Source organism: Silurus aristotelis, assembly GCF_946808225.1.
Source record: "Silurus aristotelis genome assembly, chromosome: 17".
Classification (NCBI taxonomy): domain Eukaryota; kingdom Metazoa; phylum Chordata; class Actinopteri; order Siluriformes; family Siluridae; genus Silurus; species Silurus aristotelis.
In genome coordinates this window covers 17,350,779-18,238,278 of record NC_139590.1, presented here as the reverse complement: position 1 = coordinate 18,238,278, position 887,500 = coordinate 17,350,779, and the positions used below count along the sequence as shown (strand labels likewise).

The 887,500-nt window shown below is 38.6% G+C and overlaps 10 protein-coding genes, 4 long non-coding RNA genes and 1 pseudogene across 26 annotated transcripts in view; 9 read left to right on the top strand and 6 right to left on the bottom strand.

Moving 5' to 3' along the window:
• Positions 1-2,842, top strand: part of trap1 (TNF receptor-associated protein 1) — a 123,984-nt gene extending 121,142 nt beyond the window's left edge. For all 3 annotated transcript variants that reach the window (XM_083565837.1, XM_083565835.1, XM_083565836.1), the window contains 2 exons: positions 2,363-2,435; positions 2,559-2,842. In XM_083565837.1, coding sequence (XP_083421963.1) covers positions 2,363-2,435; positions 2,559-2,660 — 175 coding nt within the window. In that variant the 3' untranslated portion in view covers positions 2,661-2,842. The remainder of the gene's footprint in view (positions 1-2,362; positions 2,436-2,558) is intronic.
• Positions 2,843-61,627: 58,785 nt separating this feature from the next.
• LOC310739944 lies at positions 61,628-64,264 on the top strand (annotated as a pseudogene). The gene is made up of 3 exons: positions 61,628-61,720; positions 62,353-62,389; positions 62,954-64,264. The product of its transcript is annotated as an uncharacterized misc_RNA (transcript).
• A 12,382-nt stretch (positions 64,265-76,646) lies between these two features.
• LOC310739943 (uncharacterized protein) lies at positions 76,647-81,164 on the top strand (the record flags this gene model as incomplete). The annotated part of the gene is made up of 7 exons (XM_083566240.1): positions 76,647-76,718; positions 76,841-77,019; positions 77,191-77,284; positions 77,767-77,881; positions 79,835-80,107; positions 80,219-80,395; positions 80,878-81,164. 7 exons carry the CDS (start codon positions 76,647-76,649, stop codon positions 81,087-81,089), a joined length of 1,122 nt encoding a protein of 373 aa, XP_083422366.1. The 3' UTR covers positions 81,090-81,164.
• A 26,912-nt stretch (positions 81,165-108,076) lies between these two features.
• On the bottom strand, positions 108,077-110,426 carry LOC310740462. Its single transcript, XR_014537661.1, has 2 exons — positions 110,354-110,426; positions 108,077-108,541 (listed from the first exon to the last, which is right to left on the bottom strand). It is a non-coding gene; the product is annotated as an uncharacterized lncRNA (long non-coding RNA).
• A 27,816-nt stretch (positions 110,427-138,242) lies between these two features.
• Positions 138,243-615,646, top strand: LOC310739798. Its single transcript, XR_014537496.1, has 3 exons — positions 138,243-138,331; positions 613,674-613,717; positions 615,592-615,646. It is a non-coding gene; the product is annotated as an uncharacterized lncRNA (long non-coding RNA).
• On the top strand, positions 147,560-148,453 carry LOC310739801. The gene is made up of 3 exons (XR_014537499.1): positions 147,560-147,593; positions 147,705-147,881; positions 148,208-148,453. It is a non-coding gene; the product is annotated as an uncharacterized lncRNA (long non-coding RNA).
• A 3,286-nt stretch (positions 615,647-618,932) lies between the features above and the next one.
• Positions 618,933-620,411, bottom strand: LOC310740438 (uncharacterized protein). Its single transcript, XM_083567141.1, has 4 exons — positions 620,301-620,411; positions 619,840-620,112; positions 619,552-619,728; positions 618,933-619,217 (listed from the first exon to the last, which is right to left on the bottom strand). Exons 1-4 carry the CDS (start codon positions 620,371-620,373, stop codon positions 619,060-619,062), a joined length of 681 nt encoding a protein of 226 aa, XP_083423267.1. The 5' UTR covers positions 620,374-620,411; the 3' UTR covers positions 618,933-619,059.
• A 23,719-nt stretch (positions 620,412-644,130) lies between these two features.
• Positions 644,131-645,276, top strand: LOC310739771. The gene is made up of 2 exons (XR_014537472.1): positions 644,131-644,786; positions 645,166-645,276. It is a non-coding gene; the product is annotated as an uncharacterized lncRNA (long non-coding RNA).
• On the top strand, positions 644,883-645,690 carry LOC310739762 (uncharacterized protein; the record flags this gene model as incomplete). 2 transcript variants are annotated; one of them, XM_083566004.1, is made up of 3 exons in its annotated part: positions 644,883-645,013; positions 645,145-645,416; positions 645,553-645,690. In XM_083566004.1, the coding sequence occupies 3 exons, from the start codon at positions 644,883-644,885 to the stop codon at positions 645,588-645,590; spliced, it is 441 nt and encodes a 146-aa protein (XP_083422130.1). In that variant the 3' UTR covers positions 645,591-645,690. The 2 variants fall into 2 exon arrangements, with proteins under 2 accessions (XP_083422130.1, XP_083422129.1); XM_083566003.1 differs by having other exon boundaries at positions 645,136-645,416.
• Positions 645,691-648,707: 3,017 nt separating this feature from the next.
• On the bottom strand, positions 648,708-670,110 carry srl (sarcalumenin). 4 transcript variants are annotated; one of them, XM_083565883.1, is made up of 7 exons: positions 669,957-670,110; positions 662,390-662,488; positions 661,985-662,080; positions 661,123-661,158; positions 654,345-654,461; positions 653,581-653,814; positions 648,708-650,394 (listed from the first exon to the last, which is right to left on the bottom strand). In XM_083565883.1, the coding sequence occupies exons 1-7, from the start codon at positions 670,012-670,014 to the stop codon at positions 649,583-649,585; spliced, it is 1,452 nt and encodes a 483-aa protein (XP_083422009.1). In that variant the 5' UTR covers positions 670,015-670,110; the 3' UTR covers positions 648,708-649,582. The 4 variants fall into 4 exon arrangements, with proteins under 4 accessions (XP_083422009.1, XP_083422010.1, XP_083422012.1 ...); XM_083565884.1 differs by having other exon boundaries at positions 662,390-662,485; positions 669,957-670,107; XM_083565886.1 differs by lacking the exon at positions 669,957-670,110 and adding an exon at positions 664,852-664,875 and having other exon boundaries at positions 662,390-662,485.
• A 7,523-nt stretch (positions 670,111-677,633) lies between these two features.
• Positions 677,634-702,032, bottom strand: tfap4 (transcription factor AP-4 (activating enhancer binding protein 4)). 2 transcript variants are annotated; one of them, XM_083565948.1, is made up of 7 exons: positions 700,938-702,032; positions 698,098-698,263; positions 686,694-686,792; positions 683,462-683,632; positions 680,348-680,497; positions 679,806-679,973; positions 677,634-678,996 (listed from the first exon to the last, which is right to left on the bottom strand). In XM_083565948.1, exons 1-7 carry the CDS (start codon positions 701,024-701,026, stop codon positions 678,847-678,849), a joined length of 993 nt encoding a protein of 330 aa, XP_083422074.1. In that variant the 5' UTR covers positions 701,027-702,032; the 3' UTR covers positions 677,634-678,846. The 2 variants fall into 2 exon arrangements, with proteins under 2 accessions (XP_083422074.1, XP_083422075.1); XM_083565949.1 differs by lacking the exon at positions 700,938-702,032 and adding an exon at positions 700,509-700,645.
• A 7,798-nt stretch (positions 702,033-709,830) lies between these two features.
• glis2b (GLIS family zinc finger 2b) lies at positions 709,831-752,402 on the top strand. 3 transcript variants are annotated; one of them, XM_083565889.1, is made up of 8 exons: positions 709,831-710,687; positions 742,498-742,703; positions 744,972-745,111; positions 750,344-750,523; positions 750,718-750,851; positions 750,925-751,043; positions 751,127-751,684; positions 752,329-752,402. In XM_083565889.1, exons 2-8 carry the CDS (start codon positions 742,514-742,516, stop codon positions 752,349-752,351), a joined length of 1,344 nt encoding a protein of 447 aa, XP_083422015.1. In that variant the 5' UTR covers positions 709,831-710,687; positions 742,498-742,513; the 3' UTR covers positions 752,352-752,402. The 3 variants fall into 3 exon arrangements, with proteins under 3 accessions (XP_083422015.1, XP_083422013.1, XP_083422014.1); XM_083565887.1 differs by having other exon boundaries at positions 709,832-710,687; positions 751,127-752,402; XM_083565888.1 differs by lacking the exon at positions 709,831-710,687 and adding an exon at positions 721,922-722,123 and having other exon boundaries at positions 751,127-752,402.
• A 3,626-nt stretch (positions 752,403-756,028) lies between these two features.
• On the bottom strand, positions 756,029-757,926 carry pam16 (presequence translocase associated motor 16). 2 transcript variants are annotated; one of them, XM_083566008.1, is made up of 5 exons: positions 757,770-757,926; positions 757,426-757,514; positions 756,553-756,685; positions 756,387-756,452; positions 756,029-756,196 (listed from the first exon to the last, which is right to left on the bottom strand). In XM_083566008.1, exons 1-5 carry the CDS (start codon positions 757,770-757,772, stop codon positions 756,110-756,112), a joined length of 378 nt encoding a protein of 125 aa, XP_083422134.1. In that variant the 5' UTR covers positions 757,773-757,926; the 3' UTR covers positions 756,029-756,109. The 2 variants fall into 2 exon arrangements, with proteins under 2 accessions (XP_083422134.1, XP_083422133.1); XM_083566007.1 differs by having other exon boundaries at positions 757,426-757,612; positions 757,770-757,923.
• Positions 757,927-764,186: 6,260 nt separating this feature from the next.
• coro7 (coronin 7) overlaps positions 764,187-887,500 on the bottom strand; it is a 131,747-nt gene continuing 8,433 nt past the window's right edge. Inside the window, exons 2-28 of the mRNA XM_083565813.1 lie at positions 887,435-887,500; positions 886,068-886,148; positions 885,491-885,561; positions 884,113-884,296; positions 882,845-882,921; positions 868,390-868,440; positions 835,543-835,626; positions 833,037-833,119; positions 773,385-773,439; positions 772,994-773,051; positions 772,717-772,862; positions 771,530-771,625; positions 771,303-771,404; positions 770,880-771,021; positions 770,625-770,800; positions 770,339-770,447; positions 769,323-769,409; positions 769,104-769,246; positions 768,891-768,995; positions 768,724-768,809; positions 768,465-768,606; positions 768,189-768,278; positions 767,997-768,113; positions 767,748-767,883; positions 765,562-765,653; positions 765,385-765,471; positions 764,187-765,247 (exon numbers count right to left, since the gene is read on the bottom strand). The exon at positions 887,435-887,500 is cut by the window's right edge and continues 31 nt beyond it. Coding sequence (XP_083421939.1) covers positions 765,239-765,247; positions 765,385-765,471; positions 765,562-765,653; positions 767,748-767,883; positions 767,997-768,113; positions 768,189-768,278; positions 768,465-768,606; positions 768,724-768,809; positions 768,891-768,995; positions 769,104-769,246; positions 769,323-769,409; positions 770,339-770,447; positions 770,625-770,800; positions 770,880-771,021; positions 771,303-771,404; positions 771,530-771,625; positions 772,717-772,862; positions 772,994-773,051; positions 773,385-773,439; positions 833,037-833,119; positions 835,543-835,626; positions 868,390-868,440; positions 882,845-882,921; positions 884,113-884,296; positions 885,491-885,561; positions 886,068-886,148; positions 887,435-887,500 — 2,675 coding nt within the window. The 3' untranslated portion in view covers positions 764,187-765,238. The remainder of the gene's footprint in view (positions 765,248-765,384; positions 765,472-765,561; positions 765,654-767,747; positions 767,884-767,996; positions 768,114-768,188; positions 768,279-768,464; positions 768,607-768,723; positions 768,810-768,890; positions 768,996-769,103; positions 769,247-769,322; positions 769,410-770,338; positions 770,448-770,624; positions 770,801-770,879; positions 771,022-771,302; positions 771,405-771,529; positions 771,626-772,716; positions 772,863-772,993; positions 773,052-773,384; positions 773,440-833,036; positions 833,120-835,542; positions 835,627-868,389; positions 868,441-882,844; positions 882,922-884,112; positions 884,297-885,490; positions 885,562-886,067; positions 886,149-887,434) is intronic.
• On the top strand, positions 790,068-807,638 carry vasnb (vasorin b). 2 transcript variants are annotated; one of them, XM_083565846.1, is made up of 3 exons: positions 790,070-790,913; positions 796,075-796,171; positions 803,686-807,638. In XM_083565846.1, the coding sequence occupies exon 3, from the start codon at positions 803,706-803,708 to the stop codon at positions 805,719-805,721; it is 2,016 nt and encodes a 671-aa protein (XP_083421972.1). In that variant the 5' UTR covers positions 790,070-790,913; positions 796,075-796,171; positions 803,686-803,705; the 3' UTR covers positions 805,722-807,638. The 2 variants fall into 2 exon arrangements, with proteins under 2 accessions (XP_083421973.1, XP_083421972.1); XM_083565847.1 differs by lacking the exon at positions 796,075-796,171 and having other exon boundaries at positions 790,068-790,913.

Genomic DNA, 887,500 nt, shown 5'->3' with positions numbered 1-887,500 from the left:
CGGTATGGTGTGGTATAAACTGCACTGTGCTGTCAAGTCCAGAGATTAAAGTGTCATAGTGCAAAATGAAAATTGTGCAGAAAAAGTGTGAAGATGGAGAGAGAGGACCAGTTCCAGATCCTGGGTGTTTCCTGGTTTAAACTCTAAAAGGCATGCGGGAAGAAGCTCCTCCTCATTCTCTCTATGCTCGTTTTCAAGGAGCGGAAGCGTTTCCCTGAACGCAACAAAGAAAAGAGTCCATTGTTGGGATGGCTGAGGTCCTTCACAGTCTTTCTGGCCCTGGTCCGGCACCGTGTGCTGTAGATGTCCTGCTCCGTGTGAATAGTACGTTCAGCTGAATGCACCTCTGGAGGGTTCGCCTGTCCTGCATGATGCTGTTCCCGAACCAGGAAGTGATGCTACCCGTCAGAACGCTCTCAATGGTGCAGGTGTAGAAAGTCTTTAGAACCTGAGAGCGAAGTTTAAAGTCCCTTAAGCATCTCAGATAGTACAGACGCTGCTGGGCCTTCTTCACCAGGGTGTTGATGTGACAGGACCAAGACAGGTCCTGTGTGATGTGAACACCTAGGTACCGGAAACTGTCCACTCTCTCCAGTGGGGTCCCGTTGATGTTTAGCGGTTGGTATGACCGCTCCTGCTTCATGCTGAAGTCCACTATCAACTTCTTAGTCTTTCTGACGTTCAGAGGAAGGTTGTTCACCTGGCACCATCTCTCCAGGTTTTTAACCTCCTGTAGGTAGGCCGTCTCGTCGCTGTTGGAGATCAGGCCCACTACAACAGTGTCGTCTGCAAACTTGATGATGGTGGTGGAGTTGAAAGTGGCCACACAGTCACATGTGTACAGTGAGTACAGCAGGAGGCTCAGAACACAACCCTGGGGAGCTCCAGTGCTGAGGGTGAGGGTGGATGAGGTACGTTTGCCCACCCGTACGGCTTGTGGTCTGTCTGTCAGGAAGTTAGAGATCCATTGACACAGCGGCAGGCTGAGTCCCAGGACCTCCAACTTGGAGGTGAGCATAGAGGGAATTATGGTGTTAAACGCTGAACTGTAGTCCACAAATAGCATCTTTGCATAATTCCCTTTTCTGTAGTCCAGGTGTCTCATTGTTGTGGGCAGAAGATTTGCGATAGCGTCCTTAGTAGAATGGTACGCGAACTGTAGAGGGTCTGGTAGTGTCGTAGTGATGAAACACTCCCTCTGGAACTTGACCCTTGCCCTGAGGTCGTCGAGCTTGTTTTCCAGTGACTGGACATTGGCCAACAGGATACTAGGTAAGGTCCAGGTACTATTGGGTCCGGGTTTAAAAACAGCGAAAGGTGAGTGGATTGTACACCAATAGATATGAGTGGCTCTGTCATATCTAATGTTGTCCATCTTGTGTAAATAGAACGGTAACTAAGTAAACAAGTATATAAAATAAACACAAAAAAGAGAACGCATAACCGGAGCAGTCGTGGCGGCAGCTGACCTCACCAGCACCATCTTGAGAAATGTTTTTCTTGCATAATATGGATTTGTTCTTTTGGCATAATATGGATTTGTATGGCAGTACAGTAAAACTCCGTTGTACGAGCATAATTCGTTCTTGAAAATTGCTCGTAGGTCCATTTGCTCGTACGTTCAAACTGATTTTCCCCATAAGAATGAATGTAAAAGCGATTTAATCCGTTCCGAGATCTCATTCAATCGCTTATTTCTGCGTTTAAAAAGTATTTGTAGCCTATTTTAATAAACAAATACAATAATGTAAACATAATTTAACACTTATTCATGTGGTAGTGGTTTATTGCGAGTTTGAGATGCGCACCATGCTCATAACCTCCTCGGTTTCCATGGTAATTCTATTTACTTTCGTTTTCACAGCACCATCACTGATTTTCTTGGGAGACATTTTTCAAGATTTTTAGTGAAATAAAAATATAAAACTAAAGTTACGTTTTTGCTGTACTGAACAACGAGAGTGACCGAGTGATACGTCGTCAACTAAGCGACTGATGCTTCCCTCCGCCGTAAATGGGGAACCGGCAGCGTGGGTTTGCTCATGCCTTCGAAATTTGCTCGTGAAATAGGGTAAAATTTTGCGAGCAAGGTCGCTCGTACTATAGGTTGCTCGTACAACAGGGTTTTACTGTAATCATATTAGTAGCACTAATGGGGCTAATGACTCCGTACCCACCCTTTCTCTGCACAAGACAATAGATCATCTAAAGCACATTAAGAAAGCAAGAAACGTCACAAATTAACTCTTGACAAGGCACAATATAAACTAAATACGTTCTGCCATGGAATCATTTTTAATAAAGTATTTATCACTGTTGAATAGAACAGTGTTAAAGGTGAAACAATTTACCTGTTTTGCAGGCATGACCTCATCAAAAAGCTTAATGTGCTGAAAGACTCTAATCCTGATCTTGCACAGTTGCTTCTTGAACAGGTTTGTCAATCTTTTAGTTTCATAATTTGTAACTGTATTAACCTATTAGCCAACATTCTAACACCCTGTTGCATAATTGACATATGCCTATGTATAATCAGTTATCATTGTTTGATGTTTCAGATTTTTGACAATGCTATGATCACAGCTGGTCTAAATGATGACCCTCGGCCAATGATCTCTCGTTTAAATGATCTACTGACCAAAGCCCTTGAGAAACACTGAGACCCAGACTGGAGATTGGATGCAATTAACTGTCCTAACTGTCATTAATTTTGCATAATCACAGCCATTTATAGATGTAGGCATTTTCTCTTTTAGAATATCTGTACAGGATCTGTTCTCTGCTATCCAGTATTCCTATACAAGATATCCAGGCTAATTCCTAATAAATTTCATTTTAATTTGATTTCAAAGTTTATTCTTTTAGTGGGTCATGTTGTTTACCGAAGAATGTTTGAAGTGCACTATTGATTAGAATAAAACAAAACTTCAATTTAGCAAACTTGCAAGTTCTGTTCCAGAAGCATTGTTTTCTTTTGGGTATTTCTATTACTTGTTTTGTCGTTTTTTTTTCTTTTAGTTTTTGCTCCTCCACTCATAAATTTCCAGTGAATGTGCAACATTTGAAGCTGCAACTTCTGTTCAGTTTCTGTTTAACTCTTTTCTTTATTATTGATACTGACCAGATTTTAGGTTTCCTAAACCAGATAATCAAATCTCATGGTTTCCTTACTTAAGATTCTAGAAAAAATAGCATTGTAAAATGTCCATATAGCTTGCATAATAATTTATTTTATTGAGTTAACCTTTTTTATGTGATAAATGTGTTGTGGGTTAATGCTTGGTTGTAGGATGTGCATCTCTATCATGCAATTTGATGCATAGTCAACAATATGATACAGTAAAGATGCATATGAAGCCGCTACTAATATGTTTCATAGAAATTAACTGTCTAATTAATGTGAAAGGCAATAAGGGATACCCGTTAAGTGAAGCAGTGTGCCAGTACTTGGCCAGACAGGTGGTTGTATAGCGAATTGCTAATATACAGTTGAAACCAGATATTCACATACACTTCAGAAAAAAACACAAAAACTATTATTTCTTTACTGTCATACATTAAATCAGAGTAAACTTTTTCTGTTTTAAATCAATAAATATTAACATATTTTTTGCATCTGTTAAATGTCAGAATCGAGCAAGGGAGAATTTTTATGTATTTTTATTATCACTTTCATCAAAGTCAGAAGTATACGTACACTAAGTTTATCGTGCCTTTAAACAAAAAAAAAAAAACTCCAGATGATTCCATTCTGAGCTTAAGAAGCCTCTGATAGGTTAATTGATTCCATTCGAGTTAATTGGTGGCACACCTGTGGATGCATATAAAGGCACACCTCAAACACAGAGCCTCTTTCTTTGACATCATGGGAAAATTAAGAGAAATCCACCAAGACATCAGAAAAAGAATTGTTGACCTCCACAAGTATAGCTCATCCTTAGGTGCAATTTCCAGATGCCTGAAGGTCCCACGTTCATCCATTCAGACAATAACACGCAAGTATAAAAAACATGGGAATGTACAACCGTCATACCGCTCAGGAAGGAGAGAGGAAAGTTTTTTTGTTGCGAAATGTGCAAATCAACCCCAGAACAACAGCAAAAGATCTTGTGAAGATGCTGGCTGAAACTGGTAAGACAGTGTCATTGTCCACAGTAAAACGAATACTGTACCGCCATGAGCTGAAAGGTTACTCTGGGAAGAGAAAGCCATTACTTCAAAACCACCATAAAAAAGCCAGACTACAGTTTGCAACTGCACATGAGGGAAAAAATCTTTTTTTGGGGACATGTCCTGTGGTCTGACGAAACAAAAATTGAACTGTTCGGCCATAATGATAAACGGTATATTTGTAGGAAAAAGGGCGAAGCTTTGAAGCCTCAGAACACCACCCAACTGTCAAGTATGGAGGTGGTAGTATAATGTTGTGGGGCTGCTTTGCTGCAGAAGGGACTGGTGCACTTTACAAAATAGATGGCATCATGAGAAAAGAAAATTATGTGGATATATTAAAGCAACATCTGAAGACATCAGCCAGGAAGTTTAAGCTTGGTCTTCCAAATGGACAATGACGCCAAGCATACCTCCAAATTAGTTACAAAGTGGCTTAAGGACAACAAATTCAAGGTACTGGAGTGGCCATCACAAAGCCCTGATATCAATCCCATAGAAAATTTGTGGGCGGCGCTGAAAAGGCGAGTGCGAGCAAGAAGGCCTACAAACCTGACCCAGTTACACCAGTTCTGTCAAGAGGAGTGGGCCAAAATTCCAGCAAACAATTGTAGAAAGCTTGTGGAAACCCAAAACGTTTGGCCCAAGTGGAACAATTTCGGTGCAATTCCACCAAATACTAAGGAAGTGTATGTATAAGTCTGACTTTGATGAAAGTGATAATAAAAATTCTCCCTCGCTCGATTCTGACATTTAACAATGCAAAAAATATGTTAATATTTATTGATTTAAAACAGAAAAATTTTACTCTGATTTAATGTATGATATATGTATGTATGTATAATGTAAGTTTTTTTCTACAGTGTATGTAAATATCTGGTTTCAACTGTATTGTGGTAATATAACAGTTTATTCATTATACTTCTACTTTAACTCTCATTCCACACTTGTAAAGGGAACAGTACAGTTGTGAGTTTGTGAGTAACACTTTTTTTTTTTATAATAATTACAACTGTGGTTATAATTTTATACATTTTGACACCAAGTACATTTAAAAATGCAACCAAAGTTTATATAAATACTGAAGATAATTAAAAAGAAAATTTCCACCACATGCAAAAAATCTTGGATATAAATAAAGTATTTGTGGTTTATTGTCCAGGGAATTGCTACTTTTTGCACTTCTGGTAGATGTCAAACTGCATTTCGTTGCTGTGTACCTTTACAATGCAATGACAAAGATCAATCGAGCAACGAAATGCAGTTTGGCATCTACCAGAAGTGTAAAAAGTAGCAATAGTGTAGATAAATATGTTTCATATTTACAGCATGTGATATATATGTAAGCATATGTACAGTGATTAAATATAAAGGCTATAGCAGTGCAGAGATAAGTGAAATAAATAACAAGGGAAAGTGCACCACTTCAAGTCGAGTCAAGAAGCTTTTATATAATTATAGACATTTTACAGATTTGAATGATGAATTGTTCTAATCTGTACAATCAATAAAGACAATTTAAGTTTCTGTCGCCATTATGAGGGAAAAACCCACAAAACGCCACCTAGAGGGTTAATTGTGTAAAACATGGCGGATTTGGTGTTTGATTTGAGACTTGGCACAGAAATAAAACAAAAGTTTACTGATTAAAAATATTTTTATCTGGAGTTTATTTATTTTATATCTAAGTAAAGAAAAAACGTTGTGGATAAATGTATTTTTTATGTATTTACATAGATATTTATTTATGTATTAAAATTTTTATAAAAATGGTAAAAACAAAAATGCGCGCTGAATTGATAGCGTGTTAATAAAATGTAGTGCCGTTTACAATCATTTCAATTGAATTACAAATTAATTTTAGCGACATAACATTAGACCAATAAATTTCCGAACGGAAACGAAAAAACGCACCTCACCTGTGTTCTGAGCTTCACGGCTTCGGGAGAAAAACTTCCACCGGTGGCCACGACGATGCCAAAAGATAAATTCCCCAGAGAAATACAGTGGTACCTTGACCTACGAGTTTAATTCGTTCCATGGACGAGCTCGTATCTCCATTTGCTCGCACATCAAAACAGTTTTCCATATTGAAAATACTTAAAATGGCATTGATCCGTTCCAACCCTCAAAATGACACCCCGTATTTATGTTTTATGTTATTGTAACAGACTTTATTGAATTTTATTATGCTGTACTAATTCTGGATCGACTGGTGCTCATTGTGTTTGTAATTCATTATTTTCCCCTCAGGGCTTGCCATAGATAGGTAAGGGACATGTGCACTTGGGGTGTCGGTGACTTCTGGCTGAAGGTTATGCAGTTTAATAAAGTTGTGAAGAGTTTGGATAATCTCGTTTATTGTTTTTACTTAATATAAAGTGTTTAGGCGAACCCTACATGAACGCTCGGTTACATTGGTGGCAGCGTTTTTTTTTTGTTTTTGTCATTTACCTGGTTCAGTGTTACCGCGGGTGTTTAATTAGTTAGTTTATAGTTACAAAGTGCTTAGCTGAGTTAGCACGTGCGGGTTCAGCGTGGGCACGGCCATCATGTGGTGTAAAGACGAGGATGATTTCTACCCAAAACGGGACCGCGACAGGATCAACAGACACGTGAGAATTGAGTTACCACCGCCGTTCTCCGGTGACGAAAAGCAGAGCTTTCTATGCTGGGCGCGGCAGTTTGAGGTCGCGGTCCAAGCGCTAACTGAGGGAGATGGCGCTGCGTCCTCTAATTATGAACTGTTGAGAATTCTGCCGACACGCTTGAGCAACGCGGTATTTCTCCTGTGGGACAGTCTTACTGCGGCCGTTCAAGCGGATTATACAGCGGTGAAAGAGAGACCAAGGAGGCTTTCGGGCACCAACAGTTCATGGATTGTTTCAGAGCCAGCCTATCAGCTCACTCTCGTGCTCCGCGGGAAAGTTTGGAGGTGTATGCGGCGGAGATCAGCAGGTTAGTGGACGAGGCTTTTCCAGAATATGGGGACAAGGCGCAGAAAGAGGAAAAGTTTTGCCGTTTCGTGGCTGGTCTGGATCCTGTGCTCAGAGCTAAATGCCACGAACAAGGAGCAACAGACTTGGAGGAAGCTGTGATAATTGCCGGCCGGTGTGAAATGGCTAGGGACACGATCAAGACTGATTGCATGCCTGTTAATAATGCCTATGGCAATATGGATGGAGTTTCTGCTGTTCACTCTGTGACTGATAATGGAGGACTTTATAGAGCAGTGGATCAGCTAACAGGAGAAATAAGAGATATAAGGATGGAGCTAAGGCGTTTAGGTGAGGAAAACCAAAGACTGAAATCCGGTGCAATTTCGAGAGCGACAAATGAGTGGAGTGGAGACCGCTCTCGGTCTAATGGTATGTGCCAGGGTGTCTGCAGGGGCCGTGGATGCCAGTCACGTGTTTTTGACAGCGCACGGAGGGGCCGTTCACCTGAGACTGAGAATAAAATGTTCCAATGCAGTGATGAACATACATCATGTATGAATGTTCGCGATTATAACAACTCATACGCTGCTCGCTCCCCTGCTAGATGCAGCCCCAGCTCCGCTCGTAGATGGACCAGTCATGAGGATGATTCAAGGAAAAGAGGCGTGCGATTCATGTCTCCTGGCAGAGCAGAACGTCGCAGTGTGCCGGGAAACGGACAGTAGATGATGTTGCGGCCCAAACACCAGCTATACTACCTGAGGGCTCTCAGAAGGACCGTGTTAACGATGGCTACTCAGTCCCTGAAGACGTGAATGTTATTTTGGTATTTTCAACAGTGGTCAGGAGCTGCTAGTGTCATATGTGAGAGGAGTTATTGAAGGTGTTGAAGTGCAAATGTTAGTGGATTCTGGTTCCAATGTTTCTCTCATGAGCTCTGACTTTCGTATGTCAATTCCAACACTTCGTAATCAGCCGCTGAAAAGGGACTATGTGTCGGCTCGTGCGGTGAATGGAAAAATGCTAGATACATTAAGTACTATCACAATAACGTTTCAGCTGGGCACTGAATTATGGCAGCATGTGTTTCATGTGCTGAGAGAGACCACACAAACTCTATTGCTAGGCTGGGACTTTCTATTGAGGAATCATGCTTTATTGGACCTCAGCTGTGCTAAGCTACAACTGCGGGACATCTCAGTTCCTCTCCTTACCAGCAAAGACTTTGTTCCCAGGTGCTGCAATGTTTCGCTGGCCACTGCTATGACCTTACCTCCACTCAGTGAGTCTGTGGTGCCTGTTAAAGTATGCTTGCCTAATACAGCTCGCTTAACGAGTGACTTTGTTGGATATCTGGACCCAAATGTGGCAGATTCTTCCAACCTAGTTGTTGCTCACATGGTGGGCACAGTTCACAATGGATTTACTAAAGCTTGGATCTTAAACCCTACCGGGCAGGAAATTTTCTTGAAGGAAGACATGCACCTGGGTGAATTTTACCCAGTTGATGACTCCGATGTTCAGCCATTCCATACTCCAGTGGATATAGCGACAGTGTCCTTTCCCAGTGATATCCCTCCTGTGTCGCTGGATGAGTCACCTATTTCTGAGTCCAAGAAAGCTTCACTTTCGTCATTACTGTTGGAGTACAACGATATTTTCAGCTTGTCCAGACGGGATGGCAGTAAATGTAAACTTGTAAAACATCACATCAGAACGGGTGAGCAAGCACCTATTAAGCAGCTTGCATACCGTGCAGCTCCAGGAAAACGGGTTGAGATAGAGAAACAAGTGGCTGACCTGTTAGCAGATGGCGTTATTGAGGAAAGCTGTAGCCCATGGGCATCACCAGTTGTTTTAGTTAGGAAGATGTGTGGCACCTGGCGTTTTTGTGTGGACTATAGATGCTTAAACAGTGTGACTATTAAAGACTCACATCCCCTGCCTCGTGTGGATGACACCTTAGATGCGTTAGCAGGCGCGATGTGGTTTAGCATGCTGGATTTTTCTAACGGTTACTGGCAGGTGGAAGTCGCAGAGGAGGATCGAGAGACGACGGCCTTTACTACGGGACAAGGGCTCTATTAGTGGCGGTCCATGCCAATGGGTCTTTGCAATGCTTCTGCCACATTTCAACGTTTGATGGAGCTAGTTCTTAGAGGGCTCCCGTGGCACATCTGCATGGTATATCTCGATGACATTTTGATCTATAACAAAACATTTGCAGAACATCTGTTGAGCCTCAAGGACATGTTTTCAAGATTCCAGTCTGCTGGGTTGAGACTGAATCCAGGCAAATGCCACCTTGCCAGAGATCATGTGGTTTTTCTGGGCCATGTAGTCTCTCGAAAGGGTTTCCAACCTGACCCTAAGAACACTGAAAAATTCTTGATTTGGCCAGTTCCCCATTCTCCTTCTGAGGTGAGAGGCTTTGTGGGACTTTGTTCCTATTACAGACGCTTTGTTACGGGTTTTTCTAAACTTGCTGCCCCGCTGAACCAACTTGTTGGGAAGAATGTCCCCTTTGTGTGGACTCCTAAATGTGACACGTCATTTAACCATTTAAAAAGTGTGTTGTCATCTGACCCTGTAGTGATATTGCCTGACTTAAGTGTACCTTTTAAAATTTACACAGATGCGTCCAACTTAGCAGTCGGTGCAGTTCTTGCCCAGGACAGAGATGGACTGGAACGTGTTGTCGCATATGCCAGCCGGACACTGACTTCCACGCAGAGGCGTTGGTCCACCTTTGATCGTGAGTTGTGGGCTGTTGTGTGGGCAGTACAGGAGTTTAAGCATAACATCGGACTTACTGCATTTACCATTATCACAGACCACCGTCCGCTCTTAGCACTTCGGCATATGTCCATTGATGACGATCCAACAGGCAGAAGGGGTAGATGGATCCTGGAGCTTGACCCTTTGAATTGGGTCATTGTACACAAAGATGTACATTGTCATGGGAACGCGGATGCGCTTTCTCGCCGCCCTGAGTCGTCCATTCTCTATGCCGTTCAGTTTTCTGCCCACACACGGGTAAACCGGTGGTTCAAATGGTTGTTCCCTCTGCTCTGGGATCTGACATTCTTTTACAGCTGCATGGTGCACCAGCTTCTGCCCATTTCTCTTCTGAGCGGGTGTGGAAACGGGCGAGACAATTTTGTTACTGGCCTTCCATGTACAAGGATTTTAAAGCATAGTGTGAGCAGTGCAAGGCGTGTTAAACGCGGCGTGGTCCTGTTCCAGCCCACCGTGCGCCGATGGGTGGTTCTCAGTCAGTGCGACCATTTGAAAGAGTGGCTATGGACATCTTGGAGCTACCTGCCACATTCGAAAGGTAACCGGTATGTGCTGGTCGTCGAGGACTATTTCACCAAATTTGTCAATTTGTATGCTTTACAGACAGTCTGCACAGACGGTGGCACAATGTCTGTTTGAGGACTATGTTCTGCTTCATGGTGTACCAGAGACTTTGCACTCAGATCAAGGTCGTCAGTTTGAGGCGGAAGTGGTTCAGACACTCTGCCGTCTTTTGAACATTAAAAAGACTCGCACCACACCTTACCACCCGAAATCAGATGGCATGGTTGAGAGCTTTAATCGGACTCTGATTGATCAACTGGCTAAGACACTTTTGACTTATGGAGGGGAGTGGGACGATTATGTGAAACATGCGGCTTTTGCTTACAATACCACGGCTCACTCCAGCACTCATTTCACTCCTTTCTTTTTGACCCACGGTCGGGAAGCATGAGTTCCCGTCAATGTACTGTTAACCACCCATGCTCTTGACACACAGATAGCAGTGACACATTAATATGACTTTAAGTGGATGTTGTCATATGGTTCTGTGCTTTGTTTTATGTTCATCATACATTGCTGTTTATGGTCTGTAATTTTTTTATTTTTTTTACGTATTCTCCCTGATGTTTTTGTTGCATATAAACGGGGGCGTTTATTTTGTGAGGGGGGGACGTATGTAACAGACTTTATTGAATTTTATTATGCTGTACTAATTCTGGATCGACTGGTGCTCATTGTGTGTGTAATCCATTTTTTCCCCTCGGGGCTTGCCATAGATAGGTCAGGGACATGCACATTCGGGGGTGCTAAAGTGTCGGTGACTTCTGGCTGAAGGTTATGCTGTTTAATAAAGTTGTGAAGAGTTTGGATAATCTCGTTTATTGTTTTTACTTAATATAAAGGGTTTAGGCGAACCCTACACGAACGCTCGGTTACATTATTAAATTGGAAAATACATTTCTAAATAACAAATCTTGTATAAAAACATAATAGAAAGAGTATGTAAAGATATAATAAGGTTTTATTCAGTGTATTTTCCTTAACGAAAACGCCGGTGGGGTGTGTGTCTGTGTGTGTGTGTGTGTGTGTGTAGGGGGGGTAGAGGCGATAAGCGGAGGCGGAGGGAAAACTTGTTTTTTACTATCACTTCTGTACACTACGTATCCCTAAACTTTAACATCTTTTCTTTTTCTTCTTTGCTTATCTTAATTTTCTTCACAATCTTCGCTTTCTGGCTTCGCTTGGCTATCTAGCAGCGGCGTCTCGAGCTCGTACCTCAATTTTTTGCCCGCGTAACAAAGCAAAAAAATCGACAGAGTGACCGCTCGTACCTCGGAAAACTCGTACATTAATGCACTCATAGGTCAAGGTACCACTGTAGTTGTGAAAAGAAGGAGGAAGACAGTGAACAATGACTTACTTGGTCGGCTACTGTTTAGATACAAGCCGTTGTAGCGCGTTGAGTCTAGACGAAGGGAGAGCTCACTAAAACTCCAGTTGCAACACAAATCATATAAGCACAGACAGGCTTTTTAATTTTTCTTGGCAACAGCGTTATGGGTTAGTCAAAGAAACTTAGAAATGAGCATCAGAAAATAATGAGCACATAATCCTCAGTCTCACATGCACACACACGAAACTTAGAAATGAGCATCAGAAAATGTTTATGGATCATAACATCAGAAAATAATGAGCAAATAATCCTCAGTCTCACACGCACACACACGCAGTAATACCGGAAGAATGCAGTGACGTGCTATTCCCAAAATGCCGCTCTGCTCTTAAAGGAGCCACAACATATTTCACCCGTTACACCGTGTAAGAGACACTCTTTCGGTAAAGCCTGTGTAAAGTTTATTAGTTTCAGTGTAGACATAAAATAGATGACTTATACACTGGTGCGTTTTATTTATGTTAAAAATTTAAATATTTGTAAAATTCAGTGGTTGCGGCTTATACAAGGGTGCGCTTTATAGTCCGGAAATTACGGTGTATATATATACAGTAAGGAAAATAAGTATTTGAACACCCTGCTATTTTGCAAGTTCTCCCACTTAGAAATCATGGAAGGGTCTGAAATTGTCATCGTAGGTGCATGTCCACTGTGAGAGACATAAGCTAAAAAAAAAAAAATCCAGAAATCACAATATATGATTTTTTAACTATTTATTTGTATGATACAGCTGCAAATAAGTATTTGAACACCTGAGAAAGTCAATGTTAATATTTGGTACAGTAGCCTTTGTTTGCAATTGCAGAGGTCAAACGTTTCCTGTAGTTTTTCACCAGGTTTGCACACACTGCAGGAGGGATTTTGGCCCACTCCTCCACACAGATCTTCTCTAGATCAGTCAGGTTTCTGGCCTGTTGCTAAGAAACACGGAGTTTGAGCTCTCTCCAAAGATTCTCTATTAGGTTTAGGTCTGGAGACTGGCTAGGCCACCCCAGAACCTTGATATGCTTCTTACAGAGCCACTCCTTGGTTATCCTGGCTGTGTGCTTCGGGTCATTGTCATGTTGGAAGACCCAGCCTCGACCCATCTTCAATGCTCTAACTAAAGGAAGGAGGTTGTTCCCCAAAATCTCGCAATACATGGCCCCGGTCATCCTCTCCTTAATACAGTGCAGTCGCCCTGTCCCATGTGCAGAAAAACACCCCCAAAGCATGATGCTACCACCCCCATGCTTCACAGTAGGGATGGTGTTCTTGGGATGGTACTCATCATTGTTCTTCCTCCAAACACATTTAGTGAAATTATGACCCAAAAGTTCTATTTTGGTCTCATCTGACCACATGACTTTCTCCCATGACTCCTCTGGATCATCCAAATGGTCATTGGCAAACTTAACGTGCCTGGACATGTGCTGGTTTAAGCAGGGGAACCCTCGGTGCCATGCATGATTTCAAACCATGACGTCTTAGTGTATTACCAACAGTAAGCTTGGAAACGGTGGTCCCAGCTCTTTTCAGGTCATTGACCAGCTCCTCCCGTGTAGTTCTGGGCTGATTTCTCACCTTCCTTAGGATCATTGAGACCCCACGAGGTGAGATCTTGCATGGAGCCCCAGTCCGAGGGAGCTTGACAATCGTGTTTAGCTTCTTCCATTTTCTAATGATTGCTCCAACAGTGGACCTTTTTTCACCAAGCTGCTTGGCAATTTCCCCATAGCCCTTTCCAGCCTTGTGGAGGTGTACAATTTTGTCTCTAGTGTCTTTGGACAGCTCTATGGTCTTGGCCATGTTAGTAGTTGGATTCTTACTGATTGTATGGGGTGGATAGGTGTCTTTATGCAGCTAACGACCTCAAACAGGTGCATCTAATTTAGGATAATAAATGTAGTGGAGGTGGACATTTTAAAGGCAGACTAACAGGTATTTGAGGGTCAGAATTCTAGCTGATAGACAGGTGTTCAAATACTTACATACAAATAAATAGTTTAAAAATCATATATTGTGATTTCTGGATTTTTTTTTTTTTTAGATTATGTCTCTCACAGTGGACATGCACCTACGATGACAATTTCAGACCCCTCCATGATTTCTAAGTGGGAGAACTTGCAAAATAGTGTTCAAATACTTATTTTCCTCACTGTATATATATATATATATATATATATATATATATATATATATATATATATATATATATATATATATATAAATACAAAACAAATAAAAAATGTTGTTACCGAATAAATGTGTCCAGGCGGAACATCCACATATAGAACACAAGCAGAGAAAAGATGATGATGATCAGGAATGTGTCTGTTCTCAGTCATGTTTACATCACTGACTCCCTCTGTCTCATCCACGTTAACCCCAAACTTCTTACTGCCTTCTGCCCTGCTCATTCTTAGCTTTGTAAACTAGTCTACATCTGTGGTGAGTGAGAGACAGGACATTATACACCAATGGATTGAAAAAGACGCACAATGACAGGAAATCGGTTGTTCGGCTGAAATCGTCGCGCAGTGAAAATAAAAAATATATATTTCACCAAATCAATGGATTATAACTAAAGTAATGAGCCGGTTTTGAAAATGTAAGAAGTTAAAAGTACAGATATTTGTGTAAAAATGTAATGAGTAGAAGTAAAAAGTCTGAAAAATAAATAGTGGAGTAAAGTACTTATACCAAAAAGATCTGCTTAAGTACAGTAAATGCACTTCCCACCTCTGGTTAGGAGTGAAACGGGACAAGCTGGCAGGTGTGACAACAGACGGTTGTCCAAATCTGATGGGGAAAAAATGTTGGACTTTTAAAGAGAATGCAGGATAAAGTGACAGTAATGAACCCTGTGCCGAAATGTACATTTTTGCATTGTATTATACATCAGGAAGTGTTATGTAAGACAGTGTTAAAATTGAACCATGTTGTTGATGCTGTAACTAAAACAGTTAACTTCATCTGAGCGAGAGCATTAAGTCACAGACAATTTGTTGCATTTTTCGAGGAAAATTAGATTGAATATGGTGACATAAGATAGGATAAGATAAGATAAGATAAACCTTTATTCGTCCCACCGTGGGGAAATTTCTTTGTTACAGCAGTATGAAGGAAAAAAAAAATGCAAATATATAAAAGAATAGACAAATAAGACATACTATAATATTACAAGTATATACACAACACGATATATAAATACAGATGAGGGAAAGTACGTATTGCAGGTTGTATTGCACACAGGTGGTATTGCACATATTGCAGGTAATATTGCACGTATTTCAGGTGATATTGCACATATTGCAGGTAATATTGCACGTATTGCAGGTAATATTGCACACAGTAGTATTATTAAATAGTAAAACAGTAAAAACAGTAACTATTACACCATTGAACAGTAATAGCAGTGAGTATTTTGGTTAATGGTTCACTGGGAGCAGCTTTTATTGTACAGTCTAATAGCAGCAGGGAGAAAAGACCTTCTGTATCGCTCCTTCAGACACTTAGGATGTAACAGTCTGTCACTGAAGGAGCTGCTCAACGAGGTAACAGTTTCATACAGGGGGTGGGAGGCGTTCTGCAGTTAGGATGATAGTTTTGCTACCATCCTCCTTTCTCCCACCTCCTGTACAGTGTCCAGGGGAATCCCCAGGACTGAGCTGGCCTTCCTGATTAGCTTGTCTAGTCTCTTCCTGTCTGCAGTAGAGATGCTGCTGCCCCAGCAGACCACTCCATAGAATATGGCTGAGGCCACAACAGAGTCAAAAAAGGTCTTCAGTAGCTCTCTCTGCACTCCAAAAGACCTTAGTCTCCTCAGCAGAAAGAGTCTGCTCTGCCCTTTCTTGTAGAGTCTGCTCTGCCCTTTCTTGTAGATTGCCTCAGTGTTGTCTGTCCAGTCCAGTTTGTTGTTTAGGTGAACACCCAGGTATTTGTAAGAGTCCACTCTCACAATGTCCTTTCCCTGAATGTTTACCAATGGAAGTGATGAAGTGTGTTTGTGCCTACGGAAATCCACCACCAGTTCTTTGGTTTTCCTCGCATTTATCTGGAGGCAGCTCCATTGGCACCAGTCCACAAAGTTCTGTATAAGTCCTCTGTACTCTCTGTCATCATAATTCGTGATCAGACCGACAATGGCAGAGTCATCAGAGAACTTCTGTAGGTGACAGGTTGCTGAGCTAAACATGAGGTCTGCAGTGTAGATGGTGAAGAGAAACGGGGCAAGAACCGTTCCCTGCGGGGCTCCAGTGTTGCAGACAATCATGTCAGACTCACAGTCACAAGTCCTCACATACTGTGGTCGGTCTGTAAGGTAGTCCAGTATCCAGGCTGACAGATGATGGTCCACTCCCATGTACACCATCTTATCCCTCAGGAGCACAGGTTGGATGGTGTTAAAAGCACTAGAGAAGTCAAAAAACATGACTCTCACAGTGCTCCCAGCCTTTTCCAGGTGTGAAGTAGTCCGATTTAGGAGGAAGATGACTGCGTCTTCCACTCCAATGCCAGGTTGGTAGGCAAACTGAAGTGGATCCATTGATGGGATCACCAGAGGTCGGAGATGAGTGAGCACCAACCTCTCCAATGTCTTCATCAGATGGGAGGTCAGTGCTACTGGTCGGTAGTCCCCAAAGTCTTTTGGGCGCGACGTCTTTGGAACAGGCACCATGCAGGATGTTTTCCATAGCTGTGGCACCTTCCCTAGCTTCAGGCTCAGGTCAAACATGTACAGCAATATGCCGCACAGCTGGTCTGCACAGGTCTTTAGTAGGCTGGAACTGATGCCGTCTGGGCCCATAGCCTTCCTCGCTTTGATCTTCCTGAGCTCCATTCTCACCTGGGCTTCTGTAAGGGGCAGTGTGTATTGGATGGAGTGTTGGCTGGAGGGAATCGGCAGGGGGGGGGAGTTAGGTATGTTGTGAGATGACTGTGAGCTGATAGCTGTGCAGAGAGAGGTGGGGCTGGAGCTGCTTGCTGTGGAAGCAGAGAAGGGGGATTGCAGCAGGGGGAACTGGATGGGGGCAGGGGAGGGTAGCTGATCAAATCTGTTAAAGTATAGATTAAGATCATTCACCCACTGCTGGTCACCCTCAGCCTGAAAGCTGGACTCCTTATGACCAGTGATGGTTTTGAGCCCCTTCCACACACCGCTGACATTGTTCTGCTGCAGCTGATCCTCCATCTTCCTCCTGTAGCATGCTTTTCCTTCCCTTATCTTCTTTCTAAGTTCTCTCTGGACAGTTTTCAGCTCTTCCTTGTTTCCCGATTTAAAAACCCTCTTCTTCTCTTTAAGGAGAGTCTTTATATCAGGGTTAATCCACGGTTTGTTGTTGGGAAAACACCGTACAGTTCTGGTGGGTACAGTATTCTCCACACAGAAATTAATGTAGTCCGTAATACAGTCTGTTAAACTGTCAATATCCTCCCCATGTGGACTGCACAATTCCTCCCACATAGTTGTTTCAGACCAGTCTTTCAGAGCCTCATCGGTCTCATCAGACCATGTCGTCACTGTGCGGGAGGTAGCTGGTTGCCTGCATACAAGGTGTTTGTACACAGGTAGGAGATGAACCAGGTTGTGATCCGATCTTCCCAAGGGGGGGAGGGCTGCTGATGTATAAGCCTCCTTTGAGTTTGCATAAAATAAGCTATCACTGCACAGCAAGTCAGGTGGCTCAGCCTTGGCAAAGTACTGAAAAGTGTCTGGGACCTGAGAGACCAGATTCACGATTTCTGTGTTCAGAAAGGACATGACATCCCAGAGCTTTCAGATAAAGACTGGGTGGCAGACCTCGGATTCGCTGTGGATGTGACTGCACTAATGAACGAACTAAATGTCAAACTGCAGTGCAAGGGCCTTTTTGTGCTTGAGATGTACAGTGCAGTGAAGGCTTTCATAAGAAAGTTGCAGCTTATCTCAAGCCAAGTAAAGGACAACATTCTGACCCACTTGCCAACACTAAAGGAAGCCAAAAAAATCAGCCAATCACCTCCACAAGTACTCAACCATATTAAAAGCACTGCATGAGTTTTCGAGGCGATTTCAAGATTTTAAAACTCTTCAGAGTGAAATGCACATGTTTTTTTATTCCTTCAACTGCAGTGTGGATAATGCACCAGGTGATGTTCAGATGGAACTCATTGACCTGCAGTCTGACACACTTCTGGCAGAGCACTTCAGGTCAGTCTCACTGCTGGACTTTTACTCCTCTCTCAAAAAGGAGAACTTTTCACACCTGAGGAGGCATGCTCAGAGGATTTTAAGTCCTCTTTGGATCTACCTATGTATGTGAACAGACATTCTCAGTAAAGAAGTTCAACAAATTCAAACACAGACCCTCTATCACTGATGAACACCTCTCAGCTGTCCTTCGCATTGCCACCTCAGACATTCAGCCAGATTTTAATGCCCTTGTTCAAGCCCAGAACAGACTGGATTATTCTCACAGAAGAGGTCAAATGAGGTGGAAAACATTACAAGTTTTTGTTTTTTTGTATTGCTGTATTTCTATAAACTTGCTAAGTTGTTTGTTGTTTTTCATTGTTTGTGGAGATTAACAAGTTAAAAATTAATTGGACTGATTCAATAATTGTTTTTGTTTTCTTATTTGACCTATACACCACAATTTCACATTGCCTAATATAACTATTGACAGAATAGTTTTATTCTTCTGATTATCAGTACCAGCTTTTCAAAATATATCATTTAGTGCATTTTACAATGGTAAAAAGTTGAGCAGAATTAAGTTCAAGTTATCGTTGGTGCGGTCCTCTGACACAATTCAGGTTTCTCATGTGTCCCCTTGTAAAAATGTATTGCCCACCCCTGGACTAGTAGCTATTACTACTACCTGTTTTAGTGTCACGCTGGAAAACTGGACCTCACATCATATTAATACATGAATACAAATTAATATAAAATTTTGTTACCAAATGAATGTATCCAGGTTGAACAACCACACATAGAAGACAAGCAGTAGAAAAAAATGATCAGTTGATAAGGAATGTTTCTGTTTTCAGTCATGTTTACATTGCTGACTACCTCTGTCTCATCCACGTTAACCCCATACTTCTTTTTGAATTCTGCCTTGATTGTTGTTAGCTTCGTATGATAGCCTTTGTCTGTTGTGCATTATGGGCAGGAAATGATACACCAGTCATAGTTTGAAAAAGCAGTGCAATGACAAGAAATATGTTAATAGGCTGAAACCAGTGTGCATTGAGAAGAGAAAATATTTATCATGTCATCAAATAGATTCAAATAATTAGTCTGGTTTGAAAATGTAAGAAGTAAAATGTGAATTTGTGTAAAAAATTTAATGAGGGAAAGTAAAAGTACTGTTTATTTCGTACAGAAGCAAATTATTGATACAAAAAAAGAAATTTACTTAAGTACAGTAACAAAGTATTTGTACATTATTACTTCCCACCTCTGATGGTGGGATAAGATGGACCAGTCGAAAAAGGCTCAGGATAAACTGCTTTAGATTATGTTTAGGAAGGTATTGTAATAGGAAGCATAAATATTAATTAATGGAAATGGTTAAAAGTTAAACAGTTCAGTTATCTGTATTTTGGGTTCATCTCATATTTGCTTTGTAAAAAAAGTAAAAAAAGAAGTGTAGGAGAGTGGAGGTTCGGGTTGGTACTTTAAATGTTGGTACTATGACAGGTAAAGGGAGAGAGGTAGCTGATATGATGGAGAGGAGAAAGGTAGATATGTTGTGTGTTCAGGAGATTAAGTGGAAAGGGAGTAAGGCCAGGAACATTGGATGTGGGTTCAAACTGTTCTATCATGGTGTGGATGGAAAGAGAAATGGTGTAGGGGTGATTCTGAAGGAAGAGTACAGTAAAAGTGTAGTGGAGGTGAAGAGAGTTTCTGATAGGGTGATGATCACGGAGCTGGAAGTTGAAGGGATGATGATAAATGTCATTAGTGCCTATGCTCCACAAGTGGGTTGTGAGATGGAGAAGAGGAAAGATTCTGAAGTAAATTAGATAAAGTGGTAGATGGTGTACCTAGGAATGAACGATTGGTGATTGGGGCAGACTAATGGGCATGTAGGTGAAGGGAACAGAGGTTATGAGGAGGTGATGGGTATGTATGGTTTTAAGGAGAGGAATGTGGAAGGGCAGATGGTGGTAGATTTTGCTAAAAGGATAAAAATAGCAGTGGTGAACACCTATTTTAAGAAGAAGGAGGATCATAGGTTGACGTATAAGAGTGAAGGAAGGTGCACACAGGTGGACTATGTTCTATGTAGGAGATGCAACCTGAAGGATATTGCGGACTGTAAGGTGTTGGTGGGGGACAGTGTAGCTAGACAGCATCGGATGGAGGTCTGTACGGTGGTTTTGGAGGTGAAGAAGAAGAGGAGGAGGAGAGTGAGGACTGAGAGAAGAATAAGATGGTCGAAACTGAAGGAGGAAGACTGTAATGTGAAGTTCAAGGAAGAGGTCAGACGGGGGCTCGGCAGTGGTGAAGAGGTGCTGGATGATTGGGTAACTACTGCAGGAGTTATGAGAGAGGCAGCTAGAAAAGTACTTGGTGTGACATCTGGAAATAGAAAGGTAGACAAAGAGACGTGGTGGTGGAATGAGAAAGTTCAGGAGAGCATAAGGGAAAAGAGGTTGGCAAAACAGAAGTGGGATAGACAGAGTAATGAGAAAAGTAGGCAGGAGTACAAGGAGATGCAGCAGCAGGTAAAGAGGGATGTGGCGAAAGCCAAGGAAAATGCATATGAGGAGCTGAATGAGAGGTTGGACACTAAGGAAGGAGAAAAGGATTTGTACCGATTAGCCAGACAGAGAGACCGAGCTGGGAAGGATGGAGATAGAAAGGTGTTGAGTAGTGAGGAGAGTGTGTTGAGAAGGTGGAGGGAGTATTTTCAGTAGCTGATGAATGTGGAAAACGAGAGAGAGAGAGAGAAGGTTGGGTGGTGTGGAGTTGGTGAAGAAGAAAGTGGATAGGATTAGTAAGAAGGAAGTGAGAGCAGCGATTAAGAGGATGACGAGTGGAAAGTCGGTTGGACCAGATGACATACCGGTAGAAGCATGGAGATGTTTAGGAGAGATGGCAGTGGAGTTTTTAACCAGATTGTTTAACAAGTTTCTGGAAGGTGAGAGGATGCCTGAGGAATAAAGAAGGAGTGTGCTGGTACCGATCTTTAAGAATAAGGGAGATGTGCAGACCTGCAGTAACTACAGGGGAATTAAGTTGATCAGTCACACCCTGAAGTTATGGGAAAGAGTAGTGGAAGCCAGGCTGAGAGAAGAGGTGACCATCTGTGAGCAGCAGTATGGTTTCATGCCGAGGAAGAGCACCACAGATGCCTTATTTGCTTTAAGAATGTTGATGGAGAAGTATAGAGAAGGACAAAAGGAATTGCATTGCGTATTTGTGGATTTAGAGAAAGCGTACGACAGAGTGCCAAGGGAGGAGTTGTGGTATTGTATGAGGAAGTCAGGTGTGTCAGAGAAGTATGTGAGGGTGGTGCAGGACATGTATGAGGACAGTGTGACAGCAGTGAAGTGTGCAGTAGGAACGACAGACTGGTTCAAGGTAAAGGTCGGACTGCATCAAGGATCGACCCTGAGCCCTTTCCTGTTTGCAGTGGTGATGGACAGGTTGACGGACGAGGTCAGACAGGAGTCTCCCTGGACTATGATGTTTGCGGATGATATTGTGATTTGTGGTGAGAGTAGTGAGCTGGTTGAGAAGAGCTTGGAGAGGTGGAGGTATGCGCTGGAGAGAAGGGGAATGGAAGTCAGTAGGAGTAAGACAAGAGTACATGTGTGTGAATGAGAGGAAGGGCAGTGGAGTGGTGCGGTTGCAGGGAGAAGAGGTGGAGAAGGTGGAGGAGTTTAGGTACCTGGTGTCAACAGTGCAAAGTAATGGAGAGTGTGTTAGGGAAGTGAAGAAGAGTGCAGGCAGGGTGGAGTGAGTGGAGAAGAGTGACAGGAGCGATTTGTGATAGTAGGGTATCTGCAAGAATGAAAGGGAAAGTTTATAGGACTGTGGTGAGACCTGCAATGTTGTATGGATTAGAGACAGTGGCATTGAGTAAAAGACAGGAAGCGGAGCTGGAGGTAGCAGAGCTGAAGATGTTAAGGTTTTCGTTAACAGTGACAAAGTTTTTGTCAGTCCTACATTGCGTCAGAGCATTTTTTCTTTTCAGGAACAGCTCTCTCTTTCATATACCATCCAATCATCTGTTTGAGCTACTGTATGACTTTTAATTGGGAAGTACAGTCAAGCATAGCATCCAGCTGGTATGCCAGGTCATCAAACATGTCCCCGATGTCATCCAGAATATTTCCTGAAGATGTGTTGCATCCTCGGTTTTTGTTAACATACAACAAAGGCATGCTTAGTAAACACAAAGTTTTTTTTGACAGATACATGCATGCATAATTTAACCTCTTGCACTGACTTAAGTCATGCTGTATAATGTACACTAAACTTAAGAAATATTTAAACAATGACAAATTCATTGTAACATGTACGCCTTCGACAGTCAGAGGTTACTAAGAGTAATATTATAGAGGTGTGTAAATTAGCGAAGGCAATGTCCGATGCAGTAACATGCTCTGGCCCCATCCCATTGCGATGTGGCGATGTAGCCAACAGCAGGTTATGGTCGCTGAACTGCTGGATGTCCGAGTGGTGCTCCAAATATAATGTGGGCTTCATTAATAATTGGAGCATTTTTGAGGGCAAGGCTGGCCTGTTAGGGCGGGACGGTATCCATCCCACCCGGGAAGGTGCTACTCTCATTTCTTGTAGTATAGGTAATAGTCTCAGAACAGCACTAGTTAACAAGTGACTGTCTAGAGCCAAGGCCAGGGAGCAGACAGACAGGCTAAACCGACCGTCTGCTAGCTGCACAGAGTCGTCACTCAGGATCCACCATATTGAGACTGTGTCTGTCCCCCGAGCAAAACCAAAATATAGCAATTATGAGAAAGTCTGTTTTAGTAACCTGATTAACATTAAATTAAATAGGACTGAATGCATAGCCAGCACCTCTGATCTAAAAATTGGATTGTTGAATATTAGATCTCTCACGTCAAAAGCGCTTACTATAAACGAAATTATTACCGACCAGGAGTTTAATATAATGTGTTTGACAGAAACATGGATTAAATCGAATGAATATGTAGCATTAAATGAGGCGAGTCCTCCTGGGTATAGTTACATACACCAACCCTGTCTAAATGGCAGAGGAGGCGGAGTCGCAGCTATTTATAATAATAATCTAAACGTCACACAAAAGACTAAACAAAAATGTAAAACATTTGAAGTTCTTTACACCAACATAAAATATTCAGTGTCCGAAAGCAGGTCCAGTCAGTTAATTTCACTAATTATTATTTATAGACCCCCAGGGCCCTACTCTGATTTTCTGATAGAATTTGCAGATTTCATTACAAATTTAGCTACTTCTTTAGACAAAGCATTAATTGTTGGTGACTTCAATATTCATTTTGATAATCAGGAAGACTCCTTAAAAGCAGCAGTTGTGTCCATTCTAGAGTCAGTTGGAATTAATCAGAATGTTATAGGACCCACTCATAGTGGTGGACACACTCTCGATTTGTTGTTTACATTTGGATTAAAAATTAAAAACTTAGTCATAATTCCACAGTCTGAAGCTATTTCAGACCATTATCTAATCTCGTTTAAAATTTGCCTCAGTCATTACATTTCTACCTCACCACGTTACCGTGTTAAGCGTACTTTCACGTCAGCTACAGCAGCGCGTTTTATTAATAATCTTCCCGAAATTATGATATTAGATAGATCTCCGTCAGACCCCGCAGAGCTTGACTGGGCCACTAAACATCTAGAAACAACGTTACGTTACACTCTAGATGATGTAGCTCCCCTTAAGACCAAAATGATCAGGGAGAAAAAATTTGCACAGTAGTATAATGATCATACGCGCACCTTAAAACAGACCACTCGAAAATTAGAACGTAAATGGCATCAAACAAAATTAACAGTATTTCAAATGGCATGGAAGGAGAGCCTCTTAAATTATAGAAAATCTCTTAGTGCTGCTAGATCAGCATATTTCTCCACCCTCATAGAAAATAACAAGCATAATCCTAGATTTTTATTCAGCATGGTAGCAAAATTAACAGGGAATAAAAGCACTGCACTAACAAGCACACCATCATTAGGTATTAATGATTTCATGAACTTTTTTAATAATAAAATTGAAAACATCAGGCAAGAAATCCAGACGGTTAATATAAATCCAAATTATTTTACAAGTAACCCTGTAGACAGCAGTGTAATTATAGCAGACAATCAACTACAAAGCTTCACTCCTATTCATGAGAATGACTTAATTTCATTAATTTTCTCATCAAAATCATCAACCTGCATTCTCGATCCCTTGCCTACAAGTTTCTTTAAACAGATAAATCCAGAGGTAATTGAACCTGTTTTAAAAATAATAAACTCTTCCATTGGCACTGGTTATGTACCTAAATCCGTCAAACTGGCAGTTATCCACCCCCTTATTAAGAAACCTGACCTTGACCCATGTCAGTTGTCCAACTACAGACCAATATCAAATCTCCCCTTTATATCCAAAATTTTAGAAAAGGTTGTAGCACAGCAGTTATGCTCACACCTACTTATGAATAAAAATGTTTAAATGTATCAGTCAGGATTTCGGCCTCATCATAGCACTGAGACGGCGCTAGTTAAGGTGGTAAATGACCTGTTATTGGCCTCTGATCAGGGTTTTGTCTCCTTACTTGCTTTGATCGGGCCACAGATTTTCACACACTGCTGGGGCCACAGATTTTCACACACTGCTTCCTGTGACGTAGCTTCCTGTGACGTAGCTTCCTGTGTTTGACTTGTTTGCCGCGAGTTACGTGTTTGTATCTCTCGGCGTCTTTCAAACAAACTTTGCTATCTATCTATCCGTTTTTCCTCTTTTAATAATCCTTAATTGTTTTTGTCTTCCTGACTTGTGCCTGTAGTTAGTTAACTCGACTATAACTAGTGTTGTTTATATTTATTTTCTCTCACTCACATCTCTGTATAATAAATCTGTTCGTGACGATAAGCACTATGCCGGTTGTTTGTCTGCATTCGAGCACAGGTGAGGACTCGTTCGAGTTGCAAACGGTGGCGTTGGAGATGGAGGCATTGGAGAAACAGATTCGCGAGCTGCATGTAAAGCATGACCGGCTGCGAGAGCGGAAAGCGGCGCTGGAAACATCCCGGGCGGACGCGCACTCATCCCAGGTAAACTCCCAGGTTGAACCTAACGCTCCCAGCACATCAACTCCGCGTGCTTCTATGCCCAGGCCCAGCGCACCTACAACTCCGGCACCGGTGCAACATGGACCCTGGATGCGACCGCGGCGGAAGAGACAAGCCAAGCCCCGATCGAGGACGTCTCCACCTCCACCACCGGCCTTCGAGATCTCGACCGAGAACCGCTTCGTCCCCCTCCGCGAGACGGAACGCGACACTGTTATTCTCGGAGATTCCATCGTCCGGCATGTCCGCGCTACCCGAGCTAAAGGTAAGGTGCACACTCGCTGTTTTCCTGGTGCTCGTGTTCTGGATGTCGCTGCGCAGGTACCCGCGATCCTGAACGAGAACTTCGGAGCGGTTGTTCTCCATGCCGGATCAAACGACACCAGGCTGCGGCAAACGGAGATCTTAAAGAGGGACTTCAGGATCCTGGTGGAGACGGTACGCAGCACATCACCCACAACGAGGATCATTGTGTCAGGACCTCTTCCCACTTACCAGCGAGGGGCTGAGAAGTTTAGTAGACTTTTAGCTCTAAATGAATGGTTACAGTCATGGTGTCGAGAACATAAACTTCTCTTTGTTAATAACTGGAACTGTTTCTGGGAGCGTCCTAGGTTCTTCCGCCCTGATGGCCTGCACCCCAGCAGAGTTGGAGCAGCAGTGCTATCAGATAACATCTCTAGGATACTACACACCATCTGACTGGTAAGACATCAAGAAATCTTCAACTATAAGAACACGCATACTACAGACCAAATAGTTACAAGTTCACACACAGCCCAGTTTATAGAAACCATATCTATTCCTCGGGTAGTAAAACCAAGAATTACATACACAAGATCCAGAAATAATCTTATTGCAGTTAAAACTGAAAAATGCCAGATAAACAAACACAACAAAGTTCTAAAGTTCGGTCTTTTAAACATTAGATCACTTGCACCCAAAGCACTGATTGTAAATGAGATGATCATAGAGAATAATCTCGATGCACTCTGTCTCACTGAGACCTGGATTAAACCAGGTGATTATATGGGTCTAAACGAGTCTACACCGTCAGGATATGTTTATAAGCATGAGCCCCGTCAGACTGGTCGTGGGGGGGGTGTAGGAACCATTTATAGTGCTTCTCTTAATGTTAGTCAGAGATTAGGATTCAGCTTTAAATCATTTGAAGTGCTCGTTCTTAAAATTGCACTTTCAGAGATGCATAGAAAACTCGCTCTGGTCACCGTGTACAGACCCCCAGGACCCTACGCTGATTTTCTTCATGAGTTTGCTTGTTTTCTCTCAGACCTCCTGATCAGCTTTGATAAAGTGCTGCTTGTAGGAGATTTTAATATTCATGTAGATGATGAAAACGATGCCCTAGGATTATCATTTGTCGATTTACTAAACTCTTTTGGAGTTAAACAAAACGTCACCAGACCAACCCACCGTTTTAACCACACACTAGACTTAATAATATCCCACGGAGCAGACGTCACTGATATAAATATTTTACCTCAGAATGATGACATCACAGACCATTATCTCCTACTGTACACACTACCGGTAGAGCAGATTAACCGTGTTTCACCACGGTATCGACTTGGTAGGACTATTATTCCAACCACTAAGGACAGATTCATAAATAACCTGCCTGATTTATCTCAGTTTCACATTAAACCCATAAATGCTGATCATCTTGATGAGATGGCGAACAACATAGACCTTATCCTCACTAGCACTTTAGACACTGTTGCCCCCATCCGGTTAAAAAAGGTTCGAGAACAAGCAACTGCACCTTGGTATAATAGTCATACGCATGCCCTAAAGAGAACAACACGTAATCTGGAGAGAAAATGGAGGAAAACTAAATTGGAGGTATTTAGAATTGCGTATAAAGACAGTATGCTTAGCTACAGACAGGCGCTAAAAGCTGCTAGAGCTAAACACCTGAGCAAACTCATAGAAAATAACAAAAACAATCCCAGGTTCCTTTTCAGTACAGTCGCTAAATTAACAACAAATCAGGGATCTGAAAAATGTGTTCCATCACAGTTTAGTAGTGAAGACTTTATGAATTTCTTCACTGAAAAAATAGATAACATTCGAAAAACAATTGTGGCAGTTCAACCTCTGACAGCATCTCCTGACACAATCGTACTTACAACCCCACAACTACACTGTTTTACATGTATAGGACAGGAAGAGCTGTATGATGCTATTATGAAAGCTAAATCAACAACATGTCAGTTAGATCCAATTCCCACTAAACTACTGAAGGAAGTGTTATATACAGCTGGTGAGCCTCTTTTAAATATTATTAACTCCTCACTATCGTTAGGTCATGTCCCTAAATCCCTCAAGTTAGCAGTTATTAAGCCCCTCAAAAAAAAACCTAATCTGGATCCAAACACGCTATCGAATTACAGACCAATTTCAAATCTCCCATTTATGTCTAAGATTTTAGAAAAGATTGTCGCTGCCCAGTTATGTAACCACTTGCAGGAGAACAATATCTTTGAAGAGTTTCAGTCAGGTTTTAGGCCCCATCATAGCACAGAAACTGCTCTAGTTAAAATCACTAACGACCTGTTTTTAGCTTCAGACCAAGGCTACATCTCCCTATTAGTTTTACTAGATCTTAGTGCTGCGTTCGACACTATAGATCATGATCTTCTCCTCGATCGCTTACAGAATTACATCGGTATTCAGGGACAGGCATTAAGCTGGTTTAAATCCTACCTGTCCAATCGTTACCATTTCGTAGATTTAAATGGAGAGCTATCCAGGATAATGCTAGTAAATTATGGCGTGCCACAAGGGTCAGTTCTGGGACCCCTGCTTTTTACAATATACATGCTTCCATTAGGAAATATTATTAGAAGGCATGGAATTAGCTTCCATTGTTATGCTGATGATACCCAGCTATATATTTCATCCAAACCAGGCGATACAGCTCAATTAGCTCGCATAACTGAGTGTGTTGAAGAAATAAGAGATTGGATGACCCATAACTTTCTGCTATTAAATCCTGATAAAACGGAGATTTTGCTCATCGGCCCAAAAAATAGTACACAGAAGCTCCAGCATCTCAGCCTGCATTTAGACGGTTGTTCTGTAACTACTAGTTCAACGGTAAAAGACCTGGGAGTTATTTTAGACAGCAACTTATCTTTTAAAAATCACATCAATCAAGTTACAAAAACAGCCTTCTTTCACCTTAGAAATATTTCTAAGCTAAGAAATATGTTATCTATATCTGATGCAGAGAAGCTCGTCCATGCGTTTATGACCTCTAGAATAGACTACTGTAATGCATTACTAGGTGGATGTCCTGCATCATTAATAAACAAGCTTCAGTTAGTTCAGAATGCCGCAGCAAGAGTTCTTACTAGGTCAAGAAAATACGATCATATAACCCCAATCTTATCGTCCCTACATTGGCTTCCTATTAAGTTTCGAATAGACTACAAACTACTGCTACTCACTTATAAAGCACTAAATGGTTTGGCTCCCATGTATCTATCCAGTCTCTTAACACGCTACAATCCGTCACGCTCCCTGAGATCTCAAAACTCTGGGCTTCTAGTAGTTCCTAGAATAGCAAAGTCCACTAAAGGCGGTAGAGCATTTTCACATTTAGCTCCTAAACTCTGGAATAGTCTTCCTGACAGTGTTCGGGGTTCAGATACACTCTCCCAGTTTAAGTGTAGATTAAAAACATATCTTTTTAGCAAAGCCTACACATAACACACATCACGCACATCACATCACAACCTTGTGCTCCAGAACATCTGATCACATGCACATTATCAACTTGTGCTGTTAATATCATGAACAGCAGCTACGCTAATTCCTCTCCACTGCTTCTCTTTCTCTCCCCATCCCGAGGCTTCCTGAGGTTTGGCCAGCTCCAGTCACGTCCCACCTCGTGAAGATTATGGACCTATGGATGATCATGGAGAAGTAGATGCCGAGTGTTTAAAGGCCCTGGCATGGAGAAGCTGATGCTGGATCTATGATGATCACAAATTGTTCTGTATTGTTGAAAGATTTATGACCAAACTTTTGATGTCACCCATATGAGGATGGGTTCCCCTTTGAGTCTGGTTCCTCTCAAGGTTTCTTCCTCATATCATCTAAGGGAGTTTTTCCTTGCCACTGTCGCCACGGCTGCTCATCAGGGACAAACGCACACCATTCACCTTCACTGTTGTTTTCTGTAAAGCTGCTTTGAGACAATGTCTGTTGTGAAAAGCGCTATACAAATAAACTTGACTTGACTTGACTTGACCTTAGTGCAGCTTTTGACACCATTGATCACACTACACTGCTTGCTAGACTTGAGAACGTTGTTGGAAAAAAGGGAACAGCTCTCTCTTGGCTCAGGTCTTATTTGACTGATCGCTATCAGTTTGTTGATGTAAATGGTGAGTTCTCCACACTCTATGAGGTAAAGTTTGGTGTTCCTCAAAGATTTGTCTTAGGCCCACTGCTTTTCTCTTTATTTATGCTGCCTCTTGGTGAAATCATTCATAAACATGGGATTCGCTTCCATTGCTATGCTGATGACACACAGCTGTATATTTCAGCAAAGCCAGATGAGCGAGATCAGCTTAACAATGTTGAGAAGTGTGTAGAGGACATTAGACAGTGGATGCTTAATAACTTTCTTCTGCTCAACTCAGATAAGACGGAAGTACTTTTACTAGGACCACATGCAGCTAGAAGTAAACTTTCCGATTACGTAGCATCTCTGGATGGTGTAACATCCGAAGGATTCGACCATTTCTGTCCATACAGGCTGCCCAGGTGCTTATTCAGTCTCTTGTCATTTCAAGACTTGACTACTGCAACTCTCTGCTGGCAGGTCTCCCCTAAACGCTATTCGTCCACTGCAAATGATCCAAAACGCAGCGGCACGACTTGTGTTCAATCAGCCCAAGTTTTCCCACCCCACCCCACTGCTTCGCTCCCTTCACTGGCTTCCAGTAGCTGCACGTATCAGATTCAAAACACTGATGCTTGCCTACAAGGCCAAAAATGGACCAGCACCATCTTACCTCAGTGACCTCATCACATCTCACACTGCACCACGCTGTCTGAGAACCTCCAGCACTGCTCGACTGGTACCACCTTCTCTCAGAATGAGAGGTAAGTACACTTCAAGGCTCTTCTCTGTTCTGGCACCGAGGTGGTGGAATGAACTTCCCCTAGATGCCCGTACAGCAGAGTCCCTGATTATCGACGACTGAAGACCTACCTCTTCCTGAAATACCTAAATTAGCACTTTCCAAGTTTGTTGAATTCGAGTTATATTCATATTAAATTTGTAATCTTGCGTACCAGTGTAGATTTTTTCATGACTAGAGATTTAAAGCACTTTTGTACATCGCTCTGGATAAGGGCATCTGCTAAATGCCGCAAATGTAAATGTAAATGTGTTTCTGTTTCAGCATGTACGGCTGTCAAAGACCTTGGTGTGATTATTGACCCGAGTCTTTCCTTTGAGTCTCACGTGAATAATATCACCAGGATCGCCTTATTTCACCTTAGAAATATTGCTAAAATTAGAAATATGATGTCGTTACAGGATGCAGAAAAACTAGTTCATGCTTTTGTTACTTCTAGATTAGACTACTGTAATGCTTTACTGTCTGGGTGTGCCAGTAAGTGCATAAATAAGCTTTAGTTAGTTCATAATGCAGCAGCAAGAGTCCTCACTAGATCTAGGAAATATGACCACATCACCCCTGTTATAATCAGTCTACACTGGCTCCCAATTAAATCTCGCATTGATTATAAAATACTACTACTGACGTATAAAGCACTTAACGGTCTCGCACCGCAGTATCTGAGTGAACTTCTGTACCAGTATGATCCTCCACGCCTACTTAGATCAAAAGGTGCTGGCTATCTGTTGGTTCCTCAAATAATGAAGACTACAGCAGGGGGCAGATCGTTCTCTTTTACAGCCCCACAGTTATGGAACAGCCTTCCAAACAGTGTTCGGGACTCAGACACAGTCTTAGTGTTCAAGTCGAGGTTGAAAACTTATTTATTTAGTCAAGCCTTTTATGAGTAGATTTTTCTTAGGTAAAGGCTCAGATCTGGAGGGAGCATGGATATGGAGTGTTTGGTGAACTGGTATATTTGTATGCTGTCGTCCCCTCACATTCACACGTTCACTCGGGTTTGTTGACGGTGGTGTGGTGGGTCGTCTCTTATCCCAGAGATCCCTTATGTCTGTGTTACCTTCTGGTTCTCCCTTTTAGTTATGCTGCCATAGCGAGTCTTGCCGGAGTCCAAACTGCACAGTGACATTAACTTTCATACACTAATAGGGACACTTCATAATCCATATCCTTCTCTTCCCGTCACCCTCTTCTCTCTCTCTCTCTCTCTCTCTCTCTCTCTCTCTCTCTCTCTCTCTCTCTCTCTCTCTCTCTCTCTCTCTCTCTCTCTCTCTCTCGGTCGAGTTAAACATGCTCCTGAGGCTCCAGTGACCACTGTTCCTGCCCCTCTCCCCTCCGTGGATCTTCACACTTCTGTGCAGCTTGGGATGGTCTCTCATCAACACCTTGGGTGGTTCCATGTAATTCCGGAGTAGAACGGGTGCTTTGAGGATGGATTGGACTGTAGTTGGTGTCGACTCGGGAGTGCGGTTTGCTTCTGATCGTCATCACTGTACCCCGCAACATTGTATATCTGCTATAAATGGACATTCGGTGTAACCCAGATGAGGATGGGTTCCCTCTTGAGTCTGGTTCCTCTCAAGGTTTCTTCCTTATGCCATCTCGGGGAGTTTTTCCTTGCCACAGTTGCTCATCAGGGACAAACATACTTACAAAGAACATATTTACGTTTAATCACCACATTATCTGTGTAAAGCTGCTTCGAGACAATGTTCATTGTTAAAAGCGCTATACAAATAAAAAAATTAAATTGAATTGAATGTATTCAGGGCCAGTTCTAGACATTTGTAGGCCCCTTGGCCTCGTTCCTTTCACAGGGGTCACCACAGCGGATCATCCGCATGTTTGATTTGGCACATGTTTTTACGCTGGATGCCCTTCGTAACGCAACCCTCCCCATTTATCCGGGCTTGGCTGACCGGGGATCGAACCCGGGCCGCAGCGGTTATGTGTACTATGAACTACAAATGTTTTAAACCTTGTGATTTTGACAGCAGACAATTCTATAGGAATGATACTTGGATATATTCTAGAGTAGTCAATGTGCGGCTTGTACAGAGATTTACAGTATAGATTTACTGTCCTCTGAAAATAACTCAACATACATCCATTGTCAAAATAGCTGGCAACAGAAGTGAGTACACCCTAAGTGAATATGTCAAGACTGTGTCCAAAGTGTTTATATTTTATGTGAGCATCATTGTTATCTAGCACTGCCCTAATCTTCCTGAGCATGGAATTCACCAGAGCTACAAAGATTGTTGCTGGGATCCTCTTCCACTCAAAAAAAAAAAAAAAAGGTTAATTACTTCAGTTTTAATCTATTTGGTGAAATGTCAATTTCTTCTCATTGTGTACCGTTTTATTTTTAAGCTAATAATGAGCACTCAAAAGGCAACAAGAAGTATGGGGTTAACGTGGATGAGACAGAGGAAGTCTGCAATGTTAAGATGACTGAGAACAGAGACATTCCTGATCATCTGATCATAATCTTTTCTCTACTTGTGTTCTATATGGAGGATGTTCAGACTAGATACATTTATTATGTAACAAAATATTTAATTTGTTTTGTATTAATTAAGGCTGTCAAAATGCAAATTCATTTTAACAGCACTGGTTTTGTTAACACGCTATAAATGCAGTGGGCATTTCTGTTTGACCATTTATAATGAAAATATAAATAAACAAACAAATAAAAAAGAGGCAAAATTACAACCTTTAGCGCAGCACACATTTATAAACGATGTCTTTTCTTTGCTTAGATATAAAAATAAATAAATAAACACTGAAAAAATTTTTTTAATCAGTAAACATTTGTTTTACTGATATGCCAAGTCTCAAATCAGCACCAAAAATCCCAAGATGCACACAATTATCCCTCTGAGGGTCGATAAATGCACCGTTTTGTGGCATTTCCTCATAACGAACATAAGTTACTGTCTTTTTTGATCATACTGTGAAAAGCAACACATCATTCAAATATGTAAAGGATTTATTTTTATTTGTATACACTCATAATAAAAAAAGAAAACTGTCTGTTTACTTTTGTAAAGTAAACAGACATAGTGCACTTTCTGTCTCTGTCTCCTATCTTCACAGACACACAAATAAATAAAATACATCCTGAATCTCAGTGAATATTTGAAAAAAGAAAATATAAATATTCTTTGATTATGTAATCCGTATAAAAGTTATAAGCGGTGCAATTTCTCCGGTATCACCTAATTGAATGTCCTTGTGGAAACATAGCAACGGTTCCGTTTGGTTTCCTGATAATTCCGTCATTTAAAAAAATATAATTACTTTAAACGTTTACAAAAATGTTTTGCCCTCATGCTCTATTTTGAGTTTGATTTCACAAATAATAACATGCATTTGTATAAAGCATCAATATGTCCATGTCCATGATGATTAGAGTATTTAAAAAATTGGAAAGTATTCATTTAAGGTACATTTAGAACAGCATGATTAAATATTTTAATCGATTGACAGCCCTAATATTAATATAATGTGAGGTCCAGTTACCAGCATGACACTAAAACAGGTAGTATTAATGGATTTTTTTATTAAAGTACATGTCAGAGCCCAAACATCTTTACTTTACTTGAGTAAAAAAGTATAGTCAGTACTTGTACATGAGTAGTTTTAAACATGAGTATCTGTACTTCTACTTAAGTAAAGGATGTGTATACTTTTGCCACCTCTGCTGAGTACTGACGAGCCTCTTCTGCAACCTCTAAAGCAATGCTGGCAGCACTCATGCATTTGTTTTATGAAATGAAAAACTTTTTTTGTATTGACCCATACAAGGCCTGTTTCGAGTTAAAATAGTCTTAGAAAAACTCTAAAGGACCCTGCTCCCACTGAACTACAGAGCGGTTGTTCTCCATGCTGGAACGAACGACACCCGGCTGAGGCAAACAGAGATCTTAAAGAGGGATTTCAGCATCCTGGTGGAGATGGTACGCAGCACATCACCCACAACGAGGATCATGATGTCAGGACCCCTTTCCACTTACCAGCGAGGGGCTGAGAAGTTTAGTAGACTGTTTGCACTAAATGAATGGTTACAGTCATGGTGTCGAGAGCACAAATTTCTCTTTGTTAATAACTGGAACTGCACCCCAGCAGAGTTGGAGCAGCAGTCCTATCAGATAACATCTCTAGGATACTTCACACTATCTGACTGGTAAGACATCAAGCAATTTATGACTATGAGAACATTTATACAACAAACCAAATAAGAAGCTCCAGTTTAGAGGGAGGTTGCGCACTGGACTGACCAATCTGTGGCCACTCTGCAGGAAGCTTTGGATGACGCAGACTGGGACATGTTCAGGCACAGCTTGATAACGTCAACATGTTTATTCAAGCGGTTGTGGGATTCATCGGGAAACTAGCAGATGATACGGTGCAAAAAACCACCATCAGAATGTTTTCCAACCAGAAGCCGTGGGTGGATATCCCGCTCCGCTGCCCACAACACGGGGTTTGCCACCGGGGACATGAATGAATACAAGGCTGCGTCTTACAGTGTTCGCAGAGCGGTGAAGGATGCAAAGCAGCGCTACGGGAGGAAACTAGAGTCACAGTTCCAACATGGTGGCTCTAGGAGCCTGTGGCAGGGACTAAGAACAATCACGGACTATAGAACACCATCTTCTAGAAAGGTGAATGCGGACGCTTCTCTGGCAGAGGAGCTAAACACCTTTTACGCTCGTTTCGAGGCTGCAGCTAACCACACTAGTGGCGCTAGCGGCACAAACAGCATGCACGCTGAGAGAGCCAGATAGGTAAACACGTTCACCATCTCGGAGCATGACGTGAGGAGAGCATTCAAGAGAGTGAATACCAGGAAGGCAGCAGGACCAGATGGCATCACAGGTCGGGTTCTAATAGCCTGCGCTGACCAGCTAGTACTGGTGTTCACTGAGATATTCAACCTCTCACTGGAACAGTCTGTTGTCCCCTCATGTTTCAAACAGTCCACCATTGTTCCTGTCCCGAAGAAACCCCAGCCCGCCTGCCTTAACGACTACCGCCCTGTAGCCTTGACCTCAGTAGTGATGAAGTGCTTTGAGAGACTGGTCAGAGACTTCATCACTGCATCACTACCAGACACACTGGACCCACTACAGTTCGCGTACCGTCAGAACCGTTCTACTGAGGACACCATTGCTCATCTCCTTCACACTACGATGAGCCACCTGGACCAAAGAAATGGGAATTATACAAAAATGCTGTTTGTGGACTACAGTTCAGCATTTAACACCATAATTCCCTCCACACTCACCTCTAAGTTGGAGGTCCTTGGACTCAGCCTGCCGCTGTGCCAATGGATCTCTAACTTCCTGACAGACAGACCACAAGCCATCAGGATATAAAAACTGGCCCACTCTCTCCATCATCACACTTTTCTCTGCACAAATCTCACTTTTTTTTGTTTACTGTTTTACTGCTTACTGCCATAAGCATATTTTGCATATACAGTGGGTACGGAAAGTATTCAGACCCCCTTAAATTTTTCACTCTTTGTTATATTGCAGCCATTTGCTAAAATCATTTAAGGTCATTCTTCTTCCTCATGAATGTACACACAGCTCCCCATATTGACAGAAAAACACAGAATTGTTGACATTGTTGCAGATTTATTAAAAAAGAAAAACTGAAATATCACATGGTCTTAAGTATTCAGACCCTTTGCTGTGACACTCATATATTTAACTCAGGTGCTTTCCATTTCTTCTGATCATCCTTGAGATGGTTCTACACCTTCATTTGAGTCCAGCTGTGTTTGATTATACTGATTGGACTTGATTAGGAAAGCCACACACCTGTCTATATAAGACCTTCCAGATCACAATGCATGTCAGAGCAAATGAGAATCATGAGGTCAAAGGAACTGCCTGAAGAGCTCAGAGACAGAATTGTGGCAAGGCACAGATCTGGCCAAGGTTACAAAAAGATTTCTGCTGCACTTAAGGTTCCTAAGAGCACAGTGGCCTCCATAATCCTCAAATGGAAGACGTTTGGGACGACCAGAACCCTTCCTAGAGCTGGCCGTCCGGCCAAACTGAGCTATCGGGGGAGAAGAGCCTTGGTGAGAGAGGTAAAGAAGAACCCAAAGATCACTGTGGCTGAGCTCCAGAGATGCAGTCAGGAGACGGGAGAAAGTTGTAGAAAGTCAACCATCACTGCACCCATTCACCAGTCGGGGCTTTATGGCAGAGTGGCCCGACGGAAGCCTCTCCTCAGTGTAAGACACATGAAAGCCCGCATGGAGTTTGCTAAAAAACACCTGAAGGACTCCAAGATGGTGAGAAATAAGATTCTCTGGTCTGATGAGACCAAAATAGAACTTTTTGGCCTTAATTCTAAGCGGTATGTGTGGAGAAAACCAGGCACTGCTCATCACCTGTCCAATACAGTCCCAACAGTGAAGCATGGTGGTGGCAGCATCATGCTGTGGGGGTGTTTTTCAGCTGCAGGAACAGGACGACTGGTTGCAATCGAGGGAAAGATGAATGCGGCCAAGTACAGGGTTATCCTGGACAAAAACCTTCTCCAGAGTGCTCTGGACCTCAGACTGGGCCGAAGGTTTACCTTCCAACAAGACAATGACCCTAAGCACACAGCTAAAATAACAAAGGAGTGGCTTCACAACAACTCCGTGACTGTTTTTGAATGGCCCAGCCAGAGCCCTGACTTAAACCCAATTGAGCATCTCTGGAGAGACCTAAAAATGGCTGTCCACCAACGTTTACCATCCAACCTGACAGAACTGGAGAGGACCTGCAAGGAGGAATGGCAGAGGATCCCCAAATCCAGGTGTGAAAGACTTGTTGCATCTTTCCCAAAAAGACTCCTCGCTGTATTAGATCAAAAGGGGGCTTCTACTAAATACTGAGCAAAGGGTCTGAATACTTAGGACCATGTGATATTTCAGTTTTTCTTTTTTAATAAATCTGCAACAATGTCAACAATTCTGTGTTTTTCTGTCAGTATGGGGTGCTATGTGTACATTCATGAGGAAGAAGAATGAACCTAAATGATTTTAGCAAATGGCTGCAATATAACAAAGAGTGAAAAATTTAAGGGGGTCTGAATACTTTCCGTACCCACTGTACATCTTTTTCTCTCATATACATCTTTATATATTCTTATATTTGATATAGTTTTTATAGTTTATTTATCTGCCTTCTTTTTCTTTGCTTTATTTTTTTCCCCCTATTCTATTCCCTCATACCCTGTATGTATGTGTATGTGACAAATAAGATTTGATTTGATTTGATTTGATTTGATACAAGTGAGCACACAGCCCAGTTTATAGAACCCATATCTATTCCTCATGTAGTAAAACCAAGAATTAAATACACAAGATCCAGAAATAATCTTATTGCAGTTAAAACTGAAAAATGCCAGATAAGCAGATAGATCACTTGAACCCATGCACTGATTGTAAATGAGATGATCACAGAGAATAATCTTGATGCACTCTGTCTCACTGAGACCTCGATTAAAACAGATGATTATATCGGTGTAAACGAGCCTACACTGTCAGGATATGTTTATAAGCATGAGCCCCATCAGACTGGTCATGGTGGGGGTGTAGCAACCATTTATAGTGCCTCTCTTAATGTTAGTCAGAGATTAGGATTCAGCTTTAAATCATTTGAAGTGATCGTTCTTAATTGTACTCTCAGACATGCATAGAAAACCCCTATCTCTCGCTTTGGTCACCATGTACAGACTCTCAGGGCCCTACGTTGATTTTCTTCAAGAGTTTGCTTGTTTTCTTTCAGACCTCTTGATAAATTTTGATAAAGTGCTGCTTGTAGGAGATTTTAATATTCATGTAGATGATGTAAACGATGCTCTAGGATTATCATTTGTGGACTTATTAAACTGTTTTGGGGTTAAACAAAACGTCACCAGACCAACTCAACGTTTTAACCACACATTAGACTTAATAATATCCCACGGAGCAGACGTCACTGATATACGTAGATATTTTACCTCAGAGTGATGACATCACAGACCATTATCTCATATTGTACACACTACCGGTAGAGAATATTAGCCATGTTTCACCACGTTATCGACTTGGTCAAGTCAAGAAGCTTTTATTGTCATTTCAACCATATATAGCTGATACAGTACATAGTGAAATGAAACAACGTCCAGAACCCAGTTGCTACATACAACAACATAAAACAACAGAAACAGAAAGAAAGAAACCCAGGGCCAAGAACTAGTAAAAAGATCCTCGCCACATAAAGTGCATGTGTGCAACTGGTGCAAACAGTGCAAAAAGACAGCACAAGACAGTGCAGGACAACACAGGACAGTGCAGGACAATACACAATACACAAAACACAAAATAGCTCCGCCAGTAAACCTGTCCTAACAAAATAAAATAAGGTGCACAGTAGTAGAAAAATGTAAACAATATTGTGCAATTAAACATATAGCAGCAACAAAGATAAAGTGAACAGTGGCAAAAATATGTGGACAGAATATTGTGCGAAAGAACAATTAGCAGTAATCCTGGAAGATGTGCAAAAACGGCATGTAAACATTTTTGTGGTAATGATTAATGTGAGTGGTACTGAATGATGGGTGTGCGCAGTGTATGTGTGTTGAGCCAGGTTTGTGCAGATCAGTCACACGGAGTGAGGAAGAGTGTGTGTTGAGTCCGGTTTGTGCAGATCAGTCACACAGTGTGTGTGTGAGTGTGTGTGAGAGTTCAGTTCAGTTCTTTGTTGAGGAGCCTGATGGCTTGAGGTAAGAAACTATTGCATAGTCTGGATGTGGCGGCCCGAATGCTTCGGAACCGCTTCCCTGATGGTAGGAGAGTGAAGAGTGTGTGTGAGGGGTGTGTGGGTTCGTCCACAATGCTGTTTGCTTTGCGGATGCAGCGTGTGGTGTAAATGTCCATGATAGAAGGGAGAGAGACTCTGATGATCTTCTCACCTGTCCTTACTATCCTCTGTAGGGTCTTGCGATCCGAGACGTTGCAATTCCCAAACCAGGCAGTGATGCAGCTGCTCAGGATGCTCTAAACGGTCCCTCTGTAGAACATGGTCAGAATGGGGGGAGGGAGATGGGCTTTCCTCAGCCTTCCCAGAAAGTAAAGACGCTGCTGGGCTTTTTTGGTGATGTAGCTGGTGTTGAGTGACCAGGTGAGATTATCCGCCAAGTGAACACCAAGGAATTTGGTGCCCTTGATGATCTCCACTGAGGATTCATCGATGATCAGTGGAGAATGGTCGCTCTGTGTTCTCCTGAAGTCAACAACCATCTCTTTAGTTTTGTCGACGTTCAGAGACAGGTTATTGGCTACACACCAGGCTGTTAACCGTTGCACCTCCTCTCTGTATGCTGACTCGTCGTTCTTGCTGATGAGACCCACCACGGTTGTGTCATCGGCGAACTTGATGATATGATTCGAGCTGTGCATTGCTACACAGTCGTGAGTCAGCAGAGTGAACAGCAGTGGACTGAGCACACAGCCCTGAGGGGCTCCAGTGTTCAGTGTGGTGGTGCTGAAGATGCTGTTTCTGATCCGGACTGACTGAGGTCTCCCAGTCAGGAAGTCTAGGATACAGTTACAGAGGGAGGTGTTCAGGCCCAGTAGGCTCAACTTCTCGTTTAGGTGCTGAGGGACAGTCATGTTAAATGCTGAACTGAAGTCTATGAACAGCATCCTTACATAAGAGTCCTTGTTGTCTAGGTGGTTGAGGGCCAGATGAAGGGTTGTGGAGAAAGCATCGTCCGTGGAGCGGTTTGGACGATATGCGAACTGCATGGGGTCCAGTGCGCGTGGAAGCTGCGTCTTGATGTGCCTCATAACGAGCCTCTCGAAGCACTGCATCAAGATAGGTGTGAGTTCAATGGGACGATAGTCATTGAGGCAGGAGACAGTAGACTTCTTCGGTACGGGAATGATGGTCGTTGCCTTGAAGCACGTAGGAACAATGGCGCTGCTCAGGGAGATATTGAAGATGTCAGTGAAGACATCTGCTAGCTGTTGTGCACATTCCCTGAGCACTCTGCCAGGAATGTTGTCTGGTCCAGCAGACTTCTGTGGGTAAACTCTGCATAGAGTTTTTCTCACTTCAGCTGTGGTTAGACAGAGCACCTGGTCACTGGGAGTAGGGATGATCTTCCTCGCCACCATGTTGTTCTGCACCTCGAACCGGGCGTAGAGGTCATTCAGCGCATCTGGGAGAGAGGGTCACGGTCACAAGCAGGAGACGTTATCTTGTAATTCGTGATCGCCTGGATGCCCTGCCGCATGCGCCGGGTGTCTCCGCTGTCCTGGAAGAGGCCGTGGATTCTCTTGGCGTGTGCGTGCTTCGCCTCTCTGATGACACGGGACAGTTTGGCTCTTGCTGTTTTCAAGGCCACCTTGTCCCCTGCTCTGAAGGCAGAGTCTCTTGTTTTTAGCAGCGCACGCACCTTGGCGGTCATCCACGGCTTCTGGTTGGAGCGTGTAGTGATGGTCTTGGTGATGGTCACGTCATCAATGCACTTGCTGATGTAGCTGGTCACTGTTGACGTGTACTCCTCCAAGTTGATGAAATCGCCATTGGTTGCAGCTTCCCTGAACATGTCCCAGTCAGTGCATTCAAAACAGTCCTGGAGAGCAGACATGGATCCTGCTGGCAAGGTTCTCACTTGCTTCCGAGCTGGTCTTGAACGCCTGCTGAGTGGTCTGTATGCTGGGATCAGCATAACAGAGATGTGGTCTGAGTACCCGAGGTGGGGGCGGGGCTTCACCCGGTATGCGCCCTGGATGTTTGTGTAAACAACATCCAGCGTGTTTTCTCCTCTGGTTGCAAAGTCCACATTTTGATAAAATTTGGAAAGCACAGTCCTGAGATTTGCGTGAATAAAATCTTCGGCGACTATAAACAATGTGTGTTTTGAAGTTTGTTAATGGTCCCGTAGAGTACACTGAGCGCGTCCTTAGCATTAGCGCTAGGTGGTATGTACACTCCGAGCACAATAGCGGTGGTGAATTCCCGTGGTAAATAAAAAGGTCTACATCTCACAACAATAAACTCCAGCAGCGATGAGAAGTAGGTAGAAACAAGGGCAAAGTTCTTACACCATTCCGTATTGATGTAAACACACAGACCGCCGCCACGAGTCTTACCGCAACTAGCCCGTCCAGCTGAATGGCGCCGTCTGGAACTCTGTCACTCAGCCACGTCTCAGTGAACACAAAAACGCAGCAGTGTCTGTACTTAGGAAATATTATTAGAAGGCATGGAATTAGCTTCCATTGTTATGCTGATGATACCCAGCTATATATCTCATCAAAACCAGGCGATACAGCTCAATTGGCTCTGATAAATGAGTATGTTAAAGAAATAAGAGATTGGATGAGCCATAATTTTCTACTATTAAATTCTGATAGGACGGAGATTTTACTCATCGGCCCAAAAACCAGTACACAAAAGCTCCAGCATCTCAACCTGCATTTAGATGGATGTTCTGTAACTACTAATTCAACGGTAAAAGACCTCGGAGTTATTTTAGACAGCAACTTGTCTTTCAAAAATCATATCAACCAAGTTACAAAAGCAGCCGTCTTTCACCTTATAAATATTTCTAAGCTAAGAAACATGTTATCTATATCTGATGCAGAGAAGCTCGTCCATGCATTCATGACCTCCAGAATAGACTACTGTAATGCATTACTAGGTGGATGTCCTGCATCATTAATAAACAAGCTTCAGTTAGTTCAGAATGCGTCAGCCAGAGTTCTTACAAGGTCAAGAAAATATAATACCTGTCAAGTTTCGAAACGACTACAAACTACTGCTTCTGACTTATAAAGCCCTAAATGGTTTGGCCCCATTTATCTATCCAGTCTTTTAACACGCTACAATCAGTCATGCTCCCTGAGATCTCAAAACTCTGGACTTCTAGTAGTTCCTAGAATAGCAAAGTTCACTAAACTATCATAACCTTGTGCTCCAGAACATCTGATCACATGCACATTATCAACTTGTGCTGTTAATATCATGAACAGCAGCTACGGTAATTTCTCTCCACTGCTTCTTTTTCTCTCCCCATCCCGAGGCATCCTGAGGTTTGGCCAGCTCCAGTCACTTCCCACCTCATGAAGATTATGGAACTTTGAAGAAGTAGATGCCGAACTCGCAAACATCCCAAACCATCTAGAGACGTACCAGTGCCAATTAAATCCCACTACATTTGTGGAGTTTTGACATTGGACCTCCTGGAGTGTTTAAAGGCTCTGACATGAAGAAGCTGGTGCTGGATCTGTGATGATCACAAATGTCTAGCTATTTTATGAGTTGCTCAGTAGCTCCTAGTTTTATAACTATTAAGACTGTATAAGACTGTAGAAAGAACATTCCTTTTAATCTTATACTCCAGTGCTCATGTTAGTTCTCTCTCTCCCGTGTTCTGTATTGTTGATAGATTTATAATCAGACTCTTGATGTCACCCAAATGAGGATTGGTTCCCCTTTTGAGTCTGGTTCTTTTCAAGGTTTCTTCCTCATAACATCTAAGGGAGTTTTTCCTTGCCACAGTCATGAACTCCACGGCTTGCTCATCAGGGATAAATGCACACCATTCACCTTGACTGTTGATTTCTGTAAAGCTGCTTTGAGACGATGTCTGTTGTGAAAAGCGCTATAGAAATAAACTTGACTTGACTTGACTTGACTTTAGAGAATTCTTTGCCATGAGGTGCCATGTTTAACATCCAGTGGTCAGTATGAAAAAAGTGCACTTAAAGCACCAAATTTTAACTGCTCTAATACAGGTTACACAAATGTATATGATAAATAAAACATGGCATTGCTTGGTTACATGATGTGCAGCTATTATCAGTTAGGGTGTACTCACTTTTGTTGGCAGCTATTTTGAAATAATGGTTGTATGTTGAGTTATTTTTTAGAGGACAGTAAATACAGTGTTTAAATCATCATGGAAAGGTGCAAAAACTCATGTGCTTGTCTCACGCTACTGCTCATTGCTAGTGGAGTTCGTGACTATAAGATGCAGACCATTTTATTTACCATGGAATTGACCACTGCTTTTATTGTCATTCCCCCAGCACTAATGCTAAGGAGGCACTGGGTGAACTCTATGGAGCTATTAGTATCCTGCACAATGCACACCCGGATGGATTGTTTATTATCGCCAGAGATTTCAACCATGTGAATCTCAGGACTGTGCTCCTTAAACTCCATCAGCATGTGGACTTTGCAACGTGAGGAGTGAACTTTTTGGATCTTGTTTACACAAACATCCCCGGCACCTATCGTGCGGAGACCCGCCCCACCCCTCTCGGCTACTCAGACCACATCAGTGTTATGTTAATTCCAGCGTCAGATGCTTTAAACCGGTTCTGAAACAGGTGAAAACCTGGCCAGCATGAGCCACCTCTGCTCTTCAGGACTGTTTTAAGTACACTGACTGGGACATGTTTAGGGCATCTGCAACCAACGGCATATCCATCAACTTGGAGGAGTACATATCATCATTGACCAGCGACATCAGCAAGTGTGTTGATGATGTGACCATCATCAACACCAGCATCCACATCAACACCATCATCCACAACAACAGTAATAAAACCATTATTACTGCTGTTCCACCATTATTACTGCTGCTTCTATTCCCCCTGATGCTGATGCTAAGCTCGCGATGAAAGAACTTTATGCGGCCATCAGTAAACAACAGACTGTTCACCCGGAAGCTGCGTTTATTGTTGCGGGAGATTTTAATCACTCAAACTTGAAGGCAGTTCTTCCAAAATTTCATCAGCATGTTTCATGTCACACCAGAGGGAACAAAACTTTAGACCATGTATATACAAACATGCATGGAGCTTACGTTGCGACCCCCCTCCCACACCTGTGTCAGATCACCTTTCTTTGTTTCTCACCCCCAAATATGCACCCCTCATCAGTGAGAACCATCAAGGTGTGGCCCGCAGACGCAGATTTCACACTTCAGGAAAGATTTTTACACACAGACTGGAGTACATTTGCTTCTCAGGCAACCAGTGACTCTCACACAGACATTGACTGCTATACCTCCTCTGTTCTGGATTACCACTAGAATTACTGACTTTTTTTTTTCTGGTGCACGTCCTGAGTTGTTGGTCACCCCTGCTGAGATTTTCACAGTTCTCCAGCTCAAATCTTCTCCTGCTTTTGTTGTGCAAACCACCCAACACCTGTGAGGCCTGGCACATTTGCATTTGTTTACTGAGACTAAGAGAGCCTAGTGAGTTCAGGAGACCCATGAGAGCTTGAATTTAGAGCTTGAACTAGCAGAGTTGTCTTCAGCTTTACTGTTAAATCTTGCGTATCCTTGTAAAGGACCCTAAGTTGTCGGAGTTCCTCTAGAATAGCCGCCTTATCTTCACGGAGTTGGCAAATCTCCTGTGTGTCCTAGGCAGCTTGTCATTGCTTGGTAAACTATGTGTCTGCCTCTAGTTTAGCCTGAAGATACAGCCAGTTTTGATCTGTTTTCTGGAAAAATACCTAAATCACTAAAACAACTCGGCCGAAACACAATTGTAATGACACAATAAAAAAGCGCAGCATGCACACGGTTATCTGGATAAGAGCCAACATGTCTGCGGTGTGGACTTATTTATCTCGGAGAAAGACCCACGGATAGCGATTTGCAAATCATGCAATGCTGAAATTTCAAGAAAGGATGTATCTGCAAAGAGTTTCTCCACGTTAGGTTTAATTTATCACCTGAAATCCAAACATCCCGATTGCCATACTTAATATAAGAAGAATGCGGCACAGAAAAGAAGTCAATCCGAGCATGCGCACTCCGTCTGCAGCGGACGTTTTTGAAAAGGCAAGAACGTTTTCCAGTGATGTGCCAAGGAAAAAGGCATAACAAAAAAAAAATGGAATTCATTGCCCTAGATCACGTGGTCATCTTTGAAACATTCCCCTTAGATAATAATTATGATAATTTAATAATATGTTCCTTTCACTTGAATGGGCTTCCAAACGTTCGGCAGGCAATTATTTCGCATAACAGACCGTTGCTAATAATAATTGACCGCTGTCTGTCTGTCAATACTATGAATGGTAACAAATAAATAATAATAATTTATAATAATACATAAAAAACTTTTGTAATTGTATTTATTCTTCGAATTGCAATTCATTGATTTTAGTGAGTTTAGGTTAACAATAATTTTTTTTTTCTTATTTGACCTATACACCACAATTTTACAAATATTTACAGAATAGTTTTATTCTTCCGATGATCAGTACCAGCTATTCAAAATATATAATTTAGTGCATTTTACAATGAAAGAAAGTTGAGCAGAATAAAGTTGAAGTTATTGTTGGTGTGGCCCTCTGACACAATTCAGGTTTCTCATGTGGCCCCTTGTAAAAATCAATTGCCCACCCCTGAAATAGATGAACAGCTGTTCCCTACCAAGGTTCGTTGTCCATTCACACAGTATATCACAACCAAGCCAGACAAATTTGGGATCAAGTTCTGGATGGCCACGGATTTGGAGACCAAATATGTCTGCAATGCATCTCCTTACTTGGGAAAGGACCCCAGTCGTCAGAAGGGAGAGAGGCTGGCAGAGAACGTGGTCATGAATCTGATGGAGCCATTTTTGGATGATGGGAGAAATGTCACAACAGACAATTTCTTTACTTCACTGTCACTGACGCACAGACTGCTGCAGCGCAAAACAACGCTACTGGGCACGGTGAATAATGTCCATGCACCAAGACGTGACGATCGGTGACGGCAGAAAGAGGAAACCCAACACGATAACAGAATATAACCACATGAAGGTATGTGAATGTGTGTATAATTTTACACCAGTGCTACAATGTTTTCTGATGTGTACTATACAGGCCTATAGAAAAAAAGCACATATACTCATGACTCTCTCTCTCTCTCTCTCTCTCTCTCTCTCTCTCTCTCTCTCTTTCTGCTTTTACAGTGTGGTGTAGACATGTTGGACCAAATGGCACGGATGTATTCCGTAAGAGCAGCAACACGCAGGTGGCCAGTAGTTTTTTTTTTTACAATATGCTGGACCTGGCGGCGGTGAATGCCTACATTTAGCACAAGGCATGCACAGGGTGGACAGGAAAAAAAAGATTGTTTCTGAGTTTTCTTCTGGCCTCTGAGCTACTCTGAGTAAACAAATGCAAATGTGGCAGGCCTCACAGGTAATGGGTGTGTTTGCACAACAAAAGCAGGAGAACAATGGAGCTGCAGGTCTGTAAAAATCTCAGCAGGGGTGCTTATGGGGGTGTGAGGGCCAGGGAATTTACGCAAATTTGCCCAGGTTTAGAAAACCTAGTGTTAAATCAGTTCCACCACAGACAGTGTTACTACCCAGAAACAGATCATTACATACCGAAATCAGAAGCCATTAATGAACAAGGAGGTGCGCCCCCTGCTGAAGGCACGCACTACTGCCTTCAGGTCAGGTGATGCTCAGGCCTACAGCACATCCAGAGCTAACCTGAAGAGGGGCATCAAAGAGGCCAAGCACTGCTACAAGCTAAAGATAGAGGATCATTTTTCCAACTCTGACCCTCGACACATGTGGCAAGGCATCCAGGCCATCAGTGATTACAAAACCTGCTGGCACACCTGAAGGACTCTCTGCCAACGACATTAGACTCCACCAGTTTGCCTACTGAAGCAATAGAAGCACAGAAGATGCAGTTTCCATGGCACTACACTCTGTGCTCACACACTTGGACAATAAGAACACCTATGCACGTATGCTGTTTGTTGACTTCAGCTCAGCATTCAATACCATTCTTCCATCCAAGTTAATAGCCAAACTTCTAGATCTGGGCATTAACACCTCCACCTGCAACTGGGTCATGGACTTTCTGACCAAAAGACCCCAGCAGGTTCGATCTGGCTTCATCTGCTCCAACACCATCACACTCAACACTGGTGTACCACAGGGCTGTGTGCTGAGCCCCTTCCTCTACTCCCTCTTCACCTCCGACTGCAGGCCTGTGAATGGATCTAACTCCATCATCAAGTTTGCAGATGACACTACCGTGATTGGTCTCATCACCAACAATGATGAGACTGCCTACAGGGAGGAGATCCAGCACCTAGCCACATGGTGCAACAACAACAACCTGCTCCTTAACACCTCCAAGACAAAGGAGCTTATTGTAGACTTCAGGAAGGAGGCAAGAGGCACACATGACACCACCCACATCAACGGGATGGCTGTTGAGCGTGTCTCCAGTTTCAAGTTCCTGGGGATCCACATCTCGGCGGACCTGTCCTGGAACATCAACACCTCCAGCCTGGTAAAGAAGGCTCACCAGTGCCTCTTTTTCCTGAGGACACTTAAAAAAAATCAGCTCTCCTCGGATATCCTGGTGAACTTCTACCGCTGCGCAGTAGAAAGCATCCTGACCAGCTGTGTCACAGTCTGGTATGGGAGCTGCTCTGTTGCAGAGCGTAAGGCACTGCAGCGGGTGGTAAAAACTGGCCAGCGCATCACAGGGACTCCACTCCCAGCCATGGAGGACATCCAAAAGAAACGCTGTCTACGTCGAGCTTGCAGCATTCTTAAGGACTCCTCTCATCCCCGCCCATAGACTGTTTACTCTTCTGCCCTCCGGCAGGCGTTACAGGTGCCTTCGGACCAGGACCAGCAGACTAAAGAACAGCTTTTTTCTTTAAAGAGCTGTCTCTTTAGTGAACTCTGACACTCACTGATACACGACCACATCTCCCCCCACACCTTACACTCCGTCACTTTGCTAATTGACTGTCTGAACAAAAACTTATGCTCACCAAGACACTGATCATTTCTCACCTCACACTTTGTTATTGCATGGACTGTTTACACAAACCTTTGCTCATTTGCACACTGCTCTTTTTTGTATTGCTGCTCACCATAAACTTATCACCATTGTATATATACCCGTTCTCTGTTTATAGATATAGCAATATTAATATGTTCACCGCTTACATCCTTCTGTAAATCTCTGTGTATAGTAATAGACATCTGTATATCATGTTTACAATACATATATATACTCATCAGTATATAATTGTTCATAGTACATATATATTCATATTCATCTGTAATTATATTCATAGTACATTTATATATTCATCTATAATTATATTTATAGTACATATATATATATATATATTAATCTGTATATTATGTTTTCAGTACATATATATATATATATTTATCTGTATACTACATTTATAGTACATATACATCTTTAAATTACTGTTTATAATCTATATTTCATTTTATTTAACTATGTAAATTCATGTAAAAACTATATATCCTGCACTTGCTGTTATTGCACTCTGGTTAGACCCAAACTGCATTTCGTTGCCTTGTACTTGTACATGTGTAATGACAATAAAGTTGAATCTAATCTAATCTAATCTCCAAGACCTTCACTACACGCTCCAACCAAAAGCCATTGATGACCGCAAAAGTGTGTGCGCTGCTGAAACAAAGAGACTCTGCCTTTAGAGCAGGGGACAAGACGGCCTTAAGAACAGCAAGGGCGAAACTGTCCCATGCTATCAAAAAGGCGAAGCACACAGACGCCAAGAAAATCCACGACCACTTCCAGGACAGCGGAAGTGTGGCAGGGCATCCAGGCGATCACGAACTACAAGACAACATCACCTGCTTGTGACTGTGATGCCTCCCTCCCAGATGCGCTGAATGACTTTTACGCCCGGTTTGAGGTACAAAACAACGTGAAGGCAAAGAAGACTACTCCCAGTGACCAGGTGCTCTGTCTAACCACAGCTGAAGCAGGTAAACTCTATGCAGAGTTAACCCACGGCAATCTGCTGGACCAGATAACATTCCTGGCACTATTTACACTCCTGCCATCAGGATCGGTTTCCGAAGCTTTCGGGCCGTCACATCCAGACTGTGTAACATCTTTTTCCCGCAAGCCTTAAGGCTCCTCAATACAGAAAACTAAACTGGAACTCACACACACACTCACCTGTGTGTTACTGAAACTGTACAAGCTGAACTTAACACACTCATTACTCATCTCAATCCACTCAACCACCATTTATTTATTATTTATTGTTAAACATATTACACAGATTACATGCTGTTTTTTGCACCTCTTAACTGCTGCTACTGCTGTTTTTGCACTGCATTGTGTTTGTTTACATATACTCTTTGCTATAGTCTTTATAGTTCTCTTTGCACAGTACTGTATATTCAGAGTATACAGTAGGTTTACTGGTCGGTGCTATCTTGTGTTATGTGTATTGTCCCACACTGTTTTGTGTTGTCTTGTGTTGTCTGTTTGTCTGTACTGTTGTCTGTCTGTCTGTACTGTATCGGATTCAGAGATGCACGTTTCAGATTTAAAACACTGATGCTTGTTTACAAGGCCAAAAATGGACCAGCACCATCTTACCTCAGAGACCTCATCACATCTCGCACTGCACCACGCTGTCTGAGATCCTCCAGCACTGCTCGACTGGTACCACCTTCTCTCAGAATGAGAGATAAGTATACTTCAAGGCTCTTCTCTGTTATGGCACCGGTGTGGTAAAATGAACTTCCCCAAGATGTCCGTACAGCGGAGTCCCTGACTATCTTCAAGCGATGATTGAAGACTTACCTCTTCCTGAAACTTAAATTAGCATTTTCCAAGTTTGCTTTGTAGAATTCAAGAGTTATATTTAGTTTGAGGTTTGTAATCTTGCGTACCAATGTAGATTTATTCATTAGAGACTCAAAGCACTTTTGTACGCCGCTCTGGATAAGGGCGTCTGCTAAATGCTGCAAATGTTAATGGAAATGTACTGTTTTTCGTCTGCACTAGGCTGCACTCGATGCACTTTATGTAGCTTTGTTACGTAGCTTTGTTATGTGTTGTATATCTATGTTGTTTAGTGTAGCATCAGGGTTCTAGAGGAACATTATGTTTTTACTGTGTAACACTGTGTATAGTAGAGATGACAATAAAAGCTTCTTGACTGTTTTCTATTCTGTAAAATTACAGAATACATGTTTTTGCTGGAAGAATGTCTCTAGGTTATGTATGTAACCCTATTTCCCTGAGGAAATGAGATGCTGCGTTATAACACTTTGGGAATGCTTCCGCGTTGTCCACGCTCTGAATGACATATGTAATCTGTCCAATGGAAGGCGCGGCATCACCGAGTGACGTCACGACCAGGAAGCTATAAAAAGCACATGGAGTGAAGCCAGCAGCAGTGTGGCAAGGGGATACAGTGTCGCAAACTCTTTAGGAATGAGAGTGCAATTACACCAGGCTTACCAGTCCCTGACTAGTGTGTATGAACACAGCTATGTTAAAGGACAGATGAGCCAGGAGTGGCACAGTGGTCAAGGTTATAGAACCTGACAAAGGTCAGCGGGGTAGACCAGCCTGCAGCGTCGCAGAGGACTTGGAGAGACGCTTCAGAGGATCAAGCTTTAGAGGCTGCCAAACTCTGGGTAGAGTGCACTCTGACCCCAGGGAGAATAGAGGACTCGAAAGAAGGACATGATAGCTTTGATAATTGAACTGGTGAATGTTTGCTTATTAGCAGGTAGGCCTCTTCCCGGAGGGCCATAGCAGATGAACTGCTTTTCAGACTTCCTCCAGGGACTTAGTTTAGTGCTTGCACTGGACACAGCTGGTTCAGCTTCTCCTGGTCTGGGGCCTGAAACGAAGGAGGCTATAATGCCTGGAGCCTAACAGGCCATGGGACGCCGAAGAGCAGCTTGGGGACATAACCTGCTCTAGGGTGCAGGAAGACACTGGCCATGCCTGGAGTAAACTCCAGAAAAGAGGGGGCCACAGAGAGGTAAATCACCTACTACAGAGTAGGTAAATCACCTACTGTCCTCAAAGAGCAGATAGCCAGCAGAAGCACAGCCTTGACTGTGAGATGCCTCCATGAAGCCTCGGACAGGAGCTTGGAGGGGGGCTCAAATAGAGCCTCCAGCACAATGGCCAGGCACTCTATGTTCCACTGGTGCCTCAGCCTCCAGGTGGCGTGGAGAAAATGCATTCGCATTCGGCTTTGTTAGACCGGCACGGGATATATGCTGCTCTTCAGGAGAGGCCCACAGGAGGATCTGGCATGCCAGCCTGTACAGGAAGCATGGATGCATACCCCCCCTTGTGGTTGATGTACAAGACCACCAAGGTGTTGTCCAGCCAGATCAGCATGTGGTGACCTCTGAGGTCTATGAGGAAATGCTTCAGAGCCAGGAGGACAGCCAGCATCTCTAGGCAATGGATGTGCCATAGTAGATGGGGCCCTTCCAATAGACCTTGGGAGGAGCCGCCACTCATGACCTCTCCCCACCCTGTAAGGGACGCATCAGTCATTACGTGACAACCGGGGACTCCCAGCATGTGGCCTAGAGATAAGAACCTGGGATCTCTCCAATCATCTAAGGCATGTAGGCATCGCCGCATGACCTTGATAGTACGGTGGGGATTCACCCTCCGTTAGAACCCTTTTCTCTGTAATGGAGAAAGCACACTCTTCTTGGTGTTTAGCCAAGGAAACTGGTTTACAGCTCCTTCATGTGAGAAAGAACGACATCTCGATGCCGGACCGCTAACTGCTCTGATCAAGCTAATATTAACCAATCGTCTGTATAATTGATGATGATGATGCCCTGAGGTCTCAGGAGAGCCAGAGCTCTCCTGAAGAACCCAAACTCTCTGTCTGATAAAGGAACCACCTCGATAGCCTCCTTCCCCAGGAGAGTGCTTACTTCTTGTTTCATGCCCAGAGCCTGCTTGGTTCCCACCAGGGTGGGACAAACCCAGTTGAAATAGAGCAGACGAGACCCGAACTGAATGGTATAGCCTCACGCTACAGTGTGCTAGACCCATCGAGACACGTCTGGCAGAACTTCCCAGGCTGCCAAGCTCATAGGGGTATCAGTCTCTTGAGACCTATGCCTAGAGCTGGGGCTACACCCTGGTGCAGCTCTAGTGGCCTCGAAAAGACTAGAGGATGCCGGGTGGAAACCGAGGAGGGAGCTTGCTAAAGCTGGCCATGCCCTAAAAACACATTCCGTGGCACGAACCAACCAGGTCCCTGAGGGGGCCAAAACCTTAGTGGTCTCTTTAGTGGCTCAAAGAGCCAGGTCGACGCGTATGGTAGAGCTCTGGCACCTGGCCGCCCATGATGTCTCCCACATCCAACTCTCGCAGCAGCTCGCTAAATGCTGCCCCCCCCCCCCCCCCATGGAGGAAGAGAGGCGGAGCTGCATGCTCTCGTCGCAGGGGGAAGAAACCGCTGAAAGGCTGCGAATGGGAGCTGGAGCAGGCAGGTGAGGTTTGAGAAAGGGACAAATCCATTTTAAAACCCTTTGCGAACCCCAGAAACTGGAGAGCTGCTTGCCTCAGCGAGAGCTGGACCAGAACCACAAGGAGTGAGGGCACCCTCCTTGAAGAGTGCCCACCGGGAGAGGAGCAATCGCAAAGACATGCGAGCACAGTGTTCGCAGTCGGCTCCCTTGAGAACCGACTAAGCATGCTGGCCTCCCAGGCAAGCCACACAAAGACTGTGAGTATCCCCCTCATGATATAGCTAGTAAAAGGAGGAACACAAAACCGAAAAGTGTGATTAACCTTTTTTCAAAGCCTTAATTTTTTTTTTTTGGACAAACAATTCGACATTTAAATACACAGAGCACTACATGAACAAACAGAAGATGGTTCCTGGCTTCACTCCATGTGCTTTTTATAGCTTCCTGGTTGTGACATCGCCCTGCTGTTGATGCTGACGTTGACCTGCCTTCCATTGAACAGATTACACACGTGATTTAGAGCATGGACAATGCGGAAGCATTCTCAAAGCGTTCCGATGCAGCTCAAGTTTCTGAAAGGTAAATAGACATATTCTAGCATGACAAATCCACTGTTCACAAAGCAAAGCCCACGAAGGCATGGTTTGACAATTTTGGTTTTGAAAAATTTTAGTCGTCTGCACAAAGCCCTGACTTTTGGGTATGAACTGAAATGCTGACTATGCCCCAGGCCTCCTCACCTGACATCATTGCCAGACCTCACCAATGCTTTTGTGGCTGAAAGGGCAAATCACAACCACCATATTCCAAAATCTAAATTGAAGGTTTCAGAGGCTGAACATGTAGTGATTTCACATATGTTGGGTTAATTGCCATCTCACTGCTGTGCTGTTTATCTGTACTTAGACACTGCTGCTTACTCTCTCCTCTGACAGTAGGCATGGAAAATGGCTGGTCCATCTCCTTCAGCTTAGGGCCTCTCTTTACTGTGCCTGATTCCTGCAATTTAAACTCTGGCAGCTCTGCCACCTTAGCTGACTTTGCCTTCTCAGGAATCTCAGTGGTGCTGTCAACTTTTTTCAGTTTTGGGATGCTGTTTGATGGTAAGGTTACCCTCCTCAGCAAAGGGGATAAACTCTACAGAGCTGTTTTGAGATGAAGAAGGATTCAATTCGTAATATTCAGACCTCTATTTTTTAACAACAAACTTTGGTTCATTTATAAACACTGCATGTAAATTATTATTCCTGTTATCTGATAAATCTAACTTATACTCTGCCAGTCCAAGTGGCATCATGTAGTGTGAACAGATGAAATATTGACATTTAAATGCCTCCTGCTAAGCACAATTCCATGCCTCCAGAGTTTCCACTTATGAGGAAAAAGAGGTCAGCCGCAAGGTCATTTTCAATCTAGACCACCATCTATTGCATTGCACGTCACAAACTTAAAAGGGCTATCCAGATTTGTGTCTTAGCACTTTTTCGAGGCTGCCCTCTCCTACAAACCCGACGACACATCACGTAGATTCAAAAGATTAAACAATTTCCAACTGCCCCGTGACACATATCAGATATATTTGCAAATATAAATTAATATGAAAATTCATAATTTCGTAATAACTAGAATTTCTTTCATGAAAAACTTAATATTTTGTCAAAACATGATTTGTCATGTCACCTTTTAGTTTTCGTTCACTAATTTTTAACAGTTATTCATTCAATTATTCAAATTAATATAAAAATTAATATATTTATAATAACTATCATTTATCGTATAAAATTATAAAAAGAAGATACTTTTTTTATAAAATTATGAAAATGAATATGAAAATATTTTCAAAACATCATTTTTTTAAGAGAAATCTCTTTTCGATAATATAATATTTTTTTAATGTTATGAAAATTCATATATTTATAATATATTCTTATGAAAGACATTTTTTTCTTGAGTATGAAAATTCATATTTTCATAATAGCTATGATACTTTTTGTAAAACAAAGTCATTTTTGTCAAAAAAAGGTTACTTATGTCAATTTTTTGTTTTATTTTTTCATTCACTTATTGCCTTTTTTAATGGTTATTTTATAAATTATGACATTTGATATAAAAATTCATATTTTCATAATGACTCTTTTTTGTTTGAATAAAATCATAATTTCAAACCATGATTTATTTTAATAACTTTATTTTTAATTTCATTTTTTACCCCACTTTTAAATGTTTTTTAACAGGGGCGTAGATTACACGGGGGATGCAGGAGATATGTCCCACGCACTTTTTATAAAAAGTTAATTCGTCCCTCTCACTTTTTGGAGAGTTGTGTTCACGACATGTTGAGGTTTTAATGGAGCAATGTATATAAATGCAGAGTGATTTAAAATTCAAAGAGACATGATAGTCTATACATGACGTTCACGTATCCATGGCAATCAGTCACTCACTTGTCACGTCATCATCACATCCGCATCCGCAATCCCGCGCGCGATCCAACATTCGGTTGCGATGAGCTCAAAGCGGCAAAAAACACTTCACTCCTTTTTTACAAAAAAGTCAAGCAGTGTTGGCATATGGTATCCGAATTGTGTTGCACAATGTTTAGTAACTCTGCCTGTTGCTCTTGTTGAATAATTAGCAAGTTTTAAAGGATTTAAAGGATTATAAGGAAAAATAGCTGCTTGGACAAACGTTCACTTTTTTCTTTGTATTTTCCTTAAACTCTTTTATAACGTCTTTTGTTTTAACAAGTGTGTTATAAAAACCCTTGTATTTTTTCTTACTTTCTGTTTTATAATCATATATAATCATAAAGCATATAAAGCAAAAAAAAAAATATGATTAAAAATAAAACCTGTCAATTACACAAGCGTGAACTGAAAAAAAAAAAAAAAAAAACAGGTAACATTAAACATTTCGTCCCCCCACTTTTGAAATGATGGCTACGCCCCTGGTTTTTGATAAAACTATGCTTATGGAAATAAACATTCATATATATATATATATATATATATATATATATATATATATATATATATATATATATATATATATATATATATATAAAAGACGTATATATTTGTTCTGAAATAAATCATATTTTCACTATAATTCCATCATACCTTTTATGAAAAACGTAAAACCATCATCGTTCATTATTTGCCCTTTTTAACTATATATATATATATATATATATATATATATATATATATATATATATATATATATATATATATATATATATATGCCCATTCATATAAATATTTATATTTATATATCAGTATAAATATTTATATTTTCCGAATAATTAAGCTACTTTTTCTGAAGAAAAAGACATCTATTTTTTAAAACATGATTTCTCATATCAATTTTTAGATGTTTTCGTTCACATATTTTCTTTATTCATGTAATTATGCTAATTAATATACAAATTCATATTTTCATAATTACTTTCATTTATGTATAACAAAAGTCGTCATGTTTTTTTCACTTTTTTTTCACTTTTTAAGTTTTTAATGAAGTTATGCTTATATATGCTTATGCTTATAATATGAAAATTTATAAATCCCCAGCCAAAAAAAACAAGTCATATTTCTGTCAAAACATGATTTGGCATGTAACATTTTTAAGGTGTAACGGTTTTTCATGAAATTATGCTTATGGAAATAAATACTCATTTTTAATAACATATTTGTCAGGAATCCACCTGCCACGCCCCCTTCGGCGGCTGTCATTGCCTCCGAGTTCCATGAAGTTCCCGGCTTCTCGTTTATTCGCTCATCACCAGCCTCTACATAAACCCCACATTCTCCCACACGCATTTGTCCGTTATTGTTGGTATATGTTGGTTCATGGCGGTCTGTGGTAGCGCGCCTGCGTATCCCGACACGTACCTTTCTTCTCGGACTCCGCACTCTCTCAATGGCTGCGCTTTACTTCCCAAAGCGCACCCCGGATTTACCCCGCTCCTGCCGTTGTTGTCTTATGTTTACGCTGTGTGGACTACGTTCCTCCGTTCCTGCCCATTGCTGCGCTTCCCCAAGCGCATCAGTGGAATATATATATATATATACACGGACTGCATTTCGCCTGTTCGGTACTTTGTGGGCCGCGCTCTTGGAGCGCACCACCGGATTATCCCTGACAGCAGGTATTTGTGTTGGCTCTGCCTTTCTTGTAAATAAAACTCTGTTTGCTGTTACTTTGGCTTCCGCCTCCGTTTTCCCACTTTTTCCCGTTTTTTCCCGCGTAACAATATTTATATGAAAAAACTTTGGCAAAACCTTTTGTCCTGTCATCTTTTTCCCGTTCCCTTATTCCACTTTTGGGTTTATTTGTACATATTTTTTGCTTGTGTATGAAAATTCAAACTATCATAGTTTTTATGAAAAAAGTCATAGTTTTGTTTTGACATGAGCATGGCATGATTTGTCGTCAATTTTTGTAAAAAACATTTTTGTTCACTTTTTGCTGTTTTAAACTGTTTATGAAATAATGCTAAGTAATAAAAAAATATTTTCAATATATTATGAGAACATTTGGTAAAACATTATGAATATGAACATTAATATTTTCATAACAACTACAACAGGTCCTTTTTTATTTTTTTTGTAAAATCTTCATTTGTCGTGTCACCCTTTTTTTTGTTCCATTATTCCACTTTTCAACGGGTTTTAAAGAAATTATTCAAATTATAAAAATGTCAATATTTGTCAAAACATGGTCATAAGTTTTTTTTTGTTTGTTTGTTTGTTTTTTGTTCCTGTATTGCACTTTTTTTTCAAGGGTTTAAATGAAATTTCACAAATGAATATCTTCACAATTTTTTTTTTTTTTAAATGAAAAAATATTATATTTTTGTCAAAACATGATTTGTCACCTTTTCGATTTTCCGTTGCTTATTAAACCTGTTAGTGGCTTTTCATGAAATTATGATTATGAATAATACGTTCATAACTTTTTTTTTATTTGTATTTTTTTAAACTTGGTCATGTCACCTTTTTTTTTTAATATTTCACTTTAACGGATTTGAATTAAATTATGCTAATTAATAACCATTTATTATTTATTATTCATTTACTAATTTGTTCACTTTTTAGTTTTTCATCAAATTATGAAAATTCATATTTTCATAATACCTAATTTTTTCGAAAAAAGTGCTATTTTTTTTGTCCTATATCATATTCATGTAAAAACGTTGTGGTCAAGTGCATGCGATATATGCAAATATAACATGGTTTGAAAAACCGTTTTTCTTTTGTCCTGCGATGCTAAAACTTGCAGAATCACGGCTTGGCCAAACATGTGGTATTGATAGGTTTTTGATGAATTGACTTTCTACAACTGATTTGTTCATTTTCTACAGTTTTTCATCAAATTAAGAATATGATAATTCATATTCATAATACCTAATTTTTTCGAAAAAAGTGCTATTTTTGTCAAAACATGATTTATGTCCTATAACATCATAAACATGTAAGGATGGCCAGATCTGTTCATGGTCTCAGACCCCGAGAACTGCCATGCAACTTCATGAGGCCAGACCCCGAGAACTACCATGCAACAAAACAATAAACTTTTTAATCTGAGGAGAGGATCTCTTTGATCTGAGGAAAGAGAGCCATTTGTTCAGCTGCCCAGTCACCCATCCTTGAGCCCCCTCTTTCCCTCCTGGGGAGATGGCCGGGTCTTGGAAAGGTGACCGAGAAGGTCCCGGAATTCAAGCTACTTTACTTGCATTATGTAGTAATTACAGTTTAGGAATGTATACATTTTACCTTCACATGTTTAGTATCATTTTAAAAGTCTCAGTGTGATTGGAAATATGATCTCAGTCCCATATCAGTAGAACAGACCTCAGGTTTGGGGAGATTCTGTCTTACTGACATTGCCCCGGAGAAGATCCTTACCAGGTGGTCTAGGTGACATTTGGTTTTTAGGTCACATCCTGTTCCAAGAAAGGGTTTGCAAAGCTTTTATCACTTTGAATTTACAAGTGTTTATGATGGTTTGGGTTTTTAAGGACATTTGGCGAAACACTCAGGGAAGCATTCTGTAATCAGAACTTCCCACACAGTCTGTGTGTCTATTGCCAGGTACAATAACTCCAACATTTCTTTAGTAAACTGCATTGCTAAATTATTTGGTTTTATGCTGATCATGTTATGTAACTTTATTCTATTGTTTGTTTTAAACGTGACATTTGTTTATTGATTATTGCCTGGCAAATCAATGTCAAATTCTTGATTAACTCTGAAATTTCCTAAAATCATTTATCTAGTTAATTATGTAGTCTGGTGTTACCGCAAATCTATGACCAGGATGGTACAAACTGAAGGCTCATGAACGGATGGAGCATAGGGCACAACGTCTGAGACCTTCTGATTTCTAACTATCTCTGACTTTCACAAGTTAACTAAATGACTACATACAGTATTCTTTATGCATGAGCAAGCATTGGGCGGCCTACTTAAAGAACATAAGTTTACCGTTATATGAGCTGACTAAGGGACAGTCTGGAGAGTTTGTGTCTGTGAGCATGTGTAGCGGCTATCACTGACTTAGCAAGTTATGACCAAGTAACTAAATTAGTAGTACTTTATGAATGAGCAAGCATTGAGCGGCCTACTTAAAGAATATTAGTTTACCGTTATATCCTCTGACCAAGATTCGGACTGGCCAATGTGCCTCCGTGAGCAGGTATCATTAGCCGAGCACAAGGCTCTAAGCGACTCCAGGAACATAATGAATGATTAATTGAAAAAAATTGAATGCTTGTGTAGAGCCCTGTTAAATTAGGGTCTAATAATTATTTGGTTTTTATTTTCTTTTACACTACAGAGTTAAAACTTGTTCATTTAAAAAAAAAAAATGATATAACTAGGGAAAAAACTGTTATAAAAAAATTGTTGTTTAAAGAATAAGGTGTTTTCTGACTGACCTCAGAGGTGAGAGGGGAGGGAGGAAGTGAAGTGTGAGAGAGAAGGACGACACGAGGAGTCCGGGGGAAAAAAAGGTGCGCTAATCGTGCGGTGCAGGTGTAAAGTCTGACTACTGGGTTGTGGACTATATACAGGAACACTGAACAGAGAAAAGACTGTTTAGAAAAATAATTGTGGATGAACTCTATGTAGAGAGTGTAAGTTTAAGAGTGACGGGACTCACGCGTTAATGTGAAGGACAAATATGACGCAGTTATCTTAATCACAGGACTACGTTAGCTTCACGTGAGTCGTACATTTTGCAAAGTCATAAAGTTTGACTGTACAAACGTTGTGGAACGATTTGCAACGCGAATGGTCATGCAGTGAGTGAACAACGGAGACAGTGAAGGCCGCGCGATTTTTCCGGAGAGACCGAGGACACGTGGTGGTTTATGCTGCATCTCTGCCTCGTTCACATCATCGGATGTATGATTCTCACAATGCGTGTTCATGGATAAACACCAGGGAAAACTGAATCGATTAAACGGATAATCCAAGTATGTGCTTCGTGTACAAGTTTCACTGTTCCATTGGATTTCGTGGGTACTAGCAACTGCACACACTTTCACATGAGCTCCAAAGTAGCGCGCCAACCAGAGACTTAAATCCCAGCTGGGTACTATTTCTTTTGTGGGGTTTTCTTTTCTTTTGTCTTCTTTAAATTTTTTTCTGTTAATAAATGTATGTCCATATAATATATTCTCAAGTTATTTCTGAATGATATGTCTGTTATTTCTGAATGAAGAGAATGTCTAAAAGAAACACTGAAGTCTGAAGCCCAAGGTTAATGACAGTATTTTGGGGTTACTTTGGTAGCAAACAAATTACACCAAGTAAATTTAGATGTGCCTCTAACGTGTAAAATTACCCTAGACATAGTTTGAGCCAGTGAATCAGTGAGAGGGCTACACTTGGAATAATCAATTAAAATTAAAAAAGAAGTATAACCAATAAGGTGATCAGCTTGAATTAGAGATATTCAAGTTAAATCTTTATTATTAATTGGAGTCAGATTTGAGGTTCAAAATTGGATTAATGTAACAAAGTGCAATCCATTTAAATAATCCTTTACAGCCGTGCAAGAAGGACTAACACGCAGCATACTTTCACCCACACCAGTGGATCATTGGGCCAATAGGTCCCTACAAATCGGTGACCCCGACGTGATCGCCTAGTCTCAGGCGAGTGATGTCTTTCGCCGCAACATTTCAGATTCAACAGAACATGAGGTTTGAGTTTGAGTGGAGATAAGAGAGTAATGACTGTTGCCTTTCTGATTAAAAATGTGCTTACTCATTTATATGATAAAGGATTCGAACTAATAATAAATTATAAAATGATTAAATGATAAAGTATGATAAAATGATAAAATAAATATACAATTTAAGCGTGGTACTCCACAGTGGGGTGAGGTCCCCTGGTGGTCTAGCGGTTAAGATGCAGCGCTCCCACCGCTGCGACCCGGGTTCGATTCCCGGTCAGGGAACCATCCCCAGCCACTCTTAGTGCCGGTCCCGAACCCGGATAAATTGGGGAGGGTTGCGTTAGGAAGGGCATCCAGCGTAAAACATGTGCCAAATCAAACGTGCGGAGGATCCGCTGTGGCGACCCCTAACAGGAGAAGCCGAAAAGAAAGTTCTCCACAGTGGGTTGAAAACTACAGTCAAAAATCCATTATAGTTAGATTTCGAATGCAATTTTTAATTTGCTCCATAAAAAAAAATAAAAAATCAATATATATATATATATATATATATATATATATATATATATATATATATATATATATATATATATATATATATATAAAATATATATATATATATATATATATATATATATATATATATATATATATATATATATATATATATAAAATAAATAAATAACAATTCCGGAAGAGAATGCATTATTGCAAGCAATAATAGCTTGAAAATAGTGCAATCAGATGCATTAAAGTAATTTCAAGTGCAGATTAAAGCATCTGATTAACATGTACAAAAACAATAACTTTGTTGACCAACTGGCTAAAGTAGCTGCATTAAAAGGCAACAGTTGGCAGGGCAAAGTGCCATGCACTCCCACCGTGAGTGCAATTCAGGTTTCTCTTATAGATCTGAAACAGTACCAAAAAGACTTGTGGGTCTCTGATGGAGATCTCATACCGCATTTAAAGCATGATCAAATGACTAATGTTATTGAAGGTATTGTACTGAGAGACGGAAAAATTTCCGTTCCTGGAGCCCTACAAAAACCAGTAATCAAGATGCAAGGAATGACCACAGATATTGAGAGATGGTGCAACATCTGTTTGGTGTGTGCTACCGTTAATCATGGCACGCAAGGCCGAACAAACCAAATCGGGCCTAAACCACCTAAAAGGCCCTTGGAAAACCTACCATTGGATTTTATTGGTCCGCTACCCAGTGCCAAAGGGGGTTACCGCTATTGTCTTGTGATAATTAATACATTTTCAAAATGGGTTGAAGCAATTCCCACTCGCTATAACACAGCGAACACAGTGGCACATGTGATAGCAAACCAAATCATCCCTTTCTGGGAGGCACAGATTCAAATAAAATTTGCAGAAGGAGACATTGAGATGGGATGGTGATGGTAGATGAGATGGTATCATATATCTCAATGCAAATTGTTTTATTTAACATTTATTTAACATAAGGTTTATTAAATTAGTTGTGATATTTGTGTTATATCTAGTCTCAGGACAGTAACAGCAATCCCATGGATGCCAGATGTCCGAACAGTGTCAGGTCCCACCTGCATTGAATTGGGACAACGGGTTACCCTCACAGACACCCCAAAATGTGGGAGATGGGTATGGAAATATACTAAGGGGCCATCCAACTCGTACACTGCAATTACATATAAAGATATAGTTACATGGCCTCCTGGTGTAGCACTGGATCCAAATTGTGCAACACAAATTTGCTGTAACACAGGTTCCACTCATCTTCCAGTCAGAAACATAACAGGATATACAGGTGCATCATTATCCTTACATAACATTACCGCCTGGTATAAACTTAAAAGGTATCCAGGATTAAACATTGGTGGTTTGTACACTTTATATGAAAATGACAACCAGGGTCAAGATCCTAAAAAGTGTTACTCCACCAAGGATTTAGAACCAGCTTTTTACAGATGCACACATAGCATAACTCACAAAGCTACACATCTAAAGTTCACAGAACTTCTGTTCAATCTGTCACACCCAACTACTGATAACAGATTAAAATCTTTTGTCTGGACAAGCCGAAAGGAGGAAAAAATTTTTATTGTGTGGGAAAATGTGAGATAGACATTAACAATTTTACAAATCCGAAAAATTGTTCATGGGTTATATTCCTCATTGTTTTATATTTTTATATTCATCAACTACCTGTGGATATAATCGATGATTTAGTCTCTGATTATAAAAACAGACTTGCAGTTCAAATTCCACCTGTCCGCACTAGACGAGACCTGTTTGGAAATATAGCAGGCCTTTTTGGTTCAATTAATTCTATAGCCAACACACATAAAATAACAGGACAATCGCAATTTTTTAATGTGGTTGGCAAACCAGGTGGCCACTGGTTTTCAGCACATCACCAATAGTAATGAAAACATCATCAAATCGGTTAGATCTGAAGCGCAAGCGCTTCTTGCAATCAGCCATACAAATGTTAATCAGACGCGTACCATCGAGCATGACTTATGCACAAGATCTTTTTACTGTAGCACGACAGGAAATTTTAGATCTACGTCTCCATAAGACACCTAGGCATGTCTTAAATTATCTTATTGAAATTTTAGATTTGCATAGATGGCTTACATAAAAAAAAAAATAAAAAATTAAAGACAAATTATTCTGAACTTTTGTCAACATTAATGGTGTATACTGGCAATAAGTGTTCTGGCTGCATTGGGTATTTTGCTACTTTCCCTTTAATTCACCCAGATCAGGTATATTTAAATTCCACCACCATACGATCTATTCGTCGTAGTAAAATATCAAATCATTAAATGGGACCATCTTACCAGGTATATGACTTTAAAGGGCACTTAGATCTTATTTACAACTCGCACCTGTTGTCATGAAACATCTAGCTATATTATTTGTACTTGTAACACTTTACAACCATTTGCTTCTAATAATTCTAAAATTATTGATGTACAATCATTGCATGGTCATTCTGATGTTGTTCAGGTTTCTCATACACAGTGGTGTGTCATCAGTGAAATGAACTCATTCATGTATGGAGGTCTGACCTGCCCTGCAAATCATACCTTCTGCTTGGAGGTGACAGAGGATTTCTCTATCGGTCAGATAAATATCTTGGGGAGAGTGCCAATGGACATTGATGTCTCCCCGTGGTGGGATGACACCTTCTATGAGCAAGGAACACAAACCTTGGTTGACACAATGGACTTGGTGCTGAATATGATTTTGCAGACTGAATATCATCTTAACCAAGCACAGGTAGAGACAAACCTGGCTAAGAAGACTGCAAACATCCTATCCAGCTCATCCACCCGCTCGGCACAGTATGTCTACACCTGGTGGGATTGGGTAATTTGTGGGTGTGCCATTAGCAGTTCCCTCATGTTTGTATTCACTCTGTTTTAGTGCTGCTACTTCTTGCACGGTATTCATCATCTTATATCATCTTATATCATCATAAACATGTAAAAACATTGTGGTCAATTGCTTGCGATATGTGCAAATATATATATATATTTTTAATTATGCTTATGAATTTAAGAAATCATATTTTCCCAATAGTAGAAAAAAGATGAAAAAAAAAGTCATAATTCTTTCAAAATATGATTTGGCATGTAACATTTTAGTTTTTTGTTTACGTATTGTACTTTGTAACGGTTTATCATGAATTTTTTTTTTTTTTTTTTATGAAAATAGAAATTCATATATTTATAATATATTTTTAATAAAAAACATATTTTTGTCAAAACTTTGTCATGTTGACTTTGTCATGCTTCTGAATACGAAAATGTTAACTTTTTATAATATCAGATTTTTATGAAAAAAGTTAATTTTGTCAAAATGTGATATTTCATGTCAGTATTTTTGTTCACTTACTGCACCCTTTCTTGTTTTGTCATGAAATTATGCTAATTAATATAAAAATTCATATTTTCACAATAACTATAATTTTTGTATGAAAATTTCATAATGTCAAAACATGATTTATGAAAAGTCATGTTTTTGACAAAACTTGATTTTTTATGTAATTTTTTCCCCTTATTCCACCTTTTAACGGTTTCTAATGAAATTATGTTTATGAATATGAAAATTTATATTTTCCCGAAAGATAATATAAGCTTTGTACTTTGTAATTTTATTCATGAAACTTTGCTTATGAAAATGAAAATTCATATATTTATAATTGTTTTTTATTAACAGACATATTGTTGTCAAAACTTTATTTGCCATGTCACGTGTTTAATTGAAGTTTTGCACTTTTAAATGTTTTTTCTGAAATGTACCTTCAGGATACAAAAATTCATATATTCATAACAATAATCTATTTCGATAAAAGGTGATATGATGCTTTTGAGTTTGAAAATTTATATTTTCATATTAACTGTCTTACTCTTTCTGAGAATAAAGCCATCTATATTTCAAAACATGATTTCTAATGTCAATTTTTCTTTTTTTTGTTCAATTGCTGACTTTTTCCAAATTTTTTTCATATCTTATTTTTCTTATCTAATAGATGAAAAAGTAGAAAAAATATGGAAAAAGTCTTATTTCTGTCAAAACACGATTTGGCATGTAACATATTTAGTTTTTTTTGTGTACGTAATGTACTTCGTAACATTTTTTTCATGAAATTTTGCTAATGGAAATAAGAATTCATATATTTAAAATATTTTTATGAAAAAAAAAAATTTTTTGTCAAAACCTTATTTGTCATGTAATGTTGACTTTTTTGCACTTTTTAAAAAAAATTTCAGAAATGTTGCTTCTAAATATGACAATGTAAACATTTTATAATATCAGATTTAATCAAAAACGTTATTTTTGTCAAAATGTGATGTTTCATAACAGTATTTCTGTACCAGTATGATCCTCCATGCCTACTTAGATCAAAAGGTGCAGGCTACCTGTTTGTTCCTCAAATAATGAACACTACAGCAGGGGGCAGATCTTTCTACTTATCAGTAGATTTTTTCTTAGGTAAAGGCGCAGATCCGGAGGGAGCATGGATGTAGAGTGTTTGGTGAACTGGGATATTTGTATGCTGTCATCCCCTCACTCTCACACTTTTACTTAGGTTTGTTGATGGTGGTGTGGTGGGTCGTCTTTTATCCCAGAGATCCCTCATGTTGGTGTTACCTTCTGGTTCCCCCTTTTAGTTATGCTGCCAAAGCGAGTCTTGCCGGAGTCCAAACTGCACAGTGACATTAACTCTCATACAACAATAAAGACACACAATAATTCAATTCAATTCATTTTTATTTGTATAGCGCTTTTAACAATGAACATTGTCTCAAAGCAGCTTTACACAGATAATGTGGTAAATATGTTCTTTGTAAGTACGCTTGTCCCTGATGAGCAACTGTGGCGAGGGTAAACTCCCCGAGATGGCATAAGGAAGAAACCTTGAGAGGAACCAGACTCAAGAGGGAACCCATCCTCATCTGGGTTGCACCGAATGACCACTTGAAGCAGATATACAATGTTGCGGTGTACAGTGATGATGATCAGAAGCGAACTGTATCCTAAGTCAGTGTAGCAGACTGTTGACATTAACTACAGTCCAATCCATCCTCAAAGCGCCAGTTCTTACTCCGGAATTTCATGGAACCACCCAAGGCGTTGATAAGAAACTGTCCCAAGCTGCACGGAGTGGCCTCCAGTCGAAGAGAACACTATCCAGAGGCAGGCCTGGACGAAGTGGGAAGATCTACGGAGGGGAGAGGGGCAGGAACAGTGGTCACTGGAGCCTCAGGAGCATGTTTAACTCGACCGAGAGAGAGAGAGAGAGAGAGAGAGAGAGAGAAGAGGGTGACGGGAAGAGAAGGGTATGGATTATTAGGTGTCCTTATTGTTGTATGAAAGTTAATGTCACTGTGCAGTTTGGACTCTGGCAAGACTCGCTATTGCAGCATAACTAAAAGGGAGAACCAGAAGGTAACACAGACATGAGGGATCTCTGGGATAAGAGACGACCGTCAACAAACCTGAGTGAATGTGAGGGGACGACAGCATACAGATATACCAGTTAACCAAACACTCTATATCCATGTTCCCTCCAGATCTGAGCCTTTACCTAAGAAAAAATCTACTGATCAAAGGCTTGACTAAATAAATACGTTTTCAACCTCCTGAACCTTCCATTCCTGAGTAAGAACGGGCGCTTTGAGGATGGATTGGATTGTAGTTAATGTCAACAGTCTGCTACATTGACTCAGGACAACTTTTCACTTCTGATCATCATCATTGTACCCCGAAACATTGTATATCTGCTATAAATTGACATTCGGTGCAACCCAGATGATGGGTTCCCTCTTGAGTCTGGTTCCTCTCATGGTTTCTTTCTTATGCCATCTCGGGGAGTTTTTCCTTGCCACAGTCACCACCGGCTTGCTTATCAGGGACAAACTTACTTATAAAAAACATATTAACTTTTAATTACCACATTATATGTGTAAAGCTGCTTTGAGACAATGTTCATTGTTAAAAGCGCTATACAAATTAAAATGAATTAAATTGAATTGAATTGAATTGAATTATTGCACTTTGTAACTTTTTTTTATGAATGTTTGCTTATGGAATTCCTATATTTGATATATTTTTATGATAAAACTCATTTTTGTCAAAACTTTATTTGTCATGTAATGTTGACTTTTTATATTTGTTTTCTTGAAATCTTGCTTCTTAATATGAAAACTTATATTTTTATCGTATATTGTATTTTCATAACAATAGACATTTTTGTCAAATTGATATTTCATGTCAGTATTTCTGTCAATTTTTTGTACCATTGTAGGTTTATTTTTTCATGAAATTAGGCCTTTGAACATAAACATTAATATTTTCACAGTAACTCTAACCTTTAAAAAAATTTGTTTTTCTCAAAACAAATCTGTTGTAATCATCATTATTTACTTTTTGCTATTTTAACAGTTCCTCAATGAAATTATGCTTAAAAATCCATAATTTCATCAGTCAACACATTATTTTTTTAAAGTCATGTTTTTGACAGAACGATTTTTTTGTCATTTCATTATTATTATTATTATTATTATTATTATTATTATTATATAATAATAATAATAATAATAATAATAATATTATTATTATTATAAAAATAATAATAATAATAATAATAATAATTATTATTATTATTTCCCCCTTATTCCACTTTTTAATGGTTTCTAATTGAATTATGCTTATGATTATAAAAATTCCTATTTTCCAAACATAAAAAAAGATGAAAAAATGATGAAAAACCTCATAATTCTGTCAAAACATGAGATGTTGTCAGGCTGCAGACGCGGAAGCCGATATAATCCGATCATTGTCCTTTTATTTCCAAAAACCGTACAACACAAAAACACTCATAAGCCGTTGAAAACAACAAACAAAGACATCCGCTCGATACGCGTTGTCCGCTATGAGTTCGAATGTCCCAAGCATAATCCATAAAGCCTTCGGCAATGAGTAATCCAAGTCAGAAGTGGAATTCGCATATACAGCCGGCGGTCGAGCAGCCACGCGATTGTCCAGCTTGACAATATAACGACCGACAGCCTGTGACTCAAGAACGTGAGTTTATGTAGTCTGATCTTTCATGAGCCACAGCTGTCGGTAATCTTGGGAAGGAGCGTGACTGCTATCGAGGGGGGCGTGGCAGGGTGGATCTCTGACAGCTACAGACGGGGGCGTGGCAGGGTGAATCCCTGACCGCTACAGAGGGGGGCGTGGCAGGGTGAATCCCTGACAGTACCCCCCCATCCAGGGGCGACACCTGACGCCCCAAAACCCACCCATGCCAGGCGGGCCAGGGCACTCCGAGGAAGGCCTCCTTAGACGCCTGGGAGCAACGGAGGCCTGGTGAGCATCCTCTGCGGAGAGCCGGCATGGAACAACACCTTGCAGGAGGATCCGGAACGGAGCCACGCCCTCGGTGCTGACGGGAGGCTGAGTAAAGCCCCTGGCGGGGATTGGAGCCAGAGCGATCTCCATGGCGGGGAACCGGAACTGGACGCCAACCATGACAATGACCGGGGAGTGGAGGACGTCCCGGGCGGAGACCAGGAACGTCGTACCACCCTCTGAGGGACCTGGAGGACCGACGTCGCCGTCAGAGGGACCTGGAGGACCGACGTCGCCGTCAGAGGGACCTGGAGGACCGACGTCGCCATGCGGGGATCCTGTGGGCGATCCGTCGTCCTGAAGAGGACCTGGGGGCAAGACGTCGCCCTCTGTGGAGCTTGGATGCGATCCTTCGCCCTGCGTGGAGCTTGGATGCGATCCTTCGCCCTGCGTGGAGCTTGGATGCGATCCTTCGCCCTGCGTGGAGCTTGGATGCGATCCTTCGCCCTGCGTGGAGCCTGGATGCGATCCTTCGCCCTGAAGAGGACCCGGGGGCGAGACGTCGCCTTCTGCGGAGCCAGGGGGCGAAACGTCGCCTTCTGCGGAGCCCGGGGGCGAAACGTCGCCTTCTGCGGAGCCCGGGGGCGAAACGTCGCCTTCTGCGGAGCCCGGGGGCGAAACGTCGCCTTCTGCGGAGCCCGGAGACGAGCCGTCGCCTTCTGCGGAGCCCGGAGACGAGCCGTCGCCTTCTGCGGGCGCTGGAGACGAGCCGTCGCCTTCTGCGGGCGCTGGAGACGAGCCGTCGCCTTCTGCGGGCACTGGAGACGAGCCGTCGCCTTCTGCGGGACTGTGGGGGGAGCCGTCGCCTTCTGCGGGACTGTGGGGGGAGCCGTCACCGTCGGTGGAACCCGGGGGCAGCGGTTCAACTTCCCTTTCGCAGTCCTGGAGCCGGGGTGAGTGCACAGGAAAAACCCCTGGGCGTAGGGGCGCTCCTGGGGACCCTTAGGAGCAGATCGGAGCCTACTGAGCAGCCTGGAAATGAGGTGAAGCCTGCCTGGAGATCCACGAGCGGAGAAGGGCTCGCCTGGAGGTCCACGACATCAGTGGAGCTCTCTTTGGGACACTGAAGCGGAGACGAGCTCGTGGGGTCGCTCGGAGGCGGAGACGAGCTCTCGGGAGAAGCCTGGAGCGAAGACGAGCTCTCGGGAGGAGCCTGGAGCTGGGCGGAGCCCTCTGGAGGGACCTGGAGCTGGGCGGAGCTCTCTGGAGGGACCTGGAGCTGGGCGGAGCTCTCTGGAGGGACCTGGAGCTGGGCGGAGCTCTCTGGAGGGACCTGGAGCTGGGCGGAGCTCTCTGGAGGGACCTGGAGCTGGGCGGAGCTCTCTTGGAGGTCCTGGGGCGGAGCCGAGCTTTCCGTGGGCGAGATGTCGCCTTGGAAGGGGCTCTGGGATGTGGCGTCGTCTGGAGAGGGACTCGGAGGAGTCACTTCGCCTTCTGTGACCGGAGGTGTCGGCGCGGCGCTCTCGTGACGACTCTGTGGCGGGAAAGCATGCTCCTGGAGACTCTGTGGCGGCGCGGCGCTCTCGTGACGACTCTGTGGCGGGAAAGCATGCTCCTGGAGACTCTGTGGCGGCGCGGCGCTCTCGTGACGACTCTGTGGCGGGAAAGCATGCTCCTGGAGACTCTGTGGCGGCGCGGCGCTCTCGTGACGACTCTGTGGCGGGAAAGCATGCTCCTGGAGACTCTGTGGCGGCGCGGCGCTCTCGTGACGACTCTGTGGCGGGAAAGCATGCTCCTGGAGACTCTGTGGCGGCGCGGCGCTCTCGTGACGACTCTGTGGCGGGAAAGCATGCTCCTGGAGACTCTGTGGCGGCGCGGCGCTCTCGTGAAGACTCTGTGGCGGGAAAGCATGCTCCTGGAGACTCTGTGGCGGCGCGGCGCTCTCGTGAAGACTCTGTGGCGGCGCGGCGCTCTCGTGAAGACTCTGTGGCGGCGCGGCGCTCTCGTGAAGACTCTGTGGCGGCGCGGCGCTCTCGTGAAGACTCTGTGGCGGCGCGGCGCTCTCGTGAAGACTCTGTGGCGGCGCGGCGCTCTCGTGAAGACTCTGTGGCGGGAAAGCATGCTCCTGGAGACTCTGAAAGCATGCTCGTGAAGACTCTGTGGCGGCGCGGCGCTCTCGTGAAGACTCTGTGGCGGCGCGGCGCTCTCGTGAAGACTCTGTGGCGGCGCGGCGCTCTCGTGAAGACTCTGTGGCGGCGCGGCGCTCTCGTGAAGACTCTGTGGCGGCGCGGCGCTCTCGTGAAGACTCTGTGGCGGCGCGGCGCTCTCGTGAAGACTCTGTGGCGGCGCGGCGCTCTCGTGAAGACTCTGTGGCGGCGCGGCGCTCTCGTGAAGACTCTGTGGCGGCGCGGCGCTCTCGTGAAGACTCTGTGGCGGCGCGGCGCTCTCGTGAAGACTCTGTGGCGGCGCGGCGCTCTCGTGAAGACTCTGTGGCGCCGCGGCGCTCTCGTGAAGACTCTGTGGCGGCGCGGCGCTCTCGTGAAGACTCTGTGGCGGCGCGGCGCTCTCGTGAAGACTCTGTGGCGGCGCGGCGCTCTCGTGAAGACTCTGTGGCGGCGTGGCGCTCTCGTGAAGACTCTGTGGCGGCGCGGCGCTCTCGTGAAGACTCTGTGGCGGCGTGGCACGCCCACGGGAACCTCGGAACAGAGCGGCACGCCTGTAGAAGCTCTGTGAAGGCATGGTGTGCTCGCCGATGCTCGGAGATGGTGTGGTGCGTCCACGAGAACCCCGGAACACAGCAGCACGCTGGTAGAGACCCTGAGATGAAGCAGCCCTCTCATCAAAACATTGGGGCTGAGCTGCAGGCTCATGGGAGATCCGGCACGGAGCCCCGTGCTCTTGAGAACCTTGGAATGGAGCACCTTCCTCCTCAAGGGGACTGTAGTGGAGATCCACCACCTCTATCCCCAACTTCCCCAGAAGCAGCCCGCTGAATTCGGCGAGTGAGCCGAATTTGCCCCCTTTGGCGCTCCATAGTGAGCTGGCTTTGGCAAGAACTTCTCCAGACAGGAGGGAAATACAGAGGGCAATCTTGGCTCGTTCGGAAGGAAACCGGGAAATGTTAACAGCCACATACTCGCCGATGCCTTGCAGAAATCCGCCCAATTCGTCTTTTTTCCCCGAGTAACGAGCCGGTAATCCCCTCGCGCTCTCTGAGGGGCGTGGCGCAGCCGCGCTCTCATGATCCGGCTTCTGTGGATCTGAACCGCGAGAAGCGGCACTGAGCTTCCGGAGGAAATCCGAAGCCGGGTTCAGCTGCCGATCCGTTGCGGTCGGAATCGCGGAATGGCGAATCCGCGTTCGGTATAGGTCGGTCGTTCTGTCAGGCTGCAGACGCGGAAGCCGATATAATCCGATCATTGTCCTTTTATTTCAAAAAACCGTACAACACAAAAACACTCATAAGCCGTTGAAAACAACAAACAAAGACATCCGCTCGATACGCGTTGTCCGCTATGAGTTCGAATGTCCCAAGCATAATCCATAAAGCCTTCGGCAATGAGTAATCCAAGTCGGAAGTGGAATTCGCATATACAGCCGGCGGTCGAGCAGCCACGCGATTGTCCAGCTTGACAATATAACGACCGACAGCCTGTGACTCAAGAACGTGAGTTTATGTAGTCTGATCTTTCATGAGCCACAGCTGTCGGTAATCTTGGGAAGCAGCGTGACTGCTATCGAGGGGGGCGTGGCAGGGTGGATCTCTGACAGCTACAGACGGGGGCGTGGCAGGGTAAATCCCTGACCGCTACAGAGGGGGGCGTGGCAGGGTGAATCCCTGACAGATGTCATGTAACATTTTCAGTTTTTTTTGATTACGCATTGTACTTTGTAACAAATTTTCATGAATTTTTCTTATGAAAATGCAAATTCATATATTTATAATAACATTTAAAAAACCCTCATATTTTTGTTCAAACTTTTTTTGTCATGTGTTTCACTGACTTCTTGCATTTTTTAAATCTTTTCCTGAAATGTACCTTCGGAATACAAAAATTCATATTTTTATAACAATAATCATTTTTGTCAAAAGGTGATATATGTCAGTATTTTTGTTCACTTACTTACACTCATTTTACGTTTTTTTATGACATTATAATTTTGAATATGAAAACTTATATTTTCACTATAACAATCATACCTTTTATGAAAAAAATTTTTTCAAAACAATTTGTCATGTCATGCTCATCGTTAACTTTTTTTTTTTTTTACCATATTTTGCTTAAAAATTCATATTAACTATTATATTTTTCTTTATGAAAAGAGTAAAATTCTTGTAAAAACTTGATTTGTCCTTACCATTTTCATTCTCTTATTCCTTTTTCAATGGTTTTTATAAACCATTAAAATTTGTACATTCATAATAACTATCCTACCTTTTCTGAGACAAAATACATCTATTTCTTAAAACATGATTTGTCATGTCAATTTTTTGTTTTTCATTCAATTTGTAACGGTTATTATCAATATAAAAATTATTATTTTCATAATTATAATTTTTGTACGTAACAGTATTTGTAATGTATGTTTTTTGTATTTTTTTCATGTTTTTCATCTTTTTCCACATTTAAACTTAAAATGTATTTTTCAATTAAATTATGCTTATAACTATGAAAATTCATATTTTCCCAATAGATGATTGGGGAAAAAGATGAAAAAAAAGTAATATTTCAGTCAAAACATGATTTCCCATGTCAATTTTTTTTTGTTCTTTCGTTTATTTATTGCATTTTGTAACGGCTACATTTTCATATGAAAATGCAAAATTCCAACACTCTCACTCCCAACTCGTCACATATGGACGCTTGGTCAGGATCCCCTGGAGTCACATTTTGACGCACTGGGTATCCTTTTAATCGTCGTTTTTCAACGTGCAGGGATTCCCATAGGCTTCTGTAGATCTCTGAACCGGAACCTGCGGCGTTGAATTTTGACGTGTTGGGGAATCAGACTGTAGTTTTGTGTTATGAACGGGATCGGGACTACAATAAATAAGAATAAAAAAGAATAGCTTGCTATAAATTAATTATGGCAGGGCTACTCAATCCAGGTCGTTTTTTTTTTCTCCACATTTTCTATCTCTAAAACTGCCTCTTTCTCACCAACTACCTGCGTGTCTTCCCTCACCACGTTTATTTATTTATTAATAAATTCATCAGTGGCGCTGACGTCATTGTATGGAGATCCCATGCTCCATTGCGATGTTCCACTCGGTAAGTAGAACAGTTCATTAATGTAATTGGGAACAATCCCTACAATTTAGTGAACAAAAACTGTTCAGTCAGGTCAAGAAGTTGTGTTTAGAAGCTGTAGAAGTGAAAGGAAGCAGTTTTGTGATGCAGTAAATTACAGCAGACATAAAAATATAACTTGCTGCACCAAATGTGTAGTAGGCAGGCTAAGATAGATAATTACATTCAAGTTTGTTTATTTGTTTTTCCACATTTAATCATGCAAGGAAATAGAGGAGATTGTATGATATTTGGAAATTGTGTGTTTTAAGTTACCAAAATGACAGTAGCACTTTAATACTTTAGCCATTTATAAATGTTCAGATGAGGAACAGTGTTGCCAGATTGGTGTGTTTTCAAGTAATTGTTCAAAATCCACACAAAAAACTCTAGTAAATGCACAAATCTTAGCAATAAAAATTACAAATTAATTTTGACAATTATTTAATAAAAAAAACCCAACAATACTGTGGAGCATCACATATTTACAATATAATAAAGCAAATTGAGCGTTCTTGTCTAAAGAAGGTTAGGTTGTAACTACGTTGTAAACTATTTTCTATGTCTGTCGTTTGGCACATCAGAAATATCAAAATCCCACCTGTCTAATCCCATTTCATCCCACATAGTACAATTTAAAACCATCACAAACTGCCCAATCTGCCAACACTGATAAAGAAAAAATTGGTAAAAATGTAAGGTGTTCAATTCTGAATTCTAAATCTTTCTTTTTTCTATCATCAGGTCCTTCAGATTTTCCAACATTCCTCTTTTATTTTAATTCCCCCCCCCCCACACAAAATAACAAAAGGCACTTTTGAGAGCCACGTCTGTCTTGTTAACCTGCTTTCCTCTCTCTTTCTCTCACTCTCTCTCTCTCTCTCTCTCTCTCTCTCTCTCTCTCTCTCTCTCTCTCTCTCTCTCTCACACTCTCCCCCTCTCTCTTTCACTGTTTACATCTGTTTACATCTGTTGTTGTTGTTGTTGTATCTGTCCATCTTTCTGTTTGTTTTTGTTCCTGCCCCTCACCTTGAGTGATTCAGAACTACAATAACAGTTTATACTGCTGGATAACCTGGTTGAGCATCAAGAAATCAATGATGAGCTCCAAAGTCTTGATGACTTACTTCAAGAGCTGCAGGGAGAGGAGGAAGCAGCACCAGTAAAAACACCTGAACCAAGGATACATTGGAGAAAAAGAGACAGTGATGGAAACATTGTCTATGCAAGACCAAGATGAAACAGGAATCAGTCAAACGAGGGTCAGACAAGCAATTGAACTGGACCATTGGACCATTTTACACTGGTAATAAAGGAGATCAAATTGTGGGACAAGTTGTAAATGTCCTGAATGTTGTTCTTTATTGTTTTTATGTGGTACAGTTGATCACATTCGGAAAACTGATCCTCACATCAATGCTCCTGACAATAACTGTGAGGTGACCATTTCTCCAGAGACTGTTGGTGTGTACTTCATTCTGTAAATTACATAATATATATATATATAATGTGTGTATGTGTGTGTTTAATATTCCATACTATTTTAACAGAGTGTTTCATGCAAGATCTCCAGCACTCACTGAGCGATTCTATAGATGATGATGCATCAGCTCTTTCAACCTCAAGAGATCGTCTCCTAGTTTCCTCAAACTGGAGCACAAGACAAAGTCTCATTTCAGAGAAGTGGAGGGCAGAGAGACCTCGCCCGGTGAACACGGCTGTGGCACGAGAAAATGTGGTAACACACATTTGCCAACTGTGTGGAAGCAATCCAGCTGCTGTCTGGTGTTGTGACTGTCGACCACGCCCCTTCTTTTGTGCTGAATGTGATGTCATCATGCACACAAGACATGTTCTCCAAAACCGAGATGCCATGACTCCTGGATTCTACCAGCCATTTCCTCCAACAACTTGTAGATACGTCTCTTTCCCATTGTGGTAAGTTCTTGTTTGTGTCTGGACAACATAAATATCATTCTAGGAATTGTTAGTCCTCATAAGCTTTACTATTTAAATATGCCTTTTTGTCTCTTGTTGTTTGATATAAAATTTATGTGGATACTTCGTGTCAGTTAGCTTTTTGAGCATCTCTGTATACTTTTTCAGCAATGTAAATCAATACCATAGAATCGTTCCAATGTTATATTACTCAGTCAATCATAATGATCTTAATTCACGTTTGATCTTGTTCAGTGCGCCATGTGCCTGTGGAGGTTCCTGACAAAATTTGCGGTTGTTCACTCAGTCATTGAGGGTCAGCCCAGGGAAGACTGTTGCTGTGATCACAATGAATGGTAAGTGTGTAAAGATAAAAATCTATACATGCTCTACCTCCATAAGTTTGGCACAGGTCTGTATGTAGGATCTACACATGACTTTTAAGTAATGTTTAACAAGTATACAAAGTCATGTAAAAAAAAGGTTGAAATAATCCAAAACCTGATTAATCACTTAAGGTTTACATTAAAGTGGAAATGTTTTCGAATTTTTCAGGACAATTTGATCTAAGCATGCCTGAGTTGAGTTGTGAGGCATGCCAAGCCACTTGGGCTGCTGGAATGGTCGAGCTAAATCGAAGTGACTACTGGCCTGCGACCCTTAACTTTGCCACAATTTATGCCACAGATGTCTTTTTTTCATTTAAAGAAATGAAGATGGCAGCCCCAGGACTGTCCTGCCAAGCTTTTTCAAGAATGCTGGATCAGCGAACTGTCCACTTTGGTCGTGTAAGTATTACATTTATTTATCCTACAGTATTGGTAATCTTTCTGTATTCTGGGTTGAAAGGTGTTTGATGCTAATGCATTTGTTTTTCATTATTAGCTGTTGGTTTCCTTACATTTAATAGACTGGCAAGATCTCCACAGACAGTTTTCAGAAAAGCTTTTTTGAGTGGGAGGCTGACCGTTTTGAGGTGGACAAACTCTGCAAGGAAGAGCCTTTCATCTGTCCTGCATTCACCCTAGATATTCTGCCAGTTTCAGTAGATGGAAACCGCAAGATTTACCGTTTCAAGAATGCAGCTAGGTATACCAGAATTGTGCATAATGTCACAGTGTTGAAACAATATTAATAGGAAGAAATATCCATTTAATGTGCATAGTAAAGTTAAATTAGATTAGAATGTATCATTCAATTTTGTGTACCTGTTCTGTACGGTTTTTTTTTGTTTGTTTGTTTGTCTTTTCTTTTTTATAGATTTGAAGAACAGGCCATCTTTGAAGACGTCTTTATAGCTAAGGATAAAGATGTGACAAGATTTGTGGACTACATTCACAAGGCATCCAAACATGTACTGTAAAATCCCAGATGAGTGCTCAGCAGCCAGAGAGACCTCCCAAAGATCTGCAAGCAGGGTAGACAAGGAGGGACTGGAGCTTGCGGAGTGTCGGCACAGAGTGCTACTCTGTGCGTTAAATATGTACAGGGGGAATAATTTTTGCTTATCCCCTGTACCTGCAAAAATAGTAGAATTAGTTCTAGATGCTCAGTAATGAATATAATTCATTTATGAATCTGTACAGGGTTATTCAAAACGAATGAACCGATATCATGACTCATTGCTTCAGTTCTCAAGCATCGTCATGGAATGAGTCAGTGACCGTGAATTTTCTCAGTTGATTGTGAATTTAATACTTGTGACTTGGCTGGAGTTTTCTTTTTTTTTCTGTAACAAAATATTGCGTAATGAAATCGGTTAATTCTTTTTTAATTAACCCTGTATATTGAAGATTTGTTTGTTTTTATACTATCTGTGATTTCTTGTTATTTCAGACCACGAAAGCTCTGCAAAGCCAGTTGCAAAACCTAGAGTCCATGAAAGTCGAGCTGACAGTGACGGAGAGCCAATTGGAAGACTGGGTCAATGATGTAAAGGAGTGTGCAGACGGTGAGGAAATGACTAGTGTGTGTGTATACTGTGTGTGTGTGTGTATATATACAGTGAGGAAAATAAGTATTTGAACACCCTGCTATTTTGCAAGTTCTCCCACTTAGAAATCATGGAGGGGTCTGAAATTGTCATCGTAGGTGCATGTCCACTGTGAGAGACATAATTAAAAAAAAAAAAAAAAACAGAAATCACAATGTATGATTTTTTAACTATTTATTTGTATGATACAGCTGCAAATAAGTCAAGTTTATTTCAGAGGTTGAACTGCCACAATTGTTTCTAATGTTATCTATTTTTCAGTGAAGAAAAATTCACGTTTGATCTTGTTCAGTGCGCCATGTGCCTGTGGAGGTTCCTGACAAAATTTGCGTATTAATACAAATAAGTATTTGAACACCTGAGAAAGTCAATGTTAATATTTGGTACAGTAGCCTTTGTTTGCAATTACAGAGGTCAAACGTTTCCTGTAGTTTTTCACCAGGTTTGCACCTACTGCAGGAGGGATTTTGGCCCACTCCTCCACACAGATCTTCTCTAGATCAGTCAGGTTTCTGGCCTGTCGCTGAGAAACACGGAGTTTGAGCTCCTTCCAAAGATTTTCTATTGGGTTTAGGTCTGGAGACTGGCTAGGCCACGCCAGAACCTTGATATGCTTCTTACAGAGCCACTCCTTGGTTATCCTGGCTGTGTGCTTCGGGTCATTGTCATGTTGGAAGACCCAGCCTCGACCCATCTTTAATGCTCTAACTGAGGGAAGAAGGTTGTTCCCCAAAATCTCGCAATACATGGCCCCGGTCATCCTCTCCTTAATACAGTGCAGTCGCCCTGTCCCATGTGCAGAAAAACACCCCAAAGCATGATGCTACCACCCCCATGCTTCACAGTAGGGATGGTGTTCTTGGGATGGTACTCATCATTCTTCTTCCTCCAAACACGTTTAGTGGAATTATGACCCAAAAGTTCTATTTTGGTCTCATCTGACCACATGACTTTCTCCCATGACTCCTCTGGATCATCCAAATGGTCATTGGCAAACTTAAGACGTGCCTGGACATGTGCTGGTTTAAGCAGGGAAACCTTCCGTGCCATGCATGATTTCAAACCATTACGTCTTAGTGTATTACCAACAGTAACTTTAGAAACGGTGGTCCCAGCTCTTTTCAGGTCATTGACGTGTGCTCCTCCCGTGTAGTTCTGGGCTGATTTCTCACCTTCCTTAGGATCATTGAGACCCCACGAGGTGAGATCTTGCATGGATCCCCAGTCCGAGGGAGATTGACAGTCATGTTTAGCTTCTTCTATTTTCTAATGATTGCTCCAACAGTGGACCTTTTTTTACCAAGCTGCTTGGCAATTTCCCCGTAGCCCTTTCCAGCCTTGTGGAGGTGTACAATTTTGTCTCTAGTGTCTTTGGATAGCTCTTTGGTCTTGGCCATGTTAGTAGTTGGATTCTTACTGATTGTATGGGGTGGACAGGTGTCTTTATGCAGCTAACGACCTCAAACAGATGCATCTAATTTAGGATAATAAATGTAGTGGAGGTGGACATTTTAAAGGCAGACTAACAGGTCGTTGAGGGTCAGAATTCTAGCTGATAGACAGGTGTTCAAATACTTATTTGCAGCTGTATCATACAAATAAATAGTTTAAAAATCATATATTGTGATTTCTGGTTTTTTTTTTTTTAGATTATGTCTCTCACAGTGGACATGCACCTACGATGACAATTTCAGACCCCTCCATGATTTCTAAGTGAGAGAACTTGCAAAATAGCAGGGTGTTCAAATACTTATTTTCCTCACTGTATATATATATATATATATATATATATATATATATATATATATATATATATATATATATATATATATATATATATACATATGTTACTAGTAATACATTTAGTTGTAATTAATTGTAATTGTTACTCTTGTTGTAATTTCTTCTCAGCAACAACAACAACCGCCACAAATGATGTTAATGCACTGGCCAGCAGAATTGAGGTGCTGGTGGCGAGTATCAAGAGGCGTTCCCAGCGTCTCTATAAAGATACAGATGGCAACAAAGGTCGTGCCAGGATCCGCTGCAAGATCAGGGAAGAGAAGGGGATCCTGACATCAGTTGTGGAGAAATACAACATAATGGTTCCAAAAACAAAAACTCTGTGCTTGGAAACCATTTTGTCTGGTGAGACAGCTTGGCCATGGCAGCTACCACACAGTGGTATGTACACTAGTCTTCTGACAATTCTTTTATATAATGACACATCAGCCACAATGCCACAAATGTCAATCTGCAACCCCATATGACGTAAGTTTTTCTCATGCATTCCAGACACTGTTGATTTAAGGACAAAAAGAAAGGCATTCGACATCATCATGACACTAAGACGACTTCAGGAGGAGCAGAAAATTGTTGTTGCAGAGATGAATCAACATTGGAAATATCTTTCAACTCGTGCTGAGACCCTCCGAGAACTGTCCTGCTTGTTTGCCAGCGAGAGTCTGAAAAGTAAGAATTTGTAATATATGGCACAAACATAAGCATTAGGGCTGCCCCATTTTTTTTCTGGAAAATGAACTCAAAACACAGTTCCAGTTTCATAGCTGAGAAAGAATCTTTTAAGTTAAGTTATTTCAGCCATCACAACTGTCTGATTATCTTTATTTTACTATTAGTAAGAGTCTGCTTTTTTTGACTAGTGCATATTCCTATAACTCCCGTGGGCTCACCATCTGCAGGAGGGACCGCAAGGGACGGTGCTGTGAGGACTGGGCAGCAGTCGAAGGCGGGGGCCTGCTTAGACTGCTGCCCCCGCGACCCGAATTACGGATGAGCGGGAGAAAATGAATGAATGAATGAATATTCCTATAACTACATAGGACATGTCCTGTCTAATCATTAAAGTAAAAAGCCCTAATAAACATACACAACAATGATTGTTTATAAGGTTTCTAATGGAGGCTTAATGTTATTTTGTTCTTCTTTTAAAGATCCGCAATGTGGCCTAAGCGAAGAAGGTTTGAAAGGTCTGCAGAGCATCATCCACAGAAAGCAATGTAGAATCAGAGATATGAGGGTGCAAGCAAGAGACTGTTACCTGCATGTTTTGTCTGGAGCAGAGAACATCAACTTTTTCAACAAATCATCAGCTGATGACTATGACAGTGAAAGTGACTTTGAAAATTCTGATGATGAACTGTAATGTAAAAACCTTTTTTTTCTTGACAGTGAACCAGTGACCTTAACCCTTAATCTAAAGTGTGTAATAAAATCTGCTTTTTGTCATTTTATAAATATAAACAAAGTGTAGTCTCTTTTTTCACATAAATAGAAATACAACCAGTCAGTAATGGAAATAAAGTGTGTTATTGTAAGACTAAGTACTGTACTGTACTAAAGTATAGATTTCAGGTACTTGTACTCTAGATGATTTGTTACTTCTCATGGCTCTTTGTAGTTGTAAAGTATTAGGCTGCAAAATACTTTTTACTGAGCTTATAAAATACGACATTTTGGTATGAATAAAACTACTCAGTAGTTTACATATATAGAATAAATACAGCCATCCAAAATAATTAGTTAATATGCAAAGAAAAAAACTATTTGCCAACAAAGATTTATAACTCGTTAGATTTGTAACTTTTTGTAAAAAATAATAGATACAGTTGTCTATACAAAATAGTTGAAAATGACCTCCACCAACTACAACACTAAATAATCATGTTTAATGAGTAATAATAATCAAAGGAAATTAGATTCATATTGGAAATATGAAGAGTTCAGGTGCAAAAGTCCCTAATCCATTTGGAATTTTTTTTTATAAAATGAGCATTTTTTCTTAGGGGCCAATGTTTATGTTCAGTTTATTCACTTGAATGGCAATAAAAATAACCTATTTAATGCCATTAAAGTAAAATTAATAGACAGAACAAAGGAGCCTGAGAAAATGTCCATTTCAGAAGAAAATTCTAAACACCACTTACGTAAGTGGTGTTTAGAATTTTGCATCTAAAGAATTTTAGGTCTTCATCCCTGGGCTAAGGAAAAACAACTGGCCACATGCCTGTGTTCTAGATTAGGGTCCTGTAAAACAGTTGAAACCTGTTTATAGACATGGAATAAGCAGATTATAATAAGGACATAGACAAGCAAGACAAAGAAATCTATTATGATAAGGAGGAATCCTTATTTCCCAACACTAAATGCAAGTTCATTTATTGCTGTTTTGCTATTCAGGTGTTCCAATTATGCAGACTGCTTTTACGAACATTTGTGAAAGAATGGGTTGCTCTCAGGAGCTCAGTGAATTCCAGCATGGTACCGTGACAGGATGCCACCTGTGCAATAAGTTCAGTCATGAAATTTCCTCACTACTAAATATTCCACAGTAAACTGTTAAAGGTGTTATAACAAAGTGAAAGCGATTGGGAACGACAGCAACTCAGCCACGAAGTGATAGAACATGTAAAACCACAGAGCGGGTCAGAGGATGCTAAAACACATAGTGCACAGAAGTCATCAACTTTCTGCAGGGTCAGTAGCTACAGTCTTTCAAACTTCATGTGCCCTTCAGATTAGCTCAAGAACAGTGCACAGAGAGGTTCATGGTCGAGCAACTGCATCCAAGCCTTACATCAGCAAGTGCAATGCAAAGCATGGGATGCAGTGGTGTAAAGCATGCCACCACTGGACTCTAGAGCAGTGAAGACTTGTTTTCTGGAGTGACTAATTACGCTTCACTGTCTGGCAATCCCAAAGACAAACCAGGTTTGGGGGTAACCAAGGGAACAGTTCTTGTCTGACTGCATTGTGCCAAGTGTAAAGTTTGGTGTAGGGGGATTATTATGTGGGGTTGTTTTTAAGTAGTTGGGCTCGGCCCCTTAGCTCCAGTGAAAGGAACACTTAATGCTTCAGGACATTTTGGACAGTTTCATGCTACCTACTTTGTCAGAACAGATTGGGGACGGCCCATTCCTGTTCCAACATGACTGAGCACAAGTGCAGAAAGCAAGATCCATAAAGACATGGATGAGTGAGTTTAGTGTGGAAGAACTCAGAGTCTGTAATCCAGGCCTTTTTGTCCAACATCAGTGTCTGACCTCACAAATGCCCTTCTGGAGAAATGGTCAAAAATTCTCACGAACACACTCTTAAACCTTGTGAAAAGCCTTCCCAGAAGAGTTGAAGCTGTTGTAGCTGCAAAGTTTGGGCCAACATCATATTAAATCCTATAGATTAAGAATCGGATGTTAATCTAGTTCATTTGCATGTGAAGGCAGCAGGTGAATGCTTTTGAATATAGCGTATATAAAAACATAAAAAGTGTTTTAAAAAGTGTTCTAAGTAAAATGCCACATTTTAACCTGGCTCTCAAATATATCAAAGGTTTGCACAATGAACATATTTAGATATTCATTTGTTCATTGAACTTAGTGTTTACTTCATTTAATTACTAGATTTTACAACTACACTACCCATAAGCCTTTGTCATTCTATCAATGGGACGAGAAAACATGGTGCTGTAATTTGTAGTTCATTGAAGTGTATACTTGTGCTGTAGTGTTACGGTTAGGATCTCGGTAAATCCCGAACTTCTTGTACCATAGCACCGGTAGATCCTGTAATTACTATATTTGGACGTTTATTTTGACGGGATGTTGCTAGATTAACTTTTAGGCAAAAATAGAAGGTGCTTCATGTTGCAAACTGTTTTACTGTCAATATGATTTCACTAATACTGTCACTGAACAATGAGGTATGGGTTATAACAGGTCAGTTATATATTTATTTCTTCTCATTAAAAATACAATTTAACTGTTATAGATTTCTATCTGAAGCTAACCTTATGTAGATTAGATTATTGATTAGTGAATCGTTTTTTTCTAAAACAATGGCCTATTGATTTTCATGGTATGAACAGCTGTATACGGTGACAGCTGTATACAGTATGAGGAATATATATATATATATATATATATATATATATATATATATATATATATATATATATATATATATATATATATATATATTTATTTATTTATTTATTTATTTATTTATTTATTTACATACACACACAGACATATCGTATACAGCTGTCACCCTCTGGTTCATACCATTCACTAATCAATAATCTAATATATATATATATATATATATATAATATATATATATATATATATATATATATATATATATATATATATACTTTATTAATAATACAATATATATATTTATAAAAATTTTTATTACAACAAATGTCTTAACGTATCCTCTCTCAACTAGATACTTAAATACATTCATAATAAAATTGTATGCAAATAAGGAAAGAAATATGTAAATGGGAAATATGTAACACTAAATATATTTTTATATTTATATTTTGGTATTTATTCATGCATGGCATAAGAGACAGTTCATGTAAACCTACCCATAATAAAACTGCTCTGCAAAAATCACTGCATATCATCAGTGCACATGTTATTGAAACCCAGAACAAAAATCAAGATTATCAAGATCGAGTTAAATTATATTTTTTTATATTTGTTAAAGTAACACTCTTGGATTAGCTGAACAAGGGCTATGACTTGCAGAATACTGAATAAATGCAGAAATGTAGATTTCAGCATGTTTTCATGTTGCATTTCATGCAGATCTATAAGTTGTACAGACACAGTGATATAGTATAGTGACTGCATCTTGCTCCCACTATTCATCATTGTTCTCCTGTTCTTCATATTTAATAGTTCTCTTCTCCTTCTCACTGCTCTAATCTTCCTCATCCATTTTAGCACCACTACCGTCATGTTCTGGTCTTCATTGCAAGACACTACTGAAAGCAATTATTGGTCCAAACCTAAATAATAAGATGCAAGTTTATTAATTTGAGTCTTGATGTATGTTTTATTACTTCATCTAGTACAGTTTAGAACACAGGTCTCGTTTGACTGCAATCGGTCCTTTCTAAACATGTAGAACTGCATTCTCCATCCTACAAATATTGCTAAATTATGACAAGTTTAGTGTTTCAAATGCTGAAAAATAATTTTATACATGCATGACTCACTACTACTACTGCTACTGTAATGCACTACTGGGTAAATGTTCAAGGTCAATGTCCTGCTCAATAAATACGCTTCAGCTAATTGTGTATAATCCATTGTGTCCACTTCAATCACAAAATTGCTAATAACTACATATATTAATCCACACCAGGTGGTAGATCATTCTCCCATTTGTATCCAAAATAATTTAATAATATTTTAAGAATTTTCAGTCTCAGTCTTCGAGTTTTAGTACAGACATCGCCCATGTCCTAGCAAAAACTTGCATCAGTTTTCTGTCTACCTCAGAGGATGATTAGAAGTCAAGTCAAGTCAAGAAGCTTTTATTGAAGCTTTTATTTCTGCCATGATCAACTACATGGCCAGGGAGCTGATTTATTAATAGTGTGGATTAAAGTACACCACTGTCAAAAAACTTACCTTTTCTTCCCTTCTTCACATATGGCCCCTCCTGACTCAAGGACTGGGAGGTGGAAGATGGAGCAGTTGGAGAACAAGACTGTGGAACGGAGAGATCTGTGGTGATAAAAGATGTAGGAGAGACAGTGGTGGCAGAAGGTGGCAGTGAACCGATTAAGGTTTTTGTCCTTTTCCTCCTCTGTTGCAAAGACCTAGAACATGGCAGTGAAGGTGGAGGAGAAGAACAGTGTGAAGTTAGAACAGCTTAGGAAGTAGTAGAGGAGCTAGGAGAGAGTGAATTTGGAGAACTTGGGGAAGAGAGAGAAACAAGGTCGAGTGTATATAGAGTCTCGGACTTCTTTGTAAGGCTTTCCGGCTGCTCCACGGTGAGGCTCTCCGGCGGCTCCATGGTGAGGCTCTCCGAATGCTCCATGGTGAGGCTCTCTGACTGCTCCACATTGAGGCTCACCGGCTGCTCCACCGTGAGGCTCTCCGACTGCTCCACCGTGAGGCTCTCCGACTGCTCCATCGTGATGCTCTCCGACTGCTCCAACGTGAGGGTCTCCGACTCCAAAATGGAACTTTTGCACTGCTCCTGACTGGGGCTTTTGTGCTGCTTTGTTATGGGAATGTCATTGTCCAGCTGCTGTGCTGTGGAGGTTGCTTTAATACAAGTTTACATTACAAGTTTACCTGATTTCATATCTGTACATATTAACAAACAAAAAAACATGCATTTTATATACTAATTATTATTTCTGAACAAAAATCTTGCTCCTACCCTTAGTCAAGATAAATTCATACGCTGTCCTTATCTTATTTAAAAAATTTCTTGTGACAGGAGTGGGGGGCAGATGGGTGATGATGTCTGCAACCCACCTATTTGAATTCTTTTTATCTTGTTTGCCAATAAATAAAATAAGCTTGTACCCAACTGCCTCAAGTTTCCGCACCTGAAATCAACAAAAGCAGTTAAGCATTAGACATACACATTAGTTAAACCCACTGCATTATCAATTGCATTCATCCTGTATAAAGCAATTTTATTTTAAGGTCATTCAATGGAGTGAAATGCAATAAAATGAGACTTAATCAGTTTCATAAAGTTTATTATTTCAGAAAAGAGAACATTTGACTTGAGAAAATTTTTTAACATTGCCAACATGACTGATTCATTATTTAACAGAGAACACAACTTATTGTTTCTCTTTAACACAACTTAAACATAAAGATAAGTTTTATTTCATACAAAGAAGACAAAGTTAAATGGGTAGGGCCTGGATTTTGGGCTAGTCATAATTTGACAAGAAATATACAGAAATATACACAGAAATATACAGAAAGATAGACAGATATGACATCTACAGATGTAAACAGTGAGAGAGAGAGAGAGACAGAGAGAGAGAGAGAGAGAGAGAGAGAGAGAGAGAGAGAGAGAGAGAGAGAGAGAGAGAGAGAGAGAGAGAGAGAGCAGGTTAACAAGACAGACGTGGCTCTAAAAAGTGCCTTTTTCTATTGTGTGTGTGTGTGTGTGTGTGTGTGTGTGTGTGTGTGTGTGTGTGTGTGTGTGTGTGTGTGTGTGTGTGTGTGTGTGCTGGCAAATCTGAAGGACCTGATGAGAAAAAAAAAGATTTAGAATTTAGAATTGAACACCTTACATTTTTACCAATTTTTTCTTCATCAGTGTTGGCAGATGACCTACACCCTAACCCTAGATGACCTACACCAGGGGTCACCAACCTTTTTGAAACTGAGAGCTGCTTCTTGGGTACCGAAAAATTGTGAAGGGCAACCAGTTTGATACACACAGTTTTCAGTTTGATCTGAAATAACAAATTTGCTCAATTCACCTTTTATTATATGTTATTATTAATAATTAATGATATTCATCTATGTGAAGACACTGATCATGTTAATGATTTCTCACAATAATTATCAACAATGATTAAACAAAGTAGGAAACAGTTATTTTTAGAAAAGCGGGCTACTCATGTGGTCCTTGCGGACTACCTGGTGCCCGCGGGCACCATGTTGGTGACCCCTGAACACCCTAGCCCTAACCCTAGATGACTAACCCTAACCTAACCTTCTTTAGACAAGAACACTTAATTTGCTTTATTATATTGTAAATATGTGATGCTCCACAGTATTGTTTTTTTCTTTTTAATTAATTAATTGTCATTGTCAAAATTAATTTGTATTGCTAAGATTTGTGTATTTACTAGAGTTTTTTGTGTGGATTTGTGAACAATTACTGGAAAACACACCAATCGGGCAAAACTGTTCCTACTGTCATTTTGGTAACTTAAAACACACAATTTCGAAATATCATACAATCTCGTCTATTTCCTTGCATGATTAAATGTGGAAAAACAAATAAACAAACTTGAATGTAATTATCTATCTTAGCCTGCCTACTACACATTTGGTGCAGCAAGTTATAATTTTATAATGTCTGCTGTGATTTACTGCATCACAAAACTGCTTCATTTCACTTCTACAGCTTCTAAACACAACTTCTTGACCTGACTGAACAGTTTTTGTTCAGTAAATTGTAGGAATTGTTCCCAATGACATTAATGAACTGTTCTACTTACCGAGTGGAACATCGCAATGGAGCATTGGATCTCCATACAATGACGTCAGCACCACTGATTAATTTATTAATAAATACATAAATAAAGTCCTTATAAATAAATAAATAAACGTGGTGAGGGAAGACACGCAGGTAGTTGGTGAGAAAGAGGCAGTTTTAGAGATAGTAAATGTGGAGAAAAAAAAAACATGACCTGGATTGAGTAGCCCTGCCATAATTAATTTATAGCAAGCTATTCTTTTTTATTCTTATTTATTGTAGTCCCGATCCCGTTCATAACACAAAACGGACTACAGTCTGATTCCCCAACACGTCAAAATTCAACGCTGCAGGTTTCGGTTCAGAGATCTACAGAAGTCTATGGGAATCCCTGCACGTTGAAAAACGACGCTAAAGGGATACCCAGTGCGTCAAAATGTGACTCCAGGGGATCCTGACCAAGCGTCCATATGTGACGAGTTGGGAGTGAGAACGTGTTGAATTGACATCATGTTTTGACAAAAAGTTGACATTTACCAGAAATTGTATGATAGTACGAATTTTCATGCTTATAAGTAAAAATTTATTAGTAAAAGTGAAATAAGTGAACAAAAAAAATTACATGACAAAAGTTTTTTTTTAATGACTTTTTTCATAAAAATAAAATATTTAAAATGAAAATATGGATTTTTAAGCATAATTTCATTAAAGAACTGTTAAAATTGCAAAAGTGAATGATGATGGTGACAGATTTGTTTTGAGAATTTTTTTTTTTTAAACATTCAGTTAAAGATAAAAGTTTATTAATTTCATGAAAAAAAAAGTACAATGGTACTGTTATGCAATAAAACTGGAGGCGAAAGCCGAAGTGAAAGCAAAACAGAGTTTATTTGCGACACAGGCAAAGCCAAACACAACACTCGCCTTGAAGGTGAATATTCTGGTGGTGCACAGCGGGAGCGTGATCCACTGAGAATGAACTAAAACAAAAGGTAGTCTGTGTAGAATCCAAGGTGCGCTAGGAAGAAGCACGGCACTGAACAGCACCCTAGATAATAACTGACAGTGTGAATGTGAACGTGAGGGGTTTATATATGGTATGGTGATGAGTGCCAAACAAGTCTCAGGTGTGTGTGAACAGTACGCTGGCGAGAAGCTCCTTGCCGGCGGGGCACGCACAGGAGAAGCATCAGGGAACTCCCTGACACCACCCCCTAGCCAGGGGTGGCACCAGATGCCCATACCCTGCGACGAGGACGACCCTTAGTCACCCCTAGCCAGGCGGCGCGGGTGAGCAGCATGGAACTCCGCCAGCAGCGCCGGGTCCAGCACGTCCTGCCGGGCCACCCAATACCGCTCCTCCAAAACGTAACCCTTCCAGTCCACCGGTACTCGAGGCGACCCCCGTGCCGTCTGGAATCCAGGACCTCCCGCAACGCGTAGACGTTGGGCTGAGCTACAACCTCCGGCTGGATGGACGCCGCAGGGTCACCTGGAGGGCGACAGGAAGGCGAGACACACGGTTTTAGCAGGGACACGTGAAAGGTAGGGTGAATGCGGTACCTTGGCGGCACCTCCAGCCGGTAGGACACGTCGCCGGTCTGTCTGGAAATCCGGAAGGGCCCAATGAACCGGGGGCTTAGCTTGCGGCACGGCAGCTTCATCCTCAGGTCCATTGTCGACAGCCACACCAAGTCCCCGGGGCGGAAACAAGGGGCCGCCAGACGCCTAGCGTCAGCGTGCCTGCGAGTGCTGCGGATGGGGTGGCTTCCAAACCCGAGATGTGAACTGGGGCCCACGGTCCGAGACCAAAGTTCCTGAAGACGTGGTGAAACAGGGCCTCGGCTGTCTCGAGGGCGGTTTGCAGGCCCTTGAAGGGAACGAAACGGCAGGCTTTAGAGAAGCGGTCCACCGCTACCAGGACGCATGGGTCAGTTATGAAGCACCAGCTTGCAAACGGGCAGGTGGCTTGATACCTTCGACCTGGCGCAGGTAGGACACTCTTGGACAAAACGGGTAACCTCCTCAGCCGTCCTTGGCCACCAGTATTGTGCCTGAACGAGCTGGACAGTCCTCTTCTCGCTTGGGTGGTCCGTGCCCGGTCCCTCGTGGACCAACTGGATGAGCCCACATCGGCAGGAGGTGGGAACAAAGACACGTCCCTCGGGACACCCCTCGGGGGCCGGTTCCTGGAGAGGAGCCGAGCGGATTTCACTGTCCACGTCCCAAACGATGGGCCCCACGACGAGTGCAGGAGGAAGGGTGGGGTAGGATCGCTGGATTCTTCTGGCCCGAACATCCGGGAGAGGCCTTTCCATTGAATGCTCAGGAGGTGACGTGAAACTGGAACCGGATGAAGAAGCGGGCCCAACGAGCCTGCCTAGGGTTGAGTCTCCAGGCTGTACTGGAGGTATGTACTGGAGGTTCTTGTGGTCGGTGATCACGGTTAACCGGTGGCCAGGCGGCTGTTCCTCTCTTTCCGGGACAAAATCTGTGAGCCCAGCTGCATCGGTTCGGTGTCGGAGACGGTAGTAAATCCAGGTTGGGCCCCTGAGTGTTGTGGTGTAGGTTGGCACACCACCAGCTGCTGTGAAAGGCTGATGGAGTTTTTTATAAAGTTCTCCAGTCCCACCGTGTCATCATAGATCGCCATAGCCTGTTTAATATCCGGTGAAAGACCTAGCCGATATCGTTCCAGCCACTAGATGCCGCCAAGGTGCGGAAACGCAGGCTGTAAGCCGTGATGTCGTCACTTCCCTGATGCAAGCTGAGCAGCTGGTCGGCCGTGGTTAGGACCTAGGAAGCGGCGCTGAAGACCTCTAGAAAGTGCAGGGTGAACTAGGCGTAGGCGTTTATTACTGGGCTAGCCGCATCCCACAGCGATTGAGCCTAAACTAGCACGCTTCCGGAGAGGAGTGAGATGAGGAACGCTACCTTGGACCGCTCGAATGGAAAACGCTGTGGCTGCATCTCTATATAGAGGTTTACCTGGAGCAGGAAGCCGCGGCACTCTCCCGAAAAAGCTCCCGGGAGCGCCATGGGACTGCCGGTGATCCCGAGGGGGTTTGGATGGAAAGGAGACTCAAAGTGCGGTGACGAGATCCCGAACTGGATCAGAGGAGGTATCCATCGCCAGTTAAAAGCTTAAGAATCACTCTTTTCTGCTTTACGGTCAGTTATTCTGTTATGCGATGAAACTGGAGGCGAAAGCCGAAGTGAAAGCAAAACAGAGTTTATTTGCGACACAGGGCAAAGCCAAACACAACACTCGCCTTGAAGGTGAATATTCCGCTGTTGCTAAAACAAAAGGTAGTCTGTGTAGAATCCAAGGTGCGCTAGTAAGAAGCGCGGCACTGAACGGCACACGGGAAATACTTGGGACTGGCAGCAAAATCATAGATAATAACTGACAGTGTGAATGTGGACGTGAGGGGTTTATATATGGTATGGTGATGAGTGCCAAACGAGTCTCAGGTGTGTGTGATCAGTACGCTGGCGAGGAGCTCCTTGCGGGCAGGGTACGCACAGGAGAAGGATCAGGGAGCTCCCTGACAGGTACAATAAATTGACAAAAATACTGACATGAAATATAAATTTTTGACAAAAATGTCTATTGTTATTAAAATACGATATACGATGAAAATATACATTTTTATATTTAAAAGCAACATTTCAGGAAAATATTTTTTTAAGTCAACAAAGAAAATGTTAAAATGTATAATAATTAACATAATAGCATTACATTAGCATAGAATAGCATAAAATTAATAGTTTTGACTGAAATATGACTTTTTTTTATCTTTTTCCCTTATCATCTATTGGGAAAATATGAATTTTTATATTTATGATCATAATTTAATTTAAATATACATTTTAAGTTTAAAAGTTAATTTTTTGCAAGTAATAAATAAACACGCCCCACTAAAGAGATTCAGAGTTAAGGGGCGGGACAATCCCTGGTTTTCCTCTGAGCTTGGAGATATTCTTCATGACCGCAATTTAGCTTGGGCCAAAGCAAGAAAAACGGGCTCTTCGTCTGATTGGCTTGTTTTTAGGCAGTTAAGAAATAAATGTTCTTCTTTTATTAAAAAAGCAAAATCTGACTTTTATCTGTCAGCCACTACTAATACCTTAAATGATCCCAGAAAATTTTGGAAGGCTATAAAATTACTTTCTTTAAACAAAGATAGTATTAATGTTCCTTATTTTATTATGAAAGAATCTGTAGTAGTTCATGACAAGCTGGAGATATTGAACCATTTTAATGAGCATTTTATTGAGTCTGGTTCTTTGTTTGACACTGCTTGTCCTTACACTGTGACATCTTGTAGAGATGTACCAGTCTCTACAAGTGTCTTCAATCTCACTCCATTCTTAGTGGCTGACGTTCAAAAAGCCCTAAAAGGGCTGGCTCCTGACAAACCTCCAGGACCTGATCTTATAGAGCCCTACTTCTTAAAAATAGCTGCTGATTGTGTAGCACAGCCTCTAACGTACCTTTTTAATCTTACTTTAGAGAGCAATACTATTCCCAAAATATGGAAATCTACATTTGTTTGTCCATTATTGAAAGGGGGTGACCCGTCAAATTTAAATAATTACAGGCCAATTTCTAATTTGTCTGTTTTGGCCAAAACGCTTGAATCCCTGGTGAGTGATCAGATGAAAGATTTCTTGCATGTACAGGACATTTTATCCCCAGTTCAGTCAGGTTTTAGAAAAAAACATAGTACTATCACAGCTGCAATGAAGGTGATAAATGACATCTCTGTTGCTCGTGACAAGAAGCAGCACTGTGCATCACTTTTTATTGATTTGTCAAAAGCTTTTGACACGGTTGATCATGATGTTTTAAAGATTAGGCTTCTTAATTCGGGGTTTTCAGAGAATACTGTCTCTTGGTTCTCAAACTATCTTAGTGACAGAACCCAGTGCATTAAGTATGATGGTGTTCAATCTGGTATCTTACCAATCCTTAAAGGGATTCCACAAGGCTCTGTGTTAGGCCCTCTTTTATTTACTATTTATATAAATAACGTTAGTCAGCATGTGTCTGATGCAAACTTTCATTTTTATGCAGATGACACAGTTATTTACTGTTGTGCACCCTCTCTTAAACAAGCCATTGCACATTTACAGAATGCCTTCACTGTGGTCCAAAACACGTTGCTACAGCTGAAACTTGTGCTCAATGCAGAAAAAACCAAATGTATGATCTTCACGGGCCCTCGGAATAGACCACTGAATGTTCCCTCAGTGATTACTCTTGACGGACGTGAAATACAGACTGTTACAACTTATAAGTATCTTGGTATTGTTATTGATGATTGCCTATCATTTAAGCCTCATGTTCACTGTCTAGTGAGAAAGCTGAGGCTAAAATTGGGTTTTTACTTTCGAAATAAGCTGTGTTTTTCTTTTAATGTCAAAAAACGGTTAGTGGCATCCACTTTTTTATCTGTGCTGGACTATGGTGATATATTATATATGCATTCATCTGCTCAATGCCTTCAAATGATTGACGCAGCCTATCATGCATCGCTGAGATTTATCACTAATTGTAAAGCTCGCAGCCACCACTGTGAGCTGTACTCTCGTGTAGGGTGGTCTGCTCTGGCCACACGGAGGCTTTGTCATTGGTACACATTTATATATAAGGCTATTCTTGGTGTGCTTTCATCCTATTTATGTTCACTTCTTATGAAAAAAAGTGCTGGTGTAACACAGGTCAGAATTGAGCTGATGAGAAGAAAAATAATTATATTTTCACCTAAAACACTAACAAAAGTAATATAATGTTTTGAATAAGTTAAAATAAATAGTTAAAAATAAATAAATAAATAAATAAATAAAAACCGCTATTATTATGACGGGCGCTATCCATGACGTCACAGAGGTGAGACGAAGCAATCGCACGGAGAGCATGCGCTTCGCAGATCGCGAGTGTTTTCAAAGAGGATTAAAAGGCAAATAAAACAATAATCCTTGTTTAATATGCATAAATAATGATGCATAATTTTATAACTCTTGCATAAAACTTATTTGGGTTATTTTAGTGCGATGATTGATGATATTGACGTGGATGATAGCTGATTGTGGATCCAGTAGCACCCGGTGTGATTGATTAATTGTGTTGAAACCCCCCGGATTTGGTGAGTTTCAAAATAATGTTTAGTTCTCTGAAATGTAGTGATTAAGTTTATTCATGTTTAAAAGTGTTTTGTAAGTTTATATCCATTTATGGTTGGTATACAACAATTTGTCTGTTTGGAATGTGTGATGTAGTGTGGCTGTGTGCATTGCATTTCTAAAGAGCTTAAATGCCTTTCAATGGATTATCATTTGTATAAATGATTGTTCATATGTGTTGAGTTAAAATGGTGTTTTTCACCTAGTTTAGTTGATGTATTTGTGACATGTTGAGTTTGAAAGACATTAATTGTCTACGATGTTCATGGCGCTGTTCGTATGAACAGGTCAGGTTTTTTTGAGAGCTAGAAAAGCTGTGTTCCTGAGATGGCGAGCCTTCCAGTTTGAGAACCCTAAAAAGAGAGACGAAAGAGAAGAGAAGTCTTGATTCATCAAGTGATCCGTGCCTTATCTGCTCTCACAAGTGGAATTCATCCAGCTGTGTCGGTATTTTCCACTAATTACTTCATTGCACAGAACTGAATGTTGCACTATTGAACACTTGCACCTCAAGCAATTGCACCCATCGTTCCAAGACTTTTACAATTATTTTGATTCAAAGGACTATTTTCCCTAAACACACATACATTTGTTCCATAGGCTGAGACCTATTCACTTGTTATCTTCTGACCAGTTTAGAATTTTTTTTCATGTATATATTTATTTTCCTTGATGTAATGTTTTTGAGTATCTGAAATTGTACATTTCTTTGTGGGTTAAGGAATCATATAACTTTATAGAAAACAAAGCTCCTAAATAAGAACTTATAAAGCAAGTTGAATTAAATTAAATACAAATTGATAATAAATATAAATTAAGTATAATACAAATAGAAACAAAACATAATATAATTAGATAAAACAACTACAAAGGAGCTCAACGAATTTAAAGTTTCTCTAAAAGAAAGAAGGGGAAAACTATTTATTTGCATTATATTGTTTTATTGTCATTACCATTTTATTTCATTGTTTTATGTTTCGCATGTATGTCCATTTAAACCGTTTCCCTTATAAGTAAACAAGACCATCTTGGTAAAAGTCATTTTCCTGGTCTGTCTGGTTATTGAGGTGCATTCACTATTCCTTGCCCTCCCTAGCGATCTGGTCCATAACCGTGTATCCTACATATTGATACAGTTACCGGTTACACTGGTAATTACTCTCTCCGTTCTCAGGCTGTTGTCTTGCTTTCTGTCCCACATGTCAGTACTGAGCTGGGTAAAAAGGCCTTTGTTTATTCTGCTCCCTTTACATGGAATTTGCTGCAGAACAACTTAAAACTTAGTAAATTGATTCCTTTGAGTGTTTTTAAGTTAAGAATGAGATCTTTTGAGTTGGACTCCCTCACATGTCAATGTTTTTAATTGAGATTTCATTGTAAGTGCATAATTGGCTTTCAAACTGTTTCTATTAATTTATTTTGTTTTTATTTTCATGTTTTTTTTTTGTGTGTCTTTGTACGTATGTAATGATGTGATGTAATTCAGCTGCCTATCTTGGCCAGGTCTCCCTTGCAAAAGAGATTTTTAATCTCAATGGGCTTCTCCTGGTTAAATAAAGGATAAATAAAAAAAAATTAAAAAAATAAAAATAAAAAGGGGAAAAACATGAAAAAAATAAGTTTTGTCAAAAACGCCATTGTTCATACAAAAATTATAATTATGAAAATATTAAAAAAAAAATTATTAATAATAACCATTACAAATTAAATGAATAACAAAAAATTGACATGACAAATCATGTTTTAAGAAATAGATGTATTTTGTCTCAGAAAAGGTAGGATAGTATATACATTTTCATACTCATGAGCAAAACTTTTATAAAAACATTAAAAAAGGAATAAGAGAATGAAAATGGTAAGTACAAATCAAGTTTTGGCAAGAATTTTACTCTTCATAAAAAATATAATAGTTAATATGAAATTTTAATCAATATTTCGTAAAAAATAAATAAATAAAAAAAGGTAAAAATGGCAGAAGGTGAACGACATGACAAATTTATTTTGAAAGAATATAAATTTTTCATAAAAGGTATGATTGTTATAGTGAAAATATGTTTTCATATTCAGAATCATATTTTCATGACAAAACAAAAGACTGCAGTCAGTGAACGAAAATACTGACATGAAATATCACGTTTTGGCAAAAATAACCTTAGTCATGAATTTTACTATTTTTATACAAATATTATAGCTAATATGAATTTTTCAGCTTAATTAAATAAAAAAAAAAACAGTTAATAATGGCAGAAAGTTAACGATGATGGTAACATTACAAATTTGTTTTGAAAAAATTACTTTTTTTTTTATAAAGGGTATGATAGTTATGGTGAAAAGTTTTTATATTTAAAATCATAATGTCATGGAAAAAAAAAGTAAATGGGTGCAGTAAGTGAACAAAAATACTGACATATATCACCTTTTGACAAATTATTATTGTTATGAAAATATGAATTTTTGTATTCCGAAGATACATTTCAGGAAAAGGTTTTAAAAATGCAAGAAGTCAGTAAAACACATGACAAAGTTTTAACAAAAATATGAGTTTTTTAAAAAATATTATAAATATATGAATTTGCATTTTCATAAGAAAAATTTATAAAAATCTGCTACAAAGTACAATGCGTAAACAAAAAAACTGAAAATGTTACATGCTATCTTATGTTTTGACAGAAATATGAGGTTTTTCATCATTTTGTTCATCTTTGTTTATGTTTGAAAAATATGAAATTTCATATTCATAAGCATAATTCAATTAGAAACCATTAAAAAGTGGAATGAGGGGGAAATAAGTTTTGTCAAAAACATAACTTTTTAAAAATAATGTTTTGACTGATTTTTCTCGTATAAAAATGTTATGAAAATGTTTAATATTTTAACTCTCATGCAACAATAGGTACACTTAATAATCCATATCCTTCTCTTCCTGTCACCCTCTTCTCTCTCTCTCTCTCTCTCTCTCTCTCTCTCTCTCTCTCTCTCTCTCTCTCTCGAGTTAAACATGCTCCTGAGGCTCCAGTGACCACTGTTCCTGCCCTTCTCCCCCCCGTGGATCTTCCCACTTCATCCAGGCCTGCCTGGATTGGACTGTAGTTGATGTCAACAGTCTCCTACACTGACTCAGAAATACACTTCGCTTTTGATCATCATCACTGCACCCCGCAACATTGTATACCCGCCACAAATGGACATTCGGTGTAACCCAGATGAGGATGGGTTCCCTCGAGTCTGGTTCCTCTCAAGGTTTCTTCCTTATGCCATCTCGGGGAGTTTTTCCTTGCCCCAGTCGCCACCGGCTTGCTCATCAGGGACAAACTTACTCATAAAGAACATATTCATTTTTAATCACCGCATTATCTGTGTAAAGCTGCTTTGAGACAATGTTCATTGTTAAAAGCGCTATACAAATAAAAATGAATTGAATTGAATTAATATATATATATATATATATATATATATATATAATATATATATATATATATATATATATATATATATATATATATATATATATATATATATAGTGAGGAAAATAAGTATTTGAACACCCTGCTATTTTGCAAGTTCTCCCACTTAGAAATCATGGAGGGGTCTGAAATTGTAATCGTAGCTGCATGTCCACTGTGAGAGACATAATCTAAAAAAAAAAAAATCCAAAAAACCCAATGTATAATTTTTAAACTTTTTTTTTGTATGATACAGCTGAAAAAAAGTATTTGAACACCTGAGAAAGTCAATGTTAATATTTGGTACAGTAGCTTTTTTTTTTGCAATTACAGAGGCCAAACGTTTCCTGTAGTTTTTCACCAGGTTTGCACACACTGCAGGAGGGATTTTGGCCCACTCCTCCACACAGATCTTCTCTAGATCAGTCAGGTTTCTGGCCTGTCACTGAGAAACACAGAGTTTGAGCTCTCTCCAAAGATTTTCTATTGGGTTTAGGTCTGGAGACTGGCTAGGCCATGCCATAACCTTGATATGCTTCTTACAGAGCAACTCCTTGGTTATCCTGGCTTTGTGCTTCGGGTCATTGTCATGTTGGAAGTCCCAACCTCGACCCATCTTCAATGCTCTAACTGAGGGAAGGAGGTTGTTCCCCAAATTCTCGCAATACATGGCCCTGGTCATCCTCTCCTTAATACAATGCAGTTGCCCTGTCCCATGTGCAGAAAAACACCCCCAAAGCATGATGCTACCACCCCCATGCTTCACAGTAGGGATGGTGTTCTTGGGATGGTACTCATCATTCTTCTTCCTCCAAACACTTTTAGTGGAATTATGATGCAAAAGTTCTATTTTGGTCTCATCTGACCACATGACTTTCTCCCATGACTCCTCTGGATCATCCAAATGGTCATTGGCAAACTTAAGACGTGCCTGGACATGTGCTGGTTTAAGCAGGGGAACCTTCCGTGCCATGCATGATATCAAACCATGACGTCTTAGTGTATTACCAACAGTAACCTTGGAAACGGTGGTCCCAGCTCTTTTCAGGTCATTGACTAGCTCCTCCCGTGTAGTTCTAGGCTGATTTCTCACCTTCCTTAGGTTCATTGAGACCCCACGAGTTGAGATCTTGCATGAAGCCCCAGTCCAAGGGAGATTGACAGTCATGTTTAGCTTCTTCCATTTTCTAATGATTGCTCCAACAGTGGACCTTTTCTCACCAAGCTGCTTGGCAATTTCCCCGTAGCCCTTTCCAGCCTTGTGGAGGTGTACAATTTTGTCTCTAGTGTCTTTGGACAGCTCTTTGGCCATGTTAGTAGTTGGATTCTTACTGATTGTATGGGGTGGACAGGTGTCTATATGCAGCTAACGACCTCAAACAGGTGCATCTAATTTAGGATAATAAATGTAGTGGAGGTGGACATTTTAAAGGCAGACTAACAGGTCTTTAAGGGTCAGAATTGTAGCTGATAGACAGGTGTTCAAATACGTATTTCCGGCTGTATCATACAAATAAATAGTTTAAAAATCATATATTGTGATTTCTGGATTTTTTTTTTTAGATTATGTCTCTCACAGTGGACATGCACCTACGATGACAATTTCAGACCTCTCCATGATTCTGAGTGGGAGAACTTGCAAAATAGCAGGGTGTTCATATACTTATTTATTTATATATATCTTCTTCTTCTTTCGGCTGCTCCCGTTAGGGGTCGCCACAGCGGATCATCCGTCTCCATACCACCCTGTCCTCTATATATGCCTCTTTTACACCAACTACCTGCATGTCTTCCCTCACCACATCCATGAACCTCCTCCTTGGCCTTCCTCTTTTCCTCCTACCTGGTGGCTCCATCTTCAGCATTTTTCTACCAATATAATTCATGTCCCTTCTCTGCACATGTCCAAGCCATCTCAATCTCGCCTCCCTCACCTTGTCACCAAAACATCCTACATGTGCTGTCCCTCTAATAAACTCATTTCTAATCTTGTCCATCCTCGTCACTCCCAACGAAAACCTCAACATCTTCAGCTCTGCTACCTCCATCTCCACCTCCTGTTTTTTACTCAATGCCACTGTCTCTAATCCATACAACATTGCAGGTCTCACCACAGTCCTATAAACTTTCCCTTTCATTCTTGCAGATACTCTTCTATCACAAATCACTCCTGTCACTCTTCTCCACCCACTCCACCCTGCCTGCACTCTTTTCTTTACTTCCCTAACACACTCTCCATTACTTTGCACTGTTGACCCCAGGTACCTGAACTCCTCCACCTTCTCCACCTCTTCTCCCTGCAACCGCATCACTCCACTGCCCTCCCTCTCATTCACACACATGTACTCTGTCTTACTCCTACTGACTTTCATTCCCCTTCTCTCCAGCGCATATCTCCACCTCTCCAGTCTCTTCTCAACCTGCTCTCTACTCTCACCACAAATCACAATATCATCTGCAAACATCATAGTCCAGGGAGACTCCTGTCTGACCTCGTCCGTCAACCTGTCTATCACCACTGCAAACAGGAAAGGGCTCAGGGCCGATCCTTGATGCAGTCCAACCTTCACCCTGAACCAGTCTGTCGTACCTACTGCACACTTTACTGCCGTCACACTGTCCTCATACATGTCCTGCACCACCCTCACATACTTCTCTGACACACCTGACTTCCTCATACAATACCACAACTCCTCTATCGGCACCCTGTCGTACGCTTTCTCTAAATCCACAAATACACAATGCAGCTCCTTCTGTCCTTCTCTATACTTCTCCATCAACATCCTCAAAGCAAATAAGGCATCTGTGGTGCTCTTCCTCGGCATGAAACCATACTGTTGCTCACAGATGGTCACCTCTTCTCTCAGCCTGGCTTCCACTACTCTTTCCCATAACTTCATGATGTGACTGATCAACTTAATTCCCCTGTAGTTACTGCAGGTCTGCACATCTCCCTTATGCTTAAAGATCGGTACCAGCACACTCCTTCTCCATACCTCAGGCATCCTCTCCCCTTCCAGAATCCTGTTAAACAATCTGGTTAAAAACTCCACTGCCATCTCTCCTAAACATCTCCACGCTTCTACCGGTATGTCATCTGGTCCAACCGACTTTCCATTCTTCATCCTCTTAATCGCTGCTCTCACTTCCTCCATACTAATCCTATCTACATCCTGCTTCACCAACTCCACATCTTCCAACCTTCTCTCTCTCTGATTTTCCTCATTCATCAGCTGCTCAAAATACTCCCTCCATCTTCTCAACACACTCTCCTCACTAGTCAACACATTTCCCTCTCCATCCTTTATTGCTCTAACTTGCAGTACATCCTTCCCAGCTCGGTCCCTCTGCTTGGCCAATCGGTATAAATCCTTTTCTCCTTCCTTAGTGTCCAACCTCTTATACAGTTCCTCATATGCCTTTTCCTTGTCTTTCGCCACATCCTTTTTAACCTGCTGCCGCATCTTCTTGTACTCCTGCCTACTCTTCTCATCACTCTGTCGATCCCACTTCTGTTTTGCCAATCTCTTTCCCCTAATGCTCTCCTGCACTTCCTCATTCCACCACTACGTCTCGTTGTCTTGCTTTCTATTTCCAGATGTCACACCAAGTACTTTTCTAGCTGCCTCCCTCATCACTCCTGCAGTAGTTGCCCAATCATCCGGCACCTCTTCACCACCACCAAGCCCCTGTCTGACCTCTTCCCTGAACCTCACACTACACTCTTCCTCCTTCAGTTTCCACCATCTTATTCTTCTTTCAAACCTTACTTTCCTCCTCTTCTTCTTCGCCTCCAAAACCATCCTACAGACCACCATCCGATGCTGTCTAGCTACACTGTCCCCCGCCAACACCTTACAGTCTCCAATCTCCTTCAGGTTGCATCTCCTACACAGATAATCCACCTGTGTGCACCTTCCTCCACTCTTATACATCACCCTATGATCCTCCTTCTTCTTAAAATACGTGTTCACCACTGCCATTTCCATCCTTTTAGCAAAATCTACCACCATCTGCCCTTCCACATTCCTCTCCTTAAAACCATACCTACCCATCACCTCCTCATCACTTCTGTTCCCTTCACCTACATGCCCATTAAAGTCTGCCCCAATCACCAATCGTTCTTTCCTAGGTACACCATCTACCACTTCATCTAATTCACTCCAGAATCTTTCTTTCTCCTCCATCTCACAGCCAACTTGTGGAGCATAGGCACTGATGACATTTATCATCATCCCTTCAACTTCCACCTTCACGATCATCACCCTACCAGAAACTCTATTCACCTCCACTACACTCTTACTGTACGCTTACTTCAGAATCACCCCTACACCATTTCTCTTCCCATCCACACCATGATAAAACAGTTTAAACCCACCTCCAATGTTCCTGGCCTTACTCCCTTTCCACTTGGTCTCCTGAACACACAACACATCTACCTTTCTCCTCTCCATCATATCAGCTATCTCTCTCCCTTTACCCGTCATAGTACTAACATTTAAAGTACCAACCCGAACCTCTACTCTCCTACACTGCTCCTTTTCCTGCCGTCTCTGTAGACGTCTTCCTCCTCTCCTTCTCCTCCTTCGGCCAACAGTAGCCCAATTTCCACCGGTACCCTGTCGGCTAACGATACCTGTGGCGGTCGTTGTTAACCCGGGCCTCGACCGATCCGGTATGAAATTCTCATTTGTGATCCGCATATATGATTTGGCACGTTTTACGCTGGATGCCCTTCCTAACGCAACCCTCCCCATTTACCCGGGCTTGGGACCGGCACTAAGAGTGCACTGGCTTGTGCCCCCCTAATGGCTGGGTTATATATATATATATATATATATATATATATATATATATATATATATATATATATATATATATATATATATATATATATATATATATATATATATATATATTTATTTATTTATTTATTTATTTATTTATTTATTTATTTATTTAGCATAATTGTATTATAAAAGGTTTGTGAACAAAACAAAACCACAAATTGACCAACTCGTCACATATGGACGCTTGGTCAGGATCCCCTGGAGTCACATTTTGACGCACTGGGTATCCCTTTAGCGTTGTTTTTCAACGTGCAGGGATTCCCATAGACTTCTGTGGATCTCTGAACCGGAACCTGCGGCGTTGAATTTTGACGTGTTGGGGAATCAGACTGTAGTCCGTTTTGTGTTATGAACGGGAGCGGGACTACGACAAATAAGAATAAAAAAGAATAGCTTGCTATAAATTAATTATGGCAGGGCTACTCAATCCAGGTCATTTTTTTGTTTTTTCTCCACATTTTGTATCTCTAAAACTGCCTCTTTCTCACCAACTTCCATCACCACGATTATTTATTTATATATTTATTTATTTCTAAGGACTTTATTAATGTATTTATTGATTGATTGATTGATTTATTTATTTATTTATAAATTCATCAGTGGCGCTGACGTCATTGTATGGAGATCCCATGCTCCATTGCGATTTTCCACTCGGTAAGTAGAACAGTTCATTAATGTAATTGGAAACAATCCCTACAATTTACGGAACAAAAACTGTTCAATCAGGTCAAGAAGTTGTGTTTAGAAGCTGTAGAAGTGAAAGGAAGCAGTTTTGTGATGCAGTAAATCACAGCAGACATTATAAAAATATAACTTGCTGAACCAAATGTGTAGTAGGCAGGCTAAGATAGATAATTACATTCAAGTTTGTTTATTTGTTTTTCCACATTTAATCATGCAAGGAAATAGAGGAGATTGTATGATATTTGGAAATTGTGTGTTTTAAGTTACCAAAATGACAGTAGCACTTTAATACTTTAGCCATTTATAAATGTTCAGATGAGAAACAGTGTTGCCAGATTGGTGTGTTTTCAAGTAATTGTTCAAAATCTACACAAAAAACTCTAGTAAATACACAAATCTTAGCAATAACAATACAAATTAATTTTGAAAATTATTTAATTAAAAAGCAAATTAAGCGTTCTTATCTAAAGAAGGTTAGGTTGTAACTACGTTGTAAACTATTTTCTATGTCTGTCATTTGGCACATCAGAAATATCAAAATCCCACCTGTCTAATCCCATTTTATCCCACATAGTACAATTTAAAACCATCACAAACTGCCCAATCTGCCAACACTGATAAAGAAAAAATTGGTAAAAATGTAAGGTGTTCAATTCTGAATTCTAAATCTTTCTTTTTTCTCTCATCAGGTCCTTCAGATTTTCCAACATTCCTCTTTTATCTTTTGTCTTTTTTGAAGACGTCTTTATAGCTAAGGATGAAAATGTGACAAGATTTGTGGACTACATTCACAAGGCATTCAAACATGTACTGTAAAATCGCAAATGATTAGACTTTATACAGGAGTACAATTGCCTCCAACTACGAATTTTGTTTACGAGAGTCTTATTTTCATCAACTATTTTCTATATTATAGGGCAGTGGAAGAGGTGTTTGTGGAGGGGAGTGGTCAGCAGCCAGAGAGAACTCCCAAAGATCTGCAAGCAAGGTAGACGAGGAGGTACCGGAGCTTGCGGTGTGTCGGCATGGAGTGCTACTCTGTGCGTTAAATATGTACACGGGGGAAATTTTTGCTTATCCCCTGTATGTGCAAAAATGGCTGACTAGTAGGCAAATCACTTTTTTTGTATAAATGTGACCTGCAAATATTGGCCTTACCTCCAAAGAATTGCAAAAAGCTGCCCAGAGCTCCAGCACCTTCTTAACATGAAGCCCTTTCTTTCAGTATTCCATGCCAAAGCCCATGATTTTAAGTGCAAAGTAGGTGAACTTTGCAATGAGATTAATAAAATCTGATTGAATATCAAAACTTTCAGCATTATATTATTATTTTTCATTCCTAATCAGGTAAAATGGAGTGGAGCATATCAGGATGGGGCTGGTTTGACACTAGGAGAGGAGGTGAAACAGTGCAATGCTTTCCTCTCCAGGATTGCACTGACCACAAAACATATGTCTAAAGCAGGTGAAATGACCTTCTACTGCACTTGTTACATCATTACAGGGGGAATATGGTAATATGATATTTTCTGTGTTTGCAGGGCGCACAGACATGCTGACTCTCATGGCCATGCGCTGGAATCAACAAAAGTTCAACAATTTGGCCCCTGCACTGAGCCGCCGATATCAGAAGGTAGGATAGAATCAGTAGAATTAGTTCTAGATGCTCATTAATGAATATCATTCATTTTTGAAGCTGTACAGGGTTATTCAAAATGAATGAACCGATATCATGACTCATTGCTTCAGTTCTCAAGCATCGTCATGGAATGAGTCAGTGACCTTCCATGTGCAGCCAGTGAGCATTCAAGATGGCGCCGTGAGGTCGGCTGCCGTCACGACTGCTCCGGCTACGCTTTCTCTTTTTTTGTTTATTTTATACTTTTATTTAAGTAGTTACACTTCCATCTACACAAGATGGACATTAATAGATATGACAGAGACACTCTTATATCTATTGGTGTACAATGCACTCACCTTTCGCCATTTTTAAACCCGGACCCATGCTGGCCGAGTGAGATCCTGAGGGAGAACAAAGGACGTGACTCGTACCGGCGTCCGCGAAGGAAACAAGCCGGCGTCAGGAACAAGCTGAGGGCACGCGCACACCGCGCTCCCTTACCCAGTATCCTGTTAGCCAACGTCCAGTCACTGGAGAACAAGCTCGACGACCTCAGGGCAAGGGTCAAGTTCCAGAGAGACATTCGGGACTGCAACCTTTTCTGCTTCACCAAGACATGCCTGAACCCAGCGGTACCGGACCACGCCATCCAGTTTTTCTCGGTTTACCGCATGGACAGAACACTGGATTCGGTGGAGTGTGTCTGATGGTGAACAACCACTGGTGCGACAGCGCGAGCATTGTTCCTCTTTCACGCTCCTGCACACCAAACCTGGAACTACTGACCATCAAATGTCGGCCCTTTTATCTACCTTGGGAATTCAGTTCGGTCATAGTCAGTGCCGTTTATATTCCACCTCAAGCGACATGGACACTGCAGTATGGGACTTACATGAGTCACTAACACAACACCAAATACAGCATCGGGACGCTGCGCTCATTGTGGTCGGAGATTTCAACAGTGCCAACCTCAAGCGCGCACTCCCGAACTTTCATCAGCACATCACCTGTCCCACCAGGGGCGAAAGAACACTGGACCACTGCTATACAACATTCAAGAATGGCTACAAGGCACAATCACGTCCACCGTTTGGGAAATCGGACCATGCTGCCATCTTCCTCATGCCTGTTTACAAACAAAGGCTGAAACAGGAAGCTCCGGTTCAGAGGGAGGTCGCGCGCTGGACTGACCAATCGGTGGCCGCTCTGCAGGACGCTTTGGATGACGCAGACTGGGACATGTTCCGGCGCAGCTCTGATGACGTCAACATGTTTACGGAAGCGGTTGTGGGATTCATCGGGAAACTTGTGGATGATATGGTGCAGAAAACCACCATCAGAACGTTTCCCAACCAGAAGCCGTGGGTGGATAAAACCATCCGCGACGCTCTGAGATCCCGCTCCGCTTCCTACAACACTGGGCTCGCCACCGGGGACATGGAAGAGTACAAGGCTGCGTCTTACAGTGTTCGCAGAGCAGTGAAGGATGCAAAGCGGCGCTACGGGAGGAAACTACAGTCACAGTTTCAACATGGTGTCTCTAGGAGCCTGTGGCAGGGACTAAGGACAATAACGGACTCTAAAATGGTGAATGCAGACGCTTCTCTGGCAGACGTGCTAAACACCTTTTACGCTCATTTCGAGGCTGCAGCTAACCACCGTACAACCAGCGTGCACGCCGAGAGAGCCGGAGAGGTAAACACGTTCACCATCTCAGAGCATGACATGAGTAGGGCATTCAAGAGAGTGAATACCAGGAAGGCAGCAGGACCAGATGGCATCACAGGTCGGGTTCTGAAAGCCTGCGCTGACCAGCTAGCACCGGTGTTCACCGAGATATTCAACCTCTCCCTGGAACAGTCTGTTGTCCCCTCATGTTTTAAACAGTCCACCATTGTTCCTGTCCCAAAGAAACCCCAGCCCACCTGCCTCAATGACTACCGCCCTGTAGCTTTGACCTCAGTAGTGATGAAGTGCTTCGAGAGACTGGTCAGAGACTTCATCACTGCATCACTACCAGACACACTGGACCCATTACAGTTTGCGTACCGTCAGAACCGCTCTACTGAGGACGCTATTGCTCATCTCCTCCACACCACGATGAGCCTGGACTACAGAAAAGGGAATTATGCAAAGATGTTGTTCGTGGACTACAGTTCAGCGTTTAACACCATAATTCCCTCCACACTCACCTCTAAGTTGGAGGTCCTGGAACTCAGCCAGCCGCTGTGTCAATGGATCTCTAACTTTCTGACAGACAGACCACAAGCCGTACGGGTGGGAAAACACACCTCATCCACCCTCACCCTCAGCACTGGAGCTCCCCAGGGTTGTGTTCTGAGCCCCCTGCTGTACTCTCTGTACACATATGACTTTGTGGCCACATCCAACTCCACCACCATCAAGTTTTCTGACGACACTGTTGTGGTAGGCTTGATCAACAACAACGACGACTTTAAACTACCCGCTCAGGTGCTTAAGACTTTCTACACTTGCACCATTGAGAGCGTTCTGACGGGTAGCATCACTTCCTGGTTTGGGAACAGCACCATGCAGGACAGACGAGCCCTCCAGAGGGTGGTGCATTCAGCTGAACGTACCATCGTCACCGAGCTCCCTGACCTGCAGGATATCTACAGCACGCGGTGCAGGACCAGAGCCAGAAAGATTGTGAAGGACCTCAGCCATCCCAACAATGGACTCTTCTCTTTGTTGCGTTCAGGGAAACGCTTCCGCTCCCTTAAAGCGAACACAGAGAGAATGAGGAGGAGCTTCTTCCCGCAGGCCATTCGGTGTTTAAACCAGGAAACACCCAGGATCTAAAAGCTGGTCCACTCTCTTAATCATCACACTTCTTCTCTGTACAGATCTCACCTTTCGCACCACGACACTTTAAACTCTGGACTTGCACAGAAAAGTGCACTTTATATTTATTTATTTTATACCACACCATACCGCACACGGACACTTTATGGACACTCTATACCACACACGGACACTTACGGACCCTTACACCACACCATACCGCACACGGACACTTACGGACCCATACACCACACCATACTGCACACGGACACTTTATGGACAACCCACCACTAAAAGTGTCTATTGTTTACACTTTGGTACACATTGTTTACTGTTTCACTGTCTACTGCCATAAGGATTTTCTTTGTATATAAATTTTTCTTTTTTCCCTTTTGTTTACATACATATCTTTATATATCCTTTATACCTTATATTTTATTTTATTTTATATAGTTTTTATACTTTATTTATCTGCTTTTTTTTCTTTCTCCCCACCCTATTGTTCTTCAAGAGTTTGCTTGTTTTCTATCCGATCTCTTGATCAATTTTGATAAAGTGCTGCTTGTAGGAGATTTTAATATTCATGTAGATGATGTAAACGATGCTCTAGGATTATCATTTGTCGATTTATTAAACTCTTTTGGGGTTAAACAAAACGTCACCAGACCAACTCACCGTTTTAACCACACACTAGACTTAATAATATCCCACGGAGCAGACGTCTCCGATATCGATATTTTACCTCAGAGTGATGACATCACAGACCATTACCTTATACTGTACACACTACCGGTAGAGCAGATTAGCCATGTTGCACCACGTTATCGACCTGGTAGGACTATTGTTCCAACCACTAAGGACAGATTCATAAATAACCTGCCTGATTTATCTCAATTTCTCACTAAACCCATAACTGATAATAATCTTGATAAAATAACTAACAACATAAACCTTATCCTCACTAGCACATTAGACACCGTTGCCCCCATCCGGTTAAAAAAGGTTAGAGAACAAACACCTGCACCTTGGTATAATAGTCAAAGCATGCCCTCAAGAGAACAACACGTAATCTGGAGAGAAAATGGAGGAAAACTAAATTGGAGGTATTTAGAATTGCGTATAAAGACAGTATGCTCAGCTACAGACAGGCGTTAAAAAGCTGCTAGACTAATGACCTGTTTTTAGCTTCAGACCAAGGCTTCATCTTGCTGTTGGTTCTACTAGATCTTAGTGCTGCATTTGACACTATAGACCATGATCTCCTCCTAGATCGCCTACAGAATTACATCGGCATTCAGGGACAGGCATTAAGCTGGTTTAAATCTTACCTGTCCGATCGTTACCATTTCGTAGATTTAAATGGAGAGCTATCCAGGCTAATGCAAGTAAATTATGGCGTGCCGCAAGGTTCAGTTCTAGGACCCCTGCTCTTCACAATATACATGCTTCGGTTAGGAAATATTATTAGAAGGCATGGAATTAGCTTCCATTGTTATGCTGATAATACTCAGCTATATATCTCATCTAAACCAGGCGATAATTAACTCGGATAACTGAGTGTGTTAAGGAAATAAGAGATTGGATTACCCATAACTTTCTACTTTTAAATTCCGATAAGACTGAGATTTTGCTCATCGGCCCAAAAACTAGTATACAGAAGCTCCAGCATCTCAACCTGCATTTAGACGGATGTTCTGTAACCACTAGTTCAACGGTAAAAGACCTGGGAGTTATTTTAGACAGCAACTTGTCTTTCAATTATCATATCAACCAAGTTACAAAAACAGCCTTCTTTCACCTTAGAAATATTTCTAAGTTAAAAATCATGTTGTCTATATCTGATGCAGAGAAGCACGTCCATGCATTTATGACCTCCAGAATAGACTACTGTAATGCGTTACTAGGTGGATGTCCTGCATCATTAATAAACAAGCTTCAGTTAGTCCAGAATGCAGCAGCCAGAGTTCTCACAAGGTCAAGAAAATATGATCACATAACCCCAATCCTATCGTCCCTACATTGGCTTCCGGTTAAGTTTCGAATAGACTACAAACTATTACTTCTTACTTATAAAAAACTAAATGGTTTGGCTCCTATGTATCTATCCACTCTTTTAACACGCTACAATCCGCCACACTCCCTGAGATCTCAAAACTCTGGGCTTCTAGTAGTTCCTAGAATAGCAAAGTCCACTAAAGGTGGTAGAGCATTTTCACTTTTAGCTCCTAAACTCTGGAATAGTCTTCCTGACAGTGTTCGGGGCTCAGACACACTCACCCAGTTTAAGTGTAGATTAAAAACATATCTTTTTAGCAAAGCCTACACATAACACACATCACATATCATAACTTTGTGCTCCAGAACATCTGATCACATGCACATTATCAACTTGTGCTGTTAATATCATGAACAGCAGCTACGCTAATTCCTCTCCACTGCTTCTCTTTCTCTTCCCATCCCGAGGTTTCCTGAGCTTTGGCCAGCTCCAGTCACCTCCCACTTTGTGATGATTACGGACCTTTGAAGAAGTAGTGCCGAACTCGCAAACATCCCGAACCATCTAGAGACGTACCAGTGCCATTTGGATCCCGCTACATGTGTGGAGTTTGACATTGGACCTCCTGGAGTGTTTAAAGGCTCTGGCATGGAGAAGCTGATGCAAGATCTGTGATGATCACAAATGCTGAGCTTATAAAACTAGGAGCTACTAACCATATAGACTATAAGACTGCAGAAAGAACATTACTTATAATCTTATGCTCCAGTAATCATGTTAGTTCTCACTCTCCAGTGTTCTGTATTGTTGAAAGATTTATGATCAAACTCTTGATGTCACCCAAATGAGGATGGGTTCCCCTTTTGAGTCTGGTTCCTCTCAAGGTTTCTTCCTCATAACATCTAAGGGAGTTTTTCCTTGCCACAGTCTGGACCAATAATTGCTTCCAGTAGTGTCTTGCAATGAAGACCAGAACATTGACGGTAGTGGTGCTAAAATGGATGAGGAAGATTAGAGCAGTGAGAAGGAGAAGAGAACTATTAAATATGAAGAACAGAAAAACAATGATGAATAGAAGTGGGAGCAAGATGCAGTCACTATTCTTATCCCTGTCTCTGTACAACTTATAGATCTGCATGGAATGCAACATGAAAACATGCTGAAATCTACATTTCTGCATTTATTCAGTATTCTGCAAGTCATAGCCCTTTTTCAGCTAATCCAAGAGTGTTACTTTAACAAATATAAAAAAATATAATTGAACTCGATCTTGATAATCTTGATTTTTGTTCTGTGTTCCAATAACATGTGCACTTATGATACTTTGCAGTGGCAAAACTTGGGATGACACCTGGGAGCCTGCCAGCGAGTTCCAGCATTTTTTGCCCGAGTCTCCATATACCAACCAGCTTTCAGAATGTCAATTTTGAGGGTTTTGTCGTTGTTGTTGTTGTTCTTGTTGTTTTTTGTTATTGCTGTAATTCATTAAAGTTTTTGTACAGTGCATACACTCTTTTAGTACTTTTATTTGTTGTCATTTTAAACACCTTTTGCATGTTTTATGAACTGTGTAACAGCCAGGTGGTGTAACATGGAGAGGACATGCTACAAACATGCTGTTATAATGTTTTTTCCAAAGACATGTTTTTAATGATTTTTGCAGAGCAGTTTTATTATGGGTAAGTTTCCATGAACTGTCTCCTATGCCATGCATGAATAAATACCAAAAAATAAATATAAAAATATATTTAGTGTTACATTTTTCCCATTTATATATTTCTTTTCATTTAGCCTAAAATAGAATGTTTATTAATAAGAATAGTTATTAAAATGTACATATTTTACTAAAACTGATTGCCTTATTTGCATAAAATTTTATTATGAATGTATTTAAGTATCTAGTTGAGAGAGGATACTTTAAGACATTTGTTGTAATAAAACTTTTTATATATATGTATATATTATAGTATTAATATAATATATATTCATATATATATATATATATATATATATATATATATATATATATATATATATATATATATATATATATATATATATATATATATATATATATATATATAAGATTATTGATTAGTGAATGGTATGAACCAGAGGGTGACAGCTGTATACGGTGTGTGTGTGTGTGTGTGTGTGTGTGTGTGTGTGTGTGTGTATATATATATATATATATATATATATATAAAACCTGTTGCAGGAAGAGATTCGGGGCAGGCTTGCAACACTGAGGAGAGCTGAAAACCTCCTAAGGAAGCGCAGAAGGAAGGAGCAAACAAGATCTCGCTTCTACAAAGATCCATTTACAAAGGAGAAGAGCGGAAGTCTCTCAGTGTCAAAAGCCGACCTGGAAGAACATCTGAAAAACTCCTGCACAGATGACAGACATCAGGAAGAAGTTACACTCCCACATGACATGCCACCAGTCAACCCACCAGAGCATGAGCTGGATATCAGTCCACCCAGGTGGACTGAGGTAGAACAAACCGTGCGTAGAGCAAGGGCCGCATCGTCTCCAGGCCCCAATGGAGTTCCATACAAGCTCTACAAAAATGCTCCAGCTGTCCTGCGATTCCTCTGGAAACTGATGAGAGTTGTGTGGCAGAAGAAGGAGATACCAACATCCTGGCGAAGAGCCGGAGGGATCCTTATCCCAAAGGAAAAGGACTCGGTAGAGATCGGGCAGTTTCGGCAGATCAGTCTTCTAAATGTGGAGCGGAAAATCTTCTTCAGCGTTGTCGCTCACAGGCTGGCAGGATACCTGCAAAGAAACAACTTGATCGAAACGTCAATTCAGAAATCAGGCATCTCAGTCTTCTCCGGTTGTGTAGAACATGCTAGTGTCATCTGGCATCAGATCCAGGTCGCCAAAAAGGAGGGAACAGATCTTCACGTGGTGTTCCTGGATCTTTCAAATGCATTTGGTTCAGTCCCTCACAGCCTCCTCTGGACAGCCTTTGACTACTTAAGAGTTCCAGCAGCTCTTACAACCCTTGTCAAGGCCTACTTTAAGGACGTCCAACTCTCTGTGACAACAGCAGAGTACACAACAGTTTGGCAACACCTGGAAGTGGGAATTATGGCCCCACTGGCCTTCACCCTGGCAATGGAGGTCATCATTCGGGCCTCTAGATGGACAGTTGGCGGACAGCAAATAAGACCTGGGCTGAAGCTGCCGCCAGTCAGAGCTTACATGGATGACCTCACAACTCTCACCACAACCAAGTAGCACTGTACGGCTACTAAGTAAGCTCCAGGGCAACATCGAGCGGGCTCGCATGAAGATCAAGCCGAGCAAGTCCAGAAGCATTTCCATCATCAAGGGAAAGCTGTCAGACCACTGGTTCCACATCGGCAAGGAACCCATCCCAACTGTCTCAGAGAAGCCAGTGAAGAGTCTAGGTCGGGGGTATGATGTCTCCCTTAAAGACAAAAAGCAAGTACAGCAGCTTAGGAAGGAGGTAGCCAGTGGCCTGAAGAACATTGACAGAACCCTGCTTCCTGGCAAGCTAAAGCTCTGGTGCATGCAGTATGGACTACTTCCACGTCTCCTATGGCCACTAACCCTCTACGAAGTCCCACTCTCAAAGGTGGAAAAGCTGGAGAGACTGGTCGGCTCATACGTAAGGAAGTGGCTTGGCATTCCCAGGTGCCTCAGCAGTATTGGACTTTATGGCAAAGGGATACTGCACCTGCCCATTTCCAGTCTGGTAGAGGAGTACAAGTGTGCCAAAGTCAGACTGGAGATGATGCTACTGGATTCGAGTGATCCATTTGTAGCCCAAGCGGCCCCCATCTTGGCCACCGGAAGGAAGTGGACCCCGATGGCTGCAACTGAGCAGGCAAAGGCAGCACTCAGACACAAAGACATCGTGGGCCAAGTGCAGGAGGGGGGGAGTGGTCTTGGACTTGGGCCCAGTACACCAGTGTGGAGCAAGGCCTCTCCATCTCAGAGACGCAAGACGCAAGTCCAGGAGGTACGGCGGGAGGAGGAAGTAAGAAGGTGCGCCCAGGCAGTGGCACAGGCAAAGCAAGGGCAGTAGATGGCATGGGAAGGAGTGGAGAAGAGGAAGATATACTGGATAGAGCTGTGGGAAATGGAGACATTCAGGGCAAGCTTTACCATCCGGGCTGCCTATGATGTCCTGCCTTCTCCTGCAAACCTAAGCCAATGGTATGCTGAGGACCCCATGTGCCCTCTATGCCCAAGGCTAGCAACACTGAAGCACATCTTAGTTGGATGCAAGAGCCCAAGGGCGTTACACCTGGCGGCACAACCAGGTGCTGAAGTTTCTTGCTGCAGTGTTGGAAAATCGACGGACAAATGTGAATGCCCTTCCTCCCCCATCATCCCAGTGGCAGCCAACACCATTTGTTCGGGAGGGTGAGGGTCAAGCCAACCTCACCACCATAAGATCAGACTATGGTCAGCTGGGTAGAGCACGGGACTGGAAGCTGCTGGCAGTCTTGAATAAGAAACTATGCTTCCCAGCTGAAATTGCAGCCACCAACCTGCGACCAGACCTTGTTCTGTGGTCAGCCTCGCTCAAAGTTGTCTACATCATCAAGCTCACCGTTCACTGGGAGGGTGCAGTGGAGGAGGCCCATGAACGGAAATGGCTGAGGTACGCTGAACTTGCAGCCGATGCATAACAACAAGGCTACAAGGAAAGGTCGACCAGCAGGCGGTCACAGACCTCTCTGCAGCTGCGGAAAAGGGAAAAAAACAGTGGCTGTGGGTAAAGAGAAAAGACTTCGCCTGGGTCTTTAAGCAAGTTGATGGCATCTAGGGAGTGAACCTGGGACGCTGGGATTCACTGCTGAACCCTCTGGAGGTGTCGTGGGCCTATCAGCGAAACACCCAGGAAGGAGGGCGCCCACTTGACAACCCAAAGGGTGCCATCACTCAGTGGACCCCAGAGTCTTAGTGGTGCCTCAGTATACTAAGTTGAGAAGGAGCCACCTCAGGAGAAGGAAGGACTGAGGAGTACTGTGGCAGAGGGTGCCACCACTGAATAGACCATCCCACAGAGTCTCATCGGTGCCTCAAGTATGTTTCAAGGGATATCAACATCAAGTCTTACACAACAGATCTATACACACACACACACACACACACACACACACACACACACACACCGTATACAGCTGTATGTATATATATATATATATATATATATATATATATATATATATATATATATTCCTTATACTGTATACAGCTGTCACTGTATACAGCTGTTCATACCATGAAAATCAATAGGTTTTAGAAAAAAAAAGATTCACTAATCAATAATCTAATCTACATAAGGTTAGCTCCAAATAGAAATCTATAACTGTAAATTGTATTTTTAATGAGAAGAAATAAATATATAACTGACCTGTTATAACCCACCTGAAGCCGGTAGATCCTGTAATTACTATATTTGGACAAATAATTAAATGAAGTAAACACTAAGTTCAATGAACAAATGAATATCTAAATATGTTCATTGTGCAAACCTTTGATATATTTGAGAGCCAGGTTAAAATGTGGCATTTTACTTAGAACACTTTTTAAAACACCTTTTATTTTTACAAACTGTATATATACGCTATATTTAAAAGCATTCACTCGTCTGCCTTTTCACAAGGTTTAAGAGTGTGTTCGTAAGAATTTTTGACCATTTCTCCAAAAGCGCATTTGTGAGGTCACTGATGTTGGACAAAAAGGCCTGGATTACAGTCTCTGATCTAATTCATCCCAAATGTGTTCTATCGGGTTGAAGTCAGGACTCTTGTGCAGGACAGTCGAGTTCTTCCACACTAAACTCACTCATCCATGTCTTTATGGATCTTGCTTTCTGCACTTGTGCTCAGTCATGTTGGAACAGGAACAGGCCGTCCCCAATCTGTTCCGACAAAGTAGGTACTGAACTGTCCAAAATTTCCTGAAGCATTAAGTGTTCCTTTCACTGGAGCTAAGGGGCCGAGCCCAACTACTTAAAAACAAACCCACATAATAATCCCCCTCCACCAACCTTTACACTTGGCACAATGCAGTCAGACAAGTACCGTTCCCTTGGTAGTGAAGCGTAAATAGTCACTCCAGAGAACAAGTCTTCACTGCTCTAGAGTCCAGTGGTGGCATGCTTTACACCATTGCATCCCAGGCTTTGCATTGCACTTGCTGATGTAAGGCTTGGATGTAGCTGCTCGACCATGAACTTTTCTGTGCACTGTTCTTAAACTAATCTGAAGGGCACATGAAGTTTGGAGGACTGTAGCTACTGACCCTGCAGAAAGTTGATGACTTCTGTGCACTATGTGTTTTAGCATCCTCTGACCCGCTCTGTGGTTTTACATGTTCTATCACTTCGTGGCAGAGTTTCTGTCGTTCCCAATCGTTTCCAATTTGTTATAACACCATTAACAGTTTACTGTGGAATATTTAGTAGTGAGGAAATTTCATGACTGAACTTATTGCACCGGTGGCATCCTGTCACGGTACCATGCTGGAATTCACTGAGCTCCTGAGAGCAGCCCATTCTTTCACAAATGTTCGTAAAAGCAGTCCACATAATTGGAACACCTGAATAGCAAAACAGCAATAAATGAACTTGCATTTAGTGTTGGGAAATAAGGATTCCTCTTTTTCATAATAGATTTCTTTGTCTTGCTTGTCTATGTCCTTATTATAATCTGCTTATTCCATGTCTATAAACAGGTTTCAACTGTTATACAGTACCCTAATCTAGAACACAGGCATGTGGCCAGTTGTTTTTCCTCAGCCCAGGGATGAAGACCTAAAATTTCATTTGAAGTGTTTAGATGCAAAAGCCTGTAAGTGGTGTTTACAATTTTCTTCTGAAATGGACATTTTCTCAGGCTCCTTTGTTCTGTCCATTAATTCCACATTAATGGCATTAAATAAGTTATTTTTATTGCCATTCAAGTGAATAAACTGAACATAAACATTGGCACCTAAGAAAAATGCTCATTTTATTAAAAAAAAACGAAAAACAAATGGATTAGAGACTTTTGCACCTGAACTCTTCATATTTCCAATATGAATCAAATTTCCTTTGATTTTTATTACTCATTAAACTCATGATTATTTAGTGTTGTAGTTGGTGGAGGTCATTTTCAACTATTTTGTATAGACAACTGTATCTAATTATTCTTTTTTTACAAAAACTTACAAATCTAACGAGTTATAAATCTTTGTTGGCAAATATTTTTTTTCTTTGCATATTAACTAATTATTTTGGCTGGCTGTATTTATTCTATATGTGTAAACTACTGAGTAGTTTTATTCATACCAAAATGTCGTATTTTATAAGCTCAGTAAAAAGTATTTTGCAGCCTAATACTTTACAACTACAAAGAGCCATGAGAAGTAACAAATCATCTAGAGTACAAGTACCTGAAATCTATACTTTAGTACAGTACAGTACTTAGCCTTACAATAACACACTTCATTTCCATCACTGACTGGTTGTATTTCTATTTATTTGAAAAAAGAGACTACACTTTGATTATACTTATAAAATGACACAAAGCAGATTTTATTACACACTTTAGATTAAGGGTTAAGGTCACTGGTTCACTGTCAAGAAAAGAAAGTCACTTTCACTGTCATAGTCATCAGCTGACGATTTGTTTAAAATGTTGATGTTCTCTGCTCCAGACAAAACATGCAGGTAACAGTCTCTTGCTTGCACCCTCATACATTTTACATTGCTTTCTGTGGATGATGCTCTGCAGACCTTTCAAACCTTCTTCGCTTAGGCCACATTGTGGATCTTAAAAAGAAGAACAAAATAACATTAAGCCTCCATTAGAAACCTTATAAACAATGATCATTGTTGTGTATGTTTATTAGGGCTTTTTACTTTAATGATTAGACAGGACATGTCCTATTGAGTTATAGGAATATGCACTAGTCAAAAAAAGCAGACTCTTACTAATAGTAAAATAAAGATAATCAGACAGTTGTGATGGCTGAAATAACTTAACTTATAACATTCTTTTTCAGCTATGGAACTGGAACTGTGTTGAGTTCATTTTCCAGAAAAAAAATGCGGCAGCCCTAATGCTTATGTTTGTGCTATATATTACAAATTCTTACTTTTCAGACTCTCGCTGGCAAACAAGCAGGACAGTTCTCGGAGGGTCTCAGCATGAGTTGAAAGATATTTCCAATGTTGATTAATCTCTGCAACAAAAATTTTCTGCTCCTCCTGAAGTCGCCTTCGTGACATGATGATGTCGAATGCCTTTCTTTTTGTCCTTAAATCAACAGTGTCTGGAATGCATGAGAAAAACTTACATCATATGGGGTTGCAGATTGACATTTGTGGCATTGTGGCTGATGTGTCATTATATAAAAGAATTGTCAGAAGACTAGTGTACATACCACTGTGTGGTAGCTGCCATGGCCAAGCTGTCTCACCAGACAAAATGGTTTCCAAGCACATAGTTTTTGTTTTTGGAACCATTATGTTGTATTTCTCCACAACTGATGTCAGGATCCCCTTCTCTTCCCTGATCTTGCGGCGGATCCTGGCACGACCTTTGTTGCCATCTGTATCTTTATAGAGACGCTGGGAACGCCTCTTGATACTCACCACCAGCACCTCAATTCTGCTGGCCAAAGCATCAACATCATTTGTGGTGGTGGTTGTTGTTGTTGCTGAGAAGAAATTACAACAAGAGTAACAATTACAATTATTTACAACTAAATGTATTACTAGTAACATTATATATATAAAATATATATATATATATATATATATATATATATATACACAGTGTATACACACACACACACACACACACACACACACACACTAGTTATTTCCTCACCATCTGCCCACTCTTTAACATCATTGACCCAATCTTCCAATTGGCTCTCCGTCACTGTCAGTTCGACTTTCATGGACTCTAGGTTTTGCAGCTGGCTTTGCAGAGAGCTTTCGTGGTCTGAAATGACAAGAAATCACAGATAGTATAAAAACAAACAAATCCTCAATATACAGGGTTAATTAAAAAAGAATTAACCGATTTCATTACGCAATATTTTATTAAAGAAAAGAAAACTCCAGCCAAGTCACAAGTATTAAATTCACAATCAACTTATATAATTCACGGTCACTGACTCATGCCATGACGATGCTTGGGAACTGAAGCAATGAGTCATGATATCGGTTCATTCGTTTTGAATAACCCTGTACAGCTTCAAAAATGAATGATATTCATTACTGAGCATCTAGAACTAATTCTACTGATTCTATCTTACCTTCTGATATCGGCGGCTCAGTGCGGTGGCCAAATTGTTGAACTTTTATTGATTCCAGCGCATGGCCAATCAGAGTGAGCATGTCTGTGCGCCCTGCAAACACAGAAAATATCATATTCCCATATTCCCCCTGTAATGATGTAACAAGTGCAGTAGAAGGTCATTTTACCTGCTTTAGACATGTGTTTTGTGGTCACTGCAATCCTGGAGAGGAAAGCATTGCACTGTTCCACCTCCTCTCCTAGTGTCAAACCAGCCCCATCCTGATATGCTCCACTCCATTTTACCTGATTAGGAATGAAAAATAATAATATAATGCTGAGAAAGTTTTGATATTCATTTGCAGATTTTATTAATCTCATTGCAAAGTTAACCTACTTTGCACTTAAAATCATGGGCTTTGGCATGGAATACTGAAAGAAAGGGCTTCATGTTAAGAAGGTGCTGGAGCTCTGGGCAGCTTTTTGCAATTCTTTGGAGGTAAGGCCAATATTTGCAAGTCACATCCATACAAAAAAAGTTATTTGCCTACTAGCCAGCCATTTTTGCAGGTACAGGGGATAAGCAAAAATTTCCCCCCTGCACATATTTAACGCACAGAGTAGCACTCCATGCCGACACACCGCAAGCTCCAGTCCTTCCTCGTCTACCTTGCTTGCAGATCTTTGGGAGGTCTCTCTGGCTGCTGACCACTCCCGTCCACAAACACCTCTTCCACTGACCTATAATATAGAAAATAGTTGATGAAAATAAGACTCTCGTAAACAAAATCTGTAGATGGAGGCAATTGTACTGTATAAAGTCTAATCATCTGCGATTTTACAGTACATGTTTGGATGCCTTGTGAATGTAGTCCACAAATCTTGTCACATCTTCATCCTTAGCTATAAAGACGTCTTCAAAGATGGCCTGTTCTTCAGATCTATAAAAAAGAAAAAAAACAAACAAACAAACAAAAAAAAAAAAACAACATACAGAACAGGTACACAAAATTGAATGATACATTCCAATCTAATTTAACTTTACTAGGCACATTAAATGGATATTTCTTCCTATTAATATTGTTTCAACAGTGTGACATTATGCACAATTCTGGTATACCTAGCTGCATTCTTGAAGCGGTAAATCTTGTGGTTTCCATCTACTGAAACTGCCAGAATATCTAGGGTGCATGCAGGACAGATGAAAGGCTGTCCACCTCAATACGGACAGCCTCCCACTCAAAAAAGCTTTTCTGAAAACTGTCTCTGGAGATCTTGCCAGTCTATTAAAAGCAAGGAAACCAACAGCTAATAATGTAAAATAAATGCATTAGCATCCAACACCTTTCTACCCAGAATACAGAAAGATTACCAATACTGTAGGATAAATAAATGTAATACTCACACGACCAAATCGGACAGTTCGCTGATCCAGCATTCTTGAAAAAGCTTGGCAGGACAGTCCTGGTGCTGCCATCTTAATTTCTTCAAATAAAAAAAAAAAGACATCTGTGGCATAAATTGTGGCAAAGTTAAGGGTCGAAGGCCAGTAGTCACTTCGATTTAGCTCGACCACTCCAGCAGCCCAAGTGGCTTGGCATGCCTCACAACTCAACTCAGGCAAGCTTAGATCAAATCATCCTGAAAAAATCTAAAACATTTCCACTTTAATGTAAACCTTAAGTGATTAATCAGGTTTTGGATTATTTTAACCTTTTTTTACATGACTTTTGTATACTCAAAAGTCATGTGTAGATCTTACATACAGACCTGTGCCAAACTTATGGAGGTAGAGCATGTATGGATTTTTATCTTCACACACTTACCATTCATTGTGATCACAGCAACAGTCTTTCCTGGGCTGACCCTCAATGACTCTGGTGAACAACCGCAAATTTTGTCAGGAACCTCCACAGGCACACTGAACAAGATCAAACGTGAATTAAGATCATTTGGATTGACGGAGTAATATAACATTGGAACGATTCTATGGTATTGAAGTACATTGCTGTAAAAATATACAGAGATGCTCAAAAAGCTAACTGACACGAAGTATCCACATAAATTTAAATAGTAAAGTTTATGAGGACTAACAATTCATAGAATAATATTTATGTTGTCCAGACACAAACAAGAACTTACCACAATGGGAAAGAGACGTATCTAAAACAAAAGTTGTTGGAGGCAATGGCTGGTAGAATCCAGGAGTCATGGCATCTCGGTTATGGAGAACATGTCTGGTGTGCATGATGACATCACATTCAGCACAAAAGAAGAGGCGTGGTCGACAGTCACAACACCGGACAGCAGCTGGATTGCTTCCACACAGTTGGCAGATGTGTGTTACCACATTTCCTCGTGCCACAGCCGTGTTTAACTTTTCTGAAATGAGACTTTGTCTTGTGCTCCAGTTTGAGGAAACTAGGAGAGGATCTATTGAGGTTCCAAGAGCTAATGCATCATCATCTATAGAATCGCTCAGTGAGTGCTGGAGATCTTGCATGAAACTCTCTGTTAAAAAAGTATGGAATATTAAACACACACATACACACATTATATATATATTATGTAATTTACAGAATGAAGTACACACCAACAGTCTCTGGAGAAATGGTCACCTCACAGTTAGTGTCAGGAGCATTGATGTGAGGATCAGTTTTCCGAACGTGATCAACTGTACCACATAAAAACAATAAAGAACAACATTCAGAACATTTACAACTTGTCCCACAATTTGATCTCCTTTATAACCAGTGTAAAATGGTCCAAGCTCACTGTTTAACATTTAGTTCGAGAGGACTAGCAGACGTTTTATTTCCCAAACCCAAATGTAGACAGTTCAATTGCTTGCAGTTAGCTGTCTATAAGGTGTCAAATCGATGAGGAAAGCAAATAAACTTGCTTGCTGTAGAAGCAGGTCATAAAAACAAGCTGGTTGGCCACTTACAACACACTCAGAACAAACTGCTTCAAACAAATCTTACCAAGACCAATCATTTAGTGAAGCTTTTACTTCTTTACAATAAATACTGTATTTTATTCAATTTATTTTCATGTTAAAAATCAGTGCTTCTGGTTTAATTGTTTACATCATATTTCTTGTTTCATACATTCATAAGTGCCTAAACAATCCAGATATTCAATATATCTTGAATGAAAAATTATACTGACCCTCGTTTGACTGATTCCCAGACAGAGAAAGAGAGAGAGAGAGAGAGAGAGAGAGAGAGAGAGAGAGAGAGAGAGAGAGAGAGAGAGAGAGAGAGAGGGTTGAGGAGATTAAAATAAAAGAGGAATGTTGGAAAATCTGAAGGACCTGATGAGAGAAAAAAGAAAGATTTAGAATTCAGAATTGAACACCTTACATTTTTACCAATTTTTTCTTTATCAGTGTTGGCAGATTGTGATGGTTTTAAATTGTACTATGTGGGATGAAATGGGATTAGACAGGTGGGATTTTGATATTTCTGATGTGCCAAATGACAGACATAGAAAATAGTTTACAACATAGTTACAACCTAACCTTCTTTAGACAAGAACGCTTAATTTGCTTTATTATATTGTAAATATGTGATGTTTCACAGTATTATTGGGTTTTTTTAATTAAATAATTGTCAAAATCAATTTGTATTGTTATTGCTGAGATTTGTGTATTTACTAGAGTTTTTTGTGTAGATTTTAAACAATTACTTGAAAACACACCAATCTGGCAACACTGTTCCTCATCTGAACATTTATAAATGGCTAAAGTATTAAAGTGCTACTGTCATTTTGGTAACTTAAAACACACAATTTCCAAATATCATACAATCTCCTCTATTTCCTTGCATGATTAAATGTGGAAAAACAAATAAACAAACTTGAATGTAATTATCTATCTTAGCCTGCCTACTACACATTTGGTGCAGCAAGTTATATTTTTATAATGTCTGCTGTGATTTACTGCATCACAAAACTGCTTCCTTTCACTTCTACAGCTTCTAAACACAACTTCTTGACCTGATTGAACAGTTTTTGTTCCGTAAATTGTAGGGATTGTTCCCAATTATATTAATGAACTGTTCTACTTACCGAGTGGAAAATCGCAATGGAGCAGGGGTTCTCCATACGACGGCCAATGACGTCAGCGCCACTGATGAACCTATTAATAAATAAATAAATAAATAAATAAATAAATAAATAAATAAATAAATAAAAATAAATAAATAAATAAATAAATAAATAAATAAATAAATAAATAAAGTCCTTATAAATAAATAAATAAATAAATAAATAAATAAATAAATAAACGTGGTGAGGGAAGACGCAGGTAGTTGGTGAGAAAGAGGCAGTTTTAGAGATAGAAAATGTGGAGAAAAAAAAACATGACCTGGATTGAGTAGCCCTGCCATAATACATTTATAGCAAGCTATTCTTTTTTATTCTTATTTATCGTAGTCCCGATCCCGTTCATAAGACAAAACGGACTACAGTCTGGTTCCGGTTCAGAGATCTACAGAAGTCTATGGGAATCCCTGCACGTTGAAAAACGACGCTAAAGGGATACCCAGTGCGTCAAAATGTGACTCCAGGGGATCCTGACCAAGCGTCCATATTTGACGAGTTGGGAGTGAGAATTTGTTCATTTTGTGGTTTGGTTTTTGTTCACAAAGCCTTTTTTAAGGGTTATTCATAATTCATATATATATATATATATATATATATATATATATATATATATATATATATATATATATATATATATATATATATATTCATATATATAATGTTCATAACATTTTTACACGAGAAAAATCAGTCAAAACGTTATTTTTAAAAAGTCATGTTTTTGACAAAACTTATTTCCCCCTTATTCCACTTTTTAATGGTTTCTAATTGAATTATGCTTATGAATATAAAAATTCATATTTTCCAAACATAAACAAAGATGAAATAAAGGATGAAAAAACTCGTATTTCTGTCAAAACATAGGATAGCATGTAACATTTTCAGTTTTTTTGTTTACGCATTGTACTTTGTAGCAGATTTTCATGAATTTTTCTTATGAAAATGCAAATTCATATATTTATAATATTTTTTGAAAAAACTCATATTTTAAACACATGACTACCTTTGTCATGTGTTTCACTGACTTCTTGCATTTTTAAAATCTTTTCCTGAAATGTACCTTCGGAATACAAAAAATTCTATTTTCATAACAATCATTTTTGTCAAATACATATGTCAGTATTTTTGTTCATTTACTGCATCCATTTATGTTTTTTTTTTTCATGACATTATGCTTTTGAATATGAAAACATATTTTCACCATAAATATCATACCTTTAAAATTATTTTTTTTTCAAAACAAATTTTTTCAATGTTAACTTTCTGCCATTATTAACTGTTTTTTTTTATTATTATTAAATTAAGTTGAAAAATTCATATTAACTATAATATTTGTATAAAAATAGTAAAATTCATGAAAAAAGTTATTTTTGTCAAAACGTGATATTTCATGTCAGTATTTTCGTTCACTGACTGCACCCTTTCATGTTTTGTCATGAAAATATGATTCTGAATATGAAAACGTTTTCACTATAACAATCATACCTTTTATGAAAAACTTAATTTTTTTCAAAACAAATGTGTCATGTCACGCTCATTGTTCACTTTCTTTCATTTTGACCTTTTTTTCTTTCTTTTTTTTTTTTTACGAAATTTTGCTTAAAAATTCATATTAACTATTATATTTTTTATCAAAAGAGTAAACTTCTTGTCAAAACTTGATTTGTCCTTACCATTTTCATTCTCTTATTCCTTTTTCAATTGTTTTTAAAAAAGTTTTGCTCATGAGTATGAAAATCGAAAAAGCGTTTTTCTTTCGTCCTGCGAGGAACATGGAACTTTTTGAATATAAAAATTCATATTTTCATAATAACTCATATTTGTATATTTGTAGCTAAGATTCGTTCAATTTTTACAGTTACAACTGTAAACATATTTTAGTTTTTCAACTTTTTTTATTTCATGTTTTTTCCCGTTTTTCCACTTTGAAAAAGTTTTTAAATGAAATTATGTTCACAAATGTGAAAATTAATTTTTTTGCAATAGATGGTTGGGAAAACAAATGTCAAAATATGATTTCTCATTTACATTTTTTTAGTTTTTTGTTCAATTATTCCTTTTTGTAACGTCTATTAATGAAATTATGCTGTTTAATATAAATATTAATATTTTCATAATTACTTTCATTTTTGTATGAAAAAAGTCATTTTTTAACAAAACTTGATTTTTAATGTAATTTTTTTCCCCTTATTCCATTTTTTTTACAGTTTTTAATAAAATTATGCTTACGAATATGAAAATTCGTATTTTCCCAATAGATGAAAACATTATGAAAAAAAGTAATATTTCTGTCAAAACATGATTTGCATGTAACATTTTTTAGTTTTTCGTGTCATTGGCTTCTTGCATTTTAAATATATTTTCCAGAAATGTACCTTCGAAATAAGAAAATTCGTATTTTCACAACAATAATTTTTGTCAAAAGGTTATCATGTCTGTATTTTCGTTAACTTATTGCACCATTTTACTTTTTTTTCATGAAATTATGCTTATGACTGTAAAAATTCATATATATTCACAACAACTCTATCTTGTTTAAATACAACGTAATTTATCTCAAAACAAATGTCACCATCATCATTCACATTTTGCAATTTTATCTGCTTTTTAATGAAATTATGTTTAAAAATTCACATTTCATATGAACTATAGTCTTATGAACATTTTCAAATTTTTTCAAAATTTGATTTGTCATGTCACTGTTTTTGTTCACTTGTTCCACTTTTAATGGTTTGTAATCAATTTTTGCTTATGAGCATGAAAATTCATACTATCCTACTTTTTCTGGAAAAAAGTTTTTTTGTCAATTTGTAGTTTTTTTTGTTCACTTATTGACTATTGTAATGGTTATTCCTGAAATCATGCTAATTGATATAAAAATTCATATTTTCACAATAACTATAATTTTTGTATGAAAATTACATAATGCCAAGACAGGATTTATGAAACGTTATTAATGTTTAATGTAATTTTTCCCCCTTATTCCACCTTTTAACAGTTTCTTTTGAAATTATGCTTATGAATATGAAAATAAATTTTTTTCCAATAGATGAAAAAGATGAAAATTTATGAAAAAGGTCTTATTTTGGTAAAAACGTGATTTAGCATGTAACATTTTTATTTTTTTCGTTTAAGCCTCGTACTTTGTATTTTTTTTCATAAAACTTTGCTTATGAAAATGAAAATTCATATACTTATAATATATTTTTATGAACAAACGTTGTCAAAACTTTATTTGCCATGTCACGTGTTTCATTGAAGTTTTGCACTTTAATGTTTATTCTTTATTCTTAAAATGTACCTTCGGAATACAAAAATTCATATTCAACAATAATCTATTTTGTCAAAAAATGAAATGTGATTCTTATGAGTTTGAAAATTTATATTTTCATATTAACTGTCCTACTTTTTCTGAGAATAAAAACATCTATTTTTTATAATATGATTTCTCGTAAATTTTTCGTTCAATTGTTGACTTTTTCCACATTTTCTTTATATCTTTTTTCATATCCAATACATGAAAAAGATATGAAAAAGATATGGAAAAAGTCTTATTTCTGTCAAAACACGATTTGTCATGTAACATATTTAGTTTGTTTTGTGTACTTTGTAACGTTTTTTCATGAAATTTGCTAATGTAAATAAAAATTAAAATATTTAAAATATTTTTATGAAAAAAACAGTTTTTGAACTTTTTTTAAAAAAATTCTGAAATGTTGCTTTTGAATGTGAAAATGTAAACATTTTATTATATCAGATTTTCATGAAAACAGTTCTTTTTGTCATATCGTGATTTTTCATTCACTTTTTGCATCCTTTTACCCTTTTCATCAAATTATGATTCCGAAAACCATATTTTCACTATATAATACCTTTTATGAAAATTTTTATTTTTCAAAACAAATATCGTCACCGTCATCGTTCACTTGGCTTTTTTTTATGCCATTATATTTTTATAAAGAGTAAAATTTTTGTTTTTGTTGACATTCACTTTGTAATGGTTATTATTAATATAAAAACTATTATTTTCATAATTATAATTATTTTTTTGAAACAATGTCATGTTTTTGACAAAACTATTTTTTCATGTTTTTTCCTGCTATTCCACTTTTAAACTTTTTTTTTATGCTTATAAAAATGTTAATTCATATTTTTTAAATAGATGATTGGGAAAAACATGAAAAAATGATATTATATTTCTGTCAAAACATGTCTAATGTCAATTTTTTTTGTAATTTCGTTTATTCAGCTGTTTTGTAACAGCTACTAATGAAATTAGGCTAATTAATACGAAAATTCATATTTTCATAATTACATTAATTTTTGTATGAAAAAAGTCTTTTTTTAACAAAACTTGAATTTTAATGTCATGTTTTTCCCCCTTATTCCATTTTTTACGTTTTTTTCGTTTAAGCTTTGTACTTTGTGATTTTTTTTCATGAAACTTTGTTTATGAAAATAAAAATTCATATATAATTTATATTTAGTTTTGTCATGAAATTATGATTATGATTATGAAAACATATATTTTTACTATTTTTGAAATTATGCTTAAAATTTCATAACTGTTATATTTTTATGAAAAGAGTAAAATTCTCAATTTTTTTTTATCGTTTCTTAATGAAATTTTGCTTATTAGTATGAACATGTATATTTTCATAATAACTGTCCTACTTTTTCTGAAACAAAATACATCCATTTCTTAAACCATGATGTCTCGTTTAAAAAAAAATGTTTTATTCACAATGTAACGGTTATTATTAATATCAAAATAATTTTCATAATTAAAATTTTTTTATGAAACAGTATCTATACAATATGTATCTTGAGTATAAAAATGTGTATAGTCAAAAACGTATATATTTGTCAAAATTTTGTCATCATGACCTTTTGCACTTTTTAAAATTTTTTTCAAAAATGTTGCTAATAAAAAAATTTAATTGTCGTCACCGTCATCGTTTGCTATTTGCCATTTTTCTTCAATAACTTGGTTATGTCACCTTTTTAATTCTTTACTTCACTTTTTAACGGATTTTAATTAAATTATGCTAATTAATATAACCATTTATTATTTATTATTAATTTACTGATTTAGTCACGTCTTGTTCACTGTTTACAGTTTTTCATCAAATTATGATTATGAATATAATCATTCATATTTTAATAACTCATATTTTTACGAAAAAAGTGCTATTTTGTTTATGTCCTAAATTATCATAAACATGTAAAAACATTGTGGTCAAGAGCATGCGATATGTGAAAAAATTACGGTTCGGAAATGCGTTTTCCTTTCGTCCTGCGAGGCTGAGACTTGCGGAATCCCTTTTTTTTAGCTCTTAGGAAGCTCTTTCATTACAGCACATACACTGCTAGACCAATCATGTGGAACTTATTTGTTTTTGATACATTTTGACTTTCTACACCCGATATGTTAACTTTTTACAGTTTTTCATTAAATTATGATTATGAATATGAAAATTCACATTTTCATATTAACTCATATTTTGTCTAACAAAAAGTGCTTTTTTGACAAAACATAAATTATTATGTCCTATATTATCATAAACATGTAAAAACATTGTTGTCAAGTGCATGCGATATGTGAAAAATGACATGGTTCAAAAATGCGTTTTCCTTTCGTCCTGCGAGGCTGAGACTTGCGGAATCGCTTTTTCAGCTCTTAGGAAGCTCTTTCTTTACAGCACATACACGGCTTGGCCAAACATGTGGAACTTTTTGTTTTTTGATGAATTATGACTTTGCACACCCTATATGTTCACTTTTTACACTTTTTCATAAAATGTAAATTATGAATATGAAAATTCATATTTTCATAAAAACTAATATTTTGTATAAAAAAAGTTATATTTTTGACAAAATATGATTTATTAAGTCCTATGTCATCATCAACAGGCAAGAACATTGTGGTCAAGAGCATGCGATATGTGCAAAAATGGCATGGTTCGAAAATGCGTTTTCCTTTCGTCCTGCAAGGCTGAGACTTGCGGAATCGCTTTTTTAGCTCTTCGGAAGCTCTTTCATTACAGCACATACACGGCTTACCAAGCATGTGGAACTTTTTGTTTTTTGATGAATTATGACTTTCTACACCCTATATGTTCACTTTATACAGTTTTTCATTAAATTATGATTATGAATATAAAAATTCATATATTTATAATAACTCATATTGTGTCTAACAAAAAGTGCTTTTTTTGACAAAACAAATTATTATGTACTATATTATCATAGGATAAGCTCTTTCATTACAGCACATACACGGCTTGGCTTTCTACAACCTATTTGTTTACTTTTTACAGTTACAACTGTAAACATATTTTAGTTTTTCGAGTTTTTTTCATTTAATCTTTTTCCACTTTAAAATTATGATTACAAATATGAAAATACATTTTTGTTAACTAGATGATTGGGAAAACAGATGTAAATATTATGAAAAAAAGTAAAATTTTTGTCAAAATATGATTTCGCATTTAAATTTGTTTAGTTTTTTTGTTTACTTACTCTCTTTTGTAACGTTTATTAATGAAATTAGGCTAATTAATATCAATATTCATATTTTCATAATTAAATTTTGTATGAAAAAAGTAGTTTTTAAAAAAACTTGATTTTTAATGTCGTTTTTCCCCCTTATTCAATTTTTTTAATGAAATTATGCTAATGAATATGAAAATTCGTATTTTCCCAATAGATGAAAAGAAGTAATATTTCTGTCAAAACATGATTTGGGATGTAACATTTTTAAGTTTTTCATGTCACGTTTCATTGACTTCTTGCATTTTAAAATTATTTTCCTGAAATGTACCTTCGAAATAAGAAAATTCGTATTTTTACAACAATAATTTTTGTCCAAAGGATTTTATATCGTGTTGTATTTTCATTACCGTTTTTCATGAAATTATCCTTATGAATATAAAAATTCCTATATTCACAACTCTATCTTGAATAAATAATACGTAATTTATCTCAAAACAAATGTCACCATCATCATTCAAATTTTGCATGTTTAACTGCTTTTTAATGAAATTATATGTTTAAAAATTCACATTTCATATGCACTATATTTTTATGAAAATGTTCACTGTGGGAGAGCGAGTAGGAGGGAGGAAAAAAGGACAGCCACAACAGGTCGGTTCACCGGCGTCACCGCCGTTCTTTATTCAAGTTTTATGTTTTGTTTTACCAATACTGGTGTCTGGTCGCTCCGTGCTCGCACAGCACTATTGGCATACACACACACGCCTCCGCTCCCTCGGCTTTTATGCGCCTTATGCACAGACATCAGGTTTTATTAGTTGCAGGTGAGGCAAATCACCGCTTACCTGCGTCTTGCCCCGCCCCCCATTCACAAACCGACGCTCGGCCACGCCCCGCTGCCTCATTCACATTTTTTACAAAAATTGATTTGTCACGTCACTGTTTTTGTTCACTTGTTCCACTTTCAATGGTTTTTAATACATTTTTGCTTATGAGCATGAAAATTCAACTATTCAACTTTTTCTGGAAAATGTAAAAATCCATATTTTCCAAACATAAAAAAATGAAAAAATGATGAAAAACATATTTCTCATATAACATTTTCAGTTTTTTTGTTTACGCATTGTACTTTGTAACAGATTTTTATAAATATTTCTTATGAAAATGCAAATTCATATATTTATATTTATTTTTGAAAAAACTAATATTTTTGTTAAAACTTTATTTGTGTCATGTGTTTCACTGACTTTTATTTTTAAAACTTTTTCCTGAAATGTACCTTCGGAATACAAAAATTCATATTTTCATAACAATAATAATTTTTGTCAAAAGGTGATATATGTCAGTATTTTTGTTCACTTACTGCACCCATTTACATTTTTTTTATGACATTATGATTTTAAATATGAAAACTTATATTTTCACCATAACTATCATACCCTTTATAAAAAAATTCATTTTTTTCAAAACAAATTTGTAATGTTACCATCATCGTTAACTTTCTGTCATTATTAACTGTTTTTTTATTAAATTAAGCTGAAAAATTCATATTAGCTATAATATTTGTATTAAAATAGTAAAATTCATGACTAAGGTTATTTTTGTCAAAACGTGATATTTCATGGCAGTATTTTCGTTCACTGACTGCAGCCTTTTATGCTTTGTCATGAAAATATGATTCTGAATATGAAAACATATTTTCACTATAACAATCATACCTTTTATGAAAAACGTAATTTCTTTCCAAACAAATTTGTCATGTCACGCTCATCGTTCCCTTTCTGCCATTTTCACTTTTTAAATTTTTTTTACAAAATATTGATTAAAATTTCATATTAACTATTATATTTTTTATGAAAAGAGTAAAATTCTTGTCATAACTTGATTTGTCCTTACTATTTTCATTCTCTTATTCCTTTTTTAATGGTTTTTATAAAAGTTTTGTTCATGAGTATGAAAATTTATATGCTATCCTACCTTTTCTGAGACAAAATACATCTATTTCTTAAAACATGATTTGTCATGTCAATTTTTAGTTTTTCATTCAATTTGTAACGGTTATTATTAATAAAAAAAATGAACAATCTCGTTTTTGAAAAAACTTTTTTTTAATGTTTTTCCCCTTTTTCCACTTTTAAACTTAAAATTATATATTTAAATTAAATTATGATCATAAATATAAAAATTCATATTTTCCCAATAGATGATTAGGGAAAAAGATGAAAAAAAAAGTAATATTTTAGTCAAAACTATTACTGTTATGCTGTTCTATGCTAATTTAATGACATTTTGGATGTGAGGGCGATCTGGCTGCGACATCTGTCACCCCACTGATCGCTAGGTTTGATTCGGCTGATCTGGCTGCCTAGGCAGGTGTCCCCTTCCTCCCTCACCACTCCATGTGCGTCCCTCCCGAAGCTCCGCGCTCGGTGGAAGAGGACAGGTTTCCTAGACGGACGAGCATCGTTGGTATAGAAGTATTATACATTTTTATATTTTCTTTGTTGACTTTTAAAAAATTTTTTCCTCAAATGTTGCTTTTAAATATAAAAATGTATATTTTCATCGCATATTGTATTTTAATAACAATAGACATTTTTGTCAAAAATTTATATTTCATGTCAGTATTTTTGTCAATTTATTGTACCTGTCAGGAAGCTCCCTGATCCTTCTCCTGTGCGTACCCTGCCCGCAAGGAGCTCCTCGCCAGCGTACTGATCACACACACCTGAGACTCGTTTGGCACTCATCACCATACCATATATAAATCCCTCACTTAAACATTCACACTGTCAGTTATTATCTATGGTTTTGCTGCTCATCCCAAGTATTTCCCGTGTGCGGTTCAGTGCTGCGCTTCTTCCTAGCGCACCTTGGTTCCTACACAGACTACCTTTTGTTTTAGCACCACCGGAATATTCACCTTCAAGGCGAGTGTTGTGTTTGGTCTTGCCCTGTGTCGCAAATAAACTCTGTTTTGCTTTCACTTCGGCTTTCGCCTCCAGTTTCATCACATAACAGAATAACTGACCGTAAAGCAGAAAGGAGTGATTCTTCAGCTTTTAACTGGCGATGGATACCTCCTCTGATCCGGTTCGGGATCTCGTCGCCGCACTTTGAGTCTCCTTTCCATCCACCGCGGCTCGTCCAAACCCCCTCGGGATCACCGGCAGTCCCATGGCGCTCCCGGGAGCTTTTTCGGGAGAAGCTTAAGAGTGCCGCGGCTTCCTGCTCCAGGTAAACCTCTATATAGAGATGCAGCCACAGCGTTTTCCATCCGAGCGGTCCAAGGTAGCGTTTCTTATCTCACTCCTCTCCGGAAGCGTGCTAGCTTAGGCTCAATCGCTGTGGGATGCGGCTAGCCTGGTAATAAACGCCTACGCCCAGTTCACCGCACACTTTCTAGAGGTCTTCAGCGCCGCTTCCGGGGTCCTAACCACGGCCGACCAGCTGCTCAGCTTGCGTCTGGGAAGTGACAACATCACGGCTTACAGCCTGCGTTTCCGCACCTTGGCGGCATCTAGTGGCTGGAACGAGTCGGCGCTACTGGGTGTATATCGGCTGGGTCTTTCACCGGATATTAAACAGGCTATGGCAATCTATGATGACATGGTGGGACTGGAGGACTTCATAAAAAAATCCATCAGCCTTTCACAGCAGCTGGCCGCGTGCCAACCCACGCCACAACCTTCAGGGGCCCAACCTGGATTTACTACCATCTCCGGCACCGAACCGATGCAGCTGGGCTCACAGAGGTTGTCCCGGAAAGAGAGGAACAGCCGCCTGGCCACCGGTTAATTCCTGTACTGTGGGAACCCAGGCCACTCCATCGCCAGATGCCCCACATGTCCTGCTCGCACGGCGGTGAGTACTGTTGAGTTTCCCACAGACATACAGTATCTCCTTTGTCTAAGCTCACAATGACGCTTCTAACTCCCAATCTCTCTATCTCCGTACGTGCTCTGGTTGACTCGGCAGGGAACTTCATCTCTCAAGCCTGCCTCGACCGCCTGCGGCTCCCCCGAGAAAGCGGCTCCCAGGACCTAGCCGTTCAGGCCATCCAGGGACGCCCACTGGGACGGGGCTGGGGGAAGTACTGTGCACTGGTTGTCACTTTCCAGTTGGGGCTATTTCATTGTGAGGACATCCGGTTCGTGGTGCTCGAGTGCACACTGCAGGGAACACTGCCTCTCCCAGCTCCCCACACGGGTCCCCAAAGTCGTGGTAGGCGCCACCAGGGTGGAGGAAGCCACAACATAGGCCCAGGCGGAGATTCCCAAGAAATACCAAGCGTTCAGGGATGGGTTTTGTGCCAAAGCAGCCACTCGTCTCCTCACTCACTGGCCCTGGGACTGCTGCATTGACCTGCTTCCTGGAGCTAAGCTGCCCAAGGGCCGTGTTTATCCCCTGTCTGCTCCTGAACACTGGGCGATGGAGGAATACGTCCAACAGGCCCTCCGGCATGGGTTAATCGCCCAATCCTCCTCTTTCCGGCGGCCTCAAGCTTTTTCTTTGTGGGGAAGAAGGACGGGGGTCTTCATCCCTGCATTAACTACCGCCAGCTGAACGCCCAGATTGCTCCTCTCCCTTACCCCCTCCCGCTTGTTCCATCAGCTCTGGAGGAACTAAGGGACGCTAGGGTTTTCTTTAAACTCGATCTCCGGAGCGCATACAACCTGGTGCGCATTAGAAAGGGAGACGAGTGGAAGAACGCCTTCATTACACCCTCAGGGTCATGCAGTATGGCCTCTCCATCGCTCCGGCCATCTTCCAGGGGTTCATGAACGAAGTGCTCCGACCCTACCTCCAGAAGTAGGTCATGGTCTACCTCGACGACATGTTCTGTGACACGGGGTTTGAAAGCCACCCCATCCGCAGCACTTGCATGCACGCTGACGCTAGGCATCTGGCGGCCCCTTGTTCCGCCCCAGGGACTTGGTGTGGCTGTTGACAATGGACCTGAGGATGAAGCTGCCGTGCAGCAAGCTAAGCCCCCGGTTCATTGGGCCCTTCCAGATTTCCAGGCATTCACCCTACCTTTCACGTGTCCCTGCTGAAACCGTGTGTCTCGCCTTCCTGTCGCCCTCCAGGTGACCCTGCGGCGTCCATCCAGCCGGTCGTAGCTCAGCCCAACGTCTACACGTTGCGGGAGGTCCTGGATTCCAGACGGCACGGGGGTCACTTTAAGTACCGGTGGACTGGGAGGGTTACGGTTTGGAGGAGCGGTCTTGGGTGGCCCGGCAGGATGTGCTAGACCCGGCGCTGCTGGCGGAGTTCCATGCTGCTCACCCGTGCCGCCCGGCTAGGGGTGACTAAGGTAACAGTAACAGTACCGTTGTACTTTTTTTTTCATGAAATTATGCCTCTGAACATAAACATTCATCTTTAACTCTAAACTTTAAAAAAAAAAAAATTCTCAAAACAAATCTGTTGTCACCATCATCATTCACTTTTTGCAATTTTAACAGTTCTTTAATGAAATTATGCTTAAAAATCCATAATTTGATTTTAACTATTTTATTTTTATGAAAAAGTCATTTAAAAAAAACTTTTGTCATGTAAATTTTTTTGTTCACTTTTTTCACTTTTACTAATACATTTTTGCTTATGAGCATGAAAATTCGTTCTATCATACTTTTTCTGGTAAATGTCAACTTTTTGTCAAAACATGATGTCAATTCAACACGTTCTCACTCCCAACTCGTCACATATGGACGCTTGGTCAGGACCCCATGGTCACATTTTGACGCACTGTACCCTGTACTCCCTTTCCCTTCAGCGTCGTTTTTCAACGTGTTGGGATTCCCATAGACTTCTGTAGATCTCTGAACCGGAACCTGCGGCGTTGAATTTTGACGTGTTGGGGAATCAGACTGTAGTCCGTTTTGTGTTATGAACGGGATCGGGACTACAATAAATAAGAATAAAAAAGAATAGCTTGCTATAATTTTATTATGGCAGGGCTACTCAATCCAGGTCATGTTTTTTTTTTTCTCCACATTTTCTATCTCTAAAACTGTCTCTTTCTCACCAACTACCTGCGTGTCTTCCCTCACCACGTTTATTTATTTATTTATAAGGACTTTATTTATTTATTTATTTATTTATTTATTTATTTATTTATAAATTCATCAGTGGCGCTGACGTCATTGTATGGAGATCCCATGCTCCATTGCGATTTTCCACTCGGTAAGTAGAACAGTTCATTAATATAATTGGGAACAAACCCTACAATTTACGGAACAAAAACTGTTCAATCAGGTCAAGAAGTTGTGTTTAGAAGCTGTAGAAGTGAAAGGAAGCAGTTTTGTGATGCAGTAAATCACAGCAGACATTATAAAAATATAACTTGCTGCACCAAATGTGTAGTAGGCAGGCTAAGATAGATAATTACATTCAAGTTTGTTTATTTGTTTTTCCACATTTAATCATGCAGAGAAATAGAGGAGATTGTATGATATTTGAAAATTGTATGTTTTAAGTTACCAAAATGACAGTAGAAACAGTTTTGCTCGATTGGTGTGTTTTCCAGTAATTGTTAAAAAATCCACACAAAAAACTCTAGTAAATACACAAATCCTAGCAATAACAAATACAAATTAATTTTGACAATTAATTAATAATAATAATAAAAAAAAACAATACTGTGCAGCATCACATATTTACAATATAATAAAGCAAATTAAGCGTTCTTGTCTAAAGAAGGTTAGGTTAGGGTTAGTCATCTTAGGTTAGGGCTAGGGTGTTCAGGGGTCACCAACATGGTGCCCAGGTAGTCCGCAAGGACCACATGAGTAGCCCGCTTTTCTAAAAATAACTGTTTCCTACTTTGTTTAATCATTGTTGATAATTATTGTGAGAAATCATTAACATGATCAGTGTCTTCACATAGATGAATATCATTAATTATTAATAATAACATATAATAAAAGGTAAATTGAGCAAATTTGTTATTTCAGATCAAACTGAAAACTGTGTGTATCAAACTGGTAGCCCTTCACATTATTCGGTACCCAAGAAGCAGCTCTCAGTTTCAAAAAGGTTGGTGACCCCTGGTGTAGGTCATCTAGGGTTAGGGTGTAGGTCATCTGCCATCACTGATGAAGAAAAAATTGGTAAAAATGTAAGGTGTTCAATTCTGAATTCTAAATCTTTATTTTTCTCATCAGGTCCTTCAGATTTGCCAGCTTCCAAAATTCCTCTTTTATTTTAATCCCATCACCACACACACACACACACACACACACACACACACACACACACACACACACACACACACACACACACACACACACACACAATAGCAAAAGGCACTTTTAAGAGCCACGTCTGTCTTGTTAACCTGCTCTCTCTCTCTCTCTCTCTCTCTCTCTCTCTCTCTCTCACTGCTTACATCTGTAGATGTCATATCTGTCTATCTTTCTGTATATTTCTGTGTATATTTCTGTATATTTCTTTTCAAATTATGACTAGGCCAAAATTCAGGCCCTGCCCATCTTGCCAGACTCCCAATCAGGCAAGCAGGAAAACTTGTCATGTCTGCTTTGAAAGTCTGTCCACTATAGGCAGTGTGGACAGTCTGTCATGATAAGCAGAAATGCTGGGCGTATAATTGATTCTGCCCATATTGCGGTAAGTAAAAATGCTAGTTTTTCACTTGTTATTTAAAGTGCCTATGTTTGTCATATAGTGAATATTATAGTCTAGTACCAGTATGATGTGGCCTACATAAACCCATTTAACTTTGTATGAAATAAAACTTATCTTTATGTTTAAGTTGTGTTAAAGAGAAACAATAAGTTGTGTTCTCTGTTAAATAATGAATCAGTCATGTTGGCAATGGTAAAAACTTTTCTCAAGTCAAATGTTCTCTTTTCCCAAATAATAAACTTTATGAAACTGATTAAGGCTCATTTTCTTGCATTGCACTCCATTGAATGACCTTAAAATAAAATTGCTTTATACAGAATGAATGCAATTGATAATGCAGTGGGTTTAACTAATGTGTATGTGTAATGCTTAACTGCGGATTTCAGGTGCGGAAACTTGAGGCAGTGGGTTACCAGCCTATTTTATTTATTGGCAAACAAGATAAAAAGAATTCAAATAGGTGGGTTGCAGACATCATCACCCATCTGCCCCCCACTCCTGTCACAAGAAATTTTTTAAATAAGATGAGGACAGCGTATGAATTTATCTTGACTAAGGTTAGGAGCAAGATTTTTGTTCAGAAATAATAATTAGTATTTAAAATGCATGGTTTTTTTTTTTTGTTAATATGTACAGATATGAAATTAATGTAAACTTGTATTAAAGCAACCTCCACAGCACAGCAGCTGGACAATGACATTCCCATAACAAAGCAGCACAAAAGCCCCAGTCAGGAGCAGTGCAACAGTTCCATTTTGGAGTCGGAGAGCCTCACGTTGGAGCAGTCGGAGAGCATCACGGTGGAGCAGTCGGAGAGCCTCACAGTGGAGCAGTCGGAGAGCCTCACGGTGGAGCAGCCGGTGAGCCTCAACATGGAGCTGTCGGAGAGCCTCACCGTGGAGCAGTTGGAGAGCCTCACCGTGGAGCCGCCGGAGAGTCTCACCGTGAAGCAGCCGGAAAGCCTTACAAAGAAGTCTGAGACTCTATATACACTCGACCTTGTTTCTCTCTTTTCCCCAAGTTCTCCAAATTCACTCTCTCCTAGCTCCTCTACTACTTCCTCAGCTGTTCTAACTTCACACTGTTCTTCTCCTCCATGTTCTAGGTCTTTGCAACAGAGGAGAAAAAGGACAAAAACCTTAATTGGTTCACTGCCACCTTCTGTCTCTCCTCCATCTTTTATCACCACAGATCTCTCGGTTCCACAGTCTTGTTCTCCAACTGCTCCATCTTCCACCTCCCAGTCCTTGAGTCAGGAGGGGCCATATGTGAAGAAGGGAAGAAAAGGTAAGTTTTTTGGCAGTGGTGCACTTTGATCCACACTATTAATAAATTTGCTCTCAGACAAAGCTGACTTCATGCAAATTAGATTTATTCAGGTCATCAGGTTATTGGTAGCCAATAAACAGTATTTTGTTCTTTTTAGTTATTCAGCTGTATTTACGTGTCCAATGTGAAAGGGGTGTGGTTATTGTCAATCACTGATTTAAGCTAAGAGGGCTTTGGAAAACCCAGCACAGTACGTTTTGCTCGATTGACAAAAAGCAGGAGCATAGTCATTTGGACACAAATGGACAGGACCACAGATCACCTCAAAAGTGAAATGATAACTATTAACTTGAATTCAACTACAAACTTGACATGTATTGCTTAATAAACGTTCCTTGTGTTTTGATCATTAAGGTTGCCGAAAATGTAGTAGGCAGAAGAACTTCCTATTTGATAAAATAACCAGGAAAAGAACAAATGAGCTATCAATAAAATGTCTTTTATTAGGCTGCTTGTTTGTCTTAGTGACTGATTCTGGCTTTTAAACAATATGTTATATGTCCAATATGTCCAGTGCCCTATCCAGTGACTGCTTAAACAGCTTCAATAATTATTACTTTGTGTGTGTGTGTGTGTGTGTGTGTGTGTGTGTGTGTGTGTGTGTGTGTGTGTGTGTGTGTGTGTGTGTGTGTGTGTGTGTAGGGAAAAGCAGAATTGAAAGTCCCCTGGTTACCTTGCACTGTGTGGTAAGTCGTGTTTCATTAAAAATGTAACTCCATTGCAATGCTAAGTAGTCTATTTCATGACCAATATGATGTTGGCAAAGTTAAAATGGTGTCTTACAAGCAGCATGGAAGTTTCTTTTATTTATGTCTGTGGCAAGAGAAAGCTCCCTGGTCGTGTAGTTGATCATGGCAGAAATAAAAGCTTCAATGAAAGCTTCTTGACTTGACTTGACTTCTAATGATCCTCTGAGGTAGACAGAAAACTGATGCAAGTTTTTGCTAGGACATGGGCGATGGTCAGTAGTCTGTACTAAAACTCGAAGACTGAGACTGAAAATTATTAAAATATTTTTCAATTATTTTGGATACAAATGGGAGCATGATCTACCTCCTGGTGTGGATTAATATATGTAGTTATTAGCAAGAGCCCAAAATTTTGTGATGAAGTGGACACAATGGATTATACACAATTAGCTGAAGCATATTTATTGAGCAGGACATTGACCTTCAACATTTACCCAATGATGCATTAAAGTAGTAGTAGTAGTGAGTCATGCATGTATAAAATTATTTTTCAGCATTTGAAACACTAAACTTGTCATAATTTAGCAATATTTGTAGGATGGAAAATAGAGTTCTACATGATTTAGAAAGGACCGATTGCAGTCAAACGAGACCTGTGTTCTAAACTGTACTAGATGATGTAATAAAACATACATCAAGACTCAAATTATTAAACTTGCATCTTATTATTTAGGTTTGGACCAATAATTGCTTCCAGTAGTGTCTTGCAATGAAGACCAGAACATTGACGGTAGTGGTGCTAAAATGGATGAGGAAGATTAGAGCAGTGAGAAGGAGAATAGACCTATTAAATATGAAGAACAGAAAAACAATGATGAATAGAAGTGGGAGCAAGATGCAGTCACTATTCTTATCCCTGTCTCTGTACAACTTATAGATCTGCGTGGAATGCAACATGAAAACATGCTGAAATCTACATTTCTGCATTTATTCAGTATTCTGCAAGTCATAGCCCTTTTTCAGCTAATCCAAGAGTGTTACTATAACAAATATAAAAAAATATAATTGAACTCAATCTTGATAATCTTGATTTTTGTTCTGTGTTCCAATAAAATGTGCACTTATGATACTTTGCAGTGGCAAAACCTGGGATGACACCTGGGAGCCTGCCAGCGAGTTCCAGCATTTTTTTGCCCGCGTCTCCATATACCAACCAGCTTTCAGATTGTCAATTTTGAGGGTTTTGTCGTTGTTGTTGTTCTTGTTGTTTTTTGTTATTGCTGTAATTCATTAAAGTTTTTGTACAGTGCATACACTCTTTTAGTACTTTTATTTGTTGTAATTTTAAACACCTTTTGCATGTTTTCTGAACTGTGTAACAGCCAGGTGGTGTAACATGGAGAGGACATGCTACAAACATGCTGTTATAATGGTTTTCCCAAAGACATGTTTTTAAAGATTTTTGCAGAGCAGTTTTATTATGGGTAAGTTTACATGAACTGTCTCCTATGCCATGCATGAATAAATACCAAAAAATAAATATAAAAATATATTTAGTGTTACATATTTCCCATTTAAATATTCCTTTTCATTTAGCCTAAAATAGAATATGTTTCTTAATAAGAATGGTTATTAAAATTTACATATTTTACTAAAACTGATTGCCTTATTTGCATAAAATTTTATTATGAATGTATTTAAGTATCTAGTTGAGAGAGGATACTTTAAGACCTTTGTTGTAATAAAAAAATTTATATATATGTATATATTATAGTATTAATATAATATATGTATATATATATATAAGATTATTGATTAGTGAATGGTATGAACCAGAGGGTGACAGCTGTATACGGTGTGTGTGTGTGTGTGTGTGTGTGTGTGTGTGTGTGTGTATATATAAAACCTGTTGCAGGAAGAGATTCGGGGCAGGCTTGCAACACTGAGGAGAGATGAAAACCTCCTAAGGAAGCGCAGAAGGAAGGAGCAAACAAGATCTCGCTTCTACAAAGATCCATTCAAATTTGTGAAGACCCTCTTCACAAAGGAGAAGAGCGGAAGTCTCTCAGTGTCAAAAGCCGACCTGGAAGAACATCTGAAAAACTCCTGCACAGATGACAGACATCAGGAAGATGTTACACTCTCACATGACATGCCACCAGTCAACCCACCAGAGCATGAGCTGGATATCAGTCCACCCAGGTGGAGTGAGGTAAAACAAACCGTGCGTAGAGCAAGGGCCGCATCGTCTCCAGGCCCCAATGGAGTTCCACACAAGCTCTACAAAAATGCTCCAGCTGTCCTGCGATTCCTCTGGAAACTGATGAGAGTTGTGTGGCAGAAGCAGGAGATACCAACATCCTGGCGAAGAGCCGGAGGGATTCTTATCCCAAAGGAAAAGGACTCGGTAGAGATCGGGCAGTTTCGGCAGATCAGTCTTCTAAATGTGGAGCGGAAAATCTTCTTCAGCGTTGTCGCTCACAGGCTGGCAGGATACCTGCAAAGAAACAACTTGATCGAAACGTCAATTCAGAAATCAGGCATCTCAGTCTTCTCCGGTTGTGTAGAACATGCTAGTGTCATCTGGCATCAGATCCAGGTCGCCAAAAAGGAGGGAACAGATCTTCACGTGGTGTTCCTGGATCTTGCAAATGCCTTTGGTTCAGTCCCTCACAGCCTCCTCTGGACAGCCTTTGACTACTTTAGAGTTCCAGCAGCTCTTACAACCCTTGTCAAGGCCTACTTTAAGGACGTCCAACTCTGTGTGACAACAGCAGAGTACACAACAGTTTGGCAGCACCTGGAAGTGGGAATTATCTCCCCACTGGCCTTCACCCTGGCAATGGAGGTCATCATTCGGGCCTCTAGATGGACAGTTGGCGGACAGCAAATAAGACCTGGGCTGAAGTTGCCGCCAGTCAGAGCTTACGTGGATGACCTCACAACTCTCACCACAACCAAGTAGCACTGTACGGCTACTAAGTAAGCTCCAGGGCAACATCGAGCGGGCTCGCATGAAGATCAAGCCGAGCAAGTCCAGAAGCATTTCCATCATCAAGGGAAAGCTGTCAGACCACCGGTTCCACATCGGCAAGGAACCCATCCCAACTGTCTCAGAGAAGCCAGTGAAGAGTCTAGGTTGGTGGTATGATGCCTCCCTTAAAGACAAAGAGCAAGTACAGCAGCTTAGGAGGGAGGTAGCCAGTGGCCTCAAGAACATCGACAGAACTACTTTCATGTCTCCTATGGCCACTAACCCTCTACGAAGTCCCACTCTCAAAGGTGGAAAAGCTGGAGAGACTGGTCGGCTCATATGTTAGGAAGTGGCTTGGCATTCTCAGGTGCCTCAGCAGTTTCGGACTTTATGGCAAAGGGATACTACACCTGCCCATTTCCAGTCTGGTAGAGGAGTACAAGTGTGCCAAATTCAGACTGGAGATGATGCTACTGGATTCGAGTGATCCATTTGTAGCCCAAGCGGCCCCCATCTTGGCCACCGGAAGGAAGTGGACTGCAACTGAGCAGGCAAAGCAAGCACTCAGACACAAAGACATCGTGGGCTGAGTGCAGGAGGGGGGGAGTGGTCTTGGACTTGCGCCATCATTTTTTGATGAATTATGACTTTGCACACGCTATATGTTCACTATATATATATATATATATATATATATATATATATATATATATATATATATATATATATATATATATATATATATATATATATATATATATATATATCCTCTCCTTGAACTGCCACCTTAACGTGGTGGAGGGGTTTGAGTACCCGATTGACCCTAGGAGCTATGTTGTCCGGGGCTATATGCCCCTGGTAGGGTCTCCCAAGGCAAACAGGTCCTGGGCGACGGGTCAGACTAAGAGCGGTTCAAAACCCCTTATGAGAGATACTACATCAGGGACCGTGACGTCGCCCGGTATGGCGCAGCCGGGGCCCCACCCTGGAGCCAGGCCCGGGGTTGGGGCTCGTATGTGAGCGCCTGGTGGCCGGGCCTTCCCCCACACGGTCCGGCCGGGCTCAGCCCGAAGGAGCGACGTGGGGCCGCCTTCCAGTGGGCTCACCACCTGCAGGAGGGACCGTAAGGGGCCGGTGCTAAGAGGATCGGGCAGCAGTCAAAGGCGGAGGCCTCGACAACCCGATCCCTGGACACGGAAGCTAGCTCTAGGGATGTGTAATGTCACCTCGCTGGCGGGGAAGGAGCCTGAGATTGTGCGTGAGGTTGAGAGGTTCCGACTAGAGATAGTCGGGATCACCTCTACGCACGGCCTGGGCTCTGGAACCACACTCCTCGAGAGAGGATGGACTCTTTACAACTCTGGAGCTGCACATGGTGAAAGGCGTCGGGCTGGTGTGGGTTTGCTTATAGCCCCCCAGCTCAGCCGCCATGTGTTGGAGTTTACCCCGGTGAACGAGAGGGTCGTTTCCCTGCGACTACGGGTCGGGGATAGGTCTCTCACTGTTGTGTGTGCCTACGGGCCAAACGGCAGTATAGAGTACCCGGCCTTCTTCAATTCAATTCAATTCAATTCATTTTTATTTGTATAGCGCTTTTAACAATGAACATTGTCTCAAAGCAGCTTTACACAGATAATGCGGTGATTAAAAATTAATATGTTCTTTATGAGTAAGTTTGTCCCTGATGAGCAAGCCGGTGGCGACTGGCGACTGTGGCAAGGAAAAACTCCCCGAGATGGCATAAGGAAGAAACCTTGAGAGGAACCAGACTCAAGAGGGAACCCATCCTCATCTGGGTTACACCGAATGTCCATTTGTGGCGGGTATACAATGTTGCGGGGTGCAGTGATGATGATCAAAAGCGAAGTGTATTTCTGAGTCAGTGTAGGAGACTGTTGACATCAGTGTAGGAGACTGTTGACATCCAATCCAGGCAGGCCTGGATGAAGTGGGAAGATCCACGGGGGGGAGAGGGGCAGGAACAGTGGTCACTGGAGCCTCAGGAGCATGTTTAACTCGACCGAGAGAGAGAGAGAGAGAGAGAGAGAGAGAGAGAGAGAGAGAAGAGGGTGACAGGAAGAGAAGGATATGGATTATTAAGTGTACCTATTGTTGCATGAGAGTTAAAGTCACTGTGCAGTTTGGACTCCGGCAAGACTCGCTATGGCAGCATAACTAAAAGGGAGAACCAGAAGGCAACACAGACATGAGGGATCTCTGGGATAAGAGACGGCCCACCACACCACCATCAACAAACCTGAGTGAACACGTGAATGTGAGGGGACGACAGCGTACAAATATCCCAGTTCACCAAACACTCTATATCAATGTTCCCTCCAGATCTGAGCCTTTACCTGAGAAAAAATCTACTGATTAAAGGCTTGACTGAATAAATATGTTTTCAACCTCGACTTGAACACTGAGACTGTGTCTGAGTCCCGAACACTGATAGGAAGGCTGTTCCATAACTGCGGGGCTTTATAAGAGAAAGATCTGCCCCCTGCTGTAATCTTCATTATTGGAGGAACCAACAGATAGCCTGCACCTTTTGATCTAAGTAGGCGTGGAGGATCATACTGGTACAGAAGTTCACTCAGATACGGTGGTGCGAGACCATTAAGTGCTTTATATGTCAGTAGTAAAATTTTATAATCAATGCGAGATTTGATTGGGAGCCAGTGTAGACTGATTAATACAGGGGTGATGTGGTCATATTTCCTAGATCTAGTGAGGACTCTTGCTGCTGCATTCTGAACTAACTGAAGCTTATTTATGCACCTACTCGCACACCCAGACAGTAAAGCGTTACAGTAGTCTAATCTGGAAGTAACAAAAGCATGAACTAGTTTTTCTGCATCCTGTAACGACATCATATTTCTAATTTTAGCAATATTTCTAAGGTGAAAGAAGGCGATCCTGGTAATATTACTCACGTGAGCCTCAAAGGAAAGACTCGAGTCAATAATCACACCAAGGTCTTTGACAGCCGTACACGCTGAAACAGAAACACCATCCAGAGATGTTAGGTAATCGGAAAGTTTGCTTCTAGCTGCATGTGGTCCTAGTAAAAGTACTTCCGTCTTATCTGAGTTTAGCAGAAGAAAGTTCTTGGGGTCTCTGGGAGGGGTGCTGGACAGTGCTCCGACTGGGGACTCCGTCGTTCTACTGGGAGACTTCAATGCACACGTGGGCAGCGACAGTGACACCTGGAGGGGCGTGATTGGGAGGAACGGCCCCCCTGATCTGAACCCGAGCGGTGTTCAGTTATTGGACTTCTGTGCTAGTTACAGTTTGTCCATAACGAACACCATGTTCAAGCATAAGGGTGTCCATCAGTACACGTGGCACCAGGACACCCTAGGCCGTAGGTCGATGATCGACTTTGTGGTCGTTTCATCTGACCTGTGGCCGTATGTCTTGGACACTCGGGTAAAGAGAGGGGCGGAGCTGTCAACTGATAACCACCTGGTGGTGAGTTGGATCCGATGGCGGGGGAGGAAGCTGGACAGACTCGGCAGACCCAAGCGTACTGTCGTTGGACGGTGGAAGGAATACTTCGAGGATCTCTTCAATCCCGCCGTCACGTCTTCCATTGAGGAAGCAGAGGCTGAGGGCTCAGAGGCAGACTCGTCCATCACCCAAGCTGAAGTCACCGAGGTAGTAAAGAAACTCCTCGGTGGCAAGGCACCGGCGGTGGATGAGATCCGCCCTGAGTACCTCAAGTCTCTGGATGTTGTGGGGCTGTCTTGGCTGACACGCCTCTGCAGCATCGCGTGGCGGTCGGGGACAGTGCCTCTGGAATGGCAGACCGGGGTGGTGGTCCCTCTTTTTAAGAAGGGGGACCGGAGGGTGTGTTCCAACTATAGGGGGATCACACTTCTCAGCCTACCTGGGAAAGTCTATGCCAGGGTACTGGAGAGGAGAATACGGCCGATAGTAGAACCTTGGATTCAGGAGGAACAATGTGGTTTTCGTCCAGGCCGTGGAACACTGGATTAGCTCTATACCCTCTACAGGGTGCTGGAGGGTTCATGGGAGTTTGCCCAACCAGTCCACATGTGCTTTGTGGATTTGGAAAAGGCATTTGACTGTGTCCCTCGCGGCGGCCTGTGGAGGGTGCTCCGGGAGTATGGGATCGGGGGCCCTTTACTAAGGGCTGTCCGGTCTCTGTATGACCGAAGCAGGAGCTTGGTTCGCATTGCCGGCAGTAAGTCAGACTTGTTCCCGGTGCATGTTGGACTCCGGCAGGGCTGCCCTTTGTCACCGGTTCTGTTCATAATTTTTATGGACAGAATTTCTAGGCACAGCCAGGGGTCGGAGGGTGTCCGGTTTGGTGACGACACGATTTCGTCTTTGCTCTTTGCAGATGATGTTGTCGTGTTGGCTTCATCAGACCAGGGCCTTCAGCATGCACTGGGACAGTTTGAAGCCGAGTGTGAAGCGGCTGGGATGAGAATCAGCACCTCCAAATCCGAGGCCATGGTCCTCAGTCGGAAAAGGGTGGCTTGCCCACTTCAGGTTGGTGGGGAGTTCTTGGGGTTTTGTTCACGAGTGAGGGAAGGGTGGAACGGTAGATTGACAGACGGATCGGTGCAGCTTCTGCAGTAATGCGGTCGATGTACCGGTCTGTCGTGGTGAAGAAGGAGCTGAGCCGCAAGGCGAAACTCTCGATTTACCGGTCAATCTACGTTCCTACTCTCACCTATGGTCATGAGCTCTGGGTCATGACCGAAAGGACAAGATCCCGGATACAGGCGGCCGAAATGTGCTTTCTCCGCAGGGTGGCTGGGCGATCCCTTAGAGATAGGGTGAGAAGCTCAGTCACTCGGGAGGAGCTCAGAGTATATCCGCTGCTCCTCCACATCGAGAGGGGTCAGCTGAGGTGGCTCGGGCATCTGTTCCGGATGCCTCCTGGACGCCTTCCTGGGAAGGTGTTCCGGGCGCGTCCCACTGGGAGGAGACCCCGGGGAAGACCTAGGACACGCTGGAGAGACTATGTCTCCCGGCTGGCCTGGGAACGCCTTGGTGTCCCCCCGGAAGAGCTGGAAGAAGTGTCTAGGGAGAGGGAAGTCTGGGCATCTTTGCTTAGACTGCTGCCCCCGCGACCCGGCATCGGATAAGCGGGAGAAGATGGATGGATGGATGGAGATATATATATATATATATATATATATATATATATATATATATATATATATATATATATATATATATATATATATATATATATATATGTTACTAGTAATACATTTAGTTGTAAATAATTGTAATTGTTACTCTTGTTGTAATTTCTTCTCAGCAACAAAAACAACCACCACAAATGATGTTGATGCTTTGGCCAGCAGAATTGAAGTGCTGGTGGTGAGTATCAAGAGGCGTTCCCAGAGTCTCTATAAAGATACAGATGGCAACAAAGGTCGTGCCAGGATCCGCCGCAAGATCAGGGAAGAGAAGGGGATCCTGACATCAGTTGTGGAGAAATACAACATAATGGTTCCAAAAACAAAAACCATTTTGTCTGGTGAGACAGCTTGGCCATGGCAGCTACCACACAGTGGTATGTACACTAGTCTTCTGACAATTCTTTTATATAATGACACATCAGCCACAATGCCACAAATGTCAATCTGCAACCCCATATGATGTAAGTTTTTCTCATGCATTCCAGACACTGTTGATTTAAGGACAAAAAGAAAGGCATTCGACATCATCATGTCACTAAGGCGACTTCAGGAGGAGCAGAAAATTGTTGTTGCAGAGATGACTCAACATTGGAAATATCTTTTAACTTGTGCTGAGACCCTCCGAGAACTGTCCTGCTTGTTTGCCAGCGAGAGTCTGAAAAGTAAGAATTTGTAATATATGGCACAAACATAAGCATTAGGGCTGCCGCATTTTTTTTCTGGAAAATGAACTCAACACAGTTCCAGTTCCATAGCTGAAAAAGAATGTTATAAGTTAAGTTATTTCAGCCATCACAACTGTCTGATGATCTTTATTTTACTATTAGTAAGAGTCTGCTTTTTTTTACTAGTGCATATTCCTATAACTAAATAGGACATGTCCTGTCTAATCATTAAAGTAAAAAGCCCTAATAAACATACACAACAATGATGATTGTTTATAAGGTTTCTAATGGAGGCTTAATGTTATTTTGTTCTTCTTTTTAAGATCCACAATGTGGCCTAAGCGAAGAAGGTTTGAAAGGTCTGCAGAGCATTATCCACAGAAAGCAATGTAAAATGTATGAGGGTGCAAGCAAGAGACTGTTACCTGCATGTTTTGTCTGGAGCAGAGAACATCAACTTTTTAAACAAATCGTCAGCTGATGACTATGACAGTGAAAGTGACTTTGAAAATTCTGATGATGAACTGTAATGTAAAAACCTTTTTTTTCTTGACAGTGAACCAGTGACCTTAACCCCCTAATGTAAAGTGTGTAATAAAATCTGCTTTGTGTCATTTTATAAATATAATCAAAGTGTAGTCTCTTTTTTCACATAAATAGAAATACAACCAGTCAGTGATGGAAATGAAGTGTGTTATTGTAAGACTAAGTACTGTACTGTACTAAAGTATAGATTTCAGGTACTTGTACTCTAGATGATTTGTTACTTCTCATGGCTCTTTGTAGTTGTAAAGTATTAGGCTGCAAAATACTTTTTACTGAGCTTATAAAATACGACATTTTGGTATGAATAAAACTACTCAGTAGTTTACACATATAGAATAAATACAGCCAGCCAAAAGAATATGCAAAGAAAAAAATATTTGCCAACAAAGATTTATAACTCGTTAGATTTGTAAATTTTTGTAAAAAAAAGAATAATTAGATACAGTTATTAGTTATTATACAATAATTAGATACAAAATAGTTGAAAATGACCTCCACCAACTACAACACTGAATAATCATGAGTTTAATGAGTAATAAAAATCTAATTCATATTGGAAATATGAAGAGTTCAGGTGCAAAAGTCTCTAATCCATTTGGTTTTTGTTTTTGTTTTTTTTATAAAATTAGCATTTTTCTTAAGTGCCAATGTTTATGTTCAGTTTATTCACTTGAATGGCAATAAAAATAACCTATTTAATGCCATTAATGTGAAATTAATGGACAGAACAAAGGAGCCTGAGAAAATGTCCATTTCAGAAGAAAATTCTAAACACCACTTACAGGCATTTGCATCTAAACACTTCAAATGAAATTTTAGGTCTTCATCCCTGGGCTGAGGAAAAACAACTGGCCACATGCCTGTGTTCTAGATTAGGGTACTGTATAACAGTTGAAACCTGTTTATAGACATGAAATAAGCAGATTATAATAAGGACATAGACAAGCAAGACAAAGAAATCTATTATGATAAAGAGGAATCCTTATTTCCCAACACTAAATGCAAGTTCATTTATTGCTGTTTTGCTATTCAGGTGTTCCAATTATGCAGACTGCTTTTACGAACATTTGTGAAAGAATGGGTTGCTCTCAGGAGCTCAGTGAATTCCAGCATGGTACCGTGACAGGATGCCACCGGTGCAATAAGTTCAGTCATGAAATTTCTTTACTACTAAATATTCCACAGTAAACTGTTAATGGTGTTATAACAAAGTGGAAGCAATTGGGAACGACAGCAACTCTGCCACGAAGTGATAGAACATGTAAAACCACAGAGCGGGTCAGAGGATGCTAAAACACATAGTGCACAGAAGTCATCAACTTTCTGCAGGGTCAGTAGCTACAGTCCTCCAAACTTCATGTGCCCTTCAGATTAGTTTAAGAACAGTGCACAGAAAGGTTCATGGTCGAGCAGCTGCATCCAAGCCTTACATCAGCAAGTGCAATGCAAAGCATGGGATGCAGTGGTCTAACGCATGCCACCACTGGACTCTAAAGCAGTGAAGACTTGTTCTCTGGAGTGACTATTTACGCGTCACTGTCTGGCAATCCTAAAGACAAGCCTGGTGTGGGGGTTACCAAGGGAACGGTACTTGTCTGACTGCATTGTGCCAAGTGTAAAGGTTGGTGGAGGGGGATTATTATGTGGGTTTGTTTTTAAGTAGTTGGGCTCGGCCCCTTAGCTCAAGTGAAAGGAACACTTAATGCTTCAGGACATTTTGGACAGTTCAGTACCTACTTTGTCGGAACAGATTGGGGACGGCCTGTTCCTGTTCCAACATGACTGAGCACAAGTGCAGAAAGCAAGATCCATAAAGACATGGATGAGTGAGTTTAGTGTGGAAGATCTCGACTGTCCTGCACAAGAGACCTGACTTCAACCCGATAGAACACATTTGGGATGAATTAGATCAGAGACTGTAATCCAGGCCTTTTTGTCCAACATCAGTGTCTGACCTCACAAATGCGCTTCTGGAGAAATAGTCAAAAATTCTTACGAACACACTCTTAAACCTTGTGAAAAGGCAGACGAGTGAATGTTCTTAAATATAGGGTATATATACAGTTTTAAAAAAAAATAAAAGGTGTTTTCAAAAAGTTTTCTAAGTAAAATGCCACATTTTAACCTGGCTCTCAAATATATCAAAGGTTTGCACAATGAACATTTTTAGATATTCATTTGTTCATTGAACTTAGTGTTTACTTCATTTAATTACTAGATTTTACAACTACATTACTCATAAGCCTTTGTCACTCTATCAATGGGACGGGAAAACATGGTGCTGTAATTTGTAGTTCATTGAAGTGTATACTTGTGCTGTAGTGTTTCGGTTAGGAACATGATCTCTGTAAATCGTGAATTTCTTGTACCATAGCAATACATCATTGTTCAGTGACAGTATTAGTGAAGTCATATTGACAGTTAAACAGTTTGCAACATGAAGCACCTTCAATTTTTGCCTAAAAGTTAATCCAGCCACACCCCGTCAAAATAAACGTCCCACTTATTTGTCCAAATATAGTAATTACAGGCTCTACCGGCTTCAGGTGGGTTATAACAGGTCAGTTATATATTTATTTCTTCTCATTAAAAATACAATTTACAGTTATAGATTTCTATCTGGAGCTAACCTTATGTAGATTAGATTATTGATTAGTGAATCTTTTTTTTTCTAAAACCTATTGATTTTCTTGGTATGAACAGCTGTATACAGTGACAGCTGTATACAGTATAAGTCTATATACAGTGGGTACGGAAAGTATTCAGACCCCCTTAAATTTTTCACTCTTTGTTATATTGCAGCCATTTGCTAAAATCATTTAGGTTCATTCTTCTTACTCATGAATGTACACATAGCACCCCATAACCTTGTGGGGTGGACAGAAATGGCTGTCCACCAACGTTTACCATCCAACCTGACAGAACTGGAGAGGATCTGCAAGGAGGAATGGCAGAGGATCCCCAAATCCAGGTGTGAAAGACTTGTTGCAGCTTTCCCAAAAAGACTCCTGGCTGTATTAGATCAAAAGGGGGCTTCTACTAAATACTGAGCAAAGGGTCTGAATACTTAGGACCATGTGATATTTCAGTTTTTCTTTTTTAATAAATCTGCAACAATGTCAACAATTCTGTGTTTTTCTGTCAATATGGGGAGCTGTGTGTACATACATACAACCCCGATGGCTGCAACTGAGCAGGCAAAGGCAGCACTCAGACACAAAGACATCGTGGGGCGAGTGCAGGAGGGGGGGAGTGGTCTTGGACTTGGGCCAGTACACCAGTGTGGAGCAAGGCCTCTCCATCTCAGAGACGCAAGACGCAAGTCCAGGAGGTACGGCGGGAGGAGGAAGCAAGAAGGTGCGCCCAGGCAGTGGCACAGGCAAAGCAAGGGCAGTAGATGGCATGGGAAAGAGTGGAGAAGAGGAAGATATCCTGGATAGAGCTGTGGGAAATGGAGACATTCAGGGCAAGCTTTACCATCTGGGCTGCCTATGATGTCCTGCCTTCTCCTGCAAACCTAAGCCAATGGTATGCTGAGGACCCCACATGCCCTCTATGCCCAAGGCTAGAACACTGAAGCACATCTTAGTTGGATGCAAGACTAGACTCACCCAAGGGCGTTACACCTGGCGGCACAACCAGGTGCTGAAGTGTATTGCTGCAGTGTTGGAAAATCGACGGACAAATGTGAATGCCCTTCCTCCCCCATCATCCCAGTGGCAGCCAACACCATTTGTTCGGGAGGGTGAGGGTCAAGCCAACCTCACCACCATAAGATCAGACTATGGTCAGCATGGGACTGGAAGCTGCTGGCAGTGTTGAATAAGAAACTATGCTTCCCAGCTGAAATTGCAGCCACCAACCTGCGACCTGACCTTGTTCTGTGGTCAGCCTCGCTCAAACTTGTCTACATCATCAAGCTCACCGTTCACTGGGAGGGTGCAGTGGAGGAGGCCTATGAACGGAAATGGCTGAGGTACGCTGAACTTGCAGCCGATGCATAACATCTAGGATGATGGGGGAGGAAGGGCATTCACATTTGTCCGTCGATTTTCCAACACTGCAGCAATACACTTCAGCACCTGGTTGAGCCGCCAGGTGTAACGCCCTTGGGTGAGTCTAGTCTTGCATCCAACTAAGATGTGCTTCAGTGTTCTAGCCTTGGGCATAGAGGGCACGTGGGGTCCTCAGCATACCATTGGCACACAGCTCCCCATATTGACAGAAAAACACAGAATTGTTGACATTGTTGCAGATTTATTTGAAGTCCGCTAATGGTCCCGTAAAGCACACTGAGCGCTTCTTTAGCATTAGCGCAAGGTGGTATGTATAATTCCATGAAATATCACAAGGTCCTAAGTATTCAGACCCTTTGCTCAGTATTTAGTAGAAGCCCCCTTTTGATCTAATACAGCCAGGAGTCTTTTTGGGAAAGATGCAACAAGTCTTTCACACCTGGATTTGGGGATCCTCTGCCATTCCTCCTTGCAGATCCTCTCCAGTTCTGTCAGGTTGGATGGTAAACGTTGGTGGACAGCCATTTCTTCCATTCCATGGCCAAGCTGTCTCACCAGACAAAATGGTTTTTGTTTTTGGAACCATTATGTTGTATTTCTCCACAACTGATGTCAGGATCCCCTTCTCTTCCCTGATCTTGCGGCGGATCCTCACCATCTGCCCACTCTTAACATCATTGACCCAATCTTCCAATTGGCTCTCCGTCACTGTCAGTTCGACTTTCATGAACTCTAGGTTTTGCAACTGGCTTTGCAGAGAGCTTTCGTGGTCTGAAATGACAAGAAATCACAGATAGTATAAAAACAAACAAATCTTCAATATACAGGGTTAATTAAAAAAGAATTAACCGATTTCATTACGCAATATTTTATTAAAGAAAAGAAAACTCCAGCCAAGTCACAAGTATTAAATTCACAATCAACTTATATAATTCACGGTCACTGACTCATGCCATGACGATGCTTGGGAATTGAAGCAATGAGTCAATTGAGAATTGTTGTGTATTTCGTCGTCTTGATGGAGTGTAGCTGTCGGTTGGAAGGAATCTCCGTAGACGCAGTTATTTTGTGTAAATAATGATTTTTATTCAGCACAGAAATATAGCATCTTTACAGGCCTTCCGGTCAAGCCTGGAGTCAGCACGCTCTGATTCAAAGTCTGACTCCCGATCCATGGCTGCACACTCATTATATATTCTGATCATTCTCTGGGTCCGCCTCTTAATGAGTAACAGATGTATATGAGCCTACTGTGCAATAATGTTTATCTTAAAGAGAAACCTGTCTTTGTCCAGATTTAATATATCTCAAATGTACCAGCGCTAACTTTCCCAGACCATTCATCTTAACATACAGTGAGAACGGGTCAGAGGTCTTTTCCCAAGAGGACATGCATCCTGGATCATATTCTATACTTCGGCTTATACTGATTTAAGGACGACCATCCGTCTCATTTTCCCAGTCACGGCTCATAAGATAAGCACTAGGGGCCTTTCATACATTTGGCTTAAAGGAAAACATCTGGCCAGATGGTTCAGTAATTAACTTTTGGCCTTTCCAGGACTGTCACCATTTGTAGAATTGTATGAGTTAAGGCTTTTAGATATTACACATTTAAGATACTATACGTTTAAGACACTACAGAATAACCCTGTACAGCTTCAAAAATGAATGATATTCATTACTGAGCATCTAGAACTAATTCTACTGATTCTATCTTACCTTCTGATATCGGCGGCTCAGTGCGGTGGCCAAATTGTTGAACTTTTGTTGATTCCAGCGCATGGCCAATCAGAGTCAGCATGTCTGTGCGCCCTGCAAACACAGAAAATATCATATTCCCATATTCCCCCTGTAATGATGTAACAAGTGCAGTAGAAGGTCATTTTACCTGCTTTAGACATATGTTTTGTGGTCACTGCAATCCTGGAGAGGAAAGCATTGCACTGTTCCACCTCCTCTCCTAGTGTCAAACCAGCCCCATCCTGATATGCTCCACTCCATTTTTACCTGATTAGGAATGAAAAATATTAATATATTGCTGAGAAAGTTTTGATATTCATTTGCAGATTTTATTAATCTCATTGCAAAGTTCACCTACTTTGCACTTAAAATCATGGGCTTTGGCATGGAATACTGAAAGAAAGGGCTTCATGTTAAGAAGGTGCTGGAGCTCTGGGCAGCTTTTTGCAATTCTTTGCAGATAAGGCCAATATTTGCAGGTCACATCCATACAAAAAAAGTGATTTGCCTACTAGCCAGCCATTTTTGCAGGTACAGGGGATAAGCAAAAATTTCCCCCCTGCACATATTTAACGCACAGAGTAGCACTCCATGCCGACACACCGCAAGCTCCAGTCCCTCCTCGTCTACCTTGCTTGCAGATCTTTGGGAGGTCTCTCTGGCTGCTGACCACTCCCGTCCACAAACACCATATTCATTAGCATAATTTCAAAAAAAAAATTGAATAAGGGGAAAAACGTCATTAAAAATCAAGTTTTTTAAAAAAAATTAATTAGCCTAATTTCATTAATAAACGTTACAAAAGGGAGTAAATGAACAAAAAGCCTAAACAAATTTAAATGCGAAATCATATTTTGACAGAAATTTGACTTTTTTTTCATAATATTTACATCTGTTTTTCCAATCATCTAGTTGAAAAAAATTAATTTTCATATTGGTAATCATAATTTTAAAGTGGATAAAGATGAAATAAAAAAAAATCGAAAAACTAAAATGTTTACAGTTGTAACATTAAAAAGTGAACAAATCGGTTGTAGAAATAGCCGTATATGTGATGTAATGAAAGAGCTTCCTAAGAGCTGAAAAAGCGATTCCGCATTGTGCTGTAAAGATGATGACATAGGACTTAATAAATCATATTTTGTCAAAAATATAACTTTTTTTATACAAAATATTAGTTTTTATATTCATATATATTCATAATTTTAATTTGATAAAAACCTGTAAAAAGTGAACATATCGGGTGTGCAAAGTCATAATTCATCAAAAAACTAAAAGTTCCACATGTTTGGCCAAGCCGTGTATGTGCTGTAATGAAAGAGCTTCCTAAGAGCTGAAAAAGCGATTCCGCAAGTCTCAGCCTCGCAGGACGAAAGGAAAACGCATTTTCGAACCATGCCATTTTTGCACATATCGCATACTCTTGACCACAATGTTCTTGCCTGTTGATGATGACATAGGACTTAATAAATCATATTTTGTCAAAAATATAACTTTTTTTATACAAAATATTAGTTTTTCTGAAAATATATATTTTCATATTCATAATTTTATTTTCATGAAAAACTGTAAAAAGTGAACATATTGGGTGTGGAATGTCATAATTCATCGAAAAACTAAAAGTTCCACATGTTTGGCCAAGCCGTGTATGTGCTGTAATGAAAGAGCTTCCTAAGAGCTGAAAAAGCGATTCCGCAAGTCTCAGCCTCGCAGGACGAAGGAAAACGTTTTTTCGAATCATGTCATTTTTGCACATATCGCATGCACTTGACCACAATGTTTTTACATGTTTATGATAATATAGGACATAATAAATTATGTTTTGTCAAAAATAGCACTTTTTGTTAGACAAAATATGAGTTATTATAAAAATATTAATTTTCATATTCATAATTTTATGAAAACCTGTAAAAAGTGAACATATAGGGTGTAGAAAGTCATAATTCATCAAAAAACAAAAAGTTTCACATGTTTGGCCAAGCCGTGTATGTGCTGTAAAGAAAGAGCTTCCTAAGAGCTGAAAAAGCGATTCCGCAAGTCTCAGCCTTGCAGGACGAAAGAAAAACGCATTTTCGAATCATGTCATTTTTGCACATATCGCATGCACTTGACAACAATGTTTTTACATGTTTATAATAATATAGAACATAATAAATTATGTTTTGTCAAAAATAGCACTTTTTGTTAGACAATATATGAGTTATTATAAAAATATAAATTTTCATATTCATAATTTTTATTTTATGAAAAACTTTAAAAAGTGAACATATCGGGTGTAGAAAGTCATAATTCATCAAAAAACTAAAAGTTCCACATGTTTGGCCAAGCCGTGTATGTGCTGTAAAGAAAGAGCTTCTTAAGAGCTAAAAAAGCGATTCCGCAAGTCTCAGCCTCGCAGGACGAAAGGAAAACGCATTTTCGAACCATTCCATTTTTGCACATATCGCATGCTCTTGACCACAATGTTCTTGCCTGTTGATGATGACATAGGACTTAATAAATAATATTTTGTCAAAAATATAACTTTTTTTATACAAAATATTAGTTTTTATGAAAATATATATTTTCATATTCATAATTTTAATTTGATAAAAAACTGTAAAAAGTGAACATATAGGGTGTAGAAAGTCATAATTCATCAAAAAAACAAAAGTTCGACATGTTTGGCCAAGCCGTGTATGTGCTGTAAAGAAAGAGCTTCCTAAGCGCTGAAAAAGCGATTCCGCAAGTCTCAGCCTCGCAGGACGAAAGGAAAACGGTTTTTCGAATCATGTCATTTTTGCACATATCGCATGCACTTGACAACAATGTTTTTACATGTTTATGATAATATAGGACATAATAAATTATGTTTTGTCAAAAATAGCACTTTTTGTTAGACAAAATATGAGTTATTATAAAAATATTAATTTTCATATTCATAATTTTATGAAAGTGTTTATGATAATTTACGACATAAACAAAATAGCACTTTTTTTCGTAAAAATATGAGTTATTAAAATATGAATGAATATATTCATAATCATAATTTAATGAAAAACTGTAAACAGTGAACAAGACGTGACTAAATCAGTAAATTAATAATAAATAATAAATGGTTATATTAATTAGCATAATTTAATTAAAAACCGTTAAAAAGTGAAGTAAAGAATTAAAAAGGTGACAACCAAGTTATTGAAGAAAAATGGCAAATAGTGAACGATGACGGTGACGATAATTAATCTTTTTATTAGAAACATTTTAGAAAAAAATGTTAAAAAGTGCAAAAGGTCATGATGACAAAATTTTGACAAATATATACGTTTTTGACTATATACATTTTTATACTCAAGATACATATTGTATAGATACTGTTTCATAAAAAAATTAACGTAATTATGAAAATATGAATTTTCGTATTAATTAGCCTAATTTCATTAGTAGCTGTTACAAAACAGCTGAATAAACGAAATAACAAAAAAATTGACGAGACATGTTTTGACAGAAATATTATATACTTTTTTCATGTTTTTCCCAATTATCTATTTCAAATTATGAATTAACATTTTTATAAGCATTAAAAAATAGTTTAAAAGTGAAATAACAGGAAAAAATAGTTTTGTCAAAAACATGACTGTTTCATAAAAAAAATTATAATTATGAAAATAATAGTTTTTATATTAATAATAACCATTACAAAGTGAATGTCAACAAAAATACTGACAAAAATTGTACTCTTCATAAAAATATAAGGCATAAAAAAAAGCCAAGTGAACGATGACGGTGACATGATATTTGTTTTGAAAAATAAAAATTTTCATAAAAGGTATGATATAGTGAAAATATGGTTTTCGGAATCATAATTTCATGAAAAGCGTAAAAGGATGCAAAAAGTGAATGAAAAATCACGTTATGACAAAAAGAACTGTTTTCATGAAAATCTTGATATAATAAAATGTTTACATTTTCACATTCAAAAGCAACATTTCAGAATTTTTTTTAAAAGTGCAAAAAGTGTTTTTTTCATAAAAATATTTTGAATATTTAAATTTTTATTTCCATTAGCAAATTTCATGAAAAAACCTTACAAAGTACACAAAAAAACCCCAAATATGTTACATAAATCGTGTTTTGACAGAAATAAGACTTTTCCATATCTTTTTCATATCTTTTTCATGTATGAAAAAATATATGAAGAAAATGTGGAAAAAGTCAACAACTGAACGAAAAATGTACATGAGAAATCATTATAAAAAATAGATGTTTTTATTCTCAGAAAAAGTAGGACAGTTAATATAAAAATATAAATTTTCAAACTCATAAGAATCACATTTCATTTTTTGACAAAATAGATTATTGTTATGAAAATATGAATTTTTGTATTCCGAAGGTACATTTTAGGAATAAACATTAAAACGTGCAAAACTTCAATGAAACACGTGACATGGCAAATAAAGTTTTGACAACGTTTGTTCATAAAAATATATTTTAAGTATATGAATTTTCATTTTCATAAGCAAAGTTTTATGAAAAAATTACAAAGTACGAGGCTTAAACGAAAAAACTAAAAAATGTTACATGCTAAATCATGTTTTGACCAAAATATGACCTTTTTCATACATTTTCATCTTTTTCATCTATTGGAAAAAAAATAATATTCATAAGCATAATTTCAAAAGAAACTGTTAAAAGGTGGAATAAGGGGAAAAAATTACATTAAACATTAATAACGTTTCATAAATCCTGTCTTGGCATTATGTAATTTTCATACAAAAATTATAGTTATTGTGAAAATATAAATTTTTATATCAATTAGCATGATTTCAGAAATGACCATTACAATAGTCAATAAATGAACAAAAAAACCTACAAATTGACAAAAAAACTTTTTTCCAGAAAAAGTAGGATAGTATGAATTTTCATGCTCATAAGCAAAAATTGATTACAAACCATTAAAATGGAACAAGTGAACAAAAACAGTGACATGACAAATCAAATTTTGGAAAAATTTGAAAATGTTCATAAGACTATAGTTCATATGAAATGTGAATTTTTAAACATAATTTCATTAAAAAGCAGTTAAAATTGCAAAATGTGAATGATGATGGTGACATTTGTTTTGAGATAAATTACGTTGTATTTAAACAAGATAGAGTTGTTGTGAATATATATGAATTTTTACAGTCATAAGCATAATTTCATGAAAAAAAGTAAAATGGTGCAATAAGTTAACGAAAATACAGACATGATAACCTTTTGACAAAAATTATTCTTGTGAAAATACGAATTTTCTTATTTTCGAAGGTACATTTCAGGAAAATATATTTAAAATGCAAGAAGCCAATGACACAAAAAACTAAAAAAATGTTACATGTAAATCATGTTTTGACAGAAATATCACTTTTTTCATAATGTTTTCATCTATTGGGAAAATACGAATTTTCATATTCGTAAGCATAATTTCATTGAAAACTGTAAAAAAAATGGAATAAGGGGAAACAATTACATTAAAAATCAAGTTTTGTTAAAAACAACTTTTTTCATACAAAAATGAAAGTAATTATGAAAATATTAATATTTATATTAAACAGCATAATTTCATTAATAGACGTTACAAAAAGGAATAAGTGAACAAAAAACTAAAAAAAATTAAATTAGAAATCATATTTTGACATTTGTTTTCCCAACCATCTATTGGAAAAAAAAAAAAATTTCATATTTGTGAACATAATTTCATTTAAAAACTTCTTCAAAGTGGAAAAACGGGGAAAAAACATGAAATAAAAAAAATTGAAAAACTAAAATGTTTACAGTTCTAACTGTAAAAATTGAACAAATATACAAATAAGAGTTATTATGAACATATGAATTTTTATATTCAAAAAGTTCCATGTTCCTCGCAGGACGAAAGAAAAACGCTTTTTCGATTTTCATACTCATGAGCAAAACTTTTATAAAAACCATTGAAAAAGGAATAAGAGAATGAAAATGGTAAGGACAAATCAAGTTTTGACAAGAAGTTTACTCTTTTGATAAAAAATATAATAGTTAATATGAATTTTTAAGCAAAATTTCGAAAAAAAAAAAAAAAAAGAAAAAAAGGTAAAAATGGCAGAAAGTGAACGATGAGCGTGACATGACACATTTGTTTTGAAAAAAATTAAGTTTTACATAAAAGGTATGATTGTTATAGTGAAAACGTTTTCATATTCAGAATCATATTTTCATGACAAAACATAAAAGGGTGCAGTCAGTGAACGAAAATACTGACATGAAATATCACGTTTTGACAAAAATAACATTTTTCATGAATTTTACTATTTTTATACAAATATTATAGTTAATATGAATTTTTCAGCTTAATTTAATAATAATAAAAAAAAACAGTTAATAATGGCATAAAGTTAACATTGATGGTGACATTAGAAATTTGTTTAAAAAAAAAAAATTTTTTAAAGGTATGATATTTATGGTGAAAATATGTTTTCATATTCAAAAGCATAATGTCATGAAAAAAAAAACGTAAATGGGTGCAGTAAATGAACAAAAATACTGACATATAAATACCCTTTTGACAAAAATGATTGTTATGAAAATAGAATATTTAGAAGTCAGTGAAACACATGACAAGGTAGTCATGTGTTTAAATATAGGTAGTCGTGTCTAAAATAGTTTAGAGTTAGTAGAAGAGTTTTTTCAAAAATATTATAAATATATGAATTTGCATTTTCATAAGAAAAATTCATGAAAATCTGCTACAAAGTACAATGCGTAAACAAAAAAACTGAAAATGTTACATGCTATCTTATGTTTTGACAGAAATATGAGGTTTTTCATCCTTTTTTTCATCATTGTTTATGTTTGGAAAATATGAATTTTCATATTCATAAGCATAATTCAATTAGAAACCATTAAAAAGTGGAATAAGGGGGAAATAAGTATTGTCAAAAACATGACTTTTTAAAAATAACGTTTTGACTGATTTTTCTCGTGTAAAAATGTTATGAAAATTTTAATATATATATATATATATATATATATATATATATATATATATAGATATATAGATATATATATATATATATGAATTAGCATAATTTTATGAATAACCATTAAAAAGGCTTTGTGAACAAAAACCAAACCACAAAATGACCAAATTCTCACTCCCAACTCGTCAAATATGGACGCTTGGTCAGGATCCCCTGGAGTCACATTTTGACGCACTGGGTATCCCTTTAGCGTCGTTTTTCAACGTGCAGGGATTCCCATAGACTTCTGTAGATCTCTGAACCGGAACCAGACTGTAGTCCGTTTTGTCTTATGAACGGGATCGGGACTACGATAAAAAAGAATAGCTTGCTATAAATGTATTATGGCAGGGCTACTCAGTCCAGGTCATGTTTTTTTTTCTCCACATTTTCTATCTTTAAAACTGCCTCTTTCTCACCAACTACCTGCGTCTTCCCTCACCACGTTTATTTATTTATTTATTTATTTATTTATTTATTTATTTATTTATTTATTTATTTATTTATTCATTTATTTATTTATGTATTTATAAGGACTTTATTTATTTATTTATTTATTTATTTATTTATTTATTTATTTATTTATTTATTAATAAATTCATCAGTGGCGCTGACGTCATTGGCCGTCGTATGGAGAACCCCTGCTCCATTGCAATTTTCCACTCGGTAAGTAGAACAGTTCATTAATATAATTGGGAACAATCCCTACAATTTACGGAACAAAAACTGTTCAATCAGGCATTATAAAAATATAACTTGCTGCACCAAATGTGTAGTAGGCAGGCTAAGATAGATAATTACATTCAAGTTTGTTTATTTGTTTTTTCACATTTAATCATGCAAGGAAATAGAGGAGATTGTATGATATTTGGAAATTGTGTGTTTTAAGTTACCAAAATGGCAGTAGTACTTTAATACTTTAGCCGTTTATAAATGTTCAGATGAGTAACAGTGTTGCCAGATTGGTGTGTTTTCAAGTAATTGTTCAAAATCCACACAAAAAACTCTAGTAAATACACAAATCTCAGCAATAACAATACAAATTGATTTTGACAATTATTTAAATAAAAAAAAAAACAACAATACTGTGGAGCATCACATATTTACAATATAATAAAGCAAATTAAGCGTTCTTGTCTAAAGAAGGTTAGGTTGTAACTACGTTGTAAACTATTTTCTATGTCTGTCATTTGGCACATCAGAAATATCAAAATCCCACCTGTCTAATCCCATTTCATCCCACATAGTACAATTTAAAACCATCACAAACTGCCCAAACTGATAAAGAAAAAATTGGTAAAAATGTAAGGTGTTCAATTCTGAATTCTAAATCTTTCTTTTTTCTCTCATCAGGTCCTTCAGATTTTCCAACATTCCTCTTTTATTTTAATCTCCTCAACCTCTCTCTCTCTCTCTCTCTCTCTCTCTCTCTCTCTCTCTCTCTCTCTCTCTCTCTCTCTTTCTCTCTCTCTCTCACTCTCCCTCTCTCTCTCTTTCACTGTTTACATCTGTTTTTGTTGTTGTTGTTGTTGTTGTTGTGTTGTATCTGTCCGTCTTTCTGTTTGTTTCTGTTCCTGCCCCTCACCATGAGTGATTCAGAACTACAATAACAGTTTATGCTGCTGGATAACCTGGTTGAGCATCAAGAAATCAATGATGAGCTCCAAAGTCTTGATGACTTAATTCAAGAGCTGCAGGGAGAGGAGGAAGCAGCACCAGTAAAAACACCTGAACCAAGGGTACATGGGAGAAAAAGAGACAGTGATGGAAACATTGTCTAAGCAAGACCAAGATGAAATAGAAATCAGTCAAATGAGGGTCAGTATAATTTTTCATTCAAGATATATTGAATATCTGGATTGTTTAGGCACTTATGAATGTATGAAACAAGGAATATGATGTAAACAATCAAACCAGAAGCACTGATTTTTAACATGAAAATAAATTGAATAAAATACAGTATTTATTGTAAAGAAGTAAAAGCTTCACTAAATGATTGGTCTTGGTAAGATTTGTTTGAAGCAGTTTGTTCTGAGTGTGTTGTAAGTGGCCAACCAGCTTGTTTTTATACTCCGCTTCTACAGCAAGCAAGTTTATTTGCTTTCCTCATCTATTTGACACCTTATAGACAGCTAACTGCAAGCAATTGAACTGTCTACATTTGGGTTTGGGAAATAAAAAGTCTGCTAGTCCTCTCAACTAAATGTTAAACAGTGAGCTTGGACCATTTTACACTGGTTATAAAGGAGATCAAAATGTGGGACAAGTTGTAAATGTTCTGAATGTTGTTCTTTATTGTTTTTATGTGGTACAGTTGATCACTGGAAAACTGATCCTCACATCAATGCTCCTGACACTAACTGTGAGGTGACCATTTCTCCAGAGACTGTTGGTGTGTACTTCATTCTGTAAATTACATAATATATATATATAATGTGTGTATGTGTGTGTTTAATATTCCATACTATTTTAACAGAGAGTTTCATGCAAGATCTCCAGCACTCACTGAGCGATTCTATAGATGATGATGCATCAGCTCTTGGAACCTCTTGGAACCATTCTTCTTCATCACATTCATGATGAAGAAGAATGAACTTAAATGATTTTAGCAGATGGCTGCAATATAACAAAGAGTGAAAAATTTAAGGGGGTCTGAATACTTTCCGTACCCACTGTATATATATACAGCTGTATACGGTGTGTGTGTGTGTGTGTGTGTGTGTGTGTGTGTGTGTGTGTGTGTGTGTGTGTATAGATCTGTTGTGTAGGACTTGATGTTGATATCCCTTTATACATACTTGAGGCACCGATGAGACTCTGTGGGATGGTCTATTCAGTGGTGGCACCCTCTGCCACAGTACTCCTCAGTCCTTCCTTCTCCTGAGGTGGCTCCTTCTCAACTCAGTATACTGAGGCACCACTAAGACTCTGTGGAAAGGTCCACTGAGTGATGGCACCCTTTGGGTTGTCAAGTGGGCGCCCTCCTTCCTGGGTGTTTCGCTGATAGGCCCACGACACCTCCAGAGGGTTCAGCAGTGAATACCAGCGTCCCAGGTTCACTCCCTAGATGCCATCAACTCGCTTAAAGACCCAGGCGAAGTCTTTTCTCTTTACCCACAGCCACTGGCTTCCCTTTTCCGCAGCTGCAGAGAGGTCTTTGACGCTGGTCGACCTTTCCTTGTAGCCTGGATGTTGTGGTGGCTACGAACCCTCTGCAACCTACTTCCACTGGGCGTACCTTTACATTCCAGCCTTGTTGTTATGCATCGGCTGCAAGTTCAGCGTACCTCAGCCATTTCCGTTCATAGGCCTTCTCCACTGCACCCTCCCAGTGAACGGTGAGCTTGATGATGTAGACAAGTTTGAGCGAGGCTGACCACAGAACAAGGTCTGGTCGCAGGTTGGTGGCTGCAATTTCAGCTGGGAAGCATAGTTTTTTATTCAAGACTGCCAGCAGCTTTCAGTCCCGTGCTTTACCCAGCTGACCATAGTCTGATCTTATGGTGGTGAGGTTGGCTTGACCCTCACCCTCCCGAACAAATGGTGTTGGCTGCCACTGGGATGATGGGGGAGGAAGGGCATTCACATTTGTCCGTCGATTTTCCAACACTGCAGCAAGACACTTAAGCACCTGGTTGTGCCGCCAGGTGTAACGCCCTTGGGTGAGTCTAGTCTTGCATCCAACTAAGATGTGCTTCAGTGTTCTAGCCTTGGGCATAGAGGGCACGTGGGGTCCTCAGCATACCATTGGCTTAGGTTTGCAGGAGAAGGCAGGACATCATAGGCAGCCCGGATGGTAAAGCTTGCCCTGAATGTCTCCATTTCCCACAGCTCTATCCAGGATATCTTCCTCTTCTCCACTCCTTTCCATGCCATCTACTGCCCTTGCTTTGCCTGTGCCACTGCCTGGGCGCACCTTCTTGCTTCCTCCTCCCGCCGTATCTCCTGGACTTGCGTCTTGCGTCTCTGAGATGGAGAGGCCTTGCTCCACACTGGTGTACTGGCCCAAGTCCAAGACCACTCCCCCCCTCCTGCACTCGGCCCACAATGTCTTTGTGTCTGAGTGCTGTCTTTGCCTGCTCAGTTGCAGCCATCGGGGTCCACTTCCTTCCGGTGGCCAAGATGGGGGCCGCTTGGGATACAAATGGATCACTCGAATCCAGTAGCATCATCTCCAGTCTGACTTTGGCACACTTGTACTCCTCTACCAGACTGGAAATGGGCAGGTGTAGTATCCCTTTGCCATAAAGTCCAATACTGCTGAGGCACCTGGAAATGCCAAGCCACTTCCTTACGTATGAGCCGACCAGTCTCTCCAGCTTTTCCACCTTTGAGAGTGGGACTTCGTAGAGGGTTAGTGGCCATAGGAGACGTGGAAGTAGTCCATACTGCATGCACCAGAGCATAAGCTAGCCAGGAAGCAGGGTTCTGTCGATGTTCTTCAGGCCACTGGCTACCATCATACCACCGACCTAGACTCTTCACTGGCTTCTCTGAGACAGTTGGGATGGGTTCCTTGCCGATGTGGAACCGGTGGTCTGACAGCTTTCCCTTGATGATGGAAATGCTTCTGGACTTGCTCGGCTTGATCTTCATGCGAGCCCGCTCGATGTTGCCCTGAAGCTTACTTAGTAGCCGTACAGTGCTACTTGGTTGTGGTGAGAGTTGTGAGGTCATCCATGTAAGCTCTGACTGGCGGCAGCTTCAGCCCAGGTCTTATTTGCTGTCCGCCAACTGTCCATCTAGCGGCCCGAATGATGACCTCCATTGCCAGGGTGAAGGCCAGTGGGGAGATAGGCCTTGACAAGGGTTGTAAGAGCTGCTGGAACTCTAAAGTAGTCAAAGGCTGTCCAGAGGAGGCTGTGAGGGAAGCAATTATTGGTCCAAACCTAAATAATAAGATGCAAGTTTATTAATTTGAGTCTTTATGTATGTTTTATTACATCATCTAGTACAGTTTAGAACACAGGTCTCGTTTGACTACAATCGGTCCTTTCTAAATCATGTAGAACTGCATCCTCCATCCTACAAATATTGCTAAATTATGACAAGTTTAGTGTTTCAAATGCTGAAAAATAATTTTATACATGCATGACTCACTACTACTACTACTTTAATGCATTATTGGGTAAATGTTGAAGGTCAATGTCCTGCTCAATAAATATGCTTCAGCTAATTGTGTATAATCCATTATGTCCACTTCAATCACAAAATTTTGGGCTCTTGCTAATAACTACATATATTAATCCACACCAGGAGGTAGATCATGCTCCCATTTGTATCCAAAATAATTGAATAATATTTTAAGAATTTTCAGTCTCAGTCTTCGAGTTTTAGTACAGACTACTGACCATCGCCCATGTCCTTGCAAAAACTTGCATCAGTTTTCTGTCTACCTCAGAGGATCATTAGAAGTCAAGTCAAGTCAAGAAGCTTTTATTGAAGCTTTTATTTCTGCCATGATCAACTACACGACCAGGGAGCTTTCTCTTGCCACAGACATAAATAAAAGAAACTTCCATGCTGCTTGTAAGACACCATTTTAACTTTGCCAACATGATATTGGTCATAAAATAGACTACTTAGCATTGCAATGGAGTTACATTTTTAATGAAACACGACTTACCACACAGTGCAAGGTAACCAGTGGACTTTCAATTCTGCTTTTCCCTACACACACACACACACACACACACACACACACACACACACACACACACACACACACACACACACACACACACACACACACAAAGTAATAATTATTGAAGCTGTTTAACAGTCACTGGATAGGGCACTGGACATATTGGACATATAACATATTGTTTAAAAGCCAGAATCAGTCACTAAGACAAACAAGCAGCCTAATAAAAGACATTTTATTGATAACTCATTTGTTCTTTTCCTGGTTCTTTTATCAAATAGGAAGTTCTTCTGCCTACTACATTTTCGGCAACCTTAATGAGCAAAACACAAGGAACGTTTATTAAGCAATACATGTCAAGTTTGCAGTTGAATTCAAGTTAATAGTTATCATTTCACTTTTGAGGTGATCTGTGGTCCTGTCCATTTGTGTCCAAATGACTATGCTCCTGCTTTTTGTCAATCGAGCAAAATGTACTGTGCTGGGTTTTCCAAAGCCCTCTTAGCTCAAATCAGTGATTGACAATAACCACACCCCTTTCACATTGGACACGTAAATACAGCTGAATAACTAAAAAAAAACAAAATACTGTTTATTGGCTACCAATAACCTGATGACCTGAATAAATCTAATTTGCATGAAGTCAGCTTTGTCTGAGAGCAAATTTATTAATAGTGTGGATTAAAGTGCACCACTGCCAAAAAACTTACCTTTTCTTCCCTTCTTCACATATGGCCCCTCCTGACTCAAGGACTGGGAGGTGGAAGATGGAGCAGTTGGAGAACAAGACTGTGGAACGGAGAGATCTGTGGTGATAAAAGATGGAGGAGAGACAGTTGTGGCAGAAGGTGGCAGTGAACCGATTAAGGTTTTTGTCCTTTTTCTCCTCTGTTGCAAAGACCTAGAACATGGCAGTGAAGGTGGAGGAAAAGAACAGTGTGAAGTTAGAACAGCTGAGGAAGTAGTAGAGGAGCTAGGAGAGAGTGAATTTGGAGAACTTGGGGAAGAGAGAGAAACAAGGTCGAGTGTATATAGATTCTCAGACTTCTTTGTAAGGCTTTCCGGCTGCTCCACGGTGAGGCTCTCCGGCGGCTCCACGGTGAGGCTCTCCAACTGCTCCACGGTGAGGCTCTCCGACTGCTCTGCGTTGAGGCTCACCGGCTGCTCCACCGTGAGGCTCTCCGACTGCTCCACCGTGAGGCTCTCCGACTGCTCCACCGTGAGGCTCTCCGACTGCTCCAACGTGAGGCTCTCCGACTCCAAAATTGAACTGTTGCACTGCTCCTGACTGGGGCTTTTGTGCTACTTTGTTATGGGAATGTCATTGTCCAGCTGCTGTGCTGTGGAGCTTGCTTTAATACAAGTTTACATTAATTTCATATCTGTACATATTAACAAACAAAAAAAACATGCATTTTAAATACTAATTATTATTTCTGAACAAAAATCTTGCTCCTACCCTTAGTCATGATAAATTCATACGCTGTCCTCATCTTATTTAAAAAATTAAAGGGCAGTAGATGGCATGGGAAGGAGTGGAGAAAAGGAAGATATCCTGGATAGAGCTGTGGGAAATGGAGACATTCAGGGCAAGCTTTACCATCCGGGCTGCCTATGATTTCCTGCCTTCTCCTGCAAACCTAAAGCCAATGGTATGCTAAGGACCCCACGTGCCCTCTATGCCCAAGGCTAGAACACTGAAGCACATCTTAGTTGGATGCAAGACTAGACTCACCCAAGGGCGTTACACCTGGCGGCACAACCAGGTGCTGAAGTGTCTTGCTGCAGTGTTGGAAAATCGACGGACAAATGTGAATGCCCTTCCTCCCCCATCATCCCAGTGCCATCCAACACCATTTGTTCGGGAGGGTAAGGGGTCAAGCCAACCTCACCACCATAAGATCAGACTATGGTCAGCTGGGTAGAGCACGGGACTGGAAGCTGCTGGCAGTCTTGAATAAGAAACTATGCTTCCCAGCTGAAATTGCAGCCACCAACCTGCGACCAGACCTTGTTCTGTGGTCAGCCTCGCTCAAACTTGTCTACATCATCAAGCTCACCGTTCACTGGGAGGGTGCAGTGGAGGAGGCCTATGAACGGAAATGGCTGAGGTACGCTGAACTTGCAGCCGATGCATAACAACAAGGCTGGAATGTAAAGGTACGCCCAGTGGAAGTAGGTTGCAGAGGGTTCGTAGCCACCACAACATCCAGGCTACAAGGAAAGGTCGACCAGCGGGCGGTCAAAGACCTCTCTGCAGCTGCGGAAAAGGGAAGCCAGTGGCTGTGGGTAAAGAGAAAAGACTTTGCCTGGGTCTTTAAGCAAATTGATGGCATCTAGGGAGTGAATGATGGACATCAGAGCAACCAGTGTCATCAGAGCAACCGGTGTCCCTGTGTACAACCGAAAAACCCTGAATGAACTCAGCAACAACCCAAACAACACCATTAATGATGACCTGCGGCAGAAGCTACGCGACCTCGGCGTGCTCCGAGAACCAGGCCTTCAGTCCTCGGCATCGCCTGCGGCGGACGGGCGGAGGAGGGGGAATCGGAAGCGCTGCGCAAAAAAAACAGAAGCGCGGAAAGCGAACGGGTGCTAATGCTAGGCTAAAAGCTAACCCTAGCCGGCCCGCTCTACCATCACTACTGCTGGCAAATGTCTGCTCCCTGGACAATAAACTAGGCTACATCAGACTCCAACAAGCTACTCGGCGTGAGTTCAGACACTGCTGCGTTTTTGTGTTTACGGAGACGTAGCTGAACGACAGAGTTCCGGACGCCGCCATCCAGCTGGACGGGCTAGCCGCGTTTCGTTCCGACAGAAATGCAGCTCTGTGCGGTAAGACTCGCGGCGGCGGTCTGTGTGTTTACATCAACACGGAATGGTGTAAGAACTCTGTGCTTGTTTCTACCTACTGCTCATCTCTGCTGGAGTTTATTGTTGTGAGATGTAGACCTTTTTATTTACCCCGGGAATTCACCACCGCTATTGTGCTCGGAGTGTACATACCACTAGTTACATAACATAGCATGGAATACTGAAAGAAAGGGCTTCATGTTAAGAAGGTGCTGGAGCTCTGGGCAGCTTTTTGCAATTCTTTGGAGATAAGGCCAATATTTGCAGGTCACATCCATACAAAAAAAGTGATTTGCCTACTAGCCAGCCATTTTTATGTTTATGTTGTATGTAGGCATCCAAACATGTACTGTAAAATCGCAGATGATTAGACTTTATACAGTACAATTGCCTCCATCTACAGATTTTGTTTACGAGAGTCATTATTTTCATCAACTATTTTCTATATTATCGGTCAGTGGAAGAGGTGTTTGTGGACGGGAGTGGTCAGCAGCCAGAGAGACCTCCCAAAGATCTGCAAGCAAGGTAGACGAGGAGGGACTGGAGCTTGCGGTGTGTCGGCATGGAGTGCTACTCTGTGCGTTAAATATGTGCAGGGGGGAAATTTTTGCTTATCCCCTGTACCTGCAAAAATGGCTGGTTATGTAAAACTTAATTTTTTTCAAAACAAATGTGTCATGTCACGCTCATCGTTCACTTTCTGCCATTTTTACCTTTTTTTCTTTTTTTTTTTTCGAAATTTTGCTTAAAAATTCATATTAACTATTATATTTTTTATCAAAAGAGTAAACTTCTTGTCAAAACTTGATTTGTCCTTACCATTTTCATTCTCTTATTCCTTTTTCAATGGTTTTTATAAAAGTTTTGCTCATGAGTATGAAAATCGAAAAAGCGTTTTTCTTTCGTCCTGCGAGGAACATGGAACTTTTTGAATATAAAAATTCATATGTTCATAATAACTCTTATTTGTATATTTGTTCAATTTTTACAGTTAGAACTGTAAACATTTTAGTTTTTCAATTTTTTTATTTCATGTTTTTTCCCCGTTTTTCCACTTTGAAGAAGTTTTTAAATGAAATTATGTTCACAAATATGAAAATTATTTTTTTTTTTCCAATAGATGGTTGGGAAAACAAATGTCAAAATATGATTTCTAATTTAATTTTTTTTAGTTTTTTGTTCACTTATTCCTTTTTGTAACGTCTATTAATGAAATTATGCTGTTTAATATAAATATTAATATTTTCATAATTACTTTCATTTTTGTATGAAAAAAGTTGTTTTTAACAAAACTTGATTTTTAATGTAATTGTTTCCCCTTATTCCATTTTTTTTACAGTTTTCAATGAAATTATGCTTACGAATATGAAAATTCGTATTTTCCCAATAGATGAAAACATTATGAAAAAAGTGATATTTCTGTCAAAACATGATTTACATGTAACATTTTTTTAGTTTTTTGTGTCATTGGCTTCTTGCATTTTAAATATATTTTCCTGAAATGTACCTTCGAAAATAAGAAAATTCGTATTTTCACAAGAATAATTTTTGTCAAAAGGTTATCATGTCTGTATTTTCGTTAACTTATTGCACCATTTTACTTTTTTTCATGAAATTATGCTTATGACTGTAAAAATTCATATATATTCACAACAACTCTATCTTGTTTAAATACAACGTAATTTATCTCAAAACAAATGTCACCATCATCATTCACATTTTGCAATTTTAACTGCTTTTTAATGAAATTATGTTTAAAAATTCACATTTCATATGAACTATAGTCTTATGAACATTTTCAAATTTTTCCAAAATTTGATTTGTCATGTCACTGTTTTTGTTCACTTGTTCCATTTTAATGGTTTGTAATCAATTTTTGCTTATGAGCATGAAAATTCATACTATCCTACTTTTTCTGGAAAAAAGTTTTTTTGTCAATTTGTAGGTTTTTTTGTTCATTTATTGACTATTGTAATGGTCATTTCTGAAATCATGCTAATTGATATAAAAATTTATATTTTCACAATAACTATAATTTTTGTATGAAAATTACATAATGCCAAGACAGGATTTATGAAACGTTATTAATGTTTAATGTAATTTTTTCCCCTTATTCCACCTTTTAACAGTTTCTTTTGAAATTATGCTTATGAATATTATTTTTTTTCCAATAGATGAAAAAGATGAAAATGTATGAAAAAGGTCATATTTTGGTCAAAACATGATTTAGCATGTAACATTTTTAGTTTTTTCGTTTAAGCCTCGTACTTTGTAATTTTTTCATAAAACTTTGCTTATGAAAATGAAAATTCATATACTTAAAATATATTTTTATGAACAAACGTTGTCAAAACTTTATTTGCCATGTCACGTGTTTCATTGAAGTTTTGCACGTTTTAATGTTTATTCCTAAAATGTACCTTCGGAATACAAAAATTCATATTTTCATAACAATAATCTATTTTGTCAAAAAATGAAATGTGATTCTTATGAGTTTGAAAATTTATATTTTTATATTAACTGTCCTACTTTTTCTGAGAATAAAAACATCTATTTTTTATAATGATTTCTCATGTACATTTTTCGTTCAGTTGTTGACTTTTTCCACATTTTCTTCATATATTTTTTCATACATGAAAAAGATATGAAAAAGATATGGAAAAGTCTTATTTCTGTCAAAACACGATTTATGTAACATATTTGGGGTTTTTTTGTGTACTTTGTAAGGTTTTTTCATGAAATTTGCTAATGTAAATAAAAATTTAAATATTCAAAATATTTTTATGAAAAAAACACTTTTTGCACTTTTAAAAAAAATTCTGAAATGTTGCTTTTGAATGTGAAAATGTAAACATTTTTTTATATCAAGATTTTCATGAAAACAGTTCTTTTTGTCATAACGTGATTTTTCATTCACTTTTTGCATCCTTTTACGCTTTTCATGAAATTATGATTCCGAAAACCATATTTTCACTATATCATACCTTTTATGAAAATTTTTATTTTTCAAAACAAATATCATGTCACCGTCATCGTTCACTTGGCTTTTTTTTATGCCTTATATTTTTATGAAGAGTACAATTTTTGTCAGTATTTTTGTTGACATTCACTTTGTAATGGTTATTATTAATATAAAAACTATTATTTTCATAATTATAATTTTTTTTATGAAACAGTCATGTTTTTGACAAAACTATTTTTTCCTGTTATTTCACTTTTAAACTATTTTTTAATGCTTATAAAAATGTTAATTCATATTTTTGAAATAGATAATTGGGAAAAACATGAAAAAAGTATATAATATTTCTGTCAAAACATGTCTCGTCAATTTTTTTGTTATTTCGTTTATTCAGCTGTTTTGTAACAGCTACTAATGAAATTAGGCTAATTAATACGAAAATTCATATTTTCATAATTACGTTAATTTTTTTATGAAACAGTATCTATACAATATGTATCTTGAGTATAAAAATGTATATAGTCAAAAACGTATATATTTGTCAAAATTTTGTCATCATGACCTTTTGCACTTTTTAACATTTTTTTCTAAAATGTTGCTAATAAAAAGATTAATTATCGTCACCGTCATCGTTCACTATTTGCCATTTTTCTTCAATAACTTGGTTGTCACCTTTTTAATTCTTTACTTCACTTTTTAACGGTTTTTAATTAAATTATGCTAATTAATATAACCATTTATTATTTATTATTAATTTACTGATTTAGTCACGTCTTGTTCACTGTTTACAGTTTTTCATTAAATTATGATTATGAATATAATCATTCATATTTTAATAACTCATATTTTTACGAAAAAAAGTGCTATTTTGTTTATGTCGTAAATTATCATAAACACTTTAATAAAATTATGAATATGAAAATTAATATTTTTATAATAACTCATATTTTGTCTAACAAAAAGTGCTATTTTTGACAAAACATAATTTATTATGTCCTATATTATCATAAACATGTAAAAACATTGTTGTCAAGTGCATGCGATATGTGCAAAAATGACATGATTCGAAAAACCGTTTTCCTTTCGTCCTGCGAGGCTGAGACTTGCGGAATCGCTTTTTCAGCGCTTAGGAAGCTCTTTCTTTACAGCACATACACGGCTTGGCCAAACATGTCGAACTTTTGTTTTTTTTATGAATTATGACTTTCTACACCCTATATGTTCACTTTTTACAGTTTTTTTATCAAATTAAAATTATGAATATGAAAATATATATTTTCATAAAAACTAATATTTTGTATAAAAAAAGTTATATTTTTGACAAAATATTATTTATTAAGTCCTATGTCATCATCAACAGGCAAGAACATTGTGGTCAAGAGCATGCGATATGTGCAAAAATGGAATGGTTCGAAAATGCGTTTTCCTTTCGTCCTGCGAGGCTGAGACTTGCGGAATCGCTTTTTTAGCTCTTAAGAAGCTCTTTCTTTACAGCACATACACGGCTTGGCCAAACATGTGGAACTTTTAGTTTTTTGATGAATTATGACTTTCTACACCCGATATGTTCACTTTTTAAAGTTTTTCATAAAATAAAAATTATGAATATGAAAATTTATATTTTTATAATAACTCATATATTGTCTAACAAAAAGTGCTATTTTTGACAAAACATAATTTATTATGTTCTATATTATTATAAACATGTAAAAACATTGTTGTCAAGTGCATGCGATATGTGCAAAAATGACATGATTCGAAAATGCGTTTTTCTTTCGTCCTGCAAGGCTGAGACTTGCGGAATCGCTTTTTCAGCTCTTAGGAAGCTCTTTCTTTACAGCACATACACGGCTTGGCCAAACATGTGAAACTTTTTGTTTTTTGATGAATTATGACTTTCTACACCCTATATGTTCACTTTTTACAGGTTTTCATAAAATTATGAATATGAAAATTAATATTTTTATAATAACTTATATTTTGTCTAACAAAAAGTGCTATTTTTGACAAAACATAATTTATTATGTCCTATATTATCATAAACATGTAAAAACATTGTGGTCAAGTGCATGCGATATGTGCAAAAATGACATGATTCGAAAAAACGTTTTCCTTCGTCCTGCGAGGCTGAGACTTGCGGAATCGCTTTTTCAGCTCTTAGGAAGCTCTTTCATTACAGCACATACACGGCTTGGCCAAACATGTGGAACTTTTAGTTTTTCGATGAATTATGACATTCCACACCCAATATGTTCACTTTTTACAGTTTTTCATGAAAATAAAATTATGAATATGAAAATATATATTTTCAGAAAAACTAATATTTTGTATAAAAAAAGTTATATTTTTGACAAAATATGATTTATTAAGTCCTATGTCATCATCAACAGGCAAGAACATTGTGGTCAAGAGTATGCGATATGTGCAAAAATGGCATGGTTCGAAAATGCGTTTTCCTTTCGTCCTGCGAGGCTGAGACTTGCGGAATCGCTTTTTCAGCTCTTAGGAAGCTCTTTCATTACAGCACATACACGGCTTGGCCAAACATGTGGAACTTTTAGTTTTTTGATGAATTATGACTTTGCACACCCGATATGTTCACTTTTTACAGGTTTTTATCAAATTAAAATTATGAATATATATGAATATAAAAACCAATATTTTGTATAAAAAAAGTTATATTTTTGACAAAATATGATTTATTAAGTCCTATGTCATCATCTTTACAGCACAATGCGGAATCGCTTTTTCAGCTCTTAGGAAGCTCTTTCATTACATCACATATACGGCTATTTCTACAACCGATTTGTTCACTTTTTAATGTTACAACTGTAAACATTTTAGTTTTTCGATTTTTTTTTATGTCATCTTTATCCACTTTAAAATTATGATTACCAATATGAAAATTAATTTTTTTCAACTAGATGATTGGAAAAACAGATGTAAATATTATGAAAAAAAAGTCAAATTTCTGTCAAAATATGATTTCGCATTTAAATTTGTTTAGGCTTTTTGTTCATTTACTCCCTTTTGTAACGTTTATTAATGAAATTAGGCTAATTAATTTTTTTTTAAAAACTTGATTTTTAATGACGTTTTTCCCCTTATTCAATTTTTTTTTTGAAATTATGCTAATGAATATGGTGTTTGTGGACGGGAGTGGTCAGCAGCCAGAGAGACCTCCCAAAGATCTGCAAGCAAGGTAGACGAGGAGGGACTGGAGCTTGCGGTGTGTCGGCATGGAGTGCTACTCTGTGCGTTAAATATGTGCAGGGGGGAAATTTTTGCTTATCCCCTGTACCTGCAAAAATGGCTGGCTAGTAGGCAAATCACTTTTTTTGTATGGATGTGACCTGCAAATATTGGCCTTATCTCCAAAGAATTGCAAAAAGCTGCCCAGAGCTCCAGCACCTTCTTAACATGAAGCCCTTTCTTTCAGTATTCCATGCCAAAGCCCATGATTTTAAGTGCAAAGTAGGTGAACTTTGCAATGAGATTAATAAAATCTGCAAATGAATATCAAAACTTTCTCAGCAATATATTAATATTTTTCATTCCTAATCAGGTAAAAATGGAGTGGAGCATATCAGGATGGGGCTGGTTTGACACTAGGAGAGGAGGTGGAACAGTGCAATGCTTTCCTCTCCAGGATTGCAGTGACCACAAAACATATGTCTAAAGCAGGTAAAATGACCTTCTACTGCACTTGTTACATCATTACAGGGGGAATATGGGAATATGATATTTTCTGTGTTTGCAGGGCGCACAGACATGCTGACTCTGATTGGCCATGCGCTGGAATCAACAAAAGTTCAACAATTTGGCCACCGCACTGAGCCGCCGATATCAGAAGGTAAGATAGAATCAGTAGAATTAGTTGTAGATGCTCAGTAATGAATATCATTCATTTTTGAAGCTGTACAGGGTTATTCAAAACGAATGAACCGATATCATGACTCATTGCTTCAATTCCCAAGCATCGTCATGGCATGAGTCAGTGACCGTGAATTATATAAGTTGATTGTGAATTTAATACTTGTGACTTGGCTGGAGTTTTCTTTTCTTTAATAAAATATTGCGTAATGAAATCGGTTAATTCTTTTTTAATTAACCCTGTATATTGAAGATTTGTTTGTTTTTATACTATCTGTGATTTCTTGTCATTTCAGACCATGAAAGCTCTCTGCAAAGCCAGTTGCAAAACCTAGAGTCCATGAAAGTCGAACTGACAGTGACGGAGAGCCAATTGGAAGATTGGGTCAATGATGTTAAGGAGTGGGCAGATGGTGAGGAAATGACTAGTGTGTGTGTGTTTGTGTGTGTATACTGTATATATATATATATATATATATATATATATATATATATATATATATATATATATATATATATATATATATATATATACATATTTTTACTTTTTTTATATATGTTACTAGTAATACATTTAGGTGTAAATAATTGTAATTGTTACTCTTGTTGTAATTTCTTCTCAGCAACAACAACAACCACCACAAATGATGTTGATGCTTTGGCCAGCAGAATTGAAGTGCTGGTGGTGAGTATCAAGAGGCGTTCCCAGTGTCTCTATAAAGATACAGATGGCAACAAAGGTCGTGCCAGGATCCGCCGCAAGATCAGGGAAGAGAAGGGGATCCTGACATCAGTTGTGGAGAAATACAACATAATGGTTCCAAAAACAAAAAACATTTTGTCTGGTGAGACAGCTTGGCCATGGCAGCTACCACACAGTGGTATGTACACTAGTCTTCTGACAATTCTTTCATATAATGACACATAAGCCACAATGCCACAAATGTCAATCTGCAACCCCATATGATGTAAGTTTTTCTCATGCATTCCAGACACTGTTTATTTAAGGACAAAAAGAAAGGCATTCGACATCATCATGTCACTAAGGCGACTTCAGGAGGAGCAGAAAATTGTTGTTGCAGAGATGAATCAACATTGGAAATATCTTTCAACTCGTGCTGAGACCCTCCGAGAACTGTCCTGCTTGTTTGCCAGCGAGAGTCTGAAAAGTAAGAATTTGTAATATATGGCACAATATTATATATATTACAAATTCTTACTTTTCAGACTCTCGCTGGCAAACAAACAAATATATGGCACAAACACCTCTCCTTGAACTGCCACCTTAACGTGGTGGAGGGGTTTGAGTACTCGAATGACCCTAGGAGCTATGTTGTCCGGGGCTATATGCCCCTGGTAGGGTCTCCCAAGGCAAACAGGTCCTGGGCGACGGGTCAGACTAAGAGCGGTTCAAAACCCCTTATGAGAGATACTACATCAGGGACCGTGACGTCGCCCGGTATGGCGCAGCCGGGGCCCCACCCTGGAGCCAGGCCCGGGGTTGGGGCTCGTATGCGAGCGCCTGGTGGCCGGGCCTTCCCCCACAGGGTCCGGCCGGGCTCAGCCCGAAGGAGCGACGTGGGGCCGCCTTCCAGTGGGCTCACCACCTGCAGGAGGGACCGTAAGGGGCCGGTGCTAAGAGGATCGGGCAGCAGTCGAAGGTGGAGGCCTCGACAACCCGATCCCTGGACACGGAAGCTAGCTCTAGGGACGTGGAATGTCACCTCGCTGGCGGGGAAGGAGCCTGAGATTGTGCGTGAGGTTGAGAGGTTCCGACTAGAGATAGTCGGGATCACCTCTACGCACGGCCTGGGCTCTGGAACCACACTCCTCGAGAGAGGATGGACTCTTTACAACTCTGGAGCTGCCCATGGTGAAAGGCGTCGGGCTGGTGTGGGTTTGCTTATAGCCCCCCAGCTCAGCCGCCATGTGTTGGAGTTTACCCCGGTGAACGAGAGGGTCGTTTCCCTGCGCCTACGGGTCGGGGATAGGTCTCTCACTGTCGTGTGTGCCTACGGGCCAAACGGCAGTATAGAGTACCCGGCCTTCTTGGGGTCTCTGGGAGGGGTGCTGGACAGTGCTCCGACTGGGGACTCCGTCGTTCTACTAGGAGACTTCAATGCACACGTGGGCAGCGACAGTGACACCTGGAGGGGCGTGATTGGGAGGAACGGCCCCCCTGATCTGAACCCGAGCGGTGTTCAGTTATTGGACTTCTGTGCTAGTTACAGTTTGTCCATAACGAACACCATGTTCAAGCATAAGGGTGTCCATCAGTACACGTGGCACCAGGACACCCTAGGCCGCAGGTCGATGATCGACTTTGTGGTCGTTTCATCTGACCTGCGGCCGTATGTCTTGGACACTCGGGTAAAGAGAGGGGCGGAGCTGTCAACTGATCACCACCTGGTGGTGAGTTGGATCCGATGGCGGGGGAGGAAGCTGGACAGACTCGGCAGACCCAAGCGTACTGTGAGGGTCTGCTGGGAACGTTTGGCCGAGCCTCCTGTCAGCGAGATCTTCAACTCCCACCTCCGGCGGAGCTTTGACCAGATCCCGAGGGAGGCCGGAGATATTGAGTCCGAGTGGACCATGTTCTCCACCTCCATTGTCGAAGCGGCCGCTCGGAGCTGTGGCAGTAAGGTCTCCGGTGCCTGTCGAGGCGGCAATCCCCGAACCCGGTGGTGGAAACCGGAAGTAAGGGATGCCGTCAAGCTGAAGAAGGAGTCCTACCTGGCCTGGTTGGCTTGTGGGACTCCTGAGGCAGCTGACGGGTACCGGCAGGCCAAGCGAACTGCAGCCCGGGTGGTTATCGAGGCAAAAACTCGGGCCTGGGAGGAGCTCGGTGAGGCCATGGAGAAGGACTATCGGCTGGCCTCGAAGAGATTCTGGCAAACCGTCCGGCGCCTCAGGAGGGGAAAGCAGTGCCCCACCAATGCTGTTTACAGTAGAGGTGGGGAGCTGTTGACCTCAACTGGGGATGTCGTTGGACGGTGGAAGGAATACTTCGAGGATCTCCTCAATCCCGCCGTCACATCTTCCATTGAGGAAGCAGAGGCTGAGGGCTCAGAGGCGGACTCGTCCATCACCCAAGCTGAAGTCACCGAGGTAGTAAAGAAACTCCTCGGTGGCAGGGCACCGGGGGTGGATGAGATCCGCCCTGAGTACCTCAAGTCTCTGGATGTTGTGGGGCTGTCTTGGCTGACACGCCTCTGCAGCATCGCGTGGCGGTCGGGGACAGTGCCTCTGGAATGGCAGACCGGGGTGGTGGTCCCTCTTTTTAAGAAGGGGGACCGGAGGGTGTGTTCCAACTATAGGGGGATCACACTTCTCAGCCTACCTGGGAAAGTCTATGCCAGGGTACTGGAGAGGAGAATACGGCCGATAGTAGAACCTCGGATTCAGGAGGAACAATGTGGTTTTCGTCCAGGCCGTGGAACACTGGACCAGCTCTATACCCTCTACAGGGTGCTGGAGGGTTCATGGGAGTTTGCCCAACCAGTCCACATGTGCTTTGTGGATTTGGAAAAGGCATTCGACTGTGTCCCTCGCGGCGGCCTGTGGAGGGTGCTCCGGGAGTATGGGGTCGGGGGCCCTTTACTAAGGGCTGTCCGGTCCCTGTATGACCGAAGCAGGAGCTTGGTTCGCATTGCCGGCAGTAAGTCAGACTTGTTCCCGGTGCATGTTGGACTCCGGCAGGGCTGCCCTTTGTCACCGGTTCTGTTCATAATTTTTATGGACAGAATTTCTAGGCGCAGCCAGGGGTCGGAGGGTGTCCGGTTTGGTGACGACACGATTTCGTCTTTGCTCTTTGCAGATGATGTTGTCGTGTTGGCTTCATCAGACCAGGACCTTCAGCATGCACTGGGACGGTTTGCAGCCGAGTGTGAAGCGGCTGGGATGAGAATTAGCACCTCCAAATCCGAGGCCATGGTCCTCAGTCGGAAAAGGGTGGCTTGCCCACTTCAGGTTGGTGGGGAGTTCCTGCCGCAAGTGGAGGAGTTTAGGTATCTTGGGGTTTTGTTCACGAGTGAGGGAAGGGTGGAACGGGAGATTGACAGACGGATCGGTGCAGCTTCTGCAGTAATGCGGTCGATGTACCGGTCTGTCGTGGTGAAGAAGGAGCTGAGCCGCAAGGCGAAACTTTCGATTTACCGGTCAATCTACGTTCCTACTCTCACCTATGGTCATGAGCTCTGGGTCATGACCGAAAGGACAAGATCCCGGATACAGGCGGCCGAAATGTGCTTCCTCCGCAGGGTGGCTGGGCGATCCCTTAGAGATAGGGTGAGAAGCTTAGTCACTCGGGAGGAGCTCGGAGTAGATCCGCTGCTCCTCCACATCGAGAGGGGTCAGCTGAGGTGGCTCGGGCATCTGTTCCGGATGCCTCCTGGACGCCTTCCTGGGAAGGTGTTCCGGGCGCGTCCCACTGGGAGGAGACCCCGGGGAAGACCTAGGACACGCTGGAGAGACTATGTCTCCCGGCTGGCCTGGGAACGCCTTGGTGTCCCCCCGGAAGAGCTGGAAGAAGTGTCTAGGGAGAGGGAAGTCTGGGCATCTTTGCTTAGACTGCTGCCCCCGCGACCCGGCATCGGATAAGCGGGAGAAGATGGATGGATGGATGGATGGCACAAACATAAGCATTAGGGCTGCCGCATTTTTTTTCTGGAAAATGAACTCAACACAGTTCCAGTTCCATAGCTGAAAAATAATGTTATAAGTTAAGTTATTTCAGCCATCACAACTGTCTGATTATCTTTATTTTACTATTAGTAAGAGTCTGCTTTTTTTGACTAGTGCATATTCAGTGATAAAAAAGTGACTTTGAAAATTCTGATGATGAACTGTAATATAAAAACCTTTTTTTTCTTGACAGTGAACCAGTGACCTTAACCCTTAATCTAAAGTGTGTAATAAAATCTGCTTTGTGTCATTTTATAAATATAATCAAAGTGTAGTCTCTTTTTTCACATAAATAGAAATACAACCAGTCAGTGATGGAAATGAAGTGTGTTATTGTAAGGCTAAGTACTGTACTGTACTAAAGTATAGATTTCAGGTACTTGTACTCTAGATGATTTGTTACTTCTCATGGCTCTTTGTAGTTGTAAAGTATTAGGCTGCAAAATACTTTTTACTGAGCTTATAAAATACGACATTTTGGTATGAATAAAACTACTCAGTAGTTTACACATATAGAATAAATACAGCCAACCAAAAGAATATGCAAAGAAAAAAATATTTGCCAACAAAGATTTATAACTCGTTAGATTTGTAAATTTTTGTAAAAAAAAAAGAATAATTAGATACAGTTATTAGTTATTCTACAATAATTAGATACAAAATAGTTGAAAATGACCTCCACCAACTACAACACTAAATAATCATGAGTTTAATGAGTAATAAAAATCAAAGGAAATTTGATTCATATTGGAAATATGAAGAGTTCAGGTGCAAAAGTCTCTAATCCATTTGGTTTTTGTTTTTGTTTTTTTATAAAATTAGAATTTTTCTTAGGTGCCAATGTTTATGTTCAGTTTATTCACTTGAATGGCAATAAAAATAACCTATTTAATGCCATTAATGTGGAATTAATGGACAGAACAAAGGAGCCTGAGAAAATGTCCATTTCAGAAGGAAATTCTAAACACCACTTACAGGCATTTGCATCTAAACACTTCAAATGAAATTTTAGGTCTTCATCCCTGGGCTGAGGAAAAACAACTGGCCACATGCCTGTGTTCTAGATTAGGGTACTGTATAACAGTTGAAACCTGCTTATAGACATGGAATAAGCAGATTATAATAAGGACATAGACAAGCAAGACAAAGAAATCTATTATGATAAAGAGGAATCCTTATTTCCCAACACTAAATGCAAGTTCATTTATTGCTGCTTTGCTATTCAGGTGTTCCAATTATGCAGACTGCTTTTACGAACATTTGTGAAAGAATGGGTTGCTCTCAGGAGCTCAGTGAATTCCAGCATGGTACCGTGACAGGATGCCACCGGTGCAATAAGTTCAGTCATGAAATTTCTTCACTACTAAATATTCCACAGTAAACTGTTAATGGTGTTTTAACAAAGTGGAAGCAATTGGGAACGACAGCAACCCTGCCACGAAATGATAGAACATGTAAAACCACAGAGCGGGTCAGAGGATGCTAAAACACATAGTGCACAGAAGTCATCAACTTTCTGCAGCGTCAGTAGCTACAGTCCTCCAAACTTCATGTGCCCTTCAGATTAGTTTAAGAACAGTGCACAGAAAGGTTCATGGTCGAGCAGCTGCATCCAAGCCTTACATCAGCAAGTGCAATGCAAAGCATGGGATGCAGTGGTGTAACGCATGCCACCACTGGACTCTAGAGCAGTGAAGACTTGTTCTCTGGAGTGACTATTTACGCTTCACTGTCTGGCAATCCTAAAGACAAGCCTGGTTTGGGGGTTACCAAGGGAACGGTACTTGTCTGACTGCATTGTGCCAAGTGTAAAGGTTGGTGGAGGGGGATTATTATGTGGGTTTGTTTTTAAGTAGTTGGGCTCGGCCCCTTAGCTCAAGTGAAAGGAACACTTAATGCTTCAGGACATTTTGGACAGTTCAGTACCTACTTTGTCGGAACAGATTGGGGACGGCCTGTTCCTGTTCCAACATGACTGAGCACAAGTGCAGAAAGCAAGATCCATAAAGACATGGATGAGTGAGTTTAGTGTGGAAGATCTCGACTGTCCTGCACAAGAGTCCTGACTTCAACCCGATAGAACACATTTGGGATGAATTAGATCAGAGACTGTAATCCAGGCCTTTTTGTCCAACATCAGTGTCTGACCTCACAAATGCGCTTCTGGAGAAATGGTCAAAAATTCTTACGAACACACTCTTAAACCTTGTGAAAAGGCAGACGAGTGAATGTTCTTAAATATAGCGTATATATACAGTTTGCAAAAAAAATAAAAGGTGTTCTAAGTAAAATGCCACATTTTAACCTGGCTCTCAAATATATCAAAGGTTTGCACAATGAACATATTTAGATATTCATTTGTTCATTGAACTTAGTGTTTACTTCATTTAATTACTAGATTTTACAACTACATTACCCATAAGCCCTGTGTCACTCTATCAATGGGACGGGAAAACATGGTGCTGTAATTTGTAGTTCATTGAAGTGTATACTTGTGCTGTAGTGTTTCGGTTAGGAACATGATCTCTGTAAATCGTGAATTTCTTGTACCATAGCAATACCTCATTGTTTAGTGACAGTATTAGTGAAGTCATATTGACAGTTAAACAGTTTGCAACATGAAGCACCTTCAATTTTTGCCTAAAAGTTAATCCAGCCACACCCCGTCAAAATAAACGTCCCACTTATTTGTCCAAATATAGTAATTACAGGCTCTACCGGCTTCAGGTGGGTTATAACAGGTCAGTTATATATTTATTTCTTCTCATTAAAAATACAATTTACAGTTATAGATTTCTATCTGGAGCTAACCTTATGTAGATTAGATTATTGATTAGTGAATCTTTTTTTTTCTAAAACATTGATTTTCATGGTATGAACAGCTGTATACAGTGACAGCTGTATACAGTATAAGGAATATATATATATATATATATATATATATATATATATACAGTGGGTACGGAAAGTATTCAGACCCCCTTAAATTTTTCACTCTTTGTTATATTGCAGCCATTTGCTAAAATCATTTAGGTTCATTCTTCTTCCTCATGAATGTACACATAGACTAACCACTAAGATTCTGTGGAAAGGTCCACTGAGTGATGGCACCCTTTGGGTTGTCAAGTGGGCGCCCTCCTTCCTGGGTGTTTCGCTGATAGGCCCACGACACCTCCAGAGGGTTCAGCAGTGAATACCAGCGTCCCAGGTTCACTCCCTAGATGCCATCAACTCGCTTAAAGACCCAGGCGAAGTCTTTTCTCTTTACCCACAGCCACTGGCTTCCCTTTTCCGCAGCTGCAGAGAGGTCTTTGACGCTGGTCGACCTTTCCTTGTAGCCTGGATGTTGTGGTGGCTACGAACCCTCTGCAACCTACTTCCACTGGGCGTACCTTTACATTCCAGCCTTGTTGTTATGCATCGGCTGCAAGTTCAGCGTACCTCAGCCATTTCCGTTCATAGGCCTTCTCCACTGCACCCTCCCAGTGAACGGTGAGCTTGATGATGTAGACAAGTTTGAGCGAGGCTGACCACAGAACAAGGTCTGGTCGCAGGTTGGTGGCTGCAATTTCAGCTGGGAAGCATAGTTTTTTATTCAAGACTGCCAGCAGCTTTCAGTCCCGTGCTTTACCCAGCTGACCATAGTCTGATCTTATGGTGGTGAGGTTGGCTTGACCCTCACCCTCCCGAACAAATGGTGTTGGCTGCCACTGGGATGATGGGGGAGGAAGGGCATTCACATTTGTCCGTCGATTTTCCAACACTGCAGCAAGACACTTAAGCACCTGGTTGTGCCGCCAGGTGTAATGCCCTTGGGTGAGTCTAGTCTTGCATCTAACTAAGATCTGCTTCAGTGTTCTAGCCTTGGGCATAGAGGGCACGTGGGGTCCTCAGCATACCATTGGCTTAGGTTTGCAGGAGAAGGCAGGACATCATAGGCAGCCCGGATGGTAAAGCTTGCCCTGAATGTCTCCATTTCCCACAGCTCTATCCAGGATATCTTCCTCTTCTCCACTCCTTTCCATGCCATCTACTGCCCTTGCTTTGCCTGTGCCACTGCCTGGGCGCACCTTCTTGCTTCCTCCTCCCGCCGTACCTCCTGGACTTGCGTCTTGCGTCTCTGAGATGGAGAGGCCTTGCTCCACACTGGTGTACTGGCCCAAGTCCAAGACCACTCCCCCCCTCCTGCACTCGGCCCACAATGTCTTTGTGTCTGAGTGCTGTCTTTGCCTGCTCAGTTGCAGCCATCGGGGTCCACTTCCTTCCGGTGGCCAAGATGGGGGCCGCTTGGGATACAAATGGATCACTCGAATCCAGTAGCATCATCTCCAGTCTGACTTTGGCACACTTGTACTCCTCTACCAGACTGGAAATGGGCAGGTGTAGTATCCCTTTGCCATAAAGTCTTATACTGCTGAGGCACCTGGAAATGCCAAGCCACTTCCTTACGTATGAGCCGACCAGTCTCTCCAGCTTTTCCACCTTTGAGAGTGGGACTTCGTAGAGGGTTAGTGGCCATAGGAGACGTGGAAGTAGTCCATACTGCATGCACCAGAGCTTAAGCTAGCCAGGAAGCAGGGTTCTGTCGATGTTCTTCAGGCCACTGGCTACCATCATACCACCGACCTAGACTCTTCACTGGCTTCTCTGAGACAGTTGGGATGGGTTCCTTGCCGATGTGGAACCGGTGGTCTGACAGCTTTCCCTTGATGATGGAAATGCTTCTGGACTTGCTCGGCTTGATCTTCATGCGAGCCCGCTCGATGTTGCCCTGAAGCTTACTTAGTAGCCGTACAGTGCTACTTGGTTGTGGTGAGAGTTGTGAGGTCAGCCCAGGTCTTATTTGCTGTCCGCCAACTGTCCATCTAGCGGCCCGAATGATGACCTCCATTGCCAGGGTGAAGGCCAGTGGGGAGATAGGCCTTGACAAGGGTTGTAAGAGCTGCTGGAACTCTAAAGTAGTCAAAGGCTGTCCAGAGGAGGCTGTGAGGGAAGCAATTATTGGTCCAAACCTAAATAATAAGATGCAAGTTTATTAATTTGAGTCTTTATGTATGTTTTATTACATCATCTAGTACAGTTTAGAACACAGGTCTCGTTTGACTACAATCCAAAGTCTTGGGTTTTCCAAAGCCCTCTTAGCTCAAATCAGTGATTGACAATAACCACACCCCTTTCACATTGGACACGTAAATACAGCTGAATAACTAAAAAAAAACAAAATACTGTTTATTGGCTACCAATAACCTGATGACCTGAATAAATCTAATTTGCATGAAGTCAGCTTTGTCTGAGAGCAAATTTATTAATAGTGTGGATTAAAGTGCACCACTGCCAAAAAACTTACCTTTTCTTCCCTTCTTCACATATGGCCCCTCCTGACTCAAGGACTGGGAGGTGGAAGATGGAGCAGTTGGAGAACAAGACTGTGGAACGGAGAGATCTGTGGTGATAAAAGATGGAGGAGAGACAGTTGTGGCAGAAGGTGGCAGTGAACCGATTAAGGTTTTTGTCCTTTTTCTCCTCTGTTGCAAAGACCTAGAACATGGCAGTGAAGGTGGAGGAAAAGAACAGTGTGAAGTTAGAACAGCTGAGGAAGTAGTAGAGGAGCTAGGAGAGAGTGAATTTGGAGAACTTGGGGAAGAGAGAGAAACAAGGTCGAGTGTATATAGAGTCTCAGACTTCTTTGTAAGGCTTTCCGGCTGCTCCACGGTGAGGCTCTCCGGCGGCTCCACGGTGAGGCTCTCCAACTGCTCCACGGTGAGGCTCTCCGACTGCTCTGCGTTGAGGCTCACCGGCTGCTCCACCGTGAGGCTCTCCGACTGCTCCACCGTGAGGCTCTCCGACTGCTCCACCGTGAGGCTCTCCGACTGCTCCAACGTGAGGCTCTCCGACTCCAAAATTGAACTGTTGCACTGCTCCTGACTGGGGCTTTTGTGCTGCTTTGTTATGGGAATGTCATTGTCCAGCTGCTGTGCTGTGGAGCTTGCTTTAATACAAGTTTACATTAATTTCATATCTGTACATATTAACAAACAAAAAAAACATGCATTTTAAATACTAATTATTATTTCTGAACAAAAATCTTGCTCCTACCCTTAGTCATGATAAATTCATACGCTGTCCTCATCTTATTTAAAAAATTAAAGGGCAGTAGATGGCATGGGAAGGAGTGGAGAAAAGGAAGATATCCTGGATAGAGCTGTGGGAAATGGAGACATTCAGGGCAAGCTTTACCATCCGGGCTGCCTATGATTTCCTGCCTTCTCCTGCAAACCTAAAGCCAATGGTATGCTAAGGACCCCACGTGCCCTCTATGCCCAAGGCTAGAACACTGAAGCACATCTTAGTTGGATGCAAGACTAGACTCACCCAAGGGCGTTACACCTGGCGGCACAACCAGGTGCTGAAGTGTCTTGCTGCAGTGTTGGAAAATCGACGGACAAATGTGAATGCCCTTCCTCCCCCATCATCCCAGTGCCATCCAACACCATTTGTTCGGGAGGGTAAGGGGTCAAGCCAACCTCACCACCATAAGATCAGACTATGGTCAGCTGGGTAGAGCACGGGACTGGAAGCTGCTGGCAGTCTTGAATAAGAAACTATGCTTCCCAGCTGAAATTGCAGCCACCAACCTGCGACCAGACCTTGTTCTGTGGTCAGCCTCGCTCAAACTTGTCTACATCATCAAGCTCACCGTTCACTGGGAGGGTGCAGTGGAGGAGGCCTATGAACGGAAATGGCTGAGGTACGCTGAACTTGCAGCCGATGCATAACAACAAGGCTGGAATGTAAAGGTACGCCCAGTGGAAGTAGGTTGCAGAGGGTTCGTAGCCACCACAACATCCAGGCTACAAGGAAAGGTCGACCAGCGGGCGGTCAAAGACCTCTCTGCAGCTGCGGAAAAGGGAAGCCAGTGGCTGTGGGTAAAGAGAAAAGACTTTGCCTGGGTCTTTAAGCAAATTGATGGCATCTAGGGAGTGAATGATGGACATCAGAGCAACCGGTGTCATCAGAGCAACCGGTGTCCCTGTGTACAACCGAAAAACCCTGAATGAACTCAGCAACAACCCAAACAACACCATTAATGATGACCTGCGGCAGAAGCTACGCGACCTCGGCGTGCTCCGAGAACCAGGCCTTCAGTCCTCGGCATCGCCTGCGGCGGACGGGCGGAGGAGGGGGAATCGGAAGCGCTGCGCAAAAAAAACAGAAGCGCGGAAAGCGAACGGGTGCTAATGCTAGGCTAAAAGCTAACCCTAGCCGGCCCGCTCTACCATCACTACTGCTGGCAAATGTCTGCTCCCTGGACAATAAACTAGGCTACATCAGACTCCAACAAGCTACTCGGCGTGAGTTCAGACACTGCTGCGTTTTTGTGTTTACGGAGACGTAGCTGAGCGACAGAGTTCCGGACGCCGCCATCCAGCTGGACGGGCTAGCCGCGTTTCGTTCCGACAGAAATGCAGCTCTGTGCGGTAAGACTCGCGGCGGCGGTCTGTGTGTTTACATCAACACGGAATGGTGTAAGAACTCTGTGCTTGTTTCTACCTACTGCTCATCTCTGCTGGAGTTTATTGTTGTGAGATGTAGACCTTTTTATTTACCCCGGGAATTCACCACCGCTATTGTGCTCGGAGTGTACATACCACCTTGCGCTAATGCTAAAGAAGCGCTCAGTGTGCTTTACGGGACCATTAGCGGACTTCAAAACTCACACCCTGACAGATTGTTTATAGTCGCCGGAGATTTTAATCACGCAAATCTCAGGACTGTGCTCCCTAAATTTTATCAGAATGTGGACTTTGCAACCAGAGGAGAAAACACGCTGGATGTTGTTTAGACAAACATCCGGGGCGCATACCGGGCGAAGCCCCGCCCCCACCTCGGGTACTCAGACCACATCTCTGTTATGTTGATCCCAACATACAGACCACTCAGCAGGCGTTCAAGACCAGTTCAGAAGCAAGTGAGAACCTGGCCAGCAGGATCCATGTCTGCCCTCCAGGACTGTTTTGAATGCACTGACTGGGACATGTTCAGGGAAGCTGCAACCAACGGCGATTTCATCAACTTGGAGGAATACACGTCAACAGTGACCAGCTACATCGGCAAGTGCATTGATGACGTGACTATCTCCAAGACAGTCACTACACGCTCCAACCAGAAGCCGTGGATGACCGCCAAGGTGCGTGCGCTGCTAAAAACAAGAGACTCTGCCTTCAGAGCAGGGGACAAGGCGGCCTTGAAAACAGCAAGGGCCAAACTGTCCCGTGCCATCAGAGAGGCAAAGCGCGCACACGCCAAGAGAATCCACGGCCACTTCCAGGACAGTGGAGACACCCGGCGCATGTGGCAGGGCATCCAAGCGATCACGAATTACAAGACCACATCACCTGCTTGTGACCGTGACGCCTCCCTCCCAGATGCGCTGAACGACTTCTACGCCCGGTTCGAGGTGCAGAACAACATGGTGGCAAAGAAGACCATCCCTCCTCCCAGTGACCAGGTGCTCTGTCTAACCACAGCTGAACTGAGGAAAACTCTATGCAGAGTTAACCCACGGAAGTCTGCTGGACCAGACAACATTCCTGGCAGAGTGCTCAGGGAATGTGCACAACAGCTAGCAGATGTCCTCACTGACATCTTTAACATCTCCCTGAGCAGCGCTACTGTTCCTATGTGCCTCAAGACGACGACCATCATTCCTGTGCCGAAAAAGTCTTCTGTCTCCTGCCTCAATGACTATCGTCCCGTTGCACTCACACCCATCATGATGAAGTGCTTCGAGAGGCTCGTCATGAGGCACATAAAGACCCAGCTTCCACCCGCACTGGACCCCATGCAGTTCGCATATCGTCCAAACCGCTCCACGGACGATGCTTTTTCCACAACCCTTCATCTGGCCCTCACCCATCTGGATAACAAGGACTCTTATGTAAGGATGCTGTTCATAGACTTCAGTTCAGCATTCAACACAATCATTCCTCAGCACCTGATCGAGAAGCTGAGCCTACTGGGCCTGAACACCTCCCTCTGCAACTGGATCCTGGACATCCTGACTGGAAGACCTTAGTCAGTCCGGATCGGAAACAGCATCTCCAGCACCACCACACTGAGCACTGGGGCCCCCCAGGGCTGTGTGCTCAGTCCACTGCTGTTCACTCTGCTGACTCACGACTGTGCACCAATGCACAGCTGAATCACATCATCAAGTTTGCCGATGACACGACCGTGGTGGGTCTAATCAGCAAGAACGACGAGTCAGCATACAGAGAGGAGGTGCAACGGTTAACAGCCTGGTGTGGAGCCAACAACCTGTCTCTAAACGTTGACAAAACTAAAGAGATGGTTGTTGACTTCAGGAGAACACAGAGTGACCATTTTCCACTGATCATCGCTGGATCCTCAGTGGAGATCGTCAAGAGCACCAAATTCCTTGGTGTTCATCTGGCGGACAAGCTCACCTGGTCACTTAACACCAGCTCCATCACCAAGAAAGCCCAGCAGCGTCTCTACTTCCTGAGAAGGCTGAGGAAAGCTCATCTCCCTCCCCCCATCCTGTCCATGTTCTACAGAGGGACCATTGAGAGCATCCTGAGCAGCTGCATCACTGCCTGGTTTGGGAACTGCACCGTCTCGGAACGCAAGACCCTACAGAGGATAGTGAGGACAGCTGAGAAGATCATCGGAATCTCTCTCCCCTCTATCATGGACATCTACACTACACGCTGCATCCGCAAAGCACACAGCATTGTGGATGATCACACACACCCGTCACACACACTTTTCACACTCCTACCATCAGGGAAACGGTTCCGAGGCATTCGGGCCACCACATCCAGACTGTGCAACAGTTTTTTGCCGCAAGCCATCAGGCTCCTCAACAAAGAACTGAACTGAACTCTCTCTCACACACACACACACACACACACACACACACACACACACACACACACACACACACTTACACACAACTGTGTGACTGATCCGCACAAACCGGACTCAACTCCCATCATACACTTCGTTCACCCAGGTTTTCAATACCAATCACATTTTTCACGATCGCAAAATGTTTACATGCCGTCTGTTGCTGATTCCGGGACTTGTTATTTTGCACAATATTCTGTTCAATCCTTTGGTTACTGTTAACTCTATTTTTGATTGCTGCTACTGCTGAATTGCACAAATTCTGTTTACATTTTTCTGTTTACACTGCACCTTATTCTGTTACGACAGGTTTTACTGGCGGAGCTATTTCTATTTTTAATTTTATATTTTGTGTATTGTGTATTGTCCTGCACTGTCCTGTGTTGTCTTGCACTGTCTTGTGTTGTCTTTTGCACTGTTTGCACCAGCTGCACACATGCACTTTATGTGGCGAGGATCTTCTCGGCCCTGTGTTCGTCTGTTCTGTACTGTTTGTTTTATGTTGTTCTATGTAGCACCTGGGTTCAGGAGGAACGTTGTTTCATTTCACTGTGTACTGCATCAGCTATATATGGTTGAAATGACAATAAAAGCTTCTTGACTTGACTTGACTTGACTTGACCCTGGGACGCTGGGATTCACTGCTGAACCCTCTGGAGGTGTCGTGGGCCTATCAGCGAAACACCCAGGAAGGAGGGCGCCCACTTGACAACCCAACAGGTGCCATCACTCAGTGGACCTTTCCACAGAGTCTTAGTGGTGCCTCAGTATACTGAGTTTAGAAGGAGCCACCTCAGGAGAAGGAAGGACTGAGGAGTACTGTGGCAGAGGGTGCCACCACTGAATAGACCATCCCACAGAGTCTCATCGGTGCCTCAAGTATGTATAAAGGGATATCAACATCAAGTCCTACACAACAGATCTATACACACACACACACACACACACACACACACACCGTATACAGCTGTATATATATATACAGTGGGTACGGAAAGTATTCAGACCCCCTTAAATTTTTCACTCTTTGTTATATTGCAGGCATTTGCTAAAATCATTTAAGTTCATTCTTCTTCCTCATGAATGTACACACAGCTCCCCATATTGACAGAAAAACACAGAATTGTTGACATTGTTGCAGATTTATTAAAAAAGAAAAACTGAAATATCACATGGTCCTAAGTATTCAGACCCTTTGCTCAGTATTTAGTAGAAGCCCCCTTTTGATCTAATACAGCCAGGAGTCTTTTTGGGAAAGATGCAACAAGTCTTTCACACCTGGATTTGGGGATCCTCTGCCATTCCTCCTTGCAGATCCTCTCCAGTTCTGTCAGGTTGGATGGTAAACGTTGGTGGACAGCCATTTCTTCCATTCCATGGCCAAGCTGTCTCACCAGACAAAATGGTTTTTGTTTTTGGAACCATTATGTTGTATTTCTCCACAACTGATGTCAGGATCCCCTTCTCTTCCCTGATCTTGCGGCGGATCCTCACCATCTGCCCACTCCTTAACATCATTGACCCAATCTTCCAATTGGCTCTCCGTCACTGTCAGTTCGACTTTCATGAACTCTAGGTTTTGCAACTGGCTTTGCAGAGAGCTTTCGTGGTCTGAAATGACAAGAAATCACAGATAGTATAAAAACAAACAAATCTTCAATATACAGGGTTAATTAAAAAAGAATTAACTTCATTAACTTAATTTCATTACACAATATTTTATTAAAGAAAAGAAAACTCCAGCCAAGTCACAAGTATTAAATTCACAATCAACTTATATAATTCACGGTCACTGACTCATGCCATGACGATGCTTGGGAATTGAAGCAATGAGTCATGATATCGGTTCATTCGTTTTGAATAACCCTGTACAGCTTCAAAAATGAATGATATTCATTACTGAGCATCTAGAACTAATTCTACTGATTCTATCTTACCTTCTGATATCGGCGGCTCAGTGCGGTGGCCAAATTGTTGAACTTTTGTTGATTCCAGCGCATGGCCAATCAGAGTCAGCATGTCTGTGCGCCCTGCAAACACAGAAAATATCATATTCCCATATTCCCCCTGTAATGATGTAACAAGTGCAGTAGAAGGTCATTTTACCTGCTTTAGACATATGTTTTGTGGTCACTGCAATCCTGGAGAGGAAAGCATTGCACTGTTCCACCTCCTCTCCTAGTGTCAAACCAGCCCCATCCTGATATGCTCCACTCCATTTTTACCTGATTAGGAATGAAAAATATTAATATATTGCTGAGAAAGTTTTGATATTCATTTGCAGATTTTATTAATCTCATTGCAAAGTTCACCTACTTTGCACTTAAAATCATGGGCTTTGGCATGGAATACTGAAAGAAAGGGCTTCATGTTAAGAAGGTGCTGGAGCTCTGGGCAGCTTTTTGCAATTCTTTGGAGATAAGGCCAATATTTGCAGGTCACATCCATACAAAAAAAGTGATTTGCCTACTAGCCAGCCATTTTTGCAGGTACAGGGGATAAGCAAAAATTTCCCCCCTGCACATATTTAACGCACAGAGTAGCACTCCATGCCGACACACCGCAAGCTCCAGTCCCTCCTCGTCTACCTTGCTTGCAGATCTTTGGGAGGTCTCTCTGGCTGCTGACCACTCCCGTCCACAAACACCTCTTCCACTGACCTATAATATAGAAAATAGTTGATGAAAATAATGACTCTCGTAAACAAAATCTGTAGATGGAGGCAATTGTACTGTATAAAGTCTAATCATCTGCGATTTTACAGTACATGTTTGGATGCCTTGTGAATGTAGTCCACAAATCTTGTCACATCTTCATCCTTAGCTATAAAGACGTCTTCAAAGATGGCCTGTTCTTCAGATCTATAAAAAAGAAAAACAAACAAACAAACAAACAAACAAACAAAAAAAACAACATACAGAACAGGTACACAAAATTGAATGATACATTCTAATCTAATTTAACTTTACTAGGCACATTAAATGGATATTTCTTCCTATTAATATTGTTTCAACAGTGTGACATTATGCACAATTCTGGTATACCTAGCTGCATTCTTGAAATGGTAAATCTTGTGGTTTCCATCTACTGAAACTGCCAGAATATCTAGGGTGCATGCAGGACAGATGAAAGGCTCTTCCTTGCAGATTTTGTCCACCTCAATACGGACAGCCTCCCACTCAAAAAAGCTTTTCTGAAAACTGTCTCTGGAGATCTTGCCAGTCTATTAAAAGTAAGGAAACCAACAGCTAATAATGTAAAATAAATGCATTAGCATCAAACACCTTTCTACCCAGAATACAGAAAGATTACCAATACTGTAGGATAAATAAATGTAATACTCACACGACCAAATCGGACAGTTCGCTGATCCAGCATTCTTGAAAAAGCTTGGCAGGACAGTCCTGGTGCTGCCATCTTCATTTCTTCAAATAAAAAAAAAAAGACATCTGTGGCATAAATTGTGGCAAAGTTAAGGGTCGCAGGCCAGTAGTCACTTCGATTTAGCTCGACCACTCCAGCAGCCCAAGTGGCTTGGCATGCCTCACAACTCAACTCAGGCATGCTTAGATCAAATCATCCTGAAAAAATCTAAAACATTTCCACTTTAATGTAAACCTTAAGTGATTAATCAGGTTTTGGATTATTTCAACCTTTTTTTTTTACATGACTTTTGTATACTCAAAAGTCATGTGTAGATCTTACATACAAACCTGTGCCAAACTTATGGAGGTAGAGCATGTATAGATTTTTATCTTCACACACTTACCATTCATTGTGATCACAGCAACAGTCTTTCCTGGGCTGACCCTCAATGACTCTGGTGAACAACCGCAAATTTTCAGGAACCTCCACAGGCACATGGCGCACTGAACAAGATCCAACGTGAATTAAGATCATTTGGATTGACGGAGTAATATAACATTGGAACAATTCTATGGTATTGAAGTACATTGCTGTAAAAATATACAGAGATGCTCAAAAAGCTAACTGACACGAAGTATCCACATAAATTTAATATCAAACAACAAGAGACAAAAAGGCATATTTAAATAGAAAAACTTATGAGGACTAACAATTCCTAGAATGATATTTATGTTGTCCAGACACAAACAAGAACTTACCACAATGGGAAAGAGATGTATCTACAACAAAAGTTGTTGGAGGCAATGGCTGGTAGAATCCAGGAGTCATGGCATCTCGGTTATAGAGAGCATGTCTGGTGTGCATGATGACATCACATTTAGCACAAAAGAAGGGGCGTGGTCGACAGTCACAACACCGGACAGCAGCTGGATTGCTTCCACACAGTTGGCAGATGTGTGTTACCACATTTCCTCGTGCCACAGCCGTGTTCAACTTCTCTGAAATGAGACTTTGTCTTGTGCTCCAGTTTGAGGAAACTAGGAGAGGATCTCTTGAGGTTCCAAGAGCTGATGCATCATCATCTATAGAATCGCTCAGTGAGTGCTGGAGATCTTGCATGAAACTCTCTGTTAAAATAGTATGGAATATTAAACACACACATACACACATTATATATATATTATGTAATTTACAGAATGAAGTACACACCAACAGTCTCTGGAGAAATGGTCACCTCACAGTTAGTGTCAGGAGCATTGATGTGAGGATCAGTTTTCCAGTGATCAACTGTACCACATAAAAACAATAAAGAACAACATTCAGAACATTTACAACTTGTTCCACATTTTGATCTCCTTTATAACCAGTGTAAAATGGTCCAAGCTCACTGTTTAACATTTAGTTGAGAGGACTAGCAGACTTTTTATTTCCCAAACCCAAATGTAGACAGTTCAATTGCTTGCAGTTAGCTGTCTATAAGGTGTCAAATAGATGAGGAAAGCAAATAAACTTGCTTGCTGTAGAAGCGGAGTATAAAAACAAGCTGGTTGGCCACTTACAACACACTCAGAACAAACTGCTTCAAACAAATCTTACCAAGACCAATCATTTAGTGAAGCTTTTACTTCTTTACAATAAATACTGTATTTTATTCAATTTATTTTCATGTTAAAAATCAGTGCTTCTGGTTTGATTGTTTACATCATATTCCTTGTTTCATACATTCATAAGTGCCTAAACAATCCAGATATTCAATATATCTTGAATGAAAAATTATACTGACCCTCATTTGACTGATTTCTATTTCATCTTGGTCTTGCTTAGACAATGTTTCCATCACTGTCTCTTTTTCTCCCATGTACCCTTGGTTCAGGTGTTTTTACTGGTGCTGCTTCCTCCTCTCCCTGCAGCTCTTGAATTAAGTCATCAAGACTTTGGAGCTCATCATTGATTTCTTGATGCTCAACCAGGTTATCCAGCAGCATAAACTGTTATTGTAGTTCTGAATCACTCATGGTGAGGGGCAGGAACAGAAACAAACAGAAAGACGGACAGATACAACACAACAACAACAACAACAACAAAAACAGATGTAAACAGTGAAAGAGAGAGAGAGGGAGAGTGAGAGAGAGAGAGAAAGAGAGAGAGAGAGAGAGAGAGAGAGAGAGAGAGAGAGAGAGAGAGAGAGAGAGAGAGAGAGAGAGAGAGGGTTGAGGAGATTAAAATAAAAGAGGAATGTTGGAAAATCTGAAGGACCTGATGAGAGAAAAAAGAAAGATTTAGAATTCAGAATTGAACACCTTACATTTTTACCAATTTTTTCTTTATCAGTTTGGGCAGTTTGTGATGGTTTTAAATTGTACTATGTGGGATGAAATGGGATTAGACAGGTGGGATTTTGATATTTCTGATGTGCCAAATGACAGACATAGAAAATAGTTTACAACGTAGTTACAACCTAACCTTCTTTAGACAAGAACGCTTAATTTGCTTTATTATATTGTAAATATGTGATGCTCCACAGTATTGTTGTTTTTTTTTTATTTAAATAATTGTCAAAATCAATTTGTATTGTTATTGCTGAGATTTGTGTATTTACTAGAGTTTTTTGTGTGGATTTTGAACAATTACTTGAAAACACACCAATCTGGCAACACTGTTCCTCATCTGAACATTTATAAACGGCTAAAGTATTAAAGTACTACTGCCATTTTGGTAACTTAAAACACACAATTTCCAAATATCATACAATCTCCTCTATTTCCTTGCATGATTAAATGTGAAAAAACAAATAAACAAACTTGAATGTAATTATCTATCTTAGCCTGCCTACTACACATTTGGTGCAGCAAGTTATATTTTTATAATGTCTGCTGTGATTTACTGCATCACAAAACTGCTTCATTTCACTTCTACAGCTTCTAAACACAACTTCTTGACCTGATTGAACAGTTTTTGTTCCGTAAATTGTAGGGATTGTTCCCAATTATATTAATGAACTGTTCTACTTACCGAGTGGAAAATTGCAATGGAGCAGGGGTTCTCCATACGACGGCCAATGACGTCAGCGCCACTGATGAATTTATTAATAAATAAATAAATAAATTAATTAATAAATAAATAAATAAATAAATAAATAAATAAATAAATAAATAAATAAATAAATAAAGTCCTTATAAATACATAAATAAATAAATGAATAAATAAATGAATAAATAAATAAATAAATAAATAAATAAATAAATAAATAAATAAATAAATAAACGTGGTGAGGGAAGACGCAGGTAGTTGGTGAGAAAGAGGCAGTTTTAAAGATAGAAAATGTGGAGAAAAAAAAACATGACCTGGACTGAGTAGCCCTGCCATAATACATTTATAGCAAGCTATTCTTTTTTATCGTAGTCCCGATCCCGTTCATAAGACAAAACGGACTACAGTCTGGTTCCGGTTCAGAGATCTACAGAAGTCTATGGGAATCCCTGCACGTTGAAAAACGACTCTAAAGGGATACCCAGTGCGTCAAAATGTGACTCCAGGGGATCCTGACCAAGCGTCCATATTTGACGAGTTGGGAGTGAGAATTTGGTCATTTTGTGGTTTGGTTTTTGTTCACAAAGCCTTTTTAATGGTTATTCATAAAATTATGCTAATTCATATATATATATATATATATATATATATATATATATATATATATATATATATATATATATATATATATATACATATATATATATATATATTAAAATTTTCATAACATTTTTACACGAGAAAAATCAGTCAAAACGTTATTTTTAAAAAGTCATGTTTTTGACAATACTTATTTCCCCCTTATTCCACTTTTTAATGGTTTCTAATTGAATTATGCTTATTATTATGAAAATTCATATTTTCCAAACATAAACAATGATGAAAAAAAGGATGAAAAACCTCATATTTCTGTCAAAACATAAGATAGCATGTAACATTTTCAGTTTTTTTGTTTACGCATTGTACTTTGTAGCAGATTTTCATGAATTTTTCTTATGAAAATGCAAATTCATATATTTATAATATTTTTGAAAAAACTCTTCTACTAACTCTAAACTATTTTAGACACGACTACCTATATTTAAACACATGACTACCTTGTCATTTGTTTCACTGACTTCTAAATATTCTATTTTCATAACAATCATTTTTGTCAAAAGGGTATTTATGTCAGTATTTTTGTTCATTTACTGCACCCATTTACGTTTTTTTTTTCATGACATTATGCTTTTGAATATGAAAACATATTTTCACCATAAATATCATACCTTTAAAAAAAATTTTTTTTTTAAACAAATTTCTAATGTCACCATCAATGTTAACTTTATGCCATTATTAACTGTTTTTTTTTATTATTATTAAATTAAGCTGAAAAATTCATATTAACTATAATATTTGTATAAAAATAGTAAAATTCATGAAAAATGTTATTTTTGTCAAAACGTGATATTTCATGTCAGTATTTTCGTTCACTGACTGCACCCTTTTATGTTTTGTCATGAAAATATGATTCTGAATATGAAAACGTTTTCACTATAACAATCATACCTTTTATGTAAAACTTAATTTTTTTCAAAACAAATGTGTCATGTCACGCTCATCGTTCACTTTCTGCCATTTTTACCTTTTTTTCTTTTTTTTTTTTTTTTTCGAAATTTTGCTTAAAAATTCATATTAACTATTATATTTTTTATCAAAAGAGTAAACTTCTTGTCAAAACTTGATTTGTCCTTACCATTTTCATTCTCTTATTCCTTTTTCAATGGTTTTTATAAAAGTTTTGCTCATGAGTATGAAAATCGAAAAAGCGTTTTTCTTTCGTCCTGCGAGGAACATGGAACTTTTTGAATATAAAAATTCATATGTTCATAATAACTCTTATTTGTATATTTGTTCAATTTTTACAGTTAGAACTGTAAACATTTTAGTTTTTCAATTTTTTTTATTTCATGTTTTTTCCCCGTTTTTCCACTTTGAAGAAGTTTTTAAATGAAATTATGTTCACAAATATGAAAATTTTTTTTTTTTCCAATAGATGGTTGGGAAAACAAATGTCAAAATATGATTTCTAATTTAATTTTTTTTAGTTTTTTGTTCACTTATTCCTTTTTGTAACGTCTATTAATGAAATTATGCTGTTTAATATAAATATTAATATTTTCATAATTACTTTCATTTTTGTATGAAAAAAGTTGTTTTTAACAAAACTTGATTTTTAATGTAATTGTTTCCCCTTATTCCATTTTTTTTACAGTTTTCAATGAAATTATGCTTACGAATATGAAAATTCGTATTTTCCCAATAGATGAAAACATTATGAAAAAAGTGATATTTCTGTCAAAACATGATTTACATGTAACATTTTTTTAGTTTTTTGTGTCATTGGCTTCTTGCATTTTAAATATATTTTCCTGAAATGTACCTTCGAAAATAAGAAAATTCGTATTTTCACAAGAATAATTTTTGTCAAAAGGTTATCATGTCTGTATTTTCGTTAACTTATTGCACCATTTTACTTTTTTTCATGAAATTATGCTTATGACTGTAAAAATTCATATATATTCACAACAACTCTATCTTGTTTAAATACAACGTAATTTATCTCAAAACAAATGTCACCATCATCATTCACATTTTGCAATTTTAACTGCTTTTTAATGAAATTATGTTTAAAAATTCACATTTCATATGAACTATAGTCTTATGAACATTTTCAAATTTTTCCAAAATTTGATTTGTCATGTCACTGTTTTTGTTCACTTGTTCCATTTTAATGGTTTGTAATCAATTTTTGCTTATGAGCATGAAAATTCATACTATCCTACTTTTTCTGGAAAAAAGTTTTTTTGTCAATTTGTAGGTTTTTTTGTTCATTTATTGACTATTGTAATGGTCATTTCTGAAATCATGCTAATTGATATAAAAATTCATATTTTCACAATAACTATAATTTTTGTATGAAAATTACATAATGCCAAGACAGGATTTATGAAACGTTATTAATGTTTAATGTAATTTTTTCCCCTTATTCCACCTTTTAACAGTTTCTTTTGAAATTATGCTTATGAATATTATTTTTTTTCCAATAGATGAAAAAGATGAAAATGTATGAAAAAGGTCATATTTTGGTCAAAACATGATTTAGCATGTAACATTTTTAGTTTTTTCGTTTAAGCCTCGTACTTTGTAATTTTTTCATAAAACTTTGCTTATGAAAATGAAAATTCATATACTTAAAATATATTTTTATGAACAAACGTTGTCAAAACTTTATTTGCCATGTCACGTGTTTCATTGAAGTTTTGCACGTTTTAATGTTTATTCCTAAAATGTACCTTCGGAATACAAAAATTCATATTTTCATAACAATAATCTATTTTGTCAAAAAATGAAATGTGATTCTTATGAGTTTGAAAATTTATATTTTTATATTAACTGTCCTACTTTTTCTGAGAATAAAAACATCTATTTTTTATAATGATTTCTCATGTACATTTTTCGTTCAGTTGTTGACTTTTTCCACATTTTCTTCATATATTTTTTCATACATGAAAAAGATATGAAAAAGATATGGAAAAGTCTTATTTCTGTCAAAACACGATTTATGTAACATATTTGGGGTTTTTTTGTGTACTTTGTAAGGTTTTTTCATGAAATTTACTAATGTAAATAAAAATTTAAAAAATTCAAAATATTTTTATGAAAAAAACACTTTTTGCACTTTTAAAAAAAATTCTGAAATGTTGCTTTTGAATGTGAAAATGTAAACATTTTATTATATCAAGATTTTCATGAAAACAGTTCTTTTTGTCATAACGTGATTTTTCATTCACTTTTTGCATCCTTTTACGCTTTTCATGAAATTATGATTCCGAAAACCATATTTTCACTATATCATACCTTTTATGAAAATTTTTATTTTTCAAAACAAATATCATGTCACCGTCATCGTTCACTTGGCTTTTTTTTATGCCTTATATTTTTATGAAGAGTACAATTTTTGTCAGTATTTTTGTTGACATTCACTTTGTAATGGTTATTATTAATATAAAAACTATTATTTTCATAATTATAATTTTTTTTATGAAACAGTCATGTTTTTGACAAAACTATTTTTTCCTGTTATTTCACTTTTAAACTATTTTTTAATGCTTATAAAAATGTTAATTCATATTTTTGAAATAGATAATTGGGAAAAACATGAAAAAAGTATATAATATTTCTGTCAAAACATGTCTCGTCAATTTTTTTGTTATTTCGTTTATTCAGCTGTTTTGTAACAGCTACTAATGAAATTAGGCTAATTAATACGAAAATTCATATTTTCATAATTACGTTAATTTTTTTATGAAACAGTATCTATACAATATGTATCTTGAGTATAAAAATGTATATAGTCAAAAACGTATATATTTGTCAAAATTTTGTCATCATGACCTTTTGCACTTTTTAACATTTTTTTCTAAAATGTTGCTAATAAAAAGATTAATTATCGTCACCGTCATCGTTCACTATTTGCCATTTTTCTTCAATAACTTGGTTGTCACCTTTTTAATTCTTTACTTCACTTTTTAACGGTTTTTAATTAAATTATGCTAATTAATATAACCATTTATTATTTATTATTAATTTACTAATTTAGTCACGTCTTGTTCACTGTTTACAGTTTTTCATTAAATTATGATTATGAATATAATCATTCATATTTTAATAACTCATATTTTTACGAAAAAAAGTGCTATTTTGTTTATGTCGTAAATTATCATAAACACTTTCATAAAATTATGAATATGAAAATTAATATTTTTATAATAACTCATATTTTGTCTAACAAAAAGTGCTATTTTTGACAAAACATAATTTATTATGTCCTATATTATCATAAACATGTAAAAACATTGTTGTCAAGTGCATGCGATATGTGCAAAAATGACATGATTCGAAAAACCGTTTTCCTTTCGTCCTGCGAGGCTGAGACTTGCGGAATCGCTTTTTCAGCGCTTAGGAAGCTCTTTCTTTACAGCACATACACGGCTTGGCCAAACATGTCGAACTTTTGTTTTTTTGATGAATTATGACTTTCTACACCCTATATGTTCACTTTTTACAGTTTTTTTATCAAATTAAAATTATGAATATGAAAATATATATTTTCATAAAAACTAATATTTTGTATAAAAAAAGTTATATTTTTGACAAAATATTATTTATTAAGTCCTATGTCATCATCAACAGGCAAGAACATTGTGGTCAAGAGCATGCGATATGTGCAAAAATGGAATGGTTCGAAAATGCGTTTTCCTTTCGTCCTGCGAGGCTGAGACTTGCGGAATCGCTTTTTTAGCTCTTAAGAAGCTCTTTCTTTACAGCACATACACGGCTTGGCCAAACATGTGGAACTTTTAGTTTTTTGATGAATTATGACTTTCTACACCCGATATGTTCACTTTTTAAAGTTTTTCATAAAATAAAAATTATGAATATGAAAATTTATATTTTTATAATAACTCATATATTGTCTAACAAAAAGTGCTATTTTTGACAAAACATAATTTATTATGTTCTATATTATTATAAACATGTAAAAACATTGTTGTCAAGTGCATGCGATATGTGCAAAAATGACATGATTCGAAAATGCGTTTTTCTTTCGTCCTGCAAGGCTGAGACTTGCGGAATCGCTTTTTCAGCTCTTAGGAAGCTCTTTCTTTACAGCACATACACGGCTTGGCCAAACATGTGAAACTTTTTGTTTTTTGATGAATTATGACTTTCTACACCCTATATGTTCACTTTTTACAGGTTTTCATAAAATTATGAATATGAAAATTAATATTTTTATAATAACTTATATTTTGTCTAACAAAAAGTGCTATTTTTGACAAAACATAATTTATTATGTCCTATATTATCATAAACATGTAAAAACATTGTGGTCAAGTGCATGCGATATGTGCAAAAATGACATGATTCGAAAAAACGTTTTCCTTCGTCCTGCGAGGCTGAGACTTGCGGAATCGCTTTTTCAGCTCTTAGGAAGCTCTTTCATTACAGCACATACACGGCTTGGCCAAACATGTGGAACTTTTAGTTTTTCGATGAATTATGACATTCCACACCCAATATGTTCACTTTTTACAGTTTTTCATGAAAATAAAATTATGAATATGAAAATATATATTTTCAGAAAAACTAATATTTTGTATAAAAAAAGTTATATTTTTGACAAAATATGATTTATTAAGTCCTATGTCATCATCAACAGGCAAGAACATTGTGGTCAAGAGTATGCGATATGTGCAAAAATGGCATGGTTCGAAAATGCGTTTTCCTTTCGTCCTGCGAGGCTGAGACTTGCGGAATCGCTTTTTCAGCTCTTAGGAAGCTCTTTCATTACAGCACATACACGGCTTGGCCAAACATGTGGAACTTTTAGTTTTTTGATGAATTATGACTTTGCACACCCGATATGTTCACTTTTTACAGGTTTTTATCAAATTAAAATTATGAATATATATGAATATAAAAACCAATATTTTGTATAAAAAAAGTTATATTTTTGACAAAATATGATTTATTAAGTCCTATGTCATCATCTTTACAGCACAATGCGGAATCGCTTTTTCAGCTCTTAGGAAGCTCTTTCATTACATCACATATACGGCTATTTCTACAACCGATTTGTTCACTTTTTAATGTTACAACTGTAAACATTTTAGTTTTTCGATTTTTTTTTATGTCATCTTTATCCACTTTAAAATTATGATTACCAATATGAAAATTAATTTTTTTCAACTAGATGATTGGAAAAACAGATGTAAATATTATGAAAAAAAAGTCAAATTTCTGTCAAAATATGATTTCGCATTTAAATTTGTTTAGGCTTTTTGTTCATTTACTCCCTTTTGTAACGTTTATTAATGAAATTAGGCTAATTAATTTTTTTTTAAAAACTTGATTTTTAATGACGTTTTTCCCCTTATTCAATTTTTTTTTTGAAATTATGCTAATGAATATGGTGTTTGTGGACGGGAGTGGTCAGCAGCCAGAGAGACCTCCCAAAGATCTGCAAGCAAGGTAGACGAGGAGGGACTGGAGCTTGCGGTGTGTCGGCATGGAGTGCTACTCTGTGCGTTAAATATGTGCAGGGGGGAAATTTTTGCTTATCCCCTGTACCTGCAAAAATGGCTGGCTAGTAGGCAAATCACTTTTTTTGTATGGATGTGACCTGCAAATATTGGCCTTATCTCCAAAGAATTGCAAAAAGCTGCCCAGAGCTCCAGCACCTTCTTAACATGAAGCCCTTTCTTTCAGTATTCCATGCCAAAGCCCATGATTTTAAGTGCAAAGTAGGTGAACTTTGCAATGAGATTAATAAAATCTGCAAATGAATATCAAAACTTTCTCAGCAATATATTAATATTTTTCATTCCTAATCAGGTAAAAATGGAGTGGAGCATATCAGGATGGGGCTGGTTTGACACTAGGAGAGGAGGTGGAACAGTGCAATGCTTTCCTCTCCAGGATTGCAGTGACCACAAAACATATGTCTAAAGCAGGTAAAATGACCTTCTACTGCACTTGTTACATCATTACAGGGGGAATATGGGAATATGATATTTTCTGTGTTTGCAGGGCGCACAGACATGCTGACTCTGATTGGCCATGCGCTGGAATCAACAAAAGTTCAACAATTTGGCCACCGCACTGAGCCGCCGATATCAGAAGGTAAGATAGAATCAGTAGAATTAGTTGTAGATGCTCAGTAATGAATATCATTCATTTTTGAAGCTGTACAGGGTTATTCAAAACGAATGAACCGATATCATGACTCATTGCTTCAATTCCCAAGCATCGTCATGGCATGAGTCAGTGACCGTGAATTATATAAGTTGATTGTGAATTTAATACTTGTGACTTGGCTGGAGTTTTCTTTTCTTTAATAAAATATTGCGTAATGAAATCGGTTAATTCTTTTTTAATTAACCCTGTATATTGAAGATTTGTTTGTTTTTATACTATCTGTGATTTCTTGTCATTTCAGACCATGAAAGCTCTCTGCAAAGCCAGTTGCAAAACCTAGAGTCCATGAAAGTCGAACTGACAGTGACGGAGAGCCAATTGGAAGATTGGGTCAATGATGTTAAGGAGTGGGCAGATGGTGAGGAAATGACTAGTGTGTGTGTGTTTGTGTGTGTATACTGTATATATATATATATATATATATATATATATATATATATATATATATATATATATATATATATATATATATATATATATATATATATATATATATATATATACATATTTTTACTTTTTTTATATATGTTACTAGTAATACATTTAGGTGTAAATAATTGTAATTGTTACTCTTGTTGTAATTTCTTCTCAGCAACAACAACAACCACCACAAATGATGTTGATGCTTTGGCCAGCAGAATTGAAGTGCTGGTGGTGAGTATCAAGAGGCGTTCCCAGTGTCTCTATAAAGATACAGATGGCAACAAAGGTCGTGCCAGGATCCGCCGCAAGATCAGGGAAGAGAAGGGGATCCTGACATCAGTTGTGGAGAAATACAACATAATGGTTCCAAAAACAAAAAACATTTTGTCTGGTGAGACAGCTTGGCCATGGCAGCTACCACACAGTGGTATGTACACTAGTCTTCTGACAATTCTTTCATATAATGACACATAAGCCACAATGCCACAAATGTCAATCTGCAACCCCATATGATGTAAGTTTTTCTCATGCATTCCAGACACTGTTTATTTAAGGACAAAAAGAAAGGCATTCGACATCATCATGTCACTAAGGCGACTTCAGGAGGAGCAGAAAATTGTTGTTGCAGAGATGAATCAACATTGGAAATATCTTTCAACTCGTGCTGAGACCCTCCGAGAACTGTCCTGCTTGTTTGCCAGCGAGAGTCTGAAAAGTAAGAATTTGTAATATATGGCACAATATTATATATATTACAAATTCTTACTTTTCAGACTCTCGCTGGCAAACAAACAAATATATGGCACAAACACCTCTCCTTGAACTGCCACCTTAACGTGGTGGAGGGGTTTGAGTACTCGAATGACCCTAGGAGCTATGTTGTCCGGGGCTATATGCCCCTGGTAGGGTCTCCCAAGGCAAACAGGTCCTGGGCGACGGGTCAGACTAAGAGCGGTTCAAAACCCCTTATGAGAGATACTACATCAGGGACCGTGACGTCGCCCGGTATGGCGCAGCCGGGGCCCCACCCTGGAGCCAGGCCCGGGGTTGGGGCTCGTATGCGAGCGCCTGGTGGCCGGGCCTTCCCCCACAGGGTCCGGCCGGGCTCAGCCCGAAGGAGCGACGTGGGGCCGCCTTCCAGTGGGCTCACCACCTGCAGGAGGGACCGTAAGGGGCCGGTGCTAAGAGGATCGGGCAGCAGTCGAAGGTGGAGGCCTCGACAACCCGATCCCTGGACACGGAAGCTAGCTCTAGGGACGTGGAATGTCACCTCGCTGGCGGGGAAGGAGCCTGAGATTGTGCGTGAGGTTGAGAGGTTCCGACTAGAGATAGTCGGGATCACCTCTACGCACGGCCTGGGCTCTGGAACCACACTCCTCGAGAGAGGATGGACTCTTTACAACTCTGGAGCTGCCCATGGTGAAAGGCGTCGGGCTGGTGTGGGTTTGCTTATAGCCCCCCAGCTCAGCCGCCATGTGTTGGAGTTTACCCCGGTGAACGAGAGGGTCGTTTCCCTGCGCCTACGGGTCGGGGATAGGTCTCTCACTGTCGTGTGTGCCTACGGGCCAAACGGCAGTATAGAGTACCCGGCCTTCTTGGGGTCTCTGGGAGGGGTGCTGGACAGTGCTCCGACTGGGGACTCCGTCGTTCTACTAGGAGACTTCAATGCACACGTGGGCAGCGACAGTGACACCTGGAGGGGCGTGATTGGGAGGAACGGCCCCCCTGATCTGAACCCGAGCGGTGTTCAGTTATTGGACTTCTGTGCTAGTTACAGTTTGTCCATAACGAACACCATGTTCAAGCATAAGGGTGTCCATCAGTACACGTGGCACCAGGACACCCTAGGCCGCAGGTCGATGATCGACTTTGTGGTCGTTTCATCTGACCTGCGGCCGTATGTCTTGGACACTCGGGTAAAGAGAGGGGCGGAGCTGTCAACTGATCACCACCTGGTGGTGAGTTGGATCCGATGGCGGGGGAGGAAGCTGGACAGACTCGGCAGACCCAAGCGTACTGTGAGGGTCTGCTGGGAACGTTTGGCCGAGCCTCCTGTCAGCGAGATCTTCAACTCCCACCTCCGGCGGAGCTTTGACCAGATCCCGAGGGAGGCCGGAGATATTGAGTCCGAGTGGACCATGTTCTCCACCTCCATTGTCGAAGCGGCCGCTCGGAGCTGTGGCAGTAAGGTCTCCGGTGCCTGTCGAGGCGGCAATCCCCGAACCCGGTGGTGGAAACCGGAAGTAAGGGATGCCGTCAAGCTGAAGAAGGAGTCCTACCTGGCCTGGTTGGCTTGTGGGACTCCTGAGGCAGCTGACGGGTACCGGCAGGCCAAGCGAACTGCAGCCCGGGTGGTTATCGAGGCAAAAACTCGGGCCTGGGAGGAGCTCGGTGAGGCCATGGAGAAGGACTATCGGCTGGCCTCGAAGAGATTCTGGCAAACCGTCCGGCGCCTCAGGAGGGGAAAGCAGTGCCCCACCAATGCTGTTTACAGTAGAGGTGGGGAGCTGTTGACCTCAACTGGGGATGTCGTTGGACGGTGGAAGGAATACTTCGAGGATCTCCTCAATCCCGCCGTCACATCTTCCATTGAGGAAGCAGAGGCTGAGGGCTCAGAGGCGGACTCGTCCATCACCCAAGCTGAAGTCACCGAGGTAGTAAAGAAACTCCTCGGTGGCAGGGCACCGGGGGTGGATGAGATCCGCCCTGAGTACCTCAAGTCTCTGGATGTTGTGGGGCTGTCTTGGCTGACACGCCTCTGCAGCATCGCGTGGCGGTCGGGGACAGTGCCTCTGGAATGGCAGACCGGGGTGGTGGTCCCTCTTTTTAAGAAGGGGGACCGGAGGGTGTGTTCCAACTATAGGGGGATCACACTTCTCAGCCTACCTGGGAAAGTCTATGCCAGGGTACTGGAGAGGAGAATACGGCCGATAGTAGAACCTCGGATTCAGGAGGAACAATGTGGTTTTCGTCCAGGCCGTGGAACACTGGACCAGCTCTATACCCTCTACAGGGTGCTGGAGGGTTCATGGGAGTTTGCCCAACCAGTCCACATGTGCTTTGTGGATTTGGAAAAGGCATTCGACTGTGTCCCTCGCGGCGGCCTGTGGAGGGTGCTCCGGGAGTATGGGGTCGGGGGCCCTTTACTAAGGGCTGTCCGGTCCCTGTATGACCGAAGCAGGAGCTTGGTTCGCATTGCCGGCAGTAAGTCAGACTTGTTCCCGGTGCATGTTGGACTCCGGCAGGGCTGCCCTTTGTCACCGGTTCTGTTCATAATTTTTATGGACAGAATTTCTAGGCGCAGCCAGGGGTCGGAGGGTGTCCGGTTTGGTGACGACACGATTTCGTCTTTGCTCTTTGCAGATGATGTTGTCGTGTTGGCTTCATCAGACCAGGACCTTCAGCATGCACTGGGACGGTTTGCAGCCGAGTGTGAAGCGGCTGGGATGAGAATTAGCACCTCCAAATCCGAGGCCATGGTCCTCAGTCGGAAAAGGGTGGCTTGCCCACTTCAGGTTGGTGGGGAGTTCCTGCCGCAAGTGGAGGAGTTTAGGTATCTTGGGGTTTTGTTCACGAGTGAGGGAAGGGTGGAACGGGAGATTGACAGACGGATCGGTGCAGCTTCTGCAGTAATGCGGTCGATGTACCGGTCTGTCGTGGTGAAGAAGGAGCTGAGCCGCAAGGCGAAACTTTCGATTTACCGGTCAATCTACGTTCCTACTCTCACCTATGGTCATGAGCTCTGGGTCATGACCGAAAGGACAAGATCCCGGATACAGGCGGCCGAAATGTGCTTCCTCCGCAGGGTGGCTGGGCGATCCCTTAGAGATAGGGTGAGAAGCTTAGTCACTCGGGAGGAGCTCGGAGTAGATCCGCTGCTCCTCCACATCGAGAGGGGTCAGCTGAGGTGGCTCGGGCATCTGTTCCGGATGCCTCCTGGACGCCTTCCTGGGAAGGTGTTCCGGGCGCGTCCCACTGGGAGGAGACCCCGGGGAAGACCTAGGACACGCTGGAGAGACTATGTCTCCCGGCTGGCCTGGGAACGCCTTGGTGTCCCCCCGGAAGAGCTGGAAGAAGTGTCTAGAGAGAGGGAAGTCTGGGCATCTTTGCTTAGACTGCTGCCCCCGCGACCCGGCATCGGATAAGCGGGAGAAGATGGATGGATGGATGGCACAAACATAAGCATTAGGGCTGCCGCATTTTTTTTCTGGAAAATGAACTCAACACAGTTCCAGTTCCATAGCTGAAAAATAATGTTATAAGTTAAGTTATTTCAGCCATCACAACTGTCTGATTATCTTTATTTTACTATTAGTAAGAGTCTGCTTTTTTTGACTAGTGCATATTCAGTGATAAAAAAGTGACTTTGAAAATTCTGATGATGAACTGTAATGTAAAAACCTTTTTTTTCTTGACAGTGAACCAGTGACCTTAACCCTTAATCTAAAGTGTGTAATAAAATCTGCTTTGTGTCATTTTATAAATATAATCAAAGTGTAGTCTCTTTTTTCACATAAATAGAAATACAACCAGTCAGTGATGGAAATGAAGTGTGTTATTGTAAGGCTAAGTACTGTACTGTACTAAAGTATAGATTTCAGGTACTTGTACTCTAGATGATTTGTTACTTCTCATGGCTCTTTGTAGTTGTAAAGTATTAGGCTGCAAAATACTTTTTACTGAGCTTATAAAATACGACATTTTGGTATGAATAAAACTACTCAGTAGTTTACACATATAGAATAAATACAGCCAACCAAAAGAATATGCAAAGAAAAAAATATTTGCCAACAAAGATTTATAACTCGTTAGATTTGTAAATTTTTGTAAAAAAAAAAGAATAATTAGATACAGTTATTAGTTATTCTACAATAATTAGATACAAAATAGTTGAAAATGACCTCCACCAACTACAACACTAAATAATCATGAGTTTAATGAGTAATAAAAATCAAAGGAAATTTGATTCATATTGGAAATATGAAGAGTTCAGGTGCAAAAGTCTCTAATCCATTTGGTTTTTGTTTTTGTTTTTTTATAAAATTAGAATTTTTCTTAGGTGCCAATGTTTATGTTCAGTTTATTCACTTGAATGGCAATAAAAATAACCTATTTAATGCCATTAATGTGGAATTAATGGACAGAACAAAGGAGCCTGAGAAAATGTCCATTTCAGAAGGAAATTCTAAACACCACTTACAGGCATTTGCATCTAAACACTTCAAATGAAATTTTAGGTCTTCATCCCTGGGCTGAGGAAAAACAACTGGCCACATGCCTGTGTTCTAGATTAGGGTACTGTATAACAGTTGAAACCTGCTTATAGACATGGAATAAGCAGATTATAATAAGGACATAGACAAGCAAGACAAAGAAATCTATTATGATAAAGAGGAATCCTTATTTCCCAACACTAAATGCAAGTTCATTTATTGCTGCTTTGCTATTCAGGTGTTCCAATTATGCAGACTGCTTTTACGAACATTTGTGAAAGAATGGGTTGCTCTCAGGAGCTCAGTGAATTCCAGCATGGTACCGTGACAGGATGCCACCGGTGCAATAAGTTCAGTCATGAAATTTCTTCACTACTAAATATTCCACAGTAAACTGTTAATGGTGTTTTAACAAAGTGGAAGCAATTGGGAACGACAGCAACCCTGCCACGAAATGATAGAACATGTAAAACCACAGAGCGGGTCAGAGGATGCTAAAACACATAGTGCACAGAAGTCATCAACTTTCTGCAGCGTCAGTAGCTACAGTCCTCCAAACTTCATGTGCCCTTCAGATTAGTTTAAGAACAGTGCACAGAAAGGTTCATGGTCGAGCAGCTGCATCCAAGCCTTACATCAGCAAGTGCAATGCAAAGCATGGGATGCAGTGGTGTAACGCATGCCACCACTGGACTCTAGAGCAGTGAAGACTTGTTCTCTGGAGTGACTATTTACGCTTCACTGTCTGGCAATCCTAAAGACAAGCCTGGTTTGGGGGTTACCAAGGGAACGGTACTTGTCTGACTGCATTGTGCCAAGTGTAAAGGTTGGTGGAGGGGGATTATTATGTGGGTTTGTTTTTAAGTAGTTGTGCTCGGCCCCTTAGCTCAAGTGAAAGGAACACTTAATGCTTCAGGACATTTTGGACAGTTCAGTACCTACTTTGTCGGAACAGATTGGGGACGGCCTGTTCCTGTTCCAACATGACTGAGCACAAGTGCAGAAAGCAAGATCCATAAAGACATGGATGAGTGAGTTTAGTGTGGAAGATCTCGACTGTCCTGCACAAGAGTCCTGACTTCAACCCGATAGAACACATTTGGGATGAATTAGATCAGAGACTGTAATCCAGGCCTTTTTGTCCAACATCAGTGTCTGACCTCACAAATGCGCTTCTGGAGAAATGGTCAAAAATTCTTACGAACACACTCTTAAACCTTGTGAAAAGGCAGACGAGTGAATGTTCTTAAATATAGCGTATATATACAGTTTGCAAAAAAAATAAAAGGTGTTCTAAGTAAAATGCCACATTTTAACCTGGCTCTCAAATATATCAAAGGTTTGCACAATGAACATATTTAGATATTCATTTGTTCATTGAACTTAGTGTTTACTTCATTTAATTACTAGATTTTACAACTACATTACCCATAAGCCCTGTGTCACTCTATCAATGGGACGGGAAAACATGGTGCTGTAATTTGTAGTTCATTGAAGTGTATACTTGTGCTGTAGTGTTTCGGTTAGGAACATGATCTCTGTAAATCGTGAATTTCTTGTACCATAGCAATACCTCATTGTTTAGTGACAGTATTAGTGAAGTCATATTGACAGTTAAACAGTTTGCAACATGAAGCACCTTCAATTTTTGCCTAAAAGTTAATCCAGCCACACCCCGTCAAAATAAACGTCCCACTTATTTGTCCAAATATAGTAATTACAGGCTCTACCGGCTTCAGGTGGGTTATAACAGGTCAGTTATATATTTATTTCTTCTCATTAAAAATACAATTTACAGTTATAGATTTCTATCTGGAGCTAACCTTATGTAGATTAGATTATTGATTAGTGAATCTTTTTTTTTCTAAAACATTGATTTTCATGGTATGAACAGCTGTATACAGTGACAGCTGTATACAGTATAAGGAATATATATATATATATATATATATATACAGTGGGTACGGAAAGTATTCAGACCCCCTTAAATTTTTCACTCTTTGTTATATTGCAGCCATTTGCTAAAATCATTTAGGTTCATTCTTCTTCCTCATGAATGTACACATAGACTAACCACTAAGATTCTGTGGAAAGGTCCACTGAGTGATGGCACCCTTTGGGTTGTCAAGTGGGCGCCCTCCTTCCTGGGTGTTTCGCTGATAGGCCCACGACACCTCCAGAGGGTTCAGCAGTGAATACCAGCGTCCCAGGTTCACTCCCTAGATGCCATCAACTCGCTTAAAGACCCAGGCGAAGTCTTTTCTCTTTACCCACAGCCACTGGCTTCCCTTTTCCGCAGCTGCAGAGAGGTCTTTGACGCTGGTCGACCTTTCCTTGTAGCCTGGATGTTGTGGTGGCTACGAACCCTCTGCAACCTACTTCCACTGGGCGTACCTTTACATTCCAGCCTTGTTGTTATGCATCGGCTGCAAGTTCAGCGTACCTCAGCCATTTCCGTTCATAGGCCTTCTCCACTGCACCCTCCCAGTGAACGGTGAGCTTGATGATGTAGACAAGTTTGAGCGAGGCTGACCACAGAACAAGGTCTGGTCGCAGGTTGGTGGCTGCAATTTCAGCTGGGAAGCATAGTTTTTTATTCAAGACTGCCAGCAGCTTTCAGTCCCGTGCTTTACCCAGCTGACCATAGTCTGATCTTATGGTGGTGAGGTTGGCTTGACCCTCACCCTCCCGAACAAATGGTGTTGGCTGCCACTGGGATGATGGGGGAGGAAGGGCATTCACATTTGTCCGTCGATTTTCCAACACTGCAGCAAGACACTTAAGCACCTGGTTGTGCCGCCAGGTGTAATGCCCTTGGGTGAGTCTAGTCTTGCATCTAACTAAGATCTGCTTCAGTGTTCTAGCCTTGGGCATAGAGGGCACGTGGGGTCCTCAGCATACCATTGGCTTAGGTTTGCAGGAGAAGGCAGGACATCATAGGCAGCCCGGATGGTAAAGCTTGCCCTGAATGTCTCCATTTCCCACAGCTCTATCCAGGATATCTTCCTCTTCTCCACTCCTTTCCATGCCATCTACTGCCCTTGCTTTGCCTGTGCCACTGCCTGGGCGCACCTTCTTGCTTCCTCCTCCCGCCGTACCTCCTGGACTTGCGTCTTGCGTCTCTGAGATGGAGAGGCCTTGCTCCACACTGGTGTACTGGCCCAAGTCCAAGACCACTCCCCCCCTCCTGAACTCGGCCCACAATGTCTTTGTGTCTGAGTGCTGTCTTTGCCTGCTCAGTTGCAGCCATCGGGGTCCACTTCCTTCCGGTGGCCAAGATGGGGGCCGCTTGGGATACAAATGGATCACTCGAATCCAGTAGCATCATCTCCAGTCTGACTTTGGCACACTTGTACTCCTCTACCAGACTGGAAATGGGCAGGTGTAGTATCCCTTTGCCATAAAGTCCAATACTGCTGAGGCACCTGGAAATGCCAAGCCACTTCCTTACGTATGAGCCGACCAGTCTCTCCAGCTTTTCCACCTTTGAGAGTGGGACTTCGTAGAGGGTTAGTGGCCATAGGAGACGTGGAAGTAGTCCATACTGCATGCACCAGAGCTTAAGCTAGCCAGGAAGCAGGGTTCTGTCGATGTTCTTCAGGCCACTGGCTACCATCATACCACCGACCTAGACTCTTCACTGGCTTCTCTGAGACAGTTGGGATGGGTTCCTTGCCGATGTGGAACCGGTGGTCTGACAGCTTTCCCTTGATGATGGAAATGCTTCTGGACTTGCTCGGCTTGATCTTCATGCGAGCCCGCTCGATGTTGCCCTGAAGCTTACTTAGTAGCCGTACAGTGCTACTTGGTTGTGGTGAGAGTTGTGAGGTCAGCCCAGGTCTTATTTGCTGTCCGCCAACTGTCCATCTAGCGGCCCGAATGATGACCTCCATTGCCAGGGTGAAGGCCAGTGGGGAGATAGGCCTTGACAAGGGTTGTAAGAGCTGCTGGAACTCTAAAGTAGTCAAAGGCTGTCCAGAGGAGGCTGTGAGGGAAGCAATTATTGGTCCAAACCTAAATAATAAGATGCAAGTTTATTAATTTGAGTCTTTATGTATGTTTTATTACATCATCTAGTACAGTTTAGAACACAGGTCTCGTTTGACTACAATCCAAAGTCTTGGGTTTTCCAAAGCCCTCTTAGCTCAAATCAGTGATTGACAATAACCACACCCCTTTCACATTGGACACGTAAATACAGCTGAATAACTAAAAAAAAACAAAATACTGTTTATTGGCTACCAATAACCTGATGACCTGAATAAATCTAATTTGCATGAAGTCAGCTTTGTCTGAGAGCAAATTTATTAATAGTGTGGATTAAAGTGCACCACTGCCAAAAAACTTACCTTTTCTTCCCTTCTTCACATATGGCCCCTCCTGACTCAAGGACTGGGAGGTGGAAGATGGAGCAGTTGGAGAACAAGACTGTGGAACGGAGAGATCTGTGGTGATAAAAGATGGAGGAGAGACAGTTGTGGCAGAAGGTGGCAGTGAACCGATTAAGGTTTTTGTCCTTTTTCTCCTCTGTTGCAAAGACCTAGAACATGGCAGTGAAGGTGGAGGAAAAGAACAGTGTGAAGTTAGAACAGCTGAGGAAGTAGTAGAGGAGCTAGGAGAGAGTGAATTTGGAGAACTTGGGGAAGAGAGAGAAACAAGGTCGAGTGTATATAGAGTCTCAGACTTCTTTGTAAGGCTTTCCGGCTGCTCCACGGTGAGGCTCTCCGGCGGCTCCACGGTGAGGCTCTCCAACTGCTCCACGGTGAGGCTCTCCGACTGCTCTGCGTTGAGGCTCACCGGCTGCTCCACCGTGAGGCTCTCCGACTGCTCCACCGTGAGGCTCTCCGACTGCTCCACCGTGAGGCTCTCCGACTGCTCCAACGTGAGGCTCTCCGACTCCAAAATTGAACTGTTGCACTGCTCCTGACTGGGGCTTTTGTGCTGCTTTGTTATGGGAATGTCATTGTCCAGCTGCTGTGCTGTGGAGCTTGCTTTAATACAAGTTTACATTAATTTCATATCTGTACATATTAACAAACAAAAAAAACATGCATTTTAAATACTAATTATTATTTCTGAACAAAAATCTTGCTCCTACCCTTAGTCATGATAAATTCATACGCTGTCCTCATCTTATTTAAAAAATTAAAGGGCAGTAGATGGCATGGGAAGGAGTGGAGAAAAGGAAGATATCCTGGATAGAGCTGTGGGAAATGGAGACATTCAGGGCAAGCTTTACCATCCGGGCTGCATATGATTTCCTGCCTTCTCCTGCAAACCTAAAGCCAATGGTATGCTAAGGACCCCACGTGCCCTCTATGCCCAAGGCTAGAACACTGAAGCACATCTTAGTTGGATGCAAGACTAGACTCACCCAAGGGCGTTACACCTGGCGGCACAACCAGGTGCTTAAGTGTCTTGCTGCAGTGTTGGAAAATCGACGGACAAATGTGAATGCCCTTCCTCCCCCATCATCCCAGTGCCATCCAACACCATTTGTTCGGGAGGGTAAGGGGTCAAGCCAACCTCACCACCATAAGATCAGACTATGGTCAGCTGGGTAGAGCACGGGACTGGAAGCTGCTGGCAGTCTTGAATAAGAAACTATGCTTCCCAGCTGAAATTGCAGCCACCAACCTGCGACCAGACCTTGTTCTGTGGTCAGCCTCGCTCAAACTTGTCTACATCATCAAGCTCACCGTTCACTGGGAGGGTGCAGTGGAGGAGGCCTATGAACGGAAATGGCTGAGGTACGCTGAACTTGCAGCCGATGCATAACAACAAGGCTGGAATGTAAAGGTACGCCCAGTGGAAGTAGGTTGCAGAGGGTTCGTAGCCACCACAACATCCAGGCTACAAGGAAAGGTCGACCAGCGGGCGGTCAAAGACCTCTCTGCAGCTGCGGAAAAGGGAAGCCAGTGGCTGTGGGTAAAGAGAAAAGACTTTGCCTGGGTCTTTAAGCAAATTGATGGCATCTAGGGAGTGAATGATGGACATCAGAGCAACCGGTGTCATCAGAGCAACCGGTGTCCCTGTGTACAACCGAAAAACCCTGAATGAACTCAGCAACAACCCAAACAACACCATTAATGATGACCTGCGGCAGAAGCTACGCGACCTCGGCGTGCTCCGAGAACCAGGCCTTCAGTCCTCGGCATCGCCTGCGGCGGACGGGCGGAGGAGGGGGAATCGGAAGCGCTGCGCAAAAAAAACAGAAGCGCGGAAAGCGAACGGGTGCTAATGCTAGGCTAAAAGCTAACCCTAGCCGGCCCGCTCTACCATCACTACTGCTGGCAAATGTCTGCTCCCTGGACAATAAACTAGGCTACATCAGACTCCAACAAGCTACTCGGCGTGAGTTCAGACACTGCTGCGTTTTTGTGTTTACGGAGACGTAGCTGAGCGACAGAGTTCCGGACGCCGCCATCCAGCTGGACGGGCTAGCCGCGTTTCGTTCCGACAGAAATGCAGCTCTGTGCGGTAAGACTCGCGGCGGCGGTCTGTGTGTTTACATCAACACAGAATGGTGTAAGAACTCTGTGCTTGTTTCTACCTACTGCTCATCTCTGCTGGAGTTTATTGTTGTGAGATGTAGACCTTTTTATTTACCCCGGGAATTCACCACCGCTATTGTGCTCGGAGTGTACATACCACCTTGCGCTAATGCTAAAGAAGCGCTCAGTGTGCTTTACGGGACCATTAGCGGACTTCAAAACTCACACCCTGACAGATTGTTTATAGTCGCCGGAGATTTTAATCACGCAAATCTCAGGACTGTGCTCCCTAAATTTTATCAGAATGTGGACTTTGCAACCAGAGGAGAAAACACGCTGGATGTTGTTTAGACAAACATCCGGGGCGCATACCGGGCGAAGCCCCGCCCCCACCTCGGGTACTCAGACCACATCTCTGTTATGTTGATCCCAACATACAGACCACTCAGCAGGCGTTCAAGACCAGTTCAGAAGCAAGTGAGAACCTGGCCAGCAGGATCCATGTCTGCCCTCCAGGACTGTTTTGAATGCACTGACTGGGACATGTTCAGGGAAGCTGCAACCAACGGCGATTTCATCAACTTGGAGGAATACACGTCAACAGTGACCAGCTACATCGGCAAGTGCATTGATGACGTGACTATCTCCAAGACAGTCACTACACGCTCCAACCAGAAGCCGTGGATGACCGCCAAGGTGCGTGCGCTGCTAAAAACAAGAGACTCTGCCTTCAGAGCAGGGGACAAGGCGGCCTTGAAAACAGCAAGGGCCAAACTGTCCCGTGCCATCAGAGAGGCAAAGCGCGCACACGCCAAGAGAATCCACGGCCACTTCCAGGACAGTGGAGACACCCGGCGCATGTGGCAGGGCATCCAAGCGATCACGAATTACAAGACCACATCACCTGCTTGTGACCGTGACGCCTCCCTCCCAGATGCGCTGAACGACTTCTACGCCCGGTTCGAGGTGCAGAACAACATGGTGGCAAAGAAGACCATCCCTCCTCCCAGTGACCAGGTGCTCTGTCTAACCACAGCTGAACTGAGGAAAACTCTATGCAGAGTTAACCCACGGAAGTCTGCTGGACCAGACAACATTCCTGGCAGAGTGCTCAGGGAATGTGCACAACAGCTAGCAGATGTCCTCACTGACATCTTTAACATCTCCCTGAGCAGCGCTACTGTTCCTATGTGCCTCAAGACGACGACCATCATTCCTGTGCCGAAAAAGTCTTCTGTCTCCTGCCTCAATGACTATCGTCCCGTTGCACTCACACCCATCATGATGAAGTGCTTCGAGAGGCTCGTCATGAGGCACATAAAGACCCAGCTTCCACCCGCACTGGACCCCATGCAGTTCGCATATCGTCCAAACCGCTCCACGGACGATGCTATTTCCACAACCCTTCATCTGGCCCTCACCCATCTGGATAACAAGGACTCTTATGTAAGGATGCTGTTCATAGACTTCAGTTCAGCATTCAACACAATCATTCCTCAGCACCTGATCGAGAAGCTGAGCCTACTGGGCCTGAACACCTCCCTCTGCAACTGGATCCTGGACATCCTGACTGGAAGACCTTAGTCAGTCCGGATCGGAAATAGCATCTCCAGCACCACCACACTGAGCACTGGGGCCCCCCAGGGCTGTGTGCTCAGTCCACTGCTGTTCACTCTGCTGACTCACGACTGTGCACCAATGCACAGCTGAATCACATCATCAAGTTTGCCGATGACACGACCGTGGTGGGTCTAATCAGCAAGAACGACGAGTCAGCATACAGAGAGGAGGTGCAACGGTTAACAGCCTGGTGTGGAGCCAACAACCTGTCTCTAAACGTTGACAAAACTAAAGAGATGGTTGTTGACTTCAGGAGAACACAGAGTGACCATTTTCCACTGATCATCGCTGGATCCTCAGTGGAGATCGTCAAGAGCACCAAATTCCTTGGTGTTCATCTGGCGGACAAGCTCACCTGGTCACTTAACACCAGCTCCATCACCAAGAAAGCCCAGCAGCGTCTCTACTTCCTGAGAAGGCTGAGGAAAGCTCATCTCCCTCCCCCCATCCTGTCCATGTTCTACAGAGGGACCATTGAGAGCATCCTGAGCAGCTGCATCACTGCCTGGTTTGGGAACTGCACCGTCTCGGAACGCAAGACCCTACAGAGGATAGTGAGGACAGCTGAGAAGATCATCGGAATCTCTCTCCCCTCTATCATGGACATCTACACTACACGCTGCATCCGCAAAGCACACAGCATTGTGGATGATCACACACACCCGTCACACACACTTTTCACACTCCTACCATCAGGGAAACGGTTCCGAGGCATTCGGGCCACCACATCCAGACTGTGCAACAGTTTTTTGCCGCAAGCCATCAGGCTCCTCAACAAAGAACTGAACTGAACTCTCTCTCACACACACACACACACACACACACACACACACACACACACACACACACACACACACACACTTACACACAACTGTGTGACTGATCCGCACAAACCGGACTCAACTCCCATCATACACTTCGTTCACCCAGGTTTTCAATACCAATCACATTTTTCACGATCGCAAAATGTTTACATGCCGTCTGTTGCTGATTCCGGGACTTGTTATTTTGCACAATATTCTGTCCAATCCTTTGGTTACTGTTAACTCTATTTTTGATTGCTGCTACTGCTGAATTGCACAAATTCTGTTTACATTTTTCTGTTTACACTGCACCTTATTCTGTTACGACAGGTTTTACTGGCGGAGCTATTTCTATTTTTAATTTTATATTTTGTGTATTGTGTATTGTCCTGCACTGTCCTGTGTTGTCTTGCACTGTCTTGTGTTGTCTTTTGCACTGTTTGCACCAGCTGCACACATGCACTTTATGTGGCGAGGATCTTCTCGGCCCTGTGTTCGTCTGTTCTGTACTGTTTGTTTTATGTTGTTCTATGTAGCACCTGGGTTCAGGAGGAACGTTGTTTCATTTCACTGTGTACTGCATCAGCTATATATGGTTGAAATGACAATAAAAGCTTCTTGACTTGACTTGACTTGACTTGACCCTGGGACGCTGGGATTCACTGCTGAACCCTCTGGAGGTGTCGTGGGCCTATCAGCGAAACACCCAGGAAGGAGGGCGCCCACTTGACAACCCAACAGGTGCCATCACTCAGTGGACCTTTCCACAGAGTCTTAGTGGTGCCTCAGTATACTGAGTTTAGAAGGAGCCACCTCAGGAGAAGGAAGGACTGAGGAGTACTGTGGCAGAGGGTGCCACCACTGAATAGACCATCCCACAGAGTCTCATCGGTGCCTCAAGTATGTATAAAGGGATATCAACATCAAGTCCTACACAACAGATCTATACACACACACACACACACACACACACACACACCGTATACAGCTGTATATATATATACAGTGGGTACGGAAAGTATTCAGACCCCCTTAAATTTTTCACTCTTTGTTATATTGCAGGCATTTGCTAAAATCATTTAAGTTCATTCTTCTTCCTCATGAATGTACACACAGCTCCCCATATTGACAGAAAAACACAGAATTGTTGACATTGTTGCAGATTTATTAAAAAAGAAAAACTGAAATATCACATGGTCCTAAGTATTCAGACCCTTTGCTCAGTATTTAGTAGAAGCCCCCTTTTGATCTAATACAGCCAGGAGTCTTTTTGGGAAAGATGCAACAAGTCTTTCACACCTGGATTTGGGGATCCTCTGCCATTCCTCCTTGCAGATCCTCTCCAGTTCTGTCAGGTTGGATGGTAAACGTTGGTGGACAGCCATTTCTTCCATTCCATGGCCAAGCTGTCTCACCAGACAAAATGGTTTTTGTTTTTGGAACCATTATGTTGTATTTCTCCACAACTGATGTCAGGATCCCCTTCTCTTCCCTGATCTTGCGGCGGATCCTCACCATCTGCCCACTCCTTAACATCATTGACCCAATCTTCCAATTGGCTCTCCGTCACTGTCAGTTCGACTTTCATGAACTCTAGGTTTTGCAACTGGCTTTGCAGAGAGCTTTCGTGGTCTGAAATGACAAGAAATCACAGATAGTATAAAAACAAACAAATCTTCAATATACAGGGTTAATTAAAAAAGAATTAACTTCATTAACTTAATTTCATTACACAATATTTTATTAAAGAAAAGAAAACTCCAGCCAAGTCACAAGTATTAAATTCACAATCAACTTATATAATTCACGGTCACTGACTCATGCCATGACGATGCTTGGGAATTGAAGCAATGAGTCATGATATCGGTTCATTCGTTTTGAATAACCCTGTACAGCTTCAAAAATGAATGATATTCATTACTGAGCATCTAGAACTAATTCTACTGATTCTATCTTACCTTCTGATATCGGCGGCTCAGTGCGGTGGCCAAATTGTTGAACTTTTGTTGATTCCAGCGCATGGCCAATCAGAGTCAGCATGTCTGTGCGCCCTGCAAACACAGAAAATATCATATTCCCATATTCCCCCTGTAATGATGTAACAAGTGCAGTAGAAGGTCATTTTACCTGCTTTAGACATATGTTTTGTGGTCACTGCAATCCTGGAGAGGAAAGCATTGCACTGTTCCACCTCCTCTCCTAGTGTCAAACCAGCCCCATCCTGATATGCTCCACTCCATTTTTACCTGATTAGGAATGAAAAATATTAATATATTGCTGAGTAAGTTTTGATATTCATTTGCAGATTTTATTAATCTCATTGCAAAGTTCACCTACTTTGCACTTAAAATCATGGGCTTTGGCATGGAATACTGAAAGAAAGGGCTTCATGTTAAGAAGGTGCTGGAGCTCTGGGCAGCTTTTTGCAATTCTTTGGAGATAAGGCCAATATTTGCAGGTCACATCCATACAAAAAAAGTGATTTGCCTACTAGCCAGCCATTTTTGCAGGTACAGGGGATAAGCAAAAATTTCCCCCCTGCACATATTTAACGCACAGAGTAGCACTCCATGCCGACACACCGCAAGCTCCAGTCCCTCCTCGTCTACCTTGCTTGCAGATCTTTGGGAGGTCTCTCTGGCTGCTGACCACTCCCGTCCACAAACACCTCTTCCACTGACCTATAATATAGAAAATAGTTGATGAAAATAATGACTCTCGTAAACAAAATCTGTAGATGGAGGCAATTGTACTGTATAAAGTCTAATCATCTGCGATTTTACAGTACATGTTTGGATGCCTTGTGAATGTAGTCCACAAATCTTGTCACATCTTCATCCTTAGCTATAAAGACGTCTTCAAAGATGGCCTGTTCTTCAGATCTATAAAAAAGAAAAACAAACAAACAAACAAATAAACAAACAAAAAAAACAACATACAGAACAGGTACACAAAATTGAATGATACATTCTAATCTAATTTAACTTTACTAGGCACATTAAATGGATATTTCTTCCTATTAATATTGTTTCAACAGTGTGACATTATGCACAATTCTGGTATACCTAGCTGCATTCTTGAAATGGTAAATCTTGTGGTTTCCATCTACTGAAACTGCCAGAATATCTAGGGTGCATGCAGGACAGATGAAAGGCTCTTCCTTGCAGATTTTGTCCACCTCAATACGGACAGCCTCCCTCTCAAAAAAGCTTTTCTGAAAACTGTCTCTGGAGATCTTGCCAGTCTATTAAAAGTAAGGAAACCAACAGCTAATAATGTAAAATAAATGCATTAGCATCAAACACCTTTCTACCCAGAATACAGAAAGATTACCAATACTGTAGGATAAATAAATGTAATACTCACACGACCAAATCGGACAGTTCGCTGATCCAGCATTCTTGAAAAAGCTTGGCAGGACAGTCCTGGTGCTGCCATCTTCATTTCTTCAAATAAAAAAAAAAAAGACATCTGTGGCATAAATTGTGGCAAAGTTAAGGGTCGCAGGCCAGTAGTCACTTCGATTTAGCTCGACCACTCCAGCAGCCCAAGTGGCTTGGCATGCCTCACAACTCAACTCAGGCATGCTTAGATCAAATCATCCTGAAAAAATCTAAAACATTTCCACTTTAATGTAAACCTTAAGTGATTAATCAGGTTTTGGATTATTTCAACCTTTTTTTTTTACATGACTTTTGTATACTCAAAAGTCATGTGTAGATCTTACATACAAACCTGTGCCAAACTTATGGAGGTAGAGCATGTATAGATTTTTATCTTCACACACTTACCATTCATTGTGATCACAGCAACAGTCTTTCCTGGGCTGACCCTCAATGACTCTGGTGAACAACCGCAAATTTTCAGGAACCTCCACAGGCACATGGCGCACTGAACAAGATCCAACGTGAATTAAGATCATTTGGATTGACGGAGTAATATAACATTGGAACAATTCTATGGTATTGAAGTACATTGCTGTAAAAATATACAGAGATGCTCAAAAAGCTAACTGACACGAAGTATCCACATAAATTTAATATCAAACAACAAGAGACAAAAAGGCATATTTAAATAGAAAAACTTATGAGGACTAACAATTCCTAGAATGATATTTATGTTGTCCAGACACAAACAAGAACTTACCACAATGGGAAAGAGATGTATCTACAACAAAAGTTGTTGGAGGCAATGGCTGGTAGAATCCAGGAGTCATGGCATCTCGGTTATAGAGAGCATGTCTGGTGTGCATGATGACATCACATTTAGCACAAAAGAAGGGGCGTGGTCGACAGTCACAACACCGGACAGCAGCTGGATTGCTTCCACACAGTTGGCAGATGTGTGTTACCACATTTCCTCGTGCCACAGCCGTGTTCAACTTCTCTGAAATGAGACTTTGTCTTGTGCTCCAGTTTGAGGAAACTAGGAGAGGATCTCTTGAGGTTCCAAGAGCTGATGCATCATCATCTATAGAATCGCTCAGTGAGTGCTGGAGATCTTGCATGAAACTCTCTGTTAAAATAGTATGGAATATTAAACACACACATACACACATTATATATATATTATGTAATTTACAGAATGAAGTACACACCAACAGTCTCTGGAGAAATGGTCACCTCACAGTTAGTGTCAGGAGCATTGATGTGAGGATCAGTTTTCCAGTGATCAACTGTACCACATAAAAACAATAAAGAACAACATTCAGAACATTTACAACTTGTTCCACATTTTGATCTCCTTTATAACCAGTGTAAAATGGTCCAAGCTCACTGTTTAACATTTAGTTGAGAGGACTAGCAGACTTTTTATTTCCCAAACCCAAATGTAGACAGTTCAATTGCTTGCAGTTAGCTGTCTATAAGGTGTCAAATAGATGAGGAAAGCAAATAAACTTGCTTGCTGTAGAAGCGGAGTATAAAAACAAGCTGGTTGGCCACTTACAACACACTCAGAACAAACTGCTTCAAACAAATCTTACCAAGACCAATCATTTAGTGAAGCTTTTACTTCTTTACAATAAATACTGTATTTTATTCAATTTATTTTCATGTTAAAAATCAGTGCTTCTGGTTTGATTGTTTACATCATATTCCTTGTTTCATACATTCATAAGTGCCTAAACAATCCAGATATTCAATATATCTTGAATGAAAAATTATACTGACCCTCATTTGACTGATTTCTATTTCATCTTGGTCTTGCTTAGACAATGTTTCCATCACTGTCTCTTTTTCTCCCATGTACCCTTGGTTCAGGTGTTTTTACTGGTGCTGCTTCCTCCTCTCCCTGCAGCTCTTGAATTAAGTCATCAAGACTTTGGAGCTCATCATTGATTTCTTGATGCTCAACCAGGTTATCCAGCAGCATAAACTGTTATTGTAGTTCTGAATCACTCATGGTGAGGGGCAGGAACAGAAACAAACAGAAAGACGGACAGATACAACACAACAACAACAACAACAACAAAAACAGATGTAAACAGTGAAAGAGAGAGAGAGGGAGAGTGAGAGAGAGAGAGAAAGAGAGAGAGAGAGAGAGAGAGAGAGAGAGAGAGAGAGAGAGAGAGAGAGAGAGAGAGGGTTGAGGAGATTAAAATAAAAGAGGAATGTTGGAAAATCTGAAGGACCTGATGAGAGAAAAAAGAAAGATTTAGAATTCAGAATTGAACACCTTACATTTTTACCAATTTTTTCTTTATCAGTTTGGGCAGTTTGTGATGGTTTTAAATTGTACTATGTGGGATGAAATGGGATTAGACAGGTGGGATTTTGATATTTCTGATGTGCCAAATGACAGACATAGAAAATACTTTACAACGTAGTTACAACCTAACCTTCTTTAGACAAGAACGCTTAATTTGCTTTATTATATTGTAAATATGTGATGCTCCACAGTATTGTTGTTTTTTTTTTTATTTAAATAATTGTCAAAATCAATTTGTATTGTTATTGCTGAGATTTGTGTATTTACTAGAGTTTTTTGTGTGGATTTTGAACAATTACTTGAAAACACACCAATCTGGCAACACTGTTCCTCATCTGAACATTTATAAACGGCTAAAGTATTAAAGTACTACTGCCATTTTGGTAACTTAAAACACACAATTTCCAAATATCATACAATCTCCTCTATTTCCTTGCATGATTAAATGTGAAAAAACAAATAAACAAACTTGAATGTAATTATCTATCTTAGCCTGCCTACTACACATTTGGTGCAGCAAGTTATATTTTTATAATGTCTGCTGTGATTTACTGCATCACAAAACTGCTTCATTTCACTTCTACAGCTTCTAAACACAACTTCTTGACCTGATTGAACAGTTTTTGTTCCGTAAATTGTAGGGATTGTTCCCAATTATATTAATGAACTGTTCTACTTACCGAGTGGAAAATTGCAATGGAGCAGGGGTTCTCCATACGACGGCCAATGACGTCAGCGCCACTGATGAATTTATTAATAAATAAATAAATTAATTAATTAATTAATAAATAAATAAATAAATAAATAAATAAATAAATAAATAAAGTCCTTATAAATACATAAATAAATAAATGAATAAATAAATGAATAAATAAATAAATAAATAAATAAATAAATAAATAAATAAATAAATAAATAAATAAATAAATAAACGTGGTGAGGGAAGACGCAGGTAGTTGGTGAGAAAGAGGCAGTTTTAAAGATAGAAAATGTGGAGAAAAAAAAACATGACCTGGACTGAGTAGCCCTGCCATAATACATTTATAGCAAGCTATTCTTTTTTATCGTAGTCCCGATCCCGTTCATAAGACAAAACGGACTACAGTCTGGTTCCGGTTCAGAGATCTACAGAAGTCTATGGGAATCCCTGCACGTTGAAAAACGACTCTAAAGGGATACCCAGTGCGTCAAAATGTGACTCCAGGGGATCCTGACCAAGCGTCCATATTTGACGAGTTGGGAGTGAGAATTTGGTCATTTTGTGGTTTGGTTTTTGTTCACAAAGCCTTTTTAATGGTTATTCATAAAATTATGCTAATTCATATATATATATATATATATATATATATATATATATATATATATATATATATATATATATATATATATACATATATATATATATATATTAAAATTTTCATAACATTTTTACACGAGAAAAATCAGTCAAAACGTTATTTTTAAAAAGTCATGTTTTTGACAATACTTATTTCCCCCTTATTCCACTTTTTAATGGTTTCTAATTGAATTATGCTTATGAATATGAAAATTCATATTTTCCAAACATAAACAATGATGAAAAAAAGGATGAAAAACCTCATATTTCTGTCAAAACATAAGATAGCATGTAACATTTTCAGTTTTTTTGTTTACGCATTGTACTTTGTAGCAGATTTTCATGAATTTTTCTTATGAAAATGCAAATTCATATATTTATAATATTTTTGAAAAAACTCTTCTACTAACTCTAAACTATTTTAGACACGACTACCTATATTTAAACACATGACTACCTTGTCATGTGTTTCACTGACTTCTAAATATTCTATTTTCATAACAATCATTTTTGTCAAAAGGGTATTTATATGTCAGTATTTTTGTTCATTTACTGCACCCATTTACGTTTTTTTTTTCATGACATTATGCTTTTGAATATGAAAACATATTTTCACCATAAATATCATACCTTTAAAAAAAATTTTTTTTTTAAACAAATTTCTAATGTCACCATCAATGTTAACTTTATGCCATTATTAACTGTTTTTTTTTATTATTATTAAATTAAGCTGAAAAATTCATATTAACTATAATATTTGTATAAAAATAGTAAAATTCATGAAAAATGTTATTTTTGTCAAAACGTGATATTTCATGTCAGTATTTTCGTTCACTGACTGCACCCTTTTATGTTTTGTCATGAAAATATGATTCTGAATATGAAAACGTTTTCACTATAACAATCATACCTTTTATGTAAAACTTAATTTTTTTCAAAACAAATGTGTCATGTCACGCTCATCGTTCACTTTCTGCCATTTTTACCTTTTTTTCTTTTTTTTTTTTTTTTTCGAAATTTTGCTTAAAAATTCATATTAACTATTATATTTTTTATCAAAAGAGTAAACTTCTTGTCAAAACTTGATTTGTCCTTACCATTTTCATTCTCTTATTCCTTTTTCAATGGTTTTTATAAAAGTTTTGCTCATGAGTATGAAAATCGAAAAAGCGTTTTTCTTTCGTCCTGCGAGGAACATGGAACTTTTTGAATATAAAAATTCATATGTTCATAATAACTCTTATTTGTATATTTGTTCAATTTTTACAGTTAGAACTGTAAACATTTTAGTTTTTCAATTTTTTTTATTTCATGTTTTTTCCCCGTTTTTCCACTTTGAAGAAGTTTTTAAATGAAATTATGTTCACAAATATGAAAATTATTTTTTTTTCCAATAGATGGTTGGGAAAACAAATGTCAAAATATGATTTCTAATTTAATTTTTTTTAGTTTTTTGTTCACTTATTCCTTTTTGTAACGTCTATTAATGAAATTATGCTGTTTAATATAAATATTAATATTTTCATAATTACTTTCATTTTTGTATGAAAAAAGTTGTTTTTAACAAAACTTGATTTTTAATGTAATTGTTTCCCCTTATTCCATTTTTTTTACAGTTTTCAATGAAATTATGCTTACGAATATGAAAATTCGTATTTTCCCAATAGATGAAAACATTATGAAAAAAGTGATATTTCTGTCAAAACATGATTTACATGTAACATTTTTTTAGTTTTTTGTGTCATTGGCTTCTTGCATTTTAAATATATTTTCCTGAAATGTACCTTCGAAAATAAGAAAATTCGTATTTTCACAAGAATAATTTTTGTCAAAAGGTTATCATGTCTGTATTTTCGTTAACTTATTGCACCATTTTACTTTTTTTCATGAAATTATGCTTATGACTGTAAAAATTCATATATATTCACAACAACTCTATCTTGTTTAAATACAACATAATTTATCTCAAAACAAATGTCACCATCATCATTCACATTTTGCAATTTTAACTGCTTTTTAATGAAATTATGTTTAAAAATTCACATTTCATATGAACTATAGTCTTATGAACATTTTCAAATTTTTCCAAAATTTGATTTGTCATGTCACTGTTTTTGTTCACTTGTTCCATTTTAATGGTTTGTAATCAATTTTTGCTTATGAGCATGAAAATTCATACTATCCTACTTTTTCTGGAAAAAAGTTTTTTTGTCAATTTGTAGGTTTTTTTGTTCACTTATTGACTATTGTAATGGTCATTTCTGAAATCATGCTAATTGATATAAAAATTCATATTTTCACAATAACTATAATTTTTGTATGAAAATTACATAATGCCAAGACAGGATTTATGAAACGTTATTAATGTTTAATGTAATTTTTTCCCCTTATTCCACCTTTTAACAGTTTCTTTTGAAATTATGCTTATGAATATTATTTTTTTTCCAATAGATGAAAAAGATGAAAATGTATGAAAAAGGTCATATTTTGGTCAAAACATGTTTTAGCATGTAACATTTTTAGTTTTTTCTTTAAGCCTCGTACTTTGTAATTTTTTCATAAAACTTTGCTTATGAAAATGAAAATTCATATACTTAAAATATATTTTTATGAACAAACGTTGTCAAAACTTTATTTGCCATGTCACGTGTTTCATTGAAGTTTTGCACGTTTTAATGTTTATTCCTAAAATGTACCTTCGGAATACAAAAATTCATATTTTCATTACAATAATCTATTTTGTCAAAAAATGAAATGTGATTCTTATGAGTTTAAAAATTTATATTTTTATATTAACTGTCCTACTTTTTCTGAGAATAAAAACCTATTTTTTATAATGATTTCTCATGTACATTTTTCGTTCAGTTGTTGACTTTTTCCACATTTTCTTCATATCTTTTTTCATACATGAAAAAGATATAAAAAAGATATGGAAAAGTCTTATTTCTGTCAAAACACGATTTATGTAACATATTTGGGTTTTTTTTGTGTACTTTGTAACGTTTTTTCATGAAATTTGCTAATGAAAATAAAAATTTAAATATTTAAAATATTTTTATGAAAAAAAACACTTTTTGCACTTTTAAAAAAAATTCTGAAATGTTGCTTTTGAATGTGAAAATGTAAACATTTTATTATATCAAGATTTTCATGAAAACAGTTCTTTTTGTCATAACGTGATTTTTCATTCACTTTTTGCATCCTTTTACGCTTTTCATGAAATTATGATTCCGAAAACCATATTTTCACTATATCATACCTTTTATGAAAATTTTTCTTTTTCAAAACAAATATCATGTCACCGTCATCGTTCACTTGGCTTTTTTTTTATGCCTTATATTTTTTTTAAGAGTACAATTTTTGTCAGTATTTTTGTTGACATTCACTTTGTAATGGTTATTATTAATATAAAAACTATTATTTTCATAATTATAATTTTTTCTATGAAACAGTCATGTTTTTGACAAAACTATTTTTTCCTGTTATTTCACTTTTAAACTATTTTTTAATGCTTATAAAAATGTTAATTCATATTTTTGAAATAGATAATTGGAAAAAACATGAAAAAAGTATATTATATTTCTGTCAAAACATGTCTCGTCAATTTTTTTGTTATTTCGTTTATTCAGCTGTTTTGTAACAGCTACTAATGAAATTAGGCTAATTAATACGAAAATTCATATTTTCATAATTACGTTAATTTTTTTATGAAACAGTATCTATACAATATGTATCTTGAGTATAAAAATGTATATAGTCAAAAACGTATATATTTGTCAAAATTTTGTCATCATGACCTTTTGCACTTTTTAACATTTTTTTCTAAAATGTTGCTAATAAAAAGATTAATTATCGTCACCGTCATCGTTCACTATTTGCCATTTTTCTTCAATAACTTGGTTGTCACCTTTTTAATTCTTTACTTCACTTTTTAACGGTTTTTAATTAAATTATGCTAATTAATATAACCATTTATTATTTATTATTAATTTACTGATTTAGTCACGTCTTGTTCACTGTTTACAGTTTTTCATTAAATTATGATTATGAATATAATCATTCATATTTTAATAACTCATATTTTAACGAAAAAAACGTGCTATTTTGTTTATGTCGTAAATTATCATAAACATGTAAAAACAATGTGGTCAAGAGCATGCGATATGTCAAAAATGACATGGTTCGAAAATGCGTTTTCCTTTCGTCCTGCGAGGCTGAGACTTGCGGAATCGCTTTTTCAGCTCTTAAGAAGCTCTTTCTTTACAGCACATACACGGCTTGGCCAAACATGTCGAACTTTTGGTTTTTTGATGAATTATGACTTTCTACACCCTATATGTTCACTTTTTACAGTTTTTCATAAAATTACAATTATGAATTTGAAAATTAATATTTTTATAATAACTCATATTTTGTCTAACAAAAAGTGCTATTTTTGACAAAACATAATTTATTATGTCCTATATTATCATAAACATGTAAAAACATTGTTGTCAAGTGCATGCGATATGTGCAAAAATGACATGATTCGAAAATGCGTTTTCCTTTCGTCCTGCAAGGCTGAGACTTGCGGAATCGCTTTTTCAGCTCTTAAGAAGCTCTTTCTTTACAGCACATACACGGCTTGGACAAACATGTGGAACTTTTAGTTTTTTGATGAATTATGACATTCCACACCCAATATGTTCACTTTTTACAGTTTTTCATGAAAATAAAATTATGAATATGAACATTTATATCTTCATAAAATTCATATTTTGTAGAATAAAAGTTATATTTTTGAGAAAACATGATTTATTAAGTCCTATTTCATCATCAACAGACAAGAACATTGTGGTCAAGAGCATGCGATATGTGCAAAAATGACATGATTCGAAAAACCGTTTTTCTTTCGTCCTGCGAGGCTGAGACTTGCGGAATCGCTTTTTCAGCCCTTAGGAAGCTCTTTCATTACAGCACATACACGGCTTGGCCAAACATGTCGAACTTTTAGTTTGTTGATGAATTATGACTTTCCACACCCGATATGTTCACTTTGAACAGTTTTTTATCAAATTAAAATTATAAATATGAAAATATATATTTTCATAAAAACTATTATTTTGTATAAAAAAAGTTATATTTTTGACAAAATATTATTTATTAAGTCCTATGTCATCATCAACAGGCAAGAACATTGTGGTCAAGAGCATGCGATATGTGCAAAAATGGAATGGTTCGAAAATGCGTTTTCCTTTCGTCCTGCAAGGCTGAGACTTGCGGAATCGCTTTTTTAGCTCTTAGGAAGCTCTTTCTTTACAGCACATACACGGCTTGGCCAAACATGTGGAACTTTTAGTTTTTTGATGAATTATGACATTCTACACCCGATATGTTCACTTTTTCAAGTTTTTCATAAAATTAAAATTATGAATATGAAAATTTATATTTTTATAATAACTCATATATTGTCTAACAAAAAGTGCTATTTTTGACAAAACATAATTTATTATGTCCTATATTATCATAAACATGTAAAAACATTGTTGTCAAGTGCATGCGATATGTGCAAAAATGACATGATTCGAAAAACCGTTTTCTTTTCGTCCTGCGAGGCTGAGACTTGCGGAATCGTTTTTTCAGCTTTTAGGAAGCTCTTTCATTACAGCACATACACGGCTTGGACAAACATGTGGAACTTTTTGTTTTTTGATGAATTATGACTTTCCACACCCTATATGTTCACTTTTTACAGTTTTTCATAAAATTAAAATTATGAATATGAAAATATATATTTTCATAAAAACTAATATTTTGTATAAAAAAAGTTATATTTTTGACAAAATATGATTTATTAAGTCCTATGTCATCATCAACAGGCAAGAACATTGTGGTCAAGAGCATGCGATATGTGCAAAAATGGCATGGTTCGAAAATGCGTTTTCCTTTCGTCCTGCAAGGCTGAGACTTGCGGAATCGCTTTTTCAGCTCTTAGGAAGCTCTTTCATTACAGCACATACACGGCTTGGCCAAACATGTGAAACTTTTAGTTTTTTGATGAATTATGACTTTCTACACCCTATATGTTCACTTTTTTACAGGTTTTCATAAAATTATGAATATGAAAATTAATATTTTTATAATAACTCATATTTTGTCTAACAAAAAGTGCTATTTTTGACAAAACATAATTTATTATGTCCTATATTATCATAAACATGTAAAAACATTGTTGTCAAGTGCATGCGATATGTGCAAAAATGACATGATTCGAAAAAACGTTTTCCTTCGTCCTGCGAGGCTGAGACTTGCGGAATCGCTTTTTCAGCTCTTAGGAAGCTCTTTCTTTACAGCACATACACGGCTTGGCCAAACATGTGGAACTTTTAGTTTTTTGATGAATTATGACTTTGCACACCCGATATGTTCACTTTTTACAGGTTTTTATCAAATTAAAATTATGAATATATATGAATATAAAAACTAATATTTTGTATAAAAAAAGTTATATTTTTGACAAAATATGATTTATTAAGTCCTATGTCATCATCTTTACAGCACAATGCGGAATCGCTTTTTCAGATCTTAGGAAGCTCTTTCATTACATCACATATACGGCTATTTCTACAACCGATTTGTTCACTTTTTAATGTTACAACTGTAAACATTTTAGTTTTTCGATTTTTTTTTTATTTCATCTTTATCCACTTTAAAATTATGATTACCAATATGAAAATTAATTTTTTTCAACTAGATGATTGGAAAAACAGATGTAAATATTATGAAAAAAAAAGTCAAATTTCTGTCAAAATATGATTTCGCATTTAAATTTGTTTAGGCTTTTTGTTCACTTACTCCCTTTTGTAACGTTTATTAATGAAATTAGGCTAATTAATTTTTTTTTAAAAACCTGATTTTTAATGACGTCATGTCATGTCATGTCATTTTCTCCCGCTTATCCGTAATTCGGGTCGCGGGGGCAGCAGTCTAAGCAGACGCCCGCCTTCGACTGCTGCCCAATCCTCACAGCACCGTCCCTTACGGTCCCTCCTGCAGGTGGTGAGCCCACGGGAAGTTTTAATGACGTTTTTCCCCTTATTCAATTTTTTTTTTTTAATTATGCTAATGAATATGGTGTTTGTGGACGGGAGTGGTCAGCAGCCAGATAGACCTCCCAAAGATCTGCAAGCAACGTAGACGAGGAGGGACTGGAGCTTGCGGTGTGTCGGCATGGAGTGCTACTCTGTGCGTTAAATATGTGCAGGGGGGAAATTTTTGCTTATCCCCTGTACCTGCAAAAATGGCTGGCTAGTAGGCAAATCACTTTTTTGTATGGATGTGACCTGCAAATATTGGCCTTATCTCCAAAGAATTGCAAAAAGCTGCCCAGAGCTCCAGCACCTTCTTAACATGAAGCCCTTTCTTTCAGTATTCCATGCCAAAGCCCATGATTTTAAGTGCAAAGTAGGTGAACTTTGCAATGAGATTAATAAAATCTGCAAATGAATATCAAAACTTTCTCAGCAACATATTAATATTTTTCATTCCTAATCAGGTAAAAATGAAGTGGAGCATATCAGGATGGGGCTGGTTTGACACTAGGAGAGGAGGTGGAACAGTGCAATGCTTTCCTCTCCAGGATTGCAGTGACCACAAAACATATGTCTAAAGCAGGTAAAATGACCTTCTACTGCACTTGTTACATCATTACAGGGGGAATATGGGAATATGATATTTTCTGTGTTTGCAGGGCGCACAGACATGCTAACTCTGATTGGCCATGCGCTGGAATCAACAAAAGTTCAACAATTTGGCCACCGCACTGAGCCGCCGATATCAGAAGGAAAGATAGAATCAGTAGAATTAGTTCTAGATGCTCAGTAATGAATATCATTCATTTTTGAAGCTGTACAGGGTTATTCAAAACGAATGAACCGATATCATGACTCATTGCTTCAATTCCCAAGCATCGTCATGGCATGAGTCAGTGACCGTGAATTATATAAGTTGATTGTGAATTTAATACTTGTGACTTGGCTGGAGTTTTCTTTTCTTTAATAAAATATTGCGTAATGAAATCGGTTAATTCTTTTTTAATTAACCCTGTATATTGAAGATTTGTTTGTTTTTATACTATCTGTGATTTCTTGTCATTTCAGACCACGAAAGCTCTCTGCAAAGCCAGTTGCAAAACCTAGAGTCCATGAAAGTCGAACTGACAGTGACGGAGAGCCAATTGGAAGATTGGGTCAATGATGTTAAGGAGTGGGCAGATGGTGAGGAAATGACTAGTGTGTGTGTGTTTGTGTGTGTATACTGTGTATATATATATATATATATATATATATATATATATATATATATATATATATATATATATATATATATATACATTTTTTTATTTTTTTTTATATATGTTACTAGTAATACATTTAGTTGTAAATAATTGTAATTGTTACTCTTGTTGTAATTTCTTCTCAGCAACAACAACAACCACCACAAATGATGTTGATGCTTTGGCCAGCAGAATTGAAGTGCTGGTGGTGAGTATCAAGAGGCGTTCCCAGCATCTCTATAAAGATACAGATGGCAACAAAGGTCGTGCCAGGATCCGCCGCAAGATCAGGGAAGAGAAGGGAAACCTGACATCAGTTGTGGAGAAATACAACATAATGGTTCCAAAAACAAAAACCATTTTGTCTGGTGAGACAGCTTGGCCATGGCAGCTACCACACAGTGGTATGTACACTAGTCTTCTGACAATTCTTTCATATAATGACACATCAGCCACAATGCCACAAATGTCAATCTGCAACCCCATATGATGTAAGTTTTTCTCATGCATTCCAGACACTGTTTATTTAAGGACAAAAAGAAAGGCATTCGACATCATCATGTCACTAAGGCGACTTCAGGAGGAGCAGAAAATTGTTGTTGCAGAGATGAATCAACATTGGAAATATCTTTCAACTCGTGCTGAGACCCTCCGAGAACTGTCCTGCTTGTTTGCCAGCGAGAGTCTGAAAAGTACGAATTTGTAATATATGGCACAAACATAAGCATTAGGGCTGCCGCATTTTTTTTCTGGAAAATGAACTCAACACAGTTCCAGTTCCATAGCTGAAAAAGAATGTTATAAGTTAAGTTATTTCAGCCATCACAACTGTCTGATTATCTTTATTTTACTATTAGTAAGAGTCTGCTTTTTTTGACTAGTGCATATTCAGTGAAAGTGACTTTGAAAATTCTGATGATGAACTGTAATGTAAAAACCTTTTTTTTCTTGACAGTGAACCAGTGACCTTAACCCTTAATCTAAAGTGTGTAATAAAATCTGCTTTGTGTCATTTTATAAATATAATCAAAGTGTAGTCTCTTTTTTCACATAAATAGAAATACAACCAGTCAGTGATGGAAATGAAGTGTGTTATTGTAAGGCTAAGTACTGTACTGTACTAAAGTATAGATTTCAGGTACTTGTACTCTAGATGATTTGTTACTTCTCATGGCTCTTTGTAGTTGTAAAGTATTAGGCTGCAAAATACTTTTTACTGAGCTTATAAAATACGACATTTTGGTATGAATAAAACTACTCAGTAGTTTACAATTAATAAATACAGCCAGCCAAAAGAATATGCAAAGAAAAAAATATTTGCCAACAAAGATTTATAACTCGTTAGATTTGTAAATTTTTGTAAAAAAAAGAATAATTAGATACAGTTATTAGTTATTTTACAATAATTAGATACAAAATAGTTGAAAATGACCTCCACCAACTACAACACTAAATAATCATGAGTTTAATGAGTAATAAAAAACAAAGGAAATTTGATTCATATTGGAAATATGAAGAGTTCAGGTGCAAAAGTCTCTAATCCATTTGGTTTTTGTTTTTGTTTTTTATAAAATTAGCATTTTTCTTAGGTGCCAATGTTTATGTTCAGTTTATTCACTTGAATGGCAATAAAAATAACCTATTTAATGCCATTAATGTGGAATTACTGGACAGAACAAAGGAGCCTGAGAAAATGTCCATTTCAGAAGGAAATTCTAAACACCACTTACAGGCATTTGCATCTAAACACTTCAAATGAAATTTTAGGTCTTCATCCCTGGGCTGAGGAAAAACAACTGGCCACATGCCTGTGTTCTAGATTAGGGTACTGTATAACAGTTGAAACCTGTTTATAGACATGGAATAAGCAGATTATAATAAGGACATAGACAAGCAAGACAAAGAAATCTATTATGATAAAGAGGAATCCTTATTTCCCAACACTAAATGCAAGTTCATTTATTGCTGTTTTGCTATTCAGGTGTTCCAATTATGCAGACTGCTTTTACGAACATTTGTGAAAGAATGGGTTGCTCTCAGGAGCTCAGTGAATTCCAGCATGGTACCGTGACAGGATGCCACCGGTGCAATAAGTTCAGTCATGAAATTTCTTCACTACTTAATATTCCACAGTAAACTGTTAATGGTGTTATAACAAAGTGGAAGCAATTGGGAACGACAGCAACTCTGCCATGAAATGATAGAACATGTAAAACCACAGAGCGGGTCAGAGGATGCTAAAACACATAGTGCACAGAAGTCATCAACTTTCTGCAGGGTCAGTAGCTACAGTCCTCCAAACTTCATGTGCCCTTCAGATTAGTTTAAGAACAGTGCACAGAAAGGTTCATGGTCGAGCAGCTGCATCCAAGCCTTACATCAGCAAATGCAATGCAAAGCATGGGATGCAGTGGTGTAACGCATGCCACCACTGGACTCTAGAGCAGTGAAGACTTGTTCTCTGGAGTGACTATTTACGCTTCACTGTCTGGCAATCCTAAAGACAAGCCTGGTTTGGGGGTTACCAAGGGAACGGTACTTGTCTGACTGCATTGTGCCAAGTGTAAAGGTTGGTGGAGGGGGATTATTATGTGGGTTTGTTTTTAAGTAGTTGGGCTCGGCCCCTTAGCCCAAGTGAAAGGAACACTTAATGCTTCAGGACATTTTGGACAGTTCAGTACCTACTTTGTCGGAACAGATTGGGGACGGCCTGTTCCTGTTCCAACATGACTGAGCACAAGTGCAGAAAGCAAGATCCATAAAGACATGGATGAGTGAGTTTAGTGTGGAAGATCTCGACTGTCCTGCACAAGAGTCCTGACTTCAACCCGATAGAACACATTTGGGATGAATTAGATCAGAGACTGTAATCCAGGCCTTTTTGTCCAACATCAGTGTCTGACCTCACAAATGCGCTTCTGGAGAAATGGTCAAAAATTCTTACGAACACACTCTTAAACCTTGTGAAAAGGCAGACGAGTGAATGTTTTTAAATATAGCGTATATATACAGTTTGCAAAAAAAATAAAAGGTGTTTTAAGTAAAATGCCACATTTTAACCTGGCTCTCAAATATATCAAAGGTTTGCACAATGAACATATTTAGATATTCATTTGTTCATTGAACTTAGTGTTTACTTCATTTAATTACTAGATTTTACAACTACATTACCCATAAGCCCTGTGTCACTCTATCAATGGGACGGGAAAACATGGTGCTGTAATTTGTAGTTCATTGAAGTGTATACTTGTGCTGTAGTGTTTCGGTTAGGAACATGATCTCTGTAAATCGTGAATTTCTTGTACCATAGCAATACCTCATTGTTTAGTGACAGTATTAGTGAAGTCATATTGACAGTTAAACAGTTTGCAACATGAAGCACCTTCAATTTTTGCCTAAAAGTTAATCCAGCCACACCCCGTCAAAATAAACGTCCCACTTATTTGTCCAAATATAGTAATTACAGGCTCTACCGGCTTCAGGTGGGTTATAACAGGTCAGTTATATATTTATTTCTTCTCATTAAAAATACAATTTACAGTTATAGATTTCTATCTGGAGCTAACCTTATGTAGATTAGATTATTGATTAGTGAATCTTTTTTTCTAAAACCTATTGATTTTCATGGTATGAACAGCTGTATACAGTGACAGCTGTATACAGTATAAGGAATATATATATATATATATATATATATATATATATATATATATATATATATATATATATATATATATATATATATATATATATATATATATATATATATATACAGTGGGTACGGAAAGTATTCAGACCCCCTTAAATTTTTCACTCTTTGTTATATTGCAGCCATTTGCTAAAATCATTTAGGTTCATTCTTCTTCCTCATGAATGTACACATAGCACCCCATAACCTTGTGGGGTGGACAGAAATGGCTGTCCACCAACGTTTACCATCCAACCTGACAGAACTGGAGAGGATCTGCAAGGAGGAATGGCAGAGGATCCCCAAATCCAGGTGTGAAAGACTTGTTGCTTCTTTCCCAAAAAGACTCCTGGCTGTATTAGATCAAAAGGGGGCTTCTACTAAATACTGAGCAAAGGGTCTGAATACTTAGGACCTTGTGATATTTCAGTTTTTCTTTTTTAATAAATCTGCAACAATGTCAACAATTCTGTGTTTTTCTGTCAATATGGGGAGCTGTGTGTACATTCATGACGAAGAAGAATGAACTTAAATGATTTTAGCAGATGGCTGCAATATAACAAAGAGTGAAAAATTTAAGGGGGTCTGAATACTTTCCGTACCCACTGTATATATATATATACAGCTGTATACGGTGTGTGTGTGTGTGTGTGTGTGTGTGTGTGTGTGTGTGTATAGATCTGTTGTGTAGGACTTGATGTTGATATCCCTTTATACATACTTGAGGCACCGATGAGACTCTGTGGGATGGTCTATTCAGTGGTGGCACCCTCTGCCAAAGTACTCCTCAGTCCTTCCTTCTCCTGAGGTGGCTCCTTCTCAACTCAGTATACTGAGGCACCACTAAGACTCTGTGGAAAGGTCCACTGAGTGATGGCACCCTTTGGGTTGTCAAGTGGGCGCCCTCCTTCCTGGGTGTTTCGCTGATAGGCCCACGACACCTCCAGAGGGTTCAGCAGTGAATACCAGCGTCCCAGGTTCACTTCCTAGATGCCATCAACTCGCTTAAAGACCCAGGCGAAGTCTTTTCTCTTTACCCACAGCCACTGGCTTCCCTTTTCCGCAGCTGCAGAGAGGTCTTTGACGCTGGTCGACCTTTCCTTGTAGCCTGGATGTTGTGGTGGCTACGAACCCTCTGCAACCTACTTCCACTGGGCGTACCTTTACATTCCAGCCTTGTTGTTATGCATCGGCTGCAAGTTCAGCGTACCTCGGCCATTTCCGTTCATAGGCCTTCTCCACTGCACCCTCCCAGTGAACGGTGAGCTTGATGATGTAGACAAGTTTGAGCGAGGCTGACCACAGAACAAGGTCTGGTCGCAGGTTGGTGGCTGCAATTTCAGCTGGGAAGCATAGTTTTTTATTCAAGACTGCCAGCAGCTTCCAGTCCCATGCTCTACCCAGCTGACCATAGTCTGATCTTATGGTGGTGAGGTTGGCTTGACCCTCACCCTCCCGAACAAATGGTGTTGGCTGCCACTGGGATGATGGGGGAGGAAGGGCATTCACATTTGTCCGTCGATTTTCCAACACTGCAGCAAGACACTTCAGCACCTGGTTGTGCCGCCAGGTGTAACGCCCTTGGGTGAGTCTAGTCTTGCATCCAACTAAGATGTGCTTCAGTGTTCTAGCCTTGGGCATAGAGGGCACGTGGGGTCCTCAGCATACCATTGGCTTAGGTTTGCAGGAGAAGGCAGGACATCATAGGCAGCCCGGATGGTAAAGCTTGCCCCGAATGTCTCCATTTCCCACAGCTCTATCCAGGATATCTTCCTCTTCTCCACTCCTTCCCATGCCATTTACTGCCCTTGCTTTGCCTGTGCCACTGCCTGGGCGCACCTTCTTGCTTCCTCCTCCCGCCGTACCTCCTGGACTTGCGTCTTGCAACTCTGAGATGGAGAGGCCTTGCTCCACACTGGTGTACTGGCCCAAGTCCAAGACCACTCCCCCCCTCCTGCACTCGGCCCACGATGTCTTTGTGTCTGAGTGCTGTCTTTGCCTGCTCAGTTGCAGCCATCGGGGTCCACTTCCTTCCGGTGGCCAAGATGGGGGCCGCTTGGGATACAAATGGATCACTCGAATCCAGTAGCATCATCTCCAGTCTGACTTTGGCACACTTGTACTCCTCTACCAGACTGGAAATGGGCAGGTGTAGTATCCCTTTGCCATAAAGTCCAATACTGCTGAGGCACCTGGAAATGCCAAGCCACTTCCTTACGTATGAGCCGACCAGTCTCTCCAGCTTTTCCACCTTTGAGAGTGGGACTTCGTAGAGGGTTAGTGGCCATAGGAGACGTGGAAGTAGTCCATACTGCATGCACCAGAGCTTAAGCTAGCCAGGAAGCAGGGTTCTGTCGATGTTCTTCAGGCCACTGGCTACCATCATACCACCGACCTAGACTCTTCACTGGCTTCTCTGAGACAGTTGGGATGGGTTCCTTGCCGATGTGGAACCGGTGGTCTGACAGCTTTCCCTTGATGATGGAAATGCTTCTGGACTTGCTCGGCTTGATCTTCATGCGAGCCCGCTTGATGTTGCCCTGGAGCTTACTTAGTAGCCGTACAGTGCTACTTGGTTGTGGTGAGAGTTGTGAGGTCATCCATGTAAGCTCTGACTGGCGGCAGCTTCAGCCCAGGTCTTATTTGCTGTCCGCCAACTGTCCATCTAGAGGCCCGAATGATGACCTCCATTGCCAGGGTGAAGGCCAGTGGGGAGATAGGCCTTGACAAGGGTTGTAAGAGCTGCTGGAACTCTAAAGTAGTCAAAGGCTGTCCAGAGGAGGCTGTGAGGGAAGCAATTATTGGTCCAAACCTAAATAATAAGATGCAAGTTTATTAATTTGAGTCTTTATGTATGTTTTATTACATCATCTAGTACAGTTTAGAACACACTTCTCCTGCAAACCTAAGCCAATGGTATGCTAAGGACCCCACGTGCCCTCTATGCCCAAAAACACTGAAGCACATCTTAGTTGGATGCAAGACTAGACTCACCCAAGGGCGTTACACCTGGCGGCACAACCAGGTGCTGAAGTGTCTTGCTGCAGTGTTGGAAAATCGACGGACAAATGTGAATGCCCTTCCTCCCCCATCATCCCAGTGGCAGCCAACACCATTTGTTCGGGAGGGTAAGGGGTCAAGCCAACCTCACCACCATAAGATCAGACTATGGTCAGCTGGGTAGAGCACGGGACTGGAAGCTGCTGGCAGTCTTGAATAAGAAACTATGCTTCTCAGCTGAAATTGCAGCCACCAACCTGCGACCAGACCTTGTTCTGTGGTCAGCCTCGCTCAAACTTGTCTACATCATCAAGCTCACCATTCACTGGGAAGGTGCAGTGGAGGAGGCCTATGAACGGAAATGGCTGAGGTACGCTGAACTTGCAGCCGATGCATAACAACAAGGCTGGAATGTAAAGGTACGCCCAGTGGAAGTAGGTTGCAGAGGGTTCGTAGCCACCACAACATCCAGGCTACAAGGAAAGGTCGACCAGCGGGCGGTCAAAGACCTCTCTGCAGCTGCGGAAAAGGGAAGCCAGTGGCTGTGGGTAAAGAGAAAAGACTTTGCCTGGGTCTTTAAGCGAGTTGATGGCATCTAGGGAGTGAATGATGGACATCAGAGCAACCGGTGTCATCAGAGCAACCGGTGTCCCTGTGTACAACCGAAAAACCCTGAATGAACTCAGCAACAACCCAAACAACACCATTAATGATGACCTGCGGCAGAAGCTACGCGACCTCGGCGTGCTCCGAGAACCAGGCCTCCAGTCCTCGGCATCGCCTTCGGCGGACGGGTGGAGGAGGCGGAATCGGAAGCGCTGCGCAAAAAAAACAGAAGCGCGGAAAGCGAGCGGGTGCTAATGCTAGGCTAAAAGCTAACCATAGCCGGCCCGCTCTACCATCACTACTGCTGGCAAATGTCTGCTCCCTGGACAATAAACTAGGCTACATCAGACTCCAACAAGCTACTCGGCGTGAGTTCAGACACTGCTGCGTTTTTGTGTTTACGGAGACGTAGCTGAGCGACAGAGTTCCGGACGCCGCCATCCAGCTGGACGGGCTAGCCGCGTTTCGTTCCGACAGAAATGCAGCTCTGTGCGGTAAGACTCGCGGCGGCGGTCTGTGTGTTTACATCAACACGGAATGGTGTAAGAACTCTGTGCTTGTTTCTACCTACTGCTCATCTCTGCTGGAGTTTATTGTTGTGAGATGTAGACCTTTTTATTTACCCCGGGAATTCACCACCGCTATTGTGCTCGGAGTGTACATACCACCTTGCGCTAATGCTAAAGAAGCGCTCAGTGTGCTTTACGGGACCATTAGCGGACTTCAAAACTCACACCCTGACAGATTGTTTATAGTCGCCGGAGATTTTAATCACGCAAATCTCAGGACTGTGCTCCCTAAATTTTATCAGAATGTGGACTTTGCAACCAGAGGAGAAAACACGCTGGATGTTGTTTAGACAAACATCCGGGGCGCATACCGGGCGAAGCCCCGCCCCCACCTCGGGTACTCAGACCACATCTCTGTTATGTTGATCCCAACATACAGACCACTCAGCAGGCGTTCAAGACCAGTTCAGAAGCAAGTGAGAACCTGGCCAGCAGGATCCATGTCTGCTCTCCAGGACTGTTTTGAATGCACTGACTGGGACATGTTCAGGGAAGCTGCAACCAACGGCGATTTCATCAACTTGGAGGAATACACGTCAACAGTGACCAGCTACATCGGCAAGTGCATTGATGACGTGACTATCTCCAAGACAGTCACTACACGCTCCAACCAGAAGCCGTGGATGACCGCCAAGGTGCGTGCGCTGCTAAAAACAAGAGACTCTGCCTTCAGAGCAGGGGACAAGGCGGCCTTGAAAACAGCAAGGGCCAAACTGTCCCGTGCCATCAGAGAGGCGAAGCGCGCACACGCCAAGAGAATCCACGGCCACTTCCAGGACAGTGGAGACACCCGGCGCATGTGGCAGGGCATCCAAGCGATCACGAATTACAAGACCACATCACCTGCTTGTGACCGTGACGCCTCCCTCCCAGATGCGCTGAACGACTTCTACGCCCGGTTCGAGGTGCAGAACAACATGGTGGCAAAGAAGACCATCCCTCCTCCCAGTGACCAGGTGCTCTGTCTAACCACAGCTGAAGTGAGGAAAACTCTATGCAGAGTTAACCCACGGAAGTCTGCTGGACCAGACAACATTCCTGGCAGAGTGCTCAGGGAATGTGCACAACAGCTAGCAGATGTCCTCACTGACATCTTTAACATCTCCCTGAGCAGCGCTACTGTTCCTATGTGCCTCAAGACGACGACCATCATTCCTGTGCCGAAAAAGTCTTCTGTCTCCTGCCTCAATGACTATCGTCCCGTTGCACTCACACCCATCATGATGAAGTGCTTCGAGAGGCTCGTCATGAGGCACATAAAGACCCAGCTTCCACCCGCACTGGACCCCATGCAGTTCGCATATCGTCCAAACCGCTCCACGGACGATGCTATTTCCACAACCCTTCATCTGGCCCTCACCCATCTGGATAACAAGGACTCTTATGTAAGGATGCTGTTCATAGACTTCAGTTCAGCATTCAACACAATCATTCCTCAGCACCTGATCGAGAAGCTGAGCCTACTGGGCCTGAACACCTCCCTCTGCAACTGGATCCTGGACATCCTGACTGGAAGACCTTAGTCAGTCCGGATCGGAAACAGCATCTCCAGCACCACCACACTGAGCACTGGGGCCCCCCAGGGCTGTGTGCTCAGTCCACTGCTGTTCACTCTGCTGACTCACGACTGTGCACCAATGCACAGCTGAATCACATCATCAAGTTTGCCGATGACACGACCGTGGTGGGTCTAATCAGCAAGAACGACGAGTCAGCATACAGAGAGGAGGTGCAACGGTTAACAGCCTGGTGTGGAGCCAACAACCTGTCTCTAAACGTTGACAAAACTAAAGAGATGGTTGTTGACTTCAGGAGAACACAGAGTGACCATTTTCCACTGATCATCGCTGGATCCTCAGTGGAGATCGTCAAGAGCACCAAATTCCTTGGTGTTCATCTGGCGGACAAGCTCACCTGGTCACTTAACACCAGCTCCATCACCAAGAAAGCCCAGCAGCGTCTCTACTTCCTGAGAAGGCTGAGGAAAGCTCATCTCCCTCCCCCCATCCTGTCCATGTTCTACAGAGGGACCATTGAGAGCATCCTGAGCAGCTGCATCACTGCCTGGTTTGGGAACTGCACCGTCTCGGAACGCAAGACCCTACAGAGGATAGTGAGGACAGCTGAGAAGATCATCGGAATCTCTCTCCCCTCTATCATGGACATCTACACTACACGCTGCATCCGCAAAGCACACAGCATTGTGGATGATCACACACACCCGTCACACACACTTTTCACACTCCTACCATCAGGGAAACGGTTCCGAGGCATTCGGGCCACCACATCCAGACTGTGCAACAGTTTTTTGCCGCAAGCCATCAGGCTCCTCAACAAAGAACTGAACTGAACTCTCTCTCACACACACACACACACACACACACACACACACACACACACACACACACACACACACTTACACACAACTGTGTGACTGATCCGCACAAACCGGACTCAACTCCCATCATACACTTCGTTCACCCAGGTTTTCAATACCAATCACATTTTTCACGATCGCAAAATGTTTACATGCCGTCTGTTGCTGATTCCGGGACTTGTTATTTTGCACAATATTCTGTCCAATCCTTTGGTTACTGTTAACTCTATTTTTGATTGCTGCTACTGCTGAATTGCACAAATTCTGTTTACATTTTTCTGTTTACACTGCACCTTATTCTGTTACGACAGGTTTTACTGGCGGAGCTATTTCTATTTTTAATTTTATATTTTGTGTATTGTGTATTGTCCTGCACTGTCCTGTGTTGTCTTGCACTGTCTTGTGTTGTCTTTTGCACTGTTTGCACCAGCTGCACACATGCACTTTATGTGGCGAGGATCTTCTCGGCCCTGTGTTCGTCTGTTCTGTACTGTTTGTTTTATGTTGTTCTATGTAGCACCTGGGTTCAGGAGGAACGTTGTTTCATTTCACTGTGTACTGCATCAGCTATATATGGTTGAAATGACAATAAAAGCTTCTTGACTTGACTTGACTTGACTTGACCCTGGGACGCTGGGATTCACTGCTGAACCCTCTGGAGGTGTCGTGGGCCTATCAGCGAAACACCCAGGAAGGAGGGCGCCCACTTGACAACCCAACAGGTGCCATCACTCAGTGGACCTTTCCACAGAGTCTTAGTGGTGCCTCAGTATACTGAGTTTAGAAGGAGCCACCTCAGGAGAAGGAAGGACTGAGGAGTACTGTGGCAGAGGGTGCCACCACTGAATAGACCATCCCACAGAGTCTCATCGGTGCCTCAAGTATGTATAAAGGGATATCAACATCAAGTCCTACACAACAGATCTATACACACACACACACACACACACACACACACACACCGTATACAGCTGTATATATATATACAGTGGGTACGGAAAGTATTCAGACCCCCTTAAATTTTTCACTCTTTGTTATATTGCAGGCATTTGCTAAAATCATTTAAGTTCATTCTTCTTCCTCATGAATGTACACACAGCTCCCCATATTGACAGAAAAACACAGAATTGTTGACATTGTTGCAGATTTATTAAAAAAGAAAAACTGAAATATCACATGGTCCTAAGTATTCAGACCCTTTGCTCAGTATTTAGTAGAAGCCCCCTTTTGATCTAATACAGCCAGGAGTCTTTTTGGGAAAGATGCAACAAGTCTTTCACACCTGGATTTGGGGATCCTCTGCCATTCCTCCTTGCAGATCCTCTCCAGTTCTGTCAGGTTGGATGGTAAACGTTGGTGGACAGCCATTTCTTCCATTCCATGGCCAAGCTGTCTCACCAGACAAAATGGTTTTTGTTTTTGGAACCATTATGTTGAATTTCTCCACAACTGATGTCAGGATCCCCTTCTCTTCCCTGATCTTGCGGCGGATCCTCACCATCTGCCCACTCCTTAACATCATTGACCCAATCTTCCAATTGGCTCTCCGTCACTGTCAGTTCGACTTTCATGAACTCTAGGTTTTGCAACTGGCTTTGCAGAGAGCTTTCGTGGTCTGAAATGACAAGAAATCACAGATAGTATAAAAACAAACAAATCTTCAATATACAGGGTTAATTAAAAAAGAATTAACTTCATTAACTTAATTTCATTACACAATATTTTATTAAAGAAAAGAAAACTCCAGCCAAGTCACAAGTATTAAATTCACAATCAACTTATATAATTCACGGTCACTGACTCATGCCATGACGATGCTTGGGAATTGAAGCAATGAGTCATGATATCGGTTCATTCGTTTTGAATAACCCTGTACAGCTTCAAAAATGAATGATATTCATTACTGAGCATCTAGAACTAATTCTACTGATTCTATCTTACCTTCTGATATCGGCGGCTCAGTGCGGTGGCCAAATTGTTGAACTTTTGTTGATTCCAGCGCATGGCCAATCAGAGTCAGCATGTCTGTGCGCCCTGCAAACACAGAAAATATCATATTCCCATATTCCCCCTGTAATGATGTAACAAGTGCAGTAGAAGGTCATTTTACCTGCTTTAGACATATGTTTTGTGGTCACTGCAATCCTGGAGAGGAAAGCATTACACTGTTCCACCTCCTCTCCTAGTGTCAAACCAGTCCCATCCTGATATGCTCCACTCCATTTTTACCTGATTAGGAATGAAAAATATTAATATATTGCTGAGAAAGTTTTGATATTCATTTGCAGATTTTATTAATCTCATTGCAAAGTTCACCTACTTTGCACTTAAAATCATGGGCTTTGGCATGGAATACTGAAAGAAAGGGCTTCATGTTAAGAAGGTGCTGGAGCTCTGGGCAGCTTTTTGCAATTCTTTGGAGATAAGGCCAATATTTGCAGGTCACATCCATACAAAAAAAGTGATTTGCCTACTAGCCAGCCATTTTTGCAGGTACAGGGGATAAGCAAAAATTTCCCCCCTGCACATATTTAACGCACAGAGTAGCACTCCATGCCGACACACCGCAAGCTCCAGTCCCTCCTCGTCTACCTTGCTTGCAGATCTTTGGGAGGTCTCTCTGGCTGCTGACCACTCCCGTCCACAAACACCTCTTCCACTGACCTATAATATAGAAAATAGTTGATGAAAATAATGACTCTCGTAAACAAAATCTGTAGATGGAGGCAATTGTACTGTATAAAGTCTAATCATCTGCGATTTTACAGTACATGTTTGGATGCCTTGTGAATGTAGTCCACAAATCTTGTCACATCTTCATCCTTAGCTATAAAGACGTCTTCAAAGATGGCCTGTTCTTCAGATCTATAAAAAAGAAAAACAAACAAACAAACAAACAAACAAAAAAAACAACATACAGAACAGGTACACAAAATTGAATGATACATTCTAATCTAATTTAACTTTACTAGGCACATTAAATGGATATTTCTTCCTATTAATATTGTTTCAACAGTGTGACATTATGCACAATTCTGGTATACCTAGCTGCATTCTTGAAATGGTAAATCTTGTGGTTTCCATCTACTGAAACTGCCAGAATATCTAGGGTGCATGCAGGACAGATGAAAGGCTCTTCCTTGCAGATTTTGTCCACCTCAATACGGACAGCCTCCCACTCAAAAAAGCTTTTCTGAAAACTGTCTCTGGAGATCTTGCCAGTCTATTAAAAGTAAGGAAACCAACAGCTAATAATGTAAAATAAATGCATTAGCATCAAACACCTTTCTACCCAGAATACAGAAAGATTACCAATACTGTAGGATAAATAAATGTAATACTCACACGACCAAATCGGACAGTTCGCTGATCCAGCATTCTTGAAAAAGCTTGGCAGGACAGTCCTGGTGCTGCCATCTTCATTTCTTCAAATAAAAAAAAAAAGACATCTGTGGCATAAATTGTGGCAAAGTTAAGGGTCGCAGGCCAGTAGTCACTTCGATTTAGCTCGACCACTCCAGCAGCCCAAGTGGCTTGGCATGCCTCACAACTCAACTCAGGCATGCTTAGATCAAATCATCCTGAAAAAATCTAAAACATTTCCACTTTAATGTAAACCTTAAGTGATTAATCAGGTTTTGGATTATTTCAACCTTTTTTTTTTACATGACTTTTGTATACTCAAAAGTCATGTGTAGATCTTACATACAAACCTGTGCCAAACTTATGGAGGTAGAGCATGTATAGATTTTTATCTTCACACACTTACCATTCATTGTGATCACAGCAACAGTCTTTCCTGGGCTGACCCTCAATGACTCTGGTGAACAACCGCAAATTTTCAGGAACCTCCACAGGCACATGGCGCACTGAACAAGATCCAACGTGAATTAAGATCATTTGGATTGACGGAGTAATATAACATTGGAACAATTCTATGGTATTGAAGTACATTGCTGTAAAAATATACAGAGATGCTCAAAAAGCTAACTGACACGAAGTATCCACATAAATTTAATATCAAACAACAAGAGACAAAAAGGCATATTTAAATAGAAAAACTTATGAGGACTAACAATTCCAAGAATTATATTTATGTTGTCCAGACACAAACAAGAACTTACCACAATGGGAAAGAGATGTATCTACAACAAAAGTTGTTGGAGGCAATGGCTGGTAGAATCCAGGAGTCATGGCATCTCGGTTATAGAGAGCATGTCTGGTGTGCATGATGACATCACATTTAGCACAAAAGAAGGGGCGTGGTCGACAGTCACAACACCGGACAGCAGCTGGATTGCTTCCACACAGTTGGCAGATGTGTGTTACCACATTTCCTCGTGCCACAGCCGTGTTCAACTTCTCTGAAATGAGACTTTGTCTTGTGCTCCAGTTTGAGGAAACTAGGAGAGGATCTCTTGAGGTTCCAAGAGCTGATGCATCATCATCTATAGAATCGCTCAGTGAGTGCTGGAGATCTTGCATGAAACTCTCTTAAAATAGTATGGAATATTAAACACACACATACACACATTATATATATATTATGTAATTTACAGAATGAAGTACACACCAACAGTCTCTGGAGAAATGGTCACCTCACAGTTAGTGTCAGGAGCATTGATGTGAGGATCAGGTTTCCAGTGATCAACTGTACCACATAAAAACAATAAAGAACAACATTCAGAACATTTACAACTTGTCCCACATTTTGATCTCCTTTATAACCAGTGTAAAATGGTCCGAGCTCACTGTTTAACATTTAGTTGAGAGGACTAGCAGACTTTTTATTTCCCAAACCCAAATGTAGACAGTTCAATTGCTTGCAGTTAGCTGTCTATAAGGTGTCAAATAGATGAGGAAAGCAAATAAACTTGCTTGCTGTAGAAGCGGAGTATAAAAACAAGCTGGTTGGCCACTTACAACACACTCAGAACAAACTGCTTCAAACAAATCTTACCAAGACCAATCATTTAGTGAAGCTTTTACTTCTTTACAATAAATACTGTATTTTATTCAATTTATTTTCATGTTAAAAATCAGTGCTTCTGGTTTGATTGTTTACATCATATTCCTTGTTTCATACATTCATAAGTGCCCAAACAATCCAGATATTCAATATATCTTGAATGAAAAATTATACTGACCCTCATTTGACTGATTTCTATTTCATCTTGGTCTTGCTTAGACAATGTTTCCATCACTGTCTCTTTTTCTCCCATGTACCCTTGGTTCAGGTGTTTTTACTGGTGCTGCTTTCTCCTCTCCCTGCAGCTCTTGAATTAAGTCATCAAGACTTTGGAGCTCATCATTGATTTCTTGATGCTCAACCAGGTTATCCAGCAGCATAAACTGTTATTGTAGTTCTGAATCACTCATGGTGAGGGGCAGGAACAGAAACAAACAGAAAGACGGACAGATACAACACAACAACAACAACAACAACAAAAACAGATGTAAACAGTGAAAGAGAGAGAGAGGGAGAGTGAGAGAGAGAGAGAGAGAGAGAGAGAGAGAGAGAGAGAGAGAGAGAGAGAGAGAGAGAGAGAGAGAGAGAGAGAGAGAGAGGGTTGAGGAGATTAAAATAAAAGAGGAATGTTGGAAAATCTGAAGGACCTGATGAGAGAAAAAAGAAAGATTTAGAATTCAGAATTGAACACCTTACAATTTTACCAATTTTTTCTTTATCAGTTTGGGCAGTTTGTGATGGTTTTAAATTGTACTATGTGGGATGAAATGGGATTAGACAGGTGGGATTTTGATATTTCTGATGTGCCAAATGACAGACATAGAAAATACTTTACAACGTAGTTACAACCTAACCTTCTTTAGACAAGAACGCTTAATTTGCTTTATTATATTGTAAATATGTGATGCTCCACAGTATTGTTGTTTTTTTTTTTATTTAAATAATTGTCAAAATCAATTTGTATTGTTATTGCTGAGATTTGTGTATTTACTAGAGTTTTTTGTGTGGATTTTGAACAATTACTTGAAAACACACCAATCTGGCAACACTGTTCCTCATCTGAACATTTATAAACGGCTAAAGTATTAAAGTACTACTGTCATTTTGGTAACTTAAAACACACAATTTCCAAATATCATACAATCTCCTCTATTTCCTTGCATGATTAAATGTGAAAAAACAAATAAACAAACTTGAATGTAATTATCTATCCTAGCCTGCCTACTTGTCAGGCTGCAGACGCGGAAGCCGATATAGTCCGATCACTGTCCTTTTATTTCAACAACCGTACAACACAAAAACACTCATAAGCCGTTGAAAACAACAAACAAAGACATCCGCTCGATACGCGTTGTCCGCTATGAGTTCGAATGTCCCAAGCATAATCCATAAAGCCTTCGGCAATGAGTAATCCAAGTCGGAAGTAGAATTCGCATATACAGCCGGCGGTCGAGCAGCCACGCGATTGTCCAGCTTGACAATATAATGACCGACAGCCTGTGACTCAAGAACGTGAGTTTATGTAGTCTGATCTTTCATGAGCCACAGCTGTCGGTAATCTTGGGAAGCAGCGTGACTGCTATCGAGGGGGGCGTGGCAGGGTGGATCTCTGACAGCTACAGACGGGGGCGTGGCAGGGTGAATCCCTGACAGCTACAGAGGGGGGCATGGCCGGGTGAATCCCTGACAGTACCCCCCCCTCCAGGGGCGACACCTGACGCCCCAAAACCCACCTATGCCAGGCGGGCCAGGGCACTCCGAGGAAGGCCTCCTTAGACGCCTGGGAGCAACGGAGGCCTGGTGAGCATCCTCTGCGGAGAGCCGGCATGGAACAACACCTTGCAGGAGGATCCGGAACGGAGCCACGCCCTCGGTGCTGACGGGAGGCTGAGTAAAGCCCCTGGCGGGGATTAAAGCCGGAGCGATCTCCATGGCGGGGAACCGGAACTGGACGCCAACCATGACAATGGTAGAGTAGGGAGTGGAGGACGTCCCGGGCGGAGAACAGGAACGTCGTACCACCCTCTGAGGGACCTGGAGGATCGACGTCGCCGTCAGAGGGACCTGGAGGCCCGACGTCGCCGTCAGAGGGACCTGGAGGACCGACGTCGCCATGCGGTGATCCTGTGGGCGATCCGTCGTCCTGAAGAGGACCTGGGGGCGAGACGTCGCCCTCTGTGGAGCTTGGATGCGATCCTTCGCCCTGCGTGGAGCTTGGATGCGATCCTTCCCCCTGCGTGGAGCTTGGATGCGATCCTTCGCCCTGCGTGGAGCCTGGATGCGATTATTCGCCCTGCGTGGAGCCTGGATGCGATCCTTCGCCCTGCGTGGAGCCTGGATGCGATCCTTCGCCCTGAAGAGGACCCGGGGGCGAGACGTCGCCTTCCGAAGCCGGGTTCAGCTGCCGATCCGTTGCGGTCGGAATCGCGGAATGGCGAATCCGCGTTCGGTATAGGTCGGTCGTTCTGTGAGCCACAGCTGTCGGTAATCTTGGGAAGCAGCGTGACTGCTATCGAGGGGGGCGTGGCAGGGTGGATCTCTGACAGCTACAGACGGGGGCGTGGCAGGGTGAATCCCTGACAGCTACAGAGGGGGGCATGGCAGGGTGAATCCCTGACACTACTACACATTTGGTGCAGCAAGTTATATTTTTATAATGTCTGCTGTGATTTACTGCATCACAAAACTGCTTCATTTCACTTCTACAGCTTCTAAACACAACTTCTTGACCTGATTGAACAGTTTTTGTTCCGTAAATTGTAGGGATTGTTCCCAATTATATTAATGAACTGTTCTACTTACCGAGTGGAAAATTGCAATGGAGCAGGGGTTCTCCATACGACGGCCAATGACGTCAGCGCCACTGATGAATTTATTAATAAATAAATAAATTAATTAATTAATAAATAAATAAATAAATAAATAAAGTCCTTATAAATACATAAATAAATAAATGAATAAATAAATGAATAAATAAATAAATAAATAAATAAATAAATAAATAAATAAATAAATAAATAAATAAATAAATAAATAAATAAATAAATAAATAAATAAACGTGGTGAGGGAAGACGCAGGTAGTTGGTGAGAAAGAGGCAGTTTTAAAGATAGAAAATGTGGAGAAAAAAAAACATGACCTGGACTGAGTAGCCCTGCCATAATACATTTATAGCAAGCTATTCTTTTTTATCGTAGTCCCGATCCCGTTCATAAGACAAAACGGACTACAGTCTGGTTTCAGAGATCTACAGAAGTCTATGGGAATCCCTGCACGTTGAAAAACGACGCTAAAGGGATACCCAGTGCGTCAAAATGTGACTCCAGGGGATCCTGACCAAGCGTCCATATTTGACGAGTTGGGAGTGAGAATTTGGTCATTTTGTGGTTTGGTTTTTGTTCACAAAGCCTTTTTAATGGTTATTCATAAAATTATGCTAATTCATATATATATATATATATATATATATATATATATATATATATATATATATATATATATATATATATATATATATATTAAAATTTTCATAACATTTTTACACGAGAAAAATCAGTCAAAACGTTATTTTTAAAAAGTCATGTTTTTGACAATACTTATTTCCCCCTTATTCCACTTTTTAATGGTTTCTAATTGAATTATGCTTATGAATATGAAAATTCATATTTTCCAAACATAAACAATGATGAAAAAAAGGATGAAAAACCTCATATTTCTGTCAAAACATAAGATAGCATGTAACATTTTCAGTTTTTTTGTTTACGCATTGTACTTTGTAGCAGATTTTCATGAATTTTTCTTATGAAAATGCAAATTCATATATTTATAATATTTTTGAAAAAACTCTTCTACTAACTCTAAACTATTTTAGACACGACTACCTATATTTAAACACATGACTACCTTGTCATGTGTTTCACTGACTTCTAAATATTCTATTTTCATAACAATCATTTTTGTCAAAAGGGTATATATGTCAGTATTTTTGTTCATTTACTGCACCCATTTACGTTTTTTTTTTCATGGCATTATGCTTTTGAATATGAAAACATATTTTCACCATAAATATCATACCTTTAAAAAAAATTTTTTTTTAAACAAATTTCTAATGTCACCATCAATGTTAACTTTCTGCCATTATTAACTGTTTTTTTTTTATTATTATTAAATTAAGCTGAAAAATTCATATTAACTATAATATTTGTAAAAAAATTGTAAAATTCATGAAAAATGTTATTTTTGTCAAAACGTGATATTTCATGTCAGTATTTTCGTTCACTGACTGCACCCTTTTATGTTTTGTCATGAAAATATGATTCTGAATATGAAAACGTTTTCACTATAACAATCATACCTTTTATGTAAAACTTAATTTTTTTCAAAACAAATGTGTCATGTCACGCTCATCGTTCACTTTCTGCCATTTTTACCTTTTTTTCTTTTTTTTTTTTTTTTTTGAAATTTTGCTTAAAAATTCATATTAACTATTATATTTTTTATCAAAAGAGTAAACTTCTTGTCAAAACTTGATTTGTCTTTACCATTTTCATTCTCTTATTCCTTTTTCAATGGTTTTTATAAAAGTTTTGCTCATGAGTATGAAAATCGAAAAAGCGTTTTTCTTTCGTCCTGCGAGGAACATGGAACTTTTTTAATATAAAAATTCATATGTTCATAATTAACTCTTATTTGTATATTTGTTCAATTTTTACAGTTAGAACTGTAAACATTTTAGTTTTTCAATTTTTTTTATTTCATGTTTTTTCCCCGTTTTTCCACTTTGAAGAAGTTTTTAAATGAAATTATGTTCACAAATATGAAAATAATTTTTTTTTCCAATAGATGGTTGGGAAAACAAATGTCAAAATATGATTTCTAATTTAATTTTTTTTTGTTTTTTGTTCACTTATTCCTTTTTGTAACGTCTATTAATGAAATTATGCTGTTTAATATAAATATTAATATTTTCATAATTACTTTCATTTTTGTATGAAAAAAGTCGTTTTTAACAAAACTTGATTTTTAATGTAATTGTTTCCCCTTATTCCATTTTTTTTTTACACTTTTCAATGAAATTATGCTTACGAATATGAAAATTCGTATTTTCCCAATAGATGAAAACATTATGAAAAAAGTAATATTTCTGTCAAAACATGATTTACATGTAACATTTTTTTAGTTTTTTGTGTCATTGGGTTCTTGCATTTTAAATATATTTTCCTGAAATGTACCTTCGAAAATAAGAAAATTCGTATTTTCACAAGAATAATTTTTGTCAAAAGGTTATCATGTCTGTATTTTCGTTAACTTATTGCACCATTTTACTTTTTTTCATGAAATTATGCTTATGACTGTAAAAATTCATATATATTCACAACAACTCTATCTTGTTTAAATACAACGTAATTTATCTCAAAACAAATGTCACCATCATCATTCACATTTTGCAATTTTAACTGCTTTTTAATGAAATTATGTTTAAAAATCCACATTTCATATGAACTATAGTCTTATGAACATTTTCAAATTTTTCCAAAATTTAATTTGTCATGTCACTGTTTTTGTTCACTTGTTCCATTTTAATGGTTTGTAATCAATTTTTGCTTATGAGCATGAAAATTCATACTATCCTACTTTTTCTGGAAAAAAGTTTTTTTGTCAATTTGTAGGTTTTTTTGTTCACTTATTGACTATTGTAATGGTCATTTCTGAAATCATGCTAATTGATATAAAAATTCATATTTTCACAATAACTATAATTTTTGTATGAAAATTACATAATGCCAAGACAGGATTTATGAAACGTTATTAATGTTTAATGTAATTTTTTCCCCTTATTCCACCTTTTAACAGTTTCTTTTGAAATTATGCTTATGAATATTATTTTTTTTCCAATAGATGAAAAAGATGAAAATGTATGAAAAAGGTCATATTTTGGTCAAAACATGATTTAGCATGTAACATTTTTAGTTTTTCCGTTTAAGCCTCGTACTTTGTAATTTTTTCATAAAACTTTGCTTATGAAAATGAAAATTCATATACTTAAAATATATTTTTATGAACAAACGTTGTCAAAACTTTATTTGCCATGTCACGTGTTTCATTGAAGTTTTGCACGTTTTAATGTTTATTCCTAAAATGTACCTTCGGAATACAAAAATTCATATTTTCATAACAATAATCTATTTTGTCAAAAAATGAAATGTGATTCTTATGAGTTTGAAAATTTATATTTTTATATTAACTGTCCTACTTTTTCTGAGAATAAAAACATCTATTTTTTATAATGATTTCTCATGTACATTTTTCGTTCAGTTGTTGACTTTTTCCACATTTTCTTCATATCTTTTTTATACATGAAAAAGATATGGAAAAGTCTTATTTCTGTCAAAACACGATTTATGTAACATATTTGGGGTTTTTTTGTGTACTTTGTAACGTTTTTTCATGAAATTTGCTAATGTAAATAAAAATTTAAATATTTAAAATATTTTTATGAAAAAAACACTTTTTGCACTTTTAAAAAAAATTCTGAAATGTTGCTTTTGAATGTGAAAATGTAAACATTTTATTATATCAAGATTTTCATGAAAACAGTTCTTTTTGTCATAACGTGATTTTTCATTCACTTTTTGCATCCTTTTACGCTTTTCATGAAATTATGATTCCGAAAACCATATTTTCACTATATCATACCTTTTATGAAAATTTTTATTTTTCAAAACAAATATCATGTCACCGTCATCGTTCACTTGGCTTTTTTTTTATGCCTTATATTTTTATGAAGAGTACAATTTTTGTCAGTATTTTTGTTGACATTCACTTTGTAATGGTTATTATTAATATAAAAACTATTATTTTCATAATTATAATTTTTTTTATGAAACAGTCATGTTTTTGACAAAACTATTTTTTCCTGTTATTTCTCTTTTAAACTATTTTTTAATGCTTATAAAAATGTTAATTCATATTTTTGAAATAGATAATTGGGAAAAACATGAAAAAAGTATATTATATTTCTGTCAAAACATGTCTCGTCAATTTTTTTGTTATTTCGTTTATTGAGCTGTTTTGTAACAGCTACTAATGAAATTAGGCTAATTAATACGAAAATTCATATTTTCATAATTACGTTAATTTTTTTATGAAACAGTATCTATACAATATGTATCTTGAGTATAAAAATGTATATAGTCAAAAACGTATATATTTGTCAAAATTTTGTCATCATGACCTTTTGCACTTTTTAACATTTTTTTCTAAAATGTTGCTAATAAAAAGATTGATTATCGTCATCGTTCACTATTTGCCATTTTTCTTCAATAACTTGGTTGTCACCTTTTTAATTCTTTACTTCACTTTTTAACGGTTTTAAATTAAATTATGCTAATTAATATAACCATTTATTATTTATTATTAATTTACTGATTTAGTCACGTCTTGTTCACTGTTTACAGTTTTTCATTAAATTATGATTATAAATATAATCATTCATATTTTAATAACTCATATTTTTACGAAAAAAAGTGCTATTTTGTTTATGTCGTAAATTATCATTAACATGTAAAAACATTGTGGTCAAGAGCATGCGATATGTGAAAAATGACATGGTTCGAAAATGCGATTTCCTTTCGTCCCGCGAGGCTGAGACTTGCGGAATCGCTTTTTCAGCTCTTAAGGAAGCTCTTTCTTTACAGCACATACACGGCTTGGCCAAACATGTGAAACTTTTAGTTTTTTGATGAATTATGACTTTCTACACCCTATATGTTCACTTTTTACAGGTTTTCATAAAATTATGAATATGAAAATTAATATTTTTATAATAACTCATATTTTGTCTAACAAAAAGTGCTATTTTTGACAAAACATAATTTATTATGTCCTATATTATCATAAACATGTAAAAACATTGTTGTCAAGTGCATGCGATATGTGCAAAAATGACATGATAAGAAAAAACGTTTTCCTTTCGTCCTGCGAGGCTGAGACTTGCGGAATCGCTTTTTTAGCTCTTAAGAAGCTCTTTCTTTACAGTACATACACGGCTTGGCCAAACATGTGGAACTTTTAGTTTTTTGATGAATTATGACTTTGTACACCCTATATGTTCACTTTTTAAAGTTTTTCATAAAATTAAAATTATGAATATGAAAATTTATATTTTTATAATAACTCATATATTGTCTAACAAAAAGTGCTATTTTTGACAAAACATAATTTAATATGTCCTATATTATCATAAACATGTAAAAACATTGTGGTCAAGAGCATGCGATATGTGCAAAAATGACATGGTTCGAAAATGCGTTTTCCTTTCGTCCTGCGAGGCTGAGACTTGCGGAATCGCTTTTTCAGCGCTTAGGAAGCTCTTTCTTTACAGCACATACACGGCTTGGCCAAACATGTCGAACTTTTTGTTTTTTGATGAATTATGACTTTCCACACCCGATATGTTCACTTTGAACAGTTTTTTATCAAATTAAAATTATGAATATGAAAATATATATTTTCATAAAAACTATTATTTTGTATAAAAAAAGTTATATTTTTGACAAAATATGATTTATTAAGTCCTATGTCATCATCAACAGGCAAGAACATTGTGGTCAAGAGCATGCGATATGTGCAAAAATGACATGATTCGAAAAACCGTTTTTCTTTCGTCCTGCGAGGCTGAGACTTGCGGAATCGCTTTTTCAGCTCTTAGCAAGCTCTTTCATTACAGCACATACACGGCTTGACCCAAACATGTGGAACTTTTAGTTTTTTGATGAATTATGACTTTGCACACCCTATATGTTCACTTTTTACAGTTTTTCATAAAATTAAAATTATGAATATGAAAATATATATTTTCATAAAAACTAATATTTTGTATAAAAAAAGTTATATTTTTGACAAAATATGATTTATTAAGTCCTATGTCATCATCAACAGGCAAGAACATTGTGGTCAAGAGCATGCGATATGTGCAAAAATGACATGGTTCGAAAATGCGTTTTCCTTTCGTCCTGCGAGGCTGAGACTTGCGGAATCGCTTTTTCAGCTCTTAGGAAGCTCTTTCTTTACAGCACATACACGGCTTGGCCAAACGTGGAACTTTTAGTTTTTTGATGAATTATGACTTTTTACACCCTATTTGTTCACTTTTTAGAGTTTTTCATAAAATTAAAATTATGAATATAAAAATTTATCTTTTTATAATAACTCATGTTTTGTCTAACAAAAAGTGCTATTTTTGACAAAACATAATTTATTATGTCCTATATTATCATAAACATGTAAACACATTGTTGTCAAGTGCATGCTATATGTGCAAAAATGACGATTCGAATAAACGTTTTCCTTTCGTCCTGCGAGGCTGAGACTTGCGGAATCGCTTTTTCAGCTCTTAAGAAGCTCTTTCTTTAAGCACATACACGGCTTGGCCAAACATGTCGAATTTTTTGTTTTTTGATGAATTATGACTTTCTACACCCTATATGTTCACTTTTTAGAGTTTTTCATAAAATTAAAATTATGAATATAAAAATTTATCTTTTTATAATAACTCATATTTTGTCTAACAAAAAGTGCTATTTTTGACAAAACATAATTTATTATGTCCTATATTATCATAAACATGTAAAAACATTGTTGTCAAGTGCATGCGATATGTGCAAAAATTACATGATTCGAAAAACCGTTTTCCTTTCGTCCTGCGAGGCTGAGACTTGCGGAATCGCTTTTTCAGCTCTTAGGAAGCTCTTTCATTACAGCACATACACGGCTTGGACAAACATGTGGAACTTTTTGTTTTTTGATGAATTTTGACTTTCCACACCCTATATGTTCACTTTTTACAGTTTTTTATCAAATTAAAATTATGAAAATGAAAATATATATTTTCATAAAAACTAATATTTTGTATAAAAGAAGTTATATTTTTTGACAAAACGGGATTTATTAAGTCCTATTTCATCATCAACAGACAAGAACATTGTGGTCAAGAGCATGCGATATGTGCAAAAATGACGATTCGAAAAACCGTTTTTCTTTCGTCCTGCGAGGCTGAGACTTGCGGAATCGCTTTTTCAGCTCTTAGGAAGCTCTTTCTTTACAGCACATACACGGCTTGGCCAAACATGTGGAACTTTTAGTTTTTTGATGAATTATGACTTTTTACACCCTATTTGTTCACTTTTTAAAGATTTTCATAAAATTTAAATTATGAATATAAAAATTTATCTTTTTATAATAACTCATATTTTGTCTAACAAAAAGTGCTATTTTTGACAAAACATAATTTATTAAGTCCTATTTCATCATCAACAGACAAGAACATTGTGGTCAAGAGCATGCGATATGTGCAAAAATGACATGATTCGAAAAACCGTTTTTCTTTCGTCCTGCGAGGCTGAGACTTGCGGAATCGCTTTTTCAGCTCTTAAAAAGCTCTTTCATTACAGCACATACACGGCTTGGCCAAACATGTGGAACTTTTTTTTTTTTTGATGAATTATGACTTTCCACACCCGATATGTTCACTTTAAACAGTTTTTTATCAAATTAAAATTATGAATATGAAAATATATATTTTCATAAAAACTAATATTTTGTATGAAAAAAGTTATATTTTTTGACAAAATATGATATTTTAAGTACTATGTCATTATCAACAGGCAAGAACATTATGGTCAAGAGCATGCGATATGTGCAAAAATGACATGGTTCGAAAATGCGTTTTCCTTTCGTCCTGCAAGGCTGAGACTTGCGGAATCGCTTTTTCAGCTCTTAGGAAGCTCTTTCTTTACAGCACATACACGGCTTGGCCAAACGTGGAACTTTTAGTTTTTTGATGAATTATTACTTTCTACACCCTATATGTTCACTTTTTACAGTTTTTCATAAAATTAAAATTATGAATAATAAAATTTTTATAATAACTCATATTTTGTCTAACAAAAAGTGCTATTTTTGACAAAACATAATTTATTATGTCCTATATTATCATAAACATGTAAAAACATTGTTGTCAAGTGCATGCGATATGTGCAAAAATGACATGATTCGAAAAAACGTTTTCCTTTCGTCCTGCGAGGCTGAGACTTGCGGAATCGCTTTTTCAGCTCTTAGGAAGCTCTTTCTTTACAGCACATACACGGCTTGGCCAAACATGTGAAACTTTTAGTTTTTTAATGAATTCTGACTTTCTACACCCTATATGTTCACTTTTTACAGTTTTTCATAAAATTAAAATTATGAATATGAAAATATATATTTTCATAAAAACTAATATTCTGTATAAAAAAAGTTATAATTTTGACAAAATATGATTTATTAAGTCCTATGTCATCATCAACAGGCAAGAACATTGTGGTCAAGAGCATGCGATATGTGCAAAAATGGCATGGTTCTAAAATGCGTTTTCCTTTCGTCCTGCAAGGCTGAGACTTGCGGAATCGCTTTTTCAGCTCTTAGGAAGCTCTTTCTTTACAGCACATACACGGCTTGGCCAAACGTGGAACTTTTAGTTTTTTGATGAATTATTACTTTCTACACCCTATATGTTCACTTTTTACAGTTTTTCATAAAATTAAAATTATGAATAATAAAATTTTTATAATAACTCATTTTTTGTCTAACAAAAAGTGCTATTTTTGACAAAACATAATTTATTATGTCCTATATTATCATAAACATGTAAAAACATTGTTGTCAAGTGCATGCGATATGTGCAAAAATGACATGATTCGAAAAAACGTTTTCCTTTCGTCCTGCGAGGCTGAGACTTGCGGAATCGCTTTTTCAGCTCTTAGGAAGCTCTTTCTTTACAGCACATACACGGCTTGGCCAAACATGTGAAACTTTTAGTTTTTTAATGAATTCTGACTTTCTACACCCTATATGTTCACTTTTTACAGTTTTTCATAAAATTAAAATTATGAATATGAAAATATATATTTTCATAAAAACTAATATTCTGTATAAAAAAAGTTATAATTTTGACAAAATATGATTTATTAAGTCCTATGTCATCATCAACAGGCAAGAACATTGTGGTCAAGAGCATGCGATATGTGCAAAAATGGCATGGTTCTAAAATGCGTTTTCCTATCGTCCTGCAAGGCTGAGACTTGCGGAATCGCTTTTCAGCTCTTAGGAAGCTCGTTCTTTACAGCACATACACGGCTTGGCCAAACATGTGAAACTTTTAGTTTTTTGATGAATTCTGACTTTCTACACCCTATATGTTCACTTTTTACAGGTTTTCATAAAATTATGAATATGAAAATTAATATTTTTATAATAACTCATATTTTGTCTAACAAAAAGTGCTATTTTTGACACAACATAATTTATTATGTCCTATATTATCATAAACATGTAAAAACATTGTTGTCAAGTGCATGCGATAAGTGCAAACATGACATGATTCGAAAAACCGTTTTCCTTTCGTCCTGCGAGGCTGAGACTTGCGGAATCGCTTTTTCAGTTCTTAGGAAGCTCTTTCATTACAGCACATACACGGCTTGGCCAAACATGTGGAACTTTTAGTTTTTTGATGAATTATGACTTTGTACACCCTATATGTTCACTTTTTAAAGTTTTTCATAAAATTAAAATTATGAATATGAAAATTTATATTTTTATAATAACTCATATATTGTCTAACAAAAAGTGCTATTTTTGACAAAACATAATTTAATATGTCCTATATTATCATAAACATGTAAAAACATTGTGGTCAAGAGCATGCGATATGTGCAAAAATGACATGGTTCGAAAATGCGTTTTCCTTTCGTCCTGCGAGGCTGAGACTTGCGGAATCGCTTTTTCAGCGCTTAGGAAGCTCTTTCTTTACAGCACATACACGGCTTGGCCAACCATGTCGAACTTTTTGTTTTTTGATGAATTATGACTTTCCACACCCGATATGTTCACTTTGAACAGTTTTTTATCAAATTAAAATTATGAATATGAAAATATATATTTTCATAAAAACTATTATTTTGTATAAAAAAAGTTATATTTTTGACAAAATATGATTTATTAAGTCCTATGTCATCATCAACAGGCAAGAACATTGTGGTCAAGAGCATGCGATATGTGCAAAAATGACATGATTCGAAAAACCGTTTTTCTTTCGTCCTGCGAGGCTGAGACTTGCGGAATCGCTTTTTCAGCTCTTAGCAAGCTCTTTCATTACAGCACATACACGGCTTGACCCAAACATGTGGAACTTTTAGTTTTTTGATGAATTATGACTTTGCACACCCTATATGTTCACTTTTTACAGTTTTTCATAAAATTAAAATTATGAATATGAAAATATATATTTTCATAAAAACTAATATTTTGTATAAAAAAAGTTATATTTTTGACAAAATATGATTTATTAAGTCCTATGTCATCATCAACAGGCAAGAACATTGTGGTCAAGAGCATGCGATATGTGCAAAAATGACATGGTTCGAAAATGCGTTTTCCTTTCGTCCTGCGAGGCTGAGACTTGCGGAATCGCTTTTTCAGCTCTTAGGAAGCTCTTTCTTTACAGCACATACACGGCTTGGCCAAACGTGGAACTTTTAGTTTTTTGATGAATTATGACTTTTTACACCCTATTTGTTCACTTTTTAGAGTTTTTCATAAAATTAAAATTATGAATATAAAAATTTATCTTTTTATAATAACTCATGTTTTGTCTAACAAAAAGTGCTATTTTTGACAAAACATAATTTATTATGTCCTATATTATCATAAACATGTAAACACATTGTTGTCAAGTGCATGCTATATGTGCAAAAATGACGATTCGAATAAACGTTTTCCTTTCGTCCTGCGAGGCTGAGACTTGCGGAATCGCTTTTTCAGCTCTTAAGAAGCTCTTTCTTTAAGCACATACACGGCTTGGCCAAACATGTCGAATTTTTTGTTTTTTGATGAATTATGACTTTCTACACCCTATATGTTCACTTTTTAGAGTTTTTCATAAAATTAAAATTATGAATATAAAAATTTATCTTTTTATAATAACTCATATTTTGTCTAACAAAAAGTGCTATTTTTGACAAAACATAATTTATTATGTCCTATATTATCATAAACATGTAAAAACATTGTTGTCAAGTGCATGCGATATGTGCCAAAATTACATGATTCCAAAAACCGTTTTCCTTTCGTCCTGCGAGGCTGAGACTTGCGGAATCGCTTTTTCAGCTCTTAGGAAGCTCTTTCATTACAGCACATACACGGCTTGGACAAACATGTGGAACTTTTTGTTTTTTGATGAATTTTGACTTTCCACACCCTATATGTTCACTTTTTACAGTTTTTTATCAAATTAAAATTATGAAAATGAAAATATATATTTTCATAAAAACTAATATTTTGTATAAAAGAAGTTATATTTTTTGACAAAACGGGATTTATTAAGTCCTATTTCATCATCAACAGACAAGAACATTGTGGTCAAGAGCATGCGATATGTGCAAAAATGACGATTCGAAAAACCGTTTTTCTTTCGTCCTGCGAGGCTGAGACTTGCGGAATCGCTTTTTCAGCTCTTAGGAAGCTCTTTCTTTACAGCACATACACGGCTTGGCCAAACATGTGGAACTTTTAGTTTTTTGATGAATTATGACTTTTTACACCCTATTTGTTCACTTTTTAAAGATTTTCATAAAATTTAAATTATGAATATAAAAATTTATCTTTTTATAATAACTCATATTTTGTCTAACAAAAAGTGCTATTTTTGACAAAACATAATTTATTAAGTCCTATTTCATCATCAACAGACAAGAACATTGTGGTCAAGAGCATGCGATATGTGCAAAAATGACATGATTCGAAAAACCGTTTTTCTTTCGTCCTGCGAGGCTGAGACTTGCGGAATCGCTTTTTCAGCTCTTAAAAAGCTCTTTCATTACAGCACATACACGGCTTGGCCAAACATGTGGAACTTTTTTTTTTTTTGATGAATTATGACTTTCCACACCCGATATGTTCACTTTAAACAGTTTTTTATCAAATTAAAATTATGAATATGAAAATATATATTTTCATAAAAACTAATATTTTGTATGAAAAAAGTTATATTTTTTGACAAAATATGATATTTTAAGTACTATGTCATTATCAACAGGCAAGAACATTATGGTCAAGAGCATGCGATATGTGCAAAAATGACATGGTTCGAAAATGCGTTTTCCTTTCGTCCTGCAAGGCTGAGACTTGCGGAATCGCTTTTTCAGCTCTTAGGAAGCTCTTTCTTTACAGCACATACACGGCTTGGCCAAACGTGGAACTTTTAGTTTTTTGATGAATTATTACTTTCTACACCCTATATGTTCACTTTTTACAGTTTTTCATAAAATTAAAATTATGAATAATAAAATTTTTATAATAACTCATATTTTGTCTAACAAAAAGTGCTATTTTTGACAAAACATAATTTATTATGTCCTATATTATCATAAACATGTAAAAACATTGTTGTCAAGTGCATGCGATATGTGCAAAAATGACATGATTCGAAAAAACGTTTTCCTTTCGTCCTGCGAGGCTGAGACTTGCGGAATCGCTTTTTCAGCTCTTAGGAAGCTCTTTCTTTACAGCACATACACGGCTTGGCCAAACATGTGAAACTTTTAGTTTTTTAATGAATTCTGACTTTCTACACCCTATATGTTCACTTTTTACAGTTTTTCATAAAATTAAAATTATGAATATGAAAATATATATTTTCATAAAAACTAATATTCTGTATAAAAAAAGTTATAATTTTGACAAAATATGATTTATTAAGTCCTATGTCATCATCAACAGGCAAGAACATTGTGGTCAAGAGCATGCGATATGTGCAAAAATGGCATGGTTCTAAAATGCGTTTTCCTTTCGTCCTGCAAGGCTGAGACTTGCGGAATCGCTTTTTCAGCTCTTAGGAAGCTCTTTCTTTACAGCACATACACGGCTTGGCCAAACGTGGAACTTTTAGTTTTTTGATGAATTATTACTTTCTACACCCTATATGTTCACTTTTTACAGTTTTTCATAAAATTAAAATTATGAATAATAAAATTTTTATAATAACTCATTTTTTGTCTAACAAAAAGTGCTATTTTTGACAAAACATAATTTATTATGTCCTATATTATCATAAACATGTAAAAACATTGTTGTCAAGTGCATGCGATATGTGCAAAAATGACATGATTCGAAAAAACGTTTTCCTTTCGTCCTGCGAGGCTGAGACTTGCGGAATCGCTTTTTCAGCTCTTAGGAAGCTCTTTCTTTACAGCACATACACGGCTTGGCCAAACATGTGAAACTTTTAGTTTTTTAATGAATTCTGACTTTCTACACCCTATATGTTCACTTTTTACAGTTTTTCATAAAATTAAAATTATGAATATGAAAATATATATTTTCATAAAAACTAATATTCTGTATAAAAAAAGTTATAATTTTGACAAAATATGATTTATTAAGTCCTATGTCATCATCAACAGGCAAGAACATTGTGGTCAAGAGCATGCGATATGTGCAAAAATGGCATGGTTCTAAAATGCGTTTTCCTATCGTCCTGCAAGGCTGAGACTTGCGGAATCGCTTTTCAGCTCTTAGGAAGCTCGTTCTTTACAGCACATACACGGCTTGGCCAAACATGTGAAACTTTTAGTTTTTTGATGAATTCTGACTTTCTACACCCTATATGTTCACTTTTTACAGGTTTTCATAAAATTATGAATATGAAAATTAATATTTTTATAATAACTCATATTTTGTCTAACAAAAAGTGCTATTTTTGACACAACATAATTTATTATGTCCTATATTATCATAAACATGTAAAAACATTGTTGTCAAGTGCATGCGATAAGTGCAAACATGACATGATTCGAAAAACCGTTTTCCTTTCGTCCTGCGAGGCTGAGACTTGCGGAATCGCTTTTTCAGTTCTTAGGAAGCTCTTTCATTACAGCACATACACGGCTTGGCCAAACATGTGGAACTTTTAGTTTTTTGATGAATTATGACTTTGTACACCCTATATGTTCACTTTTTAAAGTTTTTCATAAAATTAAAATTATGAATATGAAAATTTATATTTTTATAATAACTCATATATTGTCTAACAAAAAGTGCTATTTTTGACAAAACATAATTTAATATGTCCTATATTATCATAAACATGTAAAAACATTGTGGTCAAGAGCATGCGATATGTGCAAAAATGACATGGTTCGAAAATGCGTTTTCCTTTCGTCCTGCGAGGCTGAGACTTGCGGAATCGCTTTTTCAGCGCTTAGGAAGCTCTTTCTTTACAGCACATACACGGCTTGGCCAACCATGTCGAACTTTTTGTTTTTTGATGAATTATGACTTTCCACACCCGATATGTTCACTTTGAACAGTTTTTTATCAAATTAAAATTATGAATATGAAAATATATATTTTCATAAAAACTATTATTTTGTATAAAAAAAGTTATATTTTTGACAAAATATGATTTATTAAGTCCTATGTCATCATCAACAGGCAAGAACATTGTGGTCAAGAGCATGCGATATGTGCAAAAATGACATGATTCGAAAAACCGTTTTTCTTTCGTCCTGCGAGGCTGAGACTTGCGGAATCGCTTTTTCAGCTCTTAGCAAGCTCTTTCATTACAGCACATACACGGCTTGACCCAAACATGTGGAACTTTTAGTTTTTTGATGAATTATGACTTTGCACACCCTATATGTTCACTTTTTACAGTTTTTCATAAAATTAAAATTATGAATATGAAAATATATATTTTCATAAAAACTAATATTTTGTATAAAAAAAGTTATATTTTTGACAAAATATGATTTATTAAGTCCTATGTCATCATCAACAGGCAAGAACATTGTGGTCAAGAGCATGCGATATGTGCAAAAATGACATGGTTCGAAAATGCGTTTTCCTTTCGTCCTGCGAGGCTGAGACTTGCGGAATCGCTTTTTCAGCTCTTAGGAAGCTCTTTCTTTACAGCACATACACGGCTTGGCCAAACGTGGAACTTTTAGTTTTTTGATGAATTATGACTTTTTACACCCTATTTGTTCACTTTTTAGAGTTTTTCATAAAATTAAAATTATGAATATAAAAATTTATCTTTTTATAATAACTCATGTTTTGTCTAACAAAAAGTGCTATTTTTGACAAAACATAATTTATTATGTCCTATATTATCATAAACATGTAAACACATTGTTGTCAAGTGCATGCTATATGTGCAAAAATGACGATTCGAATAAACGTTTTCCTTTCGTCCTGCGAGGCTGAGACTTGCGGAATCGCTTTTTCAGCTCTTAAGAAGCTCTTTCTTTAAGCACATACACGGCTTGGCCAAACATGTCGAATTTTTTGTTTTTTGATGAATTATGACTTTCTACACCCTATATGTTCACTTTTTAGAGTTTTTCATAAAATTAAAATTATGAATATAAAAATTTATCTTTTTATAATAACTCATATTTGGTCTAACAAAAAGTGCTATTTTTGACAAAACATAATTTATTATGTCCTATATTATCATAAACATGTAAAAACATTGTTGTCAAGTGCATGCGATATGTGCAAAAATTACATGATTCGAAAAACCGTTTTCCTTTCGTCCTGCGAGGCTGAGACTTGCGGAATCGCTTTTTCAGCTCTTAGGAAGCTCTTTCATTACAGCACATACACGGCTTGGACAAACATGTGGAACTTTTTGTTTTTTGATGAATTTTGACTTTCCACACCCTATATGTTCACTTTTTACAGTTTTTTATCAAATTAAAATTATGAAAATGAAAATATATATTTTCATAAAAACTAATATTTTGTATAAAAGAAGTTATATTTTTTGACAAAACGGGATTTATTAAGTCCTATTTCATCATCAACAGACAAGAACATTGTGGTCAAGAGCATGCGATATGTGCAAAAATGACGATTCGAAAAACCGTTTTTCTTTCGTCCTGCGAGGCTGAGACTTGCGGAATCGCTTTTTCAGCTCTTAGGAAGCTCTTTCTTTACAGCACATACACGGCTTGGCCAAACGTGGAACTTTTAGTTTTTTGATGAATTATGACTTTTTACACCCTATTTGTTCACTTTTTAAAGATTTTCATAAAATTTAAATTATGAATATAAAAATTTATCTTTTTATAATAACTCATATTTTGTCTAACAAAAAGTGCTATTTTTGACAAAACATAATTTATTAAGTCCTATTTCATCATCAACAGACAAGAACATTGTGGTCAAGAGCATTCGATATGTGCAAAAATGACATGATTCGTAAAACCGTTTTTCTTTCGTCCTGCGAGGCTGAGACTTGCGGAATCGCTTTTTCAGCTCTTAAAAAGCTCTTTCATTACAGCACATACACGGCTTGGCCAAACATGTGGAACTTTTTTTTTTTTGATGAATTATGACTTTCCACACCCGATATGTTCACTTTAAACAGTTTTTTATCAAATTAAAATTATGAATATGAAAATATATATTTTCATAAAAACTAATATTTTGTATGAAAAAAGTTATATTTTTTGACAAAATATGATATTTTAAGTACTATGTCATTATCAACAGGCAAGAACATTATGGTCAAGAGCATGCGATATGTGCAAAAATGACATGGTTCGAAAATGCGTTTTCCTTTCGTCCTGCAAGGCTGAGACTTGCGGAATCGCTTTTTCAGCTCTTAGGAAGCTCTTTCTTTACAGCACATACACGGCTTGGCCAAACGTGGAACTTTTAGTTTTTTGATGAATTATTACTTTCTACACCCTATATGTTCACTTTTTACAGTTTTTCATAAAATTAAAATTATGAATAATAAAATTTTAATAATAACTCATATTTTGTCTAACAAAAAGTGCTATTTTTGACAAAACATAATTTATTATGTCCTATATTATCATAAACATGTAAAAACATTGTTGTCAAGTGCATGCGATATGTGCAAAAATGACATGATTCGAAAAAACGTTTTCCTTTCGTCCTGCGAGGCTGAGACTTGCGGAATCGCTTTTTCAGCTCTTAGGAAGCTCTTTCTTTACAGCACATACACGGCTTGGCCAAACATGTGAAACTTTTAGTTTTTTAATGAATTCTGACTTTCTACACCCTATATGTTCACTTTTTACAGTTTTTCATAAAATTAAAATTATGAATATGAAAATATATATTTTCATAAAAACTAATATTCTGTATAAAAAGTTATAATTTTGACAAAATATGATTTATTAAGTCCTATGTCATCATCAACAGGCAAGAACATTGTGGTCAAGAGCATGCGATATGTGCAAAAATGGCATGGTTCTAAAATGCGTTTTCCTTTCGTCCTGCAAGGCTGAGACTTGCGGAATCGCTTTTTCAGCTCTTAGGAAGCTCTTTCTTTACAGCACATACACGGCTTGGCCAAACGTGGAACTTTTAGTTTTTTGATGAATTATTACTTTCTACACCCTATATGTTCACTTTTTACAGTTTTTCATAAAATTAAAATTATGAATAATAAAATTTTTATAATAACTCATATTTTGTCTAACAAAAAGTGCTATTTTTGACAAAACATAATTTATTATGTCCTATATTATCATAAACATGTAAAAACATTGTTGTCAAGTGCATGCGATATGTGCAAAAATGACATGATTCGAAAAAACGTTTTCCTTTCGTCCTGCGAGGCTGAGACTTGCGGAATCGCTTTTTCAGCTCTTAGGAAGCTCTTTCTTTACAGCACATACACGGCTTGGCCAAACGTGAAACTTTTAGTTTTTTAATGAATTCTGACTTTCTACACCCTATATGTTCACTTTTTACAGTTTTTCATAAAATTAAAATTATGAATATGAAAATATATATTTTCATAAAAACTAATATTCTGTATAAAAAAAGTTATAATTTTGACAAAATATGATTTATTAAGTCCTATGTCATCATCAACAGGCAAGAACATTGTGGTCAAGAGCATGCGATATGTGCAAAAATGGCATGGTTCTAAAATGCGTTTTCCTATCGTCCTGCAAGGCTGAGACTTGCGGAATCGCTTTTCAGCTCTTAGGAAGCTCGTTCTTTACAGCACATACACGGCTTGGCCAAACATGTGAAACTTTTAGTTTTTTGATGAATTATGACTTTCTACACCCTATATGTTCACTTTTTACAGGTTTTCATAAAATTATGAATATGAAAATTAATATTTTTATAATAACTCATATTTTGTCTAACAAAAAGTGCTATTTTTGACACAACATAATTTATTATGTCCTATATTATCATAAACATGTAAAAACATTGTTGTCAAGTGCATGCGATAAGTGCAAACATGACATGATTCGAAAAACCGTTTTCCTTTCGTCCTGCGAGGCTGAGACTTGCGGAATCGCTTTTTCAGTTCTTAGGAAGCTCTTTCATTACAGCACATACACGGCTTGGCCAAACATGTGGAACTTTTAGTTTTTTGATGAATTCTGACTTTCTACACCCTATACGTTCACTTTTTACAGGTTTTCATAAAATTAAAATTATGAATATGAACATTTATATCTTCATAAAACTCATATTTTGTAGAATAAAAGTTATATTTTTGAGAAAACATGATTTATTAAGTCCTATTTCATTATCAACAGACAAGAACATTGTGGTCAAGAGCATGCGATATGTGCAAAAATGGCATGGTTCGAAAATGCGTTTTCCTTTCGTCCTGCGAGGCTGAGACTTGCGGAATCGCTTTTTCAGCTCTTAGGAAGCTCTTTCTTTACAGCACATACACGGCTTGGCCAAACATGTGGAACTTTTAGTTTTTTGATGAATACTGACTTTCTACACCCTATACGTTCACTTTTTACAGTTATTCATAAAATTAAAATTATGAATATGAAAATATATATTTTCATAAAAACTAATATTTTGTATAAAAAAAGTTATATTTTGGACAAAATATGATTTATTAAGTCCTATGTCATCATCAACAGGCAAGAACATTGTGGTCAAGAGCATGCGATATGTGCAAAAATGACATCGTTCGAAAATGCGTTTTCCTTTCGTCCTGCGAGGCTGAGACTTGCGGAATCGCTTTTTCAGCTCTTAAGAAGCTCTTTCTTTACAGCACATACACGGCTTGGCCAAACATGTCGAACTTTTGGTTTTTTGATAATTATGACTTTCCACACCCGATATGTTCACTTTGAACAGTTTTTTATCAAATTTAAATTATGAATATGAAAATATATATTTTTATAAAAACTAATATTTTGTATAAAAAAAGTTATATTTTTGACAAAATATGATTTATTAAGTCCTATGTCTTCATAAACATGTAAAAACATTGTTGTCAAGTGCATGCGATATGTGCAAAAATGGCATGGTTCGAAAATGCGTTTTCCTTTCGTCCTGTAAGGCTGATACTTGCGGAATCGCTTTTTCAGCTCTTAGGAAGCTCTTTCATTACAGCACATACACGGCTTGGCCAAAGATGTGGAACTTTTAGTTTTTTGATGAATTATGACATTCTACACCCTATACGTTCACTTTTTACAGGTTTTTATAAAATTAAAATTATGAATATGAAAATTAATAGTTTTATAATTCATATTTTGTCTAACAAAAAGTGCTATTTTTGACAAAACAATTTATTATGTCCTATATTATCATGAACATGCAAAAATATTGTTGTCAAGTGCATGCGATAAGTGCAAACATGACATGATTCGAAAAACCGTTTTCCTTTCGTCCTGCGAGGCTGAGACTTGCGGAATCGCTTTTTCAGCTCTTAGGAAGCTCTTTCTTTACAGCACATACACGGCTTGGCCAAACATGTCGAACTTTTAGTTTTTTGATGAATTATGACTTTGCACACCCGATATGTTCACTTTTTACAGTTTTTTTTATCAAATTGAAATTATGAAAATGAAAATATATATTTTCATAAAAACTAATATTTTGTATAAAAAAAGTTATATTTTTGACAAAATATGATTTATTAAGTCCTATGTCATCATCAACAGGCAAGAACATTGTGGTCAAGAGCATGCGCTATGTGCAAAAATGGCATGGTTCGAAAATGCGTTTTCCTTTCGTCCTGCAAGGCTGAGACTTGCGGAATCGCTTTTTCAGCTCTTAGGAAGCTCTTTCTTTACAGCACATACACGGCTTGGCCAAACGTGAAACTTTTAGTTTTTTGATGAATTATGACTTTCTACACCCTATATGTTCACTTTATACAGTTTTTCACAAAATTAAAATTATGAATATTAAATTTTTTATAATAACTCATATTTTGTCTAACAGAAAGTGCTATTTTTGACAAAACATAATTTATTATGTCCTATATTATCATAAACATGTAAAAACATTGTTGTCAAGTGCATGCGATATGTGCAAAAATGACATGATTCGAAAAAACGTTTTCCTTTCGTCCTGCGAGGCTGAGACTTGCGGAATCGCTTTTTCAGCTCTTAAGAAGCTCTTTCTTTACAGCACATACACGGCTTGGCCAAACATGTGAAACTTTTAGTTTTTTAATGAATTCTGACTTTCTACACCCTATATGTTCACTTTTTACAGTTTTTCATAAAATTAAAATTATGAATATGAAAATATATATTTTCATAAAAACTAATATTCTGTATAAAAAAAGTTATATTTTTGACAAAATATGATTTATTAAGTCCTATGTCATCATCAACAGGCAAGAACATTGTGGTCAAGAGCATGCGATATGTGCAAAAATGGCATGGTTCGAAAATGCGTTTTCCTTTCGTCCTGCGAGGCTGAGACTTACGGAATCGCTTTTTCAGCTCTTAGGAAGCTCGTTCTTTACAGCACATACACGGGTTGGCCAAACATGTGAAACTTTTAGTTTTTTGATGAATTATGACTTTCTACACCCTATATGTTCACTTTTTACAGGTTTTCATAAAATTATGAATATGAAAATTAATTTTTTATAATAACTCATATTTTGTCTAACAAAAAGTGCTATTTTTGACAAAACATAATTTATTATGTCCTATATTATCATAAACATGTAAAAACATTGTTGTCAAGTGCATGCGATAAGTGCAAAAATGACATGATTCGAAAAACCGTTTTCCTTTCGTCCTGCGAGGCTGAGACTTGCGGAATCGCTTTTTCAGTTCTTAGGAAGCTCTTTCATTACAGCACATACACGGCTTGGCCAAACATGTGGAACTTTTAGTTTTTTGATGAATTATGACATTCCACACTTAATATGTTCACTTTTTACAGTTTTTCATGAAAATAAAATTATGAATATGAACATTTATATCTTCATAAAACTCATATTTTGTAGAATAAAAGTTATATTTTTGAGAAAACATGATTTATTAAGTCCTATTTCATTATCAACAGACAAGAACATTGTGGTCAAGAGCATGCGATATGTGCAAAAATGGCATGGTTCGAAAATGCGTTTTCCTTTCGTCCTGCAAGGCTGAGACTTGCGGAATCGCTTTTTCAGCTCTTAGGAAGCTCTTTCTTTACAGCACATACACGGCTTAACCAAACATGTCGAACTTTTTGTTTTTTGATGAATTATGACTTTGCACACCCGATAGGTTAACTTTTTACAGTTTTTTTTATCAAATTAAAATTATGAAAATGAAAATATATATTTTCATAAAAACTAATATTTTGTATAAAAAAAGTTATATTTTTAACAAAATATGACTTATTAAATCCTATGTCATCATCAACAGGCAAGAACATTATGGTCAAGAGCATGCGATATGTGCAAAAATGACATGGTTCGAAAATGCGTTTTCCTTTCGTCCTGCAAGGCTGAGACTTGCGGAATCGCTTTTTCAGTTCTTAGGAAGCTCTTTCATTACAGCACATACACGGCTTGGCCAAACATGTGGAACTTTTAGTTTTTTGATGAATTCTGACTTGCTACACCCTATACGTTCACTTTTTACAGGTTTTCATAAAATTAAAATTATGAATATGAAAATTAATAGTTTTATAATAACTCATATTTTGTCTAACAAAAAGTGCTATTTTTGACAAAACAATTTATTATGTCCTATATTATCATAAACATGCAAAAATATTGTTGTCAAGTGCATGCGATAAGTGCAAACATGACATGATTCGAAAAACCGTTTTCCTTTCGTCCTGCGAGGCTGAGACTTGCGGAATCGCTTTTTCAGCTCTTAGGAAGCTCTTTCATTACAGCACATACACGGCTTGGCCAAACATGTCGAACTTTTAGTTTTTTGATGAATTATGACTTTGCACACCCGATATGTTCACTTTTTACAGTTTTTTTTTATCAAATTGAAATTATGAAAATGAAAATATATATTTTCATAAAAACTAATATTTTGTATAAAAAAAGTTATATTTTTGACAAAATATGATTTATTAAGTCCTATGTCATCATCAACAGGCAAGAACATTGTGGTCAAGAGCATGCGATATGTGCAAAAATGGCATGGTTCGAAAATGCGTTTTCCTTTCGTCCTGCGAGGCTGAGACTTACGGAATCGCTTTTTCAGCTCTTAGGAAGCTCGTTCTTTACAGCACATACACGGCTTGGCCAAACATGTGAAACTTTTAGTTTTTTGATGAATTATGACTTTGTTCACTTTTTACAGTTTTTTATCAAATTAAAATTATGAATATGAGAATTAAAATTTTTATAATAACTCATATTTTGTCTAACAAAAAGTGCTATTTTAGACAAAACATTATTTATCATGTCCTATATTATCAAAAAAATGTAAAAACATTGTTGTCAAGTGCATGCGATATGTGCAAAAATGACATGATTCGAAAAACCGTTTTCCTTTCGTCCTGCGAGGCTGAGACTTGCGGAATCGCTTTTTCAGCTCTTAAGAAGCTCTTTCATTACAGCACATACACGACTTGGCCAAACATGTGGAACTTTTTGTTTTTTGATGAATTATGACTTTCCACACCCGATATGTTCACTTTGAACAGTTTTTTATCAAATTAAAATTATGAATATGAAAATATATATTTTCATAAAAACTAATATTTTGTAGAAAAAAAGTTATATTTTTGACAAAACGTGATTTATTAAGTCCTATTTCATCATCAACAGACAAGAACATTGTGGTCAAGAGCATGCGATATGTGCAAAAATGACATGATTCGAAAAACCGTTTTCCTTTCGTCCTGCGAGGCTGAGACTTGCGGAATCGCTTTTTCAGCTCTTAAGAAACTCTTTCTTTACAGCACATACACGGCTTGGCCAAACATGTGGAAATTATTTGTTTTTGATGAATTATGACTTTGCACACCCGATAGGTTCACTTTTTACAGTTTTTATCAAATTAAAATTATGAAAAAGAAAATATATATTTTCATAAAAACTAATATTTTGTATAAAAAAAGTTATATTTTTTGACAAAATATGATATATTAAGTACTATGTCATCATCAACAGGCAAGAACATTATGGTCAAGAGCATGCGCGATATGTGCAAAAATGACATGGTTCGAAAATGCGTTTTCCTTTCGTCCTGCAAGGCTGAGACTTGCGGAATCGCTTTTTCAGCTCTTAGGAAGCTCTTTCTTTACAGCACATACACGGCTTGGCCAAACGTGGAACTTTTAGTTTTTTGATGAATTATTGCTTTCTACACCCTATATGTTCACTTTTTACAGTTTTTCATAAAATTAAAATTATGAATATTAACACTTTTATAATAACTCATATTTTGTCTAACAAAAAGTGCTATTTTTGACAAAACAGAATTTATTATGTCCTATATTATCATAAACATGTAAAAACATTGTTGTCAAGTGCATGCGATATGTGCAAAAATGACATGATTCGAAAAACCGTTTTCCTTTCGTCCTGCGAGGCTGAGACTTGCGGAATCGCTTTTTCAGCTCTTAGGAAGCTCTTTCTTTACAGCACATACACGGCTTGGCCAAACATGTGAAACTTTTAGTTTTTTGATGAATTATGACTTTCTACACCCTATATGTTCACTTTTTACAGTTTTTCATAAAATTAAAATTATGAATATGAAAATATATATTTTCATAAAAACTAATATTTTGTATAAAAAAAGTTATAATTTTGACAAAATATGATTTATTAAGTCCTATGTCATCATCAACAGGCAAGAACATTGTGGTCAAGAGCATGCGATATTTGCAAAAATGGCATGGTTCGAAAATGCGTATTCCTATCGTCCTGCAAGGCTGAGACTTACGGAATCGCTTTTTCAGCTCTTAGGAAGCTCGTTCTTTACAGCACATACACGGGTTGGCCAAACATGTGAAACTTTTAGTTTTTTGATGAATTATGACTTTCTACACCCTATATGTTCACTTTTTACAGGTTTTCATAAAATTATGAATATGAAAATTAATTTTTTATAATAACTCATATTTTGTCTAACAAAAAGTGCTATTTTTGACAAAACATAATTTATTATGTCCTATATTATCATAAACATGTAAAAACATTGTTGTCAAGTGCATGCGATAAGTGCAAACATGACATGATTCGAAAAACCGTTTTCCTTTCGTCCTGCGAGGCTGAGACTTGCGGAATCGCTTTTTCAGTTCTTAGGAAGCTCTTTCATTACAGCACATACACGGCTTGGCCAAACATGTGGAACTTTTAGTTTTTTGATGAATTATGACATTCCACACTTAATATGTTCACTTTTTACAGTTTTTCATGAAAATAAAATTATGAATATGAACATTTATATCTTCATAAAACTCATATTTTGTAGAATAAAAGTTATATTTTTGAGAAAACATGATTTATTAAGTCCTATTTCATTATCAACAGACAAGAACATTGTGGTCAAGAGCATGCGATATGTGCAAAAATGGCATGGTTCGAAAATGCGTTTTCCTTTCGTCCTGCAAGGCTGAGACTTGCGGAATCGCTTTTTCAGCTCTTCGGAAGCTCTTTCTTTACAGCACATACACGGCTTAACCAAACATGTCGAACTTTTTGTTTTTTGATGAATTATGACTTTGCACAACCGATAGGTTAACTTTTTACAGTTTTTTTTATCAAATTAAAATTATGAAAATGAAAATATATATTTTCATAAAAACTAATATTTTGTATAAAAAAAGTTATATTTTTAACAAAATATGACATTAAATCCTATGTCATCATCAACAGGCAAGAACATTATGGTCAAGAGCATGCGATATGTGCAAAAATGACATGGTTCGAAAATGCGTTTTCCTTTCGTCCTGCAAGGCTGAGACTTGCGGAATCGCTTTTTCAGTTCTTAGGAAGCTCTTTCATTACAGCACATACACGGCTTGGCCAAACATGTGGAACTTTTAGTTTTTTGATGAATTCTGACTTGCTACACCCTATACGTTCACTTTTTACAGGTTTTCATAAAATTAAAATTATGAATATGAAAATTAATAGTTTTATAATAACTCATATTTTGTCTAACAAAAAGTGCAATTTTTGACAAAACAATTTATTATGTCCTATATTATCATAAACATGCAAAAATATTGTTGTCAAGTGCATGCGATAAGTGCAAACATGACATGATTCGAAAAACCGTTTTCCTTTCGTCCTGCGAGGCTGAGACTTGCGGAATCGCTTTTTCAGCTCTTAGGAAGCTCTTTCATTACAGCACATACACGGCTTGGCCAAACATGTCGAACTTTTAGTTTTTTGATGAATTATGACTTTGCACACCCGATATGTTCACTTTTTACAGTTTTTTTTTATCAAATTGAAATTATGAAAATGAAAATATATATTTTCATAAAAACTAATATTTTGTATAAAAAAAGTTATATTTTTGACAAAATATGATTTATTAAGTCCTATGTCATCATCAACAGGCAAGAACATTGTGGTCAAGAGCATGCGCTATGTGCAAAAATGGTATGGTTCGAAAATGCGTTTTCCTTTCGTCCTGCAAGGCTGAGACTTGCGGAATCGCTTTTTCAGCTCTTAGGAAGCTCTTTCTTTACAGCACATACACGGCTTGGACAAACATGTGGAACTTTTAGTTTTTTGATGAATTATGACTTTCTACACCCTATATGTTCACTTTTTACAGGTTTTCATAAAATTATGAATATGAACATTTATATCTTCATAAAACTCATATTTTGTAGAATAAAAGTTATATTTTTGAGAAAACATGATTTATTAAGTCCTTATTTCATTATCAACAGACAAGAACATTGTGGTCAAGAGCATGCGATATGTGCAAAATGACATGGTTCGAAAATGCGTTTTCCTTTCGTCCTGCTAGGCTGAGACTTGCGGAATCGCTTTTTCAGCTCTTCGGAAGCTCTTTCTTTACAGCACATACACGGCTTGGCCAAACATGTGGAACGTTTAGTTTTTTGATGAATTCTGACTTTCTACACCCGATATGTTCACTTTTTACAGGTTTTCATAAAATTAAAATTATGAATATGAAAATTAATATTTTTATAATAACTCATATTTTGTCTAACAAAAAGTGCTATTTTTGACAAAACATAATATATTATGTCCTATATTATCATAAACATGTAAAAACATTGTTGTCAAGTGCATGCGATATGTGCAAAAATGACATGATTCGAAAATGCGTTTTCCTTTCGTCCTGCAAGGCTGAGACTTGCGGAATCGCTTTTTCAGCTCTTAGTAAGCTCTTTCTTTACAGCACATACACGGATTGGACAAACATGTGGAACTTTTAGTTTTTTGATGAATTATGACATTCCACACCCAATATGTTCCCTTTTTACAGTTTTTCATGAAAATAAAATTATGAATATGAACATTTATATTTTCATAAAACTCATATTTTGTAGAATAAAAGTTATATTTTTGAGAAAACATGATTTATTAAGTCCTATTTCATCATCAACAGGCAAGAACATTGTGGTCAAGAGCATGCGATATGTGCAAAAATGACATGATTCGAAAAACCGTTTTTCTTTCGTCCTGCAAGGCTGAGACTTACGGAATCGCTTTTTCAGCTCTTAAGAAGCTCTTTCATTACAGCACATACACGGCTTGGACAAACATGTCGAACTTTTTGTTTTTTGATGAATTATGACTTTCCACACCCGATATGTTCACTTTGAACAGTTTTTTATCAAATTAAAATTATGAATATGAAAATATATATTTTCATAAAAACTAATATTTTGTATAAAAAAAGTTTTATTTTTGACAAAATATGATTTATTAAGTCCTATGTCATCATCAACAGGCAAGAACATTATGGTCAAGACCATGCTAAATGTGCAAAAATGACATGGTTCGAAAATGCGTTTTCCTTTCGTCCTGCGAGGCTGAGACTTGCGGAATCGCTTTTTTAGCTCTTAAGAAGCTCTTTCTTTACAGCACATACACGGCTTGGCCAAACATGTGAAACTTTTAGTTTTTTAATGAATTATGACTTTCTACAACCTATATGTTCACTTTTTAAAGTTTTTCATAAAATTTAAATTATGAATATGAAAATTTATATTTTTATAATAACTCATATATTGTCTAACAAAAAGTGCTATTTTTGACAAAACATAATTTATTATGTCCTATATTATCATAAACATGTAAAAACATTGTTGTCAAGTGCATGCGATATGTGCAAAAATGACATGATTCGAAAAACCGTTTTCCTTTCGTCCTGCGAGGCTGAGACTTGCGGAATCGCTTTTTCAGCTTTTAGGAAGCTCTTTCATTACAGCACATACACGGCTTGGACAAACATGTGGAACTTTTTGTTTTTTGATGAATTATGACTTTCCACACCCTATATGTTCACTTTTTACAGTTTTTTATCAAATTAAAATTATGAATATGAAAATATATATTTTCATAAAAACTAATATTTTGTATAAAAAAAGTTATATTTTTGACAAAATATGATTTATTAAGTCCTATGTCATCATCAACAGGCAAGAACATTGTGGTCAAGAGCATGCGCTATGTGCAAAAATGGTATGGTTCGAAACATGTGAAACTTTTAGTTTTTTGATGAATTATGACTTTGTTCACTTTTTACAGTTTTTTATCAAATTAAAATTATGAATATGAGAATTAAAATTTTTATAATAACTCATATTTTGTCTAACAAAAAGTGCTATTTTAGACAAAACATTATTTATCATGTCCTATATTATCAAAAAAATGTAAAAACATTGTTGTCAAGTGCATGCGATATGTGCAAAAATGACATGATTCGAAAAACCGTTTTCCTTTCGTCCTGCGAGGCTGAGACTTGCGGAATCGCTTTTTCAGCTCTTAAGAAGCTCTTTCATTACAGCACATACACGGCTTGGCCAAACATGTGGAACTTTTTGTTTTTTGATGAATTATGACTTTCCACACCCGATATGTTCACTTTGAACAGTTTTTTATCAAATTAAAATTATGAATATGAAAATATATATTTTCATAAAAACTAATATTTTGTAGAAAAAAAGTTATATTTTTGACAAAACGTGATTTATTAAGTCCTATTTCATCATCAACAGACAAGAACATTGTGGTCAAGAGCATGCGATATGTGCAAAAATGACATGATTCGAAAAACCGTTTTCCTTTCGTCCTGCGAGGCTGAGACTTGCGGAATCGCTTTTTCAGCTCTTAAGAAACTCTTTCTTTACAGCACATACACGGCTTGGCCAAACATGTGGAAATTATTTGTTTTTGATGAATTATGACTTTGCACACCCGATAGGTTCACTTTTTACAGTTTTTATCAAATTAAAATTATGAAAAAGAAAATATATATTTTCATAAAAACTAATATTTTGTATAAAAAAAGTTATATTTTTTGACAAAATATGATATATTAAGTACTATGTCATCATCAACAGGCAAGAACATTATGGTCAAGAGCATGCGCGATATGTGCAAAAATGACATGGTTCGAAAATGCGTTTTCCTTTCGTCCTGCAAGGCTGAGACTTGCGGAATCGCTTTTTCAGCTCTTAGGAAGCTCTTTCTTTACAGCACATACACGGCTTGGCCAAACGTGGAACTTTTAGTTTTTTGATGAATTATTGCTTTCTACACCCTATATGTTCACTTTTTACAGTTTTTCATAAAATTAAAATTATGAATATTAACACTTTTATAATAACTCATATTTTGTCTAACAAAAAGTGCTATTTTTGACAAAACAGAATTTATTATGTCCTATATTATCATAAACATGTAAAAACATTGTTGTCAAGTGCATGCGATATGTGCAAAAATGACATGATTCGAAAAACCGTTTTCCTTTCGTCCTGCGAGGCTGAGACTTGCGGAATCGCTTTTTCAGCTCTTAGGAAGCTCTTTCTTTACAGCACATACACGGCTTGGCCAAACATGTGAAACTTTTAGTTTTTTGATGAATTATGACTTTCTACACCCTATATGTTCACTTTTTACAGTTTTTCATAAAATTAAAATTATGAATATGAAAATATATATTTTCATAAAAACTAATATTTTGTATAAAAAAAGTTATAATTTTGACAAAATATGATTTATTAAGTCCTATGTCATCATCAACAGGCAAGAACATTGTGGTCAAGAGCATGCGATATTTGCAAAAATGGCATGGTTCGAAAATGCGTATTCCTATCGTCCTGCAAGGCTGAGACTTACGGAATCGCTTTTTCAGCTCTTAGGAAGCTCGTTCTTTACAGCACATACACGGGTTGGCCAAACATGTGAAACTTTTAGTTTTTTGATGAATTATGACTTTCTACACCCTATATGTTCACTTTTTACAGGTTTTCATAAAATTATGAATATGAAAATTAATTTTTTATAATAACTCATATTTTGTCTAACAAAAAGTGCTATTTTTGACAAAACATAATTTATTATGTCCTATATTATCATAAACATGTAAAAACATTGTTGTCAAGTGCATGCGATAAGTGCAAACATGACATGATTCGAAAAACCGTTTTCCTTTCGTCCTGCGAGGCTGAGACTTGCGGAATCGCTTTTTCAGTTCTTAGGAAGCTCTTTCATTACAGCACATACACGGCTTGGCCAAACATGTGGAACTTTTAGTTTTTTGATGAATTATGACATTCCACACTTAATATGTTCACTTTTTACAGTTTTTCATGAAAATAAAATTATGAATATGAACATTTATATCTTCATAAAACTCATATTTTGTAGAATAAAAGTTATATTTTTGAGAAAACATGATTTATTAAGTCCTATTTCATTATCAACAGACAAGAACATTGTGGTCAAGAGCATGCGATATGTGCAAAAATGGCATGGTTCGAAAATGCGTTTTCCTTTCGTCCTGCAAGGCTGAGACTTGCGGAATCGCTTTTTCAGCTCTTCGGAAGCTCTTTCTTTACAGCACATACACGGCTTAACCAAACATGTCGAACTTTTTGTTTTTTGATGAATTATGACTTTGCACACCCGATAGGTTAACTTTTTACAGTTTTTTTTATCAAATTAAAATTATGAAAATGAAAATATATATTTTCATAAAAACTAATATTTTGTATAAAAAAAGTTATATTTTTAACAAAATATGACATTAAATCCTATGTCATCATCAACAGGCAAGAACATTATGGTCAAGAGCATGCGATATGTGCAAAAATGACATGGTTCGAAAATGCGTTTTCCTTTCGTCCTGCAAGGCTGAGACTTGCGGAATCGCTTTTTCAGTTCTTAGGAAGCTCTTTCATTACAGCACATACACGGCTTGGCCAAACATGTGGAACTTTTAGTTTTTTGATGAATTCTGACTTGCTACACCCTATACGTTCACTTTTTACAGGTTTTCATAAAATTAAAATTATGAATATGAAAATTAATAGTTTTATAATAACTCATATTTTGTCTAACAAAAAGTGCTATTTTTGACAAAACAATTTATTATGTCCTATATTATCATAAACATGCAAAAATATTGTTGTCAAGTGCATGCGATAAGTGCAAACATGACATGATTCGAAAAACCGTTTTCCTTTCGTCCTGCGAGGCTGAGACTTGCGGAATCGCTTTTTCAGCTCTTAGGAAGCTCTTTCATTACAGCACATACACGGCTTGGCCAAACATGTCGAACTTTTAGTTTTTTGATGAATTATGACTTTGCACACCCGATATGTTCACTTTTTACAGTTTTTTTTTATCAAATTGAAATTATGAAAATGAAAATATATATTTTCATAAAAACTAATATTTTGTATAAAAAAAGTTATATTTTTGACAAAATATGATTTATTAAGTCCTATGTCATCATCAACAGGCAAGAACATTGTGGTCAAGAGCATGCGCTATGTGCAAAAATGGTATGGTTCGAAAATGCGTTTTCCTTTCGTCCTGCAAGGCTGAGACTTGCGGAATCGCTTTTTCAGCTCTTAGGAAGCTCTTTCTTTACAGCACATACACGGCTTGGACAAACATGTGGAACTTTTAGTTTTTTGATGAATTATGACTTTCTACACCCTATATGTTCACTTTTTACAGGTTTTCATAAAATTATGAATATGAACATTTATATCTTCATAAAACTCATATTTTGTAGAATAAAAGTTATATTTTTGAGAAAACATGATTTATTAAGTCCTTATTTCATTATCAACAGACAAGAACATTGTGGTCAAGAGCATGCGATATGTGCAAAAATGACATGGTTCGAAAATGCGTTTTCCTTTCGTCCTGCTAGGCTGAGACTTGCGGAATCGCTTTTTCAGCTCTTCGGAAGCTCTTTCTTTACAGCACATACACGGCTTGGCCAAACATGTGGAACGTTTAGTTTTTTGATGAATTCTGACTTTCTACACCCTATACGTTCACTTTTTACAGGTTTTCATAAAATTAAAATTATGAATATGAAAATTAATATTTTTATAATAACTCATATTTTGTCTAACAAAAAGTGCTATTTTTGACAAAACATAATATATTATGTCCTATATTATCATAAACATGTAAAAACATTGTTGTCAAGTGCATGCGATATGTGCAAAAATGACATGATTCGAAAATGCGTTTTCCTTTCGTCCTGCAAGGCTGAGACTTGCGGAATCGCTTTTTCAGCTCTTAGTAAGCTCTTTCTTTACAGCACATACACGGATTGGACAAACATGTGGAACTTTTAGTTTTTTGATGAATTATGACATTCCACACCCAATATGTTCCCTTTTTACAGTTTTTCATGAAAATAAAATTATGAATATGAACATTTATATTTTCATAAAACTCATATTTTGTAGAATAAAAGTTATATTTTTGAGAAAACATGATTTATTAAGTCCTATTTCATCATCAACAGGCAAGAACATTGTGGTCAAGAGCATGCGATATGTGCAAAAATGACATGATTCGAAAAACCGTTTTTCTTTCGTCCTGCAAGGCTGAGACTTACGGAATCGCTTTTTCAGCTCTTAAGAAGCTCTTTCATTACAGCACATACACGGCTTGGACAAACATGTCGAACTTTTTGTTTTTTGATGAATTATGACTTTCCACACCCGATATGTTCACTTTGAACAGTTTTTTATCAAATTAAAATTATGAATATGAAAATATATATTTTCATAAAAACTAATATTTTGTATAAAAAAAGTTTTATTTTTGACAAAATATGATTTATTAAGTCCTATGTCATCATCAACAGGCAAGAACATTATGGTCAAGAGCATGCTAAATGTGCAAAAATGACATGGTTCGAAAATGCGTTTTCCTTTCGTCCTGCGAGGCTGAGACTTGCGGAATCGCTTTTTTAGCTCTTAAGAAGCTCTTTCTTTACAGCACATACACGGCTTGGCCAAACATGTGAAACTTTTAGTTTTTTGATGAATTATGACTTTCTACACCCTATATGTTCACTTTTTAAAGTTTTTCATAAAATTTAAATTATGAATATGAAAATTTATATTTTTATAATAACTCATATATTGTCTAACAAAAAGTGCTATTTTTGACAAAACATAATTTATTATGTCCTATATTATCATAAACATGTAAAAACATTGTTGTCAAGTGCATGCGATATGTGCAAAAATGACATGATTCGAAAAACCGTTTTCCTTTCGTCCTGCGAGGCTGAGACTTGCGGAATCGCTTTTTCAGCTTTTAGGAAGCTCTTTCATTACAGCACATACACGGCTTGGACAAACATGTGGAACTTTTTGTTTTTTGATGAATTATGACTTTCCACACCCTATATGTTCACTTTTTACAGTTTTTTTATCAAATTAAAATTATGAATATGAAAATATATATTTTCATAAAAACTAATATTTTGTATAAAAAAAGTTATATTTTTGACAAAATATGATTTATTAAGTCCTATGTCATCATCAACAGGCAAGAACATTGTGGTCAAGAGCATGCGCTATGTGCAAAAATGGTATGGTTCGAAACATGTGAAACTTTTAGTTTTTTGATGAATTATGACTTTGTTCACTTTTTACAGTTTTTTATCAAATTAAAATTATGAATATGAGAATTAAAATTTTTATAATAACTCATATTTTGTCTAACAAAAAGTGCTATTTTAGACAAAACATTATTTATCATGTCCTATATTATCAAAAAAATGTAAAAACATTGTTGTCAAGTGCATGCGATATGTGCAAAAATGACATGATTCGAAAAACCGTTTTCCTTTCGTCCTGCGAGGCTGAGACTTGCGGAATCGCTTTTTCAGCTCTTAAGAAGCTCTTTCATTACAGCACATACACGGCTTGGCCAAACATGTGGAACTTTTTGTTTTTTGATGAATTATGACTTTCCACACCCGATATGTTCACTTTGAACAGTTTTTTATCAAATTAAAATTATGAATATGAAAATATATATTTTCATAAAAACTAATATTTTGTAGAAAAAAAGTTATATTTTTGACAAAACGTGATTTATTAAGTCCTATTTCATCATCAACAGACAAGAACATTGTGGTCAAGAGCATGCGATATGTGCAAAAATGACATGATTCGAAAAACCGTTTTCCTTTCGTCCTGCGAGGCTGAGACTTGCGGAATCGCTTTTTCAGCTCTTAAGAAACTCTTTCTTTACAGCACATACACGGCTTGGCCAAACATGTGGAAATTATTTGTTTTTGATGAATTATGACTTTGCACACCCGATAGGTTCACTTTTTACAGTTTTTATCAAATTAAAATTATGAAAAAGAAAATATATATTTTCATAAAAACTAATATTTTGTATAAAAAAAGTTATATTTTTTGACAAAATATGATATATTAAGTACTATGTCATCATCAACAGGCAAGAACATTATGGTCAAGAGCATGCGCGATATGTGCAAAAATGACATGGTTCGAAAATGCGTTTTCCTTTCGTCCTGCAAGGCTGAGACTTGCGGAATCGCTTTTTCAGCTCTTAGGAAGCTCTTTCTTTACAGCACATACACGGCTTGGCCAAACGTGGAACTTTTAGTTTTTTGATGAATTATTGCTTTCTACACCCTATATGTTCACTTTTTACAGTTTTTCATAAAATTAAAATTATGAATATTAACACTTTTTTAATAACTCATATTTTGTCTAACAAAAAGTGCTATTTTTGACAAAACAGAATTTATTATGTCCTATATTGTCATAAACATGTAAAAACATTGTTGTCAAGTGCATGCGATATGTGCAAAAATGACATGATTCGAAAAACCGTTTTCCTTTCGTCCTGCGAGGCTGAGACTTGCGGAATCGCTTTTTCAGCTCTTAGGAAGCTCTTTCTTTACAGCAAATACACGGCTTGGCCAAACATGTGAAACTTTTAGTTTTTTGATGAATTATGACTTTCTACACCCTATATGTTCACTTTTTACAGTTTTTCATAAAATTAAAATTATGAATATGAAAATATATATTTTCATAAAAACTAATATTTTGTATAAAAAAAGTTATAATTTTGACAAAATATGATTTATTAAGTCCTATGTCATCATCAACAGGCAAGAACATTGTGGTCAAGAGCATGCGATATTTGCAAAAATGGCATGGTTCGAAAATGCGTATTCCTATCGTCCTGCAAGGCTGAGACTTACGGAATCGCTTTTTCAGCTCTTAGGAAGCTCGTTCTTTACAGCACATACACGGGTTGGCCAAACATGTGAAACTTTTAGTTTTTTGATGAATTATGACTTTCTACACCCTATATGTTCACTTTTTACAGGTTTTCATAAAATTATGAATATGAAAATTAATTTTTTATAATAACTCATATTTTGTCTAACAAAAAGTGCTATTTTTGACAAAACATAATTTATTATGTCCTATATTATCATAAACATGTAAAAACATTGTTGTCAAGTGCATGCGATAAGTGCAAACATGACATGATTCGAAAAACCGTTTTCCTTTCGTCCTGCGAGGCTGAGACTTGCGGAATCGCTTTTTCAGTTCTTAGGAAGCTCTTTCATTACAGCACATACACGGCTTGGCCAAACATGTGGAACTTTTAGTTTTTTGATGAATTATGACATTCCACACTTAATATGTTCACTTTTTACAGTTTTTCATGAAAATTAAATTATGAATATGAACATTTATATCTTCATAAAACTCATATTTTGTAGAATAAAAGTTATATTTTTGAGAAAACATGATTTATTAAGTCCTATTTCATTATCAACAGACAAGAACATTGTGGTCAAGAGCATGCGATATGTGCAAAAATGGCATGGTTCGAAAATGCGTTTTCCTTTCGTCCTGCAAGGCTGAGACTTGCGGAATCGCTTTTTCAGCTCTTCGGAAGCTCTTTCTTTACAGCACATACACGGCTTAACCAAACATGTCGAACTTTTTGTTTTTTGATGAATTATGACTTTGCACACCCGATAGGTTAACTTTTTACAGTTTTTTTTATCAAATTAAAATTATGAAAATGAAAATATATATTTTCATAAAAACTAATATTTTGTATAAAAAAAGTTATATTTTTAACAAAATATGACATTAAATCCTATGTCATCATCAACAGGCAAGAACATTATGGTCAAGAGCATGCGATATGTGCAAAAATGACATGGTTCGAAAATGCGTTTTCCTTTCGTCCTGCAAGGCTGAGACTTGCGGAATCGCTTTTTCAGTTCTTAGGAAGCTCTTTCATTACAGCACATACACGGCTTGGCCAAACATGTGGAACTTTTAGTTTTTTGATGAATTCTGACTTGCTACACCCTATACGTTCACTTTTTACAGGTTTTCATAAAATTAAAATTATGAATATGAAAATTAATAGTTTTATAATAACTCATATTTTGTCTAACAAAAAGTGCAATTTTTGACAAAACAATTTATTATGTCCTATATTATCATAAACATGCAAAAATATTGTTGTCAAGTGCATGCGATAAGTGCAAACATGACATGATTCGAAAAACCGTTTTCCTTTCGTCCTGCGAGGCTGAGACTTGCGGAATCGCTTTTTCAGCTCTTAGGAAGCTCTTTCATTACAGCACATACACGGCTTGGCCAAACATGTCGAACTTTTAGTTTTTTGATGAATTATGACTTTGCACACCCGATATGTTCACTTTTTACAGTTTTTTTTTATCAAATTGAAATTATGAAAATGAAAATATATATTTTCATAAAAACTAATATTTTGTATAAAAAAAGTTATATTTTTGACAAAATATGATTTATTAAGTCCTATGTCATCATCAACAGGCAAAAACATTGTGGTCAAGAGCATGCGCTATGTGCAAAAATGGTATGGTTCGAAAATGCGTTTTCCTTTCGTCCTGCAAGGCTGAGACTTGCGGAATCGCTTTTTCAGCTCTTAGGAAGCTCTTTCTTTACAGCACATACACGGCTTGGACAAACATGTGGAACTTTTAGTTTTTTGATGAATTATGACTTTCTACACCCTATATGTTCACTTTTTACAGGTTTTCATAAAATTATGAATATGAACATTTATATCTTCATAAAACTCATATTTTGTAGAATAAAAGTTATATTTTTGAGAAAACATGATTTATTAAGTCCTTATTTCATTATCAACAGACAAGAACATTGTGGTCAAGAGCATGCGATATGTGCAAAAATGGCATGGTTCGAAAATGCGTTTTCCTTTCGTCCTGCTAGGCTGAGACTTGCGGAATCGCTTTTTCAGCTCTTCGGAAGCTCTTTCTTTACAGCACATACACGGCTTGGCCAAACATGTGGAACGTTTAGTTTTTTGATGAATTCTGACTTTCTACACCCTATACGTTCACTTTTTACAGGTTTTCATAAAATTAAAATTATGAATATGAAAATTAATATTTTTATAATAACTCATATTTTGTCTAACAAAAAGTGCTATTTTTGACAAAACATAATATATTATGTCCTATATTATCATAAACATGTAAAAACATTGTTGTCAAGTGCATGCGATATGTGCAAAAATGACATGATTCGAAAATGCGTTTTCCTTTCGTCCTGCAAGGCTGAGACTTGCGGAATCGCTTTTTCAGCTCTTAGTAAGCTCTTTCTTTACAGCACATACACGGATTGGACAAACATGTGGAACTTTTAGTTTTTTGATGAATTATGACATTCCACACCAATATGTTCCCTTTTTACAGTTTTTCATGAAAATAAAATTATGAATATGAACATTTATATTTTCATAAAACTCATATTTTGTAGAATAAAAGTTATATTTTTGAGAAAACATGATTTATTAAGTCCTATTTCATCATCAACAGGCAAGAACATTGTGGTCAAGAGCATGCGATATGTGCAAAAATGACGATTCGAAAAACCGTTTTTCTTTCGTCCTGCAAGGCTGAGACTTACGGAATCGCTTTTTCAGCTCTTAAGAAGCTCTTTCATTACAGCACATACACGGCTTGGACAAACATGTCGAACTTTTTGTTTTTTGATGAATTATGACTTTCCACACCCGATATGTTCACTTTGAACAGTTTTTTATCAAATTAAAATTATGAATATGAAAATATATATTTTCATAAAAACTAATATTTTGTATAAAAAAAGTTTTATTTTTGACAAAATATGATTTATTAAGTCCTATGTCATCATCAACAGGCAAGAACATTATGGTCAAGAGCATGCTAAATGTGCAAAAATGACATGGTTCGAAAATGCGTTTTCCTTTCGTCCTGCGAGGCTGAGACTTGCGGAATCGCTTTTTTAGCTCTTAAGAAGCTCTTTCTTTACAGCACATACACGGCTTGGCCAAACATGTGAAACTTTTAGTTTTTTGATGAATTATGACTTTCTACACCCTATATGTTCACTTTTTAAAGTTTTTCATAAAATTTAAATTATGAATATGAAAATTTATATTTTTATAATAACTCATATATTGTCTAACAAAAAGTGCTATTTTTGACAAAACATAATTTATTATGTCCTATATTATCATAAACATGTAAAAACATTGTTGTCAAGTGCATGCGATATGTGCAAAAATGACATGATTCGAAAAACCGTTTTCCTTTCGTCCTGCGAGGCTGAGACTTGCGGAATCGCTTTTTCAGCTTTTAGGAAGCTCTTTCATTACAGCACATACACGGCTTGGACAAACATGTGGAACTTTTTGTTTTTTGATGAATTATGACTTTCCACACCCTATATGTTCACTTTTTACAGTTTTTTATCAAATTAAAATTATGAATATGAAAATATATATTTTCATAAAAACTAATATTTTGTATAAAAAAAGTTATATTTTTGACAAAATATGATTTATTAAGTCCTATGTCATCATCAACAGGCAAGAACATTGTGGTCAAGAGCATGCGCTATGTGCAAAAATGGTATGGTTCGAAACATGTGAAACTTTTAGTTTTTTGATGAATTATGACTTTGTTCACTTTTTACAGTTTTTTATCAAATTAAAATTATGAATATGAGAATTAAAATTTTTATAATAACTCATATTTTGTCTAACAAAAAGTGCTATTTTAGACAAAACATTATTTATCATGTCCTATATTATCAAAAAAATGTAAAAACATTGTTGTCAAGTGCATGCGATATGTGCAAAAATGACATGATTCGAAAAACCGTTTTCCTTTCGTCCTGCGAGGCTGAGACTTGCGGAATCGCTTTTTCAGCTCTTAAGAAGCTCTTTCATTACAGCACATACACGGCTTGGCCAAACATGTGGAACTTTTTGTTTTTTGATGAATTATGACTTTCCACACCCGATATGTTCACTTTGAACAGTTTTTTATCAAATTAAAATTATGAATATGAAAATATATATTTTCATAAAAACTAATATTTTGTAGAAAAAAAGTTATATTTTTGACAAAACGTGATTTATTAAGTCCTATTTCATCATCAACAGACAAGAACATTGTGGTCAAGAGCATGCGATATGTGCAAAAATGACATGATTCGAAAAACCGTTTTCCTTTCGTCCTGCGAGGCTGAGACTTGCGGAATCGCTTTTTCAGCTCTTAAGAAGCTCTTTCATTACAGCACATACACGGCTTGGCCAAACATGTGGAACTTTTTGTTTTTTGATGAATTATGACTTTCCACACCCGATATGTTCACTTTGAACAGTTTTTTATCAAATTAAAATTATGAATATGAAAATATATATTTTCATAAAAACTAATATTTTGTAGAAAAAAAGTTATATTTTTGACAAAACGTGATTTATTAAGTCCTATTTCATCATCAACAGACAAGAACATTGTGGTCAAGAGCATGCGATATGTGCAAAAATGACATGATTCGAAAAACCGTTTTCCTTTCGTCCTGCGAGGCTGAGACTTGCGGAATCGCTTTTTCAGCTCTTAAGAAACTCTTTCTTTACAGCACATACACGGCTTGGCCAAACATGTGGAAATTATTTGTTTTTGATGAATTATGACTTTGCACACCCGATAGGTTCACTTTTTACAGTTTTTATCAAATTAAAATTATGAAAAAGAAAATATATATTTTCATAAAAACTAATATTTTGTATAAAAAAAGTTATATTTTTTGACAAAATATGATATATTAAGTACTATGTCATCATCAACAGGCAAGAACATTATGGTCAAGAGCATGCGCGATATGTGCAAAAATGACATGGTTCGAAAATGCGTTTTCCTTTCGTCCTGCAAGGCTGAGACTTGCGGAATCGCTTTTTCAGCTCTTAGGAAGCTCTTTCTTTACAGCACATACACGGCTTGGCCAAACGTGGAACTTTTAGTTTTTTGATGAATTATTGCTTTCTACACCCTATATGTTCACTTTTTACAGTTTTTCATAAAATTAAAATTATGAATATTAACACTTTTATAATAACTCATATTTTGTCTAACAAAAAGTGCTATTTTTGACAAAACAGAATTTATTATGTCCTATATTATCATAAACATGTAAAAACATTGTTGTCAAGTGCATGCGATATGTGCAAAAATGACATGATTCGAAAAACCGTTTTCCTTTCGTCCTGCGAGGCTGAGACTTGCGGAATCGCTTTTTCAGCTCTTAGGAAGCTCTTTCTTTACAGCACATACACGGCTTGGCCAAACATGTGAAACTTTTAGTTTTTTGATGAATTATGACTTTCTACACCCTATATGTTCACTTTTTACAGTTTTTCATAAAATTAAAATTATGAATATGAAAATATATATTTTCATAAAAACTAATATTTTGTATAAAAAAAGTTATAATTTTGACAAAATATGATTTATTAAGTCCTATGTCATCATCAACAGGCAAGAACATTGTGGTCAAGAGCATGCGATATTTGCAAAAATGGCATGGTTCGAAAATGCGTATTCCTATCGTCCTGCAAGGCTGAGACTTACGGAATCGCTTTTTCAGCTCTTAGGAAGCTCGTTCTTTACAGCACATACACGGGTTGGCCAAACATGTGAAACTTTTAGTTTTTTGATGAATTATGACTTTCTACACCCTATATGTTCACTTTTTACAGGTTTTCATAAAATTATGAATATGAAAATTAATTTTTTATAATAACTCATATTTTGTCTAACAAAAAGTGCTATTTTTGACAAAACATAATTTATTATGTCCTATATTATCATAAACATGTAAAAACATTGTTGTCAAGTGCATGCGATAAGTGCAAACATGACATGATTCGAAAAACCGTTTTCCTTTCGTCCTGCGAGGCTGAGACTTGCGGAATCGCTTTTTCAGTTCTTAGGAAGCTCTTTCATTACAGCACATACACGGCTTGGCCAAACATGTGGAACTTTTAGTTTTTTGATGAATTATGACATTCCACACTTAATATGTTCACTTTTTACAGTTTTTCATGAAAATAAAATTATGAATATGAACATTTATATCTTCATAAAACTCATATTTTGTAGAATAAAAGTTATATTTTTGAGAAAACATGATTTATTAAGTCCTATTTCATTATCAACAGACAAGAACATTGTGGTCAAGAGCATGCGATATGTGCAAAAATGGCATGGTTCGAAAATGCGTTTTCCTTTCGTCCTGCAAGGCTGAGACTTGCGGAATCGCTTTTTCAGCTCTTCGGAAGCTCTTTCTTTACAGCACATACACGGCTTAACCAAACATGTCGAACTTTTTGTTTTTTGATGAATTATGACTTTGCACACCCGATAGGTTAACTTTTTACAGTTTTTTTTATCAAATTAAAATTATGAAAATGAAAATATATATTTTCATAAAAACTAATATTTTGTATAAAAAAAGTTATATTTTTAACAAAATATGACATTAAATCCTATGTCATCATCAACAGGCAAGAACATTATGGTCAAGAGCATGCGATATGTGCAAAAATGACATGGTTCGAAAATGCGTTTTCCTTTCGTCCTGCAAGGCTGAGACTTGCGGAATCGCTTTTTCAGTTCTTAGGAAGCTCTTTCATTACAGCACATACACGGCTTGGCCAAACATGTGGAACTTTTAGTTTTTTGATGAATTCTGACTTGCTACACCCTATACGTTCACTTTTTACAGGTTTTCATAAAATTAAAATTATGAATATGAAAATTAATAGTTTTATAATAACTCATATTTTGTCTAACAAAAAGTGCTATTTTTGACAAAACAATTTATTATGTCCTATTTTATCATAAACATGCAAAAATATTGTTGTCAAGTGCATGCGATAAGTGCAAACATGACATGATTCGAAAAACCGTTTTCCTTTCGTCCTGCGAGGCTGAGACTTGCGGAATCGCTTTTTCAGCTCTTAGGAAGCTCTTTCATTACAGCACATACACGGCTTGGCCAAACATGTCGAACTTTTAGTTTTTTGATGAATTATGACTTTGCACACCCGATATGTTCACTTTTTACAGTTTTTTTTTATCAAATTGAAATTATGAAAATGAAAATATATATTTTCATAAAAACTAATATTTTGTATAAAAAAAGTTATATTTTTGACAAAATATGATTTATTAAGTCCTATGTCATCATCAACAGGCAAGAACATTGTGGTCAAGAGCATGCGCTATGTGCAAAAATGGTATGGTTCGAAAATGCGTTTTCCTTTCGTCCTGCAAGGCTGAGACTTGCGGAATCGCTTTTTCAGCTCTTAGGAAGCTCTTTCTTTACAGCACATACACGGCTTGGACAAACATGTGGAACTTTTAGTTTTTTGATGAATTATGACTTTCTACACCCTATATGTTCACTTTTTACAGGTTTTCATAAAATTATGAATATGAACATTTATATCTTCATAAAACTCATATTTTGTAGAATAAAAGTTATATTTTTGAGAAAACATGATTTATTAAGTCCTTATTTCATTATCAACAGACAAGAACATTGTGGTCAAGAGCATGCGATATGTGCAAAAATGACATGGTTCGAAAATGCGTTTTCCTTTCGTCCTGCTAGGCTGAGACTTGCGGAATCGCTTTTTCAGCTCTTCGGAAGCTCTTTCTTTACAGCACATACACGGCTTGGCCAAACATGTGGAACGTTTAGTTTTTTGATGAATTCTGACTTTCTACACCCTATACGTTCACTTTTTACAGGTTTTCATAAAATTAAAATTATGAATATGAAAATTAATATTTTTATAATAACTCATATTTTGTCTAACAAAAAGTGCTATTTTTGACAAAACATAATATATTATGTCCTATATTATCATAAACATGTAAAAACATTGTTGTCAAGTGCATGCGATATGTGCAAAAATGACATGATTCGAAAATGCGTTTTCCTTTCGTCCTGCAAGGCTGAGACTTGCGGAATCGCTTTTTCAGCTCTTAGTAAGCTCTTTCTTTACAGCACATACACGGATTGGACAAACATGTGGAACTTTTAGTTTTTTGATGAATTATGACATTCCACACCCAATATGTTCCCTTTTTACAGTTTTTCATGAAAATAAAATTATGAATATGAACATTTATATTTTCATAAAACTCATATTTTGTAGAATAAAAGTTATATTTTTGAGAAAACATGATTTATTAAGTCCTATTTCATCATCAACAGGCAAGAACATTGTGGTCAAGAGCATGCGATATGTGCAAAAATGACATGATTCGAAAAACCGTTTTTCTTTCGTCCTGCAAGGCTGAGACTTACGGAATCGCTTTTTCAGCTCTTAAGAAGCTCTTTCATTACAGCACATACACGGCTTGGACAAACATGTCGAACTTTTTGTTTTTTGATGAATTATGACTTTCCACACCCGATATGTTCACTTTGAACAGTTTTTTATCAAATTAAAATTATGAATATGAAAATATATATTTTCATAAAAACTAATATTTTGTATAAAAAAAGTTTTATTTTTGACAAAATATGATTTATTAAGTCCTATGTCATCATCAACAGGCAAGAACATTATGGTCAAGAGCATGCTAAATGTGCAAAAATGACATGGTTCGAAAATGCGTTTTCCTTTCGTCCTGCGAGGCTGAGACTTGCGGAATCGCTTTTTTAGCTCTTAAGAAGCTCTTTCTTTACAGCACATACACGGCTTGGCCAAACATGTGAAACTTTTAGTTTTTTGATGAATTATGACTTTCTACACCCTATATGTTCACTTTTTAAAGTTTTTCATAAAATTTAAATTATGAATATGAAAATTTATATTTTTATAATAACTCATATATTGTCTAACAAAAAGTGCTATTTTTGACAAAACATAATTTATTATGTCCTATATTATCATAAACATGTAAAAACATTGTTGTCAAGTGCATGCGATATGTGCAAAAATGACATGATTCGAAAAACCGTTTTCCTTTCGTCCTGCGAGGCTGAGACTTGCGGAATCGCTTTTTCAGCTTTTAGGAAGCTCTTTCATTACAGCACATACACGGCTTGGACAAACATGTGGAACTTTTTGTTTTTTGATGAATTATGACTTTCCACACCCTATATGTTCACTTTTTACAGTTTTTTTATCAAATTAAAATTATGAATATGAAAATATATATTTTCATAAAAACTAATATTTTGTATAAAAAAAGTTATATTTTTGACAAAATATGATTTATTAAGTCCTATGTCATCATCAACAGGCAAGAACATTGTGGTCAAGAGCATGCGCTATGTGCAAAAATGGTATGGTTCGAAACATGTGAAACTTTTAGTTTTTTGATGAATTATGACTTTGTTCACTTTTTACAGTTTTTTATCAAATTAAAATTATGAATATGAGAATTAAAATTTTTATAATAACTCATATTTTGTCTAACAAAAAGTGCTATTTTAGACAAAACATTATTTATCATGTCCTATATTATCAAAAAAATGTAAAAACATTGTTGTCAAGTGCATGCGATATGTGCAAAAATGACATGATTCGAAAAACCGTTTTCCTTTCGTCCTGCGAGGCTGAGACTTGCGGAATCGCTTTTTCAGCTCTTAAGAAGCTCTTTCATTACAGCACATACACGGCTTGGCCAAACATGTGGAACTTTTTGTTTTTTGATGAATTATGACTTTCCACACCCGATATGTTCACTTTGAACAGTTTTTTATCAAATTAAAATTATGAATATGAAAATATATATTTTCATAAAAACTAATATTTTGTAGAAAAAAAGTTATATTTTTGACAAAACGTGATTTATTAAGTCCTATTTCATCATCAACAGACAAGAACATTGTGGTCAAGAGCATGCGATATGTGCAAAAATGACATGATTCGAAAAACCGTTTTCCTTTCGTCCTGCGAGGCTGAGACTTGCGGAATCGCTTTTTCAGCTCTTAAGAAACTCTTTCTTTACAGCACATACACGGCTTGGCCAAACATGTGGAAATTATTTGTTTTTGATGAATTATGACTTTGCACACCCGATAGGTTCACTTTTTACAGTTTTTATCAAATTAAAATTATGAAAAAGAAAATATATATTTTCATAAAAACTAATATTTTGTATAAAAAAAGTTATATTTTTTGACAAAATATGATATATTAAGTACTATGTCATCATCAACAGGCAAGAACATTATGGTCAAGAGCATGCGCGATATGTGCAAAAATGACATGGTTCGAAAATGCGTTTTCCTTTCGTCCTGCAAGGCTGAGACTTGCGGAATCGCTTTTTCAGCTCTTAGGAAGCTCTTTCTTTACAGCACATACACGGCTTGGCCAAACGTGGAACTTTTAGTTTTTTGATGAATTATTGCTTTCTACACCCTATATGTTCACTTTTTACAGTTTTTCATAAAATTAAAATTATGAATATTAACACTTTTTTAATAACTCATATTTTGTCTAACAAAAAGTGCTATTTTTGACAAAACAGAATTTATTATGTCCTATATTGTCATAAACATGTAAAAACATTGTTGTCAAGTGCATGCGATATGTGCAAAAATGACATGATTCGAAAAACCGTTTTCCTTTCGTCCTGCGAGGCTGAGACTTGCGGAATCGCTTTTTCAGCTCTTAGGAAGCTCTTTCTTTACAGCAAATACACGGCTTGGCCAAACATGTGAAACTTTTAGTTTTTTGATGAATTATGACTTTCTACACCCTATATGTTCACTTTTTACAGTTTTTCATAAAATTAAAATTATGAATATGAAAATATATATTTTCATAAAAACTAATATTTTGTATAAAAAAAGTTATAATTTTGACAAAATATGATTTATTAAGTCCTATGTCATCATCAACAGGCAAGAACATTGTGGTCAAGAGCATGCGATATTTGCAAAAATGGCATGGTTCGAAAATGCGTATTCCTATCGTCCTGCAAGGCTGAGACTTACGGAATCGCTTTTTCAGCTCTTAGGAAGCTCGTTCTTTACAGCACATACACGGGTTGGCCAAACATGTGAAACTTTTAGTTTTTTGATGAATTATGACTTTCTACACCCTATATGTTCACTTTTTACAGGTTTTCATAAAATTATGAATATGAAAATTAATTTTTTATAATAACTCATATTTTGTCTAACAAAAAGTGCTATTTTTGACAAAACATAATTTATTATGTCCTATATTATCATAAACATGTAAAAACATTGTTGTCAAGTGCATGCGATAAGTGCAAACATGACATGATTCGAAAAACCGTTTTCCTTTCGTCCTGCGAGGCTGAGACTTGCGGAATCGCTTTTTCAGTTCTTAGGAAGCTCTTTCATTACAGCACATACACGGCTTGGCCAAACATGTGGAACTTTTAGTTTTTTGATGAATTATGACATTCCACACTTAATATGTTCACTTTTTACAGTTTTTCATGAAAATTAAATTATGAATATGAACATTTATATCTTCATAAAACTCATATTTTGTAGAATAAAAGTTATATTTTTGAGAAAACATGATTTATTAAGTCCTATTTCATTATCAACAGACAAGAACATTGTGGTCAAGAGCATGCGATATGTGCAAAAATGGCATGGTTCGAAAATGCGTTTTCCTTTCGTCCTGCAAGGCTGAGACTTGCGGAATCGCTTTTTCAGCTCTTCGGAAGCTCTTTCTTTACAGCACATACACGGCTTAACCAAACATGTCGAACTTTTTGTTTTTTGATGAATTATGACTTTGCACACCCGATAGGTTAACTTTTTACAGTTTTTTTTATCAAATTAAAATTATGAAAATGAAAATATATATTTTCATAAAAACTAATATTTTGTATAAAAAAAGTTATATTTTTAACAAAATATGACATTAAATCCTATGTCATCATCAACAGGCAAGAACATTATGGTCAAGAGCATGCGATATGTGCAAAAATGACATGGTTCGAAAATGCGTTTTCCTTTCGTCCTGCAAGGCTGAGACTTGCGGAATCGCTTTTTCAGTTCTTAGGAAGCTCTTTCATTACAGCACATACACGGCTTGGCCAAACATGTGGAACTTTTAGTTTTTTGATGAATTCTGACTTGCTACACCCTATACGTTCACTTTTTACAGGTTTTCATAAAATTAAAATTATGAATATGAAAATTAATAGTTTTATAATAACTCATATTTTGTCTAACAAAAAGTGCTATTTTTGACAAAACAATTTATTATGTCCTATATTATCATAAACATGCAAAAATATTGTTGTCAAGTGCATGCGATAAGTGCAAACATGACATGATTCGAAAAACCGTTTTCCTTTCGTCCTGCGAGGCTGAGACTTGCGGAATCGCTTTTTCAGCTCTTAGGAAGCTCTTTCATTACAGCACATACACGGCTTGGCCAAACATGTCGAACTTTTAGTTTTTTGATGAATTATGACTTTGCACACCCGATATGTTCACTTTTTACAGTTTTTTTTTATCAAATTGAAATTATGAAAATGAAAATATATATTTTCATAAAAACTAATATTTTGTATAAAAAAAGTTATATTTTTGACAAAATATGATTTATTAAGTCCTATGTCATCATCAACAGGCAAAAACATTGTGGTCAAGAGCATGCGCTATGTGCAAAAATGGTATGGTTCGAAAATGCGTTTTCCTTTCGTCCTGCAAGGCTGAGACTTGCGGAATCGCTTTTTCAGCTCTTAGGAAGCTCTTTCTTTACAGCACATACACGGCTTGGACAAACATGTGGAACTTTTAGTTTTTTGATGAATTATGACTTTCTACACCCTATATGTTCACTTTTTACAGGTTTTCATAAAATTATGAATATGAACATTTATATCTTCATAAAACTCATATTTTGTAGAATAAAAGTTATATTTTTGAGAAAACATGATTTATTAAGTCCTTATTTCATTATCAACAGACAAGAACATTGTGGTCAAGAGCATGCGATATGTGCAAAAATGGCATGGTTCGAAAATGCGTTTTCCTTTCGTCCTGCTAGGCTGAGACTTGCGGAATCGCTTTTTCAGCTCTTCGGAAGCTCTTTCTTTACAGCACATACACGGCTTGGCCAAACATGTGGAACGTTTAGTTTTTTGATGAATTCTGACTTTCTACACCCTATACGTTCACTTTTTACAGGTTTTCATAAAATTAAAATTATGAATATGAAAATTAATATTTTTATAATAACTCATATTTTGTCTAACAAAAAGTGCTATTTTTGACAAAACATAATATATTATGTCCTATATTATCATAAACATGTAAAAACATTGTTGTCAAGTGCATGCGATATGTGCAAAAATGACATGATTCGAAAATGCGTTTTCCTTTCGTCCTGCAAGGCTGAGACTTGCGGAATCGCTTTTTCAGCTCTTAGTAAGCTCTTTCTTTACAGCACATACACGGATTGGACAAACATGTGGAACTTTTAGTTTTTTGATGAATTATGACATTCCACACCAATATGTTCCCTTTTTACAGTTTTTCATGAAAATAAAATTATGAATATGAACATTTATATTTTCATAAAACTCATATTTTGTAGAATAAAAGTTATATTTTTGAGAAAACATGATTTATTAAGTCCTATTTCATCATCAACAGGCAAGAACATTGTGGTCAAGAGCATGCGATATGTGCAAAAATGACGATTCGAAAAACCGTTTTTCTTTCGTCCTGCAAGGCTGAGACTTACGGAATCGCTTTTTCAGCTCTTAAGAAGCTCTTTCATTACAGCACATACACGGCTTGGACAAACATGTCGAACTTTTTGTTTTTTGATGAATTATGACTTTCCACACCCGATATGTTCACTTTGAACAGTTTTTTATCAAATTAAAATTATGAATATGAAAATATATATTTTCATAAAAACTAATATTTTGTATAAAAAAAGTTTTATTTTTGACAAAATATGATTTATTAAGTCCTATGTCATCATCAACAGGCAAGAACATTATGGTCAAGAGCATGCTAAATGTGCAAAAATGACATGGTTCGAAAATGCGTTTTCCTTTCGTCCTGCGAGGCTGAGACTTGCGGAATCGCTTTTTTAGCTCTTAAGAAGCTCTTTCTTTACAGCACATACACGGCTTGGCCAAACATGTGAAACTTTTAGTTTTTTGATGAATTATGACTTTCTACACCCTATATGTTCACTTTTTAAAGTTTTTCATAAAATTTAAATTATGAATATGAAAATTTATATTTTTATAATAACTCATATATTGTCTAACAAAAAGTGCTATTTTTGACAAAACATAATTTATTATGTCCTATATTATCATAAACATGTAAAAACATTGTTGTCAAGTGCATGCGATATGTGCAAAAATGACATGATTCGAAAAACCGTTTTCCTTTCGTCCTGCGAGGCTGAGACTTGCGGAATCGCTTTTTCAGCTTTTAGGAAGCTCTTTCATTACAGCACATACACGGCTTGGACAAACATGTGGAACTTTTTGTTTTTTGATGAATTATGACTTTCCACACCCTATATGTTCACTTTTTACAGTTTTTTATCAAATTAAAATTATGAATATGAAAATATATATTTTCAAAAAACGATTATTTTGTAGAAAAAAAGTTATATTTTTGACAAAATATGATTTATTAAGTCCTATGTCATCATCAACAGGCAAGAACATTGTGGTCAAGAGCATGCGATATGTGCAAAAATGACATGGTTCGAAAATGCGTTTTCCTTTCGTCCTGCGAGGCTGAGACTTGCGGAATCGCTTTTTCAGCTCTTAAGAAGCTCTTTCTTTACAGCACATACATGGCTTGGCCAAACATGTCGAACTTTTTGTTTTTTGATGAATTATGACTTTCCACACCCGATATGTTCACTTTGAACAGTTTTTTATCAAATTAAAATTATGAATATGAAAATATATATTTTCATAAAAACTAATATTTTGTATAAAAAAAGTTATATTTTTGACAAAATATGATTTATTAAGTCCTATGTCATCATCAACAGGCAAGAACATTATGGTCAAGAGCATGCTATATGTGCAAAAATGACATGGTTCGAAAATGCGTTTTTCTTTCGTCCTGCGAGGCTGAGACTTGCGGAATCGCTTTTTTAGCTCTTAAGAAGCTCTTTCTTTACAGCACATACACGGCTTGGCCAAACATGTGAAACTTTTAGTTTTTTGATGAATTATGACTTTCTATGTTCACTTTTTAAAGTTTTTCATAAAATTAAAATTATGAATATGAAAATTTATATTTTTATAATAACTCATATATTGTCTAACAAAAAGTGCTATTTTTGACAAAACATAATTTATTATGTCCTATATTATCATAAACATGTAAAAACATTGTTGTCAAGTGCATGCGATATGTGCAAAAATGACATGATTCGAAAAAACGTTTTCCTTCGTCCTGCGAGGCTGAGACTTGCGGAATCGCTTTTTCAGCTCTTAGGAAGCTCTTTCATTACAGCACATACACGGCTTGGCCAAACATGTCGAACTTTTAGTTTTTTGATGAATTATGACTTTGCACACCCGATATGTTCACTTTTTACAGGTTTTTATCAAATTTAAATTATGAATATATATGAATATAAAAACTAATATTTTGTATAAAAAGAGTTTTATTTTTGACAAAATATGATTTATTAAGTCCTATGTCATCATCTTTACAGCACAATGCGGAATCGCTTTTTTAGCTCTTAGGAAGCTCTTTCATTACATCACATATACGGCTATTTCTACATCCGATTTGTTCACTTTTTAATGTTACAACTGTAAACATTTTAGTTTTTCGATTTTTTTTTTATTTCATCTTTATCCACTTTAAAATTATGATTACCAATATGAAAATTAATTTTTTTCAACTAGATGATTGGAAAAACAGATGTAAATATTATGAAAGAAAAGTCAAATTTCTGTCAAAATATGATTTCGCATTTAAATTTGTTTAGGCTTTTTGTTCACTTACTCCCTTTTGTAACGTTTATTAATGAAATTAGGCTAATTAATTTTTTTTTTTAAACTTGATTTTTAATGACGTTTTTCCCCTTATTCAATTTTTTTTTTGAAATTATGCTAATGAATATGGTGTTTGTGGACGGGAGTGGTCAGCAGCCAGAGAGACCTCCCAAAGATCTGCAAGCAACGTAGACGAGGAGGGACTGGAGCTTGGGTGTGTCGGCATGGAGTGCTACTCTGTGCGTTAAATATGTGCAGGGGGGAAATTTTTGCTTATCCCCTGTACCTGCAAAAATGGCTGGCTAGTAGGCAAATCACTTTTTTTGTATGGATGTGACCTGCAAATATTGGCCTTATCTCCAAAGAATTGCAAAAAGCTGCCCAGAGCTCCAGCACCTTCTTAACATGAAGCCCTTTCTTTCAGTATTCCATGCCAAAGCCCATGATTTTAAGTGCAAAGTAGGTGAACTTTGCAATGAGATTAATAAAATCTGCAAATGAATATTAAAACTTTCTCAGCAATATATTAATATTTTTCATTCCTAATCAGGTAAAAATGGAGTGGAGCATATCAGGATGGGGCTGGTTTGACACTAGGAGAGGAGGTGGAACAGTGCAATGCTTTCCTCTCCAGGATTGCAGTGACCACAAAACATATGTCTAAAGCAGGTAAAATGACCTTCTACTGCACTTGTTACATCATTACAGGGGGAATATGATATTTTCTGTGTTTGCAGGGCGCACAGACATGCTGACTCTGATTGGCCATGCGCTGGAATCAACAAAAGTTCAACAATTTGGCCCATTGCACTGAGCCGCCGATATCAGAAGGTAAGATAGAATTAGTAGAATTAGTTCTAGATGCTCAGTAATGAATATCATTCATTTTTGAAGCTGTACAGGGTTATTCAAAACGAATGAACCGATATCATGACTCATTGCTTCAATTCCCAAGCATCGTCATGGCATGAGTCAGTGACCGTGAATTATATAAGTTGATTGTGAATTTAATACTTGTGACTTGGCTGGAGTTTTCTTTTCTTTAATAAAATATTGCGTAATGAAATCGGTTAATTCTTTTTTAATTAACCCTGTATATTGAAGATTTGTTTGTTTTTATACTATCTGTGATTTCTTGTCATTTCAGACCACGAAAGCTCTCTGCAAAGCCAGTTGCAAAACCTAGAGTCCATGAAAGTCGAACTGACAGTGACGGAGAGCCAATTGGAAGATTGGGTCAATGATGTTAAGGAGTGGGCAGATGGTGAGGAAATGACTAGTGTGTGTGTGTTTGTGTGTGTATACTGTATATATATATATATATATATATATATATATATATATATATATATATATATATATATATATATATATATATATATATATATATACATATTTTTATTTTTTTTATATATGTTACTAGTAATACATTTAGTTGTAAATAATTGTAATTGTTACTCTTGTTGTAATTTCTTCTCAGCAACAACAACCACCACAAATGATGTTGATGCTTTGGCCAGCAGAATTGAAGTGCTGGTGGTGAGTATCAAAAGGCGTTCCCAGCGTCTCTATAAAGATTCAGATGGCAACAAAGGTCGTGCCAGGATCCGCCGCAAGATCAGGGAAGAGAAGGGGATCCTGACATCAGTTGTGGAGAAATACAACATAATGGTTCCAAAAACAAAAACCATTTTGTCTGGTGAGACAGCTTGGCCATGGCAGCTACCACACAGTGGTATGTACACTAGTCTTCTGACAATTCTTTCATATAATGACACATCAGCCACAATGCCACAAATGTCAATCTGCAACCCCATATGATGTAAGTTTTTCTCATGCATTCCAGACACTGTTTATTTAAGGACAAAAAGAAAGGCATTCGACATCATCATGTCACTAAGGCGACTTCAGGAGGAGCAGAAAATTGTTGTTGCAGAGATGAATCAACATTGGAAATATCTTTCAACTCGTGCTGAGACCCTCCGAGAACTGTCCTGCTTGTTTGCCAGCGAGAGTCTGAAAAGTAAGAATTTGTAATATATGGCACAAACATAAGCATTAGGGCTGCCGCATTTTTTTTCTGGAAAATGAACTCAACACAGTTCCATAGCTGAAAAAGAATGTTATAAGTTAAGTTATTTCAGCCATCACAACTGTCTGATTATCTTTATTTTACTATTAGTAAGAGTCTGCTTTTTTTGACTAGTGCATATTCAGTGAAAGTGACTTTGAAAATTCTGATGATGAACTGTAATGTAAAAACCTTTTTTTTTTTGACAGTGAACCAGTGACCTTAACCATTAATCTAAAGTGTGTAATAAAATCTGCTTTGTGTCATTTTATAAATATAATCAAAGTGTAGTCTCTTTTTTCACATAAATAGAAATACAACCAGTCAGTGATGGAAATGAAGTGTGTTATTGTAAGGCTAAGTACTGTACTGTACTAAAGTATAGATTTCAGGTACTTGTACTCTAGATGATTTGTTACTTAGGCTCTTTGTAGTTGTAAAGTATTAGGCTGCAAAATACTTTTTACTGAGCTTATAAAATACGACATTTTGGTATGAATAAAACTACTCAGTAGTTTACACATATAGAATAAATACAGCCAGCCAAAAGAATATGCAAAGAAAAAAATATTTGCCAACAAAGATTTATAACTCGTTAGATTTGTACATTTTTGTAAAAAAAAGAATAATTAGATACAGTTATTAGTTATTCTACAATAATTAGATACAAAATAGTTGAAAATGACCTCCACCAACTACAACACTAAATAATCATGAGTTTAATGAGTAATAAAAATCAAAGGAAATTTGATTCATATTGGAAATATGAAGAGTTCAGGTGCAAAGGTCTCTAATCCATTTGGTTTTTGTTTTTGTTTTTTATAAAATGAGCATTTTTCTTAGGTGCCAATGTTTATGTTCAGTTTATTCACTTGAATGGCAATAAAAATAACCTATTTAATGTCATTAATGTGGAATTAATGGACAGAACAAAGGAGCCTGAGAAAATGTCCATTTCAGAAGGAAATTTTAAACACCACTTACAGGCATTTGCATCTAAACACTTCAAATGAAATTTTAGGTCTTCATCCCTGGGCTGAGGAAAAACAACTGGCCACATGCCTGTTTTCTAGATTAGGGTACTGTATAACAGTTGAAACCTGTTTATAGACATGGAATAAGCAGATTATAATAAGGACATAGACAAGCAAGACAAAGAAATCTATTATGATAAAGAGGAATCCTTATTTCCCAACACTAAATGCAAGTTCATTTATTGCTGTTTTGCTATTCAGGTGTTCCAATTATGCAGACTGCTTTTACGAACATTTGTGAAAGAATGGGTTGCTCTCAGGAGCTCAGTGAATTCCAGCATGGTACCGTGACAGGATGCCACCGGTGCAATAAGTTCAGTCATGAAATTTCTTCACTACTAAATGTTCCACAGTAAACTGTTAATGGTGTTATAACAAAGTGGAAGCAATTGGGAATGACAGCAACTCTGCCACGAAGTGATAGAACATGTAAAACCACAGAGCGAGTCAGAGGATGCTAAAACACATAGTGCACAGAAGTCATCAACTTTCTGCAGCGTCAGTAGCTACAGTCCTCCAAACTTCATGTGCCCTTCAGATTAGTTTAAGAACAGTGCACAGAAAGGTTCATGGTCGAGCAGCTGCATCCAAGCCTTACATCAGCAAGTGCAATGCAAAGCATGGGATGCAGTGGTGTAACGCATGCCACCACTGGACTCTAGAGCAGTGAAGACTTGTTCTCTGGAGTGACTATTTACGCTTCACTGTCTGACAATCCTAAAGACAAGCCTGGTTTGGGGGTTACCAAGGGAACGGTACTTGTCTGACTGCATTGTGCCAAGTGTAAAGGTTGGTGGAGGGGGATTATTATGTGGGTTTGTTTTTAAGTAGTTGGGCTCGGCCCCTTAGCTCAAGTGAAAGGAACACTTAATGCTTCAGGACATTTTGGACAGTTCAGTACCTACTTTGTCGGAACAGATTGGGGACGGCCTGTTCCTGTTCCAACATGACTGAGCACAAGTGCAGAAAGCAAGATCCATAAAGACATGGATGAGTGAGTTTAGTGTGGAAGATCTCGACTGTCCTGCACAAGAGTCCTGACTTCAACCCGATAGAACACATTTGGGATGAATTAGATCAGAGACTGTAATCCAGGCCTTTTTGTCCAACATCAGTGTCTGACCTCACAAATGCGCTTCTGGAGAAATGGTCAAAAATTCTTACGAACACACTCTTAAACCTTGTGAAAAGGCAGACGAGTGAATGTTCTTAAATATAGCGTATATATACAGTTTGCAAAAAAAATAAAAGGTGTTCTAAGTAAAATGCCACATTTTAACCTGGCTCTCAAATATATCAAAGGTTTGCACAATGAACATATTTAGATATTCATTTGTTCATTGAACTTAGTGTTTACTTCATTTAATTACTAGATTTTACAACTACATTACCCATAAGCCATGTGTCACTCTATCAATGGGACGGGAAAACATGGTGCTGTAATTTGTAGTTCATTGAAGTGTATACTTGTGCTGTAGTGTTTCGGTTAGGAACATGATCTCTGTAAATCGTGAATTTCTTGTACCATAGCAATACCTCATTGTTTAGTGACAGTATTAGTGAAGTCATATTGACAGTTAAACAGTTTGCAACATGAAGCACCTTCAATTTTTGCCTAAAAGTTAATCCAGCCACACCCCGTCAAAATAAACGTCCCACTTATTTGTCCAAATATAGTAATTACAGGCTCTACCGGCTTCAGGTGGGTTATAACAGGTCAGTTATATATTTATTTCTTCTATATATATATATACAGTGGGTACAGAAAGTATTCAGACCCCCTTAAATTTTTCACTCTTTGTTATATTGCAGCCATTTGCTAAAATCATTTAGGTTCATTCTTCTTCCTCATGAATGTACACATAGCACCCCATAACCTTGTGGGGTGGACAGAAATCGCTGTCCACCAACGTTTACCATCCAACCTGACAGAACTGGAGAGGATCTGCAAGGAGGAATGGCAGAGGATCCCCAAATCCAGGTGTGAAAGACTTGTTGCATCTTTCCCAAAAAGACTCCTGGCTGTATTAGATCAAAAGGGGGCTTCTACTAAATACTGAGCAAAGGGTCTGAATACTTAGGACCTTGTGATATTTCAGTTTTTCTTTTTTAATAAATCTGCAACAATGTCAACAATTCTGTGTTTTTCTGTCAATATGGGGAGCTGTGTGTACATTCATGACGAAGAAGAATGAACTTAAATGATTTTAGCAGATGGCTGCAATATAACAAAGAGTAAAAAATTTAAGGGGGTCTGAATACTTTCCGTACCCACTGTATATATATACAGCTGTATACGGTGTGTGTGTGTGTGTGTGTGTGTGTGTATAGATCTGTTGTGTAGGACTTGATGTTGATATCCCTTTATACATACTTGAGGCACCGATGAGACTCTGTGGGATGGTCTATTCAGTGGTGGCACCCTCTGCCACAGTACTCCTCAGTCCTTCCTTCTCCTGAGGTGGCTCCTTCTCAACTCAGTATACTGAGGCACCACTAAGACTCTGTGGAAAGGTCCACTGAGTGATGGCACCCTTTGGGTTGTCAAGTGGGCACCCTCCTTCCTGGGTGTTTCGCTGATAGGCCCATGACACCTCCAGAGGGTTCAGCAGTGAATACCAGCGTCCCAGGTTCACTCCCTAGATGCCATCAACTCGCTTAAAGACCCAGGCGAAGTCTTTTCTCTTTACCCACAGCCACTGGCTTCCCTTTTCCGCAGCTGCAGAGAGGTCTTTGACGCTGGTCGACCTTTCCTTGTAGCCTGGATGTTGTGGTGGCTACGAACCCTCTGCAACCTACTTCCACTGGGCGTACCTTTACATTCCAGCCTTGTTGTTATGCATCGGCTGCAAGTTCAGCGTACCTCAGCCATTTCCGTTCATAGGCCTTCTCCACTGCACCCTCCCAGTGAACGGTGAGCTTGATGATGTAGACAAGTTTGAGCGAGGCTGACCACAGAACAAGGTCTGGTCGCAGGTTGGTGGCTGCAATTTCAGCTGGGAAGCATAGTTTTTTATTCAAGACTTCCAGCAGCTTCCAGTCCCGTGCTCTACCCAGCTGACCATAGTCTGATCTTATGGTGGTGAGGTTGGCTTGACCCTCACCCTCCCGAACAAATGGTGTTGGCTGCCACTGGGATGATGGGGGAGGAAGGGCATTCACATTTGTCCGTCGATTTTCCAACACTGCGGCAAGACACTTCAGCACCTGGTTGTGCCGCCAGGTGTAACGCCCTTGGGTGAGTCTAGTCTTGCATCCAACTAAGATGTGCTTCAGTGTTCTAGCCTTGGGCATAGAGGGCACGTGGGGTCCTCAGCATACCATTGGCTTAGGTTTGCAGGAGAAGGCAGGACATCATAGGCAGCCCGGATGGTAAAGCTTGCCCTGAATGTCTCCATTTCCCACAGCTCTATCCAGGATATCTTCCTCTTCTCCACTCCTTCCCATGCCATCTACTGCCCTTGCTTTGCCTGTGCCACTGCCTGGGCGCACCTTCTTGCTTCCTCCTCCCGCGTCTCTGAGATGGAGAGGCCTTGCTCCACACTGGTGTACTGGCCCAAGTCCAAGACCACTCCCCCCCTCCTGCACTCGGCCCACGATGTCTTTGTGTCTGAGTGCTGTATTTGCCTGCTCAGTTGCAGCCATCGGGGTCCACTTCCTTCCTGGCCAAGATGGGGGCCGCTTGGGATACAAATGGATCACTCGAATCCAGTAGCATCATCTCCAGTCTGACTTTGGCACACTTGTACTCCTCTACCAGACTGGAAATGGGCAGGTGTAGTATCCCTTTGCCATAAAGTCCAATACTGCTGAGGCACCTGGAAATGCCAAGCCACTTCCTTACGTATGAGCCGACCAGTCTCTCCAGCTTTTCCACCTTTGAGAGTGGGACTTCGTAGAGGGTTAGTGGCCATAGGAGACGTGGAAGTAGTCCATACTGCATGCACCAGAGCTTAAGCTAGCCAGGAAGCAGGGTTCTGTCGATGTTCTTCAGGCCACTGGCTACCATCATACCACCAACCTAGACTCTTCACTGGCTTCTCTGAGACAGTTGGGATGGGTTCCTTGCCGATGTGGAACCGGTGGTCTGACAGCTTTCCCTTGATGATGGAAATGCTTCTGGACTTGCTCGGCTTGATCTTCATGCGAGCCCGCTCGATGTTGCCCTGGAGCTTACTTAGTAGCCGTACAGTGCTACTTGGTTGTGGTGAGAGTTGTGAGGTCATCCATGTAAGCTCTGACTGGCGGCAGCTTCAGCCCAGGTCTTATTTGCTGTCCGCCAACTGTCCATCTAGAGGCCCGAATGATGACCTCCATTGCCAGGGTGAAGGCCAGTGGGGAGATAGGCCTTGACAAGGGTTGTAAGAGCTGCTGGAACTCTAAAGTAGTCAAAGGCTGTCCAGAGGAGGCTGTGAGGGAAGCAATTATTGGTCCAAACCCAAATAATAAGATGCAAGTTTATTAATTTGAGTCTTGATGTATGTTTTATTACATCATCTAGTACAGTTTAGAACACAGGTCTCGTTTGACTACAATCGGTCCTTTCTAAATCATGTAGAACTGCATTCTCCATCCTACAAATATTGCTAAATTATGACAAGTTTAGTGTTTCAAATGCTGAAAAATAATTTTATACATGCATGACTCACTACTACTACTACTTTAATGCATTATTGGGTAAATGTTGAAGGTCAATGTCCTGCTCAATAAATATGCTTCAGCTAATTGTGTATAATCCATTATGTCCACTTCAATCACAAAATTTTGGGCTCTTGCTAATAACTACATATATTAATCCACACCAGGAGGTAGATCATGCTCCCATTTGTATCCAAAATAATTGAATAATATTTTAAGAATTTTCAGTCTCAGTCTTCGAGTTTTAGTACAGACTACTGACCATCGCCCATGTCCTAGCAAAAACTTGCATCAGTTTTCTGTCTACCTCAGAGGATCATTAGAAGTCAAGTCAAGTCAAGAAGCTTTTATTGAAGCTTTTATTTCTGCCATGATCAACTACACGACCAGGGAGCTTTCTCTTGCCACAGACATAAATAAAAGAAACTTCCATGCTGCTTGTAAGACACCATTTTAACTTTGCCAACATGATATTGGTCATGAAATAGACTACTTAGCATTGCAATGGAGTTACATTTTTAATGAAACACGACTTACCACACAGTGCAAGGTAACCAGTGGACTTTCAATTCTGCTTTTCCCTACACACACACACACACACACACACACACACAGTTCAAGTAATAATTATTGAAGCTGTTTAACAGTCACTGGATAGGGCACTGGACATATTGGACATATAACATATTGTTTAAAAGCCAGAATCAGTCACTAAGACAAACAAGCAGCCTAATAAAAGACATTTTATTGAAAACTCATTTGTTCTTTTCCTGGTTATTTTATCAAATAGGAAGTTCTACTGCCTACTACATTTTCGGCAACCTTAATGAGCAAAACACAAGGAACGTTTATTAAGCAATACATGTCAAGTTTGCAGTTGAATTCAAGTTAATAGTTATCATTTCACTTTTGAGGTGATCTGTGGTCCTGTCCATTTGTGTCCAAATGACTATGCTCCTGCTTTTTGTCAATCGAGCAAAATGTACTGTGCTGGGTTTTCCAAAGCCCTCTTAGCTTAAATCAGTGATTGACAATAACCACACCCCTTTCACATTGGACACGTAAATACAGCTGAATAACTAAAAAGAACAAAATACTGTTTATTGGCTACCAATAACCTGATGACCTGAATAAATCTAATTTGCATGAAGTCAGCTTTGTCTGAGAGCAAATTTATTAATAGTGTGGATTAAAGTGCACCACTGCCAAAAAACTTACCTTTTCTTCCCTTCTTCACATATGGCCCCTCCTGACTCAAGGACTGGGAGGTGGAAGATGGAGCAGTTGGAGAACAAGACTGTGGAACGGAGAGATCTGTGGTGATAAAAGATGGAGGAGAGACAGTTGTGGCAGAAGGTGGCAGTGAACCGATTAAGGTTTTTGTCCTTTTTCTCCTCTGTTGCAAAGACCTAGAACATGGCAGTGAAGGTGGAGGAAAAGAACAGTGTGAAGTTAGAACAGCTGAGGAAGTAGTAGAGGAGCTAGGAGAGAGTGAATTTGGAGAACTTGGGGAAGAGAGAGAAACAAGGTCGAGTGTATATAGAGTCTCAGACTTCTTTGTAAGGCTTTCCGGCTGCTCCACGGTGAGGCTCTCCGGCGGCTCCACGGTAAGCTCTCCAACTGCTCCACGGTGAGGCTCTTCGACTGCTCCGCGTTGAGGCTCACCGGCTGCTCCACCGTGAGGCTCTCCGACTGCTCCACCGTGAGGCTCTCCGACTGCTCCACCGTGAGGCTCTCCGACTGCTCCAACGTGAGGCTCTCCGACTCCAAAATGGAACTGTTGCACTGCTCCTGACTGGGGCTTTTGTGCTGCTTTGTTATGGGAATGTCATTGTCCAGCTGCTGTGCTGTGGAGCTTGCTTTAATACAAGTTTACATTAATTTCATATCTGTACATATTAACAAACAAAAAAAACATGCATTTTAAATACTAATTATTATTTCTGAACAAAAATCTTGCTCCTACCCTTAGTCATGATAAATTCATACGCTGTCCTCATCTTATTTAAAAAATTAAAGGGCAGTAGATGGCATGGGAAGGAGTGGAAAAGAGGAAGATATCCTGGATAGAGCTGTGGGAAATGGAGACATTCAGGGCAAGCTTTACCATCCGGGCTGCCTATGATTTCCTGCCTTCTCCTGCAAACCTAAGCCAATGGTATGCTAAGGACCCCACGTGCCCTCTATGCCCAAGGCTAGAACACTGAAGCACATCTTAGTTGGATGCAAGACTAGACTCACCCAAGGGCGTTACACCTGGCGGCACAACCAGGTGCTGAAGTGTCTTGCTGCAGTGTTGGAAAATCGACGGACAAATGTGAATGCCCTTCCTCCCCCATCATCCCAGTGGCAGCCAACACCATTTGTTTGGGAGGGTGAGGGTCAAGCCAACCTCACCACCATAAGATCAGACTATGGTCAGCTGGGTAGAGCACGGGACTGGAAGCTGCTGGCAGTCTTGAATAAGAAACTATGCTTCCCAGCTGAAATTGCAGCCACCAACCTGCGACCAGACCTTGTTCTGTGGTCAGCCTCGCTCAAACTTGTCTACATCATCAAGCTCACAGTTCACTGGGCGGGTGCAGTGGAGGAGGCCTATGAACGGAAATGGCTGAGGTACGCTGAACTTGCAGCCGATACATAACAACAAGGCTGGAATGTAAAGGTACGCCCAGTGGAAGTAGGTTGCAGAGGGTTCGTAGCCACCACAACATCCAGGCTACAAGGAAAGGTCGACCAGCGGGCGGTCAAAGACCTCTCTGCAGCTGCGGAAAAGGGAAGCCAGTGGCTGTGGGTAAAGAGAAAAGACTTTGCCTGGGTCTTTAAGCGAGTTGATGGCATCTAGGGAGTGAATGATGGACATCAGAGCAACCGGTGTCATCAGAGCAACCGGTGTCCCTGTGTACAACCGAAAAACCCTGAATGAACTCAGCAACAACCCAAACAACACCATTAATGATGACCTGCGGCAGAAGCTACGCGACCTCGGCGTGCTCCGAGAACCAGGCCTCCAGTCCTCGGCATCGCCTGCGGCGGACGGGCGGAGGAGGGGGAATCGGAAGCGCTGCGCAAAAAAAACAGAAGCGCGGAAAGCGAGCGGGTGCTAATGCTAGGCTAAAAGCTAACCCTAGCCGGCCCGCTCTACCATCACTACTGCTGGCAAATGTCTGCTCCCTGGACAATAAACTAGGCTACATCAGACTCCAACAAGCTACTCGGCGTGAGTTCAGACACTGCTGCGTTTTTGTGTTTACGGAGACGTAGCTGAGCGACAGAGTTCTGGGCGCCGCCATCCAGCTGGACGGGCTAGCCGCGTTTCGTTCCGACAGAAATGCAGCTCTGTGCGGTAAGACTCGCGGCGGCGGTCTGTGTGTTTACATCAACACGGAATGGTGTAAGAACTCTGTGCTTGTTTCTACCTACTGCTCATCTCTGCTGGAGTTTATTGTTGTGAGATGTAGACCTTTTTATTTACCCCGGGAATTCACCACCGCTATTGTGCTCGGAGTGTACATACCACCTTGCGCTAATGCTAAAGAAGCGCTCAGTGTGCTTTACGGGACCATTAGCGGACTTCAAAACTCACACCCTGACAGATTGTTTATAGTCGCCGGAGATTTTAATCACGCAAATCTCAGGACTGTGCTCCCTAAATTTTATCAGAATGTGGACTTTGCAACCAGAGGAGAAAACACGCTGGATGTTGTTTACACAAACATCCGGGGCGCATACCGGGCGAAGCCCCGCCCCCACCTCGGGTACTCAGACCACATCTCTGTTATGTTGATCCCAACATACAGACCACTCAGCAGGCGTTCAAGACCAGTTCAGAAGCAAGTGAGAACCTGGCCAGCAGGATCCATGTCTGCCCTCCAGGACTGTTTTGAATGCACTGACTGGGACATGTTCAGGGAAGCTGCAACCAACGGCGATTTCATCAACTTGGAGGAATACACGTCAACAGTGACCAGCTACATCGGCAAGTGCATTGATGGCGTGACTATCTCCAAGACAGTCACTACACGCTCCAACCAGAAGCCGTGGATGACCGCCAAGGTGCGTGCGCTGCTAAAAACAAGAGACTCTGCCTTCAGAGCAGGGGACAGGGCGGCCTTGAAAACAGCAAGGGCCAAACTGTCCCGTGCCATCAGAGAGGCGAAGCGCGCACACGCCAAGAGAATCCACGGCCACTTCCAGGACAGTGGAGACACCCGGCGCATGTGGCAGGGCATCCAAGCGATCACGAATTACAAGACCACATCACCTGCTTGTGACCGTGACGCCTCCCTCCCAGATGCGCTGAACGACTTCTACGCCCGGTTCGAGGTGCAGAACAACATGGTGGCAAAGAAGACCATCCCTCCTCCCAGTGACCAGGTGCTCTGTCTAACCACAGCTGAAGTGAGGAAAACTCTATGCAGAGTTAACCCACGGAAGTCTGCTGGACCAGACAACATTCCTGGCAGAGTGCTCAGGGAATGTGCACAACAGCTAGCAGATGTCCTCACTGACATCTTTAACATCTCCCTGAGCAGCGCTACTGTTCCTATGTGCCTCAAGACGACGACCATCATTCCTGTGCCGAAAAAGTCTTCTGTCTCCTGCCTCAATGACTATCGTCCCGTTGCACTCACACCCATCATGATGAAGTGCTTCGAGAGGCTCGTCATGAGGCACATAAAGACCCAGCTTCCACCCGCACTGGACCCCATGCAGTTCGCATAGCGTCCAAACCGCTCCACGGACGATGCTATTTCCACAACCCTTCATCTGGCCCTCACCCATCTGGATAACAAGGACTCTTATGTAAGGATGCTGTTCATAGACTTCAGTTCAGCATTCAACACAATCATTCCTCAGCACCTGATCGAGAAGCTGAGCCTACTGGGCCTGAACACCTCCCTCTGCAACTGGATCCTGGACATCCTGACTGGAAGACCTCAGTCAGTCCGGATCGGAAACAGCATCTCCAGCACCACCACACTGAGCACTGGGGCCCCCCAGGGCTGTGTGCTCAGTCCACTGCTGTTCACTCTGCTGACTCACGACTGTGCACCAATGCACAGCTCGAATCACATCATCAAGTTTGCCGATGACACGACCGTGGTGGGTCTAATCAGCAAGAACGACGAGTCAGCATACAGAGAGGAGGTGCAACGGTTAACAGCCTGGTGTGGAGCCAACAACCTGTCTCTAAACGTTGACAAAACTAAAGAGATGGTTGTTGACTTCAGGAGAACACAGAGTGACCATTCTCCACTGATCATCGCTGGATCCTCAGTGGAGATCGTCAAGAGCACCAAATTCCTTGGTGTTCATCTGGCGGACAAGCTCACCTGGTCACTTAACACCAGCTCCATCACCAAGAAAGCCCAGCAGCGTCTCTACTTCCTGAGAAGGCTGAGGAAAGCTCATCTCCCTCCCCCCATCCTGTCCATGTTCTACAGAGGGACCATTGAGAGCATCCTGAGCAGCTGCATCACTGCCTGGTTTGGGAACTGCACCGTCTCGGAACACAAGACCCTAAAGAGGATAGTGAGGACAGCTGAGAAGATCATCGGAATCTCTCTCCCCTCTATCATGGACATCTACACTACACGCTGCATCCGCAAAGCACACAGCATTGTGGATGATCACACACACCCGTCACACACACTTTTCACACTCCTACCATCAGGGAAACGGTTCCGAAGCATTCGGGCCACCACATCCAGACTGTGCAACAGTTTTTTGCCGCAAGCCATCAGGCTCCTCAACAAAGAACTGAACTGAACTCTCTCTCACACACACACACACACACACACACACACACACACACACACACACACTTACACACAACTGTGTGACTGATCCGCACAAACCGGACTCAACTCCCATCATACACTTCGTTTACCCAGGTTTTCAATACCAATCACATTTTTCACGAACGCAAAATGTTTACATGCCGTCTGTTGCTGATTCTGGGACTTGTTATTTTGCACAATATTCTGTTCAATCCTTTGGTTACTGTTAACTCTATTTTTGATTGCTGCTACTGCTGAATTGCACAAATTCTGTTTACATTTTTCTGTTTACACTGCACCTTATTCTGTTACGACAGGTTTTACTGGCGGAGCTATTTCTATTTTTAATTTTATATTTTGTGTATTGTGTATTGTCCTGCACTGTCCTGTGTTGTCTTGCACTGTCTTGTGTTGTCTTTTGCACTGTTTGCACCAGCTGCACACATGCACTTTATGTGGCGAGGATCTTCTCGGCCCTGTGTTCGTCTGTTCTGTACTGTTTGTTTTATGTTGTTCTATGTAGCACCTGGGTTCAGGAGGAACGTTGTTTCATTTCACTGTGTACTGCATCAGCTATATATGGTTGAAATGACAATAAAAGCTTCTTGACTTGACTTGACTTGACTTGACTTGACCCTGGGACGCTGGGATTCACTGCTGAACCCTCTGGAGGTGTCATGGGCCTATCAGCAAAACACCCAGGAAGGAGGGCGCCCACTTGACAACCCAACAGGTGCCATCACTCAGTGGACCTTTCCACAGAGTCTTAGTGGTGCCTCAGTATACTGAGTTTAGAAGGAGCCACCTCAGGAGAAGGAAGGACTGAGGAGTACTGTGGCAGAGGGTGCCACCACTGAATAGACCATCCCACAGAGTCTCATCGGTGCCTCAAGTATGTATAAAGGGATATCAACATCAAGTCCTACACAACAGATCTATACACACACACACACACACACACACACACACACACACACACACACACACACACACACCGTATACAGCTGTATATATATATACAGTGGGTACGGAAAGTATTCAGACCCCCTTAAATTTTTCACTCTTTGTTATATTGCAGGCATTCGCTAAAATCATTTAAGTTCATTCTTCTTCCTTATGAATGTACACACAGCTCCCCATATTGACAGAAAAACACAGAATTGTTGACATTGTTGCAGATTTATTAAAAAAGAAAAACTGAAATATCACATGGTCCTAAGTATTCAGACCCTTTGCTCAGTATTTAGTAGAAGCCCCCTTTTGATCTAATACAGCCAGGAGTCTTTTTGGGAAAGATGCAACAAGTCTTTCACACCTGGATTTGGGGATCCTCCGCCATTCCTCCTTGCAGATCCTCTCCAGTTCTGTCAGGTTGGATGGTAAACGTTGGTGGACAGCCATTTCTTCCATTCCATGGCCAAGCTGTCTCACCAGACAAAATGGTTTTTGTTTTTGGAACCATTATGTTGTATTTCTCCACAACTGATGTCAGGATCCCCTTCTCTTCCCTGATCTTGCGGCGGATCCTCACCATCTGCCCACTCCTTAACATCATTGACCCAATCTTCCAATTGGCTCTCCGTCACTGTCAGTTCGACTTTCATGGACTCTAGGTTTTGCAACTGGCTTTGCAGAGAGCTTTCGTGGTCTGAAATGACAAGAAATCACAGATAGTATAAAAACAAACAAATCTTCAATATACAGGGTTAATTAAAAAAGAATTAACCGATTTCATTACGCAATATTTTATTAAAGAAAAGAAAACTCCAGCCAAGTCACAAGTATTAAATTCACAATCAACTTATATAATTCACGGTCACTGACTCATGCCATGACGATGCTTGGGAATTGATATCGGTTCATTCGTTTTGAATAACCCTGTACAGCTTCAAAAATGAATGATATTCATTACTGAGCATCTAGAACTAATTCTACTGATTCTATCTTACCTTCTGATATCGGCGGCTCAGTGCGGTGGCCAAATTGTTGAACTTTTGTTGATTCCAGCGCATGGCCAATCAGAGTCAGCATGTCTGTGCGCCCTGCAAACACAGAAAATATCATATTCCCATATTCCCCCTGTAATGATGTAACAAGTGCAGTAGAAGGTCATTTTACCTGCTTTAGACATATGTTTTGTGGTCACTGCAATCCTGGAGAGGAAAGCATTGCACTGTTCCACCTCCTCTCCTAGTGTCAAACCAGCCCCATCTTGATATGCTCCACTCCATTTTTACCTGATTAGGAATGGAAAATATTAATATATTGCTTAGAAAGTTTTGATATTCATTTGCAGATTTTATTAATCTCATTGCAAAGTTCACCTACTTTGCACTTAAAATCATGGGCTTTGGCATGGAATACTGAAAGAAAGGGCTTCATGTTAAGAAGGTGCTGGAGCTCTGGGCAGCTTTTTGCAATTCTTTGGAGATAAGGCCAATATTTGCAGGTCACATCCATACAAAAAAAGTGATTTGCCTACTAGCCAGCCATTTTTGCAGGTACAGGTGATAAGCAAAAATTTCCCCCCTGCGCATATTTAACGCACAGAGTAGCACCCCATGCCGACACACCGCAAGCTCCAGTCCCTCCTCGTCTACCTTGCTTGCAGATCTTTGGGAGGTCTCTCTGGCTGCTGACCACTCCCGTCCACAAACACCTCTTCCACTGACCGATAATATAGAAAATAGTTGATGAAAATAATGACTCTCGTAAACAAAATCTGTAGATGGAGGCAATTGTACTGTATAAAGTCTAATCATCTGCGATTTTACAGTACATGTTTGGATGCCTTGTGAATGTAGTCCACAAATCTTGTCACATCTTCATCCTTAGCTATAAAGACGTCTTCAAAGATGGCCTGTTCTTCAGATCTATAAAAAAGAAAAACAAACAAACAAACAAACAAACAAAAAAAACAACATACAGAACAGGTACACAAAATTGAATGATACATTCTAATCTAATTTAACTTTACTAGGCACATTAAATGGATATTTCTTCCTATTAATATTGTTTCAACAGTGTGACATTATGCACAATTCTGGTATACCTAGCTGCATTCTTGAAATGGTAAATCTTGTGGTTTCCATCTACTGAAACTGCCAGAATATCTAGGGTGCATGCAGGACAGATGAAAGGCTCTTCCTTGCAGATTTTGTCCACCTCAATACGGACAGCCTCCCACTCAAAAAAGCTTTTCTGAAAACTGTCTCTGGAGATCTTGCCAGTCTATTAAAAGTAAGGAAACCAACAGCTAATAATGTAAAATAAATGCATTAGCATCAAACACCTTTCTTCCCAGAATACAGAAAGATTACCAATACTGTAGGATAAATAAATGTAATACTCACACGACCAAATCGGACAGTTCGCTGATCCAGCATTCTTGAAAAAGCTTGGCAGGACAGTCCTGGTGCTGCCATCTTCATTTCTTCAAATAAAAAAAAAAGACATCTGTGGCATAAATTGTGGCAAAGTTAAGGGTCGCAGGCCAGTAGTCACTTCGATTTAGCTCGACCACTCCAGCAGCCCAAGTGGCTTGGCATGCCTCACAACTCAACTCAGGCATGCTTAGATCAAATCATCCTGAAAAAATCTAAAACATTTCCACTTTAATGTAAACCTTAAGTGATTAATCAGGTTTTGGATTATTTCAACCTTTTTTTTTTTACATGACTTTTGTATACTCAAAAGTCATGTGTAGATCTTACATACAAACCTGTGCCAAACTTATGGAGGTAGAGCATGTATAGATTTTTATCTTCACACACTTACCATTCATTGTGATCACAGCAACAGTCTTTCCTGGGCTGACCCTCAATGACTCTGGTGAACAACCGCAAATTTTCAGGAACCTCCACAGGCACATGGCGCACTGAACAAGATCCAACATGAATTAAGATCATTTGGATTGACGGAGTAATATAACATTGGAACAATTCTATGGTATTGAAGTACATTGCTGTAAAAATATACAGAGATGCTCAAAAAGCTAACTGACACGAAGTATCCACATAAATTTAATATCAAACAACAAGAGACAAAAAGGCATATTGAAATAGAAAAACTTATGAGGACTAACAATTCCTAGAATTATATTTATGTTGTCCAGACACAAACAAGAACTTACCACAATGGAAAGAGATGTATCTACAACAAAAGTTGTTGGAGGCAATGGCTGGTAGAATCCAGGAGTCATGGCATCTCGGTTATAGAGAGCATGTCTGGTGTGCATGATGACATCACATTTAGCACAAAAGAAGGGGCGTGGTCGACAGTCACAACACCGGACAGCAGCTGGATTGCTTCCACACAGTTGGCAGATGTGTGTTACCACATTTCCTCGTGCCACAGCCGTGTTCAACTTCTCTGAAATGAGACTTTGTCTTGTGCTCCAGTTTGAGGAAACTAGGAGAGGATCTCTTGAGGTTCCAAGAGCTGATGCATCATCATCTATAGAATCGCTCAGTGAGTGCTGGAGATCTTGCATGAAACTCTCTGTTAAAATAGTATGGAATATTAAACACACACATACACACATTATATATATATATTATGTAATTTACAGAATGAAGTACACACCAACAGTCTCTGGAGAAATGGTCACCTCACAGTTAGTGTCAGGAGCATTGATGTGAGGATCAGTTTTCCAGTGATCAACTGTACCACATAAAAACAATAAAGAACAACATTCAGAACATTTACAACTTGTCCCACATTTTGATCTCCTTTATAACCAGTGTAAAATGGTCCAAGCTCACTGTTTAACATTTAGTTGAGAGGACTAGCAGACTTTTTATTTCCCAAACCCAAATGTAGACAGTTCAATTGCTTGCAGTTAGCTGTCTATAAGGTGTCAAATAGATGAGGAAAGCAAATAAACTTGCTTGCTGTAGAAGCGGAGTATAAAAACAAGCTGGTTGGCCACTTACAACACACTCAGAACAAACTGCTTCAAACAAATCTTACCAAGACCAATCATTTAGTGAAGCTTTTACTTCTTTACAATAAATACTGTATTTTATTCAATTTATTTTCATGTTAAAAATCAGTGCTTCTGGTTTGATTGTTTACATCATATTCCTTGTTTCATACATTCATAAGTGCCTAAACAATCCAGATATTCAATATATCTTGAATGAAAAATTATACTGACCCTCATTTGACTGATTTCTATTTCATCTTGGTCTTGCTTAGACAATGTTTCCATCACTGTCTCTTTTTCTCCCATGTACCCTTGGTTCAGGTGTTTTTACTGGTGCTGCTTCCTCCTCTCCCTGCAGCTCTTGAATTAAGTCATCAAGACTTTGGAGCTCATCATTGATTTCTTGATGCTCAACCAGGTTATCCAGCAGCATAAACTGTTATTGTAGTTCTGAATCACTCATGGTGAGGGGCAGGAACAGAAACAAACAGAAAGACGGACAGATACAACACAACAACAACAACAACAAAAACAGATGTAAACAGTGAAAGAGAGAGAGAGGGAGAGTGAGAGAGAGAGAGAAAGAGAGAAGAGAGAGAGAGAGAGAGAGAGAGAGAGAGAGAGAGAGAGAGAGAGAGAGAGAGAGAGAGAGAGAGAGAGGGTTGAGGAGATTAAAATAAAAGAGGAATGTTGGAGAATCTGAAGGACCTGATGAGAGAAAAAAGAAAGATTTAGAATTCAGAATTGAACACCTTACATTTTTACCAATTTTTTCTTTATCAGTTTGGGCAGTTTGTGATGGTTTTAAATTGTACTATGTGGGATGAAATGGGATTAGACAGGTGGGATTTTGATATTTCTGATGTGCCAAATGACAGACATAGAAAATAGTTTACAACGTAGTTACAACCTAACCTTCTTTAGACAAGAACGCTTAATTTGCTTTATTATATTGTAAATATGTGATGCTCCACAGTATTGTTGTTTTTTTTTTTTATTTAAATAATTGTCAAAATCAATTTGTATTGTTATTGCTGAGATTTGTGTATTTACTAGAGTTTTTTGTGTAGATTTTGAACAATTACTTGAAAACACACCAATCTGGCAACACTGTTCCTCATCTGAACATTTATAAACGGCTAAAGTATTAAAGTACTACTGTCATTTTGGTAACTTAAAACACACAATTTCCAAATATCATACAATCTCCTCTATTTCCTTGCATGATTAAATGTGAAAAAACAAATAAACAAACTTGAATGTAATTATCTATCTTAGCCAGCCTACTACACATTTGGTGCAGCAAGTTATATTTTTATAATGTCTGCTGTGATTTACTGCATCACAAAACTGCTTCATTTCACTTCTATAGCTTCTAAACACAACTTCTTGACCTGATTGAACAGTTTTTGTTCCGTAAATTGTAGGGATTGTTCCCAATTATATTAATGAACTGTTCTACTTACCGAGTGGAAAATTGCAATGGAGCAGGGGTTCTCCATACGACGGCCAATGACGTCAGCGCCACTGATGAATTTATTAATAAATAAATAAATAAATAAATAAATAAATAAATAAATAAATAAATAAATAAAGTCCTTATAAATACATAAATAAATAAATGAATAAATAAATAAATAAATAAATAAATAAATAAATAAATAAATAAATAAATAAATAAATAAATAAATAAACGTGGTGAGGGAAGACGCAGGTAGTTGGTGAGAAAGAGGCAGTTTTAAAGATAGAAAATGTGGAGAAAAAAAAACATGACCTGGACTGAGTAGCCCTGCCATAATACATTTATAGCAAGCTATTCTCAAAATGTGACTCCAGGGGATCCTGACCAAGCGTCCATATTTGACGAGTTGGGAGTGAGAATTTGGTCATTTTGTGGTTTGGTTTTTGTTCACAAAGCCTTTTTAATGGTTATTCATAAAATTATGCTAATTCATATATATATATATATATATATATTAAAATTTTCATAACATTTTTACAAGAGAAAAATCAGTCAAAACGTTATTTTTAAAAAGTCATGTTTTTGACAATACTTATTTCCCCCTTATTCCACTTTTTAATGGTTTCTAATTGAATTATGCTTATGAATATGAAAATTCATATTTTCCAAACATAAACAATGATGAAAAAAAGGATGAAAAACCTCATATTTCTGTCAAAACATAAGATAGCATGTAACATTTTCAGTTTTTTTGTTTACGCATTGTACTTTGTAGCAGATTTTCATGAATTTTTCTTATGAAAATGCAAATTCATATATTTATAATATTTTTGAAAAAACTCTTCTACTAACTCTAAACTATTTTAGACACGACTACCTATATTTAAACACATGACTACCTTGTCATGTGTTTCACTGACTTCTAAATATTCTATTTTCATAACAATCATTTTTGTCAAAAGGGTATATATGTCAGTATTTTTGTTCATTTACTGCACCCATTTACGTTTTTTTTTTCATGACATTATGCTTTTGAATATGAAAACATATTTTCACCATAAATATCATACCTTTAAAAAAATTTTTTTTTTAAACAAATTTCTAATGTCACCATCAATGTTAACTTTCTGCCATTATTTTTTTTATTATTATTATTAAATTAAGCTGAAAAATTCATATTAACTATAATATTTGTAAAAAAATAGTAAAATTCATGAAAAATGTTATTTTTGTCAAAACGTGATATTTCATGTCAGTATTTTCGTTCACTGACTGCACCCTTTTATGTTTTGTCATGAAAATATGATTCTGAATATGAAAACGTTTTCACTATAACAATCATACCTTTTATGTAAAACTTAATTTTTTTCAAAACAAATGTGTCATGTCATGCTCATCGTTCACTTTCTGCCATTTTTACCTTTTTTTCTTTTTTTTTTTTTTTTTTCGAAATTTTGCTTAAAAATTCATATTAACTATTATATTTTTTATCAAAAGAGTAAACTTCTTGTCAAAACTTGATTTGTCTTTACCATTTTCATTCTCTTATTCCTTTTTCAATGGTTTTTATAAAAGTTTTGCTCATGAGTATGAAAATCGAAAAAGCGTTTTTCTTTCGTCCTGCGAGGAACATGGAACTTTTTGAATATAAAAATTCATATGTTCATAATAACTCTTATTTGTATATTTGTTCAATTTTTACAGTTAGAACTGTAAACATTTTAGTTTTTCAATTTTTTTTATTTCATGTTTTTTCCCCGTTTTTCCACTTTGAAGAAGTTTTTAAATGAAATTATGTTCACAAATATGAAAATTATTTTTTTTTCCAATAGATGGTTGGGAAAACAAATGTCAAAATATGATTTCTAATTAAATTTTTTTTAGTTTTTTGTTCACTTATTCCTTTTTGTAACGTCTATTAATGAAATTATGCTGTTTAATATAAATATTAATATTTTCATAATTACTTTCATTTTTGTATGAAAAAAGTCGTTTTTAACAAAACTTGATTTTTAATGTAATTGTTTCCCCTTATTCCATTTTTTTTTTACAGTTTTCAATGAAATTATGCTTACGAATATGAAAATTAGTATTTTCCCAATAGATGAAAACATTATGAAAAAAGTAATATTTCTGTCAAAACATGATTTACATGTAACATTTTTTTAGTTTTTTGTGTCATTGGCTTCTTGCATTTTAAATATATTTTCCTGAAATGTACCTTCGAAAATAAGAAAATTCGTATTTTCACAAGAATAATTTTTGTCAAAAGGTTATCATGTCTGTATTTTCGTTAACTTATTGCACCATTTTACTTTTTTTCATGAAATTATGCTTATGACTGTAAAAATTCATATATATTCACAACCACTCTATCTTGTTTAAATACAACGTAATTTATCTCAAAACAAATGTCACCATCATCATTCACATTTTGCAATTTTAACTGCTTTTTAATGAAATTATGTTTAAAAATCCACATTTCATATGAACTATAGTCTTATGAACATTTTCAAATTTTTCCAAAATTTGATTTGTCATGTCACTGTTTTTGTTCACTTGTTCCATTTTAATGGTTTGTAATAAATTTTTGCTTATGAGCATGAAAATTCATACTATCCTACTTTTTCTGGAAAAAAGTTTTTTTGTCAATTTGTAGGTTTTTTTGTTCACTTATTGACTATTGTAATGGTCATTTCTGAAATCATGCTAATTGATATAAAAATTCATATTTTCACAATAACTATAATTTTTGTATGAAAATTACATAATGCCAAGACAGGATTTATGAAACGTTATTAATGTTTAATGTAATTTTTTCCCCTTATTCCACCTTTTAACGGTTTCTTTTGAAATTATGCTTATGAATATTATTTTTTTTCCAATAGATGAAAAAGATGAAAATGTATGAAAAAGGTCATATTTTGGTCAAAACATGATTTAGCATGTAACATTTTTAGTTTTTCCGTTTAAGCCTCGTACTTTGTAATTTTTTCATAAAACTTTGCTTATGAAAATGAAAATTCATATACTTAAAATATATTTTTATGAACAAACGTTGTCAAAACTTTATTTGCCATGTCACGTGTTTCATTGAAGTTTTGCACGTTTTAATGTTTATTCCTAAAATGTACCTTCGGAATACAAAAATTCATATTTTCATAACAATAATCTATTTTGTCAAAAAATGAAATGTGATTCTTATGAGTTTGAAAATTTATATTTTTATATTAACTGTCCTACTTTTTCTGAGAATAAAAACATCTATTTTTTATAATGATTTCTTATGTACATTTTTCGTTCAGTTGTTGACTTTTTCCACATTTTCTTCATATCTTTTTTCATACATGAAAAAGATATGAAAAAGATATGAAAAAGTCTTATTTCTGTCAAAACACGATTTATGTAACATATTTGGGTTTTTTTTGTGTACTTTGTAACGTTTTTTCATGAAATTTGCTAATGTAAATAAAAATTTAAATATTTAAAATATTTTTATGAAAAAAACACTTTTTGCACTTTTAAAAAAAATTCTGAAATGTTGCTTTTGAATGTGAAAATGTAAACATTTTATTATATCAAGATTTTCATGAAAACAGTTATTTTTGTCATAACGTGATTTTTCATTCACTTTTTGCATCCTTTTACGCTTTTCATGAAATTATGATTCCGAAAACCATATTTTCACTATATCATACCTTTTATGAAAATTTTTATTTTTTAAAACAAATATCATGTCACCGTCATCGTTCACTTGGCTTTTTTTTTATGCCTTATATTTTTATGAAGAGTACAATTTTTGTCAGTATTTTTGTTGACATTCACTTTGTAATGGTTATTATTAATATAAAAACTATTATTTTCATAATTATAATTTTTTTTATGAAACAGTCATGTTTTTGACAAAACTATTTTTTCCTGTTATTTCACTTTTAAACTATTTTTTAATGCTTATAAAAATGTTAATTCATATTTTTGAAATAGATAATTGGGAAAAACATGAAAAAAGTATATTATATTTCTGTCAAAACATGTCTCGTCAATTTTTTTGTTATTTCGTTTATTCAGCTGTTTTGTAACAGCTACTAATGAAATTAGGCTAATTAATACGAAAATTCATATTTTCATAATTACGTTAATTTTTTTATGAAACAGTATCTATACAATATGTATCTTGAGTATAAAAATGTATATAGTCAAAAACGTATATATTTGTCAAAATTTTGTCATCATGACCTTTTGCATTTTTTAACATTTTTTTCTAAAATGTTGCTAATAAAAAGATTAATTATCGTCACCGTCATCGTTCACTATTTGCCATTTTTCTTCAATAACTTGGTTGTCACCTTTTTAATTCTTTACTTCACTTTTTAACGGTTTTTAATTAAATTATGCTAATTAATATAACCATTTATTATTTAATATTAATTTACTGATTTAGTCATGTCTTGTTCACTGTTTACAGTTTTTCATTAAATTATGATTATGAATATAATCATTCATATTTTAATAACTCATATTTTTACGAAAAAAAGTGCTATTTTGTTTATGTCGTAAATTATCATTAACATGTAAAAACATAGTGGTCAAGAGCATGCGATATGTGAAAAATGACATGATTCGAAAAACCGTTTTTCTTTCGTCCTGCAAGGCTGAGACTTGCGGAATCGCTTTTCAGCTCTTTCTTTACAGCACATACACGGCTTGGCCAAACGTGGAACTTTTAGTTTTTTGATGAATTATGACTTTCTACACCCTATATGTTCACTTTTTACAGTTTTTCATAAAATTAAAATTATGAATATTAAAATTTTTATAATAACTGATATTTTGTCTAACAAAAAGTGCTATTTTTGACAAAACAATTTATTATGTCCTATATTATCATAAAAATATAAAAACATTGTTATCAAGTGCATGCGATATGTGCAAAAATGACATGATTCGAAAAACCGTTTTACTTTCGTCCTGCGAGGCTGAGACTTGCGGAATCGCTTTTTCAGCTCTTAGGAAGCTCTTTATTTACAGCACATACACGGCTTGGCCAAACATGTGGAACTTTTTGTTTTTTGATGAATTATGACTTTGTACACCCTATACGTTCACTTTTTACAGTTTTTTATCAAATTAAAATTATGAAAATGAAAATATATATTTTTATAAAAACTAATATTTTGTATAAAAAAAGTTATATTTTTTGACAAAATATGATTTATAAAGTCCTATGTCATCATCAACAGGCAAGAACTTTATGGTCAAGAGCATGCGATATATGCAAAAATGACATGGTTCGAAAATGCGTTTTCCTTTCGTCCTGCAAGGCTGAGACTTGCGGAATCGCTTTTTCAGCTCTTAGGAAGCTCTTTCATTACAGCACATACACGGCTTGGCCAAACATGTGGAACTTTTAGTTTTTTGATGAATTATGACATTCCACACTTAATATGTTCACTTTTTACAGTTTTTCATGAAAATAAAATTATGAATATGAACATTTATATCTTCAAAAAACTCATATTTTGTAGAATAAAAGTTATATTTTTGAGAAAACATGATTTATTAAGTCCTATTTCATCATCAACAGACAAGAACATTGTGGTCTAGAGCATGCGATATGTGCAAAAATGACATGATTCGAAAAACCGTTTTTCTTTCGTCCTGCGAGGCTGAGACTTGCGGAATCGCTTTTTCAGCTCTTAAGAAGCTCTTTCATTACAGCACATACACGGCTTGGCCAAACATGTCGAACTTTTTGTTTTTTGATGAATTATGACTTTCCACACCCGATATGTTCACTTTGAACAGTTTTTTATCAAATTAAAATTATGAATATGAAAATATATATTTTCATAAAAACTAATATTTTGTATAAAAAAAGTTATATTTTTGACAAAATATGATTTATTAAGTCCTATGTCATCATCAACAGGCAAGAACATTATGGTCAAGAGCATGCTATATGTGCAAAAATGACATGGTTCGAAAATGCGTTTTCCTTTCGTCCTGCGAGGCTGAGACTTGCGGAATCGCTTTTTTAGCTCTTAAGAAGCTCTTTCTTTACAGCACATACACGGCTTGGCCAAACATGTGAAACTTTTAGTTTTTTGATGAATTATGACTTTCTACACCCTATATGTTCACTTTTTACAGTTTTTCATAAAATTAAAATTATGAATATGAAAATTTATATTTTTATAATAACTCATATATTGTCTAACAAAAAGTGCTATTTTTGACAAAACATAATTTATTATGTCCTATATTATCATAAACATGTAAAAACATTGTTGTCAAGTGCATGCGATATGTGCAAAAATGACATGATTCGAAAAACCGTTTTCCTTTCGTCCTGCGAGGCTGAGACTTGCGGAATCGCTTTTTCAGCTTTTAGGAAGCTCTTTCATTACAGCACATACACGGCTTGGACAAACATGTGGAACTTTTTGTTTTTTGATGAATTATGACTTTCCACACCCTATATGTTCACTTTTTACAGTTTTTTATCAAATTAAAATTATGAATATGAAAATATATATTTTCAAAAAACGATTATTTTGTATAAAAAAAGTTATATTTTTGACAAAATATGATTTATTAAGTCCTATGTCATCATCAACAGGCAAGAATATTGTGGTCAAGAGCATGCGATATGTGCAAAAATGACATGGTTCGAAAATGCGTTTTCCTTTCGTCCTGCGAGGCTGAGACTTGCGGAATCGCTTTTTCAGCTCTTAAGAAGCTCTTTCTTTACAGCACATACATGGCTTGGCCAAACATGTCGAACTTTTTGTTTTTTGATGAATTATGACTTTCCACACCCGATATGTTCACTTTGAACAGTTTTTTATCAAATTAAAATTATGAATATGAAAATATATATTTTCATAAAAACTAATATTTTGTATAAAAAAAGTTATATTTTTGACAAAATATGATTTATTAAGTCCTATGTCATCATAAACATGTAAAAACATTGTTGTCAAGTGCATGCGATATGTGCAAAAATGGCATGGTTCGAAAATGCGTTTTCCTTTCGTCCTGCGAGGCTGAGACTTGCGGAATCGCTTTTTCAGCTCTTAAGAAGCTCTTTCTTTACAGCACATACACGGCTTGGCCAAACATGTGGAACTTTTAGTTTTTTGATGAATTATGACTTTGCACACCCGATATGTTCACTTTTTACAGGTTTTTATCAAATTAAAATTATGAATATATATGAATATAAAAACTAATATTTTGTATAAAAAAAGTTATATTTTTGACAAAATATGATTTATTAAGTCCTATGTCATCATCTTTACAGCACATGCGGAATCGCTTTTTCAGCTCTTAGGAAGCTCTTTCATTACATCACATATACGGCTATTTCTACATCCGATTTGTTCACTTTTTAATGTTACAACTGTAAACATTTTAGTTTTTCGATTTTTTTTTATTTCATCTTTATCCACTTTAAAATTATGATTACCAATATGAAAATTAATTTTTTTCAACTAGATGATTGGAAAAACAGATGTAAATATTATGAAAAAAAAGTCAAATTTCTGTCAAAATATGATTTCGCATTTAAATTTGTTTAGGCTTTTTGTTCACTTACTCCCTTTTGTAACGTTTATTAATGAAATTAGGCTAATTAATTTTTTTTTTAAAACTTGATTTTTAATGACGTTTTTCCCCTTATTCAATTTTTTTTTTGAAATTATGCTAATGAATATGGTGTTTGTGGACGGGAGTGGTCAGCAGCCAGAGAGACCTCACAAAGATCTGCAAGCAACGTAGACGAGGAGGACTGGAGCTTGGGTGTGTCGGCATGGAGTGCTACTCTGTGCGTTAAATATGTCCAGGGGGGAAATTTTTGCTTATCCCCTGTACCTGCAAAAATGGCTGGCTAGTAGGCAAATCACTTTTTTTGTATGGATGTGACCTGCAAATATTGGCCTTATCTCCAAAGAATTGCAAAAAGCTGCCCAGAGCTCCAGCACCTTCTTAACATGAAGCCCTTTCTTTCAGTATTCCATGCCAAAGCCCATGATTTTAAGTGCAAAGTAGGTGAACTTTGCAATGAGATTAATAAAATCTGCAAATGAATATTAAAACTTTCTCAGCAAATTATTAATATTTTTCATTCCTAATCAGGTAAAAATGGAGTGGAGCATATCAGGATGGGGCTGGTTTGACACTAGGAGAGGAGGTGGAACAGTGCAATGCTTTCCTCTCCAGGATTGCAGTGACCACAAAACATATGTCTAAAGCAGGTAAAATGACCTTCTACTGCACTTGTTACATCATTACAGGGGGAATATGGGAATATGATATTTTCTGTGTTTGCAGGGCGCACAGACATGCTGACTCTGATTGGCCATGCGCTGGAATCAACAAAAGTTCAACAATTTGGCCACCGCACTGAGCCGCCGATATCAGAAGGTAAGATAGAATCAGTAGAATTAGTTCTAGATGCTCAGTGACTAGTGTGTGTGTGTGTTTGTGTGTGTATACTGTATATATATATATATATATATATATATATATATATATATATATATATATATATATATATATATATATATATATATATATATATACATATTTTTATTTTTTTTTATATATGTTACTAGTAATACATTTAGTTGTAAATAATTGTAATTGTTACTCTTGTTGTAATTTCTTCTCAGCAACAACAACAACCACCACAAATGATGTTGATGCTTTGGCCAGCAGAATTGAAGTGCTGGTGGTGAGTATCAAAAGGCGTTCCCAGCGTCTCTATAAAGATACAGATGGCAACAAAGGTCGTGCCAGGATCCGCCGCAAGATCAGGGAAGAGAAGGGGATCCTGACATCAGTTGTGGAGAAATACAACATAATGGTTCCAAAAACAAAAACCATTTTGTCTGGTGAGACAGCTTGGCCATGGCAGCTACCACACAGTGGTATGTACACTAGTCTTCTGACAATTCTTTCATATAATGACACATCAGCCACAATGCCACAAATGTCAATCTGCAACCCCATATGATGTAAGTTTTTCTCATGCATTCCAGACACTGTTTATTTAAGGACAAAAAGAAAGGCATTCGACATCATCATGTCACTAAGGCGACTTCAGGAGGAGCAGAAAATTGTTGTTGCAGAGATGAATCAACATTGGAAATATCTTTCAACTCGTGCTGAGACCCTCCGAGAACTGTCCTGCTTGTTTGCCAGCGAGAGTCTGAAAAGTAAGAATTTGTAATATATGGCACAAAAGCATTAGGGCTGCCGCATTTTTTTTCTGGAAAATGAACTCAACACAGTTCCAGTTCCATAGCTGAAAAAGAATATTATAAGTTAAGTTATTTCAGCCATCACAACTGTCTGATTATCTTTATTTTACTATTAGTAAGAGTCTGCTTTTTTTGACTAGTGCATATTCAGTGAAAGTGACTTTGAAAATTCTGATGATGAACTGTAATGTAAAAACCTTTTTTTTTTGACAGTGAACCAGTGACCTTAACCCTTAATCTAAAGTGTGTAATAAAATCTGCTTTGTGTCATTTTATAAATATAATCAAAGTGTAGTCTCTTTTTTCACATAAATAGAAATACAACCAGTCAGTGATGGAAATGAAGTGTGTTATTGTAAGGCTAAGTACTGTACTGTACTAAAGTATAGATTTCAGGTACTTGTACTCTAGATGATTTGTTACTTCTCATGGCTCTTTGTAGTTGTAAAGTATTAGGCTGCAAAATACTTTTTACTGAGCTTATAAAATACGACATTTTGGTATGAATAAAACTACTCAGTAGTTTACACATATAGAATAAATACAGCCAGCCAAAAGAATATGCAAAGAAAAAAATATTTGCCAACAAAGATTTATAACTCGTTAGATTTGTACATTTTTGTAAAAAAAAGAATAAGTAGATACAGTTATTAGTTATTCTACAATAATTAGATACAAAATAGTTGAAAATGACCTCCACCAACTACAACACTAAATAATCACGAGTTTAATGAGTAATAAAAATCAAAGGAAATTTGATTCATATTGGAAATATGAAGAGTTCAGGTGCAAAGGTCTCTAATCCATTTGGTTTTTGTTTTTGTTTTTTATAAAATTAGCATTTTTCTTAGGTGCCAATGTTTATGTTCAGTTTATTCACTTGAATGGCAATAAAAATAACCTATTTAATGCCATTAATGTGGAATTAATGGACAGAACAAAGGAGCCTGAGAAAATGTCCATTTCAGAAGGAAATTTTAAACACCACTTACAGGCATTTGCATCTAAACACTTCAAATGAAATTTTAGGTCTTCATCCCTGGGCTGAGGAAAAACAACTGGCCACATGCCTGTTTTCTAGATTAGGGTACTGTATAACAGTTGAAACCTGTTTATAGACATGGAATAAGCAGATTATAATAAGGACATAGACAAGCAAGACAAAGAAATCTATTATTATAAAGAGGAATCCTTATTTCCCAACACTAAATGCAAGTTCATTTATTGCTGTTTTGCTATTCAGGTGTTCCAATTATGCAGACTGCTTTTACGAACATTTGTGAAAGAATGGGTTGCTCTCAGGAGCTCAGTGAATTCCAGCATGGTACCGTGACAGGATGCCACCGGTGCAATAAGTTCAGTCATGAAATTTCTTCACTACTAAATATTCCACAGTAAACTGTTAATGGTGTTATAACAAAGTGGAAGCAATTGGGAACGACAGCAACTCTGCCACGAAGTGATAGAACATGTAAAACCACAGAGCGAGTCAGAGGATGCTAAAACACATAGTGCACAGAAGTCATCAACTTTCTGCAGCGTCAGTAGCTACAGTCCTCCAAACTTCATGTGCCCTTCAGATTAGTTTAAGAACAGTGCACAGAAAGGTTCATGGTCGAGCAGCTGCATCCAAGCCTTACATCAGCAAGTGCAATGCAAAGCCTGGGATGCAGTGGTGTAACGCATGCCACCACTGGACTCTAGAGCAGTGAAGACTTGTTCTCTGGAGTGACTATTTACGCTTCACTGTCTGACAATCCTAAAGACAAGCCTGGTTTGGGGGTTACCAAGGGAACGGTACTTGTCTGACTGCATTGTGCCAAGTGTAAAGGTTGGTGGAGGGGGATTATTATGTGGGTTTGTTTTTAAGTAGTTGGGCTCGGCCCCTTAGCTCAAGTGAAAGGAACACTTAATGCTTCAGGACATTTTGGACAGTTCAGTACCTACTTTGTCGGAACAGATTGGGGATGGCCTGTTCCTGTTCCAACATGACTGAGCACAAGTGCAGAAAGCAAGATCCATAAAGACATGGATGAGTGAGTTTAGTGTGGAAGATCTCGACTGTCCTGCACAAGAGTCCTGACTTCAACCCGATAGAACACATTTGGGATGAATTAGATCAGAGACTGTAATCCAGGCCTTTTTGTCCAACATCAGTGTCTGACCTCACAAATGCGCTTCTGGAGAAATGGTCAAAAATTCTTACATACACACTCTTAAACCTTGTGAAAAGGCAGACGAGTGAATGTTCTTAAATATAGCGTATATATACAGTTTGCAAAAAAAATAAAAGGTGTTCTAAGTAAAATGCCACATTTTAACCTGGCTCTCAAATATATCAAAGGTTTGCACAATGAACATATTTAGATATTCATTTGTTCATTGAACTTAGTGTTTACTTCATTTAATTACTAGATTTTACAACTACATTACCCATAAGCCATGTGTCACTCTATCAATGGGACGGGAAAACATGGTGCTGTAATTTGTAGTTCATTGAAGTGTATACTTGTGCTGTAGTGTTTCGGTTAGGAACATGATCTCTGTAAATCGTGAATTTCTTGTACCATAGCAATACCTCATTGTTTAGTGACAGTATTAGTGAAGTCATATTGACAGTTAAACAGTTTGCAACATGAAGCACCTTCAATTTTTGCCTAAAAGTTAATCCAGCCACACCCCGTCAAAATAAACGTCCCACTTATTTGTCCAAATATAGTAATTACAGGCTCTACCGGCTTGAGGTGGGTTATAACAGGTCAGTTATATATTTATTTCTTCTATATATATATATATACAGTGGGTACAGAAAGTATTCAGACCCCCTTAAATTTTTCACTCTTTGTTATATTGCAGCCATTTGCTAAAATCATTTAGGTTCATTCTTCTTCCTCATGAATGTACACATAGCACCCCATAACCTTGTGGGGTGGACAGAAATCGCTGTCCACCAACGTTTACCATCCAACCTGACAGAACTGGAGAGGATCTGCAAGGAGGAATGGCAGAGGATCCCCAAATCCAGGTGTGAAAGACTTGTTGCATCTTTCCCAAAAAGACTCCTGGCTGTATTAGATCAAAAGGGGGCTTCTACTAAATACTGAGCAAAGGGTCTGAATACTTAGGACCTTGTGATATTTCAGTTTTTCTTTTTTAATAAATCTGCAACAATGTCAACAATTCTGTGTTTTTCTGTCAATATGGGGAGCTGTGTGTACATTCATGACGAAGAAGAATGAACTTAAATGATTTTAGCAGATGGCTGCAATATAACAAAGAGTGAAAAATTTAAGGGGGTCTGAATACTTTCCGTACCCACTGTATATATATACAGCTGTATACGGTGTGTGTGTGTGTGTGTGTGTGTATAGATCTGTTGTGTAGGACTTGATGTTGATATCCCTTTATACATACTTGAGGCACCGATGAGACTCTGTGGGATGGTCTATTCAGTGGTGGCACCCTCTGCCACAGTACTCCTCAGTCCTTCCTTCTCCTGAGGTGGCTCCTTCTAAACTCAGTATACTGAGGCACCACTAAGACTCTGTGGAAAGGTCCACTGAGTGATGGCACCCTTTGGGTTGTCAAGTGGGCGCCCTCCTTCCTGGGTGTTTCGCTGATAGGCCCATGACACCTCCAGAGGGTTCAGCAGTGAATACCAGCGTCCCAGGTTCACTCCCTAGATGCCATCAACTCGCTTAAAGACCCAGGCGAAGTCTTTTCTCTTTACCCACAGCCACTGGCTTCCCTTTTCCGCAGCTGCAGAGAGGTCTTTGACCGCCCGCTGGTCGACCTTTCCTTGTAGCCTGGATGTTGTGGTGGCTACGAACCCTCTGCAACCTACTTCCACTGGGCGTACCTTTACATTCCAGCCTTGTTGTTATGCATCGGCTGCAAGTTCAGCGTACCTCAGCCATTTCCGTTCATAGGCCTTCTCCACTGCATCCTCCCAGTGAACGGTGAGCTTGATGATGAGCGAGGCTGACCACAGAACAAGGTCTGGTCGCAGGTTGGTGGCTGCAATTTCAGCTGGGAAGCATAGTTTTTTATTCAAGACTTCCAGCAGCTTCCAGTCCCGTGCTCTACCCAGCTGACCATAGTCTGATCTTATGGTGGTGAGGTTGGCTTGACCCTCACCCTCCCGAACAAATGGTGTTGGCTGCCACTGGGATGATGGGGGAGGAAGGGCATTCACATTTGTCCGTCGATTTTCCAACACTGCGGCAAGACACTTCAGCACCTGGTTGTGCCGCCAGGTGTAACGCCCTTGGGTGAGTCTAGTCTTGCATCCAACTAAGATGTGCTTCAGTGTTCTAGCCTTGGGCATAGAGGGCACGTGGGGTCCTCAGCATACCATTGGCTTAGGTTTGCAGGAGAAGGCAGGACATCATAGGCAGCCCGGATGGTAAAGCTTGCCCTGAATGTCTCCATTTCCCACAGCTCTATCCAGGATATCTTCCTCTTCTCCACTCCTTCCCATGCCATCTACTGCCCTTGCTTTGCCTGTGCCACTGCCTGGGCGCACCTTCTTGCTTCCTCCTCCCGCCGTACCTCCTGGACTTGCGTCTTGCGTCTCTGAGATGGAGAGGCCTTGCTCCACACTGGTGTACTGGCCCAAGTCCAAGACCACTCCCCCCCTCCTGCACTCGGCCCACGATGTCTTTGTGTCTGAGTGCTGTATTTGCCTGCTCAGTTGCAGCCATCGGGGTCCACTTCCTTCCGGTGGCCAAGATGGGGGCCGCTTGGGATACAAATGGATCACTCGAATCCAGTAGCATCATCTCCAGTCTGACTTTGGCACACTTGTACTCCTCTACCAGACTGGAAATGGGCAGGTGTAGTATCCCTTTGCCATAAAGTCCAATACTGCTGAGGCACCTGGAAATGCCAAGCCACTTCCTTACGTATGAGCCGACCAGTCTCTCCAGCTTTTCCACCTTTGAGAGTGGGACTTCGTAGAGGGTTAGTGGCCATAGGAGACGTGGAAGTAGTCCATACTGCATGCACCAGAGCTTAAGCTAGCCAGGAAGCAGGGTTCTGTCGATGTTCTTCAGGCCACTGGCTACCATCATACCACCGACCTAGACTCTTCACTGGCTTCTCTGAGACAGTTGGGATGGGTTCCTTGCCGATGTGGAACCGGTGGTCTGACTGCTTTCCCTTGATGATGGAAATGCTTCTGGACTTGCTCGGCTTGATCTTCATGCGAGCCCGCTCGATGTTGCCCTGGAGCTTACTTAGTAGCCGTACAGTGCTACTTGGTTGTGGTGAGAGTTGTGAGGTCATCCATGTAAGCTCTGACTGGCGGCAGCTTCAGCCCAGGTCTTATTTGCTGTCCGCCAACTGTCCATCTAGAGGCCCGAATGATGACCTCCATTGCCAGGGTGAAGGCCAGTGGGGAGATAGGCCTTGACAAGGGTTGTAAGAGCTGCTGGAACTCTAAAGTAGTCAAAGGCTGTCCAGAGGAGGCTGTGAGGGAAGCAATTATTGGTCCAAACCCAAATAATAAGATGCAAGTTTATTAATTTGAGTCTTGATGTATGTTTTATTACATCATCTAGTACAGTTTAGAACACAGGTCTCGTTTGACTACAATCGGTCCTTTCTAAATCATGTAGAACTGCATTCTCCATCCTACAAATATTGCTAAATTATGACAAGTTTAGTGTTTCAAATGCTGAAAAATAATTTTATACATGCATGACTCACTACTACTACTACTTTAATGCATTATTGGGTAAATGTTGAAGGTCAATGTCCTGCTCAATAAATATGCTTCAGCTAATTGTGTATAATCCATTATGTCCACTTCAATCACAAAATTTTGGGCTCTTGCTAATAACTACATATATTAATCCACACCAGGAGGTAGATCATGCTCCCATTTGTATCCAAAATAATTGAATAATATTTTAAGAATTTTCAGTCTCAGTCTTCGAGTTTTAGTACAGACTACTGACCATCGCCCATGTCCTAGCAAAAACTTGCATCAGTTTTCTGTCTACCTCAGAGGATCATTAGAAGTCAAGTCAAGTCAAGAAGCTTTTATTGAAGCTTTTATTTCTGCCATGATCAACTACACGACCAGGGAGCTTTCTCTTGCCACAGACATAAATAAAAGAAACTTCCATGCTGCTTGTAAGACACCATTTTAACTTTGCCAACATGATATTGGTCATGAAATAGACTACTTAGCATTGCAATGGAGTTACATTTTTAATGAAACACGACTTACCACACAGTGCAAGGTAACCAGTGGACTTTCAATTCTGCTTTTCCCTACACACACACACACACACACACACACACACACACACACACACACACACACAGTTCAAGTAATAATTATTGAAGCTGTTTAACAGTCACTGGATAGGGCACTGGACATATTTGACATATAACATATTGTTTAAAAGCCAGAATCAGTCACTAAGACAAACAAGCAGCCTAATAAAAGACATTTTATTGATAACTCATTTGTTCTTTTCCTGGTTATTTTATCAAATAGGAAGTTCTTCTGCCTACTACATTTTCGGCAACCTTAATGAGCAAAACACAAGGAACGTTTATTAAGCAATACATGTCAAGTTTGCAGTTGAATTCAAGTTAATAGTTATCATTTCACTTTTGAGGTGATCTGTGGTCCTGTCCATTTGTGTCCAAATGACTATGCTCCTGCTTTTTGTCAATCGAGCAAAATGTACTGTGCTGGGTTTTCCAAAGCCCTCTTAGCTTAAATCAGTGATTGACAATAACCACACCCCTTTCACATTGGACACGTAAATACAGCTGAATAACTAAAAAGAACAAAATACTGTTTATTGGCTACCAATAACCTGATGACCTGAAAGAATCTAATTTGCATGAAGTCAGCTTTGTCTGAGAGCAAATTTATTAATAGTGTGGATTAAAGTGCACCACTGCCAAAAAACTTACCTTTTCTTCCCTTCTTCACATATGGCCCCTCCTGACTCAAGGACTGGGAGGTGGAAGATGGAGCAGTTGGAGAACAAGACTGTGGAACGGAGAGATCTGTGGTGATAAAAGATGGAGGAGAGACAGTTGTGGCAGAAGGTGGCAGTGAACCGATTAAGGTTTTTGTCCTTTTTCTCCTCTGTTGCAAAGACCTAGAACATGGCAGTGAAGGTGGAGGAAAAGAACAGTGTGAAGTTAGAACAGCTGAGGAAGTAGTAGAGGAGCTAGGAGAGAGTGAATTTGGAGAACTTGGGGAAGAGAGAGAAACAAGGTCGAGTGTATATAGAGTCTCAGACTTCTTTGTAAGGCTTTCCGGCTGCTCCACGGTGAGGCTCTCCGGCGGCTCCACGGTGAGGCTCTCCAACTGCTCCACGGTGAGGCTCTCCGACTGCTCCGCGTTGAGGCTCACCGGCTGCTCCACCGTGAGGCTCTCCGACTGCTCCACCATGAGGCTCTCCGACTGCTCCACCGTGAGGCTCTCCGACTGCTCCAACGTGAGGCTCTCCGACTCCAAAATGGAACTGTTGCACTGCTCCTGACTGGGGCTTTTGTGCTGCTTTGTTATGGGAATGTCATTGTCCAGCTGCTGTGCTGTGGAGCTTGCTTTAATACAAGTTTACATTAATTTCATATCTGTACATATTAACAAACAAAAAAAACATGCATTTTAAATACTAATTATTATTTCTGAACAAAAATCTTGCTCCTACCCTTAGTCATGATAAATTCATACGCTGTCCTCATCTTATTTAAAAAATTAAAGGGCAGTAGATGGCATGGGAAGGAGTGGAAAAGAGGAAGATATCCTGGATAGAGCTGTGGGAAATGGAGACATTCAGGGCAAGCTTTACCATCCGGGCTGCCTATGATTTCCTGCCTTCTCCTGCAAACCTAAGCCAATGGTATGCTAAGGACCCCACGTGCCCTCTATGCCCAAGGCTAGAACACTGAAGCACATCTTAGTTGGATGCAAGACTAGACTCACCCAAGGGCGTTACACCTGGCGGCACAACCAGGTGCTGAAGTGTCTTGCTGCAGTGTTGGAAAATCGACGGACAAATGTGAATGCCCTTCCTCCCCCATCATCCCAGTGGCAGCCAACACCATTTGTTTGGGAGGGTGAGGGTCAAGCCAACCTCACCACCATAAGATCAGACTATGGTCAGCTGGGTAGAGCACGGGACTGGAAGCTGCTGGCAGTCTTGAATAAGAAACTATGCTTCCCAGCTGAAATTGCAGCCACCAACCTGCGACCAGACCTTGTTCTGTGGTCAGCCTCGCTCAAACTTGTCTACATCATCAAGCTCACAGTTCACTGGGCGGGTGCAGTGGAGGAGGCCTATGAACGGAAATGGCTGAGGTACGCTGAACTTGCAGCCGATACATAACAACAAGGCTGGAATGTAAAGGTACGCCCAGTGGAAGTAGGTTGCAGAGGGTTCGTAGCCACCACAACATCCAGGCTACAAGGAAAGGTCGACCAGCGGGCGGTCAAAGACCTCTCTGCAGCTGCGGAAAAGGGAAGCCAGTGGCTGTGGGTAAAGAGAAAAGACTTTGCCTGGGTCTTTAAGCGAGTTGATGGCATCTAGGGAGTGAATGATGGACATCAGAGCAACCGGTGTCATCAGAGCAACCGGTGTCCCTGTGTACAACCGAAAAACCCTGAATGAACTCAGCAACAACCCAAACAACACCATTAATGATGACCTGCGGCAGAAGCTACGCGACCTCGGCGTGCTCCGAGAACCAGGCCTCCAGTCCTCGGCATCGCCTGCGGCGGACGGGCGGAGGAGGGGGAATCGGAAGCGCTGCGCAAAAAAAACAGAAGCGCGGAAAGCGAGCGGGTGCTAATGCTAGGCTAAAAGCTAACCCTAGCCGGCCCGCTCTACCATCACTACTGCTGGCAAATGTCTGCTCCCTGGACAATAAACTAGGCTACATCAGACTCCAACAAGCTACTCGGCGTGAGTTCAGACACTGCTGCGTTTTTGTGTTTACGGAGACGTAGCTGAGCGACAGAGTTCTGGGCGCCGCCATCCAGCTGGACGGGCTAGCCGCGTTTCGTTCCGACAGAAATGCAGCTCTGTGCGGTAAGACTCGCGGCGGCGGTCTGTGTGTTTACATCAACACGGAATGGTGTAAGAACTCTGTGCTTGTTTCTACCTACTGCTCATCTCTGCTGGAGTTTATTGTTGTGAGATGTAGACCTTTTTATTTACCCCGGGAATTCACCACCGCTATTGTGCTCGGAGTGTACATACCACCTTGCGCTAATGCTAAAGAAGCGCTCAGTGTGCTTTACGGGACCATTAGCGGACTTCAAAACTCACACCCTGACAGATTGTTTATAGTCGCCGGAGATTTTAATCACGCAAATCTCAGGACTGTGCTCCCTAAATTTTATCAGAATGTGGACTTTGCAACCAGAGGAGAAAACACGCTGGATGTTGTTTACACAAACATCCGGGGCGCATACCGGGCGAAGCCCCGCCCCCACCTCGGGTACTCAGACCACATCTCTGTTATGTTGATCCCAACATACAGACCACTCAGCAGGCGTTCAAGACCAGTTCAGAAGCAAGTGAGAACCTGGCCAGCAGGATCCATGTCTGCCCTCCAGGACTGTTTTGAATGCACTGACTGGGACATGTTCAGGGAAGCTGCAACCAACGGCGATTTCATCAACTTGGAGGAATACACGTCAACAGTGACCAGCTACATCGGCAAGTGCATTGATGACGTGACTATCTCCAAGACAGTCACTACACGCTCCAACCAGAAGCCGTGGATGACCGCCAAGGTGCGTGCGCTGCTAAAAACAAGAGACTCTGCCTTCAGAGCAGGGGACAGGGCGGCCTTGAAAACAGCAAGGGCCAAACTGTCCCGTGCCATCAGAGAGGCGAAGCGCGCACACGCCAAGAGAATCCACGGCCACTTCCAGGACAGTGGAGACACCCGGCGCATGTGGCAGGGCATCCAAGCGATCACGAATTACAAGACCACATCACCTGCTTGTGACCGTGACGCCTCCCTCCCAGATGCGCTGAACGACTTCTACGCCCGGTTCGAGGTGCAGAACAACATGGTGGCAAAGAAGACCATCCCTCCTCCCAGTGACCAGGTGCTCTGTCTAACCACAGCTGAAGTGAGGAAAACTCTATGCAGAGTTAACCCACGGAAGTCTGCTGGACCAGACAACATTCCTGGCAGAGTGCTCAGGGAATGTGCACAACAGCTAGCAGATGTCCTCACTGACATCTTTAACATCTCCCTGAGCAGCGCTACTGTTCCTATGTGCCTCAAGACGACGACCATCATTCCTGTGCCGAAAAAGTCTTCTGTCTCCTGCCTCAATGACTATCGTCCCGTTGCACTCACACCCATCATGATGAAGTGCTTCGAGAGGCTCGTCATGAGGCACATAAAGACCCAGCTTCCACCCGCACTGGACCCCATGCAGTTCGCATAGCGTCCAAACCGCTCCACGGACGATGCTATTTCCACAACCCTTCATCTGGCCCTCACCCATCTGGATAACAAGGACTCTTATGTAAGGATGCTGTTCATAGACTTCAGTTCAGCATTCAACACAATCATTCCTCAGCACCTGATCGAGAAGCTGAGCCTACTGGGCCTGAACACCTCCCTCTGCAACTGGATCCTGGACATCCTGACTGGAAGACCTCAGTCAGTCCGGATCGGAAACAGCATCTCCAGCACCACCACACTGAGCACTGGGGCCCCCCAGGGCTGTGTGCTCAGTCCACTGCTGTTCACTCTGCTGACTCACGACTGTGCACCAATGCACAGCTCGAATCACATCATCAAGTTTGCCGATGACACGACCGTGGTGGGTCTAATCAGCAAGAACGACGAGTCAGCATACAGAGAGGAGGTGCAACGGTTAACAGCCTGGTGTGGAGCCAACAACCTGTCTCTAAACGTTGACAAAACTAAAGAGATGGTTGTTGACTTCAGGAGAACACAGAGTGACCATTCTCCACTGATCATCGCTGGATCCTCAGTGGAGATCGTCAAGAGCACCAAATTCCTTGGTGTTCATCTGGCGGACAAGCTCACCTGGTCACTTAACACCAGCTCCATCACCAAGAAAGCCCAGCAGCGTCTCTACTTCCTGAGAAGGCTGAGGAAAGCTCATCTCCCTCCCCCCATCCTGTCCATGTTCTACAGAGGGACCATTGAGAGCATCCTGAGCAGCTGCATCACTGCCTGGTTTGGGAACTGCACCGTCTCGGAACACAAGACCCTAAAGAGGATAGTGAGGACAGCTGAGAAGATCATCGGAATCTCTCTCCCCTCTATCATGGACATCTACACTACACGCTGCATCCGCAAAGCACACAGCATTGTGGATGATCACACACACCCGTCACACACACTTTTCACACTCCTACCATCAGGGAAACGGTTCCGAAGCATTCGGGCCACCACATCCAGACTGTGCAACAGTTTTTTGCCGCAAGCCATCAGGCTCCTCAACAAAGAACTGAACTGAACTCTCTCTCACACACACACACACACACACACACATACACACACACACACACACACACACTTACACACAACTGTGTGACTGATCCGCACAAACCGGACTCAACTCCCATCATACACTTCGTTTACCCAGGTTTTCAATACCAATCACATTTTTCACGAACGCAAAATGTTTACATGCCGTCTGTTGCTGATTCTGGGACTTGTTATTTTGCACAATATTCTGTTCAATCCTTTGGTTACTGTTAACTCTATTTTTGATTGCTGCTACTGCTGAATTGCACAAATTCTGTTTACATTTTTCTGTTTACACTGCACCTTATTCTGTTACGACAGGTTTTACTGGCGGAGCTATTTCTATTTTTAATTTTATATTTTGTGTATTGTGTATTGTCCTGCACTGTCCTGTGTTGTCTTGCACTGTCTTGTGTTGTCTTTTGCACTGTTTGCACCAGCTGCAAACATGCACTTTATGTGGCGAGGATCTTCTCGGCCCTGTGTTCGTCTGTTCTGTACTGTTTGTTTTATGTTGTTCTATGTAGCACCTGGGTTCAGGAGGAACGTTGTTTCATTTCACTGTGTACTGCATCAGCTATATATGGTTGAAATGACAATAAAAGCTTCTTGACTTGACTTGACTTGACTTGACTTGACCCTGGGACGCTGGGATTCACTGCTGAACCCTCTGGAGGTGTCATGGGCCTATCAGCAAAACACCCAGGAAGGAGGGCGCCCACTTGACAACCCAACAGGTGCCATCACTCAGTGGACCTTTCCACAGAGTCTTAGTGGTGCCTCAGTATACTGAGTTTAGAAGGAGCCACCTCAGGAGAAGGAAGGACTGAGGAGTACTGTGGCAGAGGGTGCCACCACTGAATAGACCATCCCACAGAGTCTCATCGGTGCCTCAAGTATGTATAAAGGGATATCAACATCAAGTCCTACACAACAGATCTATACACACACACACACACACACACACACACACACACACACACACACACACACACCGTATACAGCTGTATATATATATACAGTGGGTACGGAAAGTATTCAGACCCCCTTAAATTTTTCACTCTTTGTTATATTGCAGGCATTCGCTAAAATCATTTAAGTTCATTCTTCTTCCTCATGAATGTACACACAGCTCCCCATATTGACAGAAAAACACAGAATTGTTGACATTGTTGCAGATTTATTAAAAAAGAAAAACTGAAATATCACATGGTCCTAAGTATTCAGACCCTTTGCTCAGTATTTAGTAGAAGCCCCCTTTTGATCTAATACAGCCAGGAGTCTTTTTGGGAAAGATGCAACAAGTCTTTCACACCTGGATTTGGGGATCCTCCGCCATTCCTCCTTGCAGATCCTCTCCAGTTCTGTCAGGTTGGATGGTAAACGTTGGTGGACAGCCATTTCTTCCATTCCATGGCCAAGCTGTCTCACCAGACAAAATGGTTTTTGTTTTTGGAACCATTATGTTGTATTTCTCCACAACTGATGTCAGGATCCCCTTCTCTTCCCTGATCTTGCGGCGGATCCTCACCATCTGCCCACTCCTTAACATCATTGACCCAATCTTCCAATTGGCTCTCCGTCACTGTCAGTTCGACTTTCATGAACTCTAGGTTTTGCAACTGGCTTTGCAGAGAGCTTTCGTGGTCTGAAATGACAAGAAATCACAGATAGTATAAAAACAAACAAATCTTCAATATACAGGGTTAATTAAAAAAGAATTAACCGATTTCATTACGCAATATTTTATTAAAGAAAAGAAAACTCCAGCCAAGTCACAAGTATTAAATTCACAATCAACTTATATAATTCACGGTCACTGACTCATGCCATGACGATGCTTGGGAATTGAAGCAATGAGTCATGATATCGGTTCATTCGTTTTGAATAACCCTGTACAGCTTCAAAAATGAATGATATTCATTACTGAGCATCTAGAACTAATTCTACTGATTCTATCTTACCTTCTGATATCGGCGGCTCAGTGCGGTGGCCAAATTGTTGAACTTTTGTTGATTCCAGCGCATGGCCAATCAGAGTCAGCATGTCTGTGCGCCCTGCAAACACAGAAAATATCATATTCCCATATTCCCCCTGTAATGATGTAACAAGTGCAGTAGAAGGTCATTTTACCTGCTTTAGACATATGTTTTGTGGTCACTGCAATCCTGGAGAGGAAAGCATTGCACTGTTCCACCTCCTCTCCTAGTGTCAAACCAGCCCCATCTTGATAAGCTCCACTCCATTTTTACCTGATTAGGAATGAAAAATATTAATATATTGCTGAGAAAGTTTTGATATTCATTTGCAGATTTTATTAATCTCATTGCAAAGTTCACCTACTTTGCACTTAAAATCATGGGCTTTGGCATGGAATACTGAAAGAAAGGGCTTCATGTTAAGAAGGTGCTGGAGCTCTGGGCAGCTTTTTGCAATTCTTTGGAGATAAGGCCAATATTTGCAGGTCACATCCATACAAAAAAAGTGATTTGCCTACTAGCCAGCCATTTTTGCAGGTACAGGTGATAAGCAAAAATTTCCCCCCTGCACATATTTAACGCACAGAGTAGCACCCCATGCCGACACACCGCAAGCTCCAGTCCCTCCTCGTCTACCTTGCTTGCAGATCTTTGGGAGGTCTCTCTGGCTGCTGACCACTCCCGTCCACAAACACCTCTTCCACTGACCGATAATATAGAAAATAGTTGATGAAAATAATGACTCTTGTAAACAAAATCTGTAGATGGAGGCAATTGTACTGTATAAAGTCTAATCATCTGCGATTTTACAGTACATGTTTGGATGCCTTGTGAATGTAGTCCACAAATCTTGTCACATCTTCATCCTTAGCTATAAAGACGTCTTCAAAGATGGCCTGTTCTTCAGATCTATAAAAAAGAAAAACAAACAAACAAACAAACAAACAAAAAAAACAACATACAGAACAGGTACACAAAATTGAATGATACATTCTAATCTAATTTAACTTTACTAGGCACATTAAATGGATATTTCTTCCTATTAATATTGTTTCAACAGTGTGACATTATGCACAATTCTGGTATACCTAGCTGCATTCTTGAAATGGTAAATCTTGTGGTTTCCATCTACTGAAACTGCCAGAATATCTAGGGTGCATGCAGGACAGATGAAAGGCTCTTCCTTGCAGATTTTGTCCACCTCAATACGGACAGCCTCCCACTCAAAAAAGCTTTTCTGAAAACTGTCTCTGGAGATCTTGCCAGTCTATTAAAAGTAAGGAAACCAACAGCTAATAATGTAAAATAAATGCATTAGCATCAAACACCTTTCTTCCCAGAATACAGAAAGATTACCAATACTGTAGGATAAATAAATGTAATACTCACACGACCAAATCGGACAGTTCGCTGATCCAGCATTCTTGAAAAAGCTTGGCAGGACAGTCCTGGTGCTGCCATCTTCATTTCTTCAAATAAAAAAAAAAGACATCTGTGGCATAAATTGTGGCAAAGTTAAGGGTCGCAGGCCAGTAGGCACTTCGATTTAGCTCGACCACTCCAGCAGCCCAAGTGGCTTGGCATGCCTCACAACTCAACTCAGGCATGCTTAGATCAAATCATCCTGAAAAAATCTAAAACATTTCCACTTTAATGTAAACCTTAAGTGATTAATCAGGTTTTGGATTATTTCAACCTTTTTTTTTTTACATGACTTTTGTATACTCAAAAGTCATGTGTAGATCTTACATACAAACCTGTGCCAAACTTATGGAGGTAGAGCATGTATAGATTTTTATCTTCACACACTTACCATTCATTGTGATCACAGCAACAGTCTTTCCTGGGCTGACCCTCAATGACTCTGGTGAACAACCGCAAATTTTCAGGAACCTCCACAGGCACATGGCGCACTGAACAAGATCCAACATGAATTAAGATCATTTGGATTGACGGAGTAATATAACATTGGAACAATTCTATGGTATTGAAGTACATTGCTGTAAAAATATACAGAGATGCTCAAAAAGCTAACTGACACGAAGTATCCACATAAATTTAATATCAAACAACAAGAGACAAAAAGGCATATTTAAATAGAAAAACTTATGAGGACTAACAATTCCTAGAATGATATTTATGTTGTCCAGACACAAACAAGAACTTACCACAATGGAAAGAGATGTATCTACAACAAAAGTTGTTGGAGGCAATGGCTGGTAGAATCCAGGAGTCATGGCATCTCGGTTATAGAGAGCATGTCTGGTGTGCATGATGACATCACATTTAGCACAAAAGAAGGGGCGTGGTCGACAGTCACAACACCGGACAGCAGCTGGATTGCTTCCACACAGTTGGCAGATGTGTGTTACCACATTTCCTCGTGCCACAGCCGTGTTCAACTTCTCTGAAATGAGACTTTGTCTTGTGCTCCAGTTTGAGGAAACTAGGAGAGGATCTCTTGAGGTTCCAAGAGCTGATGCATCATCATCTATAGAATCGCTCAGTGAGTGCTGGAGATCTTGCATGAAACTCTCTGTTAAAATAGTATGGAATATTAAACACACACATACACACATTATATATATATATTATGTAATTTACAGAATGAAGTACACACCAACAGTCTCTGGAGAAATGGTCACCTCACAGTTAGTGTCAGGAGCATTGATGTGAGGATCAGTTTTCCAGTGATCAACTGTACCACATAAAAACAATAAAGAACAACATTCAGAACATTTACAACTTGTCCCACATTTTGATCTCCTTTATAACCAGTGTAAAATGGTCCAAGCTCACTGTTTAACATTTAGTTGAGAGGACTAGCAGACTTTTTATTTCCCAAACCCAAATGTAGACAGTTCAATTGCTTGCAGTTAGCTGTCTATAAGGTGTCAAATAGATGAGGAAAGCAAATAAACTTGCTTGCTGTAGAAGCGGAGTATAAAAACAAGCTGGTTGGCCACTTACAACACACTCAGAACAAACTGCTTCAAACAAATCTTACCAAGACCAATCATTTAGTGAAGCTTTTACTTCTTTACAATAAATACTGTATTTTATTCAATTTATTTTCATGTTAAAAATCAGTGCTTCTGGTTTGATTGTTTACATCATATTCCTTGTTTCATACATTCATAAGTGCCTAAACAATCCAGATATTCAATATATCTTGAATGAAAAATTATACTGACCCTCATTTGACTGATTTCTATTTCATCTTGGTCTTGCTTAGACAATGTTTCCATCACTGTCTCTTTTTCTCCCATGTACCCTTGGTTCAGGTGTTTTTACTGGTGCTGCTTCCTCCTCTCCCTGCAGCTCTTGAATTAAGTCATCAAGACTTTGGAGCTCATCATTGATTTCTTGATGCTCAACCAGGTTATCCAGCAGCATAAACTGTTATTGTAGTTCTGAATCACTCATGGTGAGGGGCAGGAACAGAAACAAACAGAAAGACGGACAGATACAACACAACAACAACAACAACAAAAACAGATGTAAACAGTGAAAGAGAGAGAGAGGGAGAGTGAGAGAGAGAGAGAAAGAGAGAAAGAGAGAGAGAGAGAGAGAGAGAGAGAGAGAGAGAGAGAGAGAGAGAGAGAGAGAGAGAGAGAGAGAGAGAGGGTTGAGGAGATTAAAATAAAAGAGGAATGTTGGAGAATCTGAAGGACCTGATGAGAGAAAAAAGAAAGATTTAGAATTCAGAATTGAACACCTTACATTTTTACCAATTTTTTCTTTATCAGTTTGGGCAGTTTGTGATGGTTTTAAATTGTACTATGTGGGATGAAATGGGATTAGACAGGTGGGATTTTGATATTTCTGATGTGCCAAATGACAGACATAGAAAATAGTTTACAATGTAGTTACAACCTAACCTTCTTTAGACAAGAACGCTTAATTTGCTTTATTATATTGTAAATATGTGATGCTCCACAGTATTGTTGTTTTTTTTTTTTATTTAAATAATTGTCAAAATCAATTTGTATTGTTATTGCTGAGATTTGTGTATTTACTAGAGTTTTTTGTGTAGATTTTGAACAATTACTTGAAAACACACCAATCTGGCAACACTGTTCCTCATCTGAACATTTATAAACGGCTAAAGTATTAAAGTACTACTGTCATTTTGGTAACTTAAAACACACAATTTCCAAATATCATACAATCTCCTCTATTTCCTTGCATGATTCTTCTTCTTCTTCTTCTTTCGGCTGCTCCCATTAGGGGTCGCCACAGCGGATCATCCGTCTCCATACCACCCTGTCCTCTATATCTGCCTCTTTTACACCAACTACCTGCATGTCTTCCCTCACCACATCCATGAACCTCCTCCTTGGCCTTCCTCTTTTCCTCCTACCTGGTGGCTCCATCTTCAGCATTTTTCTACCAATATAATTCATGTCCCTTCTCTGCACATGTCCAAACCATCTCAATCTCGCCTCCCTCACCTTGTCACCAAAACATCCTACATGTGCTGTCCCTCTAATAAACTCATTTCTAATCTTGTCCATCCTCGTCACTCCCAACGAAAACCTCAACATCTTCAGCTCTGCTACCTCCAGCTCCACCTCCTGTCTTTTACTCAATGCCACTGTCTCTAATCCATACAACATCGCAGGTCTCACCACAGTCCTATAAACTTTCCCTTTCATTCTTGCAGATACTCTTCTATCACAAATCACTCCTGTCACTCTTCTCCACCCACTCCACCCTGCCTGCACTCTTTTCTTTACTTCCCTAACACACTCTCCATTACTTTGCACTGTTGACCCCAGGTACCTGAACTCCTCCACCTTCTCCACCTCTTCTCCCTGCAACCGCATCACTCCACTGCCCTCCCTCTTATTTACACACATGTACTCTGTTTTACTCCTACTGACTTTCATTCCCCTTCTCTCCAGCGCATATCTCCACCTCTCCAGGCTCTTCTCAACCTGCTCTCTACTCTCACCACAAATCACAATATCATCTGCAAACATCATAGTCCAGGGAGACTCCTGTCTGACCTCGTCCGTCAACCTGTCCATCACCACTGCAAACAGGAAAGGGCTCAGGGCCGATCCTTGATGCAGTCCAACCTTCACCCTGAACCAGTCTGTCGTACCTACTGCACACTTTACTGCCGTCACACTGTCCTCATACATGTCCTGCACCACCCTCACATACTTCTCTGACACACCAGACTTCCTCATACAATACCACAACTCCTCTCTCGGCACCCTGTCGTACGCTTTCTCTAAATCCACAAATACACAATGCAGCTCCTTCTGTCCTTCTCTATACTTCTCCATCAACATCCTTAAAGCAAATAAGGCATCTGTGGTGCTCTTCCTCGGCATGAAACCATACTGTTGCTCACAGATGGTCACCTCTTCTCTCAGCCTGGCTTCCACTACTCTTTCCCATAACTTCATGGTGTGACTGATCAACTTAATTCCCCTGTAGTTACTGCAGGTCTGCACATCTCCCTTATGCTTAAAGATCGGTACCAGCACACTCCTTCTCCATTCCTCAGGCATCCTCTCCCCTTCCAGAATCCTGTTAAACAATCTGGTTAAAAACTCCACTGCCATCTCTCCTAAACATCTCCACGCTTCTACCGGTATGTCATCTGGTCCAACCGACTTTCCATTCTTCATCCTCTTAATCGCTGCTCTCACTTCCTCCTTACTAATCCTATCTACATCCTGCTTCACTAACTCCACATCCTCCAACCTTCTCTCTCTCTGATTTTCCTCATTCATCAGCTGCTCAAAATACTCCCTCCATCTTCTCAACACACTCTCCTCACTAGTCAACACATTTCCCTCTCCATCCTTTATTGCTCTAACTTGCAGTACATCCTTCCCAGCTCGGTCCCTCTGCTTGGCCAATCGGTATAAATCCTTTTCTCCTTCCTTAGTGTCCAACCTCTTATACAGTTCCTCATATGCCTTTTCCTTGGCTTTCGCCACATCCCTTTTAACCTGCTGCCGCATCTCCTTGTACTCCTGCCTACTTTTCTCATCACTCTGTCGATCCCACTTCTGTTTTGCCAACCTCTTCCCCCTAATGCTCTCCTGCACTTCCTCATTCCACCACCACGTCTCCTTGTCTTGCTTTCTATTTCCAGATGTCACACCAAGTACTTTTCTAGCTGCCTCCCTCATCACTCCTGCAGTAGTTGCCCAATCATCCGGCACCTCTTCACCACCACCGAGCCCCTGTCTGACCTCTTCCCTGAACCTCACACTACACTCTTCCTCCTTCAGTTTCCACCATCTTATTCTTCTTTCAAACCTTACTTTCCTCCTCTTCTTCTTTGCCTCCAAAACCATCCTACAGACCACCATCCGATGCTGTCTAGCTACACTGTCCCCCGCCAACACCTTACAGTCTCCAATCTCCTTCAGGTTGCATCTCCTACACAGAAGATAATCCACCTGTGTGCACCTTCCTCCACTCTTATACGTCACCCTATGATCCTCCTTCTTCTTAAAATACGTGTTCACCACTGCCATTTCCATCCTTTTAGCAAAATCTACCACCATCTGCCCTTCCACATTCCTCTCCTTAAAACCATACCTACCCATCACCTCCTCATCACCTCTGTTCCCTTCACCTACATGCCCATTAAAGTCTGCCCCAATCACCAATCGTTCTTTCCTAGGTACACCATCTACCACTTCATCTAATTCACTCCAGAATCTTTCTTTCTCCTCCATCTCACAGCCAACTTGTGGAGCATAGGCACTGATGACATTTATCATCATCCCTTCAACTTCCACCTTCACGATCATCACCCTATCAGAAACTCTCTTCACCTCCACTACACTCTTACTGTACGCTTCCTTCAGAATCACCCCTACACCATTTCTCTTCCCATCCACACCATGATAAAACAGTTTAAACCCACCTCCAATGTTCCTGGCCTTACTCCCTTTCCACTTGGTCTCCTGAACACACAACACATCTACCTTTCTCCTCTCCATCATATCAGCTATCTCTCTCCCTTTACCCGTCATAGTACCAACATTTAAAGTACCAACCCGAACCTCTACTCTCCTACACTGCTCCTTTTCCTGCCGTCTCTGTAGACGCCTTCCTCCTCTCCTTCTCCTCCTTCGGCCAACAGTAGCCCAATTTCCACCGGTACCCTGTCGGCTAACGATACCTGTGGCGGTCGTTGTTAACCCGGGCCTCGACCGATCCGGTATGAAATTCTCATTTGTGATCCGCATATTTGATTTGGCACATGTTTTACGCTGGATGCCCTTCCTAACGCAACCCTCCCCATTTACCCGGGCTTGGGACCGGCACTAAGAGTACACTGGCTTGTGCCCCCCTAATGGCTGGGTTATTTCCTTGCATGATTAAATGTGAAAAAACAAATAAACAAACTTGAATGTAATTATCTATCTTAGCCAGCCTACTACACATTTGGTGCAGCAAGTTATATTTTTATAATGTCTGCTGTGATTTACTGCATCACAAAACTGCTTCATTTCACTTCTATAGCTTCTAAACACAACTTCTTGACCTGATTGAACAGTTTTTGTTCCGTAAATTGTAGGGATTGTTCCCAATTATATTAATGAACTGTTCTACTTACCGAGTGGAAAATTGCAATGGAGCAGGGGTTCTCCATACGACGGCCAATGACGTCAGCGCCACTGATGAATTTATTAATAAATAAATAAATAAATAAATAAATAAATAAATAAATAAATAAAGTCCTTATAAATACATAAATAAATAAATGAATAAATAAATGAATAAATAAATAAATAAATAAATAAATAAATAAATAAATAAATAAATAAATAAATAAATAAATAAATAAACGTGGTGAGGGAAGACGCAGGTAGTTGGTGAGAAAGAGGCAGTTTTAAAGATAGAAAATGTGGAGAAAAAAAAACATGACCTGGACTGAGTAGCCCTGCCATAATACATTTATAGCAAGCTATTCTCAAAATGTGACTCCTGACCAAGCGTCCATATTTGACGAGTTGGGAGTGAGAATTTGGTCATTTTGTGGTTTGGTTTTTGTTCACAAAGCCTTTTTAATGGTTATTCATAAAATTATGCTAATTCATATATATATATATATATATATATATATATATATATATATATATATATATATATATATATATATATATATATATATATATATATATATATTAAAATTTTCATAACATTTTTACAAGAGAAAAATCAGTCAAAACGTTATTTTTAAAAAGTCATGTTTTTGACAATACTTATTTCCCCCTTATTCCACTTTTTAATGGTTTCTAATTGAATTATGCTTATGAATATGAAAATTCATATTTTCCAAACATAAACAATGATGAAAAAAAGGATGAAAAACCTCATATTTCTGTCAAAACATAAGATAGCATGTAACATTTTCAGTTTTTTTGTTTACGCATTGTACTTTGTAGCAGATTTTCATGAATTTTTCTTATGAAAATGCAAATTCATATATTTATAATATTTTTGAAAAAACTCTTCTACTAACTCTAAACTATTTTAGACACGACTACCTATATTTAAACACATGACTACCTTGTCATGTGTTTCACTGACTTCTAAATATTCTATTTTCATAACAATCATTTTTGTCAAAAGGGTATATATGTCAGTATTTTTGTTCATTTACTGCACCCATTTACGTTTTTTTTTTCATGACATTATGCTTTTGAATATGAAAACATATTTTCACCATAAATATCATACCTTTAAAAAAATTTTTTTTTTAAACAAATTTCTAATGTCACCATCAATGTTAACTTTCTGCCATTATTTTTTTTATTATTATTATTATTAAATTAAGCTGAAAAATTCATATTAACTATAATATTTGTAAAAAAATAGTAAAATTCATGAAAAATGTTATTTTTGTCAAAACGTGATATTTCATGTCAGTATTTTCGTTCACTGACTGCACCCTTTTATGTTTTGTCATGAAAATATGATTCTGAATATGAAAACGTTTTCACTATAACAATCATACCTTTTATGTAAAACTTAATTTTTTTCAAAACAAATGTGTCATGTCATGCTCATCGTTCACTTTCTGCCATTTTTACCTTTTTTTCTTTTTTTTTTTTTTTTTTCGAAATTTTGCTTAAAAATTCATATTAACTATTATATTTTTTATCAAAAGAGTAAACTTCTTGTCAAAACTTGATTTGTCTTTACCATTTTCATTCTCTTATTCCTTTTTCAATGGTTTTTATAAAAGTTTTGCTCATGAGTATGAAAATCGAAAAAGCGTTTTTCTTTCGTCCTGCGAGGAACATGGAACTTTTTGAATATAAAAATTCATATGTTCATAATAACTCTTATTTGTATATTTGTTCAATTTTTACAGTTAGAACTGTAAACATTTTAGTTTTTCAATTTTTTTTATTTCATGTTTTTTCCCCGTTTTTCCACTTTGAAGAAGTTTTTAAATGAAATTATGTTCACAAATATGAAAATTATTTTTTTTTCCAATAGATGGTTGGGAAAACAAATGTCAAAATATGATTTCTAATTTAATTTTTTTTAGTTTTTTGTTCACTTATTCCTTTTTGTAACGTCTATTAATGAAATTATGCTGTTTAATATAAATATTAATATTTTCATAATTACTTTCATTTTTGTATGAAAAAAGTCGTTTTTAACAAAACTTGATTTTTAATGTAATTGTTTCCCCTTATTCCATTTTTTTTTTACAGTTTTCAATGAAATTATGCTTACGAATATGAAAATTAGTATTTTCCCAATAGATGAAAACATTATGAAAAAAGTAATATTTCTGTCAAAACATGATTTACATGTAACATTTTTTTAGTTTTTTGTGTCATTGGCTTCTTGCATTTTAAATATATTTTCCTGAAATGTACCTTCGAAAATAAGAAAATTCGTATTTTCACAAGAATAATTTTTGTCAAAAGGTTATCATGTCTGTATTTTCGTTAACTTATTGCACCATTTTACTTTTTTTCATGAAATTATGCTTATGACTGTAAAAATTCATATATATTCACAACCACTCTATCTTGTTTAAATACAACGTAATTTATCTCAAAACAAATGTCACCATCATCATTCACATTTTGCAATTTTAACTGCTTTTTAATGAAATTATGTTTAAAAATCCACATTTCATATGAACTATAGTCTTATGAACATTTTCAAATTTTTCCAAAATTTGATTTGTCATGTCACTGTTTTTGTTCACTTGTTCCATTTTAATGGTTTGTAATAAATTTTTGCTTATGAGCATGAAAATTCATACTATCCTACTTTTTCTGGAAAAAAGTTTTTTTGTCAATTTGTAGGTTTTTTTGTTCACTTATTGACTATTGTAATGGTCATTTCTGAAATCATGCTAATTGATATAAAAATTCATATTTTCACAATAACTATAATTTTTGTATGAAAATTACATAATGCCAAGACAGGATTTATGAAACGTTATTAATGTTTAATGTAATTTTTTCCCCTTATTCCACCTTTTAACGGTTTCTTTTGAAATTATGCTTATGAATATTATTTTTTTTCCAATAGATGAAAAAGATGAAAATGTATGAAAAAGGTCATATTTTGGTCAAAACATGATTTAGCATGTAACATTTTTAGTTTTTCCGTTTAAGCCTCGTACTTTGTAATTTTTTCATAAAACTTTGCTTATGAAAATGAAAATTCATATACTTAAAATATATTTTTATGAACAAACGTTGTCAAAACTTTATTTGCCATGTCACGTGTTTCATTGAAGTTTTGCACGTTTTAATGTTTATTCCTAAAATGTACCTTCGGAATACAAAAATTCATATTTTCATTACAATAATCTATTTTGTCAAAAAATGAAATGTGATTCTTATGAGTTTGAAAATTTATATTTTTATATTAACTGTCCTACTTTTTCTGAGAATAAAAACATCTATTTTTTATAATGATTTCTTATGTACATTTTTCGTTCAGTTGTTGACTTTTTCCACATTTTCTTCATATCTTTTTTCATACATGAAAAAGATATGAAAAAGATATGAAAAAGTCTTATTTCTGTCAAAACACGATTTATGTAACATATTTGGGGTTTTTTTGTGTACTTTGTAACGTTTTTTCATGAAATTTGCTAATGTAAATAAAAATTTAAATATTTAAAATATTTTTATGAAAAAAACACTTTTTGCACTTTTAAAAAAAATTCTGAAATGTTGCTTTTGAATGTGAAAATGTAAACATTTTATTATATCAAGATTTTCATGAAAACAGTTATTTTTGTCATAACGTGATTTTTCATTCACTTTTTGCATCCTTTTACGCTTTTCATGAAATTATGATTCCGAAAACCATATTTTCACTATATCATACCTTTTATGAAAATTTTTATTTTTCAAAACAAATATCATGTCACCGTCATCGTTCACTTGGCTTTTTTTTTATGCCTTATATTTTTATGAAGAGTACAATTTTTGTCAGTATTTTTGTTGACATTCACTTTGTAATGGTTATTATTAATATAAAAACTATTATTTTCATAATTATAATTTTTTTTATGAAACAGTCATGTTTTTGACAAAACTATTTTTTCCTGTTATTTCACTTTTAAACTATTTTTTAATGCTTATAAAAATGTTAATTCATATTTTTGAAATAGATAATTGGGAAAAACATGAAAAAAGTATATTATATTTCTGTCAAAACATGTCTCGTCAATTTTTTTGTTATTTCGTTTATTCAGCTGTTTTGTAACAGCTACTAATGAAATTAGGCTAATTAATACGAAAATTCATATTTTCATAATTACGTTAATTTTTTTATGAAACAGTATCTATACAATATGTATCTTGAGTATAAAAATGTATATAGTCAAAAACGTATATATTTGTCAAAATTTTGTCATCATGACCTTTTGCATTTTTTAACATTTTTTTCTAAAATGTTGCTAATAAAAAGATTAATTATCGTCACCGTCATCGTTCACTATTTGCCATTTTTCTTCAATAACTTGGTTGTCACCTTTTTAATTCTTTACTTCACTTTTTAACGGTTTTTAATTAAATTATGCTAATTAATATAACCATTTATTATTTAATATTAATTTACTGATTTAGTCATGTCTTGTTCACTGTTTACAGTTTTTCATTAAATTATGATTATGAATATAATCATTCATATTTTAATAACTCATATTTTTACGAAAAAAAGTGCTATTTTGTTTATGTCGTAAATTATCATTAACATGTAAAAACATAGTGGTCAAGAGCATGCGATATGTGAAAAATGACATGGTTCGAAAATGCGTTTTCCTTTCGTCCTGCGAGGCTGAGACTTGCGGAATCGCTTTTTCAGCTCTTAAGGAAGCTCTTTCTTTACAGCACATACACGGCTTGGCCAAACATGTGAAACTTTTAGTTTTTTGATGAATTATGACTTTCTACACCCTATATGTTCACTTTTTACAGGTTTTCATAAAATTATGAATATGAAAATTAATATTTTTATAATAACTCATATTTTGTCTAACAAAAAGTGCTATTTTTGACAAAACATAATTTATTATGTCCTATATCATAAACATGTAAAAACATTGTTGTCAAGTGCATGCGATATGTGCAAAAATGACATGATTCGAAAAAACGTTTTCCTTTCGTCCTGTGAGGCTGAGACTTGCGGAATCGCTTTTTTAGCTCTTAAGAAGCTCTTTCTTTACAGCACATACACGGCTTGGCCAAACATGTGGAACTTTTAGTTTTTTGATGAATTATGACTTTGTACACCCTATATGTTCACTTTTTAAAGTTTTTAATAAAATTAAAATTATGAATATGAAAATTTATATTTTTATAATAACTCATATATTGTCTAACAAAAAGTGCTATTTTTGACAAAACATAATTTAATATGTCCTATATTATCATAAACATGTAAAAACATTGTGGTCAAGAGCATGCGATATGTGCAAAAATGACATGATTCGAAAATGCGTTTTCCTTTCGTCCTGCAAGGCTGAGACTTGCGGAATCGCTTTTTCAGCGCTTAGGAAGCTCTTTCATTACAGCACATACACGGCTTGGCCAAACATGACGAACTTTTTGTCTTTTGATGAATTATGACTTTCCACACCCGATATGTTCACTTTGAACAGTTTTTTATCAAATTAAAATTATGAATATGAAAATATATATTTTCATAAAAACTATTTTGTATAAAAAAAAGTTATATTTTTGAGAAAATATTAATTATTAAGTCCTATGTCATCATCAACAGGCAAGAACATTGTGGTCAAGAGCATGCGATATGTGCAAAAATGACATGATTCGAAAAACCGTTTTACTTTCGTCCTGCGAGGCTGAGACTTGCGGAATCGCTTTTTCAGCTCTTAGGAAGCTCTTTATTTACAGCACATACACGGCTTGGCCAAACATGTGGAACTTTTTGTTTTTTGATGAATTATGACTTTGTACACCCTATACGTTCACTTTTTACAGTTTTTTATCAAATTAAAATTATGAAAATGAAAATATATATTTTTATAAAAACTAATATTTTGTATAAAAAAAGTTATATTTTTTGACAAAATATGATTTATAAAGTCCTATGTCATCATCAACAGGCAAGAACTTTATGGTCAAGAGCATGCGATATATGCAAAAATGACATGGTTCGAAAATGCGTTTTCCTTTCGTCCTGCAAGGCTGAGACTTGCGGAATCGCTTTTTCAGCTCTTAGGAAGCTCTTTCATTACAGCACATACACGGCTTGGCCAAACATGTGGAACTTTTAGTTTTTTGATGAATTATGACATTCCACACTTAATATGTTCACTTTTTACAGTTTTTCATGAAAATAAAATTATGAATATGAACATTTATATCTTCAAAAAACTCATATTTTGTAGAATAAAAGTTATATTTTTGAGAAAACATGATTTATTAAGTCCTATTTCATCATCAACAGACAAGAACATTGTGGTCTAGAGCATGCGATATGTGCAAAAATGACATGATTCGAAAAACCGTTTTTCTTTCGTCCTGCGAGGCTGAGACTTGCGGAATCGCTTTTTCAGCTCTTAAGAAGCTCTTTCATTACAGCACATACACGGCTTGGCCAAACATGTCGAACTTTTTGTTTTTTGATGAATTATGACTTTCCACACCCGATATGTTCACTTTGAACAGTTTTTTATCAAATTAAAATTATGAATATGAAAATATATATTTTCATAAAAACTAATATTTTGTATAAAAAAAGTTATATTTTTGACAAAATATGATTTATTAAGTCCTATGTCATCATCAACAGGCAAGAACATTATGGTCAAGAGCATGCTATATGTGCAAAAATGACATGGTTCGAAAATGCGTTTTCCTTTCGTCCTGCGAGGCTGAGACTTGCGGAATCGCTTTTTTAGCTCTTAAGAAGCTCTTTCTTTACAGCACATACACGGCTTGGCCAAACATGTGAAACTTTTAGTTTTTTGATGAATTATGACTTTCTACACCCTATATGTTCACTTTTTAAAGTTTTTCATAAAATTAAAATTATGAATATGAAAATTTATATTTTTATAATAACTCATATATTGTCTAACAAAAAGTGCTATTTTTGACAAAACATAATTTATTATGTCCTATATTATCATAAACATGTAAAAACATTGTTGTCAAGTGCATGCGATATGTGCAAAAATGACATGATTCGAAAAACCGTTTTCCTTTCGTCCTGCGAGGCTGAGACTTGCGGAATCGCTTTTTCAGCTTTTAGGAAGCTCTTTCATTACAGCACATACACGGCTTGGACAAACATGTGGAACTTTTTGTTTTTTGATGAATTATGACTTTCCACACCCTATATGTTCACTTTTTACAGTTTTTTATCAAATTAAAATTATGAATATGAAAATATATATTTTCAAAAAACGATTATTTTGTATAAAAAAAGTTATATTTTTGACAAAATATGATTTATTAAGTCCTATGTCATCATCAACAGGCAAGAATATTGTGGTCAAGAGCATGCGATATGTGCAAAAATGACATGGTTCGAAAATGCGTTTTCCTTTCGTCCTGCGAGGCTGAGACTTGCGGAATCGCTTTTTCAGCTCTTAAGAAGCTCTTTCTTTACAGCACATACATGGCTTGGCCAAACATGTCGAACTTTTTGTTTTTTGATGAATTATGACTTTCCACACCCGATATGTTCACTTTGAACAGTTTTTTATCAAATTAAAATTATGAATATGAAAATATATATTTTCATAAAAACTAATATTTTGTATAAAAAAAGTTATATTTTTGACAAAATATGATTTATTAAGTCCTATGTCATCATAAACATGTAAAAACATTGTTGTCAAGTGCATGCGATATGTGCAAAAATGGCATGGTTCGAAAATGCGTTTTCCTTTCGTCCTGCAAGGCTGAGACTTGCGGAATCGCTTTTTCAGCTCTTAAGAAGCTCTTTCTTTACAGCACATACACGGCTTGGCCAAACATGTGGAACTTTTAGTTTTTTGATGAATTATGACTTTGCACACCCGATATGTTCACTTTTTACAGGTTTTTATCAAATTAAAATTATGAATATATATGAATATAAAAACTAATATTTTGTATAAAAAAAGTTATATTTTTGACAAAATATGATTTATTAAGTCCTATGTCATCATCTTTACAGCACATGCGGAATCGCTTTTTCAGCTCTTAGGAAGCTCTTTCATTACATCACATATACGGCTATTTCTACATCCGATTTGTTCACTTTTTAATGTTACAACTGTAAACATTTTAGTTTTTCGATTTTTTTTTATTTCATCTTTATCCACTTTAAAATTATGATTACCAATATGAAAATTAATTTTTTTCAACTAGATGATTGGAAAAACAGATGTAAATATTATGAAAAAAAAGTCAAAATTCTGTCAAAATATGATTTCGCATTTAAATTTGTTTAGGCTTTTTGTTCACTTACTCCCTTTTGTAACGTTTATTAATGAAATTAGGCTAATTAATTTTTTTTTTAAAACTTGATTTTTAATGACGTTTTTCCCCTTATTCAATTTTTTTTTTGAAATTATGCTAATGAATATGGTGTTTGTGGACGGGAGTGGTCAGCAGCCAGAGAGACCTCACAAAGATCTGCAAGCAACGTAGACGAGGAGGACTGGAGCTTGGGTGTGTCGGCATGGAGTGCTACTCTGTGCGTTAAATATGTCCAGGGGGGAAATTTTTGCTTATCCCCTGTACCTGCAAAAATGGCTGGCTAGTAGGCAAATCACTTTTTTTGTATGGATGTGACCTGCAAATATTGGCCTTATCTCCAAAGAATTGCAAAAAGCTGCCCAGAGCTCCAGCACCTTCTTAACATGAAGCCCTTTCTTTCAGTATTCCATGCCAAAGCCCATGATTTTAAGTGCAAAGTAGGTGAACTTTGCAATGAGATTAATAAAATCTGCAAATGAATATTAAAACTTTCTCAGCAAATTATTAATATTTTTCATTCCTAATCAGGTAAAAATGGAGTGGAGCATATCAGGATGGGGCTGGTTTGACACTAGGAGAGGAGGTGGAACAGTGCAATGCTTTCCTCTCCAGGATTGCAGTGACCACAAAACATATGTCTAAAGCAGGTAAAATGACCTTCTACTGCACTTGTTACATCATTACAGGGGGAATATGGGAATATGATATTTTCTGTGTTTGCAGGGCGCACAGACATGCTGACTCTGATTGGCCATGCGCTGGAATCAACAAAAGTTCAACAATTTGGCCACCGCACTGAGCCGCCGATATCAGAAGGTAAGATAGAATCAGTAGAATTAGTTCTAGATGCTCAGTGACTAGTGTGTGTGTGTGTTTGTGTGTGTATACTGTATATATATATATATATATATATATATATATATATATATATATATATATATATATATATATATATATATATATATATATACATATTTTTATTTTTTTTTATATATGTTACTAGTAATACATTTAGTTGTAAATAATTGTAATTGTTACTCTTGTTGTAATTTCTTCTCAGCAACAACAACAACCACCACAAATGATGTTGATGCTTTGGCCAGCAGAATTGAAGTGCTGGTGGTGAGTATCAAAAGGCGTTCCCAGCGTCTCTATAAAGATACAGATGGCAACAAAGGTCGTGCCAGGATCCGCCGCAAGATCAGGGAAGAGAAGGGGATCCTGACATCAGTTGTGGAGAAATACAACATAATGGTTCCAAAAACAAAAACCATTTTGTCTGGTGAGACAGCTTGGCCATGGCAGCTACCACACAGTGGTATGTACACTAGTCTTCTGACAATTCTTTCATATAATGACACATCAGCCACAATGCCACAAATGTCAATCTGCAACCCCATATGATGTAAGTTTTTCTCATGCATTCCAGACACTGTTTATTTAAGGACAAAAAGAAAGGCATTCGACATCATCATGTCACTAAGGCGACTTCAGGAGGAGCAGAAAATTGTTGTTGCAGAGATGAATCAACATTGGAAATATCTTTCAACTCGTGCTGAGACCCTCCGAGAACTGTCCTGCTTGTTTGCCAGCGAGAGTCTGAAAAGTAAGAATTTGTAATATATGGCACAAAAGCATTAGGGCTGCCGCATTTTTTTTCTGGAAAATGAACTCAACACAGTTCCAGTTCCATAGCTGAAAAAGAATATTATAAGTTAAGTTATTTCAGCCATCACAACTGTCTGATTATCTTTATTTTACTATTAGTAAGAGTCTGCTTTTTTTGACTAGTGCATATTCAGTGAAAGTGACTTTGAAAATTCTGATGATGAACTGTAATGTAAAAACCTTTTTTTTTTGACAGTGAACCAGTGACCTTAACCCTTAATCTAAAGTGTGTAATAAAATCTGCTTTGTGTCATTTTATAAATATAATCAAAGTGTAGTCTCTTTTTTCACATAAATAGAAATACAACCAGTCAGTGATGGAAATGAAGTGTGTTATTGTAAGGCTAAGTACTGTACTGTACTAAAGTATAGATTTCAGGTACTTGTACTCTAGATGATTTGTTACTTCTCATGGCTCTTTGTAGTTGTAAAGTATTAGGCTGCAAAATACTTTTTACTGAGCTTATAAAATACGACATTTTGGTATGAATAAAACTACTCAGTAGTTTACACATATAGAATAAATACAGCCAGCCAAAAGAATATGCAAAGAAAAAAATATTTGCCAACAAAGATTTATAAAAAAGATTTGTACATTTTTGTAAAAAAAAGAATAAGTAGATACAGTTATTAGTTATTCTACAATAATTAGATACAAAATAGTTGAAAATGACCTCCACCAACTACAACACTAAATAATCACGAGTTTAATGAGTAATAAAAATCAAAGGAAATTTGATTCATATTGGAAATATGAAGAGTTCAGGTGCAAAGGTCTCTAATCCATTTGGTTTTTGTTTTTGTTTTTTATAAAATTAGCATTTTTCTTAGGTGCCAATGTTTATGTTCAGTTTATTCACTTGAATGGCAATAAAAATAACCTATTTAATGCCATTAATGTGGAATTAATGGACAGAACAAAGGAGCCTGAGAAAATGTCCATTTCAGAAGGAAATTTTAAACACCACTTACAGGCATTTGCATCTAAACACTTCAAATGAAATTTTAGGTCTTCATCCCTGGGCTGAGGAAAAACAACTGGCCACATGCCTGTTTTCTAGATTAGGGTACTGTATAACAGTTGAAACCTGTTTATAGACATGGAATAAGCAGATTATAATAAGGACATAGACAAGCAAGACAAAGAAATCTATTATGATAAAGAGGAATCCTTATTTCCCAACACTAAATGCAAGTTCATTTATTGCTGTTTTGCTATTCAGGTGTTCCAATTATGCAGACTGCTTTTACGAACATTTGTGAAAGAATGGGTTGCTCTCAGGAGCTCAGTGAATTCCAGCATGGTACCGTGACAGGATGCCACCGGTGCAATAAGTTCAGTCATGAAATTTCTTCACTACTAAATATTCCACAGTAAACTGTTAATGGTGTTATAACAAAGTGGAAGCAATTGGGAACGACAGCAACTCTGCCACGAAGTGATAGAACATGTAAAACCACAGAGCGAGTCAGAGGATGCTAAAACACATAGTGCACAGAAGTCATCAACTTTCTGCAGCGTCAGTAGCTACAGTCCTCCAAACTTCATGTGCCCTTCAGATTAGTTTAAGAACAGTGCACAGAAAGGTTCATGGTCGAGCAGCTGCATCCAAGCCTTACATCAGCAAGTGCAATGCAAAGCATGGGATGCAGTGGTGTAACGCATGCCACCACTGGACTCTAGAGCAGTGAAGACTTGTTCTCTGGAGTGACTATTTACGCTTCACTGTCTGACAATCCTAAAGACAAGCCTGGTTTGGGGGTTACCAAGGGAACGGTACTTGTCTGACTGCATTGTGCCAAGTGTAAAGGTTGGTGGAGGGGGATTATTATGTGGGTTTGTTTTTAAGTAGTTGGGCTCGGCCCCTTAGCTCAAGTGAAAGGAACACTTAATGCTTCAGGACATTTTGGACAGTTCAGTACCTACTTTGTCGGAACAGATTGGGGACGGCCTGTTCCTGTTCCAACATGACTGAGCACAAGTGCAGAAAGCAAGATCCATAAAGACATGGATGAGTGAGTTTAGTGTGGAAGATCTCGACTGTCCTGCACAAGAGTCCTGACTTCAACCCGATAGAACACATTTGGGATGAATTAGATCAGAGACTGTAATCCAGGCCTTTTTGTCCAACATCAGTGTCTGACCTCACAAATGCGCTTCTGGAGAAATGGTCAAAAATTCTTACGAACACACTCTTAAACCTTGTGAAAAGGCAGACGAGTGAATGTTCTTAAATATAGCGTATATATACAGTTTGCAAAAAAAATAAAAGGTGTTCTAAGTAAAATGCCACATTTTAACCTGGCTCTCAAATATATCAAAGGTTTGCACAATGAACATATTTAGATATTCATTTGTTCATTGAACTTAGTGTTTACTTCATTTAATTACTAGATTTTACAACTACATTACCCATAAGCCATGTGTCACTCTATCAATGGGACGGGAAAACATGGTGCTGTAATTTGTAGTTCATTGAAGTGTATACTTGTGCTGTAGTGTTTCGGTTAGGAACATGATCTCTGTAAATCGTGAATTTCTTGTACCATAGCAATACCTCATTGTTTAGTGACAGTATTAGTGAAGTCATATTGACAGTTAAACAGTTTGCAACATGAAGCACCTTCAATTTTTGCCTAAAAGTTAATCCAGCCACACCCGTCAAAATAAACGTCCCACTTATTTGTCCAAATATAGTAATTACAGGCTCTACCGGCTTGAGGTGGGTTATAACAGGTCAGTTATATATTTATTTCTTCTATATATATATATACAGTGGGTACAGAAAGTATTCAGACCCCCTTAAATTTTTCACTCTTTGTTATATTGCAGCCATTTGCTAAAATCATTTAGGTTCATTCTTCTTCCTCATGAATGTACACATAGCACCCCATAACCTTGTGGGGTGGACAGAAATCGCTGTCCACCAACGTTTACCATCCAACCTGACAGAACTGGAGAGGATCTGCAAGGAGGAATGGCAGAGGATCCCCAAATCCAGGTGTGAAAGACTTGTTGCATCTTTCCCAAAAAGACTCCTGGCTGTATTAGATCAAAAGGGGGCTTCTACTAAATACTGAGCAAAGGGTCTGAATACTTAGGACCTTGTGATATTTCAGTTTTTCTTTTTTAATAAATCTGCAACAATGTCAACAATTCTGTGTTTTTCTGTCAATATGGGGAGCTGTGTGTACATTCATGACGAAGAAGAATGAACTTAAATGATTTTAGCAGATGGCTGCAATATAACAAAGAGTGAAAAATTTAAGGGGGTCTGAATACTTTCCGTACCCACTGTATATATATATACAGCTGTATACGGTGTGTGTGTTTGTGTGTGTGTGTGTGTGTATAGATCTGTTGTGTAGGACTTGATGTTGATATCCCTTTATACATACTTGAGGCACCGATGAGACTCTGTGGGATGGTCTATTCAGTGGTGGCACCCTCTGCCACAGTACTCCTCAGTCCTTCCTTCTCCTGAGGTGGCTCCTTCTCAACTCAGTATACTGAGGCACCACTAAGACTCTGTGGAAAGGTCCACTGAGTGATGGCACCCTTTGGGTTGTCAAGTGGGCGCCCTCCTTCCTGGGTGTTTCGCTGATAGGCCCATGACACCTCCAGAGGGTTCAGCAGTGAATACCAGCATCCCAGGTTCACTCCCTAGATGCCATCAACTCGCTTAAAGACCCAGGCGAAGTCTTTTCTCTTTACCCACAGCCACTGGCTTCCCTTTTCCGCAGCTGCAGAGAGGTCTTTGACCGCCCGCTGGTCGACCTTTCCTTGTAGCCTGGATGTTGTGGTGGCTACGAACCCTCTGCAACCTACTTCCACTGGGCGTACCTTTACATTCCAGCCTTGTTGTTATGCATCGGCTGCAAGTTCAGCGTACCTCAGCCATTTCCGTTCATAGGCCTTCTCCACTGCACCCTCCCAGTGAACGGTGAGCTTGATGATGTAGACAAGTTTGAGCGAGGCTGACCACAGAACAAGGTCTGGTCGCAGGTTGGTGGCTGCAATTTCAGCTGGGAAGCATAGTTTTTTATTCAAGACTTCCAGCAGCTTCCAGTCCCGTGCTCTACCCAGCTGACCATAGTCTGATCTTATGGTGGTGAGGTTGGCTTGACCCTCACCCTCCCGAACAAATGGTGTTGGCTGCCACTGGGATGATGGGGGAGGAAGGGCATTCACATTTGTCCGTCGATTTTCCAACACTGCGGCAAGACACTTCAGCACCTGGTTGTGCCGCCAGGTGTAACGCCCTTGGGTGAGTCTAGTCTTGCATCCAACTAAGATGTGCTTCAGTGTTCTAGCCTTGGGCATAGAGGGCACGTGGGGTCCTCAGCATACCATTGGCTTAGGTTTGCAGGAGAAGGCAGGACATCATAGGCAGCCCGGATGGTAAAGCTTGCCCTGAATGTCTCCATTTCCCACAGCTCTATCCAGGATATCTTCCTCTTCTCCACTCCTTCCCATGCCATCTACTGCCCTTGCTTTGCCTGTGCCACTGCCTGGGCGCACCTTCTTGCTTCCTCCTCCCGCCGTACCTCCTGGACTTGCGTCTTGCGTCTCTGAGATGGAGAGGCCTTGCTCCACACTGGTGTACTGGCCCAAGTCCAAGACCACTCCCCCCCTCCTGCACTCGGCCCACGATGTCTTTGTGTCTGAGTGCTGTATTTGCCTGCTCAGTTGCAGCCATCGGGGTCCACTTCCTTCCGGTGGCCAAGATGGGGGCCGCTTGGGATACAAATGGATCACTCGAATCCAGTAGCATCATCTCCAGTCTGACTTTGGCACACTTGTACTCCTCTACCAGACTGGAAATGGGCAGGTGTAGTATCCCTTTGCCATAAAGTCCAATACTGCTGAGGCACCTGGAAATGCCAAGCCACTTCCTTACGTATGAGCCGACCAGTCTCTCCAGCTTTTCCACCTTTGAGAGTGGGACTTCGTAGAGGGTTAGTGGCCATAGGAGACGTGGAAGTAGTCCATACTGCATGCACCAGAGCTTAAGCTAGCCAGGAAGCAGGGTTCTGTCGATGTTCTTCAGGCCACTGGCTACCATCATACCACCGACCTAGACTCTTCACTGGCTTCTCTGAGACAGTTGGGATGGGTTCCTTGCCGATGTGGAACCGGTGGTCTGACTGCTTTCCCTTGATGATGGAAATGCTTCTGGACTTGCTCGGCTTGATCTTCATGCGAGCCCGCTCGATGTTGCCCTGGAGCTTACTTAGTAGCCGTACAGTGCTACTTGGTTGTGGTGAGAGTTGTGAGGTCATCCATGTAAGCTCTGACTGGCGGCAGCTTCAGCCCAGGTCTTATTTGCTGTCCGCCAACTGTCCATCTAGAGGCCCGAATGATGACCTCCATTGCCAGGGTGAAGGCCAGTGGGGAGATAGGCCTTGACAAGGGTTGTAAGAGCTGCTGGAACTCTAAAGTAGTCAAAGGCTGTCCAGAGGAGGCTGTGAGGGAAGCAATTATTGGTCCAAACCCAAATAATAAGATGCAAGTTTATTAATTTGAGTCTTGATGTATGTTTTATTACATCATCTAGTACAGTTTAGAACACAGGTCTCGTTTGACTACAATCGGTCCTTTCTAAATCATGTAGAACTGCATTCTCCATCCTACAAATATTGCTAAATTATGACAAGTTTAGTGTTTCAAATGCTGAAAAATAATTTTATACATGCATGACTCACTACTACTACTACTTTAATGCATTATTGGGTAAATGTTGAAGGTCAATGTCCTGCTCAATAAATATGCTTCAGCTAATTGTGTATAATCCATTATGTCCACTTCAATCACAAAATTTTGGGCTCTTGCTAATAACTACATATATTAATCCACACCAGGAGGTAGATCATGCTCCCATTTGTATCCAAAATAATTGAATAATATTTTAAGAATTTTCAGTCTCAGTCTTCGAGTTTTAGTACAGACTACTGACCATCGCCCATGTCCTAGCAAAAACTTGCATCAGTTTTCTGTCTACCTCAGAGGATCATTAGAAGTCAAGTCAAGTCAAGAAGCTTTTATTGAAGCTTTTATTTCTGCCATGATCAACTACACGACCAGGGAGCTTTCTCTTGCCACAGACATAAATAAAAGAAACTTCCATGCTGCTTGTAAGACACCATTTTAACTTTGCCAACATGATATTGGTCATGAAATAGACTACTTAGCATTGCAATGGAGTTACATTTTTAATGAAACACGACTTACCACACAGTGCAAGGTAACCAGTGGACTTTCAATTCTGCTTTTCCCTACACACACACACACACACACACACACACACAGTTCAAGTAATAATTATTGAAGCTGTTTAACAGTCACTGGATAGGGCACTGGACATATTGGACATATAACATATTGTTTAAAAGCCAGAATCAGTCACTAAGACAAACAAGCAGCCTAATAAAAGACATTTTATTGATAACTCATTTGTTCTTTTCCTGGTTATTTTATCAAATAGGAAGTTCTACTGCCTACTACATTTTCGGCAACCTTAATGAGCAAAACACAAGGAACGTTTATTAAGCAATACATGTCAAGTTTGCAGTTGAATTCAAGTTAATAGTTATCATTTCACTTTTGAGGTGATCTGTGGTCCTGTCCATTTGTGTCCAAATGACTATGCGCCTGCTTTTTGTCAATCGAGCAAAATGTACTGTGCTGGGTTTTCCAAAGCCCTCTTAGCTTAAATCAGTGATTGACAATAACCACACCCCTTTCACATTGGACACGTAAATACAGCTGAATAACTAAAAAGAACAAAATACTGTTTATTGGCTACCAATAACCTGATGACCTGAATAAATCTAATTTGCATGAAGTCAGCTTTGTCTGAGAGCAAATTTATTAATAGTGTGGATTAAAGTGCACCACTGCCAAAAAACTTACCTTTTCTTCCCTTCTTCACATATGGCCCCTCCTGACTCAAGGACTGGGAGGTGGAAGATGGAGCAGTTGGAGAACAAGACTGTGGAACGGAGAGATCTGTGGTGATAAAAGATGGAGGAGAGACAGTTGTGGCAGAAGGTGGCAGTGAACCGATTAAGGTTTTTGTCCTTTTTCTCCTCTGTTGCAAAGACCTAGAACATGGCAGTGAAGGTGGAGGAAAAGAACAGTGTGAAGTTAGAACAGCTGAGGAAGTAGTAGAGGAGCTAGGAGAGAGTGAATTTGGAGAACTTGGGGAAGAGAGAGAAACAAGGTCGAGTGTATATAGAGTCTCAGACTTCTTTGTAAGGCTTTCCGGCTGCTCCACGGTGAGGCTCTCCGGCGGCTCCACGGTGAGGCTCTCCAACTGCTCCACGGTGAGGCTCTCCGACTGCTCCGCGTTGAGGCTCACCGGCTGCTCCACCGTGAGGCTCTCCGACTGCTCCACCGTGAGGCTCTCCGACTGCTCCACCGTGAGGCTCTCCGACTGCTCCAACGTGAGGCTCTCCGACTCCAAAATGGAACTGTTGCACTGCTCCTGACTGGGGCTTTTGTGCTGCTTTGTTATGGGAATGTCATTGTCCAGCTGCTGTGCTGTGGAGCTTGCTTTAATACAAGTTTACATTAATTTCATATCTGTACATATTAACAAACAAAAAAAACATGCATTTTAAATACTAATTATTATTTCTGAACAAAAATCTTGCTCCTACCCTTAGTCATGATAAATTCATACGCTGTCCTCATCTTATTTAAAAAATTAAAGGGCAGTAGATGGCATGGGAAGGAGTGGAAAAGAGGAAGATATCCTGGATAGAGCTGTGGGAAATGGAGACATTCAGGGCAAGCTTTACCATCCGGGCTGCCTATGATTTCCTGCCTTCTCCTGCAAACCTAAGCCAATGGTATGCTAAGGACCCCACGTGCCCTCTATGCCCAAGGCTAGAACACTGAAGCACATCTTAGTTGGATGCAAGACTAGACTCACCCAAGGGCGTTACACCTGGCGGCACAACCAGGTGCTGAAGTGTCTTGCTGCAGTGTTGGAAAATCGACGGACAAATGTGAATGCCCTTCCTCCCCCATCATCCCAGTGGCAGCCAACACCATTTGTTTGGGAGGGTGAGGGTCAAGCCAACCTCACCACCATAAGATCAGACTATGGTCAGCTGGGTAGAGCACGGGACTGGAAGCTGCTGGCAGTCTTGAATAAGAAACTATGCTTCCCAGCTGAAATTGCAGCCACCAACCTGCGACCAGACCTTGTTCTGTGGTCAGCCTCGCTCAAACTTGTCTACATCATCAAGCTCACAGTTCACTGGGCGGGTGCAGTGGAGGAGGCCTATGAACGGAAATGGCTGAGGTACGCTGAACTTGCAGCCGATGCATAACAACAAGGCTGGAATGTAAAGGTACGCCCAGTGGAAGTAGGTTGCAGAGGGTTCGTAGCCACCACAACATCCAGGCTACAAGGAAAGGTCGACCAGCGGGCGGTCAAAGACCTCTCTGCAGCTGCGGAAAAGGGAAGCCAGTGGCTGTGGGTAAAGAGAAAAGACTTTGCCTGGGTCTTTAAGCGAGTTGATGGCATCTAGGGAGTGAATGATGGACATCAGAGCAACCGGTGTCATCAGAGCAACCGGTGTCCCTGTGTACAACCGAAAAACCCTGAATGAACTCAGCAACAACCCAAACAACACCATTAATGATGACCTGCGGCAGAAGCTACGCGACCTCGGCGTGCTCCGAGAACCAGGCCTCCAGTCCTCGGCATCGCCTGCGGCGGACGGGCGGAGGAGGGGGAATCGGAAGCGCTGCGCAAAAAAAACAGAAGCGCGGAAAGCGAGCGGGTGCTAATGCTAGGCTAAAAGCTAACCCTAGCCGGCCCGCTCTACCATCACTACTGCTGGCAAATGTCTGCTCCCTGGACAATAAACTAGGCTACATCAGACTCCAACAAGCTACTCGGCGTGAGTTCAGACACTGCTGCGTTTTTGTGTTTACGGAGACGTAGCTGAGCGACAGAGTTCTGGGCGCCGCCATCCAGCTGGACGGGCTAGCCGCGTTTCGTTCCGACAGAAATGCAGCTCTGTGCGGTAAGACTCGCGGCGGCGGTCTGTGTGTTTACATCAACACGGAATGGTGTAAGAACTCTGTGCTTGTTTCTACCTACTGCTCATCTCTGCTGGAGTTTATTGTTGTGAGATGTAGACCTTTTTATTTACCCCGGGAATTCACCACCGCTATTGTGCTCGGAGTGTACATACCACCTTGCGCTAATGCTAAAGAAGCGCTCAGTGTGCTTTACGGGACCATTAGCGGACTTCAAAACTCACACCCTGACAGATTGTTTATAGTCGCCGGAGATTTTAATCACGCAAATCTCAGGACTGTGCTCCCTAAATTTTATCAGAATGTGGACTTTGCAACCAGAGGAGAAAACACGCTGGATGTTGTTTACACAAACATCCGGGGCGCATACCGGGCGAAGCCCCGCCCCCACCTCGGGTACTCAGACCACATCTCTGTTATGTTGATCCCAACATACAGACCACTCAGCAGGCGTTCAAGACCAGTTCAGAAGCAAGTGAGAACCTGGCCAGCAGGATCCATGTCTGCCCTCCAGGACTGTTTTGAATGCACTGACTGGGACATGTTCAGGGAAGCTGCAACCAACGGCGATTTCATCAACTTGGAGGAATACACGTCAACAGTGACCAGCTACATCGGCAAGTGCATTGATGACGTGACTATCTCCAAGACAGTCACTACACGCTCCAACCAGAAGCCGTGGATGACCGCCAAGGTGCGTGCGCTGCTAAAAACAAGAGACTCTGCCTTCAGAGCAGGGGACAGGGCGGCCTTGAAAACAGCAAGGGCCAAACTGTCCCGTGCCATCAGAGAGGCGAAGCGCGCACACGCCAAGAGAATCCACGGCCACTTCCAGGACAGTGGAGACACCCGGCGCATGTGGCAGGGCATCCAAGCGATCACGAATTACAAGACCACATCACCTGCTTGTGACCGTGACGCCCCCCCTTCCAGATGCGCTGAACGACTTCTACGCCCGGTTCGAGGTGCAGAACAACATGGTGGCAAAGAAGACCATCCCTCCTCCCAGTGACCAGGTGCTCTGTCTAACCACAGCTGAAGTGAGGAAAACTCTATGCAGAGTTAACCCACGGAAGTCTGCTGGACCAGACAACATTCCTGGCAGAGTGCTCAGGGAATGTGCACAACAGCTAGCAGATGTCCTCACTGACATCTTTAACATCTCCCTGAGCAGCGCTACTGTTCCTATGTGCCTCAAGACGACGACCATCATTCCTGTGCCGAAAAAGTCTTCTGTCTCCTGCCTCAATGACTATCGTCCCGTTGCACTCACACCCATCATGATGAAGTGCTTCGAGAGGCTCGTCATGAGGCACATAAAGACCCAGCTTCCACCCGCACTGGACCCCATGCAGTTCGCATAGCGTCCAAACCGCTCCACGGACGATGCTATTTCCACAACCCTTCATCTGGCCCTCACCCATCTGGATAACAAGGACTCTTATGTAAGGATGCTGTTCATAGACTTCAGTTCAGCATTCAACACAATCATTCCTCAGCACCTGATCGAGAAGCTGAGCCTACTGGGCCTGAACACCTCCCTCTGCAACTGGATCCTGGACATCCTGACTGGAAGACCTCAGTCAGTCCGGATCGGAAACAGCATCTCCAGCACCACCACACTGAGCACTGGGGCCCCCCAGGGCTGTGTGCTCAGTCCACTGCTGTTCACTCTGCTGACACACGACTGTGCACCAATGCACAGCTCGAATCACATCATCAAGTTTGCCGATGACACGACCGTGGTGGGTCTAATCAGCAAGAACGACGAGTCAGCATACAGAGAGGAGGTGCAACGGTTAACAGCCTGGTGTGGAGCCAACAACCTGTCTCTAAACGTTGACAAAACTAAAGAGATGGTTGTTGACTTCAGGAGAACACAGAGTGACCATTCTCCACTGATCATCGCTGGATCCTCAGTGGAGATCGTCAAGAGCACCAAATTCCTTGGTGTTCATCTGGCGGACAAGCTCACCTGGTCACTTAACACCAGCTCCATCACCAAGAAAGCCCAGCAGCGTCTCTACTTCCTGAGAAGGCTGAGGAAAGCTCATCTCCCTCCCCCCATCCTGTCCATGTTCTACAGAGGGACCATTGAGAGCATCCTGAGCAGCTGCATCACTGCCTGGTTTGGGAACTGCACCGTCTCGGAACACAAGACCCTAAAGAGGATAGTGAGGACAGCTGAGAAGATCATCGGAATCTCTCTCCCCTCTATCATGGACATCTACACTACACGCTGCATCCGCAAAGCACACAGCATTGTGGATGATCACACACACCCGTCACACACACTTTTCACACTCCTACCATCAGGGAAACGGTTCCGAAGCATTCGGGCCACCACATCCAGACTGTGCAACAGTTTTTTGCCGCAAGCCATCAGGCTCCTCAACAAAGAACTGAACTGAACTCTCTCTCACACACACACACACACACACACACACACACACACACACACACACACACACACTTACACACAACTGTGTGACTGATCCGCACAAACCGGACTCAACTCCCATCATACACTTCGTTTACCCAGGTTTTCAATACCAATCACATTTTTCACGAACGCAAAATGTTTACATGCCGTCTGTTGCTGATTCTGGGACTTGTTATTTTGCACAATATTCTGTTCAATCCTTTGGTTACTGTTAACTCTATTTTTGATTGCTGCTACTGCTGAATTGCACAAATTCTGTTTACATTTTTCTGTTTACACTGCACCTTATTCTGTTACGACAGGTTTTACTGGCGGAGCTATTTCTATTTTTAATTTTATATTTTGTGTATTGTGTATTGTCCTGCACTGTCCTGTGTTGTCTTGCACTGTCTTGTGTTGTCTTTTGCACTGTTTGCACCAGCTGCACACATGCACTTTATGTGGCGAGGATCTTCTCGGCCCTGTGTTCGTCTGTTCTGTACTGTTTGTTTTATGTTGTTCTATGTAGCACCTGGGTTCAGGAGGAACGTTGTTTCATTTCACTGTGTACTGCATCAGCTATATATGGTTGAAATGACAATAAAAGCTTCTTGACTTGACTTGACTTGACTTGACTTGACCCTGGGACGCTGGGATTCACTGCTGAACCCTCTGGAGGTGTCATGGGCCTATCAGCAAAACACCCAGGAAGGAGGGCGCCCACTTGACAACCCAACAGGTGCCATCACTCAGTGGACCTTTCCACAGAGTCTTAGTGGTGCCTCAGTATACTGAGTTTAGAAGGAGCCACCTCAGGAGAAGGAAGGACTGAGGAGTACTGTGGCAGAGGGTGCCACCACTGAATAGACCATCCCACAGAGTCTCATCGGTGCCTCAAGTATGTATAAAGGGATATCAACATCAAGTCCTACACAACAGATCTATACACACACACACACACACACACACACACACACACACACACACACACACACACACACACCGTATACAGCTGTATATATATATACAGTGGGTACGGAAAGTATTCAGACCCCCTTAAATTTTTCACTCTTTGTTATATTGCAGGCATTCGCTAAAATCATTTAAGTTCATTCTTCTTCCTCATGAATGTACACACAGCTCCCCATATTGACAGAAAAACACAGAATTGTTGACATTGTTGCAGATTTATTAAAAAAGAAAAACTGAAATATCACATGGTCCTAAGTATTCAGACCCTTTGCTCAGTATTTAGTAGAAGCCCCCTTTTGATCTAATACAGCCAGGAGTCTTTTTGGGAAAGATGCAACAAGTCTTTCACACCTGGATTTGGGGATCCTCCGCCATTCCTCCTTGCAGATCCTCTCCAGTTCTGTCAGGTTGGATGGTAAACGTTGGTGGACAGCCATTTCTTCCATTCCATGGCCAAGCTGTCTCACCAGACAAAATGGTTTTTGTTTTTGGAACCATTATGTTGTATTTCTCCACAACTGATGTCAGGATCCCCTTCTCTTCCCTGATCTTGCGGCGGATCCTCACCATCTGCCCACTCCTTAACATCATTGACCCAATCTTCCAATTGGCTCTCCGTCACTGTCAGTTCGACTTTCATGGACTCTAGGTTTTGCAACTGGCTTTGCAGAGAGCTTTCGTGGTCTGAAATGACAAGAAATCACAGATAGTATAAAAACAAACAAATCTTCAATATACAGGGTTAATTAAAAAAGAATTAACCGATTTCATTACGCAATATTTTATTAAAGAAAAGAAAACTCCAGCCAAGTCACAAGTATTAAATTCACAATCAACTTATATAATTCACGGTCACTGACTCATGCCATGACGATGCTTGGGAATTGAAGCAATGAGTCATGATATCGGTTCATTCGTTTTGAATAACCCTGTACAGCTTCAAAAATGAATGATATTCATTACTGAGCATCTAGAACTAATTCTACTGATTCTATCTTACCTTCTGATATCGGCGGCTCAGTGCGGTGGCCAAATTGTTGAACTTTTGTTGATTCCAGCGCATGGCCAATCAGAGTCAGCATGTCTGTGCGCCCTGCAAACACAGAAAATATCATATTCCCATATTCCCCCTGTAATGATGTAACAAGTGCAGTAGAAGGTCATTTTACCTGCTTTAGACATATGTTTTGTGGTCACTGCAATCCTGGAGAGGAAAGCATTGCACTGTTCCACCTCCTCTCCTAGTGTCAAACCAGCCCCATCTTGATATGCTCCACTCCATTTTTACCTGATTAGGAATGGAAAATATTAATATATTGCTTAGAAAGTTTTGATATTCATTTGCAGATTTTATTAATCTCATTGCAAAGTTCACCTACTTTGCACTTAAAATCATGGGCTTTGGCATGGAATACTGAAAGAAAGGGCTTCATGTTAAGAAGGTGCTGGAGCTCTGGGCAGCTTTTTGCAATTCTTTGGAGATAAGGCCAATATTTGCAGGTCACATCCATACAAAAAAAGTGATTTGCCTACTAGCCAGCCATTTTTGCAGGTACAGGTGATAAGCAAAAATTTCCCCCCTGCGCATATTTAACGCACAGAGTAGCACCCCATGCCGACACACCGCAAGCTCCAGTCCCTCCTCGTCTACCTTGCTTGCAGATCTTTGGGAGGTCTCTCTGGCTGCTGACCACTCCCGTCCACAAACACCTCTTCCACTGACCGATAATATAGAAAATAGTTGATGAAAATAATGACTCTCGTAAACAAAATCTGTAGATGGAGGCAATTGTACTGTATAAAGTCTAATCATCTGCGATTTTACAGTACATGTTTGGATGCCTTGTGAATGTAGTCCACAAATCTTGTCACATCTTCATCCTTAGCTATAAAGACGTCTTCAAAGATGGCCTGTTCTTCAGATCTATAAAAAAGAAAAACAAACAAACAAACAAACAAACAAAAAAAACAACATACAGAACAGGTACACAAAATTGAATGATACATTCTAATCTAATTTAACTTTACTAGGCACATTAAATGGATATTTCTTCCTATTAATATTGTTTCAACAGTGTGACATTATGCACAATTCTGGTATACCTAGCTGCATTCTTGAAATGGTAAATCTTGTGGTTTCCATCTACTGAAACTGCCAGAATATCTAGGGTGCATGCAGGACAGATGAAAGGCTCTTCCTTGCAGATTTTGTCCACCTCAATACGGACAGCCTCCCACTCAAAAAAGCTTTTCTGAAAACTGTCTGTGGAGATCTTGCCAGTCTATTAAAAGTAAGGAAACCAACAGCTAATAATGTAAAATAAATGCATTAGCATCAAACACCTTTCTTCCCAGAATACAGAAAGATTACCAATACTGTAGGATAAATAAATGTAATACTCACACGACCAAATCGGACAGTTCGCTGATCCAGCATTCTTGAAAAAGCTTGGCAGGACAGTCCTGGTGCTGCCATCTTCATTTCTTCAAATAAAAAAAAAAGACATCTGTGGCATAAATTGTGGCAAAGTTAAGGGTCGCAGGCCAGTAGTCACTTCGATTTAGCTCGACCACTCCAGCAGCCCAAGTGGCTTGGCATGCCTCACAACTCAACTCAGGCATGCTTAGATCAAATCATCCTGAAAAAATCTAAAACATTTCCACTTTAATGTAAACCTTAAGTGATTAATCAGGTTTTGGATTATTTCAACCTTTTTTTTTTTACATGACTTTTGTATACTCAAAAGTCATGTGTAGATCTTACATACAAACCTGTGCCAAACTTATGGAGGTAGAGCATGTATAGATTTTTATCTTCACACACTTACCATTCATTGTGATCACAGCAACAGTCTTTCCTGGGCTGACCCTCAATGACTCTGGTGAACAACCGCAAATTTTCAGGAACCTCCACAGGCACATGGCGCACTGAACAAGATCCAACATGAATTAAGATCATTTGGATTGACGGAGTAATATAACATTGGAACAATTCTATGGTATTGAAGTACATTGCTGTAAAAATATACAGAGATGCTCAAAAAGCTAACTGACACGAAGTATCCACATAAATTTAATATCAAACAACAAGAGACAAAAAGGCATATTTAAATAGAAAAACTTATGAGGACTAACAATTCCTAGAATGATATTTATGTTGTCCAGACACAAACAAGAACTTACCACAATGGAAAGAGATGTATCTACAACAAAAGTTGTTGGAGGCAATGGCTGGTAGAATCCAGGAGTCATGGCATCTCGGTTATAGAGAGCATGTCTGGTGTGCATGATGACATCACATTTAGCACAAAAGAAGGGGCGTGGTCGACAGTCACAACACCGGACAGCAGCTGGATTGCTTCCACACAGTTGGCAGATGTGTGTTACCACATTTCCTCGTGCCACAGCCGTGTTCAACTTCTCTGAAATGAGACTTTGTCTTGTGCTCCAGTTTGAGGAAACTAGGAGAGGATCTCTTGAGGTTCCAAGAGCTGATGCATCATCATCTATAGAATCGCTCAGTGAGTGCTGGAGATCTTGCATGAAACTCTCTGGTAAAATAGTATGGAATATTAAACACACACATACACACATTATATATATATATTATGTAATTTACAGAATGAAGTACACACCAACAGTCTCTGGAGAAATGGTCACCTCACAGTTAGTGTCAGGAGCATTGATGTGAGGATCAGTTTTCCAGTGATCAACTGTACCACATAAAAACAATAAAGAACAACATTCAGAACATTTACAACTTGTCCCACATTTTGATCTCCTTTATAACCAGTGTAAAATGGTCCAAGCTCACTGTTTAACATTTAGTTGAGAGGACTAGCAGACTTTTTATTTCCCAAACCCAAATGTAGACAGTTCAATTGCTTGCAGTTAGCTGTCTATAAGGTGTCAAATAGATGAGGAAAGCAAATAAACTTGCTTGCTGTAGAAGCGGAGTATAAAAACAAGCTGGTTGGCCACTTACAACACACTCAGAACAAACTGCTTCAAACAAATCTTACCAAGACCAATCATTTAGTGAAGCTTTTACTTCTTTACAATAAATACTGTATTTTATTCAATTTATTTTCATGTTAAAAATCAGTGCTTCTGGTTTGATTGTTTACATCATATTCCTTGTTTCATACATTCATAAGTGCCTAAACAATCCAGATATTCAATATATCTTGAATGAAAAATTATACTGACCCTCATTTGACTGATTTCTATTTCATCTTGGTCTTGCTTAGACAATGTTTCCATCACTGTCTCTTTTTCTCCCATGTACCCTTGGTTCAGGTGTTTTTACTGGTGCTGCTTCCTCCTCTCCCTGCAGCTCTTGAATTAAGTCATCAAGACTTTGGAGCTCATCATTGATTTCTTGATGCTCAACCAGGTTATCCAGCAGCATAAACTGTTATTGTAGTTCTGAATCACTCATGGTGAGGGGCAGGAACAGAAACAAACAGAAAGACGGACAGATACAACACAACAACAACAACAACAAAAACAGATGTAAACAGTGAAAGAGAGAGAGAGGGAGAGTGAGAGAGAGAGAGAAAGAGAGAAAGAGAGAGAGAGAGAGAGAGAGAGAGAGAGAGAGAGAGAGAGAGAGAGAGAGAGAGAGAGAGAGAGAGAGAGGTTGAGGAGATTAAAATAAAAGAGGAATGTTGGAGAATCTGAAGGACCTGATGAGAGAAAAAAGAAAGATTTAGAATTCAGAATTGAACACCTTACATTTTTACCAATTTTTTCTTTATCAGTTTGGGCAGTTTGTGATGGTTTTAAATTGTACTATGTGGGATGAAATGGGATTAGACAGGTGGGATTTTGATATTTCTGATGTGCCAAATGACAGACATAGAAAATAGTTTACAACGTAGTTACAACCTAACCTTCTTTAGACAAGAACGCTTAATTTGCTTTATTATATTGTAAATATGTGATGCTCCACAGTATTGTTGTTTTTTTTTTTATTTAAATAATTGTCAAAATCAATTTGTATTGTTATTGCTGAGATTTGTGTATTTACTAGAGTTTTTTGTGTAGATTTTGAACAATTACTTGAAAACACACCAATCTGGCAACACTGTTCCTCATCTGAACATTTATAAACGGCTAAAGTATTAAAGTACTACTGTCATTTTGGTAACTTAAAACACACAATTTCCAAATATCATACAATCTCCTCTATTTCCTTGCATGATTAAATGTGAAAAAACAAATAAACAAACTTGAATGTAATTATCTATCTTAGCCAGCCTACTACACATTTGGTGCAGCAAGTTATATTTTTATAATGTCTGCTGTGATTTACTGCATCACAAAACTGCTTCATTTCACTTCTATAGCTTCTAAACACAACTTCTTGACCTGATTGAACAGTTTTTGTTCCGTAAATTGTAGGGATTGTTCCCAATTATATTAATGAACTGTTCTACTTACCGAGTGGAAAATTGCAATGGAGCAGGGGTTCTCCATACGACGGCCAATGACGTCAGCGCCACTGATGAATTTATTAATAAATAAATAAATAAATAAATAAATAAATAAATAAATAAATAAATAAATAAATAAATAAAGTCCTTATAAATACATAAATAAATAAATGAATAAATAAATGAATAAATAAATAAATAAATAAATAAATAAATAAATAAATAAATAAATAAATAAATAAATAAATAAACGTGGTGAGGGAAGACGCAGGTAGTTGGTGAGAAAGAGGCAGTTTTAAAGATAGAAAATGTGGAGAAAAAAAAACATGACCTGGACTGAGTAGCCCTGCCATAATACATTTATAGCAAGCTATTCTCAAAATGTGACTCCAGGGGATCCTGACCAAGCGTCCATATTTGACGAGTTGGGAGTGAGAATTTGGTCATTTTGTGGTTTGGTTTTTGTTCACAAAGCCTTTTTAATGGTTATTCATAAAATTATGCTAATTCATATATATATATATATATATATATATATATATATATATATATATATATATATATATATATATATATATATATATATATATTAAAATTTTCATAACATTTTTACAAGAGAAAAATCAGTCAAAACGTTATTTTTAAAAAGTCATGTTTTTGACAATACTTATTTCCCCCTTATTCCACTTTTTAATGGTTTCTAATTGAATTATGCTTATGAATATGAAAATTCATATTTTCCAAACATAAACAATGATGAAAAAAAGGATGAAAAACCTCATATTTCTGTCAAAACATAAGATAGCATGTAACATTTTCAGTTTTTTTGTTTACGCATTGTACTTTGTAGCAGATTTTCATGAATTTTTCTTATGAAAATGCAAATTCATATATTTATAATATTTTTGAAAAAACTCTTCTACTAACTCTAAACTATTTTAGACACGACTACCTATATTTAAACACATGACTACCTTGTCATGTGTTTCACTGACTTCTAAATATTCTATTTTCATAACAATCATTTTTGTCAAAAGGGTATATATGTCAGTATTTTTGTTCATTTACTGCACCCATTTACGTTTTTTTTTTCATGACATTATGCTTTTGAATATGAAAACATATTTTCACCATAAATATCATACCTTTAAAAAAATTTTTTTTTTAAACAAATTTCTAATGTCACCATCAATGTTAACTTTCTGCCATTATTTTTTTTATTATTATTATTATTAAATTAAGCTGAAAAATTCATATTAACTATAATATTTGTAAAAAAATAGTAAAATTCATGAAAAATGTTATTTTTGTCAAAACGTGATATTTCATGTCAGTATTTTCGTTCACTGACTGCACCCTTTTATGTTTTGTCATGAAAATATGATTCTGAATATGAAAACGTTTTCACTATAACAATCATACCTTTTATGTAAAACTTAATTTTTTTCAAAACAAATGTGTCATGTCATGCTCATCGTTCACTTTCTGCCATTTTTACCTTTTTTTCTTTTTTTTTTTTTTTTTTCGAAATTTTGCTTAAAAATTCATATTAACTATTATATTTTTTATCAAAAGAGTAAACTTCTTGTCAAAACTTGATTTGTCTTTACCATTTTCATTCTCTTATTCCTTTTTCAATGGTTTTTATAAAAGTTTTGCTCATGAGTATGAAAATCGAAAAAGCGTTTTTCTTTCGTCCTGCGAGGAACATGGAACTTTTTGAATATAAAAATTCATATGTTCATAATAACTCTTATTTGTATATTTGTTCAATTTTTACAGTTAGAACTGTAAACATTTTAGTTTTTCAATTTTTTTTATTTCATGTTTTTTCCCCGTTTTTCCACTTTGAAGAAGTTTTTAAATGAAATTATGTTCACAAATATGAAAATTATTTTTTTTTCCAATAGATGGTTGGGAAAACAAATGTCAAAATATGATTTCTAATTTAATTTTTTTTAGTTTTTTGTTCACTTATTCCTTTTTGTAACGTCTATTAATGAAATTATGCTGTTTAATATAAATATTAATATTTTCATAATTACTTTCATTTTTGTATGAAAAAAGTCGTTTTTAACAAAACTTGATTTTTAATGTAATTGTTTCCCCTTATTCCATTTTTTTTTTACAGTTTTCAATGAAATTATGCTTACGAATATGAAAATTAGTATTTTCCCAATAGATGAAAACATTATGAAAAAAGTAATATTTCTGTCAAAACATGATTTACATGTAACATTTTTTTAGTTTTTTGTGTCATTGGCTTCTTGCATTTTAAATATATTTTCCTGAAATGTACCTTCGAAAATAAGAAAATTCGTATTTTCACAAGAATAATTTTTGTCAAAAGGTTATCATGTCTGTATTTTCGTTAACTTATTGCACCATTTTACTTTTTTTCATGAAATTATGCTTATGACTGTAAAAATTCATATATATTCACAACCACTCTATCTTGTTTAAATACAACGTAATTTATCTCAAAACAAATGTCACCATCATCATTCACATTTTGCAATTTTAACTGCTTTTTAATGAAATTATGTTTAAAAATCCACATTTCATATGAACTATAGTCTTATGAACATTTTCAAATTTTTCCAAAATTTGATTTGTCATGTCACTGTTTTTGTTCACTTGTTCCATTTTAATGGTTTGTAATAAATTTTTGCTTATGAGCATGAAAATTCATACTATCCTACTTTTTCTGGAAAAAAGTTTTTTTGTCAATTTGTAGGTTTTTTTGTTCACTTATTGACTATTGTAATGGTCATTTCTGAAATCATGCTAATTGATATAAAAATTCATATTTTCACAATAACTATAATTTTTGTATGAAAATTACATAATGCCAAGACAGGATTTATGAAACGTTATTAATGTTTAATGTAATTTTTTCCCCTTATTCCACCTTTTAACGGTTTCTTTTGAAATTATGCTTATGAATATTATTTTTTTTCCAATAGATGAAAAAGATGAAAATGTATGAAAAAGGTCATATTTTGGTCAAAACATGATTTAGCATGTAACATTTTTAGTTTTTCCGTTTAAGCCTCGTACTTTGTAATTTTTTCATAAAACTTTGCTTATGAAAATGAAAATTCATATACTTAAAATATATTTTTATGAACAAACGTTGTCAAAACTTTATTTGCCATGTCACGTGTTTCATTGAAGTTTTGCACGTTTTAATGTTTATTCCTAAAATGTACCTTCGGAATACAAAAATTCATATTTTCATAACAATAATCTATTTTGTCAAAAAATGAAATGTGATTCTTATGAGTTTGAAAATTTATATTTTTATATTAACTGTCCTACTTTTTCTGAGAATAAAAACATCTATTTTTTATAATGATTTCTTATGTACATTTTTCGTTCAGTTGTTGACTTTTTCCACATTTTCTTCATATCTTTTTTCATACATGAAAAAGATATGAAAAAGATATGAAAAAGTCTTATTTCTGTCAAAACACGATTTATGTAACATATTTGGGGTTTTTTTGTGTACTTTGTAACGTTTTTTCATGAAATTTGCTAATGTAAATAAAAATTTAAATATTTAAAATATTTTTATGAAAAAAACACTTTTTGCACTTTTAAAAAAAATTCTGAAATGTTGCTTTTGAATGTGAAAATGTAAACATTTTATTATATCAAGATTTTCATGAAAACAGTTATTTTTGTCATAACGTGATTTTTCATTCACTTTTTGCATCCTTTTACGCTTTTCATGAAATTATGATTCCGAAAACCATATTTTCACTATATCATACCTTTTATGAAAATTTTTATTTTTCAAAACAAATATCATGTCACCGTCATCGTTCACTTGGCTTTTTTTTTATGCCTTATATTTTTATGAAGAGTACAATTTTTGTCAGTATTTTTGTTGACATTCACTTTGTAATGGTTATTATTAATATAAAAACTATTATTTTCATAATTATAATTTTTTTTATGAAACAGTCATGTTTTTGACAAAACTATTTTTTCCTGTTATTTCACTTTTAAACTATTTTTTAATGCTTATAAAAATGTTAATTCATATTTTTGAAATAGATAATTGGGAAAAACATGAAAAAAGTATATTATATTTCTGTCAAAACATGTCTCGTCAATTTTTTTGTTATTTCGTTTATTCAGCTGTTTTGTAACAGCTACTAATGAAATTAGGCTAATTAATACGAAAATTCATATTTTCATAATTACGTTAATTTTTTTATGAAACAGTATCTATACAATATGTATCTTGAGTATAAAAATGTATATAGTCAAAAACGTATATATTTGTCAAAATTTTGTCATCATGACCTTTTGCATTTTTTAACATTTTTTTCTAAAATGTTGCTAATAAAAAGATTAATTATCGTCACCGTCATCGTTCACTATTTGCCATTTTTCTTCAATAACTTGGTTGTCACCTTTTTAATTCTTTACTTCACTTTTTAACGGTTTTTAATTAAATTATGCTAATTAATATAACCATTTATTATTTAATATTAATTTACTGATTTAGTCATGTCTTGTTCACTGTTTACAGTTTTTCATTAAATTATGATTATGAATATAATCATTCATATTTTAATAACTCATATTTTTACGAAAAAAAGTGCTATTTTGTTTATGTCGTAAATTATCATTAACATGTAAAAACATAGTGGTCAAGAGCATGCGATATGTGAAAAATGACATGGTTCGAAAATGCGTTTTCCTTTCGTCCTGCGAGGCTGAGACTTGCGGAATCGCTTTTTCAGCTCTTAAGGAAGCTCTTTCTTTACAGCACATACACGGCTTGGCCAAACATGTGAAACTTTTAGTTTTTTGATGAATTATGACTTTCTACACCCTATATGTTCACTTTTTACAGGTTTTCATAAAATTATGAATATGAAAATTAATATTTTTATAATAACTCATATTTTGTCTAACAAAAAGTGCTATTTTTGACAAAACATAATTTATTATGTCCTATATCATAAACATGTAAAAACATTGTTGTCAAGTGCATGCGATATGTGCAAAAATGACATGATTCGAAAAAACGTTTTCCTTTCGTCCTGTGAGGCTGAGACTTGCGGAATCGCTTTTTTAGCTCTTAAGAAGCTCTTTCTTTACAGCACATACACGGCTTGGCCAAACATGTGGAACTTTTAGTTTTTTGATGAATTATGACTTTGTACACCCTATATGTTCACTTTTTAAAGTTTTTAATAAAATTAAAATTTTGAATATGAAAATTTATATTTTTATAATAACTCATATATTGTCTAACAAAAAGTGCTATTTTTGACAAAACATAATTTAATATGTCCTATATTATCATAAACATGTAAAAACATTGTGGTCAAGAGCATGCGATATGTGCAAAAATGACATGATTCGAAAATGCGTTTTCCTTTCGTCCTGCAAGGCTGAGACTTGCGGAATCGCTTTTTCAGCGCTTAGGAAGCTCTTTCATTACAGCACATACACGGCTTGGCCAAACATGACGAACTTTTTGTCTTTTGATGAATTATGACTTTCCACACCCGATATGTTCACTTTGAACAGTTTTTTATCAAATTAAAATTATGAATATGAAAATATATATTTTCATAAAAACTATTTTGTATAAAAAAAAGTTATATTTTTGAGAAAATATTAATTATTAAGTCCTATGTCATCATCAACAGGCAAGAACATTGTGGTCAAGAGCATGCGATATGTGCAAAAATGACATGATTCGAAAAACCGTTTTACTTTCGTCCTGCGAGGCTGAGACTTGCGGAATCGCTTTTTCAGCTCTTAGGAAGCTCTTTATTTACAGCACATACACGGCTTGGCCAAACATGTGGAACTTTTTGTTTTTTGATGAATTATGACTTTGTACACCCTATACGTTCACTTTTTACAGTTTTTTATCAAATTAAAATTATGAAAATGAAAATATATATTTTTATAAAAACTAATATTTTGTATAAAAAAAGTTATATTTTTTGACAAAATATGATTTATAAAGTCCTATGTCATCATCAACAGGCAAGAACTTTATGGTCAAGAGCATGCGATATATGCAAAAATGACATGGTTCGAAAATGCGTTTTCCTTTCGTCCTGCAAGGCTGAGACTTGCGGAATCGCTTTTTCAGCTCTTAGGAAGCTCTTTCATTACAGCACATACACGGCTTGGCCAAACATGTGGAACTTTTAGTTTTTTGATGAATTATGACATTCCACACTTAATATGTTCACTTTTTACAGTTTTTCATGAAAATAAAATTATGAATATGAACATTTATATCTTCAAAAAACTCATATTTTGTAGAATAAAAGTTATATTTTTGAGAAAACATGATTTATTAAGTCCTATTTCATCATCAACAGACAAGAACATTGTGGTCTAGAGCATGCGATATGTGCAAAAATGACATGATTCGAAAAACCGTTTTTCTTTCGTCCTGCGAGGCTGAGACTTGCGGAATCGCTTTTTCAGCTCTTAAGAAGCTCTTTCATTACAGCACATACACGGCTTGGCCAAACATGTCGAACTTTTTGTTTTTTGATGAATTATGACTTTCCACACCCGATATGTTCACTTTGAACAGTTTTTTATCAAATTAAAATTATGAATATGAAAATATATATTTTCATAAAAACTAATATTTTGTATAAAAAAAGTTATATTTTTGACAAAATATGATTTATTAAGTCCTATGTCATCATCAACAGGCAAGAACATTATGGTCAAGAGCATGCTATATGTGCAAAAATGACATGGTTCGAAAATGCGTTTTCCTTTCGTCCTGCGAGGCTGAGACTTGCGGAATCGCTTTTTTAGCTCTTAAGAAGCTCTTTCTTTACAGCACATACACGGCTTGGCCAAACGTGAAACTTTTAGTTTTTTGATGAATTATGACTTTCTACACCCTATATGTTCACTTTTTAAAGTTTTTCATAAAATTAAAATTATGAATATGAAAATTTATATTTTTATAATAACTCATATATTGTCTAACAAAAAGTGCTATTTTTGACAAAACATAATTTATTATGTCCTATATTATCATAAACATGTAAAAACATTGTTGTCAAGTGCATGCGATATGTGCAAAAATGACATGATTCGAAAAACCGTTTTCCTTTCGTCCTGCGAGGCTGAGACTTGCGGAATCGCTTTTTCAGCTTTTAGGAAGCTCTTTCATTACAGCACATACACGGCTTGGACAAACATGTGGAACTTTTTGTTTTTTGATGAATTATGACTTTCCACACCCTATATGTTCACTTTTTACAGTTTTTTATCAAATTAAAATTATGAATATGAAAATATATATTTTCAAAAAACGATTATTTTGTATAAAAAAAGTTATATTTTTGACAAAATATGATTTATTAAGTCCTATGTCATCATCAACAGGCAAGAATATTGTGGTCAAGAGCATGCGATATGTGCAAAAATGACATGGTTCGAAAATGCGTTTTCCTTTCGTCCTGCGAGGCTGAGACTTGCGGAATCGCTTTTTCAGCTCTTAAGAAGCTCTTTCTTTACAGCACATATATGGCTTGGCCAAACATGTCGAACTTTTTGTTTTTTGATGAATTATGACTTTCCACACCCGATATGTTCACTTTGAACAGTTTTTTATCAAATTAAAATTATGAATATGAAAATATATATTTTCATAAAAACTAATATTTTGTATAAAAAAAGTTATATTTTTGACAAAATATGATTTATTAAGTCCTATGTCATCATAAACATGTAAAAACATTGTTGTCAAGTGCATGCGATATGTGCAAAAATGGCATGGTTCGAAAAACCGTTTTACTTTCGTCCTGCGAGGCTGAGACTTGCGGAATCGCTTTTTCAGCTCTTAGGAAGCTCTTTATTTACAGCACATACACGGCTTGGCCAAACATGTGGAACTTTTTGTTTTTTGATGAATTATGACTTTGTACACCCTATACGTTCACTTTTTACAGTTTTTTATCAAATTAAAATTATGAAAATGAAAATATATATTTTTATAAAAACTAATATTTTGTATAAAAAAAGTTATATTTTTTGACAAAATATGATTTATAAAGTCCTATGTCATCATCAACAGGCAAGAACTTTATGGTCAAGAGCATGCGATATATGCAAAAATGACATGGTTCGAAAATGCGTTTTCCTTTCGTCCTGCAAGGCTGAGACTTGCGGAATCGCTTTTTCAGCTCTTAGGAAGCTCTTTCATTACAGCACATACACGGCTTGGCCAAACATGTGGAACTTTTAGTTTTTTGATGAATTATGACATTCCACACTTAATATGTTCACTTTTTACAGTTTTTCATGAAAATAAAATTATGAATATGAACATTTATATCTTCAAAAAACTCATATTTTGTAGAATAAAAGTTATATTTTTGAGAAAACATGATTTATTAAGTCCTATTTCATCATCAACAGACAAGAACATTGTGGTCTAGAGCATGCGATATGTGCAAAAATGACATGATTCGAAAAACCGTTTTTCTTTCGTCCTGCGAGGCTGAGACTTGCGGAATCGCTTTTTCAGCTCTTAAGAAGCTCTTTCATTACAGCACATACACGGCTTGGCCAAACATGTCGAACTTTTTGTTTTTTGATGAATTATGACTTTCCACACCCGATATGTTCACTTTGAACAGTTTTTTATCAAATTAAAATTATGAATATGAAAATATATATTTTCATAAAAACTAATATTTTGTATAAAAAAAGTTATATTTTTGACAAAATATGATTTATTAAGTCCTATGTCATCATCAACAGGCAAGAACATTATGGTCAAGAGCATGCTATATGTGCAAAAATGACATGGTTCGAAAATGCGTTTTCCTTTCGTCCTGCGAGGCTGAGACTTGCGGAATCGCTTTTTTAGCTCTTAAGAAGCTCTTTCTTTACAGCACATACACGGCTTGGCCAAACATGTGAAACTTTTAGTTTTTTGATGAATTATGACTTTCTACACCCTATATGTTCACTTTTTAAAGTTTTTCATAAAATTAAAATTATGAATATGAAAATTTATATTTTTATAATAACTCATATATTGTCTAACAAAAAGTGCTATTTTTGACAAAACATAATTTATTATGTCCTATATTATCATAAACATGTAAAAACATTGTTGTCAAGTGCATGCGATATGTGCAAAAATGACATGATTCGAAAAACCGTTTTCCTTTCGTCCTGCGAGGCTGAGACTTGCGGAATCGCTTTTTCAGCTTTTAGGAAGCTCTTTCATTACAGCACATACACGGCTTGGACAAACATGTGGAACTTTTTGTTTTTTGATGAATTATGACTTTCCACACCCTATATGTTCACTTTTTACAGTTTTTTATCAAATTAAAATTATGAATATGAAAATATATATTTTCAAAAAACGATTATTTTGTATAAAAAAAGTTATATTTTTGACAAAATATGATTTATTAAGTCCTATGTCATCATCAACAGGCAAGAATATTGTGGTCAAGAGCATGCGATATGTGCAAAAATGACATGGTTCGAAAATGCGTTTTCCTTTCGTCCTGCGAGGCTGAGACTTGCGGAATCGCTTTTTCAGCTCTTAAGAAGCTCTTTCTTTACAGCACATATATGGCTTGGCCAAACATGTCGAACTTTTTGTTTTTTGATGAATTATGACTTTCCACACCCGATATGTTCACTTTGAACAGTTTTTTATCAAATTAAAATTATGAATATGAAAATATATATTTTCATAAAAACTAATATTTTGTATAAAAAAAGTTATATTTTTGACAAAATATGATTTATTAAGTCCTATGTCATCATAAACATGTAAAAACATTGTTGTCAAGTGCATGCGATATGTGCAAAAATGGCATGGTTCGAAAATGCGTTTTCCTTTCGTCCTGCGAGGCTGAGACTTGCGGAATCGCTTTTTCAGCTCTTAAGAAGCTCTTTCTTTACAGCACATACACGGCTTGGCCAAACATGTGGAACTTTTAGTTTTTTGATGAATTATGACTTTGCACACCCGATATGTTCACTTTTTACAGGTTTTTATCAAATTAAAATTATGAATATATATGAATATAAAAACTAATATTTTGTATAAAAAAAGTTATATTTTTGACAAAATATGATTTATTAAGTCCTATGTCATCATCTTTACAGCACATGCGGAATCGCTTTTTCAGCTCTTAGGAAGCTCTTTCATTACATCACATATACGGCTATTTCTACATCCGATTTGTTCACTTTTTAATGTTACAACTGTAAACATTTTAGTTTTTCGATTTTTTTTTATTTCATCTTTATCCACTTTAAAATTATGATTACCAATATGAAAATTAATTTTTTTCAACTAGATGATTGGAAAAACAGATGTAAATATTATGAAAAAAAAGTCAAATTTCTGTCAAAATATGATTTCGCATTTAAATTTGTTTAGGCTTTTTGTTCACTTACTCCCTTTTGTAACGTTTATTAATGAAATTAGGCTAATTAATTTTTTTTTTAAAACTTGATTTTTAATGACGTTTTTCCCCTTATTCAATTTTTTTTTTGAAATTATGCTAATGAATATGGTGTTTGTGGACGGGAGTGGTCAGCAGCCAGAGAGACCTCACAAAGATCTGCAAGCAACGTAGACGAGGAGGACTGGAGCTTGGGTGTGTCGGCATGGAGTGCTACTCTGTGCGTTAAATATGTCCAGGGGGGAAATTTTTGCTTATCCCCTGTACCTGCAAAAATGGCTGGCTAGTAGGCAAATCACTTTTTTTGTATGGATGTGACCTGCAAATATTGGCCTTATCTCCAAAGAATTGCAAAAAGCTGCCCAGAGCTCCAGCACCTTCTTAACATGAAGCCCTTTCTTTCAGTATTCCATGCCAAAGCCCATGATTTTAAGTGCAAAGTAGGTGAACTTTGCAATGAGATTAATAAAATCTGCAAATGAATATTAAAACTTTCTCAGCAAATTATTAATATTTTTCATTCCTAATCAGGTAAAAATGGAGTGGAGCATATCAGGATGGGGCTGGTTTGACACTAGGAGAGGAGGTGGAACAGTGCAATGCTTTCCTCTCCAGGATTGCAGTGACCACAAAACATATGTCTAAAGCAGGTAAAATGACCTTCTACTGCACTTGTTACATCATTACAGGGGGAATATGGGAATATGATATTTTCTGTGTTTGCAGGGCGCACAGACATGCTGACTCTGATTGGCCATGCGCTGGAATCAACAAAAGTTCAACAATTTGGCCACCGCACTGAGCCGCCGATATCAGAAGGTAAGATAGAATCAGTTCTAGATGCTCAGTGACTAGTGTGTGTGTGTGTTTGTGTGTGTATACTGTATATATATATATATATATATATATATATATATATATATATATATATATATATATATATATATATATATATATATATATATATATATATATATATATATATATATATATATATACATATTTTTATTTTTTTTTATATATGTTACTAGTAATACATTTAGTTGTAAATAATTGTAATTGTTACTCTTGTTGTAATTTCTTCTCAGCAACAACAACAACCACCACAAATGATGTTGATGCTTTGGCCAGCAGAATTGAAGTGCTGGTGGTGAGTATCAAAAGGCGTTCCCAGCGTCTCTATAAAGATACAGATGGCAACAAAGGTCGTGCCAGGATCCGCCGCAAGATCAGGGAAGAGAAGGGGATCCTGACATCAGTTGTGGAGAAATACAACATAATGGTTCCAAAAACAAAAACCATTTTTTCTGGTGAGACAGCTTGGCCATGGCAGCTACCACACAGTGGTATGTACACTAGTCTTCTGACAATTCTTTCATATAATGACACATCAGCCACAATGCCACAAATGTCAATCTGCAACCCCATATGATGTAAGTTTTTCTCATGCATTCCAGACACTGTTTATTTAAGGACAAAAAGAAAGGCATTCGACATCATCATGTCACTAAGGCGACTTCAGGAGGAGCAGAAAATTGTTGTTGCAGAGATGAATCAACATTGGAAATATCTTTCAACTCGTGCTGAGACCCTCCGAGAACTGTCCTGCTTGTTTGCCAGCGAGAGTCTGAAAAGTAAGAATTTGTAATATATGGCACAAAAGCATTAGGGCTGCCGCATTTTTTTTCTGGAAAATGAACTCAACACAGTTCCAGTTCCATAGCTGAAAAAGAATATTATAAGTTAAGTTATTTCAGCCATCACAACTGTCTGATTATCTTTATTTTACTATTAGTAAGAGTCTGCTTTTTTTGACTAGTGCATATTCAGTGAAAGTGACTTTGAAAATTCTGATGATGAACTGTAATGTAAAAACCTTTTTTTTTTGACAGTGAACCAGTGACCTTAACCCTTAATCTAAAGTGTGTAATAAAATCTGCTTTGTGTCATTTTATAAATATAATCAATGTCTTTTTTCACATAAATAGAAATACAACCAGTCAGTGATGGAAATGAAGTGTGTTATTGTAAGGCTAAGTACTGTACTGTACTAAAGTATAGATTTCAGGTACTTGTACTCTAGATGATTTGTTACTTCTCATGGCTCTTTGTAGTTGTAAAGTATTAGGCTGCAAAATACTTTTTACTGAGCTTATAAAATACGACATTTTGGTATGAATAAAACTACTCAGTAGTTTACACATATAGAATAAATACAGCCAGCCAAAAGAATATGCAAAGAAAAAAATATTTGCCAACAAAGATTTATAACTCGTTAGATTTGTACATTTTTGTAAAAAAAAGAATAAGTAGATACAGTTATTAGTTATTCTACAATAATTAGATACAAAATAGTTGAAAATGACCTCCACCAACTACAACACTAAATAATCACGAGTTTAATGAGTAATAAAAATCAAAGGAAATTTGATTCATATTGGAAATATGAAGAGTTCAGGTGCAAAGGTCTCTAATCCATTTGGTTTTTGTTTTTGTTTTTTATAAAATTAGCATTTTTCTTAGGTGCCAATGTTTATGTTCAGTTTATTCACTTGAATGGCAATAAAAATAACCTATTTAATGCCATTAATGTGGAATTAATGGACAGAACAAAGGAGCCTGAGAAAATGTCCATTTCAGAAGGAAATTTTAAACACCACTTACAGGCATTTGCATCTAAACACTTCAAATGAAATTTTAGGTCTTCATCCCTGGGCTGAGGAAAAACAACTGGCCACATGCCTGTTTTCTAGATTAGGGTACTGTATAACAGTTGAAACCTGTTTATAGACATGGAATAAGCAGATTATAATAAGGACATAGACAAGCAAGACAAAGAAATCTATTATGATAAAGAGGAATCCTTATTTCCCAACACTAAATGCAAGTTCATTTATTGCTGTTTTGCTATTCAGGTGTTCCAATTATGCAGACTGCTTTTACGAACATTTGTGAAAGAATGGGTTGCTCTCAGGAGCTCAGTGAATTCCAGCATGGTACCGTGACAGGATGCCACCGGTGCAATAAGTTCAGTCATGAAATTTCTTCACTACTAAATATTCCACAGTAAACTGTTAATGGTGTTATAACAAAGTGGAAGCAATTGGGAACGACAGCAACTCTGCCACGAAGTGATAGAACATGTAAAACCACAGAGCGAGTCAGAGGATGCTAAAACACATAGTGCACAGAAGTCATCAACTTTCTGCAGCGTCAGTAGCTACAGTCCTCCAAACTTCATGTGCCCTTCAGATTAGTTTAAGAACAGTGCACAGAAAGGTTCATGGTCGAGCAGCTGCATCCAAGCCTTACATCAGCAAGTGCAATGCAAAGCCTGGGATGCAGTGGTGTAACGCATGCCACCACTGGACTCTAGAGCAGTGAAGACTTGTTCTCTGGAGTGACTATTTACGCTTCACTGTCTGACAATCCTAAAGACAAGCCTGGTTTGGGGGTTACCAAGGGAACGGTACTTGTCTGACTGCATTGTGCCAAGTGTAAAGGTTGGTGGAGGGGGATTATTATGTGGGTTTGTTTTTAAGTAGTTGGGCTCGGCCCCTTAGCTCAAGTGAAAGGAACACTTAATGCTTCAGGACATTTTGGACAGTTCAGTACCTACTTTGTCGGAACAGATTGGGGATGGCCTGTTCCTGTTCCAACATGACTGAGCACAAGTGCAGAAAGCAAGATCCATAAAGACATGGATGAGTGAGTTTAGTGTGGAAGATCTCGACTGTCCTGCACAAGAGTCCTGACTTCAACCCGATAGAACACATTTGGGATGAATTAGATCAGAGACTGTAATCCAGGCCTTTTTGTCCAACATCAGTGTCTGACCTCACAAATGCGCTTCTGGAGAAATGGTCAAAAATTCTTACATACACACTCTTAAACCTTGTGAAAAGGCAGACGAGTGAATGTTCTTAAATATAGCGTATATATACAGTTTGCAAAAAAAATAAAAGGTGTTCTAAGTAAAATGCCACATTTTAACCTGGCTCTCAAATATATCAAAGGTTTGCACAATGAACATATTTAGATATTCATTTGTTCATTGAACTTAGTGTTTACTTCATTTAATTACTAGATTTTACAACTACATTACCCATAAGCCATGTGTCACTCTATCAATGGGACGGGAAAACATGGTGCTGTAATTTGTAGTTCATTGAAGTGTATACTTGTGCTGTAGTGTTTCGGTTAGGAACATGATCTCTGTAAATCGTGAATTTCTTGTACCATAGCAATACCTCATTGTTTAGTGACAGTATTAGTGAAGTCATATTGACAGTTAAACAGTTTGCAACATGAAGCACCTTCAATTTTTGCCTAAAAGTTAATCCAGCCACACCCCGTCAAAATAAACGTCCCACTTATTTGTCCAAATATAGTAATTACAGGCTCTACCGGCTTGAGGTGGGTTATAACAGGTCAGTTATATATTTATTTCTTCTATATATATATATACAGTGGGTACAGAAAGTATTCAGACCCCCTTAAATTTTTCACTCTTTGTTATATTGCAGCCATTTGCTAAAATCATTTAGGTTCATTCTTCTTCCTCATGAATGTACACATAGCACCCCATAACCTTGTGGGGTGGACAGAAATCGCTGTCCACCAACGTTTACCATCCAACCTGACAGAACTGGAGAGGATCTGCAAGGAGGAATGGCAGAGGATCCCCAAATCCAGGTGTGAAAGACTTGTTGCATCTTTCCCAAAAAGACTCCTGGCTGTATTAGATCAAAAGGGGGCTTCTACTAAATACTGAGCAAAGGGTCTGAATACTTAGGACCTTGTGATATTTCAGTTTTTCTTTTTTAATAAATCTGCAACAATGTCAACAATTCTGTGTTTTTCTGTCAATATGGGGAGCTGTGTGTACATTCATGACGAAGAAGAATGAACTTAAATGATTTTAGCAGATGGCTGCAATATAACAAAGAGTGAAAAATTTAAGGGGGTCTGAATACTTTCCGTACCCACTGTATATATATACAGCTGTATACGGTGTGTGTGTGTGTATAGATCTGTTGTGTAGGACTTGATGTTGATATCCCTTTATACATACTTGAGGCACCGATGAGACTCTGTGGGATGGTCTATTCAGTGGTGGCACCCTCTGCCACAGTACTCCTCAGTCCTTCCTTCTCCTGAGGTGGCTCCTTCTAAACTCAGTATACTGAGGCACCACTAAGACTCTGTGGAAAGGTCCACTGAGTGATGGCACCCTTTGGGTTGTCAAGTGGGCGCCCTCCTTCCTGGGTGTTTCGCTGATAGGCCCATGACACCTCCAGAGGGTTCAGCAGTGAATACCAGCGTCCCAGGTTCACTCCCTAGATGCCATCAACTCGCTTAAAGACCCAGGCGAAGTCTTTTCTCTTTACCCACAGCCACTGGCTTCCCTTTTCCGCAGCTGCAGAGAGGTCTTTGACCGCCCGCTGGTCGACCTTTCCTTGTAGCCTGGATGTTGTGGTGGCTACGAACCCTCTGCAACCTACTTCCACTGGGCGTACCTTTACATTCCAGCCTTGTTGTTATGCATCGGCTGCAAGTTCAGCGTACCTCAGCCATTTCCGTTCATAGGCCTTCTCCACTGCACCCTCCCAGTGAACGGTGAGCTTGATGATGAGCGAGGCTGACCACAGAACAAGGTCTGGTCGCAGGTTGGTGGCTGCAATTTCAGCTGGGAAGCATAGTTTTTTATTCAAGACTTCCAGCAGCTTCCAGTCCCGTGCTCTACCCAGCTGACCATAGTCTGATCTTATGGTGGTGAGGTTGGCTTGACCCTCACCCTCCCGAACAAATGGTGTTGGCTGCCACTGGGATGATGGGGGAGGAAGGGCATTCACATTTGTCCGTCGATTTTCCAACACTGCGGCAAGACACTTCAGCACCTGGTTGTGCCGCCAGGTGTAACGCCCTTGGGTGAGTCTAGTCTTGCATCCAACTAAGATGTGCTTCAGTGTTCTAGCCTTGGGCATAGAGGGCACGTGGGGTCCTCAGCATACCATTGGCTTAGGTTTGCAGGAGAAGGCAGGACATCATAGGCAGCCCGGATGGTAAAGCTTGCCCTGAATGTCTCCATTTCCCACAGCTCTATCCAGGATATCTTCCTCTTCTCCACTCCTTCCCATGCCATCTACTGCCCTTGCTTTGCCTGTGCCACTGCCTGGGCGCACCTTCTTGCTTCCTCCTCCCGCCGTACCTCCTGGACTTGCGTCTTGCGTCTCTGAGATGGAGAGGCCTTGCTCCACACTGGTGTACTGGCCCAAGTCCAAGACCACTCCCCCCCTCCTGCACTCGGCCCACGATGTCTTTGTGTCTGAGTGCTGTATTTGCCTGCTCAGTTGCAGCCATCGGGGTCCACTTCCTTCCGGTGGCCAAGATGGGGGCCGCTTGGGATACAAATGGATCACTCGAATCCAGTAGCATCATCTCCAGTCTGACTTTGGCACACTTGTACTCCTCTACCAGACTGGAAATGGGCAGGTGTAGTATCCCTTTGCCATAAAGTCCAATACTGCTGAGGCACCTGGAAATGCCAAGCCACTTCCTTACGTATGAGCCGACCAGTCTCTCCAGCTTTTCCACCTTTGAGAGTGGGACTTCGTAGAGGGTTAGTGGCCATAGGAGACGTGGAAGTAGTCCATACTGCATGCACCAGAGCTTAAGCTAGCCAGGAAGCAGGGTTCTGTCGATGTTCTTCAGGCCACTGGCTACCATCATACCACCGACCTAGACTCTTCACTGGCTTCTCTGAGACAGTTGGGATGGGTTCCTTGCCGATGTGGAACCGGTGGTCTGACTGCTTTCCCTTGATGATGGAAATGCTTCTGGACTTGCTCGGCTTGATCTTCATGCGAGCCCGCTCGATGTTGCCCTGGAGCTTACTTAATAGCCGTACAGTGCTACTTGGTTGTGGTGAGAGTTGTGAGGTCATCCATGTAAGCTCTGACTGGCGGCAGCTTCAGCCCAGGTCTTATTTGCTGTCCGCCAACTGTCCATCTAGAGGCCCGAATGATGACCTCCATTGCCAGGGTGAAGGCCAGTGGGGAGATAGGCCTTGACAAGGGTTGTAAGAGCTGCTGGAACTCTAAAGTAGTCAAAGGCTGTCCAGAGGAGGCTGTGAGGGAAGCAATTATTGGTCCAAACCCAAATAATAAGATGCAAGTTTATTAATTTGAGTCTTGATGTATGTTTTATTACATCATCTAGTACAGTTTAGAACACAGGTCTCGTTTGACTACAATCGGTCCTTTCTAAATCATGTAGAACTGCATTCTCCATCCTACAAATATTGCTAAATTATGACAAGTTTAGTGTTTCAAATGCTGAAAAATAATTTTATACATGCATGACTCACTACTACTACTACTTTAATGCATTATTGGGTAAATGTTGAAGGTCAATGTCCTGCTCAATAAATATGCTTCAGCTAATTGTGTATAATCCATTATGTCCACTTCAATCACAAAATTTTGGGCTCTTGCTAATAACTACATATATTAATCCACACCAGGAGGTAGATCATGCTCCCATTTGTATCCAAAATAATTGAATAATATTTTAAGAATTTTCAGTCTCAGTCTTCGAGTTTTAGTACAGACTACTGACCATCGCCCATGTCCTAGCAAAAACTTGCATCAGTTTTCTGTCTACCTCAGAGGATCATTAGAAGTCAAGTCAAGTCAAGAAGCTTTTATTGAAGCTTTTATTTCTGCCATGATCAACTACACGACCAGGGAGCTTTCTCTTGCCACAGACATAAATAAAAGAAACTTCCATGCTGCTTGTAAGACACCATTTTAACTTTGCCAACATGATATTGGTCATGAAATAGACTACTTAGCATTGCAATGGAGTTACATTTTTAATGAAACACGACTTACCACACAGTGCAAGGTAACCAGTGGACTTTCAATTCTGCTTTTCCCTACACACACACACACACACACACACACACACAGTTCAAGTAATAATTATTGAAGCTGTTTAACAGTCACTGGATAGGGCACTGGACATATTTGACATATAACATATTGTTTAAAAGCCAGAATCAGTCACTAAGACAAACAAGCAGCCTAATAAAAGACATTTTATTGATAACTCATTTGTTCTTTTCCTGGTTATTTTATCAAATAGGAAGTTCTTCTGCCTACTACATTTTCGGCAACCTTAATGAGCAAAACACAAGGAACGTTTATTAAGCAATACATGTCAAGTTTGCAGTTGAATTCAAGTTAATAGTTATCATTTCACTTTTGAGGTGATCTGTGGTCCTGTCCATTTGTGTCCAAATGACTATGCTCCTGCTTTTTGTCAATCGAGCAAAATGTACTGTGCTGGGTTTTCCAAAGCCCTCTTAGCTTAAATCAGTGATTGACAATAACCACACCCCTTTCACATTGGACACGTAAATACAGCTGAATAACTAAAAAGAACAAAATACTGTTTATTGGCTACCAATAACCTGATGACCTGAATAAATCTAATTTGCATGAAGTCAGCTTTGTCTGAGAGCAAATTTATTAATAGTGTGGATTAAAGTGCACCACTGCCAAAAAACTTACCTTTTCTTCCCTTCTTCACATATGGCCCCTCCTGACTCAAGGACTGGGAGGTGGAAGATGGAGCAGTTGGAGAACAAGACTGTGGAACGGAGAGATCTGTGGTGATAAAAGATGGAGGAGAGACAGTTGTGGCAGAAGGTGGCAGTGAACCGATTAAGGTTTTTGTCCTTTTTCTCCTCTGTTGCAAAGACCTAGAACATGGCAGTGAAGGTGGAGGAAAAGAACAGTGTGAAGTTAGAACAGCTGAGGAAGTAGTAGAGGAGCTAGGAGAGAGTGAATTTGGAGAACTTGGGGAAGAGAGAGAAACAAGGTCGAGTGTATATAGAGTCTCAGACTTCTTTGTAAGGCTTTCCGGCTGCTCCACGGTGAGGCTCTCCGGCGGCTCCACGGTGAGGCTCTCCAACTGCTCCACGGTGAGGCTCTCCGACTGCTCCGCGTTGAGGCTCACCGGCTGCTCCACCGTGAGGCTCTCCGACTGCTCCACCGTGAGGCTCTCCGACTGCTCCACCGTGAGGCTCTCCGACTGCTCCAACGTGAGGCTCTCCGACTCCAAAATGGAACTGTTGCACTGCTCCTGACTGGGGCTTTTGTGCTGCTTTGTTATGGGAATGTCATTGTCCAGCTGCTGTGCTGTGGAGCTTGCTTTAATACAAGTTTACATTAATTTCATATCTGTACATATTAACAAACAAAAAAAACATGCATTTTAAATACTAATTATTATTTCTGAACAAAAATCTTGCTCCTACCCTTAGTCATGATAAATTCATACGCTGTCCTCATCTTATTTAAAAAATTAAAGGGCAGTAGATGGCATGGGAAGGAGTGGAAAAGAGGAAGATATCCTGGATAGAGCTGTGGGAAATGGAGACATTCAGGGCAAGCTTTACCATCCGGGCTGCCTATGATTTCCTGCCTTCTCCTGCAAACCTAAGCCAATGGTATGCTAAGGACCCCACGTGCCCTCTATGCCCAAGGCTAGAACACTGAAGCACATCTTAGTTGGATGCAAGACTAGACTCACCCAAGGGCGTTACACCTGGCGGCACAACCAGGTGCTGAAGTGTCTTGCTGCAGTGTTGGAAAATCGACGGACAAATGTGAATGCCCTTCCTCCCCCATCATCCCAGTGGCAGCCAACACCATTTGTTTGGGAGGGTGAGGGTCAAGCCAACCTCACCACCATAAGATCAGACTATGGTCAGCTGGGTAGAGCACGGGACTGGAAGCTGCTGGCAGTCTTGAATAAGAAACTATGCTTCCCAGCTGAAATTGCAGCCACCAACCTGCGACCAGACCTTGTTCTGTGGTCAGCCTCGCTCAAACTTGTCTACATCATCAAGCTCACAGTTCACTGGGCGGGTGCAGTGGAGGAGGCCTATGAACAGAAATGGCTGAGGTACGCTGAACTTGCAGCCGATGCATAACAACAAGGCTGGAATGTAAAGGTACGCCCAGTGGAAGTAGGTTGCAGAGGGTTCGTAGCCACCACAACATCCAGGCTACAAGGAAAGGTCGACCAGCGGGCGGTCAAAGACCTCTCTGCAGCTGCGGAAAAGGGAAGCCAGTGGCTGTGGGTAAAGAGAAAAGACTTTGCCTGGGTCTTTAAGCGAGTTGATGGCATCTAGGGAGTGAATGATGGACATCAGAGCAACCGGTGTCATCAGAGCAACCGGTGTCCCTGTGTACAACCGAAAAACCCTGAATGAACTCAGCAACAACCCAAACAACACCATTAATGATGACCTGCGGCAGAAGCTACGCGACCTCGGCGTGCTCCGAGAACCAGGCCTCCAGTCCTCGGCATCGCCTGCGGCGGACGGGCGGAGGAGGGGGAATCGGAAGCGCTGCGCAAAAAAAAACAGAAGCGCGGAAAGCGAGCGGGTGCTAATGCTAGGCTAAAAGCTAACCCTAGCCGGCCCGCTCTACCATCACTACTGCTGGCAAATGTCTGCTCCCTGGACAATAAACTAGGCTACATCAGACTCCAACAAGCTACTCGGCGTGAGTTCAGACACTGCTGCGTTTTTGTGTTTACGGAGACGTAGCTGAGCGACAGAGTTCTGGGCGCCGCCATCCAGCTGGACGGGCTAGCCGCGTTTCGTTCCGACAGAAATGCAGCTCTGTGCGGTAAGACTCGCGGCGGCGGTCTGTGTGTTTACATCAACACGGAATGGTGTAAGAACTCTGTGCTTGGTTCTACCTACTGCTCATCTCTGCTGGAGTTTATTGTTGTGAGATGTAGACCTTTTTATTTACCCCGGGAATTCACCACCGCTATTGTGCTCGGAGTGTACATACCACCTTGCGCTAATGCTAAAGAAGCGCTCAGTGTGCTTTACGGGACCATTAGCGGACTTCAAAACTCACACCCTGACAGATTGTTTATAGTCGCCGGAGATTTTAATCACGCAAATCTCAGGACTGTGCTCCCTAAATTTTATCAGAATGTGGACTTTGCAACCAGAGGAGAAAACACGCTGGATGTTGTTTACACAAATACAGACCACTCAGCAGGCGTTCAAGACCAGTTCAGAAGCAAGTGAGAACCTGGCCAGCAGGATCCATGTCTGCCCTCCAGGACTGTTTTGAATGCACTGACTGGGACATGTTCAGGGAAGCTGCAACCAACGGCGATTTCATCAACTTGGAGGAATACACGTCAACAGTGACCAGCTACATCGGCAAGTGCATTGATGACGTGACTATCTCCAAGACAGTCACTACACGCTCCAACCAGAAGCCGTGGATGACCGCCAAGGTGCGTGCGCTGCTAAAAACAAGAGACTCTGCCTTCAGAGCAGGGGACAGGGCGGCGTTGAAAACAGCAAGGGCCAAACTGTCCCGTGCCATCAGAGAGGCGAAGCGCGCACACGCCAAGAGAATCCACGGCCACTTCCAGGACAGTGGAGACACCCGGCGCATGTGGCAGGGCATCCAAGCGATCACGAATTACAAGACCACATCACCTGCTTGTGACCGTGACGCCTCCCTCCCAGATGCGCTGAACGACTTCTACGCCCGGTTCGAGGTGCAGAACAACATGGTGGCAAAGAAGACCATCCCTCCTCCCAGTGACCAGGTGCTCTGTCTAACCACAGCTGAAGTGAGGAAAACTCTATGCAGAGTTAACCCACGGAAGTCTGCTGGACCAGACAACATTCCTGGCAGAGTGCTCAGGGAATGTGCACAACAGCTAGCAGATGTCCTCACTGACATCTTTAACATCTCCCTGAGCAGCGCTACTGTTCCTATGTGCCTCAAGACGACGACCATCATTCCTGTGCCGAAAAAGTCTTCTGTCTCCTGCCTCAATGACTATCGTCCCGTTGCACTCACACCCATCATGATGAAGTGCTTCGAGAGGCTCGTCATGAGGCACATAAAGACCCAGCTTCCACCCGCACTGGACCCCATGCAGTTTGCATAGCGTCCAAACCGCTCCACGGACGATGCTATTTCCACAACCCTTCATCTGGCCCTCACCCATCTGGATAACAAGGACTCTTATGTAAGGATGCTGTTCATAGACTTCAGTTCAGCATTCAACACAATCATTCCTCAGCACCTGATCGAGAAGCTGAGCCTACTGGGCCTGAACACCTCCCTCTGCAACTGGATCCTGGACATCCTGACTGGAAGACCTCAGTCAGTCCGGATCGGAAACAGCATCTCCAGCACCACCACACTGAGCACTGGGGCCCCCCAGGGCTGTGTGCTCAGTCCACTGCTGTTCACTCTGCTGACTCACGACTGTGCACCAATGCACAGCTCGAATCACATCATCAAGTTTGCCGATGACACGACCGTGGTGGGTCTAATCAGCAAGAACGACGAGTCAGCATACAGAGAGGAGGTGCAACGGTTAACAGCCTGGTGTGGAGCCAACAACCTGTCTCTAAACGTTGACAAAACTAAAGAGATGGTTGTTGACTTCAGGAGAACACAGAGTGACCATTCTCCACTGATCATCGCTGGATCCTCAGTGGAGATCGTCAAGAGCACCAAATTCCTTGGTGTTCATCTGGCGGACAAGCTCACCTGGTCACTTAACACCAGCTCCATCACCAAGAAAGCCCAGCAGCGTCTCTACTTCCTGAGAAGGCTGAGGAAAGCTCATCTCCCTCCCCCCATCCTGTCCATGTTCTACAGAGGGACCATTGAGAGCATCCTGAGCAGCTGCATCACTGCCTGGTTTGGGAACTGCACCGTCTCGGAACACAAGACCCTAAAGAGGATAGTGAGGACAGCTGAGAAGATCATCGGAATCTCTCTCCCCTCTATCATGGACATCTACACTACACGCTGCATCCGCAAAGCACACAGCATTGTGGATGATCACACACACCCGTCACACACACTTTTCACACTCCTACCATCAGGGAAACGGTTCCGAAGCATTCGGGCCACCACATCCAGACTGTGCAACAGTTTTTTGCCGCAAGCCATCAGGCTCCTCAACAAAGAACTGAACTGAACTCTCTCTCACACACACACACACACACACACACACACACACACACACACACTTACACACAACTGTGTGACTGATCCGCACAAACCGGACTCAACTCCCATCATACACTTCGTTTACCCAGGTTTTCAATACCAATCACATTTTTCACGAACGCAAAATGTTTACATGCCGTCTGTTGCTGATTCTGGGACTTGTTATTTTGCACAATATTCTGTTCAATCCTTTGGTTACTGTTAACTCTATTTTTGATTGCTGCTACTGCTGAATTGCACAAATTCTGTTTACATTTTTCTGTTTACACTGCACCTTATTCTGTTACGACAGGTTTTACTGGCGGAGCTATTTCTATTTTTAATTTTATATTTTGTGTATTGTGTATTGTCCTGCACTGTCCTGTGTTGTCTTGCACTGTCTTGTGTTGTCTTTTGCACTGTTTGCACCAGCTGCACACATGCACTTTATGTGGCGAGGATCTTCTCGGCCCTGTGTTCGTCTGTTCTGTACTGTTTGTTTTATGTTGTTCTATGTAGCACCTGGGTTCAGGAGGAACGTTGTTTCATTTCACTGTGTACTGCATCAGCTATATATGGTTGAAATGACAATAAAAGCTTCTTGACTTGACTTGACTTGACTTGACTTGACTTGACCCTGGGACGCTGGGATTCACTGCTGAACCCTCTGGAGGTGTCATGGGCCTATCAGCAAAACACCCAGGAAGGAGGGCGCCCACTTGACAACCCAACAGGTGCCATCACTCAGTGGACCTTTCCACAGAGTCTTAGTGGTGCCTCAGTATACTGAGTTTAGAAGGAGCCACCTCAGGAGAAGGAAGGACTGAGGAGTACTGTGGCAGAGGGTGCCACCACTGAATAGACCATCCCACAGAGTCTCATCGGTGCCTCAAGTATGTATAAAGGGATATCAACATCAAGTCCTACACAACAGATCTATACACACACACACACACACACACACACACACACACACACACACACACACACACACACCGTATACAGCTGTATATATATATACAGTGGGTACGGAAAGTATTCAGACCCCCTTAAATTTTTCACTCTTTGTTATATTGCAGGCATTCGCTAAAATCATTTAAGTTCATTCTTCTTCCTCATGAATGTACACACAGCTCCCCATATTGACAGAAAAACACAGAATTGTTGACATTGTTGCAGATTTATTAAAAAAGAAAAACTGAAATATCACATGGTCCTAAGTATTCAGACCCTTTGCTCAGTATTTAGTAGAAGCCCCCTTTTGATCTAATACAGCCAGGAGTCTTTTTGGGAAAGATGCAACAAGTCTTTCACACCTGGATTTGGGGATCCTCCGCCATTCCTCCTTGCAGTTCTCCAGTTCTGTCAGGTTGGATGGTAAACGTTGGTGGACAGCCATTTCTTCCATTCCATGGCCAAGCTGTCTCACCAGACAAAATGGTTTTTGTTTTTGGAACCATTATGTTGTATTTCTCCACAACTGATGTCAGGATCCCGTTCTCTTCCCTGATCTTGCGGCGGATCCTCACCATCTGCCCACTCCTTAACATCATTGACCCAATCTTCCAATTGGCTCTCCGTCACTGTCAGTTCGACTTTCATGAACTCTAGGTTTTGCAACTGGCTTTGCAGAGAGCTTTCGTGGTCTGAAATGACAAGAAATCACAGATAGTATAAAAACAAACAAATCTTCAATATACAGGGTTAATTAAAAAAGAATTAACCGATTTCATTACGCAATATTTTATTAAAGAAAAGAAAACTCCAGCCAAGTCACAAGTATTAAATTCACAATCAACTTATATAATTCACGGTCACTGACTCATGCCATGACGATGCTTGGGAATTGAAGCAATGAGTCATGATATCGGTTCATTCGTTTTGAATAACCCTGTACAGCTTCAAAAATGAATGATATTCATTACTGAGCATCTAGAACTAATTCTACTGATTCTATCTTACCTTCTGATATCGGCGGCTCAGTGCGGTGGCCAAATTGTTGAACTTTTGTTGATTCCAGCGCATGGCCAATCAGAGTCAGCATGTCTGTGCGCCCTGCAAACACAGAAAATATCATATTCCCATATTCCCCCTGTAATGATGTAACAAGTGCAGTAGAAGGTCATTTTACCTGCTTTAGACATATGTTTTGTGGTCACTGCAATCCTGGAGAGGAAAGCATTGCACTGTTCCACCTCCTCTCCTAGTGTCAAACCAGCCCCATCTTGATAAGCTCCACTCCATTTTTACCTGATTAGGAATGAAAAATATTAATATATTGCTGAGAAAGTTTTGATATTCATTTGCAGATTTTATTAATCTCATTGCAAAGTTCACCTACTTTGCACTTAAAATCATGGGCTTTGGCATGGAATACTGAAAGAAAGGGCTTCATGTTAAGAAGGTGCTGGAGCTCTGGGCAGCTTTTTGCAATTCTTTGGAGATAAGGCCAATATTTGCAGGTCACATCCATACAAAAAAAGTGATTTGCCTACTAGCCAGCCATTTTTGCAGGTACAGGTGATAAGCAAAAATTTCCCCCCTGCACATATTTAACGCACAGAGTAGCACCCCATGCCGACACACCGCAAGCTCCAGTCCCTCCTCGTCTACCTTGCTTGCAGATCTTTGGGAGGTCTCTCTGGCTGCTGACCACTCCCGTCCACAAACACCTCTTCCACTGACCGATAATATAGAAAATAGTTGATGAAAATAATGACTCTTGTAAACAAAATCTGTAGATGGAGGCAATTGTACTGTATAAAGTCTAATCATCTGCGATTTTACAGTACATGTTTGGATGCCTTGTGAATGTAGTCCACAAATCTTGTCACATCTTCATCCTTAGCTATAAAGACGTCTTCAAAGATGGCCTGTTCTTCAGATCTATAAAAAAGAAAAACAAACAAACAAACAAACAAACAAAAAAAACAACATACAGAACAGGTACACAAAATTGAATGATACATTCTAATCTAATTTAACTTTACTAGGCACATTAAATGGATATTTCTTCCTATTAATATTGTTTCAACAGTGTGACATTATGCACAATTCTGGTATACCTAGCTGCATTCTTGAAATGGTAAATCTTGTGGTTTCCATCTACTGAAACTGCCAGAATATCTAGGGTGCATGCAGGACAGATGAAAGGCTCTTCCTTGCAGATTTTGTCCACCTCAATACGGACAGCCTCCCACTCAAAAAAGCTTTTCTGAAAACTGTCTCTGGAGATCTTGCCAGTCTATTAAAAGTAAGGAAACCAACAGCTAATAATGTAAAATAAATGCATTAGCATCAAACACCTTTCTTCCCAGAATACAGAAAGATTACCAATACTGTAGGATAAATAAATGTAATACTCACACGACCAAATCGGACAGTTCGCTGATCCAGCATTCTTGAAAAAGCTTGGCAGGACAGTCCTGGTGCTGCCATCTTCATTTCTTCAAATAAAAAAAAAAGACATCTGTGGCATAAATTGTGGCAAAGTTAAGGGTCGCAGGCCAGTAGGCACTTCGATTTAGCTCGACCACTCCAGCAGCCCAAGTGGCTTGGCATGCCTCACAACTCAACTCAGGCATGCTTAGATCAAATCATCCTGAAAAAATCTAAAACATTTCCACTTTAATGTAAACCTTAAGTGATTAATCAGGTTTTGGATTATTTCAACCTTTTTTTTTTTACATGACTTTTGTATACTCAAAAGTCATGTGTAGATCTTACATACAAACCTGTGCCAAACTTATGGAGGTAGAGCATGTATAGATTTTTATCTTCACACACTTACCATTCATTGTGATCACAGCAACAGTCTTTCCTGGGCTGACCCTCAATGACTCTGGTGAACAACCGCAAATTTTCAGGAACCTCCACAGGCACATGGCGCACTGAACAAGATCCAACATGAATTAAGATCATTTGGATTGACGGAGTAATATAACATTGGAACAATTCTATGGTATTGAAGTACATTGCTGTAAAAATATACAGAGATGCTCAAAAAGCTAACTGACACGAAGTATCCACATAAATTTAATATCAAACAACAAGAGACAAAAAGGCATATTTAAATAGAAAAACTTATGAGGACTAACAATTCCTAGAATGATATTTATGTTGTCCAGACACAAACAAGAACTTACCACAATGGAAAGAGATGTATCTACAACAAAAGTTGTTGGAGGCAATGGCTGGTAGAATCCAGGAGTCATGGCATCTCGGTTATAGAGAGCATGTCTGGTGTGCATGATGACATCACATTTAGCACAAAAGAAGGGGCGTGGTCGACAGTCACAACACCGGACAGCAGCTGGATTGCTTCCACACAGTTGGCAGATGTGTGTTACCACATTTCCTCGTGCCACAGCCGTGTTCAACTTCTCTGAAATGAGACTTTGTCTTGTGCTCCAGTTTGAGGAAACTAGGAGAGGATCTCTTGAGGTTCCAAGAGCTGATGCATCATCATCTATAGAATCGCTCAGTGAGTGCTGGAGATCTTGCATGAAACTCTCTGTTAAAATAGTATGGAATATTAAACACACACATACACACATTATATATATATATTATGTAATTTACAGAATGAAGTACACACCAACAGTCTCTGGAGAAATGGTCACCTCACAGTTAGTGTCAGGAGCATTGATGTGAGGATCAGTTTTCCAGTGATCAACTGTACCACATAAAAACAATAAAGAACAACATTCAGAACATTTACAACTTGTCCCACATTTTGATCTCCTTTATAACCAGTGTAAAATGGTCCAAGCTCACTGTTTAACATTTAGTTGAGAGGACTAGCAGACTTTTTATTTCCCAAACCCAAATGTAGACAGTTCAATTGCTTGCAGTTAGCTGTCTATAAGGTGTCAAATAGATGAGGAAAGCAAATAAACTTGCTTGCTGTAGAAGCGGAGTATAAAAACAAGCTGGTTGGCCACTTACAACACACTCAGAACAAACTGCTTCAAACAAATCTTACCAAGACCAATCATTTAGTGAAGCTTTTACTTCTTTACAATAAATACTGTATTTTATTCAATTTATTTTCATGTTAAAAATCAGTGCTTCTGGTTTGATTGTTTACATCATATTCCTTGTTTCATACATTCATAAGTGCCTAAACAATCCAGATATTCAATATATCTTGAATGAAAAATTATACTGACCCTCATTTGACTGATTTCTATTTCATCTTGGTCTTGCTTAGACAATGTTTCCATCACTGTCTCTTTTTCTCCCATGTACCCTTGGTTCAGGTGTTTTTACTGGTGCTGCTTCCTCCTCTCCCTGCAGCTCTTGAATTAAGTCATCAAGACTTTGGAGCTCATCATTGATTTCTTGATGCTCAACCAGGTTATCCAGCAGCATAAACTGTTATTGTAGTTCTGAATCACTCATGGTGAGGGGCAGGAACAGAAACAAACAGAAAGACGGACAGATACAACACAACAACAACAACAACAAAAACAGATGTAAACAGTGAAAGAGAGAGAGAGGGAGAGTGAGAGAGAGAGAGAAAGAGAGAAAGAGAGAGAGAGAGAGAGAGAGAGAGAGAGAGAGAGAGAGAGAGAGAGAGAGAGAGAGAGAGAGAGTTGAGGAGATTAAAATAAAAGAGGAATGTTGGAGAATCTGAAGGACCTGATGAGAGAAAAAAGAAAGATTTAGAATTCAGAATTGAACACCTTACATTTTTACCAATTTTTTCTTTATCAGTTTGGGCAGTTTGTGATGGTTTTAAATTGTACTATGTGGGATGAAATGGGATTAGACAGGTGGGATTTTGATATTTCTGATGTGCCAAATGACAGACATAGAAAATAGTTTACAACGTAGTTACAACCTAACCTTCTTTAGACAAGAACGCTTAATTTGCTTTATTATATTGTAAATATGTGATGCTCCACAGTATTGTTGTTTTTTTTTTTTATTTAAATAATTGTCAAAATCAATTTGTATTGTTATTGCTGAGATTTGTGTATTTACTAGAGTTTTTTGTGTAGATTTTGAACAATTACTTGAAAACACACCAATCTGGCAACACTGTTCCTCATCTGAACATTTATAAACGGCTAAAGTATTAAAGTACTACTGTCATTTTGGTAACTTAAAACACACAATTTCCAAATATCATACAATCTCCTCTATTTCCTTGCATGATTCTTCTTCTTCTTCTTCTTTCGGCTGCTCCCATTAGGGGTCGCCACAGCGGATCATCCGTCTCCATACCACCCTGTCCTCTATATCTGCCTCTTTTACACCAACTACCTGCATGTCTTCCCTCACCACATCCATGAACCTCCTCCTTGGCCTTCCTCTTTTCCTCCTACCTGGTGGCTCCATCTTCAGCATTTTTCTACCAATATAATTCATGTCCCTTCTCTGCACATGTCCAAACCATCTCAATCTCGCCTCCCTCACCTTGTCACCAAAACATCCTACATGTGCTGTCCCTCTAATAAACTCATTTCTAATCTTGTCCATCCTCGTCACTCCCAACGAAAACCTCAACATCTTCAGCTCTGCTACCTCCAGCTCCACCTCCTGTCTTTTACTCAATGCCACTGTCTCTAATCCATACAACATCGCAGGTCTCACCACAGTCCTATAAACTTTCCCTTTCATTCTTGCAGATACTCTTCTATCACAAATCACTCCTGTCACTCTTCTCCACCCACTCCACCCTGCCTGCACTCTTTTCTTTACTTCCCTAACACACTCTCCATTACTTTGCACTGTTGACCCCAGGTACCTGAACTCCTCCACCTTCTCCACCTCTTCTCCCTGCAACCGCATCACTCCACTGCCCTCCCTCTTATTTACACACATGTACTCTGTTTTACTCCTACTGACTTTCATTCCCCTTCTCTCCAGCGCATATCTCCACCTCTCCAGGCTCTTCTCAACCTGCTCTCTACTCTCACCACAAATCACAATATCATCTGCAAACATCATAGTCCAGGGAGACTCCTGTCTGACCTCGTCCGTCAACCTGTCCATCACCACTGCAAACAGGAAAGGGCTCAGGGCCGATCCTTGATGCAGTCCAACCTTCACCCTGAACCAGTCTGTCGTACCTACTGCACACTTTACTGCCGTCACACTGTCCTCATACATGTCCTGCACCACCCTCACATACTTCTCTGACACACCAGACTTCCTCATACAATACCACAACTCCTCTCTCGGCACCCTGTCGTACGCTTTCTCTAAATCCACAAATACACAATGCAGCTCCTTCTGTCCTTCTCTATACTTCTCCATCAACATCCTTAAAGCAAATAAGGCATCTGTGGTGCTCTTCCTCGGCATGAAACCATACTGTTGCTCACAGATGGTCACCTCTTCTCTCAGCCTGGCTTCCACTACTCTTTCCCATAACTTCATGGTGTGACTGATCAACTTAATTCCCCTGTAGTTACTGCAGGTCTGCACATCTCCCTTATGCTTAAAGATCGGTACCAGCACACTCCTTCTCCATTCCTCAGGCATCCTCTCCCCTTCCAGAATCCTGTTAAACAATCTGGTTAAAAACTCCACTGCCATCTCTCCTAAACATCTCCACGCTTCTACCGGTATGTCATCTGGTCCAACCGACTTTCCATTCTTCATCCTCTTAATCGCTGCTCTCACTTCCTCCTTACTAATCCTATCTACATCCTGCTTCACTAACTCCACATCCTCCAACCTTCTCTCTCTCTGATTTTCCTCATTCATCAGCTGCTCAAAATACTCCCTCCATCTTCTCAACACACTCTCCTCACTAGTCAACACATTTCCCTCTCCATCCTTTATTGCTCTAACTTGCAGTACATCCTTCCCAGCTCGGTCCCTCTGCTTGGCCAATCGGTATAAATCCTTTTCTCCTTCCTTAGTGTCCAACCTCTTATACAGTTCCTCATATGCCTTTTCCTTGGCTTTCGCCACATCCCTTTTAACCTGCTGCCGCATCTCCTTGTACTCCTGCCTACTTTTCTCATCACTCTGTCGATCCCACTTCTGTTTTGCCAACCTCTTCCCCCTAATGCTCTCCTGCACTTCCTCATTCCACCACCACGTCTCCTTGTCTTGCTTTCTATTTCCAGATGTCACACCAAGTACTTTTCTAGCTGCCTCCCTCATCACTCCTGCAGTAGTTGCCCAATCATCCGGCACCTCTTCACCACCACCGAGCCCCTGTCTGACCTCTTCCCTGAACCTCACACTACACTCTTCCTCCTTCAGTTTCCACCATCTTATTCTTCTTTCAAACCTTACTTTCCTCCTCTTCTTCTTTGCCTCCAAAACCATCCTACAGACCACCATCCGATGCTGTCTAGCTACACTGTCCCCCGCCAACACCTTACAGTCTCCAATCTCCTTCAGGTTGCATCTCCTACACAGAAGATAATCCACCTGTGTGCACCTTCCTCCACTCTTATACGTCACCCTATGATCCTCCTTCTTCTTAAAATACGTGTTCACCACTGCCATTTCCATCCTTTTAGCAAAATCTACCACCATCTGCCCTTCCACATTCCTCTCCTTAAAACCATACCTACCCATCACCTCCTCATCACCTCTGTTCCCTTCACCTACATGCCCATTAAAGTCTGCCCCAATCACCAATCGTTCTTTCCTAGGTACACCATCTACCACTTCATCTAATTCACTCCAGAATCTTTCTTTCTCCTCCATCTCACAGCCAACTTGTGGAGCATAGGCACTGATGACATTTATCATCATCCCTTCAACTTCCACCTTCACGATCATCACCCTATCAGAAACTCTCTTCACCTCCACTACACTCTTACTGTACGCTTCCTTCAGAATCACCCCTACACCATTTCTCTTCCCATCCACACCATGATAAAACAGTTTAAACCCACCTCCAATGTTCCTGGCCTTACTCCCTTTCCACTTGGTCTCCTGAACACACAACACATCTACCTTTCTCCTCTCCATCATATCAGCTATCTCTCTCCCTTTACCCGTCATAGTACCAACATTTAAAGTACCAACCCGAACCTCTACTCTCCTACACTGCTCCTTTTCCTGCCGTCTCTGTAGACGCCTTCCTCCTCTCCTTCTCCTCCTTCGGCCAACAGTAGCCCAATTTCCACCGGTACCCTGTCGGCTAACGATACCTGTGGCGGTCGTTGTTAACCCGGGCCTCGACCGATCCGGTATGAAATTCTCATTTGTGATCCGCATATTTGATTTGGCACATGTTTTACGCTGGATGCCCTTCCTAACGCAACCCTCCCCATTTACCCGGGCTTGGGACCGGCACTAAGAGTACACTGGCTTGTGCCCCCCTAATGGCTGGGTTATTTCCTTGCATGATTAAATGTGAAAAAACAAATAAACAAACTTGAATGTAATTATCTATCTTAGCCAGCCTACTACACATTTGGTGCAGCAAGTTATATTTTTATAATGTCTGCTGTGATTTACTGCATCACAAAACTGCTTCATTTCACTTCTATAGCTTCTAAACACAACTTCTTGACCTGATTGAACAGTTTTTGTTCCGTAAATTGTAGGGATTGTTCCCAATTATATTAATGAACTGTTCTACTTACCGAGTGGAAAATTGCAATGGAGCAGGGGTTCTCCATACGACGGCCAATGACGTCAGCGCCACTGATGAATTTATTAATTAATAAATAAATAAATAAATAAATAAATAAATAAATAAATAAAGTCCTTATAAATAAATGAATAAATAAATGAATAAATAAATAAATAAATAAATAAATAAATAAATAAATAAATAAATAAATAAATAAACGTGGTGAGGGAAGACGCAGGTAGTTGGTGAGAAAGAGGCAGTTTTAAAGATAGAAAATGTGGAGAAAAAAAAACATGACCTGGACTGAGTAGCCCTGCCATAATACATTTATAGCAAGCTATTCTCAAAATGTGACTCCTGACCAAGCGTCCATATTTGACGAGTTGGGAGTGAGAATTTGGTCATTTTGTGGTTTGGTTTTTGTTCACAAAGCCTTTTTAATGGTTATTCATAAAATTATGCTAATTCATATATATATATATATATATATATATATATATATATATATATATATATATATATATATATATATATATATATATATATATATATATTAAAATTTTCATAACATTTTTACAAGAGAAAAATCAGTCAAAACGTTATTTTTAAAAAGTCATGTTTTTGACAATACTTATTTCCCCCTTATTCCACTTTTTAATGGTTTCTAATTGAATTATGCTTATGAATATGAAAATTCATATTTTCCAAACATAAACAATGATGAAAAAAAGGATGAAAAACCTCATATTTCTGTCAAAACATAAGATAGCATGTAACATTTTCAGTTTTTTTGTTTACGCATTGTACTTTGTAGCAGATTTTCATGAATTTTTCTTATGAAAATGCAAATTCATATATTTATAATATTTTTGAAAAAACTCTTCTACTAACTCTAAACTATTTTAGACACGACTACCTATATTTAAACACATGACTACCTTGTCATGTGTTTCACTGACTTCTAAATATTCTATTTTCATAACAATCATTTTTGTCAAAAGGGTATATATGTCAGTATTTTTGTTCATTTACTGCACCCATTTACGTTTTTTTTTTCATGACATTATGCTTTTGAATATGAAAACATATTTTCACCATAAATATCATACCTTTAAAAAAATTTTTTTTTTAAACAAATTTCTAATGTCACCATCAATGTTAACTTTCTGCCATTATATTTTTTATTATTATTATTATTAAATTAAGCTGAAAAATTCATATTAACTATAATATTTGTAAAAAAATAGTAAAATTCATGAAAAATGTTATTTTTGTCAAAACGTGATATTTCATGTCAGTATTTTCGTTCACTGACTGCACCCTTTTATGTTTTGTCATGAAAATATGATTCTGAATATGAAAACGTTTTCACTATAACAATCATACCTTTTATGTAAAACTTAATTTTTTTCAAAACAAATGTGTCATGTCATGCTCATCGTTCACTTTCTGCCATTTTTACCTTTTTTCTTTTTTTTTTTTTTTTTTCGAAATTTTGCTTAAAAATTCATATTAACTATTATATTTTTTATCAAAAGAGTAAACTTCTTGTCAAAACTTGATTTGTCTTTACCATTTTCATTCTCTTATTCCTTTTTCAATGGTTTTTATAAAAGTTTTGCTCATGAGTATGAAAATCGAAAAAGCGTTTTTCTTTCGTCCTGCGAGGAACATGGAACTTTTTGAATATAAAAATTCACATGTTCATAATAACTCTTATTTGTATATTTGTTCAATTTTTACAGTTAGAACTGTAAACATTTTAGTTTTTCAATTTTTTTTATTTCATGTTTTTTCCCCGTTTTTCCACTTTGAAGAAGTTTTTAAATGAAATTATGTTCACAAATATGAAAATTATTTTTTTTTCCAATAGATGGTTGGGAAAACAAATGTCAAAATATGATTTCTAATTTAATTTTTTTTAGTTTTTTGTTCACTTATTCCTTTTTGTAACGTCTATTAATGAAATTATGCTGTTTAATATAAATATTAATATTTTCATAATTACTTTCATTTTTGTATGAAAAAAGTCGTTTTTAACAAAACTTGATTTTTAATGTAATTGTTTCCCCTTATTCCATTTTTTTTTTACAGTTTTCAATGAAATTATGCTTACGAATATGAAAATTAGTATTTTCCCAATAGATGAAAACATTATGAAAAAAGTAATATTTCTGTCAAAACATGATTTACATGTAACATTTTTTTAGTTTTTTGTGTCATTGGCTTCTTGCATTTTAAATATATTTTCCTGAAATGTACCTTCGAAAATAAGAAAATTCGTATTTTCACAAGAATAATTTTTGTCAAAAGGTTATCATGTCTGTATTTTCGTTAACTTATTGCACCATTTTACTTTTTTTCATGAAATTATGCTTATGACTGTAAAAATTCATATATATTCACAACCACTCTATCTTGTTTAAATACAACGTAATTTATCTCAAAACAAATGTCACCATCATCATTCACATTTTGCAATTTTAACTGCTTTTTAATGAAATTATGTTTAAAAATCCACATTTCATATGAACTATAGTCTTATGAACATTTTCAAATTTTTCCAAAATTTGATTTGTCATGTCACTGTTTTTGTTCACTTGTTCCATTTTAATGGTTTGTAATAAATTTTTGCTTATGAGCATGAAAATTCATACTATCCTACTTTTTCTGGAAAAAAGTTTTTTTGTCAATTTGTAGGTTTTTTTGTTCACTTATTGACTATTGTAATGGTCATTTCTGAAATCATGCTAATTGATATAAAAATTCATATTTTCACAATAACTATAATTTTTGTATGAAAATTACATAATGCCAAGACAGGATTTATGAAACGTTATTAATGTTTAATGTAATTTTTTCCCCTTATTCCACCTTTTAACGGTTTCTTTTGAAATTATGCTTATGAATATTATTTTTTTTCCAATAGATGAAAAAGATGAAAATGTATGAAAAAGGTCATATTTTGGTCAAAACATGATTTAGCATGTAACATTTTTAGTTTTTCCGTTTAAGCCTCGTACTTTGTAATTTTTTCATAAAACTTTGCTTATGAAAATGAAAATTCATATACTTAAAATATATTTTTATGAACAAACGTTGTCAAAACTTTATTTGCCATGTCACGTGTTTCATTGAAGTTTTGCACGTTTTAATGTTTATTCCTAAAATGTACCTTCGGAATACAAAAATTCATATTTTCATAACAATAATCTATTTTGTCAAAAAATGAAATGTGATTCTTATGAGTTTGAAAATTTATATTTTTATATTAACTGTCCTACTTTTTCTGAGAATAAAAACATCTATTTTTTATAATGATTTCTTATGTACATTTTTCGTTCAGTTGTTGACTTTTTCCACATTTTCTTCATATCTTTTTTCATACATGAAAAAGATATGAAAAAGATATGAAAAAGTCTTATTTCTGTCAAAACACGATTTATGTAACATATTTGGGTTTTTTTTGTGTACTTTGTAACGTTTTTTCATGAAATTTGCTAATGTAAATAAAAATTTAAATATTTAAAATATTTTTATGAAAAAAACACTTTTTGCACTTTTAAAAAAAATTCTGAAATGTTGCTTTTGAATGTGAAAATGTAAACATTTTATTATATCAAGATTTTCATGAAAACAGTTATTTTTGTCATAACGTGATTTTTCATTCACTTTTTGCATCCTTTTACGCTTTTCATGAAATTATGATTCCGAAAACCATATTTTCACTATATCATACCTTTTATGAAAATTTTTATTTTTTAAAACAAATATCATGTCACCGTCATCGTTCACTTGGCTTTTTTTTTATGCCTTATATTTTTATGAAGAGTACAATTTTTGTCAGTATTTTTGTTGACATTCACTTTGTAATGGTTATTATTAATATAAAAACTATTATTTTCATAATTATAATTTTTTTTATGAAACAGTCATGTTTTTGACAAAACTATTTTTTCCTGTTATTTCACTTTTAAACTATTTTTTAATGCTTATAAAAATGTTAATTCATATTTTTGAAATAGATAATTGGGAAAAACATGAAAAAAGTACATTATATTTCTGTCAAAACATGTCTCGTCAATTTTTTTGTTATTTCGTTTATTCAGCTGTTTTGTAACAGCTACTAATGAAATTAGGCTAATTAATACGAAAATTCATATTTTCATAATTACGTTAATTTTTTTATGAAACAGTATCTATACAATATGTATCTTGAGTATAAAAATGTATATAGTCAAAAACGTATATATTTGTCAAAATTTTGTCATCATGACCTTTTGCATTTTTTAACATTTTTTTCTAAAATGTTGCTAATAAAAAGATTAATTATCGTCACCGTCATCGTTCACTATTTGCCATTTTTCTTCAATAACTTGGTTGTCACCTTTTTAATTCTTTACTTCACTTTTTAACGGTTTTTAATTAAATTATGCTAATTAATATAACCATTTATTATTTAATATTAATTTACTGATTTAGTCATGTCTTGTTCACTGTTTACAGTTTTTCATTAAATTATGATTATGAATATAATCATTCATATTTTAATAACTCATATTTTTACGAAAAAAAGTGCTATTTTGTTTATGTCGTAAATTATCATTAACATGTAAAAACATAGTGGTCAAGAGCATGCGATATGTGAAAAATGACATGGTTCGAAAATGCGTTTTCCTTTCGTCCTGCGAGGCTGAGACTTGCGGAATCGCTTTTTCAGCTCTTAAGGAAGCTCTTTCTTTACAGCACATACACGGCTTGGCCAAACATGTGAAACTTTTAGTTTTTTGATGAATTATGACTTTCTACACCCTATATGTTCACTTTTTACAGGTTTTCATAAAATTATGAATATGAAAATTAATATTTTTATAATAACTCATATTTTGTCTAACAAAAAGTGCTATTTTTGACAAAACATAATTTATTATGTCCTATATCATAAACATGTAAAAACATTGTTGTCAAGTGCATGCGATATGTGCAAAAATGACATGATTCGAAAAAACGTTTTCCTTTCGTCCTGTGAGGCTGAGACTTGCGGAATCGCTTTTTTAGCTCTTAAGAAGCTCTTTCTTTACAGCACATACACGGCTTGGCCAAACATGTGGAACTTTTAGTTTTTTGATGAATTATGACTTTGTACACCCTATATGTTCACTTTTTAAAGTTTTTAATAAAATTAAAATTATGAATATGAAAATTTATATTTTTATAATAACTCATATATTGTCTAACAAAAAGTGCTATTTTTGACAAAACATAATTTAATATGTCCTATATTATCATAAACATGTAAAAACATTGTGGTCAAGAGCATGCGATATGTGCAAAAATGACATGATTCGAAAATGCGTTTTCCTTTCGTCCTGCAAGGCTGAGACTTGCGGAATCGCTTTTTCAGCGCTTAGGAAGCTCTTTCATTACAGCACATACACGGCTTGGCCAAACATGACGAACTTTTTGTCTTTTGATGAATTATGACTTTCCACACCCGATATGTTCACTTTGAACAGTTTTTTATCAAATTAAAATTATGAATATGAAAATATATATTTTCATAAAAACTATTTTGTATAAAAAAAGTTATATTTTTGAGAAAATATTAATTATTAAGTCCTATGTCATCATCAACAGGCAAGAACATTGTGGTCAAGAGCATGCGATATGTGCAAAAATGACATGATTCGAAAAACCGTTTTACTTTCGTCCTGCGAGGCTGAGACTTGCGGAATCGCTTTTTCAGCTCTTAGGAAGCTCTTTATTTACAGCACATACACGGCTTGGCCAAACATGTGGAACTTTTTGTTTTTTGATGAATTATGACTTTGTACACCCTATACGTTCACTTTTTACAGTTTTTTATCAAATTAAAATTATGAAAATGAAAATATATATTTTTATAAAAACTAATATTTTGTATAAAAAAAGTTATATTTTTTGACAAAATATGATTTATTAAGTCCTATGTCTTCATAAACATGTAAAAACATTGTTGTCAAGTGCATGCGATATGTGCAAAAATGACATGATTCGAAAATGCGTTTTGCTTTCGTCCTGCAAGGCTGAGACTTGCGGAATCGCTTTTTCAGCTCTTAGGAAGCTCTTTCTTTACAGCACATACACGGATTGGACAAACATGTGGAACTTTTAGTTTTTTGATGAATTATGACATTCCACACCCAATATGTTCCCTTTTTACAGTTTTTCATGAAAATAAAATTATGAATATGAACATTTATATCTTCAAAAAACTCATATTTTGTAGAATAAAAGTTATATTTTTGAGAAAACATGATTTATTAAGTCCTATTTCATCATCAACAGACAAGAACATTGTGGTCTAGAGCATGCGATATGTGCAAAAATGACATGATTCGAAAAACCGTTTTTCTTTCGTCCTGCGAGGCTGAGACTTGCGGAATCGCTTTTTCAGCTCTTAAGAAGCTCTTTCATTACAGCACATACACGGCTTGGCCAAACATGTCGAACTTTTTGTTTTTTGATGAATTATGACTTTCCACACCCGATATGTTCACTTTGAACAGTTTTTTATCAAATTAAAATTATGAATATGAAAATATATATTTTCATAAAAACTAATATTTTGTATAAAAAAAGTTATATTTTTGACAAAATATGATTTATTAAGTCCTATGTCATCATCAACAGGCAAGAACATTATGGTCAAGAGCATGCTATATGTGCAAAAATGACATGGTTCGAAAATGCGTTTTCCTTTCGTCCTGCGAGGCTGAGACTTGCGGAATCGCTTTTTTAGCTCTTAAGAAGCTCTTTCTTTACAGCACATACACGGCTTGGCCAAACATGTGAAACTTTTAGTTTTTTGATGAATTATGACTTTCTACACCCTATATGTTCACTTTTTAAAGTTTTTCATAAAATTAAAATTATGAATATGAAAATTTATATTTTTATAATAACTCATATATTGTCTAACAAAAAGTGCTATTTTTGACAAAACATAATTTATTATGTCCTATATTATCATAAACATGTAAAAACATTGTTGTCAAGTGCATGCGATATGTGCAAAAATGACATGATTCGAAAAACCGTTTTCCTTTCGTCCTGCGAGGCTGAGACTTGCGGAATCGCTTTTTCAGCTTTTAGGAAGCTCTTTCATTACAGCACATACACGGCTTGGACAAACATGTGGAACTTTTTGTTTTTTGATGAATTATGACTTTCCACACCCTATATGTTCACTTTTTACAGTTTTTTATCAAATTAAAATTATGAATATGAAAATATATATTTTCAAAAAACGATTATTTTGTATAAAAAAAGTTATATTTTTGACAAAATATGATTTATTAAGTCCTATGTCATCATCAACAGGCAAGAATATTGTGGTCAAGAGCATGCGATATGTGCAAAAATGACATGGTTCGAAAATGCGTTTTCCTTTCGTCCTGCGAGGCTGAGACTTGCGGAATCGCTTTTTCAGCTCTTAAGAAGCTCTTTCTTTACAGCACATACATGGCTTGGCCAAACATGTCGAACTTTTTGTTTTTTGATGAATTATGACTTTCCACACCCGATATGTTCACTTTGAACAGTTTTTTATCAAATTAAAATTATGAATATGAAAATATATATTTTCATAAAAACTAATATTTTGTATAAAAAAAGTTATATTTTTGACAAAATATGATTTATTAAGTCCTATGTCATCATAAACATGTAAAAACATTGTTGTCAAGTGCATGCGATATGTGCAAAAATGGCATGGTTCGAAAATGCGTTTTCCTTTCGTCCTGCGAGGCTGAGACTTGCGGAATCGCTTTTTCAGCTCTTAAGAAGCTCTTTCTTTACAGCACATACACGGCTTGGCCAAACATGTGGAACTTTTAGTTTTTTGATGAATTATGACTTTGCACACCCGATATGTTCAATTTTTACAGGTTTTTATCAAATTAAAATTATGAATATATATGAATATAAAAACTAATATTTTGTATAAAAAAAGTTATATTTTTGACAAAATATGATTTATTAAGTCCTATGTCATCATCTTTACAGCACATGCGGAATCGCTTTTTCAGCTCTTAGGAAGCTCTTTCATTACATCACATATACGGCTATTTCTACATCCGATTTGTTCACTTTTTAATGTTACAACTGTAAACATTTTAGTTTTTCGATTTTTTTTTATTTCATCTTTATCCACTTTAAAATTATGATTACCAATATGAAAATTAATTTTTTTCAACTAGATGATTGGAAAAACAGATGTAAATATTATGAAAAAAAAGTCAAATTTCTGTCAAAATATGATTTCGCATTTAAATTTGTTTAGGCTTTTTGTTCACTTACTCCCTTTTGTAACGTTTATTAATGAAATTAGGCTAATTAATTTTTTTTTTTAAACTTGATTTTTAATGACGTTTTTCCCCTTATTCAATTTTTTTTTTGAAATTATGCTAATGAATATGGTGTTTGTGGACGGGAGTGGTCAGCAGCCAGAGAGACCTCACAAAGATCTGCAAGCAACGTAGACGAGGAGGACTGGAGCTTGGGTGTGTCGGCATGGAGTGCTACTCTGTGCGTTAAATATGTCCAGGGGGGAAATTTTTGCTTATCCCCTGTACCTGCAAAAATGGCTGGCTAGTAGGCAAATCACTTTTTTTGTATGGATGTGACCTGCAAATATTGGCCTTATCTCCAAAGAATTGCAAAAAGCTGCCCAGAGCTCCAGCACCTTCTTAACATGAAGCCCTTTCTTTCAGTATTCCATGCCAAAGCCCATGATTTTAAGTGCAAAGTAGGTGAACTTTGCAATGAGATTAATAAAATCTGCAAATGAATATTAAAACTTTCTCAGCAAATTATTAATATTTTTCATTCCTAATCAGGTAAAAATGGAGTGGAGCATATCAGGATGGGGCTGGTTTGACACTAGGAGAGGAGGTGGAACAGTGCAATGCTTTCCTCTCCAGGATTGCAGTGACCACAAAACATATGTCTAAAGCAGGTAAAATGACCTTCTACTGCACTTGTTACATCATTACAGGGGGAATATGGGAATATGATATTTTCTGTGTTTGCAGGGCGCACAGACATGCTGACTCTGATTGGCCATGCGCTGGAATCAACAAAAGTTCAACAATTTGGCCACCGCACTGAGCCGCCGATATCAGAAGGTAAGATAGAATCAGTAGAATTAGTTCTAGATGCTCAGTGACTAGTGTGTGTGTGTGTTTGTGTGTGTATACTGTATATATATATATATATATATATATATATATATATATATATATATATATATATATATATATATATATATATATACATATTTTTATTTTTTTTTATATATGTTACTAGTAATACATTTAGTTGTAAATAATTGTAATTGTTACTCTTGTTGTAATTTCTTCTCAGCAACAACAACAACCACCACAAATGATGTTGATGCTTTGGCCAGCAGAATTGAAGTGCTGGTGGTGAGTATCAAAAGGCGTTCCCAGCGTCTCTATAAAGATACAGATGGCAACAAAGGTCGTGCCAGGATCCGCCGCAAGATCAGGGAAGAGAAGGGGATCCTGACATCAGTTGTGGAGAAATACAACATAATGGTTCCAAAAACAAAAACCATTTTGTCTGGTGAGACAGCTTGGCCATGGCAGCTACCACACAGTGGTATGTACACTAGTCTTCTGACAATTCTTTCATATAATGACACATCAGCCACAATGCCACAAATGTCAATCTGCAACCCCATATGATGTAAGTTTTTCTCATGCATTCCAGACACTGTTTATTTAAGGACAAAAAGAAAGGCATTCGACATCATCATGTCACTAAGGCGACTTCAGGAGGAGCAGAAAATTGTTGTTGCAGAGATGAATCAACATTGGAAATATCTTTCAACTCGTGCTGAGACCCTCCGAGAACTGTCCTGCTTGTTTGCCAGCGAGAGTCTGAAAAGTAAGAATTTGTAATATATGGCACAAAAGCATTAGGGCTGCCGCATTTTTTTTCTGGAAAATGAACTCAACACAGTTCCAGTTCCATAGCTGAAAAAGAATATTATAAGTTAAGTTATTTCAGCCATCACAACTGTCTGATTATCTTTATTTTACTATTAGTAAGAGTCTGCTTTTTTTGACTAGTGCATATTCAGTGAAAGTGACTTTGAAAATTCTGATGATGAACTGTAATGTAAAAACCTTTTTTTTTTGACAGTGAACCAGTGACCTTAACCCTTAATCTAAAGTGTGTAATAAAATCTGCTTTGTGTCATTTTATAAATATAATCAAAGTGTAGTCTCTTTTTTCACATAAATAGAAATACAACCAGTCAGTGATGGAAATGAAGTGTGTTATTGTAAGGCTAAGTACTGTACTGTACTAAAGTATAGATTTCAGGTACTTGTACTCTAGATGATTTGTTACTTCTCATGGCTCTTTGTAGTTGTAAAGTATTAGGCTGCAAAATACTTTTTACTGAGCTTATAAAATACGACATTTTGGTATGAATAAAACTACTCAGTAGTTTACACATATAGAATAAATACAGCCAGCCAAAAGAATATGCAAAGAAAAAAATATTTGCCAACAAAGATTTATAACTCGTTAGATTTGTACATTTTTGTAAAAAAAAGAATAAGTAGATACAGTTATTAGTTATTCTACAATAATTAGATACAAAATAGTTGAAAATGACCTCCACCAACTACAACACTAAATAATCACGAGTTTAATGAGTAATAAAAATCAAAGGAAATTTGATTCATATTGGAAATATGAAGAGTTCAGGTGCAAAGGTCTCTAATCCATTTGGTTTTTGTTTTTGTTTTTTTATAAAATTAGCATTTTTCTTAGGTGCCAATGTTTATGTTCAGTTTATTCACTTGAATGGCAATAAAAATAACCTATTTAATGCCATTAATGTGGAATTAATGGACAGAACAAAGGAGCCTGAGAAAATGTCCATTTCAGAAGGAAATTTTAAACACCACTTACAGGCATTTGCATCTAAACACTTCAAATGAAATTTTAGGTCTTCATCCCTGGGCTGAGGAAAAACAACTGGCCACATGCCTGTTTTCTAGATTAGGGTACTGTATAACAGTTGAAACCTGTTTATAGACATGGAATAAGCAGATTATAATAAGGACATAGACAAGCAAGACAAAGAAATCTATTATGATAAAGAGGAATCCTTATTTCCCAACACTAAATGCAAGTTCATTTATTGCTGTTTTGCTATTCAGGTGTTCCAATTATGCAGACTGCTTTTACGAACATTTGTGAAAGAATGGGTTGCTCTCAGGAGCTCAGTGAATTCCAGCATGGTACCGTGACAGGATGCCACCGGTGCAATAAGTTCAGTCATGAAATTTCTTCACTACTAAATATTCCACAGTAAACTGTTAATGGTGTTATAACAAAGTGGAAGCAATTGGGAACGACAGCAACTCTGCCACGAAGTGATAGAACATGTAAAACCACAGAGCGAGTCAGAGGATGCTAAAACACATAGTGCACAGAAGTCATCAACTTTCTGCAGCGTCAGTAGCTACAGTCCTCCAAACTTCATGTGCCCTTCAGATTAGTTTAAGAACAGTGCACAGAAAGGTTCATGGTCGAGCAGCTGCATCCAAGCCTTACATCAGCAAGTGCAATGCAAAGCATGGGATGCAGTGGTGTAACGCATGCCACCACTGGACTCTAGAGCAGTGAAGACTTGTTCTCTGGAGTGACTATTTACGCTTCACTGTCTGACAATCCTAAAGACAAGCCTGGTTTGGGGGTTACCAAGGGAACGGTACTTGTCTGACTGCATTGTGCCAAGTGTAAAGGTTGGTGGAGGGGGATTATTATGTGGGTTTGTTTTTAAGTAGTTGGGCTCGGCCCCTTAGCTCAAGTGAAAGGAACACTTAATGCTTCAGGACATTTTGGACAGTTCAGTACCTACTTTGTCGGAACAGATTGGGGACGGCCTGTTCCTGTTCCAACATGACTGAGCACAAGTGCAGAAAGCAAGATCCATAAAGACATGGATGAGTGAGTTTAGTGTGGAAGATCTCGACTGTCCTGCACAAGAGTCCTGACTTCAACCCGATAGAACACATTTGGGATGAATTAGATCAGAGACTGTAATCCAGGCCTTTTTGTCCAACATCAGTGTCTGACCTCACAAATGCGCTTCTGGAGAAATGGTCAAAAATTCTTACGAACACACTCTTAAACCTTGTGAAAAGGCAGACGAGTGAATGTTCTTAAATATAGCGTATATATACAGTTTGCAAAAAAAATAAAAGGTGTTCTAAGTAAAATGCCACATTTTAACCTGGCTCTCAAATATATCAAAGGTTTGCACAATGAACATATTTAGATATTCATTTGTTCATTGAACTTAGTGTTTACTTCATTTAATTACTAGATTTTACAACTACATTACCCATAAGCCATGTGTCACTCTATCAATGGGACGGGAAAACATGGTGCTGTAATTTGTAGTTCATTGAAGTGTATACTTGTGCTGTAGTGTTTCGGTTAGGAACATGATCTCTGTAAATCGTGAATTTCTTGTACCATAGCAATACCTCATTGTTTAGTGACAGTATTAGTGAAGTCATATTGACAGTTAAACAGTTTGCAACATGAAGCACCTTCAATTTTTGCCTAAAAGTTAATCCAGCCACACCCCGTCAAAATAAACGTCCCACTTATTTGTCCAAATATAGTAATTACAGGCTCTACCGGCTTGAGGTGGGTTATAACAGGTCAGTTATATATTTATTTCTTCTATATATATATATACAGTGGGTACAGAAAGTATTCAGACCCCCTTAAATTTTTCACTCTTTGTTATATTGCAGCCATTTGCTAAAATCATTTAGGTTCATTCTTCTTCCTCATGAATGTACACATAGCACCCCATAACCTTGTGGGGTGGACAGAAATCGCTGTCCACCAACGTTTACCATCCAACCTGACAGAACTGGAGAGGATCTGCAAGGAGGAATGGCAGAGGATCCCCAAATCCAGGTGTGAAAGACTTGTTGCATCTTTCCCAAAAAGACTCCTGGCTGTATTAGATCAAAAGGGGGCTTCTACTAAATACTGAGCAAAGGGTCTGAATACTTAGGACCTTGTGATATTTCAGTTTTTCTTTTTTAATAAATCTGCAACAATGTCAACAATTCTGTGTTTTTCTGTCAATATGGGGAGCTGTGTGTACATTCATGACGAAGAAGAATGAACTTAAATGATTTTAGCAGATGGCTGCAATATAACAAAGAGTGAAAAATTTAAGGGGGTCTAAATACTTTCCGTACCCACTGTATATATATACAGCTGTATACGGTGTGTGTGTGTGTATAGATCTGTTGTGTAGGACTTGATGTTGATATCCCTTTATACATACTTGAGGCACCGATGAGACTCTGTGGGATGGTCTATTCAGTGGTGGCACCCTCTGCCACAGTACTCCTCAGTCCTTCCTTCTCCTGAGGTGGCTCCTTCTAAACTCAGTATACTGAGGCACCACTAAGACTCTGTGGAAAGGTCCACTGAGTGATGGCACCCTTTGGGTTGTCAAGTGGGCGCCCTCCTTCCTGGGTGTTTCGCTGATAGGCCCATGACACCTCCAGAGGGTTCAGCAGTGAATACCAGCGTCCCAGGTTCACTCCCTAGATGCCATCAACTCGCTTAAAGACCCAGGCGAAGTCTTTTCTCTTTACCCACAGCCACTGGCTTCCCTTTTCCGCAGCTGCAGAGAGGTCTTTGACCGCCCGCTGGTCGACCTTTCCTTGTAGCCTGGATGTTGTGGTGGCTACGAACCCTCTGCAACCTACTTCCACTGGGCGTACCTTTACATTCCAGCCTTGTTGTTATGCATCGGCTGCAAGTTCAGCGTACCTCAGCCATTTCCGTTCATAGGCCTTCTCCACTGCACCCTCCCAGTGAACGGTGAGCTTGATGATGAGCGAGGCTGACCACAGAACAAGGTCTGGTCGCAGGTTGGTGGCTGCAATTTCAGCTGGGAAGCATAGTTTTTTATTCAAGACTTCCAGCAGCTTCCAGTCCCGTGCTCTACCCAGCTGACCATAGTCTGATCTTATGGTGGTGAGGTTGGCTTGACCCTCACCCTCCCGAACAAATGGTGTTGGCTGCCACTGGGATGATGGGGGAGGAAGGGCATTCACATTTGTCCGTCGATTTTCCAACACTGCGGCAAGACACTTCAGCACCTGGTTGTGCCGCCAGGTGTAACGCCCTTGGGTGAGTCTAGTCTTGCATCCAACTAAGATGTGCTTCAGTGTTCTAGCCTTGGGCATAGAGGGCACGTGGGGTCCTCAGCATACCATTGGCTTAGGTTTGCAGGAGAAGGCAGGACATCATAGGCAGCCCGGATGGTAAAGCTTGCCCTGAATGTCTCCATTTCCCACAGCTCTATCCAGGATATCTTCCTCTTCTCCACTCCTTCCCATGCCATCTACTGCCCTTGCTTTGCCTGTGCCACTGCCTGGGCGCACCTTCTTGCTTCCTCCTCCCGCCGTACCTCCTGGACTTGCGTCTTGCGTCTCTGAGATGGAGAGGCCTTGCTCCACACTGGTGTACTGGCCCAAGTCCAAGACCACTCCCCCCCTCCTGCACTCGGCCCACGATGTCTTTGTGTCTGAGTGCTGTATTTGCCTGCTCAGTTGCAGCCATCGGGGTCCACTTCCTTCCGGTGGCCAAGATGGGGGCCGCTTGGGATACAAATGGATCACTCGAATCCAGTAGCATCATCTCCAGTCTGACTTTGGCACACTTGTACTCCTCTACCAGACTGGAAATGGGCAGGTGTAGTATCCCTTTGCCATAAAGTCCAATACTGCTGAGGCACCTGGAAATGCCAAGCCACTTCCTTACGTATGAGCCGACCAGTCTCTCCAGCTTTTCCACCTTTGAGAGTGGGACTTCGTAGAGGGTTAGTGGCCATAGGAGACGTGGAAGTAGTCCATACTGCATGCACCAGAGCTTAAGCTAGCCAGGAAGCAGGGTTCTGTCGATGTTCTTCAGGCCACTGGCTACCATCATACCACCGACCTAGACTCTTCACTGGCTTCTCTGAGACAGTTGGGATGGGTTCCTTGCCGATGTGGAACCGGTGGTCTGACTGCTTTCCCTTGATGATGGAAATGCTTCTGGACTTGCTCGGCTTGATCTTCATGCGAGCCCGCTCGATGTTGCCCTGGAGCTTACTTAATAGCCGTACAGTGCTACTTGGTTGTGGTGAGAGTTGTGAGGTCATCCATGTAAGCTCTGACTGGCGGCAGCTTCAGCCCAGGTCTTATTTGCTGTCCGCCAACTGTCCATCTAGAGGCCCGAATGATGACCTCCATTGCCAGGGTGAAGGCCAGTGGGGAGATAGGCCTTGACAAGGGTTGTAAGAGCTGCTGGAACTCTAAAGTAGTCAAAGGCTGTCCAGAGGAGGCTGTGAGGGAAGCAATTATTGGTCCAAACCCAAATAATAAGATGCAAGTTTATTAATTTGAGTCTTGATGTATGTTTTATTACATCATCTAGTACAGTTTAGAACACAGGTCTCGTTTGACTACAATCGGTCCTTTCTAAATCATGTAGAACTGCATTCTCCATCCTACAAATATTGCTAAATTATGACAAGTTTAGTGTTTCAAATGCTGAAAAATAATTTTATACATGCATGACTCACTACTACTACTACTTTAATGCATTATTGGGTAAATGTTGAAGGTCAATGTCCTGCTCAATAAATATGCTTCAGCTAATTGTGTATAATCCATTATGTCCACTTCAATCACAAAATTTTGGGCTCTTGCTAATAACTACATATATTAATCCACACCAGGAGGTAGATCATGCTCCCATTTGTATCCAAAATAATTGAATAATATTTTAAGAATTTTCAGTCTCAGTCTTCGAGTTTTAGTACAGACTACTGACCATCGCCCATGTCCTAGCAAAAACTTGCATCAGTTTTCTGTCTACCTCAGAGGATCATTAGAAGTCAAGTCAAGTCAAGAAGCTTTTATTGAAGCTTTTATTTCTGCCATGATCAACTACACGACCAGGGAGCTTTCTCTTGCCACAGACATAAATAAAAGAAACTTCCATGCTGCTTGTAAGACACCATTTTAACTTTGCCAACATGATATTGGTCATGAAATAGACTACTTAGCATTGCAATGGAGTTACATTTTTAATGAAACACGACTTACCACACAGTGCAAGGTAACCAGTGGACTTTCAATTCTGCTTTTCCCTACACACACACACACACACACACACACACACACACACACACACACAGTTCAAGTAATAATTATTGAAGCTGTTTAACAGTCACTGGATAGGGCACTGGACATATTTGACATATAACATATTGTTTAAAAGCCAGAATCAGTCACTAAGACAAACAAGCAGCCTAATAAAAGACATTTTATTGATAACTCATTTGTTCTTTTCCTGGTTATTTTATCAAATAGGAAGTTCTTCTGCCTACTACATTTTCGGCAACCTTAATGAGCAAAACACAAGGAACGTTTATTAAGCAATACATGTCAAGTTTGCAGTTGAATTCAAGTTAATAGTTATCATTTCACTTTTGAGGTGATCTGTGGTCCTGTCCATTTGTGTCCAAATGACTATGCTCCTGCTTTTTGTCAATCGAGCAAAATGTACTGTGCTGGGTTTTCCAAAGCCCTCTTAGCTTAAATCAGTGATTGACAATAACCACACCCCTTTCACATTGGACACGTAAATACAGCTGAATAACTAAAAAGAACAAAATACTGTTTATTGGCTACCAATAACCTGATGACCTGAATAAATCTAATTTGCATGAAGTCAGCTTTGTCTGAGAGCAAATTTATTAATAGTGTGGATTAAAGTGCACCACTGCCAAAAAACTTACCTTTTCTTCCCTTCTTCACATATGGCCCCTCCTGACTCAAGGACTGGGAGGTGGAAGATGGAGCAGTTGGAGAACAAGACTGTGGAACGGAGAGATCTGTGGTGATAAAAGATGGAGGAGAGACAGTTGTGGCAGAAGGTGGCAGTGAACCGATTAAGGTTTTTGTCCTTTTTCTCCTCTGTTGCAAAGACCTAGAACATGGCAGTGAAGGTGGAGGAAAAGAACAGTGTGAAGTTAGAACAGCTGAGGAAGTAGTAGAGGAGCTAGGAGAGAGTGAATTTGGAGAACTTGGGGAAGAGAGAGAAACAAGGTCGAGTGTATATAGAGTCTCAGACTTCTTTGTAAGGCTTTCCGGCTGCTCCACGGTGAGGCTCTCCGGCGGCTCCACGGTGAGGCTCTCCAACTGCTCCACGGTGAGGCTCTCCGACTGCTCCGCGTTGAGGCTCACCGGCTGCTCCACCGTGAGGCTCTCCGACTGCTCCACCGTGAGGCTCTCCGACTGCTCCACCGTGAGGCTCTCCGACTGCTCCAACGTGAGGCTCTCCGACTCCAAAATGGAACTGTTGCACTGCTCCTGACTGGGGCTTTTGTGCTGCTTTGTTATGGGAATGTCATTGTCCAGCTGCTGTGCTGTGGAGCTTGCTTTAATACAAGTTTACATTAATTTCATATCTGTACATATTAACAAACAAAAAAAACATGCATTTTAAATACTAATTATTATTTCTGAACAAAAATCTTGCTCCTACCCTTAGTCATGATAAATTCATACGCTGTCCTCATCTTATTTAAAAAATTAAAGGGCAGTAGATGGCATGGGAAGGAGTGGAAAAGAGGAAGATATCCTGGATAGAGCTGTGGGAAATGGAGACATTCAGGGCAAGCTTTACCATCCGGGCTGCCTATGATTTCCTGCCTTCTCCTGCAAACCTAAGCCAATGGTATGCTAAGGACCCCACGTGCCCTCTATGCCCAAGGCTAGAACACTGAAGCACATCTTAGTTGGATGCAAGACTAGACTCACCCAAGGGCGTTACACCTGGCGGCACAACCAGGTGCTGAAGTGTCTTGCTGCAGTGTTGGAAAATCGACGGACAAATGTGAATGCCCTTCCTCCCCCATCATCCCAGTGGCAGCCAACACCATTTGTTTGGGAGGGTGAGGGTCAAGCCAACCTCACCACCATAAGATCAGACTATGGTCAGCTGGGTAGAGCACGGGACTGGAAGCTGCTGGCAGTCTTGAATAAGAAACTATGCTTCCCAGCTGAAATTGCAGCCACCAACCTGCGACCAGACCTTGTTCTGTGGTCAGCCTCGCTCAAACTTGTCTACATCATCAAGCTCACAGTTCACTGGGCGGGTGCAGTGGAGGAGGCCTATGAACAGAAATGGCTGAGGTACGCTGAACTTGCAGCCGATGCATAACAACAAGGCTGGAATGTAAAGGTACGCCCAGTGGAAGTAGGTTGCAGAGGGTTCGTAGCCACCACAACATCCAGGCTACAAGGAAAGGTCGACCAGCGGGCGGTCAAAGACCTCTCTGCAGCTGCGGAAAAGGGAAGCCAGTGGCTGTGGGTAAAGAGAAAAGACTTTGCCTGGGTCTTTAAGCGAGTTGATGGCATCTAGGGAGTGAATGATGGACATCAGAGCAACCGGTGTCATCAGAGCAACCGGTGTCCCTGTGTACAACCGAAAAACCCTGAATGAACTCAGCAACAACCCAAACAACACCATTAATGATGACCTGCGGCAGAAGCTACGCGACCTCGGCGTGCTCCGAGAACCAGGCCTCCAGTCCTCGGCATCGCCTGCGGCGGACGGGCGGAGGAGGGGGAATCGGAAGCGCTGCGCAAAAAAAAACAGAAGCGCGGAAAGCGAGCGGGTGCTAATGCTAGGCTAAAAGCTAACCCTAGCCGGCCCGCTCTACCATCACTACTGCTGGCAAATGTCTGCTCCCTGGACAATAAACTAGGCTACATCAGACTCCAACAAGCTACTCGGCGTGAGTTCAGACACTGCTGCGTTTTTGTGTTTACGGAGACGTAGCTGAGCGACAGAGTTCTGGGCGCCGCCATCCAGCTGGACGGGCTAGCCGCGTTTCGTTCCGACAGAAATGCAGCTCTGTGCGGTAAGACTCGCGGCGGCGGTCTGTGTGTTTACATCAACACGGAATGGTGTAAGAACTCTGTGCTTGGTTCTACCTACTGCTCATCTCTGCTGGAGTTTATTGTTGTGAGATGTAGACCTTTTTATTTACCCCGGGAATTCACCACCGCTATTGTGCTCGGAGTGTACATACCACCTTGCGCTAATGCTAAAGAAGCGCTCAGTGTGCTTTACGGGACCATTAGCGGACTTCAAAACTCACACCCTGACAGATTGTTTATAGTCGCCGGAGATTTTAATCACGCAAATCTCAGGACTGTGCTCCCTAAATTTTATCAGAATGTGGACTTTGCAACCAGAGGAGAAAACACGCTGGATGTTGTTTACACAAATACAGACCACTCAGCAGGCGTTCAAGACCAGTTCAGAAGCAAGTGAGAACCTGGCCAGCAGGATCCATGTCTGCCCTCCAGGACTGTTTTGAATGCACTGACTGGGACATGTTCAGGGAAGCTGCAACCAACGGCGATTTCATCAACTTGGAGGAATACACGTCAACAGTGACCAGCTACATCGGCAAGTGCATTGATGACGTGACTATCTCCAAGACAGTCACTACACGCTCCAACCAGAAGCCGTGGATGACCGCCAAGGTGCGTGCGCTGCTAAAAACAAGAGACTCTGCCTTCAGAGCAGGGGACAGGGCGGCGTTGAAAACAGCAAGGGCCAAACTGTCCCGTGCCATCAGAGAGGCGAAGCGCGCACACGCCAAGAGAATCCACGGCCACTTCCAGGACAGTGGAGACACCCGGCGCATGTGGCAGGGCATCCAAGCGATCACGAATTACAAGACCACATCACCTGCTTGTGACCGTGACGCCTCCCTCCCAGATGCGCTGAACGACTTCTACGCCCGGTTCGAGGTGCAGAACAACATGGTGGCAAAGAAGACCATCCCTCCTCCCAGTGACCAGGTGCTCTGTCTAACCACAGCTGAAGTGAGGAAAACTCTATGCAGAGTTAACCCACGGAAGTCTGCTGGACCAGACAACATTCCTGGCAGAGTGCTCAGGGAATGTGCACAACAGCTAGCAGATGTCCTCACTGACATCTTTAACATCTCCCTGAGCAGCGCTACTGTTCCTATGTGCCTCAAGACGACGACCATCATTCCTGTGCCGAAAAAGTCTTCTGTCTCCTGCCTCAATGACTATCGTCCCGTTGCACTCACACCCATCATGATGAAGTGCTTCGAGAGGCTCGTCATGAGGCACATAAAGACCCAGCTTCCACCCGCACTGGACCCCATGCAGTTTGCATAGCGTCCAAACCGCTCCACGGACGATGCTATTTCCACAACCCTTCATCTGGCCCTCACCCATCTGGATAACAAGGACTCTTATGTAAGGATGCTGTTCATAGACTTCAGTTCAGCATTCAACACAATCATTCCTCAGCACCTGATCGAGAAGCTGAGCCTACTGGGCCTGAACACCTCCCTCTGCAACTGGATCCTGGACATCCTGACTGGAAGACCTCAGTCAGTCCGGATCGGAAACAGCATCTCCAGCACCACCACACTGAGCACTGGGGCCCCCCAGGGCTGTGTGCTCAGTCCACTGCTGTTCACTCTGCTGACTCACGACTGTGCACCAATGCACAGCTCGAATCACATCATCAAGTTTGCCGATGACACGACCGTGGTGGGTCTAATCAGCAAGAACGACGAGTCAGCATACAGAGAGGAGGTGCAACGGTTAACAGCCTGGTGTGGAGCCAACAACCTGTCTCTAAACGTTGACAAAACTAAAGAGATGGTTGTTGACTTCAGGAGAACACAGAGTGACCATTCTCCACTGATCATCGCTGGATCCTCAGTGGAGATCGTCAAGAGCACCAAATTCCTTGGTGTTCATCTGGCGGACAAGCTCACCTGGTCACTTAACACCAGCTCCATCACCAAGAAAGCCCAGCAGCGTCTCTACTTCCTGAGAAGGCTGAGGAAAGCTCATCTCCCTCCCCCCATCCTGTCCATGTTCTACAGAGGGACCATTGAGAGCATCCTGAGCAGCTGCATCACTGCCTGGTTTGGGAACTGCACCGTCTCGGAACACAAGACCCTAAAGAGGATAGTGAGGACAGCTGAGAAGATCATCGGAATCTCTCTCCCCTCTATCATGGACATCTACACTACACGCTGCATCCGCAAAGCACACAGCATTGTGGATGATCACACACACCCGTCACACACACTTTTCACACTCCTACCATCAGGGAAACGGTTCCGAAGCATTCGGGCCACCACATCCAGACTGTGCAACAGTTTTTTGCCGCAAGCCATCAGGCTCCTCAACAAAGAACTGAACTGAACTCTCTCTCACACACACACACACACACACACACACACACACACACACACACACACTTACACACAACTGTGTGACTGATCCGCACAAACCGGACTCAACTCCCATCATACACTTCGTTTACCCAGGTTTTCAATACCAATCACATTTTTCACGAACGCAAAATGTTTACATGCCGTCTGTTGCTGATTCTGGGACTTGTTATTTTGCACAATATTCTGTTCAATCCTTTGGTTACTGTTAACTCTATTTTTGATTGCTGCTACTGCTGAATTGCACAAATTCTGTTTACATTTTTCTGTTTACACTGCACCTTATTCTGTTACGACAGGTTTTACTGGCGGAGCTATTTCTATTTTTAATTTTATATTTTGTGTATTGTGTATTGTCCTGCACTGTCCTGTGTTGTCTTGCACTGTCTTGTGTTGTCTTTTGCACTGTTTGCACCAGCTGCACACATGCACTTTATGTGGCGAGGATCTTCTCGGCCCTGTGTTCGTCTGTTCTGTACTGTTTGTTTTATGTTGTTCTATGTAGCACCTGGGTTCAGGAGGAACGTTGTTTCATTTCACTGTGTACTGCATCAGCTATATATGGTTGAAATGACAATAAAAGCTTCTTGACTTGACTTGACTTGACTTGACTTGACCCTGGGACGCTGGGATTCACTGCTGAACCCTCTGGAGGTGTCATGGGCCTATCAGCAAAACACCCAGGAAGGAGGGCGCCCACTTGACAACCCAACAGGTGCCATCACTCAGTGGACCTTTCCACAGAGTCTTAGTGGTGCCTCAGTATACTGAGTTTAGAAGGAGCCACCTCAGGAGAAGGAAGGACTGAGGAGTACTGTGGCAGAGGGTGCCACCACTGAATAGACCATCCCACAGAGTCTCATCGGTGCCTCAAGTATGTATAAAGGGATATCAACATCAAGTCCTACACAACAGATCTATACACACACACACACACACACACACACACACACACACACACACACACACACACACACACCGTATACAGCTGTATATATATATACAGTGGGTACGGAAAGTATTCAGACCCCCTTAAATTTTTCACTCTTTGTTATATTGCAGGCATTCGCTAAAATCATTTAAGTTCATTCTTCTTCCTCATGAATGTACACACAGCTCCCCATATTGACAGAAAAACACAGAATTGTTGACATTGTTGCAGATTTATTAAAAAAGAAAAACTGAAATATCACATGGTCCTAAGTATTCAGACCCTTTGCTCAGTATTTAGTAGAAGCCCCCTTTTGATCTAATACAGCCAGGAGTCTTTTTGGGAAAGATGCAACAAGTCTTTCACACCTGGATTTGGGGATCCTCCGCCATTCCTCCTTGCAGTTCTCCAGTTCTGTCAGGTTGGATGGTAAACGTTGGTGGACAGCCATTTCTTCCATTCCATGGCCAAGCTGTCTCACCAGACAAAATGGTTTTTGTTTTTGGAACCATTATGTTGTATTTCTCCACAACTGATGTCAGGATCCCGTTCTCTTCCCTGATCTTGCGGCGGATCCTCACCATCTGCCCACTCCTTAACATCATTGACCCAATCTTCCAATTGGCTCTCCGTCACTGTCAGTTCGACTTTCATGAACTCTAGGTTTTGCAACTGGCTTTGCAGAGAGCTTTCGTGGTCTGAAATGACAAGAAATCACAGATAGTATAAAAACAAACAAATCTTCAATATACAGGGTTAATTAAAAAAGAATTAACCGATTTCATTACGCAATATTTTATTAAAGAAAAGAAAACTCCAGCCAAGTCACAAGTATTAAATTCACAATCAACTTATATAATTCACGGTCACTGACTCATGCCATGACGATGCTTGGGAATTGAAGCAATGAGTCATGATATCGGTTCATTCGTTTTGAATAACCCTGTACAGCTTCAAAAATGAATGATATTCATTACTGAGCATCTAGAACTAATTCTACTGATTCTATCTTACCTTCTGATATCGGCGGCTCAGTGCGGTGGCCAAATTGTTGAACTTTTGTTGATTCCAGCGCATGGCCAATCAGAGTCAGCATGTCTGTGCGCCCTGCAAACACAGAAAATATCATATTCCCATATTCCCCCTGTAATGATGTAACAAGTGCAGTAGAAGGTCATTTTACCTGCTTTAGACATATGTTTTGTGGTCACTGCAATCCTGGAGAGGAAAGCATTGCACTGTTCCACCTCCTCTCCTAGTGTCAAACCAGCCCCATCTTGATAAGCTCCACTCCATTTTTACCTGATTAGGAATGAAAAATATTAATATATTGCTGAGAAAGTTTTGATATTCATTTGCAGATTTTATTAATCTCATTGCAAAGTTCACCTACTTTGCACTTAAAATCATGGGCTTTGGCATGGAATACTGAAAGAAAGGGCTTCATGTTAAGAAGGTGCTGGAGCTCTGGGCAGCTTTTTGCAATTCTTTGGAGATAAGGCCAATATTTGCAGGTCACATCCATACAAAAAAAGTGATTTGCCTACTAGCCAGCCATTTTTGCAGGTACAGGTGACAAGCAAAAATTTCCCCCCTGCACATATTTAACGCACAGAGTAGCACCCCATGCCGACACACCGCAAGCTCCAGTCCCTCCTCGTCTACCTTGCTTGCAGATCTTTGGGAGGTCTCTCTGGCTGCTGACCACTCCCGTCCACAAACACCTCTTCCACTGACCGATAATATAGAAAATAGTTGATGAAAATAATGACTCTTGTAAACAAAATCTGTAGATGGAGGCAATTGTACTGTATAAAGTCTAATCATCTGCGATTTTACAGTACATGTTTGGATGCCTTGTGAATGTAGTCCACAAATCTTGTCACATCTTCATCCTTAGCTATAAAGACGTCTTCAAAGATGGCCTGTTCTTCAGATCTATAAAAAAGAAAAACAAACAAACAAACAAACAAACAAAAAAAACAACATACAGAACAGGTACACAAAATTGAATGATACATTCTAATCTAATTTAACTTTACTAGGCACATTAAATGGATATTTCTTCCTATTAATATTGTTTCAACAGTGTGACATTATGCACAATTCTGGTATACCTAGCTGCATTCTTGAAATGGTAAATCTTGTGGTTTCCATCTACTGAAACTGCCAGAATATCTAGGGTGCATGCAGGACAGATGAAAGGCTCTTCCTTGCAGATTTTGTCCACCTCAATACGGACAGCCTCCCACTCAAAAAAGCTTTTCTGAAAACTGTCTCTGGAGATCTTGCCAGTCTATTAAAAGTAAGGAAACCAACAGCTAATAATGTAAAATAAATGCATTAGCATCAAACACCTTTCTTCCCAGAATACAGAAAGATTACCAATACTGTAGGATAAATAAATGTAATACTCACACGACCAAATCGGACAGTTCGCTGATCCAGCATTCTTGAAAAAGCTTGGCAGGACAGTCCTGGTGCTGCCATCTTCATTTCTTCAAATAAAAAAAAAAGACATCTGTGGCATAAATTGTGGCAAAGTTAAGGGTCGCAGGCCAGTAGGCACTTCGATTTAGCTCGACCACTCCAGCAGCCCAAGTGGCTTGGCATGCCTCACAACTCAACTCAGGCATGCTTAGATCAAATCATCCTGAAAAAATCTAAAACATTTCCACTTTAATGTAAACCTTAAGTGATTAATCAGGTTTTGGATTATTTCAACCTTTTTTTTTTTACATGACTTTTGTATACTCAAAAGTCATGTGTAGATCTTACATACAAACCTGTGCCAAACTTATGGAGGTAGAGCATGTATAGATTTTTATCTTCACACACTTACCATTCATTGTGATCACAGCAACAGTCTTTCCTGGGCTGACCCTCAATGACTCTGGTGAACAACCGCAAATTTTCAGGAACCTCCACAGGCACATGGCGCACTGAACAAGATCCAACATGAATTAAGATCATTTGGATTGACGGAGTAATATAACATTGGAACAATTCTATGGTATTGAAGTACATTGCTGTAAAAATATACAGAGATGCTCAAAAAGCTAACTGACACGAAGTATCCACATAAATTTAATATCAAACAACAAGAGACAAAAAGGCATATTTAAATAGAAAAACTTATGAGGACTAACAATTCCTAGAATGATATTTATGTTGTCCAGACACAAACAAGAACTTACCACAATGGAAAGAGATGTATCTACAACAAAAGTTGTTGGAGGCAATGGCTGGTAGAATCCAGGAGTCATGGCATCTCGGTTATAGAGAGCATGTCTGGTGTGCATGATGACATCACATTTAGCACAAAAGAAGGGGCGTGGTCGACAGTCACAACACCGGACAGCAGCTGGATTGCTTCCACACAGTTGGCAGATGTGTGTTACCACATTTCCTCGTGCCACAGCCGTGTTCAACTTCTCTGAAATGAGACTTTGTCTTGTGCTCCAGTTTGAGGAAACTAGGAGAGGATCTCTTGAGGTTCCAAGAGCTGATGCATCATCATCTATAGAATCGCTCAGTGAGTGCTGGAGATCTTGCATGAAACTCTCTGTTAAAATAGTATGGAATATTAAACACACACATACACACATTATATATATATATTATGTAATTTACAGAATGAAGTACACACCAACAGTCTCTGGAGAAATGGTCACCTCACAGTTAGTGTCAGGAGCATTGATGTGAGGATCAGTTTTCCAGTGATCAACTGTACCACATAAAAACAATAAAGAACAACATTCAGAACATTTACAACTTGTCCCACATTTTGATCTCCTTTATAACCAGTGTAAAATGGTCCAAGCTCACTGTTTAACATTTAGTTGAGAGGACTAGCAGACTTTTTATTTCCCAAACCCAAATGTAGACAGTTCAATTGCTTGCAGTTAGCTGTCTATAAGGTGTCAAATAGATGAGGAAAGCAAATAAACTTGCTTGCTGTAGAAGCGGAGTATAAAAACAAGCTGGTTGGCCACTTACAACACACTCAGAACAAACTGCTTCAAACAAATCTTACCAAGACCAATCATTTAGTGAAGCTTTTACTTCTTTACAATAAATACTGTATTTTATTCAATTTATTTTCATGTTAAAAATCAGTGCTTCTGGTTTGATTGTTTACATCATATTCCTTGTTTCATACATTCATAAGTGCCTAAACAATCCAGATATTCAATATATCTTGAATGAAAAATTATACTGACCCTCATTTGACTGATTTCTATTTCATCTTGGTCTTGCTTAGACAATGTTTCCATCACTGTCTCTTTTTCTCCCATGTACCCTTGGTTCAGGTGTTTTTACTGGTGCTGCTTCCTCCTCTCCCTGCAGCTCTTGAATTAAGTCATCAAGACTTTGGAGCTCATCATTGATTTCTTGATGCTCAACCAGGTTATCCAGCAGCATAAACTGTTATTGTAGTTCTGAATCACTCATGGTGAGGGGCAGGAACAGAAACAAACAGAAAGACGGACAGATACAACACAACAACAACAACAACAAAAACAGATGTAAACAGTGAAAGAGAGAGAGAGGGAGAGTGAGAGAGAGAGAGAAAGAGAGAAAGAGAGAGAGAGAGAGAGAGAGAGAGAGAGAGAGAGAGAGAGAGAGAGAGAGAGAGAGAGAGAGAGGGTTGAGGAGATTAAAATAAAAGAGGAATGTTGGAGAATCTGAAGGACCTGATGAGAGAAAAAAGAAAGATTTAGAATTCAGAATTGAACACCTTACATTTTTACCAATTTTTTCTTTATCAGTTTGGGCAGTTTGTGATGGTTTTAAATTGTACTATGTGGGATGAAATGGGATTAGACAGGTGGGATTTTGATATTTCTGATGTGCCAAATGACAGACATAGAAAATAGTTTACAACGTAGTTACAACCTAACCTTCTTTAGACAAGAACGCTTAATTTGCTTTATTATATTGTAAATATGTGATGCTCCACAGTATTGTTGTTTTTTTTTTTTATTTAAATAATTGTCAAAATCAATTTGTATTGTTATTGCTGAGATTTGTGTATTTACTAGAGTTTTTTGTGTAGATTTTGAACAATTACTTGAAAACACACCAATCTGGCAACACTGTTCCTCATCTGAACATTTATAAACGGCTAAAGTATTAAAGTACTACTGTCATTTTGGTAACTTAAAACACACAATTTCCAAATATCATACAATCTCCTCTATTTCCTTGCATGATTCTTCTTCTTCTTCTTCTTTCGGCTGCTCCCATTAGGGGTCGCCACAGCGGATCATCCGTCTCCATACCACCCTGTCCTCTATATCTGCCTCTTTTACACCAACTACCTGCATGTCTTCCCTCACCACATCCATGAACCTCCTCCTTGGCCTTCCTCTTTTCCTCCTACCTGGTGGCTCCATCTTCAGCATTTTTCTACCAATATAATTCATGTCCCTTCTCTGCACATGTCCAAACCATCTCAATCTCGCCTCCCTCACCTTGTCACCAAAACATCCTACATGTGCTGTCCCTCTAATAAACTCATTTCTAATCTTGTCCATCCTCGTCACTCCCAACGAAAACCTCAACATCTTCAGCTCTGCTACCTCCAGCTCCACCTCCTGTCTTTTACTCAATGCCACTGTCTCTAATCCATACAACATCGCAGGTCTCACCACAGTCCTATAAACTTTCCCTTTCATTCTTGCAGATACTCTTCTATCACAAATCACTCCTGTCACTCTTCTCCACCCACTCCACCCTGCCTGCACTCTTTTCTTTACTTCCCTAACACACTCTCCATTACTTTGCACTGTTGACCCCAGGTACCTGAACTCCTCCACCTTCTCCACCTCTTCTCCCTGCAACCGCATCACTCCACTGCCCTCCCTCTTATTTACACACATGTACTCTGTTTTACTCCTACTGACTTTCATTCCCCTTCTCTCCAGCGCATATCTCCACCTCTCCAGGCTCTTCTCAACCTGCTCTCTACTCTCACCACAAATCACAATATCATCTGCAAACATCATAGTCCAGGGAGACTCCTGTCTGACCTCGTCCGTCAACCTGTCCATCACCACTGCAAACAGGAAAGGGCTCAGGGCCGATCCTTGATGCAGTCCAACCTTCACCCTGAACCAGTCTGTCGTACCTACTGCACACTTTACTGCCGTCACACTGTCCTCATACATGTCCTGCACCACCCTCACATACTTCTCTGACACACCAGACTTCCTCATACAATACCACAACTCCTCTCTCGGCACCCTGTCGTACGCTTTCTCTAAATCCACAAATACACAATGCAGCTCCTTCTGTCCTTCTCTATACTTCTCCATCAACATCCTTAAAGCAAATAAGGCATCTGTGGTGCTCTTCCTCGGCATGAAACCATACTGTTGCTCACAGATGGTCACCTCTTCTCTCAGCCTGGCTTCCACTACTCTTTCCCATAACTTCATGGTGTGACTGATCAACTTAATTCCCCTGTAGTTACTGCAGGTCTGCACATCTCCCTTATGCTTAAAGATCGGTACCAGCACACTCCTTCTCCATTCCTCAGGCATCCTCTCCCCTTCCAGAATCCTGTTAAACAATCTGGTTAAAAACTCCACTGCCATCTCTCCTAAACATCTCCACGCTTCTACCGGTATGTCATCTGGTCCAACCGACTTTCCATTCTTCATCCTCTTAATCGCTGCTCTCACTTCCTCCTTACTAATCCTATCTACATCCTGCTTCACTAACTCCACATCCTCCAACCTTCTCTCTCTCTGATTTTCCTCATTCATCAGCTGCTCAAAATACTCCCTCCATCTTCTCAACACACTCTCCTCACTAGTCAACACATTTCCCTCTCCATCCTTTATTGCTCTAACTTGCAGTACATCCTTCCCAGCTCGGTCCCTCTGCTTGGCCAATCGGTATAAATCCTTTTCTCCTTCCTTAGTGTCCAACCTCTTATACAGTTCCTCATATGCCTTTTCCTTGGCTTTCGCCACATCCCTTTTAACCTGCTGCCGCATCTCCTTGTACTCCTGCCTACTTTTCTCATCACTCTGTCGATCCCACTTCTGTTTTGCCAACCTCTTCCCCCTAATGCTCTCCTGCACTTCCTCATTCCACCACCACGTCTCCTTGTCTTGCTTTCTATTTCCAGATGTCACACCAAGTACTTTTCTAGCTGCCTCCCTCATCACTCCTGCAGTAGTTGCCCAATCATCCGGCACCTCTTCACCACCACCGAGCCCCTGTCTGACCTCTTCCCTGAACCTCACACTACACTCTTCCTCCTTCAGTTTCCACCATCTTATTCTTCTTTCAAACCTTACTTTCCTCCTCTTCTTCTTTGCCTCCAAAACCATCCTACAGACCACCATCCGATGCTGTCTAGCTACACTGTCCCCCGCCAACACCTTACAGTCTCCAATCTCCTTCAGGTTGCATCTCCTACACAGAAGATAATCCACCTGTGTGCACCTTCCTCCACTCTTATACGTCACCCTATGATCCTCCTTCTTCTTAAAATACGTGTTCACCACTGCCATTTCCATCCTTTTAGCAAAATCTACCACCATCTGCCCTTCCACATTCCTCTCCTTAAAACCATACCTACCCATCACCTCCTCATCACCTCTGTTCCCTTCACCTACATGCCCATTAAAGTCTGCCCCAATCACCAATCGTTCTTTCCTAGGTACACCATCTACCACTTCATCTAATTCACTCCAGAATCTTTCTTTCTCCTCCATCTCACAGCCAACTTGTGGAGCATAGGCACTGATGACATTTATCATCATCCCTTCAACTTCCACCTTCACGATCATCACCCTATCAGAAACTCTCTTCACCTCCACTACACTCTTACTGTACGCTTCCTTCAGAATCACCCCTACACCATTTCTCTTCCCATCCACACCATGATAAAACAGTTTAAACCCACCTCCAATGTTCCTGGCCTTACTCCCTTTCCACTTGGTCTCCTGAACACACAACACATCTACCTTTCTCCTCTCCATCATATCAGCTATCTCTCTCCCTTTACCCGTCATAGTACCAACATTTAAAGTACCAACCCGAACCTCTACTCTCCTACACTGCTCCTTTTCCTGCCGTCTCTGTAGATGCCTTCCTCCTCTCCTTCTCCTCCTTCGGCCAACAGTAGCCCAATTTCCACCGGTACCCTGTCGGCTAACGATACCTGTGGCGGTCGTTGTTAACCCGGGCCTCGACCGATCCGGTATGAAATTCTCATTTGTGATCCGCATATTTGATTTGGCACATGTTTTACGCTGGATGCCCTTCCTAACGCAACCCTCCCCATTTACCCGGGCTTGGGACCGGCACTAAGAGTACACTGGCTTGTGCCCCCCTAATGGCTGGGTTATTTCCTTGCATGATTAAATGTGAAAAAACAAATAAACAAACTTGAATGTAATTATCTATCTTAGCCAGCCTACTACACATTTGGTGCAGCAAGTTATATTTTTATAATGTCTGCTGTGATTTACTGCATCACAAAACTGCTTCATTTCACTTCTATAGCTTCTAAACACAACTTCTTGACCTGATTGAACAGTTTTTGTTCCGTAAATTGTAGGGATTGTTCCCAATTATATTAATGAACTGTTCTACTTACCGAGTGGAAAATTGCAATGGAGCAGGGGTTCTCCATACGACGGCCAATGACGTCAGCGCCACTGATGAATTTATTAATTAATAAATAAATAAATAAATAAATAAATAAATAAATAAATAAATAAATAAATAAATAAAGTCCTTATAAATAAATGAATAAATAAATGAATAAATAAATAAATAAATAAATAAATAAATAAATAAATAAATAAATAAATAAATAAACGTGGTGAGGGAAGACGCAGGTAGTTGGTGAGAAAGAGGCAGTTTTAAAGATAGAAAATGTGGAGAAAAAAAAACATGACCTGGACTGAGTAGCCCTGCCATAATACATTTATAGCAAGCTATTCTCAAAATGTGACTCCTGACCAAGCGTCCATATTTGACGAGTTGGGAGTGAGAATTTGGTCATTTTGTGGTTTGGTTTTTGTTCACAAAGCCTTTTTAATGGTTATTCATAAAATTATGCTAATTCATATATATATATATATATATATATATATATATATATATATATATATATATATATATATATATATATATATATATATATATATTAAAATTTTCATAACATTTTTACAAGAGAAAAATCAGTCAAAACGTTATTTTTAAAAAGTCATGTTTTTGACAATACTTATTTCCCCCTTATTCCACTTTTTAATGGTTTCTAATTGAATTATGCTTATGAATATGAAAATTCATATTTTCCAAACATAAACAATGATGAAAAAAAGGATGAAAAACCTCATATTTCTGTCAAAACATAAGATAGCATGTAACATTTTCAGTTTTTTTGTTTACGCATTGTACTTTGTAGCAGATTTTCATGAATTTTTCTTATGAAAATGCAAATTCATATATTTATAATATTTTTGAAAAAACTCTTCTACTAACTCTAAACTATTTTAGACACGACTACCTATATTTAAACACATGACTACCTTGTCATGTGTTTCACTGACTTCTAAATATTCTATTTTCATAACAATCATTTTTGTCAAAAGGGTATATATGTCAGTATTTTTGTTCATTTACTGCACCCATTTACGTTTTTTTTTTCATGACATTATGCTTTTGAATATGAAAACATATTTTCACCATAAATATCATACCTTTAAAAAAATTTTTTTTTTAAACAAATTTCTAATGTCACCATCAATGTTAACTTTCTGCCATTATTTTTTTTATTATTATTATTATTAAATTAAGCTGAAAAATTCATATTAACTATAATATTTGTAAAAAAATAGTAAAATTCATGAAAAATGTTATTTTTGTCAAAACGTGATATTTCATGTCAGTATTTTCGTTCACTGACTGCACCCTTTTATGTTTTGTCATGAAAATATGATTCTGAATATGAAAACGTTTTCACTATAACAATCATACCTTTTATGTAAAACTTAATTTTTTTCAAAACAAATGTGTCATGTCATGCTCATCGTTCACTTTCTGCCATTTTTACCTTTTTTCTTTTTTTTTTTTTTTTTTTCGAAATTTTGCTTAAAAATTCATATTAACTATTATATTTTTTATCAAAAGAGTAAACTTCTTGTCAAAACTTGATTTGTCTTTACCATTTTCATTCTCTTATTCCTTTTTCAATGGTTTTTATAAAAGTTTTGCTCATGAGTATGAAAATCGAAAAAGCGTTTTTCTTTCGTCCTGCGAGGAACATGGAACTTTTTGAATATAAAAATTCACATGTTCATAATAACTCTTATTTGTATATTTGTTCAATTTTTACAGTTAGAACTGTAAACATTTTAGTTTTTCAATTTTTTTTATTTCATGTTTTTTCCCCGTTTTTCCACTTTGAAGAAGTTTTTAAATGAAATTATGTTCACAAATATGAAAATTATTTTTTTTTCCAATAGATGGTTGGGAAAACAAATGTCAAAATATGATTTCTAATTTAATTTTTTTTAGTTTTTTGTTCACTTATTCCTTTTTGTAACGTCTATTAATGAAATTATGCTGTTTAATATAAATATTAATATTTTCATAATTACTTTCATTTTTGTATGAAAAAAGTCGTTTTTAACAAAACTTGATTTTTAATGTAATTGTTTCCCCTTATTCCATTTTTTTTTTACAGTTTTCAATGAAATTATGCTTACGAATATGAAAATTAGTATTTTCCCAATAGATGAAAACATTATGAAAAAAGTAATATTTCTGTCAAAACATGATTTACATGTAACATTTTTTTAGTTTTTTGTGTCATTGGCTTCTTGCATTTTAAATATATTTTCCTGAAATGTACCTTCGAAAATAAGAAAATTCGTATTTTCACAAGAATAATTTTTGTCAAAAGGTTATCATGTCTGTATTTTCGTTAACTTATTGCACCATTTTACTTTTTTTCATGAAATTATGCTTATGACTGTAAAAATTCATATATATTCACAACCACTCTATCTTGTTTAAATACAACGTAATTTATCTCAAAACAAATGTCACCATCATCATTCACATTTTGCAATTTTAACTGCTTTTTAATGAAATTATGTTTAAAAATCCACATTTCATATGAACTATAGTCTTATGAACATTTTCAAATTTTTCCAAAATTTGATTTGTCATGTCACTGTTTTTGTTCACTTGTTCCATTTTAATGGTTTGTAATAAATTTTTGCTTATGAGCATGAAAATTCATACTATCCTACTTTTTCTGGAAAAAAGTTTTTTTGTCAATTTGTAGGTTTTTTTGTTCACTTATTGACTATTGTAATGGTCATTTCTGAAATCATGCTAATTGATATAAAAATTCATATTTTCACAATAACTATAATTTTTGTATGAAAATTACATAATGCCAAGACAGGATTTATGAAACGTTATTAATGTTTAATGTAATTTTTTCCCCTTATTCCACCTTTTAACGGTTTCTTTTGAAATTATGCTTATGAATATTATTTTTTTTCCAATAGATGAAAAAGATGAAAATGTATGAAAAAGGTCATATTTTGGTCAAAACATGATTTAGCATGTAACATTTTTAGTTTTTCCGTTTAAGCCTCGTACTTTGTAATTTTTTCATAAAACTTTGCTTATGAAAATGAAAATTCATATACTTAAAATATATTTTTATGAACAAACGTTGTCAAAACTTTATTTGCCATGTCACGTGTTTCATTGAAGTTTTGCACGTTTTAATGTTTATTCCTAAAATGTACCTTCGGAATACAAAAATTCATATTTTCATAACAATAATCTATTTTGTCAAAAAATGAAATGTGATTCTTATGAGTTTGAAAATTTATATTTTTATATTAACTGTCCTACTTTTTCTGAGAATAAAAACATCTATTTTTTATAATGATTTCTTATGTACATTTTTCGTTCAGTTGTTGACTTTTTCCACATTTTCTTCATATCTTTTTTCATACATGAAAAAGATATGAAAAAGATATGAAAAAGTCTTATTTCTGTCAAAACACGATTTATGTAACATATTTGGGTTTTTTTTGTGTACTTTGTAACGTTTTTTCATGAAATTTGCTAATGTAAATAAAAATTTAAATATTTAAAATATTTTTATGAAAAAAACACTTTTTGCACTTTTAAAAAAAATTCTGAAATGTTGCTTTTGAATGTGAAAATGTAAACATTTTATTATATCAAGATTTTCATGAAAACAGTTATTTTTGTCATAACGTGATTTTTCATTCACTTTTTGCATCCTTTTACGCTTTTCATGAAATTATGATTCCGAAAACCATATTTTCACTATATCATACCTTTTATGAAAATTTTTATTTTTTAAAACAAATATCATGTCACCGTCATCGTTCACTTGGCTTTTTTTTTATGCCTTATATTTTTATGAAGAGTACAATTTTTGTCAGTATTTTTGTTGACATTCACTTTGTAATGGTTATTATTAATATAAAAACTATTATTTTCATAATTATAATTTTTTTTATGAAACAGTCATGTTTTTGACAAAACTATTTTTTCCTGTTATTTCACTTTTAAACTATTTTTTAATGCTTATAAAAATGTTAATTCATATTTTTGAAATAGATAATTGGGAAAAACATGAAAAAAGTACATTATATTTCTGTCAAAACATGTCTCGTCAATTTTTTTGTTATTTCGTTTATTCAGCTGTTTTGTAACAGCTACTAATGAAATTAGGCTAATTAATACGAAAATTCATATTTTCATAATTACGTTAATTTTTTTATGAAACAGTATCTATACAATATGTATCTTGAGTATAAAAATGTATATAGTCAAAAACGTATATATTTGTCAAAATTTTGTCATCATGACCTTTTGCATTTTTTAACATTTTTTTCTAAAATGTTGCTAATAAAAAGATTAATTATCGTCACCGTCATCGTTCACTATTTGCCATTTTTCTTCAATAACTTGGTTGTCACCTTTTTAATTCTTTACTTCACTTTTTAACGGTTTTTAATTAAATTATGCTAATTAATATAACCATTTATTATTTAATATTAATTTACTGATTTAGTCATGTCTTGTTCACTGTTTACAGTTTTTCATTAAATTATGATTATGAATATAATCATTCATATTTTAATAACTCATATTTTTACGAAAAAAAGTGCTATTTTGTTTATGTCGTAAATTATCATTAACATGTAAAAACATAGTGGTCAAGAGCATGCGATATGTGAAAAATGACATGGTTCGAAAATGCGTTTTCCTTTCGTCCTGCGAGGCTGAGACTTGCGGAATCGCTTTTTCAGCTCTTAAGGAAGCTCTTTCTTTACAGCACATACACGGCTTGGCCAAACATGTGAAACTTTTAGTTTTTTGATGAATTATGACTTTCTACACCCTATATGTTCACTTTTTACAGGTTTTCATAAAATTATGAATATGAAAATTAATATTTTTATAATAACTCATATTTTGTCTAACAAAAAGTGCTATTTTTGACAAAACATAATTTATTATGTCCTATATCATAAACATGTAAAAACATTGTTGTCAAGTGCATGCGATATGTGCAAAAATGACATGATTCGAAAAAACGTTTTCCTTTCGTCCTGTGAGGCTGAGACTTGCGGAATCGCTTTTTTAGCTCTTAAGAAGCTCTTTCTTTACAGCACATACACGGCTTGGCCAAACATGTGGAACTTTTAGTTTTTTGATGAATTATGACTTTGTACACCCTATATGTTCACTTTTTAAAGTTTTTAATAAAATTAAAATTATGAATATGAAAATTTATATTTTTATAATAACTCATATATTGTCTAACAAAAAGTGCTATTTTTGACAAAACATAATTTAATATGTCCTATATTATCATAAACATGTAAAAACATTGTGGTCAAGAGCATGCGATATGTGCAAAAATGACATGATTCGAAAATGCGTTTTCCTTTCGTCCTGCAAGGCTGAGACTTGCGGAATCGCTTTTTCAGCGCTTAGGAAGCTCTTTCATTACAGCACATACACGGCTTGGCCAAACATGACGAACTTTTTGTCTTTTGATGAATTATGACTTTCCACACCCGATATGTTCACTTTGAACAGTTTTTTATCAAATTAAAATTATGAATATGAAAATATATATTTTCATAAAAACTATTTTGTATAAAAAAAGTTATATTTTTGAGAAAATATTAATTATTAAGTCCTATGTCATCATCAACAGGCAAGAACATTGTGGTCAAGAGCATGCGATATGTGCAAAAATGACATGATTCGAAAAACCGTTTTACTTTCGTCCTGCGAGGCTGAGACTTGCGGAATCGCTTTTTCAGCTCTTAGGAAGCTCTTTATTTACAGCACATACACGGCTTGGCCAAACATGTGGAACTTTTTGTTTTTTGATGAATTATGACTTTGTACACCCTATACGTTCACTTTTTACAGTTTTTTATCAAATTAAAATTATGAAAATGAAAATATATATTTTTATAAAAACTAATATTTTGTATAAAAAAAGTTATATTTTTTGACAAAATATGATTTATTAAGTCCTATGTCTTCATAAACATGTAAAAACATTGTTGTCAAGTGCATGCGATATGTGCAAAAATGACATGATTCGAAAATGCGTTTTGCTTTCGTCCTGCAAGGCTGAGACTTGCGGAATCGCTTTTTCAGCTCTTAGGAAGCTCTTTCTTTACAGCACATACACGGATTGGACAAACATGTGGAACTTTTAGTTTTTTGATGAATTATGACATTCCACACCCAATATGTTCCCTTTTTACAGTTTTTCATGAAAATAAAATTATGAATATGAACATTTATATCTTCAAAAAACTCATATTTTGTAGAATAAAAGTTATATTTTTGAGAAAACATGATTTATTAAGTCCTATTTCATCATCAACAGACAAGAACATTGTGGTCTAGAGCATGCGATATGTGCAAAAATGACATGATTCGAAAAACCGTTTTTCTTTCGTCCTGCGAGGCTGAGACTTGCGGAATCGCTTTTTCAGCTCTTAAGAAGCTCTTTCATTACAGCACATACACGGCTTGGCCAAACATGTCGAACTTTTTGTTTTTTGATGAATTATGACTTTCCACACCCGATATGTTCACTTTGAACAGTTTTTTATCAAATTAAAATTATGAATATGAAAATATATATTTTCATAAAAACTAATATTTTGTATAAAAAAAGTTATATTTTTGACAAAATATGATTTATTAAGTCCTATGTCATCATCAACAGGCAAGAACATTATGGTCAAGAGCATGCTATATGTGCAAAAATGACATGGTTCGAAAATGCGTTTTCCTTTCGTCCTGCGAGGCTGAGACTTGCGGAATCGCTTTTTTAGCTCTTAAGAAGCTCTTTCTTTACAGCACATACACGGCTTGGCCAAACATGTGAAACTTTTAGTTTTTTGATGAATTATGACTTTCTACACCCTATATGTTCACTTTTTAAAGTTTTTCATAAAATTAAAATTATGAATATGAAAATTTATATTTTTATAATAACTCATATATTGTCTAACAAAAAGTGCTATTTTTGACAAAACATAATTTATTATGTCCTATATTATCATAAACATGTAAAAACATTGTTGTCAAGTGCATGCGATATGTGCAAAAATGACATGATTCGAAAAACCGTTTTCCTTTCGTCCTGCGAGGCTGAGACTTGCGGAATCGCTTTTTCAGCTTTTAGGAAGCTCTTTCATTACAGCACATACACGGCTTGGACAAACATGTGGAACTTTTTGTTTTTTGATGAATTATGACTTTCCACACCCTATATGTTCACTTTTTACAGTTTTTTATCAAATTAAAATTATGAATATGAAAATATATATTTTCAAAAAACGATTATTTTGTATAAAAAAAGTTATATTTTTGACAAAATATGATTTATTAAGTCCTATGTCATCATCAACAGGCAAGAATATTGTGGTCAAGAGCATGCGATATGTGCAAAAATGACATGGTTCGAAAATGCGTTTTCCTTTCGTCCTGCGAGGCTGAGACTTGCGGAATCGCTTTTTCAGCTCTTAAGAAGCTCTTTCTTTACAGCACATACATGGCTTGGCCAAACATGTCGAACTTTTTGTTTTTTGATGAATTATGACTTTCCACACCCGATATGTTCACTTTGAACAGTTTTTTATCAAATTAAAATTATGAATATGAAAATATATATTTTCATAAAAACTAATATTTTGTATAAAAAAAGTTATATTTTTGACAAAATATGATTTATTAAGTCCTATGTCATCATAAACATGTAAAAACATTGTTGTCAAGTGCATGCGATATGTGCAAAAATGGCATGGTTCGAAAATGCGTTTTCCTTTCGTCCTGCGAGGCTGAGACTTGCGGAATCGCTTTTTCAGCTCTTAAGAAGCTCTTTCTTTACAGCACATACACGGCTTGGCCAAACATGTGGAACTTTTAGTTTTTTGATGAATTATGACTTTGCACACCCGATATGTTCACTTTTTACAGGTTTTTATCAAATTAAAATTATGAATATATATGAATATAAAAACTAATATTTTGTATAAAAAAAGTTATATTTTTGACAAAATATGATTTATTAAGTCCTATGTCATCATCTTTACAGCACATGCGGAATCGCTTTTTCAGCTCTTAGGAAGCTCTTTCATTACATCACATATACGGCTATTTCTACATCCGATTTGTTCACTTTTTAATGTTACAACTGTAAACATTTTAGTTTTTCGATTTTTTTTTATTTCATCTTTATCCACTTTAAAATTATGATTACCAATATGAAAATTAATTTTTTTCAACTAGATGATTGGAAAAACAGATGTAAATATTATGAAAAAAAAGTCAAATTTCTGTCAAAATATGATTTCGCATTTAAATTTGTTTAGGCTTTTTGTTCACTTACTCCCTTTTGTAACGTTTATTAATGAAATTAGGCTAATTAATTTTTTTTTTTAAACTTGATTTTTAATGACGTTTTTCCCCTTATTCAATTTTTTTTTTGAAATTATGCTAATGAATATGGTGTTTGTGGACGGGAGTGGTCAGCAGCCAGAGAGACCTCACAAAGATCTGCAAGCAACGTAGACGAGGAGGACTGGAGCTTGGGTGTGTCGGCATGGAGTGCTACTCTGTGCGTTAAATATGTCCAGGGGGGAAATTTTTGCTTATCCCCTGTACCTGCAAAAATGGCTGGCTAGTAGGCAAATCACTTTTTTTGTATGGATGTGACCTGCAAATATTGGCCTTATCTCCAAAGAATTGCAAAAAGCTGCCCAGAGCTCCAGCACCTTCTTAACATGAAGCCCTTTCTTTCAGTATTCCATGCCAAAGCCCATGATTTTAAGTGCAAAGTAGGTGAACTTTGCAATGAGATTAATAAAATCTGCAAATGAATATTAAAACTTTCTCAGCAAATTATTAATATTTTTCATTCCTAATCAGGTAAAAATGGAGTGGAGCATATCAGGATGGGGCTGGTTTGACACTAGGAGAGGAGGTGGAACAGTGCAATGCTTTCCTCTCCAGGATTGCAGTGACCACAAAACATATGTCTAAAGCAGGTAAAATGACCTTCTACTGCACTTGTTACATCATTACAGGGGGAATATGGGAATATGATATTTTCTGTGTTTGCAGACATGCTGACTCTGATTGGCCATGCGCTGGAATCAACAAAAGTTCAACAATTTGGCCACCGCACTGAGCCGCCGATATCAGAAGGTAAGATAGAATCAGTAGAATTAGTTCTAGATGCTCAGTGACTAGTGTGTGTGTGTGTTTGTGTGTGTATACTGTATGTATATATATATATATATATATATATATATATATATATATATATATATATATATATATATATATATATATATATATATATATATATATATATATATACATATTTTTATTTTTTTTTATATATGTTACTAGTAATACATTTAGTTGTAAATAATTGTAATTGTTACTCTTGTTGTAATTTCTTCTCAGCAACAACAACAACCACCACAAATGATGTTGATGCTTTGGCCAGCAGAATTGAAGTGCTGGTGGTGAGTATCAAAAGGCGTTCCCAGCGTCTCTATAAAGATACAGATGGCAACAAAGGTCGTGCCAGGATCCGCCGCAAGATCAGGGAAGAGAAGGGGATCCTGACATCAGTTGTGGAGAAATACAACATAATGGTTCCAAAAACAAAAACCATTTTGTCTGGTGAGACAGCTTGGCCATGGCAGCTACCACACAGTGGTATGTACACTAGTCTTCTGACAATTCTTTCATATAATGACACATCAGCCACAATGCCACAAATGTCAATCTGCAACCCCATATGATGTAAGTTTTTCTCATGCATTCCAGACACTGTTTATTTAAGGACAAAAAGAAAGGCATTCGACATCATCATGTCACTAAGGCGACTTCAGGAGGAGCAGAAAATTGTTGTTGCAGAGATGAATCAACATTGGAAATATCTTTCAACTCGTGCTGAGACCCTCCGAGAACTGTCCTGCTTGTTTGCCAGCGAGAGTCTGAAAAGTAAGAATTTGTAATATATGGCACAAAAGCATTAGGGCTGCCGCATTTTTTTTCTGGAAAATGAACTCAACACAGTTCCAGTTCCATAGCTGAAAAAGAATATTATAAGTTAAGTTATTTCAGCCATCACAACTGTCTGATTATCTTTATTTTACTATTAGTAAGAGTCTGCTTTTTTTGACTAGTGCATATTCAGTGAAAGTGACTTTGAAAATTCTGATGATGAACTGTAATGTAAAAACCTTTTTTTTTTGACAGTGAACCAGTGACCTTAACCCTTAATCTAAAGTGTGTAATAAAATCTGCTTTGTGTCATTTTATAAATATAATCAAAGTGTAGTCTCTTTTTTCACATAAATAGAAATACAACCAGTCAGTGATGGAAATGAAGTGTGTTATTGTAAGGCTAAGTACTGTACTGTACTAAAGTATAGATTTCAGGTACTTGTACTCTAGATGATTTGTTACTTCTCATGGCTCTTTGTAGTTGTAAAGTATTAGGCTGCAAAATACTTTTTACTGAGCTTATAAAATACGACATTTTGGTATGAATAAAACTACTCAGTAGTTTACACATATAGAATAAATACAGCCAGCCAAAAGAATATGCAAAGAAAAAAATATTTGCCAACAAAGATTTATAACTCGTTAGATTTGTACATTTTTGTAAAAAAAAGAATAAGTAGATACAGTTATTAGTTATTCTACAATAATTAGATACAAAATAGTTGAAAATGACCTCCACCAACTACAACACTAAATAATCACGAGTTTAATGAGTAATAAAAATCAAAGGAAATTTGATTCATATTGGAAATATGAAGAGTTCAGGTGCAAAGGTCTCTAATCCATTTGGTTTTTGTTTTTGTTTTTTATAAAATTAGCATTTTTCTTAGGTGCCAATGTTTATGTTCAGTTTATTCACTTGAATGGCAATAAAAATAACCTATTTAATGCCATTAATGTGGAATTAATGGACAGAACAAAGGAGCCTGAGAAAATGTCCATTTCAGAAGGAAATTTTAAACACCACTTACAGGCATTTGCATCTAAACACTTCAAATGAAATTTTAGGTCTTCATCCCTGGGCTGAGGAAAAACAACTGGCCACATGCCTGTTTTCTAGATTAGGGTACTGTATAACAGTTGAAACCTGTTTATAGACATGGAATAAGCAGATTATAATAAGGACATAGACAAGCAAGACAAAGAAATCTATTATGATAAAGAGGAATCATTATTTCCCAACACTAAATGCAAGTTCATTTATTGCTGTTTTGCTATTCAGGTGTTCCAATTATGCAGACTGCTTTTACGAACATTTGTGAAAGAATGGGTTGCTCTCAGGAGCTCAGTGAATTCCAGCATGGTACCGTGACAGGATGCCACCGGTGCAATAAGTTCAGTCATGAAATTTCTTCACTACTAAATATTCCACAGTAAACTGTTAATGGTGTTATAACAAAGTGGAAGCAATTGGGAACGACAGCAACTCTGCCACGAAGTGATAGAACATGTAAAACCACAGAGCGAGTCAGAGGATGCTAAAACACATAGTGCACAGAAGTCATCAACTTTCTGCAGCGTCAGTAGCTACAGTCCTCCAAACTTCATGTGCCCTTCAGATTAGTTTAAGAACAGTGCACAGAAAGGTTCATGGTCGAGCAGCTGCATCCAAGCCTTACATCAGCAAGTGCAATGCAAAGCATGGGATGCAGTGGTGTAACGCATGCCACCACTGGACTCTAGAGCAGTGAAGACTTGTTCTCTGGAGTGACTATTTACGCTTCACTGTCTGACAATCCTAAAGACAAGCCTGGTTTGGGGGTTACCAAGGGAACGGTACTTGTCTGACTGCATTGTGCCAAGTGTAAAGGTTGGTGGAGGGGGATTATTATGTGGGTTTGTTTTTAAGTAGTTGGGCTCGGCCCCTTAGCTCAAGTGAAAGGAACACTTAATGCTTCAGGACATTTTGGACAGTTCAGTACCTACTTTGTCGGAACAGATTGGGGACGGCCTGTTCCTGTTCCAACATGACTGAGCACAAGTGCAGAAAGCAAGATCCATAAAGACATGGATGAGTGAGTTTAGTGTGGAAGATCTCGACTGTCCTGCACAAGAGTCCTGACTTCAACCCGATAGAACACATTTGGGATGAATTAGATCAGAGACTGTAATCCAGGCCTTTTTGTCCAACATCAGTGTCTGACCTCACAAATGCGCTTCTGGAGAAATGGTCAAAAATTCTTACGAACACACTCTTAAACCTTGTGAAAAGGCAGACGAGTGAATGTTCTTAAATATAGCGTATATATACAGTTTGCAAAAAAAATAAAAGGTGTTCTAAGTAAAATGCCACATTTTAACCTGGCTCTCAAATATATCAAAGGTTTGCACAATGAACATATTTAGATATTCATTTGTTCATTGAACTTAGTGTTTACTTCATTTAATTACTAGATTTTACAACTACATTACCCATAAGCCATGTGTCACTCTATCAATGGGACGGGAAAACATGGTGCTGTAATTTGTAGTTCATTGAAGTGTATACTTGTGCTGTAGTGTTTCGGTTAGGAACATGATCTCTGTAAATCGTGAATTTCTTGTACCATAGCAATACCTCATTGTTTAGTGACAGTATTAGTGAAGTCATATTGACAGTTAAACAGTTTGCAACATGAAGCACCTTCAATTTTTGCCTAAAAGTTAATCCAGCCACACCCGTCAAAATAAACGTCCCACTTATTTGTCCAAATATAGTAATTACAGGCTCTACCGGCTTGAGGTGGGTTATAACAGGTCAGTTATATATTTATTTCTTCTATATATATATATACAGTGGGTACAGAAAGTATTCAGACCCCCTTAAATTTTTCACTCTTTGTTATATTGCAGCCATTTGCTAAAATCATTTAGGTTCATTCTTCTTCCTCATGAATGTACACATAGCACCCCATAACCTTGTGGGGTGGACAGAAATCGCTGTCCACCAACGTTTACCATCCAACCTGACAGAACTGGAGAGGATCTGCAAGGAGGAATGGCAGAGGATCCCCAAATCCAGGTGTGAAAGACTTGTTGCATCTTTCCCAAAAAGACTCCTGGCTGTATTAGATCAAAAGGGGGCTTCTACTAAATACTGAGCAAAGGGTCTGAATACTTAGGACCTTGTGATATTTCAGTTTTTCTTTTTTAATAAATCTGCAACAATGTCAACAATTCTGTGTTTTTCTGTCAATATGGGGAGCTGTGTGTACATTCATGACGAAGAAGAATGAACTTAAATGATTTTAGCAGATGGCTGCAATATAACAAAGAGTGAAAAATTTAAGGGGGTCTGAATACTTTCCGTACCCACTGTATATATATATACAGCTGTATACGGTGTGTGTGTGTGTGTGTGTGTGTGTGTGTGTATAGATCTGTTGTGTAGGACTTGATGTTGATATCCCTTTATACATACTTGAGGCACCGATGAGACTCTGTGGGATGGTCTATTCAGTGGTGGCACCCTCTGCCACAGTACTCCTCAGTCCTTCCTTCTCCTGAGGTGGCTCCTTCTCAACTCAGTATACTGAGGCACCACTAAGACTCTGTGGAAAGGTCCACTGAGTGATGGCACCCTTTGGGTTGTCAAGTGGGCGCCCTCCTTCCTGGGTGTTTCGCTGATAGGCCCATGACACCTCCAGAGGGTTCAGCAGTGAATACCAGCATCCCAGGTTCACTCCCTAGATGCCATCAACTCGCTTAAAGACCCAGGCGAAGTCTTTTCTCTTTACCCACAGCCACTGGCTTCCCTTTTCCGCAGCTGCAGAGAGGTCTTTGACCGCCCGCTGGTCGACCTTTCCTTGTAGCCTGGATGTTGTGGTGGCTACGAACCCTCTGCAACCTACTTCCACTGGGCGTACCTTTACATTCCAGCCTTGTTGTTATGCATCGGCTGCAAGTTCAGCGTACCTCAGCCATTTCCGTTCATAGGCCTTCTCCACTGCACCCTCCCAGTGAACGGTGAGCTTGATGATGTAGACAAGTTTGAGCGAGGCTGACCACAGAACAAGGTCTGGTCGCAGGTTGGTGGCTGCAATTTCAGCTGGGAAGCATAGTTTTTTATTCAAGACTTCCAGCAGCTTCCAGTCCCGTGCTCTACCCAGCTGACCATAGTCTGATCTTATGGTGGTGAGGTTGGCTTGACCCTCACCCTCCCGAACAAATGGTGTTGGCTGCCACTGGGATGATGGGGGAGGAAGGGCATTCACATTTGTCCGTCGATTTTCCAACACTGCGGCAAGACACTTCAGCACCTGGTTGTGCCGCCAGGTGTAACGCCCTTGGGTGAGTCTAGTCTTGCATCCAACTAAGATGTGCTTCAGTGTTCTAGCCTTGGGCATAGAGGGCACGTGGGGTCCTCAGCATACCATTGGCTTAGGTTTGCAGGAGAAGGCAGGACATCATAGGCAGCCCGGATGGTAAAGCTTGCCCTGAATGTCTCCATTTCCCACAGCTCTATCCAGGATATCTTCCTCTTCTCCACTCCTTCCCATGCCATCTACTGCCCTTGCTTTGCCTGTGCCACTGCCTGGGCGCACCTTCTTGCTTCCTCCTCCCGCCGTACCTCCTGGACTTGCGTCTTGCGTCTCTGAGATGGAGAGGCCTTGCTCCACACTGGTGTACTGGCCCAAGTCCAAGACCACTCCCCCCCTCCTGCACTCGGCCCACGATGTCTTTGTGTCTGAGTGCTGTATTTGCCTGCTCAGTTGCAGCCATCGGGGTCCACTTCCTTCCGATGGCCAAGATGGGGGCCGCTTGGGATACAAATGGATCACTCGAATCCAGTAGCATCATCTCCAGTCTGACTTTGGCACACTTGTACTCCTCTACCAGACTGGAAATGGGCAGGTGTAGTATCCCTTTGCCATAAAGTCCAATACTGCTGAGGCACCTGGAAATGCCAAGCCACTTCCTTACGTATGAGCCGACCAGTCTCTCCAGCTTTTCCACCTTTGAGAGTGGGACTTCGTAGAGGGTTAGTGGCCATAGGAGACGTGGAAGTAGTCCATACTGCATGCACCAGAGCTTAAGCTAGCCAGGAAGCAGGGTTCTGTCGATGTTCTTCAGGCCACTGGCTACCATCATACCACCGACCTAGACTCTTCACTGGCTTCTCTGAGACAGTTGGGATGGGTTCCTTGCCGATGTGGAACCGGTGGTCTGACAGCTTTCCCTTGATGATGGAAATGCTTCTGGACTTGCTCGGCTTGATCTTCATGCGAGCCCGCTCGATGTTGCCCTGGAGCTTACTTAGTAGCCGTACAGTGCTACTTGGTTGTGGTGAGAGTTGTGAGGTCATCCATGTAAGCTCTGACTGGCGGCAGCTTCAGCCCAGGTCTTATTTGCTGTCCGCCAACTGTCCATCTAGAGGCCCGAATGATGACCTCCATTGCCAGGGTGAAGGCCAGTGGGGAGATAGGCCTTGACAAGGGTTGTAAGAGCTGCTGGAACTCTAAAGTAGTCAAAGGCTGTCCAGAGGAGGCTGTGAGGGAAGCAATTATTGGTCCAAACCCAAATAATAAGATGCAAGTTTATTAATTTGAGTCTTGATGTATGTTTTATTACATCATCTAGTACAGTTTAGAACACAGGTCTCGTTTGACTACAATCGGTCCTTTCTAAATCATGTAGAACTGCATTCTCCATCCTACAAATATTGCTAAATTATGACAAGTTTAGTGTTTCAAATGCTGAAAAATAATTTTATACATGCATGACTCACTACTACTACTACTTTAATGCATTATTGGGTAAATGTTGAAGGTCAATGTCCTGCTCAATAAATATGCTTCAGCTAATTGTGTATAATCCATTATGTCCACTTCAATCACAAAATTTTGGGCTCTTGCTAATAACTACATATATTAATCCACACTAGGAGGTAGATCATGCTCCCATTTGTATCCAAAATAATTGAATAATATTTTAAGAATTTTCAGTCTCAGTCTTCGAGTTTTAGTACAGACTACTGACCATCGCCCATGTCCTAGCAAAAACTTGCATCAGTTTTCTGTCTACCTCAGAGGATCATTAGAAGTCAAGTCAAGTCAAGAAGCTTTTATTGAAGCTTTTATTTCTGCCATGATCAACTACACGACCAGGGAGCTTTCTCTTGCCACAGACATAAATAAAAGAAACTTCCATGCTGCTTGTAAGACACCATTTTAACTTTGCCAACATGATATTGGTCATGAAATAGACTACTTAGCATTGCAATGGAGTTACATTTTTAATGAAACACGACTTACCACACAGTGCAAGGTAACCAGTGGACTTTCAATTCTGCTTTTCCCTACACACACACACACACACACACACACACACACACACACACACACACACACAGTTCAAGTAATAATTATTGAAGCTGTTTAACAGTCACTGGATAGGGCACTGGACATATTTGACATATAACATATTGTTTAAAAGCCAGAATCAGTCACTAAGACAAACAAGCAGCCTAATAAAAGACATTTTATTGATAACTCATTTGTTCTTTTCCTGGTTATTTTATCAAATAGGAAGTTCTTCTGCCTACTACATTTTCGGCAACCTTAATGAGCAAAACACAAGGAACGTTTATTAAGCAATACATGTCAAGTTTGCAGTTGAATTCAAGTTAATAGTTATCATTTCACTTTTGAGGTGATCTGTGGTCCTGTCCATTTGTGTCCAAATGACTATGCTCCTGCTTTTTGTCAATCGAGCAAAATGTACTGTGCTGGGTTTTCCAAAGCCCTCTTAGCTTAAATCAGTGATTGACAATAACCACACCCCTTTCACATTGGACACGTAAATACAGCTGAATAACTAAAAAGAACAAAATACTGTTTATTGGCTACCAATAACCTGATGACCTGAATAAATCTAATTTGCATGAAGTCAGCTTTGTCTGAGAGCAAATTTATTAATAGTGTGGATTAAAGTGCACCACTGCCAAAAAACTTACCTTTTCTTCCCTTCTTCACATATGGCCCCTCCTGACTCAAGGACTGGGAGGTGGAAGATGGAGCAGTTGGAGAACAAGACTGTGGAACGGAGAGATCTGTGGTGATAAAAGATGGAGGAGAGACAGTTGTGGCAGAAGGTGGCAGTGAACCGATTAAGGTTTTTGTCCTTTTTCTCCTCTGTTGCAAAGACCTAGAACATGGCAGTGAAGGTGGAGGAAAAGAACAGTGTGAAGTTAGAACAGCTGAGGAAGTAGTAGAGGAGCTAGGAGAGAGTGAATTTGGAGAACTTGGGGAAGAGAGAGAAACAAGGTCGAGTGTATATAGAGTCTCAGACTTCTTTGTAAGGCTTTCCGGCTGCTCCACGGTGAGGCTCTCCGGCGGCTCCACGGTGAGGCTCTCCAACTGCTCCACGGTGAGGCTCTCCGACTGCTCCGCGTTGAGGCTCACCGGCTGCTCCACCGTGAGGCTCTCCGACTGCTCCACCGTGAGGCTCTCCGACTGCTCCACCGTGAGGCTCTCCGACTGCTCCAACGTGAGGCTCTCCGACTCCAAAATGGAACTGTTGCACTGCTCCTGACTGGGGCTTTTGTGCTGCTTTGTTATGGGAATGTCATTGTCCAGCTGCTGTGCTGTGGAGCTTGCTTTAATACAAGTTTACATTAATTTCATATCTGTACATATTAACAAACAAAAAAAACATGCATTTTAAATACTAATTATTATTTCTGAACAAAAATCTTGCTCCTACCCTTAGTCATGATAAATTCATACGCTGTCCTCATCTTATTTAAAAAATTAAAGGGCAGTAGATGGCATGGGAAGGAGTGGAAAAGAGGAAGATATCCTGGATAGAGCTGTGGGAAATGGAGACATTCAGGGCAAGCTTTACCATCCGGGCTGCCTATGATTTCCTGCCTTCTCCTGCAAACCTAAGCCAATGGTATGCTAAGGACCCCACGTGCCCTCTATGCCCAAGGCTAGAACACTGAAGCACATCTTAGTTGGATGCAAGACTAGACTCACCCAAGGGCGTTACACCTGGCGGCACAACCAGGTGCTGAAGTGTCTTGCTGCAGTGTTGGAAAATCGACGGACAAATGTGAATGCCCTTCCTCCCCCATCATCCCAGTGGCAGCCAACACCATTTGTTTGGGAGGGTGAGGGTCAAGCCAACCTCACCACCATAAGATCAGACTATGGTCAGCTGGGTAGAGCACGGGACTGGAAGCTGCTGGCAGTCTTGAATAAGAAACTATGCTTCCCAGCTGAAATTGCAGCCACCAACCTGCGACCAGACCTTGTTCTGTGGTCAGCCTCGCTCAAACTTGTCTACATCATCAAGCTCACAGTTCACTGGGCGGGTGCAGTGGAGGAGGCCTATGAACGGAAATGGCTGAGGTACGCTGAACTTGCAGCCGATACATAACAACAAGGCTGGAATGTAAAGGTACGCCCAGTGGAAGTAGGTTGCAGAGGGTTCGTAGCCACCACAACATCCAGGCTACAAGGAAAGGTCGACCAGCGGGCGGTCAAAGACCTCTCTGCAGCTGCGGAAAAGGGAAGCCAGTGGCTGTGGGTAAAGAGAAAAGACTTTGCCTGGGTCTTTAAGCGAGTTGATGGCATCTAGGGAGTGAATGATGGACATCAGAGCAACCGGTGTCATCAGAGCAACCGGTGTCCCTGTGTACAACCGAAAAACCCTGAATGAACTCAGCAACAACCTAAACAACACCATTAATGATGACCTGCGGCAGAAGCTACGCGACCTCGGCGTGCTCCGAGAACCAGGCCTCCAGTCCTCGGCATCGCCTGCGGCGGACGGGCGGAGGAGGGGGAATCGGAAGCGCTGCGCAAAAAAAACAGAAGCGCGGAAAGCGAGCGGGTGCTAATGCTAGGCTAAAAGCTAACCCTAGCCGGCCCGCTCTACCATCACTACTGCTGGCAAATGTCTGCTCCCTGGACAATAAACTAGGCTACATCAGACTCCAACAAGCTACTCGGCGTGAGTTCAGACACTGCTGCGTTTTTGTGTTTACGGAGACGTAGCTGAGCGACAGAGTTCTGGGCGCCGCCATCCAGCTGGACGGGCTAGCCGCGTTTCGTTCCGACAGAAATGCAGCTCTGTGCGGTAAGACTCGCGGCGGCGGTCTGTGTGTTTACATCAACACGGAATGGTGTAAGAACTCTGTGCTTGTTTCTACCTACTGCTCATCTCTGCTGGAGTTTATTGTTGTGAGATGTAGACCTTTTTATTTACCCCGGGAATTCACCACCGCTATTGTGCTCGGAGTGTACATACCACCTTGCGCTAATGCTAAAGAAGCGCTCAGTGTGCTTTACGGGACCATTAGCGGACTTCAAAACTCACACCCTGACAGATTGTTTATAGTCGCCGGAGATTTTAATCACGCAAATCTCAGGACTGTGCTCCCTAAATTTTATCAGAATGTGGACTTTGCAACCAGAGGAGAAAACACGCTGGATGTTGTTTACACAAACATCCGGGGCGCATACCGGGCGAAGCCCCGCCCCCACCTCGGGTACTCAGACCACATCTCTGTTATGTTGATCCCAACATACAGACCACTCAGCAGGCGTTCAAGACCAGTTCAGAAGCAAGTGAGAACCTGGCCAGCAGGATCCATGTCTGCCCTCCAGGACTGTTTTGAATGCACTGACTGGGACATGTTCAGGGAAGCTGCAACCAACGGCGATTTCATCAACTTGGAGGAATACACGTCAACAGTGACCAGCTACATCGGCAAGTGCATTGATGACGTGACTATCTCCAAGACAGTCACTACACGCTCCAACCAGAAGCCGTGGATGACCGCCAAGGTGCGTGCGCTGCTAAAAACAAGAGACTCTGCCTTCAGAGCAGGGGACAGGGCGGCCTTGAAAACAGCAAGGGCCAAACTGTCCCGTGCCATCAGAGAGGCGAAGCGCGCACACGCCAAGAGAATCCACGGCCACTTCCAGGACAGTGGAGACACCCGGCGCATGTGGCAGGGCATCCAAGCGATCACGAATTACAAGACCACATCACCTGCTTGTGACCGTGACGCCTCCCTCCCAGATGCGCTGAACGACTTCTACGCCCGGTTCGAGGTGCAGAACAACATGGTGGCAAAGAAGACCATCCCTCCTCCCAGTGACCAGGTGCTCTGTCTAACCACAGCTGAAGTGAGGAAAACTCTATGCAGAGTTAACCCACGGAAGTCTGCTGGACCAGACAACATTCCTGGCAGAGTGCTCAGGGAATGTGCACAACAGCTAGCAGATGTCCTCACTGACATCTTTAACATCTCCCTGAGCAGCGCTACTGTTCCTATGTGCCTCAAGACGACGACCATCATTCCTGTGCCGAAAAAGTCTTCTGTCTCCTGCCTCAATGACTATCGTCCCGTTGCACTCACACCCATCATGATGAAGTGCTTCGAGAGGCTCGTCATGAGGCACATAAAGACCCAGCTTCCACCCGCACTGGACCCCATGCAGTTCGCATAGCGTCCAAACCGCTCCACGGACGATGCTATTTCCACAACCCTTCATCTGGCCCTCACCCATCTGGATAACAAGGACTCTTATGTAAGGATGCTGTTCATAGACTTCAGTTCAGCATTCAACACAATCATTCCTCAGCACCTGATCGAGAAGCTGAGCCTACTGGGCCTGAACACCTCCCTCTGCAACTGGATCCTGGACATCCTGACTGGAAGACCTCAGTCAGTCCGGATCGGAAACAGCATCTCCAGCACCACCACACTGAGCACTGGGGCCCCCCAGGGCTGTGTGCTCAGTCCACTGCTGTTCACTCTGCTGACTCACGACTGTGCACCAATGCACAGCTCGAATCACATCATCAAGTTTGCCGATGACACGACCGTGGTGGGTCTAATCAGCAAGAACGACGAGTCAGCATACAGAGAGGAGGTGCAACGGTTAACAGCCTGGTGTGGAGCCAACAACCTGTCTCTAAACGTTGACAAAACTAAAGAGATGGTTGTTGACTTCAGGAGAACACAGAGTGACCATTTTCCACTGATCATCGCTGGATCCTCAGTGGAGATCGTCAAGAGCACCAAATTCCTTGGTGTTCATCTGGCGGACAAGCTCACCTGGTCACTTAACACCAGCTCCATCACCAAGAAAGCCCAGCAGCGTCTCTACTTCCTGAGAAGGCTGAGGAAAGCTCATCTCCCTCCCCCCATCCTGTCCATGTTCTACAGAGGGACCATTGAGAGCATCCTGAGCAGCTGCATCACTGCCTGGTTTGGGAACTGCACCGTCTCGGAACGCAAGACCCTACAGAGGATAGTGAGGACAGCTGAGAAGATCATCGGAATCTCTCTCCCCTCTATCATGGACATCTACACTACACGCTGCATCCGCAAAGCACACAGCATTGTGGATGATCACACACACCCGTCACACACACTTTTCACACTCCTACCATCAGGGAAACGGTTCCGAAGCATTCGGGCCACCACATCCAGACTGTGCAACAGTTTTTTGCCGCAAGCCATCAGGCTCCTCAACAAAGAACTGAACTGAACTCTCTCTCACACACACACACACACACACACACACACACACACACACACACACACACTTACACACAACTGTGTGACTGATCCGCACAAACCGGACTCAACTCCCATCATACACTTCGTTCACCCAGGTTTTCAATACCAATCACATTTTTCACGATCGCAAAATGTTTACATGCCGTCTGTTGCTGATTCCGGGACTTGTTATTTTGCACAATATTCTGTCCAATCCTTTGGTTACTGTTAACTCTATTTTTGATTGCTGCTACTGCTGAATTGCACAAATTCTGTTTACATTTTTCTGTTTACACTGCACCTTATTCTGTTACGACAGGTTTTACTGGCGGAGCTATTTCTATTTTTAATTTTATATTTTGTGTATTGTGTATTGTCCTGCACTGTCCTGTGTTGTCTTGCACTGTCTTGTGTTGTCTTTTGCACTGTTTGCACCAGCTGCACACATGCACTTTATGTGGCGAGGATCTTCTCGGCCCTGTGTTCGTCTGTTCTGTACTGTTTGTTTTATGTTGTTCTATGTAGCACCTGGGTTCAGGAGGAACGTTGTTTCATTTCACTGTGTACTGCATCAGCTATATATGGTTGAAATGACAATAAAAGCTTCTTGACTTGACTTGACTTGACTTGACTTGACCCTGGGACGCTGGGATTCACTGCTGAACCCTCTGGAGGTGTCGTGGGCCTATCAGCGAAACACCCAGGAAGGAGGGCGCCCACTTGACAACCCAACAGGTGCCATCACATAGTGGACCTTTCCACAGAGTCTTAGTGGTGCCTCAGTATACTGAGTTTAGAAGGAGCCACCTCAGGAGAAGGAAGGACTGAGGAGTACTGTGGCAGAGGGTGCCACCACTGAATAGACCATCCCACAGAGTCTCATCGGTGCCTCAAGTATGTATAAAGGGATATCAACATCAAGTCCTACACAACAGATCTACACACACACACACACACACACACACACACACACACACACACACACACACACACACCGTATACAGCTGTATATATATATACAGTGGGTACGGAAAGTATTCAGACCCCCTTAAATTTTTCACTCTTTGTTATATTGCAGGCATTTGCTAAAATCATTTAAGTTCATTCTTCTTCCTCATGAATGTACACACAGCTCCCCATATTGACAGAAAAACACAGAATTGTTGACATTGTTGCAGATTTATTAAAAAAGAAAAACTGAAATATCACATGGTCCTAAGTATTCAGACCCTTTGCTCAGTATTTAGTAGAAGCCCCCTTTTGATCTAATACAGCCAGGAGTCTTTTTGGGAAAGATGCAACAAGTCTTTCACACCTGGATTTGGGGATCCTCTGCCATTCCTCCTTGCAGATCCTCTCCAGTTCTGTCAGGTTGGATGGTAAACGTTGGTGGACAGCCATTTCTTCCATTCCATGGCCAAGCTGTCTCACCAGACAAAATGGTTTTTGTTTTTGGAACCATTATGTTGTATTTCTCCACAACTGATGTCAGGATCCCCTTCTCTTCCCTGATCTTGCGGCGGATCCTCACCATCTGCCCACTCCTTAACATCATTGACCCAATCTTCCAATTGGCTCTCCGTCACTGTCAGTTCGACTTTCATGAACTCTAGGTTTTGCAACTGGCTTTGCAGAGAGCTTTCGTGGTCTGAAATGACAAGAAATCACAGATAGTATAAAAACAAACAAATCTTCAATATACAGGGTTAATTAAAAAAGAATTAACCGATTTCATTACGCAATATTTTATTAAAGAAAAGAAAACTCCAGCCAAGTCACAAGTATTAAATTCACAATCAACTTATATAATTCACGGTCACTGACTCATGCCATGACGATGCTTGGGAATTGAAGCAATGAGTCATGATATCGGTTCATTCGTTTTGAATAACCCTGTACAGCTTCAAAAATGAATGATATTCATTACTGAGCATCTAGAACTAATTCTACTGATTCTATCTTACCTTCTGATATCGGCGGCTCAGTGCGGTGGCCAAATTGTTGAACTTTTGTTGATTCCAGCGCATGGCCAATCAGAGTCAGCATGTCTGTGCGCCCTGCAAACACAGAAAATATCATATTCCCATATTCCCCCTGTAATGATGTAACAAGTGCAGTAGAAGGTCATTTTACCTGCTTTAGACATATGTTTTGTGGTCACTGCAATCCTGGAGAGGAAAGCATTGCACTGTTCCACCTCCTCTCCTAGTGTCAAACCAGCCCCATCCTGATATGCTCCACTCCATTTTTACCTGATTAGGAATGAAAAATATCAATATAATGCTGAGAAAGTTTTGATATTCATTTGCAGATTTTATTAATCTCATTGCAAAGTTCACCTACTTTGCACTTAAAATCATGGGCTTTGGCATGGAATACTGAAAGAAAGGGCTTCATGTTAAGAAGGTGCTGGAGCTCTGGGCAGCTTTTTGCAATTCTTTGGAGATAAGGCCAATATTTGCAGGTCACATCCATACAAAAAAAGTGATTTGCCTACTAGCCAGCCATTTTTGCAGGTACAGGGGATAAGCAAAAATTTCCCCCCTGCACATATTTAACGCACAGAGTAGCACTCCATGCCGACACACCGCAAGCTCCAGTCCCTCCTCGTCTACCTTGCTTGCAGATCTTTGGGAGGTCTCTCTGGCTGCTGACCACTCCCGTCCACTATCACCTCTTCCACTGACCTATAATATAGAAAATAGTTGATGAAAATAATGACTCTCGTAAACAAAATCTGTAGATGGAGGCAATTGTACTGTATGAAGTCTAATCATCTGCGATTTTACAGTACATGTTTGGATGCCTTGTGAATGTAGTCCACAAATCTTGTCACATCTTCATCCTTAGCTATAAAGATGTCTTCAAAGATGGCCTGTTCTTCAGATCTATAAAAAAGAAAAACAAACAAACAAACAAACAAACAAAAAAAACAACATACAGAACAGGTACACAAAATTGAATGATACATTCTAATCTAATTTAACTTTACTAGGCACATTAAATGGATATTTCTTCCTATTAATATTGTTTCAACAGTGTGACATTATGCACAATTCTGGTATACCTAGCTGCATTCTTGAAATGGTAAATCTTGTGGTTTCCATCTACTGAAACTGCCAGAATATCTAGGGTGCATGCAGGACAGATGAAAGGCTCTTCCTTGCAGATTTTGTCCACCTCAATACGGACAGCCTCCCACTCAAAAAAGCTTTTCTGAAAACTGTCTCTGGAGATCTTGCCAGTCTATTAAAAGTAAGGAAACCAACAGCTAATAATGTAAAATAAATGCATTAGCATCAAACACCTTTCTACCCAGAATACAGAAAGATTACCAATACTGTAGGATAAATAAATGTAATACTCACACGACCAAATCGGACAGTTCGCTGATCCAGCATTCTTGAAAAAGCTTGGCAGGACAGTCCTGGTGCTGCCATCTTCATTTCTTCAAATAAAAAAAAAGACATCTGTGGCATAAATTGTGGCAAAGTAAAGGGTCGCAGGCCAGTAGTCACTTCGATTTAGCTCGACCACTCCAACAGCCCAAGTGGCTTGGCATGCCTCACAACTCAACTCAGGCATGCTTAGATCAAATCATCCTGAAAAAATCTAAAACATTTCCACTTTAATGTAAACCTTAAGTGATTAATCAGGTTTTGGATTATTTCAACCTTTTTTTTTTTTACATGACTTTTGTATACTCAAAAGTCATGTGTAGATCTTACATACAAACCTGTGCCAAACTTATGGAGGTAGAGCATGTATAGATTTTTATCTTCACACACTTACCATTCATTGTGATCACAGCAACAGTCTTTCCTGGGCTGACCCTCAATGACTCTGGTGAACAACCGCAAATTTTCAGGAACCTCCACAGGCACATGGCGCACTGAACAAGATCCAACGTGAATTAAGATCATTTGGATTGACGGAGTAATATAACATTGGAACAATTCTATGGTATTGAAGTACATTGCTGTAAAAATATACAGAGATGCTCAAAAAGCTAACTGACACGAAGTATCCACATAAATTTAATATCAAACAACAAGAGACAAAAAGGCATATTTAAATAGAAAAACTTACAGTCACAACACCGGACAGCAGCTGGATTGCTTCCACACAGTTGGCAGATGTGTGTTACCACATTTCCTCGTGCCACAGCCGTGTTCAACTTCTCTGAAATGAGACTTTGTCTTGTGCTCCAGTTTGAGGAAACTAGGAGAGGATCTCTTGAGGTTCCAAGAGCTGATGCATCATCATCTATAGAATCGCTTAGTGAGTGCTGGAGATCTTGCATGAAACTCTCTGTTAAAATAGTATGGAATATTAAACACACACATACACACATTATATATATATTATGTAATTTACAGAATGAAGTACACACCAACAGTCTCTGGAGAAATGGTCACCTCACAGTTAGTGTCAGGAGCATTGATGTGAGGATCAGTTTTCCAGTGATCAACTGTACCACATAAAAACAATAAAGAACAACATTCAGAAAATTTACAACTTGTCCCACATTTTGATCTCCTTTATAACCAGTGTAAAATGGTCCAAGCTCACTGTTTAACATTTAGTTGAGAGGACTAGCAGACTTTTTATTTTCCAAACCCAAATGTAGACAGTTCAATTGCTTGCAGTTAGCTGTCTATAAGGTGTCAAATAGATGAGGAAAGCAAATAAACTTGCTTGCTGTAGAAGCGGAGTATAAAAACAAGCTGGTTGGCCACTTACAACACACTCAGAACAAACTGCTTCAAACAAATCTTACCAAGACCAATCATTTAGTGAAGCTTTTACTTCTTTACAATAAATACTGTATTTTATTCAATTTATTTTCATGTTGAAAATCAGTGCTTCTGGTTTGATTGTTTACATCATATTCCTTGTTTCATACATTCATAAGTGCCTAAACAATCCAGATATTCAATATATCTTGAATGAAAAATTATACTGACCCTCATTTGACTGATTTCTATTTCATCTTGGTCTTGCTTAGACAATGTTTCCATCACTGTCTCTTTTTCTCCCATGTACCCTTGGTTCAGGTGTTTTTACTGGTGCTGCTTCCTCCTCTCCCTGCAGCTCTTGAATTAAGTCATCAAGACTTTGGAGCTCATCATTGATTTCTTGATGCTCAACCAGGTTATCCAGCAGCATAAACTGTTATTGTAGTTCTGAATCACTCATGGTGAGGGGCAGGAACAGAAACAAACAGAAAGACGGACAGATACAACACAACAACAACAACAACAAAAACAGATGTAAACAGTGAAAGAGAGAGAGAGGGAGAGTGAGAGAGAGAGAGAGAGAGAGAGAGAGAGAGAGAGAGAGAGAGAGAGAGAGAGAGAGAGGGTTGAGGAGATTAAAATAAAAGAGGAATGTTGGAAAATCTGAAGGACCTGATGAGAGAAAAAAGAAAGATTTAGAATTCAGAATTGAACACCTTACATTTTTACCAATTTTTTCTTTATCAGTTTGGGCAGTTTGTGATGGTTTTAAATTGTACTATGTGGGATGAAATGGGATTAGACAGGTGGGATTTTGATATTTCTGATGTGCCAAATGACAGACATAGAAAATAGTTTACAACGTAGTTACAACCTAACCTTCTTTAGACAAGAACGCTTAATTTGCTTTATTATATTGTAAATATGTGATGCTCCACAGTATTGTTTTTTTTTTTTTTTTATTTAAATAATTGTCAAAATCAATTTGTATTGTTATTGCTGAGATTTGTGTATTTACTAGAGTTTTTTGTGTAGATTTTGAACAATTACTTAAAAACACACCAATCTGGCAACACTGTTCCTCATCTGAACATTTATAAACGGCTAAAGTATTAAAGTACTACTGTCATTTTGGTAACTTAAAACACACAATTTCCAAATATCATACAATCTCCTCTATTTCCTTGCATGATTAAATGTGAAAAAACAAATAAACAAACTTGAATGTAATTATCTATCTTAGCCAGCCTACTACACATTTGGTGCAGCAAGTTATATTTTTATAATGTCTGCTGTGATTTACTGCATCACAAAACTGCTTCATTTCACTTCTACAGCTTCTAAACACAACTTCTTGACCTGATTGAACAGTTTTTGTTCCGTAAATTGTAGGGATTGTTCCCAATTATATTAATGAACTGTTCTACTTACCGAGTGGAAAATTGCAATGGAGCAGGGGTTCTCCATACGACGGCCAATTACGTCAGCGCCACTGATGAATTTATTAATAAATAAATAAATAAATAAATAAATAAATAAATAAATAAATAAATAAAGTCCTTATAAATACATAAATAAATAAATGAATAAATAAATAAATAAATAAATAAATAAATAAATAAATAAATAAATAAATAAATAAATAAATAAATAAACGTGGTGAGGGAAGACGCAGGTAGTTGGTGAGAAAGAGGCAGTTTTAGAGATAGAAAATGTGGAGAAAAAAAAACATGACCTGGACTGAGTAGCCCTGCCATAATACATTTATAGCAAGCTATTCTTTTTTTATCGTAGTCCCGATCCCGTTCATAAGACAAAACGGACTACAGTCTGGTTCCGGTTCAGAGATCTACAGAAATCTATGGGAATCCCTGCACGTTGAAAAACGACGCTAAAGGGATACCCAGTGCGTCAAAATGTGACTCCAGCGGATCCTGACCAAGGGTCCATATTTGACGAGTTGGGAGTGAGAATTTGGTCATTTTGTGGTTTGGTTTTTGTTCACGAAGCCTTTTTAATGGTTATTCATAAAATTATGCTAATTCATATATATATATATATATATATATATATATATATATATATATATATATATATATATATATATATATATATATATATATATATATATATGAATATATATATATATTAAAATTTTCATAACATTTTTACACGAGAAAAATCAGTCAAAACGTTATTTTTAAAAAGTCATGTTTTTGACAATACTTATTTCCCCCTTTATTCCACTTTTTAATGGTTTCTAATTGAATTATGCTTATGAATATGAAAATTCATATTTTCCAAACATAAACAATGATGAAAAAAAGGATGAAAAACCTCATATTTCTGTCAAAACATAAGATAGCATGTAACATTTTCAGTTTTTTTGTTTACGCATTGTACTTTGTAGTAGATTTTCATGAATTTTTCTTATGAAAATGCAAATTCATATATTTATAATATTTTTGAAAAAACTCTTCTACTAACTCTAAACTATTTTAGACACGACTACCTATATTTAAACACATGACTACCTTGTCATGTGTTTCACTGACTTCTAAATATTCTATTTTCATAACAATCATTTTTGTCAAAAGGGTATATATGTCAGTATTTTTGTTCATTTACTGCACCCATTTACGTTTTTTTTTTCATGACATTATGCTTTTGAATATGAAAACATATTTTCACCATAAATATCATACCTTTAAAAAAATTTTTTTTTAAAACAAATTTCTAATGTCACCATCAATGTTAACTTTCTGCCATTATTAACTGTTTTTTTTTTATTATTATTAAATTAAGCTGAAAAATTCATATTAACTATAATATTTGTAAAAAAAATAGTAAAATTCATGAAAAATGTTATTTTTGTCAAAACGTGATATTTCATGTCAGTATTTTCGTTCACTGACTGCACCCTTTTATGTTTTGTCATGAAAATATGATTCTGAATATGAAAACGTTTTCACTATAACAATCATACCTTTTATGTAAAACTTAATTTTTTTCAAAACAAATGTGTCATGTCACGCTCATCGTTTACTTTCTGCCATTTTTACCTTTTTTTCTTTTTTTTTTTTTTTCGAAATTTTGCTTAAAAATTCATATTAACTATTATATTTTTTATCAAAAGAGTAAACTTCTTGTCAAAACTTGATGTGTCCTTACCATTTTCATTCTCTTATTCCTTTTTCAATGGTTTTTATAAAAGTTTTGCTCATGAGTATGAAAATCGAAAAAGCGTTTTTCTTTCGTCCTGCGAGGAACATGGAACTTTTTGAATATAAAAATTCATATGTTCATAATAACTCTTATTTGTATATTTGTTCAATTTTTACAGTTAGAACTGTAAACATTTTAGTTTTTCCATTTTTTTTATTTCATGTTTTTTCCCCGTTTTTCCACTTTGAAAAGTTTTTAAATGAAATTATGTTCACAAATATGAAAATTATTTGTTTTTCCAATAGATGGTTGGGAAAACAAATGTCAAAATATGATTTCTAATTTAATTTTTTTTTAGTTTTTTGTTCACTTATTCCTTTTTGTAACGTCTATTAATGAAATTATGCTGTTTAATATAAATATTAATATTTTCATAATTACTTTCATTTTTGTATGAAAAAAGTCGTTTTTAACAAAACTTGATTTTTAATGTAATTGTTTCCCCTTATTCCATTTTTTTTTTACAGTTTTCAATGAAATTATGCTTACGAATATGAAAATTCGTATTTTCCCAATAGATGAAAACATTATGAAAAAAGTAATATTTCTGTCAAAACATGATTTACATGTAACATTTTTTTAGTTTTTTGTGTCATTGGCTTCTTGCATTTTAAATATATTTTCCTGAAATGTACCTTCGAAAATAAGAAAATTCGTATTTTCACAAGAATAATTTTTGTCAAAAGGTTATCATGTCTGTATTTTCGTTAACTTATTGCACCATTTTACTTTTTTTCATGAAATTATGCTTATGACTGTAAAAATTCATATATATTCACAACAACTCTATCTTGTTTAAATACAACGTAATTTATCTCAAAACAAATGTCACCATCATCATTCACATTTTGCAATTTTAACTGCTTTTTAATGAAATTATGTTTAAAAATCCACATTTCATATGAACTATAGTCTTATGAACATTTTCAAATTTTTCCAAAATTTGATTTGTCATGTCTGTTTTTGTTCACTTGTTCCATTTTAATGGTTTGTAATAAATTTTTGCTTATGAGCATGAAAATTCATACTATCCTACTTTTCTGGAAAAAAGTTTTTTTGTCAATTTGTAGGTTTTTTTGTTCACTTATTGACTATGGTAATGGTCATTTCTGAAATCATGCTAATTGATATAAAAATTCATATTTTCACAATAACTATAATTTTTGTATGAAAATTACATAATGCCAAGACAGGATTTATGAAACGTTATTAATGTTTAATGTAATTTTTTCCCCTTATTCCACCTTTTAATGGTTTCTTTTGAAATTATGCTTATGAATATTATTTTTTTTCCAATAGATGAAAAAGATGAAAATGTATGAAAAAGGTCATATTTTGGTCAAAACATGATTTAGCATGTAACATTTTTAGTTTTTTCGTTTAAGCTTCGTACTTTGTAATTTTTTCATAAAACTTTGCTTATGAAAATGAAAATTCATATACTTAAAAAATATTTTTATGAACAAACGTTGTCAAAACTTTATTTGCCATGTCACGTGTTTCATTGAAGTTTTGCACGTTTTAATGTTTATTCCTAAAATGTACCTTCGGAATACAAAAATTCATATTTTCATTACAATAATCTATTTTGTCAAAAAATGAAATGTGATTCTTATGAGTTTGAAAATTTATATTTTTATATTAACTGTCCTACTTTTTCTGAGAATAAAAACATCTATTTTTTATAATGATTTCTCATGTACATTTTTCGTTCAGTTGTTGACTTTTTCCACATTTTCTTCATATCTTTTTTCATACATGAAAAAGATATGAAAAAGATATGGAAAAGTCTTATTTCTGTCAAAACACGATTTATGTAACATATTTGGGGTTTTTTTGTGTACTTTGTAACGTTTTTTCATGAAATTTGCTAATGTAAATAAAAATTTAAATATTTAAAATATTTTTATGAAAAAAACACTTTTTGCACTTTTAAAAAAAATTCTGAAATGTTGCTTTTGAATGTGAAAATGTAAACATTTTATTATATCAAGATTTTCATGAAAACAGTTCTTTTTGTCATAACGTGATTTTCCATTCACTTTTTGCATCCTTTTACGCTTTTCATGAAATTATGATTCCGAAAACCATATTTTCACTATATCATACCTTTTATGAAAATTTTTATTTTTCAAAACAAATATCATGTCACCGTCATCGTTCACTTGGCTTTTTTTTTATGCCTTATATTTTTATGAAGAGTACAATTTTTGTCAGTATTTTTGTTGACATTTACTTTGTAATGGTTATTATTAATATAAAAACTATTATTTTCATAATTATAATTTTTTTTATGAAACAGTCATGTTTTTGACAAAACTATTTTTTCCTGTTATTTCACTTTTAAACTATTTTTTAATGCTTATAAAAATGTTAATTCATATTTTTGAAATAGATAATTGGGAAAAACATGAAAAAAGTATATTATATTTCTGTCAAAACATGTCTCGTCAATTTTTTTGTTATTTCGTTTATTCAGCTGTTTTGTAACAGCTACTAATGAAATTAGGCTAATTAATACGAAAATTCATATTTTCATAATTACGTTAATTTTTTTATGAAACAGTATCTATACAATATGTATCTTGAGTATAAAAATGTATATAGTCAAAAACGTATATATTTGTCAAAATTTTGTCATCATGACCTTTTCACTTTTTAACATTTTTTTCACCGTCATCGTTCACTATTTGCCATTTTTCTTCAATAACTTGGTTGTCACCTTTTTAATTCTTTACTTCACTTTTTAACGGTTTTTAATTAAATTATGCTAATTAATATAACCATTTATTATTTATTATTAATTTACTGATTTAGTCACGTCTTGTTCACTGTTTACAGTTTTTCATTAAATTATGAATATGAATATAATCATTCATATTTTAATAACTCATATTTTTACGAAAAAAAGTGCTATTTTGTTTATGTCGTAAATTATCATAAACATGTAAAAACATTGTGGTCAAGAGCATGCGATATGTGAAAAATGACATGAAAATTAATATTTTTATTATAACTCATATTTTGCTATTTTTGACAAAACATAATTTATTATGTCCTATATTATCATAAACATGTAAAAACATTGTTGTCAAGAGCATGCGATATGTGCAAAAATGGAATGGTTCGAAAATGCGTTTTCCTTTCGTCCTGCGAGGACGACTTGCGGAATCGCTTTTTCAGCTCTTAGGAAGCTCTTTCTTTACAGCACATACACGGCTTGGCCAAACATGTCGAACTTTTAGTTTTTTGATGAATTCTGACTTTCTACACCCGATATGTTCACTTTTTACAGTTTTTCATAAAATTAAAATAATGAATATGAAAATATATATTTTCATAAAAACTAATATTCTGTATAAAAAGTTATATTTTTAACAAAATTTGACTCATTAAGTCCTATGTCATCATCAACAGGCAAGAACATTGTGGTCAAGAGCATGCGATATGTGCAAAAATGACATGGTTCGAAAATGCGTTTTCCTTTCGTCCTGCAAGGCTGAGACTTGCGGAATCGCTTTTTCAGCTCTTAGGAAGCTGTTTCTTTTCAGCACATACACGGCTTGGCCAAACATGTGAAACTTTTAGTTTTTTGATGAATTCTGACTTTCTACACCCTATACGTTCACTTTTTACAGTTTTTCATAAAATTAAAATAATGAATATGAAAATATATATTTTCATAAAAACTTATATTCTGTATAAAAAAAGTTATATTTTTGACAAAATATGATTTATTAAGTCCTATGTCATCATCAACAGGCAAGAACATTGTGGTAAAGAGCATGCGATATGTGCAAAAATGGCATGGTTCGAAAATGCGTTTTCCTTTCGTCCTGCAAGGCTGAGACTTGAGGAATCGCTTTTTCAGCTCTTAGGAAGCTCTTTCTTTACAGCACATACACGGCTTGGCCAAACATGTGAAACTTTTAGTTTTTTGATGAATTATGACTTTCTACACCCTATATGTTCACTTTTTACAGGTTTTCATAAAATTATGAATATGAAAATTAATATTTTTATAATAACTCATATTTTGTCTAACAAAAAGTGCTATTTTTGACAAAACATAATTTATTAAGTCCTATTTCATTATCAACAGACAAGAACATTGTGGTCAAGAGCATGCGATATGTGCAAAAATGGCATGGTTCGAAAATGCGTTTTCCTTTTGTCCTGCGAGGCTGAGACTTGCGGAATCGCTTTTTCAGCTCTTAAGAAGCTCTTTCTTTACAGCACATACACGGCTTGGCCATACATGTGGAACTTTTAGTTTTTTGATGAATTCTGACTTTCTACACCCTATACGCTCACTTTTTACAGTTTTTCATAAAATTAAAATTATGAATATGAAAATTAATATTTTTATAATAACTCATATTTTGTCTAACAAAAAGTGCTATTTTTGACAAAACATAATATATTATGTCCTATATTATCATAAACATGCAAAAACATTGTTGTCAAGTGCAACCATGACATGATTCGAAAAACCGTTTTCCTTTCGTCCTGCGAGGCTGAGACTTGCGGAATCGCTTTTTCAGCTTTAAGGAAGCTCTTTCTTTACAGCACATACACGGCTTGGCCAAACATGTGGAACTTTTAGTTTTTTGATGAATTATGACATTCCACACCCAATATGTTCACTTTTAACAGTTTTTCATGAAAATAAATTATGAATATGAACATTTATATCTTCATAAAACTCATATTTTGTAGAATAAAAGTTATATTTTTGAGAAAACATGATTTATTAAGTCCTATTTCATTATCAACAGACAAGAACATTGTGGTCAAGAGCATGCAAAAATGGCATAGTTCGAAAATGCGTTTTCCTTTTGTCCTGCGAGGCTGAGACTTGCGGAATCGCTTTTTCAGCTCTTAGGAAGCTCTTTCTTTACAGCACATACACGGCTTGGCCAAACATGTGGAACTTTTTGTTTTTTGATGAATTATGACTTTGCACACCCGATAGGTTCACTTTTTACAGTTTTTTTTATCAAATTAAAATTATGAAAATGAAAATATATATTTTCATAAAAACTAATATTTTGTATAAAAAAAGTTATATTTTTAACAAAATATGACTTATTAAGTCCTATGTCATCATCAACAGGCAAGAACATTATGGTCAAGAGCATGCGATATGTGCAAAAATGACATGATTCGAAAAACCGTTTTCCTTTCGTCCTGCGAGGCTGAGACTTGCGGAATCGCTTTTTCAGCTCTTAGGAAGCTCTTTCTTTACAGCACATACACGGCTTGGCCAAACATGTGGAACTTTTAGTTTTTTGATGAATTCTGACTTTCTACACCCTATATGTTCACTTTTTACAGGTTTTCATAAAATTATGAATATGAAAATTAATATTTTTATAATAACTCATATTTTGTCTAACAAAAAGTGCTATTTTTGACAAAACATAATTTATTAAGTCCTATTTCATTATCAACAGACAAGAACATTGTGGTCAAGAGCATGCGATATGTGCAAAAATGGCATGGTTCGAAAATGCGTTTTCCTTTCGTCCTGCGAGGCTGAGACTTGCGGAATCGCTTTTTCAGCTCTTAAGAAGCTCTTTCTTTACAGCACATACACGGCTTGGCCATACATGTGGAACTTTTAGTTTTTTGATGAATTCTGACTTTCTACACCCTATACGTTCACTTTTTACAGTTTTTCATAAAATTAAAATTATGAATATGAAAATTAATATTTTTATAATAACTCATATTTTGTCTAACAAAAAGTGCTATTTTTGACAAAACATAATATATTATGTCCTATATTATCATAAACATGCAAAAACATTGTTGTCAAGTGCAAACATGACATGATTCGAAAAACCGTTTTCCTTTCGTCCTGCGAGGCTGAGACTTGCGGAATCGCTTTTTCAGCTTTAAGGAAGCTCTTTCTTTACAGCACATACACGGCTTGGCCAAACATGTGGAACTTTTAGTTTTTTGATGAATTATGACATTCCACACCCAATATGTTCACTTTTAACAGTTTTTCATGAAAATAAATTATGAATATGAACATATATATTTTCATAAAAACTAATATTTTGTATAAAAAAAAGTTTTATTTTTAACAAAATTTGACTTATTAAGTCCTATGTCATCATCAACAGACAAGAACATTGTGGTCAAGAGCATGCGATATGTGCAAAAATGGCATGGTTCGAAAATGCGTTTTCCTTTTGTCCTGCGAGGCTGAGACTTGCGGAATCGCTTTTTCAGCTCTTAGGAAGCTTTTTCTTTACAGCACATACACGGCTTGGCCAAACATGTGGAACTTTTAGTTTTTTGATGAATTCTGACTTTCTACACCCTATACGTTCACTTTTTACAGTTTTTCATAAAATTAAAATAATGAATATGAAAATATATATTTTCATAAAAACTAATATTTTGTATAAGAAAAGTTATATTTTTAACAAAATTTGACTTATTAAGTCCTATGTCATCATCAACAGACAAGAACATTGTGGTCAAGAGCATGCAATATGTGCAAAAATGGCATGGTTCGAAAATGCTTTTTCCCTACGTCCTGCTAGGCTGAGACTTGCGGAATCGCTTTTTCAGCTCTTCGGAAGCTCCTTCTTTACAGCACATACACGGCTTGGCCAAACATGTCGAACTTTTTGTTTTTTGATGAATTATGACTTTGCACACCCGATAGGTTCACTTTTTACAGTTTTTTTTATCAAATTAAAATTATGAAAATGAAAATATATATTTTCATAAAAACTAATATTTTGTATAAAAAAAGTTATATTTTTAACAAAATATGACTTGTTAAGTCCTATGTCATCATCAACAGGCAAGAACATTATTTGTCAAGAGCATGCGATATGTGCAAAAATGACATAGTTCGAAAATGCGTTTTCCTTTCGTCCTGCGAGGCTGAGACTTGCGGAATCGCTTTTTCAGCTCTTAAGGAAGCTCTTTCTTTACAGCACATACACGCTTGGCCAAACATGTGAAACTTTTAGTTTTTTGATGAATTATGACTTTCTACACCCTATATGTTCACTTTTTACAGGTTTTCATAAAATTATGACTATGAAAATTAATATTTTTATAATAACTCATATTTTGTCTAACAAAAAGTGCTATTTTTGACAAAACATAATTTATTATGTCCTATATTATTATAAACATGTAAAAACATTGTTGTCAAGTGCATGCGATATGTGCAAAATGACATGGTTCGAAAATGCGTTTTCCTTTTGTCCTGCGAGGCTGAGACTTACGGAATCGCTTTTTCAGCTCTTAAGAAGCTCTTTCTTTACAGCACATACACGGCTTGGCCAAACATGTGGAACTTTTAGTTTTTTGATGAATTCTGACTTTCTACACCCTATACGTTCACTTTTTACAGTTTTTCATAAAATTAAAATAATAAATATGAAAATATATATTTTCATAAAAACTAATATTTTGTATAAAAAAAAGTTATATTTTTAACAAAATTTGACTTATTAAGTCCTATGTCATCATCAACAGACAAGAACATTGTGGTCAAGAGCATGCGAAATGTGCAAAAATGGCATGGTTCGAAAATGCGTTTTCCTTTCGTCCTGCGAGGCTGAGACTTGCGGAATCGCTTTTTCAGCTCTTAGGAAGCTCTTTCTTTACAGCACATACACGGCTTGGCCAAACATGTGGAACTTTTTGTTTTTTGATGAATTATGACTTTGCACACCCGATAGGTTCACTTTTTACAGTTTTTTTTATCAAATTAAAATTATGAAAATGAAAATATATATTTTCATAAAAACTAATATTTTGTATAAAAAAAGTTATATTTTTAACAAAATATGACTTATTAAGTCCTATGTCATCATCAACAGGCAAGAACATTATGGTCAAGAGCATGCGATATGTGCAAAAATGACATGATTCGAAAAACCGTTTTCCTTTCGTCCTGCGAGGCTGAGACTTGCGGAATCGCTTTTTCAGCTCTTAGGAAGCTCTTTCTTTACAGCACATACACGGCTTGGCCAAACATGTGGAACTTTTAGTTTTTTGATGAATTCTGACTTTCTACACCCTATATGTTCACTTTTTACAGGTTTTCATAAAATTATGAATATGAAAATTAATATTTTTATAATAACTCATATTTTGTCTAACAAAAAGTGCTATTTTTGACAAAACATAATTTATTAAGTCCTATTTCATTATCAACAGACAAGAACATTGTGGTCAAGAGCATGCGATATGTGCAAAAATGGCATGGTTCGAAAATGCGTTTTCCTTTCGTCCTGCTAGGCTGAGACTTGCGGAATCGCTTTTTCAGCTCTTAAGAAGCTCTTTCTTTACAGCACATACACGGCTTGGCCATACATGTGGAACTTTTAGTTTTTTGATGAATTCTGACTTTCTACACCCTATACGTTCACTTTTTACAGTTTTTCATAAAATTAAAATTATGAATATGAAAATTAATATTTTTATAATAACTCATATTTTGTCTAACAAAAAGTGCTATTTTTGACAAAACATAAAATATTATGTCCTATATTATCATAAACATGCAAAAACATTGTTGTCAAGTGCAAACATGACATGATTCGAAAAACCGTTTTCCTTTCGTCCTGCGAGGCTGAGACTTGCGGAATCGCTTTTTCAGCTTTAAGGAAGCTCTTTCTTTACAGCACATACACGGCTTGGCCAAACATGTGGAACTTTTAGTTTTTTGATGAATTATGACATTCCACACCCAATATGTTCACTTTTAACAGTTTTTCATGAAAATAAATTATGAATATGAACATTTATATCTTCATAAAACTCATATTTTGTAGAATAAAAGTTATATTTTTGAGAAAACATGATTTATTAAGTCCTATTTCATTATCAACAGACAAGAACATTGTGGTCAAGAGCATGCAAAAATGGCATAGTTCGAAAATGCGTTTTCCTTTTGTCCTGCGAGGCTGAGACTTGCGGAATCGCTTTTTCAGCTCTTAGGAAGCTCTTTCTTTACAGCACATACACGGCTTGGCCAAACATGTGGAACTTTTTGTTTTTTGATGAATTATGACTTTGCACACCCGATAGGTTCACTTTTTACAGTTTTTTTTATCAAATTAAAATTATGAAAATGAAAATATATATTTTCATAAAAACTAATATTTTGTATAAAAAAAGTTATATTTTTAACAAAATATGACTTATTAAGTCCTATGTCATCATCAACAGGCAAGAACATTATGGTCAAGAGCATGCGATATGTGCAAAAATGACATGATTCGAAAAACCGTTTTCCTTTCGTCCTGCGAGGCTGAGACTTGCGGAATCGCTTTTTCAGCTCTTAGGAAGCTCTTTCTTTACAGCACATACACGGCTTGGCCAAACATGTGGAACTTTTAGTTTTTTGATGAATTCTGACTTTCTACACCCTATATGTTCACTTTTTACAGGTTTTCATAAATTTATGAATATGAAAATTAATATTTTTATAATAACTCATATTTTGTCTAACAAAAAGTGCTATTTTTGATAAAACATAATTTATTAAGTCCTATTTCATTATCAACAGACAAGAACATTGTGGTCAAGAGCATGCGATATGTGCAAAAATGGCATGGTTCGAAAATGCGTTTTCCTTTCGTCCTGCGAGGCTGAGACTTGCGGAATCGCTTTTTCAGCTCTTAAGAAGCTCTTTCTTTACAGCACATACACGGCTTGGCCATACATGTGGAACTTTTAGTTTTTTGATGAATTCTGACTTTCTACACCCTATACGTTCACTTTTTACAGTTTTTCATAAAATTAAAATTATGAATATGAAAATTAATATTTTTATAATAACTCATATTTTGTCTAACAAAAAGTGCTATTTTTGACAAAACATAATATATTATGTCCTATATTATCATAAACATGCAAAAACATTGTTGTCAAGTGCAAACATGACATGATTCGAAAAACCGTTTTCCTTTCGTCCTGCGAGGCTGAGACTTGCGGAATCGCTTTTTCAGCTTTAAGGAAGCTCTTTCTTTACAGCACATACACGGCTTGGCCAAACATGTGGAACTTTTAGTTTTTTGATGAATTATGACATTCCACACCCAATATGTTCACTTTTAACAGTTTTTCATGAAAATAAATTATGAATATGAACATATATATTTTCATAAAAACTAATATTTTGTATAAAAAAAAGTTTTATTTTTAACAAAATTTGACTTATTAAGTCCTATGTCATCATCAACAGACAAGAACATTGTGGTCAAGAGCATGCGATATGTGCAAAAATGGCATGGTTCGAAAATGCGTTTTCCTTTTGTCCTGCGAGGCTGAGACTTGCGGAATCGCTTTTTCAGCTCTTAGGAAGCTTTTTCTTTACAGCACATACACGGCTTGGCCAAACATGTGGAACTTTTAGTTTTTTGATGAATTCTGACTTTCTACACCCTATACGTTCACTTTTTACAGTTTTTCATAAAATTAAAATAATGAATATGAAAATATATATTTTCATAAAAACTAATATTTTGTATAAGAAAAGTTATATTTTTAACAAAATTTGACTTATTAAGTCCTATGTCATCATCAACAGACAAGAACATTGTGGTCAAGAGCATGCAATATGTGCAAAAATGGCATGGTTCGAAAATGCGTTTTCCCTACGTCCTGCTAGGCTGAGACTTGCGGAATCGCTTTTTCAGCTCTTCGGAAGCTCCTTCTTTACAGCACATACACGGCTTGGCCAAACATGTCGAACTTTTTGTTTTTTGATGAATTATGACTTTGCACACCCGATAGGTTCACTTTTTACAGTTTTTTTTATCAAATTAAAATTATGAAAATGAAAATATATATTTTCATAAAAACTAATATTTTGTATAAAAAAAGTTATATTTTTAACAAAATATGACTTGTTAAGTCCTATGTCATCATCAACAGGCAAGAACATTATTTGTCAAGAGCATGCGATATGTGCAAAAATGACATAGTTCGAAAATGCGTTTTCCTTTCGTCCTGCGAGGCTGAGACTTGCGGAATCGCTTTTTCAGCTCTTAAGGAAGCTCTTTCTTTACAGCACATACACGCTTGGCCAAACATGTGAAACTTTTAGTTTTTTGATGAATTATGACTTTCTACACCCTATATGTTCACTTTTTACAGGTTTTCATAAAATTATGACTATGAAAATTAATATTTTTATAATAACTCATATTTTGTCTAACAAAAAGTGCTATTTTTGACAAAACATAATTTATTATGTCCTATATTATTATAAACATGTAAAAACATTGTTGTCAAGTGCATGCGATATGTGCAAAATGACATGGTTCGAAAATGCGTTTTCCTTTTGTCCTGCGAGGCTGAGACTTACGGAATCGCTTTTTCAGCTCTTAAGAAGCTCTTTCTTTACAGCACATACACGGCTTGGCCAAACATGTGGAACTTTTAGTTTTTTGATGAATTCTGACTTTCTACACCCTATACGTTCACTTTTTACAGTTTTTCATAAAATTAAAATAATAAATATGAAAATATATATTTTCATAAAAACTAATATTTTGTATAAAAAAAAGTTATATTTTTAACAAAATTTGACTTATTAAGTCCTATGTCATCATCAACAGACAAGAACATTGTGGTCAAGAGCATGCGAAATGTGCAAAAATGGCATGGTTCGAAAATGCGTTTTCCTTTCGTCCTGCGAGGCTGAGACTTGCGGAATCGCTTTTTCAGCTCTTAGGAAGCTCTTTCTTTACAGCACATACACGGCTTGGCCAAACATGTGGAACTTTTTGTTTTTTGATGAATTATGACTTTGCACACCCGATAGGTTCACTTTTTACAGTTTTTTTTATCAAATTAAAATTATGAAAATGAAAATATATATTTTCATAAAAACTAATATTTTGTATAAAAAAAGTTATATTTTTAACAAAATATGACTTATTAAGTCCTATGTCATCATCAACAGGCAAGAACATTATGGTCAAGAGCATGCGATATGTGCAAAAATGACATGATTCGAAAAACCGTTTTCCTTTCGTCCTGCGAGGCTGAGACTTGCGGAATCGCTTTTTCAGCTCTTAGGAAGCTCTTTCTTTACAGCACATACACGGCTTGGCCAAACATGTGGAACTTTTAGTTTTTTGATGAATTCTGACTTTCTACACCCTATATGTTCACTTTTTACAGGTTTTCATAAAATTATGAATATGAAAATTAATATTTTTATAATAACTCATATTTTGTCTAACAAAAAGTGCTATTTTTGACAAAACATAATTTATTAAGTCCTATTTCATTATCAACAGACAAGAACATTGTGGTCAAGAGCATGCGATATGTGCAAAAATGGCATGGTTCGAAAATGCGTTTTCCTTTCGTCCTGCGAGGCTGAGACTTGCGGAATCGCTTTTTCAGCTCTTAGGAAGCTCTTTCTTTACAGCACATACACGGCTTGGCCAAACATGTGGAACTTTTAGTTTTTTGATGAATTCTGACTTTCTACACCCTATACGTTCACTTTTTACAGGTTTTCATAAAATTAAAATTATGAATATGAAAATTAATATTTTTATAATAACTCATATTTTGTCTAACAAAAAGTGCTATTTTTGACAAAACATAAAATATTATGTCCTATATTATCATAAACATGCAAAAACATTGTTGTCAAGTGCAAACATGACATGATTCGAAAAACCGTTTTCCTTTCGTCCTGCGAGGCTGAGACTTGCGGAATCGCTTTTTCAGCTTTAAGGAAGCTCTTTCTTTACAGCACATACACGGCTTGGCCAAACATGTGGAACTTTTAGTTTTTTTATGAATTATGACTTTCTACACCCTATATGTTCACTTTTTACAGGTTTTCATAAATTTATGAATATGAAAATTAATATTTTTATAATAACTCATATTTTGTCTAACAAAAAGTGCTATTTTTGATAAAACATAATTTATTAAGTCCTATTTCATTATCAACAGACAAGAACATTGTGGTCAAGAGCATGCGATATGTGCAAAAATGGCATGGTTCGAAAATGCGTTTTCCTTTCGTCCTGCGAGGCTGAGACTTGCGGAATCGCTTTTTCAGCTCTTAAGAAGCTCTTTCTTTACAGCACATACACGGCTTGGCCATACATGTGGAACTTTTAGTTTTTTGATGAATTCTGACTTTCTACACCCTATACGTTCACTTTTTACAGTTTTTCATAAAATTAAAATTATGAATATGAAAATTAATATTTTTATAATAACTCATATTTTGTCTAACAAAAAGTGCTATTTTTGACAAAACATAATATATTATGTCCTATATTATCATAAACATGCAAAAACATTGTTGTCAAGTGCAAACATGACATGATTCGAAAAACCGTTTTCCTTTCGTCCTGCGAGGCTGAGACTTGCGGAATCGCTTTTTCAGCTTTAAGGAAGCTCTTTCTTTACAGCACATACACGGCTTGGCCAAACATGTGGAACTTTTAGTTTTTTGATGAATTATGACATTCCACACCCAATATGTTCACTTTTAACAGTTTTTCATGAAAATAAATTATGAATATGAACATATATATTTTCATAAAAACTAATATTTTGTATAAAAAAAAGTTTTATTTTTAACAAAATTTGACTTATTAAGTCCTATGTCATCATCAACAGACAAGAACATTGTGGTCAAGAGCATGCGATATGTGCAAAAATGGCATGGTTCGAAAATGCGTTTTCCTTTTGTCCTGCGAGGCTGAGACTTGCGGAATCGCTTTTTCAGCTCTTAGGAAGCTTTTTCTTTACAGCACATACACGGCTTGGCCAAACATGTGGAACTTTTAGTTTTTTGATGAATTCTGACTTTCTACACCCTATACGTTCACTTTTTACAGTTTTTCATAAAATTAAAATAATGAATATGAAAATATATATTTTCATAAAAACTAATATTTTGTATAAGAAAAGTTATATTTTTAACAAAATTTGACTTATTAAGTCCTATGTCATCATCAACATACAAGAACATTGTGGTCAAGAGCATGCAATATGTGCAAAAATGGCATGGTTCGAAAATGCGTTTTCCCTACGTCCTGCTAGGCTGAGACTTGCGGAATCGCTTTTTCAGCTCTTCGGAAGCTCCTTCTTTACAGCACATACACGGCTTGGCCAAACATGTCGAACTTTTTGTTTTTTGATGAATTATGACTTTGCACACCCGATAGGTTCACTTTTTACAGTTTTTTTTATCAAATTAAAATTATGAAAATGAAAATATATATTTTCATAAAAACTAATATTTTGTATAAAAAAAGTTATATTTTTAACAAAATATGACTTGTTAAGTCCTATGTCATCATCAACAGGCAAGAACATTATTTGTCAAGAGCATGCGATATGTGCAAAAATGACATAGTTCGAAAATGCGTTTTCCTTTCGTCCTGCGAGGCTGAGACTTGCGGAATCGCTTTTTCAGCTCTTAAGGAAGCTCTTTCTTTACAGCACATACACGCTTGGCCAAACATGTGAAACTTTTAGTTTTTTGATGAATTATGACTTTCTACACCCTATATGTTCACTTTTTACAGGTTTTCATAAAATTATGACTATGAAAATTAATATTTTTATAATAACTCATATTTTGTCTAACAAAAAGTGCTATTTTTGACAAAACATAATTTATTATGTCCTATATTATTATAAACATGTAAAAACATTGTTGTCAAGTGCATGCGATATGTGCAAAATGACATGGTTCGAAAATGCGTTTTCCTTTTGTCCTGCGAGGCTGAGACTTACGGAATCGCTTTTTCAGCTCTTAAGAAGCTCTTTCTTTACAGCACATACACGGCTTGGCCAAACATGTGGAACTTTTAGTTTTTTGATGAATTCTGACTTTCTACACCCTATACGTTCACTTTTTACAGTTTTTCATAAAATTAAAATAATAAATATGAAAATATATATTTTCATAAAAACTAATATTTTGTATAAAAAAAAGTTATATTTTTAACAAAATTTGACTTATTAAGTCCTATGTCATCATCAACAGACAAGAACATTGTGGTCAAGAGCATGCGAAATGTGCAAAAATGGCATGGTTCGAAAATGCGTTTTCCTTTCGTCCTGCGAGGCTGAGACTTGCGGAATCGCTTTTTCAGCTCTTAGGAAGCTCTTTCTTTACAGCACATACACGGCTTGGCCAAACATGTGGAACTTTTTGTTTTTTGATGAATTATGACTTTCTACACCCTATATGTTCACTTTTTACAGTTTTTCATGAAAATAAAATTATGAATATGAACATTTATATCTTCATAAAACTCATATTTTGTAGAATAAAAGTTATATTTTTGAGAAAACATGATTTATTAAGTCCTATTTCATCATCAACAGGCAAGAACATTGTGGTCAAGAGCATGCGATATGTGCAAAAATGGCATGGTTCGAAAATGCGTTTTCCTTTCGTCCTGCTAGGCTGAGACTTGCGGAATCGCTTTTTCAGCCTTTCGGAAGCTCTTTCTTTACAGCACATACACGGCTTGGCCAAACATGTCGAACTTTTTGTTTTTTGATGAATTATGACTTTGCACACCCGATAGGTTCACTTTTTACAGTTTTTTTTTTTTTTTATCAAATTAAAATTATGAAAATGAAAATATATATTTTCATAAAAACTAATATTTTGTATAAAAAAAGTTATATTTTTAACAAAATATGACTTAGTAAGTCCTATGTCATCATCAACAGGCAATAACATTATGGTCAAGAGCATGGGATATGTGCAAAAATGGCATGGTTCGAAAATGCGTTTTCCTTTTGTCCTGCGAGGCTGAGACTTACGGAATCGCTTTTTCAGCTCTTAAGAAGCTCTTTCTTTACAGCACATACACGGCTTGGCCAAACATGTGGAACTTTTAGTTTTTTGATGAATTCTGACTTTCTACACCCTATACGTTCACTTTTTACAGTTTTTCATAAAATTAAAATAATAAATATGAAAATATATATTTTCATAAAAACTAATATTTTGTATAAAAAAAAGTTATATTTTTAACAAAATTTGACTTATTAAGTCCTATGTCATCATCAACAGACAAGAACATTGTGGTCAAGAGCATGCGAAATGTGCAAAAATGGCATGGTTCGAAAATGCGTTTTCCTTTCGTCCTGCTAGGCTGAGACTTGCGGAATCGCTTTTTCAGCTCTTAGGAAGCTCTTTCTTTACAGCACATACACGGCTTGGCCAAACATGTGAAACTTTTAGTTTTTTGATGAATTATGACTTTCTACACCCTATATGTTCACTTTTTACAGTTTTTCATGAAAATAAAATTATGAATATGAACATTTATATCTTCATAAAACTCATATTTTGTAGAATAAAAGTTATATTTTTGAGAAAACATGATTTATTAAGTCCTATTTCATCATCAACAGGCAAGAACATTGTGGTCAAGAGCATGCGATATGTGCAAAAATGGCATGGTTCGAAAATGCGTTTTCCTTTCGTCCTGCTAGGCTGAGACTTGCGGAATCGCTTTTTCAGCCTTTCGGAAGCTCTTTCTTTACAGCACATACACGGCTTGGCCAAACATGTCGAACTTTTTGTTTTTTGATGAATTATGACTTTGCACACCCGATAGGTTCACTTTTTACAGTTTTTTTTTTTTTTTATCAAATTAAAATTATGAAAATGAAAATATATATTTTCATAAAAACTAATATTTTGTATAAAAAAAGTTATATTTTTAACAAAATATGACTTAGTAAGTCCTATGTCATCATCAACAGGCAATAACATTATGGTCAAGAGCATGGGATATGTGCAAAAATGGCATGGTTCGAAAATGCGTTTTCCTTTCGTCCTGCGAGGCTGAGACTTGCGGAATCGCTTTTTCAGCTCTTAGGAAGCTCTTTCTTTACAGCACATACACGGCTTGGCCAAACATGTGAAACTTTTAGTTTTTTGATGAATTATGACTTTCTACACCCTATATGTTCACTTTTTACAGGTTTTCATAAAATTATGACTATGAAAATTAATATTTTTATAATAACTCATATTTTGTCTAACAAAAAGTGCTATTTTTGATGAATTCTGACTTTCTACACCCTATACGTTCACTTTTTACAGGTTTTCATAAAATTAAAATTATGAATATGAAAATTAATAGTTTTATAATCACTCATATTTTGTCTAACAAAAAGTGCTATTTTTGACAAAACATAATTTATTATGTCCTATATTATCATAAACATGTAAAAACATTGTTGTCAAGTGCATGCGATATGTGCAAAAATGACATGATTCGAAAAAACGTTTTCCTTTCGTCCTGCGAGGCTGAGACTTGCGGAATCGCCTTTTCAGCTCTTAGGAAGCTCTTTCTTTACAGCACATACACGGCTTGGCCAAACGTGAAACTTTTAGTTTTTTGATGAATTATGACATTCCACACCCTATATGTTCACTTTTTACAGGTTTTCATAAAATTATGAATATGAAAATATATATTTTCATAAAAACGAATATTCTGTATAAAAAAGTTATATTTTTGACAAAATATGATTTATTAAGTCCTATGTCATCATCAACAGGCAAGAACATTGTGGTCAAGAGCATGCGATATGTGCAAAAATGGCATGGTTCGAAAATGCGTTTCACTTTCGTCCTGCGAGGCTGAGACTTGCGGAATCGCTTTTTTAGCTCTTAGGAAGCTCTTTCTTTACAGCACATACACGGCTTGGCCCAAACATGTAAAACTTTTAGTTTTTTGATGAATTATGACTTTCTACACCCTATATGTTCACTTTTTACAGTTTTTCATGAAAATAAAATTATGAATATGAACATTTATATCTTCATAAAACTCATATTTTGTAGAATAAAAGTTATATTTTTGAGAAAATATGATTTATTAAGTCCTATTTCATCATCAACAGGCAAGAACATTGTGGTCAAGAGCATGCGATATGTGCAAAAATGGCATGGTTCGAAAATGCGTTTTCCTTTCGTCCTGCGAGGCTGAGACTTGCGGAATCGCTTTTTCAGCCTTTCGGAAGCTCTTTCTTTACAGCACATACACGGCTTGGCCAAACATGTCGAACTTTTTGTTTTTTGATGAATTATGACTTTGCACACCCGATAGGTTCACTTTTTACAGTTTTTTTTTTATCAAATTAAAATTATGAAAATGAAAATATATATTTTCATAAAAACTAATATTTTGTATAAAAAAAGTTATATTTTTAACAAAATATGACTTATTAAGTCCTATGTCATCATCAACAGGCAAGAACATTGTGGTCAAGAGCATGCGATATGTGCAAAAATGGCATGGTTCGAAAATGCGTTTTCCTTTTGTCCTGCGAGGCTGAGACTTGCGGAATCGCTTTTTCAGCTCTTAGGAAGCTCTTTCTTTACAACACATACACGGCTTGGCCAAACATGTGGAACTTTTAGTTTTTTGATGAATTCTGACTTTCTACACCCTATACGTTCACTTTTAACAGGTTTTCATAAAATTAAAATTATGAATATGAAAATTAATATTTTTATAATAACTCATATTTTGTCTAACAAAAAGTGCTATTTTTGACAAAACATAATATATTATGTCCTATATTATCATAAACATGCAAAAACATTGTTGTCAAGTGCATGCGATAAGTGCAAACATGACATGATTCGAAAAACCGTTTTCCTTTCGTCCTGCGAGGCTGAGACTTGCGGAATCGCTTTTTCAGCTCTTAGGAAGCTCTTTCTTTACAGCACATACACGGCTTGGCCAAACATGTGAAACTTTTAGTTTTTTGATGAATTATGACTTTCTACACCCTATATGTTCACTTTTTACAGGTTTTCATAAAATTATGAATATGAAAATATATATTTTCATAAAAACTAATATTCTGTATAAAAAAGTTATATTTTTGACAAAATATGATTTATTAAGTCCTATGTCATCATCAACAGGCAAGAACATTGTGGTCAAGAGCATGCGATATGTGCAAAAATGGCATGGTTCGAAAATGCGTTTTCCTTTCGTCCTGCGAGGCTGAGACTTGCGGAATCGCTTTTTTAGCTCTTAGGAAGCTCTTTCTTTACAGCACATACACGGCTTGGCCAAACATGTGAAACTTTTAGTTTTTTGATGAATTATGACTTTCTACACCCTATATGTTCACTTTTTACAGGTTTTCATAAAATTATGAATATGAAAATTAATATTTTTATAATAACTCATATTTTGTCTAACAAAAAGTGCTATTTTTGACAAAACATAATTTATTATGTCCTATATTATCATAAACATGTAAAAACATTATGGTCAAGTGCATGCGATATGTGCAAAAATGACATGATTCGAAAAACCGTTTTCCTTTCGTCCTGCGAGGCTGAGACTTTCGGAATCGCTTTTTCAGCTCTTAAGAAGCTCTTTCATTACAGCACATACACTGGTTGGCCAAACTTGTCGAACTTTTTGTTTTTTGATGAATTATGACTTTCCACACCCGATATGTTCACTTTGAACAGTTTTTTATCAAATTAAAATTATGAATATGAAAATATATATTTTCATAAAAACTAATATTTTGTATAAAAAAAGTTATATTTTTGACAAAATATGATTTATTAAGTCCTATGTCATCATCAACAGGCAAGAACATTGTGGTCAAGAGCATGCGATATGTGCAAAAATGGCATGGTTCGAAAATGCGTTTCACTTTCGTCCTGCGAGGCTGAGACTTGCGGAATCGCTTTTTTAGCTCTTAGGAAGCTCTTTCTTTACAGCACATACACGGCTTGGCCAAACATGTGGAACTTCTAGTTTTTTGATGAATTATGACTTTCTACACCCGATATGTTCACTTTTTCAAGTTTTTAATAAAATTAAAATTATGAATATGAAAATTTAGATTTTTATAATAACTCATATATTGTCTAACAAAAAGTGCTATTTTTGACAAAACATAATTTATTATGTCCTATATTATCATAAACATGTAAAAACATTGTGGTCAAGTGCATGCGATATGTGCAAAAATGACATGATTCGAAAAACCGTTTGCCTTTCGTCCTGCGAGGCTGAGACTTGCGGAATCGCTTTTTCAGCTCTTAGGAAGCTCTTTCTTTACAGCACATACACGGCTTGGCCAAACATGTGAAACTTTTAGTTTTTTGATGAATTATGACTTTGTACACCCTATATGTTCACTTTTTACAGTTTTTAATGAAAATAAAATTATGAATATGAAAATATATATTTTCAGAAAAACTAATATTTAGTATAAAAAAAGTTATATTTTTGACAAAATATGATTTATTAAGTCCTATGTCATCATCAACAGGCAAGAACATTGTGGTCAAGAGTATGCGATATGTGCAAAAATGGCATGGTTCGAAAATGCGTTTTCCTTTCGTCCTGCGAGGCTGAGACTTGCGGAATCGCTTTTTCAGCTCTTAGGAAGCTCTTTCATTACAGCACATACACGGCTTGGCCAAACATGTGGAACTTTTAGTTTTTTGATGAATTATGACTTTGCACACCCGATATGTTCACTTTTTACAGGTTTTTATCAAATTAAAATTATGAATATATATGAATATAAAAACTAATATTTTGTATAAAAAAAGTAATATTTTTGACAAAATATGATTTATTAAGTCCTATGTCATCATATTTACAGCACAATGCGGAATCGCTTTTTCAGCTCTTAGGAAGCTCTTTCATTACATCACATATACGGCTTTTTCTACAACCGATTTGTTCACTTTTTAATGTTACAACTGTAAACATTTTAGTTTTTCGATTTTTTTTTTATTTCATCTTTATCCACTTTAAAATTATGATTACCAATATGAAAATAAATTTTTTTCAAATAGATGATTGGAAAAACAGATGTAAATATTATGAAAAAAAAGTCAAATTTCTGTCAAAATATGATTTCGCATTTAAATTTGTTTAGGCTTTTTGTTCACTTACTCCCTTTTGTAACGTTTATTAATGAAATTAGGCTAATTAATTTTTTTTTTTTAAATTGATTTTTAATGACGTTTTTCCCCTTATTAAATTTTTTTTTTTTATTATGCTAATGAATATGGTGTTTGTGGACGGGAGTGGTCAGCAGCCAGAGAGACCTCCCAAAGATCTGCAAGCAACGTAGACAAGGAGGGACTGGAGCTTGCGGTGTGTCGGCATGGAGTGCTACTCTGTGCGTTAAATATGTGCAGGGGGGAAATTTTTGCTTATCCCCTGTATCTGCAAAAATGGCTGGCTAGTAGGCAAATCACTTTTTTGTATGGATGTGACCTGCAAATATTGGCCTTATCTCCAAAGAATTGCAAAAAGCTGCCCAGAGCTCCAGCACCTTCTTAACATGAAGCCCTTTCTTTCAGTATTCCATGCCAAAGCCCATGATTTTAAGTGCAAAGTAGGTGAACTTTGCAATGAGATTAATAAAATCTGCAAATGAAAATCAAAACTTTCTCAGCAATATATTAATATTTTTCATTCCTAATCAGGTAAAAATGGAGTGGAGCATATCAGGATGGGGCTGGTTTGACACTAGGAGAGGAGGTGGAACAGTGCACTGCTTTCCTCTCCAGGATTGCAGTGACCACAAAACATATGTCTAAAGCAGGTAAAATGACCTTCTACTGCACTTGTTACATCATTACAGGGGGAATATGGGAATATGATATTTTCTGTGTTTGCAGGGCGCACAGACATGCTGACTCTGATTGGCCATGCGCTGGAATCAACAAAAGTTCAACAATTTGGCCCATTGCACTGAGCCGCCGATATCAGAAGGTAAGATAGAATCAGTAGAATTAGTTCTAGATGCTCAGTAATGAATATCATTCATTTTTGAAGCTGTACAGGGTTATTCAAAACAAATGAACCGATATCATGACTCATTGCTTCAATTCCCAAGCATCGTCATGGCATGAGTCAGTGACCGTGAATTATATAAGTTGATTGTGAATTTAATACTTGTGACTTGGCTGGAGTTTTCTTTTCTTTAATAAAATATTGCGTAATGAAATCGGTTAATTCTTTTTTAATTAACCCTGTATATTGATGATTTGTTTGTTTTTATACTATCTGTGATTTCTAGTCATTTCAGACCACGAAAGCTCTCTGCAAAGCCAGTTGCAAAACCTAGAGTCCATGAAAGTCGAACTGACAGTGACGGAGAGCCAATTGGAAGATTGGGTCAATGATGTTAAGGAGTGGGCAGATGGTGAGGAAATGACTAGTGTGTGTGTGTTTGTGTGTGTATACTGTATATATATATATATATATACATTTTTTTTTTTTATATATATGTTACTAGTAATACATTTAGTTGTAAATAATTGTAATTGTTACTCTTGTTGTAATTTCTTCTCAGCAACAACAACAACCACCACAAATGATGTTGATGCTTTGGCCAGCAGAATTGAAGTGCTGGTGGTGAGTATCAAAAGGCGTTCCCAGCGTCTCTATAAAGATACAGATGGCAACAAAGGTCGTGCCAGGATCCGCCGCAAGATCAGGGAAGAGAAGGGGATCCTGACATCAGTTGTGGAGAAATACAACATAATGGTTCCAAAAACAAAAACCATTTTGTCTGGTGAGACAGCTTGGCCATGGCAGCTACCACACTGTGGAATGTACACTAGTCTTCTGACAATTCTTTCATATAATGACACATCAGCCACAATGCCACAAATGTCAATCTGCAACCCCATATGATGTAAGTTTTTCTCATGCATTCCAGACACTGTTTATTTAAGGACAAAAAGAAAGGCATTCGACATCATCATGTCACTAAGGCGACTTCAGGAGGAGCAGAAAATTGTTGTTGCAGAGATGAATCAACATTGGAAATATCTTTCAACTCGTGCTGAGACCCTCCGAGAACTGTCCTGCTTGTTTGCCAGCGAGAGTCTGAAAAGTAAGAATTTGTAATATATGGCACAAACATAAGCATTAGGGCTGCCGCATTTTTTTTCTGGAAAATGAACTCAACACAGTTCCAGTTCCATAGCTGAAAAAGAATGTTATAAGTTAAGTTATTTCAGCCATCACAACTGTCTGATTATCTTTATTTTACTATTAGTAAGAGTCTGCTTTTTTTGACTAGTGCTTATTCAGTGAAAGTGACTTTGAAAATTCTGATGATGAACTGTAATGTAAAAACCTTTTTTTTCTTGACAGTGAACCAGTGACCTTAACCCTTAATCTAAAGTGTGTAATAAAATCTGCTTTGTGTCATTTTATAAATATAATCAAAGTGTAGTCTCTTTTTTCACATAAATAGAAATACAACCAGTCAGTGATGGAAATGAAGTGTGTTATTGTAAGGCTAAGTACTGTACTGTACTAAAGTATAGATTTCAGGTACTTGTACTCTAGATGATTTGTTACTTCTCATGGCTCTTTGTAGTTGTAAAGTATTAGGCTGCAAAATACTTTTTACTGAGCTTATAAAATACGACATTTTGGTATGAATAAAACTACTCAGTAGTTTACACATATAGAATAAATACAGCCAGCCAAAAGAATATGCAAAGAAAAAAATATTTGCCAACAAAGATTTATAACTCGTTAGATTTGTAAATGTTTGTAAAAAAAAGAATAATTAGATACAGTTATTAGTTATTCTACAATAATTAGATACAAAATAGTTGAAAATGACCTCCACCAACTACAACACTAAATAATCATGAGTTTAATGAGTAATAAAAATCAAAGGAAATTTGATTCATATTGGAAATATGAAGAGTTCAGGTGCAAAGGTCTCTAATCCATTTGGTTTTTGTTTTTGTTTTTTATAAAATTAGCATTTTTCTTAGGTGCCAATGTTTATGTTCAGTTTATTCACTTGAATGGCAATAAAAATAACCTATTTAATGCCATTAATGTGGAATTAATGGACAGAACAAAGGAGCCTGAGAAAATGTCCATTTCAGAAGGAAATTCTAAACACCACTTACAGGCATTTGCATCTAAACACTTCAAATGAAATTTTAGCTCTTCATCCCTGGGCTGAGGAAAAACAACTGGCCACATGCCTGTGTTCTAGATTAGGGTACTGTATAACAGTTGAAACCTGTTTATAGACATGGAATAAGCAGATTATAATAAGGACATAGACAAGCAAGACAAAGAAATCTATTATGATAAAGAGGAATCCTTATTTCCCAACACTAAATGCAAGTTCATTTATTGCTGTTTTGCTATTCAGGTGTTCCAATTATGCAGACTGCTTTTACGAACATTTGTGAAAGAATGGGTTGCTCTCAGGAGCTCAGTGAATTCCAGCATGGTACCGTGACAGGATGCCACCGGTGCAATAAGTTCAGTCATGAAATTTCTTTACTACTAAATATTCCACAGTAAACTGTTAATGGTGTTATAACAAAGTGGAAGCAATTGGGAACGACAGCAACTCTGCCACGAAATGATAGAACATGTAAAACCACAGAGCGGGTCAGAGGATGCTAAAACACATAGTGCACAGAAGTCATCAACTTTCTGCAGCGTCAGTAGCTACAGTCCTCCAAACTTCATGTGCCCTTCAGATTAGTTTAAGAACAGTGCACAGAAAGGTTCATGGTCGAGCAGCTGCATCCAAGCCTTACATCAGCAAGTGCAATGCAAAGCATGGGATGCAGTGTTGTAACGCATGCCACCACTGGACTCTAGAGCAGTGAAGACTTGTTCTCTGGAGTGACTATTTACGCTTCACTGTCTGGCAATCCTAAAGACAACCCTGGTTTGGGGGTTACCAAGGGAACGGTACTTGTCTGATTGCATTGTGCCAAGTGTAAAGGTTGGTGGAGGGGGATTATTATGTGGGTTTGTTTTTAAGTAGTTGGGCTCGGCCCCTTAGCTCAAGTGAAAGGAACACTTAATGCTTCAGGACATTTTGGACAGTTCAGTACCTACTTTGTCGGAACAGATTGGGGACGGCCTGTTCCTGTTCCAACATGACTGAGCACAAGTGCAGAAAGCAAGATCCATAAAGACATGGATGAGTGAGTTTAGTGTGGAAGATCTCGACTGTCCTGCACAAGAGTCCTGACTTCAACCCGATAGAACACATTTGGGATGAATTAGATCAGAGACTGTAATCCAGGCCTTTTTGTCCAACATCAGTGTCTGACCTCACAAATGCGCTTCTGGAGAAATGGTCAAAAATTCTTACGAACACACTCTTAAACCTTGTGAAAAGACAGACGAGTGAATGTTCTTAAATATAGCGTATATATACAGTTTGCAAAAAAAATAAAAGGTGTTCTAAGTAAAATGCCACATTTTAACCTGGCTCTCAAATATATCAAAGGTTTGCACAATGAACATATTTAGATATTCATTTGTTCATTGAACTTAGTGTTTACTTCATTTAATTACTAGATTTTACAACTACATTACCCATAAGCCCTGTGTCACTCTATCAATGGGACGGGAAAACATGGTGCTGTAATTTGTAGTTCATTGAAGTGTATACTTGTGCTGTAGTGTTTCGGTTAGGAACATGATCTCTGTAAATCGTGAATTTCTTGTACCATAGCAATACCTCATTGTTTAGTGACAGTATTAGTGAAGTCATATTGACAGTTAAACAGTTTGCAACATGAAGCACCTTCAATTTTTGCCTAAAAGTTAATCCAGCCACACCCCGTCAAAATAAACGTCCCACTTATTTGTCCAAATATAGTAATTACAGGCTCTACCGGCTTCAGGTGGGTTATAACAGGTCAGTTATATATTTATTTCTTCTCATTAAAAATACAAGCACGTGGGGTCCTCAGCATACCATTGGCTTAGGTTTGCAGGAGAAGGCAGGACATCATAGGCAGCCCGAATGGTAAAGCTTGCCCTGAATGTCTCCATTTCCCACAGCTCTATCCAGGATATCTTCCTCTTCTCCACTCCTTCCCATGCCATCTACTGCCCTTGCTTTGCCTGTGCCACTGCCTGGGCGCACCTTCTTGCTTCCTCCTCCCGCCGTACCTCCTGGACTTGCGTCTTGCGTCTCTGAGATGGAGAGGCCTTGCTCCACACTGGTGTACTGGCCCAAGTCCAAGACCACTCCCCCCCTCCTGCACTCGGCCCACAATGTCTTTGTGTCTGAGTGCTGTCTTTGCCTGCTCAGTTGCAGCCATCGGGGTCCACTTCCTTCCGGTGGCCAAGATGGGGGCCGCTTGGGATACAAATGGATCACTCGAATCCAGTAGCATCATCTCCAGTCTGACTTTGGCACTCTTGTACTCCTCTACCAGACTGAAAATGGGCAGGTGTAGTATCCCTTTGCCATAAAGTCCAATACTGCTGAGGCACCTGGAAATGCCAAGCCACTTCCTTACGTATGAGCCGACCAGTCTCTCCAGCTTTTCCACCTTTGAGAGTGGGACTTCGTAGAGGGTTAGTGGCCATAGGAGACGTGGAAGTAGTCCATACTGCATGCACCAGAGCTTAAACTAGCCAGGAAGCAGGGTTCTGTCGATGTTCTTCAGGCCACTGGCTACCATCATACCACAGACCTAGACTCTTCACTGGCTTCTCTGACAGTTGGGATGGGTTCCTTGCCGATGTGGAACCGGTGGTCTGACAGCTTTCCCTTGATGATGGAAATGCTTCTGGACTTGCTCGGCTTGATCTTCATGCGAGCCCGCTCGATGTTGCCCTGGAGCTTTCTTAGTAGCCGTACAGTGCTACTTGGTTGTGGTGAGAGTTGTGAGGTCATCCATGTAAGCTCTGACTGGCGGCAGCTTCAGCCCAGGTCTTATTTGCTGTCCGCCAACTGTCCATCTAGCGGCCCGAATGATGACCTCCATTGCCAGGGTGAAGGCCAGTGGGGAGATAGGCCTTGACAAGGGTTGTAAGAGCTGCTGGAACTCTAAAGTAGTCAAAGGCTGTCCAGAGGAGGCTGTGAGGGAAGCAATTATTGGTCCAAACCTAAATAATAAGATGCAAGTTTATTAATTTGAGTCTTGATGTATGTTTTATTACATCATCTAGTACAGTTTAGAACACAGGTCTCGTTTGACTACAATCGGTCCTTTCTAAATCATGTAGAACTGCATTCTCCATCCTACAAATATTGCTAAATTATGACAAGTTTAGTGTTTCAAATGCTGAAAAATAAGTTTATACATGCATGACTCACTACTACTACTACTTTAATGCATTATTGGGTAAATGTTGAAGGTTAATGTCCTGCTCAATAAATATGCTTCAGCTAATTGTGTATAATCCATTATGTCCACTTCAATCACAAAATTTTGGGCTCTTGCTAATAACTACATATATTAATCCACACCAGGAGGTAGATCATGCTCCCATTTGTATCCAAAATAATTGAATAATATTTCAAGAATTTTCAGTCTCAGTCTTCGAGTTTTAGTACAGACTACTGACCATCGCCCATGTCCTAGCAAAAACTTGCATCAGTTTTCTGTCTACCTCAGAGGATCATTAGAAGTCAAGTCAAGTCAAGAAGCTTTTATTGAAGCTTTTATTTCTGCCATGATCAACTACACGACCAGGGAGCTTTCTCTTGCTACAGACATAAATAAAAGAAACTTCCATGCTGCTTGTAAGACACCATTTTAACTTTGCCAACATGATATTGGTCATGAAATAGACTACTTAGCATTGCAATGGAGTTACATTTTTAATGAAACACGACTTACCACACAGTGCAAGGTAACCAGTGGACTTTCAATTCTGCTTTTCCCGACACACACACACACACACACACACACACACACACACACACACACACACACACACACACACACACACACACACACACACACAAAGTAATAATTATTGAAGCTGTTTAACAGTCACTGGATAGGGCACTGGACATATTGGACATATAACATATTGTTTAAAAGCCAGAATCAGTCACTAAGACAAACAAGCAGCCTAATAAAAGACATTTTATTGATAACTCATTTGTTCTTTTCCTGGTTATTTTATCAAATATGAAGTTCTTCTGCCTACTACATTTCCGGCAACCTTAATGAGCAAAACACAAGGAACGTTTATTATGCAATACATGTCAAGTTTGCAGTTGAATTCAAGTTAATAGTTATCATTTCACTTTTGAGGTGATCTGTGGTCCTGTCCATTTGTGTCCAAATGACTATGCTCCTGCTTTTTGTCAATCGAGCAAAATGTACTGTGCTGGGTTTTCCAAAGCCCTCTTAGCTCAAATCAGTGATTGACAATAACCACACCCCTTTCACATTGGACACGTAAATACAGCTGAATAACTAAAAAGAACAAAATACTGTTTATTGGCTACCAATAACCTGATGACCTGAATAAATCTAATTTGCATGAAGTCAGCTTTGTCTGAGAGCAAATTTATTAATAGTGTGGATTAAAGTGCACCACTGCCAAAAAACTTACCTTTTCTTCCCTTCTTCACATATGGCCCCTCCTGACTCAAGGACTGGGAGGTGGAAGATGGAGCAGTTGGAGAACAAGACTGTGGAACGGAGAGATCTGTGGTGATAAAAGATGGAGGAGAGACAGTTGTGGCAGAAGGTGGCAGTGAACCGATTAAGGTTTTTGTCCTTTTTCTCCTCTGTTGCAAAGACCTAGAACATGGCAGTGAAGGTGGAGGAAAAGAACAGTGTGAAGTTAGAACAGCTGAGGAAGTAGTAGAGGAGCTAGGAGAGAGTGAATTTGGAGAACTTGGGGAAGAGAGAGAAACAAGGTCGAGTGTATATAGAGTCTCAGACTTCTTTGTAAGGCTTTCTGGCTGCTCCACAGTGAGGCTCTCCGGCGGCTCCACGGTGAGGCTCTCCAACTGCTCCACGGTGAGGCTCTCCGACTGCTCCGCGTTGAGGCTCACCGGCTGCTCCACCGTGAGGCTCTCCGACTGCTCCACCATGAGGCTCTCCGACTGCTCCACCGTGAGGCTCTCCGACTGCTCCAACGTGAGGCTCTCCGACTCCAAAATGGAACTGTTGCACTGCTCCTGACTGGGGCTTTTGTGCTGCTTTGTTATGGGAATGTCATTGTCCAGCTGCTGTGCTGTGGAGCTTGCTTTAATACAAGTTTACATTAATTTCATATCTGTACATATTAACAAACAAAAAAAACATGCATTTTAAATACTAATTATTATTTCTGAACAAAAATCTTGCTCCTACCCTTAGTCATGATAAATTCATACGCTGTCCTCATCTTATTTAAAAAATTAAAGGGCAGTAGATGGCATGGGAAGGAGTGGAGAAGAGGAAGATATCCTGGATAGAGCTGTGGGAAATGGAGACATTCAGGGCAAGCTTTACCATCCGGGCTGCCTATGATTTCCTGCCTTCTCCTGCAAACCTAAGCCAATGGTATGCTAAGGACCCCACGTGCCCTCTATGCCCAAGGCTAGAACACTGAAGCACATCTTAGTTGGATGCAAGACTAGGCTCACCCAAGGGCGTTACACCTGGCGGCACAACCAGGTGCTGAAGTGTCTTGCTGCAGTGTTGGAAAATCGACGGACAAATGTAAATGCCCTTCCTCCCCCATCATCCCAGTGGCAGCCAACACCATTTGTTCGGGAGGGTAAGGGGTCAAGCCAACCTCACCACCATAAGATCAGACTATGGTCAGCTGGGTAGAGCACGGGACTGGAAGCTGCTGGCAGTCTTGAATAAGAAACTATGCTTCCCAGCTGAAATTGCAGCCACCAACCTGCGACCAGACCTTGTTCTGTGGTCAGCCTCGCTCAAACTTGTCTACATCATCAAGCTCACCGTTCACTGGGAGGGTGCAGTGGAGGAGGCCTATGAACGGAAATGGCTGAGGTACGCTGAACTTGCAACCGATGCATAACAACAAGGCTGGAATGTAAAGGTACGCCCAGTGGAAATAGGTTGCAGAGGGTTCGTAGCCACCACAACATCCAGGCTACAAGGAAAGGTCGACCAGCGGGCGGTCAAAGACCTCTCTGCAGCTGCGGAAAAGGGAAGCCAGTGGCTGTGGGTAAAGAGAAAAGACTTTGCCTGGGTCTTTAAGCGAGTTGATGGCATCTAGGGAGTGAATGATGGACATCAGAGCAACCGGTGTCATCAGAGCAACCGGTGTCCCTGTGTACAACCGAAAAACCCTGAATGAACTCAGCAACAACCCAAACAACACCATTAATGATGACCTGCGGCAGAAGCTACGCGACCTCGGCATGCTCCGAGAACCAGGCCTCCAGTCCTCGGCATCGCCTTCGGCGGACGGGCGGAGGAGGCGGAATCGGAAGCGCTGCGCAAAAAAAACAGAAGCGCGGAAAGCGAGCGGGTGCTAATGCTAGGCTAAAAGCTAACCCTAGCCGGCCCGCTCTACCATCACTACTGCTGGCAAATGTCTGCTCCCTGGACAATAAACTAGGCTACATCAGACTCCAACAAGCTACTCGGCGTGAGTTCAGACACTGCTGCGTTTTTGTGTTTACGGAGACGTAGCTGAGCGACAGAGTTCCGGACGCCGCCATCCAGCTGGACGGGCTAGCCGCGTTTCGTTCCGACAGAAATGCAGCTCTGTGCGGTAAGACTCGCGGCGGCGGTCTGTGTGTTTACATCAACACGGAATGGTGTAAGAACTCTGTGCTTCTTTCTACCTACTGCTCATCTCTGCTGGAGTTTATTGTTGTGAGATGTAGACCTTTTTATTTACCCCGGGAATTCACCACCGCTATTGTGCTCGGAGTGTACATACCACCTTGCGCTAATGCTAAAGAAGCGCTCACTGTGCTTTACGGTACCATTAGGGGACTTCAAAACTCACACCCTGACAGATTGTTTATAGTCGCCGGAGATTTTAATCACGCAAATCTCAGGACTGTGCTCCCTAAATTTTATCAGAATGTGGACTTTGCAACCAGAGGAGAAAACACGCTGGATGTTGTTTACACAAACATCCGGGGCGCATACCGGGCGAAGCCCCGCCCCCACCTCGGGTACTCAGACCACATCTCTGTTATGTTGATCCCAACATACAGACCACTCAGCAGGCGTTCAAGACCAGTTCAGAAGCAAGTGAGAACCTGGCCAGCAGGATCCATGTCTGCCCTCCAGGACTGTTTTGAATGCACTGACTGGGACATGTTCAGGGAAGCTGCAACCAACGGCGATTTCATCAACTTGGAGGAATACACGTCAACAGTGACCAGCTACATCGGCAAGTGCATTGATGACGTGACTATCTCCAAGACAGTCACTACACGCTCCAACCAGAAGCCGTGGATGACCGCCAAGGTGTGTGCGCTGCTAAAAACAAGAGACTCTGCCTTCAGAGCAGGGGACAGGGCGGCCTTGAAAACAGCAAGGGCCAAACTGTCCCGTGCCATCAGAGAGGCGAAGCGAGCACACGCCAAGAGAATCCACGGCCACTTCCAGGACAGTGGAGACACCCGGCGCATGTGGCTCCCTCCCAGATGCGCTGAACGACTTCTACGCCCAGTTCGAGGTGCAGAACAACATGGTGGCAAAGAAGACCATCCCTCCTCCCAGTGACCAGGTGCTCTGTCTAACCACAGCTGAAGTGAGGAAAACTCTATGCAGAGTTAACCCACGGAAGTCTGCTGGACCAGACAACATTCCTGGCAAAGTGCTCAGGGAATGTGCACAACAGCTAGCAGATGTCCTCACTGACATCTTTAACATCTCCCTGAGCAGCGCTACTGTTCCTATGTGCCTCAAGACGACGACCATCATTCCTGTGCCGAAAAAGTCTTCTGTCTCCTGCCTCAATGACTATCGTCCCGTTGCACTCACACCCATTATGATGAAGTGCTTCGAGAGGCTCGTCATGAGGCACATAAAGACCCAGCTTCCACCCGCACTGGACCCCATGCAGTTCGCATATCGTCCAAACCGCTCCACGGACGATGCTATTTCCACAACCCTTCATCTGGCCCTCACCCATCTGGATAACAAGGACTCTTATGTAAGGATGCTGTTCAGAGACTTCAGTTCAGCATTCAACACAATCATTCCTCAGCACCTGATCGAGAAGCTGAGCCTACTGGGCCTGAACACCTCCCTCTGCAACTGGATCCTGGACATCCTGACTGGAAGACCTCAGTCAGTCCGGATCGGAAACAGCATCTCCAGCACCACCACACTGAGCACTGGGGCCCCCCAGGGCTGTGTGCTCAGTCCACTGCTGTTCACTCTGCTGACTCACGACTGTGCACCAATGCACAGCTGAATCACATCATCAAGTTTGCCGATGACACGACCATGGTGGGTCTAATCAGCAAGAACGACGAGTCAGCATACAGAGAGGAGGTGCAACGGTTAACAGCCTGGTGTGGAGCCAACAACCTGTCTCTAAACGTTGACAAAACTAAAGAGATGGTTGTTGACTTCAGGAGAACACAGAGTGACCATTTTCCACTGATCATCGCTGGATCCTCAGTGGAGATCGTCAAGAGCACCAAATTCCTTGGTGTTCATCTGGCGGACAAGCTCACCTGGTCACTTAACACCAGCTCCATCACCAAGAAAGCCCAGCAGCGTCTCTACTTCCTGAGAAGGCTGAGGAAAGCTCATCTCCCTCCCCCCATCCTGTCCATGTTCTACAGAGGGACCATTGAGAGCATCCTGAGCAGCTGCATCACTGCCTGGTTTGGGAACTGCACCGTCTCGGAACGCAAGACCCTACAGAGGATAGTGAGGACAGCTGAGAAGATCATCGGAATCTCTCTCCCCTCTATCATGGACATCTACACTACACGCTGCATCCGCAAAGCACACAGCATTGTGGATGATCACACACACCCGTCACACACACTTTTCACACTCCTACCATCAGGGAAACGGTTCCGAAGCATTCGGGCCACCACATCCAGACTGTGCAACAGTTTTTTGCTGCAAGCCATCAGGCTCCTCAACAAAGAACTGAACTGAACTCTCTCACACACACACACACACACACACACACACACACACACACACACACACACACACACACACACTTACACACAACTGTGTGACTGATCCGCACAAACCGGACTCAACTCCCATCATACACTTCGTTCACCCAGGTTTTCAATACCAATCACATTTTTCACGATCGCAAAATGTTTACATGCCGTCTGTTGCTGATTCCGGGACTTGTTATTTTGCACAATATTCTGTCCAATTCTTTGGTTACTGTTAACTCTATTTTTGATTGCTGCTACTGCTGAATTGCACAAATTCTGTTTACATTTTTCTGTTTACACTGCACCTTATTCTGTTACGACAGGTTTTACTGGCGGAGCTATTTCTATTTTTAATTTTATATTTTGTGTATTGTGTATTGTCCTGCACTGTCCTGTGTTGTCTTGCACTGTCTTGTGTTGTCTTTTGCACTGTTTGCACCAGCTGCACACATGCACTTTATGTGGCGAGGATCTTCTCGGCCCTGTGTTCGTCTGTTCTGTACTGTTTGTTTTATGTTGTTCTATGTAGCACCTGGGTTCAGGAGGAACGTTGTTTCATTTCACTGTGTACTGCATCAGCTATATATGGTTGAAATGACAATAAAAGCTTCTTGACTTGACTTGACTTGACTTGACCCTGGGACGCTGGGATTCACTGCTGAACCCTCTGGAGGTGTCGTGGGCCTATCAGCGAAACACCCAGGAAGGAGGGCGCCCACTTGACAACCCAACAGGTGCCATCACTCAGTGGACCTTTCCACAGAGTCTTAGTGGTGCCTCAGTATACTGAGTTTAGAAGGAGCCACCTCAGGAGAAGGAAGGACTGAGGAGTACTGTGGCAGAGGGTGCCACCACTGAATAGACCATCCCACAGAGTCTTATCGGTGCCTCAAGTATGTATAAAGGGATATCAACATCAAGTCCTACACAACAGATCTACACACACACACACACACACACACACACACACACACACACACACACACACACACACACACACACACACACACACACACACACACACACACCGTATACAGCTGTATATATATATATACAGTGGGTACGGAAAGTATTCAGACCCCCTTAAATTTTTCACTCTTTGTTATATTGCAGGCATTTGCTAAAATCATTTAAGTTCATTCTTCTTCCTCATGAATGTACACACAGCTCCCCATATTGACAGAAAAACACAGAATTGTTGACATTGTTGCAGATTTATTAAAAAAGAAAAACTGAAATATCACATGGTCCTAAGTATTCAGACCCTTTGCTCAGTATTTAGTAGAAGCCCCCTTTTGATCTAATACAGCCAGGAGTCTTTTTGGGAAAGATGCAACAAGTCTTTCACACCTGGATTTGGGGATCCTCTGCCATTCCTCCTTGCAGATCCTCTCCAGTTCTGTCAGGTTGGATGGTAAACGTTGGTGGACAGCCATTTCTTCCATTCCATGGCCAAGCTGTCTCACCAGACAAAATGGTTTTTGTTTTTGGAACCATTATGTTGTATTTCTCCACAACTGATGTCAGGATCCCCTTCTCTTCCCTGATCTTGCGGCGGATCCTCACCATCTGCCCACTCCTTAACATCATTGACCCAATCTTCCAATTGGCTCTCCGTCACTGTCAGTTCGACTTTCATGAACTCTAGGTTTTGCAACTGGCTTTGCAGAGAGCTTTCGTGGTCTGAAATGACAAGAAATCACAGATAGTATAAAAACAAACAAATCTTCAATATACAGGGTTAATTAAAAAAGAATTAACCGATTTCATTACGCAATATTTTATTAAAGAAAAGAAAACTCCAGCCAAGTCACAAGTATTAAATTCACAATCAACTTATATAATTCACGGTCACTGACTCATGCCATGACGATGCTTGGGAATTGAAGCAATGAGTCATGATATCGGTTCATTCGTTTTGAATAACCCTGTACAGCTTCAAAAATGAATGATATTCATTACTGAGCATCTAGAACTAATTCTACTGATTCTATCTTACCTTCTGATATCGGCGGCTCAGTGCGGTGGCCAAATTGTTGAACTTTTGTTGATTCCAGCGCATGGCCAATCAGAGTCAGCATGTCTGTGCGCCCTGCAAACACAGAAAATATCATATTCCCATATTCCCCCTGTAATGATGTAACAAGTGCAGTAGAAGGTCATTTTACCTGCTTTAGACATATGTTTTGTGGTCACTGCAATCCTGGAGAGGAAAGCATTGCACTGTTCCACCTCCTCTCCTAGTGTCAAACCAGCCCCATCCTGATATGCTCCACTCCATTTTTACCTGATTAGGAATGAAAAATATTAATATAATGCTGAGAAAGTTTTGATATTCATTTGCAGATTTTATTAATCTCATTGCAAAGTTCACCTACTTTGCACTTAAAATCATGGGCTTTGGCATGGAATACTGAAAGAAAGGGCTTCATGTTAAGAAGGTGCTGGAGCTCTGGGCAGCTTTTTGCAATTCTTTGGAGATAAGGCCAATATTTGCAGGTCACATCCATACAAAAAAAGTGATTTGCCTACTAGCCAGCCATTTTTGCAGGTACAGGGGATAAGCAAAAATTTCCCCCCTGCACATATTTAACGCACAGAGTAGCACTCCATGCCGACACACCGCAAGCTCCAGTCCCTCCTTGTCTAGCTTGCTTGCAGATCTTTGGGAGGTCTCTCTGGCTGCTGACCACTCCCGTCCACAAACACCTCTTCCACTGACCTATAATATAGAAAATAGTTGATGAAAATAATGACTCTCGTAAACAAAATCTGTAGATGGAGGCAATTGTACTGTATGAAGTCTAATCATCTGCGATTTTACAGTACATGTTTGGATGCCTTGTGAATGTAGTCCACAAATCTTGTCACATCTTCATCCTTAGCTATAAAGATGTCTTCAAAGATGGCCTGTTCTTCAGATCTATAAAAAAGAAAAACAAACAAACAAACAAACAAACAAAAAAAACAACATACAGAACAGGTACACAAAATTGAATGATACATTCTAATCTAATTTAACTTTACTAGGCACATTAAATGGATATTTCTTCCTATTAATATTGTTTCAACAGTGTGACATTATGCACAATTCTGGTATACCTAGCTGCATTCTTGAAATGGTAAATCTTGTGGTTTCCATCTACTGAAACTGCCAGAATATCTAGGGTGCATGCAGGACAGATGAAAGGCTCTTCCTTGCAGATTTTGTCCACCTCAATACGGACAGCCTCCCACTCAAAAAAGCTTTTCTGAAAACTGTCTCTGGAGATCTTGCCAGTCTATTAAAAGTAAGGAAACCAACAGCTAATAATGTAAAATAAATGCATTAGCATCAAACACCTTTCTACCCAGAATACAGAAAGATTACCAATACTGTAGGATAAATAAATGTAATACTCACACGACCAAATCGGACAGTTCGCTGATCCAGCATTCTTGAAAAAGCTTGGCAGGACAGTCCTGGTGCTGCCATCTTCATTTCTTCAAATAAAAAAAAAGACATCTGTGGCATAAATTGTGGCAAAGTAAAGGGTCGCAGGCCAGTAGTCACTTCGATTTAGCTCGACCACTCCAACAGCCCAAGTGGCTTGGCATGCCTCACAACTCAACTCAGGCATGCTTAGATCAAATCATCCTGAAAAAATCTAAAACATTTCCACTTTAATGTAAACCTTAAGTGATTAATCAGGTTTTGGATTATTTCAACCTTTTTTTTTTTTACATGACTTTTGTATACTCAAAAGTCATGTGTAGATCTTACATACAAACCTGTGCCAAACTTATGGAGGTAGAGCATGTATAGATTTTTATCTTCACACACTTACCATTCATTGTGATCACAGCAACAGTCTTTCCTGGGCTGACCCTCAATGACTCTGGTGAACAACCGCAAATTTTCAGGAACCTCCACAGGCACATGGCGCACTGAACAAGATCCAACGTGAATTAAGATCATTTGGATTGACGGAGTAATATAACATTGGAACAATTCTATGGTATTGAAGTACATTGCTGTAAAAATATACAGAGATGCTCAAAAAGCTAACTGACACGAAGTATCCACATAAATTTAATATCAAACAACAAGAGACAAAAAGGCATATTTAAATAGAAAAACTTACAGTCACAACACCGGACAGCAGCTGGATTGCTTCCACACAGTTGGCAGATGTGTGTTACCACATTTCCTCGTGCCACAGCCGTGTTCAACTTCTCTGAAATGAGACTTTGTCTTGTGCTCCAGTTTGAGGAAACTAGGAGAGGATCTCTTGAGGTTCCAAGAGCTGATGCATCATCATCTATAGAATCGCTTAGTGAGTGCTGGAGATCTTGCATGAAACTCTCTGTTAAAATAGTATGGAATATTAAACACACACATACACACATTATATATATATTATGTAATTTACAGAATGAAGTACACACCAACAGTCTCTGGAGAAATGGTCACCTCACAGTTAGTGTCAGGAGCATTGATGTGAGGATCAGTTTTCCAGTGATCAACTGTACCACATAAAAACAATAAAGAACAACATTCAGAAAATTTACAACTTGTCCCACATTTTGATCTCCTTTATAACCAGTGTAAAATGGTCCAAGCTCACTGTTTAACATTTAGTTGAGAGGACTAGCAGACTTTTTATTTTCCAAACCCAAATGTAGACAGTTCAATTGCTTGCAGTTAGCTGTCTATAAGGTGTCAAATAGATGAGGAAAGCAAATAAACTTGCTTGCTGTAGAAGCGGAGTATAAAAACAAGCTGGTTGGCCACTTACAACACACTCAGAACAAACTGCTTCAAACAAATCTTACCAAGACCAATCATTTAGTGAAGCTTTTACTTCTTTACAATAAATACTGTATTTTATTCAATTTATTTTCATGTTAAAAATCAGTGCTTCTGGTTTGATTGTTTACATCATATTCCTTGTTTCATACATTCATAAGTGCCTAAACAATCCAGATATTCAATATATCTTGAATGAAAAATTATACTGACCCTCATTTGACTGATTTCTATTTCATCTTGGTCTTGCTTAGACAATGTTTCCATCACTGTCTCTTTTTCTCCCATGTACCCTTGGTTCAGGTGTTTTTACTGGTGCTGCTTCCTCCTCTCCCTGCAGCTCTTGAATTAAGTCATCAAGACTTTGGGACTCATCATTGATTTCTTGATGCTCAACCAGGTTATCCAGCAGCATAAACTGTTATTGTAGTTTTGAATCACTCATGGTGAGGGGCAGGAACAGAAACAAACAGAAAGACGGACAGATACAACACAACAACAACAACAACAAAAACAGATGTAAACAGTGAAAGAGAGAGAGAGGGAGAGTGAGAGAGAGAGAGAGAGAGAGAGAGAGGGAGAGTGAGAGAGAGAGAGAGAGAGAGAGAGAGAGAGAGAGAGAGAGAGAGAGAGAGAGAGGGTTGAGGAGATTAAAATAAAAGAGGAATGTTGGAAAATCTGAAGGACCTGATGAGAGAAAAAAGAAAGATTTAGAATTCAGAATTGAACACCTTACATTTTTACCAATTTTTTCTTTATCAGTTTGGGCAGTTTGTGATGGTTTTAAATTGTACTATGTGGGATGAAATGGGATTAGACAGGTGGGATTTTGATATTTCTGATGTGCCAAATGACAGACATAGAAAATAGTTTACAACGTAGTTACAACCTAACCTTCTTTAGACAAGAACGCTTAATTTGCTTTATTATATTGTAAATATGTGATGCTCCACAGTATTGTTGTTTTTTTTTATTTAAATAATTGTCAAAATCAATTTGTATTGTTATTGCTGAGATTTGTGTATTTACTAGAGTTTTTTGTGTAGATTTTGAACAATTACTTGAAAACACACCAATCTGGCAACACTGTTCCTTATCTGAACATTTATAAACGGCTAAAGTATTAAAGTACTACTGTCATTTTGGTAACTTAAAACACACAATTTCCAAATATCATACAATCTCCTCTATTTCCTTGCATGATTAAATGTGAAAGAACAAATAAACAAACTTGAATGTAATTATCTATCCTAGCCTGCCTACTACACATTTGGTGCAGCAAGTTATATTTTTATAATGTCTGCTGTGATTTACTGCATCACAAAACTGCTTAATTTCACTTCTACAGCTTCTAAACACAACTTCTTGACCTGATTGAACAGTTTTTGTTCCGTAAATTGTAGGGATTGTTCCCAATTATATTAATGAACTGTTCTACTTACCGAGTGGAAAATTGCAATGGAGCAGGGGTTCTCCATACGACGGCCAATGACGTCAGCGCCACTGATGAATTTATTAATAAATAAATAAATAAATAAATAAATAAATAAATAAATAAATAAATAAACGTGGTGAGGGAAGACGCAGTTAGTTGGTGAGAAAGAGGCAGTATTAGAGATAGAAAATGTGGAGAAAAAAAAACATGACCTGGACTGAGTAGCCCTGCCATAATACATTTATAGCAAGCTATTCTTTTTTATCGTAGTCCCGATCCCGTTCATAAGACAAAACGGACTACAGTCTGGTTCCGGTTCAGAGATCTACAGAAGTCTATGGGAATCCCTGCACGTTGAAAAACGACGCTAAAGGGATACCCAGTGCGTCAAAATGTGACTCCAGGGGATCCTGACCAAGCGTCCATATTTGACGAGTTGGGAGTGAGAATTTGGTCATTTTGTGGTTTGGTTTTTGTTCACAAAGCCTTTTTAATGGTTATTCATAAAATTATGCTAATTCATATATATATATATATATATATATATATATATATATATATATATATATATATATATATATATATATATATAATATATATAAAAATTTTCATAACATTTTTACACGAGAAAAATCAGTCAAAACGTTATTTTTAAAAAGTCATGTTTTTGACAATACTTATTTCCCCCTTTATTCCACTTTTTAATGGTTTCTAATTGAATTATGCTTATGAATATGAAAATTCATATTTTCCAAACATAAACAATGATGAAAAAAATGATGAAAAACCTCATATTTCTGTCAAAACCTAAAATAGCATGTAACATTTTCAGTTTTTTTGTTTACGCATTGTACTTTGTAGCAGATTTTCATGAATTTTTCTTATGAAAATGCAAATTCATATATTTATAATATTTTTGAAAAAAACTCTTCTACTAACTCTAAACTATTTTAGACACGACTACCTATATTTAAACACATGACTACCTTGTCATGTGTTTCACTGACTTCTAAATATTCTATTTTCATAACAATCATTTTTGTCAAAAGGGTTTATATGTCAGTATTTTTGTTCATTTACTGCACCCATTTACGTTTTTTTTTTCATGACATTATGCATGACATTAAACAAATTTCTAATGTCACCATCAATGTTAACTTTCTGCCATTATTAACTGTTTTTTTTTATTATTATTAAATTAAGCTGAAAAATTCATATTAACTATAATATTTGTAAAAAAAATAGTAAAATTCATGAAAAATGTTATTTTTGTCAAAACGTGATATTTCATGTCAGTATTTTCGTTCACTGACTGCACCCTTTTATGTTTTGTCATGAAAATATGATTCTGAATATGAAAACGTTTTCACTATAACAATCATACCTTTTATGTAAAACTTAATTTTTTTCAAAACAAATGTGTCATGTCACGCTCATCGTTCACTTTCTGCCATTTTTACCTTTTTTTCTTTTTTTTTTTTTTTTTTGAAATTTTGCTTAAAAATTCATATTAACTATTATATTTTTTATCAAAAGAGTAAACTTCTTGTCAAAACTTGATTTGTCCTTACCATTTTCATTCTCTTATTCCTTTTTCAATGGTTTTTATAAAAGTTTTGCTCATGAGTATGAAAATCGAAAAAGCGTTTTTCTTTCGTCCTGCGAGGAACATGGAACTTTTTGAATATAAAAATTCATATGTTCATAATAACTCTTATTTGTATATTTGTTCAATTTTTACAGTTAGAACTGTAAACATTTTAGTTTTTCAATTTTTTTTATTTCATGTTTTTTCCCCGTTTTTCCACTTTGAAGAAGTTTTTAAATGAAATTATGTTCACAAATATGAAAATTATTTTTTTTTTCCAATAGATGGTTGGGAAAACAAATGTCAAAATATGATTTCTAATTTAATTTTTTTTTAGTTTTTTGTTCACTTATTCCTTTTTGTAACGTCTATTAATGAAATTATGCTGTTTAATATAAATATTAATATTTTCATAATTACTTTCATTTTTGTATGAAAAAAGTCGTTTTTAACAAAACTTGATTTTTAATGTAATTGTTTCCCCTTATTCCATTTTTTTTTTACAGTTTTCAATGAAATTATGCTTACGAATATGAAAATTCGTATTTTCCCAATAGATGAAAACATTATGAAAAAAGTAATATTTCTGTCAAAACATGATTTACATGTAACATTTTTTTAGTTTTTTGTGTCATTGGCTTCTTGCATTTTAAATATATTTTCCTGAAATGTACCTTCGAAAATAAGAAAATTCGTATTTTCACAAGAATAATTTTTGTCAAAAGGTTATCATGTCTGTATTTTCGTTAACTTATTGCACCATTTTACTTTTTTTCATGAAATTATGCTTATGACTGTAAAAATTCATATATATTCACAACAACTCTATCTTGTTTAAATACAACGTAATTTATCTCAAAACAAATGTCACCATCATCATTCACATTTTGCAATTTTAACTGCTTTTTAATGAAATTATGTTTAAAAATTCACATTTCATATGAACTATAGTCTTATGAACATTTTCAAATTTTTCCAAAATTTGATTTGTCATGTCACTGTTTTTGTTCACTTGTTCCATTTTAATGGTTTGTAATAAATTTTGGCTTATGAGCATGAAAATTCATACTATCTTTTTCTGGAAAAAAGTTTTTTTGTCAATTTGTAGGTTTTTTTGTTCACTTATTGACTATTGTAATGGTCATTTCTGAAATCATGCTAATTGATATAAAAATTCATATTTTCACAATAACTATAATTTTTGTATGAAAATTACATAATGCCAAGACAGGATTTATGAAACGTTATTAATGTTTAATGTAATTTTTTCCCCTTATTCCACCTTTTAACGGTTTCTTTTGAAATTATGCTTATGAATATTATTTTTTTTCCAATAGATGAAAAAGATGAAAATGTATGAAAAAGGTCATATTTTGGTCAAAACATGATTTAGCATGTAACATTTTTAGTTTTTTCGTTTAAGCCTCGTACTTTGTAATTTTTTCATAAAACTTTGCTTATGAAAATGAAAATTCATATACTTAAAATATATTTTTATGAACAAACGTTGTCAAAACTTTATTTGCCATGTCACGTGTTTCATTGAAGTTTTGCACGTTTTAATGTTTATTCCTAAAATGTACCTTCGGAATACAAAAATTCATATTTTCATTACAATAATCTATTTTGTCAAAAAATGAAATGTGATTCTTATGAGTTTGAAAATTTATATTTTTATATTAACTGTCCTACTTTTTCTGAGAATAAAAACATCTATTTTTTATAATGATTTCTCATGTACATTTTTCGTTCAGTTGTTGACTTTTTCCACATTTTCTTCATATCTTTTTTCATACATGAAAAAGATATGAAAAAGATATGGAAAAGTCTTATTTCTGTCAAAACACGATTTATGTAACATATTTGGTTTTTTTTTGTGTACTTTGTAACGTTTTTTCATGAAATTTGCTAATGTAAATAAAAATTTAAATATTTAAAATATTTTTATGAAAAAAACACTTTTTGCACTTTTAAAAAAAATTCTGAAATGTTGCTTTTGAATGTGAAAATGTAAACATTTTATTATATCAAGATTTTCATGAAAACAGTTCTTTTTGTCATAACGTGATTTTTCATTCACTTTTTGCATCCTTTTACGCTTTTCATGAAATTATGATTCCGAAAACCATATTTTCACTATATCATACCTTTTATGAAAATTTTTATTTTTCAAAACAAATATCATGTCACCGTCATCGTTCACTTGGCTTTTTTTTTATGCCTTATATTTTTATGAAGAGTACAATTTTTGTCAGTATTTTTGTTGACATTTACTTTGTAATGGTTATTATTAATATAAAAACTATTATTTTCATAATTATAATTTTTTTTATGAAACAGTCATGTTTTTGACAAAACTATTTTTTCCTGTTATTTCACTTTTAAACTATTTTTTAATGCTTATAAAAATGTTAATTCATATTTTTGAAATAGATAATTGGGAAAAACATGAAAAAAGTATATAATATTTCTGTCAAAACATGTCTCGTCAATTTTTTTGTTATTTCGTTTATTCAGCTGTTTTGTAACAGCTACTAATGAAATTAGGCTAATTAATACGAAAATTCATATTTTCATAATTACGTAAATTTTTTTATGAAACAGTATCTATACAATATGTATCTTGAGTATAAAAATGTATATAGTCAAAAACGTATATATTTGTCAAAATTTTGTCATCATGACCTTTGCACTTTTTAAAATTTTTTTCTAAAATGTTGCTAATAAAAAGATTAATTATCGTCACCGTCATCGTTCACTATTTGCCATTTTTCTTCAATAACTTGGTTGTCACCTTTTTAATTCTTTACTTCACTTTTTAACGGTTTTTAATTAAATTATGCTAATTAATAAAACCATTTATTATTTATTATTAATTTACTGATTTAGTCACGTCTTGTTCACTGTTTACAGTTTTTCATTAAATTATGATTATGAATATAATCATTCATATTTTAATAACTCATATTTTTACGAAAAAAAGTGCTATTTTGTTTATGTCGTAAATTATCATTAACATGTAAAAACATTGTGGTCAAGAGCATGCGATATGTGAAAAATGACATGGTTCGAAAATGCGTTTTCCTTTCGTCCTGCGAGGCTGAGACTTGCGGAATCGCTTTTTCAGCTCTTAGGAAGCTCTTTCTTTACAGCACATACACGGCTTGGCCAAACATGTGAAACTTTTAGTTTTTTGATGAATTATGACTTTCTACACCCGATATGTTCACTTTTTAAAGTTTTTCATAAAATTAAAATTATGAATATAAATATTTATATTTTTATAATAACTCATATATTGTCTAACAAAAAGTGCTATTTTTGACAAAACATAATTTATTATGTCCTATATTATCATAAACATGTAAAAACATTGTTGTCAAGTGCATGCGATATGTGCAAAATGACATGATTCGAAAAACCGTTTTCCTTTCGTCCTGCGAGGCTGAGACTTGCGGAATCGCTTTTTTAGCTCTTAAGAAGCTCTTTCTTTACAGCACATACACGGCTTGGCCAAACATGTGGAACTTTTTAGTTTTTTGATGAATTATGACTTTCCACACCCTATATGTTCACTTTTTACAGTTTTTTATCAAATTAAAATTATGAATATGAAAATATATATTTTCAAAAAACTATTATTTTGTATAAAAAAAGTTATATTTTTGACAAAATATGATTTATTAAGTCCTATGTCATCATCAACAGGCAAGAACATTGTGGTCAAGAGCATGCGATATGTGCAAAAATGACATAGTTCGAAAATGCGTTTTCCTTTCGTCCTGCAAGGCTGAGACTTGCGGAATCGCTTTTTCAGCTCTTAGGAAGCTCTTTCATTACAGCACATACACGGCTTGGCCAAACATGTCGAACTTTTAGTTTTTTGATGAATTATGACTTTCCACACCCGATATGTTCACTTTGAACAGTTTTTTATCAAATTAAAATTATGAATATGAAAATATATATTTTCAGAAAAACTAATATTTTGTATAAAAAAGTTATATTTTTGACAAAATATGATTTATTAAGTCCTATGTCATCATCAACAGGCAAGAACATTGTGGTCAAGAGCATGCGATATTTGCAAAAATGGCATGGTTCGAAAATGCGTTTTCCTTTCGTCCTGCAAGGCTGAGACTTGCGGAATCGCTTTTTCAGCTCTTAGGAAGCTCTTTCATTACAGCACATACACGGCTTGGCCAAACATGTGAAACTTTTAGTTTTTTGATGAATTATGACTTTCTACACCCTATATGTTCACTTTTTACAGGTTTTCATAAAATTATGAATATGAAAATTAATATTTTTATAATAACTCATATTTTGTCTAACAAAAAGTGCTATTTTTGACAAAACATAATTTATTATGTCCTATATTATCATAAACATGTAAAAACATTGTTGTCAAGTGCATGCGATATGTGCAAAAATGACATGATTCGAAAAAACGTTTTCCTTCGTCCTGCGAGGCTGAGACTTGCGGAATCGCTTTTTCAGCTCTTAGGAAGCTCTTTCATTACAGCACATACACGGCTTGGACAAACATGTGGAACTTTTTGTTTTTTGATGAATTATGACTTTCCACACCCATTATGTTCACTTTTTACAGTTTTTTATCAAATTAAAATTATGAATATGAAAATATATTTTCAGAAAAACTAATATTTTGTATAAAAAAGTTATATTTTTGACAAAATATGATTTATTAAGTCCTATGTCATCATCAACAGGCAAGAACATTGTGGTCAAGAGTATGCGATATGTGCAAAAATGGCATGGTTCGAAAATGCGTTTTCCTTCGTCCTGCGAGGCTGAAACTTGCGGAATCGCTTTTTCAGCTGTCTCTTTCATTACAGCACATATACGGCTTGGCCAAACATGTCGAACTTTTAGTTTTTTGATGAATTATGACTTTGCACACCCGATATGTTCACTTTTTACAGGTTTTTATCAAATTAAAATTATGAATATGAAAATATATATTTTCAGAAAAACTAATATTTTGTATAAAAAAGTTATATTTTTGACAAAATATGATTTATTAAGTCCTATGTCATCATCTTTACAGCACAATGCGGAATCGTTTTTTCAGCTCTTAGGAAGCTCTTTCATTACATCACATATACGGCTATTTCTACATCCGATTTGTTCACTTTTTAATGTTACAACTGTAAACATTTTAGTTTTTCGAATTTTTTTTTTATTTCATCTTTATCCACTTTAAAATTATGATTACCAATATGAAAATTAATTTTTTTTAACTAGATGATTGGAAAAACAGATGTAAATATTATGAAAAAAAGTCAAATTTCTGTCAAAATATGATTTCGCATTTAAATTTGTTTAGGCTTTTTGTTCACTTACTCCCTTTTGTAACGTTTATTAATGAAATTAGGCTAATTAATTTTTTTTTAAAAACTTGATTTTTAATGACGTTTTTCCCCTTATTCAGTTTTTTTTTGAAATTATGCTAATGAATATGGTGTTTGTGGACGGGAGTGGTCAGCAGCCAGAGAGACCTCCCAAAGATCTGCAAGCAACGTAGACGAGGAGGGACTGGAGCTTGCGGTGTGTCGGCATGGAGTGCTACTCTGTGCGTTAAATATGTGCAGGGGGGAAATTTTTGCTTATCCCCTGTACCTGCAAAAATGGCTGGCTAGTTTTTGTATGGATGTGACCTGCAAATATTGGCCTTATCTCCAAAGAATTGCAAAAAGCTGCCCAGAGCTCCAGCACCTTCTTAACATGAAGCCCTTTCTTTCAGTATTCCATGCCAAAGCCCATGATTTTAAGTGCAAAGTAGGTGAACTTTGCAATGAGATTAATAAAATCTGCAAATGAATATTAAAACTTTCTCAGCAATATATTAATATTTTTCATTCCTAATCAGGTAAAAATGGAGTGGAGCATATCAGGATGGGGCTGGTTTGACACTAGGAGAGGAGGTGGAACAGTGCAATGCTTTCCTCTCCAGGATTGCAGTGACCACAAAACATATGTCTAAAGCAGGTAAAATGACCTTCTACTGCACTTGTTACATCATTACAGGGGGAATATGGGAATATGATATTTTCTGTGTTTGCAGGGCGCACAGACATGCTGACTCTGATTGGCCATGCGCTGGAATCAACAAAAGTTCAACAATTTGGCCACCGCACTGAGCCGCCGATATCAGAAGGTAAGATAGAATCAGTAGAATTAGTTCTAGATGCTCAGTAATGAATATCATTCATTTTTGAAGCTGTACAGGGTTATTCAAAACGAATGAACCGATATCATGACTCATTGCTTCAATTCCCAAGCATCGTCATGGCATGAGTCAGTGACCGTGAATTATATAAGTTGATTGTGAATTTAATACTTGTGACTTGGCTGGAGTTTTCTTTTCTTTAATAAAATATTGCGTAATGAAATCGGTTAATTCTTTTTTAATTAACCCTGTATATTGAAGATTTGTTTGTTTTTATACTATCTGTGATTTCTTGTCATTTCAGACCACGAAAGCTCTCTGCAAAGCCAGTTGCAAAACCTAGAGTCCATGAAAGTCGAACTGACAGTGACGGAGAGCCAATTGGAAGATTGGGTCAATGATGTTAAGGAGTGGGCAGATGGTGAGGAAATGACTAGTGTGTGTCAGGCTGCAGACGCGGAAGCAGATAAAGTCCAATCATGTTCTTTATTGAGGTGCAAAAAACAAAACACTCATACACCAATGAAAACAAAAGCAAACCCAGACATCCGCTCGTAACGAAGTATCCACTATGAGCGCGAATGTCAAACGCCTAATCCCAATGCAAGTAAAGCTTTCGGCAATGAGTACTTCAATAAGGAAATGGAGTTCGGAGAAATAGCCAGCGGTGAATCCCGGCGTTTGAGCAGCCACGCGATTTACCTGCATGACAATACAACGACCGACAGCCTGTGACTCAAGAACGTGAGTTTATGTAGTCTGATCTTTCATGAGCCACAGCTGTCGGTAATCTTGGGAAGCAGCGTGACTGCTATCGAGGGGGGCGTGGCAGGGTGAATCTCTGACAGCTACAGACGGGGGCGTGGCAGGGTGAATCCCTGACAGCTACAGAGGGGGGCGTGGCAGGGTGAATCCCTGACAGTACCCCCCCCTCCAGGGGCGACACCTGACGCCCCAAAACCCACCTATGCCAGGCGGGCCAGGGCACTCCGAGGAAGGCCTCCTTAGACGCCTGGGAGCAACGGAGGCCTGGTAAGCATCCTCTGCGGAGAGCCGGCATGGAACAACACCTTGCAGGAGGATCCGGAACGGAGCCACGCCCTCGGTGCTAACGGGAGGCTGAGTAAAGCCGCTGGCGGGGATTGAAGCCGGAGCGATCTCCATGGCGGGGAACCGGAACTGGACGCCAACCATGACAATGACCGGGGAGTGGAGGACGTCCCGGGCGGAGACCAGGAACGTCGTACCACCCTCTGAGGGACCTGGAGGACCGACGTCGCCGTCAGAGGGACCTGGAGGACCGACGTCGCCATGCGGGGATCCTGTGGGCGATCCTTCGTCCTGAAGAGGACCTGGGGGCGAGACGTCGCCCTCTGTGGAGCTTGGATGCGATCCTTCGCCCTGCGTGGAGCTTGGATGCGATCCTTCGCCCTGAAGAGGACCCGGGGCGAGACGTCGCCTTCTGCGGAGCCCGGGGGCGAGACGTCGCCTTCTGCGGAGCCCGGGTGCGAGACGTCGCCTTCTGCGGAGCCCGGGGGCGAGACGTCGCCTTCTGCGGAGCCCGGGGGCGAGACGTGGCCTTCTGCGGAGCCCGGGGGCGAGACGTCGCCTTCTGCGGAGCCCGGGGGCGAGACGTCGCCTTCTGCGGGGCCCGGGGGCGAAACGTCGCCTTCTGCGGAGCCCGGGGGCGAAACGTCGCCTTCTGCGGAGCCCGGGGGCGAAACGTCGCCTTCTGCGGAGCCCGGGGGCGAGCCGTCGCCTTCTGCGGGCGCTGGAGACGAGCCGTCGCCTTCTGCGGGCGCTGGAGACGAGCCGTCGCCTTCTGCGGGACTGTGGGGTGAGCCGTCGCCGTCGGTGGAACCCGGGGGCAGCGGTTCAACTTCCCTTTCGCAGTCCTGGAGCCGGGGTGAGTGCACAGGGAAACCCCTGGGCGTAGGGGCGCTCCTTGGGACCCTTAGGAGCAGATCGAAGTCTACTGGGCAGCCTGGAAATGAGGTGAAGCCTGCCTGGAGATCCACGAGCAGAGAAGGGCTCGCCTGGAGGTCCACGACATCAGTGGAGCTCTCTTTGGGACACTGAAGCGGAGACGAGCTCGTGGGGTCGCTCGGAGGTGGAGACGAGCTCTCGGGAGGAGCCTGGAGCGGAGTCCTGCCCTCTGGAGGAGCCAGGAGCTGGGCGGAGCTCTCTGGAGGAGCCAGGAGCTGGGCGGAGCTCTCTGGAGGGACCTGGAGCTGGGCGGAGCTCTCTGGAGGGACCTGGAGCTGGGCGGAGCTCTCTGGAGGGACCTGGAGCTGGGCGGAGCTCTCTGGAGGGACCTGGAGCTGGGCGGAGCTCTCTTGGAGATCCTGAGGCGGAGCCGAGCTTTTCGTGGGCATGTCGCCTTGGAAGGGGCTCTGGGATGTGGCGTCGTCTGGAGAGGGACTCGGAGGAGTCACTTCGCCTTCTGTGACCGGAGGTGGCGGCGCGGCGCTCTCGTGAAGACTCTGTGGCGGCGCGGCGCTCTCGTGAAGACTCTGTGGCGGCGCGGCGCTCTCGTGAAGACTCTGTGGCGGCGCGGCGCTCTCGTGAAGACTCTGTGGCGGCGCGGCGCTCTCGTGAAGACTCTGTGGCGGCGCGGCGCTCTCGTGAAGACTCTGTGGCGGGAAAGCACGCTCCTGGAGACACTGTGGCGGCGTGGCACGCCCACGGGAACCTCGGAACAGAGCGGCACGCCTGTAGAAGCTCTGTGACGGCATGGTGTGCTCGCCGACGCTCGGAGATGGTGTGGTGCGTCCACGAGAACCCTGGAACACAGCGGCACGCCTGTAGAAGCTCTGTGACGGCATGGTGTGCTCGCCGACGCTCGGAGATGGTGTGCTGCGTCCACGAGAACCCCGGAACACAGCAGCACGCTGGTAGAGACCCTGCGATGAAGCAGCCCTTTCATTAAAACATTGGGGCTGAGCTGCAGGCTCATGGGAAATCCGGCACGGAGCCACGTGCTCTTGAGAACCTTGGAATGGAGCACCTTCCTCCTCAAGGGAACTGTAGTGGAGATCCACCACCTCTATCCCCAACTTCCCCAGAAGCAGCCCGCTGAATTCGGCGAGTGAGCCGAATTTGCCCCCTTTGGCGCTCCATAGTGAGCTGGCTTTGGCAAGAACTTCACCAGACAGGAGGGAAATACAGAGGGCGATCTTGGCTCGTTCGGAAGGAAACCGGGAAATGTTAACAGCCACATACTCGCCGATGCCTTGCAGAAATCCGCCTAATTCGTCTTTTTTCCCCGAGTAACGAGCTGGTAATCCCCTCGCGCTCTCTGAGGGGCGTGGCGCAGCCGCGCTCTCATGATCCGGCTTCTGTGGATCTGATCCACGAGGAGCGGCACTGAGCTTCCGGAGGAAATCCGAAGCCGGGTTCAGCTGCCGATCCGTCGCGGTCGGAATCGCGGAATGGCGAATCCGCGTTCGGTATAGGTCGGTCGTTCTGTCAGGCTGCAGACGCGGAAGCAGATAAAGTCCAATCATGTTCTTTATTGAGGTGCAAAAAACAAAACACTCATACACCAATGAAAACAAAAGCAAACCCAGACATCCGCTCGTAACGAAGTATCCACTATGAGCGCGAATGTCAAACGCCTAATCCCAATGCAAGTAAAGCTTTCGGCAATGAGTACTTCAATAAGGAAATGGAGTTCGGAGAAATAGCCAGCGGTGAATCCCGGCGTTTGAGCAGCCACGCGATTTACCTGCATGACAATACAACGACCGACAGCCTGTGACTCAAGAACGTGAGTTTATGTAGTCTGATCTTTCATGAGCCACAGCTGTCGGTAATCTTGGGAAGCAGCGTGACTGCTATCGAGGGGGGGGTGGCAGGGTGAATCTCTGACAGCTACAGACGGGGGCGTGGCAGGGTGAATCCCTGACAGCTACAGAGGGGGGTGTGGCAGGGTGAATCCCTGACAGTGTGTGTGTGTGTTTGTGTGTGTATACTGTATATATATATACATATTTTTTTTTTTTTTTATATATGTTACTAGTAATACATTTAGTTGTAAATAATTGTAATTGTTACTCTTGTTGTAATTTCTTCTCAGCAACAACAACAACAACCACCACAAATGATGTTGATGCTTTGGCCAGCAGAATTGAAGTGCTGGTGGTGAGTATCAAAAGGCGTTCCCAGCGTCTCCATAAAGATACAGATGGCAACAAAGGTCGTGCCAGGATCCGCCGCAAGATCAGGGAAGAGAAGGGGATCCTGACATCAGTTGTGGAGAAATACAACATAATGGTTCCAAAAACAAAAACCATTTTGTCTGGTGAGACAGCTTGGCCATGGCAGCTACCACACAGTGGAATGTACACTAGTCTTCTGACAATTCTTTCATATAATGACACATCAGCCACAATGCCACAAATGTCAATCTGCAACCCCATATGATGTAAGTTTTTCTCATGCATTCCAGACACTGTTTATTTAAGGACAAAAAGAAAGGCATTCGACATCATCATGTCACTAAGGCGACTTCAGGAGGAGCAGAAAATTGTTGTTGCAGAGATGAATCAACATTGGAAATATCTTTCAACTCGTGCTGAGACCCTCCGAGAACTGTCCTGCTTGTTTGCCAGCGAGAGTCTGAAAAGTAAGAATTTGTAATATATGGCACAAACATAAGCATTAGGGCTGCCGCATTTTTTTTCTGGAAAATGAACTCAACACAGTTCCAGTTCCATAGCTGAAAAAGAATGTTATAAGTTAAGTTATTTCAGCCATCACAACTGTCTGATTATCTTTATTTTACTATTAGTAAGAGTCTGCTTTTTTTGACTAGTGCATATTCAGTGAAAGTTTCTTTGAAAATTCTGATGATGAACTGTAATGTAAAAACCTTTTTTTTCTTGACAGTGAACCAGTGACCTTAACCCTTAATCTAAAGTGTGTAATAAAATCTGCTTTGTGTCATTTTATAAATATAATCAAAGTGTAGTCTCTTTTTTCACATAAATAGAAATACAACCAGTCAGTGATGGAAATGAAGTGTGTTATTGTAAGGCTAAGTACTGTACTGTACTAAAGTATAGATTTCAGGTGCTTGTACTCTAGATGATTTGTTACTTCTCATGGCTCTTTGTAGTTGTAAAGTATTAGGCTGCAAAATACTTTTTACTGAGCTTATAAAATACGACATTTTGGTATGAATAAAACTACTCAGTAGTTTACACATATAGAATAAATACAGCCAGCCAAAAGAATATGCAAAGAAAAAAATATTTGCCAACAAAGATTTATAACTCGTTAGATTTGTAAATTTTTGTAAAAAAAAGGATAATTAGATACAGTTATTAGTTATTCTACAATAATTAGATACAAAATAGTTGAAAATGACCTCCACCAACTACAACACTAAATAATCATGAGTTTAATGAGTAATAAAAATCAAAGGAAATTTGATTCATATTGGAAATATGAAGAGTTCAGGTGCAAAAGTCTCTAATCCATTTGGTTTTTGTTTTTGTTTTTTATAAAATTAGCATTTTTCTTAGGTGCCAATGTTTATGTTCAGTTTATTCACTTGAATGGCAATAAAAATAACCTATTTAATGCCATTAATGTGGAATTAATGGACAGAACAAAGGAGCCTGAGAAAATGTCCATTTCAGAAGGAAATTCTAAACACCACTTACAGGCATTTGCATCTAAACACTTCAAATGAAATTTTAGGTCTTCATCCCTGGGCTGAGGAAAAACAACTGGCCACATGCCTGTGTTCTAGATTAGGGTACTGTATAACAGTTGAAACCTGTTTATAGACATGGAATAAGCAGATTATAATAAGGACATAGACAAGCAAGACAAAGAAATCTATTATGATAAAGAGGAATCCTTATTTCCCAACACTAAATGCAAGTTCATTTATTGCTGTTTTGCTATTCAGGTGTTCCAATTATGCAGACTGCTTTTACGAACATTTGTGAAAGAATGGGTTGCTCTCAGGAGCTCAGTGAATTCCAGCATGGTACCGTGACAGGATGCCACCGGTGCAATAAGTTCAGTCCTGAAATTTCTTCACTACTAAATATTCCACAGTAAACTGTTAATGGTGTTATAACAAAGTGGAAGCAATTGGGAACGACAGCAACTCTGCCACGAAGTGATAGAACATGTAAAACCACAGAGCGGGTCAGAGGATGCTAAAACACATAGTGCACAGAAGTCATCAACTTTCTGCAGCGTCAGTAGCTACAGTCCTCCAAACTTCATGTGCCCTTCAGATTAGTTTAAGAACAGTGCACAGAAAGGTTCATGGTCGAGCAGCTGCATCCAAGCCTTACATCAGCAAGTGCAATGCAAAGCATGGGATGCAGTGTTGTAACGCATGCCACCACTGGACTCTAGAGCAGTGAAGACTTGTTCTCTGGAGTGACTATTTACGCTTCACTGTCTGGCAATCCTAAAGACAACCCTGGTTTGGGGGTTACCAAGGGAACGGTACTTGTCTGACTGCATTGTGCCAAGTGTAAAGGTTGGTGGAGGGGGATTATTATGTGGGTTTGTTTTTAAGTAGTTGGGCTCGGCCCCTTAGCTCAAGTGAAAGGAACACTTAATGCTTCAGGACATTTTGGACAGTTCAGTACCTACTTTGTCGGAACAGATTGGGGACGGCCTGTTCCTGTTCCAACATGACTGAGCACAAGTGCAGAAAGCAAGATCCATAAAGACATGGATGAGTGAGTTTAGTGTGGAAGATCTCGACTGTCCTGCACAAGAGTCCTGACTTCAACCCGATAGAACACATTTGGGATGAATTAGATCAGAGACTGTAATCCAGGCCTTTTTGTCCAACATCAGTGTCTGACCTCACAAATGCGCTTCTGGAGAAATGGTCAAAAATTCTTACGAACACACTCTTAAACCTTGTGAAAAGGCAGACGAGTGAATGTTCTTAAATATAGCGTATATATACAGTTTGCAAAAAAAATAAAAGGTGTTCTAAGTAAAATGCCACATTTTAACCTGGCTCTCAAATATATCAAAGGTTTGCACAATGAACATATTTAGATATTCATTTGTTCATTGAACTTACTGTTTACTTCATTTAATTACTAGATTTTACAACTACATTACCCATAAGCCCTGTGTCACTCTATCAATGGGACGGGAAAACATGGTGCTGTAATTTGTAGTTCATTGAAGTGTATACTTGTGCTGTAGTGTTTCGGTTAGGAACATGATCTCTGTAAATCGTGAATTTCTTGTACCATAGCAATACCTCATTGTTTAGTGACAGTATTAGTGAAGTAATATTGACAGTTAAACAGTTTGCAACATGAAGCACCTTCAATTTTTGCCTAAAAGTTAATCCAGCCACACCCCGTCAAAATAAACGTCCCACTTATTTGTCCAAATATAGTAATTACAGGCTCTACCGGCTTCAGGTGGGTTATAACAGGTCAGTTATATATTTATTTCTTCTCATTAAAAATACAATTTACAGTTATAGATTTCTATCTGGAGCTAACCTTATGAAGATTAGATTATTGATTAGTGAATCTTTTTTTTTCTAAAACCTATTGATTTTCATGGTATGAACAGCTGTATACAGTATAAGGAATATATATATATATATATATATATATATATATATATATATATATATATATATATATATATATATATATATATATATATATATATATATATATACAGTGGGTACGGAAAGTATTCAGACCCCCTTAAATTTTTCACTCTTTGTTATATTGCAGCCATTTGCTAAAATCATTTAGGTTCATTCTTCTTCCTCATGAATGTACACATAGCACCCCATAACCTTGTGGGGTGGACAGAAATCGCTGTCCACCAACGTTTACCATCCAACCTGACAGAACTGGAGAGGATCTGCAAGGAGGAATGGCAGAGGCTCCCCAAATCCAGGTGTGAAAGACTTGTTGCATCTTTCCCAAAAAGACTCCTGGCTGTATTAGATCAAAAGGGGGCTTCTACTAAATACTGAGCAAAGGGTCTGAATACTTAGGACCTTGTGATATTTCAGTTTTTCTTTTTTAATAAATCTGCAACAATGTCAACAATTCTGTGTTTTTCTGTCAATATGGGGAGCTGTGTGTACATTCATGACGAAGAAGAATGAACTTAAATGATTTTAGCAGATGGCTGCAATATAACAAAGAGTGAAAAATTTAAGGGGGTCTGAATACTTTCCGTACCCACTGTATATATATATACAGCTGTATACGGTGTGTGTGTGTGTGTGTGTGTGTGTGTGTGTGTGTGTGTGTGTGTGTGTGTGTGTGTGTGTGTATAGATCTGTTGTGTAGGACTTGATGTTGATATCCCTTTATACATACTTGAGGCACCGATGAGACTCTGTGGGATGGTCTATTCAGTGGTGGCACCCTCTGCCACAGTACTCCTCAGTCCTTCCTTCTCCTGAGGTGGCTCCTTCTCAACTCAGTATACTGAGGCACCACTAAGACTCTGTGGAAAGGTCGACTGAGTGATGGCACCCTTTGGGTTGTCAAGTGGGCGCCCTCCTTCCTGGGTGTTTCGCTGATAGGCCCATGACACCTCCAGAGGGTTCAGCAGTGAATCCCAGCGTCCCAGGTTCACTCCCTAGATGCCATCAACTCGCTTAAAGACCCAGGCGAAGTCTTTTCTCTTTACCCACAGCCACTGGCTTCCCTTTTCCGCAGCTGCAGAGAGGTCTTTGACCTGGGTCGACCTTTCCTTGTAGCCTGGATGTTGTGGTGGCTACGAACCCTCTGCAACCTACTTCCACTGGGCGTACCTTTACATTCCAGCCTTGTTGTTATGCATCGGCTGCAAGTTCAGCGTACCTCAGCCATTTCCGTTCATAGGCCTTCTCCACTGCACCCTCCCAGTGAACGGTGAGCTTGATGATGTAGACAAGTTTGAGCGAGGCTGACCACAGAACAAGGTCTGGTCGCAGGTTGGTGGCTGCAATTTCAGCTGGGAAGCATAGTTTTTTATTCAAGACTGCCAGCAGCTTCCAGTCCCGTGCTCTACCCAGCTGACCATAGTCTGATCTTATGGTGGTGAGGTTGGCTTGACCCTCACCCTCCCGAACAAATGGTGTTGGCTGCCACTGGGATGATGGGGGAGGAAGGGCATTCACATTTGTCCGTCGATTTTCCAACACTGCAGCAAGACACTTCAGCACCTGGTTGTGCCGCCAGGTGTAACGCCCTTGGGTGAGTCTAGTCTTGCATCCAACTAAGATGTGCTTTAGTGTTCTAGCCTTGGGCATAGAGGGCACGTGGGGTCCTCAGCATACCATTGGCTTAGGTTTGCAGGAGAAGGCAGGACATCATAGGCAGCCCGAATGGTAAAGCTTGCCCTGAATGTCTCCATTTCCCACAGCTCTATCCAGGATATCTTCCTCTTCTCCACTCCTTCCCATGCCATCTACTGCTTTTGCTTTGCCTGTGCCACTGCCTGGGCGCACCTTCTTGCTTCCTCCTCCCGCCGTACCTCCTGGACTTGCGTCTTGCGTCTCTGAGATGGAGAGGCCTTGCTCCACACTGGTGTACTGGCCCAAGTCCAAGACCACTCCCCCCCTCCTGCACTCGGCCCACGATGTCTTTGTGTCTGAGTGCTGTCTTTGCCTGCTCAGTTGCAGCCATCGGGGTCCACTTCCTTCCGGTGGCCAAGATGGGGGCCGCTTGGGATACAAATGGATCACTCGAATCCAGTAGCATCATCTCCAGTCTGACTTTGGCACACTTGTACTCCTCTACCAGACTGGAAATGGGCAGGTGTAGTATCCCTTTGCCATAAAGTCCAATACTGCTGAGGCACCTGGAAATGCCAAGCCACTTCCTTACGTATGAGCCGACCAGTCTCTCCAGCTTTTCCACCTTTGAGAGTGGGACTTCGTAGAGGGTTAGTGGCCATAGGAGACGTGGAAGTAGTCCATACTGCATGCACCAGAGCTTAAGCTAGCCAGGAAGCAGGGTTCTGTCGATGTTCTTCAGGCCACTGGCTACCATCATACCACCGACCTAGACTCTTCACTGGCTTCTCTGAGACAGTTGGGATGGGTTCCTTGCCGATGTGGAACCGGTGGTCTGACAGCTTTCCCTTGATGATGGAAATGCTTCTGGACTTGCTCGGCTTGATCTTCATGCGAGCCCGCTCGATGTTGCCCTGGAGCTTACTTAGTAGCCGTACAGTGCTACTTGGTTGTGGTGAGAGTTGTGAGGTCATCCATGTAAGCTCTGACTGGCGGCAGCTTCAGCCCAGGTCTTATTTGCTGTCCGCCAACTGTCCATCTAGAGGCCCGAATGATGACCTCCATTGCCAGGGTGAAGGCCAGTGGGGAGATAGGCCTTGACAAGGGTTGTAAGAGCTGCTGGAACTCTAAAGTAGTCAAAGGCTGTCCAGAGGAGGCTGTGAGGGAAGCAATTATTGGTCCAAACCTAAATAATAAGATGCAAGTTTATTAATTTGAGTCTTGATGTATGTTTTATTACATCATCTAGTACAGTTTAGAACACAGGTCTCGTTTGACTACAATCGGTCCTTTCTAAATCATGTAGAACTGCATTCTCCATCCTACAAATATTGCTAAATTATGACAAGTTTAGTGTTTCAAATGCTGAAAAATAATTTTATACATGCATGACTCACTACTACTACTACTTTAATGCATTATTGGGTAAATGTTGAAGGTCAATGTCCTGCTCAATAAATATGCTTCAGCTAATTGTGTATAATCCATTATGTCCACTTCAATCACAAAATTTTGGGCTCTTGCTAATAACTACATATATTAATCCACACCAGGAGGTAGATCATGCTCCCATTTGTATCCAAAATAATTGAATAATATTTTAAGAATTTTCAGTCTCAGTCTTTGAGTTTTAGTACAGACTACTGACCATCGCCCATGTCCTAGCAAAAACTTGCATCAGTTTTCTGTCTACCTCAGAGGATCATTAGAAGTCAAGTCAAGTCAAGAAGCTTTTATTGAAGCTTTTATTTCTGCCATGATCAACTACACGACCAGGGAGCTTTCTCTTGCCACAGACATAAATAAAAGAAACTTCCATGCTGCTTGTAAGACACCATTTTAACTTTGCCAACATGATATTGGTCATGAAATAGACTACTTAGCATTGCAATGGAGTTACATTTTTAATGAAACACGACTTACCACACAGTGCAAGGTAACCAGTGGACTTTCAATTCTGCTTTTCCCTACACACACGCACACACACACACACACACAGTTCAAGTAATAATTATTGAAGCTGTTTAACAGTCACTGGATAGGGCACTGTACATATTGGACATATAACATATTGTTTAAAAGCCAGAATCAGTCACTAAGACAAACAAGCAGCCTAATAAAAGACATTTTATTGATAACTCATTTGTTCTTTTCCTGGTTATTTTATCAAATAGGAAGTTCTTCTGCCTACTACATTTTCGGCAACCTTAATGAGCAAAACACAAGGAACGTTTATTAAGCAATACATGTCAAGTTTGCAGTTGAATTCAAGTTAATAGTTATCATTTCACTTTTGAGGTGATCTGTGGTCCTGTCCATTTGTGTCCAAATGACTATGCTCCTGCTTTTTGTCAATCGAGCAAAATGTACTGTGCTGGGTTTTCCAAAGCCCTCTTAGCTTAAATCAGTGATTGACAATAACCACACCCCTTTCACATTGGACACGTAAATACAGCTGAATAACTAAAAAGAACAAAATACTGTTTATTGGCTACCAATAACCTGATAACCTGAATAAATCTAATTTGCATGAAGTCAGCTTTGTCTGAGAGCAAATTTATTAATAGTGTGGATTAAAGTGCACCACTGCCAAAAAACTTACCTTTTCTTCCCTTCTTCACATATGGCCCCTCCTGACTCAAGGACTGGGAGGTGGAAGATGGAGCAGTTGGAGAACAAGACTGTGGAACGGAGAGATCTGTGGTGATAAAAGATGGAGGAGAGACAGTTGTGGCAGAAGGTGGCAGTGAACCGATTAAGGTTTTTGTCCTTTTTCTCCTCTGTTGCAAAGACCTAGAACATGGCAGTGAAGGTGGAGGAAAAGAACAGTGTGAAGTTAGAACAGCTGAGGAAGTAGTAGAGGAGCTAGGAGAGAGTGAATTTGGAGAACTTGGGGAAGAGAGAGAAACAAGGTCGAGTGTATATAGAGTCTCAGACTTCTTTGTAAGGCTTTCCGGCTGCTCCACGGTAAGGCTCTCCGGCGGCTCCACGGTGAGGCTCTCCAACTGCTCCACGGTGAGGCTCTCCGACTGCTCCGCGTTGAGGCTCACCGGCTGCTCCACCGTGAGGCTCTCCGACTGCTCCACCGTGAGGCTCTCCGACTGCTCCACCGTGAGGCTCTCCGACTGCTCCAACGTGAGGCTCTCCGACTCCAAAATGGAACTGTTGCAGTGCTCCTGACTGGGGCTTTTGTGCTGCTTTGTTATGGGAATGTCATTGTCCAGCTGCTGTGCTGTGGAGCTTGCTTTAATACAAGTTTACATTAATTTCATATCTGTACATATTAACAAACAAAAAAAACATGCATTTTAAATACTAATTATTATTTCTGAACAAAAATCTTGCTCCTACCCTTAGTCATGATAAATTCATACGCTGTCCTCATCTTATTTAAAAAATTAAAGGGCAGTAGATGGCATGGGAAGGAGTGGAGAAGAGGAAGATATCCTGGATAGAGCTGTGGGAAATGGAGACATTCAGGGCAAGCTTTACCATCCGGGCTGCCTATGATTTCCTGCCTTCTCCTGCAAACCTAAGCCAATGGTATGCTAAGGACCCCACGTGCCCTCTATGCCCAAGGCTAGAACATTGAAGCACATCTTAGTTGGATGCAAGACTAGACTCACCCAAGGGCGTTACACCTGGCGGCACAACCAGGTGCTGAAGTGTCTTGCTGCAGTGTTGGAAAATCGACGGACAAATGTGAATGCCCTTCCTCCCCCATCATCCCAGTGGCAGCCAACACCATTTGTTCGGGAGGGTGAGGGCAAGCCAACCTCACCACCATAAGATCAGACTATGGTCAGCTGGGTAGAGCACGGGACTGGAAGCTGCTGGCAGTCTTGAATAAGAAACTATGCTTCCCAGCTGAAATTGCAGCCACCAACCTGCGACCAGACCTTGTTCTGTGGTCAGCCTCGCTCAAACTTGTCTACATCATCAAGCTCACCGTTTACTGGGCGGGTGCAGTGGAGGAGGCCTATGAACGGAAATGGCTGAGGTACGCTGAACTTGCAGCCGATGCATAACAACAAGGCTGGAATGTAAAGGTACGCCCAGTGGAAGTAGGTTGCAGAGGGTTCGTAGCCACCACAACATCCAGGCTACAAGGAAAGGTCGAACAGCGGGCGGTCAAAGACCTCTCTGCAGCTGCGGAAAAGGGAAGCCAGTGGCTGTGGGTAAAGAGAAAAGACTTTGCCTGGGTCTTTAAGCGAGTTGATGGTATCTAGGGAGTGAATGATGGACATCAGAGCAACCGGTGTCATCAGAGCAACCGGTGTCCCTGTGTACAACCGAAAAACCCTGAATGAACTCAGCAACAACCCAAACAACACCATTAATGATGACCTGCGGCAGAAGCTACGCGACCTCGGCGTGCTCCGAGAACACCAGGCCTCCAGTCCTCGGCATCGCCTGCGGCAGACGGGCGGAGGAGGGGGAATCGGAAGCGCTGCGCAAAAAAAACAGAAGCGCGGAAAGCGAGCGGGTGCTAATGCTAGGCTAAAAGCTAACCCTAGCCGGCCCGCTCTACCATCACTACTGCTGGCAAATGTCTGCTCCCTGGACAATAAACTAGGCTACATCAGACTCCAACAAGCTACTCGGCGTGAGTTCAGACACTGCTGCGTTTTTGTGTTTACGGAGACGTAGCTGAACGACAGAGTTCCGGGCGCCGCCATCCAGCTGGACGGGCTAGCCGCGTTTCGTTCCGACAGAAATGCAGCTCTGTGCGGTAAGACTCGCGGCGGCGGTCTGTGTGTTTACATCAACACGGAATGGTGTAAGAACTCTGTGCTTGTTTCTACCTACTGCTCATCTCTGCTGGAGTTTATTGTTGTGAGATGTAGACCTTTTTATTTACCCCGGGAATTCACCACCGCTATTGTGCTCGGAGTGTACATACCACCTTGCGCTAATGCTAAAGAAGCGCTCAGTGTGCTTTACGGGACCATTAGCGGACTTCAAAACTCACACCCTGACAGATTGTTTATAGTCGCCGGAGATTTTAATCACGCAAATCTCAGGACTGTGCTCCCTAAATTTTATCAGAATGTGGACTTTGCAACCAGAGGAGAAAACACGCTGGATGTTGTTTACACAAACATCCGGGGCGCATACCGGGCGAAGCCCCGCCCCCACCTCGGGTACTCAGACCACATCTCTGTTATGTTGATCCCAACATACAGACCACTCAGCAGGCGTTCAAGACCAGTTCAGAAGCAAGTGAGAACCTGGCCAGCAGGATCCATGTCTGCCCTCCAGGACTGTTTTGAATGCACTGACTGGGACATGTTCAGGGAAGCTGCAACCATCGGCGATTTCATCAACTTGAAGGAATACACGTCAACAGTGACCAGCTACATCGGCAAGTGCATTGATGACGTGACTATCTCCAAGACAGTCACTACACGCTCCAACCAGAAGCCGTGGATGACCGCCAAGGTGCGTGCGCTGCTAAAAACAAGAGACTCTGCCTTCAGAGCAGGGGACAGGGCGGCCTTGAAAACAGCAAGGGCCAAACTGTCCCGTGCCATCAGAGAGGCGAAGCGCGCACACGCCAAGAGAATCCACGGCCACTTCCAGGACAGTGGAGACACCCGGCGCATGTGGCAGGGCATCCAAGCGATCACGAATTACAAGACCACATCACCTGCTTGTGACCGTGACGCCTCCCTCCCAGATGCGCTGAACGACTTCTACGCCCGGTTCGAGGTGCAGAACAACATGGTGGCAAAGAAGACCATCCCTCCTCCCAGTGACCAGGTGCTCTGTCTAACCACAGCTGAAGTGAGGAAAACTCTATGCAGAGTTAACCCACGGAAGTCTGCTGGACCAGACAACATTCCTGGCAGAGTGCTCAGGGAATGTGCACAACAGCTAGCAGATGTCCTCACTGACATCTTTAACATCTCCCTGAGCAGCGCTACTGTTCCTATGTGCCTCAAGACGACGACCATCATTCCTGTGCCGAAAAAGTCTTCTGTCTCCTGCCTCAATGACTATCGTCCCGTTGCACTCACACCCATTATGATGAAGTGCTTCGAGAGGCTCGTCATGAGGCACATAAAGACCCAGCTTCCACCCGCACTGGACCCCATGCAGTTCGCATATCGTCCAAACCGCTCCACGGACGATGCTATTTCCACAACCCTTCATCTGGCCCTCACCCATCTGGATAACAAGGACTCTTATGTAAGGATGCTGTTCAGAGACTTCAGTTCAGCATTCAACACAATCATTCCTCAGCACCTGATCGAGAAGCTGAGCCTACTGGGCCTGAACACCTCCCTCTGCAACTGGATCCTGGACATCCTGACTGGAAGACCTCAGTCAGTCCGGATCGGAAACAGCATCTCCAGCACCACCACACTGAGCACTGGGGCCCCCCAGGGCTGTGTGCTCAGTCCACTGCTGTTCACTCTGCTGACTCACGACTGTGCACCAATGCACAGCTCGAATCACATCATCAAGTTTGCCGATGACACGACCGTGGTGGGTCTAATCAGCAAGAACGACGAGTCAGCATACAGAGAGGAGGTGCAACGGTTAACAGCCTGGTGTGGAGCCAACAACCTGTCTCTAAACGTTGACAAAACTAAAGAGATGGTTGTTGACTTCAGGAGAACACAGAGTGACCATTTTCCACTGATCATCGCTGGATCCTCAGTGGAGATCGTCAAGAGCACCAAATTCCTTGGTGTTCATCTGGCGGACAAGCTCACCTGGTCACTTAACACCAGCTCCATCACCAAGAAAGCCCAGCAGCGTCTCTACTTCCTGAGAAGGCTGAGGAAAGCTCATCTCCCTCCCCCCATCCTGTCCATGTTCTACAGAGGGACCATTGAGAGCATCCTGAGCAGCTGCATCACTGCCTGGTTTGGGAACTGCACCGTCTCGGAACGCAAGACCCTACAGAGGATAGTGAGGACAGCTGAGAAGATCATCGGAATCTCTCTCCCCTCTATCATGGACATCTACACTACACGCTGCATCCGCAAAGCACACAGCATTGTGGATGATCACACACACCCGTCACACACACTTTTCACACTCCTACCATCAGGGAAACGGTTCCGAAGCATTCGGGCCACCACATCCAGACTGTGCAACAGTTTTTTGCTGCAAGCCATCAGGCTCCTCAACAAAGAACTGAACTGAACTCTCTCACACACACACACACACACACACACACACACACACACACACACACACACACACACACACACTTACACACAACTGTGTGACTGATCCGCACAAACCGGACTCAACTCCCATCATACACTTCGTTCACCCAGGTTTTCAATACCAATCACATTTTTCACGATCGCAAAATGTTTACATGCCGTCTGTTGCTGATTCCGGGACTTGTTATTTTGCACAATATTCTGTCCAATTCTTTGGTTACTGTTAACTCTATTTTTGATTGCTGCTACTGCTGAATTGCACAAATTCTGTTTACATTTTTCTGTTTACACTGCACCTTATTCTGTTACGACAGGTTTTACTGGCGGAGCTATTTCTATTTTTAATTTTATATTTTGTGTATTGTGTATTGTCCTGCACTGTCCTGTGTTGTCTTGCACTGTCTTGTGTTGTCTTTTGCACTGTTTGCACCAGCTGCACACATGCACTTTATGTGGCGAGGATCTTCTCGGCCCTGTGTTCGTCTGTTCTGTACTGTTTGTTTTATGTTGTTCTATGTAGCACCTGGGTTCAGGAGGAACGTTGTTTCATTTCACTGTGTACTGCATCAGCTATATATGGTTGAAATGACAATAAAAGCTTCTTGACTTGACTTGACTTGACTTGACCCTGGGACGCTGGGATTCACTGCTGAACCCTCTGGAGGTGTCGTGGGCCTATCAGCGAAACACCCAGGAAGGAGGGCGCCCACTTGACAACCCAACAGGTGCCATCACTCAGTGGACCTTTCCACAGAGTCTTAGTGGTGCCTCAGTATACTGAGTTTAGAAGGAGCCACCTCAGGAGAAGGAAGGACTGAGGAGTACTGTGGCAGAGGGTGCCACCACTGAATAGACCATCCCACAGAGTCTTATCGGTGCCTCAAGTATGTATAAAGGGATATCAACATCAAGTCCTACACAACAGATCTACACACACACACACACACACACACACACACACACACACACACACACACACACACACACACACACACACACACACACACACACACACACCGTATACAGCTGTATATATATATATACAGTGGGTACGGAAAGTATTCAGACCCCCTTAAATTTTTCACTCTTTGTTATATTGCAGGCATTTGCTAAAATCATTTAAGTTCATTCTTCTTCCTCATGAATGTACACACAGCTCCCCATATTGACAGAAAAACACAGAATTGTTGACATTGTTGCAGATTTATTAAAAAAGAAAAACTGAAATATCACATGGTCCTAAGTATTCAGACCCTTTGCTCAGTATTTAGTAGAAGCCCCCTTTTGATCTAATACAGCCAGGAGTCTTTTTGGGAAAGATGCAACAAGTCTTTCACACCTGGATTTGGGGATCCTCTGCCATTCCTCCTTGCAGATCCTCTCCAGTTCTGTCAGGTTGGATGGTAAACGTTGGTGGACAGCCATTTCTTCCATTCCATGGCCAAGCTGTCTCACCAGACAAAATGGTTTTTGTTTTTGGAACCATTATGTTGTATTTCTCCACAACTGATGTCAGGATCCCCTTCTCTTCCCTGATCTTGCGGCGGATCCTCACCATCTGCCCACTCCTTAACATCATTGACCCAATCTTCCAATTGGCTCTCCGTCACTGTCAGTTCGACTTTCATGAACTCTAGGTTTTGCAACTGGCTTTGCAGAGAGCTTTCGTGGTCTGAAATGACAAGAAATCACAGATAGTATAAAAACAAACAAATCTTCAATATACAGGGTTAATTAAAAAAGAATTAACCGATTTCATTACGCAATATTTTATTAAAGAAAAGAAAACTCCAGCCAAGTCACAAGTATTAAATTCACAATCAACTTATATAATTCACGGTCACTGACTCATGCCATGACGATGCTTGGGAATTGAAGCAATGAGTCATGATATCGGTTCATTCGTTTTGAATAACCCTGTACAGCTTCAAAAATGAATGATATTCATTACTGAGCATCTAGAACTAATTCTACTGATTCTATCTTACCTTCTGATATCGGCGGCTCAGTGCGGTGGCCAAATTGTTGAACTTTTGTTGATTCCAGCGCATGGCCAATCAGAGTCAGCATGTCTGTGCGCCCTGCAAACACAGAAAATATCATATTCCCATATTCCCCCTGTAATGATGTAACAAGTGCAGTAGAAGGTCATTTTACCTGCTTTAGACATATGTTTTGTGGTCACTGCAATCCTGGAGAGGAAAGCATTGCACTGTTCCACCTCCTCTCCTAGTGTCAAACCAGCCCCATCCTGATATGCTCCACTCCATTTTTACCTGATTAGGAATGAAAAATATTAATATAATGCTGAGAAAGTTTTGATATTCATTTGCAGATTTTATTAATCTCATTGCAAAGTTCACCTACTTTGCACTTAAAATCATGGGCTTTGGCATGGAATACTGAAAGAAAGGGCTTCATGTTAAGAAGGTGCTGGAGCTCTGGGCAGCTTTTTGCAATTCTTTGGAGATAAGGCCAATATTTGCAGGTCACATCCATACAAAAAAAGTGATTTGCCTACTAGCCAGCCATTTTTGCAGGTACAGGGGATAAGCAAAAATTTCCCCCCTGCACATATTTAACGCACAGAGTAGCACTCCATGCCGACACACCGCAAGCTCCAGTCCCTCCTTGTCTAGCTTGCTTGCAGATCTTTGGGAGGTCTCTCTGGCTGCTGACCACTCCCGTCCACAAACACCTCTTCCACTGACCTATAATATAGAAAATAGTTGATGAAAATAATGACTCTCGTAAACAAAATCTGTAGATGGAGGCAATTGTACTGTATGAAGTCTAATCATCTGCGATTTTACAGTACATGTTTGGATGCCTTGTGAATGTAGTCCACAAATCTTGTCACATCTTCATCCTTAGCTATAAAGATGTCTTCAAAGATGGCCTGTTCTTCAGATCTATAAAAAAGAAAAACAAACAAACAAACAAACAAACAAAAAAAACAACATACAGAACAGGTACACAAAATTGAATGATACATTCTAATCTAATTTAACTTTACTAGGCACATTAAATGGATATTTCTTCCTATTAATATTGTTTCAACAGTGTGACATTATGCACAATTCTGGTATACCTAGCTGCATTCTTGAAATGGTAAATCTTGTGGTTTCCATCTACTGAAACTGCCAGAATATCTAGGGTGCATGCAGGACAGATGAAAGGCTCTTCCTTGCAGATTTTGTCCACCTCAATACGGACAGCCTCCCACTCAAAAAAGCTTTTCTGAAAACTGTCTCTGGAGATCTTGCCAGTCTATTAAAAGTAAGGAAACCAACAGCTAATAATGTAAAATAAATGCATTAGCATCAAACACCTTTCTACCCAGAATACAGAAAGATTACCAATACTGTAGGATAAATAAATGTAATACTCACACGACCAAATCGGACAGTTCGCTGATCCAGCATTCTTGAAAAAGCTTGGCAGGACAGTCCTGGTGCTGCCATCTTCATTTCTTCAAATAAAAAAAAAGACATCTGTGGCATAAATTGTGGCAAAGTAAAGGGTCGCAGGCCAGTAGTCACTTCGATTTAGCTCGACCACTCCAACAGCCCAAGTGGCTTGGCATGCCTCACAACTCAACTCAGGCATGCTTAGATCAAATCATCCTGAAAAAATCTAAAACATTTCCACTTTAATGTAAACCTTAAGTGATTAATCAGGTTTTGGATTATTTCAACCTTTTTTTTTTTTACATGACTTTTGTATACTCAAAAGTCATGTGTAGATCTTACATACAAACCTGTGCCAAACTTATGGAGGTAGAGCATGTATAGATTTTTATCTTCACACACTTACCATTCATTGTGATCACAGCAACAGTCTTTCCTGGGCTGACCCTCAATGACTCTGGTGAACAACCGCAAATTTTCAGGAACCTCCACAGGCACATGGCGCACTGAACAAGATCCAACGTGAATTAAGATCATTTGGATTGACGGAGTAATATAACATTGGAACAATTCTATGGTATTGAAGTACATTGCTGTAAAAATATACAGAGATGCTCAAAAAGCTAACTGACACGAAGTATCCACATAAATTTAATATCAAACAACAAGAGACAAAAAGGCATATTTAAATAGAAAAACTTACAGTCACAACACCGGACAGCAGCTGGATTGCTTCCACACAGTTGGCAGATGTGTGTTACCACATTTCCTCGTGCCACAGCCGTGTTCAACTTCTCTGAAATGAGACTTTGTCTTGTGCTCCAGTTTGAGGAAACTAGGAGAGGATCTCTTGAGGTTCCAAGAGCTGATGCATCATCATCTATAGAATCGCTTAGTGAGTGCTGGAGATCTTGCATGAAACTCTCTGTTAAAATAGTATGGAATATTAAACACACACATACACACATTATATATATATTATGTAATTTACAGAATGAAGTACACACCAACAGTCTCTGGAGAAATGGTCACCTCACAGTTAGTGTCAGGAGCATTGATGTGAGGATCAGTTTTCCAGTGATCAACTGTACCACATAAAAACAATAAAGAACAACATTCAGAAAATTTACAACTTGTCCCACATTTTGATCTCCTTTATAACCAGTGTAAAATGGTCCAAGCTCACTGTTTAACATTTAGTTGAGAGGACTAGCAGACTTTTTATTTTCCAAACCCAAATGTAGACAGTTCAATTGCTTGCAGTTAGCTGTCTATAAGGTGTCAAATAGATGAGGAAAGCAAATAAACTTGCTTGCTGTAGAAGCGGAGTATAAAAACAAGCTGGTTGGCCACTTACAACACACTCAGAACAAACTGCTTCAAACAAATCTTACCAAGACCAATCATTTAGTGAAGCTTTTACTTCTTTACAATAAATACTGTATTTTATTCAATTTATTTTCATGTTAAAAATCAGTGCTTCTGGTTTGATTGTTTACATCATATTCCTTGTTTCATACATTCATAAGTGCCTAAACAATCCAGATATTCAATATATCTTGAATGAAAAATTATACTGACCCTCATTTGACTGATTTCTATTTCATCTTGGTCTTGCTTAGACAATGTTTCCATCACTGTCTCTTTTTCTCCCATGTACCCTTGGTTCAGGTGTTTTTACTGGTGCTGCTTCCTCCTCTCCCTGCAGCTCTTGAATTAAGTCATCAAGACTTTGGGACTCATCATTGATTTCTTGATGCTCAACCAGGTTATCCAGCAGCATAAACTGTTATTGTAGTTTTGAATCACTCATGGTGAGGGGCAGGAACAGAAACAAACAGAAAGACGGACAGATACAACACAACAACAACAACAACAAAAACAGATGTAAACAGTGAAAGAGAGAGAGAGGGAGAGTGAGAGAGAGAGAGAGAGAGAGAGGGAGAGTGAGAGAGAGAGAGAGAGAGAGAGAGAGAGAGAGAGAGAGAGAGAGAGAGAGAGAGAGGGTTGAGGAGATTAAAATAAAAGAGGAATGTTGGAAAATCTGAAGGACCTGATGAGAGAAAAAAGAAAGATTTAGAATTCAGAATTGAACACCTTACATTTTTACCAATTTTTTCTTTATCAGTTTGGGCAGTTTGTGATGGTTTTAAATTGTACTATGTGGGATGAAATGGGATTAGACAGGTGGGATTTTGATATTTCTGATGTGCCAAATGACAGACATAGAAAATAGTTTACAACGTAGTTACAACCTAACCTTCTTTAGACAAGAACGCTTAATTTGCTTTATTATATTGTAAATATGTGATGCTCCACAGTATTGTTGTTTTTTTTTATTTAAATAATTGTCAAAATCAATTTGTATTGTTATTGCTGAGATTTGTGTATTTACTAGAGTTTTTTGTGTAGATTTTGAACAATTACTTGAAAACACACCAATCTGGCAACACTGTTCCTTATCTGAACATTTATAAACGGCTAAAGTATTAAAGTACTACTGTCATTTTGGTAACTTAAAACACACAATTTCCAAATATCATACAATCTCCTCTATTTCCTTGCATGATTAAATGTGAAAGAACAAATAAACAAACTTGAATGTAATTATCTATCCTAGCCTGCCTACTACACATTTGGTGCAGCAAGTTATATTTTTATAATGTCTGCTGTGATTTACTGCATCACAAAACTGCTTAATTTCACTTCTACAGCTTCTAAACACAACTTCTTGACCTGATTGAACAGTTTTTGTTCCGTAAATTGTAGGGATTGTTCCCAATTATATTAATGAACTGTTCTACTTACCGAGTGGAAAATTGCAATGGAGCAGGGGTTCTCCATACGACGGCCAATGACGTCAGCGCCACTGATGAATTTATTAATAAATAAATAAATAAATAAATAAATAAATAAATAAATAAATAAATAAATAAACGTGGTGAGGGAAGACGCAGTTAGTTGGTGAGAAAGAGGCAGTATTAGAGATAGAAAATGTGGAGAAAAAAAAACATGACCTGGACTGAGTAGCCCTGCCATAATACATTTATAGCAAGCTATTCTTTTTTATCGTAGTCCCGATCCCGTTCATAAGACAAAACGGACTACAGTCTGGTTCCGGTTCAGAGATCTACAGAAGTCTATGGGAATCCCTGCACGTTGAAAAACGACGCTAAAGGGATACCCAGTGCGTCAAAATGTGACTCCAGGGGATCCTGACCAAGCGTCCATATTTGACGAGTTGGGAGTGAGAATTTGGTCATTTTGTGGTTTGGTTTTTGTTCACAAAGCCTTTTTAATGGTTATTCATAAAATTATGCTAATTCATATATATATATATATATATATATATATATATATATATATATATATATATATATATATATATATATATATATATAAATATATATAAAAATTTTCATAACATTTTTACACGAGAAAAATCAGTCAAAACGTTATTTTTAAAAAGTCATGTTTTTGACAATACTTATTTCCCCCTTTATTCCACTTTTTAATGGTTTCTAATTGAATTATGCTTATGAATATGAAAATTCATATTTTCCAAACATAAACAATGATGAAAAAAATGATGAAAAACCTCATATTTCTGTCAAAACCTAAAATAGCATGTAACATTTTCAGTTTTTTTGTTTACGCATTGTACTTTGTAGCAGATTTTCATGAATTTTTCTTATGAAAATGCAAATTCATATATTTATAATATTTTTGAAAAAACTCTTCTACTAACTCTAAACTATTTTAGACACGACTACCTATATTTAAACACATGACTACCTTGTCATGTGTTTCACTGACTTCTAAATATTCTATTTTCATAACAATCATTTTTGTCAAAAGGGTTTATATGTCAGTATTTTTGTTCATTTACTGCACCCATTTACGTTTTTTTTTTCATGACATTATGCTTTTGAATATGAAAACATATTTTCACCATAAATATCATACCTTTAAAATTTTTTTTTTTTTAAACAAATTTCTAATGTCACCATCAATGTTAACTTTCTGCCATTATTAACTGTTTTTTTTTATTATTATTAAATTAAGCTGAAAAATTCATATTAACTATAATATTTGTAAAAAAAATAGTAAAATTCATGAAAAATGTTATTTTTGTCAAAACGTGATATTTCATGTCAGTATTTTCGTTCACTGACTGCACCCTTTTATGTTTTGTCATGAAAATATGATTCTGAATATGAAAACGTTTTCACTATAACAATCATACCTTTTATGTAAAACTTAATTTTTTTCAAAACAAATGTGTCATGTCACGCTCATCGTTCACTTTCTGCCATTTTTACCTTTTTTTCTTTTTTTTTTTTTTTTTTGAAATTTTGCTTAAAAATTCATATTAACTATTATATTTTTTATCAAAAGAGTAAACTTCTTGTCAAAACTTGATTTGTCCTTACCATTTTCATTCTCTTATTCCTTTTTCAATGGTTTTTATAAAAGTTTTGCTCATGAGTATGAAAATCGAAAAAGCGTTTTTCTTTCGTCCTGTGAGGAACATGGAACTTTTTGAATATAAAAATTCATATGTTCATAATAACTCTTATTTGTATATTTGTTCAATTTTTACAGTTAGAACTGTAAACATTTTAGTTTTTCAATTTTTTTTATTTCATGTTTTTTCCCCGTTTTTCCACTTTGAAGAAGTTTTTAAATGAAATTATGTTCACAAATATGAAAATTATTTTTTTTTTCCAATAGATGGTTGGGAAAACAAATGTCAAAATATGATTTCTAATTTAATTTTTTTTTAGTTTTTTGTTCACTTATTCCTTTTTGTAACGTCTATTAATGAAATTATGCTGTTTAATATAAATATTAATATTTTCATAATTACTTTCATTTTTGTATGAAAAAAGTCGTTTTTAACAAAACTTGATTTTTAATGTAATTGTTTCCCCTTATTCCATTTTTTTTTTACAGTTTTCAATGAAATTATGCTTACGAATATGAAAATTCGTATTTTCCCAATAGATGAAAACATTATGAAAAAAGTAATATTTCTGTCAAAACATGATTTACATGTAACATTTTTTTAGTTTTTTGTGTCATTGGCTTCTTGCATTTTAAATATATTTTCCTGAAATGTACCTTCGAAAATAAGAAAATTCGTATTTTCACAAGAATAATTTTTGTCAAAAGGTTATCATGTCTGTATTTTCGTTAACTTATTGCACCATTTTACTTTTTTTCATGAAATTATGCTTATGACTGTAAAAATTCATATATATTCACAACAACTCTATCTTGTTTAAATACAACGTAATTTATCTCAAAACAAATGTCACCATCATCATTCACATTTTGCAATTTTAACTGCTTTTTAATGAAATTATGTTTAAAAATTCACATTTCATATGAACTATAGTCTTATGAACATTTTCAAATTTTTCCAAAATTTGATTTGTCATGTCACTGTTTTTGTTCACTTGTTCCATTTTAATGGTTTGTAATAAATTTTGGCTTATGAGCATGAAAATTCATACTATCTTTTTCTGGAAAAAAGTTTTTTTGTCAATTTGTAGGTTTTTTTGTTCACTTATTGACTATTGTAATGGTCATTTCTGAAATCATGCTAATTGATATAAAAATTCATATTTTCACAATAACTATAATTTTTGTATGAAAATTACATAATGCCAAGACAGGATTTATGAAACGTTATTAATGTTTAATGTAATTTTTTCCCCTTATTCCACCTTTTAACGGTTTCTTTTGAAATTATGCTTATGAATATTATTTTTTTTCCAATAGATGAAAAAGATGAAAATGTATGAAAAAGGTCATATTTTGGTCAAAACATGATTTAGCATGTAACATTTTTAGTTTTTTCGTTTAAGCCTCGTACTTTGTAATTTTTTCATAAAACTTTGCTTATGAAAATGAAAATTCATATACTTAAAATATATTTTTATGAACAAACGTTGTCAAAACTTTATTTGCCATGTCACGTGTTTCATTGAAGTTTTGCACGTTTTAATGTTTATTCCTAAAATGTACCTTCGGAATACAAAAATTCATATTTTCATTACAATAATCTATTTTGTCAAAAAATGAAATGTGATTCTTATGAGTTTGAAAATTTATATTTTTATATTAACTGTCCTACTTTTTCTGAGAATAAAAACATCAATTTTTTATAATGATTTCTCATGTACATTTTTCGTTCAGTTGTTGACTTTTTCCACATTTTCTTCATATCTTTTTTCATACATGAAAAAGATATGAAAAAGATATGGAAAAGTCTTATTTCTGTCAAAACACGATTTATGTAACATATTTGGTTTTTTTTTGTGTACTTTGTAACGTTTTTTCATGAAATTTGCTAATGTAAATAAAAATTTAAATATTTAAAATATTTTTATGAAAAAAACACTTTTTGCACTTTTAAAAAAAATTCTGAAATGTTGCTTTTGAATGTGAAAATGTAAACATTTTATTATATCAAGATTTTCATGAAAACAGTTCTTTTTGTCATAACGTGATTTTTCATTCACTTTTTGCATCCTTTTACGCTTTTCATGAAATTATGATTCCGAAAACCATATTTTCACTATATCATACCTTTTATGAAAATTTTTATTTTTCAAAACAAATATCATGTCACCGTCATCGTTCACTTGGCTTTTTTTTTATGCCTTATATTTTTATGAAGAGTACAATTTTTGTCAGTATTTTTGTTGACATTTACTTTGTAATGGTTATTATTAATATAAAAACTATTATTTTCATAATTATAATTTTTTTTATGAAACAGTCATGTTTTTGACAAAACTATTTTTTCCTGTTATTTCACTTTTAAACTATTTTTTAATGCTTATAAAAATGTTAATTCATATTTTTGAAATAGATAATTGGGAAAAACATGAAAAAAGTATATAATATTTCTGTCAAAACATGTCTCGTCAATTTTTTTGTTATTTCGTTTATTCAGCTGTTTTGTAACAGCTACTAATGAAATTAGGCTAATTAATACGAAAATTCATATTTTCATAATTACGTAAATTTTTTTATGAAACAGTATCTATACAATATGTATCTTGAGTATAAAAATGTATATAGTCAAAAACGTATATATTTGTCAAAATTTTGTCATCATGACCTTTGCACTTTTTAAAATTTTTTTCTAAAATGTTGCTAATAAAAAGATTAATTATCGTCACCGTCATCGTTCACTATTTGCCATTTTTCTTCAATAACTTGGTTGTCACCTTTTTAATTCTTTACTTCACTTTTTAACGGTTTTTAATTAAATTATGCTAATTAATAAAACCATTTATTATTTATTATTAATTTACTGATTTAGTCACGTCTTGTTCACTGTTTACAGTTTTTCATTAAATTATGATTATGAATATAATCATTCATATTTTAATAACTCATATTTTTACGAAAAAAAGTGCTATTTTGTTTATGTCGTAAATTATCATTAACATGTAAAAACATTGTGGTCAAGAGCATGCGATATGTGAAAAATGACATGGTTCGAAAATGCGTTTTCCTTTCGTCCTGCGAGGCTGAGACTTGCGGAATCGCTTTTTCAGCTCTTAGGAAGCTCTTTCTTTACAGCACATACACGGCTTGGCCAAACATGTGAAACTTTTAGTTTTTTGATGAATTATGACTTTCTACACCCGATATGTTCACTTTTTAAAGTTTTTCATAAAATTAAAATTATGAATATAAATATTTATATTTTTATAATAACTCATATATTGTCTAACAAAAAGTGCTATTTTTGACAAAACATAATTTATTATGTCCTATATTATCATAAACATGTAAAAACATTGTTGTCAAGTGCATGCGATATGTGCAAAATGACATGATTCGAAAAACCGTTTTCCTTTCGTCCTGCGAGGCTGAGACTTGCGGAATCGCTTTTTTAGCTCTTAAGAAGCTCTTTCTTTACAGCACATACACGGCTTGGCCAAACATGTGGAACTTTTTAGTTTTTTGATGAATTATGACTTTCCACACCCTATATGTTCACTTTTACAGTTTTTTATCAAATTAAAATTATGAATATGAAAATATATATTTTCAAAAAACTATTATTTTGTATAAAAAAAGTTATATTTTTGACAAAATATGATTTATTAAGTCCTATGTCATCATCAACAGGCAAGAACATTGTGGTCAAGAGCATGCGATATGTGCAAAAATGACATAGTTCGAAAATGCGTTTTCCTTTCGTCCTGCAAGGCTGAGACTTGCGGAATCGCTTTTTCAGCTCTTAGGAAGCTCTTTCATTACAGCACATACACGGCTTGGCCAAACATGTCGAACTTTTAGTTTTTTGATGAATTATGACTTTCCACACCCGATATGTTCACTTTGAACAGTTTTTTATCAAATTAAAATTATGAATATGAAAATATATATTTTCAGAAAAACTAATATTTTGTATAAAAAAGTTATATTTTTGACAAAATATGATTTATTAAGTCCTATGTCATCATCAACAGGCAAGAACATTGTGGTCAAGAGCATGCGATATTTGCAAAAATGGCATGGTTCGAAAATGCGTTTTCCTTTCGTCCTGCAAGGCTGAGACTTGCGGAATCGCTTTTTCAGCTCTTAGGAAGCTCTTTCATTACAGCACATACACGGCTTGGCCAAACATGTGAAACTTTTAGTTTTTTGATGAATTATGACTTTCTACACCCTATATGTTCACTTTTTACAGGTTTTCATAAAATTATGAATATGAAAATTAATATTTTTATAATAACTCATATTTTGTCTAACAAAAAGTGCTATTTTTGACAAAACATAATTTATTATGTCCTATATTATCATAAACATGTAAAAACATTGTTGTCAAGTGCATGCGATATGTGCAAAAATGACATGATTCGAAAAAACGTTTTCCTTCGTCCTGCGAGGCTGAGACTTGCGGAATCGCTTTTTCAGCTCTTAGGAAGCTCTTTCATTACAGCACATACACGGCTTGGACAAACATGTGGAACTTTTTGTTTTTTGATGAATTATGACTTTCCACACCCATTATGTTCACTTTTTACAGTTTTTTATCAAATTAAAATTATGAATATGAAAATATATTTTCAGAAAAACTAATATTTTGTATAAAAAAGTTATATTTTTGACAAAATATGATTTATTAAGTCCTATGTCATCATCAACAGGCAAGAACATTGTGGTCAAGAGTATGCGATATGTGCAAAAATGGCATGGTTCGAAAATGCGTTTTCCTTCGTCCTGCGAGGCTGAAACTTGCGGAATCGCTTTTTCAGCTGTCTCTTTCATTACAGCACATATACGGCTTGGCCAAACATGTCGAACTTTTAGTTTTTTGATGAATTATGACTTTGCACACCCGATATGTTCACTTTTTACAGGTTTTTATCAAATTAAAATTATGAATATGAAAATATATATTTTCAGAAAAACTAATATTTTGTATAAAAAAGTTATATTTTTGACAAAATATGATTTATTAAGTCCTATGTCATCATCTTTACAGCACAATGCGGAATCGTTTTTTCAGCTCTTAGGAAGCTCTTTCATTACATCACATATACGGCTATTTCTACATCCGATTTGTTCACTTTTTAATGTTACAACTGTAAACATTTTAGTTTTTCGAATTTTTTTTTTATTTCATCTTTATCCACTTTAAAATTATGATTACCAATATGAAAATTAATTTTTTTTAACTAGATGATTGGAAAAACAGATGTAAATATTATGAAAAAAAGTCAAATTTCTGTCAAAATATGATTTCGCATTTAAATTTGTTTAGGCTTTTTGTTCACTTACTCCCTTTTGTAACGTTTATTAATGAAATTAGGCTAATTAATTTTTTTTTAAAAACTTGATTTTTAATGACGTTTTTCCCCTTATTCAGTTTTTTTTTGAAATTATGCTAATGAATATGGTGTTTGTGGACGGGAGTGGTCAGCAGCCAGAGAGACCTCCCAAAGATCTGCAAGCAACGTAGACGAGGAGGGACTGGAGCTTGCGGTGTGTCGGCATGGAGTGCTACTCTGTGCGTTAAATATGTGCAGGGGGGAAATTTTTGCTTATCCCCTGTACCTGCAAAAATGGCTGGCTAGTTTTTGTATGGATGTGACCTGCAAATATTGGCCTTATCTCCAAAGAATTGCAAAAAGCTGCCCAGAGCTCCAGCACCTTCTTAACATGAAGCCCTTTCTTTCAGTATTCCATGCCAAAGCCCATGATTTTAAGTGCAAAGTAGGTGAACTTTGCAATGAGATTAATAAAATCTGCAAATGAATATTAAAACTTTCTCAGCAATATATTAATATTTTTCATTCCTAATCAGGTAAAAATGGAGTGGAGCATATCAGGATGGGGCTGGTTTGACACTAGGAGAGGAGGTGGAACAGTGCAATGCTTTCCTCTCCAGGATTGCAGTGACCACAAAACATATGTCTAAAGCAGGTAAAATGACCTTCTACTGCACTTGTTACATCATTACAGGGGGAATATGGGAATATGATATTTTCTGTGTTTGCAGGGCGCACAGACATGCTGACTCTGATTGGCCATGCGCTGGAATCAACAAAAGTTCAACAATTTGGCCACCGCACTGAGCCGCCGATATCAGAAGGTAAGATAGAATCAGTAGAATTAGTTCTAGATGCTCAGTAATGAATATCATTCATTTTTGAAGCTGTACAGGGTTATTCAAAACGAATGAACCGATATCATGACTCATTGCTTCAATTCCCAAGCATCGTCATGGCATGAGTCAGTGACCGTGAATTATATAAGTTGATTGTGAATTTAATACTTGTGACTTGGCTGGAGTTTTCTTTTCTTTAATAAAATATTGCGTAATGAAATCGGTTAATTCTTTTTTAATTAACCCTGTATATTGAAGATTTGTTTGTTTTTATACTATCTGTGATTTCTTGTCATTTCAGACCACGAAAGCTCTCTGCAAAGCCAGTTGCAAAACCTAGAGTCCATGAAAGTCGAACTGACAGTGACGGAGAGCCAATTGGAAGATTGGGTCAATGATGTTAAGGAGTGGGCAGATGGTGAGGAAATGACTAGTGTGTGTCAGGCTGCAGACGCGGAAGCAGATAAAGTCCAATCATGTTCTTTATTGAGGTGCAAAAAACAAAACACTCATACACCAATGAAAACAAAAGCAAACCCAGACATCCGCTCGTAACGAAGTATCCACTATGAGCGCGAATGTCAAACGCCTAATCCCAATGCAAGTAAAGCTTTCGGCAATGAGTACTTCAATAAGGAAATGGAGTTCGGAGAAATAGCCAGCGGTGAATCCCGGCGTTTGAGCAGCCACGCGATTTACCTGCATGACAATACAACGACCGACAGCCTGTGACTCAAGAACGTGAGTTTATGTAGTCTGATCTTTCATGAGCCACAGCTGTCGGTAATCTTGGGAAGCAGCGTGACTGCTATCGAGGGGGGCGTGGCAGGGTGAATCTCTGACAGCTACAGACGGGGGCGTGGCAGGGTGAATCCCTGACAGCTACAGAGGGGGGCGTGGCAGGGTGAATCCCTGACAGTACCCCCCCCTCCAGGGGCGACACCTGACGCCCCAAAACCCACCTATGCCAGGCGGGCCAGGGCACTCCGAGGAAGGCCTCCTTAGACGCCTGGGAGCAACGGAGGCCTGGTAAGCATCCTCTGCGGAGAGCCGGCATGGAACAACACCTTGCAGGAGGATCCGGAACGGAGCCACGCCCTCGGTGCTAACGGGAGGCTGAGTAAAGCCGCTGGCGGGGATTGAAGCCGGAGCGATCTCCATGGCGGGGAACCGGAACTGGACGCCAACCATGACAATGACCGGGGAGTGGAGGACGTCCCGGGCGGAGACCAGGAACGTCGTACCACCCTCTGAGGGACCTGGAGGACCGACGTCGCCGTCAGAGGGACCTGGAGGACCGACGTCGCCATGCGGGGATCCTGTGGGCGATCCTTCGTCCTGAAGAGGACCTGGGGGCGAGACGTCGCCCTCTGTGGAGCTTGGATGCGATCCTTCGCCCTGCGTGGAGCTTGGATGCGATCCTTCGCCCTGAAGAGGACCCGGGGCGAGACGTCGCCTTCTGCGGAGCCCGGGGGCGAGACGTCGCCTTCTGCGGAGCCCGGGTGCGAGACGTCGCCTTCTGCGGAGCCCGGGGGCGAGACGTCGCCTTCTGCGGAGCCCGGGGGCGAGACGTGGCCTTCTGCGGAGCCCGGGGGCGAGACGTCGCCTTCTGCGGAGCCCGGGGGCGAGACGTCGCCTTCTGCGGAGCCCGGGGGCGAAACGTCGCCTTCTGCGGAGCCCGGGGGCGAAACGTCGCCTTCTGCGGAGCCCGGGGGCGAAACGTCGCCTTCTGCGGAGCCCGGGGGCGAGCCGTCGCCTTCTGCGGGCGCTGGAGACGAGCCGTCGCCTTCTGCGGGCGCTGGAGACGAGCCGTCGCCTTCTGCGGGACTGTGGGGTGAGCCGTCGCCGTCGGTGGAACCCGGGGGCAGCGGTTCAACTTCCCTTTCGCAGTCCTGGAGCCGGGGTGAGTGCACAGGGAAACCCCTGGGCGTAGGGGCGCTCCTTGGGACCCTTAGGAGCAGATCGAAGTCTACTGGGCAGCCTGGAAATGAGGTGAAGCCTGCCTGGAGATCCACGAGCAGAGAAGGGCTCGCCTGGAGGTCCACGACATCAGTGGAGCTCTCTTTGGGACACTGAAGCGGAGACGAGCTCGTGGGGTCGCTCGGAGGTGGAGACGAGCTCTCGGGAGGAGCCTGGAGCGGAGTCCTGCCCTCTGGAGGAGCCAGGAGCTGGGCGGAGCTCTCTGGAGGAGCCAGGAGCTGGGCGGAGCTCTCTGGAGGGACCTGGAGCTGGGCGGAGCTCTCTGGAGGGACCTGGAGCTGGGCGGAGCTCTCTGGAGGGACCTGGAGCTGGGCGGAGCTCTCTGGAGGGACCTGGAGCTGGGCGGAGCTCTCTTGGAGATCCTGAGGCGGAGCCGAGCTTTTCGTGGGCATGTCGCCTTGGAAGGGGCTCTGGGATGTGGCGTCGTCTGGAGAGGGACTCGGAGGAGTCACTTCGCCTTCTGTGACCGGAGGTGGCGGCGCGGCGCTCTCGTGAAGACTCTGTGGCGGCGCGGCGCTCTCGTGAAGACTCTGTGGCGGCGCGGCGCTCTCGTGAAGACTCTGTGGCGGCGCGGCGCTCTCGTGAAGACTCTGTGGCGGCGCGGCGCTCTCGTGAAGACTCTGTGGCGGCGCGGCGCTCTCGTGAAGACTCTGTGGCGGGAAAGCACGCTCCTGGAGACACTGTGGCGGCGTGGCACGCCCACGGGAACCTCGGAACAGAGCGGCACGCCTGTAGAAGCTCTGTGACGGCATGGTGTGCTCGCCGACGCTCGGAGATGGTGTGGTGCGTCCACGAGAACCCTGGAACACAGCGGCACGCCTGTAGAAGCTCTGTGACGGCATGGTGTGCTCGCCGACGCTCGGAGATGGTGTGCTGCGTCCACGAGAACCCCGGAACACAGCAGCACGCTGGTAGAGACCCTGCGATGAAGCAGCCCTTTCATTAAAACATTGGGGCTGAGCTGCAGGCTCATGGGAAATCCGGCACGGAGCCACGTGCTCTTGAGAACCTTGGAATGGAGCACCTTCCTCCTCAAGGGAACTGTAGTGGAGATCCACCACCTCTATCCCCAACTTCCCCAGAAGCAGCCCGCTGAATTCGGCGAGTGAGCCGAATTTGCCCCCTTTGGCGCTCCATAGTGAGCTGGCTTTGGCAAGAACTTCACCAGACAGGAGGGAAATACAGAGGGCGATCTTGGCTCGTTCGGAAGGAAACCGGGAAATGTTAACAGCCACATACTCGCCGATGCCTTGCAGAAATCCGCCTAATTCGTCTTTTTTCCCCGAGTAACGAGCTGGTAATCCCCTCGCGCTCTCTGAGGGGCGTGGCGCAGCCGCGCTCTCATGATCCGGCTTCTGTGGATCTGATCCACGAGGAGCGGCACTGAGCTTCCGGAGGAAATCCGAAGCCGGGTTCAGCTGCCGATCCGTCGCGGTCGGAATCGCGGAATGGCGAATCCGCGTTCGGTATAGGTCGGTCGTTCTGTCAGGCTGCAGACGCGGAAGCAGATAAAGTCCAATCATGTTCTTTATTGAGGTGCAAAAAACAAAACACTCATACACCAATGAAAACAAAAGCAAACCCAGACATCCGCTCGTAACGAAGTATCCACTATGAGCGCGAATGTCAAACGCCTAATCCCAATGCAAGTAAAGCTTTCGGCAATGAGTACTTCAATAAGGAAATGGAGTTCGGAGAAATAGCCAGCGGTGAATCCCGGCGTTTGAGCAGCCACGCGATTTACCTGCATGACAATACAACGACCGACAGCCTGTGACTCAAGAACGTGAGTTTATGTAGTCTGATCTTTCATGAGCCACAGCTGTCGGTAATCTTGGGAAGCAGCGTGACTGCTATCGAGGGGGGGGTGGCAGGGTGAATCTCTGACAGCTACAGACGGGGGCGTGGCAGGGTGAATCCCTGACAGCTACAGAGGGGGGTGTGGCAGGGTGAATCCCTGACAGTGTGTGTGTGTGTTTGTGTGTGTATACTGTATATATATATACATATTTTTTTTTTTTTTTATATATGTTACTAGTAATACATTTAGTTGTAAATAATTGTAATTGTTACTCTTGTTGTAATTTCTTCTCAGCAACAACAACAACAACCACCACAAATGATGTTGATGCTTTGGCCAGCAGAATTGAAGTGCTGGTGGTGAGTATCAAAAGGCGTTCCCAGCGTCTCCATAAAGATACAGATGGCAACAAAGGTCGTGCCAGGATCCGCCGCAAGATCAGGGAAGAGAAGGGGATCCTGACATCAGTTGTGGAGAAATACAACATAATGGTTCCAAAAACAAAAACCATTTTGTCTGGTGAGACAGCTTGGCCATGGCAGCTACCACACAGTGGAATGTACACTAGTCTTCTGACAATTCTTTCATATAATGACACATCAGCCACAATGCCACAAATGTCAATCTGCAACCCCATATGATGTAAGTTTTTCTCATGCATTCCAGACACTGTTTATTTAAGGACAAAAAGAAAGGCATTCGACATCATCATGTCACTAAGGCGACTTCAGGAGGAGCAGAAAATTGTTGTTGCAGAGATGAATCAACATTGGAAATATCTTTCAACTCGTGCTGAGACCCTCCGAGAACTGTCCTGCTTGTTTGCCAGCGAGAGTCTGAAAAGTAAGAATTTGTAATATATGGCACAAACATAAGCATTAGGGCTGCCGCATTTTTTTTCTGGAAAATGAACTCAACACAGTTCCAGTTCCATAGCTGAAAAAGAATGTTATAAGTTAAGTTATTTCAGCCATCACAACTGTCTGATTATCTTTATTTTACTATTAGTAAGAGTCTGCTTTTTTTGACTAGTGCATATTCAGTGAAAGTTTCTTTGAAAATTCTGATGATGAACTGTAATGTAAAAACCTTTTTTTTCTTGACAGTGAACCAGTGACCTTAACCCTTAATCTAAAGTGTGTAATAAAATCTGCTTTGTGTCATTTTATAAATATAATCAAAGTGTAGTCTCTTTTTTCACATAAATAGAAATACAACCAGTCAGTGATGGAAATGAAGTGTGTTATTGTAAGGCTAAGTACTGTACTGTACTAAAGTATAGATTTCAGGTGCTTGTACTCTAGATGATTTGTTACTTCTCATGGCTCTTTGTAGTTGTAAAGTATTAGGCTGCAAAATACTTTTTACTGAGCTTATAAAATACGACATTTTGGTATGAATAAAACTACTCAGTAGTTTACACATATAGAATAAATACAGCCAGCCAAAAGAATATGCAAAGAAAAAAATATTTGCCAACAAAGATTTATAACTCGTTAGATTTGTAAATTTTTGTAAAAAAAAGGATAATTAGATACAGTTATTAGTTATTCTACAATAATTAGATACAAAATAGTTGAAAATGACCTCCACCAACTACAACACTAAATAATCATGAGTTTAATGAGTAATAAAAATCAAAGGAAATTTGATTCATATTGGAAATATGAAGAGTTCAGGTGCAAAAGTCTCTAATCCATTTGGTTTTTGTTTTTGTTTTTTATAAAATTAGCATTTTTCTTAGGTGCCAATGTTTATGTTCAGTTTATTCACTTGAATGGCAATAAAAATAACCTATTTAATGCCATTAATGTGGAATTAATGGACAGAACAAAGGAGCCTGAGAAAATGTCCATTTCAGAAGGAAATTCTAAACACCACTTACAGGCATTTGCATCTAAACACTTCAAATGAAATTTTAGGTCTTCATCCCTGGGCTGAGGAAAAACAACTGGCCACATGCCTGTGTTCTAGATTAGGGTACTGTATAACAGTTGAAACCTGTTTATAGACATGGAATAAGCAGATTATAATAAGGACATAGACAAGCAAGACAAAGAAATCTATTATGATAAAGAGGAATCCTTATTTCCCAACACTAAATGCAAGTTCATTTATTGCTGTTTTGCTATTCAGGTGTTCCAATTATGCAGACTGCTTTTACGAACATTTGTGAAAGAATGGGTTGCTCTCAGGAGCTCAGTGAATTCCAGCATGGTACCGTGACAGGATGCCACCGGTGCAATAAGTTCAGTCCTGAAATTTCTTCACTACTAAATATTCCACAGTAAACTGTTAATGGTGTTATAACAAAGTGGAAGCAATTGGGAACGACAGCAACTCTGCCACGAAGTGATAGAACATGTAAAACCACAGAGCGGGTCAGAGGATGCTAAAACACATAGTGCACAGAAGTCATCAACTTTCTGCAGCGTCAGTAGCTACAGTCCTCCAAACTTCATGTGCCCTTCAGATTAGTTTAAGAACAGTGCACAGAAAGGTTCATGGTCGAGCAGCTGCATCCAAGCCTTACATCAGCAAGTGCAATGCAAAGCATGGGATGCAGTGTTGTAACGCATGCCACCACTGGACTCTAGAGCAGTGAAGACTTGTTCTCTGGAGTGACTATTTACGCTTCACTGTCTGGCAATCCTAAAGACAACCCTGGTTTGGGGGTTACCAAGGGAACGGTACTTGTCTGACTGCATTGTGCCAAGTGTAAAGGTTGGTGGAGGGGGATTATTATGTGGGTTTGTTTTTAAGTAGTTGGGCTCGGCCCCTTAGCTCAAGTGAAAGGAACACTTAATGCTTCAGGACATTTTGGACAGTTCAGTACCTACTTTGTCGGAACAGATTGGGGACGGCCTGTTCCTGTTCCAACATGACTGAGCACAAGTGCAGAAAGCAAGATCCATAAAGACATGGATGAGTGAGTTTAGTGTGGAAGATCTCGACTGTCCTGCACAAGAGTCCTGACTTCAACCCGATAGAACACATTTGGGATGAATTAGATCAGAGACTGTAATCCAGGCCTTTTTGTCCAACATCAGTGTCTGACCTCACAAATGCGCTTCTGGAGAAATGGTCAAAAATTCTTACGAACACACTCTTAAACCTTGTGAAAAGGCAGACGAGTGAATGTTCTTAAATATAGCGTATATATACAGTTTGCAAAAAAAATAAAAGGTGTTCTAAGTAAAATGCCACATTTTAACCTGGCTCTCAAATATATCAAAGGTTTGCACAATGAACATATTTAGATATTCATTTGTTCATTGAACTTAGTGTTTACTTCATTTAATTACTAGATTTTACAACTACATTACCCATAAGCCCTGTGTCACTCTATCAATGGGACGGGAAAACATGGTGCTGTAATTTGTAGTTCATTGAAGTGTATACTTGTGCTGTAGTGTTTCGGTTAGGAACATGATCTCTGTAAATCGTGAATTTCTTGTACCATAGCAATACCTCATTGTTTAGTGACAGTATTAGTGAAGTAATATTGACAGTTAAACAGTTTGCAACATGAAGCACCTTCAATTTTTGCCTAAAAGTTAATCCAGCCACACCCCGTCAAAATAAACGTCCCACTTATTTGTCCAAATATAGTAATTACAGGCTCTACCGGCTTCAGGTGGGTTATAACAGGTCAGTTATATATTTATTTCTTCTCATTAAAAATACAATTTACAGTTATAGATTTCTATCTGGAGCTAACCTTATGAAGATTAGATTATTGATTAGTGAATCTTTTTTTTTCTAAAACCTATTGATTTTCATGGTATGAACAGCTGTATACAGTATAAGGAATATATATATATATATATATATATATATATATATATATATATATATATATATATATATATATATATATATATATATATATATATACAGTGGGTACGGAAAGTATTCAGACCCCCTTAAATTTTTCACTCTTTGTTATATTGCAGCCATTTGCTAAAATCATTTAGGTTCATTCTTCTTCCTCATGAATGTACACATAGCACCCCATAACCTTGTGGGGTGGACAGAAATCGCTGTCCACCAACGTTTACCATCCAACCTGACAGAACTGGAGAGGATCTGCAAGGAGGAATGGCAGAGGCTCCCCAAATCCAGGTGTGAAAGACTTGTTGCATCTTTCCCAAAAAGACTCCTGGCTGTATTAGATCAAAAGGGGGCTTCTACTAAATACTGAGCAAAGGGTCTGAATACTTAGGACCTTGTGATATTTCAGTTTTTCTTTTTTAATAAATCTGCAACAATGTCAACAATTCTGTGTTTTTCTGTCAATATGGGGAGCTGTGTGTACATTCATGACGAAGAAGAATGAACTTAAATGATTTTAGCAGATGGCTGCAATATAACAAAGAGTGAAAAATTTAAGGGGGTCTGAATACTTTCCGTACCCACTGTATATATATATACAGCTGTATACGGTGTGTGTGTGTGTGTGTGTGTGTGTGTGTGTGTGTGTGTGTGTGTGTGTGTGTGTGTGTATAGATCTGTTGTGTAGGACTTGATGTTGATATCCCTTTATACATACTTGAGGCACCGATGAGACTCTGTGGGATGGTCTATTCAGTGGTGGCACCCTCTGCCACAGTACTCCTCAGTCCTTCCTTCTCCTGAGGTGGCTCCTTCTCAACTCAGTATACTGAGGCACCACTAAGACTCTGTGGAAAGGTCGACTGAGTGATGGCACCCTTTGGGTTGTCAAGTGGGCGCCCTCCTTCCTGGGTGTTTCGCTGATAGGCCCATGACACCTCCAGAGGGTTCAGCAGTGAATCCCAGCGTCCCAGGTTCACTCCCTAGATGCCATCAACTCGCTTAAAGACCCAGGCGAAGTCTTTTCTCTTTACCCACAGCCACTGGCTTCCCTTTTCCGCAGCTGCAGAGAGGTCTTTGACCTGGGTCGACCTTTCCTTGTAGCCTGGATGTTGTGGTGGCTACGAACCCTCTGCAACCTACTTCCACTGGGCGTACCTTTACATTCCAGCCTTGTTGTTATGCATCGGCTGCAAGTTCAGCGTACCTCAGCCATTTCCGTTCATAGGCCTTCTCCACTGCACCCTCCCAGTGAACGGTGAGCTTGATGATGTAGACAAGTTTGAGCGAGGCTGACCACAGAACAAGGTCTGGTCGCAGGTTGGTGGCTGCAATTTCAGCTGGGAAGCATAGTTTTTTATTCAAGACTGCCAGCAGCTTCCAGTCCCGTGCTCTACCCAGCTGACCATAGTCTGATCTTATGGTGGTGAGGTTGGCTTGACCCTCACCCTCCCGAACAAATGGTGTTGGCTGCCACTGGGATGATGGGGGAGGAAGGGCATTCACATTTGTCCGTCGATTTTCCAACACTGCAGCAAGACACTTCAGCACCTGGTTGTGCCGCCAGGTGTAACGCCCTTGGGTGAGTCTAGTCTTGCATCCAACTAAGATGTGCTTTAGTGTTCTAGCCTTGGGCATAGAGGGCACGTGGGGTCCTCAGCATACCATTGGCTTAGGTTTGCAGGAGAAGGCAGGACATCATAGGCAGCCCGGATGGTAAAGCTTGCCCTGAATGTCTCCATTTCCCACAGCTCTATCCAGGATATCTTCCTCTTCTCCACTCCTTCCCATGCCATCTACTGCTTTTGCTTTGCCTGTGCCACTGCCTGGGCGCACCTTCTTGCTTCCTCCTCCCGCCGTACCTCCTGGACTTGCGTCTTGCGTCTCTGAGATGGAGAGGCCTTGCTCCACACTGGTGTACTGGCCCAAGTCCAAGACCACTCCCCCCCTCCTGCACTCGGCCCACGATGTCTTTGTGTCTGAGTGCTGTCTTTGCCTGCTCAGTTGCAGCCATCGGGGTCCACTTCCTTCCGGTGGCCAAGATGGGGGCCGCTTGGGATACAAATGGATCACTCGAATCCAGTAGCATCATCTCCAGTCTGACTTTGGCACACTTGTACTCCTCTACCAGACTGGAAATGGGCAGGTGTAGTATCCCTTTGCCATAAAGTCCAATACTGCTGAGGCACCTGGAAATGCCAAGCCACTTCCTTACGTATGAGCCGACCAGTCTCTCCAGCTTTTCCACCTTTGAGAGTGGGACTTCGTAGAGGGTTAGTGGCCATAGGAGACGTGGAAGTAGTCCATACTGCATGCACCAGAGCTTAAGCTAGCCAGGAAGCAGGGTTCTGTCGATGTTCTTCAGGCCACTGGCTACCATCATACCACCGACCTAGACTCTTCACTGGCTTCTCTGAGACAGTTGGGATGGGTTCCTTGCCGATGTGGAACCGGTGGTCTGACAGCTTTCCCTTGATGATGGAAATGCTTCTGGACTTGCTCGGCTTGATCTTCATGCGAGCCCGCTCGATGTTGCCCTGGAGCTTACTTAGTAGCCGTACAGTGCTACTTGGTTGTGGTGAGAGTTGTGAGGTCATCCATGTAAGCTCTGACTGGCGGCAGCTTCAGCCCAGGTCTTATTTGCTGTCCGCCAACTGTCCATCTAGAGGCCCGAATGATGACCTCCATTGCCAGGGTGAAGGCCAGTGGGGAGATAGGCCTTGACAAGGGTTGTAAGAGCTGCTGGAACTCTAAAGTAGTCAAAGGCTGTCCAGAGGAGGCTGTGAGGGAAGCAATTATTGGTCCAAACCTAAATAATAAGATGCAAGTTTATTAATTTGAGTCTTGATGTATGTTTTATTACATCATCTAGTACAGTTTAGAACACAGGTCTCGTTTGACTACAATCGGTCCTTTCTAAATCATGTAGAACTGCATTCTCCATCCTACAAATATTGCTAAATTATGACAAGTTTAGTGTTTCAAATGCTGAAAAATAATTTTATACATGCATGACTCACTACTACTACTACTTTAATGCATTATTGGGTAAATGTTGAAGGTCAATGTCCTGCTCAATAAATATGCTTCAGCTAATTGTGTATAATCCATTATGTCCACTTCAATCACAAAATTTTGGGCTCTTGCTAATAACTACATATATTAATCCACACCAGGAGGTAGATCATGCTCCCATTTGTATCCAAAATAATTGAATAATATTTTAAGAATTTTCAGTCTCAGTCTTTGAGTTTTAGTACAGACTACTGACCATCGCCCATGTCCTAGCAAAAACTTGCATCAGTTTTCTGTCTACCTCAGAGGATCATTAGAAGTCAAGTCAAGTCAAGAAGCTTTTATTGAAGCTTTTATTTCTGCCATGATCAACTACACGACCAGGGAGCTTTCTCTTGCCACAGACATAAATAAAAGAAACTTCCATGCTGCTTGTAAGACACCATTTTAACTTTGCCAACATGATATTGGTCATGAAATAGACTACTTAGCATTGCAATGGAGTTACATTTTTAATGAAACACGACTTACCACACAGTGCAAGGTAACCAGTGGACTTTCAATTCTGCTTTTCCCTACACACACGCACACACACACACACACACAGTTCAAGTAATAATTATTGAAGCTGTTTAACAGTCACTGGATAGGGCACTGTACATATTGGACATATAACATATTGTTTAAAAGCCAGAATCAGTCACTAAGACAAACAAGCAGCCTAATAAAAGACATTTTATTGATAACTCATTTGTTCTTTTCCTGGTTATTTTATCAAATAGGAAGTTCTTCTGCCTACTACATTTTCGGCAACCTTAATGAGCAAAACACAAGGAACGTTTATTAAGCAATACATGTCAAGTTTGCAGTTGAATTCAAGTTAATAGTTATCATTTCACTTTTGAGGTGATCTGTGGTCCTGTCCATTTGTGTCCAAATGACTATGCTCCTGCTTTTTGTCAATCGAGCAAAATGTACTGTGCTGGGTTTTCCAAAGCCCTCTTAGCTTAAATCAGTGATTGACAATAACCACACCCCTTTCACATTGGACACGTAAATACAGCTGAATAACTAAAAAGAACAAAATACTGTTTATTGGCTACCAATAACCTGATAACCTGAATAAATCTAATTTGCATGAAGTCAGCTTTGTCTGAGAGCAAATTTATTAATAGTGTGGATTAAAGTGCACCACTGCCAAAAAACTTACCTTTTCTTCCCTTCTTCACATATGGCCCCTCCTGACTCAAGGACTGGGAGGTGGAAGATGGAGCAGTTGGAGAACAAGACTGTGGAACGGAGAGATCTGTGGTGATAAAAGATGGAGGAGAGACAGTTGTGGCAGAAGGTGGCAGTGAACCGATTAAGGTTTTTGTCCTTTTTCTCCTCTGTTGCAAAGACCTAGAACATGGCAGTGAAGGTGGAGGAAAAGAACAGTGTGAAGTTAGAACAGCTGAGGAAGTAGTAGAGGAGCTAGGAGAGAGTGAATTTGGAGAACTTGGGGAAGAGAGAGAAACAAGGTCGAGTGTATATAGAGTCTCAGACTTCTTTGTAAGGCTTTCCGGCTGCTCCACGGTAAGGCTCTCCGGCGGCTCCACGGTGAGGCTCTCCAACTGCTCCACGGTGAGGCTCTCCGACTGCTCCGCGTTGAGGCTCACCGGCTGCTCCACCGTGAGGCTCTCCGACTGCTCCACCGTGAGGCTCTCCGACTGCTCCACCGTGAGGCTCTCCGACTGCTCCAACGTGAGGCTCTCCGACTCCAAAATGGAACTGTTGCAGTGCTCCTGACTGGGGCTTTTGTGCTGCTTTGTTATGGGAATGTCATTGTCCAGCTGCTGTGCTGTGGAGCTTGCTTTAATACAAGTTTACATTAATTTCATATCTGTACATATTAACAAACAAAAAAAACATGCATTTTAAATACTAATTATTATTTCTGAACAAAAATCTTGCTCCTACCCTTAGTCATGATAAATTCATACGCTGTCCTCATCTTATTTAAAAAATTAAAGGGCAGTAGATGGCATGGGAAGGAGTGGAGAAGAGGAAGATATCCTGGATAGAGCTGTGGGAAATGGAGACATTCAGGGCAAGCTTTACCATCCGGGCTGCCTATGATTTCCTGCCTTCTCCTGCAAACCTAAGCCAATGGTATGCTAAGGACCCCACGTGCCCTCTATGCCCAAGGCTAGAACATTGAAGCACATCTTAGTTGGATGCAAGACTAGACTCACCCAAGGGCGTTACACCTGGCGGCACAACCAGGTGCTGAAGTGTCTTGCTGCAGTGTTGGAAAATCGACGGACAAATGTGAATGCCCTTCCTCCCCCATCATCCCAGTGGCAGCCAACACCATTTGTTCGGGAGGGTGAGGGCAAGCCAACCTCACCACCATAAGATCAGACTATGGTCAGCTGGGTAGAGCACGGGACTGGAAGCTGCTGGCAGTCTTGAATAAGAAACTATGCTTCCCAGCTGAAATTGCAGCCACCAACCTGCGACCAGACCTTGTTCTGTGGTCAGCCTCGCTCAAACTTGTCTACATCATCAAGCTCACCGTTTACTGGGCGGGTGCAGTGGAGGAGGCCTATGAACGGAAATGGCTGAGGTACGCTGAACTTGCAGCCGATGCATAACAACAAGGCTGGAATGTAAAGGTACGCCCAGTGGAAGTAGGTTGCAGAGGGTTCGTAGCCACCACAACATCCAGGCTACAAGGAAAGGTCGAACAGCGGGCGGTCAAAGACCTCTCTGCAGCTGCGGAAAAGGGAAGCCAGTGGCTGTGGGTAAAGAGAAAAGACTTTGCCTGGGTCTTTAAGCGAGTTGATGGTATCTAGGGAGTGAATGATGGACATCAGAGCAACCGGTGTCATCAGAGCAACCGGTGTCCCTGTGTACAACCGAAAAACCCTGAATGAACTCAGCAACAACCCAAACAACACCATTAATGATGACCTGCGGCAGAAGCTACGCGACCTCGGCGTGCTCCGAGAACACCAGGCCTCCAGTCCTCGGCATCGCCTGCGGCAGACGGGCGGAGGAGGGGGAATCGGAAGCGCTGCGCAAAAAAAACAGAAGCGCGGAAAGCGAGCGGGTGCTAATGCTAGGCTAAAAGCTAACCCTAGCTGGCCCGCTCTACCATCACTACTGCTGGCAAATGTCTGCTCCCTGGACAATAAACTAGGCTACATCAGACTCCAACAAGCTACTCGGCGTGAGTTCAGACACTGCTGCGTTTTTGTGTTTACGGAGACGTAGCTGAACGACAGAGTTCCGGGCGCCGCCATCCAGCTGGACGGGCTAGCCGCGTTTCGTTCCGACAGAAATGCAGCTCTGTGCGGTAAGACTCGCGGCGGCGGTCTGTGTGTTTACATCAACACGGAATGGTGTAAGAACTCTGTGCTTGTTTCTACCTACTGCTCATCTCTGCTGGAGTTTATTGTTGTGAGATGTAGACCTTTTTATTTACCCCGGGAATTCACCACCGCTATTGTGCTCGGAGTGTACATACCACCTTGCGCTAATGCTAAAGAAGCGCTCAGTGTGCTTTACGGGACCATTAGCGGACTTCAAAACTCACACCCTGACAGATTGTTTATAGTCGCCGGAGATTTTAATCACGCAAATCTCAGGACTGTGCTCCCTAAATTTTATCAGAATGTGGACTTTGCAACCAGAGGAGAAAACACGCTGGATGTTGTTTACACAAACATCCGGGGCGCATACCGGGCGAAGCCCCGCCCCCACCTCGGGTACTCAGACCACATCTCTGTTATGTTGATCCCAACATACAGACCACTCAGCAGGCGTTCAAGACCAGTTCAGAAGCAAGTGAGAACCTGGCCAGCAGGATCCATGTCTGCCCTCCAGGACTGTTTTGAATGCACTGACTGGGACATGTTCAGGGAAGCTGCAACCATCGGCGATTTCATCAACTTGAAGGAATACACGTCAACAGTGACCAGCTACATCGGCAAGTGCATTGATGACGTGACTATCTCCAAGACAGTCACTACACGCTCCAACCAGAAGCCGTGGATGACCGCCAAGGTGCGTGCGCTGCTAAAAACAAGAGACTCTGCCTTCAGAGCAGGGGACAGGGCGGCCTTGAAAACAGCAAGGGCCAAACTGTCCCGTGCCATCAGAGAGGCGAAGCGCGCACACGCCAAGAGAATCCACGGCCACTTCCAGGACAGTGGAGACACCCGGCGCATGTGGCAGGGCATCCAAGCGATCACGAATTACAAGACCACATCACCTGCTTGTGACCGTGACGCCTCCCTCCCAGATGCGCTGAACGACTTCTACGCCCGGTTCGAGGTGCAGAACAACATGGTGGCAAAGAAGACCATCCCTCCTCCCAGTGACCAGGTGCTCTGTCTAACCACAGCTGAAGTGAGGAAAACTCTATGCAGAGTTAACCCACGGAAGTCTGCTGGACCAGACAACATTCCTGGCAGAGTGCTCAGGGAATGTGCACAACAGCTAGCAGATGTCCTCACTGACATCTTTAACATCTCCCTGAGCAGCGCTACTGTTCCTATGTGCCTCAAGACGACGACCATCATTCCTGTGCCGAAAAAGTCTTCTGTCTCCTGCCTCAATGACTATCGTCCCGTTGCACTCACACCCATCATGATGAAGTGCTTCGAGAGGCTCGTCATGAGGCACATAAAGACCCAGCTTCCACCCGCACTGGACCCCATGCAGTTCGCATAGCGTCCAAACCGCTCCACGGACGATGCTATTTCCACAACCCTTCATCTGGCCCTCACCCATCTGGATAACAAGGACTCTTATGTAAGGATGCTGTTCATAGACTTCAGTTCAGCATTCAACACAATCATTCCTCAGCACCTGATCGAGAAGCTGAGCCTACTGGGCCTGAACACCTCCCTCTGCAACTGGATCCTGGACATCCTGACTGGAAGACCTCAGTCAGTCCGGATCGGAAACAGCATCTCCAGCACCACCACACTGAGCACTGGGGCCCCCCAGGGCTGTGTGCTCAGTCCACTGCTGTTCACTCTGCTGACTCACGACTGTGCACCAATGCACAGCTCGAATCACATCATCAAGTTTGCCGATGACACGACTGTGGTGGGTCTAATCAGCAAGAACGACGAGTCAGCATACAGAGAGGAGGTGCAACGGTTAACAGCCTGGTGTGGAGCCAACAACCTGTCTCTAAACGTTGACAAAACTAAAGAGATGGTTGTTGACTTCAGGAGAACACAGAGTGACCATTTTCCACTGATCATCGCTGGATCCTCAGTGGAGATCGTCAAGAGCACCAAATTCCTTGGTGTTCATCTGGCGGACAAGCTCACCTGGTCACTTAACACCAGCTCCATCACCAAGAAAGCCCAGCAGCGTCTCTACTTCCTGAGAAGGCTGAGGAAAGCTCATCTCCCTCCCCCCATCCTGTCCATGTTCTACAGAGGGACCATTGAGAGCATCCTGAGCAGCTGCATCACTGCCTGGTTTGGGAACTGCACCGTCTCGGAACGCAAGACCCTACAGAGGATAGTGAGGACAGCTGAGAAGATCATCGGAATCTCTCTCCCCTCTATCATGGACATCTACACTACACGCTGCATCCGCAAAGCACACAGCATTGTGGATGATCACACACACCCGTCACACACACTTTTCACACTCCTACCATCAGGGAAACGGTTCCGAAGCATTCGGGCCACCACATCCAGATTGTGCAACAGTTTTTTGCCGCAAGCCATCAGGCTCCTCAACAAAGAACTGAACTGAACTCTCTCTCACACACACACACACACACACACACACACACACACACACACACACACACACACACACTTACACACAACTGTGTGACTGATCCGCACAAACCGGACTCAACTCCCATCATACACTTCGTTCACCCAGGTTTTCAATACCAATCACATTTTTCACGATCGCAAAATGTTTACATGCCGTCTGTTGCTGATTCCGGGACTTGTTATTTTGCACAATATTCTGTCCAATCCTTTGGTTACTGTTAACTCTATTTTTGATTGCTGCTACTGCTGAATTGCACAAATTCTGTTTACATTTTTCTGTTTACACTGCACCTTATTCTGTTACGACAGGTTTTACTGGCGGAGCTATTTCTATTTTTAATTTTATATTTTGTGTATTGTGTATTGTCCTGCACTGTCCTGTGTTGTCTTGCACTGTCTTGTGTTGTCTTTTGCACTGTTTGCACCAGCTGCACACATGCACTTTATGTGGCGAGGATCTTCTCGGCCCTGTGTTCGTCTGTTCTGTACTGTTTGTTTTATGTTGTTCTATGTAGCACCTGGGTTCAGGAGGAACGTTGTTTCATTTCACTGTGTACTGCATCAGCTATATATGGTTGAAATGACAATAAAAGCTTCTTGACTTGACTTGACTTGACCCTGGGACGCTGGGATTCACTGCTGAACCCTCTGGAGGTGTCGTGGGCCTATCAGCGAAACACCCAGGAAGGAGGGCGCCCACTTGACAACCCAACAGGTGCCATCACTCAGTGGACCTTTCCACAGAGTCTTAGTGGTGCCTCAGTATACTGAGTTTAGAAGGAGCCACCTCAGGAGAAGGAAGGACTGAGGAGTACTGTGGCAGAGGGTGCCACCACTGAATAGACCATCCCACAGAGTCTCATCGGTGCCTCAAGTATGTATAAAGGGATATCAACATCAAGTCCTACACAACAGATCTATACACACACACACACACACACACACACACACACACACACACACACACACACACACACACACACACACACCGTATACAGCTGTATATATATATATACAGTGGGTACGGAAAGTATTCAGACCCCCTTAAATTTTTCACTCTTTGTTATATTGCAGGCATTTGCTAAAATCATTTAAATTCATTCTTCTTCCTCATGAATGTACACACAGCTCCCCATATTGACAGAAAAACACAGAATTGTTGACATTGTTGCAGATTTATTAAAAAAGAAAAACTGAAATATCACATGGTCCTAAGTATTCAGACCCTTTGCTCAGTATTTAGTAGAAGCCCCCTTTTGATCTAATACAGCCAGGAGTCTTTTTGGGAAAGATGCAACAAGTCTTTCACACCTGGATTTGGGGATCCTCTGCCATTCCTCCTTGCAGATCCTCTCCAGTTCTGTCAGGTTGGATGGTAAACGTTGGTGGACAGCCATTTCTTCCATTCCATGGCCAAGCTGTCTCACCAGACAAAATGGTTTTTGTTTTTGGAACCATTATGTTGTATTTCTCCACAACTGATGTCAGGATCCCCTTCTCTTCCCTGATCTTGCGGCGGATCCTCACCATCTGCCCACTCCTTAACATCATTGACCCAATCTTCCAATTGGCTCTCCGTCACTGTCAGTTCGACTTTCATGAACTCTAGGTTTTGCAACTGGCTTTGCAGAGAGCTTTCGTGGTCTGAAATGACAAGAAATCACAGATAGTATAAAAACAAACAAATCTTCAATATACAGGGTTAATTAAAAAAGAATTAACCGATTTCATTACGCAATATTTTATTAAAGAAAAGAAAACTCCAGCCAAGTCACAAGTATTAAATTCACAATCAACTTATATAATTCACGGTCACTGACTCATGCCATGACGATGCTTGGGAATTGAAGCAATGAGTCATGATATCGGTTCATTCGTTTTGAATAACCCTGTACAGCTTCAAAAATGAATGATATTCATTACTGAGCATCTAGAACTAATTCTACTGATTCTATCTTACCTTCTGATATCGGGGGCTCAGTGCAGTGGCCAAATTGTTGAACTTTTGTTGATTCCAGCGCATGGCCAATCAGAGTCAGCATGTCTGTGCGCCCTGCAAACACAGAAAATATCATATTCCCATATTCCCCCTGTAATGATGTAGCAAGTGCAGTAGAAGGTCATTTTACCTGCTTTAGACATATGTTTTGTGGTCACTGCAATCCTGGAGAGGAAAGCATTGCACTGTTCCACCTCCTCTCCTAGTGTCAAACCAGCCCCATCCTGATATGCTCCACTCCATTTTTACCTGATTAGGAATGAAAAATATTAATATAATGCTGAGAAAGTTTTGATATTCATTTGCAGATTTTATTAATCTCATTGCAAAGTTCACCTACTTTGCACTTAAAATCATGGGCTTTGGCATGGAATACTGAAAGAAAGGGCTTCATGTTAAGAAGGTGCTGGAGCTCTGGGCAGCTTTTTGCAATTCTTTGGAGATAAGGCCAATATTTGCAGGTCACATCCATACAAAAAAAGTGATTTGCCTACTAGCCAGCCATTTTTGCAGGTACAGGGGATAAGCAAAAATTTCCCCCCTGCACATATTTAACGCACAGAGTAGCACTCCATGCCGACACACCGCAAGCTCCAGTCCCTCCTCGTCTACCTTGCTTGCAGATCTTTGGGAGGTCTCTCTGGCTGCTGACCACTCCCGTCCACAAACACCTCTTCCACTGACCTATAATATAGAAAATAGTTGATGAAAATAATGACTCTCGTAAACAAAATCTGTAGATGGAGGCAATTGTACTGTATAAAGTCTAATCATCTGCGATTTTACAGTACATGTTTGGATGCCTTGTGAATGTAGTCCACAAATCTTGTCACATCTTCATCCTTAGCTATAAAGATGTCTTTAAAGATGGCCTGTTCTTCAGATCTATAAAAAAGAAAAACAAACAAACAAACAAACAAACAAAAAAAACAACATACAGAACAGGTACACAAAATTGAATGATACATTCTAATCTAATTTAACTTTACTAGGCACATTAAATGGATATTTCTTCCTATTAATATTGTTTCAACAGTGTGACATTATGCACAATTCTGGTATACCTAGCTGCATTCTTGAAATGGTAAATCTTGTGGTTTCCATCTACTGAAACTGCCAGAATATCTAGGGTGCATGCAGGACAGATGAAAGGCTCTTCCTTGCAGATTTTGTCCACCTCAATACGGACAGCCTCCCACTCAAAAAAGCTTTTCTGAAAACTGTCTCTGGAGATCTTGCCAGTCTATTAAAAGTAAGGAAACCAACAGCTAATAATGTAAAATAAATGCATTAGCATCAAACACTTTTCTACCCAGAATACAGAAAGATTACCAATACTGTAGGATAAATAAATGTAATACTTACACGACCAAATCAGACAGTTCGCTGATCCAGCATTCTTGAAAAAGCTTGGCAGGACAGTCCTGGTGCTGCCATCTTCATTTCTTCAAATTAAAAAAAAAAAGACATCTGTGGCATAAATTGTGGCAAAGTTAAGGGTCGCAGGCCAGTAGTCACTTCGATTTAGCTCGACCACTCCAGCAGCCCAAGTGGCTTGGCATGCCTCACAACTCAACTCAGGCATGCTTAGATCAAATCATCCTGAAAAAATCTAAAACATTTCCACTTTAATGTAAACCTTAAGTGATTAATCAGGTTTTGGATTATTTCAACCTTTTTTTTTTTACATGACTTTTGTATACTCAAAAGTCATGTGTAGATCTTACATACAAACCTGTGCCAAACTTATGGAGGTAGAGCATGTATAGATTTTTATCTTCACACACTTACCATTCATTGTGATCACAGCAACAGTCTTTCCTGGGCTGACCCTCAATGACTCTGGTGAACAACCGCAAATTTTCAGGAACCTCCACAGGCACATGGCGCACTGAACAAGATCCAACGTGAATTAAGATCATTTGGATTGACGGAGTAATATAACATTGGAACAATTCTATGGTATTGAAGTACATTGCTGTAAAAATATACAGAGATGCTCAAAAAGCTAACTGACACGAAGTATCCACATAAATTTAATATCAAACAACAAGAGACAAAAAGGCATATTTAAATAGAAAAACTTACAGTCACAACACCGGACAGCAGCTGGATTGCTTCCACACAGTTGGCAGATGTGTGTTACCACATTTCCTCGTGCCACAGCCGTGTTCAACTTCTCTGAAATGAGACTTTGTCTTGTGCTCCAGTTTGAGGAAACTAGGAGAGGATCTCTTGAGGTTCCAAGAGCTGATGCATCATCATCTATAGAATCGCTCAGTGAGTGCTGGAGATCTTGCATGAAACTCTCTGTTAAAATAGTATGGAATATTAAACACACACATACACACATTATATATATATTATGTAATTTACAGAATGAAGTACACACCAACAGTCTCTGGAGAAATGGTCACCTCACAGTTAGTGTCAGGAGCATTGATGTGAGGATCAGTTTTCCAGTGATCAACTGTACCACATAAAAACAATAAAGAACAACATTCAGAACATTTACAACTTGTCCCACATTTTGATCTCCTTTATAACCAGTGTAAAATGGTCCAAGCTCACTGTTTAACATTTAGTTGAGAGGACTAGCAGACTTTTTATTTCCCAAACCCAAATGTAGACAGTTCAATTGCTTGCAGTTAGCTGTCTATAAGGTGTCAAATAGATGAGGAAAGCAAATAAACTTGCTTGCTGTAGAAGCGGAGTATAAAAACAAGCTGGTTGGCCACTTACAACACACTCAGAACAAACTGCTTCAAACAAATCTTACCAAGACCAATCATTTAGTGAAGCTTTTACTTCTTTACAATAAATACTGTATTTTATTCAATTTATTTTCATGTTAAAAATCAGTGCTTCTGGTTTGATTGTTTACATCATATTCCTTGTTTCATACATTCATAAGTGCCTAAACAATCCAGATATTCAATATATCTTGAATGAAAAATTATACTGACCCTCATTTGACTGATTTCTATTTCATCTTGGTCTTGCTTAGACAATGTTTCCATCACTGTCTCTTTTTCTCCCATGTACCCTTGGTTCAGGTGTTTTTACTGGTGCTGCTTCCTCCTCTCCCTGCAGCTCTTGAATTAAGTCATCAAGACTTTGGAGCTCATCATTGATTTCTTGATGCTCAACCAGGTTATTCAGCAGCATAAACTGTTATTGTAGTTCTGAATCACTCATGGTGAGGGGCAGGAACAGAAACAAACAGAAAGACGGACAGATACAACACAACAACAACAACAACAAAAACAGATGTAAACAGTGAAAGAGAGAGAGAGGGAGAGTGAGAGAGAGAGAGAGGGAGAGTGAGAGAGAGAGAGAGAGAGAGAGAGAGAGAGAGAGAGAGAGAGAGAGAGAGAGAGAGAGAGGGTTGAGGAGATTAAAATAAAAGAGGAATGTTGGAAAATCTAAAGGACCTGATGAGAGAAAAAAGAAAGATTTAGAATTCAGAATTGAACACCTTACATTTTACCAATTTTTTCTTTATCAGTTTGGGCAGTTTGTGATGGTTTTAAATTGTACTATGTGGGATGAAATGGGATTAGACAGGTGGGATTTTGATATTTCTGATGTGCCAAATGACAGACATAGAAAATAGTTTACAACGTAGTTACAACCTAACCTTCTTTAGACAAAAACGCTTAATTTGCTTTATTATATTGTAAATATGTGATGCTCCACAGTATTGTTGTTTTTTTTTTTATTTAAATATTTGTCAAAATCAATTTGTATTGTTATTGCTGAGATTTGTGTATTTACTAGAGTTTTTTGTGTAGATTTTGAACAATTACTTGAAAACACACCAATCTGGCAACACTGTTCCTCATCTGAACATTTATAAACGGCTAAAGTATTAAAGTACTACTGTCATTTTGGTAACTTAAAACACACAATTTCCAAATATCATACAATCTCCTCTATTTCCTTGCATGATTAAATGTGAAAAAACAAATAAACAAACTTGAATGTAATTATCTATCCTAGCCTGCCTACTACACATTTGGTGCAGCAAGTTATATTTTTATAATGTCTGCTGTGATTTACTGCATCACAAAACTGCTTCATTTCACTTCTACAGCTTCTAAACACAACTTCTTGACCTGATTGAACAGTTTTTGTTCCGTAAATTGTAGGGATTGTTCCCAATTATATTAATGAACTGTTCTACTTACCGAGTGGAAAATTGCAATGGAGCAGGGGTTCTCCATACGACGGCCAATGACGTCAGCGCCACTGATGAATTTATTAATAAATAAATAAATAAATAAATAAATAAATAAATAAATAAATAAATAAAGTCCTTATAAATACATAAATAAATAAATGAATAAATAAATGAATAAATAAATAAATAAATAAATAAATAAATAAATAAATAAATAAATAAATAAATAAATAAACGTGGTGAGGGAAGACGCAGGTAGTTGGTGAGAAAGAGGCAGTTTTAGAGATAGAAAATGTGGAGAAAAAAAAACATGACCTGGACTGAGTAGCCCTGCCATAATACATTTATAGCAAGCTATTCTTTTTTATCGTAGTCCCGATCCCGTTCATAAGACAAAACGGACTACAGTCTGGTTCCGGTTCAGAGATCTACAGAAGTCTATGGGAATCCCTGCACGTTGAAAAACGACGCTAAAGGGATACCCAGTGCGTCAAAATGTGACTCCAGGGGATCCTGACCAAGCGTCCATATTTGACGAGTTGGGAGTGAGAATTTGGTCATTTTGTGGTTTGGTTTTTGTTCACAAAGCCTTTTTATTGGTTATTCATAAAATTATGCTAATTCATATATATATATATATATATATATATATATATATATATATATATATATATATATATATATATATATATATATTTTTATATATATATATATATATATATATATATATATATATATATATATATATATATTAAAATTTTCATAACATTTTTACACAAGAAAAATCAGTCAAAACGTTATTTTTAAAAAGTCATGTTTTTGACAATACTTATTTCCCCCTTATTCCACTTTTTAATGGTTTCTAATTGAATTATGCTTATGAATATGAAAATTCATATTTTCCAAACATAAACAATGATGAAAAAAAGGATGAAAAACCTCATATTTCTGTCAAAACATAAGATAGCATGTAACATTTTCAGTTTTTTTGTTTACGCATTGTACTTTGTAGCAGATTTTCATGAATTTTTCTTATGAAAATGCAAATTCATATATTTATAATATTTTTGAAAAAACTCTTCTACTAACTCTAAACTATTTTTGACACGACTACCTATATTTAAACACATGACTACCTTGTCATGTGTTTCACTGACTTCTAAATATTCTATTTTCATAACAATCATTTTTGTCAAAAGGGTATATATGTCAGTATTTTTGTTCATTTACTGCACCCATTTACGTTTTTTTTTCATGACATTATGCTTTTGAATATTAAAACATATTTTCACCATAAATATCATACCTTTAAAAATTTTTTTTTTTTTAACAAATTTCTAATGTCACCATCAATGTTAACTTTCTGCCATTATTAACTGTTTTTTTTTTATTATTATTAAATTAAGCTGAAAAATTCATATTAACTATAATATTTGTATAAAAATAGTAAAATTCATGGAAAATGTTATTTTTGTCAAAACGTGATATTTCATGTCAGTATTTTCGTTCACTGACTGCACCCTTTTATGTTTTGTCATGAAAATATGATTCTGAATATGAAAACGTTTTCACTATAACAATCATACCTTTTGTGTAAAACTTAATTTTTTTCAAAACAAATGTGTCATGTCACGCTCATCGTTCACTTTCTGCCATTTTTACCTTTTTTTCTTTTTTTTTTTTTTTTCGAAATTTTGCTTAAAAATTCATATTAACTATTATATTTTTTATCAAAAGAGTAAACTTCTTGTCAAAACTTGATTTGTCCTTACCATTTTCATTCTCTTATTCCTTTTTCAATGGTTTTTATAAAAGTTTTGCTCATGAGTATGAAAATCGAAAAAGCGTTTTTCTTTCGTCCTGCGAGGAACATGGAACTTTTTGAATATAAAAATTCATATTTTCATAATAACTCTTATTTGTATATTTGTTCAATTTTTACAGTTAGAACTGTAAACATTTTAATTTTTCAATTTTTTTTATTTCATGTTTTTTCCCCGTTTTTCCACTTTGAAGAAGTTTTTAAATGAAATTATGTTCACAATATGAAATTTTTTTTTTTTTCCAATAGATGGTTGGGAAAACAAATGTCAAAATATGATTTCTAATTTAATTTTTTTTTGTTTTTTGTTCACTTATTCCTTTTTGTAACGTCTATTAATGAAATTATGCTGTTTAATATAAATATTAATATTTTCATAATTACTTTCATTTTTGTATGAAAAAAGTCGTTTTTAACAAAACTTGATTTTTAATGTAATTGTTTCCCCTTATTCCATTTTTTTTTTACAGTTTTCAATGAAATTATGCTTACGAATATGAAAATTCGTATTTTCCAAATAGATGAAAACATTATGAAAAAAGTAATATTTCTGTCAAAACATGATTTACATGTAACATTTTTTTAGTTTTTTGTGTCATTGGCTTCTTGCATTTTAAATATATTTTCCTGAAATGTACCTTCGAAAATAAGAAAATTCGTATTTTCACAAGAATAATTTTTGTCAAAAGGTTATCATGTCTGTATTTTTGTTAACTTATTGCACCATTTTACTTTTTTTTCATGAAATTATGCTTATGACTGTAAAAATTTATATATATTCACAACAACTCTATCTTGTTTAAATACAACGTAATTTATCTCAAAACAAATGTCACCATCATCATTCACATTTTGCAATTTTAACTGCTTTTTAATGAAATTATGTTTAAAAATTCACATTTCATATGAACTATAGTCTTATGAACATTTTCAAATTTTTCCAAAATTTGATTTGTCATGTCACTGTTTCCATTTTAATGGTTTGTAATCAATTTTTGCTTATGAGCATTAAAATTTATACTATCCTACTTTTTCTGGAAAAAAGTTTTTTTTGTCAATTTGTAGGTTTTTTTGTTCACTTATTGACTACTGTAATGGTCATTTCTGAAATCATGCTAATTAATAGAAAAATTCATATTTTCACAATAACTATAATTTTTGTATGAAAATTACATAATGCCAAGACAGGATTTATGAAACGTTATTAATGTTTAATGTAATTTTTCCCCCTTATTCCACCTTTTAACGGTTTCTTTTGAAATTATGCTTATGAATATTATTTTTTTTCCAATAGATAAAAAAGATAAAAATGTATGAAAAAGGTCATATTTTGGTCAAAACATGATTTAGCATGTAACATTTTTAGTTTTTTCGTTTAAGCCTCGTACTTTGTAATTTTTTCATAAAACTTTGCTTATGAAAATAAAAATTCATATACTTAAAATATATTTTTATGAACAAACGTTGTCAAAACTTTATTTGCCATGTCACGTGTTACATTGAAGTTTTGCACGTTTTAATGTTTATTCCTAAAATGTACCTTCAGAATACAAAAATTCATATTTTCATAACAATAATCTATTTTGTCAAAAAATGAAATGTGATTCTTATGAGTTTGAAAATTTATATTTTTATATTAACTGTCCTACTTTTTCTGAGAATAAAAACATCTATTTTTTATAATGATTTCTCATGTAAATTTTTCGTTCAGTTGTTGACTTTTTCCACATTTTCTTCATATCTTTTTTCATACATGAAAAAGATATGAAAAAGATATGGAAAAGTCTTATTTCTGTCAAAACACGATTTATGTAACATATTTAGGTTTTTTTTTGTGTACTTTGTAACGTTTTTTCATGAAATTTGCTAATGTAAATAAAAATTTTAATATTTAAAATATTTTTAGGAAAAAAACACTTTTTGCACTTTTAAAAAAAATTCTGAAATGTTGCTTTTGAATGTGAAAATGTAAACATTTTATTATATCAGATTTTCATGAAAACAGTTCTTTTTGTCATAACGTGATTTTTCATTCACTTTTTGCATCCTTTTACGCTTTTCATGAAATTATGATTCCGAAAACCATATTTTCACTATATCATACCTTTTATGAAAATTTTTATTTTTCAAAACAAATATCGTCACCGTCATCGTTCACTTGGCTTTTTTTTATGCCTTATATTTTTATGAAGAGTGCAATTTTTGTCAGTATTTTTGTTGACATTCACTTTGTAATGGTTATTATTAATATAAAAACTATTATTTCCCTAATTCTAATTTTTTTTATGAAACAGTCATGTTTTTGACAAAACTATTTTTTCCTGTTATTCCACTTTTAAACTTTTTTTTAATGCTTATAAAAATGTTAATTCATATTTTTGAAATAGATAATTGGGAAAAACATGAAAAAAGTATATTATATTTCTGTCAAAACATGTCTCGTCAATTTTTTTGTTATTTCATTTATTCAGCTGTTTTGTAACAGCTACTAATGAAATTAGGCTAATTAATACGAAAATTCATATTTTCATAATTACGTTAATTTTTGTATGAAAGTCTTTTTTTAACAAAACTTGAATTTTAATGTCATGTTTTTCCCCTTATTCTATTTTTCGTTTAAGCTTTGTACTTTGTGATTTTTTTTTTCATGACACTTTGTTTATGAAAATAAAAATTCATATATAATTTATATTTAGTTTTGTCATGAAATTCTGATTCTGATTATGAAAACATATATTTTTACTATTTTTGAAATTATGCTTAAAATTTCATTATATTTTTATGAAAAGAGTAAAATTCTCTCTATTTTTTTTAATCGTTTCTTAATGAAATTTTGCTTATTAGTATGAACATGTATATTTTCATAATAACTGTACTACTTTTTCTGAAAATAAATACATCCATTTCTTAAACCATGATTTCTCGTAATTTTTTTTTTAATTCACAATGTAACGGTTATTATTAATATCAAAATAATTTTCATAATTACATTTTTTTTTATGAAACAGTATCTATACAATATGTATCTTGAGTATAAAAATGTATATAGTCAAAAACGTATATATTTGTCAAAATTTTGTCATCATGACCTTTTGCACTTTTTAACATTTTTTTCTAAAAAAAATTAATTATCGTCACCGTCATCGTTCACTATTTGCCATTTTTCTTCAATAACTTGGTTGTCACCTTTTTAATTCTTTACTTCACTTTTTAACCGTTTTTAATTAAATTATGCTAATTAATATAACCATTTATTATTTATTATTAATTTACTGATTTAGTCACGTCTTGTTCTGGTCTTGTTAGTCACGTCTTGTTCTGTTTACAGTTTTTCATTAAATTATGATTATGAATATAATCATTCATATTTTAATAACTCATATTTTTTACAAAAAAAGTGCTATTTTGTTTATGTCGTAAATTATCATAAACATGTAAAAACATTGTGGTCAAGAGCATGCTATATGTGAAAAATGACATGGTTCGAAAATGCGTTTTCCTTTCGTCCTTGCGAGGCTGAGACTTGCGGAATCGCTTTTTCAGCTCTTAGGAGCTCTTTCTTTACAGCACATACACGGCTTGGCCAAACATGTGAAAATTATTTGTTTTTGATGAATTCTGACTTTGCACACCCGATATGTTCACTTTTTACAGTTTTTTATCAAATTAAAATTATGAATATGAAAATATATATTTTTATAAAAACTAATATTTTGTATAAAAAAAGTTATATTTTTGACAAAATATGATATATTAAGTCCTATGTCATCATCAACAGGCAAGAACATTGTGGTCAAGAGCATGCGATATGTGCAAAAATGACATGGTTCGAAAATGCGTTTTCCTTTCGTCCTGCGAGGCTGAGACTTGCGGAATCGCTTTTTCAGCTCTTAGGAAGCTCTTTCATTACAGCACATACACGGCTTGGCCAAACATGTGGAACTTTTAGTTTTTTGATGAATTATGACTTTCTACACCCTATACGTTCACTTTTTACAGTTTTTCATAAAATTAAAATTATAAATATGAAAATTAATAGTTTTATAATAACTCATATTTTGTCTAACAAAAAGTGCTATTTTTGACAAAACATAATTTATTATGTCCTATATTATCATAAACATGCAAAAACATTGTTGTCAAGTGCATGCGATATGTGAAAAATCACATGATTCGAAAAACCGTTTTCCTTTCGTCCTGCGAGGCTGAGACTTGCGGAATCGCTTTTTCAGCTCTTAGGAAGCTCTTTCTTTACAGCACATACACGGCTTGGCCAAACATGTGGAACTTTTAGTTTTTTGATGAATTATGACTTTCTACACCCTATACGTTCACTTTTTACAGTTTTTCATAAAATTAAAATTATGAATATGAAAATATATATTTTCATAAAAACTAATATTTTGTATAAAAAAAGTTATATTTTTGACAAAATATGATATATTAAGTCCTATGTCATCATCAACAGGCAAGAACATTGTGGTCAAGAGCATGCGATATGTGCAAAAATGGCATGGTTCGAAAATGCGTTTTCCTTTCGTCCTGCAAGGCTGAGACTTGCGAATCGCTTTTTCAGCTCTTAGGAAGCTCTTTCATTACATCACATATACGGCTATTTCTACAACCGATTTGTTCACTTTTTAAAGTTACAACTGTAAACATTTTAGTTTTTCGATTTTTTTATTTATTTCATCTTTATCCACTTTAAAATTATGATTACCAATATGAAAATAAATTTTTTTCAACTAGATGATTGGAAAAACAGATGTAAATATTATGAAAAAAAAGTAAAATTTCTGTCAAAATATGATTTCGCATTTAAATTTGTTTAGTTCTTTTGTTCACTTACTCCCTTTTGTAACGTTTATTAATGAAATTAGGCTAATTAATAATCAATATTCATATATTCATAATTCCTTAAATTTTGTATGAAAAAAATTGTTTTTAAAAAAACTTGATTTTTAATGACGTTTTTCCCCTTATTCAATTTTTTTTTGGAAATTATGCTAATGAATATGGTGTTTGTGGACGGGAGTGGTCAGCAGCCAGAGAGACCTCCCAAAGATCTGCAAGCAACGTAGACGAGGAGGGACTGGAGCTTGCGGTGTGTCGGCATGGAGTGCTACTCTGTGCGTTAAATATGTGCAGGGGGGAAATTTTTGCTTATCCCCTGTACCTGCAAAAATGGCCGGCTAGTAGGCAAATCACTTTTTTTGTATGGATGTGACCTGCAAATATTGGCCTTATCTCCAAAGAATTGCAAAAAGCTGCCCAGAGCTCCAGCACCTTCTTAACATGAAGCCCTTTCTTTCAGTATTCCATGCCAAAGCCCATGATTTTAAGTGCAAAGTAGGTGAACTTTGCAATGAGATTAATAAAATCTGCAAATGAATATCAAAACTTTTTCAGCATTATATTATTATTTTTCATTCCTAATCAGGTAAAAATGGAGTGGAGCATATCAGGATGGGGCTGGTTTGACACTAGGAGAGGAGGTGGAACAGTGCAATGCTTTCCTCTCCAGGATTGCAGTGACCACAAAACATATGTCTAAAGCAGGTAAAATGACCTTCTACTGCACTTGTTACATCATTACAGGGGGAATATGGGAATATGATATTTTCTGTGTTTGCAGGGCGCACAGACATGCTGACTCTGATTGGCCATGCGCTGGAACAAACATTGGCCACCGCACTGAGCCGCCGATATCAGAAGGTAAGATAGAATCAGTAGAATTAGTTCTAGATGCTCAGTAATGAATATCATTCATTTTTGAAGCTGTACAGGGTTATTCAAAACGAATGAACCGATATCATGACTCATTGCTTCAGTTCCCAAGCATCGTCATGGCATGAGTCAGTGACCGTGAATTATATAAGTTGATTGTGAATTTAATACTTGTGACTTGGCTGGAGTTTTCTTTTCTTTAAAAAAATATTGCGTAATGAAATCGGTTAATTATTTTTTAATTAACCCTGTATATTGAAGATTTGTTTGTTTTTATACTATCTGTGATTTCTTGTCATTTCAGACCACGAAAGCTCTCTGCAAAGCCAGTTGCAAAACCTAGAGTCCATGAAAGTCGAACTGACAGTGACGGAGAGCCAATTGGAAGATTGGGTCAATGATGTTAAGGAGTGGGCAGATAGTGAGGAAATGACTAGTGTGTGTGTGTTTGTGTGTGTATACTGTATATATATATATATATATATATATATATATATATATATATATATATATATATATATATATATATATATATAAATATATATATATATATATAAATGTATATATATATATATATATATATATACATATTTTTATTTTTTTTATATATGTTACTAGTAATACATTTAGTTGTAAATAATTGTAATTGTTACTCTTGTTGTAATTTCTTCTCAGCAACAACAACAACCACCACAAATGATGTTGATGCTTTGGCCAGCAGAATTGAAGTGCTGGAGGTGAGTATCAAGAGGCGTTCCCAGCGTCTCTATAAAGATACAGATGGCAACAAAGGTCGTGCCAGGATCCGCCGCAAGATCAGGGAAGAGAAGGGGATCCTGACATCAGTTGTGGAGAAATACAACATAATGGTTCCAAAAACAAAAACCATTTTGTCTGGTGAGACAGCTTGGCCATGGCAGCTACCACACAGTGGTATGTACACTAGTCTTCTGACAATTCTTTTATATAATGACACATCAGCCACAATGCCACAAATGTCAATTTGCAACCCCATATGATGTAAGTTTTTCTCATGCATTCCAGACACTGTTTATTTAAGGACAATAAGAAAGGCATTCGACATCATCATGTCACTAAGGCGACTTCAGGAGGAGCAGAAAATTGTTGTTGCAGAGATGAATCAACATTGGAAATATCTTTCAACTCGTGCTGAGACCCTCCGAGAACTGTCCTGCTTGTTTGCCAGCGAGAGTCTGAAAGTAAGAATTTGTAATATATGGCACAAACATAAGCATTAGGGCTGCCGCATTTTTTTTCTGGAAAATGAACTCAACACAGTTCCAGTTCCATAGCTGAAAAAGAATGTTATAAGTTAAGTTATTCAGCCATCACAACTGTCTGATTATCTTTATTTTACTATTAGTAAGAGTCTGAAATATAGAAATACAACCAGTCAGTGATGGAAATGAAGTGTGTTATTGTAAGGCTAAGTACTGTAGTGTACTAAAGTATAGATTTCAGTTACTTGTACTCTAGATGATTTGTTACTTCTCATGGCTCTTTGTAGTTGTAAAGTATTAGGCTGCAAAATACTTTTTACTGAGCTTATAAAATACGACATTTTGGTATGAATAAAACTACTCAGTAGTTTACACATATAGAATAAATACAGCCAGCCAAAAGAATATGCAAAGAAAAAAATATTTGCCAACAAAGATTTATAACTCGTTAGATTTGTACATTTTTGTAAAAAAAAGAATAATTAGATACAGTTATTAGTTATTCTACAATAATTAGATACAAAATAGTTGAAAATGACCTCCACCAACTACAACACTAAATAATCATGAGTTTAATGAGTAATAAAAATCAAAGGAAATTTGATTCATATTGGAAATATGAAGAGTTCAGGTGCAAAAGTCTCTAATCCATTTGGTTTTTGTTTTTGTTTTTTATAAAATTAGCATTTTTCTTAGGTGCCAATGTTTATGTTCAGTTTATTCACTTGAATGGCAATAAAAATAACCTATTTAATGCCATTAATGTGGAATTAATGGACAGAACAAAGGAGCCTGAGAAAATGTCCATTTCAGAAGGAAATTCTAAACACCACTTACAGGCATTTGCATCTAAACACTTCAAATGAAATTTTAGGTCTTCATCCCTGGGCTGAGGAAAAACAACTGGCCACATGCCTGTGTTCTAGATTAGGGTACTGTATAACAGTTGAAACCTGTTTATAGACATGGAATAAGCAGATTATAATAAGGACATAGACAAGCAAGACAAAGAAATCTATTATGATAAAGAGGAATCCTTATTTCCCAACACTAAATGCAAGTTCATTTATTGCTGTTTTGCTATTCAGGTGTTCCAATTATGCAGACTGCTTTTACGAACATTTGTGAAAGAATGGGTTGCTCTCAGGAGCTCAGTGAATTCCAGCATGGTACCGTGACAGGATGCCACCGGTGCAATAAGTTCAGTCCTGAAATTTCTTCACTACTAAATATTCCACAGTAAACTGTTAATGGTGTTATAACAAAGTGGAAGCAATTGGGAACGACAGCAACTCTGCCACGAAGTGATAGAACATGTAAAACCACAGAGCGGGTCAGAGGATGCTAAAACACATAGTGCACAGAAGTCATCAACTTTCTGCAGGGTCAGTAGCTACAGTCCTCCAAACTTCATGTGCCCTTCAGATTAGTTTAAGAACAGTGCACAGAAAGGTTCATGGTCGAGCAGCTGCATCCAAGCCTTACATCAGCAAGTGCAATGCAAAGCATGGGATGCAGTGGTGTAACGCATGCCACCACTGGACTCTAGAGCAGTGAAGACTTGTTCTCTGGAGTGACTATTTACGCTTCACTGTCTGGCAATCCTAAAGACAACCCTGGTTTGGGGGTTACCAAGGGAACGGTACTTGTCTGACTGCATTGTGCCAAGTGTAAAGGTTGGTGGAGGGGGATTATTATGTGGGTTTGTTTTTAAGTAGTTGGGCTCTGCCCCTTAGCTCAAGTGAAAGGAACACTTAATGCTTCAGGACATTTTGGACAGTTCAGTACCTACTTTGTCGGAACAGATTGGGGACGGCCTGTTCCTGTTCCAACATGACTGAGCACAAGTGCAGAAAGCAAGATCCATAAAGACATGGATGAGTGAGTTTAGTGTGGAAAACATGGTGCTGTAATTTGTAGTTCATTGAAATGTATACTTGTGCTGTAGTGTTTCGGTTAGGAACATGATCTCTGTAAATCGTGAATTTTTTGTACCATAGCAATACCTCATTGTTTAGTGACAGTATTAGTGAAGTCATATTGACAGTTAAACAGTTTGCAACATGAAGCACCTTCAATTTTTGCCTAAAAGTTAATCCAGCCACACCCCGTCAAAATAAACGTCCCACTTATTTGTCCAAATATAGTAATTACAGGCTCTACCGGCTTCAGGTGGGTTATAACAGGTCAGTTATATATTTATTTCTTCTCATTAAAAATACAATTTACAGTTATAGATTTCTATCTGGAGCTAACCTTATGTAGATTAGATTATTGATTAGTGAATCTTTTTTTTTCTAAAACCTATTGATTTTCATGGTATGAACAGCTGTATACAGTGACAGCTGTATACAGTATAAGGAATATATATATATATATATATATATATATATATATATATATATATATATATATATATATATATATATATATATATATATATATATATATATTTATATATATATATATATACAGTGGGTACGGAAAGTATTCAGACCCCCTTAAATTTTTCACTCTTTGTTATATTGCAGCCATTTGCTAAAATCATTTAGGTTCATTCTTCTTCCTCATTAATGTACACATAGCAACCCATAACCTTGTGGGGTGGACAGAAATGGCTGTCCACCAACGTTTACCATCCAACCTGACAGAACTGGAGAGGATCTGCAAGGAGGAATGGCAGAGGATCCCCAAATCCAGGTGTGAAAGACGTGTTGCATCTTTCCCAAAAAGACTCCTGGCTGTATTAGATCAAAAGGGGGCTTCTACTAAATACTGAGCAAAGGGTCTGAATACTTAGGACCTTGTGATATTTCAGTTTTTCTTTTTTAATAAATCTGCAACAATGTCAACAATTCTGTGTTTTTCTGTCAATATGGGGAGCTGTGTGTACATTCATGACGAAGACGAATGAACTTAAATGATTTTAGCAGATGGCTACAATATAACAAAGAGTGAAAAATTTAAGGGGGTCTGAATACTTTCCGTACCCACTGTATATATATACAGCTGTATACGGTGTGTGTGTGTGTGTGTGTGTGTGTGTGTGTGTGTGTGGCACCCTCTGCCACAGTACTCCTCAGTCCTTCCTTCTCCTGAGGTGGCTCCTTCTCAACTCAGTATACTGAGGCACCACTAAGACTCTGTGGAAAGGTCCACTGAGTGATGGCACCCTTTGGGTTGTCAAGTGGGCGCCCTCCTTCCTAAGTGTTTCGCTGATAGGCCCACGACACCTCCAGAGGGTTCAGCAGTGAATCCCAGCGTCCCAGGTTCACTCCCTAGATGCCATCAACTCGCTTAAAGACCCAGGCGAAGTCTTTTCTCTTTACCCACAGCCACTGGCTTCCCTTTTCCGCAGCTGCAGAGAGGTCTTTGACCGCCTGCTGGTCGACCTTTCCTTGTAGCCTGGATGTTGTGGTGGCTACGAACCCTCTGCAACCTACTTCCACTGGGCGTACCTTTACATTCCAGCCTTGTTGTTATGCATCGGCTGCAAGTTCAGCGTACCTCAGCCATTTCCGTTCATAGGCCTCCTCCACTGCACCCTCCCAGTGAACGGTGAGCTTGATGATGTAGACAAGTTTGAGCGAGGCTGACCACAGAACAAGGTCTGGTCGCAGGTTGGTGGCTGCAATTTCAGCTGGGAAGCATAGTTTCTTATTCAAGACTGCCAGCAGCTTCCAGTCCTGTGCTCTACCCAGCTGACCATAGTCTGATCTTATGGTGGTGAGGTTGGCTTGACCCTCACCCTCCCGAACAAATGGTGTTGGCTGCCACTGGGATGATGGGGGAGGAAGGGCATTCACATTTGTCCGTCGATTTTCCAACACTGCAGCAAGACACTTCAGCACCTGGTTGTGCCGCCAGGTGTAACGCCCTTGGGTGAGTCTAGTCTTGCATCCAACTAAGATGTGCTTCAGTGTTCTAGCCTTGGGCATAGAGGGCACGTGGGGTCCTCAGCATACCATTGGCTTAGGTTTGCAGGAGAAGGCAGGACATCATAGGCAGCCCGGATGGTAAAGCTTGCCCTGAATGTCTCCATTTCCCACAGCTCTATCCAGGATATCTTCCTCTTCTCCACTCCTTCCCATGCCATCTACTGCCCTTGCTTTGCCTGTGCCACTGCCTGGGCGCACCTTCTTGCTTCCTCCTCCCGCCGTACCTCCTGGACTTGCGTCTTGCGTCTCTGAGATGGAGAGGCCTTGCTCCACACTGGTGTACTGGCCCAAGTCCAAGACCACTCCCCCCCTCCTGCACTCGGCCCACGATGTCTTTGTGTCTGAGTGCTGTCTTTGCCTGCTCAGTTGCAGCCATCGGGGTCCACTTCCTTCCGGTGGCCAAGATGGGGGCCGCTTGGGATACAAATGGATCACTCGAATCCAGTAGCATCATTTCCAGTCTGACTTTGGCACACTTGAACTCCGCTACCAGACTGGAAATAGGCAGGTGTAGAATCCCTTTGCCATAAAGTCCAATACTGCTGAGGCACCTGGGAATGCCAAGCCACTTCCTTACGTATGAGCCGACCAGTCTCTCCAGCTTTTCCACCTTTGAGAGTGGGACTTCGTAGAGGGTTAGTGGCCATAGGAGACGTGGAAGTAGTCCATACTGCATGCACCAGAGCTTAAGCTAGCCAGGAAGCAGGGTTCTGTCAATGTTCTTCAGGCCACTGGCTACCATCATACCACCGACCTAGACTCTTCACTGGCTTCTCTGAGACAGTTGGGATGGGTTCCTTGCCGATGTGGAACCGGTGGTCTGACAGCTTTCCCTTGATGATGGAAATGCTTCTGGACTTGCTCGGCTTGATCTTCATGCGAGCCCGCTCGATGTTGCCCTGGAGCTTACTTAGTAGCCGTACAGTGCTACTTGGTTGTGGTGAGAGTTGTGAGGTCATCCATGTAAGCTCTGACTGGCGGCAGCTTCAGCCCAGGTCTTATTTGCTGTCCGCCAACTGTCCATCTAGAGGCCCGAATGATGACCTCCATTGCCAGGGTGAAGGCCAGTGAGGAGATAGGCCTTGACAAGGGTTGTAAGAGCTGCTGGAACTCTAAAGTAGTCAAAGGCTGTCCAGAGGAGGCTGTGAGGGAAGCAATTATTGGTCCAAACCTAAATAATAAGATGCAAGTTTATTAATTTGAGTCTTGATGTATGTTTTATTACATCATCTAGTACAGTTTAGAACACAGGTCTCGTTTGACTACAATCGGTCCTTTCTAAATCATGTAGAACTGCATTCTCCATCCTACAAATATTGCTAAATTATGACAAGTTTAGTGTTTCAAATGCTGAAAAATAATTTTATACATGCATGACTCACTACTACTACTACTTTAATGCATTATTGGGTAAATGTTGAAGGTCAATGTCCTGCTCAATAAATATGCTTCAGCTAATTGTGTATAATCCATTATGTCCACTTCAATCACAAAATTTTGGGCTCTTGCTAATAACTACATATATTAATCCACACCAGGAGGTAGATCATGCTCCCATTTGTATCCAAAATAATTGAATAATATTTTAAGAATTTTCAGTCTCAGTCTTTGAGTTTTAGTACAGACTACTGACCATCGCCCATGTCCTAGCAAAATCTTGCATCAGTTTTCTGTCTACCTCAGAGGATCATTAGAAGTCAAGTCAAGTCAAGAAGCTTTTATTGAAGCTTTTATTTCTGCCATGATCAACTACATGACCAGGGAGCTTTCTCTTGCCACAGACATAAATAAAAGAAACTTCCATGCTGCTTGTAAGACACCATTTTAACTTTGCCAACATGATATTGGTCATGAAATAGACTACTTAGCATTGCAATGGAGTTACATTTTTAATGAAACACGACTTACCACACAGTGCAAGGTAACCAGTGGACTTTCAATTCTGCTTTTCCCTACACACACACACACACACACACACACACACACACACACACACACACACACACACACACACACACACGAAGTAATAATTATTGAAGCTGTTTAACAGTCACTGGATAGGGCACTGGACATATTGGACATATAACATATTGTTTAAAAGCCAGAATCAGTCACTAAGACAAACAAGCAGCCTAATAAAAGACATTTTATTGATAACTCATTTGTTCTTTTCCTGGTTATTTTATCAAATAGGAAGTTCTTCTGCCTACTACATTTTCGGCAACCTTAATGAGCAAAACACAAGGAACGTTTATTAAGCAATACATGTCAAGTTTGCAGTTGAATTCAAGTTAATAGTTATCATTTCACTTTTTAGGTGATCTGTGGTCCTGTCCATTTGTCCTCCTGCTTTTTGTCAATCGAGCAAAACGTACTGTGCTGGGTTTTCCAAAGCCCTCTTAGCTCAAATCAGTGATTGACAATAACCACACCCCTTTCACATTGGACACTTAAATACAGCTGAATAACTAAAAAGAACAAAATACTGTTTATTGTCTACCAATAACCTGATAACCTGAATAAATCTAATTTGCATGAAGTCAGCTTTGTCTGAGAGCAAATTTATTAATAGTGTGGATTAAAGTGCACCACTGCCAAAAAACTTACCTTTTCTTCCCTTCTTCACATATGGCCCCTCCTGACTCAAGGACTGGGAGGTGGAAGATGGAGCAGTTGGAGAACAAGACTGTGGAACGGAGAGATCTGTGGTGATAAAAGATGGAGGAGAGACAGTTGTGGCAGAAGGTGGCAGTGAACCGATTAAGGTTTTTGTCCTTTTTCTCCTCTGTTGCAAAGACCTAGAACATGGCAGTGAAGGTGGAGGAAAAGAACAGTGTGAAGTTAGAACAGCTAAGGAAGTAGTAGAGGAGCTAGGAGAGAGTGAATTTGGAGAACTTGGGGAAGAGAGAGAAACAAGGTCAAGTGTATATAGAGTCTCAGACTTCTTTGTAAGGCTTTCCGGCTGCTCCACGGTGAGGCTCTCCGGCGGCTCCACGGTGAGGCTCTCCAACTGCTCCACGGTGAGGCTCTCCGACTGCTCCGCGTTGAGGCTCACCGGCTGCTCCACCGTGAGGCTCTCCGACTGCTCCACCGTGAGGCTCTCCGACTGCTCCACCATGAGGCTCTCCGACTGCTCCAACGTGAGGCTCTCCGACTCCAAAATGGAACTGTAGCACTGCTCCTGACTGGGGCTTTTGTGCTGCTTTGTTATGGGAATGTCATTGTCCAGCTGCTGTGCTGTGGAGGTTGCTTTAATACAAGTTTACATTAATTTCATATCTGTACATATTAACAAACAAAAAAAACATGCATTTTAAATACTAATTATTATTTCTGAACAAAAATCTTGCTCCTACCCTTAGTCAAGATAAATTCATACGCTGTCCTCATCTTATTTAAAAAATTAAAGGGCAGTAGATGGCATGGGATGGAGTGGAGAAGAGGAAGATATCCTGGATAGAGCTGTGGGAAATGGAGACATTCAGGGCAAGCTTTACCATCCGGGCTGCCTATGATGTCCTGCCTTCTCCTGCAAACCTAAGCCAATGGTATGCTAAGGACCCCACGTGCCCTCTATGCCCAAGGCTAGAACACTGAAGCACATCTTAGTTGGATGCAAGACTAGACTCACCCAAGGGCGTTACACCTGGCGGCACAACCAGGTGCTGAAGTGTCTTGCTGCAGTGTTGGAAAATCGACGGACAAATGTGAATGCCCTTCCTCCCCCATCATCCCAGTGGCAGCCAACACCATTTGTTCGGGAGGGTGAGGGTCAAGCCAACCTCACCACCATAAGATCAGACTATGGTCAGCTGGGTAGCGCACGGGACTGGAAGCTGCTGGCAGTCTTGAATAAGAAACTATGCTTCCCAGCTGAAATTGCAGCCACCAACCTGCGACCAGACCTTGTTCTGTGGTCAGCCTCGCTCAAACTTGTCTACATCATCAAGCTCACCGTTCACTGGGAGGGTGCAGTGGAGGAGGCCTATGAACGGAAATAACTGAGGTACGCTGAACTTGCAGCCGATGCATAACAACAAGGCTGGAATGTAAAGGTACGCCCAGTGGAAGTAGGTTGCAGAGGGTTCGTAGCCACCACAACATCCAGGCTACAAGGAAAGGTCGACCAGCAGGCAGTCAAGGACCTCTCTGCAGCTGCGGAAAAGGGAAGCCAGTGGCTGTGGGTAAAGAGAAAAGACTTCGCCTGGGTCTTTAAGCGAGTTGATGGCATCTAGGGAGTGAATGATGGACATCAGAGCAACCGGTGTCATCAGAGCAACCGGTGTCCCTGTGTACAACCGAAAAACCCTGAATGAACTCAGCAACAACCCAAACAACACCATTAGTGATGACCTGCGGCAGAAGCTACGCGACCTCGGCGTGCTCCAAAAACCAGGCCCCCAGTCCTTGGCATCACCTGCGGCGGACGGGCGGAGGAGGGGGAATCGGAAGCGCTGCGCAAAAAAAACAGAAGCGCGGAAAGCGAGCGGGTGCTAATGCTAGGCTAAAAGCTAACCCTAGCCGGCCCGCTCTACCATCACTACTGCTGGCAAATGTCTGCTCCCTGGACAATAAACTAGGCTACATCAGACTCCAACAAGCTACTCGGCGTGAGTTCAGACACTGCTGCGTTTTTGTGTTTACGGAGACGTAGCTGAGCGACAGAGTTCCGGACGCCGCCATCCAGTTGGACGGGCTAGCCGCGTTTCGTTCCGACAGAAATGCAGCTCTGTGCGGTAAGACTCGCGGCGGCGGTCTGTGTGTTTACATCAACACGGAATGGTGTAAGAACTCTGTGCTTGTTTCTACCTACTGCTCATCTCTGCTGGAGTTTATTGTTGTGAGATGTAGACCTTTTTATTTACCCCGGGAATTCACCACCGCTATTGTGCTCGGAGTGTACATACCACCTAGCGCTAATGCTAAAGAAGCGCTCAGTGTGCTCTACGGGACCATTAGCGGACTTCAAAACTCACACCCTGACAGATTGTTTATAGTCGCCGAAAATATTAATCACGCAAATCTCAGGACTGTGCTCCCTAAATTTTATCAGAATGTGGACTTTGCAACCAGAGGAGAAAACACGCTGGATGTTGTTTACACAAACATCCGGGGCGCATACCGGGCGAAGCCCCGCCCCCACCTCGGGTACTCAGACCACATCTCTGTTATGTTGATCCCAACATACAGACCACTCAGCAGGCGTTCAAGACCAGTTCAGAAGCAAGTGAGAACCTGGCCAGCAGGATCCATGTCTGCCCTCCAGGACTGTTTTGAATGCACTGACTGGGACATGTTCAGGGAAGCTGCAACCAACGGCGATTTCATCAACTTGGAGGAATACACGTCAACAGTGACCAGCTACATCGGCAAGTGCATTGATGACGTGACTATCTTCAAGACAGTCACTACACGCTCCAACCAGAAGCCGTGGATGACCGCCAAGGTGCGTGTGCTGCTAAAAACAAGAGACTCTGCCTTCAGAGCAGGGGACAGGGCGGCCTTGAAAACAGCAAGGGCCAAACTGTCCCGTGCCATCAGAGAGGCGAAGCGCGCACACGCCAAGAGAATCCACGGCCACTTCCAGGACAGTGGAGACACCCGGCGCATGTGGAAGGGCATCCAAGCGATCACGAATCACAAGACCACATCACCTGCTTGTGACCGTGACGCCTCCCTCCCAGATGCGCTGAACGACTTCTACGCCCGGTTCGAGGTGCAGAACAACATGGTGGCAAAGAAGACCATCCCTCCTCCCAGTGACCAGGTGCTCTGTCTAACCACAGCTGAAGTGAGGAAAACTCTATGCAGAGTTAACCCACGGAAGTCTGCTGGACCAGACAACATTCCTGGCAGAGTGCTCAGGGAATGTGCACAACAGCTAGCTGTCCTCACTGACATCTTCAACATCTCCCTGAGCAGCGCTACTGTTCCTATGTGCCTCAAGACGACGACCATCATTCCTGTGCCGAAAAATTCTTCTGTCTCCTGCCTCAATGACTATCGTCCCGTTGCACTCACACCCATCATGATGAAGTGCTTCGAGAGGCTCGTCATGAGGCACATAAAGACCCAGCTTCCACCCGCACTGGACCCCATGCAGTTCGCATATCGTCCAAACCGCTCCACGGACGATGCTATTTCCACAACCCTTCATCTGGCCCTCACCCATCTGGATAACAAGGACTCTTATGTAAGGATGCTGTTCATAGACTTCAGTTCAGCATTCAACACAATCATTCCTCAGCACCTGATCGAGAAGCTGAGCCTACTGGGCCTGAACACCTCCCTCTGCAACTGGATCCTGGACATCCTGACTGGAAGACCTCAGTCAGTCCGGATCGGAAACAGCATCTCCAGCACCACCACACTGAGCACTGGGGCCCCCCAGGGCTGTGTGCTCAGTCCACTGCTGTTCACTCTGCTGACTCACGACTGTGCACCAATGCACAGCTCGAATCACATCATCAAGTTTGCCGATGACACGACCGTGGTGGGTCTAATCAGCAAGAACGACGAGTCAGCATACAGAGAGGAGGTGCAACGGTTAACAGCCTGGTGTGGAGCCAACAACCTGTCTCTAAACGTTGACAAAACTAAAGAGATGGTTGTTGACTTCAGGAGAACACAGAGTGACCATTTTCCACTGATCATCGCTGGATCCTCAGTGGAGATCGTCAAGAGCACCAAATTCCTTGGTGTTCATCTGGCGGACAAGCTCACCTGGTCACTTAACACCAGCTCCATCACCAAGAAAGCCCGACAGCGTCTCTACTTCCTGAGAAGGCTGAGGAAAGCTCATCTCCCTCCCCCCATCCTGTCCATGTTCTACAGAGGGACCATTGAGAGCATCCTGAGCAGCTGCATCACTGCCTGGTTTGGGAACTGCACCGTCTCGGAACGCAAGACCCTACAGAGGATAGTGAGGACAGCTGAGAAGATCATCGGAATCTCTCTCCCCTCTATCATGGACATCTACACTACACGCTGCATCCGCAAAGCACACAGCATTGTGGATGATCACACACACCCGTCACACACACTTTTTACACTCCTACCATCAGGGAAACGGTTCCGAAGCATTCGGGCCGCCACATCCAGACTGTGCAACAGTTTTTTGCCACAAGCCATCAGGCTCCTCAACAAAGAACTGAACTGAACTCTCTCTCACACACACACACACACACACACACACACACACACACACACACACACACACACACTTACACACAACTGTGTGACTGATCCGCACAAACCGGACTCAACTCCCATCATACACTTCGTTCACCCAGGTTTTCAATACCAATCACATTTTTCACGATCGCAAAATGTTTACATGCCGTCTGTTGCTGATTCCGGGACTTGTTATTTTGCACAATATTCTGTCCAATCCTTTGGTTACTGTTAACTCTATTTTTGATTGCTGCTACTGCTGAATTGCACAAATTCTGTTTACATTTTTCTGTTTACACTGCACCTTATTCTGTTACGACAGGTTTTACTGGCGGAGCTATTTCTATTTTTTATTTTATATTTTGTGTATTGTGTATTGTCCTGCACTGTCCTGTGTTGTCTTGCACTGTCTTGTGTTGTCTTTTGCACTGTTTGCACCAGCTGCACACATGCACTTTATGTGGCGAGGATCTTCTCGGCCCTGTGTTCTTCTGTTCTGTACTGTTTGTTTTATGTTGTTCTATGTAGCACCTGGGTTCAGGAGGAACGTTGTTTCATTTCACTGTGTACTGCATCAGCTATATATGGTTGAAATGACAATAAAAGCTTCTTGACTTGACTTGACTTGACCCTGGGACGCTGGGATTCACTGCTGAACCCTCTGGAGGTGTCGTGGGCCTATCAGCGAAACACCCAGGAAGGAGGGCGCCCACTTGACAACCCAACAGGTGCCATCACTCAGTGGACCTTTCCACAGAGTCTTAGTGGTGCCTCAGTATACTGAGTTTAGAAGGAGCCACCTCAGGAGAAGGAAGGACTGAGGAGTACTGTGGCAGAGGGTGCCACCACTGAATAGACCATCCCACAGAGTCTCATCGGTGCCTCAAGTATGTATAAAGGGATATCAACATCAAGTCCTACACAACAGATCTATACACACACACACACACACACACACACACACACACACACACACACACACACACACACACACACACCGTATACAGCTGTATATATATTTACAGTGGGTACGGAAAGTATTCAGACCCCCTTAAATTTTTCACTCTTTGTTATATTGCAGGCATTTGCTAAAATCATTTAAGTTTATTCTTCTTCCTCATGAATGTACACACAGCTCCCCTTATTGACAGAAAAACACAGAACTGTTGACATTGTTGCAGATTTATTAAAAAAGAAAAACTGAAATATCACATGGTCCTAAGTATTTAGACCCTTTGCTCAGTATTTAGTAGAAGCCCCCTTTTGATCTAATACAGCCAGGAGTCTTTTTGGGAAAGATGCAACAAGTCTTTCACACCTGGATTTGGGGATCCTCTGCCATTCCTTCTTGCAGATCCTCTCCAGTTCTGTCAGGTTGGATGGTAAACGTTGGTGGACAGCCATTTCTTCCATTCCATGGCCAAGCTGTCTCACCAGACAAAATGGTTTTTGTTTTTGGAACCATTATGTTGTATTTCTCCACAACTGATGTCGGGATCCCCTTCTCTTCCCTGATCTTGCGGCGGATCCTCACCATCTGCCCACTCCTTAACATCATTGACCCAATCTTCCAATTGGCTCTCCGTCACTGTCAGTTCGACTTTCATGAACTCTAGGTTTTGCAACTGGCTTTGCAGAGAGCTTTCGTGGTCTGAAATGACAAGAAATCACAGATAGTATAAAACCAAACAAATCTTCAATATACAGGGTTAATTAAAAAAGAATTAACCGATTTCATTACGCAATATTTTATTAAAGAAAAGAAAACTCCAGCCAAGTCACAAGTATTAAAATCACAATCAACTTATATAATTCACGGTCACTGACTCATGCCATGACGATGCTTGGGAATTGAAGCAATGAGTCATGATATCGGTTCATTCGTTTTGAATAACCCTGTACAGCTTCAAAAATGAATGATATTCATTACTGAGCATCTAGAACTAATTCTACTGATTCTATCTTACCTTCTGATATCGGCGGCTCAGTGCGGTGGCCAAATTGTTGAACTTTTGTTGATTCCAGCGCATGGCCAATCAGAGTCAGCATGTCTGTGCGCCCTGCAAACACAGAAAATATCATATTCCCATATTCCCCCTGTAATGATGTAACAAGTGCAGTAGAAGGTCATTTTACCTGCTTTAGACATATGTTTTGTGGTCACTGCAATCCTGGAGAGGAAAGCATTGCACTGTTCCACCTCCTCTCCTAGTGTCAAACCAGCCCCATCCTGATATGCTTCACTCCATTTTTACCTGATTAGGAATGAAAAATATTAATATATTGCTGAGAAAGTTTTGATATTCATTTGCAGATTTTATTAATCTCATTGCAAAGTTCACCTACTTTGCACTTAAAATCATGGGCTTTGGCATGGAATACTGAAAGAAAGGGCTTCATGTTAAGAAGGTGCTGGAGCTCTGGGCAGCTTTTTGCAATTCTTTGGAGATAAGGCCAATATTTGCAGGTCACATCCATACAAAAAAAGTGATTTGCCTACTAGCCAGCCATTTTTGCAGGTACAGGGGATAAGCAAAAATTTCCCCCCTGCACTCATTTAACGCACAGGGTAGCACTCCATGCCGACACACCGCAAGCTCCAGTCTCTCCTCGTCTACCTTCCTTGCAGATCTTTGGGAGGTCTCTCTGGCTGCTGACCACTCCCGTCCACAAACACCTCTTCCACTGACCTATAATATAGAAAATAGTTGATGAAAATAAGACTCTCGTAAACAAAATCTGTAGATGGAGGCAATTGTACTGTATAAAGTCTAATCATCTGCGATTTTACAGTACATGTTTGGATGCCTTGTGAATGTAGTCCACAAATCTTGTCACATCTTCATCCTTAGCTATAAAGATGTCTTCAAAGATGGCCTGTTCTTCAGATCTATAAAAAAGAAAAACAAACAAACAAACAAACAAACAAAAAAAACAACATACAAAACAGGTACACAAAATTGAATGATACATTCTAATCTAATTTAACTTTACTAGGCACATTAAATGGATATTTCTTCCTATTAATATTGTTTCAACAGTGTGACATTATGCACAATTCTGGTATACCTAGCTGCATTCTTGAAATGGTAAATCTTGTGGTTTCCATCTACTGAAACTGCCAGAATATCTAGGGTGCATGCAGGACAGATGAAAGGCTCTTCCTTGCAGATTTTGTCCACCTCAATACGGACAGCCTCCCACTCAAAAAAGCTTTTCTGAAAACTGTCTGTGGAGATCTTGCCAGTCTATTAAAAGTAAGGAAACAAACAGCTAATAATGTAAAATAAATGCATTAGCATCAAACACCTTTCTACCCAGAATACAGAAAGATTACCAATACTGTAGGATAAATAAATGTAATACTCACACGACCAAATCAGACAGTTCGCTGATCCAGCATTCTTGAAAAAGCTTGGCAGGACAGTCCTGGTGCTGCCATCTTCATTTCTTCAAATAAAAAAAAAGACATCTGTGGCATAAATTGTGGCAAAGTTAAGGGTCGCAGGCCAGTAGTCACTTCGATTTAGCTCGACCACTCCAGCAGCCCAAGTGGCTTGGCATGCCTCACAACTCAACTCAGGCATGCTTAGATCAAATCATCCTGAAAAAATCTAAAACATTTCCACTTTAATGTAAACCTTAAGTGATTAATCAGGTTTTGGATTATTTCAACCTTTTTTTTTTACATGACTTTTGTATACTCAAAAGTCATGTGTAGATCTTACATACAAACCTGTGCCAAACTTATGGAGGTAGAGCATGTATAGATTTTTATCTTCACACACTTACCATTCATTGTGATCACAGCAACAGTCTTTCCTGGGCTGACCCTCAATGACTCTGGTGAACAACCGCAAATTTTCAGGAACCTCCACAGGCACATGGCGCACTGAACAAGATCCAACGTGAATTAAGATCATTTGGATTGACGGAGTAATATAACATTGGAACAATTCTATGGTATTGAAGTACATTGCTGTAAAAATATACAGAGATGCTCAAAAAGCTAACTGACACGAAGTATCCACATTAATTTAATATCAAACAACAAGAGACAAAAAGGCATATTTAAATAGAAAAACTTATGAGGACTAACAATTCCTAGAATGATATTTATGTTGTCCAGACACAAACAAGAACTTACCACAATGGGAAAGAGATGTATCTACAACAAAAGTTGTTGATGGCAATGGCTGGTAGAATCCAGGAGTCATGGCATCTCGGTTATAGAGAGCATGTCTGGTGTGCATGATGACATCACATTTAGCACAAAAGAAGGGGCGTGGTCGACAGTCACAACACCGGACAGCAGCTGGATTGCTTCCACACAGTTGGCAGATGTGTGTTACCACATTTCCTCGTGCCACAGCCGTGTTCAACTTCTCTGAAATGAGACTTTGTCTTGTGCTCCAGTTTGAGGAAACTAGGAGAGGATCTCTTGAGGTTCCAAGAGCTGATGCATCATCATCTATAGAATCGCTCAGTGAGTGCTGGAGATCTTGCATGAAACTCTCTGTTAAAATAGTATGGAATATTAAACACACACATACACACATTATATATATATTATGTAATTTACAGAATGAAGTACACACCAACAGTCTCTGGAGAAATGGTCACCTCACAGTTAGTGTCAGGAGCATTGATGTGAGGATCAGTTTTCCGAACGTGATCAACTGTACCACATAAAAACAATAAAGAACAACATTCAGAACATTTACAACTTGTCCCACATTTTGATCTCCTTTATAACCAGTGTAAAATGGTCCAAGCTCACTGTTTAACATTTAGTTGAGAGGACTAGCAGACTTTTTATTTCCCAAACCCAAATGTAGACAGTTCAATTGCTTGCAGTTAGCTGTCTATAAGGTGTCAAATAGATGAGGAAAGCAAATAAACTTGCTTGCTGTAGAAGCGGAGTATAAAAACAAGCTGGTTGGCCACTTACAACACACTCAGAACAAACTGCTTCAAACAAATCTTACCAAGACCAATCATTTAGTGAAGCTTTTACTTCTTTACAATAAATACTGTATTTTATTCAATTTATTTTCATGTTAAAAATCAGTGCTTCTGGTTTGATTGTTTACATCATATTCCTTGTTTCATACATTCATAAGTGCCTAAACAATCCAGATATTCAATATATCTTGAATGAAAAATTATACTGACCCTCGTTTGACTGATTTCTATTTCATCTTGGTCTTGCTTAGACAATGTTTCCATCACTGTCTCTTTTTCTCCCATGTACTCTTGGTTCAGGTGTTTTTACTGGTGCTGCTTCCTCCTCTCCCTGCAGCTCTTGAATTAAGTCATCAAGACTTTGGAGCTCATCATTGATTTCTTGATGCTCAACCAGGTTATCCAGCAGCATAAATTGTTATTGTAGTTCTGAATCACTCATGGTGAGGGGCAGGAACAGAAACAAACAGAAAGACGGACAGATACAACACAACAACAACAACAACAAAAACAGATGTAAACAGTGAAAGAGAGAGAGAGGGAGAGTGAGAGAGAGAGAGAAAGAGAGAGAGAGAGAGAGAGAGAGAGAGAGAGAGAGAGAGAGAGAGAGAGAGAGAGAGAGAGAGAGAGAGAGAGAGAGAGAGAGAGAGAGGGTTGAGGAGATTAAAATAAAAGAGGAATGTTGGAAAATCTGAAGGACCTGATGAGAGAAAAAAGAAAGATTTAGAATTCAGAATTGAACACCTTACATTTTTACCAATTTTTTCTTTATCAGTTTGGGCAGTTTGTGATGGTTTTAAATTGTACTATGTGGGATGAAATGGGATTAGACAGGTGGGATTTTGATATTTCTGATGTGCCAAATGACAGACATAGAAAATAGTTTACAACGTAGTTACAACCTAACCTTCTTTAGACAAGAACGCTTAATTTGCTTTATTATATTGTAAATATGTGATGCTCCACAGTATTGTTGTTTTTTTTTTAATTTAAATAATTGTCAAAATCAATTTGTATTGTTATTGCTGAGATTTGTGTATTTACTAGAGATTTTTGTGTGGATTTTGAACAATTACTAGAAAACACACCAATCTGGCAACACTGTTCCTCATCTGAACATTTATAAACGGCTAAAGTATTAAAGTACTACTGTCATTTTGGTAACTTAAAACACACAATTTCCAAATATCATACAATCTCCTCTATTTCCTTGCATGATTAAATGTGAAAAAACAAATAAACGAACTTGAATGTAATTATCTATCTTAGCCTGCCTACTACACATTTGGTGCAGCAAGTTATATTTTTATAATGTCTGCTGTGATTTACTGCATCACAAAACTGCTTCATTTCACTTCTACAGCTTCTAAACACAACTTCTTGACCTGATTGAACAGTTTTTGTTCTGTAAATTGTAGGGATTGTTCCCAATTATATTAATGAACTGTTCTACTTACCGAGTGGAAAATTGCAATGGAGCAGGGGTTCTCCATACGACGTCCAATGACGTCAGCGCCACTGATGAATTTATTAATAAATAAATAAATAAATAAATAAAGTCCTTATAAATACATAAATAAATGAATAAATAAATAAATAAATAAATAAATAAATAAATAAATAAATAAATAAATAAATAAATAAATAAACGTGGTGAGGGAAGACGCAGGTAGTTGGTGAGAAAGAGGCAGTTTTAGAGATAGAAAATGTGGAGAAAAAAAACATGACCTGGACTGAGTAGCCCTGCCATAATACATTTATAGCAAGCTATTCTTTTTTATCGTAGTCCCGATCCCGTTCATAAGACAAAACGGACTACAGTCTGGTTCCGGTTCAGAGATCTACAGAAGTCTATGGGAATCCCTGCACGTTGAAAAACGACGCTAAAGGGATACCCAGTGCGTCAAAATGTGACTCCGGGGGATCCTGACCAAGCGTCCATATGTGACGAGTTGGGAGTGAGAATTTGGTCAATTTGGGGTTTTGTTTTGTTCACAAAGCCTTTTTAATGGTTATTCATAAAATTATGCTAATTCATATATATATATATATATATATATATATATATATATATATATATATATATATATATATATATATATATATACAGTTTCATAACATTTTTACACTAGAAAAATCTGTCAAAACGTTATTTTTTAAATTTAATGTTTTTGACAATACTTATTTCCCCCTTATTCCACTTTTTAATGGTTTCTAATTGAATTATGCTTATGAATATGAAAATTCATATTTTCCAAACATAAACCAAGATGAAAAAAAGGATGAAAAACCTCATATTTCTGTCAAAACATAAGATAGCATGTAACATTTTCAGTTTTTTTGTTTACGCATTGTACTTTGTAGCAGATTTTCATGAATTTTTCTTATGAAAATGCAAATTCATATATTTATAATATTTTTGAAAAAAATTATATTTTAGACACATGACTACCTCTATTTAAACACATGACTACCTTTGTTATGTTTTTCACTGACTTCTTGCATTTTTAAAATCTTTTCCTGAAATGTACCTTCGGAATACAAAAAATTATATTTTCATAACAATCATTTTTGTCAAAAGGGTATATATATATGTCAGTATTTCTGTTCACTTACTGCACCCATTTACGTTTTTTTTTCATGACTATGATTTTGAATTTGAAAACATATTTTCACCATAAATATCATACCTTTTAAATGTATTTATTTATTTTTCAAAACAAATTTGTAATGTCACCATCAATGTTAACTTTCTGCCATTAATAACTGTTTTTTTTAATTATTATTAAATTAAGCTGAAAAATTCATATTAACTATAATATTTGTATAAAAATAGTAAAATTCATGAAAAAGGTTATTTTTGTCAAAACGTGATATTTCATGTCAGTATTTTCGTTCACTGACTGCACCCTTTTATGTTTTGTCATGAAAATATGATTCTGAATATGAAAACGTTTTCACTATCACTAACAATCATACCTTTTATGAAAAACTAAATTTTTTTCAAAACAAATTTGTCATGTCATGCTCATCGTTCACTTTCTGCCATTTTTACCTTTTTTTTAATTTTTTTACGAAATATTGATTAAAATTTCATATTAACTATTAAATTTTTTTATCAAAAGAGTAAAATTCTTGTCAAAACTTGATTTGTCCGTACCATTTTCATTCTCTTATTCCTTTTTTAATCCATCCATCCATCCATCTTCTCCCGCTTATCCGATGCCGGGTCGCGGGGGCAGCAGTCTAAGCAAAGATGCCCAGACTTCCCTCTCCCTAGACACTTCTTCCAGCTCTTCCGGGGGGACACCAAGGCGTTCCCAGGCCAGCCGGGAGACATAGTCTCTCCAGCGTGTCCTAGGTCTTCCCCGGGGTCTCCTCCCAGTGGGACGCGCCCGGAACACCTTCCCAGGAAGGCGTCCAGGAGGCATCCGGAACAGATGCCCGAGCCACCTCAGCTGACCCCTCTCAATGTGGAGGAGCAGCGGATCTACTCCGAGCTCCTCCCGAGTGACTAAGCTTCTCACCCTATCTCTAAGGGATCGCCCAGCCACCCTGCGGAGGAAGCACATTTCGGCCGCCTGTATCCGGGATCTTGTCCTTTCGGTCATGACCCAGAGCTCATGACCATAGGTGAGAGTAGGAACGTAGATTGACCGGTAACCCCTTTTTTTTTTTTTTTTTTTTTTTTTTTTATGGTTTTTATAAAAGTTTTGCTCATGAGTATGAAAATCGAAAAAGCGTTTTTCTTTCATCCTGCGAGGAACGTGGAACTTTTTGAATATAAAAATTCATATTTTCATAATAATTCATATTTGTATATTTGTAGCTAAGATTTGTTCAATTTTTACAGTTACAACTGTAAACATATTTTAGTTTTTCAACTTTTTTTATTTAATGTTTTTTTCCCGTTTTTCCACTTTGAAAAAGTTTTTAAATGAAATTATGTTCACAAATATGAAAATAAATTTTTTTCCAATAGATGGTTGGGAAAACAAATGTCAAAATATGATTTCTCATTTACATTGTTTTAGTTTTTTGTTCACTTATTCCTTTTTGTAACGTCTATTAATGAAATTATGCTGTTTAATATAAATATTAATATTTTCATAATTACTTTCATTTTTGTATGAAAAAAGACGTTTTTAACAAAACTTGATTTTTAATGTCATTTTTTTCCCCGTATTCCATTTTTTATTTACAGTTTTTAATGAAATTATGCTTACGAATATGAAAATTCGTATTTTCCCAATAGATGAAAACATTATGAAAAAAAGTAATATTTCTGTCAAAACATGATTTGCATGTAACATTTTTTAGTTTTTTGTGTCATTGGCTTCTTGCATTTTAAATATATTTTCCTGAAATGTACCTTCGAAATAAGAAAATTCGTATTTTCACAACAATAATTTTTGTCAAAAGGTTATCATGTCTGTATTTTCGTTAACTTATTGCACCATTTTACTTTTTTTCATGAAATTATGCTTATGACTATAAAAATTCATATATATTCACAACAACTCTATCTTGTTTAAATACAACGTAATTTATCTCAAAACAAATGTCACCATTATCATTCACATTTTGCAATTTTAACTGCTTTTTAATGAAATTATGTTTAAAAATCCACATTTCATATGAACTATAGTCTTATGAACATTTTCAAATTTTTTCAAAATCTGAATTGCCATGTTACTGTTTTTGTTCACTTGTTCCACTTTTAATGGTTTGTAATCAATTTTTGCTTATGAGCATGAAAATTCATACTATCCTACTTTTTCTGGAAAAAAGTTTTTTTGTCAATTTGTAGTTTTTTTGTTCACTTATTGACTATTGTAATGGTTATTCCTGAAATCATGCTAATTGATATAAAAATTCATATTTTCACAATAACTATAATTTTTGTATAAAAATTACATAATGCCAAGACAGGATTTATGAAACGTTATTAATGTTTAATGTAATTTTTCCCCCTTATTCCATCTTTTAATGGTTTCTTTTGAAATTATGCTTATGAATATTCATTCATTCATTCATTTTCTCCCGCTTATCCGTAATTCGGGTTGCGGGGGCAGCAGTCTAAGCAGGCCCCCGCCTTCGACTGCTGCCCAATCCTCACAGCACCGTCCCTTACGGCCCCTCCTGCAGGTGGTGAGCCCACGGGAAGGCTTATGAATATGAATATTAATTTTTTTCCAATAGATGAAAAAGATGAAAATTTATGAAAAAGGTCATATTTTGGTAAAAACATGATTTGGGATGTAACATTTTTAAGTTTTTCATGTCACGTTTCATTGACTTTCGAAAATTCGTATTTTTACAACAATAATTTTTGTCCAAAGGTTTTTATATCGTGTTGTATTTTCATTAACTTATTGCACCGTTTTTCATGAAATTATCCTTATGAATATAAAAATTCCTATATTCACAACTCTATCTTGAATAAATAATACGTAATTTATCTCAAAACAAATGTCACCATCATCATTCACATTTTGCATGTTTAACTGCTTTTTAATGACATTATGTGTTTAAAAATTCACATTTCATATGAACTATATTTTTATGAAAATGTTCACTGTGGGAGAGCGAGTAGGAGGGAGGAAAAAGGACAGCCACAACAGGTCGGTTCACCGGCGTCACCGCCGTTCTTTATTCAAGTTTTATGTTTTGTTTTATCAATACTGGTGTCTGGTCGCTCCGTGCTCGCACAGCACTATTGGCATACACACACACACGCCTCCGCTCCCTCGGCTTTTACGCGCCTCCTGATTACTGAAAAGAAAGCACAGACATCAGGTTTTATTAGTTGCAGGTGAGGCAAATCCCCGCTTACATGCGTCCTGCCCCGCCCCCCATTCACAAACCGACGCTCGGCCACGCCCCCGCTGCCACATTCACATATTCAACAAAATTTGATTTGTCATGTCACTGTTTTTGTTCACTTGTTCCACTTTTAATGGTTTGTAATAAATTTTTGCTTATGAGCATGAAAATTCATACTATCCAACTTTTTCTGGAAAAAAGTCATCTGTTTGTCAAAACATATGTCAATTTGTAGTTATATTATATATAAATATATTATATTATATTTTTATGAAAAAAGTAAAAAAAGTAAAATTCTTGACAAAACTTGATTTGTCATCACTTTTCATTCCCTTATTATTATTTTCTTAATTGTTTTTTTTAATAAAATTTTGCTTAGGAGTATGAACGTTTATATTTTCATAATAACTGTATTATTTTTTCTGAAACAAAATACATCCATTTCTTAAACCATGATTTCTCTTGTCATTTTTTCGTTTTGTTTTTTTAATTCACAATGTAATGGGTGTTATTAATATAAAATTTATTATTTTAATAATTGTAATTTTTTTATGAAAATGTTTTTGACAAAACTTTATTTTTTTATTTCATGTTTATCCAGTCAGTCCACTTGTAAACGTTTTGTAAATGAAATGATGCTTATAAAAATTAAAATTAATATTTTCGAAATAGATGATTGGGAAAAAAAGATGAAAAAATTATGAAAAAAGTAATATTTCTGTCAAAACATTATTTTTCATGTCAATTTTTTAGATCTTTCGTTCACTTATTGCTTTTTTTTTTACAGCTACTAATGAAGTTAGGCTAATTAAAATAAAAATCCATATTTTTATAATTACTTTCATTTTGTATGAAAAAAGTCTTGGTTTAACAAAACTTGAATTTTAATCTCATGTTTTTTCCCCTTATTCCATTTTTTTATGGATTTAATTAAATTGTTTATGAATATTCATATTCATATCTTCCCAATAGATGAAAAAGATGAAAAATTATGAAAAAAGTAATATTTCTGTCAAAACATTATTTAGCATGTAACATTTTTTAGTTTTTTGTTTACATATTGCATTTTTCATGAAAGTTTGCTTATGGAAATAAAAATTCCTATATTTATGATATATTAAACTAGATAATTATTTAATTTAATATATTAAATAGATGATTAGGGAAAAAGATGAAAAAAAAGTAATATTTCAGTCAAAACGATTAATGTTATGCTGTTCTATGCTAATGTAATGACATTTTGGATGTGAGGGCGATCTGGCTGCGACATCTGTCACCCCATTGATCGCTAGGTTTGATTCGGCTGATCTGGCTGGCTAGGCGGGTGTCCCCTTCCTCCCTCACCACTCCATGTGCATCCCTCCCGAAGCTCTGCGCTCGGTGGAAGAGGACAGGTTCCTAGACTGACGAGCATCGTTGGTATAGAAGTATTATACATTTTTATATTTTCTTTGTTGACTTTTTAAAAACATTTTCCTGAAATGTTGCTTTTAAATATAAAAATTTATATTTTTATCGCATATTGTATTTTAATAACAATAGACATTTTTGTCAAAAATTTATATTCCATGTCAGTATTTTTGTCAATTTATTGTACCTGTCAGGAAGCTCCCTGATCCTTCTCCTGTGCGTACCCTGCCCGCAAGGAGCTCCTCGCCAGCGTACTGATCACACACACCTGAGACTCGTTTGGCACTCATCACCATACCATATATAAATCCCTCACTTCCACATTCACACTGTCAGTTATTATCTATGGTTTTGCTGCTCATCCCAAGTATTTCCCGTGTGCGGTTCAGTGCCGCGCTTCTTCCTAGCGCACCTTGGATTCTACACAGACTATCTTTTGTTTTAGCACCACCGGAATATTCACCTTCAAGGCAAGTGTTGTGTTTGGCTTTGCCCTGTGTTGCAAATAAACTTTGTTTTGCTTTCACTTCGGCTTTCGCCTCCAGTTTCATCACATTACAGAATAACTGACCGTAAAGCAGAAAGGAGTGATTCTTCAGCTCTTACCTGGCGATGGATACCTCCTCCGATCCGGTTCGGGATCTCGTCCCCGACTTTGAGTCCAAACCCCCTCGGGATCACCGGCAGTCCCATGGCGCTCCCGGGAGCTTTTTCGGGAGAAGCTTTAGAGTGCCGCGGCTTCCTGCTCCAGGTAAACCTCTATATAGAGATGCAGCCACAGCGTTTTCCACTGCGCGGTGAACTGCAACGCCCAGTTCACCGCGCACTTTCAAGAGGTCTTCAGCGCCGCTTCCGGGGTCCTAACCACGGCCGACCAGCTGCTCAGCTTGCGTCAGGGAAGTGACGACATCACGGCTTACAGCCTGCGTTTCCGCACCTTGGCGGCATCTAGTGGCTGGAACGAGTCGGCGCTACTGGGTGTATATCGGCTGGGTCTTCCACCGGATATTAAACAGGCTATGGCAATCTATGATGACACGGTGGGACTGGAGGACTTCATAAAAAAATCCATCAGCCTTTCACAGCAGCTGGCCGCGTGCCAACCTACGCCACAACCCTCAGGGGCCCAACCTGGATTTACTACCGTCTCCGACACCGAACCGATGCAGCTGGGCTCACAGAGGTTGTCCCGGAAAGAGAGGAACAGCTGCCTGGTCACCGGTTAACTCCTGTACTGTGGGAACCCAGGCCACTCCATCGCCAGATGCCCCACATGTCCTGCTCGCACGGCGGTGAGTACTGTTGAGTTTCCCACAGACATGCAGTATCTCCTTTGTCTAAGCTCACAATGACGCTTCTAACTCCCGATCTCTCTATCTCCATACGTGCTCTGGTTGACTCTGGATCGGCAGGGAACTTTATCTCTCACGCCTGCCTCGACCGCCTGCGGCTCCCCTGAGAAAGCGGCTCGCAGGACCTAGCCGTTCAGACCATCCAGGGACGCCCGCTGGGACGGGGCTGGGGGAAGTACTGTGCGCTGGTTGTCACTCTCCAGTTGGGGCTATTTCATCGTGAGGATGGTTCATGGTGCTCGACGACTCAACCGTCAGCGTGATCCTAGGGAGGCCCTGGTTACAACAACACGCCCCGCGGTGCTCCTGGGACCAATGCAACATTCTGAAGTGGAGTTGCCACTGCAGGGAACACTGCCTCTCCCAGCTCCCCACACGGGTCCCCAAGGTCGTGGTAGGTGCCACCAGGGTGGAGGAAGCCACAACATAGGCCCAGGCAGAGATTACCAAGAAATACCAAGCGTTCAAGGATGGGTTTTGTGCCAAAGCAGCCACTCGTCTCCCCACTCACCGGCCCTGGGACTGCTTCATTGACCTGCTTCCTGGAGCTAAGCTGCCCAAGGGCCGTGTTTATCCCCTGTCCGCTCCTGAACACTGGGCGATGGTGGAATTAATCGTCCAATCCTTCTCTTTCCGGCGGCCTCAAGCTTTTTCTTTGTGGGGAAGAAGGACCGGGGTCTTCGTCCCTGCATTGACTACCGGCAGCTGAACGCCCAGATTGCTCCTGTCCCTTACCCCCTCCCGCTTGTTCCATCAGCTTCCATCCGACGCTAGGGTTTTCTTTAAACTCTATCTCCGGAGCGCATACACCTGGTGCCCATTAGAAAGGGAGACGAGTGGAAGAACACCTTCATTACACCCTCAGGGTCATGCGGTATGGCCTCTCCATCGCTCCGGCCATCTTCCAGGGGTTAATGAACGAAGTGCTCTGACCCTACCTCCAGAAGTACGTCATGGTCTACATCGACGACATCTTAATCTACTCACGGAACCTAGAGGAGCACCATCGTCATGTGCGTGACGTCCTAGGGGCACTTCGTTCCCACCAGCTCTACCTGAACCTCTTAAAGTGCGAGTTCCACCGGGAGAGGATTCAGTTCCTGGGTTATGTGATCAGCGCACAGGGGATACAGATGGACGAAGGCAAGGTGAAGGCCGTGAGGAACTGGCCCGTTCCAGAGTCTTTTAAGGAGATCCAGCATTTCCTGGGCTTCGCGAATTTCTATCATCGGTTCAGCCAGGGTTACAGCCAGATCACCGCTCCCCTCAGTACCCTCCTCAAGGGAAAAGCACGAACCCTAAAGTAGACTCCAGAGGCCAAGGAGGCCTTTAACAAGCTCCACCAGCGCTTCTGCCTCGCCCCTGTGGTCCTGATCCCCGGAGGCCATTTTGGTTGAGGTCGATGCCTCCTCAACCGGTGTGGGGCTGCTCTCTCCCAGCTATCGGGCACCCCTCCACAGCTCCACCCGTGCGCTTTCTTCTCGCACAAGCTCTCGGCTCCTGAACAAAACTATGACATCGGCAACCGTGAGCTTTTTGCCATAAAGATGGCCCTGGACGAATGAAGTCACTGGCTGGAGGGTGCCGAGCACCCGTTTACCGTGATCACCGACCACAAGAACCTCCAGTACATACGGGAGGCCTGGAAACTCAACCCTAGGCAGGCTCGTTGGGCCCGCTTCTTCATCCAGTTCCAGTTTCACGTCACCTACCGAGCACTCAATGGAAAGGCCTCTCCCGGATGTTCGGGCCTGAGGAATCCAGCGGTCCGGACCCCATCCTTCCTCCCGCACTCGTCGTGGGGCCCATTGTTTGGGACGTGGACAGTTAAATCCGCTCGGCTTCTCTCCAGGTTACCCGTTTTGTCCAAGAGTGTCCCACCTGTGCCATGTCGAGGGTACCACACCACCTGCCCGTTGGCAAGCTGGTGCTTCATAACTGACCCATGCGTCCTGGTAGCGGTGGACCGCTTCTCTAAAGCCTGCCGTTTCGTTCCCTTCATGGGCCTGCCAACCGCCCTCGAGACAGCCGAGGCCCTGTTTCACCACGTCTTCAGGAACTTCGGTCTCGGACCGTGGGCCCCAGTTCTGTGACACGGGGTTTGGAAGCCACCCCATCCGCAGCACTCGCATGCACGCTGACGCTAGGCGTCTGGCGGCCCCTTGTTTCCGCCCCAGGGACTTGGTGTGGCTGTTGACAATGGACCTGAGGATGAAGCTGCCATGCCGCAAGCTAAGCCCCCTGTTTATTGGGCCCTTCCGGATTTCCAGGCAGATCGGCGACGTGTCCTACCGGCTAGAGCTGCCGCCAAGGTACCGCATTCACCCTACCTTTCACGTGTCCCTGCTGAAACCGTGTGTCTCGCCTTCCTGTCGCCCTCCAGGTGACCCTGCGTTGTCCATCCAGCCGGAGGTCGTAGCTCAGCCCAACGTCTACGCGTTGCGGGAGGTCCTGGATTCCAGACGGCACGGGGGTCGCTTTGAGTACCGGTGGACTGGGAGGGTTACGGTTTGGAGGAGCGGTCTTGGGTGGCCCGGCAGGACGTGCTGGACCTGGCGCTGCTGGCAGAGTTCCATGCTGCTCACCCGTGCCGCCCGGTTAGGGGTGACTAAGGTAACAGTAACAGTACCATTGTACTTTTTTTTTCATGAAATTATGCCTTTGAACATAAACATTCATCTTTAACTCTAACCTTTAAAAAAAATCTAATCTTTTGTCACCACCATCATTCACGTTTTGCAATTTAAACAGTACTTTAATGAAATTATGCTTAAAAATCCATAATTTTATTTTAACTATTTTATTTTTATGAAAAAAGTCATTTAAAAAAAAACTTTTGTCACGTAAATTTTTTTGTTCACTTATTTCACTTTTACTAATACATTTTTACTTATGAGCATGAAAATTCGTTCTATCATACTTTTTCTGGTAAATGTCAACTTTTTGTCAAAACATGATGTCAATTCAACACGTTCTCACTCCCAACTCCTCACATATGGACGCTTGGTCAGGACCCCCTGGAGTCACATTTTGACGCACTGTACCCTGTACTTCCTTTCCCTTTAGCGTCGTTTTTCAACGTGCAGGGATTCCCATAGACTTCTGTAGATCTCTGAACCGGAACCTGTGGCGTTGAATTTTTAAGTGTTGGGGAATCAGACTGTAGTAGTTGGGGAATCAGACTTATGTTATGAACGGGATCGGGACTACAATAAAAAAGAATAAAAAAGAATAGCTTGCTATAAATTAATTATGGCAGGGCTACTCAATCCACGTCATGTTTTTTTTTCTCCACATTTTCCATCTCTAAAACTGCCTCTTTCTCACCAACTACCTGCGTGTCTTCCCTCACCACGTTTATTTTTTTATTTATAAGGACTTTATTTATTTATTTATTTATTTATTTATTTATTTATTAATAAATTCATCAGTGGCGCTGATGTCATTGTATGGAGATCCCATGCTCCATTGCGATTTTCCACTCGGTAAGTAGAACAGTTCATTAATATAATTGGGAACAAACCCTACAATTTACTGATCAAAATCTGTTCAATCAGGTCAAGAAGTTGTGTTTAGAAGCTGTAGAAGTGAAAAGAAGCAGTTTTGTGATGCAGTAAATCACAGCAGTATGATGTGGCCTACATAAACCCATTTAACTTAGTCTTCTTTGTATGAAATAAAACTTGTCTTTATGTTTAAGTTGTGTTAAAGAGCAACAATAAGTTGTGTTCTCTGTTGAATAATGAATCAGTCATGTTGGCAATGGTAAAAATGTTTCTCAAGTCAAATGTTCTCTTTTCTCAAATAATAAACTTAAAACCTTAAAATAAAATTGCTTTATACAAAATGAATGCAAATGATAATGCATTAGTGTGTGTGTAGGGAAAAGCAGAATTGAAAGTCCACTGGTTACCTTGCACTGTGTGGTAAGTTTCATTAAAAATGTAACTCCATTGCAATGCTAAGTAGTCTATTTCATGACCAATATGATGTTGGCAAAGTTAAAATGGTGTCTTACAAGCAGCATGGAAGTTTCTTTTATTTATGTCTGTGGCAAGAGAAAGCTCCCTGGTCGTGTAGTTGATCATGGCAGAAATAAAAGCTTCCATAAAAGCTTCTTGACTTGACTTGACTTCTAATGATCCTCTGAGGTAGACAGAAAACTGATGCAAGTTTTTGCTAGGACATGGGCGATGGTCAGTAGTCTGTACTAAAATTTGAAGACTGAGACTGAAAATTCTTAAAATATTATTCAATTATTTTGGATACTAATGGGAGAATGAGCTACCTCCTGGTGTGGATTAATATATGTAGTGTGATGAACCCACATTTACATTTTATTTCACTATTGCATTGTTTTATTTTGATTTGAGTCTGTATTTTATTTTGTCATAAGGTCATCTATTTGTCTGATTGAGTACATGGCAAAAACATAGAAAAGAGTTCATGAGCAGGTCAACGAGTTCGGATACGGTCAAATGGCTAGTCATCATCTTGGCATGCTTTGTGATTGGTTCATTCTTGATCACACGGGATAGAGCGTGAATTCACGGAAGAGAACTTTCTGGAAGCGCAACTTTGGTGGATGACGGACAAGTTTCGGATGCACTTCGTTGTCGCGAGGGACATGGTTGGACCATATGTTTTTTTTTTTTTTTTTCCTTTTTGGATCCCTTTCTTTGCACCGATCTCGTGGACTTTCTCGGGAGTGGATACCATATTTTTTTTGGATGTTTTCCAGGATTTTTGCGCCGTCACCATTTTGAAACAGTGACAGAGACTACGTGCAAGCATGTGCGGTAGGATAGTCGAGATGGCCATGCCTAAAGGACAGTGAGATGTATCAGCAGGCTACTGGTAACGTTAATATGTTTTGGGGGTGATTTGAATGTAAACTTTTTTTTTGTTTAAGACCTAAAAATATAGCGAGCTGTAAATTTAATTCAAATAGGTTTCAGATAAATGATTGAAACGGATTCATGACTCCATGCTTGTATTTGCTGATATCCTGGTACGTAACAGTAGTTATTAGCAAGAGCCCAAAATTTTGTGATTGAAGTGGACACAATGGATTATACACAATTAGCTGAAGCATATTTATTGAGCAGGACATTGACATGCATTAACATTTACCCAGTAATGCATTACAGTAGTAGTAGTAGTAGTAGTAGTAGTAGTAGTAGTAATGAGTCATGCATGTATAAAATTATTTTTCAGCATTTGAAACACTAAACTTGTCATAATTTAGCAATATTTGTAGGATGGAGAATGCAGTTCTACATGATTTAGAAAGTACCGATTGCAGTCAAACGAGACCTGTGTTCTAAACTGTACTAGATGATGTAATAAAACATACATCAAGACTCAAATTAATAAACTTGCATCTTATTATTTAGGTTTGGACCAATAATTGCTTCCAGTAGTGTCTTGCAATGAAGACCAGAACATTGACGGTAGTGGTGCTAAAATGGATGAGGAAGATTAGAGCAGTGAGAAGGAGAAGAGAACTATTAAATATGAAGAACAGAAAAACAATGATGAATAGAAGTGGGAGCAAGATGCAGTCACTATCCTTATCCCTGTCTCTGTACAACTTATAGATCTGCATGGAATGCAACATAAAAACATGCTGAAATCTACATTTCTGCATTTATTCAGTATTCTGCAAGTCATAGCCCTTTTTCAGCTAATCCAAGAGTGTTACTTTAACAAATATAACAAAATATAATTGAACTCGATCTTGATAATCTTGATTTTTGTTCTGTGTTCCAATAACATGTGCACTTATAATACTTTGCAGTGGCAAAACTTGGGATGACACCTGGGAGCCTGCCAGCGAGTTCCAGCATTTTTTGGATATCAATTTTTAGGGTTTTGTTGTTGTTGTTGTTGTTGTTGTTGTTTGTTATTGCTGTAATTCATTAAAGTTTTTGTACAGTGCATACACTCTTTTAGTACTTTTTTTTGTTGTCATTTTAAACACCTTTTGCATGTTTTCTGAACTGCGTAACAGCCAGGTGGTGTAACATGGAATTATTATGGGTAAGTTTACATTAACTGTCTCCTATGCCATGCATGAATAAATACCAAAAAATAAATATAAAAATATATTTAGTGTAACATATTTCCTATTTATATATTTCTTTTCATTTAGCCTAAAATTGAATTTGTTTATTAATAAGAATGGTTATTAAAATTTACATATTTTACTAAAACTGATTGCCTTATTTGCATACAATTTTATTATGAATGTATTTAAGGATCTAGTTGAGAGAGGATACTTTAAGACATTTGTTGTAATAAAAAAAATGTATATATATGTATATATTATAGTATTAATAATATATATATATATATATACACACACATAAACACACACACACACCGTATACAGCTGTGTTTATATATATATATATATATATATATATATGTGTGTGTATATATATATATATATATATATATATATATATATATATATATATATATATATATATTTCTTATACTGTATACAGCTGTCACCGTATACAGCTGTTCATACCATGAAAATCAATAGGCCATTGTTTTAGAAAAAAAAGATTCACTAATCAATAATCTAATCTACATAAGGTTAGCTCCAGATAGAAATCTATAACTGTAAATTGTATTTTTAATGAGAAGAAATAAATATATAACTGACCTGTTATAACCCACCTGAAGCCGGTAGATCCTGTAATTACTATATTTGGACAAATAAATGGGACGTTTATTTTGACGGGGTGTGGCTGGATTAACGTTTAGGCAAAAATAGAAGGTGCTTCATGTTGCAAACTGTTTAACTGTCAATATGACTTCACTAATACTGTCACTGAACAATGAGGTATTGCTATGGTAAAAGAAATTCACGATTTACAGAGATCGTGTTCCTAACCGAAACACTACAGCACAAGTATACACTTCAATGAACTACAAATTACAACACCATGTTTTCCCGTCCTATTGATAGAGTGACAAAGGCTTATGAGTAATGTAGTTGTAAAATCTAGTAATTAAATGAAGTAAACACTAAATTCAATGAACAAATGAATATCTAAATATGTTCATTGTGCAAACCTTTGATATATTTGAGAGCAAGGTTAAAATGTGGCATTTAGAACACTTTTTAAAACACCTTTTATTTTTACAAACTGTATATATATGCTATATTTAAAAGCATTTACTCGTCTGCCTTTTCACAAGGTTTAAGAGTGTGTTCGTAAGAATTTTTGACCATTTCTCCAGGAGCGCATTTGTGAGGTCAGACACTGATGTTGGACAAGAAGGCCTGGATTACAGTCTCTGATCTAATTCATCCCAATCTCTTGTGCAGGACAGTCGAGTTCTTCCACACTAAACTCACTCATCCATGTCTTTATGGATCTTGCTTTCTGCACTTGTGCTCAGTCATGTTGGAACAGGAACGGGCCGTCCCCAATCTGTTCCGACAAAGTAGGTACTGAACTGTCCAAAATGTCCTGAAGCATTAAGTGTTCCTTTCACTGGAGCTAAGAGGCCGAGCCCAACTACTTAAAAACAAACCCACATAATAATCCCCCTCCGCCAAACTTTACACTTGGCACAATGCAGTCAGACAAGTACCGTTCCCTTGGTAACCCCCAAACCAGGCTTGTCTTTAGGATTGCCAGACAGTGAAGCGTAATTAGTCACTCCAGAGAACAAGTCTTCACTGCTCTAGAGTCCGGTGGTGGCATGCTTTACACCACTGCATCCCATGCTTTGCATTGCACTTGCTGATGTAAGGCTTGGATGCAGCTGCTCGACCATGAACCTTTCTGTGCACTGTTCTTAAACTAATCTGAAGGGCACATGAAGTTTGGAGGACTGTAGCTACTGACCCTGCAGAAAGGTGATGACTTCTGTGCACTATGTGTTTTAGCATCCTCTGACCCGCTCTGTGGTTTTACATGTTCTATCACTTCGTGGCAGAGTTGCTGTCGTTCCCAATCGCTTCCACTTTGTTATAACACCATTAACAGTTTACTGTGGAATATTTAGTAGTGAGGAAATTTCAGGACTGAACTTATTGCACCGGTGGCATCCTGTCACGGTACCATGCTGGAATTCACTGAGCTCCTGAGAGCAACCCATTCTTTCACAAATGTTCGTAAAAGCAGTCTGCATAATTGGAACACCTGAATAGCAAAACAGCAATAAATGAACTTGCATTTAGTGTTGGGAAATAAGGATCCCTCTTTATCATAATAGATTTCTTTGTCTTGCTTGTCTATGTCCTTATTATAATCTGCTTATTCCATGTCTATAAACAGGTTTCAACTGTTATACAGTACCCTAATCTAGAACACAGGCATGTGGCCAGTTGTTTTTCCTCAGCCCAGGGATGAAGACCTAACATTTCATTTGAAGTGTTTAGATGCAAAAGCCTGTAAGTGGTGTTTAGAATTTTCTTCTGAAATGGACATTTTCTCAGGCTCCTTTGTTCTGTCCATTAATTCCACATTAATGGCATTAAATAGGTTATTTTTATTGCCATTCAAGTGAATAAACTGAACATAAACATTGGCACCTAAGAAAAATGCTCATTTTATAAAAAAAAAAAAAAAAAAAAAAAAAAATGGATTAGAGACTTTTGCACCTGAACTCTTCATATTTCCAATATGAATCAAATTTCCTTTGATTATTATTACTCATTAAACTCATGATTATTTAGTGTTGTAGTTGGTGGAGGTCATTTTCAACTATTTTGTATAGACAACTGTATCTAATTATTCTTTTTTTACAAAAATTTACAAATCTAACGAGTTATAAATCTTTGTTGGCAAATATTTTTTTTCTTTGCATATTAACTAATTCTTTTGGCTGGCTGTATTTATTCTATATGTGTAAACTACTGAGTAGTTTTATTTATACCAAAATGTCGTATTTTATAAGCTCAGTAAAAAGTATTTTACAGCCTAATACTTTACAACTACAAAGAGCCATGAGAAGTAACAAATCATCTAGAGTACAAGTAACTGAAATCTATACTTTAGTACAGTACAGTACTTAGTCTTACAATAACCCAATTCATTTCCATCACTGACTGGTTGTATTTCTATTTATGTGAAAAAAAGAGACTACACTTTGATTATATTTATAAAATGACACAAAGCAGATTTTATTACACACTTTAGATTAAGGGTTAAGGTCACTGGTTCACTGTCAAGAAAAAAAAAGGTTTTTACATTACAGTTCATCATCAGAATTTTCAAAGTCACTTTCACTGTCATAGTCATCAGCTGACGATTTGTTTAAAAAGTTGATGTTCTCTGCTCCAGACAAAACATGCAGGTAACAGTCTCTTGCTTGCACCCTCATACATTTTACATTGCTTTCTGTGGATGATGCTCTGCAGACCTTTCAAACCTTCTTCGCTTAGGCCACATTGCGGATCTTAAAAAGAAGAACAAAATAACATTAAGCCTCCATTGGAAACCTTATAAACAATCATCATTGTTGTGTATGTTTATTAGGGCTTTTTACTTTAATGATTAGACAGGACATGTCCTATGTAGTTATAGGAATATGGACTAGTCAAAAAAAGCTGACTCTTACTAATAGTAAAATAAAGATAATCAGACAGTTGAGATGGCTGTAACAACTTAACTTATAACATTCTTTTTCAGCTATGGAACTGGAACTGTGTTTTGAGTTCATTTTCCAGAAAAAAAAAAGGGGCAGGCCTTTGTTTATGCTTATGTTTGTGCCATATATTACAAATTCTTACTTTTCAGACTCTCGCTGGCAAACAAGCAGGACAGTTCTCGGAGGGTCTCAGCACGAGTTGAAAGATATTTCCAATGTTGATTCATCTCTGCAACAACAACTTTCTGCTCCTCCAGAAGTCGCCTTAGTGACATGATGATGTCGAATGCCTTTCTTTTTGTCCTTAAATCAACAGTGTCTGGAATGCATGAGAAAAACTTACATCATATGGGGTTGCAGATTGACATTTGTGGCATTGTGGCTGATGTGTCATTATATAAAAGAATTGTCAGAAGACTAGTGTACATACCACTGTGTGGTAGCTGCCATGGCCAAGCTGTCTCACCAGACAAAATGGTTTCCAAGCACATAGTTTTTGTTTTTGGAACCGTTATGTTGTATTTCTTCACAACTGATGTCAGGATCCACTTCTCTTCCCTGATCTTGCGGCGGATCCTGGCACGACCTTTGTTGCCATCTGTATCTTTATAGAGACACTGGGAACGCCTCTTGATACTCACCACCAGCACCTCAATTCTGCTGGCCAAAGCATCAACATCATTTGTGGTGGTTGTTGTTGTTGCTGAGAAGAAATTACAATAAGAGTAACAATTACAATTATTTACAACTAAATGTATTACTAGTAACATTATATATATATATATATATATATATATATATATATATATATATATATATATATATATATATATATATATATATATATATATATACACAGTATATACACAGACACACTAGTCATTTCCTCACCGTCTGCCCACTCCTTAACATCATTGACCCAGTCTTCCAATTGGCTCTCCGTCACTGTCCGTTCGACTTTCATGGACTCTAGGTTTTGCAACTGGCTTTGCAGAGAGCTTTCGTGGTCTGAAATGACAAGAAATCACAGATAGTATATAAAAAACAAATCTAATAAAGTATAAAAACAAACAAATCTTCAATATACAGGGATAATAAAAAAATAATTAACCGATTTCATTACGCAATATTTTATTAAAGAAAAGAAACTCCAGCCAAGTCACAAGTATTAAATTCACAATCAACTTAGATAATTCACGGTCACTGACTCATGCCATGACGATGCTTGAGAACTGAGGCAATGAGTCATGATATCGGTTCATTCGTTTTGAATAACCCTGTACAGCTGCAAAAATGAATGATATTCATTACTGAGCATCTAGAACTAATTCTACTGATCTTACCTTCTGATATCGGCGGCTCAGTGCGGTGGCCAAATTGTTGAACTTTTGTTGATTCCAGCGCATGGCCAATCAAAGTCAGCATGTCTGTGCGCCCTGCAAACACAGAAAATATCATATTCCCATATTCCCCCTGTAATGATGTAACAAGTGCAGTAGAAGGCCATTTTACCTGCTTTAGACATGTGTTTTGTGGTCACTGCAATCCTGGAGAGGAATGCATTGCACTGTTCCACCTCCTCTCCTAGTGTCAAACCAGCCCTATCCTGATAAGCTCCACTCTGGAGCTCTGGGCAGCTTTTTGCAATTCTTTGGAGGTAAGGCCAATATTTGCAGGTCACATACATACAAAAAAAGTGATTTGCCTACTAGCCAGCCATTTTTGCAGGTACAGGGGATAAGCAAAAATTTCCCCCCTGTACATATTTAACGCACAGAGTAGCACTCCATGCCGACACACCGCAAGCTCCAGTCCCTCCTTGTCTACCTTGCTTGCAGATCTTTGGGAGGTCTCTCTGGCTGCTGACCACACCCCTCCACAAACACCTCTTCCACTGACCTATAATATAGAAAATAGTTGATGAAAATAAGACTCTCGAAAACAAAATCTGTAGATGGAGGCAATTGTACTCCTGTATAAAGTCTAATCATCTGCGATTTTACAGAACATGTTTGGATGCCTTGTGAATGTAGTCCACAAATCTTGTCACATCTTCATCCTTAGCTATAAAGATGTCTTCAAAGATGGCCTGTTCTTCAGATCTATAAAAAAGAAAAGAAAAAAAAACAAACAAAAAAAACCCCATACAGAACAGGTACACAAAATTGAATGATACATTCTAATCTAATTTAACTTTACTATGCACATTAAATGGATATTTCTTCTTATTAATATTGTTTCAACAGTGTGACATTATGCACAATTCTGGTATACCTAGCTGCATTCTTGAAACGGTAAATCTTCCGGTTTCCATCTACTGAAATTGTCAGAATATCTAGGGTGCATGCAGGACAGATGAAAGGCTCTTCCTTGCAGATTTTGTCCACCTCAATACGGACAGCCTCCCACTCAAAAAAGCTTTTCTGAAAACTGTCTGTGGAGATCTTGCCAGTCTATTAAAAGTAAGGAAACCAACAGCTAATAATGTAAAATAAATGCATTAGCATTAAACACCTTTCTACCCAGAATACAGAAATATTACCAATACTGTAGGATAAATGAATGTAATACTCACACGACCAAAGCGGACAGTTCGCTGATCCAGCATTCTTGAAAAAGCTTGGCAGGTGTCAGGGATCCCCCTGCCATGCCTCCCGCAGCCGCTGTCAGGGATTCACCCTGCCACGCCCCCCTCGGTAGCAGTCACGCTGCCTCGTTATCCCGTGCCTGCCTTGACGACCGACAGCTGTGGCTCATCTAGGTTTAGACTATATAAACTCATGTTCTGGAGTCACAGGCTGTCGGTTCTTAAATGTCATGCTGGTGATTCCCCGTGGCTGCTCGACCGCCAGCATTCCCCACTGGTTCCGTTTCCCAACTCCGTTCCGTGTTGGACTACTCTTGGCCATAGGAGGTTTACTTTCGTTTTGCTTTCCTTTTGCTTTCCTTTGGACTTTAACTTCCGTTGTGGATTACTCGTCTCGAGCGGATATCTTTGTTTGCTTCTCTCCTCGGCATATGCGAGTGTTTTTTGGTTGAACTGTTTTCAATAAACTATGATTGACTTACTTCCGCTTCCGCGTCATGGTAGTCAGCCTGACAGAAGAACCGACCTGAACCGAAAGCGGAATCGCCCTCCCGCGATTTCGGCCGCGATGGATCGGCACCCGAACACGGCTTCGGATTTCTCCCGGAAGTTCCATGCCGCTCCTCGCGGTTCAAAGCCACTGACGCCGACTCATGCAAGGGCGGCTGCGCCACGCCCCTCCGTGAGCGCAAAGGGATTCCTGGCTCGTTTTTCCGGAGAGAGCAGCGAACTGGGCGGATTGTTGAGGAGCATCGGCGAGTATGTGGAGGAAAATTTTTCCCAGTTTCCCTCCGAACGAGCCAAGGTCGCCTTCTGCGTTTCCCTCCTGTCTGGTGACGCTCTGCTCCATCGTCTGCTTCCGAATCTGTCTGGCCGGCTGACACGGTGAGCTTTCGCCCCCTGGGGTGGTTCTGTTTTTCTGTGGCTGGGTCGCACCGTTTAAAGGGCCTGTGTGTGGATTTTGTGTGTGTGTTGCGGCTGTTTCTGGGTGTTTCTTCGTTCTACATTTTTTTTGCACTGCTGGGCAGCGCAATAGGGGGGATTGACTGTATTAATGTTTTAAAGAAAATAAAACGTTGAAATACAATAGAAAAGTGAAGTAAAAATGTTTAAGTGATAAAAGAAACAGGAATAAAAAGAGAAGTGAAGAAAATAATAGTTGAAGCTGAAGAGAAAAAGTATAAAGGTGAATGCTTTTGAGAAACAGAAGAAATATGGTAAAAAAGTTTAAGTAAGAATAAGGTTTAAAGAAAAGGAGCCGCAAGATTTGGATAAAAACCCTCAGGGAGGTGACATTAGGTGGGCCACAAAGACCTGGATATTTACTAAGTGAATTTCAGGCCAGTTTAAATAAACTGGATGATGCAGAATTAAAATTCAATTGAAGTTCCCACTCTGACAATTAGTTGACGAGCTATGTAAAGAAGCAGCCTCTCATTTGAATTTCTACATCTCAAACAGGTAGCATAAATTAAGCAGAAAAGTAATAAAGAGAAAATAAAATAAATGTGCGGCAAAATAGCATGCTATAAGTTTGTATGACTGAGTCGACTATAGTGTATGTGAAATTTAAATGTTGTGTATGTATTTACTGCGAGTTTTTTGATTTAAGAGATATTTGTGTGTGTGTGTGTGTGTGTGTGTGTGTGTGTGTGTGTGTGTGTGTGTTTGAGGAAAGTGTGTGCGTTTTGAAAAAAAAAAAAAGGGAGTCTCTCCCTCTCTGTGCGCGCGGAACAAAGTGTGTGTGTTCCATGTGCGCTCAGCTGCGGGTGAAGACCCCCCACTGTGTTCCATGTGCGCTCAGCTGCAGTTGGAGTCCCTCTGCGCTAACACCGAAGTCAAAACACCCTTAATACTGAATGAATAAAGATACCCCACAGTGAGACAAACACTCCCCTGAATTAAATAATTCCCAAAAAGGACATTTTCAAGTAGAGAAGTTAATGAGGGTGGTGAGTGTGTGCGTGTATGAGCAACTATTATAATAAGTGATTATTGTATATGTATTGTTTGTGAGTAATACTGATTGATAAAAAAGTTGGGGTGATTATTAAAATAAAGCAAATTGAAGTGCATGCAATATGATGTTTAGAGGTTAAAAGGAGAAAAGCAATCTGTAGAACATAAAACTCTGAATGCTGATGGACGTTGTGTGTGTAAAGTATGAGGTGTTATCTGTAGAGAACTAAATAGATACTAAGGTCCTGTCTGTTTTTTTTTTTTGTGTGCTGTGTGGTATGCGGAAATTGCGGTCTAGAACGTCACATGGATTGAGGCCTGCGACTGGAGCAACATGGTCAGCGCATGGCTTCTGTTTGATTAAGGCCAGTGCTGTTTTATCCACAATTTTTTTAATGCTTGGATGTGTATTTGAACATGTGTGCGCGTATTCAAATATCTATTTTTGTTACTGTATGGTTTAATCTCTCTGCTTGAGAGGTAATGTAGTGAATTTCATTTCCGTATACAAATTTTGTGCTAAATGGTTTAAAGGAAACTTGGCAATGGACTGACCAGTCGTGGTATTTAAATAGTTAATCATTTGATTTGTACTCGTTCAAGGGTTGTTGATGCGCGTTTTACAATATATTTGTGGGTTTTTGTTGAAGTTAGATTTAAGTAATCTTTAATTTTGGTAGTTGGTATCAATTTATGCGTACAAGAATACAGAAAGTTGTCATAATGTCAAAAATAATTACTCAATAATAATTTACTTAGTAAAGGACCCCCCACCATATGAGAAACAGGTAAAGTTTGAGGACATTTATCCTCAGCTTCCAGTAATTAGTCAGGCAGGTGGTTATTGTATCAGAGACAATAATGATCGTATAATGGAAACAGGGCAGGCAGATATGACTATAGAAATGCATCCAAGTACCAAAAGTAAGGGGAAAGCAACACGGTTGGGAACTGAGAGAAATCTGAGGGCTAGAAGGATGAAAGTTATAGATGATAATGATCAGAGTGAAGGTGGAGAATTAGGTGGATATCATCCTGCTGTCAGGCGCATATTGTCGAGGGCAGAAAAGCGAGGGGATAGAACAAGGAGGAGAGAGTTGGTAAGGGACGATAGCTCTACAGACAGTGAGGAAGGGGACAGTGATGAGGATCTGGAGAGTAAGAGTGGTTTAAGGAAATTTTACCCGAAGAGATTTAGCCCTGAGATAGAGGAAGGCCGAGATAGTGCCTCAGCAGAGGTTGAAGGAAGCATGAGTCAACGTTTTTCACATCTGCTCACCCCTAGGGAGTTGGAGGAATCATATTCAAAAAAGGAAGGGTTACAGGAGAAAGGATCTCAGAAAATATAGAAGCGATATTCTTTACGCTCTAAAGGGAAGGATTGTGATAAAATGTGTCCAGTGTTAATTCGAGGACGGAATCTGGAGTATAAGCCTTGGCAGAATACAGATATGTCTGACATACTTAAAAAGTTGCCTACTCTTCAGAGTGGGGCATATCCTTGGATTTCAAAGTTGGAAGAGATTATGGTGGGAACACAAATAGCCATAGGAGACATTAAGAGATTATTGGCCAGTCTTCTTGGGGTTCAAGGTATGGAGGAAGTCCTGCAGAGAGCAGGACTTAATCGTTATGTGGGTACCGCTGTTAATGATTCAGAATTGTTTTCTGCAAACAGAGGTTGAGTGTGGAGGGCTTTGAAAGACATATTTCCAACAAATGTACACCCTGATAATATTTTTATTGAGCCCTAGGTCAGGAGGAGAATCCAAGGTCAAGAGCTTGGATCAAGAGCTCTATCTCAAGAGCTCTATCTCAAGGTCAAGAGCTCTATCTCAAGGTCAAGAGCTTTATGTGTCAAGAGCTCATCAGGTGTGGAGAAGCATCACAGGAAATGATCCGGATTTGAACCAGATGGAACAGTCAATTTTGAGAGCTAAGATAGAGAAGGGACTGCCCCAATCTGTAAGGAGTAAGTTAGCCAAAGTGGTCGGTCTTACAAATGCTGCAAAGGGTACGTACATAGATAACATAGCTCATCAGGCGGAATTATATCGGAAGAAAGAATATGATCAGAAACAGCAGGACCTAGAAATCCTTAGGAAGCTTAATCAAATACAGCAAAAAGATAGCAAAAAGAAAGAGAAAAAGCAGGCTGTGATTGTACAGGCTCCGCCCCTGGTGGATCAGGCACAATCTCAGCCTCATCAGGTTTAGTTTCAATTGCCGCAGCCACCATCAGCAGTTCCAGTGATTTCTTATCCACAGCTAGCTCCAGGTCAATTTCAGACCTGGAGAGGTCGAGGTCGTGGAACTTTTGGAAGAGGTAGAGGAGGAAGATTTAATCCAAACTTCCAACAGTCTCAGGAAGCATGTTACAATTGTGGACAGATTGGTCATTTTGCCCGTGAGTGCAATAGACGAGGAGAAAACTCCAGGGGAAATTTCAGAGGAAATTTCAGGGGAACCCTTTTAGGGTCCCAGAACCAGGATTTTAGGGGTGCCCGGAGGATCCGAGCGGGGGATGTCAGCTGGTAGTATCAGGGCCGGAGATAGATCCAACAATAGTGGTGAAAGTAAGTAATAAACCATTGGAAGTAATGGCAGATAGCGGAGCTGCTTTCACCTGTATTTGGCCTGAAGATGCTATACATCTCCCCATGTCTGGTCAATTGATTCGGACAATCGGGTTTGAGGGTATAAAACAGCTGATTCCTCTCACAGAACCAATCGAACTCTGCTATAAAAATCTGAAAACTAAAATACCTATATTGGTGTCAGAACATACACCTATTGCGCTTTTGGGAAGAGATGCCTTGTGCAGATTGAATTGTATTATAAAATGTACACCTGACGGTTGTCGGGTGGAAGTACCTGAAGCTGAAGCTTCCTCTGTATTTTGGGTTGGAAGTCTTAGTGCTGAGTTTTTGGAGCCGGCTAAGTTGTGGGAAAAGTTTATTGTGGCAAATATGCCCAATGGGAAACCTCCAGAGTATCCGTTACATTGCACGCTTAAGTATTTTAAGAATGCTGTTCAAACAAGTTCAGATGAATGGTTGAGAAATCAGCCAAATCAAGTCCAACTCAGTTCGAGTTGTATCATTTTGGGACCACAAGGAGCAGCTATGAAGGTAAATATGGATGATTATTTGGAGAAAGAATTTGATATTAAGAACAGTGTTCCACATGTGACTTTGTTGGTAGCTGAAGAGTATAATCAGAAGCATGTAGGAGAGATGATAGCAGAAGCAGGGAAAGCCGGTTTTGTGCCGTTGACAGAGAATTTAGCTATATGGAAGAGTGAAGATCAACGATTTATTAAGATTATGATCTCTGCTCAAGGATTGGGACAGCCACAAACTGTGCGACTGACACATGAGTCAATTTGTAATGTCAAAATAGACTCAGACATGAAAGAGGAGATGTTGAAGCAAGTCCCAGAAAGTCTGTGGTCTCAACATAGCACGGATATAGGACTTGTGAAGTCAGCACAACCAGTGAAAGTGGAACTTAGACCAGGAGTTAAACCTCCGTGGAAGAATCAATATCCACTGAAAGAAGAGGCAATAAGGGGGATTGGATCACAAATTGAGGGACTTTTGAAGGCTGATGTTTTGAAAATAACATTAATTAATTCACAGAGTAATACGCCTTTGTTGCCTTTGCAGAAACCTGATAATTCTTATCGTCTGGTACATGATTTAAGAGCAGTGAATGTCATAGCAGCTGATTATCTGGCAGACGTACCGGATCCACATACTTTATTAGCTCAAATTCCACCTGATGCAACACATTTTACAGTCTTAGATTTGTGTGGTGCATTTTTTAGTGTCCCACTCAGTGCTGAAAGTCAGGGATTGTTTGGGTTTACGTACAATGGACAGAGTTATGAATACAGAAGATTGCCACAAGGGTTAAAGCATAGTCCTCATATTTTCAACAAAGTATTGAAGGATGATTTGGCTGGGATAGATCAGGTACTGAAAAGTACTGTTGTTCAATACGTGGATGATATTATTATTTGTTCACCAGATAAGGAAACATGTCATAAGGACTCAATTAAACTGCTACAGACACTGGCTGAGAAGGGACATAAGGCCTCTAAGAAGAAGCTACAGTATTGTCAAGAGAAGGTAGTTTGTTTGGGTCAGACAATAACGCAGGGACATAGAAGTATTTCCGGTAATCAGGTAGAAGCTATTCGTAAGGCCCCAAAGCCTAGGACTGTCAGGAAGTTGATGACATTTCTTGGTATTGCTGGTTATTCCTCAGCATGGGTAGAAGATTATGCTAGTTTAACAGGGCCTTTGAGAGCTATGATTAAAGACACTGGCAATGCTCAGCTTCATTGTAATCTTACCTGGACGCAGGATGGCCTTTTGTCATTTGAGACGATCAAACAGAGATTGCAGGAGGCTCCAGCGTTAGCACTTCCTGACTACGCAAATAATTTTTTGTTGTATGTGTCTACTTCAACCGGAGGTAAATATGCATGTGCAGTTCTTTGTCAGCCAACAGGTATTGGGACAAGCCCCCAACCCATTTCTTACTATTCCACCGCCTATACAGAAGTAGAGCTCGGGCTACCGTTGTGTTATCGAGCAATGGTAGGAGTCTATTTGATGTACGATAAGGCTTCATCTGTCACGATGGGTTATCCAGTGACAATTCTTACCCATCATAGTCTTAGAAATCTCTTGAACTATGGTAAATACACATTGACTATGCCTAGACTCAGAGATTACTATAGACTCCTAGAGCAGGAGGATGTTACTCTAGTGAGATGTACTACAGTGAACCCAGCTGAAACTTTGCCAACTCTAGAAGATGGCAAACCACATGACTGTGTTCAAGAAGCAGAAAGATATTCAAGGCTTAGATCTGCAAGCCCTCCCGTTGCGTGAGTCAGATTTGGAGTATTGGACTGATGGTTCCTGCTATCGAGTGGGAGATGAATTGAGTGCTGGCTATGCAGTGGTAAGAGCACAAGGAACAGAATTTGTGGTAGAAAAGGCTGAAGTTATACCACAGCCTGCATCTGCACAGCTTGCGGAACTTGTGGGGCTAACTGAAGCATGTTTGCTAGCAGAAGGCAAGTGAGTGACAATATATACTGATTCTGCACATAACGTGTGTCACTTGTTTGGAGCTGTATGGAAGAACCGAGGGTTTAAGAAGACAGATGGTTCTCCAATACAACATCATGCTCAAATAATGAAGCTGTTACATGCTATGATGAGACCTAAAGAAATAGCAATAGCTAAGTGTGCAGCACATAGGATGGATGTGTCAAGGGTCACTCAAGGGAATAAAGCGGCTGATGAAGCTGCTAAAGCTGTCACAGGAGCAGACAAATTGGGTAAAGTGTTTCTGGTTACTCATGGAGTGGATTTGGAAGATAAAATTACCATTAGAGATGTGATTTTAATGCAGGAAGCTGCTCCCGCCATGGATAAACAGTTGTGGCTAGATCGAGGTGCCACTCAGGATTCTACTGGTCTGTGGAGAAACCATGAGGGCTGATAATAGCACCTCCAGACTTGTTGGGTCTGATGATTCAGGAAGCACATGGGTTAGCTCATGTGGCAAGGGGGGGAAGTTAGAAGGAAAATCATGAAGAAATATGGTTTTTGGGCACCCTGTTTACTTGAACAGATCGACTATGTCATAGGTAGGTGCATTATCTGCTTGAAAAATAATGTTCGAAGGGGTGTGTCAGTTCCTCCTGGGCACATTCCCACTCCGAAGGGTCCTATGCGTGAATTAGCTGTGGATTTTGTTGATATGATAAGACCAGTTGAAGGGAAAAGATACATGTTGGTCGTCGTGGATAGATTCTCACGTTGGCCTGAGGCCTGTCCGAAGTGAAAGAATGCTCAGTCTGTTGCCAAGTTTTTGTGCAGAGAGGTTATAAGTAGGTGGGGACTTCCGGATCGGATATCCTCAGATAATGGAAAAGAATTTGTGGATAAAACAGTTAAATTGATCTTACAAAAGTTGGGAATTAAACAGTGTCTTGGAGCAGTATACCACCCACAAAGTCAAGGAATTTGTGAAAGGATGAATAGTGTTTTAAAGAATCGCATTGTTAAGATCTGTCAGCACACGGGCTTAAACTGGGTAGCGGCGCTTCCACTGGCACTGATGGCGTGTCGCTCAAGTGAGCTGCGTGATTTGCATATGACACCTCATGAGTTGCTAACGGGAAGACGGATGCCGACTCCTTGTTTGCGTACCAGTGGGAAAGGTCCAAGTCTAGCACTTTTGGAAGACAAAATGCGAACTTATGTAACATAACATGGTCAGCTTACATAAAAGGATATCCGCTTATGTTTTTGACAGGCAGAGGAAAGACGAGGTGCAGCAGAAACTTGATGAGCAAAAGAGCACCACAGTGCAACCTGGAGACAAGGTGTTTGTGAAAGTGTTTAGAAGGAAGTGGTATAACGAACGTCGGGAAGGACCATTTGAAGTGGTCTGCAGTACTGGAACAGCGGTCCAGGTCAAAGGATCTTCAACATGGTATCATTTATCACATTGTGTTAAAGCACCGAAAGAGGAGATAACGTGTTCCCAGAGTCAAGATGGTGAGGGTTCAAGAAAGTTGGAAGAAAGTGTGGATGATCATGCAGCAGGAAAGGAGATGCATGAAAATAACCAGAGTCAAAACCCAGAAGGGGAGATTGTCCGGGGTATAGGACTGTTCCCATGGTACGGTGTGACATTTTTAGCTGATCATATTGATAACATCACTTATACGTTACAGGGTTTCGCCAATGAGACAATAAGGGGGTTTGATTTTCTGTCAAATACTCAAAGGAGTCATAGATTGACATTGCTAAAGCATGACATGGCTTTAGATTATATATTGGCCAAGCAAGGTGGCCTATGTGTGGCTTTGGACTTAACTGGTGATGCCTGTTACACCTTGATCCCCGATTCTTCTGATAATATGACTAGTGTTATAGAGGCATTGCGAAACATACGAGATGCGTTTGGTCCATCAGAAGGAGCTGGATGGTCTGCAAATTCTTGGCTGCAGGACAAATTAGGACCTGTAGGTGCAGTCCTGGTAAAAATTTTTGTGGCAGTTATCTTATCGTTGTGTGTGATGTTTTGTTTCTGTACGCTGTTTTTGACCTTTGCGAAGGCAATGATATTGTGATGGGTTGGAGTTGTGATGCCTGGGGACGGTACTCAGATGCCACTGCTGCAAACAGCAGATGTAGATGAAGTGGAATTAGAAGGTGAACTGGTGGAGAAGTATCCATTTTGATATTTGTTCGTATTATAATATTTCATATATTTTGAATATAGCTTACTTTTTAGTAGTTTCCTCCTATACAGAGTTAGGATGAAAGGGGAATGGAATGTGATATTATGATTCATTTGTTGCCTGAGAAGACGATACTGGTTGTTTTTTTTTCTTTTCTTCTCTCCAAAGAAACAATATTGGGGGAGATACATACGTTCCAGCATGGACAACAATCTAAGATCGGAAGGCTCGGAACGAGGAATGCTGTGATTCTACACATCAGCGACCCCATCTGAGAATCAACGCAGCCGCGGATGGACATTTTCCCCATACACACATATATGTTTATTATTGGATTTTGTGTTGCAGTATATCCAGTGACATTGATAGAAAATGTTTGTACACTAGTAGTAATCATAGTAAGTCATGACAGTTTTTAAGTTTCTTCTGTTGCATAACAAATGCATATGTATTACTTCTTGTTAAAGTTTTGATTGCTGGGGTACAATTTGTGGCCACCTGGGGCAGAGGGGCCGTGAGAGCAGTTTTCCTGTCTTGATTGTTTGAAGGATATTTAAGGAGAAACGACTGCCTGACAGTTTTTTTCACTCTCACACTCCATAAATTCATTATATTGTTAAGGTTATGTGACAGGAAGTATTATAACTATTTCTGTAAACAATGATGAACATCTATGTTATATTTTTTTGTTTGTCGAGGGCTTTTTGATCCCTCGAAGGGGGGAAATATATAGTATCTTAAATATGTAATATCTTAAATATGTAATATCTTAAATATGTAGTATCTGAAATATGTAGTATCTGTATTTCATCTGACTTTATTCTGTAGTGCAGCAGAATATCTGGTCTGGAAGCAGATCAGATGTTTTTCTTTAAGCCAAATGTATGAAAGGCTAAAGTGTTTATCTTAAGAGCCATGACTGGGAAAATGAGACAGGCTGTCGTCCTTAAATCAGTATGAGCCGAAGTATAGAATATGATCCAGGATGCATGTCCTCTTGGGAGACGACCTCTGACCCGTTCATTAGATGATTAAGATGAATGGTCTGGGAAACCGAGCTCTGATACATCAGAATCAGGTTTATTGGCCAAGTGTGTTGACACACACAAGGAATTTGGTTCCAGCTGTAAGTGACTCTCAAAAGTACAGACATAAATAAAACCTATACATGACAAAACAGACAAGACAAGACAAAAACAGACTATACAAGACAATACAAGACAATACAGACAATGTGAGACAGCATAGACAGTGTGGGTATTAAATAGGGATACAGATCAGTAATATACATAAAGTGTGAGAGTGCATGGTAGTGCAAATGACAGTATTGTGTGTCAGGTATGATTAGAGAGTTACTATAAAACTTTGTACAGTATATAGCAGCCATAGTGTGTGCAACATATACAGATGATGTGATGACTGACAGTTCTGTGTAGTACTTATAGATATGAGCAGGGAATATAATTATGGTCAGTTGTTAGTGAGGCTGATTGCTTGGGGATACATTTGGGATACATTTAGTCTGGACAAAGACAGACTTCGCTTTGTGTTAAACATTATTGAGAAATGAGATCATATACATCTGCTATACATTAAGAGGCGGACCCGGAGATCGGGCAAAATATATAACGTGTGTGGCCATGGATTGGGAGTCGTCAATTCATTGATACGGTGGCTCCGAGCTGATCTAGGAGGCTCGTGAAGATGCTGAATTTCTATGTTAGATAATAAACTTTATTTACAAAGAAATATCAGTGTCTGCGAGGATTAATTCCAAGAAACAGCTACACTTTTTCATGAAATTATGCTTATGAATATAAAAATTCCTATATTCACAAGTCTATCTTGAATAAATAATACGTAATTTATCTCAAAACAAATGTCACCATCATCATTCACATTTTGCATGTTTAACTGCTTTTTAATGAAATTATGTTTAAAAATTCACATTTCATATGAACTATATTTTTATGAAAATGTTAACTTTTTTTTTTTACAAAATTTGATTTGTCATGTCACTGTTTTTGTTTACTTGTTCCACTTTTAATGGTTTGTAATACATTTTTGCTTATGAGCATGAAAATTCATACTATCCAACTTTTTCTGGAATAAAGTAATCTTTTTGTCAAAACATGTCTCATGTCAATATTGTAGTTTTTTTGTTCACTTATTGACTTTTGTAATGGTTATTCCTGAAATCATGCTAATTTATATAAAAAAAAAATATTTTCACAATAACTATAATTTTAGTTTGAAAATTTTAGAATGCCAAGACATGATTTATTAAAAGTAATGTTTTTGACAAAGTTTAACCCAGCCATTATGGATGCACAAGCCAGTGCACGCGTTAGGAAGGGCATCCAGTGTAAAACATGTGCCAAATCAAATATGCGGATCACAAATGAGAATTTCATACCGGATCGGTCGAGGCCCGGGTTAACAATGACTGCCGCAGGTATCGTTAGCCGACAGGGTACCGGTGGAAATTGGGCTACTGTTGGCCGAAGGAGGAGATGGAGAGGAGGAAGACGTCTACAGAGACGGCAGGGAAAGGAACAGTGCAGGAGAGTGGAGGTTCGGGTTGGTACTTTAAATGTTGGTACTATGACTGGTAAAGAGAGGGAGGTAGCTGATATGATGGAGAGGAGAAAGGTAGATATGCTGTGTGTTCAGGAGACCAAGTGGAAAGGGAGTAAGGCCAGAAACATTGGAGGTGGATTTAAAATGGTTTATCATGGTGTGGATGGAAAGAGAAATGGTGTAGGGGTGATTCTGAAGGAAGAGTACTGGAAAGATTCTGGAGTGAATTAGATGAAGTGATAGATGGTGTACCTAGGAAAGAACGAATGGTGATTGGGGCAGACTTTAATGGGCATGTAGGTGAAGGGAGCAGAGGTGATGAGGAGGTGATGGGTAGGTATGGTTTTAAGGAGAGGAATGTGGAAGGGCAGATGGTCGTAGATTTTGCTAAAAGGATGGAAATGGCAGTGGTGAACACTTATTTTAAGAAGAAGGAGGATCATTGGGTGACGTATAAGAGTGGAGGAAAGTGCACAAAGGTGGACTATGTGCTATGCAGGAGATGCAACCTGAAGGAGATTGGAGACTGTAAGGTGTTGGCAGGGGACAGTGTAGCTAGACAGCATCAGATGGTGGTCTGTAGGAGGAAGAGTGTAGTGTGAGGTTCAGGGAAGAGGTCAGACAGGGGCTCAGTGGTGTTAAGGAGGTGTTGGATGATTGGGCAACTACTGCAGGAGTGATAAAGGAGGCAGCTAGAAAAGTACTTGGTGTGACATCTGGAAATAGAAAGCAAGACAAGGAGACGTGGTGGTGGAATGAGGAAGTGCAGGAGAGCATAAGGAGAAAGAGGTTGGCAAAACAGAAGTGGGATAGACAGAGTGATGAGAAAAGTAGGCAGGAGAACAAGGAGATGCGGCAGCAGGTTAAGAGGGATGTGGCGAAAGCCAAGGAAAAGGTGTATGAGGAGCTGTATGAAAGGTTGGAGACTAAGAAAGGAGAAAAGGATTTATACCGATTGGCCAGACAGAGGGACCGAGCTGGGAAGGATGTACTGCAAGTTAGAGCAGTAAAGGATGGAGAGGGAAATGTGTTGACTAGTGAGGAGAGTGTGTTGAGAAGGTGGAGGGAGTATTTTGAGCAGCTGATGAATGAGGAAAATCAGAGAGAGAGAAGGTTGGATGATGTGGAGTTGGTGAAGCAGGAAGTGGATAGGATTAGTAAGGAGGAAGTGAGAGCAGCGATTAAGAGGATGAAGAGTGGAAAGTCGGTTGGACCATATGACATACCGGTAGAAGCGTGGAGATGTTTAGGAGAGATGGCAGTGGAGTTTTTAACAAGATTGTTTAACAGGATTTTGGAAGGTGAGAAGATGCCTGAGGAATGGAGAAGAAGTGTGCTGGTACCGATCTTTAAGCATAAGGGAGATGTGCAGTCTTGCAGTAACTACAGGGGAATTAAATTGATCAGTCACACCATGAAGTTATGGGAAAAAGTAGTGGAAGCCAGGCTGAGAGAAGAGGTGACCATCTGTGAGCAACAGTATGGTTTCATGCCAAGGAAGAGCACCACAGATGCCTTATTTGCTTTGAGAATGTTGATGGAGAAGTATAGAGAAGGACAGAAGGAATTGCATTGTGTATTTGTGGATTTAGAGAAGGCGTACGACAGGGTGCCAAGAGAGGAGTTGTGGTATTGTATGAGGAAGTCAGGTGTGTCGGAGAAGTATGTGAGGGTGGTGCAGGACATGTATGAGGACAGTGTGACGGCAGTGAAGTGTGCAGTAGGTATGACAGACTGGTTCAGGGTGAAGGTTGGACTGCATCAAGGATCGGCCCTGAGCCCTTTCCTGTTTGCAGTGGTGATGGACAGGTTGACGTACGAGGTCAGACAGGAGTCTCCCTGGACTATGATGTTTGCGGATGATATTGTGATTTGTGGTGAGAGTAGGGAGCAGGTTGAGAAGAGCCTGGAGAGGTGGAGGTATGCGCTGGAGAGAAGGGGAATGAAACTCAGTAGGAGTAAGACAGAATACATGTGTGTGAATGAGAGGGAGGGCAGTGGAGTGGTGCGGTTGCAGGGAGAAGATCTGGAGAAGGTGGAGGAGTTCAGGTACCTGGGGTCAACAGTGCAAAGTAATGGAGAGTGTGTTAGAGAGGTGAAAAAAAGAGTGCAGGCAGGGTGGAGTGGGTGGAGAAGAGTGACAGGAGTGATTTGTGATAGTAGGGTATCTGCAAAAATGAAAGGGAAAGTATATAGGACTGTGGTGAGACCTGCGATGTTGTATGGATTAGAGACAGTGGCATTGAGTAAAAGACAGAAGGTGGAGCTGGAGGTAGCAGAGCTGAAGATGTTAAGGTTTTCGTTGGGAGTGACGAGGATGGATAAGATTAGAAATGAGTTTATTAGAGGGACAGCGCATGTAGGATGTTTTGGTGACAAGGTGAGGGAGGCGAGATTGAGATGGTTTGGACATGTGCAGAGGAGGGACATGAATTATATTGGTAGAAGAATGCTGAGGATGGAGCCACCAGGTAGGAGGAAAAGAGAAAGGCCAAGGAAGAGGTTAATGGATGTGGTGAGGGGAGACATGCAGGTAGTTGGTGTGAAAGAGGCAGATGTAGAGGACAGGGTGGTATGGAGACGGATGATGCGCTGTGGCGACCCCTAATGGGAGCAGCCGAAAGAAGAAGAAGAAGAAGAATGTTTTTGACAAAGTTTGATTTTTAATGTAATTTTTCCCCCTTATTCCACTTTTTAACGGTTTCTAATGAAATTATGCTTATGCTTATGAATATTCATTTTTTCCCAATAGATAACAATTATGAAAAAGGTCATATTTCGGTCAAAACATGATTTAGCATGTAACATTTGTAGTTTTTTCGTTTAAGCATCATACTTTGTAATTTTTTTCATGAAACTTTTCTTATGAAAATGAAAATTCATATATTATTTATATTTAGTTTTGTCATTAAATTATGATTCTGATTATAAAAACATATTTTTACAAGTTTAGAAATCATGCTTAAAATTTCATGTTAACTATTATATTTTTTTTAAAAGAGTAAAATTCTTGACAAAACTTGATTTGTCATCACTTTTTCATTCCCTTCTTATAATTTTTTTAATCGTTTTTTAATAAAATTTTGCTTAGGAGTATGAACGTTTATATTTTCATAATAACTGTCCTATTTTTTCTGAAACAAAATACATCCATTTCTTAAACCATGATTTCTCTTGTCATTTTTTTGTTTTGTTTTTTTAATTCACAGTGTAATGGTTATTATTAATATAAAAAATTATTATTTTAATAATTGTAATTTTTTTATGAAACAATATGTTTTTGACAAAACTTTATTTTTTATTTCATGTTTATCCAGTCATTCCACTTGTAAACGTTTTGTAAATGAAATTATGCTTATAAAAATTTAAATTAATATTTTCGAAATAGATGATTGGGAAAAAAGATGAAAAAATTATGAAAAAAGTCATATTTCTGTCAAAACATGATTTCTCATGTAAATGTTTTAGTTTTTTGTTTATATATTGCACTTTGTAACTTTTTTCATGAAAGTTTGCTTATGGAAATAAAAATTCCTATATTTATTATATATAAAACTCATATTTTTGTCAAAGCTTTAGTCGTCATGTAATGTTGACTTTTAAAAAAAAATTTCCTAAAATGTTGCTTCTTAATATGAAAATGTATATACGTATATCGTATTTTCATAACAATAGACATTTTTGTCAAAAAATTTATATTTCATGTCAGTATTTATTGTACCATTGTAGGTTTTTTTTTCATGACATTTTGCCTTTGAACATATTCATATTTTCACAATAACTCTAACATTAACATTTTTTTATTTTCCTCAAAGCAAATCTGTTGTCACCATCATTCACTTTTTGCAATATTAACAGTTCTTTAATGAAATTATGCTTAAAAATCCATAATTTCATTTTAACTATTTTATTTTTTATGACAAAAGTCATTTCAAAAAAATAACTTTTGTCATGTAAATTTTTTTATTTACTTATTTGACTTTTACTAATACATTTTTACTTATGAGCATGAAAATTCGTACTATCATACTTTTCTGGTAAATGTCAACTTTTTGTCAAAACATGGTCAATTTGTAGTTTTGTTTTGTTCACAAAGCCTTTTTAATGGTTATTCATAAAATTATGCTAATTAATATATAAAATCAAATTTTCATAATAACTCCTTTTTATACGTGAAAAATCAGTAAAACATTATTTTTAAAAAGCCATGTTTTTGACAAAACTTTTTTAGTTTTTTTTATGTCATTATTTCCCCCTTTTTAATGGTTTCTAATTAAATTATGCATATGAATATAAAAATTCATATTTTCCAAACATAAAAAAAAGAAAAAATGATGAAAAACATATTTCTGTCAAAACATGTCATATAACATTTTCAGTTTTTTTTGTTTACGCATTGTACTTTGTAACAGATTTTCATAAATATTTCTTATGAAAATGCAAATTCATATATTTATAATAACATTTTTGAAAAACCTCATATTTTTGTTAAAACTTTATTTGTCATGTGTTTCACTGACTTCTTGCATTTTTAAAACTTTTTCCTGAAATGTACCTTCGGAATACAAAAATTCATATTTTCATAACAATAATAATTTTTGTCAAAAGGTGATATATGTCAGTATTTTTGTTCACTTACTGCACCATTTACGTTTCTTTTACATGACATTATGATTTTGAATATAAAAACTTATATTTTCACCATAACTATCATACCTTTTATAAAAAAAAGATGAAACCGCCTGGCCACCGGTTCCCCCAAGATGAAAAAAAAGTGATATTTCAGTCAAAACTATTAATGTAATGCTATGCTATGCTATGCTAATGTAATGCTATTATGTTATTACACATTTTTTTATATTTTCTTTGTTGACTTTTTAAAACAAATTTCCTGAAATGTTGCTTTTCAATATAAAAATTTATATTTTCATTGTATATCGTACTTTAATAACGATAGACATATTTGTCAAAAATTGATATTTCATGTCAGTATTTTTGTCAATTTATTGTACCTGTCAGGAAGCTCCCTGATCCTTCTCCTGTGCGTACCCTGCCCGCAATGAGCTCCTCGCCAGCGAACTGATCACACACACCTGAGACTCGTTTGGCACTCATCACCATACCATATATAAACTCCTCACTTCCACATTCACACTGTCAATTATCTATGGTTTTGCTGCTCATCGCAAGTATTTCCCGTGTGTTGTTCAGTGCCGTGCTTCTTCCTAGCGCACCTTGGATTCTACACAGACTACCTTTTGTTTCAGTTCATTCTCAGTGAACCACGCTCCCGCTGGGCACCACCGGAATATTCACCTTCAAGGCGAGTGTTGTGTTTGGCTTTGCCTGTGTCGCAAATAAACTCTGTTTTGCTTTCACTTCGGCTTTCGCCTCCAGTTTCATCGCATAACGGTTTTTATTTAACCAGAACACAGTGGGAACTGCATTTGCATTAATTAACCCCTGTAACATTCAATATGATTGAACCACATAATGTGAAGTATGAATAAAGGGGGAAAAATAAAGTGCTTGCAGGATTTCTTAAATGTATTAAATGTTAGCTGTTATATACCATATATATTTTTAGACCCTGCTTTTAAAGCTTCACAGTTTCAGTTTACAATTGTAGCATGCAGTGTCCTAACATTTTGATCTGAACAAAATAATTATATCTGCTTAATATCAATGAAAAACTAAAGTGCTTGCAGGATTCCTAAAGAAAACAAAACAAATATAAATAATAAAATATTAAATATTACAGATGTTGAACATTCTCAGAACCTTTAAACTTGGATTTTACAGGTTTCTTTCATTTGTCTTTTTGTATTTTTTTGTATTTCATTTGTATTTGTCTTTTTATTTAATGTCAAGGTTTTTCTGAAGAAAGATAAGCTGGTCAATATGCTCAGATGTCAGGGCACTTCTATGTGCAGTTACAATGTCTCCTGCAGTGGAGAAAACTCTTTCCGCAGAAACACTTGTGCCCGGAATGCACAGGAAACCCTTTGCTAGTTTGGATAGCTCAGGGTACGCATTTTCATGTTCTTTCCACCAACTGAGTGGGTTTTCTTGGAGGGGCAAAGGTTTTTCTTCTCTAAACCTCTTAATCTCAGATGCAGCAGTATCATGTGCAGATTTTGGTTCCATGTTGTTTTCAGAAGTGGCAAATACCATTCCAAGCAAGTCAGCCAATGCACATGATTTCCTTGGACTCTTTATGGGTTGCAGGGAGGTGGAGGCAGAGCCATCTTCATAGTCAGATAGGTGATCTTCAACATCCTTTGACTAGTCAGTCTCCTCTACTTCTCTATCTTGCTGCTGAAAAAACATCAAAGCATCAAATAGAACTATTATTATTATTATTTTGACAGTAAATTGTCATTAACTTTCACAACACAATCTGATATACCTGATATAAGGATAAATTAGCCTATTGCATTTTTTTTTTATTTACAAAATAGAAATAAGTACAACTATTTATTAAAACTTAATTATTTAACCAATGAATGTTATTATATTAACCATGTTATAAATATAATATGAACTAATGTTAGATACATTAACTGATACACTTAAAATTGTAATGTATTTAACAAAAACAAGTAGACTAATTTATTAATGTATTTATTTGCTTACATTCTATTGCTTCCTTATGGCAGCCACCACAGCATCCGTCATTTTGGAGTAGGTCTCTTTGATCTCCATTTCAGAGAGAAAGGGTAGATCCTTAAACCTTGGATCCAGAGTTGATGTCATGCACAGTGTCTCCCTCTCATTGGCATATCTCTTTCCCAGATCTTGTGCTATAGCAGCCTTGATGTCCTTTGCTGTCTTTGTATCATCTGGGCTTTCTTCTGTGCCCATGACAAGCTTTGAATAGAGTGGGCATGCTCTCTTCTGACATTACCAATGTGGCATTCTTCATTGGTTTCAGTGCCTTGAGCACTTTCTCAGCACATGTGATGTCAGCTTCATACATTGTGAAGACATCCTTTTCACACTTTCTGACCTCTGTTGAAAGTAGTGCTGCACAGATGGCTGGTTGTTGTTCTAAAAATCTACCTATCATGTCATAAGAGCTATTCCACCTCGTGACAACATCTGTAATTAACCTGTGTTTTGGTAGCTGGAGCAGGTCTTGCTTTTGTTTTAGCTGGTGGCTGGCTATGGTGCTGCGTCTGAAAAATCTTGTAACACGTCTGATCCTGCCTAGGAGTCGCTCCACTGCTGGCAACTTTAGTGCTTTCTGTGAGGCGAGATTCAGGCTGTGCGCAAAACATCGGATGTGGGTCATGTCTGCGATATTTCAGCCGCAACATTCATATTGGATGCATTGTCTGTTACAATCACTGGATGTTTCTCTTTCAAATCCTATTCAGTGACGGCCTCCTTTAGTAATTCTACAATGTTATTCCCTGTGTGACTGTCATGCATAATTTTTTACCTCATTGTACAAGTTGGGCACAGCGATGTCCGTAATGTGCTGACAGGATGGTATTATGACGGAAGCCTTTGTTCTCTACGACACTGAGAGGGCGCATATCTTTGCAAATAAAATAAAGTACTGACTGAGTTATTTTGGTTGCACGCGTTGAGGTTTGAACTTTGATCTGTGAACTTGCTCCAGGGTGAGTTGACGGGGATCCTCTCTTTTAACGTTAGCCATTTGCTGCTGTTCTGTTATCATTGCATCCGCATGGTGCCTCGTTATGTGCGCTCTCAGATTTGTAGTGTTCTTTGAATATTTGACGTTGGCATTGCACATTTTAGAAACAGCAATACTTTTGTCAATCTCTTTCGTGCCTGGTCTGTGACGAAAGCCGAAATGACGCCACACATCGGCTTTGTACACTGAAGCGGGAGCTGGAAATATTCTTTTATCCTCCATTACTAGCTGCGAACTATTTTAACGTTAACATTAGTAGCGCGCCGTTATGCTAGTACTTCCTGTCACTGTTTAAGTTCAGAGATAAGAAGACTGCGATCTAGCGGCTGGGATATAAACGGAACAAAGTGAAACTGCCATGAATCTGTATAATTTTTTTTTTATTTTATTTATTTTATTTTTTATAAATATCAATATTTTGTTTTTGAGAATCGATACAGTATCGTCAAACAAAATATCCCGATACTCACGTGTATCGATATTTTCTTACACCCCTAGTATTTTCACAAAATAATTTTTGTCAAAAGGTTATCATGTCTGTATTTTCTTTAACTTATTGCACCATTTTACTTTTTTTTTCATGAAATTATGCTTATGACTATAAAAATACATATATATACACAACAACTCTATCTTGTATAAATAAAACGTAATTTATCTCAAAACAAATGTCACCATCATCATTCACATTTAGCAATTTTAACTGCTTTTTAATAAGATTATGTTAAAAAATTTACATTTCATATGAACTATATTTTTATGAACATTTTCAAATTTTTTACAAAATTTGATTTGTCATGTCACTATTTTTGTTCACTCGTTCCTCTTCTAATGGTTTGTAATACATTTTTGCTTATGAGCATGAAAATTCATACTATCCTACTTTTTCTGAAAAAGTTATCTTTTTGTCAATTCGTAGTTTTTTGTTCACTAATTGACTATTGTAATGGTTATTCCTGAAATCATGCTAATTGATATAAAAAAAATCATATTTTCACAATAACTATAATTTATGTATGAAAATTTCATAATGCCAAGACATGATTTATTAAAAGTAATGTTTTTGACAAAGCTTGATTTTTAATGAAATTATCCCCCCTTATTCCACCTTTTAACGGTTTCTGATTAAATTATGCTTATGCTTATGAATATTTATTTTTTTCCCAATGGATAACAATTATAAAAAAGGTAATTGTTGTGAATTCTCTTCTTTTCGGCGCGAGTCGCGCATGCGCAGCATCTCGAGCGCGGCTTCTCAGACACGGGCGCACTGAGCATAGGCAGCGGCGCACAAATTGCGCAGTCGAGGCGCAGTGGCACTCTCGATGCATTGCAGGTGATGCCGTGTTAGAGCGCAAGAAAAGTTTGTGAAGCTGTAAGTGTGCTCCACTGTTCCTCTATAATCGTAGAGATTGTTAAAGGAGACTACGTAATGATATTCATTTTGCTACAGGATGTTAAATATGTATAATCTGTATTTTAACTGTGTTGATGCACCTGTTATATAGCCGGGTTAGCCGCTAGCATAGCTGCTCATTAGTACGGCTGCTCGGGCTAAACGTGTTACTAGTTTTTCCATCGGTAACATTTGTACAATGGTGTTAAGTAACTACTGTGATGGTTCATTATTGATTGTATTAAGCATATGTTTCTTGATAATTCAGTGCAATATGCAGTATGTTGTCTCAGCTACTTATTAAGAGTTAAGACTAATTCTTCTGTATGGTGTCTGTTGTACCAGTTGGCTAATGTTCATGCATGTCATGTTATGGTTTTCTAATGTGTTAAACAGTTGTTTCTTTATTTCATTCCTAGAAACTACCTTGCACACATGACCCTGTGTGTAATGTAATCCTTGCACAATAAATGGCTAAACTCTATCTGATGACTCAAACTTCCTGACCAGAGTTCTGCGGCGGTCAATAACACAATCACCAGTAACAGCGGACAATCCGCAACAGTCATATTTCGGTCAAAACATGATTTAGCATGTAACATTTTTAGTTTTTCGTTTAAACCTCGTACTTTGTAATTTTTTTTCATGAAACTTTGCTTATGAAAATGAAAATGTATATATTATTTATATTTAGTTTTGTCATTAAATTATGATTCTGATTATGAAAATATTTTTACTAGTTTTAAAATCATGCTTAAAATTTCATATTAACTATTATCTTTTTATGAAAAGAGTAAAATTCTTGTCAAAACTTGATATGTCATCACCCTACTTATTATTTTTATCGTTTTTTGTTTAATAAAATTTTGCTTAGGAGTATGAACATTTATATTTTCATAATAACTGTCCTATTTTTTCTGAAACAAAATACATCTATTTCTTAAACCATGATTTCTCATGTCAATTTTTTGTTTTTCTTTAATTCACAATGTAATGGGTATTATTAATATAAAAATTATTATTTTCATAATTAAATTTTTTTTTATGAAACTGTTTTTTGTCAAAACTTTATTTTTTATTTCATGTTTTTCCAGTCATTCCACTTTTAAACGTTTTGTAAATGAAATTATGCTTATAAAAATTTAAATTCATAAAAAAATTATGAAAAAAGTCATATTTCTGTCAAAACATGATTTCTCATGTAAATTTTTTAGATCTTTCGTTCACTTATTGCCTTTTGCTACTGCTACTAATGAAGTTAGGCTAATTACAGTTTTTCTCAAATGCTAAAACACAAAAGCCAATCCTCTAAACCAAATGACCAGTTGTCTAAACACATTTACTAAATCTAGCCATCATTTTCCAATATCATAAACACATTTCACATGAAGACACAATTCACAAAACACAATCCTCCGTTCTCATAAATCTTAACACATTTTTCTTTGCTAAAACACAAGTTGCAAAAGAACTCTGCTCATATTCTCACAGTCAGCAATATTGCCACAGTCAGCAATATTTGAACACAATGAACACACCTGGTGTCATTCATTACACTCAACGACTCAAAATTGAAGACACTTGTTGCTAATGCTGTGACCACATGTACAAAAGCAAGTTCAGAGTGCACAGTTTGCTGAAGATTCCAAACAAACACAATGGATGAAGGCAGAGTCAGGGGAAGAGGAATTCGAGTCAGAGGAGGGAAAAGAGCTGGCCATGGAAGAAGAGGAGCAGGCCAACGAGGAAGAGGAGTTCAAATCAATGGAGGAAGAGGAGCAGGCCAACGAGGAAGAGGAGTTCAAATCAGTGGAGGAAGAGGAGCAGGCCAACGAGGAAGAGGAGTTCAAATCAGAGGAGGAAGAGGAGCAGGCCAACGAGGAAGAGGAGTTCAAATAAGAGGAGGAAGAGGAGTTCAAATCAGAGGAGGGAGAGGAGCAGGCCAACAAGGGAGAGGAGAAGGTCCAGGAGGGAGAGCAAGACAACCTCGGACCATCATTACGTACGAGATGCGAGCAACAGTCATTGACCATGTCATTGTCCATGGCATGACAATGGCTGAAGCAGGACTACGAGTCCGTCCAAACCTGAGTAGGTTCACCGTGGCCACCATTATCAGGGCATTCAGACAACACAACAGGTATTGTACTCTATTGCTTTCTTTGTCACAATACAATTTTACAAGCTTGTGAAAGTAGTCTATTGGTTTCAAATCAGTTGTTACTGTATTGTAAAACTGACAACACATGTTTCTTTCTTTAGAGTTGAAAGAATGCCACATAGAGGTGGGAGGGTTGCCATATTTACAGCGGCACAAGAAACCCTCATTGTGGATATGGTTCGTGAGAACAACCTCATCAGACTCCTGGAGATCAGAGACAAAGACATTGCCGATAATGTCAACTTTGAGAGCATTGATGATGTCAGCTTGGCCACAATAGACCGAGTTCTCCGGCGCCAAAAGATGCGGATGAAACAGGTCTATAGGGTTCCCTTTGAGCGCAACTCTGCGCGACACAAAGACCTACGTTACGAGTGTGCAAGTAAGTATACATCCATGTTCACAGTACAGTTAGTGGACATACTGTGTTGCTCAGTGGCCTATATTACTTCTGGACAATACTGTGCTACCTGATTGACTGTTGTTCTGAACACCTGTGCACTTTCACATTTTCACAGAGGATATTACAGTTGGACACGATGGCCAGACCTCATGAGTACCTCTTCCTGGATGAGGCTGGCTTCAACCTGCAGAAACGAAGGCAAAGAGGCCGTAACATCATTGGCCAAAGAGCCATCACTGAGGTTCCTGACCAACGGGGGGGTAATATTACTCTTTGTGCGGCCATGGGTTTGGAGGGGCTTGTCCACCGGCATGCTGTCCTTGGGTCTTACAACACCCAACGTCTCCTCACCTTCCTAGAGGAGCTAAAAGACATCCTCCTGGACCGCCAACAACACCATCCTGGGCCCGCACATCAAATTTATGTGATCATTTGGGACAATGTACGCTTCCACAAAACAAACCGAATCAAAGAGTGGTTCACCACCAACAGTAACCACTTTTTAAACGTCTGTCTGCCACCCTACTTCCCTTTCCTGAACCCTATAGAGGAGTTCTTCTCATCATGGAGATGGAAGGTTTATGACAGACAACCATACACTAGAGAGAACCTCCTAAGGGCAATTGAGCTGGCCTGTGTTGACATCCCAGTGGAGGCCATTCCAGGGCGTTTTTCCCGCGGTGCCTGGCAAGAGACAATATAGCCTGCACAGTGATTGTGGTTTGTGTGTGTGGTGTGAATAAAGTAAATAAAAAAACTTCACACCCTGATCATGTTTTCAAGAGTACTGTTGTGTGCAATAGATTCTGTTTTTGCATTGAGTTGTGTTACAGTAGTGTACATGCAGAATTTACTATAGATTTATACTCTTCATATGAAACTCTCAAATCTAAATGCCTAATCCTCTGCAGAAATCTAAGAACATCCAATAGTGTAAAGTTTTAAAAATATGCATTGGCAGTTATGAAACAAAGAAACTTCTCACAAATTGAGCATTGTGTTTTCAATTGTTTTGCTGTAGTGTGTAATGATGTGTATAGTGTTTACATTTTTGAAAGCTTCGAGCTGCTCTTTTGGTGTGAAAGTTTGAGTTTTGAAGTGAGAAGGTGTGGTTGTGTTTATGTAGCTTTAGAAAAGGGTGTTGTGTTTAGACATTGGGAAACATGGAGGAAACGTTTGTGAAATGTGTTTTAGCATTTGAGAAAAACTGTAACGCCTTGAGTGGTTCCATTAAATTCCGGAGTAAGAACGGGCGCTTTGAGGATGGATTGAACTGTAGTTAATGTCAAACGTCTGCTACACTGACTCAGGACTACTTTTCGCTTCTGATCATTATCACTGTACCCGCAACATCGTATATCTGCTATAAATGGACATTCGGTGCAACCCAGATGAGGATGGGTTCCCTCAAGGTTTCTTCATTATGCCATCTCGTGGAGTTTTTCCCTTGCCACAGTCGCCACCGGCTTGCTTATCAGGGACAAACTTACTTATAAAGAACATATTAACTTTTAATCACCACATTATCTGTGTAAGGCTGCTTTGAGACAATGTTCATTGTTAAAAGCGCTAAACAAATAAAAATGAATTAAATTGAATTAAACTATCCTATGCTGTCTAGCGACACTGTCCCCTGCCAACACCTTACACTCTCCAATCTCTTTCAGGTTGCATTTAGCTGGAGATTAGCTGGACACTTACCTTAAAGGGAGGAGTTTTCAGGAAAAGTTGGACACTATGAGGGATTTTGGCTAAAACAGTTCAAAACAGTTCTTAAGCTTTTCCATGAACCATTTATACTATATTTTTCTTACCCATAGAATTTTCATGAAACCACACAACCACACTCATTGAAAAACTCCAGGAAAACCATAGTGCACAGGAAAATGCATGTAAAATGCAGATGATGTATGTTGGTGGCACAACTGTGCCAGTGAAAGAGACATGAGACATGAACTGGGATTCAGCACTCTGTTTAAATAAAGATTTTTATTTCTTACATACACATCCTTACTTGTTTTACTGGGTCACTGTATAATATTGATGTTTTTATATTTATACATAATTAGTGTATTAAGAGGTGTATTGATTCAAACAGGACACCACTGAAGGCCTAGGTGTGACATGCATGGTCTTCACACACAGACTACCACTGTTGAGCACATAAGCTTTTGCTAAACAATGTTTTTTATGTGGATTGATTTAGAAAGGACACCAATGAGGGCCGATGTGTGAAATGCATGGCCTTAACACATGGACGTTATTACTGTTGAGCACATAAACCTTTACTAAACAATCTGTTATTCTATGTTTCCAATCCCATAGCTTTTCTCCAACTTATACTATCTGTTTTGGGCCAGTAAATTTTAGTAAATCAAATTTTAACTGCTCTAACACAAGATACACAAATTAGTTTAATCACAGAGTGTACTCACATTTGTTGACAATAATGGCTGTATGTTGAGTTATTTTTAGAGGACAATAAATCTAGACTGTATAAAAGCTGCACATTGACTAAAATATATCCAAGTTTTATTTCTATAGTATTATCCGTTGAGAAGATATTCTATAATATTTACTGAAATGTGAGGGCTGTACACTTTTGTGAGATTCTCTCTCTCTCTCTCTCTCTCTCTCTCTCTATATATATATATATATATATATATATATATATATATATATATATATATATACATATAAAAAGCTCAAATACCACTGACTGACTCACTCATTCATCACAAAATTTCAAAAACCACTGCACGGATTGCAATGAAATTTGGAACATACCTTCCTCTTGGGTCTTAGGTGCTCACTAAGAAAGGGTTTTGAAAAATTCGCCCTGGATCGCGGCTAACTCGTGAAAAACGTGATTTCTCACGCATTGTAAACTCTTCGAAATAACAGTACGGATCCTAATGAAACTTAGTACATTGTTTCTTATTAGATGTTAGATGCACAATAAAAATTATTTTCAAAGTAGTTTGCCCTGTATCGGTACTACAAAGGGGTAGTACGTTATTTGTTGACGTTACGTTCTGATCTCTGATCATCCAGTCCTGCTCAGTGCTTACTGCTTATTGCCATATTGCTTAGCATTCTGCCTTCCGTAGAGAAGCATGGGTACTTTCAGCTAGTATATATATATATATATATATATATATATATATATATATATATATATATATATATATATATATATATATATATATACTAGCTGAAACATTTTAAATATATAAAATCTGTTGGTATGTCAAATAAGCAATTATTGGGTCACAAACACTTTTATTTCTTTTGACACTTGTAAATGTAGATGGTACTGCAGTTTTTATTTATTTATAAGCATCAGTTACACAGTTAAAACACCTGGGCAAATAATCTAAAGACAGTTATATTTTTAAGAAAGTTGGTTCTCAAAGGAAATGCCTGAAATGCATTGAAAACCAAAAAGCCTACTAACAATTTTCAAGTGATCATTTCAGAAGATACATTCTGTTGATGTGGAAATAGAATTAAAAGCAGAAATACAATGAAAATCTTATGAAAGAGTTAAAGTAAAAATGTACGAAATGTAAAATGTGCCCCTTTAAATTTTTCTAAACATGCAGCACAGTGATTTTCACTAAATAGAACATGACAAGAAAGATAAAAGTCCATCACAAATCTACAAATAAAATCAACATCTATGAAAAACGTATGTTGTTACCATGAGCTGATACACTCATTTTCTTTATAGACACTTTGTTTACAAAATGACAACCTTCTAGATTTCATACAAGCCTGCCAAAAACATTGAATGCCAGTGTGATTTTTTTTTTTATCTCATCAACAATGCAGCTTTTATTGAATGTAGCAGTCTCACATTGTTTTTATATCAGCTACAATTCCCCCACCTCTCAGGATGACATACTTTCCTTTTCATACTGATAACGTTTAATGTAGCACCCAAATGATTAGTCAATTATTAGTTTTTAATCAAAATATCATCATCTCTCATTTTTCAGTAAAAAAAAAAAAAAGGCTTAAAAATTATGATCTTATGGCATGCTGTTCAAATTCTGAAAAATTATGTTGCAGTAATCACACTTGTTTCCAATGATTCTATGCTACCAATATTGCCTGTTTTTTATTAAGAGCCCTTTTTTTTCTTAATTTCGCCTGTAACGATTCTTGGGCTTTTCTCCACAGCCAGTGGCCTCACATGAGGACAGGCTAGGGTTCTTATTAGAGTGAATGCTGCTCAGGAGTCCTGGCAAATCAGTGGTAATGGCCTTTTCAATTTTATCCAGCAGGCAGCCACCTATATAAGAACATTGGGCTGAGAGCTGCTTGAAACCATTTATTGGATTGATGCCGAAAAAGTCACGGTATGCATCACGGTTTGGCAAGTCAAACTTGCTGACGTTAGTCTTGGCCAGGATAGACTTGAAAATATAGAATTTATCTGGGTCATCAACTATTTCCTTAAACACTAATTCAGGATCACTAAAGAAACTCATCTTCTCTTTAAATGTTTGGACATAGCGATCCACTAGCAGGGCATGGATGCGTACACGAATTCCATGTTGCCGAATGAAAGCAATCTTATTCTCTAAGCGATTTTCAATCACTTGGTTTAAGTCTTCCAAGAGAGAAATTTCCTCACGCTTGAAGAGTTCATGGCTGGTGTTGGGAGCATAGTCATAGGGCCAGAAGGAGCTGACGTACACACGTGGGGGTTCAGTTACATTGATAAGGGGTGCAAGGCTCCAAAACAAAGCACCATACACGCGCATGAGATCTTGAGTAGCCAGGCTGTCAGCCTTGTTAAGGATGATGCGTATCTGTGACTCTCGACCTTTCAGTTGCTTGAAGAGCATCTCTAGCTCAAGGCCAACATCCAACTTGGTGGGGTCAAATACCACAAAGATTAGGTCAGCTCGGTCAATGAACCACTGGCACACATCATTAAAGGGATACCCTGTGGAGAAGGTTGTGTGGAACTGTTAAAATGATATATATATCTCAACATGGTATAATGTCATTAAAGAGATTTATCAAAATTATATAATCATACTGATTAATGAACGCATACCTTTTGTTTTCATATAAAAAGGTGCAACTGGTACAGTATATAGAAGTTAAAATACTTAAAAATTGTTTATGGTTGCTACACTAGCAGAAATAATATCCCAGCCATTAGGGTTGCACAAGCCAGTACACTCTTAGTGCCAGTCCCAAGCCAGAATAAATGGGGAGGGTGGTGTTAGGAAGGGCATCCAGCGTAAAACATGTGCCAAGTCAAATATGTGGATCACGTATCAAAATTTCATACCGGATCGGTCGAGGCCCAGGTTACTAACGACCGCAACAGGTATGTTAGTCAACAAGTACCGATGGAAATTATGCTACTGTTGGCTGAAGAAGGAGAAGGAGAGGAGGAAGACATCTACAGAGACAGCAGGAAAAGGAGAGGTGCAAGAGAGTGGAGGTTAGGGTTGGTACTATGACTGGTAAAGAGAGAGAGTTAGCTGATAAGTTGGAGTGAAGAAAGGTGGACATGTTGTGTGTTCAAGAGACCAAGTGGAAAGGGAGTAAGAAACATTGTTGGTGGGTTTAAACTGTTTTTATCATGGTGTGGATGGAAAGAGAAATGGTGCAGGGGTTATCCTGAGGGAAGAGTACAGTAAGAGTGTAGTGGAGGTGAAGAGAGTTTCTGATAGGGTGATGAACATGAAGCTGGAAGTTGAAGAACTGATAAATGTCATCAATGCTTATGCATCACAAGTGTGTTGTGAGATGGAGGAGAAGTAAAGATTCTGGAGTGAGTTAGATGAAGTGGTTGAAGGTGTACCTAGGAAAAAAAGATTAGTGATTGGCTATGTTGGTGAAGGGGTTGGTGAAGGGATTAGAGGTGATGAGGAAGTAATGGGTAGGTATGGCTTTAAATAGAGGAATGTGGAAGAGCAGATGGTGGTAGATTTTGCTTGTAGGATGGTTTTGGAGGTGAAGAAGAAGATGAGGAGAGTGAGAACTGAAAGAAGAATAATGTGGTGAAATCTGAAGATTCAGGGAAGAGGTCAGACATGGACTTGGTGGTGGTGAAGAGGTGCTGGATGATTGGGGAACTACTGCAGATGTGATAAGGGAGACTGATAGAAAGGTACTTGGTGTGACATCTGGAAATAAAAAGGAAGACAATGAGACGTGGATCAGGAGAGAGACAAGAAAGTAGACAGGAGTACAAGGAGATGCAACAGCAGGTAAAGAGGGATTTGGCAAAAGCTAAGGAAAAGGTATATGAGGAGTTGAATGAGAAGTTGGACAGGAAGGAAGGAGATAAGGATTTGTACCAATTGGCCAGGCAGAAGTACCGAGCTGGGAAGGATGTGCTGCAAAATAGAGCAATAAAGGATGGAGATGGAAGTTTATAAAGTTAATCAGTCACATATGAAGTTATAGGAAAATGTAGTAGAAGCCAGACTAAGAGAAGAGGTGACCATCTGTGAGCAACAGTATGGTTTTATGCTTAGAAAGAGAACTATTAATGCAATATTTGCTTTGAGAATGTTGATAGTGAAGTATAGGGAAGGTCAGAAGGAGTTGCATTGTGCGTTTGTGGATCTAGAAAAAGCACACGACAGGGTGCTGACAGAGGAGATGTGGTATTGTATAGGGAAGTCCAGTGTGTCAGAGAAGTATGTGAGGTTGGTACAGGACATGTATGAGGACAGTGTGACAGCAGTGAAGTGTGCAGTAGGAACGACTGACTGGTTTAAGGTGGAGGTAGGATTGCATCAAGGATCGGCTCTAAGCCCTTCCCTTTTTGCAGTGGTGATGGACAGGTTAACAAAACAAGGTCAAACACTATGATGTTTGCAGATGATATTGTAAATTGTAATTAGAGTAGGGAGCAGGTTGAGAAGAGCCTGGAGAGGTGGAGGTACATGCTGGAGAGAAGGTGAATGAAAGTCAGCTGGAGTAAGACAGAGTATACCCCATGTCCCTACATGTGTGAAAGAGAGGGAGGGCAGTGGAGTGGTGCAGTTGCAGGGAGAAGAGTGCAAACAGTGCAAAGTAATGGAGAGTGTGTTAAAGAAGTGAAGAAACGAGTGCAGGTAGGGTGGAGTGGGTGGAGAAGAGTGGCAGGAGTGATTTGTGTTAGAAGGGTATCTGCAAGAGCAAAAGGGAAAGTTTATAGGTCTATGGTGAGACCTGCTATGTTGTATGGTTTAGAGACAATGGCATTGAGTAAAAGACAGGAGGGGAAGCTGGAGGTAGCAGAGTTGATGATGTTGAGTTTATATTGGGAGTGACGAGGATGGACAGGATTAGAAACGAGTTTATTTGAGGGATAGCACATGACGTTTTGAGGACAAAGTGAGAGAGGTGTGATTGAGATGGTTGTGACATGTACAGAGGTGGGACATGGGGTATATTGGTAGGAGAATGCTGAGAATGGAGCCACAAGGAAGAAGGAAAAGAGGAAGGACAAAGGGGAGGTTCATGGATGTGGTGAAGGAAGTTTGTTTAAAAGAGGCAGATGTAAAGGACAGAGTATTATGGAGATGATCCACTGTGGTGACCCCAATGGGAGCAGCCAAAAGAAGAAGAAGACACTAGCAGAAATAATATTGTGTTTCTGAATATCTCATGGAGCTTTTATATGTACTGTACAAACAAACAACTTAAAAAATTGTGAGGCTGTTTTGTATTTGCGCTATTAAACTATAGGTAACCTATTTATATTTGTCAGTAATACTGGATATGAAGACAGAATACACATTTAAATGATATGCCATTTGATTGAAAAGCACATTGAAAACACACCTTGATGCATATGAACTACTAAATGGCATGTTTTTGGAAAAGTGGGAAAAAAATAGAAACACCTGGAGAGATCTCTAGTCAAAAGTAAACTCCAGAACTCCACACAGAAAATCAACACAAGATTGAATCTGGTAACCTGGAGCTGCGCCACCCACCACTTAACTTTTTTTGTTTGTTTATTTTTATTACTGTGAAATATGCTATAAGAATATAATTATATCCATGATCCATTGCAATCAATACATGTGGTTACATGTAAAATGCTTTGAATACCTGTTTCTTCATAAACAAAAGTTCTTCATAAACTCTTCATAAAGATTACTTGTTATGATTTTACCTCTCTCTTGCTGTTTGCGGTTCTCAATGATTCCTGGTGTATCCACAAATGTAACACGCTCCAGGAGCTTGTGGGGCATCTCAATGCCAATGAGCTTCTCCAAAAAATTCTGCCCAAATTTCTCCAGGGGAGAGAAGGAACGAGAGCTGTCAGCAGCCATCACAATGCCCTCTACAGAGCGAACTTTTTCACCATGCATGATCACAGTGAACTCAGAGGTAGTGGGCTCAGCTCCTGTAGAGCAATAACAAGATATAGAATGTAATGAGGGATAAGAAAGGGCTTCATCTAGCCTGCCCAGGGGATAGTACATGGGTTCTGTCTCTAGCTGTCACAAATAATGTCCCTAGCTGAGGCATCATGCAAGAATTATGTGCACTGTTACATTTGGTTTGGAGAAATTTGGAGAAAGAATGAGATAGTATTTGATATAAGCTAAATACAACAGATCATTATAATAAAGAACCTGAATTTAAGTGATGTTGTATGTTCTCATTCTCAGCATTTTCACCAAAAGAGGAAAAGCCTCAAACGTTGCCATGCTATCAACCGTACAGTGTGTTCTCATGCTGTATTATACTGCCAATTCCTAGATGAAATCATGTAGACTTTACCCTGATATAACTGAAATGTGGCTACATGGGTAGATATGTGAACATGCTACATGGCTAGTGTTACTAAAACATTAGTTGACATAATGGTTGACTGGTCTTTTGTTAATAACATGAAGAGTATAATAATACAAGTAATGAATAGAAATCTACCTGTGTATAACTGATAAGGGGTGTCTTGAAGCCCCAGCAAGTAATTAATCATAGAGGATTTCCCTACACTCCAGGGGCCAAGAAACAAGACCATGGGTTTGGAGGTAATCTCTCCATCTGCAGTATGACAGAAGTAGATTAAAAAAATACAAATGATCAGCACTTTTTACATATACAAACCCCTTCAACTCAAATAAACTTATCAAAAGTAAAACATATATACCTTACTGACTCTTAATTGACAACTAACCCCAAATTAAAATATCTGTGCACATAACTCAGGTTATATGCACGGAGCGAAAAGTGGCACACATGACCTCATTTTATGATTACCCCAATGCATTAGCAGTGGTATTCGTTTAACATTTAACAGTAAACATTTTGTCATCTGCTATGTTTAACTGTCAGGATTAGATTAAATTAATCTCTAGTCACTAATACAACATTTAAAACACACTAAAATAGCAAAGCATCATAAGAGCAAAACAGAAGACATATGCCTTTTTTGGTTACAAGCTATAGTTAGACTTTGTTTTATTATCGAAAAATTCAGTCAATCAATTTCCTTTTGTATTACAAAATACTACTGCACAAAAAAATAATTTACTGAAAAAAGGTTATATCCAATTAGTTAGTTAGTCCACCAGACAAGAACATATCAAAATAGAGTGGACTCAGTAAGTGGGGTGGACTAACTTAATGGACATAACCTTCTGCCAGTATATTATCTCCAAGAGTCACAATTCGTAAAGTTCACTTCTTTTTATAATTATAGAAATTTCTTAGAGCCCATGCAAAAAAATTTAAAATAAGGAAACAAAAAAACTAAAAATGAATCAAGTTATTGCAATGGCTTAATCAAAGTCCAAACCGCAACTCATTGAAATGCTGTGGCATGACATTAAGAGAGCTGTGCATAAAAACTGCCCACAAAAATCAAAGAACTGAAGCAATGTTGTGAAATAGAGTGAGCAATAATTCATCCAAAACGATATTAGGGACTGATAAAGTCACACACAACATTACTTCAGGTTATTGCTGGTAAAGGTGGTTCTACAAGCTATCAAATCATGGGTTTACTTAGTTTTTCACACATAGCTTCCCCATTTTGGCTTTATGTGTTGTTCATTTGAGGTTGTATTTGTCTTATTCTAAGACCTAATAAGGACCAGATGATTCTTTTTTTTTTATTATTTTCTGATGTCATTTCATTATATATATATATATATATATATATATATATATATATATATATATATATATATATATATATATATATATATATTTATATATATATATATATATATATATATATATATATATATATATATATATATATATATATATATATATATATATATATATATATATACAGTGAGGAAAATAAGTATTTGAACACCCTGCTATTTTGCAAGTTCTCCCACATGGAGGGGTCTGAAATTGTCATCGTAGGTGCATGTCCACTGTGAGAGACATAAAAAAATAATCCAGAAATCACAATATATGATTTTTTAATTTATTTATTTGTATGATACAGCTGCAAATAAGTATTTGAACACCTGAGAAAGTCAATGTTAATATTTGGTACAGGAGCCTTTGTTTGCAATTACAGAGGTCAAACGTTTCCTGTAGTTTTTCACCAGGTTTGCACACACTGCAGGAGGGATTTTGGCCCACTCCTCCACACAGATCTTCTCTAGATCAGTCAGGTTTCTGGCCTGTCGCTGAGAAACACAGAGTTTCAGCTCCCTCCAAAGATTGGGTTTAGGTCTGGAGACTGGCTAGGCCACGCCAGAACCTTGACATGCTTCTTACAGAGCCACTTCTGGTTATCCTGGCTGTGTGCTTCGGGTCATTGTCATGTTGGAAGACCCAGCCTCGACCCATCTTCAATGCTCTAACTGAGGGAAGGAGGTTGTTCCCCAAAATCTCGCAATACATGGCCCGGGTCATCCTCTCCTTAATACAGTGCAGTCGCCCTGTCCAATGTGCAGAAAAACACCCCCAAACATGATGCTACTACCCCCATGCTTCACAGTAGGGATGGTGTTCTTGGGATGGTACTCATCATTCTTCTTCCTCCAAACACGTTTAGTGGAATTATGACCCAGAAGTTCTATTTTGGTCTCATCTGACCACATGACTTTCTCCCATGACTCCTCTGGATCATCCAAATGGTCATTGGCAAACTTAAAACGTGCCTGGACATGTGCTGGTTTAAGCAGGGGATCCTTCCGTGCCATGCATGATTTCAAACCATGACGTCTTAGTGTATTACCAACAGTAACCTTGGAAACGGTGGTCCCAGCTCTTTTCTGGTCATTGACCAGCTCCTCCCGTGTAGTTCTGGGCTGATTTCTCACCTTTCTTAGGATCATTGAGACCCCACGAGGTGAGATCTTGCATGGAGCCCCAGTCCGAGGGAGATGGACAGTCATGTTTAGCTTCTTCCATTTTCTAATGATTGCTCCAACAGTGGACCTTTTTTCACCAGCTGCTTGGCAATTTCCCCGTAGCCCTTTCCAGCCTTGTGGAGGTGTACAATTTTGTCTCTAGTGTCTTTGGACAGCTCTTTGGTCTTGGCCATGTTAGTAGTTGGATTCTTACTGATTGTATGGGGTGGACAGGTGTCTTTATCCATCTAACGACCTCAAACAGGTGCATTTAATTTAGGATAATAAATGTAGTGGAGGTGGACATTTTAAAGGCAGACTAACAGGTCTTTGAGGGTCAGAATTCTAGCTGATAGACAGGTGTTCAAATACTTATTTGCAGCTGTATCATACAAATAAATAGTAAAAAAAATCATACATTGTGATTTCTGGATTTTTTTTTTTAGATTATGTCTCTCACAGTGGACATGCACCTACGATGACAATTTCAGACCCCTCCATGATTTCTAAGTGGGAGAACTTGCAAAATAGCAGGGTGTTCAAATACTTATTTTCCTCACTGTATATATATATATATATATATATATATATATATATATATATATATATATATATATATATATATATATATATATATATATATATATACTCACCGGCCACTTTATTAGGTACACCCTACTAATACCGGGTTGGACCCCCTTTTGCCTTCAGAACTGCCTTAATCCTTCGTGGCATAGATTCAACAAGGTACTGGAACCATTCCTCAGAGATTTTGGTCCATATTGACATGATAGCATCACGCAGTTGCTGCAGATTTGTTGGCTGCACGTCCATGATGCGAATCTCCTGTTCCACCACATCCCAAAGGTGCTCTATTTGATTGAGATCTGGTGACTGTGGAGGCCATTTGAGTACAGTAAACTCATTGTCATGTTCAAGAAACCAGTCTGAGATGATTCACGCTTTATGACATGGCACGTTATCCTGCTGAAAGTAGCCATCAGAAGATGGGTACACTGTGGTCATAAAGGGATGGACATGGACAGCAACAATACTCAGGTAGGCTGTGGCGTTGACACGATGCTCAATTGGTACTAATGGGCCCAAAGTGTGCCAAGAAAATATCCCCCACACCATTACACCACCACCACCAGCCTGAACCATTGATACAAGGCAGGATGGATCCATGCTTGATGTTGTTGACGCCAAATTCTGACCCTACCATCCGAATGTCGCAGCAGAAATCGAGACTTGGCAGACCAGGCAACGTTTTTCCAATCTTCTATTGTGCAATTTTGGTGAGCCTGTGCGAATTGTAGCCTCAGTTTCCTGTTTTTAGCTGTCAGGAGTGGCACCCGGTGTGGTCTTCTGCTGCTGTAGCCCAGCCGCCTCAAGGTTCGACGTGTTGTGCATTTAGAGATGCTCTTCTGCATCCCTCGGTTGTAACGAGTGGTTATTTGACTTACTGTTGCCTTTCTATCAGCTCGAACCAGTCTGGCCATTCTCCTCTGACCTCTGGCATCAATAAGACATTTGCACTGCTGCTCACTGGATATTTTCTCTTTTTCGGACCATTCTCTGTAAACCCTAGAGATGGTTGTGTGTGAAAATCCCAGTAGATCAGCAGTTTCTGAAATACTCAGACCAGCCCGTCTGGCACCAACAACCATGCTACGTTCAAAGTCACTTAAATCACCTTTCTTCCCCATTCTAACGCTCGGTTTAAACTGCAGCAGATCGTCTTGACCATGTCTACATGCCCAAATGCATTGAGTTGCTGCCATGTGATTGGCTGATTAGAAATTTGCGTTAACAAGCAATTGGACAGGTGTACCTAATAAAGTGGCCGGTAAATGTGTGTATATATATATATATATATATATATATATATATATATATATATATATATATATAGTACAGACCAAAAGTTTGGACACACCTTCTCATTCAAAGAGTTTTCTTTATTTTCATGACTATGAAAATTGTAGAGTCACACTGAAGGCATCAAGGGCTATTTGACCAAGAAGGAGAGTGATGGGGTGCTGCGCCAGATGACCTGGCCTCCACAGTCACCGGACCTGAACCCAATCGAGATGGTTTAGGGGTGAGCTGGACTGCAGAGTGAAGGCAAAAGGGCCAACAAGTGCCAAGCATCTCTCGGGGAACTCCTTCAAGACTGTTGGAAGACCGTTTCAGGTGACTACCTCTTGAAGCTCATCAAGAGAATGCCAAGAGTGTGCAAAGCAGTAATCAAAGCAAAAGGTGGCTACTTTGAAGAACCTAGAATATGACATTCTTCAGTTGCTTCACACTTTTTTGTTATGTACAGTGGAACCTCGGAGAAAATTCGGAACTCGCGACCGGTCTCTTGGTTCCGAATTTTCGCGACCTTTTGATACGCCCCTTCCAACCCAGTAAAAACCCAAAGAACATTATACGAAATCGATTTAAATGAGTAAATAACACTATTTCACTCCATAACACTTAATTATTAGACTATTTTAAGCATTTTTTTGACAATTTTAATGAGATAAACCTTGATTAGAAATGTTAAAACTAGCGTTTTGAGCAGCTCGCGGTTGCTCACGAGCCGATCTGAATGAGACTCGCCGGTCGGAATGAAAGTCGCGAGCATGCGAGGTTACGAGCGCTGAGGCCACGAGCTCCGAGGTTTTGATAGTTTTGATGCCTTCAGTGTGAATCTACAATTTTCATAGTCATGAAAATAAAGAAAACTCTTTGAATGAGAAGGTGTGTCCAAACTTTTGGTCTGTACTGTGTGTATGTATATATATATATATATATATATATATATATATATATATATATATATATATATATATATATATATATATATATATATATTATATATATATATATATATATATATATATATATATATATATATATATATATATATATATATATATATATATATATATACTCTTAGTGCCGGTCCCAAGTGCCGGTCCCAAGCCCAGATAAATGGACAAATCAAACATGCGGATGATCCGCTGTGGTGACCCCTAATGGGAGAAGCCGAAAGAAAGTTATATATACCGTAATTTCCGGACTATTAAGCGCACCCAAATATAAGCCGCACCCACTGAATATTTTTATTTTTAACATAAATAAACCGCACCTGTCTATAAGCCACAGGTGTCTACATTGAAACTAATTAACTTTACACAGGCTCTAACGAAGGACACTAAATGCAATATGTTGCGCTTCTATTAGGAGCATAGCGGTATTTTGGGAATAGCCTGCCACTGCATTTTTCCGTTATTACTGCATGTGTGCAAGACGAGCATTATGTCCCTATTATTTTCTGATGCTGATTACTAAGTTTCTTTGACTAACCCATAACGCTGTTGCCAAGAAAAATAAAAAAGCACGAGTTTTGGAAACCTGTCTGTGCTTATATGATTTCTGTTGCAACTGGAGTTTTAGTGAGCTCTCCCTTAACCCAGACTCAACGCGTTACAACGGCTTGTATCTAAACAGTAGCCTACCAAGAAAGTCATTGTTCACTGTCTTCCTCCTTCCTTTCACAACTATTTCTCTCGGGAGTTTATCTTTTGGTATCGTCGTGCATTTAAAAATCACCCGGTGGAAGCTTTTCTCCCGATGCCGTGCAGCTCAGAACACAGGTGAGGTGCGTTTTTTCGTTTCCATTGGTCTAATGTTATGGGGTTCAGTTTTGTTGGCTTGAAGTTTGTGAAACCGGGAAAAACCCAGGAAAAAATCATAAATTAGCCACTTCGTTGTTCAAGCCGCGGGGTTCAAAATGTAGGAAAAAAGTAGCGGCTTATAGTCCGAAAAATAAGGTGTATATATATTGTGTATATACAAAGTTATAGCAGAGAGGGTCCTGTCAGAAACAGACAAGATTGGAAAATATTATATACTATATATATGTTTCCAAAATAATTAGGCCACAATAATAAGGCCTATTAGAATTAGGATAGAGGATACAATTATTATTTTTAGAGTAAATCTAAAAAATATAATAATCCATCTAATGTCAATTTGTTTTCTGTTGTAGTCAGTGTACGTTCATTATAATGTTGGGCAAACATTATGCCACAATTAACATAGGAAATAATTAGCCTTTAACAGCCTTGACATGGCATTTTCTTTAAATCTATAATCAACACTATTTATGACATTTGAGAGGACAATGAAAACCCAGTGTCGCAAATCTTTGCACTTAACAATGAATAATAACATGCCATATGTCCATACTTTGGTACCCAGAAGGCCTTGGAAAGTATCATTAATTTATGACTATAACATTCATACAGGATGAATGGCTGCAGCCAGTACTAGCAGGGGGTCAGATGCTCAGGCAGGGGCCATGCAGCAGAATGCCCCATCATACCCACCTGTCGCTGAATCTCCCAGGGTACGTCCTGGATAAGCTGTTTATTGAAAGCAGGGTAGGTGAGCAAGAGGACAAAAAGAGCAACATAGGAAAAATCAAGTGTAGTGCAGTGAAAATGCAATTGAAATTAACAGAATAGTTAGGAAAGGTAGAAGAATATTAAATGAATTAAAGGAAAAAGAAGGTGCATTGTATGGAGATCATGAATCACAGATGGATTGTCTCAAGTTGCTGCAGATTCTATAGGTTGCATCATCACGAACAAGTTGCTGAATGGTTTCAACATTTTGAGGGGTTGAGCTTGTTAAAGGTCTTTCTGATCTCTCAACATCTTACAGTAATGTCCTTCCACTTTTGAAACATTAGGGCCACTCAAAACACCTCAAACAACTCATTGCAGCATTGTCGTATACTTGCCGAATCATGTCAAACATCTCTGTATCCCAGTTTTCACGTTTGCTCTTTGTTCTAACTTGTTAACACTGGTAACAATTGATAATGTGTTCAGAATAGCACCAGTTGCACAGCTCCTGATGTACACAGGACATGAAGGTCAGTGCTCCCTATGACTGTGTGTGCAGCTTTTTGATGTTGGCGTGTTACAAAACTAGTCTTAAAACTTTTTGATACTATATCATAACAATTATGTGCAGAATTTGGTGTTTTATAGGGAATACTATAATTTCCATCACTTCACAAGAAGCCTGATCAGATTGGACCTAAATAACTACATAAAGTTCTCATTTAACTGGGCACTGATGATGTTATGAGTGATGGGGTTCAAATACATGATGAAAACAATAATTTAACATTTTGACACACAGTAGACAGAGATGAGACCAACCACTCGGCCAGTGATGTACCTGAGATTTCATGTTGTCTGAGCTCATTGTATTTGTAGGCATGCTCCATAGGCCTTATAGAATTGTGGTAGATCATTCTCAGTTTCTGCAAAGCAGCTAGAAGAAATTAAAAAGAGAACAGAAATGAAGAAGAGAAAAGAAAAACAATAAATAAATAATGCAGAGACTGAGGGCTGGATATTAGCAGGAAAGTAACCAAAGTACTTTTGTGACTGCCAAATGGAATGATGCCTTGCAATTCGTTAGTAGTCATGTATTGCGTGCCTTCTGTGTACATATGAGGATTATTTATAACTTCTACACGTGTCATCATTTAACTCATACTGAGTTTTTAAATAAGAGTTTGATGGTCTTTTTGGTGTTTAAAGTAGTCACTAATATGCAACCCAGGAGCCTTCCTCTCACCTGCATAGTTTCCTGCATTGTCCTCTGCTGCCAATCTTAATGTCTCTTCAATGTGAGATCTGTCTCTCAGTACAGAATCCAATACCTCCTCTTCTTCTGCTGAGGAGACAAAAATAAATTATTTAGAACAACACATGGAACCTATATCTAGGAAGCTGTGAATTTTTTTCCAGTCACAAGACCCAGGGCATATCAGTCAAATAAACTGTATGCATGATCATTTACTGGTTGTTTTAATTACCAATACTTTTAATTCCTGATCTGGACAATAATCATATTCTAATAACTATGAGAGGTTAAGTAGAACAGGATGTCTTGCACAACCAAGGTGACATAAGACCCACCCAATACTGCAATGACTCATACAGAACATATATTTAGTCCCTGAAAATCCAAAAATAAAACCAATCAGTGTCACAAAGTAGCCATGCTGCTCTATTCTCTGGACTGTGGATATAAATATGGGGACTCCCTAGTTTCATAACAGCCCCCAATCCACTAGGACAGCTTCTTTCCCAAATACAGTGAAGAAAGATAATAGCAGTCAGTCCACTGCCTTTCGCCTGTATCTAAATATATTCAGCAACGAGGACTCATCAGCCTTTTAAGAATGCCTGTATGTTACTACAAACATGGAAGGCTTATGGTCACTGTAAAATTTGTCTGGAATCATGTTTCACACTAGTATTATGTACAGGGCTAAATATGGGGTTAACTGTTCTGTCCTCCCAGTTCACACTTCCACGTTTGGATAACTGTGCTATCTTTGTTCGGGCTGATTGGTGCTCACATTTCCCTACATAGTACATAGAGTCATTTAAAATATTTATTATTTAATTTCATAATTAAAATGCACAGTTGTGTGCTTTAAATTTCTATTAAACAATAATTTTCTTTACGCAATATTTTGAAAATACTATATAAATAATAGACTACTATATAATACAAGACATACTATAAAATACATGTCATGTACAGTGTATAAGCTTAGGCTTTGCAACAGCTGAAATACATGTAGGTATAAGTAAAATAAACTTGTGTCCTAAAGGAAAGTGAAAGTATTTAATATCACATTATCACATGATTAAATATATATATAAAAAAAATTGTTTTGTTTAGTTTTTTAAATTTGAAAGTTTGCACAAGCAATGATGAGTGGTTTAAATCTTTTTTGCATTGTTTATGTAGCAGATCTTGGCCATTAAAGATAATTTCAAAAATAGACCAAACATGTTCAAGCAAGACAATATCCTTGTGCACAAAGACATAGTTCGCCAAAGGACAATGAAAGAAATCAAGTGGCCCGCACAGAGCCCTACTTAGTTTTTGTTAGCATAAACCATGAGTAGGGAACATGAGCATGAATTTCATTGGCAGAAAAAGCATTTTAAAAATCAAAGGCATACCCCACCCACCCACACAAACACACAAGCACAAACACACACATGCACATAGTTTGGATCTTAAAAGTAAATTTAAGTTACCAATTAAATTACCTTGCGCCTGTTTTTACTGCAAACAACTAAGATTGCATTGGTATGTCAAATGTTGAGATACGCTTCCTTAATAAACCTCTCACTTGGAGAATTAGTCCTAACATTTTCCAAAGTGGAAAAAAGAGCCAGTACGTGTGGCTCTTTGATCCTCTACAGGTAGCTCACCAGATCTGGCAGACATACAGATTTAGCAGCAAAGCAGATTGTATGTACAAGAAAAAAATGAACTTCTCAACGATAATGTTCGGTAGCACCAGCTGTGGAAATCAGTAAGAAGTAGAAAGAATCAAGTCCCAATCCTAAATTGGCTTGTATTGGTAATGAAACTTTACAGATACAGGAGGTGGACCAGTTCTTATTTGTTCCAACAACCCTGAGGCTTGGGCCCAGTATTTCTAAGGTCATGAATTGGTGGGGATTTTCTTTTTATTGGACACTGATGTTTGTCAGTTTGTCTTCTTGATAAAAATTTTATTTATTAAATTCACTCACCATCCAAAACACCTGTTTCTATTTCTGTCTGAATTACACAATAAAAATGTGAGGCAGCAAGCTACTGTTAGGCCTTTAGGCAGACAGGATAAAACATTATTTTCCCAACAGAACATAACACAAAGTCATTCAATCACTCAATCAATAAAAAAATAAATAGTGTTACAGTTTAGGAACCTTTAAGTTGGGTTACACATACTCATGTGGACCAAAACCCTCACATCAACCATCAGGGTGGCACTAAATCATAATTATTGTTTTGGTCAGCAAACCAATTCAGTAAATGTGTTGTCACTTAGCAAACCTGTGCCAAACGATTGGAATTTTTACAAGGAGGTGGGTAAATAATAGCCAGATAAGATAAAAATCGCTTGTCTACATTGATAATCAGTGTTCAAACAAAAGTGTTGAGGCCAAGCCAATTTTTTCTGACAAAGATATAGATGCTAAAGTATATTAGAAAACTCATCAAACCTGTCATTCAGCTCTTTCTTTCTGTGTCCAGGAAGGGCTGTAGTGAGTACTATCTGGAATTGAATGGCAGCTGGGAGGTCACTGATCAGCTGTTTGTATGCTTTGGAGAACACCATAAAGGGGCTCCAGTGTCTAAAGATAGGTTGCATACACTAAGTGCTTAAGCAAGTATACTTAATTGCAGATCAGGAGGTGCCTTCTCTCATTAAATTACATTTAATACAAACAATAGCTACATTTAAAACATAACTAAGATGACTGTGAATTACAGACACATATCACTGCTTGAGTGATTCTTGTTTCCAATTGGAAAGAAAAACTCAGCTTGAGGAATTTGTAATCTTAATAGATTTAAAATATCAGTATCAGATTTGTATGCATTTTATTTTTTATCCTCATTTAAGAGATTTGTAATGACTTATTATGTCCAAATACTGGAGGACCACTTTGGACACGAAGGCAAAAAAAAAAATCAGTTTTAAGTTCACTTTGCTACTGGTACTCAGCAAAGAATTAGAACACACTAACAGCCTATATAGTAAGCTGTAGACCCCAATAGTAAGCTGTAGAACACTATCTCACAAAAGTGAGCAGACCCCTCACATTTCAGCAACCATTTTAGTGTATCTTCTCAAGGGACAATACTATAGAAATGAAACTTGAATATAATTTAGAGTAGTTAATGTGCAGCTTGTATAGCAGTACATATTTACTGTCCTCCAAAATTAACTCAACATTATTGTCTAAATAACTGGTAACAAAAGTAACCCTATGTAATAACGACTGTATGTCACTTACCCATGCAAAGCCACAAGTCCTATTTATCATGTTTATGTTTTTGTCTGCTTGACAGGACCATACTTTTAAACATACCAAATTTGTGTATCTTGTATTAGAGCAATAAAAATTTGGTGCTTTTAGTACAATTCTCTTATACTGACCACTGGATGCTCAACATGGCACCACATGGAAAATAACTCTGAGGTTTTGAGAATTAGAATTGTTGCTCTTCACAAAGATGACCTAGGCTATAAGAAGATCGGTAACACACTGAAACTGTTACAGTACAGTGGCCAGAGACAAACAGAAGTTTTTAAAGATGGGTTCCACTCGGAACAGGTCTTGCAAGGATCAATCAAAGAAGTTAAGTTCTCATGCTGTGCGTCAGGTGCAGAAGCTGTTTCAAATAAACAGATGCATGAGTGCTGCCAGCATTGCTTAAGCAGTTGCAGAAGTCAAAGGTTCACTTGTCAGTGCTCAGACCATACTGCAACAAGTCAGGTGGCAAGGTTGTTGTCTCAAAAGGAAGCCTCTTCTGAAGCTGGTTCACAATAAAGCCCGCAAACAGTTTGCTGAAGACAACCTGTCCAAGAGCATGAATTACTGGACCCATGTCCTGTGGTCTGATGGTCTGATGAAATAAACTTGTTTGGCTCAGATGGTGTCCAGCATGTGTGGTGACACCCTGGTGAGGAGCACCAGGAAAATTGTGTGTTTCCTACAGTCCAAGCATCATGTGTGGAAGAGGATCCCAGCAACAACCTGTGCAGCTCTGGTGAATTTCATGCCCAGGAAATTAAGGGAGTGTTAGATAACAATAATGCTCACACAAAATATTGACACTTTGGACACAGTTTTGGCATGCTTACACAGCAACCCATCTAATTCTCAAATCCTCAGAAAGTTGCCATGTTGAAAATCTAGTGGTCAGTATAAGAGAATTGCACTCAAAACGCCAAATATTGCTCTAACACAAGATACACAAATTAGTTTGGTAACTTAGGGTATACTCATTTTTGTTGGCAGCTATTTAGAAGCTTTATGTTGAGTTATTTTCAGTGGACAGCAAATCTGTAGTACTGTACAAGCTGCACACCGACTACTCCCCAGTTGATCGTTTTGTTTCGCAGATTTTCCTGGTCTCTCGCAGATGGCATGATAGACCAAAAAAACATTTATGTTTCATGTTTTATGTTGAAATAATGTAATTTATCAATAAAAATATAGTTATTAATTATTAAATGAAGTAAAATGCTAAAACAGTACAGTACAGAAAGTAAAGAATGTGGGATGTGTATCTTTAACTTGCATAGGCTACGCTACTACAGAACTGTATACTGTACAGTAAATGTACTCAATATGAACTATGATAGTGTACTGTATTTCTACGAATTTACACAAAATTCACACAAAATTCTTGCAAATGTTTTCTGTGTCTTTAAAGTGTGTGGGAGGATAATTTACAGCTTAAAAAATAAAAAAAGCATTTTTGGAGTAGCGTCCGTTTATTGCGGATTTTCGTATATATTGCTGGGGGGTTTGGAACGTAACCACCGTGATAAATGGGGGATTATTATATATCCAAATTTTATTTCTATAGTATTGTCCATTGAGAACATATAATAAAATGGTTGTTGAAATGTGAGGGGTGTACTCACTTTTGTGAGATACTGTATACTGATACTGTAGACCTTCCAATATGCAAATGATGTTAATCCACATGTCATTCATGTCATCTGCATTTTTGCAAAATGATGCAAAGACATAGAATACAATGTGATACCATTACAAAATTGCGACCATATATTGAATTTTTCAGGGTTTGCTAAATAAAAGTTACTAATACCATATTGACATCATTCTTTAGAATATTCAATGTTCTTGCTTTGAATTCCTCGAACATCTATAATTATTTTTCCTTTAAACATCTGTAAATTGCTTATAAACAACACTTTTTATCATATAGCTTTTTCTAAATATTACAATTATGCGCCATTTTAAAACTATTAATATAAACACAAAGTTGCCCCCCTTATGTATTCTAATAGTCTACACTCCTATTTTAAGTCTATCACTGCATTTGATCTATATTTAAGTGCTCATTCAGCCAGAAAAGCATTTGTAAGGATGTGCACTGACATCAAGTGAGAAGTTATTCTGTGCAGTCAAAATTCCAATGCAACACAAAGATGTTCGTATTTTCAGATCTATGTAATAAGTCCATGTTCAATGTGTTCAACATTCTGGGTTATGTCTGTAGCATGTAAATAAAACTAAGAGAGAATAGATCTTTTGAAACTGTTGGTCTGTTTTGGTGACCTCTTGTATCTCACACCTTTAAAGTTCAACATGAAAATCAGAGGCAGGAAATAAAGCAAATTGATTTTATGCTTATTAGACGCTAGAGAAAAGGAAATTTTATATAGAAGTTTATAGAATTGACACTATTTCAGGACTAATTAAATAATCATGAGATTGGTTCCAGTCATTTATTGTCAGAAGCCAAGGGTGCAAAATTGGTCCCTCTGGGTAAGTAATCGAAAGGTCACTAGTCCATTCTGGGCATTTTGTTTTTGGAATAATTACAAATTCCCTGACTCAAGAGTTTTTGTTACAAGGTTGGTCTCCAGAACAACAAATAAACATTTTAAATACAGACAATACAGAAAAGCAAGTTTTTTGTTATAAACCTGTGGAAAGCCTGTGAACCTGGCTAGTCCTATTAAAAGAGATAAAAAGGTTTTACTTTAAGATATGCAAAACAAATAATGTAAGAATGCTATGTACTGCTCACATTGTTTTGTTAAAGTTTTTTTTATATATCCTGAGACCATTGTAGGTCACATTAGTAAACACTGCTACAAAGCTCCTTTCGCACCTGGTTTAAGTGCTCACAGTTCTACAGGGTTTCATATTTTTTCTATTATAAAAACTCATTTTGCTCCTGGTATAGGTGCTTTTTTTTTTATGCTAAATAATTAAAAAAGTTGAACAAAGATTTGATGCTGAGTCTCTGGGTCTAGAAAAAATAGACTCTCAGCATAAATATATATTTCACAAGCTTTCACATTTATGCAAACAAGTGAGGTCTTACAACACAAACAACACAGCAATAATATAAACCAGGATGAGAGTCCAGAAAACTGACCATTATTAAAAAATGTTACAATATTTTCCATATGCATGTGTTGAAATACAACTCTTAATGGGCAGCTGCCAGGAATACATTTTGATTGTGACAGTGCAGGGTGACAGCAGCTGTGTTGTGTGTAAATTGGGGAGTGGGAGGTAAGGAAAAAGTGTAAGAGAGGGAGAAGAGAGGTAAGTAAAATGAAAGGAGACAGGGGGTAGGAGGACAGAGATCTATATTGGAAGGCATCCATTTACAGGACATTTTCCAATCTTAAAAATCTGATGGGAGCCTGGGTGCGAGAAACCCAAGGAGAGAAAGAGGTAAAACCTCCTGTGAGTAGCGAACCAAAAGAAGTTACATAGTTTGCATGAAGTTAATGTTAACAAACCTGAGTTGAAGTAATTAAACAAACTCCTCTAACATATCTTACAACAAAAGAAAATGTATTTTAAATAAAAGTAGTTACCTGAAAAAATTCTGAAAGTAATGTTAGAACTATTGGCTATAAATCCACTGAACCACTTACACAGTTTTTAATTGTTCTGTGGTGGCAAAAAAAACAAAACAAGGAAGACAAATAGGCAGAACTGTCACGTGGATAAACTACTTTTCCTAGACTTCCAGCTTGCCAAGCTCTAGGCCTTTCCATCAGCTGGTGCCATGCCTCAAGGCAGCTGACACACAATGCATGCACTTTCAGCATGAGGGATTTCAGTCCTATGTACTGCTTAAAAAAGTGTAGAACTATAGCCAGAACTTTAAAACTAAAAGCCTAAAAGACTAAAAACTATAGCTATATATATATAACTATATATTTTTTGAGCAACCACTTAAAAAAAATTATATGGACTAAAGTTTCTTGATTTTAGCTATTTAATGTCCCTGATAAGCCAGGGCTAACAATTGACACACATTGCAAAAGTAACACTCTATTATATAAAATGTTTTAATATTAACAATTCAAAAACCATGAATGTGTTTATCAGCTTTATAAATATATTGAAGTTACACTATTTATTAGACACTGAACCAGTAGGTTTCATTGCATGCATTCAGAAGAAAAAAACGCTATATCAAATAGAAACATCTTTTGGTCTTTTCTGAGATATTTGCTAAAATTATACAAAGTTTGAATAATCTAACATATTCAGGAATAAAGAAAGAACAAAACTTAAAATGTTGAGCTGTTTACCTGTTGTGGCCAGGGTCAGTAGGAAGACAAAATACCAGATCAAAACTAAGACCTTCATGTTTTCTGCCAGGAGAACTGTGTTAACGTAGGCAACTATATATATATTATCTTCAGAAGGTCAAGGGGCACACAGCAGCGAGGCTGTCACTCAGACTGCTGGGTGGAGCATGTTTGTGTCACAGTGAGCATGGGGGTTGGTACAGGCATCACTGCAGAATGGCATGCCAATGAGGACTGTATGTACTAGAGCAGCTGAATGTCTGTTTTAGTCATTATACCTGTAATGCTAAATTAGAAGTCTACAGCTGCCTCTATCCTCTTTATTCAAGGGGCACATATAACATTTGTTTTCTTTAAAAGCAGGTTACATGGTTAAATCATCTGAGCTCTATTATTAAAACATCACTATTACACAAGGCAGGTCTGGCAAAGTTATCAGAGAAACTTGTCAATGGTCCAAATTTGTTATGTTGCAGCCTTATACCATAATTGTTTTTCTCATTATACTACACTTAGTACCCTATTATGACAAAGGGCAGACAAATAAGCTGGGTCGGGTTGGATGGGGACCATCGGTGAACAGGCACTTTCAGGTTGCTAAACCACTCCGGTGTTAGCTTGGCTGTGTGCTTAGGGCCAGTATCGTGTAGGTAAGTGAACATTTCGGCCCAGTCTGAGATCCTGAGTGCTGTGCAACTGGTGTTTATTGAGGATATCTCCATTCAGCTTTTCCTCAACACTGACCAGTCGCCAAACCCCCACTGCAGAAAAACTCCCCCACAGCATGATGTTGCCACCATCATGCTCCACTGTTGAAATGGTTTTGGGCTGGTGATGAGCAGTGCCTGGTTTCCTCCAGACATAATATTAAAAACTGAGGCCAAACAGTTCGATCTTGGTTTCAGAGGAGGAAAGAATCTTGTTCCACACAGACTGAGAGTCCTTGAATGGGCTTCCATGGGTTTTGCATTGAGGAGAGGTTTTCATTTTGCCACTTTGCCATCAAGTCCAGATCGGTGGAGGATTGCAGTGATGTTTGTCCTTCTAGAACTTTATCCCGTCTCCACACAGGATCTCTGGACCTCAGTCAGAGTGACCATCTGGTTCTTGGTCACCTCTCTTACTAACACCCCTCTCTCCAAATGCTCAGTTTGGCCAGGAGACCAGTTGTTGGTCCTAGTTGTGCCACACTAATTCTATTTGAGAATTTCGGATTCCACTGAGCAGCAATTGTTTTGTAGCCTCTCCCAGATCCTTGCTTGCAAAAATCCTTTCTCTAAGCTCTTCAGGAATATACAGTACTCTGTTTTACTCCTACTGACTTTCATTCCCCTTCTCTCCAGCATGTATATCCACCTCTTCAGGCTCTTCTCAATCTGCTCTTCCTCGGCAGAAACCATACTGTTGCTCACAGATGGTCACCTCTTCTCTCGGTCTGGCTTCCACTACTCTTTCCCATAACTTCATGGTGTGACTGATCAACTTAATTCCCCTGTAGTTACTGCACATCTCCCTTATTCTTAATATCCGGTACCAGCACACTCATTTTCCATTCCTCAGGCTTCCTCTCACCTTCCAAAATCCTGTTAAACAATCTTGTTGTAAAACAAATTTGCAGCGTGTTTCTGTACTTTGTTGCATTGTGGGGGTTTGCAGCACGTGTTGTCAAACTGATAACAATGTTGTTGTTTTTTTCTATTTGCATGTGTTTTCCTAAGTTGCAGCGCGTTGAGCTCTCTCAGCCACCGTATAGGAAGATATTTTTTCATTTAAGGGTGGAGTATTCCTTTAATTAAACAGAGGCAAAAACAGTGATTGGGATAAAATATTATTAATATTAATATTAATATTATTTAGATTTATATACTTCTAAAAGCACTAAATTAAACTCTGAAATGCTGGAATTTTTAGACAATGTAGATATACCCACCCTTCGATTCAGTGTAGAAAACCTATTTGGAGAAACACGTACGAATAGAGGAAATTCTGAATGTGATTACATAAATGCAGAATAAAAAAAGACCTGACCCAGATGGCTACCCAATAGATTTCTACAAAAATTTGCAACTAAATTAGCCCCTATTCAACTTGATATGTTTGAGGACTCTTTTGAAAAGGGAAGCTTGCCACAAACCTTAAATTAAGCTAACATAATTATTATAAATACCCTCAAGATCTGATTTCAATTCAAATGATGTTTTGGTTTTAAAGACTTCTGCATAGACAGCCCTATATGCAACCACCACCTATTCCTTCCGGGTCAACTGGACTCAGTTTTCAATCAGCGGCAACAGTCAGGTCTTGTCAAATTTAGTGATCTTTTTATAGATAATGTTTTTGCCTCATTCTCAATTTTCTCTTCAATTCAATACAATTTGCCAAGATCACACTTGTTTAGATATTTTCAAGTTCGTCATCTAATCCAAAATCACTGTCCCACATATCCCTCCATTCCTCCTAGTGCAGGAATGGATGCAGTTTTAAATATTTCCATAAATTTTAAGGGAGTAATTTTCTAATGTGTATAACACTTTAATGTCAGTTAAAAATATAAATCTGAACAAAATCCATGTGGAACGGACAAGAAATTTGGGAATGGAAATATCCGAGGACACCTGGAACAATGGAAAAAAAAAACCCCCAGAAAAATTCTGAGTAAATGGGACAACCTCCTGTACTCGTTTAGGCTTGATTCAGTTTAAGGTCCTCCACAGACTTTACTATAGCAAGGTTAAACTGTCCAAGATATACATCAATGTAACTGACACATGTGAGCGTTGTTGCTCTGCTAGAGCAGACTTCGCTTATATGTTTTGTCCAGTCATGTCTAGGAAATATCAAGATGCTTGTGCTTTTGCATGTCTTCGGGCTCAGAGAAGAATACTACTTGATTGGAAATCAAGTAAACCACTTTTAGTCTCACTTTGGTTTGGAGATTTGATCTATTTTTGGAGTTGGAGAAAATTAAATACTCAGAGGAACCACCAAACTTTTCTATTTAGTATGGACTCCAATGATCTCATATTTTGAAAAAGGTGTAGCACTTCCCCCAAACTGAATTTAATAGTGTAATTGAAAGGCATGTGCACATTGTAACAGGTAATGCAGTCAGGTGCAATAGGCTAACAATGTTGTTCGGTATGTCCTCATTGTTTGTAATGTCATAACTTTTGGATTTTGTGTGGTTGTTTGTTTGTTTATTTATTTATTATTATTATTTATTGTTTTTTGGGGGAGAAAAAAAATAAATATGAAATATGTAAAGCACTGTCAATTATGTGTGTGTGTATATATATATATATATATATATATATATATATATATATATATATATATATATATATATATATATCTGTGTGAATGAGAGGGAGGGCAGTGGAGTGGTGCAGTTGCAGAAAAAAGAGGTGGAGAAGTTGGAGGAGTTCATTTACCTGGGGTCAACAGTGCAAATTAATGGAGAGTGTGTTAGACAAGTGAAGAAAAGAGTACAGGCAGGGTGAAGTGGGTGGAGAAGAGTGATAGCAGGAGTGATTTGTGATAGAAGAGTGTCTGCAAGAGTGAAAGAGAAAGTTTATAGGACTGTTGTGAGACCTGAGATGTTGTATGGTTTAGAAACAGTGGCATTGAGTAAAAGACAGAAGGTGGAGCTGGAGGTAGCAGAGTTGATAATGTTGAGGTTTTCGTTAGGAGTGACAGGATTGGAAGATAGTGAGGGAGGCGAGATTGAGATGGTTTGGACATGTGCAGAGGAGGGACATGGGGTATATCGGTGGGAGAATTCTGAGGTTGGAGCCACCAGGAAGGAGATAAAGAGGAGGGCCAAGGAGGCAGTTTATGGATGTGGTGAGGGAAGACAGATACAGACGGGCAGGATACAGAAGTTGAAACTTTATGCCTTTCTGATAGGAATGTTTGACTTCTTTGAATCTGGCGTTTCTTTGCTAAAGGTGCGCTCGTAATTTCAATTCAATTCAATTCAATCCATTTTTATTTGTATAGCGATTTTAACAATGAACATTGTCTCAAAGCAGCTTTACACAGATAATGTGGTGATTAAAACTGAATATGTTCTTTATGAGTAAGTTTGTCCCTGATGAGCGAGCCGGTGGCGACTGTGGCAAGGAAAAAAGCGAGCCGGTGGAGACTGTGGCAAGGAAAAAAACCTGGAATAGCCTCAGTGACACTCTGTTGTGTTTAATATCATGTCGCCTGGCCCAGTGCAGTGCCCTCTCCTTTTCCTGAAATCGGGCGAAGCGCACGATGTGCACACTCAAGTTCACAAGGATTGTCAAACACGCTCTCCATAGTTTCTTTAAGCAACCCAGATACGAATCTAATGGGGTCTTTTCCATCTTCACTGCCTTCCAGAATGTTAATAATACTTAGGTTACTCCTTCTGGATCTGTTCTCAAGATAATCAATTTGGTCAAGAAGAGACAAATTTTGTGTTTTCAAGGCTTTAATCGTCGCTTTCGCTGCAAAAAGCCTTTTAAAGTTTTCACCAACTAATACTTCAGTGGACGTGAGCCGGTGTTGAAACGAGCTTACTGTCTCCCTTAACGTGTCAAGAGAGGCTTGCAATGGCTTGATTGAATCTTGAATTAAGCTTGCCATGTCCTCTTTTATTCTGGCCCGTTGTTTCGCCAGTTTGGAGACTAGCTGACCCATCGACAATTTGCCCGTGTTTCTTTTACAGGCGTATCCTTGCTGTTAGTGGTATTGTTAGACGCCATGATTGCTAACTTACCCGCTATGGTAGCACCTGAACGTGTTGCTGGTGCAGTATTTTGCTTCTGCTTCAAGTTGCTCATTTCTCTTTCTGAATTAAGTTTAGATCCTATATTTTATTTTGTGAAACAATTAGATAAAAAGAGAGAAGTCGTTTTAATAGGTTTAAAAGGAGTGTGGTTGGGAGGTCGTCGTCTCCGCTAATCTCTCTTACATCGCCAAAACCGGAAGTCTTCAGGCAGTGTTTGTGACCTCATGTCTTGTTTTTTTCTCTGATATGCATTGTCGGCCATTGTCAGAGAGGTGTGTGCCTTTCCAAATCATGACCAATTAATAAACCTTTCCACAGGTGGATTCCAATAGGTGCAGAAACATCTCAGCAAAAAGTCAAGAGAATTCAGAGGAACCTGAGCTAATTTTCAAGGGTCTTAATACTTATGTACATTTCATTTTATATATATATATATATATATATATATATATATATATATATATATATATATATATATATATATATATATATATAAAAATATATATATATATATATATATAAAATTTTATACAGACATTTCCAGAAAAAAATTATTCAAACAGCTGCAGTATCAGGTTGCAACATAAAATTGAAAAAAAGTGAGGGGTTAATACTTTCTGAATTAACTGTAGATATTTAATACAATTAAAGTCAGTTACAGTCATGCCTTTGGCACGACTTTAGGAAGAAGCTTGTTCACATGCACATTATTTTAGTGATCCAGCTCAGTGCAGGGTTAAAACAGCCAAAATAAGGCAACAGCCAAAACAAACATCAGAAAACGGTCTTAGGGCAGCTTGCAAGGTCTCACTTCTAATGTCGCAAAGTTAGGTGTTTGTTTTTGTTTTGTTTTTCAAAGTCCCAACCAGACATTGCTAGTGCTAAACTGCACACAGTCCTCTGAATATTTTATTACAAAATCACAAATCACATTTATTTATTCCTACTGAAAGCATTTTTTCTCTAGAGTTCCCCCTCTAGGGTAAAGTAAGATATAGCCCCAGATATAGGTTATATCCCCAGCAGATCAGCTGTTTTAAGCTATACTGTACCTTCAAAAGGTTTAAACAATTCCACCCACTCAAATATTTAATTTGCACATGCCAGCTATTGATTTATTTTCTAACAAAAATTGAATAGGCTTTATTTAAGACTTTTTTCTTTTGTGTTTGGATCTACTGGCATGTTTCATGGAGATGTTAGGAAACTAGAGCACTTCGAGGACAAAGGAAACATGTGAAACAGACATTAGCCAGAGATCATGAGTGAACTCTGAAATCTAGAATTGCAAAACACTAGCAAAGTTTGAGGTCTCATACCAAGTAAAGTTAATTAAGCTGTGTTAATAGTAGATAATGGTGTTGAACAATATTCTAATGATACAATTCATTTTAATGATTCAATCGAATTTATAATTCTACATTGACAATGAGTGTACAGTAAAAGGAAAAATTACTTAAATAATTGTAATGAGCAGATCAATTTTGAAAAAACAAAACAAAAAACAGTACAACTGTAACTTGTAAAAAACGAAGTACAAACTTTATTCTTCTGTCTTTACAAAGGCACATGCCTATTTTTCCCATTTATTTTTTATTTTTATGAGAACAAAATAACAGCTTCTCAAAAGCAAATGGGACAGAAAAAAATATGAGTTGACCAATGAAAAAGAAGGAAAAGATGGGGGATGGCTAGAGTCTTTGAAGATGGAGACATACAAATAGTCAAGAAGGGTTCAACAGCTGCGTGGTTTGGACTCACAGCACCAATAGCTTTAATGTAGTAGGCTTAAAAAATTAAGTGCTTTAGATCCATAATTTTATACACTATTTGTTAAACCCTCACACACATTTCTCTGACAGTCTTCTTTTGTACAGTATTTTTTTTGTTTGTTTGTTTTTTTTTTTTTTTTTTTACAGACATCTGAATGTATTAGGTTTAAAAATAATAAAATTAAAATACAAAAAAAAGAAGAAAAAGGCAGATACACCCTGTGGCTTTAATAGAGAAATTGCTGAGTTTTAAGGAACCTCTGAGCTTTTAAATGTGAGTATACGTGTGTATGTATGTATGTATGTGTGTGTATATATATATATATATATATATATATATATAGATACATACACACACACACACACACACACACACACACACACACACACACACACACACACACACACACACACGGCCATGGAAAAAAAAACAAAAAAAAAACGTATAAAAGACAAGTCTTCATAACCCAAGCTAACCATCATTTGAATATTAATTAAAAAAAAAGTATATTTATACTCATGCCTCAACTCCAGCTATGATCTGATCAGCTATGGCCCATTCTTTTAGAAGCCCTGTTTCTTAGCAGTCAACACTCAATCCTGACTTAGATGGCCAGAGAAAGCCAACATGCATTTGATAAAGCCCAAAGAAAAAGCAATATGTCAAACAGCAAGTGGTTCCCCTGTAACACTGCTGCAAGCATAATTTGTTTGACAAATTTACACACAGATTTTTCACATCTGTTCCTAAATATGCAAATTACGGAGAAACAACCATGGTGCTAGACATTCTGGAATGTTTTAAATCACCACCCATTTTAATGCCATAGTGCCATGGGAGAGAAAGAAATAGGATGGGGCAAGGCTTGTAATTAGTAACCTTTGGAGCTGCAAGTCAACTTTAAACCACTGCCCTCTTTCTATACACCTAAATAAGATACAATACAGTCTACACCATTACTCCACATTCTCCAAACATAAGGATGTATAAGAAAGCCCATGCAACAATCCAGCTTCAATTACATGACCTAAAGCTTCATAGGATTATCGGTCATGTGCACATGCATCAATATGCATCACACACTGAAAAGTAAAGAAAATGAAAACATAAATAAAAAACATTCCAACAAGCAGAACAGACTACTGAATGCATAGAGCAAGTGTGTAGATGTATTTAAAAAAAAAATAAAGTAAAAAAAAAAAGCCTTCAGCATTGCTATTACCAACAGCATAAATCACAGAATTGAATAAAACATTGAGGACAGACACGCTTCTTCAAATTACCCTAAAGCGGCTACACATGCAGATGGCAGTTGAAGGAGCTGCATAGAGTGCTCATGGGCGTTGAGAAATTTGCTAATTATACTGCCAGCTGATGCCAGCATAGCATGTATGCTCCTTGCAAATTCATCCACACAAGGCAAATACAATGCTCTGTAGAGCACCTACTGTTTAGCTTATTCAATTGTGAAAAGAAAAAAAAAGACAAAACATTAGGCCAGCATTGGGAAGAACAAAAATAAGTGTTGGAGTTTGATGTGGTGCTAGGGCTGCATTGTCTACAGAACTTTATTGTACTGGGAACCCAGCCCAGCTCAGTATTATAACTAGTGCTCATTCTGCCCCCTCCCTCCAAAAGGTATTTTTACAACCTACACAAAGCTGTAATGATTTTTGTGCTGCATTGGATTTTCCTGCTCCATTGGAGCATTGCTATGGGATCAGAGGCACCATAAATGAATTCACATGACAGCTGTGGTCATGTTATTTCCCTTAAAATGATAAGTGAATGAAATAGTACATTCAGCTTTTAAAGTCAAACAACAGCTCACAGTGGTGCTATAAAGCCTCTCTAAGTCAAAAGAAAGAATGAAGGGATGTTTGGAGTAATCAAAAGATTCAGTAAACAGTCAAAGGTGTGAGATGACCAGGTTGGTAGGTATGAGTTTCTCCAGAATAAATTTACAGGGGTGACTGTCCATTCCAGAGAAGAGATGTCAATAGTGGGAGAACTCGGAATGTTGGCCATATGAGACGGTTGACTGTGGTGGTTTCATTTCAATATAATGCATGTATCAACATTTTTTCATATCTGAAATATGGAAGGATGCACATCATGGGCAAAAGTGATCAAATAATCTAGTGCACTGTATGAAAGTGAGAGTACAAGTCCATGTGTGCATGTGGGTGAGATGTTATGTTTGCTAATTTATTTAATTTTGTTGTTCTTTGAACCTTTGGCTACGCCATTTCCTACCCTATGCATTTGTATGCCTATATGAGAAAAAGGTAATGAGAGGGAGTGAGAAAGAGTCTTTAGGAGGCCCCTCCTTATGGCCACCCCATTCGCCTGGTGCAGTTAACAGTCCTCAGAACCTTCATTGTCAGAGGCAGTGTCAGAGTCTGCGGTGTCATTCAAAACACGGATTGGTGTGACAATAACTGCCCGACGCTGCTCTTCCTCAGGCACACCCATCTTCTCCTGTGTGCCTTCAATGTGCTGGATAGCCTAAAAACACAAAACGTGTAAGCAAAAACTTTATATCATCATGTGAATATGGTATAGTTTAATGAAGTGCTATTGTGTAAACTGTTTGTTTGCTAACTGGATCTGTTCTGTCGTGACTCGTGAGCATCAGGTCGTGCAATCACCTTGCTTGCGACAATGTTGGATTAAATTAAAATGGTGTGAACACTAAATCTAAAAGCAGCAAATAACAGCAGCAGTAAACAATTACATTTATAGGCATTGTTTTGGTTTTCAGTGAATGCTTATATATTTGTACATCAATGCATTTATCTACTACAAAAGTTATGCTAGTTTTTAAATGTATTTAATTTATGCATACATCATTTAATTATTATAAAAAATTACCGGTAGTTATATTCTAGATGCTTTTATCTTCATAAATGAACAAAAGATCTATTTTTTAAACAAAATTTTTTTTAAACAATGTTGTATATTTTATTCTTAAACATAGCTGTTAACTTGCTATCTGCAAAATCCAATACAAATGTTGATTAACACAAATTTTACTATTCATACTAAATGGTTTATATTTCCCTGAAACTCAGAAAGGTATCAAAACATTTTAATTAGTTAAACAGTTATTTATTAAGTAATTCTGTGTGTACTGCATATAAACATGGGTTATGGGATATTTTTATAAACCCAAAAAAAACCCCGAAGAAGTACTATAATAATGGTAGCGTTAATATACCACTATAATGGCTCCACAATATAATAATGGTACTTTTATCAATTTTAGTTTGGTCCATATTGAAATGTCAGTTTGTCTTGGGTGAAAGGCCTTTTACCTGCACTATGGTGTCCAAGTTCTGTCGTGATGTTGAAGCTGTGTTGATTACAGAGGCAGGGCCCATAGTAACCACTGTGACATGATGTGGTGGAGGTGGCAATGCAGGGGCAGGAACAATAACAGTGGTGTGATGAGTGGGAGCAGATGGTGTAGCTGGATCATATACCTGAGATTAAAAAAAAAGAAAAAAAAAAAAAAGAAAGATTGTTATTTTAATATTAACAAGAAAAAAACTCAAGCAAGAAAAGTGGTGGTAAAAATCCATGTTTTATTTATACTATTGAGCAATAAATATGATTACTACAGGTGTAGTAAATTTTCTTTTATTTTTATTATTGCTCTTTACATACTGTTTTTTAGCTACTCAATGAGACAATGTGACTTATTAAGCTGCTGTACCAAGACAACTCCATAGCACTTACTTAATGCAGAAGCATCCAAAACTAATCTACTGACCTCTAGTGGACAATGTTTGACACTTCATTTTACCCATTAAGCTGTTCCACACTTTACATTTTGATATAACTATGAAAATCTGACCTGTGTGCTGCGGGCAGAAGTGCTCTCTTTCTCCAACTGTTCCTGGTGTTGCAGGCGAATCAGAGTCTGCGTCTGCACATGTTGCTCCTGCATTTGCTGGGCAATCACCTTCAATTTCTCAGGGTATAGATGGGCATCCAATGAGCGAATCTGTTACACAAATGCACACTTTGAACACAGGACCAGCAAAGAATTTTGTGATTCCGTTTTGTACACTGGCTGGCCATAAACACTGGCGATTGAGCGATTGATCCGCTGGCCGATAAATTGTGCTGCTTTTTGGCATTTCTAAATTAATTGGCATTAACAGATTGTGCTGCAATTTAGGCAGATTATTAGGCAGGATGTTTTTGACACCAAACCATGCATGTACTGCACATGCAAGAGATAACATAACTCTTCCATCAGCAGGTGGCAGTAGTGTGTATTTGGCATCCGAACAGTAAAAAGCTAGAACTGTGAATATATAAAGCAAGCAGTGTTTACACCTGCTGCTGCAATCATTACTAACAGAGTGTTGTAGAATTTTTCAATCATGTCTGCTAAGTTGATAAGGAAAAAAACAAGGCAGACCAACGCTCAAAACCTGACATTTTTCCTAATGGACGACCGTCATCTTAGTGTGTCCTGGGCTTATTATTTTTCGTTCTTATATATTTAAATAGCAAATATGATACTAATTTTGGAGAGAGAATGAGTAACATTTTGTTATTGAGCCTTCAACCAGACAACCCGTGCAGTGATTGGAGAGGCTTGTGTTGTTCAATACATTTTCAAAACAATTTTCTGTATCACGTCTTATGACTCTCTTAGTCTTCAGCGCCACACCAGCGCGAACCAATATCCTATTGTTCTCAGGTGTTAATGTTTAGCAATAGATTAAATAAAAAGGGACAAGAGTAATCATGACTAACTGTACAGCATTCTAAAAGGTATAAGCCTCAAGCAGCGATTTTAGATAAAAAACGTATAATGAATGTATTTGCTGAGTGTGTAAGCAATACACTCAAACAACATGCATAAAAAAATGCAGTACTTACACATTTATTGTAATAACGAGTCACTGAACAACATGCCGTAAAGCATTTTTGCTCCAACCAAACAATAGTAGTATTGTAATTTCGATGGTTATATTTTTTGTTTGTCACAGAACTTCGGTTGGTGTTTTGTCTGTACATGTTTCCATATAAATTTCGCATTAAAAAACGACATCTTGCTGGTAAAAAAAATATGGCTAGGTAAAATATAGTGTTACAAAACAAATGAGACCACACACTAAAAAAAAAAAAAAAATTTAATAAATAAATAAACTGGTTAAGTCTTCTCTCTATAGGCAGGTGTCCAGCTGACTTATTATGCACCACCTTTCATTTCAAACCTTTTATTTTCAGCCAGTAGCATTATGGAAACAAAATGATTGATGTAAAATGTAGCCAATGAGTGCAGGATTCTAACAATGTATGGAAGGATTTTATTCCCAACATAGGTAAATTCTTAGTTTTATTAATCTTTACAAACTCTTAGTGGTCAAACAGAGGAGCATGTGCACAGTGACGGACCAGGAAGTTATGCAGCTCTCAGATCTGCACAAACAGCTCAAGCTAACTGGGCTTTGTTTACCAAAATAAAAAATAAAACAAAGAAAAGAATGGACAGTCAAATTAGTTGTTTTATCAGAAATTTGCACAAAGCAGAGATGAGGAAAATATTCTTGGGGGTAGAGTAACAGAGACTTGGAGATCTCCATAGAGATGGAAAATCTGAGCCTATTTTACATCTGTAATTTACAATATATCTCCCTTTACAATCTTATACGATGTAAAAAAGTAAATGTAAAGTAAGTGTGTGTGTGTGTGTGTGTGTGTGTGTGTGTGTATTGTTGAGATTGGAATGGCCGCACATCAATATGAATAGCCATGACTATAAAACAATAGCTTGTCTGGCTACCTGGCCATCAATATGAATGCTAACTCAATATCAATAGCCAAAATTGTATAAAAAAAGTCTTTAATGGTCAGCCATTCATTTATATGCAGACTGTATAAATAGAGTATGAATAGCCACCTGAGTTTAGCAGGTGGCTCTCAAACAGGGGGAGAGAGAAAAGGATCAGACATAGTCTCAGATAAATGTTTGTAGGAATCTCATTTGTCATGAAAGGACAGGACTGATTTCATGTATTTATATATGAAATAAAAATAATGTTCAATACAGGAAATGTATATCCATGGCACTTCATCATCTATAACAATATCTTTTTGAGCAATGTCAAGTTTGATAATTGACAGTGAAGCTCAAAATGTCTTCTTTCCAAGATATCTAAATTGTGTATGCAGCACATTTTTATCAGGAACTGTTAACATTTAAATTTAGGTAGGGTATTTTCAGCTGTGAGTCCTAAAGTTTGGACGACATAGTTTCAGATAAATGTTTGTAGGAATCAAATTTTTCAGGATATCTTCATTCAATTTAAAATATAGTCAAAGTCATGAGACGTATCATTTAACCCATTACTATTCTGAATTGCTCCAGGACTGATTTCATGTATTTATATATAAAGAAAAATTTATATTCACGGTACTTCATCATGTATAGCTTTTCATTATCTTTTTGAGCTATATCAACTTTAAATAATGGCAGTAAAGCTCAACGTGTCTTCTTTTCAAAGATGTTTAAATTGTGTATGTTCCTTTTATTAGGAACTGTTAACATTTAAATTTAGGTAGGACATTTTTAGCTGTGAGTCCCAAAAGCCGTGGCAAAGGTTAATTAACTGTAAGAATTAATGATATGAAGAGGAGAAAAAAAAAAATCAGCTAAATATATTGGCCAAAAAAATCTGCATCATATATCGGCCATCGGCTGCAATAATTTTAAAAAATGGGCATCAGCCAGAGAAAAACCCATATCGTTCGACCACTAATAAACACATTACTATAAACCCAGCACAGTAATCTTACAGTAGAATTTTGGTTATAAAACAAAATCCCAGAAGATTTTTTTTTTTTTTTTTTTTACTTTACCAATATTTTTTGGAAAAGCAAAAATTATTTTTTTTCTAAAATAAAAACAAAAATTATGAAAAGCCACAATATATGCAAAGAAAACACGCACCTGTTCCTCTAGCATCATGCGCACAGAGCGTTCTTTCTCCAGTTGTTGCCGGAGTTCAATCATTTCTCGTCGCAGGTCCTCCACCTTCTCTTCCTCTAGAATATCTGGAGAACCTATTCCTTCATCCTTCTCCTCTGCACGCCTTCTCTTTGGAGATGAGCCACTGAATTCCTGTACATATTGAGTGGAAAAAAGCAGAAGTGAAAGATTGGCTAGATTTTCTTCCCCGACCCTTCATCTCATAAAATCTAACAGTTAATTAACAAGACATGATAAATAAAATAGCTTGGATTTAAAAACGGCACATTGCGGCAGAATTGGACAATGCTGATTAAATTTTACATTTTTCGGTCAACCTCTATTGTATATACACCTGTAGACCCAAGTAGACAGATTTCTATGTTCGATAAGGAAATGTTCTCCTGGGATTCATGCATAACGGTCTCTAGAGTGTATTTAGGTTAAACAAATGGTGAAACAAAGATAAAAAATATCCATATGCATAAACAGCTTGTTTAGGGGAGGGTTTGCACTGACAGAAAGGATACAATAATCAGTAACTCCGCTAAAAATAATGCAGAATTTTATAAAGCATCTCAGAAGGCACAACATTGTAAACCCTGAGGTGGATGGGATACAACAGCAGAATACAATTATGGCAGAAATTCCACTTCTGTCAGGCTCACCAAAACTGGACAGGTGAAGGCGAACAGAATGTGCCACCAACAGCATGAATCCATTGTTACCAACAGTCCGGGCTGGTGGATGCAGTGTAATGGTGTGGGGAATATTTTTTCTCGCCTATTAAGCCTCAACCTTAGATATTGTTGCTGATCATAAGTATTCATTTAAGCCCACAAACTTGATCATCTTCTAAAGACTACATCCAGCTTAATAATACACCGTGACACAAAGCAAAACTCCTCTCAGACTAATTTCGGGAATTTGACAAATGGGTACATTGTTCTTCAGTGGCCTTTCCAATGACCAATTCAAAATCCTACAAAACAGTTGTGGGGCTGTAGCTATCGATTATTTTATTAATTTATTCATTTAAAAGTCCCCTTCCAATTATTCCAACAATTAATCGAGTAATTGGATAAGAAGTATTAGATAATTTTCTTTATTAAAGAGCAATACTAAATATACAAGAGAAAATGAAACGGGTCTCTTAAAATGAACAAGTAATTTGTTTCCTTTTTAGAAAAATAATCATAGTGTTGAAACTACATAAGAGAATCTGAAAACAAACAATTTAGTGCACTTAATTGCTATAATAAATAAAAATGCAATAAATTTTTTTATACAAAATCATAAATAAAAATACATTTCAGATTACTCAAAAAAAAAACAACACAATGAATGGTGTTCTGTGTTAGTTTAAAATAATTCCAAACTTTGTAATTTTCTTAGGCCTGAATCCTATGGAAGTAAAAGTTCGCCCAATTTCGACTTTTTTCTATCGCAATTCTGACTTTTTTCTATAGCTGCATGATTTGGGGAAAAATGTCATGTTGCGATTATTGTGGTTAATATTACAATAGGCGATTGCGACATAATAAATGGTTTCATGAGTCCATTCGATTGGTTATCAAGGAGATTGCACAGAGATTAGTGATGATGCTAAAATGTATTTGTAAAACTATAAATGTTTTTAAAATAGTTATTTACAAAATGAAATAACATGCATTAAATGTAAACATTTTTTCTCCAAGGTACAGCTGAAATAAATAAAACAATATATAAAATGTTTTTTACAAAAATATATTTAAAACTTTTTTAGCTGAATTAAACAAAACAATATATAAAATGTTTTTTTTACAAAAATATATTTAAAAATTTTGTCGAACCGGAATGCCCTGTCACTGCCCTCAGCTCATTAAATTATTAACTTTTCTGCTGAAGTTTAAGATACAGTATATGTTTACATACTTGAATTCAGGCAACTTTGCAATCAATATTATTAAATGTGTTAATAATAACTAAACTGCTAATTATTTGTATGGTGTGGGAGTGGAGCATTGTAATGGGAGGACAGGGTAGGGTTTATTTGGCTACCAGTTCAGTTCTCGTCTGCTCGGCATCATCTTTACCTGGCCTCCACCCTGTACACCGGAAAGTCACGTGACCACACATGCCACACCTGCACTGTCTAAACTGAGAATTATCTGGTCTTTTGGTTTTGTTAGCAGCGTGGAAAATCTGCAAACTGTTCCCAGAAAATGTGTCCACACATGCACTTATTTATTTCATTAAATCGCAACATTTGCCATCACAAGCTGATATTGCGATACAATTAATTGTTCTACTTTTTCTCTCGCAATTCTGACCATTTCTCGTAAACATCTGACATTTCTGGCACTACAGAGGGGGTGACGCTGCTCGATTTGCTTAAAAAGGGAAAAAAATTTCATTTTTTTGGAATTAGTCAAACTTTTTTTATATGGCGAAAAAGGGCTTTCATTCCAGGCTTCTGTTTTCTCCACATTCCTTCATTTTTTCTTTTTGCAGTGTCTTCTGTGTTTACCTGTCCAGAGCACTCCAGAGTTTAGCCGGTGGTGTGTCAGCAATAATGGTCCGCAGGGAAACACAATGCTCCGTGTGTAATTGACTAAATGAAGAATCAAGGCAAATAATTTGCCTCAATAATTTGTATTACTCAAGTTACTCAAGGAATTGTTTCAGCCCTAAACACTTGAGAAACAGTTTGAAGATAAAATTCACAGAACAAAAAATCTGCAAGAATTCTGACAACATAGACAAGAATCTCAAAATAAATTGTTTTAACCTTTAGAATTGTATCTTGTGAATTCCATGTCATGAAGAATGTTCCATGTCATTGATGCTGCTTTGAAAGAGATAGTGAGTGTATATCATCTATATTAATTGCGTCCTGCAAAATACATCTTTGGTCCTAAAGTGTGTTGGAAGTGCATATTATTTTACACAACCCATAATGATTGTGTGGAAGGTATATTTTCTACACATTAGGGCAAATAACCCTTCCTAAAATCACAGTTAAACAGTAAACACAATAACAAACACTTAACTACAGTGTTCTGTTAATAAATACATCTCCCATTTTATCAACTATTATTCGTGTGAAAACACATGCTCATAATGTACCATAAACCGCAAACACTTTCCAGGTTAATTAGAAATACAGAGATTTCTGTCAGTAATGATTTCAGGTGTGAAGGCTAGTGGTTAAAAACAGTTCGCCATGGCTCACCTGTATAAAGCGCTTTAGCTGCGTATTTTGCTGCAGTAGCCGTGTCTTTTCTTGCTCCAGAGAGAAAATATATTCTGCAGTCTGCTGTAAGATGGCAGCCTGGGAGATAGCAAAATAAATAAAGGAACAAAATAAAAAAAATACATTAATACTGGAATCTGCTGACAAATGCTTAAAAGTAATAGGACAAAATGAATATATAAACAGTGGTGTGAAAAAGTGTTTTTTCTTATTATTTTGCATGTATGTCACACTTTAATGTTTCAGATCAACAAAATAATTTAAATATTAGTAAAAGATGACAAGTGACCACAACATGCAGTTTTTAAATTAAGTTTTTTATTATTGAGGGAAAACAAAATCCAAAACTACATGGCCCCGTGTGAAAAAGTGTTTGCCCCCCTTTAAAAACTATTGTTGATTACACCTGAGTTCAATTTCTCTAGCCACACCCAGACCTGATTACTGCCACACCTGTTCACAATCAAGAAATCTCTTTAATAGGACCTGCAATACAAAGTGAAGTAGACCAAAAGATCCTCAAAAGCTGGACATCATGCCGAGATCCAAAGAAATTCAGAAACAAATGAGAAAAAAAGTAACAGCTCTATCAGTCTGGAAAAGGTTATAAAGCCATTTCTAAAGCTTTGGGACTCCAGTGAACCACAGTGCGAGCCATTATTCACAAATGGCAAAAACATGGAACAGTGGAGAACCTTCCCAGGAGTGGCCGGCCGACCAAAATTACCCCAAGAGCACAGCGATGACTCATCCAAGAGGTCACAAAAGACCCCACAACAACATCCAAAAGAAATGCAGGCCTCACTTGCCTCAGTTAAGGTCAGTGTTCATGACTCCACCATAAGAAAAAGACTGGGCAAAAATGGTCTGCATGGCAGAGTTCCAAGACATGATCCCCAAGAATTTTGGGAAAATACACTGTGGACTGACGTGACAAAAGTTAAACATTTTGGAATGTGTTTATCTGGCGTAAATGTAACAACACGTTTCAGAAAAAGAACATTATACCAATAGTAAAATATGGTGGTGGTAGTGTGATGGTCTGGGGCTGTTTTGCTGCTTCAGGACCTGGAAGACTTGCTGTGATAAATTGAACCATGAATTCTGCTGTTTACCAAAAAATCCTGAAGGAGAATATCCAGCCATCTGTTAATGACCTCAAGCTGATATACACACATACACATATACATACATATATATACACACACACACATATATATGTAATATATATATGTATATATATGTAATATATATATATATATATATATATATATATATATATATATATATATATTACATACATATACATATACACACACACACACACACACACACACACAGGTATATGATACACATCCACACCAAACTTTTTAGGTACAGAGTGTTTTACTCGGTACACATGTATTGAATGCAATCCTTTTTACATGCGGAACATAATTTAAATTTGTGTTCCTCAGAAACTTAAGTGGAGGACCGCAAGTTTGTTTTGTTGTCCGGTTTGCACTTTGAGTGCATTTTATTTTTTTATTTTATTTATTTATTTTTATTATTATCTAAAAAACATGCACAACAATGCCAGAGGTAAATAATAAAATAATATATATAAAAAGAAACTACCGTTAGCACAATGTCACTCTGGCTACTCACTCTGTACCGGAAATAAAATTTGTTTTGCGCATGCATGAAAATGCTAAAGAATCCATAGTGCTAGCCACTAACCAGGAAATGGCTAGTGGCTAATGCTAGTGCTATGAATTTTATGCTTATGCTTTTGTGCTACGAGTTTTATTTCCAGCTTCAAGAATTTCTCTGAAAAGGAGACAATCCTGACAATTACACATATTGAGGGAGTGAATGAATGAAGGATAAACAAAATGTATTCATTCTGTCTAAGTATGCTTAAATTAATAAAAACAGTTAAGTAGAACATTTCTTTAGAAAATAAAATATAAATCTAAAACACACACCTCTTTTGGTTAATATAAGTGTAACAATTTATAATTATGTAATTACATTTTTCCATTTATTTAATTTTATATAATCAATTCAATCAATATAAAGTGTACTGAATTTTTTATTTTTATAGTCTCAAAAACAAAACAAAAAAAAAACATCTCACAAAAGTAAGTATGCCTCTTGCATTTTAGTATATCTTCTCAGGGGACAACAGAAATGAAAATTGAATATATTTTAAGGAGTAGTTGCCTTAATGCCTTAATTCTCCTCGGCATGAAATTCACCAGAGTTGCACATTTTGTTGCTCTTCCACTCCTCCATAATGAAATCATGGAGCTGCTGGATGTTAGACACATGCCGCTCCTCCTTCCGATTGTGGATGCCCCGCAGGTCTGGAGACATGCAATGCATCCGGAAAGTATTCCCCTTACCTTTTCCACATTTTATATTATAGCCATATTCCAAAAGAGATTCAATTATTATTTTTTCCTTATATTTCTACAAACAATGCTTGATTATGACATGAACAAAGTTAGAAATCTTTGCAAATTTATAAAAAAAAAAAAATAATTACATGTACAGTCACAGTTTTTGCAATGACACTCAATTTTGCTCAGGTGCAACCTGTTTCCACTGATCCTCCTTGAGATTTTTCTACAACTTGATAGTGGTCCACCTGTGGTAAATTCAGTTGATTAGACATGATTTGGAAAAGCACATACCTGTCTATATTAAGGCCCCACAGTTAAAAGTACATGTCAGAACATAAACCAAGCCATGAAGTTCAAGGAATTGTCTGTAGAAGGGTACAGAAAAATGTCTGCAGCATTGAAGGTCCCAATCATACGTAAATTGTCGCCATCATCCGTAAATGGAAGAGGTTTGGAACCACTAGGACTCTTCCTAGATCGAGCCACCTAGCCAAACTGAGCAATTGGGGCAAAGGGAGTTGACCAAGAACCCGATGGTCACTATAAAAGAGCTCCAGCTCAGGAGAGAGGAAAAGCAGCCAAAAAAACAACCATCTCTGCAGCACTCAAATCAAGCTTGTATGGTAGAGTGGCCAGACGGAAGCCAATCCTCAGTAAAATGCACAGAAAGCCCGCCTGATGTTTGCCAAAAATGCACCTGAAGGACTCTCAGACCATGAAAAACCAAGATTGAAATCTTTGGCCTGAATGCCAAGAATCATGTCTAGAGGAAACCAGGCACTGCTTATCACCTGTACAATACCATCCATACAGTAAAGCATGGTGGTGGCAGCATCATGCTGTGGGGATGTTTTTCAGGAGCAAGAACTGGTTACATAGTTTTTATACATACGAGTTTTTATACATAGATACCTTGAATTAGGGGTTTATAGTTATAATAAGCAAAACAAATTAGTTGTAATAAATTAGTTGTTGCAGTTCTAGGTAAAAGCCTGTATTACTCCAGAATTTTTATTTACTGTATTGTGTAAAAGATGAAATACTATGTTTTTACCTATCTAAAAAATTGCAACCTCAGATGAATACATGCTATACCATGTCATAATTGAGTTCACAAACATAAAACCGAAATCTAGAAGCAACCTGTGAAAAATTACACTTTTTGTATCAGAGCTTGCAGAACCACCTTTAACAGCAATAACTTTATAATAAGCATCATGTAAATCTTGCCCTTTTTGTGGAGGAAATTTGCCCGTTTTTCTTTAAAACGTTGCTTCCGTTCATTGAGGTTTGCAGTCCTTTATTTCATTTACGCCATTTGCTGGTGCGCTTGGGATCACTGCCAGTGTTTTTAAGCTGTCAAGACAGACAACCTCACATCCGACGCTACAATACTTTGGTAGACAGAGTTGTTCATGGCCAACTCAGTACTGCAAGGTCCCCAAGTCCTGTGGCTGTAAACAAACCCAAATCAACCCTCTACCAATGTGTAGTTGGCCTAAGGTGTTTGTGCAGATATGCTGCATTTGGTTTTTGCCATGGCTAAACAGCTCCATTTTGGTTTCATCCGTCCAAAAGACATTTTTTACAGCATTCTTGTGGGTTTTTTTTTTTAATACTTTGCAAAACTAAGCTGTGCTGCAGTTTCTCTTTTTAGATAAATGGTTTTTTTTTTCCACCTCTCAGTTTTTTTCAATTTCTCTGAGCATTGCATGGTCTGAACATGGAGTGAATTTCCAGGCATGTCCATTCCTGAGAGGATTAGAAACAGTCTAGAATGATTTCCACTTGTTAACAATCTTGCTCATTAAGACCAGTAAATAACCTCCATTGGTAAAAAGTACTGTAAACTGCTAGAGGTGAACAAAAGTTGAGGTCACCAAAACTAAACATTTTATTCTAGTTATTCATAAAGTGCCTCTCAGGGAGGAATAGTTGGTTAACACCACAGCTGTTCAGTAGCAATATAAATTGATGAAGCCTTAAAAGTTATTGGTAACAATTACTTCAGGTGCCCCAACTTTTGTTTACTTACAAATAGTCTGTATAAAACCAGTGTTGGAACAGTGTGTTACTACACCCCCTTAAACATTGTTGACAGTAATGTACCACAGAAAGTAGCATATTGCTCTCATAATGGTGAGAAAAAGGAATTATAATTTAAGACAGACAGGCAATTATATCCTTTAAAAGTGGATGTCTTTTCTTTAGAGCAGAAGTGCCCCAAAAGAAAATCTATTTTCACTGAGGGCATGGGCCAAAAGAAAGTGTTGCATTATACAAAATTGTAAAAAGTAGATTCTCCTACTTCAATTCAATCTTTGAAAAAAAACTTGCCAAATCGAACATGCAGATCACGAATACGGATGATCCGTGTGGCGACCCCTAATGGGAGAAGGCAAAAGAAAGAAAATAGCAAGAAAAAAAATTCTCTATTTTAGCAGTACCAGAAGAATTAAAATGCTTAAAAATGTACAGTATTTTACTCCATGTAGAAATACCAACAGCTGTGTGGAATCAGATACATTGTTGCTCTTATTGAAAGCTTAATAAAATGCAGCTGCGTTTGCTCGATGCGTCAGGTAACAGTATTTCGTAACAAGCTGATGGGAGGATCTTCACCCGAGAAGAGCACACTACTTCTGCGCCCACTGCAAAGCATTCTTGGACAAACACTGCAGTAACAAAGGCTCTTCCACTTTTATCACCTACTGTGTTGTAAATCCTTGAATTGATAAAAGGATTTAGCAGTATGCTCTGCTCAGATTGAACTATAGAAAACACATTGTTAGCCATCTGATATTGTTTCTTGCCACCAGAATTTAAGAAGTTTCAATTTATAACAAATTTAATTAAAAAAATTTGAAAAATGTAACACTTCTGAAAATTCTCATGTGCCACTGCCTCTAGCTCATAATAAGCTGCAACTTGAAATTTGTACCGACAACTTAAAATCTGCATGTACATTAAACAAAAAATTGTTGCAATTACATCTATTCTCTACATTCAATTCTAATAGCTTAAAAAAAATACATTTTCTAGGATCAATAGGGAGGGTTTCAAATCATGGAATGGCCAGCACAGTCTCCAGAATAACCCATATGAAGCCGTTTTGGGAAAGATGGGTACAAAGCAATGCAACGTACAAGAACAACATATTTTTGGGAATTTTGCAGCAGTTTGAGTAAACTGTTTTTTGTTTTTTTTTACTTTGAAGATTCAAAACATTTAGATAAAAATGTTAAACAGAATAAGCCAAACTAGAGAAATGTTTAAAAAAAAAAAAAAAAAAAAAAAAGTACACCCTTACTGCTTTCATATGAATAATTATTCTACATTTTATTTTAAACATTCATTTTAATTAACAGAATAAATGAAAAGGGTTTGGACAAATTTGTTGGTTGTCTCAGTTGCAGATCATAGGTCCTCCAACAGGATTAATCACCCGAAAACCACTCAAAAATTGGCAAGAACAAAACACTGGACATTTCTGAAGTGGTGTTACATGAGCCTTGATTTGAATCCCATCATGCATCCACAGAAAACATGCTGAGTTCCATAGAGAGCTACAGAAATAACTTTTGTAGTGATTGCCTCTAAAAAATATTTTGGTTAAGGGTCTCGGTTTTGTCCGTGCCATATAAATCATAATAAAAAAAAAAAAAAAAAAAAAAAGGTATGTGTTAGGATCTTAGAGACTTTGACAATGGACAATATGTACACACTAGACAACTGGGTCAGAGCATCTCCAAAACAAGCAATCAAGAATGAGGTCAAGAATGCATTGTTTCAGGAAAGCACAATAAATATACCACTACAGCTTACTGATGAATATAAGGAACAAAGCCTAGCCCATTTACAGAAGAGCTACTGTAGCACAGATTGCAAAAAAATAAAAAATGATGATTAGTGGCTATTACAAAAGGTGTTAAACACAGTGCTATAGATGGGGCTGCTTAGATCACTGGTTAAAGTGCCCATCCCAACCCCTGTTCACCGCTAAAAGTGCCTATAACAGGAATGTGAGCATAAGAGCTCAACAATGAAGCCAAGGAAGAAGGAGGCCTGGCAAATCACATTTTCTTTCAAATATATGTGGATAGTTAAACACTGCTGAAAGAGATCTTTTAAAGTCATTTAGAGACTGCTAGCAATATTGCTGTTCAAACATCAAATAGAGGTTTGCGCCACCACCTAGTTACTAGAACACAAAACAGTCTTGAAGAATACTTTTCTTGTACCTTGGGAGAGGATGAGACCTGCTAAGCATGTTTGAGGATCTGAGGGAGCATGGTGTTGTGCAAGGTGAGTTACATGCTGTGAGTCTGAGGGGTTCTGGACTGTTTTTGGCTTTGTAGACAAACATCAGTCTTTAAGTATGATGTGAGCAGATACAGTAAGCCAGTGGAAGGAGTTTAGCAATGTGGTAGTGAGGGAGAACCTAGGGAGGTTGGTAAAAAGTCTTGATGCTGTATTCTGTATAAGCTGCTTTTTTTTCCTACTTTCCCTGACCCCCGTTGTGTTGGCTTTCGACTATATCCATCTATCTATCTATATCTATATATCTACACACACACACACACACACATACAGTGAGGAAAATAAGTATTTGAACACCCTGCTATCTTGCAAGTTCTCCCACTTAGAAATCATGGAGGGGTCTGAAATTGTCATCGTAGGTGCATGTCCACTGTGAGAGACAATCAAAAAAAATATAATAATCCATAAATCACAACATATGATTTTTAAACAATTTATTTGTATGATGCAGCTGCAAATAAGTATTTGAACACCTGTCTATCAGCTAGAATTCTGATTCTCAAAGACCTGTTAGTCTGCCTTTAAAATGTCCACCTCCACTACATTTATTATCCTAAATTAGATGCACCTGTTTGAGGTCGTTAGCTGCATAAAGACACCTGTCCACCCCATACAATCAGTAAGAATCCAACTACTAACATGGCCAAGACCAAAGAGCTGTCCAAAGACACTAGAGACAAAGTTGTACACCTCCACAAGGCTGGAAAGGGCTACGGGGAAATTGCCAAGCAGCTGGTGAAAAAAGGTCCACTGTTGGAGCAATCATTAGAAAATGGAAGAAGCTAAACATGACTGTCAATCGCCCTCGGACTGGGGCTCCATGCAAGATCTCACCTCGTGGGGTCTCAATGATCCTAAGGAAGGTGAGAAATTAGCCCAGAACTACACGGGAGGAGCTGGTCAATGACCTGAAAAGAGCTGGGACCACCGTTTCCAAGGTTACTGTTGGTAATACACTAAGACGTCATGGTTTGAAATCATGCATGGCACGGAAGGTTCCCCTGCTTAAACCAGCACATGTCCAGGCAAGTCTTAAGTTTGCCAATGACCATTTGGATGATCCAGAGGAGTCATGGGAGAAAGTCATGTGGTCAGATGAGACCAAAATAGAACTTTTGGGTCATAATTCCACTAAACGTGTTTGGAGGAAGAAGAATGATGAGTACCATCCCAAGAACACCATCCCTACTGTGAAGCATGGGGGTGGTAGCATCATGCTTTGGGGGTGTTTTTCTGCACATGGGACAGGGCGACTGCACTGTATTAAGGAGAGGATGACCGGGGCCATGTATTGCGAGATTTTGGGGAACAACCTCCTTCTCTCAGTTAGAGCATTGAAGATGGGTCGAGGCTGGGTCTTCCAACATGACAATGACCCGAAGCACACAGCCAGGATAACCAAGGAGTGGCTCTGTAAGAAGCATATCAAGGTTCTGGCATGGCCTAGCCATTCTCCAGACCTAAACCCAATAGAGAATCTTTGGAGGGAGCTCAAACTCCGTGTTTCTCAGCGACAGGCCAGAAATCTAGAGAAGATCTGTGTGGAGGATCATTGCAGGAGGGATCAAATCCCTCCTGCAGTGTGTGCAAATCTGGTGAAAAACTACAGGAAACGTTTGACCTCTAATTGCAAACAAAGGCTACTGTACCAAATATTAACATTGACTTTCTCAGGTGTTCAAATACTTATTTGCAGCTGTATCATACAAATAAATAGTTAAAAAAAAATAAAAATCATACATTGTGATTTCTGGATTCTTTTTTTTTAGATTATGTCTCTCACAGTGGACACGCACCTACGATGACAATTTCAGACCCCTCCATGATTTCTAAGTGGGAGAACTTGCAAAATAGCAGGGTGTTCAAATACTTATTTTCCTCACTGTATATACACAGTCGAACCCACTTATCTCAACCTCGGTTAACTCGCCAACCCTATTAAGTCGACGTTTTTGAAGTGGAACCGGCAAATTCTCGCTTTGTCTTTGTCACTTAACGTCGGTAATGTCAGGAATCCCCCTGCCACACCCCCTTCGGCGGCGGCATTCCCCGAAGCACCCTGCTTCTTCTCCCGTGTGCTCCTCGCAGTCATGCTGATCACACACCTGACTCTCATTCACTCACTCATCCCATCTCCTATTTAAGCCCCTCACCTCCCCACACTCGCGGTCCGTTATTGTTTGTGCATGATCGTATGTGTTGGTTCATGTCGGTCTGTGTAATCGCGTATACGTATCCCGCTACGTACCCTTCTTCTCGGACTCCGCATTCTCTCAACGGCACCCCGGATTACCCCGATCCTGCTGTTTTCCATGTTAACGCTGTCGGCACCACGTTTATCCGTTGCTGCCCAGCGCTGCGCTTTCTATAGCCGGATCCGTAGATTCTCTACACGCACTGTCTCCGCTTCACAGAACTTCGTGGACCGCGCTCCTGGAGCGCACCACTGGATATTACTGCTTCGCTACAAGTATTGGTGGATTATCTCCTGAGTATTCTCACTAAACTTTGTTTGCGTTTACTTCGGCTTCCGCCTCCTTATCCGCATTACAGGTTATCTCGATCCGCATGACCAATCAAACAAATCGCGGCAACGCTGTTGTGTAAAAAAAACCTCCAAAAAACACGTGCATGCACATTCTCATTTAATAACGCACATCATGTACATAAAGAAATTTTATTTTAAAACATTAATATATTGCCGCCATATTGGTTTTCGTTTATCTCGATTATATATCTTACACACACACACACACACGTGTCAAAATTAAATTTGCGAGTCATTTCACTCTGACACAGCTCTGAAAAGTATCCTACACTCCTGTGCCTTCTCTTCCAGCATAGCATCTGTAAGGCTTGATTTTTCCGCCACTTCCGCGAGTTGTTTTGCGGCTGAAACTCATCATTGGAAATATCCTAAATGGCGCAGTGCATCCAACAGTTTGAGATTGTTTCCTTCTTCACGTCATTCCAGGCTGATCTCTAATATAAGAGGGTCCCTGGGTAAGGGGTATGTACAACTTTGTATAAGATGCGTCTTATATACGCGAAAATACGGTAGTGAGATGGTGAAGTGGTATCGATAACATTTTCAAAAGCTGCCGATTGGTCATGGGGATCGAGATAACCGACGTTAAGAGGGAAATTTGCCCCTCCCTTGAGCTCGAGATATTAGGGTTCGGCGACAAAAGAATCGACATAACCGATGAGAAAATGCTAAGACAGAGAGAATTTGGCAGTTCCACTTTAAAAACATCGACTTAATAGGGTTGGCGAGTTAACAGAGGTCGAGATAAGTGGGTTCGACACACACACACACACACACACACACACACACACACACACACACACACACACACACACACACACACACACACACACACACACACACACACACACACACACATTCAACCCCTAAAGAGTTTTAAGGATTTAGAAATAATCTTTTCAAAGTGCAGGATTCTGCTTTGGATGGCTTCTTAATGAGTTTAGTGATACATAAAATCAACACAGAAAATGTATGATGTAGTATTTGTGTGTAGCAGTATATTTTGTCACAATTATTCAACCCCTATATAATATTGTTGTTTTTAAAGCTTTGACAGTTTTTATGGCCTGAAGTGGATCTGAAACACCATTAAGCCTTTGGGAAGTCTATAACGATCCTTCATTTGCTTCAGCTGTGATGCATATATAAACCCCGACCATGAAGGTGTTCAAGGTGAGTTGCAATCATGGGAAAGACAAAGGAGCTTCCACAAAAGCTGAGAGAGGAAATTATTTCATCACATCTGAAGGGCCTTGGGTATAAGAAGATTTCCAAAATATTTAACATTCCAAGAGACACCATTGGGAGCATTTTAAGGAAGTTTAAAGGTTAAGGAACAGCTGCAAACCTGCCTGGCCATGGAAGAAAGCTCACAATTTCATCAAGGGCCCTTGGCAACTTAGTCAGGACAGCTAAGGAAAAACCCCCGTGTGACTGCAAGACAGCTACAGGATGACATGATGAAGGCTGGTACAAGTGCTTCAGTGGCAACTATAAGACGTGCACTGAATAAACAAGGACTTCATGGCCGGACCCCGAAACGCACTCCACTCTTGACCTCAAGGAACATCAGGAGTCGACTAAAATATGCCAGGAAGAATTTGGAGGTAACGCTCCAAAAGTCTATCCACTCTAACATTAAAATATGGGTTTTTCTGTGAAGACGGAAAGAGGAAAGATCTTTGCATGACGCAAAACACCCAATCTCTTCGGTCAAACATGGTGTAAGTACAGTCAGCATCTGGAATCAGGAATTCAGACTTCTACAGAAACTGCTAAAATCATAGAGGAATGTATACAACCTAATTGGGAACAAGATAACAAAACAAAACTTCTACATGGCGAAAAGTGGTTTTATACGAGCTACGTCAATCACAAAACATTAACCAAATTAAACAAAAAATGAGGCCATTTTAAAACTGAAAAGTGTAAGAAATAAAGATAAAAAAAAGACAGAAGTGAGAACAGGAATTAACCTCTTTTAGATATTCCAAAACATTAATCCAATCTATAAACCATTGAAATGTGATTGTGAATTAATCAAATAAAATGTGTAAAAATGTCATACTTGTCAGTATTTTGTGCTTTATGGCATTTGAAATCAGGTTTATTTAATAAAGTAACTCACTTTGCTCAACTTCTCTCCATCACTATGTGGTATGAGTGTTTTGAGGGACTGGAAGCCAGCGTTGATGCTCTGCATGCGCCTGCGCTCATTGCTATTCGCGATCTCCCTGCGAATGCGTCTTTCCTGGTCCCGTGCTGTCTCTGGTGTAAGGGGGATGTTTGCTAAACTGAAGGAAAAAACATTAGTTAAAAAGTTCATCCAACAATTACAAATACATGGAGGAATGATAAACATTCTTCAAAAAAATTTATTTAATTCAAATAATAAATATTTGTCCAGTACCAATTTGCACTTTCACAAGTTCAACACTTGGAATCAACTCCAGACCATTTGCAGGAAAGCCTTAGTCTATACTTCCTTAGATCCTAAGCAGCAGAAAACCCACAAAAAATAAATCTAAATGATAACAGTTTACCCACTGACTTAATCCAAAGCACTGACCCAGTCTCACACTATTGGGTTGCACCTTGACCATTCCACATTCAGCTCAATTTAGTGGATAGCTTTGACAAATTTATGCAATGTATGATGGTTGTGCTGCAACCTTGTTGGTCAGAAAACATCATCAAAGCCATTTGATGTCCAAAGGATAACCAAATCCTTGTACACACCATACAGCAATTGTGGAGAGGTGAGAGTCTCTATGTAATCAATAATGTTCTATGCTATATCCTAAACACGCTAAAATCAAGACAAGAATCAAGTGGTTGATGGTTCTGAGAACAAATCAATACTAGCTATCTGTAGGGCTGCACAACAATGGCTAATTTGATCAATACAATAATTAAGATAATCAGTATTGTAATATTGAACAAATGATTATTGTACCTCAAACTCACTTTCACTTACTCCTTTATCCAAACCAGGGTCCTTGAAATACAGATGCTATCCCGAAAAAAAAACGAGTGTGGAGAGAACATACACACATTCAGACTGAGGACCAAATTTGCTTATACAAACCATCTACTAGAATGTTTTAGAATGTAAAGGGAAACCAAAGAACTGAGATAAACCACATGAAAACCGATATGTGCCCAGAAGCACTTCTCAGACAGTAACCTGAGCTCAGTATTGAGCCAGGAGCTGTAAGGTGGCAACAGTACTCACTGTGTAGCCCAGTCAAATGGTAATATTTTTTTACACCACTTCTACCGAAAGAGCGTTTGTAGGCATTACACAGTGCATGACAGATGCATTGCTTCATGTGCTCCCCTTCTTACCCTGGGCCACTCATAGCTTTTAAGCAGGGAAAATCTGAACTCGCCAGGCCACATGACCTTTTCTCAATGCTCCCACTCCAGGCTTTATGTGGTTAAGCAAGCTTTTTTTCTTTTTTTTTTTTAAATTAGCCTCACTAATAGTGCCCACACAGCTGTTTAGTCTCTATTCTGCAATTTCATTCTGCATTTTGTAAATGTGGAAAAAGTTACTTTCACTATTTTCAACAAGCTTTGGATAATTCTTAGCCCAATGCCAGGTATTTTAGCAATCTCTTTGGATGGTTTCTTTGCCTGATGCAAACATTCTGACCCTTCTGAAACAGTGTAACATCTTTTCCACAACCATGTGATGTGTCTTCCAACATGGTTGTGTAAAAAACAAAGTAGCACTAAACGCCTATTGAAATAAAATAAAAAGCAGACCAGTAAAAGTCTTGACCTTGTTTAAAACAACTCTTGTAACAACGTTAACTTAGCATAACATGAAAAATATATAATTTCCAATTATTGCAATTTTCTTCAACAATTCAACCATGAACAAATTATGCGATACACTGAATGCTTTGACATTTTAGTAGAAGAGCACTACATTTCCCAGAAAGCTTGTCGCCACGTCCTGAGCTCGCCCCGCCTCCCCCTTGAGATCAAGCTACAGACGCATTGACGGGCCTTGCTCAACATACACACCCCCTTATAAAAGAAGCACTTATTAATTTATCAACGTGCGACTCACTAGCTTGTTTGCTTTTACGATCTAGAGGAACAGCTTATAGAATCGGCCCGGGATACATTTGAACACATAAAATCGTGTTAGAAGCACAAATCAAAGCCCTCCGCCATTACAACAATGCTCCTCTACACAGCTTCCTCTCCGCTTGTCCATGCGGCAGCGTGGCTCGGCTAAGGGAATAAAGGTGCAGTCCGAACACCGAAGAGGCTCCCGCCAAATTGTTGACGTTGTTAAAATCGGAACGCACATTCCAGTGTGTGACGCTTCAATCACAGAAAAAACCCTAATTAATTCCATTCTTATGTTTGGAGAGCCGAGACGACGACAAATCCTCGCTGTAGCACAAGCCACAAGCATGGCCGCACTGCCCACAATAACTTTAGCCCGCTCTCAACCCAACAAACACCGCGTGCAGTAACGCGCTGCTCGGCCACAACTTTCACAAAACACAAATTACGCACCGGTTCGGCAGAATAAATCGCAAATTCTGCACAAAATTCGCGGGAGACTTTTAAACCGCTCAAATTTAGTCCATTGATTTGGAATCGCCTTGCAGCAGAACAGCGGCGTGGTGTGCAGGGAACCACGTGGTTTATGTTTGTTAGACACAAAATGTTTGGATTTAACCTTATTATTTGCGAATTAACACGAATACGATAGCGCACTAGTTCGAAACTAACACCATAACACAACATTAAGCATAGAAATAGGGGTCTTATTTGAGGTATTTCCCATCGTACTAAAAAAAATCCATTCGTGTACACAATAACACACCAATCAGATCGAGCATGTTGCCTCATTACTTCTGCTGCTTTGGGGGCGATAAAAACAGAAACCATGTCTGCTTATTAATAACAAACTTAAAAGGAAGAACGGATGCGCATACATACCTACACAAGCCTCCTATGACTTCTTTTTCCGTTTTTCTAAAATGTTGCAAGGAGGGCACCTTCTGAGCTGGTACCATGAAATACTCCATGCTTTCCTCTCCAGCTTCGAGTCCGCGGTTCTTCCAAACACTTCGCTTTTTAAGATCCGTTGTTCTTTTCCGTGGTGTATTCGCCAACTGCGCATTTAATAAATCCAATTCGGACTATGTCGCTGAATTTTTAGTTATTTGTGGACGAACACGATGTCTGCTGAGCGTGAAGAGTTGTAATGATACTCTACTTCCAGCTGATGGGGTTCCCTCGTAGTGTGTGGCGCTCTTTCTCTTTCTCAGCCTCCCTCCTACTCCTCCCCCCCTGTCCCCCTCCCTCCTACTGCTTGTACTTTTGTGCGTGTGTGTTTGCAGCTGATCGGGTGTCTTTCAAGGCGGGAAACAGCTGGTAGGAATCACGCAGCACTACACAAACGCCGTGTTCCGCGGGGCAAAATAATCACTATGAACTACTCTCTGTATGAGCTACACAACAGCTTCACACCTCAGCTGCTTACACATGACCAAGTTCTATTTTTCCACACAATTAGGAGAATTAAACGTTATGTCAGAGTAGTGTGAAGAAAAAAAAAACAGATAATAACCGCTATAAATGAATACATGTCGTGGTCGCGAGCGCTGTCACATCGCTGTACAGTTGTGTAGTGAGCACGCAGGCTCAGCTGACGACTTGGCACGACTGAACAAAAACACTAACAAGTCAGAGGGAGGGGTCTCTCGCGCTCGCGCTCACACACACCGCGCGCGCCCGTGTTGAATTCGTACACCATTTTGCTTGTGTAAAAGAGCAGGAAGAGGAGGAACGCTGCAGCTCCCTGGTCCTCCACCACTCCCGACGTATACATGTAACTTCAGCACACGACACACGCGCTGAAGGGACAAAATGGGAGCAGGAGAGGAGAACCCGGAAGTGGGTTCATGCGTCCGTTTAGGGGCAAAATACCAGCGTTTAGTAATCCTGGTGGATTGGCTCCTTATTTCTGCATACTTACCCGAGTATTCACATGTGATTATTGTGTAAAATAAAAGGAATGAAAATGCATGACGACTTACGTCACATGTTCACTTATAAAGGTTATAGAAGGCGTTTTCAGTTTTATCAGTAGGCCAGCATTTAAAGAAATATATATAATATATATAAAAGGCACATGTTGCAACCTGCTTATAGAAAGAATCAGAAAGCAATGGTGAAAACAATACAAAATTTTCTTCTTTATAACCAGGGTGTCCAAAGTCGAGCACAATGTTGAATATTTTAAAATACATTCACAGTGATCTATAACAACTGTTGATACAGATAAAACTTATGGCAGGACAAAAACATTTATATTAAATAAAAATTCAGGCTCAAAATTGTCAACCCCAACCTAGGTTGAATAAAAATATTTTTTATTGGTTAAATAAAATGATTAAATAATAAACTCAGCTGTAATATTCTAGTCTAACCTAATGAAGGAAAGTTGCACATAACACTAAATTTATGGACTCTGGCCAGAAAAGCATTTCTGGAATTTGGAAAGTATTTGGACAGTTTTCTATCTATACCAGCTAAATCAACAAAACAATTAAGATGTGATTGAAATAGACTTTCAGCTTTAGTTAACTGGGTTCACCAAAAATCTTAAGGTGTTGCTTATTTTTGGGTCTTGCCTGTTTGTATTCAGTTTTGTCTTCAGGTAAGAGGAAATATTTCACATCCTCTGCCAGGTAACATGTAACTGTGACCAAGTAGTCTAGGAACAGTGCAGAGGCTTGTTTTAATTGACATTCAGTGCCATCATTTACTGCTTGGACCCAAAAGTTACACGTGTAGAGGTTTTGCTCTAAAACAATTATTGCAAATCCACCAGTTACCTTTCTTTCCCTTGAATAAATAAGATTTTATAGCCTGTATGTGCCTATGCACCCCCCACATCTATCTGGCATAACAAGCACAATATTGTAGCATTCACTGACAAATATAAACCAGACATACTCTCTTTCGTGCTAGGCTTTTTTTTTTTTATTGTTCTGGCCACAACCCACATCGTACAAGACTCAAAAACTAACCCGCTTCTCACCCTCCTCTCCCGACTCTCTCTCTATCCCTCGTGACACCCCCCACCCCCTTCTTGGAGGTCATTAATGAAAGGTGCGTAGGCACTATATTATTATTTTTTTTTTTATTCCTTTTTATTATTACTTTCTTTTGCTTCTTTTAGCAATGTTGTCTGTTACAGCCCTTATTACAAAACGGTAAAAGAAATTCGGCACACCAATTAAAAAGGTTTTAAGGAAGATTCTGTACAAATTTGGACCAAGTGGTGTACATTTTCTTTGGCTCAATTTAGAAATTAGTTTTACCACAATCTTGGGATTTGTTATTTATTTGATCAATTCTTGTTTGTGTCTTTATAAAAAAATAAATAAATGCAATAATCACCTAATTAGGCACATAGTTGACCTACTAGGACAAAAGTGAATTAATATATTTTAATTCTCCATACAGTGTTCCTGTTTATGGGTAAAGAAATCTGACAGTGAAGCAAATAGGAAGTAAGGCTTTATGTCACTAACAGTTCTGTGTCACTAACTGATTTAACACTTGTTATTCATCTTGAGGACCAAGACTACAAGCCCATTTGTTTATTTTTACCTTTCCTCTTACAGCCAGAGAATTCCACCACCATGATAATTATTATTGTGTTTCATTTTGGCTCATGGCCTTGCTCACAATAATATGACAAAATATTAAAATTATAGCAGAAATCATTGGAAAACCTTTTAAACATTTACTTTATTAGGTATCACTAACTTTTTTTGTCAACTTTCTATTGTATATTGAGACTGTGGCTTGTTAAAAAATGTGTTATGTTTATTGACAAATTCCCCAAACAATTGGCCATGGTTGTTCTTACATGTCTAAGTCACTCATCAATCAGATATCTTCAAAACTGTTTGAAACTGTTGGATTATATTTGAACCTAATTAACCTAACCCACCCAGCTCAATTTGTGCTCAACATGTTATAGAACAAAAGCACTACAATTATAATGTATAAAACAAAAGCCTGAATTACAAGATTTTATCATAAAATAAACAGCATAATATTAAAAAGCTGTTTTTATGAATAGTATGGTGTATGGTGGTTCTTTATTTAATTTTCTTGTAAAATAAATTAAAATTTTCATTTTTTACTACATTTTGGAGCATTCACTGTATTCAGGTGGATATTTGGCTACATTCACCGTTATATAGGCCATAGATTCTAATAGTATTTAGAAAATATTACATAGCCATTTTTTCCATTATGTGGCTTATTATAAGGACGTTAACCCACCTTAATCAAATAAAAATTTTACTGGATTCAGTTGTTGTATTCAAGGGTTTAGTAGTGTGCTTTAAGTAACTTGTTAATTTATTTATTTTTGTCAAGTCTATTAATGAATTATACATGATTAATATTAACTAATAATTATTTATTTACACGTTTTACAATAATTGTTATTGTTAAGTATTTAATTAAATCATTTAGCGTAACCCTGTAATCAATTTTAATAACCCTTAATGTATGATTAAATAAAGTGCTTTCTTTTGTTTGCAGTGTTTAAGCAACGTAAAAAAAACAAAAAAAAAAACAGGAAATGCAATTAAATGAGGGTTACTATTATTTAATTGTATATTGTGCATAAAAGTTTATAAGGTAACTCTAATAACGGTATAATGTAAATTGCTTTCTTTTTACTTATTACTTTCTTGTGTTGGTTTTATTGATAATAGTCTCTCACTGTTTACTCTAATAATTATGCTAATTGTTGTTTCCTTTTTGTTTTTTTCTGTAACATCTCTGTAAAAATTTTTTACAATTTTTGAAAACACTATGCAAGGAGCATTTTCATTAGTTAGGTAGTTGCAGGCATTTCCTCTCCTCCTCTCCTCCTCTCCTTTAACAACAATATTACAAAATGTAACATGCAGTGAAGACTACTGCAGCAGCAGCCAGAACTTTCTCAAAATAAAGCTATGGAACAGCCTTCCAATTAGTGTTCAGCTCTTTGTGTCAGTGTTTAAATTCTAGATTAAAAACATTTGTTTGATCAAGACTATTGTGACTTGTTTTTTCTTCTGTAAGAGAGGAGATCTGAAGGGATCACTCTAATAAAGTGTTTTGGTGAACTAGAATGTTTGAATGTTGTTAACCCCTACCCACACATTCACTCAGGTTTGCTGAAGGTGGAGTGGCTGGCTTTATGTCAAAAAGCTCTCTGATGTCTATGTTCTCTTGGAGTTCTCTTCATTTGGAAACCCCTTACTGCTGCTAAGGATGTCTCTACATGTACAGGTTTAAAATTCATGAGATTACATGAGAAATTTCACAACCAGGCCTTCAGTGGTGTCCTACCTGAATCAAGCCACCTCTCAATACCTTCATTATGACGGCACAACTATAGAAACCATCAATATTATACAGAAAGGCAGTATAACAGAGCACATCACAGACAAGTATTTCATGCAGTGTAAATGAATGCCATTACTAGAGCAAGAGACCCAATTAACACAATTCAACAAGTCTCCTTTCAATGCAGCCCTGGCTACACTGCATACAATGTCTATAGCAGAAGCATTAATTTTAGCCTCGTAAAATGACCCCAGGTTTTCTGTGCATTTTTGTGTGCAGTACAGTTTTCATGGGGATTTAAAATGAAAGCAAGTTGTGTGCAATTGTGCAAATTCTACATGAAAGGAAAATCAAAAGTATAAATGGTTCATGAAAAAGCTTTAGAACGGTTTAGAACTGTTTTTCAGCTGACCTTTTTTCATGATGTCCAATTTTTCTTAAAAAGTTTCTTGTGTAAATGTCCTTGTAAGTATATCTGCCACCAAAAAAATGTTTGTTCTTCTTAGTCAGACATTGTGGAATGATAAAACAGCTATTAAATCCATATGAATATATTTGAACTTGTGCAGTTTGCAAAAGATGCGGGTCATGAGCTCTGACTAATGCAGTCTCAGAACATCAAATCAAAGGCGTGAAAATGCCAACGTGATTGAACGCCAACTCAAGGTCAGATTGTTTAAAGCAAAAGCTTCATTCTCGCATATTTTATGTCTTTATGTTTATCTTACTTCTGTAAGCCTTATGGTAAATAACAACACAGCAACACATGATGCGATGGCTGAACTCTAATTGAATTGAAACTACAACGTATACAGACACTCCTTGCAACAGCACACCAGAGATAAAAGCTATGAAATAAATAGGTTATTGGTAATAATTTAATACATATTCATGTAAAAAACTGATAGATTCTGATAGAGTTTAGGCTAGCAAAGAAGGCCTTGCTGGCCCTGATGGCCTGCCACTAATGAGATTACAACGGAGGGATAAAATTCAGGTCTAGGAAGATGGACTCAAACTGTAATTAATATAAATCATTTGCTACAATGGCTTAGATAAATAATTGGCATGAAAAGTGTTCATGCACTCAAGTCATCAGTAAATGATGGAACTAAAATTATTGAACATTTAGTATTACCAGGTTTCATTTCTGAGTCTGGTTCCTCTCAAGGTTTCCAACATTTTTTAAGTGGACCAAATAAAAAGGAACTAGATGCAATGGCCTTTTTGGGGGGTGACTTGCAGATTCACCAGCTGATATTTCCAGCATGTGTTCTGCAACCTGTAACAAGTCTCTTGAAAACCAAGCAAATAGAATGAGGCTGGTAAATGTTTATCCAGCCACAAATGCTTAGTCATGATATTATGATGAGCTGAATGGAGGAGGTATTCCATATGACTTTTTGGTTCCAACAACTGGTTCATCTCTTCATTGGATTAAGTTCACTGTCACTTTATAAAGCTTATCCTTGATAAATAAAAAATGTTTGGGAGAATTAACACAACGTTATACTGGATTGCTCCCCGCCAAGGAGCAAAGCTGCACACATTCCACACCAGAATGATAATGAGCAAGACTGAGATAAAAGTCAAAGAAAACTTCGCTAAATAAAATATGGAAAAAATATTGTAATCGATACAATTTTTGTATACCTAGTTTTCTCAGCATGACAACTAGAAAAATAAATAAAAATAAAAAAAACGTGTAAAGATAAAAAAAAAAAAAAAAAGATACTTGTACAGAATTACATCGGTATTCAGGGACAGGCATTAAGCTGGTTTAAATCCTACCTGTCCAATCGTTACCATTTCGTAGATTTAAATGGAGAGCTATCCAGGATAATGCTAGTAAATTATGCCGTGCCACAAGGGTCAGTTCTAGGACCCCTGCTTTTTACAATATACATGCTTCCATTAGGAAATATTATTAGAAGGCATGGAATTAGCTTCCATTGTTATGCTGATGATACCCAGCTATATATTTCATCCAAACCAGGCGATACAGCTCAATTAGCTCGCATAACTGAGTGTGTTGAAGAAATAAGAGATTGGATGACCCATAACTTTCTGCTATTAAATTCTGATAAAACAGAGATTTTGCTCATCGGCCCAAAAAATAGTACACAAAAGCTCCAGCATCTCAGCCTGCATTTAGACGGTTGTTCTGTAACTACTAGTTCAACGGTAAAAGACCTGGGAGTTATTTTAGACAGCAACTTATCTTTTAAAAATCACATCAATCAAGTTACAAAAACAGCCTTCTTTCACCTTAGAAATATTTCTAAGCTAAGAAATATGTTATCTATATCTGATGCAGAGAAGCTCGTCCATGCGTTTATGACCTCTAGAATAGACTACTGTAATGCATTACTAGGTGGATGTCCTGCATCATTAATAAACAAGCTTCAGTTAGTTCAGAATGCGGCAGCAAGAGTTCTTACTAGGTCAAGAAAATACGATCATATAACCCCAATCTTATCGTCCCTACATTGGCTTCCTATTAAGTTTCGAATAGACTACAAACTACTGCTACTCACTTATAAAGCACTAAATGGTTTGGCTCCCATGTATCTATCCAGTCTTTTAACACGCTACAATCCGTCACGCTCCCTGAGATCTCAAAACTCTGGGCTTCTAGTAGTTCCTAGAACAGCAAAGTCCACTAAAGGCGGTAGAGCATTTTCACATTTAGCTCCTAAACTCTGGAATAGTCTTCCTGACAGTGTTCGGGGTTCAGATACACTCTCCCAGTTTAAGTGTAGATTAAAAACATATCTTTTTAGCAAAGCCTACACATAACACACATCACACACATCACATCACAACCTTGTGCTCCAGAATATATGATTACATGCACATTATCAACTTGTGCTGTTAATATCATGAACAGCAGCTACGCTAATTCCTCTCCACTGCTTCTCTTTCTCTCCCCATCCCGAGGCATCCTGAGGTTTGGCCAGCTCCAGTCACGTCCCACCTCGTGAAGATTATGGACCTATGGATGATCATGGAGAAGTAGATGCCGAGTGTTTAAAGGCCCTGGCATGGAGAAGCTGATGCTGGATCTATGATGATCACAAATTGTTCTGTATTGTTGAAAGATTTATGACCAAACTCTTGATGTCACCCATATGAGGATGGGTTCCCCTTTGAGTCTGGTTCCTCTCAAGGTTTCTTCCTCATATCATCTAAGGGAGTTTTTCCTTGCCACTGTCGCCACGGCTTGCTCATCAGGGACAAACGCACACCATTCACCTTCACTGTTGTTTTCTGTAAAGCTGCTTTGAGACAATGTCTGTTGTGAAAAGCGCTATACAAATAAACTTGACTTGACTTGACTTGTACTTAAGACTGCCTGTCCCACCCTAGCTATTTAACCAAGCTCTCTCTGTGGACTACATTTATAATAAACCAGTCTATTATATTATACTATAAACAATTCATATGAAGATTTGCCCTAGGAGAGATTAAGATGCTACAAAGATAAACATTCATTGAAATGAAATAAAACAAACTAAAGTATTAGGCACACTGGCTGTACCTTTGGTGACATTAGTTTTAATTTCAACTAGAGAAATTGACAAGCTACACACAAAACTTGTTTTAGACTATTTTTCTAATCTTTGAGTTTTGCTTTTTCTTGTGTTTTGTGGGTTTACTCCACTATCCTACCATTGTCCAAAAGCAGTTAAACAGCCTGGCTGTGCAAATTTGCCCCAGGCTGTGAATGAATGTGTGGATGTGTGCATGAAGCATTACACTATTTACCTTGTACATCTATCCAAACCTTATTTATTTGTTTAGGACCAGCAAACAAAGATCCCTTTTCTTCTCTCTTCACCTGAAAATTAGGTCCTCAACATCCCATGTCTAACCTGATCAGGCAATGCATCCAACCAAAAGTCTAAATACCTTGACACTTGCAAGGACAATTATTGAACTGTCCCAATTATTGAACTTACCCATTTTAAATGGGTTGTCCAATGTATTAATTTTATATAACTAATTTATTAAATGCATTAATTTGCTTGACTGGTGTACTTAATGTCAACAGTCTGCTACAATGGTTTAGGACCACACGTTGCATTTATTTACCTATCACTGCACACCACAACAATGATGAACTGTAATAAATGGACATCCGGTGCTACTCAGAAGAGAATGGGTTTCCTATTGTATCTAGTTACTCTCAAGGTTTCTTCCTTATGCCATCTCAAGGAGTTTTTATTTGCCACAGTCACCATTGGCTTGCTCATTAGTGACAAACTTACAATTATAAGGAACAAACTTATACATTCTTTGTTACCGTTATCTATGTAAAGCTAATTTATGTATACAAATAAACATAAAAATTTATTTGAATTGTATTTATTTGTATACACTAAGCAGCAGCGCGGCAATATATGGTTTGGGCCGCCTAGGTGGCGTACTGGCTGCGGTGCGCAGCTTGGGACGTGGCCGCATCGTGGCAAGGCCAAGAACGGCCCTTGTCGACGGGGCGGAGCAGTGCGCATGCGCGGAGCGGACTGCCTGGGAGCAAGTTTGGGTGAAGGAGTGAGGGCCAGTGTCCACTCCGCATCGGGAGGGAGTCACCACACACGGGCTCGAGTCCGTGGGTGGGCTTGGTGGATACCGCAAACTTAGCGCGTTATTGCCTGAGCAAGACAAAACAACAACGAGGAACCATTGGAGAGGAAAAACGTTTTAAGGACATATCTGGACTAAACATCTCTTCTTTCTCTCGCCCTGCGCGGCCCCCTCCTTCCCTCCCTTAAGACCCTCGAGAGAACGACCTCCCAAAGAAAATCCCACTTGACCAAGCTTTAGTAATACGCGATGCACCTTGATCCTAAAAAAAAAAAAAAAAAAACAGACAACGCTTATTTGTTCCTGGACTTCAGCCTATGAAGATTACGGACACTGTTTCAAGTATTGACACGGTATCTTCTCAACTGAGAGTAATAATCTAATTCCTTAAAAAAGTAACGTTGACCAGGTTGTTTGTCGCCTGTATTTTTTCCATTGCGGTGGGCTTTTCGTGTTTCGAATCTTTAATAAAGAAGCTGGAGCGTAGTTTCCCCCGCATGTTTGTTCCTTGTGTGCTTTTTGTAACGACAATGGTCTGACAGTAGACCGCTACAGAGCCGGATTGTTAAACGGTGACGCGACGTGTATCCAGGCGTGCAGAAGAAACCGATTCACCGACGGATTTTTTTGTTACGCTAAATATATATTTTTTAAAACTAACGGACTTTGTATAACCACTATAACAGGAAAGTTTCACGACGCTTCAACCATATTCACTTCTCAGCTCCTCCAAAGGTAAGACCGCCTTCACAAACTCAGTAACCCTGAATGTAGACTGTTTCACACCACTGTTGCGTCTCCCGCAGACCGAGTCGGAGCAGATTTTTTAAAATAAATCTTTGAAACAACACGGCGTGCTTATAGTTTTCTTGAGATGTAAAAAAAAAAAAAAAAAGAAACCAATTCTAGCTATAATACAAATGACCAATTTTCTAATGGTTGTTTCACTTGGCTCGAAGCTCGGTGCCTCGTCTACGTGGACCGTCTGGTTAAAAGACCGTTATCTCCCCCTTTCAGGTGTGCAGTATACGTTGAAGTAAGCCTGGCATATAAGCCTGCCTCGGATTGTTCAGACATAAATACACGAATACAAGCTCAACCTGGAAAGAAGACGGTGCAGCTTAGTGTGAATGGCACTGATGACGTCCAGGGAAAGAAATGTCTTTTGCAGTAGTTAGGTGACATCACAAACCATGAACTTAATTGAGGAGTGCATTGAGATTGGGCCCTTAGATCAGAGCCTGCATTAAATTGAAGGCCACACATGGCTTGATACCTAATCTGCATTATGGGATGAAGTTAACCAAATGTTACTGAGAATCTGAAAATCAAATACATTGTCAGGACCAGTCCTCTAATTGAAGAGGGGGGGCTGGGGGGGATCCGGGACCCTCCACAAAGCATTAAGGACCCCCATGACAAGTAAAACATAGATTTAGGGGGACTTTCCCCAAGATTATTTGAATAAAAGATATATGAATTACACAACAACTGGGGACCCCCCATAAGACTTGACTTAATTCAAGCACTGGTCAGGACACAGCATTTTTTAATCAGGGACTTAGTCACACTTTAGGAACTGGAGTCCAATTGCCCAAGTTTGACTGTTAGTGTTGGTATTGGTTGTGCATACATGTCATTTTAACCCATTTTGTGTATTTTACCATATTCTTCATTATTTGAGTAAACCTCTCTTGATTGCTATATATATATATTATATATATATACACACACACACACACACACACACACACACACACAGTTGTTGTGTAATTCATATATTTTTTATTATAATAATCTTGGGGAGCCACCTAAGTCTATATTTTACTTTTTGTGGGGGGTCCCTAATGCCTTGTGGTGGGTCCCGGATCCCCCCAGCCCCCCCTCAATTTGAGCACTGTGTATATATATATATATATATATATATATATATATATATATATATATATATACACTTATTTTTATACTCCACAGCTACAGACTAAACATAGATAAATAGTAGATAATTTATAGATAATCTGGATCGAATTCTTCAGTACATTTATGAATTATGATTACATATGTGCACCAAGTGACCATAATCTTTAGATAATTAAAACTGTGCTTTTAATGGAAGTTTTAAATCACAATGTTATATATACAAAAAATGAAGCAGCTGAATACTGTTTATTTTTAGACCTATGCTAGCAGTCACTTGTCCGTATGTGATTTGAAATGATTAATAAAAGGTTTAGAACTAAGCAAAAAATCAAGAATAATTTCGAAGAACCTGCTGAAAAGACCACAGATAATACAGTGCCTTGCAAAAGTATTGACCCCCCCCTTGGCGTTTTTCCTATTTTGTTGTCTTACAACCTGGATCTTTTGAGGGTTTGTATCATTTGATTTACACAACAAGCCTACCACTTTGAAGATGCAAAATATTTTTTATTGTAAAACAAACAAGAAATAAGACAAAAAAACAGAAAACTTGAGCGTGCATAACTATTCACCTCCCCAAAGTCAATACTTTGTAGAGCCACCTTTTGCAGCAATCACAGCTGCAAGTCTCTTGGGGTATGTATCTATAAGCTTGGCACATCTAGCCACTGGGATTTTTGCCCATTCTTCAAGGCAAAATTGCTCCAGCTCCTTTAAGTTGGATGGGTTCTGCTGGTATACAGCAATCTTTAAGTCATACCACAGATTCTTAATTGGATTGAGGTCTGGGCTTTGACTAGGCCATTCCAAGACATTTAAATGTTTCCCCTTAAACCACTCAAGTGTTGCTTTAGCAGTATGCTTAGGGTCATTGTCCTGCTGGAAGGTGAACCTCCGTCCCAGTCTCAAATCTCTGGAAGATTGAAACAGGTTTCCCTCAAGAATTTCCCTGTATTTAGCACCATCCATCATTCCTTCAATTCTGACCAGTTTCCCAGTCCCTGCTGATGAAAAACATGGGGATGGTGTTCTCGGGGTGATGAGAGGTGTTGGATTTGTGCCAGACATAGTGTTTTCCTTGATGGGCAAAAAGCTCAATTTTAGTCTCATCTGACCAGAGGACCTTCTTCCATATGTTTGGGGAGTCTCCCACATGCCTTTTGGCAAACACCAAACGTGTTTGCTTATTTTTTTCTTTAAGCAATGGCTTTTTTCTGGCCACTCTTCCGTAAAGCCCAGCTCTGTGGAGTGTACGGCTTAAAGTGGTCCTATGGACAGATACTCCAATCTCCGCTGTGGAGCTTTGCGGCTTCTTCAGGGTTATTCAATTTTCAATTCAATTCATTTTTATTTGTATAGCGCTTTTAACAATAAACATTGTCTCAAAGCAGCTTTACACAGATAATGCGGTGATTAAAAATGAATATGTTCTTTATGAGTAAGTTGATGATCAACTTACCCTGATGAGCAAGCCGGTGGCGACTGGCGACTGTGGCAAGGAAAAACTCCCCGATGGCATAAGGAAGAAACCTTGAAAGGAACCAGACTCAAGAGGGAACCCATCCTCATCTGGGTTACACCGAATGTCCATTTGTGGCGGGTATACAATGTTGCGGGGTGCAGTGATGATGATCAAAAGCGAAGTGTATTTCTGAGTCAGTGTAGGATACTGTTGACATCAACTACAGTCTAATCCAGGCAGGCCTGGATGAAGTGCGAAGATCCACGGGGGGGGAGAGGGGCAGGAACAGTGGTCACTGGAGCCTCAGGAGCATGTTTAACTCGACCGAGAGAGAGAGAGAGAGAGAGAGAGAGAGAGAGAGAGAGAGAAGAGGGTGACAGGAAGAGAAGGATATGGATTATTAAGTGTACCTATTGTTGCATGAGAGTTAAAGTCACTGTGCAGTTTGGACTCCGGCAAGACTCGCTATGGCAGCATAACTAAAAGGGAGAACCAGAAGGCAACACAGACATGAGGGATCTCTGGGATAAGAGACGGCCCACCACACCACCATCAACAAACCTGAGTGAACACGTGAATGTGAGGTGACGACAGCGTACAAATATCCCAGTTCACCAAACACTCTATATCAATGTTCCCTCCAGATCTGAGCCTTTACCTGAGAAAAAATCTACTGATTAAAGGCTTGACTGAATAAATATGTTTTCAACCTCGACTTGAACACTGAGACTGTGTCTGAGTCCCAAACACTGGTTGGAAGGCTGTTCCATAACTGCGGGGCTTTATAAGAGAAAGATCTGCCCCCTGCTGTAATCTTCATTATTGGAGGAACCAACAGATAGCCAGCACCTTTTGATCTAAGTAGGCGTGGAGGATCATACTGGTACAGAAGTTCACTCAGATACGGTGGTGCGAGACCATTAAGTGCTTTATATGTCAGTAGTAGAATTTTATAATCAATGCGAGATTTGATTGGGAGCCAGTGTAGACTGATTAATACAGGGGTGATGTGGTCATATTTCCTAGATCTAGTGAGGACTCTTGCTGCTGCATTCTGAACTAACTGAAGCTTATTTATGCACCTACTCGCACATCTTTGGTCTCTTTGTTGCCTCTCTGATTAATGCCCTTCTTTTCTGGTCCGTGAGTTTTGGTGGGCGGCCCTCTCTTGCCAGGTTTGTTGTGGTGCCATATTCTTTTCATTTTTTAATAATGGCTTTAATGGTGCTCCGTGGGATGTTCAAAGTTTTGGATATTTTTTTATAACCCAACCCTGATCTGTACTTCTCCACAACTTTGTCCCTGACCTGTTTGGGGAGCTCCTTGGTCTTCATGGTGCCGCTTGCTTGGTGGTGCCCCTTGCTTAGTGGTGTTGTAGACTCTGGGGCCTTTCAGAACAGGTGTATATATAGGGGTGTGTGTGTGTGTGTGTGTGTGTGTGTGTGTGTGTGTGTGTGTGTGTGTGTGTATATATATATATATATATATATATATATATATATATATATATATATATATACACACACACACACACACACACCTGGGGGGGTCAGTACTTTTGCAAGGCACTGTATGAGCTATAGTTACAAAGTGACAATACAAGTTTGACAAATGTGTAACATTTGGCAACAATGAGATGCTAAAGGACCCAGCAAGGGGCCTTGTTGGTGAATACAGTGTTTCCCTGTAGTTGAGAAAACACGGTCGAAGCAGGCTCAACCAAAGGAATTCTTAAGGGAATATATGACCATTAGTTAGGTTGTTGCTTTAGTGACTGACAGGGATCCCCAAATCTTTTTACATCATATATGAGGCTGAGAGAGTCAAATGGAAAGCAGAACACAGTGCAAAAACACAGATTTTTCTGAATATAATATAAAACCACTTGTACACAATCATTAAAATGTTATTAATTTATTGTCTTACAAAAAGTGTCATAGTACCAACTGAAATATGAATAATTTCATAGGTTGTGTGAGCTGTAAGAAAGCTCTAGCTGTAGCACCGCTTAATGGTAAATTAATTTTAGTTATATATTCCAAGCCACTTGCAGTTAAACCCAACATACTGTATTTCATATACAATATAATAAAAAATAAAATGTTATTTATTTACATCCCCACTCGAAAGGTAACTCCTCCTCATCATTGTTTAGGTGTACTTTGCAATAGGCGCTTAAATGCAGAGCTGTTCATGTAAACTGCAATTCTAGGGCATTGTAACAGACTTTATATTAATTACAGATATAAAATATATTAATTACTCTCTACTTTCTCTCTCTTAGAAAATCTTCAAAAGTAAAGACTTTTAAAAGGTCATGATTGGTCAGTTGTCATAATTAGGAGCTAATTTTGGAGCATGCCTGTGGCTGTCAAAGGGCCTACTTTAGTTCTTTTTGCCCTTGACAATGAAACAAATCAAAGGAAAGACCTCCCAGCTTCTTTTTTGTAACAATTTTCCGAAGACTGTAGGTTTCACAAGCACCTGTGCAAGCAATTGTGTGCACATGTAAAAATCTTTGGACCACAAAGATATTGGACATAGGGTCCCAGGTATACCAACGTATGTGCATCCACCATTAAGAGTGTCCTCCATTTTAATGTATGATTTCTGACCAGAAAAAGCAAAAAATGCCCTATTAACTTAAAATTCTGGAACAGTGTTTTTAATGTAAGATCAGAGAATGATATCTAATCAACATGGCTGCACACATAATCCTATGTGCAGGAAGCACCCATGTTTACTTTTAAATGGGTTATGCTGAATATACTATGCTGTATAAGTATTTGCTTTACAATAATCAACATATATACAGTGTAGTGCTCGTTACTAAAAAAAAGTAACTAGTTACAGTTACTCGTTACTTCATTCAAAAAGTAACTCCGTTATTTTGTTGATTACTTACACCAAAAAGTAATGCGTTACTGTTAAAATTAACTTTTTAGTTACTTTTTTAAAGAACCTTCTTTAATGTTCCCATTAATGCCCTTTTATGCGTTATGATCAATACAAACACAAAACTGACTTAAACACACAGTAATTTTTAAACACTATTTTATTTAAGTCAGACCAGCACAAACTGAATATATCACAAGGATTTCTAAAATAAATAACAAAACAAGCTGAATTATATATTCACAATCAAAAACTAAAGTGGCTTCTGCTGTTGTGTTGAGCTCTTAAAAATGTTTCTTTCACAGCTGAAGTATGAAAACTATCCACAATGTAGAACAGAACACCGGGTGAGCTTCTAGCTTCTAGCTCCTCAGGCATGGAGGTCCTGGAGGTGTTTCAACAGATTGGAGTTGCTGTTTATCGCAGTAGATACGAGCTTCGAACCAGAAAGACACAACTTACACTTGACTTAAAAGTTTTTGTCTTTATACTCAACTAAGGTGAAATAATGAGCATATTTCCACTTTGAGAAACTCGTCTTGCTCTCGCCTCGACTCGCCATTACTGCCGCACAGACCTGAATAAACGGAGACACGCCCACAGTGCGTCTTCTTCCTGTTTACAGTGGTTCATCCACCAATCCTACAATGCGTCTTCTTCCTGTTTACAGTGGTTCATCCACCAATCCTACAATGCGTCTTCTTCCTGTTTACTGTGGTTTATCCACAAATCCTACAATGCGACGCTGCTGTTAGCAGGTTAGGCTGTAGTCTACACTTCAGCCGAAATTAATTCATTTTAAAAAAAGTAACGGGTAACGCACCATACGGTAACGGTAACGAAGTTACTTTATTTTTAAAAGTATCGTGTTACAGTATTAGTTACTGTAAAAACGCGTTACTGCCCAACACTGTGTATTTATGTGTATATATATATATATATATATATATATAAATACTCTTGTTAAATAGTTAACATTGACTATATAGTTTGCTGTTTTAGGTGAAAAACAAACATCTAAAGATGAACATGTTTCAACCATGTTTTTCTACACACTTTGTATCTTGTCACTGAGGTCTTACTACACTTTTTAAAACAAGCGAAATGCAGCACGAGGCGACTAAAAAAGGCCAGACTAAAGTTTGAATGTGAGCACTATCCTTTTATTTAAGTGTTATCTGATCACAAGCTTAAAAAACAACATCATAAAGAAAATAGTATGACAATGAATTGTAACACAATGTATTAATGAAAACTAACTAAGAGTATTAGAGTGGCCATCACAAAGTCCTAACGTGAAATATATAAAATTTGTGGACTGGACTGAAATAGCATGAACAAGGAGATCCATAAACCTAACCTGGGGTCAACAAGTTCTTTTAGGAAGAATGAGCAACAATTCTCAGAAAACATTGTAGAAGCCTTGTAAAAAGCCTGAGCAATTGATTTAAGTTCAACCGACTAACAGGCAGTATAACCAAAGTGCATGTAAATGGCTCATTGAAATGTCTTTTTAAATGACCTCTTAATAAAATAAAATAGATGCATTGGTTGACAAAACTGGAAATGCATGAAAATATTAAATGTGTAAAACATTATGTTGAATGTTTAAAGAAGTGCGTCGGGACACACAAAACTCTGGATGACAGAATCATAGCTGATGTGGGAACAGAGAAGCCTGAGTTGCACAGTGATCAGTGCCAGACCAGACCCTTTTTAGCTGGGCCCAGACCATGCATTCTTCTCCAGTTAAACACTAACCACTAATCACAGTGTGGCCTTACAGTTTTCTCTTGGAGCGGCTGCTCTTCATTCTTAATGTTGCATCCACCATGTAGCAATGTCACACCAGTCAAGAGCTTCCCTTTGCTTGCTCCCAAGCACCTTTTTGGAATTGCAGTTTGTGGCTCACACCATCCATCCACATTTTCTTCACTGTTTGGGCTGGGGCTGGGGTAACATGTTCCAAAATAAATACAGATACATAGTTCTGTGCCTTAGTTCACACCACTTATATCCAAAATCTCCTATACTTTTCCTCTCTTTCTCTTTTCCCTTTTTTGTTTGAAGTCCTTTTTCTGTTTTATGTCATGAAGAAAAAGAGGTATATCAAACAGATGACCCAAGGAGAACCTCTATAGAAATTTAGCAAGAATAGGGAACAAGACATAATTAGGTGCTCCTGAGAAAAGAGATATTTATGTCTGAGTAGCATGTATGGCTCCATATGGCCACAGCACCATGATTGTTTTGAATCTAAGAGCACTCAGCAGTGTACTGTACCAAAAGCTCCTCCACTTAAATCGGAGGCGCAGCTGTTTCATATTATTATTTACTTGCATGGCCAACACCCTGGATTCTCCAGAATTACCCACAATAGTTCAGCCCCACTACAATAAGCAAGCAAAGACTGTTGTGTGTGTAAGAACAGGAGAGAGGGAGGAAAAGAGGGAGGCTTTTCAGCAACAGAAATAAAGCCCTCTCAAGTTTGGGCTTGGGCTCGGTGCTATGTCTGGGCAAATCCATTCCTGTCAGAAAAACTGTAAGTCTAGTCCTGAGGTCCCTCCCTCTTTCCGTAACCTACTATTCCCAAAAAGTTGCAGTGCATTAGAATGCGAGCAGGCTTTTTTGTGTTGAGAGAAAAAAAAAAATGTAAACCAAGGATATGCCTTAATGATGGTGTCATAGGTAAAAGTTAACTTCTAAATAATTAATTGTTTCCATTTTCAATAAATTATAACAATAAAACAATACATTTTAAAACTGCTACATCCTAGTGTTAATAATAAATTGTATAGGCTTTTTTTTGTTATTTAATGCTTATAAAATTCAGAATTCTAGAGGTATAGCAGATATTTTTATGAATAGATGTAATGTTTTTCATAGTTTTAAGGACACTGGGGCCACTGGAGCTTCAGAGCACTGCCTTAAGGTGCATGTTTAATAAGGGCTAAGTGTAGAAAATTGTTACCCAAAAAGCACTGACTGACATTTTGTGGTACTGAGTACTTAAAGGTCTTGAACAATTAATTTTTTTATGTTTTTGACTGAAATTTAATCATAAAGAATATATCATAATAAGATGATGCTAAAAGTATTTTAAAGAAGATAGATGAGTCAACTGGCTTCCCTGACTAACTGGCCTAAACAAACTAAATTTAGAAATTTGTCTATGTTGTAGGGTTTCCAACAAAAATGTAAAACCTGATTAAACATTAAAACATTAATTAAACATGGGGAATACATCTGTAAATTGCAACTACATAAAGAGATGCTACTAGTTTTTTTTTCTTCATGTGTATGTGTATTTGTGCATTTATATCACTCCAAATTACCATGCGCATGCAACGCACACCTGTTTTTTTTATATCCTGACACTAACAAAGTTCACAGACAGCAGTGGGCACGAAACAACCAACCAGGGTAAAACCAGAAAAACATATTTAAATATTATTTATTCTCATTACTATGCTAATAAAATAATACATAGCATTCTTAATGATAAAACAAGTGCTAAATCTTCTAGCGGCAATTGCATTATTTTACAGCTTATAACTATGTGCAGACAGACCAGAATGTCCCTCGTCTTAACAGCAGCATATTTGTTGTCATAATTTAATAGTTTGTCTTAATGTATGGCTTTCTGTGCGTACTTTGTTTATTTTTCATATTATTTATTTAATGCCAGAAATATAAAATGACTCTGGTAAAGGTGTTTCTGAGCTTACCAGTGCATTCTTTCTTTTTATGAATGTTTCAAATAGTCAGTTTGGCCATAAATAAGGTTTTTGCGTTCTCTCATGAGCTACATCTACACTGGCAGTAACATCTTTTTAAACTTGGAAGCTTCTAAGTAAAATAATGAAGTAATAACACACCCCTGGCCAAAACTAAAATAACAATAAATGTATTAATGATCAAATATTTACGCCCCTGATAGACAACCACAGTTCTTTTAGAGGAACATACCCTAGCACTGTGAACAAAATGCAGTAGTTAATAGGCCACTTTTGTGAAATCTGCAGAGAAAGGTCAACGAGCCAGTGGTACACATTCAGAGCTATTCATCATTTAAACATTTAATCTACACCTGGACAACAGAAAATAGATTAAATAAAAATAAATCTGTACATTCCTTTTACAATGTCATTATAAAATGTAGGTAACTGAAACATTTTAGGGAAACACAGGGGAAAAAAAGTAAAAAAAACAAACAAAAAAAACAACCTGGTTACGGTAGTGTGGACACCCCCAAACTAAAACTCTTCTTAAGCATCTTTTGGAAAATTATTACACCACTCTGTCTTTTTTAGGTTTTTAGCTTTGGCTTAGCTTGGAGTCTCTTATCTTGGCTATCTTGACTTGTAAATATTTTCCCACACTTTCTTGCAAAAACAGTCTATATCCATCATATGTTATTGGCATCTTTTGCACACGACTCACTTTAGGTCACCCCACAGATTTCTAGCTGAATTCAGGTCCATTCCTGTGTTGATGTGGCTCATTGGTGCTGAGGGCTGGTGGAGAGTACAGGTCAACCAGCAGCAGGCAAAAGTGTGCGTCCCAAGTCATCCAAGGCATTGGAGCATTTTATATTAAACGCAACAAAGAAGACTGTAACATGCAAGTAAACATGTGCATTTGGTAATGCAATAAATTGCGGTAATGAATATGCACGGTATTGTTATCGTGGACACTTCAAAATACTGTGAATAATTATAGATCCAAATGTAGAATTTTAGAACGCCCATTAGCTGCTTTTTATGAAAGTATACTGCGTGTATGCTGCGTAAAAGAGCCGTGTGCACTCTGATGTAAACAATCCCCACGTGGAGATGCACTGTATGCTGAGCAAAAGATGCGTGCGCACTCAAATGTAAACAATCCCCACATGGAGGAGAAGCATGGCCGAGGGAGGAACACTGCTGACAATTTTTTACCCTTCTAAAAGGGTACAGTCAGAAGTTTGGAAATATTTTGGGCTCCAAACAAATGGAGAGAGGCTGTTGGTGGAAGACGCTTTTCCTTTGTTTCTGGAGGGAAAGTGGCAGCCAAGCACGGGAACACGTCTAACATGTTAGCTCATCTCTGCAACAAGCATCCAGTGCAATTTAGGAAGATAAAGGTAAATTTATTTCTCATTTCCATGTTGAACACCAAATTAAACAACTACGGTAGTTAAAGGACAGGATCTTAAATATTACTTGAACTGTTTTTCTATTTGCGATGTAGCGTATTTCAACGTAGTTTAAGTGTTGTGTAGAAATTCTCTAGCTATGATCAAGTTTGTCACGTATTTAAACAGCTAAAATACAATAATCAGTTTAAAGTATGTTGTAGAAGTAATAATGACAGTGTGCCAGAATAATTATTTTGATTGTAAGTTGATTGAATGCAACACAATTGTACACTGTCTGCTACAGGTGAACTTGCTGTTTATAAATGTTTATTTAGCTATATTAGCTAACCTGTTGGCTTGTTCTTTTGTTCAGTTTGCACTTTTCTGTTTCATACAAATGCTCACTTTATACATTATTATTGTGTGGTGTTTTATTTATTTATATTTATTTGTATTTAAAAGTTTGAGGTACTTTTTGTTATTTAAAATAATTGAAATAGTTTTTAAGACACTGAAACACTGAAGTTGGTTTATTTTTTAACCTTTTAAAAAAATTTTTTATATGGAATTGAATACCGTGACAATACTGTATACTGTAATGAAACCTTAATCAATTAATCGCAGCATTAAAATGTGATACCCGCACATGCCTATTTGCAAGTTCTGCAAAGTTCTGCAAAGCTTGTGTGGTATGGAAGTACCACAGTGATGCAGAAGCATATAAAAAGAAAACACACGGATGAAGTGTCACGGATGAAGGTGAAATATCAGCACGGTTAGCAGAAACTCAAGTATATGGTTTAATGAAGTGCTATTGTGTAAACCGTTTGTTTGCTAACTTCGGGACAGTCGCACTGGATCTGTTCTGTCGTGAACAGGTTGCGCAATCAGCTTGCTCATGACATAGTGATAGATTCAATTAAACGGTGCAAACAAACACAAAATCTAAAAGCAGCAAATAACATCAGCAGTAAATGATCACATATTTAGACACTTCTTGTTTTCAGCGAATGCTTATGCATTTGTACATCAATATTTTGTTTCTTTTTTTTTTTTTTTTATCAAGCCTGTTGGTTCTCCGTTCTATTCTCTTTTTATAGAATTTTTCTACTACAACAGTAACTTATGTGTTTTCAAACATGATTTACTGCGGTTCTACTACGTTCAAATTCTTTTCAATGTTTGTATTACCGTATTTTCCGGACTATAAGCCGATACTTTTTTCCCACGCTTTGAACCCCGCGGCTTAAACAATGAAGCGGCTAATTTATGGATTTTTCTGGGATTTTTCCCAGTTTCACAAGCTTCAAGCCAAAAAACTGAGCCCCATAACATTAGACCAATGAAATTGCCGAACGGGTTAAGGTGAACCAATGACCACATCATGAATATGGATAAGGTTCCTCTGACTTTGACCTGCCGCTCACTCGGACTGTCAACAGGAAATGCAAATCATTCGTCATGCTGAAAACGGGAATGAAAAAATGCACTTCACCTGTGTTCTAAACTGCATGGAATCGGGAGAAAAGCTTCATCAATGGTGATTTTTAAACGCATGACGATGCCAAAATAAAAATTGTTGTGAAAGGAAGGAGGAAGACGGTGAACAATGACTTTCTTGGTAGGCTACTGTTTAGATACAAGCCGTGTAACAGACACTGTCTTTTATTAAAGCCTGTGTAAAGTTCATTAGTTTCAATGTAGGCATCTTCGGCTTATAGACAGGTGTGGCGTATTTATGTTCAAAAGATCGACAGAGTGATGAGAAAAGTAGGCAGGAGTACAAGGAGATGCGGCAGCAGGTGAAGAAGGATGCCACAAGAAAAAAAAAAGCCAAGAAAAAGGCATATGAGGAGCTTTATGAGAAGTTGGACACTAAGGAAGGAGAAAAGGATTTATACCGATTGGCCAGGCAGAGGGACTGAGCTGGGAAGGATGCAGATGGAAATCTGTTGACTAGTAAAGAGAGTGTCTATAAGAGAGGGAATATTTAAGAGAGGGAATATTTTGAGCAGCTGATGAATAAGAAAAATGAGAGAGAAAGGTTGGATGGTGTGGAGATGGTGAAGCAGAAAGTGGATAGGATTAGTAAAGAGGAAGTGAGAGCAGCTATTAAGAGGATGAAGAGTGGAAAGTCGGTTGGACCAGAAGCATGGAGATGTTTAGGAGAGATGGCAGTGGAGCTTTTAACCTGGTTGTTCAACAAGAAGGTGAGAGGATGCCTGAGGAATGGGGAAGGAGTGTGCTGGTACCGATCTTTAAGAATAAGGGAGATGTGCAGACCTGCAGTAACTACAGGGAAATAAAGTTGATCAGTCACACCATAAGAGTTGATGGACGGTAGGATGGAGCCACCAGGAAGGAGAAAAAGAGGAAGACTTTCTTGGTAGGCTACTGTTTAGATACAAGCCGTTGTAACGTGTTGAGTCTGTGTTAAGGGAGAGCTCGCTAACTCCAGTTGCAACAGAAATCATATAAGCACAGACAGGTTTCCAAAACTCGTGCTTTTTTATTTTTCTTGGCAACAGCGTTACGGGTTAGTCAAAGAAACTTAGAAATGAGCATCAGAAAATAATAAGGACATAATTCTTGTCTTGCACACACGCAGTAATAGCGGAAAAATGCAGTGCCAGGCTATTCCCAAAATACCACTATGCTCCTAAAGGAAGCGCAACATATTTCACCCGTTACACTGTGTGTAATTTGTCTTTCGTTAAAGCCTGTGTAAAGTGCGGCTTATAGACAGGTGCGGCTTATTTATGTTGAAAATAAAAATATTTGTAAAATTCAGTGGGTGCGGCTTATATATGGGTGCGCTTAATAGTCCGGAAATTATGGTAATTAAAACAAAGGTAATTAAAATTCAATATCGAAGTCAATGTGTCATATCAATATCTGCCCTAAAAAATGTCCAATACCAACCCTTAAACCAGTAATAACATTTAAATCTGCAGCCCTTTTATCCTTTTCCTTTTGTGTGGATGAGGACAGAATATACATTCTCTTGATGTTTGGAAGGAACCTGTTGTTCACAGAGTCACAGAAACAGGGGGGAGGAAGCAAGATAAAGAAAGTGAAAAGCCTGTCATGTTGACCTTGTCTGGCTAAAAGGAACAGGAGGGGGAGGTAGCTTTGAGTGATGGCCTTGCTTTGAAAAAACAGGCACCTTGGGTGAGGAGAGTTGTAGGCCACAGGCATCATCACTGTTGGCCTCTCCACAGAAGGAAAAGAGCGCACAGCCATGGATAGGGGAGAATGTGGGTGTGTCTGTGTGGCAAGTAGCAACCGCCTCTGTTTTTTTGTGCTAACAATTTTCAAATCTTTGGTCAAGTATGACTATTTTCACGTTATTTCATTGAATAATTATGTTTGTGTGTACTTCACTTTCCTGTATTTATTTCTATCTTTGTTGCTAAACTCTTGATTATGGGGCTTATAAGCACATATATATCTTCTTGTGTCAAGGAACGTCTGTCCTTCTGGAGAACTATGATTTCCATTAATCGGATTGTGTGCTAGGGCACTTAAACTGCAAAAAGAAGCAATTTTAATTTTTTCTAAAGGAATTCCTGTGGTGGTTCTGTAATATCTGGTATCCAGTAAATGAAGGCAAGACTAAAACAGCCCTCTCAAAAAAGTATACAGTATGCCAGATTGTAACTTCTAGTTACATGAAACCATGAAACTTCAAGTTATATAAAGTGGATGGGAAGATCAATACTCACCCCATACCAAACTATATTAGCAAAAGTTTTATACATAATAATAAGAATATGCAGAATATTTAATAAATCACACTATTCTTTGTATTAAATCCACTGGGTGCAGATTGATAGTTTTAGTTAAATAAGTAGTTAAATTTGCAAAAGCAGTGTAAAGCCTTTATATCTGAATGCAACAGAATAATATACAGAATGTCTTTAAACAAGCAAGGAGTGTATTTGATAATGGAATTCTCTAGAGTATTACTGATGCAATTAATTTATATGCTCTATGTAGCACTTAGAGTTGGTCTGAGATTTTATCTTCTTGTATGATGATAAAATGTGAGTTTGAAGAGAGGCATGTTTAATTGCAGTTTTACTTGTAAGATTTATTTTAGGTTGCCAACCAAGCTGAAAAACCATAAATGACAATACTCGTCATTTACAGCTGAGTGCCATTATTGCAGAATGCCAACCCCACAATTTCTTTAATCTGCATTTATATAAACAGTAGTCACTGACGTAGCCATGACTGAACATTGAATGCTGCTTTCAAAATATATTTATAATCATTTGAGTGATCTGTAAAAGTGAGCAAAACCAAATTACTCAATCTGGAAAGTTTAACATTTGGAATGTAGAGTTTAAATAGTGTTGTTTTTATTATGTTTTTTTGTTTTATGGTATCATTAGCACTATGTTTATTCAAATAACCAAATTATTTGTCTTGCTATTCATGTAGCAGTTAGGTAAATTAACTAGAACAGCAGGATTTAGTGTAATGTAGATGTACAAAATTCTATAGATTTCAGTATTCTGCATTCTATTCTATTTTTTTTTTTTTTTTTTTTTCTTTTTAAGATTTCTTGTGCATATATTGAATGTGTATAAAAAAAAAAAGATATGATTAAACCCCCGTTTTTCTTCAGAGCAGTTAATGTTTGTGTTGTTCGTCATTTGCATGTGAACGACTGTTGTCAACAGCAACCACAAATGCTACTACCCACTATGTGCACTAGATGCATGACCCAAACCATGACCTTCAGATTAAAATTCTAATGCTTTAATGCTCTCTCTGAATATTCCAACATTTTCAACTATACTGAATACACTATACTGGGACTGTACCGAAATCACATTTAGTAGAATGGAACTAAAGAGCTTACACAAATGCCCAGTCATATTTTCTGGCTTGAATTAATTCATTAGCAAGCCTAAGAAAATCTGTGACCATCTGCTGAATATTTGCCTAGAGCCTTTGTATCTGGAGTGTGTTATAATTATAAATGCATAAATCTTTTTGTCTAACTTTTAAAATCTGTCCACACCAAAAATAATGTAATGAAATGAATAAAGAACAAATTCTTAACTAAAATAGACAGACGTTAATATCGACATACATTAATATGGTGCTTTCTTCAACAATCAGTCTTGGGTCTATTACCCCAACCTATAGTATAAAGATCCAGTTGACAGTTGGAGCACGCTTTAGAATTTGTATATTATTACATAAAATAAGATTCCTTCTGTGATGGTGCCTATGGGAAGCCATATATAAAACTATCATTCTCAGGGATTTTAGACACCAAGCAACACTATTGCATGTAGAAGTGTGTGGATTGCATCACTGACTGCTGAGGGAGGTGGCAAGAACTAGTCCAGAGCAGGGCAGGGCATGAGAGAGTCAGAGCCGGGACTGAGTGAGAATAATCAGAGAGGGAAGAACTGACTTGTGAAATTGCAGTAAATTAAGTGTGGGGTCATGGAAGAGGTTGGAGTTTGTTTGATTATAGTGAATGTTTTAAAGCTAGCCAGTACTGCCTTGAACCTTCCAGCATAATAAGCAGGAGGTATTTAATAAATTGCTTTTGCAAATTGAAAATGTGAATTATTTGAGATTCCAATTTTAATTATACACAAAACACACATAGCCAGGCACTGCATGGTTTTTTGCTGATACTGGTGCTGGGTGGTATACCGGTTCATACCATATACCAGTGTTTATTTTTGTTATGATATGAATTTTAGTATACTTTTAATTTTAGTATACAATACCAGGGTATGTTGTTTAAACAACGTTCAGAAATACGGCACAGCGCCACACTGTTTAAGAGGGGTCCCATCTTACAGTTGCACTGGTGAGGGCACAGCTGTAAGGCCGAAACGATTCCTTTAGGAACTCGATTACAAAAATTTATCAAGTTTTTAGACCATTACTGACTAATCACCCACTAAAATCTGGAGCACTCTGGACAGGTATCACAGAAGATGCTGTAAAATAAAAATGGTGGAACAGGAAGAAAGCAGTAAGGGAAGAATATTCAGCCTAAAGAAAACAGCAGAAAGTTTCCAAAGTTTGGGATGATTTTAAACTAAAAAATTTAGAAAAACACTGTACAGGGTGTTTTGACAACAACTGTCATGCATTCTGATTCCTTCACTTTATTAGAATCACGAGTGCCAACTCTTTGTAAACAGCATCATTTTGGGGGGGCCTTGCAAACCTGTAATACTACTGTGGAATTTTTCTACAATATTCACTCATGACAGTAAAATAGGGCATTCTACAGTAAGTCAATCTACTGCAGTATTTCCTCTCTCAATCAGTAGAAAATGTGGTTAATACCTAGTCGTGCATGAAAAAAAATACTGTCATATACCGTTAAACCGGTATCATTTAAAAAAATAAAAATAATGTGATATAAATTGTTGGTTAGACCACCCAGCACTAGTTGACAACAACAGACTTGGCACAACACACATTTGAAAGACAGTGCTAACTGCCCGCTTTTGCATACATGCGCTCACATATGCCGCCATTGATTAAAGATGTTCCAAAAACCTCTATTCTTCCTATCCAGAATATGAAACCATTTCCTGTTGCATCTGTTCAGGCCCATAAAGAAAATACTTTATATTATTGTATGTTTTTCTGCATTTGCTGTCTTAAAACAAAACTCCTGACACTTTACTGAACATCACAGAAAGCTATTTTGCAAAAAGATGCTACGCCTCACGTTTTTGTTGAGTGTGAAATGTAGAATGACCTCTCTCTATCAGACAAAGTGTACTTTATAACAACATTCCAAACAGGTATATGTAGCAAGATAATTAACATGTACCCTTCTAACACCAAAATATTTTAAACAGATTCTGTGGTTTTTGTAAGGACAAATTTGTATTACAAGGACATATTGTAACTCCAGTATCACTATTTGAGAGATTATTGTTAAATTCAGTTCAGCGCAACTGTATACATTAGACTCAAGCAGTGCTAACTGTGTTTATACATTTTTATATTTCAGTAGTGTTTTAGCCTATTAGGTTTTAATAAAACATTTTAGCAGTTGCAAAGATTCTACAGTGGAACCCCGTTGTACGAACATAATTTGTTCTTGAAAATTGCTCGTAGGTCTATTTGCTCGTACGTTCGAACTGATTTTCCCCATAAGAATGAATGTAAAAGTGATTTAATCCGTTCCGAGATCTCATCCGAACGCTTATTTCTGCACTTATAAAGTATTTGTAGCCTGTTTTAACAAACAAATACACCGCAAATTACCGTAATGTAAATATAATTTAACACTTACTCATGTGGTAGTGGTTGAGTGCGAGTGCAAGATGCGCACCACGCTCATATCCTCCTCGGTTTCCATGGTAATTCTATTTACTTTCGTTTTCACAGCACCATCACTGATTTTATTGGGAGAAATTTTTCAAGATTTCTAGTGAAATAAAGATATGAAGAAAAAAAAAATTATGTTTTTGCTGCACTGAACAACGAGAGCGACCGAGTGATACGTCATCAACTAAGCGACTGATGCGACCCTCCCCCGAAAACGGGGAACCGGCAGTGTGAGTTTGCTCGTGCCTTAGAAATATGCTCGTGAAATAGGGTAAAAATTTGCGAGCGAGTTTGCTCGTACTATAGGTTGCTCGTACAATAGGGTTTTACTGTACTGTCCATCTGAGAACATTTACAGTCATCTTCATGGAAATACATAAAAATATTGGAACAATATTTAATAATATAGTCTACTCAGATTTCTGGCTGCCATCAAGGATTTAGTAACCCAAATCAACTTTGCAACTGTGGTGAGAAGCATCTTAGCATGCAAAGACATCTACGGTACTTTGATTTGATATTGGATAGAGGCTTTGCTATTGGCTTTAACCCTGCATCTAGCATTTTTTTTTCCAAGTCTAAAAATCTGGCATCTGTTCTTTTATTTGGTAATTATTGTGAATAATAATGCATTTTAGTGTGATGACATCACAGGTAGGCCTGCTCAAATATTGCCCATTTTTATAGTGTTGAGTCACAATTGCAGCTCTTCCTTGGATTTAGTTTCACTCCCTTTATCCCTAACCTCTGTGAGGAATTTTTTTGTCTCTGAGACTTTTAGCCTGGGGACATCAATAGCTTTTTAAGAGGCTTCCTGTTCCCCTTCCGAACCCCTTGTTCGTTTCTCCCTCTCTTGTTTTTCCAACACTTTTCTGTCCATTTCACTCATTTCACTTTGCTATTGAGATCACACAACTCTCTCTTGGCAGGTGGCCATTCTTAGCCATACTGCAGTGGAACAGTCAACAGTTGGCTCTCAGTCTTTTGCTCTCTCCCATTTCCTTTTTTAATTAGATTGTTTTTGGGGAGAGGAAAAGGTTAATCATTTGGGACACTAAAGATAATAATGGCTTAAATTTTATTTAATAAAATAATGATTGGTAAGATGCTATGTTACTATATGCAGGATGTTCACTATGAAATATACAAATTAAAACTTCCACAAAGGGAGGGAATGAGAAAGTAACATGGGTGGGACAAGAACATGGAGAGATGTAAAATAGTCAGAAAGAGGGGATGATGGAGGGAAACATGGAAAGAAGCAGAGAGGCCCTGTGGAGGCAGAGTGGAAACTAATGTTTCCTGTCTGAAAAGGCGGCTGGCCAAGGCAAAGGGGAGCAGAAAAATCCTTATAATTCTAGTGTGTGTGTGTGTGCGCATGATTGTGTAGTCAAAGCATGTGTAATAAATGAGGTGGAGTCAGTTTCCCTTATAGGATGGGGATTGAGGGAAAAAGAGACACAAATTAGAAAAGGAAGTATATATTTAAATAATAACTGGATAAATTTAAAATAAAATTAACTGGATAAAACAACAAAATTGTCATTTAAACTACGCAGATTAATCCGTTACAACCCTCAAAATGACACCCCGTTTTTATGTTTTATGTTATTAAATTGGAAAATACATTTCTAAATAACAAATCTTGCATAAAAACATAATAGAAAGAGTATGTAAAGATATAATGTTTTATTCAGTGTATTTTCCTTGAAAATGAGATGACTTGAGCTAACGAAAACGTCGGTGGTGGGGGGTAGAGGCGATAAGCGGAGGCGAAGGGGAAAACTCGTTTTTTACTATTACTCCTGTACACTACGTATCGCTAAACTTTTTAAACTTTTTACTTTTTCTTCTTTGCTTATCTTAATTTTCGTCACAATCTTCGCTTTCTGGCTTCACTTCGCCATCTAGCAGCAGCGTCTCGAGCTCATACCTCAATTTTTGTTTCCAAAACTCGTGCTTTTTTTAATTTTCTTGGCAACAGCTTTATGGGTTAGTCAAAGAAACTTAGAAATGAGCATCAGAAAATAAAAAGAACATAATCCTCAGTCTCCACACACGCAGTAATAGCGGGAGAATGCAGTGGCATGCTATTCCCAAAATACCGCTATGCTTCTAATAGAAGCGCAACATATTGCATTTAGTGTCTTTCGTTAAAGCCTGTGTAAAGTTCATTAGTTTCAGTGTACACTTATAGACAGGTGCGGCTTATTTATGATAAAAATAATCTTTGTCAAATTCAGTGGGTGCGGCTTATATATGGGTGCGCTTTATAGTCCGGAAATTACGGTTATCAGTTCTTAATATATAAAGGGCAATCAAAATGAGGTGAGGGACTTAGACAAAGGCCAAATCAAATAGATAGCCTGCTAACACATAGCTAGCCTGTCTGGTCTGTTTCCACATTAGAGCTATAGCACAAATTGCTACAAAAAGATAATGCTGTCCATTATAAAGATATGAGAACTTGGAATGCATGGCAGCTTGCTGCATATGGCTCTGCTTAGCCACAGACTGGTCAGAGTGCCAATGCCAGCCCCTGTCAACCTCAGAAACATACAATGAGCATTAGTACTAGACAATGGTGTAGCCTGATGAATCATGTTTTATTTACATCATGTGGACAGCCAGGTGCTTCGCTTATTTGGGGAACAGATGGCAACAAAGATGAACAGTAGGCAAGCCTGTTCTGGAAAACCTTGAATTCTGTCAGCTGTTACTTCGACATATACAACCTACTTAACATTGTTGCAGACCAAGTAGAGCCCTTCATAGCAACCATATTCCCATATGGCAGTGAACATTACGAGGCGCGCATGCTTGCTGCACTGCAGAAAAATTGCTTAGGAATGCTTTAAATAACATGACGAGTTGATTGGTCTTGATTTGGCCTTAACATTCTCTAAATCTGATTGAGCAGCTATGGGACCTAGTAGATGTGCTTAGAAGTCTTTTCCATAAAGTATTCAGAAAACTGAAGTTTTTCCACTTCAGAAAAAAACACAAAAACGTTTATTTCTTTACTGTCATACATTAAATCAGAGTAAACTTTTTCTGTTTTAAATCAATAAATATTAAAAAAATTTTTTGCATTTGTTAAATGTCAGAATCGAGCAAGAGAGAATTTGTATGTATTTTTTTTTATGAATTTGTAGGTGATTTTTGAACGCACGACGATGCCAAAAGAAAAACTCACGAGAGAAATTGTTGTGAAAGGAAGGAGGAAGACAGTGAACAATGACTTTCTTGGTAGGCTACTGTTTAGATACAAGCCGTGTAACAGACACTGTCTTTCATTAAAGCCTGTGTAAAGTTCATTAGTTTCAGTGTAGGAACATGCGGCTTATAGACAGGTGCGGCTTATTTATGTTCAAAATAAAAATCTTTGTCAAATTTAGTGGGTGCGGCTTATATTTGGGTGCGCTTAATAGTCTGGAAAATTACGGTATACTTTTTTACTCAAGTGAAAGTAAAGAAGTTTTGGACATGTACTTAAGTAAAACGGACAGTTAATGAGGTGATACTGGAGAAACTGCACCTCTTCAAGTCAAGAAGCTTTTATCATAGTCATACCGATTTATGGTATGGTTTTATGGGATTTATGGTATAAATCATACCGATTACATAATCAGAGAATATTTTTATTCGATGTGAATGTGGTTTATGTAAAATACATTTCGAGCTTTCTATACATATATTTATGTCTGTGAGGCGAATATTCACTGATGTTCAGGTTGTTTTATTTGTTTGTGAAGGGAGATGACATGGCAGAGAGCGCCCCCTGTCTGTTTACTTTATTTTACAAAAGCGCAGCGTTTTATTATAAGAAATATAAATAAAATAAAATTAGAAATTTTACAGATTCGAAAGATGTATTGTTCTTATTTGTACGATCCCACAAAACCCACAAAACGCCACCCAGAGGGTTAATTGTGTGAATCATGGCGGATTTGGCGTTTGATTTGAGACTTGGCGCATAAATAAAACATATGTTTACTGATTGAAAATATTTTTTGGTGAAGTTTATTTATTTATTTTATATCCAAGTAAAGAAAGGACGTCCTGAATAAATGTATGTTGTGCTGAAGGTTTTAATTTCACCTATTTTATATTTAGTTATTTATTTATGTATTTATATTTTTTATAAAAATAGTACAAAACAACGTGTTAATAAAATTTAGTGCCGTTTAAAAGAATTTGCTTTTGAATTTTGACGCCTAATATATCTATTAATACAAAACGAATTTAAAATGTTGTTACCTAATAAATGTGTCCAGGCTGAACATCCACATATAGAACACAAGCAGAGAAAGGATGATGATGATGATGATGATGATGATGATCAGGTGATCAGGAATGTCTCTGTTGTCAGTCATGTTTACATCACTGACTCCCTCTGTCTCATCCACGTTAGCTTTACTTCTTGTTGCTTTCTGCCCTACTTATTCTTAGCTTCGTAAACTAGTCTACATCTGTGGTGAGTGAGAGCCAGGACCAGGACCATTAAAAACCAGTGGATTGAAATAGATGCAATGACAGGAAATCGGTTGGTGGGCTGAAATTGGCGCGCAGTAAAAAAAAAAATCAATGGATTAAAACTAAAATAACGAGCCTGTTTTGAAATAATAAATAGTGAAGTAAAATACTGATACCAAAAAAATCTACTTGAGTACAGTAACAAAGTATTTGTATTCATTACTTCCCACCTCTGGTTATGAATCATACCTGCATTACGGATTATATCCGCTTTAGGGGTTAGCTCCCGCTGTACGGATTCCACCCGCTTCACTAATTATATCCGCATTACGGTTCGTAACTCTCCTGAACATTGGTATTGTTTGTGAATGTTAAATAAAACAATGATTGAGTTACTCCCGTTTCCTTTGTGTGGTCACTAGCGTGACAGAAGATCCAACCATAACGATTTCAGTGTTCTGCCGAGCGCGCCGCTCCGCTCCAGTGTTCCGCCGAGCGCACCGCTTCACTCCAGAGTTCTGCCGAGCACGCTGTTAAACCCAGTGTTCCGCGGAGCGCGCCATTCCCCTCATGAGTTCCGCCAAGCACTCCGCTGCGCTACAGTGTTCCACCGAGGGCGCCACTCGCTCCTGAGTTCCGCCGAGTGCAACACCCCGCTCCTGAGTTCCGGCCTCTCTGCCGCCTGGCCGCGACGAGAACGTAGTACCGCTGCTTGCCTGCAAAAAGGATGTCATACCGCCGCTGGCCCGCGACGAGGACATGACTCCCTCCAAATTAATCACATCCTAGATGAGACTTATCAAGAATTCAAATTCACCTTAAATTAAGGGGCTCACACTTAAACACGCATCTAAATTGATTGGTAAAACGGTTACTTGCATTGGCTAGTTGCACAAGAGTCCGGATGCGACAAAGAGATCTTGGAAGAGTCAGTTAGGATGGAGTCAGATGTTTTTCCAGGTTCTCCTGAAGATCAGAGCAGTTGTTGTTCTTGAAAGTAAAGCTTGCTGGGAGATCTTGAAAGAAGAGAGAGTCGTTTCCAAGCTGTTCCGAACGTCTGACTCTCTGGGCCTTTGGGCCCCCGGGCCCTCGGGCCCTTCCCTCGAGCGAGCGAGTCGTCTTGACCTGGCTGACTGACTTGAAGATAAAGCTTGCTGGAAGATCTCAAAAAGGATTTGAGGGCTGTTCTAAGCGTCCGACTCTCCGGGCCTTTGGGCCCCGGGTGTCCGAGCCTTTCCGGTCGAGCCGAGTAAGCGAGCTTGCTTTACTTGACTGCCTGTTAGTTGGTTTCATGATGTTTTAAAGGTCTTGAACCCCACTGATCTTTGGGGGAATGGCCAATGCTATGGCCTGCAATTTTGGAGGGAGAAACTCCCTTTGTTTATGCGTTTGTGGGCATGGTTTCCGGGTTATACTTTCTTTGGAGAACTTGAAGTTTTATCCAAAGTGTATCAAGACAGTATGGTACATTTCATAATCAAATAAAATGCACCATTGTTTGGAAAATAATGAACAGATGTTTTTGTGATCGTTTTGATATTAGACATGGAAATCAAGGACAGTATTAAACAGAGGTACATTACATACCAGTTAACATTTAACATACTATTAACATACCAGTATTTAAAGTATAACTTTGTTAATACAATGTTATATTTAGGTATATAAAATGCACCCTTGTTAGAAAAATAAAGAGAGGATAATTTTAAATCAACTTTAAAATTAAAAAGAAGAGGCAACATTAAAACAGAGGTATATTACTAAACCTTTTAGAGTGTAACTATTATTGACGTAGAGTAAAACACTTGCTTTATTTATAGTAGAAGATACAAACAAGATGTATGTTTGTCTCATGTAAAGTGGGACATTCTATTTATCAATTAATGAATAAAAGAATGCTCCCTTTTGTTGTGTGTGTGTGTGTCTGTATATGTGTGTGTCACAAACAGACGTACTGGGGCCGAGTTTCGAGAGTGAATTGTTTTATGGTTGAGGGTCCCTGTGAGGTCAACCAGAGAAGCCACATGGAGTTATCTGGTTTTCGAGGTGGTGTGTGTGTGTGTGTGTGTACTGTGTACTGTGTAAGGTATAGAGACTGGCTTGCGTTATCAGTTGAATGCTGCTTTGAAGTCAGCTGGAGAGGTCAGGGTTTGTCCTGACCGGGGTGGGGGTATGACACTGTTGTATACAAACTTTCAATAAAAGTGTAAGCCTTGGTGCTCATCCTTTGATTGAAAGCCCATGTCAAAGGTTAAAAGGAATTGCCTGAAAAAAAAACATTTTTATCATTTACTGCTGCTGTTATTCGCTGCTTTAAAATTGTGTTTGTTTGCTTGCACCAATTTAGTAATTCTATCATTATGTTGTTTGCGAGCAGATCAGTGCGACTGTCCCGAAGTAAGCAAACAAAATTTACACAATACCACTTCATTAAACTATAAAACTTTTCACATGATGAGGATATAAAATTTTTGCTTACCGTGATGGTTTCACCTTCATCCATGACACCAGTGTTTTTTTTTGTTTTTTTTTCCTTTTTTGCCATCAGCTGTGTTATGTTGCCATCATGCTAAGCAGCTAGCAGCCCAACTAATTGATAACGTAAACCTGCAATATTTTGTATATAAACCCATAGACCAGATGAGAAGGTTTCAATTGGTACTGGTAGATATTTTTTTCTAGACCACAATTAGCAGAATGAAAGTTTTGGAAATACTGTATGTTTAACTGGTACAGGGGGATTGCATCTTATGTTCCTTAGTAACTTATTTTATCTTTCTATCTAGAGTTTTTACAAAAGCGACCTAACTAAGAAGGCAGCAAAGACACAACAGTTAACAGAACGAGTTACAAAAATAAAATACTAAACACTGAAGGAACTTTCAATATGACTGTACACTTATAAAGTTATTTATAAGTTCCATAAATTCGAACAGTGAAGGGAGCACAGTAAGCTTTAGGTGTACATGTAAGTTTTTTTACATTGTAGGTTTGTTAAATTTAAAACCTTTTTTCCCATGCTCATTCCTTACAGAGGGAACAACAATATTCATTATAAATGAACACTAGAACAATGTCTTAACCATCCTGTAGCCTGACAATTTATTGCCACCTGTACATAAATATTTCTTCAATGTGAATATAATTCTTCTTCTTCTTTCGGCTGCTCCCATTAGGGGTCGCCACAGCGGATCATCCGTCTCCATACCACCCTGTCCTCTACATCTGCCTCTTTCACACCAACTACCTGCATGTCTCCCCTCACCACATCCATTAACCTCTTCCTTGGCCTTTCTCTTTTCCTCCTACCTGGTGGCTCCATCCTCAGCATTCTTCTACCAATATAATTCATGTCCCTCCTCTGCACATGTCCAAACCATCTCAATCTCGCCTCCCTCACCTTGTCACCAAAACATCCTACATAGGCTGTCCCTCTAATAAACTCATTTCTAATCTTGTCCATCCTCATCACTCCCAACGAAAACCTTAACAACTTAAGTTGTTGCTCCACCTCCTGTCTTTTACTCAATGCCACTGTATCTAATCCATACAACATCGCAGGTCTCACCACAGTCCTATAAACATTCCTTTCATTCTTGCAGATACCCTACTATCACTAATCACTCCTGTTACTCTTCTCCACTCACTTCACCGTGCCTGCACTCTTTTCTTTACTTCTCCAACACACTCTCCATTACTTTGCACTGTTGACCCCAGGTACCTGAACTCCTCCACCTTCTCCACCTCTTCTCCCTGTAACCACACCACTCCACTGCCCTCCCTCTCATTTATGCACATGTACTCAGTCTTACTCCTACTGACTTTCATTCCCCTTCTCTCCAGCGCATATCTCCACCTCTCCAGGCTCTTCTCAACCTGCTCACTACTCTCACCACTTATCACAATATCATCCGCAAACATCATAGTCCAGGGAGACTCCTGTCTGACCTTGTCCGTCAGCCTGTCCATCATAACTGCAAACAGGAAAGGGCTCAGGGCCGATCCTTCCTTGATGCAGTCCAACCTTCACCCTAAACCAGTCTGTCGTTCCTACTGCACACTTCACTGCTGTCACACTGTCCTCACACTGTCATGTCCTGCACCACCCTCACATACTTCTCTGACACACCTGACTTCCTCATTCAATACCACAACTCCTCTCTTGGCACTCTGTCGTACGCTTTCTCTAAATCCACAAATACACAATGCAATTCCTTCTTTCCTTCTCTATACTTCTCAATCAACATTCTCAAAGCAAATAAGGCATCTGTGGTGCTCTTTCTTCGAAACCATACTGTTGCTCACAGATGGTCACCTCTTCTCTCAGCATGGCTTCTACTACTCTTTCCCATAACTTCATGGTGTGACTGATCAACTTAATTCCCCTGTAGTTACTGCAAGTCTGCACATCTCCCTTATGCTTAAAGATCAGTACCAGCACACTCCTTCTCCATTCCTCAGGCATCTTCTCACTTTCCAGAATCTGGTTAAAAACTACACTGCCATCTTTCCTAAACATCTCCATGCTTCTGTCATCTGGTCCAACCGACTTTCCACTCTTCATCCTCTTAATCACTGCTCTCACTTCCTCTTTACTAATCCTATCCACATCCTGCTTCACCAACTCCACATTATCCGACCGTCTCTCTTTCTGATTTTCCTCGTTCATGAACTGCTCAAAATACTCCCTCCACCTTCTCAACACACTCTCCTCACTAGTCAACACATTTCCATCTCCGTCCTTTATTGCTCTAACTTGCAGCACATCCTTTCCAGCTCGGTCCCTCTGCCTGGCCAATCGGTACAAATCCTTTTCTCCTTCCTTAGTGTCCAACTTCTCATACAGCTCCTCATATGCCTTTTCCTTGGCTTTCGCCATGGAAGTCATGCCCATTTAAGTCTGCCCCAATCACCAATCGTTCTTTCCTAGGTACACCATCTACCACTTCATCTAATTCACTCCAGAATCTTTCCTTCTCCTTCATCTCACAGCCGACTTGTGGAGCATAGGCACTGATGACATTTATCATCATCCCTTCAACTTCCAGCTTCACATTCATCACCCTGTCAGAAACTCTTTTCACCTCCACTACACTCTTACTGTACTCTTCCTTCAGGATCACCCCTACACCATTTCTCTTTCCATCCACACCATGAAAGAACAGTTTAAAACACCCTCCAATGTTCCTGGCCTTACTCCCTTTCCACTTGGTCTCCTGAACACACAACATATCTTCCTTTCTCCTCTCCATCATATCAGCTACTTCTCTCCCTTTACCAGTCATAGTGCCAACATTTAAAGTACCAACCCGAACCTCCACTCTCCTACACTTCTTCTTTTCCTGCCGTCTCTGTAGACGTCTTCCACCCATCCTCCTCCTCCTTCGGCCAACAGTAGTCCAATTTCCACCGGTACCCTGTTGGCTAACGATACCTGTGGCGGTCGTTGTTAACCCGGGCCTCGACCGATCCGGTATTAAATTCTTATTTGTGATCCGCATATTCAATTTGGCACATCTTTTACGCTGGATGTCCTTCCTAACGCAACCCTCCCCATTTATCCGGGCTTGGGACCGGCACTAAGAGTGCACTGGCTTGTGCCTCCCTAATGGCTGGGATCAATGTGTATATAATTACTTGTGCAAAAAAGTTGTGAAATTTAAATTTTTATTAGCAGCAAACATGAAAAAAGAGATATTTAGCATTTAGAGACTTCCAGGCCAAGGCTACTCTAACATATCAACATTATTATTTATTCAAAAGCAACTGTGATTTTTATTTACATTTATTTTAATATTTAATAATTAATAAAAATTGAATCAATGTCTTTATCCTTAAGAAAAACTGGCTTTATAAACAGGCTTTTCACAAGTTCAGATGATAGGATTATTTATTTGGTATTAAAAGGGCAAAGGTTATAGATTTTTTAGACATTTTTATATTGTGTTCAGCTGACAGGCTCATACATTGTAACCTAACTGTATGGAAGTTAGTTGTCTCTATCTCCCTAGGTAAAACCCACAGAATGTTTCAAATATTTTTAGCGCATTTGGGTTATTCAGTTATTTTAAAATTTTTCTAATGCTATTTATACAGTATATTTTTATTCTGTTTTCACTATGTGTGCAGAGACATTTTGGCAGTATGTATTTAATCACAAACTGAACTAGCTACACAGGTCCATTTAGTTATTGCATATAAATCCTATAAAATAGTTTGAAGCTTACAAGTGAATGCTATATGCTATATTTAGCACATTTGTTAAACTAGCACTTTACACAAAATGATATTTGCAGAAACACATGCTTAGAAAAAAAATACAAACATTCATTTATTTTCTCCCCCTTATCTGTAATTCGGGTCGCGGGGGCAGCAGTCTAAGCAGGCCCCCGCCTTCGACTGGTGCCCAATCCTCACAGCACCATCCCTTACGGCCCCTCCTGCAGGTGGTGAGCCCACGGGAAGGCGGCCCCACGTCACTCCGACGTCACGGACCTTGATATTTCCCTCGTAAGGGACCCCGGAGCATAGAGGGTTAGGGGCCTTGCTCAAGGGCCCAAGAGTGGCAGCCGGGGATACCGGGACTTGAACCCCAGACCTTCCGATCGGCAACCCAGCGCCTTAACCGCTGGAGCCACCCACTCCACCTCACCTCAGCATGTCTTTTACAAGCATTTATCTCATCACATGTAATCGAAATGTTGCTGTTACAAATATTTATAGCAAGCAAAACTTTATATCTTTTTATATTTTCTAAATTATAAATTTTTGTATAATATTTTTGTGCCCCATTAAGCAGAGGAACAGTTTAGTGCAGTCTGAAGTGAAGTTTGTGTTTTTCTTTTTCCGTTTTCTTTTTACTTTTTTTGTTGTTGTTTTTTTAACACTAAAGTGTTACTGAATTACAGTTGATACATTGAACTGATGGCCGAAGAGAAGTGAAAGAGAGAGGTTAAATGCAAATCCACCCACAAAGAAAAATAAACCAATCAAGATCTGCTCTCTATTGATCTCATACTAAGTCTTGCTAAATCCTCTGTTTGTCCAGATCCTGTTTACTATTAAAAACTTTTTAGTCTCTTGCTCTCTCAAAATAGATTTCCAATATAATGTGTATATATATTATGCCATCATATGACATGTAATGTTTGGGAGTTAAATTAAAACATAGCACCAGAGTTATGAATTTAGTTAATATCACTTTAACATTTTGATATTTTAATTCTGTAGATTTACTAATTAGTGTGGAATAATTAAACTTCAACATAATTAATAATTCAACTTTACCGATACTTTAGTTATGTAAATTGCTTTAGGTTAGTGACTATTCTGTATGGTCAAACTAACAAAGAATGACAAATTTGGGTTAGGTTTAATTTTTTATAGTAGGTGTATGTAAATGTTTGTATTTGAACATGTATTGCATGAATACCTAAAGGATATCTGAATGTTTTCTAGTTACTACATTGATAGCTGTGACTCGATGAAATTGTTGATACATAAGCACTGGCACACACAAACTGTTGAAACTTTAAAACAAGTATGTATTTATCCAATTGTTTTCATCTACAAGCAAGATCATAATTTGTCAGATAAACTCTGATATGGTCAACACCAGATGAATGAAAGTTTTGCACAAAGGTATTCAGTCATTTTATTTCTGCTCCTGTAAATAACATCACTAATTTTGGAGGTGGGCCAGTACTCCTGGTGGTAGTGAAATTGGTAACTCGTAAAATTTTGTGTGCTGAATAGTAAACCTGAGTTCCTAGTAAGTTATTTCTTACTGACTAATTAATATTAATATTCACATAACCTAAAACATATTCAATGCCACATTAGCAATATTCATGAATTCATGTTTGTAAGAACAGTCATATTTTTTTAATGACATTTTTCAGGAAAAAAATTTTACTTGTGTTTTTACAGAAACAACTCTGTAAAGCTGTGATAATATTTAATATAAACAGAAAAAGTGGCAATAAACCTGCTGATAAACTGGTACTAATATGTAAGCAATATGTGCTGTTCGGTTATATAGAGTATCTCACAAGTGAGCACACCACTCACATTTCAGCTAACCATTTTAGTGTATCTTCTGAAGGGACAATAGTATAGAAATGAAATTTGGATGTATTTTAGAGTAGTCAGTATGCAACCTTTATACAGATTTTACTGTTTTCTAAAAATAACATAACCTACTTTATTGTCAAAATAGATGGCAACATAAGTGGGTACACATTAAGTAATAACAGCTGTATGTTGTTTAACCATGCAAAGCAACATGTCCTATTTATCATTTTCATGTTTTTGTCTGATTGACAGGACCATACAAATGTATGTATCTTGTATTAGAGCAGTTTAAATTTGGTGTTTTGAGTACAATTCTCATACTGACCACTGGATGTTTAACATGTCACCCCATGGCAAAGATTCTCTGAGAAGTAGAATTCTTGCTTTCCACAAAGATGGCCCAGGCTATAAGAAGAAACTGTAACTGAGTTACAGTACAGTGACCAGGGTCATAGGTCATACAAAGGTTTTCCAAGATGCACGAGTGCTGCCAGCATTGCTTTAAAGGTTGCAGAAGCAGAAGGTCCACTTGTCAGTGCTTAATCTAAGCACTGGCTAAGCACTGGCTAAGCAAAGGCTTCCCTCTGGGATGACAGCCATGTAAACCAACTTGTTGCAGTGTGCTGTCATCCCAGAGGGAAGCCTTTTCTGAAGCTGGCTCACAAGAAAGCCCGGAAACCACACACCAAAGCACACCACCAAAATGACAACTGCCCGGAAACCACACGCCAAAGCACACCACCAAAATGACAACTGCCTTACTAAGAAAGCTGAAGGTATGTCTCTAGACCTAAACACTATTGAGCACCTGTTGGGCATCCTTAAGCAGAAGGTGGAGAAGCGCCATATGTCTAACATCCAGCAGCTCCGTGATGTCATAATGGAAGAATGGAATCCAGAAAGAAGAGGAACCCAGCAACAACCTGTGCAGCTCTGGTGAATTCCATGCCCAGGAGGACTAAGGCAGTGCAAGAAAACAATGGTGCTCACACAAAGTATTGCCTTTAAACTTTCGACACAGTTTTGACATTTTCACTTGGGGTTTACTCACTTTTGGTGGAGTTATTTTCAGAGGACAGTAAATCTGTACTGAAATAAAAGCCTCACATTGACTACTCTAAAATATATCCCTGTTTTATTTCTATACTATTGTATTGTATAGTATAGTATTCATTATATATTGGGTATATTAATTTGCAGTAAACATTTATTTATTATTTGTAATTTGCAATAACCATCTGCATCCTGTGTTTCTGTGTATTTTTCTCAAGGTCAGAGGCTGCACCCATGCTCTCCTTAGATGAGCCGCTGGACCTGAAGCTGCCGAGAGGGCAAATTAATGGGCGGAGCAGAGGCTCCAAGTCCCTGCCCACTCTTATTTCCTCTCGGGTCATTGACAACAGGATTGGACATCTGCCAGATGCTGATGATGGTAAAGCAGATATTGTTCCAGAATCCCCTGGCTCCCCCCACAGAGGTAATCTAAGTGGCATATTAGTTAGCATATATATCTCTGATGCTAACCCATCCAGAGATTTTCTTACTTATTTTAAATATAAGGTCATAAGGTCACTCATGAAAACTAAGGAGGAACAATAATTGATTGTACCTCAGAGAGGATTTTCAAATGATTTTCATCATTTCTGAATACAGGTATACTCACATTTTGCCAGCCATTTTGACAGTAATGGCTGCATGTTTAGTTTTATTTAGAGGACAGTAAATCTGTACTGCTATACCAGCTGCACTAAAGTATATCCAAGTTTCATTTCTATAGTATTGTCCCTTGAGAAGATACACTAAAATGGTTGCTGAAATGTGTTGACTTATGATGGAGATGCATTTATTAATAATTTAACAAATTACAGTACATAATTTAGCAAAACAGAGGAATTTACACTACCAAAATGTATACATTTTACAGAATATATGTATGTGGCAACGGGCAAGTGCTCGCACTGGTTGGCAAATAGAGGACATAGCCGGACGCACTCTGTTCCAGTGTCCGGTGACAGTGATGAAAAGAACAGAGACAAGGGATAAAATTGGGCTTTGAAACACCAAATACACAAAAAATACTGAGACAACTGAAATCCGTCAACCTCTGGCTAGACTAAGGCATCTCACAAGGCAGGAGATGCGCAATGTAGTTCCAACGTAGAGTATGGAAATTTAAATGGCACGCAAAAATACAAATATTTTTACACATGTTTTGTAATGCTATCGTCAACTTAAGATTGAAAAATGTAGTCGAACCATCGTAACTCAGGGACTACCTGTACCTGTACTTTATGGAGTAAAAAAAAAAACAGATGGAAGAGATACTGAAGAACTAGATGGGAGAGATTTGTTTGCAGTAGTCTCCAGAGTAATTCCCAATCAACTTTAACACCTACTGAAATGTTCTACATCTTTGCACTAGGAGACTAGGAGTAGCCTGACTTTCATGTGCAATATTTTCAGAATTGTGGGTAATCCAATTCAGAATTTGAGATATGATCTACTGGCATGTGCGGGTAACACATTTTCATGCTGCGATTAATTTATAAGGTTTCCTCACAGTATATGGTATTGTCACGGTATTCAATTCCATGGAATCAGGTTTAACAGGTAAAAAAAATAAACCAACTTCAGTGTTTTAGTATCCTAGAAACAACTGTAATTATTTAAAATAAAATAAAAGTACCGCAAACATTTAAATACAAATAAGTAAAAAAAAAAAAAAAAAATGAAACTAAAGAATAAGAATGTATAAAGTGAGCATTTGTATGAAACAGAATAAAGTGCAAACTGAACAAAAGAACTTTTGTTATCTGCAATACACGTATTTTTTTTTTTAAATAACAAGCCAACAGGTTAGCTAATATAGCTAAATAAACATTTATAAACAGCAAGTTCACCTGCTCTGTGTGGCAGACAGTGTACAATTGTGTTGCAATTGTGTTGCAATCAATATACAATCAAAATATTTATCCTGGCACACTGTCAATATTATGTGCGCACGCATCTCTTGCTCAGCATACAGTGCATCTCTACGTGGGGATTTTTTACATCTGAGTGCACATGGCTCTTTTACGCAGCATACATGCAGTATACTTTGCTAAAAGAGCAGCTAATGCGCGTTCTAAAATTCTACATTTGGATCAATAATTATTCACTGTATTTTGAAGTGTCCAGGATAACAATACTGTGCATATCCATTACCGAAATTTATTGCATTACCAAATACCAGCACATGTCTATTTGTAACCTATGTGCTATACACTGATCCACCCCTAGGTCCCCCTCTAATGGTGTGTTGTGGAATCTGGTGCGTGAGTTAGGCCTCCACTGATTAAGGATGTTTGTCCAGCAGATCCCACAGATGCTCAATCAGATTGAGATCTGGCAAATTTGGAGACCAAGTCAACACCTTGAATAATTGCTCATGTTCTTCAACCACTCCTGACTAAATTCTTGGTATCCGTAATAGCATAGATAGATAACAGTGTATGCAGAATGCCTCTGAATACACTGTATATGCACATATATTCATTATGCCTTTTAAATGAAATAATCAGTTATTTACTTTGCCAGTGGTTATAAAGTTATGTCTGAACGGTGTATGTGATTAATTTCTGGGTTTTTTTTCTGTTATTAAAGTTATTCTGGTGTAACTGAATTGTGTAGAGTTAAATTTATATGTATTTTTAATGAGGTTGAAAATAGGAGAACATTATAACAATTTAAATATTTACTTGTTTAGGTGTACACATGGTGTGCCAGGAGAAGCCTGAACTCCACAAACCTCCTACAGTAGACTTTAGCATGTCTCCACCCTCTCATCATACACCCTGCTCTCCTGAACTAAGTAATGGAAATGGCACCTCTCATTTGTTTTCAGGGGTGAGTACAAGAATGCAACAATGTCAGAGAAGTATTTCACACAAAATTTCACACTATGACAAGCTTTTTTGGGTTTTTTTCTCCTTACTGTTTGGGTAAGGAGAAAGAGACTTCTCAACTTATCAAGGCTCATCTAGTGAAAATACACTAAAAATAGTAAAATGTATGTAGTATTTTTTGATTACAGAAAATTTTGATTTACAAATATCTGATTATAGTAATTTTAATAATAGGTTCTCAAGTGGCTTAATGGGAAAGTGTATACCCTGTTGTCCAGAGTCATGAGATGAAGATACCACAGCTATCTGCAGCCAGGAGCCCAAGAAAGCTAAATTGGTCATACTATCTGATAGGCGGGAAGGCATTTACAGATAATGTACAGATAATGATTGTCATACAGTCATTTTAGTTAATTCCTTTTATTATTTGAGCATGAGCAACATTTTTATTTCCCATTACTGAACAAAAAATTCTACACTGAAATATTTTATTTAAAAATTCTAACTAAATAGTAAGCAGTTGCAAGTTCTTTGATTGGGATAGCCAGTTCTGACTTCTACTTTGGTAACTCAAATTGGCCAAAAGAAATTCTAAAATCTTCGAAAAAAAACAAAAATATTTTGCAGTTGTAACTCTAACAACCTCTTTAACCAAGATCAGTGGTCTGGGAGCAGGAGGGGGAGGGGGTTTCTTATCAAATTTTCCCTGTATCCTTAACATAGGTGCTTTTCTATTTCCCGCTCAGGCCCAGCTGAAGGGATGCTGTCTTAAATCAGATTTAGAGAAAGATATGAGAATCCAGACCTCATGCTACTTAATTCAATTCAGTCCCAATTGAATTGAGGGCCTGCTGGCTGTGCTTAATCAACAGCTATAATCTTGCAGACCTTCCTCAGCCCCATTAACACTACCATCCCCACAACTGGCTGGCTCATTTTTTTTTTTATATTTGTCATGCACATTTCACACATAACTTAAGACTATGGAAGGATATTCCAGCCAATTTTTAAAAGGGATTGCAAATTGTATTTGCAATAGCGTTTTCCATATATGGATGCATAAATTATGACGTAATCCAAATGCAATTGCAAAACATGCATTACCATTTGCTTTCACTTTCATGAATGCACAGTGACTGTCAAATTTCAAATGGAAAAGCAAAGTCTATTGGCAACAGCATTTCCCATGTCCTACTAGTTATGACCACGTCATATTTAAACAGAAATATTAATTACCACATTTGCTTTTTCACTTTCTCTGCGTCGCATGTGTAGCCTTGCCAAAACACAAAATAAATCACAATTCCTTTTGCATTTAAAATTCCAAAGCCTTGCACCATTTGCATTTCTGATGTCTTACACTGAAAGCTGTCGACACTCAATCTGTCGTCACTCAATCGACAGCCAAGAGGGGAAATGCCAGTAATAGACGATTTTACAGAATGTTTTGAACATCGGTGGTAGTTGATGAAATTGAGGAGGACATTATGATGCCTGGCATGAAGCTGATGACAGTTTATACTCTACAGGTTTCCTCTTACACAGAAGCCATTTAGTTTTGGATAAGTTAAATGAGTTTGTGGCCTTGACAAACAGCAACATTAGTTATGTTGTTTGCACCAACCTAATTGCAGTGGCTAACAGGCTTTTTTTCTGGAGGACAGAACAATTTAAAGGGCCAGGGCATACCTTGATGGACATACGATTAGAAGATATTACTACGTGTGGTTACTCATGTATCCAGCTTGCACGACTATCAACTTGCTGCATGAGCACCATAAAATCTTCTCCACAATTTCACCGTCAACCTCCATTGTTTAAAGCATTCTGCAAAATCATCTATTACTTTTTTCTTCCTCCAGGTATTTATTTATTTATTTATTTATTTTTCGCAGTTTATTAAACCTTTCAAATAACAGACATTGTCATCATTCCACTGTTAAACACATTTAACAAATCCAAGCAGCATATCACAAACTCAAGTACAATAACAAAAATTTAATTAAAATAAGAATAATAAATTAATAAATCAAAATAAAATAAACACAAGCAAAAATAATGCCAACATGTAAAACTAAAATCACTTTTTATGCCTTAAAACAAGGAGAAACAAATCTACACTTGTGTATATAAAACTTCTAAAACTACAATTAACATATTATTGCAAAGAAATTCAATTTCTTTGTTTTGCATTAAAGATGCCAAATTTTACATTATGATTGTCAAAAGCAGGCATAAAATTTTTTTCTTTAACCACTCATACTATCTGTTCCAAAATGATGCAACAATAGTACAACTGTAAAAAAGATCCTGAGATTCAATATCTTTCAGGCATAAAGTACATACATTACTATCCAAAGCTCATTCTAAGAAACTCATTACATGGATAAATGTCATTGATTGTCTTGAAATGTACTTCTTTCATTTTAGGTAGCAAAGAAAGTTAAAGGTATCTAGTTCTGACTTTGATAGTGTCCGTTTTTAAAAACCTCTCACATAAAACTAGGGCTGAAGCGATTCCTCGAATGATTAAAATACAAAGAATCATCGAGGCAAATAATTTGCTTCGTTTAGTCAATTTAAGTACACACATAGCATTGTGTTTCCCTGCAGACATTTAATTCTAACGAACCACCAGCGAAACTTTATTAAAACACATTAAAAAACGTTTGCCTAATTCCACCTTTTTTTCCTCACAATTACAACTTTATTTCTTGCAATGGCGACTTTTTTTGGCAAATTACGCAGCGTCACCCCTCTGTAGTGCCAGGAAGCTCATGGTATCAAACTCATGGTATCAAACTAAGCCTCTGATCCCTGGAGAGAACTGTCTTACAATCAGCTCTGGAGGAGACGGAACAAGACAGATGAAGCAGAGGAGCCTCGTTCATACACCAGCAGCTTTAAACTTCAGACCCTCAACATGGTTACTGGTGGATGCACCAGAAATGTTGGATGTAAACGAGAAATAAAGTCAGAATTGCGAGGAAAAGAAAATCAGAGTCGCAAGGAATAAAGTCAGAATCATGAGAAATAAACTTACTCAAAAGTCGGTTGGACAAGCAGCATGGAGATGTTTAGTAGAGATGGTAGTGGAGTTTTTATTCAGGTTGTTTAAGATTTTGGAAGGTGAGAGGAAGCCTGAGGAATGGAAAAGGAATCTGCTGGTACCGATCTTTAAGAGTAAGGGAGATGTGCAGACCTGCAGTAACTACAGGGGAATAAAGTTGTGTGTGTGTGTGTGTGTGTGTGTATTTAGAGAAAGCATATGACAGGGTGCTGAGAGAGGAATTGTGATATTGTATGAGGAAGTCAGGTGCTTCAGAGAAGTATGTGAGGGTGGTGAGGACAGTGTGACGGCAGTGAAGTGTGCAGTAGGAACGACAGACTGGTTCAACTGCATCAAGGATCAGCTCTGAGCCCTTTCTTGTTTGCAGTGGTGATGGACAGGTTGACGAACGAGGTCAGACAGGAGTCTCCATGCACTATGATGTTTGCGGATGATATTGTGATTTGTGGTGAGAGTAGGGAGCAGGTTGAGAAGAGCCTGGAGGGGTGGAGATACACGCTGGAGAGAAGGGGAATGAAAGTCAGTAAGAGTAAGACAGAGTACGTGTGTATAAATGAGAGGGAGGGCAGTGGAGTGGTGCAGTTGCAGAGAGAAGAGCAGGAGAAGGTGGAGGAGTTCAGGTACCTGGGGTCAACAGTGCAAATTAATGGAGAGAGTGTTAGAGAAGTGAAGAAAAGCGTGCAGGCAGGGTGGAGTGGATGGAGAAGAGTGACAGGAGTGATTTGTGATAGAAGAGTATCTGCAAGAGTGAAAGGGAAAGTTTATAGGACTGTGGTGAGACCTGCAAAGTTGTATCATTTAGAGACAGTGGCATTGATTAAAAGACAGGAGGTGGAGCTGGAGGTAGCAGAGCTGAAGATGTTGAGGTTTTTGTTGGGAGTGACAAGGATGGACAGGATTAGAAATTAGTTTATTAGAGGGACAGCGCATGTAGGACGTTTCGAAGACAAGGTGAGGGAGGTGAGATTAAGTTGGTTTGGACATGTGCAGAAGAGGGACATGGGGTATATCGGTAGGAGAATGCTGAGGATGGAGCCACAAGAAGGGAGAAAAAGAGCAAGACCACAGAGGAAGTTTATGGATGTAGTGAGGGAAGACATACAGGTAGTTGGTTTGATAGAGGCAGATGTAGAGGACAGGGGGGTATGGAGACGGACAATCTGCTGTGGTGACCCCTAATGGGAACAGCCGAAAGAAGAAGACGACATGTAATTAAATTCCTCATAGCTACAGGAATTGCTTTTACAACTTTTACAAAGTAGTTCAAAGAAAGAAGCTGCACATGAACAGAAAAAAAGGGATTGACACCTGCTTAAGGTAGCTTAATTGTCTAAGTGGGGTTGTAGTAATACTAAGGCGTTGGCCATTAATAATAATAACCATACAAATATGCCTTAAAACCACACAAAAAAAATACTAGTGCAGTCTTTGCCTCACACTGTTTACCTGTGTAATGTACATGCATGGAGCATTTTATTAGGCATACTGTACTAATACTGGATAGGACCTTCTTTTGTACTTAAGACCTCAATAAATAAATATGCATAGGTGCATCGTGCAATTCATGTACATTTCTCAGGAGCACCCCATGCTGCAGTTCTTCCACATTTAAATGTGGATTTAAATCCATTAAATAAAAGTACATTGTCGTATTTGTGAAACCAGTTTGAGATTTCTTTTGCTTGTGACATTTTGCATTGTCATGCCAAAAGTAGACATTAGAAGGCTATGGGATTTTAGCATTGACTATTCATACAAGGAAGCTTGAATCTACTGATCTATGATCCGTGGAGTCGATGCCCAATTCTGACCCTACCATGCATCTACAGAAATCGAGTTTAAAGCTATAGTTTTTCAGTCTATAACTGTGCAGGTTGGTGAGAATGCAGCCTTGATTTTATGTTCTTGGATGATAGAAGTGGATTTGCATGATTCTATGCACTACACTATGCTGCCACATGATTGATCAGATAATTTTTCATAAATGTGTCAGTTGTTAAGATTCATATGCATGATCTAGAATAAGTTAGAAAATGTCCAGTCGAGTATAAATGTGTAGTACAGGTGAAAAAAGCATTTAAAATTATTTTGTTATTAAAAACAGCCTTTTATCAATCTTTAAACATCTTAAGTGTTTCCCCTAATTCTGTTTTACACTGATAGGACTCTGTTTTCCGTTGTGTTGAGAGAGGGGCCCCATCACAAGCCTTCCAGTTTTTTTTGCCAATTGGAGGAAGAGAAGGGCTTCATTTGTCATCCTCAATGTTTATTGGCAAGCCTAAGGATAAGAGGGCCTCCCCTGAACTTTCAGCAGACGAACAGCTGTCCTGTCGATGGAGGAAGGTGAGAGATTTTAATTTGAATAAATAATTAAGTTGAAATGTTGGAATCAAATTGCTTGAGCGTTATCCAAACAGATGTTATACTCTTCTAGTGTTCTCTATCCAATACACAGAAACACCTCATTCCCTCATAAAACTGCTCAGAGAAGAATGCATATGCTGTACCAGTTCTTTAATTCCATATCTACTTTGCAGTGCCAGTTGCTTTTTGACTCCCTGCAAGATTTAGTGGACCATGTAAATGACTTTCATGTAAAGCCTGAAAGAGATTCTGGGTATTGCTGCTATTGGGAAGGCTGTGCACGCAAAGGACGGGGCTTCAATGCAAGGTGAGAGGATAAGGTAAAGGATGATACGAATTCCACAGTAGTATCTATGACTTGATACTAGTATCTCTTTTAGGTACAAAATGTTAATTCACATTCGAACACACACCAATGAGAAGCCACACCGCTGCCCCACCTGTAACAAGAGCTTTTCACGTTTAGAAAACCTCAAGATCCATAATCGTTCACACACAGGTAAGCAATGCTGCTTTAAAATTACAGCTTTCTCCTTTTTGTTAAGTCTTTAGATATTTTTACATCCTGGCGTTATTTTTCAGGTGAGAAGCCCTACATTTGTCCTTATGAAGGCTGTAATAAGCGTTATTCAAACTCCAGTGACCGCTTCAAGCACACCCGTACACATTATGTGGACAAGCCATACTACTGCAAGATGGCTGGTTGTCTGAAGCGTTATACAGACCCGAGCTCTCTGAGAAAGCACATCAAGGCACATGGGCATTTTGTGGCTTCACAGGAACAACAGACAAGCCCAGGAGAAGGAGTTGGAGGACAAGGAGGAGGTGGGAACTCACCTGTGCCAAAGCCATCTCATGTTACAGGGAAAGAATCTGAGCTGAGCTACACCCATATCATCCTACCAAGTACGGCAGCTGCTTTCTTAGGCAGCTCTCTGCCCTTGTCATCTCTGAGTCCTAGACCCCTGGACTTGAGCATCCTGGGAAGTCAAAACTCACCTGTCCTGTCCTTCAATAGCCTGGCTAAATCCCCACTGATGCCTCCAGTCTACTCCAACTCAGCACTTGGCTTGCCTGTGGTGCCCGTTTTGTGCTCAGACCGCAGAGGACAAACAAAGGCCAGTTCTAGGGTGAATGAAGGTGAGGATGAGAGCCTTAGGGGCATCCTAAACCTCTCCACAGGATCGTCCCATGACCACTTGTCTTGGGTCGTCATTCCTTCAGGCTCCTTAATGTTGAAGCCTGCTGTGGTTAACTGAAAAAGATCTGAATATCAAAGGTCAAAGGGCTGAGACAGTCCTGTGACATATCTACCCTTTAATTTCCAGCATTCCATCTGTTCATTACCAAAGATACGTTTCCACTGTGGTCTTTTTAAGAAACAAAAGGGTTCCTTAATAATCATGTTACTGAATAATGTTCCTGTTTAATGTTTTTACTACAGTGTAGAGCTGTGACAATATAACAGTGACACAGCAACAAAATTTTAAAAGCTGAGATTAACTTTAGCCTTATCTGATTTTGCCTCACTGTATAAATTTTGTACCAACAATAATATAGTTTTTCAAACCATCACACAAATGTGTGATTAATTTGCCATCATCAGGCCAATCAATGTAGAAAATGCACTTCCAATTTTATGATTCACTAACCTCTGAATAACATGTATAACTGAATAACTATTTATTTTTCAGAAAACACTTTTTCTGAAAAGTATTTTATTATCCCTCACCCTTGACTAACATCACTAAATCTCTTTTACACTAATTTTTTCCTTGAGGCAGATGTAGGGGACAGGGTAGTATAGAGACGGATGATCCTCTGTGGCAACCCCTAATGGGAGCAGCCGAAAGAAGAAGAAGAAGAAGAGTTACTATATTACAGAAAACACCAGGCACGTTAGATTCTTACACACAAATACAGGATTAATAAGTTATATAGAAAAACAGGTGCAGTAGCTGGAGCAACCAGAAAGTCTTGTTTAAAAATGCATTAATATATGTACAGTATGAAAATATATTTTATAAATATACATATATTTACAATTTTGTCATAGCAAAATTTTGTCACAATTTTGTCATAGAAAGTTTTTAAGAAACTTATCAAACATGACTTGCGGTGGAAACGTATCTTATATGAACAGAGATAGTGTGTGAAAAAAATCTTATCAGTGGCCCAAGGACCATCACTTCTAGTTTTCTTGCCTATCTTTTTTTTGTTGTCTCCCAGTACAAACCGGAGTTTTAAGAATCTATGCCAATGTTTCAGTAAGCACTCGGCTGCTTATTTCTTATTGTTTGATTTAACACTCTGGACGCCAGTGTGCAAGACACACTAAGTGCACAATCTTCTGTAATGATTTATAGTTTGAGGTCACTTTATGGTGAACTGTAAAACTCCTTTGAGGGCTTTTCTTAAGATTATTCTGACAATGCAGGTTAAACTTGCATGCATGCAGTTTTTATTCAGGAAATGACACTGATTCAGTCATGCTTTGGCAGAGTTTGAGTGGTCAATTAATGTTTATTTAGTTCAGAGGACCATCAGTGCATTCCATGCCGCTATTTTAGTCATACACAGATCCTGTTTATTTGTCCACAGTCTGACAAACCTCTAGTGAGAGCTGCTATACTGTCTGGCTAACTGCTAGTTTATTTAATTGAACTGAGAGTTCAGTTGTGATGCATATAAACATTAAAACCTGTCCTTTTAGAAACGGCCACCATCACTATATACAATAAGGCAGGTTTAAATCTGGCTTTTAAATTAGCCACTGTAACAGACAAGACTCAGTTGAGTCTCAAGGTAGACAAAGGAGTTATTTTAGCTTACCACTTTACTGTAGATGACTGTTGCACAAATGCCACCTGTTGGACATTTGTTTTATTGACCTCACACACACTATGCTAGCACAGCATGCCACATATATACTGTATGTTTTTAAATGATAACAAATGTGAGGGAAAACCCTCACATGCAAACAAACACAATTGGTGTGCAGTTCAAGCCTCTGGAGCAAACGTGATTTTGAGACAAAATGACATAAGAATAACATTCCTTTTCTACTTATAATCTACATTTAAGAGCTTTTTCTTGAAAGAAAACACCTGAGTTTAATAGTCTCTTCCCAATTTAGGTCAGAAATCTTAATATTTCTTAATATCATTACTTGCCTGAAAGAAAAAAAAAAAAAAAAGATAATCAGATAATCAGTTGTAATGATTTTACTATTTTATTTTAAAACATTTAACTCTTGGAATTTTCCTAAGTTTCCTATCCCTGCACCTACCCCAAAGTCTTATAATTCCACAGTGGTTATGCTACATTTGGGAGCACTATATGGCTATTTTATGTTTTTTGTAGTGTTTGGACGAGACATTTCATTTGATGTTGATGTTGCTTTATCTCATTGTCTCTGCTATTGCTGCTTTACACTGAGCTTTCTCTCACAGTGCATTGAGGATTGAGGAATGGATGGTGACAGATTGGTGAGATGGACTGGAAAAGCAGTTTTTTAAAAATAAACCAATTCATCTCTGAGAATCACTCCAGGGAATTTAAGTCATGCAAGATAACTTAAGGCAATGATATACAATTAATGACAGGAAGACAGATTGTCTATCTGACATTTTGGATTTATATACCCCATGAAGGAAAATATAATGCTTTCAGTAATCCACTTAATGAACTTATTGTATATTAATCAGACTTCAGCATAAATAACCAGTCAAAGTCCAATGCCAATACAATCAATAAAAAAACATTTAATGCAGCTAACTGTATGAGTGAAAAGAAATGTACACAACTGCATTGCAAACATTTGTACTGATGCCATTTAAATGACTTTCAGAAAAGACCCATGGACCCTGGATTTGTGATGCAGCAATGCTACCAGAAAACATTACAATTAGAAAAAAACACACTGTCCCAGTAAACTCTGCTGGAATTAATATATTGATCCATCCAACTAAGGCAATCAGCTCTGGATATTTCATCTCCCGACTGTGTATCAGGTCCATAAATGTTCACCTCACAGCTATAGCACTTCCAGGCATTCCCCTATATTTTGCTTTATACAATTTAAACTTTTCTCTACTCTTTGCTATTCTGCTTGTTTGAGAAGGCTCATTATGACACAGACCCCCCAGGGTCTACACCATTTAATATATTAGAAAAGCTGTTTGACCCATTAACCCTTTGAGCACTCAAGCGAAGTATGTTTCAAGTTGCTTTTATAAACGAAACATTAGCAATAATTGGAATGGTTGGCACAGAGTGCTGGTTTGCCACTGACTATCAAAGTCTTCAATCCAGTTAACAACCAGCCTTAAAGCCTTTTTTTTTTTTTTAGCAAGGGCAGCATGTATACGGTACAAAATGCACCATTTCACTTTGGAAAAAGTGAAAAAATGGTCATTTAAAAAAAAAAAAATATATATATATATATATATATATATATATATATATATATATATATATATATATATAGATATAGAAAAAAACTTATTTTTACTTTTAAATATTTAACAAAAAACAATTTATGTGCCATAATGGTGCCCAAAGGGTTAATGCAAGACTATGGCTAGGAAAGGCCTGTATTCAGTTTTCTTTTCTTTTTGCACATTGAAATATTTTATATCAGTATTTTAACTTTTTCCAAGTGCCTTTTATTATAGGTGAAATGTAGAAGTTGCAGTATATTAAGTAATATACTATATTGCCTGTCAAAGTTTGGAAGCACCTTTATGGTTTTTTCAGACACTTACATTATCCTTTTATTTATATGCAACAAACTCAGTAAATTAATAGTACGAAGAGCTAATTAGACCAAACAAATGTAAAAATGTCAACAGTTTTACACTTTTGCCAATAGTTAGTTTCTCCAAACATTTAGCTGAAATTCTTTGCCAGGCATCTTATAAAATGTGAAAAAGGTTGGAGATTCCTTTCTGCCCTTGTGATCCAGTTCAACTCAGAGCAGTTCAATTGGATCTAGGTGTGATGACTGTGCAGGCCATTCAATGATAAAACAAACAAAATAAACATGCACCTCAAAAACAATAAAAGACTAGGTGTTTCCACAACTTTGACAAACACTTATTTATATATATATATATATATATATATATATATTGCATCATGTTCTTAAGTTGAACATGCAAACGCTCTTTAATTGGTACAACACAAGTGTGATCCTGTTTCAAAGGAATTTTATTACAATATTTTGATGTTTGATGTCAATGAAAACAAAATAAATGTTTCATAATTTTGGATTTGATATATTAAGCTGTACTGCATCTTTTCTGACTCCTGTATTGGTAGAATAAAAGTTTAGGATCCACATTATAGAGCAGCTTAAAAGGCTCAGCGTATTAATTTCATGCAGATTAGTAGAAAAGAGGGTTTCTTTGTGTAATATTTTTATGTAAAATGATAGCATTGAAATTATTATTTATTGTAATATTTTGTAAGGAAACTCAATGCTAAAGAAGAGTGTGGCTTTATTTTGGTGGGCACATTATTTACAGTAGAAGGACAGAGGAAAGGAGGAGATGAACAATAGGATCATGTTTGTGGGTCTTTCTGCTCTGGCGGATTGTCCTGCCTCTGAATTGTAAGCTCTTCATCGAGACGCTCCTTAGCCCTCACCACCTGCAAACAAACAACTTCTTAAAACCAACACTTAAAAAGACCAAATTTTACTATGGATCATTCTCCAAACGGGCAGGTACGGCTCTAGCAGTATTCATCCTCGCCAAAAATTTTAACACCATTTGAGAATTATCCTCCAGTGGTTAACATTGTATTTTATTTTTAAATTACACTTCGATGGCTTACATACCTTAGACTGCAGGTAGAAAGAGCCACCAACTGATTTGTCATTTACTTTAAACAAATGTTCATAATTCTGCAAGAAATAAATTTAAATGTCACTTTGGTGAAATGATGGCACTGTAGCTCATGTTCTTGACCATGTTCTTGAGCTGCAAGATGAAACTTTGGCATACCTTCTGGATTTTTTCTGGGTTCAGTGATGATACATTCAGAATCTGTTGTGCTTCCTGCAGACTCATGCCAGTGAAGCTGGAGACTGCAGCCGATTGCTTACCTGCTCTACCTCTCGCCTCCGCTGCAGCCTGACTGGCTGCATAAACACAGTGGCAAAATTAGAACCATGAATTTTTCAAGCTACTAGGGTTAAACACCAGAATGAGAGAGTTCTGTTAAACTGAATATTAGCATGGCAGTGTTTCAGCAGCAGGCAGGAGTCCACAAGTGCTGATATTTGAGTAAAAAAAAGTGTCTTTGTGACACAAAGTGTATAAAATTTTTGTTTGTATGTTTTTGGTCCATCGCGCGCGCGCACACACCATAATACCAAAGGGGTCAAAAGCTGAATTCAGCATTTTGTCCGGATATAAGGTTTCTAAAAAAAAATGTTTATATATATATATATGTGTGTAATACTACATTGCAGTTGTTGTTCGTGTAGCAGGATTTCCCAGTAATAACCTTGCTGAGAAACCAGCTTTGTTTGTTCAGCTAAGAGCTGCTAAATTACAGATCGAGTGCTTTAAGATGGTAAACCATCTTTACTAGCTGGTAGAAGGTTTTTCAGCTTATATGTACCTTGTATAAACATTGATCAATCAGTGTTAGAAGTGTACTTTTATGCTGCAAGATTTGATTTAAAGTTTTATAATTTAAAAAGCATTAAAAATCAGACTTCAGACTTGCAATTAAAATGTCCTTTTGAATGTGCAGGTGCATGCTTCGCCTGGTAGCTAGTAAAACCAGCGTTTTTTAAGGGAATGTGCAAGGAAGTAAAGACACAAGTTCACGTGGACAGTAAGCTGGAGTGTGAGCTCAGTGTGAGTAACCTGCCTGCAAACTCCTGTCGTAAAGCACGTGCGAAAGCCCGGCCCACTACCTGCACTCCCATCACCACGATCTGAGCCAGGTACTTCGCCTGGAACATCACAACAAAACACGTGCGCAATGAATACAAGCTGCAATTTCTGTGCAGAATTCCATCTAATTCGTCAATGTATTCAGTCTCGAGAGGACCTGGAGTAGGAGTAAACATAATGCAATGTAGAAAGAAGACGTCAATTTTGGCTGTTGCAGCGGTTATATAAAACTCACAGGTTTGCTCAGCGACTTTGCTATCAAATAAATATACAGTATAGTCTCCTGATTACAAAGAGAGAATATACGCACTTACCATTAATCAGCTCCCTTTACAAGCACTGCTAAAGTGTAAAAGCGAGTCAGAACATCCACAATTGCTCATGTACTTTCTTCAAGGTGATGGAGGAGATGAACGCACCAAAGATGAACAGTGTGTTTCCGCTTGTCTACTGCTCTTTGTGGCCGCCTGCTGGCTGGAGGGCTTTCAATACCGTGGGCTTATTATCCATTCAATTCAAGTAAATGTTGTGCTTTTCACAATGGATATTGTCTCAAATCAGCTTTACAGAAGGTAACAATTATAGAACAAACATGTTAGTAGAAATGTGAATTTATTCCCTATGTGCAAATGAGGCGACCGTGGCAAGGAAAATCCATATTTATTAGGATGACAACACACACACACACACACACACACACACACACACACACACACACACACACACAAAAAAAAAAAAAAAAAATCCTAAATCTACTTATACAAATTTTTGGCACAGGATAATTTCAATAATTTCCTAAAACACATTTATTAATAATAATTAAAATACTCCCATACAAGCTGCTGGAAAAGCTGGAAACACAACTGCATAGAATGTATTTGTATGCTGTAGCATCAAGATTTTCCTGTATTAGACTCAAAAAGCCCAAAGAAAATAGAACAGTACTGCACACTACAGATGGATAACTGACCCTGAACATACATCAAAAGCAAATCAAAAGCTTCTTAAAACAACAAAGACACCCAAATGCTCTGATGGTGATTGGAATATGGGAGAAAAATCTCAAAAGAGGAAACTCAGTATTATCCATCTAATGTCCACGGGTTCCAGACTTTAGTCAGTCATTTAACTACATAGGACTTGCTTCCAAAATAATCCATATATATATATATATATATATATATATATATATATATATATATATACACACACAGTGAGGAAAATAAGTATTTGAACACCCTGCTATTTTGCAAGTTCTCCCACTTAGAAATCATGGAGGGGTCTGAAATTGTCATCGTAGGTGCATGCCTTTAAAATGTCCACCTCCACTACATTTATTATCCTAAATTAGATGCACCTGTTTGAGGTCGTTAGCTGCATAAAGACACCTGTCCACCCCATACAATCTGTAAGAATCCAACTACTAACATGGCCAAGACCAAAGAGCTGTCCAAAGACACTAGAGACAAAATTGTACACCTCCACAAGGCTGGAATGGGCTACGGGGAAATTGCCAAGCAGCTTGGTGAAAAAAGGTCCACTGTTGGAGCAATCATTAGAAAATGGAAGAAGCTAAACATGACTGTCAATCTCCCTCGGACTGGGGCTCCATGCAAGATCTCACCTCGTGGGGTCTCAATGATCCTAAGGAAGGTGAGAAATTAGCCCAGAACTACATGGGAGGAGCTGGTAAATGACCTTAAAAGAGCTGGGACCACCGTTTCCAAGGTTACTGTTGGTAATACACTAAGACGTCATGGTTTGAAATCATGCATGGCACGGAAGGTTCCCCTGCTTAAACCAGCACATGTCCAGGCACGTCTTAAGTTTGCCAATGACCATTTGGATGATCCAGAGGAGTCATGGGAGAAAGTCATGTGGTCAGATGAGACCAAAATAGAACTTTTAGGTCATAATTCTACTAAACGTGTTTGGAGGAAGAAGAATGATGAGTACAATCCCAAGAACACCATCCCTACTGTGAAGCATGGGGGTGGTAGCATCGTTCTTTGGGGGTGTTTTTCTGCACATGGGACAGGGCGACAGCTCTGTATTAAGGAGAGGATGACCGGGGCCATGTATTGCGAGATTTTGGAGAAAAACCTCCTACCCTCAGTTAGAGCATTGAAGATGGGTCGAGGCTGGGTCTTCCAACATGACAATGACCCGAAGCACACAGCCAGGATAACCAAAGAGTGGCTCTGTAAGAAGCATATCAAGGTTCTGGCGTGGCCTAGCCAGTCTCCAGACCTAAACCCAATAGAGAATCTTTGGAGGGAGCTCAAACTCCGTGTTTCTCAGCGACAGGCCAGAAATCTAGAGAAGATCTGTGTGGAGGAGTGGGCCAAAATCCCTCCTGCAGTGTGTGCAAACCTGGTCAAAAACTACAGGAAACGTTTGACCTCTGTAATTGCAAACAAAGGCTACTGTACCAAATATTAACATTGACTTTCTCAGGTGTTCAAATACTTATTTGCAGCTGTATCATACAAATAAATAGTTTAAAAAAATCATACATTGTGATTTCTGGATTCTTTTTTAGATTATGTCTCTCATAGTGGACCCCTCTATAATTTCTAAGTGGGAGAACTTGCAAAATAGCAGGGTGTTCAAATACTTATTTTCCTCACTGTAGATGTTGTGTTTCCAGCAGTTAGTGTGTGGTAAACACACAGAGTAGACATGATGGGGCTAGCAGACTAAATATAAGTTTAATGTTTAGGTGCTATTGAAATGTTTATAATATTTAAGTATTTAAATATTTTTTTAATCATATTTTAGTAACATCTCTTGCTTTACTATTCTTCTAACAATCCCCAGCCCACACTGCTCATCACACTCAAAATGCCTGTTTTATTTGCAGTTGCTCACCTGTAATTTGCAGTATGGACACTGAATTTAGCTAAATATCTAAACAACAAAATGTTGTTTTGTTGTAATTTTTTTTAGATTATGTTTCTCACAGTGGACATGCACCTACGATGACAATTTCAGACCCCTCCATGATTTCTAAGTGGGAGAACTTGCAAAATAGCAGGGTGTTCAAATACTTATACTGTATGTGTGTCTATTTTTGAACTTGTAAAAACATGAACTATAAAAAAATAGCAGAACAGGTTTACTTTGTTAGAGTGTGTATTATTGTTCTCACTTACTTTTGTGTTTAAATCGTTTGTGGTTGATTTTGATAACAGATTTATTCAAATTATGCACAGGCTTTACCAGTAACCCAGCCATTGGGGAGGCACAAGCCAGTGCACTCTTAGTGCCGGTCTCAAGCCCGGATAAATGGGGAGGGTTGCGTTAGGAAGGGCATCCAGCGTAAAAGATGTGCCAAATCGAATATGCGGGTCACGATTAAGAATTTCATACCGGATTAGTCGAGGCCCGGGTTACCAAAGACCGCCACAGGGATCGTTGGCCAACAGAGTACCGGTGGAAATTGGGCTACTGTTGGCCAAAGGAGGAGAAGGAGAGGTGGAAGACGTCTACAGAGGCGACAGGGAAAGGAGAAGTGTAGGAGAGTAGAGGTTAAGGTTGGTACTATAAATGTTGGCACTATGACTGGTAAAGGGAGAGAGGTAGCTGATATGATGGAGAGGAGAAAGGTAGATATGTTGTGTGTTCAGGAGACCAAGTGGAAAGGGAGTAAGGCCAGAAACATTGGAGGTGGGTTTAAACTGTTTTATCATGGTGTGGATGGAAAGAGAAATGGTGTAGGGGTGATTCTGAAGGAAGAGTACAGTAAGAGTGTAGTGGAGGTGGAGAGAGTTTCTGATAGGCTGATAGGGTGATGATCAGCTGGAAGTTGAAGGGATGATGATATATGTCATCAGTGCCTATGCTCCACAAGTCGGCTGTGAGATGGAGGAGAAGGAAAAATTCTGGAGTGAATTAAATGACGTGGTAGATGGTGTACCTAGAAATTAACGATTGGTGATTGGTGCAGACTTTAATGGACATGTAGGTTTAGGGAACAGAGGTGATGAGGAGGTTATGGGTAGGTATGGCCTAAAGGAAAGGGAATGTCGAAGGGCAGATGGTGGTAGATTTTGCTAAAAGGATGGAAATAGCAGTGGTGAATACGTATTTTAAGAAGAAGGAGGATCATAGGGTGACCTATAAGAGTGGAGGAAGGTGCACACAGGTGGATTATGTTCTATGTAGGAGATGCAACCTGAAGGAGATTGGAGACTGTAAGGTGTTGGCGGGGGACAGTGTAGCTAGACAGCATCGGATAGTGGTCTGTAGGATGGTTTTGGAGGCGAAGAAGAAGAGGAGGAGAGTAAGGACTGAAAGAAGAATAAGATGGTGGAAACTGAAGGAGGAAGAGTGCAGTGTGAGGTTCAGGGAAGAGGTCAGACAGAGGCTCGGTGGTGGTGAAGAGGTGTTGGATGATTGGGTAACTACTGCAGGAGTGATAAGGGAGACAGCTAGAATAGTACTTGGTGTGACATCGGGAAATAGAAAGGAAGACAAACAAACGTGGTGGTGGAATGAGGAAGTGCAGGAGGGCATAAGGGGAAAGATGTTAACAAAACAGAAGTGGGATCGACATGGTGATGAGAAAAGTAGGCAGCAGTAGAAGGAGATGCGGCAGAAGGTAAAGAGGGATGTGGCGAAAGCCAAGGAAAGGGCATACGGGGAGCTGTATGAGAAGTTGGACACTAAGGAAGGAGAAAAGGATTTGTACCGATTGGTCAGGCAGAGCGACCGAGCTGGGAAGGATGTGCTGCAAGTTAGAGCAATAAAGGATGGAGATGGAAATGTGTTGACTAGTGAGGAGAGTGTGTTGAGAAGGTGGAGGGAGTATTTTGAGCAGCTGATGAACGAGGAAAATGGGAGAGAGAGAAGGTTGAATGATGTGGAGTTGATGAGTGAAGCAGGAGATGGATAGGATTAGTAAGGAGGAAGTGAGAGCAGCGATTAAGAGGATAAAGAGTGGAAAGTCGGTTGGACCAGATGACATACCTGTAGAAGCATGGAGATGTTTAGGAAAGATGGCAGTGGAGTTTTTAACCAGATTGTTTAACCAGATTCTGGAAGGTGAGAGAATGCCTAAAGGAATGGAGAAGGAGTGTGCTGGTACCGATCTTTAAGCATAAGGGAGATGTGCAGACCTGCAGTAACTACAGGGGAATAAAGTTGATCAGTCACACCATGAAGTTATGGGAAAGAGTAGTGGAAGCCAGGCTGAGAGAAGAGGTAACCATCTGTGAGCAACAGTATGGTTTCATGCCGAGGAAGAGCACCACAGATGCCTTATTTGCTTTGAGAATGTTGATGGAGAAGTATGGAGAAGGACAGAAGGAATTGCATTGTGTATTTGTGGATTTAGAGAAAGCGTACGACAGGGTGCCAAGAGAGGAGTTGTGGTATTGTATGAGGAAGTCAGGTGTTTCAGAGAAGTATGTGAGGGTGGTGCAGGACATGTATGAGGACAGTGTGACAGCAGTGAAGTGTGCAGTAGGAACGACAGACTGGTTCAAGGTGAATGCTGGACTGCATCAAGGATCAGCCCTGAGCCCTTTTTTGTTTGCAGTGGTGATGGACAGGTTGACGGACGAGGTCAGACAGGAGTCTCCCTGGACTATGATGTTTGCGGATGATATTGTGATTTGTGGCGAGAGTAGTTAGCAGGTTGAGAAGAGCCTGGAGAGGTGGAGGTATGCGCTGGAGAGAAGGGGAATAAAAGTCAGTAGGAGTAAGACAAAGTACATGTGTGTGAATGAGAGGGAGGGCAGTGGAGTGGTGCGGTTGCAGGGAGAAGAGGTGGAGAAGGAGGAGGAGTTCAGGTACCTGGGGTCAACAGTGCAAAGTAATGGAGAGGGTGTTAGGGAAGTAAAGAAAAGAGTGCAGGCAGGGTGGAGTGGGTGGAAAAGAGTGACAGAAGTGATTTGTGATAGAAGAGTATCTGCAAGAATGAAAGGGAAAGTTTATAGGTCTGTGGTGAGACCTGCAATGTTGTATGGATTAGAGACAGTGGCATTGCGTAAAAGGCAGGAGGCGGAGCTGGAGGTAGCAGAGCTGTAGATGTTAAGGTTTTTGTTGGGAGTGACGAGGATGGACAGGATTAGAAATGTGTTTATTAGAGGGACAGTGCATGTTGGACGTTTTGGTGACAAGGTGAGGAAGGCGAGATTGAGATGGTTTGGACATGTGCAGAAGAGGGACATGAGTTATATTGGTAGGAGAATGCTGAGGATGGAGCCACCAGGAAGTAGGAAAAGAGGAAGACCAAGGAGGAGGTTCATGGATGTGGTGAGGGAAGACATGCAGGTAGTTGGTGTGAATGAGGCAGATGTAGAGGACAGGGTGGTATGGAGACAGATAATCCGCTCTGGCGACGCCTAATGGGAGCAGCCGAAAGAAAAATAAATTAATTAATTAATTAAAAATGCACAGGCTTTAACAGTAGTTCATTAATAAGACACACTATTAATTACTTAATCATATCACAGGTTCCTAACTCTGGTAACTCTGGTCCCATCTTACTTCCTACACAGTATTTAAATTTCTTCAACAAAGCTGATTACCCAGCTAATGAAGAAGTTGTTTGTTATTAGTGCAGGGCAACACTGAAGTGTGCTCCAGGACTAGCATTGGAAACCTGCACTGTAAAAGTGCTAGAAAAGCAGACTGTGAAACAGTGCTAGTAATAAACAGATTCATTAGTATTCTGGAAGAATCATTTTAGGTTCCAGGTAGAACACATCAACAGTGGGTTTGAATAGAGTAATAGAGCATTTATTGGAGCAAATTCCAATAAGATTTTTTTTGTCATCTCAGAACCATTACCAATACAAATAATCTCTGAGTAACTTGCACTCTAAAAAGTAAAAGTCTTTTAATGTAGGAAATTATTTTTTAAATGTTTTTATTCATGAATTATTACAAAAGGTACTCTTTATTTGTAAGTGGTGTATATTTGTATATATTCAGATGCTTGACACCCCCCCGCCCCCAGTAAGAGAAAAAGTAAGAATAATCAATTTGTATAAAGTAGTATATTTTTCATGATTTTTAGAAAATGCTAAATAATTAAACAAATATTATTATTTGAATGTATGTGTATAAGCACAAACGCTCAACTGTTCTGAAACTTGCAGATGTCTTCTGTCACCTAATCAGAATATTATTGTTGTATGTGATACATACCTGACTGGGAATTTTATTTTGCCAGTTCACATTACTAATACACCTGCTGGCAAAGGTGAACAAACTCAGGGAACACTTTTTAAATAGGAATAATATTTTTAAATACAATCACAATTTGCCTGAGATATGAAGACTGCAAAAAATGTTTCATGTAATGGCAGTTTCAATAATGTGTAATTTTCTGACACATGATGCATGCATTTTAGAAATTAAAAGTACTAAGTAGTACTAAGAAACATGCATTTTAGAAATTCTGTGTTCTTGGGGTTGAGAAGCTTCTGGAACATTGTTACAGTGTCAGACATATGTAACCATATAAAAATGAATTCTGATCAACAGATAAAATCGCATGCAATGCTGAGAGGCTCAGTAAACAATCACTCAGTCTGACTTATTAGTAAGTCTGCAAGTACCTGAACACTTGTTTGCTAACCACAGGAATGCCTGTGATAAAAAAATACCTTTATCTCTGACTGACTGATGCAAAAGATGTTTGTTGTATTTTGTGATGAATAATTGTATGTATTACAGTGTGGCCTTCAGTCTAGCACTCAGGAATGACCTAAATATCAAGCAGGACAAGATGTTTCTTTAATTTTCTTTTGATGGCCAGCAAGGTTTCTCATTAGTCATCCTGAAAGTGTAAATAAAAAAAGGCACATAAATACACAAAGCATAGAGGAATTCTAGAGAATACTGAGGCTAATCACATAGAGTATTTGAAATCTATCAACATAAATATATTTATTTTGGATATCCACATATTTTTACCCATTCATCTTCTGCCACCCCCTCAAATAATTCCTGTGGCAGTGGATCTTCTCTGTTTCCCAATTTAGCTACCATAGCACTCAAAAGCTGCAATGAGAAACATTACACAACATGACACAAAATCTCCAACAGAACTTAATTCTAACAAATACAACAAAAAGCTTCTGCTCTTAATACCTCCTCCTTTTTCTGTTCATCTGTCTTCTCTTCAAGGTACACAGAAGAGGGGAGGTATTTCCTCACTGGTGCTTCCTTGGGAGCCTCGCAGACTGGTTGGCAACGAAAGAAAAACATTTTGTTTAGATATTTAGCTAAATTCAGTGTCCATACTGCAAATTACAGGTGAGCAACTGCAAATAAAACAGGCATTTTGAGTGTGATGAGCAGTGTGGGCTGGGGATTGTTAGAAGAATAGAAAAGCAAGAGATGTTACTAAAATATGATTAAAAAAAGTATTTAAATACTTAAATATTATAAACATTTCAATAGCACCTTAACATTAAACTTATATTTAGTCTGCTAGCCCCATGTCTACTCTGTGTGTTTACCACACACTAACTGCTGGAAACACAACATCTACAGTGAGGAAAATAAGTATTTGAACACCCTGCTATTTTGCAAGTTCTCCCACTTAGAAATCAAAGAGGGGTCTGAAATTGTCATCGTAGGTGCATGTCCACTATGAGAGACATAATCTAAAAAAGAATCCAGAAATCACAATGTATGATTTTTTAACTATTTATTTGTATGATACAGCTGCTAATAAGTATTTGAACACCTGAGAAAGTCAATGTTAATATTTGGTACAGGAGCCTTTGTTTGCAATTACAGAGGTCAAACGTTTCCTGTAGTTTTTCACCAGGTTTGCACACACTGCAGGAGGGATTTTGGCCCACTCCTCCACACAGATCTTCTCTAGATCAGTCAGGTTTCTGGCCTGTCGCTGAGAAACACGGAGTTTGAGCTCCCTCCAAAGATTCTCTATTGAGTTTAGGTCTGGAGACTGGCTAGGCCACGCCAGAACCTTGATATGCTTCTTACACAGCCACTCTTTGGTTATCCTGGCTGTGTGCTTCGGGTCATTGTCATGTTGGAAGACCCAGCCTCGACCTATCTTCAATAACTGAGAGAAGGAGGTTGTTCCCCAAAATCTCGCAATACATGGCCCCGGTCATCCTCTCCTTAATACAGTGCAGTCGCCCTGTCCCATGTGCAGAAAAACACCCCCAAAGCATGATGATACCACCCCCATGCTTCACAGTAGGGATGGTGTTCTTGGGATGGTACTCATCATTCTTCTTCCTCCAAACACGTTTAGTGGAATTGTGACCCAAAAGTTCTATTTTGGTCTTATCTGACCACATGACTTTCTCCCATGGCTCCTCTGGATCATCCAAATGGTCATTGGCAAACTTAAGACGTGCCTGGACATGTGCTGGTTTAAGCAGGGGAACCTTCCATGCCATGCATGATTACAAACCATGACGTCTTAGTGTATTACCAACAGTAACCTTGGAAACGGTGGTCCCAGCTCTTTTTTAGGTCATTGACCAGCTCCTTCTGTGTAGTTCTGGGCTGATTTCCCACCTTCCTTAGGATCATTGAGACCCCACGAGGTGAGATCTTGCATGGAGCCCCAGTCCGAGGGAGATTGACAGTCATGTTTAGCTTCTTCCATTTTCTAATGATTGCTCCAACAGTGGACCTTTTTTTACCAAGCTGCTTGGCAATTTCCCCGTAGCCCTTTCCAGCCTTGTGGAGGTGTACAATTTTGTCTCTAGTGTCTTTGGACAGCTCTTTGGTCTTGGCCATGTTAGTAGTTGGATTCTTACTGATTGTATGGGGTGGACAGGTGTCTTTATGCAGCTAACGACCTCAAACAGGTGCATCTAATTTAGGATAATAAATGTAGTGGAGGTGGACATTTTAAAGGCAGACTAACAGGTCTTTGAGGGTCAGAATTCTAGCTGATAGACAGGTGTTCAAATACTTATTTGCAGCTGTATCATACAAATAAATAGTAAAAAAAATCATACATTGTGATTTCTGGATTTTTTTTTTTTTTAGATTATGTCTCTCACAGTGGACATGCACCTACGATGACAATTTCAGACCCCTCCATGATTTCTAAGTGGGAGAACTTGCAAAATAGCATGGTGTTCAAATACTTATTTTCCTCACTGTAATTTGATTAATCACAATCTCTTGTCTGGAAAACTTCTCAATCAAATCACATACAAATATGGACTGAATTTCGAAAGGGTAAGTTTTATGTGGTATTCAGCTCAAATCAGGTTTGTGTGAAGGCCAAGCTTAATCTGCTAGTCTAAGCAGGCTTTTATCATTAGGATGTGGTGCAGTACCAGGGGTCATGTCTTTAGGTTTCAGGCTGATCTTGCGGTGCTCTTTGTCAGAACCGGAGAGCCATGCAGCAGCACTCAGAGCTGATTCCCACCACGCTGCTGTCTCAGGGAACACATCATCTTGAAAGAACTCTTTCTGCACCAGAAATATATGAATCGGGTTAAAAAACATTTAGAAACACATTATCGGTCACTAGATGGCACTACTGTATTTTGTTTACAAATAACCGTGGCTGAGCTCTGACTCACTCTGACTCGAGGCACTTTGAAGGCCACTGGCTCAATGGAGGTCTTGCCAAGTCTGACAGCTCTGGCCACCTCTACATCATGTACATCACATACTGTCTTTGGCAGGAAGCACAAGCCCTGTTTACAGTGGACAATAGTTATAAAATCTATAAACTAAAACAGTCTGAGAGAAGATTGATGTTTTGTTTATACCTTGTGTGGCTCAGAGGAGTGGAAGCTGCTGCACTCCATAAAGTAAGGGGCATTTGTTACGATCTCATAGATGTATACACGTGTGTCACCCTAACAGGAAAGAAATCAGAAAAAAGATTTTGAAGCATGAGATGACTTAGGTAACTTGACATATTTTGTAGTAGTCAGTAAGCAGTAGCAAATCTGGTTTACTCTTTAGCACATTTAATTAACCCTAAAAGCATTTATTTGTAACTTATACTTATAAATGAGATATTATTTGCACATTTCCAGCACCTTCCCTGTGAGAATGAGAAGGCTGGTGTCAGGATCATAGAAAGGAATGAGGGTTGAGGGTGAGACATCAGCAGGTGTAGTAGCCACAGGTCCAGGTGACAAAGACTCAGCAGAAAATAGGTAAAGGTTTCGCTCACTGCGACTGCAGGCAAAACCAGGAAGTAAAGAAATATTATTGTCAATTGTTCCATGCCAACATTCCAAATAACTGGAACACCATTATGGTAGTGTTACTATTATGCTATTGACTTTTGCTTACCAATCAAACCCTGACACCAGCAGGTACTGGCCGTTGCACACCCAGACTACACGGCCACCTCTGTGGCCTTCAGGACCAGGTCCCTCCTACAGGAAAAGACAGAGGAAAAGTATGAGATTGTTTCCAATGTTATATATGATTTTAAATGCCTTTTTTTAATCACTTGCCTGGATGGGCTCAGTAGACTTGCGTGGTTCAAACAAACGCACTTTTCCATCTTTACAAACAGTAGCCAGAAACTTGCCACTGGGACTCCAAGCTATTCCAAATATCTGTGAGACAGCAGTTGTTAGCTGTAATCTTCTGTCACCGCAGGTTTTTAGCAGGCTGTTGTCTATTAGCTTGTTTAAATGCACCTGGTACTAGACAGGGGCTCTCACCTGATCTTGGTGTCCACTGAGTTTCTTGACTTCTCTTTTATTTTCCAGGTCCCACAGACGCACAGTCATGTCATATGATGAGGACACCAACAGACCTGAGGCATGTGGGTGGAACTTGATAGAGTAGATTTTCTCAGTGTGTCCTGTGATGGAGTGGATGTTCATGTCATTCAAAATGAAGTACAAATAATTGTTTTTGTGAAAAAGTCCTTTTCTTACCCTGCAGAACACACTCAGGTTCAGTCAATGTTTCCACCAGGCCACCTTCTGGAATCTTCCACACACGGATCTTTGCATCATCACCGGCTATATACAAGAATGGAGTGGATTAACACTGTTCTGACATATTCATTACAAATACAAGTTAATTAACTCTTTATTAAAACCAGTATAATTTTCTTTAATTATAAATAAGTATTATTTAGTTATTCGTCATAGCCTATTTTTCAGTAACAGTTAATTCCTTCTATTTACCATGCACCAGCTCACAAGCAAAAATGTGAGAATATACACGATGTAATGATGGCCTGGGCTATGAAAAGGCTTCAGCATCATGTGTTAGCAGTATTTCATATAGAGTATGCCTTTTAATATACACACATTATTGTTTGCTTGCATACATTTTTGATCAGTCAAGACAGACTTTCTTTTTTATGCATGACATTAATCTGCATAATTTGATTGATTGGTAATTTGATTGTTAATGCCACTGTTTGTCACCTCAACCCACAACACAACCCACAACACAAATGGGCTAACATTTGGGGCCAAATTCTAAGTAGAATTTTTTTTTCAAGTTCCTATCTGTCCTGCTGTGTTTTTTAAAATCATGCTTAAGTGTTTGGCAACTCCAAATAAATCCATGCAAATCCATTAAATACAGCATGATTGACACAACACAAAAGACCTTCATGAACATCCCTGTCTACACAAACATCTGGCAACCAATGCACTGTGTCACAGTATAGAAGATGTCTTTCTCTTAAAACTTTCTAAAAGAATTGTGCCACCTTTTGTTCACTACACTTTCCGAAAAGCCTAGGCATAGGATCCATATGGTACACTGCCACTTCACATGATTATTTTAACTGCCATGAACGTTTCAAATTAATTTACGATATTATTACAAACAAAATATTGATTTAAGTTGTTTTACATTGATTTTAGATCGCTTAAAAAAGCCAACAATCAAAAACATATCAGAATGCATGTTTAAATCAACAACTACAACTTACCAACCACCAGCTTGTGAGGGTTAAAAGGATCCCAGCAGAAGTCAGCTACACTGACTGAGTTCTGGATGGTGGGCAATGCTGTGTCTGGCAGCTTCCCAGGCTGAGAGAGCTGTAATTTCACAATAACACAACAGAATACCATATAATCCGAATCTGTCCATTACAGGGGTGTGACTATTAGACTGCCATAGATTTAGGAAACTGTAAATGGCTGCACTAACTTACTAAATTACTACCACTTAAATTACAGACCATTCTGAAACAAAAGCTTCTAATATTGTAGCACCTCAAGCACAGCAATCTGTCCTCCTGCAATGGCCAGAGGCACTGCCACCCGCTGCCCATTGGCAGCGAAGCCATCGCACTCGCCAGGTGTAGTCAGACTCATGCCACGCAGGTTGGTAATGTGGGTGTCACGATGCAGAAGAGTGCCTTGAATGTGACGGAACTTGGAGCTTGGGCCTGCACAATAGGGTAGACATGTAGCATATAGCATACCAGGAATCGAACAGATCAACTTGAACAAGGTGTTTGAAGTTACCTAGCATGCTCTGGATGGCACGGGAGCTTTGGCTGGGGCTGGGAAGGAATCCAGAGGACAGACCGCTGGTGGAAGAGGGGGAGCGAGATGGAACCATACTGTCACTGGGGGTACTGAGACTACTACTGGAGGTGGAGGGCACCTGAAAGAGAGAACAAGAGAATTTCTTTCCTGTAATATTTATAATATAAACATAATATACAATATATATAATACTATAACATCTAAGGCAACATTTGTATTGAAAATTTGGGTTACCATAAATTTTTGCATTGCACATTAATAATAATAAATACATTTATAGTGTCATCAAAAGGTGGCAAAAATTCCAGGGTTGATTTATTATTATTTTTGGTTAGAAATTGATTGCTAATTTATGTGGTATAAATTGTTCCTAAAAAACAAATGTTATTTTCTACAAACCTCTTTGCTTTTTCCCTGAGGTAGCTCATTTGCGGTGACATGATTGGTTGGCTGAGCTTTCCCTTTTGGCCTCTTGTTAGGGTGGAGGCTGACCTTTTCTACCTGTTATAAATGAGTGAAAATTCAGGTGTTTAAAATTAGACTGCCAATAGTTTTAGTAGGTGACTAAGCCTTTTGTAGACTAAGAACTATATTACTCATTTAAAAGGCATTAACAAGTTCCATACTTGCTTGTTCATTCCCTGCCACCATTCGTTTGCTGTCATAGCTGCTGTGCAGCCTGCTGTATCTGGATATAGGTCAGCATGAAAGTCCTGTCCTGCCTGCAACACACACATATGCGTGTACACACACACACACACACACACACACACACACACACACACACACACACACACACACACACACACACACACACACACACACACACACACACACACACACAGAGCTTGGGCCTGCACAGTAGAGAAGACATAACATGCAGCATACCAGGAATCAAACTGATCGATTTTGGTTTGAACTAACAGAAAGTCTCCAGTAACTCAAATAACCACTTTGTAAAATTGAAATGATGACAAAAGTATGCACTTGGAATGCACAACACGTTGAAACTTGAGGTGAATGGGCTACAACAGCAGAAGACTATGTCAGGCTTAATTTCTGTCAGCCAAGACCAGAAAGCAGTGGGCTCAGGTTCGCCAACACTGGTCAGATAAAGACCTGGAAAACCTGGTCTGCTTATTTCTACTTAGGCACACAGATGACAGGACCAGAATTTGGCCCCGCAAGCATGAGTCCATTAAACCAACCTGCCTTGTGCCAACAGTCAATTTTCTTCTTTTCATTTTAGAGCAGTTTATACCAATCATCACTTTAATGCATAAACCTATTTGAGGGTTGTTGCTGCTGCATGGTAATTTTCAAATAGCTACTTAAATTATGACAATCTGCCATGTTACAATATAAAGGTTATCTCATTTTTGTGAACAATGACAATGTTCAACAGTGGACTTCTCAATTACTGGATCTGACTCCAGTAAAACAACTTTGGAATGTGGTTTAACAGGAGATTCACAGGAATGAAGTGCACCTTTAAACCGTTAAAAAGAGTATCTACTCTAAATTCAGTAATCTAGCCATCACAGCTTTTGTCAATTCACATTTGTACATTTTCCTGCTTAAAACACTTTAAGAATATCCCATTTGACACCCTTTCACAGGTCATTAGAATGAGATAATCACTGCAATCCAGGTTGTCAGACGTTTTAATTTAATGGTTCTTTTTTTACGTGATTTATTTTATGCATCTACTATAAATTCTAATTTTAATCCCTAGATTTAACTGTAGTTTCCAATGATGCTTCAGATAAAGTTCTATCCTTTTTTATTTACACGCCATGCTTTCAGTTCCTACCTTACGAGGCACCTGGTAGCTAATTGGGATGATGAAGTTGTCGGTCAGCTGCATCACTCGCATCACTTCACAATGGCCTACATCCAGTGCTAATTTGGGCACCACTGCAATTCCACGTGTGCTTGCATCACTCAGACAATGGCTAACTGTAATAGAATGAAACAGTGATGCTTTTCATAGCCTATTAAATATAATTGCATAAAAATATTATACATAGATGAATGATGTTTAATCAGTACACCTTTACAAACAAGTTTGTTTAAATTTAGTATATAACCTTGTGATAGGCATGGCTCTCCTGTGGTCACCTCAAAGCAGTCAATAACACTGTCTCCCTGATTAAAAATAAAAGTAGAGATAAGTCATTATTCCTGAACACTTTAACAGAGTTTAAAGTAAATAAGTAGAGATTTAAATGAGCATTAATAAATAAATATATATTTTATTAATTAATAATTAATAATTAATAAAATATATATTTATTTATTAATGATCATTTAATAAATAAATATATATTTTACACAAAGTTTTTAAGTAATCGACTATTAAACAGAGAAAAAATATTTTTACATACAAGACAATAGAGAATAATATTTTATTATTTATTTTGAAGTAATTTTAAAATAAAAGGGAAAACACAGAACAAAAAAAATTTATTTAAATTTCACCTTTGCTGACACTACGAACAGACCGGAATCAGGATCATACAGTGGCATTAGGGTCCTGGGGGGTGAAGAAAGATGGTGCAAATAAATCTTCAATTCTGATTTTTTTTTTAGTTCATAATTCAGCCAGTGATTATAAAGCAGTAACAAAATGTGTTAGACCTATGAAAACTGAATCAGAATAAATTTGTCCTTTAATCCCCATGTGAAGCTGAATAACAATTTTGGTATTTGACTCCAGCAATTCATCCATAGATCCAAAAAATAGATATAAAACAATTTTTGAGAATTTCAGCTTTATTTGCTAATATTTATATTTAGTTCGACAGCAGGAATTTAGAGGTGATGCAACAAAATAATATATCAACACAAGTAAGGGCTGTAAGACAAGATCAAGAAAATCAATGACAATCTTGCCAATTTATAGTGAAAAGCATCCAATCTGCAACATATAAACATCAAGAACTGTCTGTTACCTACGGCATAATATATCTCACCCTTTAACAGATACCTGTAACAGTTCCAGCCACCATAATCCCTCCATGCCCCCCAGAGGAAAACCATCACCTGAATTTTAAACTCATCCAGGTCATAAGGCACTTCCTGTTTGTAGCATTGATGAACCATGCGTTTTGACTTTGCTCACTAGAAAGGCGTTGGAGTGGGCCTTCCCGGACAGTGAGGAGCTGGTAAGGAGCTTCCTATTTAAGCTGATTCGGGATGTGTTTGAGTACACCGCAGGCAAATTAGATGTGTCAGCACAATTACTGCAACTACACCAGGGTTCTGAATCAGCAGCAGAGTATTCCACAAAGTTTTAAACCATAGCCGCCCAGAGTGGCTGGAACGATATTGCCCTTCAAGCAGTGTTTAGAGGGGGACTTAACCACACACTACAAGCTGAAATGGTTTGCAATGACCAAAACATTCCACTTTCAAAATATATCACACTAACCATCAAGCTTGGCAATCTTATCCGAAACCAGCACTTCCTCCCAATCGACAATGAAGCCTTACCAGTCACTAACCATAACACCTCGGAACCCATGCAGCTGGAAAGGACACAGGTCCTACAGGAGGAATGCCAGGGATGGCTTCACCTCAGGCTTTGCTCTTACTGTGGACAAAAGGGCCATCACTGCTTAACATGTCCAGAGAAACCTTAACCATGACCTCCCAGGGTGAACCTGCACTCTTGTCCTTACAGTCTTTAGGTACCGGTACAGTTTATGGGCACAAAGGGGGTGCATACATTTTCCACTCTCATAGACTCTGGGCCAGCTGTGAAACTAATCAACCAGTAAGTGGTCAAAGAGCTCGATTTTCCAACTATTTCCAGTGTCACCCCACTAATAATCACTCTCATAGACAATCACAAAAACAGTGAAGGACATATCACCCACTAAACCACACCAGTTGCAAGTGGGATTATTTCACAAAGAAAAAAACAGCCTCCATTATACTGGATTTTCCTTGTTTCCAAGTTTACAATTCTGTGATTTCCTGGCAACACAAAGAACTCTCCCATTGGTCCCCGAGCTGCTTAGAACATTGTATAGACCAAAATATCCACCTCCCATGTAACTCAACCTCTATAGAGAGCCCTATGACTTTTGTTCCCACACATATCCCCAAGAAGTACCATGACCTCAAAGAAGTCTTTAACTAAGAATGTGCCACGGTTTTTCCCTGACATAGATAATGAGACTGTACCATTGAGTTGCTCCCAAATCTGGCACCCCCTTGGTGCCGTGTACATACCCTCTTCACACCTAAAAGCAAAGTTTTGGATGTAAATATAGAGGAGGCATTGGCTAATGGGTTCCTTCGTCCCACAAAATCTGCAGCAGACACAGGATTCTTGTTTGTGGAGAAAAAGGACGAAGGACTGAGGCCCTGAATAGATAACCATGGTCTGAATGCTATCACAGTGCATTACCCATACCCACTTCTGCTTGTAACAGCCACTCTTAAACTCAGAGAAGCACGACACTTCACTAAACTGAATCTCCGATATACCCTTAACTTAATCAGAATCAAGGAGGGGGACAAATGGAAAACTGCCTTCCACACCACCAGGAGCCACTATGAGTTTCGGTTCATGCTGTATGGCCTAACAAATGCTCCAGCAGTTTTTCAGGCTTTTATAAATACAAATTTTCAGGACATGTTAATTACCTCCAATGGGTAGTCAAAGATGAGAAGTGTGACTTTCACAAAAAATCCACAACCTTTCTGGTGTCTATATGATCAGCCAGCAAATGGTGGAAATAAACATCAGGAAAGTAGAAGCAGTGACAGCATGCCCTTCCCCATCTATGATCAAGGAACTTTGAAGGTTCTTGGGGTTTGTGAATTTCTACCAATAGTTTATTCAGAATTTCAGTGCCGAAGCAGCCCCACTCATGTCATCACAATGCAGAAAGCTTAGGAAACTACTATGGTCCTCCAATCCCCAAAGGGCATTTGAAGCCTTAAAACGACGGTTCACCACAGCCCCTATCCTACAACATTCTGACCACACCATCCCCTTTGTAGTGGAAGTAGATGTTTTTAGTGAGGATAGATTGGACTGTAGTTAATGTCAACAGTCTGCTACACTGACTCAGGATACAGTTCGCTTCTGATCATCATCACTGTACCTCGCAACATTGTATATCCGCTTTAAATTGACATTCGGTGCAACCCAGATGAGGATGGGTTCCCTCTTGAGTCTGGTTCCTATCAAGGTTTCTTCCTTATGCCATCTCGGGGAGTTTTTCCTTGCCACAGTTGCTCATCAGGGACAAACGTACTTACAAAGAACATATTTACTTTTAATCACCACATTATCTGTGTAAAGCTGCTTTGAGACAATGTTCATTGTTAAAAGTGCTATACAAATAAAAATAAATTGAAATTTAATTGAATAGTGGCGGGATCGGGGGTGCTCTCACAACAGGGTAACTCACTAAAAAATAAAGTATACTAACCTTTGCAGAGAGCAATTATGACGTGTGAAACTGGGAGCTTTTGCCAATCAAAGAGGCCTTAGAGGAGTGGAGACATGGTTGGAAGGGGCTCAATGCCCATTTCAGGTTATCACAGACCATAGAAACTTTAAATTTATCAGGAAAGCCCAAAGAATGAATCCCTGCCAAGCCAGATAGGCGTTATCCTTCACATCGTTCAACTTTATCGGAACCTACCACCCAGCTATCAAGAACAGCAAAGCAGATGCATTCTCACATCACCATGACCACATTAACAAACCACAGATGCCAGAAACCATCCTACCACCCTCTATAATAATTGTCACAATCAGTGAGATATCATGGAAGAAATACAACAAGCTCAAACCCTGAACCCATCCCACTGAACTGACCTCCCAACTAACATTATTTCCGGCTGCTCTTCGAATAATAGAATGGATACACACCTCACGCTGTACTTTGGAAGTCTGGGAAAGGGCCCATGTGCCGCTCCAGAGGGCATTTCGGTGCCAACGAATTTAGGCTGATTGCCTTCTAGGGGAATGGTGTGGCTGTCTACACAAAACATCAGACTACCCCCACGCTATTGTATCTCTCTCCTTCCATGTCCTACTACTAAAGGCAGCTCATTACCCCCCCCTTCCACCGTTGGAAATTGATAGAACACCAACTTGCACACCATTCTCATTTCAAGACAAAGAAGGAGACAGCTTCAATTCCTGACCAATTGGAAGGGATAAGAACTAGAGGAACAATGCTGGGTGAATGCAAACAACATCCTGGACCCCTCTCTTCTAGAAAAGTTTCATCGGGACCACTTTCCTTTCCTTTCCTTTCCTTTCCTTTCCTTTCCTTTCCTTTCCTTTCCTTTCCTTTCCTTTCCTTTCTTTTAACTACATTGCATTTCAACCATATTGGATTTGTCTCCATCCTTGCTGACTGTTTATCTGTGTCTTGACTCTTCGGCAGTAGTGGATGAAGTACACAAAGCATTGACTTGAGTCAAAATAGAGATACAGTAGGTAAAATATATTACTTAAGTAAAAGTAAAAGTGCTTATTTTAATATTTCGCTTGAGTAAAAGTATAAAAATTATTTGGCTTCGAAAGTACATAAGTATCTATGTACTATGACTTTTAATGAATATAATGACAACCATTATCACAAGACTCGTTGCTTAATCAACTCAGTTTATGTGAAAAGATTAATAGAATGATATTAATGAGTCAAACACTGATTGATGTATAATAAGTTATCATGAGCCCAAAACCTTCTTTTAACAACTTAAATAAAATCCCGCAAATAAGTCCACAGGTGGTGAAGCAAGTTTGAGTCAGGAGTTTCTTTCATCATTTCTTCTTCTTTTGGCTGCTTCTGTTAGGGGTTGCCGCAGTGGATCATCCGTCTGCCTACTACTCTGTCCTCTACATCTGCCTCTTTTAAACCAACTACCTGCATGTCTTCCTTCACCACATCCATGAACCTCCTTTTCGGCCTTCCTCTTTTCCTCCTTCCTGGTGGCTCCATGCACAGCATTTTCCTACCAATATACCCCATGTCCCTCCTCTGCACGTCCAAACCATCTCAATCGGGCCTCTTTTACTTTGTGTTCAAAACGTCCTAAATACGCTGTCCCTGTAATAAACTCGTTTCTAATCCTGTCCATTCTCGTCACTCAAAATAAAAAACATCTTCAGCTCTGCTACCTCCAGCTCCACCTCCTGTCCTTTAGTCAATGCCACTGCCTCTAAACCATACAATATCGCAGGTCTCACCACAGTCCTTTAAACTTTCCCTTTCACTCTTGCATATACTCTTCTATCACAAATCACTTCTGCCACTCTTCTCAACCCACAACCTGCCTGCACTTTTTTCTTCACTTCTCTAACACACTCTCCATTACTTGGCACTTTTGACCCAGGTACCTGAACTCCTCCACCTTCTCCAGCTCTTCTTCCTGCAAATGCACCACTCCACTGCCCTTCCTCTCATTCACACACATGTAACTCTGTCTTACTCCTACTGACTTGTATTCCCCTTCTCTCCAGCGCATATCTCCTCCTCTACAGGCTCTTCTCAACCTGCTCCCTCATCGTGCAAACCGTTGTGCAAACAGGAAAAAGGCTCAAGGGCCGATCCTTGATGCAGTCCAACCTCCACCTTGAACTAGTCTGTCGTTCCTACTGCACACTTCACTGCTGTCACACTGTCCTCATACATGTCCTGCACCACATTCACATACTTCTCTGACATACCTGATACAATACCACAACTCATCTCTCAGCACCCTGTTTTACGCTTAATCGCTGCTCTAACTTTCTCCTTATTAATCCTATCCACTTCCTGCTTCACCATCTCCACATCATCCAACCTTCTCTCACTTTCCTTATTCATCAGCTGCTCAAAATACTCCAATCATCTTCTCAACACACTCTCCTCACTAGTCAACACATTTCCATCTCCATCCTTTATTGCTTTAATTTGCAGCACATCCTTTCCAGCTCGGTCTCTCTGCCTGGCTAATCAGTATAAATTCTTTTCTTCTTCCTTAGTGTCCAACTTCTCATACAGCTCCTCATATGCCTTTTCCTTGTCTTTCACCACGTCCCTCTTCACATGCTGCCGCATCTCCTTGTACTCCTGCCTACTTTTCTCAACTCTCTGTCAAACCCAATTCTGTTTTGCCAACCTCCACCACCACATCTCTTTGTCTATCTTTCTATTTCCAGATGTATTTCCAAGTACCTCTCTAGCTGTCTCCCTTATCACTTCTGCAGTAATTGCGCAATCATCCAGCACCTCTTCACCACCACCGAGCCCGTCTGACCTTTTTTTCTGACCCTTACACTACAGTCTTCCTCCTTTAGTTTCCAACATCTTATTATTTCTTTCAGTTCTCACTCTTCTCCTCTTCTTCTTCTTCACCTCCAAAGCCATCCTACAAACCACTATCTGATGCTGTCTAGCTACACTGTCCCCTGCCAACACCAAAATGTCTCTAATCGCCTTCAGGTTGCATCTCCTAAATAGAACATAAGGAGTTCCTTCCATCATTTATTCCTCTCAAAATGCTTTGCTTGCTGCTGAACTTATGCTTATTTGACTTATTTGATCACAAATGTTGAGCTCAGTAGCTCCTACTTTTATACCAAAGACTGTTTAAAGAACAGTTACTTATAATCTTGTACTCCAGTGCTCATGTAAGTTCTCACTCTCCAGTGTTCTGTATTGTTGAAAGATTTATGATCAGACTCTTGATGTCACCCAAATGAGGATGGGTTCCCCTTTTGAGTCTGGTTCCTCTCAAGGTTTCTTCCTCATTACATCTAACGGAGTTTTTCCTTGCCACAGTCGCCATGGCTTGCTCATCAGGGACAAATGCACACCATTCACCTTGACTGTTGATTTCTGTAAAGCTGCTTTGAGACAATGTCTGTTGTGAAAAGCGCTATACAAATAAACTTGACTTGACTTGACTCGTGTTCAGTAGATACCACCAACCGGCAATGGCGGTTCTATCTTGAATGAAGCCCTGAGTGAATCACTCCATGTCCCAACATCTCCCCACTGATTAGTTTCAGTTTTGAAAAGCTCCTCTCTGCTGTAGCTACCATCACTGGAAGAGTAAGAACATATTCTCAAAGCAGTCCACAAATTTGGCTACATTTCTAAGAGCGCCATTTTATGTATAAATATCACCCTAAATGCATTTATTGCACAATTAAATACACATCATTGTGCACAATTTATTAAACTTTCAGAACCAAGAACCATGAAACTCCTTGGCTAATTGTAGCCATAAGATACATACAACATCTATATCTTTACATGTGATTTAAATTAGCCTTTTAAGCTGCACTGGAGATTCCCCTTACAGAACTCAGTTCAGCACCTATTCAGTAGGCATTGTGTCCTAAACCTTTATGACAAGTGCTAGTTTAACTACAATCCAACTAGACTAATTAGGTTGTAATTGTTTTGATGCTAAACACATTATGATCAACTATATACTATAAATTATTATGTTATGCAAGCTAAAATAAATATTGCTGCTATATGCATAAAAGCACAGCAGGCAACACAGCAGAATTAGACTACTGGCAGGAAGATCACAATAATAAATGATAACAAAAACCCTCCTGATTGTTTATTCAGAAGTGAGGATCATTGGGAGAAAAGTCTATATAAATCTTATTTTAAGTGTAAATTGTTATTATTATTAGAAATGAACACCTTCTATGAGAAATCAAATAAAGTCTGGCAGATTAACAAAAAAAGAATGAACATGAACTGTCAACATAAATGTCACACGATATGACTTTCAGTGAGACACACAAAAGCTGTATGAAAATTAATATAAAAATGACAGACTTATAAATATATAAATTATAAATTATATTAATATAAATATAAAAATGACAGATAACTTCATCACCACTAGATTACTTTTATTATGATTATAAACCACCTGGTTATTTTATTCTAACAGGTGTCAGCATGTATGTCATAATGATGATAATACAGGAGGTATGTAGGGAATATGTAGGTGAAATAAGGAAGAGGAGACAGACGGGTGAACAGGCAGATGAGAGGTGTGTGTGTGTGTGTGTGTGTGTGTGTGTGTGTGTGTGTGTGTGTGTGTGTGTGTGTGTGTGTGTGTGTGAAGGGGTAAGGCCTGTGCAGGTGTTTGGAGACACATTCAGATACAATCTGAATATAATCAGACTGGAGCAATTCCAAATGCGCTCACAGGCTGCTGCTCTCAATTCTATGCACGTCTATGTGTGTGCATCAAGCAGCTGAGTATGCCTGACCAAACACAGTATCACTCCTGACCAGTGCTGATCCTAGCAGACCACAGCTCCTTTGGGAAATGCACAATGCTTACAATTGTGAGACATGTAAACCAACAAGGTGTAACAGTCTTTTGTTATCTCTATCCTGTAACTATTTAAATGCTTGTCAAAGGCCAACTGCCAATCACACTGTGATTTATAATTGATTGAATGGTGTTTTGGACTGCAAATTCCATAGCCCACTTTATTAGAATACTGTAAATAAAGGTTCACAGGTATTGTGGGAACAACCATGGGACTGTTCTCAGTTCTGGTTATGTTGGAGACATGGCATATGTCAAACATCATACATCAAGTACTGCTTTATTTAGCTGAAGACATATAATTAAACTTTAGGTTATGTTGTCACTAAATCTTCAACACTACTGGAAATTTCCCACAATCCACCCCTGCATATAAAGAGATAAAGAGAACCTCCATCCATGTGAATATTCTAGTCACCAAACACACATCAAGGTTAATGCCTTTGCATAGTAATGAAATGATCCAAGCAGCCTGTTCCCACAGTGACCTCAAATGAAAGGAAACACAGAACTTCGACTGTAATGTAAAAAATAGAAGAATATGGTGGTGGAATTACACATTAAACACATACTGCCTCATACATTATTTCTTTGCAAGTATTTCATGATGACATTTATACTGTTAGGTCTTCTTTCGGTTTAATAATAAAATATATATTAACAAGTAGATATAATACGCTTCCATCTCTTTGAAGTTTAATTAAGTTGTTGTATCTTGTGCTGACATCAGACATAATTTTTTGGTGTTTAGTGACTAATGAAATGGAAGGCTAATAAAATCAACCTTATATTTAACCTTAACACAGGTGTTTCCAGCAAACAAGCACTGTAAAGAGAACAATAAAGTTACATTTGATTTTCTAGGTCGTGACAGTGAACATGTGGCAGCTTTGGGATCTATAGTCTTTAAAGACAAATCCCCAACTCTTATGCCCACCCAGTATAAAAAACACTTAATAGTCTGCAAGGAAAAGGCACTAATCTAGAAAAGTATTTAACTTTCTGATGTAGATGCCTAAACAAAAACATGATCAGATAGCCAGTGTTTATAAATTGTAGTGAGTGGTTTGACTTATAAAGGTTTTTACACAGCCAGTTTTTCCTCAGCCATCACCCACTTAACATAATTTAAAACTAAAATATAGCATCACATGTCTAATGTAGATTTATATTGATAGTGTTGTTATTGTGTGCCAAAATTCAATGTTTTCAGCACTGTTTTTTCTTTTTATGTGATAAGTCAAATGTGTAGATGTCTATGCATCTTCTATGCTTCTTCATAAGAATGTCTATATCCTTTTATTTAATCTGAATAAATGGATACATTTCATAATGCTGAATCTCAATACTCATTCTTATGTGTCTAAAGCAAATTTTTTTTTTTTACAGAATATCAAGTTTTGGTTACGTTACTTGTTCAGAGGAATCATTTGAAACTCTTATGCTTGTGTGTTAGGTAATTAAAAAAATCCTTCACTTCTCTTCCTTTACTAGATTCTGATTTATTTAGAGTGACGTACTGCTGTTCCTGGTGCTCTGGTTCAATGCTGGGCTCAAGTTACTACTGTATCTGTGTTGAGTTTGAATGTGTTTTCTCCAGGTTCTTTGGCTTCCTCCAATCTCTCAAAAACATGGCAGCATCAGCTGGCTTGACTGCATTCCCATATAACACCCAGTTACTGGGAAAGGCTCGAGTTCAAACATAAAGATAAATAGGAAACAATTGTCATTGCAATAGAATCATTTTTTATTTTTTATTTTAGCTTTTGCCTCAGTTCTTCTGTGACAGACAACAGTACAGGTAGTATAACCAGAATCTTAGTTGTAACCTTAAACTATAACGTGCCTGTAGTAAATGTTACTGACTGATGTTTCTCTGCTGCAGTTTCTAGTTATTTTCAATATTTATATTTATAGGTAAATTATTTGAAATTGTAACATTGTTCACATTGTCCTATAAATAACATCAGCAAGAACAATGCATGCTCTGGAGATTATCCCTTGCACAAACAACAAAAATTAAAAGGTCCCCCCGTAACACTAGCAATCAAAAACTTTAGCAATCAACAACCGTTGATATTAGGGTATTTTAATGAATGTGCTATAGTATATGTATGTCAGATAAATCGTTATGATAATAAGGAGGTAAGACCAAAAATAGAAGAAAGAGAATTTTTCAATTATTGCAGCTTTGTATAGCATTTATAATGTTTTTGTATAGAATTTCTTTCATTAGATGGTTCTGTAAACACCCAATTTCAGGATGCCACATGGATTAGTTTTGATACAGTCTTCGGTTATCACCCATATAAAATGATTTAGTAAATCATATAATCACTCATTTCAATCATAGAAAGCAGCAAAGGATCTCAGCATAGACAAAACACTAAAACTTAAGGTAGAAGAGAAGAAGTCCACATTTGGTTCCAATCCTGTCATACATGAAAAATAATATGAGGCTGTTGTCAGCACAAGCTTAGCTTACTGGATAGTTAAATAAGTATTTTTCTTGGCTGAGTGGAATCCAATGTGGTCTTCATGCTGATGAAAGTTTATACATTTTTAAATGGGTTTTTTTTGTTCATTAGAGTTGTATTAAGGAAGTTCAGACAATTTAACCCAGCCATTATGGATGCACAAGCCAGTGTACTCTTAGTGCCGGTCCCAAGCCCGGGTAAATGAGGAGGGTTGCGTTAGGAAGGGCATCCAGCGTAAAACATGTGCCAAATCAAATATGCGGATCACAAATGAGAATTTCATACCGGATCGGTCGAGGCCCGGGTTAACAACGACCGCCACAGGTATCGTTAGCCAACAGGGTACCGGTGGAAATTGGGCTACTGTTGGCCAGAGGAGGAGAAGGAGAGGAGGAAACAGACGGCAGGGAAAGGAGCAGTGTAGGAGAGTGGTGGTTTGAGTTGGTACTTTAAATGTTGGTACTATGACAGGAAAAGGGAAAGAGATAGCTGATATGATGGAGAGGAGAAAGGTAGATATGTTGTGTGTTCAGGAGACCAAGTGGAAAGGGAGTAAGGCCAGGAACATTGGAGGTGGGTTTAAACTGTTCTATCATGGTGTGGATGGAAAGAGAAATGGTGTAGGAGTGATTCTGAAGGAAGAGTACAGTAAGAGTGTAGTGGAGGTGAAGAGAGTTTCTGATAGGGTGATGATCGTAAAGGTGGAAGTTGAAGGGATGATGATAAATGTCATCAGTGCCTATGCTCCACAAGTTGGCTGTGAGATGGAGGAGAAGGAAAGATTCTGGAGTGAATAAGATGAAGTGGTAGATGGTGGACCTAGGAAAGAACGATTGGTGATTGGGGCAGACTTTAATTGGCATGTAGGTGAAGGGAACAGAGGTGATGAGGAGGTGATGGGTAGGTGTGGTTTTAAGGAGAGGAATGTGGAAGGGCAGATGGTGGTAGATTTTGCTAAAAGGATGGAAATGGCAGTGATGAATACTTATTTTAAGAAGAAGGAGGATCATAGGGTGACTTATAAGAGTGGAGGAAGGTGCACACAGGTGGATTTTGTGCTATGCAGGAGATGCAACCTGAAGGAGACTGGAGACTGTAAGGTGTTGGCAGGGGACAGTGTAGCTAGACAGCATCGGATGGTGGTCTGTAGGATGGTTTTGGAGGCGAAGAAGAAGAGGAGGAGAGTGAGGACTGAAAGAAGAATAAGATGGTGGAAACTGAAGGAGGAAGATTGTAGTGTGAGGTTCAGGGAAGAGGTCAGACAGGGGCTCAGTGGTGGTGAAGAGGTGCTGGATGATTGGGCAACTACTGCAGGAGTGATGAGGGAGGCAGCTAGAAAAGTACTTGGTGTGACATCTGGAAATAGAAAGCAAGACAAGGAGACGTGGTGGTGGAATGAGGAAGTACAGGAGAGCAGAAGAAGAAAGAGGTTGGCAAAACAGAAGTGGGATAGACAGAGTGATGAGAAAAGTAGGCAGGAGTACAAGGAGATGCGGCAGCAGGTTAAAAGGGATGTGGCGAAAGCCAAGGAAAAGGCATATGAGGAGCTGTATGAGAGGTTGGACACTAAGGAAGGAGAAAAGGATTTATACCGATTGGCCAGGCAGAGGGACCGAGCTGGGAAGGATGTGCTGCAAGTTAGAGCAATAAAGGATGATGAGGGAAATGTGTTGACTAGTGAGGAGAGTGTGTTAAGAAGGTGGAGGGAGTATTTTGAGCTGCTGATGAATGAGGAAAATCAGAGAGAGAGAAGGTTGGATGATGTGGAGTTGGTAAAGCAGGATGTAGATAGGATTAGTAAGGAGGAAGTGAGAGCAGCGATTAAGAGGATGAAGAGTGGAAAGTCGGTTGGACCAGATGACATACCTGTAGAAGCATGGAGATGTTTAGGAGAGTTGGCAGTGGAGTTTTTAACAAAATTGTTTAACAAGATTCTGGAAGGTGGGAGGATGCCTGAGGAATGGAGAAGGAGTGTGCTGGTACCGATCTTTAAGCATAAGGGAGATGTGCAGACCTGCAGTAACTACAGGGGAATTAAGTTGATCAGTCACACCATGAAGTTATGGGAAAGAGTAGTGGAAGCCAGGCTGAGGGAAGAGGTGACCATCTGTGAGCAGCAGTATGGTTTCATGCCGAGGAAGAGCACCACAGATGCCTTATTTGCTTTAAAGATGTTGATGGAGAAGTATAGAGAAGGACAGAAGGAATTGCATTGTGTATTTGTGGATTTAGAGAAAGCGTACAACAGGGTGCCGAGAGAGGAGCTGTGGTACTGTATGAGAAAGTCAAGTGTGTCAGAGAAGTATGTGAGGGTGGTGCAGGATATGTATGAGGACAGTATGACAGCAGTGAAGTGTGCAGTAGGAACAACAGACTGGTTCAGGGTGCGGGTTGGACTACATAAAGGATCGGCCCTGAGCCCTTTCCTGTTTGCAGTGGTGATGGACAGGTTGACGGACGAGGTCAGGCAGGAGTCTCCCTATATTATGATGTTTGCGGATGATATTGTGATTTGTGATGAGAGTAGTGAGCAGGTTGAGAAGAGCCTGGAGAGGTGGAGATATGCGCTGGAAAGAAGGGGAATGAAAGTCAGTAGGAGTAAGACAGAGTACATGTGTGTAAATGAGAGGGAGGGCAGTGGAGTGGTGCGGTTGCAGGGAGAAGAGGTGGAGAAGGTGGAGGAGTTCATTTACCTGGGGTCAACAGTGCAAAGTAATGGAGAGTGTGTTAGAGAAGTAAAGAAAAGAGTGCAGGCATGGTGGAGTGGGTGGAGAAGAGTGACAGGAGTGATTTGTGATAGTAGGGTATCTGCAAGAATGAAAGGGAAAGTTTATAGGACTGTGGAGAGACCTGCGATGTTGTATGGATTAGAGGCAGTGGCATTGAGTAGAAGACAGGAGGTGGAGCTGGAGGTAGCAGATCTGAAGATGTTAAGGTTTTCGTTGGGAGTGACGAGGATGGACAAGATTAGAAATGAGTTTATTAGAGGAACAGCGCATGTAGGATGTTTTGGTGACAAGATGAGGGAGGCGAGATTGAGATGGTTTGGACATGTGCAGAGGAGGGACATGAATTATATTGGTAGAAGAATGCTGAGGATGGAGCCACCAGGTAGGAGAAAAAGAGGAAGGCCAAGGAGGAGGTTCATGGATGTGGTGAGGGAATGATCCGCTGTGGCGACCCCTAATGGGAACAGCCGAAAGAAGAAGAAGAAAAAGAAGGAAGTTCAGACAATTGTCATAATTCTCTTCTAATTTCTTCTAATTATGGCGTTTTAGCCTGCAGACCTGCACTTACAGTCATCACACCATTCTGTGTAAACTGTGTAATTCTCTGTAAACCATTCCATGTAGAGCCAACAACCATGCCACAGTTATTTTTCCAAAGCAAGGTTGATACGGGAACTGTTGCTGCTGTAAGATAAGCAACAACAGGAACTAACCTGTCTGGTGCATGTCGCACAACATTAAATTTAACTGAGGAATAAAACACTTCAGTATGTGATGATGAAAATGACAGCATTCCTTCTGTCCCTCAATTTTTTTTATTATTTTATTTTTAATTTAAAGGTATCCCTTAGAGGAGTCTTAGAGAGATTAACATAAATAATGCCAAAATGTTTGTACAAAAATAAATCTCTGTGCACTGCTTTTAAAGCTCTGGTTGAAATAAACTTTTCTTATATGGAATAGGGGATGAAAGCCTTTACTGTTCAATTGTCCTATTTTTTCCTGTAAAATATAGTCTTGGCTGAATGACCCTCAATCTGATGGCTGGCTTAAAAAATTTTTACGCCACAGTATCATCTTTCAGCTCCCTCTCTCTCCACACTTTGAACATACTCCTATTCATTACCCTCCTAACACACACACACACGCACGCACGCACGCACACAAACACACACACACACACACACACACACACACACACACACACACACACACACACACATATATATATAAACAGACACAAAAACAGATAGTCACATTCCTGGGCTTTCTTGAACACATGATGAAGAAGTGTCTTCAATGACACAAACACGCATGCCTACTTGCATCTACACCTACACAGACCGAAGCATCATGTCCATACTTGTCAGCTTCCAATCCTTTCTCTAACTCTGGAAAAAACACACAAACACACCTTTAGAGAGAGCAATTAATGTGTGCATAAAAGACTAAATGAGAACTAAAACAAGAGAGTGCTGTTGCCTCGGAATAACCTTTGAAAATAAAGATACTTGTGTTGTTTAACTGCAGAGAACATTTTTAATCTTTAAAATGGCAGAGAGCAGAAAAAGTAATAATCTTGCACCTTTTGCTCTCACTGCACATCGAAAAAATACATCTACATTTCTCTCACAATATATCAAATAATGCTTGTTTTTCCAAAAAGGTTTCTGTTTGTTCTAATGTGATAAAGATGCAAAAACGTGGAGCTTATCTGTAAACCAAAACCAAGCCTCCTGGTGCCCTTTCATGTCTACAGTGCCTTTTCACCTCTAGTGTCCTTCCAACTTTACACTCCCCTTCGACCTCTACAATGATTTAAAATTGTGTTGACTCAACAAAATAATATTATATATGTATATAATTCACAGTGGACAGTAACAAAGTAAATGTAATTCTTATGACCTATAGTCAATTGCACCATTAATTCACACTGAACTCCACCTTGCCCACTTTTTGGTGTTACCTTAACCAGGTGTCCTTTAAGGTTTTTTTGCCTAATGTAATTGCTTTGCTCATTAGGGATCCCATGGTACAGTATTATAAAGCTGCTCTGTGACCCTATATATATTGCTCTGACATCAAAAGAAGCACAGAACTGTGGTGTGGATTCAGCGTAGGCTTACATGCTGTATATCATTTTATAAACACATCTCTAGCAGAGCATTAAAATAAAACTATAAAATGTACTTGTAACTGACCCTTTCAGCATTTTATTGATGTGTTTTTCATCTTAATTCCTGAGGCATAAATTTTCTGCTCTAGTCTGACTTCTGCTCTAAACACTTCTCCATCTTCACACAGTGTTACTGGATAACAAAAATCATTCTTAGACATTTGGCATCCTCATAGAGCGTTATTTAAAATGAGTCAAACGGGCATATGTGCAATTATACTGCAGTGGAATTTGTGGGTTCTTGAAAGGGGCATTTTTAAATGTAAAGAATAGCAGAGCAGTTGAAAAATGAAGACAAGTAGAATGCTCTGGGCTGTAAGTGATTATGAAGCCATGGGTGACAGTGGGAAAAGGGCAAATAGAAACCATAGAGGACTGTATAAAAACAGCCTTATAGTCAGGCTTAGTAAAGGTCACTACCCAGGCTGCCTCAACACAGAATAAGTAGAGACTTATTTTCTGTAATTTTTTTTAGGACAACGCAACAGGTTCAGATTCACTTCAGCAGTGTAGAGAACAAAAAGGCTCTAATTTACAATAACAATTGAAAATCAGACGTACACAGAGTAACAAGGCTCAAGTGATTATATTGTATCATTATGTTAAGCTAATCTTTCAGTGTTGCCCCTACTGGAGAGAGAGAGAAAGAGAGAGAGAGAGAGAGAGAGAGAGAGAGAGAGAGAGAGAGAGAGAGAATGTGATTTTACATACTTTCTTAAGAGTTTGTTTTTTTTCAACTGATTAAGCTTCTGCATAAACACTCAGATGGCATGTGTGAGGCCCTGTAATGAAATGTGACATGATCAGTCATCTCTGGGTTTATTAACTGCTACTTCCCATCTGTCACACTGCAATAAGTGTATGAAAGCCAGCAATTAGCCATTAGTTATTGTCTTTTTATCAACAAAGGTGGCCTATAAGAGCAGCCTAACTTGGCTCAATTGAGAGATATCAGCTTATCTAAAGGAAAAATATTGAATTTCTACTCCACGTCGAATACCAGACATCTCATGAGACATTTTTCTCTTCACTTATCTGATAGAAAGCCCTTATTATTAAAAATATGGTTTACAAATGAAATCATAAGAAAGAAAGAAAGAAAGAAAGAAAGAAAGAAAGAAAGAAAGAAAGAAAGAAAGAAAGAAAGAAAGAAAGAAAGAAAGAAAGAAAGAAAGAAAGTTTTAATAATTTACAATCTCCTCTTGGCAACCTCTTTGTTCAAATTCAGGTAAGATGGAGGTTTTTTTTTTCATGTGCACCACTGTTTATTTTTTTTTCTTCACATGCATGTAGAGCATTTTGATGACAGAATGAAGTCAGTGTAATATTTTTAAGGTATTACATGTTCACACATATGCATGTGTGAGCAAACACACACACACACACACACACACACACACACACACACACACACACACACACACACGCACAAAGTGATTAATCAGAAAAGCACGTCTGTTCTGCACTAGGAGGTGCAAGTAAGTTGCTGTGCACTTTTCAATCCCAAACAGCCTGTCACTAAACTCCTGGCGTATCTGTGATACAGAACCGCTTAACTTCACGTCAACAAGTATTTAACACAAGTGCAAAGAAAATGTTTATTTAGATTGATGTTCACCACGTCCTTAAACAGTACACATGCAGGCACTAAGAGAGGAAAAATTATTCAGCTTTGCATGGTCAAGTCAGAAGGACAGTAGAAAAGCACTGTGTGTGTCTGCATTTTAAAATACACTCCGGTGCTGCTTATATAAAAGAATCACCGTGGATTGTTGAGTAATAAGTAGGGGATCTGTGTTGGGATATGCGTGTTGCAGCAGTGTCTTTGCGTGCTGTGTATACCGGTTGTGTGTGTGCGTTTGAACGCCACGCAAACCAAAACACGCTGCGCGCGGACTTGTGGCCGTGTTAACCACGCCCGTTTGCCCCAACTGACCCCGCCCACTCACCGGTATTCCTCTGTTTGGTTGGAAGCGGGGCTGAGGCGCGAGCTGAACACTGGTTTCACGAACACGGTCGGCTGCGCGCGCGACGGGGAAACCGCCGGGGTTTTTTAAAAGCAGTGATCAGCAGCTCTGATCTGATCTGATCCGAGAGCGTCACGTCCACTTGGATCTGATCTGAGAGCGTCACGTCCACAGGGATCTGATCTGATCTAAGAGCGTCACGTCCACTGGGGTCTGATCTGAAGGCAGTTCGAAGGATTTTCCTCCTGAATAAGAAACTGGACCATGTGAGGGGGAATGTGAGGGGGACTGTGAGCGGACTGAAAGCGGACAGCGTCACATTAATACGCTCGGTGAGTTCGGTTCGGCTTCAGAAAACTATACAGTGTGTGTCCTGTTTCTAAGCTTTGATTACTCCGGTTTGGCTTAAACGCACAATTATGCTGTATGTCAGAAATACATTAGAATTTGCTTTGAGATCTTTGGACCTTCTCTTTACAATGCACTCCAAACCAGCTTTGATCAAATCAGGATATATAACACGAGGATGGAAGAGCAAGAGCAGTTAAATGTTTGCCGTTTGCGTAGCTTCAGGCGTGTCTTGCTTCTCCAAAGATTTGGTATATTTTAGAGGAAGTATTGGGCTCTCAGGCGCTCAGAACCCTGGCTGTGATAACAGTGGACATTATTGTAAGTCCACTGTGGACTTAAAAGAATGTAAAATGCAAAACTGCCCAAGTGTGAGTGCATGTCATCACAGCACAGTTTCATAGTTAACTTCAGCTGTACAGTACTGATATTCACACCGGTCATGCACTGGTCTTAACTGTACATGGCTGTGGTTCTGCTGAAAATTTTAGCAAACAAGTCCGTAGAAGGGTTAGACAGGAAAGGGGAGCTCAGGAGTAACGTTCAGTCACATGGTGTGTAAAGGAGATTAATTATTTCAGACTTTTCAGACTGACTTTAATTCACATTACCCCCTCCTTCTGCTCTCTCTCTCTCTCTCTCTCTCTCTCTCTCTCTCTCTCTCTCTTTCTCTAATCTGCCTTCTAAACTAAACAAGCCTGTGGTATTTTTTTTCTCTTGAGATAAGAGCAGTCACATTTTGTAAAAATTTAGTTGTTTTTGTAAGGTTTTTATAGTATTTTAAATTGTACGTGATATCAGATTTGATTCTATATTATTTTACACCATGGCTTTATATGCATATCCAACTGCATTCGTACACGATTTGATTTTAACACGTCTTTTCCTCGTCACTTGTGGTACAAATGATTGTATAGTTCATATAATTAGTATTTTTATCTATTTATAATACCTCACGGTATGTAATTGGATCTTAGACCATGGCATTTCTTTCAGAAGCTTTACTCTGTAATTGAAAGCACAAAATATGCACCATCCCCAGTGAAAGAGATATACTCAAGGTACAAAAGATGAAATCTTGATAGGATCAACAAAGTGACAAGGAAAACTACTGTTCAGTAACTATATGTCTGTGTTCATGGCCTCTTGTCAACCTTTACCAAATGAAATTTAGTTTAAAAACGAGGTATTTCTTTAATAGCTTTCTGTGTTGTTAAAGCAAATTATGTTAATGGTTTGTGCAGTAATCTGAAGGTATTACCTGACACATTCGCTCTATTAAGCAGTAAACTGATAAAGAAGGCATTATGTCTGCTCTGTCCCCAGAGTAGCTTTACACTGATGCAACATGAACATTTTCACAGCAAATGCATATTCTAACAGTGCATATGCAAAATCCTGCTCCTGAAAGACTTGATCAAGAGCCCTTTAGAGAGCTCTGGTTTGATATGGACATATATACTGAAAAAAACTTGCACCTCCATGGATTAACCCTAAAGAAAAAAAAAGACCAACTTCACTATGAACCCAGGCTTTGGACAGTACTGTAGGCAGTCAGGCATGCTCTGTTAAGAAAGACAATATAAACTCTTGTCACTGTATGCACTTTAACTTCTTCCAATCCTCCACTGGTGAACACTACACAGAAATATAAAGCAATATTTAACAGCAACGTTGCCAGATTTATGAATACCAAACAACATTTTGTCCAACATAAAATAGCGTTGTGAAAAATGTAGAGTTCTGCACATGGCACACAAAGCTTTAACAGCCAGGTTGCTTTGCAGTAGATGTAGTGTCAGAATAACATCACCCTGGTATTCCTCTACTACCCTGTCCAAACACCATCAGTCAAACTGCAGAACAGCAGCACACACACACACACACACACACACACACACACACACACACACACACACACACACACACACACACACACACACACACACACACACACATACACCAAGGCCTTGCCAAAACAACAGGATGATCTTAAAAGGCTATGTGCCCTGTCTGCCTTTTCTTCTCGAATGACACTTAGAAAGTAGCTGGGAAATATCTGCCTTCTTAATACAGCCAGTGCACTTCTATTCTCTCTTCTTAAAATGGCTTTCTTTTCTGCTCAGTTCTGATTAATCTGAAAAACAAAGACTACAATTGACTTGCCAATTCAGTAGTAATTAAATTTTTTTTTTTTTTCTATTTCTGATGAGACACCTGCCTGCCTTTCTTTTTATTACTGATAAGGAGCTATTTCTGTCACCAGATTAGGCACAGATGAGAGTGAGTAAAAATCCAGGCAGAAGGAATACAGGAAAAGCTACTAGTACAGAAAAAGGAGTGTTCTGAGATTTAATTATATATTCAGGATATACCCATGATTTCTAACATTCATCACACTAAGCAGTGAAGACACTGAGAAGTGCCACATCTAAAAATCCTGAGAAGATAAACACATGTGCATGTGCTTTATGCAATGGCCACAAGCTTTACAAACCCTAACCCATTCCTGTTTTAGAAATCTTTAATCTCCAGCAGACTATATAAACTTCAGCCATTTGATTGTGTCTCATTTTCCATTTAGAGCACAAAGATCCGAAAATTGCTACTTTGCCCATTAATTTTACCTTAAAAAGAAGACAGAGAGAGAGAAAAAAGAGCAGAAGTGAACACATCTTTATACGCCACCACAAAATTGCAGCAATTTAGCCAAGCAGTAAATCAAGAGAAATGAATTTTAATCTAAAGATTGTAATTACCTCCAAACTGAACTGGGAAATGAGACCTGGAACAGAGGAGGCAAAAGAACAGCACCAGTGCAAACACTTAGCTGCTCAAAAACAGCTTAGAGCCATGTTTGACCATAGCCTTGAACTCTACACAAGGTCAAATGCTTAACCAGACACAGTTAATGACTAATACATATTCAGGTAAATCAGCAAGAGAAACATTTTAACATCACTCAAAAACTGATTAAAAGATAAGCGATACTTGGCTTGGAGGAAAGCAGGAAAAATAAAGGAACATGTGTGTGAGTTGCTCTGATGGACACTGCCCACCCAGCACACTCTTACACTTTACACACACTCTTTACACTCAATTCTCAGAGTTGCACCTCAGTCATATTGTTAATTGTATCACAATCACATCCTCATCACAAGGGCAACCACAGCTGTTGTCGAGAGTGTGTAATTATCCTGCACAATGTTTATATACCAGGAATATTTTTTTTAGACTATGCTAATAAAATAAAAGCAGCTTCTGGCATATTATATTATATCTTTTGTATACACTAGCTTATGAAAAACCTAGTAATTTGATTAAGTGTAGAAAACGAAGAACCTAAAAGGCAGAATGCGTCTTTCTTGAATGCAAACTCCAGATTGTGATTTTTCTGAGTTAATTTGTAGAAATTGTAATTAGCAGTAGTTGAAATTGAAGACATAAGAATGTTTCTGTCCTCAGACAGAAAAAGTCTAGAATTGTCTGTAATTATGCATTTCCATAGATTTCTGAGGTATCTTCAGCTGATATGTTGTCAGCAAATGAGCACTGAGGTAAACAGGGAAAACAATCCCATATTTAGAGTGGCACACTTCAAACTTAAACTCCCGCGACAATGACGAATGTACACATTTACAGCTGTCTCAGTACTTAATCTACTGTAGAGAAGCAAGAGCTTCACACTACATGTGGCCTATATATCTGTCAACCCTAGGATAGAAAATGTTTTCTGAGTTGTTTTACGAGTTTGGCTACTCGAGAAGTGTATTTTAGTAAGAGGTGTGATAAGACAACTAGTTTCAGGGTTTGCCTGTGCGAAGAGGGTCACGATGTACTAGAATAATACTATCTTCAAATACTGAGCTTGAAAAATTTAAGCAAAATGTAAAAGGTCTATAAGTAAATGTAATTTTCCTTTCATGTATGATAACAGGAATTTCACAACAGGCATTTACACATGTATTCAAATGTTTCTGGTTAGCCACATTATCATCTGATTGCCGTATCATGCGTTATTATGCAAACAAAACTATAAAATTCCACCACCAGTTTCCTGTGCTGTTCCTAGTTTTCAGTTGTGTTATGCAAAAAAAAGTGTCATATCAGCAGAATCTACCATTTTGCATGTTGATTTTAAATCTCCTTAAAGAAAGGCATGGATCATGATGTAATGTGTTGAGAAGTACTTTTTTAAATGTGGCTTGGAGAGACATTTACAAAGAGACACATTTACACTTGTGTGACATCTGGCTAAAACACATGAACACACAGAAGTGTTTTTAATTATTTAAACAGATTTCAGTCTGTTTTCAACATCTTCAGGGGATCTAAAAAGACCTAGGTGTGTGTGCCAGGTCCATGTGGATAAGTATGCATGATAAATCTACGTCAGGACATTTTAAATTCAGAAAAAGACATAAAAAAAGCATGTGTGTGTTTGCGTTTTTCTTCAGTTCTTTAAGTGATGACACTGTAGCTATGGATTGTAGGCTGTCGTCTCTCAGAGATCACAGGAACACACTGTTTTGTAATTACTGCCAACATATTGCTCTGTGCATATGTGTGTGTATTACTCAGTGTCTGAAATGCCTTAGGCAAAAGTCGTGCACACACAACTACCTCAAAGTAAAAACTCTTACCTTTGCTGACAAATAATTGTCAAGCATGCTATTCAGGAATTTCACGCACATGCACAGTCTCTCTCTCTCTCTCTTTCTCTCTCTCTCTCTCTCTCTCTCTCTCTCTCTCTCTCTCTCTCAGTTAAACAAGGTGTTAAAAGAAAGCTGTGTGTGCGTGTGCGTGTGTATGTGCACATACACCTAACAGAGAAATGCCAATAACATTTGTTGGCAGCAAATACAATTGACTGTTTCCCTGAATTCTTTGGAATGTCACTTCCTCCATTTCTATAATTGCATGTCAAAGAGCTGAAGATGCAAACTGTGACTCCATTTTATCACTATGCTATCAAAATATGTCCATCATATCTGCTCGAGCTGTTTTTCATCAACAAAAACTAAAGAAATGAGAGAGCACCAAATTTGAAATATATGTTTATTATAAAGAATGGACATAGAGGCCTGTATGAAATGCTGTTGCATGTATCTCGTATAAACCACTGCTTACCTCTTACTCTTCCAGAGACAGAAGAAGACTGAAAAGTCTTTTGTCTGGGAGAACAAGTGACAAGTGAGAGGGAAGGAAGAAAAAGGGGGAAGAGAAAGATTTATATACTCTGGTGAGTTTTTTATTTACATCAACCTTTCTGTTACCTTGATTGTAATTTCAGCTATAAAGGGTGTTTTGGGACAAGACAAAGGGAAACTTCGCACAGCGTAATACAAAATAAGAACCTAATATATTTTAGGAGTCATGAATAAAACTTCTCTAGGACCCGGTTTCAGTCACAACACATCCTGACTCAATTTCGCGCTCACAAATGAGACTGGGATTTATTTAGAGATCTGGAAAAACAGGTTAAAAAGAGTTCAGTGAAGCAGAATGGGTCTTAAATGTGGCTCTAAGGGGAACCAGGATGCCAGGGATCAGTGTTCATATAGGTTTTGAGGGAACCTGATAGTCGAGGCTGATGGTACAAGCAATCATGAAGGGCAAGTCTAACAAACACACAAACACACACACAAGCGCACAATTATATAGCCATGTAGCCTTTGTTGGAGGCAGTAATAAATGTAGGACAGTCCGTGTCTCCTCTTTTGAGGTTGAAGCTTAGTTAATCTTTAATTTAGCTTTTAACTTTAAAGCTGAAGAAGCCCTGCCTAAAAAAACATGTATGTTTCAGGCTAAGCCTTAGACACTTGTATTTACACTTAATAAACACACACATGCTCCCTCTCTCTCTCTCTCTCTCTCTCTCTCTCTCTCTCTCTCCCTCTCTCTCTCTCTCTCTCTCTCTATCTATCTATCTATCTATCTATCTATCTATCTATCTATCTATCTATCTATCTATCTATCTATCTATCTATCTATATAGTATACACACACACACACACACACACACACACACACACACACACACACACATGGACTATTTGCTTAGTGGGGCTTCAGAGCTAGCATTTATCTTCTATGCTATGTTTAAACAAATAAAGCCATATACATGTGGGGACTTGGCTTATGACCAACAACCAACAAGTGTGTTAAAGTACACAGAACTGAATAAAAGATCATGTTGTGCTGTTTATCTTTCATTCGCTTCCATGGTGTGTGAGTGTGGGGGTTTATAGAATATGCCTCCTGGCATAAATATCCAGTGAAACCGGTATCGCACAAATAGTCTGTTACTCATAAAGTAATGAAGAAGAATGAGGATAAAACAGTGTTGCGAAAGCTGTCAACAACCTGCATATAAAATGAGAATCATAATCAAAACCAGAAAAACTTAAAATCTAAAAACTATTTAATTTACACTTTCAGTATACCTACCTTAAAATCAAAGAAACAGCATGCTTACATATTGATTAATTACTTATGTTAAAGTTACCAGGCTGATGGCATGTGGAGTTTCCATAAGTCGTAGTTAATGATGTACTTGGCAAAATGAAAGAGGACAGGAGTAAAAAATTTGTGTCGGCAAGGATTTTAGGGAAGAGCTGTGTAGCTCTGATTTTTTTTTTTTTAAACGGTGACTGTGAATGGAAACAAGTTTGTGCAAATGGATTTTTAAAGAAAGTCTTGTGTGGTCTGAACTTTCCAGACACCAACGATACCTACCCTTAAGAACATCTGTATTATAGTCACAGTTTGTTCATATATGTATGTCCACCTGAGTGCACCTCAAAATAGAGATTGCTAGTAAAATTCAAGAGCATAGATTTTAGTGATAGCCAAAATCAGATCTTCATGACTGTGTCCATGCTCAATGCGCTGTGGTCATGCTGTGTGGCATGGTGTGTTTTTTCCAGCATGTGTGTAAGGCAGACACAGATGACCCTGACAGAACACAAAGAAGACTTGTGCAAACCATGTATGTGTGTTTGTGTTCGTAGGTTTGTTCAGACAGGCGTAACAGAAAGAAATTTTGAATGTTGACGAACAAACTTAAAAGTTCACAAAAAAAGCAGACCAACAGACCAATACAATACTAGTTATATTTTATAAAAGTGCTAAATATAAATAATGTACTAGATGATTATGGATGAGTAAAATGTTATTCGAATCGAATATAGAACCATTGAATATATTAGAATAGACATTTACTGACATGCTTTCGAATAGAACTTCATTATCTTTGACTTGTTTTGAAGTCCTCACTGCTGGAGCAGCATGGAAACCAGCACCACAATACACTCAATCCTTTACTAATTCTACTCTGTAACTTTTGATAACTTTAATATTTCTCCTCACAATCCAGAAACTCAAGCAAGGCAGCTCTTATTGAATGTCAATCACAATGTCTGTTGATTTCAAAAACATTTACTGTACCCTCTTAACCTAGGCAGAATCTGTGGTTGTATTTTGGGGGAGTGACTTCAAGGGGAACACAGAAATTGTATTAGTTTGGACTTTGAGTTCAAAAAAATTTAAATCTAGGAATGTAAATATAGTTCTGAGGAAGAAAGCTGCAGACTTCTCTTTATTCACATGCTGTTCCTTGTTCCCAGTTACCTGGTGAGGGATTTTAGACAAAAAAGGCCACAGTTTACAAAGTTTACAATTTCTAGTGAACTTGAGTGGAGTCAGAGATAACCCAAAGATTTAAATAGTTTTTTATTTATATAATGCTATTAACGGTGTCCATCACAGCACAGCTGAAATTTAAAGTTAGGTTTCTAATGAGCAAATCAGCGGTGACTGGCAAGAGAAAACTCTCAGAGATGCAGTGAGGAAGAAACAAGTCAAAAAAAAAAAAAAAAACACCCATGAGGTCAAATCTGTTCCAGTCCCAGAATGAATGACCAATGAATCCCACTGATCTCAAATCTAATGCAAACAATGTTACCTTACTTCAACATGTGTTGAAGTTATTAGAGGACATTGTTAAACAGTCTGGAACAGCTTGGGATCAGTCACACACAAACAATATTGGCACTGTGGCTGTAGGCTTTTGAAGACCATCATATGAGGAGGTAATCTAAATGAAGTATCTCTGTGTTGACTGATATGGGGGGCGGGATGCAGCCAACAGCACAGCTTTGTACTAGAAAAGGTTCCTTGCAGCCACTCAGTCTGAGCTCTCTTCATTACAAAAGATTATAGATAAGTCCATACTGATGGCGGACACCATACCACCAACAAGTGTGGGTATATCTGCTGTCTGACTGTCCACAGGTGTAACATTTGGCCCTTTCAAATCCACCTGGCACAAGCCAAAGTAAGTAGACAAACTGCAGCCTTTCTTTTCCGCTCCACTCAACTGCCCTAAACATCCCTTTGCCTTTAGCAGGCTGTGTACAGGCCCGGTTTGGCACAAGAACACTCATGCTGGAGGCGTCAGGTTGCATCGCACTTTGGAGGGAGTAACACGCTCAAAGCAACTGCCTGTGAAACCCTACCTGTATACCTGTTGCAAACAGGACTTTTATCTCTGTGATGTCAGCCAGGCATGGGTCAAGCAAAAGAGGAGAGAGGTTTTGGCTCCTGACAAAGTGACCAACATGCTTGACCTGAGATAACTATACGCAGTCAAAGCTACACTGCTTCCGTCTAAGGTTCTTTGTCAACAGCTGACTGATTAATACAATGCAGTAAAGACATTCAGCATGTTTTTCCCAGCAGCGAGAAACATCCATAAGAAAAAAAACCCTATTGGATCATTAACAGTCACCGCTATCCAACAACAAATCCATCCAACCTAAAACCTTTAAATCAGCCGCAGTTATACTCTGGGCCTGTATTATTGGGTTAGAGAGGGAGCAAAGTTTGTGTCTGTTAACGTTTCAGGACGAATCTCTTAAAAACAGATGGCTTATTGGGTCCTTTTCTTTTGATGTACCAGCGCCTTGTTAAAGTATGGTTTCTCTTTCATAGAATTTCTGTTTTCAGTGCAGTTTGGAGATGCATATGAACTGCCATTCAAACAAGCACTGCTATCCAAGAGATACATTTTCTAATTAAATGAGATACAAAAATAAAGCGTCAAATTTAAAACTCCTTCACATATGTTGCATTAAGAAAACAAACTCAACATTACAATCATTCCAGAGTTTCATAGTTTCCATATCTTACATGGTTTGCTGACAGCAAGAGATTCCTCTGCCTATGCTTTACATTCTCATGTTTGATCTATTCTCTTCTTTGCGCCTGATCTTTTGTTTATGCTGCTGTTGACAGATGGTACCAGTGGTGATGGATTGTGAGTAAAGGGGGTCCAACTGTGATCCTATGGGGTGGGAGTGGACTTGAATAGCTCCTAGTTTATGTAGTTAAGGCTCATCTTCACTTGGCTGCAAAGCTTCTTTACTACTATAAAGATATATAACCTGTGTAAACAGCCAAGAAGTCAGCTCTGAGGTATGCGCTGGATTTTATTTTAAACTGTGCTACATTAATGCAGCCATTCTTCCACAGGGAGCCCATGAGGCCCTCATAACAAGTAGTGCACTGTCCGCTCACTCCTACCCATAGCAAAAGGCTTGCATTAGTGTATGAATGAGAAGGCTTCTCCCACATTACCCAGTGCAAACCATCAATTGCCTCTATTTCCCAATCTGGGATCCTGGGCTTTGTTCTGATGGCAAATCCTTACTTTTTGTAACTCTTTGCACTTCCAGTTCCTGCTCTTGGCCTTCTCTTTCCTTCCTTTCACTAACTTTTCTTTTTATTTACCCATTTAATAAACCCATGGTTTTTCTTTTTTCATCATGTTTTGAAAGGAATTGAAAAGCTGTTTTCACAGTTCATCTCTGGCTTTATTTCTTTTGTACACATCACATGCATCTCTGGTTAAGTTTTTTTTGCCCAAAATATTTATGTATCATTTAAGAACCAGTGCTTGAAAAGTTAGTAAGTTAGTTTCTGTGGGGAATCAATTTCTACTAATGATATGGTCAAAAAGGGTACAGGAGGGCAGATCAACAGACCAGTGAAGAAAATGGAGTAATGTATCTTAATCTGAAGCTGGCCTGAAATGTTTTCTCTGCTATTATGAAAAAGTGTTATTAAAGATGATCTTTAACTCAGCTGCTCACAAAAACAAATAGCAGAGAGACAGGCCACCTTGAATGATAGCCTTTCAACATAAAGAACAATGTCCAGGCAATTAAGTTAAAGCCTCTGCAGTCAGAAGTAAGTGAGCACTCAAAGTATGGTAAGGTAAGGTAATCTTACTACTGCTTGTTCTCATTTACTCTCTGAGAAGACTGTAAGAGAGATTCAGAAGCTTACTTACAGAACCTACTAATTTTAGCTTTTCAAATGGTTAAATGAAATAGGACAAAAATACAAGGTGTATAGACGATCAGAAATGTAACCAGGGAAAATTCCATTTCATGTTTATCAAACATCAAAATGGGGGGAAACTATGATTTTAGTTATTTGACGTGGCATGGTTTCTGACCCGGCAGTTTCACATAAAAAAAAAAACAAACAAACAACATAATAAAAAACAGTGATTAGTAGGTTTTCTGGGTTGTTGACAGGAGAGAATGGCCATACTAGTTTGAGACGCACTATGGTAAATAGCCATACCAAGCAGAAAAGCTCTCAGAAGTTCAGCTCCTAATAGCTTAACAGGAATCTGAAGCTTTAGTGAGAAAAGTCACCAGACAGCTGAGGATTCAAAAAATAGCAAGCAGAGTTTTCCTAGTCTTTAACTATTTAGTTCATTACATTTTGAAAAAAGTTTCATTAAATCACAAGTAACTCTCTTTTACAGTCTTCACTCTCGAAACTACTCATTTTTTATTTTAAACATGTTTTAGATCATTTGGCATTTCCTCCCCATGTCTGATCTCTAAATATGTTTGTGCTTGTAAAACAATTCCTATAGATATCATTCTGCATTTCTGTTCATTAATAGAAGCTAGTTTACTCTTAAGAAAGTCTAATTAATTCAAACAAGTGCATTTCCACAGTGCTCAGAAAGACTAGCATCTTGGGACAACAATGACCCTTGACTTGTGTAGCAAACTGACCATGACGAGCCGTTCGTCTTATCTACTGTATAATGTCCAAATGTGGTTTCCAGCAGCAGCTACAATAAAAATACTAAGTAGACCTTCTGTTGTTCATAAAATATCAGCAGGTTCTCTTTCTGAAAATAATGAAAAAATGTCTAAGTAAATCTTACAAGACTAACAAGCTTATACTGTGCTTATTATATCTCCTGTCAAGTCTTGATATTTTAGGTATTCCTGTTACTCCTGAAATCATGGAAATAAGCATCATTAAAAGGGACAGGCAAACAGACAAAAACAGTGCATGTGTAGCCACCAGAAGCCTTTATTTGTAACAGCATGGCAGTCATCCAAGTATTCTGTTAAACCGTAACCTAACCTGCTTTTCGGTAGTAGAGCCAAAATGCAAAAACCGGCTCTGTATCTTTTTTGAACTTCCTTCCTGCTAGTTAAGGTATGATTTATGACTGCAGTCCAACTTGTGAAACGTCTCTTCAGGTAACTTCTAGCAGTGAGTTAAACAGTAGTGACAAAAATGACAGAAGTGTATCATGTATCAGAGACACTCATTTGTGAATGGAGTTCTAAATGTATGCTTTTCAGCCTCAGCCTTTTGTTATAAATCTACAAATGAGGTGCAAATTTAGCAAAAAGACTTCAGGGTTGAGATGCTCAAGTTATGTAGTGGGAAGCCGCACATTTTCACTTATCGCCCTGTGTGTCTCAACAAATCAGTTCCCGCACCTGTGTTAGCGCCTTTTGTTGAGTCTCCCGAGTACAGGTGGTACACAGGCAGCTCAGTGTAAGGAGAAAATTATTTTACTTTCCAGGTATAATATCAAGAAGATAATGATTTGAACAATTGACCACATTATAATTTATTCCCACTGATTTGCACACAATTTCCCTGTACATGCCCTTTATAAAATATCAGATGAATATGATGTCATGCAATTTTTTCCTATGGCTGCATTTCAAAAGCATCTCTCTCTCTCTCTCTCTCTCTCTCTCTCTCTCTCTCTCTCTCTCTCTCTCTCTCTCTCTCTCTCTCTCTCTCTCCCCCCCCCCCCTCTCAGTACTCTCTAATAAAACTAAGAATTTCACCTCAACATGAACCCGAAATATACACCCCCACACACATAATGTCAAACCCTAAGAGACATAGAAGAAAAAGAAAGGTCTCTTCCTCCACTTTCAAAGCTACTAACAATCATGACTAATTTTATACCAGAGGATGATATACAGCAAACAGCTAATAGTGAGTCTGTTTTTTTTTTTTTTATCTCTCCCAATTCTCTATTGGTCTCCTTGGAATATTACTTTATTCCACTCCCCAGATGTACTGCTCTGTTCCTCTGGATCCAATGGATAATACATAGGTGGCTCCTGTGCATACATATTTGTGTGATGAATACTTTCTGTTGTTTTCTGAGAGATGGTTTGGTGCTGGGAATCAGCAACAGTTGTTACTCTGGAAATATAGTTAACAAAAAGAATATTCATTGTAAAAATAACAAATACACATCATGCCCCTTTAGGGTAAATTGGATTTTTACATGAAGGCATTTCACTTTACCATGCATCATTCTTTTTTCTTATTAAACCCTGTTGTTTTAAGCATTATTTATTTATTTACTATTTGATTATTAACATGTTCTTACATTTTTCATTTTAGGGCTGAGTGTCAGCAGCACCATGAAGCCCTTCCACTGTCTTCTGCTGCCCCTTCTCCTCTATCTGCAGATGTCATCCTGGGCACTGGTCAATAGCTGTCCAAAAGACTGTACTTGTTTAAATTCAGACTCTATTTTCTGTTTTGCACGCCAGGCCACAACCATGCCCCCAGGCGTGCCTGAATCAACAAAAAAACTGTATGTCTTCAAGAATGGCATTGAGACCATAGAGCAGGAAGATTTTATTGGATTAGAAAGCCTAGAGATGCTGGACCTCAGTCAAAACAAAGTGAATGAACTACCAGCTCATGTGTTTGAGCCACTATCTTCCCTTCGTAACCTGGATCTTTCATCTAACCAAATCACGCATATTTTTCAGAACAGTTTTGCTGGACTGGAGTTGCTGGAAAGGCTGTATCTTCACAGCAACTCCATTAGGAGCATACACCCGGCGGCCTTTGATGGCCTGGAGCGGTTAATTGAGTTGAAGCTGTACAGAAATAAGATGACAACAATACCTGCTTTAAAAATGCCTAATCTGCTTCTACTAGATCTGCGGTTTAATAAAATCCCTTCACTAGGGCCAGCTGACCTTCAGGCACCCAAATTAGAGTCACTCAAATTGGGTGGATTGGGGCTTACCACCCTGAATCAGGAATTCTTGGGTAGCTTTAAGAACCTTCATGAGCTGGACATTTCGAACAATCAATTAAAGGTTTTTCCTCGAGTGCTGTCGGAAGCAATGGGCTTGGTCACACTCAGTTTAGCAGGCAATCCCATGGGTCCTTTAAAGTGGAAACATTTTGAAAACCTGACTGAGCTTCAGGATTTGGACATCAGCAACCTCAGCTTGCAGAGCTTGCCAGAAAACATGACCATGCTTTTTCCTCACTTAAAAAAACTTACTGTTGCAGAGAATCCATTTAACTGCCTCTGCACACTGGCCTGGTTTCACATCTGGCTGCGTAATAATCAGATAATGCTTGGAAGGACAGAGGAGACCCGCTGTCATTTTCCTCCTCGAAATGCAGGAAAAGTGCTGGAAAGACTAGGACATAATGACTTTGGATGCCCTGTAACGACTACTATAAGTCCAGCTACGACAACAACACTGGCACCACCTCTGATCACCACTTTGCACAGCACAACACGTGCAATTCCTTTCAAGCCCAGCAATGAACCTTTTTCAGAGACAGACATTCATCCTATACCTCCAGTCCCAGCTTCCCCAAGCAGCAGTGCAGGCTCAGGTCTGAACATACATTTTTGTCCATCCAATATCTGCCTAAATGGGGGCACATGTTGGCTGGATCATCAAAGTCAATTTAAGTGCACGTGTCCTCGTGGGACTTCAGGAAAATATTGTGAGAACAAGGAGGATTTGTCTCTACCTGAAAATGTCTCTACAGCATCAATCAATGTGTTGCCTGAAATCTTTGTAAACGCAATAACAAGCTCATCTATTTTGGTGGACTTTAATCGCTATGTCGCTAGACGTTCAAATATCCATACTGTCAAACTAACTTATAGAAACCTCTCAGGATCAGATAAACGTCCACAGCAACGCAACATTCCAGCCATTCATCAAACCTACACACTGCGTGGACTGCTTCCGAATTCCACATACTCCATCTGTGCCAGTTTACTGGATGAGACCACTGATGTAGACAGGGTATGCACAGAGGCTCAGACGTTAAACCAGCAGCACACCAGCGCACAAGTAGAAGATCCACAACTTACAACAATGCTTTTGCCAGCACTGACTATTGTTCTCCTGTTAGTGCTGATGGCCATTGCTGCTGGTGTAGCTTGTTACATGCACAGGAAAAAAAAAGCACAATTGCACCTGTATTGTGACCCTTCACAATTGGAATTGGAGGGTGTTAAAGTAGGTTTGGACAACGAAGCCGTGCCCCAAAAGCAGCCAGACATAATGTCCTCTCAGTCAGCAGTGCAGAAAGATTTCTTGGACTATGAGATGCCGCTCATACAAGGCTGCTGTGTTGCAAACAACACAAATACTTTAAAGCCATGCTGAGTTTGATACTTGGGACTATTATTGGGCAAAGCAAATGACATCTTGAATTCTATGATCTTTGAAAGATTGAGATTAAGAGAAATGCTGCCTGCCTTCAGTCAAAACCAAAAACTTTTTTTTTTTTTTTTTTCGTCAAAAATGTAGCACAAAAATCATGGTTGAACTATTTTATTCAATATTTTGCTCAGAAGCCCACACGTGGAACTCAAGTGCAGTGAATACTCACGGACAATATCCGACATGTGTGCTGGAAAATGAAGATGAGGACACCTTTAGTTATGTTAAGACTGCCAATTATGTTGCTTTTGATTTTGAGAGCTAAAGCCAAATTTTTATGTATATTACTGTCTTGTTTTCAGTGTATAAATACAAGTTCTTCTTCCTTTACCTCTTGTGACTGTGAAACAGACAACACAAAATCTTCAAAAAGGATATTTAAAATGCTTCTACCAACAAGTTCATCTAAGGATTTAGTTTGCAAACAAAACCACAGTCTAAGTGGCTAAAAATGATTGTAAACATGAAACAAACTACAGCCCCTCTTATATTTTCTTATATTTAAGGCTTGATTTTAGGGTTGCTAAATCTGTAAATAGCATCAGTACATTTATTCTATTATCTGCCTTAAACAGGTTAAAGAAATGTTGTGGTTCACATGAAAACCATGAAAAGTACGGTTGTAACATCATTTCACAAAATGTACATTTTGTTACAGATGCTCTGTACAGTTTGTATGGTAATATTTAATATGTAAATGTAAAGAGAGAAAGAGACTGTGTAATTCTATGATCATGGTGTCATTGTGTCCCAATGATGGTACATAATACACATAATAAAGTAATGGTAAACTAGTGCAGCCCTTTTAACTTTGAGAAATAATCAGAAAATCAGAACTTCAATTGGATTATCATTCTATTAATGTGTAATTAATTTAATAATTTGTCAAAAGTTAAAAAGAAAAGACATATTAAATTACGCCCCCTTAACCCTTTTTCCTGAACAAACTCGCTACTATGACAAATGTGGAATTTTCCAGAAAGTTCAGTGGGAACTTCTACCATAGTTTAGGCATCATGGGGAGAAGAAAAATCTTTTGTGCCTATTGTTTTCAATGAAATTATTATATTGACTCAGGACAACACTTGTCATCGGTATGCTGTTAAATATAGTCGTATATCATTAGCATATGAGCTAGCTAAACACATTTTTTCTATTGACTAATTCTATACTAAAAAACAACCCAAACATTTATGTCGGCAATAAAATGTTAAATTGACACTGCTGACAGTTTTAATTAAAAAGAATAAATAATGGATAAATGACACCACAGTTGTTAAATCACCTCAATCAAATGTGTTCAGCTATTTTTCTGCTCAAATCCATCTGATCCCTTCTGTTAGACAGTTATCAGGTTGAATATGTGTGTTAAATTGAATAGTTTGCAATTTTAGTGTATTACTGGAATGCAACTGATGCATCTGCATGGAACACAGTACAGAATCTTACCTATTTTTAAAACTACATGAAAAAATTAAAGATTAAAGTAAGAATGGATTGATTTTTTTTTTCTAGCCTCACTGAGGAAATATGTGACTGTTTAACCATTAGCCCTTCCTCTTATCAATTGAGAATTGTAATATACAGATGGTTTCATATTAAGGATTTGACTGAGATGGACATGTCATTTAAAGTTATGCTGGTCAGTGAGTATAAATATCCAAACTGGAATACAAGTGTGAACAGTCTGAAACATTGAAAGTATTACTGAATATTTTCAATATGTATGTTTATGCAGTTTCCCTGTTTTTTTGGGAAAGCTCTTAAATTGTGTACTAATAATTTACTGTGTGTGTATTTGTATAATAGCATTGCTTTAAAGTTTGCAAATAAATATAAAGAAAGAAAATCTATATTTGTTATGTTTTGTCATTATTGCTGCCATTTTCTTTCAGGGAAAGGCTGGTGAGGTGACAGGGCTGTGCTGCAGTAATGCTCTCAGGCAGAGCAAAAACCAGCTTCCCTGAGATATCAAGCAGCCATGCAAGAGAAGGTAAAAAACATCATCCAGAGCCAACTTTTACAAGGCTGTTTAGGATTAATTGGCAAGGCAGGAAGGTATTATGTTTTATTTAAGGAGAAAGCTTGAGGCAAGTAAGAGAAAGTGATTGAAAACATACCATGCTCAAATCTAATAAGCGCATTTCACTGTAATTCACCCAAACCGAAGAAGCTGATACTGTTTATTATTGCACACATGCCTGTGACTGACCACCCAGATATTTTACAGGTAGAAGACTAGCTGGAGTGCTTAATGGAATTTAACACACATGCACACACATATACACACAGATGTTTGTCTAACTATTCTTGTGAGGACTGTCCACTGGCAGAAATCTAAGCCTACCCTAAGTAAACCAAAGAAATACCTTCCCAAAAGTGACAATATACCAAATGTCTATTACAGGTCCAAACATTCTATTCCTCACTGAGATATAAATACAAGCTTGCACACATGTATACAAATCTCCTTCTAGCATTGGCAAAAGAACAACAATCCAGCTGCAAGCTGTTGTTCAGACACAGATGAACACAAACAGATAAAACAGCCCAGCCGTGTTTAGCAGGATAGAAAACATGTTAAACAAAGTATGTACACGTGCACACAATAATACCAGCATAAATAACAAGCACTGCAGACAAACTGAGAGCAGTGATTGGGTGAGACTGTATACATCACAGCAGATCCCTCAGTTGCAGGAACACAGGGTACTCTGTGTATGGATAGTGGCAGGTACCTGAGCGTATGTGTGTATGAAAGTGTGTGCCTCTCTCCTCTCATACCTTCAATAAAAGGATCCTATTATTCACTGAATTTAAGAGTCCAGGCATGCTGGCTCTCTTCCAAACTCAACGATCAGGCTCAAACATTCAAAGAATCCATTGTAACTATGAGACTCTGTTTTTTTTTTTGTTGTTGTTATTTTACAGAAATTCTACACAGTAAATCTCTTTTTTTATCACAATAATAATGTGTAATAAGAAATTTAATGATTTTAAACAACATACAAGCAGAGGCCTGAAGGTAAATAATGACAGATAAAAAATTATAATGGTTGACTAACAGTCTGCTGAATGACAACAATTATCTTTATCAAACTAGTTTGTAATGGAAGCCTGGCATGGGGATACTATTTTTATACAATTCTTAAAGAGTTATTAAAGAAATGGACAGGCATATCTACTGTTGGAATTTCATCCACAGTGTGATCTTCGTCTGGGGTACGGAATTGTAAGTGCCATGTTGTTAAAGGAGAGGTCAGGGGCCTTGGTGTGGTGATGTAAGTATAATGGTAGATTTGTTTGTGAAGCACAAAAGACAAAAGATATGAGGGCATGCTAGCCAAAAAAGGCTATATTGTACATTGTGTATATACACATGTCCAGTACAATAAGGCAAAGTGCTGGATTTGCCATGGTACAGTGCCTCTCAAGCAGACTCAGTTATTTAAGAGTCCAACAGCAGCAGACCCGCAATGATGGGATTCAGCAGTGGGTCATAGCCTGAGAGTTCAGAAATGGTGGGTCAATAATAATCACATGCCTTAAACAAAAATGACTCACTACCACACTATTACAGTTGCCTTATGCTATAATCAACATGGTGAAATACTACGAATAATCCTTTTCTAGGCAGTTATAAGTCAATTACATACAGTCATCCAGCAGTGATTATTATGCTCTAACATGTATCATTAACCAGGCTTCAGCAAACTTGGGGGCTTGACTACACATCATACACCACACAAAATAGCTGAAACTAGCCCAAAAATCTGGGCATTAGAAAATTTTAAGAGTTTTTCTTTTTCTTAGCCTTTGAATTGGAAACAAGTATTTCTGATCTGCATCTCCTTCTATCAATCTGTGTAATGCACCGTATATTATAGTTGAAATGGCTCTGTACTTCATAGACACACAGTCTGCACATAAAACGTTGTGTTTTGAGAAGATTTATTGAATTTAATTCAGATTGTGTGTTGGTAAAGAAGTTGATGAATTAAATTAATAACTTAACCTATCCCGATACAGCAACCCAATTACTAACTGTCCTCTCCTGAAAATATTCATAGAAAATGTTCAAGTTAGTTCATTAAGAAATATTTGCCAATGTGGATGTCTATTATTTCTTATTGAAGTTCCCATTTTTTAACACTCAGTGCAACGATAGGTTATACTCAGATATTTAGTGGAGAGGACGTACATTTTTCCCCAAGGATGGCACCACATCTGCAAATACTAGTAAATCAATGTATATTTCGATGAAACAAAAATTTATGTAGGTAATTTATACTTCAACAGAATTTGAAATGATAAGAACAGGATGGACAAGGAATGAGATGTTGAACCACACAAATGCTGACTCTAGTAGTAGTATAATAATCTAGTAGTAGTACTTGTGATTATGAGAACACAATAGTGTTTGACTATCTTCTGAGAAACATTTGACAAAAACAAGAAAGTGCAAGAAGTATTTTGTGCACAAGCTTTTAGATAATAAAACAGCACTCTTTAAAGTAAATGTGCTGGATATTAAGGTGTATAAAGTGTCAAGTCAAGTTTATTTCTATAGTGTTTTTGATTCCAAAAACATGCCCAAGCAAACTTCATTTAAACTAAAATGAACTAAAACTAAAAACTTCATTTTGGAACAATAAAGCAACAAAAAATGGTGGCAATGAGAATTCATTCTGTTATTATCCTGTGGAAATGTGGAAATCCTATAGAATTTTAAATCTGCCATCAATAATAGAGAGTAGCATTCCGAAGAGGGAAGCGTAGAGGGGTCAGAGTGTGATAGAACAGCTGCTAAGGACAAAATGTGCCTACAATTAAACCCAAATTTTTCAATAAAGAAGATCGCCCCCAAACATCTGCATCCAATTAGCTTTAGTTGGCAGACAGATAAGCCCAATTCCTAACTAATATCTTGCTCAGTGTAAATGTCAAAATGTGCTAATTGTATCTGCTGCTCTGCTATTGTTGTTTCTAACCTGCATTATGCTGACTAAGATGGTATTTAGGTGGAGAGGATTTAATGGTAACCATCACTGAAAAAGAGCAACAAATCCAATGGAAGGGTGTTGAGAAAAAAAAATTAGTCCCATCTTTTGGAATGTTTTACGACTTTTGGCTCTAATGAAAGTCCCACATATGCACATGGAGCCTGAACTTTCCAACACACAATTTCACTGCTCTCAAAAACATGGGGGAAATTAATCATTTAAGAATGCCCAATTCTACCAAAGAAACCTGGTTCCTATGTTTAGGTTTCTAGGTTTGCTTAGGAAAAAATATTTGCCAATCTGCCTGTCTAAATAAACACAGCATTTGGTTTGGCAGGGGACATTTTACTGTGGATAAAGGACATGAGAAGAGAACATATTGGAGACACCCTCTTTTACCTACACTGAACACACAAGGATGCTTAACTTTTCATCATCCAAGTTTCAAGCAGTTGTTTATCATATCCATTGTTTATCATTTTTCCAGCTACAACCAAAACTAGTTTATTTGAGAAAACTTTGTACAGCTCATTGCAAAACTTACTGTTAATTACACACACACACACACACACACATACACACACACACACACACACACACACACACACACAAAACAAGATTGTTAATACAACTGTTACAATCTAATCTAAATTTGTCATGGCTAGTGTTATGACTAGAATAAGGCATATGTGATATCTTCAAGCTGCAGGGATCAGATAAGCGCTATCTCACTTTAATCTCAGCTGTCCAGGAGGAGTGAGTGCTTTAGTTCTTCCAGGTGCCAAAGCTGTACATCACAAGCTGTTTCTGTATACAATCAAATCCAAGCTCAATCTGGCAAGAGGCAAGTTTCTTATTTTGGGATTAGTAGGTCAGATGCAGGAGCCAACATAAAAAAAAAAAAAAAAAAGGCATAGGCGTGCGTGTGTGTGTGTGTGTGTGTGTGTGTATTTAGTGAAGAGGACACGTTGATAGTTTGGCACTAAATAATGCAAAAAGAAATATCAATCATTACTGCCCACATGCAAGCACATTCTCTTGGGTGGGCCATAACATTAAACCCAAAGAAGCCAAAATTCAACAAACTGCTTGCATGAGCTGTATACTTGATGACCTGTGACCTCCTCCCCTGTCCTTTGCCCCAGCAAGAATGGGAAGTCAGTCCCCTTAGAACAAACAGGCATTATAATCAGACATGAGCCACCAGGGTTTGAAGGTTTCGCAGAGCTCCAGATGTTCTCTCACTCACTTTGATTGCAGGAAACGCCTGGACATTGACAAGCTGCTCAATCGGTGTTCTGAATGGCAGATCAGGAAACACTTACTCCTTTATCAACTGTTGTCAAGCCAATCAAACTGATGTCTTGAGCTGATGGACTAACAATGTTGGACATGGCCATGGTGGCCGAAAACTGCATAAAAGCATTTAAATGATTCATCACTAATAAATCAGTGTATGTATTAGTTCAATACATAAGACAGTTTCCTAGACCAGGTACCGCTAGGGATGGCTCCACATGAATAGCCTGAAGATACACAAGATTACTGTAACCGCTGAGTAACCATGAAGATAGCTTAACACTGCAATCAAAATGAACAGTTTTGCTGTGATGACTTTGGATTGCAGTCACCACAAAAACCACTCAGGTCTCCATCAGTGAACTGCTTATAATCTCAATAAAATTCATGAGAGATCTAAAATGAATAAATATTCATGCCTGATGCTTCACTTTTGCGTTGGTTTCCTGTCAGAGTTTCTGCTTCATATCATTTCATGTTCATTTCAATGTTCTTGTCAACACCACCTCTGGCATGCTCATTAGGGATGAACTTTTAAGAATAAAATAAAATTAGGAATTTTTAAATATATAAAATAAAACATGCTTTTTTCCTGATGTTATAATTCTCCCACTGTGCTGCAGGATGCATAAATTTTATTTTGAATATACTGCAGTTATATATTCTTTTAAATAAACTGTAAAACTGAACTACAGATGTTTTCACCAAAAATCATTTCAACTTTTTTTCAACATTTTTAAATCAACTTATTTTGTATTCTGACATTTAGTCTCAAAGTGTCTATAAGTAAACTGAGCTCAGTCCATAAATAAAAACAGAAATTCTTTGAATGTAGCCATGTTTTCTTGAGCTAGATTTGTCTTTCAGGACTCGGAGAAGCAGTTGTGGTTTGGACCGGCCTTGTACACAGTTCCTCTTTCCTGTAATAAGGCTATCCAACGCAGTGTTCTGGCACCACATTAACACAAATGTGGCTATATGCCTCGTCTTCTAATACCAATGCCGCGTGCCAGTGTGCGCCTATGAAGAAAACTGCTGATCGGGCTGAACAGCGGCAGTTCCATGTGTGGTACCCCTCATCTACCATCACACACCAGCATGCTATTGGCCCTGTACCATCCGGCCCCTAACCCACACCAGCTTCTAAATCCATCAGTGGATTTCTTTTTACCTCTGAAGAGATGCAATTAAAAAGGAACCACAGAAAGGTCAACATGAGACCACACCGTGCCAACTCCCGCCAGCGCTCCCTTACTGACACAGCTATACATTTTGATTTGGTGCTGCTGCCAAAAGGTGGTTTCAAAATAGAAGTTGTGTGTGTGTGTGTGTGTGTGTGTGTGTGTGTGTGTGTGTGTGTGTGTGTGTGTATGCAAGGTTTGGCAAATAGAAAGAAAAACATTTTCTTACCTCCCCTCCCCTTTCATTCTCTTTTGCATCTCTGTCAGGGTAGAGGCTGAGAGGGGTTTAGGATGCATGATGTGAGCAGTTAAACGCTGCATGTGGGTTAAACGCTGCTGTTCTCAGACTCAGAGTAGTAGTTTTATTATCCAGAAGTAAAACTGAAAAGTTTAAATTAAATGTATACCTACTGAGGGCATAAACATCTACACAACCCTTAAAATAAAAAGTTTTTTGCGATTAAAAGAATTACACTAATATCAAATCTTTTTTCTACCTTCTCCCAGTCATTATCTCACAGGATTAACGAATAAAAAACACATCAGACCGCAACACATATTGCAACATGTTTTGGGACAATTAAGGCAAGCAGGATGTTTTCTTCATGAGATAGAGCTTCTGTCTAGCCACCCTACCCTCATAGCCCAGACATGTGAAGAATAGAAGATATTGTTGTCACATGCAGGGAATGACTGCTAAGTCGGCAGATATTCTTGCAGCTCATTTAATGCTGCTGTAGGTCTCTTGGCAGCCTCCCTGATATGTTTTCTTCTTGTCCTTTTCGGCATTTTTTGGAGAGACATGGAGAGACATCCTGTTCTTGGTGATGTGGAAAATACTCCTTAATCATAATCACTTCACTGATGAAAGATGTATTTTCTGTGGTGAAGTTCAATCAGGTAAATGAACACTTGTTTTTTCCTCTGAAACATTTCTATTTGCTTTCCCACTTGAATTTAATTAGTTGTTATATTCCATTTAAAAGAGAAAAGTGAATTAACTCAAATTCAGTTTTTTAACATCACAAAAAAACTGCCAAAAACAGAGTAGACTTTTTATATTCCGTGTACATTTTTTATACACTGTAATGCGCAGTAAAAATCAATCACTGGTATAATACATGGGAGATTAAAGATCTAAAAAAAACAAAAAAAATGTAACGCCCACAACAATAAGGAATTAACAGGGCTGATGAAGAGGCCTCTGTCCATAACAAACGTAATGAAATGTGACATGAAGTGAATGACAAAATTACAACAAGACCGGATTCGTTATGTACCGCACGCATCAGGTTGCGTGCGCTTGTGTGTGCAATCAGGTGTTAGGAGCTCATGTCTTGTCCAGTTTCAGCCACAACACCTGCACACTCACCCTTTTACATACATGGTAAAGTCACCCACACACACACACACTCTATTTAGCCAATATAAACTAAACCCCTTCCTAATTTTTTCTAAAGCTGGGCCTTTTTCTTTCCACCATTCTACAAATATCCCATCTGAGGACCTTTGTGCTTTGTCCAGTGTTATTTTTTCTTACACACTCTTTGCTACAGATCCTGCCACCCATAGTTGCTGATCTATTGTCATAACATGCTAAAGACCAATTAAACCTTTGTTATCTTTAGTTAAAATTTTTAGACTGACGTAAAAAAAAAAAAAAATACACTGGTAGTCAGCAGCATGCACAATTACTGAACCCTAGACTACCAAAAAAAGAGGGTCTCCATCTTTAAGTTGTTTTCTGAACAAAATGACATCAAAGCCATTGTATCACCACAGCAGAAAATCTCTTTTTTTTTTCAGCAAATAACTTTTAAATGCAGCCAATACACACTCTAACCTATAACTCTAACTATATAAGCGCTGAGACAGATACACTCTCAACCGAAGTGAAATACAACACCTGTGTTTATGTTAATAACCAAAGAGCAGTTCTCCACACAGTACATATAGAACACATATCTTTGTACACATCTTTCACATGGCATCAACATATTTTAAGGAAAAAATTCATCATCTTAATTAATACTACAATATCTCTGTAACTGCACATAGAGGCATGAACAAGAAGCACTTTTGCAGATGTTTACATACCTTCACTCTAAGAACCAATTAAAAGTGTCCATTAAAGTGTACATAATTCCGTGCCAGTTGTCGATACCATTTGCATGCAAACAATTTCCTGCATATGAAACTCTTTGCCTTGTGAAATGCACATGATGATATAATGACTTGTGTTATAAGCAAATAAGTGAGGTGTCAAAACAGTCCAAGAATTGTGTGTGTCTGGACAGTGTAAGGTTTATTGGAACGACAGGAAAAAAAACGGATCGGCTGTTTATTCATTTATTCATTCATTCAGTGCTTTCCGGATCATGATGCTGGAATGTGAGTCAGCAACAACAGCTTAATGAAATATAAGACTTAAGCTTAAAATAACCTTTGACTCCACCTTGAAACACCACGTCATTTTGCAAATACGCAGTGTACTACATTAGTGTACTGAATCAGATCATTTCTTTTATTCTTTTTCTAATATAATTCATAAATTATAAATCAAATATTAGACACTAGTGATACACTTTTACTGTATCTCCACATATAAGACATACTGGAGCATGTGAACTGCCTCTTTTCCTTTTTTTTAATCAGTAACTCTCTCTCTCTCTCTCTCTCTCTCTCTGTTTAACAGTCAATAATACTTAACTATACAATGTTACAGGTGTGGAAATTATTTTTTTTAAGTTGTGCCATGTAAATTTGGATAGTGGCTCTTAAAGTGCAAAGTGCACAATAAATAATACAGTGTCATATTGTCGGAACTCGACAATATCTATTGACCTTTCCCCGAAACATACGTGCAATCCAGTAACAACTCTTCCACGGCCAGGTACTGGGTTGTAACCCGGTGGTTGAGACCTCTGCCAAAGAGACAATGAGGTAGGGTAGCAATCATTTCCAGTCTAAAATTTACTTCATATACTTCTAGTATAAAATAAATAGAAAATAAATTATTATGTGCACTTCCACAAACTGTATAATATTCACACCTCAGATATGCAGTATACCACTGAAAGACATGCACATGGCTGGGGATAACTGCTAGATAACAGATACTAGATGACACCAATTGAGCATGTAAACTCAGTGCAGGCTCACTGTGTTTTTGTAAATCTATGCACAAGCCTGCATGCTAGTCCTCCTGAGTGAGTGCACCTGGACACACTGCTGTATGTGTATTGTCTCTCTTTGCTTTCAACTCTAGGAGCATGTCTATGGAAATGTCCACAGAACCTGAATGGTGATGATGACAAAGGCCCTGTTTTTGTGTTTGTGTGTGTTTAGGAATGTTGCTCTTCCAGACTGTCTAAACCTGATGCTTGGTGTGTGAGCAGCACAGGAACCGGTTGCTCTTTCTACAAGTTTAACATTATTGTGTATCAAAATCATCGTGATCACATTTATGTATATAGATAGTACAAGATGTACATAAAATCCTCAAAATATCTGAGCCTGTTTTAATTACTGTAAACTCTCCCCTCTTATACTAACAGTTTGTGTGAAGCCTGGGTTAAAATCATAGAAAATAGTACAGACAACGTTACACAGTAGCTGAGATAGAAGTATTGGGGGAAAATCTCAAAAGCCACACAGACCAAAAAGAATGAGCTGACAAAGCAATTCCTCTTGAAAGCAAACTTCAGTGGGAAAATCCAAGAAGACAGTTTGAGCTCAGAGCTCCTAATGAAGTGACAGATAAAAGCTGCTGCTTCGCTGAACATTCTTTCATGATGTTGCTTTTCTTCCTCTTTCCATCTTGGTTTCTTTTTAACCCATGACTGTTTCCATTTTAATTATTCTGTCATTTTTCTTCATGAATCATCTTTATTCTTTTATACTTTTCAGTTATTTACTTTTGATTACATAATTTGTCTGTCTGTCTTTCTTTCTTTCTTTCTTTCTTTCTTTCTTTCTTTCTTTCTTTCTTTCTTTCTTTCTTTCTTTCTTTTATTTTCAATCTACTGATACTATGGCTTTGTGATGCTCACCCCCAGCCAGGTGTGCTGAGTGCTGCATGTTATCATAATACTGCCTTGATGAACAGTTGACTGTTGTTCTTTCAAACCTGCTGGGCCTCGTCTCTTTTTTACAACCATCTCATTTAGTGTTCTCAATGTTTCTCAATGCAGCTGAAAGCTTCATTTAAGCAAAGTTAACAACCAGCAATGCTAATGTGGCTAACGAAGTAAGAAAGCTAGTGGCTGATATAAATTATATAAAAACCCAGCTGTGGCTGATCTAAAAACCCAGATGCAGATCATGGACCCAGATACACCCAGGAACAGCACTTTTGATGACAACTTATGCTAAGTTATGCTATGCTAAACTTAAGCTAATTACAGGATGTTTTCTAAAGGCTGGTCTAGTAGCTATGAAATACACGTCAGCTGTGGGGGGAAGTTGGTAAATCCTCCAGCTCCTGACACTGATATATTTCCCAGTGGACTTCCTGATCTTGTGGACAAACAAAATCACACCAGGGATATGAGATTGGACAGATGTACATGCCACCTGTCAGCAGCCAATAAACTGCTCTGGCTGATTTACAACCAACAACACAGCCAATGATGTTTGTACAAATGATGGCCTGGAGAAGCGCATCAGTAACTACTGAAATTGAAGAACAACAGATTATAAAATGTATTTGGAATTGAATAGGAGTAGTCAGAATTTCCTTGTGAGAGTTTACATTGTCATCATAAAGGTTTGATCAAAATGCCAGTCTAAACATTTATTTTGTAATTTGCACATTTCTGATAAGTGCATAATTATAATTGAATTGAATCACATATTTTATATATATATATATATATATATATATATATATATATATATATATATATATATATAATTGTACAGTGTTGGAACTGGTCGGATAATGGTAAAAAGTAATGGTAATCCTCTTATCTGTGAATGCACTCTCATTTGTGCTTTAAGTAAATTATTTTATTTTGCTACTTCTACAAAACTATTAGAAACAAACTCATCTTGCCTGAAATCATCATTTAATATTTGCACATTTGCAATATTTATCCATTGCTACAATCTGACTTGTTATGCTACTCCAAAAATTCAAAACTCATCTACCATTAGCAAGTAAACTGCATACCGTAGTTGAATATAATTAGTAAATATTAGCAAATGAGTAAAACTCCAACATGCTTTTTCATATTAGATGGAATTCATTCCTTCATGGAAGGAAAAAGAGACACCTCAGTTTTGCGACTTTGCGTACTCCAGCACAGTGAAATATTTTATTTAGCTGCTCATCCTTTAACATCCACACGGTAGTCTTGCTCAGCCGTCTTCCAGTCTTGCCACAGACATCACATTAGGGAACCTATTAAATGTGTTTTGTATAATGCGTCAATGGCAGGACATTTATTTATAGCCTTTCTTGTAGCTGTTTTTCTTGCAGCTGACATTTAGCAGTGGTAAGAAAAAAACAACAATTTAATTATCTTACTTACAAATATAATGTCCTCCAAGTTTTCCTAATTAAATCAATGTAAGAAATACTGCTTTTCTACTGCTTTACTTTAACTGTGCAATTGAAAGGAAGTGAGGAGAAATTGGGAGCAGTAATTGTCTGCATATGTGTATATGTGTATGGTGACCTGCCACTGCTGGTTGGCTGCTGTATGTGGGCCACGGGAACCCTGGCAGCACAGGAAAGGGGGTCTAATGGGAAGCAGGTTTGTTCACTTTATGAGCACAGAGCAAGAACTGCCATTCAACTCGCTGGCCCCAGTCACAAACCTTCACTTACACACAGGAGCCCCAAACCACAGACCCTCTGACTCAAGAATGAGAGTGACAGTAACAGCACAAACACAAAAAACTCTTTGGGTGAGAGAAAGATGAGGAAGATGGTAAGGAGGCATTTCTCCATATCATCTCTGTGTTAATGGAGGGGATAAATGGATTTGGGAGACATATCACAATGCATTTCATCCATGTGTTATAAATAATAGTTAGATCACACTCACATCAACTCACAACAGAGTTGCCAAACTTACTCCTGCCATCCACAACACACACACACACACACACACACACACGCACACGCACACACGCACATATACAAAGAATTTTGTATATGTGTATTAACTGAATTGTGCTGCTACTGAGTACTAACAGAAAAAGAAAATAAGCAAGATTTAAATAGCATGAATTAGAGCCTTCATCATTGTTAGATGATTTCGGCACATGGCCACTGAGCCTGATTATACAACTATTCAAAATAGGCTGCACACCTACAGACCCATTCTCTCTGTGTATGGCTATTTAAAATACCGATAAGAACTGTAACAGTGCAATGCACAGTTCTAATTTCAGTCTCAGGACACTTTCACGCTATTTCTCTACCTGCAAATTAAAGCAAAATGTTTTGGTTTGTTGCTAGGTAATTGTTTGATTTGGTTTGGTTTCACACTGCAAATATTTAAATAAAAGCCAAAAGTAAAAAGAATGGCTAGAAAGGCTTGTAGGTCAAGAAATCTACTCATAAAACTCATAACTACAGCAACAGAAAAAAGTGCATGTAAAATTCAACTAGGCATAAAGCACATGGATAAAGAATAGTTATACAATTGTTCAGAAACATTTTCTGTAAGTCCCCCTGCATTTCTGTTCCTCTTCAGCTCTGTCCTTTAGCTCAGTTTGTGTCCTGTGACATCGTAACTGTCAGTGAACATAGAATAAATTCTGCAGTACCTTTAGAAAAGACCCCTTAGAACACCATTCAGTTGTTCCTCTGAGTGAACTTTTCAAAATTCCATATAGAAACTTACAACAGAACGTTTCCTTATTGCAGGAAGGTGTAAGTTAGAACCCTATAGGATATTAAGAGCCTTAAAAGCACGCTTTTTTTGAGGACACAAAAAATGGTACACAAAATGAAGCACTAAATAAATAGTGTGGTGTTCAATGCAACAACAATAAGGGAAACTAATCTTCTCTACCAGTAATTCTTTTCTCTTCAATTATTTCTACATTAGACATTTATGAGTGCTAAATCATAGAAATCCCATGGTCTTGTGTTAGATCGGAGCCCTAACTGCACAGAGATAAATGATCATCAGGTGAAAATGCGATGGGTTGCTGACTCATATAAAGTTTTTATGAACAAGTTACATCCATGCAAAGAAGTGTCTTGTTAATAATCTATCAAAACTGTGGTGATCAAAAATGACCACATCTGGGCTCCTCCTCACAATGCTTTTTCATGAGCCAGCAAAAAATATCCCTTATAAAACAGTTTGTTAAAGTAAAAACAAATTTTTCATCAAGGCAGAACTATTGTATTACACAACACGAGTAAATCCAAGCACTGAGCACAGCTGGAACCCTAAACACCAACCTTTAATCCAAAAAAGAACAACAGCATCTGGGTCTGATGCAGCTTCTGACAGGGAAAGAAATGGGCTTGGATCGATGCACACAATTAAATAAGCCATTCATTTTTAGGCCCATGGGATCAAGCTGATTAAGGAGGGTTGGGATGATTATACTAGATGGCTGAGCCTAGGTCTGGACCAAAATCCTTGATAAATAACACAGTCCATATAAAAATAAAAAAATAAAACCCAGAAGATTCAATTAATTTAACCATATAAACATTACCAGTCATTACCTACATCTCTACATGCTTTTGGACCCCTTTCTATGAGAACACAATAATATTAAAAACAAACAATGAAAAATTGAAAATATTATGACTACAGTGACTTGCAAATGATTCAGCCTACTGGAACTGATGAGATATACAACTGAGAAATAAACATATTCTTTTGTAAGTATTTTTATTTTTAGCTTTACAGTTCAACTTATTTGCAAACTTTTTTTCTTACACTGAATAAAGTTAAAATTATTTGCAAGTGCAAACCTACTCCACAAAATATTTAATATACTCCATACAATGAAATATGCACCATGCTCTGGGTATACTTTCTACCCTCAAAACCTGGGCTTCTTGTCAAAATTGAAGAGAGACAAGATGGAAAAAACAGGGGTGTCATAAAAAAAATAAATAAATCAGTCTGTGATTAAATGAAACCTGGTAGAACCTTCACACATCAGCAAGACAGCGGTGCCAAACACAAGGCCACAGCAATGTTGGAGTGGTTAAAACAAAATGTGAATATTTTAAAGTCAAGTTCCAGATCTGAATCCCATACAGCATATGTGATATTGCTTAATGGTTTGGGTCAACAAAATACATCCAACCAACCCAAAGAACCTGAAGCAAATCTATCATAAGGAAAGGGTAAAAAAAAATACTACACATATTAGCATATTTGTTTTTAATAAAACTACTTGCTCGAGCATTTTGTATAAGTATAATTTGTAATCCAGATGAATACTTTGCAGGTCATTGTATTTTAAATGTCACATCTGAGAATTAATCCACAGCTGAAAAGTAGTATTATAAAAACAGGTAATACAGGAGTTTCAAAATGGAAATTGGTGCTGAAGGTGAAAATTGGAAATACAGGAGTTTAAGTTGATTGCTGACATTTCTATGATGAACATTAGTCTAAGATTAGGTGAGAAAGGTCCTGTGGGTGTTTTAGTGTAGTATAATTGCAATCCCATTGAGATTCCTGAGAATTCATTAAGAATCTCCTTTCTGTTTACATCAAGCTCAGATCAAGTGCGTAATGTGTGTAAGAAACAAATTTAGTGATATATTTTGTAATTCCTGAGCATTAATGAAGACAATGAGCTACCTACTACATGGACAATTAAGTGAAGCTACATTCACACTCTAAAAGGCCCAATTAAGGTCTAATGTAGATCATGACATTTTCCCAAATGCCTTGTGCTCTGCTCCTGACAACAGAAGTGGGGGTAGGCAGTCCACAGGACACGGGCAAGAATTGGTGTGATGTAGCTGCATTGGATGAAAAAGCTGGTAGCAATTTAGTCAAATTGTAATGCTCTGATTGCAGCCTTGCCAGATGGCCCAATTAAATTAATTAGAATTATGGGTATGGGAGGGAGCAATTAGGTAATGGCTGGGTGGAGACAGAGAAGATGAGAAGGACAGAGCAGATACGAAAGAATGTCTCGGCCCATGAAAACACTGGCTTAAATAAATAACCACACAAAGCACTTTTTGTACCATTTTTGTAATTATTGATCAATAGTCAGAGAATAAATACAAAATATTTGGAACTGCAATTCTGAATCTGGATCAACATAGAATTAGTTGGTCAGTTGACATCCTAAGGCTTAATAATGGGTCTGATAATGATAAATCAGATTTCCCCAGCCAAAAAAATTAAAAGGTCATCATATAGCAGACTAAACCCCAGACTAGTTAGAAGTGATCTAGAGAAACATACAAAGAGCACAAGCTGGCTTTGAGGGAATTCAATAAAATCCTGCTCTACTACAACATGCATTCTTTAAGACATGTGGTAATTGTTTCAGATCAAGCCTGGCAGAAATCAGCATGTTTTTCTTAACAAATGATCTTACAAAAAATGGCTAATTAAAAGCTTACTAAAAATAGATTGAATTCAGCACCCAAAACTCATGAGTAATCCTATATTATAGTTGCAAAACAATGGAAAAACAATAGTTCTTATTGTTATGCATTCAAACCCCATAAAAAGGGGTTGAGTAAAAAACACAAAGCAGGAGAGGGCCAATTCTGGAAAAATACCCTGGCAGAGTGTACATGCCATAGGGGGTAGATGATTAGGACCTGCTCTCATTTGCAAGAGCCTTAGGTATGTGGCTTCTCTCCAGGATGAAATAAATAGTGCGCTGCAGTCACACATTTCCTTGCTGATTATGCTTTTAAGCACCAATTCAGCATGTCAGTGGGTTTTGTTCCACATGATCAAATTGATAACATGTTAACTATATACAGTGAGGAAAATAAGTATTTGAACACCCGGCTATTTTGCAAGTTCTCCCACTTAGAAATCATCGAGGGGTCTGAAATTGTCATCGTAGGTGCATGTCCACTGTGAGAGATATAATCTAAAAAAAAAAAAATCCAGAAATCACAATATATGATTTTTAAACTATTTATTTGTATGATACAGCTGCAAATAAGTATTTGAACACCTGTCTATCAGCTAGAATTCTGACCCTCAAAGACCTGTTAGTCTGCATTTAAAATGTCCACCTCCACTACATTTATTATCCTAAATTAGATGCACCTGTTTGAGGTCGTTAGCTGCATAAAGACACCTGTCCACCCCATACAATCAGTAAGAATCCAACTACTAACATGGCCAAGACCAAAGAGCTGTCCAAAGACACTAGAGACAAAATTGTACAGCTCCACAAGGCTGGAAAGGGCTACGGGGAAATTGCCAAGCAGCTTGGTGAAAAAAGGTCCACTGTTGGAGCAATCATTAGAAAATGGAAGAAGCTAAACATGACTGTCAATCTCCCTCGGACTGGAGCTCCATGCAAGATCTCACCTCGTGGGGTCTCAATGATCCTAAGGAAGGTGAGAAATCAGCCCAGAACTACAAGGGAGTAGCTGGTCAATGACCTGAAAAGAGCTGGGACCACCGTTTCCAAGGTTACTGTTGGTAATACACTAAGACGTCATGGTTTGAAATCATGCATGGCACGGAAGGTTCCCCTGCTTAAACCAGCACATGTCCAGGCACGTCTTAAGTTTGCCAATGACCATTTGGATGATCCAGAGAAGTCATGGGAGAAAGTCATGTGGTCAGATGAGACCAAAATAGAACTTTTGGGTCATAATTCCACTAAACGTGTTTGGAGGAAGAAGAATGATGAGTACCATCCCAAGAACACCATCCCTACTGTGAAGCATGGGGGTGGTAGCATCATGCTTTGGGGGTGTTTTTCTGCATATGGGACAGGGCGACTGCACTGTATTAAGGAGAGGATGACCCGGGCCATGTGTTGCGAGATTTTGGGGAACAACCTCCTTCCCTCAGTTAAAGCATTGAAGATGGGTCGAGGCTGGGTCTTCCAACATGACAATGACCCGAAGCACACAGCCAGGATAACCAAGGAGTTAAGAAGCATATCAAGGTTCTGGCGTGGCCTAGCCAGTCTCCAGACCTAAACCCAATAGAGAATCTTTGGAGGGAGCTCAAACTCCGTGTTTCTCAGTGACAGGCCAGAAACCTGACTGATCTAGAGAAGATCTGTGTGGAGGAGTGGGCCAAAATCCCTCCTGCAGTGTGTGCAAACCTGGTGAAAAACTACAGGAAACGTTTGACCTCTGTAATTGCAAACAAAGGCTCCTGTACCAAATATTAACATTGACTTTCTCAGGTGTTCAAATTCTTATTTGCAGCTGTATCATACAAATAAATAGTTAAAAAATCATACATTGTGATTTCTGGATCTTTTTTTTAGATTATGTCTCTCACAGTGGACATGCATCTACGATGACAATTTCAGACCCCTCCATGATTTCTAAGTGGGAGAACTTGCAAAATAGCAGGGTGTTCAAATACTTATTTTCCTCACTGTAGCTGCCTCCACACAATATCTTCTTTTTTTTCCTCTTTCAGCTGCTCCCATTAGGGGTCACCACAGCAGATCATCCATCTTCACACTACCCCATCTTCTACATCTGCCTCTTTTAAACCAACTACCTGCATGTCTTTCCTCACCACATACATGAACCTCCTCTTGTGGTCTTCCTCTTTACCTTCTTCCTGGTGGCTCCATCCTCGGAATTCTCCTACCAACATACCTCATGTCCCTATGCACATGTCCAAACCATTTCAATCAGGCCTTTACAGTGTAAACCCACCTCCAATGTTCCTGGACTTCCCTTTCCACTTGGTCTCCTAAACACACAACATATCTACCTTTCTCCTCTCCATCATATCAGCAGCCTCCACACAATATAAGGAACCAAATAAACCTTTGCTTAGGTGGAATCTGCAAGGCAGGGCTTACATTTCCTAATTAACTTACATTTCCTGATGTGCCAGAAAAAACTGTGTTAAATCTTAACGGAATGAATGAGATGCACCTCTGTTTATTATTATATCTAAGAGTTTATTCATTAATATACACACCACTATTTTTTTGAAACTAGATAACCTGCTGAAACGGATGAGTATTGTTGCAAAGAATAGTGGGTGACTATATACATTACTATTGGACATCTGATTCAAGTTTATTTTGTTTGTTTGATATTATAGGGAAAGAGAAGAACGTAAACTAGAGTAAGTTACAAGAATGTGATTGAAGCACAAATGGACAAAATGTGTCCAGATAGGTAAAACTGTAGAGCAGACAGGTTTGTGACTATGGTTCTTGCAAAACTCCTACCTCCTGTCAGAATAAAAAAAAAAAAAAAAAAACTCTTATCTTGGAGACTAATGTCCTATAACAACAAGAACTTCAAGCCACTTCTAGCATGCATTGGAGCCAGATAGGCAGTGTAGTAACAGCCATTGTTGTATATTTAATAGCAAGTGCATCTAAATGTAGCCAAGTTCAGTGAGATGTAAATCCATGCTTATTTTTCAAAATTGGTCAGAACAATAATAATATTAGGTATTTAGTTAAACACTAGCCATGTTTTAATAGGAGGAGTTCTGAAAGAAACCTCAATTCTGACAAATGCTCAGTTTGAATTTATACCTTGCAATATATTCTTTAGTCTGTTGCATAGTCTTATGCTTTGGCTGCCCAGAAAGCTAACTGCCTGAGATGAAATTATATTCCCCTTATCTCAAATGTTGAACTGTACATTACCACTCTGATATTAAAACACCTGTACTGTAAATTTATAATAGTGTTTGCACACCTGCTATTTACACTAACCATATTACTTGCCTAATTGCTTCTAAACATGGTTGATGTAAATATTTAAAATGTGATTGTTTTATTTATAAAAAAAAGTGTGCACACCTACTGTGCGCAAGCAAAAAAAAATTCAAAGTTGTTTCCTTTGCTTTTTTGGCTGAAACATTTCTATTGGTATTTTTACTTGAATTTTGTTGGTTTCTATATCACATCAAAAATGGAAAAGGTGACATGATTTAACACGGTTCTACCACAAAGATCTGCATGTTTATGGGGGTGTGTAAACATTTATACCAACTGTAGTTATCTAGTCATATTTACACTATATGGACAGTAGTTTGTGGACACCTGATCATAAGATTCGTATGTGCTTTTTGAACATTCCATATCACATTTAGTACCCAATTGCTGTTGTAACAAATTCCACTCTTCCACTAGATTTTGGAGTGTGCTTGTGGAGATTTGTGCTCATTCAGCTACAAGGTAGCTTGCTAGTAAATTCAGATAATTATGTAGAGTTAAGAGGCCTGGGGTACAGTCAGCATTTCAACTCATCCCAAAGGTGTTCAGTAGGGCTGAGGTAAGAAATCTAGAGAAGGTCACTCTAGATCTTACAAATCAACCCATGTAAATCATATCTTCAAGGAGATTTGTACACAGGGGCATTGTCATGCTGGAACAGGTTTGGGTTTTCTAGTTCAAGTGAAGGGAAATTTACTTCTAATTTATATCATATCATATTGTGTGCCTCCAATGTTGTGGTAACAATTTGGGGAAGATGTACATATTACTGGTAAAGTCAGGTGTCCCGATTCTTTTGTCAATACTAAGTTTATGTAAGCATAGTCTATCCTCTGCTGATTTTTTCCGGAAATTACGGTAGTTGTTTTTTAATTAAAGGAACACATTTACAAATTAAGTGCAGTTGCATTTTGCAAGTTTTGAGATGGGCTTGCACGGGGTATTTATTCCTAGCCAGTTTATCTATCACATTAACATTCACACAGTTAAATTTGATCTGACTGTGTATGACCTCATAAACTGTACCTACTTACATTTAAAGAGGTGGTAATTTTAAAGCAATATCAGTAGCGTTATAAACTACCGTAATTTCCGGACTATTAAGCGCACCCATATATAAGCACTGAATTTGACAAAGATTTGTATTTTTAACATAAATAAGTCGCACCTGTCTATAAGCCGCAGGTGTCTACACTGAAACAAATGAACTTTACACAGGCTTTAACGAAAGACAGTGTCTGTCTTTCACACGGTGTAACGGGTGAAATATGTTGTGGTTTCTTTAAGAGCAGAGCGGCATTTTGGGAATAGCCTGCCGCCAAATTTTTTCCGGTATTACTGCATGTGTGCAAGACCAAGGAATATGTCATTATTTTCTGATGCCCAGTTTTAAGTTTCTTTGACTAACCCGTTACGCTGTTGCCAAGAAAAATTAAAAAGCATGAGTTTTGGAAACCTGTCTGTGCTTATATGATTTCTGTTGCAACTGGAGTTAGCGAGCTCTCCCATGACCCAGACTCAATGCGTTATAACGGCTTGTATTTAAACAGTAGCCTTCCAAGAAAGTCATTGTTCACTGTCTTCCTCCTTCCTTTCACAAAAATTTCTCGGGAGTTTTTCTTTTGGCATCGTCGTGCGTTTAAAAACATTTTTTTTCCTCCCGATGCCGTGCAGCTCAGAACACAGGTGAGGTGCGTTTTTTCGTTTCTGTTCGGAAATTTCATTGGCCTAATGTTATGGGGTTCAGTTTTTTGGCTTGAAGTTTGTGAAACCGGGAAAAAAACAGGAAAAATTCATAAATAAGTTGTTTAAGCCGGTGGGTTCAAAACGTGGAAAAAAAAGTAGCAGCTTATAGTCTGAAAAATACAGTACATAAAAAAAAAAAATCATATTCTATCTACAGATAGAACAAACTAAGAACCATTTATAACTTGTTTACTCATTTTCATAGATTAAAAAATAACTTTGTTTACTTCAGGGGCAAAGAACGCATGCAAAAAAAACCAACAACTTTATAGTCCATGTTATTTATGATAATGAGAGAAATCGCAAATGCAAATTTACAGTGAGCGCACGTCTTGAACAACTCTTGTGCAGTGACAATTTTCTCCCCAGTCCCAGTTAATTTCCAACCCTGGTGCTAACCAACATTAACAATGTCACAGTGATGCAACGTAACAGTACAACAATTATGTAGTATAAAGATATAAATATTATTAACTAACCTCCTCATGCTTGCACAGGTTTAATGACAAGTTTCTATAAGTCACCAGTTCCGATGCCTCGGGCAAACACATCTTACACTGTTGCACTTGAAGTCAATGTGGTCGCTTAAATATGGCCAGTGGTTTGTTTTATAAGAAATCAACGGCACTTTGCTGAGTATGCATCATTCGCGTCTGGCTAATCTGTACTCTGGACCCCAAGGTCCCATTATTATACATTTTCTGATCTTTTTTTTTTATAAACATTGGGGTGAGTAACTGATAGAATTTCTATTTAATGTTCATTAAAACATCTTAATAGGGGCTCATGGGCGTAAATTTCACTTATCAGTAGGGGGGACAATAAATATAAAAATATAAAATAGAACATTGATTATTCAAACAAATACAGTGGGGTCAGTTCGGACGTAGCACAGTGCTCATTTAGTAAATGCACAGATAAACAATACGCTAAATGTGGCCGTTAATGTTAAGTTAACATTATACCGTCTAATATAGCCGCTAATCAAGTCTGCATCAACTACATTAAAGAGAATCGCTTTATTTAAAGTGAATAAAATACCCTAGTTAATGAAGTTGAACATTAATTGAGCTGCAGCCACACACCTGACTGGTGTGTGCAGAGTAGGTGAGATGAACTGGGAACGCAGGCTGTGGGTCAAACCCACGTTTTTTTTTCTACTTACAAAATTATTTAGGTATACATACATATATTTTTCACAATAGAGAGTGCGATATTTTTTAAATAATTTTTTTTGGGGGGGACAACCCTCGGATGGGGGCATGTTTTTTTACGAGCTTACCAGCAGTAAAACCTACAGTTTACCGGCAACATCAATTCTGAAGCCCACTGGAACCACCTGCAGTGACTTGCATATGCATTCAATCCCACCCCAAACATTAACACATCTTACAACTATTAGAACAAGGAAACAAAAAAAAGGTGATTTAAACTCCTTGATCCACACAAACTAATCTAACATGTTTAACTAAGAATAAGTATAGCACAGGGACAGTGAGGTTACAGTGTTAATGTGTGAACACCAGAAGGTCACACAGATTGTCAACAGATTATACAGCTCTCCTCATCTATAGAAAAACAAGCACATGGTACAGTCTTTAGTCTAACCCCAACACTTTGACACATGGTCCACTATCAGCTATGCAAGCTGCAACATTCCTCAGCGTGGGGCTACTGCACTGGCACAAGCTTGCTGGCAAAGAAATAACACACTGCTCCTCAAGCTCAATGTCCTTTTTAGTGCTTTGTGGTAATGTTTGTTGTGTTAATGGCACAATACATCCATCAGTATGAACATCAACACTGGCGAACACTCATAAACCTTTCTAAAAAGTTAACAAGGCTTATCTATGTGATTTTAACAACACTGCACAGTGTTCACGGGGATTTCATTGTGTTACATAAGTGTATGTATCTGCCGACCAAAGACAAAGAGGAAATTTGAGAATGTGGGTTGCTGCCAAAAAAAGAGCATTTGGAGTCATTTAATGTAAACACCTATTTCTTAGCCAAACAATGAGTCCAAGAGACACATTCAATCTGGGAACTTTGTTCAGTAAATACCTCTGGTCATCAGCAAAAACCATGTTAAAGGAGCTAGGCCTCCATGTTCCCTATGTGAAGATGGAGCCTTCCCTCCCCCTTTTTTTTTTTACACACCTTGTAAAAAGGTGTGTGTGTGTGTGTGTGTGTGTGTGTGTGTGTGTGTGTGTGTGTGTGTGTGTGTGTGTGTGTGTGTGTGTGAGTGAGTGTGTTTACAGCAGCTCTCAGAGGCACAGACACACCATTGCAGCATCCTGGAAGCCCAACCCATTTTAGAAAAGCAATTTCCAGGCCTTGCCAAAAAAAATGTTCAAGAGTCATAATTTACTTTACAAACAAATGTCTGGACTCACCTTATCCTTCAATAGTTTTCCTTTATTTTTATTATTTTCAACATTATATATTATTATGAAAGATATCCAAACTGTGAAAAAACATGTATGGAATTTCCTTTTAGGAACTCGAGCTGCGTCGAAAAACGCCTCGCGTTGTTCACACTCTGAATCACGTGTAAAATCTGGCCAATAGGCAGTCGTGACGTCATTGGCGGGAGACGTCGCGCAAACCAGGAAGCTACAAAATGGGCCCGTACCTTTCCCCCTCATTCGCTATACGCGAATATAGTAGGGTTCAGGCTATGGTAGGGTTCAGGCTATGTGGCTATGGGGAGATGCCCAGGGTTGAAGAGATGCTAGCTGGCTAACTCTCCCCAGGTGTTGCATCGCTAAAGGCTCCGGGGTTGCCTACTAAGCCGTTGACAAGTCACATCTTTCATGGGACATAAACTGCCTGGAGATGATGGCTGTGTTCTTGGCACTGGAACACTTCCACCGAGACCTGAGAGGTTGCCACGTGTTGGTCCGTACGGACAACATGTCGGTGGTCTCGTACATCAACCACCAGGGGGGTCTCCGGTCTCACGACTCGGGAGACTTCCAAAGCTCCCTCCACGAGGAGGTTGTATGCTTCTAAATGGCATCTATTTGCCACGTGGTGTGAGCACCACCAGTTGGACCGAGTTAACTGCCCGGTTGGTTCAGTTCTAGAGTTCATGCAGGAACAGTTTGCCGCAGGGTTGGCTCCGTCAACCCTGAAGGTTTACGTGTCAGCTTTCGCGGTTTATTGTACCCCGCCAGTCGGGGCAGTCACTGGGGAAGCCCCCCCTCGTGACACGTTTCCTACGCGGCACTTGGAGGCTGAGGCCTGGGACACAACCCAGAGTGCCTGTGTGGGACTTGGCCATTGTGCTGTCAGCTCTATCTGATCCCCACACAACCCAGAGTGCCTGTGTGGGACTTGGCCATTGTGCTGGCAGCTCTATCTGAGCCCCCCTTCGAGCCCTTAGGTATTTGTCAGTTAAGACAAGTTTTTTTTCCTGGAAATCTCCTCCCTTTAGAGGTTCGGGGACCTACAGGCTCTTTCCATGGCCCCGTCTCTCCTGGAGTTTGCCCCCGGCATGGCCAGTGCTATTTTTTACCCCAAACCAAGGTATGTGCCTAAGGTTCCTTGCGGGTTCCTCACGACCTGTTGTTTTGCAGGCATTCTGCCCTCCTTCTTACCTAGCCCCTAACCAGTAAAAGCTCAATTGACTGTGTCCAGTGCTTGCACGAGTCCATTAAGGAAGTCAGAGCAGCTGTTTGTCTGCTATGGCCCTCACAAGAAAAGGTTACCCGGCTAATAAGCAGATGCTCAGTAGATGGATTGTGGATGCCATTTGTCTGTGTTATGAGTGGTCTGGTCTTCCCACCCCCTTTGGAGTTAAGGCTAATTTGAAGAGCTTAGTTTTAACCTTGTTTTAGACACCCAGCTGTTGTATGGCGGCCTTTACAGCCTGATCCGCTGGAGTGTTGCTCCAGGACATTTGTAACGCTGCAGGCTGGTCCACACCGCTGACCTTTTGCAGGTTCTACGACCTCGACATCAGAGCCACTCCCGGATCATCTGTCCTGCATGCAGGTTGTGCTCAGACACACTAGGCAGGGACTGGACAGTATGGCGTGACTGGACACTCATTCCCAAAGCGTTTCGGACGCAGCTCAAGTTCCTGAAAGGGAACGTCACTAGGTTACGTATGTAACCCTAGTTCCCTTGGCTGCTGATGTTGAAATATGTCTGACACTTGAACTCAGATAAGCATTTATGTGGGTTTTGAGGTGCTGTAAATTGCCCGTTTCTGAGCCTGCTAATTCTAATAAACTTATCCTCTGCAGCAGATGAAGCTCTTGGACTCATTTTTATAGGGTGGTCCTTATGAGAGCCTGTTTCATCATATAATTTGATGGTTTTGGAGACTGCATATTTCTTTGCCATAATATGGATGTGTACAATAGTTGCAGTAGAACTAATATTGTCTCTGTACACTATTAGTGTAATAGCACTAATATTGTCTCAAACACACCTCTAGGTTATATAAGAGCTATTTGTCTAGGAAAGAAAGTGATGGAGTACTGTATTAGATGACCTGGTCACAATCAAAATCCAATTGAAATGGTTTGAGAGTGAAGGCAAAGCAACCAACAGGCACTCAACACTTCTGGGAACTCCTTAAGATTGTTGGAAAACCATTCTAGGTGGCTCACTGATAAGGCTGACTGAGAGAATACCATGAGTATGCAAAGCTGTCATAAAATCTAAATGGAGCTACTTTGGACAATCTAAAGTATAAAACATGTTCTGGGTTGTTTAACACTATTTTGTTTACTACATAATTCCATACATGTTCTTTCATACATGGGTTTCTTTTAATGTCATCAGTATTAACGTACAATGTTGAAAATAGGAGAAAAAACTGAAGGAGAAGGTGTATCCAGACTTTTGACTGGTACTATATAAGCTTTTAGCTCTGATAAATTTCTATATTAAACGTCTTGTGTTTTATTTAAGTTAAAAGATTAATTTGTAACTAAAATAGTTTGAATTTGTACAGAGAATAATCATAGTTTAGCTCAAAAGTCAAAAGCTGTTGTTACCCATATTTTATTTGTTTCTATGTCAGATACCATCCATAAATCTCTCTATTTATTTTCAGAGCTCGGGTGGATGTAATTTCACATACCAGAGCTATAGAGCAGTGATAGAGCAGAAATCATAGAGCAGTAAACATTGTATCTGTTTTTGGTAAAACTCACCCATTTGAGGTGGCTAAAGACATAGAGCTTAGAGAGGAGTTCAACTTCCTGTAATTCCACAGCCGCACCTCCTGCTGCCGATTCTGAACCATACACACACACAAAACGGTACACAAAATTCACGGTTCAGTTCGGTATGTACCTCGTTTTTAAGTTACGGTTCAGTTCAATTTCGGTACAGTTAGGAGGAAAATATGCTACACAGAAAATCGCTTGCCGTTTTTTAACGCAGTTTATTATTATTAACATTTGTAGACATCTACAGTTCACATTTTTAAAACTAATTCTAAATAAAATGCCTGCTTTTTTAAATAATATACAAAATATCTAATAATATTGTACAAAAATAAAATAGAATAAATCAAAATAATGCAATACACTTTTTATCATATTGATTAAATTGAGTAATAAATTAAATTGGCCCAAATTCATTCATTCATTCATTCATTCATTCATTTTCTCCCGCTTATCCGTAATTCGGGTCGCGGGGGCAGCAGTCTAAGCAGGCCCCCGCCTTCGACTGCTGCCCAATCCTCACAGCACCGTCCCTTACGGTCCCTCCTGCAGGTGGTGAGCCCACGGGAAGGCGGTCCCACGTCACTCCGACGTCACGGACCTTGATATTTTCCTCGTAAGGGACCCCTGGAGCATAGAGGGTTAAGGGCCTTGCTCAAGGGCCCAAGAGTGGCAGCTTGGCGATACCGGGGCTTGAACCCCAGACCTTCCGATCGGCAACCAAGCGCCTTAACCGCTGGAGCCACCACTCCCCCCTGGCCCAAATTCAATTAATTAAATTAAATTATATAAATAGAAAACTTAAAATAGTTAACATTTGGGTAATGCACATGTGTGTGTTTGTGTGTGTGTGTGTGTGTGTGTGTGTGTGTGTGTGTGTGTTTCTTTACATATATCTATATACTAAAGATATGGTGTTCTGATACTTAAGTGTCCTATTTATTTCAGCATACTTTAACAAATGTCTTCATTCATTCCATCCTTTGTTTATTCACTCCCTCCATATGTGGAATTGTCAGGATTTTCTCTTGGAGCTTGAAGCTGGACATAAAATGCTAAAGAATATTTTCATGCATGCACAAAACAAATCTTATTTCTGGTATGGAAATTGTGTATGTTTTCAAGTTTAATAATAATAGTAACTTTTCAAAAATCCACTCAAAGTGTGAGGCAGACACAGAACAAGGTTGCGGTCCACCACCTAATACGTTCCTGAGGGAATTCAGATTTTAACTGTGTTCCGCACATAAAAAGAATTGCGTTTGGTACCAGACCGAAAGCCCTGTACAGAAATATTTCAGTACACATATGTGTATTGTTACACCCATAATATAAAGATATATATATATATATATATATATATATATATATATATATATATATATATATATATATATATATATATATATATATATATATATATATAGCTTTTACCACTGCAAAAATAATAAATTTCTTATGTTTTGTTCTTACAGGTGCATGTATTAGTGAGATGAACAGTTTTGTTTAATTTTTAGGGAACTGCTGACAATATTGCTCCTAAATTCTAAATATAAATATTGTGAGTATATATTTAAAGGAAATAACAACACACAAAAATAACCCAAGATTATGCAGTATTTGCAGAGCTTAAATAACTCAAATAAAACAAAATGCTTATAATTTGTAAACAAATCATGTTAATGATTTGTCTTAATAACATATTTGGTGGAATAACCACGATTTGCAATTACAGCTTTCATGCGTTTTTGCATGCTCTCGACCAGTTTTTCAGATTGCTGTTGGGTAACTGCAAAAACAAAAACAGCTCAGCTTTGTTTGATGGTTTGTGACCATCCATCTTCCTCTTTATGACATTCCAAAGGTTTTCAATAGGGTTCAAATCTGGAGATTGGGCTGGCCATAACAGGGTCTTGATCCGGTGATCCTCTATCCTCTATCCTCTGTATGGCATGGCGACTTGTCCTGTTACAAAATCCAATCTTTGAACTGGGGAACATTGTCTAAGCAGAAGAAAAATATTGTTCTTCTAGAACAACCCCGTCTTCTAGAACAACTTGGCTTGATTCATGCACCCATCCCAAAGACAAATCCGTCCAATTCCAGCCTTGCTGAAGCACCCCCACATCATCACTGACCCTTCTCCATATTTTACAGTTGGTGCAAGACACTGTGGGTTGTAGGATTCTCCAGGTCTCCATCTAACTCCATCAGCAGTTCTTTTTTAAACTTTTTTTCCCATTAAATAGGATTGGATTCAGGTGATCACCAAATCAGTATTTCATTAAGCAGAATGACATGGAATGCTTGTCATACTGAAAAAGATGCTGATTTAATAGTAAATTGCAGTGTTATATATATATATATATATATATATATATATATATATATATATATATATATATATATATATATAGAGAGAGAGAGAGAGAGAGAGAGAGAGAGAGAGAGAGAGAGAGAGAGAGAGAGAGAGAGAGAGAGCACATATTACCTGATTGAACCCAGTAGTGAGGATGTAGTCATCTTTCACCCACAGTAAACGCGAATCCTTGTTGCTATAAAGAACCTGAGCGCACTGTAGAGAGAAAATTAACAATATTATTTTTATGCCATAAATCTTTAGAAAATGCTATACATTTAATTGTGCAGTCATTTTATTTAGTTAAATACGGTGTCACATGAGAACATGGAAGAAACACAGGACAAAAAGCTATAGGGACAGATCTATCAGTTTACAAAGGAGAAAAGTGTTTAACAATGGTTTCTAGCCTAAAGTGTTGGACACAAATGGCTCTTGGTCATATTAAGTTATTGTTTTTATTAAAACTCACAATCTAAAACACTGTGCACTAACAACTTCTGAATTCCATAATAGTAATTTGTTCAAGATGCCTGTGTGTGAGAAGTCATGATCATTTTAACATTACAACATTAACGTCAGATGTCAGACTTCTCATAGAGCTTAGCTTGAATACTGAACTAAAAATGTGTGTTAGATGACATTTCGCAGGGAAAACAAATTAGATAACAATAAAAAAAAAACTATGATAGAAAGACAAGATGCAAAGCAATGATCAATAACTGTTGAAGATAGCAACCATGATAATTATGAAATCTGAGTGAATACTGATCGTGATATTAACATTTTATTTTATGAAGAATATGCTTTTTGTTCCTTAACAGATGGCTTTTTTTAATCTGGGTTTATAAATATGTTTAAAATATGTTTTTTAAATTGTGAATAATTGCATTTCAAAACAACATTAAGGAAATAATGTGTGTGTGTGTGTGTGTGTGTGTGTGTGTGTGTGTGTGTGTGTGTGTGTGTGTGTGTGTGTGTGTTCATGTGAAAAGAAAAAATGGAATAAGAATGGGACAGTTACTGTAAAGTTCAAACAATAGATTAGGCCATGCACTGGGCCTTCCAAGCCGTAGTGTTACCATTTCATAGTAACACAGATGGCATCATATTATTATTTGTATTTTCTATACAATATGGAAAATCTCAGTCACTGCACTTTATTATGTTCTTCTATATATGGACATTTACTGATGTACAGAACACAACCTATATTACCTCCAGTCGATATGGGTACTATCAGTTTGCAGCATGCATCATTAACAAATCCTCAGGTTTTTCCAAAAGATGTCAAAGTGCTCTAGGAATTGATGAATGAAAAAAAAAAGAAAGAACAGAAATAAATCAACTCTGTTTATCTCTCTCCATTCTCCTGGTGTAGAATTCCATGCTTGATCACCATTTTCTAATATCCTGCCATTACTGGATATGGGACAAATTCTGGCTGATGACAGGATATGTTTAGTACCATGCTGATGGTTTATTGTCAGGAAAAGTCCTCAATTTCAGAGGGGTAATTATCTTTCTCTAACCAAAGACATATCCTTGAATATGAAAATATGCTTTATGAAAAACCCTGGGGTCCAATAGGACCAAAGGTTTCACAAGCACCATCGAGTTTCTATGTAACATGAGCTTTGTTGGCCTCATCTCTCAAAATCTGGGCCGTCGTTTTTATGGGCAGGCTGTCACTGACCCAGAAGTAGGGGGAGGAAAAACGCATGACATGGTAGCAAAACTGAATAATAAGAACAAGCTTATCTACTGCTATGGTCACTCCAGTGTGGGGTTAGAGTAATATAAGAGAACAAAAAGATGGAAAAACAAATGAGAGGGGAATAGGACACATCATGTGTGTTCATTAAAAGTGTGATAATGCAGGCCTTTTTTTTTCCAAACAGTAAATATACTATACATACATGTGAAAAGTATTTTATAGCACCACACAGCCATTTAATCAAATGATGGTAAAATTGATATGAAGGAGGGAGAGTGTTTGTGTGTGTGTGCGTGTGTGTGTGTGTTTGCGTGTTCTTACAAAAGGAAAATTTAATAAAAAAGCAAGGATTATACACTGACCAGGCATAACATTCTAACATATCTTCATCATGGCACATGTTAGTGGGTGGGATATATTAGGCAGCAAATTAACATTCAGGATGTATGGAATATAATTCAGGAAGCATAAGGATTTGAGCGAGTTTAACAAGGGCCAAATTGTGATGGCTAGACGACTGGATCAGAGCATCTCCAAAAAGTGGTCCAAGGAAGGAACAGTGGTGAACCGGCGACAGGGTCATGGGCGGTATAGGCTGATTGATGCATGTGGCGAGCGAAGGCTGACCCGACAGGTCAGGACTGTTTTGCCAGCAAAAGGGGGACTAATACAATATTAGGGAGGTGGTCAAAATGTTATGCCTGGTCTGTGTATTCCAAAATTTTAATAATATATAAAAAAAATTATAAAGTGTGACCCAGATACACCATATGTGTATGTATCAAAAGTATTAGGACTGTTTAATCCTGACTAATTGTATAGGATTTCTTTGGATGTGGAAACATACAAATTCCCTATTAATTAAACTAGGAGACCCAAAACTGTTCCAGCATGACAATGCCCAGTGCACAAAGCAAGCTCAATGAAGATCTGCTTTACATGATTTGATGTGGACAATATTGAATGGCATCCTATAGAGCTCTAACTACAAACCTTACACATTTGGGATGAATTTGAATGCTGACTGCACCCCAGGTCTCCTCAACCTATATCAGTCCTTGTGGCTGGATGAGCACAGATTTCCACAAGCACACTTCAAAGTGGAGCATCTTCCAAGAAAAGTGGTAGTTATTATAACAGCAAATCGAGACTAAACATTAAATGGAATGCTTCGAAAAACACAAATTTTAATGGTCAAACCTTTGTCCATATAGTATATATTGACACAGAAACAAACTAAAAAAGAAAACAAAAAAGCAAGTCCCCATTACAAAGATATATCATTGTGTGCAGTAAAATTTCACAAACATTAAAAATAATGCTGATGCTCTGACCATTAAATATTTCAGTGATGAGAAAAGGCTTCATCACAGACAGCTAAAATATAGCATGAACATGTTTATCAATTGCATTATGTCTCTTCTATTTAGTCATATTCTGTTTACACTTCTATCAAAAATATACATATTGTCAAACTATTTACTTAACCATTGGGCAAACCATGGCTATTAAAATCATACATCTCTCTGATTGGAAGGCAGAATACTGATGTGATCGATTGGAGGATGAAGCAGAGAACTGTGATGCTCTTTGTTTATTCAGGGTTGAGAGGGAGTTTGGGTGGAGAGCTGAACCTCATGCTTTGGAACCAGTTGGAACTGATTTCAGAAGAATGGAATCTTATCTTTTCTCTCCCTCTCTCTGGAGGAGCCACATGCCACTCTTTCAAAAATCAGGCATGGAGAGTTACTCTGATCCACTGCTTCAACCAGCCTTAATTCCATGAACCAACACTAGAACATAATGCTGGACAATATGAGCTGTTTTCTTTAAAATGACCTAATTGCAGCCAGTTTGAGACTCACTTGCACTTAGCCTTTTCGGGTCCAAAGAACATGATAAAGAATGTTTTAAATCTGTACACACCCAGCACATAAATCTCTAAACTGAGCAGACCTCATCTAAATGTCACCTAATATGTGTTTCTCTAGAGCCCTTGATCAAAGCGACTGGGAAGCAATCAGAACTACAAAGGATTTGTTGGCATACAAAGAGTAATTTGTTTCACATAATCATTTCAAATGTTTAATATAAGATGCTATTTGTCCATGGTGCACAGACCAACATCACGAATAAACATCATATCTATGAAAGCAGTGAATCGGCTGAGTGAAGCTTTCAGTTATAAGTCCTTTAGAAGACAACAGGCCAGTGATAAAGGTAATTTGTTTGATTAGATTAAGCCTCAAAAGAATGATAGAACAACCCAGAAAAAGAGAAGGAGCTAAACATGAAACAAAAAACACATTACCATTTCAATTCCATCTCTGAACTCATTTCAGTTTTCTGCCCTGTGAAAGAATCAAATTTTCTAATTCTTGCAAGGTTCCTCAGAAGCCTCGAACTGAAAATTTGTCAAATTTCACAATGCAGAAAGCTGCCATCTTAATATGTACACATTTAAATACGATTTTATGAATTTCTTTGTAAAAAAAAAAAAAAGAGCCTACAGCCACTCTACTCTGCACTCAGCATGTCAAAAAGAGGACTTGGCTCGAGAGACACTATAATCATTATCATCAGCCCCTTCCCGTTTTATAATGATTACTTTATGATCGATGTCTTTTATTAACATAACAAATTAACACAATATATCACCATATCTCAGAGACGCATTCAGTGACACAATTTATTACACTATAAAGTTTAAATTGTCACCTTACCCAACCTTCATGGGCATATTTGTAAATACTAAATACGCACATGTATATGATCAGTTTGCTAATCCAACTACCATAAATAACTGCTGAAAATTACCTGTGATCCCATCTGCATCTCAGGTGACCCCAAGGTCTATGTCACAACTGCTTTTTGTAATAATGACTGAAAACTGATGTCTGGCACTAGACAGTCTGTCTAAACAATCTCTCACCCACTTGGCTTGGACAAAAGCAGACCTACACATGACCCAGTGAATCACCAAAACCAGTAAATCAGTCAGAAAAGCTTTTTTGCAAACGCTTGAGGTCAATGCAGTTTGCAGGAGAACCATAAAAAAAAAAAGCAATCACCTTGAAAACTCCCCTGTCCTTTTTTTTCCAGCATTACTGACGATGTTTCTCTGTTCCCTAGCAACTCTCCCTGTGTTTATGGCTTGCTCATGGGGTGTCAATAAGGAAGATATGGAAGATGGTGTACAACAAAAACATTGCAGCCATTGGGAATTAATGTACCACAGTAGTCACTGGTCCTGTCTGTCAGGTTTCTGAAGTATAAAAACAACCAAAATACTCTTTCTTTTACCAACAAGGAAGTAGCTTAGACTGTCTTTGTACAGTTTTAAACCCCTGGCCCTTCCCTCCTAGTAATTATGTATGTGTCTCTATGAGGCAAGAAGGGGTGTGTCGAGAAGGAAAGAAGTTGATGGAGTTGCTGATCAACAACCTCAGGCTGATTTTCAGGCGAGATGTACTTGCCTGTGATCATAAGCCTTTTTCAAGGGACTTTTCTGCAATGCAGTTATTATTGTGTAAAGGCCTGGATTCTGAGAGTAACACCATCCAGCTCCTTTTAGAAAGTGAAGTGCAGTATTAACCCAAGTATTACCAAGCTGCCACTCTTGTGCCCTTGAGCTAAGCTCTTAACTCTTCTTAGCCTAACCAGCATGTGCAGCTATGGTAAGAAGGTGGGGAAAGATGACGGGCCACATCTATTGCACAGGTTGGCAAATAAATACTTTGGGACAAAGCTGCAGATGGCATCAGTGCTTCCTGGACACAACAATAAAAAGGTTTGTCCATTTGTTTTTGTTTAAGGATCACTTTTTAAACAGTTCTTCCTAGATGAAGGTTTCATTACATATGCTACAGAAGCTTATAATTAGTCACCAACAGATGATACAGCTCTAAAGAGTGGAGAGAATGAATAGTAAATAGCCCACAAAAAATGAAAGGCATAGTTCCTGCTGCACTGCATTTTGTGCAGTTGTAGCAATAACAGACAAAGACTGCATCTGTGTCTGACAGGGAATGCTGATCCACCCACTGGGAGAAATATCAGGTGTCTATATGGACATATGGGAATAATCACCCCCCTGCTCATGGTTTCTGCCTGTTTTGCTCCTTGTGAGCTTCATGGTGGAAAGAATAGGAAAGTGTAGGCCTCAGCTATTCAGGGCTTTGGTGCAAGTTCATATTTTCCTTCCTGCGTAACCATCCTGCTTCGCTCATGACTTTCCCAGCCGCATCCCCTCGTCTCTCCACTGCGCTTCATCAAAAGTGGCTTGGCTAAGAGCTACGAACCTGCTTACTTCAATGGCTCGGCACGTCCGTCTTAGATTTGGGGGGATTTTGCCTGCGGTTTCTGTTCCAGCAATAATGCAAATGTCTCCTGCATAGCTTTAACATGGCCTAATGCCAGAACAAGACTAATTAAACTGATCCAACCTGATTAAAAGGAGTTTATTTCCAGCCCTGCACAGGTTGTAAGAGGGGCAGGGGGAATTTAACCTGATGACTCTGTGTAATCTGGCCCAATGACCAGCTCACCATTGCCCTGCTTCTTTTCTGTCTGCTTTTCTTAACTTCTCCTGCACACAGCAATCCCTGACCCAAAACCTATTTAAATTTCTTTAATCTGTTTGAAAAATAACGTTTTTTTTTTTTTTTTTGTGAATAAAGCACTTTGATGCAAACCTGTTTTAGTGCTTAATTTTCTACAGTGGGGAATTATTTTCTTTTTAGCCTCCACAATTCTGGTACATTTACCAATTAGCTGATCAGAAGAATTATAAAAGAAAGTGCCAAGGAGAAAAAACAGGTGAAAATAAAACCCAAACCAGACATTTTGCTCTTTTGTTTCAGTAGCATGTACCCAATCTTTACAAAAAACGTCCACCTTTTTGCCCCTGTACTCTTAAACATAACCAATCCACCTGTACCTGAGCACTCCTTACTTTTTTCACCCAAACACTATCAAGCTTAGCCACTTGAAGAAAAAAAAAAGAAGGTGAGAGAGGGTAAAGAAATGCAGACACAGTCAAAGCTCAGTGCAGGCCTCAGGCACCACAGCACACAGCTGTGAAAGCAGTCATTCATGTTATCATCCTTTAGATGTGCAGGGTTGTGCCAACGCACCAAGCTACAGCCACAATTGTTTATGTGCTTCAAGGGCGTTTTTAGTGACTCCCACTGTAGACAAAGTTCATGATGTGAAGCCCATCAGGTAAAGTCTTCATAATTTTAAGCTCTACTGCCCGTCTCTGTATTTTCTTCCAATCTGCAAACTACTGCTTAACAAAAATAGACAAAAGTGTCAAATGATATGAAACAGGACAACCGGTTCAACACTAACCACAGTACCTCTGATGAGCAAATACCAAACACATGACATAAATATCAGATAAATATAGCACCATTTTTAAATGGCTTCAGGCAGAGGCTTTTCAATCTGTATTGTTTTCATCTTGAATATTTTTTGGATGTGCCCTGGGAATTTTTGCAAAGGCTTTCTGGGAACATGCAGTGAAAATGGGATGAAGAGAGAAGGGTAGAGGCCAAGAGGAAGAAAAAAAGGAGGTGCAGTGGTCCAGCTCCTTTATGATGCATATTTGGGATCTCTAAGCTTTTCTCTGAGTGCACATATAAAGAAAGAGAGCAGTAAATTGTGAAAACCTCAATCAAGTCTTGTTAATGTTGGTAGCCTGATAAACAGTTCACTATTCATATATATGAAAATAGATATTGCGGAAAAGAAAACATGTCACTGGTAATTCACGACTACTGGTATAATTCAGATGGAAAATAATAGTTTTTTTTATCTTGGCAAGCAAGCTCTGGGTGCAAAATGCTGTGGAGCTTAGCCTTGAGTTCAAATTATAGGCACTGCAATGCAGAGTCTGTTTGAATGATGCAGGCGTCAATTCCCACACCACAATCATTTGCAACACAGCCACACACCTAAACAACTAAAACCTAAAAGAATAAAAAAATGCAAAAATTAAAATGAGAAGTCAGAAGATATAAAGAGGAACAAACAGGAAATATGAGATTTGAATGAAGAAATAAAAAAAAAAAATATGGAAAGGTGCGATGACTGAGGGCATTAAAATATGAACAGATCGAATAGACTGGCTGTCTTTATGTGAGAGGCTAAAAATACAAGAAAAAAAACGTACCCTCACTCTGTGCACAGCTTTCTCACCGGTGTTGGCTTTCAGCACCTGGCAATTGCCTTACAAGGGCCCACTACAACACTTCTTTCATTTCCGGGAGATCTTTCTCTCCTTTATCAGCTCCTGACCAGTGCTCATTATGAATGTACAAACGTGTTAGAGGGTATGTTTTTAGTTGCATTCTTCTCCCTTTTACATATGGATATGTAGAAGATTGTGATACTTTGAATGTTTCATTCCACTCTTATGAACTATTAGCGATAGGAAACACATGATCCAATTTTGTAAATCAAGCTCGAAGCTAATTGACTTCCTGAAAAAGAAAAACAATCTGGGGTTTTCCGAGTTGGGGTTTTACCCTTTTAAGGTAAGTGAAGTTTTATTTAGAGGTTGCACTTCCACACTAATCAACAGGTGACAATATTTGGACCTGTGCCTTGCCAAGAGGCACACTGCATTCAGACAGAGTAAAGACTTCCGGAGCTTTATGTGCTACGTCTAAAACGGAAAGCGGACAGTAATCTAATCCAGGTCCTGTGATTGGCGGAGAAAAAATCAACAGGGTGTAAAAGCCATTAGAGAGTGAGAGAGCCAAGACTTTGAAATTCACAGTGACTCATGAAAATGTTCAGGCTGCTGCCACATTCATTTTCCTTGGCTTAACCTCACATTTCTTTGCAAAAACACCATCTGCAGAGGCAGTGTTTTGAATTGAGATTAAATAGGAGAAAAATATATTTTCATATTCAGCTGCACCTGGCTTTATCTGGTTTTGCTAAAAAAAAAAATCATATTTTACTGTGCATCCTTTCCAAGTCATTATCAAAGCTCCACAAAACACATCACTACTATATTATTTTTTTCCAAATAATTGTCCAAAATTTGCCATGTGTTTATTTTTTCCCTTTTAGGGCTAGCAGCATAGCATTAGCAAACGATGAAACAGCTTTAATTGCTCAGTAAATATAAAATGCCAGGGTGGGATTAGAGCCTGTCATTATTTTGCCACCGCACTAATTACTATGACTTCCCAGAGAAGTAACTGCCAGAGTGGCATGAGCTACAAGCACTGCCAGATGTGCAGAAGCAGGCAGCTGTCATTGGCCCACTGGATGCCTAATACCATGGACACCATGAATCATAGCTCTGGTGCTTTGATTCGAAGAGAAAGCTTTGCAAAAACTTTGTACAACATGGCTATAAAACAGAATTGTATAATTAGCTGCATATTTAAGCAGCTTTTTAGCCAGCAGTGGTGTGCTGAGAAAAACATTTAAGAAATGATGATCATCATCAATAACTGCCTACTGGAAGCTAAGCCTGTTGGGCCTGAACACTTTCGTCTGCAACTGAATTCTGGACTTTCTGACCACCAGGGCTGTGTGCTCAGTCCCCTGCTGCTCACTCAATAAACCACAAATGCATAGCAATGCACAGCTTCAATCATATTCAGTTTGCAGATGACATGAACCTGCTGGGTCTTATCAGCAAAAATGTTGAGTGCAGACTGTTGACTTGGACACTGAGCAACCACTCTTTGCTGAACATCAATGGCTCCTCCATGGAGAGACTCAAGAGCAACAGATTCCTTGGTTATCACCTGGCAAAGAACCTCACCTGGTCCTTAGAAAAGAATCCCAGAAGCATCTCTCTACAAAAGCTAATGAATGCCCAGCTCGCACCACCCATCCTTACTACATTCTACAGAGAGACAACGGAGAGCATCCTGAGCTGCTGCATTACCGCCGAGTCTGGGAGTTTGCACCATTTAGGATCGGAAGACCATACAGTGAATAGTTAAGACAGCCGAGATAAGCTCATCAGGGTCTTTCTTCTACAATAAATACTGTTTATGTAATAATGACATGTTGGTTAGCATTTACAGTTTATAGAGGAATGTACAATGTTGCAAAAAAGCAGAATGAATGTCTGCATGTGTGTGTGTGATACAGCCAAGAGTATTGTGATAATCTTGAAAGACGGAAGGAACTAAATGCACTTGCTCTATAAGTAGCAAAGAAAGAAAGAATTAAAGAAGTAAAAGAAAGAAAGAAAGAAAGAAAGAAAGAAAGAAAGAAAGAAAGAAAGAAAGAAAGAAAGAAGGAAAGAAAGAAAGTAGGAAAAAAGAAAGAAAGAAGGTTCTCCTGTGCTTTTTGTCATGTACAGCTCTTTCACATCTGAAACAGTTAGTTGATTTCCATTCACCCATGATTACAAGAAATGAGCCGACTCCTCCTTCGAGCCTCAATTAATAAAAAATCCACTTTTTGGCAATATTCCCAATAGTTTCAGATTTTTGTTGTACTATAATCTGTTTATATGAATGAATATCAGATGCTCCTGTGGTAATGCCTGAAAAGTTATTACTTTTGCAACCTCATATTTTTAGAAAACAATTGATAGTTTTAACACACATTTTTAAATAGCAGTTATAATTTAAGCAGTTTTTTATAATATAGATCCATGCCATACTACTCTTGGTGAAGTGAAACCGTAATATTATATTGCGTACTGTTTTTTTTTTTTTTGTCGTTTTTGTTCTTTTATATGAAAATTACATGAAGTATCCAAGTGTATTGTTATTATTTCTTTTGCTGAATCACGTTTAACTTTCCTTGAAATTCTGATTGCAAATGTTGGTGGCAGCTGTTTGCTTTGGAACCTGGGAAGCCAAATGTTCTACTTAAGACTTTTTCCAGCACAAAGGGACAAATTACGTGCTGAGAAAAAAAGTGATTTTGCCAATTTGGCTGATTGTCCACATCTGACGTGAGTGGAAAATCTTGGTTAATTATAAAAAAAAATTTTCCCCTCAATCATTTTCTTTAAATGGACCCAAAAGAATGTACACTTTTTGTTTCCCTTATACACATTTGCCAATAACACTTCATATGCACACAATTTCTGTATAAACAACAGAAAATAAAACCCATTTCAATTGACTCTTCTTGACCCCAGCTACAGAACCAGCTTTTTAACACTGACAAGGTAGAGCTGCAAGATAAAATATTACAGCTAAAAAAACAACTACATAAAATAATTAACATGAGAAAACAATACCTTAATTCAATGTTTATTTGCTGATTGCTTGAGTGAACAGGGTTCATACTTAGCATAATATAATTTTTTTCCTCGGAAACATTTACCATTTCAGAGGCTGCATAATGGACGCACACTATGCAGCAGTGAGATCTATCAGCTCTTCTAATTGTTGGACAATGACCATTGCGCCCTTTGACCTGTACATCTGTGCAGAACATGAACCTTTATATGCATCCTCTGAAAAGACCTACATCCACTTAATCTCCTTGTCAGTGTGCGGAACACACACCTGCATTGTGTTAATAAATTGTAGACTCACAAGGAACATGTACCTGGCAAAAACACCTCATTCCTCATTGTATTGTTCCTCACTCACAACTCATAAGGGTTGTGCAGTCAGTGGTATATGGTGGTCCACATAGTGACTGCAAGAGCAAGTTCAGGCCAACTTTATTCATGTTACCACCTGATTGGAATGATGACAGACAAAACAAGCTGCTCAATGGCCTGACTGTTTTAAGTTCGAAAATATGGCTGAGGATACATTAGAATGTGTCACTACTGAGCTGTTAAACCAGCGCTAGAATGCTAGAAAAACATGTCAATAAACATGTGCTTAACTGAAATAGTACCTAAGTGAGGACATGTGGCTTCTGATGTCTGTTTTACTTGGAGGATTTTATAGTGAGGCGAATCTTCACTGTTATGCCCTGAAGTAAAATCCATCTGCTTTAACACGATCCAGTAGAGAAAACATATACAGTGGGGCAAATATATATTTAAATGGAGAGATCTGTCATTTTCATCATAGCTACACCTCAATTATGAGAGACAGAATCTAAAAAAAAATCCAGAAAATCACAGTCTGATTTTTTAATAACTAATTTCTATTTTATTGCATGAAATAAGTATTTGATCAACTACCAACCAGCAAGAATTCTGTCTCTCACAGACCTGTTAGTTTGTGTTTAAGAAGCCCTCTTATCCTCCACTCATCACCTGTATTAATTGCACCTGTTTGAACTCGTAACCTGTATAAAAGACACCTGTCCATACACTCAATCAATTAGACTCCAATCTCTCCACTATGGGCAAGACCAAAGAGCTGTCTAATGACACTAGGGACAAAAAGTGTAGACCTGCACAAGGCTGGGATAACAGGCACTAGGCAAACAGCTTAGTGAGATGGCAACAACTGTTTGCTCAATTATTCGAAAATGGAAGAAATTCAAGATGACTGTCAATCTCCCCCGGACCGGGGCTCCATGCAAGATCTCGCCTTCTAAAGTATCAATGATCCTAAGAAAGATGAGGGATCAGCCTAGAACTACACGGGAGGACCTGGTCAATGACCTAAAGAGAGAGCTGGGAGCCAGTCTCAATGGTTTCCATTAGTAACACTACACCGTCATGTATTAAAATCCTGCAGCACGCACCAGGTCCCACTGCTCAAGCAAGCACATGTCCAGGTCCAGGTCTGAAGTTTGCCAGAGACCATCTGCATGATCCAGATGAACTTATTACAAAATAGAACTTTTTGGTATATACTCCACTCGCCGTGTTTGGAGGAAGAAGAAGGATGAGTACAATCCCAAGAACACCATCCCAAGCATGAAGCATGGGGGTGGAAACATCATGTTTTGGGGGTGCTTTTCTGCAAAGGGGACAGGACGACTGCACTGCAATGACCCCAAACTACAGGAAACGTCTGACCTCTATAATTGTAAACAAAGGTTTCTATACCAAATATTAAGTAATATTTTTCTATTGTATCAAATATATTTACTTATTTCAGGCAATAAGAATGAAATTTATTATAAAAAAATCATACAATGTGATTTTCTGGATTTTCTTTTTAGATTCTGTCTCTCACAGTTGAGATGTACCTACGATGAAAATTACAGATCTCTCTATTCTTTGTAAGTGAAAAAACTTGAAAAATCTGCAGTGTATCAAATACTTATTTGCCCCACTATAACGTCCCAGGTCATTTTTTATTTGGGAATTGGAATGGATTTCTGAAATGTCAGCACCCGGAAACAATAATCTGAATGTAAGATTCAGGCATGGAGGAGATGGTGTTAAATCTACATTGATCTCAGATTGTAATCTAATTTATGAGTTGCTCAGGAGCTCCTGGTTCCACAGCTTTAACTGACTGTACCTGACTGTAGAAAGATTATTACTCTAATTAATAACACTCTTTAGTGTTTGTACTGTTTTAATGATTTATAATCACACTCTTGATGTAACCCAAATGGGTTTCCTTTTAAGTCTGGGTCCTCTCAGTGTTCTTCCTCATACCATCTAAGGGAGTTTTTCCTTTTTCCGATGAGAAAGCCCCAGGCTTTCTTATCGGGAATAAATATACACAAATATATAAATATAAGTGAACTTTTTTTTTATAATTTTACATTTTGAAAAGCTGCTGTGAGACAAGGTCCATTGTGAAAAGTGCTATAGAAATACAACTGAACTGAAATGACTATAGTAGCCCAGAATCCTTCAAAAAACCCTTTAAGCTTTCATCACCACATTTCCATCAAAATGTTAAGTTCACTAACAAAAAACTGACATAAAAAAAACCCACTGTGGGATTCTCTGAAAAAAAAATTTTGACAAAAAAAAATGCTTATCACATTTAGAAAAGATTCAGTATTTCAGCAACTTCAGCATTTAAATTTTTCAAAGCTATCACCTTCTGAATGACCTTCATTTTGAAGATCTGAAGATTTGTAAAAAATTCAACTGAAGATCCAGGAGATCCCTGGATATCAAACATTAAAAAAGTTTCTTTCCCTTTTAATTTTTCTAATGCATGAATATTTGCTTTAGAAACAGCCAAGCACACACACATGCAAACACCTCATACGCAAGTTGCACCATAACACCGTAAACTGCTTTTAAACCCAGACGGATGCTTCTCTGTGACCTGTATCGTGCATTTGGTTTTAAAAAGCCATTAAAAATGAAGCCTGATTATCTAAATAACACATGATTAAGATCAAGTCCAAACTATCTGAAGCACATCTCTATGACCACTACACTTATGGTTAAAGTCAACAGTTTGGATTTTTGCTGTCAGCACTGAATCATAGGGGCTGTGTGTGAACATAATCTAATCTTTGGGAAACTTAGAATTATTTCTAATCATCTGAGACCATACAGATCAGCAAATCAGTATAATTTACTTAAAGTCTCAGTGTGGTGAAACCCCCGAACACTCCTAGAAAAAACAAATGCTTAATGGTTCTGTAGATAGTTTAGAAGTCCTAAAGTTTTTTTTTTTTTTTACTTTGTTAGGATTTGCTTCCTTTGTTAAATTCATTCATTCATTCTTTTATTCAATTTTAATAATGTTTAAACTTGTTCATCTGTGAACTGGAGGCAGAAATACAAGCATGATGTGACGGCAGTCCAATGGACTCCCTTTCGTAGTGCTCATATATTTATTTATGGTTCTCTCAGAGGGAGGAACTAAAACATATTTTAGGGTACTGAATTTAATGTTTTCCCCCTATGAGTATTAAAGCAACAATGAGACTACAGTAAAGCAAAAGGAGTAAAAAAAATATGGACTATTCAGTGTTATGGCTCAAATGTGCACCCTAAAAGCTTGTTTAGTTTGGCTCTTTGATTCAGTCTGGGACGCTCTTTTACTCCTCACCACATCACAGGCCAGAAGCTACAATATTCGGTTTCCACAAGTATTGAAGCTGTAATTGCTCCAGGTGTTGTGCATGTGCCTGCCATCAAATAAAGTGAAAATATTTGTGCTATTAGGGCTGGAGGGCCACGAGTCTCTGACTATGAAACAACCCACACATGCGGGGTTATTTGTTAGTGCCATCTGACACTCAATCTCATCCCTTACATACACACACACACACACACACACACACACACACACACCCGCACACACACAGACATACACAGAGTTTATCGAGTAAATTATCTTTATCCAGGGAAACAATGAACTCCTTTTTTTTTCTGGGTTTTTTTTATTTTTTTATCTCAATTCACTATCATGTGTATTTCAGTATAAACCTATCTAAGGCACATCATATATTCATTAGCCTATGACAGCAAGAAACTGTTGGTTGTCAGGTGAACTGAATTTCCCACACATAAAACACAGATGGTCCATGATTTATTACTGTCATGCAAAAGAAATCCGCAACAACTTAAATCAAAATACATTTCAACACAACCATTTCCCTCCCATGTGATTCTGCTAATGGAAAAAATATATATTCATTTCGGAAAAAAATATTTTTATACCACTTCCTAAAACTGTAATGGTAAAGGTGAAAAGGTGCAATAGGCAATTTGGTGTCCATGTTTCTTGCACCAAAACCTACATATCAAGTGAATGGAAAACACATTAGTCTATTATCTGTTAGCAGGTCTAGTGCAGATTTACACACACATGACAGACATTAACAGCAGCAAAACATACTTTTCTGCATATATACTATACATATACAGTGAGGAAAATAAGTATTTGAACACCCTGCTATTTTGCAAGTTCTCCCACTTAGAAATCATGAAGGGGTCTAAAATTGTCATCGTAGGTGCATGTCCACTGTGAGAGACATAATCAAAAAAAAAAATTCAGAAATCACAACATATGATTTTTAAACTATTTATTTGTATGATACAGCTGCAAATAAGTATTTGAACACCTGTCTATCAGCTAGAATTCTGATTCTCAAAGACCTGTTAGTCTGCCTCTAAAATGTCCACCTCCACTACATTTATTATCCTAAATTAGATGCACCCGTTTGAGGTCGTTAGCTGCATAAAGACACCTGTCCACCCCATACAATCAGTAAGAATCCAACTTCTAACATGGCCAAGACCAAAGAGCTGTCCAAAGACACTAGAGACAAAATTGTACACCTCCACAAGGCTGGAAAGGGCTACGGGGAAATTGCCAAGCAGCTTGGTGAAAAAAGGTCCACTGTTGGAGCAATCATTAGAAAATGGAAGAAGCTAAACATGACTGTCAATCTCCCTCGGACTGGGGCTCCATGCAAGATCTCACCTCGTGGGATCTCAATGATCCTAAGGAAGGTGAGAAATCAGCCCAGAACTACACGGGAGGAGCTGGTCAATGACCTGAAAAGAGCTGGGACCACCGTTTCCAAGGTTACTGTTGGTAATACAGGGATGGTGTTCTTGGGATGGTACTCATCATTCTTCTTCCTCCAAACACGTTTAGTGGAATTATGACCCAAAACTTCTATTTTGGTCTCATCTGACCACATGACTTTCTCCCATGACTTCTCTGGATCATCCAAATGGTCATTGGCAAACTTAAGGCGTGCCTGGACATGTGCTGGTTTAAGCAGGGGAAACTTCCGTGCCATGCATGATTTTAAACCATGACGTCATGGTTTAAAATCATGCATGGCACGGAAGTTTCCCCTGCTTAAACCAGCACATGTCCAGGCACGCCTTAAGTTTGCCAATGACCATTTGGATGATCCAGAGAAGTTTAAACCATAAGACGTCATGGTTTAAAATCATGCATGGCACGGAAGTTTCCCCTGCTTAAACCAGCACATGTCCAGGCACGCCTTAAGTTTGCCAATGACCATTTGGATGATCCAGAGAAGTTTAAACCATAAGACGTCATGGTTTAAAATCATCCATGGCACGGAAGTTTCCCCTGCTTAAACCAGCACATGTCCAGGCACGCCTTAAGTTTGCCAATGACCATTTGGATGATCCAGAGAAGTCATGGGAGAAAGTCATGTGGTCAGATGAGACCAAAATAGAAGTTTTGGGTCATAATTCCACTAAACGTGTTTGGAGGAAGAAGAATGATGAGTACCATCCCAAGAACACCATCCCTACTGTGAAGCATGGGGGTGTTAGCATCATGCTTTGGGGGTGTTTTTCTGCACATGGGACAGGGCGACTGCACTGTATTAAGGAGAGGATGACCGGGGCCATGTATTGCGAGATTTTGGGGAACAACCTCCTTCCCTCAGTTAGAGCATTGAAGATGGGTCGAGGCTGGGTCTTCCAACATGATAATGACCCGAAGCACACAGCCAGGATAACCAAAGAGTGGCTCTGTAAGAAGCATATCAAGGTTCTGGCGTGGCCTAGCCAGTCTCCAGACCTAAACCCAATAGAGAATCTTTGGAGGGAGCTCAAACTCCGTGTTTCTCAGCGACAGGCCAGAAACCTGACTGATCTAGAGAAGATCTGTGTGGAGGAGTGGGCCAAAATCCCTCCTGCAGTGTGTGCAAACCTGGTGAAAAACTACAGGAAACGTTTGACCTCTGTAATTGCAAACAAAGGCTCCTGTACCAAATATTAACATTGACTTTCTCAGGTGTTCAAATACTTATTTGCAGCTGTATCATACAAATAAATAGTTTAAAAATCATACATTGTGATTTCTGGATTTTTTTTTTAGATTATGTCTCTCACAGTGGACATGCACCTACGATGACAATTTCAGACCCCTCCATGATTTCTAAGTGGGAAAACTTGCAAAATAGCAGGGTGTTCAAATACTTATTTTCCTTACTGTATCTTTATCTTTTGCCTACATAATAAAATATGACAAAAATTGCATTCCCAATTTATTTAGTTATTATCTCCCCTAAAATCTGCTTTAGAACAATGTCCATTGTTAAAAGTGCTGTACAAATAAAACTCCATTCCTCATAAAAATGAAGCATGGCTGAAATATATTTCAAAAGGAAGGCATAATTATCAGTAATCATATATATATATATATATATATATATATATATATATATATATATATATATATATATATACACACACACACAAACACACACACACACACACACACACACACACACACACACACACACACACACACACACACACATTTTTCTGGTCTCTTGATTCTTGACAATATCCCATAGATTCTCTATGGGGTTCAGGTCTGGTAAGTTTGCTGGCCAGTCAAGTACACCAACACTATTGTCATTTAACCAACTTTTGGTGCATTTGTCAGTGTGGGCAGGTGCCAAATCCTGCTGGAAAATTAGATCAGTGTCTCCATAAAGCTGTTCAGCAGAGGGAAGCATGAAGTGCTCTAAAATACCTAGTAGAAGGCTGTGCAGACAAACATAAGTGGAGATGGTGTGGAGAACATAGTGGACCAACACCAGCAGATGACACGACTCCCCAAACCATCACTGACTGTGCAAACTTTACACTGGACCTCAAGCAACTTGGATTCTGTGCTTCTCCTCTCTTCTTCCAGACTCTGGGACCTTTATTTCCAAATGAAATGCAAAATTTTCTTTCCTTTCATCTGAAAAGACAACTTTAGCCCACTAAGCAACAGTCACCTCTGACGTTGTCTCTGGTTCAGGAGTGGCTTGACACAAGGAATGAGTCAGTTGTAGTCCATGAATACGTCTGTGTGTGGAGGCTCTTGAAGCACTGACTCCAGCTGTAGTCCACTCTTTGTGAATCTCCCCTAAATTCTTGAATGGGCTTTGTTTCACCTTTTTCTACCATATTTTTCCTTTCATTCAACTCTCCATTAACATGCTTTGATGCAGAACTGGGTTTCCATTAGCTATAAGCCATAATCATCAAAATTAAAAGAAATAAACACTTGATATATATCAGTCTGTGTGTGATGAATCTATATAATATACATATACATACCGTAATTACCCAAAAATCACTGTGGCTGAGCTCCAGAGATGCAGTCAGGAGATGGGAGAAAGTTGTAGAAAGTCAACCATCACTGCAGCCCTCCACCAGTCGGGGCTTTATGGCAGAGTGGCCCGACGGAAGCCTCTCCTCAGTGTAAGACACATGAAAGCCCGCATGGAGTTTGCTAAAAAACACCTGAAGGACTCCAAGATGGTGAGAAATAAGATTCTCTGGTCTGATGAGACCAAAATAGAACTTTTTGGCCTTAATTCTAAGCGGTATGTGTGGAGAAAACCAGGCACTGCTCATCACCTGTCCAATACAGTCCCAACAGTGAAGCATGGTGGTGGCAGCATCATGCTGTGGGGGTGTTTTTCAGCTGCAGGGACAGGACGACTGGTTGCAATCGAGGGAAAGATGAATGCGGCCAAGTACAGGGATATCCTGGACAAAAACCTTCTCCAAAGCGCTCTGGACCTCAGACTGGGCCGAAGGTTTACCTTCCAACAAGACAATGACCCTAAGCACACAGCTAAAATAACGAAGGAGTGGCTTCACAACAACTCCGTGACTGTTCTTGAATGGCCCAGCCAGAGCCCTGACTTAAACCCAATTGAGCATCTCTGGAGAGACCTAAAAATGGCTGTCCACCAACGTTTACCATCCAACCTGACAGAACTGGAGAGGATCTGCAAGGAGGAATGGCAGAGGATCCCCAAATCCAGGTGTGAAAGACTTGTTGCATCTTTCCCAAAAAGACTCCTGGCTGTATTAGATCAAAAGGGGGCTTCTACTAAATACTGAGCAAAGGGTCTGAATACTTAGGACCATGTGATATTTCAGTTTTTCTTTTTTAATAAAAAAGAAGTAAAAATAAAAAGTTTTTCTGTCAGTATGGGGTGCTATGTGTACATTCATGAGGAAGAAGAATGAACCTAAATGATTTTAGCAAATGGCTGCAATATAACAAAGAGTAAAAAATGTAAGGGGGTCTGAATACTTTCCGTACCCACTGTATATATATATATATATATATATATATATATATATATATATATATATATATATATATATATATATATATATATATATATATATATATTTATTTATTTATTTATTTATTTATTTATTAGGGATGCACCGAATATTCGGCCACCGAAAATGTTCTGCCGAAAATGGCCCAAAAGTGCATTTTCGGTTTTCGGCCGAAAGACTTTGATCACCGAAAAAAACACGCCTGAAACAGTTTGTTGTGATGACGCAAACAGAAACCAGGCCTTGCACGTGCTTGTCTAAAGCAACATGTCTGCGGTGTGGACGTATTTCAGTATATCTGAGAAAGACCCACGGATAGCGATTTGCAAAACATGTAATGCCGAAATTTCAAGATGGGGTGCGTCTGCAAAGACTTTCTCCACATCGGGTTTAATTTATCACCTGAAATCCAAACATCCCGATCGCTATACTGAATATAGGAGGCACGTGGCACAGAAAAGCAAAACCCCTCCGAGCAAGGAAGTTTCCCAGTGATGTTGTATCTTTAAGCAGTTGCACTTGTTCTGAATGCACTTTGTTTTTATGAAAGGACATATTTAATTTTACAACCTTTCAGCAGGCCAGAGGGCCTGTACATTATTATTTAATGTACACATGAGTGCATTTAAGTTAAACATTTAAGTTTGAATTTTAATTTATTTTATCCTTTGCATTGTTGCAATGTGCTATAAATAAATATTTTCATAATTTGTAATTGATTTATTCTTTGAAACAAAAATTGAAATGCCTTGATTTTAGTAAGGTTAGTACACAGTCAAAGCCATAAATGCAATGGTAATAATAATTGGCATAATTTCTTTTGGTGTTTCGGTTTTCGGCCTTGCTTTCCTCTTTTTCGGTTTTTGGTTTCGGCCAAGAATTTTCATTTCGGTGCATACAGCTAGCTATTTTAGTTATTTTTATTAGAAGGTTTAAATATTAATTATTAGTAGTAATAATATAAGTTCATTCATATTAATTTGACCCGTAGGGTGTGCAAACATTTGCACTCAATTGCAACAGCATTTTTGACAGGATATTGTGTTGTGGATTTATTTTATGTGCATGTTGCAAAAGGCTATTTATATATTACTACTGTATTACCTTAATCCTGTCAAACTGTGGCACTGTGGAATAACCCTGCACTGTTTTATACACACACTTACACCACAGTGCTCCCTAATTCTTTAATCTGGTCAGGATATGTTGACTCATTTTCTATAAATGCAACTCTAAAGCAACGCTGGTATAGTAATCCACTCGTCCTAATACGTTGTCATTTTTTATATAGAAACAGCACATCATGTCATTTAGCAGTCAGCACTGCAATGTATCACTGTCAAATGTACAATTTTGATATGGTGATGCTTTCTGTAATGACTTGCATATTAAAAGTTTATTGACAAAGTCAGTGGTGTCTGTGCTTTGCAGCAGAAATTTTTTTGACAAAGTAGAGTACAGGAAAAAATTATTACCTGTACTATGTCTTCAGGAAAGAGAACTTTAAGACGCTGAAGAATAATCAAACACTTCAGGAAATGTTATCAAAAAAGGAATAAATTCCAGCTTTGTAAAAAATACCTCCTCTCTGGCTGAGAGTGTATGCCTGTATACAGTATGTCACGTGTTATCTGTTGCATGGTGCAGCAGGGTGATGTAGCAGGTGATATTACTGCCTGACACATTCAGGGGTCCTGTTTCGCTCCTGAGCTCAGTTTATTGTATATGTGGAGGATATGTTTTCTCCTGTTTTCTTAGCCCAGAAATGTGCAATTAGGTAGATCTGCTATGTAGGTGTGAATAGATGTGTGAACATGTGTATATGGTGCCCTGCAATGGACTGGAGTCCTATCCAGTGGTCCTATCTGTGTTGTATCAAGTGTTTTATTCGGATAAGATTCAGCTTCTCTGTGACTCTGATCAGAACAAAAGTGGATAACAAATATAAATAAATGAATGATATTCTGTATGCTGCATGTCAAGTATATAAGAAAAATCTGATTCTGATAAACAGCCCAAGCACATGTGTGCTGCTGCAGAATCGGCTACCTTCTCCTTTTTAATGAGATTTATTTTGTCATGAAAGGCAAAAGAGATGAGCAATCCTATCTCAGCAGGGATTTGATATGTATGGATTAAATTGATTCATAAGTCTGGGTTTATAAAGCACAACAAAACCTTGCAGATGTGTTGGGTTCACAGGAAGTGCAGCAGGCAGGTCGAGCTTAATCCAGTGTGGGATTAACTGAGCCTGCATCCATTTCCCTCCTCCACTTCATTTTCTAGGACATGCTTCTTTCACTCCTGAATTGCATTTGCACTCATTTATAATGTTAATAACAGTGATTCATGGAGGAACCATCATTTGTTCAGAGGCTGTTGTTTACATAAGTGCGGGTGGGATGAGATAAAACATTTCAGGCTTTTCTACGTTAAAAAATTTGGTAGCTGGCCTTTACAAAAAGGTTTTCAGACAGCAGTCTGACATTAAATGTATTATCCACTTAATAAAATTCCCAGGTCATTGTGTGTTTATGCAGAGCTGTCTGGGTTATCATGCTTTGTGATGCTTTTCTAGCAGAGCGTGTGTGTCACCCACCACCTGCTCAGGCTCTGCTGAGAGGCTATAAGACGACTGGACATTTTACTGCTGAAATGTTTATAATTATGAAGAGCAATGGCCCTCTGAATGCGTTTGATGCTCTTAACCTTCATGATTTCTAAGGCAACTGGCAAACAGAGCTACAAAATGTTTGCCATGGCGATGTTTTAGGGCTTTACAACAGGAGATATTAAAGTAACAGCAGATACAAACTGTATAGTGAAAGAGATTAATAAAGCTAACATCCTGTTTGCAATCCTTGACATGGGCTTAAAACTTTGTGCCGGCTTTATGTGAAGCTTTACAGATGTGATATAACTTATTTCACAGCATTGGCATTCCACAACAGCAAGTTAGTGCCAAACATTCCTTGAGTGTAAACAGCATTTCTTGTTTATAGATTTATATGGAATCAGCAAAGCCAGGTGTCTCAGCTGTTTCTAAAATGTTTCCAACTGTTCACTTAAATTAGATGGATGTGATTTGATCCTCCATAACTGAAAGGTTGACCTATATATAATGCTAAATTAAACCTAATGACAATAATGAATGTCATATGTGACAGAAACAATCATTAATAAAGACCCATATTTCTAATAATGCCTCAATGTCCGAAACTTTTAGGGGCTTCTGGACTGCTTAAGCAATAAATTATACAACAATAAGTTATATAACAAGGACATCTGCAGTATACAGACCGGTGTGTGATGCTGGCTTGCATGCTTTTGAGAAGTGATCAATGCTTTTCTATATAATAGATATGTTAATTAAAAACAGAACATGCAAAGAGATAATGAAAATTCTAGTTTCTTCTCTAACCACTGAAACCACTTTCACTCTCAAGTTGCTGGGGTGTACAGAATATTTTCAAAACAGAGGGCTGAAGCAGAGTCTAAAAGCTGCACTGTGTTTTTTCTCTACCTATGTGAATGTGTGGCGCTCTGTAATTCACTGCAAGCCTGTCTACAGCAGATTCCTGAATATTTACCCTGAATAGAGATGCCATGATCTAGATATACCAGTTACTCATGATGAATAAATGGACAGAATTAAATGTGTGGTTCATACAAATCTGTCAGATATGATGATACACTCAAAGAAAAGATAAATATATATTTACCAAGATGACATTGAGTGTTTTTATTTAGTTTACATTTACCCTTGTCTTGGCAGTTTGTGTGCAAAGATCATCTTTGTGCAGGGCACCAGTTCAACAAACAAATTTCACTTCATACATGCTATAAGTTGTTGAGATGTGAAAAAAATTTCCCAGGTTATCTGAAGACAAAATCTAAATTGCAGACAGGCAAACAGAATTTAAACTGAAAACGGAAACTACAGAGAACATGGAATTCAAAACTAGACACCAAATCTCAAATGGAGACGCGAACTAAACTGGAGACCTAAACTAAATTAGACACAAAATCTCAACTGGAGACGTAAACTGAACTGAAGATGGAAACTGAACTGGAGACGTAAACTAAACTGAAGGTGGAAACTAAACTGGAGACGGAAACTAAACTAGACACAGAATCTGAACTGGAGACGAAAACTAAACTGGAGACGTAAACTAAATTAGACACAAAATCTCAACTGGAGACGTAAACTAAACTGGAGACGTAAACTAAATTAGACACAAAATCTCAACTGGAGACGAAAACTAAACTGGAGACGTAAACTAAATTAGACACAAAATCTCAACTGGAGACGTAAACTGAACTGAAGATGGAAACTGAACTGGAGACGTAAACTAAACTGAAGGTGGAAACTAAACTGGAGACGGAAACTAAACTAGACACAGAATCTGAACTGGAGACGAAAACTAAACTGGAGACGTAAACTAAATTAGACACAAAATCTCAACTGGAGACGTAAACTAAACTGGAGATGGAAACTAAATTAGACACAAAATCTCAACTGGAGACGTAAACTAAACTGGAGATGGAAACTAAACTGGACACAGAATCTCAAATGGAGACAGAAACTTAACTGGACACAGAATCTCAACTGGAGACAGAAACTAAACTGGAGACGCTGCATCAGAATCTAAACTGGACATGAAATCTAAATTGGAGACAGGGAGACGAAATCTAAACTGAAAATGGAATCTAAACTGGAGAAAGGGAGACGGAATAACTGGACACAGAATTTAAACTAGACAGAGAAATTACTAAAAGCTGCAATAAATCTGACAGACTTTGCAGAATTTTAAACACAGATTCTTTCCAGTGCACTATACAGCAGTGCCAATCAAAAAGTCACAGTCCACAAAGTCAAAAGTCAACAGTTTTCTCCTTTTTAGACTCTGTGTGTGCATGTGTGTGTCTCCAAAAACCCCTGCAGCCGCTCTGTCTGGTTTGAATGTTTTTCGATCAGCCCTGCCCATTTTTTCCTGCTTCACATTCATTCCAGGGGCTCTCTAATTTCACCAAAAGCAGCAGCAGCCGACGATGAAATCGAGAAATCTGGCTTTTTGCGTCCAAAAAAATATTCCCTTTCCTGTCTTCCTTTGTGCCAGGGACCACATCTCTCCATCACTGCAGCCAGCACCAGCCCAAAACTATGAGGAGTATTTTCAGCTCTGTAATTTGAAACACACACACATGCACACACACGCACACACACATATACATCGAGGGGAAAAAGGCACATATGTCCTTTTTGGCCAATGTGCACCACACCCAAACTGCTACTTCCTTCCAATACAGTGATAATTTCAGCTCAAAGATGAGATGATCTGCATGGACTGGTGCTCTGAATGCGGAGGAGAGGGCAGGAGTAACTGCAATAGTTAATGTGGTGGAATAAACTGTCTCATAAGTAATGACTGTATCAAGGTCATAAGGTTAAGCAGGAAATAACAGGACCATGCTGAGTATAGAGCCATCCCAAACACTAAACCAATGTCCACATAAAAGCAAAAGGAATAATTTACAGTGCCACACTCTCAAAACACACACACACACACACACACACACACACACACACACACACACACACACACATATAAGAAGTGTACAAGCAAACTAAATAAAACCAGCTGAATGCACGCTGATTAGAGCTTCAGCTTTCACTCATCCACCCAAATTACCCAGCTTCTCCTCATTCCCGTAAATACACTGCACACACAACTGCAGTTCCTCTTTTTTTTAATCCTACCTGCCGATGCTAACTCATAAATCAAACACACACATATATATATAAATATATATATATAACAATATATGATTTTTAAACTATTTATTTGTATGATGCAGCTGCAAATAAGTTTTTGAACACCTGTCTATCAGCTAGAATTCTGACCCTCAAAGACCTGTTAGTCTGCCTTTAAAATGTCCACCCACACTACATTTATTTTCCTAAATTAGATGCACCTGTTTAAGGTCGTTAGCTGCATAAAGACACCTGTCCACCCCATACAATCAGTAAGAATCCAACTACTAACATGGCCAAGACCAAAGAGCTGTCCAAAGACACTAGAGACAAAATTGTACACCTCCACAAGGCTGGAAAGGGCTACGGGGAAATTGCCAAGCAGCTTGGTGAAAAAAGGTGCACTGTTGGAGCAATCATTAGAAAATGGAAGAAGCTAAACATGACTGTCAATCTCCCTCGGACTGGAGCTCCATGCAAGATCTCACCTCGTGGGCTCTCAATGATCCTGAAGAAGGTGAGAAATCAGCCCAGAACTACACGGGAGGAGCTGGTCAATGACCTTAAAAGAGCTGGGACCACCGTTTCCAAGGTTACTGTTGGTAATACACTAAGATGTCATGGTTTGAAATCATGCATGGCACGGAAGGTTCCCCTGCTTAAACCAGCACATGTCCAGGCACGTCTTAAGTTTGCCAATGACCATTTGGATGATCCAGAGGAGTAATGGGAGAAAGTCATGTGGTCAGATGAGACCAAAATAGAACTTGTGGGTCAAAATTCCACTAAACGTGTTTGGAGGAAGAAGAATGATGAGTACCATCCCAAGAACACCATCCCTACTGTGAAGCATGGGGGTGGTAGCATCATGCTTTGGGGGTGTTTTTCTGCACATGGGACAGGGCGACTGCACTGTATTAAGGAGAGGATGACCGGGGCCATGTATCGCGAGATTTTGGGGAACAACCTTCTTCCCTCAGTTAGATGGGTCGAGGCTGGGTCTTCCAACATGACAATGACCCGAAGCACACAGCCAGGATAACCAAGGAGTGGCTCTGTAAGAAGCATATCAAGGTTCTGGCGTGGCCTAGCCAGTCTCCAGACCTAAACCCAATAGAGAATCTTTGGAGGGAGCTCAAACTCCGTGTTTCTCAGCGACAGGCCAGAAACCTGACTGATCTAGAGAAGATCTGTGTGGAGGAGTGGGCCAAAATCCCTCCTGCAGTGTGTGCAAACCTGGTGAAAAACTACAGGAAACGTTTGACCTCTGTAATTGCAAACAAAGGCTCCTGTACCTAATATTAACATTGACTTTCTTAGGTGTTCAAATACTTATTTGCAGCTGTATCATACAAATAAATAGTTAAAAAAATCATACATTGTGATTTCTGGATTTTTTTTTTAGATCATGTCTCTCACAGTGGACATGCACCTACGATGACAATTTCAGACCCCTCCATGATTTCTAAGTGGTAAACCTTGCAGAATAGCAGGGTGTTCAAATACTTATTTTCCTCACTGTATATATATATATATATATAATATCCCAGGAACTCCAGAGCTGACAGTGACAAATCGTGGTTTTTCTTTTATTCAACACTACAATGAGATGATGATGACAACACTCGTAGCAAGTCTGTTCTTATGTTTACACTGTGTGGCATTACATGTACGCACTAATTATACAGCTAAAAATATCAGATTTGGCCAAAAATTATATTATTTTACTGGAAAATAAATCAGATTTCTTTGAAAATGCATAATGTTTATATCTTAACCATTCCCACCAACATTTCAGAAGCATTTTTTAACTTTCCTGGATTTAGGTTAGACCTCATGTACTCATGGTAAATAATCAATTACTTATTTTATCGTTTTAATTCCAATATCCATTCGGTACACTCACAAAATCCACATTTGCCACAGTGTCAAGAAAATACAAACCACCACTGGCCAGAAGTCTGAGGCTGTACCACTGTCCTGTCATGATTATGTTTAAATGTGTCCTATCATGAAAATACTTTTAGCATGAACCTCTTCATTCAGGGAAGAGGTCAGACAGGGGCTCGGTGGTGGTGAAGAGGTGCTGGATAATTGGGCAACTACTGCAAGTGTGATGAGGGTGGCAGCTAGAGAAGTACTTGGTGTGACATCTGGAAATAGAAAGGAAGACAAAGAGACGTGGTGGTGGAATGAGGAAGTGCAGGAGAGCATAAGGTTAAAAAGAATGGCAAAACTGAATTGGAATCGACAGAGTGATTAGAAAAGTAGGCAGGAGTACAAGGAGATGCGGCAGCAGGTAAAGAGGGATGTGGCAAAAGCCAAGGAAAAGGCATATGAGGAGCTGTATGAGAGGTTGGACACTAAGGAAAGAGAAAATAATTAATGGATGGTGTGGAGTTGATGAGTGAAGCAGGAGATGGATAGGATTAGTAAGGAGGAAGTGAGAACAGCAATAAAGAGGATGAAGAGTGGAAAGTCGGTTGGACCAAATGACATACCGGTAGAAGCATGGAGATGTTTAGGAGAGATGGCAGTGGAGTTTTTAACAAGATTGTTTAACAGGATTTTGGAAGGTGAGAAGATGCCTGACGAATGGAGAAGGAGTGTGCTGGTACTGATCTTTAAGAATAAGGGAGATGTGCAGACCTGCAGTAACTTCATGGGAATAAAGTTGATCAGTCACAACATGAAGTTATGGAAAAGAGTGGTGGAAGCCAGGCTGAGGGAAGAGGTGATCATCTGTGAGCAACAGTATGGTTTCATGCCAAGGAAAAGCACCACAGATGCATTATTTGCTTTGAGGATGTTGATGGAGAAGTATAGAGAAGGTCAGAAGGAGTTGCGTTGTGTGTGTGTGGATTTAGAGAAGGCGTACGACAGGGTGCCGAGAGAGGAGTTGTGGTACTGTATGAGGAAGTCAGGTGTGTCAGAGAAGTATGTGAGGGTGGTGCAGGACATGTATGAAGACAGTGTGACAGCAGTGAAGTGTCCAATAGGAAGGACAGACTGGTTCAATGTGGAGGTTGGACTGCATCAAGGTTCGGCTCTGAGCCCTTTCCTGTTTGCAGGGGTGATGGACAGGTTGACAGATGAGGTCAGACAGGAGTCTCCATGGCATATGATGTTTGCGGACGATATTATGATTTGTGGTGAGAGTAGGGAGCAGGTTGAGAAGAGCCTGGAGAGGTGGAGATATGCGCTGGAGAGAAGGCTAATGAAAGTCAGTAGGAGTAAGACAGAGTACATGTGTGTGAATTAGAGGGAGGGCAGTGGAGGGGTGCAGTTGCAGGGTGAAGAGGTGGAGAAGTCAAGTCAAGTCAAGTCAAGTTTATTTGTATAGCGCTTTTCACAACAGACATTGTCTCAAAGCAGCTTTACAGAAAACAACAGTGAAGGTGAATGGTGTGCGTTTGTCCCTGATGAGCAAGCCGTGGCGACAGTGGCAAGGAAAAACTCCCTTAGATGATATGAGGAAGAAACCTTGAGAGGAACCAGACTCAAAGGGGAACCCATCCTCATATGGGTGACATCAAGAGTTTGGTCATAAATCTTTCAACAAGAAGGTGGAGGAGTGTAGGTACCTGGTACCTACCTGCAGGTAGTTGGGTTGAAAGAGGCAGATGTAGAGGACAGGTGGGTATGGAGATAGATGATCAGCTGTGGCGACCCCTAATAAGAAAACCCGAAAGAAGAAGAAGTCCCTTTTGGCCATGGAGCCTACTAATCATCAGGCCCATTACAACCTTTCTAATAAAGATCAGATATAGCATTCAAACAAGGTGAAACAAACCATAATGTTTCCAAGTGATGTAAAATCTCTTATATGAGGGTTTCTGCAGGAAAACGCATTGTTCTCACACTAAAAATGTCCAATATAAGTTGGACATTTTTAGTGTGAGAACAATGCGTTTTCCTGCAGAAACCCTCATATAAGAGATTTTACATCACTTGGAAACATTATTAAACATCTAATCCAGCAGTCCGTATTGCGTTACATATAAACAGAGGTACAATGAGATTTTTGTGCAGGGGTGATGAAAAGTTCACCATCAGTATGCGCTTCTTAATGGGAGATAAATTCTGAAAAATTTATGGATAAAATAAATTAAAATGAGGTTGTTATGCAGTAGCACACCCCCAGTCAAATCTTATAACTGAAAAGGAACAGGCCATCTGTGCTGTGTATATATATATATATATATATATATATATATATATATATATATATATATATATATATACACACAGCACGGGGTTCCCAATATCAAGGTCCGTGACGTCGGAGTGACGTGGGGCCGCCTTCCCGTGGGCTCACCACCTGCAGGAGGGACCGTAAGGGACGGTGCTGTGAGGATTGGGCAGCAGTCGAAGGCGGGGGCCAGCTTAGACTGCTGCCCCCGCGACCCGAATTACAGATAAGCGGGAGAAAATGAATGAATGATGAATATATATATACACACCAAAGCTTCAAGCCTTCATGGGTGAAGTCATTAGAATCCTAGTGCTTCAACTGGCTGTGAATAGCTCATTTAAGTGCACTCAAGAAACCGTGGTGTTAATGAAAGAGGTAAGAACAGCAGGACCTCCAGACAAGAAAACTGAACAGAGATGAGGGGAATTGGAGATGCTGAGTCAGAAACTTTTTTCCCTGCCAAAGCTTATTTTGTACAGAAGCATGATGCAGAAGTTCTCCTTCTGTCTCTGGAATGCACAGCGCCTCCACAACACATGCAGGCAGGCAAGAGTTTAGTGTTCTAATTTTCCCAAAGAGCGGTCCCACATGGTGTCTAACAAAACAGCACACACTCTGTAGCCATCTGACTTCAAAAATGGCCACTGCAATGCAAAAACCACGAGCTGGGAAAAGTTATGGAAAATAAAAGCTACTGGTTCTGATTTCAAACAACAGCAAATATGACAGAAAAATTTAACCTTTTTGATATGAATGTGTGGTAAATAATAACAAGCCGGCAGAAAAATGTGGAATTAGAGACATCAAGTCTGTTTAAAAAGGTCAGCAGCAAAGCACTTCTGAAAACACACATGCATTGTGTTGGTCTGATGTGTGCATGTGTGTCAGAAGTGTGTGTGTTTTTGAATAGTTTTAATTGACCCACACACAACCAGGTATTTACTCAAAGAGAAAAAGGCTAATGTTTAATCCTCTGTGGCCTACTATTGTTTTTGGTGAATTTTACTTTACCTAGTGAAAGCTAAAAACGAGGCCCACACACCTCATCTGAACTGTGGGAATGTTCAATTTCCCCATTCCTGCTACATTACCAGAGTTGATTTACTCAGGTAGACACAAGCAGCAATTGACAACTTTTCTCACCGACAAAACAAGTAGCTTGGCAGGTTCACGGTCATGGCGTGGGATTACTAGTGCACAGGGAAATTTAAAGGATTTTACCAACACAAACAAGACAAATATGTGTCTGGGCTGTTTGTATGTTATTTATAGTGGCCAAGTGACAAATATGTCCAGTAGGTTTGCAGTCACCAGCATTCATACAAAAGAAAGAACACCAAAGCTTGCCTTTTGACTTTAATCCAGTTCGCAAACACAATGTGAGACATTTTTTCTAGAAAAGGATAACTATAACCAAGTCTAGGTCTGGGGTTCAAGCCCCGGTATCGCCAAGCTGCCACTCTTGGGCCCTTGAGCAAGGCCCTTAACCCTCTATGCTCCGGGGGTCTCTTACGAGGGAAATATCAAGGTCCGTGACGTCGGAGTGACGTGGGGCCGCCTTCCCGTGGGCTCACCACCTGCAGGAGGGACCGTAAGGGACGGTGCTGTGAGGATTGGGCAGCAGTCGAAGGCGGGGGCCTGCTTAGACTGCTGCCCCCGCGACCCGAATTACGGATAAGCGGGAGAAAATGAATGAAGGATGAATGATGAATAACCAAGTCTTCCCCTAAATAGGAATTTATTAGTAGAAGATAGTGTTCCTGTACTTAAATAAAATACACTGCGCATCAGACCTTTATAGGGAGAAAGTTTTCTATTGCTACAGAAACACAGTGAGAAAACCATCACTCCAAACACTCTCACCAGAACTGTGAGTTACGCTTGTGGTCACGCCACAGCTTCTCTTTTTACACAATGCATGTATTCAGTTCAAAGTTGTAAGGAACGGCATGTTTTCCAAAAATGTACTAGAGTTAAAAGTAAAACTTTCCAAAAAATACAGATATTAAATACAAAAATGTACTGAAGTCCAAATACTTTGATACTATCCAAGTTATTTACTTGTTTGTGTCTATAGTAATATAAGTCTCATTACCTGCTAACTATCCTTTTTAACACTGACAGTACTCTAAGAATCCAAAACATAGGACTGGGAAGCATACTCAGAATACTGAACTTTACCTCTTATCAGAATAGGTACTGTGGATGATGGGCTCTGTGGGCTCGCAAATGGTGAGGAAGTTCTTTCATCTTTTGTCCTTTAACAATGGGTTCAGTGCCATTGTTCTCTGCAGTTTGAGCTAATCATGCAGATTGTGTATGGTGTGGGAGATTGTGGCTCTACAACACAGATTTTTTTTTGGAAAACTTAACAATTATATTTGCGTGTGTGTGTGTGTGTGTGTGTGTGTGTGTGTGTGTGTGTGTGTGTTTGCCCTGAATATCAACTCATTTACATTTATGGCATTTGGCAGACACTGTTGCACTTGGCAGAGCGACTTGCAATTAGCTCATTTATACAACTAAGCAGTTGAGGATTAGGGCCTTACTAGGGGCCGAGGAGTGACAGCATGGTGGTGCTGGGATTTGAACTTTACTACTTTCTGATCAGAAGTCCAACATCTTACCCACTGAACATGGTGCATTTGTAGAAGTTTTCTGTGTACAGAGTGCATGATGTGTCTAGATGCTTTTTTGGAAATGATCTGATGAGGCCAAATCTGTTTTACAGTTGACATTAGCGTTCATTTATCAATCTTTTTTTCCAGTTAGAGAAAGATTGTCCATTAGGGACTGGGTGACCTTTCAGCACACATTTGGGACAATACTCAAAGAGTTTTTAAAGCTTTTGCAGCAGCTCAGAATTCCATAATACCTTCTGTAATTGTGTTAAATCTGCACCCTGTATGCTTCCTGCTGTTCATCCAGTCTGCTTTGATTGGCCTCAAACATTTGGTTTGCGACCACTGCTGAGTCTATTTTGACGAGCCTTTGACGGAATAGTCATAGAACCCCAGAATACTGTAAGTAATGGTACATCACAATGCCCTATACACCTTATGGCATACACAAATGACCAAGAAACAAGCCTGTACAAACAAATATCTAGAACTGCAATTCAGTTGTATATAGAGAGCTGATAATGAAGGCACACAGACACACACACTTACATTTCACACCTCCAAGATATACCCAAAACCTTTTCCACTCTGTTTCTGACATTTGCACTGCTCTGATTTGACAATGAAACACAACAGTGGGAGCATTTAGAGGAGAATGCACACCAATACAAATCAGTGCAATAACCACACACTGCATACTGTTTAGACAGGAACAATTTAAAAAATTTTTTTTTACTGATAATCAAGTGACAGTTTAGTGAAATAAGTGAAGCACAGTACCTGGACCGCTGTCAACTGTGCTCTCGGATCAAAAATGCGCAGTTTTTTGTCCTGGGGAAAAAAAAAAAAGAGAAGACAGATAAAGGCAGGTATACAGTGCAGACACCAGAGTGCTGGTGAGAATCACAACAGCATAATGCATAATATAAATGAACAAATATGAGGACTAGTGCAAGTGGTAAAGTGAGGTGAGATTTAGCCATACATTGTACATGCACTGCCACTTGGGAAACAACTAAAAATGTTTTGAAAATATCACACTAGATCAAGAGAATCATAATTTTATTTTTGTCCTGTTCAATATTTTCTTATATAATCCTGTAGCATGGAGGTCATGCCAACTGTCTTTTGTGAAAACACAAACTGTTCAGGTTGCTGGTCAGGTTGCATGCATTTGAAAGTGTGTGGGGTTTTATTCTGGGTTGATCTTGGAGTATAGGAAGTTTAATGGCTGAAACGGAACAAATCGCTCCTATTATATGTTTTAACATTGCTTATAATTATAATCATTCTGTAGTGTGGTCCATATTAATAGCCAAAATTATTTGAAGTTGCTTTTTTAGAGCTGTAAATATAATTCATGTGTTTAAACCAGCAGATCAGTGACCACTGGCTGACCCCTCACATGCAAAGTTAATGAGGAGAACTGATCAGAAAAGACGTATCGGATGATTGAGGAGAAACGAGCAATAATAGAAACAGGATGTGACCAGTGCACCCATGTCTACTAGTCACTGAAACAAAGCCCTAATCAAAGCCAGACACACACACACACACACACACACACACACACACACACACACACACACACACACACACACACACACACACATCATTTTAACTAAAAGGGGCTCAGAATCAAAAGCTGTTGGATTCCCATTCATATTTTACAATACAAAAAGAAATACACCAATGTCTACAGATATATCATAATTATCATATTTATTTTCCACTAGATTTTGCATTTTTTCAACACACCAAAAATAACAGAGTATATATAAGTATATTGTCAAGTTGAAATAAAATTTTATTTAATCTCACAAAACAAATCCCTGTATTATTTTATGAATATGTTTTGAGATAACAATGCCCAATTTAACTGTCACATAAATGCAGCTTGATGGTAGAAACAGAGCATTGGTCAGTAAAAAGAATTAAAAAAAAAGTAAGAAAAAGATCGTAACTATATTTAGGTATATCTTTGACAAGATACAAGAGTTTAACTGAGCTATAAAGAGCTGAGAGGGTGTGAGAAAAGAGCTAGCGAGAGAGAGAGAGAGAGAGAGAGAGAGAGAGAGAGAGAGAGAGAGAGAGAGCGAAAGAAAGAAGGAAAGAAAGAAAGAAAGAAAGAAAGAAAGAAAGAAAGAAAGAAAGAAAGAAAGAAAGAAAGAAAGAGATGCAAATAGTGAAAATAGATCTTTTTTTTACAGTCTTTATTGTTATTAAAATTGTCATATTGAATGTCTAGATCTAACTTTCCCTGAAATACATATGTAAAACATAATATGAACCCTAACCGCCCACTTCATCAGAGAGAAGGTTAGAGAAGAGACGTCATGCCAGCATCACGCTCGAGGAAAGCCATGCAAAATTATTCAAAGGAGCACAATAAACAGAGGCAAGACAAAAATCAGTGTAAGTGGTTGTCTATTTTAGACATCGCCATGGCTTTTTATGACTGAATAAACTTAATGGGAGAGATGTGTATCTAGGCTGTTATGGCTGAGAGCAAATGGAGTTTGACTTGATTTCTATGAAGAAGCGTTTCCAAAAACTGGGCAGCCCACCCACAAGCTGTGCCACTGCAGGAAGGAAAGAGAGTTCAGTCTCTGGAGCTCCAGTATAAGCCTGGCCCTTATACAGGCTGTAGAGCCTAATAAACAAGCTATAAGTTCAGCTCAACATACCCACTAAGCAGCATTTCAATCAGCGCATATTTAATCAGTCTAACAACTGGCCCTGTTAACCTCTTTCAGTCCAAACAGCCCAAAGAGAAGACACTTAAAATTCCTAGGTATGAGGGATCTGCAAGGTTAAGGGGTGAAAAGTCCATTGATGGGTGTACTTTAAAAAGATCATAGCTGACCAGTGGTGGGCGTTCAGGGCCAACAAAGCCTTCTCTGCTGGCCTAAACACTATCAGAAGCACTGACCTACATTTACAACCTAAATTCCAATATTTGTTCCATGAAATTGTATTAGTTTATTCCCCACAGTTATTCTCTTCATTTTGTAGCGTTTCTCTTGGCTGCACTGCTTCCAGTATGTGGATGTTAGATTTTTTGTCCAATTAGATTTCAGCCTCTATGTGCTGCCATGTCATACTAATCTGCCAAGGGCCTGCAAAGTCTGTCCTGCTGGCCTTTTTCTAGCATAGTCTCTTTAAGAAATAGCTCTGTTTTGTTTAAATCAGATTTCATATTCGCCTCACATTAAAAAAATTTTGAAGAAAAGCTAGACATCGTGAGGAGAGATCAGCCAACTCCGAAGCTAGCTAGCTTGTCTCAGCCAGGGAAAGGGTTTGTTCATTTTAATATTTTTGTCATGTTATTAGACACATTTTGATTCTGAACTGTTTCAGATGATGTAGGTGGCACAGTTGCGGTGGTAGTGTAGAGGTTTGGAGTTTCTTAACTGGATTTCTTGCTGTAGTAAAATGGTACCCTCCATATGTGAAATTCCTCCCTCTCTGTAATGCCACGTGTTGTTATATTGAGTTTTTGTATTGTATTGATGGTTTCTATAATGTGACGTGATAGTGGTGGTATTAAGAGGTGGATTAAGTCGGTTAAGTCTCCACTGAAGGCCCAGGAACCAAATGCTCGGCCCGCCGCTGGACTTACCTATACATGTATGATTTACTATCCTTGCGAGGACCTTCTGAAGCTTGTATCATAAACACTGTCAAGGCTTTTATTCTCAAAATGCCCACACCAAACATCCTTTCAACACAGACTTAGTACTGTTTGTTTTTTATCTCATCTACAGTATCCTATGTAATCCAGTGGCTTTTAGTTTAAGCCTGGTTTCTCTAAAGATGTGTGCCTTGTTACTTTTCAGTAGGTTTTTCTCTATTGTGATTTCTTTATTGCTGATTTATGAGAGTCTATTGATAAAGTGGTTCAACATTTAATGCTTTGGGCTATGATCAGTAGATCAGGGGTTTGGGGTTTGGGCTTCAGCACAAACAACACTGTTATACCTCAACCCTATCAGCTCCAGGGAGCTGTATCATGGCTGACACTCCTAATAAGCTTGAAAAGTATATGTAAAGTCTTCTTCTTAAAAGTATTATAGAAATACAATTGAATTGAAAATAAATGTATATTATATAAAAATAACTCTTTTCTTTGTTGCGTTCAGGGAAACGCTTCCGCTCCCTGAAAGCAAACACAGAGAAAATGAGGAGGAGTTTCTTCCTGCAGGCTATTCGGAGTTTAAACCAGGAAACACCCAGGATCTAAATGCTGGTCACTCTATCCATCATCACACTTCTGCAAATATTTTTCTTTTCGCATTAAAACACTTCTCTAGACTGTCACTTTAACTGTGGATTTGCAGAGCACAGTGCACTTTATACCACACCACACCGCACACGGTCACTTTAAAGACAATCACATTGTCAGGGATTCACCCTGCCACGCCCCCCTCTGTAGCTGTCAGGGATTCACCCTGCCACGCTCCGCCCAGCTCCAGGTCCCTCCAGAGAGCTCCGCCCAGCTCCAGGTCCCTCCAGAGAGCTCCGCCCAGCTCCAGGTCCCTCCAGAGAGCTCCGCCCAGCTCCAGGTCCCTCCAGAGAGCTCCGCCCAGCTCCTGGCTCCTCCAGAGGGCACGACTCCGCTCCAGGCTCCTCCCGAGAGCTCGTCTCCGCCTCCGAGCGACCCCACAAGCTCGTCTCCGCTTCAGTGTCCCAAAGAGAGCTCCACTGATGTCGTGGACCTCCAGGCGAGCCCTTCTCTGCTCGTGGATCTCCAGGCAGGCTTCACCTCATTTCCAGGCTGCCCAGTAGACTCCGATCTGCTCCTAAGGGTCCCAAGGAGCGCCCCTACGCCCAGGGGTTTCCCTGTGCACTCACCCCGGCTCCAGGACTGCGAAAGGGAAGTTGAACCGCTGCCCCCGGGTTCCACCGACGGCGACGGCTCACCCCACAGTCCCGCAGAAGGCGACGGCTCACCCCACAGTCCCGCAGAAGGCGACGGCTCGTCTCCAGCGCCCGCAGAAGGCGACGGCTCGCCCCCGGGCTCCGCAGAAGGCGACGGCTCGCCCCCGGGCTCCGCAGAAGGCGACGGCTCGCCCCCGGGTCCTCTTCAGGACGAAGGATCGCATCCAGGCTTTACGCAGGGCGAAGGATCGCATCCAGGCTTTACGCAGGGCGAAGGATCGCATCCAGGCTTTACGCAGGGCGAAGGATCGCATCCAAGCTCCACAGAGGGCGACGTCTCGCCCCCAGGGCCTCTTCAGGACGACGGATCGCCCACAGGATCCCCGCATGGCGACGTCGGTCCTCCAGGTCCCTCTGACGGCGACGTCAATCCTCCAGGTCCCTCTGACGGCGACGTCGGTCCTCCAGGTCCCTCTGACGGCGACGTCGGTCCTCCAGGTCCCTCAGAGGGTGGTACGACGTTCCTGGTCTCCGCCCGGGACGTCCTCCACTCCCCGGTCATTGTCATGGTTGGCGTCCAGTTCCGGTTCCCCGCCATGGATCACTCCGGCTTCAATCCCCGCCAGGGGCTTTACTCAGCCTCCCGTCAGCACCGAGGGCGTGGCTCCGTTCCGGATCCTCCTGCAAGGTGTTGTTCCATGCCGGCTCTCCGCAGAGGATGTTCACCAGGCCTCCGTTGCTCCCAGGCGTCTAAGGAGGTCTTCCTCGGAGTGCCCTGGCCCGCCTGGCATAGGTGGGTTTTGGGGCGTCAGGTGTCGCCCCTGGATGGGGGGGTACTGTCAGGGATTCACCCTGCCACGCCCCCCTCTGTAGCTGTCAGGGATTCACCCTGCCACGCCCCCCTCTGTAGCTGTCAGGGATTCACCCTGCCACGCCCCCGTCTGTAGCTGTCAGAGATCCACCCTGCCACGCCCCCCTCGATAGCAGTCACGCTGCTTCCCAAGATTACCGACAGCTGTGGCTCATGAAAGATCAGACTACATAAACTCACGTTCTTGAGTCACAGGCTGTCGGTCGTTGTATTGTCATGCAGGTAAATCGCGTGGCTGCTCAAACGCCGGGATTCACCGCTGGCTATTTCTCCGAACTCCATTTCCTTATTGAAGTACTCATTACCGAAAGCTTTACTTGCATTGGGATTAGGCGTTTGACATTCGCGCTCATAGTGGATACTTCGTTACGAGCGGATGTCTGGGTTTGCTTTTGTTTTCATTGGTGTATGAGTGTTTTGTTTTTTGCACCTCAATAAAGAACATGATTGGACTTTATCTGCTTCCGCGTCTGCAGCCTGACACACATCAACCACCTTATGTGATTACTGTTTACTGTACATAAGCATACCCTGTATCCATAAGCATACTCTGTATATACACTTTTTCCTATATAAATCTTTATATCTTTATATATATATATATATATATATATATATATATATATATATATATATATATATATATATATATATATATATATATATATATATTATATTTTATACAGTTTATTCTCTTTATTTATCCCCCCTGGTGGTCTAGTGGTTAAGATGCAGCGCTCCCCATCTGCCTTCTTTTTTCTTTGTTTTAATTCTTCTCCCCATCCTATTTCCTCATGCCGGACAGTCGTACAAAGCATTTCACTGCATGTCGTACTCTGTATGTATGTGTATGTGACAAATAAAATTTTATTTAAAATTGATGTGACTTGAATGGAAAATTGAAGTGACTAAAGTGAAGTGGCTAAATTTATAAAGTAACCAGTGTGGAAAAAAGTTAAAACTGATGCAGTAAAAGTGTTGTTGTTGTAGTTTTGTCATTTCTGAAGATGCTTGACGTTGCCAAAGCATGAAATAAATTTTGTAACATTTTACATTAGGTAATTTGAAGTATCAGCAGTGTCTGGTAGTGCATGCAACTGAAAGGCCTTGCGGTTAGCCTTCCTTTTCCTTGAGTAACTGTTTGTATCACTTATTACTTTTTTTTTGTATAGCACTTATACCAATAGACATCATCCCATCACATTTTATAAATGTATCCTTGATGGACAAGCCATAAGCAGTGGCTAGGAAACACTCCCTAGACAATATAAAGAAGATGCATAGCCTATTTTCATCTAGGTGAAACTGAATTCTGTGATTATTAATTAGTAAATTAAATTTTACATTCAAATCAATTGTATTTGTTGTTGAGTGTGTTGAGAAGATGGAGGAAATATTTTGAGCAGCTGATGAATGAGGAAAATAAGAGAGAGAGAAGGTTTGGATGGTGTGAAGATTGTAAAGCAGAAAGTGGATAGGATTAGTAAGGAGGAAGTGAGAGAAGCAATTAAGAGGATGAAGAGTGGAAAGTTGGTTGGACCAGATGACATACCGGTAGAAGCGTGGAGATGTTTAGGAGAGATGGCAGTGGATTTTTTAACCAGATTGTGTAATAACATTTTGGAAGGTGAGAGGATGCCTGAGGAATGGAGAAGGACTGTGCTGGTCCCGGTTTTTAAGAATAAGGGAGATGTGCAGACCTTCAGTAACTACAGGGGAATAAAGTTGATCAGTCACACCATGAAGTTATGGGAAAGAGTAGTGGAAGCAAGGCTGAGAGAAGAGGTGACCATCTGTGAGCAGCAGTATGGTTTCATGCCGAGGAAGAGCACCACAGATGCCTTATTTGCTTTGAGAATGTTAATGGAGAAGTATAGAGAAGGTCAGAAGGAGTTGCATTGTGTGTTTGTGGATTTAGAGAAAGCGTACAACAGGGTGCCAAGAGAGGAGTTGTGGTACTGTATGAGGAAGTCAGGTGTGTCAGAGAAGTATGTGAGGGTGGTGCAGGACATGTATGAAGACAGTGTGACAGCAGTAAAGTGTGCAGTAGGAACTACAGACTGGTTCAAGGTGGAGTTGACTGTGTGCTAAATGGTCAAAAGTTAAGTGGTGTAATGAGGAAAGTATTTAAATAACTACCATGACTTATTTAGCAGTTCCACTGGAACTGATTAGCAAGCTGAGTACATAGAGTTAAATGCATTATCTATAGAATAGATATTAAAGAAATATATTAGCATTACGGTTTACAGATTTGACTGCACTCACTCACACATACCTGAGCTAAACACTTCTGTTAGCTTTTCAGTAAATCCTTTTGGGAAAGACTAGGAATGTTTTTTAGGAATGCACTGCTTTCTTATAAGAGCGCCATATGTAGTAGTGAAGTAACTTAATAATTATCAGCAGAATAAAGCGTATAAAAAAGTCTTCTTAGTTTGTCACTGAAACTCACAGAAGGACTAAAAAGCAGTTATTTATCCTGTTTTCCCAGAAAAATAAAAGATAGCCTAACAAACATACAATCAGCCATGAGCTTACACAAGCCTTAAACTCTCAGCAGTCCTCATCTACAAAAACCACATGGCTAAAGCCATAAAATATGCGTCTCTGCACCTCCAAATGAAGCCTGTCATGAGACCTTTTTTCTGGCCTGTGCCCAATTTAACTGCTCTCTCTGCTTTCTTTAGTGAAAAGGAAGAAAATTGTATTTAAAGAAAGGGTCTATTCAGTTCAATTACAATCTAGCACAGCAAAGGCCAGAACCTCTCGAGCTGGTCTGTGATGTAGTGTCACGTTTCTCTCGCTTTCCTGTTTTACTGATCCTTTTTTCTTTCCCCTCATTTCAGTCATTTTTACTTCACAGTGCCAAATGTCGTTAAATGATCTTAGTTCACTCAGTTACAGATGGTTTCTGTACTGTAGTAATGAAGTTATCTGCCCTACAATTAACTCATATCTCCAAACATCTCTAATCTAACACAGAAACAGTGCCACAGCATTCTGAAGTGGTATGTCTAATGTAAAACAGCCTGCAGTGATGCTTCTGTTGCTGAAGCCTGTGGTTTAAATGAAGGCAAGCTGGTATGCAGATGCTTCCAGACTCCTCGATGATTTTATTTTTGGCAAGCTGTGTGTTTGCAAATTTTAACTGAACATATGCATTAAAATTTATTGCAAAACACAATTTTATTTCGCTGAATTATTAAAAAATATGTTTTCAAATTGTGAAAAATATTAGCACTGAAATTAGACATTTTAAGCTAAAGCAAAACAATACATTGCATTAGGGTTATATTTATTTCCAAAAACGAATCAATTATTCAGAAGTAACCTGAACTGTGAACAAATTCTGTTCTACAATAACACAGCAGTATAATATACATTGAACAGTGTTCACATTCAGTAACACAGACTGCATGGTATTCTGGGTAAATATTTACAGTGGTGAAAAATGATACTGTATCAAAGGACATTACTCTAACTAATTCATTTCCTGCTGCATTTTGACTGTATAATACACAACAGAGTGTAGAGAATTACAGAACTACATAGAGGAATGATTTATAATCACACTATTCTGCATCACCCAGATGAGGATGGATTCCATTTTGAGTTTGGTTTCTGGAGTTTCTGTCCTACGCTCTCAGGGAGTTTAGCCTTGCCACTGTCACCTCTGGCTTGCTGATTAGGAAACAGTGTAAAATGTCTATGCTAAATCTGTGTATTTCTACAAAGCTGCTTCACTAAATTGCTATAATTCTATAGTTTATAAAACAGTGTGTACATTATCCTTTCATTCAAAGTAATGTATTTCCATTTTATTACATCCACACTGGGGCTAAACTGGGAGAAATCAGCATAGCTTCACATCAGGAAATTTGCCCCGATGCTTCATTTAGTCCATTTGAGGCCACACGGAGCACTGTGTTTCCCACGGACCATTATCAATGATGCACCACCCACTAACACAGAAGATGCTGCAAAATGAAACAATTAAGGACCGAGGAGAAAACAGCGAGGGTTGAGGAAAAGATTTAGGCCAAAGAACTCAACAAGAAGTTTCAGAAGAAAGTAAAACATAAAGCACGGCTACTGTTTTTAAAATTATTTGAAATAGATTTTTATATTTTTATTTATATACAGTGCTTTAAAAAAACGTCCGCCATGGCTGTGTAGAGTAGGAAGTGGAGTGGAGATGTTTAAAACTGCCGATAAATACAAGGATTTAGTGCGTGTAAAATTTCATGCAGCTTTTCCCGGAGACAACAATACCACATCATGATACTGTGTGAGATTCAATAAATAAATACATGAGTAAGAAGAATAATGAGTTTCATTAATCACATTTTTCCATAACCTACTCTACACAGCCACTTTTTAAACGCAATTTGTATTTTGATGTAATATGGCAATTAAATGCACTTAATGGCTCTTATTTAGGATTTGTCTTGAAAAAAGGAAAAGTACTTTAGTAAATCCAAATACTCAATTAATAGATGGAATAATTGATTACTAAAAAAAAATCAATAGCAGCAGCCCTAATAAAGAGGATCATTAATTATTTCCTGTTTGGCTCTAACAGTAATTGGTTGAATTAAAGCAGGGCTGCTGTATGCATGGGTTACATGCTGTCATATGAAGCACTAAACCACTGACTGGACCAGAAGAAACTTGCTACTGCATCATTCTTTTGCATTACAGAGGTCATAATTCTATGCTTTTTCAACAAATGAGGTGAGGTACAGGCTTGATTAAAGGAAACGCTCCACAGGGGGTAGGGTGGAGGTGACATATGGGACAAGGCACAAGCACGACACAGGGGCAAAGGGGAGGAAAGCTGCAAGCTCAAGACTTTTATTATGTTTATTAAGTATTATTATTATAATAGTTGTTTACCCTGATTAAGAAAAAGATTTATGTATCTGAGTTATCATTTTAGTTAATGACTATAGTCAATTAGTGTGACAAATATCCATCTCCTTTCACATGAAAAGATCATTTAAATTGGCAATGAAATTCACCAGCAACAGACCTTTCTGAATATAAAAAATTAGTCAGTGGTCAAACGATTGCAGAGAATTACAAAAGTGTGAAATCACATTGGCCAACAGGGTACCAGTGGAAATTGGGCTACTGTTGGCCAAAGTTGGAGAAGGAGAGGAGGAAGATGTCTACAGAGACGGCAGGGAAAGGAGAAGTGGAGGAGAGTGGAGGTTCAAGTTGGCACTTGAAATGTTTGTACAATGATTGGTAAAGGGAGAGAGGTAGCTGATATGATGGAGAGGAGAAAGGTTGACATGTTGTATGTTCAGGAGACCAAGTGGAAAGGGAGTAAGGCCAGGAATATTGGAGGTGGGTTTAAACTCTTTCATGGTGTGGATGGAAAGAGAAATGGTGTAGGGGTGATCCTGAAGGAAGAGTACAGTAAGGGTGTAGTGGAGGTGAAGAGAGTTTCTGATAGGGGGTTGAATGTGAAGCTGGAAGTTGAAGGGATGATGATAAATGTCACCAGTGCCTATGCTCCATAAGTGGGTTGTGAGATGGAGAAGAAGGAAAAATTGGAGTAGAGGAAGGTGCACACAGGTGGACTATATTCTATGAAGAAGATGCAACCTGAAGGAGATTTGAGACTGTTTGGTGTTGGCAGGGGACAGTGTAACTAGACAGCATCGAATGGTGGAGGTGAAAAAGAAGAGGAGGAGAGTGAGGACTGAAAGAAGAATAAGATGGTGGATACTGAAGGAGAAAGACTGTAGTGTAAAGTTCAGAGAAAAGGTCAGACAGGAGCTCAGTGGTGGTAAAGAGGTGCAGGATGATTGGGCAACTACTGCAGAAGTGATAATGTAGACAGCTAGGAAAGTAGCTAGGAAACAGGATTGGAATCAGCAGAGAGATGAGAAAAGTAGGCAGGAGTACAAGGAGATGCGGCAGCAGGTAAAGAGGGATGTGGCGGAATCCAGGGAAAAGGCACATGAGGAGCTGTATGAGAAGTTGGACACTGAGGAAGGAGAAAAGGATTTATACCGTTTGGCCAGGCAGAGGGACCGAGCTGGGAAGGATGTGCTGCTAGTTAGAGCAATAAAAGATGGAGATAGAAATGTGTTGACTAGTGAGGAAAGTGGGTTGAGAAGATGGAGGAAGTATTTTGAGAAGCTGATTATTGGCAAAAATGAGAGAGAGAGAAGGTGGGATGGTGTGGAGATGGTGAAGAAGAAAGTGGAGAGGATTAGTAAGGAGGAAGTTAGAGCAGCAATTAGGAGGATGAAAAGTGGAAAGTCGGTTGGACCAGAAGAATGAAGAGATGGCAGTGGAATGGAGTTTTTAACCAGGTTGTTCAACAAGATTTTGGAAGGTGCGAGGATGCTGGGGGGAGTGGCCTGGTACCGGATATTAAGAATAAGGGAGATGTGCAGACCTGCAGTAACTACAGGGGAATAAAGTTGATCAGTCACACCATGAAGTTATGGAAAAGAGTAGTGGAAGCCAGGCTGAGAGAAGTGACCATCTGTGAGCAACAGTATGGTTTCATGACGAGGAAGAGCACCATGGGCACAAATAGAGAAGTATGTGAATGTGGTGCAGGACATGTATGAGGACAGTGTGACAGCAGTGAAGTGTGCAGTGGTAAGAGTAGGGAGCAGGTTCAGAAGAGCCTGGAGAAGTGGAGGTACGCGCTGGAGAGAGGGGGAATGAAAGTCAGTAGGAGTAAGACAGACTACATGTGTATGAATGAGAGGGAGGGCAGTGGAGTGGTGCGGTTGCAGAAAGAGAAGAGGTGAAGATGGTGGAGGAGTTCAGGTACCTGGGGTCAACAGTGCAAAGTAATGGAGAGTGTGTTAGGAAAGTGAAGAAAAGAGTGCAGGCAGGGTGGAGTGGGTGGAGAAGAGTGACAGGAGTGATTTGTGATAGAAGAGTATCTGCAAGAGGGAGAGGGAAAGTTTATAGGACTGTGGTGAGACCTGCGATGTTGTATGGTTTAGAGACAGTGGCATTGAGTAAAAGACAGAAGGTGGAGCTGGAGGTAGCAGAGCTGAAGATGTTAAGGTTTTTGTTGGGAGTGACGAGGATGGACAGTGTTAGAAATGAGTTTATTAGACAGACAGCGCATGTAGGACGTTTTGAAAACAAGGTGAGGGAGGTGAGATTAAGTTGGTTTGGACATGTGCAGAGGAGGGACATGAGGTATATTGGTAGGAGAATGCTGAGGATGGAGCCACCAGGAGGGAGAAAAAGAAGAAGGTCAAGGAGGAAGTTTATGGATGTAGTGAGGGAAGACATGCAGGTAGACATGTAGATGTAGAGGACAGGGGGGTATGGAGACAGATAAGTCGCTGTGGCAACCCATAATGGGAGAACCCGAAAGAAAAAAGAAGAATAAATAGCCAAGAAGACTACAATTTATAAACATTTTAAACATCTGAACATTTAATCACGTAATGATTGTAATCAGATGCAGAACAGAGGTTAAGAGCTGGGCAAATTTCATACAGCATACATGGTCTTTTTTTTTTTTTTTTACACTATTTGTATAATATTTTCATTAGAGTTTGAAAGCTAAATATAAAGTTTAACCCTCTCTAACACCTAATCGACTCTGGCCTATTCAAATGTGATCATTGGAAAATGGCTATGTACTCAATCTCCATTTCTCTGTGCAAAACAAGGACGAGCAATTGTCTTATCTACATACTGCTACACTGACCTGCTGAAGACACCATCTACACTGAGATTGAGGAGATGCAAACAGCCTGCAAAACAGATACTCTGGTGAGCTCTACTGGCAACACAGTGAAACAGCACTTTACATTCTGCAGTCAGTATGTAAACACAAAAAGTAACACAAACCATTTAAAGCAAATGTTAATAATGAATATTATATGATTATATGATGATTATATCATACTGATCACAAACCATTTCTGTTCTGTACTGTTCTGTTTTATTTCTACTGTTCAGACAGCCTTTTCTAACTTACAAATTCTTCACAAAAGTATGAAAAGTGTATTTATATTATATATATATATAAATATTTTGCTAATACAACAATGTTTCAAACAGTTGTTTTGTTCAAAATTGTATGACAGTCACTGTAACGCATCAAAATTTGCAAACACAGAATGAAAAATTAGATAATTTGTGTTGTATTAGCTTTAAACTCAAAGCTGCATACGGTCTAATTTGTCTAATTATGACTAAAAGGAGTAGACAAAATCCACATTCTTCACTAATTTATAAATTTTTATCTTTGGTATACTTGCACTGTCACACTCACATCTGGTCATCTGGCAAAATAAGCAGAATTAATATTCATGGTATAAATTCTATGTAACAGGGTTTGGTTTGTAAGTGTGAAACAGACGAGCAGCTGAGAATCTCTATTAGCTCAGTTCTCCTTTAGTGGAGTAAAGAGTACATTAGTATACAGGAGGCACACACATCTCAAAGTGTGTGATCTTGTTAGACAGACACCTGGATGTGTTTTGGGGTTCAAATCTGGTAGCTGGTGTTTCAATGTCTGAACATTTCAGCGTTTTGTTTCTCTGAAATAAGAATTTGTTTATTTGTTAAGGAAGGATACTTGGCTCAACTATACTCATGACTTAATAAAATTATTCTGTCTAACCTGTATGAAACCGAGCAATTAATAGAGCTCTCATAATTAACCGCAGGTGAGTTTGGAATGAGGGTGAGGGTTTGAACTGATTCATCACAGCTTTACATAAAAAACAACACACAGTCTGTAACATGGACCAGTTACAAACAAGACTATTTTTCCAGGGACCCAGTTGGGTGTTTGGGGTGAAACACATAACTAAACACAATAATGTGCATATTATATTACTTTTATACATATTATATGGTTTGATTATTAATTTAAATATTACAAATATAATGAAAATGTAACAACTGCGAGCTTAATTTATAGATGCATAGTCACAAAACTGTGACTAAAACAAGTGTGTCATCTTTCAAAATATGCGCAAGTCAATAAAACGGAAATAAAATAAAAAAGGTTAACTTTTTTTTTTTTTTTGCAGCCTGGTACCAAATGATGGAGCCTTGTTCTATATTCACCATTTACAAATCTCTTGGATTCTCTTATCCTTTCCTCTGTAAATACTCTTCATTTTTCACTCAAATGATGATGAAAAAGAACATGTGTGTGTGTGTGTAACTCAGCTTTGCTAAATTGCATTTTCTCTCCTTTTAATGTCTTGTGTTTCTTTAGATCATTGATGATAAACCTGCCGAATGCTTTCCTGTACTTATAAGAAGCGTGTTTACATTCTATGTACACAGCTTACATTCTATGTAGGCCATTGGGGCTCTTCAAATAACTGGGCCTAGAGTGGTTAACAGTGGATGTTGCTCTGTATGTCGCAGTGTGATATTGGTATTGGATATTGTGATGCTGCTGCTACATTGGTTAGATATCAGTATTAATTTTAATTAACATTCTTTACAAAAACATAGAGTCACCTTGCAGGTGGAGGCCAACAGGGAGCCGTCCTCTTTCCAGGCCAGACCATGCAACTGCTCCTTATGTTGCTCCAGAACTGTCTCATACACACACACACACACACACACACACACACACACACACACACACACACACACACACACACACACACACACACACACACACACACACACATTTAATAAATGAAAGATGGTACTTAGATCAAACTGAAAATGACTTGATTGTTATTACCCACACTAATGGTGGTCAGCCAACACATACGGTTTAAAGTTTAGCATTTCTCTCTGTTGAATAGACTTAAAGAGACGTTAATGCCAGACATGACTTCATACTCTATGTACACTTTATCATTTGTCAGGTGATATTGTTCGTATTAAGTGCTGTGGATTTCAGAATGTATTATTATTTTAGTATCTAGCTGTAACGATTAATGTGAAGATAGAAGTTTCAATCAATCAAAATCATGAAAAACCATGTCAGTTGCTTGACCATCCTTAGTGCATTTCAAAAGGCAACGATTTGCTTTATAGACAATCCAGCTACTAGAAAATATGCAAACTTCACACAGGACACATTGGGAAGACACACACACACACACACACACACACACACACACACATACACACACGGAACAGCAGGAATGAAGATGCATGGTGAACACAGCCTGGCAAATGTGTGTTATGGATGGTGAGTTAAACATATCCTCTGGCAGGCCACATCTCATAAAGCTGTAGACTGAGTGGGCACAGCCAGGCACTAGTCCCAAGCACACTCAAAACCCGTGAATCAATCAAACAAATTTGAGCTCTTATCACTGAATAGCAAAACAATGTCTGTAAGGAGACATAATAAAAAACACATACTAAGCAGGAGATCCACACAAGTTATGAGAAATGGTGTGAAAAGACAATAAAATGTGGTGAGAGATGGAGGGCCAATAGGTGGCAGCAGTGAGAGGCAGCCATCATGGTGCCAGGATCAAACAGCCACTCGGCTTCAATCTTTTACCTCACCTGCTCCAGCTCAGACCCCAGAGGACTGTAAAATCAGCCCTGGAAACAACCAGAGGCTATGCCAATCAAAACAAGGACAAATTAAACATACAGACAGAACAGAAATAAGACAGTCCAGAACAGAGACCATGAAGACACAATGCTCAAGTGCTGCTGTAAATTTGCTGTAAAATTGCTTTAGTCTTTAGTAATGAATTCATATATACTAACTTTTAGAGATTGTAGGCTGTGACTAGTTAAATCTGTGCATGTACCTGCTAGGGCTTTGTCTCTGCTGGTGTCCCAGACCTGGACGCCCCTGCTTGAGCCGACCGCCAGCAAGCCTGCAGCAGCAGGATGAAAAAGCACCAGCTCCAGCCTTCCTTCACCAGGGCTAAAAGATGCATTAGCACTTACAGGCTGCTCCTGACCAGGCTCAAACACACGCCATACCTTTACCTGCAGAAACATCATGTCCCATCATGTTGGTCTTTAATGTTAAATAAAAAAAATTATAAAATTTCCTATTATAAAATTATTTTACCCAGATATAAAATTGTTAGGCCTAATGCTACACTGTTTATTAATTTCAAGTTTCATATAGTCTGGCTATACTGCCAGAAACATTTGCTAATTTTAAACATAAAAAATAAAATTTATTTAATTTATCTGCAAATAAAATAAAAAAGTTTGAAATGAGGAAAGAAAAATCCTATTCGGTTTATAATCATATAATGCTTACAAACAGCTTCCTCCTGTCCCCCAGAAAATGTCTAAATTGAGCTTATGTAACATGCTGCTCTTGTGTTTTCTAGTTTGTGCCCCTGGGTATAACTCAAACATTTCCACAGTGCGGCTAATTAAATTACATTTTATTAGTATAGCATGATTTTGATCAAAGAAATCAATAGAAAAAATCTAAAATGCTAAATTCTGATTCTTTAAATACTCTTCAGTTTAGTGTTTTGTACAGTGGTATGAAAAGCTTGCGAGACTTTGTGAATCAGCCTGTCAAAACAAGTACAATTACAAAACAGTGTTCAGCCGATTGTTTCAGCATATCTGCGTCTCCTCCCCTAGCTCGACTTACTGAGTCAATCTCTAACAACTCCTATATACCCCAAAATCTTTAAAATATAACTGTGTTTAGAAAATTATGTGAATATCAAATATTCACTTCATTCAAACATTATAATGTTATAGTTCATCGCCCAGGCTTTAACATAGCACTAAGAAGCACTAATTAATGAAGTAAATGACCTATACATCTTGTTACTTGTTTAACTTTCAACAAGAAACAACAGGAAGTAAATTTCAGATTATAAAGTAACTCTTGATGACCTTTTAATTACAGCATGTAGGTGTGGAGTAGTAAAAATACTTGGTGTAATTTTTGACACCAGTCTCCACTAGTCTGAGATCATACTCATACTAGCTATAGAAGATATCCTCACTGCTCAGTTCTTTTTAAAAGTTAAATGCAAAATATTGTATGCCTGTTACTGTATTACTTAACATATTTATTTCCTTGTCATTTGGATTCGTTTTTATTTTTATGTTCAGGCTACCAATGTAAGGATTGGTGTATATGTGTGTTTTGTCTACATTGCAATAAATAAAATTAAACAAAAACCGAAGCAGCACAGGCATTACCGTCTCATCAGCTGAGCAGGTGGCCAAGAGATTGTCATCAAATGGGGAGAAATCCAGATCAGTCACCTGGTCTAAGAAAGGAAGAAAGGGTTTAGTGTGAAGTATATAAAGAAACACATCTGTGTTAACAAACAAATAAACAAATCAGCTACCAGAATCTCCCATAGCTGTTTAACTGTAAGAGATATGTTTACTGAGATCGCCACAATATATGATTTACATAATTTTTGTGCTCAACAAACCATTCAGTAAATCATTGTGCCATGTGGACTGAGGGAGTGTAACTTTGTATTAATTTGCTTTGTATTAACTTTAATAATTAAAGTGGAACAAAAACTCCTCCCAAAGCAAAACACGGCCACTGGAGTTTCTTTTAACCATCATGTTTCCACCTGTATATATACATACACTATATGGCCAGGAGAGAGCCTTGACATTTGAACCCCACTAAACCTTTGGGCAAAACAAGAAATATGACAATACTCTATATATTTTAAAATCGCTGGTTCAATTAAATACAACATTAAGACAGGTTTGCAGTTATAAGGAAATAACATTATTTTACTAGGCATCTTACCTGCATGACAGGGAATTTGCATTACTGTCCATTTGCCATCAGGTCCAGGGTCAACTGAGCAAAGCCCAACCATCCCACCACCTTCAAAAAAGGAGCAGAGGAAAAAAAGGTAAGGACCGAAAAAGATCCCTGATTATTAGATACATTCTAGTTTTAATAGAAATCCAGCAAACACATTCTAGCTTTTAATATTCAGCATAAAAGGAAGTAAAGGGCCAATAAGGAATAAAACTGTGCCATATCTTCTGAAACTAGTGACATATTATACAGTAGGTTTACTGGTGGTGCTATTATGTGTTTTGTGTATATGTCCCACACTGTTTTGTATTGTCTGGTCTTTTGTCTGCACTGTTTGCACTGGTTGCACACAATGCACTTTTTGTGGCGAGGACAACATACTTTAGCCCTGTTATTCAGCTCTATGTTGTGTGATGTAGCTTTAAGTTGTTTTATGAAGCACCAGGGTTCTGGAGAAACGTTGTGCTGCGTCAGTGTTGAAAAGTGTCTTCCCAAGTGTAGGAAAAATAAGGCTATTTTGGACTGCATTTCAAATAAAATGACACTACACAGATTTAAGCCAGCACACAATGTTACATATTCAGTTTAGTCACATGCTGTCAATGTGAGTCACTACCCATCATTACAACAGAAATGGACATGCTAGAGTTTCTCCCTCCTATCCAGAAAGAATGGCCAATTCTGCTCTCTAGACCTCCAGCTACAAATAGCTATGGTATATTCAGCAGTTTTGATGGATGATGAGTAAATTTAACTAAAGGTATTGTGTTGGTTTTGGTTACTTTCTCCTGTTCTGGAAGGGCTCCACAAAAAAAAACACTCACCCTGTTTTTTTTGTGGAGCCCTTCTAGAACAAGAAAAAAGTAACCAAAACCAACACAATACCTTTAGTTAAATTTACTCATTATTATCTTCACTGAATTAATTTTAATTGTGCAGTGTTTTTAACAATAGACAAGTAACAGATAGATAATAGACAAAGTGACAAGTAACAACATATAGAAACTTTTAGAAATTGAAATGAGAAACTTTAAGAGAAACCAAACCCAAGTTTAATATATGCATTTATTACATTTCAGTTACTGTTCTGTATTCTTCTGTAACTGTATACTATATAGTGAAACTGTACAGTGTGTTGAACAGAATACCACATTGTTCATAAGAGTCCTGGAAGGTGCAGGATGGTCTTTATGATTACAGCAAAATGTACAGACTAACATTGTTAAATTCTGAACTTAAACTTAAAACATAAATACTTGAAACACCAGCACATATTCTGTTCTCCACCTGTCTGCTATTGTATTTACCAGTTATAATAAACTAACAAAGAAAAAGAAATAGGAACTTGCCGGCCTGGTCGGTGTTGAAGGCCAGGAGGCTGCAGCTAGATTTAATGTGGTTCCCCTGAGAGCTGA

Bases quoted from the DNA above. Each gene is read 5' to 3' on its own strand.
- LOC310740438 (XM_083567141.1), bottom strand. From the start codon at position 620,373: ATGAAAGTCGAACGGACAGTGACGGAGAGCCAATTGGAAGACTGGGTC. The intron at 619,729-619,839 runs GTATGTACACTA...CATGCATTCCAG, and splicing joins ATGGCAGCTACCACACAGTG to ACACTGTTGATTTAAGGACA. The intron at 619,218-619,551 runs GTAAGAATTTGT...CTTCTTTTTAAG, and splicing joins TGCCAGCGAGAGTCTGAAAA to ATCCGCAATGTGGCCTAAGC.
- srl (XM_083565883.1), bottom strand. From the start codon at position 670,014: ATGAAGGTCTTAGTTTTGATCTGGTATTTTGTCTTCCTACTGACCCTG. The intron at 654,462-661,122 runs GTGGGTATGATG...GTCATACTGCAG, and splicing joins CCTGGGAGATTCAGCGACAG to ATGGAGAGATTACCTCCAAA. The intron at 653,815-654,344 runs GTAGATTTCTAT...ATTGCTCTACAG, and splicing joins CCCTTATCAGTTATACACAG to GAGCTGAGCCCACTACCTCT.
- tfap4 (XM_083565948.1), bottom strand. From the start codon at position 701,026: ATGGAGTATTTCATGGTACCAGCTCAGAAGGTGCCCTCCTTGCAACAT. The intron at 680,498-683,461 runs GTGCGTGTTTTC...TTTGTGTAACAG, and splicing joins GCATGATGCTAGAGGAACAG to ATTCGCTCATTGGATGCCCA. The intron at 679,974-680,347 runs GTCAGATTTTCA...TTTTAATCTCAG, and splicing joins CTTCTGCCCGCAGCACACAG to GTATATGATCCAGCTACACC.
- glis2b (XM_083565887.1), top strand. From the start codon at position 742,514: ATGCTCTCCTTAGATGAGCCGCTGGACCTGAAGCTGCCGAGAGGGCAA. The intron at 742,704-744,971 runs GTAATCTAAGTG...TTACTTGTTTAG, and splicing joins CCCTGGCTCCCCCCACAGAG to GTGTACACATGGTGTGCCAG. The intron at 751,044-751,126 runs GTAAGCAATGCT...GTTATTTTTCAG, and splicing joins CCATAATCGTTCACACACAG to GTGAGAAGCCCTACATTTGT.
- pam16 (XM_083566007.1), bottom strand. From the start codon at position 757,523: ATGTTCCAGGCGAAGTACCTGGCTCAGATCGTGGTGATGGGAGTGCAG. The intron at 756,453-756,552 runs GTATGCCAAAGT...TATTTCTTGCAG, and splicing joins ACCCAGAAAAAATCCAGAAG to AATTATGAACATTTGTTTAA. The intron at 756,197-756,386 runs GTATGTAAGCCA...GTTTGTTTGCAG, and splicing joins CTTTCTACCTGCAGTCTAAG to GTGGTGAGGGCTAAGGAGCG.
- vasnb (XM_083565847.1), top strand. From the start codon at position 803,706: ATGAAGCCCTTCCACTGTCTTCTGCTGCCCCTTCTCCTCTATCTGCAG.